The sequence below is a fragment of the Carcharodon carcharias genome, chromosome 6, assembly GCF_017639515.1.
Source record: "Carcharodon carcharias isolate sCarCar2 chromosome 6, sCarCar2.pri, whole genome shotgun sequence".
Taxonomy (NCBI): domain Eukaryota; kingdom Metazoa; phylum Chordata; class Chondrichthyes; order Lamniformes; family Lamnidae; genus Carcharodon; species Carcharodon carcharias.
In genome coordinates, this window is record NC_054472.1 from 144870591 (window position 1) to 146024023 (window position 1153433).

General features: G+C 43.9%; 11 protein-coding genes and 1 long non-coding RNA gene across 27 annotated transcripts in view; 6 read left to right on the plus strand and 6 right to left on the minus strand.

Moving 5' to 3' along the window:
- Positions 1 to 3901: 3901 nt before the first annotated feature.
- klhl18 (kelch-like family member 18) lies at positions 3902 to 26863 on the minus strand. The gene is made up of 10 exons (XM_041190090.1): positions 26720 to 26863; positions 25188 to 25318; positions 23813 to 23953; positions 22141 to 22339; positions 21117 to 21277; positions 18974 to 19110; positions 17386 to 17608; positions 15724 to 15828; positions 8726 to 8837; positions 3902 to 7817 (listed from the first exon to the last, which is right to left on the minus strand). The coding sequence occupies exons 1-10, from the start codon at positions 26834 to 26836 to the stop codon at positions 7431 to 7433; spliced, it is 1713 nt and encodes a 570-aa protein (XP_041046024.1). The 5' UTR covers positions 26837 to 26863; the 3' UTR covers positions 3902 to 7430.
- A 1825-nt stretch (positions 26864 to 28688) lies between these two features.
- Positions 28689 to 97665, plus strand: zgc:162816 (uncharacterized protein LOC571260 homolog). 5 transcript variants are annotated; one of them, XM_041189844.1, is made up of 8 exons: positions 28689 to 28754; positions 30192 to 30359; positions 57107 to 57387; positions 64630 to 64810; positions 80220 to 80341; positions 82868 to 83057; positions 84449 to 84554; positions 96984 to 97665. In XM_041189844.1, exons 2-8 carry the CDS (start codon positions 30211 to 30213, stop codon positions 97071 to 97073), a joined length of 1119 nt encoding a protein of 372 aa, XP_041045778.1. In that variant the 5' UTR covers positions 28689 to 28754; positions 30192 to 30210; the 3' UTR covers positions 97074 to 97665. The 5 variants fall into 5 exon arrangements, with proteins under 5 accessions (XP_041045778.1, XP_041045777.1, XP_041045775.1 ...); XM_041189843.1 differs by lacking the exon at positions 96984 to 97665 and adding an exon at positions 88256 to 90486; XM_041189841.1 differs by lacking the exon at positions 96984 to 97665 and having other exon boundaries at positions 84449 to 85190.
- Positions 29392 to 35545, minus strand: LOC121279044. The gene is made up of 3 exons (XR_005943317.1): positions 35427 to 35545; positions 29890 to 30009; positions 29392 to 29714 (listed from the first exon to the last, which is right to left on the minus strand). It is a non-coding gene; the product is annotated as an uncharacterized LOC121279044 (long non-coding RNA).
- A 34202-nt stretch (positions 97666 to 131867) lies between the features above and the next one.
- On the plus strand, positions 131868 to 168071 carry nradd (neurotrophin receptor associated death domain). The gene is made up of 7 exons (XM_041189840.1): positions 131868 to 132059; positions 132335 to 132527; positions 160824 to 160956; positions 161633 to 161989; positions 162755 to 162950; positions 163684 to 163826; positions 164453 to 168071. Exons 2-7 carry the CDS (start codon positions 132492 to 132494, stop codon positions 164758 to 164760), a joined length of 1173 nt encoding a protein of 390 aa, XP_041045774.1. The 5' UTR covers positions 131868 to 132059; positions 132335 to 132491; the 3' UTR covers positions 164761 to 168071.
- A 22141-nt stretch (positions 168072 to 190212) lies between these two features.
- On the minus strand, positions 190213 to 300138 carry setd2 (SET domain containing 2, histone lysine methyltransferase). 4 transcript variants are annotated; one of them, XM_041189726.1, is made up of 23 exons: positions 299513 to 300137; positions 270108 to 270227; positions 250330 to 250345; positions 244067 to 248739; positions 238920 to 239048; positions 237627 to 237755; positions 236265 to 236388; positions 233566 to 233643; positions 230241 to 230338; positions 227300 to 227435; positions 225512 to 225646; positions 224616 to 224744; positions 221165 to 221785; positions 217188 to 217242; positions 212763 to 213036; positions 210346 to 211024; positions 210030 to 210182; positions 207116 to 207255; positions 205823 to 205934; positions 205454 to 205522; positions 202006 to 202089; positions 192505 to 192606; positions 190213 to 191119 (listed from the first exon to the last, which is right to left on the minus strand). In XM_041189726.1, the coding sequence occupies exons 1-23, from the start codon at positions 299545 to 299547 to the stop codon at positions 190958 to 190960; spliced, it is 8253 nt and encodes a 2750-aa protein (XP_041045660.1). In that variant the 5' UTR covers positions 299548 to 300137; the 3' UTR covers positions 190213 to 190957. The 4 variants fall into 4 exon arrangements, with proteins under 4 accessions (XP_041045660.1, XP_041045661.1, XP_041045663.1 ...); XM_041189727.1 differs by having other exon boundaries at positions 212763 to 212949; positions 299513 to 300136; XM_041189729.1 differs by lacking the exon at positions 299513 to 300137 and adding an exon at positions 271477 to 271597.
- Positions 300139 to 300297: 159 nt separating this feature from the next.
- On the plus strand, positions 300298 to 387295 carry LOC121279425 (tubulin delta chain-like). Its single transcript, XM_041190667.1, has 10 exons — positions 300298 to 300363; positions 310186 to 310291; positions 335284 to 335345; positions 341259 to 341396; positions 352194 to 352335; positions 353126 to 353311; positions 371744 to 371839; positions 373824 to 373899; positions 376224 to 376359; positions 386789 to 387295. Exons 2-10 carry the CDS (start codon positions 310188 to 310190, stop codon positions 387022 to 387024), a joined length of 1176 nt encoding a protein of 391 aa, XP_041046601.1. The 5' UTR covers positions 300298 to 300363; positions 310186 to 310187; the 3' UTR covers positions 387025 to 387295.
- Positions 387296 to 388384: 1089 nt separating this feature from the next.
- On the minus strand, positions 388385 to 581205 carry kif9 (kinesin family member 9). 2 transcript variants are annotated; one of them, XM_041190665.1, is made up of 21 exons: positions 581111 to 581205; positions 565099 to 565200; positions 558361 to 558526; positions 548241 to 548347; positions 539886 to 540110; positions 508939 to 509022; positions 493964 to 494056; positions 491598 to 491745; positions 488611 to 488675; positions 483917 to 483994; positions 478546 to 478614; positions 470394 to 470498; positions 459662 to 459717; positions 454217 to 454307; positions 450292 to 450419; positions 444308 to 444496; positions 425976 to 426184; positions 421748 to 421927; positions 411294 to 411406; positions 409659 to 409763; positions 388385 to 388692 (listed from the first exon to the last, which is right to left on the minus strand). In XM_041190665.1, exons 2-21 carry the CDS (start codon positions 565192 to 565194, stop codon positions 388579 to 388581), a joined length of 2421 nt encoding a protein of 806 aa, XP_041046599.1. In that variant the 5' UTR covers positions 565195 to 565200; positions 581111 to 581205; the 3' UTR covers positions 388385 to 388578. The 2 variants fall into 2 exon arrangements, with proteins under 2 accessions (XP_041046599.1, XP_041046600.1); XM_041190666.1 differs by lacking the exons at positions 565099 to 565200; positions 581111 to 581205 and adding an exon at positions 564167 to 564240.
- Positions 581206 to 605465: 24260 nt separating this feature from the next.
- Positions 605466 to 877282, minus strand: nbeal2 (neurobeachin-like 2). 4 transcript variants are annotated; one of them, XM_041189748.1, is made up of 55 exons: positions 876896 to 877282; positions 787609 to 787700; positions 785677 to 785838; positions 766837 to 766918; positions 764567 to 764694; positions 762075 to 762157; positions 758427 to 758512; positions 756131 to 756437; positions 755472 to 755578; positions 753895 to 753981; positions 749459 to 749542; positions 744935 to 745033; positions 740834 to 741408; positions 737327 to 737459; positions 734885 to 735004; positions 733656 to 733965; positions 732148 to 732230; positions 731648 to 731740; positions 730651 to 730822; positions 729255 to 729388; positions 721854 to 722013; positions 720752 to 720854; positions 714477 to 714627; positions 711153 to 711311; positions 707264 to 707423; positions 706578 to 706666; positions 695133 to 695864; positions 689814 to 689992; positions 687015 to 687174; positions 685757 to 685894; positions 684195 to 684497; positions 682008 to 682157; positions 676764 to 676921; positions 675866 to 675990; positions 673364 to 673484; positions 669267 to 669424; positions 664299 to 664432; positions 661785 to 661892; positions 658888 to 658983; positions 658135 to 658259; positions 657168 to 657308; positions 654794 to 654924; positions 653377 to 653486; positions 651977 to 652094; positions 649294 to 649391; positions 647669 to 647782; positions 642437 to 642517; positions 640434 to 640543; positions 638688 to 638860; positions 635882 to 635976; positions 625486 to 625602; positions 616979 to 617140; positions 608737 to 608885; positions 607345 to 607480; positions 605466 to 606123 (listed from the first exon to the last, which is right to left on the minus strand). In XM_041189748.1, the coding sequence occupies exons 1-55, from the start codon at positions 876944 to 876946 to the stop codon at positions 606016 to 606018; spliced, it is 8340 nt and encodes a 2779-aa protein (XP_041045682.1). In that variant the 5' UTR covers positions 876947 to 877282; the 3' UTR covers positions 605466 to 606015. The 4 variants fall into 4 exon arrangements, with proteins under 4 accessions (XP_041045682.1, XP_041045681.1, XP_041045683.1 ...); XM_041189747.1 differs by having other exon boundaries at positions 787609 to 787703; XM_041189749.1 differs by lacking the exon at positions 876896 to 877282 and adding an exon at positions 822817 to 822946 and having other exon boundaries at positions 787609 to 787703.
- Positions 877283 to 892233: 14951 nt separating this feature from the next.
- Positions 892234 to 975513, plus strand: ccdc12 (coiled-coil domain containing 12). Its single transcript, XM_041190477.1, has 7 exons — positions 892234 to 892370; positions 944429 to 944511; positions 960661 to 960740; positions 963157 to 963218; positions 970486 to 970520; positions 970718 to 970794; positions 973974 to 975513. The coding sequence occupies exons 1-7, from the start codon at positions 892287 to 892289 to the stop codon at positions 974051 to 974053; spliced, it is 501 nt and encodes a 166-aa protein (XP_041046411.1). The 5' UTR covers positions 892234 to 892286; the 3' UTR covers positions 974054 to 975513.
- Positions 936497 to 937405, plus strand: LOC121279323 (protein dpy-30 homolog). Its single transcript, XM_041190478.1, has one exon. The coding sequence runs from the start codon at positions 937038 to 937040 to the stop codon at positions 937350 to 937352; it is 315 nt and encodes a 104-aa protein (XP_041046412.1). The 5' UTR covers positions 936497 to 937037; the 3' UTR covers positions 937353 to 937405.
- Positions 975514 to 979665: 4152 nt separating the features above from the next.
- tbrg4 (transforming growth factor beta regulator 4) lies at positions 979666 to 1008623 on the plus strand. 5 transcript variants are annotated; one of them, XM_041190612.1, is made up of 12 exons: positions 979680 to 979750; positions 983962 to 983990; positions 984958 to 985426; positions 988460 to 988783; positions 990538 to 990709; positions 991996 to 992153; positions 992699 to 992809; positions 995764 to 995908; positions 996871 to 997119; positions 999848 to 999959; positions 1006871 to 1006985; positions 1008303 to 1008623. In XM_041190612.1, exons 3-12 carry the CDS (start codon positions 984998 to 985000, stop codon positions 1008402 to 1008404), a joined length of 1917 nt encoding a protein of 638 aa, XP_041046546.1. In that variant the 5' UTR covers positions 979680 to 979750; positions 983962 to 983990; positions 984958 to 984997; the 3' UTR covers positions 1008405 to 1008623. The 5 variants fall into 5 exon arrangements, with proteins under 5 accessions (XP_041046545.1, XP_041046546.1, XP_041046544.1 ...); XM_041190613.1 differs by lacking the exon at positions 979680 to 979750 and adding an exon at positions 979790 to 979888; XM_041190611.1 differs by lacking the exon at positions 983962 to 983990 and having other exon boundaries at positions 979666 to 979750.
- Positions 1008624 to 1150085: 141462 nt separating this feature from the next.
- The window catches only part of LOC121279416 (actin, cytoplasmic type 5-like), a 6410-nt gene continuing 3062 nt past the window's right edge, over positions 1150086 to 1153433 (minus strand). Inside the window, exon 3 of the mRNA XM_041190644.1 lies at positions 1150086 to 1152448. Coding sequence (XP_041046578.1) covers positions 1151444 to 1152448 — 1005 coding nt within the window. The 3' untranslated portion in view covers positions 1150086 to 1151443. The remainder of the gene's footprint in view (positions 1152449 to 1153433) is intronic.

Below are 1153433 nucleotides of genomic sequence, written 5' to 3' on the forward strand. Positions count from 1 at the left end.
ACAGCTAACTAACTTCTTGCTGAAGTATAGAACAACCCCACACTCCACCACAGGGTATACACCTGTTGAACTTTCGATGAAAAGACTGTTAAGGATACTTTAGGTCTGGTCCTACCAGTTGATTGTAAAAATTGAACACAAACAGTTCAGTCAAAAACTTCAGCAAGGCACAAGAGAACAGCTTGATACAAAATGAGCATGTTGTCTTCTGAGCCACACTGCCTGCACCAACCAACCCCTTCCCTGACAAGTCACACAAGTGGGCTGTGGGAAATGTAGCAAAATGTAGCAGAAATGTGTGAAAACCAGAGATATTTGGTTGAAATCATTTGGTGAGAGATGTTCATGTAGATCACATTATCCCAGCAAGGGATGGACCAAAACAGGAACACTTGATCACGAGTTCATGCCAGAGTTTAAACCAGTTCAGACTTCAGTGTCTGAAGTATCAATTTCTGAGAAAGAAACAGGATCTTCTTTGAATATTCAACCAGAAACCAAACAGTCCAAAGCCCGACTCTTCACCAAATCCTGTAAGGAGCTCAGGAAGGCTTAATAAACCAGGTATGAAACTTGATTTGTAGATGCAGTTTTAAAAAAAGCCAATTTTATCTATTTTTCCTTAGTTCTGTTGAAGAGTCATACGGACTCGAAACGTTAACTGTATTCCTCTCCGCAGATGCTGTCAGGCCTGCTGAGTTTTTCCAGGTATTTTTATTTTTGTTTTAAAAAAAGCCAGTTGTAATTATGCCAAGTGTGCATATCCATAAGATTTGCTTATTTACATCTCACTGTTGAAGTTGTATAATCAGTGAAGCAGGAAATAGTTCAACATATAGACATACCAATGCTAGCATATTTGGTTGATATTGTGATGGCATACACATATACACAACATATTTGCAAGAAATGTTGACATAAGACTGGCCGAAATGGAAGTCACAGTAAAGTTTTAGTAACAGGATTTAATTAAGCTAATTTACTTACAAGCATTTACTTACATTTGTATTTTTAAACATTGAAGAAGCCTTTGACAAGCTTGGTACTTAAGAATGCCTTTGCTTGGAAAGAGTAAGATTTTTTGAGCCAGGTATTAATTTTTTTGCAGACTTCACAGCAGGAATTTCCAATAAGATATTGAAACGCATTAATTCATGTTTTCAGCATACTTATTGGAAGTAAAGATTACAAAACATTACATGTATAAGACACATTTTCAAAAAATAAAGAATCTGTTTTATACACAACTCAGCCTTTTGAATATGTGTCAAAGAAAAGCATATGGAAAGAGTATGGTTTGTTACCGAAAGTAAACAAAATACTTTTCTTTCAGAAGGGGGAAAAGCAGTATAATGCATTCATGTTATGTTAGTAAGATGTCAGAGCATGCAAAGTATGCAATGATGCAGGAAACGCAGGTGAATTGGCCATTCTTTTGAGTCTATTTGTGCCATCCAATATACGACAGTAACAAAGCAGCATGAATGATTGCCACCTTCTGGCTGGACAGTGTTGATGCAACCCCATGCGTGATTTGCAATGAAATGATTTGGTAGAGTAACTGGTAGCCAGCAAACTGAATTTGATATATGAGCTTTACCATGGGAGGTGATGCTTGAAAATGCAGTTTTTCCTCAAAACATTCTAGTTAAAGATTGTCTTCTGTAATGTCCTAATCATACAACCTTTGGTGCAGGCTTCAGATATAAAACTGAAAGCACATCTGATCCAGAGTGAGATCCACACCATGATATCATAGCCAAAGTCACTCAGGAAGAATTCTATGATGATGAAGATGAAGAATTTGATAGCCTTTAAAACATTATGAACGTGGTTCAAGTTAATCCTTGTAGAATTATTTAATTAAATAAAATGTGACACATTGATTTAATTTGAATTACAAATGTCGTGGTATTTTTCACTTTTCATAAAGGTGACTATCTCCTACAACAATGCCAGCAGTCCACATTTTATACTTGGTGTATAAGTCAACTGTTTTTGGAAGAATTTTTCAAAGTTTCAAATATCAACTTATACATCATTGTATATACCAAGTAAAATCAAAGTAATACAAATTTTGCTGCTCCCAGTTCAGAAACTAAGGTCCACAGCACAGATACCAGCTAAGTTGAAAAAAGTAAAAGACAAGCAAGATCAGAATAGTGATTATTTGACAAAAAGCCTAGATTTTAAAAGCCAATAAATTGTAGGACTTAGGTGAGGAGTTCCACAGGTTGATTGAATAGCTCCAAAGTACCCAAACACAAGGATTGTGGTTGACATTATATGTATAGATCCATTGGTGAGTTAAATGGACAAATGACAAACAGCAGTCAGTAAGGCAAGCTACTTGATTTTACCAGAGGATTTTTGAAACTTGGGTGACCAAGTTATAACCATTAGCAGCAATGAAAAACAGAGCAAATCTCTTTCAAAAGCATGTTCCAGAGCCTCTGTACCAATTTAATTAAAAGACTTAACAGGGACTTCAGCAAAGCTTTTGAGAAGATTGGTCAGAAAAGTAAGAGCCCAAGGCAAGATGGATCCCAAAATTGGCTCAGTGGCAGGGTAATCATGACTGGAAGGACTATGTATTGAGGGACTAACTAAAGATTGGGACATCTGCCACAAAGATACAAAGGGGAAAGGTCAACACCTATGGTTTTCTTGCAGTAATAGACTGAGGGTTGGAAATTGTGTAAAACATGAAATAAATATTGTGAGTATAAGCTATAATTGTAAGTGCACCTCAAAGTGCCACATACTGTGTTGAATGTAACTGATCTCCTTTGCAATTTATCTAAAGTCAACTTTGAATATTCAGTTAATGCATTTTTATAAAATTTATCAATTAAGTATATTTTTGGAAAAAATATCATGACTGGAGTCAATGAAGTCAATGGAGTCAATGACTGGAGTCATGTAGTCAATGAAGTTCCAAGGGCTCAGTGCTATGTTGCTTGCTTTTCGTGGCAATGAGACTGAAATATAGTAGGCACAATTAAGAAGATTGCAGACAATACAAAAAAAATAGTTGAGTGGTCGATGGCGAGGAAGAAAGCTGTCGAGCACATTTTTCACCGAAAGCATGGTGAGTGTTTGGAATTCACCGTCTGAAAGGGTGGTAAAGACTGGCCAGCAGAGACATGATGGACCAAATGGCCTCCTTCTGTACTATTGATTTTCTATGGTTCTATGAAAACTCAAGACACTGCATGTGCGTGATGAAGTACGTGTGCAGAGATTGATAGCACAGTTACAGCACTCACCTTAGTTCGGTATCCATGTTGTCTTCCTTCTCGAGACTGCTTGTAGTTCCAACTGCAGCCAATACTGAGTTCTGGTGCTGCTGGGACTACTCAGCTGCCAGCCAATCAGGTCGGCCAACAGCTCTCAGGGGCAGGACGTCCTTTCTCTGAGGGTCAGAAGTCTCAATTACCTCATTAAGGTCATTCCCAGCGTATTATCGCTGCGAGGCAGCCTTTTTAAAAGAAAAAGTTGGTAGGTTTGTGGCCAAATTTTCAAGTGGGGGGGCAAACATTAGACCCACCCCCATAAAATTCAGCCCATTGATGTCACAGTCATAGGTGAACCAGAGCAGGTCAAAGAGTTTGAGTTGGAGCTGACACATTCATAAAGCTGCTGCACATTCCAAGACAATATGAGGAACTTTGTTCTGCTATTTTTGATACCAAAGAACACAATGTATACACAACACATGACAAGTGCAAGAGGCAAGAGTAACATGCATATACCTCTGCAGTACTTATGTACATCCTGTTTTATTAAGTTGTACAAGGTAGAAGAACATGAAATTTTTAACTTAATGCCCGATTAACTGGTCTGACTTCAAAGTCTTCGTAACTTCCATGTATTGATAAATGAAATACAGGCTCAATGATTAGGTTCCGTAGGAATGTGCATAATTTATTACAATTTTACATTAAAACATTCAAGTGTTCCAAAATAACCTGGTAAATAAGGTACTGTTTACACTTTGGAGACAGATTGAGCATACAATATGTACCTTTGATATGCGAACAGGAGTTTGACCTATCAGTTACTGTAACAGATGGACTAATGGAAATCGATTTTCAAGATTCTCCCACATCCCAGATTGAAATTTTTATTAGCCACTTCCTGATGGTGATCAACTCAAGGGGTCAAATGAGCTACTCTCTTTTCTTTGTTTTATCCTTCCCAAGTTAGGACTCTAGATTTCACATTTGATATGGTGAGAAGGTTGGAAGTCCAGGGATCCAATTATCCTCCACTCCTCTTATTGGAATAAAGTCACTTCTGTAGAGAGAGTCAGGCCAAGAGCTTAAATCCAATAACAAAGGATCTGGCCAGCACAAATCATCTGGCAGGTCAATAACCATTGCCTATATGGCAACTTGCATTTATAAAGCATCTTTAATGCAGTATAATGTGCAAAGGTGAACAGTCTGAACTGCAGAACCCAAATTCATTATTCAAAACATTTGAAGAGTGGAACACTAATTAAAAAGGAGTTAGGTGCCAGTGATTCTCACCAACCTAGAACTGGGTAAGGGACCGAGTGGAAATTGCACTGGGCCAGTACCTCTTCTTTAATCATGATTATATTTAAGAGACACAAGTACTTGAGAAACTGGTCCACAGGCTTAAAGTTGAACAATACATACACAGATTCCCAGGTATGTGATAACCAAATGTTCCACTGATTAAACATGGGATAGCAACTGTGCCTGGGATTCTCAACTACAATTGGAGAATTGGAGACAGCAGCCTGGCTTTACATTAAAAAAACAATTTACACAGAATGTAAGCACCAATCAGTGGAATTGATATTTGATTTTTTGGCTCAGTAATAGGTGCTACCAGGGCTAATTGAGCTGAGAACAAAGGTTTTATTTTGACCATAACCAGTTATTCTACACAGCAAGGGGTTGGCAGAAGTCTTCCCATGTCTTATTTTTGGGACAACGGAACTGATTCAGGATTTTAGTAACTGGAAAAGTAAATGAGCAGAGCCTGTGACATCAATGCCATTTTTCAACAAAAAAAATGTTCATTTTTAATTGTTCTAATGGGAATTAGATGTATAATCAAAAAGGAAACATATCCAGGCCTCTAGGGAAAAAGCAGAGGAGTGGGACAATTAGATTGCTCCTTCATGAGTCTGCAGATCCACGATGGATAGTGTCCTCTGCTGCAAGAGTTTTGGATTCTTTGATATGCATTGTCTTGAAAGTGAAAAAACGTGATTTTGCTCAAGGATGCTGTGTTTGGCTGCGGTGTATTTTAACAGGACTTGGCCAACCTCAAGGCAGGAATCAGCAACCTGTAAACCATGAACTATGTAGTGTGGATTAATCATATTCCTAGCCCTCCCCAAGGAGCCATTCAGACCGGGCGTCTCCAGTTTTGTCAGCTATGCCAGCAATATGAGCCTGTTAGCCTCAGTACCACTAGAATAGGGACATGGCTAACCAATGATTCCTGCTGTAAAGTGCATATGCAGGGAAGCAGGGAAATGACAGGATGTGCCTCCATGTCAATTATTAGCTGAGATTTAATGATTTAACATGATTGATGGCTACTTGCTGGTAGTAGCAGAATACAGATCCCAAATGTAGAACTGTGCTGCACTAGAACCAGCGTCCAAAACAGAGGAGAAAAACACAGAGCAATTTCAATACAACAAATTCATCTCCACCTCTCAGTCGGTGATGTTGATATGTACGCCTTCTGGTTCATTGCTCTGGGTATCCATTATATTCTATATATAAACCAACTGAATCGCCTGATTAGATTCCAGTCTGCAACTCACTGCCAGGTATCTGTTATGTTATAACTAATCCATTTGATTAGATTCCAATCTTTAACTCACTCCAAGTTATCTGTTATTCCATACATATAAAACCATTCAAATCTCACTTTTAGATTCTAGCTTGCAATTCACTCCCAGGTATCCATTATTCTACTACTTATATAAAAAAAAAACCACAATAAGATTTCATCCTCCAACTCACTCCTGGGTATCCATTATTCTATATGTAAACCATACAAATTCCCTTGATTAAATATCTACCTGGTATTGACATATAGTTTATTAGCATATAGTCGGTACCAATACAATATTGAGAATAAAATGTCACTTTAGATCAAAAATTTAATGCTGTGCAATATGCTTTTCTGCTTCACTCCCCCGTCAATGACAAACCAATACCAACCCATATCTCACTCTTCAGCTCAATGCTCTCTTCAGTTACTTACAAAAACAGAATTTATAATTGTACACCCTGGTGTTTTCCCCACAGTGTAGCAGAATCTAGCAGGAAAATTTTACATTTCCACCAGTAGTAGCATAACCACTAGCTAGTTTCAACTTGTAATTTGCTCCCAGAGATCCATTATTCTCGAAAGACAAAGTACTGATAAGTAAAGACCCACATTAACTATCAGGTAGTTCTCCCATATTTTGATTGCTGTAAACATTAAAAATTTTAATAATCTGATTATGTTTATAAGTTACAAAGGATAAACAGCACAAGGACTAGGATAAGGGAAGAAAGGAGAACAAGGGGCAACGCCATTAAAACTAACAATTACTATCAGAATGAGTGCAGGTTTTAACTGGGCTGGGAACAGTAGCCGACTGCACCATCACAGTATATCAAGAATATACCATCCTAGAAATGTAAAACAATTAGAACTTTCCATATTCATACACTGGCCCATTTATCCCAGAATTAGGGTTTAACAAAGACAAAAAAGTTCTATTCAACACACTACTTGGACCAGTAACAGGATAAACGTACAAACAGTGACTAATTAGCCTTGCAGAAATGGTAACCAGGTCAGCAGTTAGGATCTCCAGGGAGTGCTCCACCTTCTCTGCCAGGTGAAGGGGACATTTGTTCTAGGAACACTCTCATTGCAGGCATCTAGTACCAGCAGTAAGCACTTGAAAGCAAAGTGCAGCATAGGTCAGTTGCAAAATGCTTTACAACAGCACCCTTAGTATCTCAGTTTTCTATTTCTCCACACTATAACCTAGATTCCAGTGGTAAAAGGACAGTGCCTAACTCACGGTAACACCCAGTCTGACAGTCTCTTTTATTAATACACTGCTCTGCATTTAAGTAATCACTGAAAAAAAATTATCCATACATTAACATTTGGACCTTTTTTTTAAAAGTGTAATTTATAAAGTATTCATCATTTTAATTAAATGGCTGCTTTTAAAAACATCCACGGACTCTGTAGATAGCTACCTAGTACTGGTAAGTTACCAATTTCTGTTGGAACGATGTAATAGTTACTGCATCGTCTTTGGCCACTGGACACCAACCAACAGACCACGGTTGCTCCCACAAATGTACCATTGTTTCAATACCGCTACCAAGCACTAGACTCCCGCGACTGGGAGAACAATGACTGTCTTACACACTGAGGAGCGGGATGCACCCTACGCCAACCCCACCTTCGTGACACACCATGGGGGCCATGAACGTCCAGCGGTTTGTATCAGCATCGTACATCTCCATCGAATTCAAGTTGTACTGTCCGTCATAGCCACCTATGGCATACAAACGACCGCAGCTTGACACGAGGGACACCCGGCTGCGACGAGTGTTCATGGGGACAAGTGGATACCACTGGTCTGAAGAAGAATTGTAAACTTCCACAATACTCAGAAAGCCTGAGCCATCATAACCGCCACAGACGTACATCTGGCTGCCTAGGGATGCAGCTCCATGGCGACAGCGTTTATTGAGCATACTCGGCACAGGATACCAGGTAGTGGTGTGATGATTATAACATTCAACCTGTTTATTTTAAAAAAGAGAGATCATTTTAAGAATAAAAATCTAGAGCAAGTAAAAGACTTCTGGCCCATCTTACCTCGTTCATCCAGATTAAACAAGAGCTCACCCAACCCATTACCCCAGTCAGTCATTCTTAAATGGTCCAGTTTTCTTGCCTCCATCACCCTGCACAGAAGGCCTTTGGTGTGGAGAACCTCACATGACATCTGGATAGGGTTTTTACATTTATTTCTAGGATGTGCAAGTTGATGGCAAGACCAGCAATTATTGACCAGCTCCAGTTGCCCTCAAGGTGGTGGTGATTGTGGGCCTTTTTCTTGAATGGTTAGGTAGGGAGTTCTAGGATTTCAACCCAGTGGCGATGAAGGAACAGTGATAGATGGTCAAATCAGCATTGTACGACTTGGAAGGGGAACTTAGAGGTGATGGCATTTCCATGCACCTGCCTGCCCTTATCCTTCGAGGTTGTGTAGGCGCAGGTTTAGGATTTGCTGCCCAAGAATTCTTGGTAACTTGCTGCAGTACATACTGCAGTACACAGTACATACTGCAGCTGCAGTGCCCCTGTGGTAAAGGGAATGGATAATTGGACATTAGCATATTGTTGCAGTTGCATTTATCCAGGTTGTTGAGGGTGAAGTCTGAGAATAATTTTACATTTCACCCTTGTAATCGAAGGATATCAGTCAGTTCATAACCTGATACTCTTTGTAACTGTTCCATCTGACAGCAAGAATGAGCACCATGAAAAGGAGGTGACAACATGATTGAAAATGCTGTATTTGCGGTTTAGCTGTTTGGTCTTTGCACTTATGAAATGCTATCAAGCGGATTATGAGCTGCTTTCTTCATACATAGCTCTGTTGCCTTTCTTCCCTGTTTGTTTCCTGATACATCCCAGAACGTACCGTATTAAATATCTGCAGTCCATCATGCCCTCCAGAAACATAGATTCTCCCTTCAAACACCGTGACTCCTGCAGCACTGCGACAGGCACTCATTGGAGTCACAGATACCCATCTATGGGGAACCAGAGCAGAGAAACAGGTTAGCAAAATAATTTCTCTGAACTTCCTTTTTTTTCGCTGTTGAACTTAAATTCAGTTACTTACAAGTACAAATCGTTTTGTCCTCTTCATCTCATCAAAACCTTCAGAATTTTGAAAACCTATCTCTTCGATCAAATTTTTGGTTAGGGCTCTTAATGTTTGTTTTGGAGTGTATTTTTTTAAAACAATTGAGGCATTCCTTGGGATATTTTATCCAAAGGGTTGATAAGAAAGTAAATTCTTGTTGACATCATCTCAATGAATCTCTACTGATGACAGCCACTCGAGGGATTTGAGAACAAAATCTAGGTTGATAATCTAGTGTAGCACTTCCTCAGTATTGCACTGTTGTTGCTGTTTTTCAGATGAGATATTGAACTGAAACCTTGTCTTCCCTTTCAGGTAGGTGCAAAAGATCCCACAGCACTATACAAAGAAGAGCAGAGGACTTCTCTTTGCTGTCTTGAACAACATTTAACCCTCAACATCACTAAAGCAGATTATCTGTTCATCGTCTCATTATTGTTTGTGGGATCTTGGTGCACACAAATTGGCTGTCTTGTTTCCCACACTCCGACAGTGTATACATTTTAAAATAATCCATTAGCTGTGAACTGCTTTGGGACATTCTGAGGTAATGAAAGGCACTAAAGTAAGTCCTCTCTGCACACTTTTAAGATAAGACAATGGAAAGCAAGTTGATGAGGTCTAACCAATAAATTGCAAGCGCGGGCTTTGTGTTTCCTCTTTGTTCCTGTAATCTATATTCCATTTATAAAATGCAGGGTCTCAGATTTATTAAAGTCCCCTCACTTTTAAAGATTTGTGTGTTTGAACCTCCAAATTTCTTGGTTTCTCTACTCCTAAAGTTTTACCATTTAGTGTTCATTTCCTCTTAAACCTAATCACCTTAAAATTCTCTACATCATTTCATTTGATATCTGTTCAATCTACTAACCTGTCTATTCCCTCGTAAAGCCACGGTTTTTGGAGAATGATAAAGGTTCCAACTCAGATCCTTATGGTGCCAGACAGAGGTTGCGGGAGGTTGGGGCGGGGGGTGAATTTTACTCTTAGGCTACAAGGGTGAAGTATAACAGCCTTTTCATAACCTGACATTCTTTGTAACTGCTCCACTTGACTGCATTTTAAAAAAAGGCTTCCATTTATATGGTGCTTCTCAAGAACTTAAGACTTCCCTAAGTGCTTTCCACTTAATGGAGTACTTTTGAAGGATAGTCATTCTTGTAACAGTATCAAAATTTATGGTACAGGAGGCCATTCAGCCCATGCACCAGACTATTAAAAAAAAGTGACTCAGCCTAAGCCCACTTTCCAGCTCTCGATCTGCACTCTTGTAAATTATAGTACTGCAAGTGGATATCCATGAAGATTTCTGCCTCTGCCACCCTAGAATTCTGAGAATCACAGCCACAGAATTGCCCCACAAATAGCCTAGGGGGCAATGTGTTGTCATAGTGGTATTGTTGCTGGACTGGTAATCCAGAGACCCAGGATAATGCTCTGGCGGTCCAGGTTTGAATCCCGTCATGGCAGATGGTGAATTTGAATTCAATAAGAATCTGGAATTAAAAGTCTAATGATGACCATAGTCAATTGATGTAAAAACCCATCTGATTCACTAATGACCTTTAGTGAAGGAAATCTCCTTACCTGGTCTGGCCTACATGCGACTCCAGACCCTTAAGTGCTCTCTGAAATGGCCTAGCAATCCACTCAGTTATATCAAATTGCTACAACTGAAAATGAAACCGGACAGAACACTAGAAACGACAATGGCAAACTCAGCCCTGTCAACCCTGCAAAGTCCTCCTTACTAACATCTGGGAGCTAGTGCCAAAATTGAGTGAACTGTCTCACAGACTAGTCAAGCCTGACATAGTCATCCTCACGAGTGATAATGTCCCAGGCACCACCATCACCATCCTTGGGTATGTCCTGTCCTACCAGCAGGACAGACCCAGCACAGGTGGCAGCACAGTGGAATACAGTCTGGAGGGAGTTGCCCTGGGACAACATTGACTCCAGACCCCATGAAGTCTTATGGGCAAGGAAACCTGCTGCTGATTACCACGTACCGCCCTCCTCCAGCTGATGAATCCTCCGCGTTGAACACCACTTGGAACAAGCACTGCGGGTGGCAAGGGCACAGAATGTACTCTGGGTGGGGTCTTCAATGTCTATCACCAAGAGTGGCTCGGTAGCACCACTACTGACCGAGCTGGCCAAGTCCTAAAGGACGTAGCTGCTAGAATGGGTCTGCGGGAAGTGGCAACAGAACCAACATGAGGGAAAAACACACCTGACCTCATCCTCACCAACCTGCCGACCGCAGATGCATCTGTCCATGACAGTAACGGTAGAAGTGACTACCGTACAGTCCTTGTGGGTACAAAGTCCTGTCTTCATATCGAGGATACTCTCCATTGTGTTGTGTGGCACTACCACCGTGCTAAATGGGATGGATTTCGAACAGATCTAGCAGCTCAAGCCTGGGCATCTGTGAGGCTCTGTGGGCCATCAGCAGCAGCACAATTGTACTCTAACACAATCCGTACGTAACCTCATGACCCGGCACATTCCCCATACTACCATTACTATCAAGCCAGGGGATCAACCCTGGTTCAATGAAGAGTGAGGAGGGCATGCCAGGAGCAGCCGCAGGCATACCTAAAAATGAGGTGTCAACCTGGTGAAGCTATAATGCAGGACTACTTGCGTACCAAACAGCGATCCCACAACCAACGGATCAGATCTAAGCTCTGCAGCCCTGCCACATACAGTCGTGAATGGTGGCAGAAAATTAAACGACTCACTGGAGGAGGTGTCTCCACAAATATCCCCATCCTCAATGATGGGGGAGGCCAGCACATCAGTGCAAAAGATAAGGCTGAAGCATTTGCTACAATCTTCAGCCAGAAGTGCCGAGCAGATGATCCATCTCAGCCTCCTCCAGAGATCACCAGCTTCACAGATGCCTGAATTCTGCCAATTTAATTCACCCCATGTGACATCAAGAAACAGCTGAAGGCACTGAATACTGCAAAGGCTATGGGCCCTAACAATATTCCAGCAATAGTGCTGCCCCTAGCCAAGCTGTTCTAGTACAGCTACAACACTGGCATCTACCCGGCTATGTGGAAAATTGCCCAGATGTGTCCTGTACAAAAAAAGCAGGACAAATCCAAACTGGCCCATTACCACCCCATCAATCCACTCTCCATCATCAGTAAAGTAATGGAAAGGGTCATCAACAGTGCTATCAAGTGGCACTTGCTTAGCAATATCCTGCTCACTGACGCCCAGTTGGGGTTCTGCCAGAGCCACTCAGCTCCTGACCTTATTACAGCCTTGGTTCAAACATAGATAAAAGAGCTGAACGCCCAAGGTGAGGTGAGAGTGACTGCCCTTAACATCAAGGCTGCATTTGATTGAGTGTGGCATCAAGGAGCCCTAGAAAGGCTGGAGTCAATGGGAATCAGGGGGAAAACACTCCACTGGTTGGAGTCATACCTAGCACAAAGGGAGATGGCTGTGGTTGTTGGAGGTCAGTCATCTCAGCTCCAGGACATCACTGCAGGAGTTCCTCAGGATAGTATCCTCAGCCCAACCATCTTCAGCTGCTTCATCAATGACCTTCCACCATAAGGTCCGAAGTGGGATGTTCGCTGCTGATTGCGCAATGTTCAGCACCATTCGCGGCTCCTCAGATACTGAAGGAATCCATGTCCAAATGCAGCAAGGCCTGAACCATATCCAAGCTTGGGCTGACAAGTGACAAGTAGCCTTTGCGCCACACAAGTGCCAGGCAATGACCATCTCCAACAAGAGAGAATCTAGCCATTGCCCCTTGACATTCAATGATATTACCATCACTGAATCCCCCACTATCAACACCCTGGGGGTTACCGTTGACCAGAAACTGAACTAAAAAAGCCATATAAATTCTGTGGGTACAACAGTAGATCAAAGGCTAGGAATAATGAGATGAGTAACTCACCTCCTGACTCCCCAAAGCCTGTCCACCATCTACAAGGCACAAGTCAGGAGTGTGATTGAATTCTCCTCGCTTGCCTGGATGAATACAGCTCCCACTAACTGTGGAAGCTTGAGCAGCAGTGTGTACCAGCTACAAGATGCACTGCAGGAATTCACCAAGGCTCCTTAGGCAGCAACTTCCAAACCCACAACCACTACCATCTGGAAGGATAAGGGCAGCAGATAGATGGGAACACCACACCTGGAAGATCCCCTCCAAGTCACTCACCATCCTGACTTGGAAATTTATGGCCTTTCCTTCACTGTCGCTGGGTCAAAATCCTGGAACTCCCTCCTTAACAGTACTGTGGGTGCACCTACACCACATGGACTGCAGCGGTTCAAGAAGGCAGCTCACCACAACCTTCTCAGGGGCAACTAGGGATGAGCAATAAATGCTGGCCCAGCCAGCGAAGCCCACATCCCGTGAATGAATGTTTAAAAAATGATGAAATAATAATGACCAGATAAACCAGTGATATTGGCTGAAAAATTAACATTGGCCAGGGCAAAGGATTTCAAAATAACGTCACCTGAGGGGGCAGATGGAACTTCAGGTTTAATGCTCATCTGAAAGACAGCAACATTGCAGCATTTGATTGATACTGCACTGAGCATATTAGCCAGATCTTGTGCTCAGGTCTCTGGAATTGTCTTGATACAACAAAGACTATGGGCCCTGACAACATTCTGGCAATAGCACTGAGAGCCTGTGTTTCACAACTAGCCACACATCTAGCCAAGCTATTCCAGTGCAACTACAACACTGGCATCTACCCAATGTGGAAAATTCCCCAGATATGTCCTGTCCACAAAAATCAGCACAAATCCAACCCAGCCAATTACTGCCCATCAGTCAACTCCCGATCATCAGCAAAGTGATGGAAGGTGTTGTCAATGGTGCTATCAAACGGCACTTATGCAGCAATAACCTGCTCACTGACGTGCAGTTTGGGTTCCTCCAGGGCTGCTCAGCTCCTGATCTCAATACAGCCTTGGTCCAAACATGGACAAAAGAGCTAAACTCAAAAAGCATGGTAAGAGTGACTGCTCTTAACATCAAGGCAGCATTTGACTGAGTGAGGCATCAAGGAGCCCTAGCATAACTGAATCAGAGGGAAAACTCCACCGGTTGGAGTCATACCTAGCACAAAGGAAGATGATTGTGGCTGTTGGATGTCAATCAGCTCAGTCCTAACACATTTCTGCAAGCATTGCTCAGGGTAGTGTCCTAAGCCTAACATCTTCAACTGCTTCATCAATGACCTTTCCTCCATCAGAAAGCCAGAAGTGGGGATGCTTGCTGACGACTACACAATGTTCAGCGCCATTTGCCACTCGTCAGACACTAAAGTAATTCATCTCCATGTGCAGGCTTGGGTTGATAAGTTACATCTGTGCCACACAAATGCTGGGCAATGAACATATCCGACAACAGAGAATCTTAACAATTTCCCCTTGACATTCAGTTACATCACCATTGCTGAATATCCCACTATCAACATCCTGGGGGTTACCATTGACCAGAAATTGAACTGGAGCAGACATGTAAATATTGTGGCTACAAGAGCAGGTCAGAGGCTGGGAATTCTGCAGTGAGTAACTCACTTCCTGACTCTCCCAAAGCTGTCAGGAGTTTGAAGAAATACTCTCCACTTGTCTGAATGAACGCAGTTCCAACAATGCTCAAGAAGCTCGACACCATCCAGGACAAAGCAAGGATCCTTAAACAGCACCTTCCAAACCCACAAACTCTATTATCTAGAAGGACAAGGGCAGCAGATGCATGGAAACACAACCACCACCAAGTTCCCCTCCAAGCCACACACCACCCTGACTTGGAACTATACTGCCGTTCCTTCACTGTTGCTAAATCAAAATCCTGGGACTCCCTTCCTAACAGTAATGTGGGTATACTCACACCACATGGACTGCAGTTGTTCAAGATGGTGGCTCAGGACCACCTTCTTAAAGGCAATTAGGGTTGGGCAACAAATACTGGCCTAGCCAGTGATGTCTACATGCTGTGGAAGAATGAAAAAAAATCTACTGACTTGGAGGCAAGCATGCTATCTGCTAAGCCACAGCTGACTGCACCAATAAAACAATGTTCTTTTCTTTGGCTAGTATCCCCTCCATGCTAGCACATTGTTTAATACCATGCATATTAATTATAACAAGGCACATATTTTTGAACCCTTTTTTAAATCCATGTACACAACCACCATGGCATTTACTTTTCCCAACGCCTCAAAGAACACCATTAAGTTTGTCAGGCACCACTTGCATTGTAAAAATCTATATTGTCTGTCCTTAATCAACTTGTTTCTTTCTCAGTGAGCATTAATTTATCTTTGTCTGAGTATAAATTCAATGCGTTCTAGAAGCTATGAATCAAAGGTTAATCAGTATATGTTACCTGGTTTAATCTCTTTCTCTATTCTTAAAATGCCTGTATTACAATGACAACCCTGAAGTCCTTTGATACATCTTCCACAAACAAGGATGTTTGAAAAAATGTTGTCACAGTCTCTGTTTCCTCTATGACTTCCCTCAGCATTCTGATGCAGCCTTTCCCACTATGTGCTCCAGCAACATTCTCAAAACTCCTTCCTTATCTATAGGTTAATTGCTCCACACCTTCACCTCCCAATTGCATCCCAATATCACATTCTTCCATGAAAAATGAGGCAATGTACTCATATATGTCAACCATTCCTTCATGAAAAGATTTCCTTTCTCATCTTTGATTGACCCACGGTTATAAATGTGAAAAAGGCATCGTTAAGGTTTCTTACTTGTCAGCTTCTGGAGTATAACATTCCACTGAATTGAGAGAGGAGATTCCATCGTACCCACCGCAAACATAGATGTGTCCATCCATGACAGCTGTCCCCATTGCACTGAAACAAGCAGAAGGGCAAGTTAAGATGCTAACTGTAGACCTTACTCCCTAAACAGCCAGAGTCCATTCACATGATAGAAAGAAACAGATCATTCAACCGTATGTCTGAACTAGAATGACCCATCCATCCAAGTAATTCACCCCAATTTGGCTATTTGTTAAATGGTTTTGAGGTCAGCACCTCCAGTGTTCTATCTGGGCGTCCACCCCATGTGTTGATCACTCTGTGCGAAGAATTTCTTGATGCCAATCCTAAATTTACACTTCACCACTTTGAATCTGTACCCTTGTCTCTTCACAGTTAATCTTGTAGGTTTACCTTTCCTTTACCATTTACTATCTTCTATCCCTTTAAGATCCCATCAGGTAACTTCTTTCCAAGCTTAATTCTCTCCAAACCTTCCACATTCTGTAGAAACCTGACATTTGTGATCAACCTGGTGATTCTTTGCTACATATAAGGCAACAAATTAAGGATCAGTTTAGACTATTAAAATAGAAGCTAGACTGGACATTTGACCCTTCCAGCTTGCTCTGTCACTCAGTAAGACCATGGCTGATCATCTACCTCGACTCCTTCTTCACGCATTACCTCCACATCCCTTAGTTTCCTTAGTACCCAAAAATATACCGACATCTGTCTTGAATATGCTCAACTACTGGGGTAGAGAATTCCAAAGATTCACAAGCCTTTGAGTGAAGAAATTTCTCCTCACCCATCCTAAATGGCCAAGCCCTTATTCCTATTCTATCTACCTCTGTCTTAAAAATATTCAAAGGCCCTGCCTCCACTGGTCTCCAGGGAAGAGAATTCCAAAGATTCATGACCTGAGAGAAAAAAATTCTCCTCATTTCCATCTTAAACAGTAGACCCCTTTTTATTAAACTGTGTTCCCTAATCTCTCCCACAAGGGGAAACACCTTTTCAGCATCCACCCTGACAAGTCCCCTCAGGATCTTGTGTTTCAATACGATCACCTCTCATTCTTCTAAACTCCAATGGATACAGACCCAAGCTGTCCAACTTTGCCTCCATCAACTCTAATAAAATAAGGTGACAACGTAGGCATTCCTCTGTCAAACCATCAAAAGAAAGCACCAAAATTGACTTTTTTGCTCCCCCAGCTTTTTTCCCTCTCCTGAAGGTACTGGATCTCTCATTGCGATCCGGTTCTATATGGAGTATTGTACCATGCATAATAGGCTATTTCTTATGCTTCAACCTCGACAGCGAATGCAGATTGGCAGACTGTGAAGTACATAAGCCCTATTCCAAGATGTACAGGTAACAGGCACACACTTTTCATTAGAGAACACTGGACTCAGCACAGAGCAAGAGTCAAACCTGAAACCTCTGCGTCTCTCTGGCACAGAGGCAGATACTTCAATAAATGAGCCATCAACATGCTTTTCTTCACAGGAACAGGATGAGGTCACTCAGCCAATTCAGTCATTCAATTAGGTCATGGCGGAGGGACAAGACAGAAAATGGATGGAGAGGGGAGGTGGCAAATGCAGTTTTCCAGAGCTGTTGGCCTTGCCCAGGTGTTCCTACCTGCGCTTACTGTTCATGCTGGCCACTTTAGTCCATTTGTCCATCTCCGGGTTGTAAACTTCTACCGTGCTCAACCTTGAATGTCCATCGAACCCGCCTATTGCATACAAGAGCCCGTTGACCATGGCCACACCCACACGGCTGCGGGAGGTCGTCATCTCCTGACACCGCTCCCATCGATTAGCAATGGGGTCAAATACCTCTGCCACGTTCAAAGAATCACCTGCAAAGTCAAACACAGTGGGAGGGGCAGTTAGAGAGGGGAACAACTAGCACTTGTAGTATGGCTCAGTAGCAACAGGAACCTCTGGCAATTGTTAGAGTGAACCAACGGCTAGCTATTCAGTTATAGCTCTACAGCATTCCTCTCTTCTGGTTAACTGATGACACACATGCATAAATGGGGTCGGGAGTCAGGGAAAGGGACATAGAGAAAGGGAGTTACTGGTTAGGCTTGCTTTCAGGTCAGCAACTTGCTTTTCCTGGATCAGGTAGCTGTGAGGGTGGAGTGGTGTTGTGTACCCCACTGTTCTCAGTGATAGTTTTCTGGAATGCGCAGCATCTCCCCTTAAGCAAAGTCTCACTGTAATGCCAACCAACTTCTGGTTAAGATGTCTAACTTTGTTTTACTTTCTAATTCACTCTTTCCCTTGTACCCCAGCTGACGCAGCCAAGTCCTTGGTAGGTTACTATACTACATGAGCAGCGTCTCTTCCACTATCTTGCTCATTCTTCATGAGTGAGTCTCGGCAGTGACCATCACATGGTATCACACGATAGGGCACATAATAGCCTCACCCTTCACACACTCAAGTGCCTCTTCTAACACTAACACAAACAGATGGAGGGGCACAGAGATACTGGTGCAGATACAGACTGACATTCACCACACCCCCAGGGCAGAGAGAAATTTGTTTCTATGACCGAGATCAGCTACAGCAGAAACTTGGATTCAACATGGACCTGCTGGTTACACCAGATAGTGCCTTTACCCTGCTGGATAGAACTGCTTAGGAGTGAGAGGCTAATATTTCCAGAACAAGGAAGGAAAACAAGAAACAACAGATTAACGCATGGACTGGGATCTAATAATTCCAACCTGAATAGCTGTTATTTGTTCCATGTCTCAGTGTTTCTATCCTCATATACCTCGCCCAGGTATAAATGCTATAAGTATATACACAGTAGGAGGTTACAAGGATGACTTCCTCTGTACACTGTCTGATACAGAGACTTGTTCAAGATTTGGATTGTCATCTGGGAGCATTTAATCAATCAGGTGTACTGCACAAGTTGTTGGGAAACTGAACTGAAGGTGAGGACAATTGGACTGGCCAAGTTCCTTTAAGGGGCGTTTGCTGAAAGTTGTATCTAGGACAATTCTTACTGAATTTCAGACAAGAACAGGTTATTTGCAGCAGGAGGCTCATCTCCGAATCATGATTTCTGAAAAATGTTTTTTGTCCCCAATTACTCTTCTCTATTTTCAGACCAGAAGCCCAACAATGTATGAAAATTTTGTCATGAAATGTCCCTTAAAGGAGCCAGACTAGTCCAGACCTTTTGAACATCCCAAGTCAACACAGACCAGCAGAATTGAGGCCTCCCACTGCATAGATCAAGCCAGCAATGGAGGTGCAGCACCTTGGCCGTGTCTTGAAAGATGGCAGGTGAGGGCGGCGCTCAGGCATTAGGTGGTAGTCCTTTGCCTCATCAACAAGGTCCCTGAAAAACAAAATGGCACAGTCCTGAAATCCATGCACAAACAACCCCCCTATTTCCAGAATCATCTTCCTGTCTGCAGACTCATGCCAGGGCCTCCTCTGAATGGCCGTATGAAGAACTATGTGTGCTGGCAGGCAAATGGGGGGCAGAATCATAGCCGAGGCTATCCTGGGCCTCACAAACATCCACACACAGCACTTTCCAGCAGGTATGACTAGATAGCTATACAGAACAAACACTCTGGCTGTTCCTCCTCTTCCTGGTCCAGGAATGCTGAAGCCAATTTTTGTAAAACTTCCATTACCCAAGGAGGATTACCAATTCAGCACCAACAAATAATCAAAGATGGGCTCTTCTTTCATTTGCACTGTCCAGCATCACAGCATCATATATTCTCCATTCATCATTTAAATTGAAAAATATCATGCAACAATGATAAACTTGCATTTGCACAGCACCTTTCACAACCTCAGGGGTCCCAAATCCCCACAGCCAATAAAGAATGCCGCCACAATGTGTGAACTGTGGTAGCCAACTTGCGCATAGCAAGTTTCCCCCATACAATGAAATAACGACCAGATAATCTGTTTCAGTGATGTTGATATTGGGTGGGACACCAGGGAAACTGTTCAAATAGCAGCATAGGATCTTTTACAAGGGTAGACTGGGCCTTGGTGTAACCTATCATCTGAGAGACCACAAATCTGACAGTGTAATACTCCATCAATATTGCATTGAGATATCAACCAAAGTTTTGGGTTAAAATCTCTGCCTTTCTTCTTGAAGCTGCATGTGCTGTCAATGGAGGATGGCTGCACTAAGGCCACTGAAAGTGAAGATGTGGTCAGGTACTTAGGCGAGGATCCCCTATTAACACAGCCAGCAAGGCGGTTGCACCCTTGGGGGTCTACCTACCTTTCTTCCATCATATTCTTTGGCCATGAAGGCTTTCACTTCACTAGAGTTTTCACACTTATTTCCTCCTCTGCTATCCTGCTGTAACTATTCACACTTCCTCTGGACCCACAGTTAAAAACAGGAAATTCTGAAATGCTCAGCAAGTCAAGCAGCATCTGTGGGGAGGAACTGAGTTAATGTTTCGGGTCAATGATGGCCCTTCATCAGATGGGATCTTCTAGGTGCACTTTTTGTTCTTACAGCATTTTACTAGCACCTCATTTTGATATGCATTATTAGTACTTCTGGTCATTTAATTGTTCGTCCTCCCACTCCTTTCTTGCCTGGTTCTGTATTTGTTTAAAAGCTGTTCACCTCTGACATCTTCCAGCTCTACTACAAGGTTATGGACCTGAAATGTTAACTCCCTTTCTCTCTCCTGGCCTGCTGATTTTTGCCAGCATTTTTTTTTTTTAAACTCTGAAGTAGAGCTTGAACTCAACTTTCTTACTTAATCTGTCTGATTACCTTAATCTTAATCCACTGAACTAGGGGTGACACCTGAAGGATCACCAATTGTGTCAGAAAGAGATTACATTTATATTCTCTCCATTCAGAATTAATCTTTCAGGTCTCTATCAGCAAGAGCAGCTCTGCAGAGTGATAAAGCTGTGTCTGAACCAGGAAAACTAGCTGCGCCTTTTAAATTGAGAAAGGGCAGATCCTGCGATACTGGTTGAAAAACAACAGCAAAGGAAACACTGAATCAGAAAGAAGTAGTTAATTACACCACTTTGGAATTTAAAAGCCTACAGGTTGGAGGAGAAACAAAATTCATATTATTGGGTCGGAAAGAATACAAAAACGGGAGTTAGGGAGTGAGAACAAAAGAGAGTGAAACGAGTCTTGATTTCAACAGGGGAAATGTAGGGAGCACAAAAAACATGTAGGGGCTTGCAAAAAAATGAGAGGGGAAACTTCAGAGATCATATCTAACCTATGATTAAGAGTGAGAGGGAGGCAAACGGTAAGCTGTCAGACAAGCTTCATCTTGTTTCCTGTTCAGGAGTGTTGTGGGGGAGATTATAATGTGGTCCCACCCATCTTACCTGCACTTGTGACAGCAGCGAACTAGATCATCCTGCTGGACCCTGTCTGTTAGGAATTGTGGTCGACAGAGAGGCAGACGCACTTTGGTTAGTAACCGAGGCAGGTAATCCTCACGATTCTCCCGATCGAAGCGTACCCAAGCAAGGACCGCCTCAAATACCTGGAGAAGGGAAGGATCAGTACATTATAAAATATGGAACTAGGATATATTATTCTAGATCAGCTTTCTGCTCCATAGATGCTGCTTCCCCTGTTCATCATCATATCAGTAACATAGCAACATTTGTGCTCTTCGCCTATTTGGATACCTCAGTGTAAACGTTTAAGTCTCAACTAACAGAGACCCACAAAACATTTCCTATGAAATTAGTATCTTTATTTGCAACAGTACTTGCTTAAATCCCCATCCCATTCCATCCTTCCCATGCCATCCCTCTCATTCCATACCTATCCTACTCCTTTTATCTCTTTCGTATCATTCCCTATGCCATCCCCTCTTCTTCCTATTCCATTTCCATTCCCCTTTCCATCACTCTCAGGGATTTTTGACCACATTTTGTTAACATAAAGGGCTTGGGATTGAGTTATCTTTAAGTATCTTTACTACCACATGGGCTGCAGCGGTTCAAGAAGGAAGCTCACCGCCACCTTCTGAAGGGCAACTAGGGATGGGCAATAAATGCTGGCCCAGCCAGTGAAGCCCACATCCTGTGAACGAATAAAAAAAAGTATTATGTTTTAAAACACAAAGTAACATTAATGCAAGTTTAAGAAGGACACAGAATAGTCACAGGCTACGATGCCGTTCATAGTCAAAAATGCAACCAACAGTAACTGAAAAGTCAGGGTTTTCAGGAAGAGATTATGCATAATCCAGTCCATATTTCTTATGCATAAAATAATGGACAACATTCCTCCTATACTCTTGTTATAAACAACCCTCGCTGTAATCTCATTGTAAATTTTGCCAGCCCCTTACGCTCACTGTAAACTCTTTATACCCTCATTGTAAACTCTTTATACCTGTTCCTCAGACTTCACATTGAGCTCATCCCGAGCAACAAGCTCGAATACCTCCTCAAAGGGTAATGCAAGGAACTCCTCAGACATGGATACTTCCACAAAGTGCTGGTGGATGAAACTGTTGGATGAGTCATAAAGGACAGTGCACATCATCGTTTCTGCAAACTGACGCACTCCCAGGCAGTTTTTAGGATGCAGCCTGAAAAGGCAGGGAGAGAGATTCGGAGAGGGTAATGGAAGACACTTGTTACTGCAGTCCTTATAAAAACTGTTACATCAAGTTAGTGTTGAAATGTACTTTGCCACCAAGCTGTTGATCAAAACTGCAGTTGGCTATTCAGCTCTTGGAGCCTGTTCTGTCATTCAACTAGATCACGGCTGATCTGCATTGCATTTAAAATTATTTGCTCCATATCCCTTGATAGCCTTCCTAACAAAGATCTCTCAACATCAGTGTTACAAATTTCAATTGAGTCAGTATCCACAGTCTTTTGGAGGAGAGTGTTCCAAATTTTTACTACCTGTTATTTAAAACATTTCTTTATGATTCCCTCCTGAACAGCCCAGCTCTAGCTTTAAGATTAGCCCTAGCAGAGGAAACACTTTCTATCTCCTTACTTCAATTCCACTGAGACCAATGATGGCACCTTACTACTCACCCAGTTGAGATCAGCTAATTGAGAACACACTCTGGAATCAAACCTGGAAACTTCTTGGTCTGTACAGTTCAACCACAGGATTCCCTCACTCTGATCACTATAATCACCTCATACGCAAGGCACTGTGCTGTATACAGACTAACTAGTGCAATCTTTCATCACAGATTAGTTCTCTAGCCACTGGTTTCCTCCCCTGAAGTTTTTAAAAATTCTTTTATAGCATGTGGGTGTTGCTGGTAAGGCTGGCATTTGTTGCCCATCCCTAATTGCCCATGAACTGAGTGGCTTGCCCATTTTAAGGAAAAGTTAAGAGTCAACTGCATTGATGTGGATCTGGAGTCACATGTAGGCCAGACCAGGTAAGAATGGCAGATTTCCTTCCCTGAAGAACATTCGTGAACCAGATGGGTTTTTATGCCAATCAATGATAGTTGTCATGATCACCATTACTGAGACTAGCTTTCTATTCCAGATTTATTATTTAAATTCAAATTCCACCAGCTGCTGTGGTGAGATTTGACCCTTGCCTGGATTACAAGTCTAATGACATGACCACTATGCCCCCATTTGCCCCTAGGTGTTGACAACTGCTGGGGTTCAGGTCCGGATGCCAAACACCCTCGCAATAACTTGCTTAATGGTCTGTTTGAGCTATCTACAAACAGAATCCAGTCTCTAACTATTCAAGCATCAGCAGGTCATTAAACATGTCAGGCATCAGAGCCAAGTCAAATCTTGCCCTCCATCAACATCCAAGTAGACGAATTTTTCAGCAGGAATCAGCAGAGCAATCAGAAAGCAGAACTCTGACTTGTCTTTTTTTCCCTCCCTGGACCAAGAGCTAAGAAATCAATTGCAGTTGTCAAACTGCATTTCATCCTGGGATCAGTCTGTCTCAAGGATGGACCCTTCCTGGTGTGTGAACACTGTAATAACACACTGAGGCCTGACAGATCTGGCGGCAAAACTTATGAGCGATGATTGCATTTTTCTTCTCCGATTCCAACACTCACCGCTCTCTCAGAAAGGTACAGCACACATCCTTTACATTCTGAAGCTGCAAGAAACTGGCACCAATCAGCAATGACTGCACATTCTGTTGGTCTATTGCCAGCCGGCCATTGTAGGCGAAGTTAATGAGCGCTTCCAGGGAACTGTGAGAAGACAGACAGATTCACTTTATAGAAATTATCACTTTAACATTTCTAATAAAGCTGCACAAAAACAACAAAAGACCCAAAGCTTTGTCTTAAACACTATCTTCAATCACCGCATATTATGGGGCTGTACTGCCTTCACTACATTCTTTTAATCTAGATTCACTATCCAGTCACTGGTTGTCTCCCCATTTCCCTGAAAGCACTGGCTCGTGCTAATCTTTGACTTCAGAGCTGTTAACCACTCTGCAGTAGCTTGCCCACTGGTCAGCTGCAACGTACAGTCCCCATTGTCTATCCCAAATGCATTGGTGCTAACGTGACTTTCCCACTATATATGGACAGTAAATCCATTTGATTGAACCAAGACACTGTAGCAGGGATTGACCTGATCTCACATTAAACATAGCAGCTGACTGAAGCTGGCTGAAGTCTCTGTCAATTTGCACACTGTTAATTATTAACAACTACAGCTTCAGCCAGCTGATAACTTAAATGTGAGATCAGGTCCACCTCTGATGCAATGTCTTGCTTTAAGGTGTCTCTCTCTGGGTTTTAACATCTGCCTACATACACTGCAAAGTGAGATATTGATGGGCTACAGGTATATAAAAACACAGCTGTTAAAAATTCAGTAGGTACAAAACTGCATAAAATAGCCAGAAGGCTCAACACATTTTAAGTGGCCCCTTCGTAATTGACATCAATAGCGACCATAAATGATCAGCACCATGTTCCCAAGACAGGTGGTTGCCTGTGATAAGTGAGGGTGGTGTAAGTAGTAAGGACTGTCTGTACCCTACTCTTCTCCTCAATGCTGATCACTGAGATGAGTCAATTGGGAAAAACAGAAAAAATGCCAGTGTTTTCCAAACAAAGCACGTCACACAAATTACTTTCCTGAGTTCAGTGACAAAGAGAAACACGAGAGCCATTCTGTGCCAGCCACATCCCATAAACAGTACGGAGATAAGTTCATTTGTTTTGGTACACGAGGAAGAACGTTGGAACAAGCCTCTGTGGTTTTCAGACAATACCACGGTATACATAAAATCCACCTAAACCAAATGGTTTAACATCTCACCCAAAGGATTGTATCTCTGACAATGCAACACTCCCTCAGCACCACGCTGAAGCAGGGCCGAGTGTAAAAATGGACAAAATAAATACGAAAAGCTCAATGTCTGAAATCACAGAGAGATGAAGTGAGTATGAAGCAAACTCCTCTAACCTGGGGTCCATTCCCTGCATAACAATCTCATCCTGCTTGCATTCGATCATGTCATTTGTGAACATGGCATGGAAGTATGGAATAGAAGCAGCCAGCACAATGCGATGTGCAGTGTACTTGTGGTCACCAACCTGTAAAAGACCAGAATATTTAAGAGCATGCAAAAAACCAAACATCAACCCAATTCAATAGCCCAATCATTAACAAAAATAAAAATACTTGGAAAAACTCAGCAGGTCTGGCAAAATCGCGGAGAGGAACACAGTTAATGTTTTGAGTCCGTATGACTTCTTCAACAGAACTAAGTAAAAATAGAAAAGAGGTGAGATATAAGCTGGGGTGGGGAGGGAGGAGACAGCCTTCCGGACTGGATATTGAGTTCAACAATTTTAGATCATAAAGTCTCTCCTCCATCCCCACCCCCTTTCCGATGCCCCCCCTTTTTTCCAATAATTTATATAGACTTTTCTTTTCCCACCTATTTCCATTATTTTTAAATGTATTTCCATCCATTGTTTTATCTTTAGCTTTTAGCCTATTTCGATTCCTTCACCCCACCCCACCCCCACTAGGGCTATCTGTACCTTGCTTGTCTTGCTTTCTACCCTTAATTAGCACATTCCTTAGATAATATCACCACCTTCAACACCTCTTTGTCCTTTTGTCTATGATATCTTTTGGCAATTTCCACCTATCACTAGCCCTCTATCCAGCTCTACCCTCCCCCCACCTTAAATCAGCTTATATTCACCTCTTTTCTATTTTTACTTAGTTCTGTTGAAGAGTCATACGGACTCCAAACGTTAACTGGGTTCCTCTCTGCAGATGCTGCCAGATCTGCTGAGTTTTTCCAAGTATTTTTATTTTTGTTTTGGATTTCCAGCATCCGCAGTTTTTTGCTTTTAGCCCAATCATTAAGTCCACTCGAATCCATTACAACATCAACCCTAATACCAACCATCAAATCGAACAGCCCAGAAATCAGGGGGCTGTGTCAAAGGGATGGACCGCGGGGAGGGAGAGAAAGGCAGGGCAAGCCAGAGTGAGTGGGGGGCAGTGGCTGGGGTGAGAGTGGGAAGTACACAAGCAGGGAGGGTGGAGAAGAACACAAGCTGGATGGGGATGGGGAGGGGGAGGGCGGAGGGAGAGAGAAAAACACAAACCAAAATTGGCAGCGGGAGACGGGAAACACACCAACCAGAATCAGGGGGGAAACAAAAGGTGGAATTGGTGGACGGGGGGGAGGTGGTGGTGGGAATGGAGGGGAGGGGAGAAAACCCTGAGCCGGAATCGAGGGGGGAGTACAAATGCTGGGATCTTGGAGGCTGTCGGGGAGAGACACAAGCCTGAATCGCTGATGGGGATGTCAAGGGAGCTGAACCACAAGCTGGAATCGGGGTGGGGCGGACCACAAGCCAGCATTGGGCAGGCAAGTGTTGGGGGGTGGGGGGGTGAGAATCGCTTTTCCTCCCGGCCCTCACAACTCCTCCACGCCAACTACCGGCGTCTCTCCCTCTGATCCCCTTCCTCACCCGCAGGGTCACATCACAGAGTTTCCCCTGCCGCCGGATCTCCTCCATCAGACCGTAGCCCCGAACCGGCAGGTCACTGACACTGAAAAGCATCAAATCCTCCTCCGGGTCCGCCATCTTAGCCAGGCAAATACCTCACTTCCGGCTCTGCGTCACGGCGCTTTGACCATCTGGTGATTTCACTTCCGTTCCCGACCTGCCTGACCACCTTCATTAGGGAGCGTCGATATTATGTTAAACTTTGTGAGAAACGCAAAGAGGAATCCTGGTTTAGGATTCAGATGGAATCCACTGGTAGACAATCTCCTGCTGCTGCCTTCACCCCATTATCTGACCACCCAGCTACCCTTCCTAATCCACTTGTCCACTCACATTATTCCTCTGCTCAAGTACTAAAACTGCCATGGTCATTCTGTCCATTGAAGCACCATACCCTGCCCCAATCTTTCAGTACTGCTCGAGCTTCCTGTTCTCCTCCAACAATCACAAGCTTGAAACAAAAACAAACATTGCTGGAAAAACTAAGCAAGTATGACAGCATCTGTGGAGAGAAAGAGTTAACGTTTTGAGTCCAGATGACTGAAGAAGAGTCATGCGGACTCGAAACGTTAACTCTTTCTCTCCACAGATGCTGTCATATCTGCTGAGTTTTTCCAGCAATTTTTGTTTTTGTTTCAGATTTCCAGCATCCACAGTATTTTGCTTTTATCACAAGCTTGACTTCCTGTTAGATAAGCCTGGAGCTTTCCTCTGTAGTCCTTCAAAGGACTCATTGGAGCACTTGGCACTGGCTCATTATGAGCAGTCCTTCGTGCCTCATTAGAACTGGTGAAAGGTCCTAGATCTGAAATGTTAACTCTGTTTCTCCACAGCTGCTGCCTGACCTGCTGAGTATTTCCAGCATTTTCTGTTTTTATTCGATGTTTGAATCGCTCCAATCAGTTTTTCTCCCCATCCACAGTACCAAATGGCTCCTACCAAAATCACAAATGTCATCCTTTGTGACTGTGACCAAGGTAAATTATTCCTCCTCATCTTTCTGGACCTATCTGCAGTCCTTAACACAATTGACCACACCTTCTTCCTCCAACGCCTCTCCGCTGTCATCCAACTGGGTAGGACTGCACTCACCTAGTTCCATTCACAGCATCGCTAAGAGTGCCTTTTTCCATCTCTATAACACCTTTTAACTTCGTCCTTGTCTCAGTTCATCTGTTGCAAAACATTTATTCTTGTATTTATTACCTCTAGACTTGACTATTCCAATTCGCTCCTAACTGTCTCTCACATTTTAGCTTCTGTAAACTTGAAGTCATCCAAAATTCTGCCTCCCATCTCCTTACTCGCCCCAAGTTCCATTGACTTCACCCTTGTGCTCACTGACCTACATGGGCCTTGGCATATGATTTTAAAATTCTAATTTTCCTTTTCAAATCCTTTCATAATTTCACACCTCACTATCTCTACAATCAGCCCCACAACCTACTGAGGCCTCTGTGTTCGTCTAATTCTGACCTCTTGAAAACCCCGATTTGAATTGCTCCACCATTGGTAGCCCACCTTCAGTTGCCTAGGCTCTAAGTTCTGGAATTCTCTCCCTAAACCTCTCCACCTCTCTTTCCTCCTTTAAGATGCTACTTAAACTCTTTGACCACGTTTTTGCCCATCTGCCCTAATATTGCCTTATGTAGCTCCTTGTCAAATTTTGCTTTACCATGCTCCTCTGATGCACCCTAGGGCATTTTATTCTGTTAAATATGCTTTATAAATATAAGTTGCTGATGATGGTCTCTTGGTACCACTTCAGTAACAGCAACAGAATTCTTCTGGTGTCCCAATACTTGTCCTAGAGGCAATACCACCAAAAACATTAACTGTTTATTTATTTGCTATTTGTGGGATCTTTCTGTAATCTCATTTCTTTAGATTCAGCTTTTTGAGGTTTTTTTCAATTTATGGACGATCCCTTGATTTGTTGAACCTTTGAACCTCTGAAGAAACGCACGGAATTGAGCAAACTCCAAGAAGTGAAAAAGTAATACATCTAGCCAATGAGTTTTAACAAAATGGAAACCTAGCCTAATCTTCTTTTTAACGGTAGTTTATGTATTTTGGATGAGTAAGACTTTATTTGACACCAATTTTCTCTTTGTCTCCTGATACTTTCTGGGATGTTATGCTGTGGGGACCAGATACCTCGGCCAAGTGCAAACTCTTCTTCGTTTTGAGTTGAGGAGCAGGCTCACTTGAGCTCCACCAGGAAAGTTATGGCCCTCTACCCTAGACTCCTCTCTTGACTCCCCTTTCCCTGAACACAAGACCCTCCAAAGAAACCCCCTCCCTTCTATGCCTCAGAAGTGGAAGTATTCACCTATAAGGATCCATTCTGTGCCCTCTTCACACTCATTCTGGGTGGGAACTAGACTGGCGAGAGCAGCAAGCAGCTTGGAGAGATGCACTTCCCTTGCTTTAGTACTCTAGCATCTACTAATTAACAATCTAGCTAACAATCCTGTATGCGTTATTAATGGTCTTTGCAACTTGTTCTGCCACTACAACCTTACTAAAATGCCCATCTATCTTTCATTTCTAGTGAGGGCTGCACACCCAGAACATTAACTTATCTTCTGTCTATGCAGATGGTGATTGAACACTTGTGTATTTCGACAATTCTTTGTTTTTATTTCAGATTTCTGACATTTATTCCTTTTCTATATTTCTCGTTCTCAGGGTGTAGGCATTGCCGGAGGCTGGCATTTATTACCCATCATTGAGTTGGACTTGTTAGGCCATTTCAAAGGGCAGTTAAGAGTTGGCCACATTGGTGTGGAGCTAGAGTCACCTAAGAGTGGATAATGTGCTGTATTCTTGTCTGCTTTCTTGTCATCTTAAAAGGCCAGTGGTTATGGTGGGTCATTACTAGGTAGGTGCTGATGTTTTCACCTTTGATTGTCTTGGAGTATCCAAAAATTGAAGATTAACCTCCAGAATAGCACTGTGAACAAGTGGGAAGAAAAATCAATGGGCCATTTCAGAATTTGTGTTTTTCTTTTCCATTTTCTTTTAACATTTTTGTTATAATAGTTATAAAAATATTGTAGATGGGGAGAAAGAGGTTGTCTGATTGAAATTCAAAAATTATAGAGTCAAATAATAAAAAGTCTATTTACTTTCTGATTAGCATGACAAGATGGCAATGTCGGGCAGCTCGTGTTCAGTGCAGAACAGTTGGAGGTCATGTGGTGGAACCATCTCCAATCAGAAGCGAAAATACTGTGGATGCTGGAAATCTGAAATAAAAACAGGAAATGTTGGAAATACTCAATGGGTCAGGCAGCATTTTGGGAAAAAAAAGCAGTTAACATTTCAGTGAATCATTAACTTTGTTTTTCTCCCTCACCCAATCAGACCTGGGAACACTAGGGCTGGGTGCTGCCTGTCACTGACCAGGATTGGGGCTTTTATCTTACAGGGTTTGGAGCTGAAAGAGCATGGTTTCTGTAGCGTCAGTTCAGCAACTTTTGACCCCTGCATTCACTGTCGATATCCAGAAAGTTGAAAATAATGCCAGACGAATGATTGAACGATGCCAGGCCCTAGGAGTTCAACTCCGACCACACATGAAAACTCACAAAACTCTGTAAGTACCTTTGGCTCTCTAAGATTTCTGTTCTAATTTTCCCCTCTGCTCCTAAAGGTACAAATGGTTGCTGGAATCAGTTCTAAAGGTGCACCACCCAAATGCCCAGGCTGTTCATGTGCATATCATTGCAGCAGTCAAATGTGTACACACTCAAATATGCATAGACATGCATACTCAGGCACACATATGCACACAAAAGCACACACATATAGGTGTAAACACATGTCTGTGTGTACAGATATACAAAGAAATACACATACAAGTAAGCACTTACGTAAACACATATGTACAGGTAGGCAGCACTACACATGTGGAAAATGGCTACCTCTTGAGTCACTCTGGCTTAGCGTAGTTGACCTGGAGCACAAGTTGGAAACATTTTGACAAGTAAAAGAGCAGGAAGAATATCTAGATAACTTACTCCAAAACACAGTCACATCACATAGGTAGATGCAGGCACAGGTAGAAGAGACTGCGAGTCAGCAGAGTAACGGGTACTTATTGGAGGCAAAGAAAGAGGAATCACAGAAACTGATCTACTGGTCCAACAGGTGCGAAGTACTTGTCACCCAAGTGTATAAGGATGAAAACTGGAATAGATAGCCAGAATATTAATCTAGGCACTGTGGAACAGGAGACAGTTCAAAGAGTGCAGCAAAATAGAATGATTGCAGTTAAAGGGCATTGAATAATTAGGAGGATGGACTGTATCCTCTGCAGAGAATCTAAGAGGGTATGTGGCTTACCTGCATGCTAGCAGAAGAAGGGATGCCTTAAAATGGTCTGAAAGTGTAGTGATTGAAGGTATAATGTGTAGTGATTGAAGGTATAACCTTTCCTACTGCCTTTAGGGGTCACATGATTGTTCTGACAAATGAGTCCTAAGCGTGGATAAAATTAGGGGCAGAACTTTCTAGTCATAGACCCGGTTCAGGCATGTAGCTTCTAAAAGAGCTCTGTAATAAAGTTAACTGTTTCAAGTAAGAAACCTGTCCGGTACATCAATTTCATTATATCTAGCGACGAGGATAAATAGCTCTGATGCTGTACTCGCCTTGTGAATGTGTGTACATGAATTCTTAAGAAAAGAAAGAAAAGTATGCTCACCAGTCATATCACTCTTCAGCAGAATCGACCCTTATGACTCGTTCAAGGAAGACTGGAGCCAGTACATAGAGTACCTAGATTTTTATTTCATGGCAAATGAAATAACCGCAGAGGAGAAGCAGCAAGCAATTCTTTTAAGTGTCTGTGGTAGCAAAACATATAACCCCATCCGTAGTCTGATGACCCCAAATGCGCCCAATTCTAAATCTTTTAACGAATTGGTAGACCTCATGAAGATGCATTTTCAGCTGAAGCCATTGGTAATTATGCAGAGATTTAAGTTCAACTCCAGAGTAAGGCCCCGGGAGAGTCCATCGCAACTTACATAGTGAAGTTGAAGCAGTGGACTGAGCGCTGCAAATTCAGCAATACACTCAATGACACGTTGCAGGGCTGGTTGGTTTGTGGTGTTCACGATGATGCCATTCAGCACCATTTACTTACAGAAGCTAACATTGATTTAAAGTGTGCCATGGAAATAGCACTAGCAATGGACAGTGCTGAGAGACACTCACAGGCTTTACAGAGTGTGCAACATGGCGCTGTTCTTCAGTTGGGGTGGGAACCTACTGCTGAGTGTGATGCGAAAGCCAGAGAGACAGCCGCAAAGCAGGAAACAGTCTCTACTGCTCGAAAAACGAAAAGGCATAGTGAAAGCATCTCAGCAGCAATTCAGAAATCAATCTGTTACAGATGTGGGGGTGACCATGTAAAAGCAACCTGTAGATTTAAGGAGGCAGAATGCCGTTACTGGTACGAAAAGGGCCACGCAATAAAACAATGCAGAATGAAATCGAGACAGCCAATCAGACAGCAGACCAAGATGATTGAAGTGCACAGTGTAACAGTACCAGAAGCTGCTGATACTGATTTCTATTCCTATACAATGTCAAAGCAGTAAAAACTGAACCAATGTTTCGAGCCCATATGACTCTTATTCAGAACTCTGAAGAAGAGTCATACAGACTTGAAACGTTAACTCCGTCTTTCTCGCCACAGATGCTGTTAGACCTGCTGAGTTTTTCCAGCATTTTTTGTTCTTGTTTCAGATTTCCAGCATCCGCAGTATTTTGCCTTTATTTTAAAACTGAACCAATAACCGTCACTCTTAAGGGAATGGGAAGCCTCTAGCCATAGAGGTAGACATGGGAGCCTTGGTCACAGTAGTAGGAGAACACACATTTAAATACCAAAATGAAGGTACCCAGCCACTGAATCTGGAGAAAACCACGGCGCAACTGAAGACCTACAATAGAGAGTCGATACAGGTAAAGGGCATCACCACAGTACCTGTATCCTATAGGCAACAGATAGCCCAGCTTCCAGTGATCATTATGACAGGTGAAGGATCTAGTTTTCTGTGTTGCGATTGGTTACAAAATATTAAGCACAACTGGTTAGAAATATTTGAAGTGAGAACAGGAGGAATTCCTGAGCTATTAAGGAAGTATGACAGTGTGTTTCGTGGTGAATTGGGAAAGATAAAAGGCTTACAAGCAAAAAATATATGTAGATTCGGAGGTGATAGCTCGGTTTTTTAAGGCCAGACCTGTGCCTTATGCCCTAAAGGAGAAGGTGGATGCAGAATTGTGCTACTTAGAGAAGCTAGGCATCATCCAGCCAGTCAAATTTTTGAAATGGGCAGCACCCATAGTCCCTGTGATGAAACCAGATCAAACTATTCGGATTTGTGGAGACTACAAATTAACTGTGAACAAGGCTGCTAAATTAGATAAATATCCTATGAGGATTGAAGATCTGTACACTAAGCTAGCTGGAGGAAAATCCTATACCAAACTGGACATGAGCCATGCGTACCAACAGCGAGAGCTGGATAGCATGTCTAGCGGGTATGTAACCTTCAACACGCACAAGGGCCTGTACCAATATACACACTTACCCTTTGCTGTAACATCTACATGTGCAACCTTCCAAAGGATCTTGGAAAGCCCATTCCAAGCACTCCCCCAAGTAGTAGTGTACCTGGATGATTTCCTGATTACAGGATCAATGGAAGCTGAACATTTGGCCTATCTAGAACAGGTTTTAAGAAAGTTTTCAGAAGCTAGAGTATGATTGGAGAAAGAGAAATGTACATTCCAAGTGCCAGAAGTCACTTACTTGAGTCACCAAGTGGATGCCAAAGGGTTGCATCCAATAGAGGAGAAAGTCAGGGCAATCAAAGAGGTGCCCTCTCCTGCCAGTGTCACTGATCTTGTCTTTTTTGGGCATGATAAGTTATTACAGTCGCTTCTTGCCAAAATGGCAACACCTTTACAAAAGTCAAGAAGCTATTACACTCATCATGTCTACTAGTACATTATGACCCATCAAAATAATTAATATTAACCTGTGACGCATCTCCTTACGGTGTGGGAGCTATGTTGTCACACAGGATGGAAGATGGTTCCAAAAGGCCAAAAGGCTATGTCTCCAGAACCCTCTCTGCAGTTAAGAAGGGTTATTCACAACTTGAAAAGGAAGGTTTATCAGTAATATTTGGAGTGAAGAAATTCCATTAATACATGGACGACATTTTGCCATTGTGTTGGACCATAAATCACGAATGTGTTATTTAGTGAGGATAAAGACATTCCGCCTATAGCTTCAGCAAGAATTTGATGTTGGGCTTTGATGTTATTGGCATATGAGTACACCTTTATGCAATGTCCTGCTGTGCATATTGCAAAGGCAGATGCATTCAGTCATCTTCCGTTACCAGATAGCATTGTACATGCTCCAGTGCCACAAGAAGTTGTGCTTTGTGTTGAATTTCTTGGATTCTTCACTGGTATGTGTGAAGCAAGTAAGGAATTGGACAAAGGGATCCAATTTTGTCAAAAGTCCGAGACCAGGTATTGCAACGGTGGTTGAATTCACCAGTGTCCAAAGAGACAGGACCATTCCATGCCCGTAAAACAGTTAAGTTGTCAAGGTGGAATCTTGTTGTGGGGATCAAAGGCATCATCCCTTTGCAAGGAAGAAAACCACTCTTGACAGAGCTTTGCAGCACGCATCCAGATATTTTGAAGATTAAGATGCATGTGCGAAGCTGTGTCTGGTGGCCAGGCATAGACAATTTCATTGAAAGCATGGTCAAGCACTGTCTCCAGTGTCAGCAACAACAGAAATTGCCTGTTTCAGCTCCACTGCATCCGACAGAGTGGCTAGTCAACCCTGGGTTAGACTACGTATAAATTATGTAGGTTCATTTTTAGGTACCATGATTTTATTGATCATCGATGTGCATTCTAAGTGGTTGGATGCATATGAAGTTAGATCACCGACACAGAGTGCAACTAATGAAAAGCTGCACTAATGTTTTAGTATACATGGCCAACTGGAAGTTGTTTTGGATAACAGTACTGTCTTCACTAGTACAGAATTTCAGAGATTCATGAGTTTAAATGGAATTAAACACGTTAAAACAGCACCATATCATCCCTCATCAAATGGGTTAGCTGAAAGAGCTGTGCAAACTTTCAAACCAGGAATGAAGAGATTATCCGAAGGTACTTTAGAAACTTGACTTTCATGTTTTCTTTTCAATTATCGTACGACTCCTCGTGCAACTACAGGTTCAACAGCATCTGAATTACCAGTGAAATGTCACCTTCATGCAAGGTTAAGTTTGGTGTTTCCGAACTTAGAGGGGAAGGTAGAGAAGAATCAGGGCGGTCAGAAACTGAATCATGATATTCATAGCAAAGAGCAAAGATTTACGTGGGAGATACAGTTTTCGTGCGCAATTTTAGAAATGGTTCTAGTTGGGTTCCTGGTATAATTCTTTCTAAAACTGGACCTTTGTCATTCAAAGTGGAAGTGGAAGACCGGATTGTTCAAAAAATGTGGATCATCTAAGGAGTAGAGAGACATTCCAACAGCCAGCTATTCAACCTGTAATTGATATCGAACTTTTAATCCCTGAAGTGATAGATTGACTTAGAATTGACATACCTGATGTCTCTGTTGAATTACCTAATCCTGAAATGCCACTGTCTAAGGATGTGCTTGATTGTGCAGTTCCTGTTCATGTTGATCCAGTAGGAGAATCTCAAGTGGTAGAGCTACGCTGCTCTAACAGAATTAGAAAAGCACTTCAGAGATTTAATCTTTAATCGCATGACCTGTGTGTGCGTATATATATATATATATGATATTTTTATTATATATATATATATTTATACACACAAAGTTTAAAATATTCTTTGTAAATAGGAAATGTAAAAAAAACTAAAGGGGGCAGAAATGTCATGATTGAAGGTTTTAACCATTCCTCCTACCTTTAGGGGGTCACATGATTATTCTGACGAATGAGCCCTAAGTGTGGGTAATCTTAGGGCAGAGCTTTCTAGTCGTGGCCCTGGTTCAAACATGTAGCTTCAGAGCTCTGTAATAAAGTTATTTCTTTCAAGTAAGAAACCTGTCTAGTACGTCAAGTTCATCAAAGAAAGGAAATTGAAAAGGGAGGTGAAAGAACCAGTTGTTAACATCCATGTTGATACCAATGACATGGGGAAGAATAGGGAGGTGTTCTTGCTGATGGAGTATCAGAAGCTAAGCAATAAATTAAAAAGCAGGACCTCGAGGGTGGGAATCTCAGGATTATTACCCAAGTAACATGTGTAACGAAAATATAATTTCTTCCAATATTACTGTGGGATGTGTGTGTGTGTCTGTGTGTATGTATCTAATTTAATTAGACTGAAGACAATCAGGCTACAAGGTTTAAATCATCAAAGAGCTAGGTGTAAAGCAGGCATTTTTGAAGTGCTAATGGACAAGCTAAGATGGGATAGAAGTAAATGCAACATGAATCGAAATTTGCATTAGGAGATAAATGAGGAGTGAATTTTTAGCTATTGAATGTCAAAGAGAATAGAATTAAGTTTTACAACTGGCAAAGAGCGTAAATAGATAAAGCAAAGTTATTGAGTTTATTTTTCCCGAAAGTGGTAGTTATAATGACAACATGAAAGATTTTTAGATTCTGGGAAAGGTAACTTTCAAAAGAAAGTTAAAAACAATGAGTTTAAAGATGAAAGAGGAAAATGTATTTAAGAAAAGATTGAAAGCTGTATGAGGTGTGTGTGGCCAAATGATCTTGAAGAGTGTGCAGTGCACGCACAGTCTTGTGAAAGAAGCAGCTTCTAGCCACCCCAGAGAAGTGTCTGGTTATTCCAGAAAGCCAGGTTTTGTTAACAGCCTTAGATTTCCACTGTCATGTGAGAGGGAGACAGAAGTTTGTGAAGTACCTCCCTTATAGCAACAGTGGGTGCCTTGCGGTAATATAGTTTTAATATGTTTTATAGATTAAGAATCTGTTGGGACTGTTGCCTGGAAGAGGGTGTTTATTTGTGAGACCAGCCAAGTAGAAATCTTTTGGGAAATGTTGTAAATCTAAATTTAACACTGTAACTGTAATCTTGCCTGTTTAAGTTTTATTTTGTTAATAAATGTTTTTTACTTAATATTTTAAATCTCCAAGAGTGGTAGTAGAATCTTTACTTCTGACTTAGACCATTAGGCCATTCGGCCCATCGAGTCTGCTCCGCCATTCAATCATGGCTGATAAGTTTCTCAACCCCATTCTCCCACCTTCTCCCCGTAACCTTTGATCCCCTTACCAATCAAGAACCTAAACATCTCGGTCTTAAATACACTCAATGACCTGGCCTCCACAGCCTTCCGAGGCAATGAATTCCATAGATTCTACACTCTCTGGCTAAAGAAGTTTCTCCTCATCTCTGTTCTAAAAGGTCTTCCCTTTACTCTGAGGCTGTGCTCTCAGGTCCTAGTCTCTCCTACTAATGGAAACATCTTCCCCACCTCCACTCTATCCAGGCCTTTCAGTATTCTGTAAGCTTCAATCTGATCTCCCCTCATCCTTCTAAACTCCATCGAGTGTAGACCCAGAGTCCTCAAACGTTCCTCATATATTAAGCCTTTCATTCCTGGGATCGTTCTCGTGAACCTCCTCTGGACCCTCTCCAGGGCCAGCATATCCTTCTTGAGATACGGGGCCCAAAATTGCTCACAATATTCTAAATGTGGTCTGACCAGAGCCTTATGAAGCCTCAGCAGCACATCCCTGCTTTTATATTCTAGTTCTTTCGAAATAAATGCCAACATTGCATTTGCCTTACTAACTACCAACTCAACCTGCAAGTTAACGTTAAGAGAATCCTGGACTAGGACTCCCAAGTCCCTTTGCACTCCAGATTTCTGAATTCTCTCCCCATTTAGAAAATAGTCTATGCCTCTACTCTTCCTAACAAAGTGCATGACCTCAAACTTGCCCACATTGTATTCCATCTGCCACTTCTCTGCCTATTCTCCTAACCTGTCCAAATCCTTCTGCAGCCTTGCCGCCTCCTCAATACTACCTGCCCTTCCACCTATCTTTGTATCATCTGTAAACTTAGCCAGGATGCCCTCCTTTCCTTCATCTGGATCATTAATGTATAAAGTGAAAAGTTGTGGTCCCCACACTGACCCCTGCGGAACTCCATGAGTCACCGGCCGCCATCCTGAGAAGGACCCCCTTAACCCCACTCTCTGCCTCCTGCCAGACAGTCAATCTTCTATCCATGCTAGTACCTTGCCTCTAACACCATGGGCTCTTATCTTACTGAGCAGCCTCCTGTGTGACACCTTGTCAAAGGCCTTCTGGAAATCCAAGTAGATAACATCCATTGGCTCTCCTTTGTCTAACCTACTCATTACCTCCTCAAAGAATTCTAACAGATCTGTCAGGCATGACCTCCCCTTGATGAAACCATGCTGACTTTGCCCTATTTTACCATGCACTTCCAAGTATTCTGAAATCTCATCCTTAATAACGGACTCAAAAATCTTACCAATGACCGAGGTCAGGCTAATCGGCCTGTAATTTCCCGTCTTTTGCCTCACTCCCTTCTTAAACAAGGGGGTTACATTAGCGATTTTTCAGTCCTCTGGGACCCTCCCTGACTGGAATGATTCCTGAAAGATCAGCACTAATGCCTCCACTATCTCTTCAGCTATCGCCTTCAGAATTCTGGAGTGTAATCCATCTGGTCCAGGTGATTTATCCACCTTCAGACCTTTCAGTTTTCCTAGCACCTTCTCCTTGGTAATGACTACCATACTCACCTCTGCCCACCGGCTCTCTTGAACTTCAGGGATGTTACTTGTCTCTTCCACCATGAAGACTGACGCAAAGTACCTATTCAGTTCATCCTCCATTTCTTTGTTCCCCACTACTACTTCTCCAGCGTCCTTTTCCAGTGGCCCAATGTCCACTTTTGCCTTCTCTTACCCTTTATATATCTAAAAAAACTTTTGCAATCTTCTTTTATATTACTGGCTAGTTTACCCTCATATTTAATCTTCTCCCTCCTTATTTCTTTTTTAGTTGTCCTCTGTTGGTCTTTGTAGGCTTCCCAATCCCCTGGTTTCCCACTGCTCTTCGCCACATTGTATGCTTTCTTTTAGGTTTTATGCTGTCCCTGACTTCCCTTGTCAGCCATGGTCGCCTCGTCCTCCCTTTAGTATGGTTCTTCTTCCTAGGGATGAATTTTTGCTGTGTCTCCCAAATTACTCCCAGAAACTCCTGCCATTGCTGTTCTAGTGTCTTTCCTGCTAGGCTCATCTCCCAGTCAATTCTGGCCAGCTCCTCCCTCATGCCTCTGTAGTTGCCTTTATTCAACTGTAATACCATTACATCTGATTCCAGCTTTTTCCTCTCAAATTGCAGGGTAAATTCTATCATATTATGGTCACTTCCTCCTACGGGTTCCTTCACCTTAAGCTCCCTTATCAAATCTGCCTCATTACACATCACTAAATCTAGAATTGCCTGTTCCCTAGTGGGCTCCCCCACAAGCTGCTCCAAAAAGCCATCTTGTAGACATTCCACGAATTCCTTTTCTTGGGATCCACTACCAACCTGTTTTTCCCAGTCTACCTGCATATTGAAATTCCCCCATGATCACTGTAACCTTGCCTTTCTTACATGCCTTTTCTATCTCCTGGTGTATCTTGTGCCCTACAACCTGACTACTGTTCAGAGGGCTGTACTTAACTCCCATTATAGTTTTTTTACCTTTGCGGTTCCTCAACTCTACCCACGCAGATTCTACATCATCTGACCCTACGTCGTTTCTTGCTATCGATTTAATTTCATTTCTTACTAACAAAGCAACCCCACCGCCTCTGCCAACCTGCCTATCTTTTCGGTAGGATGTATATCCTTGGATATTTAGCTCCCAGTCCTGATTCCCTTGCAGCCATGTCTCCGTGATGCCCACCACATCATACCTGCCAATTTCAACCTGCGCCACAAGCTCATTTACCTTATTTCGTATACTGCATGCATTCAGATACAACATCTTCAGTCCTGTATTTCCCGTCCCCTTTCTCATTATATCTGATGTGCTTGAAGTTAGATTCCTAGCCCTTTCCAAACACTCTGTCCTATTTTGTGTTCTAGAGGCTTTAATAGCCTCTCCTGGGCTCTCCTTTCTTTTCAGTTTTTTCATAAACTTCCATGAAGTTGAATCCACCCTGCACGCCCCCCCCCCCCCCCACCACACACACAATGCTAACCTGCTGCCTTGTTTCTTTGTTTCCCATTACTCATACTTCTTGGAGTTTTACCCTTTACCCTCCCCCCCCAACTCCTTTAGCCACGTGTTTACTTCCCTTATTCGTGCGTCCCTATGCCAATTTGCACGTGGGTCGGGTAGTAATCCGGAGATTATAACCCTTGAGGACCTGTTCTTTAATTTAGTTCCTAGTTCCAGATAATCCCCAAACAGGTCCTCTTTCCTAGTCTTACCTATGTTATTTGTCCCGATGTGGACCACAACAACTGGATCCTCCCCCTCCCTCTCCAATATCCTTTCAAGCCGGTCAGAGAAGTCCCGGGCAGGCAACAATACCATGCGGGACTCTTGATCTTGCTTACAAAGAATACTATCAATTCCCCTAATTATAGAATCCCCTACAACTACCAATTGTCTTTTTGCTCCCCCCTCTTGAATGGCCTCCTGTGCCACAGTGCCATGGTCAGCTGGCTCATCCTCCCTACAGCCCTGTTCCTCAACCAGAATATACTTCACAGTACTTCAGTGTATATACTTTCTTGTAATAAAAATACAATTTGCAAATTGTTGTGATAGCTTGGCCAAGTTTCCCTTTGGGATTTGGTCAGCCCGGCAATTTCCACCTGCCATGTCATAACAAAATTGGGGACTCTTTGTGGGATTTTTACAAAATTCCTTGATTGGCTTGGAGTTGGTGAATCTCAAGGCTATGAGTGTGAGAAGAACACTGAACTCAGGAGCTGGTGTTGAGGGACTTTAAAGTGGTTAGACTGCGAACCTGACTTTAGCAATTGCTAAGACTTTTCTGAGAGTGGAAGATATAACCCTGATGGGTTTACAAATTGTAACCAAGGCTCAGTTAACTGAATTGGTGAATAAATTGCAGTTAGGATTAACCTTAGGGGCGAGGAAAGCAGACGAATTTGAAGTAATAGCACAGCATTTGAGATTGGAAGGGCTACCTGAAACTAGTGAGTCACAGCTGGACGTAGTGAGACTTCAGTTGCAAATGAAGAAGCTTGAACTTGAACAAAAAATGGAACTGAACAGAATTGAATTAGAGGCAAAAGAAGCATTTCAAAGAGAAATTGAAATGCAAAAATGCAACCTCCAGAGGGAGACGTTAGCAATGGAGTAAAGAGAGAAAGAAAGAGAAAGGGAATACCACTTTAAAAGGAGACCACCTTAAAAAAGAGACCTCCGATACTGAGGAAGGTTCTGATGGTGAAACGACCACCTTCAACCCAAAACCCAGTGGGGAGATGTTTAATTTTGTGCAGGGTCTTCTGAAATTTGAGGAAAGCGATGTAGAGGCATTCTTTATTTCATTTGAGAAGTTAGCTAAGAAAATGAAATGGCCACAAGAAATCTGGACATTGCTTTTACAAATTAGGTTGGTAGGTAGAGCTTATGAGGTATATGCATCGCTGTCAGAAGAAGTAACTGTGGATTATGATGCAGTAAAAAAGGCTATTCTGAGTGTGTCTGAGTTGGTTCTCGAGTTGTGCAAGCAGAAATTTCAGAATGTAAGGAAACAACCTGGACAGACTTGCACTGAGTTTGAGAAAGTAAAACAAAGCGATTTTGACCAGTCGATACGGGTATTAAAGGTAGAGCCAACATATGCAGCTCTTATAGAAGTAGTTCTTTTGGGACAATTTAAAGATTCACTTCCTTCAATAGTTAGAACCCATGTGGAAGAACAGAGGGTTAAAACGGCTAGGCGAGCAGTAGAGATAGCTGATGATTATGAGCTAGTCCATTGATCAAAATCTTTTTTCCATCACCCTTTTAAATCAGAGAAGGATAGAAGTGGGAAGCTGAAAGAAAGGCAGGTAGTCAGGAAATAGAAGGGACAGCTGGGAATTCTCAGGAAGTTTCTCCTCAGACTAGAAAGGAAGGTGCTGATGGTAGAAGTGACACTCAAAGACTTAAATGTTTCCACTGTAATAAGATTTGGGCACATAAAGTCAACATGTTGGAGGTTATAGGGAAAACCTATTACAGTAATTGGAACTCAGAAAAGCTCTAGAAATGAGAGTAATGTAGGTTCGGAGATCCAGAGGCAAGAAAAACCAGTGGCTTGTGTACAGGTGGAGCAGGAAGAGTCAGTGGTAGCTAAAGAAGTGGGAATATGTTCACAGCTTACCCAAGGATGTTCTGAAGGGTAGGTTGCAAGAAAGTTTAAAGATTTTATATGTGAAGGGAATGCCTATTCGTGTGTACAGGATGGAGCAGACAATGATATCAAAATTTTAAGGGACATGGTCAGTCCTTAATGTTATGGGATAGTGTTATTTGTTGTCCAGAAGGGGTACTGCAGGAAAGAGTATTAATAAGTGGGATTCATAGAGATACTAAACATATTCTAGTGTGTAAGGTAAATTTTAAAAGTAGGTTGAAAACAGGCAAGCTAATTGTGGGGGTAGTGGAAAAATTACCCATTGCAGAGGTTCAGTTTATCCTAGGAAATGATATAGCTGGGTCACAGATGTTGGTGATGTCTGCTGTAGTCAACAGAGCTGTTGCAGATTCAGCATCCTGGATTATTTCCAGATTGTGTAGCAACGAGATCACAAATTCACAGGTTAGAACGGGAGGAAGAGGAATCTAAAAGGTAGTGGATGGATGTTGACATCCAATTAGCTGGATCTGTCTTTGAAAAGATTGTTCAGGAAGAGAAGTTGGGAGTGAGTGAGGCTGAAATGTTTAGCTCAGTGAAATTAGTAGGGTCACAGCAGAAAGATCCATGAATAAAGCTGTTATTACCAGATGGTTTATTCTGAAACAGAGGCAGAATGTATTCTAGAGTGTTATTACCTTAAAGATAATGGGCAGGATCTTTAGGACGGAGAGCAGGGGTTGGGGCCTGTTTGCCGACGCGTCAAATGATGCAGGATGACGTCGGGCGGAACTCCCAGTGTCACCCCGCGTAATTTCCATTTTCAGGTCGACGGGGACACAGCCGAATCAGCTGTGCACCCACCGACCTGTCAACAGTCTTTTGAGGCCATTTAAAAAGTACTTTACATAATTAATGAACCTGCCCGGCCAAGCTTAAGGTTGCCGGGCAGGCCGGGAGCCCTAGCGGGCTTAAGAAAAAGCCTGAAACCCCATCCACGGGCGGGATGAGGTTTCATGAGGGTTTTTAAATATTTAATAAAGGTTTCACTGAAAGTGATGGACATTTCCAGCTCATGTGATAGTGTCACATGAGGGGACATGTCAGGGAAATTTTGTTTTTGTCTCTTTAATGTTTTTAAATTTGGAGCCAATCTATCTGAGGCATCACTTGGCCTCAGGGAGATGAGTGCGCTCTTTTGCGCGCATGCACGAAAGAGAGCACTCTTGGCTGAGGGAATCCCCCCAACCCACGGAGCGCATAGCGCTTCCTGGTGGATGTCACGCTGGGTGGGCCTTAATTGGCCCACCCACATAAAATGGCGGTGCGTCCCCGATTGGGGTGCCGATCGGAGGCATACCTGCCTGCGCCCGCTCCTGCACTTCCCCTGCCCTGACGGGGGGGAAAATTCTTCCAATGTGTTAATAAGGAAATGGAGACCTTCTTGCATTCCAGCAGATGAAAACTGGGTGGTAATACATGAAATAGTAATACCATCTGGATTAAAAAAAATGAAATATTAAGAGTGGCTCATGAAATTCCAATAACTGGACATTTAGGAATTAGGAAAACTCAGGCTAAAATACAAAAACATATCTAGCAACTCAAGACTGGCATCCTTGAGGTGCTGTGGGCCATCAGCAGCAGCAGAATTGTATGAGAACACAATCTGTAACCTCAAGGCCTGGCATGTCCCCCACTCTACCATTACCATCAAGCCAGGGGATCAACCCTGGTTCAATGAAGAGTGCAGGAGGGCATGCCAGGAGCAGCACCAGATATACCTAAGAATGAGATGTCAACCTGACATAGGACTACTTGCGTGCTAAAAAGCATAAGCAGCAAATGATAGACAGAGCTAAGTGATCCCATAACCAACGGATCAGGTCTAAGCTCTGCAGTCCTGCCACATCCAGTCATGAATGGTGATGGACAATCAAACAACTCACTGGAGGAGGAGGAGGGTCCACAAATATCCTCATTTTCAATGATAGAGGAGCCCAGTACAGCAGTGCAAAAGAGAAGCCTGAAGCATCTACTACAATCTTCAGCCAGAAATGCCGAGTGGATGATCCAACTCGGCCTCCTACAGAGGCCCCCAGCGTCACAGAAGCCAATCTTCAGCCAATTCAATTCACTCTACGTGATGTCAAGAAATGGCTGAAGGCATTGGATACTGCAAAGGCTATGGGCCCTTATAATACTCCAGTAATAGTACTGAAGACTTATTCTCCAGAATGTGCCGCGCCCCTAGCCAAGCTATTCCAGTTCAGCTACAACACTGGCATCTACCCGGCTATGTGGAAAATTGCCCAGGTATATCTTGTACACAAAAAGCAGGACAAATGCAACTCGGCCAATTAGCACTCCATCAGTCTACTTTCGATCATCAGTGGAAGGGGTCATTAACAGTGCTATTAAGCGGCACTTGCTTAGCAATAACCTGCTCACTGATGCCCAGTTTGGGTTCTGTCAGGGTCACTCAGCTCCTGATCTCATTACAGCCTTGGTTGAAACATGGACAAAAAAGCTGAACTCCCGAGGTGAGGTGAGAGTTACTGCCCCTGACATCAAGGCAGCATTTGACTGAGTGTGGCATCAAGGAGCCCTAGCAAAACTGGAGTCAATGGGAATCAGGGGGAAAACTCTCTGCTGGTTGGAGTCATATCTAGCACAAAGGAAGATAGTTGTGGTTGTTGAAAGTCAGTCATCTCAGCTCCAGGCCATCACATTAGGAGTTCCTCAGGGTAGTGTCCTAGGCCCAATCACCTTCAGCTTCATCAATGATCTACCTTCCATCATAAGGTCAGAAGTGGGGATGTTCGCTGATGCTCGCACAATGTTCAGCACCATTCATGACTCCTCAGATACTGAAGCAGTCCATGTCCAAATGCAGCAAGACCTGGACAATATCCAGGCTTGGGCTGACAAGTGGCAAGTAACATTCGCTCCACACAAGTGTCAGGCAATGACCACCTCCAACAAGAGAGAATCCAACCATCGCCCCTTAATATTCAATGGCATTACCATCACTGAATCCTCCACTATCAACATCCTGGGGGTTACCATTGACCAGAAACTGAACTGGACTAACCATATAAATACTGTGGCTACAAGAGCAGGTCAGAGGCTAGGAATCGTGCGACGAGTGACTCACCTCCTGAGTCCCCAAAGCCTGTCCACCATCTGCAAGGCATAAGTCAGGAATGTGATGGAATACTCCCCACTTGCCTGGATGAGTGCAGCTTCTACAACACTGAAGAAGCTGAACACCATCTAGGACAAAGCAGTCCACTTGATGGGCACCACATCCACAATCATTCACTCTCTCCACCACCAAGCACAGTAGCAGCAGGATACACCATCTACAAGATGCACTGCAGGAATTCACCAAGGCCCCTTGGACAGCACCTTCCAAACACACGACCACTACCACCTAGAAAGACAAGGGAGGCAGACACATGGGAACACCAGCACTTGGAATTTCCCCTCCAAGTCACTCACCATCCTGATTTGGAAATATATCGTCGTTCCTTCATTGTCGCTGGGTCAAAATCCTGGAACTCCCTTCCTAACAGTGATGTGGGTGTACTTACACCACATGGACTGCAGCGGTTTAAGAAGGCAACTCACTAGCACCTTCTTTAGGGCAACTAGGGATGGGCAATAAATGCTGGCCCAGCCAGCAAAGCCCACAGCCCGTAAAAAAAATTCTATTGGCTTGGACTGCAGAAAGATGTTGTCAAATTTTGTCAAACATGTCAGGTGATAGGGAAACCTCAAGCAATAATTAAACCTGCACCTTTAATTTCGATTCCAGCATTTGAGGAACCATTTACCAGGGTCCTGATTGATTGTTTAGGCCTATCCCTAAGACCAAAAGTGAAATTCAGTACTTGCTGACAATCATGGATGTGTCCAATAGATTTCCAGAAGTGATACCTTTATGAAATATTACAGCAAAGATGGCTGTAGAGTGGTTGACCAAATTCTTTAAAAGGTTTGTGTTACCAAAGGAAATACAGTCCGATCAGTGTTGGAATTTTATGTCACAGCTGTTTAAGTAAATAATGAACAGCCTGGAATAAAGCAGTTTAAGTTCTCAGTCTTTCACAAGGTGCTTTAGAGAGATGGCATCACAGACTGTGATGAGGACGTATAGTCAAGACTACACACACGACTGAGATAGAGAGATTCCATTCTTGTTATTTGCTATTAGGGATGCCCCTAATGAACCAACAAGGTTTAGTCCTTTTAAATTAGTCTATGGGGAGGCAGTGACGTAGTAGTATTGACACTGGACGGTATTCCAGAGACTCAGGGCAATGCTCTGGGGACCTGGATTCGAATCTCACCTTGGCAGATGGTCAGATTTGACCATGATGACCATGAAACCATTGTTAATTGTTGTTCACTAATGTCCTTTAGGTCTGGCCAACATGTGACTCTAGACCCACAGCAATGTCATTGACTCTTAACTGCCCTCTGGGCAGTAAATGCTAACCAGTGATACTCACATCCCATGAACAAATAAAAAAAATGATCATTAAGTAAGGGGACCATTTAAGTTGGTTCAGGGAAAACTAGTGGGTCAAAGTTCGGAAACTACTCCTGGATTATGTGACAAAATTTAGAGAAAGATTGGACAGAGCATGTTAGGTAGCTAAGGAACATTTGAAGATATTATAGCAAGTGATGAAAACAAGTACAGATAAGGATGTCATGAAGCTATTAACGTATATAATATTTTGGAAAATATTTTTCTTTTAAAATAGAGGTTTAGTCTGCGGGAGTGTCTTAACTGGATTAAAGCCAGCTAGTCTGGGTGCTTTGATGGGTACTCGTTTTAATATGGAAGAAAAATAGCGTGCATTTGCATTTTTTGATTAGAGCATCAAGATTTGGGGTGAAAACTTGATGTCTATCTAGCAGATACCAAACAATATGTTTGTATAACTAATAAAATTGGTACTATGAAAGGGGTTTCATTGTTAAAAGGTGAAGGAAGTTCAAAGAGGCTGGTGAGACAATGAGAATTTGAATTCAATCGGTGGTGGTAGGTTTAGTTTTCAGGTGTGCAGAGCAGAGGCAATGTGAGATCAAAAGGCAAGCTGTAAGCCTCCAACTGGCTCCACAATGAAAAGAACCTCATTTTGAATTCGTAAGGTGAAAATGTTTTGCCTAGTGTTTGGTTGAGTCTATGGGTTGCTGTTGCCTTAATGGAGATTAGTTTGGGAATTTGTTAAAAGTTAACATAGTAGTAATTTGTAACCATATGTATGTATTTTAACCTGTGTAAATTAATAACATGTTTCAATTAGTTTAATTTAAAGCCTTGAGAACTGGTGGTCTGATTCCTGAATTTAGAGTCACATCTCAAACATAACACTTAAAATTATAGGTTATGACAGTTGTTTAAAGTTTCCCTCTGGGAATTATAAATAACTCCACTTTACCAACTGCATCAGTCATAACAAGGGTCAAGGCTCATAGATTTGTTGCTGGAGAAAAGGTCTTGTCGCCAGTGTCAGGCGAATCATTAAAGGCCAGGTTTAGTGGGCCTTACCAGATTGAAAAAAGACTGAGCGAAGTAAATTATTTAATAAATACCCCAGATAGAGAAAAGGACCAGAGGCTGTGTCATGTAAGTATGCTTAAAAAGTACTTTGACAGGAAAGATAACCAAAAGGAGTTATTAGTAGTGGTAGATAAGGAAAAGGAGATAGAAAGGAAGGAATCTGAAATTGACTTTCCTCTAATTAAATTGGACAATGAGGGAGTGCTTGAAAATTTAAATGTGATACTGAATTACCTGCCAGACCAGTGTCAAAGTGATTTGGAAATGCTATTGCAGTCACACAAAGCTATTTGTGGGAATAAGCTGGGAAAAACAAATTTGGCTAGACATGATGTAGATGTGGGGGATTCAGTTTCAATAAGGCAATATCCTTATAGATTAAAATTAGTTCAGGGAAAAAAGAAATTGAATTCATGCATCAGAATGACATCATAGAGTCTAGTTGCAGGATGTTGCTGAAATCGGATGGAACACAAAGACCGTGGGTGGAATTTTCTGGGCCCGCTGGCATAGGGCATGTTCAGCAGCATGGCGAGAATATGGCGAGAAGGCTAAAAATAAGTTTCATGACGTTATGAAACCAATTTACGATCGTCCTCTTAGCCCGTCGATGGCAGGCCGCGTTTCCCACCATTGGACTTCGGGAACTTCAATGTATTACAACTGCATGTGATTATAAGGCCAGACGGCTGGAATCATCCCTCCCAACGTCCGCCCACATGCTGACATGTTTCACAGCAGCATATATAAGGCTTGCACTTGGTGGGCTGCACTTCGAGGGGAACTTGGGGCTGAGTGCACAGTAACGTTGCGCAGCACTCACAAGGGTCACCTGTTGGACTTCAAGGTTTGAGGCAGTTTGGGATGGGGGGACAAGGGCTGACCTACAGTTGAGGCAAGTGGATAAAGCTGCCGCCAATCGGTCAGGTGGAGTGGGGTGGAAGTGGGTGGGGTTTCAGGCAGTCATGTAGCGCACTAAACTCTGGCCATCCAAGTGGTGGCCAGCAATCTCCGGGATGCATTAAGGGGCCTTCAGACTTAATCAAGAGAGGTTCTTAGAACACCCAAGCTAATCCATGCATCTCTCTCTGTGTCTCTTTCACCCTGCAGGAGGAGTACATCAGGAGCATGGAGCCTGGTGAACTAGCTGTATGCCTTGTGATGTACTGAGAGCAAAGACGATGGAGGATACAGTGACAGAGGTGCCTGGCAGTGCAGAAGGAGGAGCAGCACCCTCAGGAAGAAGGGGTGGCTGGGACTCCAGCACATGCTACCAAAGAGCCACAGCGAGTTGTCGCTTGTCGGTGCCTAGCGACACCCCGGGTCTATAGATGTTGTTTTTCATTCCTGCAGATGACTGAGAACCAGTGTAGCTGAAAACTGCGCATGTTTAGGGAACTGGTCGGTCACATCTACCAGTTACTGCAGGATTTGGTGCCATGGGGACAAGGAGGGCATCATCTGCCAGTGGCCGTGAAAGTGACCGTGGCGCTAAGTTTCTTCCACCAGTGACTGCTTTCAGGGCTCCACAGGTGACCTCTGTGGGATATAACAAGCCTCCACCCAAAAATGCATCCATGAAATCACAGATGCAATCTTTGCGAGGGCACACAACTTTACGCACTTTGACAGGATGCAATTAAAAGCGATCGGATGTGCCCAGAACACGGGTTTCCCACAGCTGCAGATGCGATCGACTGTACTCATGCGGCACTCAGATCTCCGTTGCAACAAACGGTCAACTATGTCAACCACAAGGGCTTCCATTTGCTGAATGTGCAGCTGGTGTGCAACCACCACAAATGCATCCAGTAGATCTGTGCACGATTTCCAGGGAGTGTCCACGACTCCTACATTCTCAGTTGGTCACAGATCCCTGATGTCTTCCAGGCTACAGGGATTGCTTCTCAGGGACAAAGGCCACCTGCAGAGAATGTGGCTGATGACACCCATGCAACGGCCTCAGACTACAGCAGAGAGAAGGTATAATGAATTAATGCTGCAACTCACAACTTGGTGGAGCAAACCATCGGGATGCTGAAAATGAGGTTCCAGTGCCTGGACTGGTCTGGTGGAGCCCTGCAATATAATCCAGAGAGGGTGCCACGCATCGTCGTCGCCTGCTGCACCATTTACAACCTGGCGTGGCAACGGAGAGAGGAGCTAGCTGAGGCGGAGATGGAGGAGCTGGACGTCTCTGCCAATGAGGAGGACATCCACGGGTATGAGGGTGAGGAGGTCCTCGGTGACGATGAGGCCCTCGCGCTGGCCAGATGAGGCAGGTATGCTCAGGAGGTCCTCACAGCTGCTAGATTTGTGGAGGACGATGACAACATGGAGTGAGAAGACACCATAGATCCTCACATTGCATCTATGAATGTTTGACTCCAATCAGACTTATGGCAGCGCACCTACCTTCTGTGATAATGCTTCTGTCATGGAGACACAGTGGAGGCCCTAATATTTGCTCAGTTGCAGGAGGATGATGATGACATGCAGTAAGGACACTCTATAGATCTCCCATTGCCTCTGAGAACGTCTGACTCCTGTCTGGTTGAGGGCAACTCGCTTGCGCTCCATTATCAGGGTCATATCATGTAGATGCAGCCATGAAACTTTAATAGCATCTGATCCTTTGTCTGCCTTCAGTAGCTGACCTCTTCAGGAGCACAGCATCACTGGTCACAGATGCTGAAGAGATGGGGGCCAGTCCCATCTTAAAGGTGCTGAGAGCACAGAGAGAATTTTGGAACTCTGTGACACCTGCCCACGACATTCTGGCAGCAATGACAAGCACCGCCGAGGTGCAGGCATCAGTAATGCGTCCAGGGTGTGTCTTTGGTCTGAAGGCTGTTCAAAGCACAGGGAAGAGGCCCTGTACTGCCGCCTGCCTTTATCTTGTGCAGAAAGGTTTCACATCTGAGTGACATGAACACTGCTCATCAGAACAAGGAGCCACAGGCAGGGAGACATAGTTGAGAGTTTATTTACAATAGTGAACAGTGTGTACAAGTGATTAACACCCGTGCCCAGGCTGTGCAACTTGGCCTAAATAGCCAAGTGGTTATGGTACTGGGCTTGCAACCCCAAGATCAAGAGTTCAAATCTCACAATGGCAAACTATGAAACAATGTAACTTCATCTGAAACAGATGGAAACAGGTTTACTCAAAAGAGTATCAAGAGTTCAAATCTCACAATGGCAAACTATGAAACAATGTAACTTCATCTGAAACAGATGGAAATGTGTTTGTACTCGAAAGAGTTACATATTCTTAACCTTCCTAACCCTGCCACTACATCCTGGTGCTCCCCTGACATCCACAGCGGAGGTGGAGGCAGCTTGCTGACTGCAACGCCCTGTCTGTGATGACCTATATGGGCGTCCTCTGGAGGGCCAAAAGCTTGGGGGTCCTAGCCTGCTTTCGGGGTCCTGTGTGGCAGTGGCACCCTCCTCGACCTGTGGAGCTAGAGCTGCTGGGGTCCCAGAAAAAGTGGATCCGGATGGGCTGAACACTCCCGGAGTCACCTGGATGGCACCGCGGTGTGCTCCTGCGGATCCTCCTCCCTATGGGTGCCCAAAGGCCCCTGGCTGACTCCTTGAGGAGAAGGGGGAGCTGGAGTGAGGTTGAGCTGCCCCACACCCCTCTTGCGCACAGACTATTGGAGGCCAACTATGGCGTCAGCGATGGAGTTCAGCCCACACAGCAGCGCAGGAGCAACGTCCTGGCAGGCACCATCCTACCAGTGTTGACCTTGGTGTGTTGGCATGCCAGTGCTGTCACCTCAGCCTGAAGGCGGACGGACTCCTCCATTGTGCCTTGCAACCTGAGGAGTGCAGCAGACATCCCTTTTTGATGTTCCCGAGCTTGCCTTTGTTTTTCCAGCAACTGAGACATGACCGAGTCCAGGGGCTCCTCATCTCACTTGGACTCAGCAACATTCTGGCTTCCAGCAGTCCTCCGAGTGCCAGGGAGCTGGGAAGTCCCTGCGCCCACCTGCTGTGGATCAGAAAGTGTGATGTGTTCACCAGATTGTCATCCCGAGGCTACTCTAAATCTAGGTGTGTGTCTCTGCGATGGTGGAGGGTGTGGGTGAGCGCTGTGATGGGACTTCAAAGAGGGTGTCTTCAGATTCCTCTTCAGAGGTTTCTTCTGGGCTTGATTGGAGGCCCTAGATTATGACCCTGTCGGCTGTTTCCCAGATGTGCCTGCAAAAGCCTGTGAAACAAGGCACATCACTCACAGCATGGTTGGCTGATGGATATTGGACTGCTGAATCCCCATTTGGTAGAGCACTGCCAACCTCACCATCAGCACAGGAACAGTCCAGGTCCTCGCCGGCCAGCTCGATGGCTCTGTTTTCAAAGTCCATGAGGACCTTGAATTCAGGCATTCCTCCACCAGTCTGTGACCTCTCTCTCTTATTGTTGTGCCAGCTTGTCCTGCATGAATAGAGATGGAGAGAATGTAAGCAGGACGCCTGGCAGGCCGGACAATAAGTATGCCCCGCATGTATGTGTGGCGAGTGGTCCCACGGACAGGATGAGGACAATGAAGTTGTGTGTGAGAGATTGAATGGTGATGTCCCTTGAACTGGCAGTGAATGAGGGCCTTATGGATATGTGATGGGTTTGTGATTGTGTGAGTTGAGAGTGATGAGAAGAGGGTCTTACCCTGGTGGAACGAAGGAGATCGTTCATCGTCTTGCAGCACTGGGTGGCTGTCCTCTTTTGCAGGGTGTTGGCATTGACCACTGCTGCTGCCGCCTCCTAAGCCGGATTGGTGATTCTGTTACCCATCCTGTGAACAGAGCGTGGGTACAGGACATCACAGCGGGCCTCCACAGCGTCCAAAAGGCACTTGAGGGACACGTCATTGAACCTAGTAATCTTTTTGCCTTTCAGGACTATGTCTTCCGTACAGCAGCCCTGGGCTGGAAGCACTGAGAGGTCTGCGCACGGCTGCACTTTAAATATGGATACAGCCATTTTTGCAGTCTCACCACTTTAAAATCCCTCACACCAACTCCTGAATTCATTGTGCTTCTCATACTCATAACCTTAAGATTCACCAACTCCAAACTAATCAAGGAATTTCAAATATCCTGCAAAGATCCCCAATTTATTATGACGTGGCAGGTGATGTCTGCCAGGCAGACCAAATCCATGAGGGAATCTTGGTTGCGCTATCACAATAGTTTTGCAATTTGTATTTATTACGAGATGCATGCATTGAATTCAGAAGTAATATGTCCACCAAGACCTTTAGAGATTTTTAAAAATTAAATTAAAATATTTATTAACAAAATAAAAGATTTTGAGCGCATACATAAGATTGCAATTACTACTATAATAATTCCTAAAATTCCTATTAACTTGACCTCCAGTTACACTCCCTTTAAGGTAGCAGTCCACAATAGATTTTAGATTTAAAACAAACTCAGCAAGTTAACACAGTACCCTGGACAATGGAATTCCAAATGGCTTTTCTTCAACTTCAGTTTCGATAGATAGCAGACTTATGCACAAATGCTGGAGGCTTCATTCAGGCTATTTCATACAGACCTGTCAGATCTTACATGGCCTTCTGACACATAACCTTTCATCCTCCCTTATATATGTTTTGCTCTTTTTAATATGTAAATTCTATTGTTGCATATGTCTTTAAAACTGTACCTTCCTCACAATATAAAATCTTTCATGTTGCCACTATTTCCAGTAACCTTTGGGAAAAAATAAACATATTCCTTAGCCTTGCTTATCTGGCTAGTTGTAAACAGACTAAAATCCCTTTGAAATCCAAATATCCCTTCGTTTATCTAAAATGCTAATTCCCTTCACACCTTACATGCTAAGCTAACATCCATGTTTATTTATTAAGATGTCAAGCACCTAGCTTTTTTCGATGATTTAAAGCTTGCAGTCTGCTTGACTACAAAATGTAATTAAATCACACACAGACCCAACTATACTTATCTCCATAAACCTATTTCACAATAAACCAGAAAAATATTATGAATAAAGGTTAGCTTCATGACACCTGGAAAAGGGTGTATATTTGTGAGACTAGCTAAGTAGAAATCTTTTGGGAAATGGTGTAAGACTAAATTTAATTGTGTAACTGCAATCTTGCCTGTTTAAGTTTTTTTTCTTTTTGTTAATAAATGTTTTACTTTAATATTTTAAATCTCCAAAAGTAGTAGTGAAATCTCTACTTTTGACTTCAGTACGTATACATTCTCGTAATAAAAATACAAATTGCAAATCGTTGTGATAGTTTGGCCCAGTTCCCCTTTGGGATTTGGTCAGCCTGGCAATTACCACCTGACATATAACAGATGCTAATTGCAATAATGGTGCAAAACTCCTTGTTACTTGAGGATGTCCAAGCTTTAAGTGACTTAATTGTCTTCTGTGGGTCCTCTCATAACTGAAGAGTCCAATGTGAGATTGGTGTGGGCGTTCACAGAACTGGCAGTTCATGTTACCATTGTTGGTGCTTGGGGGAATTTCTGTAGCTGCGCCACCTCTATCCTTCCTCTGGGCACAATGGATATTACAAGTTTGACGTAGATGGTCCTTGAAACATTCTGAACCAAGTTTCAGTGCTTGCCTCCACATGGACTGGTCAGCTGCTGTGTTTTCCCGAGAGGTGGTCTGCAATGCAGACATTTGTGTGGCTCTTCTTTAGGGTATCCCTGTATCATTTGTACTGACCACCTTGATATTGTTTGCCCTGAAACAATTCCCCACAGACGATTCATAGTCATCCATGCAGGAGACATGGCTGCCCATCTAATCTGAATTTTCTGGAGGGGGATCTCCGTGCTTTTAAGCCCAGCGTGATGAGGTTCCTCATTTGTGCTTTTGTCCTGCTATGGAATTCTCATGATGGACCCCAGGTGTCTTTGGTGGAAGAGTTCCAGAGCTTTGATGTGGCAGCTATAGCAGGCCCAGGATTCTGAGCCATACAGCAGGATGGTAAGGGCAATGGCCTAGATAGTAAGGGCAATTGCTAATTATCTTAGGGACAAACAGATCAAGAAAGTAAATACATGGTTAAAAGACTGGTCTGTGACATGTAGAAGCTGTTCCACTGGCATGGGCTGAATCTGAACCAGGCTAAAAGGGAAAGATTAAATAGGACTGTGAAAATTATTATAAACTAATAAAGGGAAGGGGAGTGTTCATGGAGAAGTAATAATAAACCACAGATAAGAATAAAGAGGACATATGATCATAGGGAATGATAATAAGACATATGTTAAACATAAAATGGGAGTGATTTAAAAGAAAGATATTCCATTTTCTTTATAGTACTGTAGAAAGCATCAGTAACCAAAAGTGTGATAGAAATACACTATCAGGACATATAAACAGGTGGAAACAGTTATCCCAATAAAAGTTCTGTACAGGAATGTACATAGCCTAAGAAATAAAACTATTGAGCTAGAAACACAATTTCAGCTCATCTAGTCACTGGAAAAGAGACCTGGCTACAAGCAGGGTATGATTGTGAACTAAATATTCCAAGCTTTCGAATCTTTCAAAAGGATAGGGAAACAGGGAAACTGGGAAAAGAGGTGGAATATTGACAGAAGGCACAATTACAGCCAAAGAAGGGATTTCTGTAAAGGGTCATTAGGCCATGCAGACACTGGGATTGAGTTAAAGAAGAAAGGATATAGGGTTCTGGCACAAATTATCTATCATCCTTCTGATAGTAGTAATTTATTCCATGGTTGAGGGATATATAACTATGGAGATTATGAAAGCATGTTGCAAAAACAATATGGTTCTAATGGCGGTTTTTCATTTCCACAACATCTGGGAGAAGCTGAACAGATCAAGTAGTACAGAAGAATGAATCTCTAATGAGCTGCTTTTAACTCAGCCCATCCATAAGACCATAAGACATAGGAGCAGAAGTTGGCCATTCGGCCCACTGAGTCTGTTCTGCCATTCAATTAGATCATGGCTGATCTGATAACCCTCAACTCCACTTTCCTGCCTTTTCCCCATAACCCTTGATTCACTGACTGATTAAAAATCTGGCTATCTCAGCCTTGAATATACTTAAAGACTCAGCCTCTACAACCCTCTGCAGTAAAGAATTCCACATATTCACTACCCTCTGAGAGAAGAAATTCCTCCTCATCTCTGTTTTAAATGGGCGCCCCCTCACTTTGAGATTATGCTCTGGTCCTAGACTCTCCCACAAGAGGAAATAACCTCCCAGCATCTTCTCTGTCAAGCCCCCTAAGAATGTTAAATGTTTCAATAAGGTCTCCTCTTATTCTTCTAAACTCCAATGAGTACAACTCCAATGAGGCCCAACCTACTCCACCTCTCCTCATAAGGAAATCCCTCCATACCCGGGAACAACCTAGTGAACCTTCTGGGCTGGTGGAATGGTGGAAATGGGCGGAGAGGAAATGATGGCCAGCAGAAACTGTTGCATAACCCCAGCGTTCCTGTTATTTTAAACTTTGGACCTCTGGTAGCAATGAGGCTGTCTGTCACAGGAATATGTTCTAATTAAAATGTGAACCTTGCATCCCTGATGCTGTCATTGGTTGCACATGTGATTTTTACTTAAAATCATTGGGACTGTATGGGGGGTGGGAGGGGTGCACAAAGCTGGCAGTAGAACCTGGGGAGGACAGAAGAGGCCAAGCTAAGAACTTAAATTGATCTTTTCTGCAGATTCCTCATGGGCCAGGAGAAGCTGGGATGCTTCAATTGGACCTTGAAAGTGTGCACCCCCTGCCCTAGTATCCTTGTTTACCCCTTTCCAGAAGCAACATTTCCCCCCTTTCTCCCTAGCATTAACTCCCTGCTGGTGATCATTCTTTTGGTCCCGACATCCTTGGGCTATCAGCCCAATTTCTGTTCCTGCCGTCAGACTAGATTTAAATGAGCCTTGTAGTTAAACGGGCTGCAGGCCTCAGGCTGAACTCACCGTGGGAACTTCTGTCCTGCCCTGCATCCACCCATACCCAATACACTCTGAGTTAAAATAGGTGATAAAATAGAGTCAGGATGGATTTAGAAAATGTAGGTCATGTCTGAAAAAACTAGTTGCATTTTTTTGAGGAGTTCACTAAAATGGACAGAGCAGTGTCTATGGATATTGTGTATATTGATTTCCAGAGGGCATTTGGTAAGGTTCTGCAGAAGAGATCATTAGCAAAAACAAAAGTGCATAGAATTGTAGGTAATCTTGTGATATAGGTTAGGAGTGATTGAGGAATGGAAGTTAGAGAGTAGGAATAAAGGGATTGCGGGATGTACCCATACTTTATTAGTCCCGATGGTGAGCTTGTGGTTTCTCTTTTCTTGATCTTAGGGAATGTGCGGATATTATGACAGGCGGCTCTCGGAGGTGTATCGTAGTCTCCACACTGGCCGAAGCTCATTTCTACGCTGACCGTGGTTTCGATGATATTCTGTATGCCTATCCTCTTCCCTTTGACAAAGTGGATGTCTGCGCTGAGCTGGTGGAATGCCTGGAGATGTTCCATGTGCTGATCGACAGTGAGGCGGCCCTGGCAGAGCTCACAAAAAGACAACTGAAAGATGGGAAGTCGTGGCTGGTGTGGCTGAAAGTGGACTGCAGCAATGGAAGAGGTAAACAAACTTGGAATATTACATGCACTGAGAAACAATTAAGTCAGAAAGGAAAGAAAGAAATTGGATTTGTGTAGCACCTTATAATCAAAGTGCTTCACAGCAGTAGTCACTGTTTTAATGTGGAAAGCACAGCAGCCAATTTGCACACAGCATGGTCCCACCATGAGATAGTATTCATGTAGCACATTTCTAATTCTGATCTCCTGAGCACTAATTTTAATTGCTTCACTATTGCTTTCAACTGCCAAGGCCTAAACTCTGGAATTTCCTCCCTGAGTTGCTCTGCCTCTCTACCTCTCTTTCCTCCGATAATAAGATGCTCCTTAAAACCTATCTCTTTGACCAAACTTTTGATCAGCTACCCTAAAAATCTCCTTATCTGGCTTAGTGCCATATTTTGCTTTATAATGCTCCTGTGAAGCAACTTGGGATGTTTTATTACAATAAAGGTGTTATATACATACATGTCATTGTTGTTGTTGAAAAGACAGACAGGACCTTGGTTTAACGTCTCATCTGAAGAACACCACTCCGCTAGTGCAGCACCCCCTCAGTACTGCACTGGAGTGCCAGCCTGGATTACATGTTCAAGGCTCTAGAGTGAATCCACAACTTGCTGATTTTTGAGCGTGCTGCCACCAAGGCACAGCTGACACCAGTAGAATGATAGGCAAGTTACCGAGCCTTATTGATGAAAAGATCCCAGGTTTGATCCCTGGTCTGCATTGAGTGAGTTGATCTGAACTGGAGTAATATTTGGGGTATTTCCAATGGAGAAGTGAAGACTATTACTAATGGAATTTTCTATAGTTTGTAAATCTGCAGCTCCTGTTCTGCAGAAGATGTCACATTGTTCAAAGAAGAAAAAATCAGCAGAAAATGGCTGATATCTTTTTTTGAAAGATAGAATTCCATTGGAGTTGAGTAATGTGGGATGGGATTCCAAAAGAATTGGGGTAAGAGGGATGGAATTCTATGGGAGGGACAGGTACTACACAGTAGGGTTTCATGTGAGGTTAAGCTTAGTAATCAGTTTTTGTGCAGCAAAATTCAATAGACAGTAGTAAGATAACTAAGGGCAGGATTTTGCCCTTAGCGGGGGTGCTCGGTGGGGGCGGGTGGGGGTGATCGGGAAGCTGACCATGCACGATCCATGCTGGGTGGGCCTTAATTGGCCTGCCAGCGTGAAATCGTGTTGTGGTGCCGATCGCTACCTGTGCGGGCGGGGGGAGGAGGGAGATCCAGGCCTAGTGCATAGTTCGCGCATGCACGAGAATGAGTGCTTCAGTCTCCCTGAGGCATGGAGCTGCCTCAAGGAGACTGAAGCCCTGTTTAAGAAAAATCATGAACAGAATAAACATTTATAAAACATGTCCCCTGCTGTGACTCTGTCACATGAGCTGGAACATGTTTTTAATTTAAAAAATTAAGTTTTTAATTAGTATTTATTTGCTTTAGAAAACCTCATCCTGCTCATGGATGAGGTTTCATAAAAAATGTAAAGGCCGCTTGGCCTTTTCGCCTGCCTGCCAACCATTAGGTTGGACAGGCAGCGTAAATTTGAATTTAATTCGATTGTTAATGGCCTTAATAGGCCTTTTAATTATTGGCGGGCGCGCAGCCGACTCTGGCGCGTGCCCGCCGAGCGAAATATCCCAAGATTGCACGGCCGACATTGCGCATCATTTTACGTTCAGGCCTGTCAGGCGCACACTTGTACACTGAGTGTAATAATCTGCCCAAAGTTAACCTGATTTCAGTGGTGCTAGTTGAGGGAGGATTATTGGTTAGGACACTGCTCTTTCAATTGTCTCATTAAGTTCTCCTTGTGCATCAGAGGGAATTGCAATTTCCATGTAAACATCTGTGCAAACCAAGTACTGCGGATAGGTGTGAAGACCAAGGGTCTTCTCCTAACTGAAACTCCCCCCTAAACCAGCAGCATCCTCCGTCACTGTCATTTTAATTTTATCCATTCATGGTATTGATGAGCCTCCCACTGCAGAAGTGGGAAGTTTATGAATAGAATGCAGATTGGGGTCCAATGATGCAATTAGAACCCAACGTGATGTTAAATGATTCTGGATGGGTTTCAGAGAGGTCAGTAATGTTACTGAGGGAGCCAGGCAGGATTCCGCAGTCGGGTGGATGAAAAGGGGCCATGTGACCTATAAATTAACAACATTGTCAGCTGCTCTTTATTTTCATTGTGGACTCTGATTCTTTGATGACTGTGGGGTTTTGGTTGTAACTAGACAACTTTTCAAAAAAAAGTAGGAGAAGTTGATTATGGGTGCTGCTTTAGCTGCACTCTTTCTGAATTAAGAAGAAGTTAGTATTGTTTTTATGGCACCTTGCTGTGTGAAATTTGCTGCTGCGTTTCCCACATTACAACTGTGACTGCACTTCCGAGGAGGACAACTAAAAAAGAAATAAGGAGGGAGAAGATTAAATATGAGGGTAAACTAGCCAGTAATATAAAAGAAGATTGGAAGAGTTTTTTTAGATATATAAAGGGTAAGAGAGAGGCAAAAGTGGACATTGGGCTGCTGGAAAATTACACTGGAGAAGTAGTAGTGGGGAACGAAGCAATGGCGGAGGAACTGAATAGGTACTTTGCGTCAGTCTTCACAGTGGAAGAGACGAGTGACATCCCCAAAGTTCAAGAGAGTTGGGGGGCAGAGGTGAGTATGGTGGCCATTACCAAGGAGAAGGTGCTAGGAAAACTGAAAGGTCTGAAGGTGGATAAATTACCTGGACCAGATGGATTACAGCTCAGAGTTCTGAAGGAGATAGCTGAAGAGATAGTGGAGGCGTTAGTGGCGATCTTTCAGGAATCGCTGGAGTCAGGGAGGGTCCCAGAGGACTGGAAAATTGCGAATGTAACCCCCCTGTTTAAGAAGGGATTGAGGCAAAAGACGGGAAATTACAGGCTGATTAACCTGACCTTGGTCATTGGTAAGATTTTAGCCTCCATTATTAAGGATGAGATTTCAGAATACTTGGAAGTGCATGGTAAAATCGGGCAAAGTCAGCATGGTTTCATCAAGGGGAGGTCATGCCTGACAAATCTGTTAGAATTCTTTGAGGAGGTAACGAGCAGGTTAGAAAAAGGAGAGCCAATGGATATAACCTACTTGGATTTCCAGAAGGCCTTTGACAAGGTGCCGCACAGGAGGCTGCTCAGTAAGATAAGAGCTCATGGTGTTAGAGGCAAGGTACTAGCATGGATAGAAGATTGGCTGTCTGGCAGGAGGCAGAGAGTGGGGATAAGGGGGTCCTTCTCAGGATGGTGGCCGGTGACCAGTGGAGTTCCGCAGGGGTCAGTGTTGGGACCACAACTTTTCACTTTATATATTAATGATCTAGATGAAGGAACAGAGGGCATCCTGGCTAAGTTTGCAGATGATACAAAAGTGGAGGGACAGGTAGTATTGAGGAGGCAGGGAGGCTGCAGAAGGATTTGGACAGGTTAGGAGAATGGGCAAAGAAGTGGCAGATGGAATACAACGTGGGGAAGTGTGAGGTCATGCACTTTGGTAGGAAGAATAGAGGCATATACTATTTTCTAAATGGGGAGAGAATTCAGAAATCTGGAGTGCAAAGGGACTTGGGATTCCTAGTCCAGGATTCTCTTAAGGTTAAGGTGCAGGTTGAGTCAGTAGTTAGTAAGGCAAATGCAATGTTGGCATTTATTTTGAGAGAACTAGAATATAAAAGCAGGGATGTGCTGCTGAGGCTTTATAAGGGTCTGGTCAGACCACATTAAGAATATTGTGGGCAATTTTGGGCCCCATATCTCAGGAAGGATGTGCTGGCCCTGGAGAGGGTCCAGAGGAGGTTCACGAGAATGATCCCAGGAATGAAAGGCTTAACATATGAGAAACATTTGAGGACCCTGGGACCAAACTCGATGGAGTTTAGAAGGATTAGGGGGGATCTGATTGAAACTTACAGAATACTGAAAGGCCTGGATAGAGTGGATGTGGGGAAGATGTTTCCATTAGTAGGAGAGACTAGGACCCGAGGGCACAGCCTCAGAGTAAAGGGAAGACCTTTTAGAACAGAGATGAGGAGAAACTTCTTTAGCCAGAGAGTGTAGAATCTATGGAATTCATTGCCACAGAAGGCTGTGGAGGCCAGGTCATTGAGTGTATTTAAGACCAAGATAGATAGGTTCTTGATTGATAAGGGGATCAAAGGTTACGAGGAGAAGGCGGGAGAAAGGGGTTGAGAAATTTATCAGCCATGATTGAATGGCGGAGCAGACTCAATGGGCCGAATGGCCTAATTTCTGCTCCTATGTCTTATGGTCTTATGGTCTTAATGTGCTGTAAAGCACTCTGAGGCCGTGAAAGGTGCTATATAAATGTGAACTCTTTCTTACCCGCAAATTGGCTGCTTTTGCCCATTTTAACAACAACCTTAAAGAGGTATTTCATTGGCTATGTAATGTGTTTGGGATGTCCTGAGGATGTGAAAGATGTTTTATGAACCTCATGATATAATACATATAAATTATAAAGTTCTTTTATCTCTTGGAGATACAGTTGTCTTTATCTGAGCCTCTGAGTTTTGGTGAGTGAAGCCACATACCCTACAGCTTAGTTGGAAACGGGATCTCTGTTAAAGTCTGGAAGGTGAATCTGGAGCCATGCCAATGGAGTCAACATTTAATCTCTGCTGTATGCTGAGTTAGCTGATTTCTAGTTGGGCCAACACCTAGGGAATCTACAACAAAAACAGAGAATGCTGGAAAAACTCAGCAGGTCTAACAGCATCTGTGGAGAGAAAAACAGTTAATGTTTCAAGTCCGTATGACTCTTCTTCAGAGCTAAAGAGAAGGGAACCTACAATTGGTACCAGCTTCCCTGGATTAGGAAGGGGGAAGATCAAGCACTCCAAATCACTATTCAGTGACCCAGTTTTTGTGTGTGTGTGTGTTCGTTTCCCTGTTTTTCCTTTCTAGTGTGCCTGTCTAGGTCAATTGGACACACCATATGGTGATAGCCCAGCACTATTTGCATTAAACATTGACTCAGTTAGTAGCACTCTCACTCAATGAACCAGAAGATTGTGCTTTCCTACAACAGTATCTACACTTCAAAAATACTTAATTGGCCGGAAGGTGCTTTGAGATCGGTGGTCATGAAAGGCGTGAGATAAATGCAAGTCTTTCTTTTTCAAGCCCCACCCCATATACCTTATGTTAGGCTGACACTTTAGTGCCAATACTGAGGAAGTGTGATATTCCTGAGGCATTAAACAAAAGGGGCCTTCCTCTGCATACAAAGAGCAAGGGATTCTCTCAGAGCCCTAGCTAATGTTTATCCCCCAACCAACAACACCAAAAGCACTGAGCAACTCTGTTTCTGGAATACACAAATTGGCTGTTGCGTTTGCCTATCTAACAACAGTTAGTACTTTGCATTTCAAAATGTGACTCATATATGTGAAGCATTTGGAAATTTCCTAAGACGATAAAGCTCTGTGTAAAAAGCCAATTTCTTTATTTTTTAACTCAAAATTCGGCTGCTGAACATATTTGTGGTGTTGGGGTGGTGTGCTGATGTGGGCTGATGACAGAAGTATGTGTGGATTTTGCTATCATCAAATTTTTGACCTGAAAATTTACCTTAAATTAGATCAGCTTCCAGTGCAATCCCATGATACAACCACTAGGTGCCACTGCAGCCTATGGAAGTGGCATATTCTCCGGCTTTATCAAACGGACACAAACAAAAATCTGGATTTCTGCCTCTTTGTGGAATGGAGTGTTCCCAGAAAACAGATGCGGATGAGAAAGACCAGTAGGCCTGTCCAGAAAGAAATTCTCTGTCCATCATTAAAGCATTCAGCTTTTTTCTTAAATGATACTGCCAGGTATTCACTCATTCCAGGTGTTGATCAGTATTTAGTAAAACAGCAATAATTCATAGTCATATGGCCCCTTTAACGTAGAGGGAAAGAAAATGTCCTGAGGCATTTCACAGAGATGAGGTAAAGAAAAGACACCAAGCAAGTTGGATTTAGAACAGTGATCAAGATACCAGTCAATGGGATGGTTTTAAGTTCTTAAAGGAGGAAAGGGAAGTTGAACAATATCCAAACAAGAAACAGAATTACCTGGAAAAACTCAGCATGTCTGGCAGCATCGGCGGAGAAGAAAAGAGTTGACGTTTCGAGGCCTCATGACCCTTCAGCAGAACTGAGGACTCGAAACGTCAACTCTTTTCTTCTCCACCGATGCTGCCAGACCTGCTGAGTTTTTCCAGGTAATTCTGTTTTTGTTTTGGATTTCCAGCATCCGCAGTTTTTTGTTTTTATTCAAACAAGAAAGACTTGCATTGACTTTCATGACCTCAGAACATCTCAAAGTGCTTTAAAGACAATTAAGTGCTTTTGAAGTGTAGTCTATTGTAATGCAGGAAACATGGCTGTCAATGTGAACTCAGGAATCCCACAAGCATTTTTCATTGATGTTGACTGAGGGATTAAATATTGGCTAGGCCAGCAAGGAGAACTCTCCTGTTCTTCTTCACAATAGTGCCATGGGATCTTTTACGTCCACCTACAGTGCTGTAACTTGCAAAGCTATGGACCCAGTGATGGAAAGTGGGATTAAAAACGAGCAGCTAGTTTCTTTTTTCTTTTTTTTTGGCCAGAGCAGACACGATGGGCTGAATGGCCTCTTGTTGTGCTGTAACTTCTCTATGGCAGGCAGGACTTTGGTTTGAAACTTCATTTGAAGTATGGCCCCCACGATATGCAGCAATCCCTTAGTACCATGCAAAACAATAATCTAGAATTTGTGCTCAAGCTTCTGGAATGGAGCTTGTGAGCCACATCCTTCTGACTCATAGGGAAATGTCCTGACGTCAGTCTTAAATTATCCTTTTGTGTCGCTTTGTGCTACTGACAAGGATTAGTTAGATGTAATGTGCCAGTCTATTTGTCAACTGGTTTACTATCTAATATATCTCTATAAGGTGACCTCTTTCCTTTGCAGACTGAAAATCCAGGGGGCCAGTTTTAACCTGGAGCAGGTTGTGGGTGGGATGGGATGGGGGGTGGCAGAGGAGTGCAGGGGACTGCCAAGGGGGACTGATCTGAGCTGGGCTATTGAAATAAAATTAATAAATGAGCCTGACAGAGGAAATCTCGAGTGGGTTCAGGTTACCATGTGTGTGTGAAGTGCAGCAGGTTCAGATTTTTAATGCACTTTCTTCCTGCCCACAGTCGGGGTGCGACCCGAGGACCCTGCGGCGCTGATACTGGCGAAATCCATAGCGGATTGCAAGGGTGTGGAGCTGGCAGGGGTGTATGCACATTGTGGGAATTCCTACCAGGCAACTGGAGTGAAGGAGATCCAGGCTGTGGCCCAGGAAACCACCACCGCCACACTGGGATTTATGGAGAAGTACAAGCATTTTGTTTTAAAAATAATTTAATACTTCTTTTCTTTTGGGGGTGTCAAAGGGAGGAAGGCAGCAGATAATGTAATCAGTTAATCCAAGGTATCAACTGTGGCTCAGTTGGTTGCAATCTTACCTCAAAGTCAGAACGTCCTGGTTCCATACCCACTCCAGAGATTTGAGGAGAAAATGCAGGCTGGCACTCCAGTGCTGAGGCAGTGATGCATTGTCAGATGAGCCATCTGTCAGATGCAAAGGCCTCTTCTCTGCAGATGTAAAAGATCCCATGTCACTATTCCACAAGAGTACAGGGGAGTTATCCCTGGCATGCTGGTGATGTTTATCCCTCAGCCAACAGCAATAAAATTTGGATTCTTTGGTTATTATCACATTATTATAGCTCAAATTGGCTGCTACATTTCCTTCATTACAACAGTGACTACACTTCAGTACTTCATTGGCTTTGGGACATCCTGATGTTGTGAAAGGCACTGTATCAATGTTAGACACAGAGTACAAGATTTTTGCATCTGTAAGCCACTTAAGAGCCGCAGTTGGAATCCATAATTCTGTTAATCTCACTATATCCCTGCAACAAATCATTCTTGGCATTCTAAATGTAGGGTTCTATTCACTGATGATGCAGCAGCCCTTTCCAAACCTCCAGGCTTAAGAAATTGAAACAGAACAAGCCAGCGAATTGGGAATATAAGTGAAAATAGGACTAGGTTCATGCATCATATTTCCAGGCCTCAGGGTCACGTTGTTGTTTGTAGTTTGGACAGTCCTGCATCAACAGCTTCTGTTTATTGTCTGTCTCTCCCCATCTCTCCTGTAAGCATTGAGTCATGGGCATTGGCAGGCTTCCAACACCTTGCTTAAGCAACTGCTATTTCATGTGCAAGTCTAGGCAACGTGTGCCAGCGGGCAATCAGAGTTCCAGACTGGCCCTCACCCAATGTTCACCAGCACAGAGAGAGTCAAGAACTTCAGGCATAGGGGAGCAGATGGAATTGAGGGCGGTGGGGGAGGGGAGGAGAAAGATAAAGATTTTCTCTGTAGGAACCTTTTAAATGCAACTCTAATATCTTCCCTCGTTGACCCCTGCCCCCAAAGATAGAGCTCCATTTCTGCACTATGGTGAGATTTTTTTAAACCGGCTTCAGGTAATAACACAGTCTTTGAACTCGACCCCATCAAACAGCAGGGAGGTGGGGGTGTTTGGTAGACTTGAGTGATGATGAAGGCCTGTGAATGTAAAAGAGGCCTGTAGCTGTTCTACGAGATAATGGCTACTTCCAAAATGTGAATTGTTAAGTGTTTAACAGCCTCTTGTGCCACTTCCTTCTCCCACCCCCCTTCCCCTAAGGGATGTTATGTCCAATCATTTTATAACTGCATGCAGATACTACAACCTTTAATTACTTTCTGCCTCTGATGTCTAACAAGGATCAGGTTACAGGCTTCAAGCAGGAGGAAAATCATTGACCCAACACTGCTATTATCTCCTTTTGTCTGACTTTATATCAATTCGCAGTTGGTAGGACAGGGAGAGCAGAGAGGAAAAAACACCTTTTATAAGGAGGTAGATCAGGAAAATTCCAGGGTTATACATCTGGTTCATTCTGAGTTACAAGATCACAAGATAATTAAAACGAGGGAGGCCATTTAACATTCATCTAGAGATACCTGACGAGTCAGGCATATTGTACCATTCAATCATCAAACAATTCCAGATATTGAATTGTTCAATTGTCAAACAATTCTGGGGTTCTACTACTTGATCTAGCTGTCCTTTGTTATGTTGATTACTCTGTGTAAAGGAGAATTTCTAGATATTCTCCTAAAATAGGCTTTTATTAATTTAAACCTGTGTTTGCTGACTGTACACTCATAATTTAATGTCCTGGATTTACCTTTTCTATTCCCTCAACCTTCTTGTATCCCTCAGTAAGATTACCTCATCGTAACCTCCTTTCCAGTCTATAAAGCCCAAGTTTCTACAATTATTCCTCATAATTCAAGTTCTAATGGGGATCAAACTTGTGTCTCTTCCCTACACTGTTTCCAGCAGTTGAATGCCTCCCTTGTGTCTCAATTATAAGACTGAACATGGTGCGTAAGCTGTGGTCACTTGTAGGAAACAAGGGAGTCAATATCCATGCAACAAAGTCCCACAAACAGAAATGTGATGACTGTTAATTTTATATCAATTGCGTTTAATTATATGCAGGTGGAGGGCATTAACTGGGGTTTCACTTGAACACATATAAAGAGATAAAAACAAAAAACTGCGGATGCTGGAAATCCAAAACAAAAACAGAATTACCTGGAAAAACTCAGCAGGTCTGGCAACATCGAAACGTCAACTCTTTTCTTCTCCGCCGATGCTGCCAGACCTGCTGAGTTTTTCCAGGTAATTCTGTTTTTGTTTTACATATAAAGAGATACTTACTGAAACTGTGACATGGTTGAGTTAGGAGATGTAAGCTTGTAATGTTTAACTCCATAAATAAATGTAAGACTGATTAGTAATTGATTCCAGTATTATTCTTCACCAACTGGCTTTACAGAGAATAACAATATCCACATAATCTGTTAGTGTTAGTTGGAAGATAAATACTGGATAGGCTGCTGGGAGACCACCCCCGTCTTTCTTCAAAATAGTGCAATATGATCTTTTACATCCACCTGAGAAGGCAGACAGGACCTTGATTTAACATCTCGTCCAGAAGACGGCACCACTGATAGTCTAGTGCAATACTAAGGCAGTGCTATGCTATCAGCCAAGTTTAGAGTTCAAGTCTCTGGAATGGGGCTTGAAACTACAACCTTATGCTCTAATTTGTAAGAGAGAAAGTGCTATCACATAATCAAGGCTAACATCTCAAAGAAAACAGATAAAGTAGAATGAAAATTCTGGTCTGGAGTAGCAGCCTAAAATGCACATGGATACATGGTGGGGCGGTGGGGTGCATATAAAATGCAACCCATAGCCACAGCCAAGTCTCCACAGATCATGTGGAAGTATAAAACACTGGTTTCACTGGTTTGACCTCAGTTGAAGTATTTCATCCAGTTCTGGGCACCACACTTTAAGAAGGATGTGAAGGCATTAGAGGGGATGCAAAATAGTGGGGGGGGGGGGGGGGGCATAGTGCTATTGTCACTGGACTGGTAATCCAGAGACCCAGGGTCATGTTCTGGGGTCCTGGGTTCAAATCCCCTCATGGCAGGTGGTGGAGTTTGAATTCAATAAAAATCTGGAATTAAAAGTCTAATGATGACCCTGAAACCATTGTCAACTGTCATAAAAACCCATCTGATTTACTAATGTCCATTAAAGAAGGAAATCTGCCATTCTTAGTCAATGTAGACTCCAGACCAATAAGCAATGTGGTTGATTCTGAAACACCACTCAATTCTCAAGGAAATGAGAGAAGGGCAATAAATGCTGGCCCGGCCAGCAATGCCCACATCTCATGAATAAAATTTAAAAAAAGACTTCTCCAGGGAGAAGAGAAGATTGTGAGGAAATTTGAAAGAAATGTTCAAAATTATGAGGGGTCTGGACAGAGTAGATAGGGAGAAACTGTTCATATTGGTGGAAAGATCGAGAACCGGGGACAGAGATTGGCAAAAGAAGACCTGAGGAAAAACATTTTTTATGTAGCAAGTGGTTAGCATCTGGAATGCACTGCCTGAGAGTGTGGAGGAGGCAGATTCAATCGTGACATTCAAAAGAGAATTGGATCATTATTTGAAGAGAAAGAATTTGCAGGTGAATTGCTCTTGAGAGAGTCAGAACAGACACAACAGGCTGAATGGCCTTCTTTTGTGTTGTAACCATTGTATAATTCTGATTCTCTGATTAGCAAAGATCATTAAAGATGAATCATATTTCATATCACACAATGCCATAGCCATTGTAACACAGAATCTAGAGTGACTTAAAAATATATTTTTACCTAAAAAAAATGAATCCAGCAAATATCTTATCCACCTTAGTTTAGCCTTTAATTATATTTTTAATATCCTTAATGTTTTTGTTGTTCTTAATCTGATTGTGAATTTAAGGCTTTTATCACCCTTTGTGTAAAGTAGTTTAACTTGTTTTTGCTCCTATACTTGTGAGCTCATAACTTTGCTGCCTATCCCTATAGTTAATTAATTACTTATTACTTTAAATCTGTCTCTCCCCTCATCCTTCTGTGTTTTCTTCACTTCTCCCTCCCTGATTCCTGGAGAGGGAACAGGGAACACATCCATTGGGTGTTCCTGGTGGAGCTAGTTGTAAAATTTGGCCCCAGCTGGAGTATTCTGAGCAGTACCCTTTAGAAACGAAGTGGAGGGTTTAGAGAGGGTATAGAAGAGAAATACTGGAATGGTTCAAGGATGAGTGGTTATTGGGTAAACTGGAAAAGCTGGAATTGTTATCCTTAGAGCAAAAAAGGCTAAGAGGAGAGAGGCATTTTAATTCATGAAGGATTTAGAGAGTAGGCAAATAGAAGATGTTTCCAATGGTTGAAGTGTTGATAATCAAAGGGCACAGGTCTATAGGGATTGGCAATAGAATCAGAGGTGAAATGAAGGAAAACCTTTTAATGCAGTGAGTGGTTAGGATTTGGAATACACTGCTTCCTAGGGTGCATACCTTCAAAAGGGAATTGGATAAATATCTGAAGAAGAACATATTGCTGGGGTAGGGGGGAAAATGCAGGGAAGTGTGACTAACTTCTTTAATCTTTGAAAGCCAATGTAGACTTAATGAGCCAAATGGCTTCCTTCAGTGCTGTAATATTCTAAAGGGGCAAAATTCAATGCCCCTGTAAACGGGCACGGTGTTCACGTTGCAGGATTAGCCCGCACCTTTCCTTCCAATTCAGGGAGCAAACCTCAAGCTGCTTGCTCATTTAAATGATAATAGCATGCAGTCTAGCACTAACAAAAACAGAATTACCTGGAAAAACTCAGCAGGTCTGGCAGCATCGGCGGAGAAGAAAAGAGTTGACATTTCGAGTTCTCATGACCCTTCAACAGAACTGAGTTCTGTTGAAGGGTCATGAGGACTCGAAACATCAACTCTTTTCTTCTCCGCAGATGCTGCCAGACCTGCTGAGTTTTTCCAGGTAATTCTGTTTTTGTTTTGGATTTCCAGCATCCGCAGTTTTTTGTTTTAATCTCTGCAGTCTAGCACTAAATGCCTTAGCAGCCGCTAAACTTTTGTCTGAAGCTAGCACCACTTAAAGCAAGCCTGCATTACTTAAAGCCAGCCTGCACCTCTTAAAGTGCATTCCAGCTGCAGCAGATGCTGGAACTGGCTGGGGAAGAGCCTCTGACCTGTGAGAAAAGTGGCTGAGGTGCAAAGAGGAATAGCATGCACTGGAAGCCTTGGTGCATGAGATGAATGGGGGATGTTTTGCCACCGCTGGGAAACTGATGCAGGGCCGATCCCACAATTAAGTGGGGCTGGCCGCCATGGTTCCTGCCACAGCAGATTACATTAAATCCAGCTCATGGTAACTGGAACCAGGTACTGGAGTCTTTCTGTGCTTTTAGATCTGTACCTGTGTGAGTCAACAATTTCAGGTCAGGGCTGGGAAACTGGATGGGAATGAGAAATTGTCTGGATCTGGCAGAAGAATTGACTGTGCTGTCCACATTCTGGAAATTTTTATCGAAACCGTTTGAAGGTGAAAACCAACTTGGGTGAATTGGCAGCCTGTTTTACAATCTACCTGTTACTGTGCTTTTGGTAGAGAAAACTGGGTGAGTGTAAATGGCTGCTGAGTCACTATTGCATCTTTTGTGTTGCTGCATGTCCAAGATGACATTCAAACCCAATCTGAGTACAGTTGGTCCCTGGGGGCTGGGAGTGAAAGAATTGCAGAGCAGTGGTGGAGGGGCAGGGGTGGGGGGTAGGGTAGGAAGGGAGAGAATCCTTTAAGCACCCATTAACGTATCAATGGCATCCCATGAGAATGTGCTGACTATATCACAATCCTGTGTGAGAAACCACAAATAAATTTAAACTCAAGAACCTTCCTCCCACCCCAATGTCATCATCCCTCTCCACCGGAAATGTGGCTGTAAACACTTGCCACCCAGGACTTGGGTGTTCCTGATACATAGTTCACTAGATTCAGCTCTAGTATGCTTTGTTTCCAAGAGTTGTATTGCATGGCTCCTTTTCCTTAGTTTGGCAGATCAGACAGATTCTTTTGTAATTTATTCTGAGTCGGCAGTGATTTGGTCATAGAAGTTGTCTGAATGGTCTGTTCATTGCAGTGGTTGGGGGGGCGGTTAGGAGCATTGGGACATCGGCACTATAGTGATGTCCCTTCTTCTCCCCCTTATCTGAAGTTGCGATCAGTGTTGCACATTACTCTGCGTCTCATCCAGTTGATGGGGCATCACAGCCAAGTCTGATTTTATGTTTCCCTACGTTTCCTTGATGCACTCATACACATTCACTTATACACTTACACACACGTGTTCACCTATACATCAGATGCACATGTTTTCTAGACACTCACACACACACAGACACACACCCCCAACCATAAATATAATTAACGATGGAGCATCCAAACCTCTGAGGTAGAGAATTCCAAGGATTCACAACCCTTTGAGTGAAGAAATTTCTCCTCATCTCAGTCCTAAATCATCATCCCTTATCCTGATACTGTGCCTATGTGTTTTAGACTCCCCGACCAGGGAAACAACCTCTCATTGTCTACCCTGGAATATTTATTTCCCAACTTGGTCATCATGTGACCATGTCCCTGTGATGGAAATTAGATCTAAAACATTTATCCCTACTTGTGCCATTAGTTCATCTACCTTATTGTGGATGTCTCATGCATTCAGATAAAGAGCTATTCCCTGCATGGTCCTTACTTGCTGATGCACAATTACTGTTAAGTTCTCTGTCCTTTCTGTCCCACTCTGCTTGTCTTTATCACTACATTGGTTTGTTGCCTCAACCCTTCTCTTTAGATTTCTAAATCTCCCTTCACCCAAACCTTCCCCATTCCCCCCCATTAGCTTAAAGCCCCATCCACAGCCCTAGTTATACAATTTACCAGGACACTAGTCCCAGCCAAGTGGAATCCATCTGAATGGAACAGCTCTCTATTTCCTGAGTACTGGTGCCAATTCCCCATGAATCAAAGCTCCTTCTTCCCACACCACTCATTGACCACATGTTTAATTATCTAAACTGCTTGACCCTGTGCCAATTGCATGTGGCTCAGATAGCAGTCCAAATTTGGACCCTATAACTCTTCAAACTCTCTCAGCAGAACATCATTCCTATTCTACCTATGTACCTATAAACATACAAATTAGGAGTAGGCCACTTGGCCCCTCGAGCATGCTCCACCATTCAATAAGATCATGGCTGATCTGATTGTAACTTCCCGCCTACCCCTGATAACCTTTCACCCCTTTGTTTATCAAGAATCTATCTACTTCTGCTTTATAAATATTCAAAGGCTTTGCTTCCATTGCCTTTTAAGGAAGGGAGTTCCAAAGACACATTACCCTCTGAGAGAAAAAAAATTCTCCCACAAGAGGAAACATTCTCTCTACATCCACCCTGTCAAGACCCCTCAGGATCTTATATGTTTCAATGAAGTTGCCTTTTACTCTTCTATACTTCAGTGTATACAAGCCTATCCTGTCCTAACTTTCCTCATAAGACAACCTGCCCATTCTTGGTATTAGTTTAGTAAACCTTCTCTGAACTGTTTCCAACACATGCACATCTTTCCTTCCCCTTGCAATAAACAATAATGTTCTATTAGCTTTCCTAATTACTTGCTGTACCTGCATATTAGCCTTTTGTGATTCATGCACTGGAATACCCAGATACTGGAATACCTAATCATCTCAGAGCTCTGCAATCTCTCACCATTTAGATAATACACTTTTTTATTCTGCTGCCAAAATGGACAATTTCACATTTTCCCACATTATATTCCATTTGCCAGATCTTTGCCTACTCACTTAACCTATTTATGTCCCCTTGTAGCTGCCTTGTGTCCTTTTCACAACTTACTTTCCTACCTATCTTTGTATCATCAGCAAATTTAGCAACCATACCTTCGATTTCTTCATCCAAGTCATTTATGTAAATTGTAAAAAGTTGAGGCTCCAGCACTGATCCCTGTGGCACAGCACTTGTCACATCCCGCCAACCAGAAAAAGACCCATTTATGGCTACCCTCTGTTTCTTGCTAGCTAGCCAATCTTCTACCCATACCAACATGTTACCCCCTATACCATGAGCTTTTATTTTCCCCAATAACCATTGATGTGGCACCTTATCAAATGCCTTCTGGAAATCTAAGTACAATACACCCACTGGTTCCCCTTTATCCACGCACATGTAACTCCTTCAAAGAACTCCAAGAAGTTAGTTTAACACGATTTCCCTTTCACAAAACCATGTTGACTCTGCCTGATTACCTTAAATTTTTTGATTTTTTTCTAAGTGCCCTGCCATAACATCTTTAATAATAGCTTCCAACTTTTTCCCTATGACAGATGTTAAGCTAACTGACCTGTAGTTTCCTGCTTTCTATCTCCCTCTCTTTTTGAATAGAGGAGTTACATTTTCAATTTTCCAATCCAATTGCACTTTCCCCGAATCCAGGGAATTTTGGAAAATTAAAACTGACACATCAACCATCTTACTACCCACTTCTTTTAAGACTCTAGGATGAAGTCCATCAGGATCCGGGGACTTATCAACCCGCAACTCCAAGAATTTGCTAAGCACCACTTCCCTGGTGATTGTAATTTTCCTGAGTTCCTCCCTCTCTTCTAATTTCTGATTTACACCTATTTCTGGGATGTTACTTGGAACCTCTATAATGAAGACCAATGCAAAATGCCTGTTCAGTTCATCTGCCATCTCTTTACTTTCCATTATTAATTCCCTTAACTCACTTTCTATAAAGTCAACACTCACTTTGATAACTCTTTTCTTATTTAGCTATATATAGAAACTCTTACTATCCGTCTTTATATTTCTAGCTAGCTTTGTCTCGTACACTAATTTTTCTCTCCTTATTAATCTTTTTGCCATTCTTTGCTGTTCTTCCTATTCTGTCCTATCTTCTGACTTGCCACCTGCCTTTGCACAATTATATGCTTTTTCTTTAAGCTTGATATTGGCTTTAACTTTTTTTGTTAACCACAGATGGTGGGTCCTCCCCTTGGAATTTTTATTTCTCGTTGGAATGTATCTATTCTGTGTGTTCTGAAATATTGCTTTAAACATCTGCCACAGCATCTCTATTCACTTACCCCTTAACCTCACTTGCCAGTTCACTTTGGCTAGCTCTGCTTTCATGACCTCATTATTGACCTTAATTAAGTTTAAAATACTAGTTTTGGACCCACTCTTCTCTCCCTCAAACTGAATGTAAAGTTCAATCATATTATGATCACTACTTAGTGGTGCCTTCACTATGAGGTTATCAATTAATCCTATCTCGTTGCACAACACCAGGTCTAGTATAGCCTTCTCTCTGTATGGCTGCACAACATGCTGTTCTAAGAAACTGTTCTGAAAACATTCTATGAACTTCTCATCTAGGCTACCTTTGCCCGTCTGATTTTTCAAGTCTATATGTAGATTAAAATTCCCCATGATTATTACCATACCTTTCTGACAAGCTCCCATTACCCCTTTCCTACCATGTAGTTACGATTAGGGGGCCTGTACGCCACTCCCACTAATGACTTCTTGCCTTTATCATTTCTCATCTCAACCCACACTGCTTCCAAATCCTGGTTTCTCTCTCTAATGCGCTAATACCATCATTAATTAACAGAACCACAACTCCACCTTTTCCTAGCTTCCTGTCCTTCCTAGAACAGAGGAGGTTAAGGGTTGACTGAATTGAGGTGTACAAAATTATGAGGGGCCTAAATAGGGTAGACAGGAAAGACTTGTTTCCTCTAGCTGAGGAGTCAATTACCAGGGGGCATAGGTTTAAGGTGATTGGTAGAAGGATTAGAGGGGACGTGAGGAGAAACTTTTTCACCCAGATGGCGGTGGGCACCTGGAATTCACTGCCTAAGTTGGTGGTTGAGGCTGAAACGCTCAACTCATTTAAAAGGTACCTGGATCTGCATCTGAAGTGTTGTAACCTGCAAGGCTACAGACCAGGTGCTGGAAATTGGGATTCAAATGAGTGGCTAGTTTCTTTTTTCCCTTTTTGGCTGGCGCAGACATGGTGGGCTGAATGGCCTCTTTCTGCATTGTAACTTTTCTATGGTTCTAAAAGTCATGTACCCATCAATACCCAGGTCCCAATCTATGTCATCCTGCTATGTCTCAGAAATGGCTATCTGATCGTACTTATTTATTTCTATTTGTGCTGTCAGTTCATATGTTTTGTTTCGAATGCTATGTGCATTCAGATGCAAAGCCTTTAGTTTTGTCCTTTTATTATTTTTGTAACCTCTAGCTTTAACTGTTGTTTTACTCTTAGATTTGTACTCTCTCCCTTCCTTTCATGTGCTTTCCCATGTTAATACCTGTCTCTCTTGCCTTGTCTCTATTCTTTGGTTTACCACATCTTCCCAGGTTTGATCCCTTGCTCCCACTATTTAGTTTAAAAACTTCTCTCATTCCTAGTTATGCAGCTCGCTAGAACACCAGCCTCAGCACGGTTCAGGTGTAGACCATCCCAATGGTACAGACCCCACTTTCCCCAATACTTGTGCCAGTGCTCCATGAACCAGAACCCAATACCCCCACACCAGATTTTGAGCCATGCATTTATATCTCTGATATCATTTACCCTATGCCAATTTAGACGTGGCTCAGATAATAATCCAGGGATTATTACCTTTGAATTCTGCTTCTTAATTTGGTGCCTAGCTTCTCATACTATGCAGAATGTCTTTCCTAGTTCTGCCTATCTTGTTGGTACCTATATGGACCACTACAACAGGACCCTCCCCCTCCCACTGCAGGTTCCTCTCCAGCCCTGAACCCTGACACCAGGCAGGCAATACAGCCGTCTTGACTCATGCTCTTTGCTGCAGAAAACAGTGCCAATCCCCCTCACTATACTGTCCCCTAATATCACTACATTCCTTGTTGCTTCTCCCACTTAATGGCTTTCTGTACCACGGTGCATGGCCGGTCAGCTCATCTATCCTGCAGCCCCCATACAAACAAGCTGAAAGAACCTCAAACCTGTTGGACAAAAGCAAAGGCTGAGGCTCCTGCACTCTTGCCCTTTGGGTCCCCTTACCTGTCTCACTTGCAGTCACACCTCCTGTCCCTGACCACTGAAAAAATCAGAAGGCCCTGTCTTAAAAGGTGTGACTGCCTCCTGGTACAAAGTGTCCAGATGGGAGAGCTGTCTCATGGACTAGTCAAGCAACAGTCTGACATGGTCATACTCATGGAATCATACCTTACAGACAATGTTCCAGACACCACCATCACCTTCCCTGGGTCTGTCCTGTTCCACCGGCAGGACAGACCCAGCAGAGGTGGTGGTACAGTGGTGCACAATTGGGAGTGAGTTGCCCTGGGAGTCCTCAACATTGACTCTGGACCTCATGAAGTCTCATGGCACCAGGTCAAACATGGGCAAGGAAATCTCCTGCTAATTATCACGTACTGTCACCCTCAGCTGATGAATCAGTACTCCTCCATGTTGAACACTGCTTGGAGGAAGCACTGAGAGTTGCAAGGATGAATGTACTCTTGACAGGGGACTTCAATGTCCATAGCACCACTACAGACCGAGCTGGCCGAGTGCTAAAGGACATAGCTGCCAGACTGGCTCTGTGGCAGGTGGTGAGGGGACCAACAAGAGGGAAAAACATACTTGACCTCATCCTCATCAGCCTGCCTGTCGCAGATGCATCTGTCCATGACAGTGTCGGCAGGAATGACCACTGCACAGTCCTTGTGGAGAGGAAGACCCATCTTCACATTGAGGACACCTTCCACCTTGTGTGGCACTACCACCATGCGAAATGGGATAGATTTTGAACAGATCTAGCAACTCAAGACTAGGCAATCATGAGGTGCTGTGGGCCATCAGCAACAGAAGCAACCACAATCTGTAACCTCATGGCCCAGCATATCCCCCATTCTACCATTACCATCAAGCTAGTGGATCAATCCTGGTTCATTGAAGAGTGCAGGAGGGCATGCCAGGAGCAGCAGCAGGCATACCTAAAAATGAGGTGTCAACCTGGTGAAGCTACAACACAGGATTACTTGCCTGCCGAACAGCATAAGCAGCAACCAATAGACAGAGCTAAGTGATTCCACAACCAATGGATCAGATCTAAGCTCTGCAGTCCTGTCACATCCAGTTGTGAATGGTGATGGACAATTAAACAACTCAATGTGGGGGGGGAGGATCCACAAGTATCCCCATCCTCAATGATGGAAGAGCCCAGCACATCAGTACAAAAGATAAGGCTGAAGCATTTGCTACAATCTTCAGCCAGAAGTGCTGAGTGGATGATACATCTTGGCTTCTCATGGCACCAGGCCAAGGTCCCCACCATCACAGATGCCAGTTTTCAGCCATTTTGATTTACTCCACGTGATATCAAGAAACAGCTGAAGGCACTGGATAGTGCAAAGACTATCGGCCCTGCCAATATTCCAGCACTGGCCGCGCCCTTAGCCAAGCTGTTCTAGTACAGCTGCGACACTGGCACCCGGCTATGTGGAAAATTGCCCAGGTATATCCTGTCCACAAAAAATAGGACAAATTCAACCCGCCCAATTACCGCCTCTTCAGTCTACTCTTGATTATCAGTAAAGTGATGGAAGGGGTAATCAACAGTGCTATCAAATGGCACTTGCTTAGCAATAACCTGCTCACTGGTGCTCAGTATGGGTTCCGCCAGGGCCACGCAGCTCCTGACCTCATTACAGCCTTGATTCAAACATGGACAAAAGAGCTGAACTCCCGAGGTGAGCTGAGAGTGACTGTCCTTGACATCAAGGCAGCATTTAACTGAGTGTGGCATTTGGGGGCAAAATTGGAGTCAGTGGGAATCAGTGGGAAAACTCTCCACTGGTTGGAGTCATACCTAGCACAAAGGAAGATGGCTGTGGTTGGTGGAGGTCAGTCATCTCAGCTCCAGGACATCATTGCAGGAGTTCCTCAGGGTAGTGTCCTCGGCCCAACTGTCTTCAGCTGTTTCATCAATGACCTTCCTTCCTTCTCAAGGTCAGAAGTGGAGATGTTCGCTGATAATTGTACAAAGTTCAGCACCATTCACGACTCCTTAGATACTGAAGCATCCATGTCCAAATGCAACAAGTCCTGAACAACATATAAAAACAAAAAACTGCGGATGGTGGAAATCCAAAACAAAAACAGAATTACCTGGAAAAACTCAGCAGGTCTGGCAGCATCGTCGAAATGTCAACTCTTTTCTTCTCCACCGACGCTACCAGTCCTGAACAATATCCAGGCTTGGACTGACAAGTGGCAAGTAACATTCGCACCACACAAGTATTAGACAATGACCATCTCAAACAAGAGAGAATCTAACCATCGCCCCTTGATGTTAAATGGCATTACTATCACTGAATCCCCCACTATCAACATCCTAGGGGTTATCATTGTCCAGAAACTGGACTGGACTAGCCATATAAATACTGTGGCTACAAGAGCAGGTCAGAAGCCAGGAATGGTACGATGAATAACTCACCTCCTGAGTCCCCAAAGCCTGTCCACCATTTACAAGGCATAAGTCAGGAATGTGATGGAATACTCCCCACTTGCCTGGATGAGTGTAGCTCCCACAACACTCAAGAAGCTTGGCACCATCCAGGACAAAGCAGTCTGCTTGATTGGCACTACATCAACAAACATTCACTCCCTCTATCACTGATGCACATTAGCAGCAATGGGTACCATCTACAAGATGCACTGCATGAATTCACCAAGGCTCCTTAAACAGCAGCTTCCAAACCCACGACCACCACCATGTAGAAGAACAAGGACAGCAGATAGATGGAAACGCCACCATCTGGAAGTTCCCCTCCAAGTCACTCACCATCCTGACTTGGAAATATATCACCGTTCCTGCACCATCTCTGGGTCAAAATCCTGGAACTCCCTTCCTAACAGTGATGTGGGTGTACCTACACCACATCGACTGCAGCGGTTCAAGAAGGCAGCTCAATACCACCTTCTCAAGGGCAATTAGGGATGGGCAATAAATGCTGGCCCAGCCAGCAAAGCTCACATCCCGTGAATAAATTTAAAAAAAGCAAAACCTGTTTGCCAGTGGCCTCCTGGAGGAAAGGTTTCCCTTTCTGGCACTTTGTGCTCAATCAAGGGGTTGGGCAGGGGGTGGGTGCTGAAAGCCAATCCTCTGCTCTTGCCTCTGAACCCCCTCCATCCCTCCATCTCCCACAACCCCCACACAGTGACCCTTATCCTGCCCTTACTCACCTGCTGCCTGGGGTCCATCCATGTTCCTGGGTCTCCGTTGGGTACAGTGCCGCCAGCAGCCACCACTCCCACTGGCAGCAATGACAAGTTGCTTTTCTCTGATTGGGTGGCAGCTCTTGTCAGGTGGGACTTCTGCTCAGTTGTGGGGAAAGTCTGATGGTGTCCAATTAAGAGCTTGAAGGGCACTTGATTCCATTGGGCCGCCCCCCGGAACTGACGGGGTTCCCCGCCAGTTCTCCGACTAGTGGGTGAAAACCCCTTTGGGTCCGACAAAATCCCAGCCACAGATACACAGTCACCTACAGACTCAAATACACACTCATGCACACAGCAATCCAATATACACTTGTACACAGGCACACTCAAACGCACGCACATATCCATCCAGTCGGAGTCCCTGGCGTAGAATCATGAGTCAGACCCTCGATTTTGTTTTTCTCGCCCCAACCCATGAATGCAAAAACCAATTGTAGCTGACTCCCATCAGAGATCAGCTAATAGCACAATCCAAGAATAGAAACTGATCTATATCTAAGCCTACCTGCCCTGGGAATGTTTGATGGGACAGTGTAGAGGCAGCTATGCTCTGCATCTGACTTGTGGAATGCTTGCTCTGGGAATATTCAATGGGACAGTGCAAATGAATTAACGATTGGAAAATGTTCCAAACTTCAGCAGTGATGATTCAGCTCTGTTAAGCCACAAAGGAAACATAATTTTAACATGGAGAATAGAACATTAGTGTTGGAAATCTGAAATAAAGAGAGAATTTTCTGGAAATGCACATCATATACATCAACATCTAAAACTGATGAAACATTTGAGGAGGATCTCCATCTGAAGCAATACCCTGTCTTTCTCTTCAAATTGCTGAGAAGCCTAGAGTGTGTTATTGGAAATTCCTGTGCACATATTGAAGTTGAATAATGTCAGTGTCTCTTTGCAGGTTAGAGAAAGCAGATGTGAGGTGTCCCCGCTGTAGCATTGGATCAACACCTACCTGTAGTCATCCCATACCAGACATGGCTCGACTCAATGAGCTCCATCCTGGAAACTATATCTTTTATGGTGAGAACAATTTGACTGTCTCTTTGTCAGAAACGCACCAAATCAGATCTGAATGGTAGTATCCCCAACCCTGGCCCTGTTCAGATAAGCTGAATCAGCACAGACTGGGGACCTGGCCTGGCCTCTATGGCTCAGTGTCACAAGGTAGCCAACAATTACCCAATCGGCTGTGGAGTGAGGTATGGACCCACAATCATGATGAGCGAACATTTAAGAGACTGCTTCCTCTGTAACTGGGTTATACCTGGATTTACAATTGTTAGTTCATAAAGCTAATTACAAAATAGGCCATTCAGCCCATCTAGATTCGACTGAAGTCCACCTTACCACAGTATCTAACTGCCTTCTCAATGACTACATAGTTATTTTTTTGTCTGGTACCTCACCCAATGTCACCCTTCTTGTTATAGCAGCAAATACAAAAGCCATTTTGAATGCAGCAAACAGCAAATGAATAGATAACTAGGGTAAAGTGATTAGTTTGTGTGGATGCTATTGGTTGAGGGAGAAAACTGCTGTCCTATCTCCACTTCCTTTTCCTCTTCAAAGTCCTCCCAAATCTGTACCTCATTTTCCTGCAACTCCATGTTTATACATCAACAATCTGGTTTCCAATCACAGCATCAAAACGGCCCTAATCAGAGTCACAAATAATATCCTCTGTGATTGTGAATGAGGTGCATTCTCCCTCCTCATTCTTCTTAACATGCCCACAGCCTTTGACACCATCATTTTCCAACGTCCAGCTGATTGCCTTGACCTGATCCCGATTTTATCAATGCAATCATAGCTAGGGAAACTCCTGCAATGGCTACCCATATTCCTACCCGAGATCATTACCTCTGGAGTCATCCAGATATCCATCCTTGACTCTCTCTCCTCTTCCTCATCAACATGCTGCCTCTCAGCCACACCACTGGAAGACATGACACCAGACTCCACATGTACGCTGACGACACCCAGTTCTATATCTACATCACTTCCCTCAACTCCTCTACTTCCTCTGTGCTGTCAGACTGTTTGTTCTGTGGGAGATGGTAGTGTCACTGAACTAGTAATCCAGAGGCCCAAGCTAATGCTTTGGGGACATGGGTTTAAATCCCACCATGGCAGCTAGTGGAATTTGAATTATATTAATAAATCTGGAATTGAAAAATAATCTCAGTGATGGTGGCCATGAAACCATTGTCTATTGTCATAAATACCTCAACTGGTTCACTCATGTCCTTTAGGGAAGGAAATCTTCCATCTTTAGCTGCTCTGGCCTATATGTGACTCCAAACCCTAAATAATCTTAACTGCCCTCTGAAATGGCGTGGCAAGCCACTCGGTTCAAGGGCAATTAGGGATGGACAACAAATGCAGGTCTTGTCCGTGACACCCACAATCCCATGAAAGAATTTTTTAAAATTAAATTTTGGGAAGACTAAAGCCATTGACTTCAGCCACCTCCATTCCCTAACCACTGATTCTATCCATCTCCCTGTCCACCATCTCAGACTAAATCACACCTCGATATCTGATTTGACATTGAGCTGAGCTTCCAATCCCATATCCTCTACATCACAAAGATTACCTACTTCCACTTCTGTGACCTTGCCAGTCTCTGCCCCTTCCTCAGCCCACTTGCTGCTGAAACCCTCATCTATCCTCCATCTCTCATAAACTTCAGCACATCCAATTTTCTGCTGCCTGTGTCCTAACCTGTGGCAAGACCCACTCAGCCATTACCCCTGTGGCTGCTGACTTACGTTGACACCCATTCCACACATGTTCTGCATTTTAAAATCAGATCTCTCCAGAGTCTTGCACCTCCCTATCTCTGTAAACTCTTTCAGCTTTACAAGAATTATTATTCCTCCAATTCTGACCTCCTGTATATTCCACCCCAGTTACCTCTTCCCCACCATTGGCATTTGTGCCTTTGCGTGTCTTAGCCCTAAGCTTAAGAATAAGAAACTCATTAAAATCCACCTCTTTCCCCACATTTCAATCACACTTCTTATTATTCCCTTCTTTGGCTTATTCTCACTTTTGTCCAACTATGTTTCTGTGAAGGGCCTTTATATGTTTTTCTAAATTAAAGGCTCTATACAAATGGGAATAGTTGAATGTTGGCCAGGACACTGGGAGAAATCCTCCTTGAAAAAGGATCTGGGGTTTCTCACTCCCAGCTGGTAAACAGGGCTATATCTCATCCAATGGATCACACCTCTGATAATGCAGCACTCCCTCAACACAGGAGTATAAGCTTGGATTATGTGCTCAAATCCTGGAATGACATTTGAAACCACTGGTTTTCTGATGAACAACTGAGCCAAGCTAACACTTTGGGTGGGGAGATAGTAGACTGGGTGGGTGGAACTGTCTTGCTGTGGGCAACATCTTATTCTAATTTGGCATAAAAGTTAATTATGTACAAAACCCAAATTACTCCCAACAGTCCTCCTAATTGTATGTTGGTATGACTCAGATATTTCTATGTCCAGATCTCTGAGTATTCATTTCTGAACAATTTTCACCCAGATGTTCAGCAGATGATGATTGGTTCCTGCCAGATGGACGACATTGCTGTACGAGTGCTAACGCGAGTCATAGGTCAGTACCCTCAACGGAACCAATTGTTGGTCGACTGCGGTTGGACGGCGTTAAGCCTGCACAGTCTGGGAATGCTGCCGACGGGCTACGCAATCATTGACGGTCATCCGGATCTGAAGTAAGAGAAGCATATTCATCAAACCGCAAACGAAGTCTTGGTGGGCATCACAACTAAGTCCACTCTTGGCCTTGTTTGAGTTTTTCCTATGAGTTTCCCAGGGTTGCTAAGGGCCAATTGTAGTTCTCTTCAGACCTTCAGTGGGAAGTCGATGGCGTAGTGGTATTGTTGCTGGACCAGAGATCCAGTGTAATGCTCTGGGGACCTGGGTTCAAATCCCTCCACGGCAGATCATGGAATTTGAATTCAATAAAATCTGGGATTGGAATTATAAGCTTAATGATGACTATAAAACCATTGTGGATTGTTGTAAAAACCCGTCTGGTTCACTACTGCCCTTAAGGAAGGAAATCTACATGTGACTCCAGGCCCCACAGCAATGTGGTTGACTCTTAAATGGCCTAGCAAGCCACTCAGTTGTATCAAACTGCTACAAGGTCACAGAAAAGGAATGAAACCGAACGGACCACCAGAAATGACAATGGCATTAGCAGCCCTGTCAACCCTGCAAATTCTTCTTCCCTAACATTGGGTGGCGGGGACTAGTGCCAAAATTGGGAGAGGTGTCTCACGGACTAGTCAAGCAATAGCCTGACATAGTCATCCTCACGGAAACAGGAGGGAGTTGCCCTGTGAATCCTCAATGTTGACTCAGGACCCCATGAAGTCTCGTGACGTCAGGTCAAACATGGGCAAGGAAACCTCTAGCTGATTACCATGTGCCACCCTCCCTCAGCTGATGGATCAGTGCTCCTCCATGTTGAACACCACTTGGGAGAAGCACTGAGGGTGGCAAGGGCACAGAATGTACTCTGGGTGGGGGACTTCAATGTCCATCACCAAGAGTGGCTCTGTAGCACTACGACTGACCAAGCTGGCTGACTCCTAAAGGACATAGCTGCTAGACTGGGTCTGCGGCAGGTGGTGAAGGAAAAACATACTTGTCCTCAACAACCTGCCTGCTGCAGATGCATCTGTCCATGACAGTATCAGTATGGGTGACCACCACACAGTCGTTGTGGAGACGAAGTCCTGCCTTCGCACTGAGGACACCATCCATCATGCTGTGTGGCACTACCACTGTGCTAAATGGGATAGATTTCGAACAGGCCTAGCAACTCAAAACTGGGCATTCAGGAGGTACTGTGGGTCATCAGCAGCAGCAGAATTTTACTCAAACACAATCTGTAACCTCATGGCCATGCATATCCCCCCACTCTACCATTACCATCAAGCCAGGGGATCAACCATGTTCAATGAAGAAGGCATGCCAGGAGCAGACAGTCTGTCCTCAAATGTTGAAAGTGTGCTGTCTAACCCACAGCACATTCTAGTTCCCTGCATTTGCGGGGACCTTTTCCATTGTTTTAAATCTGTTTTTCTCACCGCAGGTTAGTGGGAATGACTCAAGAGCACGGGAAAATTGAGCCAACCTCGGGGAAGCTGGATTTTGACAAGTTCCCACTTGGAAGCTTGATCTCACTTATTCCTTATCATGTAAGTGCCTTGGTTTGGCAGTGTGCTAACTCGTGTTACAGCAAGAAAGTGTTGCTCCCAACACAGGAAGGAGACTGCACCTTGGATTTGCTGATAGGATATAGTTGAAACAAGTGAGTTTGCAAACTGTACAGTACTTAGAAACCAGAGGGAAAGATTACAGCAGTCCAATACCTATCCAGTGATATTTGTTCCAGTTTTGATAGTTAATTTCACATTTTGAATAGAGTTCTGGTAGTTTATTGGGAAGTGTCTCACCCCCTGTGTGATACTGGTGCAGATAAGTCCAGATAGTCCCACAGTCAACCTCTGAGTTAGCCGATCATATCTGAGGTGGCCGTGTGGCTGGCTACAACAATCTGAGCGCAGGATGGGAAAATTAGCAATGCTTCCCACTCCTGTCTGTGTCTGACTGTGTGTGTATGTCTGGAGAGATATTGGTGTGTATGTGTCTGGGGAGGTGTGTGTGTGTCTGAGGGTAAGTTTGTTTGTCTGAGTGTGTGTGTCTGAGGGTAAGTGTGTGTGGCTGAGTGTATGTGTATGTCTGGGGAGGTGTGTGTATCTGAAAGTGTGCATTCATGTGTGCATCTGAGAGTGTATGCCTATGAGCATACCTGTATGTTTGTGTGTGTGTATGTCTGGTGAGGTGTGTGTGTGGAGGGGTGTGTCTGTGTCCAGGTGTGTATGGGGAGGTGAGTGTGGGGGGGGCGGGGTGGATGGGGAGATGTGTGTGTGGGGAGGTGCATGTGTGTGTGTGTGGCGTTGTGTGTGTGGGGTGGTGTCTGTGTGGGGAGGTGTGTGTGTGGGTGTGGGGAGGTGTGTGTGTGTGGGGAGATGTGTGTGTGTGTGTGTGTGTGTGCGCGTGGGGAGATGTGTGTGTGTGTGTGTGTGGGGGGGGTGGAGGTGTGTGTGTGTGGGGAGATGTGTGTGTGTGTGTGTGGGGAGATGTGTGTGTGTGTGGGGAGGTGTGTGTGTGTGTGTGTGGGGAGGTGTGTTTGGGGAGGTGTGTGTGTGTAGGAGGGGATGTGTGTGTGTGTGTGTGGGGAGGTTGTGTGTGTGTGTGTGTGTAGGGGGGGAGGTGTGTGTGTGTGTGTGTGGGGAGGTGTGTGTGTGTGTAGGGGGGGAGGGGTGTGTGTGTGTGTGTGTGTGTGTGGGGAGATTGTGTGTGTGTGGGGAGGTTGTGTGTGTGTGTGTGTGTGTGTGTGTGTGGGGAGGTGTGTGTGTGCACGCGTTTGTGTACCTGTGCATTTGTGAGTATGCATGTGTTGTGTATGAGAGTCCATAGGCAGAATTTTACACCTTACCGTCAGTGAGCTTGAAGGTGGGGGAGCTCGTAAAATGCAGCGTGTGGCCTGCCAGCTGTCAACCCAACCTGTCCCGCATTTTGGACCTATTTAGGCCCTTAAGTAGCCAAATAATGGCCAATTAAGTGCCTCATCCCACCCCCGCCATATTTCTACCTGCAGCAGGCAGGAGAAGGCCCATGTAAAGCAGGTGTCGGGTAAAAGAGGGGAACCCCCTTTGGGAATCTCCTGTGCCCAACAGAGACACCCCAAACCCAAGATCATACCGGTCCCTTTAACCCTCCCCCACCAGCCTCTCAAACAGCCTAACTCCCCTTGTCACTACCCTGGACTTACCTTCAGTCTGGCCTCCATTAATTCTTTTTTGGGGCCTGCCTGTAATACCAGCAGTGACCACCACTCAAACCTGGCACTGCTGGGACTACAGATCTGCCAGCCATCTGATTGGCTGGCAGCTTTCTGAGGCGGGACTGCTTTCCAGATGGGGGAGGAAGTCTCGCCCTTCGCCAACTAACACCCTGCCGAATGTTAAACGGCTGCAGGGCAGCTGGTGTTGAGGGGATGTTGTCCACCATCTCTTTGGGTGGCAGGGACGTAAACCCTGCCATCTGAAAAATCCTGCCCCATGTGTGCACATGTGTGTCTGAGAATATGTGTATGTATGTCAGCTTTGAGTCAGGACACTGCACACTGAATAAATGGGATTGATTAAGTCCTGTCTGGCACTGTGGGTGTGTCTTAGTGTCAGCCTGGGCCTGAACTTCCGCGGAGGACCTATCAGAGTCAGATGGCCACTCCGTTCCTATTTTCCTGCCTCAAAATCCAGGATTTCACTTTCTCGCCCAACCTTCTGACTCAGGCCAGGCGAGAACTGTGCAGGCAGCACGCTCCTGAGGCCTTCAGTCGAGGGCTGTACAGTCGGACATAAGGAGAACAGCAGCCGTAAATCAGTTAAGTTTAAAGGCCCAGCCACTTTCAAGCCAGGGAAAAGTAGGTTTTTAAGGTGAGTGGGTAGCATTTTGTGGAGGGGGTGGTCACCCGAGAGTCGGACATTGTTGGGGGAGTGGGAGTCGCGTGGTCAGTGGGGGCTGGTGGGGGTCGGGCGCTCAGTGGGGATGGTGGGGGTCGGGTGGTAAGTGGGGGTTGTCGGTCGGGAGGGGTGCAATCGAGGGTTGAGCAGCTTGGGGGGGTATGCAGTCGTTGGGGGTGTCGTTGGAGGGGTTGTAGTTGAGGGAAGTGTAGTTGAAAGGGAGGTGGGCCTTTGGGGGTTGGGGGGCTCCTGTTTGGGGGTCTCATGGGCGTGCAGTTGGGGTGTAGTCGGGGGTCTCGTAGGGGTGTAGTGGGAGGGTAGGGAGTAGTCAGGGGTCCTGTGGGGTTCAGGGGGTTTGGTGGGGGGGGTAATTGGGGGAGGCGTAGTGGGAAGATGGGGGGGTAGTTGGTTCTGTGGTGGGGGTAGGGTCAGGTGAGGTCAGTACAATAGTTACCCAGAAGTTAGAAGTGGTTTTAATTCTTTTAACCTTTCCTTGGTAATTATTGCTGTAAGACAGCCAGAACCATCCGAAGTTTGCAATTTAAGTTGCATTATCGGATAGTTCCCAGTGCAGGGCAATTGCCCATCGGAAGTTTGAACTTCCTGGGCAATTGTTGTGTAATCCTTACCTGGGAACCTCCAGGGTGATTCCCCAATGCGTCTTTGGGGTACTCCCCCCAGATATACTGACCCGGAGTTCAGAAGCTACAGGCCCTTGTGTACGTGTATAGTACATAGCAATTAAAAGTGAGCAATTCACTGCTGTCTGCTATTGTGCAGCCTGTGTATGTCTCATTGTTAGTACCTATACAGGTACAACCCTAAATTTCCTCTATTGAACGAAATGTGTCAACCTGAACAACTTGCCCCCCGCCCCACAAATAATGATGCTGATGTTTCCCCATTTCCCAAGTTTACATCCTCCAGTTCTGAAGGCTTTGGCTCATCCCAGAGATTTGGGCCCCAAGGGCACCAGCTTCCCACAATAGTTCACTCCAATAATCATTCGGGGTATTCCATAACCAATTTCCACACACGCTGGCACACATATGCCTGCATGTGCTCTGACACACAAACATATACACACAGACACTTGCACGCACACAAAATAATATAAAAGTAAAATACTGCAGATCTGAAATAAAAGTGCTGGAAAAATTCAGCAGATCTGGCAGCATTTGTGGAGAGAGAAACAAAGTGAAGGTTTCAAGTCCAATATGACAACTTTCTGTTTTTATTTCGCTCACACACATTACTCACCTTAATGTGCACAGACATACATAAAAACACGTGCATTCACGCACATTCCTCAGCTATATATGCACACACACTTGGCTATTTAGGGAAACACTCACCTTCCTCGCCAGGTACATGGACAAAGTTGGGAACTGCACCGAGGTCAAAGATGTCTTTGTGATTCGAACCAGCAAACGCCAGGTGAAGGTCACACTCAAGATGGATGATAAGGGAGACATCCACCACCCTCCTTCCAGCTTCGCTATCGGGGGAAGCCGTGGTTTCCTTGTCTGCGCTGGGCAGCCCAAACTTTGTCATTCATGCGGCTAATCTGGTCATGTGGTGGCCAACAGCAGCACCGTCCTCTGCAAGAATTGCAAGCAGGAAGGGCACCAGACAAAGGACTGCAAACAGACTAAGTGCTGCAACCTGTGTGGTGAGGCAGGCCACATCTACAAGACCTGCCCCAAACACTGCCTCACTTATTCACAGGGAGCCAAAGCCAACGAGGGGGAAGCAAACAAAATGGTCAGTGTCACTACTACCAAGGACACTTGCAACCCTCCACCCACCAAGGCCCCCAATGAGCACAAAGGGATAAGGGAGAAGACAGAGAGAGACAAGATGAAGGGAAACATTGAGGCAGCAGACAGCCAAACAATTGCACTGCCACCTGAACCTCCCACTCCTCAGCAGAACGAATCAATGGAGGAGGAACCAACAGAAAATCATCGGGTGAGTGGCAGCTGGAGAAGAGGACCAAAAAGAAGAAGGGGCTAAGAAGGGACCAAGCCACTTCCCAGATGAGTGACAAGGGCAGCTGCTCTTCAGACGAAGAAGGGCAAGGGCGGCACCAACAGATGAAGCGGCAAAGCTCTCAGGAGCTGAGGAGGAGACACCCGAGCTCCAGAGCATTGGAGACGATGAAGAGATCAGCACACCCCAACTTCCCCTCAACTTGAAGAGGCCAGCGCACCCCAGCTCTGGGAAGCCAGGAGCAGCAACGCCCCAGAGGGAGAATGGATCGGAGAGGCTTCTCCAACAGAGAACAATACAAACCTCGCTCCTTGCACGAGCCCCCCCAATGCCACCTGAGCAGAACATATCCAATGGGGCGGTACAGGATGGTTTCCTCAGTCCATCCAAAGTGAGACAATTTGTGAACACTATGGGTATGCAGCAGCAGACCAGAGGACTGGAACTCTCAAAGACAACAGGTTTGGTAAGCGACAAAATGCTTTAAAAAATGGGGATAAAGATTGTATCCATTAATGTGCATAGTGTTAAATTTACTATGCGATGTGTTGCAACCTTGCATTACCTTGCCAAGGTCAAAGCTGACCTGCTGTTTCTGCAGGAGTGTGAGATACCGCACCTCAGCTGCTACAGGCGATGGTCACAATTGGGCCATCGATCTGGTTGGGAGGAAACGACTCCTGTTCCTCCGGCCTGGGTATTCTGCTGCGGGGAGGCAACTTCACCATCTCTGAGGTTAAGGAGGTGGTGGGCGGGTGCCTCCTCGTAGCAGAAGTAATGTACAAGAATGCTCCACTCCGATTAATTAAAGTGTATGCCAAGGCTCAAAACAGTGAGCGGCTGGCAGTTCTTCAGCAGCTCCCACTGCTGCTGGTGACTTCCATTTCATTCTGGGCGGTGACTTCAACTGCATCGTCGATGTGGCTGGACAATCCGGCAGAGCCGACAGCAGGCTGGATGCCAAAACCAGATTCCTGATGGAAATAATAAAAGATGCCAAGCTGCACAACGTCTTCAGCAACCCTGATACACCTGGTCACGGCCAGATGGGTCCATCCGTTCCAGGATAGACTTCCTGTTTGTGTCCCGTGCGTTCACAGTCAGATCCATCGACGTCAAGCGGGTGTTCTTCTCTGACCACCGCCTCCTACTGGCTGACTGTCACTTAGAGGAAGACCAGAGGGTTGGCAGGGGCACATGGAAGATGAACACACAACTGCTGACCCCAGAGAACATTGACGAACTCGAGGGATTACAAATGTTGGAGAACCGTGAAACTCCTCTTTGAATCGCTGACACACTGGTGGGAAGCGATCAAGGAGAACATCAATAAGCTTGTCATCCTCAAAGGTGTCCAGACGCTAGAAAGGAACAGAGGGAAATGCCCCAACTTCAGAAAAACATGCAGAACCTGCTCCTCCTGCAGTCAATGGGGGTCAAGTTCAAGGAGGAACTCCAAGAGGTGAAGAGCCAGCAAGCCTCGCTCTTTGCCTTGGAAGACTCCAAGATAATCTTCTGGTCTAGAGTCCACTCCGTGGAGCAGGATGAGAGTTGCTCACGTTTCTTCTTCCAAAAGGTACACAGAGAGAGCTCTGTGATCAGCAGCCTGAAGGAAGAAGACGGCTCAGTAAAGTCATCGCAGTCCGACATTTTGAGGATCAGCAAATGCTTTTATGCCGGATTATATGACATGAAGCCCACAGAGAGCACGACTTCCCAGTCCTTCCTGTCCTCTATCACGGAGGTCTTAGACGACAGTACACGGGAGAGTCTGGACAAACCGCTAACTCCTGACGAACTGATTAAGGCCCTTGAGTCCTTTGGGAAGAGTAAAACTCCCAGAAGTGACGGCTTACCAGCTGAGTTGCATTCAGCTCTGTGGGACTGGATCGGCCCAGACCTGCTAGATGTGTACGAGAATATGCTGCTGGCCGGCAGCATGTCAGAATCCATGAGGAAAGGCATCATCACCCTCATCTACAAGCACAAGGGGGAAAGGCAGGAAATTAGAAATTGGTGACCCATCTCACTGTTGAATGTGGACTATAAGATTTTGTCCAAGGTCATCACCAATCGGGTCAGGTCTACTCTGGAGTTGGTGATCCACTCTGACCAGACCTGCACTGTACCTGGCAGGAAGACCTCTGACAGCCTTGCGCCACTCAGGGATACGATTGTCTATGTACGGGACAGGGGTATAGACACCTGCCTCATCAGCCTGGATCAGGAGAAGACCTTTGACAGAGTATTGCACACCTACATGGTGGTTGTGCTTTCCAAAATGGGGTTTGGAGAGGGAATCCGCAACTGGATCCAACTACTCTACACAAACATCTATAGTGCAGTTTCAATCAATGGGTCGGAATCAGAAAGCTTTCCAATTAAATCTGGAGTCAGGCAGGGCTGCCGTCTCTCCCCTGTCCTGTTTGTGTGTTCATAGAACCCTTTGCTGAGTCCATCAGGAAGGATCCGGGCATAAGAGGAATGACGATCCCAGGCAGTGGAGGCACCCAGGTCAAAGCCTCCCTGTACATGGACGATGTCACCGTCTTCTGCTCAGATCCACTGTTGGTGCGCAGACTGATCAACATTTGCGACCGGTTTGAACTGGCCTCAGGAGCCAAGGTAAGTCATGGCAAGAGGGAGGCCATGTTCTTGGTAACTGGGCTGACCGATCCTTTGTCCCCTTCATCGTCAGGTCAGACTGCCTGAAGGTGCTGGGGATATGATTCGGAGGGACCGGGGCATGCGTTAGAAACTGGAAGGAGCGAGTGGCTATGGTGAAAAGGAAACTGGGCATGTGGGAGCGACGCTCCCTCTCCATTGCGGGTAAGAACCTGGTCATCAGGTGTGAGGCACTCTCACTGTTGCTGTACGTGGCGCAGGTCTGGCCCATTCCACACTCCTGAGTGGTGGCGATCACCCGAGCTATCTTTCACTTTATCTGGAGGTCGAAAATGGATCGTGTTCACAAGGACACGATGTTCAAGCCTAGATTAAGGCGGAAAAAACATTCCCAACATCGCCCTCATCCTGATGTCCACCTTTTGTGTGTGGCTGCATCAAGCTGTGCGTACACCCAGGGTACCAAACACCAAGTGTCACTATGTGCTGAGGTTCTACCTGTCCCCGGTGTTGCGAAGGATGGGTCTGGCCACGCTGCCGCGGAATGCTCCAAGTTGTTGGATTGTGCCGTACCACCTGTCCCTCGTGGAAAATTTATGCAGAGAAACACCTTCGACCACAAGTCCATCAGGCAGTAGTCTGCACGTAACGTCCTAGAAACCCTGAGGGAAAAGGAGATGGTGGATCCTGTCAGATGGTTCCCCGAGCAGACTGTGAAAGTCATTTGGCAGAATACCTCATTGACAGAACTTTCCAACAAGCACTGAGATGTAGCTTAGGCGGTGATGAGAAAGGCCCTCCTCGTCATGTCCTTCCAACATGCCAGGAGTCTCACCCCCTCTGCACGTTGCCCTCATGGTGGGGACGAGACCGTTGTTCACCTCCTTGTGGAATGTGCATTTGCAAAGAAGGTCTGGAGAGAGATGCAATGGTTTCTGTCGAGGTTCATCCCGAGCAGGTCTGTGACACAGGACTCTGTGGTCTACAGGCTGTTCCCAGGAACACACACCAAGTCAAACATCAACTGCAGCTGGAGGGTCATCAACTTGATGAAAGACACTCTTTCTGCCCGAAACCTGCTGGTCTTCCAGTGCAAAGAGTTATCCCCGACCGAGTGTTGCAGACTGGCACATTCCAAGGTCCAGGACTACATGCTGAGGGATACACTAAAGCTTGAGGCAGCCGCTGCAATGACGCAACGGGGACAGGTCACTGTCTAAGACCTTGCTGCCCCAATGCACTAAGAGGCTGGGAATTGTATAGATCCCTCAGGCTGTATGACTCACAAGGAATGTATGCAGTGAATACTAAATGTATCATTGTATTGAAGCACCTCAAAGTGCAACATGATGTATGTAGATAACTTGAATACCATAAGACATAGGAGCAGAAATTAGGCCATTCAGCCCATCGAGTCTGCTCCTCCATTCAATCATGGCTAATAAGTTTCTCAACCCCATTCTCCCGTCTTCTCCCCGTAACCTTTGACCCCCTTACCAATCAAGAACCTATCTATCTCAGTCTTAAATACACTCAATGACCTGGCCTCCACAGCCTTCTGTGGTAATGAATTCCATAGATTCACCACTCTCTGGCTAAAGAAGTTTCTCCTCATCTCTGTTCTAAAAGGTCTTCCCTTTATTCTGAGGCTGTGCCCTCGGGTCCTAGTCTCCCCTACTAATGGAAACATCTTCCCCACATCCACTCTATCCAGGCCTTTCAGTATTCTGTAAGTTTCAATCAGATCCCCCCTCATCCTTCTAAACTCCATCGAGTATACACCCAGAGTCCTCAAACGTTCCTCATATGTTAAGCCTTTCATTCCTGGGATCATTCTCATGAACCTCCTCTGGACCCTCTCCAGGGCCAGCACATCCTATCTGAGGGGCCCAAAATTGCTCACAATATTCTAAATGTGGCCTGACCAGAGCCTTATAAAGCCTCAGCAGCACATCCCTGCTTTTATATTCTAGTTCTCTCGAAATAAATGCCAACATTGCATTTGCCTTCTTAACTACCGACTCAACCTGCAAGTTAACATTAAGAGAATCCTGGACTAGGACTCCCAAGTCCCTTTGCACTCCAGATTTATGAATTCTCTCCCCACTTAGAAAATAGTCTATGCCTCTATTCTTCCTACCAAAGTGCATGACCTCACACTTGCCCACGTTGTATTCCTCTGCCACTTCTTTGGCCATTCTCCTAACCTGTCCAAATCTTTCTGCAGCCTTGCCACCTCCTCAATACTACCTGTCCCTCCACCTATCTTTGTATCATCTGCAAACTTAGCCAGGATGCCCTCAGTTCCTTCATCTAAATCATTAATGTATAAAGTGAAAAATTATGGTCCCAACACTAACCCCTGCGGAACTCCACTAGTCACCAGCCACCATCCTGAGAAGGACCCCCTTATCCCCACTCTCTGCCTCCTGCCAGACAATCAATTTTCTATCCATGCTAGTACCTTGCCACTAATACCATGAGCTCTTATCTTCCTGAGCAGCCTCCTCTGTGGCCCCTTATCAAAGGCCTTCTGGAAGTCCAAATAGATAACATCCATTGGCGCTCTTTTGTCTAACCTACTCGTTAGGGTAGACAATACCATTGCACTATCTGACTGTCTGTAACGACCATATTGAAATGTCTGTAATATTCACTGACTGTATTGAAGCACTTCATGATCCATGTGGAAAAGCCAAATATGATTGCACTTTTTGCGATGGCCATTTAGAAATGTTTTGTAATGTTCTTTCAGATATTTTATGAATAAAGTATATTTTTCCAAAAAATTTTTTTAGAGAAACCCAGTGTGATGTTTTACTGGCTCCCCGTGGCAGGTTAGGAACTATAAGCAGGAGGGGCTGGTAAAATGCCGGGACCCGCATTGGGACAGCTCGGGCACTTTAGCCAATTAAAGTTTGAACTGAGGGCCGTCTTCCGGGGCAGTCTCACCACAACGCTGCTCTTTGCTAGACATTGACTGGTGCACTTGCTGTTTTAATTTCAGATTTCCACCATCGGAGCCAGGTGGGGGGAGGGGAGTGGGGGGGGGCACAGCAAGAGGGGGTCTGCCTGCTTGGCCCCCGCAGAAGAATTAAGTGTTTTCCTCCCCTGTGAAAGTGCCTTAAGGTCGAGGAGGCCTTTCATTATCCTTACTACCCACGGGAAGTTTGCTGCTGCAGTACCGCTGCCTGCCAGCCTGTGTGGCCTCAGGAGCTGCATATGGTCCTGATGTCAGGACTGAACCTTCTGAGAAAATTTTAGACACACACACGAGTTATCACATAATGGGACTTGGCTATGGTATGCTTCATGCTCAAATTGAATATTGACAGTCACGGCATAGGTTCAACACGAACCAACTTTCCTCTCTGGTACTAACTGATGTACAGATGTACTTATTGCCTTGTCATTTCTTCTTAATTAAAGACCCTGCCTTACACATGAGAGGGAGCAAATCACAGGTCTAGCTATTTATTTTAATCAGTCTTCTGACATCAGAAAACACAAAAAAAATTTTGAACTTATGATTGAACTGGACAGGACACTGCAAAACTGACTACTGTCAACCCACCAGTTAGTGTGAGACACCAGAGTTTTTATTTTGACTCATAACTGATGCAGTACTGAGTGAGCAATGGTCAGACCCCATATGGAATATTGCATTCAGGTTTTAGGCACTGCAGCTCAGTTATTGGCCTCAGCTGGGGCGCTGTGCAGATTCATCAGAATGATTACCGGGGCTAAAAGGGTTAAATTATGAGGACAGATTGTCTAACTTGGCTGTTTTCCTGAAGTTTAGAAGATTAAGGTGTGGTCTAATCAAGATGTTTAAAATGATTAAAAGAGTTGATAAGGTAAATGGAGAAATTGTTTTCTCCGGCAAGTGAATCCAGAAGAATGAGGCGCAATCTTAAAATGAGAGGCCATTCAAGAGTGAAATCAGGAAGCCTATTTTCACACCTAGCTAATATGAATCTGGAACTCTGCCCTCCAGAGTTGTGGATGCTGAGCCAAATTAAATTTTCAGGAATGAGATCGACTAAAATTTTATTAAGTAAGGGTATGAAGGGATCTGTTTGAAAGTCAGATAAATGAGATTGAGGTCAGCTATTATCTAAGCAGGCTCTAAAGGTTGAATTGAATTGGAATTCAGGAATCAAGAAACAACAGTTGAAGAGAATACCACACGTGATTGAGATAGATCAGGGTGTGATGATTACATTTAAAAGCCAGTGGACAAAAGCAGGAGGAAGACATCACTGGATTGAAAGGTGGAAATCTGAAATTAAAACAGGGAGTGCACCAGTCAATGTCTAGCAAAGAGCAGCGTTGTTTATCAGAACATTCCCCAACGGTTCCCAGCTGGTTCGAGTCCAATCAAAGGGTAAATGACTTGTTTTGTAGCTCTCCATTGCCCAAGTGGGGCAATAACCACCTCTTTGCCTCACCCGCCACCTCTCTGCCTCACCCTTCACCCCTCTGCCTCACCCCACCTCTCTGCCTCACCCCACCTCTCTGCCTCAACCCCTCTCTCAGCCTCAACCCCCCTCTCAGCCCCACACTCCACCTTTCAGCCCCACCTCCCCTCTCTGCCCCACACCTACCTCTCCCTCTCTGCCTCAGTCCCCCTTTCAACCTCACACTCCACCTCTGAGCCCCACCTCCCACCCCTCTGCACCACCCCACTCCCTACCTCTCTCTCTCTGCCCCACCCCCTACCTCTCTCTCTGTCTCTGCCTCACCCCCAGCTCTCAACCCTACACTCCACCTCTCTGCCTCACCCCAATCTCTCTCCTCCACACTCCACCTCTCTGCCTCACGCCCACCTAAATACCTCACCTCTGCCCCTCTTGCTGGCTGCCTGTCTGGATTAAGGGGCAGTTGGAAATTTGGTATTTGGATAGAACTTTTCTATATGAATGTTTGATATGTTCTGAGGAAATCGTGCAGTAGTCTCACATCTCTCTTTCCTACCCCCTCTCTACCCTCTCTCTCTTTCTTCCATATCTATTTCTCCCTCTCCCCTGCTCTGCCGCCTTTTTCCCCCTTCCTCTCTCCACTTCTCCATCCCTTACATCTCTGTCTTTAATGCTATCATTCTCTCCTGCTCCCTATCTATCCATCTCTCTATCCTTCTTTCCTCACTGTGTGTCTCTCTCTCCTCACCTTGCTTCTCTCTCCCACAATCCTCCTCTCCTTCTCTCCCACCTCCCTCTTTATCTTGTTCACTCTCTCTTTCTCCCTGTTTATTTTCCTCATTCTCCCTGTCTGTTTTTGTCTCCTCTCTTTCCACTCCCCCTTTACCTACTCTCCCTCTGTCTCTCCCTCTCTTCACTCATTTTCTTTCATATCTCTCCTATCTCTTCCATCTCCTCTTTCTCCTTTTCCTCTATCTCTTATACTCTGCCTGTTCCTTCACTCTTTCCCTCTATCTGTTTCTCTCCTCTCCCTCTCTCATTATCTCTCTCTCTGCAGGCCTGTGCCACTGCAGCAATGCATCCTGTCTACTATGTGCACTCAGAAGGGAGGATTGTAGCTGAATGGAGACCGACACGAGGCTGGTAGAACGAGTGGATCACATGAGGAAACTTTACTCTCTGTTTCTCTCCCCTCTTCTTCTGAAAGTGCAGTCAAATGCAGCCAGATTGTGATTCTTCAAAAAGTGCCCAGGGTGACGGTCAACAGTCCTATTGTACCATGGATGACATCACAGCCAATAACTGGGAACGTGCTGTGCAGGTTACTCACAAACCATCTATTAAGATACCCTGTGTATGTAGCTGCGGGGAAAAGAATTTAAAGGTACAGGTTGCACACAATGAAAAAAAAATTAGAAGGGCCACTGATCACAGCTGAATCTCATCCTGTTCTCTCCCAGCATGAGCCATTGGATTGACTCAGGACAGAATCAGGTTCGGCTGTGAGGCTGTCCTTGGTCAAGTTGTTTCTGACACTCACACACAGTGAATGATCTCTTGGGAAAGTTGCCTGTGGGTTAAACTGCTCTAACGAGAGGCAGGAGAATGCTGGAGCTGAGAGCCTAATGCAAATTTTCTTACAAACTGGACATCAATGAAATCCTAACCATTACAGAATCACAAAGTGCAGAAGAGGCCCTTCGGCCCATTGAGTCTGCACCGACACGTGAGAAACACCTGACCTACCTACCTAATCCCATTTACCAACACTTGGCCCATAGCCTTGAATGTTATGACATGCCAAGTGCTCATCCAGGTACTTTTTAAAGGATGTGAGGCAACCCGCCTCCACCACCCTCCCAGGCAGCGCATTCCAGACCATCACTACCGTCTGGGTAAAAGCGTTTTTCCTCACATCCCCCCTAAACCTCCTGCCCCTCACCTTGAACTTATGTCCCCTCATAACTGACCCTTCAACTAAAGGGAACAGCTGCTCCCTATCCAACCTGTCCATGCCCCTCATAATCTTGTACACCTCGATCAGGTCGTCCCTCAGTCTTCTCTGTTTCAATAAAAACAACCCAGGTCTATACAACGTCTCTTCACAACTTAAATGTTTCATCCCAGGCAACATCCTGGTGAATTTCCTCTGCACCCCCTCCAGTGCAATCACATCCTTCTTATAATGTGATGACCAGAACTACACACAGTACTCCAGTTGAGGCCTCACCAAGGTTCTATACAACTCCAACATGATCTCCCTACTTTTGTAATCTATGCCTCGATTGATAAAGGCATATACCTTTTTCACCACCCCACTAACATGCCCCTCCGCCTTCAGAGATCTATGGATACACACGCCAAGGTCCTTTTGTTCCTCAGAACTTCCTAGTGTCATGCCGTTCATTAAGTACTTCCTTGTTAAATTACTCCTTCCAAAGTGTATCACCTCACACTTTTCAGGGTTAAATTCCATCTGCCATTTATCTGCCCATTTGACCATCCCATCTATATCTTCCTGCAGCCCAAGACACTCAGCCTCACTGTTAACCATCATTGCCAAACAATGTTCCCTGTAAGCTGTGAGGCAGTCCCTCGGGATCGAGGATGACCTGCTTCCGTTCTGGTTCAATGGGCTTTGAGATGGCTAATAAGTCCAATGTATGATCTGCAGGCTCCGTCACATGTGGGGTAGGAAATCCTAAGACGATAAGACATAAGAGCAGAAATTAGGCCATTCGGCCCATCAGCTCCGCCTTTCAATCATGGCTGATAAGTTTCTCAACCCCATTCTCCCGCCTTCTCCCCGTAACCTTTGATCCCTTTACCAATCAAGAACCTATCTATCTCGGTCTTAAATACACTTGCTTGAAGGGTTGAGTAGATGAGTTGTCTGCTCCCTCTGATGCCTCAACTTCATATCTGCATGTTCCTGTCAAAGTTTTTTGAGATGTTTGGTGCCTTCCCGAAGGAGCCTTCTCTATTTTGGGTGGTTGCAAACTAGGGTCTCCCATGATTCGGTGGGTATGTTTGACCTCTTCAGGGATGCTTTGAGGACACCCCTAAAGCATTTCTGTTGTCCCCCTGGGAATCTCCTGCCATAACTGAGTTCTGAGTACAGCGGTTGCTTCGGAAGTCTGATGTCAGGCATACGAGCAACATGTCCCGTCCACCAGAGCTGGTTTTGAGTGATTAGCATCTCAAAGCTGGGCAAGTTGGCTTGGGAGAGAACACTGCTGTTAGACCACCTTTGTTGCCACCAGATTTACAGGATCTTACAAAGGCACTACTTTAGAAACTTCTCTAATGCTCCTTTGAGGCACCTGCTGCAGCTTGTCCATGTCTCTGAATCATATAGGATTGCGGGGATCACTGCTGCCTGGTAAACCATGGCCTTAGTCTCAGGTTTGAGATATTGATCCTCAAATACTCTTTTCCTCAGTTGGCCAAAGGCTGAGCAGGCATTTCAGAAACAATGATGAATTTTGTCATCTATGTCTGCCATTGTTGAGACAATGATGACAAGGTACAGAAAATGGTCCACGTTTTCTGGGATCTCACCAGGGAGAGCTGGTTTGCTGTGGGAGCTAGTTGGAAGAGAACCATAGTTTTCTGAGTGTTTAGTGAAAGGCTTATTTTCTCATATACTTCGGAGGAGGAGTGGTCACTGACCTAGAGCTCTATTTCTGAATGATCACACACAAATGTCATCTGCACACTGAAGCACTCGACCAAAGGCTGAAATGGCACATTGAAGGCGATGATGACTTTCATTGTCTTTGCCTGTCTTTGTTGAGAGGTGCTCTCAAAATACAGAAAATGGTCCACATTTTCCAGGATCTCACCATTGATCTTAATCGACAGGTGGGGGAGTGCTTTGCTGTGGAAGCTGGTTGGAAGAGGACCTTAGTTTTCTGGGCATTTAGTGAAAGTCTCATTCTCATATTGCACAACCACTTTGTCCATGCATAGCCTTGCAAAAATGTTTAAAGGTATGGCACATTCAAATGTATAGTTAAAACAGGTTAGAGGGGACATTGCTGCCAAGGTTGCATGCTGTATAGTCCTAAGCTGAATTAATGAAGTAATTCAGTGTTGGCCATCCTTTACTTTCTGGGTGATTTCCTTCTACAATTATAGAACTTTACAGCGCAGAATGAGGTCATTCAGCCCATTGCCTTAGTGTCAGCTCTAACTGAGCTTTCTGCTTACTCAAAGTCAACTGCCCTTTCCCTACACACTTTAAAAATTTTCTTCTTCAAATAAAATTTAAAAGCAATTATTCTTTTTCCACCTCTGTTTCTGATAGGTCAGTCTATCCCAACAACATTCTCTTAACCTTTCCTTTTGTTCTTTTGCTGATGATCGTAAATATCTTCTGCATCTTTGACCAGAGAAATGTTTCTTTTCCCAATTTACCTCATAAAACCCTCTCATAATTTTAAACACCTCCGTCAGATCTCCTAAAGGTATGGAATGATACAGCACATTTGGTCCATCGTATCTGTGCTGGCTCTTTACTAGAGCAATCCAATTAATCCCATTTTGCTATTCTCCCCTCACAGCTCTGTAAATTTTTGCTGCAAGTATTTAACCAATTCATTTTCATATGTTTCTATTCAATTGGCTACTACCACCTTTTCAGGCAGTATGTTCCGGATCACAACAACTCACTAGGTAAAATAATGGTTCCTCATGCCACTTATCTCTGTCCTCTGGTTAATAAACTTTTTGCCACTGGAAACAGTTTCTCTCTATTACTCCATCAGAACCATTCATGATCTTGAAAATCAAACCTCCTCTTAACTTTCTCTGCTGTAAGGAAAGCAACCCAACTTCTCCAGTATTTCCACATAATTGAAGTCCCTCGCCCCCTGTACCATCTAGTGAATCTTTTATGTACCCACGCTAAGGCCTTGGCATTATTCTTAAAGTGTGGTGCCCAGAATTGGCCACAATACTCCAGTTGTGACCAAACCTATGTTTTATAATGGTTTAGTATAACTGTCTTGCCTTTTGTATGTTAATGCTCTATTAATAAAACCAAGATTCCAATAAGCTTTTTAAAGCTTATTTATAAGCTTCCCAACTTATCCTGCCACCTTCAACGATTTGTGTACATGCATTTCCAGCTCTCTCTGTTCCTGCACCCCCTTAAAATTGCACCATTTAATTTATATTTCCTCCCCTCAGTCTTCCCACCAATAATTATCACTTCACACTTCTCTGCATTAACTTTATTCTGTCCATTTCATCCATCATTGCCCCCCAATGTCTGTTACTACTGCCTTCATAATTTACTACATTTCTGAGTTTCAGGTCACCTGTAAGCTTTGAAATTATGCCCTGTATACCCAAGGCAAGGTCATTAATATATAATAAAAAGAGAAGTGGTACCAATACCAACCCTTAGGAAGCACCACAGTATACTTTCTCCAGTCTGAAAAACAACAGTTCACCACTTTCTGTCTCTTAACTAATTTCGTACCCAAATTGTCACAGTCCCTGTAATCCATAGGCTTTAATTTTGCTAGCAAATCTAATATGTGGTACTTTGTCAAACACCTTTTGAAAGTTCATATACACATCAACTGCACAACCCTCATCAATTATCTACATCATCAAAGAACTCAATTCTCTTGACCACCCCCCATCCCGCCCCATGTTTTAAAGGAGTCCCAGTTTCTAACCACATGTTATATTTTGATTCTTTAATACTCCAAGTAGATGGGTACAGGTCTTGAGATTGTGAGCCCACTGGGAATGATGGATCCCCAGATTAATTTAATTAACTTAAGCTTCGATTGAAAGATATAATTAAAATCTCTAATCTAATCAGGAAACGACATGCGATGTGCGGACAGAGCCTCCAACATATTGGGTAACAGTGATTGTAACCCGTATGTTCCCGTAGGAAGCTTGGGAGGACCAGGTGACTTTGGACCTATGGTTCCCAAAGCTTTCTATCAGCGGTGGTTTCCCTCACTTCATGGCTGGGTCTGTTGTAGATTAATTGATAAAGATTGATTGCAGTTATTAGCCAACAAGTCCATTACCATGCGACTACCAGAATGGTAGAAGGTGAAATAGATAGACCATGATTTTTTTGTCATCTAACAGTTCCTTTGTTTCTATGCACTTTAATTCACATAGCTAAGACTGAAATTTGGATCAGTCTTAGCTATGATGGCCTGCACAGTTGGAGAGCTTAACCCAACACTCATGAACAATGGTCTCTTGGGTGAGGTACTGGAGGCTGGACCAATCCCAGGAACAGAACACTTTCAGGAAAGGATGAATGGGAAGCTGAGGGTATGCAATTGGATTGCATTGAAATGATTTGCGATGTTCAGCATATATCCGACACATAGCGATTGATTACTTCAGTCTGCTGCTGTCACCTGTGGCTTCAAGACATTAGTGAACAGGCATTGCTGCTGCGAGGAAGGTGGGGGGCGGGGACTGAATTCAGGGTAATCACTGTTGGCTGATTGATATGTCATTGATTGAATTTATGGGCACATGTTCATTAAATTCAAATAAAAAAGAATTACAAACTTGATTTTGCTTTGCTGGTTTTGGTTTGTTACTTGTTACAAGCTGCTGAAGTAAGAGATGTCACTATTAGATGGGAACCAATTTAATTTCTTTTCTTTCATTTCCAGATCAGGTATAATAACAATGTAGCAGTTGTATTACTGGACTAATCCAGAGTATAATGAATTTGAATGTCACCATGGGTGCAGTTAAAAGGGAGGCAATGGTGTAGTGGTATTGTCGCTGGACTAGTAATCCAGAGACCAAGGGTAATACTCCGGGGACCCGGGTCCAACTCCTGCCACAGCAGATGGTGGCATTTGAGTTCAATAAAATCTGGAGTTAAAAAGTCTAATGATGACCATGAAACCATTGTCGATTGTTTTAAAAACCCATCTGGTTCACTAATGTCCTTTAGGGAAGGAAATCTGCTGTCCTTTCCTGGTCTGGCCTACATGTGACTCCAGACCCACCCACAGGAATGTGAATGTGGTTGACTCTTAAATGCCCTCTGAACAAGGGCAATTCAGGATGGGCAATAAATGCTTGCCTAGCTAGTGACGCCCACCTCACATGAACAAATAAAAAAAAGTAAACAGTCACTGTCAGATGGTCCATATAGAAGGAAACATGATGTCCTTACCCCGCTTGGACTATATGCGACGCTGAACCCACATAGTTGACTTGTAACTGCCCTCTGAAATGGCCTATCAAGCTTCCCAGCTATATCACCACCTTCCCAATTCAATAGGAGATGGAAAATAAATGATGGCCAGGCCAGGGACACCCACGCCTAGAAAGAGATTTCAAATAAAAGCTGCCTCTGAAGCTTAAGATGCCTCTTTCATCCCAAACTCTTCCTTTCTCCCCACCCCTTGTCAAGTTCCAATTTGTTCAAGACTTGAATAGCGTTTCCTTATCTGGAGGATTTCTTTTGGTATCTATCACACTGCTAAATGGCACACAGGGAAAATCTCACCCCTGTCTTCAAAAGGACAGAGACAAGTTGTGGAGTGGGCAGATAGGTGGGAGATGAAGTTCAATGCAGAAAAGTGTAAGGTGATTCATTTTGGTAGGAGGAACATGGAGAAACAATGTGAAGCAAGGGATACAACTTTAAAGGGTGTGCAGGAACAGAGGCACCTGAGTACACATGTGCATAAGGCGGCAGGACAGATGGAGAGAGCAGATAATAAAACATACAGTATCCTGGGCTTTATTAATAGGGGCATAGAGTACAAGAGCAAGGACGTTATGCTGAACTTGTATAGGACACTAGTTAGCCTCAGCTGGAGTATTGTGTACAGTTCTGGGCACCACACTTGGGGAAGGATGTGAATGCATTGGAGAGAGTGCAGAAGAGGTTTTCAAAAATGGTTCCAAGGATGAGAAACTTCAATTATTAAGATAGATTGAAGAAGTTGGGACTGTTCTCCTTGGAGAAGAGAAGGCTAAGAGGCGATTTGATGGAGGTGTTCAAAATCATGAGGCGGCTGGACGGAGTAGATAGGGAGAAACTGTTCCCACTTATAAAAGAATCAAGAACAAGCAGGCACAGATTCAAGGTGATTTGCAAAAGAAACAAATGTGATATGAGAAAAAAAATTTCACACAGCGAGTGGTTCAGGTCTGGAATGCGGTGCCTGGAAATGTGTGGAGGCAGGTTCAGTTGAGGCATTCAAAAGGCCATTAGATGATTATTTAAATAGAAACAATATGCAGGGTTATGGGGAAAAGGCAGGAGAATGGCACTAAGTCATAATGCTCATTCGGTGAGCCGGCACAAACACAATGAGCCGAATGGCACTATAACAATTCTGTGATTCTGTATCTCTCACAGCTTTTTTAACTGTTTATTTTGTTGGTACTGTGATGACTGCTCCTCTGAATCTTTGTTCTCAAGCTTTGAATGCATCATTTCCCATTCTTGACCTTCTACTTCCTGTGTTGAAATAATCCCATATCTTTCATGTTTAGCTGTGGTTCAGTGGTAGCCTCTGAATCAGAAATTTGTGGTTTCCATCCCCACTCCAGGGATTTGAGTTTATAATCTCAACCAACACTCAAGGGAATGCTGGCTGTGGCTGGCGAAGGTCCACAAATCCTCCTACACTAACCCTGAAACCATGGCTATCAGCATGTCACAGCTGCTTCCACTGGCCATCCTGCAGTGAGGTTTCCTCTCCACAGCGGTGGCCTGGCAGCTAAAAAGCTATTGTTTATTTTGTTAAAGATCCTCCTTCTTCGTAGGGCACCTAATCTTCCCCCTCCAACAGTGGCAGTGCCCAACTCTGGCAGTGGGGCTGCTTTCCTTTCAATTAAAGCTGCTGGTCCTCTGATTGGGACTGCAGCCTCAGGAACCTGACTACTGTCAATTGGACGGCAGACCTGGAAACAACAATTTAATTGGCCACCTCTGGGAAGAGCTCACAGGTGAATGTCCTGATAAGAAGACCCGGAAATAGTCCCAAATCATGCTCATATCCCATGAGGAGAAGATTCTGCCCCTTGTTGGCAGAGCATCTATATTACAACAGTGATGACATTTCAATCCCCTTTGGCTTTAGGACAACCTGAGGTTATGAAAGGTGTATATAACATAGATCATAGCACGTAAGTCAACCCTGCATATAAGATGACCCATGTTTTTGGATGACAAAATGCATATACTCTGCTTATAAATCAATCCCTTCCCCCATTTTCAGCTAATAAATGAACTATACTTGGATTAGTAGATGGCCTCAATTTTTCTGCTCAGAAATAAATGTTTAGTGTTATACTCGCCCGATAAGTTGGCTCATGGGATCAACTAATTGATACAGAGTGTGTAGCTAAGAAGATAGGCACAGGAGTTTAAGACACACCCACACAGAGCAGACTGTGCATGGTGACCAATGAACAGAAATTACTTCACATTTCAAAATGGTGACCACTTACACCAACACTGACAGCTCACATTTTATATGCGACATAAAAGTTGATCCCTGTTTTTGGAAAGAGATTTCAAAGTTTCAAATGTCGACTCATACGCCTCATAAATGTAAGTTTTCCTTTTGGTACCTTACCAATTAGCTCCTTACACAGTCACAGTCTTTCTCCCCTTTCCTATTTCTACTTAGTTCTGTTGAAGGGTCATGAGGACTCGAAACGTCAACTCTTTTCTTCTCCGCCGATGCTGCCAGACCTGCTGAGTTTTTCCAGGTAATTCTGTTTTTGTTTACAGTCTTTCTCATCTTCTATCTCCCTCAATCTTCCCTCTCTTCTTGACAATCAATAAGTCAAAACGGTGTGAACTGATCTCAAATGCTTGATTTATCTCATCTTTTCGCCTGCTCTTAGGAACCCTGGTGTTGTTTGGCACTGTAGGCTTAGGTTTCTTAATTTCAAAAAATTCTTTTCACTTAACATACAGCTTAGGCTAATGTGAGACAGAAAATCTCCTTTTGAGAGAATAAAGGGGCAGCTTAAGTGTTGTGAGTCTAATCTCTTTTTTTATTGCTCTCTAGTATTGACCTCTTTACTGCTGTAAATCCACCCCCCACCCTCCCCGCTGCTCCTCCCAGCAGGAGGATTTGAGCCTGTAGTGCATACACACACACCTCTGAACATCAGTCGCCTGCTTTGATGTCCGGGCCTAGCTATTGTTAAGCAGGAAGCATCCATCTGTCACTTCAGAAGTCAGACACAACACCCCATCCCCCGACCACCCCCCTTCAGGGGGGTTGGGGTGAGACTTGAATAGTTTATGAGAGACCACAGTAAAAAGTTGTTTGCCCAATAATCAGGAGAAAAGAAGTGTGTGAGGAGATGGATTTGGGTGTCAAGGAAGTAGTAGCAACATCTTCAAAGCAGCTGTGAGATCACCTGGAGTTAAAGGAAAAAGTAGAGGAATGACAAGTACATCCCAAAACCAGCCAATTTAAAGATTTGAACTTTTCTCGCCAATGTTCCTGAGGGCTCGATAACAACCTGCACTAATACAGTGCCTTTAATGTAATAAAATGCTCCAAGATGCTTAATAAGGAAATTATAAAGCAAGATGTGACTTGAGCCACACCAAGTGATATTGAGACAAATGGCCAGAAGCTTGGTCAAAGAAATAGTTTTTAAGGAGTATTTTAAAGAAGGAAAGAGAGGCAAGGATATTTAGTTAAGATTGGGATTGCAGTAAGAGAGCAGGAAGGTCAAGGAGTACTGGGTTAGTTAATGTATTGCCCAGTCTGGTACTGAGCTGTTCTATCTTCACCATATTCTGATGAAGAGTCATACAGACTCAAAACGTTAACTCTTTCTTCCTTTCCACAGATGCTGTCAGACCTGCTGAGTTTTTCCAGCTATTTTTGTTTTTGTATTCTATCCTGGTTTGTGCTAAGTCAGCTCTCAGTCAGTAAGGAACCACAAGGCAAACACAAATAAGGTCATTCAGCCTATCTCATCCATTCAGAGAGAGTCTAGGGACTGTGATACATCCAATTGTTTCTTAAATCCAGGCTCACACCCCAGTGCAGTACTGAGGGAGATCAATACTCTCCTTTATTTGCTTTTGGGATATGGACATCACTGTTGATGTTGACAGACAATTTTGCAGGTCCCACACATAACAAATAGATGGTGGCCAGAAAATCTGTTCTAGCAACGCTGGTTGAGGGATAATTATTGGTCAGAACCCTGAGAGAACTCCCCTGCTCTTCTTTGAAATGGTGTTATGGAACCTTTTATGCTCATCTGATGGGGCCGTGATTTAACCAGTACTAGACAAAACGGGGACTGTACTGTTGGAACGGTCTACACCTGAACTATGCTAGAATGAGTGTTCTTGCGAACTGCATAACTAGGGAAGTAGAGCTTTAAGTTTAAACTAAACAAGGGGGGGTGAGGGATCAAGCTTGGGTAGCTGTGGCAAATCAAAGAGTAGATGCAAGGCAGGAGACCATAATAGTAATTTGGGAAATGAGGGATCATAGAATAGCAGGAGGGTGGCAAAGTGGTTAGCGCTGCTGCTTCACAGCTCCGGGACCCGGGTTCAATCCTGACTTCAGGGTCTGTCTGTGTGAAGCTTGCATGTTCTCCCCATGTTTTTGGTGGGTCCTCTGGTTTTCTCCCATAGTCCAAAAACATGCTGGTTAAATTGTCCCCTCGGTGTCTGTGTGTGTGCCCAGTGATGGACTGGCATCTTGTCCTGGGTGTACCCTGCCTAGCACCCATTTCCTGTTGGGATAGGCTCCAGCTTCCTGTGACCATGAATTGGATGAAGCAGTTCTGGAAAAGTGAGTGAGTAAGACTAGCAGAAAGGGGCAGAGAGATTAAACCTAAGGATGCACCAGTAGTCAAGACTAGATGCGACAAGGATAACAAAAAGACAAACTAAAGGCTCTGTATTTGAATGTGTGCAGCATTCATAACAAAGTAAATGAATTGAGAGCACACATTGAATAAATAAATATGATCTGACAGCCATTACAGAGACAAGGCTTCAGCATGACAAGGATTGGGTCCTGAATATTCAGGGGTATATGACATTCAAGAAGAAAAGGGAGCTAGGTAAGGGTGGAGGGTTAGCATCCTTGATCAAGGATGCATTTGTGCAATAGTTAGAAGTGACCTCAGTTCAGGAGATCAGTAGAATCGGTTTGGGTGGAGGTGAGGAATAGTAGGGGAAAGAGGAGTGGTCTATAGACCCCCTAACAGTAACCACAAAGTATACAAGAAGAAGTACTGAGTGCTTGTTATAAAGGGACGTCAATAATCATGAGTGACTTTAATTGTATAAACTGGAAAAGTCAGGTTGGCAGTAGTAGCCTGGATGAAGAGTTCACAGAATGCTTTCAAGATAGTTTCTTAGAGCAGCATGTTCTAGAACCAACCAGAGAGCAGGTTATATTAGACTTGGTATTGTGTAATGCAGCAGGATTAATTAATGGCCTCAGAGTGAAGGTAGCAGCGACCACAATACGATTGAATTATACATCCGATTTGAAAGGGAAAAGAGCGGGTTAAAGACTCATATTTTAAACTTAAACAAGGGCAACTATATGGACATGAAAGCTAAGCTAGCTGAAGTGAACTGGGATATGAGGCTAGGGGGTAGATCAATAGAGAAGCAATGGCAGACATTTAAGGGGATATTTCAGAATACTCAGGATCAGTATATTCCTACTATAAAGACAAATTCTGAAAGGAGGACCCAACATCCGTGGTTAACTCAAGAAGTTAGGAAAAGCATCAAACTTAAGGAAAAAGCACATAACCATGCAAAGATGAGAGGCAGGTCAGATGATAAAGGTCAGAATATAAAGAACAGCAGAGAATGACTAAAAGGTTAATCAGGAGTAAGAAATCAGAGTATGAGAGGAAGATAGCTGGAAATGTAAAATCGGCTAGCAAGAGTTTCTACGGATACTTAAAAAGGAAAAGAGTAAATAGAGTGAGCGTTAGTCCTCTAGTGAGTGAGAATGGGGAGTTAATAGCAGATAATAAGGAAATGGTGGAAGAAATGAACAAATATTTTGCTTCTGTCTTTACTATAGAGGATACAAAAAATAATCCAGTAATAGCTGTAAATCAGGAGGTGGAGGGGAGAAAGGAACTTACAATCACCTGGGAAGTAGTAATGAGCAAACTGATGGAGCTGCAGACTGACAAGTCTCCAGGTCCTGATGGATTTCAACCTAGGGTTTTAAAAGAGGTGACTAATGAGGTAGTAGATGCATTGGTGTTAATTTTCAAAAATTCCCTAGATCTGGAAAGATCAGACTGGAAAGTAGCAAATATAACCAATATAACCAATATTTAAATATAAATATGCAAAAAAGGAGGGAGGCAGAAAACGGGAAACTTGGCCAATTAGCTTGATATCTGTTGTCGGGAAGGTGTTAGAATCGATCATTAAGGCAGTTATAGCTGAGCACTTAGAAAAACTTGAGGTAATCGGAAAGAGGCAGCATGGTTTTGTGAAAGGGAAATCATGTTTAACCAATTTATTGGAGTTCTTGGAAGGAGTAACATGTGCTGCGGATGAAGGGGAGCCTGTAAACATACTGTAATTTGATTTCCAGAAGGCATTTGATAAGGTGCCATATCAAAAGTTATTGTGGAAAATAAAAGCTCATGGTGTAGCGGGTAACATATTAGCATGGAAAGAAGATTGGCTGCCTGGCAGAAAACAGAGAATATGCATAAATGGGTCTTTTTCTGATTGGCAGGATGTGACAAGTGGAGTCCTGCAGGGGTCTGTGCTGGGGCCTCAACTTTTTACAATTAATATCAATGACTTAAATGAGGGGAGTGAAGGCATGATAGCTAAATTTGCAGATGACATAAAGATAGGTAGGAAATAATGGCCTAGCCAGCGACACCCACATTCCATGAACAAATTAAAAAAAAGTATGTTGTGAAGAGGAAATGTGGTTACAAACAGATTTAGATAGGTTGAGTGAGTGGGCAAAAATATAGCATTTGGAATATAATGTGGGAAAATGTGAAGTTGTTCACTTTGGCAGGAAGACTAAAAAAGCAAAGTATTACTTAAATAGAAAATGGCTGCAGAATTCCAGCTGCAGAGGAATCTAAGTGTTCCAGTCCATTGGTCACAAAAAGTTGGTAAGCAGGTACAGCAAGTAATTAAGAAGGCTAATGGAATGCTATCCTTTATTACTAGAGGAATTGAATATGAAAGTAAGGATGTTATGCTTCAGTTATATTGTGCACTGGTGAGACCACACCTCGAATATTATGTGCAGTTTTGGTCTCCATATTTAAGGAAGGATGTACATGCATTAGAGGCAGTTCAGAGGAGATTTACTAGACTGTTACCTGGAATGAATCTTATGAGGAAAGATTATACAGACTGGACTTGTTTTCACTGGAGTTTAGAAGAGTGAGGGATGACTTGAATGTAGTATGCAAGATCCTGAATGGTATTGATAAGGTGGACATGGAAAAGATGTTTCATCTTGTGGGTGAGTCCAGAACAAGGGGGCACTGTTTTAAAATTAGGGGTTGCCTTTTTAGGGCAGAGATAAGGAGAATTTTTTTCTCTCAGAGGGTTGTGCAACTTTGGAACTCTCTGCCTCAGAAGGCATTGGAGTTGGGATAGATAGATTCCTGTTAGGCAAGGGAATCAAAGGTTATCAGGGATAGATGGGAATGTGGAATTCAAAATACAAACAGATCAGCCAAGATCTTAATGAATGGCAGAGCAGGCTTGAGGGACCAAATGGCCTACTTCTGCTCCTATTTCGTATGTTCTTAACATCTCTCCTGAAAGATGGCACCTCAGACAGAGCACTGCACTGAAGCATCTGCCTATTTATTGTACTGACGTCTCTGGAACTGGTCTTTAACACAGAAACTGCTGATTCAGAGACAACCAATGAGTTATAGCTAACACTCTAATACCTCATCTGTGTGAGGCTAGATAGTTAGTACTGGGAGGTCCTTTAACTATGGAGGGGCACTGTAGATATGCTAAGAGGGTCCCTGGTGGTGAGCCTTCTGATACAATTAAAAGGTTTACTGAGTCACTTAAGAAGACAACCACCTGAACTTTCATGTGACTCAGAAGAACTTGAATATCAAACTTGAAATGTTAACTCTGGCCAGGACTTTCCTGCCCCGCTGTGGCAGGGCTTGCCATGGGGGAATGTGGCAGCCCAGCCGAACGTCCAGTGACTTTTGGTGGGACTGAATGATCCTGGTGGCGGGTGGAGCCGAAAAATCCCACCCTCTCCTTTTCTCTCTCCACAGATGCTACAAGACCGGCTGAGTTTTGCCAGCACTTTCTGCTTTTATTTCAGTGTCTTAGCTAGGTCATGGGGACAACCAAAGCAATATGTTAAATTTTGTTCCCAGACATGAGAAGGGCCACACTCTGGCAGATACCTTTGAACAGTAACCCCCCCCATCATCCATCTTGTATGCCCCCACTTCTCTCGCTGGGGAGTCAATTGAAAGAAATGCATTGTTTTCTGTGCTTGTCAGATTATATGATAAACTGGGAATTGACTCCCAAGCAAGGGCGTAGAGTTAGGGTCATCAACCTTAGTTGGACATAATTCTGGAGGTTTCATCACATGGCCGCACAACGCCACACCCCTTACTCCTACAATTAGCCACCCAAAATGCCTAACAGATGCAACCCCTTCCAAGCCAAGTGGAAGGCGAAGAGACTCTTACCCAATTGAATGATTCCAGACCTTTGGTTGGAAAACCTTTTATTACATTACAATAGTTGAGCAGCCTTTTTCTACCACAACAAGTTGTATATTTATATAGCACCTCTAATGTCATAAAACATCCTGAGAGGTTTCAGAGAGGCTTTGTAAAACAAGATATGACAGCAAGCCACTTAAGATGATATTAGGGTAAATGTTCAAAATCATCATCAAAGAGGTCAATCTTAAGGAGCATCTTAATGGAGGAAAGGGTTAGAAAGTCAAACAAGTGTAGGAAGGAAATTCCAGAGCTTATGGTTGAGGCAACTGAAGGCATGGCCACCAATGTTATTGTAATTAAAATTAGGGATACTCAAGAGGCTGGAATTAGGAGACCACGGAGAACTTGGTTGGTTGTAAAGCCTGAGGAAATTACAGAGATAGAGTGGGGCTGGGCCATGGAGGGATTTGAAAACAAGGGGCGGTATTTAACAGAGGCGATAGGGTTCTCCCCCACCAGCTGGAGACCCAGCAAGATCCCTGTGTGGCATCTTTCAGGGAAGAACCATTGTTTTAAGTGCCACTCAGGACACTGGCAGCCCTTCTCCGTCATCAAGGACCTTGGGGCAGAAGTCCCACCTGCTAAGTGCAATCAGGGGTTGGCAGCTCTATTGAACAGCAACATACCAGATAAAGAGTGTTGCTGAAACAAAAACAAAAATACCTGGAAAAACTCAGCAGGTCTGATAGCATCTGCAGAGAGGAATACAGTTAACGTTTCGAGTCTGTATGATGCTTCACCAGAACTAAGGAAAAATAGAAAAGAGGTGAAATATAAGCTGGTTTAAGGAGGATGTTGGGGGAGGGGGGGTTGGTAGAGCTGGAGAGAGGGCCAGTTATAGGTGGAGATTGCCAAAAGATGTCATAGACAAAAGGACAAAGAGGTGTTGCAGGTGGTGATATTAGCTAAGAAATGTGCTAATGGTGACATTAAGGGTAGAAAGCAGGACGAGCAAGGTACAGATAGCCCTAGTAGGGGTGGGCGGGGGGAAGAGATTGAAATAGGCTAAAAGGTAGAGATAAAACAATTGATACATTTAAAAATAATGGAAATAATTTTAGAAGGAATTCCAAACGCAGACTAGGTGACCGCTTTGCGGAACACCTTTGGTCTGTCCACAAGCATGACCCAGACCTCCCTGTCACATGCCATTTCAACACACCACTCTGCTCTCATGCCCACATGTCCATCCTTGGCCTGCTGCAATGTTCCAGTGAAGCTCAACGCAAACTGGAGGAACAGCACCTCATCTTCTGACTAGGCACTTTACAGCTTTCCGGACTGAATATTGAGTTCAACTTTAGATCATGAACTCTCTCCTCTATCCCCACCTCCTTTCCGATCCCCCTTTTTCCAATAATATATATACATTTTCTTTCCCCACCTATTTCCATTATTTTTAAATGTATTTCCATCCATTGTTTTATCTCTACCTTTTAGCCTATTTCGGTCCCTTCCCCCCACCCCACCCCCACTAGGGCTTTCTGTACCTTGCTTGTCCTGCTTTCTACCCTTAATGTTACCATTAGCACATTTCTTAGCTAATATCACGACCGTCAACACCTCTTTGTCCTTTTATTATGATATCTTTTGGCAATATCCACCTATCACTGGCCCTCTATCCAGTTCTACCTGTCCCAGCACTCCTTAAACCAGCTTATATTTCACCTCTCTTCTATTTTTCCTTAGTTCTGGTGAAGAGTCATATGGAACTCAAAATGTTAACTGTGTTCCTCTCTGCAGATGCTGTCACCTGCTGAGTTTTTCCAGGTATTTTTGTTTTTGTTTTGGGTTTCCAGCATCCGCAGTTTTTTGCTTTTATATAAGAGTGTTGCTGAATTGTTTGCAGAAAGCTAAAAGGTTTCCATGGAGTCTGAACCAATATTACTCCCTCATTGGCAACCAACCAGCAAAATACAAATTAAGTGGTTATTTATCTTAATGTTGCTTATGGGATCTTGCTGTGTACAAACTGGCTGTCACATATGAATATACTCTACACTTTAAATTAAATTGCTATTGTTACAACATCCACCCGAGGCCTAGGATTGTCACTGGATGCCAGGCCACAGCTGAGTGATGGTGGTGGGTTGGGGGGGGTGCTTTGTGAGGGAATGGCAGCTGACATGAAGGGCAAGGGGGGTGGCTTTCAGCGGGCCCCCCCTTCCCGTTGCTGGTTTCCTCGATCAGGCAATGAATGCCGGCCTTAATCAGGGTGGAGTTGGGAAGGTGGCGAGATCCCCACTTGCCATCCTCCCACCACAAAACCTACAACCGGGTAGAGCATTAAATTCAGCCCAAGGATGAGAAATTTAAAATCGGGGCATTGTTTAACCAGGGTCTAGTGTAGGTCAACAAACAAAGGGGTGATAGGTGAATAGAACTTGGTGTAATTAAGACACAAGCAGCAGAAATTTGGATGGCCTCTAGTTTAAGGAAAGCTGACAGTGGGAGACCATCCAGGAGTGCATTGGAATAGTCAGATCTAGAGGTAACGAAGACAGGAATGAGAGTTTGTGCTGCAGATGAGCAAAGACAAGGGTGATGAGTGACAGGAAACAGAGCAGCGGTTGATGTGAGTTAGGATACAGGCAGCAGAGTTTTAGATGACCTCAAGTTTATGGGGGTTAGACCATGGGAGGCTGGCCAATAGTGTGTTAGAATACCACACATTACCTCAGAACTATACTTCAAAAAAAAAGTACTTTATTGGCTGTAAAGCCCTTAGGGGAAATCCAGATATTGGGAAAACCAGTATATAATTCCAGTCTCCTTTGTTTTCTTTTTAATCCCCCATTCCAATGCTTCTACAACTAATAAATAAAAGTGTTCAAAGAAAATTTTTAAAAACCAAGTAATTTTCCAATACACTGATGGGCCGGAATTCTACGGCCCTGTTGTGGTTGGAACATTGCAGTAAAATGCAGTGAGCCATTCTAAACTCCATTGACTTTGGTGGGATTGTAAAATCCCTCTGGCATAAAATTCTGCTCATGCTTTTTTTTCCCAAATTGCTTTCCGTGCAGATTAATCTCTATTCTTGGAATCTGCACGTCAATACAAGAGAATTGGTAAACTATATGAAGTTTGCCTACTTTATATTAAAATGGTCCTGTGTCCAGCAACATAATAACCGCTGTAAAATGACCTTTTAACAGGGCAGAGTTTAAAGGCCTGGAGCAGATGAAGAAGATGTATGTGTGAATATGCAAAGGGAGGAGGACCAGGGTAGGGTTACTGCTGAGTTTGATGAGTGAGCTGTATAGCCTATTGCCTTCTTTTTGAACATGTTTTTAAAAGGCTCAACAACAACAATATTTTACATCTATATAGCGCCTTTAACATAATAACATGTCCCAAGGCACTCTATGGGAGCATTATGAAAAAATGACACCAAGCCTCATAAGGAGATATTAGGTGAGATGACGAAAGGTTTGGTCAAAGTGGTAGATTTTAAGGACTTTCTTAAAGGAGGAAAGTGAGGTAGTGAGGAGTAGGGAGGGAAATCCAGAGTTTAAGTCCGAGGCAACTGAATGCATGGGCACTGATAGTGAAATGATTAAAATTGGGGATGCTCAAGAGGCCAAAATTAAAGAAGCACAGATATCTCAGAGGGTTGTGGATTTGGAGGAGATTACAGAGATAGGGTGAGGAGAGGCTTTGGAGGGATTTAACAACAAGGATGAAAATTATTAAATCTTGTCTTTGCTTGACTATGAGCCAATATAGGTCAGCGAGGACATGGAACTTAGTACAATTTAAGACACGGGCAGCAGAATTTTGCATGACTTCAAGTTGAAGGAAGGTTGACTGTCAGCGACCATCCAGGAGTGCATTGGAATAGTCAAGTCTAGAGGTAACGAAAGCATGAATTTTTTTTTATTCGTTCATGGGATGCGAGTGTCGCTGACTAGGCTATCATCATTGCCCATCCCTAACTTCCCTAGAGAAGGTGGTGGTGAGCTGCCTTCTTGAACCGCTGCAGTCCATGTGGTGTAGGTACACAGTGTTATTACGGAGGGAGTTCCACCTAATGACAGTGAAGGAATGGTGATGTATTTCCAAGTCAGGATATGAGTGGCTTGGAGGGGAACTTTCAGGTGGTGGTGAACCCATGTTTTGCTGCCCTTGTCCTTCTAGATGGTGGTGGTCATGGGTTTGTAAGGTGCTATCTAAGGAGGCTTGGTGGGTTCCTATAGTGCATCTTGTACATGGTACACACCGCTGCCACTGTGCATCGGTGGTGGAGGGAGAGAATGTTTGTGTATGGGATGCCAGTTAATCAGGCTGCTTTGTTCTGGATGATGTCTTGTTTTTTGTTTCAATGATGCACACAGGCCATTAATGTTGTAGCTGAGCTAACTTTATTGATAACACATTTTCCTAACATGAACACATATCTGCACTAACTGAATTATGTCAAGACAGATTCAAACATGTGCTATCTGACCTTCAACTCCCAGGTCAGGTGACTCCATGATCTAGTGCAGAGAACCATATAGTATCTAATGTAGTCCACTACCACAATCAACTATTATCATGACATTTCCCTTCTTTAAAAAAGCTTTCATACAACTCAAGTACACAAAGTATCTTATCTATTCTTTCTCACTCTGTTTTGACCAGTCTGTTTTGTCTTTTAGTTATCTCTGTATTTCTGTGTTTTTTTCACAATTGTGCCAATGGATGTTCTGAATGGTGACAGAGGCCACACTCGGTCACACTCTTGACATCAAGGCAGCATTTGACCGAGTGTGGCATCAAGGAGCCCTAGCAAAACTGGAGTCAATGGGAATCAGGGGGAAAACTCTGCTGGTTGGAGTCATACCTAGCATAAAGCAAGATGGTTGTGGTTGTTGGAGGTCAGTCATCTCAGCTCCAGGACATCACTGCAGGAGTTTCTCAGGGCAGTGTCCTCAGCCCAACCATCTTCAGCTGCTTCATCAATTACCTTCCTTCCATCATAAGGTCAGAAGTGGGGCTATTCCCTGATGGTTGCACAATGTTCAGCACCATTTGCGACTCCTCTGATACTGAAGCAGTCTATGTCCAAATATCCAGGCTTGGGTTGACAAGTAGCAAGTAACATTTGCACCACACAAGTGTCAGGCAATGACCATCTCCAACAAGAGAGAATCCAACCATCACCCCTTGATGTTAAATGGCATTACCATCACTGAATCCCCCACTATCAATCACCTGGGGGTTACCATTGTCCAGAAACTGAATTGGACTAGCCATATAAATACTGTGGCTACAAGAGCAGGTCAGAAGCTAGGAATGGTGTGACGAGTAACTCACATCCTGACTCCCCAGAGCCTGTCCAACATCGACAAGGCAAAGTCAGGAGTGTGATGTAATATCCCCCACTTGCCTGGATGAGTGCAGCTCCCACAACACTCAAGGAGCTTGACACCATCCAGGACAAAGCAACCTGCTTGGTTGGCACCACATTCGCAAACATTCACTCCCTCTACCATTAACACACAATAGCAGCAGAGTGTACCATCTACAAGATGCATTGCAGGAATTCACCAAGGCTCCTTTGACAGCACCTTCCAAACCTATGAACACTGCCATATAGAAGGACAAGGGCAGCAGATAGATGGGAACAGCACGACCTAGAAGTTCCCCTCCAAGTCACTCACCACCCTGACTTGGAAAGATATTGCCATTCCTTCACTTTCATTGGGTCAAAATCCTGGAAATCCCTTCCTAATAGCATTGTGGGTGTACCTACACCACATGGAATGCAGTGGCTCAAGAAGGCAGCTCATCCCCACCTTCTCAAGGGCAATTAGGGATGGGCAAAAATGCTGGCCTAGCCAGTGACACCCACATCCCATGAATGAATAAAAAAAAGGGGTGATTTTGAAGGATAAGGTGCCTTCTCCAGCTCTGGTTCACTATCACCCATTGGATAGTTTTCAGGACTCTCAGTCTTTGTCTGGTTATCTGTTGCTTCATTGGTGCATTCTGGTTTTTGATCTTCAGCTAAGTTTTCTGGTTCAGAGCAGGGTTGCGTTTCATTTGTTTTCTGTAAGAATTTCCATTTCTCCTGTACTGTTGTCTGTTTGGAGTCTGCACTATGTAAGACCTTGGTTCTCCTGTGATTCCTGTGACAAAAGAAGGATTCCAGATCCCTTCATGCTGAATCCTCACTGCCTCTCTCATGTTCAGGTCAGGCAGAGGTTGGATGCTTCTGCTGTCTCAGTTTGAGCAGGTCCTGCACGCTGTAGCTCACTGGTTGTGGTAATAACAGTTGGGGCGCAGTTGGAAGCTTAGTTCTTAGTCTTCGCCCCATCAGGAGCTGTGCTGGAGATGATCCAATGCCATCTAATAGAGTATTTCTGAAATCCAGCAGAGCCAGGTAGGGATCTCTTCTGTCCGCCTTCGCCTTCCTCAACAAGTGTTTTAAGGTTTGCACGGTACGTTCCACCATTCTGTTGGACTGTGGATATTTGGGACTTGATGTCCCGAGGCAAAACTCCCAGTCCTGTGCAAATTTGTGAAATTCAGTGCCTGAGAATTGTGGACCGTTATTCAGAGGAGTACTTCAGGTATGCCATGGCGAGCAAAAATTGATTTTAAATGATTTGTTACAGTGATGCACTTACTATCATTTTTCAACAGCACAGACTCAAAAAGCTTTGAGTAATAATTTATTCCTGTAGGCACTCGCTATTGTCAAATATGAACAAGTCCACTCCAATTTTCTGACAAGGCCTCTCTGGAACACTATGTAACTGAAGTGGTTCTTTTTGTTACAGATTTACTGTACTTTTGGCACATTGCACATGCATTCACCATTTCCCCGATTTCTGATCCGATTCCAGGCCAATACGTTACATCTTGAACTCTTCTCCTGCATGTTTCTATACCGCATGTATGCCCTGCAGCATTTCTTTCCTCAGTGTTGCAGGAATTATGATCGCTTCTCCCTTGAAAATTATTCCTTTTGCTACATGAAATTCCTCACAAAAGTTCCATACTCTTGTACAGCAGAAGGGGCTCTGCTCTGATGTGTGGGCCAGCCAGTTTGCACAATCTGCTGCAGCTTTCTCAGGGTGGCGTCATTCTTGGACGCTTCCCTGATCTCATCCAGTTTGGTTATAGTCGCAGCTATGTTCTTTGTCAGCATGTGAACCTGTGTTTCCGTTTCTTTATCCTCTTCCTCTGTGATGGGTAGGTATGCACGTGACAGAGTGCCTGTGATGCACATTTCCTTGCCCAGTTTGTATTTATCTCTGACCTGGTATTGATGCAGACGCATTAGTAATCTTTGGATTCGTAGCGTTGCACAGCTCAGGGGCTTTTTAAGTATGGCTTCCAAAGGCTTATGATCAGACTCTACCTCTACGTCTTTGCCGTAGACGAACTGGTAGAAACGTTGTAGGCCAAATACAATTGCTAGCATTTCTTTCTCTATTTGGGCATATTACTGCTATGTTGCAGTCATTGCCTTTGAAGTGTATGCCACTAGTGCCTCATTTTGCAAGAGGACAGCTCCCAGGCCAGTCTTTGATGCATCCACTGAGATCTTGACCAGCTGACTGACATCGTAATACTTTAACACTGGTGCCTGGGTTCTCTTTAGGCTGGTCAAAGCCTCCTGGTGACTTTGTTCCCAGTGCCATGCCACATCATTTTGTATAAATTCTCCGAGAGGTGCTGTCAGGTCTGACATGTTTGGAATGAATTTCCCAAGATAGGTCACTACTTCCAAAAACCTCTTCAAGTTTTTCTTACGTTCTGGGGGTGGCATATTCATGGCTGCTTCAATTTTACTCAAGTCCGGCTTCAGTCCCTCATTTGTTAGCACATATCCCAAGTACTGGATTTCATGAAGACCTATTTTGCACCTTTCCTTCTTCAACTTGAGGTTCCTTTCTCTAGCTTTGGGCAGCACCTGCCTCAGTCTGTCAGTCTGTGGTCATGTTCTTCTCGTGAGGCTCCCCAGACCAGCACATCGTTGACATAGGTTTCCATGCACTTTAACCCTTCAAACAGCTACTTCACTGTTCTGTAGAACACCTACAGAGCTGAACTAATGCCAAAAGGTAAGCTTAAAAACCTATATTGCCTGTATGGTGTGTTAAAGGTACAGAGATAGGAGCTGTGTTCATCCAGCTTGACCTGCCAGAAGCCCGAACTCACATCCAAGACTGAATAGTATTTAGCATCGGCTAGTTTACACGTGATCTCTTATACAGTGGGCAGCTGGTAATGCTCTCTTTGGACTGCCAGGTTTAGGTCTCTTGGATCCAGACAGACTTGTAGGACCTGATTTTTCTACAATTACAATTGGATTAACCCAATTTGTCGGTTCTTCAACCTTTTTGAAGATGTGAAGTTCCTCCATCCTGTCAAATCTGCTTTCAGTTGGTCTCTCAGCATTACTGATATTTTCCTGGGCAGGTGTATTTTGGGCGTCACAGTTTCGTTAACCTTGATGGTGTGTTCTCCTTTTAGGCAACCAATTCCCTGGAACATATCTTTATACTCGCACAGGTTGTCATCAGTGGTAACAATCATTATTCTCTTGATTAGCTTCAGATTTTCACAAGCCTTGATTCCAAGGATGGGTTTTGCATCACTTTTTACCACGATGAATGGAAGTGCTTGAGACTGTTTTTTGTTCACTTAAAGTGCATACTTGCCTTCTACAGCAATCTTTTCACCTGTATAAGTAGACAGCTTCACTTTTGCTTTAGTTAGCTGTATTTCTTTGCTTATCTTATGATACAGGCTAATGAGAATGATATTTGCTTGTGCACCTGTGTCAAGCTTGAAATTAACCATCATGTTGGCAATTTTTAAATCAACCTTCCATTCGTCTTCTTTGGAATTTGTTGTTACTGCACCAATGAAAAGTTCAGTTTCAGTGTCTGTGTCAATCGTGTGCACTTTCTTTGATTTACGCACCTTGGCAAAGTGATTTAGTTTATCACCATTCTTACACTTCTTTCCATAGGCTGGACAACTACGTTACCACGTAGTTCCGCATCGGCTATTAAAAATGTTTTAATAGCAGTTTTGTTCTTTTTACGTTCAGACTGTCTATTTGTGTTTTCCCAGGGCTGGTTCTGTTTAACTGCATCTAACTGCTTGACCGTGTATGGCATATCATCTTCTGTCATCTGTTTAATCTGGCATTTTGTTGTCTCTGCCGCTCTGCAGATATTTATTGCTTTCTCCAGCGTGAGATCAACTTCTCTCAAAAGCCATTCTCTCAGAGTGTCATTTGCAATCCTCAAAATTATTCAATCTCAGATGAGTGATTCTTCAAGCTCTCTAAATTCACATGATTTAGCTCATTTTGTCAGCTCAGTTATGTACTGACCAATGTTGTCACTGCCTTGCATGCATGTAAAAAATCGATATCTTTCATATGTGATGTTTTTATTAAGTCTGCAGCAGGCTTCGAATTTTTCCATTATTTTTTTCAGGTCATTTAGTTTCTCATCACTTTCAAATGTGAATGTGTTATAGACTTTGAGGGCTTCTTCCCCTACTACGTGAAGAAAGATGGAAGACTATACCTGAGGGGCTTTGTTATCGCTACCCATTGCTGTGAGGTACAGCTTGAATCGCTGCCGGAACCTTCTCCAGTTTTTGGTGAGGTTTCCCTCAAAACTGAGCTCTGTCGGTGGTTTCAGAATCTCCATTGTGAGTTTAGTTTACTTCTGACACCATGTCTTGTTTTTTGTTTCAATGATGCACACAAACCATTGACATTGTAGCTGAGCTAACTTTATTGATAACACATTTTCCTAACATGAACACATACCTGCACTAACTGAATTCTATCATGACAGATTACAACATGTGCTATCTGATCTGCAACCCCCAGGTCAGGTAACCCCATAATCTAGTACAGAGTACCATATAGTATCTAATACTGGAGACCATTACCACACTCAACTATTGCCATGACAGATGGTGTCAAGCTTCTTGAGTGTTGTTGGAACTGCACTCATCCAGGCAAGTGGAGAGTATTCCATCACACTCTTGACTTGTGCCTTGTAGATTGTGATAACCTGGTGGAGCAGTAGGTCTGGTGAAAAAAAGGCTAAACTTTATTTACGAGACATGTAGAGCTTGCATGCTGGACACGATCTCTCTGTCAGAAGCTCGGCCCAAGGGATTACCCATGCAATAAGCTTATTGGTCGAAGCCTCTGTAATCGCATCACGTGATGAGTGATTCCCGGGAGGGAGGGACAATACATCTAGTTACTACACTTCCTCCTCCTTTAAGTTTCTTACATTTACAGTATAAAAATGTCAGAAAAACCAGCAAACATTTGTACAGTCTCTGGGGATTACAAATCAAGTCTCTGAGGAGCTCGGAGGAGATGGTTAGAGCGGCAGAGCTCTACCGAAGGAGGTTCCTGAACAGGATTGACAGGATCTGGAGCTGCACTAGGAGATACATCAGTGGAGCTGGATAGTTCTGTATTTGGTAACTCATTAGATACGTCTGGAATATCAGCTCTAGGATGATCACACACCTTAGAAGTTGGTGATGAAACATCAATCACAGGTTGATCTTGCATTCGTTGGGATGTGTGTCTAACCCTAATATGATCTACGTGTTTCCATACAATTCTATCTTCAACTTGCACTTGAAAAGATAATGGACCAGTCTCTGAAATTATGGCTCCTGGAGTCTGGCAGGGTCCACTTCCAAAATTACGCACATACACAGGGTTGCCTACATGGAACGTATGAGCCTTGCTGTGTAGATCATGGTTCAATTTTTGATTATTCTGGCTCTGTATTACTTTCTCCTCTAGATTTGGAAACACCAAGTGTAAACGCACATGCAAACGGTGTTTCATCAGTAACTCTGATGGTGTCGAGCCGCAGTCGTATGTGCTGTTGTACGGTAACAGGAGAAATCTGGAAAGACGAGACTTCAGAGTACCTACGGATAAATTCTTCATAGCAACTTTAAAGGTCTGAACAGCTCTTTCAGCGAGATCTTTGGATGAAGGGTGCCAGGGAGTGGTCTTTATGTGTCAGATACCATTCAGTTCCGTGAATCTCTGAAATTCCATGCTGGCAATAGATTATCAGAAAAATTAATCTCAGGTAAACCATGTATGTTAAAGGAATGACGCAGCTTTTCATTAGCTGGAACTGAAGTTGGCGTTTTTATTTTGTAGACATCAATCCATTTTGAGTGTACATCTATGATTCATAGGAACATGGTGCCTAGAAACAGTCCCACATAGGCAATATGAGTTTAACCCAAGGTCAACCAAGCCATTCCCATGAGTGAAGAGGAGCTGAAACAGGTAGCTTCTTGTGTTGCTGGCAAAGGAAACAGTGTTTAACCTTGATATCACTGTCTATTCCTCGCCACCAGACATAGCTAACACCTTCATCTTCAATATACCTGGGTGTGCAGTATGGAGCTCTGCCAAGAATGACTCTCTACCCTATAATGGGAACAAGACTCTTGAACCGCACAGCAAAATTCCGTCTTGACAACTCAGTTCAGTGTTTCTGGAATAAAATGATCGTAAGTCATCTGACACAAGCGTTCTTGGCCATCCATGTAAAACAAAGAGCAGTAACTGAAGGTATAGCCTCTCCTGCTGTCTATCAGGGGTCACGTGATATTCTTGGAGGTGCCGACCAATAAGCCCTAAGCATGGGCAATCCAGGGGGTTGGGCTTCCTGAAGAGAGTCCTGATAAAGCAGGTAGCACCTGAAAGCTCTCTGTAATAAAGTTTATCTGTTTCTTGTTGAAATCTATCCCGTCCATCAATTCATTACATTTGATGACGAGGGTAAAATAGCTTGACGCTGCACTGCGCCTTATAAGACCATAAGACATAAGAGCAGAAATTAGGCCATTCGGCCCATCGAGTCTGCTCCGCCATTCAATCATGGCTGATAAGTTTCTCAACCCCATTTTCCCGCCTTCTCCCCGTAACCTTTGATCCCCTTACCAATCAAGAACCTAAACAACTCGGTCTTAAATACACTCAATGACCTGGCCTCCACAGCCTTCTGTGGCAATGAATTCCATAGATTCACCACTCTCTGGCTAAAGAAGTTTCTCCTCATATCTGTTTTAAAAGGTCTTCCCTTTACTCTGAGGCTGTGCCCTCGGGTCCTAGTCTCTCCTACTAATGGAAACATCTTCCCCAAGTCCACTCCATCCAGGCCTTTCAGTATTCTGTAAGTTTCAATCAGATCCCCCCTCATCCTTCTAAACTCCATCGCGTATAGACCCAGAGTCCTCAAATGTTCTTCATATGTTAAGACTTTCATTCCTGGGATTATTCTCGTGAACTTCCTCTGGACCCTCTCCAGGGCCAACACATCCTTCCTGAGATATGGGGCCCAAAATTGCACACAATATTCTAAATGTGGTCTGACCAGAGCCTTATAAAGCCTCAGCAGCACATACCTGCTTTTATATTCTAGTCCTCTCGAAATAAATGCCAACATTGCATTTGCCTTCCTAACTACCAACTCAACCTGCAAGTTAACATTAAGAGAATCCAAGTCCCTTTGCACTCCAGATTTATGAATTCTCTCCCCAATTAGAAAATAGTCTATGCCTCTATTCTTCCTACCAAAGTGCATGACCTCACACTTGCCCACATTGTATTCCATCTGCCACTTCTTTGCCCATTCTCCTAACCTGTCCAAATCCTTCTGCAGCCTCCCTGCCTCCTCAATACTACCTGTCCCTCCACCTATCTTTGTATCATCTGCAAACTTAGCCAAGATGCCCTCAGTTCCTTCATCTAGATCATTAATGTATAAAGTGAAAAGTTGTGGTCCCCACACTGACCCCTGCGGAACTCTACTAGCCACTGGCCGCCATTCTGAGAAGGACCCCCTTATCCCCACTCTCTGCCTCCTGCCAGACAGCCAATCTTCTATCCATGCTAGTACCTTGCCTCTAACACCATGAGATCTTACCTTACTGAGCAGCCTCCTTTGCGGCACCTTGTCAAAGGCCTTCTGGAAGTCCAAGTAGATGACATCCATTGGCTCTCTTTTGTCTAACCTACTCGTTACCTCCTCAGGGAGATCTGTGCGCGAAAGAGCGCACAGATCAACTACTATGATCAACTACTATTGGCGCTTTTTGCCTAACTTATCAACTATGTTGGTGCCATTATACTTGTTGTTAAAAAAGAATCACCATTGGTTGTGGAATTCACAATAGGGAGAAGCCTTTGTGAAAGAAACTGTTGCATTCGTCATGTTTATTGGTACACTGTGATCCATCAAAAGAATTGGTATTAACATATGGTGTAGGAGCCGTGTTGTCACATAAAATAGGAAATGGATCAGAAAGGCCAATTGGCTACATCTCGAGAACCCTCTCCACAGCTGAGAAGGGTTATTCCCAGCTAGAAAAGAAAGGCTTAATGATGGTATTCGGAGTGAAGAAATTCCACACGTAGCTACATGGACAACATTTCACCATTGTGTCGAACCATAAACCATTAATGGGTTTATTCAGTGAGGATAAGGCCATTCTGCCAATAGCATCAGCAAGAATAGAATGTTGGGCTTTGATATTATCTGCATATGAGTATACTTTTATGTGCTGTCCTGGCTTACATATTGCAAATGCAGACACACTCAGTTGTCCCCTGTTACCAGATAGCATTGTACATGCTCCTGTCCCACAAGAAGTTGTGCAAACGCTGAATTTCTTGGATTCTTCCTGTGTATGTGTGAAGCAAATTAGAAATTGGACAAACAGAGATCCAATATCATTGAAAGTCATAGGCCTTGTTTTGCAAGATGATCAAATTTGCCTGCATCAGAAGAGTTGAGACCATTCCATTCCAGAAAAACAGAGTTAAGCTGTCAAGATGGAATCTTGTTGTGGGAATCAAGAGTTGTCATCCCTTCACAAGGAAGAGAACCACTCTTGACAGAGCTTGACAGTGTGCATCCAGGCATATCAAATGTTTGTGCGAAGCTATCTCTGGTGGCCAGGCATTGACAGTGACATTGAGAGCATGGTCAAGCACTGTCTTCATTGTCGCAACAACAGAAGTTGCCTATTTCAACTTCCCTGCATCCGTGGGAGTGGCCTGGTCAACCCTGGGTTAGACAACATATTGATTATGTGGGACCATTCTTAGGTACCATGTTTTTGTTGATCACATATACAAAGTCAAATCACCAACATCGAGTGCAACTGTCGAGAAGCTGCGTCACTGTTTTAGTAATAAAATATTACTGTTTTAGCATACATGGCCTACCTGAAATTGTCATTTCTGATAACGGTGCAGTCTTTACCAGTACAGAGTTTCAGAGATTCATGAATCTGAATGGAATCAGACATATTAAAACAGCCCCTTACCATCCCTCATCAAATGGTTTAGCTGAGAGAGCTGTGCAAACTTTCAAGTCTGGTATGAACAGGTTATCAGAAGATACTCTAGAAACTCAACTTTCCTGCTCTCTTAATGATGACACAATGCCACTTTTGACTATGGGTTCAACACCGTCTGAATTATTGATGAAACACCACCTACGTACAAGGTTAAGTCTGGTGTTTCCAAATTTAGAGGAGAAGGTAGAGAGGAATCATAGCAAAGCTTGCATATTCAGTGTAGATGACACAACATTTGTGCGAAATTTTGGAAGTTGACCTTGCTGGGTTCCAGGAAACATTGTCTCAGAGACTGGTCCCTTATCCTTCCAAGTGCAAGTGGAAGGTAGAATTGTTTGTAAACACGTGAACCATATTTGTGATAGAGGACTTTTCGACAACCAACTATTCCTTCTGTGATTAACATCGAAGGATCAATTCCTGAGGTGACAGATCGACCTAAAATAGACATGTCCAATGTCTCTGTAGAGTTGCCAAACCCAGAGATGCCACTTTCTAATGATGTGTCTCGTGCTGCAGTTCCTATCATGTTGATCCTGTTGAGGAATCCCAAGTGGTAGAACTACACCGCCCTCGCTCCAGCAATGCACCTCTGAGACTTAATCTTTAATCGCCTGAAGTTGTGTATGTTGTTGAATGTTTAAATGCTCCCTGTAAATAGAAACTGTAAAAAACTAAAGTGGGAGGAAAGGGGTAGTAACTGAAGGTATAGCCTCTCCTGCCATCTATCGGGGTCATGTGGCATTCTTGGAGGCTCTGACCAATGACCCCTAAGCACTGTCAATCTGGGGGGTGAGGCTTCCTGACGAGAGCCCTGATCAAGCATGTAGCACCTGAAAGCTCTCTGTAATAAAGTTTATCTGTTTATTCATGAAACCTGTCCACTCCATCAAGCCATTACACAAAGTATTTGACTTTGGACAGCACTGGGTCTCAGTTTGTCCAATTCTTGATCTGTTTGGCACATACAGATGATGAATCCAAGAAATTTAACAATAACACTAATTCTTCTGGAACGGCGTATCGACAGGACTACCCGGTAACAGAAGGTAATTAAATGCATCTGCATTGGCTATGGGTGAGCCAGGGTGGTACATGAATGTGTACCCGTAAGCTGATAGCTTCAAAGCCCAATGTTGGATTCTCACTGAAGCGATACACGGAATGACTTTGTCTTTGCTGAACAAACCTGTCAGTGGCTTGCTAGTAAAATGTCATCCGTGTAGGTATTGGTGAAACTTTTTGTCACCAAATACAACCAAAAATCCTTTTTTTTCCAACTGAGAGTAGCCCTTTTCAGCTTAGGAAAGTGTTCTTGAAATGTAGCCAGTGAGTCTTTCTGATCCATCCTCTATTTGATGTGATAGAACAGCTCCCACACCATAAGGAGAAGCATTACACATCAACAGTAGAAAAAGGAGGGGGCCAAAGGGGGAATGGTGTGGGAGCGGAAAGAGAAGCTGTATCAAAGAACACTGGCTAGGAGTAAATGTGAATGAAACCAGGTAAGAGCAGTCCCACGCAGCTGGACAATAGTGGAGATGTGTTTGTGGAGGATGGTGTGGTCAGATTAATGGCTGCAGACAGGCCGAGAAGGAGAAAGAGGGAAAACTTACCTTTGTCACAGTCACATAGGATGTAATTTGTAACTTTGATAAAAGCTGTTTTGGTACTGTGACAGGAGTGGAAACCTAACTGGATGATTTAAACAGAGCCCCAGAAAAGATGGGAATGGATTTGGGCGGTGAAAACATGTTCAAGGACTTTGGAGAAAGAAGGGAGGTTGGAGATGGGGCAATAGTTTGCAAGGATGGTGTGGCGAAGGGAGGGGGTGCAAGGATCTATTTTAAGGAAAGGGGTGACAATTTAAAGGAGAGAGGGACAACCCCTCAAGAAAGAAAAAGGTTAACATTATCATCTAACTTGGGGATCAAAAGGAGGAGTAGTCAGTAGTTTAGTGGGAATAATGATGAAGGAGCAGAAAGGGGTCTTGTAGATAGGATAGACTTAGTGAGGGCATATGGGTAAATAGGAGAGAAACTAGAGAAAGAATCTCTCCTTGTATTTCCTGAATTGGAGCTCCGAAACTCAGGCTGTGAGACTGTGAGGGTGTGGGTGGAATCAGTCCTTGCACATCAAAGGCACCAAGAACCAAACCAGGCTTAAGCACAGGAAACCTAGCCCTCAGGGCCCCAGATAAAACCCACCCCTTTAAAGCAACACATCCCTCTGCTCAAGTTAAAATGTGACAACATTTGACCTGGAAGCAGTACAGGAAAGAAAATTTGTAGTTTCTTTAAAAGGTCTGTGGAACCTGTGATTGTTTTTAAAGTCCCACAATCATAAATGTATTAATCACCAGATAATCTGTTTTAGTGACACAAAAGCTAAATAATGCAGATGCTGGAAATCTGAAATAAAAACAGCAAGGGGAAGTGGTGGCATAGTGGTGTTGTCACTGGGCTGGTATTCCAGAGAGCCAGGGTAATGCTGTGGGTACCTGGATTTGAATTGAGGTACAGCAGATAGTGAAATTTGAATCCAATAAAAATCTGGAATTAAAAGTCTGATGATGACCATGAAACCATTGCCGATTGTCGTAAAAATCCATCTGGTTCACTAATCCCCTTTAGGGAAGGAAATCTGCCGTCCTTACCTGGTCTGGCCTACATGTGACTCCAGACCCACAGCTATGTGGTAAATGCCCTCTGAACAAGGACAATTAGGGATGGGCAATAAAGGCTGCCCAAGCCAATGATGCCCACATCTCATGAAAGGATAAAGAAAACTCAACAGGCCAGGTCTGTGACCTTAACAGAACTAAACCTTTCTAGTGAAAGGTCACATACCTAACTCACTAATTCTGTTTCTCCTTCCACAGATGCTGCCTGTCTGTTTTAGTAATGTTGATTGAGGGATAAATATTGACCAGAATCATGGGAGAACCCCCACCCCCAGCTTTTCTTTGAATACTACCACTGGGTCTTATACATCTACCTGAGAGAGCAGATAGGGAATGAAAACAGAACATGCGGGAAATACTCAACCTTCTGATTTGAAGGTTAAAGTGCTACCAGCAGAGCCAAGGCTGACAAGAACAAAGAAGCCATAGTTTAGGTCACACCTGAGTTAAATTTAAAAAGCATTGAGATCTGTTAGGTACTTACAGAGTTCTTCCAATATCCCAACTTATCAAAGCAGTGAATAGCTGAATGATATCATACAAAGTATGCCCAACATTCAATCTCCAGTCTGCGTTGAGTTGGGAGAGGAACGGGTGCTATAATTGTCTTCACTTCCCTTTGTGTTAGGGAGAGTCATCCAGGGACCCCACTCTGGATGGCTGTGTCTGTGTGTGTGTGTGTGTGCGTGTGTGTGTCTTGATGGTAAGGACAGGTTAGAGTCTTGGATTGTGTGCCCATCGCTGCTGAATAGCCTGCAGCTGTTCACTATCCCGCCTCACATGTGAAGATTGGCCTCTTGGGTTTTGTACGCATGGAGTTGTATCCCAGCAAGGGTCAATGCCTTCAGGGAATTGGGTGGTGGGTGCAAGAGTGATTAAAAACAGAAGACTGGTCACAATTCTTACTATTTCCCTGCCTTCTAGAGCTCAAATACTCTCAAAAGAAGTGACTGAAACTGGTGTTTTTTTTAGTACAAGTTCACCTGAGTTACAGTTCATGTCAACAAGCAGCAACCAAAAATTTTTTTAAATGATTGATAGTTCAAGAACAATCTGCAATTAAAAATACACAAAGTCTGATAAATTAGCATTTCGGGAATGCCCTACTCTAGTCAGCCCAATTATTAACTGTCCTTTCTCTAGCTAACCCAATAGGAAAGGGATAAGGCATACAGACCTGATTTGAGTTTTGGTCTGCTCTTTGTCATTTGAAAATGGGTTAGGAAGGAATTAACCAGCCTGAGGTCTCACTCCTGATCTCCATCCAGTAACATAGGAACAGGAATAGGCCATTCGGTCCTTTGAGTCTGTTCCACCATTCCATTAAATCATGCTGATTTGAATCCCAACTACATTCAGCTCCATATGCCTTGATGCCCTTAACAAAATCTCAGTCTTGAAAATGTACATTATTCCAACATCCAAAGCCTTTTAGCAGAGAGAGTTCAAGAATTTCATGATCCTTTGTGTGAAGAGCTGCTTCCTGATTTCACTCCTGAATGGGTTGGCTCTAAATCTAAGATTATCTCCTCTTGTCCTAGTTGCCCCAGCTGAGGAAGAGGTTTCCATGTTTCTACCCTATTGAGTCACTGCTGGAAAATGTACTGATGTTGATTGAGGACAAGATTGGAATTGACTGTGATGGATTCCAGTCTATTCCCATGCTCAAGCCTGAGGTGATGCAGGGCAACCTAACCCGACCTAACATCATTGTGGGAGCACCATTTTACTGCATAGATTCAGTGGCTCAAGGAGAAGTTCCACAGCATTATCATAAAGGCAACTAAGAGATGGGTAATTAATGCCATCCTTGCCACTGACAATCAATGCCTGAGAATACATTTTAATATACTCAGCACTCATTGTACTGTAGCGTGGAGAACTTTATCCCAGAAAATCAGTAACTCCTGGAAAGTCGAAAACACCTAGGGAGAAGTTGGGGTTGGGCGGGTTGGGTGGTGGGGGGGTGCGGGGTTGGTGGTGGTGGGCGTGGTGGGGGGAGGAGGGGGGTGTAGGGGAGAGAGAAAATTAGATAACCTGAATGCAGGAGGATTTAAAGTATTTCTAATTGTGAATAGGAGAACTCTCTATTTCTTGTACTTTGCTCGGTCAGTAGAACTCACCTCAGAGTCAGCAGATATAGATCTGAATCTAGAGATTTGTGTACGTAATCTGGGCTAACACTTCAATGCTCCACTGAGGGTGTGTTGCACTGTCAGGAGTACCATCTTTTGGATAAGACATTAAATTGACAACCCAACCATCCTCTTAGGTGGGTGTAAAAGATCCCAAGGCAGCATTTAAGGAAATGATTCTTTTGATGTGCCGGCCAAAATTCCTCCCTTCATTTACACCATTAATAAAGATTACCTTGTTCTCTTTTGTTGTTCATTGGAATTTGCCAATCGCAAATTGGTTGTTGTGTTTCTCTTCAGAAAACCAGCGTCTGCGATTTAAAAGTAATTTGTTGACTGAGAATATGAGCGGTGTTTATAAATGTATAAAAACAAAAAAACTGTGGATGCTGGAAATCCAAAACAAAAACAAAAACAGTATTACCTGGAAAAACTCAGCAGGTCTGGCAGCATCGGCGGAGAAGAAAAGAGTTGACGTTTCGAGTCCTCATGACCCTTCGACGGTCGAAGGGTCATGAGGACTCGAAACGTCAACTCTTTTCTTCTCCGCCGATGCTGCCAGACCTGCTGAGTTTTTCCAGGTAATTCTGTTTTTGTTTTGGATTTCCAGCATCCGCAGTTTTTTTGTTTTTATCTCTGTGCTCTGTCGGAGTTCTGTCGAAGGGTCATGAGGACTCGAAACGTCAACTCTTTCCTTTATAAATGTATGTTTGATCTTTCTTTTCATCCTCCTCCTAGTCTCCATGGCTTAAATGATGAAGCAAAACAGTTTGATACTTTAAAGCTTTAATAGTTAAACACCTGAAAATTGCAGGCTAATGCGGTATGGCTTTAAGAGTCTAAGTTCTGGTACAGATCTACTATCTCAAGGGGAGTTTTAATACAGCAGCTCTCAGCCAATCATCATGAAAGTTATGCTCCACCATCCCCTCCCTCTCACCCACCTCCCTCCCCCTCACCCACCTACCACACACTCTCCATCAGCACCACGTGGGGTACAGTTTTTACTCCCTCCCTCTCTGGGGCTTTATTTCATGAGAAAGTAATTGGAAAGTAGCGAAATGATTGAGTCATTGAGAGGTAGACTCTGAAAGAGAGTGAGATACCAGAGAGGAGAGAGAAACAGGAGACAACGGGGCAGAAAAAGAACAAGGGAAAAGAGAGAGGAAACAGCGTGAAAGTGAGTGCAATCGGTTCACTCAGACTGGGGTTTAATGTTGAGTGCTGCAGTTTTACGATTCAGGGTTTAGATAAAGTGGGTTCCCCCAGCCCCGGGGCTGCGCCTTGCGATCTCCGCTCAGCCCAGCTCATAGAGTAGCTCTCGGGACCGGGACAGACTTGGAGCTCGCTCCCGGGTCAAAGCGGGGTGGCATTTGGAGGTTCTGCCAGATTCATCTGTGATTTCTGTTCGTTTTTAATTGTATTTTGAGTTACGAATCCTGTCTCTGTCTTCAGGCTGGGATCGTTCTGATAGACGAATTTGCAAGACATAACTCGAATTAAACTGGGACTGGAGATTGTTCTCGACTCAACCGGGACTGGAAACTGAGCTAAAGCCAACACTGAAACCTTAACTATAATTCGCCCAGACTGGAAACTGACCAAGGGCAGAATGAGGTTCCTGTTTTGTCTGCTTTTCATCTCCCAGGTAAGTAAGACTGTGTTAGACGGGTCACAGTAAATTTTCATTTTAATATTTTACGTAAGAGTTTAATGTCTACATTTTAATCTGTTCCAAAATCCAGGATATCACGCGTGTCGAGATAAAGAATTAATAACTTGCATTTATTAGCGCCTGTCACAACCACCGGACCTCCAAACCCTTTAATAGTCACTGACGTACTTTTGAAGTGGACTCTCAATTCTAATGTAGTAAACGTGGCAGCCAATTTGTGCGCAGCAAGATCCCACAAACAGCACTGAGAAAATGGACCAGTTCATCTGCTTTTGGGTGTTGGTTGAGGGATGAATGTTGACCCAAGACACTAGGGAGACACTAGGCAGAAAACGAAGGGAAGTCTGTTTAGCGACACTGTGCTGTGAGAGGCTGAATGGAAGCTGAGGAAGGGCGTCTGACCTGCACCCGGTGCTCTGCACCTTACCAGAATATTTTATTGGAGAGTTTCTGTAGGCGTCTTGTGCTGTGATTGCGCCTGAGCTAGATGCCAGGTTCCATTCAAGTTTGCTGACTCGACCAAGGAGTTATAAAAATTTTCTTTAATTCACTGCAAGGATGAATTAATTTTGTTGAGAAGGGCAGTGATGGGCCTTGAACTGTTGGTAGCAAGTTTCATACAACTGAGTGGCGGCCATTACTGAGAGACCACCGAGGGCAGTCAAGAGTTAACTGTGCTGGTGGGGGACTGGAGTCACATATGGGCCAGAGGAGGTAGGGACAACAGCTTTCCTTTTATAAGAGACATTATAGAACCAACTGGGTATTTACAACAATCTGACAACTTTATAGTCACTTTTACTGATGCCAGCTGTTTATTTAAACTCAAATTCTCAACTGCCATGGCAAGTTTCAAATTTGTATTCTCTGAATTAGCACTAGTCCAGGCCTCTGGAGTGTGGGGGAGAATTGTCTTGCTCACGGTTTCTTGACTCCCTCCATTGGCAAGTACAAGCCTGTACGTATCATGTGAGGAGAGGATCTGGCTCATTTATGATGGCTTCTGTGGTCAAACAGCCTGTCAATACTTACTGTCTAGTCATGTATGGAAAGGTAGATGCCTTTATCTTGTGGAATTGTATCTCTGGAATGTGTAGACACCATTGGGGAGAAAATTTAATGGGAAGAGCAGGGATCTAGGACGAAAAATTCTCCTTGAGAGGCCATGACTCCCTTTGACTTGTGTAAAATGGGTTGATGATTTATTTTTCACTAATTATTTTCAGCGTGTATTTAATTTTTTTTTAAAATGTTTCCATAAGTGTTTGAGTTCTACAACGGATAATGTGAGATCCCTAAGCTGCTGTCAGAAATCCTTTCCTTGGCTTGTCACAATGGAACACCAATGAAGTTCAATCCCTGCTCCCAGACTTTTGTTATTATTTAACCACCTTTCCTGCTGACTGACCTCAGGGTATGGTTCCACAGGCACCCTTTTATACCTTGACAGGGTGGCCGTTTTTCATGTGGGAGTCTGTGCTATCAATTCAAGTTGGATCCCAGCCCTTACTCTACACCCACAGATTTGCATTTGACAGCAGGCGTTGCCGAACAGTGATTGGGAGCAGGAATCCTTAGCTGAGTGGTGCTGAGGCTGATGATGGCTCACCCTAATGCTGAGTTCTGCATCAGGATGTAGATTTGATTTGGAGACTTCTAGTCTTGTTTTTGGTTCAGTGAATAACATTTAGTGCTGAGTCAGAATGTTAAGACCATAAGACACAGGAGCAGAAATTAGGCCATTTGGCCCATCGAGTCTGGTCCACCATTCAATCAAGGCTGATAAGTTTCTCAATCCCATTCTCCCACCTTCTCCCCGTAACCTTTGATCCCCTTACCAATCAAGAACCTATCTACCTTGGTCTTAAATACACTCAATGACCTGGCCTCCACAGCCTTCTGTGGCAATGAATTCTATAGATTCGCCACTCTCTGGCTAAAGAAGTTTCTCCTCATCTCTGTTCTAAAAGGTCTTCCCTTTATTCTGAGGCTGTGTCCTCGGGTCCTAGTCTCTCCTACTAATGGAAACATCTTCCCTACATCCACTCTATCCAGGCCTTTCAGTATTCTGTAAGTGTCAATCAGATCCCCCCATATCCTTCAAAACTCCATCGCGTATAGACCCAGAGTCCTCAAATGTTCCTCATATGTTAAGCCTTTCATTCCTGGGATTGTTCTTGTGAACCTCCTCTGGAACCTCTTCAGGGCCAGCACATCCTTCCTGAGTTACGGGGCCCAAAATTGCTCACAATATTCTAAATGTGGTCTGACCAGAGCCTTATAAAGCCTCAGCAGCTCATCTCTGCTTTTATATTCTAGTCCTCTCGAAATAAATGCCAACATTGCATTTGCCTTCCTAACTACCGACTCAACCTGCAAGTTAACCTTAAGAGAATCCTGGACTAGGACTCCCAAGTCCCTTTGCACTCCAGATTTATGAATTCTCTCCCCACTTAGAAAATAGTCTATGTCTCTATTCTTCCGACCAAAGTGCTTGACCTCACACTTGCCCACGTTGTATTCCATCTGCCACTTCTTTGGCCATTCTCCTAACCTGTCCAAATCCTTCTGCAGCCTCCCCGCCCCCTCAATACTACCTGTCCCTCCACCTATCTTTGTATCATCTGCAAACTTAGCCAGGATGCCCTCAGTTCCTTCATTTAGATCATTAATGTATAAAGTGAAAAGTTGTGGTCCCCACACTGACCCTGTGGAACTCCACTAGTCACTGGCTGCCATCCTGAGAAGGACCCCATTATCCCCACTCTCTGCCTCCTGCCAGACAGCCAATCTTCTATCCATGCTAGTACCTTGCCTCTTAACACCATGAACTCTTATCTTACTGAGCAGCCTCCTGTGCAGCACCTTGTCAAAGGCCTTCTGGAAGTCCAAATAGATAACATCCATTGGCTCTCCTTTGTCTAACCTACTCGTTACCTCCTCAAAGAATTCTAACAGATTTGTCAGGCATGACCTCCCCTTGATGAAACCATGCTGACTTTGCCCTATTTTACCATGCACTTCCAAGTATTCTGAAATCTCATCCTTAAAAATGGACTCTAAAATCTTACCAATGACCGAGGTCAGGCTAATCAGCCTGTAATTTCTCATCTTTTGCCTCACTCCCTTCTTAAACAGGGGGGTTACATTAGCGATTTTCCAGTCCTCTGGGACCCTCCCTGACGCCAGTGATTCCTGAAAGATCAGCACTAATGCCTCCACTATCTCTTCAGCTATCTCCTTCAGAACTCTGGGCTGTAATCCATCTGGTCCAGGTGATTTAATCCACTTTGAGACCTTTCAGTTTTCCTAGCACCTTCTCCTTGGTAATGGCCACCATACTCACCTGTGCCCCCTGGCTCTCTTGAACTTTTGGGATGTTACTCATGTCTTCCACCGTGAAGATTGACGCAAAGTACCTATTCGGTTCCTCCGCCATTTCTTTTTTCCCCACTATTACTTCTCCAGCATCATTTTCCAGCGGCCCAACGTCCACTTTTGCCTCTCTCTTACCCTTTATATATCTAAAAAAAACTCTTGCAATCTTCTTTTATATTACTGGCTAGTTTACCCTCATATTTAATCTCCTCCCTCCTTATTTCTATTTTATTTGTCCTCTGTTGGCCTTTGTAGGCTTCTCAATCCCCTGGTTTCCCACTGCTCTTCTCCGCATTGTATGCTTTCTCTTTAGCTTTTATGCTGTCCCTGACTTCCCTTGTCAGCCATGGTTGCCTCGTCCTCCCTTTAGTATGCTTCTTCCTAGGGATGAATTTTTGCTGTGTCTCCCAAATTACTCCCAGAAACTCCTGCCATTGCTGTCTTTCCTGCTAGGCTCATCTCCCAGTCAATTCTGTTGTGGCTTCAAGTCCCACTCCAGAGACTTGAGCGTGTAACCTAGGCTGATACTTCAGTGCAATACTGAATCTTTCAGATGGGATGTTAAACCAAGGCCCAGTATGCCCTTTCCGGTGGACACAAATGACCCCATGGCACTCTTCAAAGAAGTGGGGGGTTCCCCCTGGTGTCTTGGTCAGCACTTATTCTTCAACCACCGCCAATAAAACAGATTATCTTGCCATTTGTCTTCTTTCTGTTTGTGGGAGCTTACTCTATACAAATTGCCTGCTGTTTCCTGCAGTACAAGAGTGACTACACTGCAAAGTATTCCATTTGCTACAAAGCATTTTGGGATGTCCTGAGGTTGTGAAAGATGCTATGTAAATGCATGTCTTAACTTTCCACTGGCCAGAGAAAAAGCAAGACATGCTTTGATTGCAGGGTTCTCAAGCAGAGTTTAATCAAGATGATGTTTGAGTGAAATGAATTGGTTCAAGTGATGGGGGTGAAATTTAGTTTTTTGCCAATAGCTTGAAAGAAACTCCTAGTGAATGTGGGAAGTTCGATTTACCTTCCAGTTGAAAACCAGTTTCATCTTCTGTCTCAGGTTCACTCTGAGTTATTGCATTTCCCAATTAGTTTCACTCCCTCAATCTTTCCTCATTTCCATCGCCTCCTGCAATTTCTCCCTTTCAAGAAAGTATCCAATTCCCTTAAGTTAGTGTTGAAGCTGCTCCTACCATAGTGCATTCCAGAGCATAGCAGTTCATTGCAGGAGCTTAGCATTTTGTTTGTGATGGTGAGATGAGATTTTTATGCAATCCTGCTCTTAATTTTGATTGTGGTTCCCCTTCTCTATATACCTGGGCCTGGACGACTTTCCAGTGAAGTCACTAGAAAGGGATCAGATGTGCAAGACTTCCCTGACCTTTTGCCTCCTCCTCTTTTCCCCCTCCATGCCTGAAGGCACTGAGGTCAGTGGCTGTGATCCAATTGCTTGTCTTGCTTAAGATCAGCTAACTGATACCAGACTGAGCGACCAACGCTCAGAGCTTCCTATTCAGTTTGGCTCAGCACAACATCAGATGGAGCCTTTGCCCATGGATGAATCTGGATTACAAAGCAGCTTTAATCTGCAATATGCCTGGTGTCATTTTTCATGCCTGAAGGCCAGGAGTGTTCTACCTCTTCACAGCTGTGCAGCTGAAACCCATGTAAACCAAGAATTTCAAGACCACCATTTTTCAGAGCCATGTCTGACGTTTTGATTAACAGAATGTATGCTGTGTTGACACTTAGTATTATTCTGTAATGTAGCAGAGCTCCAGTAAAAGGGTCATATTAGTTTCTGTATAAACACTTGCAGCTTCACCACCCCCCTCACCGACCCCCCTACCCCTACTAGATAATTCTTATTGTTCATCCTTGGGATTTCCAAGTTGCCCTTGAGATGGTGGTTGATTTTCCTGAACCGCTGGATTGTGGTGTTTTTATACAACAGAGTGACTTGCTAGGCCACTTCAGAGGGCAGTTAGATGTTAGCCAGATTAGTGTGAAGCTTCAGTCATGTATAGGCCAGACAAAGTAAGGACAGCAAATTTCTTTTTCTTGAAGAATATTCGTGAAACCAGTTGAAATTTTATGACCATCCAACAACTTCGTAAACATTTCTTTTTATTGATAACAGCTTTTTATTTTAAGATTTTTAAAAAACTGAATCCAAATTCTCAAACTGCCACAGGGGGATTTGAATTTAAAATCTCTCTGGATTATTAATTCAGGCTTCTTAATGTACCCCAGAATGCACCAGTTAGTGTGGCAGTGAGCTGTGCAGCTGCAGGTTTGATTGGCCGAAATCAGTTGAACTCAGCATCCCTGTGATGCCTATGGATGGGGGGTAGGGGGGGTGTGTGGAAACGTCAAGCTGAGCCACTTATGGAAACATAGGAACAGGAAGAGGCCATTTAGCCCTTAGGTTCACAAGGGCATCTTAACTGGTTTGTCTCAGTAATCCGTTCGTGAGGTCACAAGATAATTATGGATTAAGAAGGATATTTGACAGATTTTAACTCATTCACTTGGAGAGATTCTCCTGCAATTCCCCCATACCCCTGCCACCTCATTGTGGAGTCCAGTTATTTTTTTAAATGATTCAAGGGCTTTTGCCTCCACTAGTCTCTGGAAATTTATTCCACACATGGATTGCATTTTGTATGAAGAACCCCCTGACAGTCATAAAATTCCCTATTACTAGTTTGAACCTGTGTCCCCCTTCTACAGTTTAATTGAAAGTAATACTGTATTCTGGATATTTTTCTCATATCTCTAAAAAATCTCTCAATAAGATTGCCTCTTTCCCAGGCAAGCCTTTCCTCATAATTCAGGCCCCTAACTTTGGGGACCAGCCTTGTTCATAGCTATCCTCTACATTGCCTAGAGTGCTTAAAGTCTCCCTTGTTCCTTGGTGATCAGAGCTGACCCAGTTGGATCAGTAATATTTCTAAGTAATAGTCTATTGTCCTATGTCTGAGGATTAACTTGCCAAGCATTCAATGAATCATTTGGCACAAAAAGATGCCATTCACCCCCTTGTGCCTGTGCTGCCTCTTTGAAAGTGCTGTCCAATTAGTCTCATTTCCCACCACTTACGCATAGCTTTACAATCTTTTTTTTCTTTTTCAACATATACCCAATTCCCTTTTGAAACTTACCATTGAATCCACTTCCATCACCCTTTCAGACATTGATTTACAGATCATAACTGGCTGTGTAAAATAAATTTGCCTCATCCCACCTCTGATTCATTTGTTATCCTTCTGAGGCCAAGGAGGAGACAGCGAGGGAGCAATGGGTCATGGCACCTCATCTTCCGACTAGGCACTTTACAGCCTTCCGGACTGAATATCGAGTTCAATGACTATAGATCATGAACTCTCTCCTCCATCCCCACCCCCTTTCCGATCTCCCTTTTTTCCCAATAATTTAAATAGATTTTTCTTTTCCCGCCTATTTCCATTATTTTTAAATGTATTTCCATCCATTGTTTTATCTCTACCTTTTAGCCTATTTCGATTCCTTCACCCCACCCCACCCCCACTAGGGCTATCTGTACCTTGCTCGTCCTGCTTTCTACCCTTAATGTCACCTATTAGCACATATCTTAGCTAATATCGCCACCGTGAACACCTCTTTGTCCTTTTGTCTATGACATCTTTTGGCTATCTCCACCTGTCACTGGCCCTCTATCCAGCTCTACCTGTCCCAACCCCCTCTTAAACCAGCTTATATTTCACCTCTCTTCTTTTTTTCATTAGTTCTGTTGAAGAGTCACACGGACTCAAAACGTTAACTGTGTTCCTCTCCGCAGATGCTGTCAGACCTGCTGAGTTTTTCCAGGAACTTTTATTTTTGTTTTAGCAATGGGTCATGCTTCACTAACAGGCGCAACTTCATTTAGGGGGTGGGGAAGGAGGGTGGGTAAACCACAGAGTGAGAGGTCCCAGTGGATACAATTTAAATGGATTGTTAAAGACCACTTGTCGATGTTTCACAATTTATTTGCACAGCTATTTTTCCCTTTTCCACCTGAGGGCATGTTGACTTTTGGCAGGCTACAGTTATGCAGAAGCTGCATTCTCCCCAGTACCACCACTTCTGAGTGGCCATACTTGGGAGCCCAAAGAGTGCATGTGACTCTTTGACTGTAAAGGAAATTGCCCAACATCCATTTCCAATACACACATACATATCAAGCACTTCACAGTGGAATAGGCCACAGGGATAGTGAGCAGAACAGTCGGGGTCAGAAGGAATTCCCCATAGGTGAGAGGAAGTGTGCATTTGATGTTGTGCCAATTAATAGCTTAAAAGCTTAGGATGCCTTCCTGGTGGGTTAGAAGAAGCAGTATAGATAGAGATGGCCAAATGGTGTGCAGGCCATGATATTTCCTGAGATGGTGGGTGTCTGGACATATTATGTTAGGAAAGATTTTGGTCTAGTAGATGATGTAGTGTGTGCGCTGATTCCCATTTCACATTTTTTTTATGGTGACCAGAATTATATACAGCACTCCAGGTATGGTCTCACCAAAGTTATACTAAACTTGTATCGAGCAACTTTTACTTTACAATTCTATCCCTCCAGAAAAGTGCTTGGCTTGTATTTTTATGGCCTTACTAACTTGAGTTATTCCTTTAGTGATTTCCGTATTTGTACTTCCAAGTCCTTTTGCTGCTCTACTTCAATTATTTTACTTTCTAAGTAATATCCAACCTCCTTATTTTACTTGTCAAAATGTACTACCTCACACTTATTTATGTTGAAATTCATTTGCAATCACATAGCCATTCTGCAAGTTTAATATCATCTTGTAATTTGTTGCAGTCCTCCTCAGTATTGACTATTCTTCCCAATCTACAAATTTAGAAGTTGTGTTTTTGATTCAAGCCTGAATCATTAATATAAATTATGAACAACAGTGGTCCCAGTACTGATCCTTGTGGAACACCACTTCCCACCTTCTGCCATTCTGAATATAACTACCATTTGCCCCTACTTTCTGCTTGCTGCCCTTTAAGCCCTGACCTGGTGTTCTATGAACTTTATTCATTAGTCTAATTTGAGGCACTTTTTATTGAAGGCTTTTTGAAAATCTAGATTACCCTCATCTATTGTGTTACCTCTTCAAAAAAAATTCAATGAGGTTGATCAAGCAAGACTTTCCCTTTTGAAATCCATGCTGACTATTCTTGGAGTATTGTGTCCAATTTGTGTCTGGGCATCGCATCTTAGGAAAGATGTGAAGGTTTTAGAGAGGGTGTAGAAAAGATTTATGAGAATGATTCTAGGGATCAGGGATTTCATTTACGTGGATAGATTGGAGAAGCTGGGGTTGATTCCCTTCCTGGAGGAGACAAGGTTGAGGGGAGATTTGATAGAGATGTTCAAAATCATGAGTCCAGGAAGAGTAGACTGAGAAAAACTTTTCCCATATGAGGGAAGGAAATCTGCCATCCTTACCTGGGAAGGTCTGCATGTGAATCCAGATCCACAGCAATGTGGTTTACTCTTAACTGCCCTCTGGAAATGGTATAACAAGTCACTCAGTTGTCTCAAACTGATACTGAAAAGTCAAATAAGAAAACTGGCATCGACCTAGGTGCTGGAAGCAACAAAGACAGACCCTGCAAAATCTTTCTCATAACATGTGGGGTCTTGTGCCAAAAATGGGGGAGCTGTGCCAAAGCCTACTTGGTCACTGACTGTAATTATGATTCAATGTCCCTAACTCATCCATCATCATTCCTGGGTATGGCTTGCCCCACTGGCAAGACAGGCTCAGCAGAGGAGGTGGCACAATGGTATACATTAAGGAGGGAGTGGCCAATGTTGACTCTGGACCCCATGAAGTCTCATGGCATCAAGTCAAACATGGGCAAGAAATCACCTGCTGATTACCAATTACCACCCTTCCTCAGCTGATGTTCTCCCCTCCGCTTTGAACACCACTTGGAAGAAGCACTGAGGGTAGCAAGGGCACAGAGCGTACTCTGGATGAGGAACTTAAGTGTCCATCACCAAGATCAAGCTGGCCGAGTCTTGAAGGACCTATTTGCTAGACTGGGGTCTGTGGCAGGTGGTGAGAACACCAAGAAGAGGAAAAAAAACTGCTTGACTTCGTCTTCAACAAAACTACCCATTGCAGATGCATTTGTCCATGACTGTATTGGGCGGAGTGACCACTGTGCAGTCTCTGTGGAGACAAAGCCCATCTTCACATTGGAAACACCCTCCCATCATGTTGTGTGGCACTACCACTGTGCTGAAAGGCATGGTTTCAGAATGGACCTAGCAGCTCAAAACTGGGCATCCATGAGGTGCTGTGGGCACTAACAGCAGTAGAATTGTATTCGTCCACAATCTGTAACCTCATTATCTCTCACTCTACCATTGAGGAGTGTAGGAGAGCATACCAAGAGCAGCACCAGGCATATCTAAAAATGAGGTGCCAGTGAAGAAACAGCATGTGCAAGCCAAACAACAGAAACAGCAGGCTACAGAGTTAAGCGATCCCACAACCAACAGATAGGATTACAGAGCTATAATCTAATCACATTCAGTTGTGAATTATGGTGGATAAGCAAACATCTAACCGAATAGGTGGCTCCACAAATATCCCCATTCTCGATGGGGGAGCTCTGCATGTTGGTGCAAAAAAAAAGGAAGAAGAATTTGTAACCATCTTCAGCCAGAAATATCGAGTGGATGATCCACCTTGGCCGCCTCCTGAGGTCCCCAGCATCACACATGCCAGTCTTCAGCCATTTAGATTCACTCGCGATGATGTCAAGCAATGGTTGAAGACACTGGATACAGCTAAGGCTTATGGGTCCTGAAGACTTGTGCTTCAGAACTAGCTGAGCCCCTAGCCAAACTGTTCCAGTAGAGCTACAAAGCTGGCATCAGCCTGAAAATGTGAATAATTGCCCAAGTATGTCCTGTCCCCAAAAACCAGAGCTAATCCAATTTAGCCAATTACCACCCCAGCAATCTACTCTCAATCATCAAAGTGATGGAAGATGTCATTGGCAATGCTGTAAATGGCATTTACTTAGCAATAATTTGCTCAGTGATGCTGAGTTTGGGTTCCGCCAAGACGGCGCAACTCTAGACCTCCATTTCAGCCTTTGTCCAAACATGCAGAAAAGAGCTGAATTCAAGAGGTGAGGTGAGGGTGATTGTTTGACATCAAGTCAGCATTTGACTGTGGCATCAAGGAACCCTAGCAAAACTGTAATCAATGGGATCAGCTTAAGGACATCACTGTGGGAGTTCCTCAGTGTAATGTCCTAGACCCAATGATCTTCGGTTGCTTCATCAATGGCCTTTCCCTCATCATAAGGTCAGAGTGGGGATGTTTGATGTGTTCAATACCATTTTCTACTCATACCCCATGCAGATATGAACTGCTTCAGTAAGACTCTAACAATGTTCAGGCTTGGGATCAGTTGGCAAGCAACGTTCACGTCACAGAGTTGCCAGAATCTCCAACAAGAGAGATTCTAGCCAACTTCCATTGCCATTCAGTGGCATTACTGTATTATCAATGAATCCCACCCCACTATTAACCTCTTGGAAGGTGCGGGGGTGGAGGGTGGGGGGGGTAGTTGGTGGTGTGAGTGGCAGGGGGCGGTGTGGCATTGATCAGCAACTTAACTGTACCATATAAATACTCTGCAGAATTCCTCCTCTTGTAGCCAGTGAGCAACTCACTTCCTTACTCCGCAAAATCTATCAACCATTTACAAGGCACACATCTGGAGTGTGACTAAATACTCTCCACTTGCCTGCATGAATGCAGCTCCAACAACGCCCAAAAGCTCTACATCATCCAGGGCACCTGCCTGATTGTCACTGCTTCCACCACTGGTGCACAGTGGCAGCTGTATGTGCCATCAAAAAGTTGCACTGTAGAAACTTTCCATGGCTTGTTCAATAGCACCTTCCAAACCCACGACCTAGAAGGACATGGGCAGCAGTCACGTGGAAAAACACCACCTGCAGCTTCCCCTCTGAATTACAAAACCTCCTAACTTGGAAATTTCACTGTCACTGGATCAAAATCCTTGAACTCCCTCCCTAACAGCACTGTGGGTGTATCTACACCACATGGACTGCAGCGGTTCAAGAAGGTGACTTAGCTCCATCTTCTTGAGGGGGATTAGAAATAGGTAATAAATGCTGGTGATACCTGCATGTCATGAATGTATGTATAAAACAAATAAGGCTGAGAACCAGAAGACACCAATTTGAGGTAATTGCTGAAAAAACTAAGCAGCACGAGGTTAGAACCTGAAACGCACTGCTTGAAAGGATGCTGGAGACTGATTCAATGCTGGCTTTCGAAAGAGAATAGTATAAGCATATAAGCACGCACACAGGGATTATGGAGAAAGATTGGGTGAGTGGGACTAGCTGAATTGCTCTTGCAGAGCAGTAAGATGGACATGATAGACCAAGTGGCTGCCTGGAACCATTCTGTTATTCTGATTATTATATTTATATTATTATCCCTTAGTAGAGATTCCATTTTTTTTTTTCTACCACCAGTGTTAAGCTAATCTATAGTTCCCTGGAGGTGTTCTATCCCCCTTTTTAAATATTGGTATGTTAGCTATCTACCAGTCTTCTGAAAATATACCTTTTGCTAACAAATTATTAAAAATGTGTAATAATGGTTCTGCTACCTTTCCCTGAAATTTAAAAAAAAAATGATGTAATCCTTCTGGACTATGAATTTTATCCTCTTAAATTTAATTAGTTAATTTCTCACCTTTTTAATTTTAAATGCTGTTATCTCATTTATGATCTTATTACTTGATGCAATGTCCACCTGCAGTGTTTACTTAATTTAGTATTTACCATGGAATTATTTAATATTTGAGTATTGCTGAGAAAGGAGACATACTATTGAAGCTTTTTGTCTTTCACTCATCAGGGCAGCTGTGCAAGATAATCTAATAATAAAGGGAACAACAATTTATACTGCATGAGAAGAGAGTGCTGATAGGTTTGGACTTTGCCATGGAGAATGTAGCTGTTAACTGCTTTTGTTTCACATGCAGGCTGACTCTGGTTCATTCCCCATGGCAATGCTTTGACCAGAGAATGGCGATTTCCCCCAAGCTTTTGTTTAGTTGGAAAAGGCATAATGTGTAGGCATGCTCCTTTAGTCTGCAAAAGACAGGACCCTGTGTGTGAATGTGTGTGGCTTCTGGCATGCATAAGTGAGCCATACAGTTAGCCTGACTGATAATCTTAAATTGGTTCAGTATAATTCTTAGCAGAATCACATCTAACGTTGGACGCTTTTGAATTTTGCAAGCACGGGCTGGTCGGGTACGGTCAGTACATTGCCTGTCGCAAACAGCAAAGGAACATGCTGCTTGATACGATCTGCCAGTTGTTGGGACAAACAGGCTACATACTTGGCACTGAAATGCCAGTATTGTCCATTTTGCATTTCCAAGTTCCATTCTCATCCCCTTTTATCTCCATCCACGTGGATACTATTTCTGTCTAGCTGATGGTTTCTTTCTGCTGCCATTATCTATGTGGCTAATATGCCCAGCTACTCCGCCCCCGTTTTCCCCCTCTATCTTTCCTAAATATGTTTAATTTCAAGTCCTGATTGTTCTGTAGCTGTGACTCTGTAATCCCTACTGTGTCTGAATCTTTGTAGCATATTATTGCCTCCAGTTAACCCATTTTATTCTGAACACTGTGTGCATTGCTGTACACCTAATTTAAATTGGAAACACTTTTCACAGAAATGGTAGTAGAATTATAGAACCATCTCTTTGCCACAAGGTTGTGGAGCTGGGTGAATTGAAGGTCTCAAAACTGAGATTGATGAATTTTTTTTTAGGCAAGGGTACCAAGGGATATGGAGCAAAGACAGGAAGATGGAGGAGGGAGGTCCATTATATGGAATGGCAGAACAGGCTGGAGGACTAAACGGTCTAGTCTAGTTCCTGTGTTTCATGTTGTGCTTCCTTATGTTGATTTGTGTTCAGAATTTTTGGGCACGTGTATTGCAGATATGTAGATGTGCTGGCTTCTTGTGCCTGTTGACAAGTTTGTTCAGTCATGATTTTGATGGAAATGACTGCCCATGACCAAATTTTAAATTTAACTGTGGGAGATGGGTGAAAGATCATCCACCTCTCATTACCTGCGTCCCTATACTGTAAAAAGCCTTTTGCATCATTTATTTGTATTAGTTGTGCCACTAACCAGTGTGATCGCTTCACAATATTGGCCCTGTTCCCTGACAGTACAGAAAAGCATCCTCCCCGTGACCAGAATGTAGAAAGGTGCTATTATAATTTTTGTACAACAGCACGTGAAAAAATTAGAACACTGGTAACTGTGTTCTCCTGCAAGTTGATGCCACCAGTAGTGATTTGCATATAAACAGGCTAATGTGGCAGAACTGTGGTAGCAAGTCAGGAGGGAGTGGCCCTGAGTGTCCCAGGATCGATGTTTGGCTCACCTGCCAATTTTAAATGAGGCACAGGCTTCAAAATTGGCTGAGACAGCCAATTCTCTCCAATAAGAGAGAATCTAACCATCGCCCCTTGATGTTCAATGGCCTTACCATCACTGAATCCCCCACTATCAACATCCTGGGGGTTACCATTGACCAGAAACTGAACTGGACCAGCCATATAAATACTGTGGCTATAAGAGCAGGTCAGATGCTAGGGATCGTGTGACAAGTAACTCGCCTCCTGACTCCCCAAAGTCTGTCCACCATCTACAAGGCACAAGTCAGGAGTGTGGTGGAATACTCCCCACTTACCTGGATGAGTGCTGATCCTACAACACCGAAGAAACTGGACACCATCCAGGACAAAGCAGCCCGCTTGATTGGCACCACATCCACAAGCATTCATTCCCTCCACCACTGATGCACCGTAGCAGCAGTGTGTACCAGCTACAAGATACAATGCAGGAATTTACCAAGGCTCCTTCGACATCACCTTCCAAGCACATGACCACTACCATCTAGAAGGACAAGGGCAGCAGATAGATGGGAACAGCACAACTTGGAAGTTGCCCTCCAAGTCACTCACTATCCTGACATTTCTTTATTCATTCATGGGATGTGGGCTTCGCTGGCTGGGTCAGCATTTATCGCCCATATCCTTGTTGCCCTTGAGAAGGTGGCAGAGAGCTGCCTTCTTGAACCACTGCTGTCCGTGGCGCGGGTACACCCACAGTGCAGTTAGGAAGGGAGTTCTGGGATTTTGACCCAGCGACAGTGAAGAAACAGTGATATATTTCCAAGTCAAGATGGTGAGTGACTTGGAGGGGAACTTCTAGGTGGTGGTGTTCCCATCTATTTGCTGTCCTCGACCATGTCAATGGTCATGGGTTTGGAAGGTGCTGTCGAAGGAGCCTTGGTGAATTCCTACAGTGCATCTGGTAGATGGTAGATAATGCTGCTACTGTGTGTCAGTGGTGGAGGGAGTGAATGTTTGTGGATGTGGTGCCAATCAAGCGGACTACTTTGCCTTGGATGGTGTTAAGCTTCTTGAGTGTAATGGGAGCTGCACTCATCCAGGCAAGTGGTGAGTATTCCATCACACAGCTGACTTGTGCCTTGTAGATGGTGAACAGGCTTTGGGGAGTCAGGAGGTGAGTTACTCGTCGTATTATTCCTAGCCTCTGCCCTGCTCTTGTAGCCACAAAATTTGTATGGCTAGTCCAGTTCAGTTTCTGGTCAATGGTAACCCCCAGGATGTTGATAGTGGGAGATTCAGTGACGGTAATACCATTGAACATAAAGGATTGATGTTTGGATTCTCTCTTGTTGGAGACGGCCATTGCCTGATACTTGTGTGGTGCGAATGTTACTTGCCACTTGTCAGCCCAAGCCTGGATATTGTCCTGGTCTTGCTGCATTTGGACATAGACTGCTTCAGTATCTGAGGAGTAGCGAATGGTGCTGAACATTGTTTAATGACCAGTGAATATTCCCACTTCTGACCTTTTGTTGGAAGCAAGGTCATTAATGAAGCAGCTGAAGATGGTTGGGCTGAGGACACTACCCTGAGGAACTCCTGCAGTGATGTTCTGGAGCTGAGATGACTGACCTCCAACAACCACAACCATCTTCCTTTCTGCTAGGTATGACTCTAACCAGCAGAGAGTTTTCCCTCTGATTCCCATCGACTCCATTTTAGCTAGAGCTCCTTGATGTTACACTCTGTCAAATGCTGCCTTGATGTCAAGGGCAGTCACATTCACTTCACCTTGAGAGTTCAGCTGTTTTGTCCATGTTTGAACAAAGGCTGTAATGAGGTCAGGTGGAACCCAAACTGCGCATCAGTGAGCAGGTTATTGCTAAGCAAGTGCTGCTTGATAGCACTGCTGCTGACCCCTTACATCTCTTTTCTGATGATCGAGAGTAGACTGGAATGATAATTGGCTGGGTTGGATTTGTCCTGCTTTTTGTGTACAGGACATATCTGGGCAATTTTCCACATAGCCGGGTATTTGTCAGTGTTGTAGCTGTACTGGAGCAACTTGGCTAGGGGCGTGGCAAGTTCTGGAGCACCAATCTTCAGTACTATTGCCAGAATATTCTCAGGGCCCATAGCCATTGTAGTATCCAGTGCCTTCAGCAGTTTCTTGATATCACGGAGTGAATCAAACTGGCTGAAGTCTCTGGCATCTGTGATGCTGGGGACCTCCGGAGGAGGCCGAGTTGGATCACCCACTCAGAACTTCTGGCTGAAGATTGTAGCAAATGCTTCAGTCTTATCTTTGGAAATATATCGCAGTTCCTTCACTGTCACTGGATCAAAATCCTGGAACTTCCTCCCTAACAGCACTGTGAGTGTACCTACACCACATGGACTGTAGCGGTTAAGAAGGCAGCTCACCACCACCTTCTCAAGGGCAACTGGGATGGGTCATAAATGCTGGCCCAGCCAGCAAAGCCCACATCCAGTGAGTGAATGAAAAAAAGGAACTCGCCAATGCTCCTTAGCACCTTCCAAATCCATGACCGCTACCATCTAGAAGGACAAGGGCAGCCAGCACATGGGAACGCCACCACCTGGAACTTTTCCTCTAAGCCACTCACCATCCTGACTTGGAAATATATCGCTGTTCCTTCACTGTCGTTGGATCAAAATCCTGGAACTCCTTCCATAACAGCACTGTTGATGTACCTACAGCTCATGGGCTGCAACAGTTCAAGAAGGCAGCTCACTGCCATCTTCTCAAGGACAATTAGGGCTGGGCAACAAATGCTGGCCCAGCCAGCGGTGATCACATCCCATGAATGAACAAAAAAAGTTGGTCACCCAGCAGCCAATTAAACTGCCTCCCACGTAAAAGAGTGTGACCAGCAGTCTTACTATTTTATATGTTGTGACTCCTGCTTTTCTCAGTATCAAATGAATAATATTTTTTAACTTCAGTTAGTCAAGTGATATATTATTTTGATAAATTTGTTGTGTTATAAAGATGGGGAAGCCGTTGGCAAGACTCCAGTCCTGGCCTCAGGCTAACTTGTAGTAAGTGAATCAATTGCTTTACCTGCCCAGTGCAAAACATGTTTTTTTTTAAAACCACCAAGCTGAAGCTTCTCTAGAATGCTTTTAACTTTACAATCCAGTTCTAATTAAACAGAAAGTGAGAGACCATGCTTTAAAGAAGTGATTCTGCAGGAGCTGGCTGAGGAATGGTCTGGCTGGCAGTATTCAGGGCCTCAAACTGAGTTCTAATTTGTCCCTTTTTAAAAGAATTCAGTCCTGGTTAATGGTAGGGGGTGGGGGAGGGAGCGTTTAACAGCCTCTGTCAGACACAAAATAACCTCCAGCCTGTGCCACAGATGCACCATCTGCACAGACCTTGTCTGAACTCACTTCCTCCTTAATTGCCTCTTCTGTCGGCTCCTATTGTGTGGAATTAAAGAAAAGAATCTAAATTATTTACAGTGGAGCCTCACTTCTTTGCAGGCTATGATTTGTTGGCGACTGAGAGATTCTTTTTGTGCCTGGCTTTGAAGGCTGAGAACTTGTGCTAGTGTTTTCTTGCAAAATCTTCATGTGCTTCTGCGCTACATGTCCAGTGATACCAGTTGCTGTCTCATTGTTTCGTTGTGGAGCCAAAATATTCTGGTCTCCTGGAAGGGATACTGAGCCTGTGACGTAGAACAGTGTTGAGCGGGGAGGGACGTTTGTAAAGAAGGGCTTTGAGAAGTTTTTTTAAAAAAGCTGAAAGGTTCGAGGCAATCACAGGTAGCCACATTCAGAGGATGTGTGAGGTATGAATGCTGCTGCAGACCACGATGATCCCAGGTTCAAACTCCTTCCAACCCATTTCTCCCTGCTCAATCCCCAATTCCACCCATCACCAACTGCTTTGTACAATTAGCTGAAGTCAGCTGTGGTCTTGGTGTCCTTTGGTATTGGGGAAGATGAAAAGTCAACCAGAGTTTCTATTCCTAATGAGCCACCCTTTTCCTTTTTCACTTGTTCATGGGATGTGAGCATCATTGGCAAGTGTAGTATTTATTGCTCATCCTTAATTTCACTTGAGAAGGTGGTGCTAAGCTGCTGCCTTGAATTGCTGCACCCTATGTGGCGTTGGTACAAGCAGTGTGCTGTTAGGAAGGGAGTTCCAAGATTTTGACCCAGCAATGGTGATGTTCCAAGTCAGGATGGTGTGTGACTTGGAGGAGAGTTTGCATGCTGCTCTTCTCCTTCTAGGTGGTAGAAGTTGCAGGTTTGGAAGCCGCTGCTGAAGGAGACTTGCTGAGTTGCTGTTGTGCATGTTGTAGAGAGTGCATAGTGGCAGCAGTGGTGGAAGGAATGGATTTTGAGGGTGGTGATGGGGTACCAATCAAGTGAGCTGTTTTGTCCTGGGTGGTATTGAGCTTCCTGAGTGCTGTTGGAGCTGCACTCATCCAGGGTATTCCATCACACTCCTGACTTGTGCCTTGTAGATAGTGGACAGGCTTTGGGGAGTCAGAAGACGAGTTACCTTTCACAGGATTTCCAACCTCTGACCTGCACTTCCACAGTATTTATATGGCTGGTCCAGTTCATTTTCTGATCAATGGTAATCTGCAGATTGCTAATGGTGAAAGAATTCAGCAGTGGTAGTGCTGTTGAACATCAAGGGGAGATGGTTAGATTTACTTGTTGGAAATGGTCATTGCCTGGCCCAAATGTTACTTGCCACTTAATATTCCAAGCCTGATTGGTGTGGCATGGACTGCAGAGTCAGTATCTGAAGAGTTGTGTATGATACTGAACAATACAATCATCAGTGAATATCCCCACTTCTGACCTTATCGGGGGAAGATCATTGAAGTAGCTGAAGATGGTTGGGCTTGCATTACTCTGATAAACTCTAACAACTACAACCATCTTTCTTTGTGCTAGGTATGACTCCGGTCAATGGAGAATTTTCTCCTTGATTCTCAGTGACTACAATTTTGCTAGGGCTTCTTAATGCCATACTCGGTCAAATTTTGCCTTGATGTTGAGGGCAATCATTCTCATCCCACCTTTTGAATTTAGCTCTTTTTATCCATGTTTAGACCAAGGTTGTCATGAAGTCTGGAACCAAATATTCCTGGTGGAACCTAAACTGAGCATTAGTGAGCAGGTTATTGCTAGTAAGTGCCATTCGATTGTACTGTCAACGACACCTTCCATCACTGCTGATGATTGTGAATAGATGGGTGGTAACTGGATGAATTGGATTTGTTCAGTTTTTTATGGACAAGATATATCTGGTCAATTTTCCACATTGTCAGGTAGATGCCAATGTTGTATCTGAATTGGAACACCTTGCCTAGGGGCATGGCTAGTTCTGGAGCACAAGATTTCAATACTTGGAATGTTGTCCAGGTCCATGGCTTTTGCTGGATCCAGTGCTTTCAGGTATTCCTTGATATAATTTGGAGCAAATCAAATTAGCTGAAGACTGCTGGTGTCCCAGTTGCCAATCTCAGGAGTGAGAGAGAGAGAGTGGGGCAGTGGTCAGTCACCCCTTATTTGAAGAGGATCATCAGCTGTGATGCTTCCTGTAGTGGAATAATATGCCAGAATTTGTGTGTAGCCCCAAATATTGAACCATTATTAAAGGTAAAATCCATACAGTATGTCATACAGCATGTAAAAACTATGCTTCTACTCCTTTTGCCATGTGTGGTGTTTACAACATTTAAGGGAATAGTGGGCAGAAGGACCTTGGGGAAACCTTTTAGGACCAGAGATCTTGTGAGTTTCGAGTGGTACAGATCAGAGAGTTACTGGGCCCCCACAGCTGTTAAATTCCTTCCTATTGTGTGCACTGTGGACTTTTTTAAAAAAAAGTATACAAAGATATTTACACACACAGTCTAAAAGCTGTAAAGAGGCACTTAGGCTGTGAGCCAGTTGTCCAGCAGATTCAAATGAACTAGCTACATACTAAGATACTGACGTGTGGATTAAAGAATGAGTCTCTGATAGCCCCCTAACTGATGGAGGATTGGCGAAAGGTGATGCAGCCAGTACACAGTTCTCTCATACACTCAAATGATAGAATTTTACCATGAAGGCCATTTGGTCCATTGCCCCCTTTGCTGGCTCCCTGAGAAAGCTATCCCTTAATCCCTTGCCCCATTTTCTTTTCCAATTTTCCCACTTCCCTTTCAAAAGCTATTCTGGATTCTGTTGGGCATTCCATAACTTGACAATCCTATGTGTTTAAAAACAAATTTTCCTATTGTCCTATGGTGATGATCTTTAAATTTACGGCCTGTAGTTCCTGGCTCACTGGCTAGTGGGAATAGTTTCTCTTCGTTGATCGTTTACCCTTTGCTCTGATACAGCTTTCCCATTTAGTGGATATTTTCCCTCCTTATCCTCTCAAATTGTATCAGCTTACATTTATCTGTACAAATTTGGGTAGATAGATGTCAGATGTAAGTTAGCAACCTAATTATGGTTCCCAGAAGTCACTCTCAGTCCTCTTGACTCATTGGTAATGCTGTCTCTCCTTTCAGAAAGTTGTGGGTTTACGTTCCAATCCAGAGAATTAAACATGTAGTTCAGGTTGATGCTCCAGCACAGCTCTGAGGGAATACTACACTGATTGAGATGTTAAACTGAGATGTTTGCTCTCTTAGGTGACATAAAAGATCCTGTGACACTATTTTGAGGAAGAGCAGGGGAGTTCCCTTTGTGTTGACCAATATTTCCTTGTCAGCTGACACCACTAAAACAGATGATCTGGTCATTTATCACATTGCTGTTTCTGGGACATTGGCTGCTACATTTCCTAATTTACAACAGTGACTACATTTGTAAAGTATTTTGTGGATAGTGTAGCACTTTGGGATGTCATGAAAGATGTTTTTGTAAAGGCAAGTTTTTCTATCCCTTTTACAGTGAGTCATGCTCCCTTTGTCTCCAAATTTTGATGTGGTGGCTGCTAAACTTATAGTTCATTGAATAATAGAATGGTTACAGCAGAGAGTGAGGCCATTTGGGGCATTGTGTTCATGCCAGCTGTTTGCAAGAACAATTCTGCTAGTCCCATCCCAGCTCTGTCTGTGTAGCCCTGCAATTTTTTTTCTCTTCAGGTACTTAATCAATTCCCTTTTGAATCTCTCAAGCAGTGCATTGCATGTCCTAATCAGTTAGTGTTTTTAGAGCATTTCTTCATGTCACCTCTGGTTCTTTTGCCACTTAGCTTAAATCAGTGTTCTCGACCCTTCCTTCAGTTGGAACAGTTTCTCACTATCTACTCTGTCTGGATCCCTCCTCATTTTGAACACCTCTATAAGATCTTTTCTAAGGAGAACAACCCCCATGTTCTCCAAGCCATCCACGTAACTGAAGTCCCTCATCCCTAAAACCATTCTCATAAATCTTTACTGTATTCTCCCTAAAGCTTTCACATCCTTCTTAAGGTATGGTGCCCAGAATTGGACAGAATACTCTAGTTGATTGTTATGAGATAGCAGTTTGTAAAGCTGAGTTATTTAAAAATTCCAGAGGGAAACTTTAAACAACTGTCATAAACTGTAATTTTAAGTGCTATGTTTGAGATGCAACTCTAAATTCAGGAATGAGACCACCAGTTCTCGAGAGGTTTTATATTAAACTAAATGAAACATTTTATTAATTTACACAAGTTAAATATATACACATGACTACAAATTAGTACAATCATAACTTTTAACAAATTCCCAAACTAATTTCCATTAAGACAACAGCAACCCATAGACTTAAGCAGATACCAGGCAAAGCATTTTCACCTCATGAATTCAAAATGAGATTCCTTTCACTTTGGTTCCTGTGGAGACAGTTGTAGGCTTACAGCTACTTTGATCTTACAATGTCTCTGCTCTACACATGAAAACTGCTGAAATTATACCTCATACAGTAAATTCTTATTGTATCACTAGCCTCTTTGAGCTCCACCTCATCTAACAATAAAACCGCTTTCATATTATCAAGTTTATTTTACTAATAAAAATATTGCTTGGTCTCTGCTAGCTAGGTGCCAGATTTCACCCCACTTCTTGAATGCAGTATTCAAAAATGCAAACACACTCTACCTCTCTTACATCTCAAAACTAGTACACATCAAAGCACCTGGACTAGCTGACTTTAATCCAATTAAGACACACCCAGAGACTAAACTTCTATTTAAATAGAAATATTTTCCAATAATGTTTTATATATTTAATAGCTTCATGACATTGAGACTGAATGTTTTATAATTGTTCACCATAAATTCCTTGTTTTTGTACTCTGTCTCTATTTACAAAGCTCAGGATCCCATTTGCCTTATTAATTGCTTTCCCAACCTGCCCTGGCACCTTCCAACAATTTTTGCATGTATACTTGTCAGTCCCTCTGTTGCTGCACTCCCTGTAGACTTTAACCTTTTGTGTTCCTATACATTGCCTCTCATTGCTCTTCCTTCCAAAATGTATCACTTAACATTAAATTTCATCTGCCACTGTTTACCCGTTCTGCCAGCCAGTCCATGCCTATTTGAAGACTATCACTATCCTCCTCACAGTTCACAATACTTCTAAATTTTAACTGCAAATTAGTTTAGAGGGTGTACAACGGATTTCCTAGTGAAGATTTTAAAACAATGCAAATTATGGGTGTTATGATAGAAATGTTTAAAATTATGAAAGGTTGGGGCAGGGTGTATAGAAGCAGACTGGTTTCTAGTCATTGAGGGGTCAGAAAAAAGGGACAAAATATACAAAATTAAATTCAGGAGTGCTAGAGAAACTTCTTAGTGAATGCTGGTAGACTTGAAGAGGAATGGGAGGGGGGACATAAATGTAATTAGGGAAAAGTGGACTGGGATATGTTGATTAGCTCATTTCTATAAAAATAGGAAAGCAATGATCCTATCAACTGACCCTGGAGGGCACCAGTATTTACATCACTCCTGCCCAAAACACTCTACTTTCTGAACTTCTGTGCTGCGACATTCCCTTTAATACCTCGTGCATGAATTTTATCAATGAACTTCCTACATGGCACCTTACCAAATGCCTTTTTTGAAATTCCTCATACAACCACTGCGTTTCTTTCAACAATATGTTCCCTTATTTAATCTGCCATTAGCTGCTAATATTTCCTATTTTTATTCTTCCTGCATGAAGTATTTTATACTTGTTCATAGCTTTTTGAGTAGGGGAGTTGAGTAATTCAAATGGCAGTTACATTTTAGAGAAAGAAGAATCTTAGATTCCTACTGGTATGGCGAGCTAGATGGGCTGAATAGCTTGCCCCCTCAGTATTTACTATAGTGAAATTTCATTTGCTATTCTTTGCCCAGGAATGTTTTTTAATCTGACTCAGTTCTGTACGTTACTGGACCTCCCACTTTCTTCCCCTCCCCCACTCTGACAACCTCCGATGCAGCTGAATTTGGTACAATCTACAGACTGGATCAGTATGTGGTGCTCTTCTCAATCTAAGCAGCTCATTTAAATTGGAAACAGCCAGCCTTGGAATGAACAACGATTGAAGCTGTGAATCACAGGATCCTAGTTCATCAGCACTTTACTTTTTCCTTCAATCCCCCTCTCTTCCCTCCTTCACTTCCTTTTTCAACCCCTTCTCTGTTTTCTCTGTCCTCCCCGTACCCTCCTCTTCCACCTCCGTTATTTTCCTCCTCCATCCCTTTCCCTCTCTTCTACCTCTTTTTAGCCCTCCTCCTGCTCTCACTACACTTCCTATTCATTCATCAGCTGACTTTTTCAACCTCCTTTTCCTTCCTGCATTTTCCTTCTTATCTCCTCCCTCTTTTTTCTTTCTCTTTCTCTCTCTCTCTGCTCTCTTCCTTCCCTTCCTTTGTCCTCACCACCCATCCCCTCTTCCCTCCCTCCCTTTCCTGCTTTCACTCCCTTTCCATCAATTTTCCTCCCCCCTTTCTTTACCTACCGCCCCCTCCCACCCCATTACAGAAAAATAAAAGATCTTGCCATGTTGCTATTAATACAAGTTAATCAAGTAGGAAATGGTAGTGTTGCTGGAAGTCACACTCGAGAAATTGACGGATGTCCTGAGTACTGAGTCGCACAAACCAAGCCATTCAAACCAAAGTTTGCTGATCTTGGCTAAAACCAAATGGGCAATACACTTGGCCTCAGTGCCTCTGGGCTAGGGAAAGAAGAAAAAATGTAGGCGGTTCTAATCGTCGAACAGCTTGTCAACACATCATCTAGGCCAGGAATATCCCAAGTATTTTGTTTCTGATGCTCTGTTCAATGCTATAGAGCCTCAGGGGGCCAGGCGTGAAATTTAAATCATTGTGGCTATTAACTTGCATAATTCTTTAGTTACTGATGGTTCTGATTTAGAATTTATTCACCAATCAGCAACAAAACTAGGAACAGCTCTTGCCAAACCTCCAGTCACAGGAAGTCCAAACAGGATGAACCAGAGAGTCAGGAATATAAGTGCAGAATTGGGCTGTGTTGTCCGCACTTTTGGGGGAAGGATAGTCATAGGTTTGCCTGGACTTTGGAGGTTTCATCATGTGACCTTCTGTCTCCAACCTTCCCATCTGCACATTTGTGCCATTGATCACCTGATGCATCGCTCCTTGGACAGTCTTTTCCCAAGCCCATTGGGAAGCAAACGCTCTTAAAGACTGGATAATTCTTGACTGTTAGTCAAATAGCCTCTCTTTCCCATTTCTGATAGTTTTATAACCAATAAAAAAAATGCATTCAGAGAAATGAAGAAAAACACACTTTAATGGTGCTTTGTTTTGTCTCCTGTGTTACTGTCTGGAAGAGTAATTTTTAATTCCTGGAAATTTTGAAAGGTTCTAGGAGGATTTGAATCCAAGTTTTGTGGTTTTGACAGTACTGGAGAATGTCATCTCAGCAGAGGCCAAAACGATTACCTTCAAAAAGGAATGGATAAACACTTGGAACTATTAGGTGTGGATAAAGACTAAAATGATTAAACACTCCACAAGATGTGATTTTCCCAGTGCTGCTTGGGACAGAGGAAGTTTGAGGAAAACAACAACCAGATTGAGTATTGGAAATACAAGGATGAATAAATACTGTGGAGCCTTATTCCATTCCCTTTGGAACGAGGCAGTATTTAGATAAACTTTTCCCTCAAGATTAAACATGTGAGTGAAGTCTATGATGGAATATTACATATGATTACATTATATAGGATATATAGCACAGAAACACGCCATTCAGCTCAACCTCTCCATGCTGGTGTTTATGCTGTACTTCATGCTCCATTTTCCTCATCTAAATCTACCATTGTAACCATCTATTCTCTTCTCCCTCATATGCTGGTCTAGTCTTACCTGAAATACATTGTGTAGTTGATAGTGAAGAGGATAGCTGTTGTCTCCAGTATGATATCAATGGTTTGGTTGAGTGGGCAGAAAATGGAATTCAGTCTGGAAAAGTGAAAGGTAGTGCATTTGGGGAGTGCAAATAAAGCAAGGGAATAGTCCTTAAACAGGAGGATATTGAGAGGGGTTGAGGAAATGAGAGACCTTGGAGTGCATGTCCACAGGTCCCTGAAGGTGGCAGGACAGGTGGACAAGAAGGTAAAGAAAGCATATGGAATGCTTTCCTTTATTGGATGAGGTATTGAATACAAAAGCAGGGATGTAGTGATGGAACTGTATAAAATGTTGGTTAGACCACAGCTGGAATTTTGTGTACAGTTCTGGTCACCACATTGCAGGAAGGACATAATTGCTCTGGAGAGAGTATGGAGGAGATTTACAAGAATGCTGCCAGGTCTTGAAAATTGCAGCTATGAGAAAGATTGGATAGGCTAAGATTGTTTTCCTTAGAACAGAGGAGGCTAAGGGTTGACTGAATTGAGGTGTACAAAATTGAGGGGCCTAGATAGGGTAGACAGGAAAGAGCAGCTAGTTTCCTTTTCCTGGCTGGCACAGACATGATGGGTTGAATGGCCTCTTTTTCTGCGCTGTAACTTTTCTATGGTTCTATTGATACTATTTGCTTCAACCACTTGCTGCGGTAGTGTGGCGTTCCACATTTCTCACCATTCTGAGTGAAGATGTTTCTTCTGAATTCCCTATTGGGTTTCTTGGTGACTTTCTTATATTAATGGTTCCCAGTTATGCTGTTCCCCACAGCAGAAATAGTGTCTCAATATTCTCTAATGGCATCACTATATTTACAGGGAAGGTGATGGTGTAGTGGTATTGTCGGTAGACTAATAATCCAGAGATCCTGGGTAATGTTCTGGCGACCCAGGTTCGAATCCATTAGCTGATGGTGGATATATATATTTAAAAATCTGGAAATAAAAGCCTAATGATGACCATGAAACCACAGTTGTAAAAGCCCATCTGGTTCACTAATGTCCTTTAGGGAAGAAAATCTGCTGTCCTTAACTGGTCTGGCTGACATGTGACTCCAGACCCACAGCAATGTGATTCTGACTCTTAACTAATGCTGGCCTAGCTAGTGATGCCCACATTGAATGAATAAAAAAACCATCAAAACCTTTCATAATTTAAGACTTCACCCCTCAGCTGCCTTTTTTTCCAAGAAGAAATCCTTTCTTGATATTTATATCCATGCTTTTTCTAGCTTTGCTAACCTGTGGCACATTCTTTAGGTGTATTTGTACTCAGATTCCTTTGTTCCTCTACCCCACCTAGACTTGCAAATTTGCAATAATACGTGACCCCCCCTATTCTTTCTACCAAAAAGTACCATCTCACATTTATCTGTGCTGAACTTCATTTGCCAATTGTTTTCCCATTCTGCAAGTTTATTAATGTCCCCCTTTGCAGTTGTCCTCAGTATTGACTACTCCCCCCAGTTTGGTGTCATCTGCAAATTTAGAAATCATTTGTGATTCCAAAATCTGAATTGTTAATAGAAATTATGAACAGCAGTGGTCCCAACATTCTTCCTTATGGAAGACCACTTCTCACCTTCTGCCACTCTGAAGAACCACCCTTTACTCCCACTCTGCTTGCTGTCTTGAAGTCAGCAAGCAATCCATTCTGCCCCTTGACCCCTGACTCCGCATTATTTGACTTTATTCATTGGTCTATTATGGAACACCTTATATAGGTTTTCAAAAGGGCTTGGATAAATTACATCCAATGCACTACCACAGTGTATTCTGTTACCTTCTCAAAAAATTCAATGTTAGTCAAACAAGATTTTCACTTTTGAAATTCATGCTGACTATTTATTGTTATAGTTTTCTTTTCTAGATGTTCTTCTATTCTCTCCTTTTAGTAGGGATGCCATTATTTTTCCTACCACTCATGTTAAACTGACTGGTCTATAATTTCCTGGACATGTTCTGTTAGCTATTTGTCTGTACACCCGCACCACACCTTTTCCAATGAATTATCAAATATGAGCAGTAATGCCTTGGCTATCTCTTTCCTAGATTCTTAGAACACCATTCTAAGTGTTTCCCATTGTTGTTTTACATTGTCTCTGTGCTCTATTAACAAACAACAATGGAAGATTAAAACAAAAAAACTGCGGATGCTGGAAATCCAAAACAAAAACAGAATTACCTGGAAAAACTCAACAGGTCTGGCAGCATCGGCGGAGAAGAAAAGAGTTGACGTTTCGAGTCCTCATGACCCTTCGACAGAACTTGCCAGTTCTGTCGAAGGGTCATGAGGACTCGAAACGTCAACTCTTTTCTTCTCCGCCGATGCTGCCAGACCTGCTGAGTTTTTCCAGGTAATTCTGTTTTTGTTTTACAATGGAAGATTAATGGATTGTTGGAGTTCATGATGGGAGCATCTGTTGGATGAGTGAGAATAGGCCTGCTCTTGTTATGTTCTGTTCCTCTCTCCTATTCCGAATGCATGTTACATTCATTTCCCCCCTCATCCAACCCTCCTCCACTGAAGTTGTACTGGGCAATAGTGGGGAACTGGGGCACAGAGAATTTCTGGATGTTGATAAGTGCCCTGGTACATTCCTATGCCAATTTCCTCTGCAGCTGTCTCTCACTGGTGTATCTTCCCACTGTGGCCATTCTTTGTGTGGGCAGGATGTTTAACCATAGAGGGTGTTATGTCCTTATGCTTACATGGGCACTGCCACCCAGCAGTGCTGATCATGGGAATTGGAGCAGATTCTTCATTGCTTGAACCCAGGACTCACTTGGACTTAGTTATTTTGATGCCCTGAAGAGTGGGTGTGATAAAGTCCACTGCTGAATGCCTGTACTCACTGTTGAGGCTCACACATGAACAATGGCTCCTTGGGTGTGGATTTGTAACCTTGGTACTTATTGGCATCCTCTGCAGGAGGGACTGGAAGCTCCCCTTCCCCTTGCTGGACAGTCTTGCTTAATCTTTATTTTTTTGATCCTCAGGTACTGGCGGATGATTCCTGTCCCAGTGGACGGTTTACATTGCAGGATGAGTGCTGTGACCTCTGCCCTATAGGTCATGGGGTCGCTAAAGAGTGTAACACCACCAACACCCAATGTCATCCTTGTGAGGATGGTAAGTATCTGGGGCAGGTTTTTAACCTCTCAAGGTAACATAATCTCCTGTCTTAACCCCTTCCCTCTACAAAATTTTTCATCTCAAGCTCTGAACGTATCGTTCCTTGTGCTCATCTTCCTGCACCCCCATGTTGAAAGCATCTCTTGCTCTTCTGTTCTAAGTGTCAGCTATGGCTCAGTGGTAGCATAATCACTGCTGAGTCTGAAGATCCTTGGCTCGAGGCCCACTGTGGAGTCTTGCGGAAATAATCTAGATTGATGAAGCACTGAGGTAGCGCTGCACTGTCGGAGGTGGTGTTGGAGAGATCTGCCCCCTCAGGTGGTTGCAAATGATGCAGTGACACAAAGAAGAGCAGATGAGATCTCCCAGGCTGTTGGCCATTATTTATCCTTCTATTAACATCAGAGTATCTGGTCATTTATATCCTTAATCTTTGGGATCTTTCTGTGTGCAGATTAGCTGCCAGATTTCCCTACATTACAAATAGTGACTGCACATAAAAAGTATTTTACTGGCTGCAAAGTACTTTAGGAGTTCTGTGGTTGTGAAAGACATTATATAAATGCAGGTACTTTCTGTTTTCCAACCGAGAGAGTTGGTATGGGGTTGGGGATTAAATCTGAGATGTTCCTGAATTGTTCTAATTCCATTTTTTCATTCTGTTTTGTTGCAGGTGTGACCTTCTCATCCAGTGCCAGCATTTCCCGCTGCCAGCCATGCTCGAGCTGCCCTGACAAGATGGAGGTTGTCCACCCGTGTGAGACCAAGTTTGACACCCAGTGCCAATGTGTGGAAGGGTACTACTCGCAGCCTGGCAGCAGGAAATGTGTACTGTGCACCACCTGCCCACAGGGCTATGGGGCAATAGTGGAATGCCACAGGGACCAAGACACCGTGTGCCAGCGGTGCCCCAAGGGCTCCTTCTCTGAGAAGGCAAGCAGTTCGCAACCATGTGCAGTGTGTCGCATCTGCGGCGAGGATCATTTTGTGTTGCAGGAGTGCCAACCGACTTCGGACACGGTCTGTCTGAGTAAGGCCTGCTCTTTACATTCTGATTATGTTTCCTTTCTATTTTCAACCTGAAACTTCTGCTGAGCTAAACTCCCCCAGGGGAAACTCCGCTGTGAACTTTTTCAAAAGATAGAGAAACTCTGATATATGGCCATTGCCCACAGTGCAGGGCACCTGCTCAGATGAAAAGAGCAAGGGAGAATTTTGGAATTTTATAGCAGGTCATTTGACTTGTTGTGCCTGTGTCCTCCCTCTGATACAACAATAACTGTTTCCCAAAACAATTCTTAATGGTTTCAGTCTTGAAAGTTTGAATTAACTCCCAACATCCGCAGCATCCTGAACACCTTAATCAAATCGTTCAGCAATCTTCTATGCTCCAGGGATTATAAGCCAAATCTTCACAATTTGACCCTTGAAGCCCTTGTATCATTCCGTTGCTTTGGCATTTCTTTTGATCCAGGGAAAAGAGCCCTAGCTGGCCCAGTCTTTCCTGATCATAGTATCTTCCTAATTCACATAAACTGCAATTAATCTAGCCTAATCCCATTGCCTTTATGTAAGATAACCACATATATCTTTTATGTGGTTCCAGTTCCCACTTAAATGATAATCTCGGCCTTGGTAGCCACTTCATGAAGAAATCCATGTTCTTGTTTCTGTTCCAGCATGTTGTATGTTTTTTTTCTGCACTGCCATTTCCTAATCTCAGAATTGGTTGCGGTGACTTGTTTACACAATGGAATTAAAATGTGGTTTTCATTCCCTCCCACCTCCTGTTTAGGCAAAAACTCATCGCTGCTGAGAAGACCACAGGTTGAGCCAGTAAGAGATGACTACAAGTTTATAAGCCCCGTGGAACCTGGGTCTGGTACCGTCAACTTCACTGCCTACGATACGGGAAAGAACATCATTCCAGTTTACTGCTCCATCCTTGCGGCAGTCATCATGGGACTTGTAATCTATGTCACTGTGAAATGGTGAATTTTACATCCTAGTAACTTTTTTAAAAGACGGACAGTTCTTCATATTTCATTGTTTTGCTTCGTTTGCCTCAGAAAAGAAGCGAAAGTCACCACTGAATGTAAGGTCTAGCCACAGAAGGCCAGGTTTAATCCCTGGTCTGTCCCCAAATACTGCACTCAGTCAGTCAGGAGTCTGCAATTCCTCCAAACAAAATGGAGCAGGGGAGGAAAAAACAAGAAAGGAGAAAAGAGGTTGAGGGGCCTGACAATTGGCTTTGTCCACTGCCTGTGGCTCCCAACCCCTGTCCTGTCTCCTTTTGTCTTCTTAGTCTCATGCACTGCCCCTTTCATGAGCTACAAGGACTACCCCCTCCCCCTCCCTGGCTCCAGTTGTTGACTACACCCATGTTTTGACACCGTGCTGCAGTTTCCACACTTGCTCCCTCACCCTAATCTCTCTCCGGCGTGCTCACTCTCTCTCTTTCTCTTCTCTTCTCTCTCTCTCTTTCTCTCTCTCTTTCGCTCTCTCAGACATTCTTCTGTTCTCTCTTTTTAAGCCATCTGCTCTCTCATTACTTACTACTTTCTTGCACTCCCTTTGTCTCCCTTACACTTGCTCTCTCACTTTCTCACCCCCACTCTTGCATTTGCTTGCTCTGACCTTTTTCTTTTACTCTTGCTCTTTCCCAGTCTTGCTGTCTCTGATTAATCTCACTTTCTCACTCTTATTCTCTCTTTCTCCCTACAGCTGGAACACATGTAAGCAGAAGAAGCAGTTGGCGAAGGCACGAGCTAGTGAGCTTGACGCGGGACCCGAAGGCGAGAAGCTGCACAGCGACAGCGGAGTGTTTGTCGATACTCACAGTGTACATGAACCACAGCTTAGTAAAAGTATGAATGCTCTGGCAATGGACATTGACTGTTTCATGGAAACCCCTCATTATCTCAGCAGCCTATGGTAGTCTGAGAGTGCCTGCAGTCTGCAGAGGCATTACAGCTAAGCCTGATTTTGTTCCCAATGCATACTTAACAGCAAATATGGGGAGTTGGATGGATTCATTCCTGAGTGGACCTGCACTGGGAGCACTAGTGGGAGCCGAGAGAAGGGCTATTTCCCTGCTTTAATTACGGAGATGTCAAATTGAAGAATGAATGAATGAAAAAGGGAGTGAAATAGTGGGGTGAGTTTAGGATTGAAAGTAAAGGTGTGTAAGCAATGTTCCATGAACACTCTCTCACCTGGGTTGGGTTCTGCTATGGGGGAAGGCATCCCCCCTGACGTTTTCATGACCCCACAAGTTATCAGAAATCTCAGCAGCAGCCTGTAATTCACTCCCGGATACCTACTGTTTTCCCTGCAGACACCCAAACTTCTCAATTAGATTCCAGCCTGTAATTCAATCCAAGGTTCCTGTTCTTCTGTCTTGTCAATTCCTGACATCTGGTTAACACAATATTGCAGTTCCAGCATTGGCCACTAGCTGTCTAACATGATTTGTTTTCTTCCTCTCCCTCAGTTGTTCGTGCTGACCTGTCCCTTTACAGCAAACTCCCACTGCAGAAACGGGAAGAGATCGAGCAGCTGCTCGGCAGCCATGGTGGCAACCGATCTGATTGGCGCAGCCTGGCACACCACTTGGGCTACGATGAGGAGCGAGTGGCCACCATTGGCCGTGGAGAGGATCCAGCTCACACACTGCTGTCTGATTGGTCGATGAGGGATGGTGGCAGCTTGGATGTGCTTTGCAAGGCCTTGGGGAGAATGGAGAGGGATGATGTCGCAGAGCGTCTAAAATTGGAGCCAGCCGTGACCTCTCTGGTGTGACGCAAAGAACAGCTTCCACTGTAAGCCTTTAACACATTGAAGATTTTGACTTGCTTACAGGCAGAAGGGGTTCACCCAGACTCAAAAGTGTGGCCAAGTCTTTTAAACTCATTTAAAGGGAGAGCCTCTTGACTGTAGCTAGGACACATTGTGAGGCAATCAGTTTAACTGTGTGGGAATTGTGAATGGAAATTGTGAACCTATCAGTGGATGAAGTCTTGCCTCTGGCCCACATCTGACAATGCTTTGAGATGAGCAAGAGATTATTTTTTTCTTGATTTTTAAGTATCTCGTGTCGTGTGCAAGATTGCACAGGCAGAGCGACCTGCTCTGTTTCTCTGGTTTTTGTTTGCTCACTTCCTCTTCTTTGTAGGTGCTGACTCGTGCTGACTCTTTCCTCAGATTGGGTTAGACAGCATAGTGATAATGTTACTGCACTAATAATCCAGAGGCCTGGATTAATGATCCAGAGTTCAAATCCTACCATGGAATTTAAATACAATTAATAATACATTTGGAATAAAAATCTAGCATCAGTAATGGGTGACCATGAAACCTACAGAATTGTTGTAAAAGTCCCATCTGGTTCACTAATGTCCATTAGGGAAGGAAATTTGACATCTTTCCTGGCTGAGCCTCCAGCCCCACACCAATGTGCTTGATTCTTTGTTGACCTCTGACGCAATGCCAATCAGTTGTATTCAAGAAGGTGAATCACCACCACTTTGAGGTCAATTAGGAATGGGCAATAAATGTTAGTGACACTCACAACCTGTGAATGAACATTTAAATAAAAAAGTCCTTTGGTGCCTTCCCTTTACCTTGCTTAAGTGAGTATTCTGTACCTGGGATAGCAAACATTGGTGGACTCTTCAGTTTAGAGAGGCATCACAGTTGAGCCAGTTTTCTTGTTGGATGAACAAAGACTGTTGCAGACACTTTCCAGTGGGGAACAGGAGTGTCTCTTAGCAATAAGGAAAGGCTTTTTTTTTGTGTGGGAATTGGAGTAAGAAGCTTGAACTGCAGGAAGTCAGTCTGGTTTGGTTGTCCTCACCACCAAATTGGACTCAGACTTCTGGACCTCTGGATTGACTGTCCAGCCGGTCAGCTGTCCTAATCACACCCCTTGTGTACATGGGCACACCCTGCTGATTTAGCTAACTCATAAATCGGACTTGTATGGCTCAGGTGCTTTTGCACTCAAAATGACTGCCTGCTGCTGTGGTTCCTGCAAAATGGCTGTCAAGGTTAACCATAAAATGGCTGATTAAAGCTAGAAGTAATCATAATAGTAGGTGTGGCCACACCAACTGTCTGCATTTTTGTGGTTACTTTATGTATAGAATTTTTCTTATGGATTGCAACTCAATTTTCAGATTGAGTGCTCATTACCTTGATGACTCAGTTAGGTGCCCTTGCCAAGTGTGCTACTGTGGCAAACCAACCAGGAATCACAAGTCAGTGCTGATCCAAGTCAGAGGAGCTGGAAAGGTGCTATATTTGCCATCAGCTCACCTAAGTTTAAGGTAGGGAATAAATCAGCCAGTGTTCAGTTCCTCGATGCTATCTAGTACCCTCTGCTGGTTCTCCAGCAATTGGTGAGGGTCCTCCAGCTGATCTGCGGGCTGGTCCAAAATGTACGTCACTGATACGTAATGCCATGGCCTAGGCCATACTAGAGAATGGAACAGAACCCTCATCCTCACCATCCACGTGATGTCACACAAGCAGACTGGCTCCTGCATTCGCAGCTTGAATTGTCATACGCATGAACAACAACAATTATGTTTTATAAGCAAGATTTATGTTACTGTTGCATCATAACATGAGGTTGGATTTTCAACACTTGTGGGGCTGAAAACAAAGAAGAGGAACTGACGTGATTCTGAGGCTCTTCAGCTTGGAACCAGGCATTACCTCATCGTGTCTCATCAAACGCAACGCCATTCTTCCCATTATTTGAGTTTTTCTTTTGCAGTGACAAGTGAAAGCAGATGAGATAGAACTGGTAGGCGGTTTGCAGGTTTTTTGCCCACCTTTAAGTGGTCTGAGGCCAAAAATGTTTGAGAACCACTGGTTAGTTGGATATTGGGTGAGGATATTGACTGTGGCTCCTCCATTACAAAACCCTGCCAAGATTTAGATAGGCTCATATATGAAACTTGGTTGTTTGGGTGCGTTTTGAGGTGGGGGTGGGATGCTGCCTGTGTGGAACGTGCTCAGGCAAGGGTTAGCACCTTGAGGAGAGGAGGGAAGAACGTTATGGCAAAATAAAATCAAAGAAAAGCTCTGACTTGCATGTTACTCTGCTTCTGAAAACACAATTTATTGGGGCGTTGACATGTTTTTGACTGGAGTGGCAGGCTGTTGTAATGTGTTAGCATCTCTGCAAAGCCCAGAATGAAATCTCAGCCAGCAATAGGTGCGTGTTTCCTTGGTCTTATCTGAAACAAGTTTGCAAGTCTCTAAATCCAGTTCCTAGTGGACCAACAGCATAAACCTGGCCACAAATTGGAACTAATATGACTGTGGAACAGCAGACATAAAAGAATGAAATGGGAACACAGTCTTTTAAGGGGAAGTTCCATATGAATGTTCCCTGATTTCCCCAAAGACCATCGAACAAAATTCACTGAAGATGGCTGGTGCAAGGAGTAGAACTTAAAATCCATGGTTGATATTCACCCACAAGGGATTTTGGGATCACCATTGTAGGGGCTTCTGTCTGCCTGTGCTATAGGTAGCTAGAGAGTACTTTATTTAGTGGAATAGAGGGAGCTTTGCTCTAACCCATGTTTAATTCTGTACCTGCGGCCAAAAAGACTGTACAGTGCTAAGCATTGACTTGCCCACCTTGAGGGCACAAAATTTGGTCAATTCAACCAAACAAGGTCGGGGCAGAAAAATATCCAAAATGGCTGCCATGTTAATTAAAATGGTATCCTGTGTCCAGTATTGTGTGAAGTATTTACTAATTTCTTGTCTTGATGCCAAGATGTTGCGGCAAATCATTACCTTTGTATGTATCATTGTTTATAGTTTTTCAATAAATACAGTACAAAATCAGTACAATATCCCAGTGATTTTGAAAGAGAAGGAATTGTCAGCTTTTGATCTTTGGCTGATGCCTTTTTCCTGGAACTTTATCTTGTACATGAAGAAATGAAGGGTGGAGTTTTCTGCTCTGGAATTGCAGACAGTTTGACCTTCGTTTTGTCGTGTTGTTATTGTTTAATTGTGTCCAAAAAACAAAATTATATCTTTAAAATCACTTACAGTATGTTATGCCAAATAAACATTTAAAATATTATGCTCCACCCTCTCCAGTTTGCTTGTAGTGTTTATTTCTCTTATTCTAAGATTTTTAATAACCTGATGTCATTTATTTCCTTACAGTAGGAGGTGTAAACTTCCCCCTGCCCCTTCTCCAGTTTTCCCCGTCATCTCCTGATATTAGCCTGTATTGGGTGGGACTGCACAAGCACTAGCTGGCTGCCACACTAGTGTCCATTCTTAGTCATAGCAGGCTGTTTGGTTGTGGAGTGCACCGTTATCAAGTCTGTCCTGGTTGTTCCCTATAATATGTTTACTTTGCAGTTACTAGAAGATTTTTAAAGCTTGGTTCTTAGGATATTAGCCTCATTGACAAGACCAGCATTTATTGCCTAATCCTGGTTGAATGACTGATTAAGTGGCTTGATGAATCACTCCAAAGGGCAGTTAAGAATCAACCACATTAAGATTCCCCCTTTTCACCCTCCATGGTCCCCTATCCGTGACATTTTATGGGGCACAAGCTGTAGCTGGAGAAGTCTCCATCAACGAGGTAGATACTTGAAGTTTCTTCTGAAGGTGTGCAGTGAAATTATAAAGTTTTCAGAAGTTGAGGCCAAGATGGCTGAAGAGCAAATTGGAGTGGGTAGGTGGTGAGAAGGAATTTCAAACTTGGGAATTGGAATTATATTTACAAAAAAAAACATTGCAGAGCTGTGGGAGAGAAAAACAGGAGAGTAGGGCTATTTAGATAGCACCATACAGACTTGAGGGGCTGAATGGTCTTCTGTGCTGTATATTTAATAGGCATCAGTATCAGTTGGACCCAGGTGTCAAATGGACAGTTAAGAATCTGGAACATTGAGTTAAAGTGGTCAAGAGATGAGGGCAGGTAATTGGGAAAAACTCCTCATGGAGTGACTATACCTTTAAGAATGTGGGAGGGAGGTATGACCCTGGATCTATAAATGGCTTGCCCGAATTTAGCTCCACTCCTGCTGAGGTTTCGGGTACTAGTGCTGCTGTACTGCTTGTCCCCATCCATCATTAACTGTAAAAGAAAGATGGCTTTAATTGAGATCAAAGCGATTGAAGGAGAATGTGATACTCTGGTAAAGTAGAGCTTCAACAAGCTCAGATTTGCAGAGGTCAAATGTGAAAGGCTGTGCCCTTCCAAATGGCATTGACAGTTGCTGTGAATGGAACGTATTTACAGACGGCCTTGGAGGGACAGCAGGGCTTGAATGTTTGAATATTACATTCTCTTTTCCTTGACTTTCTGTTGTCTGTCTGATGGGTGCTGATTATCTTCCAAAGCTTCACGCGAATGGTGGTTTACATGTGAAGCTAAAGAGTGAACATCGGACTGGCATCAAAGAGGAAAAAGTGATCCTTCAGTTGTAGAGAGACTTGGACACCTCAGGAAGGATATGTTGGTCTAGGAGGAAGTGCAGCACGGATTCACCAAAATTGATATGGAGAAACCACTTCCTCTGGTGCGGCAATCCAGAGCAGTGCACAATCTTTAAATTAGAGAGAGAGGTCATTTAGCAGCGATCGCAGGAAACACATTTTTCATAGAAAGGTAGTCAAAATGTGGAACACCCTTCCTAATAGCACTAACAGCACTGTGGGTGTACGAACTGCATCAGTTAAAGCAAGCAGCTCACCACCACCTTTTCGAGGGCAATTCGGGATGGGCAATAAATTGACCTTTCTTGTGATACTCGCATACCATAAATGAATTTCAAAACAAAAAGCTGTGGATGTTAGAACAAATTAAATTTTCAAGACCACGACTGAAAAATTTATTTAGGATATGGAGCAAAGGCAGGTAAATCAGGATATGTTGCAGATTAGAAAAGATGTAATTAATGTTTGAAAGGCTGAAGGGTCTACTCCTGTACTTAAGAGTATTGCAGTCTGACTGATCCCTGTGCTTCACCACTGACATAGAAACAGTGTTTCCTAACTGTAGCATCCACATTAACTGCTTCAGTTAAACCCAGCACAGATTAAGATGGGTGGCATTGCTGGTCTGTGAGTCTCAGTGCAAACTCTGCATTTCCTAGCCAAGTCACTGGTGGGCATCAGCTGCTTCTACTTTGATGAGCCAAAATACTTGTGTCTCAATGGTTTGATTGTCAGATGCTTTGAGCATTGGCTTAACTGAGTTAACTAATACTGGGAATACAATAAATAGTCTCAGGGTCATGGGCCTAAGAAAAATCAGCCAGAGCAATAGGTCCCCTGAAAGTTCATTGGGTAACAGAGTCATGTGAGGCCTCTTCCTGGTTGATTAGCTTCTAGGTACTTTGTAGGTTCACACGTGCAGAATGCCCAAAGGTTCTTGGGACATGGGCAATGGCAAAGGCTGCATTTATTACTCCTCTAGTTGTTTAGAACACATTGAATCAACAACATAGCATGTGACTGGAGTTATGTGTAGGCCCAGGCTGGGTAACGATGGCAGGTTCTCTTCCGTGAAGCAAAATCAGTGACACAGTTAGATTGTCTTTTACAAAGATCCAAAAGTTTTCCATGGTTTTTCACAATTTGTCATAGTTATGATCTCATGTGACCAACATTATAACAATGTCAACTTGCATTTATATGGCTCCTTAAATGTAGAAAATGTGCCGAAGTGCTTCACAAGACCTTAATCGGACAAAGATAACTGCTGAACTAAATGGAAGAGCGATTAGGAGGAGCAACCAAAAGTTTAAACTGGGGAGGGTTTAGGAAGAGTCTGAAAGGAAAATGGATAATTGGGGAGGCCAAGTGAATTTCAGAACTCAAGTTTAAACAGTTGAACATAGCAGACAGTGAGTTGGAGTTACGGTTGGGGGTGGAGGAAAGCAGAATTCTGGGCTTGAGTATTATATGGCTGGAGATGGAGACTGGAATAGTGAAGGTCTCCAGGCCATAGAGGGATTTGAACACCACATGAGAAAGTTTAAATTGGCAGCATTGGTAAACCAGAAACCAAAGTATGTCAGTGAAAACAAAATTGATGAGTGAGCAGTACTTGGTGTTGGATGAGATATGGACAACCAAGGGTACATGAGAATCATTGAGCCTGTTTGACGTTTTCCGCAGCAGAGAAAGAAAGACTTGCATTTATATAGTGCCTTTGGTGACCTCAGGATGTCCCAAAGTGGCTTTACAATCAGTGAGGTATGTTGAAGGGAGGCTGAAGCAGGGTGAAGGTGGTGATTCATGGAGAAGCATGTAAGTGGTTTTTTTGATGGAGGGAACTTGGAGTTGGAAACTCAGTTCAAAATCAATAGAATGCCGAGGTTGTGAACTGTCTGCTTCAGCCTGAGGCAGTGACCAGAGAGGGGAATGAAGTTTGTAGCATGGGTATGGAATTTGTGGTAGGGGCTGAAGACAACGTCTCAACATTCCCAATGATTAAGCGGAGAAAATGTTGGCTCCAGGACTGGATATTAGATCAGCATTCTGACAGCACGGACGCAGTGGAAGGTGGTGGACAGGCAGAGTTGGCTACACTCGTGGAATCTGAACCCATGTTTTCAGATGATTTTGCCAAGGTTCAGGTGTGAATGAGGAAGACATGGGATCAAGGATAGATTGTTGGGAAATCCAGAGGCAAGAGAGTGGGAGCAGGAAGAAAAGCTAACAGAAGAAAGATGTTGTTAGAGAATGGTGCAGTTGACCAGGCTGCAGAATATTCCAGAAGGATGATGAGGGATAATGCACCACTGTTATAGGCACAAGGAGGCCTTTTGTGACTTTGAATAGGGCCATGTTAGGGCTGTAGCAGGGACAAAACACCTTATTGGAGCAGTTCAAACATGGTGAGAGAAGGAGCAGCACTGATTTGGGAGGCTACAAGGATTTAGAGAGAAAAGGAAAATTAGAAATGGGTGCAGTCATTTTCAAGGGTCAAAAGTGGGTGATGACAGTGGTTTTAAATGGTAAAGGGAATTATTGATGATTTTGGCTAGCATGTGAGCCAGGGAAAGAAGTTGGGCCTCATAGACAAGATGAAAGATGGGATCAGGATTAGGATGAGACTGTGGGGATGTCTGGAGGGCAAGTTGAGGGATGGGGGCAGGAAATGAACAGAAGTTCATTAAATATCTGTTTCGCACCTCATTATTTGTGGTGTTTGAACTCAGGACCTTGGGATTTCTAGTCCAGCATCAAAGCTGTGAAGTTTACCACACTTCACTCGAATTGAAGTTCCAGAAAACTGGTGGAATTAAATCTCAGCCTGGGTGAGAAGGGGAGATCTGTAAAACAAAAGACTGAGAGAGGTTACAGCATTGAAGGTGAGTCTGAGCTGGTTTTACTCTGACTTCCTGAGCTCATTCTCTGCAGATGTCTGGGAGGTGTTCAACTGGGTAACTGGATCCCATCGCTCCAGGTTAGTCAACATATGAAGTTAATCAAAAATCTTCTCGTGTCCCTTAACTCATGTTTGCATCCAGATGCTGAGGATGTGATTTATTTCAGCATTTTGTCCTCTCAAAGTAAGGTGCTCCCATTCTCGAGTGTGCACAATTCTTCAAATAAAGGGTTTTATCCAACCCAGTGTTGTTCTGTGTAACTGACAACAGGTTGGAACAGTATTTGTGCCAACACTCATTCTCAGAATAACTGTCGGCCTGGGCGGTCCCTGTGGTTTAATTACCATAAAACTATACATTTTTTTGTTCTAATTTCAAGATTTGTGACAAGGAAAAGATCACCCACTATTCGAATCAAATCCAGCTCAGGTATAGCATAGGCTACAGTTCCCTTTACAATGTCCCATCAAATGGATCAGATGCAGGGTAATTCTTTTCTACACTGTCCTGTCAAACATTCCCAGAGCATGTATAACTAATAAGATGCTAAGTAAACCTTTTGCAACAACAGCCTATTCAGGGATTCTGAGTATTGCTTAGATACATGTCAGGCTTCCTCATGTGACTGGCTCTAACTAACTGACACCTGAGCTATAATTAGCTGGACAGCGAGGAAGGGGTGGATATGGGTACAGGTCTTTTTTGGTTCTCTGCTGAAGGCAGGTCTGACCCACAGCACCACAATCTTCACCACAGGTAGGTCAAAGAAGCAGGTCCTGAATCCACCCGAGGCAGAATGGAGATCGAGCCCTGTTGGCACCAATCTGATCCACACCAGCCGACAGACAATCAGACCCCTGAAGAAACAAAAATAAGAATACCTGGAAAAACTCAGCAGGTCTGACAGCATCTGTGGAGAGGAATACAGTTAATGTTTCAAGTCCGTGTGATTCTTCAACAGAACTAAGGAAAAATAGAAGAGAGGTGAAATATAAACTGGTTTAAAGTGGGGGTGGGACACGTAGAGCTGGATAGAGAGCCAGTGATAGGTGGAAATTGCCAAAAGATGTCATAGACAAAAGGACAAAGAGGTGTTGATGGGGTGGTGATATTAGCTAAGAAATGTGCTAATGGGTGACATTAAGGGTAGAAAGCAGGACGAGCAAGGTACAGGTAGCCCTAGTGGGGGTGGGGGTGGGGTGGGGTGGGGGGAAGGGATCGAAATAGGCTAAAAGGTAGAGATAAAACAATGGATGGAAATACATTTAAAAATAATGGAAATCGGTGGGAAAAGAAAGATCTATATAAATTATTGGATAAAAGGGGGATCGGAAAGGGGGTGGGGATGGAGGAGAGAGTTCATGATCTAAAGTTGTTGAACTCAATATTCAGTCCGGAAGGCTGTAAAGTGCCTAGTCGGAAGATGAGGTGCTGTTCCTCCAGTTTGCGTTGAGCTTCACTGGAACATTGCAGCAGACCAAGGAAGGGCATGTGAGCATGAGAGCAGGGTGGTGTGTTGAAATGGTAAGCGACAGGGAGGTCTGGTTCATGCTTGCGGACAGACCGAAGGTGTTCTGCAAAGAGGTCGAGGTGTCTGATTTGCTGTGGCAACGTACACTTTTACATACATGTTGTAGCCTGGAACTCGGGATAGCGATGGTTAATGCTCATAGGAACAGGAGTTGGCTATTTGGCCTGGTGAGCCTGCTCTGCCATTCTATTAGATCATAGCTGATCATCTACCTCAATGCCACTTTCCTGCACTATCTCCATATCCCTTGATGTCATTAGTCACCAGAAATCTATTGATTTCTGTCTTGAACATGCTTAATGACTGAGCTTCCACAGCCCTCTGGGATAGAGAATTCCAAAGATTCGCCACCCTCTGAGTGAAGAAATTCCTTCTCATTTCAGTCTTAAATGGCCTACTCTTATTCTGAGACTACGTCACCTGGTTTTAGACTCACCAGACAGGGGAACACATCTTACCTACATCAACCCTGTAAGAATTGTGTAAGTTTTAATGAGGTCACTTCTCATTCTTTGAAACTCTAGGAAATACAGACCCAGTCTCCTCAATTTATCCTCAAGACAACCCCATCATCCCAGGGATTAATTTGGTGATCCTCTGTTGCACTGCCTCCGTGGCAAGTGATTCCTTCCTTGGATAAGGAGACCAAAACTATGCACAATGCTCTAGGTGAGGTCTCACCAAGGCTCTGTATAACTGCAGCAAGACATCATTACTCCTGTACTCAAATCCCCTCGTGATGAAGGCCAACATACCATTTGCCTTCCTAATTGCTTGCTACACCGGCATGCTAGCTTTTAGTGACTCATGAACAAGGACATCCAGGTCCCTGTGGAGCTGGAGAGGCAGCGGATCTGCGAGGAACCAGCCTGGAGCAGGTGGATATAAATTGGGGCTGAGGCTTGAGTCCTACATTTACCTGGAAGTTGGAGAGGCACACCAGTCAGATACTTGGAACCAGCCCATGCTCAGTTCAAATGAACAGTGAGAAAAAAAGTGACATTACAGCAAAGAAGCAATTTGGGTGGAAAAGAAACTGGCTGTTTGGTGAGTATCTAGTAAGTGGTTCAGGTCTATTCTATTCCTGAGGTTTAAAATGGTATAGGAACTGTGCTTTTGTTAAGATTTATTAAGTTAGGGCCAAGTAAAGTAGAATGAAGTTAATATAAATATACCAAAGTAAAATAACTTCACTTACATTAATTTTAAGATATGGCAGGGCAGCTCAGTTATGTGGAATGCATGTCTTATAGGGTGTGGGAAGTCGTGGACACTACCAGTGACAGATGACCACAAGTGTAGGAAGTGTCACCAGCTGCAGAAACTTAAGCTCCGAGTTTCAGAGCTCAAGAGGCTGGAGTCACTGTGGCATATCCATGAGACTGAGTGCCATGTGAATAGCATGTTCAGAGAGGTGGTCACACCTCAGGCCAGGAGCATGGAGGCAAAAAGGGAATTGCTGACCACCAAATAGTCCAAGAGAACCAGGCAGGTAGTGCAGGAGGCCTCTGAGGTCCCGCTCATTTTGGATGCTGGTGAGGGTGTTGGTTCCTTGGAGGAGTGCAGTCAGAGCCAAGTTCATGTGTACTGTACAAGAGGGGAAAAGAAGAGAAGAGCAGTAATGATAGAGGATTCATTAGATAAAGGAACAGACAGGTATCTCTGTGGTCCTAGACCTGACTCCAGGTTAGTATGATGCCTCCCTTGTGCCAGGGTCAAGGATGTCACGGAGCAGCTGCAGGACATTCTTCCGCGGGAGTATGAACAGCCAGAGATCAATGTCTGTGTCAGTACCAATAACTTAGGTAAGAAAGGGAATGAGGTCCTGAAAGCAGATTTCAGGGAGCTAGGAAGCAGAAGAAAAGCAGACCTGAAAAGCAGTAATCTCAGGATTACATCTGGTCCCACATGTTAGTGAGCAGAGAAATAGGAGAACTGAGAGATTGAACACGTGTCTGGAGAACTGGTGCAGGAGGAAGGACATCAGATTTATGAGGCATTGAGACCGGTTCTGGGGCAGATGGGGCCTGTACAAGATGGATGGGCTGCATCTTGGCAGGACTGGGACTAACATCCTCGCAGGGGGATTCACGAGAGCTGTTGGGGAGGGTTTAAACTAGGTTGGCAGGGGGATGGGAACCTGAGATGGAGCTCAGATTTGAGGTAAGCAAAACTGGTAAAGAGGAGTAGAAAAGTTGCAAACAGAAATAGAAGACAGATGAAGCATAAGCAAGCATCAAACAGTATCAGAAGAAGGAATAAAGCAGAGTTAAAGGCATGATTAGAATGCACGTAGCAGTCGCAAAAAGGTAATATCTACCCTCTCTGGGCTGGTTCATGATCCATTACCTCTCCAACTCCAAAGGAACTTGGGTGTTCTTGTTCATGAGTTACTAAAAGCAAGCATGCTGGTGCAGCAAAGGTTGATTTGAATGCACAAATTGAGGCAAATGGGTATGATTTGATTACCCTTACAGAGACATGGCTACAGGGTGAGCAAGGTTGGGAATTGATTATCCAAGGATATTTAGCAGGGACAGGCAAAGAGGATAAGGAGGTGGGGTAACACTCTTAACGAGAGACAAGATTAGTACAGTGGTAAGACAGGATCTTAGATCGAAGGATCAAGATGTAGAATCAGTTTGGATGGGGCTCAGAAACAGCAAGGGGAAGCAAGGAGTTGTTTATAGGTCACCAAACTGTAGTGGCAATGCTGGGCAAAGTATAAATCAGTAAATTAGAGATGCATATACTGTGGGCGATACAGTAATAATGGGCGACTTCAATTTACACATTGACTGCATTAACCAAATCAGCACTAATGCTGTGGAGGATGAATTCCTAGTGTGTGTGCAAGATGGGTTTCTGGATCAGTACTTTGAGAAGCCAACTATGGATTGGGCTATTTTGGATTTAGTGTTGGGTAATGAGAAAGGGCTCATTAATAACTTTGCTGTAAAGGAGCCTTTGGCAAATAGTGACCATAATATTATAGAATTTCACATTAAGTTTGAATATGATATAGTTCGGTCTGAAATTAGGATCGTAAATCTGAAGAAAGGAAATTATGAGGGGCAACGCCCAAAGAGAAAGGTAAATCGAACATAAGCAAAAGAAGTTAAAGATTGCATTAAATCAAAGGAAGTGTCTTATAAGGATGCCAGAAAAAGTGGTAAGCCTGAGGATTTGGAGAAATTTAGATCCCATAAGGGAGGACCAAGAAACTGATTAAGAAAGGGAACAGAGAATATGAATGCAAACTAGCGAGGAACATAAAGGTGGACTGTGAAAGCTTCTTTAGTATGTGAAAAGGAAAAGTTTAGCTAAGACAAATCTGGACCCATTACAGGTAGGGACAGGGGGATTTATAATTGAGAACAGGGAAATGTGGACAAACTAAACAGTTACTTTGCGTCTGTCTTCACGGAAGAAGATACAGAAAATATCATAGAAATACGTGGTGACCAAGGGACTTGTGAAACTGAAGAACTAAAAGAAATCAGTGTTAGTAAAGAGGTAGCACTTGAAAGCTTAACTGAATTGAAGGTGGATAAATCCCCTGGATCAGATAAGCTTCATCCCAGTGTGTTGAAAGAGGTGGCTAGAGAGATAGCAGATACATTGGTAGCTTTCTTTCAAAACACTAGATTCTGGAAAGGTTCCTGTTGACTGTAAAGTAGCAAATGTAGCCCTACTATCTAAGAGGGCAGGAAGAGGGAGAATGGAGAACTACAGACCTATTATTCTGACATCAGTAGTAGGGAAAATATTAGAATCCATTATAAAGAATGTGATAACCGGACATTTAGAAAAGAATGGTAAAATTGGGCAGTCAACATGGATTTTTACTTGGAAGGATCAGTGCTGGGGCCACAGATGTTCACAATCTATATGAAGCATTTGGATGTGGGGACCAAATGTAATGTTTCCAAATTTGCTAATGACACCAAATTGGTTGGGAAAGTAAGTTGTGAGGAGGATGCAAGGAGGCTTCAAGGGGATTTGGACAGGCTAAGTGAACAGGCTGGAACATGGCAGATGGAATATAATTTGAATAATTGTGAAGTTCTTCACTATGGCAGAAAAAAAACAGAAGGGCACAATATTTCTTAAATGCTGAGAGGTTGGGAAGTACATGTGAGGAGCTCCAATTTCTTTCCCCCACTGGCTGACTAGGAATATCTCCCACTTTTACCACCTGCCATGGGCATATGTTGGAAAGATTTACAAGTTGATACTCTACCTGTTTGGTCATGTTATGAACACAGCTGCAAGGTACTGGAATGGGACTTGAACCCGGAGCTTCTGGCTCTGAGGCCAGAAGGCTTGCTATGGGTACAGTTATGGAGGTGGAATTAATTGGCCTTTGTGATGGAGTCAATATGGGGTCTGACATAACTTCAGGAGAGAAAAGCAATTGGTGAGAGGGGATTGTAGATATAGAAGGGATTGAAAAGGATGGTTTTGGTCTCTTGGCGTTGTGTTGGAGAAAGTCCAAAGCTGGACATCAGGCAAGTTGAGAGTTGGGGACTGGGTGGTGGTGGTGGACAGGGTGAAGAGGTTGAGCTGGGAATTGTCGTGCATATAGAAATGACTCCCTTTCTGTGGATGGATAGTATATGGATGAAGGGGAACCAAAGAACTCCAAAGTTAATAGTGTTGGGGGGAGAAGGGAAGCCAGTGTTGGAAATACTCTGGAACATTTGAATAGGTACAAGTAGAACCAAGTGACGGCTGCCTCATGGAGCTGGATGACAGAGGGAGGTGCTGACAAACAATAGCATGGCCAAATTTGGCAAACATTGAGGAGAATAGAGCAGTTGAGCACAGTGGAAATAGGTGCACGGTGTCTCCTCTGGTGATCCCAGAGTCTGTGATAGCTATGCTCTCCTGCAGCAGCTTCTGCATCTCAGCACAGTGAAGAGAACAGGGGTCAATGAGAGCATCATTCTATCCCCATGAATCACACCCATTATAAGAATGGTATTAAAACCTGTAAATAGCTAAGGAAATTTCAAGTGTTAGTCACAATGTTCATTTACTCCTTTCAACCGAGATGGTATCTTGCCCATTGGACCTTGACCCTTACCTGAGGCCTCCCAATAAAATTGGAATAAAAATCCAATACTTCTCCAAGTCCAGCAACGGAGTGTCAACTGAGATTGTGTTCAAGTCTTTGGAGCGAAGCTTAAAACCGCAACCTTCTAACCCAGCTCCAAATACAGTGAACCCTAAAAGCTGTTTAATCATGTCACTCTTCAATGAGTTGAGCTGATGAGTGCTGAGGCCTAAAGAGCAATGAGGGCCATTACCTTGGAACACACTATCTAACACCATAGTGGGAGCTGCATCGTCACAAGGACAGCAGTTGTTCATTATCACCTCCTTGGGGAAAAAACTAGAGGTGGGCAATAAATGCCAGCCTTACCATTGATACCCACATCCTGAAAACAAATAGATATATTTCCAGCAAGGACTGTGATAAAGCAACATTCCGTGATTTTTTTCTCTGTCACAAGCTCAAGAGGGAGCTGGATATATTGAGGGTATATGAGATTGAGCAGTTAGTGATGTGATTTTCTGAACTGTAGGAACCAAGTAGGTGAATTTAAATGGTGACCCAAAACCTGATGCTCCTTTATGTGATGACAGGCTAGGATCTATGAAACTCATAATTCGGATTTTGCTCTTACCCTTATGACCCTGGACTATATATATCCACTGATCTTCTTAAGGTGTACATAGCACAGCTGCAGATTGTGTTAACATGAGCCAGAGGGGGAGTGTGCATTCAGTCAGGATGCACTACCTATTCCTGACTTCTTAGTGACATGGCTAAGCAGCCTTTAGGATTCTAACTGTATGAGAAGCTGAGACACAGGCTTGTGACTTCACTCCAGAGACTTGAGCACATCATCTCAATGGAGCTGACATTCTATTGCATACTGAGGGAGAGCTGCACTATCGTAGGTGCAGTCTTTCATATGAGAAGTTAAACCAAGGGGGCCTGTCTGCCCTCTGAGGTGGATGGAAAGCTACTTGAAGAGCAGTGGAGCTCTCCCCTAGTCAACGTTTATCCCTAAACTAATAACAATAAAACAGATTATCTGGTTATCACAATGATATTTGTGGGATCTTGCTGTGTATAAATTGGCTGCTCTCTTACATTATAACACTGACTACACGTCAAAAATACTTCATTGTCTGTAAAGTGCTTTGGGAGGTCGGGAATTCATGAGAGGTGCAATTTAAATGCAAGTTCTTTCTTTTCACAATATTCACCTGCGTTTGGGCCACATGCATGGACCACCAGAGCTCTCAATCAAATGTTGACAATCACACTGCGTCTTCAAGGTTTCAGAATCTCTGGTCTCGCTGTCCATTAAGCAGTGTCTTCCAAATGTTGACGGGGATGAGGGTAGCTGAGCATCTGGTTTGGGGAGGTGGGGTTAGGAAAAGGGAACCGCACAGTTAAATGGAGGCCGAAAGTTTGTTCTTTGGGTTTCAGTGATTTTTCCCTTTCAGAATAGAGTCTGCCTTCTGACAATGGTTAGTGATCTGGCACTTACTACTTATTTTGATGGCTCACCGTCAGTGTCAGTAATATTTGGGTTGTCAAATGACTTTACGCCATGTTCTGGCTCCTTCAATTTTTCCTGTAATATGTCATTACAGCACCATCAGCAGATGCAGTGTTTTTGGAATTCAGTTGGCAGTTGCCCTGTTTGATATATTGATAACCCAAATGAGCCCCAAAATAGATTCTAGCTGTAACTTGGATAATCCTTATGTTTCAAATATAAACCTTCTAATCACAGAACCTTATAGCACAGGAGGCCATTCACCCTAGTGTCCCTGTGCTGGCTCTTTGAAAGATCTGTCCAATTAGTCCCACTCCTTTGCTTTACCCCAAACAGCACTGCACATTTTACCCTTTCAAATATATATTTACTTCCCTTTTGAAATTTACTACAGAATCTGTTTCCACCACCCTTTCAGACAGTGCATACCAGATCATCATAACTCTCTGTTTAAAAACTAGTTTCACCTCCCCTCGGATCCTATGCCTAATTATCTTATATGTGTGTCCTCTGGTAACTGACCCACCTGCCAGTTAAAAGTTCTCTAGCTTTAATAAGCTGGTTAATGAATTGCTATCCCCAATAGGCAAGGAGAAGATTAAAAATAAAAGTAACCAGCCCTCTGAAAGTGACCATCTAGCTTGATATATGCAGAAGGACCACCTTATAGTGCGGGGGTAAGTTGTGGGGGTGAGGGTGGGCTGATACCTGTGGATTAGTACTCTCCTGGGAAAGAAAGGAGATAAGGAACAAACCAAAAGGAAGCTTTGGGTAAGGAATGTTGCTTCTTTTAAATGGAAACAGTGAGAGGCACAGGCCTCAACTTCTCCCTCCCTCCACCCCCACCCCCCACTTTGCTGGCAGGCCGGCCGGATTTAATCCTAGATTTTGGTTTCCAGCGTCTGCATACGATTAAACAGCAGATGTGGGGGCAGCTGTTCCATTCTTTTCAACTTTGATCATCACAGTCAAGAGGAGCAGGCAGCAGAATCCACGCCCAACATGTGCGGCTGTGGAGTCAAAGTCAGGATTGATCAATAACAAGTTGGAAACAAGAGACGGTCGGGTGAAAAAGGGGGCTAAACTGATAACCATGGTAACGGACCCAGTCCCAAAGCCCAGAAATGACGAAGCAAGTAGGAGAATAAGCAGTGGCAAGGTCTCTTTACCCACAATTATTTTCTTCCCCTGACTCAACCTTTCTGCTTTCCAAAACACTTTTTTGTGACATTTACTGTAAGGAATTCAACAGAAATCCAACCATAGACTGCTATCAACCACAACAGATTAATAGAAAAACCTTCTTTTGCTATTTGTCGTGCTATTGTTGAGAAGCTATGCCCAAGGAGCAGGGCAGAGCTGAAAAAAATAGGAGAGAAAACAAGGTAAACTTGGAGGTAAGGAGCTCGGCAAATTGCAGTTCCCAGCATTCTGATGATTGAGATATGATCTAATGGAGGAGTTTAAAATGATAAAAGGAATTCTTCAGGGTAGTGGGAAACTATCGCCTCTGGTGGGGGAATCCAGAGCAAGGGGACATCGTTTTAAAATTAGAGTTCGACCATTTGGCAGTGAAACCAGAAAAAAAAAGTCACGGAGAGGGTAGTGGAAATCAGGAACCCACTCCCTCTTAATGACTGTGGATGCTGGATCCATTGAAGCACTTGGGACTGGAACTTATAGTTTTGGCACTGAAGGCAGCTCAGGAGTGCCCCCTATAGGATTCAGATACACAAAACATAAAATGTCACTGTCAAACACAATCACAAGAAGAGGGCACAGACTCAAATTCAGCAGAGGGAAGGTAAGAGACAGTTCAGATTTAATTCCTTCACTCAGTGCCGGTGAATGAATGGAATTGATTTTGAATTTGTTAGTACAGCGAGTTTGATAAGTACTTCTAAAAATATTTAAGATGATTGTGTGATGTGTGGTAGAATAGTTTCCAGAGATTGGGCTTTACTGGTTATATATGTCCCAAAGTTGCTAGATATCCAGTAGATTCATTAAAACTATATCCCCTAAAAATGGCGCACCCACACATTTGTACATTCACCAAACACACCTTCAAATGGAGACTATTGGGAGATAGCCTTGACCAAGTGGAAACGCTCTCATCTCAGAGTCCAACATTGTTGGTTTGATTCCAATGCAGAGACCTGAGTACATAAACTGGACTAACACTCCAGTGCCATACAGCTTGTTGTCCTTTAGATGAGACCCAAACACTCCTGCCCCAAGTCCCTGGACTTACTTGCTCCGGGGATTCATGGGCCTTGATCATCGTCTTCTGCTGTAGTCCCAGCAGCTGCCACTGGTGTCTTCTTGGCGCTGCTGGGACTCACGGAGCTGCTGGCCAATCGGATTGGCTGGTAGTTCCAGAGGGCAGTGGTGTTGAGGTTACAATAAATCAGCCATGATCTTATTGAATGGCAGAGCAGGCATGAGGGGCTGAGTGGCCTACAACTGCTTCGAATTCCTATGTTCGTATAAGACATTAAACTGATGATGAACTGCCCTCAGGTGGGTGTAAAAGATCTTACGGCACAATTCAAAGAGCAAGGTAGTTCTCGGTCAATATTTAGCACTCAACCGACAGATTATCTGGTCTTCATCTCGTTGGTGTTTCACATTGACTGCCTCATTTCGAACACCTTGGCTGCACTTCAAAAGTAATTAATTGACGAAAGTACGTTGGGTCATCTTGAGGTTGTGAAAATGCAACAATTTTTTTCACCACTCAGTTGTACAACAGTGTAACTGAGCAACACGATAGGCTTCCTGTTCCCCCCTTCTGTTGGAAAATGGACATTGGGATTTGGCTTACAAGTCAAAAAGCCTCCTGACTGGACCTGATCCAGCCTTGCTTATGATGAATGTTTTTCTGAATAAATTACTGGAGAATAACCATCTCTCATGGAACCATACTTCAACAGGAGCAGGAACCGAGAAGCTTAGGCCTCCAAAAAATAGCATCTTGTCCCAAACCTAGAGCTGAATAATATTGGGGGGGGTGGGGGTGGGGGGGGGATGCGGTGTTGGATGGCAAGTAAACCCCCGCCCCTGGAAAGCAAGTCAGCATGGAGCCAACACGCTCCACACCAACCTGCCCTGCAGAGCGAAATAATGAGGGCCGAGTGGGACATCCGCCCCTCATTGTGTCCAGCAGCACCAGGAAGGCGTCACTGGCAGCTTCCGGGACTACAGGAGAAGATGACGATCAAGGCCATGGATCCCTGGAGCAGGTAAGTCTGGGGTGGGTTTAGGGAGGAAGGGAGGAGAGGGGAGTTACGACTTAAGGGACCTAAGAGGGAGGCTGCCCACGATAGGCAAAGGGCAGCCACCAAAGAGTGATGTCATGAACCCCCTGTCTTCCCACTCTATAAACATTTGATTTTTAAGAAATCTGTCTTCTCGCTTCTGTCGGCTGTCCATGCCAAACGTCTTATGGTGTGGGCAGCATGTTATCAGGGTCAATTGCCCTCCCACCACAGGAAACAAGTGCCAGGAATTTTTTGCTGAACTACCTTCTTCCACTACAACACAGAGACGGTGGGGGGGGGGGGGGGGGGGGGGGGTGCGAGGGTGAGAGTTTGCATCAGGGAGAATGTGTGCGGTGGAGTGGGGAGAGCGGGCAGTGTGAGGGGGAGAAAGCCGAGAGAAAGATAGCACAGATAGGGAGGGAAAGAAAAGAGATACAGAGAGAGAAAGAGCACACCAAAACAAGGCAGGCAGAGCAAGAGAGACTGATCCAAGAGATAAGAGGGCAGAGATGGAGATAGAGCAGAGAGAAAGGGCACTGAGGGGGAGTGCAGGAGACCACTGAGAAAGAGAGGGCACTAAAAGGGAGAATGAGAGAGGGCAGGAGATCTGGGGGAGAGCGAGTGGGAGAGAACAGCAGGAGACATGGAGTGCACCAAGTAAGCTGGAGCACAGAGGGAGAGAGAGCACGTACCGCGAGAGAGAAGGGACAGACTGAGTGCACGCAGTAACTGGGCGTGTGCACCGAGCGCAAAACAGGAGTGTGTCTGCCGACAGTAACCGAGTTTGAGCGCGCATAGTTACCCGGAGTGAATATGCCCAGTGTAAATGAGGAATTAGCGCACAGAGTGACTGGTAGCGAGCAGACCGAGAGCAGGCCAGGAGCGAGCGCGCCCAACATAAATCAGCAGTGAGTGCGCGAAGTGTAAACCAAGAGCGAGTGTACAGAGAATAAACCAGGAATGAGTGCGCAGAGTGAAATCGGGGGTGAGTCGCTGAGTGTAACCGGATGTGAGTGTGCAAAGTGTAAATCAGGAAGGAGTGTGCAGCGAGCAAACCAGAAATGTGCACAAAGGGAGTAAACCTGGAATGAGGAGGCAGAGAGCAACCAGGAGTGTACAGAGAGTAACAGGGAGAGGGTAAACTAGGAGCGAGTGCGGAGAGAGTAAACCGGGCGCGAGTACGCAGAGTGTATCAGAGAGAGGGTAAACTAGGACTGAGTGCACCAAGAGTAAACCGGGAGCGAGTGCGCAGAGAGATGAGGAGCGACTGTGCAGAGTGTAAACCAAGGAGGTGGCAAAGAGCAACCAGGAGTGAGTGTTCTGAGTGTGAACCAAGAGAGAGCGCACGCAGAATGTAAACTGGGAGTGAGTGTGCAGAGAATATACCAGGAGTGTGTGTGCTGGGTGTAAACCAGATGTGAGTGCGCCGAATAAGCAAGGAGCGTGTGCGCAGTGTGTGACTGGAGGTGAGTCGCAGAGTGTCCGGGAGTGACTGCATTGAGAGTAACCAGGAGTGAGTGCGGAAAGTGTAAACCAGCAGCGACTCTGCAGAGGGGAACCTGGAGCGAGTGCGCAGAGTAAACCAGGAGTGCACTGAGAGCAAACCAGCAGGGACTCTGCCAAGTAGACCAGGAGTGAGTGCGCCGAGAGTAGACCAGGAGTGAGTGCGCCGAGAGTAGACCAGGAGTGCGTGCGCCAAGAATAAACCAGGATTGAGTGCGCCGAGAGTAAACCAGGAGTGAGCGCGCCGGGAGTAAACCAGGAGTGAGCGCGCCGGGAGTAAACCAGGAGTGAGCGCACCGAGAGTAAACCAGGAGTGCGAGTGCCGAGAGTAAACCAGGAGTGAGTGCGCAGAGAGTAAACCAGGAGTGAGTGCACAGAGAGTAAACCAGGAGTTAGTGCGCAGAGAGTAAACCAGGAGTTAGTGCGCAGAGAGTAAACCAGGAGTTAGTGCGCAGAGAGTAAACCAGGAGTTAGTGCGCCGAGAGTAAACCAGGAGTTAGTGCGCCGAGAGTAAACCAGGAGCTAGTGCGCCGAGAGTAAACCAGGAGTTAGTGTATCAAGTGTAAACCAGGAGTGACTGTGCAGAGAGTAAACCAGTAATGAGTGTGCAGAGAGTAGACTGGGAGTGAGTGTATAGAGAAAGACCAGGAGCGAGTGTGCCAAGAGTGAACCAGGAGTGAGGGTACAACCAGGGATGAGTCGCAGCGTGTAACCAGGGGGGGTGAGTAACTGGGAGTGTGTGTGCAAAGTGTAAACCAGAAGTGAGAGTGCCAAAAGTAAACCAGGAGTGAATGCGCCAAGAGTGGGTGCGTAGAGTAACTGGAGTGAATGTTCTGAGTCTAATCCAAGAATGAGTGCACGCAGAAAGTAAATTGCGAGTGAGTGTGCAGAGAATATACCGAGAGTGTGTGTGCTGGGTATAAACCAGATGAGTGCACTAAATGTAAACCAGGAGTCAGTGCGCCGAGTAAAAGAGGAGCAACTGTGCCGAGTAAGCCAAGAGCGAATGCACCAAGAGTAAACTGGGAGCGAGTCCACAAGAGAGTAAACTGGGAACGACTGCACCAAGAGTAAACCGGGAGCGAGAGCGCAGAGCGTAAACCGAGAGCGAGTGTGCAGAATCCAAACCAGGAGTGACTGCAGAGTAGACTAGGAGTGAGTGCGCAGAGGGGAACTGGGAGTGAGTGTGCAGAGTGTAAACCAGGAGCGAGTGCACAGAGATTAGATTGGGAGTGACTGCGCAGAGTGGAACTGGAAGTGAATGCACTAAGTGTAAACCAGGAGTGACTGTGCAGAAAGTAAACCAAGAAGGAGGAGGCAGAGAACAACCAGGAGTGAGTGCACAGAGTAATAGGGAGAGTAAACCAGGAGCAAGACCGCAGAATGTTACTGGGGGTGACTGCACTGAGAGTAACTGGGAGTGTGTGCGCAAAGTGTAAACTAGGAGTAGAGTGCACCAAGAGTGGGTGCGCAGAGAGTAACTGGAGCGAGGGCGCCGAGCGTAGACCAGGAATGAGTGCACTGAGAGTAAACCAGGAGTGACTGTGCACCGAGAGTCAACCAAGAGTGAGTGCGCAGACTGTAACCAGGGGTGAGTCACAGAGTGTAACTGGGTGTGAGTGCGCAGAGTGTAAACCAGGAGTTAATGCGCCGAGTGTAAACCAGGAGCGATTGTGCTCAATGTAAACCAGGAGTGTGTGCAGAGAGTAAACCAGGAGCGAGTGTGCCGAGAGTGAGTGCACAGAGTATACCTGGAGTGAGTGTTCAGAGTGTAAACCAAGATTGATTGCACGCAGAACATTAACGATGAGCGAGCGCGCAGAGAATATACCAGCAGTGAGTGTGCAGAGAGTAACCGGGAGTGAGCGCGCAGAGAGTAACAGAGAGGGGGAAATCCAGGGTTGAGTACATAAAGAGTAAACCAGGAGTGAGTGTGCCGCGAGTGAACCAGGAGTGAGTATGCCAGGAGTGAGTGCACAGAGAATATACCAGGAGTGAGTGTGCTGGGTGTAAACCAGAAATGACTGTGCTAAATGTTAATGAGGAGTAGGTGCACTGAGTAAGCCAGGAGTGAGTGCACCAAGAGTAAACCAGGAGTAAGTGCACCAAGAGTAAACCAGGAGTCAGTACATCAAGTGTAAACCAGGAATGAGCGCGCAGAGTGTAACCTGGAGTAAGGAATACAGAGTGTAAGCCAGGAATGAGTGAACGTAGAACTTAAACTACGAGTGAATGCGTAGAGGGTAAATGCAGGACAAAGTGTAGAAAGAAGGGAGGAATCGCAAAACGACAACATAGTGATAGCCTAAAATGGGAGAAAAACTCAAGATGTGCAGCACAACTGAGTGAAGTGTGAGAACAAGGGAATGTGTGAAGAATAAATGAGAATGAGCGAGAATACACATCTGGAAATGAGAGAGAAAACACGAGAGTGAGAGAAAGTGTCAGAGTGAGAAGGCACAGAAAACAAGGGAAAGTGTGGAGAGATAAAACACAGGAGAAACCAAAGAGAAAAATGTGATTCCAGAGATATAATAACCTGTGGGAGGTGCACAAAGAAATTATAGCTGGGCAGAGAAAGAATATACGAAAGAGATAATACAGGATATATAGGTGAGAGAGAAAGAAAAGGTGAGAGCCTGCGCTGGGGGCAGGAACACACTTTGGGAGTGAGTGAATGCGCGCGCGCCGGGGGGGGGGGGGGGGGGGGGGGGGGGGGGGGGGGGAGCGGGGGAGAGAAGCCGGTGAGCAAGTGCACAACGAAAACAAAGGAGACAATGTGAACATATACAGAAGGAACACAGGGAAAACTGCACAGGGAGCAAATACAGGATACAATGAAGATAAAGAGAGCATTGCTAAAAAAAAATTTGTTGTTAAAGCTTTTCATCTTGCACTCATCAGAACAATTCACAAGAAAATACCAATGTCAGCAGAAACAACATACTGTATAAGAGAGTGCTGATTGGTTGGCAAGAAACCAGTCAGCACTCTCTTCTCTCACAGTATAAATATGTTATTTTTCCTGACATTGGTATGTTCTTGCGAATTGTCCTGATAATTGCAAGATGAAAAGCTTCGACAAAAATATCTTTTTTTCAGCAATACGCAAGTTCTGTACCACCAAATGACTATTTATAAATGAGAGTGTACAAAATGGAAAGGGCAGAAAAAATACAAGCGAGCATGCACAACAATTATAAAGTAGGCAGTATATACAGATAGAAAACATGCAGAGAGGGGTCCAGACAGGAAGGCTGCAGGTCCAAAATGTTTTCCTTTTACACTTGTGCAATGTAGGTGTTTAATGAAACTAGCAACCCCTTTGTACAGTTCATAGTGTGAGAATGTTCTTTAATATTACCTTTCAAGTTATAGCCTCTCAATGTACCTAAGCTGTACCCTTTGGCTAATAGAATGTTGTACTTTACTGCTTCTTCTGTAGTCAAACAGTTTCTCTCCCTGAACCTTGGCTTTGCAGTGGCTTAACCCCTCTCCTCCCGTGATCCACTGTCTATCACAGGAGCCTGACTTTACTCTAAAATGGTCAGGAAAAGGGGATGGGAGTTCTTTTTAAAAAGGAAGACTCCAGGCGGATTTCAAACAATGTATTTCTTTTTTTTTACTCTTAAAAATACACGACATTCATCCCTGCAAATATATCCAGCTCCTAGCACCAAGTGAAATCTCTGCAAGTTGTAAAATCACAAATGCACAAGCCACTTACCAGAGAGCACCCACTGAAACCCATTTCCCAGAGAGAGAGAGAGAGAGAGAGTGAGTGAGAAAGAGGAGAACGTTCTTGCCATCCTTCTCAGTCCTCAGCTTGTCATTGCAAGACTGGTTTTCCATAATAGTTCAATTATTTCAGAAATACATGGGGAACTGTGTGCTTTTAAAAAAAAATTCTCAGGCTATAGTACAGCATTGAATCACTCGTTAAACTGGAGTTTTCCTTCAAAGGTTTTGCTACCAGCCACTAAATATTTAATACATCATGTTCCTGCTACTGTCTCCTGCCCCCTCCCTCCTGTGTAATAAGCTTTAATTTAATAATTAAAAAATTCCACATTAATTGAACACCATTTTTAAATATCAGATTGGCTCATGTCACGAAACCCACGAGCCTTACAGATTTTAGGCTAAATTTGCAACTGTGGCCAGGGAGGGGGAGACATGGTGGAATGGGTGGTCACAGGCCAGCCACCCGCTAGAGACCCCTCTCTCACCACCCAACAACTTCTATTTATGGGCTGTAAAACGAGTGGCTGATCCAATGGTGGCCCCCAACGCCACAGCTGATAGCTTGGCCCAAAGTTTGCCAAGGGCGGGGTGCTGATTATTGGCTGCGGAAAGGGAGTGGAGGGGGTTTATTCAGAGTGGGGGTGGGGGGGAATGTGGGTTGTTGGGTGGGGGGGGGGTAGATTTTGTAAGCGACTTGCTAACTCTGCTTTGCCATCACTGACCACAGTGCCTGAAATATTGTTCGGGATCCGAAGCAAACCAGGAGAGTAAGCTGCACCTTCTTACAGAAAAGAAAAACCACCCCTCTAGTTCCCACAGCAACTTGTGAAAATAACATCAATTTTGATATTAAAAAACCTCTTCTCCCAACAAAGGGATCCAGTTACACAGGTGCCGCCCCCTGAGAGGCCAGATTAAGTTAGTGTTGACAGCCGATTGGAATACAGGGGGCATCACGGCAGAGCGCACTCCTACTCTCACACAATCTCACTCTCTGCTAGGAGGTGGGAAGGGGTTGAGGGAGGGGGGGGGGGTAGGGTTTGCACTGGCTAGTGATCAGGAGCCAAGAAGGCTGCCCCAATGCGTTTGCCATTTCCCAACCCTAGTCCAATGTACAGCCTTTAACCAACACGTTCTCCCAACCGCCCCGAACTGGCTGAGATCAACTAACTCGGAACAGATCGGGGTTGGGGTGGGGGGGGGGGGTGTGTGTGTGGGCTGGAGTGGCGGGGGTTGGGGGGGCGGGGGGAGAGTCTGAACTGAGAACCTTCCTGGCCTGTTTGGCCTGGTTACTCCCTTGTCTTTTCTGGGAGGGAGATGGGGACAGAAAGGTTGATCCTAATTAAAATTAATTTTGTTTAACCAGCTAAAGACCTTCCTTTGCTCAGTCAGTGAATAAACACCATCGCCGCTATCCAAACAACAAAAAAAACGGCAACTTTTAAGTCAGTACTAGTCACAGATCATTTTGCACAAGTTTTTTTTTAAAAAAACAGAAAAAAGTTTTAAAACTTTTTTTCCAAAACACACTCGTCACAATTTCTCATTTTGCTGACATTAAATTGAAAGCAAAAAAGTTTTTTTTTTAAACATTTTCTTTACATAAAAAAGTCCGTAAAAATTTAATACAGTAAAATGTTTCTTTTAAAGTACGACAGTTTTCTGTTGACTGTCGGTGATATACAGTCAGACTGAATTGATATCTAACCAATACTATAATATTTACACAGTAAAATAGGGAGAACGATGAAACCCTCCCTGACCCTGCAACCTCCCTCCCTCAAAAAATGTAATTGTCAAAGTGAACAGGGACTAGTCGTTAACTAGAAGTGGTTTCTTTGCCTTCTCAATATATTCACATATGCGTTAAAACAGTATAATACAGATAGCTATGAGGAGACTGAGAAGCTGGTTATAGATTCACATGGGCTTTTGCTCAAGGATGGGGCAGGGCTGGGGGAGGGGGAACAGAGAGGGGTTTATTATTCAATCCACATCTGGTTCTTCTTTAGGCTTGTAAATGGCGCCAAATTTCTGCATGTACTTCTTGATGTATTCCTTGGTTTTATGCTTCACGTTTTCATTGCACTCGAGGTCCTCGGGATTCTTGCATTGTTTCAGCTCCTTGTTCATGACACCGTGTGTCAACTGCAGAACAAAGAAGGAATGAACAAGGGCGGGCGGGAGGGAGGGAGGGAGGGGGAAGAGAGAGTGGGAGAGCGGGCGGGAGGGGGAAGAGAGAGCGGTTGGGAGGGGGAAGAGAGAGCGGGCGGGCGGGAGGGGGAAGAGCGGGCGGGCGGGGCAAGAGCGGGCGGGCGGGGCAAGAGCGGGCGGGCGGGGCAAGAGCGGGCGGGCGGGGCAAGAGCGGGCGGGCGGGGCAAGAGCGGGCGGGCGGGCGGGGCAAGAGCGAGCGGGCGGGCGGGGCAAGAGCGAGCGGGCGGGCGGGGCAAGAGCGAGCGGGCGGGCGGGGCAAGAGCGAGCGGGCGGGCGGGGCAAGAGCGAGCGGGCGGGCGGGGCAAGAGCGAGCGGGCGGGCGGGGCAAGAGCGAGCGGGCGGGCGGGGCAAGAGCGGGCGGGCGGGCGGGGCAAGAGCGGGCGGGCGGGCGGGGCAAGAGCGGGCGGGCGGGCGGGGCAAGAGCGGGCGGGCGGGCGGGGCAAGAGCGGGCGGGCGGGCGGGGCAAGAGCGGGCGGGCGGGCGGGGCAAGAGCGGGCGGGCGGGGCAAGAGCGGGCGGGCGGGGCAAGTGGGGGAAGGGCGGGCGGGTGGGGGAAGGGCGGGCGGGCGGGGCAAGAGCGAGCGGGCGGGGCAAGAGCGAGCGGGCGGGCGGGGCAAGAGCGAGCGGGCGGGCGGGGCAAGAGCGAGCGGGCGGGCGGGGCAAGAGCGAGCGGGCGGGCGGGGCAAGAGCGAGCGGGCGGGCGGGGCAAGAGCGAGCGGGCGGGCGGGGGAAGAGCGAGGAAAAGGCGGGCGGGGGAAGAGAGAGAAAAAGGCGGGCGGGGGAAGAGAGAGAAAAAGGCGGGCGGGGGAAGAGAGAGAGAAGTGAAGAGGGAGCAGGAAGGGGAGATGAAACAAAGTAGTTATTATCTGTCTGCGATATATCTTCCTTGCAGTTCCCCACTCTGACTGGGGATTAGAGTTTACCTTCATATCCATTAGTGCTGACTTCACTCTGGTGCTTCACTCAACTGGTAATTTAATCACACAGGGATCTGGACAGTGAGAGCCCAGTAGACTGGTGAACTATGGGGTCATCCCGGTTCAGCTTGACCTGACGTTCACAGTTACACTTTCAACCAAGGCAACTTCCCCCTACTCTAGCCTAAAGGTGAACAGGGGTAACTGTAAACTCTCTCTGAGGCTGAGGTCAGCCATCACTGCTCCGACTGCTGATCGAGCAGGGATCTCTCCCTCGTCTGCGTGCTTCAGTACCATACTATGGCACAGGGCAATCAGCAAGTCTTTCAGGCATTCGTTTTGCCATGGGGCCCCAGTAAAGAAATCCTACCACACAGCTAAAAGGTGTTTTCTGTGTCCTTACCTTCCGAGCCAGATGCTTAAAGTCTTCTGTTGCTATGATTCTTCCTAATTTACAGTCAGGTTTCCGGTAGGGATTCAGGCACAGAACAATGAACTGGGAGATCTGGAAAGAGGAGAGGAAGTGAGATTGTGGACAAAAAGTAGTATTGTCCCCCTCCCCCAGCTGACAAACTTCTACTGTATGTATTTCTCTTCCCCCTCAGTCATGACCATCACTGGGCTAATACTATAGAATGAGCAGCACCTAAATCAGTAAGAAAGTTACATTTATACAGAACGATCAGGTTTGTTCAGTTTTGGACACTGCACCTCAGGGAGGTGATTTGGTCTTATAGCAGCTACAGTGCAGATTTGTCACAATAATACCATGGTCTCAGGGATTAATTTAGGAGGACAGGTTCCATATTGTATTCCCTGGAGGAAGATTGAGGATGGGTCTAATTGAGGTGTTTAAAATTCTAAAAGGATTTGATAGGATAGATACAGAGAATATATTTCATCTGGTGGGGAAATTGAAGGCAGGCTGCTTTTCTTACTCCTTCATGGGATGTGAGCTTCACTGGCTCGGCCAATATTTATTGCCCATCTCCAGTTGCCCTCAAGAAGTTACTAAAACAAAAAATGCTGGAAAAACTCAGCAAGTCTGACAGCATCTGTGGAGAGAAAGGCAGAGTTAACGTTTCAAGTCCGTATGACTTCTTCAGAGCTAAAGCGAAGTAGAAATGTGGTGAAATATATACTGATTAAGGAGGGTGGAACTGGTGAAGCTGGATAGAAGGCCAGCGATAGGTGGAGGCAAAGGAGAGATTGCAAAAGATGTCATAAACAAAAGGTCAAAGGGTTGCTAATAGTGGTGGTGCTGGCTAAAGGAGGTGCTAATGGTGACATTAAGAGTGGAAAGCAGAGTGTGATAATGGCCAAACCACGGTAAGCACTCTGGAAAGTGACCGAAGGCTTTAGTGGGGGCAGGGTGGAGGGAGGAAATGCTGGTGGGAAGAAAAAAGATTGAAAAGGCTAAAAGCTGGGGATAAAACAATGAATAAAAATGGAAATACATTTTTAAAAAATGATGAAAATAAGTGGAAAAAATAAAAACTAAAAAATATAGCAAAAATGGGGATCTAAAAGGGGTGGGGATGGAGGAGAGAGTTCATGCCTGAAGCTATTGAACTCAATGTTAAGTCCGGAAGGCTGTAAAGTGCCTAATTGGAAGATGAGGTGCTGTTCCTCCAGTTTGAGTTGAGCTTCACTGGAACAATGCAGCAGGCCAAGGACGGACATGTGGGCACGAGAGCAGGGTGGAGTGTTGAAATGGCAAGCGACAGGGAGGTCTGGGTCATGCTTGCAGACAGACCAAAGGTGTTCCACAAAGCGGTCACCCAGTCTGCGTTTGGTCTCCCCAATGTAGAGGAAACCGCATTGGGAGCAGCGAATGCAGTAGACTAAATTGAGGGAAGTGCAAGTGAAATGCTGCTTCACTTGAAAGGAGTGTTTGAGCCCTTGGATGGTGAAGTGGGGGGAAATAAAGGGGCAGGTGTAACACCTGCGATTGCATGGGAATGTGCCGTGGGAGGGGGTTGAGGTGTTGGGGTGATGGAGAAGTGGACCAGGGTGTCCAGGAGGGAATGGTCCCTACGGAATGCCGACAGGGGGGATGAAGGGAAGATATGTTTGGTGGTGGCATCATGCTGGAGTTGGCGGAAATGGTGGAGGATGACCCTTTGAACGTGGAGGCTGGTGGGATGATAAGTGAGGACAAGGGGGACCCTATCATGGTTCTGGGAGGGAGAGGAAGGTGCGAGGGCAGAGGCGCAGGAGATGGGTCGGACACGGTTTAGTACCCTGTCAACCACGGTGGGTGGGAAACCTCGGTTAAGGAAGAAGGAAGACATGTCAGAAGCACTGCTTTGGAAACTGGCATCATCGGAACAGATGCACCGGAGGCAAAGGAACGGAGAGAATGGGATGGAATCTTTACAGGAAGCGGGGTGTGAGGAGCTGTAGGAGTCGGTGGGTTTGTAATGAATATTGGTGGACAGTCTATCACCAGAAATTGAGACAGAGGGGAAAAGGGAGGGAAGGGAAGTGTCGGAGATGGACCATTTGAAAGTGATGGAGGGGTGGAACTTGGAAGCAAAATTGAAAAATTTCTCCAGGTCCAGACGAAAGCATGAAGCGGCACCAAAACAGTCATCGATGTACCGAAAGAAGAGTTGTGGGAAGGGGTCTGAGTAGGATTGGAACAAGGAGTGTTCCACATATCCCTCAAGAAGTTGTTGGTGAATTGCTTTTTTGAACCACACGTTAGCTGTGAGGATTTTGACTGTTGATGCAGCGACAGTGAAGGACCGATAGTTCCAAGTCAGGAGGGTGTGTGGATTTTAGCAGGGGTTGGGGGGTTCTTGGAGGAGGTGGTGGTACTCACATACACCTGCTGCCTTTCTCCCTCTCAGTGGTAGAGGTTGTGGGTTTGGAAGGTGCTGTCGAAGGAGCCTTGGTGAGTTGCTGCAGTGCATCTTGTAGATGGTACACACTGCTGTCACTTTGCACTGGTGGTGAAGGGAGTGAATATTTAAGGTGGTGGATGGAATGCAGATTAAACAGGCTGCTTTGTCTTGGATGGTGTTGAGCTTCTTGAGTGTTGGATCAGCACTCATCAGGGCAAGTGGGACATATTCCATCACACTCCTGACTTGTGCCTTGTAGATGGTGGACAGGCTTTGGGGAGTCAGGAGGTGAGTTACTCACCGCATGATTCCCAGCCTCTGACCTGCTCTTGTAGCCACTGTATTTATATGGCTGATTCAGTTCAGTTTCTGGTCAATGGTAACTCCCAGGATGTTGATGGGCAATTCAGTGACAGTAATGCCACGGAATGTCATGAGGACATGGTTGGAAGCTCTTTTTGTTGGAGATGGTCACTGCCTGGAGTAAATGTTACTTGTTACTTATCAGTTGTCCAGGTCTTGCTGCATGTTGGCATGGACTGCATTATTATCTGAAAAATTGAGCATGGAACTGAACACTATAATCATCAGTTAACATCCCCAGTTCTGACACTGTGATAAAGGGAAGGTTCATTGATGAAGCAGCTAATGGTGATTGGTCTCAAACAACCACAAGCATTTTTCTTTGTGTTAAATTTCACTCCAACCAGTTTCCGTTGACTTCAATTTTGCTAGGGCTCCTTGATGTCAAGAGCAGTCCACTTTCACCTAAGTTCTTCAGTTCAGCTCTTTCGTCCATGTTTGGACCAATGCTGTAATGAGGTCAGGAACCGATTGGTTCTGGCAGAACCCAATGAAACACTGGTGAACACGCTGTCAATGGCCCATTCCTTCAACCTACTGATGATAGAGAAGACTGATGGGGTGGTAACTGGCCATGTGTCCTGCTTTTTGTAGACATAGCTGTGCAATTTTCCACATTGCTGGGTAGATGCCAGTGTTGTAGCTGTACTGGAACAGCTTGGCTAGAGGTATGGCTAGTTCTGGAACACAAGTCTTGAGCACTAAAGCTGGGATGTTGATGGGACTCGTAGCCTTTGCTGTATCCACTGCCTTTTGTTGTTTTTTTGATATCACATGGAGGGAATTGTGGGGATTTCAGGAAGAGGCCAAGATGAACCAGCCAATCGGCACTCATGGTTGGAGACGGTTGCAAATGTGGTTGTTTAATTGTCCACCACTATTCACTACTGGATGTGGCAGGGAATGCAGAGCTTTGATCTGATCCATTGGTTGTGGGATTACTTAAATCTTGTCTAGCACATGCTGCTTCAGCTGTTTAGCATGCAAGTAGAGCTGTGTTGTAGCTTCACCAGGTTGGTACCAATTTTTAGGTATGCCTGGTACTGCTCCTGGCATGCCCTCCTGCACTCCTTATTGAACCAATGTTAATCCCTTGACTTGATGGTAATAGTAGAATAGGGGATATGCTGGGCCATGAGGTTATAGATTGTGAATGTATACAATTCTGCTGCTGCTGATGGTCCCCAGTGTCTCATGGATTCCCAGTTTTGAGCTGCTAAATCTTTTCTGAATCAATTCTATTTAGTTTGTTGGTGGTGCCACATAACACACTGGAGGACATCCTCAAGTGAACACTACTACAATAACTGTGCGATGCTCATTCCTCTCTGACAATCTAGTAGTATCATGATCACCATGACAGATTAGTATTTTATTCCAAATTTACTTACCTAACTGAATTTAACTTCATCTAGTTGCCATGGTCGGATTCAAACTCAGTCCAGTAACTTAACCGCTATGTAATCATACCCAAAAATCTTTAAAAAAAAATTTATTCAGGGATGTGGGTGTCACTGGCTAGGCTAGCATTTATTGCCCATCCCTAATTGCCCTCGAGAAGGTGGTGGTGAGCTGCCTTCTTGAACCACTGCAGTTCTTGTGGAGTAGGTACACCCACAGTGCTGTTAAGGAGGGAGTTCCAGGGTTTTGACCCAGTGACTATAAAGGAACGGTGATATATTTCCAAGTCAGGGTTGGGTGTGTGACTTGGAGGGGAACTTGCTGGTGGTGGTGTTCTTAAGTGTCTGCTGCCCTTGTCCTTCTAGATAATAGTGATCATGGGTTTGGAAGGTGCTGTCTAAAGAGCCTTGGTTAGTTCCTGCAGTGCATCTTGTAGATGGTACACACTGCTGATACTGTGTGTTGGTGGTGGTGGGATCATGTTTATGGATTTGGTGCCAATCAAGCGAGCTGTTTTGTCCTGGATAGTGTCAAGCTTCGAGTGTTGTTGGAGCTGCAACTCATCCAGGCAATTGGAGAGTATTCCATCACATTCTTGACTTGTGTCTTGTAGATGGTGACAGGGGTGAAGTTATTTTTGTACCCAGAATAGTGGAAATCTGGAACACCTTCCCCAAAAGATTGTAGATGATGGATCACTGGAATTTTTCAAGACTGAGATTGAAAGATTTTTTATTAAGTACCAAAGGCAGGGAAATGGAGTTGAGCAACAGATTAGTCAAGATTCTAATTGAATGGTGCAAAAGGCTCAAAGGATTAAATGGCCTATCCCTCTTCTTATCTTCAGGATGTCCTACAGTGCTTTACAGTTAATGAAGTGCTTTTGAGGTGAAACTGAAATGAGCTTCTAACCACGTTATCTATATCATCACTAAGACCACCTATTACCACCTCAGTGACATATCTGGTTTCCGCCCCAGCTCAGCTCATTTGCTGCTGAAACACTCATCCAAGTTTCTGTTATCTTGAATATTGAAAAGAGACATGTTGCTGAAGCTTTTCATCTCACACTCATCAGGACAAATGCAAGAATGCCAAATTTCAAATGATCACAACGATTTATGCTATAGGAGAAAAGGGTGCTAATTGGTTGGCAAGTCAACTCTGATTGACCAAGGCATTGCCATAGAGAAAGCATTGGAGGACTATAGGCTCCCCAAGCTTTCAGGTAATTCAAGAAAGATTCAAGGCTGAACACATTCCTTTTGTTTGCAGGGAATGGGTCCCTGCATATGATTGTTTGATACTTCTTGCGAGCGTAATTGAGCCATGTTACGAGCTCAACTGATTACATTAAATTGGTTGTTAGTGTGGCTAATAGTGCACTCAGGATTGTTCAGCAAGTGCTGCACAATCGCGGAATCATATCTAACAGTAGACATTTAGGATTTTCGAGCATGGGTTGGTTGAGAACGGTTTGTACTCTATTACGAACAATTGAATGACTTTGAAGATATGGTCTTATGACTGTCATCTCTGGGCTTGACAATTCCAAAGCACTCTTGGCCAGCCTCCATAAATGCAACCTCTGCTGTCCACATCCTAAATTGTGCCAAATCCCATTTGCCCATCACTCCTGTGCTCACTGACCACATTGGCTCCTGGTTAAGCAATGCCATAATTTTATAAGTTCCACCCTTGTTTTCAAATTCCTTCGTGGTCTCACTCCTCCCCGCCCCTGTAATCTCCTTCACCCCTACAACCAAGATATTTGTGCTCTTCCAATTCTGGTCTCTTACGCATCCCTGATTTTAATCACTAGACCGTGGCCTTTAGCTGCCAAGGCCATAAGCTCAGGAATTTCCTCCTTAAACCTCTCCACCTCTCTACTGCTCTTGACTCCTATACATATCTCTCTCTATGTGGCTTAGTGTTATGGCGTGTTTTACTACATTAAAGGTGCTATGTAAACGCAATTGTAAAAATGTAGAAACGCAGAGACCAATATTACACAGCAAGATCCCACAAATAGCAATGCCATCAAGGGGCAGATATATGCTATTTTAGCAATATTGGGTGAGAGATAAATATTGGTCAAGACACTGGGAAGAACTCTCCTGTTCTTCCTCAAACAATATGTTGGGATCTTTTTTTACATCCACCCGAGACAGCAAACAGGAACTCGGTTAAATGTCTTGTCCAAAAGATGCCACCTCTGACTGTGCAACACTCCATCAGCTCTGCACTGGAGCATCAGTCTGGATTATGGACTCGAGTGTCTGGAGTGGGCAGCTTGAAGGGGAGAAGACATAATAAAGTTACAGAAAGGTTGAATTATTTAATGAACTGCAGCATTCCAGAACGTGATCACAAATTTAGGGATAATAATTACTGAAAGATAAAACAATATCCAAGCTCCCATGTCCTCTTGTTTGGTCTGCAGTTGTGCAAATCCATGTTGCCTCGCATGCCTGCCTTGGGTGACCTTGGTACAGGTTAATGCCATTCACTTTCTAAAAAACCTACTTACAAGACTACGAAGCCCGCTTGTTTCCTTTTATTTGATTTGGCCTGTGCTTAAAAGCCGCATTCACGCTCACATTAAATTGTGACAATGGGGCCCTCTCTAGGAACACAGGAACAGGAGTAGGCCATTCGGCCCCTCAAGCCTGCTCCGCCATTTAACTAGATCATGGCTGATCTTCTACCTCAAAGCCATCTTTCCGTACTATCCCTTGATGCCATTGGTATCTCGAAATTTATTGACCTCTGTTTTGAACATACTCGATGACTGAGTCTCCACAGGCTTTGGGGTAGAGAATTCCAAAGATTCAAAACCCTCTGACCCAAGAAATTCCTCCTAATCTCGATCCTAAATGGCCCACCTCTAATTCTGAGACCGTGTCCCCTGGTTCTAGAATCCCCCCCACAGCGGGGGGAAAACATCCTTCCTGCGACCTACCCTAACAAGCCCCGTGAGAATTTTGTATGCTTCAATGATATGGCCTCTCATTTTCCTAAACTCTGGAGAATACAGGCCCAGCCTCATCAACCTTTCCTCATAGGACAATCTTGCTATCCCAGGGATTAGTCTGGTGAGCCTTCATTGCACTCCCTGTAAACACTGGCCAGCTTCTATTTTTTTTTCTGACAAACATGGCATGTTTCCCCATTGCTTTTTAAAATATCTCCCCTTCAGCCTCCTCCTTTTCCACATCCACCTCCCCACAACTGAAGGAGTTGGTTCTTGATGGGGTGTCAGTTGCACCCCGCTGCCTCACAACTATCTATGAATAAGTTACATGCTGTGTGAGGGTGATTGATGAGCCCGACGCTGTTTCTAGTGGGTTAGAAAGTATTTATGCCCTCATCATATTAACTAACATTATCTAACTCAGCACAGGTCAGTGAGTGCTAGGAGACCATTTGGTCTTGGGATGCAAGCATTGCAGTCTTGCCAGATCCTGTCCTCGCCTAACCTGGGAACACCATGGGTTCCCTTGCAAGGCACACACCATCCTGACTCAAAACTATATCACATATTCAATGACTAAGCCTCCACTGATGCTGGGTCAAAATGCTGTCTTTCTAACAGCACTGTGCTGTGTGCCTACACCACTTGCAGTGCAGTGGTTCAAGAAGGCCGCTCACCACCTCCTTCCCAAAGACAATTAGGGATGGGCAATAAATGCTGGCCTAGACAGTGGCACCCACACCCCGTGAAAGAATTTTTAAAAAATCCAGTTGACGACATGCCAGCCTCCTGGTAAAGAAACAAGAGAATTTTTGGGGTAGTGTGATAAGGTACAGTCAGGCTGGGACCTGCTAAATCTAATCTAGCACTTTACCCACTAACCTAAACATGCACTCCCTCTGCCAGCAGCATGCTGTGGCGTAATGTGTACTATTAACAGATGCACTGCAGCAAGTCACCAAGGCTTCTTCAGGAACTGCTCCTCCACCTAGAAACAGGAGGACAGCAGGTGCATAGGAACATCATCACCGTCAAGTTACATGTCAACCTGACTCAGGCAGATATTACTGTTACTTCATTGTTGCTGGGTTAACATCTTGGAAATACCTAACAGCATTGTGGCAACATGCAGTCCACATGGACTGCAATGATTCAAGATGGCGGCTCACCAACACCTTCTCAGGGTTTCAAGGGGCACCCATGAGAGATAGGGAAACATCTTCAGGAAGAGGTTATGTGCATTCGAGATGAGGGTACATCTTTGGGAGGGGGGGTTCTGCCCATGAGAGATGGGAGCACATCCATAGGAGGAGGGTTTATTTATGAGAGATGGGAGTTCAGCCTTGGGAAAGGATCATGTCCATGGGAGATTGGGGTATGTTCTTAGGAGCAGGACACACTGATGTAAAATAGGGTTGCATTCAGATGGCATATTTGAGAGTTGGGCTTATGCTGCTGAGAGCAGTAGGAAAGCTCACTGAATTAATGACCTATTAGCAATTCAGACAATGAGTCACTTCTTAAAAGCCAGGGCTGAATTTTTCTTTTGATACTATGTTTTTCAGAGATCCACCTCCTCCCAGCCATCTCACTACCTCCTCAGTCCATTCTTCCTTTAGAAAGGCATCCAATTCCCGCAAAACTCACAAACGCTGGTGACTTTAATGTACTTCCCTGGAACTTCCTCCCTATGAGTGCTTTAGGTGTACCTACGCCACATGGACTGCAGAGGTTCAAGAAGGCAGCTCAGCACCACCTTCTCAAGGTCAATTAGGGATGGGCAATAAATGCTGGCCTAGCCAGTGATGCCCACATCCCGTGAATGAATAAAAAAATCTCAATTGCCCTCCAGTTCTCCCCAATCCTCCTGCCTGACTTCCCTTCTAATTGCTTACTTCCTTAGCTTTATATTTGCACTTTACAATAGAAACAAAAAAAATAGGAAAAATATAGACATACTTTTATAAAGTCCTTAAATGGCACTTCTAGGAGCAATTAATATCCAATTATTTTTAAAGCCTTATTTTTTTTTACACAATCAAGAAGCAATGAGATAAATGACCAATTTATCTAATTTTCTTGTTGGGGGGGGGGGCAGTGGTGGTGAATGGGGGTTTGGCAGTTGTTTTGCGCACGGAATATGCAACAGTTGATTTGTTCTTCGTGTTGATTGATGGAGGAATGTTGGCCAGGATACTGAGAGACCCATGGAATCATTGGGAAACTAAGGTGCGAGGCGATGTTGGTGAGGATAGATTTGGGGATGTGGTGGGTGGGAAATAGAGGAAGAGGGAGAAAAGCCAAGGTATAGACTTACCTCCTTCCTGAACATCTCTTTGCTCCTTTTGGCGAGCTCGGTTGAGGTGTCGGCCTCTGCAGTTTTAGGCTTTTTCTTGGCTGACTATTAGAAGAAAATGGAAGGATTTTGGTAATTTCATAAATAAAAATGTAGCAAGGTAATGAGTTACAGTTGGGTTCCCAGATCACGCCAGGTTAGGTGGTGGAAATCAGCACTCACCCAATTTTAACACCACAGCAGCATAAAACATGAAAAGGCTTTAATCCAACAAGTCACAGAATCACAGTGCAGAAGAGGCCCTTCGGCCCATCAAGTCTGCACCGACATGTGAGAAACACCTGACCTACCTAATCTCATTTACCAGCACTTGGCCCATAGCCTTGAATGTTACGACATGCCAAGTGCTCACCCAGGTACTTTTTAAAGGATGTGAGGCAACCTGCCTCCAACAGCCTCCTAGGAAGTGCATCCCAGACCGTCACCACCCTCTGGGTAAAAAAATCTTTCCTCACATCCCCCATAAACCTCCTGCCCCTCACCTTGAACTTATGTCCCCTTGTGACTGATCCTTCAACTAAGGGGAACAGCTGCTCCCTATCCACCCTGTCCATGCCCCTCATAATCTTCTACACCTTGATCAGATTGCCCCTCAGTCTTCTCTGCTCCAACGAAAACAACCCAAGTCTATCCAACCTCTCTTCATAACTTAAATGTTTCATCCCAGGAAACATCCTGGTGCATCTCTTCTGCACCCCCTCTAGTGCAATCACATCCTTCCTATAATGTGGCGACCAGAACTGCACACAGTACCAGCTGTGGCCTCACCAAGGTTCTATACAACTTCAACATGACCTCCCTACTTTTGTAATCTATGCCTCATCTATGTCCTTTGGATTGACCTGACGTCATTTATTCACCATATCCCTTCACCCAATATCTTCTCATCAATAAATCCAATTGTACCTTATCCACATTCATCCTTATCTTTCCCTGCTAACTTCTTTACCAACACTATTCTCCTTTGGTGAAAATAATTCTCTGGTCTACCCTCCCTGTTTTCTTACGTCCCCATTTTTAACTCTTGTCCACTGGGATTTGAATGTTTCACAACAGTGAACAATTTGCCTCAGTTGACATCACTAGTCCTCTTAAGTTTGTAGATTTTAATCATTTAAAAAAAAGTTGATATCTCTAACACAGCCTTAGGCGGCACTAAGCTACGTGGTTTTGGGGGGAGGTGGTGGGTGCTAGCAGCAGTGTCAATGGCATGCAGAGTGAGGGAGAACGCAAAATAGTACTGCAGAAGTGAGGGGCAGTCTTGATATCTTCACAAGGGACAGGGGTTGGGGTCAAAGGCGAAATCCAACCACCATCAATAATAAACCTGGTTCAAGCCACAAAATATCAGTTGGGAGGCCTCAAAAGCTGCTTGGAGTCTTAGTGGACTCAACATTCAACATCTCTAATTAATGCAGAATAACAAAGCCAAATAGGATTTTGTATTCCACAATGAAACAGCAGAGTACAAGTCAAAGGCGGTCCCAATCAAAGACAACAGGACCCTGGTGGAAAGATCCATGACACTAATTAAACCTGAAATGGTGAGTGACAAAAGGAAAGAGACACTACTTTTTCATTAAATATGGTAGTTATAGCTTTGTGCACCACGCCCACCTCCCGCCAAAGCAAACATTTGGTTAAATTAAATTAAGGATTCTGCTACACACAGCTCCAGCAAACAATCTTAAACATTTTGGATTTTTGGAGGGTGTACATATGTGGGAAATGGTATTTATATGAAGTAATGGCAAGCAGAATGTGTGCAAAATGATCAGCTACTGGATACAGGCTGTGAATTTGGTGAAGTATGCGACTGTAGCTGGATCTATGCCTGTATTTCACAGAATCAAAAATGGTTACAGCACAAGAGGAGGCTATTTGGTCCATTGTGTCTGTGCTGGCTCTCTGAAAGGGAAATTCACCTAGTGCCACTCCACCACCTTCTCCCTCCAGCCATGTATCTTCTTCTTTTAATAATAATCCAATTCCCTCTTGAATGCTTTGACTGAACCTGCCTCCACCACATTCCAGGTCCTAACCACTCACTGCATGAAAAAAGCTTTTCTTCATGTCGCCATTGCTTCTTTTGCCAATTAGCTTAAACTGTTCCCTCTTGTTCTTGAACGTTTCACAAATAGGAATAGTTTCTCCCTATCTACTCTGTCCAAACCCCTCATCATTTTGAATACCTTTATTAAATCTCCACTCAATCTTCTCTTCTTCAAGGAAAACAGCCTCAATTTCTCCAATCCATCCATCCATGTTCCTCATCCTTGGAACCATTCTCATGAGTCTTTTCTGCAATCTGTCTAATGCCTTTACATCCTTCCTAAAGTGCGACACCCAGGACTGGATGCAATACTCTAGCTGAGGCCTACCTAGTGTTCTATATAAGTTTAATATAATTTTTCCTTGCTTTTGTATTCTATAGTCATATTAATAAAGCCTAGGATGCCACATGCTTTATCAACAGCTCTCAATGATTTATACACATATACACCTAGGTCCCTCTGCTCCCATTTAAAATTGTACCTTTTTAAAGGGGGTACCTAGATAGCGTTTTTATGTAAGTGTCCCAAGGCACTTCACAGGATCATTATAAAGCAAAACATGATGCTAAGCCACATAAAGAGGTATTAGGGCAGATGGTCAAAAATTTGGTCAAAGAGAAAGGTTTTAAGAAGTGTCTTAAAAGGAGAAAAGCAAGGTAAAGAGGAGGAGAAATGTAGGGATGGAATTCCGGAGCTTGGGCCATAGCTAACTAAAGGCAATGATCACCAACGCTAGGCAAAAAGCCAGAATTAGGAGATATCTCAGAGGGCTGCAGGGTTACAGGAGATTACAGAAACAAGAAAGGGCAAGGCCATGGAGGATTTGAAAAAAAGGATGAGAATTTAAAAATCAAGACGTTGCTTAACCGGGAGTCGATATAGATTAGCATACAGGGGCATTAGGCGAATGAGACTTGATGCGAGTTGGAACACAGGCAGCAGAGTTTTTTGTGACCTCAAGTTTACCGAAGGTAGAATGTAGGAGACCATCCAGGAATGTGTTGGAAAAGTCAAGTCGAGAGGTAACAAAGCCACGAATGGGGGTTTCAGCAGCAGATGAGCTGAGGTGGGGCAGGGTCGGGCAATGTTATGGTGGTGCTAATAGGCAGTGTTAGTGATGGCGCAAATGGGTGTTCAGAAGCTCATCCTGGGGCGAAATATTACAAAGGTTGTGAACAATCTGGTTCAGACATGGACAGTTGCCAGGGAGAGGGTGAGAGTCAGTGGTGACAGAACAGAGGTTGGGGCAGGGACTGAAAGACAATGGCTTTGGTCATCCCAATATTGGAATCCCTTTCTCACCAACACACACACAGGCACACATGTATACGCAGAAGCTGTACAGGTGTACATACCTGGCTGTAAGAGTTAGGTGTCCCATCTCCACTTCCATCTTGTCCATGTAGCTCAGTAAGTACTGGGTCCTAAACGTAACAAGAAATAAATAATAAAATTCCCCCTCCCAACTCTCTTTAGCTGAAAGATATCACTCTCTTCAATCAGATAACATCAGTGAGGAAGCAAACCAGCACAAACAGATAATAATATGCCATCAAGTAAGAAACACAATGGTGTGACTGGGTCAGGAACACATCAAAGGCTGAAGGGTGCCCTGAGTAACAGGTGAGACCCTGAGTGAAAGATGCTAAAATCATTCATTTTTTACACAGAAATCTTCGCACAACCAGAAACTCCCATCGTGGTTCAGCAGAAGGAAAAGTCACCTTGGCTGGATTTTCATCGTACGTGGGAGTCCCCAGATCCATTTCAGCTTCGTGACCCACGCTCATGTCGTCACTGCCTCCATCCCACAATGGCGGGTCCCACTGGGTTTGCCTGAAGGAATAAACAACATGATCGAGTGAGGTGTGATCTTAGGGCGTTGAGGTAAATGGATATAGGACAGCAGGAGATTGTTGAGGACACTTGGGCTCACACCCCCGTTCGGAGCATTGGATGCAGCTCTGGTCAGACTGGCACTGGAGGGCGTGCAGGTATAGGGTAATTTAAACATATCCTTGGAGCCATAGCAGAGGCGACAGAGACTGGGAATATGAACTATGAGAAAAAGAGGCCGAGTGAATACTTTATTGATTCTAGGGGTGCAGCTGATGAAGTAAATAGCAATTACTGGTTTAACACAGCCAACATTTGTGTACGACAAGAACTCTCAAACAACAATGACTGGATCATCTGTTTGAGTGGTATTGGTTGAGGGATGAATATTGGCCAGGGCAGGGGAGAGATTTTCAAAATAGTGCAATGGGAACCTGAGAGGACAGACAGCCTCTGTTTAATGTCTCATCCAAAAAAAGGCATCTCTGGCAGTGTAGCACTCCTTCAATTATGTACTGGAGTATCAGTCTAGCCTCAGTGCTTGAGTCTCTGATGCGGCAAGAGTGCTACCACTGAGGAAAGCTAACACCAAGTGTCTCTGAGGAAAGCTAACACCAAGTGTCTCGGCCAAGCCCAATTGCTAGAATTTTCCCTCCATGCTGAGAAATGCTATAATTCTACGGCTGTACAAGCCCGCACATCTCAACCACATCCTGCATAGCCGAAGCGAATGACTGCAAGATTTATTTTATATTCTCTCACGGGATGTGGGCGTCGCTGGCTAGGCCAGCATTTATTGCCCATCCCTAATAGCCCTTGAGAAGGTGGTGGCAAGCCATCTTCTTGAACCGCTGCAGTCCATGTGATGTAGGTACACCCACGATGCTGTTAGAGAAGGTGTTCCAGGATTTTGACGCTGCCACAGTGAAGGTATCCCTGCAAGTAGTTTTGGGTGGTGCCAGGATGGGGGAAAGAGGAGAGTTTGGCATTTAGATTCAACTCGGATGCCCAGTTCTTTAGGTCACTGACTCAATGACCACAGAAGCAGGTCCTCCTGTCACCTCCTCTTGGCTGAACAGCTATAATTATAAACTGCCTTGCATCAAGGGTTATACCCCTTCTACTAGCCCATTGGGATTAAGTTTGTGATGGGAATGTGGTGAGTTCCCATGAAAACCCACCTGGTTATCACATGATAATAATAAATCTTTCCCTCCGGGTCCCGGGCAGTCTTCCAGTTGGAGGGGAGGATGATAGTCTTCGGCTTTGGAGGTGAAGGGGGTGGCAAATCAAGAAGGCTGTTGACGACAATCAGTTCTGGCTGGAGATTAAACATACAGTATTCATTAAAAAAGAAACACAGTCCAACGACAGCCTGTGTTGCACTGAAGCTGTAAATACCCAGAGAAACAAGGAAAGTTAAGGCAGAGTGTTTCCCACCCACATGGCCGAAACAATTTACTCAATAAGTGGCTGAATCAATATACACCAAGGAGTCCCCAGGTCCACGGTGTGAGCTGGGATAGTGGTGCCACAGTTGGGGAAAATTAGCAGGGTTTTCCACTTCTGATTCTGACCAGTGACTCCCCTGTGGAAAGCTCCTATGAGGAGCCTTCCAAAATTTGCTGTCAAGGACAGGCACTCAAAGAACAGCCACTTGGGTAAGTGTTGCAGAGTGTCCAATGTGTCAAATCATAGCCATGAGCCAAGTCTTCAGGAGATTTGGTGAGGGAGTGAAGAGGGAGGCAAAGAAAGACATTTGGCCTTTTGCTATGCATAAATCCCTGTAAATTACTTTAATACAGAACAACAAAACGGTTATTTATTCATTCTCAGGAAGCGGGCAGTCTTGGCATAGGTGGCATTTATTATCCATCTCTCGTTACCCCAAGGCGATGCCATTGGGCCTTCTTTTTGGAGCAGTTTGATGCAACTAAGTGACGAGATATTCCATTTGAGAGGGTGAATAAGAATCAACTTCCAAGCTGCTGTGGGACTGGAGTCACACACAGGCCAGACCAAGCAAGGAATCAAGTTTCCCTTGAGGATACTAGTGAATCAATTGTGAATTTTATGACAATCAGATATCTTCATGGTCACTCGTATCTTACTGATACGAGTCTTTTTTATTTCCAGATTTTTAAAAACCAAATTCAAATTCTCAAACTGCTGTGGTAGAATTTGAACTTTCATTCTCTGGATTAATGGTCCAGCTACACAACCCTAACATTACCATACTCTGAGATGTGCAGAATTACTACAGCTGCTGATCAAACAATCTTTGCGAGCCATTTAAGCCAATATAGTAACAAACAAAAAAGTCAGCATGCATACGTTGCAAACACAAGGGAACAATAGCTGACAGGTGGCCCTATTGCCTGCCTCGGGTGATAGATTGGCTAAGGTAAATGTCTGCCACCTGCCATGGGCACCGGACTGATGAGCAATACTGGTTACTGGAGTCTTTCTCCTGCGGTGCTAACAGCTGGTTTAAGGGCAAATGGTTGATTGTGTGTAGAAGTACTGGGATTTGAGTGTAACTTAAAACTAAACAAAGAAAATTGTGCCTGCATTTAATATCTCCCTCGTTATTTCTGATAAATGAAATAAACCAATGTCTGTAGTAGGCTACAGGTTAATAAATCAAATAACTGGTGGGTTCTTGGAGGAAGGGCTGTTGTCAGTGATGATGACGGGACCCACTACACCTTGGTTTTAAAATGAGAATCCCAGATTAGGTGTGAAATAGCCCTGATAAATCTAGCACCAAACCTGCAATATTTTATTGTGTATCTGTTTAACATGTTTAATTTTGTTTTTAAAAAGGAAGTGATGTTTTTCTCACCATTCAGGTACTGACAGCCCTGCTCTGCTTCTGCAGCTGGAAGTCATGCAATTGCTTCAAAGTCAAGCAGCTAGCTGTCCATAAACCTTCCACTGAATCGAGGTCTGTTATCACTGAGACATCGGGACTCCAGCAACTTTCAGCAAAGGGCCTGCTTTAATTTTATTTTTAGATATAGCTTATTTATATTTTGAGAAAACAGAGGCTGTGGACAAATTAAAACCACCAAGAAAAAGTTGGTATCTCCAAACCTCTCAAAAGATTCGGAATAAATTTTGGGACAAAGCAATTCAAACTATGGTAGCAATAATTTCCTACATTTCTTTGATTACATTTTGCGGTGTTCAGTTGTGATGAAGGGTCTCCAACTGAAACATTACTCTGTCTTTCACCATTCAGGTACTGATAGCCCTGCTCTGCTTCTGCAGCATTTGGGGGTTTTATTTCCAATTTCCAGGTTTCCCAGCTTTTCTTTCTGCTTAGTGGAAGATCCTGTGGATTGAAATTCGCCCTGATCCTCTCTAAAAACTTCAAAACAGATTGATGGTGCATTCATTGTGCGCTGTTAAAATGTGCCTATGCATATGTGTATGTTTGCACATGTGCTTGCGTGCACATGATATGTCTGTGTGTACATATGTATGTCAATGTGCATGGGGCTTCCTATGCATGTGTATACATAAGTGCCTCTGGGTGCCTGCATGTGTCTACACAGTTGCAATCTGTCTACATACACGTGGCAGCATACTTAACAGACACAACATCAAAAATGGCATCCAGTTTGCTGATGATGATGTTTTCAAACCTTCACACTTAGGATTCACAGGCTGTTTAAGAGTCTGACAGACCATGAGCTTTCTTGGCTGTAGCCAACTTAATACCAGCTGGTAGGGTGGTTAGTCCTACCGGACAGGAGGATTTTATGGGCTCCCACACTCACCGGATGAGTGTTAATTCAGAGGCAGAGTTACTGCCTCCTCTTGCTGCGACTTTTGGGAAGAGGGATTAAATCATTCGTTCTCTGATTGAGAGGCGAGAACATTACCACTCAGCCAAAGGCTCATTCAGACCATATCTCATCGCACTTTCAGACATCTTGATACTTATTAAGCTGTGCATAAGCATAAAGTTATGAGTTTTAGCTCAAGTCTTGGGTTATTAGTATGCAGGGGGTGGGGTAGTGATGGCAGGAAGGGGAGAAGCAGTGTGAAGAATAATGCCATGACAAGAAGGATTGGCACAGGAGGTACCTGCTGTACAGTCTGTGGTTGCCCAGGTTGCTGGTAGGACGGGGCCGATGATGTCACGAGCATTCCTGCTGTCGGCTGTGCGACAGCACCCTGCGGGTGAGCCAGGAAACACTGCTGCCCCTGTGCGCATTCAGGACTTGACTGAGTGTAACTCTGCAATGAGCAAAGACATAAAGATAGAGAGGGACAGAGAAGGAGACAGAGAGGGAGACACACACACATCGAGATAGAGACAATTGAAAGAAAGACTTGCATTTTTATACTTCCCCTCCCCAAATGCCACGAGATCGATTAATACAAAAGGAAAGAACTGTACCTGGACGATTTGCTGTGTAGCTTGTCCATAAGGAGAGGATATACTGTATACGGGCTGGCATGGCTGTCCCTGGTAATAAATCGGCGTCTGGGGTTGTCCACTGGCATACTGCTGGTGCACTGCCAGTGTCTGCTGGTTGGGATCCCACACCCCGTAGCTCTGCCCAGTCGTTTGAGTGCCCGACACCTGTATCACAGACACGTTAGGGTCCTGGGGGATAACAACGGGGCTCTGAGCTAGGTACTGCTGGCCCTGGACATCCACCTGGGGGGACAGGTGTTGGACTGCGGAGTGACCCGCAGGCATTGATTCCGCCAACAGCGACTGCGGGTGCTCGTAGCCCATCTGCGGCGGGCACAGGGGCTCCACGTTCGGTGTCGGGAGGAGCACTTTACCAGCGTTGGGGTTGACCGGGTCAACATAAGTCTGCAGAGGGTAGCCTGGTGGGTAACTGGCAAAGCTCTGGTGAGAGTTGCTGTAGGTTCCAGAGTCATAAGGCACCTGCGAGCTAACACAAATCGGTTGTATCTGTTGTTGCTGCTGCTGCTGCTGTACCAGGTACAGACTCTGTTTTTGCGCCTCCCTCTGTGCCACTTCTTGTTCAAACAGCTTCCTCCGTTCCTCGGTGGATAGTTTACTCCTGGTTTTCTTCTTCTTAGCTGGTGTTGCACCGTCATACCTTTTAACATGAAAAAAAGCAACATTACACAGTCAAGCAAAGTTTATAATTAACCATAAAACTAAAAACTTCACCATAGCAACAGCCGAAATCAGAGTTTCTTTCTAAACCAAACTTGCCTCATCACCTCATAAACTTTATGATGCATTTCATGTACAAATTAATTATTTCATTTTCAGGACGTGGTCAGCTATCCCACTAGGGCACTCCAAAGGGCATTAACTCCAGCACTACAAAGTAGTGATAACTCTGCATTCCTCCAACTCGGGCCTCTTGTGCATCGCCCACCTCCTTTGCTCCACTGTTGGTGGCCATGCCTCCAGCAACCTAGTTCCCGAGATCTGGAATTCCCTCCCTAAACCTCTCTGCCTCTCTCACTTAATTTAAGCCATTCTTTAAAACCTCAACTCTTTGATTCAGCTTTTGGTCATCCCACCTGAACAGTTCCTACTTTGGCATGGTGTCAATTTTAGTCTGATTATGCTCCCGTGAAGCACCTTTGGAAGTTTAACTTTGGTTTGGATGCAAGATGTTAGTGTATTATGTAACAGGAACCACATGCAAGTCCAGACCAGGTAGGGATGATTTCTTCCCTGAAGGACATCAGGAAATCAGTCGAGTTTTTACAAAAATCCAGCAATTTTATTGGTCACTTTACGTGCTTCTAACCCACAAATTACCCGATTTGTTGAATTCAGTTTCACAATCGTACATGTTGTCTACAGCATTCATGGTAGGATTTCCCCAACCCGTGACCCTCCACCATTTAAAAGGACACAGGCAGCAGGTATGTGGGGTCACCATCACCTCCAAGTTCCCCTACATGGCACATACCATTCTGACTCGGACCTTTCATTGCTGCTGGGTTAAAATCCTGGATCTCCCTAACTGCATTGTAGGGGGGCCATGAGCGCCAGCTACAGAGATACAAGAAAGTAGCTCACTACTGCCATCAAAATCAACTAGGAACGTGCAAGAAATGCCAGTGAAACCCACATGTTGAGTATTATTGCATAAAATGTTACTATGGTGGAACTTGATCTCAGGACTTCTGGGTTACCAGTCTAATGCCAGGACCAGCGCACTACAATAATCTGTAATGCATAGGCACCTTTCATGAACTCAGGTATCCAAATTGCTTTTCAGCTAATGAAGTACAGCTGTAACATAATTTACATGAAGCCCTAAAAACTTGAGCACTTATTCCAAACTGATGTCCCAGTGCAGTACAGAGGTGGTGATGCAATCTCAGAGATGTCATCTTTCAGATGAGACGTTAAACTGAGACCCCGCCTGCCCCTCAGGTAGGCATAAAAGATCCCAAGACATTATTTGGAGAAGAGCAGCGTAGGTCTCTTTGGTCTTCTGCCAATACATTTCCTTCAACCAATGCCACTAAAAAAGATTAACCGGTCATTAGCTCATTGCTGCTTGTGTTTCACATGTTGAAACAGTGATGAAACATGCAATAATACTTCTGGTTATAAAGTGCTTTGGGACATCCTGAGGTCATGAAAGTCACAATATAAACAAAAGGTTTTATGGTGTACGTTATCTGGTCCCTTTAGAATCCTAAAAACAGTAATCCTACAACATGTTCTGCTTGACGCATTCCATAACCAAATAGCAGGTGATAAGTCACTGCCTTGGGTGAAAGAGGGCTATACAGGAGGTCTTCGTAGCACCCACAACACATTCAGAGCAATGAGAGAGGGATAAAAACAGAAAAGAAGCTTGCCTTTCATCCGGAACTGATCTCTTCAGTCCTTCTCTCTCGTAGGCCGAAGGTGGTGGCGAGGTTGCTGGTTTGCGTTTTTTCCGATCCTTACTGAGCGTCTTGTCAGCGTCTTTCTCTTTTCCAATGTTCACTGGAGTCTTCGGAGTCTGAGAAATATCCTTCTGTGACGTCCCATCCCTGCCACGCTCTGGAACACAAAAAAAGGCACACGAGCAAACCTTCAGGATCCCTCCATGAGAAGAACTGTCAACTGGGATCAAAGCATCAAAGGCAACTGGAAAATTGACAGAAAATTAATGTTTGGCTCAATGTTGTTCCCATTTCCCTCTTAAAATAAAACATAACTTAAAATGAAACCCACTGGCTTCCCAGGCTAAGCAGGAAAGTGAATCAACTTTGAGGGTGCAGTCTCCCTTGTCAGCTCTAAGATCTCCATCCTAACAGCAATTTGACCCTCCTCCGCAACCAATGCTAACACACATATTCCACATTGCCAGCAACCCCTGCTAATAATAACAGAATTAAGTGCTAAATTGGCAATCCCTTTCCTTGACTGTGGGGCTGCCAAAGGAACCAGGATGGGTACAGATGTGATAATTAGCTTGATTCAACATGGTTGTCTTTTAACTGCTGTCTGAAGAAGCCCAGAAAGACACCCAGTTGTCCTACACAAAACTACGACCTTCTGAGGGCAAAGGGTGTGGGCAATAAATGAGTGGCCCAGAGCCTTGGAATTAATAAAAAAATTGAGTTTAAAGGAATTGGAACGTGTGAGGCTGAATTAAATTCCCGACACCTACGTTAAACTTCATACTTATCATACCTTTCTGAGATTTAATTTGTTTAAAAGGCAGATTACAGAAGGCATTAAAATGTTAGAAAATGAATAACTTTTTTCCCCAGGAGCCTTTTAGCTACATCTTCCAAATACCATTTCAATTGCAGTACCTGTACTACCTAGCTGCTGCATCTCCATTTGCCACAATGCCTCTGCAGCTATTTATTTGCTTAATCATTCCATCAACCTCCTCCCCACCCCCAACAAACCTCACCATCTCCCATCCCAATCATTCTTTCTGGAATGATCTCACCTCTCAAGTGCAAGGATTGCAAGCCTGAGTGTTCCTGGCTTGGCCATCTGGTGCCAGGTCAGTCTTGATCACCTCCACCAAAGCTGCATGGGGATCATGGATTTCTTAGTCACCAAGAAAGAGATCATCCACTTGGTTGGCTCTGCTGCACTGCCTTATCACCAAACCAACCTCCATACAAAACCCTTGCCGCACTTTAGCTTCTCTCCACCTGCCAGCTCCAAGCATGTCACTTGTATGGGGCCTACCTCCTGCTCCTCCAATTCCATTTAGCTCCCAACTTCCATTCTTCCCATTTAGCTCCCAGCTTCCATTCTATGCCAGCTGACATTGTAAATGGTTCCCTTTCAAAAATTCCATCTTAGCAGCCTCCTCAAAAACTCTCTCTCAAAGCCTCCGTCTGTGATCTCCAACCTTGCTTTCCACTCAAACATATTGGTGCCTTCCAAGTTTGAGTCCATCTCTCCCACAAACCTTTGTTTGGAATTCCTCCAATCAAGTGTCCACTCTTTCCACAGCTGCAAAGCTCCTGAAATCACCAATGCTCTGTCACTATGGTCATGATGGATTAACCCCATTGCTCTCCACAACTGGTCTGCAGCCTTTGTCTGACAAGGTTGACAACATCATCCTCCCCTCACGCCTTTCTTCCACTGTCCAGAACAGTGGGACTGACATTGCTTGGTTCCACTCTAAACTATCAGACTGTGGTCAAGCACCTCCAGCAATGGCTTCTCTTCTCAATTCGCATTTCACTGCTCGAGTTCCCAAAGAGGCTATCCTTGGCCTCCTCCCTTTCCTCATCTAAATTCTGCCCTCGATGATATCACCCACAGACATGGGGTCAGCTTCCACACGTGCACTGATGATATCTAGTTCTACGACATCACTGCCTCTCTCGACTTCTCCACTGCTTCTATGACATCATTTGTCTGACATCTGGTCCTGAATAGAGTCATAGAGATCTACAGCACAAAAAAAGGCCCTTTGGCCCATCGAGTCTGCGCCAGTCAAACAAATACCTAACTATTCTAATCCCATTTTCCAGTGCTAGGCCCATAGCCTTGTATGCCATGGCATCGCAAATGTATATCCAAATGCTGCTTGAATGTTATGAGGGTTTCTGCCTCTACTAACATTTCATCATTTGCTTCAGTTAAACATTAAGAAGAGTTTGGCCATTGTCAGCATACCGCTCCCTGGCCACTATCTCTGGCTGAACCAGACATTGCAACCTTGGCATCCTATATGACCCCAAGCTGAGCTTGACTCCACATACATCACAAAGACTGTCTACTTCTGCCATCTCAGTCCATCTCCTGCTGAAAGCCTCATGCATGTTTTTGTCACCAATGTTCTTCTCCTAATTTGCACCAAGTCCCACTTACCCATCACCCTACAGTGGTTCCCAGTTCCTCAACGCCTTCAGTCAGAAATTCTCAATTTATAGTTAAATCCCTCCATGGCCTCACCCCTCTCCACCTCTGTGACCTTGTCTAGCCCTAAAACACTCCTTCCAAACTCTTTGTTCCTTTGACCCTTGCCAATTGTGCATTTTCCCCTCTCTTCACCCCACCACTGGAGGCCGTGTCTCAATTGCATGCTCTGCAGATCCTTTCTTAGAGGCTCTTAAGTTTTTGGTCAATCTTTCTAGTCTTTCGGCTTTTAGTTCAGTTTCGGTGCTACATAAATGCAGGTTGAAGTTGTGGTGGGATGGACAGTCATACTGACAGTGCACCCCATCTCCACCTCACACAGGCACCTGGATACCATGCAATGCCCTCACCCATATGGCCATGTGGGCTTTAGACAGTGAATTAGTCAGGCACATGGGGGATTGACAGCCTGCATCCTCCTCGCCCATACTCTACAGTTTTGTCACTGGACAGCAAACAGAAGCGGGAACCCTGGACATTTTCGCCCCCCTCCCTAATCACAGAATGTGCTAAGCCTCCCTGAAATATATTAGCTCAGCACTGTCAGTTCCTGGTCTGTACGGTTTGGTAAAGTAATAAGGAGCGAGAGAGAAAAAGAGAGGAGATGAATAGTAGAGAGAGAGGAGCAGTTATGCTTCTATATGGAGAGGCAGACATCTGGAGGTTATAGATCGATAAATTTAGTTTATGTGTTGTTATGGAAATGACTTAGCCAGCACGGACTCGTTGGGCTGAATGTCCTCCTTCTGTGCTGTAATGACTCTATGACATTAAATAGGAGAGCATACAGTACAGGTTCATCAGGATGGAAAGTATAAGTTATGAGGAGACACAAGATGCTGGGATTATTTTCAATGGATCAGAGAATGACAGGGGCAGATTTAAGAAGATGTAATGGTTTCGATGGACTAAATAGAAAAATACTACTTCCGCAGGTTGGGGTATCAGCAACAGGGTGTCATCGATTTAAAAGTGTCACTGAAAGTGAGGAAAAAGGGAGGAGAGATTTCTTTGCAGAGTTGGTGCAGCACGGAATGCTTTGCTTCAAGAGTGGTTGAGGCTGTCAGATCCCAACCCTCCGATTGCACTCCCTACCTACCTGACTGTCCCCCAAACCCCCAACTGACCCCCACCTCACCCTCCACCCCCATCGACTACACTTCAAACCTCCAACCGCCCCACTAACTAACGACTGCACTCCCCATGCCCCAACTACGCCCCATCACCCAGACTGTGCTACCCACCCTCCGGGCTGTGCACCCCATCTACCTGACTGCCCCCCCAGCCCCTGAATACAACCCCCCCCCGACTTTGATTGGGCCCCACCCCTCCACTTGACTGCTAAATGGCTGCACCTTTAAATTTACTGCTTTATGCCATAAAGAACGTTCCCTCCGGTGTTGCAGCCCTGGGCAGAAGACCATGGGAACTGACTGTACTACACAGATCTCCCCCGGCCTGAGTCGGAAGATCGGGCGAGATAGGAGCAGCTTTATTTCCAGGTAAGTAACTAAGAGCTCAGTGGCAATCCGATTCAGTCGCCACTCCAACAGAAGTTACGGCCCACTGTAGGAGTTTTTGTAAGTAAATAAAAAAGGGCCACATGGAAAAGGCAGGGAGCGGGACTAGATGAATTGCTCTTGCGCTGAGCTGGCATGGACACAATGGGCTGAATAGCCTCCTTCTGTGCTATAACCATTTTATGGTTTTATATGATACGATAAGAATGGCTAAAGTAAACGTTGGTGTCGTAGAGGCAGTAACAGGAAAACGAGGAAATGACAGACATTGAACAAATATTTTAAGTATATATCCGCAGTCAAAGGCACAAATTACATACCAGAAATGGAAGGTAATCAAAGGGTAAATAAGAGTGAGGGGACCTCCCTCATACGCACCAATACTTTCCCGCTCTGTTTGGCTTCGATCTTTCTTGGGAATTCTGTACACCTCCTGATTAACAAAGATAACAATGTTAGAAACAGGAATTTATATCAGTCAAATCTAAAAGTGCTAGTTACTCTTGCAATTGATGATTGGTGTCTTGGGAAACGTAGAAGCCATTTTACACGGAGCAAGGTCCCACAGATGGCACTGAGGCAAAAAAAAAATCGCAATCTATGTTTGGGTGTAAGATTAATGTTGGCTAGCATACCAGGATAACTCCCCTAGTCTTCTTCAAATTAGTGCCATAGGACCTTTAACATCCACCTGCACAGGCAGACAAGGCCTTGGTTTAACACTTTCTCATTTGCAGAAAGGCACACACATAAGAAAATGAAGAACAGGGGCAAGACTAGGCCACTTGACCCCATGAGCCTGCTCTGCCACTCAATAAGATCATGGCTGACCTAATCATGGCCTCAACTCCACTTTCCTTCCTTGACTCCCTCGGAGATCAAAAATCTGTCTAACTCAGCCTTGAATATATTCAATGACCCAGCCTCCACTGCTCTCTGGGGAAGAGCTCCAAAGATTAACAACCCTCTGAAAGAAGAAATTCCTCCTCATCTCCGTCTTAAATGGGAGACCCTTCATTCTGAAACTGTGCCCCCTAGTTCTAGATTGCTGCAAGAGGGGGAACATTCTCTCAGTATCTACCCTGGCCAGTCCCCTCAGAACCTTCCAAGTTTCAATAAGATCATCTCTGAGTCTTCTGAACTCCAATGAGTTACAGGCTCAACCTGCTTAACATTTCCTCATAAAATAGCCTCTCCATCGCAGGAATTAAGTCTAGTAAACCTTCTCTGAACTGCTTCCAATGCAAATATATCACTCCTTAGGTAAGGAGGCCAAACGTATACGGAGTACTCCAGAGGTGGTCTCATCAACACTCCATACAGCTGTAGCAAGATTTCCCTGTTTTTATGCTCCATCCTCCTGTAGAAATGCAGCACTCCTTCAAGGCTGGAATGTTAATCTTTCCTACTTACTCCCAATTTGGCAAGATGATGGTGTAGTGGTAGTGTCACTGAACTAGTGATCCAGAGGCCCAGGCTAATGTTATGGAGAACATTGGTTCAAATCCCACCATGGCAGTTGGTGGAATTTAAATTTAATTAATAAATCTGGAATATAAAGCTAGTCTCAGTAATGGCAACCATGACAACTATCATCAATTGTTGTAAAGAGCCATCTGATTTGCTACTGTGCTTTAGGGAAGGAAATCTGCTGTCCTCACCTGGTTTGGCCTACATGTGACTCCAGACCCAGAGCAATGTGGTTGACTCTTAACTGCCCTCTGAAATGGCCTAACAAGCCACTTAGTTCAAGAGCAATCAGGGGTGCGCAACAAATGCTGGTCTTGCCAGTGACGCCCACATCCAATGAAAGAATGAAGTAGAAACATGGTCCATCTGCATCACCCTGCTAGCTAAGAATGGGAGACTACTTCATTGCACTTCAGCAGGGCCCTGAACACAAAACAATACTGTCCTCAATGCTGCTTAAGCTGGTAATCTGAGCACATCCCATCAAAGAATGAAGAAAAAAAATGGCCTAGGAAACATCATTAATCGACTTGCCTACCAATGGGAACATCACAACTGTGAGTGGCAATGTAGCACTCCCTCAACAATGCAGTGCAAGCCCAGACTGAGATCTAAAACCTTAGCAATGGGACTCAAACCCACAGCCTACTGTTTAAGGTTGACAGAAGGTCCAACAGGCTTACAGCTACATCATTGAACAGGAATGAGGTAGTGACATGGTCCAAACACCTTACTCACTACATTGAACATTCAGCACATCCCCACCTCTGATTCTCCCCTCAACTCCTACAGGAGTCCAGACAAGCTCTTAACTACATAACCCCAATTGGCCTCGGAGACACTGTTAACAGACTCTCCAACCATGGGGTGCATCACAATGGAGCCTGACCCTGGCTTCACATTTTCCTGTACAAAAACACTGGACAGCACAGGATCTGCTTGCTGTGCACAGCAGTTTGTTGTACTGCATGGTTCCTCTAATATTGCTGCATGGCGTGCATCCTAAAGGCAGTGTTTCCTGTGCATTGTCTGTTGTTCCCTGCTTTACATCACCTGATTTCACCCGTCTCTCTCATATGCTGCTGAAACCCTCATCCATGGCTCAGACTTGTCTATTCCAGTGCCCTCCTCTCATTTTACCTTCCATAAACATGAGGTCATCCAAAGCCCTGCTGCCTGCAGCAAGTTCCATTCCCTATCACCCGTGTGCCGGCTGACCTACATTGGCGCCCAGCAAAGTCTTGATTATAAAACTCTCATTCTTGTTTCCAAATCGCTTCCTGGCCTTGTCCCCTCCTTATCTCTAATCTCCAACTCCACAACTCTCCGAGGTATCTGCGCTCCTCTAATTCTGGCCTCTTCCACATTCCCAATCATAACTGCTCCATCACTGGTACCTTCAGTTGTCTAGCTCTGGAATTCCCTCTCTACTCAATTTCACCTCCCTCCTTTAAGTCACTACTTAAAACCAACCTGTTTGACCAAGCTTTTGGTCATATGACCTAATATCTATTTACGTGGTCATACTTTGTTTTATAATGCTCCTGTGAAGCACCTCGGGACATTTCATTACGTTAAAGGTGCTATACAAATACAAATTGTTGCTTTGCATGGCACATTCCCAACTGCGACACAGCCGTTCAGCTTAGAGGGAATGTTGCTTCGAATAATGATGGGGAGAAACGTGCCCTGACTGTTTTTTATGCTCTCATTTGTCCAGTTGAATCGAAGCTAATTCTCGCTTTCCAGTTGCCACCCTGATCTGAGAGGAGAGAACTCAGTCCAGACCATGGATCAAACCTGGTGTGGCTGACTCATTACTGGGCAGGGCCTTCACCCATTGAGCTCCGAGGGGTCTGACTCTTAAAATCTTCCATTATGTGAGAGTTTCCTATCCACCCACCTTACTTCCTGCTGTTAGCACTTTCCAACAACGTCTTTACATGGATGCTGAATAAAGGCTCCTATCAGCAGCAGCTTTTTTCTGGAGATCTGTATGTAAACAGGGCCAGGTCACGCTGCAGTTGCAAGCTGGGGCAAGTAGTGCTGTGGCCCCGCTACATCACATAACCCACTTGAGCCACATCATGGGAGATTTGCTAGTTATTCTTTAATGATATTGTGCTTTGAGTCAATAACTTTCATCACTGTGGACTTCTTTGTGGGGTAAAAAAGACCCTCTAAAGATCCTCTTGGGCACTAACCAAGAAGAACACTGGAACTGCTAGACTAGAAAAGACAATTGGTAAAATAATTCATCCAAAGTTACAGGATTTGCCAAGAATATGATGGTATTCTCCTCTGCCTGGATGAGTGCAGCTCCAACACCAATCAGGAAGCTCGACATCATCCAAGACAAAGAAACCTGCATGACTGGCACCCCAGCCACCTCCTTAAACATTCACTCCCTCCACCACCGGTTCACATCCCATGAAGATAAAAGAAAGTACCTGCCTTTTCTTTCACTGTTTACTGTTCAGCCAGTTTACTTTCTGCCACTTTGATGTTGAATCTATCTAGTTTGCCATCTACCATCCTGGTAATTGCACAATGCAACAATAACAGGGTTATTGCCTAATTACAGAGATCTATCTCCATACTTTAGTCTACAACAGAGCCAGATATGAGGTGAGGGAAATTCACGTGGTGCAGAACTTAAGGAATCTAATCCAAAATCACCTACTCCTCCCAAGCTTGCTATGTTTTACCATGTCACATCTCGAATCCCAGGGTGTTATTTACTGAAAGCAATTGACCTATTTTATACTTGTTTGAATTAATACTGACTGCTCCCACCTTCGGGGACCTGTTGACCACTCGTCCTCCGAAATATTGCTTCCAAAAATTAGCTTCAAATTTAACCTCCTTCACGTGCTAACGCTTACCTTCAGATCCTTCCAAACATCGAGCAGCTTCATCGCCAGCTCACTCACATCTTCGATTTTACCGGGCTGCTCCTGGCTCCGCTCGCTCTCTGCGTCAGAAACACCCTCTTCTTCGTCCTGTGACGGCGTTTCCACCAAGGCTGCCTCCTCCAGCTTCGTCCCATTGGCTGATTTCAAGGCGGAATCCGTCTCTTGGGCCTCCCCGTCGTCAGCCGGCACCTCGCCCGGCGGCTCCTCCTCGTCCAGCGGGAGACACGGCGACGGCTCAACAGTCGTGACAATCTCGTCCTTCACCTCTTTGACCTCGATCTCTCCGTCGGAGGCTTTACTCGTGTCTGAGAGGCCGCTGTCCATGCTGTTCTCACTCATGATCTTCAGCCTCTTCATCACCAGCTTTTTGGGGGGGTCGCTATCTGCCTCAGCGCTCTGCTTCAGTGCGGGATCCTGCGTGTTCAGTGGCGTTTGCGCACGGGAGGTATTTTCACTCGAATAACCGTCTGCCTCGCTGACCTGGGGAGCTGATGCCTTTGTCTGGGCCCAACGCTGAATGATGGGCAGCAGCTTGCTTTCTTCCAGCATGTTCTTCGTGGAGATTGGTAACAGCTCCAGGGTCTTCATGATCTGTGAAGACAAGTAAACAACAACTTTAGTTAGTGCTGCTCCCTCATTCCAACTTCGATCAAGTTGGATAGGGACTCGCCTGTGGGAAAAGGTAGAATTCCTCAGCAATCTTGGTCTTCCTTAGAAAAAGCCAAGCTTTGCTTCACCTACCCTACACATTTCAACTTAACGACAATAAATTGAAGGACCCCAAGTTAGTCTCCAGTTACAATTCATTATGTTTAACTCTCAATGTTTTGTACTTTTATCTTGGTTCCCTGTTACAGCAGCACCATATTGAGGTGGTCCAGTATTCTGGGCCCTGGGTGCCCCACTTTAGCTTTGCAGTAAAACCTCTCCTCCCACCACCAAGACTCTCAGAATTCCCAATCAAGGCCAACTTCTTGTGCAATCTTTCAACTTCGGATCCAGCACCGAGAAAGACAGCAGTTGACTTTACTTCACTTGTTAAGTCCCTCTCCATCCAACTAGGTAGCACACTTTTAGGAATGATGTCAAAGCCTTGAAGAAGTTACAGAGGAGGTTTACCAGGATGATACTAGGGACAAGGGACTTGAGTTTTGTGAAGGGATGGGAGAAGTTGGGGTTTTCCCTTTAGAGCAGAGAAGGTTAAGGGGTTGGTGGGGGGCATTCAATTGAAGTATTCAATGGCTTGAGTGGAGAATAAATGGTGCCATGGTCTGACTGGGCCGAACAGCCTGTTTCTGTGCTGTCTACAGTCTGTGATTATATCAAAACCCATCATAATTTTGAATAAGAGCAAATGGGGAGAAACAATTTTTTTCAGACAAATGAGTCAGTAACTAGAGGTCATAAATTTAAAATAATTGACAAAAGAATGAACGGAAATGAGAATTTTTCACACAGAGGGGTGCAAAGATCTGGAAGGATGATGGGGTTAGATTCCATAAGAACTTTCAAAAAGAATATTGGCAATGTGTTTGAAGGCGACGAATTTGCAAGGTTAAGGGTAAAGGGCAAGAGTGTGGGACTAAATTGAACAGCTCTTCCAATGTAAGGTCAAATGACCTCCTTCTTTCCTGTCATATTTGATGGTCCTTTTATGATTTTAACTGAGGCGGAGTTTGTCAAATGGGTGAACGCTTTCTCTACAATAAAAGCAGAAAATGCACAGCACTATCTGTCCGGATCCCTCTACTTTACAGCCATCTCCTGGGTTTTCAAAAACCTGCTCAGCACAGTCTTGCATACTCCTAAGGAACATAGAGCATGGAATAGCTGAAAGGTAAAGCTCCCTCTACACCGTTCCCAGGTCAGGTATGCCACTGGCGAGATGTAAATTAGGGCAAACTTTTCTGCACTATTCTATCAAATACTCCCAGGTGTTTGATGGGACAGCGCTGGTCGATTTTTACTTTGCATCCACTTTTGACCAAAATGTGCTGCATTGAGTCTTTATCTAAATGGTAACATTCCCACCTCTAAGTTAGAAGGTGCAGGGTATAATCCCTGCTCTAGACAGTCCAGACAAGAGGACTAGAGCATATTATTGGTAAACATTTCTAAGAAATGGTATAAATCAATATTTAGAGAAGTACGTATTAATCGAGGAGTCAGCAAGGATTTTTAAAGGAAGGTCGTGTCTAACTAACTTGACTGAATTTTTAAAAGTAAGGAGGGTCAATTAGGTTGGCATAGTTGACGCAGTCCACATGTATTTTAGCAAGGCTTTTGACAGAGTCCCACATGCAGCCTGATCAGCAAATTTAAAGCTCTTGGGATCTAAGGCAAATATGGCAAGTTGGATCCAAAATTGGCTCAGTGGTAGGAAGCAATGGGTCATGGTGAATGGTTATTTTTGTGACTGGAAGGCTGTTTCCAGTGGGGTTCCGCAGGGCTCAGTATTGGGTCCATTGCTCTTTGTGGTATATATTAATGATTTAGACTTAAGTGTAGGGGGTGTGATTAAGAAGCTTACACATAATATGAAAATTGGCCATATGGTTGATAGTGAGGGAGAAAGCTATAAACTACATGAAGATATCAATGGACTGGTCACGGAGGCACAAAAGTGGCAAATGGAATTCAATCTGGAGAAGAGTGAGGTAACACATACCTGGGGAGGACAAACAAAACAAGGGAATGTATAATAGATGAGATTCTATAAAGTGCAGAGGAACAGAGGGACCTTGGAGCACATTTCCACAAATCCCTGAAGGTAGATAAGGTGATCAAAAAGTCACTACAGAGCTATGGACCAAGATGGGAGGTGGGAATAAGCTGTGTTGTAAATCTACGTTTCCATGAAACTGCAGCTTTGGCTCCGAATTCTGGGAAGACATCGAGTGGGATATTTGAATTTGGTGATTGTTGGTGGCATCTCTTCATTGTATGGATTTTGGGAGCCCAGAAACCCCATTACTACCACAGCTCCCACAGCAGTAAAGGGCTAAGCACCTTATTGGCTGGTGTAAGATAATTACTGCAATGGAAGAAGCTTTCACCTTACATCCTGTTATATATTGTTCATCAGCCTGCAAATCGTTCCATTCTTGAGAGTGAGTTTGAAGATAGGAAAACAACTATCAATGCATGCCCAACACTGATAGTGAGTCCAGTTTTCCAGCATTGGCATTGTTTACCTTAGACAAACACAAAATCCACACAAAAAGACGTTTCTAAATTCTGTTCACTGTAAACTGTGGGGCCAACCAACTTCACTTTGTGCCATTTTAAGTGCCCATATTAATGTTAGAGCTCTCTCTGCTGGTGGAAGGCAAGCATTGCAGCTTCCCACTCTTAATCAGATACAACAGATTTCACTCCAACATTCTCTGTGGGAGTGTACGAATCCTTAGCTCAAACTTACTTCAGTTTGAAGCTTAATATTGTTGCTGGAGTTCCCCCGGCTATCACCAAGCTCAGTCATCCAGATCCACAGGAGGGACAGTCCATGATACTCCAGAAAGGACTTCAAGCAACTCTGCGAGTGTGTGTTCTGAAAAAATAAATGCGTATATTTAACATCTTGTATTAAAAGACCCTTTCAGTCTGCCAATCTCCTCTCCAGGGAGTTGACCTTTTCTTCCATTTTTGGGATGTGGGCATTACTGGCAAAGCCAGCATCTACTGGCCATCCCTAATTGTCTTTAAGAGGTGGTGATGAGCCACCTTCTTGAACTGCTGTAGTCCATGTGGTGAAGGCATTCTCACAATTTGTTAGTTAGGGAGTTCTGTGTGTTCTAGATCTGCTAGTAGTGGTTTGCTTTAACTGAGTTACTTACTGGGTAATCTCAGAGGGTAGCTAAAAGCTGACCACACTGGCATGGGGACTATAGTCACATATAGGTCAGACTGGGTAAGGATGGCAGGTTTCCTTCCCTAAAGGATATTGGTGAACCAGGAGAATTTTTAAGAACAATCCGACAACTTCATGGTCACCTTTACTGAAAACAGTAGCTTATTTCCAGAATCGGAATTAAATCCGCAAAACTGTCATGTGGGGTTTGAACCCACACTCTGAATTGCTAGCCGAGTAACATAACTGCTACACTACTGTTCCCCTGACTTCACTCTGCATTTGGAAAAGTAAATAACAGTAAGTAAGGTCTCAGTGATTAGAGTAAGAATTGTTTACCAACGAGTGAAAGCAGTACGAAGATACATTGCCATCATCCAGCACTCGGAGCTAGCAATTCTCTCTGGATTGACGTTTTACGCTGGTTATAATGGTTCACCACTATTACAAGGCCGTCTCTCAATTACCTGTATAATCTTAAGGCAGGTTAGTTTCTGCTCCATAGTCTCTATCCGGACCATCAGTCGAGTTAAACTGAGCACGTGGTTCGAGTCACAGAGTCCATCACCGTTCTCCAGGAAGGCCTCCAGTTCTTCATCCACCTGACAATTGAGAGGAAAGGGGAGCTGGATCACATGGCCTGACTAATACCACACCATGATAAGAGGGTAGTGCCGGAGCCCCTCTCCAGCCCGAACCTCCCAACCATTCATTCCAGTTAAAAGGAAGCATGTAAACCTGTGGCACTGCAGGAGATGAAAGGTTAAGGAGAAAGCATCAATTGCATGACTCCCCTGGGGTGGGTAAAAGTGTTAAGGAGCCACGTGCTGTGGCACTGAACTCCACAGGCCAAGGTTGGGCAAAACTGGACCCTGAGCAGCTAACTGATCCCAGCCAGAACAACATTTTGGTGCTACACTTATCAACAGTTTGTTCCTAGATTTATAAAACAGAATTCAAATTCTCAAACTGGAATGGTGGAAATTGAACATAAGGAATAAGAGCAGGAGTAGAGCACACAGCCCATCGAGCCTGCTCTGCCATTCAGTACGATGATGCTGATCTTGGGCTTCAGCTCCATTTTCCTGCCCTCTCCCCATATCCCTTAATTCCCCGAGAAGCAAACAATCTGTCTATCCCAGCCTTAAATATATTCAACAATGGAGCATTCACAACTCTCTGGGGTGGAGAATTCCAAAGATTCACAATCCTTTGAGTGAAATAACTTCTCTTCATCTCAGTTCTAAATGATCGACCCCTTATCCTGAGACTGTCCCCCATTGTGTTTTAGATTCCTCCACAAGCAAAAACAACCTTTCAGCATCCACCCTATCAAGCCCCCTCAGAATTCTGTAGGTTTAAATGAGATCATCTCTCATTCTTCTAAATTTCACAGAATATAAACCCAATTTACTCAGCTTCTCATCATAGGACAACCCTCTTATCTCAGGGAACAATTTAGTGAACCTTTGCTGTACTGCCCCCAATGCAAGTATATCCTTTCTTAAATGTGGAGACCAAATCTGCACAGTGTTCCAGAGGTGGTTACCCTAAAATCCTGTACAACTGTAGCAAGACTTCTTTATTCCTGTACTCCAATCCCCTTGCAATAAAGGCCAACATGCCATGTGCCTTCCTAATTGCTTGTTGCACCTGCTGCTAACTTTCTGTGTTCCTTGAACCAACATACACCCAAATCTCTTTGAACATCAACACTTACAAGTTTCTCACCTTCCAATCTAGTGGGAACGTTCCTGAATCTAAGGAATTTTGGAAAATCTTAGCCAGCACCATCCACTACCTCTGCAGCTATCTCTTTTAGAACCCTAGGGTGTAGGCCATCAGGTCTTGGGGATTTGTCGAATTTTAGTCTCTTAAGTTTCTCCAATACTTTTTCTCTGCTGATATTAATTCCCCCAATTTCCTCACTTGTTTTAGCCCCTAGGTTACTGTCAATTTCTGGTATGGATCTGCAATACCCTTCAGTAACGCAACAACTGTGATGCCTCGCCTCCACTAATGTTGAAGAGCCTACTCTTACACACGGCCCACGAATCATGGAAAAGAAATGACGCTCGTGTAAGGCACTAGAGGGTGTCTGGACTTGCAGAAGTGGAACCCCTGGGCTTCAATGCAATTCGGCAACTTCAGGGGAGGAAGGGCAGGAAACTGGGAAAGGTGATGGGGCAAGAGAAAAGGAAGCTGCAATTCATATGGGAGCAGTTATTCCACAGGTAGTTTAAAGCGATACTTACAGAGTCTTTCTTCCGGGACCGATCCTTGTCCTTTAGTTTAACTTTCCCTCCGGCAGCCCGGATGCTGACACGGTTTTCACCACCCAGGTACCCACGGCAATTTGCTGATCCACAGAAACATTTCTGAGCCTCCTTGCTGCAGTCAGGGATATAAAAATATCCAACAGTAACAAGCTTAGGGTCTAACCATAGACAGTCACTGGGATACAATGCAGCTAATTAATCTGTCTTACCTTCAGAAGTATGCCAAACACCAACAATGACAACTTATCTTTATATTACACCTTTAACATAGTAAAATGTCACAAAGTGCATCACAGGAGCATTACAAAACAAAACATGACACTGAGCTACGTGTGGTACTATAACAGATGACCAAGTCTGGGCAGAGAAATTTAGAGAGGGTATTCCAGAGTTTAGGGCCTTGGTAGCCGAAGGCACAGCTGTCAATGATGAAGCAATTAAAACTGGGGATGCACAAGAGGCCAGGATTAGAGGAGTGCCAATATCTTGGAGGGTTGTGAGGCTGGAGCAGATTACAGAGATAGGGAGGGGCGAGGTCACAGAGGGTTTGAAAACAAGGACGAGTATATTAAAATGGAGGCACTGCTTAGCTGTGAGCTAATATAGCTCAGTGAACACAACGGGGCTTGGTGGGAGTTAGGACACAGGCAGCCTATTTTGCGGTGACCTCAAATTTGTGGAAAGTGGGAGAGCAGCCAGGAGAGCATTGGAATAGTCAAGTTTAGAGGTAACAAAGGCATGGATGAGGGTTTTATAAGCTAAGGAAGGAGTGAAGTTGGGCATCATAACAGAGGTGGAAATGGGCAGTTATTTGACTGGAAGCTCATCTAGGGGTCAAACATGACCCCAAGGCTGCAAACAGTCTGGTCAGCCTTGGACAGGTAAAAAGAGTGGGGTGGAGTGGGTGACTAGTGAGTGGAGTTTGTGGCAGGGATCGAAGATAATGGCTTCAGTTTTCCCAATATTTAACTGAAAGAAATTTCTGCTCATCCAGTCCACCAAGTAGTCTGATAATTTAGTAACAGTGAAGGAGTGGAGAGAGGTGGTGATGAGGTAGAGCTGGGTGTCATCAAGACATTGGACCTGTTTTCAGATGGTGTTGCTGAGGGGAAGCATTGTGGATGAGAAGTAGGAGGGGACCAATGATAGATATTTGGGGGACACCGGGGGAACAGGATGAGAAACCATTGCAATGATTCTTTGATTACGTTTAGATAGATTGGGATGGAACCAGGTGAGTGCAGTCTCATGCAGCTTTTTTTTTGCTCATTCATGGGATGTGAGCTTTGCTGACTAGGCCAGCATTTATTGCCCATCCCTAATTGCCCTTGAGAAGGTGGTGGTGAGCTGCCTTCTTGAATCGCTGCAGTCCATGTGGTGTAGGTACACCCATACTGCTGTTAGGAAGGCAGTTCCAGGATTTTGACCCAGCGACAGTGAAGGAACGGCGATATATTTCCAAGTCAGGATAGAGAGTGACTTGGAAGGGATCTTCCAGGTGCTGCTGTTCCCAGGCATTGGAGGATGAATTTGTGGTCAACTGTGTTGAAGATTGCAGGCAGATCGAGAAGGATGAAGAGGGAAAGTTTATCTTTGTCACAGTCACACGGGATGTTATTTGTGGCTTTGCTAAGAGCTGTTTCAATTCTGTGGCAGGGTGAAAACCTGATTCAAGAGATTCAAACATAGAGCTCCAGGAAAGATGTGCATGGATTTGGGAAATGCAACATGTTCAAGAACATCAGAGGGGAAAGGGAGGTTGGAGATGGGGTGGTCTTTTGCAAGGATGGAAGGACAAAGGGTTTTTTTTTGATGACGGCGCATTTAAAGGGGAATGGGACAACAACTGAAGAGAGAGAACTGTTATCAACATCAGCTCACCTAGGGACCAGAAGGCTAAGTTGGGTAGTTAGTGTTTAGTGGGAATAGGGTTGAGGGAACAGAAGGTGTCTCATGGACATGAGGAGCTTGTAGAGGGCATGCAGGGAAATAGGAGAGAAACTAGAAAAAGATGTGAGTTCAGGTCTAGGGCCGGGATGGGAGTTGGTACTTTAAAGGAAGGGAGGGTGACAAAGGGATGGACAAAGGAAGGGAGGGAAGCAGCAGAGGCAGTTGATCAGATGGTCTCAATCTTAGTGACAAAGAAGTGCATGAGCTCCTGGCACGCATTGTTGAGGTGAGGACGGAGGACTCGGAGAGGGGTTTAAGGCAACTGACACAACCAGTAACCATAGGATAGTGTAGACCAGGGGTGTGTAACCCCACCCCGATAACAATTTGATAGAGGGACTTCCTAGGCCACTTCAAAGGCAGTTAAGTCAACCATGTTGGTGTGGGACTGGAGTCACATATGGGGAAGATCAGGTAAGGGCAACAGGCATCTTACCCTGAAGGGGTATTAGTGAGCCAATTGGGCTTTTATGACAGATTCGGCAACTTCACAGTCACTTAACTGCCATGGTGGGATTTGAACTCCCGAGCTCTGGATTACTAGCCCAGTAACATTACCGCTACACTCAAAGGCACAGTCCCTCAGTGTAGCCATATTTGTGATGTTACATTTACAGTACATTTAGAGCTCTTGGCAGCCCATGCTGCTCCAGGATTTGGACTCAGTGACAATGAAGGAACAGTGATATTTGTCCATGTCAGGATGGTGTGCAATTTAGGGGAGAGTTATGAGGTGATGCTGTTTGCCCTGAAACTGCTGCCCTTGTCCTTCTAGGTGATGGAGGTTGCGAATTTGGAAGGGGCTGCTGAAGAACCTTTGGCGAATTGCTGCAGTGCATCCTATGGATAGTACACATTGCAGCCATGGGTGCGCCAGTGATATAATATCGAGTGTGACAGACCACACAAGTGGAGTAAAAACGGAGGCATTTTAGCTGTGTAAACAGCCCTGCTGAACAGTTCTTACCCATATCTCTGAAACTGGTAATCAAAGGTCAACTCTGTCCCAGCTGGAACCGTCTTAGTTGTGAAAAATCCGACTCGTAGCTGCCCATTTACCGTCCACTAGAAAGAACACAGATGTCAGGAGATGTAACATCAGTAGACTCTATATTATAGATACAACAAAACACACATTTACAGGATAAGGCTGTCAATTTTACTCCCAGCTTTGAGCCAGAAGGATGTGATCCAGCCTCAATGGAGCTTTGAGCTCACAATCTTGACTAGCACTTCAGTGTAGTTCTGAGGGTATGCTGTCTTGTCAGAGGTGCCATCTTTTGGATAAGGCATTAAACCAAGGCCCGACCTACCTTCTCAGGTGGGCAGAAAAGATCCCATGCCACTACTCAAAACGGCAGGGGAGCTCCCCCACCCCACACACCACCACCACCCCCCCACCCCCCCCCAAAAGTTTCCAGGCCAATATTTATCCCTTAACCAACACCAGCAACGATGATCTGGTCATTGTAATTTTTGGGATCTTGATGTGTAGAAATTGGCTGCTGCTACTCCTTATGCTGAAACAGTGTCCACTTTTCAAAAGTAATTCATTGGCTGTAAAGTGCTTTGGGACATCACGAGGATCTGAAAAGTGTGATCTAAACACAAGATATTTTTAAAAGATGACTGACTCACTCACAATTCAACATTAGCAACGTGTTGGGATAACCTATGTTCTTTTCTGACTGATACTTATCTAGTTTTAGGGACAGCGAAGGGAAAACATATTATAGACATCCTGCACCACAACTTCGAACTCACATTTGCTTGACTCTCAAGGGCCCCGAGTTATAAGGAGCACACTGTACACCACAGTGAAGGCTCACGGCCTGCTATCTCTCTGATCCATTCTATGGTGACACTTGACAAAATCACTAGCTGACCACAGTGACACCATTTTAATCAAATGCACTGATTTTAGTAGAAAATGCCTCACACAATAGATTTAAAATGTACTTCACAGGTGTACGTCTACCTAACAAGCATCAACCAGCGCTCAGTAACCAAAGACATAAAACATTCAGCGCAGTTAGAAATACTTGCACATTAATGCTTATCACCAAACACACAAGGTGAACATGAATATGCCATGTAAATTGGAGTACTGAGCTTATCTTTAGTCAGCATCTTTAACATAACAAAATGTCCCAAGGTGCTTCGCGGAGGCATGATAAAGCAAAATTTGGCACCAGGCAACACATTAGGGCAGATGACCAAAAGCTTGGTCAAAGGTGTAGGTTTTAAGGAGCATCTTAAAGAACGAAGGTGAGGTAGAGAGGCAGAGAGATTTATGGAAGAAATTTTGGAGCTCAGGGCCTAGGCAGCTGAAGACACAGCCACCTATAGTGGAACTATTAAACATAGGCAGCTGCAAGAGGCTAGAATCAGAGGAGCACAAATATCTCGGAGCTGGACGGGACTACCAAGACAGGGAAGGGCGAGGCCATGCGGAATTTGAAAACAAAGGATGAGCATTTTGGAATGGAGGTGTTGCTTAACCGTGAGCCAACGAAGGTCAGTGAGCACAGGGGTGATAGGTGAGCAGAACTTAGAGCAAGTAAGGATGCAGGCGACACAGAGTTTGAGATGACCTCAAACTTGAGGAGCGTAGAGTGTGGGAGGCCAGCCTGAAGTGAGTTGGATTAGTCAAACCCAGATGTGAAGCCACGATCGAGAGTTCCAGCAGCAGATGAGCTGAAGCAGGGCAAAGCTGGGGCATGTTATGGAGGTGGAAAATGGTGGTCTCAGAAATGGCACGAATACGAGGTTGGAAGCTCAGCTCAGGATCAGACATGGACGCCAAGGTTGCAAACATTCTGGTTCAGCCACAAACAGTTGGCAGGGAGGTGGACAGAGTCGGTGACTAGGGAACAGGTATCGAAGGTGATATGCCCAATATTTAACTGGAGGAAACTTCTGCTCATCCAGTACCGATGTTGGATAAGCAGTCTGATAATTTAACAACAGTGGAAGAGTCGAGAGAAGTGATGGTGAGGTAGAGCTGGGTGATGTCAACATATGCGTGAAAAATGATGCTGGGCTTTTGGATGATTTTGCTGAGGGGCAGTTTGAAGAGGAGAAATAAGAGGGGACCAAGAATGGATCGTTGGGGGACACGAGAGGTAAACATGATTAGATAGTTAAGAACAGAACCAGTTCAGTGCAGTCCCACCCAGCTGGATGACAGAGAAGAGGGGTTGAAGGAGGATGGTGTAGCCAACTATGTCAACAGCTGCAGAGAGGTCAAGAAGGATGGTGGGGGGAGGTGGGGGGGGGGGGGGGGGGGGGTAGTTTCCCTTTCTCACAGTCACATCGGATGTAATTTGCAACTTTGATAAAGGCTGCTTTGATACTGTGACAGGGGAGAAAACCTGACTGGAGGGATTCAAACGTGGAGTTATGTGGCTAGGATGGGAACAGATTTGGGGGGTGACAACACCTTCAAGGGCTTGGGAGAGGAAAGGGAGGTTGGTGGTGGGACGATAGTTTGCAAGGACCAAGGGGTCGAGAGAGAGAGCGCGCGTGAGAGAGAGCGAGAGAGCGCGCGTGAGAGAGAGCGAGAGAGCGCGCGTGAGAGAGAGCGAGAGAGCGCGCGTGAGAGAGAGCGAGAGAGCGCGCGCGAGAGAGAGCGAGAGAGCGCGCGCGAGAGAGAGCGAGAGAGCGCGCGCGAGAGAGAGAGCGCGCGCGAGAGAGAGAGCGCGCGCGAGAGAGAGAGCGCGCGCGAGAGAGAGAGCGCGCGCGAGAGAGAGAGCGCGCGCGAGAGAGAGAGCGCGCGCGAGAGAGAGAGCGCGCGCGAGAGAGAGAGCGCGCGCGAGAGAGAGAGCGCGCGCGAGAGAGAGAGCGCGCGCGAGCGAGAGAGCGCGCGCGAGCGAGAGAGCGCGCGCGAGCGAGAGAGCGCGCGCGAGCGAGAGAGCGCGCGCGAGCGAGAGAGCGCGCGCGAGAGAGCGAGACAGCGCGCGCGAGAGAGCGAGACAGCGCGCGCGAGAGAGCGAGACAGCGCGCGAGAGAGAGCGAGACAGCGCGCGAGAGAGAGCGAGACAGCGCGCGAGAGAGAGCGAGACAGCGCGCGAGAGAGAGCGAGACAGCGCGCGAGAGAGAGCGAGACAGCGCGCGAGAGAGAGCGAGACAGCGCACAAGAGAGAGCGAGAGCGCACAAGAGAGAGCGAGAGCGCACAAGAGAGAGCGAGACAGCGCGAGAGAGAGAGAGCGAAGGAGTGAGGAGAGAGAGCGAGAGAGAGCGATAGAGTCGGCATAACCACATCGGACCCTTCGTGGTTCCGTCCTCTCACCTTCTGAGTTTCGCAATTGGGCTCACAGCTGTGGTTCATGAAGCGAGAACAGTTTCCTTTCAGAGTAGCATCAATGATCTAGTGAAAAGGAAAGGAAAGCAAAAAATATCATTTATTTTCATAAATTGAAACCACTAGTTGTCCTCAAAACCACAAGTAAAGTGGCCGCTCATTTTACACACTTGCAACTTAATTTCAGACTGTTTTAAGGCAAACCTCCAACTTAGGCCGGTGCAGTTGGTGCTGCCCCAAGGAGCTCTGCACTGTCAGAGCCCTTGTCTCTTGGACTGAGCACTGAGCTAAGATGCCTAGTGTTAAAGCTTTGCCAGTGTCCTGGTCAACGTTCCGCCCTCAGCAAGTATCACCGACAGGTGTGTCACTTTAGCTTGCCACAGGACTGCAGCTTTTCCAGAGAATACTTGCTCCACTTGATTCACTGTGTGAAGTGAACCTCTTTTTGCATCACCTCTCAATTTCCAGCATCTGAATGATAAAGGCAGCAGGTGTATGGGAGCACTATCACTGTTGAGTTCTCCACCAAGTCTCACACAGTCCTAATGACATGCTGTAGATCACGGGGTATAAGTTGACCAGGTGTATAAGACGACCCCAGTTTTCAACGCCAAAATACATACTTAGGCCTACACTCAGCGTATAAGCCAAGCCCCCATTTTTTAGATAATAAATGCATGTTTAGGGCTATTCTTGCATTAGGAGTTGGATTCAATTGTTCAGCTCAGAGATACATATTTAGGGTTATAAGTCAGCACATGGGATCAAGTAGGCGATATGGATCGCATTGCCAAGCAGGTGTGCGGAAGTTTAAGACAGACCCACACAGAGCAGATAGCGTATGGCGACTGACGAAAGGAATTGGGCCCTCCTGCACCAACACCAATGGTTCACTTTATATACTTGGTGTATAAGTCAAACTCTGTTTTTGGAAGGATTTTTTGAAGCCTCAGAAGTTCGACTTATACGTGCAATCTATGGTACATGATGGTTCCTTCATTGCCGCTGGGTCAAAATCCTGGAATTTCCTACTTAACAGCGTGGTGGGAATTACTTCACTGTACAGACTGCAACTTTGCAATCTGGCACCACAATCTTCTCAAGGACAACTAGGGATGGGCAATAAACTCTGAACTTTCCAGTGACTCTCACATTGCAAAAATGAATTGAGATGACTTGAGATGTTTCAATAGCACGAACAGGCAATATGTAAACAGCTGCACTTTTTCCTTCCATGTAAGGTGGCTGGGAGCAATGCACCAAAGTTTGATACTAAGTGGAATGGCTGGATGCTTAGGGCCCAAGTTAGCGCACAATCTTGATAGGTGGCTGTAATGAGGAGGCACTGAGTGAAGGGGTGAGATAAAATGACACACCTTTCTTTCCTTTATGCACTTCTTTCTTCAACATTACATGACAAAGCACTGGGGCCTCTCAGACAGCGAAGCCTAATGTCCAGTCATGATCTGATAGCTGATTTCAGTCAGGTCAACAGCTGGGACAGGGTGTGATGTTTAAAGGTGATGATGGTGCATTTATATAGCACCTTTCACAACCTCCCGACGTCCCAAAGAGCTTTGAGGCTAATCAGTACTTTTGAAGTGAAGTAACTGAAACAGTAATCAAGAGAACCAGGCTAATGCTCTAGAGACATGGCTCAAATCCCACCAGAGCAGCTGGTGGAATTTGAATTCAATTAATTAATCTGGAATTGTAAATCTGGAACAGTAATGGTGCTATTATTATTGACTGTCGTAAAAACCCATCTGGTTCATTAATGTCCTTTAGGGGCTGGAATATGCCATCCTTACCAGGTCTAGCTTACATGTGACTCCAGACCCAGAGCAATGTGGCTGACTCTTAACTTGTCCCTCTGAAACGGCCTAGCAATCCAGTCATACCAAATTGCTACAGATACCAGGTGGACTGCAGGAGCTCAAGGTGGCGGCTCACCAACACCCTCTCGAGGGCAATTAGGGATGGGCAACAAATACTGACCATGCCAGTGATGCCCACATCCCGTGAAAGAATAACAAGAGTGCAGCCAATTCATGCACAGTTAGATCCCACAAACAGCAGTAAGATAATTGGTCTGATAATCTGTTTTAGTGATGGTTGTTGGAGGATAAATAATGGCCAGGACGCCAGGAGGACTGCCCTAATCTTCTTCAAAATGGCATCATGGGATCTTTTACATCACCTTGAGGGGGCAGATGGGGCCATGGTTTAACATCTCATCCAAAAGATGGCACCTCTGGCAATGCAGCACTACCTCAGTTCTGCACTGATAGGTCAAGTCTAGCCTTCATTCAATGATCATTCTCTCTCCTATTATTTAGGAGATTGTGGGTTCAACTCCCACTCCAGAAACTAGGGTTCATAGTCCAAGCCGACACCTCAGTGGTCATTGAGTCAATAACTAGCGAGAAAAATTTAAGATCAGCACCAAAAGAATAGACAGAGGTTTGAGAATAACACTTATTTAAAACACTCAGGAATTTTTAGGACTTGGAATCAGAATCAGGTTCGGAAATGATAAATATTTGGAGAGATCAAATTGAAAAGGATGTGGTCATGGAGCAAGGAAATGACACAAAGGGGATAGACAGCTCCATATACATATTGGACCTAAAGGGGATAAGGGAAGGTGAAGGTGAATCACAAGGAACAAAGGCCTTTCTTCTCACCTCATCGTTCTTCAGTGCCATGAAGTAATAATGGATGTTCTTGTTGCGTGCATATTCCTTAACTCTTGCCTTGAATTCCTTGTGGTCCAGCACTTCCCCGCAGTACTCCAGCACAAAGCTATTCCTGTAAAGACAAAGCCCTCCTTGTTACAATACTATTTCGTATTCCACAGCCACCCTAAACCTAACCATCTCTATCAAAGGCAAGGGCTTTACTTTCTTAAATACCCAACAACTTTCACTTGACAGAGGAGGGACTGGGGAGAGGGCAAAAGCCAAGATCCTTTTCCCCCATTTTGGTCATTTCATGGTTGAAGACCGATAGTTTTTGGAGATCTTGGAGGTTGGAGGCTACAATTGAGATAGTTGGGCTGCGTCAAGGAAGACCTTGAATGGAAGAATGTCAATCACACAGCCATGGATACTGGAGGAGGGACAATGCAGTGACTAGATCTTGAACAGTTATATCAGGAAGAGGTAATCAACCAGAGAGAACAGACAGCGTACCTTCTCAAATTTCCAAGAACTCAACCTCTTAACCAAAAGCTCAAATAAGCACGTAGAGTTGCTGGGTACATGTTCAGGATGCACAATAGTTTACAATCACGAACAGGTAGTTACAATGAGCAGGCTGCAAGATCTCGAAGGCCATATACAGCTTACAAAAGCAGGCCTAAAGGAATCAGACCACTGACCGTTCATCCCGAGTTTTCATCCTGCTTTTCAGGAGAATGTACCTTGAGGGGTTAACGATGTGATGGAAAAACTACAATAATTAAAATTGGAAATCTAGTTGGCGAATGCAAGCAGGAAATCTACAAAAGCTTGATCTGCTTGTATAATGGATCTAGTGGTACTAGCGCATGCCCAGAATTAGATTATATACCAATGTTCAATCTGATGAATGATATATATTTGGGAGGGGGAGGTGGGGCTTGTGACTAACATAAAAAGACTATCACCCCCACTCAAGGGCTCAGTTGGTAATGGCAGCTTCTAACTATGCACTGGTTCAATTTCTGGTCTGTCCTGAACTAGCTGACCTCTACTTTATCGGCAATCTAAGTATCATGGCAGGCTTTAGTATTCTGAGGCTGGTGGAGGTGGGAGGCAGGGAAGGAGGAAATGCTATCTAGTCACCCATGCTGAAAACTGATACTGTTGGATGAGGGTAAAATTGGGCTCGTCACTGATGCCTCCATGGTCTACCAGGCCGTCAATTCTCATTGTCTAGGTTCACACATGAAAGGGGGGGGGGGTCAATTGCAGAAGATCTTGGGAATGGGGGAGGGGTGAGGTAAGAAACGGGGGGATACAATAGATATGCTTTACTAATGCAAAGATGAATTCAGTTTCACTCACACTGATAATTCTTTATCTGTTCGAAGACCCCAACCTTTCCTCTCAGTGAGGATGACTTCTACATCGGCATACTGCCGCCTCTGGAACCTCCGGTTTGTACAGTACTCTCCATGCAGGCACCTCGATGAGCTGAGAAAAGGCAACAACAAGCATTTAACGTTACCAGAAAACATTATGATGATCATCTCTCAAATATATTCAAACAGGGCCATCCAGGCCAGATCACAGGGTTCCCAAATTGGTGACTTCACATCTTTGTCAAGTCCCACATTAGAACACGCTGAACACTGATGTGATATATTGGCCTTGGATATAGCCTTTCAACAGAGCGTTGATACCATGCACTTCCTAACAAATGAAGTGGTTTTCCACTAAAACTATGCTGTGATTATCCAAATTTCTCTCCTCGTGATTTCACCAGTGTCACACTCAGATCTTTAAATCAACCCATGCTCCATTTATATCAAAATTTTCAACTCATCATCCAGTCCTATTCAATCTCGCGTTGGCAATTTATGAGCTTGATATTGTTGAAAAGAGAGACAGATGCCAAAGCTTTTTGCTTTGCACTCTTCAGAACAAATGCAAAAATGTCAAATTTCAAATGATCACAACAATTTATACTGCAGGAGAAAAGAATGCTGATTGGTTGGCAAGTCGACTCTGATTGGCCGAGGCGGTGCCATGGAGAAAGCAATGGGGACTCTAGGCTCCCTAAGCTTTCGGGATATTCAAAACCGGTGCAAGGCTGAACATATTCCTTTTGTTTGCAGAGAATGGGTCCCTGTGTACAAACGTATGTTGCTTCTAGCAAGTGCAAATGAGCCACTTTATGAGCTCAACTGATTATCTTAAATTGATTATTAGCGCACTCAGAATTGTTTGGTAAGTGCTGCCCAATCGTAGAATCACATCTAAAAGTAGACATTTTGTTTTGGGTTTTGCAAGCGTGGACTGGTTGAGTGTGGTCTGTACTCTGCCTATTATGAGCAACTGACGGAGCTGTTTCTCTTCTTATACTTATTGACACTGGTGGTGTCCTCCACTGAGTACCTCAAATTGTTAATGAGCACAAAAAGCCATGGTTGTAAAAGCTGAACCCTCTGGGCCATTCTAGTTTCATACCCTGCAGTTGGCAGCAGCCAACCATCAGCAAAAAACGTCTGTATTTCACTTCAAGGTTTAACTAATGTCCATCAAGAAGTGCAAGTGGAGGCCCTAGAGGGGGTGCAGATAACGAGTGTTCATCCTAATCCTTGCTTGGTGCTCACAAATCAACAGGAAGGCACTTACCATTCTATCATGAGTAACCTATTGAGGCAATCTTCACCACACGCCAGCTCTCCTCGCTCTCGGTCCTCCCTGGACAGCAAACATTCACACTGCATGCGCTTGATGTCACGGTGAGATTTACTTTTCTTCCTGCAAAATGTAAATTGGTCGAATTAAGATTTGGGGAAAGGGATAAATGCCTCGAACCTAACCAGGCTTCATAGCATTCCTATGGGGATGGAATCGCTGTCCCGAAAAATTAGCAGTGGGAGCAGCCTGAAGGAAGGAGAGATGTGATTTAAATATGACAGCACTGAGGAGCACAGAGCATTTCCAACATAGGAACAAGAGCAGGCCATTCAGCCCCTCAACCCTGTTCCACCATTCAATCATAGGATTGCTGACCTCAGTGCCATTGGTTCACCGTTGCTCCTTTAACATGCTGACCTATCAAAAATCTACACATCTCAATCTATCCAGCATCCACGGGTGAGAATTTCCAAATGTCTCCTACCCTTTGTATGAGAAAATACTTCCCGATGTCATTGCTAAACAGCTGGGCTCTAATTTTAAGATTATGGCCCTTGTTTTGGATTTCCCCATCAGGGAAAAGCTTTTCTCTGTAGCTACCTAATCAAATGCCTTTATCATTTGAAGTACCCCAATTTGATCACTTCTCAACCTTCTGAACGTAAGGAAATTCAAGTCGACCCACCCATATAATTTAACCCTTCATGGCCTGGTGAACCCACACTGTATCCCCACCAAGGTCAATATATCTTTACTGAAGTCTAGTGCCTGGGCACAACGAGACTTTAAAATACATATAAGAAGCGAAATGACAGAGATGCTGGAAATGTGAAAACAAAAGCAGAAAAAGCTAAAAGCACTCAGCCAGTCCGCAGAGTTACAAAATCAGTCAGTCAATGTTTTAGGTCATTGGAGCACAGGAACAGGAGGAAGGAGACCATTTAGCCCTTCGAGCCTGTTCTGCCAGTCAATGAGACCATGGCTGAATCACCGAAACACAGAATTTTAACAGTGCAGAAGGGGGCCATTTGGCCCATTGTGTCTGCACAGACTCTCCAAATGAGCATTATGACCCAGTGCCTTGCCCTGCCTTTTCCCCTGTACATTGTTTCTATTCAAATAATCATCCTATGCCCTCTTGAATGCCTCAATTGAACCTGCCTCCATCACACTTCCAGGCAGTGCATTCCAGACCTGAACCACTCGTTGTGAGAAAAAGTTTTTTCTCACGTCGTATTTGCTTCTTTTGCAAATCACTTTAAATCTGTGCCCTCTCGTTCTTGATCCCTTTACAAGTGGGAACAGCTTCTTCCTATCTACTCTGTCCAGCCTCCTCATGATTTTGAATATCCCCATCAAATCTCCTCTTAGCCTCCTTCTCTCCAAGGAGAACAATCCCAACCTCTCCAATCTATCTTCGTAACTGAAGTTTCTCATCCCTGGAACCATTCTTGTAAACCCCTTCTGCACTCTCTCCAATGTGTTCACATCCTTCCTATAATGTGGCGCCCAGAACTGTACACAATACTCTAGCTGAGGTCTAACAAGTGTCTTATATAAATTCAGCATAACCTCCTTGCTCTTATACTCTATGCCCCTATTAATAAAGCCCAGGATACTATATGCTTTATTAACTGCTCTCTCCATCTGTCTTGCCACCTTCAATGATCTATGCACATATACACCCAGGTCTTTCAGCTCTTGCACCCCCTTCAAAATTTCACCCTATATTTTATATTCTCTGTCCAGGTTCTTCCTACCAAAATGCATCACCTAACACTTCTCCATAGTGAACTTCATCTGCCACCTATCTGCCCACTCCACCAACTTGTCTATGTCCTTTTGAGGTTCTACACTGTCCTCCTCACGGTTTGTAACACTCCCAAGCTTCCGAGTCACCTGCAAACTTTGAAACTGTCCCCTGCACACCAAGATCTAAATCATTAATATATACATCAGGAAAGGCAAGGGTCCCAATACTGACCCCTGGGGAACTCCACAACAAACCTTCCTGCAGCCCGAAAAATATTCATTGACCATTACTCTCTGCTTCCTATTTTTCATCCAATTTTGTATCCACGTTGCTACTGGCCCTTTTGTCCCATGAGCAATAACTTTTCTCACAAGTCTGTTGTACGACAATGTATCAAAAGCCTTTTGAAAGTCCATGTGCACCACATCAACAGCATTACCCTCATCAGCCTTTTTTGTTATCTCTTCAAAAAACTCCAGCAAGTTAGTTAAACATGATTTCTTTCCCCTTTAGAAATCCATGCTGGCTCTTTCTTATCAACTCATATTTTTCCATGTGACTACTAATTCTATCCTGAAAATTTGTTTCTAAAATCCTGTCCACAAGTGAAGTTAAACTAACTGGTCTGTAATTGCTGGGCTTATCCTTACAACCTTTTTTGAACAAGGGTGTAAGGTTTGCAATTCTCCAGTCCTCTGGTACCTCCCCTGAGTCTAGGGAAGACTGAAAAATTATGGCCAGTGCCCCTGCAATTTCTACTCTCACTTCCTTCAATATCCTTGGATGCATCTCGCCTGGTCCCGATGCCTTGTCAACTTTAAGTACCAACAGTCTATTCAACGCTTCCTCTTTAGCAATCTAAGAGGCCTTTGCCCCATATCCCTTAGTCTGGCAAAAAGCTATTAATCTCAGATTTAAAATTATAAATCAGCCTAGCATCAAATGCCGTTTCCAGAAGAGAAATCTAAACTTCTACCACTCTTTGCAGGAAGAGCATTTCCCCAGCTAGAACTAGTTTCTCTTTGTTCTTACAAATACAAAGTTTATAAGATTGTTATATTTTGTTCACAGTGTCTTTAATTTAGAAAGAAATGTAGTGATGGAGGCTTGGGTAGCTTGGCTGTTAAAGGCTAAAGGGTGGCCCGGGTTGTTTTACTGGGAAGAGGGTGCAAGATATTCACACATGCAGACAATGACAAGAGCATCTATTTGACTGTGGCAGACTGTCAGTCTACAGATCTCACAGGGAGGTATTAAGAATGTCAGGTTTTATGAATGGTTATATTTTAAGCTATCCATTGAATTCCATGATAGAATGGAGTTGGCGGTGTAGAGGATAGCTAATAAGCATTTCTACCTGAGTACAAGGCCCACATAATTCATACTGCAATGGAGATGAGCTTTGAGAAAGGAAAAGTAAATAGAAAGCCATTGTTGTCAGGCTGCAGTTTTTGAGATATCCTTGAAGCTCACAGGGAAGTCAGTCTGCAAAAATCTGAGTGAGTGAATGAGTGAGAGAGAGAGATAGAGGCAGCCAATCCTGTGCCTGAAGCAGAGAAAATGCTGTCTTTATTATTCACATTGTGGAAGGTGGGAAGGAACTCATTCAGATTTAGGAGACCGTGTTCATGAGGATTGAAATGAGGCTGGAAGATTTGCCTAGCTTCAGCTATAGAAAGGAATCTCCAGGGAACCCCTCACTGTGAAAGTCAGCCCTGGGATCAGAAGTTACCCAGTTGGGAAAGTAAAAAGGAAGCACACCATCAAGAACAGAAAATATTTTGGACTGGTTCTGGGAGAATAAAGTGTCCACTTAAAAGGACAGCGTAAAGTACATCAGTGGCAGGGGTTTTTGGTCGTTTAAAAGTTAAATGGGAGAAACTTTTCTGTAGCCTAATGTTTAAGTTGCCTACAAAAATAGTGCTTAATTAATGTTTTTAGTTTGCCTGTTACAGTAAAAGTCTTAAAACTTGAAATCTTATATGATCCTTCTAGTCAGTCACTGATAATTCAAACATATTTTTAAAGATTATCTTTCTCTACTGGAATCATCATACTATCTACCTTATCAGTTCCCCTTAACATTTTGAAAACTTCTATCAAATCACCCTTTAACCTTCTAAATTTGAAGGCCTACAACCTTAGTTTGTTTAATCTCTCCTTGAAGCTTAATGTTTGGAATCCAGATGTCACTCTAATAAATCTATGCTGCACTCCTAAGGCCAATTAATCCTTCCTGGGGTGTGGTACACAGAATTGTTCATTGGGGTGGTCTAACCGGGCTTTGTATAGCTAACCTGTGACTTTTACCTCCTTCTAAAATATATCTCCTTCTAGATAATAAAGGCCAGGATTCCAGTAGCTGTTTTGATTATTTTCTGTACCCGTTCAAGACATTTTAATGATCAGTGTGACTGGACACGCACATGTCTTTTTTGGGCCTTCACTGCTTTTAGGTTTTCACCATTTTGGAAGTACTCTAACCTTTTTAGGTCCAAAGTTTACATTAACTTACATTCGCCTACATTGAAATCTATTTGCTACAGTTTTGTCCATTCACTTAGTCTATCATAATCTCCTTGTAATTTTATGCTTTCCTCTATACTGCTTACAGTGCCACCTATCTTTGTGTCATTTGCAAATTTGGACGAAGGTCAAAGGCTCTTCCTCAGTCCTGAGTAAATGCAGCTTTTTTTCATTTGCTTGTAAAGGGCAAAATGGACTGGTGGCGAAATTCAAATAACTATCTTGTGTTACCCTTCACTAAGAATCATAAAGCACAGAAGGCCATTCAGCTCATCATGTCTCTGCTGACTCTTTGAATGGGTTGTCCAATTAGCTCCACTCTTTTGCTCTTTACCTGTAATCCTATCTCTTCCTTACTAAGTATACATTGTTTCCTTTTGAACATTACGATTGAATCTGCTTCCATCACCCCTTCAGGCCATCATAACCCACTGCGTAAAAATAATTCTCATCTCCCCTCTGATTCTTCTGACAACAATCTTAAATGTGTCCTCTAATTACCCACCCTCCAATGGAAATAGTTTTCTTTTATCTACTTTGTCAAAGCCCTTCATAATGTTGAGGACCTCTATTAAATCTCCCATATTTTTCTGTTCAAAAGTGAACAAGCCAGTTTGTCTCTTCACCCAACTGAAGTCCTTCAGCTCTGGTATCACTCCGACAAATCTCCTCTGCGTTCTCTCAAATGTCTTGACATCCTTCCAAAAATGTAGTGTCCAGAATTGATCACAATTCTCTAACTGAAACCTAACCAATGATTTATAAAGGTTTAGCACAACCACCACTAAGAAAATGCTATTAATATTCCAATATAGTGCAATTAAATCATTTAATAACAAAAGCGCTTAAAAGTAATTACCTCTCTGTCAGATACAAGTTCTCTTCAATTAGCTCAAAGTAAGGGGGCATCAATCCCAGTTTTGATTGATCCTTCCAGCACTGAGTGTTTTTGAACTCCTCCATCTTGCACACAAGCGTGACCCATTCTTTGCAGGGCATCATGGGATGTGGATCTGGATCAGGCTCAGTGTTCACTTGCTCACAGTCCCGCGTGTCAGTGTCACTTTCCAAATCAGTGTCTACCTCCTCTTGTTGTGGCTTCTGGGACTCGGCCTGCTCTTCTTCTAACCTTTTCTCCGATCCTTTGGCCCTCGGCTCCTTATCTGCTGTGGAGTCGCTGGCCTTTAGAACCAGAGTGGTCCCCTTACTTGAATTGCTGGTTATCTCGTGAGCCTGTAGAGAGCTCACACCTTTGGCAACAGATCGAGGGTCACGGGTCACAACCTCCCAGCTATTATAGATTGCAAAGTCATCAGTCATTGAATCTGGCTGCACCTGCCCTTGAACATCTGAGCCAGATATGTCTTGACTCAACTGGTAGCTGCTGTACAACACTGATTTGGAGTGTAACCGGGGGTCCCAGTAATTGGCTCTACTAGCTTGCCAGCAACTATTCCTTTCACCTAAATCTGCTTCCTCCGTTCGGTAGCCATATCTTAGTCCGTAGCTACTGTCAGGCTGCTGACAACTGCTGCTTGGTTTCTCTGGCTGACAGAAGTCCCAATCAAGACTATCAACATACGCTGGGCTATGTAAAGATCCTTGATCTTGGGCCTGCTGCTGCAGCCAAGGGATGGCCTGCCCACTGTCTGGCTTTTCTCCTTGGCTTATCTCTAGCCCACCAGATGGTTGAGCAAGGCTCTCTCCAGCTGCAGGACTGTCCGAGTAGCTGCCAAGTGGATGCTGGTGCCTTTCTACCAATCTGTCTGCACTCTGTTGAGCTGACTCTATCGAGCCAGACTTTTCATCTGCTAGAGGGAGCCGGTTTTGGTCAGGTGAAAACCTATCAGGCTGACTGGTACTGTCTGCTTTGTCACTCGACAACTGCTGCTTGCTGCTTTTGCAGGTCTCACTAACAGGGGAAAACTGACTTGAAGAAGCCTGCGGCTGCTCCTCTGCTGCTTTGGGGGAGGATAACTGGCTGCCCTGAACTTCATCATCACCCTGGACCCGGCCACCGATAAACTCCTGGGGGCTACTTCCAAATTGGATGCTGTTTAGCTGGTGTTCCTGACTGGGTTTCTCTTCTGCTTCTCGTTTGCCTCCTTCGACACTCGATTGCTTCTTTTCCTGACGACTGTTTCTGGAAGAAGGTGAGGAAGATGAAGGAGAGGATGACAGACTCTTCTCCAATGTTAATGTAGAATTCTTCGGAACTATTACAACAGACTGTAGACGGTTCCTGGGGACTCCACTGTCATCGGAATCAGAGCTCGTTTCACTTTCCTCGCTCTCTTGCTCACTGCTACTCTTGACAACCTCTAAGCATTCTTCATTTTCAGAGATCACACTGTTGTATTCTGCCTTCATACAGCTACTGTCACAATCAGACTTGGTTTTGTAATTCTGTAAACTGTGCTCCGCTTCATTTGAGCTCAGCAGATTGGCAGTGCTCAAAGGCAGTAATCCCTCAGGGGCCACCTCCATAGCCAACTCTTCATCGGTCTCTTCCTCATCTTCAGAGATTTCCATTGACTGCTCCTGTTCCACTTTAACAGAACTATCTGGTCTGGCAGAGAAAGGGGTTTCTTCATTATCCGTTGACTGATTTTGGGTCTCCCGAATTTCAGAAGAAAGATGGCTGGCCAAATCTGTGTATAATCTAACATTCTCAAATGAGTCCCAATTCTGGTTGCCAGGAACTACATTCGGTTTACTTTTGCAATTGTGAAACAGTCTATCATGCTTCAATTCAGTACCATCTACTTCACTGATGTGTTGCTCCCTTCGACTATCCACATCCCTATTTTCTGTTGACTTTTCACCTATATGCTTTGCCTCTCTTGTGCAACTTTGAACTTCAACTGAAATGGCCCTTGCATCCAAATTCGAGTGGGGCAGGGACACAGCCTCTTCCAGTTTGGGATAGGCTAAAATTTGATTTGTCTCAGTGTAGTGCCAAGTGCTGCATTCCTCCAGTTTTGGGTGGGCCAAGGACTTCGCCTCATCTGAGCTAGGATGAGGAGAGGTTTTCAAATCCTTAGTTATGAAATTGGGTGAGGACAGCAATTCATTTGATAGAGAATGACATGAAACCGTCAAATCAGCTTCACAATGAGATGAAGATCCCTGTTCTTCCTCTGATTCCGAACAAGATGAAACCTTTGACAAAGATCCATCTAATTTAGAACCAGGCGAAGGCCCAGCTATTTCCACAGCGAACCTGGAGTGGCAGAAAGGCCTCGGCAAATCTGCTGTAGAATATGGTGAGGTGCTTACATAATTGTCCGACTGGCAATCAAATGAAGAACAAATCTCATCTGATCTAGAAACAGTTTGCATTGTTCCTGACTTGTGCAGTTCAGGAAGCTCTCTGAATTCATCTTCTGACTCAGAATATGGATTCCTTTTTAATTCCTTGTCAGATGTATAAGGACTCAAAGTTCTCACTTTACAGGACCTCGAACTAGATGCAGTTATCTTTGACTTCCGATCCAACTTACAGTTTTCCCAAGAGTCCAATTTAGGTTCTGGTTCAGAAGCCTCCATTTTAACTACTTCCATTTCATAGCAAGTAGTTGATTGAGAATGAGATTGGGTTACAATCAAGTTATTGTCCAACCTACTCTTAGTCCATGGGTCTAATTCTGGCTCTGCAAAGTCCGTGTTAACTACTTCCATTTCATAGACAGTAATTGGTTTAGAATGAGACGGGGTTACCATTGAATTCTTTTCTGACCTACGAGTCCACGAGTCCAACACTGGTTCAGAAGACTCCATCTTAACTGCCTCCATTTCACAGCAAGTAGTTGATTTAGAACGTAATGGTGAAATCCTCGAATTCATTTCTGGATTGTGACTGCTTCTGGAATCTGATTCTAGCTCTGAGCAGTCTCCCTGAATTGCTTCTATTCCACAAGTGGATAATTTGGAATGAGATGGAAGTGCCTTTAAATTACTGTCCAGCTTAAAACATTTTGAGTCCACTTCTGGCTCAGGGGAGTCTTTCTTTACAGCTACTTCATGGCAAGAGGTTACAGGTTTGGAATGAGATGAACTTGTCCTCGAAAGACCATCAGATTTGACATTTTTCCTGCAGTCCAATTCCAGGTCAGGCGAGTTTGTTTTAACTAACTCTGGTTTATGACAAGAAGTTGATGACTTTGAATGAAATGAAGATACCTTTGAATGACTGTCTGATTTGGACATTTTCCTGGAATCTGATTCTGGTTCAGGAGAATTAATTTTATAGCTTTCTGACTCATAACAGGAAGCTGACGTTTTGGATATTTTATCTGATTTAGAATAAGATTTAGTCCTTTTAGTCTCTCTTTCCGACTCAGAGCAGGATGAAGTTGCCCTCAGATCTCTATCTGATCGTGACTGGTATTTCCTCGAGTCTCTATAGGATTTAGAACACAATGAAGCCCTTCTCAAGTCATTTGATCTGGGATGATACCTTCTAGAATCTTCTTCAGAATCTGAACAAGAGGAAGGGTCTCTTAAATCGGACCCCAATTTAGAACGAGAAGATTTGCTCCTTTCTGAGTAAGGGGAGCTTCTGCAATATCCTCTGTCCTTATCACGGTAATAAGAGGTCCTTGAACGGTCTGATTTTGAGTAAGAAGAGGGTACCCTTGAGTCTCTGTCGGAGCGGGATCGAGAAGAACTGACTCTTTCCTCTCTTCCATACTTTGAGCGGGATGAAGTCCTCCTCAAATCTCGATCAGACTTGGAACGACCACTGCTCCTCTTATCTCTCTCAGACTTAGAATGAGAGGAAACCTTTTCAACCTCATCAATTTTGGAAGCAATTGGGTTTTTCTTAGCATCTCGATCAGATTCAATGCTTCTCGTTTCCTGTGACTTCCTTAGTAAATCCCCCTCAGATTCTGAGCCAGCTGATAGCGCTTGCACTGTTTCTTCTGCTTGAGTAAGCTTCCTAAGTTCATCATTTTCAGAAGATGAGGAGACATTCTTAAACTCTTCCAAGTTATCACCCTTCCCAATGTGGGATGCACTGAGGTTCTGATTTGATGGCTTCCGTTCAGCAGCCACCTTTGTCACAGTTTCAGTTCCTCCTATACAATCTTTCTTGATGGCTACATCCACAGGTTCCTCCACTGACGAACTGCATGGTTCCCTGTCCGGCAAACTCGCAGGTTTGGCTGCATCGTTGAGGTGCTTCTTCTTGAAATGCACCTTACTCCACTCTACCTTGGATTTGGGCGGTGAGGTAGTGGTCTCTGTAGCATCAGCTGAATCAGAGTCACTTTTACTGTCCTGACTCCCTTTCACCGAAATCGGAGGCAATGTCAGCGGTGGGACCTTGACTTCATCTGGTTCAGTCCCAATGGCACTTTGGAACCTATTTCGTAAGGTCTTTGTTACATTGAAGGTGAAAGACACTTTCTGTCGTCCTTGGTCCTCCAGGTTGACTTTCGCCTTGGTGCCCTTGGGTAGAAAGCGACTACAGCCTTTTGTCACTTGCCCTTTGAGAACACTCAGTACCGATGGATTCTCCACCTTGACCTGTAATGATATTACACACACTTTAGGTACGGCTCTGTAGGTTCTTGTTCATATTATAATTCAATCTTAAAGGAATGTCAATAAAAGTCACTAAGGCAAATGCAAGAACAGTGCACCCCAAAGCTCTCAATTCATGTTTACTTTGCTAGCCTCATTACTCTTGTGATAGAGAGGGTTCCTGCTCTGAATAGTTAACTGGTGACCATCCCTGTTAGAAAAATAGGTGTGGTGGGACAGGATTGTGTACAACAGTACTGCATCTCACAGTCACTCATTGTCATGAAGACTGGCCAATTAGTTGAGGAACTGGAAAGCATTGGTGGATCAGCAAGAGTGACCCTACAAGGATGAGCACGGGGCAGAGAGATAGCCAATCAGGGCAGCAAACGTGGCATATTTTCCCCTCTGTAATTTAGAGGATTGAGAAGAAGCCCACTGATGTTCTGTGCTGACGTCAATTAGCCCTGCCAGGGGCAGAACTTGGGAGCTTCTTCGTGTGTATGGCTTTCTGGAGTGAAGCTACCGAGGGGCATTTAAGCATTCTTTTTTAACCAACATAAAGTGAAAAGGTGATTCTAAACAAAAGAATGATTTAATCGTAACTAAACCAGCAACCTCACTCATACAGGCCACAGCAACGGTGATGTGGGAAATGGAAAAATGCAACATTGATGCAGGGGAAGGCACTCTTCAGAGTCAGAGGGTTATTGTTTCAAATCCTACTCCAGGAGTTGAGCACATAGTCCAAGCCAACACACCAGTGGAGTACTGAGCGAATGCTGCACAGTCAGAGGTGCCTCTTTCATTAAGGCATTAAGCCTACCTACCATCTGTTCCCTCACATAAATGTTAAAGATCCCATGGCACAATTTCAGAGAAGTTTTCTAGTTTCCTGGACAACATTCTTCCTTAAACACAACATAAAAAAAAAACTAGCAATTTGTACATGAATTGGTTGCTGCATTTCCCTACACATAAACAATTTTTTTTACCATTTCTGACAAATGACATAAAATAATCCATAAATTTAAGTTTCTTCACTGGACCAATTTCATTTTGGTTTGCAACCCTACTTGTTGGGATAGTGTAGAGGGAAGCTTTTACTGGGTATCTAACCCGTGCTGCATCTGCCCTGGGAGTGTTGCATGGGATTGTATGGACGGGGCATTATGTATCTACCCAGTGCTTTACCTGTCCTGGGAGTGTTTGACAGGGCAGCGTAGAAGGGCTTTACTCAGTATTGAACACATGCTGTACCTGCCCTGGTAGCATTTGATGGGACAGTGTAAAGGGAGCTTTACTTGGCATTGAACTTGTGCTGTACATGCCTGAGATCTCAAAGCTGATAACTGGCACATCTAATATGTGCTCAAAGTGAGGAACCTGCAAAAATTCCCACCCAAAAAAGGTTAAAACATTTCCCAGATATCTGTTAGCACAGTTTATATCCCACTGGAGCCAGGTTTCTGGATTAGGCTAAAGCTTAAAATTGACCAAATCTTTTCAATGAATAATCAAAGCAGGTCAATTCCTCTCTCTCCCCCACACAAGGATTAAATTACAGATAATTGAACATTATTTAAATCTTACTGCATTCTCGTCTTCTCTGTTACAGATGACCAAGCAAGCCATGAAAACAAAAGAGAAAAAGCACAAGGTTAGAAACTTGTTCTTATAAAAAACAAAAAGCAACAAAGGAACAATGACAGCTATGTCATAACCAAATACGGACTGTACTTTGCCCTTGTTCTCCCAAAGGTGCTTACACTCCCAAGTTGTCTCTCATGGGACAAGAATATCTTCTGGCAACTCTGAAGGTTCAATGATGTGGAACTGGAGCAAAAAATACAACTAATTCACTCAATGTGCTTTAAGGAAACCTGCCATCTTTAACTGGTTTGTCCTACATGGGGCTCCAGTCCTACACCAAAGTAGTTGACTCTTATCTGCTCCCTTAAGTGACGAAGTTGGCAATGGTTCAAGACAGTGGTCCAGCACCACCGCCTGAGGGAAACTAGAGATGGGAAATAATTGCTGGCCTTATCATACCCTGATTTAAAAAGAAAATCAGCTTGGACATTATCCAATTGCAAGACTGATGGTATGGTATATAACTGTGGAGGGTATCGCTAATCAACTTTTCTCCTCCACCATCCTCATGCATGCACTTTGCGCCCACGAATGACTAGGTAGCAATCAGGAATGGGAGTCTTGACTTCCCTCCTCACCCCTTCTTACTAACCAAAGTCACTGAGGTGATCACAGTACAAACTGTTAAATGTCAATCACTCAAGATTCTGTGTATAAACTGAGCACAATGATCAAAAAATGACTTAATTCTCTCAAGATTTTTGAAGTTCTTCACAATCTGGCTGTACTGCAGGACCTTAGTCCAAAACACCATTCTTTTATGTGGGAGGTGTGATTTCAGCTGGATGTTTGACATCACGATAGAGCTTGATCGTCTCCCCACTTGACATCTACTTGCCTCAAAGTCAGAAGTTTATGTCAAGTGACACTCCAGCGGTGCAAGATCATAATCCAGGCTGCCTGAGGTGTGGTTTTTCTGTAAAACGTTACACTGGCACCCTGTTTACCTCTCCTGGTTGAATGCTAAAGATTCCATGACACCATTTGAAGGAGATCATGGATGTTCTTATTTGTCCTTCAACCAACATCACAAAAAACAGATTAATTGGTCATATACCTCATTGCTGTTTGTGGCAAATTAGCTGCAATGTTAGACTACAGGAGTGATTATAGAGGCTGCAAACCCCTTTGCAACACCCTGAGAATGTGAATGGGGATGGTTAAACACAAGCTTTTACTATATAGGGACATGAAGTACGAGTAGGCTGTTCAGCCCCATAAACCTGTTCTCAAGCCATTTAATTAGGTTATGGCTGATTTGGACAAAAATTTCATATTCCTTACCAAACAAAAATCTATCAATTTTAGTCTTGAAAGCTGCAATGTGCCCAGCAACCACAACTTTTCAGGGGAAAGAGTTCACAATTTCTACTACCCTTTCTGTGTGAAAAAGTGCTTCCTGATTTCACTCCTCAATCATGCTTGAATAATAAGATTATGCTTTCTTGATCCCACCAGAGGAAATAACTTCTCTGCACCTACCTTATTAAATCCTTTCATGGTTTTACTTATCTTGATTACATCATACTTTATCCTTCTAAACTCAGGGAAATAATACAAGGCAGGCTTACAAAAGCTGCTCTCATAATAATCTTCATTATATCCCCGTCTAAGACAAATGAGGTTTGGTTCCCCAAGCTGAACAACCGCACACGAATGACTGGTGGGGTCTGATCAAAACCTCTCATCAGTCCTTCATACGCCACACCTTGCGAGTTTGTATTAGGAGGCTCAACTACAATTGAGCAGAACCTCGACTTTTACTCCCTTCTACTGCAGTCACCAAACAGCAAGGCAGCTGCACTGGACAACAATCAGAAGAGACAGTTCTTGGCTTGTTCCCCTGCCCATGGATATCAAGGCTAATTATAATATGGCCAGGGCATCCTCACCTGATTGGCTTACTCCTATTCCTATGCTCAGATCGTCACATGAAATAAAAGCAAAATACTGCAGATGCTGGAAATCTGAAATACAAACAGAAAATGCTAGAAAACTCAGCGGTTCTGGCAGCAACTGTGGAGAGAGAAACAGAGGTACGTTGAGTCAGTTAGCTCTGAAGATGATTCATACAAACTTGAAACTTTAGCTCTGTTTCTCACACCACAGCTACTGCCAGACCTGCTGAGTTTTTCCAGCATTTTCTGTCTTCATGTGGAATACTCATTTAGAAATTAAGATAAAACAGCTGTCAACTCAGTCAAAACAGGGTTTGCACTTCTCTTGCTTCTAAGCCGACAGTCCGAGAACAGTTTCCATTTTGCACAGCATTGCTTTGTGGTTTGTTTTGAGCTTACAATGCCTTCTAACTCCATCAAATGCATTTCACAACTCCTCACCAATTACTTTGCTAACAAGGGGGTGTACAATGTGACCATCCTTCCTTCTTCAGGGAACTGCGCGGTGCTTCTCCCCATCTTTCACCACAACAAACTGGCCAAGATCAACAGCTTATTGGAGGGTGGGGGAAGCTAAATTCAGATCAGGTGCACAACATCATTGGTGGCTCAGAGTGATATCCAATGACTGGAGCTTCTGGCAAAGTACATTCATATGTAACTCCCAATCTAATTACACATAATATGCAGGTATCAAACACCTCCCAAGGCCACCATGGCAACAGGCTTCTCGAGTGGGGTGAAGGCGGTGTAGCAGAAGTCTGGTAACAAACCATCTGTAAGGCATCAGACTGAGTCTGCCCTCTCAGATGGATGGAATAGATCCCATGACACAACTGGAAGAACAGCAAGGGAGCTCTCAACAGTGTCCTGGCTTGTATTTAATCCTCAACCAACATGACTTAGAACAGGTGATCTGGTCACGTTTCTCACTGCTGCTTTTAGAATCTTGCTGCGCACAAATTGTTAGTTGCATTTCATTACAACACTCTGAAAAGTCACATAACAAGGCAGCCATTTTGACCATTTTAATCATTGACCATCATTAAAATTTAGGACAGGACTTATTTTGTCTGTGTGGTGTGGTAAACATTGATGGGTATGTTTTGTCTGTATGGAACACACAAAACATACCTATCAATGTTTGCCATACCAGAACATAAAAGCAAAATACTGCGGGCACTGGAAATCCGAAATAAAAACAGAAAATGCTGGAAAATCTCAGCAGGTCTGGCAGCATCTGTGGAGAGAGAGACAGAGTTACCATTTCGAGTCTGTATGACTCTACTTCATTGACTGTGAAGCACTCTGAGTCATCCTAATGTTATGAAAGGCGCTAAATAAATGCAAATGTTTCTCTTTTTCACATAGAAGCAGTGAACTAAATGAGGGGGGAGGGGCACAGGTAGAGAGGGGAGGGAAGAAGAAGAAAAGAAAAATCACAGAATTTTCAATCAAGAACGCCACAATCTAGAAAAAAACTCCAAGAGACTTAAAAGCCATCTATTTGTTACTGCATTGTGAAACATTTAGGACTACAAAATATTTCGGAATTAAACCCCTTAGTGAAGTTGGAAATTCTTCCCTTTAACTGAAACAGATATAAAGGACTTGGATGTGTTTTGTTTAAGAAGTAAGAATTTTTGGAAAATTGGATTTTGTTTCTTTTTTTTTTTAAAAAATGCAATACTCTTTTATAAACCTCTTTCAATGATGAAATGTCCTCCTGGTCTATGAGGTACTGGAATTCAGGAGACCATTTGTTCAGCATGTATTGCGGCTTTGTTTTCTGATAAATTCCTCTCATTCAATTTAACGTGTGTTTATGTGACTTTGTCTTCCAATAAATTCGATTGATGAATTCCTCTCATAAGTTCCTCTGATAATTCTTGCAAGGTGTTACTTGGAGAAGCATCAGGAGCAAAAATGGCTCCCAAGATCCTCTGCCCTCATCACCCATAAAGTTGAGGTATCCAAAGTCACTAGAAACATTTAAATTATGGAACAGACAAAACATACCAATCAATGTTTACCATACCAAACAGACAAAATAAATCCTGTCCTAATTTTTAATGATAGTCAATGGTTAAAAAGATCAAAATGGCTGCCTTGTCACGTGATTTTTCAAAGTAAAATGCAAAGTTATTTTTTCAAATTTTAAGTTTTGATTTTCTATTATTCTTCCCCTTGTTATTTTTGAACCAGATAGCAATTATTTCGCACTGAGTAGCTTGGCACACCACTTCAGAGGGCTTCAGGGGTTAACCATACCACGTGGGATTGGAGTCACATAGGATCAGACCAGGATAAAGATGCCAGGCACTGTTCTCCGAAGGGCACTACACTAGTGAACCAGTTAGGGTTTTTGCGACAATCCAACATCTTTTATGGTTATGTTTCTGAAGCCAGTCAATTTTCCTACTTGCCATACTGGGATTTGAACTAACAAACTCTGGGTTGCTAACCTGATACTAAAACCATAGGATACTATACCCATCTGCACAGAGAAACATGCACAGAACTTCATAAAATGAACAGTGATTTGTTTTGGGCTTTTTATTACATTAAAGCAGAGTTACCTGTCTTCTTCATTATCACCAAGTTTATATTAAAATAATCAAGAGACTAAATGGAAGTTTGGTATTTTAAAGTCAACTGGTCTTTTTAAAAAATGGAAATGTTGAACTTTTTTATGCCATTATGTAAATTAAATGGAAAAATAATAAAACACCAGCTATTGATTATGAACTAACTTTTAAATGCTATTTTTGACACGTGAAATGTTTTCCTTTGCAACATGGAGTCCCTTCACGCCAGCATTCTGAAGTCTTAATTATAAAGCAGATTGTTAAATCACAGTGATAGATTCCTTTAAGCTCGGTTAAACACACCATTCATTTAGTAGCATACTGTTTAACTCAGGATGGAGGATTGGGGGGGGGGTGGTGGGAAGGAGGAGATCAGAATTAAGCAAACTGATAAGACAAATCCAACCCACCAGCCGATTTTAAATGAATAAACAATTTTAAGTTATATGCTTGAAATATATAAGGTTGTGGGTTCAAGCCCCACTTCAGATACTTGAGCACGTGACTCATGCTAACAACTCAGTGCAGTACTGAGGGAGTGCTACATGGGCAGAGGTGCCATCTTTTGGATGAAACATTAAAGCAAGGACCCATATGCCATCTCTTAGTGGCCTAGATAAGGCCCTCAGCTTTTCATCATACATATCAAATTAGGTGGATGGGAGAAGGTGGCTACAAAATGACAGACTGAAACTATGCATCATAACTCCTTCAATAGGCTTCAGGGTAACAACATCAACAGCTGCTTACAAGGTAATCATAAGAGTCATTGAGTAAGCAGAAGTCAGTAAAGGTTGGATTGCTGGACAACAATTAGAAAATAGGGAGGGCTTAAATTTATATGCACCTTCTCCAAAATAGTGCCATAGGATCTCTTATGATCAACTGAGACGAGATCTTGTTTCAATGTCACATTCAAAATGTGTCAGCTGTGGCTCATTTGGTAGCACTCTAGCCTCAAGTCAGATGGGGTTCAAGTCCCACTCAAGACTTTAAAAATGTAGACTGACACTCCAGGGTAGAACTGAGGGAGTGCTGCACTGTTGCAGGTTAAGACTTTGAAACTAAGGCTCTGTATGATCTCCTGAGTGAAAATAAAAGACTCCAAAGCACTATTTCGAAGAGCAGTGGAGTTATCCCTGGTCCCCTGGCCAATATTTATATCTTATGCAATATCATAGAAACAGACTGTCTGGTCAGTAACATAGATGTTTGTGTCAGCTTACTTTGCACAAATTGGCCACAGCGTTTCCTGCATTACAACAGTGACAACACTTCAGAATTAACTGATTGGCTATAAAGTGTTTTGGGATGTCTTCTTGTCCTGATAGGACTGTATAAATGCAAATCTTTCGATCTTTGGAAAACAACACCCATGACAATACTGCCTCAGTCCTGCACTGCAACACTTACATTATCTGCAATTGATGTTGGTGTCTAGCTATTTTGTACATTGCATGGCACTTCCAGATATAATTTAGCTATACTGACTGTTATTGAAAGCAAATGGAGACCCACTTCCTTTGTGGGTCTCTGCACTCGTATTCGGAACAATTTTTGTTGTGGATGCAGACAACCAGCAGAAGTTCTTTCTTTCTGTTCAAATGTCACTCCGGCCTCATCCCCTCTACCCATGTAATCTCTCCAGCCCTACCACCCTCCGGGAACTCAGCCTCTGACCTCTTGTGCAAACCTCAATTTCAATCATCGCACCATTGAAGGCCATGCCTTCAGCCACCTAGACCCTGGGTTTTGGAATTCTTCCCTTTAAGGTCCTTTTGGAAACCTACCTTTTTGCCCAAGCATCTGGTCACCTCTGCTAATATTTCTTCTATTGGTGTCAATTTTTGTCCAAGTACACTCCTGTGAAATGCCTACGGGTGTTTTCCTTTGGTAGAGGCACTATACAAATGCAAGCTGCTGCTGCCTGGCTCTCATTCTGCAGCATCAACAGGCCAAGTGTGAAAATCTGGGAAGTGGATATTTCAGAACCAATCCCAGGCGGGCGATACAACATATGCAAAGTACAAGTGTTGTTCTCGGTCTTGGGGTTGACTATTGAGTTTTTAAAATACTGACTGGCTTTACTGCCTCTACTAATATTTATACTTTTCTACCTAACTGGAGAATAAAAAGCAAGAAATGAGCTTCCAGAACTTGCTGTGCCCCTAGCCAAGCTGTTCTAGTAAAGCTACAACACTGGCATCTACCCGATAATGTGGAAAATTGCCCACTGTCCTGTCCTCAAAAAGCAAATCCAATCCAGCTAATTACTGTCCCATCAGACCACTCTCATCATCAGCAAAGTGATGGAAGGTGTCATCGACAGTGCTATCAAGCAACATTTACTCAGCAATAACCTGCTCACCGAAGTTCAGTATGGGTTCTGCCAGGGCCACTCAGCTCCTGACTTCATTCTTGGTCTGAACATGGACAATAGAGCTAAACTGAACAGTTGATATGAGAGAGACTGCCCTTGACATTAAGGCAGCATTTGACAGAGTGTGGCATCAAGGAGCCCTGGCAAAACTGAAGTCAATGGAAATCAAGGGGAAAACTTCACAGTTTGAAGTCCTACCTAGCACAAAGGAAGATGGTTGTGGTTTTTGGAGGCCAATCATCTCAGCCCGAGGATATTGCTGTAGGAGTTTCTCAGGATGGTAGCCTAGTCTAAACCATCTGCAGTTGCTTCATCAATGACCTTCTTTCCATCATAAGATCAGAAGTGGGGATGTTCGCTGATGATTGCAGTGTTCAGCACCATTTGCATTTGCAACTCCTCAGATACTGAAGCAGTCCGTGTCCATATGCAGCAAGACCTGGACAACATTCAGACATGGGCTGATAAGTGGCAAGTAACATTTACACCACTCAAGCGCCAGGCAATAAACATCCCCAACAAGAGAGAATCCACCCATCTCCCCATGACATTCAATGGCATTACCATCGCTGAATCCCTCACTACCAACATACTGGCAGTTACCATTGACCAGGAACTGAACTAGCCATATAAATGCTGTGGCTACAAGAAAAGGATCAGGGGCTGAAAATTTCGTGTCAGGCAACTCATCTCCTGATTCGCCAAAGCCTGTCCAATATCTATAAGGCACAGGTCAGGAGTGTGATGGAATACTCTCTACTTAGCTGGATGGGTACAGCTCCAATAACGCTCAAGAAGCTTGACACCATCCAGGACAAAGCAGCCCAGTTGATAGGCTTTCCACCTACCACTTAAAACAGTCATTCCCTTTACCACCCGTGTTATGTGACCAAAGTGTGTACCAGCTACAAGATGCACTTCAACAAGGCTTCTTTGGCAGCACCAGCCAAACTCGCAACCTCTACCACCTAGAAGGGCAGCAGGTGCAGGGGAATGCCACCACCTCAAAGTCACATACCATCCTAACGTCGAAATATATCGATGTTCCTTCATTACTGCTGGTTCAAAATCTTGGAACTCCCTATGTAACAGCACTGTGGGGTGTATCTACACCACAGTTTGCAGCACTTCAAGGGGGCAGTTCATCCCCACTTTCTCAAGAGCAGTTTGGATTCATCACAATAGAACAACCCTAAGGAAACAGAGAGAAAAAAAACTTATCTTTGAAAACTGAGATCAGGCCCTCAGAGGCCGAGAACTACAGTTCCCAGCAATCTCTCCGCATGATAAAAGCAAAAAACTGCGGATGCTGGAAATCCAAAACAAAAATAAAAATACCTGGAAAAACTCAGCAGGTCTGACAGCAACTGCAGAGAGGAACACAGTTAACGTTTCAAGTCCATATGACTCTTCAACAGAACTAAGTAAAAACAGAAAAGAGGTGAAATATAAGCTGGTTTAAGGGGGGGGGGGGGGGGGGGGGGGGGCGGTGGGGAGGGGCACGGAGGAACAGGTAGAGCTGGATAGAGGGCCAGTGATAGGTGGAGGACAGCCAAAAGATGTCATAGACAAAAGGACAAAGAGGTGTTGAAGGTGGTGATATTATCTAAGGAATGTGCTAATTAAGGGTAGAAAGCAGGACAAGCAAGGTACAGATAGCCCTAATGGGGGTGGGGGGAAGGGATCGAAATAGGCTAAAAGGTAGAGATAAAACAATGGATGGAAATACATTTAAAAATAATGGGAATAGGTGGGAAAAGAAAAATCTAAATTATTGGGGGATAAAAAAGGGGGTGGGGATGGAGGAGAGAGTTCATGATCTAAAATTGTTGAACTCAATATTCAGTCCGGAAGGCTGTAAAGTGCGCATGTGTTGGCTCTGGAGATCGTTCTTCGTACGATCTTGAGGTTTCTGCACATGTGCCGGCCGGCAAATGGCCGCACATGCGGAATGGCCATCCTGCGGCCTGTGGGGAGTCATGGACACTTCTCATGACCCAGGCAAGTCCATATGCAGGAAGTATCACCGGCTGCACAAGCTTGAGCTCCTTGTTTCAGAGTTTGAGCAGCAGTTGGAGTCACTGAGGTGCAGCCGTGAGGTACAGAACTACATGGATAGCACATTCAGAGAGGTGGCCACACCGCACTTTAGGGGCAATCAGGCAGATAGGGAATGGGTGACTGCCAGACAGTCCAAGAGAAACAGGCAGATAGTGCAGGAGTCCCCAGAGATCCCGCTCACTAACCGGTTTTCCATTCTGGATATTGGCGAAGGTGATGGATCCTTGGAGGAGTGCGACAACAGCCAAGTCCATGGCACCACGGGTGGCCAGCTGTGCAGAAGGGGAGGAAGAAGAGCGGAAGAGCAGGACTGATAGGGGATTCTTTAGTTAGGGGAACAGACAGGCATTTCTGCGACCGTCAACGTGACTCCAGGATGGTTTGTTGCCTCCCTGGTGCCAGGGTCAGGGATGTCACAGAATGGCTGTCGGACATTCTTGTGGGGGAGGGCGAACAGCCAGAGGTCGTGGTCTACATTGGTACTAATGACAGAGGTAGGAAGGGGGATGTGGTCCTGCAATCGGAATTTAGGGAGCTAGGTAGAAAATGAGCAAGCAGGACCTCCAGAGCAGTAATCTCCGGATTACTCCCAGTGCCACGTGCAAGTGAGTACAGAAATAGGAAGCTAAGACAGATGAATGCGTGGCTGGAAAGATGGTGCAGTAGGGAGGGCTTTAGATTCCTGGGACAGGCTCCGGGGGAAGATAGCGTCTGTACAAGCCGGACAGGTTGCATCTGATCAGAACCGGGACTGAGTTCCTTGCAGGTTGTTTTGCTGGTGCTGTTGGGGAGGGTTTAAACTAACTCAACAGGGGTGTGGGAACCAGGAGAGAACATCAGAAAGTAATACCAGGGTGCACGGAATGTTGGGAGAAGCAGATAGTACTAAAATAGAGGACAATGAATTATAGATGGAGTTGGAGTAAAGAAGCAAGTATTGAAGTCTAAATCAGGGTTACAATGCATGTATGTGAATGCATGGAGTATAGTTAATAAACTTGGGGAGTTACAGGCACAGATTGTCTTGTGGGATTATGATGTTGTGGCGATAACGGAGACCTGGTTTAAGGAAGGGGGGATCTGGTTGCTAAATATTCCTGGTTACTAAGTGTTCAGAAAAGATAGGAAAGAGAAAAAAGGAGGAGGGGTGGCATTTTTGGTTAGGGAGAGTATTGCAGTACTGAAGAAAGAGGATGCATCAGAGCATTCAAGGCCAGAATCTATTTGGCTAGAGCTAAGGAATAAGAAGGGTGAAATTACATCACTTGGTGTAATAGATCGACCACCAGCTAATGGGAAGGGTATAGAGGAACAAATCTGCAAGGGAATTACAGAGAGGTGTAAAAGTCGTGGAGTAGTTATAATGGAGACTTTAATTACCTATATATAGACTGGGATAGTGGTAGTGTAAGGGGCAATGAGGGACAAGCATTCCAAGATTGTGTTCAGGAGAATTTTCGACAACAGCATGTGCCCAGTCCAACAAGAAAGGAGGCACTGCTAGACCTGGTTTTTGGGTCAAGTAGATCAAGTGATAGTGGGGGAACATTTAGGGGACAGTGATCATTGTATCATAGGTTTTAGAATGATGTTGGAAAATGACATTGGTCAATCCAGAGTAAGGATAATCAACTGGCAGAGAGCGGACTTCAATGGGGCAAGGACGGAGCTGGGCTGGATAAATTGGAACCAATGGTTGGCGGGAAACACAGTAGCTGAACAATGGGCTACTTTCAAAGAGGTGGTGGTTTGGGTACAGTCAATATATGTTCCTTTGTAAGGGGAGGATAGGACAAAGAAATCCAGAGCTCCTGGGTGACAAAGGAGATAGAAATCAAGTTAAATTGAGAACCAAGCTGAATACAGAAAGTTCAGAAGGCAAGTGGAAAAGTAAATACGAGAGGCAAAGAGGGATTAAGAGAAAGGACTGCAGCTAACATAAAAGGAAATCCCAAAACATTCTATAAGCACATCAATAGTAAAAGGGTGGTAAAAGGAGGAGTAGGGCCGATTAGGGACCAAAATGGGGATTTATACATAAAGGCAAGAGGGATGACTGAGGTGTTAAATGAATACTTTGCATCTGTCTTTACCGACAATGTTGCTCAGGCCATGGTGACAGCAGAGGAAACTCCGTCACTAGATGGGTTTAAAATTGATAAAGAGGTATTGGATAAGCTGTCAGTACTTAAAGTTGATAAGGCACCTGGACCAGGTGAGGTGCATCCAAGAATATTGAAGGAAGTGAGAGTGGAAATTGCAGAGACATTGGCAATAATCTTTCAATGTTCCCTGGATTCAGGGGAGGTGCCGAAGGGCTGGAGAATTGTCCTTGTTCAAAAAGGATTGTAAAATCTGCCCTGCAATTACAAACCAGTTAGTTTAACTTCGATAGTGGGGAAACTTCTAATTATTCAGGATAGAATTAAGTGTCACATGGAGAAAGGTGGATTGATTTGGAAGAGTCAGCATGGATTTGTGTCTTGTAAAATCGTGTCTAACTGACTTACTGGAGTCTTTTTGAAGCGATAATAGGGATGGTTGATGAGGGAAAGGCTGTTGATGTGGTGTATATGAACTTCAAAAGGCGTTTGATATAGGGCCAAACACCAGACTTGTGAGGAAAGTTATAGGTCATGGAATAAAAGGGACAGTAAAAATGTGGATACAAAAGTGGCTGAGGGACAGGAAACAAGAGAGTAATGGTTAATGGGTATTTTTTGGGCTGGAGAAAGGTTTGTAGTGGAGTTCCCCAGGGGTCAGTATTGGGACTCTTGCTTTTCCTGATCTACATATCAATGACCTAGATGGTATGCAGCGGACAATGTTAAAGTTTGCAGACTGAAGAAAACTTGGGAGAATTGCAAACTGTGAGGAGAACAGCATAGAACTTCAAAAGGACATTGATACATTAGAGGAGTGGGTACTTAGGAGGCTGATGAAGTTCAATGTGGAGAAGTGTAAGGTGATGCACTTTGATACAAAGAACATGGAGAGACAGTATAAAATAAAGGATACTATTTGAAAGAGGTGCAGGAGCAGAGAGGCCTGGGTGTATATGCACACAAATCATTAAAGGTGGTAGGACAGGTAGAGAGAGCTGTTTCTAAAGCATACATTATTCTAGCCTTCATTAATAGGGGCATGTAGTATAAGAGCAGGAGGTTTTGGTGAATTTATACAAGATACTGGTTAGACCTCAGTCGGAGTGTTATGTACAGTTCTGGCACCATACTATAGGAAAGATGTGAACGCATTGGAGAAAGTGTAGAAGAGCTTTACGAGAATGGTTCCAGGATTGAGACATTTCAGTTATGAGGAAAATTGGAGAAGTTGGGACTGTTTTCCTTGGAGGGGAGAAGGCTAAGAGGGGACATGACAGATGTTTTCAAAATCATGAGGGATCTGGACAGAGTAGATAGGGAGAAACTGTTTCTGCTTGTAAACGGATTGAGAACCAGAGCGCACAGTTTTAAAGTCTTTTGCAAAAGAAGCAAACGAGAGGTGAGAAAAAACTTTTTCACACAGCAAGTAGTTAGAGCTGGAATGCACTGCCTGGAAGGGTGGTGCAGACAAGTTCGATTGAGGCATTCAAAAAGACATTGGATGGTTATTTAAAAAGAAACAATATGCAGGGCTACGGGGAAAAGGCAGGAGATTGACACTAAGTTAAAATGCTCAGAGAGCCGGTGCAGACGCGATGGGCCAAATGACCTCCTGCTGCACCATAACAATTCTGTGATGCATAGTTGGTGCATTTTCGTGGTTACAAGTTGGTAAATGGCCCTGTGCACATGTGCAGTTTATTTCTTTTATATTTTTAGATGGAAGCTGTTCCAGCTCGCTTGCGTAGAAAGAGAAAACAAGGAACAAAAGCAATCCAGTGGGAAATGAGGGTCAGGTGATCTAGAGGAGAATGCCATTTGGAAGAAAGTGCTAGAAGCTGGAAACAAGAGGGACTGGGAGGAGGCCCCAAAACAAAGAAGCCCCAAACCAGGGAGTGGAACAGAAAAAGGTCCCAGGAAGACAGTCAAGTTGAGGAACAAGGGCAGGAATCAGAAACAGATCCTGTTAAGTGTAGTGAAGAGTGAGGAGCAGAGAAAGAGACAGAGCTGCGGGGAGCAGACTTGGAACGAGATAGGCTTGTGAGAAGTCAGAAGACCTGAGGAGATAGCTGAAGGTCAGTGACTCCTTACTATGGGCCTTTGGAGCAGTGGTGCTTTGCTTAGCACAGCCGAATATGTGAGAGTGCGCATGTAGAAGTTGAAGCTTAAACACACGCAGAGATCCAGGAGGAAGGAACCTTGGAAAGAGAGGTTGAATCCCTGGAGGTGGATCCTTGTTGGAGATGTCAAGTGAAAGCATCGTTTGGGACAGAATTCCAGGGAGAACCTTCCGAACGTAGAGGTTGGCTGCCCTTGTGTGTGTGAGAGAGCAAGAGAACGAGAACGAGTATGAGAAATCCATAGAAACTTGGTTTTGGAGTGTGATATATCTGACCACAGTTCGCCTGTGAACATTAGAGTGTAAGGTCGTTTTTGTAACTTGTGTTATCCTTACAAATCTGCATATATATCCATAATGTATAGTTGGGGTGAAGGAGGAATATAGTATAGTTGTTTTTCTTGTTTAATATATGCTTTATTCTTTTGTTAAAAGTTCATCAGCAGACTCCTGTGACTCTGTTCAGTAACCACCCTCCACACTTCTAAATAAAAAATACAAGTTAGGATCGATCAAGCCAGGTTCCACCCTGGGATCTGACTTGTCCAGTAGTAACATCAAGCTGGGATCGCAACACTATAAATGTTGCCATTGCGAGTGACATCCACATCCCGTAAATGAATAAAAATAAAAAACAGGCAAAATACAAGAGTGTTGGAAAAGTCCAACTTAAGTTGTGGGAATCAAATAAACTGATAGAGGCTAACAAGAAAGAGTGAAAACAGGAGTAAAAGGTGAGAGAGAGGGGGAGGGGGAGACAGAGAGACACAGCAGGAGAGAGAGACCGACAGAAATGAAGAGTTATAAAGAGTAAGAAATCATAAAGAGTAAGAGTCATAAAGAGTAAGAAATCAAGAGTCATACATGCACAAGGCTAGAGGGCCAGACCAGCAGGCAGCAGCAGAATCAGAGACAGAGGGAGACTGCACTGCTCCAATCCTTGTACTTTGACCAAGGACACTAATGGCCCGATATCACATTACAAGTCAACTTATGCACAGTTGTGCATTGTACGGTGAGGTGGGTAGAACATCAACATGACTGACAGTAACCAGATTTAACCTTATCACAGTTCTGCAGACGCTCAATCACACTTTTAAGTCCATGTGAATTTTTGAAGTTTGACTGGGTGCTCCCATTGCTCTGAAAACAGAGTCGGAGAGCTCATGATAAGAGGCTTTTATTACTTTAACAATATAGGCTGCATGAATGCAAACAGTCCTGGTCTGTATATCACCTCACCCAAAGTGTTTTTACATTATTGTTATTTATAACCCCTACCCCTGACTTATTTAAATTCCAGCTTGTATAATCCACCAATCACAGAGAGGTTGCTGGATTAGACGGTAAACATATATTTTAATGGCGGCAGAATTGCACAAGGCATCCCTGAATTCCAAAATGTCCCCTTCCCTCCTCAGTTGAACATTCCATGTCCTGTAGTGCTGATCTGCTCTGTTACATTTACAGATCCACACATGTAGGGTTGCCCAAAAGTCACAAAAATCATTTTGTGCCATCAGTACCAGGACATCCATCATTGCATAATGTGAGACCATCACTGCCAGGATATCCATCATGTGACACCATCTGCGTGAGGACATCCTCCACAGTATGATGTGACATGCTCGATATAGTGTGACACCACCATCGTGAAAAGATTTCCATCATGTAGTGACACTGTCCCACGAGGCCAACTCTTCCATCATGTAGTGTGACACAATTACTATGAGTAAATCAATCATTATGTGGTGCCACTATCACCAGAACACCCTATGTCGTGCATTGTGACTCCCTTAGTGAGGACATTCTACATCATGTAGTGCGGTTACTCCTGCCATGCCAAATGAACATCCCAGCCAGATCAAGTGACTTTTCTACTTTGAAAACTGCCAGCCTATTTTATCTATTTTAATCTTTTGCAATATCATTACTGGCTCTTCCTTATACTGCTACATTGGCTGGAAACTCTTCTCTATGTGAAGACAAATGCAAAGTACACATTTTGTACCTCAGCCATTCCCTCTACCTCCACATGCCCTCGGTCTCCTTCCTGGACCCTAATCTGCCCCATTCTGCCTTTGACTACTGTTTTACTACTTATGTGTTTATAAAAAGGCTTTGAGTTCCCTTTTATTTTAGGCACTTAGCCATCCTCATCCTCTCTTTGCCTGTCATTTATTCCCTTTCTAGATCTTTGTACTTTCTATATTCAGCTTGATTCCTGTGGATGATGACCATATCATACAAAGTTAGTTTTTAAAAATTCACTGCTATGCATTGCTGGATAACAAGGGCCCAGTTTTTATCCCTTCACTAGCCAATGGAGATCTGGCACTACAATCTTCCCAACAGTAAAGTCAAAACATCAGCAAAGGTTTCTTTTCCTGTGGCATTGTCATCTTTGCAATGAGATGTTGAACTGAGGCCCTGTCTGCCCTCTCAGGCAGATGTAAAACATTCCCTGGCACTATTTTGAAGACAAGTCTTCCTCAATGGCCTGGCCAATGTGTATCGCTCACCCAACATCATGAAAACCCATTAACTGTTTACATATCTCACTGCTGTTTGTGGAACCTAGCTATGTTCAAATTGGTTGCCAGATTTGCAACATTACAACAGTGCGTGCAGTTTGAAAGGCACTATTTAACTGCAAGTATTTCTTCCTTCCAGATAACTGGCAGAAAAACTAAATGGGAAATAGGGGGATTTTTTTTTTTTTGTGGAGTGAGTAATGATCTGGAAAGCACTCCCTGAAAAGGTGGTGGCAACAGATTCAATTTGAACTTTCAAAATTGGATATGTACTTAAAAAATAAAACAAAATTGTTGAGCTTTAAGGAAGAGCAGAGGAGTGGGAGAAATTGGACAGTTCTGTTTCAAAGAGCCAGCGCAGACATTATGGGCTGTATGGCTCATCATCTTCTATTTTGTATGATTTTATTTCCTCACCTTCTATATTCTGCTGTAAGTATTTACACCTCCCCAGGACCCATCTTTAGTTCCTATATTGGTCCCATTATCAGTTAATTTTGTCTTGAACCATTATCATTTTCATCATTTTCTTTTTGTTCTTTGGCTGGCTCTAGACTTGCTCAAAAACTCTAACATCATCTGGCTTTGATGAAAGGTCATCGACCGAAAACATGAGCTCAGCATCTCTCTCACTGATGCTGCTCGACCTGCTGAGTATTTCTAGCATTTTGTGTTTTCACTGTCACTGGGCATACTGTCGGCCAATAGCGTGCGGTTACCCTACCACACTTCCCATGGGAACTCCTTCAGATGACTTGGTAAGGGCTCCTACCTGGTGTAGCACTAAGCCATAAACTTCACGAGGAGCTATAATTTGCCACAACATCACTGAGGGATGAAACCTTAACCAGCTTATATTTCACCCCTCTCCTATTTTTACTTAGTTCTGTTGAAGGGTCATGAGGACTCGAAACTTTGTTCTTCTCTGCTGATGCTTCCAGACCTGCTGAGTTTTTCTAGGTATTTCTGTTTTCGTTTTATCATTGAGGGATGGTTGACTGGTGATGGGCAGTGTGGGAAAGGGGTGGAGTCTGCTCCTAATTCCATTACCTCTGTGTCACGTTGAGGACAGAAGTAAGCTTGATGGTGATGCAGACGAATAGGTCAGCGAGCCTCACAGCTGAGGTCAATAAATGGCGATGACCAACTGAATGAGCTCTGCTGCCATCTGCAGACTCTTGGGCTAGGGCTCATGGGAGCAGGGAGAAAACTGTGGAAGTGCAGACCTTAAAAGTACTGGTGGGGTGGTGGGAAACTGACACACAGGATGCTCACAGAACTAGGTCATAGCACAACCGTGTCAACTAACCTTTCAGTAAATATCCAAAATTGCAAGGCAAATTAAATCCAAAAATGTAAGTTGATGTAAAAGCAAGTGGCCAAGTCAATTATTGTTTAAAAATAAACTAGATGTCAATCAGTTTGGGAGAAAGGGGAGACAGTGGAGTAGTGGTAATATCACTAGACTAGTAATTGAGAGACCCAAGCTAAAGCCCTGGGGCATGGATTTAAATTCCACTATGGCAGCTGGTGGAATTTAAATTCAATTGATAAAATCTGGAATATAAAGCTACTCTCAGTAATGGTGACCATAAAACCATCACTGATTGTTGTAAAAACCCATCTGGTTAACTAATGTCCTTTAGGGAAGAGAATCTGCCATCCTTACCTGCTGTGGCCTACACGTCAACTCTCAACTGATCTGGCCAAACAAGTCTCTCATTTCAAGGGCACTTAGGGATGGGCAACAAATGCTGGCCTTGTCAGTGATGTTTACTTCCCATGAAAGAATAATTTAAAAAAACTCACTCTGCCAAGCCACATAGTGGCCAAATCCACAACTACTGCAACAGCTGACAAAGAAAAATTGATTGGGAAATGTTGGCAAGGCAAGTTAAATGTTAAATGTTGACACATCCTGCCCTTATTTTTTATGTTTCCATTATAAATACTTATGTCCACATTTATAACAGTAATGGTCTATGAAAATACATCACACTGTAATTATATCCTCCCACCAGTGACAGACAGATGTTATTACATGGGTAGTTTCTACAAAAACTGTGGATATAAAAATTTATAAAGTGAAAAAGGTGACCAATAGTGGACAAAATTATTAATACGTTACTAGATAAAAATTGGCCTAATACCAATGTTATATCATAACAGATCAATATATAGTCTTTATCAAAGGACATCCAAAGGCCTAGTATTATTTGGCCCTCTTCATCAACCTCAACCAGCATTTGCCTAAGCTTCAATACTTGGAAGGTTTAGCTGCTACTGGCCAGGCTGATGCCAGTGTTCCCCAAGCCCAACTTGGAACCCTGACTTTGCAAGTAAAAATACAAGTCATTCATGCTGAATACGTTTAAGGCTGGGATAGACAGATTTTTGGCCTCTCAGGTAATTAAGGGATGTGGCGAGCAGCAGAAAAATTGAGTTAAATCACAAGATCAGCCATGATTAAATTAAATGGCGAAGCAAGCTCGGGAGGGAGGGGGTGAGGGGGAGGGAGAAAGCATCAACGAGAGAGCAAGAATGTGAGTGAGCACAGATTTGAAGTAATTAGCAAAAGAAGTAAAAGTGCATTGAGAAAAAACTTTTTCACACAGTGAGTGGTTAGGGACGGGAATGCAATGAGTGTATTGGAGGCAGGTTCAAATCGAGGCATTCAAGATGGCATTAGATGATTATTTGAAAAGAAGCAACATGCAGGGTTACAGGAAAAAAATGGCAAAGGGTGAAATGCTCAGAGAGCCAGTGCAGACACGAGGGGCCGAATAACCTCCTTCAGCACTAACAATTCTGTGATTTTGTGAGTGGGAGAAAGTGCAAGTGTGCACAGGAGAGTGAGGGGAGGCCAGGAGCGAGGGGGAAGGCGGGAGCGGAGGGGAGGCCAGGCGTGGGAGGGAGCAGCGGGGCGGGTGTAGAGAAGAGGCCAGGCGCAGGGGGGAGGCCATGCGTTGGAGGAAGGGAGGTCGGGAGTAAGGGATGTCAGGTGCGCTGGGGAAGTGGAAGCCGGGGGGAAGCGGGTGTTAGGGAGGAACTGAGAGAGAAAGGGCGAAGGGGAATGTGTACAAAAGTAAGAGTACAAGCAAAAAAGCAAGACAGGGTGCATTAAAATGAAAGAGTGCACAGAAAAACAAGAGACAGAGTGAATAAGAATGTGAGAGAGAGCAAATGAGAGGAAACAAGAAGGAAACCAAAAGAGAGAAGAAAAAGAGAGCACAACTCACAGAACTGTTACAGCACAAAACGTCAATTGCTCATTGTGTTTGCACTAGCTCTCCGAAGTAGCAATTCACCTAGTTCTATTCTACTCAGAAAGGCGCGAGTGAGCCAGCCAAAAGGTGAGAGAGAGCGCGCGTGCAAAAAAGTGAGAGAGAGAGAGAGAGAGTGAATAAGTAAGAGAGAGAAAATGTGAGAGAGAGAAAACAAGAGAGAAGGCAAGAAAGGAACTAAAAGAGAGAAGAGGAAAGAAAGACAGCACAACTCACAGAACTATTACAGTGTAAGAGGCCAATTGGCCCATTGTGCCAGCATTGGCTCTCTGAAGGAGCAATTCACCTAGTGCCATTCCACTCAGAAAAAGCAAGAGGGAGAGCGGAAAAAGTGAGAGGAAGTGTGTGAAAAAGGGAGAGAACATGTGAAAAAGGGAGAGAGAGCACGAGCAAGAAAGTGAGAGCGTGTGCAAAGAAGCAAGAGAGATAGAGTGAAAAAGTAAGAGAGTGAGAATGTGAGAAACAGAAAGCAAGAAAGAAAGCAAAAGGGAGAAGAAAAAGAGCAGAACTCGCAGAACTATTACCGCACAAGAGGCCAATTGGCCCATTGTGTCTGCACTGGCTCTCCGAAGGAGCAATTCACCTAGTGCCATTCCACTGCCTTCTCTCCGTATGCCTGCACGTTCTTCCTTATGAGATACAATAATAATCCAATTCACTCCTGAATGTCTCGAAATGAACCTGCCTCCACCACACTCAGGTAACGAGAGCATGGAGAGAGAAAAGAGAGAGAGAGTTGTCTATCTCACCCCACAGCAAGCACATCTCCTATGGACTGAATTTGGAGATGCGTCGATGGTCCAGGCGACATCTGCAGTTCCGTCCAACCTTCCCTCGTGGATGACAGAGGGTGAGGAGAGGCATGAGCCCTTGGAGGAGGGAAAGAAAGATAGGAAAAGTTGTTATTTTTTTAAAATTTAAAATCAGACAAATTGAATATTACAGTGGAACTGCTAATATACACCATCTTCATTATCCTCCCAGCTAAAGCCTTATGCAAGACATTATCTCATTGACACAACCCAAAAGTGCGTGGGCCATCGCCTCCTTTTCCAATATGTTAACCACATGGCTAAAGAAAGGGTTTGCCAACCATCTGGGGTTGTACTGGAGTCTCCAGGAATCTAAAAGATTAATCTCCTGGACACTGCTCGGTGGGGATTAAAAGCTAAAATGATGTTGTTTTAGAATATATATGATCATGAAGCACTGGAGCAGGAGTGGGCCATTCAGCCCATTGAAGCTGCTCCAATATTCAACATGAATATGTCTGATCAGATTGTGCCTTAATTGCACTTTCCTGCCTACCCCCATGACCCTTAACTCAGCCTTGAATGTATTCAATGGCCCAGCCTCCGCTGCTCTCTGAGGGAGAGAGTTGCAAGGACTAACGACATTCAGAGAAGAAATCTCTCTTCTTTGTCTTAAATGGGAGCCCCTTATTTTGAAAGTGTGTCCCCTAGTTCTAGATTCCCCATGAGAGGAAACATCCTCCCAGCCTCTACCCTGTCAAGTTGGCCTGGCAGTGATCCCCTCACTCTTTCCACCACTCCTTTTATCCTTGCTGAACTCTCACCTCTCCTGCTGCTCTCAGTGCTAATGGATTCTCCCAATGACAGGTGTTAGACCAACTGGCCTACAGTTTCCTGCTTTCTGTCGCCTCCTTTCTTGAATAGTGTTGTTACATTTGATGTTTTTCCAATCCGCTGGCACCTTTCCCTAATCTAGGTGATTTTGGAAGATTACAACCAATGCATTCTCTATCCCTGCAGCCACCCTCTTTAAGACTCTAGGATGCAGGTTACCAGGTCCTGGACCTGTACCTGAAAAACGAATGGGATCACTGGCTGATTTTTTTCTCTGGTGATCGCGATTATTTTAGGTTCCTCTCTCCCTTCTGCCCCCTGCTTTTCTACTATTCTTGGGATACTTTTCCTGTCTTCTACTGTGAAGCCAGATATTTGTTTAAAGTCTGCCATTTCCTTGTTTCCAATTATTAATTCCCCAGTCTCACCCTCTCAGACCACAGAAACACAAAAATCACAGAATTATTATACCACAGGAGGAGGCGGCCATTCGGCCGATCACCTCTGCGCTGACTCTCTGAATATCACTTACCATTCCCCCACCTTCTCCCTGGAAGTCCGCGCGTTCTTCCTTTGCAGATAACAACCCAGTTCCTCTCGAAAGCTTCAATTGAACCTGCCTCCACCACAATCTCAGGCAGTGCATTCCAGATCTTAACCGATGCTCACGGTCGTTACTCTTTTCTTTTTTATATACTTGTAGAAGCTTTTACTGCCGTTGTTATATTTCTTGCTACTTTTCTCTCAAACTCAAATTTCTCCCTCTTCGTTAGTTTTTAGTCATCCTTTGCTGCAGTTTCTAAAATTTCCCCAGTCTTCTGGCTTACAACTAATCTTTGCAGCTTTGAACATCTTTTCTTTAAATTTGATACCAGCCTCAACTTCTTTATTTCGCTACGATGGTGCATTCTTCTGAGTTTTCTTTCTCCATGGAATATATTTTTCTTGAGGGTTATGAAATATCTCCTTAAATATCTGCCACTGCTACTCTACTGTCTTATATTTTAACCTAATTTCCCAGTCTACTTCAACTAACTCTGTCATCATAAGCTTGTAATTGCCTTTAAAGTTTATGACACTAGTTTCAGATCTAAATTTCTCAAATTTTACTCTGTCACCCTGCCTCCAGCACCCGATGAGTCTTACTTCCACTGATATTAACATAGTTCCCTCACATTGTCAGGCTCCCAGCCAATATCCTCATTACCATACTCTGTACCATTATCCCGTCAAGGAAATCCGCAAAGAGATCCCTTCAGTTAAACAGGTTTGACCATTATGAACCTAACCCATACCACGTTCTGCTTCAGCTGCGACAAGAGTTTTCGTGTATAATCAAACCGGGAACCAATAAAATGGCTACACAAAGGCTGGGGCTCAAACTCATAGAAACAAAATTGAAAACTGATATCAAAAAATTCTTCTTCACACGAAGTTATCAACGCTTGTAATAAAACTCCCAGATAATTCCTGGAAGCACTCAAGAATCAATAGGACATTGCAGTGAAGTGACTGTAGGATCTCTCTGGATGGATGAATGGCTTCTCTTATTTGTAATTATCTTGAGTGTGCATCTTTGATACAACTTATTTTTAATTTAGATTTTACAATTTATCACAAGGTTCTAATCACTTTCCAGAAGCAAAGTGATTTTCATTTTTTTTAAAAAAGAGTATTTATTATCTACAACCTCAACAGATTTTAACAGGTAAGTCCTCGTTGAGTAAGTTAGCAAGTTCAACTGGAGGATGCTCAATGGTACATTGGGTATGCTTAAATATATCCTTTGATTGATTCCCATTACTGTTTTGGTGTGACAGGTGGATGAAAGCATCTCTTCAGTACATTGAATTGGCAAAGGTGAGAACACAGAAACTGTACCTTTCATCCACCTGTGAGGGCCTCGGAATAACATTTCACCTACAAAGCGACACCTTGGTCAATTGTTATCTAGACTACACAACAATGAGATACCAAAGGACTCCAGCATTTTCTCCTTCAGAACAGCAGGTGAACAGAGAGGCTTTGGACCGTCCCAAAGTGCTTTACAACAAATGATGTACTGGAAATGCGGCAGTCAATTGTACACAGTAAGAGCCCATAAACATCAATGAAATACGTGACAAAATCATGTGTTTTGGGTGCTGCTGGTTGAGGGGTAAATATTGGCAGGACCTCGCTTGCTCTTTTTCATATAGTACCATGGGATCTTTTATGTCCTCTTGAGAAGGCAGACAGGTTTAATGGTTCACCCTAAAGTTGGCACTCGAACAGTGCGACATTTGATCAGGACTGAGCTGAAGAGCCAGCCTGGATTCTGGCTCAAGGCTCTGGAGTGTGGCTTGAACACATGGGCCTTCCCAAGGGGAGAAAGTGCTACCACTGAGCCACGGCTGACTGCTTCTCATTCGAGCATCACAAAATTTGCTGTCACCATTCCAACACGTGAGTTCTCCTAGCCTGGAAACATTCCTCACTTAATACTACTAAAATTTTATGATCCATCCTTCCTTCTCATAGGCAAGGGCCTATATAAAACTTTACTCCACTCTAATAAGATTCCATGTGCAGCTCCTGATGGAAGGGAAGATTTCTTACCCACAAGTAACCACACTTCCACCTGAGCCAAACAAACAATTTTCTTCACAGCTGCCACATTTTCTCCACCCCCCCCACCCCCGACTTCCGACTGTGACTCCCTCCCTAAAGGCATTGTGACAAATGCTGAGTTGAGGTCGCACATATATGGGAATTCAGTGGACAGATGACTAGATTGATTTGGAAGAGGTGATTACTCATTCCTCAAAAGATCATCTGTTGCTGCTAGACAAAGAAGAGAAACAAAGATGTTCATTTATGTAGCACCTTTCTTGATTTCTGTAAGCATTTTGCAGCCAGTGAAGTACTTTAGAAGTATAAAAACAAAAAAACTGCGGATGCTGGAAATCCAAAACAAAAACAGAATTACCTGGAAAAACTCAGCAGGTCTGGCAGCATCGGCGGAGAAGAAAAGAGTTGACGTTTCGAGTCCTCATGACCCTTCGACAGAACTTGAGTTCGAGTCCAAGAAAGAGTTGAAATATAAGCTGGTTTAAGGTGTGTGTGTGGGGGGCGGAGAGATAGAGAGACAAAGAGGTGGAGGGGGGGGGGGGTGTGGTTGTAGGGACAAACAAGCAGTGATAGAAGCAGATTATCAAAAGATGTCAACGACAATAGTACAATAGAACACATAGGTGTTAAAATTAAAGTTGGTGATATTATCTAAACGAATGTGCTAATTAAGAATGGATGGTAGGGCACTCAAGGTATAGCTCTAGTGGGGGTTTTTTTTATAAATGGAAATAGGTGGGAAAAGGAAAATCTTTATAATTTATTGGAAAAAAAAAGGGAAGGGGGAAACAGAAAGGGGGTGGGGATGGGGGAGGGAGCTTACGACCTAAAGTTGTTGAATTCAATATTCAGTCCGGACTGACCGGACTGAATATTGAATTCAACAACTTTAGGTCGTAAGCTCCCTCCCCCATCCCCACCCCCTTTCTGTTTCCCCCTTCCCTTTTTTTTTCCAATAAATTATAAAGATTTTCCTTTTCCCACCTATTTCCATTTATAAAAAAAACCCCCACTAGAGCTATACCTTGAGTGCCCTACCATCCATTCTTAATTAGCACATTCGTTTAGATAATATCACCAACTTTAATTTTAACACCTATGTGTTCTATTGTACTATTGTCGTTGACATCTTTTGATGATCTGCTTCTATCACTGCTTGTTTGTCCCTACAACCACACCCCCCCCCCTCCACCTCTTTGTCTCTCTATCTCTCCGCCCCCCACACACACACCTTAAACCAGCTTATATTTCAACTCTTTCTTGGACTCGAACTCAAGTTCTGTCGAAGGGTCATGAGGACTCGAAACGTCAACTCTTTTCTTCTCCGCCGATGCTGCCAGACCTGCTGAGTTTTTCCAGGTAATTCTGTTTTTACTTTAGAAGTATAGTCTATGCTATCGTGTGGGAAACACAGCACGTAGCACATCCCACCATAGAAATGAGATAGATATTGAGATATTCTGTCTCTTCAAAGGATGTTGGTGGAGGGATAAATGTTGACTAGAACTTAGACGGAACTGCCCTGCTCACCTTCGAAATAGTGCCACTGGATCTCTTACACCCATCCAAGAGGGTGGATGGGGCTTACATTTGAGATCTCACTCAAAAGATGGCACTTCCTACAGTGTAACATTCTCTAAGAAATACATTGGTGCTCCAGCCACAAGTCTCTGGAATGGAACTTGAACTAACATTCTGACTCCCAAGGATGACAGCTAAACGAGAAACGGAAAAGCAAAGATACCAAAGTTCATCCAAAATAATGGATTGAGGTTCGTTAATGGTCACTTCTCTTTAAATCTGACACATCAGCTGTCAACAATAGGTATTTTAAAATGCTTTTTGCTTTTCTGTGCAATCATAATACTTGCATCGTGCCAGTCTTGACTCAGTCGCAGAACTCACACCTCTAAGTCGGAAGGTAGTGGATTCAAATCCCACTCCAGATATTTCATACAAACACAGAAATTTACAGCATAGGAGGCAGTCATTTCGCCCATTGTGCCTGTACTGGTTCTTAGAAAGAGCCCTCATGCTTAGTCCCACGAACCAGCTTTTTGTCATTAATCCTGTAAATTCCTCATCCTCAAATATCTGTCCAACTCTCTTTTCAAATCGTTTATGGAATCAGCTTCTACCACTTTCAGTAGATTATTCCAGATTCTGACAACTCAGTGAAAAAAAAATCTCAATTTCTCCCCTCTAGATCTTTTACCAATGATTTTGTATCTATGATCACTAGTTATTGACCTACTCCCCAGATAGAAGGGATAGAGAAAAATTATTCCATCAAAATCTCTCGTCATATTGAAAACCTTTATTAGGTCACCTCTTAATCTTCGCTGTTCCAATGGGAATAATTCGAACCTTTTCTACCTCAACCACTCCTCACAAGTAAAAGTCCCCCATCCCTGGTAACATATTGACAGATCTCTTCTCAATTCAATTCAAACTTTAATGTCCAACACGGATACAAAAATCCCATGCTGCCACAGTGCAGTGCCATTTTATACCCTTTCCAACGTCTATACATCTTTCAAGTGTAGCATCCAGAAATGGCCCCAATACTCCAGTTAAGGCCTAACCAGTGATTTATAAAGTTCTAGTATGATCACTTTGGTTTTATATTTTATTCCCCCATTTATAAACTCTAGTAAATGTTATGTTTTTTAACCACCTTATTAACTTACCCTACTGACTTTGAGGATATGTGAACTCTTAAGATCTTTTTGATTATTTACATGTTTAAAAAAAGTGGCATTAAAATATGCTGCCTTCCCATATTAGTCCTTCCAAAGTGAATCACTTCATTCTGCAATGAACTTTATCTCCCATGCTTCTGCCCATTGCACCATCCTATGTTATCCTGAAGCCTGTAATTATCCTAATCACGATCTACTACTTTTGTATCATCTGTAAACTTTATAATGCTGCTCTCTAGACCAGAGTCTACATTGTTTATAAACATTAAGAGTAATGGACCCACAAATACCCCTTAAAGAGCACCACTGCAAACCTCCTCAGTCTGAAAAGCATCCACTTGCCACCATCCTTTTTTCCTGTAACTGCGTCAATTTTGTATTCACTTTCCCCTTTATTCCATAGGCTTTCATCTTTGTAATAAGCATCCAGTGTGACACTTTGTTGAATGCCTTCAGAAAGCCCATATAAACCTCATCTACTACACCACTTTGATCAATCTTCTGTGTTACCTCAAATAATTCAATGAAGTTAGCCAGACATGATTTATCTTTAACAGGTAATTCTGGTTCAAATTTCAGTGCAATACTGAGGCACTGCTGCACTGTGGGAGCTGCTGTCTTTCAGGTGGGGTGCTAAACTGAGGCCCAGTTTGCCTGCTCTGTGCAAGTTAAAGATCCCATGGTACTATTCAAAGAAATACAGACAGAAAGAGCTTGCATTTATATAGTGCCTATGTGTGACTTCAGATTATCCCAAAGCACGGGAGTTCTGGAAATCAGGTCCCTTGCTAGCTGATGTCGAAATAGTTCAATTTCCCAAATTAATGCTCTCCACCCTTTGCATGTAATCCCCTTTGGCTGTGCAAACTACCACCATCATTTCCAACCTCTCTAAAGACCTTCAACATGTCGTCGCCTCCCAAACCCATGCCCATCTTTCTGACAACTCCTTGTCTGATCCTCTCCAATCAAGATTCCATTCCTGCCATAGCAGTGAAATGGTCCAAGTCCACATGACAAACAACAGCCTCTGTATCTGTGACTGAGGTGCACTATCCATTTTGTCTTGCAGCCTCTAACAGGGTCAACCAAATCACCTTCTTTTAACATCTGCTGTCTGTTGCCCAGCCCCATGGGACAGTCCTTATTTGGCACCATCTGTCCAGTCGTAGCCACTTATAATTGCTTCTCCATACCCCAGCACCATTACAAATAGAGTTCCTGAAGGAGTGATTCCTGGTCCCATGTCTTCCTCCTGGCTCAAATATCTGCAGGTAGGACATTAACTTCCACATGCACACTGATGGCCCCCACCTCTATGTCAACACTACCTCTCGACTTCTCCAATATCTCTCCATGTCAGACTGGTCTTGGGTTAGCCGCAATATCTGCTGTTTAAAATTAGGAAGACCAAAGTCACTATCTACAGCCCTGCCAAACAATCTCATCAATTCCACTCTCCACCTCCACCACTGAACCAAACTGTTCACAGCGTCTGCGTCCTATTCAACCCGAGCTAAGCACTGGGCCCCCTATCCTCTTCACCGTAAAGACCACCTACTCCCAACTCTGTCCCTCCCTCAGATCGGCTATTACTGAAAAACACATCCATGTCTTTATCACCCCCAGATTCAATTATTCCAATGCTCTCCTGGCCCGTTGGGTATGGGGAAAAATTGATCAAAGTTTTGAAGAATCTGGGCTGCATTTGTAAGGGTGTTTTAAAGGATGGGACAGAATGGATAGCGACACACGGATTCCAATGATCTGGAACGAGGAGACACAGGTATCAGATCAAAACTAAGAGATTTATGGCAGACAGCAAGAGAAATTTTTTTTAATGAAAACAAACACACTGGCTTATGACGCCGTGGAATGACTAAAGGAGTTAGAGATCGAAGCAGAGACCTTAAGGCTTACTGCTCAAGCGGAAATTAAACACTAACAGGGACTTGTTGGGCCAATCATGTTGCAAATTCGACAGGGTCATCTACTTTTTGCTGTTTGTGCAACCTTGCTGCATGCAAATTGGCTGGTACATTTGCCTAAAAACAACTGAGACCTGAAAGCAATTAACTGGTTGCAAGGCACTTTGGCACATCCAGAGGGTGCGCAAGGCTCTGTATAAATGCAAACTTCTTTTAACTCAGACAGTCTCTGTCTAGGCTTGGTCATGGCCAGTGGTACTTAGGCATCCAATGTTCTTTAGGACATTACTTCAACAAGAATGGTGTCCTTCATTGGCAGAGGTATAGAATATAAAAGTAAGGATATAATGTTGGAATTGTATAAAACACTGGTGAGGCCACAACTTTTGTTTGCAGTATTGTGTGCAGTTCTGGTCACCACATTACAGGAAGGACGTAATAGCTCTGGAGAGAGTGCACAGGAGGTTTACAAGAATGTTGCTAGGGTTAGAAAAGTATAGCTACGAGGAGAGATTGGATAGGTTGGGGTTATTTTCCTTAGAACAAAGAAGGCTGAGAGGTGACTTGATTGAGGTGTACAAAATTATGAGGGGAATAGATAGAGTGGACAGGATAAAATTGTTTCCCTTGGTGGAGAATTCTAGAACCAGGGAGCATAGATTCAAGATAAGTGGCAGAAGGTGTAAGGGGGACCTGAGGAAGAACTTTTTTACGCAGAGGGTAGTGGGTGTCTGGAATTCGCTGCCCAAGTTGGTGGTAGAGGCAGAAACTCTAAACTCTTTTAAAAAGTGCCTGCACCTGCACCTTAAGTGCTGTAAAACTGCAGGGCTATGGGCCGGGTGCAGGAAGGTGGGATTAGAAAAGGCACCTGGGTGTCCTCGGGCTGGCATGGACAAGATGGGCCAAATGGCCTCCTTCTGTGCTGTAACTTTTCTATGGTTCTATTTCTAAGAGCTGGTATCTCAGGAGAGGAAGAGATAAAATGAGATGGGTGAGAAAGGGCCCTGAATGAGTGTCAGCAGGAATGTATGATACTAATAGGAATCCAACTGGAGCTAGCCTTTGGTTCATTTCCACTCTTGTCAGAAGACAGGGCTTAAACCCCACTGCAGACAGTCCTGACAAGAGAAGACTGGAAGGCTGGCTCTGAAATCTGGGTTGACATTTAGTGGGAGACTCCTGTCCTGATGGTGGCCCCCTCATCAGATAGATTGTGCGACCCCAAAAACACTCCTGTAATGTATGATTAGCCAGCCTAATGGTTGGTAGAAAGGTGGAAGATGTGACGTTACGGTCTGTCAGGCAAGGCATCATCGTTTGCATTCTTCCAATAATTCACAAGATTCTCCAAGAGGAGAGAGTGTGACGATACAAAAATAAGAACTCTTCAATTTTCATTGAGAATTCCCTATGATTTTTTTTTCCCTGTTTGCTTGCACCGTTATCTGGGAATTTAATCTCCAATTCCTTGAGGCCTCGGGACAGCCCAGGCAATCCTACCTTCTGGGGGAAAGGGGACCAAAACAGGTTAAGAAAATAATTTGATAGCATCTCATCCAGTCAAACCTCACCCCACACAACTTCTTTACTTTGACAAGCCCCGCACACCTAAATGAACTCAAGGAAGTTGTAATTCTAAAGAGAGGAGGGATGGGGCAAGTAAGAGAGCAAATTAAAACAAGGGGGAAAAAAAATGACAAGCTGAAAATTGGAGGAGAAAAACATTGTGACTTGATTTTCTCAGAACTACCGCCGCCCCCCCCCTGCCCCGCCCCCCCCACCCAAACCACTGCCACACCACCCACAAGTGCAGATACACATTGTACTGCTGCATTTTGCCCACAAATATCTTGAAAAAAAAAGGCAACTCCACAAATAAACTGAATGAAAATGAGAGGGATTAGGCTATGAAAATTTCTTCTCCCTCCCTACCGTTTAAGAGTCGATTGCTCCAGCTGGCAGTCTGTTGCCTTAGTTACCAGGCGTACACGACCATGTAGCATGCACTCTCTCAAACCTTGTGAGCTGCACTGATTATGACTCATCTCAAAATCTTTCAGAGAGGTCTAAAAGGCACCAATTCGTAGAACGTGAACTATTGTCCTTTTAAAAACCGTTTTCCCCCTCTCTTTCTGTTCCCATTGTTAGGTTGACACTCCAGTTCATTACAAGAGTACCTATACTTCAAAAGTACTTCATTGGCTGTGAAGCACTTTGGGATATCCCAAAGTTGTGAAACACACAAAATAAATGCAAGCTTCAACTGGGGTCCTGCCTATTGTGGGTGATTCAGGTAGACACATTGACCACGTTGTAGTCATGTTTCTGGACCAGAGAACCTGGTGAGAAAACCTGGCACCAGCTGGTAAACACCCAACTGGTTCACTATATGGTCTGGCCTATATGTCACTCCAGTCCTAAATCAACATGATTAACTGTTTCCTGCCCTCTGCAATGGCCTAGAAGGCTACAGGGTTGTGTGACAGCAAAATCCCGATGAGGAGTCGAATCCCAAGGGATCTGTCCACAAATTCATGTTAAACAGAGCTTTGTGATAGCTGAGGAGCCCCCATTCCCACAAGAATGTGTCTCCATGTAACCTGATATGCCAACTCGGTGTATGTCAAAAACAATTCAAATGCCAAATGAAAGAAAGTGTAAAGTGGTAAATGTGTGAAAAAGTCATTATTCACTTTGTTCACACCTTACAACAGCTTGATCTTGTAAAAGGCCAGAGCTTTGCATTGAAAAATGTCAGGGAGTTAGCTCTGAATAAAATTGGTTATCTTTTTCTGCTTAGCATGCTGTCCTCAAATGTGTATGATAGAGTCCACCATGCCATCAATGCAGTCAAACATGCCTTCTGTGTTTTTGCGCTGCAGTGTGAAATCCCAGGGCACCTCTATGGCCTTTGCAGCATTAGCTAGGGAAACAGATGGGCGAGCATTCATCGGACTCTTCAGGATCATCGGCCTCCTCAGGCTTCTTGGGTGAAGAGTATACTGCATCTGTGATGGCATCATCTGTCAGGTCTGTCATGCATTGTATGGTATTGTCCGCCTCCGCGTAAGTTTCCATGGTTGTCTCTGCTGGAATTCCCGTGTCGGCCTCACGGAGGTGAGTGGAAAAAGTGCCTCATCATCAGGTTGGTAAGTCTCACCCTGCTCCTCCTTGTCCTCGACGTCCTGTGTTTGAACCCAGTGTGGTGGAAACAGTTGGCAATTGCGGCTTCCATCACCATCTTCCACACTTTCTTCATTATGAACATAGGCCTCCAGGACCTTTGGATTGTATGCCTGCTTTTTATTGATGGCCTCAAGGTCAGCTATTGTCGATATTGGGTTTTCAGGTTCCTAACCACCTCCTGATCTACTAGCTGGAGCTTGGCCAAGGTGTGGGAGGCGAGAATAATAGTTTCATGCGGCCAGCCATGTCAGGGTGTGCAGGACAATTGTCTGTAATGATGACAATCTTCCTTTTTTTCCGCTGATGTGTTTCATCCACTTTCCTGATCCACGCCTCAAAAATGCTGGAAGCCATCCAGGCGGTTTTGTTAGTCTCGTGCTGTCTGGTAGTCTCTTGACATTTGTGAAATAAAGAGGCTTTTCGGACTTTCCTATCGCAAGTGGCAGCTTTCCGGTGCCATCCATGTTGGCACAGGCCTTAGCACTAATGTGTTCCTTGCTCCACTTTCCATCATTACAAGTTTCACCTTTATACATCAAAGAGCGATCTGGCAAAAGATAGTAAAACAATCCAGTTTCATCTGTATTAAAAATGTCTTGTAGAGCACACTTGCTCAAGGTGTGGCCGAGGCCATTTTGGAGCCAATCATCTGTCAACGCTGTCATAACCACTGCAACCTCACTGCTTACAGCGAGGAAGACGATGCTGTGCCTTATACTGAATTGGTCCAGTCATCCGTCGCTGCAGGTGAACTTCATGTCACCCAGCTTCTTTACCAGGGCAACTCCCCTTTCCTGCAGGATTGGACTGGAGGTGGGAACAATCTCTGCTTGGGCTGCCTCGAACCACGTTAGCAGAGGTTCTTTAACATCACGATAGGTAGCAGTTTTTGTCTTCTTTCTTATTGGGAGAATGCTTGTTTGTCAAACTCTTTCAAGCTATTTGCTTCGTGTTTCATAATGGTGGACAAACTTGATGGTGGAACCTCCCACTTCTTCATGATGTCTGCTCTCCGCTTTGCACCACTGTTTTCCACTTGCTGCATTAACTGCACCTTCTCTCCAATAGACACCACTTTTAACTTTCTCACAGGTTTAGCCATATTTGCAGGTTTGCATGTCCTTTCACAGGACGATATTGATGTCAAGCGATGGCTTGCCTAGTACTCCATGATTTTGCACTTGTGGGGTCCAGCTCTGCTCGGATTGGTCGGCAGAGTCATGTGACGAGATTAGGCAAGTTTGGTGGAGTTACCAGTGGGGAATTTCAGCTCATCACGGGCATCATTCTATGGAATTTGCTATTCTGCCAGCGGGATTGGTTGACAACTTTGACATAACTGGAATTTTGTGTCATACAAGTTTGACTCATCGCAATTTGTGTAATTTGCTACAAAGAATAACAGCACCGAGGAAGCAACTTCATCACATGTTCTGAAGCAGTTTAAGGTGGTGGCAGATGATCACTTTCTCAAGTGTAATAATCACTCGCCTTGTGGATTTAAAAAAAACGAAAGATTTCTAGATTTTGTTCAAAGTGCAGGAGGGAGCTCATTCAGTGACCTGGACAACATTCCTCCCTTGACAAGCACCATCCAAAGTATGCATGCAAAGTCGAGAAAACAGACGGCTTCACTTCAATATAATTCATCCCATATACAACGCCGTTTGAGGGGAGCTCATAAGGTACAGTATAAATACAAGTCCTATTTCTGTCAGATCCCCAAGATAAACAGTAAATTGGTACTGCCTGCTGGTGCAATGCAGTACAGCGGTTCTGGCACTGGACTACCGACCACAGAATCCAGGGGTTGCAAGTTCAAATCCAACATGGCAAGTTATGAAATTGAATTCAATAAGGCTAGTAATTTGTGGGCTAGCAGACGAAAAATAATATCAGCATGAAAGCTGTTGGCTTGTTGTAAAAACTCAACTGGTTCACTAATGCACTGTCAAGGCGGGGGGGGGGGGGGGGGGGCGACGACGACACCTTCCTCCCGTACGTGGTCGGTCCTAGATATGACCCCAATTTGATTCTACCTGGTTCACAATTAACAGCCCCTGAAGGGGCCCTTACAAAACAAGAACTGCACTGTAGGGAGAGGTCCACCATTACTTCTCAAGGCCAATGAGGAATGGACTATTAAGTGTGGCCGCATCCCAAGTTCAAATAAAAAAAAATATACCTGCATTGAAGGGCTGATGCAGCATTTTCTAACTGAAGCTTCTTTACCCTGATCTCCTGTTGCCATTCTAGCAATTTCAATAACTGAGCCCTAAGCCCAAGAGAAACGTATTTAACTCACGAATTAGCTGCAACAACTGTGCACAAAGTAGAGACTGCACTTGAAAAGTAATCCATTAACAGGGATGTACTGAAAGGCACATGTTCCTTCTTCCTTCAAAAGTTTAATGTGAGCTAGAGGGAGCTTTTTTCATCCTCCCCTGGGAATCCTAGGTTCTGCCCTTCTGGGAACCCTTTCTTAAAAAATAAATCATCGCTGTGAAGTGGGCTTCATTGACAGGGCCCGCATTTTTTATTATCCATCCCTAATTGCCCTCAGGAGGTTGTGCTCGGTCACCTTCTGGAACTACTGGTGGCAGTTTGATGCAAATGATTGGCTTGCTAGGCTACTTCAGTTGGCAGTTAAGAGTCAACCATGTTGGTGTGGGACTGAAGTCACATGTAGGACAGGCTAAGTAAGTCCAGCAGGTTTTCTTCCCTCAGTGAACTGGCCGAGCTTTTACAACAATTGACAGCTTCATGCCCATGGCAGGTTCTCTGGATTATCAGTAAGCTAGCATGGCGCCCACACTACTGTACCCTTAGTGTAAGTAAGACAAAGAACATTTAAACTTCAAGCTTTGCTTGGAAGCACATTTGGCAAAGGTGGTTGCTGTCACAGTATATAGTATCTTTCAATTCTGAGGCATCAGAAGCAAAACCATGCACAGCAGTGAGGAGGGGGGTAGTTGAGGCAGGCTTAAGAAAGCTTTTGAAGATGGAGAGAGCATGAGCGAAGCAGGTAAGATGGAGGTAGCAAGCTTTGAGAAGAGATTCCAGAGTATTGCTGACTGGAGGCTCTGTTACCAACTGACATGAAAAAGGAAGACAATGACAACTAGCAGTTATACAGGCCTTTCAACGTCCCAAGGTGCTTCAGGGAAATAGGGTGAGGGCGGTTGAACAATATGGATAAAAAGAATAATGGAAAGACACCAAGCCAAAGGCTGTTCTGATCGGTCAGTTTTAAGCGGTGCATCTGTTGATGGGTGGTGCCTGGCGCACACCAAGGCTAGAACATGTGACACAAGTGCAACTGTCAGCAGTTGTTGGGGGGAGGCTGGGGGAGAGAAAGAGAGCCAAAAAAAAAACTGCAGAAGGTAGGGGGAGCCCAACAATATGGTTGCCCTGGCAGGAGACATTACTTCCATGATGGATGGGATGAGATTGATAGAAGGAATGGGAATGGCAAGAGAGAGGTGGATGAAATGATGGAATTGGTTAGGTGTGGCAATTATTTGATATAAATTTATTATTCAAAAGCTATTCCTTCTGCTAAAAACGAAGATTCACTAGATTTGAATGAAAAATTTTTAGAAACGCTGACAGGTGAATTAAAAGAAGTGTTCATTCTATTGACAAAGACGATGATAACAGTCTATACCCTCCAGAGTTTGACACAGTCTAGCAGTGGGCACAACTTAGGCTCAAGGAAGCAGCAGTTATAATGTTGCTATGAAACCTGAATCCTAAACAAGAACTTTGCCATGGAACAAAATTGGAAGCTGGTTGCCTTGATAATAGATGCCAAAATTAAAAGAGACAGATTTCGAGGAAATAGTCTGTTTATTCCTTGAATAATATTGAGCCCATCAGATGTAAACTGCCTTTTCAACTCAGGAGAAAACATTTCCAATAAGGCTTATGGCTTGTTTACAGGCATTTCTATGCCCATAAACAAGTCAAAGGCCAGACCCTTAACAAAATTTCTATGTTCCTGGAAAGCTTTATGCAGCTTTTTTCCCCAGAATGAGAAATTTTAATTTTATTAGTGACTATTAGTCCTGTACTTATAAATGCATTGGAAGCAGTTCAGAGGTTTACCAGACTAATACCTGTAATGGGTGGGTTGTCTTATGAAGAAAAGTTGGACAGACTAGGCTTGTATCCACTGGACTTTAGAAGACTAAGAGGCAACTTGACTGAAATATATAAGGTCCTGAGGGGTCTTGACAGGGTGAGGATGTTTCCTCTTGTGGAAGAATTTAGAACAAGGGGTCACTGTTGATGAGGTGAAATTTTTTCACTCAGAGGGTCATGAGTCTTTGGAACTCTCTTCCTGAAAAGGTAGTGGAAGTAAAGTCTTTGAATATTTTTAAGGCAGAGGTGGATAGATTCTTGGTAAGCAAGAGGGTGATAGGTTATCGGGGGTAGGTGGGATGCAGATTTCAGGTTACTATCAGGTTAGCCAGGATCTTATTAAATGGTGATGCAGGCTCGAGGGGCTGAATGGCCTCCTCTTGCTCCTTGTTCGTATGTTCATAAAGAAGTGCTATTGCAATAAAGATAATAATGTGTGCAAATTTTGTGGGTCTCTGCTAGTTACATAGCAATTACAACATGGAAATAGGCCATGCAGTTAAACCATATTTCTATATATTAGATAAAGACAAAATACTGTGGATGCTGGAAATCTGAAACAAAAACAGAAATGCTGGAAAAACACAGCAGGTCTAACAGCATCTATGGAGAGAAAGACAGAGTTAACATTTTGAGTCTGCATGACTCTTCCTCCGAGCTAAAAGAGCTATACATTAGGTTGGGGTTTTAAGAGCCTGTAAGCTTGCAGCAGGAACACCATTTAATGAATAATCCTTTGGTGATCCTGCTTCAGCAATGGACGCCAGTAGTGTCTTGGGGGGGGGGGATTCCCTGAATCATCACAAGGACGAGACGCACTGAGATATGGTACAAAGCCTGCTAAGTATGACTGTGTGGACATCAGGGCACAGCTACAAAGTCCCCAGATGGCAGTTACACTTTAGTGGCACTGTGTCCATGAAAGAAGGGGCTCTTACCCGGGGCTTCCATCATCCATGGAATTGTGCACAGGAACAGATGGAGGCTGGTATGTTTCACAAGCCATTTCCATCCCTTCACTCAGATTAAGGCTGATCTGCTCCTCACCTCCATTTCCCCTTCTTTGCTCCATATCATTAATATCCTTGCCAGCAAAAACCTATCCATCCCAATCTTGAAAATTCAAACCCTCCTTGGGGAAAGAGTTTTCTAAATGTCCATTAATCTTGTATAAAAATGTGTTTTCTGATTTAAACTTAAAACTAAGCTACTTAGAAGTTAAGATTAAGAACTGTGCACAGGAAGGAATGAGCAGTAAGCAGACTTCAAGTCAAAACACATCTTCTTTGCCTCACTGGATGTGGAGGCCTCCCGATACAGGATGTCTAGAATTGCAATTGCCGCAATTTCCTCATGACCAATTAGTAACATCCTGGGCACTGGCATTCACCTCCAAGCTCCTGAAATGCAGCATTTTCCAGGGATGAGGCAGGCAACAGGAGTGGAGAGCACTTTTCTTTCCAAGTCATAAGATCATAAGTTCTTAACAAACAGGCGTAGGTCATTTGAACCATAGAACCAGCTCCGCCATCAAGAAGCTCATGGTTGATCTGTTTGTGCCCTTAACTACACTTTCTTGCCTGCCCCTCAGCCTTGAATTTATTCAAGAATTCCAAGGCTTGCTGGGAAGAGAATTCCAAGACTAACAATCCTCCAAGAGAAGAAATTCCTCCTCATTTCCATCATAAATGGGAGCCCCTTATTTTTAAAGTGTCCCTTAGTTCTAGACTTGCCCACAAGGGGAAACATCCTCTCAGCATCCACCCTGTCAAGTCCCCTCAGAACCATTATGTTTTAATAAGATCACCTCTCATTCTTCTAAGCTCCATTGAGTATAGGCACAACCTGCTCAACCTTTCCTCACAAGGCAAACCCCTCATCCAACGAATGAACCTCATGAACCTTCTCTGAACTACTTCCAATGCAATTTTTCTCTCCTTAGCGAGTACCTTGCCAATGAGGTCAGTAGAGGCCTCAGAGTGCAAAATTGGAGAGATTGCCCATTAGGTGGCTGACACTTGATTCCCCTTTTCAGCATTGGTGTATTCTCTAACCCCAGGTATATATTTATTGTAAAAGAGTCACGCCCAGATACCCTTGGGACCCTCCATCAGCGATGGGAATGGAGTTAAGTTGTTCATTATCCACTGCCCAAAATGATGTTCCTTACACAGTTATCAACTTAAAAAAAAAATTCCAGCATGGAAAACAAATAATCCAGCTCAACCATTCATCCACATGAGCAATGTAATTTCCCACCCCCTCTCTTCCCAAATCTCTTCATCCATCTACTGGATCCAAGGTTGAGTGTTTATGTAGTTTCCACTGCAAACACAAAACCCTTAAAGTGAACTCCACGGCCTCACAACTCAGTGTAAAAAAAACCTTCTGTCACTGATTCCAAAAGTCTTGCATTTACTCTTGTATTTATGACCTCCTCACATTTAAACTCCTCAACTACTGGAAAGTGGCTGATTCTATCCACCGTGTCTCATCTTGTAAAAATGGTAAACATATTAACTTTGCCCCACAATATGCATTTTTCAAGTCATTTGTCATATTTACGTACATTCCACGCAGCATAAAAGAGAGGAAGATAGGGTGCTCTGGCAAAGAGAGGGAAGGTAGAGATGCAAGATTAGTTTTGGCATTGCTCTAGCAAAAAGCTAGATAAGCCGACTGGTCTCCTTTTGTGCTGTAAACTTATCTAGTTCACCACGACAAAATGTTGCCCTCATATGGATAGCTGTTGTCTTCAGAACGATATCAATGGTTTGGTTGAGTGGGCAGAAAAGTGACAGATGGAATTCAATTCAGAGAAGTGTGAGGTAATACATTTCAGGAGGGCAAACAAAGCTAGGGAATACACATTAAATGGGAGGATATTGGGAAGGGTACAGGAAGTGAAGGACCTTGGCGTGCATGCCCACAGGTCCCTGAAGGTGACTGGACAAATGGATAAGATGGAAAAGAACGTATATGGAATGTTTTCCTTTAATGGATGAAGTATAGAATACAAAAACGGGGATCGAATGCTGGAATTGTATAAAACACTGGTTTGGCCACAGCTGGAATTTTGCATACAGTTCTGGTCGCCACATTACAGGAAGGACATAATTGCTCTGGAGAGAGTGCAGAGGAGATTTACAAGAATGTTGGCAGGGCTTGAAAATTGCAGCTATGAGGAAAGACTGGATAAGCTGGGGTTGTTTTCCTAGGAACTGAGGGGGCTGAGAGGTGACCTGATTGAGGTGTACATCATTATGAGGGGCCTAGAATTGAATAGATAGGGATGCCCTGTTTCCCCTACAAGAGAGGTCAATTACAAGGGGGCACAGATTAAAAGTGATCGATAAAAGCGTTAGAGAGGGCATGAGGAAAGACTATTTCATCCAGGGGGTGGTGGGTGTCTGGAATTTGCTGCCTAGTTTGGTGGTAGAGGCAGAAACTCAACTCATTTAAAAGGTAACTGGATCTGCACCTAAAATGCTGTAACCTGCAAGGCTACGGACCAGGTGCTGGAAGGTGGGATTAAAACGGGCAGCTAGATTTTTTTACCTTTTCTTTCTCAGCTGGCACAGACACAATGGGCTGAATGGCCTCTTTCTGTGCTGTAACTTTTCTATGGTTCTATATTGGGAGATTGGGCATTAGAGAGGATTCACAAAAGAACAAAGACACCAGATGTAAAAAGAATGATTTCTGAAGATCAATTAAACCCTACAGTTCATTACTGGGTGGAACATTAGTGAGCTACATAACATATCACAGAACAGTTTGTGCAGAAGGTGGCCACTCGGCCCATCATGTCTGCACCAGCTCTTAGAATGAGCATTTCACCTAGTGCCATTCTCCTACCTTTGGCCCGTAACCCTGCAAATTGTTCCTTTTCAAATAATCACCTAGTTCCCTTTTGAATTCCTTGATTGAACCCGTCTCCAACACACTCTCTAGGCATTACTTTCTAGACCCTAACCACTCGCTGCGTGAGAAAGGTTTTTCTCACATCACTTTTATTTCTTTCGTTGATTACTTTAAATCTGTGCCCTCTCATTCTCAATCCTTTCACGAATGGGAACAGTTCTTCTCTATCTACTCTGACCAGACGCACAATTTTGAATATTAAATAAATAAAACAATATAAGCCCACAAGCTCCAAACTTAGTGATAAGACATTTCAAAAAGTTTCAGAAAAAAATTTACTTATTCAAAAGTTGATAAAATGTTTGAAATAATTTGGATAGAGGAGACGGGGGCAGATGGGACATTGAAAATACAGCCAGGATTGACAGTGCTAGGGGGATGACCTCCAAAGGGACTGATCCTGTAATGGATTTTATAACAATGTTAGTGGAGCTTCTGTGATGTTGCTCACTGGTAGCCTCCAGTACGGGCATGTTGTTTAACTAGCTGTTAATCTGGACTCAATCCACTTCTTCAACATCCCCCACCTCTCAACACCACCCGGCCCTATGCAGTTGTCCCCATTTAAGCCAGTAATTTTTTATGGGTTAGCCTCGACTTAGTAGTAGCACTCTCACTCCGGAATCAGAAGGCTGTATTTTCAAGCCTCACTCCAGAGACTTGAGCACAAAACCTAGATTTACACTTCAGTGCAGTACTGCTGGAGAACCACACTACTGAAGGTGCTGTCTTTCGGTTGAGCCATCAAACTGAGGCATGAGAAAAGGGGAACTGTTCTTAAATGATCTGGCTAATATTTATTTCCCATCCGACATCACGTCAACAGATTTGTAAAAGCTGCGATATAAATACAAGTCCTTTCTTTTTACCATACCAGGATCCTTATCCACAAAGCCTCTGAAGAGACCCAAGCCCAACCATTTATTTTTTACTTGCTCTTTAGATGTGAGCGTCACTGGTAAAGCCCAGCATTTATTGGTGGTGCGTCACCTTCTTGCAGTGAAGTCCCTGTGGTGTAGGTACACCCACAGTGCTGTTAGGAGGGGGTGGGAGTTCCAGGATTTTGACCCGACAACAGTGAAGGAACAGCGATCCAGTTCCAAGTCAGGATGGTGTGAGGCTTGGAAGTGAACTTGCAGGTGGTGGTGTCCCCGAGCGTCTGCTGCCCTTGTCCTTCTATATGGTAGAGACCACTGGCTTGGAAAGTGATGTTGGCGGAGGTTTGGTGAGTTCCTGCGGCGTATGTTGTAGATGGTACATGCTGCTACTGTGCGTTGGTGGTGGAGGGACTGAATGTTTAAGCTGGTGGATGTGGTGCCAATCAACAGGCTGCTTTGTCCTGGATGGTGTCGAGCTTCTTCAGTGTTGTTGGATCACATTCGTCCAGGCAAGCGATGAGTGTTCCATCACATTCCTGACTTGTGCCTTGTAGATGATGGACAGGCTTGCGGGGGTGGGGGGGGGGGGGTGTGTGTGTGTGTGTGTGTGTGTGTGTGTGTGTGTGTGTGTGTGTGTGTGTGTGTGTGTGTGTGTGTGTGTGTGTCAGGAGTTGAGTTGCTACTGGAAAATTCCCATTAGCTACAGTTCAATTTCTGGTCAGTGGTGACCTCACCCCTGCCCTTAATATCAAGCAAAGATGGCTAGCTTCTCTCTGATGGAGATGGCATTGCCTGGCACCAGTGTTACTTACCACTAATCAGACAAAGCCTGAATATGCTGTCTAGATCTTGTTACATGCAAGTATGGCCTGCTTCAGTATCCGAGAAGTTGCGAATGGTACTGAACACTGTGCAGTCAGTGACAATCCTCATTTTTGATTTTATGAAGGATGGAAGGTCATTAGTGAAATAGCTGAAGGTGGTTGGGGCTGCCATGAGGAGCTCCTGCAGCAGCGTCCTGCCACTCAGATGATTGGCGTCCACCAACCACAACTATCTTCCTTTGTGCTAGGTATGACTCCGATCAGTTCCCCCAACCACCACCCCCCCCTTTACTTGTTAAGTAAATGCCATTGTCAGTGACACCACTCAACACTTCGATGATGATTGAGAGTTGACTGATGGGGTGATAACTGTCCTGCTTTTTATTGGCAGAACGTACCTGGGCAATCTTCCACATTGCCCGGTAGATGTCAGTGACGTCACTGTACTGGAACAGCTTGGCTAAACGCACCGTTAGTTCTGGAGCACAAAAATTCAGCACTCTAGCCGGGATGCTATCAGGGGTCACAGTCTTTGCACTATCCAATGCCTTCAGCCATTTCTTGATATCATGGGGAGTGAATCAAACTGGCTGAAGACTGGCATCTGTGTTGCTGGGGACCTCAGGAGGAGGCTGAGATGGATCATCCACTCGGCACTTCTGGATAAACATGAATGCAAGTGTCTTTTGCATTGATGTGCTGGGCTCCCCCTCATTAAGAATGGGGATGGTTGTGAACATCCTCCTCCAGTTAGTGGTTTCATTTCCCACCACCATTCACATCTGGACATGCTGGGATTGCTTTGCTCTATATCTAGCACGCGGCTTCCACCGTTTAGTCCTGTTTTGCAGCTTTACCAAATTGGCATCCTGCTTTCAGGTGTGCCTGGTACTGCTCCTGAAAATCTGCTAGTTTCACGATCATTAATGAGACTAGCATTATTCCTGATTTATTAATTAATTAATTGAAGTTAAATTCCCCAGCTATGGTAGAATTTGAATTCATGTCGCTAGAGCATCAGTCCAGGCCTCTGGAATACTAGTCCAGATACTAGTCTTGTACATGACCACCATGCTCCTATATCCCTCAGAGCAATTGGAACAGGCACAAATGTTAAATATCAAAACACAACTGCAAACATTATGACTATTTACTTCATCCCTTTCCCCACAGGGAGGCTTAGTAATTCCCATGGGGAATAGAAGAGAAAACTTGTATTTATCCAGTGGCTTTTCACTCCCTTGAAACTTCCAATAAAGTAATTCATTTATGTGAGATGCACTGACTGCTATTATGCAGGAAAAGCAGCCACCATGAATGGCCTCTTAAGCTATTAGCAGGGGAACTCCTTGGCCTTCTAACAATAGTTATTTTGAAATTCATTCTCGTGCTGCGGGTGTCACTAGCAAAGCTAGCATGTATTGCTCATCCCGGCTTGCTCAGATTGGTTACAACTGAATGGCTTTTCGGGCCATTTCAGAGGACATTTAAGAGTCAACCAAGCTAGTGTGAGACTGGAATCACACATAGACCATATCGCTTAAGAAAAGCAGGCTTGCTTCAATAAAACACATTAGTGAACCAGAATTCAACAATTCGATAGCTCATTGGTCACTTCAGCTGGTACCATTTCTAAATGTTTAAAACGGAATTCAAATTCTGAAACTTCCGCCGTGGGATTTGAATACGCTCTCTAGATTATTAAACCAGTAACATAACCACTATGTCACTTACAATGACACAAGGGGTCGGTCTTTTAACAGCCACCACAATGTAGAGGCAGCACCTCAGTTTAACATCTTATCCAAAAAAAATGGTACCCATGACACTGCAACACTCCCTCAGTACTGCACTGAAATGTTAGCCTAGATTATGTGCCCCAGTTCTCAAGAGGGGCTTGAACCTACAACAATCGGTCTCAGAAGTGAAGCGGGCTACAAACTGAGGCAAACCTGAAACATTTAATATCAAGCATATAATTTAACATAAAGTTTGGGTGAATTTCATATTTAAACTAAAGTCATGGGCTTTTGACTCCTGCCACCATCAGCGTTGAACCATATCTTGAATTTGGAGGATTGAGGGATATTTGAATTAATGTACTCAAAATGATAAAGGGGTTTAAAAGATAGAAAGCAGAAAACCATTTCCTTTGGTGGGGGAGTCCAGTACGAGAAGGTACAATTTTAGAAGTAGAGCTAGGCTGTTCAGGGGTGAAATCAGGAAGCACTTCTTCATACATTGAAACACTCTCCCCCAAAAAGCTGCAGATGCTGGGCCAACTGAAATGTTTAAGACTGAGATTAATAGAATTTTATTGATTAAGGGTAAAAGGGATACGGGCCAAAGATGGGTAAATGGCGTTGAAGTAGAGGTCAGTCATGCTTTAAATAAAAGACAGAGGAAACCCGAGTTAATGAATAGTCTATTCCTGTAACTGGGTGAGAGCATTTTGAGTTAAAAGACAGTGGACTGTACTTGGTGATTACAGGTCTGTCACTAGTGGTTAAATGAATTAAAAAGGTAACAATTTGTTACTTGGGATATGACATTGACAAGCTTGGCATCTATTTCTTACCCATAGTTGCCTTAAGCAGATAGTGGTGTACCTTCTCAAATGAGGTTAAGCTACCTATCAGCCATGATGTGATAGAATGGCAGCACAAGCTTGTGGGGTTGAATGGCCTGTTCCTGTTGTATAAAGCATCACTGTGACTCCCGAGCCCCATTGTGACTATCAAGCCCAGAAAAACCAACTCTTTACACTTACATCTCCAACATCTGCCTTATTCCAACCAACAGACACCACCTACACCAACTGGTCACTGCAAGTGGCTAAATCTAAATGTCAGCTCCCACAATGGACCAGTGAGGAAAGCCACTATCTGAAATAGCAAGAGCCATTGGATCGAGTAGACTGTAGGTTCAGTTCTCAATCTCTGCTGAACTAATGATGGTGGCTGGAGGCTATGGAGTGGGGATGCTAAGTTCAGTTAGAAACAAAAACAAAAAATGCTGGAAAAACTCAGGCCTGACAGCATCTGTGTAGAGAAAGACAGAGTTAATTCTGTCTTTCTCTCTACAGATGCTGTCAGACCTGCTGAGCTTTTCCAGCATTTTTTGTTTCAGATTTCCAATATCCGCAGTATTTTGCCTTTATCTAAGTTCAGTTAGCTTTATTAGCCCAAGTGAGGAGGATAAACAAACCAGGGCGCTCATTCTCGATCATGATCTAGTGAATCTTTACTCAAAACAGGTTTGTGTGGTTGTCAGGATGAGAACCAGATTGAATGTGTCTGTGATGGCTCTTGCAGTGGAAATGCCTATCTAGGTGTCCAAGCTTCCAAACGAAGAATGGGCACATTGGTGTGGCACTGGAGCACTGTTGTTGCCAAAGAACAACAAGTAAAGGTGTCTTCAGGAGTGGGGAGTATTAATATATTGGATCCAAGGGCATTTTGCATAAATCACAAAAGGTTAATATGCAGGTACAGCAAGTAATCAGGAAAGCTAATGGAATGCTATTGTTTATTGTGAGGGGAGTTGAATAGAAAATTAGGAAGGTCATGCTTCGATCGTACAGGACACTGGTGAGGCCACATCTGGAGTAGTGTGCACAGTATTAGTCTCCTTATTTAAGGAAGGATGTAAATGCATTGGAAGCAGTTCAGAGAAGGTTTACCAGGCTAATACCTGGACTGGGAGGGTTGTCTTATGAGAAAAGGTTGGACAAACTAGGCTTGTATCTGCTGGAGTTTAGAAGAGTAAGAGGCGACATGATTGAAACACATAAGACCTTAAGCAGTCTTGACAGGGTGGTTCTGGAAAGAATGTTTCCTCTTGTGGGAGAATCCTGAACTAGGGGTCACTGTTTAAAAATAAGGGGTCACCCATTTAAGACAGAGATGAGGAGAAATTCTCTCAGCGGGTAGTCAGTCTTTGAAACTCTCTTCCTCAAAACGCAGTGTAAGCAGAGTCTTTGAATATTTTTAAGGCAGAGGTCAGTAGATTCTTGATAAGCAAGGGAGTGAAGGGTCATCAGGGGTAGGCAGGATTGTGGGGTTGAGGTTACAACCAGATTAGCCATGATCTTATTAAATGGCGGTGCAGGCTTGAGGGGCCAAGTGGCCTACTCCTGCTCCTAATTTGTACATTCGCACTGGAGCTGCTGATTACATAAAAATAAAACCACAAATGAAAGGCAAAGATGTAATTTACCCAAGAGAATGAAACTCAGCCCAATCTGAAAGTCAAGTGTGCATCAGGTAAGTAAAACTCCAATTCAAAATCAAGCTTCTTTTACTGAATTAGGAAAGTCGAAACTCATCCGATGTCGGATCCATATAGTCGGGTCAACCTCAAACAGGAAGCTAAACCCCATGAGTAATTAATTCTAGAAATGGAAGCTCAAATCGAACCCCTACAAAACAACAATCACTGCATTCCATCTCGGTAACATGAACAGTGAATGCACGCCAAAAGTGACCCTCTGCAGCAATTCTGTGCAACATGACCCCACTCAGACCTATTCTGGAGTGAAACTGCAAGCCCATGCTGCGAAACATCAGCATCAGTGCTTCAGACATCAGTGATGCCCTTGTGTACTCCCAGACCGAATACTGTTGCACCAGTATGGACCACAAGAAATCACACTCGACTTGTTGACGTCCAATTGAACACGGCAATGTGTACCGTTGGATAAATCGACCCTAACTGCCCATATTGTCGCACATTGCTCCATTCATTAACTGCGATGTTGCAACCATCCGGGAAGTCCAGCAAACTGAAGATGACAAGTGATTCCCCATTCATCAGAACCTCAGCAACATCCTTCAACACTTGCAGCTCCATCAGCCCTTTGGACCCATCCGTTTAATCTTCAACAATGCAACTTCAACTGGAAAGCCAAATGGAATGGTTTGTTACGAGAAGTCACAAACACCCTGTGAAAGACCCTGACACAGAAAATCCCTGGCTTCATAAGCACACAAGAAATAGAAGCAGGAGGAGATCACATGGAACCTCCCGCTCCATCACTCAATATCATGGCTGACCTGAACTTGGCCTCAATTCCACTTACCTGCCTGTTTCCCATAACTCCCCTATTGTTCAAAAATCTGTCTATCGTAGCTGTGAATAAATTTAATGACTTAGCTGCCACAGCTGTCTGGGGCAGAGGATTCCAAAGGTTCATAACCCTCCAAGTGAAGAAATTCCTCCTCATCTCCAATTTCGATGGAAGACCTTTTATCCTGAAACTGGGCCCCCTAGTTCTAGAGTCCCCAGTGAAGGGAAACATCCTCTCAGCAACTACCCTGGCATGTTCCTCATGCACAAAGTTGAACTGCATATGCACAAACCATGGCAGATAAGGACCTTTGCTGCACAAATAGAAAATGTAAAACCCTCCACCGTGCAGCCGTGGTTACCCAGAACAGACCATGGAACAAAGAACAACTCAATGCACAATTCACAAGTATGGCGTAATTATCTGGCTTAAACACCTGAATATAAAATTATAGTCATTGCTTTATATCTACATAGTTATAAGAAAGACAGACACAGGCAAGAGGGGAACCTGCATCCCATCCCCATGGGCTGCATTCAAATTCTGGTCTCAGGCATGAAAACGCACCACCTCAATGACTTCCCCTTTGCCTATTTTAAGGAATGGTGTCATCAATCAAAAGGCAGCACCACATGGGTTTTAATGTAATGTATACAAAGTCTAATTAACGAAAGAAACCTTTAATTTCAAACTATAGTATTGTTCTTTGGACTAATTACACACTTTTTACCTTGTGGGGCCATTCATTTTGGATGGTTTCATTACTCAGAGATTTTCAATCACCTCAAATGTCCTCGGGTATTGTTCAACGAGGAGCAGGGGGGAGTTCTCCTGGTGCCCTGGCCAATATTTATCCCTCAACCATGACAAGACATAGTGTGATCAATTATTTAATTGTTGTCTGTGGGGCCATGCTGTGCACAAATTGGCTGCCACATTTTCTACATTTAAACGGTGGGAACATTTCATTGGCTGTGAAATGCTTTGGGACATTCTGAGATGGTGAAAGTTGCTATGAAAATGCAAATCTTCCTTCCTCAAAATGCGTTGTTTCACCAAACCTTTACTCCCTCTAGGTTCGGCGTGCCTGTCCCTTTTATCAACGTCTCCACTGACATTGTTCAAGGTTCCTGTGGTACTCCACTCTAGCTCAACATACCCTTCCAAGTGGCAACCCTATTTCACACAGATCAATCTACAACAGCACTGCTGGGTGAAAGTAGATGTATCTTCAGCCGCTGCCATCTGTGTTTGTGGCGGGTTCAGGCAACTGACTGACTGATCAGTTAAGAGTCAAATATTGGTCAGATCAGGAAGATAGGATTCCTTCTCTAAAGGACATCAGGGGGGAATTGGATTTTCATAAAATCCAATAACTTCATGATCACTTTTAATAGTACCACTTTTTTATTTCCCAATTGTTAAAATTGAATGCAAATTTTCAAACTGTCATAATGCAATGTGAAGTCATGTGATGGACTCCAGGTTACTAATCCACTAATATAAGCACTACACCACCATATCCACTAATAATCCATATCATGCTACTCCTGATGGAAGCTGCATGTTTGAGGACAAGGTGAGCATTGGAGTTGGCTGGGATACTCTGTGATACTACCAATGCTCATACACTCAAACAGCAATGGTGTAGCTCTGCGCAGTCAGTGGTGTCATTATTCAGCTGAGGCATTAAACCAAGGCTCTGTTTGTCCCTTTCGGCGTATGTAAAAGACACAAAGCACTATCCAAAGAGCAGGGAAGGTCTCCCCAGTGTCCTCAGCAATATCTATCCCACAACCAGCATTATCAAAAAACAGATTATCTGATTATTTGTCTCATTGTTTTCCATGGGACCTGGCCATGCACACCTTGGCTGCCAAGTTAACCAACAATGACTGCGTCAAAAGTACTTAATTGGCTGTTAAGTGTCTTGGGATGTCCTGTGGTGGTGAAAGGCACTATATAATTGCAAGTTCTTTTCTTTGGTCAAAAACTCAGGAGCAGGTCAGGCTGATTTAATTTCTTACTCCATAACTCAGCCCCATTGTGCAAGAGAAAAAAATAAACAAAGGATAAGAATAGGAAAGTAAAATAAACAGTAAATGCTAGAAATCTTCATCAGGACACACAGTACCTGAAGTTGTAAATAAAAATAACAAATCATTGGTCTGGCTCTTCCCTCTCCAAACTCTTCATTTCTTGATGAAGGGTCCTCGCCCACCTTTATCTTCTCCAAGACCAATCTGTGTTTCCAGAACATTCTGCAGGCTTCTCATTTTAATATGCAGAGTTTGTCAAACCCCAGAATAGAAAATAAGGTGCATAAAGGACTTCCTACCACAGAGTGTAGGGGGGTTTTAATGACAGAAAGTCCTCTCTCCTCATTTAAATATTTTTTGTTTCATAAAAGAAAGTAAATTTTTTCCTGCTACATGCAGATTTACAGGGGTCAATTAGTGAAAGGGTTTTTTAAAAAAAACTCTGTACGTGCTTTACTATAAAATTTATCACAAATGTTCTCCCTCATGGCTATGTGAGTTTGTGATAACAGCTTGAAATGACTCAAGATGGCATCCAACTGTCTTCTTGGGTAAATGATGGCCACTATGTATGAGGGTTTTAGCCAGCTATGTTGCCCAGTCTGATGTTTACTGCCCTTCATTCTGACCCCATTGTGTCCAAAGCAATGAGATGGGGCCAACTGCTGAGTGTTTTGTACCAAACACTAACACTTTGCCAAGTAAGAAAGCATCCCCCCACCCCCACCGTTTATCTCCCTCTTCAACCAACCCCTCTCTGTTCACCCCACCCTCCATTCTCCCTACCTCTATACCACTGTCCAGTTAAAATCTAACCGAGACTACACTCAGGGCCCAGTACCCCCACCACACACTCCTGAGGTGTCGCAAGCTTCACCGCCCGCCCATTACATGTACGCGAGCGTCGTGGATTTCAGGCCTTGTGTATCTCTCTTCCCCAAAGCTATCCTGTGTGTATTTTTCATCCTCCCCCTTTCAAAGTTTACCCGCCATTTATTTTACCTTCGAACCAAACTAGGTTGGGAGATGGCCGGAGGCAAATAGGAGGGGGGAATTCAAACATGAGGGAGAGAGTGACCATCACAGGGGCCTGGGCTCCAGCCCTTCCCCTGGTGCACTGTTTCCCAAAACAGTCCAAACTCGTGTTTTTACACCCTCTCTCCCCAAATCACATTTCCTTTCCTAAATGTAGTTTCACTGGAAATCCGCCGTGTATCATTTAAATAAATCAATTAAGTGATAATAATAGATATTTTGATCACTTACTCGGTCGGGTGCTCTGGGTCATAAGCGTCCCCCATCTTCACCGAGCGGCGCTATTTTACTCAAAACATTCAGCATTAAAAAGGAAAAAATAATAATAAAGCAACGAGAAAGAAAAAAAATCCCCAACGATTCTCCCAGCCGGCGTGTAAATTTCCTCCTTTGTAAATTTCTCTTCCACCTTCGTTTGGAACGTTGAGACTTTTCCTCCCGAAGCGAGTAGCAACTCGACGTTCTGAAATTAGAATCCCGGCGCCCGCGACGTTCCAAAATCGAACCTTTTTGTATCAATTCTCTCCTCCGATCCGATACAAATGTTGCCCTTCAGCTTCATTCCATGCTCGCTGCTCCGCCGCCGGTCGCCTTGTGGCATCCACACACGAAGCCCTTCTCTCTAAAACATCCTTTCAATATATTATTGTACCGTGTATATATATATATATATATATAAAAACAACAGGCACACGATCTTTTTTAATCCCCGTTTTGCCTCTGCCAGAAAAATTATAACGTGAAAAAAATCTTTCCTCAGAAGGGATCGCAATTCTTTACATTCAAACCCATTTTCATTTTTTAATTTGTATTTTTTTTCTTTCTGGTTTCACTCTTGTTTTAAGCACACATTCTATATGTGTGTATTTTTTAGGCTCGAGAAAGAACACTAGGACGATGTACGTCGCTCCGTAACAAACGGAAATGAACCGAGAAGATTTTTTTTAAAGTGACTGGGACTTTCCTGTGCGATTGACAGTCGCCTGGGCCAATTGAAAGCTTCTGGCTTCCTGGTGAAACGGACACAACAAGCGACATTTTATTATCATTCATTCATGGAAGTTACTGCTGATAATCGTCAGGTTTGTATCTGGTTTTCAACGGTTAGGTAGGGGTTTGTTTTCTCGAAGAATCTCCTGTTCTGACTTTTTCCCTCTTCAAAGTTATAATTTTTAAAAGAGATCTGTAAAAGATGCGATTCAAAAACACTTGCCAATAACGTGGGAATCAAAAAGGAAACTTGGTTCGTTAATTTTGTTTATAGATAATTTGAAGGATTCCTGCAGCCTGTTTTTAAATTAACTTTAACACTGATATGAACATCGTTCATTTGGAGTCACACTCTTTGGGGTATCGAGAAATAGTTTCCTGAATCATTTTATTAAACTGCCAGGCACTTTCAGTTTTTTTTTCACTGATACGATCCCTTGGCAACGGACTGTGACCAATTGAATTACTGTAGAGTATAACACTGTGTAGAATGCCAACACGTGCATCACTAGCGTGTTCAGAGTTTTTGTAGACAGCAGAAAGTTAAACTGATTTCTGACACGCCCAGACAGATACTTGAATCCTAGAATTTTACAGTATAGAAGAGGCCATTCGACTCCTCATGCCTGTGCCAGCTCTTTGAAAGAACTATCCAATTAGTCCACCTTTCTGCTCTTTCCCCACCGTACTGCATTTGTTTTTCCTTTTTAAATGTATATCTAATTCCCTTTTGAAAACTGCTGTTGAATTTGCTTAGGCTATCATTTCACACGGTGCATTCCAGCTCATAACTCATTGTGGGAATTAAATTCTCCTCATTTGCCAGCTAGTTCTTTTGCCAGTTATCTTAAATCTGTATCCTCTGGTTATAGATCCACCCGTCTTCATACTTTCGTTCCTTGGTACCTTTTTACCAATCTGGGGAAGCGATACTTGGTTAATTGTAGCATTCAGAAAGTTGAACCTCAGGCAAGTTGCAGCCGGTGAAAATCTGAATAGTGGCTGCTGGGTGTCAGTGAGTCCCCCTTCATCACGTGGGTTATGGAGCCCAATAAAACCTTCCCACCGGATAGGATTAACCACCCTATGGTGGTATAAAAAATGGCTAATTCCATGGAAAGGTCATTCACGTTGCAAACAATTCACCAACACCAATATCTTTTTAATTCATTTTTTACAGGATATGAGCTTCGTTGGCTAGGCCAGCATTTATTGTTGGTGAGCTGCCTCCTTGAACCACTGCAGTCCCAATGGAGTAGGTCCACCCACAGTGCTGTTAGGGAGGGAGTTCCAGAATTTTGACCCAGCGACAGTGAAAGAACGGCAATATATTTCCAAGTTAGGATGGTGAATGGCTTGGAGGGGAACTTCCAGGTGGTGGAGTTCCCATGGGTTTGCTGCCCTTGTCCTTCTAATGGTAGTGGTCGTGGGTTTGGAAGGTGTTGCTGAAGGAGCCTTGGTGAGTTCCTGCAGTGCATTTTGTAGATGCTGCACACTGCTGCTATTGTGCGTCGGTGGCGCAGGGAGTGAATGTTTGTGGATGTGGTGCCAATCAAGCGGGCTGCTTTGTCCTGGACAGTATCAAGTTTCTTGAGTGTTGTGGGAGCTGCACTCATCCAGGCATGTGGGGAGTATTCCATCACACTCCTGTGCCTTGTAGATGGGGGACAGGCTTTGGGGAGTCAGGAGATGAGTTACTCACTGCAGAATTCCTAGCCTCTGACCTGTTCTTGTAGCCACAGTATTTATATGCCCTGTCCAGTTCAGTTTCTGGTCAATGGTAACCCCACAATGTTGATTGTATTCAGTAATGGTAATGCCATTGAATGTCATGGGGCAATGGTTAGATTCTGTCTTGTTAGAGATGGTCATTGCTCGGCACTTGTGTGGCAGGAATGTTACTTGCCATTTGTCACCCCAAGCCTAGATATTGTCCTGGTCTTGCTGCATTTGGACATGGACTGCTTTAGTATCCAAGGAGCCATGGATAGTGCTGAATATTGTGCAATCATCAGCGAACATCCCCACTTCTGTAAAGGCAAAATACTGCGGATGCTGGAAGAAGAATCATACGGACTTGAAACGTTATCTCTGTCTGTCTCTCTAGAGATGTTGTCAGACCTGCTGAGTTTTTCCAGCATTTTTTGTTTTCATCCCCACTTCTGACCTTATTATGGAAGGAAGATCATTGATGAAGCAGCTGAAGATGGTTGGGCCAAGAACAGTACCATGAGGAACTCCTGCAGTGATACCCTGGAACTGAGATGATTGACCTGCAACAACCACAACCACCTTCCATTGTGCTGGGTATGACTCCAACCAATGGAGAGTTTTCTCCATGATTCCCATTGACATCAGTTCTGCTAGAGCTCCTTGATGCCACACTCGGTCAAATGTGGCCTTGATATCAAAGGCAGTCACTCTCATCTCAACTCGGGAGTTCAGCTCTTTTGCCCATGTTTGAACCAAGGCAGTAATGAGATCAGAAGCTGAATGAACCTGACGGAACTAAAGCTGAGTGTCAGTGAGCAGTTTATTGCTAAGCAAGTGCCACTGTTCATGACCTCTTCCATCATTTTATTGATGATCAAGAGTCGACTGATGGGATGGTAGTCAGCTGGGTTGGATTTGTCCTGCTTTTTGTGTAGAGGACATACCTGGGCAATTTTCCACATAGCCGGGTATATGCCAGTGTTGTAGCTGCACTGGAACAGCTTGGCTAGGGGTGCGGCAAGTTCTGGAGCACAAGTCTTCAGCGCTATTGCCGGAATATTGTCAGGGGCCAAAACCTTTGTACCATCAAGTGCCTTCAGCAATTTCTTGATATCACGTGGAGTGAATTGAATTGGCTGAAGACAGACATCTGTGATGCTGGGGACCTCCGGAGGAGGCCGAGATGGATCATCCACTCGGCACTTCTGGCTGAAGATTGTAGCAAATGCTTCAGCCTTATCTTTTGCACTGATAGAGTCATAGAGGTCTACAGCACAGAAAACGGCCCTTCAGCCCATCAAGTCTGCATCAGTCAAACAAGTGCCTAACTATTCTAATCCCATTTTCCAGCACTAGGCCCATAGCCTTGTATACCATGGCATCGCAAGTGCACATCCAAATACTCCTTAAATGTTATGAGGATTTCTGCCTCTACCACTTTTTCAGGCAGTGAGTTCCAGATTCCCACCATACTCTGGGTGAAAAAATTCTTATCGCATCCTCTCTAAACCTCCTGCCCCTTACCTTAAATCTATGCCCCCGGTTATTGATCCCTCCACCGAGGGGAAAAGTTCCTACCTGTCTATCCATGCCCCTCATAATTTTATACACCTCAATCATGTACCCCCTCAATCTCCTCTATTCCAAGGAAAGTAACCCCAGTCTATCCAATCTCTCCTCATAACTAAAACTCTCCAGGCTAGGCAACATCCTGGTAAATCTCCTCTGCACTCTCTCTCATGCAATCACATCCTTTTTATAATGCGGATTCCAGAACTGCACGCAATACTCTAGCTGTGGCTTAACCAACTTTTTATCCCTGCTCTTATATTCTGTGCCTCGGCTAATAAAGGCAATTATCCCATGTGTCTTCTTAATCACCTTAACTACCTGTCCCGCTACCTGAAGGAACTGGTGGACATGCATGCCATGGTCCCCCTGATCCTCGGCACTTCCCAGGGTCCTACCATTCATCATGTATTCCCATGCCTTGTTTGTCCTGCCCAAGTGCATCACCTCACACTTATCCGAATTAAATTCCATTTGCCACTGATCAGCCCATCTGACCAGTCCGTCTATATCCTCCTGTAATCTAAGGCTATCCCCCTCACTATTTACCAGCCCACCAATTTTCGTGTCATCCGAGAACTTACTGATCAACCCTCCTACATTCTAGTCGAAATCGTTTATATATACCGCAAACAGCAAGGGACCCAACACCAATCCCTGTGGAACCCCACAGGACACAGGCATCCAGTCACAAAAACACCCCTCGACCATCACCCTCTGCTTCCTGCCACTCAGCCAATTCTGGATCCAATTTGCCCAATTGCCTTGGATCCCATGGGCTCTTACCTTCATTATCAATCTCCCATGCAGGACCTTATCAAAAGCCTTGCTGAAGTCAAAGTAGACTATGTCAAACGCATTGCCCTCACCTCTTTGAAAAATTCAATCAAATTGATCAGACATGACTTCCCCTTAACAAAACTATGCTGACTGTCCTTGGTTAATCCCTGCCTCTCCAAGTGTAGATTAATTCTGTCCCTCAGATTTGCTTCCAATAGTTTCCCCACCATTGAGGTTAGACTGACTGGCCTGTAGTTCCCTGGTTTATCCCTTCCTCCCTTCTTGAATAACGGTATCACATTGGCTGTCTTCCAGTCCTCTGGCACCTCACCTGTAGCCAGAGAGGCATTGAAAATTATTGCCAGCGCCCCTGCTATCTCTTCCCTTGCCTCACTCAACAATCAGGAATACATTTCATCCGGGCCTGGAGATTTATCTACTTTTAAGCCTGCCAGACATTTAAGAATCTCCTCTCTTTCTATGCTAATTTCTTTAATTATATCACAGTCCTTCTGTCTGATTTTCATACCCACGTCGATGTGCTGGGCTTCTCCATCATTGAGGATGGAGGATATTTGTGGAGCTGCCTCCTCCAGTGAGTTGTTTAATTGACCACCACTATTCATGACTGGATGTGTCAGGACTGCAGAGCTTAGATCTGATCCGTTGGTTGTGGGATCGCTTAGCTCTGTCTATCACTTGCTGCTTATGCTGTTTGGCACACAAGTAGTCTTGTGTCGCAACTTCTCTAGGTTGACGCCTCATTTTTAGGTATGCTTGGTACTGCTCCTGGCATGCCCTCTTGCACTTTTCATTGAACCAGGGTTGATCCCCTGGCTTGATGGTAATGGTAGAGTAGAGTCTATGTTGGGCCACGAGGTTACAGATTGTGTTCAAGTACAATTCTGCTGCTACTGACGGCCCATAGCACCTCATGGATGCCCAGTTTTGAGTTGATAGACCTGTTTAAAATCTATCCCATTTAGCACGGTGGTATTGCCACACAACACGATGGAGGGTATCCTCAATGTCAAGATGTGATTTTGTCACCACAAGGACTGTACGGTGGTCACTCCTACCAATACTATCATGGACAGATGCATCTGCGGAAGGCAGGTTGGTGAGGATGAGGTCAAGTATGTTTTTCCCTCTTGTTGGTTCCCTCACCACCTGCTGCAGAACCAGTCTAGCAGCTATGTCATTTAGAACTTGGCCAGCTTGGTCAGTAGTGGTGCTACCGAGCCACTCTTGGTGATGGACATTGAAGTCCCCCACCCAAAGTACATTCTGCACTCTTACCACCTTTAGTGCTTCCTTCAAGTAGTGTTCAACGTGGAGGAGCACTGATTCATCAGCTGAGGGGTGTGTGGGGCAGTACATGGTAACCAGCAGGAGGTTTCCTTGCCCATGTTTGACCTGATGCCATGAGACTTCATGGGGGCCAGAGACAATGTTAAGGACTCCCAGGGCAACTCCCTCCTAACCATATTCGACTGTGCCACCACCTCTGCTGGGTCTGTCCTGCCAATGGGACGGGACATACCCAGGAATGGTGATGGTGGTGTCTGGGACATAATCTGTAAGATATGATTCCATGATTACAACTATATCAAGCTGTTTCTTGCCGAGTCTGTGAGACAGCTCTCCCAATTTTGGCACAAGCCCCTAGTTGTTAGTAAGGAGGACTTTGCAGGTTCAACAGATCTGGGTTTGTCATTGTTTCTGGTGCCTAGGTTCATTCCTTTTTATTGGTTTTTTTAGCGGTTTGGCACAACTGAGTGGCTTGCTATGTAGGCCATTTCAAAGTGCATTTAAGAGTCAACTATGTTACTGTGGATCTGCAGTCACATGTTGACGGCTCATTTTCAAATTTGCCTGGTGCTGTTCCTGGCTTGCCCTCTTGCACTCTTCTTTGAACCATGGTTGATCCCTGGCTTGGTGGTAATTGTAGAGTAGGGGATATGCTGGGCCACAAGGTTACAAATTTTGGTTGAGTACATTTCTGCTGCTGCTGATGGCCCACAGTGTCTCCTTCCCTCAAGACCTTGTGTATGGAGGTAGGGCAACCTGTCCTATGTACATTAGTACTAACCTCCTGAGCTTTTTTAACTGTGTTTTCCAATGGGGCCAAAGTCCGCAAGCTGCTTTCACTGTTTGCTCCAAACTGCTCTGAGAGTGAGACCAGGTGAGAGATCATTAAGAGTCACCCATGTTGCGTGAGATTGGAGCCACATCTAGGCCCAGACATTTAGGCTCAAGGAAGATTTACGAGAATGTTGCTGGAATAGAGAAATTTAGCTATGAGGAAAGATTGGATAGGCTGGGGTTGTTTTCTTTGGGATTGAAGAAGCTGAGGGGAGATTTCATCAAGGCGTATAAAATTATGAGGGTCCTGGATAAAATTGATCTATTTCCCTTAGCGGGAAGGACAATAGCCAGAGGGCATAGATTGAAGTAATTGGCAGAAAGATCAGAGGGGTGTTGAGAATTTATCCGACCATAGGGTGATGGGTTTCTGAAGTTCACTGCCTGAAAGGGTGCTAGAGGAAAAAAACTCAACATTTTTAAAATATTTGGATATGCACTGGAAGTGCTGTGACCTACAGGGCTATGGATTAAGAGATGAAAAGTGGGATTAGGCTGGATAGCTCTTCTTCAGCTGGTGCTAACATGATGGGCTGAATGATCTCCTGTGTGGTAAATTTTCTATGTTTCTATATTTCTACCAGGTCAGAGTGGCAGGTTCCCTTCCCTGAAGGGCATTAGTGTACACCCTTGGGTTTTTGTGATATTTGCTCCCCACCCTAGTTTTAGTGGTAACACTCTGACCTCTGAGTAAGAAAGTCATGGCTTCAAGCCCTACTCCAGAGACTTAAGATAAACCAGGCTGACACTGCAGTGCAGTACTGAGAGAGTGCTGCATTGTTGGATGGTCCATCTTGCAGGTGAGACTGATGCTAGGTCTTCTATTTCAGATTTGAAGAAGAGCAAGATCCTGGACAACATTGACCACTTGACCAACATCACTAAAAACTGGTTAAATGTTTGTGTGTGTGTATATTGTGAGAATTGGCTGGGAGGTTAAGACATGAATGGATAAAGGCATTAGGTGTGCATTTGTAAAGAGATAGTTTGAGGCACAAGTGAATAGGTTGGATCTAACATATGCATATTTAGATGAATTGAGAGCTTGTTTGAATATAAAAGGGATGTCAGAGGTGACAAGAAACATTTTTGCATTTTACAGGAGTTCCATAGGTAAATAGAAAAGGGCAAATTACTTTTTATTGACCCAAAAACAGAAACAAAATAGAAACATGAAAGATTTTATATTTGGAAGGATTTGGATTTCAAAGAGGTGTGAGAAAAATGGAATAAAAACAGAAAATACTGGAAAAACTCAGCAGGTCTGACAGTGGAGAGTGAATCTGCGTTAATGTTTCGAGTCCCTGTGACTCATCTTCAGAGCTAAAGAGGAGTATAAATGAGATGGAATTTATACTGTGATAGAGGGGTGGAACAGGTAAAACAGAATATAAGGTTAGCGATAGTTTGGGGCTAAGGAGAGAATGACAATGATGCTATGGACACAAGACAAAGGGAGTGTTAATGGTAGGTGATGAAGACTAAAGAAGGTGCTGATAGTGGCATAAAGGTGAGAAAACAGACATGTTAATGACAAAACAAAGTTCAGCATTCATGAAAGAACAATGTGGAACAAGTGACAGATGGCCCTGTGGCTGGAGGGGGGCGGTGGTTGGGGAAAAAGGATGAAAAAGGGGATAAATAAATGAATAAAAATAAAGATAAATATAAAAATTATTAAATGAAAAATAAAATGTAAAAATAAATTTTTATAAAAGGGGTAAAGATGGAGTAGAGAGTTCACAATCTGAAGTTATTGAACTCAATGTTAAGTTTGGAAGGCTGTAAAGTGCCTAATTGGAAGATGAGGTGCTGTCTTCCAGTTTGTGTTGGGCTTCACTGGAACATTGCAGCAGGCCAAGGACAGACATGTGGGCATGAGAGCAAGAGGGTGTGTTGAAATGGCAAGCGACAGAGAGGTCTGGGTCATGCTTGTGGACAGACTGAAGGTGTTTCACAAAGCGGTCACCCAGTCTGCGTTTGGTCTCCCCAATGTAGAGGAGACTGCATTGGGAGCAGTGAATGCAGCAGACCAAATTGAAGGAGGTGCAAATGAAGCGCTGCTTTACCTGAAAGGAGTGTTTGGGCCCTCATATGGTGAGGAGGGAGGAGGTAAAGGGGCAGGTGTTGCACCTTTTGCGATTGCATGGGAAGGTGCCATGGGAAGGGGATGAAGTGTTGAGGGTGATGGAGGAGTGGTTTCACAGAGGGAATGGTCCCTACGGAATGCTGACAGGGCAGGGAGGTGGGTGAGGAGAAGTAGTGTTTGGTGGTGGGATCATGCTGGAATTGGCGGAAATGGCGGAGGATGATCCTTTGAATGCGGAGGCTGGTAGGGTGAAAAGTGAGGACAAGGGGGACCCTATCATGGTTCTGGGAGGGAGGGGAAGGGGTGAGGGCAGAGGTCAGACCCAGTTGAGGGCCTTGGCAACCACAGTTAAGGAAGAAGGAAGACATGTCAGAGTGCCATTTTGGAAAGTGGCACCATCAGAACAGATGTGATGGAGGCGAAGGAACTGAGAAAATGGGATGGAGTCCTTACAGGAAGCAGGGTGTGAGGAGTTGTAGTCGAGGTAGCTGTGGGAGTCGGTGGGTTTGTAATGAATATTGGTAGACAGTCTATCACCAGAAATGGAGACAGAGAGGTCAGGGAAGGGAAGTGTCAGAGATGAACCATGTGGAGGTGATATAGGGGTGGAAATTGGAAGCAAAATTGATTAATTTTTCCAGGTCTAGATGAGAGCATGAAGCGGCACTGATACAGTCATCGGTGCACCAAAAAAAGAGTTGTGGGAACAATGGAACTTGTTATGAAAGGGGGAAAAGGGTATTTTAAAGTTACTGGGGCTGTTGGCTGTGAGTGGAAGATCTCCTGGAAACAGTTCTAGGTTGGGGAAGATGCAGTTTGAATCTACCATCCACTCAAGCCAGAAAAGTTTTGGGCTGCAAAAAGTAGTCTTGTTCAAAACTCTTTGATTTCTACAGCAGAGTGGAAGAGAGTTTAAGAAGTTGTTTGGTATGCCTTTATTAAAACTACAGAAGTTTGCTTTGGATAACATTACAGATGTTTAATTATTAAAATCTAGTAAGGGAATGTTGCCTGAAAGGTGTTTACTGGGTGGCTGTAAAAGATCCCACGGCAGTATTTTAAAGAAGAGCAGTGGAGTTCTACCTGGGTTGGTGGCCAATATTTATTCCTCAATCAATATAATAAAAAACAGATTATCTGGTCATTAAAACAGTGCTGTTTGTAAAAGTTTGCTAAGTGTAAATTAGCTGCAGGGTTTACTACATGAAAACAGTGACTATACTTAAAAAGCACTTCATTGGCCATAAAGCGCTTTGAGATGCCCAGCGGTCACGAAAAGCACCATATAAATGCAATTCTTTCTTTTCTCACTCACTGTCTCTCATGTTTAATCTCAATTTTAACTTAACCTGCACACTGGAAATGGGGCGGGTGTGAGTTGGATGTCCATTTTAGACTTATCCCAATTTTGAAGTCAGTGATAGTAAAATCAGTCTGGTTGTAAAATGGGCATCTGTTTCTATCTCATTCCTTTCCCATCGGTGGTTTGTATTAAAATTGGGCTTTTGTCTCTGTTTTTCTCCTTCCCTTTTCCATATTTTTTCCCACGGATGCTTTTCATTAAAGGTTCTTACTAAAAGATATGAGAAATGACCAACATATTTTTCTTTTCCTCTAGGAATGTCCACCATTTGGCTACAGGTCAGGCAGTGTGGCAATCAAGTTGGACAGGAATGGTGGAAACTCATTGCCAATGAAAGGGCTCCAAATTCTGCTGTGGACAGGTCAGTGATCTCACCTAGAAAGTGACTGCTGCTGAGAGGCAGTGAATCTGGGGCAATTAGAGCTTTCAAGATTGAGATCAATAGATTTCTTTTGTTGGCTAAGGGCATCACGCACTCAAAGATGTGGCGAAAAGGTGGGTAAATGGAGTTGAGCAATGATTTATTTGGTTCTTTGAATGGTGGAACAGGATCAAGGGGCTGAATGGCCTACACTTGTCCGGAATGCTCCTGTGTATCAACGTTGCATTCGCTTTTCAGATTGGCCATTGGCACTACCAGGGTTTTGCCAATTGGCATTCTGATGAGTAAAAGTACCACCTGGTATAGCGCTAAACCACATAAGGATTTCAAGCTCGAACTTAGATCTGTACTGAGTTAGCTGATCTCACCAGAGCGGCAGCTGGGGTTGTACAGATGACTCTGACTTTGTGCACCTGTCTATCTCACCTACACCTATTATTTTCTATGTCTGCTTTGAATTTGGCCATATGCTAGAGTGGGAGGAAATTAGAAGGGATTCCACTCCTAATTGTTATCTGTTGACCTTTGCTATGTATTGGCTGGGTGCAGGGAGAACTGGACACTGCTATCGTGCCCCACATTATGAAGTAGCCTGTCGGCACTCATTGCTGCGCTTCACTGGTGAAGAATGGAAAATTTCATGCAATATTGTACCCAGCTAGGATCTGTGGCCTCAAGAAAGGAGACGACAAAAATTGGGAAAGATTTAGCCAGAAGAACCTATCTTAAAGGTGTAGAGAATCAATTGCATAATAAGCATCCAGCCACTTGGACCAAATGTGGAAGTTCCTTGTTTGCTTCCTTGGGAACGAATCCAATTGAAAATAGATTGGGAGTCCTTGTGGAAATAAAGTCTGGCACTGAGCCAACTATTTGATGATTAGAGTGTATTTTTCTTTTCAACAAACTGTTATTAGTTTTCTGTATTAATTCCATTATTATTCCTTCAAAAGGAAAAAAAAAATGCAATGTGAAATGATCCTCAGTTACCAGACTGGTGGGACTTGGGCTTCTATCGGAAGGATCTGGGAGTTGCAAGGAAGCACTTCCCAGCAGGAAGGAAGGGGAAATTTTTGGGAGCCCATTCCCCATCACTCAGGAACTTATTATCGGGCTGTGGGCACCTTCATAGCAGATGTAAAGGCATTACCTGGTGTGTCTTTAAAAGAAAGAACTTGCATTTGTATAGCATATTTCATGACCACAGCACCAAAGTACTTTAATCAATTAAATGCTTTTGAAGTGTATTCACTGTGTAATGCAGGAAATGTGATTGGCCAATTTGTGCACAGCAAGGTCCCACAAACAGCAATGAGAATCACGACCATTTAATCTGTTTTAGTGATATGAACATATGAATTAGGAGCAGGAATAGGCCACTTGCCCTTCGAACCTGCTCCACCATTCAATAAGATCATGACTGACCTGATTTTAACCTCAACTTCACATTCCTGCCTACCCCGATAACCTTTCATCCCCTTGCTTAACAAGAATCTATCTATCTGTGCGTTAAAAATATTCAAAGGCTCTGCTTCCACCGCTTTTTGCAGAAGAGCGTTCCAAAGACTCACAACCCACTGAGAGAAAAAAAGTCTCTTCATCTCTGAGGGTTAAATATTGGTCAGTACATGAAGGACTCCCCTGCTCAATTTCAATTAGTGCTAAGGGATCTTTTATGCCCACCTCACAGGGTAAATGTGGCCTTGGTTTAACATCTCACCTAGAAGACAAAATCTCTGAGAGTGCAGCACTCCCTCAGTACTGGACTGAACTATTGGCTTAGATTATGTGCTCAAGTCCCTGGAGTGGGGCTTAAATCCACCACCTTCTGACTCAGGTGAGGGTGACACCATTGAGCTACAGCTGACATCAAACTAGACCATAAATATAAACCAAATTTTAGAGACAGGAGTATGGAGAGAGAGGCCTGGGAGTTCACATACACAAGTGAAAGTGTTTACATGAAGATGGCAGGACAAGTTGACAAAACTGTTAAGCTTATGGAACCGTGGGCTTTATAAATAAAGACATAGAGTATAAAAGCAAAGAAGATATGCCAAGTTACTGGTTGGGCGTCAGTTGAACTGTTGTGTCCAATTCTGGTGCTACATTCCAGGAAGGATGTCAAGATCTTGGAAAGAGTGCAGAGCAGATTTACCAGAATAATTGCAGGGACAAGAGCTATGTGGGGAGATTGGAGATGCTGGGTTTGTTCTCCTCAGAACAGAGAAAGCTAATGGGAGATTTCATAGAGATGTTCAAAACTATGAGGGGTTTTGACACAGTATATAAGGGGAAACCATTTTCATTAGCCAGGAGGTCGATAACTAGAGGGCACTGGAAAGAAATTGCAGGGCAATGGAAAGAGTATGGGAGTGGAACCAATTGGATAGTTCTTTAAAAGAGCTTCCTGTGCTTTGTGCCTCTACAATTCTATGAGTGTGGTGCCAGAGTGACTCAAAACGATTCATTAAAGATTCCCCATGACATCACCCTCATGGGGAGAGATGATAGCATAGTGGTAATGTCATTAGACTAGTAATTCAAAGGCCCAGCTCTCTGGGGACACGGGTTCAAATCCCACCATGGCAGCCGATGGAATTTGAAAATTAATTGAAAACTAGTCTCAGTAACAGTGACCAGGAAACTATCATAAATTGTCATAAAAACCCATCTAGTTCACTAATCTCCTTTAGGGAAAGAAATCTGCCATCCTTGCCTAGTGAGACCTAAATGTGACTGCAGATGCACAGCAATGTGATTGACTTATAACTGGCCTCTGAAATGGCTTAGCTAGCCACTCAGTTCAGGGCAGTTAGGGATGGGCAACAAATGCTGGCCTTGCCAGTGATGCCCACGTCCCATGAAAAGGAGAAATAAAAAATTTGACACTATGGCCTGGTCAGGAAAGAAAAATCCACCATGGCCTCTCCCTTTCTTATCTCTGCTATCGGCTCCAGCTCTACAGTCCTCTGATAACTTTGCATTTCTTCAGTTCTAGCCTTTTTTGCATATTCCACTGCCTTCACTTCACCATTGGCAGCCATGCGTTCAGTTGTCTAAGGCCTAAGCTCTAAAATTCCCTCCCTAAACCTCTGCCTCTCCTCCTTCAAACATATCTCTGACTAAGCTTTTGGTCACCTGAATGATCTCTTCTTCTTTGGCCCAGTGTCAATTTTTGGTTGAATACGCTCCCATGAAGCCCGTTAGGACATTTTACTATGTTGTGATTGGCAGCCTTCCATTCTCATGATTTGATAATTCGCACCTTGGTTATCAACTCTGTGTTAAACCATGCCTGGTGTGGCTCAGGAGCTCCACTCTGACATGGCAGTCTCTGCTGCATTTGTTGCAGAGAAAGGCAGTGGGCTGTGAGAAGGTGCAGGCTTCACTGGCCTCTGTTTTCTCTAGGCCTGCTTCGCCAGCTGAGCTTCCTTATTACTTGTAACTGCTGTATCCTACATTGCATTAATGCTCTGGACTGTCCACTCCAGGGCACAAGCATGGGCAAAATTTATGGAGACCCTGGGCTGCCCAAATGCCTGGGTCCCTTCTCAACCTCCCTGGTTGAGTCCAAAGGAATGCAAAGCACTATGGCACCGGCTCGGTTGCTGGAGTTGCCAGCATTTAGACATTAGTCTGCCTTTTGGCTCTGCTCCAGCCTTTTTGTCAGGGTTTTCTCCCTTATCCTTCAATTCTCCTGAGGTATCCACAAGACAGTGGAGCTATTCACCATAGTGGGTGTTTGATTCATGAGCACCAGGATGTGTCCACATGCCAGTGGGCCTGCATGTCTGGGTGTGTGAGGGGTCAAGCCTCCTCTGTATTCCTCTGAAGCTTTAGCCTTGGCCGCGAAGGACCCAATTTCTGTGTGTCACCATAAAGAGATGCCGCTGAAGACTTGCTAATGGAGACGTTGTGTCTTCTTCTGAGGCAGTCCCTCAGGATAGAGGATGACTTGCTTCCATTCTGGTTCGATTGGTTCTGAGATGGCTGAAAAATCCAATGTGTGATCTGCAGACTCTGCAAGCGGGTTAGGTGGTCCTTGAAGGCTGGGTAAATGGATTGTTTGGAGGTTTGTGTTCTCCCTCCTTTGGCCCTGCTTGTCCCTGATATGTTTGGTGTTTCCCCGGATGACCCTTCTCCTCCATTTTGGTTGGTCACAAGGCAGGGACTCCCATAAGTTGGTAGAGATGTTTGACCTCTTCAGGGATGCTTTGAGGACATCCCTAAAGCTCTTCTGCTGTCTTCCTGGGAGTTCCTGCCGTGATCAAGTTCCGACGTTGCATACTCACAGGAAGAGACTTATGAATTTGGCTCTCCTTTACACATTGCCGCTAGCCAGCCGTGCAGACTGAAAATGAGAAGAAACCTATAACACGCAAGCGAGACCATGCTAACTTCCTTCTGGACACATCACGTCAACCTGTTGGATACACTATGGGCGGGATTTTCCAGTCTCGCCTTTCTGGTCCCACCCGTGCCAATTCCCGCCATGGGTGGGACTGGAAAATCTTGGCCTATGTAACTATTTTACTGTGTTAAATGTGCTACATAAATGCAAGTTATTGCTGTTGTTGTGGTGATTGCTACAGTTTTTAATGGCCTTGTACCTCTTAAGACTTTGTTGAATTTTGTTAAGCATATGACCAGTGTCAGCACATAAGTAAACCAGGACATCTCATAAAGGACCCATTATTAACAAGCCAATTGAAAGAGTTGAGGGATAAGATCAAAGGTCACTTGTCCACAAGGTGCTGGTTGAGAAATGGCCTATATTATCAGTGGTAGACCCTGGGGCTGATTTTAAAGCACCCACCTTGCAGAAACAGTGGGAAAGGCTTCAAAATCAAGCATCCTGCATTACTGTTCCCTTCTTGTTGGATTCCTCTGGTCACCAATTTAACAGCTCACTATGTTAGGTGGTCAAGACACCCTTTGGAAGTAGGCAGGAGACATTTCCCATCCCTCCTGCACAATGCTGCCTTCTCCATGACTTATCCGATTGGTAAACCAATAGCCCACACATTGTGTTCCACCCACAGGCAGCCAATTGCTGCCTTCCACCCATATCAGAAAGGCAGTTGACTGACAAAGTGCAGATAAGGCCTGGAGGTTAAAATACTGCAGAGCTTAAACTTTGACCAATATGCTTGCCCTCTCATCCAAAACTCACTGCGGGGTTAAAATTGACCCAAAGGTACCCAGACACAGGAACTCTTATGGAGTAGATGTTATGACCAATGCTGTTCTCAGAATAGATTTATCCAATCAGGGAAGGTTGGGCTAGTTTTATGTCTGAACTTGTCATTCAATTATAGACTTCAAGAGGACATCAACGGGCTGGTAGAATGGGTTGACGCATGGCAAATGAAATTTAAAGCAAATAAGTGTGAAGTGATTCATTTTGGTAGAAAAAACGAGGAGAGGCAATATAACATAAAGGGTTCAATTCTAAAGTGGGTGCAGAAACTATGGAACTTCAGGGTATATGTGCATAAATCATTGAAGTTGGCAGGGCATGTTGAGAAAGTGGTTAATAATGTGTACGGGATCCTGGACTTTCATAAATGCATAGAATACAAAAGCAAGGAAGCTATGATGAATTTTTATAAAGCACTGGTTCGGTCTCAACTGGAGTATTAGGAAGAATGTAAACGCATTAGAGAGGATCCAGAAAAGATTTATGAGAATGGTTCCAGGGTTGAGGGACTTCAGTTATGTCAGTAGGCTGAGAAGCTGGAGCTGTTCTCCTTAGAGAGAGAAGGTTGAGACGAGATTTGATAGAGATGTTCAAAATCATCTGGACAGAGTAGATAGGGAGAAACTGTTCCCATTGGCAGAAGGTTTAAGAATCAGAGGATGCCGTTATAAGGTGAATGGCAAAAAAACCAATGGTTCTTCCCCAAAGAGCATTGGAGGCTCGGTCATTGAATATATTCAAGGCTGAGTTGGTTAGATTTTTGATCAACAAGGGAGTCTAAGGTTATGGGGGCAGATAGGAAAGTGGAGCTGAGGTCACAATCCGATCATCCGATCACCCATGATCTTATTGAATTGCGGAGCAGGCTCGAGGGATCAAATGGCCTATTCCTGCTCCTAATTATTGTGTCGTGTGTTCTTGTGCAACATGAGGAAAAACACTTTAATGCTGCGAGTCGTTAGTCTCTGGAATGCATTGCCTGAGAGTTTGATGGAGGCAGATTCAATGGTGTCTTTCAAAGGGGAATTGAATACTTATCTGAATAGAAAAAGATTGCAACGTTACAGGAAGACGCCAGGGCAGTGGGACTAGCTGCGTTGCTCTTTCAGAGAGCTGGCACGGACATGTTGGGCTGAATGGCCTCCTCCTGTTCTGTACCCATTCTGTGTTCCATGATTTTCTGGACAGTGCCAAATGTAATAGCTTCAACCTGCCCCACACTATCTTCAGACCAGGTGACTTGATAAAGAGCTTTCACAGCCTGACCATAATCTGGAAAGTCTGGGATATAAGCTACCATATTAGTTATTGCTACCATATTGCTTATTATTCAATACATCAAGAATCTACCAGGCCTTTATTCATCACCATGCATATGACAAGCAGGCAGTTTGTTAGTAAGAGTCAGAAAGGCACAGTCAAGGGAGACCATCAAGAAGGCTAGAAACATGGTGGAGTATTTCTTTAATTCATTCTTGGGATGTGGGTATTGCCTGGCAAAGTTGGCATGTATTGCCCATCCCTACTTGCCCTGGTTTGATACAACTGAGTGGGTTGCTAGGCCACTTCAAAGGGCAGTTTAGAGTCAGACACATTGGTGTACAACTAGGGATGGAGACAGGATGAAAGATTTCCTTTTTCGATAGTGATGTATACCCCCCCTAACCCTTGACTCCTTTGTTAATCAGTTGAGTTTTTTTACACTCCAGCAGTTCCATGGACACTTTGACCAGCTTTACATTTCTGGGATTTTGTTTTGTCTGAATTTAAATTCTCAGACTTTATGATTTGAACTCATGCTGCTGCACTGCCAAACCTTCATGAACTAAGGGAAACCTTAATTATGTTGACCAATATTGCAATGCCTGCTATCAGAGGGGTATTTTGTCACCAAAGAACCTGACTGTCATGTTAGCAACAAACCTACCACATGAATATGTTAAGTTGTTCCCTCTCTCGTGAGGAAGTGACCCTGTGTAACTTAATGGCCCCAGAAGAATAGGAAAGCAAAGTATTTAGTTCCTTACCTGAGAGTTAAAACAAATTTTTTTTTTTTAAATCAGTTCCAGCTGTCTCCTAAACAAAAACAAAAATAAAAATACCTGGAAAACTCAGCAGCTCTGACCGCATCTGTGGAGAGGAACACAGTTAACGTTTCGACTCCGTATGACTCTTCAATAGTACTAAGGAAAAATAGAAGAGAGGTGAGTTTTTCCAGGTATTTTTATTTTTGTTTTTGTTTTGGATTTCCAGCATCCACAGTTTTTTGCTTTTATCTCAGCTATCCCCTACACAGATACAGCAAGGCAGGAAATTGCTTTCAGATTTTTGCTCAGAGATATCAAGCAATGGAAAAAAAAATTGTACAGGAGGCCAATACACACATTTCAAAACCAGTGCATTAATACACATACCCTGTACCAGACAGTGCGAGGAAACATTTAGATATGGAGGTAGAGCATATGTTGGTCCTGGGACCAATATGACTCTTCCAAAACCCGTGTCGTCATATTAGGCCCAAGGTTTTGTGTAAGCTAAATACTTGGCAGAGACTTGTGCTTTGTGCAGAGGACATCAGGAAGAGCTAGGCCACTGAGTATTGAATGATCTCAGTCCTAATGCAAAGATAAAGAGAATGTTTACTCTTGTGGAAAAGAGCACAACCAGATGTCATCAATATGACCAAGAAATTCAATAGGGAATTGGGAAGAAACTTCTTCACTGAAAGAGTAATGAGAATGTGGAACTTGCTAGCACAGGGAGTGGTTGAAGCGAATAGTATAGATGCGTTTAAGTGGAAGCTAGACAAGAATATGAGGTAGAAAGAAATCGATGCTTATGGTTATAGAATTAGATGAGAAAAGATGGGAGGAGGCTCAACTGGAGTATAGCTGGCATGGACTAGTTGGTTTGAACAGCCTGTTTCTGTGCCGCATATCCATGTAATCCTATGTCAAGATCTGGTCATGTTCTGCACTTGTTATGTAATCAGGGATGCAATTATGCTGTTTGGCATGTATGTCTCTGTTGTGGCTCAGCTGGTAACACTTGCCTCTGATTCGAAAGATTATAGGTTCAAGTCTCACTCCAGGGATTGAGTTTAAAAATTGAGGCTGGCATTTTATTGCAGTACTGAGGAAGTGTTGCATGGTCAGAGGTGGTTTCGTTCAGACGAGTTGTTAAACCAAGGCTCTGTTTACCCTCAAAGGTGAGTGTAAAAGATCCCACTGTTTAAAAGAAGAGCAGGGGAGTTATCCCCAGTGTCCTACCCAGTATTTATCACCCAGCCATCATCATTAAAACAAAATTACCTGGTCATTATCACATTGCTGTTTGTGGGAAATCGTGTGTAAATTGACTGCCAAACTACATTACAACACTTCAGAAGTACTTTCCTTTGCTGTAGATTGTGTTGGAGTGTCCTGCGTTGTGAAAGGTGCTATATAAGTGCAAATCATTCTGTCTTTCATTCCAAGGCTGATGGATTCCATTCTAATAAGAGTTACTGTGCATTGATGACATAGCCATTTTTTATTAACATGAGAGGAGCACTGCGCTACTGTTACTACATCTTAGCTAGTTTAGTTAATTAAGAGGTGGATGGGTAAGGCCAATGATTATAATATAGGTGTGTCTGAGGTATTATATCGTGGACACTGAGTAGGTAAAAGGGGAAAGCAAACCTATTGGAGCTGACACCATTGTTCATTGGGTCTGCCCAACGGCGAGAAACAAAAAAGCAAGAGAGACCCTCATCTTGGTGCCTATTGTTACAAGTTACATATGAACATATCAATTAAGAGCAGGAGTAGGTCACTCGGCCCCTCGAGCCTGCTCCGCCACTCAATAAGATCATGGCTGAACTGATTGTAACCTCAACTCCATATTCCTGCCTATCCCCGATAACCTTTCACCCCCTTGTTTATCAAGAATCTATTCAGCTCTGCCTTAAAAATATTCAAACACTCTGCATCCACCGCCTTTTGAGGAAGGAAGTTCCAAAGACTCACGGCCCTCTGAGAGAAAAAAATTCTCTCCATCTGTCTTCAATAGGCGACCCCTTATTTTTAAACAGTGAACCCCTACTCCTAGATCCTCCCACAAGAGGAAACATTCTTACAACATCCAACTTGTCAAGGCGCCTTAGGATCTTATACATTTTAATTAAGTCACCTCTTAATCTTCTAAACTCCAGTGGATATAAGCCAAACCTGTCCAATCTTTCCTCATAAGATAACCTGCCCATTCCAGGTATTGGTCTAGCAAACCTTCTCTGAATTACTTCCAATGCATTTACACCCTCCCTTAAATGAGGAGACCAATATTGTACACAGTAATCCAGATGTGGTCTCACTAGTGCTCTGTATAACTGAAGCATAACTTCCCTACTTTTATATTCAATTCCCCTCACAATAAATGATAACATTCTATTAGCTTTCCTAATTACTTGCTCTATCTGCGTACTAACCAATTTTAATTCATGCTCTAGGGCATCCAGATCTCTCTGCATCTCAGAGCTCTGCAATCTCTCACCATTTAGGTAATATGCTTCTTTTTTATTCTTCCTGCCAAAATGGACAATTTCACATTTTCCCATATTATACTCCATTTGCCAGATCTTTGCACACCCACTTAACCTATCTATATCTCTTTGTAGTCTCCTTATGTCTTCTTCACAACTTCTTTTCCCATGTATTTTTGTATTATCAGCAAATTTAGCAACCATACCTTCAGTCATTTATATCAATTGTAAAAAGTTGAGGCCCCAGCACCAATCCTTGTGGCACACCACTTGTTACATCTTACCAACCAGAAAATTACCCATTTATGACTACTCTCTGTTTTCTGTTAACTATAGCCAATCTTCTATCCATGCTAGTATGTTACCCCCTACACCATGAGCTTTTATTTTTCGCAATAACCTTTGATGTGGCACCTTATCAAATTCCTTCTGGAAATCTAAGTACAGTACATCCACCAGATCCCTAAATCCACAGCACATGTTACTTCTTCAAAGAGCTCCAATAAATTGTTTAAACATGATTTCCCTCTCTCAGAGCCATGTTAACTTTACCTGATTATCTGGAATTTGTTGAAGTGCTAGCTTCTAACATTTTCTCTATGACAGATGTTAAACTGACTGGCCTATAGTTTCCTGCTGTCTGTCTCCCTCCCTTTTTGAATAAAGGAGTTCCATTCATTATTTTCCAATCTAATGGAATCTTCCCTGCATCAAGGGAATTTTGGAAAATTAAAGCCAATAAATCAACTATCTCACTAGCCATTTCTTTCGACACTAGAATGAAGTCCATCTGGACCCGAGAACTTGTCACCCCGCAGCTCCAACAAATTGCTCACTTCCTTGGTGATTGTCATTTGCTTGAGTTCCTCCCTCCCTTCTGTTTCCTGATTTACAGCTATTCTGGGATGTTTTATGTATCCTCTTTTCCATAGGGTTCATACCCATTACAGCACCATGCTGCTTCATTAACTCAAAATAGTGGAATTCAATCAAGCATCTTGTTCAGTCAAGGTAGGGGATTCTTTTAAAGTTTAGAAAAATGTCTGTGTGTCCTGAGTACTCTTGAAATTTCACAGATTGAAAAGTGCCAGAGTACCAGTACTGAGCTAAATAAATAGGGAAGAACCGGGTATTTAAAAGAGAAAGAAGAAATTTGCATTTATATAGCACTACAGGATGTTCCAAAGGGCTACAAAGAGCTTTTGAAGCCTACTTGCTATGATGATGAGGGAAACACATCAGCTAATTTGCATAGAGCAAGCTCCTACACACTGAAGAACTAATGACCAGATGACCTGTTTTGCTGATGATGTTCGAAGGAGAAATGTTGGCCAGGACATTGGAAATATTACCCTGCTCTTCCTCAAATGGCGCCATATGGAATTCTTTTATGCCTATCTGGGAAGGAAGACAGTGGTTCAACATCTCATCAGAAAGTCAGTACAGCACTGGAGTGCCAGTGTCTGGAGCAGGACTTGAACCCACACCTTCTGACTCGGAGACATGAACGCTTTCTCTATGCCATAGCCAACAGTTATACACTATGAGCTGCTTCCCCATGTGATGGCTTATTCCATAATTGACAAAGAATGTTTGAACGTTATTGCTCCTGAAGGGCTCAATGTTGGGTCACTTATATTAATGATTTGGACTTAAATGTATGAGGCTTGATTGGGAAATTTGCACATGACACAAAAATCGGCTGAGTAGTTAATAGTGAAGAGGATAGCTATCAACTCCAGAATGATATCGATGGTTTGGTTGAGTGGGCGGAAAAGTGGCAAATGGAATTCAATTCAGAGAAGTGTGAGGTAATGCATTTGGGGAGGGCAAACAAAGCTTGGGAATACACATTAAATGGGAGGATATTGAGAGGGGTAGAGGAAGTGAGAGACCTTGGAGTGCGTGTCCACAGGTCCCTGGAGGTGGCATGTAGGTGGATAGGGTGGTAAAGAAAGCATATTGAATGCTTTCTTTTAATGGACGAGGTATTGAATGCAAAGCAGGGATATAATGATGGAACTATATAAAATGCTGGTTAGACCACAGCTGGAATTTTCTGTACAGCTCTGGTCACCAGATTACAGGAAGAGCATAATTGCTCTGGAGAGAGCACAGAGGAGATTTACAAGAAAGTTGGCAGGACTTGAAAATTATAGGTATAAGGAAAGATTGGATAGGCTAGAGTTGCTTTCTTTAGAACAGAGGAGGCTGAGCGGTGGCTTAATTGAGGTGTACAAGATTTTGAGGGGCCTAGATAGAGTAGACAGGGAAGACCTGTTTCCCTGAGCGGAGAGGTCAATTACCGGGGACACAGATTTAAGATGATTGGTAGAAGGATTAGAGGGGACATGAGGAAAAACTTCTCCACCCAGAGAGTGGTACATGTCTGGAATTCGCTGCCTGGTTTAGTGATGGAGGCAGAAACCCTCAACTCTTTTAAAAGGAAGCTGGATCAGCACCTGAAGTGCTGTAACCTGAAAGGCTACGGATTGGGTGCTGAAAGGTGGGATTGGAATAGGTGGCTAGTTTTTTATTTTTTCTTTTCCGGCTAGTGCAGATATGATTGGCTGAATGGCTTCTTTCTGCGTCATAATGTTTCTACGGTTCTATGGTTCTAAGCGCGCATCGTGATGAACCATCAGAGCCATGTCTTCTAAAATTGGAATGTCTACACCGTGCAATGCCAGAAATAAGCACAGGCAATGTTCACAAATGCTCCCTTCACAACACCCACATTCATGGAGTTTGATGGGGAAGGGTGTGTGAGCAGCTGTTCCCTTTAGTTGAAGGGTCAGTCACAAGGCGACATAAGTTCAAAGTGAGGGGCAGGAGGTTTAGGGGGGATGTGAGGGAAAACTTTTTTACCCAGAGGGTGGTGACAGTCTGGAATGCGCTGCCTGGGTGGGTGGTGGAGGTGGGTTGCCTCACATCCTTTAAAAAGTACCTGGATGAGCACTTGGCTCATCATAACATTCAAGGCTATGGGCCAAGTGCTGATAAATGGGATTAGGTAAGTAGGTCAGGTGTTTCTCACGTGTCGCTGCAGACTCGATGGGCCGAAGGGCCTCTTCTGCACTCTGTGATTCTCAAATGGTGATTGAGTCGATAGCGACAGGGGAATCAATTTCAGATCACCTTCAAAAGAACAAGGGGTGAGGCTAGGGTTTTTTCTTTTAAACACATGTAAGGCTGCTTAATAAGATAAGAGCCCATGGTGTTGGGGATAGTATATTAGCATGGATAGAGGATTGACTAACTAATAGAAGACAGACAGTTGGGATAAGGGGGGGCATTTTCAGGATAGCAACCTGCAACTAGTAGAGTGCCACAGGGATCAGTGCTGGGACCTCAATTATTTACAATATATACTAATGACTTAGATGAGGGAAGTGAATGTACTATTGCCAAATTTGGGGATGATACAAAAATAGGTGGGAAGGCAAGTGGTGAGGATGACACAATGAGTCTACTGAAGGATATAGACAAGTTAAATGAGTGGGCTAGAAGTAGCAGATGGAATATAATGTGGGAAAAATGTGTGGTTATGCACCTTGGCAGGAAGAATAGAGGAGTTGAATTTTATTTAAATGGAGAAAGGCTGCAGAAAGCTGTGGCACAGAGGGATTTGGGGGTTCTTGTGCATGAATCCCAAAAAGCTAACCTATAAGTTCAACAGGTAATAGGGAAGGCAAATAGAATGTGGGTCTTTATTTCAAAGGGAATAGAGTATAAAAGTAGGGAAGTCTTGCTAAAACTATACAAGACACTAGTTAGACCACACCTAGAATACTGTGAACAGTTTTATTACCTTTATCTAAGGAAAGATATACTGGCATTGGAGGCAGTCCAGAGAAGGTTCACTAGGTTGATTCCAGGTATGGAGGGATTTCCTTATGAGGAGATGTTGAGTAGGTTGGGCCTGTGCTCATTGGAGTTCAGAAGAATGAGAAGCGACCTTATTGAAACATTTAAGATTCTTAGGGGGCTTGACAAGGTAGATGCTGAGAGGTTGTTTCCCATTGTGGGAGAGTCTAGGACTAGAGGGCATAATCTCAAGAGTAAGTGGTCGCCCATTTAAGACAGAGATGAGGAGGAATTTCTTCTCTCAGTGGGTTGTCAATCTGAGGAATTCTTTACCGCAGAGGGCTGCAGAAGCTGGGTCATTAAGTATATTTAAAGTGGAGATAGACAGATTTTTAATCAGTAAGGAAATCAAGGGTTATGGGGACAAGGCAGGAAAGTGGAGTTGAGGATTATCACATCAGCCATGAGCTCATTCAATGGTGGAGCAGACTCAATGGGCTGAATGGCCTGTTTCTACTCTTACGTCTTATGGCCTTATGGTCCAGCAGATTGTCAGGATGTGAAATGCTCAACTACTAACAGTGTTGGAACAGGAATTCATAATCGCTTTTAAAGGGAAGTGGGCACATATTTCAAAAATAACAATGTAAAATGATATGGGGAAAGGATAGGGGGATTTGGAGAACAGCTGGCACAAGCTAGATGGGCTGAATGGTGTCCTGTTATAGTAAAATTGTACAATTCTAAATATAAAGCACCTCTGGTCTCTTTAGTTCTTGCAGGGAAACAGGCCATTCTGCCCAACTGCTCTGTGCTCATGCTTAAATTCCACTTAAGCCCCTCCAACCTGATAACCTCTTCCTATCCTGAGCCCCCCATTTCCACTGTTCCCTTCTTCAATTATTGAAACTATCCTTTGAATTTGACTAAATACCTTGGACTTTTAAAAGCCACCTGCAGTCGCAGCCCATTTTGTTACAGATGTTGCAAAGTTTGCTGTTTGAGTCTCCCTGGTAACATGCTAGAGAAGTGAGTTCAACACAATCTTCTAATCTATACAGACTTCATCATTGGCCCACTAATGATATGATAGCCTGGTTTTTTTTAGACTTTGAGGGCTGTCAGTTTTCAATTTCTAACGATCCTTGGCAACAGGTCAAGTGGTCTACAAAGAAATACATCTAAACAATTCTCCTGGTGCCGCTGAATTGTACAAACAGAAATCTTCACAGAAAGGCGGGTAGATGTTTAACTAGCTCACACAACTTGTATGGAAATAAAGAAGGAAGGGAGCTGAGTATTAATAGTTGTTTATAGAGTTCAGATTAGACTTCAGTTTCACAACCTTTTTGTGTTTTTTTTTTCTGGCTGAGGACATAAGTCACAAGATGAGGTGATAATGGCTGGTTTGGGGAGATCTTTGGGGAGATCTTCACCTCATTGGAGTACCAATTCTTTTCTTAAATGACTCCCAAGTTTTTTTCCTCTACTATTCTTCCTGGGCTTCCATTGGTCACTTTGTAAGGGTAATTTTAACAATGGGCTAATGTGTAAGATGGACAATATTAAATGATACCTACTATTATGCACCACATGTGATTGTCTCTTCCATTGAAGTTAAAGGGAGTTACAGTTGGATGAGTTGTATAATGCTGTGCCAATTCCATATCATCCATTGTACACAATCATCCCAAATTAAAACTACCTTCCCTGTGTGAATTTTCTAATACCAGTCCTACGTTTTTTCTGTTTACTAGTTTGAACGTATCCCTTAGTTCCACTTTCACAATGTAATTTGAAGTTTGACTTACCTTTACCATTCTCTTCACTATCTTATATACCTCAATAAGATCAGCTTTTAGATGCCTCCTTTCCACACTGAACATAGAAATTGCAGGACAAAGAATGCCCAAAGTTGATCTGGTTCTCCTTTTATCATCCTGTTAGTTGATAGAATCATAGAATCCTAGAACCATAGAATAGTACAGCACAGAATGCAATCATAATGGGGTTGTTGACTAATCATAGCAATCGATCTGTCTCAGCTAAGTCTACTGTTAAAATGATGAAGTTTATAAGGATGTTATGTTATGGGACTGTGTCTTTAATTTAAAATAAGACAGAGGGGCTCATGTGTCCTGTTTTGAAGTCTGCCTGACAGCAAGCTGAGGTGGTTTGATTGTCAGAGATTAAAGGGGGCCCAAATTGTTTCACTGGGAAGAAGGTGCAAGGTGTTTACACTTGGAGACAATGGCAGCAGCCTGTGTGCTAACAATGGATAGACTGTGGACGGAATCTTGTGCACTCCCCTATGGTGAGCTTGGTGGCAGGGGGGTCATTTAATCAAGCGACAGGGTGGTGAGTGGATACCCAGCCACCTTCCTGCATCCACCCTGATTAAGTCCATGGCAGGAAGGTACCGGTTTGCTTGTCATGCAAAGAGCCTCATCCTGCTACCACTGGCATTAACCTACTTAAGGGTCTCAACCTGCCGCCACTGGTATTAACCCAGCAGTGAGCTGGGGTTGGGGGGTGGTGGGCTCGCCATGCGGGGATCATTATAAGCAAACCTGTGCGGGGTTGCTTATGAGCTCCCAGTGTGGGTCCCTTGTTCAAAGGCATTTGTGTCTGATCAAAGGAAAGGGCAGTGGGTGGGGGGTGGTGGCACTGAGAGCCACCCTCCTGTCCTTGCTGCCGACCACAACCCCATCCTGTGAACCCACTCTTGCCATCACTCACCAGTGGTCTGGAATTCAGCGACAATGTTTTTTTGTTCATTCACGGGATATGGGCTTCGCTGGCTAGGCCAGCATTTATTGTCCGTCCCTAATTGCTCTTGAGAAGATGGTGATAAGCTGCCTTCTTGAACCACTGCAGTCCATGTAGTGTAGGTACACCCATGGTGCTGTTAGGGAGGGAGTCCCAGGATTTTGACCCAGCGACAGTGAAGGAACAGTGACGTATTTCCAAATCAGGATGGTGAGTAGCTTGGAGGGAGGTTCCATATGGTGGTTTTCTCATGTGTCTGCTGCCTTTGTCCTTATAGATGGTAGCAGTTGTGGGTTTGGAAGGTGCTGTCTAAGGAGCCTTGGTGAGTTCCTGCAGTGCATCTTATAGATGGTGCAAACTACTCTTGCTGTGTGTTGGTGATGAAGGAAGTGAATATTGAAGGTGGATGTGATGCCAATCAAGCAGGCTGCTTTGTCCTGGATGGTGTAAAGCTTCTTGAGTGTTGTTGGAGCTGCACTCATCCAGGCCAGTGGGGAGTATTCCATCACACTCCTGACTTGTGCCTTGTAAATGGGGGACAGACATTGGGAAGTCAGGAGATGAATTACTTGCTGCAGAATTCCTAGCTGCCGACCTGCTGTTGTAGCCACAGCATTTATATGGCTAGTCCAGTTCAGTTTCTGGTCAATGATAACCCCCACGATGTTGATAGAGTGGTATTCAGCAATGCTGTCAAGGGGTGATGGTTAGATTCTCTCGAGTTGGAGGTGGTCATTGCCTGGCACTTGTGTGGTGCGAATGTTACTTGCCACTTGTCCACCTAAGCCTGGATATTGTCCAGATCTTGCTGCAATTGGACATGGGCTGCTTCAGTATCTGAGGAGTCACAGATGGTGCTGAACATTGTGCAATCATCAGCAAACATCCCCACTTCTGACCTTATGATGGAAGGAAGATCATTGATCAAGCAGCTGAAGATGGTTGGGCCTAGGACACTACCCTGAGGAACTCCTGCAGTGATGTCTTGAAATTGAGATGATTGACTTCTAACAACCACAGCCATCTTGCTTTGTGCTAGGTATGACTCCAACCAGCAGAGAATTTCCCCCCCCCACCCCGATTCCCATTGACTCCAGTCTTTCCAGGACTCCTTGATACCACACTCTGTTAAATGCTGCCTTGATGTCAAGGGCAGTCACTCTCACCTCACCTCTCGAATTCAACTCTTTTGTCCATGTTTGAACCAAGGCTATAATGAGGTCAGAAGCTGAGTGACCCTGGCAGAACCCAAACTGAGTGTCAGTGAGCAGTTTATTGCTGAGCAAGTACCACTTGATAGCACAGTTGATGACCTCTTCCATTACTTTACTGATGACTGAGAATCGACTGATGAGGCGGTAATCGGCTGGGTTGGACTTGTCCTGATTTTTGTGCAGAGGACATAACTGGGCAATTTTCCACATAGCCGGGTAGATGCCAGTGTTGCAGCTGTACTGGAACAGCTTGGCTAGGGGCACAGCAAGTTCTGGAGTACAAGTCTTTAGTACTATTGCCGGAATGTTTTCAGGGCCCAAAGCTTTTGCAGTATCCAGTGCCTTCAGCCATTTCTTGATATCACGTGGAGTGAATTGAACTGGCTGAAGACTGATATCTGTGATGCTGGGGACCTCCAGAGGCGGCTGAGATGGATCAATCACTCAACACTTCTGGCTGATGTTTGTTGCAAATGCTTCAGCCTTATCTTTTGCATTGCTGTGCTGGGCTCTTCCATCATTGAAGATGGGGATATTTGTGGAGCTGCCTCCTCCAGTGAGTTGTTTAATTGTCCACCATCATTCATGACTGGATGTGGCAGGATTGCAGAGCTTAGATCTGATCCATTGGTTGTGGGATCGCTTAGCTCTGCCTATCACTTGCTGCTTATGCTGTTTGGCATGCAAGTAGCCCTGTGTTATAACTTCACCAGGTTGACACCTCATTTTTAGGTATGCTTGGTACTGCTTCTGGCATGCCCTCTTGCACTTTACATTGAATCAGGGTTGATCCCCTGGCTTCATGGTAATGGTAGAGTGAGAGATATGCCGTGCCATGAGGTTACAGATTGTGTACGAGTACAATTCTGCTGCTGCTGATGGCATACAGAATCTTGTGGATGCCAGTTTTGAGTTGCTAGATCTGTTCGAAATCTATCTCATGTTCTCGTGACAGAACACAATAGAGGGTATCCTCAATGTGAAGATGGGACTTTGTCTCCACCAGGACTGTGCAGTGGTCACTCCTACCGACACTGTCATGGACAGATGCATCTACAGCAGCTAGGTTGGTGAGGATGAGGTCAAGCATGTTTTTTCTTCTTGTTGGTTCCCTCACCAACTGCTGCACATCTAGTCTAGTCGCTGTGTCATTTAGGACTTAACTAGCTTGGTCAGTAGTGATGCTACTGAGCTACTCTTGGTGATGGATATTGAAGTCCCCCACCCAAAGTACATTCTGCACTCTTACCATCTTCAGTGCTTCCTCCAAGTGGTGTTCAAAATGGAGGAGTACTGATTTGTCAGCTGAGGGGGGGTGGGGGGGCATTACATGGTAACCAGCAGGTGGTTTCCGTGCCCATGTTTGATCTCGTGGGGTCCAGAGTCGATCTTAAGGACTCCCAGGGCAACTCTCTTCCGACTATAAACCACTGTGCTGCCACCTCTGCTGGGTCTGTCCTGCCAGTGAGGCAGCTCTCCCAATTTTAGTGTAAGCCCCCAGTTGTTAGTAAGGAGGACTTCGTGGGATCGATAGGGCTGGGTTTGTCGTTGTCGTTTCTGGTGTTGGATCACCTCATCCAGGCAAGCGATGAGTATTCCATCACACTCTTGATTTGTGCCTTGTAGATAGTGGACAGGTTTTGGGGAGTCAGGAGGTGAGTTACTCACCAAAAGATTCCTAGAGCACAATCATCTCAGATTTGCACTAAGTGGCGTAGCATTCCAAACCCGCCACATTACTTATGCATTCCTGGGAAACACGCAGTTTCCATGGTGGGCAGGTTCCGATTTGCCTGCCAAGCCATCACCTCGCCGCTTCATCATACCCGGCATCACATATAAAGTACAGCCACGCTCAGTGCTTCCAGGCCAGGACTGCAGCAAAGAAGACATAGCCCTGAAAGACAAGGAGACTGCAATGCTTGAGTGCCTTTTGGATGCCATAGAGGCCTGCTGTGATGTCCTCTACCCCATCTCTGCCCACAGGAGGGGGAGCTACATTACCACTCTGTCTTGGTAGGCGATGGCAGTGGTGACCTGTGCCAATGCTGCACAGAAGAGGTTGGCCATCCAATGTAGATAGAGAATGAATGATCTCATCTGTGCATCCAGGGTATGGCAACCATCTCATCACTCTAAACTCTCACACTCAAGCCCATCATACATTCACTGGCATCTCACTCACTGCCAGCTCTAGAGACATCACCACCCATTCTCACACACATACCCTCACATGTCCATCTGGTCTCATCTCCTTTGGAGACGGCCTCCTCCACCCTCACCATCTTGAGGCCACTTGCCACAGATCAACATGTGCCCTACATGCACGCTGTTTTACCCTCCTTCCCCAGTACAGCTCTCATCCTGCAGCCTCTTCCCTTGCCTGAGGCAACTTCTCCGCCTTCCCCAAGCAAGACCTTGCCCTGCAGCCATTGAAAAGCCTGCCACATATGGCTGATTTGGTAGGTAGAGACCTGCCCATAAGCCACCCTAAAAGTGATGTGGTGCTGTCTGTGAAGCCCAGCGCTGATGACTGCGAGTGCTGACCTAAGCAAGGTAGGCAAACAAACCTTGTAGTACTGTGCAATGTGTAGCCTGCCAGGTGGATGCCTTATACATGCTGTTGTGAAACACGTCGGTGTGTTTTCCAGTTCAACAGTGGGTGATGAGTCCGGCGGACTAGCCTTATAATGTTATGCTGATGTATTACAATGAAGTTCCCGATGTCTGATGGTGGGGAACGTGGCCTGCCATTGGCGGGCAGAGTGGATGATTGCAAACTGGTTTCACAACGTCGTGAAACGAAGTTTTGGCCTTTTCACCATATTGTCCACTTCCGATGTTGGTGGCACGGAAAATCCTGGGATGTTGGTGGCACGGAAAATCCTGGCTCTAGCCTGTGACCTGCTCTTGTAGCCACAGTACTTATTGGCCTTGCGTAGGTGTTGTACCTGCAGCAGCCACTGCCTCCCTGGTGGAACTGCTATTCAATGGAGCTACCAGCCTCTGATTGTCCATCAGCTCTCAGCCGACAGGATTCCGCCCCCCCTGGGTCCTTGATCCCAGGGAAAGGCACACTGCTGGCCTGTCAAGTGCTTGAGTGAAACAAAATACTGCACGCTTTCCCAAAAAGAGGCAACATGGGGCTTTTGCCGCCTATCCAGCTGGCGACCAAGACACTCATCGTCCCCACAAGATTCTGCCCTGTGAGTCTCAAAGTCCCAGAAAAGTGTTGAGTATGTTAGTTTGTAAACAGTTGCGCTTTAAACCGTTGATTTACTTCCAAGGTAAAAGAGAATTGGGGATTCAAGGATAACATCATCATTTCTACCTGGATACAAAGTCCATGTGATTCGCATTGCCATGGAGTTGAGCTTTTAGAGGAAGAGAGTTTTTAAGATATCCCTGAAAAGTCAAAGACAGTTAGCCTGCCAGATTCCAGAAAAGAGAGAGAGCAGCTCGAGGCCAAAGGTTTCTGTGGTTCGCCACGCAGGAATGCAGGTGAGAGCTCCTGTTTGGATTGGAAAGACCAAATTTGTGAGGAGTTAAAACGAGTTTGGAAGATTTGCCTATCTTTAGCTAAAGAGAAATGTCTCTAGGAAAACTCACACTGACAAACAGTTCTGGAGTTAAAATTTTCCAGGCTGAGAAAGGAAAAGATCCTTTCTCTGGGATCCCATGGGAGCTAAGAATCATTTTGGACTGATTTAGGGAGAATTGATTGTGTTGTTAATGGACAGTGTAACTATACCATATAGTGGCCCAGACCTTCCTGTCTCTGGACGGTCAGAGACTGGACATACTCTGGAGCATGTGCTATGGGACCCAACGCTAAGGACCCTACAGGGATTGCCCCCTGAATCATTCCACCTTCCCCCCCCCCCCCCCCCCACCCCATCCTCCAACTATTCTAATGACCCTCCAAGTACCCCCTGATACTGACTCCTCCCTTCGACCCTCCGATTCGCCCCCAAACTGACCTCACCATTCTATCCACCCTGCCACCAGAATAACATGTTGCCTTGCTGGTTCCAAGGTCAAGGATGCCCCTGAATGGCATTCTGGCGGTGGCAGGGTGGGGGTGTGTGTGCAGTGCAGGATAGGTAGGAGGAGGGTGAACAGTCAGAGATCATAGTCCAAATAGGCAGAAAGAGGAAGGAGGTCCTGCAGACAGATTTTAGGAAGCTAGGAAACAAATATAAAAAATAGGACTTCAAAGGTGGTAATCTCCAAATTACTCCCATAGCTTCTCTTGCGTTTGCTTACTGGGATCTTGCTGCTATCTCTGCTGCATCTCCTCCTGCCTGGGAAGTGAAGGGATCAGTAGTTAGAGCTCTGTGAGTGATAATGTAACCAAAGCATGAGAGTTATGACTCTAGTAGGTGCACTAAAATGAATGTCAAGAAGAGCTACTGAGGGTGTACCACCTTACCTATGCTTCCACCTACTACCCTGCCACCTTACCCACCTGCCACCCTATCCACCCTACCACCCTACCTACTTATCTCACTCAGACTTATTCACTAATACACTGAAAAGCGATTTAAATGTCCCAAAGCTTTACATTGTGTTAGTGAATGAAGACTTATCAAAAGACGACAGCTGGTGCTGTAAAAAGGGGCATGGCTTGGTTACCTCTGACGAAGCTGCACTATGAAGGAGGACTCTCAGAACAGACAAACTCCACATTTCTAAAGAGGCCCTGTTCAGAAACCCAAGCCAGAAATGCAGAGCTGCATCTTAGTTTAAAAAAATAGGAGCATAGTGGCAATCCAATGGTGACTGCCTCTTCATGGAAATTTGGCCCAGTATGTTTTCTCAATTGTCTTAAAGGTTCTGTTCTGTAGTTTAAAGTATTAGTTGTTCAATCAAGAGCGCTTTTAGTCTGTTTGTTACAGTAAAAGTCTTGAAAAGTAAAATCTTGTTATGTCATCTGTTCAGCTATTAACTGGAGTTCAAATTTCTGTTTAAAGATGATCATATATGGTATCTCAAAATATTAATTTGGAAAGAAATCTAACTCATTTGTATTTGAATGAAAGCCCAGGCCTCTCCAGTCAATCCTCATAACTCAGACCCTTGACATTCCGCAGTAGCTCTTCTTGGCATTCATTTTAGTGCACTTACTGGAGTCACAACTCTCATGCTTTGGTTACATTATCACTCGCAGAGCTCTAACTACTGATCCCTCCACTTCCCAGGCAGGAGGAGATGCAGCAGAAATAGCAGCAAAATCCCAGTTATCAAACACAAGAGAAGTTCTGGGAGTAATCTGGAGATTACCATTTTTGAGGTCCTATTTTTTATATTTGTTTCCCAGCTTCCTAAAATCTGTCTGCAGGACCTCCTCCCTCTTTCTACCTATTTGGACTATGATCTCTGACTGTTCACCCTCCGCCTACTCATCCTGCGCGCGCGCGCGCACACACACACACACACACACACACACACACACACACATGCCATTCATCCTTGACCCTGGAACCAGGGAGAGAACATACTATCCTAGAGTCACACCTGAGACTGTAGAAATGGCTGTTTGCATCTCTAACTATTGAGTCCCCTACCACTATTGCTTTCATGACCTTCCTGCAACAGTGCAGGACTCCGTCAGTACTACAGGGCATGTCAGCCTTGATGATTTGCGTCCCTGGAGTGGGACTTGAATCCATGACCTTCTTCACAGAATCAGAGAATTGCAGAATGATTACAGCATCAAAAGGAGGCCATTCGACCTGTCGTGTCTGCGCTACTTCTCCAAAGGAGTAATTTAACTAGAGCCACTCCGTAGCCTTTTCCCCATAATCCTACACATTTTTCCTTTTCAGATAATAATCCAATTCAACCTTAAATACTTTGATTGAACCTGCCTCCACCATATTCTCAGGCAGTGCATTCCAGATACTAACCAGTCGCTGCGTGAAAAAGTTTTTCCTCATGTCTAAAGGTTTTCCTCATGTCTCCGGTGCTTCTTTTGGCAATTACATTAAATCTGTGCCTTCTTGTCTTGACCCTTCCACGAATGGGAACAGTTTTTCCCAAACTACTCCTAATCCAGGGGGATTGTTGTCACTTTGTTGAAGCTAATCCACCAGTTTCTCCAGTGTGTACAATATGGCAAAATATTTGGGTGGATTTTGATTAGGTGAAATGAGATGGGTTCTCTTGTTGCAGATATCCATTCTATACACATGATGGGAAGTTGAGTGCCCTGTGTGTGGACAGTGAGCCCAAAGTAGTGAGGAGATTGCTCCAAGAAGTGAAGACTGGGTATGTAACAATTTCCTTAACTTAATATTTGAGTTTTCCATGAAAGTTCCTCTTGTGGATTAAGTATGATTGACAAATATTTTACCACATCCAACGGCTTTAGCATGGCTTAACATCAGAATGCCCCTATGGCAGACTCTGAATGTTCAAAGTTCGGTCGCAGCTGATGATGTTAGCCAATCTAGAAGAAACAAAAAATTTGCATTTATACAATGTATCCACTAAATGTCCCAGAGTGTGTCTACTGTCTAATTAAGGATGATGGGCGGGCTCCTGAGGCTGTAAGCCCAATCAGAGGGCCCACAACTGGGTGTGGACAGTAGGGCTGGTCACTGCTCAGGTAGCTGGGGGCCTCAAAATAGAAACGCCGTCCAAAATAGAAATGCGTGTGAATGAAACTCCAAAAATAAAGAAGCCTAAAGCTAGTAGGGCCATCGGAGTGGAGGGGAAAGCCCTCCAGAGGGTTTGTTTTGGCCACAGGTGCTGCCTTTCATCCACACAGCCCTGTCATTGGGACATGGAGTCTCCGGTCCCAATGACCCGGTTTCCTGCTGGGAGGCCACTTCCATGGAACTGCCAGACTCCCCATTCAGCGGGGTTCACTCCAACCCTGGCAAGATCCCGGTGAAGTTCTCATAGTTCCCCCTCCATTAGGCATTTAATTCTTATTGTTGGCTACCTGCCAGTGCCAGGCAGGTAGCCACTCCCGAAGTTCACCCGCCTCTGGCAAGGTTGCTGGGAGGTGGGAGCGATGCAGGATGCCTACCTGGCACCTTTATCTCCAATTTTGCTCCCAGTTCCACCTTCAAACCCGCCTCTGCGGGATGCTAGATTCTGCCCTATAGCTCTCATTGGAGGTGGCGAGGCTGCCTAACGCAAGTTCGCAGAAATCTTGAAAGGTTCTAATGACAGTCATATCACTAAGGTCATCACACTTTAACAAACTGCAAGCAATTGCTTGGACTGAAAAAGCCGCTGAGTTTAATGTATTAGAAGTAATTTCTATGATGATGCTAAATGATTGGCACCAGTTTCCTGATGTAGGTTGCTGAGATGTGGGTGGGGTAAGTGTTGGGTTCTGTACTGCTCTTTGAGATGGAACATTGTTGGATTAAAGCCAGCTGCACTGTAAACCCTGTTACACTAGTTGCAATTAGACTGACATAACCTTTGTATTTTGTTAAAGGTCATTCAGAGAGTCAAACGTTTTAATTGGCTTGAGAGGAAGAGGCAACAACTGGGCTTTTGGTGAGATTGTGAGGCACAATTTAGGCTTTTAAAGCAAATAAGATCTCAAACTTTATCTCTCAATTTTATCAGTAGTTTGTTACAATCTCTGTTGGGACTGATGACTTTTGAAAGGAGATAAATTTCCCAAATGACCAATGAAATAATTGTAGGACAATCACAGAATCACAGTGCAGAAGAGGCCCTTCGGCCCATCGAGTCTGCACTGACACGTGAGAAACAAGATTTTACATTTTAAGATGTTTACTGTAATAAACAAACTAAAATCAATTTAAACATTAATTAATAGGCAACTAATACTTTGAACTAAAGAAAGGTACTTCTCCATTAACTAACTAACTGCAATCAAGATATGTCCTACAACCTCTCTCATTGTGCACCACACTTCTGGCAGATCTGTAGCATTACTAGAGCCAGTCCAAAATTACTTCAGTACTCCAACAGGCTCACTTCTCCCTGCCATGCTAGGTCGAAACTTCTGGTGGCCTTCGAAAGTTGTTCCACTCAGCCTGAGTCTTCCACATCCAACTTTCACCAGCAAGGCCCACCTCAGTAACTCCTTGTTCCTTAAATCTCCAAGAAGTTCTGTCCCTTTCCATTTGAACATAAAACCAACTCTCATAAGTATCCTGCTTGTTTGTTAACAAAAAACAGTCTTTCTCTGCTCTTCACAGCATAGTTGCTTTGCTTTTCCACACAGCAGTAGTTGCTTTATCACTCTCCCTGTGTTTCACAAAGCAGCTGTCCCCTTTCTGTGATTTACTGTACACAGGTGTGAAAACTGTCTCTTGACTTCAACAGGTTTCTGTTTGTGTTTTACCCCCACAGCAACCAGACCACATTGGCATCTGTCCAAGCTGGGGTGCTTCCAGGATTTCGAATTGTACTTAATCATAGGAACATAGGAACAGAAGAAATAGTAGCTTAAGTGAAATGAGACATTTTAAAACATAACCGTCTTATAAATTCCAGAGTTCATAACGATGTTCCAATTGGTTCTTCTCCAAACTTTTCTCCTCTTGTTCCTCCTAATTTCTAAATACATTGTCGAGAATATTAATATATGAATTAGGAGCAGGAGTAGGCCATTCAGCCCCTTGAGCTTGTTCCGCCATTTGATAAGATCATGGCTGATCTGATTGTGACCTCTACTTTCCTGTCCACCATCTATACCCTTTGAATCCCTTGTCAGTCTAGAATCTAAATTCTCTTGTTCCTTCACTCTCTTCCTTTTGTCCTCCTTCCCACATCCTCACTGTATTGAAATCAAGAAGCAATTCATGTTCTCTCTGAGGATGTCAAAGGTCTTGAACTTAATCAGCCTTTTCTTTCTGTGACAATCTATAGCTCTTAAAGTAAACTTTTGAGTCAGCTAACTGCTGCTTACATAAAAATGCAAATTCTTGTAGTTGTATCATCTTTTCTCCTTTCAGGCGTTGGTGTCCTTTCCTGCAGACTGTGGTCTTTTATATCGGTTTCATGTTTTTTGATTTTCCCTGTGATTCAAAATGTTCCTGAAGGACGTACTTTACAAAATCATTAAAGACTTTCCTGGGAGGCTATAAAAAAAACATAGTTCAGAAAGCATCAAGAGTCAACCATAGAGAAAATGCCAGACTAGGTAGAGCTGATGGAGCTTTTAAACTCACAACAAGTCCTGTTCCCCATCATCCTTCTGTTTGCTGACCTACATTGGCTCTGAGTCAATGCTTTGATTTTAAAATTCTCATCCTTGTTTTTAAATCCCTCCGTGGCCTCGCCCTTCCCTATCTCTGTAACCTTCTCCAACCCACAATCCTTGGAGATATCTGCTCTCATCTAACTCTGGCCTTTTGAGTATCCCTGATTTTAATTGTTCCACCGTTGGTGGCTTCAGTTGCCTAGGCCCCAAGCTCTGGAATACCCTTCCTACACCGCTCTTTCTCCCGACCTTGCTCTTCTGCTTTAAAACACTCATTACTACCCCTTTGACCAAACTTTCGCTCACCTGATCTAATATCTCCTTATGTGGCTTGGTGTCAAACTTTGTTTTATAATGCTCCTGTGAAGTGCCTTGAGATGTTTAATTACATTAAAGGTGCTATGTAAGTATTATTTGTTGTTGTTGTCCCATTCCCTCTAGGTCATTAGTGAGCCATTTGGGTTCTAAATTGAATCCAACCACATCCATGGTCATTTTTTCTGGTCCCAGTTTACATGAGCTTTGAGATGTAAACTCAGTAGAAGGTTCCAATACAGAACGAACCATTCAGCTTGTTGTGTCCAAGAGCAAATTGGCTAATCCTGCTCCTCTGCCATATGCCCATATTTTTTCTCTTCTGGTATGTGTTCAACACCCTTAAGAAAGCCACGGTTGAACTGCCTCCACTACATTCTCAGGTAGTACATTCCAGCTCCTACACACTCACTGCATAAAAACGCCTTTTCTCGTGTCACCCTAGGTTCTTTTGACTTTCTTATATCGGTGTCCTCTGGTTCTTGACCTGTCTGCTAATGGGAATACTTTCTCTCTCTGTCTACTCTGTCCAGGCCCCTCATAACTTTGAAGATCTCAATCAAATCTCCTCTCCACCTTCTATGCTGCAAGGAGAACAACCCTAGCTTCTCCAATCTATCCACATTGCTGAAATCCCTCATCCCTGAAACCATTCTCATAAATCTTTTCTGCACCCCCACATCCTTCCTAAAGTGTCATGTCCAGAATTGGACTCATTTCTACAGTTGAGCCCGAATCAGCATTTTATAAAGGATCGTCATAATTTCCTTGATTTTGTACTGTCTGCCTCTATTTATAAAGCCCTGGATCCCATAAGGCTTTTTAACCACTTTCTCAACCTGCCCTGCCATCTTCCACGATTTGTGCACATATACCTCTAAGTCCCTCTACTCCTGAATGTTATTTTGAATTGCACCCTTATTTTATATTGCCTCTCATCGTTCTTCCTGCCAAAAATGTAGCACCTTGCACTTCCCTGCATTAAATTTCATCTGCCATTCCAGTAGCCTGTCTATGTCTTCTTGAAGTCTGTCAGTATTCTCTTGTTTTGTGCCTTGCACACCCAAATCTAAATCATTAATATATATCAAGAATATATGAAGATGAAAAAGATCTTGGAGTCATAGCAGACTCGACACTCAACATGTCCGACCACAGAGTAACAATCAACACAGACAAAAGGATGTTGGATTGCTTCACCAAAACAATAGGATATAAATCAGAGGACGCAATGATCAAACTGTACAGCGCCCTGGTCAGACCAACTGTATCCAATTCTGGTTGTTGAGAAACAAGGGAGATTTTCAAACTCTGGATGCAGTGCAGAGGTTCACAGTGTCAGGAATTCAGCTTAGGATGAAAGTCTAGAGAAACATGGGCTTTTCAGACAGGAATAGAGACACCTGAGTCACGTTGTTATAATGGTGGATAGGTATAAAGTAATATAAGTATAGATTCAGAATATTACTTCAGCCCACACCATGACATGGAAGGGAACCTACAACCACCAACTGGCCTGGGTCTACATGTGATTCCAGTCCCAAACAATGTGGATGGCCCTTAATCTTCTTAAGGCAACTAAGGATGGCTTTGTGAATGTGACCCACTGGAACAAATTAAAAGGAAGATAATGACACATGGGTTCAAAATTATGAAAGATGAATTTAGTGTTGATGTCTGGAATGTCTTCTTCAGGACTTGGAATTGTAGGGAGCGGAGGTGAAAAAGAAGCCCACGTATGGCTGTTGAATCAATTGGATGCTGCAATGGAGAGCTGGGTCGGAATAGTATAGAGTCTGGATGGATGAATGGGTTGGTGGCATACGAACACCAGGTGGACTGTAGTGGTTCAAGAAGGCGGCTCACCACCACCTTCTTTAGGGCAATTAGGAATGAGCCAAAAAAATACTGGCCTTGCCAACGATGCTCACATTCCAAGAAAGAATTTTTAAAAAACAGCTTTCCTCGTTCCAATTTATCTTGTACATACAAATTAAATCAGGCTGAGAAACACCTATGAATGACCTTTTCACCCCTCTTCACCAGTACAGATCCTGTTTTCAGCCCATGTGCACACTATAACAGGTATGTAGACACACTCTCGCACCCAATCTCTTGCACACTACGTATATGTGTACATGTACATGTACACACACATACACACATGTACATTCACACACACGTACACACACACATGGTTGTGAAGGCCATGTGGAAGGATGAGAGAAGCTGGAGATGTTTAAAGATTGATTTAATAGAGTTGTTCAAAATTCTGAAGGATGGGGCAGCAGATACATCGGAACATCACCATCTGGAAGTTCCCCTCCAAGTCACTCACCATCCTGACAGGGAAATATATCACCGTCCCTGCACTGTCAGTGGGTCAAAATCCTGGAACCCCCCGCAATGGCACTGTGGGCTTACCTATACCACAGGGACTGCAGTGATTCAAGAAGGGAGCTCACCACCACCTTCTCAAGGGCAGATAGGGATGGACAATAAACGCTGACCCAGTCAGCGACGCCCACATCCTGTAAATGTATTTAAAAAAAAGGAGAAACAGTTTTTATTAGCAGGTGTGTTGGTAACCAGAGGACACAGGTCTGGATTGTGCCCAGCAGTGAGAATCCCTGGCTGATTTTTACCCCCTTTCTCTTTAAATCAGGGTAACTACTGTCTGAGTTGAAATAAATTGCAGTAAGCCAGCTGAGCTGGGGATCAAATTTGTCACATTTAGGCCTTACACAATGGAAGATGCTATTACCTAGTAAGCCTTTAGGGGAGCTCAATTTTCCCATCCAAACTGTTAAACATTCAAGACCTAGTAGACGTTTTGTCCACTGAGTGGTGCAAGGTTAGACAGTGTAAGCCAGGTAGTGCTCAAGGTGGAGAGGTGGGGCAGCACTAGGATAAAGACAGGCTGAGCAGCAGATAAAAAAAATGGTTCAGTAGTTATGTAATCAATACTAATGAGCACCAGGCTACACTGTTCAGACATCTAACTGTGAGGATAATAACATTAAATATCAATAGGACACAGACAGGTTGGTGGAAAGGGTTGACAAGTGGCAGATGAAAGTTAATGCAGAGAAGTGTGAAGTGATTCATTTTGATCAGAAGAATGGGGAGAGGAAATATAAAATGTAAGGTGGCAGAACAGGTTGAGGGAGCAATTAATAAAGCATACAACATCCTGGGCCTTATACATAGCAGCATAGTGTACAAAAGTAAGCAAGTTATGATGAATATTTATAAAACACTTGTTCAGTCTTAACTGGAGAATGGCTTCCAGTCTGGACCCCACATTTTCGGAAGGATATGAAGACATTAGAGAGGATACAGAAAAGATTCACGAGAATAGTTCAGTTATGTAGTTAGATTGGAGAAGCTGGGGCTGTCCTCATTGGAGAAGAGAAGATGATAGAGACGTTCAAAATCACGAGGGGTCTGGGCAGAGTAGATAGGGAGAAACTGTTCCCATTGGTGGAAGGATTGAGAACCAATAGTCACAGATTTAAGGTAATTGGTGAAAGAAGCAATAGGAACATGAGGAGAAACCTTTTTTATACATCGAGTGGTTAAGATCTCGAATACACAGACTGGGAGTCTGGTGGAGGCAGGTTCATTTTTGGCTTTCAAAGGAGAATTGGATCAACAACTGAAGAGGAAAGATTTGCATGAATATGGGGAAAAGGCAGAGTTCTGGCACTGGGTGATTTTCTCTTGCAGAGAGCCAGTACAAAAATAGTGGGCTGAATGGCCTACTTCTGTGCTTTAACCATTCTATGATTCCACCTGATCGACAATTCAGGGCTTTCTACTCTTTTGATTATATTGATCACTCTAATAGGGTGACACTGTATATAAAGGATTCATATTGATTGAGTGAAGAATAACGAGCCACGATGTATTTATAGGGTATCATAGGCTGCGGACAGAGGACGAGGACAGTTTGCTTCACCGCACCATGGATAGCTTCCGGAAAGAAGTGGAGCAGCGGGACAGTTACAGTGCAGTCATACTATTACACAGCCTGAGTGGTGGCACAGGGTATGGTGAGCAAAATAAACAGGTCAAAGGTTAATCAAACAGCTGGCAGGCAGAAGTGGTTTCAGCTGGCCTCTGTTACAGTGAACTATGTGTCATTTTGTGAAAGCTTCACTTGAGACACATGGTTGTGGGTTCAACCTGCACTCCAGGACTTGAGCACATAATCTAGGCTATGCTATTGAGGGAATGCTGCACAGTTGGAGATGCCGTCTCTCAGTTGAGATGTTGAACCTAGGTCCACTGCCTACCTGTTTAGATGGATGTAAAACATTCCAAGGAAATTTTTTGAAGAGCAGCGGCATTATCCCAATGAAAATTTCAGTACCCCCTGATAACCTGGCAACTTTACCATTACTCTCCCAATTTCAGGCTTTTCAACATATGGGCATATAAAAATGTAAGCAGGAAAATAAATATAGGACCAACTAGCCCAGCCGATATGTAATAAGGAGCACAGCAAAATTTTCCATATGCCCTAGTTGCCATGTCGTCGGTACAAGGGAGACCAGACATTTGCTACTTAACCACCTCTTGTTCAAGCTGATCTCTGCCTCAGCTGGGTCCAGCTACCACTTGAAAATATACATTGAATTAGAATTCACCATGAAAGCTGGCAAGTTGCTCCACAGAATTCTCTGGGGAAAGAAGAACCACCCAACATCTAATCGATTCCTTGCTTTGTGTAATTAATACCCATGATGCCTGGCTTTCTCCAAATGTAACATAGAATTATATATAATTATATTAATTATTCACCCAACTTGCCTCTGCCAGTTCTTTGAAAGAGCAGCCCAGTTAGTCCCATGTCCTGCTCTTTCTCCATAACATTGCAATGTTTTTCTCCTTTAACTATTTTTACAATTCTCATTTAAAGTTACCATTGAACCCACCTCCACCACCCTTTCTGGCAGTGCATTCCAGAACATAATACATTTTCTCTTCATTTCGCCTCTATTTTTTGCCAGCTATTTTAAATCAGCGTCCCCTGGTTACCGACCCTCCTGCCACTGGAAACAGTTTCTCCTTATTTACGCTGTCAAATTATTTGATGACTTTGAATGCCTCTACCAATCTCCCATAATCTTCTCCTGCTCCAAAAAGAACAACTCCAGCTTCTCTAGACTCTCCATGTAACCAATCGAATTGGAATAAATTTGCTTGAATTAGTCCCGTTCCCTTCCCGTTACCTATAGCTCTGCATTTTTTAAGTAAAGCTGCATTAAGTAAATACAAAATTTCCATGTCCAAGTCACAATTGAATTTGCTTCCACCGCCCTGTCAGGCAGCGCATTCCAAGTCATAACAACTTGATGAGTTCTGGTGAAAGGGACACAAGGCAGACATTCCAGATTGCAAAGCCAAAAGAAACCCTTGTAATCATTTAACAAACACAGGGATGCTATGACTGGTGGGCTATAGGTCCTTCAGGGTGAAAGACCTCCTGGCGATATATGCCTTTTGAGAGCTCTGTTGTTGGAGAGGGCACCCTTTTGGCGAGAAATTTTGTTGAGATCCCATCTGCCTGTTCTGATGGACATTAAAATGCCACAAACAATATTTGAAGTAGGACAGGGAGATGGCCGCCTATCCAACACTTAGTCATGATTGAATCTGTTTCCATTCTCAGATAATGCACTCCAAATCACCGGCTGGAAATATTCAGCAGGTCTAGAGAAACAGAAATCAGCCATATATTAGATTTTCAAAGGTCTTTCGATAAGACACTGCACAGCAGACTCATTGCCAAGATCAGAGCATGTGGAATCAGGGAATCGGGATGAGTAGCAGAATGGATAGCTAGTTGGCTACAGAACTAAAAGCAGAAAGTAGGGCTTAAGGGTATTAACTCAGACTGGCTAAAGGTGGGGAGTGGGGTCCCACAGGAATCCATTCAGGGACTGCTATTATTGAGAATTTATATAAACAACTTGGGTTCGGAAATTGGAAGTATAATTTCAAAATTTGTGGATGACACCAAATTAGGAATACACTAGATATTAAGGCAGATTGTGACAAAGTACAAGATGATTTTAATAACTTGCAGAACGGGAGTACAATTTCAATATGCTTAAGTGTTATGTTTTGGTAGAAAATTTAGGAGGCCACATGCTGCTTGGATAAGAAGAGTTTAAATGGGATTGAGGAGCAAAGAGATCTAGGGCAGAGATAAACACATTACTAAAAGTAGCAAAATGCAGGTTAATAAGGACATTGACAAAAGAAAACTGAGCATTTGAGTTCATTTCTAGAGAAATTGAATTGAAAAGCAGACAAATAAAAGCAAAGCAGAAAAGTTAGACCAAGTCTAAAATTCTGCTAACACTTCTGGTCTCCACGTTACACTGAAGAAAGTACAAAAAATAGTCACAAGGAGGTTACCAGAACTAAGAGAATACATTTTTCAGGAAAAGTTGAACAGGCCGGGGCTATATCTAGAAAGGTGAAGAGCAAGAAGTAATTATGATAGGGTTTGAGAGGGTAGATGTGGAGAAGATACTTCCATTTATGGGGGAGACCATAAGTATAAAATAATCACTAATAAATCTTATGGAGAATTCAGGAGAAATTTATTTACAAAGAGATTGCTAGAATGTGGATCACGTAATAGTTGAGGCAAATATTATAGATGAATTGAAGGGGAAGCCAGATAAGCGCATGAAGGAGAAAGGAATAGACGGACAAGGAGGCTTTTGTGGAACATAAATGCTGGCACAGTGCAATTGTGCTGTAGACTTAATGTAATTCTGTGCGAGTTAGTTGATGTTTCAGGTCTAAGGTTCTTGCTCAGATCTGAGTATCTCCAGTTTCTTTCCCTTTGTTTTTAAAAGGACAAAATTGTGTCACTGTCTTGGTGGTGAAATTCAGGGTTGCCCTTTACCAAAAAGCATAGGGCACAGAAGGAGGACATTCAGTCCATCCTGCCTGTGCTGGCTCTTTTAAAGAGCTCTCTAGTTAGCCCCACTTCCTAACTCTTTCCCCATAGCACTCACATTTTTCTTTTTCAGGTTTTTACTCAATTCCCTTTTACCACGTTACCACCAACCTTTCAGGCAGTGCATTCCAGAAAGTTCTCCTCATCCCCACCCCTTGTTGTTTTGCTAGCTGTATCCTGATTATTGACCTACCTATCAGTGGAAACTGCTCCTCCTTCTTTACTGTGGCAAAACCCTTCATAATTTTGAACACCTCTATATCTCACCTTAACCGTCTCTGTTCTAAGGAAAACAATCCCAGCTTCTCTAGCCTCTCACATAACTGAAATTCCTCACCCTGGTATCATTCTATAAATCCCCTCTGTATCCTTTGATATCTTCCCTAAAATGTGACACCCAGAATTGAACACAGTACTCGGGCTGAGGCTTAACTGTGATTTATAGGGCAGAATTTCACCCATGTCGGGCCAGGTCGGTCAGGAAGTCAACTGCTGCCTGCAATCAGGGCTGGAAGGTGGTTTCACGCTGGCGGGCTAATTAAGCAACGTTAGCAACCATCCATTCAATCCCTTCATCCAAGTCATTGATATAAATTGTAAATATTTGAGGTCCCAGCACTGATCCCTGTGGCACTCACGTCTTGCCGACCCAAAAATGACCCACCTGTGCCTATTCTCTGTTTCCTGTTAGTTAACTAATCCTCTATCCATGCTAATATGTTACTCCCTACAGCATGAGGCCTTATTTTGCGTAGTAACCTTTTCATGCCAATCAAGGCCCATCCAGCATGAAACACGAGCTTCAGCGCTCGGCACTGGGTGGGTGGCGGGAGGGGGGGTGGAGTGTGGCAGACTGGTGGGGGCGGAGGCCGAGCACCAGAGCCATTTGCAAACCTCCCTGAGGCACAGAGCTGCCTCAGAGAGATGAACGGATTTAAAGAAAAATACAGATTTTATAAATGTTATAAAACGTGTCCCCTCATGTGACTCTGTCACATGAGCAGGGACATGTTATGAATGAAAAATTAAAGTTTTTATTTTATTTTTATTTGCTTTTGGAAACCTCATCCTGCCCATGGATGAGGTTTCCAAAAAAGCCTTTTCGCCAGTCTGGGAACCATAAGGTTGGATGGGCAGCGAAAAATTTCTTTCCGTTAACTTTTTAATGGCCTTACTGGGCCTTTTAATTGTCGGTGCCTGCTGACTGAAATATTGTGCGAGTGCCTGATGATGTTGTGTCGCGCGCCTGACGTTATCATGCATCATTTTACGCTCGGTTGGGTCAGGCGCGTGCCCGCTGAGCTAAAAATTTTACCCATAAAAGTTATACCATCGTGACCTTGCTTTTGTACTTCATGCATTTATTTATATAGCCCAGGAACCCTTAAGTCTTTTAAGAGCTTGCCACTTTCAAAGATTTGTGTGAAAAAACTCCCAGATCTCTCGCAACCTGCACCTCCTTTAAAATTGTACCATTTAGTTTATATTGCCTCTACTCAATCTTCCTCCTAAAATGCAACACTTTGTTCTTCTCGCTATTAAATGGTGGAGCAGGCCAAATGGTCTAGCCCTGCTCCTGTGTTCCTAATAAATGACCAACTAGTTCTCACTGCCTTGGCTCATGCATGAAGTATAGCTGATTGAGCAGGCACCAGAGCATGCTGTTTCCATTTGAGCAGTAGAGCAGCATCGCTACATGAGATCGCACATATGAACATAAGAATTAGGAGCAGGAGGAGGCCATTTGGGCCCTCGAGCATGCTCCGCCATTCAATAAGATCATGGCTGATCTGATTGTGACCTCAACTCCACATTTTGCCTTCCCGCGATTACCTTTGACTCCCTTGTTAGTCAAAAATCAATCTACCTCTGCCTTAAAAATATTCAATGACCCTGCCTCCACCGCTCTCTAGGGAAGAGAATTTCACAGACTAATGACCCTCTGAGAGAAAAAATTTCTTCTCATTGCCTTTTAAATGGGAAACCCCTTATTTTTAAACTGTGTCACCTAGTTCTAGTTTCTCCCACAAGCTGAATCATCCTTTCATCATCCACCCTGTCAAGCCCCCTTAGGATATTATATATTTCAATAGGTTCACCTCTCAGTATTCCAAACTCCAATGGATACAGACTCAGGCTGTTCAACCGTACCTCATAAGATAACCACCCATCCCCCCACCTCATGTATCAGTCAAGTGAACCTTCTCTGAACTGCTTCAAACACATTTATATCCTTTCTTAAATAAGGAGAGCGAAACTGTACACAGTACTCCAGATGTGTTCTCATCAATGTCCTGTACAACTCTAGCAAAACTTCTTTACTCTTATATTCCACTCCCCTTGCAATAAAAGACAATATCCCATTTGCTTCCTGAATCACTTGCTGTACCTGCATACTAATCCAGATCCCTCTGTACCTCAGAGTTCTGCAATCTCTCTCCATTTAAATAATATGCTGCTTTTCTATTCTTCCTGCCAAACTGGACAAGTTCATATTTTCCATCTGCCTTTTTTTTTTGCCCAGTCACTTAACCTATCTATATCCCTTTGCACACTCCCTATGTCCTCTTCACAACTTACTTTTCTACCTATCTTTGTGTCATCAGCAAATTCAGCAACCATCTATTCAATCCCTTCATCCAAGACATTGATATAAATTGTAAATAGCTGAGATCCCAGCACTGATCCCTGTGGCACTCCACAGATCACAACTTGCCAACCCAAAAATGACCCATCTGTGCCTATTCTCTGTTTTCTGTTTGTTAACTAATCCTCTATCCATGCTAATATGTTACTGCCTACAGCATGAAGTCTTATTTTGCATAATAACCTTTGATGTGGCACCTTGTCAAATGCCTTCTGGAAATCTAAGTACAAAAAATCCACAGGATCCCCTTTATCCACATTGCTTGTTACTTCCTCAAAGAACTCCAATAAGTTAATCAAACACAATTTTCCTTTCAGAAAACCATCCTTTCACAAAATCAAAACAAAAACAAAAATACCTGGAAAAACTCAGCAGGTCTGGCAGCATCTGCAGAGAAGAACACAGTTAACGTTTCGAGTCCGTATGACTCTTCAACAGACCTAAGTAAAAATAGAAGAGAGGTGAAATATAAACTGGTTTAAGGGGCGGTGGGACAAGTAGAGCTAGATAGAGGGCCAGTGATGGGTGGAGATAACCAAAAGATGTCATAGACAAAAGGACAAAGAGGTGTTGAAGGTGGTGATATTATCTAAGGAATGTGCTTTACTTTACAGCCTTCCGGACTGAATATTGAGTTCAACAATTTTAGATCATGAACTCTCTCCTCCATCCCCACCCCCTTTCCGACCGCCCCCCTTTTTTTCCAATAATTTATATAGATTTTTCTTTTCCCACCTATTTCCATTATTTTTAAATGTATTTCCATCCATTGTTTTATCTCTACCTTTTAGCCTTTTTCGATTCCTTCACCCCACCCCACCTCCACTAGGGCTATCTGTACCTTGCTTGTCCTGCTTTCTACCCTTAATTAGCACATTCCTTAGATAATATCACCACCTTCAACACCTCTTTGTTCTTTTGTCTATGACATCTTTTGGTTATTTCCACCCATCACTGGCCCTCTATCTAGCTCTACTTGTCCCACCGCCTCTTAAACCAGTTTATATTTCACCTCTCTTCTATTTTTACTTAGTTCTGTTGAAGAGTCGTGCTGACTCGAAACGTTAACTGTGTTCCTCTCCGTAGATGCTGCCAGACCTGCTGAGTTTTTCCAGGTATTTATATTTTTGTTTTGGATTTCCAGCATCCACAGTCTTTTGCTTTTATCTTTCACAAAACTATGCTGACTCTGCCTGATTGCATTGAGATATCTTAAGCGCCCTATTATAACCTATTTACTAATAGATTCCAGTATTTTTCCTCTGACAGATGTTTGGCTAACTCGCCTGTAGTTTCCTGCTTTTTGCCTCCCTCCTTCCTTGAATAGAGGAGTCACATTCTTTATTTTTCAATCTGTTGGGACCTTCCCAGAATCTAGGGAATTTTGGAAAATTAAAACCAATGCATCTACTATCTCAGCAGTCATTCCTTTTAAGACTCCAGGGTGAAGTCCATCAGGACCGGGGGACTTGTCAGCCTTTAGTTCTAATAATTTTCTCAGTACCCGTTCCCTGGTGATTGTAATGGTTTTAAGTTCCTCCCTCCCTTTCACCTCCTGATTCACAATTATTTCTGGGATGTTATTTGTTTCCTCAACAACTAAGACAGACACAAAATATTTGTTCAGTTAATTGGCCATTACCTTATTTTTCATTATTAAGTCCCCAGACACACTCTCTAGAGGATCAACACTCACTTTACTTACTCTTTTCCTTTTTAAATACCAGTAGAAACTCTTATTGCCTGTTTTTATATTTCTAGCTAGCTTTCTCTCATACTCTAATTTCTCCCTCTTCATTATTCTTTGTCAGTCTTTGCTGTTCTTTATACTCTGTCCAATCTTCTGACCTGTCACTCATCTTTGCGGAGTTAGATGCTTTTTCTTTCAATTTGACACTATCTTTAACTTCCTTAGTTAACCAGGGATGGAGCACCTTCCAGGGGAATGAGAAGAGGCGATTGTCATCTACCTGAGCTAGTGACACAATAATGTTTTACACCAGAATTTTGACATAAGTCTCTCCAGCAAACACAAAGTATAAAATTGCTCTGCCTCTCCAAGCTGCCTAGACCACACAAAGCTGTTCATGCTTAGTTACGGAGCAAAGTTTATAAAGTACTTGAGAAGGAAAGTGACCTCCCCCCTGCTGCTTTTACACAGATAATAAAACTAATGGGAGTGAGACACAATCCGTTATCTTGCTGTTCCTGTTCCTGGGAGGCTTTGCAACAGACACTGCAGACAAACAGGGGCTTTGCTCTTTGCAGTTTACCTCTTCACCCTTCCTCTGGATGGGACCCCATGCTGAGGTACAGTTCCACAAGTGCTGACAGCTCTCTGGGACTTTACCCACAGTGGTGATTCTCTTGTGAAAATCTGTGGACCCATGGGTGGAAATCTGGCAGTGTGATATCCCTTTCCTTTTGCCCAGGTAAAAAGAAATACAAGTTCACTTAATTACTGCAACTGCAAGCCTAATGTTGGCAGGCTACTCAACTAGAGATGCCATCACACTGGCTGTGATCTTGTCTATACATGTTACCTTTCCTTTTTCTAACTTTTCCTACAGGAGGGGTCCTATTGGCTGATCTTGTATCTCCCTCACCTTCCTTGGCACAGTTATCCTTACTGACATCAGGTAACTTTGGGATCGATCCTGAAACCTTCCTGTCGTGGCCCAACTACACGCTGGCCAGGATATTTATCAACCAGGCCACATGGGAAGCAATAAACAGCTCGGGATTCACTTGGACAGTGATTTTATTTTGTGTGGTTTGTTTACCCCAATAGTCATCCCCTCTCTGTCCACGACGAAATCCTTCTGCCAGAGACCAGTAACCTTCTCATCTTTCTGCCTCATTTCTTTCTCTCTATTCTCTACTTCCCTGTGAAATGCTAAAGGAACATTCAGTACATGTAAATTGCTGCAGTTGAAGTATGTCGGATACAGGAATGTATCATTCTGTTCAGATCAAGTTTGTGCTTATGGCAGATCTATCACATTGCAACTGGCTGCTCAGAAATCCTCAAGCATGTAAAACAGTTGTAAGTGAAATCACCCCCTCACCTCCTCGGTGGTGAGTGGTGTGTTATTCAAAAACATCAATCAGCAGTTAGAATGATAAAAGGCCCAATCCCCCCGCTCTTAGATTCTACATGACTGCCTGTCATGGATTCTACCCACCCCGTTAAACTCCTCCCATAGGCCCAGTACAAGCAAACCTGTCAAGGACACTATCCACCCACTTATTCTCCCTCAGACCCTCTGCAATCAACCCCCTCAGGGACTCTACCCACTTTAATTTCCTACCATGGACGCTGTACGTTACAGCCTAACATGGGATGACATATTGTCAGTAGCATTGCAACGGTGATATGGCCAGATCTGTTTTGAAAAATTACCAAAGCAGCAGCCTGTTTCAGGTGATGAGACATGGGAATTGAGCTCCTATGGCGTAAATTGGAGCCAGATTGTGATTTAAGTTTGGAGCTGTGCAGCACAAACTCTGATCAATTCCACAGGCGATGGACCTGAAGAGGCCGCCAAGTGCTGAATAGTTTTTCTGAGTTCCGGAAGAGTACAGAGCGACTGACACTCTGGGGCCACTGGCCTCCATGATTACGATACTTCTGACTGCCTATCCTGGTTGTGGCTTGGGAGGTCAGTCTTGAGGCTTCAAGCAGGTGAGTGGCACCTGCTCACCTGATACATTTCAAATGATAGAGGCCTTAACACCACAGGGGCCTTTCTGTGATCAAAAGCAAAGATAGAGTCCACTCGGATTGTGGAGGTAAACATGCCACAGGTGGCTGAAAAACGGAACACTTTCATCTTTGTTTTTTGTTAATGCAGCATGACTATGCAAATCCATTGAAGCTCATCAGTGAGGTGGAGATCATCTCACCAACTGTAGCAAAACATCCCTATTTTTATATTCCATTCCCCTTGCAATATATAAACAACAACATATCATTTGCCTTCCTAATCACTTGTTGCACCTACATACTAACTTTTCCTGATTTATGTGCCCCCACCCCGCCACCCTCCAGGATACCCAGATCCCTCTGTACCTCAGAGTTCTGCAATCTCTCTCTATTAAAATAATATGCTGCTTTTCTATTCTTCCTGCCAAAGTGGACAAGTTCACATTTTCTCACATTATACCCCATCTGCCAAATTTTTGCCAACTCACTTACCCTATCTATATCTCTTTGCAGACTCCTTGTGTCCTCTTCACAACTTACATTCTTACCTCTCTTTGTGTCATAGTGAAACCTCATTAACAGATTTTAATTACCAACTGACTCAAGGGCAGGTTATTCTACTATCTCCCACCCTACCACTGTTAAACCGTGGGTAAGCATTTTCACAGCAGGCTGGGGCTGGGGTTCTATTTTTAACAATTTAGCCGACTGACCATCCATCAGGTGGTGGGGACGGGAGTGCATTTAAAGTTCCCGCCAATGTTTCAATTCGTTTCATTGCACTTCACTTTATCCGGAGTAAAAGATCCTTCCGAATTAGATACACTTGTTTTTTTTTTCGCTTCCCGGCTCCAGAATAGGGTTACCCGCCCCTTGCTTCATGACTCCTCTGAGCAGCCATGAGCCATGACTCCTGCAAAAGCCGGGCTGACTCCATGAAAGGAACAGGGGTGTTTGTAATGCCCATCCCTGTGATAGAGCTGGCAATGGTGGGATTGCTGCATGTGGACTTGCCCTTATCTTGTGCTGGCAAAAATTGCTGGAAATGGGAATGGGGCAGGAAGCCTGGCATTGGGTCCCGCCTGCCAGTTTTTAAAGCCTTTCAGCTTCTGTTCAGACACGGACAGAGGCATGAAAATCCGGGCGTCTGTTTTATGTGCTTGTTGAGAGATGAATGTTGGCCAGCATACTGAGCAGAAGTCCTTCGCTCTCCTTTAAGATATTACGTCTCCTGAAAGGGCCGATAGGGCTCCAGTTTAACATGTCATTCAAAAGATGGTACCTCTGAGAGTGCAGCATTCCGTCAGTACTGGACTGGGAGTGTCAGACTAGAATGTGTACTGTAGTCTCTGGGTTAGGACTTGAGCCCTAGACTTTCTGACTCACAGAGGTGAGAGAGCTACCAATGAAACCAAAGAGAAGGTGAGAGGTGGTAACTCGTCCATCAGGAGATCTGTTCCTCTTGGGCCTTATAGCTTTCCAAAGCGATAATCTGGTGAATATTTTTATTTTTCTAGGATTGGGTGCACGATTATGTGAATCAATCCGAAAGGACTTTCCAATGGGCTACATTCTGTCTGTGACAGTCGCTCCACATCAAGCAGGGGAAAGCCCACTGCAACACTTCAACTCCCTGCTTTGCCTTTCCTGGTTTCAAAGGTAAGACCACATCCCGGCTGCTTTATATTTTAAACAACATTTTTTGTTGTCTGAATTTTGGGCTCATCAAACTGATTGGAACACTTTTCATTTCAGGCAGCTAGGTGGCAGCATTGAGCACTCCTGACGAGAAGCACCTCCTGTGGTCAGATGAATCACAGATTAGATACAAAGTGAGGCTTCCTCTGCTCTTGCCACAAGTATATCTCAGAACCAACTTCAGAGAGAGAAAGACTCTGAGTGAAATATCTGATATTTGTTCTGTTATACCTGCCAGTTTGGCTCAGTGTGTGGCACCCTCCTCTCTGATTCAAACAATTGTGGCTGACACTCCACTATGACACCAAAGGAGTGGTGTGCAGTCAGAAGTGTTACATTTCAGATGAGATGTTAAACTGAGGCCCCCATCAATGCTTTCAGGTGGATGTAAAAGATCCCATAACACTATTTGCAGAAGAGTAGCAGAGTTTCAGAGGTGTCAAAGCTGCTAACTGAGCCGAGGCTTACACCTAATCAGTAAATATGCCATATGATGAGCATGCATAGGCTGGAAAATGGGATTAGAATAGTTAGGTACTTGTTTGACCGGCCCAGACTCGATGGGCTGAAGGGCCTTTTTCTGTGCTGTAGACTTCTATGACTCTATGACAATAGACAGGGGTCACATTCCCTCTAGGATGAGTGACACATAAATCGTCGTAACCTCCTGTTCAGCAGAGGAGTCGAGGTTGAAATCCGGTTTGGCTGCACTATTTGGCATCATTGTCTTTTGTGTTTGATATCTTTGCAGGTACGCTGATGGGGTACTCCTGTTTCACAATGATGACATGTTGCGCAGCATGCATGCCTTGTTTGGAAAAAAGACTGAACACATCTCAGCTCTACAGGCGCAAATTTCTTTGTACGACATGAACACACATATTGCATCCTGTCTGGCGGGACTGATGTACCCAGTGAGCAGCCTCCGAACGCGAAGGTATGATTCACTTCACCTGACAAAGGTAGTGCCAAAGAATGATTGGCGTTTTTACGGATGGAAGAGAGGTAGTGGGAGAACTTTTCCCCTTTTTTCCTCGCCTTTCGATTGTCCGTAACAAGATATGTGTTATCAGGCAGTGTTTTAAATATAAAACAAAAACAGAATTACCTGGAAAAACTCAGCAGGTCTGGCAGCATCGGCGGAGAAGAAAAAATTTCTGTGTTTTAAATATATTGAGTGTTGTAATTTTGTGTTGAACACGAAGCAAGTTTTTGGGTAAGTTAAACATACACACACATGACACACACACACACATGACACACACACACACATGACACACACACGACACACACACACATGACACACACACACATGACACACACACTTGACACACACACACACACATGACACACACACACACACACACACACACACACACACAGTCTAGAGCTAAAACATGAGTTTAGGTTATTAGCAGAAATACACGAAGTAAATCACGTTAAAATATTTCAGTCCTTTAAGATGCACAGGTTGCGAGCCTATACGGATGATTGGAAGTTGGAAGCCTGAGTTTCCAGACAAAGTCGTAGCCAAGTTCCTATAGGAATGAATCTTTGCAGGTGAAGACAAGTTATCCTATCTCTCTCTCACTGCCTGGATTGACTGGCTGTTCAGGCAGGGTTCTATTCTTCTTGGTTGCTCTTGTGTCTGGTTTTGCCTTGTTTCTAGCTGGTTCTTGGAGTAATAAGATTTGTTATCAGATGTCAATTTCAATCGTGTGACCACATGATCAATACTTCTGTTGTCCACACAAACGATTCAAAGTTAGAAACCATTGCTACGCAATGGATACCAGGAAGGCACAGGTCAGGAATGTGATGGCATACTCTCCACTTGCCTGGATGAGTGCAGCTCCAACAACACTCGGAAACTTGACACCATCCAGGACAAAGCAACCCGCTTCATTGGCATCACATCCACAAACATTCATTCCCTCCACCATCGACACAAAGTAACAGCAGTGTGCACCATCTACAAGATTCATGGCAGGTACTCACCAAGGCTCCTTAGCACCTTCCAAGCCCATGCCCGCTATCATCTAGAAGGACAAGGGCAGCAGGTGCATAGGAACACCACCACCTGGAAGTTCTCCTCCAAGCCACACACCACCCTGACTTGGAAATATATCACCATTCCTTCACAGCTGTTGGGTCAAAATCCTGGAACTCCCTCCCTAACAACACTGGGTGTACCTACACCACATGGACTGCAGCGGTTCAAGAGGGCAGCTCACCACCACCTTCTCAAGGGCAACTAGGGATGGGCAATAAATGCTGGCTCAGCCAGCAAAGCCCACATCCCGTAAATGAATAAAAAAATTTGGAGGATGAATGGTGGCTGTGCTTACCTGCTTGTGATAAACTTGTTTCTCTGCAGCTTTCTTTAAGTGTTGAGCTTGGAGTCATTGAGTCTGGGAGTTATTGATTTTGAGTTCCGGTTCATATCCAGATAAGGGGGTTGTAAATTCCATAAGTGGTTTCATATTTTGAATGACTTTTCAAGAGAGGGTCTGGACTCTCAGTAATTTAAATTTTAAGAACTTTTCAGGCCTGAATTTAACTCTTTATGCAGAAATCTCAAAATGTCACCTGATCCTTAGGCCACCTTTGCAGCACGTTGTCCACTTGTTAAAAGTAAATTTCAAAAAGTCCACGTTGAGTAAGGTGTGTGTTTTGAAAGTTAGGAACATGATATCTTTACTGAGCATGTCAGTGTTGAGAGGCATAGGGAGGGAGAGAGAGAAAAAAACTGCTCCTCTGATGAATAGTGCTTCTGAACCTTAACCTTAGATCTTCCCAAACCTTTTGTGTTGCATCCTCTTTCAGAGATTCATATTTGCCGTCGCCCCAACCACAGCTTTGAGAAACAGCACACCCTGCTGGTTGCGAGCCTGTATACAAGAAGCCCAAATCATAGAATCAATCAGTCAACACAGAAGGAGACCTTTTTGTTATTCATTCACAGGATGTGGGCATGGCCAACATTTATTGCCCATCTCTAATCGTTCTTAACAGAGTGGCTTGCTAGGCTATATCAGATGGTGGTTAAGAGTTAACCACATTGCTGTGGGTCTGGAGTCACAAGTAGACCAAACCAGGAAAGGACAATAGATTTCCTTCCCTGCAGAACATTAGCTGGGTATTACAACAATTTAGAGGTTACATGGTCACCATTACTGAGACTTCTTTTTAATTCCAGATTTATCCGCTAACTGCCTTTAAATTCCCTAGCTGCTGTGGTGGGATTTAAACTCCTATCTCAAGATTATTAGTCCAGAGACATGAGTTCAAATCCCTAATGGCCCCTTTGCCTGTACAGGCTCTTTAAAAGAGTTATCCAATTCTTCCTCCTCCCCTGCACTTTCCCTATAGCATTGCAAATTTTCCCAAGTAGGATAGATAATATTTAATATTTTTGACTTCTCCAGGATCAACATCCTTAACACTACTCTTCAAATCATGCTCCTTTCATTCTTTTTTAAATTCATTCATGGGGTGTGGGCTTCGCTGGCTGGGCCAACATTTATTGCGCATACCTAGTTGCCCTGGAAAAGGTGATTGTGAGCTGCCTTCTTGAACCACTGCAGTCTATGTGGTGTAGGTACACCCACAGTGCTGTTAGGAAGGAAGTTCCAGGATTTTGACACAGGGACAGTTAAGGAACGGCGATATATTTCCAAGTCAGGATGGCGAGTGACTTGGAGGGGAATTTCCAGGTGGTGGGGTTCCCAGCTACCTGCTGCCATTGTCCTTCTAGATGGTAGTGGTCGTGGGTTTAGAAGATGCTGTATAAGGAGCCTTGGTGAATTCCTGCAGTGCATCTTGTAGATGGTACACACTGCTGCTACTGTGTGTCGATGGTGGACAGAGTAAATGTTTGTGGATTTGGTGCTAATGAAGCGGGCTGCTTTGCCCTGGACGGTGTCAAGCTCCTTGAATGTTGTGGGAGCTGCACTCATCCGAGCAAGTGGGGAGTATTCCATTCACACTCCTAACTTGTGTCTTGTAGATGGTGGACAGGCTTTGGGGTGTCAGGAGTGAGTTACTCCCTGCAGGATTTCTAGCCTGTGACCTGCTCTTGTAGCCACAGTATTTATATGGCTAGTCCAGTACAGTTTCTGGTCAATGGTAACCCCAAGGATGTTGTTAGTGGGGGATTCAGTGATGGTAGTGCCATTGAACATCAAGGGGTGATGGTTAGATTCTCTCTTGTTGGAGATGGTCATTGCCTGGCACTTGTGCGGTGCAGATGTTACTTGCCACTTGTCAGCCCAAGCCTGGATATTGTCCAGGTCTTGCTGGACAATATTTGAAGATGGACTGCTTCAGTATCTGAGGAGTTGTGAATGGTGCTAAACATTGTGTAATCATCAGCGAGCATCCCCACTTCTGACCTTACGATGGAAGGAAGGTCATTGCTGAAGCAGCTGAAGATGGTTGGGCTTAGGACACTATCCTGAGGAACTCCCGCAGTCGTGTCCTGGAGCTGAGATGACTGACCTCCAACAAAAACAACCACCTTCCTTTGTGCTATGTATGATTGACTCCAGCCAGTGGAGAGTTTTTCCCATGATTCCCATTGACTCCAATTTTGTGAGGGCAACTTGATGCCACATTCAGTCAAATGCTGCCTTGATGTCAAGGGTAGTCACTCTTGCCTCACCTGAGGAGTTCAGCTCTTTTGTCCATGTTTGAACCAAGGCTGTAATGAGGTCAGAAGCTGAGTGACCGTGGTGGAACCCAAACTGGGCATTAGTGAGCAGGTTATTGCCAAGCAAGTGCCGCTTGATAGCACTGATTCCTTTGCTGATTCCTTCCATTACTTTACTTTGAGAGTAGACTGATGGGGTGGTAGTTGGCTGGACTGGATTTGTCCTGCTTTTTGTGTACATGCCATACCTGGGCAATATTCCATATAGCAGGTAGATGCCAGTGTTGTAGCTGTATTGGAACAGTTTGGCTAGGGGCGCGGCAAGTTCTGGAGCACAGGTCTTCAGTACTATTCCCGGAATGTTGTCAGGGCCCATAGTCGTTGCAGTATGCAGTGCCTTCAGCTGTTTCTTGATATCAATTAGAGTGAATTGAATTGGCTGAAGACCGGCATCTGTGATGCTGGGGACCTCCAGAGGAGGCCATGATGGATCATTCATTTGGCACTTCTGGCTAAAGATTGCAGCAAATGCTTCAGCCTTATCTTTTGCACTGCTGTGCTGGGCTCCCCCATCATTGAGGATGGGGATATTTGTGGAGCCTCCTCCTCCAGTGAGTTGTTTAATTGCCCACCACCATTCACGACTGGATGTGCGGAGCTTAGATCTGATCCGTTGGTTGTGGGATCACTTAGCTCAGTCTATCACTTGCTGCTTATACTGTTTGACACGCAAGTAGTCCTGTGTTATAGTTTCACCAGGTTGGCACCTCATTTTTAGGTATGCCTGGTGCTGCTCCTGGCATGCCCTCCTGCACTCTTCATTGAACCAGGGTTGATCCCTTGGCTTGATGGTAATGGTAGAGTGGGGGATATGCCGGGCCATGAGGTTACAGATTGTGGTCAAGTACAGTTCTGCTGCTGCTGATGGTCCACAGCGCCTCATGGATGCCCAGTTTTGAGCTGCTAGATCTGTTTGAAATCTATCCCATTTAACATGGCGGTGGTGCCGCACAACATGAAGGAGGGTATCCTCAATGTGAAGACAGGACTTTGTCTCCACAAGGACTGTGCAATGGTCACTCCTACCCATACTGTCATGGACAGATGCATCTGTGGCAGGCAGGTTGGTGAGAATGAGGTCAAGTATATTTTTCCCTCTTGTTGGTTCCCTTACCACCTGCCGCAGACCCACTCTAGCAGATATGTCCTTTAGAACTTGTCCAGCTCGGTCTGTACTGGTGCTACCGAGCCACTCTTCATGATGGACATTGAAGTCCCCCACTCAGAGTACATTCTGCACTCTTGCCACGCTCCGCGCTTCCTCCAAGTGGTGTTCAACATGGAGGAGCATTGATTCATCTGCTGAGGGAGGGCGATACGTGGTAATCATCAGGAGGTTTCCTTGCCCATGTTTGACCTGATCACAGAATCACAGAATCACACAGTGCAGAAGAGGCTCTTCGGCCCATCAAGTCTGCACCGACACCTGAGAAACAGATGACCTACCTACCTAATTCCATTTACCAGCACTTGGCCCATAGCCTTGAACGTTATGACATGCCAAGTACTCATCCAGGTACTTTTTAAAGGATATGAAGCAACCCGCCTCCACCACCGTCCCAGGCAGCGCATTCCAGACCGTCACCACCCTCTGGGTAAAAACGTTTTTCCTCACATCCCCCCCAAACCTCCTGCCCCTCACATTGAACTTATGTCCCCTCATGACTGACCCTACAACTAGGGGAAACAGCTGCTCCCTATCCACCTTGTCTATGCCCTTCATAATCTTGTACACCTTAATCAGGTCGCCCCTCAGTCTTCTCTGCTCCAATGAAAACAACCCTAGTCAATCCATGCTCTCTTCATAACTTAAACGTTTCATCCCAGGCAACATCCTGGTGAATCTCCTCTGCACCCCCTCCAGTGCAATCACATCCTTCCTATAACGTGGCGACCAGAACTGCACACAGTACTCCAGCTGTGGCCTCACCAAGGTTCTATACAAGTCCAACATGACCTCCCTACTTTTGTAATCTAGGCCTTGAGTGATAAAGGCATGTGTCCCATATGACTTTTTCACCACCCCACTAACATGCCCCTCCGCCTTCAGAGAACGATGGACACACACATCAAGGGCCCTTTGTTCCTCAGAACTTCCTGGTGTCATGCCGTTCATTGAATACTTCCTTATCAAATTACTCCTTCAAAAGTGTATCACCTCACACTTTTCAGGGTTAAATTCCATCTGCTACTGATCTGCCCATTTGACCATCCCGTCCATATCTTCCTGTAGCCCAAGACACTCAACTTCACTGTTAACCACCCGGCCAATCTTTGTGTCATCTGCAAACTTACTAATCCTATGCGCCACATAGTCATCTATGTCCTTTATATAAATGACGAATAATAGGGGACCCAGCACATCTTCCTGTGGTACGCCACTGGACGTGGCATCCAGTCACTAAAGCATCCTTCTGTGTTACACTCTGTCTCCTACAACTGAGACAATTTTGAATGTACCTTATCAAATACCCTGTATCCCATGTGCATTTGCCTTCTTTATAAGTCTCCCATGTGGGATCTTGTCAAAGGCTTTGCTGAAATCCATATAAACTACATCAACTGCACTACCCTCATCTACACACCTGGTCACCGCCTCAAAAAATTCAATCAAATTTGCTAGGCATGACCTCCCTCAGAGAAAGCCATGCTGACTATTCCTGATCAAACCTTGCCTCTCCAAGTGGAGATAGATTCTCTCCTTCAGGATTTTCTCCAATAGTTTCCCTACCACTGATGTGAGACTTACTGGTCTGTAGTTCCCTGGCTTATCTGTACAACCCTTCTTAAATAGTGGAACCAGATTAGCTGTTCTCCAGACTCTGGAGATTTGTCCACTTTTAAGCCTGCCAATGCCTCCAATACCTTGTCACTCCCTATATCAGTTTGCTCAAGAACCTCGCAGTCTCTCTCCCTGAGTTCCATACCTTCATCCTCATTCTCTTGGGTGAAGATGGATGTGAAGTATTCATTCAACACTCTACTGATGTCCTCTGGCTCCACCCATAGATTGCCCCCTTGGTCCCTTATGGGCCCTACTCTTTCCCTGGTTATCCTCTTCCCATTGATATACTTAGAATGTCATGGGATTTTCCCTACTTTTACCAGCCAGAGCTATCTCATATCCCCTCTTTGCTCTCCTAACTGCTTTCTTAAGCTCCACCCTGCACTTTCTGTGCTCCACTCGTGCTGATTTGCTTCCCTTGTACCTGCTAAAAGCCTCTCTTTTCCTTCTTATCGTATCCTGAATATCTCTGGTCATCCATGGTTCTCTGGGCTTGTTATTCGTTCCTATCACCCTAGAGGGAACATGTTGAGCCTGTACCCTCCCCATTTCCTTTCTGAACTCCCCCCACTGCTCTTCTGTAGATTTCCCCACAAGTAGCTGTCCCAGTCTACTTGGCCAGATCCTGCCTTGTTTTACTAAAATCTGCTCTCCCCCAATCCAAAACATTTTGCCATAAGACTTCATGGGGTTCGGAGTCGATGTTGAGGAATCATAGGGCAACTCCCTCCCGACTGTATACCGCTGTGCCACCACCTCTGCTGGGTTTGTCCTGCCCGTGGGACAAGATATACCCAGGGATGGTGATGGTGATGTTTGAAACATTATCTGTAAGATATGATTCTGTGAGGATGACTATGTCAGGCTGTTGCTCGACTGGTCTGTGAGACAGCTCTCCCAATTTTGGCACTAGACCCCAGATGTTAGTAAGGAGGACTTTGCAGGGTCAACAGGGCTGAGTTTGCTGTTGCTGTTTCGGGTGCCTAGGTCGATGCCGGGTGGTATGCCTGGTTTCATTCCATTTTTGAGAGTTTGTAGTGGCTTGATGCAACCGAGAGGCTTACTAGGCCATTTCAGAGGGCCGTTAAAAGTCAACCACATTGCCGTGGGTCTGGAGTCACATGTAGGCCAGACCAGGTAAGGACAGCAGATTTCCTTCCCATTCACAAAACAAAATATGTCACACCAGTTACATAGCAAATTGGAGCCAGGAGCTGATGTGGAGTGAACACATTGGTCAATGACGCTTTGGTACCATATACCTGGAATCTCCCAGTTCTGAGTGACAAAATCCACATGCCTTCTTGCCCCCAGGTAATCTTCACTCAGCCCCCATCCCCGGTTTGGGAATTATTGCACTGAATGGTAATGAGTAAATCATACTTTTAATCTGGTACTCAGAGTTGGATGGCTGATGTATTTTGCCTGGTAGCAATGCCATTGGGTGGGGTTTTTGAGTAGGGGTGGGGGTGTGGGAGGGTCCCTGTTTTAATCCACTCAGCATTAGGAATAATCTCTTGAGAACTAAAATCACTGTAAATTGGCTTTTAGTTTACTAACTGTTCCCCTAGAAAGTTTTATGTGAGGATGATTGATAGAATTATACCAGTCCAGCTCTAGAGGTGTAGGCGCTTTCCCTATGGTTGGCCTTTGAATAAGGACTGCCTGCAGGAAATGTTGAATTTTGTCTTCCGGTTAATATTTTCAGAGCGGGCATAATATTAATGGAAGAATTAGCATCAGAAGGAATTTTATTCCCCACAGATCCATGGCCTAGTCTCCCAGGTGACGATGTGTTGACAAACATCTTTTGAAAATTGAGTTGTAGATTTTTTAATGACTCATTGGTTAAAGGATTGAACCTGGAATTGAGACACAGGCCAGAAAGTCCTCAGATTGGTCTCCAGCCTGTGCTGAGGTAGCTGGTTTCTTACTTGCTTGTCACAAATGGCTTCACTGCTTCTCGGCTAATGTCTGGTGATGTATGACAGAAATACATGTAAGAATGGAAGAAATAAGAGCAGGAGCAGGCCATCAAGTCTGTTACACTGCCTTCAATAACATAATGGCTGATCTTATGCATCAACTCCCCTTTCTTACCCTATCCCCTTTTCACATTATTTCTTCAGTGCCCAAAAAATCTATTTTTAAGAAGAGCAGTGGAATTATCCCCAGTGACCCGGCCAATATTTATCCTTCGATCAACATTACTTGAAAAGGAGATTATTTGGGTATTATTACATTACTGTTTGTAGGAGCTTGCTGTGTGCAAATTGGTACCACTTTTTCAGCTTTACAACAGTGACAACACTTCAAAAGCTCTTTGGGATGACTGATGATTGGGAAAATAGCACAAATATATAAATGCAAGTCCTTTTTAAAAAATACTTCTGTTGGTTTCTCGCAACAATCTTCAGCCAGATGTGCTAAGTGGATGACCCATCTCGGCCTCCTGCGGAGGTCCACAGCATCACAGACACCAGTCCTCAGCTAATTTGATTCACTCCATGTGATATCATGCTGAATGCACTGGGTAATGCAAAGGTTATGGGGCCTGACAATATTCCGGCAATGGTACTGAAGACTTGTGCTCCAGTATTTGCCGCGCCCCTAGCCAAGCCGTTCCAATACAGCTACAACACTGGCATCTACCTGGCAATGTGGAAAATTGCTCAGGTATGTCCTGTACACAAAAAGCAGGCCAAATCCAGCCCGGCCAGTTACCTCCCCATTAGTGCACTCTCCATCATCAGTAAAGTAATGGAAGGTGTCACCAACCGTGCTATCAAGTGGCACTTACTAAGCAATAACCTGCTCACTGACACTCAGTGTGGGTCCTGCCAGGGTCACTCAGATCTTGACCTCGTTACAGCCTTGGTTCAAACATGGACAAAAGAGCTGAACTCCAGAGGTGAAGTGAGAGTGACTGCCCTTGACATCAAGGCAGCATTTGACCAAGTGTGGCATCAAGGAGTCCGAACAATACTGGAGCCAATAGAAATCAGGGGGAAAATTCTCCACTGGATTGAGTCATACATAGCACAAAGGAAGGTGGTTGTGGTTGTTGGAGGTCAGTCATTTCAGTTCCAGGACATCACTGCAGGAATTCCTCAGGGTAGTGTCCTAGGCCCAACCATCTTCAGTTGCTTCCATCATAAGGTCAGAAGTAGGGATGTTTGCTGATGATTGCACAATGTTCAGCACCATTTGTGACTCCTTGTATACTGAAGCAATCCATGTCCAAATGCAGCAAAACCTGGACAATATCCAGGCTTGGGCTGACAAGTGGCAAGTAACATTCACGCCACACAAGTGCCAGGCAATGGCCATCTTCAACAAGAGAGAATTTAACTATCACCCTTTGACGTTCAATAGCATTACCATCGCTGATTCTCACATTATCAACATCCTGGGGGGGTTACCATTGACCAGAAACTTAACTGGACTAGCCATATAAATACTGAGGTTACAAGTGCAGGTCAGAGGCTAGGAATCCTGAGGCAAATATCTTACTTTCTGACTCCCCAAAGCCTGTCCGCTATCTACAAGGCACAAGTCAGGAGCGTGATGGAATATTCTTCACTTACCTGGATGAGTGCATCTCCAAGAGCACTCAAAAAGCTTGATACCATCCAGCACAAAGCAACCCACTTGATTTTCACCCCTTCCAGAAACATTAACCAATGAACAGCAGTGTGTACCAAGATGCACTGCTGGCAGCACCTTCCAAAACCACGACCACTATTACCTAGAAGGACAAGGCAGCAGACACGGTTCTCCTGCAAGTTTACTCCATACCCTAAAATATGGAAATATATATTTTTTTTATACTTGTTGTCTAAGCCAGCCTTTATTGCCCCTCCCTAACTGCCCTTGTTCAGAGGACGTTTTTAAGAGTCAGCCACATTGCTGTGGATCTGCAGTCACATGTAGGCCAGACCAGTTAAGGACAGCAAATTTCCTTCCCTAAAGGGCATTAGTAAATCAGGTGGGTTTTTAAACAATGGTTCCATTTATTGAATTCAAATTCCACCATCTGCCATGGTGGGATTTGAAGCCAGGTCCCCAGAGCATTACCCTGGGTAACTGGACTACCAGTCCAGTGACAATAGCACTATGCCACCACCTTCCCCGCATCTTTACTACAGTTCCTTCACTGTCGCTGTGTCAAATTTCTGGAACTCCCTCCCTAACAGCACTGTGGGTGTATCTACACCACAGGGACAGCAGCTGTTCAAGAAGGCAGCTCGCCACCACCTTCTCAGGGGCAGTTAGGGATGGGCAATAAATGCTGGCCCAGCCAGCAACGCCTACATACCACAAATGAACAAAAATATGTTTACCTACTGTGCTATCTAATCAAATTTCCCAATCTACCTCAACCAACATGCTCCTTAAACCTCCAGGATTGATTTTGTTTAAATTTACAAACATGGGACCACCAGCTGGCAGGAAAGCAGGCGGCTGGACCTGTAAAAGAGGGCGACATGCCATCACCAGCCTGCCCTCCCCTAACCCTGCTGTGATTTTACAAATGGCAGGGAAAGCATCAGGTGGGCCCAACAGAGGCCTTTAAATGGACCAATTAAAGGCCTCATCCCACCAACGCTCAGATTTAATGGGTAGCAGGAGAGGCCTGCGTTCAATGAGCACCTGGCAGTGTATAGGGTTTGAAACAAATAATGGGGAAGTAGGTTCAGGTAGACTAAATATATAAGTCTGAAGAGAAAAGTCAAGGCTATGGAGCAAAGTAGTGATTTGGGTAAAATCAATCAGATGGTGACAGTGTAATAACAGTAAAGGGTATTAGTGACTAAGGACATATTAGGGAACTATAGAAAAGGTTAAAATTAACACGCTATTCTGGAACACATGAAGTATCAGTAGCAAGATAGATAAATTAATAGCACAAATAGAGTTAAATAGGTTTCATCTTTCCCAGAGGGCTGTGGAGGCTGGGTGGTTGAACGTATTCGAGACAGATTTTTGATTTACAAGGGAGTCAAGGATTATAGGCAGGCAGGAGAGTGCACTTAAATCCACAAACAGATCATCCATAATCTTATTGAATGGCCTAATCCTGTTCCTAACTCATATGATCTTCAGGACCCCTATCTGGCTGAGAATACTATCCCCTACCACTAGGACATTCTTTTTTAGTGCCTCATTTTGATGGCCTCTTGTACCACAATGTTATGGTCAATTTGCCTATCTTCTCTGCAGTCTTCGTTCTCATCCACGGCAGTAGCAAATACCTTGTTTTTGGACAATGGTAAAGGCTGCAGCTTCTTCTCCACTGCACTTACGCACTCATCTGTTTGAGTCACAGTCACATCCATATGTACCCGATCACTGAACAGATCTAAACCTAATGGGTGTGACTGCCTCCTAGGTCAGGATGCCCAGGTAAATCTTCACCCTCTCTGATGCGTCACTAGGTCTGAACCTCAGACTCCAGCTCAACACATCTGAGCAAAAGTTCCTTGAGTTAGAGACACTTATTGCAGTTGTGGTTGTCTGGGATCATGTTACTTTCCACAAACTCCCATATGCTTCCAATGCAGCACACCTCCTGCACTGCCATCTCTATGTAACCTTTTTTATATATTTAATTCTTTAAAACTTAATGTAATGGGGAAGTGATGGTGTAGTGGTATTGTTGCTGGACTAGTAATCCAGAGACCCAGGGTAATGCTCTGGGAACCTGCGTTCGAATCCTGCCACGGCAGATGGTGGAATTTGAATTCAATAAAAAATCTGGAATTGAAGTCTAATGATGACCATGAAACCATTGTTGATTGCTGTAAAAACCCACCAGGTTCCCCTTTAGGGAAGGAAATCTGCTGTCTTCACCTGGTCTGGCCTACATATGACTCCAGAACACCAGCAATGTGGTTGACTCTTAAATGCCCTCTGATGCCCATATCCCATGAATGAATTATATTAAAAAATTAATGAACATTTCCTCTTTTTTTACAAATTAATTTAACGAATCTAAATTATTAATTTAATAAAATATTGGCTATAGGTTCCTAGTTTTAAATACTTACAGCCTCAAGTTTATACAAGAGTTACTGATGGCCCCTCCTCCCACCCCCCACCCGGTCACTGAATTCCCACACTCCTTATGATCTGTCATTATGCTCTCTACAAATTGGTTAAGGACAGTACCAGGCTTCACTTCCGTCTACACACCACACATGGCAAAACAGCCTGCAAACATTCATTGCCCATGTTCTCAGAGTGACTGTTGACCAATTGGGAAGTTTGCAAAAGTATCTGTGGGATTGAACTACAGCAAAAGCTTCAGGTCTTCAGGAGAGGAGGAGGAACTAGAGGACTCCAGTGAGCCAAACCTTCCTGAGTGGCATGAATCTAGTCAGGCATCAGGATCACATCAAATTTATAAAAAGGAAACAGACTATTTGGTCCAACTAGTTTTTTGTCCACACAGCCCTAGTCCTTATCCACGTGGCTGCCCCGTTCCCATATCTTTTTATTCCTGTTCCTTCAACAATCTATCTAATCTATTCTTCAGTGAAAACACTGTCTACTATCTGACTGTGGAGGATGTCCAAATCCTATCATCCTCCTTTTGTACAATTTCTCAGCAGGGGTTGCTAGATGGATTCTGGTGAAAAAGACATTTCAATTCATTTGACTACAACCTCTCACAATACCAGTTGGACATTGGGTCACTGGATAACCATCAGAAAATGGCTGAATTTTGCATTTCTCTTAATTTCTCATCTCAGGAAGAGAGCGGTAGGAGTTTAGGAGTTGGCCTCAGTAACCTTGATTGGGAACCAGGGAAAAAAATTGGACTGAAGGACCTCTTCCCTGAACCCACCTAGTCACCTCTGCTGGAAAGTGTGTACATGGACTTCAGATGATGACTGTGATAGACTTGGCCATGATGTCCATAATGTTAAAACAGCTTGACGATGTTCATAGTTTGGGCTTTCATAGAAATATAGAAGCAGGAGTAGGTCATTTGGCCCTTCGAGCCTGCTCCGCTATTCAATATGATCATGGCTGATCCTCTATCTCAATTCCATACTCCCGCTCTCTCCCCATACCTCTTGTTGCCTTTCGTTCTTAAATATATTCAGTGACTTGGCCTCCACAGCCCTCTGTGGTAGAGAATTCCACAGGTTCACCACCCTCTGAGTGAAGAAGCTTCTCCCTATCTCAATCCTAAATGGCTTACCCTGTATCCTGAGATTGTGACCCCTTGTTCTAGATCCCCAGCCAGAGGAAACATCATCCCTGCATCCAATCTGTTCAGCCCTGTCTGAATTTTATACATTTCAATGAGATCCCCTTTCATTCTCCTAAACTCCAGTGAATACAGGGCTAGTCGGCCCAATCTCTTCTCATACGACAATCCTGCCATCCCAGAAATTAGTCAGGTGGACCTTCGCTGCACTCCCTGTATGGCAAGTGTACCCTTTCTTAGGTAAGGAGACCCAAAACTGCACACAATACTCCAGGTGTGGTCTCATCAAGGTCCTGTACAGCTGCAGTAAGACATCCTTGCTCCTGCACGCAAGTCCTCTCACAATGAAGGCCAACATATTATTTGCCTTCTTAACTACTTGCTGCACCTGCATGCTTACTTTCAGTGATTGGTGTACAAGGACACCCTTTTTACATCAACATTTCTCAATCTATCACCATTTAAATAATACTCTGCAATCCTGTTTTTCCTACCAAAGTGAGTAACTTCATACTTATCCACATTATATTGCATCTGCCATATATTTGCCCACTCACTCAACTTGTCTAAATCGTCTTGAAGCCTTTTAACATCTTCCTCGCCACTCACATTCCCATCTAGTTTTGTGTCATCAGCAAACTTGGAAACATTATATTTGGTTCCCTCAACCAAATCATTGATATATATTGTGAATAGCTGAGCCCAAGCACTTATCCCTGCGATACCCCGCTAGTCACCGCCTGCCATTTCAAAAAAGACTTATTTATTTCCACTCTCTGTTTCCTGTCTGCTAACCAATTCTCAATCCATGCCAATATATTACCCCCAATCCCATGTGCTTTAATTTTGCACACTAACCTCTTATATGGGACTTTATCAAAAGCTTTCTGAAAATCTAAATACACCACGTCGACTGTCTATCTATTTTGCTAGTTACGTCCTCAAAAAACTCCTCTAGGTCTGTCAAACATGATTTCCCTTTCATAAATCCATGTCGACCTTGTCTAATCTCATTGATATTTTCTATGTTTTGTTATCAATCCTTTATAATGGACTTTAGCATGTTCTCAACCACTAATGTTAGGCTAACTGGTCTGTAATTCCGTCTTTTCTCTCCCTCCTTTTTTAAATAATGGGGTTACATTTGCCACCCTCTGATCTGCTGGGACCGTTCCAGAATCTACAAAATTTTGGAAGATGACAACTAATGCATCCACTATTTCCATGGCCACCTCCTTTAGTACCCTGGGATGCAGATTATCAGGCCCCGAGGATTTATCGGCTTTCAGTCCCATTAATTTTTCCAGCACCATTTTTTTAGCAATACTAATTTCCTGCAATTCCTCCTCCTCACTTGACCTTTGGTTCTCTAGTATTCCTGGGAAGTTATTTGTGTCTTCCTCCTCAGTGCAGACTCGATGGGCCGAAGGGCCTCTTCTGCACTGTGATTCTGTGATAAAGTAGCTGTTTAATTGCTCTGCCTTATCCTTGTTCTCTATTATAAATTCTCCTGTTTCAGACTGTAAAGGACCTACATTTGTCTTTACATACTTATAGAAGCTTTTACAGTCCACTTATGTTCCTTGCAAGTTTACTCTCATACTCTATTTTTCCCCTCTTAATCAATCTCTTGGTCCTCCTTTGCCGAATTCTAAACTGCTCCCAATCCTCAGGCTTGCTACTTTTTCTAGCAACTTTATATGACTCCTCTTTAGATCTAATACTACCTTTAATTTATTTTTTTAGGCATGGTTGGACTGCTTTTCCTGTTGTGTTTTTGCGCCAGAAAGGAATATATAACTGTTGCAATGGATACGTTCATGCCTTAAATATTAGCCATTGCCTATCCACCATCAATGAAGTTCCCCAATCTATCTTAGCTAACTCACGCCTCAGACCTTTGTAGTTTCCTTTGTTTAGATTTAGGACCCTAGTTTTGGATTCAACTACTTCACTTTCCATCCTAGTGAAGAATTCTGTCATGTTATGGTCGCTGTTCCCTGAAGGACCACGCACAACAAGATTATTAATTAACCCTTTCTCGTTGCACAAAATCAAATCTAGGATAGCCTGTTCCCTAGTTGGTTCCTTGATGTACTGGTCTAAAAAACCATCTCCTACACACTCCAGGAATTCATTCGCCACAGAATTAATTTGGTTTGCCCAGTCTAAATGTAGATTAAAGTTATCCATGATTACTGTAGCACCCTTGTTATATGCATCTCTAATTTCCTGGTTAGTTTCCCCCTGCCCCTTACCTTACCACTACTGTTTGGCCTATATACAACTCCCACTAATGTTTTCTGCTCCTTGTTGCTTCTTAGCTCTACCCAGACTGATTCTACATCTAGATTTTCTAAGCCATTATCCTCTCTCACTAATGCACTGATTTCATCCTTAACTAACAACGTAACGCCACCTGCTTTTCCTTTTTGCCTGACCTCCCGAAACATCGAATACCCTTGGATATTCAGTTCCCAGGCTTGGTCACCCTGCAGCCATATCTCCATAATTGCAGTCATACCGTACCTATTTACATCTATTTGCGCTGTTAATTCATCTACCTTATTGCAAATGCTCTATGCATTCAGATACAGTGCCTTTAGACTTGTCTTTTTACACATTTTTTTTTGTACAATGGCCCTATTAGCTCCTAGCTCCTTAATCCTCTGCCTTCCACTTTTGCTTTCTACTTTTCTGTCTTTCATTCTTATCTTTGTTTCCCTCTCTTGCGTCTCCCCACTCAGGTCCCCACCCCCTGTCAATCTATTTTAAACCCTCCCCCACAGTACTAGCAAATACCCCTGTGAGGATATTGGTCCTGGTCCTGCTGGGGTGCAACCTGTCCAGCTTGTACAGGTCCCATCTTCCCCAGAATCAATCCCAATGCCTCAGGAATCTAAATCTCTCCCCCCTACACCATCTTTTCAGTACATCTGGCCTATTCTCGTATTCGCGATCTCACTAGCACGTGGCACTGGGAATAATCCTGAAATTACTACCTTTGAGTTCCTGCCTATTAATTTATTTCCTAGCTCCTTATATTCAGCTTGCAGGACCTCATCCCTTTTTTATCTATGTCATTGGTACTGATATGGACCACAACCTCTGGCTGTTCACCCACCCCCTTCAGAATGTCCTGCAACCGCTCAGTGACATCTTTAACCCTGGCACCAGGGAGGCAACAAACCATCCTCGTGTCATCCTGGGCCGCAGAAACAGCTATCTGTTTCCCTTATGATAGAATCCCCTATCACTATTGTTCTTCCACTCTTTTTTTTCTCCCCCCTCCCCACACAGTTGAGCCACGTGCGGTGCCATGGACCTGACTCTTGCTGCATTTCCCTGAGAAACCATCTCCCCCAGCAGTATCCAAAACTGAAAATCTGTTAGCGAGCGAGATGGATCCAGGGGACTCCTGCATTACCTGCCTAGTGCCTTTACTCTATCTGGGGTTCACCCATTCCCTTTCTGCCTGTGCACTCTTTACCTACGATGTGATCACCTCACTGTACATGCTATCCAAGAAGATCTCAGCCCTGCAGATGCTCCACAGCGACTCCAGCCACTGCTTCACGTCAGAAACATGGATTTCAAGTAGGTGAAGCTGAAGACAATTCCTGTGCATGTGGTCACCATGGACATTGGAAATGTGCCTGACTTCTGACATCGCGCAGGAGGAGTATTCCACGTGATCGAACTGCCCGGCCAAGACTTACCCCTATATTACTCCCTTTACTTTTACTTCCTCTAGATTAGAGAATATTAAGGCCAGTAGAAATATTCACAAAGTCTTACTTAAGAATGCCTCTGCTCTTCCTTCTGAGGAAAGGTAGAAAATGAAAGGATTACCTCCTTCCCTCTTCAGTGAACTCTCGCACTCACCAAACTCCAACTGAAGCACTCAAATGCAGCCCAAAGCAGCACAGGGCCTGATAATCTACATCCCAGGGTACTAAAGGATGTGGCCATGGAAATAGTGGATGCTTTGGTTGTCATCTTCTAAAATTCTGTAGATCCTGGAACAGTCCCAGCAGATTGGAGGGTGGCAAATGTAACCCCACTATTTAAGAAAGGAGGGAGAGAGAAAACAGGGAATTACAGACCAGTAAGCCTAACATCAGTGGTAGAGAAGATGCTGGAGTCTATTATAAAGGATGTGATAACAGGACATTTAGAAAATATCAATGGGATTAGACAAAGTCAGCATGGATTTATGAAAGGGAAATCATGTTTGACAAACCTACAGTTTGTCAGTGCAGACATAAGCAGCATTGTAGATGGCTTGCTTTTATGCTGTCTGAATCTAGCTTCTGAAAACCTGTTTAAGCCAATTAACTAATTAACTAGCTGCAAGCAGAGCCTGGATGAGCCCTGTTTTAAAGCTGGACTAAAACTCACCTCCTCCCAATCCAAAGAGCAACTTTTGCTAATTGCTTAATCAAAGAAAGACTAGACTATAGATAGAAATGAAGCCTTAAATTTAATTAACCCTTAAAACTCCCTCACTCACCAAACTCCAACTGAAGCACTCAAATGCAGCCCAAAGCAGCACTTCAATTCCATTTGCAGAGGCATCACAGTGTGATCTTTGCATCATAAGTTGATTTATTTTATTGTCTAAATGTTCTGTTTGTGTGTTTTTTGTTTGAAGTGGTGTCAGCATTGGTCTGGAGCCCTGGGAGCTGTTGAGATCTGTCTGTCCAGTGCCTACAACCAAATTCCTATACACAAGCCAGATGAACAAGAGGTAGGAGGCAGACCTGACTGCAGTGAGTCTAATTGTGAAAGTGGTTAGCTGGAGGAAGCCCCAGTGAAAGTTTGAACTGGGCTGTGGGGAGTTTAGAATCGGTGTCAGACTAGGAACTGGTGTGAATTTTGAGCTCAGTATCAGCATCCAGTTCTTCCATGGAATGTCTAGTGTATTAGATACTGTCTAAAGCTCCCTCAACACTGTCCCATCAAATACTCCCAGGGCGGGTACAGCATGGTTAGATAAAGAATGAAGCTCGCTCGAGCAAACCACATGAGATTCTTGAGTCACATTCTAGGCAATAGTAGAAGAGCAAGGCAGCTGAGCACCCCCCTCCTCCCCCGACCTCACATTTGCCCTTTATAATGCTGTGAGGGGCAGGTGAACAAAAGTGCAGCCGTTAGGCTTTCTGGAGTCAACCCCAAAACCAACACTATTTCAGAGATGGAAATATTTCCACAGAATCAGTGGTCACTCCATTGAGCTATTGGTCATTTCTTGATTATGATCAGAAATATAAAAAATAGGAGCAGGTGTAGACCATCCGGCCCCTCAAGCCTGCTCTACCATTCAATAAGATCATGGCTGATCTTCTTGTGTTAAAAATATTCAATGACCCTGCCTCCACCACCTTCTGAGGCAGTTCCAAAGTCGCAAAACTCTCCTCATCTCTATCCTAAGATGGTGACCCCTAATTTCAAAACTGTGCCCCCTTGTTCTGGTCTCACCCACAAGAGGAAACATCCTTTCCATGTCCACCTTGTGAAGGCTGTTCAGGACCTTGTATACTTCAACCAAATCATCCCTCACTCTTCTAAATTCCAGTGGAAACATGCCCAGTCTGTCCAAGCTTTCCTCATAAGACAACCCACTCATTCCAGGTACCAATCTAGTAAACCTCCTCTGAACCGCTTCCTTTACATCCTTCCTTAAATAAGGAGACCAAAACTGCAAACCGTATTCGAGGTGCGGTCTCACCAATCCCCTGCATATTTGAAGCATAACATCCTTACTTTTATGTTCAATTCCTCTTGTAATAAAGGATAGCATTCCATTAGCCTTCTTAATTACTTCCGTGATGAAAGCAAAGCACTGCGTATGCTGGAAATCTGAAATAAAAACAAAAATTGCTGGAAAAACTCAGCAGGCCTGGCAACATCTGTGGAGAGAGAAACACAGTTAACGTTTCAAGTCTGTATGACTCTTCTTCTGAAGAAGATTCTGAGGGGTCTTGACAGGGTTGATGTGAAGAGGATGTTTCCTCTTGTGGGAAAATCTAGTACAAGAGGCCACCTACTTAAAAATAAAGGGGTGCCCATTTAGGACAGAAATGGGAGAATTTTTTCTAGGTGTTGAGTCTTTGGAACTCTTTGAAGAAGACTCATGTGGATTCAAAACGTTAACTCTGTTTCTCTCTCCACAGATGCTGCCAGACCTGCTGAGTTTTTCCAGCATTTTTGTTTTTATTGTAACTTTGCATGCCTGATCTGCATCATTGGAAGTGTGGACCTACATTTGTCAAGCAGTGTATATCCTAAATAGCAAGGCTATTAAATGGATTGTGCACATTCCATTTTATTACATCGTTGGCCCATTGTACGCTGAGTATGGAAACACAGAGCTCAAGAATTTCCAAGTCAAAAGCCCCCAAAGTGTCAACTTTGGCTCAATAGTAGCACTCTCATTGCTAAGTCAGCAGGTTATGGGTTCAAGCCTCACCCCAGAAAGTTGAATATATAATCTAGATTGAGGGAGTGTTGCATTTTCAGAGGTGTTGTCTTTCAAATGAGATATTAAATTAAGGCCCTACCAGCCATCTCAATCCCAAAGAGAACTTGGGATATTGAATAAGGTCAATTAACTAATTGGACTTTCCTCCTCCTCTGTTCTAATAGTTAATCCCCTTGGCACTTGGTTCATGATGGTCTGGATATCTTTGGACTGCTGCTCTGATCTAATGCAATATCTTTGCTGTCCTTAGGGGCAATGCATCCTGGGATAGTATGCTATCCTCCATTGTGCGCACTCTTCCACATCACTCATCCACCAGGAATATTGTATCCTTTGCAGATAAGCAAAATCAGTTGGGATGAAGAAATCATTCAGGTCAATTTACTCTCACCCTTCTGGGATTGCAACCCAGCTTCAAGGACCAGTTGAATTGACAAGACCTTCATTTTAACATATTTTTGTTGCATGTTTTTTGGATCAATCAGGAATGTCTTGTTCCTTGCTCCTAATTTTCATCCCATGTCTCCTGGAGGCAATGATTTAAAAAAAAATGTTCTCCAGATATGCCAAGGCTGCATTTAATGCCAATCTTCAGTTACCCTGAGAAGGTGGCAATGGACTGTCTCCTTCCAACTCTGCAGTCCTTTTGGTGATGGTGCACGACTGGAGATTCCAGGATATTGACTCAGTGATAATGGCAATATGTTATAAGGTATGGGTAAATTAGCTGTGTCTCAGTGGGAGGGAGCACTGTCACCTTGGAGTCAGAAGGTTGTGGGTTCAAAACCCACCCCAGTGATTCGAGCGTGGAATCCGAATGACCCAGCCTGCATTACTGAGGGACTGTTGTACTGTTGGCGATGCCACCTTTTGGATGAGACATTAAACCAAAGCCTTGCCAGTCTCCTCAGGCGGAAGTAATAGATCTCATGTCATTATTATTATGACCAGTCCTTGGGCGAGGGTCCCCAAAATTGTTATGCTTCTGGATGAGGAGGGATGAACTGGCTCCCCTTCTTTATTGAACCCCCTCAATTGGTTGCAGCAAGGTTAAATTAAAAAGCATCCCTCCCCTCGTGGATACCTTTCCCTGGTCCAAATGTATTTATGTTTTAAATGAGCCAATTTACCAGGCTCTCTTGAGTCAGAGAAAGAGTAAATTTATTAGTTACTAAAATGTGAGGAAAATATAATAAAAATGCAACAGACATACACACACATTAGAAATGAGAAGTGAGTCCAGAAACAAAAGTTAACAAAGATATACGAATCAGTCTTTGGCTTGTCTGTGAGGAGTAAATGGTGAAACGTTGCAGCCATTAAGTTGAGTGATTCCGGTAGAGCTGACTTTGGTAGTTGAGCAGTTGGTTTGGAGATTCTTGGTTCTGCAGGTTAGCTGAAAGGGGTTGTCCTGTTTCCTTTTCGACTGTGGCTTTGCTGATTTGTGACTTGCTTCCAGCAATCAGGGAGAGAAGACTGTTTTTACCTGTAAGCGCAAGGATGCCTAGTTGATGTTCTTCAGTTCTGACCTTCACATTGACACAGCACACACTAGAACAACAGACTAGCACACAGAAACCAGGGTTGCAGTTCACTTTTTAATCATTTTTCTTGTTTATTCCTGGAAAGGAAAGAACAAACATATCTTTCACTCTGAAATTGCTTTCTTTCAATTTAGATCACGTCCACAGTCTGGGATATAACTCGCAGGAGCTGGTTTCTGCTGAGATGGTAATCAGCCTCCATTATCTCTGAGACCACAGGAGATTACAGTTCAGTTTTTGCATTGCATCCCTTCCTTTGAAGTGTTTCTGTCTGAAGGAGGCCTTGACACCTTTTTTAGATGTGACCTTCCATTCTCTCTGGACTAGTTGGTCAAGTGTAATCCATGTAGGAATTTTCTAGCGAATGGTTACTTTACAATCCCAGTCAGCTTTTGCTTGTGGGTGCTTTTTTTTAAAAAAAACACATCTTACTTAAAAGTTCAATATGTCTTGAAGTGATTTGGAGCTATGATCCATGGTCATGACATTATTTTGAAAACTGAGGATAAGCAGTGGAGTTCTCCTGGTGTCCTGGCCAATACAAGCAAAATATTGCAGCTTGTGGTAGCATGCTTTGTGCAAATTGGCTGCTGTGTTAACTGCATTACAACAGTGACTACACGTATTTCTTAGGCTATAAAGTGCTTTGGGATGTGCAGAGTTTGTGAAAGGTGCTCTATAAATGCAAACATTTCCTTTTTACTTGCTTTATAATATCCTTCAATTAATGCAACCTGGTCTGGCCTACGTTTGACCCTTAATGCTTTCTGACATGGCCTAGCAAGTTAAAAGACTTGCTAAGGAAGCCCATAGCCGGGCCAACTTGGGTTGGGCAATAAATTTGCTAGTGTTGCCCAAATGCAGAGAACAAATAAAAGAAAGCACCCTGATGGGGCTGACTCGTGTTGGGATATGATTTATGAGTGATTCAAACCCAAGCAACAGCATGGATGCTCAGGGCCACTCCTATTCACTATGTAGAGGTGGTTAGAGAGACAGATTGAGGCATCCTGGTAGGGGTCTGCTGGGGGAGAGGAAACAGGGGGGATTGGTGAAGGAATGGCTGTTGGTTGTCGTTAAGAAACTCTTAATTCCTTTTATATCAGCATCAGAGCACGGCTGTCCTAGCTGTGGCTCGTGGGAATGGAGCGGACACATTTAATTGCTCGCCATTCATGATGAAAATGAAACAAGGATATGGATGTGTTTCGTGGAACCCTCATCCCTTGGACTATTGGACAGGTCAGTAATCCCAGCGTCAGAAAGGGACAATTCATCTCCATTTTCAGAGACCCAGGAGGTAATTATGGTACACAACGGAGTGCTGAGCCACACAGTGTTGATTCTCAGTTAATTTCAGCTGAGTCACAATAGGGCACAAGAATGGTTCTTGGTTCCCTCCGGGAAGGGGCGGTGGAAATACAAGTCAAGCTGCCTGCTCCTGGTTTAACATTGTAACTCGTGCTGCCAAGCGTAAGGATCAGATCCAGCTGCGATGTTCCCCTGTCCCAAAGGCTGAAAAGTCTACCAATATGAAGGCCCTTTATGATGAGTGCCTACTATAGGTTAGACCAATGGGCTAGTGCCCTAAGACTCATTTAGAGAGGACAGGAGGGAACTTGTATCATGGTCAGAATCTTGCAGACTCTGAAAGTTTTCAGGAGGCAAGACCATTTTTGGGTCCCAACCCTGTTCACAACACCTTCTGGGGTAATTTCACAGGAGGCGCCCAATTCAGAGGCCACCAGAGACCACATTACTGTGCAATGAAGAATTGCAAGCAGCTTGTGGAGGTGGTTGGTCGAATCAGCATGTGAGACTTTCAAGGCCGGCCAGTGAGAATGCTGCTGGTGTGATTGGGACACAAGAGAACCGGACAAAATGGAGGGGTGAAATGGCTAGAGGCAATGGCCACCACTTGCTTATTACCAGTTCTATTCCTTGGAAGGAAATTACAAATCTCTGCTTGTGGAGTACCTCGGGCTTGCTGATTTTCATCTTAAGGTGGTAGATTTAGTTTATTTGTCATGGTGCACTGCCCTCCCACTTTCTGTGCACTGTTAGCTGACCAACTGCAGACACAGCAGGGGTCCTGCATGACTCCAGTAGAACTAATTTATACTGGAACATTGCTGATAATTGATTGTTGATGAGTCTTAATCACACAGTATATAAAAAGGAAGAGAGTAGCTAAAGAAGTATTGGTCCCTTTGAAGCAGAGACTGGAGGAATTATTATGGGGAATGAGGAAATGGTAGAGAAGTTAAACAAATATTTTGTGCCTCTCTTCACAGCAGAAAACACAAGTTGCGTAGCAGTAATACAGGGTAACCTAGGTGCTAAAGGGAGAGGAGATTAAGTAAATTAATATCAGCAGAGAAAAAGTATCGGAGAAACTTAAGGAGCTAAAATTGAACAAATCCCTGGGACCTGGCAGCCTACACCCTAAGGTTCTAAAAGAGATAGCTGCAGAGGTAGTGGATATACTAGCTATGATTTTCCAAAATTCTCTAGATTCTGGAACGGTTCCTGCAGATTGGAAGTTGGTAAATGTGACACCACTATTCAAGAAAGGAGGGAGAGAGAAAGCCAGGAACTACAGGCCTGTTAGCCTGACATCGATCATTGGGGAAAGTGCTGGAATCTATTGTTAAGGAAGTCTTAACAATGTACTTAGATAATCATAGCATGATCAAAGTCAACATGGTTTATGAAAGGGAAATAGTGTTTGACAAATTTATTAGAATCTTTTGAGGATTTAACAAGAAGGGTAGTTAAAGGGGAACCAGTAGATAAAGTATAGTACACCTGGATTTCCATTAGGCATTTGATAAGGCACCAGACAAAAGGTTAATAGACAAGATAAGGGCTCACAGAGTTGGGGAGTAATGTATTACCATGGATAGAGGATTGATTAACGGACAGGAAGCAAAGAGTAGGCATAAGTGGGACATTCTTAAGTTGGCAAGGTGTGACTAGTGGAATGTCACAAGGATCATTGCTGGGCACTCAACTATTTATAATCTATACTAATGACATACAAAGAGACAGACAGTAATGTATCTAAGTTTGCTGATGGTACAAAGCTAGGTGGAAATGTACGATGTGAGAGATGCTGCAAAGAGACATCGACAGGTTAAGTGAGTGGGCAACAAGATGGTAGATGGAGTATAATGTGGGGAAGTGTGAGGTTATTCACTTTGATCGTAAGAATAGAAAAGCAGAATATCTTTTAAAATGTGTGAAACTTGTAAACATTGATGCTCAGAGAGACTTGGATGTGCTCACACTAGGAACTCAGAAAGTTAGCACGCAGGTACAACCAGTAATTAGGAAGGCAAATGGCATGTTGGCCTTTATATAAAGGGGAGTAGAGCACAGGAATAAAGAAGTCTTGCTACAATGTACAGGGCTTTGGTGAGGCCACACTTGGAGTACTGTGTGCAGTTTTGGTCTCCATATTTAAGGAAAGGTATACTTGTATTGGAGGCTGTACAACGAAGATTCACTGGATTGGTCCCTGGGATTAGAGGGTTGTCCTAGGAAGAGAGGCTGAGTAAATTGGACCTATATTCTCTGGAGTTTAGAAGACTGAAAGACCATCTCATTATAACATCCAAGATTCTGAAGAAGCTAGACAGGGTAGACACAGAAATTGTTTCCGCTGGTGGGGGAATCTAAAACATGGGGGAGCAGTCTCAGGTTAAAGGGATGATTGTGAAGGATGGAGATGAAGGGAAATTTCTTCACATAAAAGGTGATGAATCTTTGGAATTCTCTATCCCAGCGGGTTGTGGATGCTCCATCGTTGACTATATTTAAGGCTGGGATAGACAGATTTCTGGTCTCTCAGGAACCAAGGATATGGGAATTGGACAGGAAAGTGGAGTTGAAGCCCAAGATCAGTCATGATCTTATTGAATGGCAGAGCAGGCTTGATGGGCCAATGGTCTACTACTGCTCCTATCTCTTGTGTTCCTGTGTTAATTAATTTCCTGCTGCTGATGCACGGGCTGTCACCCTAACCAGGCGGCCCCTGGGAAATGGAACCAGTGGTGGAAACTTGGGAATATGGAGTTGGCATCAAGGGTGATGCTGCCCTCTGCTGCTGTTAGAGGTCATTGCATCTCCAGCTCTGTAGGAACATAGGAACAGAAGTTGGCCATTCATCCTCTTGAGCCTGTTCCATCATTTAGTAAGGTCATGGCTAATCTGCATCTTAAATCCATATTACTTAATACCCCTACCCAGTGAAAATTTATAGATCTCAGTTTTAAAAATTTCAATTGACCTGTTTGAACGCAGGTCCAAGATATAAGGATTTATTTTTAACCCAACTCTGGGAATCAAAGCAGATGAGTTGGGGCTTTAAAATGGCTTACTGCCCATTCCATTTGTAACTATATGTTTGGTGGTTGCAGCATTTGCCAGAAACAGGTCAAAGCCTACATCTAAGGTCAAAGTTTCTACATCTCAGGGTCCGATTATGACAATATAAGAGATCTTGTGGTGCAGTGGGCAGCATCCCTACCTCTGTGCCAGAAGCTCCGGGTTCAGGTCCCACGCCAGGAATCGTTGACCGTGGAAGGTGATATGGTTCAAAGGATTGATAATCAGCTGGGAATCCTTCCATCACCTCCCCACTATTCCCCAAGGGGGAAAAAAGTGTGTGAAGATACGCAAAAAAAAATTATGAGAATGGAACCTGGGATTGAGCGGGGGAAGCCATTACAGTTCTTAGAGGCTGGTCGACAAACAGAGGGGGGATGAAGTTTCTTTTAATGCAATGAGTTGCTATGATTTGGAATTTACTTCTGAAAGGATGTTAGATGCAGATTCATTAATAATTTTCAAAAATGAAGGGAAGAGGTACTTGAAAAGAATCATTTTACAGGCTATGGGGGAGGGAAATGGGCCTAATTGGATATCTCCTTCAAAGGGGACACATGGCCTCCTGTGTATTCTCTGGCAGCTGTTGGGAAGAATAAAGACACCCTTCAAGGGCTATTAGGGATGGGAAATAAATGCTGGCCCAGCCAGTGACACCCACATTCCCATGAACGTTTACAAAAAACAGTTCCACAGAGGCAGCTTTAGAGGCAGGGGGCGAGAGTAAATTTGGAAAGGTGTGCATCAGGTCAGCTCTCCAGCATTCTCACCTCCATGCACTTTGCTGGAGACGGGTTAAAACCAGAGGCAGCTGCCCGCCCAGCTGTGCTGTGCTAGGATAATTTAAATGTCAAACAGAAAGGTTGAATTGAATGCCATGAGCTCTTGTGAACAGCACACTGGCTCCTTGCTGGTGAAAGGAAGGACTTGACAGTGGGAGGTCAGAGACTTGTAACTTTTCAGGCTGCGGAACAGCTCAGTGGCAGCAATCATCGATTGTTGTAAAAACACATCTGGTTCACTAATGTCCTTTGGGGAAGGAAATTTGCCATCCTTACCTGGTCTGGCCTATATTGCAACTCTAGATCCACAGCAATGTGGTTGACTCTTAACTGTCCTCTGAAATGGCCAAGCAAGCTACTCAGTTCAAGGGCAATTTTAGATGGGCAACAAATGCTGGCCTTGCCAGTGATGTCCACATCCCATGAAAGAATAAATTTTTAAAGAATGGTGAGGCTGCTGTTTGCCCATGTGTCACCCTTGCTATAGAGTTTAGAAACAGTAAAGTTGGATGACTCTCATGGCCATACGCATTACACTTTTCAACCGTTCCACAGTCGCTAATGGCAGCTGCAGTGCCAACCTGCCACTCCATCAGTCTGGCCCTCAGCAGCACTCCTGCTGATCTCTCAGTGGGGCTGCTGGCCTCCATTAGAATCTGACGTTCCCGCTTTAATTCAATGGCAAATGCGGAGGCAGCCATTTACCCTGTCATGCACCTCTGACCTATGTGGGGTTGGGGCCCAAGGATTATCTCGACGCATGAAAAAGATTGCAGCAGAGTTTCGCTTTGTAGGTGCTGACACACTCGTGGGATGTTCCTTGCATTTTTGGTCTTTTAAAGCAGTTGACCGGCTGATTGACTTGTTCAAAATGGAACAAGGTGGGTTACAGTCCAGAAAGAAAGGAAACATTTATATAGTGCTTTTCATGACCACCAGAAGATCAAAGCATCGTGCAACGAATTAAATACGTTTGAAGTGTAGTCACTATAGTAATGTAGGAAATGTGGCAGCCAATGTTTTCACAGCAAACTCCCACAGACAGCAATGTGGCAATGGCCACATAATCTTTTATTTGTGATGTTGACTGAGGTATAAATATTTGCTAGGATACCAGGAATAACTCCCCTGCTCATGTTCAGAATAGGAGATCTTTCACATTCACCCAAGAAGACAGATGAGAACTCAATTTAAATTCTCGTCAAAAGGACCGTACCTCTGACAATGCAGCACTCCCTTAATGCTGCACCGAAGTGTCAACCTTGATTTTTGTGCTCAGGTCCTGGAGTGTGTTACAATCCCTGTGAGGGAACCGTAAACCAAAATAACCACATTTGCTGAATGACCCCCGAATAAAGAAAAATACTAACAAGATTCCACTTTTTGTAGCTTTTGCTTTAACAAGAATCAGAATCCATGTAAATCATGCACAAATTAAGAGGCAAATTACTGTTAGTACTAACTATAAATTACTCAAGTAGCAGATACAATAAAGACTATCTCACAAGATTACAAACATTCATATTGCTCCCTGCACAAATGTGGCACCATGTGTAATCTGATAATCTTTCCAACTCAGCCTCCTGAACATTTCAGATCTCACTTTTTTCACTCAATGGTCCTTGAGCCACCTGCAATCGTAGCTCCACTCCTTCCGTGGCCCCCAGAGACAATTGTCAATCAAACAGTAGACTCCTGCAAAACCACCTTACCAAGGTGCACAATAGCCTTGATGGCACAGATTTTCCAGAGACTCCTCTATTTGATTCCTTTCATAAACCTCATTAAATGGTCTGGTCAGCTCTGGCAAAACTGAAGCAAAGCTGTAGAATTGCCTAACTACCAATCTCTGCTCTCCCTCTTCACCTTTCTGTCCTGTTGAAATGTAGTATGTGCACAGAGCTCCTTATAAATGTGCCTTCTCTGCTCTCCCCTCTGCTGCAACACAACTTTGTTCTTTGTTCAGTAGCTTCTTTGTCTTCTCTATGTCTGACAGCCTTTTTATATCTTCCTTCCTGTTGGTACTGCTTCCAGGTCAAGGGTTTCTAGGATATGGACCAGTATTTCTTATTATCCAAGAAAATTACGATTGATTCCTTTACAATTGATGCAAACTCTTAAAAGTTTTTTCAAATATTCTTAAAAACAATTATAGATGCCACAGATCTTTGAAAGAAATTACAAATTTTCCTTACTGTACTGCACCTTGGTCAAAAGTCTTCTCAAGTCGAGTTTGACCAAAGAAATTTGGAACTCACGATTGACAGTGCTACCAACTGAGCCACATGAAGAGCACCTTGCACCTCCCAAATTAGCTACCCTGTGGTTGCTAATTGCACTGGAGGCCCACATAGGGTGGTCGGTTTTTCACTAAACATCCTGGTGTCCTGACAGTTTTCTCCAGATTGCTCAAATGTCCTGATTTTCATCATCCCTGCTGAGGCCCCTCCCCTTTAACCCCCTCATGTTCCATTTACTGTCAGCAAACCCCGCCCCCCCCCCCCCCCCCCCCCCCCAGAAAATCCTTCTCATGCTGCATTGCACTCTGGGAGTCGGAATTATGGAGGGAGAGAGATGAGAGAGTACTTCCTGGTATCATTCTCTTCACATTAAGCAAACTTTGCCTTCAAGTAAGACTGAGATGAGGGACTGTCCAGCTGGCTCTCAAGTGCTGAGTGTGTGGTTGCTGTTGCGGTTGGTGTTTAGGGGCTAGAGGCGCCATGAAGCTATCTCTCCCTCTGTCTCCCTCACTGCCCTTCAGCCGCTCCACCATGATGCACAGACCCTGGGCCTTCCCCAGCTATCCGGCCAGTCACTTCACTCTAGATCTATCAAAAACAAATCAAATATATCAAGGTTTTTAATTTTGAAAACCATCTGCAAATAATAATAAAAATTACTGCACCAAACAGGCTGGAATTTATTGGCAGTCTTATTTTTAAAAAAAATGAATGGAGCCATCTATATCAGATGAGATATGTCTTTTTTTTATCAGTTTTATTGGTATTTTTGGATAAAGGGAGCCTCTCTTTCTCTCTCAATGACATTGGGAGTGGGTGATGTATGCTTGCTGAGCCTGAGCTGTTGGTGCATACTTGCTGCGTGGGCCCAGTTTGATCAAACAGCGGGTTCAAAGCAGTTAGTGTGCAAGGGGGAGTGGAGAAGGTAAGAAGGAAGGGGTAAGTGGAGGGAAGAAGGTAAGGAGGGAGGGATAAGTGGAGGGGAAAGGTGGGTAAGAGGAGGGGGAGGGCCAACGGGGGAGGGCTGGCAGCCACTGATTTACAGGAGGCACTGTTATTAATTTATAGGAGTTACCAGGGTAATTTATAGGAAGTCTTAGGGGTAATTCACCTTCATGACCTCCTCTAAATTAATACCATGACATCCTGGGAGTCAGGAGGGAATCAGCCTCTGGGTGACGGCAGAAGATTGACAGGTATCTGAACAATGGCATGTTCAACTTGAAAAATTGCTTGCGGCTCTGGGTGTAATCAAATGGAAGGACAAAATGCTTGAGGTACATTTGCTAGTTTAAAATCCAGCTACTGGCCAAAAACGTCTACTGTTAGAACCCAGTGTGCAAATGAAAATAAACAAGGCTTTTAAATGGAAATTTGTCTTACTTTATTGTGCAATGCAGAGGATTCTGGCTGGGGTCTTGTGACAAAAGAAGCCTTGGTTCAGTTTATTTTTAAGAAAATGAGGCAGAAATGACATTGAAGCACAAGTTTGTGGCTTGTAACTGCTGTCTTCAATGACTGGGCTCTTAATAAGGTTGCCAACTCTGGCTGGACATATTCTGGGAGATATCATTGCATGACCACCTACCTTCAACAGCCCCTCCCCCATTCTCCTGCCATTGGTCACCCAACATGTCAATCATTACAGGGCCCTGCCTTCCCAAGGCTTTTCAATGTATCCCAGTTTTGATTTTTGAAAATCTGGTCACCCTTGGCTCACACCCAATAAGAACTGAAGGACTGCTCTGAACAGATTTCACAAAGAATAAAAGCAAAAAAAAAAACTTGAAAAAAAATTAATAATTGGATTAAAAAAGGGGTAAAGATAGAGGAGAGAGTTCATGGTCTGAAATTGTTGAACTCAATGTTAAGTCTGGAAGGCTGTAAAATGCCTAATTGGAAGGAGGTGCTGTTCATCCAGTTTGCTTTGGGCTTCATTGGAATATTGCAGCTGACCAAGGACGGACATGTGGACATGAGAGCAAGATGGTGTGTTGAAATGGCAAGTGACAGGAAGGTCTGGGTCATGCTTGTGGACTGTGAGAAGGTGTTTAGCAAAGCTGTCATCCAGTCTGCGTTTAGTCTCCCCAATGTAGAGGAGACCACATTGGGAGCAGCGGATGCAGTAGACTAAATTGAAGGAGGTGAAAGTGAAGCACTGCTTCACCTGAAAGGAGTGTCTGGGGCTTTGGACAATGAGGAGGGAGGAGGTAAAGGGGTAGGTGTTGCACCTTCTGCAATTGCATGGGAAGGTGCTGTGGGTTGGGGATGTGGAGTGGACCCGGGTGTCACGGAGGGAATGGTCCCTATGGACAGGGGGATGAGCGGAAGATGTGTTTGGTGGTGGCATCATGCTGGAGTTGGTGGAAATGCTGAAGGATGATTCTTTGAATACGAAGGCTGGTGGGGTGAAAAGTGAGGACATGGGGAACCCTATCATGGTTCTGGGAGGACGGGGTGAGGGCAGAGGTGCGGGAGATGGGTCAGACACGTTGAGGGCCCTGTCAACCACGGTGAAGGGAAACCTTCGGAAAAAGGAAAATTCAGGCCAGTGTGTTTTGCACTTGTTGCTCTTGCTTGCTAGGGAGTTTTGGCCTTAATTTTGAAGCTAGCAGAGAACACTGTTATAGATCTGCTTCTCTCAAGTACTCAAATATGGTGTGCCAAATGGGCCAAAAGTCACAGTCTGTTACTGTGTGTGCAAAAGAATGAGAATTTTCTTGAGAATGATAACAAACAATCCAGACTGGTGTGCAGATGTTCAAAGACTGCAACACCCCAAATAAACAGGAATTAGTGCATGCAGGACCTACAAACTCAGCGAAAGTCCAACCTCTAATCCTGATAATTTTAAGGAAACCTTTTAATAGCAGGCAGTGGGGGAGAAGTTGCAGAAAGGGAAACAGACCAGGAGAATCACATTAGTTTGCATAATGATTACCTTATTTGCAAGTGAATTAATGACTATTTCTACCTTGAATTCTATGTTTGTGATATGAATTGAATTATACTGTTATTTATTTAAATGCAGACTGTTATACCAATGATTTGGTCAAAAATACTTCTTTAACAAGTTTTAAGAATAAAGGTGATGTACACAAGAATTGCTCTGATGACTCCATTTTCTAAACCAGACCTCATACTGCCATTGCTGTCCCCTGCATGATCTTACTGGATGTGAGCCTTGCATAAAGACACTCAAAGTGACACCATCTGTTCAACATGTTGCTGTTTGTGGGAGTATGCTGTGTACAAATTAGCTTCCCCATTTCCTTCATTACCACAGTAACTACGCCCCGTAAGTACTTCAGTGACTGTAAAGTGCTGTGGAGCATCCTGTGGTTGTGAAAGATGCTAAATAAGTGCAAATTTCTTTCATGGCATGTGGTCATTACTGGCAAGGACAGCATTGATTGCCTATCCCTCGTTGCCCTTGAAAAGGTGATGTTAATCCGCCTGCTAAAACTGCTGCAGTCCATACAGTGATACATTTCCAAGTCAGGATGGTGTGTGACCTGAAGGGTAATTTGCAGGTGGTGGCGTTCCCATGCATCTGCTGCCCTTGTTCTTCCCAGTGGCAGAAGTTGCTGTCAAAGAAGCCTTATTGAGCTCTGCAGTGTAACTTACAGATATTACACACCAAAGCCACATGTGCCGGTGGTGTATGGTGTTGAGCTTCTTGTGTGCTGGAGTTGCATTCATCCAGGCAAATGCAGAGTATTCCATTATACTCTTGATTTGTTTCTTGTCGATGGTGCACATGCTTTGGGGAGTAATGAGGTGAGTTACTCTCTGCATGATTCCCAGCCTCTTGTAGCAGTATTTGTACTGCTGGTCCCATTAAGTTTCTGGTCAGAGGTAATCCCTTGGATGTTGATGGTGAGGTGTTTAATGCTGGTAATGTTTCAAAATAGGATGAAGGTCGGAGATTAGCCATTTGTGGCCGATAATGGGCCAGAATGAAATAATGGAGGTGTATGGATGAATATCCTGGGAAAGAGTCTATAGGGTACAGGGTCTGTGGAAGGAAATTAAATGGGTGGGTTGAGCTCGTGATAGGGAAGAATGTACAGAATCTTTGAGAAGAGTTTAAATGGGTAGGTTGAGTCTACTACAGGGGCAAATTGTATAGGATCTCTGGGAAGAGTGAGTCTTTCTTATTCAGTAAAATAGAGTACATTTGTAGAGTAAATAAGAAATTTCAGGATTATGTACTTTGGATTTCTGAAGTCTGTGATTTTTCTTCTCATCTCTTTTAAGATCCTTGGAATATTGTTGACCTGACTTCACCCAGCCGGTTGCTGACCATTTGTGCCAACCATAGCAGTGTGTTAGACTATATGCAGCGTGTCCTAGAGAAGGCTCGGACCATGTATGATGCCCATGCCTATCTCCACTGGTACTGGAAGCACGGCTGTGAAGAGGGAGACTTCTTGCAAGCCTTCGAGATTCTGGATTCTGTGGTGAAGGAATACAGTGCTGCAGGAGATCACTGACCATCAATATTACTGATTTACATGTGTCATTAATAAGTGTTGATGTATGGGACAGGAGCGGCAGGGACTAGGTGCTGGCCTTTCTCCTCTAGACTGAAGATTATTATCCAGCTCTGTCTCCTGGTTTGAAATATGGGAAGTCACAGTCTAATTATTGGTATGGGCAATGGGGAAATGTTCACACTTGTTCATTCTGATGTGGATGAGGCACAGTGTTGGGAGAAGTAGTTTTACTCTGTCTCCAGCTATGCTGTTCCTGTCCTGGGAGTGTTGTATGCTGAGTAAATTATAGTCTTTAGCACAACATTCAACTCAGCTCTATCTTTTTAATAAAAGTGCTAACTGCAGTTGCTCCATTGGTTCTGAGTGTCAGTGGCTACTGTCTTATGGGAAAATCAATAAGATTGCAGGGCTAGAATTTTCCCTCTGTTGGGGGGAAGCTTGAGAGGGGGCATGCGGAGGCACGCCTCCGATCGGCACCCCGATTGGGGTGCGTCACCATTTTAAGTGGGCGGGCCAATTAAGGCCCACTCAGCGTGATGTCCGCCAGGAAGCGCTATGCGCTCCCTGTGCTGGTGGGGGAGTGGGGAGGGGGGGGGGGTGGTATTCCCTGAGCCGAGCATGTATTCTTTCGCGCATGTGTATGAAAGAGCGCACTCATCTCCCTGAGGCTAAGTTCTGCCTCAGGGAGATTGGCTCTAAAATAAAAAATCTGAAAAATAGAAAAAAAAAATTTCCCTGACATGTCCCATCATGAGTTGGGACATGTCCAGAACTTTTAAATACAGTTTAATTACATTTTAAAAAACCTGCATGAAACCTCTTCCTGCCCATGGATGAGGTTTCATGCTTTTTCTAATGCCCCCAGGGTTCCTGGCCTGCCCACCAACCTTAAGGTTGGATGGGCAGGTCCATTAATTAATTTAACGACTTTGTCAATGGCCTCAATTGGCCATTAACAGGTCAGCAGGTGCACATCTGATTCTGCTGAGCCCCTGCCTACCTGAAAATTTAAATGGGGCAGGGAGATCCTGGCCCAGGTTTATTGTTTGGTCTGCTGCTGAGGTTATAAGAGTGCTCCAAGTGGTTGAGTGCCTGTGGACTGGGAAGTTGAAATAACAAGCAGTGGTCCTGTCCCTGACCATTGTCCATGGATCAGCTAACTCAAGTGAGGCTGTAGAACGAACCTTGGACTAATTGCTGAGCTTAGATAACTCAGTACAGGCTAAAGGTTGAATCCTGTCTGTGTGGCATAGTACTAGGCTAGCCAGTGCATTTATTCACTCAGCCACCAGGGGTATCACAACCTTATATTTGAGAACCATATCTGAGAACAGTTTTAAAATAAAACTAAACATACTTGCAGGTAGCGAAACACAACTTGAGATCTTGATTGATTTATTTAACTTTGTACATAACTTGTTTTTGGGGCTGCTGGCCTTAAATTTATTGCTAATGATTTTATTTAAAAAAAAAACTGTTATTAAACAGTATTTACTCTTTATGGAGAAGAGCTTTTTTGGATTTTCTTTCCCTTCATGGATAATTCAGTCGTTAGGTGACACTAAAGATAGAGGGTGGTTTGTTCTTGATGGTTTGGGTGATCATTCCTGGTTTTTTCCTTATGAGTACTGGTTGAGGCTGAGCCATGGCTTTGGTGTAATTTTGCTGGAAGGAAGAAAATCACACAATGAAATAACATGCCAACTAGCAAGAGACATAAATCTTAATTGTACAGAGCCTTGGTCCGACACCTTGTTGAGCATTGCATTGAATTTTAAGCACCAAATCTCAGGATCGATAGATAGGGCATGGAGCAGATACAGTATAAGTTCTCCAGAATTATACTGGGGCTTAATAGGTTAAAAAAAACTTGGCTTGTATTCAAACAGAAAATGCTGGAAATACTCAGCAGATCTGGTGGAGAGAGAAACAAAGTTAATGTTTCAGAGCGATGACCTTTCTGATGAAAGTGGTGTTCAGCCACTGGGATCCAATGTAAGTCATTGAGAATAGGGTTGATGGATGAGCAGGACTTGGTGCAAGTTAGGATTTGGCCAGCATTTATATGTCCAGTCCAGGATAGTGCATGTCGTGGATGAAAACTTTCAGGTATTGGTGTTCCCGTGTCATTCACAGTACTAGAGGATGTGGGCCTGGTAGTAGCAGCCAAACTCCCCAAGTATCTGTTCCAGCTTTCTGTTAAATCAGTCTAAGACTATCTCATTGTCTTACACATTTTCCCATTACCCTTTATATTCCTTTGCTTCAGTTATTTATTGAATTTTCCTTTAAAAGATACAATGGTCTTCCTGTGACAAAAGCATTCCCGCTACATATGGGTACAGTAGTGTAAACGTTATGTTACTAAACCACTAACCAGAGGCATACACTAATATTAAAGGCAAAATACTGCGGATGCTGGAAATCTGAAACAAAAACAAAAACAAAACATGCTGGAGAAACTCAGCAGGTCTGACAGCATCAGTGGAGAGAAAGATAGAGTTAACATTTCGAGTCTGTATGACTCTTCTTCAGAGCCCCTTCAGAGCTTTGAAGGAGCGTCATATGGACTCGAAACGTTAATAATCCAGTGTATTAGTGTACACTAGCAAACCAGAGGACATAAATTGTAATACCATTCTGGCAGCTTGAGAATTTGTATTCAATTAATAAAAGCAGCTGTAAATAAAAAGCTGATCTCAGTATAAAAGTAACCGTGAAGTTGTAAAACCAAACCGTTTCACTAATATCCTATAGGGAAGGAAAACGGAGTCCTCACCAGATCTCGCTGATATGTGACTCCAGTTCCATATCCATATCATAGATCCAACAGATCTATGTGATGCATCTAGTGTGCGGGTGAAGAAAATTAGCATGTTTTTCACTTCTGTGCACTAGTTTGCTTCTCATTTTTAGGCTGTACCGCTGGCTAGCAGCAATGCTAAAAAAGAGAGCCAAATGTGTAAGTCTCTCTCCGTCAGCACACAGCCTCTCTGTTGGCAAGTTCTCATCTGTGCCTCCTCATTATGACACAGAAACTGGGTCCCTCACAGCACTAGGCTAAAACTTCCGAGGAACTTGGAGGTGGTGTGTTCCGTGGACATGGTATGCAGGCCCACCAGCATGTGGACATACCCTGGCACTCATGAACTAAACTCCCAACTATGGATGAATAGATCCATGCCTTGTCGATACCTCGGGAGAGCTGAAGGCTAAGGGACTTAACCCTGACAAAAAGTCTGGAAGGGAGCCCAAAAGTGGACTGACGTCTATAACATGTCATCTTTCCAACTCCTGCAACCAAGCCACTACCAAACATAATGCTTTGCAATTCTTTGGAGTCAATCAGGTGGAGAGGGGAACCTGGTGTTTGGACAGCCCAGGGTCTCCATAAATTTTGCCCAGGCTTGTGCCTTGGAGAGGGCACTCTAGTTTTGCTGCCGAGCATTGACACTTCACATGAGACAGCAGTAAGAGTGATAAACCCGCTGGCTGTCTCCAACAGTAGGAGGGATGATCGTGTCCTACTAGTCAGCCACCACCCACCAAGTAAGGTGCTGACTTGCCTCAATCCATCTGCTTCAATGGGTGCTTGGAGCTTAGAATTATCTCAGAAATTGGCAAAGTCCGATATCGGACATGGTAAAGCGGTGTTTGACCAACTGATGGTAATGGTGACTTTTCCAATCGTATCGTGCAGCACTTTGTTTTAAAAATGCAGAAGCTCTGGTTTCATGTCGGATTGCTGGCAGGGCAGCCTCTGATTCACCTGCCCTGTACCCTCAGGCCTTCAGTAGTTTGGGTGCCATATTTAAAGGGCACTCCTGCACAGAGGTACAACTCTCCAAGGGATCGAAAGCTGCTGGAAAGTCACAGCTGCCAAAGGGAGGAAACATGCTGCTCCCAAATTTAGCATTAACTCCCTCGAGAATCTACTGGACACAATGGAGACCCGATGCTTTGTCCTCTACCCCCTCTCTGGGCGAACACCAGCAAGCAAGGTCACCAATCCAGTATGGGAGGTGGTGGCAGTGGTGATCAGCGCCAACACTCTGCAAAAGAGGACAGCCACTCAGTGCCAAAAAAGGATGGAGGATTTTCTCCGTTTTGCCAGGGTAAGTCAGTCTTCTCATTGCTCTCAACTCTCACTCTCAAACCCATCACACATCCACGGGGACCTCACTCACTGCCAGTTCAAGGGACATCAGCATTCACTCTCACACACCTTCATCTGCCCTGCGGATCATGTCCTCATCTGTCCATAGCACCACTCACCACCCACAAATGCCAGGCATCCTTCTCATCTGGGCTGACAAGCGTGCTTACACTCTCTCCATCTGTCTTCACGCAGGACAAGCTGGCACACAACAAAACAGAGAGGACGCAGACTGACAGGGGAATGCCTGACATCAAGTTCCTCACAGACTATGAAAATAGAGTCATCCAGCTGGTCAACCACAATCTGGATCATTCCTGTGCCGGCAATGAGGTCGGCAGTGCTCAACCAAGCGAGGATCCAGCAGGGCAACATCCATAAGACAACCATGCTATTAGTGAGTTCCTCTGTTCTGCAGTCCTCTGCCATGAACTAATTATCTCTCTTTGCTTTCACAGGCACATCTGGGAAACAGCTAAGGGAGTTCCCGAGTCAGGGATTTTAAAATGATTCAAGGGATGTGGGCTTCTCTGGCTAGGCCAGCAATTATTGCCCATCCCTAATTGCCCTTGAGATGGTGATGGTGAGCTGCCTTCTTGAACCGCTGCCACCACGAGCTTTCAGCAGAAACCATGCCACAGTGTCTGGAGACATCCAAGATCAGGGCATTGGCATCAGCTGGATCTGATCACCACCAGACATGACTCTCTAAACAACTTTCTCAACACATGCACTACCACAGCACTGCCTGTGATACAGATCACTCCCTAGTGTGCACCAGGTTTAGGACACAACCCTTGAAGTCTCTTCATTCAAAGCCTAAATGCAGTCCTTGTATCAATGTCAGCCATACTGCCTACTCACATAAAAACCAATAGTTCCTCACCTTGAATGAACAGGTGATCTCCGGCATTCCCACGCAGAGTTGCCACTGACAGAATGTACCTGCTTTCTTATTGCGCATAATCAGTATGTTGTATGAAAAGAGGTGTGTCTTTTACCCCTGGAGTGTGTATTCCAATTAAACAATTCAGCAGCAAGCTTTCATGAATTTAAAATAAAGAAGGTTATTTATTCTCCCATACTCACCCTAAACTAATGCAACATCTCATATAAGGTCTCACATACTCACAACAGTTGGATATAAAAAAAGATAGTGAACTTTAAAAGATTACAGTTAATTTGGTCTCTGATTTATGATTCCCAGTCTCCCACATGGCAGGCTTGTGGTTTCTTGAATGGATTCGCTGATTTAAAGTTGAAGTGAGGGTCTTGTTAAAGCTAAGGGTTCACAGCAGGTTGCGAGGTTTCTTGTAGTCAATAATCCATTAGATTATTTCAGATGAATTTTGAAACATGAACATGTTAAGTACTTTGACTATTTGATGACTTGCAGCTAGTTTCACTGTTTGGTTCTCAGACTGGCTGATTACTAATGGTTCTGATAGACTGCCGGGTCCCAGGGTAATAAGGGTGCAGTCTCTGAAACCAGCTTTGATCACATGACTGCTGGATTAACACTTCTGAGGCCCATGCAGTCTAGTTTGGATGGCGGAGGCCGCCATGATACAATGGGAAGTTGATAGTGGCCACTGAGTTTCAATCTTCCCTTTTGTCTAGTATGAAACATGAAAACAGGCAGTCTGGAAGCTCCATATCTTTGGGTGTTAGCCCATCCTTAAACAATGAGATGTGTGAATTCTACAAATGGCTCTGAGGTACTCTTACCTATGTTCATATTTAATTAGGTATTCGCAGGAGACTTGATACTGTCTGTGGTCCAATGTTAGACGTCACATGATTTGCAGCAGCCATCTTAATAGCTTGTTTCTGTCCAATTTTTAAAAGTATTAACTGAAAGTTCATAATATGTGATGTGTGCAGCTTTATCATGTGGAGTGTGTATCTTGCAGGATGTGGGAAGTTGTGCAAGCACAAAGTGCCCTTGATGACTACAGCTGCAGGAAGTGTCACCAGCTGCAGAAACTTGAGCTCTGAGTTACGGAATATGAGCAGTGGCTGGAGTCACTGTGGTGCATCTGCAAGGCTGAGGATTATGTGTTTAGCGGGGTGGTCACACCACAGCTAAGAAATACACAGGCAAAGAGGGAAAAGGTGACCACCAGAGCATCTAAGAGGAACAGGCAGGTAGTGCAGGAATCCCTTGAGGCTATCTCACTCTCTAACCGCTTTTCCATTTAAGATACTGGTGAGTGAGATGGTTCCTCAGAGGATGGTAGCAAGAGCCAAGTTTGTGGCTCAGCTGCACAGGAGGGGAGGTGGAAGAGTGGAAGTGCTATAGTAGTAGGGGATTCCATTGTTAAAGGAGCAGACAGGCGTTTCTGTGGCCATAGACGTGACTCCAGGATGGTACATTGCCTCCCTGGTGACAGGGTCAAGAATGTCACAGAGTGGCTGCAGGGCATTCTTTTGGGGGATGGTGAGCAGCCAGAGATCGTGGTCCACATTGGGACCAATGACGTAGGTAGGAAAAGGGACGAGGTCCGGAAGGCGGATTTTAAGGAGTTAGGAAGGGAATTAAAAATCAGGACCTCGAGCAGTAATCTTAGGATTACTCCCAGTGCCACATGCTAGTAAGCATAAGAATAGGAAGATTGAACAGTTCAACACGTGGATAGAGAAATGGCATAGGAGGGAGGGCCTCAGCTTTCTGAGGCACTGGGATCGGCTCTGGGGCAGGTGGGACCTGTACAAGAAGGATGGGTTACACCTTAACAGGACTGGGACTAATGTCCTGATGGGGAGGTTTGCTAATGCTGTTGGGGAGGGTTTAAACTAGACTGGTAGGGGGGATGGGAACCTGAGGGGATATTCAGAGTGCAGAGGAGAAAAACTGGCAGTGGAAAGTAGTGAAGTATCGACTGATAATGAGGGTATATCAGAGAGTAGTATCAAGGTACATAGAATACTTGGAGAATTTGATATAATTAGAGTAGGCAATAGTAAGTCATTAGATGGGGTCAGAATAAAGAGGAAAGTAAAAAAGCCTAAATCAGGGCTAATGTGCATGTATGTGAATGCATGGAGTGTGGTTAACAAGACTGGTGAACTACAGGCACAGGTTGAGAAATGGAATTATTATATTACTGTTATAACAGAGACCTTGATCAGAGAAGGGCAGGGCTGGGCGTTAAATATTCCTGGGTACAAGGTGTTTAGTAGAGACAGAAAAGGAAGAAAAGTGCATTGGGGAGAGGGGTGGGGGGGTTGGAGTGGCAATATTGATGAAAGATAGCATTACAGTTCTGGAGAGAGAGGATGTTCCAGAGGGGTCAAGGACAGAATCTCTCTAGTTAGAGGTAAGGAACGAAAACGGTGCAATAACATTGACTGATGTAATATATAGACCACCAATTAGTGGAAGGAATGTGGAAAAAAAAAATTTGCGAAGAAATTATGGAGAAGTACAAGAATTATAGAGTAATCATAATGGGGTACTTCAATTATCCAAATATAGACTGAGATAGGAATAGTGCAAAGGGACATGAGCGGCAAGAGTTCTTGGAATATGATCAAGATAATTTTCTGCAGCAGTATGTTTCCAGTCCAACGAGGACATGCACTTTTAAACCTGGTTCTGGGGAATGAGTTGGCCCAAGGGGATCAAATTTCAGTGTGACAGCCTCTAGGGGACAGTGACCATTCTATCATAAGGTTTAGGTTAATCATGGAAAGGGACAGGGAACAATCCAGAGCAGGGATAATTAATTGGGGGAAAGCCAACTTCAGTGGGATCAAAATGCATCTAAGTTGAGTGAGTTAGAATCAAATGTTGGCAGAAAAGACTGTGGCTGAACAATGGGCCACCTTCAAAGAAAAAGTATTGCAGGCAATGTCAAGATATATTCTCTTGAAGGGGAAAGATAGGACAAATAAATCCAGAGTGCCTTGGATGACGAGTGAGATAGAGGTAACGATGAAAAGGAAGAAGTGTGCATACAACAGATGTCAGGTAGAAAATACAATGGAGAATCAGGCTGGATATGGAAGGGCCAGAGGGGAAGTGAAGAAACTAATAAGAAAAGCAAGGAGGAAGCATGAAAAGAGGCTAGCAATGATATAAAAGGGAACCCTAAGGTCTTCTATAAGCATATAAAGAATAAAAGGGTAATTAAAGAAAGAGCAGGCTGATCAGGGACAAAAAAGGGGACTTGTACATGGAGGCAGGAGAAATAGTGGAGGTGTTGAATGCGTACTTCAAGACATCTGTCTTTACAAAGGAAGAAGATGCTACCAGGGCCGAAGTGAGAGAGGATGTAACTGGTACACTAGAAGAGCTTACAATTGAGAGGAAGGATGTGTTGGAAAGGCTATCTTTACTTAAAATATATAAGGTACCAGGACTGGTTGAGATGCATCCAAGGGAAGTGACACTGGAAATTGCAGGGACACTAGTGATAATCTTCCAGTCTTCCTTTGTCACAGGGGAGGTGCCAGAGGACTGAAGAATTGTGAATGTTACACCCTTGTTCAAAAAGGGATGCAAGGATAAAGCTAGAAACTACAGACCAATCAGTTTGACCTCAGTGGTAGGGAAACTTCTGGAAACTATAGTATGGGATAAATTCAATAGCCACTTGGACAAGTACAGAATAATTAAGGAAAGCCAGTATGGATTCATTAAGGGATAAAAATAATGTCCCAGACTCCACCATCACCATCCCTGGGTATGTCCTGTCCCACCAGCAGGACAGACCCAGCAGAGGTGGTGGCACATTGGTATACAGTAGGGAGGGAATTGCCCTGGGAGTCACCCTGGTAGTCCTCAACATTGACTCCGGACCCCATTAAGTCTCATGGCATCAGGTCAAACATGGGCAAGGAAACCTCCAGCTGATTACCATGTACTGCTGATGAATCAGTGCTCCTCCATGTTGAACACCACTTGGAGGAAGCACTGAGGGTGGCAAGGACACAGAATGTACTCTGGGTGGGGGACTTCAATGTCCATCACAAGAGTGGTTCGGAAGCACCACTACTGACCGCACTGGCCGAGTCCTAAATGACATAGCTGCTAGACTGGGTCTGAGGCAGGTGGTGAGGGAACCAACAAGAAGGAAAAACATACTTGACCTCATCCTTACCAACCTGCCTGCTGCAAATGCATCTCTCCACGACAGAATCAGTAGGAGTGACCACTGCACAAGGACAACGGCAGCAGATAGTGGGAACAGCACCACCTGGAAGTTCCCCTCCAAGCCACTCACCATTCTGACTTGGAAATATATCGCTGTTCCTTCACTGTCGCTGGGTCAAAGTCCTGGAACTCCCTTCCTAACAGCACTGTGGGTGTACCTACTCCACATGGACAGCAGGGGTTCAAGAAGGTAGCTGACCACCACCTTCTTAAGGGCAACTAGGGATGGGCAGTAAATGGGCCCAAGCCAGCGAACCCCCATCCCATGAATGAAAAAAAAACACATTTAACTAACTTGGTGTTTTTTGAGAAGGTAACAGAGAAGGTTGATAAGGGGAATGCTGTTGATGTGGTGTATATAGATTTTCAAAAGGCATTTGATACAGTGCCACACAACAGGCTTGTGAGCAAAATTCTAGGCCATGGAATAAAAGGGAAAGTAGGCACTTGGATACGAAATTGGCTGAGTGACAGGAAACAGAGAGTAGTGATAAATGGTTGTTTTTCAGATTGGATGAAGATTTGTAGTGGAGCTCCCCAGGGGTCAGTATTGGGACCCTTGCTCTTCCTGATATATATTAATGACCTAGACTGTGGTGTGCAGGGCATGATTTCAAAATTTGCAGGTGATACAAAAATTGGAAATGTTGTCAACTGTAATGGAGGTAGCCTTGAACTTCAAAAGGACATAGACACGTAGGTGGATTGGGCAGACAAGTGGCAGATGAAGTTCAATGCAGAGAAGTGTAAGGTGATTCATTTTGGAAGAAAAAGTATGGTGAGATAGTATAAAATAAAGGGAGAGCCCCTAAAGGGGGTGCAATAGAGAGACCTTGGTGTATACGTACATTGATCATTGAAGATGGCAGGGCATGTTGAGAGAACAGTTAAAGCATATAGTATCTTAGGCTTTATTAATAGGAGCATTTAGTACAAGAGTAAGGAGGTCATGTTGAAAATGTATAAGACACTAGTTGTGCCTCATCTGGAGTACTTTGTCCAGTTCTGGACACCATTCTTGAGAAATGATGTGAAGGCTTTGGAGAGAGTACAAAGGTGATTCACAAGAATGATTCCACCGATAAAGAACTGTAGTTATAAGGATAGATTGGAGAGGTTGGGACTCTTTTCCTTGGTGAAGAGAAGGCTGTAAGGAGACTTGATAGAGAAATTCAAGATCCTGAGGGGTATGGACAGGGTGAATAGTGAGAAACTGTTCCCACTCAAGAGAACATCAACAATTAGAAGGCACAGATTCAAAATAATTGGCAAAAGGAGTAAATGTGATATGAGGAAAACTTTTTCCACCCAGAGGGTGGTTGGAGTCTGGAACAAACTACCTGAAAGGGTGTTGGAGGCAGGTTCAATCAAGGTATTCAAAAGAGAATTGGATTACTACCTGAAGAGAGAGAGTGTGCAAGGTTACAGGGATAAGGCAGGGGAGTAGGACCACGTGGAATGCTCTTTCAGAGAGCCAGTGCAGACTCAACAGACCGAATGGCCTTCTTCTGCACGGGAAAAGTACTGTGATACTGTGTTTACTGGGCATGACAGAGTGTAGAAGCGAAATGGAAAATACTTCAAGACATCATCTACAGTACTGCTCTTTCAATATGTGGGAAGCAAGAGCAGAAAAATGCTGACTTGCTCAAGGCTCACATCACTGTGGTGGAACCTGTCATTGAAGCTAAGCGCTTCGCTCTCATTAATTACAAGAAGAATCTGAGGGAGAATACATTGAATGCAATTCTCCAATCCTCTGGGACCATCCTTGAGTCTAAGCAAAACTGAAAAGTTATGGCCAGTGCCTCCGCAATTCCTACTTTCACTTCCCTCAGTATCCTTGGGTGCATCTCATTCAGTCCTAATGTCTTATCAAAGTACAGCTAACCTCTCCAATACTTTCTCTTTTTTAATTTTAAACCCATCTATTGTCTGAATTGCCTCCTCTTTTACTATTGCCTGGGTAGCATCTTCTTCCTTGGTAAGACAGATGCAAAGTATTCATTTAATACCTCAGCTCTGCTCTCTGCCTCCTTTTATAAATCCCTTTTTTGGTTCCTAATTAGCCCTACTCCTCCTTTTACCACCTTTTTACTATTTGTATAAATAGAAGACTTTGGGATTCCCTTTTATGTTAGCTTCAAGTCTCTTTTCATTCTCCCTCTTTGCTTCTTCACCTCTCTGAATCATCTATATTCAGCTTCGTATTCAATTGTATTTTCTACCTGACACCTGTCATAAGTGCACTTTTTCTTCCTTATCTTAATTTTGATCTCCTTTGTCATCCAGGGAGCTCTGGATTTGTTTGCCCTCCCTTTCCCTTTTCAGGGAATGTACCTTCACTGTACCCAAATTACCTCCTCTTTGAAGGTACCCCATTGATCAGCTACTGTTTTTCCTGCCAACCTTTGACTCCAATTTATTTGACCCAGATCCGTTCTTACCCCATTGAAGTTGGCTTTGCCCTAGTTAATTTCTCTCACTCTGAACAGTTCTTTGTCCTTTTCCATAGTTAGCCTAAATATCAGGATACAATGATCATTGTCCCCTAAATATTTTCCCACTGATACTTGATCTACCTGGCCCACTTCATTTCCAAGAACTAGGTCCAGCTGTGTCTCCTTTCTCATTGGACTAGGAACATACTGATGAAGAAAATTTTCCTGAATACACAATAGGGACTCTTTCCTCTCTCTGCCCTTTAAACTACTAATATCCCAGTTTATATTGGGATAATTAAAGTACCCCATTATAAGTCTTGGGAAATGGTGGCACAATGGTAATATCACTGGGCTAGTCATCTGGAGGTTCAGGCTAATGCTCTGGGGATATGGTAGTTGGTGGAATTTGAATTCAATTAATAAACTTGGAATATAAAGCTAGCCTCAGTAATGGTGACTGTGACAAGTACCATTGATTGTCATAAAAACCCATCTGGTTCACTAATGTCCTTTAGGGAAAGGAATCTGCTATCCTTACCTGGTCTGGCCTACATGTGACTCCAGATGCACAGCAGTGTAGTTGACACTTTGCCTCTGAAATGACCTAGAAAGCTACTCAGATAAAGAGCAATTAGGGAGTGGCAACAAATGCTGCCTTGCCAGTGAATCCTAGCTCCATGGAAAAATAAAGAAAAAAAAAGGTGCTCTATAATTTTTGCACTTCTCTGTAATTTCCTTGCAAACTTGTTCCTCTACATACTTCCCAATAGTTGGTGGCCTGTAGACTACACTGAGCAATGTAATTGTTCTTGTTCATTCCTTAGCTCTAGCGAAATAGGTTCTGTCCTTGACCCCTCTGGGGCATCCTCTTTCTCCAGTACTACAATGCTCTCCTTAATCAATATTGCCACCTCTCCTTCTTTTCTTCCTTTCCCATCTTTCCTGAACACCTTGAATCCAGGAATATTTAACACCCAGTCCTGCCCTTCTTTGAGTCAGGTTTCTGTTATAGCCACAAAATCAAATTTCCACATGTCAGTCTGCGCCTGTAACTCACACATCTTAGTTACCACATTCCATATATTCATATACTTGTACAGTCACTCTGATTTAGATTCTATTACTTTCTCCTTTACTGTGACCCCCACCCATTAGCTTATTATTCCCTACTCTGATGCTATATATCTCTCCCTGTGCACCTTGGTCCTCCTCTTTGATTTTATCTCCTGGTTTCCAAACTCCTGCTGAGTAACTTTAAATCCTCCCAACAGCACTAAGTGTACTGCAAGGAACTGCATCCCAGCTCTGTTCAGGTGCAACCTGTCTGGTCCACATAGGTCCCATCTCCCCCAGAGCTACAGCCAATGTCCCAAGAATCTAAAGCTCTCACTCCTACACAGTCTTTCCAGCCATGCATTCATCTGTCATATCCTCCTATTTCTGTACTCAGTTGCTTATGGCACTGGGAGTAATCTAGAGATTACTGCTTTTGAGGTCCTGCATGCTATTTTCTACCTATCTCCCAAAATTCAGACTGCAGGACCATATCCCTCTTTCTACCTATGTCATTGATACCAATGTGGATTATGACTGTCGGCTGTTCACTCTCCTGCTCAGGGTGCTCTGCAGCCAATTTATGACATCTTTGACCCTGGCACCAAGGAGGCAAAACACCAACCTGGATTGACGTCTGCAGCCACAGAAATGCCTATCTACTCCCCTAACTATTGAATCTCCCATCACTATGGCTCTTCCAGTCTTCCTTGTATCCTCCTGTGCAATTGAGCCACCCGTGGTGCCATGGAGTTGGCTCTGGCTGCACTCCCCAGATGAACGATCACTCTCATCAGTATTCAAACTGGATACCTCTTGGAGAGTGGGATGCACTTGGGGGACTCTGGTACTACCTGGCTGTTCCTATTTGACTGTCTGGTGGTCACCCATTCCATCTCTCCCTGCATACTCGTAAGCTGCGGGGTGCCACATCTATAGATATGCTTTCCAATAGCTCTCAACCTCACAGATGCACCACAGAGATGCCAGCTAGTGCTCATGCTTGGAAACCTGGAGCTCAAGCTGCTGCAGCTGTTGATACTTGCTGCACATATCGTTATACAACACAGGAAGCCTCCTGGATTTCCCACATTGTACAACTCGTGGTTGGAGCAGCCCTGCCACTTCTCTATTTATTGACTGATAACCTTGTTACTGGAAACAAACCTTACCAATACCAATAAAGCTTTACCAATACTAATGTAACTACTATTAATAAACCTTACTGATACTGATAAACCCTACCAACACTTAGCACCTTAGTAGTGGTAATAAACCTTACTTAAGAATAAGACAAAAGACTCACCAGCTACTCTATTGTTACCTGTTACTAATATTTTCAACATTTTTAAAATTTCCAGTTGTTTAGACTCAGTCCCAAAGTAGCAATATTCACCAGCCAATCACCTTATGGCTGGGATTTTCCATGCCCACTGGCATTGGGCATGTTCGTTAGGGTGAGCGGACAATATGGTGTGATCGGTTTCATGATGGTGTGAAACCAGTTGGCAATTGTCTGCTCAGCCTACCAATGGTGGGCCACGTTTCTCGCCATCAGATGCCAGGAGCCTCATTGTAATACATCTGCCTATCATTATTAGGCCAGCCTGCCAGAACCATCTGCCCCGCTGGATCGTCCATCCATATTGCCAGGGAAGCACATCGATGTGTTTCACAGCAGCAGATACAAGGTGTGCACTTGGCGGCCTATACATTGAGGGGAACTCAGAGGTGAGTACACAGCAACGATGTGCAGTGCTCGCCAGGGTCGCCTGTTGGACTTCAAGCCTGAGGAATGTTGTGGTGGGGAGGGGCTGGCAAGGGCAGCCCTGCCGTTGAGGTGGCTTGTGGCAGGGGAGGCAAGGGCCGCCTTGCATCTGAGGTAACTTGTGGGATGGGGTGGGGGCTGGTGGGGGGGGGGAGTGGGGCCAAGGGCAGCCCTGTTGTTGAGGCAAATTGTGGGGGGCGGGCAAGGGCAGCCCTGCCGCTGAATGTAGCATGCAAGCATTCAGGGTGGGAGGTAGGGTGGGTCAGGAAAGTGGCCACACATTAGGCAAACCTGTAGAAAGTGACCATTCCTCTGCAGCTGAGACAGTTCAGGTGCAACCACGTCGATATGATTGGAGTTGTGCTTCTAACTTATCTGCCGACTCAAGCAATGCAGAGGCATCGAGGTGCCACCAAGTGCTCCAAGCCTTTCGGGGTGGGAGGTAGGGTGGGTCAGGAAAGTGGCCACACATTAGGCAAACCTGTCGAAAGTGACCATTCCTCTGCAGCTACCTCGACTACAGCTCCTCACACCCCGCTTCCTGTAAGGAATCCATCCCATTCTCTCAGTTCCTTCGCCTCCGTCGCATCTGTTCCGATGATGCTACCTTCAAAAACAGTTCCTCTGACATGTCCTCCTTCTTCCTTAATCGAGGTTTTCCACCCACAGTCGTTGACAGGGCCCTCAACCATGTCCGGCCCATCTCCCGCGCATCCGCCCTCACCCCTTCTCCTCCCTCCCAGAAACATGATAGGGTCCCCCTTGTCCTCACTTATCACCCCACCAGCCTCCGCATTCAAAGGATCATCCTCCGCCATTTCCACCAACTCCAGCATCATGCCACCACCAAACACATCTTCCCTTCACCCCCCCTATCGGCATTCTGTAGGGATCGCTCCCTCCGGAACACCCTGGTCCACTCCTCCATCACCCCCTACTCCTCAACCCCCTCCTATGGCACCACCCCATGCCCACGCAAAAGATGCAACACCTGCCCCTTCACTTCCTCTCTCCTCACCGTCCAAGGGCCCAAACACTCCTTTCAAGTGAAGCAGCATTTCACTTGCATTTCCCCCAACTTAGTCTACTGCATTCGTTGCTCCCAATGTGGTCTCCTCTACATTGGAGAGACCAAACATAAACTGAGCGACTGCTTTGCAGAACACCTGCGGTCTGTCCGCAAGAATGACCCAAACCTCCCTGTCACTTGCCATTTTAACACTCCACCCTGCTCTCTTGCCCACATGTCTGTCCTTGGCTTGCTGCATTGTTCCAGTGAAGCCCAACGCAAACTGGAGGAACAACACCTCATCTTCCGACTAGGCACTTTACAGCCTTCCGGACTGAATATTGAATTCAACAACTTTAGGTCTTGAGCTCCCTCCCCCATCCCCACCCCCTTTCTGTTTCCCCCTTCCTTTTTTTTCCAATAAATTATATAGATTTTTCTTTTCCCACCTATTTCCATTATTTTTAAATATTTTAAAATCTTTTATGCTCTCCCCACCCCCACTGGAGCTATACCTTGAGTGCCCTACCATCCATTCTTAATTAGCACATTCGTTTAGATAATATCACCAACTTTAACACCTATGTGTTCTTTTGTTCTATTGTTGTTGACATCTTTTGATGATCTGCTTCTATCACTGCTTGTTTGTCCCTACAACCACACCAACCCCCTCCACTTCACACTCTTCCCGCCCCCCCCCCCCCCCCACACACCTTAAACCAGCTTACATTTCAACTCTTTCTTGTACTCGAACTCAAGTTCTGTCGAAGGGTCATGAGGACTCGAAACGTCAACTCTTTTCTTCTCCGCCGATGCTGCCAGACCTGCTGAGTTTTTCCAGGTAATTCTGTTTTTGTTTTGGATTTCCAGCATCCGCAGTTTTTTTGTTTTTATCAGGATCATGGAGCCTGGTGAACTAGCTGTGTGTCTAATGGCCTATGGAGGAGAATGCAACTGAGGCTCTTGGCTGTGCAGAGGCAGGAGCAGCAACCTCAGGAAAAGGGGCAGCTGGGTTTCCCGCACATGCCACCAAAGAGCCACAGCAAACCGTCTTTGGTCGGCACCTAGCGACACCCAGGGACTATAGATGCCACCTTTCATTCCCGCTGCTGACAGAGAACCAGTGCTGTCAAAGACTGCGTATGTCTAGGGAACTGGTTGGCCACATCTGCCAGCTACTGCAGGATTTGGCACCACGGGAACATGGAAGGCATCCATTGCCAATGGCTGTGAAAGTGACTGCGGCACTCAATTTCTATGCAGAACATCGGGATGCTGAAGATGAGATCCTGGTGCCTGGACCGGTCTGGTGGAGCCCTGCAATACAGTCCACAGGGGATGTCACGCATCAGTGTCATCTGCTGCGCCCTTTACAACCAGGCATTCCAATGGGGAGGGGGGCTGACTGAGAGGAGCGGGAGGTGTCCTCTGATCATCAATGGGGATGAGAGTGAAGAGGTCCTCGAAGGCGACAATGACGGGGATGAGGCCCTCATACTGGCTAGACGAGGCAGGCATGCTCAGGAGGCCCTCATAGCTGCTAGATTTGTGGAGTATGATGACAACATGCAGTGAGGTGACTCCATAGATCCTCTCATTGCATCTGTGAATGTTTAATTCCGTTCTGGCTTGTGGCAGTGGGAATACTCGCTGCGAGAATGCTCCTGTCATAAAGACGCAGTGGAAGCCCTAATAGTCACTCGATTGCAGGAGGATGATGATGGCTTGCAGTGAGGACACTCCATATATCTTCATACAGCCTCTGAGAATGTCTGACTTCTGTCTGGCTGAGGGCAGCTAGATTGCGCTCTGAGATCAGGGTCATATCAAAGAGATGCAGTCTGAAACTTTAGAAGCATCTGATCCTTTGTCCATCTTCATCACCTGACCCCTTCAGGAGCACAGCATCACTGGTCACAAATGCTAAAGAGATGGGGGCCAGCTCCACCTTAAAGGTGCTGAGAGCACACAGAGAATGATGGAACACTGTGGCATCTCCCCACTACGTTCTGGCAGCAATGACAAGCACCACTGAGGTGCAGGCATCAGTAATGCATCCGGCGAGTATGAGGCTGCACCATCACTTTGGTCTGAAGGCTGCACAGAGCACAGCGAAGAGGCCCTGGACTGAGACACCTGCCTTTATCTTGTGCAAAAGGATTGACATCTGAGTGACAAGAACATTGCTTATCAGAACAAGGAGCCATAGGCAGGGGGTCATTCTTGGGAGTTTATTGACAATAGTGAACAGTACGTACAAGTTATTAACACCCATGCCCAGGCTGTGCAACTAATTCTTCTTAACTTGTCAAACCCTGCTGCTATATCTTGGTGCTCCTCGGACATCCACAGTGGAGGTGGAGGCAGCCTGCTGACTGCAACGCCTTGTCTGTGATGGCCTTGGCAGGCGTCCTCTGGAGGGCCGAGACTTGGAGGGCCCCAGCCTGCTTTTAAGGTACTGCTATGTGATAGTGGCACACTCCTCTGCCTGTGGAGCTGAAGCTGCTGAGGTCACAGGAAGAGGGGATTCGGATGAGCCGGACACTCCCAGAGTCACTTGGGTGGATGGCCCCAGGATGTGCACCTGCTGATCCTCCTCCCTATGGGTGCCTGAGTGCTTCTGGCCTACTCCTTGAGAGAAGGGTTAGCTGGAGAGAGATCGAGCTGCCCAGCATCCCTTTTGCATACACTCTGTTGGAGGCCAACTATGGCATCACCGATGGATCTGAGCCTGTGCAGCAGTGCAGGAGCGACGTACTAGACCAAGGTCTCCCTCACAGCCGCCATCCTACCAGTGTTGACCTCGGTGCATTGGCATGCCAATGCTATCAACTCAGCGTGAAGACGGACAGACTCCTCCATTCGGCCTTGCAATCTGAGGAGTGCAGCAGATATGCTGCCTTCCTGATGTTTCCGAGCATACATTTGCAGCTCCAGCAACTAAGGCATGACCGAGTCCAGAGGCTCGTCATCTGACTCGGACTCATCAAATTTCTGGCCTCCAGCAGTCCTCCGAGTGCGGGACAACTGGAAAGTCCTTGCTATCACCTGCTGCGGATCAGACAGTGTGATGTGCTCACCAGATTGTGATCCTGAGACTACTCTAAAGCTAGGTACCATCGAGGTGTGTGTCTCTGCACTTGTGAAGGGTGTGGGTGAGCACTGTGACAGGACTTCGAGGAAGATGGCTCCAGATTCCTCTTCAGAGGTTTCTTCAGCACTTGATTGGAGGTCCTGGGTCATGGACTCCATCATCTGCTTCCCAGATGTGCCTGTGGAAGCAAGGGGAGATAATTAATGCATGACATTAATGTAAAACAGGGCACATCATTCTCAGCATGGTTGTCTGATGTATGTTGCACTGCTGGACTCTCATTTGGTAGAGCACCGCCAACCTCACCATCAGTACAGGAATGATCCAGATCGTCGTCAGCCAGTTGGAGGGCTCTGTTTTCAAAGTCCGTGAGCACCTTGATTTCAGGCATTCCACCAACTGTCTGAGATCTCTCTCTCTAATTGTGTGCCAGCTTGTCCTGCATGAATACAGATGGAGAGAGTGTAAGCAGGACGCTTGCCAGGCCAGGCGATAAGTATGCCTGGCATGTGTGGGTCCCATAAGCTGTCCCATGGATGGGATGGGGACAATGACAGTGAGTGTGAGAGAGTGAATTGTGATATCCCTTAAACCGGCAGTGAGGGCCCTGTGGATGTGTGATGTGTTTGAGAGTGTGTGAGTTGAGGGTGATAAGAAGAGTGACTTACCCTGGTGGAATGAAGGAGAGCATCATCCTCTTTCGGCACTGGGTGGCTGTCCTCCTTTGAAGGGCATTGGCACTGACCACCACTGCCACCACCTTCCAAGCCTGGTTAGTGATGCTGCTGCTCATCCTGCGTCTAGAGCGGGGGTAGAGGACATCGCAGTGGGCCTCCACGGCGCCCAAAAGGCATTCTGGCGATGTGTTGCTAACACTGGGGGCTACAGTCTTCTTGCCTTTTGTGGACATCTTCTCTGTAGCAGTTGTGGGCTGCAAGCACTGAGAAGTGGTGTGCGCAGCTGGACTTTAGACATGGCACCCGGCGTGATGAAGCAGCGACATGATGGTGGGAAGGCAAATGAGAGCCCGCCCGCCATGGAAACTGTGTTTTTCCTGGGAATGCATAAATAATGTGGTGGGTTTGGGACGATACGGTGTGAAGACCTGCCATTGACGTCGTACCTGCCCACTACCACACTTAGTGCAAATCTGGGACTATTCCACCCTACGACTTTCCTGTGACATCATTGTTCACTGTTTTTCAAATCAAGGTGCTCCTCTCTCTGCCTCGCTCCTCGAAATTTCCTCAATCAGTAAAATTCCTGGCTCTCCTCTTGCAAGACTGTGAAACTTCCGGCTCTCCTCTCGCTGCTTCAAACTGTGAAACTCCCAGCTCTCCTCTCACTGTTTCAAACTGTGAAACTCCCATGTGTCCTCTCGCTGTCTAAGAGGCGGCCTATTTAAGCTGTTGGAGAAAACTGGCTGCCCGCCGAAGCTGCTCAAATTAATCTCTTCTTTTCATGACAACTTGACGGGTAAGGTCAGCTATAACAAGGTTACATATGAACAATTTGAGATCCGCAGTGGGGTCAAAGAAGGTTGCGTTCTGGCACTGACACTCTTAGGCATATTCTTCTTTTTGCTGCTGTAATGTGCTTTTAGGTCAACTACAGAGTGTCTATTTACATACAACTGATGGAAAGCTATTCAGTCTTGCTTGCCTAAATTCCAATAGAAAGGTGCACTGAGCACTCATCAGAAAGTTGTTTTACACCAACAGTGCTGTTCTAGCATTTCATACTGAGGAATACCTTCAGCGGCAAATGGACAGATTCTCTCACACCTGTAAAAAGTTTGGTGTGACTATCAGCATTAAGAAGACAAATGTTATGGTCCAGGATGTTGCCAAAGCATCATCTCTCAGCATTGACAATGTGGACCTGGAGATATTAACATACATACAAACATTTGAATTAGAAGCAGGAGCAGGCCACTCGGCCCTTCGAGCCTGCTCCACCATTCAATGAGATCACGGTTGATCTGATTGTGACCTGACCTCCACATTCCCACCTACCCCTGATAACCCTTGCTTATCCAGAACGCATTTATATCCTTTCTAAATAAGGAAACCAGTACTGTACACAATACTCCAGATGTGGTCTCACCAATGTCCTGTGTGACTGAAGCATAACTTTTGGATTCAGTTCCCCTCACAATAAGTGATAAAATTCTATTAGTTTTCATAATTACCTGTTGTACCTGCATAGCAAAAGCTGCAGATGTTATGTCCAAGCTAAGTAAGAGAGTGTGGAACAACAGCAACCTGACCGGGAACACTAAACTGAAAGTCTACCAAGCCTGCGTCCTCTACATTGGTAAGACCTGGACAACATATGCTAGGCAGGAGAAAGGGCTGAACAGTTTCTACTTTTGCTGCTTTAGGCCTATCCTCAGCATCTCTTGGCAAGATGTCTCCAACTCAGAGGTCATGGAGCATGTTAATTACATCAGTATATACTCATTGCTAAGCCAACGATTTCTGAGCTGGCTCAGCCACATTCATTGGGTGGATGATGGCCGTATACCTAACGACCTTCTATATGGTGAACTGGCCACTGAGTTACGACCTCCTAGGAGTCCCAACCTACACTACGAGGACATCTGCAAATGAGATATGACATTGACAACTGGGAGACAGTTGCTGAGGCTGACTGTTTGGAAGGGCAGTGGAAGGGTGAGCAAAAATGAAAAGCTCAGCTGGCCGAGAAGAGGGCCCAGAGGAAAGATAGGCCAGCGAATCATGCACCTTCTCAGCACACTGTCTTCCTCTGCAGCAAACGTGGCAGAGAATGGCATGCCAGAGTGGGATTCCTGAGCTATACAGACAATGATTAACACAGAGCTGACCAGCACAGCGCAAACCAAGGTCTTACACAATGGAAGGCTGCCACCCACCTCGATGTGATTGACTTTTAACTGCCCTCTGAAGTTGTATCACCACCTTAGAAATGGGTAATAAATGCCAGCCTTGCCAGCAACACCAAAACCTGAGCGTGAAATAAAAGAAAAAACTCACTTGACAACAACTTAAAATTCATGGCCTGATTTCTTGCCACTGATTCTCCAACTTCAGAAAATCACCCTGTCTCCAAAATTTTTAAAAGCTGTCTTAAATTTTCTCTTAGTATTTTCCTAAATGGCATGTTCTGGAAGCTGTGAATGTCTCACACTCCTGGGAAAACCTAAATGAGGAATGCAAAAACATCTGGACAGAACTTACATCACTCTGCACAGCCAATCTAAACAACTCTTGCAGAAGAGCTGGAGACCACATCTCAAAATTTGGTGACAATTTGTCAGATACAAAGAGTAAAGAATGTTTAGGTGGGGAAAAAATGAAAAGGCATAATGCTTTTGCTGCTGAGGTTCTATGTAGAGGCAGGTGGAACATGACCAATCTGCAAAGCCGTGTTGCTATTTTCATACGCTCATCCCTTGAATGTATGTCAGTTGGTAGGGTTGCCAACCCCCCAGGATTGGCCTGGAGTCTCCAGGGATTGAAGATCAATCTCTAGGACGCTGCTGCATGCAACCCTGGAGAAAAATCATTGGGACTTTAAAAAAGATTGCTTTTTTGTTATTTTATTTGTATATTTCTCTTTACCAGATACAAAAATACTGAACATGGCAAAAAAGGAAGGCTATCTGGGTGACATTCAAGCATCATCCAATTGGGTAATTTGTCTTTTCGTTTTCCATTTGGCATAGGAAGGCAGTAGGTCAAAAGTATGGATGTGTTGGCTGACTAGTGGCTGAAGTGTGGTGACGTCATGTGATGAAACCTCCAGGAATACGTTTAATCAGTGCTGACAACACTATTGGTCACCTGTACTCCAACCACATGTTTAAATAAAGAATTGTCTGTCCCTCATCCCACCAACATTTTTTTCTCTTACTGAGCATTAACCCAGAGATCTCATCCCATTGTCTGTCCAGCCCTTCACCTACCCTCTGTTTCAGCTTCATCCGTGCTTTATAAAATGCGACTGAACCAGGATTTTCCATCAGGATTTCATCCTGGATACGTTGGAACTTCTCTTTATCATCTTCTTCCTAGGTGGATGGAAGGCACAGAGAAATAAGACCAGGGCAGGTTGCCCTTCCCAGCAATGCTCTTTGCTCAGCACCTGAAGGTGCTAGGAATTGGCATCCTTTTCTCTGCATAGTGGCAGGTTTCTCACAAACCAAATGCCATTTTTTTTTACATTTCCTACTTGCTTTAACATTTTCCTTTGTTCTTCTCCCAACCTCAGATTTAGACTTATTAAACAGTGGTTTTTGATTTTACTGGTATACCTTAAGGTTTGCTCCTATCTGTATGGGTTTTCATTTACACCCTGCATTTAATTTAAATACTCCCCCATCATACTATCTCTCTGGCCTGCCAATGCATCCTACTTCCTCTTTTGTTTAGATGGCTCAAATCCGGTTTGTTTAAGCTCCTCCTACTTTAAAAGGCATTCCACTGTGTGAAGGTTCAACCTCCTGATGCCTTACATCAAAGTCTTAAGGACCAAATTACACTCCCTCTGTATCTTCACTAACATTTTATTTCAGAAATTACTACACAAAGTATATATTTTAAACTTCCTTCCTTATGTCCCATGGTCTACTTCTACTAATATTATTTCTTCCCACGTGGGAGACAGCAATTGGTTCTTCATTTGCTCTCTTTAGCATTCTGACAAGCCAGGTATCAAATGTTTGACCATGCATCAGGGAAGCAACATCCCATTCATTGTTCTGGGCCTGGTTTTCACAGAATTCTATCTGTAAACGCCTAATATTATTTTTTCTTCTTCCCTAACAGGTTGCTGGATTGCCCCCATGTATGTCCCATCCTTACCTCTAAGTCTCCAAGTCATCTCTCTCCAAAGGACAGAAACAGTTGAAGAGCACCACAGATGACTGCTCCTTTCCCACTACTTAACCAGGACTTCTGGCCCTCTTTCTAACAGACTTACCCTCTTCCTCTAGAACTCAAATAAACATCTCCCCCCAATAATGAGACTTGTGGCTTGTTGTTAACTAAGCTTGACTACTTCATCCTTGACTTTATTGACTAGCTTGTGGTTGTTGCAGGTGAAACACTCCAGTACTTGGACCCATCAGAAAAGCATATTACAACTTTTGCAATGCACAAAGTATTGCATCCTCATGCAACTTTCAAGGGTATGGAGAATGAGCAGGAGGGTGACGTATATTAAAGATTACAGGAAGACAGTACAACAGTAGGATTAGACTGCATAAGATATTAAAGGATATGGGAAGAGAGCAGGAGTGGGGTTAGATTAAGTGGAATAATAAAGGATACTGGGAGTGAACAAGAGTGATATTAGACTGGGTAAAATATTAAAGGGTATGGAGTGAACAGGAGAATGATATTAGAGTAGGTGGTGTATTGAAGGATATGGGAAGCAAGCAGCATATTGGATTTACATTAGGGCCTCATGAGGGGAAAAGCATTAGCATGATTTGATAGGCTGAATGGCTATGCTTCTCGCTGGGCCAAGCTAACACTATAGCAAGAGTAGGAGGAGGCAGGATATACATATATGGTGTAAGTAATCCTGAAATACTTACCAGAGATAGTATTCTGGAATTCGGTATCAATCCTGGTCGGATGCTATCTTTTTGTGATGCATTTCGACCATCATCAGAAATGAGAAAAGACTCATTGTACCAAATATTAAACTCTGTACCAGAAGAAAACATAATAATAAAATTCATCATTTAAATCCTACTGCCAATTTTCTCCCCTTTTCAACAATTTGTGAGAGTTGATTTGTTGGGCATCAGCCTGCCTTTGTGCTAACTTTAACATTCTTTATTTCTGAGCCGAGTCACTGAGCATCAACAGCGTTTTGAATCTGGGGACATCACAGATGAACCAACTCCCGCCCTCTACCTATGTCCAAAGTCAGAACTCCTTTCAGTGCAGGTCACTGGGGAATGATTAGACTTGAGAACCCTAGTTAATTTCTCCCCTCCCTAATCCAGGGCATTGACCAATTTTAGCATCTGGTTAAGATTTAAAAATGTATTTCTAAACTGCTTCCTCTTGGGAGCTGAGGCATTCACTGTTTCAGCCATCACCATTCTTATCTCTTCTTATCATAGAAGCTCTTGCTATTCATTTCCTGGTTGCCCTTGGTATCTCTAGTCAGCCTGGTCCCTCATTACAGGTGGAAATCAGTGAGGATATAAGAATAGAGTACTGAGGTTATGCCAAAGTTTATACTGCAGGGTCAGATCACACTTGGAGTGGTGTGTACATTTCTAGTCAGCATAATACACAAATGCAAAGAAGAATAAGGGCAGGTGGGGCAGGAGTAGTTATGGGAATGTAGTGGCTATGGTACTGGGCTAGGAACTCAGGGACTATGAACTCAAACCAGAGGAAATTGGCACCAGAAAAAATAATGATGAAAGCTGTTGGACTGTCACTCACCCTCCCAGGGTTATTACTGTCTTTCAGGGAAGGGAACATGACACCTCCACCTAGTTAGGCCTACACATGACTCCAGGTTCTTAATTAATGCCCTTGGAGCATCTAGGAATGGGCAATAATTATTGTTTTGCCCGTGTTATCCTGAGAACAAATTGAAAAAAAAAGTTTGAGGAGAGTGGGACTAGAGGCCAAGAGCATTGGTGATAAAATGAATGGGAGTCCAAAGCACAGGGAAAGTGAGATGAGCGGCTGATGATAAAAGGAGGGGGAAAGAGAGCAAAAACAAATCAAATGCCCTCACTAGGCAAGTTGTTTAAACTAGTAGCTGGGAAAATAAATTTAATACTTTTTAATATTTTATTAAATCAAGAATTTAAAACGAGATAAACAAATTAGTTAATAAAATTAAAACTATTTAAAGAATAAAAGCCTTATTGAATTAATATATTAAGCAAAGTTAGGAATGGCAGGATCCATGTGGTGCAACCGTAACACATCGGAATTGTGAAAACCAATGTGATACTGAGTAATCACATCTTCAGCAAGGGTCTATACTTGAAGTTAGGCTCAGATTTGTTGAATGGGGGTCTGAAATGCAAACATCATGATGCATCAAGGAACAAGGGAGTTATCAGGACACTTTGAGTCAGGAGACAACCATACCCTTTATGTTAGGGAATAGTTAGATTTGGTCAGTGGTTAGGAACTGGAAGATGTGACTGAGACAGGCAGGTATAGGGAACCAGGATGCAGTGAAGGTGGAACCTCAGCCTTTGACCTTGCCCAATATGTACAAGGTGTTTGCTATCTGTATGGATTAGAACAAAGACTGCATGAAACATGGAAGAATTGACTACAGCACATGGTACATGAGGCCACCAAATAAGGGAAGCGATAGTGGTAGGGGAATAAATATGTCCTTTAGAGCTGCAACTTGGAGTCCCGAAGACTGCCTAGTGCCAGGGTTAAGGATAAGTCCTCCCAGATGGAGATGAACTTGGACTGGGAGGGCACTGTTCCATTGGAACGGGTTCCACTTAAACTGGGCTGGGACCAGTGTCCTGATAAATCAAGTAACAAGGGTTGTAAACAGAGTTTTAAATGAAAAATAGGGAGGGGGAGAATTCAGGTGAAGGAAAATTTATAAATCTAAAGAGAAAAGTTAAACCAACAATGCAGTATAGCGATTTGGGTAAGGATCAAAGGGTGTGACAGAAAGGGACAGACAGTTTAGTGATAATGGTGCATGAATGGAAAAGGTAAATTAAGAGAAAATGATAAAAAGCTAAAGTAAGACGCGCTGTCTGAATGCATGAAGCAGTGGATGAATTACGCAGATAGAGGTAAAGAGATTTGATTTAATAGCTGTTACAAAGACTTTTCTTCCATGGAATGTCAGCATTGCTCATAAAACTAACATTTGTTGCTTATCCGTAATTGCCCTTGAGAAGGTGATAGTGAGCCACCTTCTTGAACTGTTGGCACATGTCTGGTCTAGGCACAACTATAGTACTGCATTAGATGCTAAGAAGGAAGTTTCAGGATTTTAACCCAGTGACGGTGAAGGAATGGCGATACAGTTCCAAGTAAGGATAGTGCTCTCTGGAGTGCCACCTCAATGGAGTACTGGAAGTGTGGTGAGTTGAGGAAATCTTAAACTTCTTTCTAAAAATCTAATATTATTTGTATTTAACATTTAACTGCAAGTACTGTTTAATTCTAAATCTCATCGGGGGCCTAAGCAGGGAGATAGAAGCTATCCACTGGGGGGCAGCTGTAGATAATTAATTAAGGAAACTAGCTTGAACTGATCCTTTCGTATCTGGGCTCAGTTAGTGCCTTTATTTTCAGAGCATATAAATTCAGACATTTCAGTGCGACCTCAACAGAGTGCTGGGAGTTTGGTGAGTTGAGAGATTCCAGTGAGGAGGGGTGGGAGGTGCTCCTTTGCTTTTTCTAACTTTTTCACCCTGCAGGATTGGTTCTTGCTCTACTACAGGGGAAGAAGCCAGCTGTTTGGTTAAGGTCTGTTCTTAGTGCTTAGTGTTAGTGTTTAATAGCCAACTTAGGACATTTGAGTTAAGGTAGATTTATACATAAAAATAACTAAAACTTAAAAATTAAAATAAAATAATTAAAATAAACATCTAAAACACATATCTGTGCAGTTAAGAAACATGTAACTTTTATTTGTCAGTGGTAGTAGCATTTAATAAGCAAAATAAGTTTAGCATACATAGGAATTACCCTAAGCTAATTAAGAAAGTAATTAAATTAAATTAATTAAATAATATAAGTAACAATGGCAGAACAAGTGTTATGTTGCAGCTGTGGAATGTGGAAGCTTCTGGGATTGAGGGATATGGGGATCGATTGGGACAGAGCAGATGCGGTCTATGATCAGCAATGATTTTACTGAATGACTGAGCAGGCTCAAGGGGCAGTAGGGTCAACTCTAGCTCCCATTTCTTATTTTCTCAGGATAAGTTTCTTTCTACAAAATGAAAGTCTTTCTTGCATCCAGAAACAGGGATAGGGTTGATGTGTTTGTGCTGCTGCCAACTGGAAGGTATAATTGTGTGAATTCAGTTTGGTTTGGGAGTATTGTACTAAGGATGACCGACCTTGTATAATGTTCAGCCATTGGAGCTCTTAGCCTTTTAATGTATTAATGTGACAGGGACTGGTCCCAACTCTGGTATATGGTGGAAGAATTCAGCAGTTTATCATCATTTCAGGAGTAAGACTTTGTAGAATCTCCTATCTAGTGCAGGTATTTTTGCCAGATGGGAGGCCTGTGCCAATATTTTGGGCTTTGACAGCTATAACCAGCTTAACTGTTATGCATTCACTTCCACAAGGAGAATGAGCTTGGCTACAAAGCTTTTGATATTATGTGCTTCAGAGATATGGAGGGAAGAAAATTCCTGGTTAATTTTGGTGGGTTGGCTGTCTAACGAAGAATCAATTTAGTACTTCCATGCGGTGCTTGCTCATGCATGGTACATTTTGGAAGCTTTAATGTCTTGGTTCGTGACTTGCAGCCTAGCAATAATATCCTCTCAATGTCTGCTGCGAGTAGGTTTCTTAGCTGCCCCCTCCAACCATCCGCCGACCAGCTCACTTTCAGCATGTTGTCTCATGTTTTGGGATTCCAGCTCACCTGTTTGTACTCATAGTTACTTTGAACTTGGAGCACCTTGTGGATTTTGATTGAAGAAGTAAGTCCTCTGTGGTCTCTGAGGACTGCAGTAGATATTTACCCACTGAAATATCGGGTGTCAGTCCTCGACTAATGGCAGAATTTTACATCCCGCAGGTGGGCTCGCACCTGACCCAATCGGGTGTAAAATTGCATGTGATGACATTGGGTGAGCATCCTGACGTCATTGTGCACTTGTGCAATATTTCACTTGGCGGGCACACATGTGTGCCGGAACAGCACTGGCCATTAATTAAGCGGCCACTTAAGGCCTTTAAGAGTCCGACTGACTAAGATTTTCCGTTGCCCATGTGATTTCCAACTCATTGCACGGGCAACATGGGCAAGCGGCCAGCCAACATTTTCAGAAACCTGATCCAAGGGCGGGATAAAAAGGGTCAGCAGCATTGCCAGTGTGAGTAGTGAGGATACTTTTAGAGATAGTTTGCTGTTGGTTGCTTATTGGTACTTGGAAGCCTCATCTCTGTTTGGGGTTTCATTCTTAGCACTTTCAGACTTCATTTCAGGACTCATTGCTGTCTGCAAGGTCCTTGGAGGATTCAGACCGTGTGGACCCTTCCAGGTATCAGACAACCTTCCCCTCCCTGGTAACGGGGATTGTGGTCTCTGCTGGAGGCAAAGAGGGGCCATGTGTACCAATGCAGCTTCCAGGGGAGGGACCTGTGGGAGGAGAGGCTCAGGCACAAGGGGCGCAGGGCCAGCAGGTAGTCCAAGGCGGAAGGGGCTGCAGAAGATGTCACAATCCTGCTGCCAGGGTTTACAGAGAGTGATGCAGCTACCTCAATATGTCTGAGGTACAATGCGAAAGGAGGCTCAACCTCTCAGGGGGGAGCGCGACCTCCACTTGCCAGAGGATTGGGCCTGAGATCAGCTCTGACTGTGTGGCTTGAAGGTCACAGTGGCTCTCAACTTCTATGCCTCCGGTTCTTTCCAGGGGTCAGTGGGGGATCTTTGTGGAGTCTCCCAATCAGCTGTCCACTGTTGCATCAAGCTGGTGGCAGAAGCTCTGTTCAGGCGGATACTCACCTTCATTCTTTACTGTACGGATGAGACCAGCCAGGCTGAGCAAGCCAGAGGCTTTGCAATGATTGTTGGACTCCCCCGTGTCCAGGGTGCCATCGACTGCACATGTGACCATCAAGGCACCAGCGGGTCAGCTGGGTACCTTTGTCGAGAGGAAGGGATTCCACTCCATGAACTTGAAATAATGTGTGACCACAGGATGCAGATTCTGCAAGTCTGTGCAAGGTACTCTGGCAACTCCCATGGCGCTTACTCTCTGAGTCACTCCCAGGTGCCAAGGATCTTCAGTGCTCCAGCCCGACTGGGTGGATGGCTGCTGGGTAACAAGGGCTATCCCTTGAAAAGGTGGCTCATGGCACCTCTCCGCCACCCAAGGGCAGAGGCAGAGAAGTGTTACAATACAAGTCATGCCTTCACAAGGGTGGTGGTAAAGAGGACCATAGGTCTTCTCAAGATGCGCTTCTGATGCCTGGACTGTTCAGGGGTAGCACTACAATACCCCCCAGAGTGGGTGTCACTGATTGTGGTTGGATGCTGTGCTCTCCACAATCTGACACTGGCAAGGAGAGAGGAAGAGGATCTAGATGCAGCTTCATAGGCCACAAATGATGAATCCAGTAGTGAGTCCAAAGGGGAGCACGGTAAGGAGAACGCTGAGGGCATGGAGCCAGACCTTGGTAACCTGCAGGGAGACAGGGACATCAGGAATGCCTTAATCCAATGCTCCTTCAGCTAGGCTACCAAAATCGGCTTCAAACGCATGCCAGGACTGCCTCCTCCATCCCGGATGTCTGAAAGGACCCTTTCATTCGAATACAAAGAACACTCAGTGCCTGTGCAATAAAGTTCAGAGCGACCTACGTTCAGCATTAGATGCTGACGTTCCCCGCAACAATGAAATACAAGCATACTCAGGCCATGACGACAAAAACACAATTTACGGCATTCTGACAGTTCAAAAATCTTAACAGAAACATTTCTGGTGTTCAACATCAGACCTGTATACATAAAGTAAACAAAAATGAACATAAAATCACCTGTGACCTGTCTCTCTTGTGCTCATGGAGCCTTTAACATTTGCAAGTGCTATGTCTAGTTGCGCCCCCTCACTGACTGGCATTGGAGACAGCCTGCTGAATCTGCCGTCCTGTTGGCCTTGATGACCTTGGCTGTTGTCTTCTGGCCAGTGGAGCCTGTGCTGGCCCCGCCTGGGAGGGAGTGGCCAGTGCCATGGCTGACATCTCCTCAGTTGCCGCAGCTTCATCAGATGCCACTGGCAGCCACTGCTGGAGGGGTCGAGGAGCTGTTGCCATCATCTAGAGCGCCCTGAGAGGAGCCCACAGAGACAAAAGGCAGCTCATGCGCCAACATGAGGTCACTCTGGAGCTCCCTGCACACCAGTGATGGACTGGCACCGAGCTTGGATACTGAGTGCCTCATCCATCTCCCACACTGACACTGACCGTCTGAGGTCAGTGCCTCTATGAGGGCTTGCAGGTCCCAGCTCAATCCCAGGAACCCCTCATTCTATCCCTGGAGCTGCCTCTCCACGAGAGTTGCCACTCTCTCCATGGAGGAGGCAGTATGCCCGGCCATGATAGTCAACGCAGTGCTCATGCTCCACATGGTCTCCTCCACAACAGAGACCATGGCATGCATACCCTGGCGGAGATCCACGAGATCCTCCTGCACATCTTGCTGGACATCCAGCATCCGCCTCCTAATGGATGTCTCCAGAGGCTCATCATCAGCCTTCAACTCAGCATCGTCCTGGTCCTCAGCAGTCCTCCGGCTGCCGGCACCCTGGGCACTCTCTGCCTCCACCTGTACCTCAAGTGATTGTGAATTGCCCTGCAACGTGCACTGAGATACTAGCTGCCGCTCTAATGCTGGTATCTATGCTGGTGTCTGCTTCAGAGAGTGAGTGTGACATAAAAGCAAATGACACCTGGTGGTCTTCTAGTGTCAGGGGTGGCCCTCCAGGGTCAAGAAAACGAACTCCGGCTGGCAAACCTAAAAGGGAGAACAAGGATATGTCATTAGTTAAAGTCATAACAATGTCACTGTGCATGCCAGTACCCTGGTGAGACAATGGAGATCTGCATCACGGTGCCATCATCTTCCAATGTTCAATGAGGACTCCAGGTTCAAGGCTCACATCAATGAAGAGAATATACTAGAATGGTTGCACAAGCTGAAATTCTCACCTCTGTGCACTCCACTCTTACCTTCGTCTGGCATCCCCGCATCTCCATGCCCGCTTGCACATGGGTCGTGCTGGCTCTTGAGCTCCAGGGTATCTCGCTCATGTCTTGAGAAGACTAGGAGGCTAGCGGGGTTTTCGCCAGTTCGTGACCTTTCTATTTTGTTGTGGGCCGTCTTCTTCTGAAACATCAAAAAGCATTGACTTCTCCACTTTTACCTGTGGTGCCATTGCAACCTGGCCAACTCCAGCTGAGGAGCACCTGGCAGAGCATATCCAAGTCATGGCCCTCGTGCTACAAGGGACTCAGTCCAAGCAACCAGGGCTCACCTTGTTGGCCAACTCCCAGTGTAATTAACAGTTGGCACTCAGACTCTAGCACCCCTGAGGTCCATGGGGGGATGGCCAGACCTTAACACATCTGCACAATGATCCACGCCAACATCATTCTTCCTAAGCGCAGCAGGTCATTGAAACGCTTCCGGCACTGGATCCAGAAGCATCGCACCACGTCACGGCTGCTCACCATTGCTGCCACTTCTTCCCATGCCTCCTTGGTGAGGTGTGGTGGCCTCCCCCTCCCAGCCCTGGGGACAAGGGTGTCCCTCCTGGCAGCCATCTCCAGCAAGGCACTCATCAGAAAAGTGGGGGGCCGTGTGCCACCCGACCTGCCCTCCTGCCGGCTTTGTCCAGCCGCACTCGGGTCCATAGTGAAGGTTCAGAGGACGTCCTCCGTGGCAGCCTTCCAGGGGTTGTCTGGGCTGCTTTTAAAGTGGCTACCGGGTCACCATTGGACTCAGCGGCCGACAGGCCCTCGCCCCTGCTCGGTCCTTCTTGGCCAGTGCAGAGCCGCCTTTCAAGCTGGGCGGGCCTTAATTGGGTGGCCAGCATGAAATTGCGGATGGGGTCCGATTGCAGGTGGTGGTCTGTTTCAAGGCTGCTCCCGGCCCGCCTGTTGCGCCAGCCCGGCAACCAGAAAATCCTGCCCTATGATTTTGTAGTCACAAGGAGGGATGGGCTTCGTCGCTGGAATTGAAATAGGGTGAGGGAAGAATCCCTTATGTTAATTGAAGATTAACGGATATGTCATCAGAGTTGATGGCTGCACTAGTGATGCATCGATGAAATCAATGATAGATGGTTTAGGGTTTTAGTCTTGTCTGGATTATAATTTATAGGAATTGGATTAAAAGGCTGAACTCCTTCCCTTTTGATGGAAGACAGGCCATGTATTAATTCAATGCATCTCACTATGACTAATGTTAGGTACAGAGGAGAGACACAAACAACTTTATTTTTCTCATCATCTGTCTGTAAGTAGAGGTGCTTTAATTTTTGAAATTGGCTGTGGTGTGTTTCCCCAAAACTTCTGTCTGTGAATTCAATTTTAAAGTGACTCGTAGCAAACTTTCTTCAGGGTTAAATCAGAAGTATTGTTTATTCATACATTCAAACCTGGGGGATGGTCATTGCAACTACATACACACGCAAGCACTCAAGAAGAAAATAGGAAAGGAAGGAGTTTTACAACTAGGAATAACTTAAAACAAAAAACCCTCCAGAGATATGGATATTAATTCAAATTAATGTCAGAGTTCAGAATGTCAGCATCCAGTGAGGGTTCCTTTGTGGATGAGTTAAAGTCTAACTGGGTTCAGCGAGCTAAAAGCAGGAGTTGCCAAGTTCCTTCAAAGTTTGTGATGGTACAGCAAGATGGGGTTGGCATCCAGTGACTTGGTCCACTCTACAGGCAATGGCAGGAATCTTCCAAAGAACCAAGCTTTGAGGAGGTTTAGACGTAATTCAGGCTTTGTTGTCAGCCTGGAGTCCGGCTTTGGTGTTGACAGGCTGGACGTTTACCAGCAGACTGCCCTAGGAGTCAAGGAATGTAACATTAACATTCCAAAGGCCAGAAGAGCTTAGGTCATGTGGTGTTCCCCATTGATGAGTCGGTTTCAAGTTCAATCAGTTTCTATGGGTGGGATTTTCTGCACCACCCGCTGCCGCAATCTTCCAGTCCTGCCGCAAGTCAATGGACTTCTGGCTGGGGCGCCGCCTCGCCCACGGTGAGTCCTGCCTACGGCGGGGCCAGAAAATCCAGGCCAATGTTTCTGGGCAAGATCCATGGTTCACTTCAGGTGATAGATGGTGGCTATTAGCACCTCCGCTGGTGATAATGAGTTTCAACGTCTCTATCTTTGTTGTAAGTCCAGCCTAGAGGGCAGGCCGACTGCTGTTCCCTTGATTTGCTGATTGTAATGGGTCCATACAATGATCGATGTGAGATTTCACAAGGATGAGGGTTGAGCTTCATCCTATAATTACTGTTGGAAATCATGTGACCTGTGGCAGACATGTTTCTGGTCCAGCAAAATCCATTTTTTAAATAAGCAGAAAGTAAGGTATGATTTAAACAGTTTACGATCTTTCATATTTTATGGATATGACACTAACATGAATACCTGTCTGGGTCATTGAGAAACCTGTCAAGGTATAGTGATAGGTCTCCATCCACAATCACTATGTTTTCCATATAAAAGTTAAGCATCGGAATATACTGTGTAAACTGTGAAGCACAAAGTGATGTTTTATTGGCATTAATGACAGCTTATGCAAGAGCTACACAATGGTTTGGATACTGGATTAAAGAGTTGAGAGAACAGAAAGCATTCGCAGAGGACCTAAGGTTGTAGTTGGGATTTTCTAGTCTAATTGGTTTTGCAAGAGTTACATTTATTTAGTTACTTACCATGTCTCTCAGAAATGTCTCAAAATATCTCACATCCAATGAGTTACTTTGTAGTCTTTTGTGTATAAAGCAAGATTCCACAATTAGCACCATGAAAAATAACCACTAATCTGTATATGGTTGAGGGAGAAATATTGGCCAGGACAACTTCCTACTCTTCTTTAAATAGTAGCACAACATCTTTGAAATCCATCTGAACCACTGAAATAAGCACAGAGTCTCATCTTAAGTATGGACATTTCAACAACACAGCATTTCACTTAGGTAAGCATTCACTGGTAATTTAAATCTCATTTTGGTTTATTCTGGATGATATTGATACTCCTGATCAATGTAACTACTGCTGTTGAATCCCAGCACATCTTTGGGCCATGTAGTCTTCCCTTACCTGTCAGCAGCCGCAGCCGGCACTGGTCCACCAATCTTTGGCAGTACTGAAGCTCCACCCGCAGGTCTCGCAAAGTATCAAAGTCATGCCGGTATTGATGTTTCAGATCCTTCAGCTGCATGATCAAGTTGAACTCATCTTCATCGATTACGGGGTCACCTTGTTCATTCACATACTCACCTGTTAAATGCGGAAAGAACCAACAATCAAACAAGTTTGGGTATTTTCAAGCTATGGTCCTTAGCACATAACTCTGTTCCACGAACTTACAAATTTGGAGCAGGAGTAGGCCACTCGGTCCCCTGAGCCTGCTCCATCATTCAATAAGATCATGGCTGATCTGAATGTAACCTCAACTCCACATTCCTTCCTTCCCTCGATAACCTTTCACCCTTGTTAATCACGAATCTATCCTTAAAAAATATTCAGACTCTGCTTCCACCGCGTTTTGAGGAAGAGAGGTCCAAAGACTCAGAGCCCTCTGACAGAAAAAATTTCTCCTCATGTCTGTCTTAAATAAGTGACTCTTTGGGCAGAATCTTTGGCTCGGCAAGTGGGGGAAGGCCCCCTCGCCGAGGCGTAAAATGACACAAGGTGATGTCGGGCATGCGACATCATTTAGATTTTCAGCCGATCAGAGGCCTTTTAAGGCCATTCAAAAAGCCACTTAAGCAATTACCTGAGCTGCCCGTCCAACCTTAACGTTGTCGGGCAGGCGAAGAGCCCAGGTGGCCTTCACATTTTTCATGGAACCTCATCCACGGGCAGGATGAGGTTTCATGAATGATTTTAAATTTTCACAAAAATTTTTTATTAAAATTAATGCACATGTCCCAGCTCATGTGACAGTTTCACATGAGGGGACATGTCATGAAAATTTTTTCACCACTTTATTAAACTATTTAACCTTAAACCTCTGTGTCTCAGGGAGGTTTCTCCGCTCTTTCATGCATATAAGTGAAAGAGCGCACCCCCAGCTCAGGCAAGCCCCCTCCACCCCACAGGGAGCATGTAGCGCTTCCGGGCGTGTGTCACACTGGGTAGGCCTTAATTGGCCTGCCAACGTAAAATGGTGGCACAGACCCAATCGGAGGCACCGATCAGGCCCGCGCCCACTCCTGCACCACCTACCTGACAGGTAGAAAATTCTGCCCCTTATTTTTAAACAGTGACCCCTAGTTCTAGAGTCTCCCACAAGAGGAAACATCCTCTCCACATCCACCCTGTCAAGACCCCTAGGATCATAAAGGTTGCGATCAGGTCGCCTCTTACTCTTCTAAACCCCAGTGGATACAAGCCTAACCTGTCCACTCTTTCCTCATAAGACAACTTGCCCATTCCTGGTAATAGTTTAGTAAACCTTCTCTGAACTGCTTACATCTTTCCTTAAATAAGGAGACCATACTGTACACAGTGCTCCAGATGTGGTCCCTGTACTCCAATATTGTACAGTGCCCTGTGCAACTGGAGCATGACCTCCCTACTTTTGTAATCAATACCCCTCACAATAAACGATACCATTCTATTAGCTTTCCTAATTACTTGTTGTACCTGCACACTAGCCTTTTGTGATTCATGCACTAAAACACCCAGATCCCTCTGAATTTCAGAGTTCTGCAATCTCTCATCATTTAGATAACAAGCTTATTTTTTATTCTTCCTTCCCAAATGGACAATTTCACATTTTCCCACATTATACTCCATTTGCAAGATCTTTGCCCACTCACTTAACCTATCTATGTCCCTTTGTAGCCTCCTTATGTCCTCTTCACAGTTTATTTTCCTACCTATCTTTGTGTTATCAACAAATTTTGCAACCATACCTCGGTCCCTTCATCCGTCATTTATATAAATTGTAAAAAGTTGAGGCCCCAGCACTGATCCCTGTGACACACTACTTGTCACATCCTGCCAACCAGTAAAGACCCATTTATGCCAACTTTCTGCTTTCTGTTAGCTAGCCAATCTTCTATCCATGCCAATATGTTACCCCCTACACCATGAGTTTTTAGTTTCCACAATAACTTTTGAGGTGGCATCTTATAAGCACAATAAACTATTTGAGGATAATAGATGACAATGAGCCAAGTGAAACTCTGCTAATGAATTACAAAGGATGTCTGAATTATATACAGCTTAAAATGTAGCTGATAATGAAATATGTTGGATATTGTATCTGACCTATAGTTGGCCTCTATTATTTGACGCATCATCCAAGCAACCATTCTTCGTGCATGAACCTATAAAGTGTGTGGTGTTAGCTGTTTGATCACGGAAAGCATCATACTCCAGTCCAATTCTGTCTTTGTCTGAAGGCATACACTTTCCAATGGGGATCATCAGATAACTATCAGAAACAGGAGCACTGGTTCATTTCCTCCACCTTTAACCTGCTTTGGTTGAAACAGCTAACTCGCTATAGACTAGGGAATTGAAAATCGTATCTTTCCTGTCTGTCTACCCACTAAGGGTGGGGAGCTGGGAGCATGATGTGAACAAAACCCTTTCTCCTTCCAGCAGTGAAATCATAAAGTTGTATGCTGGAGGAAGGCCTGAGGACCAAGGGCAAAAGGTCCATTTCTGGAAAAGTTCAAATGTCACATCATCCTATTTCTCTATGGATAGAATTTTTAGCTCAGCGTGTGGGTATGTGCCTGACTTGCTCGAACGTAAAATAGGACATTATGACATCGGGCAAGCATCCCGTCATCCCGCGCTCGTGTAATATTTTGGTCGGCGAGCACGTGCGAAAGTCGGAAGCACACCTGCCGACAAATAACAGCGTAATTAAGCCAATTAAAATTCCAACTGACTCTGGTTTTTCGTGGTTAAAAACAGTTTAAAATGGGCAAATCTGCCAGGTGGACTTTGCATTTTTGATGAAACCTCATCCAAGGGAGGGATGAGGTTTCCATTATTAATTTAAAAAAATGATTGGACAGAATTTTCATAATTTATATGTTCAGGTGACTGATTCTGTTGCATGGTCATATTTTTCTGCATATTAAACTTTTCATTCATTGCTTTTAAATTCTTCACCTTACTGAGGCAGCTCTCTGCCTTCAGGGAGCTTTCATTCCATGCTCCCCCGAGCCTGCGCTTATGTCAGCACCCGCCCGTCTCCTGCCCCCACCCTGGCAACGGTGAGCATTTCATTCATTGGCCAGTCAGTGTGAAATCACAGTCAGGGCCAATCGTGGTCGGTGGTCCATTCCCCGGCAACTCCTGGGCCCGCCAATCGTGTGCACCTGCCAAACTAAAAATCCTGCCTCATGTCTCAACTCAGACTTAGACCTTTGATGCTAAAATAGATGACATGACCTCAACTCCACAAATGTCCTCTTGAGTTGACTGCTAGGCAAAAGACAGTATAAACTATTAAATTTTTGTTGTGATAAATCACATTGGGTGGTGACGTAGAGTGGAGAGGAGAACCATCCAAATTTTCACTCTGTCCATAAGTGTGGCAGGGCGACATGATTATAATTAAGAATAACCCTCACGCCAATTTTATCCCCCATTTGTTTCCAGGCTGGAGTCAGTTGATTCAATTTGGGCATAAGCTAAAGATATTGGCTACACTGATACCCTAGCCAAGGATTCAAGGAAAATGAGGATCTGAGAGTTATTCCACTGCAGAGAGCAATGGCAACCCAGTCAGATCCTGACCTGATGTTTACACATATATTTATTTGATTTAGTAGTTAGATTATTGAGCTAGTAGTCTAGAGAATATAATTTCAAATCCCACCATGGCAGTTTGATTATTTGAATTCAGCATTAAGAAAAAGGGACAGTGAAGCAATTGGATTGTCATAGAAATCCAATCAGATTGTCATAGAAATCCCTCATGTTCTTTAGGGAACTAATCTGTCATCTTTATCCAGTATGGTTTGAGTGACTCCAGTCTCACACCAATGTTGTTGGCTCTTAGCTGCCCTCTGAACTGACCTAGCAAGCCATTCAGTTTCTACCTCCTCAGGGCAATAAAGGATGGGCAATCAATGCCAGCCTCTCTAGTGATGCCCACAACCAGAAAATGAAAATAAAATGCCATTTTCAGCAGGGGTAACAGGACAATAACGTGGAGTAAGAACAGTGTAATAATTGCAGTGCCACTACAGGTGCCTCAGCTAAGATCCACTAATTCAGCACAATATGAAGGATCAAGCCCACAACTGTTTGCAACATGTGACTAAGAAGCTGCACACTTTCCTTGTGGCATTACCTCGATCCTGTCGCTCTTGTTTCTTGACATTGAGTGCCCGGTTAGTGATGTCAATTTCCTCCTTGATATTGTTGATCGTCTCAGTCAGTTCTTTCAGGCTATTCCTCTTTTCAATGAGAATATGTTTATTCTTAATCAAGATCTGGTTAATTTCGCGACCTTTCTCATTTTTAAACACATCAAACATTAATGCTTTTGGTGGAGGAGTGCTGCGTCACAAAAATGGAAAGCAGAAATCAAAATTAAAATTAAAAAAATAATTAATCTTAATTGGACTAAACTGCTTTTGTTAAATATAATTTTTGTCTTTCATTTACTTCCTTTTGCTTCCCTCCTCTCCAGAAGGTGCTGCTCCTTGCTATGATACAGTTCCATAGACTATTTGACAGTGGAAAGCATCACAGTTGAACCCTATCCTATTGTCACCCTTTCCAGTAGGGATCACTGGATAACAATCAGTCCTCATTATGTAAACCTTAAAGATCTGGCGACATTCTGGTGAATCTGAACTGTCACCCCTTCAAGGCCAAATTTTGCTTTCTGAAGATTGGTGAATACATGGGGCAGAATTTAAAGCACCCCTGCAGTGAATTTGGAGGCCTCTTTCCTGCCTTGGCCGGATTAAGTCTAGGGCAGGAAGGTTTGTGGATAACCCTCCTGGTCGGGTGCTAATTGAGGCCCAGTAGTGGGCAATTAATACCCACTTAAAGGCTTCATCCTACCACTGCTGGCTTGCTTGCGGATTTCCGGGGTGGTGGTTGCGGGGGGGGTGGTGCCTTGTTTAAAAGTACTCGGTACCTAAACAAGGGACCTGGCATTGGAAAGCTGGGGACTACTGAAAGCCACTCACATTTCCCCTGCCTCCAATCCATTCCTCCCTTCTCCCCTGACCCCTACCCTCTGACTCCATCCCACCCCTCACTCACCTTTAGCCTTGGGTCGCTTGTTGATCTTAGGCCTCTGGTGGGTCCACTGCTCCTGGTGGTGCTGCCTGATATAGAGGATTGCTGGCCTCTAATTGGGATCCTTAATCTAGGGGAAGGCCCAATGGTGGCCACTTCAGGCCTTCCCAAACATTTGTGATGCGAGGTTCTCAGGCCCCTGTCACCGGGATTAAATTCCACCCGTGGGGCTGAAACTTCGGCCTGGCAAATGGGGGCGGGGCCCGCTTGCTTAGGCATAAAATGATGCGTGATGACATCGGGCGTGCATCCCAACGTCACAGCGCGTCATTCAGGCTTTCAGTTCGGCAGGTGTGCACCCAAAGTTGGCTGCGTGCCTGCCGAACTGTCAAAGACATATTAAAGCCATTTAACTTTCAATTAAAGTAATTAACGGAGCTGCCCTTCCAACCTTAAGGTTGGTGGGCAGGCGAAGAGCCCAGGCAGCCTTTGCATTTTCATGGAACCTCATTTGCAGGTGGGATGAGGTTTCATGAATGATTTTAAATTTTGGCAAAAATTTTTATTGAAATTAATGCACATGACCCAGCTCATGTGACAGTTTCACATGAGGGGACATGTTATAAAAATTTTCTTGCCACTTTATTAAACTTTTCGGACTTAAAACTAAATTCCCTGAGGCACTCCCCTCCCCCTCCCCATCCGCACAGGGAGTGCATAGCACTTCTGGGTGCACGTCACGCTAAGTGGGCCTTAATTGGCCCAGCCATGTAAAATGGCAGTGCAGACATGATTGGGGGAGCTGATCAGGTCCGCGCCCACCTGCACCCACTCCCACCCAGCCCACCTGACAGGGAGAAAGTTCTGCCCATGATGTTTGAATGTTTGTTTTTTTGTGAAAGTGTTCATAAAATCAAACACATAGGATGGAATTTTCTGTGCCTGTTGGGGTCGGGCGTGTTCGGCGGTGTGAGCAGACAATATAACGAGAAGGCCAAAAATCAGTTTCACGACATCGTGAAACAAGTTTGCAACCGTTGGCTCTGCCAATTAATGGTGGGGTGTGTTTCCCATAGTCGGGCATCGGGAACCTCTTGTAATACGTCTGCATATGTTTGTAAGCCCAGCTAGCTGGAATCATCCCCCACACTGGATCATCCGAGCATGTCAATGTGTTTTACACCTGGCAAGCTGCACTTCACTCGGGACTTCGAGGTTTGTTTGCCTATCTTGCTTTGGGCAGCACTCAGTTATCAGTGCCAAGCTTCGCAGACAGCACCATGTCACTTTCAGGGGGGTTCATGGGCAGGTCTCTACCTACCAGACTAGCCATAAGGCATGGGTGGCTTTTAAACGGCTGCAGGGCTAGGGATTGTTTGGAGAAGAGGGAGAAACGACCTCGGTCAAGGGAAGAGGCTTCAGGATGAGGACTGTATTGGTGAAGGGGGGTATCCCAGGGTGCGTGTGGGGACATAAGTTGATCTGTTCAAGTGACCTCAAGATGATGAGGCTGAGGTGGTAGTGCCCAGAGGAGATGAGGCCAGTTGGAGATGTGAAGGTATGCAAGAGAGAGTATGGTGATGTTCCTTGAGTAAGTGAGATGCCAGTGAATGTGTGATGGGCTTGAGTGTGAGAGTTTAGATTGATGAGATGGTTACCTTACCCTGGTGGCATGGATGAGATCTTTCACCCTCTATCTTCATTGGATGGCCAACCTCTTCTGTGCAGCATTGGCATTGATCACCACTGTCATCACCTACCAAGCCGGAGTGGTAATGTTGCCACTCCTCCTGCGGTCCGAGCAGTGTTAGAGGACATCATGGTGAGCCTCCACAGCGTCCAAAAGATGCTCAAGGGACGTGTCACCAAACCTGGGGGCTGCAGTTTTCTTGTCTTTTGGGGCCGTGTCTTCTTTGCAGAAGTCCTGGGCTGGAAGCACTGAGTGGTGTGCTTGCGGCTGCACTTTAAATGTGGCTCCCAGCATAATGAAGCTCTGAGGTGACGGAGTGGTAGGTGAATCGGATCCTGCCCACCATTGAAACGGCATGTTTCCCTGGAATGCATGATTAATGAGGCGGGATTGGGACGATATGGTGTGAAAAGCCGACATTGCAGCCGGCGAGTCATAAGTTCTTTTTCCCGCCTGCTACCACACTTGGTACAAATCTGGGATGATTCCACCAATAGGGGTCAGAGCAAATTTAATTCAACATCTAGAATTTTATTTAGAACTCTAAATCTGTAAAATAAATTGCAAACTAGTTAAGATCCCTAATTAATAGTCAGTAGCCGCTAACTCAATCAGTTTAAAGCGGTTGCCTGAATTAGGTGTCAATTACTGTAGCAGGAAACTGAATTAGCACTTGTAATTTGGGAATAAGTCATAAATTCTATATAGTATCCAGTATTTGCTATCGCACAGAGTACGAAGCACAAAGTGATCACAAAAGTGAGTGCTTTGTAAACAGAGTGATAAAGTCAGGAATTTAGTACAAGTGGGAATTTGGTGCAGAGAGGAAAGGAGTGCTGCTTTTTATTCTTTTTGTTTTACTTCTGGTAGTTGACGAGTGTTTTTCTTTTGTCTCTGTGCAAAGAAACAGTAATGTGCTATGACTTTACTAAATTAGTAATAAACTGATCAAATAAATAAGGTTAGATAGACATGACAGGATATTGATGCACATGTGGCATTGCAATTCTGGACAATCTGTAACTATATATGCTAGAGGAACTTTGGCACAGTTTTTGAACTGGTACCTAAGCTGTAGATAATGCGGTTGGGGGGAAGAGTTACCTCGACACTTTGTTCCAGGAGACAGTCACAGCTCAAGTAGAACTTTAGAGTTGACTAATGGTCAGGGACTAGAGGGTGTGACAACAAGTCAGGCAGGTATGGGGATCCAGGATTGAGGCGCCCTGGCCCCTGACTTTGACCAACAGGTATGAGGTACTTGTTAAAAACAAAAATACTACGGATGCTGGAAATCCAAAACAAAAACAGAATTACCTGGAAAAACTCAGCAGGTCTGGCAGCATCGGTGGAGAAGAAAAGAGTTGACGTTTCGAGTCCTCATGACCCTTCGACAGAACTTGAGTGAATCCAAGAAAGGGATGAAATATAAGCTGGTTTAAGGTGTGTGTGGTCGGCGGGGGGGGGAGGTTTGGGTGGGGGGAGAGAAGTGGAGGGGGTTGGTGTGGTTGTAGGGACAAACAAGCAGTGATAGAAGCAGATCATCAAAAGATGTCACAGACAACAGAACAAAAGAACACATAGGTGTTAAAGTTGGTGATATTATCTAAACGAATGTGCTAATTAATGTGCCCTACCATCCATTCTTAATTAGCACATTCGTTTAGATAATATCACCAACTTCAACACCTCTGTGTTCTTTTGTTCTTTTGTCTGTGACATCTTTTGATGATCTGCTTCTACCACTGCTTGTTTGTCCCTACAACCACACCAACCCCCTCCACTTCTCTCCCCCCACCCAAACCCCACCCCCCACACACACACCTTAAACCAGCTTATATTTCACCCCTTTCTTGGATTCACTCAAGTTCTGTCGAAGGGTCACGAGGACTCGAAACGTCAACTCTTTTCTTCTCTGCTGATGCTGCCAGACCTGCTGAGTTTTTCCAGGTAATTCTGTTTTTGTTATGAGGTACTTGTTACCCATGTGGATTAGAAGAAGGACTCCAGGGTGGATGTGTAAACAGATCATAGCACTAGGATGTAGAAAGCCATTCCAGGGAAGGGGGAGGAACCAACAACCTAGATAAAACTGAGAATGAGATTCTGCAGAGGGAGTTTGTGGAAATAGGTTTTAACTTGATAATTAATGATCTCTGGAATGTTACCTGAACCATGTGTAAAATGGCATAGGATCAAGTGGATTAGAGAATTAAACACATGGCTCAAAGAGTAGTGTGGAAAGAAGGGGTTTTGGTTCATGGGACATTAGCATTAGTACTTGGAAAGAGGGAATTGTTCCACTGAGATGAGCTCCACTTAAGTGTAATAATTAATCCTCATGTAGACTGGACAAATCAAATCAAAAGCTGGTCTGGAAGATGAGTTTGGGGAATCCTTTAGCAGCAGTTTCCTAGAAAAATACATTGCGGAACTAACTAGGGATAAAGCTATTTTAGATTAAGTATTGTAAAATGAGACAAGGTTAATTAGTAATCTCATAGTGAGGGGCATTGCCTCCGATGGGCCCAGGGTCCCGCAGAGGAGGATCTCCCCGCTCCACCCACTTGCACTTGCCGGTTATCAGCCTGCACAACAAAAGCTGCCAGGCTTCCTGCATGGCATGGCCACCTCCCCCACTGTGGATAAAATACCAGTGGATGCGGTATTCCCTTTAATACCCCTGTCCTCTGCAAAATTTCAGGCAGGTCAGGGCAGGCATATAGTTGGCAGGAAGGCCATCCACTGAATTTTATGTGCCCTTACACCTTCAAACCTGCCAGTGGGGGAGTGCAAAGTCCAGCCCCTTTAATTCAAATGAATTCCGTATCACATTCGACAATGACATACAATGAGTCCAAAACAGGAATCTTAAACTTGTACAAAGCAAATAACATAGTTATGAAGGGAGAGACAGTTGGATTGGGTAAATAGACTAAAATGTACGACAGTAAATAAATGGTGAGAAACATTTAAAGAAATGATTGAAAACTTTCAATGAAAATAGGTTGCATTAAAAAACAAAAACTCAACAATAAATTTGCACCCATGGTTTACTGGAGAAATTAAGAATAGTAGTACAGGTTTACAATGTTGTGAGGAATAGTAGTAAGCCTGAAGTTTGGAAGAGTATTAGAAACTAGCAAAGGGTAACAAAACAGTTAATAAAATAGGAAAATTAGAATGAGAGTAAATTGGCCAGGAATATATAAACAAATTGTTGGAGCTTTTACACATGTATAAAAAGGAGGACAGTAGCTAAAGTAAATGTAAGTCCTTTACAGGGCGAGACAGGAGAAAATATCATAGGGAATGATGTAATGGCAGACGTTGAACAAATATTTTGTGCTTGTCTGCAAAGTAAAAGACACAAATTAAATACCTGAAACAGAGAGTAACCAAGGGGCTAATATGAGTGAGGAACCCAAAGTATTTAATATTAGCAGAGAAAAAATATTAGAAAAATTTAAGAACTAAAAACTGACAAATCCCCAGGAACTGATGGCCTACATCTTGGGGTTCTAAAGGAGATAGTTGCAGAGGTGGTCAATGCACTTGTTACAATTTTCCAAAATTCCCTAGATTCTGGAGTGGTCTCAGTGGATTAGAAGTTAGCAAATGTAACACCCCCATTCAAGAAAGGATGGGGAGAGAAAACAGGCAACTACAGGCCAGTAAGCCAGACATCTGACATTGGGAATTTACTGGTATTATTGAGGAAGTTTTAACAATGTACTAAGAAAATCAGAGTATGGGTAAACAGAGTAAATGGGCAAAAGTTTCCCCGAGTTGCACTAAGTGCGGTGGCAGGCATGAAAAAAGCCATTTTTCCCGCTGGCTGCAAGGACAGATTTTTGCGATATATCATCTGCGTCCTGCCTCATTAATAATGCAGCCATAGGGAACACACTGTTTCGCTGGCAGGTGGCCTCTGGATTGCCTGCCACACTCTTACCTCACCTTTTCCTCACTCCAGGTGCCATATCTAAACTACAGACATGCACACAGTTCTCAATGCTTGCAGCCCAGGACTGCTCCAGTGAAGACGTGGCCCTGAAAACCAAGAAGAGTTCAGTGACCCATCACTGGAATGCCTTTTGGAGGCCCATCATGATATCCTCCGCCCCCGCTCTGGCTGCAGGAGGTCCAGCAATATCACTACTCTGGCTTGGGAGGTGGTGGCAATGGGGGTCAGTGCCCAGGCTGCGCAGAAGAGGTTGGCTACCCAGTGCAGAAAGAGAATGAATGATCTCATCCATGCTGCCAGGGTAAGGCAATCATCTCATCACTCTGAGCTCACGCACTCACAAGCCCATCACACATTCACACACCCTCACGTCTCCATCTGGTTTGGCCTCATCTCCTCTAGAGACTGCCTTCTCAGCCCTCATCATCAGACTAACATATGCCCCCCACACACACACCCTGGGATACCCCTACTCGGCAGTACAGTACTCACCCTGCAGCCGCTTCCCTTGCCTGAGGCCACTTCTCCCCCCTTCCCCAAACAAGCCCTAGCCCTGCAGCCATTGAAAAATCACCCCCGCCTTACCATTGGATAGAGATTTGTCTGTGAGCCTCCTAAAAGCGATGTGGCTCTGCCTGCAAAGTCTGGCGCTGATGACAGCGAGTGCTGTCCGAAGGAAGGTAGTCAAAAAATTCAATCAAATTTGTAAAACATGACCTTCCCTTAACAAATCCATGCTGTCTATCCCTGATTAATCCATGTCTCTCCAAGTACAGATATATTCTGTCCCTCAGAATTCTCTCCCCACCACCGAGGTTAGACTGACTGGCCTGTAATTTCCTGGTCAATCCCTTCCTCCCTTCTTTAACAATGGGATAATGTTAGCAGTTCTCCAGTCTTATGGCACCTCACCTGTGGCCAGAGAGGATTTGAAAATAACTGCCAAGGTCCCTGATATCTCTTCCCTTGCCTCCCTCAACAGCCTGGGATACATCTCATCCGGGCCTGTGAAGTTATCCACTTTTAAGGCCACTAAACCTGCTAGTACCTCCTCTCTCTTTATGTTAATTTCCTCTAATGTTTAACAGTCCTCCACCCTGATGTCTACACCTGTGTTGTCCTTTTCTATTATGAAGACTAATGCAAAGTATTCATTGAGGATTGCACCCACACCTTCTGGGTCCATACACAGGTTACCTCTATGGTACCTAATTGGCCCTACTCTTTCCCTAGTTAATCTCTTGCTTTTTATATATTTCAAAAAACCCTTTGGATTTTCCTTTATTCTACTCACCATTGCTTTCTCATGCACTCTTAGCTTTCCCAATTTCCTTTTTAAATTCCCCACTGCACTTCTTATACTCCTCCAAGGACTGCCATATTAAGCCCTCGCTATCCGCCATGAGCTTCTTTTTTTTTATATATCCTAACTTTTATGTCCCTTGACATCCAGGGTTCTCAGGACTTGGTCCCTCCCCCCCACTTTGTCTTTACAGGAACATATTTGCCCTGTACTCTCGCTATTTCTTCCTTGAATGGCCCCCATTGCTCTGACACAGTTTTATCTGCAAATAGCTGCTCCCAGTCTACTTGGGCCAAATCGTATCTCATCTTAGTAAAATTCGACTTTGCCCAATTTAGAACTTATATTCCCAGTCCAACCTTATCCTTTTCGTTAACTATCCTAAATCTGAGTTATGATTACTATCTCCAAAATGCTGCCCAACTGATATGCCTTCCACCTGCCCGGGCTCATTTCCAAATATTAGGGCCAGAACTGCCCCCTCCCTTGTTGGGCTTTCTACGCACTGGCCGAAAATGTTCTCCTGGGTGCAACTTAAGAATTTTGCTTCCTCCCTACCTTGCACATTAAAACTATCCCAGTTAATATTTGGGTAGTTAAACTCCCCTATAACTGTCTTATTATTCTTATACCTCTCTGAAATTTGACTACATATTTGATCCTCTATCTCTCCCTGACTGTTTGGGTGCCTATAGTACACACCCAACAGTGTGTTTGCCCTTTTTGTGTTTTTTACTTCTACCCATTTGGACTCATTCATTGATCCTCCCAGGATGTCATCCCTCCTCATTGCTATAATTGATTGCTTGATCAATATTGCGACCCCTCCCTCCTCTTCTAACCCTCTCTATCTCTTTTGAATACCCTACAACCAGGAATGTTGAGCTGCCAATCCTGGCCTTCTTATAGCCAAGTCTCAGTCATAGCTATGATATCACACTCCCAAGTGCCTATCTGTGCTTCACTTTGTCTGTATTATTCCACAAGCTCCTTGCATTAAAATGTATTCCAAGTAGCCGCGCTAAAATCTTTTCTTTCTTATCGAGCTTATGTTTCCTCTGCCTTCCTGACTCACCTGCTAGCGTTTTAACTTCTAATTCCATCTCAGCTTCTCTCCCCTCAGAACTACTTTTCAGGATCCCACCCCCCTGCCAATTTAGTTTAAATCCACCCCAACAGAATTAGCAAACCTGCCCGCAAGGATGTTGGTCCCGTTCCTGTTCAGGTGTAACGTCCAACTTGTACAGACCCCGCCTCCCCCAGTAATGATCCCAATGCCCGAGGAATCTAAAGCCTTCCCTCCTGCATCATCTCTCCAGCCACGCATTCATCTGCTCTATCCTTCTGTTTCTATACTCACTACTGCGTGGTACTGGGAGTAATCTGGAGATTACTACCTTTGAAGTCCTGCTTTCCAATTTCCTACCGAACTCCCTAAAGTCTGCTTGCAGGACCTCATTTCTCTTTCTTCCTATGTCATTGGTCCCAACGTGGACCACGACCTCTGGCTGTTCACCCTCCCCCATCAGAATGCCCTGCAGCCGTTCTGTGACATCCTTGACCCTGGCACTCGGAAGGCAACATATCATCCTGGAGTCACATCTATGGCCGCAGAAGCGCCTGTCTACTCCCCTCACTAATGAATTCCCTACCACTATTGCCCTTCCACACTTCTTCCTCCCCCACTGAGCAGCTGTACGACCCGCAATGCTATGGCCTTGGCTCTAGTTGGCCTGCACAGAGGAGCTGTCACTCTCACTGTTTTCCAAGGCCATAAAACAGTTTGCGAGTGAGGTGCACTCAGGGGATTCCCTCACAGCCTGCCTGGTCCTCTTCTTCTGTCTGGCGGTCACCCATTCCCTCTCTGCTTGCACTTTCTTAAGCTGCAGCGTGACCACATCCTGAAACGTGCTGTCCACCTCTCAGCCTCATGAATACACGCCCCAAGCTGCCGCTCAAGCTCCAAAACCCGGAGTTCGAGTTGCTCCAGTCGAAGGCACCTCCAGACTATCAGGAGCATCTAGTATTTCCCACATAGCGCAGGATGTGCAAATCATGGGACTGAGCTCCCCAGACATATCTTAACTAAATAGAATATGGACCTTTGCCTTATTTTACCCTTATTCCTACTTGAGTAAAGACAGGATGCTAGATCCTCTAGATAGACTAGATCTTCTTGGTGCTGCTGACTGCCTGAGCCAGGGTCCTCCTCTCACACTCTCCTCTCTTTGACAAATTTGCTCGAATCTTTTGAAACGGTAATCAGGAGTGTTGATGAGGGTAACACATTTCATGTGGTCTACATGGACTTTAGCAAGACTTTTGATAAGGTCCCTCATGGCAGACTGATCAAGAAAGTAAGAACCCATGGGATCCAAGGTAAAGTGGTATGTTGGATTCAAAATTGGCTGAGAGGCAGGGAGAAGAGGGTGATGGTGGAGGGATGTTTCTGTGACTGGAAATCTGTTTCCAGTGGAGTTCCGCAGGGCTCGGTGCTGGGGCCCTTGCTGTTTGCGGTGTACGTAAATGATTTGGACTTAGATGTAGGGGGTGTGATCAGAAGTTCGTGGATGACACCAAAATTGGTAGGGTGGTAAATGGTGAGGAGGATAGCCGTAAGTTGCAGGAGGATATCAATGGACTAGTCAGGTGGGCAGAGCAGTGGCAAATGGAATTCAACCCGGAATAGTGTGAGGTAATGGACTTGGGGAGGGCTAACAAGGCAAGGGATTACAGTATGAAGGGTAGGACCCTGGGAAGTGCTGAACATCAGAGGGACCTCGGTGTGCATATCCTTAGGTCCCTAAGGGTAGCAGGACAGGTAGATAAGGTGATTAAGAAGGCATATGCGATACTTTTCTTTATTAGCCGAGGCATTGAATATAAGAGCAGGGAGGCTATGCTGGAACTGTGTAAAACGCTGGTTAGGCCACAACTGGAGTACTGCATGCAGTTCTGGTCACCACATTATAGGAAGGATGTGATTGCACTGGAGAGGATGCAGAGCAGATTTACCAGGATGCTGCCTGGGCTGGAGGGTCTGAGCTATAAAGAAAGATTGGGTAGGTTGGGGTTGTTTTCCTTGGAGCAGTGAAGGGTAAGGGGTACCTGATAGAGGTGTATAAGATTATAAGGGGCATAGATAGGGTGGATAGGAAAGCACTTTTTCCATTAGTAGAGAGGTCAATAACCAGGGGGCATAGATTTAAGGTAAGAGGTAGAAAGCTAAGAGGGGAGTTGAGAAGAAGTTTTTTCACCAGGAGGGTGGTGGGAGTCTAGAACTCACTGCCTGAAAAGGTGGTTGAGTCAGAAACTCTCATAACATTTAAATAGTATTTAGATATTCACTTGCATTGCCATAGCCTCCAGGGCTATGGGCCATCACTGGAAAATGGGATTAGCGTTGTCAGATCTTTGTTGACCGCATGGACACGAGGAGCCAAATGGCCTCCTTCTTTGATGTAAATGTCTAGGAGTCTCTGAGCAAACAAACCTCGAAGTCCTGACGAAGTGCAGGTTGCCAGGTGCATGTCGCTTATGTACAGTCGTGAATTGCACACTGACGTGAGCTCATGATCAAGTGTGGGAGGATGATTCCAGCGAGCATGGTTCATAATGAGGTTCTAACGTATTCATATTAGCTTCCTAACATGCGACGGCAGGAAACACGGCCTGCTATTGACAGGTGGAGCAGGCGATCGCAAACTGGTTTTACAATGATGTGAAATAGGTTTATGCAATCTCCCAATATTTTCCATTTCCGCCTGCCATGACACCCACTGCCAATGACAGTGGAAAATCCCGGCTAACATGATTTTATGAAAGAGTAATGGTATTTGATTAATTTTCTTAGTATTATTTAAGGATAAAACTAGTAGGGTCGATAAAGGGGAACCAGTAAATGTAGCCTACTTGGGTTTCCAAAAGGCATTTGAAAAAGTATCGCACAAAAGGCGAATACACAAGATAGGGCTCATAGAGTTGGGGCTAATATACCAGCATAGATGGAAGATTAGTTAACATACAGGAAGCAGAGAATAAGGATAAACAATGCATTTTCAAGTTGGCAGGCTGCAACTAGTAGAGTCCCACAAGGATTAGTGTTGGAGCCTCAGCTATTTACAATCATATTAATGATTTGGATGAAGAGACAGAGAGTAATGTATCTAAGTTTGCTGATGTTTGAAAGGTAGGTGAGAATGTATGCTGTGAGGTGGGCACAAAGAGGCTGCAAAGAGATATAGACAGATTAAGTGAGAGGACAAGTTGTGGATGGAGTATAATGTGGCAAAGTGTGAGTCTCTTCACTTTGGTAGTAAAAATAAAAAAGCAGGTTTTTTTTTCAATGTGCGAAACTTATAATGTTGATATTCAGAGGAATTTGGCTGTACTCATTTAAGGCACATAAAGTTAAAATGCAGGAATGAGCAATTAGGAAGGCATACAGTATGCTGGCCTTTGTTGCAAAGGGATTGGGGTATAGGAATAAGGAAACCTTGCTACAATTGCATAGGCCTTGGTGACATCACATTTTTTTAAATTCTTTCACGGGATGTGGGCATCGCTGGCTAGGCCAGTATTTATTGCCCATTCCCTAATTGCTGTTGAGAAGGTGGTAATGAACTGCCTTCTTGAACCACTGCAGTCCATGTTGTGAAAGAGCACCCAAGGGCTGTTAGAAAGGGAGTTCCAGAACTTTGACACAGCGACCCTGAAGGAATGGCGATATAGTTCCAAGTCAGGATAGGGTGTGGCTTGGAGTGGAATTTGCAGGGGGTGACGTTCCCATGCAACAACTGCCCTTGTCCTCCTAGGTGGTATGGGTTGCGGATTTGGAAGCTGCTGTTGAAGGAGCCTTGGTAAGTGCTATGAGCACTTGATTACTGGAAATACTGTGTGCAGTTTTGGTCTCCATAGCTGAGGAAAGATATATTTCTCTTGAAGGCAGTATAGCGAAGGTTCACCAGATTGATTCCTGGGATGAGAGGCTGAGTATACTCTTAGGGGTTTAGGGGATCTCACTACAATATATAAGATTCTGAAGGTGTTTAACAGGATAAACACGAAAACATTATTTTCCCTTAGTGGGGATTTAATACTAGCGGTTGTGGAATTTTTTTGGAGTGGCAGGCAGTGACTAGTGGGGTACCGCAGGGATCAGTGCTTGGGACCCAGCTATTCACAATATAGATCAATGATTTGGTTGAGGGAACCAAATGTAATATTTCCAAGTTCGCTGACGACACAAAACTAGGTGGGAATGTGAGTGGTGAGGAGGATGTTAAGAGGCTTCAAGGCAATTTAGACAAGTTGGGTGAGTGGGCAAATACATGGCAGATGCAGTATAACGTGGATAAATGTGAGGTTATCCACTTTGGTAGGAAAAAGAGAATGGTATTGAAACGGTGATAGATTGGGAAATGTTGATGTACAAAGGGACCTGGGTGTCCTTGTACACCAATCACTGTACGAAGCATGCAGGTGCAGCAAGCAGTTAAGAAGGCAAATGGTATGTTGGCCTGCATTGCAAGAGAACTTGAGTACACGGGCCACGGTGTCTTACTGCAGCTGTACAGGGCCTTAGTGCGACCACACCTGGAGTATTGCGTGCAGTTTTGGTTTCCTTACCTAAGAAAGGATATACTTTCCATAGAGGGAGTGCAGCGAAGGCTCACCAGACTGATTCCTGGGATGGGAGGATTGTCATATGAGAAGAGAGAGGGCTGACTAGGCCTTTATTCACTGGAGTTTAGAAGAATGAGAGGGGATCTCATTGAACCGTCTAAAATTCAGACAGGGCTGGGCAGACTGGATGCAGGGATGATGTTTCCTCTCGTCTGTGGGGGTGGTGGGGTGGGGGGGGGGTGCGGTATCTAAAACATGGGGTCACAATCTCAGGATATGGGCTAGGCCATTTAGGACTGAGATGAGGAGAAACTTCTTCACTCAGAGGGTGGTGAACCTGTGGAATTCTTTACCACAAAAAGCTGTGAAGGCCAAGTCACTGAATATACTTAAGTTGGAAATAGATATCTTTCTAGACTCTCAAGGCGTCAAGGGGTATAGGGAGAAAGGAGTATGGCGTTGAGATAGAGGATCACCATGATCATACAGAATGGCAGAGCAGGCTTGAAGGGCCGAATGACCTACTCCTGCTTCTATTTTTTTATGTTTTTATGAATAAATATTGGCCAGGAAATCAAAGAAAACTCCTATGTACTTCTTTGACAGTACCATTTATGTGTGCCTCAGAGGGCAGACTGTACCCTGCTTTCATGTATCCCCTCAAAGCAATAATTAAGCTATAAATAATGAAAATAAACACAATGTCATGAGATAGGTCATGGAGTTGAAGTGGGGAAAGGATATGATCAGGTTATGGCAAAGCATTAATATAGGGAGAGAACATTTTTGCAAAAATCTTGAAGGCACAAACTGTTTCAACTGAGAAAACAAAAGATAAATTCTGCATATAAAAAATTAGTTACACTTAACAATCATTGATCAACTGTCTACATTCTTTTTTGGGAGACAGAAGAAGCATTCACTCCTGTTCCTTCTAGCTCCACACGAATTTAACTGCAGAGGTTTTGCGGCCATCTTCTTTGAACGACCTCCAGCGGTCCCCTTAATGACCGCTGGTTAGGTTGCTTCAGGTCTCAAACAATTAGGCAAAACTTTCATGGCACTAATTACACACATTTGTATCTAAATTTTGCAATAGGATACTACAACTGGAGTAGGGCTCTAATTTGCACAGCAAAGCAGCCTCACATGTGGGGCGGAATCGTCCCAGATTTGCACTAAGTGCGGTAGCGGGTGGGTAAAACTACGTTTTACCTGCCAGCTGCAATGGCGACTTTTCACGCTGTATCGTCCCAAACCCGCCATATTAATTATGCATTCCCGGGATACACACAATTTCCATGGTGGGTGGGCTCTGATTCGCCTGCCACGCCGTCTCCTCGCTGCTTCATCACGCCAGGCACCACATTTAAAGAACAGCCCACGCTCAGTACTTCCAGCCCAGGACTGCAGCAAAGAAGACATGGCCGTGAAAGACAAGAAGACTGCAATGCTCGAGCACCTTTTGGATGTTGTGGAGGCCCGCTGTGATGACCTCTACCCCTGCTCTAGTCACAGGAAGGGCAGCAACATTAGCACTCTGTCTTGGTAGGCGGGGAGATGCTGATCAATGCCAATGCTGCACAGAAGTTGGCCATCCAATGCAGATGGAGGATGAATGATCTCATCCATGTTGCCAGGGTATGGCAACTATCTCATCACTCTAAACTCATACACTCACGCCCATCACACATTCACTGGCATCTCACTCACTGCCAGCTCAAGGGACATCACCACCCACTCTTTCACACACACCCTCACATCTCCATCTGGCCTTATCTCTGGAGACAACTTCCTCAGCCCTCACCATCTTGAGGCCACTTGTACAGATCAACATGTGCCCTACATACACCCTGGGATACCCTCCTTCCCCAATACAGCTCTCTCCCTGCAGCCTCTTCTCTTACACAAAGCCACTTCTCCCCTTCCCCAAGCAAGCCCTAGCCCTGCAGCCGTTGAAAAGCCACTCACATATGGCTGATCTGGTAGTTAGAGACCTGCCCATGAGCCCACCTAAAAGTGATGTGGTGCTGTCTGTGAAGCCTGGTGCTGATGACTGTGAGTGCTGACCGCAGCAAGGTAGTCAAACTAACCTTGAAGTCCTGGGCGAAGTGCAGCCCACCAAGTGCATGCCTCATTTTTGCTGCTGTGAAACATATCAGCATGTTTTCCAACAGGGGTGGACATTCCAGCAGCGGGGGGATGAGTCCAGCGGCCTGGCCTTATAATGATATGCAGATAAATTACAATGATGTTCTTGATGTCCAATGGCAGGAAACGCGGCCCATCATCAAAGGGGTGAGTGGATGATAGCAAACTGGTTTCACGGCATCGTGAAACCGATTTTTGGCCTTCTCGCCATATTGTCTGCTCATGCCACCGAACACGCTGACGCTGGCGGGCACAGATAATCCCGGCCATGGTTCAAGTGAGTGGGTAGCTCATCAATTTACAAGTCCGCATGATTATGGCATCAATAAGGTGATTGAGGTTCCCTCAACCCTAACGATTTTTGACTCTTGGCTGTCTGTTTTTCAGTCACAAATAGCATAGTTGAATGTGAGTTGAATGTCTGCCCTCAACAGTTTCCTCAGATCATTATTGCTGTTACAATAGTTTTTCATTCTGGAATCACTGCCCAATGCAAAAAACACCATAACAGTCAGGGTTGAGAGTGGCCGAAGACAAAAAGGTCTGATAATTAGTGGCCGAAGACAACAAGGTCTGAAATATTTTTGTGACCAGGAATTATGTAATTAAAGCACTTTTCATGATCCCTGGTGAATTGCAAATTCTTCTAGACCACTTCAAATAGGTAGAATTATGAAACTTCAAGTGGTTAGAACCATTTGTTTTCCTTTTTTATCTTCTATTACTGCCAAGATCAAGGACCAATATTGTATCAAATCACCAGCAAGTATTTCAGTATTTCAACATTCAATGCAATTAATGCATGGAATACAGGATAAACATATGAACTAGGAGCTGGAGTGGGCCATTCGGCTCTTCAAGCCTGCTCCACCATTCAATAAGATCATGGCTGATCTGATTGTAACCTCCTTCCTACCCCTGATAACCTTTCACCCCCTTGTTAATCAAGAATCTATCTAGCTCTGTCTTAAAAATAATCAAAGACACTCCTTCCACTCCCTTTTGAGGAAGAGTTCCAAAGACTTTGAGAGAAAAAAGTTTCTCCTCATCGCTGTCCATACTAAATAAAGGCCATACTAACACCAGAACATGAACTTGCTGTATTATGTATGCAAAGTGAAGCAAAGGACTATGGCTTCACAACCTATTCTCCAATGTGACCCCATTTTAATTCACCACTACCTTCTCAAGGGGATTTACGGATGGACAATAAATGCTGGCCTTGACAATGATACCCACATCCTGTGAACGAATATATATGTAAAAAATTCTTGAAAATTAACGTGACCTCAGATGCCAACAAAAACCAAACAATAAAGTAGCTTGCAAACTTTCAGTATATATTATTAAAGTTCAACATATTATAGATTCAATGTATTATAGATCAACATATAATAGGTATAGTAGGTCATATAAATATGAAAATCAATGTTCTTAAAGTGCTTTGTAAAGATGTTATTATTTTATATACTCATGTACAGCCTGACCCGACTACCCACCCGACCCGACTACCCCATCCCTGACCTGACTACCCACTCATCCACCTACCAACCCATTCTACTCACCTACTGACTTACCCACCTGCCCATTTACCCATTCACTCACTGCTCCACTCACCCATTCACTCATTAATTCACTGATATTCAAGACTGGACCTTTAAACTTACTAGTGCTGTAAAAAGGGGATATGTCTTCTCTTTTCCCGATTCTACTCCACTGAATTGGAGATACCCAATGGATGGTAATTGATTGGTAAGGGAATCAAAGGTTACAGGGAGAAGGCAGGAGAATGGGGTTGAGAAATTTATCAGCCATGATTGAATGGCGGAGCAGACTCGATGGGCCGATTGGCCAAATTTCTGTTCCTATGTCTTATGGACGTTGCACTGCACATTTTTGTGAAAGCCAGGATCAGAAGATTCCGGAAGAAATGCGTAGCAGCGGGAGAGAATTTTTGAGGCAGTGGCAATCTGGCTATTGTTGTGTCTGCTCAGAAGATCTGGGACAGAGATTCGGGCTCCAATATCCCATCTGCCCTACACCAACCCCCCACCCTGTTTGCCAAACAACATGGCTCTGTCAAGCAGCCAGCAGCAGAATATGGCCTCCTGGTGGGATGAATGAGGCATGAGACTGATTGGTGGCAGTTGGGGTTCAGGTCCAGCTGCAAGCTGCGATGGGGTTCCCAACTCTGGAATTCACAGATTGCATCTTGGAAAGTCCAGACTTCAGGGATCACCTGAAAGCACATGAAATCAGTGTCGAGTACACCAACAATTACGGAGAGGTGGAGATTGGAAAATCATTTTCAAGGACGATATTCCAAACTTCAGAAGTTGGAAATCTGCCAAACGATGGAAAACTTTCATTCCTGAATACCACAGTGGACAGTGCAACACAATAGAAAAGGCTACCAAGCCCAATAAGCTTTTGGTCTTTTTAAAATAAATCTCTTGCCTAATTCACCATTTTTTGCTTCAATCATCTTTTGCTTTCCAAAAACACATTTTGAACCCCTTTCATATGTCCTCACCAGATCACCATTAACTACAATGTTCCCCATGCCAAGCCAATCAAATCACACAGTGTCAAACATCACTACAAGAGGAGAGTTATACTGCAAATGCTAGTGATCTCGGAGTCCTTGACTTCTGTTTTTCACACATAGGTCTGCCTTGAAACTCCTCTGCTTACCTGGGCTTGGTCTCTTCCAATTTGATAACCAAATCTGACTGCGCAGAATCAGCACTCAGTACCTCATGTTCTCTCTGTGCTGTATCTTTCTCAGGAACGAAAGGAGGAGGAGGAGGAGGAGGCGGCGGCAGAGGAGCCTCTTTCACCTGTGAAAGCAATTCGGTGTCCTTTCGTTCCTTCTTAATGTTGCTAGCGTAAACACAAAGTAAACATCAACAGAATTAGAAACAGGCATATATTCACTAAAGTCTACTCTCAATCATCGGCAAAATAATGGAAGGTGAGGTCAACAGCACCGTCAAGCAGTACTTACTCACCAATAACTGGCTCAGCGATGCTCAGCTGGGTTCTCCCAGGACAACAGCTCATAACCTCAATACAGCCTTGGTTCAAACATGGACAAAACAGCTGAATTCCAGAGGTGAAGAGAGAGTGACTACCCTTGATGTCAAGGCAGCATTTGACTAGGTATGGCAGCAAGAAGCCTTGATAAAACTTAAATCAATGAGAATGATGGTGGCTGGGGGAGGTGTTGGTTGGTTGGGGGTGGGGGGACCTACACTGCCTGGAGTCATACCTAGCATAAAAGAAGATAATAGTTGTTGGAGGCCAATATTCCTAGCCTTGGGACATCATCACAGGAGTTCTGCATGCAGTGTCCTAGGCCCAACCATCTTCAGGTGCTTCATCAATAACTTTTCCTCCATCATAAGGACCAAGTGTGGATTTTTGCTGATGCTTGCAGTGAGAAGCACCATTTGCAACTACAAAGATAATCAAGCTGCCCATACCTGAATGCAATAAGAACTAGACAATATCCAGGCTTGGGCTGATAAGTGACAAGAATATGCCATACAAGTGTCAGACAATGACCATCTCCAGCAAGAGAGTATCTAACCATCTCCCCTTGACATTCAAAGGTATTACCATCACTGAATATCTCACTATCAATGTCTTGGGGTCACTACTGACCAGAAGCTTAATTGGACCAGCCATATTCAGCCATATAAATACTATGACCACTACAGCAGTACTACTACAGGCTGGGAATGCTGCAGTGAGTATCTCACCTCCTGACTGCCCAAAGCCTGTCTACATCTACAAGGCACATGTCAGCAGTGTGACAGAATATTCTCTACTGGCCTGAACAAAGCAGCCTCACATAAATGGCATCCCATCACTACTTTAAGCATTCACTACCTGAACCAGAAGCACATTATGACAGCAGTGTGTGCCATCTACAGGGTGCAGCAACTTGCCAAGGCTCCTTCAACGGCAGCTTCCAAACCCACGACTCTACCACATTGAAGATCAAGGGAAACAAGTGCATGGGAACACCACCTTCTGAAAGTTCTCCTGTAAGTCACATACCCTCCTGACTTGGAAATAAACTGCCGTTCCTTCACAGTTGTTGGGTTAAAATCCTGGAACATCTCCCCCTGTAGATCACTGTAGATGTACCTACACCATTGACTGCAGCTGCAAAAGAAGCTAGCTTACCATTACCTTCTCAAGGGCAATTAAGGATGGGTAATAAATGCTGGCCTTGCCGGTGATGCCTAAGTCCCATGAATAAAAAAAAAAAATTGGATTTAATCTAGAAGGTTCAGATTTAAAGACAGTTATTCAGAATTTTGCCTCCTAGAAGATCTGAAATACAAAAATAACTACAGTAAAGTACTAACAGTGATCCGGGTTCTTCCTATTCCATTATTGACACTTACTGACCCACAAAATTCTGTCTGTCTCAGGAAGAGATACAGCCATTTACTGTCTGCATCACCATTGACACTAATTGAAAGTTGTGAAGTTGCAGTATTTGTGTTGCAGGTAGGGAATGAACTTGTCATGGAAAGTTATGTCTTGTCATTACAAGCATAAGTATGCTTTTAACAAAGTGATCATTGTTAATAATTGCCAATCAACTTCTCTGGCATTGACAATTAACTATTACAATTTTGGAGGAAGTAGGGAAAGATAAAGAGATAAACAGATTAGAAAGTGACAAATAGATTAGAAGGTTAAATGCATAGTTTAAAGAGGTATGGAGGCAAGGGTTTTGATGCACCAGTACTGGGGAAAGAGGGAGTTATTCTGCCCCACTTAAAGTGATTTGGAACCAGTGTTCTGGTGAATCGAATAATTGGGTGGTAGATTGGGTTTAAACTAATGAAGGGGGTATTGGAGGATTCAGGAAAGGATAAATTCAACAACAATAAAAGAAATGTCGAGGCTCTAAAGCAGAGTAGCAATTTTAAAATCAATACAGCGTGTCAGATAGGGATATAAAGGTGAACAAAGGTTATTGTTTTTATTCATTCATGGGATATAAGTGGTGCTCGCAAGGCCAGCATTTGTTTTACAACCTTAATTGCCCTTGAGAAGCTGCCTTATCTAATAGCTGCAGTCCATCTGGTGAAGGTATACCCAAAATACTGTGAGGAAGGGAGTTCCAGGATTTTTAACCAAGCAACAGTGAAGGAATGACCATATAGTTCCAAGTCAGGAAGGGGTGTGGCTTGTAGAGGGAAGTTGCAGTTGGTGTTCCCGTGCGTCTGCTGTCCTTGCTCTTCTAGGTGGCAGATGTCACGGGTTTAGAAGATGCTGTAAAAGGAACCTGGACAAGTTGCAGCAGAGCATCTTGTAGATGGTACACACTATTGTAAATGTGTTCAGGTGGGTGGTGGAGGGTGTGAATGTTCAAAGTGGTAGGTGGCATGCTAATCAAGTAAACTGCTTTGTGCTGGACAGTATCAAGCTTCTTGAGTTTGATGGGGCTGCAGGACATACTGGGGCAATTTTCCACTTTGTTGGGCAGGTGCCAATGTTGTGGTTGTATAGGGTCAGCATGGCTAGAGATGCCATCAGTTTTGGGGCACAAGTCTTCAGTAGTGCAGCTGTGAATTTGCATGAACCTATAACTTTTGTTGTATCCAGGGCATTCAGTAGATTTTTGTATTGACGTCTATAACCAGTAAACCCCAATGGCCTTAGCTATTCACAATCTATATCATTGATTTAGATGAGGGGACAAGTATAATGTATCCGAGTTTGCTGACAAAAGTTATGTTGAAAAATAAGCAGTGAGAAGGACACAACGAGACTGATAAACATTTAGACAGGTTAAATGAGCGGGCAAGAATATGGCAGATGGAACATAAGGTGGAAAAATGTGACATTATCCATTTTGGTAGGAAGAATGGAAAGGCAGAATGTTTTTGAAATATTGCGAGGGTAACAAATATTGGCAATCAGTGGGAACCGGCTATCTTTATTCACAAATCATAGGAAGTTAACATGCAAGTACAAAGAATTAGGAAAGACAAATTACATGGTAGCCTTTATTACAAAGGAATTGAAGTCTAGGGTAGGGATTTTTAATGGGTGAGTGCCGAGACCTTGAAGTGGGCAGGTGTGCAATTTTGCAGTACCAGTCTCCATGCCGGGTTCTCCACCACCTTCCCGAACCCGAGCCAATTTGAATGAGGGCGGCTCAGGGTTGAAACTGCTTGCCACTGCTTCCTGGAGGCAACCAATTCAGGCCAATTAAAGTTAATCCATCCTGTTACCATGCTGACTGAGATTTTCACGCAAGGGAACTGCCCCTTGTCTCAGAATGGCTGCTGGACCATAGCTGCAGCTGCTGGCCATCCTGTGGAGGCATCAGCTCCAGGCAGTTCTGGCCATTTTAAATTTTAAAAGACTGATCTGTTCTTCAGAGGATGCTTCCATAATGGGACACCATCTCTCTCTCCATTAAGAATCTGCAGCTCCCACTTCAGCCAGTGGGGCTGACAATGTGCTAGTGACGGAGGGCCTTCCAATAGCCCTCCAGCCTCAGGAGTTTTCCTGTTGTTCTTAATTGGGGGCATATAAGTGGTGCTGGCAAGGCCAGCATTTGTTTTACCATCTTAATTGCTCTTGAGAAGTTGGTGGCAAGCTGTCTTATCAAATTGCTGCTGTCCATCTGGTGAAGGTATACCCAGTCCACTCCCTGCCATACTTTGCTTGGCTCTTTAAAAATTCCTGTGGGTGTGTCTGGAACATGCCGTGTAGGGTCAGGAACCAGAGCTGAACCGGCAGCCTGGTTCCTGAGCCAGAATTTAAAATCCCGGCCTAAGTGTAAAGAAGTTTTACTGCAATTTCATAAGGTTTTAGTGAGCCTATACGTAGAGTATTGTTTACAGTTTTGGTCTCCTTAGGAAGTATATTTAGGGGAAGTGTAATAAAAGCTGACTAGATTAATTCATGTGAGGAAGCATTGTTCTGAGGAGAGGTTGAATAGGCTAGCTTAAATTCCCTATACAGTTTAGAGCAGGGGTGGGGAACCTTTTTTTTTAATCAAGGGCCACTCACACAGACAAAATCAGTCACAGACCGTAAAAAAACTTAAATTTATTTTTTTTAAGAGAGAAAACAGAAACGTTCAACTCATCCACTATTTTAATGCAATGGCTGAATTTGTTTTTCCTTAATGAGTAGCACAGCTTCTGTGTCTCAATCACAGTGCTCCTGAAATTCAGCTCAACTTTTTGCTTGCTTTCCTTTCCCATTCTCTCTCTCTCTCTATGTCTCTCTCTCTGTCTCTTTCCCACTTTGTCTGTGTGTGTGTGTCTCTCTCTCTCCTTTCCCACCGTCTCTCTTGCTCTCTCTATCCCTCTCCTTTCCCACTCTGTCTCACCTCCAAACCAGCCCAGGGTAGTGGCTCAACAATTCAAGGCTCTGGCCAGCTCCCAGTCCAAGGCTGCATCTGGGCCTGGGGCCTGGGCCTCTTCCTCAGTCTGCAGGGGCTGAGCCCCTGACCTGAGATACCAGTGGAGTGGTGGTGGGGTGGTGGGGTGGTGGGGTGGTGAGGGGGCGATGGAGCCGGGTGTCCTGCTCCCTTTCTTCCCCACCCTGGGTTACTCACACTTCACTCGATCGGCAGCCAGCAACTGCCCATCCCTGCCCTGCGCTCCTACTTCTGTATCTCGGGCCTCATTCTCTCCCCACAACCTGGACCTCTAGTGACTGCTGCTCAGGCTCAGGCATTAGAACATGGCAGTGGTTAGCCTAGAGAGCACGGGGGACAGAGCCAGATTTTGAAATCTCCCCGCGGGCTGGATAAAATGTGCAACAGGCTGGATCTGGCCCCCGAGCTGGGGTTTCCCCACCCCTGATTTAGAGGAATAAGAGGTAATATCATTGAAACAAAGTAAATGCTGGGAAGATATTTCTTCTGGCTGGAGAGTCTAGAACTAGGTGTCACAGTACCAGTTATTGCGATGTGGAATATGCTGCCTGAGAAGGTGGTGGAAGCAGATTCAATAATAACTCAAATGGAAATTGAATAAATATTTGAAGAGAAAAAAAATTATAGAGCTACAGGGAAAGAGCAGGGAGAGTGAGAGTGATTGCTGAATTGCCTGTAAAAAAAAATAGCTGGCACAGCTACAATGGGCTGAATTCTTCTGTGCTGCATCATTCTATGATTCTATCTAATTTAACATTGACACTCTATTTTACACACTCTTCTCAATCCTTCTCTGTTGTTTATTTCTTAATCCTTTTAATCTGATGGTATAAGGAGATCCCCATTGGTTTCCCTATTCACCCAAGTGCCCCGTTTCCCTTGCTGTGTTGCTACTACCTCACATTTTCAGAAACTTATTGGGAAAAATATTTTTGGCTGCAGGTAGCAGGGGCGGGTCTAATGAATTGTAGATACCATTAGATGCATTTCAACAACAAAATCTGGTCGGATAAAATTTGCAAGGCTATGCGGCAAAAATGAGGGAGTGGAACTAATTTGATAGCTCTTTCAAAGGGCATCATGCAAGCATGATGGGCTGAGCTGCCTTGTCCTGTACCAAATGATTCTATAATGATTGACACAAGAGGAAGACTGCAACAACACAAAAAGATTATGAGGAAATTTTGCCTAAGCAGATTTCTCATGAAGCAGAAAGACAAATGCAATAAAAAAAAAACTTAAAGCCTCTCACCCAGTTGACTCCTTGCCTTTTTTGGTTTTTATCTTCTTGGCTTTAGCTGATGTTGGAGCCTGTCCAATACCAAATCCCTCTCCAGTAACTTCTCCAACTTGCGTTTCTTCAGCCGTCTCGGTCACAACCTGCAAGCACCAAATGACAAGGTATTGAAAAAAACAATTGCTGATATCCACATAAGTAATAAAATACTGTAAAAGAAACCCTTAGCAGGTGTTGTGGCCAATGCAATCTTTTCTTGTAACCAATATCTGGGAATGAATTATAGGGATTTGAATTTTTTTTATATCTATAAAAGATAATGGATATCTAGACTTTCAGTTTCTCAAAGCTGAGTTCCAATTCCATTCCTTTGACAGGTTTTCACTGGTCTTTATGCTCAAGTGAGCTCACAATAATAAGCCCAGGATAACAAGCTTAAAATTCTTTCTGCTTCTTAAATAAAGTCCTTATAAAATAGAAATTATAATATACTTCCACAAGGCTCTTCTCTTGCCTTCCAAAGCATGGAGTACAATATTGGATCTCATTTTATACATAAACAGTTAAATAATTATAGAAAAATGAATGAAATAACATGCAACAGCAATATCATACAGAATTATACACAGTATTTACTGTGGAAATTATGTCTAATTCTTCAGAAAAATAATACATAAGAAAAATATTTGCATTTATCTAGCACCTCTCCTGACCTCAGGGCAATCCAAAGCACTTTCAAGCCAATTAAGTACTTCTGAAGCATAGTAACTGTCATAATGTAGGAAACATGGAGCCAATTAGTACACACGCGCCCGCCATTAATTAACAGGCCAATTAAGGCCCTTTAGTCATCAATTGATGGCGATTTTTAGGCGCCCGTGCGATCTTCGTGTCGGCGCATGGGCACAATGGGGTAAGATACTTTTCTATGAACCTCATCCACGGATGGGATAAGAGAGCCCAGTGGGGTCATCAATCTGCTTTGTACGGTATTTATTGGAGAAAGTATTTTAAACTTGCCTATGTGATCTGCAGTAGTTCAGAACGCATTCCAGCAACTATCAGTGTACTTTGAACCTTCAGGTCAGCACTCTGCAGTCAGGAATCTTTAGTGAGCCTGCAGCTTTTCCGAAGGTCTCCCCTTAGTCTGGATATGGGATCTGACATGTCCACTGGAGGCAGTTCCTCTGAGGAGGAAGGGAGGGCTAGAAGGAGGAAGAGGCCAGGAGTGCACATTCAGCTTCCTTCAGCCTTTGGGAGTACAGGCGCAGGCACAAGTGGCACAGGGCCAAGAGATAGTCCAAGGTGGAAGGGGCCGCTGAAGACACCACTATCCTGCTACCAGGGTATACAGGCGGCAAAGCAGCTACCTCAATATGTCTGAGGTGCAGTGCCGAAGGAGGCTTCGACTGTCAAGGGAGGCAGTCAACTACATCTGCCCTGAGATCTCCCCTAACTGTGTGGGCAGGCACCCCATGACAGTGGCTTTGAAGGTCACAGCTGCCCTCAACTTCTATCCCTCTGGCTCCTTCCAGGGCTTGGTGGGTGATCTATGCGGTGTCTCCCAATCAACTGTCCACACTTGTGTCAAGCAGGTCACAGACGCTCTGTGCTGGAAAGCGAGGTAGCAGTTGACGTCGATGCATTGTCTGCGGCTGCACATGATGAGTCCAGCACTGATTCTGAAGACGAACATGCACAGGAGAATGCTGAGGGGATAGACGCTGACCCGGGACTACACCAAGGAGGCAGGGACACCCGAGAGGCTTTAATCCAACGAACCTTCAGCTAGCACAACACAAATGGATCAGCAGGACCAGCCTTGCCTGGTGCATCCATAGTCGGCACCTAAATGCAAAATCTGCGAGGTCATCAGCAGGAACTAAGGACCTTGGACGTAAATTTGAATGTCCAAACAAACACTCATGACATTTTTCTTAAACACACATACAGAACAAACGAGCCACCCTCGGCCCCCCGCTAGCCTACCCTGCAGCCTGGCCTGCTTGTCTGTCCTTCCCTCCAGCCTGGCCTGCTCAGCTGATCCCCTGTGGTGCACCCTCGAATTGGCCATTGTCACCAGCCTACAGGCGGCTGCCAGGCCTTCATTTAAACAGGCTGCCAGGTTGCCATTGGACTTGGCAGTCTGGGCACGCCCACTGCTGCCCACACAATCCCGCTATCCACGATCGCGGGTGCCGATCGGGTCCACGCCAGCCCGTGCCTGCACCCATTTTCCCCCGCCCCCACAACAGAAACTTCTGCCCATGGGATTAGAGGTAATATACTTGCATGGATTAAGAATTGGTTAACAGGCAGAAAATAGAGAATAGGAATAAATAGATCATTCTCGCATTGGCAGGCTGTGACTAGTGGGGTACCGCAAGAATCAGAACTTGGGTCCCAGATGTTCACAATGTTTTGGATGTGGGGACCAAATGTAATGTTTCTATGTTCGTGGATGACACAAAGCTAGGTGAGAATGTGTGTTGTGAGCCAATTGCAAAACGGCTTCAAGGGGACTTGGACAGACTTAATGAGTGGGCAACAGCATGACAGATGGAAAATAATGTGGAAAAACGTGAGGTTATCCACTTTGGTAAGGGGAACAGATGTGCATATTATTTCTCAAATGGTAAGAGATTAGAAAGTTTAGACGTACAAAGGGATCTGGGTGTCAATAAATCACTGAAAGCTAACATGCAGACGCAGCAAGCAATTAGGAAGGCTAATGGTATGTTAGTCTTTATCATAAGAGGATTTGAATACAGGTGTAGCAAAGTGTTGCTTCAATTGTATTGAACATTGGTTAGACCTCACCTGGAGCACTGTCTGTAGCTTTGTTCCCCTCTTACCTTAGGAAGGATATTATTGCCATAGAGAGAATGCAACAAAGTTTCATCAGATTTGTTCCTGGGATGGTGGGACTGTCCTATGAGAGAGATTGGGCAAACTGGTTGACTCTTAACTACCCTCTGAAATGGCCCAGCAAGCCACTCAGTTCAAGGGCAATTAGGGATAGGCAACAAACGCTGGATTTGCTAGTGATGCCCACACCCCTTGAAAGAACAAAGACAACTGGGCCTGTATTTTCTAGGTTTTGAAGTATGAGAGGTGAGCTCACTGAAACCTATAAAATACTTAAAGGCATCGACAGGGTAGATGCAGGTAAAATGTTTCTCCTGGCTGGGGAGTCTAGAACAGGGGACACAATTTCAAAATAAGCAGGATGGCACTTAGGGCTGAGATGAGGAGAATTTTTTTTACTCAGAGGGTTGTGAATCTTTGGAATTCTCTACACCAGAGGACTGTGGAAGCTAAGTCATTGGGTATATTTAAAGCAGAGGTTGACAGATTTCTAAATATCAATAACATAAAGGCATATGGGGATAGTGTGGGAAAAAGGCATTGAAGTGGATAATCAGCCATGATTGGACTGAATAACGGAGTAGGCTCAATAGGTTGAATGGCCTACTCCGGCTCCTATGTTCCTATGTCTGTTGTTTGAGGGGTAGTTTTTGGTGAGAAGATAAAGTGAGGGTCCCATCTACTTGTTCTGGTAGAAATTAAGATCCCATGGCAATATTTGAAGAGGCCCAAAAGGAAAAATACAGTAAAAACTGGAAAATAGGAATACTGGTCTGAACTGGTCTTGCCTTCTGGGGGGTCAGGAAGACAGCTTTCTGGCCAAAATTCTGTTGTCAATCAATACCACTGGATTAACTGGTCATTCACCTACATAACAAGCTATAAGTCAAAGCAATTCATGTGTAATATTGTGACAGGCATTTTAAGATAATAAAAAAGTCAATCTTTTTTTAAAATTTTGGATGAAAAGCAGCCCTGTTCTCCTTCACCTGATATCCATGTATATGTACAAACATCTCCCTAATAAAAAGGTACTGAGGTAATGTGATAGCCCAGGTTTCCTCACACTCACCAGTTCAGGGGTATAGCTGGTTGCTTTATTCATTTTATCAATTAGAATGTACTTCTTCCGTAATGCAGTCTCTATTTCCTGCCCTTGTTGCCTTGGCGTGAAAGAAAATAAAAAGTAAGTCAAAAGTCTGGATTTTGACTATTAACATTTTTGCTGAGAACTGTGAAACGGAGGTAGAGACAAAGACAGCAGTAAGAGAAATAGAAGCTGAAACATCAACAGAGGCAGAAACAACAGCAGGGACAGAGGCAGCATAGAGGCAGAGATAGAAGCAGGGACGGGGACAGAAATAGAGAGAGGCAGCAGCAGGAGCAGAGATAGTAGCAGAGACAGAGACAGTAGCAGAGACAGAGACAGCAGTAGAGATGTGGTTGACAAATGTGAGTTAAATGTATTCTTGGAGGTTTCTTCACACGACTTGCCCCACATTCTTGCCATTAGTTGGCCAACATAGCCATCCTTGTCGTACATTGCCTTCCTATGCCTTCCCCCCCACCCCCCTACTCCAACACCCCCCATTTTTACTGTTTTTATATCTGGCAAGGAGAGAAATATTCAAAGATGATGACAAAAAAAAATCTTTTTTAATCCCTATGATATTTCTCCGGGTTGCACTACACTGTGTCCTGGGGATTGATCTTCAATTCCTGACAATTTCAGGCCAATCCTGGAGGGTTGGCAACCCTAAATAGAGACAGCCACAGCAGCAGATGCAGAGATAGGGGCAAAGGGAGTACCATAGTTGAAAGTGTTTGGTGGGGCAGTGAACAGGGAGTTTTACTTTATCTAATCCATGATATATCTGTTCTGGAAAGTTCTTCCAGAAGGCATTTGATAAGGTGTCACATCAAAGGTTATTGCAGAAAATATAAGCACATGGTGTAGGGGTTAACATATTAGCATGGATAGAAGATTGGCTGGCTGGCTGGCAGAAAACAGAGATTATGCATAAATGGGTCTTTTTCTGATTGGCGGGATGCGATGCATGGAGCCCCGCAAGGGTCTCTGCTGGGGCCTCAACTTTTTCCAATTCATATCAATGTCATAGATGAAAGGAGCAAAAACATGATAGTTAAATTTGCAGATGACATAAAGATAGCTAGGAAAGTATGTTTTGAAGAGGGCATAAGGAGGTTGCAGATGGATATAGGTAGGTTGAGTGAGTGGGCAAAAATCTGGCAGATGGAGTATGAAGTTGTTCACTTTGGCAGGAAGAATAAAAAAGCAGAGTATTACTTAAATGGGGAATGACTGCAGAATTCCAAGGCACAGAGGGCTCTAGGTGTTCTAGTGCATGACTCACAAAAAATTAGAATGCAGGTACAGCAAGTAAGTAAGAAGGCTAATGGAATGCTATCCTTTATTATGAGAGGAATTTTAACATAAAAGCAAGAACGTTATGCTTCAGTTCTACAGGGCATTGGTGAGACCACACCTTGAATACTGTGTGCAGTTTTGGTCTCCTTATTTAAGGAAGGATGAAAATGCGTTGGAGGCAGTTCAGAGAAGGTTTACTAGATTGATACCTGGAATGAGCAGGTTGTCTTATGATGAAAGGTTAGACAGACTGGGCTTGTTTCCACTGGAGTTTAGAAGAATGAGAGTGACCTGACTAAGTATATAAGATCCTGAATAGTATTGACATGGATGTGGAAAGGATGTTTCCTCTTGTGGGTGAACTAGGGAACTGTTTTAAAATTAGGGGCTGTCCTTTTAGGACAGAGATGAAAAGATATTTTTCTCTCAGAGGGTTGTGTGACTTTGGAACTCTCTGCCTCAGAAGGTGGTGGAGGCGGGGTCATTGAATATTTTTAAGGCGGAGGTAGATAGATTCTTGTTAAGCAAGGGAATCAAAGGTAATCAGGGGTAGATGGTAATGTGGAATTCGAAACAGATCAGCCGCGATCTTATTGAATGACAGACCAGCTCGAGGGGCCGAATGGTCTACTTCTGCTCCTATTCCATATGTTTGTAAGTCTTGATGGGATAGTGTAGGGGGAGCCTTAGTCTAGTTCTAGTTTATGCTATACCTGGCCCATGTTTATTTGGGTTGGTTAGGATGAAGAAGGAAAGAAACACTTGGATTTGTGATTTTTTTGAACTCAGGACGCCCCAAAGCACTTTACAACCAAAAACAGCATAGATTCACTATCACAATCACTATCAACATTTTGGGGGTTACCATTGACCAGAAACTGAATTGGACTAGCCATATAAATACTGTGGCTACAAGAGCAGGTCAGAGGCTGGGAATTCTGCAGAGAGTAACTAACCTCCTGACTCTCCAAAGCCTGTCCACCATCTACAAGGCACAAATCAGGAGTGTGATGGAATACTCTCCACTTGCCTGGATGACTGCAGCTCCAACAATATTCAAGAAACTCAACACGATCCAGGACAAAGCAGCCCACTTGGCTGACATCCCTTATGCTACTTTAAACATTCACTCTCTCCACTGCCGACACACAGTGGCAGCAGTGTGTACTATCTACAAGATGCACTACAAGATCACTACGGCTCCTTAGACAGCACCTTTCAAATCCATGACTTCTACCACTTGGGACAAGGGCAGCAGACTCATAGGAACACCACCTCTTCCAAGTTCCCCTCCAAGCCACACACCATCCTGACCTGGAACTATATTGTTGTTCCTTCACTGTTGCTGGGTCAAAATCCTTGAATTCCTTTCCTAACAGCACTGTGGGTGTACCTACACAACATGGACTGCAGCAGTTCGCCATCATCTTCTCAAGGGTAATTACGATGAGCAATAAGTGCTGACCTAGTGATGCCTATATCCCATGAAAGATTATTTTTTTTAGAAGTCTTAGAATCAGAATGATTACAGCCAAGAAGGAGACCATTCAACTGGTCGAGCAATTGCAAGTTCTCTGCAATAGCAATTTAACTGGTCCCACTTTTCCTGCAAATGTTTTCCTTTCATATGCTTCTCCAATTTCCTTTTGAAAGATGGGATTGAATCTGCTTCCACTACCATTTCAGGCAATGCATTCCAGATATAAACACACATGTTGCCTTTGGTTCTTTTGACAAACTATGTCCTCTGATTGTCGACCCTGATACTAATGGGAACAGTTTCTCTCTACATACTCTTTCTAGGCCTCTCATGATTTTGAACACCTCTATCAAATCTCCCAGCCTTCTCTTCTCTTCCCTAAGGAGAACAATCCCAGCTTCTCCAATCTACCCATGTAACATAAGTCTCTCATCCTTGGAATTATTCTTATAAACCTTTCCTGCGCTGTCTCTAAGACATTCACATCCTTCCTAAAGTGTTTGGACACAATACTCCAGATGAGGCTGAGCACATGTTTTATAAAGGTTCATCAACACTTCTGTGCTTTTGTACCCCATGTCTTTGTTTATAAAGATATTTATGTCTTTTAAACTACTTTCTCAACCTGCCCAGCCACCTTCAACAACGTAAGCACATATTCATCCATGTCTCTTTGTTCTTGCACCCCCTTTAGAATTGTACCCTTTAGTTTAGATTGCCTCTCTTTATTCTTTCTATCAATAATGTATCACTTAACACTTCTGTGTTAAATTTCATCTTCCATATGCCTGACCATTCCACCAGCCTATATTCTCTTGAGATCTATCACTGTCCTCACAGTTCATTATACTTCCAAGTTTTGTGTCATCTGCAAATTTCAAAATGATGCCCTAATCAACCTCCGTTACCTAATCAAAAAACTCATCAGGCTGGATTTTACAGAAAGCCGTGGTCCCCGCGCCACCACATGGCGAAAAAAGTCAGCGTGGGGGAGCCCACCTATGGGAAGAACAGCAGCCCCACTGTCATTTAACAGACTATTGGGACAGACAGACCCACCTCAGAGAGCTGCTGGTCAATCTTTGTAGTCTCAGCAGAAGCAAGCGGGAGAGGTGGCTACTGTCCCTGAAGTGGGGCTTTTAAGCTTTATATCAATTATGGGGTTAAAATGGTTCCCGGAGGCTAAGCTTATAAAGTATCACAAACACATCTCCTGAGGACATCTTGCTGGATAATTGGTGCTTAGCACCAACTTTGATCCAGAAAATCTGTTCTGGACAGACCTGTTCAGTGCTGACGTTATTTCCACAACTGAAAACACCATGATGAGCTGTCCCTGGCTCCAAAGTTGATCTTTATGTAAAAGATTTCTCTCCTTCCATGACGGTGGTGAATGGATGTTGTCTGGGGCCTTTTGATTGTGACAATTGCCTCCTTCATTTCTTAATTAGATGACATGATGGTAGTCATCATATGTCATTGTTGTGATGTTCTAAATTCCAGTCCTGCTCAATGGTATCTGTTCTGTTATAAATGGCACCGTGATTGCAACACAATTGGAATAGTATAAAAACTGCTTGAAACTCTGTATTGTTGGAGAAGTCTCCTGGTTTACCAGTGGAGATTGTCTCCCCGCCAGTGTTAAAATAAAGGCTGCTTGACCTTTGAACAAAAGACCCTGTGTTGAGTGTTGGTTTAAAATACTCCACAACAGACCCCATTGGAGATTGTCGCTGGGGCCAGGCACCAAGGTAAGTGGTAAGGGGGGATTTTGCTGGGGTCAGGCTGGCAGGCCCCAGCAAGGGGGTTGAGTAGGATGAAGGGCTGCGTTTGAGAGGCTAGGGGGGAGGATAAAGGGGCAGTGTGCCCTTGGGAGCAGGGGGAAGATGACTGTGATGGGCACAGGAGACCTGCAAAGAAGCTTCCCCCCTTGTCCGACATCGGGCTGCATAGCTAAAGCTGCCAAGCTACCTGCTTGGCCTGGACCTTTCTCTGCCGTGGGTAAAATAGTGATGGAGGCGAGATGAGGCCCTTAAGTGGTCATTAATTGGCCACTTAAGGGCCTCAATAAGCCCAAAGATGGGCGGGCTACCAGCACCTCCCCCAAGCTCAGTAAAATATAACTTGACTTTAACAAGAAGTGTTTTGAAACAATAAAATATTTTTAAAGCAGTCACTGATGTAGTGCAAACAAAGGAAATAGCTGAGCTGAAATTGCTTGATTGTACAGCACAGAGGGGACTTAACTCTTAACTTGTACTTTACCTGGCCTAGGACCCTTTGTTTGGGCAGTGTAGAGGAAGCTTTATATCTAACTATGTTCCAGCTGACTTAGGAGTGCTCGATGGGATAACATACAGAGAGCTTTACTCTGTCTCTATCTGTGATATACCTGACCTGAGTGTTTTGATGGGAGAGGACAAAGGGAGTACCCTAGCCTGGGATGGGCAAAGTAGAAGAAACTTCACTCTGTATCTTACCCATGTTGTATTTGCACTACAAATGTTTGATGGAGCAGTAAAGAGGGAATTTTATTCTGTCTCTATCCTGTGCTGTAGCTACCCTGGGAATGTTCGATATCCAAGAAGTCATTGCAACTTAATGAAAATATAATTGTTAGAACAAAAGGAGCATACATGAGTACTTACTGCAAAATTATCTTGAACTGTGCAAAGGACTCACGGAGTTGCCTGAGATTTGTAATCTTTTTAAAATAAAATTGGTCAAATGGTTAACTTCAAATTAATCATAATACACAAACACTGCAATATTTTTTAATGTTGCAACTTAATTGCCAGGCCCAAACTTTTGGTTACATTTTTTTATACAGAGGCAGCTTCCATCTCATAAGATGATGATTCATGCCGTGTTAGTCAACTCTGCGTTAAACGTCGTCTGGTGTGGCTGCGGAGCCCCACTCTGGCATGGCAGTCTCTGCTGCATTTGCTGCAGAGGAAGACAGTGGGCTGAGAAGGTAAAGAATCACAGAATTGTTACAGTGTAGAAGGAGGCCATCCAGCCCATCATGTCTGCACCGGCCCTCTGAGCATTTTAACTTAGTGCCAATCTCCTGCCCTTTCCCCGTAACCTTGCACATTGTTTCTATCTAAATAATCATCCAATGCCATCTTGAATGCCTCATTTGAACCTGCCTCCACCACAGTTCCAGACAAGGCATTCCAAACCCTAACTACTCGCTGTGTGAAAAAGTTTTTTCTCACCTCACATTTTTCTTTAGCAAAACACTTTAAAACTGTGCCCTCTGGTTCTCGATCTGTTTATGAGTGGAAACAGTTTCTCCCTATCTGCTCTGTCCAGACCCCTCATGATTTTGAAAGCTTCTATCAAGTCTCCTCTTAGCCTTCTGCTCTCCAAGGAAAACAGTCCCAACTTCTCTAATCTTTCCTCATAATTGAATTGTCTCATTCCTCGAACCATTCTCGGAAATCTCTTCTGCACTCTCTCCAATATGTTCACACCCTTCCTATAATGTGGCACCCAGAACTGTACATAATACTCCAGCTGAGATCTAACCAGTGTCTTATATAAGTTCATCATAACCTCCCTACTCTTGTACTATATGAACCTATCAATGAATTAATGAAGCCTGGAGTACTGTATGCTTTAGAAGCAGTTCTCTCTACCTGTCCTACCACCTTTAATGACTTATGTACACATACACCCAGGTCTCTCTGCTCCTGCACACCCTTTAGAATGATACCCTTTATTTGTCTCTCTATGTTCTTTATACCAAAGTGCATCACCTTACATTTCCCCACATTGAACTGCACCTGCCACCTATCTGCCCACTCCACCAATGTGTCAATGTCCTTTTGAAGTTCTAAACTGTCTTCTTCACAGTTTACAATTCTCCAAAGTTTTGTGTCATCCGCAAACTTTGAAATTGTTTACCGCACACCAAGATCTAGATCATTTATATACATCAGGAAAAGAAAGAGTCCCAATAACGACAGCTGGGGAGCTCCACTACAAACCTTCGTCCAGCCCAAAAAATACCTGTTAACCATTATTCCCTGTTTCCTATCTCTCAGCCAATTTTGTATCCACGTTGTTACTGTCCCCTTTATTCCTTGACTTATAACTTTCCTCACAAGTCTTGTGCGGCACAATTGCGAACGCCTTTTGGAAGTCCATTTACACATCAACGACCTTGCCCTCATCAACCATCTCTGTTACCTCTTCAAAAAACTCCAGCAAGTTACTTAGATACAATTTTCCCTTAACAAATCCATGCTGACTTCCGAATCAATCTACATTTTTCCATGTGTCTACTATTTCTTTTCCGAATAATTGTTTCTAGAAGTTTCCCCACCACCAAAGTTAAACTGACTGGTCTGTAATTGTAGGGCAGATCTTTACATGCTTTTTTGAACAAGGGCATAATGTTTGCAATTCTCCAGTCCTACGGCACCTTCACGAATCCATGGAGCATTGAAAGATTACTGTCAGTGCCTCTGCAATTTCCACTCTCACTTCATTCAATATTCCTGGATGCATCTCATCCAGTGCCGGTGCCTTATCAACATAAATACGAACAGCTTATCCAATACTTCCTCCTTATCAATTTTAAACCCTTCCAGTGACAGAGTTTCCTCCTCTGTCAATATGGCCTGGGCAGCATCTGCCTCGTAGGTAAAGACAGATGCAAAGTATTCATTTAACACCTCAGCCATGCCTCTTGCCTCTATGTATAAATCCCCTTTTTGGTCCCAAATAGGCCCTTCTCCTACTTTTACCACCCTTTTACTATTGATGTGCTTATGGAATACTTTGGGATTTTCTTTTCTGTTAGCTGCCAGTCTTTTATCAGAATTCCTCTTTGCTTCTCGTATTTGCTTTTTCACATCCCTTCTAAACCTTCTGTATTCAGCTTGGGTTCTCAATTGTATTTGCTACCTGACACCTGTCATAAGCACACTTTTTCTTCTTTACTTAATTTCTATCTCCTTTGTCATCCAGGGAGCTGTGGATTTGTTTGACCTAACCTGCCCTTTTGAGGGAACATACCTTGACTGTACTCAAACCATCTCCTCTTTGAAGGTAGCCCAGTGTTCAGCTACTGTTTTTCCTGCCAACCTTTGGTTCCAGTCTATCCGGCCTAGCTCTGTTCTTGCCCCATTGAAGTCTTCTCTGTGCCAGTTGATTACTTACTCTGAATTGACCAATGTCATTTTCCACCGTCATCCTAAACCTTATGATACAATGATCACTGTCCCCTAAATATTCCTCCACTGTCACTTGATCTACTTGGCCTGTCTCATTCCCAAGAACCAGTGCTTCCTTTCTTGTTAGACTGGACACATACCGCTGTAGGAAATTATCCTGAATGCAATCTAGGAATGTTTGTCCCTCATTGCCCCTTACAATACCACTATCCCAATCTATATTTGGGTAATTAAAATGCCCCATTATGACTACTCTATGATGTTTACACTTCTCTGTGATTTCCTTGCAGATTTGTTCCTTTATATCCTTCCCACTAGCTGGTGGTCTATATGTTACACTGAGCAATGTAATTGCAACCTTCTTATTCCTTAGCTCTAACCAAATCGATTCTGTCCTTGAATTCTCTGACATATCATTTTTTTTATTCATTCGCAGGGTATGGGCTTCATTGGCTGGGAGAGCATTTATTGCCCAACCCTAGTTGCCCTTGAGAAGGTGGTGGTGAACTGCCTTCTTGAACTGCTGCAGTCCATGTGGTGTAGGTACACTTATAGTGCTGTTAAGAAGGGAGTTCCAGGATTTTGATTCAGCGACAGTGAAGGAATGGTGATATATTTCCAAGTCAGGATGGTGAGTGGCTTAGAGGGGAACTTCCAGGTGATGGTGTTCCCATCTATCTGCTGCCCTTGTTTTTCTAGATGGTAGTGTTTGTGGGTTTGGAAGGTGCTGTTGAAGGAGCCTTGGTGAATTCCTGCAGTGTATCTTGTAGATAGTACCTACTGCTACTACTGTGCATTGGTGGTGGAAGGAGTGAATGTTTGTGGATATGGTGCCAATCAAGCAGGCTGTTTTGTCCTGGGTGGTGTCAAGCTCCTTGAGTGTTGTGGGAACTGCACTCATCCAGGAAAATGGAGAGGATTCCATCACACTCCTGACTTGTGCCTTGTAAATGATGGACAGGCTTTGGGGAGTCAGGAGGTGAGTTACTCATCACACGATTCATAGCTTCTGACCTGCTCTTGTACCCACAGTATTTATATGGTCATTCCAGTTCAGTTTCTGGTCAATGGTAACCCCCCAGGATATTGATAGTAGGTATTCAATGATGGTAACGCCATTGAATATCAAGGGGTGATGGTTAGATTCTCTCTTATTGGAGATGGTCATTGCCTGGCACTTGTATGACACGAATGTTACTTGCCACTTGTCAGCCCAAACCTGGATATTGTCCACATCTTGTTGCATTTGGACATGGACTGCTTCAGTATCTGAGGAGACACAAATGGTTCTGAACATTGTGCAATCATCAGTGAACATCCCCACTTCTGACCTTATGATGGAAGGAAGATGAAGCAGCTGAAGATGGTTGGGGCTAGGGAACTACCCTGAGGAACTCTTGCAGTGACGTGCTGGAGTTAAGGTGACTGACCTCCAGCAACCACAATCAGCTTCCTTTGTGCTAGGTATGACTGCAACCAGTGGAGAGTTTTCCCCCTGATTCCCACTGACTCCAGTTTTGCTGGGGCTCCTTTATGCCATCCTTGGTCAAATGCTGCCTTGATGTCAACAGCAGTCACTCTCATTTCACCTTGGGAGTTCAACTATTTTGTCTATGTTTGAACCAAAGCTGTAATGAGGTCAGGAGCTGAGTGACCCTGGCAGAACCCAAACTGGGCTTAACATCAGTGATTGTACAGATACAGGAACTAAAAGAACTGATAGAAGAGCATCTAGAAACAGAAATTACACAGTGACCCCGCTAACACAATCCATATCTCAAGATGGTGTTTAGATGTTTATGCTATAGAGGGTTCCCAGTAAATGCCCTGTTGCGAGTCTTGCCAGATCCCTTTGCTTTAGCTACTCAACTCCACAGGGTAGAGAGCAGCAGGACTCTCCTTTTAAAACATTTCAGCCAAGTGACAAGTTTGGTCCTAACTTCCTAGGCAACAAAAGACAAAGTTATGGTGACAAATTGAGGACTCCTTTCCAGCAGAAATATAAGGCATTGGACACCAGCATTTTAGACCCCACTGATGACAGCGCCTTTAACAAATATGGCGGCCACGTCTCCAGCTCAAAACACAATTCAAGAAACCAGCGCCTCAATACCCTGCTCACCTCTTAAGGAAACTTCATCTTGGGATTTTTACGGGATTCTTAAATTCATACTTTTATGGGGAAGAAGTGAATACTCATTGAGTGGAACTAATGACACTTTCACTTAAGAGTCACTGCCTAAAAAGATTCGTTCTGTAGAATCATGACAATAGCAGTTTTTCATTTAAGTGGAAATTTTGGGGTCCAAGACGGATCCACATTATATTGGGTTCCACACCATAGCAAACCTCATCATAGCAGGTTCCCAGAGTATAACAAAATCTCAAACTCATGCGTAACTAATCTGATGGAATTCTTTGAAAAGGTAACAAAACGAATAGTCAAGGCTAATGCAGTAAATGTTAAATACCTGGAATTTCAAAAGGCCTTTGATAAGATATCAAATGGTAGGCTCATTATAAAGGTTAGGACCTGTGGAGTACGAGGAATAATAACTGAACGGATATTGGCTGAAAACAAATAGAGAGCAGAGAGTGGGGTCACAGGTTGGTTGCTCAGATTGGGGAAAGGCAGAAAGCATGGTCCACATCTACAAGGATCTGCGCTGGGACCACTGATATTCATAATTTACATAAGCTATTTGGATTTAGGAATAGATAACATCCTAGGTTCCTATATCAAAACTTGCAGATGATGGCTAAAACTGAATAATAATGCAACATATCACAGAATTACAGATACAAGAAGAAATTACAACCTTGCAAACTGCAAGTGTGTAACAAATAAACTTCAATATTTATAAATATGAGGTGGTGCACTGGTAGGAGAAACAGAAACATCACCTATGCCTTAGAAAGTAAGTGAATAGTGTAGGAATCAGGTGAACAAATTGTTAAAAGCAGCACCGCAGGTTAGCAAAGCAAGTTAAAAATGCCAGCAAAGCATTAGGATTTATTTATAGGTGTATACAATTCAGAAATAGTGAAATTATATTAAACTTATATGGAACCCTGGTCAGGCCACACTTAGAACTCTTGGACTGAAATTTCGATGCGGTGATGAATTTCGGCTCCTAACCTCACACCTAGTTGCATCGCTCTCACAACATTATGTTCAAATATAAATGGCCTAATTGGCCAGGAAGAATGCTTAGCACTCAATTAGGGGTCCTGAGTGCCTCCAGGAGGCAGGAGCTGCCTGCCTGGCAGTAGCAGCAAAAGCAGACGGCAGCCATGTTGGGAGCTGCCGCTACTTTGCTGATTTAGAGCATGTAGGCCCCCGAGATGGATGTGAACAAAAGTGGCCATGGAGAAGAAGGACAGCAGCAATGCTTGCGCCATACTTGTTGGACCTAAAGGGCTGATTTAAAAGCTAAAACAAATCAATTTATCTGGGTCCCATAGCGAACCTGACAGCTGTACAGAAGATATGCTGCAAAAACATTTAAAAATTACAATGCTGAATGACACCCTCCTTAACAAGCTTAACTGGTTAATTGGTGGAGACTGTGTTTTCCGCTCCTCCTCGTTCCACCTAAGAAAATTCAAAACTGTCTCAGAGGCATTGGGATTCCAAAGTGACCTACAGGGCTTGAACTTTCAATTCCCACCCACACTGGGTACTGGCATTTTTAAAATTTGGCCCCTTATCTCTGTACTATAAAAAGGGCATAGAAATATTGGAGAAAGTACATAAAAGATTGAATACGATGCCACTAAAACTGAGAGATAATAGTTGTTAGGGAAGATTGAATAGGTTGGTGCTGCTTCCTTCAGAAAAGGGAAAACTTAGAAGATAACTGGACTGGATTTTCCTCTTAGGAGCACATTTTGCGAGCTGGACCATTTCACTGCTCTGCAACTGTGCCCTGGAATTTTGTCTTTTCCTGCAGGGTTTGAGTTCACAGTACGGTTTGCGAGCCGCGAACCAGTGTGGGAGGAGTATGGATGAGGAGGTGGGCTGGTTAGAAGGCCTAACTTGGTTCTTGGTGACAGCCACACGGCTCCTAGCATTGTTTAAAGGCTTCCTAAAGCTCACCCCTCAGTGCCCCTATGCCTCCTCCATGCACCTCCATGTATCTTCAATGGCCACTCCCCTGTATCCACCATCTACTATCCTCAGACTCCATGCAATATCAATGGAAAATATTTCACATTCCTTGAGAAAATAAATCTCTCGTCATCAAATGAAAAATTCTGTTGAACATGCTGTTATTGAGACTGAGAAAAAATGCATTCTGCCATGTGAAGAAAACTTTGTAATACCTGTTATCCTATTAACTTGCTTCAACAAAACAGAAACCACATCAAAGGCACAATCTGTTATTGCAACCTCTTAAAACTGTCATTCATTATCAGATGAAAAGGGAGGGAGATGGAAAGCAGGAAACTACAGGCTAGTTAGCTTAACATCTGTCAGAGGGAAAATGTTAGACGCTATTATTAAACATGTTATGGCAGGGCACTTGGAAAAATTCAGGGTAATCAGGCAGCATCAATATGAAACGTGAAAGGGAAATTATGTTTCATGAATTTGTTGGAGTTCTTTGAAGAAATAACATATGCTGTCAATAAAAGCTCATGGTATAGGTGGTAACATATTGGTATGGATAGAAGATTAGCTAGCTAACAGGAAACAGAGGGTAGGCATAAATGGGTCTTTTTTTGCTTGGCAAGATGTAATGAGTAGTGTGCCACAGGGATCAGTGCTGTGGTCTCAACTGTTTACAATTTATATAAATGACTTGGATGAAAGGATCGAAGGTCTTGCTAAATTTGCTGATGACGCAAAGAAAGGTAGGAAAGTAAGATGTGAAGAGGACACAAGGAGGCTTCAAAGGGATATAGATAGATTAAGTGAGTGGGAACAGACCTGGAAAAGGGAGTATAATGTGGGAAAGTGTGAAATTGTCCATTTTGGAAGGAAAAATAAAAAGGAAGCATATTATCTAATTGGTGAAGGATTGCAGAGCTCTGAGATATAGACGGACCAAGGGGTCCTTGTGCATGAATCGCAAAAAGCTAGTATGCAGGTACAGAAAGTAATTGGGAAAGCCAATATAATGTTATCATTTATTGCGAGGACAATTGAATACAAAAGGTTATACTTCAGTTATATAGGACCCTGGTGAGACCACATCTGGACTATTGTGTACAGTATTGTTCTTATTTAAGGAAGGATGTAAATGCATTGCAAGCTGTACAGAGAAGGATTACTAAGCTATTTACCTGGATTGGGTGGGTTGTCTTATGAGGAAAGGTTGGGCAGGTTAGGATTGGATTCACTGAAATTTAGAAGAGCAACTTTATTGAAATATATAAGAGCCTGAGGGGTCTTGACAAGGGAGAATCTTCTACTGGGGCCACTGTTTAAAAATAAGGGGTCACCAATTTAAGGTAGAGATGAGGGTTAGGGGTTAGGGTTAGGCATTAGGGTTAGGGTTAGGCTCACCTCCCCATGACATTCAATAACATTGCCATCATCGATTCCCTCACTATCAACATCAAATGGGTTACTGTTAACCAGAAATTGAACTGCACTAGCCATATAAGCAGTGTAGCTACAAGAGCAGTTCAGTGGCTGAGAACTCTGTAGAGACTAATCCACCTCCTGACTCCCCTTAGCCTGTCCACCATCAACAAGGCACAAGTCAGGATGGAATGATGGAATGTTGATGGAATGTTTGATGGAATGTTTTCACTTGCCTGGATGAATGCATCTCCAACACTATTCAAGAAGCTCGACACCACGCAGGTCATAGCAGCCGGCTTGATTGGCATCCCATCCATCAGCTTAAACATTCATTCCTTCCATCACTGATGGCCAGTGGCAGCAGTGTGTACTATCTACAAAATGCACTGCAGCAACTCACCAAGGCACCTTCGACGGCATATTCCAAACCCCCAACATCTACCATCAAGAAGGACAAGGGCAGCAGGTGGATGGGAACACCATTACCACTTGGAAGTCATACACCACCCTGGCTTGGAACTTTATCGCCATTCCTTCATTGTTGCTGTGTCAAAATCCTGGAACTCTCTTTCTAACAGCACTAGGTGTACCTACACCACATGGACAACAGCAGTTCAAGAAGGCGACTCATCAACACCTTTTCAAGTCCAATGTAGGATGGGCAATAAATGCTGGCCTAGCCATTGACGCTCACATCCTGTGAAATAATTTAAAAAGTCCAACAGGGAGGCAAGGAGAAATTTCTTTACTCAAACGTGTTAAAAATGTAAAACTCACTGACACAGGAAGTGGTTGAGGCAAATAGCTGAGATGCTTTCAAAAGGAAAGTAGATGAGTACATGAGAGTAAAGTGAATGAAACATTATGCCAAATTGCTGAGATGAGGAAGATGGAATGGGAGGAGCCTTGTGAATTATAAACGCCAGCACTGATTAGTTAAGCCGGATGTTCCTTTTTTAAGCTATACAATCACCTAGGCCAGAATTTTACCTCTCGTGGGTGGGCGTGCCCAACTCGAACAGGCCTGAAATAGTGCAAGATGACGTTGGGCGAGCAATCTTCAGGTCGGCGGGCGTGTGCAGGTGTCAGAGCCGTGCCTGCTAACAATTAAAGGGCCACTTAGGGCTATTAAAAAGGCGAGTCCTTAACACTTCTCCACACTGATCAATGCCAACTCAGCACTCCCCCTTGCTGAGCGCAGCAGATCGCTGAACCTTTTGCTGCACTGCACCCATGTGTGCTGCACAACGTCGTGGCCAATAACCTTGGCTGCCACCTCCTCCCAGGCATTTTTGGTCATGTGCGGTGGCCTCCTCCTGCTATCCTAGGATACAAGAGTGTCCCCACCTGATGCCAACCTCCTCCACGAGGACCATGAGGCACTTGTCCGAAAAATGGAGGGCCAAGTGCCCACCCGACTTGCCCTCTCGCCTGATGTCTCCAGCCGCTGGTGAGGCCATTGTTTGAATGAAATGGTTTCCTGGACAGACTCCAAAGATTCTCCCCTGGCAGCCTTCAGGAAGGTGCCTCTGTTAGTTTTAAAGCACTTGCTGGGTTGCTGTTGGACACAGCGCCGGATAGGCTCCTGCCCCCGCCCAGTCCTTCCTGACCATTGAGCAGATGCGTTTCACCTTAATTGGGATCGCAGCCAGGAGCGGATTCCGCGCACCTACTTGGTGCGCATGCCACCATGAAATTCCGACCTTAAAGTTAGTGGACGCGTACAAAAAGCAATGAAAAAAGCTAATGGAACGTAGACCTTTATCTCAAGGAGAGTGGAATACAAAGGGAAGAAAGTTATGCTACAATTTTACAAAATCTAGGTCAGACCCCAGCTGGAGTACTGTGCACCTCAGGAAGGATGCATTTGAGGGGGTGCAGCACAGATTCATCAGAATGGCATTGGGTCTTTAACATTTAAATTATGAGGACAGGTTGTATAAACTTAGTTTGTATTTCCTTGAGAATAGAAGATTGAGGGCAGATCTGATTGAGGTGTTAGGGTAGATAGAGAGAAACTATTTTCTTTGGTAGGGACCCAAGAGAGACAGAGACATGACCTTAAAATTAGAGCTGACCACACAAAGGGAAGTAGGAATGGAGATCTCTTCCCCAAAAAGGTGTGGATGCAGGTTGAAATCAACAGATTTCATTAGACAAAGATATTAAGGAATATGGAGCAAAGGTGACAAAATGGAGTTCAGGTACAGATCAACCAAGATCCAATTGAATAGCATAAGGGGCTGAACCAGTATACTCCCGTTCTTTCGATATATTTCCTGTACAGCATAGGTCTATCAGAGTGCACAATTGTTACAAACCATTTACCCATTCCTCAGTACAGCACAGGGGTGTTTATCTAAGATTCTGTGTTCACTTCCCTAGACTGGGCCTTGAATCCACAACCATTCAACTCAGAGGTAACAGTACTACCACTGAGCCACAGCTATACACACACTACAAATCTATAATACACCAGATAATAAACTCACTAAACCCAGTAGGAGCTGCACTAGGAGAGAGGGTGGGTTGAAAAATCTGCACTTGTGTAGTGGCCCTACCCGCAATCTGTGCTGTAATGGAGCATGGCTCTCCTATTAAACTGTGGGGTTGGTGTATTTCTCTGACTATACATTGTTTGAAACAGATAGAGTTACTCACATTAATTTCATCCAATGTCCCATCCAGATATCTGCAAACTTGAGCCTTGACCTCTTGAACTTGATTTTCAGTCAAAGCCTCGTAGCTGATGTGTCGACGGTTAGTCTATGGTAGGAAACAGGAATATATCAACAGGAAAAATAACAATTATTTACATAGTACCTTTAAATAAGGAAAACATATCAAGACACTTCACAGGAGCACTTTCAAACAAAGTGTGATGTCGAGCCACATAAGGATGTAATACAGAAGATGATCAAAAGCTTGGTTAATGACATAGGTTTTAAGGAGTGTCTTCAGGATGAATTAGAGATAGAGTGTGGCAGGGAGAGATTTAGGGGCAGAATTCCAGAGCACGGCTTGGTAGCTGAAATCGCAGCTGCCATATTGGCAGAGTGATTAGAATCAAAAAAGCTCAAAAAGCCAGTTTTAGAGGGGCACAGAAATCTCAGAGGTCAAGGTCCAGAAACAGACTGGTCAGAAGAAGCTTGACTCCAGGGAGCACAGCATTCAGAGAGTACAAGGCCATGAGCAGAGGGTGTGAAGCCTGGGAGTAGAGCAGTCAGAGAGGGCGAGGCCCAGGAGTGGAGTGGTTGGAATGGGTGAGGCCTGGAGCGGAGTAGTCAGGATGAGCAAGGCTGTGAGTGGAGCAGTCAGAGGGGAGGAGTCTGTGAGTGAAGCCAGGCTGCAGAATGGGCAGAGAAGGTGAGATTGTGAGCAGAACGGTCAGAGGGGCAAGGCTGCAAGTGAAGCATTGAGAGTAGGAAAGGCTATAAGCAGAGTGGTCAGAGAGTGGTTTGTCAGAGTGGACGAGGCTGTAAGTGGTCAGTCAGAGTGGATGAAGTTTAATCAGTCAGAGGGGACAAGGCTGTGAGCAGTCAGTCAGAGTGGATGAGGTTGTGAATGGTGAGGGGGGCAAGACTGTATGCAGTTGGATGGATGAGGTTTGAGCAGTCAGAGTAGACAAGGCTGTGAGCAGTCAGTCAAAATGGACGAGGCTTGAACGGTCAGAGTGGACAAGGCTGTGAGCAGTCAGTCAGAGTGGATTTGGCTGTGAATGGTCAGAGTGGACGAGGCTGTGAACAGTCAGAGTGGGCGAGGTTTAAGAGGTCAGAGTGGACAAGACTTGAGCGGCCAGAGTGGGCGAGGCTGTGAGCGGGCAGTCAGAGGGGGCGAGGCTGTGTGCAGTTGGTCACTCAGAGAGGGCAAGGCTGAGAGCGGTCAGTGAGAGTGGTTGAGGCTTGAAAAGTCAAAGTGGGCAAGTCTGTCAGCAGTTAGTCAGAGTGGGCGAAGCTGTGAACAGTCAGTCAGCGTGGGCAAGGTTTAAGCGGTCAGAGTGGACAAGGCTGTGAGCAGTCAGAGTGGGTGAGGCTGTGTGCAGTCAGTTGGAGTGGACAAGATTTGAGCAGTCAGAGTGGGCGAGGCTTTGAGCGGGCGGTCAGAGGGGGCGAGGCATGAGCAGTCAGAGTGGGAAAAGCTGTGAACAGTCAGAGTGGGCGAGGCTTGGGCAGTCAGTTGCAGTGGACAAGGCTTGAGCGGTCAGAGTGGGCGAGGCTGTGAATTGGTGGTCAGAGGGGGCGAGGCTGTGTGCAGTCAGTCGATTGGACAAAGCTTGAGTGGTCAGAGTGGGCGAGGCTCTGAGCGGTCAGAGTGAGCGAGGCTGTGAGCAGTCAGTCCAAGTGGGTGAGGCTGTGAGCAGTCAGTCTGAGTGGGCGAGGCTTGAGTGGTCATAGTATGTGAGGCTGTGAGTGGTCAGTCAGAGTGGACGAGGCAGTGAACAGTCAGACAGGGCAAGGCTGTGAGCAGTCAGAACAGGCAAGCTTCTGAGTGGGTGGTCTGAGCGGGCGAGGCTACGAGCAGGTGGTCAGAGCAGCAAGGCTGTGAGTGGTGAGTGGGCGAGGCTGTGGGCTGGCGGTCAGCGCGGGTGAGGCTGAGCATAGAGGTCAGAGTGGATGAGGCTGTGAGTGGACGGTCAGAGTGGGCAAGCATGTATGCATGCAGTCAAAGCAGGTGAGGTTGTGAGCAGGTGGTCAGAGCAGGCAAGGGTATGAGTGAGCTTTCAGAGCAGACGAGGCTATGAGCAGGCAGTCAGAGCGGGTGAGGCTGTGGACGGGTGGTCTGAGTGGGTGAGGATATGAGCAGACAGTCAGAGAAGGCGAGGCTGAGTGGTCAGAGTAGGTCAGGCTGTAAGCAGTTGGGGCGGACGAGGCTGTGAGCAGAGTGGGTGTGGCTGTGAGCAGAGCAGGTGAGGCTGTGAGCAGGCATATAGAGCTGGCAAGGTTGTGAGCAGAGCGGTGGAGGCTGTAAGTGAGTGAGGCTGTGTGCGGGTGTAGAGCGGGCGAGGCTGTGAGCAAAGTGATCAAGGCTGTGAGCAGATGAATTGCTTTTGAATCAAGACTTCAAAAAATGTAAGAAAAATCAAAGTGTGACTTCATTGGAAAGCAGTTAAGTGATTTGTTGTTGAAGATTTCTCTTCAAACTAGTTTAAACAAAGAGCTGGAAAATTAAAAATACTTCAGTCAGTATATATAAAACAGTAGGTTTTTATTCACTCAAGGGATGTGGCTTCGCTGGCTAGGCCAGCATTTATTGCCAACCCTAATTGCCCTTGAGAAGGTGATGGTGAGCTGCCTTCTTGAACCGCTGCACTTCCTTTGGTGTAGATACACCCAAGCTGCTGCTAGGGAGGGAGTTCCAGGATTTTGATCCAGCGACAGTGAAGGAATGGTGATATATTTCCAAGTCAGGTTGGTGAGTGGCTTAGAGGGGAACTTCCGGATGGTGGTGTTCCCATGTATCTTGTGCCATTGTCCTTTTAGATGGTAGTGGTTGTGGGTTTAGAAGGTGCTGTCAAAGGAGTCTAAGTAGGTGCATTAATAACAAGTGAAGAGATCAATAGAACGCATACCTCTGCCATGTTATGTTAACTCAACATTATTGCAATTATGCAGCTCTCTCTTGAGGCTTTTCCCTGCCTGACTGATGCTCAGTAACTACGAAGCTGAAAATAGAAACCTTTTCATTTACAGTTTCCATCTCACTGACGAAGGCTTCAGGTCAATCCACATCCAACAACCTGCTCTGAAAATTCTGCTCACATTTAGATGGCTGAGACAAATTGCATCTTAGCAGCTGAGACAATCCACAACATTCTAAAACAATCAACAACTTTCTAAATGAAAAAAAACACACCATGCTGGAAGAAAAAGTAAATTGTCCCTATCTCCCAATGTTAATAGATGGGTCCTTTAAAAAAAAATCCAGGATCTGGATTCGGATCTTCGCCAAAAACTAATCAGTTCTTCCTTGGACCAATCGCTATTTGTTTTGTTGAACCAAGTTTTGTTGAAGTCTGTCCATTAGTTTTTGAGACATATTGTTTACAGACTAACAACAGGGGCAAAGCTGTATAGTTATCCAGCAGTTAGACTAGGATTTTTCTGTCTAACATTTCCTGGGTAACTATTCAAGTAAGTAAGTCGGAACTGTCAAAGTATCCGACTCTAACTTGAAGTCTCCTGACTCTAACTCAAAGTAGGAGACCTTTGTGGAGGGTCCCTGGGAGCAGAGGAATTGCCCATCAGGAGTTCAAACTTCCTGGGCAATTCCCATGGAGCTCAGTGCATCGGGACTTTTGCAGGGTCCCGAAGCGTATATTGGGGGGAGTATGTCCGGTCTCTGACGTCCGGAGACCAGAAGATCTGGGCCATTACCTCCTCCCACTTTCAGTGATTTCAAAATCTGAAAACCTAACTAGGTAACTAAAATAAAATAGAGAGGGCAGGGCAGGCGATGTATTACGGCTGTTGCATGTGGAACTGGTGTTCACCAGTGCAATCCACTACATACACATCTGCTGTAAGTGTTGGAGCTTGAAGAACTTAGGCTCAGAGTTAATGAGTTGGAGTCTGAGCTTCGGGCACTGCAATGCATCATGGAGTGAGAAAGTTACCTGGGCAATTTGCTCCACGAGGCTGTCAAACCCTTTAGGTTAAAAATTTCTGATTTTTGCCTGTGGTCAGGGACAAGAGAGTTCGACAATGAACGAGGCAGGTATGGCGATCCAGAAGGTAGCAATGGAGGACCCTCAGCCCTTGTACTTGTCCAACAGTTATGAGGTTCTTGCAGCCTGTGTGGAAGAGAACAGGAACTGTAGGGAAGATGAGCAAACTGATTATGGTACAGGGGTCATTCAAGTTGGGGGAATGAAAATGAATGCAATAGTTTTTAAATAATTTTTTCAAGGATGTGAGCCCATACCCTTGAGAAGGTGGTGGTGAGCCATCTTCTTGAACCACCGCAGTCCATCTGGTATAGGCACACTCACGGTGCTATTAGGAAGGAAATTCCAGTTTTTAGCCCAGCAACAGCAAAGGAATGATGATATAGTTCCAAGTCAGGATGGTGTGTGGCTTGGAGGAGAGCTTGCAGGTGGTAGTGTTTCCAGGCATCTGCTGCCCTTGTCCTTCCAAGTGGTAAAGGTCATTGGTTTGGAAGATGCTGTTGAAGGAAGCTTGGCAAGTTGCCACAGTGCATCTTGTAGATGGTACACACTGCTGCCACTGTATGCCAGTGTTGGAGAGAATGAATGTTTTTTAAGGTTGTAGATGGGACGTTGATCAACCAGATGGACTGCGGTGGTTCAAGAAGATGGCTCACCACCACCTTCTCAAGGGCATTTAGGTATGGGCTCACATCCTTGAAAAAATTATTTAAAAACTACTGCATTCATTTTCACTCCCCCAACTTGAATGACCCCTATACCATGATCAGTTTGCTTTGTCTTGGATGGTATTGAGCTTCTTGAGTGTTGTTGGAGCTACACTCATCCAGGCAAGCGGAGAGTATTCCATCACACTCTCGACTTGTGCTTTGTATATAAATGGCAGACAGGCTTTGAGAAATCAGGAGGTGAGTTATTTCCTGCAGAATTCCCAGCTTTTGGACTGTTCTTGCTGTGACAGTATTTATATGGCTGGTCCAGTTAAGCTTCTGTTCAATGGTAGCCTCCAGGATGCTGATGGTGGGGTATTCAGTGATGCTAACACTGCAGAACATCAAGGACAAATGGTTAGATTCTCTCATGTTGGAGATGGTCGTTGCTTGGCACTTGTCGTGCCACTTATCAGCCCAAGCCTGAATGTTGTCCAAATTTCCTGTCTGTAGGTATGGAAGATCAGATTCTGTGAAATTGCAAATGGTACTGAACACTGCAATAAACAGTAAACCTCCCCACTTTCTGACCTTTATGATGGAAGGAAGTTCATTGATGAAGCAGCTAAAGATGTCTGACCTGGGATACTACCCTGATGAACTCTTGCAGTGATGTCCTGGAACTGAGATGATTGACCTCCAACAACCACAACTATCTTCTTTTATGCTAAGTATGATTCTAATAAGTGGTGGCTTTTTCCCTGATTCCCATTGACATCAATTTTGCTAGGGTTCCTTAATGCCAAATTCAGTCAAATGCTGTTTTAATGTCAAGGGCAGGCACTCTCACCTCACCTCTGGAATTCAGTTCCTTTGTCCATATTTGGACGAAGGCTGTAATGAGGTCAGAAGCTGAATGGCAGAGCCCAAACTGAGTATTGGTGAGCAGGTTATTGCTGAGCAACAGTAACTTGATAGAATTGTCAGTGACACCTTCCATCACTTTGCTGATGATGAGAGTAGGCTGATGGGTTGATTTTTGTCCTGATTGGATTTGTCCTGCTTTTTATGGACAGGACATCCTGAAAAACTTCCCACTTTGTTGAATAGTTGCCAGTGTTGTAGCTGTACTTGAATTGCTTGGTTAGGGGATGCGGCTAATTCTGGAGCCTTCAGTCCTACAGCTGGGTTGCTGTCATAGATTTTACTGTATTCTGTGCATTCAGACATTTCTTTATCACTTGTATTGAATTGAATTGGCTGAAGACTGGCATCTGCGCTGATGAGACTTCAGGAGGAGGCCAAGGTGGTTCATCCATTTGGCCCTTTGGTTAAAGATGGTTGAAAATGCCTCAGCCTTGTCTTTTGCAATGACATGCTGGGCTCCCCTCATCATTGAGGGTGGGGATGTTCATTCAGCAGTCTCCTCCTGTTATTTGTTTAATTGTCCACCATCAACCACAACTGGATGTAGAAGGAAGAGACTAAATCTGATCTGCTTGTAGAATCACTTAGCTTTTTCTGTTGCATGCTACTTCTCCTAATTGTCATGCAACTCTGTTCATTTGCAGGGGGTGTCTACTTACATTCCAGGACCGGCAGAAAGCTGTTCAGCATTGCCCACCTAAGAGCTAAGACAAAAGTGCGCCAAGTCCTCATCAGAGAGTTGCTCAATGCCAATGATGCTGCACTAGTAATCCATACTGAAGAACACCAAAGGACAAACTCTCTCATGCCTGTAAAGAGTTTAGTTTAACTATTACTAACAAGAAGATAAATGTCATGGTCCAGCTTTGGTGACCTTGTCCTGCCAGGAGATACTGAGGATGCATCTGAGACAGTGAAGGTGGAAACTGTTCAGTCATTACTACTGCCCAGCATATGTTATTCAGGGCCAGGATTTTCCTATGGCGGGTGGGCTGGGCAGGACCAGACAGGGGCGGGCGCGGAGCTGATCGCAGCCCGCAATCGGCTGCGCACTGCTATTTTACGCAGGCGGGCCAATTAAGGCCCGCCCAGTGTAATGTGCTCAGTGCTACCTGTGTGGATGGGGGAGGAGGGAGAATTGGGGCCTGCGGTCTTTCCACATGCATGCGAAAGAGCGCAGCAATCTCCCAGAGGCACGGAGCTGCCTCAGAGAGATTGAATGGTTATGAGAATTAATAAAGAATAGATTTAAAAATTTATTCAAACATGTCCCAACTCATGTGACACAGTCACATGGTGGAAAAATTTATGTATTTATTTTATATAAGCTTCAGAAAACCTCATCCCGCCCATTGAAGGGGTTTCCTGAAAAACGTGAAGGTCGCTTGGGTCATTGACATTTCAGTGGGCACGCGTCGGAACGAAATATCGAGTTGACGCGCGATGACGTTGGGACGCATGCTCAACGTCATCGCGTGCCATTTTACACGTCGGTGTGTCGGGCCCGTCCCCGCACATCAACCAGAAGATTCAGCCCCAGGTCTCACTACTGTAGAGTGCACTGAGGATGCAGGCTTGGTAGACTTGCAGGTTGTGGCGCTCCCATGCATCTGTTGCATAGGAGCACCACCATATCCAGAGAGAATTACAGGAAAATATCACTCTATATCCAAAGAAAATTACTAGGCTACATCATGCAAAATCCAGAGAGAATTTCAGGAATATATCACTTTTACAAGAAAGTGATTACAAGAAAGAATAACAGGAATATATCAGCATACATCCAGAAAGAATTACTGGGTGATATCACTCAAAATCTAGAGATAATTACAGGAATAAATCACCAGATATCTAGAAAGGATTACAGAAATCTATCACTGTATTCTGAGATTTAAAGGCACATATCCCTGACAATCTTGAGAAATTTATTGGAATATAGTAGCCGAATTAACTGGAGATTTACTAGAATATGGTCAGTGAATACCCTGAGATTTACTGGAAGTTCTAGATACAATTATTGGAATTATTCACTGGATAATCTGACAGATTTGCTGGAATATAATCAATATATTTTGAGGGAATTAGTTGAATATAATCACTAGATGTCTGAAGGATTTACTGAAACGTACAATTGAACACCCTAACAGCATAATTGGAATATATCACTCGATATCCAGAATTACTAAACTATAATCACTGGATATCCTGAGGGATTAACAGGAATACAGTCATTGTGTAATTTGACAGATTTATTGGAATATAATCGTGTGATATTCTGAAAGACTAACTGGTATATATCAGTGCATATCCTTCTGTAACACATAAATGTTTGAAAATAACATTGATGGGGAGGGACATCACACTGCTAAAAACGTCTGTGTCTTAGTGAGCTGCGACCAGCAGAATAAAATAAACTCACCATAAATACTTTACAGACAGACCTTTTCATTTTTTAATGACAAAAATGATTTTAAAAAACTCTCAAACAATCACACTGTAACTTTCTTTAGTATCACTTGTGCAATCAGAAGATAATGCAAACATTTGAAGCCGGAAATGTGAAACATCTCACCAGTATGTTGTGCATAGCCAGCTCATCCTGCAGTAGCTGGATCTCTTTCTGAAGACTCAGAACCAATTTCTAGAAAGAGAAGCATAATTTATGGATAGAATGCTGATATTCTTGCCACTGAAGTTTATCCCCATAACACATTACCTTGCATCATCAAATAGTTTGCCTCAATTAACAGCACGTGCACTTCCCATATGAAGGCCCCAATGTTTACAGGAAGGCCGGGAGACCATAGGAGGGCGATTTTGTGAGGTAAGGAGGGGGTGTGGGATGGGATGAAAGCTGGAAAACCTGGGAATATGGAGCTCCAGTCAAATTTAATGGGAGGGCCTCATTATGTACTTTCATTTTGTTTTTCACCTGATAGCTGGCCAACTTGACAGACTGCTAGGCAGGAAAACCAGTGCTAGAAGGCTGGTATTGGGAAAGATTACAGTGCAAGGGAGGGGACATGGGGATTGGGGGTAAGTGGGCTGGACGGGTGGTCAAGATGAAGGAAAGTATCATGGGGCAGAATGGGGGTGGGGTCACAAGATCACATGGTGGGGAGGATGTTGGTCAATCACAGCAGCAAGAAAGGCATCTTCAGCTTGATGGTGAGGTAGCAGGAAAGCATTCTTACTCCTCTTACTTTAAAAAAGCACTTCACTGTTTCAAGGCAGCAGCAGCGAGATCATTTTGCTGCCAGGTTTCCTGAACCCTAGGAAACCCGGCTGGAAACCTTTAAGTTTAAATCAAGCTCCCAGTTCCATTCTGGGAAACTGATTTATATATTACAACCATCCTGCCTCTCATAAGCAGGACACATGGATGTCATGCAACCTGCTCCCATATAAATGAAACATAGAAAATAGGAGCAGGAGTAAGCTATTCGGCCCCTCGAGCCTGCTCCGCCATTCATTATGATCATGGCTGATCATCCAACTCAATAGCATGCTCCCACTGGCATGGAGACATGCATGGGCGCAGCTGGTTGGGGTTACACTTTGTGACTTAAAATACCCCCACCAATCGAGGGAGAGGTTAATATCATCCCATAAGACCGTAAGACGCAGGGACAGAAGTAGGCCATTCAGCCCATCAAGTCTGCTCCGACATTCAATGAGATCATGGCTGATCTGATAATCCTCAACTCCATTTTCCTGCCTTTTCCTCATAACCCTTGATTCCCTTGCTGATTAAAAATCTGTTTATCTCAGCCTTGAATATACTTACCTTCTTCTGTGGTAAAGCATTCCACAGATTGACTACCCTCTGAGAGAAGAAATTCCTCCTCATCTCTGTTTTAAGTGGGTGACCCTTTATTCTGAGATTATGTCAACTGGCCCTAGACTCTCCCACAAGGGGAGACAACCTTTCAGCATCTATCCTATCAAGCCCCCTCTTTCATCTAAACTCCAATGGGTACAGGCCCAACCGACTCAACCTCTCCTCAGAAGAAAATCCCCCCATCCCCGGGATCAACCTAGTGAAACTTCTCTGGACTGCCTCCAATGACAGTATATCGTTCCTTTGATAAGGGGACCAAAACTGTTTACAGTAGTCCAGGTGTGGTCTAACTAGTGCCTTGTATAGTTTTAGCAAGACCTCCCTATTTTTAATCAGAAAATGCTGGAAAAACTCAGCAGGTCCAGCAGCATTTGTGGAGAGAAAAACAGAGTTAACGTTTCGAGTCTGTATGACCCTTCTTCAGAGCCATACGGATGTGAACCGTTAACTCTGTTTCTCCACAGATGCTGCCAAATCTGCTGAGATTTTTAAGCATTTTCTGTTTTTATTTCAGATTTCCAGCATCTGCAGTATTTTACTTTTATTGCCCTATTTTTATACTCCATTAAAGGCCAGCATTCTATTTGCCTTACCTATTATCTGCTGAACTTGTATGCTAGCTTTTTGGGATTCATGCATGAGGACCCCCAAATCCCTCTGTGCTGCAGCTTTCTTCAGTCTTTCTCCATTTAAGTAATATTCAGCTCCTCTATTCTTCCTGCCAAAGTGCATAACCTCACACTTTCCCACATTATATTCCATCTACTACATTTTTCCCAACTCACTTAACCTGTTTATATCCCTCTGTAGACTCTGTGTCATCCTCACTACTTGGCTTCCCACCTATTTTTGTGTCATCCATAAACTTGGCAATGGTGCATTCATTTCCTTCATCCAAGTCATTAATATATATTGTAAATAATTGTGGCCCCAGCACTGATCCCTGTGGCACTCAACTAGTTACAGGTCGCCATCCTTAAAATGCCACCCCCCCCGTATCCCAACTCTATGTCTTCTATTAGCCAGTCCTCTATCCATGCTAATGTACTACCCCCAACACCATGGGCTCTCATCGTATTAAGTAGCCTCCAAAGGACTGGATTTTTTGCTACTGCTTCAGGACATTTCTGACTTGGCAGACCCCTCTCGGTTTAAGGTAGGTCGGGAGAAGCAGATCGTAGGCGGCCATAAATGTGGGCGAGTGCCAAGGCAGGCTGGTTAGAAGGTTTGTCTTGGTTCTCTAAGACTTCATCCCAATTGTATAAGAAGCGGTTAGGCCTTCTAGTCCTCACCCTCATAAACTTTCACCAACCCCAGCACCCCCCCCACCTACTGCCTATGTCCCCTCCATGCCATTTCCATGGTCTCCACATCACCTCAATGCCTCCCATGCTCCCAGGGTCCTCCATGCCCACTCACCCAGTATGCACTATGTGAAGAACCCAAAAGCCATATAATAATAGCAAGTTGAAATAATGAGGGGAAAGAAACACCCGGCCAGGATTTTTTTGGATGGAGGGGTTTCTGCCATGTCACCTGAAGAGTTGATGGGGAAGCACATTCCTACCAATCACAGCTGTCCTGTTCTGAGGAGTGTTAATCGGCTAGAGATGGGACTTCCAGCCCTCTCTCAGGTGGAAGTCCCATCTCAGAGAGCTGCCAGCCAATTAGATTGGCCCTGTCAGTATCAGTGGCCATGACTGGGACTACAAGCAGGCCTCAGATTCGAAGTCCTGAAGTCCCCAGGTAAGTGTGGGGCTGTGTCACGGTGCGGAGGGGAGAGGGCATCCATAGAGAGCAGACCTTGGTGGGGTGCCTAATGCTGAGGGTAGCCCTTGAGTGAGGGACCCTTAAGGGAGATACCCCCCATCCCAACTTTCCCCACCCATGCCTCCCCGAAGTCCAAGCAGGGTGATCTGCTGGGCTTCCCACCTGAACTCCTCCCAACAGCTTCAAAGTTGAGGTCAGGTGGGAAGCAGCCCTTAGGTGGGTAATAATTGGCCACATAAGGGCCCTAATTGAGACAAGGGCTGGCAGGCCACCCTAGGCCTAACCCGCCCCACATAAAATTGCAGACAGGTCTGGGGTGGGCAGGAGGGTGGTGGGAAGCCCACTCAGGGGATTTTACGGCTCGCCCCCCCACCTGCAAATCTGATGACAAGGACCGTAAAATTTTGCCCATCTATTCATAAACATGCTTTAAAACAAGCTTCTGTTCCTACAACGCTACAAAAGTGCTAATTAGACATGGGCATTAGAGTTAAAAAACAAAATACTGGGAATGCTGGAAATCTGAAATCCAGACAAAAAAGTGCTGAAAATACCCAATAGGTCAGGCAGCATCTGTGGAGAGAAACAGAGTTAACATTTCTTGTTGATACCCTTACATCAGAACAGGTTCTGAACCGTCATCGACCTTAAATGTTAATTCTGTTCCTCTCCACTGTTCCTGCCTGACCTAAGTATTTCCAGTATGGTTTGTTTTTCTACATTCGGGCCATTATAGTATCAATAACAGAAGTTATATCTACTTCACACCTCGTAATCTTGTCCAAACAAATATATAGGGCAGAATTTTCTGCTCGTCGGGCGGGCACGTGACCGACCCGAATGAGGGTAAAATGATGCGCGATATTTCGGTCGGCAGTCGCACGCGGGAGTCAGCAGTGCGCCCACTGACCATTAACAGGCCTATTAAGGCCATTAAAAATCTAATTGAATTAAATTTTTCAAGTGGTCTTTGGATTTTTTGCGAAGCCTCCTCCACAGGCAGGATGAGGTTTCGATCCGTCATTTTAAAAAAATTTTAACTTTCAAACTCATTTCTAACATGTCCCTACTTATGTGACAGAGTCACAGAGGGGACATGTTTTTAACATTTTTAAACTCTTTCTTTCTTATTTTTCAAAATCATCATCTCCCTGAGGCAGCTCTGTGCCCCAGGGAGATCTTGCTGCATGCACCCACACGCATGTGCGAAGTTCCTCACTCGCCCACCTCCCCTCTACACCCCCCTGCAGCCACACAGCCAGCACTGAATGCTGCAGCGCGTGTTTCACACTGGGTGGGCCTTAACTGGCCCGCCAGTGTGAAATTGTGGTCAGGCCCCAATCGCGGGCAGCAGTTGGCTTCCCAACCGCTCCTGCTTGCCTCCACCGAGCCCGCCCAATGAGGGAAAAATCCTGGCCATAGACATTGACAAAAAAGAACACAGAGTGACTAACTAATTTTAACTTCTTAAAGATGTTAATCAAGCAAATTAAATCCTCCATTTCAGTTTGTCCTACAGCTGAGCTAGTGCATTTGTGAGTCTTGGAGCTCAGCCAAATATTCATAATGAGCCCAAATGGAGAACCAGATGCCATCTGTTTCTGCTAATACAGTTCTGGAGGGGTTCATTATGAATGCTTAGCCCAACTCCATGAAAATTGCCAGGGGTTAAGAGATGCCAACCCAAGCAATGGAGCTGGTTAGGTCGGGTAATGCAGGGTGTGTTCTTCCTACGTGGATCCCTATTCCACACTGGCAAAAATGACTCACAACAGCAATGGGAGTCTCCAAATTGGGAACGTCCATCATTTTTAAATGGCTTGTGAAAATTTGGGCCCAGGAGTCTCAGTTGATAGGGTAAGATGCCATCCTGCCCACTGAGGGATTACTGCATTGTCAGAGGTATTATCCTTCATAGGAGATAGAAAATCAAGATCCCGCCACACCCACTCTGGATTAGTGAAGACCTATTATACAGACCTATTAGCAGGATTGATAGAACAGCAGGGAGTTCTCCTTTCTCAAGCAGCGTCAGACATAAACATTAGCTGGTCATTCATCTAATTGCTAAACAAGGTCTGTGAAAGATGATTTGCCTATTTAACAATAGCTATCACACCTCAAGAATAAGCTATGTGATGTACTTGGAAACTTCTGAGAAATGCAAAAACATGCTAAAGAAGTACAAACCATTTTATTCTGTCAATCAAATCAGGACTCTATTACTAGAAAGCTACTTTGATAATCTGTTTTCAGAGTGAATGGGTGGTATGTGGGTGCTTATTTGAATGGGAAAAAGCTTCAAAATAAAATGAATAAGTTCTACACTCACCTTTCGGTCACTGTGCACATTAGGGGCTGGCTCAGCTGGTATGCATATCATCCTTGATGCAAATCGGAGTGTGGACAGCTGAAACAAGAGAAAAAATGTTGTAGAGGTAGAGGAGTTTATTTCCTTTCATTTCCTCCCTTCTTGAAGGTGCTGCCTCAGTTTCACAGCCCTCCCCTGGTAGTTTACTCAAGTCACCTTTATTAACTAGCAAGCTCAATGAGTAAGTATCAGTGGGCTGTTGGACCACAAGGACTCTACAGCCAAGTCTGATCCTACACTCATTAGCTTACTCTCATTCTAGGACTGAAACAGTGTTAGAAGCAGATCCCTTACTGATTTTCTTTCTCTGTCTTACCCAAGGGTACTGAGGCTGCTTTTTAACTGCCCCTACTCAACACAGACCAGAGGTCATACATGACACTTTATCAATCTGTACTTTTCAGTTCCACACTAGGCAGTGATTTTACCAAATGAGCTATGAGAGGAGTTCAATAGTATTGAAACAACATTTTTTCTGTATTACTTGTGCTCAATAGGAAACTTGTCAAATAGTGTATGATATGGGTGTCACTGGTAAGGCCAGCGTTTATTCTCTAGTTTCCCAGAGAAGGTGTTGATGGGCCTTCTTGAACTACTAGTGGAAATCTGCTACAATTGAGTGGTTTTCTAGGCTAACTCAGAGGGCAGTTGAGAATTGACTACTTTGGTGTGGGACTGAAGTCACAAATAGGCCAAACAAGGTGAGAACAGCAAGTTTTCTTCCCTACAGGACATTCATGAACCAACTGGATTGTTATGAGAAAATGACAGCTTTATGGCCAATTTTATTGGTACCAGTTTTTTTTATTTCCATTAAACAAAAAATCTTGAACTCAAATTCTCAAACTGACTTGATGGGATTTAATTCATCAATTTAATATCACAAATGCTTACTTCTTTTATTTTACCTGCTGCCCCCTCTCCCAAAGGTATTGAGATGCTTGCTGAGTTGCAATTCCATAGACATCAGTTGCCTATTAATATCTTATCCCCATGTGACTACTCCTAATGTATGACCTCAGACAGTGGATGTATGCAGGCTGTTTAAGGTCACTGCTCTCCCCTAACCAGAAATGTTTTCTGAGTGCACAACATTAACAATCACCACCAGTTACAGAGATTTAGTCCCTAGATTGTCAACTCTACTGGTTTTTTTAGAAATGTTAAAAAGACATGAGGCCAAAAACATACCAACATGGACAGAAACACACACAAAGTCAAATGCAAGCACATGAAAAGAAATACACATGTATATAGTTGTAGGCATACAAACAATATCAAACAAATCATCCATCACAAACAAAGTTAGTAAGGACCTCCAGAAATGCAGTTGGATAAAAGCATAAAGTTGCATGAGGCTTATTGACCAAGAAGGACCAAGATTTGATCCCATCTCTATTGGACAGCAATAACTGACTTTTGACTTCCAAAAGGTGTCTGATATAGTGCTGCACAACAGACTTGTGTGCAAAGTTATAGCTCATGGAATAAAAGGGACACCAGCAACAAGGACACAGAATTGGCTAAGTATATTGGGTGCCCTTGTTCATGTATCACTAAAACTTAGCATGCAGGTGCAGCAAACAATTAGGAAGGCAAATGGTATGTTGGTCTTCATCACAAGGGGATTTGAATATATGAATAAAGGTGCCTTGCTGCAATTGTATAGAACCTTGGTGAGACCACACCTGGAGTATTGTGTACAGTTTTGGTCTCCTTATCTTACTTGCCATAGAGGGAATACAACAGAGGTTCACCAGACTAATCCCTGGGATGTGGGATTGTCTTATGAGGAGAGATTGAGGAAACTGTGATCTCATTGAAACTTTAAAAATTCTTACAGGGTGTGACAGAGTAGATGTAGATAGGATGTGTCCACTGGCTGGTGAGTCCAGAAGCAGGGGAATAAGGACAGGCCACTGAAGACTGAGATGAGGAGGAATTTCTTCACTTAGAGGGTGGTGAATCTTTGGAATTCTTTACCACAGAGGGCTGTGAAAACTCAATCACTCAAGACAGAAATCGATAGATTGCTGGATACCAATGACATCAAGGGTATGAAGATAGCACAGGAAAATGGGATTGAGATATACGATCAGCCTTGATCTAATTGAGTGGTAGAGCAGGCTCGATGGGGCAAAAGGCCTACTCCTGCTCCTACGTTCCTACGTAAAGAGTATGATTAATGGATGTTTTTCATGCCGAAGGAAGGTTTGTAGTGAAGTTTCCCAGGGATCAGTGTTGAGACCCTTGCTTTCCCTGGTATATATTGATGACCAAGACCTTGGTGTACTGAGCACAATTTCGAAGTTTGCAGATGACACAAAGCTTGGAAACATTGTGAATTATGAGATGGATAGTGCAGAACTTCAGAAGGAAATAGACAAATAGTGGACAGGTGGCAGATGAAGTTCAATGCAGAGAAATGTGAAGAGATTCATTTGGTTGGAATAAAATGGACAGACAATACAAAGTAAAGGGTACAACTCTAAAGGGGGTGCAGGAGCAGAGGGACCTAGGTTTTTATGTGCATAAATCATTGATGTTGTCAGAACAGCTTAAGAGAATGTTAATGAAGAATACAGTATTCTGGGCTTTATTAATAGGAGCATAGAGTACAAGAGCAACAAGGTTATGTTGAACTTATAAAAGTCACTAGTTATAAAAATCACTGTTAGAGACATTGAAAGGCAAGCTCAACCAGCGAACTAAAGACTGATGTGCTGGAAAACCAGCTCATGTCAGCAACAAAGAACTGAAAAGAATTTGGAAGACATCGATCAAAATCAACCCATCGAATCCTGTACTCTGGAATTGGTGCCATTGAACTGTTCTCTCACACCCTTAAAACCCATGGCCACAATTTTTTGCTAGGTGTGCAGGCATGTGCCTGACATGCTCAAGCGTAAAATGACATGCAATGATGTTGGACGAGCATCTCGACATCAACACGCATTGGCATGATACTTAGGTCGGTGGCAGCGCGCGGGAGTCGGCAGCACGCCTGCCGACAATTCAGCAGCCTATTAAGGCCCTTAATCAACTAATTGATTGGAGTTTTTCACTGCCCGTCCAACTATTTGGTTGGTGGACGGGCGAAAAGGCCAAGCGGCCTTTGCATTTTTGGTGAAATCTCATCCACGGGATGGATGAGATTTTGACCAGTGATTCAAAAAAATAAAAACTTTTTACACTCATATTTAAAATGTCCTTGCTCATGTGACAGAGTCACATGAGGGGACAAGTTTTCATTATTTTAAAAACCTTCATTTTTATTGATAAAAATCTTCAGCTCCCTGAGGCAGCTCTGTGCCTCAGGGAGCTTTCACTGCGCTTACCCGCACACATGTGCCAACTTCAGCGCTTGCACTCCTCCTGCCCCCACCCTGGCAGTGCTGAGCGCTGCAGTGCGCTTTTCACGCCGGGTGGTTGTTAATTGGTCCAATCGCGGACGGCAGGCGGTTTCCTGGTCGATCCCGGGCCACTCACCATGTCTACCCGATGAAGGCAAAATTCTGCCTCATGTTTTTTTGTGTCTTACGTGCCTTGTATGTGTGTGTATAGGAATTTAAGAAGGGGTAAAGTTTAGGTTACAGAGTTAGAAATTAGCAGGTTATATTCCTTCCATGTGCCACTGGTTAAAGACAATTGGTTCAATAAACAGTTTCCTGGTGCTCATAATCTGTTAAATTAAATAATTAGGTGGGTTGATCAAGCTTTTTCACACTTGTTGTGGCTTGGTGAGCAGTGGGGCTTGATATTGCAGCGCACTGTCCCCCGTGAGTCGTGAGAGTACTCCTTTACAAGATTTTAATTAACTCGTACAAAGCACAGGCAGATAAGAATTCTATAAGACATCTAGACATCAATTAAACATTTGGGTTACTGAGCCTAAATGTTAATCATTAGTGCTAGACATCACACTCTCTTATCTCGAATAAGCAAACACTGAAACTAAAAATAGACATAAACTACTGGGAAGTTACAAAATTTAATGAGACAATAGGAAAGGCTACAATGAGAGAGAATGTCCTACACATAATTAATACAATAGATAATCAACCACCACACAAACCAATCAGAAACTGATCATGCACCACTTGAGCCATCAGAATCCAGAAACAGGAGAAGTCATGCACCTGGGCCGTAGTTCTGAAAGAGTTAAAGAGCACCAGCTTTGAGCTATCACACATGCTGAATTTGAAGGGTGAGCTGAAGACTGCTTTCCAGCTGGGAGTAGAAGATTACAACGCTTGACAGGCACAGAGGGAGAGGGAGAGAGAGAGAGAGAGAGAGAGAGAGAGAGAGGGAAAACCCTGTGTTGCCTTATGTGCTAGACTGAATCGGGAAGCAAGAACTGCGTCAAGCCAGTAAAGTCACTGCCTATCTTTGTTAAGTATCACTTTAGTTGCTTAATAAATGTTTCCTGAGTTACATGACTAGATTGTCTCCTATTGCCTGAATGGTCAAAGTCTCAAATGAACAAATTAATATTGAGTAAGTGGATTTGGAAGTTAAATACACCCAAAAATTTACACAAAGGTAGCTAAACATTGGCCTTGCTAACCCAGATTCTGCAAATAAATAAAAGAAACACTTATTTAAGCCCCTCAATACCTTCAGGGACAGATTCCATGTCTCTGTATGATCCTTACCGTTTCCTCGATTTGAGCAGCCTCTCCGTAAATATTTGCCACTAAGATGGTGTTGCAGGTCCCACCTAAAGAGAGTTGACAGCAAGGTGTCTGCTTTAAACACTGCACTTTAAAACTGAAAAGGGAATTTGTGAAGTTGATCAGCAGATTATGCCAAAATGTTTACACACTAAGGATAAAATTTGATCTGCAATCCTGCCTCTGCCAATTGTGACCTCACTCTCCGGTTGCATTTTTGAGGCAACTGGCAACTAACTAGTTGTCGTTCGCCTTCCTGTTCCGGTGAAGTATGTCTGTCCATCCCCAGGAACTGCCAGCCAGCTGGAGGGCCAACAGCTCAGCAAGTCACTGGAGGTGGTAGCCACATCTGGGACTACACCTGCAAGAGATGATGCTATGGAAGCAGGCTGCCCTCCCAATCAGGTAAATGGAGTCTGGGATCATTGGGGCCAGTCAGGCAGGAGGAGGAGGAGTTGCTGCGAGGGTGGCCAATGCTGCTGCGGGCCACAAAATCCCCAAGTAGGATGGCCCCAACTCCTGACCCACCCTACACCCCTCCACCACCTGCCATCAAGCTCACAGGGAGGCCACCAGGATTCACCAGGCAGTCCCCCATAAAGGCGGAGGGCCCACATGCCACTGGTGAAAAGCCAGTGGCAGTGGGAAGAGGCCATTAATTGGCCAGTTAACTTGCTCAATTGGCTTCTGCGTGGGGGGACTGTCCTCCACTTATCCTGCTGCTGGTAAAATGGTATGGAGGTGGTAAGGTGATGGGCACTCCCCCACCTTGCCTTCTCTCGTCATTTTAAGGGCCCCATCTCCTCCCAGCGCTTCCCCAGAGAGCTGGTAAAATCCAGCCCTATGTGTGTAAATTAATCATTAGGCAATCAGGAGTAAGAGAGGAAACTTACTTCACTTAAAGGATGATAGAAAACTCACCAGAAAAAACTATGGAAATGAATGGTATAATTGGGTTAGGTTTTGAAAAGAGAAGTGATAGAGGGGTACAGTAAGAAGATTACTTGTTCTGTTAAGAAGGAATGTCTGGTGTCTAATGGTCTTTTCCTATCTGTAATATTTTTAATTGTTTATTCACTGTGCTAGTAAATGTTATTTCTGTTACCTTATATTAACAGGAGAGAATTATTATCATGATATTAAAATCATGTGCACTTTAATGTAAATACATGTACCTTGTAATTATACATAGTGAGTAGGGAAATTCTTTCCCCACAAATGGAACAACATTAATTTGTTTGTGACATGTATTTCTGCTATCTAGTTCATATGCACTGGGAATGAATGAACATTGGGTAATGCAGTAAAGACAGCATGCTCCTAAGTGACAAACAACTTAGTGAGAAGTGGAAAAAACAAGATTCAAGGGGAATTTTTTTCACCTGGTTGTGGGAATCTGGAACTCACTGCCTGAAAGAGTGATAGAGGCAGAAATCCTCATTACATTTAAAATGCACCTTAAGTGCCATAACCTACAAGGTTAGGGACTAGGAGCTGGAAAGTGGAATTCGGCTGGTTTGCTAATTGTAGACCGCAGTGGACATGATGGCCTGAGTGAGGTCCTCCTTCTGTGCTGTAAATTTTTATGATTCTATAAAAATGCATCATGACTCAGTGAAGGGATAATTTTAGGGTACAAACTCACAATTATATAATATCTTCAGCATGTCCCAAGTGCTTAATAGTTATTGGGGACCAATAAGCTCCTCCATTTTAGGATTTTGACCACTCCTTTTTACCTTCTCACCTAGGAATTGGATTTCCCTTGTATGCTACGTATAATTAAATCTTAAGAATACTCCTTGTAAGTTTGTTTTCAAGTCACATAACATTCAGAGGAAACTTTCCTCCCAACACCACCAGGTCTCTTAACCTCACAAATAACTAACTGCTAAACTTATGTCATATTGTCTGCTTCAGTGGGCCTTGCCCACCAGAAAATTCAGCAGTGCTGCAGCTTGACACTTGTTGCTTGCATCCAAAGGAGTTAGGGCCCTCCATGAAGACTTACAGATAAAATATTTAAAATAGCCTAGGGTCTCATTTTTTGGCTTGGGCAGTAGAGAGGGAGAGATGATCACACCAGTTCCTCTCCCTGCATCAATGAGACAAGCAAGCTTCCCATCACTGCACCCTTCTTCTGTTCTTTCCTGGAGCCAGCGGTACTACAATGTAAGTGCAGGTACGGCAGGAAAGTATCTGCTGGTTTTCTTATTCCACACCTTCTAGTTGGGCGCAGAAAGCTGAGAGCCCAGTTGGAAGTGGCTGGGTGAGGAAGGAAAGTTTTTAGGGTCAGGGATCTGGCAGTATATCTCTATTACCTATTTTTCCTGCTCCAGAGCTAAATTCAGATCTAACACTTCTTTTTAATTCAAATTCAGAATGAGTAGGTGAAGGCAAGACCCACACATTGCCAAACTCTATTTGCCCCTGAGTAGGTAGTAGTGGGCCACCTTCTTCTTTGTAATGGTATGATACAACATAGTGGCTTACTAAGTCATTTCAGAGGGCAGTTAAGAGTCTGGAGTCAATCATAGACCAGATCGTGTGTGGACAGCAGGTTTCCTTCTCTAAAAGACTTTGGGAAATCAGTTGAGTTTTTAATGACACTCCAACCAGGGCCGGGAGTTTCCGGCCTTGTCGCGGCAGGACCTGCTGCGGGAGATTTTGGCAGCTCAGCCAAAAGTCCATTAACTTTCAGCAGGACCGGACAATCCTGGCGGTGGGTGGGGCTGGAAAATCCTGCCCCAGGTTTCCAAATTTATTTACAAAACTGAATTCAAATTTAAAACTGCATGATGGAATTATAACTTGCATTCACTGAATTATCGAACCCACCCTCTGGATACCAGTCTGGTAATTTAGCCACTATGTTAGTGTAAATCTTTCTGACTGTTTCATCCTCTTATTTCACTCCTTTATTCTCTAATGTTTCTTCTATGCACTGTCCTTTTAATCTACTCACTTACCTAAAGAGTCCTTCAATGCATGTGTGAGTTTGCTCTGCCTGAACGGAATATGTTCTCTCTTGGGATCAGCAAGAGCAATGATGGTCTGCTCAAGGAAGGAGAGTGTCTTATTGATGTACATAGCCTCACGCATCACCTGCCCTTCAGACTGAAAGAGCACAAAGGGCATTAGGGTGGATTAAAAAGATACTATGCAATTGCACACTCTTTTGTTTGTAGTTTGTCAGTGGTATATCGGCGTAAAGAAAATTAAGCATGTTACATTTTTCGCACGTAATTGTCTGCTTATACTCAGTGGTAGCTTTCTTGACTCTGAGTTAGAAGGTTGTGAGTTCAACAGTCAAGAACCAACAAGAGGAAATGTAACAGCATAGATAGAAAGCGGTTGACAGAATACAGAATTGGAGTTCATGGATGTTGATCAGATTGGAGAAGGGTTGGAAGTGGCGTACACCTGAGCTCAATGCTGGTTTTTGATTTTTTTGTACATTTAGATGATGTGGACCTGAATATGTTCAAATCCAATTTTTATAAATGCTCTATACTTAGGTGTCGAGAGCAACACTATGTTAGCAGATGTTACAAAATTTGACAAGGTAGTAGATAGCGATGAGGATAATTATAGGTTTCAAATGACTTAGACAGGGGGATAGACAAAAGCATGGCAGTTGGAGTTGAATGCAGAGAAGTGATGCATTTTGGGAGGTCTTAAAGGTGGCAGGGTGAGTTGACAAGATGTGTTAAAACATATGAGTTATTTGAGTTTAAAAATAGAGGAATAGAATATAAAAGCAAAGAGATGATGCTAGAATTTTATAATGGTGAGGCCTCAGCTGGAGTATTGTGGACATTTTTGGGAACCACACAGGAAGAAAGATGTAAAATCCTTAGAAAGGGTGCAGAAAGTTAGGACTGTTCTCCTTGGAATAACCTAATCGAGGTTTTCAAAATGATGAGAGGTTTTAATAGGTAGAGAAAAGTTATTTCCTCTGGCAAGTGGGTCAATAACTAGAGGCCATAGATTCAAAATTATTAGCAAAAAATCTACAGAGGAGATGAGAATATTTTTCACTTAGAGAGTTGTCAGGATCTGGAATGCCCTGTCTGAAAAGGTGATGGAATCTGATTCCATAAATAATTTTAATAGAGTATAGGTACTTGAGATGATCCATTGTCAAACAGCTCATGGTCAATTGACCATTATCTCACTCCAGCATCTGAAGAATTGCTTTATGATGGTAAGCATGTAACAGTAACAATAAGAACAACAATCACAATAGTTCGGCCCTTAATTAATGTGTTACCGTAACCAGAAGCTGGAGCTCTGCAGTATTAATCTTTAATTTTCTTCCACAACTTAGGGATATGATATAACTTGAACAGACTACTTCACCATTACAGAAATAAAAGCAAAGAATGGCGGATGCTGGAAATCCAAAACAAAAACAGAAACAGAAATACCTGGAAAAACTCAGCAGGTCTGGCAGCATCGGTGGAGAAGAGCACAGTTGACATTTTGAGTCCTCATGACTCTACAACAGAATTGTAAATGTCAACTGTGCTCTTCTCCGCTGATGCTGGCAGACCTGCTGAGTTTTTCCAGGTATTTCTGTTTCTGGTTTTGTCACCAATACAGAAGACTCTTTCTGGTACCTAGTCCTGCAGCATTGCTGATAGGAGTAAGAGCAGGATGTGGAACTATACGTGACTTCTTTTTCAAAGAGACAGCACAGGCACAATGGGCCAAATGGCCTCCTTCTATGCTATAAATTTCTATGACTTGAGGTTCCATCTGCCCCTCTGATGGAAGTCAAGTGTTCCTGGCACTATCTGAAGAGAAGGGGTGCTCCTAATGTTATTGCTGATATTTATTTACCTTTCAAACTACACCATCAAAAACAGATGAACTAATCATTTAACTTATTGCTGTTTGTGAGATCTTGTAGTGTGCAAATTGGATATTGTGTTTGCTTATAGTATATTGAAAAACCATTCATTTGCTGTAAAATTAAGCAAGTAATGTTATTCTAGACACTGTGTTCTCTTCAAGTCATGGTGTGGTTTCTTTATCAACCACATGAATTACTTGGTGAGCTGCTGTCTCATCTGAAGGATGACACCCAAGTCAATGAGACACTCCCTCAGTAATGCGCCAGACTGTTCTTCACACAGCAACCGAAAAGCCTCCGTGTAGGTGAAGTGCAAGTCTGTCCCTTTAAGAGAGTTAAAAGAATTTAAAGAGGCCACAAACTTAAATAAATCACCTGCACACTGCAAAAATATTAGAGGGAACGTTGGTCGCAAGTCCACAACAATCTAACTTGGGGAACTACCAAATGGAATGAAGCATTTTGATCATCACTCACTCCTGTCTTTCCCAAGCGCTCAGAACCTGCGAGATCCACCATGTTGAGCTTTGAAGCCAAATACTTGACTTCTGAAGGCTCCTTCCATCGCGTCTGGAAACAAAGGAGCAGAATTAAAGGATATCCACATAATAAGATTTTTCTTAAGAACAGAAACTACTGGAAATGGTCAGTAGGTTGTTCACTAACTGCCTACCTAACTGGTAAGCAAGGACATATTAAACTATTCATCGGCACATGGCTCAGATGCCAGTGACAATCACTAGATGATCCACACCCCAGAGTAGGACTGTCCAATATCTACTTATGTGATGGCATAAACATGGTATTCTGATGACCTGAACTGGATATTCATATCTTTTGACCATGTGTCTCCAATGTTCTCGAAGATGGATTGAGAAAACATCTGTTAAGAAGACACCGGGTACACATTGTTAAACTGCTTTATTTCACAGCATGTGAACATACAGAGCAACAGTTTTGATTGAGCTCTCTTAATTCAATCAGTACAACTTGTTCTTTTCCTCTCTTTTCCTTCTCAGGGGTCCATGTCTGAATCCCTCCAATCAGATTTCTTCCTATACCACAGTATTAAAACGGCTCTTACCAAAGTCACAAATGGAATCGTATGTGACTGTGACAAGGGTAAACAATCCCTCCTCGGCCTACCTGCAGCCTTTGACGTGGCTGCCTACATAATCTTCCTCCAATGTTTCTCCACAGTCTTTCAGCTGGGTGGGACTGCTCTCATTTCTTAACTATCTAATCAGAGCAAGATATCCACTTGCAATGGCTTCTCTTCCCGCTCTCCTGCCTTTATCTCTGGTGTCCCCCAAGAATCTATCCTTGGCCCTATTTCTCATCTGTATGTCCCTCAGCGACATAATTTGAAAGCACAGCATTAGTTTCATGACACCCCGCCCTATCTCAGCATTACATTGCTCGACTTTCTCCACTGTTGCTAAATTATCAGACTGCTTATGAAACATCCAGTAGTGGATGAGCAGAAAGTTCCTCCAATTAAATATAGGGAAGTCTGAAGCTTTTTGGTCACCACTCCAAATTCCATTCCCTAGCTACTGACTTCACGGGCTGAATCTCATGTACCTCGGCAGGATTTTGATCCAGTGTGGATCACCGACTTCCACCCCTGCCTTTGAAAGATATTGCATAATATGTGTAGCAGCCAATTAGTGGGGAACTGGCCAACAGCATTGAGAAATGACGGGTAGCACACCCAATTAGCCACAAAAGGCCAGGGACAGAAGGGGCAGACAGTGAACCAGAAGTAGGTCAAGGCCACTCATTTAAAGGAACCCTTGGCATGGGACAGTGGTAGCTGCACCAGAAAGCATTCTTTGGATGCTTAAGAATTTTATATTGAAGAATTTGAATTTGTGTAAACTACTGCAGTGGACAAGAGCTTGTTTATAAACGTGTTTGGCGATTCTGCTAGTTTGGAAGCATTCAAGACCTTTGCCAACGAGGAAATAACATTAGAATACAGCTGACTCATTTCCCTGATGAATTGTAAATGTTTAGGAAGATATTGAAAATCAGGCCTTTAACTCTCTTTGTCTCTTGACAGATGGCCGGGAGGATGGAGCCAGGAGATTGGGAGGCTGAAGGACCAAGGACAGCCCGAAGGTTTGATGATGATTCCTTATGAGTCCTCCTCCAGTATAAGTGATAGCGGGAGGTCCTTATGCCTGTTGAGAAGAGGACACCGCCCAGCCAGATAAAAGCAGTCTGGAGGGAGGTTGCTGTGGAGGTCAGCAGGAGGGAGAGATGGTGTTATAGTGGTAATGTCACTGGACAAGTAATCCAAAGGCCCAGGCTACACTTTGGGGAACATGGGTTCAAATCCCACCACAGCAGTTGGTAGAATTTAAATTCCTTTAATAAAATCTGGAACTGAAAGCTGGTCTCAGTAATGGTGACCATGACACTATTATCAATTCTTGCAAAGAGCCACCTGGTTCATTAATGCCCATTTAGAGAAGGAAATCTGCCATCCTTACCTGGTCTGGCCTACATGTGATTCCAGATCCACAGCAATGTGGTTGACTCTTAACTGCCTCTGAAATGACCTCGCAGTTAGGGAGGGGCAACAAATGCTGGCTTGCCAGCGAAGCCCAGCTCCCATGGAGGAATAAAGAAAAAGAAGTACTCTATAATTTTTGCACCTCGCTGTAATTTCCTTGCAAATTTGTTCCTCTACATCCTTCCCAATAGTTGGTGGCCTGTAGACTACACTAAGCAACTACTACTTCTTTAATTGCAGGAGAAGAGGGCACCGCCAAAGGGAGGAACAGGACCAGATGTGGTGTGCCAAACTTGGCCATCCTGACAACCATTGAGGAGGTAGTTCTGGTGTTGGCTGCCAATGAATGGAGCTGGGCCATAGGTTGGGGTGGTCAGATTCCAAAGGTGCATTTTTATAATTCCAGCAAGCAGTCCTGAAGGGACTGGGGAAGGGAGGGTGCTTGAAGCTGGGGAAGCTGGCAGGAAGGTAGCATTGATGGATTGTGACTTTGAAGGCTTACAGACACTGGGGAGGATGAACACAAGAACATAAGAAATAGGAACAGGAGTAAACCATTCAGCCCCTCAAGCCTGCTCCACCAGTCAATAAGATCATGGCTGATCTTCTTGTGTTTCGATTTCCACATTCTCATCTAACCCCGATAACCTTTGATTCACTTGCCTATCAGGATTCTATCTACTTCTGCCTTACAAATATTCAATGACCTCGCCTCCACCACCTTCTGAGGCAGAGTTCCAAAGTTGCACAACCCTCTGAGAGAAAAAAATTTTCATCTCTGCCCTAAAAGGGAAACCCCTAATTTTAAAACAGTGCCCCATAGTTCTGGATTCACCCTCAAGGGGAGACATCCTTTCGACATCTACCTTGTCAAGGCCGTTCAGGATCTTGTATACATCAATCAAATCACCCCTCACTCTTCTAAACTCCAGTGGAAACAAGTCCAGTCTGTCCAACCTTTCCTCATAAGACAACCACTCATTCCAGATATCAATCTAGTAAACCTCCTTTGAACCGCCTCCAATGCATTTACATCATTCCTTAAATAAGGAGACCAAAACTGCACACAGTATTCGAGGTGCGGTCTCATCAATGTCCTGTATAACTGAAGCATAACATCATTACTTTTATGTTCAATCCCTCTTGTAATAAAGGATAGCATTCCATTAGCCTTCTTAATTACTTGCTGTACCTGCATACTAATTTTTTGTGACTCATGTACTAGAAGAGCTAGATCCCTCTGCACTTTTAGAATTATGCATCCGTTCTCCATTTAAGTAATAATCCACTTTTTTTGTTCTTCCTGCCAAAGTGAACAACTTCACATTTTCCCACATTAAACTCCATTTGCCAGATCTTTGCCCACTCACTCAACCTATCTATATGCATCTGCAACCTCATGTCCTCTTCACAACATACTTTCCTACCTATCATTGTGTCATCTGCAAATTTAGCTACCATGTCTTCACTCCCCTCATCTAAGTCATTGATGTAAATCGTAAAAAGTTGAGGCCCCAGTACAGACCCCTGTGGGACTCCACTAGTAACATCCTGTCAATCTGAAAAAGACCCATTTATGCACACTCTCTGCTTTCTGTCAGCCAATCTTCTATCCATGCTATCATGTTACCCTGTACACCATGTGCTTTTATTTTCCATAATAATCTTTGATGTGGTACCATATCAAATGCCTTCTGGAAATCCAAGTACAGTATGTCTACAGGCTCCCTTTTATCCACTGCGCATGTTACTCCTTCAAAAAACTCCAATAAATTGGTTAAGCATGATCTTTCTTTCACAAAACCATGCTGACTCTGGAGCTCTTCTAAGTGCCCAGCTGTAACCTCCTTAATGATTGATTCTAATAACTTCCCACAACAGACATCAAGCTAACTGGCCTATAGTTTCCCGTTTTCTGCCTCCCTCCTTTCTTGAAGAGAGGGATTATATTTGCCACTTTCCAATCTGATGAAACCTTTCCAGAATCTAGCAAATTTTGGAAAGTTAACACCAATGCATTGACTACCTCATTGGTCACTTCTTTTAAGACCCTAGGATGTAGTCCATCGGGACCCGGAGACTTGCCAGCCCACAGCTCCATCAATTTGCTCAGTACCATTTCCCTAGTGATTTCAATTTCACCAAGTTCCTTTCTCCCGTTCACCTGCTAATTTGAGGCTATTAGTGGAATGTTTTTGTATCCTCCATAGTGAACACAGAAGCAAAATATTTGTTCATTTCTTTCACCATTTCCTTATTATCTACTATTAACTCTCCACTGTCACTCTAGAGGACCAACACTCACTTTACTTACTCTTTTCCTTTTTAAGTACCTGTAGAAATTCTTGCTATCCATTTTTACATTTATAGCTAGCTTCCTCTCATACTCTAATTTCTTTCTCCTGATTAACCTTTTAGTCATTCTCTGCCGTTTTTTTATATTCTGTCCAAAAATCTGTCCTGCCACTCATCTTTGCGGAGTTGTATATTTTTTCCTTAAATTCGATGCTCTCCTAACTTCTTTAGTTAACCATGGATTGTGGGTCCTCCCCTTAGAATTTTTCTTTATAGTAGGAATGTACTTATTCTCAATACTCTGAAATATCCCCTTAAATGTCTGCCACTGCTTCTCTTTTGATCTGTCCTCTAGCCTAGTTTCCCAGTTCACTTCAGCTAGCTCAGCTTTCATCCCCACATAGTTGCCCTTATTTAAGTTACTAGTATTAGACACACTCTTCCCCCTTTCAAACTGGATGTAAAATTCAATCATATTTTGGTCTCTGCTACCTAGTGGTGCCTCTACTCTGAGGTCATTAATTAACCCTGTCACATTACACAATATCAAGTCTAATATAACCTGCTCTCTGGTTGGTTCCAGAACATGCTGCTCTAAGAAAATATCTCAAAAGCATTCTAAGATCTCCTCATCCAGGCTACTACTGCCAATCTGATTTTTCCAGTTTATGTGTAGATTAAAATCACCATGATTATTGCCGTCCCTTTATCACAAGCATACAGTATTTTCCCTTGAATACGCTGTGGCTACTGTTAGGGAGCCTATAGACCACTCCCACTAATGACTTTTCCCCCCTACTATTCCTCATCTCCACCCAAACTGATTCTACATCCTGGCCTCCTGAACCGAAGTCAACTCGAACTATTGCACCAATGCCCTCTTTGATTAAAAACGCTTCCTCTCCGTCTTTACCTTGCATCCTTTCTTCTTGAATGTCATCTACCCCTCAATATTAAGGACCCACTCTTTGTCGTCCTGCAGACACGTCTCCGTAATTGCTCTCAGGTCATATTTATTTACTTCAATGTGGGCCATCAATTTGTTTACTTTGTTATGAATGCTATGTGCATTCAGACAGAGAGCCTTCAGTTTTGTCTTTTTGTTACCTTTGTAACATCTAGTCTTGACTGTTGATGTATTCTTAGGGTTTTTCTCTGTGTCCCTTCCTGCCATTCTCAGACCCTCATTTCTCATATTGCTACTTTGCTCTCCTGTCTTGACTCTAAACCTTGAATTGCTACCTCTACCAAAGTTTGATCCCTCATCCCTCTTGTTTAGTTTAAAGCCCTCTCTACTTCCCTAGTTATAAGATTTACGAGAAAATTCATCCCAGCATGGTTCAGGTTAAACTTTCCCAATGATACAGCCCCCACTTTCCCCAGTACTGATGCCAGTGCCCCACAAACTGGAACCCACTTCTCCCATGCCGGTCTTTGAGCCACGCATTCGTCTTGAATCTTATTTGCCCTATGCCAATTTGCACCTGGCTCAGGTAATAATCCAGAGATTATTACCTTGGAGGTTCTGCTTCTTAATTTGGTACCTAGCTCCTCATACTGACTTTGCAGAACCTCCTTCCTAGTTCTACCTATGTCATTGGTACCTACATGGACCACAACAATTGGATCCTCCCCCTCCCACTTCAAGTTCTTCTCCAGCCCTGAGCAGATGTCCTGAACCCTGGCACTGGGCAGGTAACATAGTCGTCTGGAATCTCGCTCTTTGCTGCAGAGAACAGTGTTAATCCTCCTTATTATACTATCCCCTTCTACCACTACATTGCTTTTTGCTCCCCCTGCTTGAATGGCTTCCTGTACCACAGCGCCATGGTCAGCCAGCTCTTCCACCTTTCAGACTTCGCTTTTATCCATACAGGTTGTGAGCGCCTCAAACCTGTTTGACAATTGCAAAGCCAGAGGCTCCTCCCCTGTCTGCTCAGTCCCATTACCTGCCTCACTGACAGTCACATCCTCCTGTCCCTCACAGCTGACCAAAACAGATGACCCTATTCTAAGAGGTGTGACTGTCTTCTGGAACAAAGTATCCAGGTATTTCTCCCCCTCCCTTATGTTGCGCAGTCTCTGCATTTTGGCTCCCGAATCAATAATCCTGATCTGGAGTTCCTGCAGACGTGTTGTCATGGATTGCCTTGGCATCCAAAAGCTCCCACATCTCACAGCTGCAACATATTACCTGTCCCGTCAATCTAACTTATGTTATTTAGTTAGTTTACTTCATTTACTTTCTTCCTATGTATGCTACAATTTACTGTGTTTATGCTAGTACCACTGACAAATAAAGGTTATATGCTTCTTAACTGCAAGGTATTTGTTTTAGATGTTTGTTTAAATTACTTTATTTTTATTGCTTTTTTATTTTTACTGTTCTATTTTAATTTTTAAATTTTTCAAATTTTGGTTTATTATGTTAAAGTTTTAGTTTGTTTTATTTATAGATCTACCTGAACTCGCCTGTCCCAAGCTGGTTTCTCACACATTATCCCTTAGACTGAGCACTTACCGGCCAATCAACTTACTAGCTTCCTATGACGTCACAGTTACTTTTTTTTCCTTTTTCTTAGACTGCTGCCTCACATCAGCTGAAACAGTGCGCTCCTCAGCTCCCGACTGTCTCCCGCAGCTCTGCTCCGAATCCCAGCAAGGTAGGCCGCTCTGCAATCCCCAGTCTGTATTTATAGGCGCTCCTCAGCTCCCGATTGTCTCCCGCAGGTCCACTCCAACTCCCAGTATGGCGCGCTTCGATGTTGAAGGGTCTAGGTTCAAACACTGATTCACATTTCCCAATGGTTCCAGTGTTTGCAAAGGAGGAAGCGTGTCCCAGAAAATTCAACTCAAAGGATGAAGGTGACCCTAGCACTCCTTTTTGTTTCCCCCACAAGTGCGCCATGATGCATCAGCTTCAGGCAAAACTTTAACCTCCAAGGATGAGGAGGATGCATCAGAAGGTGCAGCATCACATACTAGCTCTGCACCTAGCATAAGTGCAGATACATGCACCTTGGTGGGTACTCGTGACTCGGCTGGAATGGATAGATACATTAGTGAGAGCACATCATAGTCGTACAAACAGCTGTCAGAGAGTCAGATGGAGCAGGCCTCTATCCGTCGGAGGAATGTTCAAGCCCATCCAGATGCTGAGCACCAGATTGATGACAGGTCTCTGGAATTGTCTGTCAGAAGGCAGACAGTAGACATACAGTGCGAGGTATGTGGAGCTGTAACAGAGATACCAGAGGGGTTGCGTGTTCTGGCACGGGCATTGGAGGAGTCCATCCAGGTCATGAGCATTGCAATGACCTCCAATGAACTCATAGCCACCTCCATGGGCAGACTGGTTACTGTCACGGAGAGCCAATTCAGCAGATCATTGATGTGATACTGGGTATGAGTTCTGACCTGTTCTGGGCCCAGAGTCAGGTTGAGAGGGGGATGAGGAGGCTGGAGTCACATCCAGGTACATGTCCGCCTCAGGAAAGCAGGATAGGCCAAATGGACCATATGGCAGAAGATGAGCAGCTGCTGACGCCATCGGGAAGCACCTCTCAGGGCATTTCCACTTAGGAACATAGGACTTAGCAACGAGGAGTACCGTAGGTCATTCATCCTTCAACCCTATTCCACCATTCAATAAGATCATGGCTCAACTGGTTGTGGTCTCAACTCCACTTTCCTGTCCGTCCCCCATAACCCTTGACTCCCTTGTTTATCAAAAATCTGTCTCACGCTGCATTGAATAATTTCAATGATCCAGCCTCCAGTACTTTCTGGGAAGAGAATCCCACATTCCACAAAACTCAGAAAAAAATTCTCCTCATCTCAGTCTTAAAAGGGAGACCACTTATTTTTAAACTGTGTCCTCTAGTTCTAGTCTGTCTCACAAGTGGAAACATTTTCCCAGTATCTACCCTATTAAGTCCCCTCAGAATCTTGTATGTTTCAATAAAATCACCTCTCATTCTTCTAAACTCTAATGGGTATAGGCCCATAGGCCCAACCTGTTCAACCTTTCTTCACTGGATATGCACTTCATTCCAGGAATGAGTCGAATGAACCTTCTTTGTAATGCTTCTAAAGCAATTATATATTTTTTTCAAATAAGGAGACAAAGCTGTACACAATATTCCAGATGTGATTTCCAGACCTCTGCTATTGTCACAGATACCTTTGAGTGCCGGGCATTCTGCCTTTGTGCAGGAGTCTCCCAGCACGCTGCGGCTCCCAAGGTCTCAGGCGACCAGAGGACTGCCACCAAAGTCATCTCAGGCAAGGGGCATAACAGTCAGCAGGCTCTCTCCAGCTCAGTTGGCAGCAAAGGGGGAGAATCACACTGCAACATCCCAAAAAGAATCAAGACAACCCCACATTAGTCACACATGGGTACCTTTCTTATTTTTGAAATTTGATCATTGTTCTGACCATTGATTTTTCTTTCAAATTATTATCCGGTTGCATTTGTACATTATCTCTGTGTGATTGTTTGGATTTGGATTTCATCGATGCTTTTATGTGTGTTTGTGATGATGTGGGTCTCACTGCTTGACATTATTTGACTGACTCACATTGCACTATACGGCCCTGGTGTTCATGTCAGGGAGATACATGAAGAAGGTGCCAAAGACGAGGAAGGTGCTATTGAGATGGAGGCTCTTGGCTACTGGAATCAGAGTTTCCCTTGTTTCACGGACATCTAGACCCTCCCATGGAGCGGCTTGCACAGCTGCCTGGTGCAGCTCACCCTCCTCTTCATTGGAATCCTCATCAGAGGACTGAGCAGTCTCCATCAATTCCTCCTCTGTCAGAGTTTCCCCTCTCTGGAGGGTCAGGTTGTGCAACACACAGCAAATGACTACCATATGGAACACTCTAGCTGGTGCATAGTGGAGAATGCCACCTTATCTATCCAGGCATGGCCCTGGTTGATGCATGGCTACCTACACTCAAGCTCCGTCCGTGGACTTTTTACTGCAGTGATCGGCTATCTTTTTAATGGGTATTCTTTGTCACCATCCTGAACTTCCAGGCTGGTAAGCATCCCTGGTACCGGGTAATGTCTGAGGATGTATGCATCTTGGTTGCTTCCCGGATAACATGGACGCCCCTGCATAATTCTTTGATTGTGATCGCAAACTATCTGAACATTTATTGAGTGGTATCCTTTTTGGTTCATGATTTCCCCTGGTGCTTTTATGGCTACATGGGTGCAATCAATTACCCCTTTTACCCATGGAAAGCCAGCCATGGCTGTAAAGCCTATGGTCCTTTTCACATGACTTGTGTTCTTAGATGTAAAAGGTTCACACTGACGGGCATGCCTAAACATGACATCAATGAAGACCTTAATGAAATGATGTGCTGCAGGCTGGGTGAACCCGGTGAGGTGGTGCCATAGAATGGGAGGTGGTGGTGTAGTGGTGTTGTCACTGGACTGGTAATCCAGAGACCTAGAGTAATATTTTGGGGATCCACCACAGCAGATGGTGGATTTGAATCAATAACTATCTGGAATTAAAAGTCTAATGATGACCATAAAACCCATCTGGTTCACTAATGCCTTCAGGAAAGGAAATCTGCCGTCCTCACCTGGTCTGGCCTACATGTGACTCCGGACCCACAGTAAATTGGCTGACTCAGTTGTATTAAAACTGCTTAAAAGGAATGAAACCAGACGGACCACCCAGCATCGACGTAGGCACCGACAAACCTTGGCCTGTCGACCCTGCAAAGTCCCCATTACTAACATCTTGGAGTCTTGTGGCATGATTGCAGGAGCTGTCTCACAGACTAGTCAAGCAACAGCCTGACATAGTTAAACTCATGGAATTGTACCTAAAAGATTGTTTCCCAGACACCACCATCACCATCCTTGGAGATGTTCCGTCCTACCAGCAGACAGACCCAGCAGAGGTGGTGGCACAGTGGTATACAGTTGGAAGGGAGTTGCCCTAGGAATCCTCAACATTATCTCTGGACCCCACGAAGTCTCACGGCATCAGATCAAACATGGGCAAGGAAACCTCCTGCTGATGACCAGGTACCGCACCCCCCTCAGCTGATGAATCAGTATACTACATGTTGAACACCAGTTGGAGGAAGCACTGAGGGTGGCAAGGGGGCAGAATGTACTCTGGGTGGGGGACTTCAATGTTCATCACCAAGAGTGGTTTGGTAGCACTACCACAGACCAAGCTGGCTAAGCCCTTAAGAGCATAGCTGCTAGACTGGGACTACGGCAAGTGGTGAGGGAACCAACAAGAGGGAAAAACATACTTGACCTCATCCTCACCAACCTTCTTGCCACAGATGCATCTGTCCACGACAGTGTCAGTAAAAGTGACACCACCTCACAGTCCTTGAGGAGATGAAGACCCGTCTTCACATTGGGGATATCCTCCATCATGTTGTGTGGCACTACCACCGAGCTAAATGGGACAGATTTCAAGCAGATCTAGCAACTCAAGGCTGGGTACCCATGAGGCACTGTAGGCCATCAGCAAAGGCAGAATTGTACTCAAACTCATGGCCCGGCATATCCCCCATGCTACCATTTATAACAAGCCAGGGGATCAACCCTGGTTCAATGAAGAGAGCGGGTGGGCATGCCAGGAGCAGCACCAGGCATACCTAAAAATGAGGTGTCAACCTGGTGAAGCTACAACACAGGATTACTTGTGTGCCAAACAACATAAGCAGCAAGTGCTAGAGAGAGCTAAAGGATTCCACAATCAATGGATCAGATCGAAGCTCTGCAGTCGTGTCACATCCATTCGTGAATGGCGGTGGGCAATTAAACAATTCACTGGAGGAGGAGGCTCTACAAATATCCCCATCCTCAATGATGGAGGAGCACAGCACTAGAGTGCAAAAGATAAGGCTGAAGCATTCAAAACAGTCTTCAGCCAGAAGTGCTGAGTGATGATCCATGTCGGCCTCCTCTGGAGGTCCCCAGCATCACAGATGCTAGTCTTCAGTGAATTCGATTCACTCCACGTGATATCAAGAAATGACTGAAGACACTGGAATTTTGACTGGGGCAATGGCCCCTGTCAATATTCCAGCAATAGTACTGAAGACTTGTGCTCCAGAACTTGCCACACCCCTTGCCAAGCCGTTCCAGTACAGCTACAACACTCTCGTTTACCCAGCAATGTGGATAATTGCCCAGCTATGTCCTGTACACAAAACGTAGGACAAATCTAACCCGGCTGATTACTGCCCCATCAGTATACTCTTGCTCATCAGTAAAGTGATGAAAGGGGTCATCAACAGTGCTATCAAGCGACACTTGCTTAGCAATAACCTGCTCACTGACACTCAGTTTGGGTTCCGCCAGGGTCACTCAGCTTCTGACCTCATTAGAGCATTGGTTCAAAAATGGAAAACAGAGCTGAACTCCAGAGGTGAGGTGAGGTGAGAGTGACTGCCCTTGACATATCAAGGCAGCATTTGATCTAGTGTGGCATCAAGGAGCCCTAGCAAAACTGGTGTCAATGGGAATCGGGGGAAAACTCTCCGCTGGTTGGAGTCATACCTAGCACAAAGGAAGATGGTTGTGGTTGTTGGAGATCAATCATCTCAGTTCCAGGATATCACTGCAGGAGTTCCTCAGGATAGTGTCCTCGGCCCAACCATCTTCAGCTGCTTCATCAATGACCTTCCTTCCATTATAAGGTCAGACAGACGTGGGGATGTTCGCTGATGATTGCACAATGTCCAGCACCATTCACAACTCCTCAGATACTAAAGCAGTCCATGTCCAAATGCAGCAAAACCTGGACAATATCTAGGCTTGGGCTGACAAGTGGCAAGTAACATTCATGCCACACAAGTGCCAGGCAATGACCATCTCCAGCAAGCAAGAATCTAGCCATCACCCCTTGATGTTAAATGGCATTACCATTGCTGAATCTCACACTATCAACATCCTGGGGGTTACCATTGACCAGAACCTGAACTGGACTAGCCATATAAATGGTGTGGCTACAAGAGCAGGTCAGAGGCTGGCAATCCTGCAGCGAGTAACTCGCCTCCTGACTCCCCAAATCCTGTCCAACATCTACAAGGCACAAGTCAGGAGTCTGATGGAATATTCTCCACTTGCCTGGATGAGTGCAGCTCCAACAACACTCAAAAAGCTTGACACTGTCCAAGACAAAACAACCCGCTTGATTGGCGCCACAAACATTCACTCCCTCCACCGCCGACATACAGTGGCAGCAGTGCATACCATCAACCACGAACATCTAGAAGGACAAGGGCAGCAGATACATGGGAACACTACCACCTGGAAATTCCCCTCCAAGTCACTCACATCCTGAATTGGAAATATATCGCTGTTCATTCAGTGTCGCTGGGACTAAAGCCTGGAACTCCCCCCTAACAGCACTGTGGGTATACCAAAAGGGATTGCAGTGGTTCAAGAAGGCAGCTTACCACCACCTTCTCAAGGGCAGTTAGGGATGGGCAATAAATGCTGGCCTAGCTGGCCAGAACCCATAAAATGAATAAAATAAAAGTTCTCCACATGTGACCTAGAACGATCTTAAGTCAAAGGAGTTCAATGCCACTGTTACGTTTAAGAATGCAGGCATTGAGTAGCCACCCACACAATTCGAGGCCATCTCACTGGAAAGCACGTCACAAAGGGATGTGACAATCTCTCTTGATAGTCAAAGTTTTTGGAGGCACTGTCATTCCGACACCTAAATAAGATATTATGACCCTGTACACTCAGTTGGCAGGGTAGGACCTTCACCACCTGTTGTTGTATCCGTTCTGCAGTCCCTCGCTCTTCAACACATTGCTGACCTTCCTGTACCTCATGGAGCACACACCCCTGGCCAGCTGGGCTCTTCCTTCTCCTTCTCTTCCTCCTCACTGAAGGAAGTGCCTCCCACAGGATATACAATTCCCATATGGGACAGCATTGCACAGAACAAATGGTATAGTGCTCAATGATGACCAGAGAACTTTCTTTTTGGCCCCTTCCCTAAGGAAATGCCCTGATGCAGATGAAAATGTTATGAAAAGCAACATTTTCAACACCAGCCAAGTCTCAGCAGACTGTTCTGCTGAAGTCAGACATAGTCACACTTGCAGTCTTTATATCTGCCTTTTCTACAGTCCTTGGAAAAAAATGCAACTTCCACCAACAGCTTTTCTCATGCACCCACCATATTATGGTGTGGGCAATGTTTTATCCCAGTCAATTGGATTCTAAACAACTGAGCTGCTGTTAGTTAGGTATTACAAAATGGCATGTGCACTGCTGATATCAGCACGGACCCACCTGCCATATAATGGCGGACCCGATGTTCATGATCTGACGTTATCACGCCAAATTTAACGTCATATTTGACACCAAGATAAGCATCTAACCACATATTCATGCCATCACAAAGACCACTTATTTCCACATCCATAATATTGCCCAACTTCATCCCACCTTACTTCATCTGCTGCTGAAATCTTCTTTCATATATTTGTTACTTGAAAGTTGATTATTCCAATGCACTTATGGCTGGTCCCACATTCTACCCTCCTAAATGTGAGCTCATCCAAAACTCTGCTGCCCCTGTCCTGACTTGCACCAAGTCCCATTCACCTAATATCCCTGTGCTTGCTGACATACATTGGCTCCCAGTCAAGTAGTGTCTTGATTTTAAAAGTCTCATCCTTGTTTTCAAATCCTAGCACAGCCTATCTCCATAATCTCTTCCAGCCCTCCAAGATACCTGCACTCATCTAGTTCTGGTGTCTCGTGCATCCACAATTTTAATCGCTTCATCAGTTGTGGCCTTGCTTTTAGTTGCCTAGGTACTAAGCTCTGGAATTTCTTCCCTGCACCTCTCCACCCCTCTGCCTCACTTTCTTCCTTCAAGACAATCCTTAAAGCCCACCTCTTTGACTAATATCACCTTTGTGTAGTTCCATGTTATGTTTTATAATGTTCCTTACCTTGGGAATTGTTTTACGTTAAAGATGCTATATAAAATAAAAGTTGTCTTAGATATTGCATAATAGTATAAAAATGATGAATATTCCCTGTTTCCCCATATTGGTGGGTCATTATAGCTGGCTTAAACAAAGTAACTTCTGACTACAATACTGCTTGCCAAACTTATGAACCCGGCAAAATCTTTTCCTCTCAACTTTCCTTTTAAAACCTAACTAATTGTCTCAGTTTATCTTCCTGTGTTCACAACCTGGATTTAAACCAGACAACTCCTGCTGAACATCTTGCCTTAGACAATCACAATACAATGGCTGTGAGGTGTTTATCAATTCCTAACAGTTTTTTTCCATTATTTTATCCAGTATAGATATCCTAACTCATTTGCATTTCAACCACTATTAATAAAGATCTGTGAACACAGGTATTTCGCTTCTGTGAATACAGTTTGCTTTAAAACACAAAGTGTAGTTTTGCACAACGCCGATTTTTTTGCATTTATCCTGTTAGCTCAAGTTTCAAAATTAACAGAATTTAAATAAATGAGAAACGTGTAGAATCTGTTCAGGTAGCCTGTGAGATTGGTCCATTAGTAACAGGAATCTATTCCTGTTTGAAGGAATAGTTCAGCGGGCTACAAGCCTAAAAGATCAAAACTGAGCTTACCTCAACGTACACTGTGAAGATGCAGTGAGACCTGGAGGAGTTCTTATTCATTGTGTGGGATGCAATGATTCGGTTAGTTTCACCCTGTAACATGAAAGACTAACAGTCAAAGCAGTGTCAACAAGGCGCAAAGAGGTTATTAGAAGGCAACCATCACTGTCACAGGTGCCAGCCTTCAACCAATTCAATTCACTCCACGTGATATCAAGAAATAGCTGAGCACACTGGATCTAGCAAAGGCTACATCCCTGCTGTAGTGATGAAGACTTCTGCTGCAGAACTAGCTGCATTCCTAGCTAAGCTGTTCCAGTATAACTACAGCAGAAAAGGCAGAACAAATCTAATTTGGCCAATTAATGCCCAGTCTACTCTCAAGCAGTTCCATTCATAACTCCTTAGATAATGAAGCAGTCTGTGCCTACACGCAAAAAAAACTGGGACAACAATCAGGCTTGGGCTGATAAGTGGAAAGTGACATTTATGCCACACAAGTGATCATCTCCAACAAGAGAGAATCTAATTAACTCCACTTAACATTCAATGACATCCCCCAGGAACAACACGCTGGGGGTCACCATTGGCCAGAAACTTAACTGAACCAGTCATATAAATACCGTGGCTACAAAAGAAAGACAGAGGCTAAGAATTCTGTGGTGAGTAACTCAGCTCCTGACTCCTCAAAACCTGTCCACATCTACAAAGTACAAGTCAGGAGTGTGATGGAATGTTCTCCACTTGCTCAACACTATCCAGGGCGGCACCCCATTTACTGATATATTCATTCCCTCCACCACCAGCGCACAGTGGCAGCAGTATGTACAAAGAAGCACTACAGCAATTCACCAAGCCTTCTTCCACAGCACCTTCCACACCTATGACTTCTACCCAATATAATATAAAAACTACATTGTTATAAATACAGGGGTACAATAACTGTATAAATATAGGAATACAATCTATACATGGATGATCCTATTTAGTAGACACCCATTTTCAGTGATTTTGATCCTATAATGTAAAGACTTATGTTACAAATTATGTACAGTGGTACCCTGAATTCAATCATGTAACCAATAAATTGATCTCCCATTGTGCTGGCCATGGGCAATCAGGCTGAAGTGACCTTTTCTTGGAGTACAATAGGGATGCTGTTTGAATTGCCAATTCTGGTTGGACCATATTCTCACTGGTTTCATCATCTAACTGCCCACCCTAACTATCCTGAACCCACTACCGGAGTTACGAGACTTCAAATCCTGTGACTGTTGGTCAATGATGATTGCTCCGATATCAGAATTTTCTACGTGCAGATCTGTCACGTTGCTTATCAGTTCAAATGCACATGACAGGGGCACATATTCTTGATGCATTGCACCCGTTTCTTCTGAATGCAGCTCAAGCATAACGCAGGTAATGTGAGTTTTTCTCCTGGGCTGCTCTCAATAGTCCAGGGGATCAATCTTTAGTTCCAGGAGACTCCAGGACAATCTGAGTGGCTCAGTAACTATGGACATTATAGCTTTTGATGCTTGTACAGGTATAGAAATCTGGAGCTTGTGAAGCTACATATGGGACAGAATTTTGCCCTTGTTAGGCGGGTTTGGCGGGGGGGATGTAGGCAGGGGTGTTTGGGAAGCCAACCGCCGCCTGTGACCAGGGCTGGACCATGATTTCACGCTGGTGGACCAATTAAGGCCAGGCCAGCATGAAACGTGAGCGGCAGCGCTCAGCACTGCCCGTGTGGGCAGGGGAGGAGGGCAAGCACAAACTGCACATTTGAAAATCTCCCTGAGGCACAGAACAGTTTTTAAAAAATAAAGATTTTAAAAATGTTATAAAACATGTCCCCTCTTGTGACTCTCTGTCTTTTAATTGTCGGCGGGCGCACTGCCAATTCCCGAGCGCGCCCGCTGACCGAAATATTGTATGACTGTGCGTTGGCATCAGAACGTTCGCCCGACGTCAACACGAATCATTTTATGCTCGAGTGGTTCGGGCACATGCCCGCCCGCCAAGGTAAAAATTCTGCCCCTGGTGTTAGAAATGTGTAGCTGTAAGCATGGTTGTGTGTCACAAAACGGTGAGTTAGAAGGATTACACAACATTCATGATGAATTATGCATAATGCATGGAATAACCATTCGCAATGTTATGAAAATACTGCTATGTACTAGTTTATTTTCCTGCCAAATTCATTTTGGAGGTTCAAAATTAAAAGCAAGAGTGCTATTTTCTGATCTTGTTCTGCTGGAGGGAATCTTTGCCTTTTGACAGAGAATGCTGAAAGATCGTAGTCATTGGACTCCTGTTGTTGCAAATATATGCAGTGAGATTGCTCACCTAATAGTGCATTTTGTAAAATTATCCCCAGAATTTCAACTCTGGATTAAATGAGCCTGACTGGAGTACTCCATCCTACCACTAGATGGTGGTAGCCTCCTTTGTTCAGTCTTGACCTGTGGAAATTCTTTCAGCATCTCCCTCTACACTTGAGAATATAAGCAGAAGGACAAGGCCACTGTGTTATTTCCTTCCATCTGTTTCAGATATTGCTATGTTCCTCACCAGACTCCCAAGTTTTTGATATGATCCGGTTAGGGACTAATAACGTTCCATGACACTAGCGGAGACAATAAAACCTCAAGATTCCACAGGTTTTGGACAATGGGGATGATTATTGTGTATATCGTATGCGTGGGGTAGTTTTAAGAAATATAACAGATTTGATGTTATCTTCTTAATGCATTCCGATTCAGTGAAATTTCGGAAGAAAGGTACAAATCTTTTGTTAAAAATAAACTCTGAGCTGAACTAGTATCTCTAGGCTCTTTCTTGGACAAAAATGAAGTGACTTCCCCTTCAAATATAAACCCCTTATAATGCTTTGCATCTGTATCTATTCGCAAGTTGAAAACATTAGATGCAATTAGTTTCTTACATTCTTCAATTTCTAGTGCAGATTTCCCTGTGGAAATTCCTGTCACTGCACCAATGCTCCTGATTTAATACCCATTTCTTTTCCTGGTGTAACCTTTTCTGAAGACTCTTAAGCATTCCTATTACTGTCACTGGTTTACCATTCAGCTCTAACAATTGGTTTTGTGATGCACCATCTTATAGCAATAAAGGCATACTGGTTTTATTACATCACTTTTATCCTTTTCGCTATCATTTTTTTGACTGGAAAGCTTCTGCCTTCTCCGTAAAGCTAGACTCTTTTCTATTCCTCCAGCTTTCCTGTGGGTTTACAAATGGAGATCTGCTGCCCCCTCATAGCCTACATGATATACCCATCTGCAGAACCGCTGCTTCTCATAACTTAGAAATCCAATGGTCTTCTAGGTGTGAGCTAATAGCTATTGGGATGCTCTTTCAAAATTCTTCCATTATTATTAGCTCTCTCACATTCTCAAAATTTTGTTCTAACTTTAGTGATCAAAACCACCTATCAAACAATATTTCTTTCTCCCTAGCAAATTCTATAAGTGTTACATTCATTGTTTATGTCTGAAATTTCAACTGAAATGCTTCAGAGGCAAGCTTGTAAACATTAAGTATTGCAGTTTTAACTACCTCATAATTTGAGGGTTGTTCTTCCAAAAGGCTAGAATATAGATTCATAGCCTTCCCGACCAAGATGTTTTGCAAAATGTGAGCCCATGTGTAATTTGGCCACTTTAGCTTTGTAGCTACCTTTTCAAATGAGATAAAAATATCTCTTAGCTCTATTTTCGGTGAATTTAGGCACTATGTGAAGACTTTTTTATCTCAAAGCTTGGAATGGGACTTGATTTCTTACCTGAACTACTAGACTCTCACCCTGTAACCTAGGCCAAAAATCCTGTAATTCCATCCCTAACAACACCATGGGTGTGTCAATACCACATGGACTGTTGCAGTTCAAGAAGGCAGCTCACCACTGCCTTCTCAAGGGCAATTAGGGATGGGCATTAAATGCTGGACTCCCAAATCCCTCTGTGTTGCAGCTTTTTGCAGTCTTTCTCCATTTAAATAATATTCAGCTCCTCTATTCTTCCTGCCAAAGTGCATAACCTCACATTTTCCCACAATATATGCCATCTGTCAAGTTTTTCCCCACTCACTTAACCTGTCTATATCCCTCTGCAGACTTTTTATGTCGTCCTCACCACTTTCCTTCCCACTTATTTTTCTATTATCTGCAAACTTGGTGATAGTACATTCATTTCCCTCATCTAAGTCATTAATATATTTGTAAATAATTCTGGTCCAAGCACTGGTCCCCACTGCCCCCCCATAGTTACAGGTTGCTGAAAATGTTCCCCTTATTCCAACTTCCTGTCTTCTATTAGTTAGCCAATCCTCTATCCATGCTAATATATCACCACCGACACCATGGGCTCTTATCTTATTAAGTAGCCTTATGTATGCCTTTTGGAAATCCAAATTTATTACATTTACTGGTTACCCTTTATCTAGCCTGCTTGTTACCTCCTCAAAAAATTCCAATAATACTCAGGCATGATTTCCCCTTCATGAAGTCATGTTGACTCTGCTTGATTATATTATGTGTTTCTAAATGCTTTGCTATTACATCCTTTATAATAGACTAACATTTTCCCAAAGATGGCTGTTAAGCTAACTGGCCTATAGTTACCTATTTTTTGTTTCCCCCCTTTCTTGAATAAGGGTGTTACATTGGCAGTTTTCCAATCTTCTGGGACTTCTTCAGAATCTAAGGATTCTTGGAAGATTACTACCAGTGCATCCACTATCTGTGTAGCTTCAACCACTTGGATTCACTTCACTTGATATCAAGAAACAGCTGAAGGCACTGGATACTGCAAAGGCTACGGGCCCTGACAATATTCTGGCAATAATACTGAAGACTTGTGCTCCAGAACTTGCCGCACCCCTAGCCAAGCTGTTCCAGTACAGCTATAACACTGGCATCTACCTGGCTATATGGAAAATTGCCCAGCTATGTCCTGTACACAAAAAGCAGGACAAATCCAGCCCAGCCAGTTACCACTACATCAGTCTACTCTCGATAATCAGCAAAGTAATGGAAGGGGTCATCAACAGTGCTATCAAGCGGCACTTGCTTAGCAATAACCTGCTCACTGACGTTCAGTTTAGGTTTTGCCAGGGCCACTCAGTTCCTGACCTCATTACAGCCTTCATTCAAACATGGACAAAAGAGCTGAACTCCGCAGCTGAGGTGAGAGTGACTGCCCTTGACATCAAGACCACATTTGGCTGAGTGTGGCATCAAGGAGCCCTAGCAAAACTGGAATCAACGGGAATCAGGGGGAAAACTCTCTGCTGCTTGGAGTCATAACTAGCACAAAGTAAGAAGGTTGTGGTCGTTGGAGGTCAGTCATCTCCGCTCCAGGACATCACTGCAGGAGTTCCTCAGGATAGTGTCCTCAGCCCAACCATCTTCAGCTGCTTCATCAATGACCTTCCTTCTATCATAAGGTCAGAAGTGGGGATGTTCGCTGATGATTGCACAACATTCTACACCATTCACAACTCCTCAGATACTGAAGCAGTCCATGTCCAAATGCAGCATGACCTGGACAATATCCAGGCTTGGGCCGACAAGTGGCAAGCAACATTCATGCCACACAATTGTCAGGCAATGACCATCTCCAACTAGAGAGAATCCAACCATTGCCCCTTGATATTCAATGGCATTACCGTCACTGAATCCTCCACTATCAACATCCTGGAGGTTACCATTGACCAGAAACTGAACTGGACAACCATACAAATACTGTGGCTACAAGAGCAGGTCAGAGGCTAGGAATCGTGTGACGAGTAACTCACCTCCTGACTCCCCAAAGCCTGTCCACCACCTACAAGGTGCAAGTCAGGGGTGTGATAGAATACTCTCCACTTGCCTGGATGAATGCAGCTCCATAACACTCAAGAAGCTTGACAAAGTCCAGGACAAAGTAGCCCGCTTGATTGGCACCACATCTACAAACATTCACTCCCTCCATCACCGACACACAATAGCAGCTGTCTGTACCATCTACAGGATGCACTGCAAGAATTCACCAAGGCTTCTTCGACAGCACCTTCCAAACCCATGACCACTACCTCTAGAAGGACAATGGCAGTAGGTAGATGGGAAAACCACCACCTGGGAGTTCCCCTCCAAGTCACTCATCATGCTGCCTTGGAAATATATCACTGTTCCTTCACTGTCACTGAGTCAAAATCCTGGAACTCCCTTCTTAACTACATTGTGGTTGTACCTACACCACATGGACTGCAGTGGTTCATCACCACCTTCTCAAGGGCAACTAGGAATGGTCAATAAATGCATCCCAACTAGCAAAGCCCACTTCCAGTAAATTAATAAATAAAAACTGCTTCCTTTAATATCCTAGGATACAATTCATCAGGGCAAGGGGACTTATCGGCCTTTAGCCCCATTAATTTCCCTTGTACTTGTTCTGTAGTGATAGTTATTATACTTGTTTCCTCTCCCCTTTTTGCCCCCTGATTATTTCATATTTTTGGAATGCTATTAGTGTCTTCTTTCATGAAGATTGATGCAAAGTATTTATTCAACTGCTCTGCCATTTCCTGATTCCCCATTATTATTTCCCCAGCCTTGTTCTCTCGAGGGTCTATGTTCACTTTGGCCCTCTCTTCCTTCTTATATATTTAAAGAAACTCTTACTGTCCATGTTTATATTAATTGCTAGGTTACCCTCACCTCAAAATTTATTTTCTCCCTCTTTATATTTTTTAGTCGTCTTTTGTTGCTTTTTAAAACTTTCCCAATCCTCTGCCTTACCACTAATCTTTGCCACTTTGTATGTTTTTTCTTTCAATTTGATACTATCCTTAACTTCCTTGGTTAACCACAGTTGGTTTATCCCCTTCCTAGAATCCTTCTTCCTCAGTGGGACATACCTTTGTTGTGAGTCATGAACGATTTTCTTAAATGTCTGCCATTGTTCATTAACGGTCGTTTCTGCTAAACTCCTTTCCCAGTCGGCTGCAGCCAACTCTGCCCTCATTCCTTTGTCATCCTTATTTAAGTTTAGCACAGTTGTTTCTGACCCAAGTTTCTCACTCTCAAACTGAATGCTAAATTCTACCATGTTATGATCACTGTTTCCTAGGGAATCTTTTACTCTGAGGTCATTTATTAAAACTGCCTTGTTACACATTACCAGATCCAAAATAGCCTGATCCCTGGTTGGATCCACAACACATTGTTTTAGGAAACTATCTCAAATACACTCTATGAATTCTTGCTCGTGGCTCCCTCTGCCAATTTGATTTTCCCAATCTTCATGAAGATTAAAGTCACCCATGATTAATGTACTGCCTTTTTTACATGTCCTCATCATCTCTTGATTTATTCTCTGTCCTACTGTATAGCTACTGTTAGGGGGCTTATTGACTACTCCCACTAGTGTCTTCTTCCCCTTGTTATTTCTTACCTCCACCCATGTGGATTCTACATCTTCCGATCCAAGATCATTTCTTGCTATTGTACTTATTCCATCTCATACTAACAAAGCAATGCACCACAATTTCTTTCCTGCCAGTCCTTTCTAAAAGTCACATACCCCTGAATATTTAGATCCCAGCTTAGATCACTTGTAACCATGTTTCTCCTTAATAGCTATAAGATCATACCTATTAACCACTATTTGTGCTGTAAATTCATTTATTTTGTTCTGAATGCTATGTGCATTTAAATAAAGAGCCATTAATTTTGCCTTTTACCATTTTTTCCCCCTTTGAATCTATTTGCTGCCGCTTTTTTATGTTTGTACACTCTGTCCCTTCCTGTCACACTCTGAGTGTCATTACATAAATAGCTGCCCTGCAATGCTGCCATATCCTTTTGCTTTGTGAGCCTATGTATCCCCTCTCCAGAACTCTTCCCCACCCCTACTCTATTTAGCTTAAAGCCGTCTCTACAGTCCTAGTTATTTGATTCACCAGGACATTGGTCCCAGCATGGTTCAACTGAAGCCTGTCCCACCAGAACAGCTCCCTTCTACCCCAGTACTGGTGCCAGTGTTCCATGAGCTGAAACCCACTCCTTCACACCAATCTTTGAGCCACGCATTAAACTCCTTGACTTTATTTACCCTATACTAGTTTGCTCGGACTCAGGTAGTAATCCCAAAATTATTACCTTCGAGGTTCTGCTTTTTAATTTAGCTCCTAGCTGTTCAAATTCTTTCAGCAGTACCCCCTTTCTAGTCCTATCAATGTAATTGGCACCAACATGGATGGCGAAACTGGATCTCTGCCCTCCCACTCCAAGTTCCTCTCCAGCCCTGCGGAGATGTCCTTAACCCTGGCACCAGGCAGGTAACACAGCCTTCAGGACTCATGCTCATGGCTGCACAGAACAGTATTTATCCATCCAGTTATACTGTTCCCTACCACTAGTACGTTTGTATTTCCTCCCCCCACTTGAATGGCTCCCTGTACCATGGTGCCGTGGTCAGTTCACTCATCCTCCCTGCAGTCCCTACTTTTGTCCACACAGCTTGCAAGAACCTCGTAACTGTTGGACAGTTGCAGGGGCCGTAGCTGCTCGAACACTTCCCCCTGGGTCCCCATACCTGCTTCACCTGCAGTCACATCCTCCTGTCCCTGATCACTGACCAAATTTGGATTACCTAATCTGAGGGGTGTGACCGCCTCCTGGAGCAAAGTATCCAGGTAACTTTCCCCCTCCCTAATGTGGCACAACGTGTGCAGCTCAGCTCAGACTCCAACTACTCAACTCAGATCCAAAGTTCCTCGAGCTGCAAACACACTACAGATGTGTTCGCTCTGGATCACCTTGATGTCCAGCAGCTCCCACATGCTGCAGCAGCAACACATCACCCATCCTGCCATCACTATCATATTTAATTTAATTTATTAATTAATCATTCTAGTATCCCTGCTCTTTACACTTGAAGAATCCCCTTTACACTTTATTGTAATTATTTTTTGCACCAGTATCGATACTAAATTTAACAAGTTATTTTTAAGAAAAAGAGAAAAAAGGCTAGGGACCTAAACACAAACTAAAGACCTTACTTTTACTTTAAAGCCTAGAAATACTCACAAATCCTACTCACCAATCAGCTGCTCTCCGCAATCTTTTCCCTCTCACGCTCTTCCATGGCCTCCCGCCTCTCTCTCTGTGCTCTTTAATGGCCTCTTTCTCTCTCCGTGCTCTTTAATGGTCTCTCGTCTCTCTCTACCTAAGCTTTTCTTTCACCAATTCATGCTTTCTGAGTTCTTTTTCTCTTTGAAACTCTCTTTCCCTTTACTTATCTTTTTCCTCCCTTGCTATCCTCTCTCTGGAGTTCAGGTTCAAACGTTCAAACTTTATCTCTTTCTTTTTCCAGTTTGAGTTTTTTCATTTCTTTTTTTCCAGTTCAAGCTTTTTCATTTCTCTTTCTTTTTCCTCTTTTTCTCTCTCCATCTCAAACTACTTAACCTGCCCTGAATTCTAGCTAACTTACCTGTGTAAGGCTTTTCTTCTTCTAATTCAAACGCTGTGCTATTACCTCAAGGATATCAGCTTTCTTAGCTTTTAATTCTAAGCCTAACTCTTTTGCTAGCACAATTAACCTAGCCTTGATTAATAGTTGCAAATCACTCAGGGATAAATCATCCATCTCCAGAAAAGTAATAGCAATTGACAAAGCCATTCTGCTTTCCAATCGTTATAGTAAAATTCACCGTCAAAATCTTATCAACTTTAACTAGCAAGCACCAGCACTTGTATTTATCTATATTCGAAATCCCACAAAGAGTCCAGGATTTATGTTATGATCCTTGACCAGACCCCCAGGTTATTGGTACGATCCGGTTAGGGACCAATAACGTTTTGTTTAAAGTAGACATTTGAGTCAAGACACTGCTAAAATAATAAAGCTTCAAGGTTCCATGGGTCTTGAACAAATAAAAATAAATAAATAAACAAATAAATGTAAAGATAAAACAATTAAAAATATCTATCTTATACTCCAACGTTCAGGGTTAATATGAGGTTCATGTGAAATAACAGGCAAACTGTGGTCCAATACATCACACTGTACAATGAATAGCAACTGCAATCAAGACAGATTCCATGGATTTCTCAGCAACCCTCCCAGATGTCGGCAAACACTGTGAGTCAACAAATCTCTTGATTAAAAGCAAAATACTGCAGATGATGGAAATCTGAAATAAAAACAGAAAATGCTGGAAAAAACTCAGCAGGTCTGGCAGCATCTGTGGAGAGAGAAACAGAGTTAACATTTCAATTCCATTTGACTCTTCTTCAGAGCTGAAGAGAGGTAGAAATGTGATGGATTTTATTCTGTTGAAGAGTGGGTAGGGGCAATGGAGCAAAAAAAGGCCAGGGATAGGTGGGAACTCAGGAAAGATTTGACAAAGATGTCATGGACACAAGACAAAGGCTATTACTGGTAGTGTTAAAGACTAAAGAAGGTGCTAATAGTGGCATAAAGGCAAGTTAGCAAATTATGTTAACAGCAGAACAAGTGTCAGCGCTCTGTGAAAGCAGAACATAAGAACAAGTTACAGATGGGCCTGTGGGGGGAAGGGGTAGGGAATAAAATTAAAAAGATCAAAACAGAGGACAGAGTTCATGGTCTGAAGTTGTTGAACTCAGTGTTAAGTCCAGAAGGTTGTAAAGTGCCTAATTGGAAGATGAGGTGTTGATCTTCACTGGAACATTACAGCAGGCCAAGGATAGAAATGTGGGCCTGAGAGCAAGATGGTAAATAGAAATGGCAAGCGACAGGAAGCTCGGGGTCTCGCTTACAGGTGTTCCACAAAAGCAGTCACCCAGTCTGCGTTTAGTCTCTGCAATGTAGCATTGTGAGTAGTGGATATAGTAGACTAAATTGAATGAGGTGCAAGTAAATCGCTGTTTCATCCGAAAGGAGTGTTTGGAGCCTTGAATGGTGAGGAGGGAGGAGGTAAAGGGGCAGATGTTACACACTCTCCAGTTGCATGGGAAAATGCCACGGGAAGGGGTGAGGTATTGGGGGTGATGAAGGAGTTGCCCTGGGTGTCAAGGAGGGAATGGTCCCTATGGAACAGTGACAGGGGAGGTAACAGGAAGGTGCCTTTGATGGTGGCATCGTGCTGGAGTTGGCAGAAATGGTGGTGGATGATCCTTTGAATGCGGAGGCTGGTGGGTGAAAAGTGAGGACAAGGGGAACCCTATCATGGTTATGGGAGGGAGGGGAAAGGGTGAGGGCAGAGGTGAGGGAGAAGGGTCAGGTGTGGTTGAGGGTCCTGTCAACCAAAGTGGGGGGGAAACCTCAGCTCAGGAAAAGGAAGACATGTCAGAAGCACCATTTTGGAAGGTAGCATCATCATCGGAACAGATGTGACCGAGGCGAAGGAACTGGAAGAATGGGATGGAGTCCTTACAGGAAGCAGGTGTGAAGAGCTGTAGTTGAGATAGCAGTGGGAATCAGTGGGCTTGGGCTTGTAATGAATATTGGTAGACAGTCTATCACCAGAAATGGAGACAGAGAAGTCAAGGAAGGGAAGGGAAGTGTCAGGGTTGGACCATGTGAACGTGACAGAGGGGTGGAAATTGGAGGCAAAAATCGATAAATTCTTCCAGGTCCAGATGAGAACATGAAGTGGCTCTAATACAGTCATCAATGTACCGGAAAAAGAGTTGCAGGAGGGAGCCTGAATAGGAAAATTCCACATACCACACAAAAAGACAGGGATAGCTGAGGCCCATGTTGGTACACATAGCCACACTTTTTATTTGGAGGAAGTGAGACAAGTTAAAGGAGAAATTGTTTAGTGAGAGAGCTAATTAAGCCAGGCGGAGGAGAGTAGTGGTGGATGGGGATTGTTCAGGCTTCTATTCATAGCAGAGAGCCCTCAGACCATCCTGGTGGGGGATGGAGGTGTAGAGGGATTGGACGTTCATGGTGAAGAGGAGGGGGTTAGGATCAGAAAACTGGAGATTGTTAATATGATGTAAGGCATCAGAGGAATCAGGAATGTAGGTGAGAAGAGACAGGACAAGGAGAGAAAGAATGGACTCAATCTTGTTGAAACTCTTTTTCTCTCACGAGGGACTCCAAACTTTTCAGGCCAAAGATCAAGCCTCTGACTTCCTTCAAAGCTGCTCCAGCTCAGACTGCCTCAATGACTGCACACCTCCCAGGGTTGCGATCTCATTTCGTGAGATTCCATTCCTTTGTATTTCCGAGTCTGCACTCCAGTCTATCCTTACTGACGCAATTTCAGCCCTTCAGTAGTTGGCTAGCTTCATTGGGTTGGCACCGCTCCTGGATTTTACCAAGCTCCAATCTCCCTAGCTACACCAAGCTATAAATGGCTCCCAGGGCTTCTTCTGAACCCTAATTCTTTCCAGCATGGAGCCAGTGACCTTTTGCCACCTTCTCAGCTGCCCAGGACTTCTCCTGAGCCCTAACTGCACAAAGCCAGCTAACAGAAACACTTTTGCTCTCTGGAACATTCTAACAGCAGCACCTTTTCGGTATGGCCATTTTCCCCTGTTGCAGAACACCCACTCCCCCAGCAAACGCACAGATGAATTGAAACCCGAGAACTTTCTTAAGCCCCACACATCTCCATGATGACCTAGTCTTCCATGGCTGACTGAATGCTTTTAAGTTAATTGTAGCTTTAACTTCCAAAACAAAACAATTCTCTGGGCTGCATTTCTTTGCAAGCAATGTAGACGCCTTGGGCAGAATCGTCCCAAAGTGCGGTTGCGGGTGGGAGAAAAGTCGATTTACCTGCCAGCCACAATGGCGGGTTTTCACTCCATTTCGTCCCCTTCCTGCCTCATTATTTATTCACTCATGGGGAGCACGCCGTCTTGCTGGCCAGCAGCCACCAATTCCCCTGCCATGCCATCACCTTGCCTCTTCCTCATGCCGGGTGCCATATTAAAACTGCAGTTGCATGCTCACCTCCCAGGACTACTGCACAGAAGACATGGCCCCGAAAGGCAAGAAGACAGCCCCTGGATATCTTTTGGACACGATGGAGGTGGGCTGTGATGTCCTCTGCCCCTGCTCTGGTGCAAGAGGGGCAGGAACATCACCAATCCAGCTTGGGAGGTGGTGGCTGCAATGGTCAGTACCAATGCTGCCCACAAGAGGTCGGCCATCCAACGCAGAAAGAGGATGAACGATCTAATCTGTGCCGTGAGCGTAAGTTAACCATCTCATCACTCAATTCACACACTCTCAAGCCCATTACATGTTCACTGGCATCTCACTCACTGCCAGATCAAGGGACATCGCCACTTACTGTCTCACACACACCTTCACATCTCCATCTGGCCTTATCCCCTCTGGATCACCTCCTCATCCCATCCATGGCTGCACTCAGCACACACACATGCACACCTGGTATCCTTCTCATTTGGCTGGGCATGTGTCTTGTTCACACTCTCTCCATTTGTCTTTAAGCAGGACATGATCACGCACAATAAAAAGGGAGAGATCCCAGACTGGGGGTGGAGTGCCGGACATCAAGGTCCTCACTCCTTGTGAAGACTGCGTGTTTGAGCTAGCCGGCGAGGATGTGGACCATTCCTGTGGCGATGGCAAGGTTGGCACCAAGCATCCAAGCAAGGATCATGCAGCAGATCATCCCTCTGGCAACTCAACTGTTAGTCCACTGTTCTGTATACCATGGCGGCCACGCACTAATAAACTCCACTTTCTCTCATTGGCACATCTGCCATGTTGCCCTCGGGCAACCTTAGTTCCAACTCCAGTGCCGACAACACAGGATGAGGACACTGAGGACAGCACCCTCGAAGACCTGTCACAGTGCTTATCCACACCCTCCACCAGCACAGTGACACATCCTTCGCCAGCACTCAGAGGACTGCTGGAGGCAGGGGATCTGCTGAGTCCAAGTCAGATAGTGAGCCTCTGGGATCGGTCCTTGATCAGTTGTTGGACCTGCAGCGACAATCACAAGGAAGGAATGATAGCTGCATTCCTCAGATTGCAAGGTACGATGGAGGAGTCTGTCTGCCCTCAGTCCAAGGTGATCGCGCTGTCATGCCAACGCACCAAGCAACACACATTGGCAAGATGGCAGCTGCCATGAAACCTTAGTCCAGAACATCTGTTCTGCACTGCTGCACGGGCTGAACTCCATCTCTGACACCACAGTTGGCCTCCAACAGTGTCAGCGCAAGAGGGGTATGAGGCAGCTGGATCTCTCTCCAGCTTCCTCTTCTCCTCAAGGACTCAGCCAGGGCTGCTGGCAACCCATAGAGAGGAGGACTAGCAGCATGGCACCCCAGGGCCCTCCCTGGGAATGTCCAGCTGATCCAAATCCCCTCTTCCTGCCACCCCATCAGCTCCAGCTCCATAGGCCAAGGAGGGTGCACCTGCCCCACAGCAGGACACCCAAAGCAGGCTGGGGCCCTCCACGCCTCGGCCCTCCAGAAGATGCTCACCAAGGCCATCACAGACAGGGCGTAGCAGTCAGCAGGCTGCCTTCACTTCCACTGTGGATGTCGGGGAGCACCAAGACATTCCAGTAGAATTAGGAAGGTTAAGAAAATGCAGTTTCACTGTGTGGGCATGGGTGTTACTCACATGTACATAATGTTGACTATTGTAAATAAACTTCCAACAATGTCTTCCTGCCTATGGCTCCTTGTTATGATTAGCAGTGTTCATGTCAGTCTGAGGTGAAAGTTTGGTTCCTGCACAAGATAATGGCAGGTGTCTCAGTCCAGGGCCTCTATCCTGTGCAGTATGCTTCCCAGTACACTGATGATGCACCTTCACAGTCACTGGACACATCAGTCATGCCTGCAGAATGTCCTGGGCCGACAGCACAGAGTTCTGTTATTTTGTGTGTGTGCTCTCAGTGCCTTTGAGGTTTGGCCGGCCCCTCATCTCATCAGCATCTGTGTCCAGTGAGCGTGGTTGTGAAGGGTTCAGCTCATGAAGGATGCCATAGAATCAGGAGAAGTTAAAATTTCCTGCTGCATCTCCATGATATGACCCTGTTCACAGAGCGCAAGCGATCTGCCATCAGCCAGACAGAAGTCAGACATTCACATAAGCTATGTGAGGATCTACGGAGTGTCCCCACTGCATATTGTCATCATCCTCCTGGAACGTAGGGACCATGGCATCCGCTGTGTCTCCATGACAGGAGCCTTATCACGGAGAGCATGTGCACTGCTGTCAGCCAGAAAGGAGTCAAATGTTCACAGATGCAATGTGAGGATCTATGGAGCGTCCTCACTGCATATTGTCATCATCGTCCATGAATCTAGTGCCTATGAGGGTCTCCCGAGCATGTCTGCCTCGTCTGGACAACACAATGGTTTCATCGCCGTCATCTTCGCCTTCAAGGACCTCATCACTGTTAATGCCCTCCTCATCGGAGGAGACATGCAACTCCTCCATCTCCCCCTCAGGCAGACCCTCCCCATATTGCAGCATCAGGTTTTGTAGATGTAGCAGGCAATGACGATGTGTGATACCCTCTCTGGACTGTATTGCAGGGCTCCACCAGGCTGGTCCAGACAACGGAACCTCATTTTCAACATCCTAATGGTTTGCACCACCAAAGTGTGAGTTGCAGTGTGAACCTTATTGTACATTCTCTCTGCTGCACTCTGAGGCTGCCACACAGGTGTCATTAGCCATGTCCTCTGTGGGTTGCTCTTGTCCCTGAGGAGCCAACCCTGCAGCCTCTGTGGACCCTGGAAGACATCAGGGATCTGAGACCTACTGAGAATGTAGGAGTCGTGGAAACTCCTTGGGAATCGTGTGCAGACTTGCAGGATGGGTTTGCTGTGATCACAGACCAGCTGAAAATTCAGCAAGTGGAAGCCCTTGTTGTTCACATACTGCACTGCTTGTTGTCATGGAGATCTAAGCACCACGAGTGCAGTCGATGGCACCCTGCACCTGTGGAAAACCAGACATCTGCGTAAATCCCAGCGTTCTTTTCCTGGCTTTCCTGATCCCCATTGGAATGCAGAGTTGTGTGCCTTCGTGAACATGGCGTTTGTGACTTTCTGGATGCACTTGTACGTGCAGGTTTGCGAGATCCCGCAGAGGTCAGCTGTGGAGCCCTCGAAGGAGCCATTGGTGTAAAAATTGAACACTGCAGTCACCGGCAGTGGGTGCCCTCCAAGTCCCTGGAGCACCAAATCCTGCAGCAGGTGGCATATGTGACCGACCAGTTCCCTGGACATGTGCAGTCTTCGGTGACACTAGCTGTTGGTCATCTGCAGGAATGAGAGGCGCCATCTGTAGACCCTGGCTCTAGCTAGGTGCCGACCCGCAACAGCTCTTCAGTGGCATGTGGAGCCCCAGCTGCCCCTTCTTCTTGAGGGTGCTGCTTCTCCCTATGCCCAGTCAGGCACCTCTGTCACTCTCTTCTCCTTCAAGTCCACTCCTTGTAAGCCATGAGGCATACAGCTAGGTCACCAGACTCCATGCTTCTGGTGTACTCCTCCTGCAGGATGAAAGCGAGAGAGAGAGACGTGTGGGCTTAGCTCCTAGGGACTTATCATGGGTACATGTGCAATTCTGGTTCCATCTCAAGGCCCTTTAATGCGTGTGTCGGAGAGTGCTGGCCACCACTTGGATGGCCAGAGTTTAGTGTGCTGCATGGCTGCCCGAAACCCCACCCACCTCAGCCCCACTCCACCTAACTGATTGGTGGCAGCTTCGCCCACTGACTGCATGCTGTGCTCTCAGCTCAGGCTCAGACATTCTCCTAACTCGCACTGCAAGACTGCAAGTTAGCTGGAACCATGGGAAAGACCAAACCTGACTGAAAACATTGCAAGGGGCTGCTCCATGGCCAGCTTTCGCAAGGAAATTGTACAATTTACCCGGTCGTCCAACTGTTCTGTAGCCCTCTAAAATGCTCATTAATTTGTAATCTGTGTCTGAGGGGTGAAAAGTTCAGGAGCATTTGGTGGCACTTTCATGTCTCTGCATTGCTTGAGTGGACAGATAAGTTAGAGGCCCCAGTCCAAGCATGTCAATGTAGCTGTGCCTGAACTGTCTCAGCTGCAGAAGAATGCTCACTTTATACAAGATTTCCCATACACATGCCCACTTCCCTTCCATCCCACATGTGCTTGTGCACTGCCATCAGATCATGCTGCCTTGCCCCACCCCTTTGCCCCAATCACAGTGCAGCCATTGTCCCGGTACTGCACTGTCAGCCAGCCAGGAAAAAGCAACTTGCCTGTGCCCTCACCTGAATGCGAGGCACCTTGTTCTTGAAGTCGAGTGGGTTAACCCGCAAGCGCTCTGCAAAGTTAGCGTGTACTATCTCCGAGTTCCCCTTGAAGTTCAGCTCGCCAAATGCACACCTTTTAAATGCTGAATCATGTCATTCTGAAGTCATGCCGATGTGGGAGGCAAAGTCAACGTGGGGGGATGATTCTAGCAGGCATGCAAGTTGATATGCAAATGCACTGAAATTACGTGGGAAAGGCGGCCCGCCATTAATGGGCAGAGCCGGCGATGGCTAACTGGTTTCACCACAATGTGAAACCGATTTTTGGCCTTCCTGCCATATTGTCCCCCTCCAGCCTGCCAGAACACCTGCCACCAACTTGTCTCCAGCTAAGTAAGCCCACCGGTTTTATGATCCTACCTTTCTAACTGTTAATGCCTTAGGTCAACATGGCCCCAGCCTTTTAACTGCTTTAGTTCCATTTATCCCATTTTCTACAGTTAAACTTTAATCTTTCTAGAAGTAAAAATTACCTCTAAAATATTACTTAGAATCATGAGCTAGGTATTTATAACAATATTTTAATTTTGAATTCACCCATGGCTGGGCTACTCTAAGTGGCTGTGCAGGTGAAGTGGCTGCCAAAACTCTCACATCCTGCCTTCTGTCTCAATGCTGAATTGTAGAAACTTATAGCACAGAAGGAAGCCACTGTGCTCTTTGAAGAACTATCCAATTAGTCCCAGTCTCCCACTTTTCCTCTACAGCTCTGAAAAAATTTCCTTTTCAGATACATATCCTATTTGCTTTTAAAAACAGTCACTTGGTAGTAGAGAACTTGAATGTTGATGGAAATGCAAGTTGGTAAGTTGTCTCTGATTATTATAAGTCAGCACCCCCTTTTCTCTTGTACTATAAATTGTGGTGATTGTTTGAAATTTGCATTTGTCCTGATGAAAGCAAGATGAAAAGCTTTGGCAACATGTATCTCTTTTCATCAATATTCCCTTTTAAAAGTTACTTTGAATGTTCTTCCACAAACTTTCAGTCAGGGTATTCCAATTAGTTGCATTAAAAAAATTCTCCTGATTTCCCACTCCTCTTCATCTTTTGGCTTTATCTTAAACCTGTGTGTGTTGGATACCAACCCACCCACTAGCAGAACTAACTCCTCCCCATTAACTCTATCAAGATCCATCATAATTTGACCACCCTGTAGCACACAGAGACCAGACCTGAAAAGGGCAGTGGCGGCGGGAGATAAAAAGCGGCGGCAGACAGCCCCTTCAACCTGTTTCTACCTGTCAGAGCCGAAGTGGGACGTCACAGGAAAACAGGTCGGTGGTTGGTGGGTATCTCTTCCTTGTCTCTTTTGATTGGCCAAGTGGTTTAAATCAAGAGACGTTATTACAGCTGAAGAGTACAGTTAAGAAATTTACTTTTAAAATAGTTAACATTCAAATTAATTAATTAAATAGAATAGAGATAGCTGGGTCGGCGATGTATTGCAGCCATAGCATTTGGGAACTGATGGATGCCAGTGTGATCCACGGTGACCACATCTGCAGCAAGTGTTGGCTGCTCGAGAAGCTTCAGCTCAGAGTTGATGAGCTGGAGTCCGAGCTGCGGACACTGCGATACATCAGGGAAGGGGAAGAGTTACCTGGACACTGTTTCAGGAGGCAGTCACACCCCCCTCTTAGATTAATTATTTCAAATTTGGTCCATGGTCAGGAACAGGAGGGTGTGACTGCGAGTGAGGCAGGTATGGGGATCCAGAATTTAGCTCTGGAGGAGCCTTAGCTGGTGCCCTTGTCCAATACGTACGAGGTTCTTATTCCCAGTGTGGACAATGGCACCGACTGCAGGGAGGATGAGCGAGCTGACCACAGCACCATGGTACAGAGCGCTATTCAAGTGGGGGGAGAAAAGAGAAATGTAGTAGTAACAGGGGTTGGGTAGTTAGGGGAATAGCTACTGTTTTCTGCAGCAAAGACAGGGAGTCCCAAAGGCTGTGTTGCCTACCTGGTGCCAAGGTTAAGAACGTCTCTTCAGGGCTGGAGAGGAACTTGGAGTGGGAGGGGAAGGATCCAGTTGTCATGGTCCACATAAGTACCAACCATATAGGTAGGACTAGGAAAGAGGTTTTGCTGAGGGACTACGAGCAGCTTGGGGCTAAATTAAACAGCAGAACCACAAAGGTAATAATCTCCGGATTACTACCTGAGCCACGTGCAAATTGGGTAAATAAGATTAGAGAGGTAAATGCGTGGCTCAAAGATTGGTATGGAAGAAATGGGTTCCGATTCATGGGGCACTGGCACCAGTACTGGGGAAGGAGAGAGCTGTTCCGTTGGGATGGGCTTCATTTGAACCATGCTGGGACCAAAGCCCTGGCGAATCGTCTAACTAGGGTTGTAGATAGGGCTTTAAACTAATTAGTTGGGGGTGAGGGTTCAATTGAAGGGAAGTTTAAAAAATCAAAAAGAAACATGAGAGTAGAGGTGCAGGGTAGTGAAGAGGCAAACAATAATCAAAGTGTGACAGGAAGGGGCAGAAAATATAAGAAGAGCGCAGCAGAAATTAGATACAGACTGAGCAATAATGGTAAAAAGTCAAAGCTTAAGGCTTTTTATCTGAATGCACGCAGCATTTGTAACAAGGTAGATAATTTGACGGCACAAATAGAAATAAATGAATATGACTTGATAGCTATTACAGAGACATGATTGCAGGGTGACCAAGACTGGGAGCTCAATATTCAAGGGTATTTGACATTCTGGAAAAATAGGCAAAAAGGAAAAGGAGATGGGGTCACTTTGTTAATAGAGGAAGGTATTAGTGAGGTGGTGAGCAATGATACAGGTGCCATAGATCGCGATATGGAATCAGTGTGGATAGAAAAAAGGAATAGCAAGGGGAAGTCACAGATGGGAGTTGACTATAGGCCCCTGAAGAGTTGCCTCACTGTAGGACAAAGTATAAATCGGGAAATAATGCAGGCATGTAAGATGGGCGCTACAATAGTCAAAGGTGATTTTAATCAGCATATTGGACTGGATAAATTAGATTAGCAGGGGTAACATAGAAGATGAATTTGTAGAGTGCATCAGGGATTGTTTCTTAGAGCAATACGCTGCAGAACCTAGCAGGGAACAGGCTATTTTAGATGTAGTAATGTGTAATGAGGTACAATTAATAAGATATCTCATAGTTAAGGATCTTCTCGGGAGCAGTGATCACAACATGATAAAATTTCAAATTCACTTTGAGGGCGAGCAACTCAGGTCTCAAACTAGTGTCCTCAACTTAAATAAGGGCAATTACAGAGGTATGAAGAAAAGAGTTGTCTAAAGCGGGCTGAGAAAATAGAGTAAGGGGAAAATCAGTGGATGAGCAGTGACATTTAAGCAGATATTTCATAACGCTCTGCAAAAAATTTATCCCGGTCAAAAAGAAGAATTCGATGAGAAGGATGAACCACCCATGGTTAACAAAGGTGGTCAAGGAGAGTATCCAATCAAAAACTAAGGCATACAAAGCAGAGAAAACTAGTGATAGGCCAAAGGATTGGGAATTTTTTAGGAACCAGCAGCGGATGACTAAAAAGTTAATAGAGGGAGAAAATCGATTACGAAAGTAAATTGTCAAGAAATACAAAAACAAAAACAAATAGCAAGAGCTTTTACAGGTATATTAAAAGGAGTAGCTAAAGTGAGCATGGGACCCTTGGCGGATGCAATTGGAGAATTGATAATGGGGAACAGGGAAATGGCACATAATTTAAACCAATACTTTGCATTGATCTTCACTGTGGAGGACGCTATAAATATTCGAAAAGGTATCAGATAAGCAAAGAGCTATTGGAAGGAATGATCTTGTAAGAGTCTCTATCACGAGGGACAAGTATTTGATAAACTAATGGGACTAAAGGCAGACAATTCGCCAGGGCCTGATGGCCTGCATCCAAGAGTTTTAAAGGAAGTGGCTGCAGAGATAGTGGAGGCATTGGTCGAAATATTCCAGAATTCACTGGATTCCGGGAGGGTCCCAGCAGATTGGAAAACCGCTAATGTGACGCCCCTATTCAAGAAGGGAGGGAGACAAAAAGCAGAGAACTATAGGCCAGTCAGCCTAACATCTTCGTTGGGAAAATGCTAGAGTCCATTATTAAGGAAGAAATAGCGGGACATTTAGAAAAACTTAATGCAATCAAGCAGAGTCAACATGGTTTTGTGAAAGGGAAATCATATTTGACAAATTTGCTAGAGTTCTTTGAGGATATAACAAGCAGAGTTGATAAAGGGGAACCAATAGATGTAGTGTATTTGGATTTCCAGAAGGCATTCGATAAGGTGCCACATAAAAGATTGTTCTACAAGACAGGAGGTCATGGTATTGGGGGTAATGTATTGGCATGGATTGAGGATTGGTTAACACGCAGAAGATAGAGTCGTGATTAATGGGTCTTTTACAGGTTGGAAAGACGTAACTATCAGAGTGCCACAAGGATCAGTCCGAGGGCCTCAATTATTTACTATCCATATTAATGACTTGGACGATGGGGCAGAGTGTAATGTATGCAAATTTGCTGACGATACAAAAATAGATGGGAGTGTATGTTGTGGTGAGGACATAAGGAATCTGCAAGGTGATATAAACAGGTTGAGAGAGTGGGAAAAAACTTGGCAGCTGGAGTTTAATGTAGGAAAGTGTGAGGTCATGCACTTTGGTAGGAAAAATCAAAAAGCAGACTATTATTTAGATGGAGAGAGACTACAAAAAAGTGCAGCACAGAGAGATCTGTGTGTTCTTGTGTATGAAACACAAAAGGTTAGCATGCAGGTGCAGCAAGTAATTAAGAAGGCAAATGGAATTTTGGCCTTTAGTGCCAGGGGGTTGGAGTTTAAAAATAGGGAAGTCTTGTTTTAACTGTACAGGGTGTTGGTGAGGCCGCACCTGGAGTACTGTGTACAGTTTTGGTCCCTGTATGTAAGGAAGGATATACTGGCATTGGAGGCAGTTCAAAAGAGATTCGCTAGGCTGATTCCTGGGATGATGGGGTTGACTTATCAACTAAACAGGTCAGGCCTTTAATCATTAGAGTTTAGAAGAATGAAGGGTGATCTTATTGAAATGTACAAGATTTTGAGGGCACTTGACAGGGTAGATGTTGAGAAGATATTTCCACTAGTGGGGGAATCTTGAACTAGGGGACAGAGTTACAGAATAAGGGGGCACTCGTTTAAAACTGAGATGCGGAGGAATTTCTTCTCTCAGAGGGTAGTGAATGTCTGGAATTCTCTACCCAAGAGAGCTATGGAGGGGAGATCACAAAGCATTTAAAGAGGAAGTAAATAGATTTTTGAAATATTGGAGAGCTGAGGGTTATGAGCTGGCACAAAATTGGAGTTGAGGCCTGGGGCAGATCAGACATGATCTTATTGAATAACAGGGCAGGCTTGAGGGGCCAAATGACCTACTCCTGCTCCTACTTCTTATGTTTTGTGCTGATTCTTCCCTTAACCTTCTCTGCTCTGTTCCACTGAAACCTTTCCTTCAACATTTAGACCAGGAGCTGATGATGTTGAATAAAATGACATTAACCTTTTTGAAAAATTCACTTACAGTAGCACTTTGAAACACCCAATTACTTGGCCTGTAGCTTTTCATTCATTACAACAAACCACCTTTGTTCAAGTTTAGGGGATGCGGGCATGAACCAATAGGTTGCACAATTGTTTTAGTCATCAGTTACTCAATGTTATGTTTTCTGGTGCCCATAATTTTTAAAAAAATATATTTGTTCAGGGGATGTGGGCATCACTGGCTGGGCCAGCATTTATTCCCTATCCCTAATTGCCCTTGAGAAGGTGATGGTGAGCCTCCTTCCTGAACTGCTGCAGTCCATGTGGTGCAGGTGCACCCACAGTGCTGTACAGAAAGGGAGTTCCAGGATTTTGACGCAGCAACAGTGAAGGAACAGTGATATAGTTCCAAAGTTAGAAATAATCACTCTTCAGACTCAAAATGCTGGAACTATTGAATGTATTTCTTCCTGCTCTCCATGTGGCTGATAGACTGATACATTGTTACTCAGCATGTGATTCCAGTGCAGCAATAAATGTGGCACAATGGGACGCATATTCTCATTACAATTAGTTCCCACTTCTTTACAAATAGTATAATATAACACCGGCCTGGGTGAAACACATCAAGTGCTTTCAAGCCTCATTCTCTTCTGCCAGTGAGGGAATGTTATGCTATTATTATAAGTTCCTTTCAGTAAGTTGTTAAACCAAGGCCCCAACTGTTTGTTCCAATCTGTATTATTGGTCTCTTGACAATATTTCAAGAACAGCAGGGAGTTCTCCTGGTGTCCCAGTCAATACTCAGCCAATGCCACCATACACTGATTAACTATTCCAAAACACAAGCAAAACCCTGAGGACACTACAAATATGAAATAAGGACAGAAAATGCTGGAAATGCTCAGCAAGTCATGGCAGCATCTGTGAAACAGAGTTAATGGGTGTTTTCCATGCCAAGCTCAATGGCGGGCTTTCGTGCCATAATGTCTGCTCCCACCTCATTAACGATGCAAAAACTAGAAACACATCAGATTGCGGGCGGATGGCTTTTGATTTGCTCGTCCCACTGTGACCTCAGCAGTTCTTTCCATATTTCTCTCCGGGTACCATGTTTAAAGTGCAGCTACAATCAGCCTCCTCAATGTCTCCAGGCCAGGATAGGCCCCGGGAAGAAATGGCCCCAAAAGGCAAGAAGAGTGTGGCTCCCAAGTTCAGTGAGGCTTCGCTGGGCCACCTGCTGGACGCTGTTGAGGCCTGCTGGGATGTCCTCTACCCAGTGATGGCTGGAGGAGGTCCACCAATGCCACCACTCTGGCTTAGGAGGCGGTCAGCGCAAAGGCGGAGAAGAAAAGGTCTGCAATCCAGTTCAGGAAGAGGATAAATAATCTCATCCATTCCGGCAGGGTTGATCAATCATCCCATCACCCACAACTCTCACATCCACAAGCCCATCAGGACTTAGCAGGATGGCACTGCACAGGGATCTCACACACTGCCAGCTGAAGGCACATCACCACTCACTCTCTCTTACACATACCTTCACATCTCCATCTGGCCTCATGCCCTGTATACATTGCGTCCTCATCCTGTCCACAACATCCTTATCATCTGCCTTGTCATATGTCCTGCTCACAATCTCCCCATTTGTCTTCATGCAGGACAAGCTCACACAGACTAAGAGGGAGATGTCCCAGACTGGGGCTGGGGTGATGGCATAGCTGAATTTAAGGCCCTTACTCCATATGAAATATGAGGAGTGTGCCATTGCTACAGCCAAAGAGGACAGGGATCGTGCATGTGGTGAAAGTGAGATGGGTGGTGCCAACCCAAGTGAGGACCATGCACCGGCTCATCCCTCGGACAACCATACTGGAGTCCATTTGGCTATCTTCCAGTCGCTTGCCAGTCTTAAGTAATATAACCTCTACTTTCTTTCTTAGGCACCTCTGGAAAGCATCCGAGGGCATCATCCAGCTAGGCCCTCATCTCCAGCCCTGGAGACACTTTGGAGGTAGAAGAAGAGGACAGCACCGTTGAAGACCCATTATAGCCACACCCACACCCTCCACCATCACAGAAACACATACTCCGGTGGGACCTAGTTGTAGAGTAGCTTTGGGATCACAGTTTGCTAAGCATAGCACACAATCTGGTCCACAGCAGGCAGAGAAAGTGCCAGCCGAGGTAGCTGGCGCTCAGAGGAATGCTGGAGGTCAAGATTCTGCTGAGTCCAAGTCTGATGACAAGCAACCTGGCTCAGTCCTAACTCAGTTGGTGAGGCTTCACTGACAGTCATGGGAATATCAGGAAGTGTTGTCAGCTGCTTTGCACAAATTGTAACGAATGATAGAGAAGTCCATCCGCATTCAGTCTGAGGTTACAGCGCCAGCATGCCAATGCACCAACGTCAACACTGGTAGGATGGTGGCTGCCATGGAGGCTTTGGTCCAAGACATAGGTCTTGCACTGCGCCAGGAGCTGCACTTCATTGGTGTAGGCACTGGTGGCATCCATCAGTGGCTATGCAAGAGGGAGTGCGGGGCAATCTCACTCGTTCTCACTCCAGCTTAACCTTCACCTCAAGGAGTCAGCCAAGGGTTGCCCATAGGGAGGGGGACCAGCATCTAGGCACCCCAAGGCCATCCACCCCAATGGCTCTGGGAGTGTCCAGATGATCCCAATCCCCTCTTCCTGTGGCCCCATCACCTCCACAGGCCGAGGAGGATGCACCTGCCCACAACAGGAGACCCAAAGCAGGCCAAAGGTCACCCACCAAAATCATCACAGTGCACAGCATTGAGCAGGCTGCCCCCACCTCCGCTGTGGACGTTGGGGATGCACGAAGGCATGGCAGAACATTTAGGAAAATTAAGAAATATGAGGAGCATGATGGTGGCACAGGTGATAACCACATACTATATACTTTGCACTAATGTAAACAGATTACATCCTATTTCACAATTCCTGTGTCTGCTGCCTCTTTATGATCATCAGCGTTGTTGTCCATCAGTTGTGACACAATGGTCCCTACCATCACTTATTGCAGATTTTGAAACCAGGTGCCTCAGATCAAAGTTGTCAGCTTCCAGATCACCAGTGTGTGTGTGCACTCATATCATTTCCAACATCACTGATGCCTCACCCTTAATGTCAGGTCTGCTTGTGTGAGGAACCTCGTTCACATGATGTGCTGCTTGATGTATTGTTCATTCTTGCCTGTTTAAGATTGAGGCTAAGGTGTTCACTTGTCTAATCTGAATTATTGTAAGTTGAAGGTTTCATTTCATGTGGAGAAGGGTCATAGATCCTCAGACTCCATTTACTCACTATTACCTGGCAGGATTTCCTACCTGTGAGACCTTATTCAGAGATCCTGTGTGATCCTCTCTGCCTTGAGAGTATCCAACTCTCACAGGGCACAATGCTAACTCAGCAAGAAGTGTGAGCACCTTTCCATCTTTCGCATATGGTAACTTTTGACATTTTTGAGGGTACCAATGGGATGCAACCCAGAATGTAATGAATCTGAGAAGAGCTCTTTATTATCAAACAAGTGTTACCTTGTGTGGTTCATGATGCGTTTGCACTTTGCTGCTGGCAAGGGCCAGGGCTGGCCACGAGGACAGACTGACTGCATGAACTTCATGATCTTCAGGTGTTCTGAATCCATGGAAAGGTGAGGATGAATGCACACCCACTTCCTTAACTGAGAGGGATAGATGTCAATGTGATGGAGGAGAAGGCGGCACTATGGACTAGGCGATGTCTAAAAATGGATGGCCTCCAAGTCCCCGTGGTGCCAGTTCCTAGAGAATGTGGCAAATGTGAGTCACCAGATCCCTGCACATATGGAAGTGTTGGTGACACTGTCTCTTGCTTACCTGTAGATAAGACATGCAAGCTCTGTAGACCCTTGGTCTCGAGAGCTGCCTAGGCACAAATTTATGTTAGCCTCATCCTCTGCATCTGGAGGGGGCCCTGCTGTCCCTTGCTCGAGGGTTTAGCTCCTCCCTCTTGTGAGCCTGACGCCGCAATCGCAATCGTCTCCACCTTCTCTCATGCCTGTATGCGAGAATGCAGACAGCAACAAATCCAGCATCCATCTTCCTAAAGTTCTCTCTCTGCTGCATCAATGAGGAAAAAAATGAGTCAGCATGAGCCTCCAAAGCTCCAATTTCTGTATATGTCTAGTGTGTGACTGTGGGTTCAATGGCTTGGATCCAGTGATGTCACCTATTTAACATTGAAGTCCTGGCCAGCCCAGTCACCCAACTGGTCTTGACTTCGTTGTCGCTGTGGGCAACTGGCACGCTAAGAACAAGGGGTGAAAGCAAGAAGTTCTATTACTGCCATGGCTGGTAATTAATCTCACATGGATGCACTTCATTGCTTTACTCTCCTGATTCCCTGCATTATCATTGAAAGGATCCTAACATATCTAAGGTGTGCATCTATCCTCATTAGGCAAACACAGTTCAGTTGGGTGCCACTTTATTTGGCCCCCCCCCAATGCAGTGCACCAGTCCTCCAGAAAGCCCTCAGAGCCCTCACCAGTTGAGCTATTCCTCGGATTAATTTTGTGCTATGCCATCCCTTCAAGATGGTGGTCCTAAGGCCAGGCCCAGCTTAGAATCTCCCTTGTATATGCGCAGTAATCCCTGCCATCGTCCTGGGGTGCATTATATTCAGAATTCCCTCCATCCAAGGATTCACAAGCTTTCCCCTCCAAAGCTTTATGCCATTTCGATTTTGGAGAGTATCCCTGTGTAACCCACTGAATGCACTGAGGCAGATGTGCCTATTCCCCATTGGCTACCCCTTCTTGATCCCTATTGTATAGTGAGCTTCTGAGTCCATGACCCCTTCCCCCATGAAATGCTCAGATGGCCCTATATTTCTTTTAGCCATCCATAGCCTACCCTGACTGTGAGTATGCCAACCGTAGCCCATTATTGAGCCAGAAACCAGCAAGACTGAGAAGCCCATTACAACAACCACGCCCTGTGCACAACATGCTGGGCACGAATGACATTTTACTTACATACCCTCCTTCCCTTGCCTTGAACAGGGACAGACCTTGCAAGGTCACCAATGTAAAGTTAAGTGCCTCGCCACTCTGCCATCTTCCAATCCTGGCCCCAACTTGCTTATGACCCTCTTTAAGACACTCTTCCCCACTGGCCCTTGCAGCCCACACCCCCCTAGTCATGTACTGGAGTGCATCCTTTGCCATTTTCACCCCTTCCTCAGTAGAGTCATAGAACACTACAGCACAGAAAACAGGCCATTCGGCCCTTCTAGTCCTTGCCCTGCAGACCCTACCACAACCTCTGTCTATTTTTGTCTCCTTCCCACTGGAGGCCTTGCCCTGCAGCCCTTTCCATAGCATCCCCGCCTTACCGCTGGTCTGGTAGGTACAACCTTCTCTGTGATACCCCCTGAGAGCGATGTGGTGCTACCTGTGAAGCCTGGCACTGAGTAGAGGTGCTGCACGTAATGCACAACAAAAGGTAGGTAAACAAACCTCAAAGTCATGAGCAAAGTGGTCACCAGGTGCACATCGCTTATGCCACTGTGAAACATATCGGTCTAATCAGACGCCAAAGTGACCTCTTGATCCAGCATGGGGGCTGATACCGGCAAGCAGGCTGTTTAATGAGTATTTATAAGATTTAAATGTATTCAAATACCCCTCCCAACATTGCACGTCAAGAACCACGCTCTGCCATTGAAGCCCAGAGCGGTCGACAGGACCCTGTTTCCCTGCCAAAATAAAATGGATTTTTATGCTCTCACGGTATTTTCCGCTCCCATCCCTCTTGATACCAGCTGTGGGCAGGAATGGAAAATCCTGGCCAATGTTTCAGGTCAATTGCTTTCATAAAAACCCTTACATGGGCAGTAAATACTGACTTTGACATATACAGAGAATGTGTTATTCAAAATAAATCCACTCCTCCAACAAACCATTTTTTCTTAGAGTACACAGGTTAGGCTTCTCCAACCTTTTCGCATGGGGGGAGCCACATTTCAATTTTTCTCACACTCGGTGGCGGGGGTGCAGGGGTGTGTGATGAGCATATTTCAGAAAGATAAGATTTGGCACAATATTAAAAATAAGTGTTTTTTAAAAATCTGACGTATGAAAAGAAACAACTTGCTGAACAAAAAAAATCACAACAATAAATTGATAATTTAAAAAATGAGTAATTAATGAAGACCATTCGAGTGTGAAAGGATGAGAGTGTCTGTGTCCAGCTCACTCCCAGTCTCAGGGTGCTCACTCACTTACCCTCACCCACTGTGAGAGTGGGTGAGAGTGCCAGTTGGTGTGTGGGAGTAAAGGTGAATGACAACTCTGAGACTGAGAATGAGCCAGACATACACTCTCCCCTTCCTCTCCCCTCCCACTCTCGCCTTCTCTCACACCCACCCCTCACACACACACACACACACACACCCCTCAAACACATGAACGCAGTCACCCCTTACACACAAGCACACACACTCATTCCTCACGCACACATACACACCCCTCACACACACACGCACACACACCATACCCCTTGTGGACACACACACACCCCCTTCACACACATACACACACACCCTTCACACACACCCCTCAAACATACATACACTCGCCCCTCAAATATACACACCCCTCACACACACACCCACATATGCAGCCTTCACACACTCACTCCTATCACATACATGCACACATACACTCACCCCTCACACACATGAATACACACTCACCCTTCAAACACATGAACACACTCACGCACACACATACCCACCCCCCACTCACACACCCACCCCTCACACACACACTTCACACACACCCCTCGCACACACACTCACCCCCACACATACACTGTTCACACTCACCCCTCATACACACTCACCCCTCACACAGACACATCACACACATCCCTCGCACACACACTCACTCCTCAAACACACACACACACCCACACATACACTCTTCACACACTCACCCCTCACACACACGAATGCACACTTGCCCCTCAAACACACGAACGCACTCACCCCTTACACTCACACACACACATTCACTCCTCACGCACACACACTTACCCCTCTCAGAACACACACTCACCGTTCATGCACACACACATGCACTCTCACACCTCACACACACATATACACTCACCCCTCACACAAATACACGCCTCACACACACTGATCTCACACACACAGATATACGCACACCTCATGCACACATTCACCCCTCAGACACATGCACGCATAATCACCCCTCATACACATACACTCGCACAAACATACACACTCACCCACACATACTCAAACACACAGCCCCCTCACACATTCACCCCTCTGACTCACACACACACACAACCCCCTCACACACAGACGTACACACACACACAACCCCCTCACACACAGGCGTACACACACACACACACACACACACTCACAAACACACTCACCCCTCACAAACACAGACTTACAATTAACATTATAAGAATGGTCAGTCCTGTATTTGAATGGGTAATAACAGTAAACGTTAGGTCAGTCAGGTATCAGGATTGGATATTTACAGTAAAAATTATGTCATTAATCCATTTGAATGGGTGCTTGAGTTTTGCCAAGACAAATTGGATCATGCTGTAACAATCTTAGTTGAAATCCGTCTGTGTGGTTCAGGGACATTACCTGTGTGGTGAGCAGAGGCCCTGTGCATTCCAGAGACTCTGTCTCTATCTCCACATTGCCACAGTTGCCAGCCTATCAGCAGCAAACGGTGGAGAGAAACAGGCTGTGATTGGAGGAGAAGTCCCTTGCAGAAATCATCGACCTCACTGACACATCTTATTGGCATTTTCAACAATCACTCCTGGGACCACACAGAGCGGCTTCCCTGCAATCTGCAGGTCGGACAATCCTGGTTAAGCGTACAGCCCATTTAAATTTTATGCGCATCAGCGTGGGCACACTAACTTAAGGGGACCGACCTTTGAGCAGCCTGCTTGGGAACTTGGAACTTGGCGAGCAGTCCCATAGTTTACATGGAACATTATTCCCCCACCCAAATCCTTGATTCCACTCCCAGGTTTCCCCAACTCTCTTGAGCTTTCTCACCTCAAAAAGATAGTTGAGAGCATCTTCTTCGGTGCTGACTTGATGAATGGAAAGCCCTCGGATATGCACACCATGGCTGTCCTCCACTATTGTCATATGGCCATCAGAGCCCACACTTTCAGTCAGGCTGGACAGGAGATCAAAGAGGGTCTCATTGTAGATCTCCAGGTAGGAGACGTACACAGTGAGGGCAAGGTCCGCCTGTTCTTCCACTTCTTTAAAAATCTGTGGGCAAGGACATTGAACATTTTACCTTCTTGTTCTTTTCTAGTGTTTCTCCTTCCCTCTGTAACAATTTAGGGTCCTGCCATGGATATTCTCTCAGACACAACGGAGCTAGTCACTCAGAAAAGTGCTGAAACTAAAGTATCCCCTTGTGATCTGAGCCAGGCATGTACTTCTTCAATCTCTTCAAATATGCCCCAAGGTAACACTTGGGACAACTATGCCAGACATGAATGGTTAATGTGTTGCATTTCACAGTACTTAAACTTATAGCTATGACTGATTTCTTTCAATGTTTTGAGAGAGAGGGGGAAGTAAGAAAGAAAATGAACATTTATTTGGCACTGTTCTAATATAGGTAAACACGACAGCAAGGTTCATCAAAAAGCAACGAGTTACATGACTAGATCATCTGTTTTAGTGATTGAAGGATACACATTGGGCAGGACACCTGGAGAACACCATTGCTCTTCTTCAAATGGTCCCATTTTGCATTCGTCTAAGAGATCAGATGAAGACTCGGTTTAATTTCTCAATTGATTAATGTCCCTCCCTAACAGCACTGTGGGTGTACGTACACTACATGGACTGCAGCGGTTCAAGAAGTCAGCTCACCACCACCTTCTCAAGGGCAATTAGGGATGGGCAATAAATGCTGGACAAAAACAGAATTACCTGGAAAAATTCAGCAGGTCTGCCAGCATTGGCGGAGAAGAAAAGAGTTGACGTTTCGAGTCCTCAACAGAACTGAGTGAATTGAGTGAAATGCTGACTTAGTCAGCGATGCCCACACCCCATAAATGAATTGAAAGACCGTGCCTCCAATACTGCAGTACCCCTTCAATACTGCACTGAAGTGCTTGCCAAGGTTATGTCTTCAAGTCTCTAGGATAGCATTTGAGCCCATGACGTTTTAACACAGAGTCAAGAGTGCTTTTACAATGCCAAGGCTGACACATTGTTTAAAACTTGCCTTCCCATAATCGATAATAACCCATAGCCAATCTGTTGACAAGGAAACCACCTTTATTCCTCCCTTATTACTGAAGAAGCACCAGGGATCGAGGAATGCCTGTGGTTCCCTTTCCCCAGGTAGCTGTAAAACAGGACATATATATCGACACAGAGTATACAAATGGTCTCACTGCTGAGATGATAAACAGAGTGTCTGCTCCCCTACAGAGAAGAAAAACAAGTCTTTCTCAATCTCCACACCACCACTTCATAGGCTAATGGACATTTTGCCCATGACCACCCCACCTGCCCACCCAATGAGCAAGACACCAGACCCTCCATTCAACATCAATCCTTCATGTTTTAAGGAGTATATGAGCCCAATGAAACAAAGTTGTTGACTACTGTCTCCCCACACAGAGAAATCCATCCCTGTAGAAAGGAAGGTAAGCATTGTTTTAGTTGAGGGGAAATATGATTGGCACAGGCTTGGAGGGCCAAAGGGCCTGTTCCTGTGCTGTACTTTTCTTTATTCTTTGTTCTATTCCCCCCACCTCCAGCTCCTCATTCTTTGCCTGCTGTCATCTTCCCACTCCTTCATTCTCTTTTCCTCCACTTCCTCTCCTAAATTTAATCCCCTTCGTGTTCCCTGGCATCCTTAATGCTCTTGACTCTGAATCAGAAGGTTATGGATTATAGTTCCGCTCTGGACTTGAGCAAATAATTCTAGGCTGTCACATCACTGCAGTACTGAGGCAACGTTATAATGTTGGTTGTGTGTTCTTCCAGGTGAGCTGTTAGACAAAAGACCTGTCTGTTCAAATGAAGGTGATTCCATATCACTATTCAACAAATAGAAGGAAATTCTGCTACTGCCCTGGCCAATACTCATTCTTAAACTAATACCACCAAGAGATTAGTGGTCTTTAATCTCTTTTGTCCTTTCCAGGATCTTATAGTAATTGTAGCTTTAAGGAATGTAGTGACTGTAGCTTCAAGGCTTATTGTATTGTATAGTATCATGTGATAGTGTGAATGAATCAGCTCCAAGTGTGGGTAGCCTTACAGTGGGAGTTCTTCTTCTAGAGCTTGATGGAAGCATGTAACTGCTGCTGCAGCCTGTAAATAAAGTTTGATGTTTCTAATGAGAAAACCTGACTTGAAAATCAAACCCACAACAAACTGGCGATGAGGATAAATCGGGTACGGCACTGTCCCTCACCCAGCAACTGTGAGTATCTTGTTTAAACAGAAGAAAAGGAAGATATACTCACCATATATGCCACATTATGGCAGGATTGACTCTCTTCGAACCATCCACAGAGGATTGGTGTCAATATTTAGAAAGCCTCAGGTTCTATTTCAAGGCAAACAAAAAAATAACGAGGGAGGAAAAGAGGAGAGCAATTCTTCCAAGCATTTGCGGAAGTAAAACCTATAATTTAATCTGAAGTTTGATGACCCTGAATGCCCCGATTCGAAGATCTTTGGTGAACTGGTAGGCCTCATTAAGGGAAACTTTTAATCTAAACCCTCAGTCACCATGCAGAGGTTCAGGTTAAGTTCAAGTTTTAGAGCCCTGGGGGAGGCCATTGCTACATATGTGATGAAATTGAGACAACTGGCTGAACACTGTGATTTTAGGGAGACCATAAGAGATATGCTCAGTGATCGTTTGGTCTACAGGGTGCAAGATGATGCCATTCAATGATGACTATTAGCTGAAGTAAACCTCACTTTTAAAAAAGCATTGGAAATAGTACTCGCAATGGAAAGCACCAAACAGGATGTGCAGACCATACAAGGTGCACAAAATGGCGCCATTTTCCAGTTGGGGCAGGAACGGACAGCTGGGTGTGGCACGAAAAGTAGGGACTCTGCCGCAAAGTGGGAGGCAATCCCTGCTACCTGAAAATTTAAAACAATTACAGGAAACAACTCGGCGGCAAATTTGGAAATGAATTGTTGCCAATGTGGAAGCAATCATACTCCTGAAACTTGCAGTTTTAAAGAGGTGGAGTGCTATTTGTGACATGAAAGAGCGCACTAAATGAAGCATTGTAAAGCAAGATTGAGACAGACTCCCAGGCAACAAACTAAGTTAATTGAAGTACATAATGGGGAAGAACCAGAAACCACCAATTCTGATATTTATTCCCTACTTAATTTGGAAATTTAAAGCCAATCACTGTTACTCTGCAGGTAAATGGAAAACCTTTAATGATGGATATGGACACTGGTGCTTCAACCACTGTAGTGGGACAGCACACCTTCAAATATTTAAATAAGGGTACTCAACAATTGAATTTGGAGCAGACTTTAGCCAAATTGAAATCTTATACTGGCGAAGCTATTCAAGTGAAGGATATTACCACTGTACCTGTTTATTATAAGCACCAAACAGCACAACTCCCAGTGATGGCAGTGGATGGCAAGTACCAAGCCTTCTAGGTCTTGATTGGTTGAAAGAAATTAAACTAAACTGGTCTGAAATTTTCCAGCAACAAATAGGAGGACTGCCAGAGCTGCTAAATAAATGTGACAAGGTTTTTTGAGACAAACTAGGGTGAATCAAAGTCCTACAGGCTAAGATCTTCATTGATTTGGAAGCAACTCTTTATTTCTTTAAAGCAAGGCTGATGCTATATGCTCTGATGGAGAAGGATTGAACTATTTAGAGAGGCTGGGGGCCATACAGCTGGCTCAATTCTCAGAGTGAGCAGCATCTATTGTCCCCGTCTTAAAACAGGATCAGACCATCCGTATCTGTGGGGGCTATAAGCTAATAGTAAACAAAGCTGTCAAATTGGACAAGTACCCTATCCCCAAGAATGAGGATCTCTAAGCTAAATTAGCAGGAAGAACAACTTATACTAAACTAGATATAAGTCACATGTATCAACAGCTGGAACTGGATGATACCTCCAGAGAGCTGTGACCATTAACACCCACAAAGGGTTAGATCAATACACGTGTCTGGTGTTTCTTTGGCCTGCACGACTTTCCAGAGAACAATGGAGAGTTTGCTACAAGGACCACCTCAAGTCGTGGTCTACTTGGATGATGTCCTAATAACAGGGTTCATGGAAGCTGAACACTTGGCTAATTTGGAGGAAGTCTTGAAATGATTTTTGGAAGCAGGGGTGCACTTAAAAAAAGAAAAGTGTACCTTTCAGACAAGCTAAGTCATTTATTTGGGCCACTAGGTGGATGCCCAAGGGTTACACCTGGTAGAAGAAAAAGTTAAAGCTATTAAGGAGGCACCCTCGCTAAAAATGTCTCTGAACTTAAGTCATTCTTAGATATGGTTAATTGTTAGTATTATTATAATTCTACCCAACTTATCAATGGTCCTAGCCCCTCTACACTCATTATTAAAGTAAAACCAGCATTGGGTTTGGAAGTCACCGTACGAAGAAGCAATCACGAAAGTTAAACAACTCTTGCACTCGTCAAACTTGTTAGTACACTATGACTCGGCAAAGGAATTGGTACTAACTTGTGACACATCCACCTATGGCATGAGAGCTATACTATCGCGCAAGATGGATGACGCTTCAAAAAAGCCGATAGACTACATACCCGGGACCTTTTCCAAGGTTGAAAAAGGGTATTCGCAAATCGAGAAAGAAGGATTATTGATTATTTTTGGAGTTAAAAAATTCCATCAATTCGTACATGGCCAACATTTTACGATACTGTCTGACCACAAACCGCTCTTTGGTCTCTTCTGAGAAGAAAAGGCTATCCCCTCCCTTAGCTTCTGTATGAACTCGAAGATGGGCTCTAATTTTATCCACATATGAATACACTTTTGTGCTCAGACCAGGGAGGCGTATAGCCAATGTTGATGCCTTAAGTTGCCTTCCTTTGCAGGAAAGAAATGAACATGCCCCAGTTCCCCAAGAGATCGTATTAGTGATGAATTTCCTGGATTCCTCGCCAGTTTGCGCAAGGCAGATAAGGAACTGGGTGGATCGTGATCCAGCCCTGTCTAGAGTGAGACACCAGGTGTTGAAAGGATGGTCCCAGGAACCAGTCTCTGACAAATTGAAGCCATTCTTCACTCGTAAGAATGAATCGAGCAGTCAAGACGCTATCCTGTTATGGTGTGCGCAAGGATGGGAACCGCTCTTAGCAGAGTTACACAGTGCACATCTGGGAATCTCAAGAGTGAAGATGATTGTGCAAAGTTACATTTGGTTTCTGGGCATGGACAGTGATATCGAGAAGGTGGTTAAACACAGTATACAATGCCAACAACTACAGAAGTTACCTGTTGTGGCTCAACTACACCTGTGGGAATAGCCTGGTAGGCCCTAGATGCACATAGATTGCATTGGTCCTTTTCTAGGCATCATGTTCCTACTAATAATTGATGCACATGCCAAATGGCTAGACTTTTACAAAGTTAGGTCGCCAACGTCAGGTATGACTATAGAAAAGTTATGCCAAAGTTTTTCTATACATGGATTGCCAGAAGTATTCATTTCAGACAAAAGGTACTGCGTTTATTAGCACTGAATTTCAAAGATTTGTGAGCCTAAATGGTATCAAACACATAATGACGGCATCATCTGTCGTCTAATGGATTAGCTGAGAGAGCAGTACAGACTTTTAAAACTGGGATGAAAAAATTATCAGGTGGATCATTGGAGACTAAACTTTCACGTTTCCTGTTACGCTACAGAACAACCCCCCACACTACTACAGGTTCAACACCTTCAGAGTTACTTATGAAGCAACGCCTTCGAATGAGATTAAGCCTGATACTCTCCAATTTGGAGGGGTATGTGGAGAAAAGTCAAAAGAACCAAAAAGTGACTCGTGATTTGCATAGTCGTAAGCGAGAATTCACTGTCAGTGAAGCAGTGTACATACAAAACTTTGATGGTGGATCAAGTTGGTTACCTGATGTTTCTGTGAATGGACCCTTGTCGTACCACATAGAAGTGGAGGGCCGGATCACCCGCAAACAAGTGGATCATTTGAGAAGAAGGGAGATAACCCAACAAAATGATGTTCCATCTGTAATCATTGCAGAACCTGCAGTCCCTGTTGAAGTTGTTCACCCAAGGATAGGCATACCAGATGTCTCTGTCAGAGCAAATAACACTGAACTGCCTGTGCCTAAAGCGGTACCTGATGTTGTTCCGGTACCAGATAATGTGGGTCTTGTAAGAGATTCGAAAGTCATGCAGCTACGACGTTCCACCCAGGACAAGAAACTACCTGAGGGATTAAGTTTACAATTCCATACATATATATATATATATATATATACATACACTTATAATGTCATGAAGGCAGATGTTCTTGTAAATGCGAACTGTACAAAAAATTAAAAGGGGGAAGAATGTAGTAATTGTAGCTTTAAGGAATGTAGTGACTATAGCTTTAAGACTTATTGTGTTGTTTGTATCATGTGACACTGTGAACGAATCAGCTCTAAATGCGGGAACCTTAGAGTGGGAGTTCTTCTTCTAGTTGTGAAGCTTGATGGAAGCATGTAACTGCTGCTACAGCCTGTAAATAAAGTTCAGTGTTTTAAATGAGTAACCTGTCTGGAAAATCAAGTACATAACAGATCTTTACAAATTTGCTGCTGCATTGCCCACACACCAACAGTAACAACAATTCAAAAGTAATTAATTGGATGTTCTGTGGATATATAATATGTATGTAGGTACAATATGCAAATTTTTTCTTTACAAAGAATATCTTGTTTGCTGGTGGGCTGTTCCTTTCACCTCTAGCTTTTAACTTCTATCATTTCATTGCAAATTTTCATTTCTCTGTTTTAACTATACTCCTACTCCTATTCATCCTATAGCAATGGTGCCCAAACTGTAGCCCTGGGGTCACAAGCTGCCCCAGCACTCTGCCACTCCATCCCTTGATTGTTCAATAGGCCATATTAATGAGATTGAGGCTTAATTTTGGCCAGCCTCCGTCCACACATTGTGGCTGCATCACCTTCATGCACAAACTGGCACCATCTTGTGTATTCTCCAGTGATTAGTTGAAGCCAGCCTTAGGCTTTTAAAGCTTGTATATTGCTGGATGAACAGAAGATAAGGGAAGTAAGGATTTTCAGTGTTGAGAATCTGTGGAAGAAGGAGTTACAACAGGAAGTGGAGTGATGAGTGGTAGCTAAATTTGCCAATGACGCCAAGATAGGTAGAAAAATAAATTGTCAAGAGGGGTTAGATAATTAACAGATGGAGTATAATGTGGGAAAATGTGAGCTTATCCACTTTGACAGGAAGGATAGAAAAGTAGTATATTATTTAAATGGAGAGAGATTGCAGAACCCAGTGGTACACAGAGATCTGGGTGTCCTGGTACATGAATCATAAAAAGTTAGTATGCAAGTACATCAAGAGATTAGGACGGCAAATGGAATGTTGGCATCTATTGCAAGGGGAATGGAATATAAAATTAGGGAAATTTACTGCAACTTTACAGGGCTTTGGTGGGACCACATCTGGAACACTGTGTACGGTTTTGGTCTCTTATTAAAAAATAGATATAATTGCACTGGAAGCAGTACAGAGAAGGTTCACTTAATTCATTCCTGGGATGATTTATCTTATGAAAAAAGGTTGAACAGGTTGGACCTACGCCCAATGGAGTTTAGAAAAATAAGAGGTGATCTAATTGAAACATATAAGATCCTGAAGGGAAACTGACAGGATAGATTACAGGAGGATGTTTCCATTTGTGGGGGAGTCTAGAACTGGGGGACACGGTTTAAGAATAAGAAGTCTCCCTTTCAAGATGGAGATGAAGAGAATTTTTTTCTCTCAGAGGGTTGTTAATATGTGGAATTCACTTCCTCAGAAAGCAGGGAGATTGGGTCATTGAATTTATTCAAGGTAGAGTTAAACAGATTTTTGATAGACAAGAGAGTCAAGTGTCATTGGGAGCAGACAGGAAAGTGGACTTGAGGCCACAACTAGATCAGCCATGATCATATTGAATGACAGAGCAGGCTTAAGGGGCTGAATGGCCTACCTCTGCTCCTACATCCTATGTTCTTATGAGTTTTGATTAATTTATGACAATGTAGGAAGAAGGAACACTTGTAGGACAGTATATCTGAAAGCTCAGAGTGAACAGGAGAAGAAATCTCAAAGAGCCAGTGATTGTAGTTCGATAATTGCAAATCAGTACCTGTTGAATTGCCCTGGGAATGATACCACGGTAGTCATATTTCTCTGTAGCTCCAGTCATTGTGTAGGTTTTTCCTGCCCCTGTTTGTCCATAGCATATTATTGTACCTACAGAAAATGTGAAGAACAATCTGTCATTAATACATGGTATTTGCTTCCCTGTCCCCTGCTCCCCAGATTTTTTTTTTTTGACAAGATAGGGAGGCATTTTTTTGTGTGGTCATCGAGGGATGTGAATGTTGAGGAATTAAAGAGTATTCCATTCTGAGCAGAGTGTGGTGGAGGCAGCTTCAACTGTGGCTTTCCCAAAGGGAATTGGATAAGCGCCTGAAGAGAAAAAGACTACAGGAGGTGTTCTTGTAGAGAGCCAGTAAAGCCATGATGGGCTGAATGGCTTCTTTCTGTGCTGTAACCATTCTATGATTCTATGAGCACCAGGGCTTTGAGCACAAAACATTTTCAATACAAATAAAAATAAATTGAAAATGCTGGAAATGCACAACAAGCCTTATGCATCAATTGAAAATTTGTCAGGTTTGGAAAATAAGTCAGTTCTTAAATGGTAATGTTGCAGGCTCTTGACATAGAACCATAGAATAGTTACAGAAGGAGGCCATTTGGCCCATCTTGTCCATGCCAGCCCAAGGACACCCAGGTGCCCTTTCTAATCCCACCTTCCTGCACCCAGCCCATAGCCCTCGCAGCTTACAGCACTTAAGGTGCAGATCCAGGTACTTTTTAAAAGAGTTTAGAGTTTCTGCCTCTACCACCAGCTTGGGCAGTGAATTCCAGACACCCACTACCCTCTGCATAAAAAAGTTCTTACTCATGTACCCCCTACACCTTCTGCCACTTATCTTGAATCTATGTCCCCTGGTTCTAGAATTCTCCACCAAGGGAAACAATTTTATCCTATCCACTCTATCTATTCCCCTCATAATTTTGCACACCTCAATCAAGTCACCTCTCAGCCTTCTTTGTTCTAAGGAAAATAACCCCAAACTATCCAATCTCTCCTCATAGCTACACTTTTCTAACCCTGGCAAAATTCTTGTAAACCTCCTCTGCACTCTCTCCAGAGCTATTACGTCCTTCCTGTAATCTGGTGACCAGAACTGCACACAACACTCCATTTGTGGCCTCACCAGTGTTTTATACAATTCCAACATTATATCCTTACTTTTATATTCTATACCTCTGCCAATGAAGGAGAGCATTCCATGTGCCTTCTTTACAACCTTGTCTACTTGAACTGCTGCCTTCAGGGACCTGTGTACTTGTACGCCAAGATCTCTCACTTCATCTACCCCGCTTAGTATATTCCCATTTATTGTGTAATCCCTGTAACTGTTTGACCTCCCTAAATGTATGACCTCACACTTCTCTATGTTAAAATCCATCTGCCACTTTACCTCCCACTCTACTAACCCATCTATCGTTTTGGAGATTCTGGCTATCCTCTACAGTATCCACTACTCGACCAATCTTTGTGTCATCTGCAAATTTCCCAATCGTGCCCCCCACGTTCACGTCCAAGTCGTTAATATATAACACAAACAGCAAGGGTCCCAACACCCTATGGAACACCACTTGAGGCAACTTTCCATTCGCATGGGCATCCAGCGACCATTACCCTTTGTTTCCTGTTACAAAGCCAACCTTTTATCCAGTTTGCTACGTTACCCTGAATCCCATGGGTTTTTACTTTCCTGGCCAATCTGCCATGTGGGACCTTGTCAAATGCCTTGCTAAAATCCACGTACATAACATCCACTGCACTACCTTCATCAACCCTTCTTGTCACTTCCTCAAAAAATTCAATCAAATTTGTGAGGCTAGACCTTCCTTTAGCAAATCCATGCTCACCAACCCTGACTAGTCCATGCCTTTCCACATGACAGTTAATCCTATCTCTCGAGATTGATTCTACTAATTTTCTCACCACCGATGTAAGACTAACTGGCCTATAATTGTTCGGCATTTCCTTTGATCCCTTTATAAACAATGGGACTACGATTGTATTTCTCCAGTTCTCCGGTACCTCCCCTGTATCTAGTGAAGATTGGAAAATCATCCTCAGAGCATCTGCTATCTCCTCCCTGACTTCCTTCAGCAGCCTTGGAAACAATCCATCTGGCCCTGGTGACTTATCAGCTTTCAAGGATTTCAACCCTTCAAGTACTTCTCCACTTTTTATGACTATCCCGTCCAATATCTCGCAGTGTTCCTCCTGGGCTACTATATCTGCATCCTCCCTTTCCTTTGTAAACACGGAGACAAAATATTCATTCAAAACCCTTTCCACAGCCTCTGCACCTACACACAAGTTTCCATCTTCATCTCTGATAGGTCCTTCTTTTTTCTTAACTAACCTTTTAGCATTAATGTATTGGTGAGACATCTTTGGGTTATCTTTAACTTTACTTGCTAATCTTTTTTCATGGCCTCACTTTGATTTCCTTATTTACTTCATCCGTACACTTCCTATAATCGTCTAGGCTATCTGCAGTGCTTAGTTCTTTGTGCCTATCATACGCTTTCTTTTTCTGTTTGATCTTCCCCTGTATTCCTCTAGACAACCAGGGGGGTCTAGATTTGGCTGTACCACTCTTATTTTTGTAGGGGACATGTCTACTTTGTACAATTAGGATCTCGCTTTTTAGTGCTTCCCACTGGTTTTCTACTGTTTTATCCTCCTGCAGTGCTGTCCAGTCCATCTCAGCCAAGTCCCTTCTTATTTCTGCAAAATTTGCCTTCCCCCAGTTCGAGACTTTTACTCCTGCCTTATCTCTGTGCCTTTGCATGGTAATGCTAAATCTAACTGAATTGTGATCACTGTCCCTGATAATGGTTGCCAAATGTCACTTCACCCACTTGCCCTTCTTCGTTCCCCAAGACTAGGTCTAGAATTGCATCTCCTCTTGTTGGGTTTGTCACTAATTGGCTGAAAGAATTTTCCTGGACACACTGCATGAATTTTTCTCCTTATATTGTTTGAATCCCAGTTGATATTAGGATAGCTGAAGTCTCCTATTATTGCCCTCTTGTTCTTACAAGCAGAAATTTGCCTACATGTTTGTTTTTCTATCTCCCTTTCACTATTTCGGGGTCTGTAATATACTCCCAGTAGTGTGACTGCCTCTTTTTTATTTCTAAGCTCAATCCATAAAGCCTCGTTTGTTGACCCATTTAATATATCATCCCTTCTCAAAACTGGAATAGATTCTTTAACCATTAGTGCTAGCCCCCTCCTCCTTTTTTATCTCCTACTCTATCGTGTCTGAAGACTCTATAACCAGGGATATTAAGCTGCCAGTTTTGTCCCTCCTTTAGCCAGGTCTCCGTTATAGCAATGATACCCTGCTGCCATGTGTCTACCTGTGCCCTTAATTCATCTAACTCTGAAATTAAAAACAGAAAATGCTGGGAAGAGGCAAGCAGGCCATCAGCAGCTGAATAAGGAAAAAACACACACCCCTCACCCTGCAAGGGCACCAAAGACATTGGCTCGCCTTTCCCATTCTTAGGTTCTGGATTTTTGTGGTTTCCTGTATCTTTCTAGTACACTTTGAATTTACTTCAGAATTCCTATGTTTCCATTAGTTTTCATCATCTATTTTTATGCAGACCATCATGACTGTGCTGATAGAGTTATCCAATTAGTCCCACTCCCTTATTCTCTACCCATAGCCTATATTTTGCTCCCATTGAGTACTTATCAACTTCCTTTATAAAAGTTACTATTGAATCTGCTTCCACCATTAGCTCAGGCAGTGTATTCCAGTTTACAGCAGCTCATTGTGAAAAAAAAATCTTCATATTGCGTGTGATTCTTTTGCCAGTCCCTTAAATCTGTGTCCTCTGGTTACCAACACTTCTGCCACTGGAAACAATTTCTCCTTACTTACTCCATCAAAACCATTTGTGATTTTGAACAACTCTATCAAATTTTCTCTTACCTTTCTCTGCTCTAAGGAGGACAACCTAGTCTCTAGTTTTCTAGTGTCTCCACATAACTGGAGGCCCTCATCCCTGGCACCATTTTAGTAAATCTCCACTGTACCCTCTCTAAGGCTTGACATCCTTCATAAAGTGTGACGCCCAGAACCGAACACAATCCTCCAGCTGAGGCCTAACCAGTGTTTTATAAAAGTTTAGCATATATTCTTTCCTTTTGTACTGTATGCCTCTATTAATAAAGCCAAAGATCTCATATGCTTTCTTAAAAGCCTTCTCAACCTGTTTTGCTACATTTAAAGATTTGTGTACATATATCCCCAGGTCTCTCTATTTCTGTGCCCTCTTTAAAATTTACCTAATATTGCCTCTCCTCATTGCTTCCACCAAAATGACTTCTCTGTGTTAAATTGCACTTGTCATGTGGCTGCCCATTTCGCCAATTTGTCTATGTCTTCCTGAACTCTGCTATTATCCTTCTCATTGTTTACTACATTTCCAACTTTTGTGTCATCTGCCAACTTTAAAATTATATTCTTTATACCCAAATCTATGTCATTAATATATATTAAAACAACAAAGTCTTTATACTAATCTCCCTGGGAACACCACAGCATACTTCCCTCCAGTCTGAAAAATAACTGCTCACCACTACTCTCTGCTTTCTGTCCCTTAGCCAATTTTACATCCATGCTACTGTCAAAGGTCTTTCTAGGGCAAAGTGTGATATCTAGTGAAGGGAACTTATAACGCAATAAGGAGTGTAGAAGAGCATACCAGGAGCAGCACCAGGCATACCTAAAACTGATCTGCCAAACTGGCAAAGCTACAGTACACTGCTTACTAAATAGCAGAAGCTGTACGCTATAGACAGAACTAAGTGATCCCACAATCAACAGAACAGAACAAAACTTCACAGTCATGCCATAACCAGTGATGGTGGAGAATTAAGTGAAGAGTGGGCTCCATGAATATCCCCATCCCCATTGATGGGAGAGCTCAGCACGTGGGTACAAAAGACACAGCTGAAGCATTTGCAAGCATCTTCAGCCAGAAGTACCGAGTTGGCTCCAGCCAAGCTATTCCAGGACAGCTATAACACTGGTGTCTACGTGAACAAGTGGAAAATTGCCTAGGTATGTCCTGTCCACAAAAAGCAGAACAAATTCAATCCAGCCAATTACAGCCCCATCAGCCTACTCTCAATCATCAACAAAGTGATGCAAAGTGTCGTTGACAGTGCTAACAAGCAGCACCTACACACCAAATACCCACTCAGTGATGGTCAGTTTGGGTCCTGCCAGCACCACTCATCTCCAGACCTCATTACATCCTTCGTTCAAACATGGACAAAAGCCAAGAGGTGACGTGAGAGTGATTTCCTTTGACTTTAAGATAGCATTTGACCATGGATGGCAACATGGTACCTGTGTAAAGTTGAAGTCATCGGGAATTGGGTGGTGATGGGTGGGGGAAGGGAACTCTCCACTGATTGGAGTCATACCTAATATAAAGGAAGATGGTTGAGGTTGTTGGAGATCAATCATCTCAGCCTCAGGAAATCACTGCAGGAGTTCCTCAGTGCAGTGTCCTAGGCCCAACCATCTTCAGCTACTTCATCAATGACCTTCCCTCCATCATAAGGTCAGAAGTATGAATGTTTGCTAATGAAATACAATGTTTAGTTCTATTCACAGCTCCTCAGGTAAGGAAGCTGTCCATGCCCATGTGCAGCAAGACCTGGCAACACTCAGGCTTGAACTGATAAGGGCATGTAACATTCACACCACACAAGTGCCAAGTAATGATGATCTGCAGTGAGAAAGAGAGTCTAACCATCTTCCCTTAACTTTCAATGGGATTACCATTGCTAAATCCCCCATTATCAACCTGGTTGGGAGAGGAGGGAAAGTGGGAGATTGAAGCCACAGTTGGCCCGAAAAGCAAGTCAATACTCTGGCTAAAAGAGCAGATCAGAGGCTGGGAATTCTGCGTCAATTAACTCACCTTCTGATTCCCAAAAGCCTTTCCATCATGTTCAAGGCACAATCAGGAATATGGTGGAATACTCTCCATTTGCCTGGAAGAGTACAGCTCCAATAAACACGGCAATATCCAGGACAATGCAGCCAGCTTGGCTGGCACCTTAAACATTCACTCTCTCTACCACCAATGCAAAGTGGCAACAGTGTGTACCATTTATGGCAGGCACTGCAGTAATTTGACAAAGCTTCTTCAACAGATCACCCAAACCTGTATTATCTTAGAAGGACAAGGGCAGCAAACACCTGGAAATACCACTACTGACCCGCAAGTTGCCTCCCACGTCACACAACATCCTGGCTTAGAAATATATCACTGTTCCTTTATGTTAGGTGGGTAAAAATCTTGGAACTCCCTATCTTATTTTAAATTCATTGACAGGATGTGAGTTTCACTGGCTGGGATGCAGTTATTGCCCATCCCTAGTTGCCCTTGAGAAGATGGTGGTGAGCTGCCTTCTTGAACCGCTACAGTCTATGTGGTGTAGGTACACACACAGTTTTGTTAAGAAGGGAGTTCCAGGATTCTGACCCTGCGACAGTGCAATGGCAATATCTTTCCAACTCAGGAAGGTGAGTGTGTTGGAAGGGAACTTCTAGGTGGTGGTGTTCCCATCTAACAGCTGCCCTTTTCCTTCTAGATGGTAGGGGTTGTGGGTTTGGAAGGTGCTGCCTAAGGAGCCTTGGTGAATTCCTACAGTGCATCTTGTAGATGGTACAGATTGCTGCCACTGTGCGTCGGTGATGGAGGGAGCGAATGTTTGTGATTGTGGTGCCAATCAAGCGGTCTGCTTTGTCCTGGACGGTGTCAAGCTTCTTGAGTGTTGTGGGAGCTGCACTAATCCAGTGGGGAGTATTCCATCATACTCCTGACTTGTAGCTTGTAGACGGTGGACAGGCTTTGGGGAGTCAGCAGGTGACTTACTCGTCACAGGATTCCTAGTCCCTGACCTGATTTTGTAGCCACAGTGTTTATATGGCTCATCCAATTCAGTTTCTGGTCAATGGTAACCCCCCAGGATGTTGATAGTAGGGGATTTAGTGATGGTAATGCCATTAAGCATCAAGGGGCTATGGTTAGATTCTCTCTTGTTGGAGATGGTCATTGCCTCGCACTTGCCTGGCACGAATGTTACTTGCCATTTGTCAGCTCAAGCCTGGATATTGTCCACATCTTGCTGCATTTGCACATGGATTGCTTCAGTATCTGAGGAGTTGCGAATGGTGCAATCATCAGTGAACATTCCCACTTCTGACCTTATGATGGAAGGCTATTGCTGAAGATGGTTGGCCCGAGGACACTACCTGAGGAATTCCTGCAGTGATGTCCTGGAGCTGAGACGACTGACCTCCAACAACCACAACCTTCTTCCTTTGTGCTAGGTATGACTCCAACCAATGGTGAGTTTTCCCCGATTCTAGCTTTGCTAGGGCTCCTTAATGCCACACTCGGTCAAATGCTGCCTTAGTGTCAAGGGCAGTCACTCTCACCTCACCACGGGAGTTCAGCTCTTTTGTCCATTTTTGAACAAAGGCTGTAATGAGGTCAGGAGCTGAGTGGCTCTGGCGGAACCCAAACTGGGCAACAGTGAGCAGATTATTGCTAAGCAAGTGCCGCTTGATAGCACTGTTGATGACCCCTTTCATTACTTTACTGATGATCAATATGGGGCTGTAATTGGCCGGGTTAGCTTTGTCCTGTTTTTTGTACACAGGACATACCTGGGCAATTTTCCACATAGCCCGGTAGATGCCAGTGTTGTAGTTGTCTTGGAACAGCTTGGCTATGGTGCAGCAACTTCTGGACTACAAGTCATCAGTACAATTTAGGGCGGGGGGGGTGGGTGGGGGGAGGGTGCGGGTGGCATAGTGGTATTGTCACTGGACTAGAGTTCCAGAGACCCAGGGTTCTGGGGACCAGGATTCGAATTCCATCAGAGCGGATGGTGATATTTGAATTCAATAAAAAAATCTGTAATTAAAAGTCTGATGATGACCATGAAACCATGGCTGATTGTCGTAAAAACGCATCTGGTTTCACTTTAGGGAAAGAAATCTGCCGTCTTTACCTGGTCTGGCCTATATGTGACTCCAAACAGGTATGTCATTTAAGACTCGGCCAGCACAGCAATGTGGTGGACTTTTAAATGCTCTCTGAACTTGGGCAATTAAGGATGGGCAATAATTGCTGGTCAGCCAGTGCCCACACCCCATGAGTATATAAAAAAGAACTACTGCCGGAATATTGTCAGGGCCCATAGCCTTTGCACTATCCAGTGCCTTCAGCTATTTCTTGATGTCATGTTGAGTGAATCAAATTGGCTAAAGACTGGCATCTGTGATGATGGGGACCTCTGGAGGAGCCTGAGGTGAACCATCCACTCGGGACTTCAGGCTGAGGGCTTTTACAAACGCTTCAGCCTTATCTTTTGCACTGACGTGCTGGGCTGCCCCATCATTGAGGATGGGGATATTTGCGGAGCCTCCTCATGTGAGCTGTTTAATTGTACACCACAATTCACGACTGGATGAGACAGGACTACAGAGCTTAGATCTGATCCATTGGTTGTGGGATCGCTTAGCTCTGTATAGCACTTGCTGCTTATGCTGTTTGGCATGCACTTGGTTCTGTGTTATATGTTATTCACCAGGTTGACACCTCATTTTTAGGTATGCCTGTTGCTGCTCCTGGCATACCCTCTTTCACTCTTCATTGAACCAGGGTTGATCTCCTGGCTTGATGGTAATGGTAGAATGAGGGATATGCCAGGCCATGAGGTTACAGATTGTGTTCAAGTACAATTCTGCTGCTGATGGTCCATAGCACCTCATAGATGCCCAGTCTTGAGTTGCTAGATCTATTTGAAATCTATCCCATTTAGCACGGTGGTAGTGCCACACAGCACAATGGAGGGTAACCGCAATGTGATGGCAGGGCTTTGTTTCCACAATGACTGCACGGTGGTCACTCCTACCCATACTGTCATGGACAGATGCATCTACGGCAGGCAGTTTGGTGAGGATGAGGTCAAATATGTTTTTTCCTCTTGTTGGTTCCCTCACCAATTGCCGCAGACCCAGTCTAGCAGATATGTCATTTAGGACTCAGCCAGCTCGGTCAGTAGTAGTGCTACCGAGCCACTCTTGGTGATGGACATTGAAGTCCCCCACCCAGAGTACATTCTGCCCCATTGCTACCTTAAGTGCTTCCTCCAAGCGACGTTCAACATGGAGGAGCACTGATTCATCAGCCGAGTGAGGGCAGTATGTGATAATCAGCAGGAGGTTTCCTTGCCCATGTTTGACTTGAGGCCATGAGACATCATGAGGTCCGGAGTCGATGTTGAGGAGTCCCAGGGCAACTCCCTCCTGACTGCCAGCCCTGCTGGGTCTGTTCTGCCCGTGGGACAGAGCGTCACCAGGGATGGTGATGGTGGAATCAGGGACATTATCTGTAAGATATGATTTTGTGAGGATGACTATGTAGGCTGTTGCTTGACTAGTCTGTGAGACAGCTCTCCCAATTTTGGCACTAGCCCTCAGATGTTAGTAAGGAGGACTTTGCAGAGTCGTCAGGACTGAGTTTGCCGTAGTCGTTTCCAGTGCCTCGGTCGATGCTGGGTGGTTCATTAGGTTTCATTCCTTTTTTGTGACTTTGTAGTGGTTTGATAGAACTGAGTGGCTTGCTAGGTCACTTTAGAGAGCAGTTAAGAGTCAACCACATTGCTGTGGGTCTGGGGTCACATATAGGCTGACCACATAAGGACAACAGATTTCCTTCCCTCAAGGACATTAGGCTAACTGCAATGTGAGAGCACCTTCAACAAACAGATTGCAGTGTTCAAGGCAGCTCACCAGCACCTTCTCAAGGGTAATTAGGGATATGTAATAAATGCTGGCCTTGCCAGGGAATCCAACATCCTATGAACAAATTTTAAAAATCTGCATTGCTAACTGCAATTTTAAATCAACGTTCACACCTAAGAAACAGTTTACACTTTCAATGTCATCAGAAACAGGCTCAATCCCTTCTGGAAACAGGATCACAAATCTTATTCTCACTGAATGATCTGAACTGAGAGTCCTCAATTTGCTCCCAACCAGGGGGTTTGATCTACGTACTGCTGAAGCCATTTATTGTGCTAGAGACCACATTCTTTGCGACGGCATTGTACACAATATCCTGCGGAGCATTGTGGAGAATCCCATCTACTTTGAATGACCAGTCGCTGTGTTGATTATTGACCACATCCTTACGCTGGTCTGGTCTGGTGTGAATATGTATCATCTGCAATGAGATTAAAAGTGAAATGAAATCATTTGAATACATTTAAAAAATATATTCTTATATTAATAGTTCATATTAACAAGGAAACTGAAATATAAACAGAAATTTCTAAAAATATTCAGCAAGCCAGGCAGCACCAATGGAGAGAGTAACAGAGTTAACCTTTCATGTCGATGACCTTTCATCATAGAGTCATAGAGGTCTACAGTACAAAAGGCAGCCCCTCGGTCCATCGAATCTGCGCCAGTCAAACAAGTACCTAGCTATTCTAATCCCATTTTCCAGCACTAGGCCCATAGCCTTGTATGCCATGGCATCACAAGTGCATATCCAAATACTTTTTAAATGTTATGAGGGTATCTGCCTCTACCACCATTTCAGGCAATAAGTTCCACATTCCCACCATCCTCTGGGTGAAATGGGAAAAGTAGGAACATAATAGGTTTTAAGTAAGTGAAAGGAGGAGTGTGGGATAAAAGAACACAGGGAAGGTCTGTGGTAGGATTAAGAGATTAAATAACAAAAGGAGTTGGTGGTGCAAGGCCAAAAGGCACAGTAATGGGCCAATTAAAAAAAAACAAAAGATGTATCTAGAGGAGATATGAATGGTAGAATGATGAACAACAGCCATGCAAAACCAAAAACAAGGGAATAATGAGTTAAAACCAAAATCTGCAAAGAAAAAGGGACATAATGGGGGCAGGTACTGTCTGAAATTGTAGAACTCAATGTTGTCTGGACTGTAAAGTGCCTAATTGAAAGATGAGGTGCTGTTCCTTGAGCTTCCATTGAACTTCATTAAAACACTGTAGAAGGCCATGGGCAGAGAGGTTAGCATGAGAGAAAGGTGGAGAATTAAAATACAGGCGATTAGAAGTTCAGGGTCACACCCACAGGCTGAATGGAAATGTTCTGTAAAGTACTCAGCCAACCTGCGTTTGGTCTTCCCAATATAGTGCAGATCGCATTATGAGCAACAAATGTAAAGCACTTTTGGAACAAAGGGCAGAATTATCTGGTCCAATTGGCGGTGTCATGGCGGGTGTGAGCAGACAAAATGGTGAGAAGGCCAAAAATAGGTTGTACGCTGTCATGAAACCAGTTTGTGACTGCCCGCTCCACCCATCAGTGGTGGGCTGTGTTTCCCGTTGGAAACTTAATTTTAATTCAGTTGCACCTCATTACTGTACCCTCATGCCGGAATCAGCCATCACATCAAATTTATCTCTCACTTCAGCATTACTTCAGAGCGGCGTGCTTCATGACTACCTTTAAAAGACATGGGTCACGAGGACTCGAAACGTCAACTCTTTTCTTCTCCGCTGATGCTGCCAGACCTGCTGAGTTTTTCCAGGTAATTCTGCTTTTGTTTTAAAAGACATGCACCTGGCAAGCTCAGCTTCGAGGGGAACTCAGAGGTGAGTGCACACAACCACGTGCAACACTTGCAAGCATCACCCATAGGACATCAAGGAAGGGGCGCTGCGCATTCTTGGGGGCACAGGCAAGTCGCTTTTTCTTGGCTGGATTTCAGTGCAGTGCCGGGACAAGGGCTCAGTGCAGGTGAGACAGGGGTGGCAGGCAAGGCAGCACAGACTGAAGGAAGAACACAAGCACATGCCAAAGATGGGGGGGCAGTGAGGGAAGCAGCCACGCACTTGGAAAGGCTTGCTAAAAGTGAGCATTCTTCTGCAGCTGAGACTATTCAACAGCAGCTCCATTGACATGCTTAAGTTGGGCCCCTGAAGCTTTTCTGCTCACTCAAGCAACGCAAAAGTATGAGCGTGCAACTAAATGCTCCAGAACCTTTCACCCCTCAAGCACAGACTGTGAGTTAATGTGTGTTTTAGGGGGCAGCAGAACAATTGGCCAACTGAGCAAATTGTAGAATCCCCTTACGAAAGGTGACCATGGCACAGTCATTTGTGGAGCTGTTCAGAGCCTCTTGCAATGTCTTTATTAAGGAGTGGACCAGTATCCCTCATGGTTCAAGCTAACAAAGCAGCCTTGCACTGCAGGTTAGGGGAATGCCTGCTCCTGAGCTGAGGGCACAGCTCCAGTCCAGTGGCCAAAACTGCTGCCAATCGGCCAAGTGGAGTGGGGCAGAGGTGGGTGGGGTTTCGGACAGCCATGAAGTGCACTACACATTAGTCATCCAATGGTGGCCAGCAATCTCCGGCATGCGTAAAGGGGCCTTGAGACTTAACCGAGAGAGACTCTTAGGACACATATGTTAAGCCACACTTCTCTCCCTTTGATCCTGCAGGAGGAGAACATCAGGATCATGAAGCCTGGTGATTTGGCAGTATGCCTTATGGCTAACAGAGGGCAGAGAAGAAGAGTGCGGCGGAGGCGCCTAGGTCAGCAAGGAGAGGAGCACCTACCTTAAGAAGAAGAGGCAACAGGGTCTGTTGCGCATGCAGCTGAAGACCCACAGGGAACTGTCAATCGTAGGTCCCTCACTAAACCCAGTGTTATAGAAGGAGCCTGTCATGCTGCAGATGACTGAGAACCAGTGTTGCCAAAGACTGCTCCTGTCTTGAGAACTGGTTGGTCATATATGCTACCTGCTTCAGGATTTGACACCACGGGAATACGGAGGGCATCCACTGCCAGTGGCCATAAAAGTGACTGCGGCACTTAATTTTTATGCCAATGGCTCCTTCCAGGGTTCCACAGGTGACCTGTGTGGGATCTCGCAAGCCTCCATGCACAGGCGTATCCAGGAAGTCACAGACACCATTTTCACGAAGGCACAGAACTTTGTGCATTCACCCAGGATCAGGAAAGCCAGGAAGCAAGAGCGCTGGGTATTGTGCAGATTTCTGGTATTCCACAGGTGCGGGGAGACATCAACTGCACTCACGTGGCGCTTAGGTCTCTATGTCAACAAGCAGTCAACTACGTCAAATGCAAGTGCTTCCACTTGCTGAATGTTCAGCTGGTCTGCGACCACTGCAAATGCATCCTACAGGTCTGTGCATGATTCTCAGGGAGCATTCGTGACTCCTACATTCTTACCAGGTCTCAGATCCCTGATGTCTTCCAGGGTCCACAGAGGCTACAGGATTGGCTCCTTGGGGATAAGGGCTACCCACAGAGGACGTGGTCGATGAAGCCAATGTGGCGACCTCAGGCTGCCGCAGAGCAGTGGTATAGCAAAGCTTAGGCCGTGACCTGGACATTGCTGGAGCAAATGATAGGCATCTTGAAAATGAGCTTCTGGTGCCTCGACAGGTCCAGTGGAACACTACCAGAGGTGTCACGCATCATCCTGGCTTGCTGCACGCTACACAACCTGGCGCTGCAACGGTCGGGGGAGGACCTGGCTGAGGAGGAGATGGAAGAGCTGCATGTCTCCTCCAATGAGAAGGACGTCAAAGGGGATGACGGTGATGATGTCCTCGAAAGGAGGATGCCGACGATGAGACCATCGCACTGGCCAGATGAGGCAGGCATGCTTGGGAGGCCCTCATAGCTGCAAGATTCATGGAGGATGATGGCAAGATGCAGTGAGCACAGCCCTGGCATTCTCACCTTGCACCTGTGAACGTTTGACTCATGTGTGGCTGATGACAGAACACGTACCCTCAGTGCTCAGGGTCATATCATGGAGACGCAGTCGTGAAACTTTTAATGCACCTGATCCTTTGTCAGCCTTCAGCACCTGACCCCTTCAGGAGCACAGCATCACTGGTCACAGATGCTAATGAAGTGGAGGGGCCAGCCATGCCTCAAAAGTGCTGAGAGCACAGAGAGAATGACGGAACGCTGTGAAGCCTGCCCATGACATTCTGGCAGCAAGGACAAGTACCATCGAGGTGCAGACATCACCAATGTGTCTAGTGAGTTTGAAGCCAGACCATCACTTTGCTCTGAAGGTTACACACTGCAGGGGAAAGAGGCTCTGGACTGAGACACCTGCCTTTATCTTGTGCAGGAACAAAGGTTTCACATCTAAGTGACATGAACACTGCTCATCATAAAAAGGTGCCATAAGCAAGGAGACATTCTGCCTCCACCTCCGACATCCACAATGGAGGCAGCCTGCTGACTGACATGCCCTGTCTGTGATGATTTTGGCATGCGCCCTTTGGACCGCCGAGACCCGGAGGGCCCTAGTCTGCTTTGGGTGTCCTTACGTGGGGCCAGTTGCACCCTCTTCAGCCTGTATAGCTGGAGTTGCGGGGCTCACAGGAAGAGGGGATTTGGATCGGTCAGACCTTCCCGGAGTCAGCTGGGTGGATGGTCCCGGAGTATCGAGTTGCTGGTCCTCCTACCTATGGGTGCCCGACAGCCCCTGACTGACTCCTTAAGGAGAATGGGAAACTGGAGTTCAATTGAGCTGCTCCGCACCTCTGTCGCGCTGACACTGCTGGAGGCCAATTATGGCATCAGCGATGCGATTTAGCCTAAGCAGCAGTGCAGGACTGATGCCCTGAGCCAAGATCTCTATGGCGGTTGCCATCCTGCCAGTGTTGACGTCAGTGCGTCGGCATGTAAGCGCTATCAACTCGGACTGAGGACAGACAGACTCCTCATTCGTCCCTTGCAATCTGAGGAGTGCACCAGACATCCTTTCCTGATGTTCCCGGGATTGTCTTTGCAGCAGAGGCCAATGAACATTTGCATCTTCTGAGGCCTACAGAGGAGATGGCTGCCCGCATCATGAGGCTGGCTGCGAAGAGGCCTGTGGCATTCAGCATCACAGAGAATATTGAGGATGATAGTTATATGTTCTTGCCTGATGCCTCTTTTCAACTCCAAGCTTACCCTCATCCTTGTACCTAGCATGATAAGCAGACTGCTGATGGTGCGACAACATATCTCTTGCTTCCCATACCACCCCACTGCCTTCATGCAAACCATTCCCTTCTGAGTTCCTTTCAGACACTCAAGGAATGCTGCCTGCCCAACCATAGCAGCCCAAGGAGGAAGAGAGAGAGCGACAGGACAGCACTGGTGAAGAGGCTCCATAATTTGATCTGACACACAGTCACCAGCTCAGGTAATGACACTGCACATACTTTGGAGGTTAGTATAGAGTTGGGATCAGCAGGTGGTGATTTATGTGGGCGCCAGTGGGCTATAGTCAGGCCAGATGTAATGGATGATTAGTTCCAGAAACAGACCCAGACCCAGTACTTCCAGCGTGTTTTTCTTATTTTAGATCCAGCATCCGCAGTATTTTGCTTTTGAAAAGGATGCCAGTTCACTGGAGGGCAACGTTGCAGACAAGTTCTGCTGCAGAGGACACATGAGAACCTCAATAGGACGGCATACATGACAATATTGATGGGCATCCACACCGAGATTCTTGGTGTATTAGCTGGCTTTCCAGGCAGCCTCCTATCACATGAGAGCATGGACGAGTCTATCTCCAAGTGGGCAGAGGGGCTGGTGCGGAGACGGCCCTTCCGAAGGCTCCATTCCATTTCCCTGTCTTGCTACAAGCCCAGAAGCACTGAACACTGCTAGTCCCGTATCTGTTGACACACCACTGGCATTTCTGCACCCTCTGCCCCCTCAACGAGAGGATGTAGTAACACTCCCTAAAAAATCCAAGAACTCAGCACAACACATCTAAAAATACTTCAGACACTTCACAATAGAAAAAAAAATTCTTAAAAATCACCTTACCTGGATGTCTGCCCCTTTAAATAACACAGGTGCAGAGCCCATCTTGCAGCAGAAACTTGTTTGCAGATCGATAAAATGGCTTCACATCAGCAAATTGGGTTGTATGATATTAGGATAAGATCTATTGAGGGCCTTTTTGGCGCAAGCTGGGAACGCCTGAGTGCACCCTTCTCCTCACAGAATGCCACAAGGACTGATGCAGGAAGAGGCCTGCAGCACAAAACATCCCAGAAAAGTGATGATAGGCTTCTGGAGCCTACCACACAAGGAAATTTCACGCCCACAGCTCCCAAAGCTCACCATACACTATCAAGGGTATTTCTCACCTCATGATTGGGTCTCTGTAGACTAATTGATTGAGATTCATTGCACCTAATATTAAAAAATTGCATTATTGTTGTATCATGAGACTAGCAGGATGGTAGTAGGTGAACTACATGGACCCTTTGTCCTGCAATTCCCATGTTTCTGAAATCAAACTTCCATTTGTTATTAAAAGACAAACTGCATCCCTAAAGATTTAAGGACAACATATATCTGTTCTCAGAAACAGAGGATATGAATAAGCAATATAAAGAACAGTTCATCAGTAGCTTGAGATCTGTACTTTATTAATTCTCCAGCAGATGAACCCGGTTAGATCTCTAACCAAGTGTTCAGTGAGCAGGCAAGAGAGGCAGTGACCCACTAATAATGAAGTAACAACCTACTGATTTAATACAGGTTATTACATCTGCTAATGTCACAGTAGTTAATTCTCCTCACTGCAAATGTGTCTAGATTTTTCTTGGCAAATCATTTGACCAGGGGAGAGTGGGCTGTGGTATAGTGACCGAATGTTATTAGATACTACACAGTAGACCTCAACTCTTCAACACGATTTCTCAATTTAAATAAAATGCACAAATTGCTGTTCTGTAATTCTTTCTTACCTGATTGTCAGGTAAAAGCTCAATCATATCTGCTGCAAAATTAGCTGTTGTCCTGACTCTCACGAACACCTTCACACCACTGCTTTTGCTACCCATCTTCAACTGAAAGTGCAATAAAGAATAGTTATATGATGTCAGATGATCTTTTTTTAAAATGATGGGATATATCCAAATTTGCCGATGACACAAAGATAAGCAGCACTGTAAGCAGGGTAGATGGAAGCATAAAATTACAAACAGATTAAGTGAATGGGCAAGGCTAGAGCCAAATGTGAGATCATTCACTTTGGACCTAAAAGGATAAAACATGGGGAAAAGTAAAAGCTGTGGAGTTCCAAAGAGACTTGGGAATCCATGTACACATACCATATATAGGTGCAGAAAATAATCAAAAAGGCTAATGGAATGCTGGCCATTACATTAGAGGACGAGAGTTTCAGGGGTGGAAGACATGCTCCGGCTATATAAAGCCCTGGTTAGGTCACACCTGGAGTATGGTAAGCAATTCTGTGTGCCACAACTTTGGAAGGATATATTGTCCTTGCAAGGAGCATATGTTTACCAAAATGACACCTTGACTCTAAGACTTAAATTATGAGGAGAAATTATATAAATGAGGGTTATATTTCCTGGAATTAGAAGGATAAGGGGTGATTTGATCAAAGTTTTCAAAATATTAAGGGAAACAAATAGGGCAGATAAAGAAAAATTATTTTGGCGGGTTGGAAAGCCTAGGACAAGAGGACATGGTCTAAAATGGCTCATGAGTAGCGAACCTTGGTTCAGTAGTAGAACTTTCCTATCTGAGTCAGGAGGTTGCGGGTTCAAGCTCCATTCCAGAGATCTGAGCTAATAATTCCAGCATTTCAGTTCAGTACTGAGGGAGTGCTACACAGTCAGAGATGGTCCTTTTGGGTGAGACATTACATGCCTTCTCAGGTGGACATAAAGGATCTCATATCACCATTCAAAGATGAGTAGACGAGTTCTCTTAGGCCCTGCCTATATTTATCACACAAAAAAAAAAATCAGATGACCGTTGATGTTTGTGAGCCCTTGTCATGTGTAAATTAGTTGTTGAATTTCCTACATTACATCAGTGACTACACTTCATTGGCAAGTTCTTGGTCGCTATATAAATGCAAGTTCCTTCTCTGCTGTTTTACTATCACGTCTGCACATCTTACAGTGCATAATAATGCTGAAATTGTTCATGTGTGAACTCGGGCTGTAATGATAAGTCATTCAACCACAAAAGGCACACTGGCATCCGTTGTTGGCGACAGATCAGTATGTGTTAAAGAAGTCTCTGTAGTCTTCTGTAGGTTAACTGTAAGTCTTTATTAACTACCAGAACTATTTACACATGTACAGTAAAGGGTACAAGCTAAGAGCTTTCTCCATGCTTAGGTATGCACACATCTCTTCTCAACACCTTAAAACCCTTCCATTTTGTTAGGAAATATAAATAGTTTAAGTAAGTTATATTTGTAGTTTGTGGGGCGAGGAAGGAGTTTTAGTTTTAAAGTTGAAGTTTGATTTTTATTCCTGCATTTGTGTGTTAAGAAAAGTCAAGTTGAGTTTTAATTTCATTTTAAAAGGTGCTTGCATTTCTAATGAGAATTTTACGATTGTAAGCTAAATTAAGCAAACAAGAGTAGAAAAAAACAGTGCTGTTGCATAGCAACAGGGGTCCAGCGGTAGGTCTCTCCCACAGGCACACACACAGAAAAGAGAAACAGCAGTTCGTTTTGTAAACTGTTGCAGTTCAGCTGATTTTGAAGAGAGCTGCCAAACAGAGGACACCTAGAAGGGACAGATACCCAATCCCAAGCTAAAATTGGTTAAAAGTAGCTTCCAGAGAGAGGCTGGGGCAAAACAGACAGATAGCAAGTCCCGAGCTAAATAAAAGACCCAGAATCCAGGGGAGTGGAACAGAGAAAACTCTCAAGCAGATCTTCCAGGAAGGACAGGAACCTGGAAAAAGTCCTGTTAATTAAGTATTTTTTATTCACTCACTGGCTGGACCAGCATATATTGCCCATTCCTTTTTTGCCCTTGAGAAGGAGATGGTGAGCTGCCTTCTTGAACCGATCCAGACAATATGGTGGAGGTACACCCACAGTGCTGTTAGGAAAGGAGTTCCAAGATTTTGAAGGAATGGCAATATATTTCCAAGTCAGAATAGTGAGTGATTTGGAGGGGAACATCCAGGTGGTGGTGTTCCCATCTATCTGCTGTCATTGTCCTTCCAGGTGGTAGTAGTTCTGGATTTGGAAGATGCTGTCTAAGGAGCCTTGGTGAATTCCTGCAATGCATCTCGTAGACGGTACACACTACTGCTATTGTGTGTCAGTGGTGGAGGGAGTGAATGTTTGTAGATAAGGTGCCAGTCAAGCAGGCTGCTTTGCCCTGAACAGTGTCCAGCTTCTTGAGTGGGAGCTGCACTCATCCAGGCAAGTGGGGGGTATTCCATCACATTCCTGTCTTGTGCCTTGTAGGTGGTGGACAGGCTTTGGGGAGTCAGCAGGTAAGTTACTTGTTATACGATTCCTAGCCTCTGACGTGCTCTTGTAGCCAGAGTATTTATCTGCCTAGTCCAGTTCAGCTTCTGATCAATGGTAACCCTCAGGATGTTGATAGTGGAGGGATTCAGTGATGGTAATGCCATTGGACACAAGGAGCGATGGTTAGATTCTCTCTTGTTGGAGATGGTCATTGACTGATACCTATGTGACGCGAATGTTACTTGCCACTTGTCAGCCCAAACCTAGATATTGTCCAGGTCTTGCTGCATTTGGGCATGAACTGCTTCAGTATCTGAGGAGTCGTGAATGGTGCTGAACATTGTGCAATCATCAGCGAACTTCTGACCTTATGATGGAAGGAAGGTCATTGATAAAGCAGCTGAAGATGGTTGGGTCTAGGACATTACCCTGAGGAATTCCTGCAGTGATGTCCTGGAGCTGAGATGACTGATCTCCAACAACCACGACTGTTTTCCTTTGTGCTAGGTATGACTCCAAGCAACAGAGAGTTTACCCCCCTGATTCCCATTGACTCCAATTTTGCTAGGGCTCCTTGATGCCACACTCAAATGTGGCCTTGATGTCAAGGGTAGTCACTCACACTTCACCTCAGGAGTTGAGCTCTTTTGTCCATGTTTGAACCAAGGTTGTAATGAGGTCAGGAGCTGAATGGCCCTGGCGGAACCAAAACTGGGCATCAGTGAGCAGGTTATTGCTAAGCAAGTGTTTTTGATAGCACTATAATGACCCCTTCCATTACTTTACTTGTGATCGAGAGTAGACTGATGGGGCAGTAACTGGCCAGGATGGATTTGTCTTGCTTTGTGTACAGGACATACCTGGGCAATTTTCCACATAGCTTGGTAGATGCCAGTGCTGTAGCTGTACTGGAACAGCTTGGCTAGGGGTGTAGCATATTCTGGAGCACAAGTTTTCAGTATATTGCCAGAATATTGTCAGGGTCCATAGCCTTTGCACTATCCAACGCCTTCAGCCATTTCTTAATATCATATGGAGTGAGTTGAATTGGCTGAAGACTGGCATCTGTGATGATGGGGACCTCTGGAGGACGCCAACGTGGATCATCCACTCAGCATTTCTGGCTGAAGACTGTAGCAAATAATTCAGCCTTATCTTTTGCACTGATGTGCTGGGATCCCCCATCATTGAGGGTGGGGATATTTATGGAGCCTCCTCCTCCAATGAGTTGTTTAATTGTTCACCACCATTCACGACTGGATATGGCAGGTGTGAAGAGCTTAGATCTGATCCATTGTCCGTGAGATTGTTTATCTCTGTCTATCACTTGCTGTTTTTGCTGTTTGGCACGCAAGGAGTCTTGTGTTATAACTTCACCAGATTGACAGGTCATTTTTTTAGATATGCCTGTTGCTGCTCCTGGCAATTCCTCTTGCACTCTCCATTGAACCAGGGTTGATCAACTGGCTTGATAGTAATGACAGAGTGAGAGATCTACCGGGCCATAAGGTTACAGATTGCGTTTGAGTACAATTAAGCTGCTGCTGATGGTCCACAGTGCCTCATTGATGCCCAATCCTGAGTTGTTTTATCTGTTCGAAATCTATCCCATTTGGCACAGCGGTAGTGCCACACAACACGATAGAGGGCATCATCAATGTGAAGGTGGGTCTTTGTCTCCACAATGACTGTATAGTGGCCACTCCTACCAATACTGTCATGGAAAGATGAATCTGTAGCAGGTAGGTTGGTGAGGATGAGGTAAAGTATGTTTTTCCCTCTTGTTGGTTGCCTCACCACCTGCTGCAGACCGAGTCTAGTAACTACGTCCTTTAGGGCTTGGCCAGCTCGGTCAGTAGTGGTGCTACCAGGCTATTCTTGGTGATGGACATTGAAGTCCTCCACCTAGAGCACATTCTGCGTCCTTGCCACCCTCAGTGCCTCCTCCAAGTGGTGTTCGACATTGAGCAGCACTGATTCATCAGTTGAGGGAGGACAGTACGTGGTAATCCACAGGAGGTTTCCTTGCCCATGTTTGACCTGATGCCATGAGACTTCACAGGGTCCGAAGTCGATGTTGAGGACTCCCAGGGAAACTCCCTCCCAACTGTATACCACTGTGCCATTACCTCTGCTGGGTCTATCCTGCCAGTCGGACAGGACATAGCCAGGAATGTTGATGGTGGTGTCTGGGGCATTATCTATAAGATATGATTCGGTGAGGATGACCATGTCAGGCTGTTGCTTGACTTGTCTGTGAGACAGCTCTCCCATATTTGGCACTAGGCCCCCAGATGTAAGGAGGGCTTTGCATGGTCGACAGGGCCGAGATTGCCATTGTGGTTTCTGGTGCATATGTTGATGCCGGGTTCTCCATCTGGTTTCGTTCCTTTTTTGTGACTTTGTAGCGAACTGATACAACTAAGTGGCTTGCTAGGCCATTTCAGAGACAACCACATTGCTGTGGGTCTGGAGTCACATATAGGCCAGACCAGGTAAGATCGGCAGGTTTCCTTGTCTAAAGGACATTAGTGAACCAGATGGTTTTTTTTAAACAACAATCAACAATGGTTTCATGGTCATCATTAGTCTTTTCATTCCAGATTTTTATTGAACTTAAATTCCACCTTCTGACATGGCGGTATTCGAACTGGGTCCCCAGAGCATTCCCCTAGGTCTCTAGATTATTAGTCTAGGCAGAGATAAAGGCTCCAAACTTGAGATTTAAAGTGACAAAAGCTGCAGAAAGCCTTTTTAAAGCGAGAACAGCTTGCAAGAGGCAAGAAGGGTCAAAGAGATAACTGAAGGCCTGTAAGCTCTTTGCTATGGGCACATGAAGCAGTGATACTGTTGACAGCTGAGACAGTGAGAGAGTGTGTGTGGAAGACATTTGAATGGAAGTGGTGACCCAGGGAAGAGGAATGTCAGAAGGAGAGTTCAAAACCCTGGAAGTGAACACTTGTGGAAGGCATCGGAGCAAGCGATGGTTTAGGAGAAGATTCCAAGCTGAGGTCTTGGAGAGTAGAGATCGGAAACCATTGTGTGAAAGACGGAGTGCAGTGAGACCAGTTGGCTCACTGTATGACAAGCGTCTTGGGCGGGGGGAGTAGTTGAGGAGAAATATATAGCATCTGATTGAGGTGGCATCTGTCACTTGGTTTCAGAGTGTGGTGTGTCTGACCACAGGATGCCTATTGATACACAGACTGTGTACTTACTGTGGACATTAGAGTATAAGATAGCTTTTGTAACTTGTGTTATAAACTTGGCAGATGGAATATAATGTGGGAAAATGTGAGGTTGTGCACTTTGGCAGGAAGAATAGAGGAGCTGATTATTATTTAAATGGAGAAAAACCACAAAAAGCTACAGCGCAGAGGGATTTGGGAGTCCTTGTGCTTGCATCCCAAAAAACTAACATACAAGTTCAACAGGTAATAGTGAAGGCAAATGGAATGTTGGTCTTTATTTCAAAGGAAATGGAGTATAAAAATAGGGAAGTCTTGCTAAACTATTCAAGGCACTAGTTAGACCACACCTAGAATACTGTGAACAATTTTGGTGCCTTTAAAGAAAGATATACTGGCATTGGAGGCAGTCCAGAGAAGGTTCACTAGATTGATCCCGGATGTGCAGGGATCTTCTTATGAGGAGAGGTTGAGTAGGTTAGGCCTGTACTCATTGGAGTTTAGAAGAATGAGAGGGACCCTTATTGAAACATATAAGATGCTTAGGGGGCTTGACAGGGTGGATGCTGAGAGGTTGTTTCCCTTTGTGGGAGAGTCTAGGACCAGAGGGCATAATCTCAGAGTAAGGGGGTGCCCATTTAGGACAGAGATGAGGAGGAATTTCTTCCCTCAGAGGGTAGTCAATCTGTGGAATTCTTTACTGCAGAGGGCTGTAGAGGCTCAGTTGTTAAGTATATTCAAGGCTGAGATAGACAGATTTTTAATCAGTAAGGGAATCAAGGGTTATGGGGAGAAGGCAGGAAAATGGAGTTGAGGATTATCAGATCAACCATGATCTCATTAAATGGTGGAGCAGGCTCGATGGGCTGAATGGCCTACTTCTGTTCCTTTGTCTTATGGCCTTACAAATCTGTATATATCTGTAAAGGTATAGTTGTGGGTGAAGGGGTATTGTAATATAGTTCACCTTTTCTTGTTTAATGAATATTTTATGCTGTTGTTAAAAGTTCATTAGCTGACTCTGGTGACTCTGTTCAGTAGCCCCTCTACGTATCTAAACAGACAAATGAAAGTTAGGATCTATCAAGCTGGGTTCCACTCTGGGATCAGGCTTTTCCAGGTAACCTCAGCTGGGTTGTAACAACATCTCATTCACAGTTCTGGCAGAGAAGTGGTAGGCTCTTTCGTTGTTGGTTCTTCCTGTCGGTCTGGAGATTGAGCTGGCACCTGGGTATGCTTTCATTCTTTTCTTCCATTCCTGCACTTGGTCAGCTCAGCTGTTGCATTAATCGGTGGCTGCTGCTACTCTAACTTAAGTTTCTTGCCGGGTGGGTGAACATTGTGTTTGTCTCCTTGTCACTTCTTTTGTTTTTTCCGTGGTGTGTGGGTCATCCCAATGTACTCTGTGATGTTCCTGTGACAAGAATAAAGTTGAGTGACACACTCAACTCTGTCTTTCATCATTGTTCACGGACTGCTGCTGCTAGGTTCCAGCATCTCTTGTGGCTTTGGCATGCTGGCTGGGAGTTGTAGCATATGCACAATGGTTGCAGTGTTGACCTGCTGTACCATCATCAGGGCTGGAGGTAGAGGATCCTCAGACTGCTGATCACTCTCTGTCGCCTCTTCCACTGGAGGCGTCATGGTTACCTCCTGGGTGGGTGACTGATGATCTGACCATTGAGTGTTTTCCGAAGCTTGTAACGAGAATGAAAACCCTGCCCTGCAACTAATGTCTTTGTTTCAGAGTTATCTGCAGAACTCTTATATAAGTTTGATGACTTCACCTGCGTATTCAGTTCTTTTTGGAATGTTTCTTGCCTGCTCACTGACTGCTGTTTAGACTCTTTCAGTTTATTTGACAGATCTTCAATGTTTTTCTTAGAATTCTCCTGATCTGCTTTCAAAGTCTGGATTTGCTCTTCCATACTACACACCTTGTCCATAATATTGTTCAGGTTAGATTGGAGTTCAATAATTTTATCAGTTCTGACTATTAATTCTGCATTCAAACAACTGATCTAATTCTTCAGCAATTCCTCCTGTTCCTGGCATTTTTCATTATGTTTCTGATGCTTGAAGTCCCTCAAATTTTAACTGAAGCTCTATCTTTGTTGAATTTGTTTGTATAAGGTCCTTTTTCAAGTATTCTACTTCCTGTGAGTGACACTCCAGTGTTCTCAACTGTTCTCCTTTTTCCTCATCAAACTCCTCTTTCATATATGAAAATTGGCTCTTTCCACTGATCAGATTTTCTTTGGCAGAGTATAATTCCTCTGTGCTATCCTTCAAGCTCGCATTCTGTAACTGCATTATGCTAATTGTTTTTGAGACACCACACACTATTTTGTGAGAACTTCTACCTTTGCTTGCTATTCTATGTTCTTGATTTGTCCTTGGTTTCTGTCTCTTCGTTTATCTCTTTGGAAATGTCATGTTTTTCCAAGGTTCCTTCCAAATGTACAACCATTTTCTTTAGCACTGCAGTCTCTTGTACTCTTGGCTTCCTTGTGGAATATAGAACATTCCTGAGTCTTCTCTGCCAACTGGTTCATCAGTTCTTTTAGAGTGCATTAAACTAATCTTGTTCCACTTTGTAAGTTTCCAGGGGAACAAACTCTGACCTGCAAGTCCTTCAACAGGTTTTCCTTTTCATTGCGAAGCTCAATTACTTTGTCTTGAGTTTTTTTGTAATTTAACAGGGTCTCAAAGTTTCTTCTGCTATTCCATGCCATTCTGCTGCTCAAGGTAAGTCTTTATTCTGCCATTATGTACTGCTCTTGAATTTGATATTGAAGGACACTTAGCTGATCTTTGAACTGCTTAATTTCTTGTTCAGCTTTTGTCTTCTCATTCTCTAGTGCAGCTTTTTCTGAAGTAGCATTCAATGTCTTTTTTAACTCTTCATGTTCTTCAATGAGTCTTTTGAAGCTGCAACTTCTTTGAGTATCTTTTCTGCCTGCTGCTGTGCTGGCTGTACATCTGGTTGAGTTTTACCAAGTCCCACTTCGATTTGCCAACCATGGAATTGAGGGTCATTATTTCCTCCTGGTACCTTTGTGACATCTCAGAAAATTTGTTTGTTTTGCTCTTGAACAGCATGGTTCATTTTATTTATAGTGCATTTTCAAAAGTATATACCCAGCTTGAATCTTGCACATCAAATTTTCCAGTTCAGCTTTAATACAACTATTTTCTGATTTTATTTCTGCTTTTTCTTGTTCTGCCTCCAGCAGGGTTTTGTCCTTGTTGTTCACTGCCAGCTGCTGGTACAGTTCTGAAAACATACAAGGGTCTTCAAAAAGGTAAAGCTTTGGGACTTCTGAAAAGTTCCCTGCCTGATCTGGTAAGTTGGATTTTTGATCCATGGTCATTTAATATTTTTTGCAGTTACAGCTTTAAATGTTGTTGCCCTTTTAAGAATGGCTGTGTAGTAACCATTTTTATCTCTCTGCTCTTCTTCCTGTGATTGTCGGGTTTCAGTGGGCTGCCGTTCTGCTGACAGGCCATTTTATTTTTTATGTATTATCTATGGAGAACCTTCAAAATTAATAGTTTTGGTCAGTGATTTGATTCTCTGAGCTTTTGATTTGATTTGAAGGCGATATTTTGCTCTGCCTTCCGTTTTCTAAATTTTCTTTTTTCACTCAGGGGAACTCAGCCACCATGTTTTATGAAACCAGCTGACTCTTGTTACAGCTTTCAGGGTTTCAAGATAGTGTCGCTGTTCGTTCAGAGACAAAGGGATTTCCTGCTCTTGCTGGTTTTGGCAGGCTCCGCTCAATGGCAATGATGGTCCTCTTGAAAAAAAATGTTAACAATGGCTGCCTGGATCGGCTGCCTGCTGGCTTCTTTTACTCAGTGGTTTACTTTTTAAACTGTCATGTCGGTTGAATTGGAGCTTTTGCTTGTTGTTTACTCAGCTGACAGTTGAGGTGTTCCCGAACTATTTAATTAATTCTTTCTCTTTTTTCTTGGACAAGCTCGGAGGCCACATGTTCAGACTCCAACTCAAGGATAAGGCTCTATCAACATGGCTCTTTCAAATGGCACTTCTGACACTGAATTACTTTAAAGATTTCTCACAGCATGTTGCAGCCTGAAGTTTTACAAGAATTAGCTCATCCTTGCAGGTTCTATCGACTCTGTACTCTGAAGCTGGGCTTCCAAAGGAGATTCATTGGAGTCTTCTGCTGCAGTAAGGAATGTTAATACTCTGTCTTCAACTTCCTTTCTCTGGAGCATTTTCTGGCGATTTTTCCTCTGCACCTCTGCTTCCTTAAGAGTCTCTTTGTTCAATGCTTAGTTGAATTTTTTCTCAGTCTTCCAGCATTTAGGTTTGTCTCTGCATTTTAGCAAGGTTCTGGATTTTTATACCATTGCTGCCACTACATTGTGGGGTGTTGGTTACAGATCAGTATGTCTTAAAGAAGTCTCCATAGTCTTCCGTAGGTTAATTATTGGTCTTTACTAACTACTAGAACTATTTACACATATACAGAAAAGGGTACAAGCTAGGTGCTTTCTCCATGCTTAGGTCTGCACATGTCTCTGCTCAACACCACACTGACCCATGGGCCTGTGTCATGTGCCTTCTTACATCATTGTGTGGTGGGGGGGGGGGGGGGTACTGTACTCAGTTCCACATTAACCGTAGATTGGAGGGAGGCGATGGCGCAATGGTATTGTTGCTGGACTAGTAATCCAGAGACCCAGGATAATGATCTGGGGACCCGGATTTGAATCCTGCCACAGCAGATGGTGGAATTTGAAATTCTGAAATTAAAAATGCAATGATGACCATGAAACCATTGTCTATTGTTGTGAAAACCCATCTGGTTCACTAATGTCCTTTAGGGATGGAAATCTGTTGTCCTTACCAGGTCTGGCCTACATGTGACTCCAATGTGGTTGACTCTGAAATGGCCTAGTAAGCCACTCATTTGAAACAAACTGTTACAAAGACACAAGAAAGGAATGAAACTGGACGGGCCACCCGGCATCGACCTAGACACCAGATATGACAATGGCAAACGCAGACCTGTCGACCCTGCAAAGTCCTCCTCACTAACATCTGGGGGCTAGTGCCAAAATTGGGAGAGCTGTCTCACAGAATAGTCAAGCAATAGCCTGACATAGTCATCCTCACGAGATCAAGTCTTACAGATAATGTCCCAGACTCCACCATCCCTGGGCATGTCCTGTCCCACCAGCAGGACAGACCCAGCAGAGGTGGCGGCACAGTGGTTTACAGTCAGGAGGGAGTTGGCCTGGGAGTCCTCAACATTGACTCTGGACCCCATGAAGTCTCATGGTATCAGGTCAAACATGGACAAGGAAGCCTCCTGCTGAATACCACATACTGCCCCCCCTCAGCTGATGAATCAGTGCTCCTCCATGTTGAACATCATTTGGAGGAAGCACTGAGGGTGGCTAGGGCGCAGAATATTCTCTGGGCGGGGGACTTCAATGTCCATCACCAAGAGTGGCTCGGTAGCACCACAGCTGGCCGAGTCCTAAATGACACAGCTGCTAGACTAGGTCTGCGGCAGGTGGTGAGGGAACCAAGAGGGAAAAAACATACTTGACCTCATCCTCACTAACCTGCCTGCTGCAGATGCATCTGTCCATGACAGTATCAGTAGGAGTGACCACTGCACAGTCATTGTGGAGACGAAGACCCGCCTTCACATTGAGAATATCCTCCATCGTGTTGTGTGGCACTACTACCGTGCTAAATGGGATAGATTTCGAACAGATATAGCAACTCAAGGCTGGGCATCCATGAGGTGCTGTGGGCCATCAGCAGCAACAGAATTGTACTCGAACACAATCTGTAATCTCATGGCCCGGCATATCCCTCACCTTACCATTACCATCAAGCCAGGGGGTCAACCCTGGTTCAATGAAGATTGCAGGAGAGTATACCAGGAGCATACCTAAAAATGAGGTGTCAACCTGGTGAAGCTATAAAACAGGACTACTTGCATGCCAAGCAGCATAGGCAGCAAATGATAGACAGAGCTAAGCGATCCAACAACTAACGATGTAAGCTCTGCAGTCCTGCCATATCCAGTTGTGAATGGTGGTGGACAATTAAACAACTCACTGGAGGAGGTGGCTCCACAAATATCCCCATCCTCAATGATGGAGGAGCCCGGCACATCAGTGCAAAAGATAAGGCTGAAGCATTCGCAACAATCTTCAGCCAGAAGTGTCGAGTGGATGATTCATCTTGGCCTCCTCCGGAGGTCCCCATCATCACTGATGCCAGTCTTCAGCCAATTCAATTCACTCTGCATGATATCAAAGGAAGAATTTTCCCATTGGCGACTGAGGCCACCCGCACAGGGAGCGCACAGTGTTTCCGCGTGTGCATCACACTGGACGGGCCTTAATTGGCTCGCCCATGTAAAATGGCGGCGCACACTCAATCGAGGGCGCCAATCGGGTTCGCGCTCGTTGCTGCCCGGCCCCGCACAACCACCCCAACAGGGGGAAATTTCTGGCCCAAGAAACAGCTGAAGGTACTGGATATTGCAAAGGCTATGGGCCCTGACAACATTCCAACAATAGTAATGAAGACTTGTGCTCCAGAACTTGCCGCACCCCTAGCCAAGCTGTTCTAGTACCGCTACAACACGGCATCTACCCAGCTATGTGGAAAATTGTCCAGATATGTCCTGTACACAAGAAGCAGGACAAATCCAACCTGGCCAATTACCGCCCCTTCATCAGTAATGGAAGTTCATCAACAATGCTATCAAGCAGCACTTGCTTAGCAATAACCTGCTCACTGATGTCCAGGGCCACTCAGCTCCTGGCCTCATTATAGTTTGGTTCAATCATGGACAAAAGAGCTGAACTCCCGAGGTGAGGAGAGAGTGACTGCCCTTGACACTAAGACAGCATTTAACCAAGTGTGGCATCAAGGAGCCCTAGCAAAACTGGAGTCAATGGGAATCATGGAGAAAACTCTCCGCTGGTTGGAGTCATACCTAACACAAAAGGAAGATGGTTGTGGTTGTTGGAGGTCAGTCATCTCAGCTCCAGGACATCACTGCAGGAGTTCCTCAGGGTAGTGTCCTCAGCCCAACCATCTTCAGCTGCTTCATCAATGACCTTCCTTCCATCATAAGGTCAGATGTGGGGATTTTCACTGATGACTGCACAATGTTCAGCACCATTCGCAACTGCTCAGACACTGAAGCAGTCCATGTCCAAATGCAGCAGGATCTGGACAATATCCAGGCTTGGGTTGACAAATGGCAAGTAACATTTACTTGCAGTCCCAACCTCGAAGAACTTGGATGAGAAGTGAGGGGCAGTACAGTTCAAATGAACATTCCTGGGCTAGGGTAGGAAAATAAATAAGCCAGCATTCCCGTTCCTAATTGCTATGCAGCAACCCATACTGGATGGGGAGTGTGAATGGATGCTGTAATATAAGGGTCTGGCATTTTTTTTTATTCATCCACGGGATGTGGGCTTCTCTGGCTGGGCCAGCATTTATTAACCATCTCTAGTTGTCCTTGAGAAGGTGGTGGTGAGCTGCCTTCTTGAACCACTGCAGACCACCTGGTGTAGGCACACCCACAGTGCTGTTAGGAAGGGATGTCTGGAGTTTTTTGAAGTGGTAACAGAAAAGGTCGATGAGGGTAATGCTGTTGAGGTGGTATACATGGCGCTTTGAAAAGGCATCTGATACAGTGCCGCACAACCAACTTGTGAGAAAAGTTATTGCTCATGGAATAAAAGGGGCAGTAGGAACGTGGATACAAAATTGGCTGAAAAATAGGAAGCAAAGAGTAATGGTCAATTGATATTTTTCGGGCTGGAGGAAGATTTGTAGTTGAATTCCCCAGGGTTCAATATTGGGACCCTTGCTTTTCCTGATGTATATTAATGATCTAGATCTTGGTGTGCAGGGGACAATTTCAAAGTTTGTGGTTGATATGAAGCTTGGGAGTGTTGTGAATTGTGATGATGATGGTGTGGAACTTCAAGAGGACATAGACAAGTTGGTGGAGTGGGCAGACAGGTGGCAGATGAAGTTCAATGCAGGGAAGTGTGAGGTGATGCATTAGGAAGAACATGGGCAGACAATATAAAATAAGGGGTGAAATTTTGAAGGGAGTGCTGGAGCAGAAAGACTTGGGTGTATATGTGCATAGGTCATTGAAGGTAGCAGGGAGCAGTTAATAAAACATATAGTATCCTGGGCTTTATTAATAGGGGCATATAGTAAAAGAGCAGGGGGATTATGCTGAATTTACATAGGACACTCATTAGACCTCAGCTGGAATATTGTGTACATTATAGGAAGGATGTGAACACATTGTAGAGAGTGCAGAAGAGGTTTACGAGAATGATTCCAAGGATGAGAAACTTCAGTTACGAGGATCGATTGGAGAGGTTGGGACTGTTCTCCTTTGAGAAGAAGAAGGTTGAGAGAAGATTTGATAGAGATGTTCAAAATCATGAAGGGGCTGGACAGAGTAGATGGGGAGAAGCTGTTCCCACTTGTAAAAGGATCAAGAACGAGAGGGCACAGATTTAAAGTTATTTGCATAAGAATCAAATCTGATGTGAGAAAAAACTTTTTCACATGAGTGGTTCGGGTCTGGAAAGCACTGCCTTGAAGAGTGGTGGAGGGGGGTTCAATCGAGGCATTCAAGAGGACATTAGGTGATTAGACGACAATGTGCAATGGTAGGGGGAAAAGGCAGGGCAATGGCACTAGGTCATAATGCTCATTCGGAGAGCTGGCGCAGACATGATAGGCCAAATGGCTTCCTTCTGTGCTGTTAAGATTCTGTGATTTTGAGTCTACAGTGGGATATACACAGGTTAAGTGAGTGGGCAAAAACTTGGCAAATGGAACATAATGTGGGAAAATGTGAAGTTATGCACTTTGGCCGGAAGAATAGAGGAGCTGAATATTATTTAAATGGAGAAAGATTGCAGAAGGCTGCAGCATAGAGGGATTTGGGGGTCCTCATGCATGAATCCCAAAAAGCTAGCATACAAGTTCAGCAGGTAATAGGGAAGGCAAGTGGAATGTTGGCCTTTATTTCAAAGGGAATGGAGTATAAAAATAGGGAAGCTTGGCTGAAACTGGACAAGGCACTAGTTGGACCATACCTAGCATAATGTGAACAGTTTTGGTGCCCTTATCTAAGGAAAGAAAAACTGGCATTGGAGGCATGATCAGCCATGATCTCATTGAATGGTGGAGCATACTCAATGGGCTGAATGGCCTACTTCTGCTCCTACACTTTATGGTCTTAAAAGCAATCATGACTTGTCATTGGCATCAGATGGTGGCTTTATCCATCATAGAATTTTAAAGCTGTTAAATTTCAGAACTGCAGTCAGCAATTCTATCTATCATGATACTCTTTTAAACTAACTAAAATGGTAAAGTTATCTTTAGGTGCTAGCCTGCTCAGCTGTTGCACTGTTATGTCCATGTGAGATAGTGGCTTGGGGTCAAGCCCAATCCAGGGACCTGGCATAATTTTGACCGACACTTCAGGATATTGGAGGGAATGCTCCACTGTCATACAAGCCAACTTGCGGATGAGATGTTAAACTGAGGCAGCATCTACCTTCTCAAATACAAAAGGTCCTATGGCATTTGAAGAGCCAAGGAGGAGGTTGCTTGGTTGATGCTGTGGCCAATATTTGTCCCTCAAACAATATCACTAAAAACACACATTATCTGGTCATTTTTCTCATTGCTGTTTTTGCGACCTCGTAGGGCACAAATTTTGGCTATCACGTTTCCTACATAACAACAGTGGCTATGCTTCAAAAGTTAACTTCAACGGCTGTGATTTGTTTTGGTGTGAAAGGTACTATATACAGCAAATGCCAGCTCTTTCATTCTCAAAGTTATCCTCCATGAAAGATAACGATACCAGTGGGGGGCTCCGCAGACCCTCAGCTGGAGGTAGTGATGGTGGTGAGGGGGTGATCTTAATGTGGGTGACCCCAAACACACCAAGCAATAAGAGTCCTTATTTCTTGCCTGGTGTCTGCCTGCTCTCACTTTCCAGCAGGAACAACTTTATGGCATATATATATATATATATATATATATAGAGAGAGAGAGAGAGAGAGAGAGAGAAAGAGAGATCAAGCTGAATCCCTCTTTACCCTCTGCGTACTGAGGCCAATTGTAGCACAACAACAGAAGAGAAGAGGTAAGATTCAAGCAGCAGTGCCCACACCGCCCGGAGAGTGGGTGAGGAGGGAGGCCTGAAGTTCCCCCTCTGTAAACTAAACTGGAAATGAGTGAAATTGAAGACTTACTGATCCCTGGGGTTCTCTCTCTCTCCCCTTTCTTTCCTTCCTTCCTTCCGCCTGCTCTCTCTCTCTCTCTCTCTCTCCTTCAGGAAGCTCGAACTCCCTTCCCCCCGCCACGCTTCTTCTCCGATGCTGGGCCGCTATCACCATGGAAACGGTTCCCAAGGCGATAGCCCAGCCGGCCGATCTTCTCGGCTGGAGTGGGTGGGCCCACCGTCGCTGCATCGAGTGGCAACTCCGGCATCAGCAAGGATTTCCTCACGCGGGTTTATAGTTAAAGTGGATTTCACTGGCCTCGCTTTATTTCATAATTCTTTCTTTATTGATTATTTGGGAGCACACCAAAGCAGCTGTTGCCATGGCTGCGGTCGCTGTGGAAACGCGACGCGCACCTGCGAATGATCACGTGAGATGATTCGTCACCCCCCCCCCCCCGGCCCCCCGCCGCGTACGGTATCATGGATCTGACAGAGGCGGAGGGCGGCAATGGCAGATTAGTTGAGGGACAGGACCATGTAGCCATGGTTGATTCTTTGTAGGAGGGGGTCATCGCTAGGATTCTTGAGAGCTCACAATTTACATCAACCAGTTCCCGGTGAGCAACGTTCACCTAATCAGCCTTTAACTTGGAAGCCACACTTCCTCTGGGAAATGCCCATCCCCAACGAGAGAAAACCAGTACCATCAACATGGCTGAAACCATGACCATTGACCTCACAATCGTGCACAAGTACACTTTGAGAAGTCCTTCACAACCCAGAACCAGCACATTTTATGTTAGTGGCTGTCAATGAGCTGGTCAAAATACCACCCTGTGTCTACTCAAAACATGACCACTATGCTGAGTGCCAGCAGGAAGTGGGACTTTACACCCAAGACCTACAGATATATTTGTATGTGCTAACAGTGCTTCAACTACTGCACATTGTGCAGCATGAGGCCACATCTGTGTTAGAACAACTTCTTTAATAATCTTTATTATCCATCCACTACTGGAATCCAGTTTCAGGAGTTGCAACATGCAATGTTATCAAACACCTCAGCACCCTTTTAAACTACAGCCTCCACCATCTAGAATGCAAATGTTTCCAATGTAGCAGGGACATCGCACAAGCATGCTTTCCTGGAGAATACATGCATCTTGACATGTGGAAAATACACTTAAGTGAATGCTAAATACTCATGTGTGGCTGACTGCCTTGACCAGCAGTTGAGTTACACCTGACAAACTGGATCTGATCTTTGAGTCTGATCATTGGTATTCCCTTAAGGTCAATCATTGATGGACAAGAAATGCTGCAAGGAGCATCTCAGTCCACAACCCTTATCTGAAGATCTGTAGAAGGAATCAGCCTTCCCCTGCTGGACAAGCATGGGCACACCCTTGCTCCTGATGGTGTCAATGAGAGATGGACTCTAGCATGCAGCCTTCAGTATCACTGGTAAGAAAGGCTTTCATTCTGTCAATGTTCTCATTTAAGGTATTGGTGTATCAAAACAGACGGAAACATTTTTGGCTATATTGAAATGTATTTACAAAGTGCTTAATTGTGATACACATAAAGTAATATGAAATGTTACCATGGTGAACTCATTAGCAATCGAGGTGAGATAGCGTGTTGTGCTCGAGAACTCTTCCTCAAAGTGTTGCTTCGGAGGAGATGGAGGTAGTGTGATGTTTGTGTTTAATGTTTATGCTCTTTTGTGAAAGGACATTTTAGTTAAAAAGAATTGTTATATAAAAAAGCTTGCCAGTAGGGTGTGCTAAGTCCCGGATGTATTGCCATCTGATGTAGAATAAGGAATAAAGGAACCTTTAGACAGGAAGCTGGGATTCAGAAGCAGATAGCTGTGTGTGTATTCTTAATTATTAAGAAGTGACAAAACACTTCGAATGGCAGCGAGGATGGGGTCATCATTATTAGGGGCTTTAGAGGTGCTTGATCCAGCTACAGTGGATTTTTTAGTTTATGTCGAGCAAATGGAACAGTTTTTCATTATGAATGTGATTGAAGAGGAAAAGCGGGCCTCAGTGTTTCTTACAGATATCGGAATGAAAAATTTAACTTTACTGAGAAATCTCATTGGTCCTGACAAGCCAGCAGCTAAAAGTTTTAAAGAGCTTCTGGGCGCTTTGAAAAAGCTCTGCAATCCCAGACCAGCAATTATTGCCAAGAGATTCAAGTTTCACTGAAGAGAACAGCATGAGAGTGAGTCAGTTCTCCAGTTCCTGGCTGAGTTGAGAAAATTAGCATAACGTTGTGACTTTAAAGGTTATCTGGAAGAAGCGTTGCGTGATCACTTGGTTTGTGGACTAAGAAATGAAAGAATTCAACGTAGATTGTTAGCAGAACAAAAGTTGACACTGAAGAAAGTATTCGAGATTGCACAACGCATAGAAATGACAGGGAAAGAAGATGGAGATTTGAAAGTGCATTCAATCAATGCCAAGATTAAAATAGTAAAGTTAGGGTATACTCACTTGCAAACATCTTAGTGCTGCGATGGAATAGGGTATAATGCCCTATTCCTTTAAGTGGAAAACCACTGATTGTCAATGCTGTGGAAAAAAAGGAAACTTACAGCGAGCATGTGGATCAAAGGCTGATAAAGCAATATCGCCAAGAAAAGGGCGTCACGAGGAGCACACAGACAAGTCGTGTTTGACAATGAACAGGCAGCTTAAAAAGATGCATTACTTGGAAACAAAATACAAAAGGAATGCGAGTCCAGATGAGACAGAAAATGAAACTAACAGCGACAATGCAGAAGAGCAATTGTATTGCATTCAATCTGATCTGAAACTAGATGAAGGACTAAAAGTTGGCATTATCTTAAATGGTAAAATGGTTGAAATGGGGGTTGACACAGAAGCATCTGCTTCTATTGCTTCAGAGAAGACATGAGAGAAAATTTTCAAGAAATGCCCATTGGAGAAAATCCTCCTTCAGCTTAGCACCTACACTGGTGAGCCTGCGGAGTTATGGAGGCTAGATCACTGAAAGTATTTAAAGAGGAGGTAGATAGATTTTTGAAATACCGGGGTGTTGAGGGCTATGAGAATCTGGCAGGAAACAGGAGTTGAGGCCTGGGGCAGATCAGCCACGATCTTATTGAATGGCGAGGCAGGCTTGAGGGGCCGAATGGCCTACTCCTGCTCCTGCTCCTATTTCTTATGTTCTTATGGCCATTCAAGCTAAATATGGAGATCAAATAGCAAGGTTGCCACTTATGGGCAGAACTGACTAAAAGAAATTCAGCTGGACTGGAATAAAATAAATGAAGTGCATTGCATCCCCATGTTGCAGTCCTTGTTAGACAAGCATACTGATGTCTTCAAAGAAGGTCTTGGAGTTATTAAAGGCATTAAAGCCAAACTTACTGTGAAGGCTGAAGCTTCTCCAAACCACATTCAGTTCCTTACTCAATGCGACAGAAAATCGAGCAGGAACTAGAACGAATTGAAAGCTTTCAAACAATTAAGAAAGTTGATTGTGCAGAATGGGCAGCTCCAATAGTGCCAGTAGTGAAGGATGACAGATCTATCAGAATATGTGGTGGCTGTAAAATCACCATTAATCCTTTCCTGGAAGTGCATCAGTACCCGCTACTGAAAATTGAGGACCTGTTCTTTGCTGTGAATTATTCACAAAGCTTGACCTACCACAGACAATTTTGCAAATGCGGCTGAGTGGAGATTCCAGGACGTATACAACCATCAGAACACAGAGAGGTCTATATCAATACAAACGACTTCTATTTGGAATTGTGGCATCAGCAGCCTTATTCCAGCAGGCCATAGACAAAATACAGCAGGGCCTCCCTGGTATAATCTGCTTCCAAGACGTTATGCTCATCACCGAGAAAAACCTCCCAACGTAGACTGAATAAATATGGCATCTGCTGTAAGAAATCATTCTTGAAGCCCTCAGTGGAGTACCTGGGACATGTGATCGATGAAACTGGCCTCTCAACCTCACCCAGAAAGGTGGAGGCAGTGGTGAATGCACCACAACCCAAAAATGTTAAGGAGTTTCTTTTGTTTTTGGGACTTGTGAATTACTACAGCAAGTGCATTTCCAGTTTGGCTACCAAGGCAACACCACTGAATAATCTGCTGAAGAATAATGCGAAATGGGATTGGTCAAAAGCCTGTCAGGAAAGCTCCAAGGAACTAAAGCAAGAGCTCACTTCTGCTAAAGTCCTGGCACATTTCAATGAAAAGTTACCAATCAGCCTGGCTTGTGATGCATCTGGATATGGTGTTGGAGCTGTCATCTCCCACACATTTTCTGATGGCAGTGAAAGGCCTATTGCATACGCCTCACATACATTGTCCAAGGCAGAACAAAATTATGCCCAAATTGAGAAGGAAGCTCTTGGACTAAGCTATGGAGTCAAAAAGTTCCACCAATATTTGTATGGGCGTACATTCACATTAATTACAGACCACAAGCCTATGACCTGGTTGCTTAGCCCGACGTCCCAAACCCTGACACTTGCTGCAGCATACCTTCAGAGGTGGGCACTGATCTTATCTGCTTACCAATATGAAATTATATTTCACTCAACTGAGAATCATGGAAATGCAGACACACTTTCCAGACTTTCGTTACACCACAGCTCCGTACGCGAAGTGAAGTCACTGCTTTCAGTGTGAATCAGATAGACATGTTACCTGTTACAGTGGATCAAAGTTGACTTGAAACACAGAAGGATGCCGTGCTCTCCGAACTTTATCTGTACACACAGAAGGGTTTGGCTGGACCTCAAGAAGTCACTACTGACCTTCAACCTTACTACATGCGTAGATTTGAGCTGACTGTGCAAGATGGTTGTTTGTTATGAATGTCATGAAGCTATTAATGTATGTAGTATTATTAGAAAATATTTTTCTTTTAAAAAAAGAAGTTTAGTTTGTGGGTGTGTCTTAATTGGATTAAAGCCAGCTAGTCTGGGTGCTTTGATATGAACTAGTTTTGAGATGTAGACAGAGAGGTAGAGTGCATTTGCATTTTTTTGAATAGACCATTCAAGAAGTGGGGTGAAAATTGATGCCTATCTAGCAGATACCAAGCAATATGTTTATATTACTAATAAAATTTGTACTATGAAAGGGGTTTTATTGGTAGAGAGATTTAATTCAGAGGTTGGTGACAAAATGAGAATTTATATTCAATGGGGGTGGTAGGTATAACTTTAGCAGTTTTTGGATGTGCAGAACAGAGGCAATGTGAGGTCAAAAGGCAGCTATAAGCCTCCAACTGGCTCCACAGGAACCAAAGTGAAAAGAACCTCATTTTGAATTTGTAAGATGAAAATGCTTTGCCTGTTGCCTGGTGTTCGGTTAAGTCTGAGGGTTGCTATTGCCTTAATGGAGATTAGTTTGGGAATTTGTTAAAAGTAATGATAGTAGTCATTTAAAGCCATGTATATATATATTTTAACCTGCGTAAATTGAAAAAATGTTTCATTTAGTTTAATGTAAAGCCTCGAGAACTGGTGGTCTGATTCCTGAATTTAGAGTTACATCTCAAACATAACACTTAAAATTCTAGGTTATGACAGTTGTTTAAAGTTTCCCCCTGGGAATTTTAAATAACTCAGCTTTACCAACTGCTTCAGTCATAACATGGGGAATCAGAGTTGTTATTCCTCCAAAATTCCAAACACGAGTGTTAGAAGAGCTTCACCTCAGTCACATGGGAATTATCCAAATGAAAACATTAGCTCTTCTACATGTATGGTGGCCACACCTGGATAAAGAGATCGAAGGCATGGTCAGTGATTACCTTCCATGCCAAGAAATGAAGTCTTCTCTTGCACCTGCCCAATTACATCTGTGGGCTTGGCCTGACTACCCATGGCAGAGATTTCATGTGGACTTCTCAGACACACATTCCTGATTGTGGTGGATGCCTGCACAAAGCGGCCTAATGTTATTTCCATGAAGTCAACTTCAACAAAGACCATTGATGCTCTCCGGAGTGTGTTCATAATTTTTGGATTGCTGGAGCATTTTGTGTCTGACGATGGTACACAGTTCACATGTGAATTTCAACCATTCATGAAAAACAATGGGATCAATTAGATTCTCATCTCGCCTTACCACCCATCCTCAAATGGTGAAATGGAGTGCTTTCTCCAGACATTCAAAATGGCCGTATTGAAGGGGCGGACGTATGCAGATTGGAAGTTGAAGCTGAAGAACGTTTTGGTGATGTATCGTAACACTCCACATTCAACAACAGGCGTATCTCCTGCTAAGCTGATGTTTGGAAGATGACTGCATACCAGAATGGATTTGTTGTGTCCGGATTTTAAAGGAAAGATTGGTTCAAGGCAACTTGATCAGCAAAGGTCACATGGACACAAGTAAAACCAGCTTGTGAGTTTAATCTGGATCAGTCTGTTTGGGTCTGAAATTACTGTGGAACACCAAAGTGGTTCCTGAGAAGAATCTTCAAGCATCGAGGACCACTGACCTATGATGTTGAATCTTCCGCTGGAATCTGGAAGAGAGACACCGACCAGATTAAAGAAGCCAAATCCAAAGAACCAAATTTCCAGTCACAGTGAAAGATTTCTGGGAAACATCTGCTCCAGTTGGTGAAACCTGACTTGATTCAACTGACAAACCTGTAGCACCTGTAGCTGCAACTGTTGAACCTGAACAGAAACAAGTGGAACAGCAGAACCTTCCATTTCTAAGCAAACTGAGATAACTAAGCCAACACTCCTCTCTGGATCAAAGTGTATCTGCAAACCACCTGACCAATTTGTTCCTGGCTAAAGTGGTAGGCGATGTGATGTTTGTGTTTAACGTTTATGCTTTTTTGTAAAAGGACAGTTCAGTCAATAAGAAGTGTATGTAAAAAACCTGACAGTAGGGTGTGCTAAGTCCCAGATGTATTGCCCTCTGGTGTTGAATAAGGAATAAAGAAAGCTTCTGTTCTGTTCTTTACACAGGAAGCTGGGGTTCAGAGGCAGATAGGTGTGTGCATGCGTGCATCTGTGTTCTTAATTGTTAAGAAGTGAAAAAAACACCTCAGGTAGGCTGCCCAACTCTCGTGGCATATGGCACTGAGGAGCGTGACATGTGGTCAGCCTCGTCATGCAAGGGGCTCATTGGAGTCTGACATCAGAGTGCAGCCTCTGCATTTCTACAGGGACATCTGTTGTCAGTTGGACAAGTGGAGCAGAGGAGGATGCTGGTGGAGGGGCTGGGGAGTTAGAAGTAGATGAAGGTACTGAGATTCTCTAAGCACCTTCAACTTCCTCACGAATAGGTTGACCTTCATGAGGGTTAAGTGGGGCTCGCTGCTGGGGCGCACCAGTTGTCTATTCCAGCAACTGCTGTGCTACCAGTGGGAACTTCTTGCCTATTCGTGTTATGAAATACTGACAAATTTCTTAATTAACATTTATGAAAACTTTTAATCTACAGCAACGCAAGAGCAATTACATAGATCAGCACTTAGTAAATGGAAGCAGCAATGCAATCTGCACAAAACATAACTTTTTTTGTGATTTTTGGGCAGCAAAGTCACTGATGATATAAGCAAATGATAAACTATGAAGTTTATCATTTTCTATGCACATAATGCTTAGTGCATACAGCTTTTCTTGCAGTATTGTTGTGTGCATTTCAATCTTGATGTTTTTAAGCCATGAAAATGACCTTTCCCCAGAGCAGTTTGTTACCATTAGACGCAAAAAGAGCCGCAATATTGCTCCTACATTAGGGAAAGCCAACTGAATTTTATCTTGGATGATGGTACAGTTCCTCATAGCATAAAGTTACTTTATCTGAATAATTTTACTTGATATAAGCATGGAAGTGCTTTATTTCTCCTACGGCATTAACATCAACATTGTCAGGATAATTTTTCAGCAGAAGCTTAACACCTTCACACAGCCGTTTTTCCGACACATCTAAATCAACCAAAAACAAAAAAATGTTTGCAACTTTTTCATATACGATTACTCGTTTCTTCAAGTTGGTTTCAAATGCATTTATTATAGCAATAAACTTTTCTCTTGCAGAGGCAGTGGTGTAGTGGTACTGTCTAATCTAGAGACCCCGTGTAATCCCCTGAGGATCCATGTTCAAATCCCACTGTGGCAGATGGTGAAACTTGAACTCAATAAAAAAAATCTGGAATTAAAGTTGAATGATGACCCTGAAATGATTGTCGTAAAAACCCATCTGGTTCACTAATGTCCGTTTTTTAAAAAAATCATTCACGGGCTGTGGGCTTCGCTGGCTGGGCCAGCATTTAATGCACGTCCCTAGTTGCCCTTCTGAAGGTGGTGGTTAGCTGCTACCTCGAACCGCTGCAGTTCATGTGGTGTAGGTGCACCCACATTGCTTTTAGGAAGGGAGTTCCAGGATTTTGACCCAGCGACAGTGAAGGAACGGCGATATATTTCCAAATCAGGACAGTGAGTGACTTGGAGGGGAACTTCCAGTTGGGGTGTTCCCATCCATTTGCTGCCCTTGTCCTTCTAGATGGTCGTGGGCTTGGAAGGTGCTGTCTAAGGAACTTTGGTGAATTCCTGTAGTGCATCTTGTAGATGGTACACACTGCTGCAACTATGCATCGGTAGTGAATGTGGTGCCAGTTTTGCTTGGGCTCCTTGATGCACACTCAGTCAAATACAGCCTTGATGTCAAGGGCAGTCACTCTGACCTCACCTCGGGAGTTCAACTCTTTTGTCCATGTTTGAACTAAGGCTGTAATGAGGTCAGGAGCTGAGTGGCCCTATCGGAACCCAAACTGGGTGTCAATGAGCAGGTTATTGCTAAGCAAGTGCTGCTTGATAGCATTGTTGTTGACCCTTTCCATTACTTTATTGATGATCAAGAGTAGACTGATGGGGTGGTAATAGCCAGGTTGGATTTGTCCTGCTTTTTACGTACAGGACATACCTGGGCAATTTTCCATATAGCCGAGTAGATGCCAGTATTGTAGCTGTAATGGAACAGCTTGGCTAGGAGCGCGGCAAGTTCTAGAGCACAAGTCTTCAGTACTATTGCTGGAATATTGTCAGGGCCTTTGTACTATCCAATGCCTTCAGCTGTTTCTTGATATCACGCGGACTGAATTGAACTGGCTGAAGACTGGCATCTGTGATGCTGGGAGCTCCGAAGGAGGCCGAGATGGATCATATAGTCAACACTTATGGCTGAAGATTGTAGCAAATGCTTCAGCCTTATCTTTTGCACTGATGTGCTGGGCTCCTTCATCATTGAAGATGGGGATATTTGTGGAGCCGCCTTCTCCAGTGAGTTGTTTAATTGTCCACCACCATTCACGACTGGATGTGGCAGGAATACAGAGCTGATCCATTGGTTGTGGGATCATTTAGATCTGTCTATCACTTGATGCTTATACTGTTTGGCACGGAAGTAGACCTGTGATGTAGCTTCACCAGGTTGGCACCTCTTTTATGGCATGCCTCCTGCACTTTTCATTGAACCAAGTTTGATCCCCTGGCTTGATGGTGATGGTAGAGTGGGGGATATGCCAGACCATGAGGTTACAGATTGTGTTTGAGTATAATTCTGCTGCTGCTGATGGCGCACAGTGCCTCATGGAGCCCAGTTTTGAGCTGCTAGATCTGTTCGAAATCTATCCCATTTAGCATGGCAGTAGTGCCTCACAACACGATGAAGGGTATCCTCAATGTGAAGGCGGGACTTTATCTCCACAACAGCTGTGCAGTGGTCACTCCTACCGATACTGTCATGGACAGATGCATCTGCGACAGACAGGCTGGTGAGGATGAGGTCAAGTATGTTTTTCCCTCTTGTTGGTTCCCTCACCACTTTCCGCAGACCCAGTCTGGCAGCTATGTCATTTTGGACTCAGCCAGCTCGGTCAATAGTGGTGCTACTGAGCCACTCTTGGTGATGGATATTGAAATCCCCCCAGAGTACATTCTGTGCCCTTGCCACCCTCAGTGCTTCCTCCAAGTGGTGTTCAACATAGAGGAGCAATGATTCATCAGCTGAGGGAGAGCGGTACATGGTAACCGTTCCTTGCCCCACATTTGACCTGATGCCATGAGACTTCATGGGGTCCGGAGTTGATGTTGAGGACTCCCAGGGCACCTCACTTCTGACTGTATACCACAGTGTTGCCAACTCTGCTCGGTCTGTTCTGCCTGTGGGACAGGACATACCAAGGGATGGTGACGGTGGTGTCTGGGACATAAGATATGATTCTGTGAGGATGACGATGACTATGTCAGGCTGTTGCTTGACTAGTCTGTGAGACATCTCTGCCAATTTTGGCACTAACCTCCAGATGTTAGTAAGGAGGACTTTGCAGGGCCTAGAGGGCTGAGTTTGCCATTGTCGTTTCTGGTGCCTAGGGTAGATGCCACGTGGTCCATCCAGTTTCATCCCTTTTTTGTGACTTCATAGTGGTTCAATACAACTGAGTGGCTTGCATGGCCCTGAAAGGCAAAAACACTGCAGCCCCCAGGTTTAGTGATGTGTTCCTCGAGCGCCTTTTGGATGCCGTGGAGGCCTGCAGTGATGTTCTCTGCCCCCACTCAGGTCACAGGAGGTGTAACGGCATCACCAATCTAGCATAGGAGGCGGTGCCAATGCCCTGCAAAACAGGACAGCCACTCAGTGCCACTACAGGATGAATGGTCTCATCCATTCCATCAGGGTAAGTCAGTCTTCTCATCACTCTTAACTCACATACTCACAAATCCATCACATTTGCGGGGATTTCACACGTCAAGGGACAACACCACTAACTCTCTCATACACCCTTACATCTCCATCAGGCTCATATCCTCTTGAGCTCACATTCTCACGCCATCCATGGCTCCACTCATTACACAAACATTCCATGCAGTGCCATGCATCCTGCTCACTGTCTCTCCATCTGTTTCCATGCAGGAGAAGCTGGGTCACATCAGCAGGGAGAGGTCCCAGACCAGTGGTGGAGTGGCCCACATTTGGCCCCTCACTCACTTTGAGGAGCACCCACCTAATGATCCTGCACCACATCATCTCTCTCTCAAGGCAACTGTGAGTGCTCTCTCTCCTACTTTAGACTGTGCTGCCATGCACTAATTATCACTACTACGGTTCACAGGGAGCTCTGCCAAGCAACTGACACCCTCAGCCAGCCAGTCCCTCAGCTCCATCCTTGTCCTCACCTATCAGCCAACAGGACACCTCCTCCATTAAAGAGCTGGAAATAAGTAGCCTGGAAGACCCGTCACAGTGCTTACCCACACCCTGCACCAGCGCAGAGACATACACCTCGGTGGGACCTGGATCTGGAGCAGGCTCCGGTTCACAATCTGGTGGTCACTGCATGGACACGCATCCACAGCAGGAGGAGGCAGGTTCAGCCGAGCACCCCGGCACTCAGCGGACTGCTGGGGAAGAGGCATCTGCAAGGTCCGAATCAGATGACGAACCTCTGGATTTGGCCTTCCAACTCATCGTCGAGAGTCAGCAGAATCATAGATTCATAGAAGTGTTATGTTGTAGAAGGAGGCCATTCGACCCATTGTGTCCGCACCAGCACAAGGCAGGGGAGCATCATGCAGGGCTGTTAGAAGTGCGCAACACCTGCTGTCTGATGCAGTGGTGCCTCTTATGCGCATATTGAGGTCTCACGGGGAGGATGGCGGATGCCATGGAGACCCTGGTCTAGCAGAACACGGAGATGCATGCGGACCTGCACTCCATCGTGGGAGCAACGGGTGAGTTCCTACAACGTGAGAGGGAAACATCCTTCCAGGTGCTCCTTCCCCTCAAGGAGTCAGGCTGGGGCCCTTGGGCACCTGAAGGGAGGAGAAGCGGTCGCTGGACACCCCTGGGTCATCCACTTAGCAAACCCAGAGGCTGTCCACTCCTTCTGAGTCCTCTTTGCCTGTGTGCCCCTCAACCTCGTCCTCTGACACCACAGAGGGAGCAGCAAGTGATTCTGAAGGGAGAAGTATGTGTGTGGGCAAGGCCTTTCGGAGCCCTGTGCAAATACCCCCAATGCACGCAGATCCTTCCTGTATCACATTTATCACAATGTCCTGAGCATTTTCAATGCTGCCTGCTGGGGTTCGATTTCAGTTGTCCATCTGAGCTGACCTGCATCTCTGCCCACCCAATGATCACACTACCATGAAGCACCTGATCTTGCCCACCATGACTCTTGTTTCACTTTCGATTTGGATAGACTGGTGCTAATTCGGTTTTACTTTTGCTCCCCCGTCTTTTACCATCCTCAAGTCACCCATTTCCTTTCCCCCATCACCTTCCACCTCCTCTCCATGATCTACAAGCCACAACCTTTTCCTTTCAGAGATGTCATGGTGAACATGCACGTTCCCTTCCTTCTGGAAAATCCCACCCCCATCCACATTAAACTCCTTGACCTCCTCCTTCCCAACCCCAGGGTCCGTGTCCACTTCTGAGTCCCCACCAACCACCCTCGCTGTCCCTGCTACCACTACCGTCAAACTCTCACCCTCCCACCCTACCGCCTCACTCTGCCCTCGGATATTCTCACCGTCCCCTCAAACCACACCCACCCTCAGTTCACTCCCCAGGAGAGGCAGCCATGGACCCATCAGACCCTCCCTTGCACGTTCACCTGGACATCCCCCCCCTCTGGAACCCCTCCCACCTCCGGACACCAGCAACCCACCACCCCCCCCCCCCCCCACCAAAACCTGCCCCTGGAACCCTTTCCCTTAGTCCTCCCACCACCCCTGCCCTGGACTTCCCCTCTCCCGCTCAGTCTCTTCTCTTTCCTGACTCCCTCAAACACCCTTACTTCTTCCTCCAGCTTTACTCCTTCCACCTTCCCAACTCTTCCTCCACCTTTACTCCCTCCCTTCCCTCCCTTCTCTGCACTCCTTCCTCCCCCGAACACCCTCCCCTCACCGCACTCCTTCCTCCCCTCTCTGCACTACTTCACCTTTCCGAACTCTTTCCCTTCCATCCTTCCACTGAACACGCCCGACATCAGCAGGCACGGAAAATTCCGCCCATTGTTTTAGACAAGTATGATGGCTTCTCAGATCCACGGCTTCCATGCTTTATATGGCTTGCAAGAAATTGATCAAACTTAGCAATTAGTTCTACCAAACTATGAAAGTTCCCGTTATGTGGCAAGCCAAACCTTTCATTACCTCCCCTAAAAGCTAGTCCACCTTTCTGCTATGTGCACACAATTGCAATAACACATTCAAGTACATGCTTCCAATACTCTTGCTCCTTTTTTAATCTGTTCCTTCAGGTATGAATCCAAGGTTGACCCACTTTGCCTCATCAGTATGTAAGCAAAGCTTTTCTATGATCCTCAAAGTTCTCATGATTTTGAATTCCAACAGGGTTTTGCCAGTCATTAAACCATCACTAGCCAGTGCTGTCTCTAATGTTGAGAAGAGTTTGTAAACAAAACAGTAAACACAACCGGTTGTTGGAGAGTATAGTAGCCACTCTCAATTGTATTTTTCACCATGAGCTTTCGTTGAATGAACTAGACCCTTTGAACAATATCTAATTTGGTTTTTGAATGACTGCTTCGATTTCTCAAATGGGCCATTGACACTCTGAGAGACCTTTCTGTATCCAGAATGAAATACCACCCTCAGTCAAGACCCCCAGAGACCAAAATCATTGGACTTTGTGTTTCAGACTCTAACATTCTCAGGTGTAGTAGTCACAGTCACTTCGTATCATCTATCTTAGTAGAAGAGGTGGATGCTGGTGGTTGCTGTGGGCCCTTCTGACTCTCTTGAGTATGAGGTCTCTCCTTTTTTACAGTGAAGTACCCGTCAACTTTCAGTAATTGCTTTATCCACCTTTCAAGCTGCTGCTTTTTTCTCTTCTGACATCCACTTTCAATTTTTTTTCATTTTTAACAGGCCTCTCTAAACCTTAGACAAATTATTTGAACTTAATCCTTTACGTTTACAAGTAAATTAGAAGTAAAAAAATCCAAGTATATATTTCAATAAAAGATATATGCTTACCTGGTGTCAAGGAGAGAAGGGAAATCCCTGCACAAAATTTTCTGAAGACAATTGTATCACAGATTACAACTGCATCACGTATGTTTTTCACGTCATTAGTTTTTAGAATTTTTTTTAAAGGAAGACATTTTAAAATATTTTAAAAATTACATTTATTACTATCTTGAAAATGCCATATAAGGAACTTTTATTTAGCGAGCAAAGTATCTAAATGGATTATGTGATTGTTGGAGGTCAGGAGAAAGAGTGGCACTGCGGATATGAATTATAGTTATTTCTGCACAGATTTACAAACTCAATATGAAAAGTAAGTGTGTAGCCATATAATGTAAGTTTTAGAGAGTTTTTTCCTGTCTCCTTTATTTTTCAACTGATTATGTAAAACTTGATATTTAGCTTTTTTTTCATATTTAGAGGCCCCTCATAAGGTGAGGCCCTAAGCTGTAGCTTACTTAGTTTATGCATAACCCTGGCACTGCTGCCATGCACTCCTCCCCTCGCAGTGCATGAGTTTGTATTGCCTGAGGGAACTCTGCTAGATGTCCATATATTTGCTGTTGATTATCTAACTACTGTGCCTCAAAGGCGATTCCTGAGTCTCCATGTTCCTGCCCACTGGAGCATCATCGTGACTTGCCTCGCTCCTCCGAGGGGCACCATGCACAGATGTTTGTGATTTAGACACCTTCTGCAACCTGGTGTGGTGCCCTTCACCCCATGCCACTGACTCTACATATGCCTACTCTACATCCGTTCAATGTTTTAGTATCTGTGTTGACGGAGTATGGGCTGGTCAGATGTGATGCTGCATTCTCAGTCATCTTTTCCTCCTGCTAATGCCCGAAGGATGAGGTGGCCCTGGGGGTGGTGGGGCGCATGACTAAGCGGCTCTGGGACCTGTGTGAGACATAAAAGGAGGTAACGAGATTTAACCCTTCACTTTGTGAGAGCACGCTGTAATACACACCATTGCCTTCAACCATAATCAAGGTGCCCTTAACATGCAACCCAACCTTCGCACTCCCTCTCATGCCAACATCCTTTTGTTCAGTGAACAACACACCTTCACCATCATCACTGTGTTCCAAAATGCCTCTATCACTGCCTTAAACACCTTCTTTGGGCAATTCTCTATCCTCGACAACCAGCCAGTTGGGCACCCTGTCTACCTCCATCGCTGTCTCCTCCACATTCCTTATTGCCCGTAGCCTCGCACAACCACCCCCAGTCTGGGCCATCTCCCTGGCATTAGGGGCCTCTTGTCCTGCAACTTAAAAAGTAATGCAAGTGTAATATATAATGTCACCAGGGACAAATGTCTTGAATTTGTAACTGTATTAGAGTGGACATTCACATCTTTACTGCGTGCACCAACGGGAGTGGCTTGGACACATAAGCCTCCATGCTATAGGAGAGATATGTGTCGGGTCTCCCGCCATAGGTACAGCATTCCGATGTGAACCATCAATTGGCTCTGTGTGCTTATGGTAAACGACTCACCTTACCAGAGCACAGCAGGTCATGGAACCTCATCCTACATTGAATAAAGATCATCCATGGTCCCCTGCTGCACCCACAGTGAAGACTATCTCTTGCCATGCCCTCTTGGTTGCTATGGCTGGGTTCTGGCAGCCACTTGGATACAATATAGAGCTCTGTACCATGTCCACCAAGACCTGGAGGTTCTGGTTACTGAAGCAGCTGCAGCCCCTCCCACTCCCTCCCCATTTCTACTTCTGTGAGACATTCTGGCACGAGAAATGTAAAAAGAGGCACATAAGGCTTCCAGCTTCAATTGGTCTCAAGCACATATGTCATACCTATACACTTACTATGTTTAAAGTAATTGGCAAAAGAAGCAAAAGTGATATGAGAAAAAAAGATTTAATTCATGCAGCAAGTGGTTAGGATCTGGAAAGCACTGCCTGAGAGTGTGGTGGAGGAAGGTTCAATTGAAGCATTCAAAAGGGAATTAGACTGTTATCTGAAAAGGAAGAATATGCAGCGTTACGGGGAGAAGGGGGGAGAATGGCACTAATGGTATTGTTCACTTGGAGAGCTGGTGCAGACAGAACTGGGCCGAATGGCCTCCTTCAGCAATGTAATAATTCTGAGATATATTCTCTATCTCATCAACGCCTAATGTTGCGGGGCTGGGAGGTAGTGATGGAGGCAATGGTCTGGACAAATGCAGGGTAACCTGGCTTTGGGTTACCCTGATGCATGCTGTGCTCCCAACCACAAACTGCTCTGCTGGCCTGTTCCTTCTAAGTCACGCTGTGTGCCATGAAAGAGTGCAGCTGTGAAGGTCCTGGTCAAGGCTCAATTGCATATTCGCACCCTGGGAGATAGGTGGAGAGAGGGTAGTTGAAAGGGCAAAGTATTGTGGCAAGCGTGATGTGTATCAGTCATCCCGAGGCATTATAATAACCTGAGTCAATACAAGCAGCTGATGGTCCAAGATGCTGCCATCTCCATGGCTGTGTCTTGTGAAGCTTTTCCAGCCTTAACTTTGTAATGAAGGAGCACACTCTACAATGCGAATAGGCAGTAGCAATGACTATTTCCTCCTATGGAAAGCCCATGATAAGACCATCTGTTCCAGTGTCAGCAACCAGTTGGATAACTATTACAGTTTGTAGCTGACTGTTGATTGATATCTCCTCCGAGCAACAGCAGCACCTCCATTCAGTTCCTGCCTCAAAGCAGGAACTCTTTTCCGGCCCACCTTCTAAACCCACGTCACGTAACCCACGCTGGGCCTGCTTCTACCTCACCACTACTTCAGGGGTTGGTGGACTCGACTCCAGATAGCCCCCCCGGAGCAAAAACCCAAACCTTTGGGGAAGTTTCACCCGCCTCGGTTTTGTGGAGTCAGGAATTTTCCTGGCTCTGTGCTCCCGGCTCAGGATCAAAAATTTGGCCATGAATCAGAATGTGATGAGTCTTAAGTTCTGGTGCACAAACTTGGGCACATCATTTAGACTGACACTCCAGTGCAGTGCCAAAGAATGCTGCAGTATCAGAGATACAGATGTTAAACTTAGATCTCTCAGGACCTAAAACATCCCATGACACTTCATAAAAAAACATGGGTGTCCTGCCCAACATGTATCTTCAACCATCTTCATTAAATTATTTGGTCATTTATCTCATTACTGTTTGTGGAAACTAACTGCATAAATTGACTACTGTTTTTCCTACATTACAACAATACACTCGAGTACTTGGTTGATTGTAAAGCACTCGGTACAGTTTGAATTTATGAAAGGCACTACATTAATTAAGTTCTTCTTTCGATCTGGGCCACTTTGAACAACTGGCAAACTTGACCTCTATTGCTACCACTGTTCCTTTCTATTTCAGACCCAAAGCTAACAGCACTTCATCGCATCACCCCTCCTGCACAGGGAATTCCATAGAAGGAAGGTGAAGTAAATACAAGTATAGAACTACTAACACATCCATAGGTAGAACTAGGTTTGATTCTTGTCTCTAACTGACGAGCTTTTGATCATCCCACCTGATACCTCATTCCTTAGCTCAGCTTCATAAGCTTTCTCCTTACAGCTCTATTAGTTGTCATGAGATATTTTTCAATGTTAAATATGTTATGAAAGGTGGCACGGTTCTGTGGGTTCAGGCTGCTTCATTTTGCCCAATACAATGTGGGGCAGGGAATATCTATGCAAAAAGGTAAACTGAATTCAATCATAGATCAAAATTTTATCCTCTGAGGGATTTCACAGAACGAGTTAAGTTTTTAAAACAATCCAAAAGTTTTATGATCACTTTAGCTGGTACCAGGTTTTAGCTTCCAGATTTTCCTTTTAAAAGAACTGAATTCAAATTCTCAAATTGCCACTGTGCAATTTTAGTCGATGTTTTGAGCAATCAACGTCTCTGGATATCAGTCTAGTAGCATAACCACTGTATTACCATACTAGATATGCCTGACTGGGAGGTGCTTTCGACAGAAGGGCAGAGGTAGATTGTACTATGTCAGACCAGACTATGCTTGACAGAAAGCTGTAGCAGTTTTGTTCAGTATGTTCCCATGCTTTGAAAAAAAAGCCTCGAAGGAATTGAGGCAGAAGGAATCAGAAGAGTAACAAATGAGAATCAAGGAGGATTAGAAACCTAGTAATTGAGAAACTAGAGGGAGAAAATAAAAGTGAGATTTGACAACTGTAGAAATCTTCTCAAGAGGCTTGTGACCTAAAAACTCAGCAAGATAACACAATGTGTACAGAGACATTCAAAACATGGCATCTTTAAAATATATATATATTTTTCTATATATATATTATATATATATATATATAATATGTATATAAATCGTTTTTCATTTTCAGTGTTTTTCAAGTAAGAGTTCACATACACCACAAGCAGTAGGAGGACAAATGCAGATCAATAATAGGCCACTGATTTTTACATTTAAGGCATTTTTCCCTTTTTAATATAATCCACGTACATACACACACACCACACACACACACACACAAACATAAAGTAAAGAAGCATACATCTGTACATAGATGCATTGAGATTAAAAAACTCAATGTCTATGGGAATGTACTCATCAAAACATCTACTCTGCAATCAGGCAGTGAAATAAACATAAAGGCATGTGTTCTTTTCTTGAAAAGAGAAACTTCAAATCCAAGCAATTGACTTTTTCACTTTATCTCATTTCAAAGAATTGCTGACAGAAAGAATATCTATAGCTGTGTCCCTTGATGTTCACCACTGTGATGGTTAATATACATAGTGCAGAACACCAAAATTGAAAGCTCAACTATTCTCCATTGTCAAAACCTCTCCAAAAATAGTCTGCTACACAAATCACCATTCTACATAGAAGCAACTGTATTTTGTATGAATCACAGTGCTCAAATAGATGGCATCTTGAATCACATTTTTTGCCTTTTCCAACAATCATGTAATTTTCCTTTCTTGTCTCCAACAAGCCAAAACAAATCAATCCACATACATATTAAAGGTTTATACAAGAAAAACAGTATTCAGTCTGCTAGCAGTAAGCTTGACGTTATCTTAAAATAAGGGAACATCAATGACCACTAATGTCCTTCTGCACTGTAACAATTATGTGATATGCACATATTCTGGCAATATTGATTGGCTAATCAGGTGTGGGAAATCTGCTTAATGTTCCCCTGCCTAGCTCAGTTTTTACTGAGGCAGGGTCTTGGCTGGAGGAAGTAAATGAGCCCAAAAGTGCACCCAAATTGGGATTGTTGGGCCCAGTGGCTGCTCCCAACAAGCAGTCTGTATTCCTGATTGTAGGCTCAAAAATGCAGACTCATTGGGTGCAATTCCATTAAAACATTGCCAGGAGTATGGAGGAAAGGCCACAAATTAGGTTGGGACCAAGAGATGCCAGAGCCTGTGACATGTTTTCTTGGTGAAGACTGCATAAGGAAGTAGCAGCAAGGATTCGCAATGCTGGGTATTCTCTCAATCTTGCTCTGTGAAGCAGGGGCTGGGGATTGGCTACAAATGCCCAGAAAATGGTGATTCGGGGGGCCACTTTTGGTCTTCCAATCTTTGACACAGTCCCTAATCCAATCCCAACTATGTTTTTTTTTAACATGTTTTCAATTATTTTGACCTCTTTACAAAGGGGCAGTTGGGCTAAGTGAGTCGGCAGCTGAATCGTTCTGTGATGCTTCCTCTCAAAACCCAACTTTGCTTGGGATTTCTGGTCCCCTAGGGCGTGTGGCTGCACTAGAAACTCTTTGTGCTATAAACACTCAATTGGTGGTGCAGGAAGTGGTGGTGGCAGGGGGTGAGGGATGATACAAACTGAAGGGTAGGAAAATTAATAACCCCTGGGAAATTTGTTGGAATGAGCGGCTTGTGAACTTTTAGTTGTATCCTACGGATATTAGTACAATAATAACCTCATATTGCCTTGTGTGTTTATGATACTGGGGTCAAGATAATATTGTTGCCTCTGCTCCGTGAGTCCAACAGGCATGATAAATTTAGTTGGTGCAGAGGCTTGAGCCTGATCACTATGAGAGTTTTGGCCACTGCTAAATTGTAGCGGTCTTTTATTAAACAACCACCTGAAATGAACAGTGGCTTAGTTCCAAGACTGTAGGATTTGGAGTGAATGTTATTGGAAGATTCACTACTGTGGAAATAGTACATCTAAAAATCCAGATGGGATTCTAAATACAGTTTCTTTTAAATACAGTTTTAGGACCTTCTCCTCAAGGAAAAAGCTATTTAACCTTAAGTGTCAGCAGTCCTCCAATATCTCATCTGAGGATCAGGGAAGACAAGCTTAATTCATGTCCATCAATGTTCACACATGCATATTCCAACTAAAGTTACTGCACGTAGAGAAAGGAACCCTCCCAGATTTATCCCACCCTCCACTTCTACCCTTAACCCAAGATTGTTCAGGACAATTTTGGTGTCTCCACCACTGCTGAAACTGAGATATGCATACTCAGCCCAAATCAAGAAACTGTGGCCTTGCTGGTCTGTGTGACTCAAACTTATGTTGTACACAAGGCTTAAAAAGTGTGAGCCTCTCTAGAATTGCTTTTATACAAATTATTCAGTTCAGTCATAAGAACATATGAATTAGGAACAGTAGTAGACCACTGGGCCCCTCGCACCTGCTCCGCTATTCAATAAGATCATGGCTGATATGAACGTAACTTCAACCCCACATTCCTGCCTACCCCCGATAGCCTTTCACCCCTTGTTAATGAAGGATCTATCTAGTTCTGTCTCACCACCTTTTAAGGAAGAGAATTCCAAAGACTCTCAGCCCTCAGAGAAAAGATTTTTCCCTCATCTGAATCTTAAATGAGCAATCCCTTATTTTTAAACAGTGATCCCTACTTCTAGATTCTCCCACAAGAGGAAACATCCTCTCCACATCTACCCTGTCAAGACGCCTCAGGATCTTAAAGGTTTCAGTTAAGTTACCTCTTACTCTTCTAAATTCTAGTGGATACAAACCTAACCTGTGCAACCTTTCCTCACAAGACCACCCACCCATTCCTGGTATTAGTCTAGTAAACCTTCTCCGCACTGCTTCTAACACATTTACATCTTTAAATAAGGAGACCAGAACTGTACACAATACTCCAGATGTGGTCTCACCAATGCCCTGTACAAGTGAAGCATAACCTCCCTATTTTTCTAATCAATTCCCCTCACAATAAATAACATTCAATTAGCTTTCTTAATTACCTTAATTACCTGTACCTGTGTACTAAGCTTTTGTGATTCATGCACTAGGACACTCAGATCCCTCTGAATCTCAATCTTAATTTGCAATCTTAAGTCTTTATTGGTCAAACAGAGACTTTTCTGTTATCCAGTGCACATGTAGCCCCCATCATTAAATCATGAAACACTGTCTGCTCTTGCTGGGGCAAGGTCACATGTTGCATACACACAATTTTAAAATAACCTATTCGTGGGCTATGGGCGATGTTGACATTTATTACCAATTCCTAAATGCTAGAGGTGTTGGTAGGCTGTCTTCATGAACTGTTGCAGTCCATGTGGTATAAGTACACCCAAAATACAATTAGGTAGAAAGTTTCAGGATTTTGACCCAGTGGTGATGAAGGAACAGTGTCCAAGTCAGGATGTCCTTTTAGGTGGAAGATTGTGGGTTTGGGAGATCCTGCTGAAGAAGCCCTGGAACTGAATAGTGTGGTGACCTATAGCCATTTTCCCAGAAATCTAATTAGTAAATTAAAGTAGTTTCATTAAAATAATTTTCAAATATCCATTATACTTAAAATACAGTTAAGATTAATAACAGGGCCTAAAAATATTTTACAGATAAACAAATGTAACATTTTTGATGAATTTTAAAAAGAAGTTTTGTTTATAGGGAACTCATGAGAAAACCAGTGGGTTTCCCAACTGAGTATTCATCCCAGCCATACATAAATAATCAGGAATTGCAGTGGAGCACTCCATTATTAAGCTGATAAGATTTGTTGAACCATGAGGGAGACTGTCAAGGTTGGGGGTGGGGGCATGGAATGAAAATGTGCCATATGAGTAGCTCAACCCTGTGAGAAATGAAAAGATGACCTTGTCCAGATTGATAACTGAGGAATGATTCCCTACTTCTATTTCAGCAATATCCCAAGTTTAAAACCAAATCAATATCTAAAATATATAAAAATGTCCTATCACCAAATGAAGTAGTTATTATTCATTCTTTGATCTTCCTTTGCTTTTCCATTTCTTTCCTGAAGATGTGGATTCATGCCAGGACTCATGACTGTAATTTCACCCAAATGCCCATTTATTACATCTGAGCCCAGGCAATGTCAGGGCATTGTTTAACCTGATAGTTTGAGACCACCTCACCCTCAAGTGACTCTATAAAGGTCAGAAGAAGGGATCTTGCCTGACACCCCCCACTTCTCTTCCCTACTGCCTAACAGGACTAAGACAAAATGTTACACCCCAATTGCGGGTGCCTGACATTTAGTCTTGGGAAACTTTCATCAACCCCTAAAAACATTAAATCTGGATTCTGAAATCAGTCAAGTGGCTGTATCCAAATTTTCAGATCCACTGTTAGGTTCAAGGAGTCAACTTAATTCTTTAATATTGAGAAGTGAAAATGAAAGTCTAAGGTTCATACTGCAGGATACCTGTAATATTGAGAAGAGTGGAATGGAAGACAAGTAAATCAAAAAACAGTAATTGGATGATTGCAAGCTTTGGTTTCAAAAATATGTTTCAAGAGTATGGAAGAATGGCAAGTCAGGACTTCAGCAGTCTTGGAGGAAAGTAAATAGGGTTAAGAGTGGGAGTCAGTGTCCTGTGTCGAGATTAAAAATCTAAGGGAGAAGAATGTGCATTTACAGCTTAAAAGGATTTAAGGAAAGGAACTGTAATCTTTAAAATTGGGAATGATATAAGAAAAGTTACAGAGAGAAATTGGAGACCAGATAAAACAGAAGAATTGCCTCCCTGATGACAAGATTGGGGAAGGCACTGTTACAGTAACGTTGATCCAGCTTTGCAGAGTTTTCATGCTTTTTTATGTTTTTAAATAAATAGAAAAGTGGGTTGATTCTTGGTGGAATGAGCGAGTTCTACTTTGTGTTCATGTCAGTCTTATTGTACTCAATTTCTCCAGATGGCACTTGGGAAGTGCATCTGGTGGAACTCCGCTGCCGCCTAGCAAATTTGCCTGACCGCATCTGAAACAAGCGCAGGGATTAAAATAAGGTGTGCTGCAACCAACTCTGCATCCATTTTCCCTCTTGTTCTCTCCTTAAGGTGCTGACTATTGTTGAGCTGTGGGTCCATGGACATAGCAACTCTCCAGTATCTCGCCCATGTGACTGATGGGCATTGTTACTGGATATTGTGGCTTGTGAAAATTAACTGACGGAGGATAATGGCGATAGTTCTGCTCCTCCAGGCATGAATAGTACACAATGGTAGATTTTGGTGCACAGCAAGCAATTTCAAAATAAATGAGAGAATATCACAGCCCACGTCATGTGCTCCTTAGGAGTGGTGCTCCTAGCTGAAGGTGAGACACCAGATCTTATATTTACTAAAACAGTAAGTTCGCAAGAACAGCGTAATCATTGAACTGGCTCCTTTGCAGTAAAAGCTTTCAATCCAATGCTCGATTGTATAAATTGGAGAGGGGAGCTTGAATGACTTCCCGGTTTCAGAGACTTTGATTTAACAGAGTCACAGTCTAAAAAAGAACCAACAAATAGGGTAAATTTTAACTACAGAGGATTTTAGCTACAAGGTTAGGTTAGAGATGCTGGAGTTGTTTTTCTTGGAGCAAAGGAGATTCAGGGGAAATTTGATTGAAGTGTACAAGATTATGACAAGTTTGGATAAGGTAGACAAGGAAAAACTGTTCCCATTATACCAAGACTTTGGGACATAGATTTAAGGTTTTGGATGAAAGATGTTGGGAAGTTGTGAGAAAACCATTTTATGCAGTGAGTGGTACTCTGGAACTCACTGTCCACGAGGGTGCTGGAAGCAGTGATGATTTATGATTTCAAATGGAAAGTGGAAGGGCACTTGAAGTAAATAAACTTGAAAGGCTACAGGAATAGAGTGGGAGAATGAGACTGACTGGATTGCTGACAGACTTGATGGGCCAAAAGTCATCCTTCTGTACTGTAAATGACTATGATTAAATCTCCCATATTTGCAGATTTAAAGTAGGGAAATGGATGACATACACCAACTGTTACTAGATGACTGAGAAACCAGATGTTACTGTGACAGACTTATGCACGGTCTGTTACAGTGGGAAACTTATATATCAAATGTTAGCGGATAACAACAATTCTGTACAAGCATTTTAATCTTTACCAATGCATCTTGTTGTGTCTCTAACTGTCTCAATGCGTAACCGTGACAAAACAATAGAAATGAAGAAGACTCGGAGTATTGGTAAAAAATGTGTCCTGCCCCACAAAAAGCCCCCTCCGAAACTGAATTATTAACACCTTCACACCCTCATAATAACCATGTCATTTTACATATATCCAGAAGTTTGCATTGTGCAGAGAGAAGATTGTTGTCAAAGATCGACAATTGTCTATAAAAAAAATATTTTAAAAGTCCTTGCATTATTAAGGCATCGGATTCTTTTTCCACATTCCTTGTAAACATTCAATTTTTTAAATCCTTTGGATCCGAACAGGCGCTTTGGTTGGTGAATGCAGCACATCACATGTGGTTGAAGAAGTACAGCCTTATGCTTCTTCAGCCTGCCAGCTTAGCTGAGTTTTCATGTTTTTTTAAAGTTTTTAAATAAATAGAAACGTTTTTTTTAATGAAGATTGTAACAGTAGGTAGATTCTTGATGGAATGTGGCCTGTCATGGGCGAGTTCTACTTTGTGCTTGTGTCAGTCTTGTTGTACTCAGTTTCTCCAGACGACACTTGGGAAATACGCCTGGTGGAACTCCACAGCCGCCTAGCAAATTGACTTGACCGAATCTGAAAAGAAGTGCAGGGATTAAAATAAGGTCTGCTGCTACCAGCTCTCCATCCCCTTTCCATCCTGTTCTCTCCTGGAAGTGCTGTCTACTGTTGAGCTGTCATTTCATGGACATAACAACCCTCTAGTATCTTGCCCACATGACTGTTCTCGATGCATGACTGGACCCCTTTCCACCTTTTAATTAGCCATGATCATAGCTAATCTGCACCTTAAATCCTTTTATCTGTTTTTATTCCTTATCCCTTGATACGATTATCTAACAAAAAAATGTATTGATCGAAGTTCTGAAAATTTCAATTGACCCAGGATTCACAGCCTTTGGAGAGAGCAGCACCAGCATGTGAGAGGCATGGTTGGAGTGTTAAATGGAAGGGACCATAGATGAGATACAGACAGGTAAATATTTGAAGGAGAAAAAAATTGCAAGGATATAGGGAAAGTGTGGGAGAATGGGACCACCTGGATACTCTTCAAGAAAGCCAGTGCAGACTTGAGAGGCCAAATGAATACCTTCAGTGCTGTACTATTCTTTGGTTCTATGATTCCATCAGTCTGAGTTGGTTCCAAAGGTGTAAATGAACAATATTTTGACCAGTCTCTTGTAACTACCCAACACATGAAAAGGAAGAGGTTACATTTACATAGGGCCTTTCAGGTCCATGGGATATCCCAAAGTGTTTGTCAGTTAATGCATTACTTTTTAAAGTGCAACTAGTATTTTTCTGTGCCTAACACAGCAACCAATTTGTGCACAGGAAGGCCCCATGGACAGAAAATTAGGTAAATGGCCTCTTACTCTGGTTTGGTAGCGTTGGTGGCTTTTTAAACATCATCTGGAATAACTAATGCTCTTCAAAACTTTTGCAACATACAAATATCTCAACTGATAAAATGGTACCACTGCAGCTCTCCCTCAGTATTGCAGCTTTGAATTAGTCTAGATTATGCACTCATGTTTCTAGAGTGTGTCTTGGACCAATGATCTTAGATTGATTCAAGTTGAGGTGTTTCAATCTCTCCTTGAAGACCATCCCTAAAACCTATCACTTTGACCAAGCTTTTAATCACTCCCTGGTAAGTTCTTTGGCTCAATATTAATTTTTCAATGAAACACCATCAGATGTTTTCCTACGTAAAGGTGTTATATAAATGCAAATTGTTGTGTAATTACTGTTAACCAATCAAGCTTCTTGTGCATTCTTCACTTTAAGTTTTACCTCAGAGGGTTTTTCTGATGCCACCACAATCAGTTTTCCATCATTTAATCCTACTAGAATATGGCTGTTATCTTTGGTAATGGAGACACAATGAATGGGAACCTTCATGACCAGTTTCTGCATTGCACTCTTCAAGCTGAAAAAAAAGCAATAAATTAACATGACACATCATAACAAAGTCAACGTGTTTCTCTGACACTTGTGACAGAACTTAAGATCAGATTATACAATTCACCCTCTTGAGCCTGTTTCACCATTCATTCAATTAGATCATGATTGATCTGTACCTAACTCCATTTACGCGCCTTTGATCCATCCATATCCCTTGACACCTTTAGCCAACAACAGTCTATCAAATTCAATTTGAAAAGTTTCAGTTGAATCAGCATCTATAGCCTTTTGAGGGAAATAATTATAGATTTCCACTACTCTGCGTGGAAAAAGTGATTCTTGATTTCCTAAATGGCCTAACCATAGAGATTGTGCCCTGGGTTCAAAATCTCCCCACTAGAAGAAAAAGCTTCTCTGTATCAACCTTTTATTGTTTTTCGCATCTTGATTACATCACCCCTCAACCTTTTAAACAAGGGAGTATAAACCACATTCATGTAACTTCTCATATCGTAACCCTTTAAATCCTGGAGTTAACTGGTGAATCTGCGCTGCAGATGCTCCAAAGCCATTGCATCTTTCCTGCCCCGATTTTGGGTACAGTGAGACTGTAGCAGTGTGGTGGTTTTGCTGTCTGATTTACATATCCATCTTGTACCATTAGCACACCAAAAGTGGAGCCAGCGTCTGGCACCAGTTCATGAGATCAATGAAAAAGTCAGGGTTCCCTACCACAGAGTGTGTAATGCCAGTCCGTAAGTTGTGCAAAAAAATATTCAGGATACTTATCAGGTTGACAATGGAGCAAAATAACTGGATCAAATTTTTAAATAGTTAAGATATGGAGCAAAGCTCCCTGTATACTGTCCCATCAAACACTCTTGGAGCAGGTACAACACACATTTGATACAGAGTCATGTTCCCTCACCTCTACACTGCTGAATCAAACACTCAAGAGGGCAATTATAGCATGGGTTTGATAGAGCAAAACCCCCTCTACACCACCTCATCAGCATTCTCAGTTTAACTAGGTCAACACCCAGCTTTAGCACTGACTAGATATTGAATCATCTTCTTCTATTCATCTATGCAGCTCAGTACCACATCTCCTAGTGCCCTTACACACAAGAGCAATGGGATACCAATAAATGTATATTTTTTAAAAACACAAATTTATTTGCGTTGATAATATCTAAGACTTTCAATCTCCCCCAAAGTTCAGTGATGGTACATCTGTTCTGTGTGTCAAATATAATGAAGCAGAAGCCTGAATCACCCTACCTCTGAAGGTCCCGGATCTCCAGTGAGCATTGCTCAGTGCCCAGCACCACAAACTCTTCAACGATACACATTGCGGATACCCGCTCATCCAGAGTCACAGAGACCAAGTGCTTGCCGTTCACAGAATAGAGGTGCAAGAACATTTTATCCTAGATTAAAAGCAAAACATGATAGACTGAGTTGAGACTAAAGAAAGGAGATAGGGGATATTAAATGGCTTAAGAAGACAACTTAAGGATTACTTCAACTGACTTTTACACAAAATTCTGATGAAAGATTAATGACCCGGAATGTTAACTGTTTGTCTCCACAGATGCTGCCAGACTGCTGAGTAGTTCTGGCATTTTCTGTTTTAATTAAACAAATGCACACTGATTCAAATTGGTAAAAGGTCAATTTGTCATGAATCCTTCACACATGTGTCTGTTTTCACAGTAGACGATGAGAATAAAGTACCAGAGATACAAATAAAAATACACCATGGGGAGGAAGTAACTAAATCAATGTGTTTTTTAAAAATGGTAATGGAACAACAAATGAAATTAAAAATAGATAAATCTCCAGAATCCAAAGATTTCCACCCCAGGGTGTTTAAAAAAAAAATTCTTGATGTGTCATTTATAATCTTTCAAAGCTCCCTCAATTCAAGGACTGTCTTCTTGGATCAGAAGAGCACCAATATCTTTCCATTGGGTGGGAGGGATCAAATGTGGGAAGATGTGATACATTAAAGAGAGAAGACAAGGCAAAGAAGCAAGGCAGCAATAAGGGAAATGATAATCAGAGTTTGGCAGGAAGGGACAGAGCATACAAACTTAAGAGTGCACATAACGTGGCCAGAGATTGAGAAAGTAGTAAGAAGAGAGAACTAAAGGCACTGTATCTGAATGTATGTAGCATTCGCAACAAAACTGATAAATTGACAGCACAAATAGAAATAAATATGTATGATCTAATAGCCATTACAAAGACATGGTTGTATAATGACAAAAGCTGGAGCCTGAATATTCAAGGATGCATGACATTTTGGAAGGACAGGAAGCTAGTAAAAAGTGGAAGGGTAGTTCTGCTAATCAAGGATGACATTAGTAAAATAGAGAGAGATGACATTAGGTCTAAAGAGCAAGGTGTAGAATTAGATTGTGGTGGAGATAAGAAATAGTAAAGGTAGGAAGTCAATTGTGGAAATAGATTATAGGCCACCTAACAGTAACTACACTGTAGGTAGGGTATACAAGAAGAAATAATGGGGGCTTGTGAGAAAGGTATGGTGATAATCATGGATGATTTCAACCTACATATAGATTGGATGAACCAGATGAGCAAAGCTAGCCTGGAAGATGAGTTCATGGAGTATTTTCAGAACAGTTTCTAAGAGCAGCACATTCCAGAACCAACCAGACAGCAGGCTATTCTAGATCTTGTAATGTGCAATTCAGGATTAATGACCTCACATTAAAGGCACCCCTAGGTAGCCGTGATCATAACATGATCGAATTTTACATTCAGTTTGTGCGACAAAAGAGTGGATCTATGACTTGTGTTTTAAACTTAAATGACGGCAATTATGAGGGCCTACAGACAGAGCTGACCAAAGTGAACTGTGAAATTAGGTTAAGGGATAGGTCAGTTGAGATGCAGTGGCAGACATTTAAGGAGATATATCATTACACTCACCAGTCATTCCAGTGAGAATGAAAGACTCTAAGGGAAGAACACACCATCTGTGGCTAACTAAGTAAGTTAAAGATAGTATAAAGTTGAAAGAAGAAGTGTACAATTCCATGAAGTTTAGTGGCAGGTTAGAAGATTGGACGGAATATTAAAAAAACAAAGATTGACTAAAAAAAATGAGGGAGAAGTAAGAGTACGAGAGAAAGCTAGATAGAAATATTAAAACAGATAGTAAGAGTGTCTACAGATATTTAAAAATGAAAAAAGTAAAGTGAGCGTTGGTCCTCGGGAGATTGTGTTTGGGGAATTAATAATGGAAAATAAGGAAATGGCAGATGTTGCGTCTGTCTTCACTGTGAAGGATACAAATTAACATTCCAGAAATAATTGTGAATCAAGAGATGAAAGGTGGTGGGGTTGGGGGGGGGGGGTGGGGTGGAAAGAGAAAGAACGTAAAATAATTACAAAAACCAGGGAACGGGTCCTGAGAAAATTATTAGAATTAAAAGCTGACAAGTCCCTAGGTCTTGATGGACTTCATTCCAGGATCTTAAAAGAAGTGGCTGCCGAGATAGTTGACGCATTGGTTTTAATTTTCCAAAATTCCCTAGGTTCTGGAAAGGTCCCATCAGATTGGAAAATAGCGAATGTAACTCCTTTATTTAAGAAAGGAGGGAGACAGAAAGCAGGCCAGTTAGCTTAACATCTGTCATCAGGAAAATACTGAAATCTATTACTAAGGAGGTTATATCAGGGCACTTAGAAAATCTCAATGCAATGAGGCAGAGTCAACATGGTTTTGTGAAAGGGAAATCGTGTTTGACTAATTTGTTAGAGTTTTTTGAGGAAGTAACAAGCAAAGTGGATAATAGTTAACCAATGAATGTTGTGTACTTTTATTTCCAGAAGGCAGTTGACAAGGTGCCACATCAAAGGTTACTACACTAAATAAGAGCTCATGGCATAGGGGGTAACATATTAGCATGGATAGAGGATTAGTTGGGCAAAAGGAAACAAGAGTAGGCAGAAGTGGGTAATTTTCATGTGGGCAATTTTCATGTGGGCAAGATGTGCAGTGCCATAGGGATCAGTGCTGGGCCTCAACTATTACAATCTATTTTAATACTTGGATGACAGGACTGAATGTATGGTTACTAAATTTGCTGATGACACAAAGATGACACAAGGAACCTAATTTGTGAAGAGAATATGAAGAGTCTGCAAGTTAAGATTTTAGAGTCCATTATTAAGGATGAGATTTCAGAATACTTGGAAGTGCATGGTAAAATAGGGCAAAGTCAGCACAGTTTCATCAAGGGGAAGTCATGCCTGACAAATCTGTTAGAATTCTTTGAGGAGGTAATGAATAAGTTAGACAAAGGAGAGCCAATGGATGTTATCTACTTGGACTTCCAGAAGGCCTTTGATAAGGTGCCGCACAGGAGGCTGCTCAGTAAGATAAGAGCCCATGCTATTAGAGCCAAGGTACTAGCATGGATAGAAGATTGGCTGTCTGGCAGGAGGCAGAGAGTGGGGATAAGGGGTTCCTTCTCAGGATTGCGGCCGGTGACTGGTGGAGTTCCACAGGGGTCAATGTTGGGGCCATAACTTTTCACTTTATACATTAATGATCTAGATGAAGGAACTGAGGGCATCCTGGCTAAGTTTGCAGATGATACAAAGATAGGTGGAGGGACAGGTAGCATTGAGGGGGCGGGGAGGCTGCAGAAGGATTTGGACAGGTTAGAAGAATGGGCAAAGAAGTGGCAGATGGAATATATAAGGGGCAAGTGTGAGGTCATGCACTTTGGTAGGAAGAATAGAGACATGGACTATTTTCTAAATGGGGAGAGAATTCAGAAATCTGGAGTGCAAAGGGACTTCAGACTCCTATTAAGGTTAACTTGCAGGTTGAGTCGGTAGTTAGGAAGGCAAATGCAATGTTGGCATTTATTTCGAGAGGACTAGAATATAAAAGCAGGGATGTGCTGCTGAGGCTTTATAAGGCTCTGCTCAGACCACATTTAGAATAATGTGATCAATTTTGGGCCCCCGTATCTCAGGAAGGATGTTCTGGCCCTGGAGAGGGTCCAGAGGAGGTTACGAGAACGATCCCAGGAATGAAAGGCTTAACATATGAGGAACGTTTGAGGACTCTGGGTCTATACTCGATGGAGTTTAGAAGGATGAGGGGGGATCTGATTGAAACTTACAGAATACTGAAAGGCCTGGATAGAGTGGACGTGGGGAAGATGTTTCCATTAGTAGGAGAGACTAGGACCTGAGGGCACAGCCTCAGAGTAAAGGGAAGACCTTTTAGAACAGAGATGAGGAGAAATTTCTTTAGCCAGAGAGTGGTGAATCTATGGAATTCATTGCCACATAAGGCTGTGGAGGCCAGGTCATTGAATGTATTTAAGACCGAGGTAGATAGGTTCTTGATTGGTAAGGGGACCAAAGGTTACGGGAAGAAGGCGGGAGAATGGGGTTGAGAAACTTATCAACAATGATTGAATGGTGGAGCAGACTCGATGGGCCGAATGGCCTAATTTCTGCTCCTATATCTTATGGTCTAAGGGGATATCGATAGGTTAAGTGAGTGGCAAAAATTTGACAAATTTGAGTGTAATGTGGAAAAATGTGAACTTGTCCTCTTTAGCAGGAAGGATAGAAAAACAGCATGTCATTTAAACGGAGGGAGATTGCAGAACTTCAAGGTACTGAGTTGATCTGGGTATACTGATACACGAATCACAAAAGTTAATATACAGGTACAGCTAGCGATTAGGAAGGCAAATGGAATATTGTCATTTATTGCATGGGGAATAAGTAGGGCTAAAAACAAAATACTGGGGAAGCTGGAAATCTGTAATAAAATCAGAAAATGCTGAAAAAAACACAACAGGTCTGGCAGCATCTGTAGAGAGAGAAAGAGAGTTAATGTTTCGAGTCTGCATGACTTTTCTTCAGAGCTCTGAAAAAGAGTCATACGGACTTGAAATGGTAACTCTGTTTCTCTCTCCAGAGATACTGCCAGACCTGATGAGTTTTTCCAGCATTTTCTGTGTTTATTATAAATTTAGGGATGTTTTGCTACAGTTTACAAGGCATTGGTGAGTCCACATCTGGAGTGTGTACAGTTTTGGTCTCCTTATTTAAGAAAGGGCATAATCGCAATAGAAGCAGTTCAAAGATGGTTCACTTGACTGATTCCTGGCATGGGGATCTTACAAGGAAAGGTTGGACAGGTTGGGCCTGTAGCCAGTGGAGTTTAGAAGAATGTGAGGCAATCTTACAGAAACATATGTAACAGGGCTAAGACCTCATACTCTTTATTTTTATTTTATATATATATCTCCTCATAGCCAATTTATAAAATTTTAAAACTGGGTAATGACCTTTTAAAATAGCTGAAGCTATGTCTGGCTGTGACCTTCCAACAATAAGAGCTATTTTCCAGGATCACAGAGATTTGCGCCTCATTATCTTTGAAGAGATGCTAACAATCCCTGTGGACTGCAGAGACCAAATTCAAAGAATTATACAAAGGCTATCTACATTTCGTAAGTCAGGTCTGGCCAACCAGAGCCGAGTCCTCTGCTAGGAGGTCCGCAACCTCCCTTTAAGACTTAATGGTTAGAACATTAACAATCTCATGAACCCAGACAAAGGGATACACACCTTCTGTCAAAGCCAAATTGGAGAGGTGGGAGTCATGTGTCATGAACCCCCCCTAGTTTTGGAACCTGTATTATTGTCTTGTGGAGCTGCAACATTCAGTCTGCCATCTTTTCATCTACCCAGCAGTAGCAGAAAAAAAGGGGGCTCTGTCCAAGTTTGAATGCCTGGCCCCCATCTACACTGTTCCTATTGGAACTTCTGTACCATCACCTACAAGACTACTTCCTCTCTACGTGCCTATCTCATCATGGAAGCAATATCTATTGGAAAGGTGAAATATCCAGCGTCAGTTTTCAACTTGCAGACCTATGTGAAGGAATATACACTTGGACTTTGATTCTAGCCTCACGTGAAACAATATTTTTTGCTCTGTGGTCTTTGCCCTGTAAATCTTTCTTTCTCTATCCCTCTTTTATCGTATGAATGCACATGGGGCTATGTAGTGAACCAACTCCTGCGATTTGAGTGTGTGTGAATAAACCAACCCTCAGAGTTTACCCTATCTCGGGTTTGCTGTGGAGTTAATAGAAATTGGATCACACCACAACTGAGGAGTTGGGAAATACACCACTGCTTATAAAGGTTCAGCAAATCAAAGTCTTTCTGTTTATTGATGGGTGGTGAAGGGAAATCAAGGCTATTTAAATTTACTCCGCCTTCTCTCTGTAACACATACGATCCTGAGAGGACTTGACAGGATGGATGCTGAAAGGATATTTCCCCTTGAGGGAAAGACTAGAACTAGGGGACACAGTTTAAAAATAAGGGATCTCCCATTTAAGACTGAGATGAGGAGAATTTTTTTCTCAGAGGGTCATGAAACTTACTTCCCTAGAGCAGTGGAGGCAGGGTTATTGAATATTTCTAAGGCAGAGCTAGAAAAACTCATGACTACCAAGTGAATCAAAGGATATAGGGCATAGGTAGGAAAGTAGAACTGAGGCTATGATCAGATCAACCATGTTCTTATCGAATGGCACAACTGGCTCGTGGGGCTGAATGGCCCTCTCCTGCTCCTACTTCCTATATTCATACATTTGTATTATTTAAAGAAGAGCAGAAAAGATAAACCAGGAAACGATAGGTCTATTCACTTAACATCATTTGTGGGGAACCTACTATAATCTGTTATTAGGGGCGAAGTACCAGAGCATTTGGACAAATATGAATTGATCAGGGAAAACCAGCATTGATTTGTTCAGGTAAGTCACATTCAGCGAATCATTTGAATTTCTTGAGGAGGTAACAATTCTGTTCGATAAAGAAGTATTTATGGATGTTATATGGACTTCCAGATGGCATTCATTAAGGTTCCAATAACAAAACTGAAAGGACATGGAATTGAAGGCAACCTCTTGGCTTAGACAGGAAATTATTTAAGAGGAGACAAGGATTGAGGATAATGGGATGTACTCAAATTGACAGGATGTGACAAATGGTGGCCCCCAGGAATCTGTACTGGTGCTTCAGTGCTGAGGGAGTGGTGTCTTTTGGATGAGATAGTAACTGCAGCCCCATCTGTCTGTTCAGACAGGTGTATGGAATCCCATGGCACTATCTGTCAAACAGCAAGAGAATTGTGTCCTGGCCAACCTTCTTATTCCTCAATCAAAAACAGCACCAAAGTAAATTAACTGGTCATTTACATCATTGCTGTTTGTAGGATTTTTCAGTGTACAAATTGGATGGCATGTTTGGGTAATTACATACTGGGATAGATTTTGAATTTCGGATAAAAACAGAAAATGCCAAAAAAACTCAGCAGGTCTGGCAGCATCTGTGGGGGAGAGAAACAGAGTTAACGTTTCAAGTTCATATGACTTCTTCAGAGAATTCTGGATGCTTGCCTGACACAGAGCATTGCTTCACAGGCAAAGTGGCCCATGTGATTTTGATTTTTTGGCTCCAGCCTCATTTACATTCCCCAGCTGCTTTGCAGTGCACCAAATTGAAAAGAGTTAAAGAAGCTGTCCCCATTATTAAGATGAATAAAATAAAGCTGAGAAAACCATGATGCAGAGGGGCATTGAAAGCTAAAAATGAGAATTGGCCAGCAGATGAGCATTTTCTCGTATCTTGTCAAGCTCCTGGTTTCATTCATCCATCCTAGCTATTACTTCAGTATTGTAGTCCAAGCTTATGTTACACCCTGACCATTAACACAAGTACTAATGTCATTGTCACTCATATGATTCTTTGTTACTTTCTTCAAGAAACAAGAAAAGGTTCATAGAAAATTTAATGGCAGGCTTTTCGGCCCACTATGTCTGTGCCAGCCAAAAATGAGCTATCCGGCCTAATCCCACTTTTCAAATCTGGTCTGTAGCATTGCAGGTTACAGCACTTCAAGTGCATATGCCCCCAAGTACTTTTTAAATGTGATGAGAGATTCTGCCTTTGCCACTCTTTCAGGCAGTGTGTTCTGGATCCACCTGTGTGAAAAAAATCTCCCCTTAACTGTCCTCTAATCGTTCTCCTACCTACCCTTGATACTCTTTTGAGTAAACCTGTTTCCATCTGTTTCAGATGAAGTTACATTGTTTCATAGTTTGCCATTGTGAGATTTGAACTCTTGATACTCTTTTGAGTACAAACCTGTTTCCATCTGTTTCAGATGAAGTTACATGTTTCATAGTTTGCCATTGTGAGATTTGAACTCTTGATCTTGGGGTTACAAACCCAGTACCATAACCACTTGGCTATTCAGGCCAAGCAAACTGATCTCAAAGACAATTTGTTGTAACTCTTTCGAGTACAAACCCGTTTCCATCTGTTTCAGATGAAGTTACATTGTTTCATAGTTTGCCATTGTGAGATTTGAACTCTTAATCTTGGGGTTACAAACCCAGTACCATAACCACTTGGCTATTTAGGCCAAGCTACCTACCCTTGATGGTGCCCTGCTTTCTATATTGCTGTGAATAACGATCTGGCCCTCACATCCAATAACAAGGTCATCAATGGTCATTGGCAGTGTGCTTTCACAGGGGAGTTTCAGGGTCCTCATGAACTGACCCCGTCGAACTGTGTGCACAATGACTGTGCCATCCTGTAAAAGAAGAAAAGTATGAGAATTTGAATTCAGTTTTTAAAAAATATGGAAATTAAAACTTGGTTTACTAATTTCCTAGAGGGAATGAATTCTATCATGTTTACCCATTCTGGCCTGAGTGACTCTAGACCCACTACAAATGGTAGAGTCTTAACTGTCCACTAAGGTGGCCTAACGGTCACTCCACTTATCACTTTGCTATCAAACTGCTTTAAGAAGGCAGCCCTCCAGCACCTACCCAGGGCAACTGGGGACAGACAATAAAGGTCTGCCTTGCCAGCAACACCAACACCAGCACCCAAGAACGAACAAACAAATAAAGAAGGAAAGTTCAGTGCCGCAATTGTTGCCACAACTAAGGTCAGCTCATGCAGCCCAAACGGGAATTGAATCTAAAACCTTCTATTCTCTAGTGACAATATCATGTGTTAGCTGTGACTTAGTTGGTAGTACTCTTACTTCTCAAGTCAGAAGGTTATGGGTTCAAATTCCACTCCAGGGCTCGAGTACAAAAATCTAGGTTGACACTCCAGTGTGGTAGTGAGGGTGTGTTGCACTACTGGAGGTGTCATCTTTTGGGTGAGATATTAAACTAGGACTAATCCCCTCAAATGGGTGTAAATGACTCCATGACACTATTTTAAAGAGGAGGATGTAAGTTTTCCTAGTATCCTGGTCAATATTTATCCCTCAAATCACCGTTAAAAAGACATATTATCTGGTCATTATTACATTGATGTTTGTGGGAGCTTTCTGTGCAAATTGGCTGCCTACATTACAACAGTGATGTAACCTTGAGAGGCACTGAGCCAATAACTGTTATGGGAATCGACAGGCAACATAGTTCAGTTGTGAGACCATTTTAATGAGATAAAATAAGAACAAGTTTATTAAGTTACATGTAAACTAAGCAATAAACTCAGACAGTGATTTACAGTCTAACACAGGCTGTATACTTCCCCTATTAGTTCTGGATGAAAGACCACACAACTTATCTTGCAGCTTTTGGTCTTCGGTCTTGAGCAACTCTCTTTCTTCCTCTCTCCTCTCCTAATCATAACCCTATATTAGGTTCTGGTTTTTCTCCCCATATGACTTTGGTCAGCCAGGTTACTTTTATCCTGGTTCTTATCCAACCAATCCCTACCACTATGCCCAATCATAGATCCCCATGGTCATCGTGACCTGGGGATGCTTTTCTTAACCAACCAGATATATTTCATGTGAACATACTAGCCTTACATAATATTTTCTTGTATTCACCATTGTTTTACTTTCCATTCTATCTTAAGGCCGTTATATCTGCGATGGCCATTTTGAGAGACTTCAGGTTGAAAAGGACGCGGAAAGCGGCGGGGACTTCAGTTTGAAAAGGGCATGGAGAGTGGGGGAGACTTCAGTTTTAAAAGGACATGGGGAGATGTGGGGACTTCAGTTTAACTTTGGGAGAGATGGGTTAAAACAGCGAGACTTCAAGAGAGAGAGGTTAAAACAGTGAGACTTCAGGATAGAGTGGTTAAACAGCGAGACTCAAGTAGGACTAAGGGTAAAATAAAAGCAAGGGTACCATATTCTGTTTAGTTAAGATATGTCTAGGGAGCTCAGTCCCATGATTTGCACATCCTGAACTATATGGAAAATCCTAGAAGTTCTTGGTGGTCTGGATGACCATGTGTGCAAGAGGTGCCGCTGACTGGAGCAACTCAAGCTTCGAGTTTTGCAGCCTGAGTGGCAGCTGGGAGCACTATGGTGCATTCACGAGGCTGAGAGGTTCATGGATAGCACATTTCAGGATATGGTCACCCCACAGCTTAAAGAAGTGCAAGCAGAGAGTTGCACGGTCTGGGTGACCGCCAGACAAAAGAAGGGGACCAGGCAGGTGGTGAGGGAATCCCCCAAATACATCTCTCTTGCAAACTGTTTATTTGGCCTTTGAAAACAGCGAGAATGATGGTTCCTCTGTGGAGGCCAACCTGAGCTGAGGCCATGGCACTGTTGGTGGTCCAGCTGCTCAGGGGGGAGGAAGAAGTATGGAAGGGCAATAGTGGTAGGGGACTTGTTAGCGAGGGGAGTAGACAGGTGCTTCCGCAGCTGTAGACGTAACTCTAGGATGGTATGTTGCCTCCTGGGTGCCAGGATCAAGGATGTCACAGAATAGCTGCAGGATATTCTGAAGTGGGAGGGTGAACAACCAGAGGTCGAGGTACATGTTGGGACCAATGACATAGGAAGAAAGAGAAATGAGGCCCTGCAAGCAGACTTTAGGGAGTTAGGCAGGAAACTAAAAAACTGGACTTCAAAGGCAGTAATCTCCGGATTACTTTTGGTGCCACGCAGTAGTGAGTATAGGAACAGAAGGATAAAGCAGATGAATGCGTGACTGGAGAGATGGTGCAATAGGGAGGGTATTAGATTCCTGGGACATTGGGACCATTTCGGGTGGAGGTGGAACCTGTAAAAGTTGGATGGGTTACATCTGAACATGAACGGGACCAACATCCTCGTGGGGTGGTTGCTAATGCTGTTGGGGTGGATTTAAACTAAAGTGGCAGGGGGATGGGATCCTGAAAAGTAGTTCTGAGGGGAGAAAAGCTGAGATGGAATTGTTAACGCTAGCGAGTGAGTCAGGAGGGCAGAGGAAACATAGGCTAGATAAGAAAGAAGTGAGCTTAGCAGGGCTAAATGGAATATATTTTAATGCAAGGAGCCTGAGGAATAAGACAGACGAGCTGAGGGCAAAGATAGGCACGTGGGAGTATGATATCATACCTATGACTGAGACTGGGCTAAAAGGGCAGGATTGGCAGCTCAACATTCCTGGTTATAAGGTATTCAGACAAGATAGAGAGGGGGATAGAGGTGGGGGCGTCGCAATATTGTCAATAAATCAATTATAGCAGTGAGGAGGGATGATATCTTGGAAGGACCATCTAATAAGGCCATATCGGTAGAAGAGAAAAGCACATAAGGGGCAAACATGCAGTTGAGTGTGTGCTATAGGCCCCCAAACAGTTAGGGAGAGACAAGAGGATCAAATACATAATCAAATTTCAGAGAAGTGTAAGAATTATGTGGCTGTAATAGTAGGGGATTTTAACTACCCAAATATTAATGGGGACAGTTTTAGTGTGCAAGGTAGGGAGGGAGCAAAATTCTTAAGTTGCATCCAGGAGAACTTTTTTAGCCAGTACATAGCCCAGCAAGCAAGGGGGCAGTTCTGGACCAAATATTTGGAAATGAGCTGGGGCAGGTGAAAGGCGTTATCAGTAGGGCAGCACAAAAACAGAATTACCTGGAAAAACTCAGTAGGTCTGGCAGCATTGGCGGAGAAGAAAAGAGTTGACGTTTCGAGTCCTCATGACCCTTCAACAGAACTGATTTTTCTTTACAAGGAGAGGGGTGAAATATAAGCTGGTTTAAGGTGGTGGCAGGGGGAGCATCTGCTCCTATCACTGCTCGCTTGTCCCTACAACCACCCCCCCCCTCCACTTCTCCTCCTCCACCCCCCTCCCCCCCCCCCCCCCACCTTAAACCAGCATATATTTCACCCCTCTCCTTGTAAAGAAAAATCAGTTCTGTTGAAGGGTCATGAGGACTCGAAACGTCAACTCTTTTCTTCTCCGCCGATGCTGCCAGACCTGCTGAGTTTTTCCAGGTAATTCTGTTTTTGTTTTGTTTTAGATTTCCAGCATCCACAGTTTTTTGTTTTCATCTCAGTAGGGCAGCATTTTGTAGATAGTAACTATAACTCAGTTAGATTTAGAATAGTTTTAGAAAAGGAGGTTGGGCCAAGAATAAAAAGTTCTAAACTGGGGAATGGCTAATTATACTAAGATGAGATACAATTTGGCTGAAGTGGACTGGGAGCAGCGACTTGCAGATGAAACTGTGTCAGAGCAGTGGGAGGCATTCAAGGAGGTAATAGCAAGAGTACAGGACAAATATGTTCCCGTAAAGACAAAGGGGGAGACCAAGTCCACAGAAACCTGGAGGTCAAGGGACATAAAGATTAGGATTAAAAAAAGCTTATGGCAGATACCAAGGGCTCAATATGGCAGAGTCCCTAGATGAGTATAAAGTGCAGAGGGGAACTTAAGAAGGAAATCAGGAAACCTAAGTGAATGCATGAGAAAGCATTAGTGGGTAGAATAAAGGAAAACCCAAAGGGTTTTTTTAAATATATAAAGAGCAAGAGAATAACTAGGGAAAGAGTAGGGCCAATTAGGGACCAGATGTAATCTGTGTGTGGACACAGAAGACGTGGATACAGTCCTTAATGAATACTTTGTGTCAGTCTTCACAATGGAAAAGGATGACGCAGTTATAGACATCAGAGTGGAGGACTGTGAAATATTAGAGGAAATTAACATAGAGAGAGAGGAGGTACCAGCAGGTTTAGCGGCCTTAAAAGTGAATAAATCCGAAGGCCCAGATGAGATACATCCCAGGCTGTTGAGGAAGGCGAGGGAAGAGATATCAGGGGCCCTGGCAGTAATTTTCAAATCCTCACTGGCCATAGGTGAGGTGCCAGAGGACTGGAGGACTGCTAACATTGTCCCACTATTAAAAAAGGGAGCAAGGGATACACCAGGAAATTACAGGCCAGTCAGTCTAACCTTGGTGGTGGGGAAGTTACTAGAAAGAATTCTGAGAGACAAAATATATCTGCACTTGGAGAGACATGGATTAATCAGGGATAGTCAGCATGGATTTGTTAAGGGAAAGTCACGTTTGACAAATTTGATCGAATTTTTTGAGGAGGTAACCAGGAGTGTTGATGAGGGTAATGCATTTCGTGTGGTCTACATGGACTTTAGCAAAGTTTTTGACAAGGTCCCTCATAGCAGACTGGTCAAGAAAGAGCCCATGGTATCCAAGGTAAAGTGGCACATTGGATCCAAAGTTGGCTGAGAGGCAGGAAGCAGAGGATGATGGTAGAGGGATGTTTCTGTGACTGGAAATCTGTTTCCAGTGGGATTCCATAGGGCTCGGTGCTGGGACTCTTGATGTTTGTGGTGTAAATAAATGATCTGGACTAAAATGTAGGGGGTATGATCAAGAAGTTCACAGATGACACAAAAATTAGTAGCGTGGTAAATAGTGAGGAGGATAGCCATAAATTGCAGAAGGATATTAATGGACTGGTCAGGTGGGTAGAGCAATGGCAAATGGAATTAAACCGCAAAAGTGTGAAGTAATGCACTTGGGGAGGGTGAACAAGGCAAGGGATTACACCATGAATGGTAGGACACTGGAAAGTACTGAAGATCAGGGGGACCTTGGTGTGCATATCCACAGACCCCTGAGGGTAGCAGGGCAGGTAGATAAATTGGTTAAGAAGGCATATGGGATACTTGTCTTTATTAGCCGAGGTATTGAATACAGGAGCAGGGAGGTTATGTTGGAACTGTATTAAACGCTGATTAGGCCAAAAGTAGAGTACTATGTGCAGTTCTGGTCACCACATTTAAGAAATGATGTGATTACACTGGAGATGTTGCAGAGGAGATTTACCAGGATGCTGCCTGGGCTGGAGGGTCTGAACTATGAGGAAAGATTGGATAGCCTGAGGTTGTTTTCCTTGGAGCAGCTTGAGAAGGGACCTGATAGAGATGCATAAGGTTATGAGGGGCATAGATAGGGTGGTTAGGAGGGCACTTTTTCCTTTAGTAGAGGGGTCAATAACCAGGGGACATAGATTTAAGGATAAGAGGGGAGTTGAGGATAAATCCTTTTACCCAGAGGGTGAAGGGAGTCTGGAACTCACTGCTTGAAAGGGTGGTTGAGTCAGAAACTCTCATAACATTTAAGAAGTATTTAGATATTCACTTGTGTTGCCATAACCTCCAGGGCTATAGGCCAAGTGCTAGAAAATGGGATTAGTGGTCAGAAACAAAAACAGAAAATGCTGGAAAAACTCAGCAGGTCTTGCTAGACCTGTTGAATTTTTCCAGCATTTTCTGTTTTTGTTTCAGATTTCTAGCATCCGCAGTATCTTGCTTTTATCTTAGTGTAGTCAGATCTTTGTTGACCAGTGCAGACACGATGGGCCAAATGGTCTCCTTATGTGTCTGAGTTTTCACATTCCTGCTTTTAACCTACACAAGTAACCTTCAAGGTCTCAGCCTTTAGCTGCTGCAAGTGATTTTAAAACTTGATGTATTATCCCCATGCTCCCAGTACCCAGGCATCAATTTATAATATGCTCTATTTATACATTTGCTACCTCACTATACTACAAAAGGGGGCCTAAGAGAACCCAGTTCTATTAAACTCTCAGTGGCCATGTTTCAAAAAGTACCATTGGCAATAAAGTGCTTTGGGATGTCCTGAAGCCATGAAAGATGATATATAAATAGGTGTCTTTCTTTACTCCGATGAGGGTTAGTACTACAGTGATCCGTGCATTTACATTCTCTGAATATGCTGTTTCTGATCTATTTGTTAAAGCCTCTGAGGAATGGAGAGTTCTTTAGAATGAGACTATTTCCTTACCCCTTCTCCTCCACAAAAGTAGTACCAATCCATTAAATATTTGACAGCAGAGGCTTGCTTGAAACTGGCTACTCACGGTCACGGCCATTGAAAAATCAGATTTGATCTCTCAGGTCTTTCAGTCCAACTCAGGTCTGATTGGGACTAAGATTTCACAGAATGACTGTCAGAAGGTAATCTGACCATGGAGAAAGAGAGCCTGATTCTGTATTCTGTCCAGATCCGATGGTTTATGTACACACAAACAGACACATGTACGTGAGCACCGTGTAGCATGCAGCAAACATTCATGCACATGTGTACCAGCAAAGGTCACGAGAAAGCTTTGAGCAGCATGAATCCTAGCTTCCCTCCCTAGGTCAGCGTTATCCAACAGAAATCAGCAATTAGCCATAGGTGCGATTAAGGCAACACTGTCTTAGCCACATGCACTATTTTTAACAAAAAGCATCTTAAACACACCCACACAGTAGACATACGTTAAATTCAAGTGTATATTTTCTTAATAAACATCTGGCAAGTGGCCAAGGAAGTAAAGCACCCACAACAATCAAAAAGCATGCACGCACACTTTTTGTCTTGCTATTTTACCAACAGATACACAAAAAGGTTGAAGTCCTTTTGCATATACTGTGCAAATATGAGAATTAATATCACACACCTAACAACAGGGTCTGGCACTCACTTTTTAATTACTAATCAGAAATGCAATTTAGCCACATCTGGATTCCCAGTTAGTCACGTATGTGGTTAGTGACTAATCTATTGTACAATATTACCTTAGACCACAGGTTCTGAGGTCATTTGTAGGGCTGCATTTGCAGCTCCAGCCTCAATAACTCACATTTACATGGTATATTTAATGTAGAAAACATACCTAGGCACATCACAGGAGTGCAATCAGTCAAAATTTACACTGAGCCAAGGAGGAGATATTAAAAAATTTGGTACAAGAGTAAATATGTCTTGTTGCAATTGTATAGAGCCTTGGTGAGACCTCACCTGGAATATTGTGTATAGTTTGGTCCCATTATCTAAGAAGACGTATACTTGCCATAGAGGGACTGCAACAATGGTTCACCAGAATAATCCTTAGGATGGCAGGATTGTCTTATGAGGAGAGATTGAGGAGGCTGGATCTGTATTCCCTGCAGTTTCGAAGAATGAGGGGATGACCTCATTGAAACTTACAAAATTGTTACAGGGCTTGACAGGGTAGATGTAGATGAGATGTTTCCCTGGCTGGTGAGTCTAAAACCAGGGGATACAGTCTCAGAATAAGGGGCAGGCCATTTAAAACTTAGATGAAGAGGATCTTCTTCGCTCAGGGAGTGGTGAATCTTTGGAATTCTCTATCCCAGAGTGGAGGCTCAATCATTGAGCAAGTTCAAGACAGAAATCGAAAGATTTCTGGAGACTAATGACATCAAGGGATATGGAGTTAATGCAGCAAAGTGCTGAAGTTGATGATCAGCTGTGATATAACTGAATGGTGGAGCAGGCTCGATGGGTTGAATGGCTTACTCCTGTTCCTATGGTCAAAGAGTTAAGGAGAATCTTAAAGCTTAAAGGAGGAGAGAGAGGTGGAGAAGAAATTTATGACCTTAGGGTCTAGATGGATAAAGGCACAGCCACCAATGATGGGATGAAGAAAGTGGGGCATGTGCAAGAGGCCGGAGTTGGAGGAATGAAGAGTTCTCTGAGGGTTGCAGGGTGAAAGGAAGTTAGGAATAGAGAGTTGGTAGAAGACTGATCCCACTCAGCTTTAACATCCAAAGTACTAAATGAGAGTAACCCAATTGACTATCCTCCCCTGCTCCCAATCAGCCATATTGCATAAGACTTACCTTTGACCCTGATACCGCCATGTCAAGCTCAGTGCTGATGGCCACACAAGTGACTGCATTGTCGTGTCCGTAGAGAACCTGCACTGGCTTCTGAGACAGACCACAAGCAAAACCACCCTGAAAATACAGCCACAAAGATTAATAAACTGGAGCATTTTATTAACAAACAACAGCTCCTTTCTTAAACCGTTTCCACAAAATGGATTCTGTGTTAGCCAAGGCTCAGCAGTAGTAGTCTCACTTTGATTCAGAATGTTATGGGTTCAAGTCACACTTCTAACATTTGAGGACGAAATCCAAGCTGACACTCCAGTCCATATGACTGAGCTCTGAACCATCAGACAGTCCATATGACTGAGCTCTGAACCATCAGACGTGCTGCAGTCTTCCAGGTGAGACATTAAACAGATGCTCTGTTGCCCATCTCAGGTTGATTTAAAAGATCCTATGGCACTATTAGTGGAAGGGCTGGGGAGTTCTCCTGTGCCTTGGCCAACATCCCTCGACCAGCTTCAATGAAATGTACCGTTAGGAATATCTGTTTGTCAGACCTTATTGTAAGCAAGTTGTCTACCATGTTTCTCTGTAACATTGGCTACACTACAAGCGTACTTCATTGGTCCCAAGGTTTTGAAAATTACTACATATATTCAATATAAATATTAACTACATATATTTAAAATAAATATTTAAAAAGTAACTATACAACATACATTGAGTGTGACAGTTTATGAAAACTGAACATGCTTTATCCCTTGATAAACCACAGCGCCAATGCCCTCAGGAAAAGGACATTGCTCAATGGTTCAAAAACCTCAGCCTGGCAGCTCCAGATTTTCCATCCAACAATAACAGAGGCCTCAGAATTGCAATTTACTGCTTGCTGGTGTATGTGCAAATTAGCTGTTAGGAACTGGAGTAGTCCATTCAGCCCTTGAACTTATTCTGCCATTCAATGAGATCACGGCTGATTTGTAACTCTTTCGAGTACAAACACGTTTCCATCTGTTCCTATTCAGATGAAGTTACGTTGTTTCATAGTTTGCCATTGTGAGATTTGAACTCTTGATCTTGGGGTTACAAGCCCATAACCATAACCACTTGGCTATTTAGGCCAAGCCCAAACAGCGAAATTCAGTGTAACTCTTTCGAGTACAAACACGTTTCCATCTATTCCTATTCAGATGAAGTTACATAGTTTCATAGTTTGCCATTGTGAGATTTGAACTCTTGATCTTGGGGTTACAAGCCCAGTACCATAACCACTTGGCTATTTAGGCCAAGCCCCACGGCTGATTTGTATCCCAACTCTATCCATGTAGCTTGGCTCCTTATCTTTTACTACTCTCACCTACCAAAAATCCATTGATCTCAGATTTAAAATTATTAATTGAGATAACATCCACTGTTTTTTATGGGAGAGAGTTCCATCAGATTTTATGTGAAGTAGTTTCCTAATTTCTCTCCAGGATGACCTGGCTCTGATTTTAATGCCCCTTGTCCAATGCTCCTCCAACAACTTAAAAAGGTTCTTTCCATTTAACCTTTAAATTTCTTTCAAAATCCTAAAAACATTAAAATACCCCTTAACCTTCATTATAACTCAGAATATAAAATGAATTTATGTAATCTCTCCTGATAATCTATCCCTTAGATCTGGGGATCAGTGTCAAAAATTGAGACACCTGTCCCACAGCAATAACCAAACAAAGTCATACCCAAGAATCATACCTTTCAGGCTACTCAAGCCCCAGACTCTTCCATCACTAACTTTGAGTGCAGTGTTATGCAGTCAGGAGGCAGTGGTCCTGGGAGTGCTCAATGTTGATGCCAGAAGTCACAGCATGGAGCCATGGCATCAGGTCAAACACGGGTAAGGAAACTTTGTGCTGATTATCACCTACCACCCTCCCGGAGCTGACGAATCAGTACTCCTTTATGTCGAAAAGCACTTGGAAGAAGCACTGAAGGGTAGCAAGGGCACAGAATGTATTCTTGGTGTGGGACTTCAATGTCCATCACCAAGAGTGGTTCAGTAGCACCCCTGCTGACTGAACTGGCCGAAACCTCAAAGATATAGCCAACAGACTGGGATTGTTGCAGAGAAGCAAGTGGGGAAAAATTTACTTAACCTTGTCCTCATTAACCTAGCTGTCACAAATTAAGCTGTTCACAAAGACATTGGTAGAAGTGATCACCACACAGTCCTGGACTGTGGAAACAAAGTCCCATCTTCTCACTAAGGACATCCTCCATCATGTTGTGTGGCATTACCATCGTGCTAAATAGGATGGATTTGGAACAGAGATAGAATCTGAAAAATTGGGCATCTATGAGGTTCTGAAAACCATCAGTTGCAGAACAATCATGTCCCAACATATCCCTCATACTACCATTACCATCAAGCCAGAGGTCCAACCTTGGTTCAACAAGGTGCAGAAGAGCATGCCAAGAGCAGCACCATTAACACCTAAAAATGAGGTGTCAAACTGGTGATGCTACAATACAGGACTTAATACATGATAAACAGTGGAACAAGCATGCGTTAGACAGGTGCTTTAGACCAGGAGTGGCCAAACCGCAGCTCTTTTCAGTTGAAGTGAGCTTTACAGATAAGGTAATTAGGAACATATGAACAAGGGTAGGCTATTCAGCCCATCAAGACTACTCCATCTTTCAAGTAGATCTTGGCTGATCATCTACCTCACTGTTACTTTCCCACACTATTTCCAAATCTCTTGATGCCATTAGTCACCACCCCGAGTGAAGAAATTTCTCCTCATCTCAGTCCAAAATGGCCTACCACTGGTTAAGGCAGGAAAATCTAGATAATTCTGAAGAATCAAGTGGGTCCCTGACTGGGCGTGTGGAGTCACTATATCCACTGGCACAACTCTAACCTGACAGGTCCAACATGATTTCTGTGATTTGGCAGCGCAGAGGTCATGCCCCCAGTATCTGCTCCTCCCTCATGCAGCTGCAGAGTGCCTTCCTGTGCTGGATTGACTGCCTGGTGCCACCTCAGCTGTGTGTGGTGGTGGGGTGGGGGGAGCGGGGGGTGCTGGGATGATTGGGGAGACCAAGGATAGGGTTGTGGTGGGGGAGGTGGTAAGGCCGAGAATCAGGGCTTGAGGTTTGGCCCTAACTGCTGCTTCTCAGTACCCGAGGTCTCCCACATCTCAATAAGGTGGAGAAATCCAGGTAGGTGGGAGGGTGGAGTAGGAGGAGGGCATGACTGAATGTGGCTGAATAGGGAGGGAGGACAGGAGAGAGTGAGTGGAGGCTGAGGGGGAAGGGAGGGCATGTGAGTGAATGGTTGGGAGGGAGGGCATGAGTGAATGCGTCTCGATGGGAGGGATGAAATGAGTGATTGTGTGGGGGCTGAGTGGGGACGGGAGCAAATAAGTTTTTATATATTCGTTCATGGGATGTGGGTGTCACTGGCTAGGCCAGCTTTATTGCCCATCCTTTGTTGCCCTTATAGTGGTGGTGAACTGCCTTCTTGAACTGCTGGTGTAGGTACGCCCACAGTGTTTGGGAGGGAGTTCCAGGATTTTGACCTAGCAACATATTTCCCCGGTGATATATTTCCAAGTCAGGTTTGTGTGCGGCTTAGAGAGGAACTTGTAGGTGGTGGTATTCCCATGTATCAGCTGTCCTTGTTCTTCTAGATGGTAGCTGTCGTGGGTTTGGAAGGTGCTGTCTGAGAAGTCTTGGCGAGTTCCTGCAGTGCATTTTGTAGATGATACACACTGCTGCCAATGTACATCGGTGGTGGAGGGAGTGAATGTTTGAGACTAGGATGCCAATCAAGCAGGCTATTTTGTCCTGGATGTTGTCGAGCATCTTGACTGTTGTGGGAGCTGCACTCAGCCAGGCAAATGAAGAATATTCCATCACATTCTTGGCTTGTGCCTTGTAGATGGTGGACAGAATTTGGGGAGTCAGGAGGTGAGTTACCCACCACAGGATTCCTAACCTCCCACCTGCTTTTGTAGCCACAGTATTTATATGGCTAGTCCAGTTCAATTTCTGGTCAATGGGAACACACAGGATGTTGATAGTGGGGGATTCAGTAATGGTAATGGCATTGAACATCAAGGGGCAACAATTAGATTCTCTCTTGTTGGAGATGGTCATTGCCTGGCACTTGTGTGGCATGAATGTTACTTGCCACATGTCAGCCCTAGCGTGGATATTGTCCAAGCCTTGCTGCATTTGGACATGGGCTGCTTCAGTATCTGAGGAGTCTTGAATGATGAACATCATGCGAACATCCCCATTTCTAATCTAATGATGGAATCAATGTCATTGATGAAGCAGCTGAAGATGGTTGGGCCTAGGACACTACCCTGAAAACTCCTGCAGTGATGTCCTGGAACTGAGATGATTGACCTCCAACAACCACAACCATTTTCCTTTGTGCTAGGTATGACTCCAACCCGTGGAGAGTTTTTCTCCTGATTCTCATTGACTCCAGTTTTGCTGGGGCTCCTTGATGCAACACTCGGTCAAATGTTACCTTGATATCAAGGGCAGTCACCCTCACTTCAACTCTTTAGTCCATGTTTGAACCAAGACTGTAATGAGGTCATGAGCTGGGTGTCCCTCGCGGAACCCAAACTGAGCATCCGTGAGCAGGTTATTGCTAAGGGAGTGCCACTTGGTAGCATTGTTGATGACGCTTTCCATTACTTTACTGATGATCAATAGTAGACCGATCGGCTGGTAATTGGCCGGATTGGATTTGGATTTTTGTGTATAGGACATACCTGGGCAATTTTCCACATTGCCAGGTGGATGCCAGTGTTGTAGCCGTACTGGAACAGCTTGTCTAGGGGCGCGGCAAATTCTGAAGCACAAGTCTTCAGTACTAATGCTGGAATATTGTCAGGGTCCATAGCTTTTGCAGTATCCAGTGCCTTAAGCTGTTTCTTAATATCAGTGAATCGAATTGGCTGAAGATTGGCCTCTGTGATGCTGGGGGCCTCAGGAGGCAGCTGAGATGGATCATCCTTTCGGCGCTTCTGGCTGAAGTTTGTTGCGAATGCTTCAGCCTGATCTTTTGCACTGCTGTGCTGGGCTCCTCCATCATTGAGGATGGGGATATTGGTGCAGCTCCTTCCGCCAGTGATTTGTTTAATTGTCCACCACCATTTTAAACAGGAAGTGGCAGGACTGCTGAGTTTAAATCTGATCTGTTGGTTGTGGGATCGCTTAGCTCTATCACTTGCTGCTTATGCTGTTTGGCACGCAAGTAGTCCTGTGTTGTGGCTTCACCAGGCTGACACCTTATTTTTAGATATGCTTGGTGCTGCTCCTGGCATGCCATCCTGCACTCTTCATTGAACCAGGGTTAATCCCCTGATTTGATGGTAACAGTAGAGTGGGAGATATGCCAGGCTATGCGGTTACAGATTGTGGTTACATACAATTTTGCTGCTGCTGATAGCCTCATCACCTCACAGATGCCCAGTCTTCAATTGCTAGAACTATTTGAAATCTATCCCATGTAACATGGTGGTAGTGCTACACAACACGATAGAGGGTATCCTCAATGTGAAGACAGGACTTTGTCTCCACAAAGACTGTGCAGTGGTCACTCTGACCAATATTATAATGGACATGTATCTGCAACAGGCAGACTGGGGAGGATGAGGTCAAGTATGTTTTTCACTCTTGTTGGTTCCATGGAGGGAGGCGGTGGTATAGTGGTGTTGTCATTGGACTAGTAATCCAGAGACCTAGGATAATGCTTTTGGGACCTGTGTTCGAATCTCACCTTCACAGGTGGTGGAATTTGAATTCAATAAAAATCTGGGATTAAAAGTCAAATGACGATGATGAAACCATTGTCAATTGTTGTATAGACCATCTAGTTCACTAATGTGCTTTAGGGAAGGAAATCTGCCATCCTTACCTGGTCTAACCTAGCTAACTCCAGATCCACAGCTATATGGTTGACTCTGAAATGACCTTTCAAACCGCTAAAAACAAAGTAAGGAAGAAATAGAACCGGACAGACCACCTGGCATCAACCTAGGCACCAGAAACGACAACAGCAAACTCAGCCCTCCTGAATAACATCTGGGTGCTTGTGCCAAAATTGAGAGAGCTGTCTCATAGACCAGTTAAGCAACAGCCTGACATAGTCATAGTCATGATGACATACCTTACAGATAAAGTCTCTGACACCACCACCACCGTCCCTATGTCCTGTCCTACCAACAGGACAAACTCAGCAGAGGTAGCGGAACTGTGGTATACAGTTGGGAGGGAGTTGCCCTGAGAATCCTGAACATTGACTCATGGCATCCAGTCAAACATAGGCAAGAAAACTTCCTGCTGATCACCATATACTGCACCCCTCAACACCTCCCACCACTGCCACCTCACACTCAGCTGATAAATCAGTACTCCTCTGTGTTGAACACCACTTGGAAGAAGCACTGAGGGTGGAAAGGTGCAGTATGTACTCTGGGTAGGGGATCAAGAGTGGCTCGGTAGCACCACTACCGACCGGGCTGGCCAAGTCCTAAAGGACAGTACTAGACAAGGTCTGCAGCAGGTGGTGAGGGAACCAACAAAAGGGAAAAGTATACTTGCCCTCATCCTCACTAACCTGCCTGCCACAAATGCATCTATCCATGACAGTATCAGTAAGGTGTGACCACCACACAGTCCTTGTGGAGACAGAGTCCTGTATTCACATTGAGGACAGCCTCCATCATGATGTGTGTCACTACCACAATGCTAAATGGGATAGATTTTGAACAGATCTAGCAACTCAAGACTGGGCATTAATGGGGTGCTGTGGGCCATCAGCAGCAGCAGAATTGTACTCGAACACAATCTGTAACCTCATGGCCTGGCATAGTCCCCACTCTATCATTACCACTAAGCCAGGGGATCAACCCTGGTTCAATAAAGAGTACAGGAGGGCAGGCCAGGAGCAGCACCAGTCATACCTAAAAATGAGGTATCAACCTGGTGAAGCTACAACACAGGACTACTTGTGTGCCAAACAGCATAAGCAGCAGGTGATGGACAGGGCTAAACGATTCCACATCCAACCGATCAGGTCTAGCTCTGCAGTCCTGCAACATCCAGTCCTGAATGGTGGTGGATAATTAAACTACTCACTGGAGGAGACTCCACAAATATCCCATCCTCAATGATGGGGGAGTTCAACACATCAGTACAAAAGGTAAGGCTGAAGCATTCGCAACAATATTCTGCAGAATTGTCGAGTGGATGATCCATCTTGGCCTCCTTCAGAGATCCCCAGCATCACAGATGCCAGTCTTCAGCCAATTTGATTCACTCCACCTGATATCAAGAAACAGCTAAAGGCACTGGATACTGCAAAGGCTATGGGTCCTGACAATATTCCAGCAATAGTGCTGAAGACCTGTGCTCCAAATGTTGCCATGCCCCTAGATAAACTGTTTTAGTACAGCTACAACACCGGCATCTATCCGGTAATGTGGAAAATTGCCAGGTATGTCCTGTATACAAAAAGCAGGACAAATCCAACCCAGCCAATTACTTCCCCATCAGTCTACTCTCCATCATCATTAGCAATAACCTGTTCACTGACACTCAGTTTGGGTTCTGCAAGGGTCACTCAGTTCCTGACCTTATAGCCTTGGTTCAAATATGGACAAAAGAGCTGAACTCTCGAGGTGAGGTGAGAGTGACTGCCCTTGACATCCAGGTGGTATTTGACCGAGTGTGGCATCAAGGGGCCCAAGCAAAACTGGAGTCAATGGGAATCAGGGGGAAAACTCTTCGCTGGCTGGAGTTATACCTAACAGAAAAATGGTTGTGGTTGTTGGAGGTCAGGCATCTCAGTTCCGAGGCATCACTGAAGACGTTCCTCAAGGTATTGTCCTTGGCCCAAGCATCTTCAGCTGCTTCATCAATGACCCTCCTTCCATCATAAGGTAAGACATGGGGATGTTTGCTGATGGTGGCACAATGTTTAGCACCATTCGTGACTCCTCAGGTACTGAAGCAGTTCATGTCCAAATACAGCAAGATGTGGACAATAGCCAGGTTTGGGCTGACATGTGGCAAATAACATTATCGCCATACAAGTGACCATCTCCAACAAGACAGAATCTAACATTGAGCCTTGACATTCAATGGCATCACCATCTCTGAAACCCCACTGTCAACATCCTGGGACTTACCATTGACCAGAAACTGAAATGGGCTAGCCATATAAATACTGTGGCTACAAGTGTAGGTGAGAGGCGAGGAATCTGGTGGCAAGTAACTTCCCTCCTGTTTCTTGGAACTCTGTCCACCATCTACAAGACACAAATGATGGAATACTCCCCACTTGCCTGGATGAGTGCAGCTCCAACAACACTCAAGAAGCTTGACACCATCCAGGACAAAGCAGCCCTCTTGACTGGCACCACAGCCACAAACATTCACTCCCTCCATCATCGTCAAACAGTGGCAGCAGTGTGTACCATCTACAAGTTGCACTGCAGGAACTCACCAAGACTTCTCAGACAGCACCTTCCAAATCCACGACCGCTACTATGTAGAAGAACAAGAGCAGCAGACACATAGGAACACCACCACATGGAAGTTCCCCTGCAAGCCATTCACCATCCTGACTTGAAAGTATCTTGCCATTCCTTCACTGTCGCTGGGTCAAAATCCTGGAACTCCCACCCTAATAGCACTGTGGGTGTACCTACACCACATGGACTGCAGCAGTTCAAGAAGGCAGCTCACCACCTTCTTTCACAGGCAATTAGGGATGGACAATAAATGCTGGCCTTGCCTGCAAGGCCCACATCCCATGACGGAAAAAAAAAGACCCACTGAAGCAGCTATGTCCTTTAGGACTCGGCCAGCTCGGTCTGTAGTGGTGCTAGCTAGCCATTTTTGGCGATGGACATAGAAGTCCCCCACCCAGAGTACATCTGCGCCCTTGTCAACCTCAGGGCTTCTGCCAAGTGGTGTTCAAAATGGAGGAGTACTGATTTGTCAGCTGAGCGGTGTGTGTGTGAAGTGTGAAGCTGATGTCAGCTGAGGCGGGGGGGTGATAAAAATGTGTTTGTAAAGGTTGTCCGTGTCCTGCAGCCCCTGAATGTCTGGAGTTTAGAAGGTTTGGCCACCTCCACTTTAGCAATGAATGAAAAGAAAAAAGGACTGAATTTGTTGCACTTAAAGGTATTTTTGTTTTCTCTAAAAGGTTTTAAGTTGGAGAAGGTCCTGGAACCTCCACAGTGTGCCTCTCTCTGTGATATGCCGACAATGAGGCAGAGATGAAATGAGATACTGAGCTAAAATCAATGACCCAGCTGGTTCAACACACTCTCACAACATCATTATTCTCACCTATGGTGCATCTTAGGGAGACCATCTGTTTCAGATGAAGTTACATTATTTCATAGTTTGCCATTGTGAGATTTGAACTCTTGATACTCTTTTGAGTAAACCTGTTTCCATCTGTTTCAGATGAAGTTACATTGTTTCATAGTTTGTCATTGTGAGATTTGAACTCTTGATCTTGGGGTTACAAACCCAGTACCATAACCACTTGGCTATTTAAGCCAAGCCAAACACGTTTCCATCTGTTTTAGATGAAGTTACATTGTTTCATAGTTTGCCATTGTGAGATTTGAACTCTTGATCTTGGGGTTACAAACCCAGTACCATAACCACTTGGCTATTTAGGCCAAGCTTTAGGGAGACCATGGTGTAGTGGCAGCTGGTGGAATTTAAATTGAATTAATTAAGTCTGGAATTGAAGGCTAGTCTCAGTAATGTTGACCATGAAACTATCATCAATTGTTGTAAAAACCCGTCTGGTTCACTAATGTCCTTTAGGGAAGGAAATCTGCCATCCTTATCTTATCTGACCTTGTGACTCCAGACCCACGGCAATGTGGTTGACACCTAACTGCCCTCTGAAATGGACAAGCAAGCCACTCAGTTCAAGGGTAATTAGCAATGGGCAACAAATGCTGGCCTGGCCTTGCACCTACATCCCACTTTTTAAAAATTTGTTCATGAGATGTGGGCATCGCTGGCTCAGCCAGCATTTATTGCCCATTTATTGTCGATGTTCAGAGGGCATTTAAGAGTCAACCACATTGCTCTGGGTCTGGAGTCACACGTAGGCCCGGCCAGGTAAGGATGGCAGATTTCCTCCCTAAAGGACATTAGTGAACCTGATTGGTTTTTACGACAATTGGTAATGGTCATCATCAGACTTTCATTGAATGCCATGATGGGATTCAAACCCGGGTCCTCAGAGCATTACCCTGGTTCCACTGGAATACTAGTCTAGTGACAATATCACTATGCCACCGCCACTGCCTCTCCATGAAAGAATAAATAAAAGAAAAATCCCTCGGGGGCATTTTACCTGCTGGATGACCTGCCATACTATGCAGGTAGTGTCCCTTGATCCTGAGATCAGATAGATGCCACAATGGTCCAGTGCAAGGCATGTTACAATATCTGGGGGAAATAAAAGCTATAATGAAATCCCTTCTAAAGGAGAACAGCTAAAGAACATATAGAAAACAAAATATAATAATGAATAGTCAGCATGGATTTCAAATAGGTAACTCTTGCTTGACCAACTTTATTGAATACCTTGTCTACTCTCTTTGTTACCTGCTCAATGGTAATGCAGTAATGTAATTTATCTGGATTTGCAAAAGGCCTTCGTTAAGATGCCCCACAATAGACTAATGAATAAGGTCAGAGAAGGTGGACTCAGGGGACAAGCGCAGAATAGATTGCTAGCTAGCATCAAGGCAGAAAGCAGAGAGTGGGAGAAAAGGGTGGTTATTCAGAGTGGGAGAAGGTGGGAAGTGGTATTTCATAAGCATCAGTGCTTGGACCACTGCTGTTCACAATTTATATTACTGATTTGGACTCTGGAATCAAAAATACTATTTCTAAAATTGCAGATTACATCAAAGTGTGGGTGAGGCAATGTGTGTTGGGGGGGGTGGGGGAGCAAGGTGGGGTTGGCGGGTGGAAGGTAATCAATACCGAGGAGGACTGCAACAAATGACAGGGAGATGTTAATAAACTTTAAGAATGGGCAAATAATTGGCAAATGAAATTGATTACAGATAAATGTAAGGTACTACAGTTAGGTAGGATGAATAGGAGAGTCACTTATTACTTGAAAATTGAGAATTTAGGGGTAGAGGAACAGAGAAAGGGATCTTGAAGTACATATACACAGATCATTAAAAGTTGTACCAAAGGTTAGCAAGGCCAAATAAAAAGCAAATCAGGCACTAGGCTTTATCTTTAGAGAGATAGAATTGAAAAGTAGGGAAGTTATGCTAAACCTGTATTGAACCTTGGTTGGACCACACTTGTAAATACTGTGTGCAGTTCTACTCACCATATTATAAAAAGGACTTTTTTTAAATTATTCGTTCGTGGGATGTGAGCATTGCTGGTTAGGTCAGCATTTACTGCCCATCCCTAATTGTCCTTGAGAAGGTTGTGGTGAGCTGCCATCTTGAACTGCTGCAGTCCATGTATTGTAGGTACACCCATAGTGCAGTTAGGGAGGGAGTTCCAGAATTTTGATCCAGCGAAGTGAAGGAACAGCAATATATTTCCAAATCAGGATTGTGTGTGGCTTGGAGGGGAGGATATAGAGCCACTAAAGAGGATGCAGAGAAGATTTACAAGGGTGATGCCAGAAATGCATTGCAATATACGTTAGGAAAGAATGAACATGTTGGGTCTCTTTTCACTTGAAGAAAGAAGGCTGAGGGGAAACTAGACAAGCATATGAGGAAGACAGAAATAATGGGTTAGGATGATAGATTTAGATGAGAAAAAATGGAAGGAGGCTCAAGAAGAACATAAATGTTAGCATGGGCTGGTTGGATCGAACGGCCAGTTTCAGTGCCGTATATCCTATACAATCCCACATAATCCTATGATTAAATAAAAAGCACATATTGCAAATTCAGCATAGTATTTACTGGTCATCAGTGCAGGAAAATTTCAGATGCACACATCAGTGTCAAATAGTTTGAGGTCAAATTCATCATAGCTTAGATGCAGAATTAATTCCCTATACACTTTGTCAAGTTGTTGTAGGTTTTGTAGAACATATATTAGATTCAGGTAAAGCTCCCTAGACATAGTGCATGTACCCCCAACAAAAATACCTCAGTTCCTCCCTTCTTTCTCATTTTGTTGGCTGTACAATCTGGTTTCAATTCAGTCCCAGCTAATTGACCAAAGGTCTAATTTCTTTGATGCCTGGAAGAATCCATGGTGCTATGATGTTAATGGAGATAACCCCCCACCATCAACATCCTGGAGGTTACCATTGACCAGAAACTGAACTGGATCAACCATATTAATACTGTGGCTAGGAATTCAGCGGTGAGCAACTCACCTTCTGACTTCGAAGGTCCATTAACAAGGCACAAGTTAAGGGTATGATGGAATGCTCTCCATTTGCCTGAATGAGCGCTTCAGCACTCAAGAAGGTTGCCACCATCGAGGACAAAGCAGCCCGCTTGATGCCCCCCCACCCCCATCCACCACCTTAAACATTCACTCCCTCCAAAACCAGTGCACAGTGGCAGCAGTGTGTATTATGGACAAGGTGCACTATAGCAACTCACTAAGGCTTCTTTGACAGCACTTTCCAAACATGCAATCTCTACCACCTAGAAGAACAAGGGCAACAGGTGCATGGGAACACCATGACCTGCAAGTTCCCTTTCAAATCACGTCATCCTGACTTGGAAATGTACTTCCGTTCCTTTATTGTCACTAAGTCAAAATCTTGGAACTCCCTCCCTAACTGCACTATGGATGCACCTACACACAGGACTGCAGCTGCTGAAGAGGGTAGCTCACCACCACCTTCTCAAGGGCAATTAGGAATGGGTGCTAAATGCTAGCCTTGCCAGTAATGCTCACATCACATAAAGGAATTAAAAATAAGATAGAATCTGCTGGGCCAAAATGTCATCAAGACAGAGTAGTGGAACTTCACTCTATATCTTTTCTATATCTGCTCTCAGAATGTTTGATGGACAGTACAGATGGTGCTATGCCCTTCACATAATCTATGTTGGGAAAATCTGGTTCTGGATGCCCATTTCTATTTTCTGTTGGTCTTGATGAACACAGTAAAAGTGTCATCGTGGTGATGAAGATTGGCTGTTACTGACCTATGTGCCTTATGATGTGTCCCGTCACTTTGCCCTTGCTCAATGATGTAACCCGGAGACTATTGTCCCAGTGACCACCACTGAAGAGAAGTTTTCCATCAGGGGAAACGGCCAGGATCTTTGGCGATAAATAGACACCAGGAGCAAAAGGGCCTGACAGGAAGCGCTGAGTCCTGTTGAAATAATAATAGAAAGGATAAAACTTTTAAAACTCAGTTCACAGGTTGATGGTGAACTAATTCATGAAACTTTTACACGCTGAACTCATGAAGACTGGAGACTGCTCTAGAGACATTATCGTAAACGTTAAAGGAGACAATAACTCCTGGACTCAGCGTGTGAGTGTTAAAGAAGGCAGCAACTCTCGGGGTCAGTATGTGAATGTTAAAAAAGAAAGTAACTCTCGGGGTCAATGTGTTAAGGAAGACAGTAAGTCTCGGGGTCAGTGTGTGAGTGTTAAAGAAGACAGTAACACTAGGGGTCAATGTATTCAAGATTACATAACTCGGGGTCAGTGTGTTAAAGAAGATTAACTCTAGGGGTCAGTGTGAGTGTTAAAGGTGTGAAGATGGATGTTATTAATTTAATATTTTGGGATCATGGTGGCATTCTGTAAAGTATGTGTATGTGCATGTGCACGCGCACTTGTGTGTGCTTGTGCCCATTTGTTAAACTGGGGAAATACAGCTTGTCTGTGGGAACTGAGTGATGAGAGGTAAAGGAGCCAGATGCATGCATTTGTAATGAAAGGCCATGGTGAAGTTGAAGGTAAAATAGGTTGGATTTTAAAATTTGCATTAGGTGATAGGAAGGGACTTGACTTTTCAGCTGTTAAATTTCAAAGGGGAGTTTAGAAGTGACAAGGAACTTTTACAACTTACAAAGGTTTCATAAGAAATCAAGGGAAGGTTATTAAATTTTATTTGACCCGAAAGTGGAGGCAATAGGAAAACATGAAAGATTTTTATATTTTAGAAAAGTTGAGCTCAAAGAGGTGCTTAGGACAATGGAATCTAAAATAATGGGGAAAAGGATATTTAAGGAAAGATGCTAAGCTGAGTTGGTGTTGGCCAGAGAAGTCTTTGGTTTCAGAAAGCAGTCTGTTTCTGAACCTTTCTTTTGAGATTTCTGCAGCAGAGTGGAAGAGAGTTGAGAAGTCGTGTGGTATACCTTTACTAAAGTGACAGCAGTTATTTGCCTTGGGTAATATTACTGGATTTTTATGGTTAAAAACCTATAGGGGAGCTTTTGCCAAGTTGCTTACTTGTGTCTTCTGAATAAATGGGTTTTTTGGGGGATTTTTGTAAAACTCTTTTAACTGTGTAACTTTAATCTTGTGCGCTTAAGTTTTTTCTTCTTGTTAATTAATCTTTTAGTTTTAGAATCCTAAAAGTGTTACTGGGATTCTATGCTTTTGGAATCAGTAGTTCTTTCCCTCATTTTCAAAATACAAAAAAAAAGTTACAATCAGTAAGATAAGTTTTCCACTGGGATTTAGCTTGCTCAGCATATAACATCAGCTGTGGTTGTAACAAAGGGGACGTAACTCTAGGGGTTGGTGTGTTAGAGAAGACAGCAACTCTAGGGGTCAATGTGTGAGTGTTAAAGGAGACAGAGACTCTAGGGTTAGTGAGAATATTAAAGGAGATGATGACTTTAAAGGAGCATTGAAGGAATTATCAACTTAGAGTTGTGGTGGAATTATATGAATTATGAAACTGAAACCATCTCACAAATTGCACTTACTTTACATTGGAGGCGATTGGATCCCGGGTGAAGGTGAAGCATTTGGAATTTTTTTTGTCGTATGGCAGCCAGCCATGTGTTCCTATCAAACCATTCATACTCACTGTGACCTGAAAGAAACAAAGAGTGTTTACTAACAGCAATGGTATGGCATTCCCACCAAGTGAAACAAGTGGGCAGAGGATCCAGGATTAGTATTTAATGACCGTCAGGCTGTTAATTGGCTCAGGGCAGGATTTCCATTCCCACCTAGGAGGAAATCCTATCTCTGAGGGAGTGGTGGCCAGTCCCCAACAAAAAGGATCCAGGGATTCAAGGTACATCTGGGGTTTTGTCTGCCAGCCTGATCCTGGTGAGGGTGGTGGTGAGGCCAGGTTTGGCAGGGTGGAGGTGCAGTCTCCATAAGGTGCCTAACCAGGAGAGAACCCCATAGCACACAAACAAGGCCACCAGGTCCGCCACAAAGCATTGACGCTCCCACCGCTGGTAAAATACCAGGGGTAATTGTCCCTTACTTGAGGAAAGATGTAGTTGCTTTGGAGGCAGTTCAGAGAAGGTTCACTAGATTAATTCTAGAGATGCGGGGCTTGTCATATGAGGGAAGATTGAGCAGTTTAGGCCTATACTTGCTGAAGTTTAGAAGGATGAGAGAAGATCTAATTGAAGTATATAAGATGCTAAAGGGGATAGACAAAGTAGACGTGGAGCGGATGTTTCCCCTTGTGGGGCATTCTAGAACAAGAGGCCATAGTTTTAGGCTAAGAGGTGGTAGATTTAAATCAGGGATGAGGAGGAATTACTTTTCTCAAAGGGTCGTGAATCTGTGGGATTCACTACCTCAGAGTGCAATGGACGCCAGGACGCTGAATAAATTTAAGGAGGAGATAGACAGATTTTTAAATAGTAACGGGTTGAAAGTTTACGGGGAGAGGGCGGGAAATTGGATTTGAGGCCAAAATTAGATCAGCCATGATCGTACTGAATGGCAGGGCAGGCTTGAGGGGCTGAATTGTCTACTCCTGCTCCTAGTTCTTACGTTCAATTGGCCCCAGGGCAGGTGGGCTACCCGATGCCCCCACCATCAGTGGTAGAGTACCAGCAGAGATGGGCATACTGCCACCAACATGGCACCCAATTTTAGCACATTCCCCCCCCCAACCCCCCACACTGGCTGTCTTCCTTGGGGATGGGGGAGGGGGGGGTGCATCATAGAATTCCATGCTTTATTTCAGATTTCCAGCATTTGCTGTATTTTGCTTCAAAATGCTATATTGACTGTAAAGTGCTTTGGATGTCTGGAAGTCATGAAAGGCACAATAATAAATGCAAGCTCTTCCTTCCTTGTTGGAAGCCACAACATTTCAAGGCCAGATGTGAAGTGTTTCCACGCCTGTGTGAACCGATTGGCATAGACTTTGAGCATTCCTGAATCTAGTGGTCACATTGGTTTCTCCAGGGTATCGTGGTGGTATTGTCACTAGACTGGTAATCCAGAAACCCAGGGGTAATACTCTGGGAACCCGGGTTCAAATCCCACCACGATCCCAATTTGAATCCAATAAAAATCTAGAATTAAAAGTCTAATGATGACCATGAAACCACTGCCAATTGTCATTGAAACCCATCTGGTTCACTAATTAGGGAAGAAAATCTGTCATTCTTACCTGATCTGGCCTATATGTGACTCTGGACCCACAGCAAATGTGGTTGGCTCTTAAATGCCCTCTGAACAAGGCAATTGGGGATGGGCAATAAATGCTGTCTGAGCCAGTGACACCCACATCCCATGAACGAATAAAAAAGAAAGTTTCCTTCATTCTGTCTATTCAGACAACCACAGAATGCAAGTATTTTTGGACACCATATTTATCTTTTTAGTCCTCCTGTTACTTCCTTACTGTTATTATAGGTGCTAGTCACGTCGTCATTTGTGATCAGGTTCACTTTTATTTAAAGAAGAGAGAAACTGATGATTTTGATGTTTTACAACACTGTCTACTCACCAGAACATATGGAGTAATATAAGAGTCCGCTTGTTTTTTGGGCACCAAGGCCTGCACAAGTGGAATATCATCGCTGATGCCCTGAAAGAAGACAGATGAAGTTATGTCGGCTTTCCTACATTCTGCTATTAATATTATTGTTTTTGGAAGCACAAGAATTACAGAGGGTCCCATTTCGTACTTGGAGACTATCACATGAATTGCACTGAGCATCTCTATTCTTTCCTCATACTGAACACCTTTTAAGGCTGATCAGCAATCTATCTAAACTTTTGCTGATAATGCTCCAAATGCTTAGTCCACATACCTTAGTTGTAGTAGCTGAGTACCTACATCTTCATCTCCCAAATGCCCGACAATAAAATTATGAAAATCGTTTCCTTCAAATTCTTCAAAAGTCCTGTCCACTAATGTCTTTCAACTCATAGGAAAACAATTAGGTCATTCAATCCCTTGAGTCCATTCTGCCATTTAATAGGTCAAGACTGGTCTGTATCCCAACACAATTTCTCTGCCTTTTGCTCCATATCCTTTGATACCATCAGCCAACAGATATATACCAATCTCAGTCTTGATAGTTTCACTTGTCCAGCATTCATATCCGTCTGGGAGGAGAGTTCCTGATCTTCATTATCCTCAGTATTAAAAAGTGCTTCCTGAATCCAGTACAACTGTCCAGACACCATCATTTCCCTTTGATGACTTCACCTTCAGTCCTAACCTATTTGGCTCTATCACTTGTGATCTCAAATTGAACTCCCACATCTGCTCTACTAATCAAAATGTTTTTTTCCTCCGGGACACCCTGGTCCACTCCTCCATCACCCCCTACTCCTCAATCCCCACCTATGGCACCTCCCCACGCCCACGCAAAAGATGCAACACCTGCCCCTTCACTTCCTCTCTCCTCACCATCCAAGGGCCCAAACACTCCATTCACTTGCATTTCCCCCAACTTAGTCTACTGCATTCGTATCTCCCAATGCGGTCTCCTCTACATTGGAGAGACCAAACGTAAACTGGGTGACCGCTTTGCAGAACACCTGCAGTCTGTCCGCAAGAATGACCCAAACCTTCCTGTCGCTTGCCATTTTAACACTCCACCCTGCTCTCTTGCCCACCTGTCTGTCCTTGGCTTGCTGCATGGTTCCAGTGAAGCCCAATGCAAACTGGAGGAACAGCACCTCATCTTCCGACTAGGCACTTTACAGCCTTCCGGACTGAATAATGAATTCAACGACTTTAGATCTTGAACTCCCTCCTCCATCCCCACCCCCTTTCTGTTTCTTCCCCCTTCCTTTTGTTTTCTTCCAATAATTTATATAGATTTTTCTTTTCCCACCTATTACTATTATTTTTAAATCTTTTATGCCCTGCTAGTCTTTCCACCCCACCCCCACTAGAGCTGTACCTTGAGTGCCCTACCATCCATTCTTAATTAGCACATTCATTTAGATAATATCACCACCATCAACGCCTGTGTTCTTTTGTTCTTTTGTCTGTGACATATTTTGATTATCTGCTCCTATCATTGCTTGCTTGTCCCTACAACCACACCACACCCCACTTCTCTCCCCAGCCCCCACCTTAAACCATCTTATATTTCACCCCTTTCCTCAGATTCACTCAGTTCTGTTGAAGGGTCATGAGGACTCAAAACGTCAACTCTTTTCTTCTCCGCTGATGCTGCCAGACCTGCTGAGTTTTTCTAGGTAATTCTGTTTTTGTTTTGTTTTTTTTAGAAGTTTGTTTCCTTTTTGGTGCCAAACACTTTTCTTCTGAATATCTCTCAGCTCTCTGTGAAGTCCAAGAGTATCCAAAACGAGTGTGCTGATGGAATACTACAATGTGCCATCTTTTGGAAGAGACATTAAACCACACAAGGCTCAGTCTGCCCTTTCAGGCAGACTTTAATGATCCTAGGATACTATTTTGAAAAAGAGGAGGAGAGTTCTGTCAGTGACCTGGACAATATGGGGGAGGTGATGGCATAGTGGTATTGTCACTAGACTAGTATTCCAGAAGACCTAGGGTAATGCTCTGGAGACCCAGGAGATGGTGAAATTTGAATTCAATAACAAAATCTCAGAATTAAAAGTCTGATGATGACCACAAAACCATTGTCGATTGTCGTAAAACCCATCTGGTTCACTAGGAGATCTGCTGCCCTTACCTGGTCTGGTGACTCCAGATTGACTCTTAATTAGGGATGGCAATAAATGCTGACCTAGCCAGTGATGCCCACATTAAAAAAAAATTATCCCTCAACCAATGCTTACCAAATACAGATTATCTGGCCATTTGCTGTTTGTGGGGTGGGGTCTTGCTCTAGGCAAATTGATTGTTGCATTTCACTACAACAGTGGTTACATTCCAAAGGCACATGAATCATTCTGGATTGTTCGGAGATTCTGAAAGGTGTAATAAATGCAAGTGTTTCCTTTCACGTCATTGAGGAAAAGCTGCATCTGGCCGCTAGGTGGAGCACTGTGTGCGCACGCACAAATGCAATATGTTGCATGATTTAAGGGAAATGTGACTCCATTGATAGTTAAAAAGCAAAAAGTAGGAGCAAATGGACAGTTTCCTGGGATGCACTGCTGAATGGCTTTTAACAGCTTCTACCTTCTCTAAAAAAATTATCTGGAATTATCTTGAATATTAAGGAAACGGTGTCAAAATTTGCTAATAACACCAAAATTGAGGTACAGTAAATTGCACCAATTATAGATAGGCTAGCATGATAGACCAATTGATGGCAGATGTAATTTAATGTAAAAATGTGAAATAACACAAATTGGAAGCAAGTAGGCAAAGGAAGTACACCTTGAATGATCATATTTGAAGTAGAATACAGTAGTAAAGAAACTGAGGAACTTGGCATGTTGGTCATCAAAGGTGGCAATGCAAGTAGATAAGATCTAAAAAGGCAAGAAACTCCTTGGAATGGGACATTAGTAGGTTTGATGTTCGTGTTGTCCAACCAATTAACAGCAGCAATCAACAAACCAATAGAATGTAAAAATATGTAGGTAATGTTGAACTTGCACAAGACAGTAGTTAGGTCATAGGTGAGATAAATGTAGAGTTTTTTTGGCACATTGAATATACTGTTCTTCAGCTTAGCTTATTCCAGCCCGCTTTTCTTCCCTCCACTCCTAAAGTCACTGATTCTTTCTGGGTTAGAGCAATTAGAGGCAGTTAAGAGTTAGTCTCATTGGTATAGGCCAAATCGTGCAAGAAAGACAAAATTCCAGTAGCTTATCCAGCTCTTTCTTGAACTGTGACTGTTAGTGGTGTCAGACTATTCGATTACAGTGGAAATTATAGTTCCTATCCAATGACTCCTCTGAAAGGGATCCTGCTAGTTTCAATAATGGTCACCCTGAAACTATCATCGATTGTTGTAAAAACCCTTCTGATTCATTTATTCCCTTTAGGGAAGGAAGTCTGCCATTTTTGCCTGGTCTGTCCTATATGTGACTTCAGACCCACAGCAATGTGGCTGACTCTTAACTGCCTTTGAAATGGCCTAGCAAGCCACTCAGTTCAAAGGCAATTAGGGATGGGCATCAAACACTGGCCTTGCAGTGACACCGACATCCCATGGCTGAAAAAAAAATGACATTGAATAAGGCAAGTTCAATCTTGGCTATGATGCTTTTTCCTACTTTCATCTTGACCAAATACCCCCAATGAACCGCCCTATCTAGGTTCACACTTGAATGATGACCACTTGAGTCAGTTGCCAGCATCCATTGAGCTGTTCCACACTTGTCAGCAGCTATTTTTCGGAGGGGGGGTGCTGGCAGTGGGGGACTCAAAAATCTTACAAAAAAAGCTTATTAAAAAACCCAAAAAGCCTTGGAGAGCATGCAGAATAAATTTCCCAGAATGATCGCAGGAATGAAGGACAGATTTAATGGAAGTTTTTAAAATTCTGCAGGGTCTTGATAGCTTAAATAAGAAGAAATTGCTCACTAAGAGTTATTAGAACGTGGAACTTGCTACCGCAGAAAGTAGAGGCGAATAGCATGGATGCATTATTTAATTTTTCCTATATTTATTCATTCATATGAGAATTTAGAATAAATAGATGATGCATAAGGAAGTTCAATTGGTCTTTCTAGTAGAGGAAATGACCTTTTGTTCCTACCTTTTTGGGCATCACTAACAAGCATTTATTAAATATCACCAAGGGGAAACAAGGCAAATAAATGAATAAGAAAGGAATAGAAGGATAAGTCTAATAGGTTAATTGAGGTACGGTGGGAGGAGGCTTGTGTGGGTGATAAACACTAGCATAGACCACATGTCTACTGCATTCGCTGCTCCCAGTGCGGTTTCCTCTACATTGGAGAGACCAAACACCTTCGGTCTGTCCGCAAGCATGACCCAGACCTCCCTGTCGCTTGCCATTTCAACACTCCACCCTGCTCTCATGCCCACATGTCCGTCCTTGGCCTGTTGCAATGTTCCAGTGAAGCTCAACGCAAACTGGAGGAACAGCACCTCATCTTCCGACTAGGCACTTTACAGCTTTCCGGACTGAATATTGAGTTCAACAATTTTAGATCATGAACTCTCTCCTCCATCCCCACCCCCTTTCCGATCCCCCTTTTTCCCAATAATTTATATAGATTTTTCTTTTCCCACCTATTTCCATTATTTTTAAATGTATTTCTATCCCTTGTTTTATCTCTACCTTTTAGCCTATTTCGATCCCTTCCCCCCTCCCCACTAGGGCTATCTGTACCTTGCTCGTCCTGCTTTCTACCCTTAATGTCACCTATTAGCACATTTCTTAGCTAATATCACCACCGTCAACACCTCTTTGTCCTTTTGTCTATGACATCTTTTGGCAATCTCCACCTATCACTGGCCCTCTATCCAGCTCTACTTATCTCACTCCCCCTTAAACCAGCTTATATTTCACCTCTCTTCTATTTTTTCTTAGTTCTGTTGAAGAGTCATATGGACTTGAAATGTTAACTGTGCTCCTCTCTGCAGATGCTGTCAGACCTGCTGAGTTTTTCCAGGTATTTTTATTTTTGTTTTTGTTTTGGATTTCCAGCATCCGCAGTTTTTTTGCTTTTACCGGCATAGACCAGTTGGATTGAATGGTCTGTTTCTATGCTGTAAAGTCTATGTAAGAAGGAGATGGGGGAAGGGGTGCCTCATCCTTAAATACCTTTACCTCTGCACAGGTAGGTCAACTAGATAACCATTTACCTCAACATAGAAGGGTTTGAGTTGGCCCAGGTGCTCAAAGACGTTTGGTGCATAGTCAAATCGTCCTAAGCGTCGGGCAGCGTTCTCTGCAGTAAGACGTGGAGGATGTGGCTCCTGGAAGGAAAGGAGAATTAAATAATATCAAGAATTAGTAATTTTTTTGTTGTTAAGGATGAAAATCCTCCTTCCCAACATCCCAACTTTCTCTACCCCTCCTGGGATGAGAGGGCTATGCTGTGAGGAGAGACTGAGTAAAATGTGCCTTTATTCTCTTGAATTTAGAAGAATGTGAAATGATCTCATTGAATCGTATGAAATTAATAGAAGGATTGATAGGGAAGATGCTGAGAGGCTGTTTTCCTTGGCTAGAACCTAGAACTGGGGATCATAGTTCCAGGATAAGTAAGTGGCCAGTCAGGACTGAGTCGAAGAGAAATTTTTCCACTCAAGTTGTTCTGAATCTTTGGAATTCTCTACTCCAGAGGGTTGTGGATGCTTAGTCATTAGGGAGATTCAGGACTGAAATTGATTTTTGAATACTAAGGGTTTCAAGGAATATGGGGAGAAGTCAAGAAAGTAGAGTTGACTTGGAAATTCAGCCATCATTTATTGAATGGTGGAGCCAGGCTCAAGGATTCATATGACCTATTCCCACTTCGATTTCTTATGTTCTCTTCTGAAGATGCTGATTAGTACTGAGGTATGTGGTACCTTTCCAAACTGACCATTCTTCATGTATTGGACTTCACAGCTGAGTTCGTTTTCACCTCATAGACACATACAGGCCCACACACCAACAAACACAAATACGTACACAGACACACATGCTTTGCAGTAAGAATCACAGGATTGTGATGTTAGAATGGGAATGAAACTGAACTGCATAATATGATAACATGGGGACCAAAAGCCCAAAGGGGCAATTGATTCAATGAAATTGACATTTAAAATGAAACTCAACTAACGCAGCAGGGATGAACATTAGAGATACTGGGCGGAATGTTGTTGTGGCGTTGGGGTCTTGCCTGCTTGCTGGAGAACCAGCGAGAGTCCCACACTGCCTCTTTTCGGGAAGGTTAGGAAACACAAGCCAATCAGGCAGTGGAGATGCCGCCACCCTGGAATCAAAACCCTGTGGAGCGCAAGTCCCACAAGCTGAGAGATTGGCCGGCAGCTCTTGGGCTCAGCAGGGCCACTGAGAAGGCTACTGCAGGAAAAGCACCTACTTGAGTCCCAAGATCATGGACCCAGGCCACAGGTAGGTAACGCAGGGGAAGGTGGAGTGGGGTGGAGAGGGTCATGGGAAGAGGGGTGTAGGGGGGGTCAACAGTAAGGGCAAGGTGTGGCTCACAACAGGTCACCCCCTTCCACCAGAGGTGACAGTCTGGCCGCATGGTTTTAGCTGTTATGCATGCCACATGGTGGCAGGCCTGCCCACCACTGGATGAGGCCCTTAAGTGGTCATTAATTGGCCTTCCCTCCTCCAAGCAGTGAGAGCAGAAGATTCTGTCCATTAACAATGAGTCAGGAAATAAAGACAGCAAATTGGAAAAGAAGAAAATGCAAGGGAGAAAATAATATTAAATGAATAGTGTTTATAAGAGAGGCCAACAACTTAGCTTTACCTTCAGGAGTTGGCATGGAGTTTGTCCAAAGTTACTGATGATCCCTTCCAAAGCCTTCCTTTCTGTCTCATCAGCAATTGCATCTAGATCCACCGCACCTATACAGCAAGGACTGAATTAATACTGGAGACACTGTTCAGCGATACAGCTCCAATTCTACACTACCACAAGGGCCAACATGAGTCTGATCAAGAAATGTAGGTGAAAGATTCATGTCTAAAAGTCAGAAGGTCACCAAGGCTGTTGAACTGGGAAATCAAGAGTTAATGTTGGAGACTCTGGGCTGGATTTTACGTTCATTAATTGGGTGGAAACCACCCCCCACATGAATGTCAAATAGGACGTGATGATGTTGTGTCGGTAATACGACGTCCAACGTTACCACACCAGTCACCGAAATTATGCAAAGTGAGCAACTGCAGAAATCAGCAGTCCACCTGCCATTTTGAAAGCATGAATTAACAAACTATTAAGCTTGTTGACAACCCAATCATCTGCAATTTTTAATTGCCTGTTGCATTTCTTGGGTGTCGGACGTGAAAAAGTTTGCAAGTGATTTACGGCAGCTATAATGAGGAGGCACAAGGGCGGAAGAAATGCCTGGCACTGAGACCATGGTTGAATGGTTGATTCTGCTAGGAAAGTGGTAGTGTCTGTATATTTTTTTTGATATTGTTTATCTTTTTGTACCTTCAATAAAAAATAAACACTGATTATGAGAGCAGGGGGCCTTCACAATTCTAGCCATGATCGACTTCCTGTTCGTGTTATTATCCCTCTTCCACATGACATCCCAGCCTGCAGGACCAATTGGGTGCGGAGCACCCTTTTGCTCCTCTAATTGGCCTACTTCCTGCTGGATGGCCACTAGTTGTCCTTGTGATGCTTGATTGGATGCACGGAGACGATGGGAACGAGTGGACCCCTCAGTTTCTGTTCCACCTCACTCACCCCACCAAGAAATGTAAAATTCAGCCCTTTGTGATGTGTCTTCGAGGACCAGTACTGCAATGGCTAATGCTCCATTATTCGATGCGTAAACTTAGGCATCACTTCATTTTTTTCTATAATTACTTTCAGCCTTACAAATCCCTCCACCACCCTCTTCCCCACCTCCACCATCAACATCTTCGTTCTTTTGACTGTGGTTTCTTGTGGGAGTCACTCATTTTGTCTCACAATCAGCAGATGCACTTTCAGCTAACTAGTTTGGCATTTGCTCATTATACCCATCCAACTCATTCTCCTGCTTTAAGACTTTCCTCAAAAACCCATCTCCTTAGTCACCACTCCTTCTAGCATCCCAAAAAAAAAGATGCGCTTATCATAGAGCCTTTAAATCCCCAAGGCATCTCAGCTTTAAACAATAGAGTTACCTTCAAATTGTAGTCACAGTTGTAATGTAGGGACAGCCAATCTGCACACAGAAAATCCCCATAAACAAAGATATGACCCAACCTGTTTTAGTGATGTTGCATAAGAGATTTTGTAATCGTGCCTTTTACATCCACCTGAACACGGTCCTTAGTTTAACATCTGATTGAAATCAGCATTTTTGACAGTATAGCATATGTATAGGCTATGATTTTTTGATTTCCTTCATTAAAAAATTTCCTTTTGGACTATTTGATTTCTTGAGGGCAGTTGCTTCAACAAAAAAAATTCCACTAATTTCACCTGGTTTTGAATAGTAAATAAATATTACTCCATGTTTCTCAAATACCCACACTTTTTTCACCTTACCAACTGTTTGGAAAATCCTAAAGGCCAGCAAGCAGTCTCACCTACTGGGAGAACACATTGGAAAATTGCTTAGGCGCTGTGTGCAATTTTCTGTTCAATAATTTTAATAGACCAAAAAATGGGATGATTGCAAAAATAGGAAACTTTGTTTATATTGGAAAGACTGAAACTGGGATTGTTCTCCTGAGAGAAAAGATGATTAAGGGGAAATTTAATAGAGGAGTTTAAAACATAGAAATTTTGATAAAGTAAATAATGAGAAATTGTTTCCATTTACATGAGGGCTAGTAATCAGAGGACATAGATTGAAGATAATTAGAACCAAAAAGTAGAGAATGTACTTTATCCTTTATACTTATTTAGTGATTGTTATAAACTAGATTCACTACCTGAAAGCAAGGCAGGAGCAGATTCAATAATAATTTTCAAAAGAGCACTGGATATTTGGCTGAAAACGAAATATTACAAGGATATGGGGAAAGAACAGGGGAGTTGGACAAATTGGATAGCTGTTTCAAACAGCCAGTATGGTCACAATGAGCCAAAGGCCCTTCTCAGTGTTGTATGAATTTATGACTCTATTTGATACTCACTGGTGAGACTGCCTCTAAGGAGTGGATATTAATATTGCACATGGGCTAAAGTATAATACGTCACTTTTTTGCACACCCATACACACAGTAAACACACTGATGACATATACAAGATTATTTTCAACTGGATTAGCTCAATTGTTTTCAACATCCATCAAAACTTTGACTATTACTTACCTCTAATTAATCCCAAAGTATGACAGGTTCAAAGTAAACCCTAAAAGATTACAGCAAATTGCTTTCCAACCATAAAAATGGAAAACATAGAACTGTTTGTACTAAGTATCTTCAAGCCCCTTTTTATGACTTAATGCTCAGACAGCATGACATTTGGACAGTTACCGTACCCTCGTATGTGCAGTAATAGAAGACATTCAATGCTTCAACAGCTGCAGAGCCTCTCTGCTTGTAGCCAAAGATCAGGTCGATCCAATTGTGGAGGTTCGTGGAGACATATTCTGACTCCTGCATGACAGGAACAATAAGAAGTTGACATTAACTAATTAAAGATAAGTGAGGAAGGTACAGTGCAGAGCGGATATGAGAACCAGACTGGACTGGGTCAACTGGGCTACCATTAGTCCTGGAAGACAATAAGAGAACCAACAGAATGGGCAATCACAGCAGGCAAGGATAAAATCTAATGCAGTGGTTCAGGTGGTTTATATATAGAACAACAGATAATACTACAGGACATAGGAATATAAGAAATAGGAGCAGGAGTAGGTCTTACAACTCCTCAAACCAGCTCCACGATTCAATAAGATCATGGTTGATCGCTGATCTCAATTCCACTGTCCTACTGATCCCCATATCCCATGATTCCCTTAAGAGTCTGTAAATCTACTGATCTCAGTCTTGAATATACTCAACCTGAGCATTTACAGCTCTCTAGAGTGCAGAATTCCAAAGATCTGCAATTCTGGGTAAAAAAATTTCTCCTCATCTCAAGTCTTAAATGGTTGACCCTTTACTCTGAGACCGCGACCCCTAATTCAAAACTCTTCAGTCAGGGGAAGCAGCCTCTCAGCATCTACCCTCATAGAATTGTGCATATTTGAATGAGATCATCTCTCATGACAGCATAGTATAGGCTCATTCTACTTAATTTGGGCCATTCAACTCAATGGGTGTGAATTACAGGCTAGAATCTAATCGAGTGGTTCAGTTGGTTTATACATAGAACTATGGACATTTGGGGAGTGAGTTACAGGCTGAATTTAATCAAGGAACTTGATGACTTAATGCATAGAACAATGAACATTGAAAATTATTCTCAAAGGATGAAATAATTCAAACAAGGGTTACTGGCTTTCAATCTATACACACCGTACGTTTACCCACTCTGTCAGCAGGGATCACAGCAGAAACCTCCATTTGGAGGTGAAACAACTGCTGGCAGCTGGGAGGCACTGAGGAGTTCTCAGCAAGGCTGCAGATCAAAACACAAGAGGTTACAGCTCACTTGTCTAATTTCACAGTGGGTCTGGTGAAGAGCACAAAGGAGATGGCTAGACTGTGAAGGTGAGTTGGGAATTGGACAATAGAGACCCATTAAAAAAATGGAAACACTCTTATCTTAAAACAGACAATGCAGTGAGTGATCAGGATTTAACTGAATCCTGAACTTGCAAAATAGAATCTCACTGCTCACACAGGATCTTGGAAAGAGTTTGCAGGAAGAAAACCCAGCAGATGGCGACAAATTATTATAAGCAAAGAGAATTTTTCCCTCCCTCTCAGTTACCAGTGCTTTTCTGTGCTTGTAAATGAAATCTTCAGGGGATTTTGCCCACTTTGGAAGGACAACATCAGCTACGTTTTCACTCGTCATCTGCAGGCAACCGAGATCAAACCCTAGAGAGTAAGGCAGAGTGGGAGAGACCGAGACAGAGAAAAAGAAGTAAGAGGGAGAATTGGGAGGTTAGGCAAGGGGGAATCAGAAAGAGAGAATACAGAGGCAGGAGAAAGGACAGACACATGACAGTGAGAGAGAGACAGGGATGAGAGAGATGAGGAGAGGAAAGGGAGCAACAGAAAAAAAGAGGGAAACAGAAACAGAGAGAAACAGAGACAAAGAAAGAGAAGGACAGAGACAGAGAGACAAGGGTGGGAGAGAGAGAGAAACAAAACAAAAATTATTTTTTTGTCAGTGATTTCATCCTTGTTACTTCACTGCCTTTATTAACCCACAGATGGTACCACACTGCAAAATTATACAGGATGGCTGTCCTCTTCCCCCATACTCACAAGCAGCCTAGTAGGGACGTAGAGAGCTTTCCAATACTGTGCTAAAATGGCTAATGTTTATGTGACCATAGATCGTTAGCATTATTGGGTTATTTGACTGTAGAGTCGTCACAGTCAACTTCAATTCTGACATGTTCATAGGTGCACTTTCCAATGGGCTGATATGATAGAAATCAGGAGCAGGAATCCTGACAGATTTTTTCACTCGGCTGGGCAAGGGATGCTGAAGCCAAATGTAATGTTGACCTTTCTCAGATTAACTAACTCAGGCTTTTTAATTCTTGGGGTTCAATGCCACTGCCCAGTGTATTTAACTCAGTCAGCCATAGGCCCACTCACTCTCGACTTTGTGATGTCAGCCATGGCAGAGTGATAGCATTCTGGTCTCTGAGTCAGAAGGTTGTGCTTCAAGTCTCACTCCAGATACTTGAGCACATAATCCAGATTGATACTTCAGTACAATATTGAGGGACTGCTGCACTGTTGGGGGTGCCTTCTTTTGGATGAGATGTTAAACCAAGGCCCAGATTACCCTCTCAGGTGGATGTAAAAGATCCCAAGGTACCTGTCAAAGAAGAGCAACGGTTTTCTCTCATTGTCCTGGCCAACATTTATCCCTCAAACTACACCACTAAAACAGAACATCTGGACATGCATCTCATTGCTGTTTGAGAGACCTTGCTGTGTGCAAATTGGCTGCCGTGTTTTACTATGTTACAACAGTGACTATATTTTAAAAATACTTGATTGGGCATATTGCACTTTAGGCATCCTGAGGTTAGGGAAGTGCTATAAAGATACAATTTTTAAAATTATATTTCTTGTCTAATATTTTAGTTACTGTAATGGTATGTGTAGAAAAACAAGCTAACGTTTAACTCTGATGATTCACCTCAAGCTAAAGATCTGCTTACCATTCTGGTTCTCTAGAAATTCCGGGAAGTAGAAGAATTCTGGGGTCAGCTCCTTCACGTCTACGGGATTGTCTATCCGGACTTGCCAGGCTGCAGGGATTGAGTGAAACTGACGGTCTGCGCAGTCGAACCTGCAGGACAGAAACATTTTAACAGCACAGGAACAGACATGGTGAGGGCAAGCAGTTGGAACAAAACCCACTATGCTCACCTTCAAAAGTAAAATCACGTTTAACTGAATTTTCTTCTCCTTAGAGATTGAGAACAGCTTTGAGCACTCCAAGGCTGATTCCCCATTTGGCAATTTCCAGTAAAGGTTGAGACCGCAAGATACGTTATGTTGGGAAATAAGGACCCGCAACATGGTTAGTATGCACTGAAGGTTAGAGTGTCCAGGTCCCTGATTTGCCAAGTCTTGCAACCAAGAAAGCCAATCTTTGCCAGTAAGATCTCACGTGATCTTCATCATGATTACATCAAAGGTAGGTGAAATGCTGTTACATTTAAAATTTATTGTTCACAATTTGCACTCACCAAAGTGAATTATGATAATATTGTGAATGGAATACTTTCCATTTTGGGTCTCTTGCTCTGCTTAGAGTAAAGCTTCCTCTAAACTGTCCTGTCAAAGACTTCCATTGGCTAAATTATTTTTATTATATTTCCTGTCTAATATTTTAGTTACTGTACTGGTATTTAAAGAAAAACAAGCCAATGTTTAAGAAACAAGATACCAAACTATATAATCAAACAATTCCTGGACAAATATAGCACAAGTTAGCTGTCCCATCACACACTCCCAGGTACAGCATGGGTTGCTAACCAAACTAAAGATAATGATTTTGGAGAAACCAAACGTAAACTGGGCGACTGCTTTGCAGAACACCTGCGGTCTGTCTGCAAGAATGACCCAAATCTCCCTGTCGCTTGCCATTTTAACACTCCACCCTGCTCTCTTGCCCACATGTCTGTCCTTGGCTTGGTGCATTGTTCCAATGAAGCCCAACGGAAACTGGAGGAACAGCACCTCATCTTCCGACTAGGCACCTTACAGCCTTCCAGACTGAATATTGAATTCAACAATTTTAGATCTTGAACTCCCTCCTCCATCCCCACCCCCTTTCTGTTTCTTCCCCCTTCCTTTTGTTTTTTCCAATAATTTATATAGATTTTTCTTTTCCCACCTATTTCCATTATTTTTAAATCTTTTATGCCCTGCTAGCCTTTCCACCCCACCCCCACTAGAGCTGTACCTTGAGTGCCCTGCCATCCATTCTTAATTAGCACATTCGTGTAGATAATATCACCACCATCAACGCCTGTGTTCTTTTGTCTGTGACATCTTTTGATTATCTGCTCCTATCACTGCTTGCTTGTCCCTACAACCACACCAGCCTCCTCACTTCTCTCCCCCCCCCCGCAACCTTAAACCAGTTTATATTTCATCCCTCTCCTCAGATTCATTCAGTTCTGTTGAAGGGTCATGAGGACTCGAAACGTCAACTCTTTTCTTCTCCGCCGATGCTGCCCGACATGCTGAGTTTTTCCAGGTAATTCTGTTTTTGTTTGGCTAAAGATAATTAACAGTTGCATGATCGAGCCCTGTGACCTTAATTCCCAATCTATATGGATCAGCTTAAAATCACTGTGCCTTGCTGGTTAATGTGATGTATATGAAAGAAGCTGAGTTTGCAATGGAGATGAAAACATAGAATGCTTTCCTGATCTAAGGATCACAAAAGGTCAGGCATTAATTTAGAACCAATTAAAGGATAGCTTTGCTCTGCTGAACTCATTCCCACTGGGAATTTGTTTTTGGTTGCTTAAACTCATCTCACAGCAGAGCTTTTTAGACATCACGCATGAGATTTTCATAGAAACGGGGGCAGCTCATTTAGCCTCTCAAGCCTTCTCAGCAATTCAGTTAGATCATGGCTGATCTGTACGCAACTTCACTTTGCCACTTTTGCTCTATATCCTTTGACTTCCTTACATAACAGTAATTTACCTATCTCAGTCTTGGGAGCTCCAATAGACTCAGTATCCACAGCCTTTTGGGAGAGAGTTTCCAGATTTCCACTACACTTGTGTGGAAAAAGTGCTTTTTTATTTCACTCTGAAATGGCCTGGCTCTAATTTTAAGATGTGTCCTTTTCTTCTGGATTCTCCCACCAGAGAAATTAGTTTCCCTATATCTACCCCATCAAATCAATTTAACATGTTAAATGCATCGATCTGATCATCCCATCAGTCAGACTGCATGCGAATCCAGTTTCCAGATTCTACTGCGACATGTAGTTCTACTTAATGCAATACTGTATAATCTACAGTCATGGTAGAGGGATCCTCCATCTTGCTGAGACTCAATGCTCACCTGCCACTCTGTAGTTGGATGTGCAGGGTAGTGAAAGGTTCTGTCCGAATCATGTAGTGCATGACTCCAGCTGCATTAGAGTAGTGTGTACCATAATGGAATTTATCAATAGCTCCTGTGGGATCTTCAAAACTCTCGTACCTGGGTGATGAAACAGGAGGAGTTAAATCTCACCTAAATACTGTTCAGCACAACTCAGTTCACATTAACATAGGCATGGTCGAGAAACACAGAATTCCCAAGACCAATAATTATTCACCACTATCCAGAATTACCAGGGAGAACATTGCTTCCAATTCACTCAGAAGAACAGGAGTAGGTCATTACAACCCCCCATACCCCCAATCCTGTTCTGCCATTCGGTTTGGCTGATTTGTATCTCAACTCCATTTACGCCCAATCCCTTGATAACGCTATCTGAAAAACTTATCAATCACAGGCTTGAAAGCTCTAAATAACTCAACATCCACCACCTTTTAGGGAATAGAATTCTAGATTTTTCCATTGCCTTACAAAGCACTCCCTAATTTTACTCCTGAATGGCCTAGCCCTAAATTTTTCTGGATTCCCTGATCAGAGGAAATAATTCCTTTGTATCTAGCCTTTTGAACCTGTTTGTCATTTTAAAGACCTTGACTAGATCATCCCTCAATGGAAGGTGGACATCAAACTCATTGTGCCAATTATCTGAGGCATTTCTTTTGAGTTATGTAGCGTGTCATGCCCAAGCCTGGTTCTGTCCTCACCTGATGTTCACAAGCATGAACGTTTCTGCAGGGATCACTGTAAGGTAATCAGGAGTTAACACTTTGACTGGATTTCCAATACCCGCCACCCTTGGTGATTCAGCAACATAATGGCTTGGGGCCTACACTGTTAGGGAGAACCTGTACAATCATTTAACAGGCAAAAAAATGAACAGTCCCAAGCAAAAAGAAAAGTCTGGAAAATTTCCCCATTGACTCACTTCTCCTTCACATCCTTTGCATGCTTATCATTCACCACGCCTATGGGTCGAGAGAGGTCGCGGAAGACATTTGGGTTGTTCAGATCCAGTTCCTCGGATGTGTAATCACAGATGATCCACGGGAACTGAGTTAAATAAAATAAAATTCAGCAATGAAAACAAATCTTTCATCTCCTGCCTCCAGATTTTGATTTTATATGTAAAACAATGGCCACATTAATTCTACACTAAAATTCTAACTGTATGAGAGATGTATTTTGTGCAATCTTTGAGCCCAGGCTTTTGATGGTAACAATTCTAGTACTAAACTGTCCACAATTTGACATGGAATGGAAGTCTCATTAAGAGGGGCCAGAGAATTAGGACAATGTAGAGGGAGTTTTACTCTGTATTTAACCTGTGGTGTAACTGCCCTAGAAATGTTTTATGGGACAGGATAAATAAAGCTTTACTCTTGTGCTGTACTTGCTCTGGGTTGTTTGATAAGGAATTGTAGGGGGAGGGTTACTTTGCATCTAACCCATATTGTACCTGCCCTGCAAGTGTCAGATTTTGATATTGGCAAATTTTCCATCCTGTCTTTGCGTGGAGATTTACAGTTCCAGAGCCTGACTGATACTGACATTGCCAGTGATGCCTACGTTCCATGAATGACTAAAAAAGAAAAATTAGCTGGGATGTGAGAACCAGTGAAACAAGGAGAAGGTCATAGATGCTCCCCCCTTCCATCAGGAATTAGAAGGATTAGCTTACCACTGGGTACTGAGACAAATCATTGTAGGTTCTCCCTGCAATGGTGTTGAGTTTCATTAAATATTCAAAATTGGAGATCTTTCTCTGAACCCATTCCTGAAAGAGAATAGTGCCATTAACCATGCAGTCAGTAGAAATGTTACAGGGTCGAGCCTCTTCAAAGAAAGTGGCATAATATACAAAAGTTAGGAAGTAATACTAAACCTTTATAAATCTTTGGTTAGATTTGAGCTGAAGTATTGGTCTGGATTCCGAGGGAAGAATAATGTTGTGCATTGATAGCCAGTTATTTAGGAATAAATTGGACAGCATTTACTGCAATCCGTACATGCGCAATTAAACACGAAAATCAGGAAGTTGTTGTCGTGGTTACCCTGCTCCTCCACGAGCTTTGCTACATTGATGCCTTATTGACAGACTCAGTATTCATATGCATGCAGCTGTGAGAAGTTGGGGCTTTTAGTTAGTTAGGGCTTGTCCATTCAATTGTATATTAATTTTTAACAGCATGTTAAGTCTTAATCACTTAAAAATTCTCCCTCATCTCGCTCTTAACCCATCTTTCTTCCCTGCATTTCATTCTGTTTACTGCTCATGATATTATATTAAATATTCCAACTTCCATTTCCTGGTTTAGTAAGCAGAATTCTTCAATCTGATTGGTTGAACATTCGTGCCATTCCCTTGCCCTGTTCTCAAAGATCCCTTGTAGAGGGCACTGTGCTATTATGGCTCGCCAATTACCACATATTGCAATATAAAAGCCCACAGAAAGTCTGTGAGCAAGTCTAAGAGCAATGATCAATGAGTGCTGTTTGCTTACTGCTGAATGCAAAATCCAAGCCATTGTGTCCAATTCTTTACACCATACTGAAGTAGTCCATGTCCAAATGCAGTAAGACCTGTACAATATCCAGGTTTGGGCTGAAAAGTCACAAGTAATATTCGTGCCACACAAGTGCTAGGCAATGACCATCTCCAACAGAGAAAATCTAACCATCACCCCTTGACATTCAATGTCATTACCATTGCTGAATCCCCCACTATCAACATCCTGAGGGTTACCATTGACCAGAAACTGAACTGGACTAGCCATATAAATAATGTGGCTACAAGAGCAGGTCAGAGGCTTGCAATCCTACAGCAAGTAACTAAGTGCCTAACTGCCCAAAGCATGTCCACCATCTACAAGGCACATGTCAGGAGAGTGATGGAATATCCTCCACTTCCCTGGATGAGTGCAGCTCCAACAACACTCAAGAAGTTTGACACCACCCAGGACAAAGCAGGCCACTTGACTGGCATCCCACCCACAAACATTCACTCCCTCCACCACAGACACACAGGGCAGAATTTTACAAGTCAGTAAGTGGGGGCGGGGTCCGCTCACCGACGTGTAAAATGATGTGTGGTGACATTGGGGGGGAACTCCCGACGTCACCGTGCCCAATTAAAATTTTCAGGAAGGCGGGAGCGCGGCAAAATCAGCTGCACGTCCACCAATCTGTCAATGGCCAATTGAGGCCATTGACGGTCAATTAAACAATTAAAGGACCTGCTCATCCAACCTTAAGGTTGGCGAGCAGGCCAGGAGCCCCGGCGGGAACTAGAAAAAACATGAAACCTCAGAGTGGGATGAGGTTTCATGTAGGCTTTAAAAATTTTTTAATAAAGATTGTGTAAAAATTATGGACATGTCCCAACTCATGTGACGTTGTCACATGAGGGAGCATGATAGGGAAATTTTACTTTTCTATTTTTAGGTTTTGTACATTTTGAGCCAATCTCCCTGAGGCTGCACTTAGCCTCAGGGAGATGAGTGTGCTCTCGATTTTGAGATTCCCCACCACCAGCCCCCCGCCCTTCGCCTATACAGGGAGCGCATAGCGCTTCTGTGCGGATGTCATGCTGGGCGGGCCTTAATTGGCCCGCCCACATAAAATGGCACTGCACCTCCAATCAGGGGCACCAATCAGAAGGCGCCCGCCCATCAACATCCCCCCCAACGGGGGGAAAATTCAGCCCACAGTGGCAGCAGTGTGTACCATCTACAAGATGCACTGCAGGAACTCACCAAGGCTCCTTAGAAAGCACCTTCCAAACCAATGACTGCTATTATCTAGAAGAACAAGGATAGCAGATACATGGGAACACCACCTGGAAATTCCCATCCTAGCCACTCACCATCCTGACTTGGAAATATATTCCTGTTCCTTCACTGTTGCTGGGTCAAAATCCTGGAACTCCCTAATAGCACTGTGGGCGTAGCTATACCACATGGACTGCAGTGGTTCAAGAAAGCAGCTCATCACCACCTTCTCAAGGGAAATTAGGGATGGGCAATAAATGCTGGCCTAGCTAGCTATGTCCACATCTCATGAATGAATAAAAAAAGCAAAGATGTCAAGGTGCAGAGGGGATTTATCAGAATGATTCTAAAGCTGAGGTACTTCAGTTATGGGGGAGATAGAAGAATCTAGAATTGTTCCTCTTACATAGGAGAGGTAAAGGGAAGATACAACACAGCTGTTTACATTTATCAAGAGTTTTATTAGAATAAATAAGGAGAAACTGTTTTGACTGGCAGAAGACTCTTAGAGGACACAGATTTAAGCTGTTTTGGCGAAAGTACCAGAGGGATGAATAGGGGATTTTTACTTTTATGCTTTGAATTGTTTTGATATGGAACAGATTACCTGAAACAATGGTTAAAGACAGATTCATTAGGAACTTTCAAAAGGAAATTGGATATATACTTGAAAAGGAAGCATTTTCAGCACAATGGGGAAGAGCAGGGGAGAGAGATTAATTGGATGTTGAAAGAGTTGGCACAACCATGATGGGCTGGATGTGTCAATCATTGATATTCCAATTTGCACAGTGAGGCAGCACCTTACCTGAGTTAATCCGGATGCTTTCAGCAGTTCCTGGGGAGAGCGGCTGTTGAAGTCAAAGAGATTGGTGGGCCGTGCCCACAAGATACGCGAGTACACTTTATTTCGCACCTGTCAGCAGAAGCAAAAGAAACAAAATCAGATGGATAAGTTGTAAGCGTATCTTTATTGTATCTGTAGAAAATCCCATTTTAGTGAAGGTTTATCAGCCAGCTTATCAAAATTTAATCAAAATATCCCAACCTTCAGTTACAGAAACCCTTGTTGGACATCTGATTTCAATACTCATATTTACATGGTGTATGCATATATATTTGCTGGGAAAATGGTAAGATGAAAAAGAAAGAGTCCAAATATGTTTTAGTTGCAAGTGCTTTACTTCCTTGGTTACTGAATGGTGAGTAAATATGCATGTGAAGTACTGGGCAGAATTTTCCCGTCGGCGATTTGGGGGCGGGGCCTGCTCGCTGACGGGAAAATGATGCAGGATGACGTTGGGAGAAACCACCGATGTCATCCCAATCCAGTTAAATATTGAGGAAGGCGGGCAGACAGCGAAATCAGCTGTCTGCCCTCCGACCTGTCAATGGCCAATTAAGGCTATTGACAGGATAATTAAGATAATTAAAGACCCTGCCTGTCCAACCTTAAGGTTGGCGGGCAGGCTAGGAGCTCCAGCAGGCTTCTGATAATACATGAAACCTCATCCACTGGCAGGTTGAGGTTTCATGTCCATTTTTAAAAACTTCAATAAAGTTTATGTGCTTCATATTAACATGTCCCATCTCATGTGACATTGTCACGAGGGGGACATGTTAATAATTTTTCTATTTTTCAAGTTTTTTGCACTGTCAGTAATCCCCCTGAGACAGCATTTAGTCTCAGGGAGATGTGCGCTCTTTCGCACGTATGCATGAAAGAGCGCATTTTGACAGACGGGGAATCCCTCCAACCCCCGCACAGGAAGCGCTATGTACTTCCTGTCGGGCAGGCCGCTGGGCAGGCCTTAAAGGGCCCGCCCACTCAAAATGGCGGCAGGCGCCGTTTCAGCAGTGGAGTTCGGCTGCCCGTCCGCCACCAAGCCGGTGGGGCCCACCCGTCCATCAAGGGAAAAATTTTGGCCACTGTTACAATCCTTGGCCAGACACCGGAGCGTAGTGGGTCTGGAGTCACATGTAGACCAGACCAGGCAAGGATGGCAGATTTTCTTCTTTAAAGGACATTAGTGAGCCAGATGGGTTTTTACAACAATTATCATTATTACCATTACTGAGACTAGCTTTACATTCCAGATTTATTAATTGAATTTAAATTCCACCAGCTGTCGCAGTAGCATTTGAACCCATGTCCCCAGAGCATTAGCTTAGGCACCTGGATTACTGATCCATTGACACTACTGGTCCACTACACCACCACTGGCAAGATATTTTCTACTAAAATTAATGCACTTTGCTAAAATAATATCTCTGTAACACTACATTATAACAGTGACTACACTTTGAAATGTACTTCATTGGCTGTAAACTGCTTTAGGACATCCTGAAGTCATAAAAGATGCTTTATAAAAGCAAGTTTTTTCTTAATTCAGTGCTAAACTGGAAATAATCTCATGCAGTGTTCACATGGATGGCTGACATGAGAAACCAATATTGGACTGGTGCAGTGGGAGATGTTTCTCAACACTTCTGCACTCACATACTGCACTTCCCTTAATTTATTTCTCTCCAACACATTGCTCAGTATCACATGCATTATTGGGTATAGGCTGATACGTGGACAACATATGACAACTTCCTGCTGACGTTTATTATTCAAAAACCTAGGAAAAGATCACACATAACAAAGGGAGAGATGCTTCTTTGGAGGAGGAGCACTGAATGGTCATCCTCTTGGTCAGCTTTGCCCAATGGTCGCTCACTTCTTCAGCACAAGGTTGTAGGTTCACTGGGGCAGTAGTGCAGTCAGGGGTGATGTCTCTGGGATGAAATATTGAACCTCTCTGGTGGATGCACAAGATTCCATTGCAATATTTATTCCTTAACATACGTTACTAAAACAGATGATCTAGTCATTTATCTCTTTACTGTTTGTGGGACCTTGCTGTGCACAGTTTGGTTGCTGCCTTACATTATAGCAGTAGCTTCAGATGATTTGTATTGACTATGCAGAGCTTTGTGATATCTTTACAATGAGGACAGGTGCCATATGAATGCAGATTCTTGTGACTTCAGTCCCACATCTACTACCTTCTGAAGTGGCCCAGCAAGCCATTCGGTCCATTAAGATGCTTTTCATACTGGTTCAAGGTGGCAACCTATCAACATCTTATCAAACAAGCAATTATAGACACGGCAGGACAAATGGCCTCCTCTGTGCTCTAACTATTCCATGATTCTATGATAAGAGATGGGCAATAAATGCCAGCACACATCCTGAAAATGAAATTTTAATAAATTTTAAACCCAAATCCTATTTTTAATAAAGAATCTATTTTTAAAAAAACACATGTTACTAAACCTTCTTTTTGAAGTTGACAAAGTAGTTTGATCGGTCAATGAAGAAGAACTCCAAAGCAGATCTCCTCAAGTTATAGCGTCTGAGATGTACCTCTCGGAGATGAGACAGGGGACGTTTGAAATCATACCCAATTCCTGAAAAGAAGACCACAATTCTATTTATTGCTGAAAAGTCTATTTATCTTTTTCCCATTTTCTCCCTTATCCAGAAGGCCTTGACTCAGTTGGAGCACAACTCCAAAGGTTAACCTCTGGTATCCTGCTCAATTGGCCATTCTTCATTTTTAATTAACTTGAGGGTCAAGTGTCGGTGCACTATTCCGCTACAGGGGCATTACAACTGATCCCAACCCATCATCGTTTGATATCCGCACATACACATTTTTCTGGCTGGTATTCAGGAGCAAGAATCCCAGCTGAAGTCTCTCCCATGCCTCCAAATATGCTCAACCCTGTCCTTTAAGACAGTCCTTAAAATTTACCTCTTTGACCAAGCTTTTGGTCGTCTGCCTTAATATTTCCTTACATGGCTCGGTATCAAATTTTGTTTGGTAACATTCCTGTGAAATGCCTTTGAATGTTCTACTACTTTGAAGATACTATGTAAATACAAGTTGTGATAATATCCATTGTGGCTCACTGGTAGTACTCTTCATATATGTGTTGGGCAGTTGTGGGTTAAATGTGTTCCCAAGATTTGAGCACATAATCCAGGTTGAAGCAGTTCAGAGAAGGTTCACCCGCCTTATTCCTGGGATGAAGAGCTCATCTTATGAGGAAAGATTGGAAAGGTTGGGCCTGAATCCACTGGAGTTTAGAACAATGAGAGGTGATCTTACTGAGACGTTTAAGATCTTGAGGGGACTAGAGGGGAGTGCTCAGGAGACTTGATAGGGTGGATGCTGAGACAATGTTTCCCCTTATGAGTGAGACTGGAACTAGGGGGCACAATTTAAAAATAAGAGGTTTCCCATTTGTCAGGTGGCTAAGACCTCGCTCTTTATTTTTATAAAGTATATATATATATATATATATATATATATATCATGGCTTATTTATAAAATTTTACAAACTGGACAAAGACTTTAAAAAGACTGAAGCCATGGCTGGCTATGACTCAAGCAAAAGGAACTTTCTGACATTCAGAGGAACTGCCACCTCATTACCTCTGAAGAGACAATAATGATTCGGTAAGCTACAGAAGACCAACTTCCAAGAGAATGATACAAAGACCATTTACATTTCTTAAGCCAGGCCTGGCCAAAGGAGACCACCAGTCTGATAAGACAAAGGACCCTAAAACCTCTTGAAATTCTTAATGGTTGAAACATTAATATCAAGAATCCAGAAGAAGGAATATACATCCTTTGTCAAAGACAAAGTGGAAAGGTGGGAGTCACATGACTCCAACAAGCTGGTGGAACCTGTAAAGTTGCCTTGTGGAGCTGCAAAGCCGAGTCTGCCATCTTAAATCAACCAAGCCGCAGTTTAGAAAAAAGGGCTCTGTCCAGGTTTGAATGCCTGGCCCCATTTACGCTGTTTCCACTGGAACTTCTGTACCATCGCCTACAAGACTAATTTGCCTCTGCATGCCCATCTCATCATCGAAGTCAGCTCTACTGGAAGAGTGGATTATCCAACACCAGTTTCAGCCTTCCGACCTCTGTGATGGAATATACCATTGGACTTTTGATTCTGGACTCTGGATTCACATGAAACAATAATTCTTATTCTCTCTGTGGTCTTTGCCCTGTATCTCTTTCTTTTCTTTATCCCTCTTTTACTGTATGAATGCAAAAAGTGGGGTCGACGTTGCAATTCCTCTTCCTGCATCTTGAATGTGTGTAAAATATACTAACCTTATAAGTTTATCCTATCTTGAATTTGCTGTGAAGTTATTAATAGAAATTGGATCACACCAAAACTGAGGGGTTGGGAAAATACACCACCGCTTATAAAGGAGGAAATCAAAAACCAAAACACTTTTCTGTTTATGGACAGGTGGTGAGAGGAGAAAGCAGAGCTGTTTAAATTAAACCCCTCCTGTCCATAACACATTTAAGATGGAGATGAGAACTTTTTTCCTCTTAGACGGTCGTTAGTCTGCGGAACTCTCTTCACCAGAGAGCAATGGAGGCAGGTCCACTGAATATTTTTAAGGCTCAATTAGGTAGATTCTTGACTGACAAAGGAGTCAAGGGATATATGGGGGTAGACAGGAAAGTAGGATTGAGGCCACAATCAAATCAGCCATGAACTTATCAACTGGCGAGCAGGCTCAAGGAGCTGAATGGCCTATTCCTGCTCCTAATTCATATGTATATTGGTATGATACTCCAGTGCCATATGAAAGGAGGTTTGCACTATCAGAGGTTTGGAATGAGAAGTTAAACACAAACTCAGTACGCCCTCTCAGGTGGACATAATAAGTCCAGGGGCACCATTTTGTAGAACAAGAGTCATTCTCCCTGGTATCCTCCTACCTTCTGTAAACTTCAGAACATTCAAAAAATCTGTTGCCTGTGTTCTTAATCAACAGTCCTCTGTGGTCTCTGCGCTCGTCCAATTCTGACCTCTTACGCAGTCCTAATTTCCATTATCCACCATTGCTTTGAGCTGCCTAGACTTTAAATCTGGAATTCCCTCCATGAACTTTTCTGAGTCTTTCCCTCTCTCCTTCTTTAGTACTCTCTTTGGCTAAGCATTTGGTCACTTGTGCTATTATTTCTTTATGTGACTCAGTATTTGATTAATGTTCTGATGAAGCACCATGAGACATTTTACTGTATTAAAGGGTGCTGTTTAAATGCAAGTTGTGGGAGTTGTTGGTGACTTGGCCAATTTTATTGCTGAACCAAAACTTCACATTATGGTTTGCGGGAACTTGCTGTGCATTGGCTATCACATTTCCTCCAATATAACAGTGTTTCACTGGCAGTGAAGTGCTTTGGGACATTCAGAGGTCACGGCAGACATTATATAAATACAAGTCCTTCCTTTCTTTTAATAGGCCCAAGTTGAATGCAGGGTCCGAGAGTGTGCAATTTTAAAATCTCTGCCGTTGTCTCTCAAGCCATATTGAAAGAATAAGTCTTCTGAATTTGGGGTTAAACTTAATAGTTTCTCCGAAAGATGAATTCCAAATTGGGGTTAAATCCAGTAAAACCTGGATATGCCATCATCCCTGCACCCCAATACTGGTACTTCTGACTACTTTTATTTTGCAGAGAACTTCATCAACAGTATTGAATCTGGCTCTCTAGATTTAGAGATTTAGAAATTGTGCCTTTCGATTGAAAAATCCTAAATGCAACTCTATTCTTAAGGATGGAGCAAGTGAATAAACACTACACCCAATAACAAAAGAAAGACTTGCATTTATGTAGCAGAATTTCTCAAAGCTGTTTATAGTCAATAATGTATATATTTTCTTGAAGTGTGGTCACTATTGCAGAAAATGCGGTAGCCAGTTTGCATACAGCAAGCTCCCACAAGCAGCAATGTGATAATGACCAGATAATCTGTTTTGTGGTATTGAGGGATAACTATTGACCAGGACATTAGGGATAACTCCCCTGCTCTTCAAAATTTTGCCATGGGATCTTTTTTACGTTCACCTGAGACAACAGATATGGCCTCAGTTTAACATCTGAAACATGGCATCTCCAACAGTGCAGCACTCCCTCAGTACTGCATGGAGTGTCACCAACCTTGATTTTTGTGCTCAAGGCTTGGAGTTAGATTTGAACCCAGAACCTACTGACTCAGAGGTGAGAGTGCTACCAACTGACGCATAGATGACACATAGTGGGGAAATACCTGGAATCTATTATCAGAAATACAGTGACTGAATGCTTAGACAAGTATGAGCTGAATAAAGGAAATTGTCACAATTTCTGAAAGGTAGGTCATGTCCGATTTATCCAGTTGCATTTTCTGAGGAGGCCACTAACATCGTGGACAGGGGAATGTCTATCCACGTTATCATTATCCACAAGGCATTTTACAAGGCTCCACAAAAGAGATTATTAGCTAAAATGAGAGGTAAATTTGCGACGTGTTGGTAATTGGTTGGGAAATAGGATACAAAGAATAGAGATAACCAGAATGTACTGATTAGTGGGATGTGACAAGCAGTCTTCCTTGGGATCTGTACTGAGTCCTCAACCATATATATCAATGAGTTAGTTGAAAGAAGAGAGAATTGTTTATCCAAGTTTGCAGGTGATACTAAATTGGGAGCCACAGTACATTTTGTGGACCTGAGCAAAAAGTTACAAAGAGAGCAAAACTGTGACAGAATGAGTTCAATGTTGGAAGGGTGAAGTGTGTAGATTTATGAAAGACAAATGGGATCATTTACTTGATAGTGAAAAATTAGAAATACTGAAGGAGGAAAGGGATCCGGGTGTTCAAATCACTAAAATCTCAGGCACAGGTTCAAAAAGTTATCAAAAAAGCTAATGGTATGTTGGCCTTTTTGCAAGCTGGAGTGGAATACAAAGGAGACAAATAATGCTTCAGTTATGCAAAGTGTTGGTCAGACCCCATCTGCAGTACTACATTCAGTTTTGAGTAAATTGAAGCACCTTAGGATGGACTTACAAGCCTTAGAGGGGGTACATAGGTTTATGAGAATTATGGCAGAGTTTGAATAGTTAAATTATGAGGACAGGTTGCACATGCTTGGCTTGTATTGCTTTGAGCTTAGAAGATTGGGTGGTTAACTCACTGACCTGTTTAAAATTATATTGAGACTTGATGGATTGAGGTCCAGATCAATCTAGATTTAACTGAATGGTGGAACAGGCTTGAAAGGTCATATCATACTGCCTCCTTACTGAAGCTTGGTTCAGGTGCAGCATTACCCCTGCACTGCACTGAATTGTCAGCCTGGATTATGGAGTGGGAGTGACTTTTAGGACTTATTGAAAGAGCAAAAAAAGCAAAGGAGGTTCAAAAACCTCACCCTCCTCTGTCTCTTCTTTTTCAATGCTGCCATCATAAAAATAGATGTGCTGTGTGGTGATCTCCAAGCGTCCAGGGATCACTGCGACAATTGTGATCAGCTCACATTCCTCAGAAATCACCAACTTCTCTTTTTGACTGGGCTCCTCAGGTTCAACCCTGCAAACAGAAAGATTGCTCATTGAACGAGACCTAGTAAATGAATACATTTTGTCTGTAAAGGATCCATTTTATACTGAAGTCTAAAGTTAAATGCCTGCATAACATCAAATAGGTCATATGCAGCCTGACGTCCAGGTTGGGTTGTATCAATTGCATTTAGATCTGGACTCTTCTGGTGAAGGATGTCAAAAAGAAAGCCTTGCGTGACAGATGTTTAGAGAGTCTGGAACTTCTTCAAGACATGAGAGACTTGGTATAAAGTGCATTGAGATCATGTGAAGTAATATAGATAAAAAAAAAATTAAAACTGAAATTGTAATGTTAATTTAGAAGTTGAAGCAGAAAAAGCTAGAAAGTCAAGATCAACCATGGTAATGGCTCATCATCTGGAGTTTGTGTGCCAGGGTGGTTGGTTTTTTTAAAATTCATTCCCAAGACGTAGGTGTTGCTGCGAAAGGTCATATTTATTGCCCAAAGTAGTTGCCCTGACTAAATGGTGGTATGAAGCAATTTGATAAAACTGAGTGGCTTACATCAAGAATGAGCAAGGTAAGTAGGAAGCAGTTTATGAACTACCAGGATTGAACCTGTGCCGCTGGAGTTATTTGGCAACACAGTCTAACCATGCAGCCAACTGAGCTAATCAACTCCCACTTCCCCAAAGAACATTAATGCACCAGTTGAGTTAAACTGCAATCTGACAGATTCGTGGTCATGCTTACTGGTACCAACTTTTTAATTCCAGATATTTAAAACTGTATTCAAATTCTCAAACTGTTAGTATGCTTGTCCTATAACCCTTAGTAGAAGTGGAAGGTGTTTAATCCTGATTTCTAGTACATGGACAAGAATGGCAGCCTTAGTCTACTATTATCTTATATGATTTAGTACAGATTTTAAGTGTAAAACAAGAAAAGATCATTCGAGATGTTCTGTCCATTGATTGTGCCCTATCTTTCCAGACACAAGCTGTTAAGACTAGAGGGTAAAACTGAAGTTCTGTCCACCTGTTTAAGTGTAAAATGAAGTTAGAATGGGACGACAGTTAGTATTCTTGAAAACAAAAACAGAATTACCTGGAAAAACTCAGCAGGTCTGGCAGGATCAGCGGAGAAGAAAAGAGTTGATGTTTCGAGTCCTCATGACCCTTCAACAGAACTAGGTGAATCCAAGGAAGGGGTGAAATATAAGCTGGTTTAAGGTGTGTGTGTGTGTGTGTGTGTGTGTGTGTGTGTGTGGGTGAGGGGTGGGGCTGCAGGGGGCTGGTGGTTGGGTGTGGGGAGAGAAGTGGAGGGGGGTGGTGTGGTTGTAGGGACAAGCAAGCAGTGATAGAAGCAGATCATCAAAAGATGTCACAGACAACAGAACAAAAGAACACATAGGTGTTGAAGTTGGTGATATTATCTAACCGAATGTGCTAATTAAGAATGGATGGTAGGGCACTCAAGATATAGCTCCAGTGGGGGTGGGGGAAGCATAAAAGATTTAAAAATATTTAAAAATAATGGAAATAGGTGGGAAAAGAAAGATCTATATAATTTATTGGAAAAAAACAAAAGGAAGGGGGAAGATACAGAAAGGGGGTGGGGATGGAGGAGGGAGTTCAAGACCTAAAGTTGTTGAATTCAATATTCAATCCGGAAGGCTGTAAAGTGCCAACTTTCAATCACCAACTTCAACACCTATGTGTTCTTTTGTCCTGTTGTCTGTGACATCTTTTGATGATCTGCTTCTATCACTGCTTGCTTGTCCCTACAACCACACCACCCCCCTCCACCTCTCTCCCCCCACCGAACACCCCCCCCCCCGCCCCCCACACACACACACACCTTAAACCAGCTTATATTTCACCCCTTCCTTGGATTCACCTAGTTCTGTTGAAGGGTCATGAGGACTCGAAATATCAACTCTTTTCTTCTCCGCCGATGCTGCCAGACCTGCTGAGATTTTCCAGGTAATTCTGTTTTTGTTTTGGATTTCCAGCATCCGCAGTTTTTTTTGTTTTTATCTCAGTATTCTTGAAAAGTTGGATCAAATGTCCTGAATGATCTCCTTCATTCCAAACCTATCCTTATCATCTTGTGACCCAATTGAATACTTTTAATCGCGAGGGAAAATTTTGCAAAATTTGTCCTTGACCTCACCGCCACTCCTCATTTCTAACCAACTTATTATGTGTCCTTTGCTCAAAGGCTTTGGTTATGTGAGAAATTTTACTGATTGGGGAATCAAACCAGGAACATCCAGTGGAACGTTTTCATTAGTTAGAATATAAATCAAGCAATGCTTCAAAACATTGATCCAACTGCACACTGTACATAGAATAGTTCTGGCAAAGGAGGAGACCATGTGGCCCATCATATCCATGCCAGCTCTCTGCACAAGCAACTCAGCTAGTCCCGTTCCCCTGCCCTTTCCCCATAGCCCTGCAAGTCTTTTCTCTTCTGATAACTATCCAAATACATTTACCAAAATGCCATCCATAAATCCAAAGCTATGATTGAATCTGCCTTCATCACACTCTGAGGCCATGAATTCCAGATCCTGACCACAGTGTAAAAAAACTTTTCCTTATGTTGACTTTGAAGACCAGAGGACACTTATTTAAGGTGAATGGCAAAAGAATCACACTTCCACTAATGGGAACAGTTTCTCCTGATAGACTCCGTCCAGATCATGATTTTTAGCACTTCAAACAAATTTCCTCTCAATCTTCCATTTTTTAACAGAAACTCTACCCAGCTTCTTCAATCTACCTAACTGAAGTCCCTCAACCTTGGAACCATTCTCATATCTTTTCTGCGCCCTCTTTAATGCTTTCATATCCTTCCTGAAATGTGGTACCCAGAACTGGAAACAGTACTCCAGTTGAGGCAGAACCAATGTTTTATAAAGGTTCATCATAACTTTCTGGCTTTTGTACCCTATTTATAAAGCCCAGGATCCTGTAAGTCTTATTAACCACTTTCTCAAACTGCCCGACCACCTTCAATGATTTGCATACATATCCTGCAGGTCCCTCTGCTCCTGCACCCACTTTAGGTTTGTACCCTTTATATTATGTTGCCTCTCCCCATTCTTCCTTCAAAAATGCACAACTTCACACCTCTCTGCATTATATTTCATCTGCCATTTGCTTGCCCATTCCACTAGCCTCTCTCTGTCCTCTTGAAGTCTATCGTTATCCTCCTCATAGTTCACGATACTTCCAAATTTTGTATCATGTTCAAACTTTGAAATTATTTCCTATACACCCAAGTATAAGTCATTAATATAAATCAAGAAAAACAAAAACTACATCATACATATTTGTCCCACTCTAGAATTCTGAACACAGAATCCAGGTTGACATTCAGAGCAGTGCTGAGGCAGTACTGTGCTGTTGTTGGTGCCATCTTTCAGATAAGGCATCAAACCAAGGCCTCATCTGCTCTGTCATGTGGGCATAAAAGGTCCCAGGGAAAAAGACTGGGGGGAGTTTGTCCTTCAATCAATATCACTTAAAAAAAAAACTACCTGACCATTATTTCATTGCTATTTTCGGTTGCACGTTATTCAATTCATCTGGTCTTTTCTTAATACCCTCAGATATTGTTCCTAATTAGATATTCAGCCTGTTCTTTTTTTCAATTTATTATCTCCTTCTCTGCCAGAAACATAGGTTTTCCTAATCTCAAGTCATGCTTTAGCTGGTTACTTTTATAGTCATGTCTTCCATTTCCACGCTCACGGTCCAAACTAAGTAATGAAAATTCAAAAACCACTCAGGTAATCTCCTAAATATTTCAAGCTTTTGTAGAGAATCCTATGGTATAACCTGTAAATACCGTGGCATACTGTGGTTAGGTACCAACGTAGGGCAGACACTAGATTAGAGTCTGACACTGTGACCAAAACCTCTTTAAGCACTGAATGTTTCATTGACCAAACACTTACTGGTTATTAAGGAAAACAAGGTCTTCGTCTTCAAGTTGATCATCTTCCAGCTCGTTCACTTTTGCCTTCTTTGCCACTGCAAGTGGTAGAGAGTCAGGTGGACTTCTTGCATGATCGGTACCTGTAGAGAACCAAAAAAAGTGTCAGTTTTGGTTCAATTCTGATGCTGAGTGCTTGTCATGTGTATCTGTTAAAATACAATTTATTTTTATGAATTCTTGGAAGTGGGCATTTCTGCCATAGCTGGTATTCATTGCTTATCCCCAAGCAGGTAGTAGGCCTTCTTATTGAACTGCTGCACTGCATATGGTGAAGTGGTTGCATGGGTGAACACATTTTGCTGCTTTATAATGTGAAAAAATATTTACTTTCACTGAATCATGAGTAATGTTGTCTTTCAGCTTCATTTATAGGTTTTAAGTCCTCCCACCTGCCTCCACTAGCAATTCAGCTGCATGCAGCTGGACCACGAGTGATTCTGGAGGAAAAGAGCACTCTCTCATACACGCAGAAATGTCCTCCATCACACTCATCTCACTGTCCTGAGCATTTTCAATGCTGCCTGCTGAGGTTCACTTTCACTTGTCCATCTGAGCCGACCTGCATCTCCTCCCACCCACAGATCACACTCCCATACAGCACCTGTGCCCGTCCAAGGTGAGGCCCCGCTCACTTTTGGTTTCGACAGCCATGGTAGTCGCCAAGTTTCTGATCAGCTCCCCCGTTCTTTCCCCTCCCGCTTCACAGTTGACCCCCTCACCGGGCATCACTTTCCACCGCCCCACCATCACCTATCAACCGGAATTCTTTTCTTTCCAGGATGTTCAGGAGAAAAGCATGTCCCCTATCTTCCTGAGAATCCGACCTCCATCCACATTGACCTCCCCGACCTCCTTCTTCTCTCCCCCCGGTGTCCGTGTCTGCCTCAAAATCCCCAACCGCCCTCGCTGACCCTTCTACTGCTACCGTCGCACCCTCACCCTCCCACCCTTCTGGTCCCCTCTGCCCCCTCTCATACTCACTGTTCCCTCTTGCCACACCCACACTCAGTTTGCTCCCCAAGAGCAAGTCATTGACTCTGCAGAACCCTCCCTTGCATGTTCATCTGGGTATCACCCCCACCCTCTTACTCCCTCCTCCCCCTTGGACACCTTTCCCCCTCCAAACTCCTTCCTCTGAACTCATTACTCCCTTTGAACTTCTTCCCTTACACTTTCCGCCCACCTCTCCACTTGCCGCATTCTCCCCGATTACACCCTCCATGCCCCATACTCCCTTCTCCCGCCACTTCCAACCTCATTCCTTCAACACCTTTGTTTCCCCCCACCTCAACCTCACCCCCACGGACACCTCCATTCCCCACGGCCAACCTCTCCCCTCTCCGACACCCCGACATCTTCATTCCCAGGCCCCCACCCAACCTCCGTGCCAACCCCCAGCCCTGGTACACCTTCCTCTCCCAGTCAAACCTAGGCCTTTCTCTCCCACCCCGTCCAGTACACCTTTCTCTCCCCCCTCCTCACCAATCATCCGCAGCAGCCCATGGCCAAGACCATGATGCTCTGAAGCAGACCCGAGACATCAACAGAGACCGCCCACCTATCCCGAGCTGCTTCACCACAGAGGTTATGTCCGTGGGAATCTAACCAGCACGCGATGCGTTTGTTCCTTTAGGGTCCAGTAACTAAGGCTCCGGAATCTACTGCTCCTTGGATGTCCATGATGTGAGCAAGGCTCTAACCACCTACTGCATGTCACACTTGTCCAGATGTGTTCTGGGCCAGCATGTTTTCCCACCATGTAATGGTAAATCTGGCATGGGGGGACAATTCCAGTCGGGCCTTATTTTGCATCCCATTAGAGTGATGCAAAGCAGGTTCATGCCAGCCTCCAGCGGGACTGGCGTTCCGCCATGGCGTGCACCATTGGATGATCCTGCTGTGCTTTCACACATAAAACCGATTTTTTGCCTTCTTGCCGTATTGTCCAGCTCTCCTGCTCTCCATGGCACCCAACGCCAAGGGTGCCGTAAAATTTGCAAGGAATCACGAGAGGGGAGATGTGAGATGGAGGGGGTGGTCACGGAACAGAGTGCAAGAGTGAAAGACTGTCTGGGGTCAAAAGTTACAAGACTTTGGAAGAGTGAATGTCTGTTCAGATACTAGATAGAAACTGCGCCAGGACCTTCGACCCCATGAGGTAATGGCAGGGTGGGCAAATCCCTCCCCACCCCACCACAAGATTTGCCGAGCTCCTTGCTGATGCACAATTAATGTGCTGAAAAGTGAAAGATCATGCACGTCCAGCCGACCTGCCACATAGCGGGAATCACACCGACCTTTCAGCTGCCATTATACTTAGTCTACAGAATGGAAAATTCCGCCCAACATTTCTAAAAGCGATTTGGAAATACTCAGGTTTTGAAAAGTGGTATATAAATGCAAGTTTCTTGTTTCCTTTCTTTACTGTTGTCCTAAAAATAAAATAATAAATTTTGTTTACCAAGGTTATCCCGCAAGGCGCTGGCTTCTGCATGCTTGTCGAAGCTGTAGTTTGGAACCAGCTTGAGCCTCATCCTTGAGTATGTCTCCACACTTGCTAGTTTCCATTTAATTTCAATTGGATTGCTATACAGTAATGAAAAAATCATGTTACATGTATGGCAGGAGTCATTTGTGTACTTATAGTCCTAAAATAAATTGTCAGAAGATCAGGAATGACATAAGTCAGATGTGCTGACCTCAATGCTATCAAATTCTCTGAGCTGGGCTCTCATTGATTGATACACCTTGTCATACTGAAATCTTGCATTTTTAGGACAAAGGAGCTACTCACTCATGAGGACTAAGTCAGAAGATTGCAAATTGAAATTTGAACCCAGAGACTTGAGCACATGACCCAGGCTGATGTTCCAGCGCAGCACTGACAGGATGAGAAGTCAAAAAGTCTGCCCTCTCACCTGGACACAAAATCCCGTGCCGTTATTCAAAAAGGAACAAGGAATTCTCCTAGGGTTCTGGCCAAGGTTTATCCCTTAACCAACACAAAAACCATTTGGTTATGCATTTCATTAATCTGCATTCATGGGAACGTCGGCATCGCTGGCTAGGTCAGCAAACACAGAAGGACTTTAATTCTGTTAATCAGAGCTGGAAAAGGCCAGTTCCAACACACTAAACCATCTAATTGGTAGCCTATTGGTTATGGTACTGGACTAGTAATCATGAGGTCTGGACGAATAGAATGAGAGTTTGAGAATTGGGATTCAGTTTTTAAAAATTGGGAAATAAAAATCAAATATCAGTAAATTAAGCTGTTGGATTGTTGGAAAAACTCAACTTGTTCAATAGTGTCCAAGTTCCTCAAGTTAATGTCATTTAAAAAAAAACCTGCCACCTACCGTTCTGCCCAAGCCCCACGTTGGCAGGTAAAGAGGCGCCTTAATGACTGCCACTGCCGAAGTACAGCACTGTGGTGACTGGTAATCTGTTTGAGAATGTTGTTGTATCGAGCATTCTCGTACCGTACACGCTTCAAGTATGGCTCCAGCATTAACTCCTAGAAGGAAAGGGAAAGGGAAACAACAGATTGGAGAGAGAAGGTATTAATCTTCTTCGATAATTTAAAAGGTTATTTTTAGTTGCAGGAACAGACCATTAAGACTAATAAGCCCTTTCCTTCCTCATAGATTTCATGCATACCTGGCTGGCTTCTCACCACATTCTTTTTTCATTCATTCATTGGACGTAGGCATCGCTGGCTAGGCCAGCATTTATTGCCAATCCCTAATTGCTCTGTAGATGAATGGTAGTGAGCTGCCTTCTTGAATGGCTGCAGCCCATGTGGTGTAGGTACGCCCACGGTGCTGTTAGGAAGGGAGTTCCAGGATTTTGACCCAGCAACAGTGAAGGAATGGTGATATATTTCCAAGTCAGGATGGTGAGTGGCTTGGAGAGGAACTTCCAGGTGGTGGTGTTCCCATGTGTCTGTTGCCCTTTTCCTTCTAGGTGATAGCAATCGTAGGTTTGGAAGGGGCTGTCTAAAGAGCCTTGGTGAGTTCCTGCAGTGTATCTTGTAGGTGATACACACTGCTGCTACTGTGTGTTGGTGGTGGAGGGGGTGAATATATGTGGATGTGGTGCCAATCAAATGGGTTGCTTTGTCCTGGATAGTATCAAGCTTCTTGAGTATTGTTGGAGCTGCACTCATCCAGGCAAATGGAGAGTATTCCATCACAATCCTGACCTGTGCCTTGTAGATGGTGGACAGGCTTTGGGGGGGTCAGGAGGTGGGTTACTCGTCACAGGGTTCCTAGCCTCCAACCTGCTCTTGTAGGCATCGCATTTATATGGCTAGTCCAGTTCAGTTTCTGGTCAATGGTAACCTCGAGGATGTTGATAGTGGGGAATTCAGTGATGGTGATGCCATTGAATGTCAAGGGGTGATGGTTAGATACTTTCTTGTTGGAGATAGCCATCGCTTGGCACTTATGTGGTGCAAATGTTACTTGCTACTTTTCAGCCCAAGCCTGTATATTGTCCAGGTCTTGCTGCATTTGAACATGGACTGCTTCAGTATCAGAGGAGTCGCGAATGGTGCTGAATTGTGCAGTCATCAGTGAACAACCCCACTTCTGACTTTATGATAAAAGGAAGGTCATTGATGAAGCAGCTGAAGAAGGTTGGGCCTAGGACACTACCCTGAGGAACTCCTGCAGCCACAACCATTCTCTTTTTGCTAGGTATGACTCCAGCCAGTGGAAGGTTTTCCCCCTGATTCCCATTGATTCATTTTGCTAAGGCTCCTTGATGCCACACTCAGTCAAATGCTGCCTTGGTGTCAAGGGCAGTCATTCCCTCTTCACCTCTAGCGTTCAACTCTTTAGTCCATGTTTGAACCAAGGCTGTAATGAGGTCAGGAGCTGAGTGGCCCTCATGGAACCCAAACTGAGATCCGTGAGCAGGTTATTGCTAAGGAAGTGCCACTTGATAGCACTGCTGATGACCCCTTACATCACTTTACTGATGATCAAGAGTGGACTGATGGGGTGGTAATTGGCTGGGTTGGATTTGTCCTGCTTTTTATGTACAGGATATACCTGGGCAATTTTCCACATTGCCAGGTAGATGCGAGTGTTGAAGCTGTACTGGAACAGCTTGGTTAGGGGCGCGGCAAAGTCTGGAGCACAATTCTTCAGTACTATTGCCAGAATATTGTCACAGACCGTGTAGCCTTTGCAGTATCCATTGCCTTCAGCTGTTTATTGATATCACGTGGAGTGAATCAAATTGGTTGAAGACTGGCATCTGTGATGCTGGGGACCTCCAGAGGAGGCCGCGATGGATCATCACTTGGCACTTCTAGCTGAAGAGTGTGGCAAATGCTTCAGTCTTATCTTTTGCACTGACGTGCTGGGCTCCCCCATCATTGAGGATAGGGATATTTGTGGAGTCTCCTCTTCCAGAGATTGTGGAATCACTTGCTGCTTGGCATGCAACTAGTCCTGTGTTGTAGCTTCATCAGGTTGACCCTTCATTTTTAGGTATGCCTGGTGCTGCTCCTGGCATGCCTTCCTCCACTCTTCATTGAACCAGGATTGATCCTCTGGCTTGGTGGTAATGGTAGAGTGGGGTATATGCCAGGCCATGCGATTACAGATTGTGATTGAGCACAATTCAGTTGCTGCTGATGGCCCACAGTGCCTCTTGGCTGTCCAGTCTTGAGTTGTTAGATCTGTTCGAAATCTATGCCATTTAGCACAGTAGTAATGCCACACAACGCGATGGAGGGTTTCCTCAAAGTGAAGAACAGGACTTCATTTTCACAAGGACTGTGTGGCGGCCGCTCCTACCGATACTGGCATGGACAGGTGCATCTGTGGCAGGCTGGTTGGTGAGGATGAGGTCAAATATGTATTTCCCTCTTGTTGGTTCCCTCACCACCTGCCACAGACACAATCTAACAGCTATGTCCATCTGGACTCAGCCAGCTCAGTCTGTAGTGGTGCTACCGAGCCATTCTTGGTGATGGACATTAAAATTCCCCACCCAGGATACCTTCTGCGCCTTGCAACCTGAGTGATTCCTCTAAGTGGTGTTCAACATGGAGGAGCAATGATTCATCAGCTGAGGGGGGACGGTGTGTGGTAATCAGCAGGAGGTTTCCATTTGACCTAATGCCATGAGCCTTCATGAGGTTCGCAGTCAATGTTGAGGATTCCCAGGGCAACTCCCTCCCAACTATATTCTACTGCGCCACCACCATGTATACTGCCAGTTGGACAAGACATATCCAGGGAAGATGACGGTAGTGTCTGGTACATGATCTGTAAGGTATGATTCTGTGAGGATGACTATGTCAAGCTGTTGCTTTACTAATCTGTGAGACAGCTCTCACAATTTTGGCACAAGCCCCCAGATGTTAGTAAGAAGTTCATGTTGACGTTTCCTGGATTGATACCAGGTAGTCCGTCTGGTTTCATTTCTTAGTGACTTTTTTTAAACTGTTTGATACAACCTGCTAGGCCAGGCATGTAAGAGTCAACCACATTACTGTGGGACTGGAGTCACATGTAAGCCAGACCAGGTAAGGACGTCAGATTTCCTTCCCTAAAGGACATTAGTGAACCAGGTGGGATTTTGTCGACAATGGTTTTATGGTCATCATTAGACTTTTAATTCCTAATTTTTATTGAGTTCAAATTCCACCATCTGCCATGGTGGGATTTGAACCCAGGTTGCCAGGGTATTACCCTGGGTCTCCGGATTACCAGTCCAGTGAAAATACCACTATGCCACCACCTCCACTGCAGGTGGGTTGGTGGGGGGGGGGGGGGGGGGGGGGGGGGGGGGAATTAAAGCCTAAAAAGTGATGTTGAATTGGAAATCTGACATGATCCAACCCACTTCTGGGCTTAATTGGGGCAGGTTTGCAGGCAATTAGAAAACCTCCTTGGAGCTGGACCTGTCGAGTAAGTAAACACAACAAGGAAATAGCCAATTAATTGTGAATTTAATCTAGCATTCTAACTTTAACAGCCACCACACAGGTTTCTCAAACTGTGTGGAACTTACCAGGGTGAACAAGGCGAGAGCACAGTTGGGAGTCATTGAACAATGAAACCTACAAGCTGGAAAGCCTTTAAAGAGCGAAATTGCATATCTGCTGGCTTTGAGAAAGGCTTGCGCTCATTGCACTTGTTCTGAGAACCTGATTTCACTGCTTTAAAGGGGATTTCCAACTTTTTGAAAGTTATTTCGCCTACCTTGGATTTTACTCGCACTGATCTGCGGTTTCCAACCGTCAGCCTTCGCTGCAGTGTGGAAGCAACGTATGCAGCCAAAGTATGGTCTGTGTTGTGGAACAACAGATGCAGATAGACCAGCACCAGGAGCCACACCAACAGCTGCAGCACCAGAAGCAGTAACAGCAACAACAGCATCAAAACACCAACAGCAGCTATCTTCTCCTGAGCCAAATGCTGCTCCATGGGAGAGAGCATGGACACAAGGTTCCAGGTCAAAGGAGGCAAAACCCCCAGCACGGGGTCGACAGATTGAGGATCAGCTTCCAGGACATGATGGGGTAACAATGCCTCAGGAGGCTCAGACTTTCATAAAAGGTCACTACTGACACCTGCACCCTCCAGAAACAAGACATTCTTCCAAAAGCAACTCAGCTAGTCCCACTCGCCTGTCCTTCCCCTAAGTCCTGGTAATTGTTTAGCTTCAGGTGCTTATTCAGTTCCCTTTTGAAAGGTACAATTGAATATTGCTGTCCCTTCAATATGATTGGATCAAAATCTTGATATTCCCTAACGAGCGCCACCACTCCACAAGGACTGCTGCAGTTCAAGGAGAAGGTCTTCTACCATCTACTTAGGGCAACTAGGTTGAGCAATAAATGCATCCTTTCAAGAGTTGCCCTTATCCCAAGAACAATACTAAAAGTCAAACAAAACATTTTTCAAAGGAAAAGCCAAAGGCTCAGTTTGGCTGCAAGAACTCCTGTTGGTCTGAAGCGTGAACTGTTTAATTGATTGGAGTCATTCGATGTAATCACAAACATATCAGAAGATGAATTATTAAGTGAAAAATAAACATCCATCCAGTTCTCCTCGACTAACATGGTAGCTGCATGGTACAATGATAATTGAACTGTTGACATTTCAGAACTGTCAATCACTACTAATTCATCTATGATAGGCCCAGACTTGACCAAGGAAAAACCCAGTGGCAGAGACTTTTGGGAGCCATAGAACCAAAGTCACCTGTTCCTCCAAAATATGATACACTTACCACATATCAATATATATGGTAACATATATGTTTCAAATTACATATATATTTCCTAAAATATCATTTTCTGAAATAAGTCTATCTAATTTGCATTTGAAAGAATCAATAGTTTCATATAGGAGATGGTTGGCATAGAGTTCATGCTAGGTTAGAGTGATATAGGGTCCATGGGAGGAGATTAAATGGCTGGGGTGAAGTCCAAGATAACATAGAGTGTACAGGATCGGTGAGAGGAGATTAAATATGTAGGTAGAGCCCAGAATAGTGTCAATTGTACAGGGACTGTGGAAGGAGGATGCTTAATGGGTCAGATGGCCTTCTCAATGCTTGCCACATTCATCAGCTACCTGGAACTTGGAACGGCTCTCTCCACGCTCATGCTCCCGACGTAGCGAGCTGCTCATCAGAGAGTCATAGCAGGAATTCCAGAAGTTGGACATCTGATTGTGGCTTCTGGCAAATGTGTCCAACTCGTATTGAGTCATGACGTTCAGAACCTGCAAAAACGCACAATGATACATCCACTGAAAGCAAATACACCAAAGAAAACATGTTAACAAGAATAAAAGACAAAGGTCATGGGAAAGTAAGGTAAAGTAGGCTTGAAAAGTTACAATAATATTAGATAGGATCTGTTGGGATAAGATAGGATAAAATAGAATAAGATTTGAAAGAATAGGTTGAAATACAATAAGCCGAGAAGGCAACACTAGTAAAGGGAGATCAAGTAGGCAAGGTGATATGAGTCCTTTGTTTGGGTGAGATGGAGAGCCGAGCAGAGAAAGATAGACTAGGAGATACAATAAGATGAAGTCAGAGGAGTTAACAAAGGATCCAATTGAGGATGGAGATCCCAAGGCAGAAATGAAGACCAAGAAGGAGAGAAGGGTAACTATGAGGATAAGTTAGGAAACATAAGGGCAGAGAGGAGGACTAATTGGTAGAAGCGGTCCCAAGACAGATTGGAGGATTAAGTGGATGAAGATTCCAGGGTAGAAAGTATCATTGAGCAGGTGCAAGGAAACCAGGCTGAACAAACAGACTGAACTGGGGAGAAGACAGTGGGAGAGACAAGGACCAGGGAGGAGATACCTGAACAGGCATGAGGAATGAACAGAAGAGCAAGAGAAGGGGGTGGTGATTGGACTGATATTTTTTAAAATAAGAAATCATGGATAGAAGATTGGCTAGCTAACAGGAAACAGAGAATAGGCATAAACGAACTTTTTTCTGGTTGGCAAGATGTAACGAGTGGTGTGCCACAGGGATCGGTGCTGGGACCTCAACTCTTTACAAGTTATTTAAATGTCCTGGATCAAGGGACCGAACGTATGGTTGCTAAATTTGCTGATGACACAAAGATAGGTAGGAAAGTAAACTGTGAAGAGGTCACAAAGAGGCTTCAAAAACATATAGATAGGCTAAGTGAGTGGGCAAAGATCCGGCAAATTGAATATAATGTGGGAAAGTGTGAAATTGTCCATTTTGGCAGGAAAAATAAAAAATAAACATACTATCTGAACAGTGAGAGATTGCAGAGCTCTGAGACGCAGAGGAATCCAGGTGTCCTAATGCACGAATTGCAAAAGGTTAGTAAGCAGGTACAGCAAGTAATTAGGAAAGCTAACAGAATGTTATCATTTATTGCATGAGGAAGTGAATGCAAAAGTAGGGAGGCTATGCTTCAGTTATACAGGGCATTGGTGAGATCACATCAGGAGTACTGTGTACAATATTGGTCTTCTTATTTAAGGAAGGATGTAAATGTATTGGAAGCAGTTCAGAGAAGGTTTACTAGACTAAAACCTAGAATGGGTGGGTTGTCTTATGAGGAAAGGTTGGGCAGGTTAGGCCTGTACCCATTGGAGTTTAGAAAAATAAGAGATGACTTGATTGAAACGTATAAAATCCTGAGGGGTCTTGACAGGGTGGATGGATGTGGAGAGGATGTTTCCTCTTGTGGGAGAATCTAGAGCTAGGGGGTCACTGTTTAAAAATAAGGCACACCCATTTAAGACAGAGGTAAGGAGAAACTTTCTCAAAGTTATGAGTCTTTGGAACTCTTCCTCAAAAGGTGGTGGAAGCAGAGTCTTTGAATATTTTTAAGGCAGAGGTAGGTAGATTCTTGATAAGCAAGAGGGTTAAGGGTTATCAGGGGCAGGTGGGAATGTGGAGTTGAGGTTACAATCAGATCAGTCATGATCAAATTGAAAGGCGAAGCAGGATCGAAGGGCTGAGTGGCCTAGTCCTGCTCCTAATAAGGATAAAAGACAAGATAAATCACAAAGAATTGTTCAGTTAACCCCAAGATCAGGTTTGAAAAGCCCAAAGGCTGTAGAATAAAAAAAATGACTGATGGACATGAGACTGTCACACATCTTTGAGATGGGAAAATTTTAGATTCTATACTAAGGTAAATGAGACTGGGTTAGTAGTTCCAGTTTTATGACAACTGTCCCAGAAATGTCAGGCACATAAAATCATACAGCTTATGTAGACATATCAAACTATGCTTAGGCGCATAAAATACTCACATTTCTTTCCATGAATAATCTCCATTCAGTGGTGACGCAGAAATGCTGGAAATCCTCGAAAAAGGTTGGGCTGCCATTGGTGGGTGGCAGAGATGGCAGCCGGTACTGCAGCTGAAGCAACTGGTAACACTGGTCCATGAGAGTGCGGACAATGGGCAATAGGTAAGAGAAGATCTCGGTCTTACCCTTGATAGATCTGGTAAGGGGAACATCCAGTTTTCCCAGCAGGAAGCAGGCCTCCTCCTTCCATATCGGCATGGTCTTAAGGAGGCTATGAAGCTTAACACAGGCCATTGCACACACCTGAAGAGCGATGAAGAACAGAAAATTGAATACAGAGGCATCATCTTAAGCAGACAAAACATTTTTCTGTAAATGTAACGACTTAGTAGGTATTAAGTAGAGGTGGGGAGCTGAGGCTATATTTAAAACTTATCCTCTATCAGCAAGACAGCACTGTAAGGACAAAATGCCTTTTGTAACTAACTGTTAGTTCAGGGTACACTCAAGCTCTGTCTGTTAAATGGAGATAGATGTCTTCCTATCAAAAAGTGCATAGGAGAATCATCCTTATATGTGTTGGTGTGTACCATTATTCATTATTTGAGATCAGACAAAGTAATAGGGGCAACAATTGAAATTTAATGCAGTGAAGTTTAAATTCACAGCACAAAAACAGGCCATTCACCCCAACTGGTCTATGCTGATATTTATACGCCACAAGCTTCCTCCCACCCTAACTTATCTAACCCTATCACATCCTTCTGTTTCTTTCTCCCTCATGTACTTTCTACTTTCCTCTTACATGTATCTATTTTATTTGCTTCAACTACTCCACATGGTGGTAAGTTCAACATTTTAACCACTTTCTGGGTAAAGACATTTCTCCTAAATTTCTTATTGGGTTTAATAATAGCTATCTTTTTAACAGCCTTACCAACTGTCTATGTGAACCCTCAAGTCTCCCTGCTCCTACATAAACAAGAAATTGGAAGGATGGATTCATCACATTGATGCCTCAGAGGAACAAAGACCCAAGTATCACTGGCGAAATGAGACTGCCAATCTTAGTACACTGACTGAAAGGTTCGAGGTTGTAAGGCCTGCTGGAATCACTAATAAAGCTGCAAACTTATCAGCAATAGCTCAATTAACTAGACTTTACTATGTTCAACTTGCTTCCATCCTCTGCCCTCTGTAAACTTCAGCTCATCAAAAACATTGATATCTGTGTCCTAGCAAATAACAGCACCTGCTCACATTTTGTCTCTGTTCTTACTGACCTTAACTGACTCCTCGTCCCCCAAATGTCTCCGTTTAAAATTCTCAATCTTGTGAGCATCTCAACTAAGACAGACATGTCATCGTGGAAGACGACGAGTTAATAGTTTGGTAGGGTCCTAACCAAGGAGCAATTTTTCCTAGTGCCAGAAGCTGTGGTTGGAAAGTTTAAAAGAGTCAAGGAGGTGAGGTAGACAAGAAGTGATGAGAGGTGGTCTTGTCTGGAACTGAAAGCTCAGAGTTGCTCTTGTGCTGTTTTTCACAGATAAAAGTTCACAAACCTGCGTGTCTTCCTGTACAATATAGCCCAGGATAATCCTGAGGCCAATCTGAGCCATTTCCTTCAGGTCTGATGTCCCATTGTCTGAATGGTGCCAAACGGCTAGCTTGTCCAATAAATTAATAACACCTTCAAGAATCTGAAAACAGGAAGGTCAGTAAATAAATAATTGATTAATTATATATATTTTATGTATATATATATTATATATTTTATATATATATTATATATATTTTATATATATAATATATATATATATTTTATATATTTTATATATACACACAACCACACATACATACACACATTACTATTCCCTTACTGTAATATGCACAGGGGCACTCACTTTATAACAAGAGTCAGAGGATAGCAATGAGGAAAAGGTATCAAGGCCCACCCTATTCAGTACTGAGCTTAATTTTTTTATATTCATTCCCAGGACATGGGTTTCACTGGTAAAGCTTGAATTTATTGCACATCCTTAGTTTCTCTCAAAGACCTTCTTGTTGGGCCTTCTTCTTGAGCTATTACAGTCTATGTGGTGAGGGTGCTCCACATTAGGTACAGAGTTCCAGGATATTGACACATGATGATAATTACTGCATTCCAACTGATATTCCATCTAGCGAAGCTGCGTTGACACATCACAGCCAAGTTATGGAACCTGAGACATTCTGGCCTGTATGGCTCAGTAACTCCACCACACAAAGTACTTACCCAGCAGTGCACTCCTCTTTCAGTTCAACACTCTCATTGTGAGGAAGTCTTGTGATGCAGTGGGTAGATTCTCTGTCTCTGAGCTGGAAGTCCCGGGTTCAAGTGCCACTCCAGGACTTGATGGTCAAGGAAGGTGCGTTCATAATGCGGCCAAACAGGCCCAGTATCAACTTATAAATCTGCCAATGGCAGATGGTAAGAGCTGGAGAAGTTCCTGGTCAGCCATGTAATGGGAAGAAAATTGGAGCCTCTGCCATCACTATTAATACCTCCAGACTACAACATGCATTTAAAAATGTATGTCGTCACAGGAACTTGGACTCTTCAGGGGTCAGTTGGCTCAGGTGGGTGGATAGCTGGTATGGATCAGGTTGGTGCCAACAATACGGGTTTGATCCCCATTCTGACTGGGGTGAATTTGGGGCCTGCTTCCTTGCCCGACCAGTGGTGAAGACCGTGGTTGCTGTGGGTTGGACCTGCCTTCAGGAAGAGAACTGAAGAAGAAGAAAAGTCTCATTTGACTGATATTCCTGCCCACCCCTTACCTTTTCACTCCATAGCACTTGATTGCTCTGCCCTTCTGAAAAGAGAAAGTCCTGAAGCAGTCGGAGCAGTTTCAGGATGTTTTGGATGTGACTTGTTAGTGCAGTGTTCGTGGCATCCTTAATGTCAGAGAATGCAGACTCCAGCATCATCTCCAACAGGCTGTAATTTAAACAAAAAAAGCATTTAACCCAAAACAAAATCTAACCAACAGCCTTCTGATTTGATGACTGACTTCAGCAACCATCTTCTCCATTATCTTGCCACTTCCTATCTTTCAGGTTCCACTTTATTTCTTTGTATTTTGGAACTGCTTTAAACACAAACAACCCAATTTTAATTCTGTGTAAGTGAATGGGTTTTGACGAATTAAAACTGAGCTCAAAGAGTTGGCCTTGACTCAGTGGGTTGCACACTTACATTGTCATGGTTCAAAAACCTGACTCCAGAGACTTGAACACAGAATCTAGGATGACATTCCAACAGAGGGAGTCCTTTACTGTCAAAGCTGCCAATGAGGTGTTACACTGAGGCTCTGTCTGTCCTTTCAGCTAGACATAAAATATCCCATATTGCTATTCCAAGAGTTCTCCCATTATTCATCCCTCAAGCAACATTACTAATAGATTATCAGGCCATTATCTCATTATTGTTTATGGGATCTTGTTGTTTGCAAATTGGCTGCCATATTGCAATAGTGACTGGAAAGTGCTTTGGGGCATCCTTAGGTCCTGAAAGACACTATATAAATGAAACTTTCTTCTTTTTTAGTTTCTCACATCCACTGATACCCTGACTGAGATGGCTTTCACATATTGTTCAGCATGTCCCATCCTATTTTTAGGGAGAAAATAAACTTCATTCTCAGAGTATTAACTGATTAGCTGCTTCACTTTACTGACATAAAGTAATTTCAACTTGTGACCATTCTCTGTTGTTTTTGTTACAATGGCCAGTCTTATAAGGGTCTCACACTTGCCTTTCAATATCAACCCTATTATATCAGATCTAAAACAATTTATTTTGCTCATTGAGGTAAGTGTTACCAATGTAATGCTCTCCATTTCAGGAAACCACTGTCCCCAACATGCCAGGAAAAGTATTGAACATTTAGGTAGAGTATAGCTCCCTCTGTACTGTCATATCAAACACTCCCAGTGCAGTTATAATAGGGGCTAAATATAGAGCAAGCTTGCTGTACAGTATCAACAATCTCAAGGCAAGTGCAACATTGGCTTTGATGTAGAGTCAGTCAGTGAGATGGGAGCAACAGCTGTGGTTGTAGGTGGGAGACACTAAGAACCTGTACTTGGGAGAAAGAATGGCCCTGGCAGAATTACCTACTCATATTCATATGGCCTTTAGGCTGGCACCCTCTGTTTAACATATGAGATGGTACCTCTAATAGTGCTCCATCTTCTCAGCATTGCACAGAAGTGTTAGCTTAATGATGAGCTCAAACTCCTGAAATGAAATTTGTACCCACAACCTACTGGCCCAGAGACAAATGTACCAGGAACTGAGCCAAGCTAGCACATAACCTGATAATAAGTTTGTTTCAATAATGTAAATATCGGAATTATTTCATTGATAATTATAGAGAAATCAGTGGTGTGAATACCAAATGGAAATATCATCTTGCACTATTGAAAAGTAGAAATGTAAAGGACTGGAAAGATTCTTGATGCCCATTAAGCTGATTCCAAAGTTCATACACTAGTCTACACCCTGCATTTTCACTTGGGCAATATCCAAAGTGGAAAATTGGCAAAAGTGTGATTTGAATTTGTTCAATCAATTTCTGCCACAAGATCAGGAGCAACATGATAGAAAATGTAGGACTAAATCTCATGCCCCTCAATCATTCTGCTTCAAAATATTTATCCAATTCCTTCTCTCATTTGCAATATCATTTGGATCCTCATTGTAGAAGTAACTGGAGGTAAATACTGACTTTTTGGTGGCTGACTGATGGAGTGTACTAGCCAGCTGCCTGTTTCGATAACGAAGACACCCCTGTCATTTCTGTACCTCTTTCAGGGTGCCAAAAGACTTATTAATACAGCTCATTAGATTGCAGCCTGAAAATTGGGCAAAGTTGCCACATGCAGGGTAAGCTGCATGGGGCAGGAGGGCAAATGCAGAGTTTGGGTGGGCGGGGGGGGGGGTCCTAGAGCAGCTGCAACCCGGATTATATTGGTGGGCCCAGGAGGAACACTGCTTCTCCTGAACTTTATCTTTTGCAGCTCTCTTCTATTCTAAGTCCCATCAAACTGAGTAGGGAACACACTGTGCAGAGTTCAACCACTTCTTATCTAAAATGGCAATCAGAATACCTATTTTCATATGAAACAGGTGGGTGGTTTGGACACATGGCAGCAGGCCCCTTTCAAAATGGAGCCAATCGCATTGTCAGTGTTAACACTACTGACCCCATTTTGGGGCTGTTAACACTCTGTTTACGCCAAGCAAGGGCACTCAAAACCAGCCCCACTAAATCTAAACAGTTTCCTTCTGCGGCCTCTTGCTATAGTGTTTGTGATTAATGTTCATTTTGGCTTAAGCATTTAGAATCTGCAACACTTGAACATTCTTTTTTCATGGAAATATTCCCAGTTTACTCAAGTCAAACATTCACAAAGCAATCACAGATCAGAAGAATTTCACTTCCAATATGAAGAGCACATTTTTTGAAACAATGTTTTTTTGGGTCAGTGGTTGGGTTTTTGGGAAGAGAAAAGGAGGAAACAGAGGAGAAGAATCCACATGGTTTACAGCAAGTTTAAAGATGTGACACCGACCTTCTTTTAATTTCATCAGGTGGACGAACCAGCTCGCAGGCTGTCCCAAGTTTGGTCAAGACAGAAAAGATCTGCCCTCGCTCTTTCCATGCTGCATCCTCAGAGCCCTCTACCCCTCGCCATGTTACAGAGAAGATAATGTTCGTCAGCAAGTTGCAAAGTTCCTCTTCCGGTGTTTGCTGGGAAAGTAAAAAGAAACAGGACCGAGATCATTTCTTCATCAGGAAGCCTTCAAGATATATTAATTGTATATTAATTGAATGTTTAAGGTGGAGGTGGGCCTTAACTGGGGACTCAGCTGTCCTCACATATATTCTATATATATATATATCTATATATATAAATAGGTATAAGTGGTGGGCTAGGTGGAGGTGCACAATATTTAACGTGTGTCTCTGTAAATAAAAGCCTGTAAATATATAGATACTTGGTTCTAGCTCTATCCTTCAGCCCAGGGCTATCTGAGTTGTGACAAGATATGAACTACTACTATAGCAATACCAACTTGCATATATAAAAAATGTCTTTGATGTGCAGAAGTGCCAATGAGCTTCACGAAAGTGCTATCAAAAAATGGACATTAAGCAAAAGAAGCAGATATTAGCAGAACAAAACCTTGGTCAAAGAGATGAGATTTCAGACTGTGAGCCCAGAGATAAAGGAAGAACTGGGGGTGGGTAGGCAGTGGTGTTGGCGATTGTCAAGCTATCCAGCTAGGGAGGGGTGAAGACATGAGGCCAATTAAACACAGGAATGAAGCTTTGGGGACTGAGCCAACAAAGGTCAAAGGCAGAGTTGATCAATAGGTGGCACTTGCTGGAGGACAAGATTACAGGAAAAAGAGTTTTGGATGATCTGAAGTTTTTAAATGATGGTGGAAGTATGGTTGGCCAAAATAGTTTTGAAATTGCCAATTCTTGAAGTGATAAAGACATGGATGAATGTTTCAGCAACATAAGAGTTGAGACAGGGGAGGTAGCGGACAATAATACAGAAGTGGAAGCCTTTTCAATGAAGATGAGATGGGCTTAAGCTCCCTTCTTACCTAAAGAAGCTACTTTAACCATAACACTCTCTCCAGACTCAGATCTTGCATTACCTGCAAATATAACTTTAAGTGCTATGTCCAGTTTTGATTGCCAGACACACACAAAACATTCAAGTCCTCTAGGTGGACAGAGAAGAGACATAAGAATGGCAGCTTTGTGGTTTGCATATGATATGTGGGGTATTGTAGCTAAAGACATATTTATGAGGTCATTGACAGGATCTGCTCTGGAATTTAATGTTGACTAGATGGGCTGCAGCCAACCTATACTTTCCTGTGTTGCTGCCTGATTTATTTGACTGATGGATTGAGTTACGTTGTAAAGTGAACATACATGGATATTGGGTGAGGACAAGATTGGCCTCCACTTACATTTTCTCATACATATCCCACAAGCTTCTAGAAGATTTTGTACTCAGATCATTTTCAGAAACACAAGGATGATTAATGCTGTATGGGGCTACTCTTCCTTGAGGGGCCTCATGATCTACTCCTGTTTCTACGTCCATAAGGGATCTCTGTGCTGGAGAATTAAATACTTTTTTGCATTTTTGACGCCTGTTGTCAGCATCCCAGGCAGACTATAGAATAGCACAAACTCAGAGTACAACTTGCTATCTTGACTCCATTCTCTCTCCCCTTGTCTAGTCTCTTTCCACCTACATGCGCGACTCCTCTGACGCTCTACATCATATCAACAATTGCCAGTTGCCTGGCCCCAAACGCCTCCTCTTCACCATGGACGTCCAATCCCTCTACACCTCCACCCCCCACTGGGATGGTCTGAGGGCTCTCTGCTTCTTCTTCAAACAGAGACCCGAACAATCCCCATCCACCACTTCTCTCCTCCGTCTGGCTGAACTTGTTCTCTCACTGAACAATTTCTCCTTAAACTCATCACACTTCCTCCAAATAAAAGGTATGGCTATGGGTACCCATTTGGGCCCCAGTTATGCCTGCCTCTTTGTGGGGTATGTGGAACATTCCTTGCTTCAGTCCTACTCAGGCCCCCTCCCACAACTCTTTCTCCGGTACATCAATAACTGCTTCGGTACCGCTTCATGCTCTCATCTGGACCTGGAAAAACTTATTAATTTTGCTTCCAATTTCCACCCTCCATTATTTTCACATGGTCCATCACTAACACTTCCCTTCCCTTCCTTGAACTTTCTGTCTCAATTTCTGATGATAGATTGTCCATTAATATTCATTACAAGCCTACCGACTCCCACAACTACCTCGACTACAGCTCCTCACACCCTGCTTCCTGTAAGGATTCCATCCCATTCTCTCAGTTCCTTCTCCTCTGTCGCATCTGTTCTGATGATGCCACTTTCCAAAACAGTTCCTCTCACATGTCTTCCTTCTTCCTTAACCGAGGTTTTCCACCCACGGTGGTTGACAGAGCCCTCAACCGTGTCCAGCCCATCTCCCGCGCATCCGCCCTCACTCCTTCCTCTCCCTCCCAGAACCATAATAGGGTTCCCCCTCTCCTCACTTATCACCCCACCAGCCTCCGCATTCAAAGGATCATCCTCCGCCATTTCCGCCAATTCCAGCATGATGCCACCACCAAACACATGTTCCCTTCATCCCCTCAGGCGGCATTCCGCAGGGATCGTTCATCCCGGACACCCTGGTCCACTCCTCCATCATCCCCTACACCTCAACCCCCTCCCATGGCACCTTCCCATGCAACTGCAGGTGTTACACCTGCCCCTTTACTTCCCCCTCCTCACCATCCAAGGGCCCAAACACTCCTTTCAAGTGAAGCAGCACTTTACTTGCACTTCTCTCAATTTAGTCTACTGCATTCGCTGCTCCCAATGCAGTCTCCTCTACACTGGAGAGACCAAACGCAGACAGGGTGACAGCTTTGTGGAACACCTTCAGCCTGTCCGCAAGCATGACCCAGATCTCCCTATCGCTTGCCATTTCAACACACCACCCTGCTCTCAAGCCAAATTGTCCATCCTTGGCCAGCTGCGATGTTCCAGTGAAGCTCAACGCAAACTGGAGGAACAGCACCTTATCTTCCGACTAGGCATTCTACAGCCTTCCGGACTTAACATTGAGTTCAACAACTTCAGATCATGAACTCTCTCCTCTATCCCCACCCCCTTTCCGATCCCCCTTTTTCCAATAATTTATATTTTTCAAATATATTTTTCTTTTCCCACCTATTTTTAAATTTATTTTGATTTATCGTTTTATCTCCACCTTTTAGCCCATTTTGATCCCTTCCCCCACCCCACCCCCACTAGGGCCATTTGTTTGTCCTGCTTTCTACCCTTAATGTCACCGTTAGCACATTCCTTAGATAATATCACCACCATCAACACCCTTTTGTCCTTTTGTCTATGACACCTTTGGCAATCTCTTCTTTGCCTCCACCTATCACTGGCCTTCTATCCAGCTCTACCTGTCCCACCCCCCTCAACCATATTTCTATATTTCTTTGGTTCTGATGAAAAGTCATTTGGACTCGAAATGTTAACTGTGTTCCTCTCCGCAGATGCTGTCAGGCCTGCTGAGTTTTTCCACCTATTTTTGTTTTTGTTTCAGATTTCCAGCATCCGCAGTATTTTGCTTTTATATCAGAGTATAACTCCATGTGCACTATCTTACGCATATAAAATTCAGGAATAAGCTTGCATGTAGAAAGCAGATGATCACCTAATGTAAACAATTTTGACAGACTGTTACTTTGTATCTAATCTGTAACTGATGGGAGATGGACCTTTACTCTAATACTCTTGGTAAAAATTGCAGTATTCTGTAAAAGTGGGAAGAATATCCCCAGTACAACATTAATCATCCTTGTGTTTCTGAAAATGGTCTGAATACGAAATCTTCTAGAAGTTTGTGGGAAATGTATGAGAAAATGTAAGCAGAGGCCAATCTTGTCCTCACCCAATATCCATGTATGTGCACTTTACAACGTAACTCAATCCATCAGTCAAATAAATCAGGCAGCAACACAGGAGTGTATAGGTTGGCTGCAGCCCATCTAGTCAACATTAAATTCCAGAGCAGATCCTACCAATGACCTCATAAATATGTCTTTAGCTACAATACCTTACATATCACATGCAAACCACAAAGCTGCTATTCTTATGTCTCTTCTCCGTCCACCTAGTGGACTTATGTTTTCTGTGTGTCTGACAATCAAAACCGGACATAGCACTTAAAGTTATGCTTGCAGGTAATGCAAGATCTGAGAGACTGGAGAGAGTGTTATGGTTAAAGTAGCTTCTTTAGTTAAGAAGGGAGCTTAAGCCCATCTCATCATCGTTGAAAAGCTTCCACCTCTATTATTGTCCACTACTTCCCCTGTCTCAATCCTACTGTTGCTGAAAACCTCATTCCAGAGCACCATTCAATTAATTCTTGGCTGACTTATACCTCAACTCTATTGACCTGTCTTTGCTCCACATCCCTTAATACCCAAAAAAAATCCGTCTTGAAAGTTTCAATTGTCCTCTGGAGTAGTGTGCAGTTTTGATCCCCTTGCCTTAGGAAGGATATTATTGCCATAGAGGGAGTAGTACAATGAAGGTTCACCAGGCTCGTTCCTGGGATGGCAGGACTGTCCTATGAGGTGAGATTGGAGAAATTGGGCCTGTATCCTCTAGAGTTTCAAAGAATCAGAGGTGATCTCATTGGAACCTACAAAATACTTAAAGGGATAGACAGGGTAAATGCAGGTAAGATGTTTCGCCTGGTTGTGGAGTCTAGAACCAGGGTACATAATTTCAAAACAAGGGGGAAGCCACTTAAGACCAGGATAAGGAAAATTTTTTTCACTCAGGGTTGTGAATCTTTGGAATTTTCTACCCCAAAGGGCTGTGGAAGCTCAGTCATTTAGTATGTTTAAAGCAAAAATTGACAGATTTCTAAATACCTATGACGTAAAGGGATATGGGGATAGTGCGGGTAGAAGTGGATGGTCAGCCACAATCCTACTGAATGGCAGAGCAGGCTTGAATGGCTGAACGGTCTACTCCTGCTCCTATGTTCCCTCAGTATCCATAGTCTTTCGGGACAGAGATTTCTACTACCATTTGAGTGAAAAGAGTGCTTCCTAATTTCCCTCAAAGATAAGATGGCCTAGCTGTCCTCAATTTTCTGTAACACTTTCAGCGCCAGTATCATTTTGGTTAGTATGCAACGTACTCCTCTCGGGCCAGTATATCCTTCCTGAGTGCAATGCCCAGAACTGAATGCATTGTGCAGAGAAACTGTCACAAAACCAAGGAACGCTTCAATACCTGTGGATTGCTGGTGTTGGAAGCATCGTCACTGGGGAGATTTTCCTGGTAGCTACTGTCATCCAGGACGTTGGAGAGACTGGAGCTTTTCCATGTCCGAATCCCTGGGAAGGGTTTGAAATTCTCCAAAGGTGATGGCGTTTCTGATGTGCTGACTGGAGTCAGGTTACCACTCTCCATGGTGGTAAAGGAACTAGTACTCCCCATTTCTGTTCCCAAGTCAAAGGAAGGGAGTGTGAAAGGTGACAAAGGCTGGTAAAAAGCATCTTCAGAAATGTCGGAGAGGATAGCTTCACTCGAGCCTGGGATGTCTATTGTATTGGTGGAGGAGTGACTTGTGCGGTCCAAGGAATCAAATGACTTGAAGTTAAAGGAATCATAGGACTTCATCTTGCTGGAGGGGAAGCTAGGAGACATGGAGAGGTCAGACTGCCCTTCTGAAATGTCTTCATTGAGATTTTTATTGAAGGGGAGAAAGACCTCAGAGTCCTGGAAGTCTGATTGGCTATTCATGCGATTGATCAGCTCTTTGCCTTGCTCTTGGATGAAGTCTTGGCTCTGATCTGAGTTCTTAAGTAAGTCTATAGAATAGCTATTGAACGAGCTTGATAGACTGGCCTCTCGAGATTCGTATGATTCTTTCACATAGAGTTTGGTCAAGTTGTCCTGCCATCCAGCCTGTTTTGCTAACTGGCGAACAATGTCTTGCTGAGAGTAAATCAGATGGAACAGCTAGAAGAAAATTGATAGTTTAGAACCAAAATAAGTAGATAGAAAATAATGGTGGAAGAATAGGCTACTGAACCCAACAAACCCCTCTATATAGAGTTTGTGTAACAAGTTAACTTGAACTTCTATCTTCACATTTCCCATCATTGTTGCTGACCCCTTATTTCAAGGAACACTTATCCTTCCTCTACCTTCCCTAAGAGAAAAATTAAATAGTGCTATTATTGTCTCTATAACCCTCAAACTGGATTCTCAACATATATCAATGTAGTTCTTTTTCTGCAAGTTATCAATTAACCTCATTCCCTTCTATGGAAATCTGGAAAGATCCACTGTTCAGATCAGCTTTGATGGTGTTGGTGGCAGGGAAACTGTTGCCCTGTAATCCCCAATCTTGGTTGAGGGCTTTGAACATTACAAAGCTATCTTTGAGTCCTATGATCATTTGAGTATGGCAGTGTGGTGGTGTGGTATTGAAAAAGCAACCCAGAAGCTGTCAACTCATCCGACCCATCAACACTGTGTTCACTGACTCATGTTGGTTCCTGGTCACCAACATCTCGGTTTAAAGAATCTCATCCTTATGTTCAAACCCATCCATGGCTTCACCCCATCCTATCTATGTAACTTCCTCCAGCACTGCAACATTACTAGAATCATATAGCAGAGAAGGAAGCCATTTGATCCATTGTGTTTGTGCCTGATCTTTGACAGAGCTATTCAAATAGTCCCATTTCTCGGTTGTTCAGCATACGTTTCTTTTCAAGTATTTATCAAATCCCTCTTTGAAGGTTATTGAATAATTGAATCTGCTTCACCACTCTTTCCGACAGTACATTCCAGATCATTATAACTCACTGCATAAAAAAAACATTTTTTCCTCATGTTGTTTTGCCAATTACCTTAAATCTGTGTCCTCTAGTTACTGACCATTTTCCACCACTGGAAAAAGTCCCTCATTTATTATATGAAAACTCTTTCAAATTTTGAACATCTCGATCAAATCTCTTGGGTGAAATTTTCCCAAATTTGCTCAAAGTGGGCGGGTGAAACGGCGTGCTGCCTGCCGACAGGGATGGCGGGTTTTCACGCCATATCGTTCTGTGTCCGCCTCATTGTTTATGCACTCCCAGGAAACATGCTGTTTCCATGGTGGGTGGGCTCCTCATTCGCCCACCATTGCATGGCACCAGGCGCTATGTTTAAAGGCCAGCTGCAAGCATAGCGCTCATTGCTTCCAACTCACCATTGCCCAGGAGACATGGCCCTCAAAGTCAAGAAGACTGCAGCTCCCCCGCTTTAATGACGGGTCCCTCGAGCAACTGCTGGATGCCATGAAGGCCCGCTGGGATGTCCTGTACCCCTGCTCTGGCTGCAGGATGGGCAGCAACATGACCAATTCAGCTTGGGAGGCTGTGGCAGTGGTGGTCAGTGCCAATGCAGTTAAGAGGACAGCCATCCAGTGCCACAAGAGAATGAATGATTTCCTCCGTTCCGCCAGGGTAAGTCACTCTTTTCATCACTCTCAGCATACACACTCTCAAACTCAGCACACATCCACGGGGCCCTCACTCACTTCAAGGGACATCACCATTCACTCTCTCACACTTACTGTCATTGTCCTCATCCCGTCCATGGGACCAGTCACCACCCACACAGGCCAGGCACATTTTTCATCTGGCCTGGCAGGCACTCTGTTTACACTTTCTCCGCCCATGCAGGACAAGCTAGCACACAAGAGAGAGAGTTCGCAGACTGGTTGCGGAATGCCTGAAATCAAGGTCCTCTCAGTCTTCGAAAACACAGCCATCCAGCTGCCCAGCAAGGATCTAGTCCAGATCTCTGTTGACGGTGAGGTCGGCAGTGCTCTACCAAGTGAGGATCCAGCAGTGCAACATCCATCAGACAACCATGCCGTGAGTGATGTGTCCTCTTTCATAGGCCACTGCCATGCACTAATTATCTCTCCTTGCTTTCGCAGGCACATCTGCCAAATAGCCGGCAGAGTCAATGATCCAGGGTCTCCAATCAAGCCCTGAGGAAACCTCTGAAGACAAATCTCAAGGCACCCTCCTTGACGTCCCGTCACAGTGCTCACCCACACCCTCCACCAGCACAGAGACACACACCTCGGTGGGACCTAGCTTTAGAGTAGCCTCAGGATCACAATCTGGTGAGCACATCGCACTGTCAGATCCATTGCAGCCGATAGCAGGGACTTCCCAGGTGTCCAGCACTCAAAGGACTGCTAGAGGCCAGAAATTTGCTGAGTTCGAGTCAGATGATGAGCCTCTGGACTCAGTCATGTCATAGTTGCTGGAGCTGCAAAGGCAAGCTCAGGAACATCAGGAAGGGATGTCCGCTGCACTCCTCAGATTGCAAGGCATGATGGGGGAGTCTGTCTGCCATCAGTCTGAGGTGGTAGCGCAGACATGTCAACGCACCAAGGTCATCACTGGTAGGATGGTGGCTGCCTTGGTGACCTTGGTCCAGGACGTCGTTCCTGCATTGCTGTACAGGCTCAACTCCATCGCTGATGCCATAGTTGGCCTCCAACAGTGTGTTCACGAAAGGGGTGCCAGGCAGCTCAGTCTCACTCCAGCTACCCCTGCTCCTCAAGGATTCAGCCTGGGGCCCCTGGGCACCCCTAGGGAGGAGGGTCCGCAGGTGCACACTCTGGGCCTATCCATCCAGGTGGCTCCAAGAGCCATCCGGCCCATCCGGTTCCCCTCTTCCTGTGGCCTTAGGAGCTCAAGCTCCACAGGCCAAGGAGGGTGCCACTGCCACACGGCAGGACCCCGAAAGCAGGCCGGGCCCTCCAAGTCTTGGCCTTCTAGAGGAAGACCACCAAAGTCATCACAGGCAGGGCACTGCAGTCAGCAGGCTGCCTCCTCCTCTGCTATGGGTGTCTGAGGAGCACCAAGATTTAATGGCAGGTTTAGGACAGTTAAGGAGAATTAGTTGCACAGCCTGCGCATGGGTGTTAATCACTTGTACATACTGTTCTATTGTCAATAAACTCCCAAGAATGTCTCCCTGCCTTTAGCTCCTTGTTCTGATGAGCAGTGTTCTTGTCACTCAGATGTAAAATCTTTCTGCACAAGATAAAGGCAGGTGTCTCAGTCCAGGGTCTCTTCCCTGTGCTCTGTACAGCCTTCCGATCAAAGTGATGGTCCAGCCTCACACCCCTTGGAGACATTACCGATGCCTGCACTTCAGTGGCACTTGTCATTGCTGCCAGAATGTAGTAGGCAGGCACCACAGAGTTCTCTCATTCTCTCGGTGTGCTCTCAGCACCTTTAAGGAGGGGCTGGCTCCCATCTCTTCTGCAACTGTGACCACTGATGATGTGCTCCAGCTTCTGAAGGGCTCAGGTGCTAAAAGCGGATAAAGCATCAAATGCTTCTAAAGTTTCATGGCTGCGTCTCTATGATATGACTCTGATCTCAGAGCGCAAGTGAGCTGCCCTCGGCCAGACAGGAGTCAGACATTCTCAGAGGCTGTATGAAGAGTTATAGAGTGTCCTTAATGTATGTTGTCATCATCCTCCTGTAATCGAGCGACTAATAGGCCCTCCATCGCCTCTCCATGACAGGAGCGTTCTCATAGAGGGTGTTCACACTGCCATAAGCTAGACTGGAGTCAAACGTTCACAAGTGCGATGTGAGGAACTATGGGGTCACCCCAGTGATCATCATGTTGTTTTCATCCTCCACAAATCTAGCAGCTATGAGGGCCTCCTGAGTGTGCCTGCCTCGTCTAGCTAGTTCTAAGTCCTCTTCCCCGTCATCGTTGCCTCTGAGGACCTCTTCAACCTCATCCCCATTGGCGTCCTCCTCATCGAAGGAGACGTGCAGCTCCTCCATCTCCTCCTCAGCCAGCTCATCTCCCCGTTGGGAGCGCCAGGTTGTAAAGGGCGCAGCAAACGACGACAATGCGTGACACGATGCAATGGTTGAATTTTTCGAGGAGGTGAGTAGTTGTGTAGATGAGGGTAGTGCAGTTGACGTAGTCTACATAGACTTCAGTAAGGCTTCTGACAAGGTCCCACATGGAAGAAAAGTCAAGAAGGTAAGAGCCCATGGGATCCAGGGCAATTTGGCAAATTGGATCCAAAATTGGCTTTGTCACAGGAGGCAGAGGGTGATGGCTGAAGGTCATTTTTGCGATTGGAAGCCGGCAGGGATCGGTGCTGGGACCCTTCCTGTTTGTAGTGTTAATGATTTATGATTTAATGATTTAAACATGAATATTGGAGCTATGATCAGGAAGTTCGCAGATGACACAAAAATTGGTGGTGTTGTAAATAATGAGGAGGAAAGCCTTAGATTACAGGACAATTATAGACGGGCTGGTAAGATGGGCAGAGCAATGGCAAATGGAACTTAATCCGGAGATGTGTGAGGTGATGCATTTTGGGAGGGCTAACATGGCAAGGGAATAGACAATGAATGGTAGGACCCTAGGAAGTATAGAGGATCAGAGGGACCTTGGTGTACACGTCCATAGATCTCTGAAGGCAGCAGCACAGGTAGATCAGGTGGTTGAGAAGGCATATGGGATACTTGCCTATATTAGCCGAGGCATAGGATATAAGAACAGGGAAATTAAGTTGGAGCTGTATAAAACGCTAGTTAGGCCACAGCTGGAGTACTGTGTGCCTCCTGATCACCAAACTATAGGAAGGATGTGATGGTACTGGAGAGGGTGCAGGGAAAATTCACCAAGATGTTGCTTGGGCTGGAGCATTTCAGCTATGAAGAGAGACTGGATAGGCTAGGGTTGTTTTCCTTACAGCAGAGAAGGCTGAGGGGAGAACTGATAGAGGTATACAAAATTATGAGTGGCATAGATACGGTAGATAGGAAGAAACATTTCCCCTTAGCAGAAGTGTCAATAACCAGGGGGTCTAAATTTAAGGTAAGGGGCAGGAGGTTTGGAAGGGATTTGAGGAAAACATTTTTCACCTAGAGGGTGGTTGGAATCTGGAACACACTGCCTGAGGCAGGAACCCTCACAACATTTAAGAAGTATTTAGACGAGCAGTTGAAACATCACAGCATACAGGGCTATGGGCCAAGTGCTGGAAAATGGGATTACAATAGATAGGTGCTTGATGGCACGGACACGATGGGCCAAAGGCCTGTTTCTGTGCTGTATAACTCTATGACACCCTCTGAGGACTGTATTTCAGGGCTCCACCAGACTGGGTCCAGGCTTCACCTTCAGCATCCCAATGTTCTGCTCCACCAAGGTGCAAGCTGCAGCATGGGCCTCATTAAACCGTCACTCTGCTACTGTCTGAGGCCGCCACACAAGTGTCATCAGCCACGGCCTCTGCTAGTAGCCTTTGTCCCCAAGGAGCCACCCATGCAGCTTCTGTGGATCCTGGAAGACTTCAGGGACCTGTAACCAACAGAGGATGTAGGCTTCGTGCACATCTGCTGGAAACCATGTGCACACCAGCAGGATGCATTTCTGATAGCCGCACACCAGCTGCATATTCAGCGAATGGAAGCCTTTGCGGTAGATGTATTCCACCGTGTGTTGCGACGGAGATCTGAGCGCCACATGAGTGTAGTCAATTACACTCTGCAGCTGTGGGAAACCCGAGATCTGGGTGAATCCAATCACTTTTGCATCCTGGCTGTCTTGGTCCCAGGCAAAATACATAAGGTTGTGTGCCTTCGCAAAGTGGCATCCCTGACCTCATAGATACACTTGTGGGTGGAGGCTTGAGAGATCCCACAAAGGTAACCTTGCAGACAACAGTAAGGTTGGAGGAGTTAAAGATAGTGAAGAGGATTGTCAAAGGATACAACGGAATATAGATAGGTTGAAGACTCGGGTTGAGAAATGGCAGATGGAGTTTAATCCGGACAAATGCGAGGTAATGCATTTTGGAAGGTCTAATATAGGCAGGAATTATACAGTAAATGGCAGAACCCTTAAGTGCATTGACAGGCAGAGGGTTCTGAGTGTACAGGTCCACAGGTCACTGAAAGTGGCAACACAGGTAGATAAGGTAGTCAGGAGAGCATATGGCATGCTTGTCTTCGTAGTCAGGGGTATTGAGTATAAAAGCTGGGAAGTCATGCTGCAGCTGCATAGAACCTTGGTTAGGCCACACTTGGAATATTGTGTGTAATTCTGGTCGCCACATTACCAGAAGGATATGAAGGCGTTGGAGAGGATGCAGAGGAGGTTTACCGGGATGCTGCCTGGTCTGGAGGTTATTAGCTATGAGGAGAGGTTGGAGAAACTCGGATTGTTCTCACTAGAGCAACGGAGATTGAGGGGCGACTTGATAGAAGTTTACAAAATTATGAGTGGCATGGACAGAGTAGAGGGTCAGAAGTTTTTTCCCAGAGTGAAAGAGTCAATTACTAAGGGACATAGATTTAAGGCGAGAGGAGAAAACTTTAGAGAAGATCTGTGGGGCAAGTTTTTTTACGCAGAGGGTAGTGAGTGTCTGGAATTCGCTGCCAAAGGAGGTGGTGAAAGCAGGTAGGATAATGGTGTTTAAGAGGCAGCTGGGCAAATACATGAATACGATGGGAATAGAGGGATACCGACCCCGGAAGTGCAAAATATTTTAGTTTGACAGGCAATTTGATCGGCGCAGGCTTGGAGGGCCGAAGGGCCTGTTCCTGTGCTGTACTTTTCTTTGTTCTGAAAGGAGCCACTGGCATAGAAATTGAGTGCAGCGGCCACTTTCACAGCCACTGGCAATGGATGCCCTCTATGTCCCTGTGGCGCCAAATGTTGCAGTCCTCGGCAACACTGGTTCTTGGTCATCTGCAGGAATGAAAGACAGGGTCAATAGACCCTGGGTGTCGCTAGGGGCCGACCAGCAACAGCTCCCTGTGGCTTTTGGGTGGCATGTGTGGGAGCCCCACCCATCCCTTCACCCTGAGGTTGCTGCTCCTGCCTCTGCTTAGCCAGGAACCTCAGTTGCTCTCTCCTCTGTCTTCTTCATGCTCTGAAGGCCATCATGCCATACAGCTAGTTCACCAGGCTCCATGTTCCTGATGTACTCTTCCAGTTGCATTAAAGAGAGACACAAGTGGTTAGCATGGGTGTACTAAGAACCAGTCCTGGTTAAGTATGACGATCCCTTAACGCTTCCCAGAGAGTGCTGGCCACCACTTGGATGGCCAGAGATTAGTGTGCTGTCTGGCTGCCCTGTTAGCTTGAACCATGGGGGAAACTGGTCCAAACCGGGATGCTGACATTGAAAGGGGCTGTGAGCACCTCCAGCAGTGACTGCTACATGGCCAGCTTTAATGAGGAGGTTGTACAACGCGTGCAGTCCAACTGCTTTGCAGTCCAATAAAGTGCTCATGAATTTGCAGTCTGTGCGGGGGTGGGGAGGGATCTCTGGAGAACTTGGTGGCACTTTGATGCCTCTGCGATGTTTGAGTGGGCAGATAAGCTCGGAGCCCGACCCTAATCATATCAATGTGGCTGTACTTGAACTGTCTCAGTTGCAGAGGAATGGTCACTTTCTACAGGTTTCCCCTTCCCTCGCCCACCCTACCCCCTCCACCCTGCTTGTACGCTATATTCAACAGCAAAGCGCACTTGACCCCCCTCAAGTTTCCTCAACAGCAAGGCTGCACTTGCCCCCGCTCCCCCTCACAAGTCACCTCAGAGGCAGGGCTGTACTTGCCCCCCGCTCCCCCTCATCCTCAAAAGTCACCTCTGAGGCAGAGCGGCACTTAACCCCAAACCCCCCGGCACCCCTGAAGCCTGCAAAGCAACAGGTGACCCTGGCGAGCTCTGCAGAACGTTGCTGTGCACTCACCTCCAGCTCACCCAAAGTGCAGGCCGCCAAGTGCACGTCACCTCTGTATTGTTGTGAAACACATTGGTATGGATGGATGATCCAGCAGGTTGTGAGCGCCTGGTGGGATGGCCTGATAATGATATGCTGATGTATTACAATGAGGTTCCCAATGACTGATGGTGGGTAACATGGAAAATCGTGGCCTGCCTTTCCGCTGTTGTGAAACGCCATATTGTCCGCTCACGCCACCTATCATGCCCACCACCAGCGGGCACCAAAAATTCCGCCCCTTCTTAAAAGTCTCTGCTCTAAAGAGAACAGCCCCAGTTGTTCCAGTCTCTTCATTGCCTTTTACCACTGGCACCATTCTAGTTAACGGTTAATCTCCTCTACACCCTTTCTAAGACCTTGACATCCTTCCTAAAGTATGGTGCCCAAAATTAGCCACAATACTTCAGCTGAGCCCGAACCAACGTTTATTAATATAAAAACAAAAAACTGCGGATGCTAGAAATCCAAAACAAAAACAGAAATACCTGGAAAAACTCAGCAGGTCTGGCAGCATCGGCGAAGAAGAGCAAAGTTGACATTTCAAGTCCTCATGACCCTTCAACAGAACAAAGTAGAAATAGGAAAGGGGTGAAATATAAGCTGGTTGTGGGGGGGTGGGGTGGAGGGTGAGGTTGTTGGGACAAGCAAGCAGTAATAGGAGGAGATAACCAAAAGATGTCACAGACAAAAGAAGTTCTTTTGTCTGTGACATCTTTTGGTTATCTCCTCCTATCACTGTTTGCTTGTCCCAACAACATCCCCCCCCACCCCCCCCACTAACCAGCTTATATTTCACCCCTTTCCTATTTCTACTTAGTTCTGTTGAAGGATCATGAGGCCTCGAAACATCAACTTTGCTCTTCTCCGCCGATGCTGCCAGACCTGCTGAGTTTTTCCAGGTATTTCTGTTTTTGTCAACGTTTATTAATGATTGAAAGTAACTTTCTGGTTTTGTACTCTATGCCTCCATTTAGAAACGCAAAGTTCCTGCACACAACTTCAAAGACTTGTGTACATACATTTATAGATGTCTCTGTTCCTGCACCATTGCTTCTTCTCATTCTTCCTACCTCACCTATCCGCACTAAATTTCATCTGCCATGTTTCTGCCTATTCCACCCATCTATGTCACCTTCTATATTCTCCTCTCTGTCTACTACATTTGCAAGTTTTATTTTATCTGCAAATTTTGAAATCATGCCCTTTACATCCATGTCCAGGTCATTGGTATATATAAAAAACTAACTCCAACTCCTAAGGAATACCACTGAGCACTTCCTTCCAACCAGAAAAATTATTGTTCATCAGTATTCCCTATTTCCAATTCCTTAGCCATTTTCATATCCATGCAGCTTTCATAGGATTCACTTTTGCTAACAAAGCTATGATGTGCACTTGATCAAATTTCAACCATACAACCGTCTTCCACCTTCACTAAGTAACTCATTCAAATAAATCAAACGTGCTTTGCCTTTAAGAAATCCATACTGGCTTTCATTTATTTATATAGCCACACCTGCTTTTTATCTTTTCTAATTGCATTGTAGCCAGGAATGTTAATTTTCCTTACTCCCTTTGTTTGAGCCAGGGCTCCATTATTGCCAATATATCATAATCAAGCTAATTGTGCCTGCAGGTCTCCAAACTTAATTTGCCATGTTCCAGGTATTTACACAAGTGCGCTCAGACTATCTCACTTTCTTCCAGTTGATCCTTCTGATTTCTGCACTATTTTTTATTCTAACACTTTTGGTTTCTCCCAGTTCTCTATTTAGCTGATAAAAAATGACTATGAAAGTTCCCAAATTGTGTTCAACACCCAATGTGCTCATCAATATCCTTCAGATTCTGTCCAGTCTTTATGGTTGGCTCTTAATGTCTATTATAGAAGCCAAGCAAGCCATTTAAGATAACTAGGGATAGTCAATAAAAGTAAACCTTGCCAGCATCACTCACATCCTGAGAACAAACCCATTAAAAATACTGGAAAAACTCAGCAGGTCTAACAGCATCTGTGGAGAGAGAAACAGAGTTAATGTTTCGAGTCCGTATGACCCTTCTTCCCTGAAAAAGATGACCCTTCTTTGAAGAAGGGTCATATGGACTTGAAACGTTAACTCTGTTTCTCTCTCCACAGATGCTACTAGTTTTTCCAGCATTTTCTGTTTTTGTTTCAGATTTCCAGCATCTGCGGTATTTTGCTTTTACCATTAAAAATATTGCCTTGTTATTCCAACCTTGTCTAATTCTTTCATTAAAGATGAATTATATTCTGAGTAGAGATAAAATATTACTTATTTTTAATGCTTTGGTCTTAAAAGGCAGCACTTATCTATAATTCCAAGGCTATAATTCCATGGGTGCTGCCGGCTACTGGAGACAGACCCTAAGCTTTATCCCTGGTCTCTGCTGGGTTAATGAACAGTGTCTTTAAGAGATGATGCCCGTTGGGCCAATGCTAGGAGTGTTAAATCTGGCAATTCTGGGTTCAGAAAATGAGAGATACCAGAGTCCCTGCTTCTGATTATTGTCCTATGACTCCTTCTGGGAAGGCACATGAGGGTATGTTGGTGCCTGTCCAAAAAACACCAGATTTATTGATTTCAATTTTACAATTTTCCATGGTGGGATTTGAACTGTCAACCTCAGGATTGCTAATCCAGTACTGTAACCATGACTACATGTGATTCACAAGTCAAATATGAATATACTGTGTTGCTGGGTAGAACAACCCACATATATATATATAAAACACTGCTGGTATAATGCTCCTGTCTATGTAACATTCCGCATATATCAGTCATATGTATACCCAATTATAAAGCCTAACATTGTGTATAGTAATCATGGACGTTGCGATCTGATGTTTCACTTGCCTTTCGACAGACGTCCAGTCGCACAGTTAAGTCTGCTTTGTGAGACAGATAAACTACAGCAATCAGGTCCTTGTAATTTGGAACGGGATCTTAAAAGAGAAGAGAAGCCAACATTAAAAAAAAGAGGAAAAAATTGATCATCTTTACCAATGAAAATCATCTTTCAGATGAGATGTTAAACCCTTCCTGGTGATGTAAAAGGCCCCACAGCACTAATCGGACAGTAGCAAGAGAGTTCTCCCCATTGTCATGGCTAACAATTATCCCTCACCAACAGCACTAAAAACAGACCATCTCATTATCATTATCTCATTGCTGCTTGTGGGCTCTTGGTATGCACAAATTGGCTGCTAAATTTCCTATATTACAACAGTGACTGCACTTTAGTATTTCACTGGCTAAAAACGGTCCTATCAAATCCTTTTAACATTTTAAACACATTGATCAAATCATCCCTCAATCTCCTATACTGAAGGGGATACAAACCAAGTTTATGCAAACTGTCCTCGTAACTTGCTAAGCATTGGTGAATCTGGGAAACAGCTAGACTTGGAGGTCCTGCAAAAAAATTAGTAGTTTCCAACCATGCTAGATAATTACAAAAGGAAATGGTCTTTTATTTAGGGTGAGAACAGTGATATGATTATGTCAATCAGTGGGAATTTGAGGTGACATCAGGTACTTACCCGAGCATAGCACCTGTTCTGACAGGCACCGAATAAGTGACATTGAGGCAGGAAAATCATTCAGGAAGGAGGTCAGACCCTGGTAACCAATGTCCTTCAGCTTCAGTCGCAGCTTGCACCTCTCGTGAACTTTCTCATACTTCAACATCTTATACATTAGCTGGTCAGAAAATAAAAAAAAAGACAAATCTTTTCAATCCAGCGGGATTATAAAACAAACTGCAATCTCTATTGCTTGTTTTGTGCTACTGTCCAAGATGTCTTTATGCCCCCAATACTTCTAAATCAGCACAGACATACTGTTTCAAGTGTGATAGTTATATGATTATTCTGATTTACGACTATATCTTTTGGGGCAGAATTTTGCCCTTGCTGGGTGAGCGGGGGCGGTTGGGATGCTGCCCAGGGCTGGAGCACGATTTCACGCTGGCGGGCCAATTAAGGCCCGCCCAGCAAAAAACACGTGCTGCAGCACTCAGTGTTGCCTGTGTGGGTGAGGTGGGGGGAGGAGGGCGGGCAGGGTGAGCGAGGAACTTTGCGCATGCGTGCTGGAGAAGTTCCCTGAGGCACAGAGGAGATGAAGAGTTCTGAAAAACAATATAATGAATTTTTAAATGTTAAAAACATGTCCCCTAATATAACTCTGTCACATGAGCAGGGACATGTTATGAATGAAATGTAAAATTTTTTATTCTATTTTAAATTGCTGTTGGAAACCTCATCCTGTCCATGGATGAGGTTTCCTAAAATGTGCAAAGGCCGTTTGGCCTTTTCGCCTACCCACTGACTGAACTATCACATGACTGCGCGATGACGTCGGGACGCTCACCTGACATCATCGCGTGTCATTTCACACTTGAGCAGCTTGGGCACATGCCTACCCACCAAGATGAAAATTCTGCCCTTGGTTTTTAAGATTATCATGGTTTGGAACGGTATCTTTAAATGTAGGTTAATTGAATGGCGTCTACCTGACAGTAAACCTTGGTGGTTTAGTTCTTAGATTGAGAGTCACATGGTGTTATTGTAAGGGAGGCACCAGATATTAACACCAGGAACAATGACAGTTGTTTCTCGAACCACAGTGAGAAGACCCTAAGTCTCCTAAGACTCAAAAAGGTGTTATTGGCATCAAGCTGTAAATAACTTTTAAAATTTAGTTGTCCACAGGATGTGGGTGTCACTGGCTTGGCCAGCATTTATTGTCCATACATAATTGCCCTTGGGAAGGTGATGGTGAGCTGCCTTCCTGAACTGCTGCAGTCCATGTGGTGTAGGTATACTCACAGTGCTGTCAGGAAGGGACTTCCAAGAATTTTACCAAGCAACAGTTAACGCAGAGCTGCGGTACAGTTCCAAGTCAGGATGGTGTGTGGCTTGGTGGGGAGCTTACAGGCGGTGGTGTTCCTATGCATCTGTTGCCCTTGTCCTTCTGGGTGGTAGAGGTCATAGGTTTGGAAGGTGCTATCGAAGGAACCTTGGTAAATTACTGTAGTGGATGGTAAACACCATTACCACTGTGCATCGGCGGTGGAGGGAGTGAACTTTTAAGGTGGTGGATGGGTGCCAATCAAGCATGCTACTTTGTCCTGAACGAGCTTCGAGTTGGAGCTGCATAGGTCCAGGCAAGAGGAGAGTATTCCATTGCACTCCTGACTTGTGCCTTGGAGATGGTTGACAGGGTTAGGACATCAGGAGGTGAGTTACTCGCCACATAATTTCCAGCCTCTGACCTGCTCTTCTAGCCTCAGTATTTGTATGGCTGGTCCAGTTCAGTTTCTGGTCAATGGTAACCCCCAGGATGTTGAAGTGGAGGATTCAGTGATGGTAATGCCATTGAATGTCAAGATGTTAGATTCTCTCTTGTTGGAGATGGTCATTGCCTGACACTTATTTGGCCCGAATGTTACTTGCTTCTTATCAGCCCAAGCCTGAATGTTGTCTAGGTATTGCTGCATAAGGACATGAACTGCTGGAACTTGTCCCTTTATTTCTATTGTGAGAAACAGTGGTGATTAGTGATAGCTGATTGCTGTTTCTACTGGGGTACAGGAATTGTGTGCTTCCTGTTGCCATGGAGAGGAGGGTTGACCATTTTGAGATCAGATTACAGGCTTCCCCTATAACCACAGAGGTATCATAGACAGAAGGGCAATTGCAGTTTTTTGGTTTTGGGTGATCTCCTGTCTAATGGGAGCGGGAGAGCAAGAAAATTGATGTTGGCCAAGCCTGCACCTTAAGCAGAGAAAATTCCAACTCTATCGTTCACCACTAGGAATGAAGGTGGGCGCTTGTGCTCAGTTTGAAAGCCTAGTTTGCGACGGGTTAAAACCCGGCTGGAGGGTTCGCCTAGCTGATGCTAGAGGGAGAATCCTCAGGGAAAACTCACACGGTGGGATAGTATTGGGAAAAGGAAACATATGTAAAACACTTGGGAGCTGTGAAACATTTTGGATTGGTTCCAAGAGAAATGAATGTCTACTTAAGAGACTGAGTAACATAACAAATTTGGGGTCTCGGTTGTCGGTAAAGGTAAAACGGGGCAAATTACTTTCGGTGTTTAAAGTTTAAGTTACCTACAAAAAGGAAATAATGTTTTGTCTTTAGTTATTTATACAGTAAAAGTTATTTTAAAATGTGAAATCTTGACGTGTCATCCTTTCAGCTGATAACTGGAAGTTTGAATTTCTTTTTAAATCATTATCGGTCTCTATGAAGATTGTAACAGTTATTTAGATCATGGCTGATCTGTATTTCAATGTGGTGTTACTTCATCATAAGAGCGGCTGAAACAGATTGATAAGGTGAGCGGACAGTAACGTCGGTGAGCTGACAAAATAATGGCCATGGACTGAGAGCAGTTCAGAGGAAGGTCCTGTTTATTATATTATGTATTGGTTCTTGGGATGCAACGGTGGCAGTATTTATTACCATCTCTAATTGCCCCAACAACATAAAAGCTTAATCTGATATAGCAGATCATCCACCCACTGTAGGACCCAGCCAGTTTGGAGTCAACTGAAACCACTGGAATGTAATATCAGGCAGGTTTTTATAACAGGCAGGTGATGTCCTCTGGCCATATGACGAAAGTGAAAAATAGTCCCTAAGAGGTCAACCAGGTAGTGTGGGATAGGAGTCCAGTGTGGTGCCAATCCTAGCTAATGGTAGCTGATTTTCAGCTCTGAATAGGTCAGTGAATCATTTGGGCAAACATTTATGTCCATTGTGTTTTCCTGGTGTCAGCCCACAAATCACCAAATTTATTCAGTTCAATTTCACAGTTTGACATAATGGGGTTTAAACTTATGCCTCTAAGCTGCAAGCCCAGCATTCATCTAAAATGGGGAAAAGGGAATAAAGAGTTATGGGAATAAAATAGGTATTAGGATTAGCACTACTTGCATGGAGGGTAAACAACACACTTCTAAAGAAAATACAGCAGATGACGGAAATCTAAAATATAAACAGAAAATGTTGGAAATACTCAGGTCAGGCAGCATTTGTGGAGGGGGAAACAACGTCAATGTTTCAGGTGAAGGACCTTTCTCAGAACAGGCTGCATTGATGGGCTGAATGGGTCGTTTCAGTGTTTTAATTTGTTTATAGTTTTGTAACCATCAGGCTACAGGATGCTATTTTGACATGTGGTAAGTGCAGAGTGCTTAGAAGGGACATATGATTCCCGAACCACTGGGGATTTCCTTACATCCAGTCTGGGTCTGTTGTAGACTAATAGAGATTGATTGCTATGATTAGTCAACAACTCCATTATCATATGACTATTATATGGTATTAAATGACACCCAGCATAATATAAAAAAAAACTCAACAGACCTTAGTCTTTTCTCTTTCTTGTAATTTCTACATTTGCTCAGGAGCAACTCACCCTAAAGATCTTCTCACGCACTTCATCGGAATACTTCTTCTGTAGGATCAATGAGTAGAAGACCTCCACATTGCCAGGGTCAAACAGCAAGGTATAGAGCTGGTCTCGTGAAGGACCTCCCTTCAACAAACTGAGCAAGACGTCCAGAATACCACAAAGCTGAGGAAAACAGAGACCTTTTATTCTGTGAGGCTGGGGACACAGTAAACAAAAACAGCCACCATTGGGTCACATCACAAACTCAACCTGAAACATTTGCCATCCCAAGGAAAGCACTTGTGACTGTCAGCCTCAGCTAAGTAGCTGCAGGTTTTGGGTTGAAACCCCACTCCAGGACTTAAACACTTAAGCTAGCTGCATTACTGAGGGAATGCTGCATTGTTGGAGATGTGATGTTAAAATGAAGATCCCATGGGTGATTTTGATGTGCCGCATACAGATGGAGCAATCGTGAAATTTTAATGTTTGAGACTCTACATTTAAATTTTATAGGCAAGCTGCCTGCATGTTTCCAGCATTGATAAATAGTTTGCCTAACAAAAGGCGGAAATTCTGCTTGGCCATCGAACTTTAAAGAGGATGCCAGAACATTCATTGGGGTGGTGGATGTCAGGGAGTGATGGAATAGAATTCAGAACATGAGTAGGTGGGTATTAAGTTTTTTTAGCATCACAGGCAAAACTGGGATACTCATCCTGGACCCAAAAAAGTAACCTTCCAAATGCTTTGTAGCACTTGATTTTCATTAGCCTCCAATTGCTACCCTTTAATAAAGGCTAGCTTTTCTACATTCCGTTGCGGCAGGGCTTGTGCATGCCTGTTTCACCATCCAAATTGCATTAAGGTCCTAATGAACATTACAGTATTGAGGCCCCTGCCTATTTCCAGCATGAATTTTGGTCACCTAATCCAAGGGAGCAGGTGGGAAAAAGGTAGTCAACTTCTCCTTGCAACTTTGATCTCAGTAACAAATTTAAACATTCATTTGTGGGATGTGGGCATCGCTGGCAGGACCAGCATTCATTGCCCATCCCTAATAGCCCTGAACTGAGTAGCTTGCTAAGCCATTTCAGAGAGCAATTAAGAGTCAATCACATTGCTTTGGGTCTGGAGTCACATGTAAGCCAGACCAGGCAAGTATGACAGATTTCTTTCCCAAAAAGACGTTGGGAATCAGATGGGTCTTTGCAACAATCAATGATAGTTTCATGGTCACCTTTACCAAGGCTAGTTTTCAATTCCAGATTTATTAATTTAATTTAAATTCCACCAGCTGCCGCGGTGGGATTTGAACCAATGCCCCCTGGGGTATTAGCCTGGATTACTTAGCCCAGCAACATTACCACTATGCTACCATCTCCCCTCTAAACTGCATTCCATTGCAATAAGAATGAAAGGACCCCACATTACCATTTGGCAAAGAGCAATGAGTTCTTTTGACTTTGCTCAAACAACACCATAAGGTCAGATTATTCTGTCACTGAATCATTCATTTTCAAATTGTGGGATCATTCTATGAGTAAAATAGCTGCAGTGTTTACCAACACCTACTGCACTTCAAAAATAGAAGCAAATTCATAGTTTATGAACACATTGTGTTATATAAATGCAAGAAATTGGATTCATTACTCTCGTAACAAGAACGGCATTGGACTTTAGAAAAGGGAATAGTTCCTTTATCTTGCATTATTGAAAAGGGAAAGTGAAGGGTCTTGGCCCATATTGCAGGGCCCCACCAACACTGGAAATATTAGGATGGAAGATAAGATAAATTCAGTCATAGCTAGTGATACCAAACTCAGATTTTAGAGACTTGTAGGATGGCAAAGTTCTGCTATCCATATACTGACAGCACCATGGCTAGCACATATATCTCCCAACTGTTTGCTGTGTTGGCTCCTGGTCCACCAAGTCATCAAATTAAAAATTCTCAACAAAAAAAACAAAAATAAAAATACCTGGAAAAACTCAGCAGGTCTGACAGCATCTGCAGAGAGGAACACAGTTAACATTTCGAGTCCGTATGACTCTCCAACAGAACTAAGGAAAAATAGAAGAGAGGTGAAATATAAGCTGGTTTAAGCAGGGGTGGGACAAGTAGAGCTGGATAGAGGGGCAGTGATAGGTGGAGATTGCCAAAAGATGTCATAGACAAAAGGGCAAAGAGGTGTTGACGGTGGTGATATTAGCCAAGAAATGTGCTAATAGGTGACATTAAGAGTAGAAAGCAGGACGAGCAAGGTACAGATAGCCCCAGTGGGGGTGGGGTGGGGGGGAAGGGATCGAAATAGGCTAAAAGGTAGCGATAAAACAATGGATGGAAATACATTTAAAAATAATGGAAATAGGTGGGAAAAGAAAAATCTATATAAATTATTGGAAAAAAGGGGGATTGCAAAGGAGGTGGGGATGGAGGAGAGAATTCATGATCTAAAGTTGTTGAACTCAATATTCAGTCTGGAAGGCTGTAAAGTGTCTAGTTAGAAGATGAGGTGCTGTTCCTCCAGTTTGCGTTGAGCTTCACTGGAACATTGCAGCAGGCCAAGGACGGACATGTGGGCATGAGAGCAGGGTGGAGTGTTGAAATGGTAAGTGACAGGGAGGTTGGGATCATGCTTGCGGATAGACCGAAGGTGTTCCACAAAGCATGAATTAAAAATTCTCATCTTACTTGTTCAAATCCCTCCCTCTCTGTCAGCTCTTCCAGCCTTACAGCCCTCCAAGGACTTTGTGTTCCTCAACTCTGGTCTCTTACACATCCTTTGTATTATAACTGGCAGTCGTGCTTTCAACCATCTAACCATTAGCTCAGGAATTCCATCTCTAAATCTTCACTTCTCCACTTTTAAGACTTCTTAAAAACTACCTGCTTGATCAAGCATTTGTCGCTTGTCCTAATACCTCTCTTTGCATTGATATCAATTTCCATCTCCTAGTTTCCTGTAAAGCACCTTGAGATGTTTTTCTACATTTCAAGGTGCTATATAAGTGCAAGTTGTTGCTGTTGAGAGACAAAACTTTGAGGTCTTGGCAAAACTAAAAAAAATGGAATGGAAGATGGTGTAATAAAAGTTGGATGGATTTTGGAAATGGCATGAACTGAAATGGGACATTTCTTAATCATAAAAGCTACCCTCCCCATGCATCATGTTAGGGCACTACAAATTCATCTTGGTTGAACTTGTACATAAAAACAAACATCAAAAAGACAAATTTCAAATGGATGGGGGAAGGGACAATGAGGTTATTCATCAATCTGGTTCCAATACCATGGATCAGTTGATCTATCAGGGGGCCCACATGCTTATGTTGTACCAAGTTTACCTGATCATCATCATTCGCTGTTGCCATGTAAGAGATGATGCTGTGCAACTCCTCAGCTGAAACTGCTTTGGTGATAAAATCTTTCACCAGGTTGAAGAGTGACAGTTGAACAGTTTTAACATCAGCTGTGACCTGGTTATCCTTTTGTGGGCTGAGAAGAAAGGAAAACATAATGAAAGTGATTATGAAGCTGCTCCGTCCCTCATGCATAGCAAGTCCAACACAAAACTTGGTTTCTTGGTTTTCATTCAATGTCCTGAACAGGCAGCAACTAAAGCCTTTCACAGAATAGTTAGTGTGGAAGGAGGCCATTTGCTCCATTGTGTCTGTGCTGACTCTCTAAAGGAACAATTCACCTAGTGCCATTCCCCCATCTTTACCCCGTGGCCCTTTTTAGATAATAACCCAATTCCCTTTTGAATGCCTTGAGTGAACCTGCACCACACTCTCAGGCAGTGCATTCCAGGTTTGAACCATCTAATCATCCACTGTGTGAAGAAGTTTTTCCTCATGTTGCCATTGCTTCTTTTGCCAATTACCTTAAATCTGTGCCCTCTGGTTCTCAATCCTTCCACTAATGGGAACAGTTTCTCCCATCTACTCTGTCCAGGCCCATAATGATTTTGAATACCTCTATCAAATCTCCTCTCAACCTTCTCTTCTCCAAGGAAAACAGTCCCACCTTTTCCAATCTATCTATGTAACTGAAGTTCCTCATCCTTCGATTCATCGTGTGAATCGTTTCTGCACTCTCTCTAATGTCTTTATATCCTTCCCGAAGTGCAGCACCCAGAACGGGATTCAGTACTCCAGTTGAGGCTGAAATTATGTTTTATGCAAAGTTAACATAACTTCCTTGCCTTTGTACTCTTATGCCCCTATTAATAAAATCTAGGATGCTTTATGCTTTATTAATCACGCTGTCCTGCCACTTTTAGTGATTTAGACACATTTACACCCAGCTCCCTCTGCTTCTATACCCGCTTTGGAAATTGTGCCCTTTATTTTAATTTGTCTCTACTAAAGTTAATCACTTCACACTTCTCCACATTAAATTTCATCTGCCATTTGTCAACTCATTTCATCAACCTATGTCCTTTTGAAATTCACACTGTCCTCCTCACAATTCAGAATATTTCTGATTTTTATATCATCTGCAAATATTGTAATTGTGCCCTGTACACCAAGGTCTAGGTCATTAATATATATCAGGAAGAGCAGGATCCTAACATTGATCTCTGAGAAACTCCACTATAAGCCTTTCTTTAGGCCAAAAAGATCCATTAACCACTACTCTCTGTTTCCTGTCACTCAGCAATTTCATATTCATGTTGTTACTGACCCTTTTATTCAATGAGCTGTAACTTGGTTCATAAGTCTATTGTGCGGCACTTTATCAAATGCCTTTTGGAAGTCTACGTACACCACACAAATAGCATTACCCTCATCAACCTTCTCTGTCATCTCATTAAAAGACTTCAGTGAGTTAGTTAAACGTGATTTGATCTTAACAAACGAGCTACATTTGCCCAAGTGACTATTACTTTTATCCTGAATTATGGTTTCTAGAATTATCTTCCGTGCCATCGAAGTTAAATTGACCAGTTGTAGTTGCTGGGCTTATCTTTACACCCTTTTTGACCAAGGGTGCTTCCATGCCCAAATCCCCTTTTTGGTCCCAAGTTAGCCCCACTCCTCCTTTCACCATTTATATGCCCATAGAAGACTTTTGGACTCTTTTTTATGTTAGCTGCCAGTCTCTTTTCATAGTCTCTCTTTACTTCTCATATCTGCATTTTCAATTCCCTCAAACTGCTATATTCAGTCTGGTTCTTGGTTATATTATTCAGCTGACATTTGTCATAAGCACATTTTTTCTTCTTCATCTTTCTCTCTCCTTTGTCATTGAAGGAGCTCTGGATTTGTTTGCCTGCCTTTCCGCTTCATGGGAAATACATACTGACTGTCCCTGAACTATCGCTTCTTTAAATGCAGCCCATTGTTCAGCTATAGTTTTACCAGCATTCCTTTGATTCCAATTTATTCAGCCCAGCTCCATTCTTACCCATTGAAGTTGGCTTTTGCCCAGTTAATTATTCTTACTCTCGACTGTTCTTTGTCCTTTTCCACTATTTGCCTAAACCTTATGATAAAATGATCACTGTCCCCTAAATGTTCCCCTACTGACACTTGATCCACTTGGCCCATCTCATTTCCAAGAACTAGGTCCAGCAGTGCCTCCCTTCTTGTTGCACTAAAAGAAAACTGCTGTAGAAAATTTTCTTGAACACACTCTAGAAACTCTTGCCCACTCTGCCCTTAGCACTGCTACTATCGCAGTCCATATTCAGGTAATATGGACTCAAAACTCTCTGCAGATGCTGTCAGGTCTGCTGAGTTTTTCCAGGTATTTTTCTTTTTGTTCTAGATTTCCAGCATCCACAGTATTTTGCTTTTTTCTTCAGGTAATTAAAGTTCCCCATTATAACTATTCTAAAATCCTGTAATTTCCTTGTATATTTGTTCCCCTACATATTTCCCATTAGTCAGTGACCTATAGGCAACATTGAGCAATGTAATTGCACCATTTTTGTTCTGTAGCTCTAGCTAAATTCTGTTCTTGACCCCTCTGGGATATTCTCTCTCTCCAACAAGGCAATGTTCTCCTTAATCAATACATAATCCCTTCCCCTTTCCATTCTTTCCAATATTTCCCTAACACTTTGTATCTAGGAATATTTAATTAATACCTGCCCTTCTTTGAACCAGGTCTTGGTTATCGCTACATCATCATATTTCCACATGGCTACCTGTCCCTGCAACTCATCAATCTTATTTACCACAATCCACGCACTCACATACATGCACAGTAACCCTAATTTAGATTTTATTACTTACTCCTAACTCTGAACCCACCTAATAATTCACTATTTCCCATTCCTGTGCTATTTATCTCTCCCGGTTCTGTGCATCTTGCTATTATTCTCTAATATTACCTCCTGGTTCCCACACACCTACCAAGTTAGTTTACACCCTCCCAAATAACACTAGCAAATCACCTTGCAAGGAAATTGGTCCTGGCTCTGTTTACGTGCAACCCATCTGGCCTGTACAGGCCCCATCACGCCCAGGAGAAGTTCCCATGTCCCAAGAATCTAAAGCCCTCCTTCCTGCATCATCTTAGCCACCCATTCATCTGTTTTACCCTTCTATTTTTATACTCATTTGCACAGGGAGTAATCCAGAGATTGCTACTTTTGAAGTCTTGCTTGCTAATTTCTTATTTAGCTCTCTAAATTCTGAATGCAGGACTACATCCCTCTTTTTACCTATGTGGTTGGCACTAATGTGGACCACGACTGCTGGTTGTTCACTGTGCCCTGCTCAAAGCGCTCAGCAGCTGTTCAGTGACACCCTTGACCTTGGCAGCAGTGAGGCAACAGACCATACTGGATTCATTCTGCACCTGCAGAAATGCCTGTCTTTTCCCCTGTCAAATCTCCGATTGCTATTGCTCTTCCAGTCTTCTTTGTGCTCCCTCTATACAACTGAATCAAATGCGGTGTCATGGACTTTAGCTCTGGCTGCATTCCCCAGGTTCATCTGTATTCAGAACTGAATACTGGTTGGAGAGTGAGATACTCGCAGGGGACTCCTGCCTGTTTGTTCTTGACTGCCTGGTCACACTTTCCCTCACTCTCTGCATACTCCTAAGCTATGGGCAACCACATCTGTAAACATGCTATCCACAAGCTCTCAGCTTCACAAACATGCTGCAGTGATGCTAGCTGCTGCTTTAGCTCCAAAATCTGGAGCTTGAGCTACTGCAACTGACGGCACTTGTTGCGCATACAATATGGTTATCAAGGACACAGGAAGCGTCCTGGAGTTCCCACAGTGTAGCAAATGCACTGTGAGAGGTCAGAGCTGCCCTGCCATTCCTCTATTTATTGGACAACAAATCTTGCTGCTAAACCTTGCTACTTAAAAAAAGAGAAAGACCCATCAGCTACTCACCTCCCTTCTGTTGACACCATTTAAATATAGGAAAACAGTGTTTTCCTGAAATTTTTTGTGAAAAATTAAAATATTTCACTTCTCAGCCACTTAGGCTAACTGCCTAACTTTGGAGAAGGGGAAATACAACAGCAATATTCACCAGCCAATCAAGTTACAGGATTTCTGTGTTGTCACAGTTTGATTTCTTCTTATACATTTCAAACTCCTGTGTGCCAAGGTCCGCTCTAGCTCCCGAGTCTCTGCTAAGTCATTTAGAGACAGAAACCTACTACCCTTACCTGGTTTGACCTCTTTGTTACACTAATCCTGCACCAACATGGTTGACTCTTTGCTGCCCCCTGAAGTACCCTGGCAAATCACTTAGTTGTACCAAACCACCAGCAGTGGTACAAGAAGGCGGGCCATTACTGGAGATAGTTGATAAATGTCAGCCTTGTCAACAATGGCCAAATCCAGAGAATTGTTTTAAACACTGTTTAGTACTCACCCATATCCTGCTGAGCAAACAGCAACTCTGTAGTTATTCAGCAAGTCACCATTACTGTACTAAATAAACAGTAATTCTGCACAAAAACAAAATTTGCTGGAAAAAGTCAGCAGGTCTGACAGTATCTGTGGAGAGGAAAACAGAGTTAACGTTTCGAGGCCATATGACCCTTCATCAGAACTAAAGAGGAATAGAAGTGCGGTGAAATAAAAGCTATTTGAGGGGGTGGGACAGGTGGAGCTGGATAGAGGGCCAGTGATAGGTGGAGGCAAAGGAGAAATTGCCAAAGATGTCATAAATAAAAGGACAAAGGGGTGTTGATGGTGGTGATATTAGCTAAAAGATGTGCTTATGATGACATTAAGGGTAGAAAGCAGGATGAGCAAGTGACAGATGGCCCTAATGGAGGTGGGGTGGGGGGAAGGGATCGAAATAGGCTAAAAGGCAGAGAAAAACAATGGATGGAAATAAATTTTAAAAATAGTAATTGAAATAGGTGGAAAAGAAAAATATATGTATAAAAAATATATATAATAATTATTAGAAAAAAGGGAATCAAAAAGGGGGTGGGGATGGAGGAAAGAGTTCATGATCTGAAGTTGTTGAACTCAATGTTAAGTCCGGAAGCTGCAAAATGCCTAATCGGAAGATGAGGTGCTGTTCCTCCAGCTTGCGTTGAGCTTCACTGGAACATTGTAGCAGGACAAGGACGGACATGTGGGCATGAGAGCAGGGTGGTGTGTTGAAATGGCAAGTGACAGGGAGGTCTGGGTCATGCTTGCGGACAGACCGAAGGTGTTCCGCAAAGCGGTCACCCAGTCTGCTTTTGGTCTCTCCAATGTAGAGGAGAACGCATTGGGAGCAGCAAATGCAGTATACTAAATTGAGGGAAGTGCAAGTGAAGTGCTGTTTCACTTGAAAGGAGTGTTTGGGCCCTTGGACGGTGAGGAGGGGGGAAGTAAAGGGGCAAATGTTGCACCTTCTGCAGTTGCATGGGAAGGTGCCGTGGGAGGAGGTTGAGGTGTTGGGGGTAATGGAGGAGTGGATCAGGGTGTCCCAGAGGGAACGGTCCCTTCGGAATGCCAACGGGGGGGGTGAAGGGAAGATGTGTTTGGTGGTGGGATGTATATATTTTTTTCTTTTTCCACCTATTTCTATTAGTATTTTTAACATTTATTTCTATCCATTATTTTATCTCCACCTTTTAGCTTATTTCGATCCCTTCCCCCCACCCCACCTCCACTAGGGCCATCAGTCACATGCTCATCCTGCTTTCTACATTTAATGTCACCATTAGCACATCCTTTAGCAAATATCACTACTGTCAACACCCCTTTGACCTTTTGTTTATGACACCTTTGGCAATCTCTCCTTTGCCTCCACCTATCACTGGCCCTCTATCCAGCTCCACCTGTCCCCCCTCCCCTTAAACAGCTTATATTTCACCACATTTTTATTCCTCTTTAGTTCTGATGGAGTGTCACGGGGGCTCGAAACGTTAACTCTGTTTTCCTCTCCACAGATGCTGTCAGGCCTGCTGAGATTTTCCAGCAGTTTTTGATTTTGTTTCAGATTTCCAGCATCCATAGTATTTTGCTTTTATCTTAGTAACTCTGCATAGTTGCAGAGAGTAACCCCCCGCCCTATGAATAACCAGCAATTCAATTAACAGTAAATAATCTGTACTCTGTTGAAAAACTGGTAACTGAACAGCAGATATTCACTGACTACAAACCAAATGATTGCCACAGCAAACCTTCCCACTCACCCGTAATGTGTCCGGATGGAATCCAGTATGTACTGCACACCGTACCGCTTTCTGATACGCTGCTTGTGATCTTTGATAATCGTGGATAAGTACTGTATGTGCCCTGTGAGTGTAAAGAGAATCAGGTTGTGAACTTTCTTCCTACACAGTTTGCTTGTCTCCCATTAATCTCAAATTACCAGCAGTGAGTTTTTTGATGTGCGGGCAAATTTTACAGATTATCACTTTCTCAACAAGGAGATGACAGCCGTATCCCAAGAATGTTTTTTTTTAAGAAGAAAGAGTAAGCAGCAATTTGTGGTCATCAGGGTGAGGGATGAGAGTGCTGGAGAATGGAAGATTTCCCATTTCAGGCACATTATCAGCACAGCCAGATGCAGAGTAAGGCTCCCTCAAATCTTCCCCAACATGTTTCAAACCCAGCGTTACTGGACTAATAATCCAGTGACCTGCATGAAACATCCTAAAAGAGTTCAAATTCCCCCATGGCAATTTGAGAATTTAAATTGTGGAAATAAAAGCTTCCAGTAAAAGTGACTAGAAAGCTGCTGGTTTGTTGTCATCTGGTTCACTGATGTTCTTTAGGGAAGGAAACCTGCTGCCCTGATCTGGTATATGTTACTCTAGTCTCACAAAAGCATGGTTGACTCTTAACTGCCCTCTAAAGTGCCGATGGAACCACTCAGTTGCATCAAACTTTTGATAGGCAATAAATGTTGGCCTTCCTGTCCCATCACATTCCATCCAATCCCATTACAAAACTCTGAACTTGATTTTAACTTTTCTGAAAAAATTCAGAAAAGTTATAGATTTTCTAGTTTAAATTTACTCTTCATCTTTATTTTTTTTTTTAACAAACTCAGAGAGCTGGAAAGATTTAGTTTGGGTAAAGCCAGTTCCAGCAATCCAGTACATGGCCCCACAGAGGTCAGCAAGCCACAAACAGAGACTAAATTTAAAAGATGTTCTATTGGCTGGACTATTTTCAGTTTGAACTTGACCTGATCCTCCCACTTCTTCATTCCCCAATCCTTCGCCCTCAAGCACAGACTTGGGTTTCACAGTCCAGCAAAAGTTTTCCAAATGAAATGTAAAGCATTACCCAATCGAACGGCGAAGTCACTGTGGCTCCAGATGCGGAAGTCAAAGAGCAGGTATTGATACATATAGTGGAGTAGGAGGTTATTGCCTTCACTAGCTGCCTGCTCCATCAGGAACTGACAGGCCATGAGTACATTCATATCCACTCTGTGGCTCGGAACCTAAGTCAGACAAAGACTTGTATTAATATAGCTTCTTTCATGATGACTGGACATCTCAAAGCTCTTTTCAATTAAGTACATTGGAGTGTATTGATTGTCGTAATGGCTACCAATGTGTGCAGCAAGATCCCACAAATAAATGACCTGATAATCAATTTTAGTGATGTTGATTGAGGAGTAAATTTTGGACAGAATTAACCTAGTCTTCTTCAAATAGCACTGTGGCTCTTTTAATGTCCACCCGAGAGGGAAGACGGAGCCCCAGTTTAATATTTCATATGGAAGATAGCATATTTGACAGTCTAGCACTCCCTCAGTTCTGCACTGCCTGCCCGCTTAGATTTTGTGTTCAAGTCTCCAGACTGGTTCTTGAACCCATGACCTCCCGATTCAACCCACTAATTTTATTAATAATATAAAAACACTGCTTGACATCTCCCAGCTAGGTGCAAGATTTTACTCCCATGCTTGAATGCTTTATTCAACAAATGCAAACGTACATTTTACTTTTTATTCTTCTTATGTTTATCTAATTAACAACTCAAAACTACTATACATCAAAGCACCCAGACTAGCTGGCTTTAATCCAATTAAGACACACAGATACACACATGGACACAGACCCCACTACAATTCCAATTTAAAAATAATTTCCAATAACATTATAGGCATTAATATCTCTTCATGATAAGAGTCAGACTAATTGGATAGCTCTATCAAAGAGCCAGCACAGGCATGCTGGGCTTTCAGTGTTGTATGACTTTTTAATCTCCTCCTTTCTGCGCTACCTTGTATCATAAAGTCTGTGCTGGTTCTTAAATAGAGCAATCTAAAATGAATCCCACTGCCATGCTATTCCCCAACATCCCCCACCCCATCCCCCCTGCCCTTCCACAGCCTTCTGTCCTCTTCCTCTATAAATACTCATCTTATTTTCCCTTAAAAGATGTGATGGTCTCTGCATCATCCACTCCCAAAGACATCAGTCCTCGCTCTTTTAGTGAGAATTATAAATTGATGACCCATCATTACCATATTCCCAGCCACAGGAAATAGACCTTCCCAAAATTCATTTACTATAATTTTAAAAATTTATATTAAATCTCTTCTTAGCCAGTCCTGCTCCCAGGAAAATTACAGTAACTGGTGCCTTTAACACAAAAAAACGTCCCAAAGTGCTTCATAAATGTGTAATCAAACAAAAATGATGTCTAGCCAGAGGAGATATTAAGAAGCGTCAAAAGCATCGTCAAAGAGGTGGGTCTGAAGGAAGGTCTTGAAGGAGAGGCAATGGGTTTTAGGGAAGGAACTTGTAGGACTGAAGGAAGTTGGAGATTACTAGGAGGTAATGAGAAGACCAAGGTGAGGACGAAAATTTTGAATGTGACATTTAGAGACTGGAAGTCATTGTAGCTCAGTGAACACTGGTTTGATGGATGAATGAAACATGTTGCAAGTTAGAATAAGGATAGTAGAGTTTTGGATGAACTTAGGGGGCCAGTAGGAGAGCGTTGGAGTAATCAAGTTTAGAGGTAACAAAGGAATGGATATTAACTTAAGCAGCAAATAAGGTAAAGTAAGTTCCATAATGGAGTTTCGGGAAAGATAGGCACAGATTTGGGTGACAATAACATGTTTAACGATCTTGGCAAGGAACTGGAGGTTGGGGCAGGTGGTATTTTGAAAGGTTAGAAGGATCAAGGATGAGTGACGCCAAATATTTTGGAAGGGATGTAGCTATTCACTGAGCAATGGGCACCATTTACAATGTTTGATATTTTGAGGTTTGATAGTTTAGATGGTTTAGTTTAGCAGATATGTGCTTGAAGTGTCACAGGCAGGATGAGCTTGGTGAGGGAATGCAGTGTAATGGAGAGAGATGTGGGTTCAGGGCTAGATTGGAGGAAGCCTCATGAGAGGCTTGGCTTGGTGGGAAAGAGTTGTTGGGGGTGGTGGGGGGAAGGGGACAGCAGCAGGAGCAGCTGAACAGGCAGTCTCAATCTTTGTGATAAAGAAGTCCATGAGTTCTTCATACTTATGGTTGGGAGTGAGGGTGAAAGAGGAAGAGACAAGGGGTTTGAGGAAATGGTTAATAGTGGAAAAAAGAAGCCAGGGATATTTTTTGCTCTCTAGATGATGCTGGAGTAGTCCACAGTTTAGGCATAACACATGTTTCTTCTTACATCTATACCATAGAATCATAGAAAGTTTACAGCACAAAAAGAGGCCTCTAGAAAAATGCTGGCCGAAAAATGAGCCACACAGCCTAATCCCACTTTCCAGCATTTGATCCATAGCCCTGCAGATTACAACACTTCAGGTACACATCCAGGCACCTTTTAAATTAGGGTTTCTGCTTCTACCCCCTTTCAGGTAATGAATTCCAGACCCCCACAACCCTCTGGGTGGAAAAATGTTTCTTCATCTCCCCTCTAAACTTTCTACCAATCACTGTAAATCCACGGCTCCTAATCACTGACCTCCAACTAAGGTAAATAGGCCCTTCGCATCGACTCTATCCAGGCCCCTCACAATTTTGCACATCTCAATCAATTCTCCCCTTAACCTCCTCTGTTCTAAGGAGAACAACCCCAGCCTATCCAATCTTTCCTCATAGCTGCAATTTTCCATTCCTGGCAACATCGTCGTATATCACTTCCGTATTCTGTTTAATGCAATTACATCATTTCTATAATGAGGTGACCAGAACTGCACACAGTACTGAAGTTGTGGCCTAACTAATGTTTTATATAGTTCCAGCACAACTCCCCTGCTATTATAATCTATTCCTATTAATAAATGAAAGGATTCTATATGCCTTCTTAATCACCTTATTAACCTATCCTCCTACCTTCAGGGGTCTGTGGATATTTACTCCATGGTCTCTCACTTGCTCTACACCTTTCAGTCTTTTCCCGTTTATTGTGTAATCCTTTGCCTTGTTTGACCTCCCCAAATGCATCACCTCACACTTCTCTGCATTGAATTCTATTTGCCACTTTTCTGCCCACCATACCTAAATTTTATAATTCCTAACATCATCTTGGTGAATCAAAGTTCTACCCTCTCTCTGGCTTCATTGTCCTTTCTATAATAGATTACAAGCCTAAGCTTTAAATAAACCCTGTTTTTATCACTTTCTTTTTATAGGTTGTGCTTCTAAAACAATTTAAGTATAGTTACGCCAACTCTAACTGAGTCAGAATTGTCACCAATCAACTTTCTGCAAATATAGTAATTTCTTTTTGCCAAAATTGACATGTTGAAAGAAAATGTTTACTCCACGATAATGATATCTGAGAAAACAAGTTTAAGTTTAATGAAAACAGAATTACCTGGAAAAACTCAGCAGGTCTGGCAGCATCGGCGGAGAAGAAAAGAGTTGACTCTTTTCTTCTCCGCCGATGCTGCCAGACCTGCTGAGTTTTTCCAGGTAATTCTGTTTTTGTTTTGGATTTCCAGCATCCGCAGTTTTTTTGTTTTTATTTAAGTTTAATGAAACTTGTTAAGTTTAATGAAACCTCATTAAGTTTAATGGAACCTCATTAACTGCAAATCACACCCTTTGTAGCCTTTTGAAGTTCATCACCAATTTCCTTTTCCCTGATGCTGCACTCACAGAGACATCCACTTTCGCTATAGTGGGAACATTAACTTTTTATATATATATATATATATATATATATATATACCAAGTGCAGCATTATAAGATAGGTGGCAATTTAAACAAACTTGAACTGTGTGGCTGAAGCTATTCCAATCCCAAACAAACAGTGCAGTGCCTATTTTCAAAAGAAAAACTTGTTAATGTATTAATTTTTACCACTGGACTGCTATCTTCCCATAGTAATGTCACTAGACTAGTAATCCAGAGGCCCAGGCTAATGCTCTAGGGACACAGGTTTAAATCCCATCACAGCATCTGGTGGAATTTAAATTAAATTAATAAATCTGGAATTGAAAGTAAGTCTTAGTAATGGTAACCATAAAACTATCACCGAATGTTGTAAAAACCCATCTGCTTCACTAATGCTTTAGAGGAAGGAAATCTGCCATCCTTACTTGGTCAAGCCTACATGTGACTCCAGTGTGGTTGACTCTTACCTGCCCTCTGAAATGGCCTAGCAACATTCAGTTCAAGGACAATTAGTGTTGGGCAATGAATGCTGGCCTTGCCAGTGATACCCATACCCCACAAAAGAATTTTTAAAATTGTTACTGAGATCAAAGTTGCAAGGAGAAATTTACTGCATTTTCTCCATCTGCTACCTTAGATTAGGTGGCCAAAGTTCATGCTGGAAATAGGCAGGGGCTTCAATACTGCAATGCTCATTAGGACCTCAAAAAATTTGGATGGTGAAATACACCATCCAAGCCTTGCCAGAAGGTGTAAAATAAATTTACAAAGATCATACCAGAAATACAAGGTTCTATCAATCAGGAATAAATGAAATGCTGGTTTTTGTTTCTCTTAAAAGGCTGAGGGGATGACCAAATAGAGGTGTTTAAATGAATAGTTTTGAGTAGACATGGCTTTCGCAAACTGTGGGTTGCGACATCCAATGGGGTTACAGAGACAGTATTTGGGGTCATGAGCTCCCGATCCTCTGAGGCAACAAAGGTGACTTTGGAGAGGATGCTCTGGCAGGACAGCCCTGGACTCACTGGCTGCTTGCCACCAAACAGCAAGTGGCAGATGGTGAGCTCAAAGCGCTCTTTAACCTCAGAAAACACGTCAGTAGTGAGTGCCAAGTAGGCCCGGGAGGTTTGTGCACTGATTTGGTGCAGGTAGAGGCAGGAAAGTGTAACTCAGTGACTGACTGAGTGCAGGGAAAACCAAGAGGTTATGTGGCTAATCCAGGAAAATGAGTGCCAGCTTCAAAATGTATTGGTTCCTCCTTCGGTTGTGTTGGCTCCTCACACCAGGCTGATGACTCTGCTTCGCAGGCACTAGCAACTAGACCAAAGCAAGGAGTGATGATGAGGTTGTGGTGGAAGAGGGGCTTGTTTGCTGTGTGTGGAGATGGGAGGGGAAAGTCAGGTTGATTACTGTATATATGGGGTGGGAGGGAGAATAAGAGGGGCTGGTTACTCTACATGCGGGCAAGAGGAGAGAGGACTAATTGCTGTGTGTGTGGGGGAAAGGGAGAGGGGCTAATTAGTCAGTGTGGGGCGAGGAGAGGGGCTGATTACAATGTGTGTGTTGGAGGAGAGTGGCTGATCTGGGAGGGGAGAGGGCTGATTATTGTGTGGGGGGCGGGGAGGTGAGGGGCTTTACTGTGACCTCTGTCACTAGGGAATATGGAGATCTTAGTTCAAACCTTCAAAAGTACAGAAAATATTAACATTTTTACTAAGTATTTTAAAAAGAGATTTTCATACTTATATGATGTAATTTTATATGTTGATCTATAATACGTGAATTTTAATAATTATATACTGAATATTACTATGCTGCTTTGTTGCTGTTTGGTTTTTGCTGACATCTGGGGTCATGTTAATTTTCATGTGTTAAAATGAGGTCACATTGGAAAATAGTTTAGGAAGCACTGGAGTAGACACAGACATTGGGCTGAATTTACCCCACCCCGTTGGGGAGGAAGTTGATGGGCGAACACGTATGGGCGTGCTTCCAATCGGCACACCTGATTGGGACGCGGCGCCATTTTACGTGGGCGGGCCAATTAAGGCTCACCCAGCGTGGTGTTCGCACAGAAGTGCTATGTGCTCCCTGTGGGGGCGGGGGGGAATCCCAAAATCGAGAATGCGCACGAGACTAAGTACAGCCTTAGGGAGATCGGCTGCAAGTGTAAAAAGGACAAAAATAGAAAAATAAAATTTCCATTACATGTCCACTCATGTGACAATGTCACATAAGTTGGGACATGTCCATAATTTTTACAAAATCTTTATTAACATTTTTTAAAGCCTACATGAAACCTCATACCGCCCATGGATGAGGTTTCATGTTTTTTAAAATTCCCGCTGGGGCTCCTGTCCTGCCCACCAACTTTAAGGTTGGATGGGCAGGTCCTTTAATTACTTAATTGATCCTGTCAACGGCCTCAATTAGCCATTGACAGGTTGGCAGGCGCACAGCTGATTTTGCTGTGCCCCCACTTTCCTGAAAATTTAATTTGGGTGCAGTGACATCGTGAGTTCCCCCCAACGTCACCGTGCATCATTTTACGCGTCGGCAAGTGAGCCCTGCCCCCCTTGCCGACTCATAAAATTCTGCCCAGTATTTCTACTTTTGGGGAAGAGAAAAACTAGAGGCCATCATGTAAGATAGTCACCAAGAAACCAAATAGGGAATTCAGAAGAAACTTGTTTACTCAGAGAAAGTGGAACTTGCTGCCACAGGAAGTGGTTGAGCTGAATAGTATCGATATATTTAAAGGAGGCTAGATAACGATTTGAAGAAGAACGGAATAGAGACTAAGGATGGGAGGAGGCTCAAATGGACTGTTTACATCAAATGCCTGGTTTCTGTGCTCTATATTTTATGTACTTCTATGTAATATTCCCAAAACTAAAGCTAAACCATGTAGTAGGGAAATTAGGAAGCAGCCTTTCATACAAAGAAATCTGGAATTCTCTGTTTCAAAAGCTGAGGATGCTGGGTTAATTGAAATTTTCAAGATGAAATGAATAGATTTATTTTGGGCAAGGATTTTAAGAGGTATGGAGCAAATACAGGTAAATAGGGTTCAACCTACCTACTTTGACCAAGCTTTTGGTCACCTGACCTAATATTCCCTTATGTGGCTCGCTATCATGCTTTGTTTTATAATGCTCCTGTGAAGCATCTTGGCACATTTCATCACATTTGAGGTGCAACAGGATATTGTTATTTATAATCTAATGATCTGGCTCAAGGGACTGAATGCCCTTCTCCTGCTCCTATATTTCACCTCAGAAGAACACCTTATATTATCAGTGTAATTATAATATTGCATCTGAATTAGGGAGCAGTTACATGCTAAAGTCCTGTGACTGAGGAACGTGGAATTTTGACCACCAAACTTTACACACAAAAGGATCAAAACAAGACGCATCTTCAGGTCACCGTGGGTTGAATTTAAAACATTGAATTGAAAAACTAACTCACTGCAACATCCAGTCCCCATTTTTAAACTGTCAACATAATCTTGCGACAATCTAGAGCCCTTGCTGCAGTACTCCTAGATGCAGTTCTTGGAGGTGTGGAGCACAGAGTCTCTCCAACAATGAGGCCTTACCTTTTGTAGCAGGGCACCTATGACAGCAGGGCCATTGCACTGGATGAAATTCTCCTGATTTATGGTATGGTTTCGGGTTAAGTTCTTAACCAGTAGCAAGAATGCAGCTACGCTATTCCTCTCCAATTTGCTCTCTATAAAAAGATCACAAGACAGTTAGGATGAAGAAGATTCATTTGATCTCATCTTTAAGATATGCCAACTGTCATTTTCCCATCATAATCTTTCCGAGTTCACAGTTAATTGCACAAAGCTCTATTCACTAGGAGACTATATTTGTGAATTTGAATGCAGGGACCCATAGGTCTGGTAGGATTTTCTGGCTATTTATGGATGCAAAATCCTTTGGAAGGAGTTGGCCCTTGTGCCTGACAGGTGCTCGCTATGGGTGAAACTCTGTGCCAGAAAACTCAAGAGACACAATGGGAGATTGAACCACAACATTTTGAATGGACCTGGGACAATCTGACACTCATTTAGATATATATACTATATATATCAGGCATTCCCTGCTCAACAATGGCAACTTGCATTTATATAGCACTTTTAACATAACAACAAATCTCAAGGCAATCAGATAAAAAAATTGACAGCAGGTCAAAAGGGGTGATAAGGTAGGTTTCACCATATAGGAGGGGAGAGGGAGAAATTGTCAGCCAAGTACTGAGAAGGCTGTAGGCATGGCCAACAAAAGTGGGATGAAGGAAGTGGGGGACTCAGAAGAGGGTAGAGTTGGAAGAATGCAGACTTCTTGGATGTTTGAATAAGTTAGAGATATGGAGGGACAAGGTCATACTTTTTTTACAATTTTACACTCCTTTGCTTTCCAATGTTTTTGCTTCCTCCCTTCCTCTCTGAGGATGCAGACTAATGCGGGAATATGATCGTGGAGCTAGTCCAGCTAGGATATGATCACGTGCCACTTCTCATGTCCAGGCTTAGAGGGTGCTATTTTGCTGTCCTCACCTGATATCCAAATACATGCACTTCCCAGTAGGCAGGGGCGTACGAGCAAGAGGCTGGGGGTGAGGGGTCTTCATGGAGGGATGACATTTTCTGCTTCCGGGGATTGTGGTGCGGCGGGGGGGGGTGTGCCTCCCAGCACAGGGCTGCCAATCAGGAGGGACTCACCCACTCTGAACCAGCACCAGCAGTCAGACCTACAGGGTGTGGGCAACCCTTCACTGAGTTGGGAAATGGCCCTTCAGTAGCCATTAAGGGTCTCAATAGGTCTACGGGCAGGCCAGCCAACCAACATCTAACCCGTTGCTGGAGGCTGCAAGCGACAGGTACAGCGCCACTCCACCATTCCCAACAACCCACCCAATTTTACATTCCCTATCTGCCAGCCTGTGCCCGGGGGGGGGGGAGCATAAAATTCTAGCCAAAGGTTTACCTGAAGATTTTCCGAGTGGCAGGAGCATCCCTTGGATGTTCTGTGAAGACGTCAGTTCTGGTCCTACCAGGTCAGTCGTCTCTTGATTCTCCTCTGAATCGTCACTTTTGGATGCCACTTGTTCCAGCAGTGGTAGAAGGATGCCCATCCCCCCCATACAGTTGATCACATCCTGAAAGACAAATAATAGTTTATAACTATAGGAATAAAATGCCTCCAATGTCACCCAGAGTCAGTTGATGAGTAAAGTTTGTGATGTGCAAAATGACAATGGGCCTGACAGACTTCAGCAAATCACTCCCCAGAACCAACTACTAGTCAAATCCTGCAGCTGCATTGTTACAAGTAACTGCTTACATACTATCCCAGCACTAATTGTCTATAACAGGACTAACTGTACCACCTAATACGTTAAAGGAATGATTTACCCACATCAACCGTGTGTGTAAAAGAGCTGTACACTCAATACTGACTTACAGGTGCTGTGATGCCATCTCAAATTTCCTCTCCCTTGGGTAAACAACTCCTTTATTTACTTTGGCGGTCTGACTAGAATCATGGGCCAGGGTTTTGTTGAGGTAGCAGCGATCCCGTTGAATTGCCAGAAATTTGGGGGGTTATCCCGCTTAGGCCATTTCTGGGAGCCCCGACAGTATTTTACATCCATCAAGCAACTAAAGATCTTCCATCAGGGCTCCTATTTTTTAAGAAACACAATCCTGCCTCTAAAAGCTTCAGGCCAATCAGAGGGCCCTCAATAAAAGGTAAATAAGGGCCGATAATCAATCAGGTAACTCCTGGCGGGGGAATATGTTTCTGCAGGAGTGGCGATTGCTGTGGGGGCCACAGGGTGCCAGATTAGGAGGCCCCCTCACCCTACGCTAGGGTTCACCAGGCAGTCTCCCCATGTGGTGGAGGGACACCTGCTCCTGTGGTTCCAATAAATCCCAGCCATGGAATGGACATTCTGTGTTTATTGGTTTTTTCTGCTACTCACCTTAATATCCCAGTTGACTGTATTGTGCCCGGTTAACCTTCCATCATACAAGTGGTTTGTGGATAGGTCCAAGCAAATTTGATTTCTGCAGGCCTAAAAAATAAGAGGAATTAAACCATAAAAATAGATCCATGTTCTTAGAGCTAACATGAGTGTCTTAAAGGCACAGTTCAGATGGTCAATACACTAACAGGAAGTATGCCATTAACCGCCTCCGGAAAACATCTACGTCGATTCTGCAATCCACGCACACCCCTCCCCCCAAATGCCCCACTAATCAGTTTCCCTATCATGGGGCTATCCTGTCCCCTCCTTGCTGCACCTCTACAGGTGATTGGAACTTGTGGCACCTTCGCCAAGTGATATTCTTCAAGCACGAGCCTTTTCCTGATTTGTGTGATTCAGTGGTATGCTTGGTTTCTTAGTTGAGCCATCGAGGAACTTAAACCTTCCTGAATTTGTTTCAACCTTAATTTTAAAAACTTCCTGAATATACTCACCTTGGGACTGTAATGAAGGAGCAGCTTGCTGCTCAGATCTGACAGCTCACTGTCAGGCTTAAATGGCAACAGGTTGTTTGGACCTAAAGAACAGAACACAATCAAAAACAAAGTGAGTCACCACACTGCTCTTTGATTTTGTGTTTTCTATCAATTTATGAGTTTGAATCATTAAGGCAGCAATCTCAATTCCAGCAAAGGACCTTTTACTTTGGGTCAGGTTACTGTTTATCCCCATGTTCCAGAGTGACAATGAAAGAAAAACATAGAAAGAGAGAAAAACAAAGTACGAAAAGAGGGACAGAGATGAGAGAGATAAAGAACAGTGTAAGGGAGATGAGGAGGAAGACAGTGCAAGAAGGAAGACAAGTGCAACAACACAGCACAGGAGGAAGACAATGTAAGAAATATGTTGGGGCAGAGTCAGTGACAGGGAGCTAGAGAGGTGAGATGGGGAAAGTGAGTGAGTTAAACAAAGTGAAAAGAACGAGAGGCAGAAAGATACAAATACAGAAAAGGTGCCAGAACAAGAATGAGAGGGAGATAGAGTGAAAAAGACAGGGCAAACAAAAAAGAATCCAAGCAGGAAAGAACAAACCTACATTTATCAGCAGTGTTCACTTCCTCAAATATCTCAAATTGCTTTAGGAGTGTAGTCACTATTGCTTCATTGGAAAATGTGACAGCAATTTGGGAACAACCAAGTCCCACAAACTGCACTGAGATAAACAAACAGTTTTTGGTGGCACTGGCTGAGTGAACAATGTTGACCAGGACATTGGGAGAAACTCTCCTCTTCTTCAAATGGTGTCATACAATCTTTACTATCCACCTGAGAGGGCAGACAGACAAACAGGCAGATCTATCAGTGCAGTATTGCCTCGGTAAAGCGTTGAAGGGTCAGCCCAGGCTATATGCTCAGTCTCTGGAGTGGGGCTTGAACTTGCAACATTTGGATAGAGGAGTGAGTTTTACCAGTGAGCCAAGGCTGATATTCAGAAGAGGCAAAGAGAGACAGATGAACAGACTGCAACATCAGGAGAGCTTGTAACAGACTGAAGGATATAGTGTGTTGAAAGAGGTGGCAGGAAAGGGCGTAGACATGAAGAGACGCGTGCATTGTACATTTACCGGAACTGATAACTGAGACACCAGAATAATGCAGTACCAGACAGAATTGAAACATTTGCTTTTACCCAGTACCTACAGTACATGTAGTAACTGACGCTGAGACACACAACGCCTAAACAGTACCTGGTGGAATTGAATTGTTCATTTTCCTTGGTATGCACTATATGTGTACAGGAGCTAACACTGAGACACACACAAGCCGCACTGAATCAAATGGGAGGGAAATACACCCTTTCACCTGCTGTGCATTGTATATGTACAGGTGCTGGCACTGACAAACACTCAGGCCATATGCACCACATAGGAATGAACAAACTTCTGTGCACTACCTCTCATGCTGTGGCTGATTGATAAAACACAGTATAAAAAAAACTCACCTGCATTAAAAAATGCTTTGACATGCACTGGCTGCAGGGCCTCATGGAACACAAATACGGATCCCATCTGTCCTTCCAGGGAGGTTGGTGTGCCCCACTCTGTATCCTGAGTGCCAGCCATGATCGTATTCACAATGGCTTGAGACGAGGTGGAGCCTCTCATAGGAGATGCAAAGCTGGCTGGAAAGGACTGAGAACGGTTGAGAGGGGTGTGCGAGGTGAAGGAGAGTTCAGGAGACTGGGTGGGAGAGGTAATAACTGTTGTGGTTGTCCTGTGACCAGCTGATCCAATGCAGCAGTATGTGAAAGGCTGGAGAGGAGAAGGGATAAAATTTTTAAAAATGAATCTGTTTAACACATTAATATATTAAAGATAAAAGGAAATAAACAGAAAATTCTGGAAATACTCAGTGGTCTCAGTATTGGGAGGAAAGAAGACAGGTTGATATTCAGTCAAAGTCTATACATCAGGTTATTTTCTTTAATGCACACTGAGAAAAGGTGGCGAAGACTTAAAGCCCAGGCAGAGTGCAAGATGCCATCAAGATTGAAACAATCTTGTGAGAACACTGGAACAGGAGTGGGCATTCAGTTCCTCAAGCGGCATCTGCATCTCAACCTATTTACATACCATTTTCTCCATAACCCCGATAGCCTTGCCCTATAAAAATCTATCTCGGTGTTGAAAATTTTAATTGACCCAGTATTCACTGCCTCTTGGTTGGGGAGGTGGGCTGGAGGGGAATAATCCAGATTTCCAGCAAGGAAGGTGTGTGTATGCATATTGAGTATGCAGTTGGAGTATGAGACTGAGGTGTGCAAATCATAGAACTGCAGTACAGGGCTCGGTGAACCAGGCAGGAGGAAGTTGGTGACACCAAGCTTGCATTTTAAATACCTGAATATTGTAGAGGAAGTGAAGATAGTGGAAAGTGAGGCCACTCCAGTGTTATGGCTGGATAGTGCCTGCATTGGCTCAGCAGTAGCACACTTGCGTCTGAGTCAGAGATTTGTGAGTTCAAGTCCCAATTCATATGATTTAAGCATATAGTCTCATAATGAGGGGGGTTTGCATTGTCAAAGGTGCCATCTTTCACATAACATGTTAACCTGAAGCCTAGATCAATGGGGTGAGTGCCATCATCTGTGCCACACAGAATTTAGTTGTGTTTTTTGTTTTGGGGAATAAAAGAAAATTCTTACAGGATTAAGTTGCGGTCAGACCTCACCTCATTTAGTGAAGGAAACCGTAGCTGCGCCGTCTTCCTCAGAGAACCGTCTGCGTAGATATTTACCACATTCTGCCCGAAAGGTCGGCGTCCTGCGATGTGAATAATGTCAATGCAGTGCTGCAAGCAAGAGGTGGGAAGACAGTGAAATAATGTTGGTGAGTGGAGTAACCCTTCCACTAGAATAAAGCAAATGATCCCATCTGTGTTCTCTCTCTCTCTCTCTCTCTATCCTTAATTTCACCTGGGATGGGGTGAGGTGGGGGGAGGGGGGGGGGATGGTGTGTGTGTGTGTGTGTGTGTGTGTGTGTGTGGAGTAGGAGGGTAGAGAGACAGAGGCAAGGGTCCCGGGGCAGGTGGTGGGGAGTGCGGGTGAGACTGCGGGACCTAGGATGGGGAAGGATTCAGTGCAGTGGCCATGTGGGAGGGTGAAGAGGCTCATGCTGTTGAGTGTGCGCGTGCGAGAGAGAGAGCGCACGCGTGCGAGAGAGCGCGTGCAAGAGAGCACGCATGTGCGCACGCACACAAAAGAGAGTACGCAAGAGAGAGCGCGCGAGAGAGGGAGAGAGAGTGTGAGAGAGAGAGAGTACACGAGAGTGCACGAGAGAGAGTGCGCAAGAGAGAGCGCACGAGAGAGAGAGAGAGTAAGTGCGTGAGAGAGTGTGCGAAAGAGTGCCAAAAAGAGTATGCGGGAGAAAGAGAGAGAGTGAGAGTGTGTGTGTGTATATATATGAGTGTGTATCCGTGCAAGAGAATGTGTGTGCATGTGCGAGTGAGTGCGTGTATATGCGAGCGTGAGAGTGCGTGTGAGATTGAGAGAGAGAGAGAGAAAAAGAGTGCAGGTGTGAGAGTCTGAGGGTCAGAGTGTGTCTGTCTGCTTCACTCTCAGTCTCAGGATTCTCATTCACCCTCACCCCCCACACACTTTTACATACCCACTGTGAGAGTGGCTGAGCGTGAGTGTGAGTGAGTGAGCACCCAGAGTCTGGGAGTGAGTCAGACACACACACTCTGACCCTCTCACACTCTAATGATTATCTTTATTAATTACTCTTAATTTAATTATCAATTTATTGCTTTGACATTGCTTTATTTTTTCTCAGCAGGTGGGGGTTTTTTCTTCATATCTCAACTTTTTTGAAATTCACGTTCAGAACCTTATCATGTGCAGGTTAAAAAGGCTTCAAAGATGGAGGACAAAATGAAGTAAGAATCAAGGGAAAGCACTGTAATGGAGATGGAAGTAAATGATTTTGTGGAGGAGCGAACATGCCACTTGCTTCATCCATTTACAGTCAGCAGACATGCTGATCTGAAAGATGTTCCCTGCAGGGGCACGGAAGGATCCTGTCACACAGAAACTTAACATAGACATAATCTTCTCAGTTGCAGGAAGAGCTGTGCCCGTCCTTCATGGTTCTGCATGTCAGCTTAGCTGCTTCACTACTGCTACAGGAAGGAGTGATCAAGGAGGCAGGTTTCCTTAGACTTGCCCAGAGCTCTTTAAAGTGGGTTTGTTGGGATCAGTGTTTTCACAAAAAAGTTGCCTGTAATTGTTAGTAATATAGCCTTACATTACCTAACAAGAATGTTGGCAGAAAAAGCAGAACAGAAAGACATGTGCTTCCCCGGGGGCCTATAAATAAATAATCTGAGCCTCTGCTATTCAGGGCTTCCCCTTGCTGTCACCATACTATCACACCCGTCCCCCCCACCCCATCCCACACACTGTGATTATCCAGAATTTCTCTCTCTTCCAGCTGAGTAGCCTCTGGGCTGTCTGTAACTGATCCGGATTTGGAATCCAGTGAGTTACATTTTTCAGGCTGGCATTTTTGCTGGTTCTCTGCAATGAAGCCCAGGCCTCCCTGCCCGAAAGCTAAAACCTGCCCCATTGTTTGTCAGCCACACAGATGTCAAAGGTCCCAGATTCAGGCCAAGGGCCTGCTCGATGATTACTCCAGGAGCAGTGCAGCTGCTATAATTGGTCTCTGTACTTCTGTGATGGGGAGGGAATTTTGCGCAATGTTCCTGCTCCTGATCTTAATTCAGCCCCATCAATCACCCAGATGTACACATGTGTGGATGCTGGATGGGGACAAGTTGAGTACAGCTCCCGTGTTCTTATAATCAAAAAGCTGTGAACAATTATGGTCCAGAATTGGGGTTCAAATGAATAATGTCTTGTAGGAACATTAAACACATGTAAACTTTCCATCTTTACCTGATCTGGTCTACATGTGACTCCAATCCTACACCAATGTGATTGACTTTTAACTACTCTCTTAAGTGGCCTAATAAGATACTCACTCAGCTGCATCAAAACTGCTACTCGCTTTTCAAGATAAAGGCCCATCTTCCCAAGGAAACCAGGGGGTGATAAGATAACCACCTTCAATGAGATGATCTCAGCATAGACAGAGATCACAAAGAGCAACATACCCAGAGTGAGTCACTAAAGGAGAATTCTGGAAGAGCCACAGTCATATATTCTTTCTTTGTGCAAACCGCAACAACCAGCATCCCATCCGATGTGAAGAAGGCCTCAAACCCAGTCCCACTTGCTGTAAAGAAACTGCAGAAAAAGGAGATAAAGAGAAAAGTAAAACGGATTTATTAATGTCCTTTTCACTGCTTCTATATATTCCTACTTCTTAGTAAATTTCTGCACTGAGGTGTTGCTTTGGGCTGCATTAGAGTGCTTTCAAGTTCTGTTGAAGGGTCATGAGGACTCGAAACGTCAACTCTTTTCTTCTCCGTCAATGCTGCCAGACCTGCTGAGTTTTTCCAGGTAATTCTGTTTTTGTTTTTGTTTTGGATTTCCAGCATCCGCAGTTTTTTTGTTTTTATATATATATATATATATTAGAGTGCTTTCAGTGGGGTTTGGTGAGAGAGGGGCTTTTAAGGGTTAATTTCTATCTAAAGTCTAATCTTTCTTTAATTTAGCAACTAAATAAAAGTTGCTGTTTGGGTTTGGAGAAGGTGAGTTTTAGTCCAACTTTAAAACAGGGGTTATACAGACCCTGCTTGCAGCTACAGCTAGTTAATTAGTTAATTGGCTTAAACAGGTTTTCAGAAGCTAGATTCAGACAGAGCAAGCCATCCGCAGTACTGCTTTGGGCTGCATTTGAGTGCTTAAGTTGGAGTTTGGTGAGAGAGGGAGTTCAGTGAAGAGGGAAGGAGGGATCCTTTCATTTTCTACCTTTTCTCAGTAAGAAGAGTGGTGGCTTTGATGAGTGTTTCTTCTGTCCTTAATACTCTCTAAACTAGAGGAAGTAAAAATAAAGGGAGTAAAGGGTAAGTCATGGCAGGGCAGCTCAGCAAAATGAAATGCTCCTCTTGTGCAATGTGGGAAGTCAGGGACACTTCCAGTGTCCAGGGTAACCATGTGGGCAGGAAGCGTCTCCAGCTGCAGTTACTTGAAATCCGTGTTTCGAAGATGGATCTGTGGTTGGAGCCACTGAGAAGCATCCGCAAAGATGAGATCTTCGTGGATAGATTTTGGAACAGTCCTGGAAGACTGGAGGGTGGCAATTGTAACCCCACTATTTAAAAAGGAGGGAGAGGGAAAACAGCAAATTACAGACCAGTTAGCTGAACATCAGTAGTAGGGAAAATGCTAGAGTCTATTATAAAGGATGTAACAGCAGGACACTTAGAAAATATCAACAGGATTAGACAAAGTCAACATGGATTTATGAAAGGGAAATAATGCTTCACAAAACTACTGGAGTTTTTTGAGGACATAACTAGCAGAATAAATAAGGGAGATCCAGTGGATGTGGTGTATTTGGAGTTTCAGAAAGCTTTTGACAAAGTACTACATAAGAGGTTAGTGTGTAAAATTAAAGCACATGAGATTGTGGGTAACACATTGGCCTGGATTGAAAATTGGTTAGCAGACAGAAAACAGAGTGCGGAGTCATCCCAGTGTAACAGCAGGCTGGAAAAAGGGCACTTTACCTGCTGGCCACAATGGCGGCTTTTCACGCTGTATCGTCCCAATCCTGTCTCATAAATCATGCATTCCCAGGAAACATACCGTTTCGATGGTGGGTGGGGTCTTATTTGCCCACCATGCCATCCTCGCCACTTCATCACACCGGGTGCCATATTTAAAGTGCAGCCTCACACACACCTCTCATTGCTTCGGGCCCAGGACTGCTACAAAGAAGAAATGCAACCCCCACCCCCCCCACACCAAACCACCGCCCCGCTCTGGCTGCAATATTACCACTCTGGCTGGTTAGGCGATGGCAGTGGTGATCAGTGCCAATGCTGCGCAGAAGAGGTTAGCCATCCAATGCAGATAGAGGAGGAATGATCTCATCTGTGCCACCAGGGTATGGCAACCATCTCATCACTCTAAACTCTCATACTCAAGCCCATCACACATTCACTTACATCTCACTCACTGCCAGCTCAAGGGACATCACAACTCTCTCTCTCTCACATACCCTCACATCTCCATCTGGCCTCATCTCCTCTGGAGACTGCCTCCTCAGCCCTCACCATCTTGAGGTCACGCACAGATCAACTTGTACTCCCACACACATCCTAGGATACCCCTCTTCCCCAGTACAGCCTTTGCCCTGCAGCCTCTTCCCTAGCCTGAGGCCACTTCTCCCACTTCCCCAAGCAAGACCTAGCCCTACAGCTATGAAAAGCCACCCCAGCCTTACGGTTGATCTGGTAGGTAGAGACCTGCCTGTGAGGCTCCCCTAAAAGTGATGTGGTGCTGTCTGTGAAGCCTGGCACTGATGACTGTGAATGCTGTCCGAAGCAAGGTAGGCAAACAATCCTCAAAGTCTCAAGCGAAGTGCAGCTCACCAGGTGCACGTCGCATATATACAGTTTGTAGCTGGTGGAGTGCCACATGGATGAGTGCTAGGGCTTCAACTATTTATAATCTAAATTAATGACACGGATGAAGGGACTGAGTGTATTGTATTCAAATTTGCTGATGATACAAAGATAGGTAGGAATACAAGTTGTAAGCAGGATACAAGGAGTCTGCAAAAGGGATATAAAAAGGTTAAATGAGTGGAAGAAAAATTGGTAGATGGAGTATAATGTGGGAAAATGCAAGGTTGTCCACTTTGGCAGCAAGGTTAGGAAGGCAGAATATTATTTAAATAGAGAGAGGCTGCAAAATACTGCAGTACAGAGGGATCTGGGTGCACTTGTACATGTATCACAAATTGTTAGCATGCAGCTACAGCTAGTATTTAGGAAGCCAAATGGAATTTTGGCATTTATTGCAAGGTGGAGTTAAGAAATAGGAAAGTCTTGCTACATCTGTACAAGGCACTGGTGAGACTGCACTGATAGTAGTGTGTACACAGTTTTGGTCCTTTGTTGAAGGAGGGATATACTTGCATTGGAAGCAGTTCAGAGAAGGTTCACTAGGCTGATTCCTGGGATGAAGACATTGTCTTCTGAGGAAAGGTTGAGCCTATACTCATTGGAGTTTAGAAGAATAGGAGGCAACCTTATTGAAGCGTATAAGATTTTAAACTTCCTTGTCTATACAAATTGTCAATTTTTAAAAATTAATTCATGGGATGTCACTGGCTAGGCCGGCATTTATTGCACATTGTCCTTGTTCAAAGGGCATTTAAGAGTCAACCACCTTGCTGGAGTCACAAGTCTCCTTAAAGGAGATAGGATTTTCCAACAATCGGCAATGGTTTCATGGTCATCATCAGATCAAATTTTTATTGAATTCAAATTTCATCATCTGCCATGGAACCCGGGTCCCCAGAGCATTACCCTGGGTCTCTGGAATACTAGTCAATATCACTATGCCAGCCTCTTACCTGTATAGTGGGGGATGCTTGACCATTCCTAATTGTACAGACAGATGTTACTTAATTATTACTTCGATGGATGAATAATACCCTTCAGTTTTATGTGCACAGGTGCCTTGTATTTCACAATTCCTACCTGTACAGTTGTTTTCGTTTCGGTCTCTTGCTGAATAAGCAATTATCTTCCCGCTCCTCATTCAAACAGAGCCACGTGTGGAAAGCAAAACCATTACCCGGCCACTTCTGAATGATAGGAACCATTATTCCAGCCATACTGGGAGTCAGATCAAAATACTGCAGCACGCTTTCAGACCCATCCTTCCTCGCCATAGCTGATAAGGCCCGAATGACACGGGCGGAGTATGGATGTGCTTTGTCATCATCGGTCCGAAGTAGTTTTATTAGCTGACAAAGTTCTCCAGGTTGTATGGAGAGGCTACCCAGTACCTCTAGCAAGTCAATAAGGTTCTCGCCACACTTCCTGTCAAGCTGGGAATAGCAGCCCAATGATGCCAGTGTGGAGCTGAGCATCCCGGCCTTCACGCAGGTCATGCAAGTCCGCAGGGTAGCGCCACACACTTTCTTCAGCCAGTCGGAGACAAAGATCTGTAGATTGCGAGATTCTAGGTCGGGAATCCACTGCACCAGGATCAACAATGGCTGCTCATTATTGATTGTGATGAGGGAGGTCATGTTCTCATCTTCAATAGCCTGCAGATGTAAGGGAATCATTATGAGATGCATTGATTGGAGTCTGTCATCATTATTTGTACTGCACTGTGAGACTCTCCGAGGTAATTTGATGGTCTTTTTCAGGAATGAAGCCATAATGCTGCACTGCTAATTTAATTTTGTGCCCGACTCATTCACGACTAGCGGAGAGGATGAACACTGGGCCCAGTGTGGTTAGAAAACCACTCAGTTGTAATATTTGTGCTACTAGAACGTCCATTACTATCACCTCTTCAGGCCAATGATGGAGAAACAACAAATCACAAACTGGCCAGCTATACCCTTTTCCTGAAATCAAAATGGAAGTTGATCAGGAGTAGGAACCTCATAGTCTTCCTCCCTCTCTCAATGCAGGGCATTAACACCAAATGTGGCACAACTGAGATCTGGTCTATATGGTGCAGTGTCTTAACCACCTAGGAGCCATGAACTTGGGTGGGTAGAATAAAGGAAAACCAAAAGGGGTTTTTAAAATATATAAAAAGCAAGAGAATAACTAGGGAAACAGTAGGGCCAATTAGGGACCATAGAGGTAATCTGTGTGAGGACCAGGAAGATGTGGGTACAGTCCTCAGTGAATACTTTGTGTCGGTGTTCACAATGGAAAAGGACAACGCAAGTAAAGACATCAGCATTGAGGATTGTGAAATCTTAGAGGAAATTAACAAAGAAAGAGAGGAGGTACTAGACGTTTTAAGAGGCTTTAAAAGTGGATAAATCCACAGGCCTGGATGAGATGCATCCGAGACTGTTCAGTGGGGCAAGGGAAGAAATATCAGGGGCCCTGGCAGTAATTTTCAAATCCTCACTGGCCAAAGGTGAGGTGCTAGAGGACCGGCGGACTGCTAACATTGTCCCATTGTTAAAAAAGGGAAGAAGGGATAGACCAGGAAATTACAGGCCAGTCAGTCTAACCTCGGTGGTGGGGAAGTTACTAGAAATAATTCTGAGGGACAGAATATATCTGCAGTTGGAGAGACATGGATTAATCAGGGATAATCAGCATGGATTTGTGAAGGGAAGGTTGTGTTTGGCAAATTTGATCGAATGTGGTCTACATGAATTTTAACAAGGCTTTTGATAAGGTCCCTCATGGCAGACTGGTCAAGAAAGTAAGGGCCCATGGGATCCAAAGCAAAGTGGCACATTGGATCCAAAATTGGCTGAGAGGCAGGAAACAGAGGGTGACGTTTCTGTGACTGCATGTCTGTTTCCAGCGGGGTTCTGCAGGGCTCGGTGCTGGGGCCCTTGCTGTTTCTGGTGTACATAAATGACTTGGACTTAAATGTAGGGGATATGATCAACAAGTTTGCGGATGACACCAAAATTGGTAGGGTGGTAAATAGTGAGGAGGATAGCCATAAATTGCAGGAGGATATCAGTGGGCTGGTCAGGTGGGCAGAGCAGTAGCAAATGGAATTCAACCAGGAAAGCGTGAGGTAATCCACTCAGGTGGGCTAACAAGGCAAGGGATTACACTATGAAGGGTAGGACCCTGGAAAGTACTGAAAATCAGAGGGACCTTCATGTGCATATCCAGAGATCCCTGAAGAATGCAGGGCAGGTAAATAAATTGGTTAAGAAGGCATATGGGATACTTGTATTCTATGCCTTGGCTAATAAAGGCAAGAGCAGGGAGATTATGCTGGAACTGTATAAAATGCTGGTTAGGCCACAGCTGGAGTACTGTGTGCAGTTCTGGTCACCACATTATGAGAATGATGTGATTGCACTGGAGAGGGTGCAGAGGAGATTTACCAGGATGCTGCCTGGGCTGGAGGGTCTGAGCTCTGAGGCAAGATTGGAGAGGCTGGGGTTGTTTTCCTTGAAGCAGTGAAGGTTCAGAGGGGACCTGATAGAGGTGTACAGGATTATGAGGGGCACAGATAGGGTGGATAGGAAGGCACTTTTTCCATTAATTTTTTTTATTCATTCATGGGATGTGGGCTTTGCTGGCTGGGCCAGCATTTATTGCCCATCCCTAGTTGCCCTCGAGAAGGTGGTGGTAAGCTTCCTTCTTGAACTGCTGCAGCCTATGTGGTGTATGTACACCCACAGTGCTGTTAGGAAGGGAGTTCCAGGATTTTGACCCAGCGACAGTGAAGGAACGGCGATATATTTCCAAGTCAGGATGGTGAGTTACTTAGAGGGGAATGTCCAGTGGTGGTGTTCCCATCTATCTGCTGCCCATGTCCTTATAGATGTTAGTGGTCATGGGTTTGGAAGGTGCTGTCTAAGGAGCCTTGGTGATTTCATGCAGTGCATCTTATAGATGGTACACATTGCTGTTACTGTGCGTCAGTGGTGGAGGGAGTGAATGTTTGTGGATGTGGTACCAATCAAGCAGGCTGCTTTGTCCTGGATGGTGTCCAGCTTCTTCAGTGTTGTGGGAGCTGCACTCATCCAGGCAAGTGGGAGTATTCCAACACACTCCTGACTTGTGCCTTGTAGCTGGTGGACAGGCTTGGGGAGTCAGGAGTTACTCGTTGCACGATTCCTAGCCTTTGACCTGCTCTTGTAGCCACAGTATTTATGTGGTTAGTCCAGTTCAGTTTCTGGTCAATGGTAATCCCAAGGATGTTGATAGTGGGGGATTCAGTGATGGTAATGCCATTGAACATCAAGGGGTGATGGTTGGATTCCCTCGTGTTGGAGATGGTCATTACCTGACACTTGTGTGGTGCAAATGTTACTTGCCACTTGTCAGCCCAAGCCTGGATATTGTTCAGGTCTTGCTGCATTTGGACATGGGCTGCTTCAGTATTTCAGGAGTTGAGAATGGTGCTGAACATTGTGTAATCATCAGCAAACATCCCCACTTCTGCCCTTATGATGGATGAAAGGCCATTGATGAAGCAGCTGAAGAATGTTGGGCCAAAGACAGTACCCTGAGGAACTCCTGCAGTGATGTCCTGGAGGTGAGATGACTGACCTCCAACAACCACAGCCATCTTCGTTTTTGCTAGTTATGACTGCAATCAGTGAAGAGTTTTCCTCCTGATTCCCATTGACTCCAGTTTTGCTAAGGCTCCTTGATGCCACACTCGGTCAAATGTTGCCTTGATGTCAAGGGCAGTCACTTTCACCTAGGGAGTTGAGCTCTTTTATCCATGTTTGAACCAAAGCTGTAATGAGGTCAGGTTAGTGGCCCTGGTGGAACCCAAACTGGGCATCAGTGAGCAGGTTATTGCTAAAGTTATTGCTAGTAGAGGGATCAATAACCAGGGGACATAGCTTTCTACCTAGGTGGGGAGTTGGGGAGAAATTTTTTCACCCAGAGGGTGGTGGGAGTCTGGAACTCACTGCCTGAAAGGGTGGTTGTGTCAGAAACTCTTGTAGCATTTAAGAAGTATTTAGATATTCACTTGTGTTGCCATAGCCTCCAGGGCGATGGGCCAAGTTGTGGAAAATGGGATTAGTGTAGTCAGCTTTTTGTTGACCGGTGTGGACATGATGGGCCGAATGGCCTCCTTCTATTCTGTACACGTCTATGTGTCTAACTTACCATGTTCATGAGTTCCTGCAGGAGACGCTTTGTTGGCTCTCCCTGGCTTTTCAGCACTTCATACAGATGTGAGTAACCAATCCGCTCCTTGAACACCTCCTGTGGGCAGAAAGTTTGATGCAGCCGATGAATGAATTTATTATAATTTGAGTAGTTGCAAACATTGCAAAGGGCAAATCACTCTCTAGAAATGGGAGCATGACCTTTTTTTCCTAACTACCAACAAAATTTTGTATGATTAAAATGAATTACAACTCTGCAATTCTACCAACAGGTTATTAAATAAAAGATTATATAGTGCCTTCATGTTCTCAGATAGTCCCAAAATGCTGATGTACTTTTAAAATGTACTTGCTACATAGGAAAACATGGCAGCCAAACTCTGCACAAGAAGTTCCCACAAACAACAATGAGATAACCAATATATAATCTGTTTTAGTGGTAATAGTTGAGGGATAAATATTGGTCAGGACACCAGCGAGAACACCCTAGATCTTCTTTGAATTAGTGCTGTGGGATCTTTTGCCTCTATCTGAGAGGACAAATGGGACATCAGTTAAACATCTCATGAAAAAGTTCAACAATAGCCTCTTAAGCATTCCCCATTTCCTTTGCTCCATCACTGAAAGCCATGCCTTCAGTCATCTAAGCCCTAAGCTCTGGATTTCACTCCCTAAACCTCTTCACCTTTCTTCATTCCTTTAAGACATTCTTGTCACCTCCAAAGGTGGAGAAATTCCTTGATACTGCACTAAAGCATCAGCCTATATTACATGCTCAAGTCTCTGCAAAGGAAAAAAGGCATTGGATAGTGAGATTGGTAAATAATAGCAAATGACAGCCCCTAATATTGTTTTGAGAGAAGTAGAAACTAGTTCAAATCAGGGATCAATCAAGATTGAGAGCCATTTTTACATGTATCTTCCAAAGTAACATGGCAAAAAGCTCCCTCAGAAAGATAAGTGAAACTGCCCTGACTCATTATCTAAAGAAATGCTCAAGTTATTCATGGTACTCAATAGATTCTTATTTAGTAGATTGTTCATTTGGAACTGTAAAAGTAGTATAACACTCAGCGGTCTTGATTTTGATTTTGTCCTTTGAAGTTTGCATCTGAAGAATGCATTTTGGGGGTTAAGTACAGATAATTATAGCTCAATCACTGTAGCGGTGGGAATGGGGTGAATTGAGGGATGAAGAGCCTCACACAAGAAGCACAATGAGACAACATATATTTAATCATGATATAAAATATAGCCCATTAATTTATAAGCCCTAATTTAACCCTAGAATGTACCTTGTTGGAATGGGGCCAAAAATATGGCAGGATATAAGTCAAGTTGACTCGGGTTCACTCCTCTTCTCACCAGGAGAGTTAGTTTAAAATCATGGTAATATACACTAATTCAGCCTGGAGACAATCCATAAATGATTCAAATTGCCACAGGTATGTCCATAATAAATACATAAGTTATACAACAACAATTTGCATTTATATAGTGCCTTTAACATAGTAAACATCCCAATGTGCTTCACAGGAGTGTATTATAATTGACAGCAAGATAAAGGAGGAAATATTAGAACAATCAAAAGCTTGGTCAAAGAAGACTTTTCTTAAAAGCCTCTTAAAGGAGGGGAAAAGGGCGGAGAGGTTTGGGGAGGGGATTCCAGAGCTCAGAACCTGGATGGCTGAAGTCACAACTTCCAATGGTGGAGCAAAGGAAATGGCGGATGCTTAAGAGGCCAAAGTTAGAGACACACAGAGTTCTCAGACAGCTGTGGAGTTGGATTACCTGTCTCATATCTGTGTTATGTTCTCCCTCACCAACAACGTCAAGAAAACTGTAGTTATCGGACAGGGTGTTATGTCTCCATCTATGATCAGACACAACAACTCACCACTGGAAGCAGTCAGCAAATTCTGCTACCTTGGATCCGCAGTGACAGACAACCTGTCTCTTGACGAAGAGCTCAGTACACGCATTGGAAAGGCAGCCACCAACTTTGGACAATGAACAAAACGGGCATGGAGAAACAACAAACTGACCCGCAGCGCTATGATGCTTATCTAAGGTCTCAGCATATTGCTGTATGGCAGCAAAATCTGGACAACCTACACCTACAAAGAAGAAAAGGCTCAACAACTTCCATGTCCAGTGTCTGTGACACATCCTTGGCATCACATGGAAAGACAAAGTCACCAATGAAGCAGCGCTTTCTAGGGAAAACATGTTGAGCATGCTACTGCTAATCAAGCAAAGAATGCTTCACTGGCTTGGGCATGTGCACAGGATGGAAGATGACCAAATCCCAAAGGATATGCTTTACAGGGAGGTAGCCTGTAGCAAGAGACCAGTACGGCATCCAAAGCTTCAATTCAAGAATTGTCAAAAGAGACATGAAAGTCCTCAACATCAATCACAAGTAGGAATCTCTAGCTGACAACCAACGCAAATGGCAAAACCAGTTGTAGACAGGAGTTCGCCATCACAACAACATGTGCATCAGAAGCTCCAAAGCAGACACCAGTTCTGCAAACAAGGTATTAGCAGAGGTTATCCCGAATCACCGTCAAGGGACAACTTCATTCTTCAGCACTTGCAACAGGCTTTGACTTTCTAGATATGGCTTGTTCAGCCATTGAAAAGAGTGCAACAGATAATCTCATCTGGCCTCACCAAAGTTCTGAGGCTGCATTCCCATCATCTGTCATAGATGGAATGATGCCAATTACGATGGTGAGGCTGGGGGAAGAAAAAAGATCCAGAGGAGCAAGGATATAAAGAGTGGATTTTGTGGTCTTAAAGATGAGGGATTTTGGTACTGAAGAATGAGTCTTCGCTTTCTTGAAAACAGAAGAATGAAAGGGGATTCGCAGAAGTGTTTGAAATCATGGCATTTTTGGATAAATTAGATTCATGTAAACTTTTATGCTATGAGCATAATTTGAGCACAAAAGATTTACAAATTAAGGATAACACAAAGCAGGAAATGCAGGAGGATTCTTTTTTTTTACACAGAGGTGGTTAAGCATGTGAAACAAATGACTGGCATGGGTGGTGAAAAAAACCTTACTGGGGGTTTGAAAGGAGGAAATAGACAGGTTCTTGTCAACAAACAGGATTCAGGGTTATTAGCAATGAACTGTAGGCATACCGTGGATAGTTATGGGAAATGAATTGGCAGTCCTCTGTTATTATGAAATCCTATTACAGTGAAGTGCATGCTTTAGCTTGTACGTGAAAGCAGCTATTACTAATTGGGGAAAGATTAGGGAATTATTCTTAAGTATATAAGAACTAGTGTACATCAGTGCTGTGGCGGGGGGAGTCTGTGGCTCAGCTTGTGAATTGATCGGCTGTTAAAGAAAAGACTGGCTCCAGTTTTCGTCCTTTACCCCAAGTATGAAAAGTGAGTTTAACATTCACCTCCAAAGCACTTTCCAAGTACAGCACAGTTAAATGCTGAGTAAAAGTTCCTCTATCCTGACCCAACGCTCAACTTCAAATAAACGCACATGCCCCCCCGCCCCCCCACAACCCCCACACACTGTAATGCACCAGAATAGTATTATGTATCTTTGCCACACCAACCATCCTTTGGCCTCTCTAACAGTACCCACCAGGAACTGAAAAAAAAATAAAAACAAAAAAACTGCGGATGCTGGAAATCCAAAACAAAAACAGAATTACCTGGAAAAACTCAGCAGGTCTGGCAGCATCGGCGGAGAAGAAAAGAGTTGACGTTTCGAGTCCTCATGACCCTTCGACAGAACTCAATGGGTCATGAGGACTCGAAACGTCAACTCTTTTCTGCGCCGCCGATGCTGCCAGACCTGCTGAGTTTTTCCAGGTAATTCTGTTTTTGACCAGGAACTGGTTTGAGATTGCAAAGAATGCTTATCATGCTTGTTGGCAAAGCTTAGAACAACATCAGCCTGCAAGCATGACCCCGAGCTTCTGGTGGGCTGCCACTTTAATGCTCCATCTTACTTTCGTGCCAATATCTCGCAGTGAACCAATGCGAGCTTGAGGAACAGCACCTCGTTTTTTGATTAGGCAATTTACAGCTTTCTAGAATCAAAGTTGAGTTTAAAAATGTCAGACCATAATCTATCTTCATTTTGTTTGATTTCTTGGCATGTTTCAGTCTCAACTCTTGTTTTTCTGGTTTTTGCTTTTGGGTGCAGCTGTTCATTATTCTACAATTCACGCCTCCTCTAGATACATCTTTTGTTTCTTTACTAGTACTATTATTACTGCCTTTGGCTCTGCCCCACCAACTCATTTAATCTCTCCTATCTTCCACCCAATCACGGACCTTCCCTTTTAGTCTAACCCTTTGACGTACTTAAAACCTACTACACATCTAACTTTTCCCAGTTCTGATGAAAAGTCATTGACCTGAAATGTTATCTCTGTTTCTTTCTCCACAGATGCTACAAGACCTGCTGAGCATTTCCAGAATTTTCTGTTTTTATCTGAGAACAGCAATCCCTGACACCGGCACTTCTGACAGACATACCTTGGCAGAAGGCGAGTTCTTCATTATTGCTGTTAGCACTCTGATAGCATGCACTGTAATGGAGTCTGACTCTTTCTCGAATACCTGCAAAGGAGCCAGAGAATGGCAATGCGCCACTTTAATAAAACACAATGACCCTACAAGTAGGAACATTACGATATTGCACTGCAACAATCCACGATAGGAACTTGGCTGGCTATGATGTGCACATTTTCTTGATGACCAAATAGTAATAAAGATGAGGACCTGATCTGATTTTACTCCAGGAGGATTGCACTTGCATTGTTCTATGACAAAGATACCAATTTGATTGACTCGTAACTGCCCTCTGAAGTGACCTAATAAACCATTCAACTGTATCAAACTGTAACAAGGAACTGCAGCAGTTCAAGGAGATGCTCCACCACCACTATTTTTTAATTTTTCTTTCACAGGATGTGGGAATTGCTGGCTAGGCCAGCATTTGGTGCCCATCCCTAATTGCCATTGAGACGGTGGTAATAAGCTGCCTTCTTGAACTGCTGCTATCCATGTAGTCTAGGTGAGCCCAGAGTGCTGTCGGGAAGCGAGCTCCAGGATTCTGACCCAGTGAGAGTGAAGGATTGGTGATATAATTTCAAGTCAGGACTATGTGTGGCTTCAAGGGGAACTTACAGATGGTGGTGTTCCCATGCGTCTGCTGTCCTTATCCTTCTAAGTGGAAGAGGTCATGGGTTTGAATGGTTCTGTCGAAGGAGCCTTGGTATGTTGCTGCAGTGGATCTTCTAGATGGCTCGTACTGTTGCCACTGTGCATCAGCGGTGAAAGAGGTGAATGTTTAAAGGTGGTGGATGGGGTGCCAATTAAGCAGCTCGCTTTGTTCTGGATGAGCTCCTTGAGTGTTTTTGGAGCTACACTAATCCAGACAAGTGAAGTGTATTCCCTCACACTTGTAACTTGTGCCTTGTAGATTGTGGGCAGTCTTTGGGAAGTCAGGAAGTGAGTTACTCACCACAGAAATCCCAGCCGCTGATCTGCTCTTGTAGCTACAGCATTTATATGGCTAGTCCAGTTCAGTTTCTAGTCAATGGTAGCCCTCAGAATATTGATAGTGGGGGATTGGGGGATTCAGTGATAGTAATACCATTGAATGTCACAGGGAGATGATTAGATTCATTATTGTTGGAGATGGTCATTGCCTAGCACTTGTATGGTGAAAATAGTACTTGCCACTTATCAGACCAAGCATGAATGTTGTCCAGGTTTTGTTACATATCTTCAGTATCTGAGGGGTCACAAATAGTACTGAACATTGTGCAATCATCAGTTGAACATTTCTACTTCTGACCTTAAATTGATGGGAAGTATGATCAAGGCCAACTAAATATCAGCAATAAATACCAACCCTGCCAGCAACACACATCTGGAGAATGAATAATAATTTAACAAAACAAGACCTGGCCGCTTATTTAACCATGATGAGTAGGAAATAAATTTGGCAACACTGCCACCTGTGCTTTTTCTAGTATGGGGTGATATATTGGCTATCAGGAGGGGATGCCTGTCTATTTTTCTTCCCTTCCTTAGCTCAGGAAGTGGCAGATTGAAGAAGCCCCACTGCCAATTTCGTTGAGAACAACCAATTCAGCACCTCAGACCTCTCTGGCTCACGAGGCTAAATAACACAATAAGCAGTGCAGATCATGTATTTGTGATGTTTAGCTGAAATAAAACTTGCCAGTTCCCAGGCACTGTAATATATACACTCTAACATGTTTTTTTTCTGGAAAAACAGGTCTAGATCAGAGTTATATTACCAGGCAATGTTATGTACAAATAGACATTCTGCAGCTACAGCAGTTCAAGGAGGAAGCCCACCACCACTTTCTCAGGGAAACTAGGGAAGGCCACCAACAAACGTGGCCTTGCTAGTGATCTACCATATCCAAAGGATTAATATAAAAATAGGCTGGGAGAAAGAAGCGTACAAAGATTCTGTACAACTCTACTCTATGTGCATGTGTAGATTTGCTTGGAATAGAATGAGAAATGTTGTGGCACACAGTAAAAAGGATTAGAGTGTGGGCATCACTGGCAAGGCTGGCATTTATCAAACAGCTTTCTCAAATCTGCAATTTTCTCCCAGACAAGATTGAGGAATGCACTTAAATTTTATTCAGTTTAATCAATACCTCTATCAGTCAAGAATTTCCTTATCTTTTTCCTTTGGTCATAGCCAGCAATGCCCAACTGGATCATTGCAGACACATGTTGCCGTGACGCTACATCATACGATATGTTCACCACAGACATAAGAATTAGGAAAATGTTTTAGTGGGATTTAAAACATGAACATCACACCACAACTTAAATGCTCAAATCACGTTGTTCCCCTAGCTGCACGAGAAATCATCTTCCACCTCTGGGCTGCAAAGATCATGCAATATGCAGACTTATACTGACCTCATAACACTTCCCCTCTCTCAACAAGCCACTACTTTCCAATGAAGCCCAATAGTTGGGCAAGCCCCTACTAGCACTCTCAAAAGAACATAGGAACAGGAGTAGAAATTCAGGTCCTTTAGTCTATTTTGCCATTCAATCTGATTGTAGCTGATCTGTACCTCAACCGTACCTACCTTTGCTCCATTACCCATAATACCCTTACCGAGTTAAAAATCTCAATTAACCCAGTATACCCGAATGCCTAGCTCCAATTTTAAGATTGTGTCCTGTTGGATTTTGGATTCCCCCACCAGAGGAAATGATTTCTCTCTATCTACCCAATTTTTAATCCCTTTATCATTTTAAACACTTCAGTTAGTTCACTCCTCAAACTTTTATGATCAAGGGAATACAAGCCAATGAACCTGAACCTGAAATTTAACCCTTTCAGCTCTGGTGTCATTCTAGTGAAACTATGTTGCGCCCTCTCCTTCCTGAGGTGTGGTTTCCAAATCTGAACACACTATCCCAGATGGGGTCTAACGCCAAGGTACTATGCAACAGAAGTATCTCCTTTTCACTTCTGTATTCCAGCCCCCTTGAAATTCCATTCATTTTTTAAAATTACATTTTGTATCAGTTTGCTGGTATTAGTGCTATGCACCTAGACACTCAAATGCCTTTGTTTTCCATATTTCCTATATTCCCACTATTAACAAAATATTCCAATTTGTTTTTCTTCATTCAAAGTGGATGACCTTGGACTTCTCCACAGTGAACTCCATTTGACAGTTTTGCCCATTCACTTAATCCATGTCCCGGCATATTTCTGCTCCTAGATTTTTATTAAATTCAATTTCCACCATCTGCCATGGTGGGATTTGAACCCAAGAGCATTACCCTGGGTATTTGGATTACTAGTCCAGCAACAGTACCAGTATGCCATCACCTCCCCTACATTTCTGCCTATCTACACAGACCTTCCCAATGAGTTAATGACCTCAAAGAATTCAATTAAATTGGCCAAACATGACCTACCCTTCACAAATCAATGCTGATTCTTTTTGATTAGCGCAAGCAGGCTGAGTGTAATAGTGTGTTGTTACAACACAGTACAGTATCATTAGAGTTTTATATATTTCAAGTCAATATGTGAAGTCTGTACATCAAGTATTTGCACCTTCTTGTTGTGGGGTGATGTCATTAACTTCACAATCATGAATTTCAATAAAGCGAGTAGAATAATGCTGATGATTTAGCAGACTTATCAAACACAGGACAAGAGACAGGATCAGCACCTCCAGCAACCAGGTGGTGTCAGCATGCTGCAATGCTCCTTACATATTTAACAGATGAAGCATTTGCTTTCAGATTTGTTTTGCTTTTTTAAAAAAAAACTTCTTCTTTTCCAGTAATCAGGTTATAGAGGCTTCTTGCCTCCTTTTAGGGAGGGGTGAAGAGTGAAGGAGAAAAGGAAAAATAGTCGTTGGGATCAGATTATAAAGGGGGATAGGGAGAAAAAGAGTGACGGGGAAAGGGGGAGGCAGCAAAGGGAGAGAGGTGGTAAAAGGAAAGTGGGTAGAAAATCAATGAGAAAAGGTAAAGAGGATCAGAGGACAAAAAAAAAGGAATGGAGAGGAGCAAACAGAAAGGAGAGAATGAATGAAAGGAAGAGGGAAAGTATAACAGAAACAAAAAAGAGAAATGAAAAAAAGCATGAGTGCAAGAAACCAAAATAGTAAAGGGAAGAAAAAGATGATAGATAGAAATAAAACAAAACGTTTAGGAGAGAGCAGGAAAACACAGGGAGCATAAGAGAAATAGAGAGTAAGGACAGAGACACGAATAGGGAAAGAATGCAAAGGACAAAGGCAAAACTAAAAGAGAAAGAGAATGAGAGAGACAGAGACAAATGGGAGGGGAGGAGAGTAAATCTCTCAGTTGTTGGTGACACCATGCTGACATCAAGCCTGGCCATTTTTTCTCAAGAGTGTTGGCATCTCCAGTAATACCTTGCTGAGATTGATTTCAGTCAGTAACTGAGTGGCAAGGTCACTCCCAACCTTGCTGTCATCCTTAGACCTACTGCTTACATAGAGCTGTCAAAGAGAGGGTGAAGGGTGGGTGGGTGAATGAGGGAGGAGTTGGAAAAGCGACAAAGAAGAGGAAAAAAAACATGACATCAGAAACTAGACAAAGCTTGCAAAACACAACAGTGCAAACATCAGTTATCTTTAATGTTAACTCTCAGGCTAAAAAGAGCTGGGGAGGGAATGTGGAGGGATGAGGTGTTTTGGTTCTAATCACCCATCCATTTTACCCGGAAACATATTGACCTTGAGCCCTTGCAGGCGTTCCTTTAATATCCTGCTATAACTTAGGTGGGAGATAGATGTAAGGTCCCAGAAAAATGTGACAGGTGATCCCCATTTGCGGAAGTTTGATAATGCCCACAAAGTTGGGTCTGTATCCAAATTGTAAAGTTCTTTTCTAAGACAGCAGAGGTAGAAAATTCAGACCACTGTGGAAGCTGATCAGAAGATGTCAACTACCATGCTACTGGCCAAGAGGACTGTGGGTCCAGCTGGCACTGCCATTTTTCAGGTTGGATCTGCTCATAAATTGGTTCCAAGTTGAAAGCTTGTCCCATCTCACTGATGTTTTCAAAGGAGCCGCTGAAGGATGTTCTGGGGTCCCATGCTCTGTGTAGCTAACAAAGCTGAAGATTATAACACTATTTTTTGTAGATATCTTATCTTCCATCACAATAACCCTCAGCCTAGACCTACTTTCTTCAAAAGATGTACAAAGTCATACACACTTGCACATTCTAATTCACTCATTCATATATTCGCATCCATGCACATGCTTGTACGCATTCAGACTCAATCACATACTCAAGTGCACCTACTTATAAACACACATTGACACATTCACTATTTACATACACTCAGACTCACCAAGATGCTCACACACAGGCAGGCTTGTTGCTTTTGAAAATTCACATGGGTTCTGTAAAAGGCAAGTGATCGCTTCTGCAAAATTATCTCTCAGATGGTGATGATGAAAATCTAACCCCATGTGTCTGGGTGTCCAGAGAATAGTGTGTTTGAACTTGATGACTCCGCTCATTGCATGGTCAACTAGCTAATATACTTAATATCAAAGCTGATACACAAAGAATAGTCACTTTGATTGGGTATTGAATGGTGGCCAGTACCTGACCGAAGAACCAAGAGGATTGGAATCATAGAATCTTACAGCACAAAAGGCCATTGTTTGGTGCATCATGTCTATGCTGGCTCTCTGAAAGAGCTATCTCATTACTCCTACTCCCCTGTTCTTTCCCCATAGCCTTCCCACAAGATGGGAGAAAATTGGGGAAACAAATGATATGAAATCTTCACCCCAGGCTTCAAGCCACTTTGAGTCTTGAATTTGAGTTTCATAATTCAAGTAGTTCAGGTATTCCTTTTTCATTTACACAACTTTCAGGAGCCTAACTTCACTTTTAAGCATGCAGAGAAATGAAAGCATAGCAAGGCGGCAGCAAGCAATAAGGTGGAACTGTATGGTAAACTGCCCATACCTTGCTGTTCTGGATGAGTCGGATGACGTGCTCAAAGCAGTTGTTATTAAGAAACACTGCCTGAAGCACAGGTCGATCCTTACAGTTCAACATTTCGGAGATAGCACCTGCAACATAAAAAATGAAAACTAGCATCACAGCAGCAGAGTCAGATAAAAGGAGCAACATGAGTAATCCACAGTGACTCGGTTGGTACCACTCTTCCTCAGAATCACAATGTAGGAATTGCTGGACGAAGAAAAAAGCAAGGCCTGTTTAGTTTGCCTTACACCATCCTGGTAATCGCATGATACAATGATAAGGAGTTGTTGGCTATTCATAGGAATCAATCTCTATCAATTAGCACACAACAGACCCGAATATGACATGACGAAAACCCAAGTGATGGAATGATTTGAGAACAATAGATCTAAAGGCACCTTCTAGATCTAGACATGCTCCACTTTCTATGTCATGTCTCAAATTACTCGTGTTATATCCCAAATTATTATTTTCTGAGAGATATCTATCTAATTTACATTTAATCTATATGCTTCTACAGTCTACCTATGCAGCCTTTTCTATATATAAATTGACCACTCACCCACTGAAATAGTCCTGCTGAGAATTAATTTGGAATTTACCCCCGATCATGGAGGTGCAAAAATAACTTCACTTACTAAGCATGTTGATGCGCAGGGTGATGAAGCCGTCCTCTAGTCGGCTTTTTGTCCCCCCTTCCAAGACTGCCACTGGCCTGTCAGCATTCAACAACTTAAAGTAGCTGTCCAATATTGTTTTGATCGTCACTCTCCTCTGGTCAAGGCTACTGGCATGGAGAATGTGGATCATTCCAATCAGGCACTTCAAGGCAACTTGCAACAGCCTGGTGTCCTTTTGCTCCTGAGTTCCTGTGTCACATGAGGTCCTGAGAACCAGCATAAGCACCTCAATGGATGTCGGGGTGATGGCAAGTAGTGCATTTTGCTGCATGGAGAAGAACAGAGAGAGGCTAAAATCTGGCCCTCCAGGACTGAAGAGTCATGTGTCGAACGGATCTAAATCAATAGAATGAAATATCACGCAGTTTATATTAAAGGCAGGGTGATCTGTTCTGCCAGATTACCACCCCGGTAGGGAAGTCCCTTATATAGTGATTGAATGCCTGCTGAGAACAAGATTGGGTTTGAATATGTTGACCTTACTTCCTGTGAGGTCAAATAGCTGACAAGTACTCTGTATTTGGGCTGACATATTAGGAGGGTTTTCTTTTAACTACATTGCTATGGGAGAAAAGGGAATAGAGAGATTCAGGAGCAGGGTGTGAAGAGACAATTAAAATGGGATAAGGCTCACATGGAGTATAAACACCACCATAGACCAGTTGGATCGAATGGGTTGTAGCTTCTATGTAATGGATTAGCCAGATATCATTTGCTATATTAGTGGAGGAAACTATGATTTCATTTCATAGTTAAATTTCCATTGGGGAAATTTGCATTTCAGCTTGATAATAAGTGTCTAAGAGATGATCTTATAGATATATCTAAAATAGTTAAGGGAAAGGAAAATAGTACTTCAGATACAAGAAGTTCAGAAAGCAATTTTAAGACACAGGTCACTAAAGGTGATCAACACAGACTCCTAGATAGAAAACTGGAGGCAGAAACCCCAAATTATTAAAGAAACATTTTGATACTCTAGCAGGGATGTGTAAGATTTCCCTCAATAGGTGACTGAAGATAGGCCAAATGGCCTTCCTCATCATAACTATCTTGTGAAGTATCTTTATAAGTTTTAATGTACAAGAATTGCACTGTAAGATGCTGTTAACAACACAGAAACAGGCCATTTGTTCCATTCAACTCGTGTTGGTGTTTATCTTCCACACAAGCAGTAGTGAGGGCTTAAAGGGTTAAATTATGAAAACAGGTTGTATAAACTTAGTTTGTATTCCCTTAAGGAGTGATTTATTCAAGGTCTTTAAAATGACAAAGAGATTAACAACTGTCTATTTCCACTGGTGGAGGAATCAAAAACATGATGACATCATCCTAAAATTACAGCTAGGTCATCTGGGTGTGAAATCAGGAGCAATTTTTTTAACAAAAGGTGGTGAGAATCTGCAATTTTCTCCCCAAAAAGGCAATGAATGCTGGATGGATCAATTGAAATTTTTGGGCCTGCAATTGTTAGATTTTTATTAAGGGATATGGACCAAAGATAAATAAATGGAGTTAAGTACAGCTCTGCCGTACCCTAACTGAATGGCAGACAGGCTCATAGCTGAATAACCTATTCCTGTTCCTATGTTCCAAGTCCAAATCCCATTTGCTCAATTTATTCCCATACTCCTTTGTACCTGTGTAATGTATTCTTAAGCGAAGACAAGGTCTCTGCTTCGGTCACATATGTCAAATGCGCCCCTTAACTGTCAGGGCTCATTATCCTCATTTGAGCCCCAATGATGGTTACCTCCTCCCATCAATCTCATCTTTTTCTAAACTTGGTTGGGGAGGCTGTCACAGATTGAAGAGACCATTTCAGAATTTAACATTGCAATGTGGGTTTGGGAATACAGCTCATGCAGAGATTAAAAAATCAACATCAACTGGGCAGAACATTACAATTTCTATGTAGTTCAATGAAGATACTGGTAGGGGGAAAGGATGTGTAGGATGGTGTACTTGGAGGTTTTAATGTTCGTAGCAGTAATAATGAAATAGAGGGAAACAAAGAAGGTTACAACAGAAAAAAACTGGCCAACATTCCTTTCTCAATCAATATCAGCAGGACCTTGCTGTGTATCAAGTGGCTTCAAAACAATTGATTGACTGTGAAGCACTTTGGGGCACTCTGAAAATCAAAAAATGGTGTAAACACAAGTTCACTCTTTCTTGGCAAAGAGAGGGAGCCAGATATCTGATAAACAGCATAAAGGAGAAGGGGTCGCTATGGGGTCAGTACTTGCTTTACCTTACTCCCACTGATAATGGCTCCATAGAGATATATCAGTCGCAGGTGGATTGTCTTTGGCAAGCTCTGGCTGTCTTTGAAACTTTCTGTGAGGATTGTGAACAAAAATGATAAATAGTGGGTTAGAATACTTCCAATGGGTAAATTGACCTTGTATGAGGAAGTCCATAGAATCAAGCTCTCTTAACGTACACCTATGGGAGAAATCATCTGTTATACACCTGTCACGGTTATGAACAAGCCATGGCTACACGTGTGTTGGAAACAGGATAGCATACAGTGTGTCGCACAAAGGATAACATTGTGTGATGCACACAGTGGGCAGGATTTTTGGGTCGTCAGGTGGGTGTAGCGGACGGGCCTGGGAGCGGCCAGGAACCAGTCCACCACCCACGGTCGGCCTCCAACGCCGATTTCACTCTAGCTGGCCAATTAATGGCCAGCTAGCTTGAAATGCATGCTGATAGGCTCAGCGCTGCCATGGTGAGGGCAGGAGGAGGATGAGCGCTGAGCCTTTCAGGACACATCTCACACTGGCTGGCCATTAATTGGCCAGCCAGTGTGAAATTGCAGTTGGGGGCTGAGCGCAGACAGTTTCCCGGCTGCTCCCAGGCCCACCCGATGACCCGAACATCCTACCCACTGTGTGCATCACACAATGTTATCCTGTGTGTGGCACACTGTACGAAGGGGAGCGTGCAATGAAAGCTCCCTGAAGGCAGAGAGCTGCCTCAGGGAGCTGAAGAATTTTAAAGACAAAAATAAAGATTTGGAAATTCTGAAAAAAATGTCCCAACATAGGACTCACTCACATGAACACATACATGATAAAAATTATGTCAAAACTTTTCAACATTTTTTTTTAAATCAATGGCGGAAGCCTCATACCGCCTGTGGATGAGGTTTCCTCAAAAATACAAAGGCCGCCTGGCCAATCCACCCATCTGGCAAATGTAAGGTTGGACAGGCAGCGAAAATCTCCCTTAATTAATACTTTAATGGCCTTAATAGGCCTCTTAATTTTTGGCGGACGTGATGTCAATTCGCTCACGTGCCCATTGACTGAAATATCGATGAAGTCAGGACGCTCACCCAACGAGCCCAGCAGTGCCCTCTAGCAAGCCAACATGACCAACATCAAGGCGCTGTTCCCTCAAACCCAGCTCTGCTGGGAAGGGCATGTGTTAGGAAATAGAGATAGTTTCAGTAAGTTATATTTGTAGTTGTAAGCGTTAGGAATGAGTTTTAGCTTTAATGTTTAAGTTTGATTTATATTTCTGTATTTGTGTGTTAAGAAAGTCAAATTGAGTTTTAGTTTCACTTTAAAAGGTGATTGCATTTCTGATGAGTTTTAATGACTGTAAGATAAGTTAAGCAAACAAGAGTAGAGAAAAACTGTGCTGTTGCTTAGCAACAGGTTCCAGAGAGGCAGGTCCCTCCCACAGACACACATAGAAAAGCTAGAAACAGCAGTTGTGATTTGCAAGCTGTTGGAGTTCAGTTGGTTTGAAGACAGCTGTCAAGCAGAAGCAACCTAGAAGGGGCATATAGCCAAACCAAAGCTAAAGTTGGTTGAAAGTAGCTGCCAGAGGGAGATTGGAGCAAAAGGGAAGGGACAGATAGCCAGTCCCAAGCCAAAGAAAAGACCCCAGAATCCAGGTGAGTGAAACAGGAGAAAGTCCCAAGCAGACCTCCTAGTCAAAGGAAGAACAGAAATCTGGAAAAGGCCCTGTTAAGTGAAGTTAAGAGGAAGGGACAGAGAGAAAGGCTGCAAGGTTCAGATTTAAAGAGACAAAAGCTACAGAAAGCAGGGTTAAAGCAAGACCAGCTTGCAAGAGGCAAGAAAGTCCAAAGAGACGGTTGAAGGTATGTAACTCTTTGCAATGGGTATGTGAAGCAGTGGTGTACTGTTGAAGGCTGGGTCGGTGAGAGAGAGTGCATGGAAGACAGCTTGAATGCATGTTTGACCCAGGGAAGAGGAACAACAGAAGGAGAGTTCAAAACCCTGGAGGTGGACCCTTGCGGAAGGCATCTTAAGAGAAAACATCAGTTTGGGAGAAATTTCCAAAGAGAGTTCTTGGAGAGTGGAGATTGGAAACCCTTGTGTGAAAGAGGGAGTTCAGTAAGACTGGTTGGCTCATGGTGGGACAAGCGTCTCGGGGGAGTTGATGAGAGAGCCATAGGTTGAGGTGGCATTTGTCACTTGGTTTCAGAGTGTGGCATGTCTGACCACAGGTCACGTTTCTTATGGTGTGCTTACTGTGAACATTAGAGTGCAAGATAGCTTTTGTAACTTGTGTTATCCTTACAAATTTGTATATACCTGTAAAGGTATAGTTGTGGGTGAAGGAGTATTGTAATATATTTTCTTGTTAAATAAATGTTTTATTCTTTTGTTATAAGTTCATCAGCTGACTTCTGTGACTCTCTTCAGTAGCTACTTTCCACATGTCTAAACAAATAATTAAAAGTTAGGATCTATCAAGCTGGGTTCGACTCTGGGATTAGGCTTGTCCGGGGGTAACCTCAGCTGAGATCATAAAACATGTCATTCATGTGCCTGACACCAGACCCCTGAAGCAACTGCTCTACTTGGAGAGGAGACTCCCAGGAGAACAAAGGAAACACTTTAGGAATGTCCTCAAAACATCCCTCAAGAGTTCAAACATACCTGCCTACTCATGGGAGTCCCTAGCTTGGTGACTGACCAAAATGGAGAAGATTCATTCAGGAAGGCACCTAATACCTCGTAAGACTTCGTTGGGAGCATGTAGAGGTGAAGTCAAACCATCAGAGAAAGCACACAAACCTCCCAACAACTCATCTACCCAACCCTCCAAGCACCACCTGCCCGGCATGTGGCAGAGATTGCAGATTAAGCATTGGTTTTAAAAGCCATCTCTGAATCCATTGAAATGGAGTGGAAGCAAATCTGAGGGACTGTCTAAGAAGAGTCGGTACACCTACAGTGATGTTAGGAATGTTTTTGGCTTAGTGACAGTGAAGGAACAGTGACTTAGCTCCTAGTCAGGATACTGTGTGGCTTGTAGGGAAACTTGCAGAAGATGATGTTCCCATGCATCTGCTGCCCTTGTCTGCAGGGTGGTAGAGATTGCAAGTTTGGAAGGTGTTGTCGAAGGGGGTTTGACAAATTGCTGCAGTGGATCTTGTAGATGGCATACACTGCTGTCACTGTGTGTCAGTAGTGAAGGGAGCTTTAAGGTGCTGTTGGAGTGCCAGTTAAGTGGGCAGCATTGTCCTGGATGGTGTCAAGCTTGTTCAGTGGCGTTGGAACTGCACTCATCCAGGCAGATGGAGCAATATTCCGTCATAATCCTGACTTGTGCCTTGTGGACTGGCTTTGGGGAATCAGGAGGTGAGTTACTCGCTGCAGAATTCCTAGCCTCTGACCTATTCTTGTAGCCACAGTATTTATATGGCTGGTCCAGTTAAGTTTCTGGTCATTGGTAACCGTCAGGATGTTGATAATGGGGGATTCAGCGATGGTAATGCCATTGAATGTCTTGGGGAAATGGTTAGATTCTCTCTTGTTGAAGCTGGTCATTGCCTGGCACTTGTGTGACATGAATGTTATACATAACACAATCCCAGCCCTCTGCTACTGTCAGAGTTTCCAATTTTTCTTACCATGGAAGAATGTGTTGAATTCCTGAGGTAAAATAGCTGGTGCAAATTTATATTTACTCCTTTCCATGGAACTGATAATCTCTCTGAAACCAAACAGATTAGCAGAGTTAGGCTTTTGGGTGGTTCCATGCTAACAGCTGAACTTTGGAAGCAGATCAATAATCTAATTCTCAGACCTGCTCACAAATCCCACCCACAGATTGAAGTCTTGCCTCGTCACCAACAATCAAAAGCAAGCAGTGGCAAAATTTAAAGAAGCCTGTTCTGCTAAAAGTGCTGCTATTAGCCCTGACAACACTGACTCCATATCAAATCCTAAGGATGGATCATTTACATTAAAGGGGTTAGGTACCCATGTCACCTGTGGTACTCCCTGGTCACCAGCTCGTGAAGGAGTGTGGTAGGAAACCAGTTGCCTCTCCTGGGTGACAAGCATGCTGTTGAAACCCAAATATACAATTTGTTTAGAATTAAACTTCCATTCTCTTATAGCAACTTTCCAATTGGCATTCAATTGATCAGTGATCATTGTCCTCAGAAAACAATATAAAAGGTCTTACTACAATAAGAAAATCTGATCTGGCAGTTTCTGGTGTGGGGTGAGGAGAGAAGTCATCATTTCACAAGTTTTGTCTCTGAATAACATCAGTAGAGCAGTGGAACATGAGTTAATCTGGACCTGAACTCCATCTACCTGACTATCCTGCACATCTCTTGATACCCTTATCTAACAAAATCAATCAAACTTAGTCCTGAAAATTTCAACTGATGCAGCATCTTCAGCTTTTTGGAGGAGAGAAAGCGGGAGAGAAACTAATTCACATAGCATTGCTTCTAGCAGTTATAGTTTCACATGTAATTTCTTTGTAATTGAGTGGTAAACTCGAGGATTCCTTTGGTGACATGCAAAGTTTTCAGTCATCACTACACCAGTGGGGTATAACTTAGTTGAGCAAGCAGGCAATTCCACCTTCCTTCTTCCAGCAGTCAGGACTGGCACCAGATTTCACAAGAATGCTGAAAAGATCAAGTCTTATTTATTCATTCATAGGATGTCAGTATCATTAGCAAAGTCAGTATTTATTGTGTGACCCTTTTCTGGTGAAGAATTTCCTGATATCAGACCAAAAGTAATGCTGTGATCAATCTTTTCCAATTTACTGTCTTAAACCTCCATCTGAGCATTTCAGTGTCAGCCTTTCTCGAGCATGAGAGTGCAGGTACTTTTTGGATAATACATTAAACCAAGGCCTCAACTGCCCTCTCAGGTGGGGATGGGCAACAAATTTGTTGGCCTAGCCAGTGACGCCCATGTCTTGTGAAAGAATTTTTTTTAAAAGGGTGAACGTACAAGATCCCATGCAAGAAGAGCAGAGTTTTCCTGCTGTCCTGGTCGAAATTTATTCTTCCACCATAAGAAAACATAAAAGGGAATTCAAACCTCTTTTATAAGTAATAAAAGGATAATCAAAGGGTGAGGCCAATTAGAGACCAAAAGGAATTTCTTATGGAGGCAGAGATGCAAAATCAAAACTTTGTGCCTGTCTTCAGTAAGGAGGAGCATACTGCCAATGTCACAGTTAAGGTGGAGGCAGTAAAAAATTGGATAGGACATAAATAGATAAGAGGAGGTAATTAAAAAGTTGACAGTGGTCAAAGCAGAAAATCCACCCATTCTAGATGGGAAGAAGGAGGTAAGTGTGGAAATTGCAGATGATCTAGCTACAATCTTCCAATCTTTGTTATATTTGGGACAGTACCAGGTGACTGGAGGATTGCAAATATTACACCCCTGATAAAAAAAGAGGAACAAATCCAGAAATTACAGGCCTAGCAGTCTAATGTTGATGATGGGATTATTCCAAGAGAAAAATCATTGGCACTTGGAAAAATATGAATAAATGAAAGCCAGCACAGATTTACTTGGTAAGGTAAATCAGTGGAGTGGTTATGTTATATGCAATGGCAATCCAGGAATTTGGACTAATAATCCAGAGAACGGAGTTCAAATCCCACCATGGGACTTTGAGAATTAGAATCCACTTAAAAACGTCTTGAAATTAAAACTCAGGTATCAGTAAACTTAATGACTTTGAATAAATCTGTAATTCTAATCCCACACCAAATTGTTGGTTCTCAATTTGAGGAAATAAAGGGTGGCGAACTAATGCCGACCTTGATGCCCAGATTTCAAGTATGACAAAGAAGCATCACCCAGTATAGGTGAAGAAAGTTTTCCAAGAATAGTGGGTGAAATGGAAGATAAGGATCTTCAAGTGAATTCATTGGGACACAGAGCTGAGTGAGGGCAAGGGTATGCAAGAATAAGTGCATGGCGGGAGACTTGGCCTTCAGTGTTCTGAATTAGCTCTGGAGGTGGGAAGATCAGTGAGGAGTATTTGAGAGAAGCTGGTCCTCAAGCTCATGTACTCAACAATAAGTGGAGGACGTCTGTTAAATAATAGAGTTGTACACCGGTCATGTATACTCACCCCCCCAAGTGTCGCCTCCAGATTTGATATGGATCAAAGAGGCATTCACACAGGTGCAGTGCATACATCATTAACTGCTCGACCTTTGAGCTCTCTGGTAAAACCTTCTCCTGTGTTTCCTTCTTTAACTAGAAAGGAACACAAAATAAAATTTAATAACTGTGCTGACAGAAGCAAACAATTACAGCACAATATACCTATATTTAAATATTACTTCAGAACTAATTTTTTCATAGTGCTGCTCCAAAGGAACATCCAAATACCCATCAGTGGGTAAAACATAGAGTAAGTCTCCCTCAAACTGGCCCCATCGAACACTCATATGGCACATCATGGGCTAGATATACAGATAAAGCTCTATTACTTCATCCCAATAATATGTATTAAATTATAATTACAGGACAGAAGCAGGCTATTCAGCCCAACAGATCCTGGTGTGTAAGCTCCAATGAGCCTTCTCCCACCCTTGTTTGTCTAACCCCATCAACATATCTTTCTACTCCTTTATCCCTCATGTGTTTAGCTAGCTTCCCTGAAATACATCTACACTATTCGCATCAGATACTCCTTGTGGTAATGAATTCCACATTCCAACCACTCTCTTGGTAAAGAAGTTTCACCTGAATTCCCTTTTAGGTTTATTAATGACTATCTTATATTTATATTTATGGTCTCTAGCTCTGGTCTTGCCTTAAGTGGAAACATCATATCTAGATGTACTGTATCAAACCCTTTCATAATCTTAAAGATCTCCATCAGGTCACTTGAGAAAAAAGAGCCTGTTCAATCTTTCCTGATAAATACAACCTCAGTTATGGTATTACTCCAGTAAATCTTATTTGCACCTTTTCCAGTACCTCTATATCACAATAATATGGAGACCAGAATTGTTCACAATCCTCCAAATATGCTCCAACCAAGATTGTACACAAGTTTAAAAAAACTTCTCTGCATTCAATTCTATTCCTAGTTGGCTAGATGGCTAGCATGTGGTTCAGAAGAATGTGAACAGCACAGATTCGATTTCCATTCTGGCAGAGGCAGACTTGGGACGTGCCTCCTTGCCCTGCCCCTGGGAATGGAAGGCAATGACAAACCAGCATTGACAATAACTGTCAAGAAAAACAGCTTAGGATCAGCAGACATAGAGTCAAGGACCTGCCTTTGGGCAGAGCACACATAAATGAATAGTTAATCTTCCTATGAAAATGCAATATCTTGCACATATCTATTTATTGAAGCTTATTCTCCAATTGCAAGTCCATTATGCAAGTTTATTAATGTCTTCCTGTATTTTGTTGCAGTCCTCCTCTTTATTGTGAACATATGTGGCTTCTAGCATGTGTAAGTGAGCCACGTTGCGAGCCTGACGGATGATCTTAAATTGGTTTTCGGTGTAATTCTTAGCACAATCAGGATTGGTTAGCAAATATTGTTCAATTACGGAATCACATCTAATGTTGGATGCTCTGTTTTGAGTGTTGCAAACACAAACTGGTTGGGCACGGTCAGTTCTTTGCCTGTTGCGAACAGCCAAAGGTATGTGCTAGTTGATATGATCTGCCAGTCATTCACACACAGGGCCCTGTCCTTTGCAGACAGAGAGAGCTTGTCCGTGCATTGCGCCTTTTTCAACTAAACAAAAGCTTGGTGAACAGCCATTCCCTGGTTCATTCTTCATGTCAATACCAGTCGACCTGCCTGGTTTGAATTTGAGCAATAGCCTGGCAATCAACTGTTCTCTGCTGCAATCTCCATGGCATAGCCTCTACCAATCAAAGTCCACTTGCCAACAAATCAGCACTCTCTTCTCATGCAGTATAAACTGTTGTTCCCTTTACTGTTGGTAATCTTGTGATCTGATCTGATGAGTGCAAGACAGCATGCCTTTTTACTTCAGCAATACTCAAGTTTTGTACTACCAAAAAACTATTTAACTTTTAACTCATAACTCTGTTTGTTTTTGTAGCCAACTTGCCATTTTGTTATTTGTCCCCTGACTCTACGTGTTCCGACCTTAGTCATGAGTACAATGTTATACTTTTTCGAAGGCCTTCAGGAAATACAAATATATTTTGTCTACTGCATTACCCTTTTCTACCCTGTCACATCTTTAAAATAGTCAGTAAGGTTGGTAAAGCATTTTTGAAATCCTTTTTTTGGTTCTGGGAGAAATTTCATACAATGTTCTCCAGGAAGAAGAGGAAGTAAAATACGTCAGGAGATTTATATTGCCCAACTTAAGGCACAGTGAATGAAAGACGACTCACCTCAGAAGTGCACACAGCCAGTAGGTTAACAACCTCTGGGATGAAGGTCGGAGTGACTTTTGCTTCAATATTTTCCAAATTTCTGTGCAAAGAGAAAATTGGTCTGATTACCACATATTCTGGGGACAGGCTCACAGAGATATGAATGAATTACAGACTGGAATGTAATCAAGGATTTATAACTGGATTAATGGATGCCTGGAAGTGAGTCATAAGCTAAGATCTAATGTTGGAGTGAAACCACATGTTGGACACTAAAATAAAAGCAGCTCTGAAGAAGAGTCATACAGACTCAAAACGTTAACTCTGTTTCTCTCTCCACAGATGCTGCTAGACCTGCTGAGTGTTTCCAGCATTTTCTGTTTTTATTCCACCTTTTGGACAGCCTATAGTAAGTACGCTGGGGCAGAGTTTCCAATCTTGCATAAATCAAGGAGATTGAGTTTTCTCTAAAATTAATTTGCATAATCACAAACATCAAACCTTCCATGAACCAGCACAATTGGGCAGTATAATTCTGATGTATTTAAGTGGTAACCTGGTGCAATTCCATGGACACAATTAAAAATGGGTTTAGTAAAAATAAGCAATTTTAAAAAGTGTCCAGTTCTCCACCTGCCAGTGATCAGATTTAAAATCACTGAAATGAATTTTAACAAACTATACTGAACCGCTTAATAGTTTCCTTGTTATACTCCAGTCAGATTCTGGATAAATATTTTCTGATGGGGAAAACAAACACGGCTCCTAGTGCTATGCATCTAAGATAATGAGCCTTCCAGGTATCAGTGCCAAAGGAGAATCTCACAATTATAACCAGTTTTGTGGACGGAACCTAAGTCTGGCGATTTTAATGCCTTCAATCAGCATAAAAGACTACAGAAAATGAGTGAGAGTGGTTTTGGGTGCAATTCACTTACATTTAAAATCCCCTGATCTTCTGCACTGGTTTGGCTGGTTCCACCCAGTTTGCACTCATAACTGGAGAAAATTCAACCTCTATGTATCTAATGCCCTGGGAGCGTTTAATGAAATAGCTAAGAGGGAGTTTTACTGAGGGTCTAAACTATACAGTATCTGACCTGGAAATGCTTGATGGGACAGGGAGCTTTACTCTGTATCTAACCTGTATCCAAGAAAAAGGAAAAACTGAAAGTGCTGGAAGGGAAGAGGAAACAGGAAAGCGGAAGAAGAGGACAATCTGTGGTGAGTGCCAAGAGAGGGGTGAGTGTCTCTCTGTGTGTTGGAAAACTAGAAGCATCAAAGCCAGATCAATTTCGGCAAATCGTCCGGTCATGAAACTAGACAGGCAGAGCATTAAAAAAAAACTGTTAAATTGGAGAACTGAGCACTGAAATGAAAGAGCTGAAGATAAAAACTGCGTGGATCAGAGAAAAACAAAAGACTGGAAAAGAGAAAAAGGCAGTTTTTCAGTTACAAAAAAAAGAGCCCTTCTTTTGACACATGGTTCTGAAGAGTTTTGACAAACTTCTGTCATCTGCAAATTTCCATTTTCCTGTGCCCCACCCCCATCCAGGATTGAGGCAGTGATGTGACCATGAGCGCTGTTTTTCTGTTCCTTCATGCTAGGGTAGGGGCTGGGAGGGATTACGATGAGATGGCTAATTAGCTGAGCTATGATGGGCAGGTTCCTTTTGTTGTAATTCAATCTTTGTACACTTAAAAGGCAAGTCAGCAGCCTGACTTTGAGAATGTGGTTTTTGTGGAGACATCTTGTACCTTCAAGTGCAACAAAGATTTTGCATGTTTGCATTTATTGCCCAAGTGCAGGATGTAACTGACATCAGATTGCACAATTCGCAATATAGACACACGTTATTTAAAGAGACTCCATTTCCTCACCAGAGACAAGTGCCACAGAAGTTTTAGGCTATGCCTATTTCGAACAAGAGTGAGCCTAACCAGCTCTTCTCAACATTGAATAGTGTTATCATCTCCAAAAAGCACACCATCAGCATCAATTCTCTACCATCTATAAGGCACATGTCAGGGGTGTGATGGAATTCGCCCTTGCCTGAATGGGTGCAGCTGCAATAACACTCAAGAACCGTGACATCATCCAGGATAAAGCAGTCCACTTGATCAGCAGCCATCCATCACCTTAAACACCACTCATTCCACCCATCAACAGGATGCATTACAGCAACCCAGCAAGGCTTCTTTTACAGCATGTTCCAAAACTGTGACCACTGCCATCAGGATTGACAAGAGTAGCAGGCACTTGGAATGACTACCACCTTCCAATGACCAGGTCCCTTTCCAATTCACACACTATTGTGACCTGGAATTATATTGTCATTCCTTTACCATGCCTAAGCCAAAATCCTGGAACTCCCAACTTAACATTACTGTTGGAATATCTTGATCAAAGGGTGACCAGGAGTGTGAATAAAATTATTTAGAATATAAAATCCCAACAATTTGGGGAGGTGGTGGCATAGTGGTGTTGTCACTGGACTAGTTTTCCAGAGATCCAGAGTAACGCTAGAGGGTTCAAATCCTACCATGGCAGATGGTGGAATTTGGGTTCAATAACAATCTGGAATTAAAAGTATAACGATGACCATGACCACTGTTGTAAAAGCCCATCTGCTTCACTAATGTCCTTTAGGGAAGGAAATCTGCCATCCTTACCTGGTCTGGCCTACATGTGCCTTCAGATCCACAGCAATGTGGTTGACTCGTAACTGCCCTCCGAATTGGCCTAGCAAGCCACAGTTGTATCAACCTGCTGAAATGTCAATAATAACATAGAAAATAGGAGCAGGAGTAGGCCATTCGGCATTTCAAGCCTGCTCCGTCATTCATCATGATCATGGCTGATCATCCAACTCAATAGCCTGCTCCTGCTTTCTCCCCATATCCTTTGATCCTTTTCATCCCAACAGCTATATCTAACTCCTTCTTGAAAACATAAAATGTTTTGGCCTCAACTACTTTCTGTGGAAGCAAATTCCACAAGCTCACTACTCTCTGGGTGAAGAAATTTCTCCTCATCTCAGTCCTAAATGGTCTACCCCGTATCCTCAGGCTGTGACCCCTGGTCCTGGACTTCCCCACCATCGAAAACATCCTTCCTGCATCTACCCTGTCTAACCCTATTTGAATTTTATAGGTTTCTATGAGATCCCCCCTCATTCTTCTGAACTCCAGTGAATATAATCCCAAACGACTCAATCTCTCATCATATGTCAGTCCTGCCATCCCAGGAATCAGTCGGGTAAACCTTCGCTGCATTCCCTCTATAACAAGAACATCTTTCCTCAGATAAGGAAACCAAACTACACACAATATTCCAGGAGTGGTCTCACCAAGGCCCTGTATAATTGCAGCAAGACATCCCTGCTCCTGTACTCGAATCCTCTCACTATGAAGGCCAACATACCATCTGCCTTCTTTATGCCTGCTGCACTTGCATGCTTACTTTCAGTGACTGGTGTATGAGAACACCCAGGTCTCGTTACACATTCCCCTCTCTCAATTTACAGCCATTCAGATAATAATCTGCCTTCCTGTTTTTGTTACCAAAGTGGATAACCTCATATTTATCCACATTGTACTGCATCTGCCATGCATTTGCCCACTCACTCAGCTTGTCCAAATCACACTGAAGCATCTCTGCGTCCTCCTCAGCTCACCCTCCCACCCAGCTTTGTGTCACCTGCAAATCTGGAGATATTACATTTAGTTCCTTCACCTGAATCATTAATATATATTGTGAATAGCTGGGGTCCCAGCACCAATCCCTGCGCTACCCCACTAGTCACTGTCTGTCATTCGGAAAAAGACACATTTATTCCTACTCTTTTTTTCCTGTCCGCCAATCAGTTTTCTATCCATCTCAGTACACTACCCCCAATCCCATGCACCTTAATTTTACATGCTGATCTCTTATGTGGGGCTTTGTTGACAGCCTTCTGAAAGTCCAAATAAACCACATCCACTGGCTCCCCCTCATCAACTCTACTAATTACATCCTCGAAAAATTCCAATAGATTTGTCAAGCATAATTTCCCTTTCGTAAATCCATGCTGACTCTGTCCAATTCTGCCACTGTTTTCCAAGTGCTCAGCTATTAAATCTTTTATAACGTGCTCTAGAATTTACCCCACTACTGACATCAGGCTGACTGGTCTATAATTCCCTGTTATCTCTCTACCTCCCTTTTTAAATAGTGGGTCTACATTAGCTACCCTCCAATCTGTAGGAACTGTTCCAGAGTCTATAGAATCTCGGAAGATGACCACCAATGCATCCACTATTTCCAGGCCACTTCATTAAATACTCTGGGATGTGGATTATCAGGCCCTGGGGATTTATCGACCTTCAATCCCATCAATTTCCCCAACACCATTTCCCTACTGATACTGATTTCTTTCAGTTCCTCCCTCTCACTACACCCTGTGTTCCCCAACATTTCTGGTATGTTATTTGTGTCCTCCTTTGTGAAGACAGAACCAAAGTATGTATTTAGTTGGTCAGCCATTTCTTTGTTCCCCATTATAAATTCTGCTATTCCTAACTGTAAGGGACCTACATTTGTTTTCACCAATCTTTTTCTCTTCACACACCTACAGAAACTTTTACAGTTGGTTTTTATGTTCCCTGCAAGCTTACTCTCATACTCTATTTTCCCCTTATTAAACAATCCATTGGTCCTCCTTTGCTGAATACCAAACTGCTCCCAATCCTCACATCTGTTGTTTTTTCTGGCCAATTTGTATGCCTCTTCCTTGGATCTAATACTATCTCTAATTTCCCTTGTAAGCCATGGTTTGGCCACTTTCCTGTTTTACTTTTGTGCCAGACAGGAATAAACAATGGTTGCAGTTCACCCATGCACTCTTTGAATGTTTGCCATTGCCTATCCACCATCATTCCTTTAAATAATGTTTCTCAATCCATCATAGCCAACTCGCACTTCATACCATCATAGTTTCCTTTATTAAGATTCGGGACCCGAGTCTCAAAGTCAACTACGTCACTCTCCATCTTGATGAAGAATTCTATCATATTATGGTTGCATATTCCCAAGGGGCCTTGCACAACTAGATTGCCAATTACTCCTTTCTCATTACACAATACCCAGTCTAGGATGGCCTATTCTCAATGTATTGGCCCAGAAAACCATTCCGCATGCACTCCAGGAATTCCTCCTCTACGGTATTGTTATGAATTTGATTTGCCCAATCAATATGCAGATTAAAGTCACCTATAATTATAGATGTTCCTTTATTGCACGCATCTCTAATTTCCTGTTTAATGCCATTCCCAATATCATCACTACAGTTTGGGGGTCTATATGCAACCCCCACTAACGTTTTTTGCCCCTTAGTGTTTCTCAGCTCTATCCATTCAGATTCCACATCATCGGAGCTAATATCTTTCCTCACTATTGCGTTAATTTCCTCTTTAACTAGCAATGCAGCTCCACCGCCTTTTCCTTTTTGTCTGTCCTTCCTAAATACTGAATACCCCTGGATGTTCAGTTCCTATCCCTGGTCACCCTGCAGCCATATCTCTGTAATCTCGACTATATCATACCTGTTTACATCTATTTGCACTGTTAATTCATCCACTTTATTGCGAATGCTCCTAGTGTTAAGGCACAAAGCCTTAAGGTTTGTCTTTTTAACATTACTTGTCCCTTTCCCACTATTTTTCACTAAGGCCCTGTTTGATTCTTGTCCTTGATTTCTCTGCCTATCACTTTTCTTATTCCCCTTTCTGTCTTTTGTTCTTGACCTTAATTCTCCCTCCTCTGACTCCTTGCATAGGTTCCCATCCCCCTGCCATTTTAGTTTAAACCCTCCCCAACCACTCTAGCAAATATTCCCCCTAGGACATCAGACCCAGTCCTGCCCAGGTGTAACCTGACCAGTTTGTACTGGCTCCACCTCCCACCGCCCAGAACCGGTCCCAATGTCCCAGGAATCTTCACACCATTTCTTCGGCCACGTGTTCTTCCAATATTTCCTGCTATTTCTACTCTGACTAGCACGTGGCACTGGTAGTAATCCTGAGACCACTACCTTTGAGGTCCTACTTTTCAACTTACTTCCTAACTCCCTATATTCTGCTAAGGAATGAAATCAGACGTACTACCCTAGGCACCAGAAACAACAACAGTGAACTCAGCCCTGTCAACCCAGCAAAGTCTTCCTTGCTAATGTCTGGGGGCTTGTGCCAAAATTGGGAGAGCTGTCTCACAGAGTAGTCAAGCAACTGCCTAACATAGTCATACTGATTAAATCATACATTACAGATCATATCCCAGACACCACCATCACCATCCCTGGGTATGTCCTGACCCACTGGCGGACAGACCCACCAGAGATGGCGGCATAGTGGTATACAGTTGGGAGGGAGTTGTCCTGGGAGTCCTCAACATCGACTCCAGAGCACATGAAGTCTCATGCGCAAGGAAATCTCCTGTTGATTATCACATACCGCCCTCCCCTCTGCTGATAAATCAGTACTCCTCCATGTTGAACACCACTTGGAGGAAGCACTGAGGGCGGTAAGGCACAGAATATTCTCTGGATGGGGGACTTTAACGTCTATCGCCAAGAGTGGTTCGGTAGCACTGCTACTGACTGAGCTGGCCGAGTCCTAAAGGAGATAGCTGCTCCACTCGGTCTGCAGCAGGTGATGAGGGAACCAATAAGGAAAGACATACTTGATCTCGTTGTGTTGTGTGACAGTACCACCATACTAAAAGGTGAACAAATGTTGAACAGATCTAGCAACTCAAGACTGGGCAACCATGAAGCACTGTGGGCCATCAGCAGCAACAGAATTGTACTCAACCACAATCTGTAATCTCATTGCTTAGCAATAACCTACTCAGTGATGCTCAGTTTGGGTTCCGCTATGGTCACTCGGCTCCTGAGCACATTAGAGCATTGGTTCAAAGATGCACAAAAGAGCTGAACTCCAGAGGGGAGGTGAGAGTGACTGCTGTTGACATCAAGGCAGCATTTGACCGAGTGTGGCATCAAGGGGATCTAATAAAACTGCAGTCAATGGGAATCAGGGGAAAACTCTCCACTGGTTGAAGTCTTGTCTAGCGCAAAGAAAGATGGTTGTGGTTGCTGGAGGTCAATGATCTAAGTTCCAGGACATCACTGCAAGAATTCCTCAGGGTTGCAGGGTAGTGTCCTAGGCCCAACCATTTTCAAATACTTCACCAATGACCTTCCTTCCATCACAAGGTCAGAAGTGGAGATGTTCACTGATGATGGCAAAATGTTCAGCACCATTCATGTCTCCTCAGATACTGAAGCAGCAGACCTGGACAATATCCAGGCTTGGACTAACAAGTGGCAAGTAACATTTGCACTGCACAAGTGCCAGACAATGACCATCTCCAGTAAGTGAGAATCCAACCATCACCCTAAGGCATTCAATGGCATTATCACTGCTGAAACCCCCATTCTCAACATCCTGGGGGACTACCATTGACCAGAAACTGAACTGGACTAGCCATATAAATACTGTAGCTACAAAAGCAGGTCAGAGGCTAGGAATCCTGTGGCGAGTAACTCAATGCCTGACTCTCCAAAGCCTGTCCACCATCTACAAGGCACAAGTCAGGTGTATGATGGAATGTTCTCCACTTGCCTGGATAAGTGCAGCTCCAACAACACTCAAGAAGCTTGACACCATCCAGGACAAAGCAGCCTGCTTGAATGGTACTCCATCCACACACATTCACTTCCTCTACCACCGACGCACAGTGGCAGCAGAGTGTACCATCTACAAAATACACTGCAGGAACTCACCAAACCTCTTTCTACAGTACCTTACATACCCACAATCACTACCATCTAGAAAGGCAAGGGCAGCAGAAACATGGGAACACCACCACCTGGGAGTTCCCCTCCAAGCCACTGGCCATCCTGACCTGGAAATATATCGCCGTTCCTTCACTGTCGATGCGACAAAAGCCTGAAACTCTCTCCCTAACAACACATGGACTGCAATAGTTCAAGAAGACAGCTCACCACCACCTTCTCAAGGGCAACTAGGGAAGGGCAATAGACATGCACATCCCATGAATCAATAAAAAAAAGTGCTCAGTCCCAACGTAATACATATTTTTTCACAATGCTATACAATTGAGTCTAACGTAGCAGAAATAAAAGCCAATGAAATGAAAATGCTAACACATCAAAATGAATAAAGTAAAAGAACAATTTCATCATGTTCATATCTTAATGTGCACTATCCCATCTCACTTTCTGCCTTCTTCTGGTGAAGGTGATGACCTCTCACTGGCATATAGCCACACACGTGCCAACATTTTTCCAGAATATCACCTGTCATCTTGAAAATTGAGTTTCGGCATGTTCTTTAGAACATAAGAACATTAGAAATAGAAACAGGAGTAGACCATTTGGCCCCTCAAGCTTGCTCCGCCATTCAATAAGATCAAGGCTGACCTTCTTGTGTTTCGATTTCCATGTTCCCATCTAACCCCAATAACCTTTGATTCCCTTGCCTACCAAGAATCTATCTACCTTTGCCTTAAAAAATATTCAATGACCCTGCCTCTAACTTCAGACAGAGAATTCCAAAGTCGCACAACCCTCAGAAAAAAATTCTCCTCATCTCTATTCTAAAAGGGCAACCCCTAATTTTAAAACAGTGCTCCCTAGTTCTGGACTCACTCACAAGAGGAAACATCCTTTCAACGTCCACCTTGTCAAGGCCGTTCAGGATCTTGTATACTTCAATCAAATCACCCCTCACTCTTCTAAATTCCAGTGGAAACAAGTGCAGTCTGTCCAACCTTTCCTCATAAGACAACCCACTAAATCCAGGTATCAATCTAGTAAACCTTCTTTGAACCACCTCCAATGCATTTACATCCTTCCTTAAATAAGAAGGCCAAAACAGCACACAGTATTCAAGGTGCGGTCTCACTAATGCCCTGTATGACTGAAGCATAACATCCTTATTTTTATGTTCAATCCCTCTCATAATAAAGAATAGCATTCCATTAGCCTTCATAATTACTTGTTCTACCTGCAGACTGTCATGATGCTATTAGTGTATATATTATTGGCACATATTTTTCTTTTAAAATAGAGATTTAGTCTGTGTCTCTGTCCTAATTGGATTAAAACCAGCTAGTCTGGATAATTTGATGTGTACTAGTTTTGAGATGTAAGCGAGGTGGAGTGTATTTGCATTTTTTGAATAGAACATTCAAGAAGTGGGGTGAAATCTGGCACCTAGCTAGCAGAGACCAAGCAATGTGTTAATATTACTAATAATATTGGTACTATGAAAAGGGTTTTATTGTTAGAAGAGGTGGAGTTCAAAGAGGCTGGTGATACAAGGAGAACTTACACTCAATGAGATGCGCTGGGTATAACCGATAGCAGTTTTCGTGTGTGCAGGGGCAGAGGCAATGTAAGGTCAAAGTAGCTGTAAGCCCACAACTGTCGCCACAGGAACCAAAGTGAGAGGAATCTCATTTTGAATTCGTAAGGTGAAAATGCTTTGCCTGGTGTTTGGTTAAGTCTATGGGTGCTATGGCCTTAATGGAGCTTAGTTTGGGAATTTGTTAGAAGTTATGATAATAGTAATTTGTAGCCATGTATATGTGTTTAATCTGTTGTAACTTAACAAGATGTTTCATTTAGTTTAATATAAAACCTCTTGAGAGCTGGTGGTCTGAATTTAGAGTTGCATCTCAAAAATACCACTTAAAATATGGGTTATGACAGTTGTTTAAAGTTTCCCTCTGGAATTTTTAATTAACTCCGCTTTACCAACTGCAGGGTCAGAACAACACCAACTTTTTGTGACTCGTACTAGAACACCTAGATGCCTCTGCAGCTCAGAATTATGCAGCCATGAAGGCATCCTCTATATTCTAGTTTGGAGATGGACAAGCAGGCCAGAGATTGTAGGTTGAAACCCACCAAGGCAGGTTGTAAACTTGAATCCAATAAACCTGGTAATTTATGGATTGGCACAAGAAAGGTGCCAAATAGTTATGAAAACCCAACGGGGTCACTAATATCCTTCAGGAAAGGGAACCTGGCGCCCTGACCTGGTCTGAGCCTACACAGAAATAGCACCAAAGGCCTCTGAAGTAACCTAGTAAAACATTTCTACCAAGAACAAGCCTCATCATCACCTCTCCAGGGCAACTTGTGATAGGCAATAAATGCCAGCTTTACCAGTGCCATCCATATTTCAAGAACAAATTTTGAGACTCATAACCTTATGCTGCTTTTCCCTTCAATAATTCATTTTTCATTTTTAAGTTGACTTAAGTCAGCGAAAGGCCAAGGATCTACAGTGTGGGCTGAAAAAGGTAAAAAGTAAAAGGAGAGAGAAAGAAAGCAGAAAGAAAAAAACTAGCTGTTAATGCAGAAACAATGTCGAAAATTCAAGATCCGATTGGATTGGCAGGTGAAGCAAAAGGAGATTATAGGGTCCAGGAACAGAGGGCAGGTAAATATAGTTAGCAAAGTTTGGAAGGTAAATGCAGACAGACTGATTAACCTGAATGGCCTGTTTCCGTGTTATAACTTCTATGTGTTTCCACTTCTTAACTCACAGAATGAAGAATAATTTTTGGTGAGGATTCAGAGGGGTTGCGAGAGGCCGGAGGCATTGTGCTCTAACAAGAGCCTTCAGCAGAGAGGGAAGAGAAAGAACTGAAAAAGGAAGAAAAAAAAGTTTAAAAATATAGGCCCTAACTCACTGGAAGCTGGCTGAAGATGGGTGAAAGCTTTCTGCTTTTAACCACACGGAGCATCTTTCAAAATGCCTCCCTGCAGCATCCACAGAGCAAATGCAACGATATCTCATCCAGCCTGTCCTTCTTAGCTTACTTTTTTTTGCTGTTATTCAGCTGAAGTTTTTTTTTAACTACAAAACTCCATTGATGGTACACGCTGTGAACTCTGCCACTTCCTTCAACCACTGAAGCGTTGCCTGTCCATGTCTTAAAAATACCATAAAACTTCTTATCCATGGCTGGGATTTTCTGTGTCCACCGGCATCAGGAGTGTTTGGTGGCCTGGGCAGACAACATGGCACAACTGGTTTCACGATGGCACGAAACCAATTCACGATCATTCACTCAGCCCACCAATGGTGGGCCATGTTCTCCGCCATTGGACGTTGGCAAAGTCATTGCAATGCTTCAACACATCATTATTAGGCCTGCCCGTTGGAATCATTGGATAGTCATTGTTGATGCTCACGTCAACGATGGTCGAGGAGGTGGGAGAGAAAGGGCTAGGATTGGCTGAAAGGAAGAGGTGTCGGGGGGAGTGAGGCTGGGATGGGGGGAACGAAGGTGTCAGGATAGGGTGAAGTTGGGAATGGGAGGAGGAGGGGGCAACGGGGAGAAGCAACTGGACAGGTAGGTGTAAGGGGGAAGGTTGGTGCAAGGGAAGGAGAGGGGAGGGTGTCCAGTGGGAGGGAGAAATAAGAGTGGAGGAATGAGTCAGGGAGGGGGTAGGAGTAAGGCTGGAGGAAGAAGTGAGGCTGGAGGAAGAGGTAGAGCCAGAGGAAGGAGTCTGGAGGGGGGAGCGACTAAGGGTGGCGGAAGAGGTAAGGGTGGAGGAAGGAGTCAGGAAGGGGGAGGGTCTAAGCGGAGGGGTGGAATTGAGTCCGTGGGAGTGGGAAGATTGGGGTGGGGGGGGGGAGAGAGAGAGAGAGAGAGAGTGGGGGATAGGGTGCGGGGGGGGTGGGGGTGCAGAGTTGGGGAGAGGGATCTGGGGCAGGGAAGGAGTGAGGGCACGGGAATGTGAAGGTGAACGTGCACAGGAGGGGTCAGATAGGTCGATGTCTGCCTCCTGGGGAGCAAACTGAGGGTGGGAGTGGTGTGGAGGAAGGGTGAGAATGACCTAGGGCAGAGTGAGGTGGGAGGGTCAGGTTTCAACAGTAGCAATAGAAGGGATGGCGAGGATGGTTGGTGGGGACCCACAGGCAGAAACGGACACTGGGGGTGGGAAGGAGGAGGTGAATGCGGATGCAGGTGGGATTTTCAGAAGGGAACAGGGGAGAGGTGGAATGTGATGGGGTGGGGTCAACTGTGATGGGGGAAAGGAAATGGGTGACTGGGAGTGGGGGGGTGGGGGGTGGGTAAAACGACTGGGGAGCGAAACTAAACCGAATTAGCACCATGCTGTCCAAATCAAAAGTGAAATGAGAGTCATGGTGGGAGATCATATGCTGCATGGGAATATGATCAGTGGTGGGTGGAGATGCAGGTCAGCTCAGATGGACAACTAAAAGTGAACCCCAGCAGGCAGCATTCAAAATGCTCAGAACATTGAGATGAATGTGAAACGTGATGCACTTCACAAGGCTCCGAAAGGCCCAGCCACACAAAAACTTTTCCCTCCAGAATTACTCGTGGGCCAGCTGCTCCCTCTGCAGTGATGGGTCTTCCGGGCTGTTTATTTCCACCTCTTCACTGGAGGAGGAGTCCTCTCAGCTGCAGATGAAGACATGGATGGAGCTGAGGGGCTGGCTGGCTAAGGGTGTTGGTCCCTTAGCAGAGCTCCCTGTGAACCAAGTGGAGATAAGTGGTGCATGGCAGCAGGAGAGAGGGCAATCACAGTTGCATTGAGGGAGGGATAATGTGGTGCAGGATCCTCAGGTGGGTGTTTGCTGCCAACCTAACCATCACCACAGGCAGGGTCCACTTCTCAACAGTCAGCACGATAGCATGCTTCTCAAAGTGATTGAGGGGCTTAATGTGGGCCACTCCACTCCACTCCACTCCACTCCACTCCACTCACCCGCCCCTGTCTGGGACCTCTCCCTGCTGATGTGAGCAGGCTTCTCCTGCATGAAAACAGACAGAAAGTGTGAGAGCAGGACACATGGCACTGTGTGGAATGTTTGTGTAGTGAACGGTGCCAAGGACAGGAAAGAGGATGTGAGATCGAGAGGATATGAGCCTGATGGAGATATGAGGGCGTGTGTGAGAGTTAGTGGTGTTGTCCCTTGAAGTGTGGGATCCATGTGGATGTGTGATGGGTTGTGAGTGAGAGTTGAGAGTGATGAGAAGTGAGAATTACCCTGACGGAACAGGTGAGACCATTCATCCTGTAGTGGCACAAGGTGGCTGTCCACTTTTGCAGGGCATTGGCGCTGAGCACCACCTCCCAAGCCCAGTTGGTAATGCCGTTGCCCATCCTGGGGCCAGAGTGGAGGTAGAGGACATTGTGATGAGCCTCCACAGCATCCAAAAGGCATTCCAGTGACACGTTGCTAAACCTGGGGGCTGCATCTTCTTGCCTTTCGTGGACATCTTCCCTGCAGGAGTCGTGGCCTGGAAGCACTGAGATGTACACATGCAGCTGGACTTTAAATATGGCGCCGGGCGTGTTGAAGCAGCGAGGTAATGGCAGGCAGACGAAGACAGCCCACCCGCCATGGAAACGGTGTATTTCCTGGGAATGCCTAAACAACATGGCGGGTTTGGGACGATATGGCGTGAAAATCCACCATCACGGCCTGCAGGTAAAATGTCGTTTTACCCACTTGTTACCACACTTAGTGCAAATCTGGGATGTTTCCACCCCATGCCTTTATCACACCAGTCACATCCAAACTCTACCCCATGCATCCTATCCTGCACAGAGTCCCATTTCCCTACTGTTTCTGTCCTGGTCTTCACCAGTTCTCCATCCATTGAAATTATTCTCCCCATTTCTAAATCTCTCATCCCCTTGCAGCCGTCTCCAGCTCAATGCCCCAGTATACTCTTCTGACTCAGACCTCCAGTGTGCATCTCCTCCTTTCCCAATTCTACCACTGAGGTAATTGGGGAGGAGGAGAGGTGGCAGGGTTGGTGGGGGGGCAGGACTTGCAGCTGCTTAAGCCCCACACTATGGAATTCTATCTTTCTCCCTTCAAGAGTCTTTCAAAACCTTTCTGACCATTACTTTAGTCATCGTTGTTTGTTGTCCTTCTTAATGAGACATGGCTGCAGGAGGACATGGATTGGGACCTGAATATCAAAGGGTGCAGGACATTTAGGAATGACAGGAAGCGAGGAAAAGGTGGAGGGCTGGCTCTGTTATTGATTTTATTAGCACAATAGGGAGGGATAACCTAAGTTCAGGAAACCAGGATGTGGAAATGGTTTGGGTTTGATAAGAAATGGTGGAGGCAAGAAGTCACTTGTGGGAGTGGTGTACAGGCCCCTTAACAGTAACCACATGGTAGGATGGAGCATAAAGGAACAAATAATGGGAGCTTGTCAGAAAGGCACGACATTAATCACGAGAGATTTTATCTACATATGGACAGGAAATGTTAGATGGGCAAAGGTAGCTAGATGAGGAGTTCATAGTATGTTTCCACAATAGTTTCTTAGAACAGGATATTCTGGAGCCAACCAAGGAGCAGGCTCTACTAGACCTGGTATTGTGCTGGAATTAACTAATGGCCTCATAGTGCAGGCACCCCTGGGTATCAGCGACCATAATATGACTGAATTTTACATTCAGTCTGTGGGAGAGAGCAGTGGGTCCGAGATTATGTTTTTAAACTTAAATAAGGGCAACTATGAAGGTATGAAAGCAGAGCTGGCTAAAGTGAATTGGCAGATTAGGTTAAGAGATAGGTCAATAGAGATGCAGTGGCGAACATTTAAGGGGATATTTCAGAATGCACAGGATAGATACATTTCAACAAGTAAAACAAAGTCCAAGCCAAAGGGCATGCCATCTGTGGTTAACTAGAAAGGTTAAAGATAAAATCAAACTTAAAGAAAAAAGTGTATAATTGTGCAATGGAGGGCCAGAATACTGGGCAGAATATAAGGAACAGCAAAGGATGACTAAAAGATTAATAAGGAGGGAAAAATTAGAGTATGAGAGAAAGCTAGCCAGAAATAAAAACAGATAGTAAGAGTTTCTATAAATATTTAAAAAAGAAAAGGATTAACAAAGCAAGCGCTGATTTTACAGAAAGTGAATCTGGAGAATTGATAATGGAAAGCAAGGAGATAACAGATGAATTGAACAGGTATTTTGCATCAGAGTTCACTATAGAGGATACAAGTAGCATCCCAGTAGCAGCTATAAATCAGGAAATGAAAGGAAGGGAGGAACTCAGGAAAATTACGATCACCAGAAAAGCACTACTAAGTAAATTGATAGAGCTGCGGGCTGACAAGTGCCCGGATCCTGATGGACTTCATCTCAGGGTCTTAAAAGAAATGTCTAGTGAGATAGTTGATGCATTGATTTTAATTTTCCAAAACTCCCTAGATTCGGGGAAGGTTTCATTAGATTGGAAGGTAGCAAATATAACTTCATTATTCAAAAAGGGAGGGAGACAGAAAGCGAGAAACTACAGGCCAATTAGCTTAACATCTATCATAGCGAAAATGTTAGAAGCTATTATTAAAGAAGCCAAAGCTATCTATCCTGTGTATTCTGAAATATCCCCTTAAATGTTTGCCACTGCATCTCTATTGACCTATCTCTTAACCTAATCTGCCAATTCACTTTAGCCAGCTCTGCTTTCATACCTTCATAGTTGCCCTTATTTAAGTTTAAAAACATAATCTCGGACCCACTGCTCTCTCCCACAGACTGAATGTAAAATTCAGTCATATTATGGTAGCTGATACCCAGGGGTGCCTGCACTATGAGGCCATTAATTAATTCCAGCACAATACCAGGTCTAGTAGAGCCTGCTCTCTGGTTGGCTCCAGAATATCCTGTTCTAAGGGCACTTGGATAAGTTCAAGGTCATCAGGCAGAGTCAACATGGTTTTGTGAAAGTGAAATCATGTTTCACCAACTTATTGGAGCTCTTTGAGGAAATAACATGTGCTGTGGGTAAAGTGGATGTATTGTACTTAGATTTCCAGGAGGCATTTGATTAAGTGCCACATCAAAGGTTATTGCGGAAAATAAAAGCTCATGGTATAGCGGTTAACACATTGGCATGGATAGAAGATTGGCTGGCTAACAGGAAGTAGACAGTAGGCATAAATGGGTCTCTTTCAGGTTGGCAAGATGTAACGTGTGGTGTGCCACAGGGATCAGTGCTGAGACTTCAACTTTTTACAATTTATAAAAATGACTTGGATGAAGGGATGGTTTCCAAATTTGCTGATGACACAAAGATAGATAGGGAAGTAAGTTATGAGGAGGACCTAAGGAGGCTACAAAAAATATAGACAGGTTAAGTGAGTGGGCAAAGATCCGGCAAATGGAGCTCTGAGATGCTGAGGGATCTGGGTGTCTTTGTGCGTGAATCGCAAAAGGCTAGAATGCAGGTACAGCAAGTAATTAGAAAAGCTAATAGAATGTTATCATTTATTGCAAGGACAATTTAATACAAAAGTAGGGAGGTTATGCTTCAGTTATAAAGAGCACTAGTGAGACCACATCTGGAGTATTGTGTACAGTACTGGTCACCCTATTTGAGGAAGGATGTTAATGAGTTGGAAGCAGTTCAGAGAAGGTTTACTAGACTAATACCTAGAAAGGGCGGGTTGTGTTATGAGGAAAGTTTGGACATGCTAGGCTTGTACCCGCTGGAGTTTAGAAGAGTAAGAGGCGATTTGATCGAAACATGCCTGAGGCATCTTGACAGGGTGGATATGGATAGGATGTTTCCTCTTGTGGGAGAATCTAGAACTAAGGCTCATTGTTTAAAAATAAGGGGTCGCCCATTTAAAACAGAGACGAGGTGAAATATTTTCTCTCAGACCATCTTAAGTCTTTGGAACGCTCTTCCTGAAAAGGCGGTAGAAGCGGAGTCTTTGAATATTTTTAAGGTGGAAGAGATTCTTGGTAAGCAAATGGGTGATAGGTTATCAGAGGTAGGTGGGACGTAGATTTGACGTTGCTATCACATCAGCCATGATCTTATTAAATGGTGGAGCAGGCTTGAGGGGTCAAATGGCCTACTCCTGCATCTTGGTCGTATGTTCCTATTAATGGGAGTAACTTTAGCCGAACCTGCCCAGCCGCAAACTGCCAGGATCAGATTAGACATCTATTTTTACTTTACATTGACTTCCACGCTTAACTCCATAGAACAATCCTCAGGTAATGAAGCAGCCCATGCCAGTCTGCAGTAGGACCTGGACAACACCTAGTCCAGGGTTGACAAGTGGTAGCTAACACTCATGCCACCTAAGTGTCAGGTCATGATCTTCTCTTGTAAGCAAAAGCACAAACACCTCTCACTGAGCTTTAAGGTACCAGCATCACTAAGTGGTCCACTATTAATATTTTGGTTCTGGTCACCATTGATCAGAAGCTGAACTAAGCCAGTCAATGGCTACAACAGCAGTGCAGAAGCTGGGTACTATGTGATGAATGGCTCAACTCCTGACCGTTCAAAGCCTCTCCGTTATCTACGTGGCTTAAAGCAGGCGCATGCCCACAACTCTCAAGAAACTCAACACCATCCAAGCAGAGCAGTTTGCTCCATCAATGCCCCTACCACTGAACTCCATATGCACCCCTTCCACATTGGCACAGTGTGGTTGCAATATGTACAATCTACAGGATGCACTGCAGTAACTCACCAAGCTTACTGTGAGAGCACCTCTATTCACTGGCATCTAGTACCAAGAAGCAAGAAAACAGTAAGGTCATGGAACAACAGACACCCAGATTCAGGATGCACTGCAGGAGCTTACCTAACGTTACTTCAATAACACCCCTTTCCCCTATAACATCTACTTTCTAAAATGACAAGAGCTGCAAGAGCAAGGAAGCACCATCACTTCCAAATTCTTTTCCAAGTCACATATCATTCTAACTTGGACATATATTGACATATTTCACTGAAATTCTCTACATTACGCCATTATGGGAGAAGCACCATTACTGCAAAGATCTCGGTGGTTTTAAGGAGAACACCCACTACCACCTTATCAGGGCAACCAGGGATGGGCAATAAATACCAATCTTGCCTGCAACACCCATATCCCAAATAAACAAAGGTAGAGATACCACAATTAACTTCAGTGCTCTTTGATGAAACTAAGCTCTGGTTTGCTATCCAGTGAATTTGATTAACTGGACTTTGGGTAAGGAAAGGATCGACCTTTGCTCCTTTGCCTCCCTACACTCACAGGTTTAACATAGGAAAAATGGCCATTTCAACAAGTTATTGGAGGGCTGCCAACGACCATGATTTCTTCCACCAACACCCTAAGAAAAAGAATGGGGAAAACACGGAAAAACCTGATTCTGATCACATTTAGCACGGACTAAGTTTTTAGGTAAAGATCCTTCTGCATTGCCCAGCACCATGACTTAACCTCAACTTCAGGAAGTTAATGCCTACCAAACTAAGGTGCTGATTCTCTTTCCCACATTAACCATTGTGTGATTGCTGCGAGATCAGGAACTTAGTATATCATTGCCTAGTCAACATTCATTGCCTAGCAACACCGTCAAAAAACAATTAAACTAGTCATTTATCTCATCATTATTTGTGTGAATTAGCTGTGCCCACAGACAGCCTGTTTAAATTACAGGACATTATTTACTTTTAGGGAGGACTCCCTCTAATTAATTCCCTCATGTTCTGGCCTCCACAGGCTTTTCATTAGACCAAGACCACGGAAGCAGACAGCAAGCTGTTTCCTCAACTTCCCTGAACTCTGCTACCATGACAGTTACAGCAGATGCAGTGTAACTTGCCCTTGAAACCCAAGAAAAGTTTCATCTTAGCCACAGGTAGCCCTGCCAATATTTTCTCCAACTCCCAATCCTTTGGCTAAGAAACTTATTAAACATAAAATCTGAAAATGTAACAGTAAAGAAAGGAAATAATGAGAATAGTTTGCACCTGCAGATAATAATGAGAAACTTTATCAGGAGGAGCGCTTGTCCAAGGCCTGCCTCGGCCTCCTCGGTGGATAATCTCTGTACACATTGACTCAGTTGCTGGCTCAGAACTTGAAGCACATTGCCTGGCAACAGTGGAATCTCTGCAGCCATCTCTTCAGGTCTGGAACAAGAAAGCACAGCGGACTGAAACCATGGCAACAAAACGTTAATCAGATCAGGCCTTGACCCAGCAAGAATCAAAAACATTTATGTCCCTGCACCTTCAATTCTGTGGATCAAAATTTAATAACTTATTTACTTTATCATTTAAAAAATTGTTCAGAGAATTTTTGAAAATTCCATGGTTTCTCAATTAATTTTTACTTTACAACACAACAGCACACTAATGCTGTAGTCTCAATCTCAACTATACCACTTTGTGACGATGGCAAGAGCAGGTCAGACATTTCCTCAAAATATGCAAATGTCTGGCCACAGGGCCTGCCAAGCCATCTCAGGTCCCTCAAGTGACCTCAGGCCCAGTTCTAACTAGCCTTTATTGAAACTAAAAAATGTCAGTTGTTACTCTGTTAGAAGCACTCTTGCCTCTGAGCCAGAAGGTTGTGGGTTCAAGTCTCACTCCAAAGACTTGAACACAAAAATATAACCTGACACACTGTTGATGATGCTGTCTTTTGGATGAGACATTAAACCGAGGCCCTGTCTGCACTCTCGTGGCACTATTTTTAAAAGACCAGGGGAGTTATCTGTGTTTTCCTGGCCAACATTTATCCCTTATTCAACAGCACTAAAAACAAATTATCAGGTCGGTATCGCATTACTGTTTGTGTGAACTTGCTGTGTGCAAATTGGTTGATGCCTTTCCTACATTAAAACAGTGGCTATACTTCTAAAGTGCTTCATTGGCTATAAAGCTCTTTGGATATCCTGAGGTCATAAAAGGCACTATATAAATGCTAAACCTTATTTTTTAAATGGGGAATGGCATGATCAGGGGCTGGGCCGGGGGTGGGAGGAATTCCAAAATCACCATGAAAATCATAGTCAAATCTCAAGCACAACTACCTGGGAGGAGAGGAGGTGGAGTGGGTGTGAAGAGTTACTGAACTAAGTCTTAGGAGTTTTAATTTATACAGTGGCAAGCCTGGTTACTGCTACACCATTACATTATGACACACAGCAACCTTAAGTGGGCTCATAACCACCATCCCGAGATAATCAGGGAAACTCAATAGATTGCTCACCTCTTTGTCAGAGAGCTAGGGCACACCCTCTTCTTTGTGATAATTCTTCCTCTCTCTCTCTTCTATCCCACTCCTCCTCTATTTTATCAATACGACTGCAGTCAATCCCCTTTTGAGTGTTTCTCTCTTGTGCCTTCAGAGCTGTGTGCTTGGCTCAGTGGCAGTATCAGAAGGTTATGGGTTCAAGCACCAATTCAGAGACTTGAGTACATAGTCTAGGTTTACACTTCGCTTCCATTTACCCACTTTTGATATCTTTGCATAACAAAATTGAACTCTCTCAGTCTTGAAAGCTGTAATTGACCTAGCATCTACAGCTTGTTGAAGGTCCATGATTTCCGCTACCATTGGTCCACAAGAAGTGCTTCTCAATTTCACTCCTGAGTAGCCGAGCTCGAAGACTCTGCCCATTTGTTCTGTAATTTCCCACCAGCAGAAATAGCTCCTTTGTATCTATCCTTTTGTATCCATATATCATCTACACACCCTGATTATATCACCCTTCAAACTTCCAAACTCAAGTGAATACAAGTCATGACTTAATGCTCATCTCTTAATGTGTTGGCCCATTATTATCATTGCACGGCATTGAGGAATAGATAATCATAAACCTAATAAAAAGGGGTGCGAGAGGTTTCTGAACAGTAGGCTAGATGGGCCAAAGCTATTTTACTTGTTGAACTCACCTTCGCTGCAGTGGTTCATAAGAGCTGACGTCAATAATTCGTTCGAAGGAGGTGACAAAAGCTTCAAGCCATTGCTGCAGGTAGTGAGGATCCTTCTGAAAAGAAAGTACAAGAATTAAGTTAATTCCACCATCTCCTCAAGAGTTGAATTCCTGCTCAAGCTTGCTTGTAGATCTCACACATAGGACAGGCTGGGTAACAATGTCAAGTTTCCTTCCCAAAAGGACAGTGGGTTTTTACGACAATCTGACATCTTCATAGTGACTTTCATTGGTGCCAGGTTTTAATTTTCAGATTTTTTCTAAACTTAATACAAATTCTCAAACTGCCATGGTGTGATTATGATCTCACATTCTTTAGATTATTAGTGCAAGCCTCTGAATTACTAGTCCAGTAACACAACTGCTATAGTACTGTTCCCCTTATATCATGGGTTGGCCTTGCTGCTCTCCTCTTCATTGTGATCGAATAGTGCTATCTTAATTCTGTGAGGACTCCAGTGCAGTCTGACCAGGGCCCGACCACTGAACCAGACCTCAACACATCTGGCAATATAACCCAGCATTCTGTTTGGGTTGTTTATTGTGTCACCTCAGGCTGGCTGATTAACAGGTTTAGTTTTGCATTAATCTTGGGTGGGGTCCAATTCACTCCCATTTAGCACCTGCCTACCCGATCTGATTTCTTGTTGCTGACACATGTAGCATGTTACTGCTCAGATATTGCTAAATTCTTTACTTTTAGCTTGTAAAAATGGGTGAGGTCTTATCATCATGCCATATGTATTCGTTAAAATGCTTCTAAATGCTTGGCATGTTTCCTTGGACCTGGTCAAGAAATTTATGTTTGTGTATTCTGATAGATACCAACTTTTTAAGATGTAGGAATTACTCGATGAACTAAATCCAGCCTAAAAGACTAAAATCAATCTAATTTTCCTTCCACCATCCTGGTAGTTGCATGATACAATGATCGTGGAGTTGTTGACTAATCATAGTAATCATAAAAACATAAGAAATAGGCACAGGAGAAGACCATACAGTATGTTGAGCCTGGTCTGCTATTCAGTACGATCAATGGTGATCTTTGACAACTCCACTTTCCCAGCCATTATCCATATCACTCAATTCCCCGCCAGACCAAAAACCTAACTACTTCAGCCTTAAATATATTCAATGATGAAGCATCCACTGGAGTAATTAATTTCTATCAATTAGTCTACAATTAGATACATACATGAGGTATGTAAATCTCCAATGGTTGAGAACAATGGAAACGTTAATGTAAAGGGGGTTCTGAATGGAGTGGGGTGATTGCAAAGCCTGGAAGGAAAGTCAAGAGGTCAGTTTCTCTAATTTGTACTTGATGGGGCCAATGTAGATACAAAATTTGGAGGTGCCAGGAGCTGTCTAAGATGGATTCACAAAGAGCGGCATCCAGATTCAATTATGCTTCCCTTGAATTATTGCTGGGTGCAGCCAGGAGTAGAAGGGATATACCTTTCCCACAATGTAACATGGCTTGAAGTGGCTGAGGAGGTGTGCAGCAGAACCACTGTGCCCTGGTCTTGGATCTAATGGAGAAAGTGGTTTAATGACGTAACTAGGTCAGCAAAATTAGTATATTTATTGATTCACATGTGATGCAAATCCTCCTACCTTCATGCTGTCTTACCAAGTGTACTCCATCACGTCACTCCTCGCACTCAGTTAACTTTCAGCAGCACCCAGCCTTCACTTTCTCTGCATTTCCTCCCCTCCCCATGTATCCATTAACAGCTGCCACTCACTCAATCTTTATGCAATGTGATGAATATGTCTGTTGGTCACCCTCACCCAATGTACTGCACCCAGAGTGAATAAGTGACCATCACTCTATCGCAATCTGATTTTTTTTGCCCTTCGTGGGAGAAGAGATCTCAAAACACAAGGCGGAGGACTAAAGATTGCCCTGCCACACATTGTGCAGCTAACAGATGCCGAGGAAGGTGCCACCCACAGATGCTGAGGAAGGTGCCATGGAAATAGGTGACACATCTGTGTCCCTCTCAGTTGGAGATGGACAGTGATTTTGCAGATGGCTGCTGGCAGAGTTAAATATATCTCTGACACACATGCTGACTTTATTGCATCCATGACTGATATATGAGAAGACTAAGTAAGGTGATCTTCAAGAGTGCTACTTTGCCACAACTAATTCATATCCTTAGTCTTCCAAGGCCGTCATGCATAGAACAAGAATCAACATTCCATTTGCCTTATTTATTTCCTGCTGAACTTGTATGCTAGCTTTTTGGGATTCATGCACGAGGACTCTCAAATCCCTCTGTGCTGCAGCTTTCTTCAGTCTTTCTCCATTTAAGTAATATTCAGCTCCTCTATTCTTCCCGCCAAAGTGCATCATCTCACATTTTCCCACATTATATTCCATCTGCCACATTTTTGCCAACTCGCTTAACCTGTCTGTATCCCTCTGTAGACTCTTTGGCTGGGATTTTGTGGCCCCGTCGCAGGTAGGACCCATCGCAGGCGAGGCGGTGCCCCCAGCCAGGAGACCACTGACTTGCAGGGGATCAGAAGATCTCAGTGGCAGGCGGGTGTGGAAAATCCCACCCTTTGTGTTATCCTCACCGTTTGCCTTCCTACCTATTTTTGTGTCATTCGCAAACTTGGCAATAGCACATTCATTTTCCCTCATCCAAGTCATTTATATTGTAAATAATTATGGCCCCAACGCTGACCCCTGTAGCACTCCAATAGTTACAGATTGCCATGCTGAAAATACCCCCTTATCCCAACTCTTTGTCTTCTATTAGTTAGCCAGTCATCTATGCATGTTAATGTACTACTCCCAGCACCATGGGCTCTTATCTTATTCAGTAGTTTTATGTGTGGTACCTTATCCAACATCTTTTAGAAATCCAAATATGTTACATCTACTGGTTCCCCTTTATCTATCCTGCTTGTTACCTCCTCAAACAATTCTAATAAATTTGTCAGGCATTATTTTCCCTTTATGAAGCCATGCTGACTCTGCTTGATGATATTATGCATTTCTAAATGCTCTGCTATTACATCCTTTATAATAGACTCCAACATTTTCCCAATGACAGATGTTAAGCTAACTGCCAGTCAGCACACCACTATGATTCTGGCCATCCTCCTGACAAGTATCAAAGGCACCTCTAGACTTATCTAGGTACCTGAAGCACAATATCATGGCTTGCTTGATGACACACGTTATGTGGCTCTCACTGGAGCGCCCCGTACCTCATTAATGGGGCTCCTCACGGATGTAATGAGTCAAGTTTGGTGAGGGCGCGGAGGGAGCACCCCTTGTCCTTGTCTCCTACCAACCCTTAAACCTGGTTCCTAGGATGAAAACGTCTGGAATGCTGAACAGTCAACAGTATGAAAGTATCATGACAGCTCCCAAGAAATCTGGTGCACAGCTATATAAACGCCATCTTGTGATGGCACAAACAGCTGCCCAATGAAAGAAGATGACCACCAGATGCCTTACAATTAATTAAGTAGTTTTGAAGTGTTGTCACGGTTGTAAAGTAAAAAATACAGCAACAAATTTGCACACAACAACCTCCCATAAACAGCAGTGTGATGGTCAGATGACCTGTTTTGTGATGTTTATGAAAGATATATATTGGCAAGAACATCGGGGATAACTATCAGATCTTTTACATCTGCCTGAGACGGTATATAGGGCCTCTGTTTAACGTCTCCTCCAAAAGACCGCACTCGCTCAGTACTGTACTCGCATCAGCCTTGACTTTTATGCTGAAGAATGCAGAAGCCAAAAAATTCTGAGTCAGGAGCAAAAGTGTTACCAACTGAGCCATAGCTGAAACAATTTGCTCTCAAATAACTTGCACTGTTTTTTTTTCAGCTCTTTCATGGGATGTGGGCATCGCTGGCAAGGCCAGCATTTGTTGCCCTTCCCTAATTGTCCCCAATCCCTTGAACTGAGTGGCTTGCTTGGCCATTTCAGGGAGTAGTTAAGAGTCAACCACATTACTATGGATCTGGAGTCACATGTAGGCCAGATTATGTAAGGATAGCAGATTTCCTTCCCTAAAGGATATTAGTGAACCAGATGAGTTTTTACTACAATCGATGATAGTTTCATGGTCACCATTACTGAAACTAGCTTTCTATTCCAGATTTATTAATTAAATTTAAATTCCACTAGCTACTTTGGTGAGATTTGAACCAGTGTCCCCAAAACATTTGCCTAGGCCACTGGATTACTAACCCAGCGACATTTCCACTACGCCACTGCCTCCCCACTATACCGTCATCTCTACCCATGCACAACTTTCTAATCTTAATTATGTTCCAATTATCCAGCAGCACAAATCTCAATTTTAAATCATGTTTGCTTGTTGTGTAAATCTGGCATTAGTGCAAAAAAGCATGATGTGCATCTCACAAGGTGCCCAGTGTTATATACTGTAATGAAAGCCAGACTTATCTTGGAGTCAAGAACAGAGGTCGGGAAACTCCAAGTCCCGACAGACCTCAGTATTTCCGTCCATTGACAGAGTCAGAGCGGGATGCACATGCGCAGTTCGGCATTTTGAGTTCTTTGAGCCAAGGACCGGCCCAGCACACCAGTGCATAAAAGAAAATGGCATGAAAACCTGGATCATGTGACTGGGAGCAGAGTGCTGTTGAAGAGAAGTGTACCAGGTAAGTGGCAGGGAGAGGTGTCAAAAGAAAAGTCCCAGACAGGATACAGGGACAGGAAGAAGTCCCAGTTAGGTTAAAAAGAGAACAACAGAGAAAGAGGTTCCAAGCAGGAAATGGGCTGCAGGGAGCAGACCTTAAGCAAAGAGGGCTCAGGAAAAGCCTTGGTGATCAAAGAGGGCTTGGGAGAAGCCCTGAAGATTCAAGAAGGCAGCAGAAGATTGGTGACTTAGAAGCTGTGGGCCGCTGGGGTGAAGGTACCCTTTTGGAGCAGTAGTGTTCTGCTTGGCACGGCCAAAGACCTGAAGTTGTGCTTGTGAGTTGGTGCCTGAGTGAAAATTTGGAAATCCAGGGGAATGGGATCTTGGGAGCCAAGATTGGAACCCTGTGAGATGGGCCGTCGTTGATATTGTCCGAGTTGGAGCGTCTTTTGGAGAGAATTTCAAGGTGGACTGGAAGGAGCCAGAGGAAGAGAAGCTGCTACCTCAATTTACCATCAAACAGGATTCCCAGATCTCTTTCATTTTCATTGGGTGTTATTTTCTCCCATTTGGGTAATAGCACTCATCCAGAATTTTTTGTTCACAAGTGAAGTAATTTGCATTCCTCTGCATTGAATATCATCTTCCACCCATCTGCCCAATTATCAAATATAATCAAGTTCCCTTGTAGTGATCCTGCTCAGCTTTGGAGTCTACCACCTTAATTTGCTTTGTATGATCTTCAAATTTAGTGATACCTTGCTCCGAACCATCTATAAAGATATTGAACAAAAGTAGTCCGAAAACAGATCCCTGTCGAATCTCACTGGTAAAATTCTTCCAGGCTAATCCCAATACCACTATCCTGTGGACTCTAGCAGTCAACCAAATACATATCTATTGTAAAATATTTCCACTGATTCTGCTTTCATTGGAAGTTGGCTGACTTTGTGATGGACAAGAAATCGTCAGAAGCTTAGCTTGGGGTCAACTTGGATGCAGACATTGCAATGAGTCTGGTATGTAAGACAGGGCTCTAACAGGACTTTACAGGCATTTAATAGGGCAGAGAAAGTAAACCAAAAACAATACTTTCAGATACACAAGGGCAGCAGAGCACAAGCTTAGGTTGTGAGGGACAGTTTCATCACAGACACCAGGAAGTTGAAGATTAATCACAGAAACTAATCAGGAAATGTGAAATTATTATAAATTATATTATAATTGTGTACTGGGGCTCATTTAGAGGGAACTTAATTTAGAGTCAAACAGCATAAACTATCCTAACCTCAAGAGCCTCTGGAGTGGGGCTTGATCCCACAACCTTCTGACTCAAGGGGAAAGTGCTATCACTGTATCACTGCTCACACTTAACAGAGAAGAACATGGTGCAAGATTTTAAGTAGCAGTGAGAATGGATAATGCAGACACAAAGAGACTTCTAACTCACATGGTCATCACACTTTTGATGGTGAAAGGACAAGTTGGTAAGGCTATTAAAACAGCTATTAGGATCCTTGAGTTTATAAATAGAGCCAATAAAATAAAAAGGCATAGAAGTTATACTAAACTTTTATAAATCACTGATTAGGCCCTAGCCAGAGTATTATGTCCAATACCTTACGGGCACCATACTTCAGGAAGGATATCAAGGCCTTGAATAGAATACAAAGGAGATTTTCCAGAATGATACCTGGGATTGGCAACTTCAGTTATATGGAGAGACTGTGGAAACTGGGATTTTTCTCCTTAGGACAGAGAACATAAAGGGAAGGGTTAATAGAGATGCTCAAAATTTTAAAGGCGTCAAAGACACATAAGCAGCTGTAAGAATTTTTTTATTCCAACTGAAGTAGATAAGGGTAAAATTAAACGGCCAGGTCTGCATGTGTGGAACAGACTTGTAAAAAAAAAAGAAAACAATGGCATTTTTCAATAACCACAGATTTCCCAAAGCTCTTTACAGCCAATGTGGTACTTCTGAAATGTAGTCACAGTTGTAATGCAGGAAACACAGCAATCAATTTGTGCACAGTAAGACAGGACCTCAGTTTAACATCTGATCTGAATGGTGGATAAGGCAATTAGCTGACTATTGATTAATTAATTTTTTTTTAAAAGAGTCCGATGGTCGAAATGACATTCTGATATTGTTGCCATCATTTCTACTGAGACAGTAATCGGACAAGCAGTCAGTGCTTGATTTATTATGGTTCAAAACAGTCACAGAATCAGCCTTTTCTCAGTTTACAATCTGTACCTAGATCCAATCTGGATCTAAGTAATTGCCTAACTGTAGGCTACTCAAAATAATTGGATCAGTACAACATTTGTAAAAAGTTACCTTTGAAATTACCAACCTTGGATCAATGGTTTCTCTTTCACTTGTGTAAGGAAGGTGGGGGTTCATGTCCCACTCCTGAAATTGGAGCCCATAATCCAGGCCCACAAAGGTGCAGTACTGAAGGAGCACTTTTGGAAGTGCCATCTTTTAGAGGAGCATTTAAACTAAGGCCCTATCTGCTCTGGTAAACTATGCACTGGTGAAAGCTGACGGGGGAGGTTATCGAGTCTAACCTCTGCCTTCCTGAAAATTAGATCCCTGGGCTTTTGTGGGTGACACTTATCCCTATTGGGAGAGTGCATGCATCCTTAATAGGCCAAACAGAAACTCTACAGGGTACCTTTTAACTTTTTAGATGACAGAATAATTGAGTACATTGGCTGCCCGTCCATCCTGCTGGCTGAGTGCATGGGCAGCTCACCCTTTCCTGCTTGTGATGTCCTGGTGTAATGGTCTGATGCTGTGCTGGTCAATGGGTTGTTCCTGGACAGGGATGCTTTTGAGCTTTGGCATTTTTGGGGATGTCAAGTTTTTCTTGCTTTTTAAGTTTGATTTCTAGGCACAAGCTCAAGCTTAAGACATATTTCTTGAATTTTGCAGCACATTTGTGTCTGTGCTGGTTCTGTACAAGAGTGCTCCACTTCATTCCATTGTCATCCCCTATCTCCATTAGGTCCATTGAAAGTTCTGGAAAAGTTCTCTACTTCATCCTATCCTCATACCCTATCCTTATTAGGCCCATTGAAAGCTCTGTTGAAGAGCTCTTCACATAGTTCCATTCTCTTGCCTATTTAGTGCCTTGTACAACCCTCCCTTCATTACAAAGCGAACGACATCTGTCCTGGCTCAGCCACATTCATCAGATGGAGGTTAGCTGTAAAACTAAAGACCTCCTATACAGAAAAGAGCCACAGGGTCAGGATCTGCTGGGTGTCTATAAGGACACCTGCAAGCGAGATATGAAGAACGGCAGACAATGACACAGACAACTGGGATTCAGTCGCCGACGGCTGTGACCTCTGAAATCTGACTGTGTGGAGAGGCATTGGAAGAGACAAGGCAAAGAGGGAAACTCTGCTGGCTGACAATACAGCCCAGAGAAAACAGACACCAGCAAATCCTGCACCTTCTCACCCACTGTTTTCCTCTGCAGCAAATATGGTAGAGACAGCTGCCAAGTTATGACATTGGTCCACTGGAAATAGCTGTGGATTTTCAGCCCATGTCATTCTATTCTTGGTTGATATCAGGCCCACATAGAACATGACATGGGCAGTGGACCAGACGCTTTATATTTTTTAATTCTTTCATGGGATGTCAGCATCGCTGACAATTAAAAGGACTGCGCCTGTTCTCCATCCCTAATTGCCGCTGAACTGAGTGGTTTGCCAGGCCCTTTCAGAGGGCAGTTAAGATTAAACCTCATTACATTGTTGTAGGTCTGCAGTCACATTCAGGCCAGATCAGATAAGGGTAAGGACAGCAGGTTTCCTTCCCTAAAGGGCATTAGTGAACATGATGGATTTTTGCAACAATCGATGATAGTTTCCTGGTCACCATTACGAGACCAGAGATTTATTGACTGAATTTAAATTCCACCAGCTGCCATGGTGGGATGTGAACCCATGTCCCCAGGGCATCACCTGGGCCTCTGGATTACTAGCCCAGTCACATTATCACTAAATCACCTGATGTGTGGAGAAAGTCTGTAAAGTTCAGTGATATCAAAGTACATAATGGGCCTGTGCAGACTGGCTAAGAACTAAAACTCAATTTGACTGACAATTAGATAGCACTACCGAAAAGCTGGCACAGTTAACATAGCCGAAACAGCCTTATTCCATGATTTTGGCAAAAATCAAATGGTAGATCCAATGCAGATTCTGATGCTGGAGACTTACCATGAAGGCCACTTTGTCACTTGCTAGATATTTCTCTCTCTCATTCTCCCTCTCTTTATCTTTCTGTCTATTTTGCTTTCCCTGGTCCCCTTGCACTCTTTTCCTTCCTTTTTGTCAATTAGTCAAAGTCTCCTGCCCATTACCCTTGGTCTCAAACACTCACATGCCACTCATATGCATCTCTCGCCATCCATTCTGTCTCTGTACGAGGGAGGCAGTGGCATAGTGGTAATGTCACTTAATTCAGAGGCCCAGGCTAAGGTTCCGGGAAATGGATTCAAATCCCACCATCACAGCTGGAATTTAACAATTCAACTAATAAATCTGGAATAGTCTCAGTGACCATGACAACTATCATAGATTGTTGTAAAACTCATCTGTTTCTCTAGTGCCTTTTAGAAAAGGAAATCTCACCCAGTCTGGCCTACGTGTAACTCCAGATCTACAGCAATGTGGTTGATTCTTAACTGCCTTGTGCAAGCCACTCAGTTCAAGGGTAATTAGGGATGGGCAACAAATGCTGGCTTTGCCAGCGACGCCCAACCTTCATGAAAGAATAAAGGAAAAGAACATGGATATGCTTTGTTCAGAGCACAATGCTGAGTAATTGTCAATTACGGATGACTGATCTCATCACCTTGAGCACAGGGTGGAACTCAAACATTGCCTGGCAATGCAAATCACAGTTAAATATCCAGCCAGCAGTGTTAGAAAGAGAAAGGAGGAGGTAAAAAAGTGACAAAACTGATAGATGATTTGGTGTGGTACTGTTGTATTTATGGCACTGGCCTGTCCAAATTGAGAAACTGAATTTAATAATCTGCAAATTGTTGAAAGGCACCAGGAAATAAATGACCAAACCTAACTTGCTCACTATGATCCTTCAGGAGAGGGAACCTGTCACCCCTATCTGGTCTGACCTATATGTGGTTCCAGTCCCACAGGATGTGGTCAATATCCCCAGGGCAGTTAAGAATAGATAATAAATGCAGCTTTGCTGTTGCATCCAGATACAACAAACAATAAAAATAAAAGGAAAAGATTAATTTCATCCTATTAGGTCACATGTACTGGACATCATTGTGAAGCCCCACATACTGTACAGCACTGAAAAATTAGATCTTGACACCTTGTAAATCACCCTCACCCTGATACCAAATATGGTCCTGGATTTTGCTCAGTGACCAACAATAAACCCTCTCCACCAATGCAAATTGACCGAGAACGCAGCATAGAGGGAGCTAATGGATGGGGTCCAGAAACACAGGTCTGCGTGAACCTGAACTCATCCAAAACCATGCAAGATCTCTGCATTCCTCCAATCCTGGCCTCTTAAACATCTTCATCTCCTTCACTCTTGAAAAGAGTGGAAGAGAGAAGAATCCAGAGACAGACAGCAGCACCTAAAAGCGTAGGAGAGAGGAGGCCCCAGGGACAAAAGTAGCGCCTAAAAGAGCAGGAGGGGAGTAGGACCCAGAGACAGATAGCAGCACCTAAAAAAGGAGAGAGGAGGACCCAGAGACAGAGTGCAGCACCTAAAAGAGAAGAGAGGACCTGGAGACAGATAGCAGCATCTAAAAAAGGATAGAGGAGGACCCAGAGACAGACTGCAGCACCTAAAAGAGAAGAGGAGAGGACCTGGAGGCAGATAGCAGCATCTAAAAGAGGAGGAGGCAGCCTGCAGCAGCTAAAAAAGCCGTGGACCGAACACATTGAGAAAAATCAAAGTGCAACATCACAGAAAAACAGGTTGTCGCTTGGTTGGCGAGTATTTTTCTCATTTACCTTTCAAAACTCAGGTAATTTTAGTAATTGTAAGGTTTTATTAGTAGTAGTAAAGCTTCTAAGATTGGCTGGTGGGTGTTTCCTGTTTATCTTAACGAGGTAATCAGGCTAGGTAGAACATTTATTGAAATAATAATAGAAGCAAAGGCAAAAATAGAGACATTAACTTTAACCAGTAAATAATTAATTAAACCCTATAAAGATGGCAGGGCAGGTGATGTGTGGCAGCTACAGAATGTGGATGTTCACCTTTCTTTTTATCCTTTCATGGGATGTTGGCGTTACTGGCTAGGTCAGCAATTATTGCCAAACCCTAATTGCCCTCGAGAAGATCGTGGTGAGCCGCCTTTCTGAATTGCTGTAGTCCATGTGATGCAGGTACACCCACAGTACTGCTAGGAAGGGAGTTCCAGAATTTTGACCCAGCGACACTAAAGGAATGGCAATATAATTCCAAGCCAGGATAGTGTGTGGTTTGGAGGGGAACTTGCAGGTGGAGGCATTCCCATGCATCTACTGCCCTTGTCCTTCTAGGTGATAGAGGTCACGGGTTTAGGAGGTCCTGTCAAAGGAGCCTTAGTGAGTTGCTGCAGTGCATCTTATTTATGATACACATTGCTGCCACTGTGCATTGGTGGTGGGGGGAATAGATGTTGAAGGTGGTGGATGGGATGCCAATCAAGCAGGCTGCTTTGTATGGATAGTGTTGAGCTTCTAGAGTGTTGCTGGAGTTGCAATCATCCAAGTGGAGAGTATTCCGTCACCCTTCTGACTTGTGCCTTGTAGATGGTAGGCAGGCTTTGAGGAGTCAGCAGGTGAGTTACTCTCTGCAGAATTGTCAGCCTCTGGCCTGCTCTTGTAGCCACAGCATTTATATAGTTGGTCCAGTTCGGTTTCAGATCAATGCTATCCCCAGGATGTTGATACTAGGGGGCTCAGCGATGGTAATGCCATTGAATGTCAAGAGATTCTCTCTTGTTGGAGATGGTCATTGCCTGGCACTTGTGTGGCACAAAACTTACTTGTCAATTATCAACCCAAGCCCCAATACCATCCAGGTCTTGCTGCAAATGGACATAAACTGCATCAGTATCGGAGGAGTTGCAAATGTGCTGAGCATTGTGAAATTATCCGTGAACATCTACACTTCTGACCTTATGATCCAGGGAAGGTCACTGATGAGATAGCTGAAGATGGTTGGGTCTCGGACACGACCCTGAGGAACTCCTGCAGCGATGTCCTGGAGCTCAGATGATTGACCTCCAACAACCACAACCATCTTCCTTTGTGCTAGGTATGACTCTTGCCAGTGGAGAGAGTTTTCTCCCTGATTCGCATTGACTTCAGTTTTGCTAGGGCTCTTTGGTGCCACATTTGGTCAAATGCTGTCTTGGTGTCAAGGGCAGTCACTCTCACTGGAGTTCAGCTCTTTTGTCCATATTTGGACCAAAGCTGTAAGGAGGTCAGAAGTTGAGTGGCCTGTCGGAACTAAACTGAGCACCAGTGAGCAAGTTAATGCTGAGTAAATGCCATTTGATAGCACTGTCGACAACACTTTCCATCAGTTTGCTGATGATCAAGAGTAGACTGATGGGGCGATAATTGGCTGGGTTGGATTTGTCCTGTTTTTTGTGAACAGGATATACCTGGACAATTTTCCACGTTGCTGGGTAGATGCCAGTGTTGTGGCTGTACTCAGCGCTTAGCTAGGGAAACAGCTACTTCTGGAATACAAGTCTCCAGTACTGTTTCCGGAATGTCGTCAGGGCCGTAGCCTTTGCAGTATCCAGTACCTTCAACCATTTCTTGATGTCATGTGGAGTGAATGAAGTTTGCTGAAGACAGGCTTCTGTGATGCTGGGACCTCAGGAGGAGGCCGAAATGGATCATCCACTAGGCACATCTGGATGAAGATGGCTGCTAATGCTTCAGCCTTGTCTTTTGCACTGATGTGTTGAACTCCCCCATCATTGAGGATGGGGATATTTGTGGAACCTCCTCCTCCTCCAGTGAGTTATTTAATTGTCTACCACCATTCACAACTGGATGTGGCAGGACTGCAGATCTAATCCAATGGTTGTGGGATTGCTTAGCTCTGTCTATCCCATGCTGCTTCTGCTGCTTGGCATGCAAGTAGTCCCGTGCTATAGCTTCACCAGATGGACACCTCATTTTTAAGGTATGCCTGGTGCTGCTCCTGGCAATATTCCTCATTGAATCAGGATTGATCCCCTAGCTTGATAGTAATGGTAGAGTTGGGGATATGCCAGGCCATGAGGTTACAGGTTGTGGTTGTTTCCAATCTGCTGCTGCTGATGATCCTCCACTTAAGGAGGCCATTCAGTCCTTACCAGCTTTCTGCAACAGCAACTCAGCTAGACCCACTCCCCTGCCTTTTTCCTGTACTCCTCCCTCAAACTATGCCCCAGATTGAGATTAGATAATTGAGCATAGACTGGGGATTAAATGCTGGGACCTTCTTTGTTGGTATGACTCAATACTGCACTGGAAGACTCATTTTCAATTTCACCTTTTGAATAATAATGGGGCAAAGTGATTGCTCACCCACTGTCAACTGACTTTCATCCACTGATTCTTAAATCATTAGCAGCTCCCTACGCCAAATCTCTATAAATCCCTCCACAGCCCTCTCTGACTCTCCAACCATCCTCCCTCCTCATTTAAGAATGCACCACTTTTACCAGTATTTGGTCCTCCCAATTAACATCTCCCACTTTGGTGCAGTGCCTGTTTCTCTTGCATCTCTTTCAAGTGCTTGGAATGTTTTTTTTTCATTGAGTAATAGGACCAGGTGTAAGCTGTTCAGCCCCTGAAGCTTCCATTATTCAATTAGAAACCAATGTTGGTCTGATCTTCACTCCCATTAATATGCCTTTTTTGCCACATTCCTTGATAGACTTACTCAACAAATACCTATCTCGGCTTTGAAAATTTCAACTGATCCAACATCCACAGCCTTTTGTTGCAAAATTCATTTTCTGACTTCATTCCAAGATTAGAGATGCTATATGAAAGCAAATAGCTGGTGTTCAGGAACTTGGGGCAGCCACTGATGTTGGAGAAGAGGACAAGGAATAAGTTCGAGGGATGGAAACGGCCTGCAGCAACATGTAGCTTAGTAAGGCCAAGTGAAGAAAGAAAATAACTTGCATTTCTATAGCACACTCTCAGGACACCCCAAAACGCTTCACAGTTACTTCAATCAATGTATCTACTTTGGCCACACCATTGTCCAAACTGAGTGGCTTATGAGACTACTTCAAAGGGCAGATCAGACTGGGTAAGGACAACTAGTTATAAAAACAAAATGCGAATGCTGGAAATCTGAAATAAGAACAGAAAATGCTGAAAAAACTCAGCAGGTCTGGCAGTACCTTTTGAGAGAAGCAGAGTTAACGTTTCAAGTCCAGAGGATTCTTCCATTAAGAACAACTGGTTTCCTTCCCTTAAGGATATTAATGAATCAGTTGCATTTTTCTAACAATCTGACAAGTTTCATGGTTAGTTTTACTGACACCAGCTTTTTATTTCGAGCTTTTAAAAAAATGAATTCAAATTCTCAAATAGCCACAGTGGGATTTGAATTCAAGTTCTGTGGATTATTAGCCCAGACCTCTTGATTACTACAAAATCAAAATACTGCAAATGCTGGAAATCTATAATATAAACAGAAGATGCTGGAAATACTCAGCAGGTTAGGCAGCATCTGTGAAGACAGAAACAAAAGTTTCAAGTCAATGCCCTTACAATTAGACTACAAGGCCAGTAACACAACCACTACACTACCCAACTCTATTAATGGTTGACACATTGCAAGCCACTCACTCATGATGACACTAGTTCAAGGAGGTTTTTTTGTGTGGTCTTGCAGCATTGCCCACATCCTGAGATCAGAAAATTTCTCATCTCATCATCATTACTTCAGTATTTCAGAAAGCATAAAAATCTTTTCAATAACAATACTCTTATAAACCTGCATGAAAATGAGCATGGACTTTGATCTGATAGGCAACTCAAAAAAATCTCAATACTGGACAGCTTTCTTAAGAAGCACTGTCTTTTTAAATAGTAAATACGACCAAGGGGGCAATCAGGACCTCCCATAACACTTCCCAATACTCAAACACTATTTGAAGTGTTGCAGTTTTGGAAATATGGCAGTCAATTAGTGCAGAGCAAGGTCCTCAAACAGAAATGTTATAATATTATTTGCTTTGTAATGATGGTTGAGGGATAAATTTTAGCCACAATATCTGGGATAACTCGTTTCCACTACTGCCACAGGAACTTTCACATCTAATGATGGTGCAGATGTGTCCTCAGTTTAATGATTCACCTGAAAGATGGAACCAGCGACAATTCAGCACTTCCTCAGTGCTGCACTGGAGGGTCAGACAAGATTATTTAATTAAGTTAAAAGCAAAATACTGCGGATGCTGGAAATCGGAAACAAAAACAAAAATTGCTGTTAAAACTCAGCAGGTCTGACAGCATCTGTGGAGTGAAAGACAGAGTTAACGTTTCGAGTCCGTATGACTCTTCATCAAAACATTAACTCTGTCTTTCTCTCCACAGATGCTGTCAGACCTGCTGAGTTTTTCCAGAAATTTTTGTTTTAATTTAATTAAGTCTTTGAAATGGACCTTGAACCCATAACTTTCTAATTACAGTGCTACAAGTCAGACATGCAAAACTATGGGTTGGATTTTCGCTCGCAAGGTGCATAGCTCGAGGCAGAATATTTCCTGCCTTGGCAGAACTGCTTCAATATAAAGGGTCTTGTCAAACCCAAGGTTTACTCAGAGTCAGGGGTGGAATTGAGTTGAGCCCACCTATCCTAAAAGCAGATCAGAGGTAGCCACTGGGGCAGGCAAGTGTCGAGTTGGGGAGGTCAGAAGACCTGCCTAAGCTCTCTAGGACTTTGTTCCAGTTCCTTTAAATGCTGCTTTAAAACCCTCTAGCCCTCACCACACTCACTCCCTCACCCACCAGCCAATCCCATGCCCTCCACTCCAACCCATTCTCCCCCACCCACCATGCCCTCTCATACCCGCATGCCACCTCCATATCCAATATGGGCAAACCTCAACAGCCATATGGAGATTTAAAAAAACCAACAGAGCTCATACATACTTGATAAAAAAAACCTCTTATTCAGGAAACTCATTCAAAGATTTTAAATCCTCTCAAGTGGTCAATCTATTATAAAAACAAACATCTATTCAATAACCACAAACACAGCTATTTCTTTAATAGCCTCTTAAACTGTCAATCAGGAAGTGAACTCAGCCCCTCTGCTGAAATGTGCTTTTGGAGCTTTTGAAACTTAGCCAAGCATTCATAATGACAACTTGGGGAAATATCAACAATGTACTCTATTGAAACTTCAGGAACAGATGATAATGGCTTTTCCTAAGCTACACCAGATGGCTGTCAATCAAAGCAGTCCAGTAACCAGTGCTTTCTTAAACTGATAGCTGCAACCTGCTTTTTTCCATGTTTAAAGGGCTGAAGATTTAAATAACCTCAAACCAAGGCACTTAACAGATGTTATCTGCCCTTCAAGAGCATTTATGCATATTCCACAGATTCGTGACTCCCACGCTTTGGGTTAAGACCCTTGGAAAAGCGATAATGGGGTTTATTTGAATTCAGCAATATTTTCAAATTGTCCTAAGTTCAGGTTTCCCGCCTGTGCGATTCACATCCTACCCGCTGTCCCTTGTTGGTAAAAATGTGATCTGTCAAAAAAATGAGGGCGAGACTTCTGCATCTGGGTCCGCCCGACTATCTGCCCTATATCTCAATATTAAGATTGTATTAATTTTACATACGTCCCATGTTCAAAGTCTTCCGTGGCCTTACCCTCCCTTGTTTTTGTAACTTCCTTCAGCCCTGCAGTCCCTCAAAAACTCTGTGTTCCTCCAGCTCTGGCCATGTGCATCCCCTATCTCCCTCATCCCACCATCGTGCCTCAACCATCTATGCCCCAAGCTCTGGAATTCTCTCCCTAAACCTCTGCTCCTTCTGAACCCTCGTGAAAAACTACTTCTGTGACCAGGGTTATTGTCATGCTTCCTAATATCGCCTTTTTTTTTGAGTGTCCATTTCTGAATGATTATCCTTCTCTGAAACACCTTGGAATGGTTTCCTTTGTTAACGGGTGGGATTTTCCAGTCCCATCAGCAGCGGCCATCATCACGGAAGGGACAGGAAATTGAGGAAAATTTTCCCATCCTGCCCACAACAATGCCTACCACTGGCGGGACTGGAAAATCCCAGCCTATGTTTGTATATAAATGCAATTCGTTGCTGTCCCTTTTGTTTTCCAATTTTGAAGGTTTTTTGAAAGAAGTGAATGTGTATGGATAAAGGTCCACAGGGTAATTCCCTGGTAATTTTGAAAAGATTTCATTCTGGGGATGTCTCAGGGAAATAACCAATGGCCATGTTATCCACAATCCTCTGGCACCCAACCAATGAAAATTGCCACTCTGAGTGACTGTCTTGTGCCAAACTTTCCTACACCGCTAAAACTTGCAGTTCTTTCACTCTGCCTGTATTCAAAAGTCTCCTTAAACACCTATTATTGTGGCCATGTTTTCCATCCCTCTTCCAATTTAAACTTCTTTCTTGTCATGCTCAAAAGTCACAGAAGCAAAACTGCAAATTTTTAAATTCAACGGTGCAAACTAATGAATTATGTGTACCTTACGTTTTCTGTTCAAGACAAATGATACAGCTTTAGTTACTACAGCATATGTGCCCTGCACTCTCAGCATGACTGCTTGTTTTCATATCATAGGCAAAACCTTTAAGTCTTGTTTTTCACAGGAAAATCATCTGAATCATGACGCCTGATACCAAAACAACCAGTGAAAATTGTAGAATTCCATACAACAAAACAACATTTTAACTTATTCGATCATAAAGCAATGGCATTTGTTTGTCGGTCAATATCCAAGACTATCAAGAGTTGGTGGTGGCTACTTGAAATGCCAGATGTCTTGCAGTTGTGATGGCCTTTATTTTGGAGGTTTTAGTCAGCTTTTGTGAGGTTTTCAGCTTTGCACAGCATGTATGGCAATCTCCAAGTTTTAGAGGTGCCAAATTTAAATCACCATTTTCTGATCTAGTCTCATGTTCTCTCCTACTCTTCGAACCTTGGTGGTATCCTGCACTCTGGGCTTGGACCTAGGTTTCTCAATTTAAGAAGTGAGGTGCGTGCATTTACTTACTGCCTCAGCAGGTTGAAATGCCTCAAAGATGTTCACAAAAATGAACTATTTCTTTTCAAATGCAGCGATGGTTGATATGTAGGCAAAATAGCAGCCACTTTGTTAAATCAGCATCCCAGCACAGGGGTAAGATTAATGACCAGTTAATCTGTGATCTGTTCATTTTAGTTGAGGGAGAAACGGTAGCCAGAATAGGAGAATTAAAAGCTTTTCCTGAATAATATCAGTTCTCATCTTATCCAAAAGAACAGATTTTTGATTTAAAGTTATTTTTATAAAAAGGGTGAACTGCAACAGTCAGCTCAGATTTGACTATTTCTTATCAATCTCTAACACAAATTGGACAGTGACAAAGTCCGAAGTTGACAAGTTTTACATACTGAGATTTAGCAACGCACATTTCCCTGTACTCTACCTGCCTCACTTCCTCATCCTGCAATGCAGTGTCCATTTTTGGCCAATGTAGTGGTTTGCCTTCCATCTATACAATTTTAGCCTCACCTTTGGGTCTTTTTATGGCTACAAATGTCCAAAGGTATAAACTTGACCACTAGCCATTTAAAACAAAAGCACTTTGATACAAGGTCGTGGAGGAAGTTTTGTGGCACAGTGAGTAGCCTTCCTGCTATCCAGAAGCTCTGGATTGGAGTCCCACTCCAGGGCTTGATGGTAAAGGAAGGTGCGTTCATAACAAGAGATTGAATATCAACCCGCAAATTCTTCCAACATACACCAATGGCAGGTGGGAGAGATTCATGGTCAGCCATGTGATGGAAAGAAAGTTGGAGCCTCTGACATCACTATTCATAGCTTCAGATTACAATAGGCATGTAAAAGTGCATGTTTCCCAGCAATTTGGTCTCCCTGAATGAACAGTAACAGATCCCTACCAAGTGATAGCAAAAGCAGCTAGTATGAACCCATTTGTATGCAAATTAGACATTTCTTTCAGAAAATAATGTTTTGGGATACAGATTATGACTAATTTGAGGTGCGGCATAATGTAAGTGCTGGGGACAAAAGGCTCCCAGAGTTTCCCACCACTGGAGTCTTCCTAGTCTGGATAGTAGAATAATTGATAAAAGGCAGATTGCCATAATTAGTCAACGTTTTCATTATTGCCGTTATTTGTCAACATTTCCATTACTGTTGTGTCATCAGACCACCAGGATGGCAAATAGCCAAATAGATTTTGATTTTTTTTCTCAACTAGTAAATCCTATACTCTTTGTCTTATAGGAATATATTTTTCCTTTGCTTGCCACAAAGTTATCAGGTTGTTGATCCAGGCACTGGATCTCCTTCCATCAGAACATTCTGCTCATCTCCAAAAGTGTTTAAATCTTTAACATCCAATTCAACATGCAGACAGGAAAAAATGGGACTTGTAACACTGCAGATCATGACCTCAGAGCCAACTGCAGAGCTTGGATCTATAACCTTCTAAGCCAGGGTTCCACCAACGGAGTCAAAATGAGGCAAATCTGAGATGATAACAACAAAGTTTCTAACAAAGCAAGAGTTTTAATTTCAGCGGGACTAGGCATTGTGGGGACAGTCATTGTGGAATATATGAGATACTAACATGTAGCTGCTTGGAACAGTCATAACGCTATATACAGATGAAATATCAATTTTATGACTTGAAAGTGACAGAAATCAAGTCAGCAACTTAATTTGATTCATCCAACTTTTCTTGTCAATCAGTCTTTAAGCTAAATGATTAACAAAAGCAAAAATTTGGATACAGTCAAATCTCCAAATCTGCCAATTTTTTTTTTAAATTGGGCCTGTACCAGAGTTATTGCCAATGCCTCTGTACACCAAAGGTTGGAATGTACAGGTGACACACACTGTAAAGCCTCATATCTGAAGGATGGACATTTGGGTGAGGAAAGCTGGTAACCATGGCACCACTGAAAAAGATCAGTGGTTCTGCACTTCCCAAGAGCAAGCCTTGCCCATCTGTGGAAATCTTCACAACAGTATTCTGGCCCCATCTCTGCCCCAGAGTAAGGTTGCCTCCTGAAATAGAGCAAACACTGGATTAACCCTCATGTCTTCAGAATAGAGGTGAAAAAAACTACATCCACATTTCCTTCTTGCTTTCCTCTTCCTTTTCCCCTCTTAGTCTTCTCCTCTCCCCTATTGCTTTCTTTTCCTCTCCCTTCTCCTTCCCTCTCTCTTTCCCTTTCTTCTCCCCCTTTTAGACCAAGCCGTCTTCAAACCCTAACAGGTTACACTGCTGGTGATGCATCAAACTGAGACACAAATACATGTCAGCTTCCCCTTTGAAAGCCACAACACCAGAGGAAAGGAAAGTAAGTAACATTGGAAGGTTGGCACATTGTTTATTAAGAAAAGCCATGTTCTGCAATATCAGCTTTCCTGTTTCCAATCAACCACAGTAGCCACAGATGAGAGGGGAAGCAAACTTACCCCCACCTCCATTCCCAATAGCAGAAGACAAGATACTTATGTGTTACTAGAAAAAGAGATAATAGGCCTTCTAGAACATCCTTGGAAAGAATGAACCAGTATTTCATAACCTCAGGGCATCCCAAAGCCTTTGTAGCCAATGTAGGTCACTCGTGTAATGGATAAAATGCAGCAGCCAATTTACATGAAAAATAACCAGACACTCTAGTCACATTAGCTATGGGATAAATATTGGCCAGGACTCCAGCCATAGTATATTTATCCCCACTTGAGAGGGCAGACCTAAGTTAACATCTCATCTGAAAGACAGCACCTTCAACAGTGAGATATTCTGGAGTATCAGCTTGGATTCTGTGCTCAAGTGGGGCTTGAGCACATAACCTTCTGAGTCAGAGCTGAGAGCACGACCCCTGAGCCATAGTTAGCACACAAGGAAGGAAAGGAAAAGAGAAAGGCTTTTGTGTCTCTTGGAATCATGAATGTACAGTGCAGGAATAGAGGCAAACCAGAAATAGGCCACAAGCCCCTCAAACCTACTTTGGCACTGAATTAGATTGTGGCTGATCTTGTACCTCAACTCCATTCACCCACCTTCGTTCCATATTCCTTGATGCCCCTAACCAACAAAAATAAAAGCCAAGGTTATGCAACTTGTCCTCAATTTGTCCCTTTAAACCTAGTGTTTAAACAAAAGAAATTTATTCCTCACATTATGATCCCACAAACGACAATGGGATGGCATCACGCTCTAAGCAAGGAACGCCATGAGAATGCAAAGTTGCTGTTGAAATAACAAATGGAGGAAAGTTATGCAAACAGGTTAAAGGTTTGCTTCCAATCATTGGGTAGCTTTTTTCCACAAACAGAAAGGTATGGAATTTCCTGAGAGCAGCTTTTGCCCCACTGTACTCCTGACAAAGTCTGCCTAGTGGAGCTGGGTTTGGCTACTGGAGAAATTCACAGCTAAAGTATGTGAAATACACAGCAGAGAAAGACAGGTTAATGCTCATGTGTGACCTTTATTAGAGCTTGATTTCCTTTTGATAATGATGACTCCAACATAACCCTGTTACTCCCTCCAAAACCACATCAAAATATATAGCTACACACTCTGTCACTATCACTCACCTTTCTGTTTGCTCCTCCTCCTCCTCACTGTTATTCTCTTTAAGGGGATGGGGGAGATGCACTCACACACTAATCGTAATATGCTGCATCTCAGGTCAATTTGTAGAAGGATTTGAATATTACAGAACATGAGAATTACAGCCCACCTAATCGGACCAATGTTCAGATATGCTGTACTCTGCACTACCTCCCAAAATCCTTCAGTCCCCATCTCTACCAAATACCTATCCAATTCCCATTTGAATTTAACAACACTATCTGCCTCCACAGTCTCCCTGGGTAGGCAAGGTAGCCATTCAGCTCCTCAAGTCTGCTCCATCATTTTATTTGATCATTGGCTGATCAGTACCTCAACTCCACGTGAATCATATCCCTTGATACCCATTTGATAAATTTAACACCCACTGTGGTAAACGCTTCACCACCCACACTCCCCCCCTCACCCCCAACCCTCCACAGTTGTTGTCCATCATAGATTTTGTAATATTGTCAAACACATCATAGGCTGCAGTTTAATCAAAGTACTAGGATCTGAAATATCCAAGGTCTCCAACAGTTCTTTTCTCCTGTGTAAACATGCTCCTGATAAACCAGGTGTCCAAGGTCGTTCCTTTTGCTGTACCTCTCTAGTATCACTGCCATATACTAAACAAAACTGTACATCTCAAGAAACATGGAGATTTACGAAATCAGTTCTGCAATACTCCTGATGCTGTTGCAACATCTTTTGCATCTTTCACCACTTTGAGTCATTATTTGTAGCGACAGCCTTTTATTGTATTGTAACTCTGATCAAAGTCTCTGGCTGTTGACTTTTGCTCATATTCATCAGTCACACCAAGTCTACAGCACAGAAAGATGCCATTTGGGCCAAATGGTCTAAGCTGGTCAAAAACAGAATTACCTGGAAAAACTCAGCAGGTCTGGCAGCATCGGCGGAGAAGAAAAGAGTTGACGTTTCAAGTCCTCATGACCCTTCAACAGAACTGAGTGAATATTAGGAGAGGGGTGAAATATAAGCTGGTTTAAGGTGGGGGGGGGGAGAGAAGTTGAGGGGATGGTTGTAGGGACAAGCAAGCAGTGATAGGAGCAGATAATCAAAAGATGTCACAGACAAAAAACAAAGAGGTGTTGAAGGTGGTGATATTATCTAAACAAATGTGATAATTAAGAATGGATGGCAGGAGACTCAAGGTACAGCTCTAGTGGGGGTGGGGTGGAAAGACTAACAGGGCATAAAAGATATAGATTTAAAAATAATGGAAATAGGTGGGAAAAGAAAAATCTATATAAATTATTGGGAAAAAAAAGAAAGGGGGAAGAAACGGAAAGGGGGTGGGGATGGAGGAGGGAGTTCAAGATCTGAAGTTGTTGAATTCAATATTCAGTCCGGAAGGTTGTAAAGTGCCTAGTCGGAAGATGAGGTGCTGTTCCTCCAATTTGCGTTGGGCTTCACTGGAACAATGCAGCAAGCCAAGGACAAACATGTGGGCAAGAGAGCAGGGTGGAGTGTTAAAATGGCAAGCGACAGGTCTAAACTGGTGTTTTATTCTTCATGCGAGTTCCCTCCCACCTCTCTTAAACAAGCCCAACCAGCAGAACTTATTTCTTTCTCCCGCATGCGTTTATCTGGTCTACCCTATCAATTCCTATCAGAATTTTAAAGGCCTCTGTTAGGTCACTCCCTCAACCCATTCGACCTTTCTTGGCATGTATATCCTCTAAATTCTGGTATTATCCTTGTAAATCCTTTTTGCAAGTTTTCCAATGCCTCAGGGATCACTCAGGGCTTATTTTTTGTGCATTGGTTTAAGGTGCTGCCAATTCTTCTGGTGGTCACAGAACCCTAGTTGGTAGGACGTGCAGGAGAGAGGAAAAGGAGGTAAGGATCAGGGAACTAACCAAAGTGACTGCTCAGTGACATTCAGGGCCTAGGCCTGGGATCTTCCAGACTGCATTGTACAAGGCTTTGGAAGCAAGATGGGTAGAGCGAAATTGGCAAAGTCTTACACGAGGAGATGTTGGGGGGATTAGTTAGCTCAGTTGGATAGATGGCTAGAGTGTGGTGCAGAACAGCACCAAACAGTGCAGATTCTATCTCTATACTGGCTGTGGTAGTTCACGAAGGTCTGCCTCCTTGCCTTACCTCATGCTTGATGCGGAGTGGTTCCCCACAAGCTAAGTAACCAATTGTGTTTCTCTAATACGGATAAAATTGTCTACAGTCCTTCTTGGGCTACAACTAATTTCCTACCTACATGAGCAGACAAACAAGGGTTGCACAGAGAGGGGAGGAGGATTGATTCATCAGCATGAAAGGGCAAAAGAAACAGGGAAAGAGAAAATAAGGGATGGAAGGAGGAAAGAAAGAATGGGAGAAGGCTGGAGGAAATCGTTCAGCATGAAATAAGCACAGAGAAAGGAGGGAAGAACACAGAGTCAGAACCAAGCAGAATGTGATTTTAACTCCTGTGCAGAAATTGATGTGTCTGGGCCGGGGTGGAGAAATTATAAGCATTTTGAACAACACAACAAACAATAAAAAGATACCATACAGATGGGGAACATTGAACAGGGCCAGCTGTTATGATTCAACCCCCCTCTACTTGTCTTCTCACCATATCACTTTGTGCCTTCTCTCTCTCTGAATCTCATTTTTAAGTGTTCAGAGAGAAAGGAGTGAGGGACTTCCCAATATTCCACACACCCAGGCTGTCAGGGATCAGACCAAACGAGGAGGTTGTCTGTTGCATAGATCAGGCCAATTAGCTATCCTGGTGCTCAGCCTCAGCACCACAGATGCCCCAAATTCCCCCACCAACTCAGAGTGCTTTAACTTTTTTTATTAATGGAGTTCCTGGTTTCAGATTTGACTCAGAAAAGCCCCATCGGATAGAACCTTTTGAATTCTGTGCTTATTTTGGTAACACCGATAAAGCACCAAAAACTCCAGGAGGACAAACATACCAAAACGTTTTCACCATTTGCGTTCCGAGTTAAATTAAATTTAAAACATTAAGTTATGCCGTCTCGAGTATATGTGAATCCGGTCTCAAACAAACATGTTTGACTATTGACTGCCCTCTGATGTGGCCCAGCAAACTGCTACAGGGAATATCACACAAACTGCAGTCGTTCATGGAGAAGACCCACAACCACCTTGGAAGCTCAGCTGCAGTTCAGTTGGTAACACTTTCCTGAGTCAGATTGTTGAAGTTCCACTCCAGAAACAAAACAATGCTGACACTCCAGTTTAGCACCAAGACGATGCTGCATTATCAGAAATGCCATCTTTCAGCTGTAATGTTAAACCTATCTGCCCTCTCAGGTGGACATAAAAGATCCTATGGTACAATTAGGACGGCAAGGGAGATCTCCCCAGTATCCAGGCTAAAGTTTATCCCTCCACCAACATCATCAATAGAGATTATCTGATCACTTTCACACTACTGTTTGTGAGGCCTTGCTGTGCACAAATTGGCTGCTGTGTTTCCTACATTACTCAGTGACTACACTTCAACATTAATTATTGAATCCTTATGACAATTCAATAGCTTCATGTCCACTTCTACTGATACCACCTTGTAATTCCAGACTTTTACAACTGAGTTCAAATTCTCAAATTGCCATGGTGACAGCTTGATTTCACATTATTTGAATTAACAAGCCAGCAACATATCTTTTCACGGGATGTGGGCATCGCTAGCAAGGCCAGCATTTATTGCCCATCCCTAATTGCCCTTAAGAAGATGGTGGTGAGTCACTTTCTTGAACTATTGCAGTCCCTGTGGTGTAGGTACAGACACACAGTGCTGTTAGGAAGGGAGTTCCAAGATCTTGACCCAGCGACAGTGAAGGGACAGTGATATATTTCCAAGTCAAGGTGGTGTGTGGCTTGGAGGGGAACTTGCAGGTGGCAGTGCTCCCATGCAGCTGCTGCCCTTGAACTTCTAGGTGGCAGAGTTCGCAGGCTTGGAAGGTGCTGTCGAAGGAGCCTTAGTGAGTTGCTGCAATGCACCTTGTAGATGGTACACACTGCTGCCACTGTAAGTCGATGGCAGAGGGAGTGAATGTTGAAGGTGGTGGATGGAGTGCCAATTAATCTACTACACTACTATAATCCCACAATGACTAATAATTTCAATGTAAGAATATCCACAATGCACGGAGTGTGAGAGAAAGCAACATTATTCATGTGGACATATAAAAATGATGGGCAAGAGAAGACCAGCTTGTCCATCAAGCTTGCTTCACAGTCATGACGGCTGAAGTATCCTGATTAATATAAACAAATCTACCTGTAAGTGTCTAAAGAGCATTGACAATAAAGGGAGATAAACCTGTCTGCAGCCCTGAATGTGTACACTTCCAGTAAGCAAATAATTACACAAAATTACATTAGATAGAATATATGGCACAGACAGGCCGTTCAGCCCAACCAATCCATGCCAGTGTTTATGCTCCACTCAAGCCTCCTCCCATCTTTTGTCATCCAAATCTATCATCATAACTGTTCTGAGATAAGTCCTTCTGCCTTGGACTCTAGGCATGGGATTCAGTTCTTAGACAGACTGCAGGCATACTCTGGTATCTGCATAACACGTGTTTATTAGTACAATATCTAAACAGGTTGCAGAGTAGGCACATTGCTCCTCGGCATGATTCCAACCTCTCTCTCTCTCTTAAGTCTAACACATGACTGACTGATGTCAGTTGTACATCAGCATCTATGTCATACATTAGCATATCTATCTGTTAACCCTTTGTACAACAATAACTATTTATTCCCCACCCCTACATAAGTTTCTCCTTAAATGCATCTATATTATTCGCTTTAACAACTCTCTGTTGATACGTTTAAATGCAAATCAGACAGGTCTCCTTCAGAAAATAGTATCTTAGGGATACACTATGTGAGTAATTTAAGACATGATGTGATAAGTTAGTGTGCTTGGGAGAAAAAGATGATTCTAGACCTGGACTCTGGCAGCTCTAATGAAATGTTAACTTGGTTTCTGACTCCATGGATGCCACCTGACCTGCTGACTATTTCCAGCATCTGCAATATTTTGCTTTTGTCCCACAGAGAGCAATTTGATAATGACTAGTTAATCCAATTTAGTGATATTGGTTCAGAGATAAATACTGGCCGGGACAACTCCCCTGCTCTTCTTCAAAATAGTACCATGGCATCTTTTACATTCACTTCAGGGACTCCTAGCGTCAATTAGCATTTGATCAAGAGGAGAGGAGAAAATGGAGGCATGGAGTAGAGTTTGATTTTTGTAGAATTATAAATAAATGGTAGTTTATTCAGAGAATGCTGATTTCAGTAGCTTGCAGTAAATTGAAGGTCTAGTACACCATGGCAAGGGAAGCCTCACAGGAAACTGACCTGGTGGCAAATAAAAACCATTCACTAGATCCTCACAAATCAATACTGTATACCCAGAATTAAAAATAGATTTGCTTTGTTTACTCCATTCACATATTAAGGCTCATATTATATATAAAACATATAAAATACATTTTTATTATAATTCACTAGTGTTTAAAACAGAACACTATTACAGACACAAGCTTTCTATATATTAGAGATTCCAGCAGCTGGAGCACAAGTTTTGCAGGCCATTTTGAAATTGTCTCATGTCAAATGCAAATAGTGGGCTAAATTTTAGTTCCAAGGTCTCAATCCTGATGCTGGTGTTAGGAAATAGAGATAGTTTAAGTAAGTTATATTGGTATTTGTGGGTGTTAGGAATGAGTTTTGGCTTTAATGTTCAAGTTTGATTTGTATTTCTGTATGTGTGTTAAGAAAAGTCAAGTTGAGTTTTAGTTTCACTTTAAAAAGGTGCTTGCATTTCTAATGAGGATTTTAGAACTGTAAGCTAAGTTAAGCAAACAAGAGTAGAGAAAAAGTGCCTAGCAACAGGGGTCCAGAGAGGCAGGTCCCTCCTATAGACACACATGCACACAAAAAAAGCTAGAAACAACAATTTGTTTTGGAAGCTGTTAGAGACAGCTTTGAAGACAGCTGTTTGCAGAAGCAACCTAGAAGGGGCAGATAGCCAGTCCCAAGCTAAGGAAAAGGCCCAAAAATCCAGGGGAGTGAAACAGGAGAAAGTCCCAAGAAGGCTTTCCAGACAAAGGAAGAACAGGAACCTGGAAAAGGCCCTGTTAAGTGAAGTTAAGAGTGAGCGAGCAGAAAGAAAGGCTCCAAGCCTCAGATTTAAAGAGACAAAAGCGGCATAAAGCAGATTTAAAATGAGAACAGCTTGCAAGAGGCAAGGAAGTCTAAAGAAACAAATGAAGGTCTGTAACTCTTTGCTATGGGCATGTGAAGCAGCGGTGTACTATTGATGGCTGCGCTGGTGACAGAGAGTGCGTGGAAGACAGCTTGAATGCATGTGGTGACCCGGGGAGAGGAACATCGGAGAATTCAAAACCCTGGACGTGAACCCTTGCAGAAGACATTGGTGAGAAAGTGTCGGTTTGGGAAAAGATTCCAAAGTGAGTTCTTCAAAACAGGAGATTGGAAACCCTCAAATGAAAGACAGAGTGCAGTGAGACCAATTGGCTCATGGTGTGACAAGCATCTGGGGGTGGGGAGGGGAGATCCATAGCATCTGGTTGAGGTGGCATCTATCATGTGGTTTCAGAGTGTGGTGTGTCTGATCACAGGGTGCCAATTGATTTACATGGACTGTGTATTTACTGTGAACATTAAAATATAAGAAAGCTTTGTAACTTGTATTATCCTTACAAATCTGTACACATCTGTAAAGGTATGGTTGTGGGTGAAAGAATATTGTAATAAAGTTAGTTCTTTCCTGTTTAATGTTTTATTCTTTTGTTAAAAGTGAGATCACCTGACTCCTGTGACTCTGTTCAGTAGCTACTCTCCAAATACCTAAACAAACAAATAAAAGTTAGGATCTATCAAGCTGGGTTCCAACCTGGGATCAGGCTTGTCCAGTGGTAACCTCAACTGGGGATTATAACAGCTGGGCTGAAATCTGGTGAGGAACCTGGAAGTGGCTGTGGCAGGATCCTGGAGGAGATGCGAGTAGGCAGCTGATTAAGAGGTCCCCTCTGGAAGCCTCATGCAATTAAGGACTGTGGGCAGGGTCCACTGGAGGGCCAATGGGAGCACTCAAGGCTCTGAGCAACTGGGAGACTCACCGGGAGATGTGGCACTACTGCTATAGATAAGGGGTTGGGGGGCTGCCTCAAGGTGAAAATGCCCTCTGAAGATGAATAAATGTTACAAAATATATTATGGCCATATATATTATATGCGGGGGGGGCGGGGGGGGGGGGGGGGGGGTGGCGGTGGCCCTCACAGCTCACCAGATCTATGCTGGGCTGTTTTGCAGGATGAGCTTCTAGCTGCCCCCTAGCCTGTCACTGTGATGCCACCATCATTCCATCTATGGGCTCCAGCCACATTGGGAGACTTGTATGAAAAGTCCCCTCAAATTGGCACTTCTATTGGCAACACTTCACTAGTGGGTGGGTAGCTAGATGGGCCAGAGGCAGGAGCATGTCAGCAGACCGGCACATCAACCATTAACGAGATATTGCTGACAGGCCCACTTCCAAACCCATGTTTGCATGAAAATTCAGGTCAAGAGAATTATAAAATCAAATTATAAGGTCAGAAATAAAAAATGATTCAGAGTTCCTCTGATGGTTGCCCGGTGGAAATGCACCACACAGAGCAGAAAGGCTTCACTCTCTGGTCTGTGTTCAATTAATTATTTGCATTGGCACAGAGGTTGGTTGTGGCATATTGCTCTCAGTATCAATGGGTTGAAAGGTGACATAAATAAAATAAATCAGAGAGTGTTCCTGCTCCTCATTGTTACTCAAGGTACTCCTACTGGAAAGCACATGTAGGTGTGTGTGGTTGTGCAGTGGAAACGTTAAGGCACTATTTATTATGAGGCCTGAAGTCATAGTCTGGAAAACATGTGAGAAAGTCAGGATCAGTCTGGTGATACTTCACCATTATCCAGTTACTGGAGCCTCACATGACCATTTTTGGTACAGCACCAGAAGGTTAGGGTTTCCAAACTATGAATAGCAAAATATCCTTGTGAAGATGTACAGGGTGTTGAATTGCTCCATAAAAATAAAAAGAATTGTATTTTTGGCCCACTTCAAAGTAGCAAGGGGGTACCAGTATACAGGGCTTCATAAATCATTTTATGTGATGCCATGGTTCCAGGATCAAGGGCTCAAATGGAAACTCTCAAACTGTGGTCATTGTCCCTTTGTACTTTGCCAGTGTCCTTCAGTGTTAGCTCGGTCCAGCAGTAGCATTCTTGCCTGAGTGAGAAGATTGTTGATTCACTCCCCCCTCCAGAGGCTTGAGCACATGCACAACAATGAGGGAGTCAGACATCAAACCGACTTCCTGTCTGCCTTACAGGTTTTTTTTTATTCATTAATGGGATGTGTGCGTTGCTGGCTGGGCCAACATTTATTGCCCATCCTTAGTTGCCCTTGAGAAGGTGGTGGTGAGCTGCCACCTTGAACTGCTGCAGTCCATGTGGTGTAGGTATACCCACAGTGCTGTTAGGAAGGAGTTCCAGGATTTTGACCTGGTGACAATGAAGGAACGGCGATATATTTCCAAGTCAGGATGGTGAGTGACTTGGAGGGTAACTTCCAGGTGGTGGTGTTCCCATCTATCTGCAGCCCTTGTCCTTCTAGATGGTAGTGGTCCTGGGTTTGGAAAATGCTGCCTAAGGAGCCTTGGTGAACTCCTGCAGTGCATCCTATAGATGGTACACACTGCTGCTACTCTGCTTCGGTGGTGGAGGGAGTGAATGGGGTGCCAATCAAGAGGGCTGCTTTGTCCTGGGTAATGTAGAGCTTCTTGAGTCTTGTGGGAGCTCCACTCATCCAGGAAAGTGGAGAGTTTCTATTACACTGCTGAATTCTGCCTTGTAGATGGCGGACCGGCTTTGGGAAACCAGGAGGTGGGTTACTCGTCACAGGATTCCTAGTCTCTGACCTGCTCTTGTAGCCACAGTATTTATGTGGCTAGTCCAGTTCCGTTTCTGGTCAATGGTAAGCCCCAGGATGTTGATAGTGGGGGATTCAGCGCTGTTAATGCCATTGAACATCAAGGGGTGATGGTTAGATTCTCTCTTGTTGAAGATGGTCATTCCCAGGCACTTGTGTGGCACGCATGTGACTTGCCACTTGGCAGACCAAGCCTGAATATTGAACAGGTCTTGCTGCATTTGGGCATGGACTGCTTATGTATGTGAGAAATCATGAATGGTGCTGAACATTGTCCAATCATCAGCACGCATCCCCACTTCTGACCTTATGATGGATGGAAGGCCATTGATGAAGCAGCTGAAGAATGTTGGGCTGAAGACACTACCCTGAGGAACTCCTGCAGTGATGTACTGGCGGTGAGATGACTGATCTCTAACAACCACAACCATCTTCCTTTGTGCTAGGTATGACTCCAACCAGTGGAGAGTCTTCCCCCTGATTCCCAATGACTCCAGTTTTGCTAGGATGCCTTGATGCCACACTTGGTCAAATGTGGCCTTGATGTCAAGGGCGGTCACTCTCACCTCACCTCGGGAATTCAGCTCTTTTGTCCATGTTTGAACCAAGGCTGTAATGAGGTCAGGAGCTGAATGACCCTGGCGGAACCCAAACTGTGCGTCAGTGAGCAGGTTATTGCTAAGCAAGTGCCGCTTGATAGAACTGTTGATGACCCTTTCCATTACTTTACTGATGATGGAGAGTAGGCTGATGGGGCAGTAATTGGCCGGGTTGGATTTTTCTTGCTTTTTGTGTATAGGACATACTTGGGCAATTTTCCACATAGCTGGGTAGATGCCAGTGTTATCGCTGTATTGGAACAGCTTGGCTAGGGGCATGGCAAGTTCTGGAGCACAAGTCTTCAGCACTATTGCCGGAATATTGTCAGGGCCCATAGCCTTTGCACTATCAAGTGCCTTCAGCCGTTTCTTGATATCACGTGGAGCGAATTAAATTAAATTGGCTGAAGACTGGCATCTCTGATACTGGGGACCTCCGGAGGAGGCCGAGATGGATGATTCACATGGCACTTCTGGCTGAAGATTGTTGCAAATGCTTCAAGCCTTATCTTTTGCACTGATGTGCTGGGGTCCTCCATCATTGAGGATGGGGATATCTGTAGAGCCTCCTCCTCCAGTGGGTTGTTTAATTGTCCACCAGCATTCACGACTGGATGTGGCAGGACTGCAGAGCTTCGATCTGATCCGTTGGTTGTGAGATCACTTAGCTGTGTCTATCACTTGCTGCTTATGCTGTTTGGCACACAAGTAGTTTGTTGTAGCTTCACCAGGTTGATACCTCATTTTTAGGTATGCCTAGTGCTGCTCCTGGCATGCCCTCCTGCATTCTTCATTAAACCAGGGTTGATCCCCTGACTTGATGGCAATGGTAGAGTGGGGGATATGCCGGGCCATGAGGTTACAGATTGTGTTCGAGTACAATTCTGCTGATGCTGCTGGCCCACAGCGCCTCATGGATGCCCAGTTTCAAGTTGCTAGATCTGTTCGAAATCTATCCCATTTAGCACGGTGGTAATGCCACACAACACAATGGAGGATATCCTCAGTGTGAAGGCGGGACTTCATCTCCACAAGGACTGTGCAGTGGTGACTCCTGCCGATACGGCCGTGCATCTGCAGCAGGCAAGTTGATGAGGATGAGGCCAAATATGTTATTCCCTCTTGTTGGTTCCCTAATCACTTGCCGTATACCCTGTCTAGCAGCTATGTCCTTTAGCAGCACGGTTAGTAATGGGCATTGAAGTCCCCCACCCAGAGGACATTCTGCACCCTTGCCACTTTCAGTGCTTCCTCCAAGTGGTGTTCAACATGGAGGAGTACTGATTCATCAGCTGAGGGAGAGTAGTACATGGTAATCAGCAGGAGGTTTCGTTGCATATGTTTGGCTCAGTAGCACCATGTTTGACTTCATGGGGTCTAGAGTCGATGTTGAGGACTCCCAGGGCAACTCTCTCCCAACTGTATATCACTGAGCCACCATCCCTGCTGGGTCTGTACTGCCGGTGGGCCAGAACATACCCAGGGATGGTGATGGTGGTGTCTGGAACATTATCTGTAAGATATGATGCCGTGAGGATGACTATGTCAGGCTGTTGCTTGACTAGTCTGAGACAGCTCTCCTAATTTTGGCACTAACCCCCCCCCCAGTATTAATAAGGAGGACTTTGCAGGGTTGACAGCGCTGTTTGCGCCATTGTTGTTTCCCAGGTCGATGCCGGGTGGTCCATCAAGTTTCATTCCTTTTCTGAGACTTTGTAGCGGTTTGATACAACTGAGTGGCTTGCTAGGCCATTTCAGAGGGCATTTAAGAGTCAATCACATTGCTGTGGGTCTGGAGTCACATGTAGGCCAGGCCAGGTAAAGGCCACAGACTTCCCTCCCTAAAGGACATTAGTGACTAGTGACAAACGACAATCGACAATGGTTTCATGGTCATCATTAGACTTTTAATTCCAACCCGGGTTCCCAGGGAATTCCCCTAGTTACTAGTCCAGCAACATTCCCACTCCGCCATCACCTCCCATGAATGTAAAAGAATCCATGGCGCTATCTGCAGAGGAACAGGGGAGTTCTCCTGGTGTCCTGGTCAATATTTATACCTCAACCAGCATCACTAAATAGATAATTTGTACATTATTACACTGCGCTTTGTGGGACTTGCTGTGTGAAAGTTACCTACTGCATTTTCTACATTATGAAAATAGCTATACTTCAAAAGTATTCCATTGGCTGCAAGGCATTTTGAGACAGTGATGTCATGAAAAATGCTACAAAAATGGAGGCCTTTCTTGCTCACTAGACGGCAACAGGAAACAGCACCGTGCTGTACTTTGGAAAAGTAAGTTGGAATGCAGATACCACCACAGAAACAAAGTTCATTTCTTTCATCCATCTAAGCACTTACTTAGTTAGCTTATTTAGTAGCACTCCTGACTCTGGAAGGTTGCATGCTTGCATTCCATAGAAGGGCCTAAACACTTCAGTGCAATATCCAGAGGATGCTGTGTAGCACGTGACTATAGTGGGAGAGGGGGGTCGGGTAAGGGAATTGGTCAGCCCCTGTGGACCCCTCCATGCAGGGAGCAGTGCTTTTGGCAGGCTGAAGCCAGAGCCACGAAATGAGGGATTGAGCAGCAGCAAGCAGCAGGAGCTGAAGTCCATGGACTTGTGAGTTGTACTGTGTCAGAGCCAAGGCCAAGAATAGGGCAACTTGAAGCCTCTGACGGTGGCTAGAAAACATGAAGTGGAAGTAGAGCGGGTATACAGCTGCTGGAGTCCTAGTCAGGCTGCCTGGACAGCACCCCCGAGTCCGAGAAGCCACGAGATGACATGCTTTTCTTCGCATCTGAGAGATAAGGTAATCTGGTTCACGTGGTCATGGGAAATTAACAATAGGAGCTCCACCAACTGAACTCCACCACCCAGCTGATGAGTGATCAGGAATTAAGCTCTCAACAGTATCCTGTTGGATCTGGAGTGTCAGTCGCGAATGTCCATTGTAAAAAGTTTATCAGAGTTAAGCTTTTCTGTTACTGTTTATAAAGATCTGATGCCAATGGAATAAAGGATCCCTGTTTTATGACCTTTGTGCAATCCATCTGCTTGAATTGCACATTTGTTTGAGATATCAAATGGATGCCCTATCTGCTGTTTGGGTTGTCGGTAAAAATCCTGTGTTTTCAGACAATGCCTTAGAGGTACAGTGGTGTAATGGTTAAGTCACTGGGCTAGTCATCTACTGTCTCGAACAAAAAAATCCAAAGAAGGTAAATTCAAATTCCACCATGGCAGTTCATGAATTTGAATTCAGTTTTAAAAATCTACAAATGAAAAGTAGCCCGGTAAAAAGTGAGCATGGAGCTACTGAATCATTGTAAAAACCAACTGGTTCACTAATTTCTTTTTGGAAGTTTTTACTTGGTCTGATCTATGTGTTGACTCTTAACTGACCTGTGAATTGGCAAACCACAACCTCAATTCGGAAGGCAGCCCACTTTCTCAAAGGAACTAGGGATGGGCAATAAATACCAGCCTTGCCAGCAATGCCTACATCCAGAAAATGAATTTTTAAAAATTATTGACTCGTGGCCAATATTTCCCCATAATCTATATAAAAAAAAAGTTAACTGGTCATTCACCTCTTCATCTAGAACAATTGCTGTGCTTCCCTACATATAACTCATCTGGTGAAACACTTTGAGACATGAGTGATAAGGTCTTAGATAAATGCAAATATTATCACAGAATTATTAACCTGTGCCGCCTACAATCAGAAGATCAATGATTACCAACCTATTAGTGTAAAAACAGGTTATGATAAGTAGCTTTTATTTCAGGTTTCCAGAATCTGCATATTCTGTTTCTCAATAAGACAAGTAGTTATCACTCTTGAGGCTGGCAATATACAGTTTGGAAATAAAAGTTCTTCAGCTTTTAACAAGTACTGTGTTTTAATGGCCTGGACATTATGAGGGGCTAGCAGTGAAATTACTTGCCTCAGGTCTACTTAAAAGCCAGCTCGAATACTTCCTGAAAGGCTCCACAATAAAAACAAATTAATTTACTACTTCATTACCTCAGATGCCAGCGGAGGAGACTGGGAAGTGGGCAGGTCCATTATCGGCCCGTCTACAGTGGCTCCTCCAAGGAGTTCAAGCGAAGAGCACTGTTTGACAATGCTGTTGAGTGATGGATGATTGAGCTGTGAGCTTTCGACAGACTCCCTGCAAAGCGGGACTCCATGATATACTAAACTCTGAACAAATCGACAGACAGGCCAGGAAGTGGCGAGTCACAGAGACGACCTAACGACACGCTTCCTCTCTCACTCTCTGCTAAACCCTATCTCATTGAATCAACAAGCTCTTTACATGAAGGGTGTGGCAAACCTTTCTGTGCCCTTTCTTCTATTCTCTTCTTTCTTTCATTCTCTTGCAATGTTTTCTTTATTAAAGCTAAGTTTTTTCCCTTCCCTTCCTGAAGCTCTATTTACATTCTTTACATGTGAGTTGGAAAAGAACAATCAGCACAGTATTCTACCACAAGGAACATCGCAACCAGTCCAATCCTGCCCTTTCTAGCCCTGGGGCATTGAGGCAAGTTCTAACATCTTAAACACCACCCTGGTTGAGGTTTGCTAATTCTGCTTGATCATCAACATTTCCATGATCCATCCCACTGCAGCACAGCTGCACTGTGGATGAAATTGGCAAGCTTCATAAGATGCATTATAGAACTGCATCACAAGGTCACCTCATAATACCCTTTGAGCACTAAGGATAGTCAATAAATGCAGCTTTGCCTGCGTCGTCTACATGCACATTTTATAAAAGGCAATTTCATATTACATCAAATAACAGTCATAGACAACTTGCCAAGTTTACTCTGACAGCAATTCCAAACCCCATGACTCCCACCACCGAGAAGGACAAGAACCATGCAATGGGAACGCCACAATTCAAAGTTCTCCTACAAGTCATACATCATCCTGACTTTGGCATATATTTCTGTTCTTTCATAGTCACTGAGTGAAAGTCCTGAAACTCCCTACCTAAGAGCATTGTGAGAACATCTTCAATGTATAGACTGCAGGAGTTCAAGAAGGCTCCCCATCAAGGGCAACTAGGGATGGGAAATAAATGCTGACCATACCAGCACTTATGGTTTTAAATTGTTATGGGCTTGCATGTTTTACTGCTTTTAAAGAGGGTTAACCAGTTCCCCTATGCACTGTGTTGGGAACGGAAGCTTATCGGTATGATCCTCAGGCCCATGCTGGGCATTTTAAAAAAGTCTTTGACTGGATGCTACTTTGGTTATGCATGCTATCCATCATTGGAACCAACCTTTCCTCCAAGCTGCGACCACTTAGCCAGTGCAGCTGTGCAAAACCATTTAAAGGGGCCACATACTTAAACAAATCATCCACACACAATAAGAAAAAGAGGAAACATTTGTGTGCCTGCCCGTTCAATAGTGAATGCTTGATCCATCCTGATCTTCGGGCTTGAGAACTGCTGATCCACAGAGAAGGTTGGTGTTCAGCACAAGCTATTCTGTGCAGAGAAGAATAATTTCACGCTGCTGATAATTGGTTATTACATGGACATGAACCTGGGTAACTATTTTTTGGGTAACTATGTTGAGAGATGGTCTTCTGGAAGAGGGATCTGTTAAAATGTATAACTTTTAAGTTGCAGGTGGTGGTAGTTTTTAATAAGCATAGTAAACTGTAGTTACATAGGATTTATTCTAAGCTAATTAAGAAAGTAATTAAATTAACTAAATAACATGAGTAACAATGGCAGGGTAGGTGTTATTTGGGGGCTTTGGAGGCCAAGGCGATGCAGGGCAAACACGTCTGCAGAAAATGTAAACAGTTAGAGGAATTCTGGATCAGGGTATTGATCTGGAGGCCGAACTGCAGACATTGCGCAACATAAGGGGGGGTAGAAATACCTGGACACTTTGTTCCAGAAGATGGTCACACCTCTGAGTGCAGGGTCATCTGTTTTGGTCAGCTGTGAGGAACAGGAGGATGTGACCGAGAGTGATGGGATTAGGTAGGTAGGTCAGGTGTTTCTCACATGTCGGTGCAGACTCGTTAAGCCGAAGGAGGGTGGGAAGCTCGACTGTCTAGGGCGGAGGTGGGGGGCGGGGAGCTTGGCTGTCAAGGAGGAGAGGAGTGTGGAGAGCTTGGCCGTCGGGCAAGGAGGATGGTGGGGAGCTCGGCTGTCGAGGGGGGAGGTGGAGGGCAGGAAGCTCAGCTGTCAAGGAGGGGAGAAGGATAAGGAGCCTGACCGTTGAGCAGCGAGGAGGGTGGGGAGCTTGGCCGTCGAGCAGGGACAAGGGCGGGGGGCTTGGCCGTCGAGCAGGGACGAGGGTGGGGGGGGGTTTGGCCGTCGAGCAGGGACGAGGGTGGGGGGGGGCTTGGCCGTCGAGCAGGGAGGAGGGCGGGGGGCTTGGCCGTCGAGCATGGGGATGGCTAGTGCTTCAGTTCTGGAATCCCCCTGGGTGACCAATCCTATCAGGGTATTCATGTTTATATGCAGGAGTATAAGGGATGTAGATTACCTTTAATAGGCATACGTAGTATAAATTGTCCTGGATCACTGAGAAGGGAAAACCATGCTACAAATATTTCAGAGGTTTCTACTTACAAAAATATTTTTAGTTATGACAGAAAATTTGCATTTGAGACAACAGATCAGGGATACAATAACCTTGACAATATCCTCATTGTAAATCAAATCATATATTGTTTTGGTGACGGTGCCCTGTGGCAACAAAATCATGAAATGGTTCCCCCACATCCAGGGGCAATCATTTTTTAAGCTGCTCAAGTCAGGCTGTCTTTCTCGATTTAAGTCAGTCCAGTTGGCTCCAACTGGTACAGCTTCCAGCTCAAAGAATTGTTGAAGCAGCTACATGTCAATTGGTTCCACTTAATGGAGGGGGAGGGGAGATTAAGGGGCTTAGAAACAGGAGAAGCACTAGTGCCCATGATTTCTCACCCTGATCACCACCATCTTCTCAAGAGCAATTAGGGTTGGGCAGTAAATACTGGCCCACCATTTGTGCTCGCAGCCCCTGAATTAAAAACTTAATTGAGTGCTTTATTGAAGTAACGGAGAGGCTTGCTGTGAGCAGTGCAGTTAACGATGCATATGCAGACTTTCAAAAGGTATTTGATTAAGTAGGACATAATAGACTTGTTGGCAAAATTAAACCTCGAGATAAAAGGGCCAGTGGCAACATGGCTACGTAAATTGGCCAAGGGAATGGAAAGAAGACAGTAGTGTTGAATGGTTGCTTTTCAGACAAGAGATGTCTACATGGGTCAGTATGAGAACCAGTGTTCTTTCTGGGTAGTGGCCAATCTGCCCTAGTGCCTGCACCAGCTCTTTGAAAAAGCTTTCCATTAGTTTCGCTTCCTTGCTTTCTCGATAACTCTGCAAACCTTCCCTTTTTAAGTATAGATCCAATTCCCTTTTGAAAGTTACTATTGAATCTACACCCTTTCAGACAGTGCTTTCTAGATCATAACAACTTGCTGCATAAAAATTTCTCCACATCTCACTAACTCTGGTTCGCTTGCCAAATATCTTTAAATTTATATCAAAGAGCCTAAGATCATATGGCGAAAGGAAATACCTATGGAGGAAAGAAGTCATACGGATTGGAGAAAAGAACAGCTAGAACATGAGACTGTCTGGGAAGTCTCAATTTCAACACAGCGATGATGCAGAGTGGATGAAGCGAGTGGGTAGGAAGCTTACTGCAACTTGAAAGAAACAAATGAGGTTCAGTTATAATATAAGAATAATACAAGAAAGAAACATGGGGTTTGGACTGAAAACAAGTACGAAAACAACCTTTTCCGTGTTGTGATAAGATCTCTACAAGATTGTTATCAGTGCCAACAACGTATCAGCAAACTGAGGGCACAATCATTCACAACTCTGCATTTTGCACTTTTGGTCTTTAATACATGGAAATTTCACAACCCCTGTCAGAGATAACATTAATACGACAGGTCACAAACAAAAATTAACGTGACACATAAGGATAGTCATCGTCTCAGGGGACAGTTTCTGAGCCAGTGCACAAATTACATTCACGGCACAGGCCATGCCTTTACTGCCCATTTGCTATCTGATATTGTGATATTTCTTCTGCGAAGACTGTCAGCTTTGAAGTGCATAGATGAGAGATGCACACAGTGCACAACCTGGGGCTAAGATTTCCCAGGTTTCTGGTTGAATGCCATATTCCATAAGTCTTTGCTTCACACACCAAAACATTGCCTCGGAACCCTACTCTCCTTTTTCTTGGCATTGGCTGTGGAATACTGCTTTGTTAAGCCACGTCACTCTCACAAGAACTATAATTATAACTACTATAACAACCACGACCACCAATACATCAACTAGAACCACCACTACAACTACCAGAACTGCTATTAAAACTGCTACAACATCCACCACCATCAAGATTACTATAACTACTATGACAATAACTAGAACGATAACCACAACTAGATATCATGTTTGACAAACCTACTGGAGCTTCGTGAGGACATAACTAGTAGAATAGATAAGGGAGAACCAGTGGGTGTGGTATTTAGATTTTCAGAAAGCTGTTGATAAAGTCTCACATAAAAGCTAAGTGTGTAAAATTAAAGCACATAGGATTGGGGGTAATATATTGGTATGGATTGAGAATTGATTGAGACAGTAAACAGAGAGTAGGAATAAATGCGTCTTTTTCGTAGTGGCAGGTAATGACTAATGGGGTACCGCAGGGATCAGTGCTTGGGCCCCAGCTATTCACAATATATATCAATGATTTGGATGGGGGAACCAAATGTAATATTTCCATTGTGTGTAATATTTCCAAGTTTGCTGACGACACAAAACATGGTGGGAATGTGAGCAATGAGCTGGACGCTAGGAGGCTTCAAGGTGATTTAGACAGGTAGAGTGAGTGGGCAAATATATGGCAGATGCAGTATAACGTAGATAAGTGTGAAATTATCCACTTCGGTAGGAAAACAAAATGGCAGAGTATCATTTAAATGGTGATAGATTGGGAAATATTGACGTACAAAGGGACCTGGGTGTCCTTGCACACCAATCACTGAAAACAAGCATGTAGGTGTGGCAAGCAGTTAAGGCGGCAAATGGTATGTCAGCCTTCATTGCGACAGGACCCAAGTACAGAAGCAAGGATGTCTTACTGCAGCTATACAGGGCCTTGGAGTATTGTGTGCAATTTTGGTCTCCTTACCCAAGAAAATAAATACTTGCCATAGAGGCAGTGGAGCGAAGGTTCACCAGACTGATTCCTGGGATGGCAGGACTGTCATATGAGGAGAGATTGGGCCAGCTAGACCTGTATTCACTGGAGTTTAGAGGAATAAGAGTGGATCTCATTGAAACAAGTAAAATTCTAACAGGGATGGACAGGCTGGATGCAGGCAGGGGGCGGTCTAGAACAAGGGGTCACAATCTCAGGATAAAGGGTAGACCATTTAGGGCTGAGATGAGGAGAAACTTCTTCACTCAGAGGGTGGCGAACCTGTGGAATTCTCTACCACAGAAGGCTTTGGAGGCCAAGTCACTGAATATATTTAAGAAGGGAATAGATAGATTTCTGGGCTCAAAAGGCATTAAGGAGTATGGGGAGAGTGCCGGAGTATGGCGTTGAGATAGAGGATCAGCCATGAGCATATTGAATGGTGGAGCAGGCTTGATGGGCTGAATGACCTACTCTTGCTCCTATTTTCTAAGTTTCTATGTACAACTAGCACAACCGCTACAACCACTATTAATACAACTGTTACCATTTTTATTACAACTATATTAACAACTTATTTATACAGTACCCTTAATGACAAAAGGAAAGCTTGCAGTTACATACTGTTATTCACAACCTCAAAACATCTCAAAGCATTTGACAGTCTCTGAAGTACTCTTGAAGCATAGTCATTGTTGTAATGGAAGGCAATGCTGCAGCCAATTTGGGCATTGGAAGGTAGGAAGGAACAGAAATGACATAAAATGACCAGGTCATTTACTTTTGGTGATGTTTGCTGAGGGATAAATATTGACCAGAAGACTAGAAGAATGCTCTACTCTTCTAATCATGCTATGTGATCTTTTAAATACAGCTGAGAAGGAGATGGGCCTTGGTTTAATTTCTCATCCAAATTTCATTTCAAGATGTATGTTTTTATATGTTTAATATAAAAAGGTACTATTATGTTTATCATTTTAACATATTATGTTTTTATATATTTAAGATAAAAAAATATCCCCAGGTCCATCACAGATGATGATTAGGAATGAATATTGAACAAGAAGGGATTAGGAAATGGGATGAAAAGCTTGGCCAACAAGATGAATTTGAGAAAGAATTTTAAGAAAGTGTTCCAGTGGATTGATGTCTCTAAAAGGCTAGAGTCAATCGAATGGAGCATTCAGGAGGGGTTAGAGGATTGGCAAGCTGGTAATATAGGGCAAAGCAAAGCTTTTTTTTTCATTCACGGGATGTAGGCATCGCTGGCTAGGCCAGCATTTCTTGCCCATCCCTAGTTGCCCTTGAGAAGGTATTGGTGAGCTGCTTTCTTGAACTGCTGCAGTCCATGTGGTGTACACCCATTGTGCTGATAGGGAGGGAGTTCCAGGATTTTGACCTAGTGACAGTGAAGGAACAGCGATATATTTCCAAGCCAGGATGGTAAATGAGTTGGAGCGGGGCTTCCAGGAAGTGGTGCTCCCATGTATCTGATGCCCCTGTCCTTCCAGATGGTAGTGATTGTGGGTTTGGAAGATGCTGTCTAAGGAGCCTTGGTGAATTCCTGCAGTGCATCTTGTAGATGGTACACATTGCTGCTACTGTGCATCAGTGATGGAGGAAGTGAATGTTTGTGAATGTGGTGCCAATCAAGCAGGTTGCTTTGTCCTGGACAGTGTCAAGCTTCTTGAGTGTTGTGGGAGCTGCAATCATCCAGGAAAGTGGGGAGTATTCCATCAGACTCCTAACTTGTGCCTTGTAGATGGTGAACAGGCTTTGGGGAGTCAGGAGGCAAGTTACCTGTTGCATGATTCAGAGTCTCTGACTGTGGAAGAATTTATAGCCAAGGACGCAAATTTTAAATATGTTGAGAAACAAGGAGCCAATTCAATAGCAGCAGCACACAGGCAATAGGGAAACAGTACTTATATTTGACTGAGATATGGACATGTCCAGCTGTGCCTGTTATGGCCATGACATGGATCGTTTCCAATTTGATGATATCATCACACTATCTTTCTAATAAGATCTCTAGAATACACTTAGGGTTGGCATTATGTCAATTAGCTCCTTCAAAAGTAGTCGATATAAATATTTGATTATGAATTTGATTCACGGTTATAGGGAGAGGTACAAAAGAAGAGTAAATAATCCACAAGGCAAGATGCATAATGAGCTAGGGTTGTAGACAGAAATAGAAGAATGGATGAATACTCTGTTGGTTTGCTTAATTATCTTTCCCTCAGGAGATTAAATGTTTGATATTTGGACAATGACAATTTAGCACTGACCTTGGCATCGGATTCAAACGCAACAAAGCCACACCCAGCCAATCATCTCTGCAAAGTCCTCCTCACTTGGACCTGGGGATTTATGCCAAATTTGGGAGAGTGGGCAAACAACAGCATGACGTAGATACTTCTCCATAATTATGATCATTAGATACAATCCCAGATTCCTCCGTGGGTAGCTGCTCTGTGATGAGCAGCAGTCATTAGAGGTGGTGGCACAGTGGTGCACAGTTAGGGACCCTGGCAGTCCTCAACATTGATACTGGGCCCCATGAACTATCACGGAATCAGGTCAAATATGGGCAAGGAAACCTCCTGCTGATTACCACCTACTGCCCTCCCTTGGTTGGTGTGTCAATATTCTTCTATTTTTAACACCACTTGGAAGAAGCCATTGAGGGTAGCAAGGCAAAGAATGTACTCTGGGTTGAGACTTCAATGACCATCACCAAGAGTAACTTGGTAGCACCATTACTGAGTTTGCCGAATACTGAAGGTCATAACTACCAGACTAGGTTTTCAGCAGGTGCTGAGAGATCCAACATGAGGGAAAAACCTACTTGACTTTGTCTGCACAAATCTACCTGTTGTAGATCCTACTGTCCATGACTGTACAGGTAGGAATGACGACCACATGTGCATAAGTACAATACAAACCATACACACAGAAGGTCCTTATTCAATTCTTGATCTGTGTTGAGTTAACAAAGTAACCACTGACCTGAGGATCCTTGTGCTAGGGAGTGCGGAACAACATTCATCATGCATCTGATTGCTTGCTGTGCATAGTGGTGTTAGAAAGCATGCATCAGAATCGCCGGTTCTATGTTGAACTAGGTGGGAAACGCAGCAGGTGGCAAATTCAGAAGAATGGTCTTCCTCAGGGAAGCATGCTTGCACTGCTGCTGTACAATATCTACACGAATGACCAAGATGGTGTCACACGCCGTTTTATATATGCTGATGACTTATGTGTCACTGCCCAAAGTACTGATTTTAACACCGTGGAGAAAACACTTTCTGAGGCCTTGGAGGGACTAACATCCTACTATGAAGAAAAACACCTTCGCGCAAACCCATCAAAGATGCAAGTTTGTGCATTCCACCTCAGAAACTGTGAAGCCAAATGCCACCTTAAAGTAATCTGGTGTGGAGCAACACTGATGCATTGCAAGCACCCTATCTATTTAGGAATCACCCTTGACAGATGCCTCAACTTCAAGAACAACATCAAAAAGACAAAGGCAAAAGATGGCGCACAAAACAACATCCTGAATAAGCTCACTAACACAAAATGGGGAAGCAAACTTGAAAACATTGCGAACCAGTGCACTTGCTCTTTGCTATTCCACTGCTGAATATGCCTGCCCTGCATGGGAAAGACCTACTCATGCTAAGAAGATGGATACTGTTCTGAATGCAAGCTGCTGACTTATCACAGGTTGCTTAAAACCAACAAACACCAGCAGCCTATATATCCTGCCGGGTATCACTCCCCCGATATAAGAACAGTAGCCAGCAAGAAAGAGCGACTCCATCAAACATCAGATGAGAGGCACCCCCTACATGGCCATACACCTACACCCAGTCGCCTAAAGTCAAGGAAGAGCTTCATGAACAGTGTTGTTCCATTACAATCAACCCCATCTGAAGCCCGCATCACCAGCTCGCCAGTCTCAAATAACCCCCAGCGATGGAAATTCTACCAGATGAAAGCCTTCCTCCAGGAGCTAGTTGCAACTGGGCAACCTGAAAGTGCTTTAACAGACTTAGGACTGGTGTAGGTCGTTCAAAGGTGTCACTAAGCAAATGGGGATATACAACCTGCCTGACAACTTGTGAATGTGGAACTGAGCCACAGACTATGCAACATCTCCTGCAATGTCCATCGCTAGAGGAACCCTGCACTGTTGCAGATCTTGCCAAATTCAACAACAAGGCACAAAAATGTGCCCAGTTCTGGCTGGGCCATGTCTAGACTGTCCGTAGACACGATAAGAAGATCTGATTGCTATTCAGTGGTCCCGGCTGTGGGTTCTACATACATTTACATTAGACGAGATCAGGATTAATGGTTGCAACACCCTCTGTTTCCAAAGAGTTTGGCAATAGTTAAGCCAGCCCTAACAGTATACATTAAGGTGACGTACCAATTGGATATATGAAAATGTATCCCAGCGTGAAGCAGTGCTCAGGACAGATGGTGAGAAAATGAACATACTAAGCCCAACGTGAAATGTTAGGAAGTGGAGCCTGAGTGGAGGTTGCAGTGCAACTAGAAACTGCAGGTGGTACAGGTGAGAACCAACAACTTGCATTCCTTTAATGTGGGAAAACTACCTAAAGCACTTCACTGGTGTGCAATCAGACAAAATATTATCTCCAAGTCAAAAGAGGAGATATTATAAGAGGAGACTAAAAAATTTGGTCCAAGAGGCTTTAAGGAAGGTCTTAAAGGAGAAAAGAGAGGTGGAAGGACAGAGCGGTTTAGGAAGGTAATTACAGAGCTTAAGCCAACCGCTGAAGGCATGGTGATGAATAATGGGGTGAAAGGAGTGGGTGTGCATTGGAGACCAGAGTAGGAAGAACCCAGAGTTCTTGGAAGGCTGTAGGGCTTGAGATGACAGAGAGTGAGGTATTTAAACATGAATATAAGAATTTTAATTTTGTGGTATTGGTGGGCTTGAAGCAAAGCTGTAGGTCATGCTTGACACACAGGTGGGACTTGGCACAGGTTAGGATAGAGGCAATGGAGTTTTGGAGAAGCTCAAGTTTATCAAAGGTAAAGGATGGCTCAGTTCTTCACCCCTCCCCCCTTTCTCTTTCACTACGGATGTGGCTAGTAGCATCAAAATGATAAGACCATTTGCAACAAGAAGCGGCAATTATTTAGTCACTCTAGCTCCAAAAGAAAAACACACTGTAACCCTCTTAGAGTCAAAATGGAGCTCAAAAATCATCTGCAGTGCACTTGGTACTTTATGCAAGAATACAAAAAGAAAGCACCCTACAATTCAAATGCACCTGAAGTAAGTTAGTGTGTGTGTGTTTGGGTGGGTGGGTTTGTGGGGGGGGGGGCAGTGATAGGGGTTTAGTGTGGGAAGAGGAGTTAAGAGTGGGAGGAGGTTTGTGTACCTCATGAGTGATGGAATACAGAAGGTTAGGAATTTATGCTTCAACTGTACAGTGCCTTTTATGGCCCTATCTGGAGTAGAGTTCAATTTTGGGAACTGCACGTAAGGAAGGATATATTGGCCTTAAAGAGATGCATTGCAGATTCACCAGAACGAGAAAAGAAGCCTAAGGTGACATAATAGAGGTCTTTAAAATTATGAGAGCTTTTGATAGAGTGGATGCGGAGAGCATATTTCCTCTAATAGAGAAGAGTATAACTAGAAGCCATCAATATAAGATAGGCATCAAGAAATCCAATCGGGAATTCAGGAGAAACTTCATTACCCAAAAAGGGTGTTGAGAATGTGGAAATTGCTACCAGAGAGAGTAAGAATGCAGAGGTAGAAAGAATGCAGAGTTATAATGATAGATTTAGATGAGGAAAGATGGGAAGAGGCTCAAGTGCAGTATAAACACTGGCATGGACTGGTTGGGCCAAATGGCCTGTTTGAGCATCATTTATCCAAATAATCCTGCGTAATGTTACCAGAGTTTACAGTTAAATAATGAGAGGTTGCTTAAACTTGATGAGTAATCCCTCGAGTTTAAATGTTTAGGGATGATCTAATTGAGGTATTAAAAATGATAAAGGTTGCATAGATACAGAAAAAGCTACTTCCTTTGATGGGAGCAAAGGTAGGCTATTCAAGAACAACTGCTGACCTACACTGGCTCCAGGTTAAGCAATAGGCTTCAAAGGAGATTATTATCTCTCTATGGTCTCACCACTCCATATCTCTAATCTCCTTCAGCCCTGCAGTCCCATTCCACCCAATTACACCCAACTCCAGGATTTTTAGGTTCCATCAATTCTGGCCTCTTGAACATCCCCAGTTTTAATTGCTCCACCATTGGTGGCCGTGCCTTTAGCTGCAAAGGTCCAAAGCTCTGGAATTCCCTCCCTAAACCTCTCTGCCTCTTTACCTCTTTCCTCTTGAAAGACTTAAAACTTTTGCTTTGACCAAGCTTTTGGACATCTGGCATAATAGCTCCAAATATGGCTCAGTGCCACGTTTTGTTTGAAAATGCTCCTGTGAAGTGCTTGGAATGTTTTATTATATTAAAGATTCTATATAAATGTAAAATTATTGTTGTAGTAATTGCTGGAATGGAGGAAACGGCAGCCAATTTATGCATAGCATTGTCCCACAAAAAACAACAAAATAAATGATCAGACGATTGTTGAAGGATAAACTTTGGTCAGGACACGAGGAGAACTCCCCCTACTGTTCTTGTATGTCTTAGAATCTTTTCAATTGGAGAGTTAGATGGGGCACTGATTTAATGTTTCATTTTTAAAAAAGGCTAGAAATGAATTTATCTTGATTTTTGGGTGCAGGGGCTGCGATTCACAATGTGCCAAATCCATTCAGACCAAGGTGAGCAATAAGCAAACTTCATGCAGCCACCTTATCTATATGATTGTAGAAGTAGCTGGTGCACCTCCAATGTTGATTTCTGTCCCTTAATGCTGTTGGTGACCTCTGTACACAGCACTGTTTACCAATCAAATGATACAAACAATTGCTCTTCCTTAAAGGCAGGCTCTCTCTTAAAGGGGAACTAGACAAAAAAGTTGCTGCAATGAAAATCCTTTGAAACTGAACATCAGGACGGACAGAGGGATCTATAGTGATGGATGCAGCACTGGAAGCGTTAACGGTATTGGTAGGTATGAGGAGAGATGAGGGGCCAGGAGATTCTGAGATCCACCTTTTGAAGGGAGTGGGAGCAGGTGAACAGAAAAGTCAACAACCACAAGAGGTTTAATGACCTCATGTGGATGGTCAAGGTCATTAAACGCATATTCATATGACATCTAATACCCATCACACCACCAACCTTTTACACTGCTCCATGTGTCACACCCCCATGACACTCTCAGCAGCACTTCCTAGCACCTCCACCGCTCAGATACCCTTACACACCTAATGCTGCCAGCCTTATACCCACTTCTTACTGCATCCACATACATCCAGTATTCAGCTATGGCAGGCACATCACCCAAGCACAGTGTTACACAATCATTGACATTTTGTCTTCTCTCTTGCAGAACAAGGTGGCACACAATAGAATGGGACAGAGCAGAAATGGAAAAGGACAATGATGCTCAACTCCTGAGCCCTATAGAGGCGATGGTGCTCTGCATCATCAAGCCAATTGTGACAGGGTCTGTAGCATCCAATGTTGCAATGAACATCGAGAATGATGGCATCTTCCTGTCTTATATCACTTCTCACCCTCATCCTGCTCTGGCTTGATCGGGAGGCTGCAGATGATGTGACTATGGACCCTCTAGCTTCCCACCTCAATCCCCTTCCCTCACACCAACCTTCCACTTTTGAGTTCCTACTTTCAGACACCAAAAGATATCACCTGCCCAGCCACAGGAGGAGGAAAGGCAGCAACAGTATGGAACTGATGAAGAGGCCCCATCATTTGATCTGACACTTGCGCCACCAGCTCAGACACAGGCACTGCATTTACATTGGAAGTTTGCACAGAGTCCAGATCACACATGGTGAGTTATTTGGGCACAAAATAGCTGAAACTAGGTCAGGGTGAAAGAATGATTCATTTACCAATTCACTGGAAGACCAGGTGGCAAACAAGTACTGCTGCTGAGGACTCAGATGAGGACTTCAATGGGACAGCATTGCTGATTGGCATGCACACCAAGATGCCAGATGCCTTAGCTGAGCTGCCAAACAGCCTCCTGTCACTGTCAAGGAGTGTTGGCAGAGTACAACTTCAACTGCTGGAACAATTCTATGATTCTATGATATTAAACTTGTCAGAGGGCATGACGTGAAGCTTCTTTTTATTCTTTCATGGGACGAGGGCTTTGCCACAAGGCCAGCAATTATTGTCTATCCCTAATTGCCCTTGAGAAAATGGTGGTGAGCTGGCTTCGAGAACTGCAGTCCATGTAGTGCAGGTACATCTACATTGCTGTTAGGAAGCAAGTTCCAGAATTTTGATCCAGCAACAGTGTTGTTGGAACCACTCATCCAAGCAAGTGGAAAATATGCCATAACACTCCGGACTTGTGCCTCGTAGATTGATGACACACTTTGGGGAGACAGGAGGTGAATTCTCACTGCAGAACTTCTGTCCTGCTCTTGTAGCTGCAGTATTTATATGGCTGGTCAAGTGCAGTTTAACTCCCAGAATGTTGATAGGTCTGGTGTTAGCCTAGGTTATGTGCTCAAGTCTCTAGAGCGGGGTTGAATCTTCTGGTTCAGAGGACAGAGTGCTACTATAGCAATAAGACTGACTGGTGGGATACGATGGGCGTATAGCCTGTTGGCACTCATCATGTAGGGGGCATAGGTGGAGAGATTGACCTCCTGGAAGAGGTCCAAGAGGGGCTCCAGCACCCAACGGAACAACTCCTCAGTATGAGCCAGTATCTTGGAAAGAAAAAAAGGATAGAAAGAAGAAAAACATCAGAACAGGAAATAAAGATGGAGCTGTACTGTGCATGAGGATCAGAGGCTTTCTGCAAAGAGCTGAATGCCTCATGCATTCAGCTAGTCTTTCAACTTTGATTGACACCTCTCTTCCCCTGCCCCAAAGCCACATATTGCCGGTTGCAACACTTTCATTTCTGCTTGCAAAAAAATTGTACAAAAAGGAGTTTCATAACTTCCTGGCCTATTATACTTACACAACCTGAGGCCCAGCTGACATCATACAGAAGGTAATAAAGGGAATATACACCACAGATTCGGCACAGTGTCCCTGGGGTGTCAAAAAGGGCAGCTGATTTGGTTCAAGACTACCATTGGGTCAGCCTATTCATTGAGGATTCCATTTGAAATAAAGTAATCTCCCCTCTCCTTGAAGCATAAACTCTTGTCCTGGCACCATATGAATCATCTGGTAACATGTGATTATTTTTCACAGAGTGTCACCAAAGGTATCACAGACAAACCCAAAGCTTTCCTCACTTAACACCCAACTCTTAAGCAGGGGTCATCAGATAGTGGGAACCAAGAGTGAGTTTACCCCTTTCTAACCCAATGGCACTATTGTCAATCACAACAGCCAACAGCCAGTCACCTGATATCAGCTAACCTGGCATGGATACAGACTAGATCTCCTGATCTCAGTGGCACAGTAACACATGAAGAAATTACTCCTGATCCTCTTAATGGATGTCAGAACCAATAACTTGAATATATATGTATTTCACAGGAGTTTTATGAAACAGAATTTAACTGATATAACAACGGCACATTGTTAAATTATGGCCCTTATCCAAGACAACTTAGTTTTTATTTGAACTGAGAGGCAGGAGTACTATGAGATTTAATATAAAATCTTGTCACATTGCAAAGCAGGATTGCCAAAACAAAATTGAGGCACATTGGATTAATCCAGTCAACCGCCCCAAAGGAATTGTGCTGACATTCTCTACAATGACAAAACCACATTTCAAAATGTTCTAACTTTGTTGGGGAATAACTTGTGCTCTGGGAAGGCTCGAACTGTGCTGGGTGATGGTGAATAACCAACCAAGACCCCATTCACTACTCTGAATGGCAGTGTCTAACCTGTTGTAGGGTGTTAGATACCATTCAGTAGATCTTAATGAAGTCTTCATAGTCTTATGTAGGTTAACCGTCTGTATTTATTAACTACAAAAAATATGTACCTACATACAGTAAAGGGTTCAAACCAGGAGCTGTCTCCATGCTTGCTTGTGCACATGACTCTGTCCAACACTAGACTGACTCCTAGGTGTGGGTCATGTGTTCTCTTATATCAGTGTGTAGGTAGTACTGTACTCAGTCCCATAACCTTATACTACACCTCCCCTCTCAAGTCTTTATCCAATGTATTTCAAGTTATTCCAGTTTACCCCATGGATTTACATCATTACTACTACCACATCTCCCCCCCTCCAAGTCCCTAAGTTCATAGGTTCAGGCTGTCTGAAGGCCTTATAACCTTTCCATATCTCATTCACACAACTGTCAGAGGAGTGTTATGCTCTGTCATTGCAGGTAAACTCTGTTGATTTGGAGGTTGTTCTGGCCTCTGCGTATTTTTTTATCCTCTTTTCCATTCCTTGGTATTGAACCGCTCTTTGTTGATTTGGCAGCTGTGGTGACAGGTGGTTATCGTTCCATCCCGTTTCTTGCAGGGTGGACAAATGTTGTGGTCATCTCCATATTGTTTTTTCTTCTTTCTTCATGTGAGTTGATGTGATGTCTCCGGCGATGGAAGATGTCCTTCCCTGTTATGAGGATGTGGTTTTTCAGTAAGCTCACATTTGTGTTTGGTTACATGGTGTGCTGTCACCAATGGATGGCTGATAATTGCTACCAGCATTGTCTGTGGCACTGTCATGCTGGCTGGGAGTTGCAGAATTTGCTCTGTGGTCACAATGTTGACCTTATCAGCAGTCGTCGGAGCTGGAAGTTGAGGCCTTTCTGGTTGTTGGTTGCTCTCTATCCTCCACTGGAGACATCTTGATAAACATCTGAGCGATTGGCTGGTCTGACCAATGAGGGCTTTCTGCAGAAAACACTGGAAAAACTCAGCAGGTCTAACAGCATCTGTGGAGAGAAAAACAGAGATAATGTTTCGAGTCCGAATGACTCTTCTTCAGAAGAAGCTTTGTCTGATCGGACCGGTTCCTGCGTCCAATTTAAAATTTGTGGGATGGCCTTTAACTGAAATGTCTGTATTCCATTACGAAAATCCTGGATCTTTGACCTCACCCAGGAAGCATGGCTGTGTGTCTTCTCGGTGTGCATGTCTCAACCTCCTGAATCATTTTTGGGTCTTGCACAGTTTGCCAAAGTGTCCAATACTGTTACATTGAAAGATTTGGGCTGAAATTGCAGGACATTGATCTCACCTGTGGGCTCGCTTTGCTCCACAGCACTGGCATGGTAACTCTACTGGTCGATTATGGCATTGCTTCCCTTGCCCTGGAGTAGCCCTGTTTCTGTGCTGTTTACTGGACTGTGGGATTTCCTTTGCACTATGGTTTACTTTCTCCTCTTAAAATGGACCTGTGCTGCACATGGAACTCAGACTGCCTAACAATCCGGATAGCTTTCTCGACAGTTGGATCTTCCTTCCCTTACAGCATGTCTGCAAGTGCACCATTCGCTTCTCCTACAACTATTCTATCTCTGATAAGTTCAGATTTTAGGTCTCCATATTCACAGCCTTCAGCCATCCTGTACAAGTCATTAATGAATGAGTTGACAGGTTCCCCTAGCTGCTGGATGCACGTATTAAATTTAGAGCATTCAAGGATTTTGTTGCTTCTTAGGTTAAAATAAACGTTGAATAATTTTAGTATTTCTTCAAATTTAGCAGATGATTCATTGATTCCTTGTCTAGCAATAATGCCGTCTGCTATCAGGCCTACCACTTAAAGCAGTGTGTTAACTTGTTGAGTTTCTGTCATTTTATCTAGACCTGAAACGATCATGGAATCTTTTTCTCTAAAGTTCCTAATTATGTAATTAATCAGGCTGTTGGAAAAGTCTAAATTGGGATCTGGAAGAGTGGGCTTCTGATCCAAGGTTAAAAATGTTTAAAATGTAGCTTCTGTTTTAAGTTGCTGAAATCCAAGATAGTGCCGCCGTTCGTTTGAAGACAGAGTTTACTTGCACTTGCCAGTTTTAGCGGTCTCCTGCTGCAATGACTTTGCACTCAGCCTTGAAAAATTTTAAGTAATGGCTACTTGGATTGACTAGCTGCAGACATCTCCATTTCAGCATTATGCTTTAGGGCCATGAAAGTGTCAATTCCTGGCTTTTGCTGGTCTTTAAAGCTGATTCTTTAGTCACAATTCTTCCAGATTAATTCTTTTTCCCTTTTTGGAGTGAGCTCAGATGCCAAATGTTTCTGGCGCCAACTCGGGAATCTGTTTTTTCCGATGGAGTTTTTAAACGGCAATTTCTGACCACTGGCCTTTTTTTTTAAAATTAGCTCATGCCTGCTAGGTTGGCTGACTCTGCACTCTGGGAATTGAAGCTGGACTTCCAAGAGATCCTGTGGAGCCTTCTGCTGCAGTGAGGAATTTTAAAATTTCTGCCTTCAGCGTCCAAACATTTCTCAAAAGCTTTTCTCTGGTGATTTTCCTCTGCACATCTGCTTCTCGAGCATTTCTTAAGGTCAGAATGCTTCTTTGAATTTTTCTTTAGTCTTGAAGGAGCTTAATTTTTCTCTGCAATTTTTGAGAAGTTTTGTTTTTTACCCCCCAATCAATGCCACCATGTTGTATGGTGCTGGATACCATTCTGTAGCTCTTAATGAAGTCTTCATAGTCTTAGGTAGATTAACTGTATGTATTTATTAACTACAAGAAATATGTACATATTTACAGTTAAGGGTTCCAGCTAAGAGCTGTCTCCATGCTTGCTTGTGCGCACGACTTTGTCCAACACTAGGCTGACCCCTAGGTGTGGGTCATGTGTCCTCTTACGTTAACGTATGGGTGGTATTGTACTCAGTCCCATGTTAACCCTATATGTGCCAAACCCCTGCACTACTTAACCAACTGAGGCTATGCTCCCAATACTGGGTGATTGCCAATATAAGGTGATAGCAATTACACATTAAATATTTGATGTTTGAAGAGTCCAATTAACAAAAAGGCCTTCCAAATGCACAACAGTGTATACGAGGAAGACAATATAGACTTGTTCAAGTCTTTCAGGAGCACAGCTATTCTCCATTAGGATTACAACACTGTGTAATGTGGTTTCACATTACTTCATAGAAAGAGAGGGAGAGAGAGAGAGAGAGTCAGCGTAATTCCTTTTTTGTTTATCCAGTCATCCACCAGGATGCACAAGTTGTTTTGGCAATCGTTGCCTGAAATGTGACAAGATTTGATGTTCAGTCCAATAGCATTTCTCCTGTGCCTTAGTTTGACAATCCACCACTCCTTATGCAATCACACCTGCTATTTATTGGTTTGCGTTGCCCTGCATTTCTCATTATGAACTGCTGTTTACCTTACCCATTGCTAATCTTCCCTCATAGCCATTTGAGTTGTGTACCCGCCTCTCATCTGAGTGCTTATTCAGAATACCTTGGTCAAGGTTATTAGCAAACATTTTCAGCAGCTGACAAGTTGAAAGAATGTTCTCCAGAGAAAGGAGGCCACAGTTGCTCAATTAGAACTATTTCCATTGGTAACTAGCCTCAGATTCCTATTATCTCTCCAATCAGTAACTTAATTTACAGCTTGGATCCTGTGAACCATCAACAAATCGCTGATGCTTCTCATATGTCAAATGATCATCATCAGCTTGATTCACATCAGATGTTAAGAATAGAAAAAGCCATTCAGACCCAACACTCATCCTTTTTGATTGGATTCAAGTTGACCTACCATGCTGTCAGTTTGGATCAAGTTTATTTCACCTGGGACCCTTGGCCATGTTTCACCTGCACCCCTCTCCTCCATCTTACCTAGTGCTTCCTTCTCTCCCCATTTACACTGTCATCCCCATGATTTGCAAATCCATGAAATGCCTATTGGAAAAACCTCCTTCAGTATAATCAATGTAATAAATTTACTATGGCTCTTTGGTTCTGAAATATCTGATATATTAGTTCAGCCAATGCATTTAGCCGACCAACCTGCACTGGTAAAACAGGAAAATGTCTTGGAGGTCAGAAGAAATGTCTTTCACAAATCATCAATGGCCTTCCATCTATCATAAGGTCAGAAGTGAAGATGTTCACTGATTGCACAATGTTCAGCACCATTTGCGACTTCTCAGACACTGAAGCAGTCCATGTCCAAATGCAGCAAGACCTGGACAATATCCATGCTTGGGCTGACAAGTGGCAAGTAACATTCACGCCACACAAGTGCCAGGCAATGACCATCTCCAATATGAGAGAATCTAACCATCACCCCATGACATTCAATTGCATTATCATCACTAAATCTCCCACTATAAACATCCTGGAGGGTTACTATTGATGAGAAACTGAACTAGACCAGCCATATAAATACTGTGGCTACAAGAGCAGGAATCCAGCAGCAAGTAACTCACCTCCCGATTCCCCAAAGCCTGTCTACCATCGACAAGGCACAAGTCAGGAGTGTGATGGAATACTCCCCACTTGCCTGAATGAGTGCAGTTCCAACAACACTCAAGGAGCTTGATACCATCCAAGACCAAGCAGCCCACTTAATTGGCACCCCATCCACAAAATGTTCATTCCCTCCATCACCAACGCACAATGGCAGCAGTTGCACCATAACAAGATGCACGGTGGGGACTCACCAAGGCTCCTTAGACAGCACCTTCCAAACCCATGACTGCTACCATCTAGAAGAACAAAAGCACATGGGAACACCACCACCTGGAAATTTCCCTCCAAGTCACTCACCATCCTGACTTGGAAATATATCATCGTCCTTCACAGTTGTTGGGTCAAAATAATGGAACTCCCTCCCTAACAACACTGTGGGTGTACCTACACCAAATGGACTGCAGTGCTTCAAGAAGGCAGCTCACCACCACCTTCTCAAGGGCAATTAGGGATGGGCAGTAAATGCTGGCCTATCCAGCAATGCCCACATCCCATGAATGAATAAAATAAAGGTAAGTATGAAAGAAGGGCCATTTGGCCTATCTAGTTATCCTTCTTTATGATTTCCCATCACAGCACTTAACTTTCTATTGAATGTCTCCTGAGTATTGTCTCCACTCAGCTATCCCCAGCAGATTCCAGGTGACCTGTGAAGAAGTGTTTTCTGATATCAAAAAGAAAACAAAAGAAAGAACTTAATTTATATAGTGTCCTGAACCATCTTAGGATATTCCAAAACACCCCGGCAGCCAATTAAGTGCTTGTGAAGTGTAATCACTGTTGCAATTTAGGAAACATGGCAGCCAATTTACACACGGCAGACTGGACCTCGGTTTAACATTTCATTCAAAGGATAGCATCCCCAATAGTGCTGCACTCCCTCGTACTGTACTGGTGTGTCAGCCTAGATTATCTGCTCAAGTGTCCAAGTTGGATTTGAACCCATAATCTTCTGAATAAGAGGCGAGAGTGTTACCAATTAAGCCACAACTGTCACCTAAGTAAGAAATAAAAGATGGTCCGGATCATGGAGGTGATCCAATCAGGCAGCTTGGATGAAGGCACAAATTCCAAGGCACAAGCTTTAGACATTTACAGAAAGAGAGAGACCATGTCACAACCAGAACAATTTGAACATCTCTAAACCATCATTTAGTTCTCTTGCTCTGACCTTGCTCTTCAAGCTCGTTGGCTCTGTTGCTACCAACAAATGATGCCACCAGCCCTCCTCTCACAACAGAAAGAAAACTGCATCCTGTTTAACCAGAACTTCTATTGTCCTGTTTACATAACATACAGAGCAGACACAAGTCACTCACAAAGATGTAAATGAATTGAGACAGATCAGAAGAAGTCGCAAAAGAAAATTAACCCACTCATCCATGGCATAATCAGTGAAAATCTGTGGAAGCCAGGCTAGTTTGAAAGATCAATTATCTAAAATTATGGAGGTGATTTTTTTTGTGGAGAGTGAAAATTGACCTATAATCCAATGTCACCAAATTTTGGTTTACTGTACATGGCACAGCAATATGTTCTACTTACAATTTATAATGCAAATACTGAGCTTAATATTCTTGGCAAAAACAGAATTACCTGGAAAAACTCAGCAGGTCTGGCAGCATCGGCAGAGAAGAAAAGAGTTGACGTTTCAAGTCCTCATGACCCTTCAACAGAACTAGGTGAATCCAAGGAGAGGGGTGAAATATAAGCTGGTTTAAGATGGGGCGGGGAGGGGTTTGGGTGGGGGGAGAGAAGTGGAGGGGGGGTGTGGGTGTAGGGACAAGCAAGCAGTGATAGGAGCAGATAATCAAAAGATGTCACAGACAAATTGGATTCACCTAGTTCTGTTAAAGGGTCATGAGGACTTGAAACGTCAATTCTTTTCTTCTCCGCCGATGCTGCCAGACCTGCTGAGTTTTTCCAGGTTATTCTGTTTTTGTTTTGGATTTCCAGCATCTGCAGTTTTTTGTTTTTATTAATATTCCTGGGCTGTGAGATTGTTTTAGATGACAGCAGGAAATTGATATCAGCAGAGGAGTGCAGTTACTTTGCCCCTTCAAGCCTGTTCCACCCATAGGCCCTGTACAATCATGGACTCTACCCCCAGCTATTTAATCTCTTTCCACTGGCCCTGTACACTCTACCCTATTATGGACCCTGCCCATCCATTTAATTTTCTATCACAAACCCTGTACAATTTATTCCTTCAGAGATCCTATCCATCCATTTAGTATCCTCCTAAAAACCCTGTACAACCTCGTCCATTATTGACACATTTTATCTCCTCACACAGGCTCTGCAATATTTTCCCTCATTTGGATTCCATCCATTTAATCTCCTCCAACAGACAACTGACCATTGTTGAACCAAAAACACAGCCACAAACCCACAGATGAGTTGCGATATAACATTGGCTTAGACACAGTTTGTAACCCATTGTTCCTCAATTAACACATATTATCTAATACAGTATTTACTTATGAAACTAACGAAGCTAAAAGTTGATAAGTAGTTAGAATTTGTATTTATGCAGTTCCTTATCACATTTCTCAGAAAAGTCCCAAAGCATTCTACATTCAACGTATATTCACTGAAGGACAGTCACTGCTTTTGTGTAAACAAATGCAAGAATGCTTTAAGAATGCTCCCAAAGCATCCCTGAAGTGATTTATCATCTCCGCCGACTGATGGGAGTCCCTGGCTTGTGGCTAACCAAAATGGTTTATTTGGGAAGGCACCAAACTCGGGGTGACTTCATCAGGAGCAGGCAGAGGTGTCAGACAGCTCACACAAACTTCCAAATAGCTCATCTACCTGACCCTTCAGGGACCACCTGCCCCACATGCGGCAGCATCTGCAGATCACAATTTAACAGCCATCTCCGAACCCAGAAAACTGCAGCGGAAGCAAGTCATTCTCCAGCCTGACATACTGCATCCTAAGTAGTAGTAGTATACAAATGTAGTGTCCACTAGCATAAAAGGTCCGACAAACAATGACTAATAATGATCTCTTTTTCTGTTTTCATTGATCTTGGTCGCGGGATTAAGGTTTATCTGAAATCCCAGTTTTTTTTTACAATCATATAATGGTAACAGCACAGAAGGAAGTTCCCTGGGGATTTTTTTCCTTCTAACTGAAAGGTACCAAATAAGTCAAACTGGTGCAGATTAGGTAAATCTTATTGAAGGGTTTCTACCCCAAATATTAACCTTTCCTTTCCCTCTTCAGCAGTGCTGGTTCAGTGGTATTTGAACATTTCTCAAAGGAGATCCTCCAGCCATTGAAATCACTATTTAGTTTTTATTTTAAAATCTAAATTTAGAAAACAAAAACAATCTGTTTTCCACTTATAGCATGCGATAATAACCATTTCAGAACAGCACTCATATTTCACCAGGCATTTTGCCTGAAGATTAAATATTTCTTTTCTTTTCATTTCTTGAAAGTGCTGACTGTTCCTGGAGTACAGTTTCATAAACACCAGTTGCCCTCCAGCATCTAAGTTTTCTTAGGGCCTTGTGCAGTCAGTGAGTGACCAGTCAACAATGGTTGGGCATTTGTAGGATTTATGGCAGAGGATGACATTTGGCCCACCGTGCCTGTGTCACTGCTAATTCTTCACCTGCAGCTGTCTACTCCAACCCCAATACTGTTCCCTTTCTCTATAATTCCTTTATATTCTTCCTTTTCCATACTCATCCAACTCCATTTCAAGTGATGCTACAGTCTGTGTCAGGAAGATATAATAATGTTACTGGAATTTATTGTAAAATAGTGGTATTTGTGTCTATATATGTCTGTGTATGAGACTTAATTGGATTAAAGACAGCTGGTCTGAAGGCTTTGATATATTACAAGATGAGATAGGTTTGAAATGTTAAGTAGGTAAACATGGGGGAAGTTTGGAGTAAGGTGTAAAAGCACATTTGCATTTTTAAATAAACCAGGCTAGATTGTTTTCATGAGGGGTGAATTGTGTCACCTAGTCAGGAGAAGTTAAGAAACAGTCTGTTTATTTTTCCCCAAAGGTTACTGGTAAAATTGGTACTATAATAAATTTTTATGATCAGGGAGGTAAAGCCCAAAGACAGAGTGAAACAATGGGAATTTGCATTCAAAGGGGAAAATATGTATAAAGGAAAGAAAGCTGTGTGTAAAGGCAAGTATTTTAAGATCTAACAAATGTCAAAAGCCTTCAGTATCTACACCTGGTTTGTTTAGGATATCATGTTTCTTTGCCTGGGTCTTTTAAAATCTGTGTCTCACTATCACCTAAACGAAAGTGTAATTGGGAGTTAATTAGATTAATTAGGGGATTTAAGTTACCATAGTAGTAATTTGTAGGTCTATGTATTCTATTAATAAAGGTTTAATTTAGTTTTGATAAGAAACCTATAAGACTTGGTGGTCTTATTACTACTGAATTCAAGGCACGCATCTTGAAATTTATACAAATTGCAAAACAAGCTGTGACAGTTGTTTCAAGTTTCCCATCAGCATTTACCATCGGCTGTGCCATAACACTCTGCTTCCATAGCCACTGGTAGTCAAGCATTCCTTATGCTAATGATCCTCCAGGAGAAACAAAACATTTTTTATAAATTCCCCTCCTCAGTATTCCAGTGATAATCCTCAATGTGTCCCCTCAATATCAATTCACTTTCTAATGGAAACTGTTTCCCTATTTACACTCAAAATCTTACATAAATTTTGGAAAAGTTCTGTCAGGCATCACAGCAAACCATGGTCTTGTCCTACCAAATAATCACAGTCAAACATATTCCTGTAGGCATCATCAGGTATCAATCAGGAGCTGATTTCCCCTCTCCCAACATGCACCTCCCCCCAACAATTGCCTAACCTAGAGGCACTGAGGCCAATTGCAGTGCTGTCCTCAGCCTATCAACTGAGCTTTGAGGTGTGAACCTGGGTGCATTTCCTGCTGGTCACAAATTTGTGTCAAATTTCCCATTGTAAATTGCTACGGTAACATTTTCCCCATTCAACTTTGCTGCCCACTGTCATTGTAATTATAGGATCTGGGCACTAGGTGGCTCTATGGAGCAAGTTCCGAAAGTCTGTTGCCCAATTCTGTTTCATCTTGTGTACCCTTATATTTGAAACAAAATTTACATTCATCAACTAGAAAACTTAAAAGAATAAAAGTCGTAACATTTACAATTCAGTCAGACAGGCAGAGACAATAATGGAACCCCTGCAGTCACAGGAATAGAAGTGTTATTAGATTTCAAAGGAAATGAATGGAACCTAAATTTATATTAAAAAATCAATTTAAGGTTGAAAGTTGATGCAGATTGTAAGTGAAGGAGATCACAGTCCATTTTGTGTGACGCTAGTCATGTCTTTCTGGTTATCATTTGCTAACTTCCATTAGCTTGCAGTGTGCATTAGCTTCAAAGTCCTCAAGATAGATTTTGACTGTGCAACAATACAAGTTGGCAGTCCACTTTACATCTCTGCCAATTTTATTTCTACTAGCACTGATCTTACATTATTGCAGGCAAAAATCCTCTTGCCAGTCACAGCTTTGCAACACTTCTGAGGAGTCATTGGCTTCTGATCCACCATAACTGGATTACTGCTGATATCCTTCTCCCTCTCTCCACCAATGAATCCATGTTCTGTGGTGTTTTCTCCCTAAAAGGATTTAGATGTCCACTGTGGCTCAGTGTTAATTTCACTCTAAGGTGAGAGTGAAAAGACTGTAGGTTCAAATCCCACAACAGAGACTTGAACACAAGAATCCAGGCTGAAAGCTCAGTTCAATACCATGGGCAGGATACTTACCTGGCAGGGGAAAGACCTTTATTGCGTTTCTGCCAGGGAAAGAGCAATGGCTATAACCAGTCAAACCCCTTACCATGGGGTACCTAACACCATCCAAGTCATGGTGTTGGGCAGCGAGCAAGGAACAGGAATGGATAGGACGTTCTTCACCAAGAGGATCCTATTCAAGCTGTGTGGTTTCGAGGCTGGGGAGATCTACTGCCTACAGGATTTCCCCAGCGCTGGTTTCTTTGATGTGACCTTCAAGCACGTGGCAGCTTGTGTCAAACTCCTGAAGGTGTTTGAGGAAAAGAAAGACCTGCCAGAAATGAAGATCCTGACGGCGGAGCCACTCTTTGTTCTACCGTTGCATCGTGAACAGGTTGCGACTGTGCATCTGTACAACCCCTACCTCCCTGTCGCTGACGTGCTCACCTTCCTTACCAGGTACTTCGATAAGGTTGGGAGCTGCACTGAAGTTAAAAATAATTTGGGGATCTGGACATGTAAACGCCAGGTTAAGGTAACGCTCAAGACCGACGGTAAGGGAGCCGTTTTCCACCCCCCTTCCAGATTCGCTATCGGGGGAAGCCGTGGGTACCTGGTCTACGCTGGGCAACCCAAACTTTGTCGCTCATGCGGCAAGTCTGGTCATGTGGCGGCCAACTGCAGCGCCGTCCTCTGCAAGAACTGCAAAAAGGAAGGGCACCAGACAAAAGATTGTAAACAGGCTCAGTGCTGCAACCTGTGTGGCGAGGCAAGTCACCTCTACAAGACCTGCCCCAAACGTTGCCATATTTATGCACAGGCAGCTAAAGCCAACGAGGGGGAAGCAGAAGAAATGCCTCGTGTCACTCCAACCACCGAGGCCCCCAGGCAGAACAACGGGACAAAGGAGGGCACAGAGAGAGACAAGGTGGAGGAAAAGATTGGAGCAACAGAGCCAATCAACAGCACTGCCCCCTGATCCTCCCACTCCTCAGGAGAGCGAATCAACGGAGGAGAGGAGGCAGCAGTGGGAAAGCAGCAGGGGGAGTGGCAGCTGGTGAAGAGAGCAAAAAGGAAGAAGGGGCTAAAAAGAAACCAAGCCACTTCCCAGACAAGAGTCAAGAGGCGTCTCCTATCCGACACGGATAACAAGAGCAGCAGCTCTTCAGACGAACAAGTGCCAGGGCGGCGCCAACAGAAGAAGAGGCAAAACGCTAGGGAGTTGGAGGACGAGACACCCAAACTCCAGAACATTGGAGACAATGAGGAGACCAGCGCACCCCAACTTGGCCCACAACCCGAAGAGGCCAGTGCACCACAACCCTAGGAATCTGGAAACAGTGAGGCACTCAGCACACCCCAGCTCCGGGAAGCCGGGAGCAGCAACGCCCCAGAGGGGGAGAGGATTGGAGAAGCTTCTCCAACAGAGGACATTTCAAACCCCGCTCTCTGCACGGACCCCCAGATGCTACCCGAGCAGAACATCTCCAATGGGGAGGTTCAGGACGCTTTCCTCAGCCCATCCCAAGTGAAGCAATTTGAGCACACCACGGGCATGAAGGAACTCTCAGAGACAACAGGTTTGGTAAGCGACTAAATGCTTTAAAATGGGTGTAAAGATTGTATCCATAAATGTGCGTAGCATTAAATCTACTACGCGATGTGTTGCGACCTTGGACTACCTTGCCAAGGTCAAAGCTGACCTGTTGTTTCTGTAGGAGTGTGCGATACCGCACTTCAGCTCCTACAGGCAATGGTCACGATGGTGGTCCCTTGGGCCATCAATCTGGTCGGGAGGAAACGACTCTCGTTCCTCCGGCCTGGGTATTCTGCTGCGGGGAGGCAGCTTCACCGTCTCCCAGGTTAAGGAGGTGGTGGGCGGGCGCCTCCTCGTAGCAGACGTAATGTACAAGAATGCTCCACTCCGTTTAATTAACGTCTGCGCCCCGTCACAAGGGGCTGAGCGGCTGGAGGTTCTTCAGCAGCTCCCACTGCTGTTGGCAACCTCCAGACCGGTCATTCTGGGCGGTGACTTCAACTGGATTACCGGTGCGGCTGGACGATCCGGCAGGGCCGACAGCAGATTGGACGCTATGTCCAGATCCCTGATGGAAACAGTAAAGGATGCCAAGCTGCACGACGTCTTCAGCAACCCTGCAGATGGAGCGCAGCGTAGATACATCTGGTCGCAGCCTGACGGGTCCATCTGTTCCAGGATAGATTTCCTGTTTGTGTCCCGTGCATTCGCAGTCAGATCCACCAACGTCAAGCCGGTGTTCTTCTCTGACCACTGCCTCCTACTGGCTGACTGTCACTTAGAGAAGGACCAGAGGGTTGGCAGGGGGGCATGGAAGCTAAACGTGCAACTGCTGACCCCAGAAAACATTGAGGAGCTCAAGAGGGATTACAAAGGTTGGAGAACCATGAAACCCCACTTTGAGTCACTGACACTCTGGTGGGAAGCGATCAAGGGAAACATCAAGAGGTTTTTTGTCCTCAAAGGCACCCAGAAAGCTAGAAAGGAACAGAGGGAAATGTCCCGACTCCAGGAAAACATGCAGAATCTGCTCTGGCTGCAGTCAATGGGGGTCGATATCAAGGAGGAACTCCAAGAGGTGAAGAGCCAGCAAGCCTCGCTCTTTGCCTCAGAGGCCTCCAAGATCATTTTCCGTTCCAGAGTCCGCTCTGTGGAGCAGGATGAGATGTGCTCATGTTTCTTCTTCCAAAAGGTACACACAGAGAGCTCTGTGATCAGCAGCCTGAAGGAAGAAGACGGCTCAGTAAAGTCATTGCAATCTGACATTTTGAGGATTAGCAAATCCTTCTATGCCGGATTATATGACGTGAAGCCCACAGACAGCACGGCCTCCTAGTCCTTCCTGTCCTCTATCACGGAGGTCTTAGATGACAGTACACAGGAGAGTCTGGACAAAGCGCTAACTCCTGATGAACTGACTGAGGCCCTTGAGTACTTCGAGAAGAGTAAAACTCCCGGAAGCGACGGCTTGCCGGCGGAGTTGTATTTGGCTCTGTGGGACTGGATCGGCCCAGACCTGCTAGAAGTGTACGAGAGTATGCTCCTGGCCAGCAGTATGTCAGAATCCATGAGGAAAGGCATTATCACCCACATCTACAAACACAAGGGGGAAAGGGAGGAAATTAGAAATTGGCGACCCACTTCACTGTTGAATGTGGACTATAAAATTCTGTCCAAGGTCATTGCCAATCGGGTCAAATCCGCTCTGGAATTGGTGATCCACCCTGACCAGACCTGCACTGTGCCGGGCAGGAAGATCTCTGACAGCCTCGTGCTGCTCAGGGATACGATTGCCTATGTACAGGACAGGGATGTGGATACCTGCCTCATCAGCCTGGATCAGGAGAAGGCCTTTGACAGAATATCGCATACCTATATGGTGGATGTGCTCTCCAAAATGGGGTTTGGGGAGGGAATTCGCAATTGGATCCAATTGCTCTACACTAACATCAGTAGTGCAGTCTCAATCAATGGGTGGGAATCAGATAGCTTTCCTATTAAATCTGGAGTCAGGCAGGGCTGCCCTCTCTCGCCTGTTCTTTTCGTGTGTTGCATAGAACCCTTTGCTGAGTCCATCAGGAAGGATCCGGGCATAAGAGGAGTGACAATCCCAGGTAGTGGAGGCACTCAGATCAAAGTCTCCCTGTACATGGACGATGTCGCCGTCTTCTGCTCGGATCCGCTGTCGGTGCACAGACTTATCCACATCTGCGACCGTTTCGAACTGGCCTCGGGAGCCAAGGTAAATCGTGCGAAGAGCGAGGCCATGTTCTTTGGGAAATGGGCTGACAGATCCTTTGTCCCCTTCACTGTCAGGGCTGATGGCCTGAAGGTGCTGGGGATATGGTTCGGAGGGACCAGGGCACGCGTTAGAAACCGGAAGGAGCGAGTGTCTATGGTGAAAAGGAAACTGGGCTTGTGGGAGCGACGCTCCCTCTCCACTGCGGGTAAGAACCTGATCATCAGGTGTGAGGCACTCTCACTGTTGCTGTACGTGGCGCAGGTCTGGCCCATTCCACACTCCTGTGTGGTGGCGATCACCCGAGCCATCTTCCGCTTTATCTGGAGGTCGAAAATGGATCGTGTCCGCAGGGACACGATGTACAAGCCTCTAGATAAAGGGGGAAAAAACGTGCCCAACATCGCCCTCATACTGATGGCCACCTTTGTGTGTGGCTGCATCAAGCGGTGCGTAGACCCGCAGTACGCAAACACCAAGTGTCACTACATGCTGAGGTTCTACCTGTCCCCGGTGTTGCGAAGGATGGGTCTGGCCACGCTGCAGTGGAACGCTCCAAGTAGTTGGACTGTGCCGTACCACCTGTCCCTCGTGGGAAAATTTATGCAGAGAAGCACCTTCGACCACAAGTCCATCAGGCAGTGATCGGCATGTAACGCCTTAAAGGCCCTGAGGGAAAAGGAGAGGGTGGATCCTGTGGGATGGTTCCCTGAGCAGACTGACAAAGTCATTTGGCAGAATGCCTCATCACCAGAACTTTCCAACAAACACCAAGACGTAGCTTGGCTGGTGGTAAGAAAGGCCCTCCCTGTAAGATCCTTCCTACACGCCAGGAGTCTCACCCCCTCTGCACGTTGCCCTCAAGGTGGCTGTGGTGGGGAAGAGACCGTTGTTCACCTCCTTGTAGATTGTGCCTTTGCAAAGAAGGTCTGGAGAGAGATGCAGTGGTTGCTGTCGAGGTTCATCCCGAGCAGTTCTGTGACAGAGGACTCTGTGCTCTACGGGCTGTTCCCAGGGACACACACCGAGACAAACATCAACTGCAGCTGGAGGATCATCAACTCGGTAAAAGACGCTCTTTGGTCTGCCCGAAACTTGTTGGTTTTCCAGCGCAAAGAGTTGTCCCCGACCGAGTGTTGCAGACTGGCACTTTCCAAGGTCCAGGATTACGTGCTGAAGGACATAGTTAAGATTGGGGCAGCCGCCGCAAAGGTGCAATGGGGAAGGGTTGCTGCCTAAGACCTTTCTGCCACAGTGCACTGGGGCGCTGGGAACTGTAAAGAGCCCCTCAGGCTGTACAGATTAAAATGTATGTCTGCCAATGATTGAAATATTCATTGTTTTTTCTGATACACCTTGTGTTTCATGTTGTAAAAGTTGAACCTGTTTGTATTTTTGTAATGGTGATTTGAAATGGTTCGAAATGTTTTTGAAGATTTATGAATAAAGTATGTTTTTGCAAAAAAAAAACCATGGGCAGGATTTTGATACTTACCTGGCAGGGGGGAGACCTTGATCGTGTTTCTGCCAGGGAAAGGTCATTGAGCAATGGCTATAACCAGTCGAACTCCTTACTATGGGGTACCTAACACCATCCGAGTCATGGTGATGGGCAACGAGCAAGGAACAGGAATGGATAGGACCTTCTTCACCAAGAGGATCCTATTCAAGCTGTGTGGTTTCAAGGCTGCGGAGATCTACTGCCTACAGGACTTCCCCAGTGCTGGATTTTTTGATGTGACGTTCAAGCAAGTGGCAGCTTGCCTCAAGCTCCTGAAGGTGTTTGAGGAGAAGAAAGACCTGCCAGAAATAAAGATCCTGATGGCGGAGCCGCTTTTTGCTCTGCCGTTGCAACAAGACCGGGTTGCGACGGTGCATCTTTACAACCCCTTCGTCCCTGTCGCTGACGTGCTCACCTTCCTTACCAGGTACTTCGATAAGGTTGGGAGCTGCATCGCGGTTAGAGACGATTTGGGGATCTGGACATGTAAACGCCAGGTTAAGGTCACGCTCCCTTCTAGATTCGCTATCGGGGGAAGCCGTGGCTATCTTGTCTATGCTGGGCAACCCAAACTTTGTCGCTCATGCGGCAAGGTGGGTCATGTGGCGGCCAACTGCAGCACCGTCCTCTGCAAGAACTGCAAACAGGAAGGGCACCAGACAAAAGACTGTAAACAGGCTAAGTGCTGCAACCTGTGTGGTGAGGCAAGTCACCTCTACAAGACCTGCCCCAAACGTTGCCGTATTTATGCACAGGCAGCCAGAAGAAATGCCTTGTGTCACTCCAACAACCAAAGCCCCCAGGGAGAACAACGGGACAAAGGAGGACACAGAGAGAGACAAGGTGGAGGAAAAGATTGGGGCAACAGAAAGCCAATCAACAACACTGCCCCCTGAACCTCCCACTCCTCAGGAGAGCGAATCAATGGAGGAGGAGGAGACAGCAGTGGGAAAGCAGCAGGGGGAGTGGCAGCTGGTGAAGAGAGCAAAAAGGAAGAAGGGGCTAAGAAGAAAGCAAGCCACTTCCCAGACAAGAGGCAAGAGACGTCTCTCATCCGACGCGGATAACAAGAGCAGCAGCTCTTCGGATGAAGAAGGGCCAGGGCGGCACCGACAGAAGAAGCGGCAAAACGCTAGGGAGTTGGAGGACGAGACTCCCAAGCTCCAGAACATTGGAGACAATGAGGAGACCAGCGCACCCCAACTTTGCCCACAACCCAAAGAGGCCAGTGTACCACACCCCCAGGAATCTGGGAGCAGTGAGGCGTTCAGCACACCCCAGCTCTGGGAAGCCAGGAGCAGCAACGCCCCAGAGGGGGAGAGGATTGGAGAAGCTTCTCCAACAGAGGACATTTCAAACCCCGCTCTCTGCATGGATCCCTGGATGCCACCCAAGCAGAACATCGCCAAGGGGGAGGTTCAGGACGCTTTCCTCAGCCCATCCAAAGTGAGGCAATTTGAGCACACTACGGGCATGAAGGAGCAGACCAAAGGTCTGGAACTCTCAGAGACAACGGGTTTGGTAAGAGACTAAATGCTTTAAAATGGGTTTAAAGATTGCATCCATAAATGTGCGTAGCATTAAATCTACTACGCGATGTATTGCGACCTTGGACTACCTTGCCAAGGTCAAAGCTGACCTGTTGTTTCTGCAGGAGTGTGAGATACCGCACCTCAGCTCCTACAGGCAATGGTCACGATGGTGGTCCCTTGGGCCATCGATCTGGTCGGGAGGAAATGACTCTCGTTCCTCCGACCTGGGGATTCTGCTGCGGGGAGGCAGCTTCACCGTCTCCCAGGTTAAGGAGGTGGTGGGCAGGCGCCTCCTCGTAGCAAACATAACGTACAAGAATGCTCCACTCCGGTTAATTAACGTGTACGCCCCGTCACAAGGGGCTGAGTGGCTGGAGGTTTGTCAGCAGCTCCCACTGTTACTGGCGACCTCCAGGCCGGTCATTCTGGGCAGTGACTTCAACTGCATCATCGATGCGGCTGGACGATCCGGCAGGGCTGAAAGCAGATTGGACGCTACGTCCAGATCCCTGATGGAAACAGTAAAAGGATGCCAAGCTGCACGACGTCTTCAGCAACCCTGCAGCGTAGATACACCTGGTCGCAGCCTGACGGCTTCATCCGTTCCAGGATAGATTTCCTGTTTGTGTCCCGTGCATTCGCAGTCAGATCCACTGATGCCAAGCCGGTGTTTTTCTCTGACCACTGCCTCCTACTGGCTGACTGCCACTTAGAGGAAGACCAGAGGATGGGCAGGGGGGCATGGAAACTAAACATGCAACTGCTAACCCCAGAAAACATTGAGGAGCTCAAGAGGGATTACAAAGGTTGGAGAACCATGAAAACCCACTTTGAGTCACTGACACTCTGGTGGGAAGCGATCAAGGGAAACATCAAGAGGTTTTTCATCCTCAAAGGCACCCAGAAAGCTAGAAAGGAACAGAGGGAAATGTCCCGACTCCAGAAAAACATGCAGAATCTGCTCCGGCTGCAGTCAATGGGGGTCGATGTCAAGGAGGAACTCCAAGAGGTGAAGAGCCAGCAAGCCTCGCTCTTTGCCTCAGAGGCCTCCAAGATCATCTTCTGTTCCAGAGCCCGCTCCGTGGAGCAGGACGAGATGTGCTCACGTTTCTTCTTCCAAAAGGTACACAGAGAGATCTCTGTGATCAGCAGCCTGAAGGAAGAAGACGGCTCAGTAAAGTCATTGCAATCTGACATTTGGAGGATCAGCAAATGCTTTTATGCCGGATTGTATGACATGAAGCCCGCAGACAGCACGGCCTCCCAGTCCTTCCTGTCCTCTATCAAGGAGGCCTTAGATGACATTACATGGGAGAGTCTGGACAAACCGCTAACTCCTGACGAACTGACTGAGGCCCTTGAGTCCTTCGAGAAGAGTAAAACTCCCGGAAGTGACGGTTTGCGGGCGGGGTTGTATTCGGCTCCGTGGGACTGGATCAGCCCGGACCTGCTAGAAGTGTCCGAGAGTATGCTCCTGGCCGGCAGTATGTCAGAATCCATGAGGAAAGGCATTATCACCCACGTCTACAAGCACAAGGGGGAAAGGGAGGAAATTAGAAATTGGCGACCCATTTCACTGTTGAATGTGGTCTATAAAATTCTGTCCAAGGTCATCGCCAATCGGGTCAAATCCGCTCTGGAATTGGTGATCCACCCTGACCAGACCTGCACTGTGCCGGGCAGGAAGATCTCTGACAGCCTCGCGCTGCTCAGGGATACGATTGCCTACGTACAGGACAGAGGTGTGGATATCTGCCTCATCAGCCTGGATCAGGAGAAGGCCTTTGACAGAATATCGCACACCTATATGGTGGATGTGCTCTCCAAAATGGGATTTGGGGAGGGAATTCGTAATTGGATTCAACTGCTCTACACTAACATCAGTAGCGCAGTCTCAAATCAATGGGTGGGAGTCAGATAGCTTTCCGATTAAATCTGGAGTCAGGCAGGGCTCTCCTCTCTCGCCTGTTCTTTTCGTGTGTTGCATAGAACTCTTTGCTGAGTCCATCAGGAAGGATCCCGGCATAAGAGGAGTTACGATCCCAGGTAGTGGAGGCAGTCAGGTCAAAGCCTCCCTGTACATGGACCATGTCGCCGTCTTCTGCTCGGATCCCCTGTCGGTGCGCAGACTGATCCACATCTGCAACCAGTTTGAACTGGCCTCGGGAGCCAAGGTAAATCGTGGGAAGAGTGAAGCTATGTTCTTTGGGAACTGGGCTGACCGATCCTTTGTCCCCTTCACTGTCAGAGCTGACGGCCTGAAGGTGCTGGGGATATGGTTCGGAGGGACCAGGGCACGCGTTAGAAACCGGAAGGAGCGAGTGTCTATGGTGAAAAGGAAACTGGGCATGTGGGAGTGACGCTCCCTCTCCATTGCGGGTAAGAACCTGGTCATCAGGTGTGAGGCACTCTTGCTGTTGCTGTACGTGGCGCAGGTCTGGCCCATTCCACACTCATGTGTGGTGGCGATCACCTGAGCCATCTTCCGCTTTATCTGGAGGTCTAAATTGGATCGTGTCCGCAGGGACACGATGTACAAGCCTCTAGATAAAGGGGGAAAAAACGTGCCCAACATCGCCCTCATACTGATGGCCACCTTTGTGTGTGGCTGCATCAAGCGGTGCGTAGACCCTCAGTATGCAAACACCAAGTGTCACTACATGCTGAGGTTCTACCGGTACCCAATGTTGAGAAGGATGGGTCTGGTCACGCTGCCGCAGAACGCTCCAAGTAGTTGGACCGTGCCGTACCACCTGTCCCTCGTGGGAAAATTTATGCAGAGAAACACCTTCGACCACAAGTCCATCAGGCAGTGATCGGCATGTAACGCCTTAAAGGCCCTGAGGGAAAAGGAGAGGGTGGATCCTGTGGGATGGTTCCCTGAGCAGACTGACAAAGTCATTTGGCAGAATGCCTCATCACCAGAACTTTCCAACAAACACCAAGACGTAGCTTGGCTGGTGGTAAGAAAGGCCCTCCCTGTAAGATCCTTCCTACACGCCAGGAGTCTCACCCCCTCGGCACGTTGCCCTCGAGGTGGCTGTGGTGGGGAAGAGACCGTTGTTCACCTCCTTGTAGATTGTGCCTTTGCAAAGAAGGTCTGGAGAGAGATGCAGTGGTTTCTGCCGAGGTTCGTCCCCAGCAGTTCTGCGACACAAGACTCTGTGCTCTATGGGCTGTTCCCAGGGACACACACCGAGACAAACATCAACTGCAGCTGGAGGATCATCAACTCGGTAAAAGAAGCTCTTTGGTCTGCCGGTAACTTGTTGGTCTTCCAGCGCAGAGTTGTCCCCGAGCGAGTGTTGCAGACTGGCACATTCCAAGGTTCAGGACTACGTGCTGAAGGACACACTAAAGCATGGGGCAGCCGCCGCAAAGGCACAATGGGGAAGGGTCGCTGTCTAAGACCTTTCTGCCATAGGGCACCGAGGGGCTGGGAACTGTAAAGAGCCCCTCGGGATGTACAGCTCAAAGTTAATGTCTGCCAATGATTGTAATATTCATTGTTTGTACTGATGCACCTTGTACTTCATGTTGTAAAAGTTGAACTTGATTGTATTTTTGTGATGGTGATTTTGAAATGGTTTGAAATGTTGTTGAAGATTTATGAATAAAGTATATTTTTGCACAAAAAAACCATGGGCAGGATTTTCCCCTCGTCGGGCGGGCCTGGGAGCCGCCGCAATACTGACTGCCGCCCGCAATCGGGCCCCGGCTGCAATTTCACACTGGGCTGGCCTTAATCCGCACTGGCTGGGAAGGGCTGAGTGGGGGCGGGGGCCTGTTGGTGACCCGGCAGCCGGTTGAAAAGTGGCCCAAGCAGCCCCAGAAAGTCTGTCAGGGAAGGACTTCTGTCTGTCGTCCTAACAATGTACTCGAGTGCGGCTGCAAAAGTCAGGCGGGAGGACAGGTTGGTGGGCACTTGGCCCCCCGCTTTTCTGAGGAGTGCCTCACTGTCCTCTGGAGAAGGTGGTTGTCAGGAGGGACACCAATGTCCCCAGGGCTGGGAGGAGGAGGCCACCTCACCTCACCACAAGGTAATGGGAGGAGGTGGCAGCCCAGGTGAGTAGTCATGACATGCTGCGGTGCACCTGAGTGTAGTGCCGGAAGCGCTTCAATGACCTGCTGCACTCAGGAAGGGTGAGTACCATGTTGGCCTGGGTCAGAGTGCAGAAATGTTCAGGTCTGGCGACAACCCCCCTCCACCCCGTGGACGTAAGTGGTGCTAGAGTCTGAATGCCAACTGTCAATCACACGCCGAAGCTGGCCAAGGGAGTGAGACCTGGCTGCTTGGACTGAGTGCCTTGCGGCTCGAGGGCCAAGACTCGGATGTGCCCTGCCAAGTGCTCCTCAGCTGGGGTTGGCCTGGCTGTAACTGCATTGCAGGTAGAGAGTGGACTAATCAATGCTCCTCTGTCCTTTCAGGTGAAGACAAGCCATAATCAAATCAAGAGGGAACATACAGGCGGAGGCCAGCCCAACCTGCTGCTGCTCTCCCAGTTCGAGTAGGATGCCCTCAAGCTTGAGAGCCAGCACGTTCCCCATGCAAACCAGCGTGGAGAGGTGGGTGTGCCAGACAAAGGTAAGGGCGCAGTGTACAGATGTGAGACATTCGGATTGTGGAACCATTCTATTGTAGTCTCTTCACTGATGCGAACCTCAAACCTGGAGTCCCCATTAATCACTGAAAGCCGATGGCACCATGATGCTGATCTCCACTGTCCCACCAGGGTGCCCGGCATGCGCAGTGACACTGTGGTGACTTTAAATAATGACATGTCCTTCTTCTCCCTTTTAGATTCGCCAGCAAGTGTCCAACCTGCAAACCCCTGACACAGAAGGACCTCGAGCGTCATTTTCACCTGCATCACACCTGCTCTCTGAAGCAGCCACCAGCACAAATACCAGCACCTCAGTGGGCATTATGACGGTGGCTAGAATCTCCGTGCACATTGGTGAGGGCACTTCACACTCACTTGAGGTGCAGACGGAAGTAGAGAGTGCCCAGCGCAAGGGCAGTTGAACGACTGCTGGGGACCAGGAATGATGCTCAGTCGAAGCCTGATGATGAGCCTCTGGAGTCATCCATTAGCCGGTAGACGTTGGATGTCCAGCGAGATGCGTGGGAGGATCTGGCGGAGATCCATGAGTGTCTGCATGCCATGGTCTCCGTGATGGAAGAGTCCATGCAGACCCTGAGCAAGCACATGGGCAAGCACACTGCCTCCTCCATTGAGAGTGGCGACTCTCTCTCCAGAGACAGAATAAGGGTTCCTGGGTTGCACTCAGACCTGTAAGCCCTCAAACAAGTGGTCAATGTCAGTGAGGAAGATGGATGAGGCACCCAGTATCCCAGCGAGGTGCCCATCCATCAATGGCATGCAGGGAGGTCCAGAGCGACCTCAGGATAGCACACAAGCTGCCCATCAACTCTGCAGGCTCCTCTCAGGATGACGGCAGCAGCTCCTCCGCCAGTGATCATGGCATCTGATAAGGCTGTGGCAATTGGGGAGATGCCAGCTGTGGCACTGGCCGCTCCCTCCCAGGTGGGGCCAGCACAGGCCCTATTGGCCAGAGGATGACCACCAAGGTCATCAAGGCCAACAAGACAGCACATGCTGTCTCCAATGCTGGTGCCAATGAAGCGAGAGCACCTAGACATAGCACTCACAAACATAAGTTAAAGGCACCATTAGCGCAAGAGGGACAGGTGATTTTATGTTCATTTCCATTTACTTTATCTATACTGGTCTGGGATTGAAGAGCAGAAACGTTGATGTAAATAGTTTTGAAGTGTCACAAGGAGATAAATTTTGTTTTTGTTGTCATGGCCTGTGTATGCTTCACCTTTTTAATTTATTGGTTCAGAGTACGCCAGTATGTAATGCAAGACATAAGTGGCTCTGAACTTTATTGCACAGGCACTGAGTGTTCTTTGTGTTCAAATGAAAGGGTCCTTTCAGTCATCCGTGATGGAGAAGGTAGCCCTGGCATGCGTTTGAAGCTGATCTTGGGTAGCCCAGCTGAAGGAGCGTTGTATCAAAGCATCCCTGGTGTCCCTGCCACCCTGGAGGTTACCAAGGTCTGGCTCCATGCACTCAGCATTCTCCTAGCCGTGTTCATCTTCGGACTCGCTACTGGACTCAGAAACTGAACTGGACTAGCCATATAAATACTGTGGCTACAAGAGCAGGTCAGAGGCTAGGAATAGTGCAATGAGTAACTCATCTCCTGCCTCCCCAAAGGCTGTCCACTATCTACAAGGCGCAAGTCAGTAGTGTGATGAAATACTCCCCACTTGCCCAGATGAGTGGAGCACCCACAATACTGAAAAAGCTGGACACCATTCAGGACAAAGCAGCCCGCTTGATTGGCACCACATCCACAAACATTCACTCCCCCCACCACTGACACACAGTAACAGCAGATGTGTACCATCTACAAGATGCACTGCAGGAATTTACTAAGGCTCCTTCGACAGCACCTTCCAAACCCACAACCACTACCATCTAGAAGGACAAGGGCAGCAGATAGATTGGGAACACCACCACCCAGAAGTTCCCCTCCAAGCCACTCATCATCCTAACTTGGAAATATATCGCCATTCCTTCACTGTTGCTGGGTCAAAATCCTGGAACTCCCTTCCTAACAGCACTGTGGGTGTACCTATACCAGATGGCAGATATTCAAGAAGGCAGCTCACCACCACCTTCTCAAGGGCAACTGGGGATGGATAATAAATGCTAGCCCAGTCAGCAAAGCCTACATCCCATGAATGAATTAAAAAAATCATCTCTGACCTGTACAGCTGCGTCAAGATCCCCTTCCTCCAGTGGGTTCCCCCTTGCTAGTGACAGATTGTGGAGAATGCAGCAGGCAATCACGAGCAGGAACACCTGCCCTGGAGGGTATCGTAGTGCTCCCTCTGAACCGTCCAAGCATCAGGTGTGCATCTTGAAGACCTATGGTCCTCCCCACCACTGCCCTTGTGGAGGCATGACTCGTATTGTAATGCTTCTCTGCCTCGGTTCTTGGGTGTCAGAGAAGCGTCATGAGCCACCTCTTCAACGGAGAGCCCTTGTCACCCAGGAGCCAACTACAGTTAGGCTGGAGCACTGAAGAGCCTCAGCACCTGGGAATGCCTTAGAATTAGGTGTCATGGGAGCTGCCAGAGTACCCTGCATAGGCTTGCAGAATCTGCATCTTGTGGTCACACACTATCTGCACACTCATGGAGTGGAATCCCTTCCTGTAAACTAAGGCACTCGGCTGACCCGCAGGCATCTTGATGGCCACATGTACACAGTCGATGGCACCCTGAACACAGGGGAATCCAGCAATCGCTGCAAGGCCTCTGGCTCACTCAGCCTGGCTGGCCTCATCCGTATGGTCAAGAATAAAGGTTAGTACCCGCCTGAACATGTCACCAGTTTGACGCAACTGTGGACAGCTAAGTGGGAGACTCCACAAAGATCTCCCACTGAGCCCTGGAAAGAGCCTCCACCACCGACGCACAGTAGCAGCAATGTATACCATCTACAAGATGCACTGCAGGAATTCACCAAGGCTCCTTCGACAGCACTTTTCAAACCCACAACCACTACCATCTAGAAGGTCAAGGGCAGCAGATAGATGGGAACACCACCACCTGGAAGTTCCCCTCCAAGTCATTCAGCATCCTGACTTGGAAATATATCTCCGTTCCTTCACTGTCGCTGTGTCAAAATCTCAGAATTCCCTCCCTTACAGCAAACTGTGGGTGTACATACACCACATGGATTGCAGCGGTTCAAGAAGGAAGCTCACCACCACCTTCTCAAGGACAACTAGGGATGGGCAATAAATGCTGGCCCAGCCAGTGAAGCCCATATCCCATGAACAGGTAAAAAAAAATGTTGAGGGCCACTGAGACCTTCTGAGCCACTGGCTTGGGGTGTCTAACCACACAGTCGGGGCTGATCTTAGGTCCAATGATCTGGCAAATGGAGGCCACGGTCTCCCTTGAGAGCTGGAGCCTCCTTCAGCATTGCCCTTGGACATATTGAGGTAGCTGCGCCGCTGCTTGTAAACCCTGGCATCAGGATAGTGGCATCTTCTGCGGCCACTTCCACCTTAGACTTCCTGCTGGCACTGCACCTCTCCTCCCACAGGTCCCTCCCCTGGAAGCTGCATGGGGACACATGACCTCCTCTCCCTTTTGCCCCTCTCTTCCTCCTCAGAGGAGGTGCCTCTAGTGGAGACCACAATGCCCATTACCAGGGTAAGGGAAGGCTGTCTGATACCTGGAAGGGTCCACATGGTCTGAATCCTCCGAGGGCCTTGCAGACAGCAATGAGTCCTGAAATGAAGCCTGGAAATGCAAAGAATGAAACTCCGAACAGAGAACAAGCTGCCAAATACCACTAAACAACCAGCTGCAAATGATCTCCAAAACTGCTCACTACTCACACTGGCAATGCTGCTGACCCTTTTTATGCCGCCCTCAAATGAGGTTTGTGAAAATGTCAGCTGGCTACCTGCCCATTTTGCCTGTGCAACGAGCAGAAAACTGCACATCCAAGGTAAAATCTCAGTGAATAGGACTATTAAGGGCCTTAAGTGGCCTGTTAATTAATGGCGGCGCTGCTCTGGCACCCGGCCCCTGAACGAAATATTGCACGCCATCTTACTTCTGATCAGGTTGGGCACATGCCCGCCTGCAGGACAAAAAGTTCTGCCCCAAGTGCAAATTCGGCACTGTGGGAGGTGCAGTCTTTCAGGTGACATACTAAATTGAGACCCTGACTGCTCTCTTAGGTGGACATAAAGGGTCCCACAGGACTGTGTGAAGAGTATTGGAATTCTTCCAGGGTCATTTATCCTTCAACCAACATCAATAAAACAGCTCATCCAGTCATGAAGTGGGACCTGGCAGATTGACTATATTTTTCTGCATCATAACGGTGGCGAACCTTAAGAACACAATGGCTGTGAAGCTGCTTGCAATGCGGTGAGAATATGAAAGGCGCTATTTGAATACAAGTTCTTTGTATTTCTCTTCAGAACAATCTCCTCTAAACAAACATGGACAAAAGAGCTAAACCCCAGAAGTGAGGTGAGACTGTTTGCCCTTGACATCAAGGCAGCATTTGACTGGAGTGCAGCATCAAAGAGCCCTAACACAAATGAAGTCAATGGGAATCAGCAGGGGAATCTCTCCACTGGTTGGAGTCATACCTAGGACAAAGGAAGATGGTTGTGGTTGTTGGAGGTTATCATCTTTGTCCTGGGACAACACTGCAGGAATTCCTCAGGGTAGTGTTCTAGACACAACCATCTTCAGCTGCTTCATCAATGACCTTCCTTCCATCATAAGGTCAAAAATGGGGATGTTCACGGATGAATGTACAATGTTCAGCACCATACCCATCTCCTGAGATACAGAAGCTGTTTGTGTCAATATGCAGCAAGACCTGGGCAATATTCAGGCTTGGGCTGATAAGTGGCAAGTAACATGCGTCTCACACAAGTGCCAGGCAATAACCATCTCCAACAAGAGAGAATCTAACCATCTCCCCATGACATTCAATGGCATTACCATCTCTGAACCCCTCAATATCAACATCCTGGCGGTTACTATTGACCAGAAACTAAACAGGACCAGCCATATAAATACTATGATTACAAGAGCAGGTCAGAAACTGGCAATTCGGCAGAGAGTAACTCACCTCCTGACTCCCCAAAGCCTGTCCACCATCTACAAGACGCAAGTCAGGAGTGTGATGGAATACTCTCCACTTGCCTGGACGAGTGTAATTCCAACAACAGTCAAGAAGCTTGACACCATTCGGAACAAAGTAGCCCGCTTGATTGGTACCACATTCACTTCCTTCACCACGGATGCACAGTGGCAACAGTGCACAAATCTACAAAATGCACTGCAGCAATTCACCAAAGCTCCTTCCAAACCCACAGACAAAGGCAAGCAGATGCACGAGAATACCACCGCCTGGAAGTTCCCCTCCAAGCCGCTCACCATCCTGACTTAGAACAATATTGCTGTTCCTTCGCTGTTGCTGGGTCAAAATCCTGCATCTCCCTTCCTAACAGCGCTGTGGGTGTTCCTACAACACATGGACTGCAGCAGTTCAAGAAGGCAGCTTACCATCACTCATCTATATTGGGCAATTAGGGATTGGCAATAAATGTTAGCCTAGCCAGCGATGGCCACATCCCATGAACGAATAAAGAAAAAAAATCTCTACCTGACCTTATTTTAAACCCTCCTCCAATCTATTTCTGCTTTTATTTCCAATTTTATTTTATTTTTTGTTGAAACATTGAGAACTGATGCTACCAGAACTGGCATGTACATGTCACTGGTCACAACACTGAGCACCGACATCAGCAGATACACATGATTTGTTTTTGAACGCAATCGTATTTCCATGACAAGTTTCCATGTATTTCTTTTACCCCTCCCTGGCCACCAGTTTTCTCTGCTCTGATCAAGAGGGCACTGGTTCTTGCTAAGGTGCAGATCTCTGAACATTGGCCAATCTAGTACCTGTACCAAGTAGCTATTTTTTGTGGGTGGATCTGGATAACAAGTGGGGAAGGTTATCCAACTGCAGATTAGCAACATATCTCAGGCCATCCCTGTCTTTCACCAGGGACCTTTCACCAGCGATTGCTTGATAATGATTAGGAATGACTATGGTATGGGTTCAAATTCCATCAAGGCAGGTTGGGAAACTGAATTCAAAAATACCTGCTAGTTTGTGGGTTCATACCAGAGAAACCTGAAAGCTGATGGATTACCTTAAAATTTAAACTGGTTCACTCAACTGAAGAACTTCACAGAAGGGAACTATCTACACAATTTGATCGACATGTGATTCAGTTTCAATATATGCGGTTGACTTTTAATGGCCTTTGAAGTGACTACCTACTCAGGGCAAAGAGAGATCAGCAAAAAAAAATGACAATACAGCCAGAAAACAATTTTCAAAACTCTGACATGGTTTCCCTTTTCTAACTCTGGGTTTTTGAGTGAATCTTAACCCCCATAACCTCCTATTCCATCCCTAGCCTAGCTGAGATCAGTTGACTCCACAGAGCTCAAACCCATTATGTATTGCTTAAAGATGCTCCTTTAATGAACTTACCTCAGAATCAGGGAGCTCACCAATCTGTATCTCAGTGCTGCCTGAAAGGGCCTCTCTGATGGAGAGGTTGGACATATAGCCTCCGCAATTGCTCACCATGGGGGGCTGACAGGAAGTACAAACACAGACTGGACTACCTTACTCAATTTTTATGCTCCCTGATGTGATGCAACTCAGCCTCTCCCACCAGCTCCTAGCAACATGGGTCTGATCCAAACAGAACAGGACAGGATAATCAAATTTTTACTCTCCAGTGAGAGTGCACTAGTGCTCCCAAGATGCCACTATTTTTAAGTTCTAGATTCTCCAGTGGCATTTGTTGCCATTTCTTTGGTTATGACACAAGTTTAATTTAGCTAATCACTGGTAGCTCAGTGCGTACGTGTACTTCCCAGTTAGATACCTACCAAGAAGGTCCTACGTTGCACTTCCTATGTTCAGTTAGCTGATATTAACTGGGGTGGTAGTTAAAGGACTACAATTGGCCTCAGTGCCTTTGGGGTGGAGGAGAAAATTCAGTTGCTGGCCCAATGAACATCAGGTGAGGACGAAGCTGTGAAGAGTTGAAGAGCCTGGTGATATTCAGGGTCACATATGAAAAAATGGGCAAGGAACAAAGTCGGAGGGTAGCTGGAACTCGTGGAGATGTTTTCAGCAAAATCAGTGCTTTAGGTAAGAACATAGAAAAGTTAGAGAGGACGAGTCAAGTTTGAAGTCCCAAAGGCAATTAATTGAGCACCTTTCTGCATTTGAACCATAGATGATTAAACTCAACAAATAGTACGAATAAACCTACTTTTCCTGAACTATAACCCAGACTCCCAAAGTTAAGAACCCAAAGGCTGTATTAGTGGCTTGGTTTGATAGTTGGATCAGTCATGTTCTTCAAATGCCAACCAGTAAACATCCAAAGGAAGTGCTTTCGCATGAACTGAAGTAAGCAAACATCCCCACAGTGCAAAGCAACACATACATTGTCCTCACTGACAGCTGGTAGGGCAACACACAAGGCAGCCCACATTGATTCTGCTCTCTTTAAATTTAAAAGGGAACACACACATGACTTGAGCAGGACCTAAGAAAACTATAAAGTGCTACAATGTCGAAGGTGTCAGCTTTCAGGTTTGGCATGAAACAAAGCCCTGTCTGTACTCTTAGGTGCACATAAATGTTCAAATGGCAATTTTCAACGATGATCAGGAGAGATCTCCTGCTATTCTGTCCTATATTTACCCATCTGTCCCTCAACCAACACAATTAGATTATCTGGTCACCATTTCATTGCTGTTGGCAGTACCTTTTGTGTGCACAAATTCCCAGCCATATCTCCTACATTACAACAGTGGCAATGTTTCAAAAAACTCTTTTATGGAACTTGGGCATCGCTGGCTAGACCAGCATTTTTACTGACCATCCCTAACTGCCCTCAAGGACGTGACAGTGAGCCGCCTTCTTAAATTCCTGCGGTCCATGTGGTGTAGGTACACCCACAGTGCTGTTAAGAAGGGAGTTCCAGGAGTTTGACCCAGCAGCAATAAAGGAACGGCAATATATTTCCAAGACAGGATGATGAGTGGCTTGGAGGGGATCTTGCAGGTTGTGGTGCTCCCATGCATCTGTTGCCCTTGTCCTTCTAGGTGGTAGAGGTCACGGGCTTGGAAGGTGCTGTTGAAGCAGCCTTGTTGAGTTCCTGCAGTACATCTTGGAGATGGTACCCACTCCTACCATCAGTGGTGGAGGGAGTGGATGTTAAAGGTGATGGAGAGTATTCCATTGCACACCTGCCCTGTGCCTTGTCGATGGTGGATAGGCTTAGGGGAGTCAGGAGGTGAGTTGTTCTCCACAGAATTCCCAGCCTCTGACCTGCTGTTGTAGCCATAGTATTTATATGTCTGGTCCAGTCCAGTTTCTGGTTAATGGTAATCCCCAGGATGTTGACTGTGGGGGATTCTGCGACGGTACTGCCATTGAATTTCAAGGAGAGAGGGTTGGATTCCCTCTTTTTGGAGGTGGAAATTGGTTGTGTGATGAATCCAAAGGAAAAGATCATAGAAAGGTTATGGCACAGGAAAAGGCCATTCAACCCATCGTGTCTGCACCGGCCGAAAAAGAAGAAAAAGAAAAAAGAAACTATTCCCACCTTCCAACACGTGTCCCGTAGTCTTACAAGTTACAGCACTACAAGTACAGCTCCAGGTCGCTTTTTTAAAGAGTCGCAGTTTCTGCCTCCACCACCAAACCAGGCAGTGAATTCCAGACATGCACCAGCCTCGTGTACCCTCTAACCCTCCTACCAATCACCTTAAATCTGTGCCCCTTGGTAATTGACACCTCTGCTAGGTGAAGCAGGTCTTTCCTGTCTATTCTATCTAGGCCTCTCATAATTTTGTACACCTCAAATAAGTCACCCCTCAGCCTCCTCTGTTCTAAGGAAAACATAAAAGCATAGAAAATAGGAGACGGAGTAGGTCATTCGGCCCTTTGAGCCTGCTCCGTCATTCATTATGATCATGGCTGATCATCCAACTCAATAGCCTGCTCCCGCTTTCTCCCCATATCCTTTGATCCTTTTTGCCCCAAAAGCTATATCTAACTACTTCTTGAAAACATAAAATGTGTTGGCCTTAACTACTTTCTGTGGTAGCGAATTCCACATGCTCACCACTCTCTGGGTGAAGAAATGTCTCCTAATCTCAGTCCTAAATTGTCTTCCCCATATCCTCAGACTGTGACCCCTGGTTCTGAAGTCCCCCACCATCGGGAACATCCCTCCTGCATCTACCCTGTCTAGTGCTCTTAGAATTTTATGGGTTTCTATGAGATCCCCCCTCATTCTTCTGAACTCCAGTGAATATAATCCTAACCGACTCAATCTCTCCTCATATGTCAGTCCCGCTGTCCCAGGAATCAGTCGAGTAAACCTTCGCTGCACTCCCTCTATAGCAAGAACATCCTTCCTCAGATAAGGAGACCTAAACTGCACACAATATTCCAGGTGTGGTCTCACCAAGACCTTGTATAATTGCAGCAAGTTATCCCTGCTCCTGTACTCAAATCCTCTAGCTATGAAGGCCAACATACCATTTGCCTTCTTTACTGCCTGCTGTACCTACATGCTACTGTTGTATGATGACATCCAGATCTCGTTGTACATTCCCCTCTCTCAATTTATAGCCATTCAGATAATAATCTGCCTTCCTGTTTAAAACAACCCTAGCCTATCCAATCTCTCCACATAGCTACAATTTTTAAGCCCTGACAGCATTCTTGTAAATCTCCTCTGTACTCTCTCCAGAGTAATTATGTCCTTCCTGTAATGTGGTGACCAGAACTGTACACAAAATTCCAGCTGTGGCCTAACCAGCATTTTATACAGTTGCAGCATTACATCACTGCTCTTGCATTCAATACCTTATCCAATAAAGGAAAGCATTCCATATGCTTTCTTCACCATCTTATCCACCTGTCCGGCCACCTTCAGGATCCTGTGGATGTGCACTCCAAGATCTCTCATTACCTCAACCCCTCTCAATATCCTCCCATATATTGTGTATTCCCTTGCTTTGTTTGCCCTCCCCAGATGCATTACCTCACACTTCTCTGAATTGAATTCTATCTGCCACTTCCCCGCCCACTCAACCAAACCATTGATATCTTTCTGGAGACAACTGCTATCCTCTAAACTATCAACTACACAGCCAATTTTCAAGTCATCTGCAAACCTCCCAGTCATGCCTCCCACATTTAAGTCCAAATCTTTAAGATATACAACAAACAGCAAGGGACCCAACACTGTGGAACGCCACTGGAAACTGCTTTGCATTCGCAAAAACATCCATCGATCATTACCCTCTGTTTTCTGTCGCTGAGCCAATTTTCATTCCAACTTGCTACATTTCCCTGCAACCCATGGGATCTCACTTTTCTGACCAGTCCACTATGCCGGACCTTGTCAAATGCCTTACTAAAATCCATGTAAACAATATCAGCTGCACTATCCCCATTAAACTTTCTTGTTCCTTCTTCAAAAAATTAGATTAAATTAGTAAGGCAGGACTTTCCCCTAACAAAACCACACTGGCTATGCCTGATTAATCCGTTCCTTTCTAAACGACAGTTTATCCTGTCTCTCAAAATTGATTCCAATAATTTGCCCATCACCGAAGTCAGACTGACTGACGCATAACTTTCTGGCCTAGCCCTCGCACCCTTTTTAAATCATGGTACAACATTTATAGACCTCCAATCCTCTAGTATCTTGCCTGTATCATATGAGGATTGGGTAATGATTGTCAGAGCATCTGTAATTTCCTCTCTGGCTTTCTTTAACAGCTGGGGGTACAATCCATCCAACCCTGGTGATTTATCCACCTCCAAGGATGACAGTCCCTCCAGTACATCCTCTCTCATTATGCTTATTGTATCTAAAATTTCACACCTCTTTAACTAGACTGTCTGCATCATCCCTCTCCTTTGTGAAGACAAAGACAAAGTATCCATTTAGATCCCTGCGTCCACATATAAGTTACCTTGTACATCAATGACCAAGATGTACAGACCCTTTGCTTAGCTATCGTCTTGCTCATGTGGCAAAAAAGGGAAGACTTACCTTTTAAAACAGATATCTGGCCTCAGAATTTGGGAACAACAGTTCCCTTTGGGCCCCGACGGTCTCTGTGCATGCGCTTACCGTAGAATGGTCGCACATGGGCAAATCGTTCTTTTTTTTAACGATCTTGGGTTTCTGTACATGTGCCAGCCAGAGAACGCCTGCATGTACACAGTTGGTGCATTTCCTTAGTTACAGGCATACATGTGCAGTTCATTTTTTTTCATATTTTTAGATGGAAACTGTTCCTGTGCACCTGCATTAAAGGGAAACAGAACCCAAAAGTCAAAAATGTGAAAAAAAAGGGTCAGGTGACCCAGAAGAAAGCACTACTTTGCAGAAGGTGCCAGTAGAGGCAGGGCTGGAGCTGCAGGGAGCAGGTCCCAAAGAAAAAAAACATTTCCAAAAGCCAGGGAGTGGGACAGAAAGAGAGCCTGGGTAGACAGTTAAGTCAAGGAACAAGGACAGAAATCAGAAACAGGCCCTGTTCAGTGGAATTGAAAGTAAGGAGCAAAGGGAAAGGCTCCAAATTAAAGAGCTAGATCTGCAGGGAACAGACTTGGAACAAAGTGGGCTTGTGAGAAGCCAGGAGGTCTGAGGAGTCAGCCAAAGGTCTGTGACTCCTTACTATGGGCTTTAGGAGCAGTGGCGTCCTGCTTGGCACAGCCAAATACTGAGAGTATGTATGGAGGGTGAAGCCTGAATACACGTTGCGATCCAAGGAAAAGGAACATCGGAAGGAGAATTCAAAACCTTGGAGGCGGATCCTTGTAGAAGACATCCAAGTGGAAGCATCGTTTGGGATAGGATTCCAAGGCAAGTTCTTCAAACATGGAGATGGAAGCCCTCGTGAGAAAGGCAGGGTTCCAGTGAGACTGGTTGGCTCACGAAGCAGAGAGAAAGACTCCAAATTAAACAGACTGAGCTGCAGGGAGAAGACTTGGAAGCATCTGGAGGGTTGATGAGAAATCCATAGAAGTTTGGTCTTGGAGTGTCTGACCACAGTTCGCCTATTGGTTTACATGGGCCTTATGCATTAGAGTGTAAGATAGATTTTGTAACTTGTGTTATCTTTACAAATTTGTATATATCTGTAAAGGTATAGTTGGGGTGAAGGACTAGTGAAACATAGTTCATCTTTTTTGTTTAATAAATGTTTTATTCTTCTGTTAAAAATTTATCGGCGAACTCCTATGACTCTGTTCAGTAGCCATGTTTCTAAACAAAAAAATAAAAGTTAGGATCTGTCAAGCCAGGTTGCACCCTGGAATCTGACTTGTCCAGTAGTAACATCAGCTGGGATCATAAGAGTTGTAAAGTACTTTAGGGCTTACTGAGGCTGTGAAAGGTGCTATTTAAAGACATGTCATTTTTCTTACTACAACACTATTTAGTTTCCACTTTCCATACAAGCTACAGGAGAACCCGTGTTTGCTTCAAGTCACAGGAGTTTGCTAAGCACAATACTTGTAAGCACATGCTCATTTGGCCTCTCCACAGAGCTGCTGTGATGTACTCACTGTTTACCATTTACTTAGTCTTCACAGCAGCTGAATGCGAAATCTGGAAAGCTTCAATTTAACCATTTCACCAACACATTCCCTTCACATATGCCCTGGCCACAAGGATTCTCATGTATAGAAAGTGGGAACTAAATAGTGTTGCAGTGAGAAAAATGACATCTTTAAATAGCACCTTTCACAGCCACAGAACTGTAAAATTGGGCTTACACCTGCTTGGTTCCTCCTCCACTACAGTCCCCACTCTTACTGAATTCACCAGTGTAATCTTGTTATTACTGGGGGTGAAATGGGGATGGGGAGAAAAACCAAGTGGAATTTATTCTGCACTACCTGATGTGACATCATTGGTTTTGGTCTGTTACTCATGGCAGCGGTTCTGGTAGAGGCCTGAAGTGGGAGCAGAGTGGAGGAAAGGTTGTGCAGGAATGTAATAATTGAGTAGTTGAGTTACTAGAGGGTAGGGAGGCGTGGGGTCAGGCAGTGGGAGCAAGAGAAAATGCAAAAGTACAGTACAAGGTGGGAGGTAGTGCTGCCAAATATCTAGAATCACAGATCCTGATGCTACCCAAACCTCAGAAACGTATTCATTACTTGAATAGATTGCCATTTCATCTTCCCTAATTAAGCATCCCATGGCATGCCAAGACAACTCAGTGTTAATGGATGTCAAATGAGTGGCAGTGCTCTGCTGAGAATTCTGCCCCTAGCAAGAACTGGATTGAACGTCTCAAAACATATTTTGTGTAGGGGCCTCACAGCCACAGACAGAAGGGACCTTCCATCTCTCATTCTGCATTTGAACTCAGACCCTAAAGGTGAAAAAAATTGTACATTTCACTAGAGGTTAACCGCTAAAGAACCGATCGCAGCTTTTGTGCTGTCAATCCTGAATTCCTTTTCACAGAATCTTAATGACACAGAAGGGAGGCCATTTGGCCCATCATGTCTGCACCAGCTCTCCAAATGAGCATTATGACCTAGTGCCATTGTCCCACCTTTTCCTCATACCCTTGCACATTAGATTTTTATTTGAATAGAAACAATGTCCTCTTGAATGCCTCGATTGAACCTGCCTGCACCACACTTCCAGGCAGTGCATTCCAGACCCGAACCACTCTGTGTGAAAAAGTTTTTTCTCATGTCACACTTGCTTCTTTTGCAAATCATGTTAAATCTGTGCCCTCTCATTATTGATCCTTTTACAAATGGGAACAGCTTCTCTCCATCTACTCTGTACAGCCCCCTCATGATTTTGAATATCTCTATCAAATCTCCTCTCAGCTTTCTCCTCTCCAAGGAGAACAGTCCCAGCCTCTCCAATCTATCCTCATAGCTGAAGTGTCTCATCCCTGGAACCATTCTTGTAAACCTCTTCTGTACTCTCTCCAATGTGTTCACATCCTTCCTATAATATGGTGCCCAGAACTGTACACAATGTTCCAGCTGAGGTCTAATGAGTATCTTTTATAAATTCAGCATAGCCTCCTCTATGCCCCCATTAGTAAAGTCCAGGATACTATATGCTTTATTAACTGCTCTCTTCACCTATTCTGCCACTTTCAATGATCAATCCACATATACACCCAAGTTTTTCTGCTCTTTCACCCCCTTCAAAATGTCACCCCTCATTTTATATTGTCTGTCTATGTTCTTGCTACCAAAATGCATTGCCTCACACTTCTCCGCATTGAACTTCATCTGCCACCTATCTGCCCACTCCACCTATGTCCTCTTGAAGTTCTACACCGTCCTCCTCACAGTTCACAACACTCCCAAGCTTCATGTCATCCACAAACTTTGAAACTGTCCCCTGCACATAAAGATCTAGATCATATATGTATATAAATAACAGGAAAAGCAAGGGTCCCAATACTGATCCCTGGGGAACTCCACTACAAACCTTCCTCCAGCCCAAAAAAATCCATCGACCATTACTCTCTGCTTCCTATTTTTCAGCTAATTTGGTATCCACGTTGCTACTGTTCCTTTGATTCCATGGACAATAACACAAGTCAGTTGCATGGCACTGTCAAATGCCTTCTCGAAATCCATGTACACCACATCAACAGCATTACCCTTATTGACCTTTTCTGTTACCTCTTCAAAAAACTCCAGCAAGTTAATTAACATGATTTCCCCTTTAGAAATCCATGCTGGCTCTTCCTTATCAACCCATGTTTTTCCAAGTGACTACTAATTCTATCCCGAATAATTGTTCCTAGAATCTTGCCTACCACTGAAGTCAAACTAACTCGTCTGTAATTGCTGGGCTTATCCTAATAACCTTTATTGAACAAGGGTGTAATGTTTGCAATTCTCCAGTCTTCTGGCACTTCCCCTGAGTCTAGGGAAAATTGAAAGATTATGACCAGCGCCCCTGCAATTTCTCTTAAAAAAGAATATGGTTAATCATGTACTCTGTGTAGAATTAATTCCTTGAAGTTATAAAACTGCTGTAAAATCTGTCCGTTCATCCAAATACTTTCTCCAAATCTGATCACTGAACTGAATCATGGAATGAGTCACTTGTCAAAGTCTCTTGAGTCAGGGAAGGAGAACAACATCTGCCAGGATTCCCACACCTGATTATTGCAAGCGCAGACACATTTGGGCTGGCTGCAATGCCTCTCACTGGCTGCCAATAACCACTGTTTAGTCAGTCAGTGCAGAATGATCACTTGAATTAGGCACCAAAGGTCACCTCATAGAAACAAAGAAAATAGAAGCAGAAGTAGGTCATTCAGCCCTTCGAGCCTGCTCCACCATTCAATATGATCATGGCTGACCCTCTATCTCAACACCATACTCCCACTCTCCCTCAATACCCCTTGATGCCTTTAGCAGTGTAGAAATCTATTTCCTTCTTACATATATTAAGAGACTTGGCCTCCACAGCCCTCTGTGGTCGAGAATGCCATAGGTTCACCACCTTCTGAGTGAAGAAGTTTCTCCTTATCTCAATCCTAAATGGCCTACCCCGTATCATGAGATTGTGACCCTTTGTTCTAGAGCCCCCAGCCAGAAAAAAACATCATCCCTGCATCCCTGTCCAGCCCTGACAGAATTTTATATGTTTCAATGAGATCCCCTCTCATTCTTCTAAACTCCAGTGACAACAGGCCTCAGTGCAAATGTGATGCCTGAAGGAGAGAAGCAGGAGGTGGCAGAGTGGGGAAGGACTTTGAGGTCATGCTCAGACCTGCACTATGTCACAGTCTTACCCAAATCGGGCAATGAGGAGCTGTTTGCAAGATACAAAATCAGTAAAAAACAGAAAGTCGGCAGTATTCCCTAGAATTTTTAAAGTCTGATGTGTAATGTCTGTGAAGGAATTGGAATTGAGGGTTGAATTCCACACAAATGCACAGAGCCTGAGTTCAAGGAACGGCTCCAACTGAGGACTCAACACGTACTCCACGGGTTCAATACGTCTGCGTACCCCAATTCCTGATGCAGAAGCTGATCCGATCCAATCCAACATCAGACAAAACCCTATCTTGGGGATTGTAATTTCCAACACAATGCACACTATACATATGTACATATAAACAGTACTGCACCCAAACCAATATCTATAAATAACCGACTCACAAAATAAAAGCACCTTCGGGAAACGGTGACACAAATGAAAAACAACAGTTCATTTTCTCCAAGTACAACAGATGCAATTTGGAAACTTTGAGCAGCAGTTAGATTTTAAAAAGATCTTGATGTGATTGCAATGCAACCAATTCTAAATCTGAGCGTGAACAATCCCAGATATCACGCATTGCAAAAGGATTAGAATCGACAATATATAGGACTGTTGCAGCGCACTGAATCTCGCCCTGATACCAGAAGTACTGAGATGTTTTTTTTGCATACTGACTAAACACACCACCGCCAAGGATGAACCAGTTTAGCACTTCAGTTGCGAAACGGTCGCCTCTCTCCATCTGAATGAACATCACTCCAACTTTATTTTATTTTTTAAAAAGTTGCTTAAAAGTAACAATTAAACTGGCCATGAATAAAATGCAAGCCCCATTGTGCCTAAGAGACATATATATTGGCCCGAGTGCTAGATTGCTATTAAAACGTGATAATTGAATGCTACCTCCCAACACAGTGAGGCTTGGCTTACACATAAACATATCACAAATCTGCATAAGCAAAGATAGTGACCTCCAACTGTTCTGTAATAACAATTCTCCCAGAGCAATCGCGTTTACATTTTTTAAAAATTAAATAAAAGTAGAATTAAAAGATGAGTGTCAAAGACAACACAAAAGTAACCGAGTTGCTTTAGTCACAGTGCACTGACCATCGGTTTATTTTAATATTTGCTTTGCCTTGCAAGCGAAGCTAAGCATTGAAGCAGGATCGAGTTGGGGTGGCTGGCAGCGTGCTGGGACTCGCGGCCCTAGCCCCGCGTTTACAGGTGTGGAACTCACCTTGGTGAAGTACAACATCCAGAGCTCGTACAGCCGCTCCTTCGAAGCCATTCTTCGACCGGCAAAAGCTGCGAGTTTCTTTTCTGATTAATTTATTATTTCCTCTTTCTCTTCTCACACACTCATTTTTTTCTTGCAACTCTTCATCCCTGCTTTCCACTTCTCCCCCGATGTTGCAAAAATAAATAAAATGTAGAATTATTCCCTTGTTGCAAAAAAAATGTTGCACAGAATTTAGCATCAGTGAGGATTCTCTTTCCTCATTTTTTTTCCTACAAACAGGGGGTTCTTCACTTTGTATTTTAAAATAAAACCTTTCATTAAGTTGGAAGTTGCTCCGAGTGCATTTTCTTCCCTCTCTGTTTTCACACAATGAACGCTTCCGTCATCTCGGTTCCGGGATTTCTTTTTTTCTCATTTATGTTGTTGCTTCTGTTGTGGTTTTTTTTGGCTGAATGTGTTTGCGCTTCTCTGCGCGTGTACGCGGATGGAGGGCCGGCCCTCTGCCGGGAACGCGCCTTCAGTCACAGATCCTCAATAATGGGAGTGGGTATGGGAGGGGTGGGGGGGGTGGTTGGTTGGCAGAGAGAGAGGAAGGTTTAAAGGTCCACATGCGCGCGCCAAAACGGGGTGGGAGGGGGGTGCGCGCGCGCCTCCGCTTGCAACTCGCCAGGAAGCAGCAAGGTGTGCGCGCGCGCCTCCGCTTGCAACTCGCCAGGAAGCAGCAAGGTGTGCGCGCGCTTCTGGCAGCTGAACAAGGGCGCCAGGTGGGAGGGAGCGCGCTGTCGCCAGTCTATAATATTCAAATATAAAAACAAAAAAACTGCGGATGCTGGAAATCCAAAACAAAAACAGAATTACCTGGAAAAACTCAGCAGGTCTGGCAGCATCGGCGGAGAAGAAAAGAGTTGACGTTTCGAGTCCTCATGACCCTTCGACAGAACTTGAGTTCGAGTCCAAGAAGGAGTTGAAATATAAACTGGTTTAAGGTGTGTGTGTGGGGGGCGGAGAGATAGAGAGACAGAGAGGTGGAGGGGGTGGGGGGTGGTGTGGTTGTAGGGACAAACAAGCAGTGATAGAAACAGATCATCAAAAGATGTCAACGACAATAGTACAATAGAACACATAGGTGTTAAAGTTAAAAGTTGGTGATATTATCTAAACGAATGTGCTAATTAAGAATGGATGGTAGGGCACTCAAGGTATAGCTCTAGTGGGGTTTTTTTTTATAATGGAAATAGGTGGGAAAAGGAAAATCTTTATAATTTATTGGAAAAAAAAGGGAAGGGGGAAACAGAAAGGGGGTGGGGATGGGGGAGGGAGCTCACGACCTAAAGTTGTTGAATTCAATATTCAGTCCGGAAGGCTGTAAAGTCCCTAGTCGGAAGATGAGGTGTTGTTCCTCCAGTTTGCGTTGGGCTTCACTGGAACAATGCAGCAAGCCAAGGACAGACATGTGGGCAAGAGAGCAGGGTGGAGTGTTAAAATGGCAAGCGACAGGGAGGTTTGGGTCATTCTTGCGGACAGACCGCAGGTGTTCTGCAAAGCGGTCGCCCAGTTTACGTTTGGTCTCTCCAATGTAGAGGAGACCACATTGGGAGCAACGAATGCAGTAGACTAAGTTGGGGGAAATGCAAGTGAAATGCTGCTTCACTTGAAAGGAGTGTTTGGGTCCTTGGACGGTGAGGAGAGAGGAAGTGAAGGGGCAGGTGTTGCATCTTTTGCGTGGGCATGGGGTGGTGCCATAGGAGGGGGTTGAGGAGTAGGGGGTGATGGAGGAGTGGACCAGGGTGTCCCGGAGGGAGCGATCCCTACGGAATGCCAATAAGGGGGGTGAAGGGAAGATGTGTTTGGTGGTGGCATCATGCTGGAGTTGGCGGAAATGGCGGAGGATGATCCTTTGAATGCGGAGGCTGGTGGGGTGATAAGTGAGGACAAGGGGGACCCTATCATGTTTCTGGGAGGGAGGAGAAGGTGTGAGGGCGGATGCGCGGGAGATGGGCCGGACATGGTTGAGGGCCCTGTCAACGACCGTGGGTGGAAAACCTCGGTTAAGGAAGAAGGAGGACATGTCAGAGGAACTGTTTTTAAATGTAGCATCATCGGAACAGATGCGACGGAGGCGAAGGAACTGAGAGAATGGGATGGAAGAATGACCCAAACCTCCCTGTCGCTTGCCATTTTAACACTCCACCCTGCTCTCTTGCCCACATGTCTGTCCTTGGCTTGCTGCATTGTTCCAGTGAAGCCCAACGCAAACTGGAGGAACAACACCTCATCTTCCGACTAGGGACTTTACAGCCTTCCGGACTGAATATTGAATTCAACAACTTTAGGTCGTGAGCTCCCTCCCCCATCCCCACCCCCTTTCTGTTTCCCCCTTCCCTTTTTTTTCCAATAAATTATAAAGATTTTCCTTTTCCCACCTATTTCCATTATAAAAAAAAACCCCACTAGAACTATACCTTGAGTGCCCTACCATCCATTCTTAATTAGCACATTCGTTTAGATAATATCACCAACTTTAACTTTAACACCTATGTGTTCTATTGTACTTTTGTCGTTGACATCTTTTGATGATCTGCTTCTATCACTGCTTGTTTGTCCCTACAACCACACCCCCCCCTCCACCTCTCTGTCTCTCTATCTCTCCGCCCCCCACACACACACCTTAAACCAGTTTATATTTCAACTCCTTCTTGGACTCGAACTCAAGTTCTGTCGAAGGGTCATGAGGACTCGAAACGTCAACTCTTTTCTTCTCCGCCGATGCTGCCAGACCTGCTGAGTTTTTCCAGGTAATTCTGTTTTTGTTTATAATATTCAAATACCGCACGAGATTGCTTCAATTTAATTTTATTTTAGTTACGTACGGCAGTCACTGCGCCTCAGTCATTCCTTTTATGTTCAGCATTTTGAGATGTCTGATGAGCTACTTCATAAATGTATCACTTAATATCAATCAAGATTATTGACCTAATTTTTATGGTTTTTTTACCCAGGTAAAAGCTCCCCAGTAAATCTGATTATTCTCCGAAGAAAAAATTACAGGGGTTCAGGCCAAAGATCTAAGGGGTCTTTCAGAGAGTTGGCAGAAGCAAAATGGGCTGTGGAAACATCAGTAGGCCATTCAGTCCCTCCATCCTCAACTTCATGTCCATTTTCTTACCTAATAAAATTCTATCTATCTCAGTCTTGAGAACTTCAAGGCATCCATAGTGTTCTGATTAGTGTACAACATTTATACTATCTTTTACATACAAACGTTCTTCCTGATTTCATTTTTAAATGGTAGAGTTATCATTTTAAGGTTATGTCCCCTTGTTCTTGATTGCCCCAGCAGAGGAAATATATTTTCTGTATCATTTAGGTCAGGATATTGAGTGATATGGTGCTAAAGGAACTGGCAGGAGAATGGAACTAAAGAGAGACTTCTTTCAATAGCCAGCACAGGCACAATGGGCCAAATCATGAAAGTATAGTGAAATGCAATCAAAAGGCTAGTTCTTTCAAAGAGTAAATGTAGACAGAACAGGGAGCTGCAACTAAGTGGTTAACTCTTTCAGAGAATTGGTTCAGGAATTAAATGACTTAAAAAAAAAACAAAAAAACTGCGGATGCTGGAAATCCAAAACAAAAACAGAATTACCTGGAAAAACTCAGCAGGTCTGGCAGCATCGGCGGAGAAGAAAAGAGTTGACGTTTCGAGTCCTCATGACCCTTCGACAGAACTGGCTTAAATGACTTAAATTCATTTCCCTGTGTAGTTGCACTTTTAACTCACTAAACCACAGAAGTAGCCTTGTACAAATCTAACAATTACTAAGTGCTAGGTGGTACCATTCTCACTTCCACGAAGTCACAAACCTGTGGGTTGTAGTCAGATGTTTCATTTCAGTACTGAGGGGGTACAGCTGTCAGGGTAATGTCCTTTAGATGAGATTTTCAACTGAGAGCCCATCTGTCTATTCTGGTGGTTCAGACGGTGATTAGAGGATCCTTAGCACCCAGGTGCAACATTTGTTTTGCAAAGGCCCCCTGCAAAGATTTGGTTTGAAGCCTCTAATCAATGAAATTGAGAATGTTAAAATATCCCTGGATCCACTTGGAGCCTCTGACATGTTGCTGGCACTACACTATTTGAAGAGCAGCAGGAAGCTTTCTTAGGTTACCAGCCAATATTCATCCCACAACTAATGTCACCAAAAGCAGATAAAGCGTTTTTGGAATTTGGATTTCTTCCACTGTATTCTTTATTTATTATTAACCATCAAAGACATAGTCTGGGTTGTTTGTTTTCAAGAGGATTGTTTTATAGTCCTTTCATTTGCAACTCGTTCTGCCCTGCAAAAGCAACCTGTATTTTCAATTGAACTGAAATCAAAAGAACTAGCCCTGTCATGCAGATAAACCTGGTAGGTAGCATCTGATCTCTTAAGGACAAATAAGGCCTGTCACTATAGCCAAGTGTATTGCCAGCAGAATAACCCCTGACAGGTTAGCCATTACATTTTTCAAAGGCCTAGTAAACAACATTTTTTTTTAAATACCCATTGTGTGTAGAAATGGAGAACTTGAGACTTGGCCTATTGAAGCTTACAAAAAACCATAGTAATTGCTAGAGGAGAAAAGACCACAGTCAATCTAGTTCACCTACCATCTTAATATTCACACAATTCAACAGGAATGGAGTTGTTGGCTAATGATGGCAATCAATCTCTATCATTTGGTTTAAAACAGGCCCAGTAATGATATGACTGGTAGGTAGCTTTGGGAACCAGAGGTCCTGTCTCTCTATCTCTCCGCCCCCCCACACACACACCTTAAACCAGCTTATATTTCAGCTCTTTCCTGGACTCGAACTCAAGTTCTGTCGAAGGGTCATGAGGACTCGAACGTCAACTCTTTTCTTCTCCGCCGATGCTGCCAGACCTGCTGAGTTTTTCCAGGTAATTCTGTTTTTGTTTTGGTCCAACATTATTGTTCTTTCCAAGCATGCTAAACTTACCACATATCATGCCTCAAATTATTCGGATTCACAAGAAATTCTACCATGACACAATCAGCTTCATAGGACAATGCTTTTCTTCATTGACTAAACTTTGGTGAACTCCAGTTGTACTTTAAAATGTAATGCAGACAATTCTGCTTTTCTTCCAATAAAAGCACAAGGTAAATCTTAGAATACAGCTGGCTTGGATATGCTGCTTATCAATCTACAAATGTACAAGACTTGTCAACAACAACAACTTATATATTATATAGCACTCTTAACATAATAAATCATCCCAAGCTACTTCAAACAAGCCTAATAAATCAATACATGACACTGAGCCACATAAGGAGATATCCTCCTTCTTAAAGGAGGAAAACAGGTAGAAAGGTAAAGAGATATGGGGAGGATATTCCAGAGTTTAGGACCTATGTAATTGAAGGCATAGAGTGATTAAAATTGGGGACGTTCAAAAGGCCAGAATTAGAGGAGCACAGATATCTCAAAGGGTTGTCAGATGGAGGAGATGACAGGGGTGAGATGGGGTGGGGTGGGGTGAGATGGGGTGGGGTGGGGTGGGCTGGGGTGGGGAGGGGAAGGTTGGGGATGGGAGGGGAGGGGGGAGGCTATGGAGGAATATGAAAACAAGGAATGAGAATTTTAAAATTGAGATGTAGCATAACTGGGAGCCAATGTTGGTCAGTGAGCACAGGAGTGATGGATGGAAGGGACTTGGTTTGAGCTAAGTCATGGGCAGCAGAGTTTGGGATGACCTCAAGTTTACGGAGGATAGAATGTAGAAGACCAGCTTGGAGTGCATTGGAATAATCAAATCCAGAGGTAATGAAAGCATAAACAAGGATTTTGTCAGCCAGCAGACGAGCTGAAATGGGGTGAAATTGGGAAATGTTACAGAGGTAGAAATAAATGGTTTTAGTGACGGCGCAAATTCTCTTGCACCACAGTGGTGGTGTCTCTACTGCTAGGCCAGAAGCTTTGGGTTCAAAGTCCTGCCAGGACTTACTGGCCTTGGAAAGAGCATTCATGACATGGTTCAACAGGCTGATAATATGTCTGGAAACCCTTCCACCACTTCCCCACTATTCTTTAAAGGGAAAAAAAGTGTGTGAAAATATGCTAAAAAACATGGCAGGAATATGAGGCCAGGAGTTCATTTCAGGGTCAAATGTGATACCAAATTTGCAAACAGGTTGGTTTAAAATGAGGATTGGAGAGGGGGAGGAGTCCATAGCTAGGAAATTTCATTTGGAGAAGGGACTGAAAACAATTTCAATTTTCCCAATATTTAATCGGAGGAAATTGCTACTCATCTAGTACTGAATGTTGGATAACTAGTCTGATAATTTAGTAATAGTGGAGAAGTCAAAAGAAGTGAAGAGGTAGAGCTGGCTGTCCTCAGTGCACACGTAAAAACTAACACCATGGTTTCAAATGATGTCACTCAGGAGCGGCATGAAGATAAGAAATAGCAGAGGACCAAGGATTGATCCTTGGTGGACACTAGAGGTAATGGTGCAGGAGTAGGAAGAGAAGCCATTGCAAGTGATTCTCTGGCAACGATTACATAGACAAGAATCAACCAAGTGAGAGCAGTTCCACCAAACGGGTCATCAGTGGAAAGGCTTTTGAGGAAGAAGGCATGGTCAACTATGTTCATGGCTGCAAAGAGGACGAGGCAGAAAAGTTTACCTTTGTCACAGTCATATAGGGTGTCATTTATGAGTAGCTGTTATGATACTATGGCGGAGTGGAAACCTGATCGGAGGGATTCAAACAGGGAATTCTGGAAAGGATGGGAATGGATTTAGGAGGTGACAGCATGTTCAAGGAATTTGGAGGGGAAAGGGGGGTTGAAGATCAGAGAATAGTTTGCAAGGATGGTGGTGTCAAAGAATAAAAGCAGAAAATGCTGGATAAGTAGGTTTGTGGAGAGAAACAGAGTTAATTTTTCAGGTCTATGACACACCCTCTTTTGTATTGATGGGGTCAATAATTTTTTTTTGAGAAGACAGATGGTGCCGAGAGATTTAAAGGAAAGAGGGACAACACATGGAGAGAGAGAACCATGAACGTGGGGACCAGTTGTGGAAGTTGGGCGGTTAGCAGTTCAGTGAAACTAGGGTTATAGAAGTGAGAGGAGGGTCTCATGGACAAGCTGAGTGCAGAGAGGGTATGAGGGAAGATAGAAGAGAAACTAAAGAAATATGAGAGTTCAGGCACTAATGGCATTGCACTTGGCAATTCAAGACCAAGTGTTGCATTCAGATGAAACAAGGTTAGATGTCAAAGAAATGAGTGGACTAGAAACTCGCAATAATTCAGTCTCAATATTAAAGTGATACATTTTGTCCTTATTTTGATTTGATATTTCAAGTTTATATTATTAATAGTTTAAAAAGCAAATCTGGCAGTAATTTAAGAGGCAGAGATGTTAAATGGCTGGAGCAAATTTTCTCAGGGCAACTTAGGGTGATCAGCAAATGTAGCCATGTCAGCATTGCCCACAACCTGAAAAAATATGAAAGAAAAGTGTGTAGCTTCTAATCCTCCCCAGTGTTATATTTGTATCTATTAAATTGTATTTAGTATGCACAAGTTCAATTTTGTGAGTCTACGAAAGACAGGGGTGCACATGCTTGCACACGGTGGACTGTTGAGCACTGACTTCACTGAATTTTTTCAAACCCATCCCATCATTTTCCCTGAGCAGGAGAAACATGCATGGGGAGTCTGGCCAGTAGTCCCATTGACCGAAAGGTAGGATATCTGACCATCCTGCAACACTTTAAGGTGTAACTGCTGCCCTGTAAAAGGCAGGGTAATATTGAGTGGGTCAAAAAACAATTCCTTCTGTAAGAATTGAGGATGAAGAAAAAAGTGCAGAAAACTTACCCATTTGGAGACAAAGGCATGGTGATCTTGCTGCAGGAGGTTCAGCAAATGAAGGTGGCTCTTTCTGGAATCCAAACCCGCCCCTGTGAATCTGAGGCGTAAGCTGCAAAGATGAAAGTAACCCATTTCACAAATGGACCTGTTGCACCCTATGTGCAAATGAGAAAGAACTGCTTCCAAAAAGTAAATTGCACTGTACCATGAATGCTAGTACTGGTCGTGAGCATCCCACTCAACATACAAGTTTCACTTTAAAATCTACATGTGTGAACACTGTAAATTTGCTATGGATCTCTTTGGCAATAAATCACTGTCTAGAAGGAGGGAACAGTTATCCGCAATACTTTGCATTTTACATCCCTGGAAGCACTGCAATGCTCAAGTTAGACTTGTTTAATGCATGATGAAATTTATTGGAAGTGTTGAATGATGGATGTACTTTGACCCACTAAATATTATTACCCTCTTCTTTATGGGTGGTAGTTGTACCTTAAAAAGATGCAGGAAAGTCAAGTATCATACCCTCCAGTCAGTGGGGCTGCTGGCTAGACTCCTGACATGTGTTTCTCCCACACAGGGAGGATAATGTGGTAGGCTTCAAATTCAATGAAGCCAGTGCACCATAATCTCCCATACTGATTTTAGTAGACCTGCAAAATTGAAGTTTGTATATGTTCAGTACTATATATCTTGGAATTTTTGACAGGCAGGATCATCTCGAGTTGAAAATGTCTTTATTACTTTTTGAAAGGTTTATCTGTCCCCCTGCATCAGATAAAATAGACAGTTATGGAGATGACAAGGGTAATGAGTCTGGGAAGCTAAATTCTTTTTTTTCGCAAGTACCGCAGATTGTACCATTAATGTGCTGGTCAGGTCAAGAAAATGACTCAAGGTTTGTATGGATTTTAGAAGATAATATTCTTGTTTGCATCTGCGTCTGTAATGGTTTAAATGTGGAAACAGAGATTTGTTGAAACATCTGGAAAAATCTAACAGAATCCAGGGAATCCAGAATTTTAATGACAGAGAAGGAGGCCATTCGGCCCATTGTGTCTGCACTGACTCTCCAAATGAGCATTATGACCTAGTGCCATTGCTCTGTCTTTTTCCCGTACCCCTGCACATTGTTTCTATTCAAATAATCATCTAATGCCCTCTTGAATGCCTCGATTGAACCTGCCTCCACCACATTTCCAGACCCGAACCACTCATTGTGTGAAAAAGTTTTTTCTCACACCATATTTGCTTCTTTTGCAAATTACTTTAAATCTGTGCCCTCTCATTCTTGATCTTTTTAGAAGCGGGAACAGCTTCTCCCTATCTACTTTGTCCAGCCTCTCATGATTTTGAACATCTCTATCAAATCTCCTCTCAGCCTTCTCTCCAAGGAGAACTGTCCCAACCTCTCCAATCTATTCTCATAGCTGAAGTTTCTCATTCCTGGAACCATTCTTGTAAACCTCTTCTGCACTCTCCAATGCGTTCACATGCTTCCTATAATGTGACACCCAGGACTGTACACAATACTCCAGCTGAGGTCTAACGAGTGTCTTATATAAATTCAGCATAACCTCCCTGCTCTTATACTCTATGCCCCTATTAATAAAGTCTATATGCTTTAATAACTGCTCTCTCCACCTGTCCTGCCACTGTCAATGATCTATGCACACATACACCCAGGTCTTTCTGTTCCTGCACCCTCTTCAAAATCTCACCCCTTATTTTATATTGTCTGTCCATGTTCTTGCTACAAAATGTATCACCTCACACTTCTCCGCATTGAACTTCATCTGCCACCTATCTGCCCACTCCACCAACTTTTCTATGTACTCTTGAAATTCCACACATCCTCCTCACAATTCACAGCACTCCCAAGCTTCTTACCATCCGCAAACTTTGAAACTGTCCCCTGCACACCAAGATCTAGATCATTAATATATCAGGAAAAGCAAGGGTCCCTATCCCGACTGCTGGGGAACTCCACTATAAACCTTCCTCCAGCCTGAAAAATATCCATCGACCGTGACTCTCTGCTTCCTATTTTTCAGCAAATTTTGCATCCATGTTGCCACTGTCCCTCTGATTCGATGGGCAATAACATTTCTCACAAAGATAAAAACAAAAAAACTGCGGATGCTGGAAATCCAAAACAAAAACAGAATTACCTGGAAAAACTCAGCAGGTCTGGCAGCATCGGCGGAGAAGAAAAGAGTTGACGTTTCGAGTCCTCATGACCCTTCGACAGAACTTGCGTTCGAGTCCAAGAAAGAGTTGAAATATAAGCTGGTTTAAGGTGTGTGTGTGGGGGGCGGAGAGATAGAGAGACAAAGAGGTCGGGGGGGGGGGGGTGTGGTTGTAGGGACAAACAAGCAGTGATAGAAGCAGATCATCAAAAGATGTCAACGACAATAGTACAATAGATCACATAGGTGTTAAAATTAAAGTTGGTGATATTATCTAAACGAATGTGCTAATTAAGAATGGATGGTAGGGCACTCAAGGTATAGCTCTAGTGGGGTTTTTTTTCCAGTGAAGCCCAACGCAAACTGGAGGAACAACACCTCATCTTCCGACTAGGGACTTTACAGCCTTCCGGACTGAATATTGAATTCAACAACTTTAGGTCGTAAGCTCCCTCCCCCATCCCCACCCCCTTTCTGTTTCCCCCTTCCCTTTTTTTTCCAATAAATTATAAAGATTTTCCTTTTCCCTCCTATTTCCATTATATAAAAAAAAAACCCCACTAGAGCTATACCTTGAGTGCCCTACCATCCATTCTTAATTAGCACATTCGTTTAGATAATATCACCAACTTTAATTTTAACACCTATGTGATCTATTGTACTATTGTCGTTGACATCTTTTGATGATCTGCTTCTAAAACTGCTTGTTTGTCCCTACAACCACACCCCCCCCCCCCACCTCTTTGTCTCTCTATCTCTCCGCCCCCCACACACACACCTTAAACCAGCTTATATTTCAACTCTTTCTTGGACTCGAACGCAAGTTCTGTCGAAGGGTCATGAGGACTCGAAACGTCAACTCTTTTCTTCTCCGCCGATGCTGCCAGACCTGCTGAGTTTTTCCAGGTAATTCTGTTTTTGTTTAACATTTCTCACAAGTCTGTTGTGTGGCACTGTGTTAAGTGCCTTTTCAAAGCCCATGTACGCCACATCAACAGCATTACCCTTATTGACCTTTTCTGTTACCTCTTCAAAAAAACTCCAGCAAGTTAGTTGAACATGATTTCCCCTTTAGAAATCCTTGCTGGCTCTTCCTTATCAACCCATATTTTTCCATGTGACTAGTAATTCTGTCCTGAATAATTGTTTCTAGAATCTTGCCTACCACTGAAGTCAAACTGATGGGTCTGTAATTGCTGGGCTTATCCTTATAACCTTTTTTGAACAAGGTTATAATGTTTGCAATTCTCTAGTCCTCTGGCACCACCCATGAGTCTAAGGAAGGCTGAAAGATTATGGCCATTGCCCCTGCAATTTCTACTTTCACTTCTTTCAATATTCTTGAATGCATCTGGTCCCGGTGCCTTGTCAATTTTAAGTACTGACAATGTATTCAACACTTCCTCCTTATCAATTTTGAACCTTACTAGTGACAAAGTTTCCTCGTCTATCACCATGGCCTGTGTAGCATCTACCTCCTAATTCTTCTTTATGGAAGAAAACACAAACTAAATATAATAAATATATGGATCACATTCTACATGACATTTAAACTATGCACATGGGCACACACACAGACAAGAATACAAAAATTATGAGCAGGAGTAAGCCATTTGAACCCTCGAGCCTGTTCCACCTTTTGATAAGATTATGGCTGATCTGATTGAGGCCTCAATTCCACTTTACTGAATGCCCCCCACCCCGTCCCGCAGACACCACCCCCTGCACACATACCCACCGCACACATACCCCCCATCCCGCCCCAGCCATAACCCTTGACTCCCTTGTCGATCAAAAATCTTTCTAACTCATGCTTGAATGTATTCAATGATCCAGCCTCCACTGCTCCCTGGGGAAGATAATTCCACAGATTAACGGCCCTCTGGGATAAAATAAATTCTTCTAATCTCTGCCTTAAGTAGGATATCCCTAATTTTTAAAGTGTGTCACCTGGTTCTCAACTCCCTCACAAAATATCCTCTTAACACCCAACCTGTTGAGTTTCCTTGAGATCTTATATGTTTCAGTAAGATCACCTCTCATTCTTCTGAACTCCAAGGGTATAGGCCAAACCTGCTCAACCTTTCCTCATAACATAATCCCTTCATCCCAGGAATCAGTTGAATGAACCTTCTCTGATCTGCTTCAAATGCAATTATAGTAAGAAGATCAGAACTGTATACCATACTCCAGATGTGGTCTCAATAAAGCCATGTACAGCTGTAGTAACACTTCCTTACTTTTATACTCAATTCCCCTTACAATAAACACGAAATTCCACTTGCCTTCCTAATCACATGCTTTACCTGTATACTAACTTCTTGTGATTCATGTACCGGGAGACCAATCCCTCTGTACTTTTTTTTTGCAAAAGTATACTTTATTCAAAAAACATCTTCAACAACATTCCAAACCATTTCAAAGTCACCATTACAAAAGTACAATCAGGTTCGACTTTTCCAACATGTATCACAAGGTGCATCAGTACAAACAATGAATATTACAATCATTTTCAGACATTCATTTTGAGCTGTACATCCTGAAGGGCTCTACACAGTTCCCAGTCCCTCGGTGCACTGTGGCAGAAAGGTCTTAGGCAGTGACCCTTCCCCATTGCGCCTTTGCGGCAGCTGCCCCAAGTTTTAGTGCGTCCCTCAGCACTTAGTCTTGGACCTTGGACTGTGCCAGTCTGCAACACTCGGTCTGGGATAACTCTTTGCGCTGGAAAACCAACAAGTTTCGGGCAGACCAAAGAGCGTCTTTCACGGAGTCAATGATCCTCCAGCTGCAGTTGATGTTTGTCTCGGTGTGTGTCCCTGGGAACAGCCCGTAGAGCACAGAGTCCTGTGTCACAGAACTGCTTGGGATGAACCTCGACAGAAACCACTGCATCTCTCTCCAGACTTTCTTTGCAAAGACACAATCTACAAGGTGGTGAACAACGGTCTCTTCCCAACCACAGCCACCTCGAGGGCAACGTGCCAAGGGGGTGAGACTCCTGGCATGTGGGAAGGATCTGACAGGGAGGGCCTTTCTCACCACCAGCCAAGCTACGTCTTGGTGCTTGTGGAAAGTTCTGGCGATGAGGCATTCTGCTAAATGACTTCGACAGTCTGCTCGGGGAACCATCGCACAGGATCCACCCTCTCCTTTTCCCTCAGGGCCTCTAAGACGTTACGTGCCGACCACTGCCTTATGGACTTGTGTCAAAGGTGTTTCTCTGCATAAATTTTTCCACGAGGGGCAGGTGGTAAGGCACAGTCGGACTACTTGGAGCATTCCATGGCAGCGTGGTCAGACCCATCCTTCGCAACACTGGGGACAGGTAGAACCTCAGCACGTAGTGATACTTGGTGTTTGCGTACTGAGAGTCTACGCACCGTTTGATGCACAAAAGTGGCCATCAGTATGAGGGTGGTGTTGGGCACGTTTTTTCCCCCTTTATCTAGAGGCTTGTACATCGCATCCCTGCAGACACGATCCATTTTCAACCTCGAGATAAAGCGGAACATGGCTCGGGTGATCACTATCGTGCAGGTGTCTGTAATGGGCCAGACCTGCGCCACGTACAGCAACAGCGAGAGTGCCTCACACCTGATGACCAGGTTCTTACCCACAATGGAGACGGAGCGTCGCTCCCACATGCCCAGTTTCCTTTTCACCATAGACACTCGCTCCTTCCAGTTTCTAACGCATGCCCTGGTCCCTCCGAACCATATCCCCAGCACCTTCAGGCCGTCAGCCCTGACAGTGAAGGAGGACAAAGGATCGGTCAGCCCAATTCCGAAGAACATAACCTCGCTCTTCCCACGATTTACCTTGGCTCCAGAGGCCAGTTCGAACTGGTCGCAGATGTGGATCAGTCTGCGCACCGACAGCGGATCCGAGCAGAAGACGGTGACATCATCCATGTACAGGGAGGCTTTGATCTGAGTGCCTCCACTGCCTGGGATTGTCACTCCTCTTATGCCCGGATCCTTCCTGATGGACTCAGCAAAGAGCTCTATGCAACACACGAAAAGAACAGGTGAGAGAGGACAACCCTGCCTGACCAATCCCTCTGTACTGTAGAATTCTGCAATCTCCATTTAAATACTATACTCTTTTTCTATTCTTCCTGCCAAGTAGATAAGTTCACATTTTCCCACATTACACTCCATCTACCAAATGTTTGCTCACTCACTTAATCTTCCTATGTCCCTTTGTAAATTCTTTACCTCCTCTTGACAACTTGCTTTCCTACCTATCTTTGTGTCATCAGGAAATTTAGCAACCATACACAGTCCCTTTATTCAAATCATTGATATGAATTATAAATAGTTGAGGCCACAGCACTGATCCCTGTGGCACTCCACTAGTTATTGCATGGGAACCCAAAAATGACCCATTTACCCCTACTCTCAGCTTCCTGTTAGCTAGTCAATCCTCTATCTATTCTAATATGTCATCACCTACACCATGAGCTCTTATTTTGTATCGTGACCTTTTATGTGGCATCTTATCAAATGTCTTTTGGAAAACCAAATACACCACTCTACAGGTTCCCCTTTATCCATGTTGCTTGTTACTTCTTCAAAGAACTCTAATTAATTATTTAAACATGATTTCCTTTTCACAAAACCCTGATGACTCTCTCTGATTGTATTTTCCACATGTTATGCTCCTTAATAATGGATTCTAGCATTTTCCCAAGACAGACAGGCTAACTGGTTTATAGTTTCCTGCTTTCGTTCTCTGTCCTTTCATGAATAGAGGTGTTACATTTGCTATTTTCAGTCTGCTGGCAACTTTCCAGAACCTAGGGATCTCGATCTACACATATGTATGTATGTTTTTATATGTTATAGATGTACATTTCTATTGAGCAGGAAGTGATTTCAATGAACAAGTGAGGAATTTAATATGTAATTGTGGAATCTGGTATTGGACTTGGGATAATGTGTTTGGTACTAACTTATAAAAATATTTTGTGTTTAATAGAGTAGAATACTCAACCTATAAGGGAAATACAGACATCTGAATGATTAGATTTTAAACTGAATACTCTTGTTGGATAACCCAGTGTATAAGAGTGAACCATTTTAAAGATATATTAGGTTTTCCTGCTATCTTGTGTCTGAAGCCTCTTTGTTGTTAACTTACTTTTAATGGTTTAGTGTTTGAAAGGCTGACATACGATTTCGGTTGCTGTTGGGTGAACCGATGTATTCGGCGTTCCCTCCTGGCCGATCGCCTGTAAGCGGCTGGCTATGTCTGCCGCGAGGGGTGCTGGGAATTGTAGGCACTTGTCGGCCGGAACATGGCGGATGGAGCCGGGAAACTGCAGGAGGAGGCGCTCAGGAGGAAGGAGCGGCTGAGAGTGTTGAGGGAGCGGCAGTTACAGGTAAGAGAGCCCAGGGCACGAGGGCTGGGGAACTCAGTACGCAAAATTCACCCGATCTCCTCTTCCTCCCTAACCCATCAGGCCCTATCTCTAGGCCTCTGTTTAGAATTTGACAAAAACAGACCACAGCAGGGAATAATATAACATTCCAATATTATATATGTGTACGTATATATATCCTGCATTTCTTTAAGAAATAACTGCTACCCCATAAAGGAGCTGATAGTATTCTGTCGAAGGGTCATGAGGACTCGAAACGTCAACTCTTTTTTTCTCCGCCGATGCTGCCAGACCTGCTGAGTTTTTCCAGGTAATTCTGTTTTTGTTTTAGCTGATAGTATTGATTGGGTCAAAGTGCATCCACTATTCAACACTTCCACTAAGTTTCAGCATGCATTAAAGACCCCTGATTTGTGCATTGTTGTTCTCTGAGGGATGTAAAATGCAAAGTATTTCGGATCACTGTTTCCTCCTTCTAGATAATCGTTTATTGCCAAAGGGTTCCGAGGTAAATTTACAAGGTAAACTCAAAAAAAGGATAAAACCCTTAGTCCAGAAGGATTACATCCAAAATAATCTACGGGAGAGACAGCAAAGACATTAACCTCAGATTTAATAGAAAAAGACAAAGTGCTTGAGGCCTGGCAGATAGCTAATGTAATTCCTATCTTTAAGAATGGAGGCAGAACTTGTCCAGGGAATTATAAACAGTTCCTCTGACATGTCCTCCTTCTTCCTTCTCAACCTCTGGTGATAGACTGTCCACCAATATCCATTACAAACCCACCGACTCCCACAGCTATCTCGACTGCAGCTCCTCACACCCCGCTTCCTGTAAGGACTCCATCCCATTCTCTCAGTTCCTTCGCCTCCGTCGCATCTGTTCCGATGATGCTATATTCAAAAACAGTTCCTCTGACATGTCCTCCTTCTTCCTTAACCGAGGTTTTCCACCCACGGTCGTTGACAGGGCCCTCAACCATGTCCGGCCCATCTCCCGCGCATCCGCCCTCACGCCTTCTGCTCCCTCCCAGAAACATGATAGGGTCCCCCTTGTCCTCACTTATCACCCCACCAGCCTCCGCATTCAAAGGATCATCCTCCGCCATTTCCGCCAACTCCAGCATGATGCCACCACCAAACACATCTTCCCTTCACCCCCCTTATTGGCATTCCGTAGGGATCGCTCCCTCCGGGACACCCTGGTCCACTCCTCCATCACCCCCTACTCCTCAACCCCCTCCTATGGCACCACCCCATGCCCACGCAAAAGATGCAACACCTGCCCCTTCACTTCCTCTCTCCTCACCGTCCAAGGACCCAAACACTCCTTTCAAGTGAAGCAGCATTTCACTTGCATTTCCCCCAACTTAGTCTACTGCATTCGTTGCTCCCAATGTGGTCTCCTCTACATTGGAGAGACCAAACGTAAACTGGGCGACCGCTTTGCAGAACACCTGCGGTCTGTCCGCAAGAATGACCCAAACCTCCCTGTCGCTTGCCATTTTAACACTCCACCCTGCTCTCTTGCCCACATGTCTGTCCTTGGCTTGCTGAATTGTTCCAGTGAAGCCCAACGCAAACTGGAGGAACAACACCTCATCTTCCGACTAGGGACTTTACAGCCTTCCGGACTGAATATTGAATTCAACAACTTTAGGTCGTGAGCTCCCTCCCCCATCCCCACCCCCTTTCTGTTTCCCCCTTCCCTTTTTTTTCCAATAAATTATAAAGATTTTCCTTTTCCCACCTATTTCCATTATAAAAAAAACCCCACTAGAGCTATACCTTGAGTGCCCTACCATCCATTCTTAATTAGCACATTCGTTTAGATAATATCACCAACTTTTAACTTTAACACCTATGTGTTCTATTGTACTATTGTCGTTGACATCTTTTGATGATCTGCTTCTATCACTGCTTGTTTGTCCTTACAACCACACCACCCCCCCCACCTCCACCTCTCTGTCTCTCTATCTCTCCGCCCCCCACACACACACCTTAAACCAGCTTATATTTCAACTCTTTCTTGGACTCGAACTCAAGTTCTGTCGAAGGGTCATGAGGACTCGAAACGTCAACTCTTTTCTTCTCCGCCGATGCTGCCAGACCTGCTGAGTTTTTCCAGGTAATTCTGTTTTTGTTTTGGATTTCCAGCATCTGCAGTTTTTTTGTTTTTATGAATTATAAAGTAGTCAGTTTAACATCAGCGACAGGAAAGATAATTGAATCCTTCCCAAAGGAAAGAATAGAATAACATCTAGAAATGAACAAATATAATAATAAATAGGATGGATTTCAAAAGGGAAAGTCTTGCTTGAAGAGCCTTATTGAATTTTTTGATGAGCTAACAGAGAGAGTAGACAATGGTAATGTAGTAGATGTAATTTATCAGGATTTTCAAAGAGTCTTCAATAAGGTGCACCCTGATAGACCAATGAATAAGGTCTGTGAATGTGGAGTCGGGGGACAAGTGGCAGAATGGATTGCTAGCTGTCTTCAAGACAGAACAGAGTAAAGGGTTGTTATTCAAAATGGCAGAAGGTGGGAATGGTGTTCCATAATGATCAATGTTAGATCTACTGCTGTTCACAATTTACATTAATGTTTTGGACTTTGGAAACAAAGACACAATGTCCAAATTTGTGGATGACACCAAATGCGGGGGGTGGTGGGCATGTAGGGGATAGTCAATACTTAAGGAGATTTACAACAAATTACAGCACATTAAATAAACTTTCAAAATGCACAAAAATTGGCAGATGAAATTCATTACAAAGGTAGTACAGTTTGGTAGGAAGAATAGGAAAGTCACTTTTACTTGGAAGGTGCGAGAAAAAAGGGATTTCAGAGTACAAATACATTAATCACTAAAAGCTCTGCCATAGGTTTTGTTTCTAGAAGGATAGAATTGAAAAGTAGGGAAGATATGCTAAACCTGCATCGCTCACAGGTACTGTATTGTATTCAATTCTGGTTGCCATATTATAAAAAGAATTTAGAGGCACTGGAGAGGGTGTAGAGAAGATTTGTAAGGATGATAGCAGAAATGCATGGGTTTTGGAAAAGGATTGACAGGCTGGTTCTTTTCTTTTTAAGAAGGCTGTGGGGTGACCTATTAGAGGGCTTTAAAATTATGAAAGATTTTGACAGAATGGATGCAGCGAGAACATTTCCTCTTGTGGGGAGGAGCATAACTAGAGGCCATCAATATGAGATAGTCACCAAGAAATCCAATAAGGAATTCAGAAGAAACTTCTTTATCCAAAGACTGGTGAGAATATGGAAATTGCTGCTACAGGGAGTGGTAAAAATGAACAGTATAGATGTATTTAAGGGGAAGCTAGACAAGCATTTGAGGAACAAGGGAATAAATATTTACAATGTAGATTTAGATGAGAAAAGATGGGAGGAAGCTTGAGTGGAGCATAAACGCTGGCATGGACTGGTTGAGCTGAATGGCCTTTTCCTGTAATCCAACGTACAGTGGGTTCTCTACTCCCTCATAGGCCACTAGTTCTGAAATATCAAAGCTAGTGGTCTAGTGAGGGAGTTTGAGAGAAGGGGGAGTAGTGGCCAGAGGGGCTTGGAGTTCACAGCAGAGGCGGACTAAATATCTTAGGCAGCAAAGTGGGTGGGGCAGTGGAGGGTGATGCAAGGAGGAAGATTTGATCAATGGGAGGCAAATCTCATAGGGGAGAATCATCTATGGCAGAGGATGCATGCTCGGTTAGGTGGGAGGGAAGTTTAATCAATGAGAGAGAGAGGTTCGATCATTTTCAGGGAATTTGATGTATGCTATCATTGGAGGGGTCGGGTGATTTTTAAAAAAAATTCCTTCATGGGATGCAAAGAACTGCTGACAGGGTACTGTTTATAGCCCATTTCTAAGCACCTGTGAGACGATGGTGGTGAGCCACCTTCTTGAACCGCTGCAGTCCATGTGTAGGTACGCCCACCATGCTGTTAGAGAGTGAGTTCCAGATTTTTGATCCAGCCATGGTGAAGGTACTGCGATATATTTCCAGGTCAGGGTGGTGTGTGACTAGAAGGTGAACTTGAACGTTGTGGTGTTACCATGCATCTGAAACCCTTGTTCTAGGTGGTAGAGGTCACACAGGTTTGGATGGTACTGTCAAAGGAGCTTTGGTGAGTTGCTGCAGTGCATCTTGTAGACGTTATGTGCTGCTACCAATGTGCACTGGAGATGGCAGAAGTGAATATTCAAGATGGTGAATGGGGTGCCGATCAACTGGGCTGCTTTGTCCTTTATGATTTTTAAAAATCTTTCACGTGATATGAGTGTTGCTGGCTTGGCCAGCATTTTTATTGCCCATCCTTAATTGCCCTTGAGGTGTCAAGCTTCTTCAGTGTTGTTGGAGCTGCACTCATCCAGGCAACTGGAGAGTATTCCATCATACTCCTGACTTGTGCCTTGTCAATGACAGACAGGCTTTGTGGAGTCAGGAGGTGAGTTGATTGTGGTGGGGATTTGGGTGGCGCATGATCATTGGGGGCTTTTGGGGTGGGGGTGGTGGAGGGTTGTGCCTATTGGGAAGGCAATTCAGAGGAGGAAGTTTTGGATGTTGGGGTGGTGATTCAGAACCTGTGTACAATTACTGGAAGGGTGATTAGGGGAGGAAGATTCAATTAAGGTCTCTTATTTGATCCCTGTTACATTGCTTAACCTTGCCTTTATCAGCGCTCGGTGTGAAAATGCCTCCATTTTAAAATTCTCATCTTGTTTTTACATCTCTCTGTGGCCTCCCCCTCTTAACCTCTGTAATCTCCTCAAGCCCCATAGCCCTCAGATTTATTACATTCTTCCAATTCTGGACAATTTTACCTTGTCTGCTGGCGGCAGGGTATTCAGCTGCCTAAACCCAGTGACATTCCCTCCCTAGCTTTCTCTTCTCCTTTAAGACTCTCCTTAAAACCTACTTCTCAGCTGGCCTAATATCTCCTTATGTGGCTTGCTGAAAAGCTCCTTTGGATGTTTTACCACATTAAAGGGCACTTTTTAATGTAATTTGTTGTTGTATAATGGGATGGGGATTCAGATCGGGGAGGAAATGTTCTACTCATGGAAGGGGGGTTCAGGGAAAAGGAAGGGGGCATGGAGCAGTGGAGGCAGATTTATGGTCTGGGTTTGCGAATTTTTGTTATGACTGACATCCCATAGCTAAAATAGGTTACAGCAGGTGTCAGTAATATAAATATTAATTTTAAAAAAATTTGGGTTATGGCTATTGCTGATGAGGAGGGTGTTTATTGTTCATCTTTACTTAATCTGAGAAAGTAGTGATGCAAGTGAGGATAGTTGAGTCAATCATATTCCTGGGTAACTAGAGTCACATATCTAACAGGCAGGGCAAGAATGCTAGATTTTCTTCAAAGGGCAGTGGCAGTGGTAAGCTAACTGAGATTAACTGGAGCCTGAGTTTAAAAAAAGGTTACTGCCTTAAAACGGCCAGAGATTTAAAGTGGTAAATACAAGAAGGAAAAAGTGGTTATGGACAGCGAATCAGAATTTGCTGTCGGGGTTTGAAATAAGCTGGCGCGAGGACTGAGCAAGAGTTCCAGCTAGAGTTGGGGATTTTTAAAAAAACAGTTGCGAGGATGGATCGAGGGAGAGTCGGGGCTTTGAAAAAAAAGGGCATGAGGACAGAGCAAGAATTCCAGCGAGAGTTTGGGGATTTAAAAAAAAAACAGGTGCAAGGGCAGAGCGAGAGTTAATTAACATTTTATTGTGTTTACTTAAAATCCTCAGGTTGGTGTCCTAGGCCCAACCTTCTTCAGCTGCTTCATCAATGATCTTCCCTCCATCATATGGCCAGAAATGGAGATGTTTGCTGATGCACAATGTTCAATACCATTCATGACTCTCAGTATCGAGTATCTTTACGGTGCAGAAGGAGACCATTTGGCCCATCGAGTCTGCACTGGCTCTCTGAAAGAGAATTCCACCTGGTCCCGCTCCCCTGCCTTATCCCCGTAACATTGCACATTCTCTCTTTTCAGGTAGCAAACCAATTCCCGTTTCATTACCTCGATCGAGCTTGCCTTCACCACACTTTCAGAAAGATTGTTCCAGACTCCAACCACCCTCTGGGTGAAAAAACTTTTCCTCACATCATTCTTACTCCTTTTGTCAATTATTTTGAATCTGTGCCTTCTAGTTCTTGATCTCTCGAGTGGGAATAGCTTCTCACGATTTACCCTGTCCATATCCCACAGAATCATGAATACCTCTATCAAGTCTCCTCTCAGCCTTCTTTTCTCCAAGGAAGAGTCCCAACCCCACCCCCCCATCTATTCTCATAGCTACAATTCTTTATCCCGGAATCATTCTTGTGAATCTCCTCTGTACTGTCTCTAATGCCTTCACATCCTTCCTCAAATATGGCACCCAGAACTGGATGCAGTAATCCAGATGAGGCCTAACTAGTGTCTTATACAAGTTCAACAAGACTACCTTACTCTTGTACTCAAAGCCTAAGATACTATATGCTTTATTTACTGCTCTATATATCTGACTCAAGGTGCTATTATTTCACCTGACAGGTGGATAAGGGATTTCATCCTTTTAAGTGTATCAGGATCCTGCCAGGCGTGCATGGGGTTTCACTCTCAGATACTGGAGCAGTCCATGTCCATGACAATACCCAGGCTTGGGCTGACAAGTGGCAAGTAACATTCACGCCACACAAGTACCTGACAATGACCATCTCCAACAAGAGAGAATCTAGCCATCGCCCCTTGACATTCAATGGTATTACCATCACTGAATTCCCCACTATCAACATCCTGGAGGTAACCATTGACCAGAAACTGAACTGGACTAGCCATATAAATACTGTGGTTACAAGAAAAGGCCAGAGGCCAGGAATCCTGAGGCAAGTAACTCACTTCCCGACTCCTCAAAGCCTGTCCACCATCTTCAGGGCACAAGTCAGGAATGTGATGGAATACTGTCCACTTGCTTAGTTGTGTGCAACTCCAACAACACTCTAGAAGCTGGACTGCATCCAACGACGAAGTAGCCCGCTTGATTGGCACCACATTCACAAACATTCACTCCCTCCACCACGGACGCACAGCGGCGGTAGTATGTACCATCTACAAGATGCACTGCAGGAACTCACCAAAGCTCCTTAGACAACACCTTCCTAACCCATGATCAGTACCATCTAAAAGGACAAGGGCAGCAGACATATGGGAACACCATCACCTGGAAGTTCCCCTCCCAGCCACTCACCATCCTGACTTGGAAATATTTTGCCATTCCTTCATGTCACTGGGTGAAAATGCTGGAACTCACTCCTTAACAGCATTGTGGGTGTACCTACAGCACATGGACTGCAGCGGTTCAAGAAGGCAGCTCACCATCACCTTCTCAAGGTCAACTAAGGATGGGTGATAAATGCTGGTCCAGCCTGCAAAGCCCACATCCTGTGAATGAATTTTAAAAAATGGAAGCTTGGCTTAAAGAGAGCAAAAATGGCAGTTTAACGTCCCTGGATATAGGGCTTTCAGGCAGGATGGAGGGGGCTAAAAAAGGTGGGGGTGTAGCATTATTGGTTAAAGAATCAATTACAGCTGCATCAGCCTGGATCGTAAACTCCAACCTCATGTGTGGATGTGTGCATCCAGCACCATCTGACTTAAACTACCAAAAAGAGCCAAGCTGACAACGTGTTAATTCAGTTAGTCGCTTCTCCCTGGAGCTTGGGTGAAAAGGAAGCAGTTACTGTGCTGCTGCTGCTGTTTGTGATAAAGTAGAGTTCGGACTGTGGTTGAAAGAGGAAGTTGCTGCTGCAGCTTTGTTGCAGTAGATTCAGATCATGTAAACACAACAATATTTTCATCTGACATCGAAGAGCTTGTGGAATTATCAAGAAATATTTGACCCAAGGGAATTAATTTGGAATTTTTGATTTCTTATAAATTGCCTCTTGTAAAAAAAAATCTTTAAAAATAAAATATCGCTGAAAAGTTACAGAGCGTACTAAAACATCTGTTGGGATAGGTTACTGCCCTTGGTGAGTAGACAAAGCAAGGAAGCTGGAGATGTATACACAGTGATTTGTATTGGCAGAGGACATGGGAGACAATGACCACAGCTCTTGTGCTTTGATTAACATTCTTGCATGTGAATTTTTTTTTTATCCTCAGCAAATGTTAATCCTGGGGAGTGAAGTACATAGTCAGATGTAGATTAAAGCTCCTTGTGCTCTGCTTCGACAACCTGCCTTGGCTCCAGTTTCAGAAGGATACCTGTTACTGCAACATTCTAATGTTTCCCACAGGAGTGATTCTGTAGCTCCTGTTTAGTGTTGAATTAGGAACAGTTTTTAGCTGCGAGGAAGTGTCCTCTGGATGCAATGTTAGTGACCTAGTAATTGTTTCAGCAAGGCACTTTAATCAACTACATAGTATTGAACTGGGGTCACTTGTTTGCAATTATGGGTAAGGTGGCAGCTTCTCTTCCCTGAAGGACATGAGTCAGCTGGTTGGGTTTTCATGGATATTCCTGTCTTTCATGGTAATTATTTTGGCAGTAGCCCACAAATTATTTGATTTATTAAACTCAGTTGCTTGTTTTGCAGCAGTGGATTTGAACTTGCAAGCTGTGGACTGTTAGTCCGGTATGATTACTGTACCCAACATGTTTTACCGTGTTAAAGGTGCTATATACGAACATACAACTGAACATACGAATTAGGAGCAAGAGCAGGCCAATCGGCCCCCCAAGCCTGCTCTACTTTTCAATAAGATCATGGCTGATCTGATTGTGGCATCAACTCCACATTCCACTTACCCCTGATAACCTTAGATTCTTCACTAGCAAGTCTGCCTCTGCCTTAAAAATATTCAATGATCCTGCCTCCCTCGTTCTCTGGGCAAGAGGCTTCCAAAGGCTCACAATCCTCTGAGAGAAAACATTTCTCCTCGTTTCCAGCTTAAGTGGGTGAGCCCTTATTACCCTAGTTCACATGCGAAATTGTGTAACAGACCTTTACAGCCTGCATAAACACCTGTGACTTCTGACTCATCAGTTGGGGCTAAATCTGACAATTTAGAAACAGAAGCATTGAAGTTTGGTGATGACTTATGGCAGGACTGGATAGCGAGGTTTTCAATGAGTTGGAGTTTATGCAGGATGCAAAGTGGATGCCTGTTTGGGGGGAGCGGGGCAGGGGGAAAATGTTATCAGACTAAGCTATGTTTTTGGGTTTATAGGAAAAGGAGGGGACCATTTAGTGTCTCAAGTCTGTTATTCATGAAATCATGTCTGATCTGCGACCTAGCTCCATATACCCATCTTTGTCCCATATCCCCTGATTCCTTTGGCTAACAAAAATAAATCTGTTTTAAAATTAACAATTGATCTGTTTGCAGAAGTCACTGCTAAACCTCAACCACCCTTTGCATGAAGAAGTGTTTACTACTTTCACTCTTTAAAGGTCTGTCTCTAATTTGTTTCATTATGCTCCAGTCCTAGATTCTGGAAATAGTCTCTCCAAATCTACTTTATTTATTCCCCTTGATATCTTGGATTCTTTGATCAAATTCCACCCTCCGGTAAACCTTTTAAGTTCCGAGGAATCCAACAGGAGATTGTATATTCTCTCCTTGTAACTTAAGCCTTGGAATCCAAATATCATTCGCACTCTCTCCAAGCTCTATTTATCCTTCCAAGATGTGGGACCCAGAACTGCTCACAGTACTCCAGGTGTGGTTGATCAGGGCCTTGTATAACTGAGGCATGACTTCCACTCGCTCATATTCTCGGTCTTTAGAGAGAAAGGCCAGCATTTCATTAGCCTTATTGATGATTTTCTGTACCTGTTCATGAGATTTTAAAGATCTGTGTGCCCTTGGACACTGAACCACAGAATCACAAGTTGCAAAAAAATGTTCTGTTTTCAGGGAGAGTGGATTTTAGTAAAATAAGGCAGGATCTGGCCAAGGTAGACTGGGAACAGCTACTTGTGGGGAAATCTACAGAAGAGCAGTGGGGGGGCGTTTCAAAAAGGAAATGGGGAGGGTACAGGCTCAAAATGTTCCCTCTATGGTGATAGGAAGGAGTAACAAGCCCAGAGAACCATGGATGACCAGAGATATTCAGGATACGATGAGAAGGAAAAGAGAGGCTTTAGCAGGTACAGGGGAAGCAAATCAGTGGAGGCGTTAGTGGAGTACAGAAAGTGCAGGGTGGAGCTTAAGAAAGCAATTAGGAGAGCAAAGAGGGGATATGAGAAAGCTCTGGCTGGTGAAAGTAGGGAAAATCCCAAGGTATTCTATAAGTATATCAGTGGGAAGAGGATAACCAGGGAAAGAGTAGGCCCCATAAGGGACCAAGGGGGCAATCTATGGGTCGAGCCAGAGGACATCGCTAGAGTGTTGAAAGAATACTTCACATCCGTTTTCACCTAAGAGAATGAGGATGAAGGTATGGAACTCGGGGAGAGACTGCGAGGTTCTTGAGCAAATTGATATAGGGAGTGACAAGGTATTGGAGGTGTTGGCAGGCTTAAAAGTGGACAAATCTCCAGGTCCGGATGATTTGTGTCCCAGACTGCTGAGGGAGGCAAGGGAGGAGATCGCAGGGGCTCTGACCCAAATTTTTAATTCCTCTCTCTGCCAGAGGACTGGAGAACAACTAATGTGGTTCCGCTATTTAAGAAGGGTTGTAGAGATAAGCCAGGGAATTACAGGCCAGTGAGTCTCAAGTCAGTGGTAGGGAAACTATTGGAGAAAATTCTGAAGGAGAGAATCTATCTCCACTTGGAGAGGCAAGGTTTGATCAGGGATAGTGAGCATGGCTTTGTCAGAGGGAGGTCATGCCTAACAAATTTGATTTAATTTTTTGAGGTGGCGACCAGATATGTAAATGAGGGTAGTGCAGTTGATGTAGTTTATATGGATTTCAGCAAAGCCTTTGACAAGGTCCCAAATGGGAGACTTATAAAGAAGGCAAATGCACATGTAATACAAGGTAATTTGATAAGGTGGATTCAAAATTGACTTAGTTGTAGGAGACTGCGGGTGATGACAGAAGGATGCTTTAGTGACTGGATGCCAGTATCCAGTGGCATACCACAGGGATCTGTGCTGGGTCCCTTATTATTTGTCATTTATATAAATGACATAGATGACTATGTGGGGGTAGAATTAGTAAGCTGGCAGATGACACAAAGATTGGCCAGGTACTTAACAGTGAGGTTGAGTGTCTTGGGCTACAGGAAGATATAGACGAGATGGTCAAATGGGCAGATAAGTGGCAGATGGAATTTGACCCTGAAAAGTGTGAGGTGCTACACTTTTGGAAAGAGTAATTTGACAAGGAAGTATTCAATGAACTGCATGACACTAGGAAGTTTTGAGGAACAAAGGGATCTTGGCGTCCGTGTCCATAGATCTCTAAAGGCGGAGGGGCATGTTAGTGGGGTGGTGAAAAAGGCATACGGGACACTTGCCTTCATCAATCGAGGCATAGATTACAAAAGTAGGGAGTTGTATAGAACCTTGGTGCGGCCACAGCTGGAGTACTGTGTGCGGTTCTGTTCGCCACATTATAGGAAGAATGTGATTGTACAGGGGCTGCATAGGAGGTTCGCCAGGATGTTGCCTGGGATGAAACATTTAAGTTATGAAGAGAGGTTGGATAGACTTGGGTTGTTTTCATTGGAGCAGAGAAGACTGAGGGGCGACCTGATCAAGGTGTACAAGGTTATGAGGGACATGGACAGGGTGGATAGGGAGCAGCTGTTCCCTTAGTTGAAGCGTCAGTCACGAGGGGACATAAGTTCAAGGTGAGGGGCAGGAGGTTTAGGGGGATGTGAGGAAAAACATTTTTACCCAGAGGGTGGTGATGGTCTGGAATATGCTGCCTGGGAAGGTAGTGGAGGCGGGTTGCCTTACATCCTTTAAAAAGTACCTGGATGAGCTCTTGGCACATCATAACATTCAAGGCTATGGGCCAAGTGCTGTTAAAAATGGGATTAGGTAGGTAGGTCAGGCGTTTCTCATGTGTCAGTGCAGACTCGATTGGCTGAAGGGCCTCTTCTATTCTGTGATTCTTTGTAATTTTACACTTCCATCTGCACTGCTTACAGTGCAGCTTATCTTTGTATCATTGGCAAATTTGGATATGTGGCTTTCCATCCCATCCTCTAAGTTGTTTATATATTAAATAGTTGACGCTCCAACACATTCTTCTGGGTCACCCCTAGTCACATCCTGCCAATTAGAGTATCTGCCCATTATCCTTTGCCTTTACTACCTCCTGCTCAGCCAAATTTCTAACCAGGTCAATAATTTGTCTTCAATTCCAAGAGCTTCAACTTTAGTTAATAGTCTCTTGTGAGGGACTTGATCAAATGCCTTCTGGAAATCCATATAAAAACATCCATAGACATTTCCATGTCCACTACTTTAGTCACCTCTTCAAAAAATTCAGCTTTGTCATGCATGACCTACCTTTTACAAATCCATGCTGGTTCTCTCTGATGAGCTGAAGATTTTCAAGATGTTCAGCCACCTTGCTTTTAAATATAGACTCTAGTAATTTCCCAAAAACAGATGTTCAGCTAACTAGCCTATAATTCCCTGGACAAAAACAGAATTACCTGGAAAAACTCAGCAGGTCTGGCAGCATCGGCGGAGAAGAAAAGAGTTGACGTTTCGAGTCCTCATGACCCTTCGACAGAACTTGAGTTCGAGTCCAGGAAAGAGCTGAAATATAAGCTGGTTTAAGGTGTGTGTGTGGGGGGCGGAGAGATAGAGAGACAGAGAGGTGGAGGGGGTTGGTGTGGTTGTAGCGACAAACAAGCAGTGATAGAAGCAGAATATCAAAAGATGTCAACAACAATAGTACAATAGAACACATAGGTGTTAAAGATAAAGTTGGTGATATTATCTAAACGAATGTGCTAATTAAGAATGGATGGTAGGGCACTCAAGGTATAGCTCTAGTGGGTTTTTTTTTTTTATTTTATATAATGGAAATAGGTGGGAAAAGGAAAATCTTTATAATTTATTGGGAAAAAAAAAGAGAAGGGGGAAACAGAAAGGGGGTGGGGATGGGGGAGGGGACTCACGACCTAAAGTTGTTGAATTCAATATTCAGTCCGGAAGGCTGTAAAGTCCCTAGTCGGAAGATGAGGTGTTGTTCCTCCAGTTTGCGTTGGGCTTCACTGGAACAATGCAGCAAGCCAAGGACAGACATGTGGGCAAGAGAGCAGGGTGGAGTGTTAAAATGGCAAGCGACAGGGAGGTTTGGGTCATTCTTGCGGACAGACCGCAGGTGTTCTGCAAAGCGGTCGCCCAGTTTACGTTTGGTCTCTCCAATGTAGAGGAGACCACATTGGGAGCAACGAATGCAGTAGACTAAGTTGGGGGAAATGCAAGTGAAATGCTGCTTCACTTGAAAGGAGTGTTTGGGTCCTTGGACGGTGAGGAGAGAGGAAGTGAAGGGGCAGGTGTTGCATCTTTTGCGTGGGCAAGGGGTTGTGCCATAGGAGGGGGTTGAGGAGTAGGGGGTGATGGAGGAGTGGACCAGGGTGTCCCGGAGGGAGCGATCCCTACGGAATGCCGATAAGGGGGGTGAAGGGAAGATGTGTTTGGTAGTGGCATCATGCTGGAGTTGGCGGAAATGGCGGAGGATGATCCTTTGAATGCGGAGGCTGGTGGGGTGATAAGTGAGGACAAGGGGGACCCTATCATGTTTCTGGGAGGGAGGAGAAGGAGTGAGGGCGGATGCGCGGGAGATGGGCCGGACACGGTTGAGGGCCCTGTCAACGACCGTGGGTGGAAAACCTCGGTTAAGGAAGAAGGAGGACATGTCAGAGGAACTGTTTTTGAGTATTCAAAACAAAAACAGAATTACCTGGAAAAACTCAGCAGGTCTGGCAGCATCGGCGGAGAAGAAAAGAGTTGACGTTTCGAGTCCTCATGACCAGTTCTGTCGAAGGGTCATGAGGACTCGAAACGTCAACTCTTTTCTTCTCCGCCGATGCTGCCAGACCTGCTGAGTTTTTCCAGGTAATTCTGTTTTTGTTTTGGATTTCCAGCATCCGCAGTTTTTTTGTTTTTATCTCTATGTTTTTGAGTATTCCCTGGTTTCCCTTTGTCACCTTTTTTACATAGCATAGTGACATGTACTGTTTTCCAGTTTAAAGGAATGGTTACTCAATGGAGAGAATGCTGGAAGATTATAGTTAGGACATCTGTAATGTTCTCACCTTTTAAAACCCTGCTATAGAAGCCCTTTGGTCCTAGGGATTTGTTGCTCTTTAGTGCCTTTAGTTTCTCTATTACTATTTTTCTTAGGTTTCAGCTGACAAAATAATCATCCCCGTTCGATTTTGTACAGGTTAGACTCCTCATCAAAGTGATTCATAAATGCAAAAACATTGGCAAAACCTTGGAGGAGAAGAGGTGGGGAGGCAGGAGTATTCAATGGCGAGGTTATAGAGCATGGCATCTAGGTGACTGAAAGTACAGGCACCAGTCATGGTGGGGGGGGGGGGCGGTGTCGAAGCTGCAAGGGTTGCAAAAGAGGTTGGAGTCAAGAACAGAGAGTTTGAGGGCTGGGTTATAAGTAATTAAAGTGATGGTGAGGGTGCTAAGCTAAAATGGGAGTTCTAATGCAGCTGCAAGCTTAGCAAGTTTAGGATTGAAAATGTGTATTCTTCCTAAATTAATTCACTGAAACTAGCTTTCACTAGTATCAACATGGTTGATGCACGAAGTTGCAAGTAGTATTGTTTGCACATCTGAACATGTAGTCAACATTTGAAGCAGCCTTTCCCTTCTCTGTCAGATTTATAGTGTAACTTGATGCATTTTCAATTTAAGCACCTGGAGTTTTGATACAAACAAGTCTTTTCCAAGCAACCATCATATTTTTCAGTGGTATGTTCCCAGTATTCTTTCTTGTGAAGCTTGTTTTCTCCCTTCTCCTCTAAGTGGGTGTCTGTGTTGTTTCAGTACATAGGAACAGGAGTAGTTCATTTAGCTCCTCGAGCCTATTCTGTCGTTCAATTAGATTGTGGCTGATCTGTATTAAGGGGCAGAGGAAATAGGCGCAGGAGTGGGCCATTCAGTCCCTTGAGCCTGCTCCGCCATTCAATTAGATCATAGCTGATCTTCTACCTTTGACATTTTCCCGTAATATCCGCATATCACTTGATGTCTTTAATATCTAGAAATCTTATCAATCTCTGTCTTGAATATACTCAATGACTGAGCCTCCACAGCCTTCTGGGATAGAGAACTCTAAAGATTGACCACACTAAGTGAAGGAATACTTGCTCATCTCCTTCTGAATATTTTAACTATATTTTAACTTCATATACCTGTTTTGGCTTTGGATCCATTAATACTGCTAGCTAACAAAAAAAAAATTACTTTCAGTTTTGACATTTTCAATTGACCTCGCCTCGGCAACTTTTTAGGTTAATAGAGTTTCAGATTTCCACTACTTGCATGAAGAAGTTCTTTCTGATGTCATCTCTGAGTAGCCTACCTCTAATTTTATGGCTATGCTCCCTTGTTCTTTATCCTTCTCTAGAGGAAGTAGTTTCTATCTAACCTGTTAAGTTCTTTAATCATTTTAAACACTTCAATTAGATAATCAGTTAATCACCAGTGCTTAAGGGAGTACAAGCCTATTCTATGTAGTATGTCCTCAGAATTTAACCCTTACAATGCAGGTAATTTTTGAAACTATATGTCTGAAGACACATCCATCTAACAGTTATTAAAATACTTCTATACATAGTTCTTTTCCATTGGATGTCAGTTGGTGTAGATTTTTGTCTTTTTCTGCATGTGCAAGGCATAGCATTGATTATAATTACTGGTTCAGAGAAATTTCAGTGTGTAACTTTTGATGCTGGATGCATTGAACTGTTTTTATGTGCACTTAATGGACCAGAATGAGAGGGTTGTCCTTCCACCGGCAGCTTGCAAGACCTGCAAAAAAATGGACTTCCGGTGCAGCAGAAACTGGAAGATGGTGGTGTCATGGTAATGTCACTGGATCAGTAATCCAAAGTCCCAGGCTAATGTTTTGGGGACATGGGTTCAAATCTAACCCCAGCAGCTGGTGGAATTTGAATTTAATTAATAAATCTGGAATAGAAAGCTAGTCTCAGTAATGGTGACTATGACAACTGTCTTGATTATTGTAAAAACCCATCTGGCTCACTAATGTCCTTTAGGGAAGGAAATCTGCTGTGCTTGTGTGGTCTCGCCTAGATGTGATTTCAGACCCAGAGCATTGTGGCTGACCTACATTTTGAAATGGCCTCACATGCCACATGTTTCAAGGTCAATTAGGGACGGGTAACAAATATTGGCTTTGCCAACACTGTCCACATCCCTTGAAAAATAAAGGAGCATTGAATTTTGGAGCTTCAGATACGCTTCTGAATGCAGCAGCAGACTGCATTGTTGTTGCATGTGTTTTTATTATGTGAATGTGCTTAGTTGGTAGTGTGCTTGTCTCCAGTTTAGATGGTTGTCGATTGGAGCCTGGATTGAGCATGTGATTCAGGCTGACACCAGATGGGTAATGCTGGAGAGCTGCATCATGGAGGTGCTGCCTTCAGATGAGATCCAGAAGCACTGTCCAAGTGAATGCTAAAGATATTTTGAGACTATTTGCGAATTCTCCTGGTTTCTTGGCCAACATTCATCCATCAAGTAACACTATATTAATGGGTTATTCATCTCATTACACTTGATGCTAAGTGCACATTGGCTGCTTTGTTTACCTACATGAGAAGTGTTGCTGCACTTAGAAGTGATTTATATGAAACCTGTCAAGATGTTTCAACAGCTGTCAGGCAAAATATAAATATTCCCTTTTTTTTGTAGAAAGCTAGCCACTCTCTAGTTTAAAACAAAACCCAAAATATGCCTTGACCCGTGTTTCCCATCAGAGGTTTGTCAATGTTGCAAAGTCACAGTGACATGCAAGAAACTGCTGCTATATAGGGTACGGAGAGGAAACGTGTGGTTCAGTACAAAGTCAAAACATTTTGAGTGAATAGCTGTTTAGCATGCAGCAAAAAAATGATGATGGATCTTATCTTGAAATGATGACGACACCCTGCTCCACCACCACCTTCCTGAATCCCACCATTATCTCTAAACTGTCAGACTGCTTGTTCGACACCCAGTAATGAGTGAACAGAAATTTCCCCCAACTAAATATTAGGAAGACTGAAGCTATTGTATGTAGATCCATCACAAACTCTCTTCCCTAGCCACCGATTCCATCCTGGCAACTGAGGCTGTACCAGTCTGTCTGAAATGTCAGTGTCCTATTTGACCTTGAGATGAGCTCCTGACCACACATTTGCGCCGTCACTAAGACTGCCTCTGTAACATCTCTCTGCTTTGTCCCTGCCTCAGCTCACCTGCTACTGAAACTTTCATCCATACCTTTGTTACCTCTAGGATGGACTATCCCAACATGCGCTCCTAACCGGTCTCTGACTTCCAACCCTCCATAAACCTGACGTCATCCAAAACTCTGTTGTCTTTGTCCTAAATTACACCAAGTCCTATTCACCCATCATTCCTGTGCTTCCTGACTCATGTTGACACGTGGTGATAAGTTGTTGGAAGTTGTGCTAAAACTGTACGAGACCACATTTTGACTACTGGCCTGGGTTTGGTCACCACGATGCAAGGACAGCTCTGGGGGCCAGTGTACAAAAGAATCATGAGGCTAACCCGTAGTGTCAGAGGAGAGACAAAAGAAACTGGGGCTTTTTTGCCTTCTTGGGTAAAGAAGCTGGATATGGAAAATTAGTTCAAAGTGATTGTGAGTGTAGTGCAAGGGAAATGGGTTCAAACTAGCAAAAGGCAAATTTCAGTCTGATCAAAACACAGAGTGAACTCCTGGATTTAGCAGTGGAAATAACTAACCTGAAACTATTTAAGTCACTGTTAAATGTTGTGAAACAAGGTAGGGATAAAAGCTTTATCAGGATGAATGTGCTAAAGTGGGCTGAATGATCTTCATCTATGTTTATCCTTGAGCGAATGTTTGATGAGGACAGGATGGTGCGTGGTTGTAATTCAGTGCGATGACTGAGTCAGATCTTATGTGAATGGCCACTGGAGCAAGGGACTAAAGGGCTGCCTTCCTTACTATTCAACAAGAAGTTAATGACAAGGCAAGGAGCAGAGAAAATTTGTACAGAGGTATTCGACTTTGAAACTGACTTTTGATTAACATTTGTTTAATGATAAGAGGATTGTCTGGAGGCTAATGGGCACATTAGTGGCTGCTAATTTATTAGGATCAATAAAATGTCTTCTGAACTATTGTGCATTATATGAATAGCCCTCGGTGCGGTCAGATTTGAACACTAATGAAGATTAGAAAAGAAAAAACATACTTGGATTTACCAGTATCTCTCAACCCTGTTGTCTCTTGTTGCCTGTTTTACATGTATTGTACAGTCTGTTATGGAAGGAGGAATTGGAGGGCTGAACATTTTAGAATACGGAGAAGCTGCAGTCGTTCTCCTGGAACAAAAGAGGCACAGGGGCGACTTGGTTAAAAGTGTATTTAATTGTCAGGTTTAGTTACTGGTTGGTATAAGGACAAGGGAATTCAAATTTAAGCTTTGGGCAAGAGATACAGGGAAATGTGAGGAAATATTTTTACACTGGAGGGTCTCGCTGGCTGCAAGAGTGTGAAAGTGGAAACGATCACTGATTTCAAAAGAAAATGACAGGGAAATATAGGGATGCAGGGGTAAATCAGGAATGGCACTGACTGACTGCTGTACAGAGACCCGCTTGTACTTGATGAGCTGAATTGCCATTATGATTCTATACATTGTTTGGAGCGCTGAGAAAGTTTTAATGTATTACTTTTGAAATGCATGGTTGACAAATGCAGAAGTCATTCTGGGTCACTAATAGTCTACAACCAGCAATAAGATGAATAACTGATTTTTAAAAGAATTCATTCACGGGACGTGGGCTTCGCTGGCTGGGCCAGCATTTATTGCCCATCCCTAGTTGCTCTTGAGAAGGTGGTGGTGAGCTGCCTTCTTGAACCGCTGCAGTCCATCTGGTGTGGGTACACCCACAGTGCCGTTGGAAAGGGAGTTCCAGGACTTTGACCCGTGACAGTGAAGGAATGCCAATATATTTCTAAGTCAGGATGGTGAGTGACTTGAAGGGGAACCGCCTGGTGGTGATGTTCCCATCTATCTGCCCTTATCCTTCCAGATGGTGGTGGTCGTGGCTTTGGAAGATGCTGCCTGAGGAGCTTTGGCGAATTCCTGCATTGCATCTTGTAGATAGTACACACTGCTGCTACTGTGCGCCAGTGGTGGAGGGAGTGAATGTTTGTGGATGTGGTGCCAATCAAGCGGGCTGCTTTGTCCTGGATGGTGTCCAGCTTCAGTGTTGTGAGAGCTGCACTCATCCAGGCAAGTGGGGAGTATTCCATCACATTCCTGACTTGTACCTTGTAGATGGTGAACAGGCTTTGGGGAATCAGGAGGTGAGTTACTCGTTGCACGATTCCTAGCCTCTGACCTGCTGTTGTAGCCACAGTATTTATGTGGCTAGTCCAGTTCAGTTTCTGGTCAATGGTAACCCCCAGGATATTGATAGTGGAGGATTCAGTGATGGTTATGCCATTGAACATCAAGGGGTGATGGTTGGATTCTTTCTTGTTGAAGATGGCCATTGCCTGTCACTTGTGTGGTGTGAATGTTACTTGCCACTTGTCAGCCCAAGCCTGGATATTGTCCAGGCCTTGCTGCATTTGGACATGGACTGCTTCAGTATCTGAGGAGTCGTGAATGGTGCTGAACATTGTGCATTCATCAGCGAACATCCCACTTCTGACCTTATGATGGAAGGAAGGTCATTGATGAAGCAGCTGAAGATGGCAGGGACACTACCCTGAGGAACCCCTGCAGTGATGTCCTGGAGCTGAGATGACTGACCTCCAACAACCACAGCCATCTTCCTTTGCGCTAGGCATGACTCCAACTAGCGGAGACTTTTCTCCCTGATTCCCATTGACTCCAGTTTTGCTAGGGCTACTTAATGCCACACTCTGTCAAATGCTGCCTTAATGTCAAGGGCAGTCACTCTCACCTCACCTTGGGAGTTCAGCTCTTTTGTCCATGTTTGAACCAAGGCTGTAATGAGGTCAGGAGGCAACTGGCCCTGGTGGAACCCAAACTGGATATCAGTGAGTGATGTGTGTTTTGTGGAGCATGCAGGAACAAGTGTAAATCATTCAGCTCCTAGAGCCTGTTCTGCCAAAGTTGGATCATGACTAATCTTGACATCAATTTAATTTACCTGCCTTTGGTCCATATCCCATGATACCTTACGTAATAAAAATATATCAGCTTCAGTCTTAAAATTTCAGTTGACCCAGCATCAACAGCCTTTTGGAGGAGATATTTCCAGATTTCCATTACCCTTTGTGCTGGAAAGTGACCTAAATGGCCAAGCTAATTTTAAGATTATGCGCTTGTTCTGGATTTCCTGCACCAGAAATAATAATTTTTCTTGATCAGTCCCATTGATTGGAGGGGTTTATATCAGAATCCTTGGAGATTAGTAATGTGGGATCTCTAGCATCCACTTGTCAACAAACACAGTTTTAACACTTCATCCATATCACCAATGTTGCTCAGTACTACACTGGAAAGAACAGCATAGGTTATGTGCTTGTATTCTATAGAGGGGCAAGGATTCACAGCTTTTAACTCAAGGGTGAAAGAGTTACTGACTCGCTGAGGAAAATAATTCAAAACCCATTAAAAGGAACAGTAAGGCATTTTGTAAGCATATTGGTAAAAAGAGAGTTGTTCAAGTAAGGCCTGTCGATTTGTTAATGGTGAAAAAAATGATGGAGTAAGTAAATGGCTTTGGTCAAGAGAATGATGTTGCAAGAGCAAGCAAATCCTGAAAGAGGTTGAGATTGAAGTGAGTGAATATTATAAATAATAAATAAATAGCCTGAGTGAATATTATGATTGATCAAAGGAAACTTTTAGATACATTACAAAAACAGAATTACCTGGAAAAACTCAGCAGGTCTGGCAGCATCGGCGAAGAAGAAAAGAGTTGACGTTTCGAGTCCTCGTGACCCTTCAACAGAACTAGGTGAATCCAAGGAGAGGGGTGAAGTATAAGCTGGTTTAAGGTGTGTGTGTGTGTGTGTGTGTGTGTGTGTGTGTGTGTGTGTGTGTGTGTGTGTGTGGGGGGGGGGGGGGGGGGTGTAGGGTGTGTGTGTGTGTGTGTGGTTGTACGGACAAGCAAGCAGTGATAGGAGCAGATAATCAAAAGATGTCACAGACAAAAGAACAAAAGAACACAGAGGTGTTGAAGTTGGTGATACTATCTAAACGAATGTGCTAATTTAGAATGGATGGTAGGGCACTCAATGTATAGCTCTAGTGGGGGTGGGGGGGCATAAAAGATTTAAAAATAATGGAAATAGGTGGGAAAAGAAAAATCTATAAAAATTATTGGAAAAAACAAAAGGAAGGGGGAAGAAACAGAAAGGGGGTGGGGATGGAGGAGGGAGTTCAAGACCTAAAGTTGTTGAATTCAATATTCAGTCCGGAAGGCTGTAAAGTGCCTAGTCGGAAGATGAGGTTCTGTTTCTCCAGTTTGCGTTGGGCTTCACTGGAACAATGCAGCAAGCCAAGGACAGACATGCGGGCAAGAGAGCAGGGTGGAGTGTTAAAATGGCAAGCGACAGGAAGGTTTGGGTCATTCTTGCGGACAGACCGCAGGTGTTCTGCAAAGCGGTCGCCCCCTCCCCCCAACACCACCACCACCACCACCTTAAACCAGCTTATATTTCACCCCTCTCCTTGGATTCACCTAGTTCTGTTGAAGGGTCATGAGGACTCGAAACGTCAACTCTTTTCTTCTCCGCCGATGCTGCCAGACCTGCTGAGTTTTTCCAGGTAATTCTGTTTTTGTCTTGGATTTCCAGCATCCGCAGTTTTTTGTTTTTATTTTAGATATATTAGTTCGGCCAAAGGACGACCATGTGCGAGATGGGATACATCCTAGGATACTGAGGGAGGAAACAGCAGAGGTCCTGTCAATTATATTTCAGGCCTTTCCCATGAATGGATGTGTTCTGGAAAACTGCTGAGTGGTCAGTGTAATATCCATTTATAGAAAGGAAGACATAGATAATTCATGTAATTGCAGGCCAGTTAGTTTACCATTTGTGGTCATGGAAATTTTTAAGAGCCTCTAAATATGAAATAACTGTGTTTAGAAAAACAGTAGTTAGAACTGAATAGTCATCACAGATTTCAAAAGGGATGATTTTGTTTGAGAAACCTTATTGAATTATTCAAGGAGGTGGTAGTCATGATAGTTGGGAGAATGCAATGGATATTGTGTGCATGAACATTTAGAAAGCCTTTAATAAGGTGCCACATGAGAGGCAATTAGTGAGCACCAAGAGGAATGGAATTAGGAGGAGGATAGTAAATTGGATTGCAGTTGGTTAGAAAGAAGAAAACAGGAGGGGTTAATGACAATTTTTCAGTGTGGTTGGAAGCATTTAATAGTGTTCACAGGATTCAGTTCTGTTCACTGATCTGTTTATAGGCCTAGACGGAGTGATGTCAACGTTTGTAGGTGGTGCTGAATTCTTTAGAAGATCAAAAGAAACTGAATTCTATGTCACTAACTGTGAGGTGATGCACTTTAGTTACAAAAAAGCAGTAATTACAATCAGAATGGAAGTTGGCTTGATACTCTGGAAGAGCAAAGGAAATTGGGGGTACAAGTTCATAAGATATTAAAGACAGCACTTCAGGCCACAAAAAAGCTAGTTATTTCTGAAGTTTATCATGAGTTATAGAATATAAAACCCAAAAAGTAACCATGAGCCGATTGAAAACAATATGTTAACTGAGCTTATTTTAGAGTGTTGTGGAATATTTATGATGAAAATAGAGATATGAGGAAAGATTTGAAAGATTGTGTCTTTTTACAATATAACAATACATATTAGAGGGTGTTTATGGAAAGTGCATAAAATTTTGAATGACTGGTGCAGTTTTGATAGAAGCAGAATGTTTTCATTATTTGAGGAGTCAAGAACTAGAGGCCATAGATGCAAGATCAAATCCAAGAGATTTAATAGAGAGAGCAGGAGATATCTCTCACACAACAGTTGTTTATGTGGAATTCATTCCCAGGTTACATGGTTGAGGCAGCCTTTGTCAACATTCACGATTGGATCGACAAAGGGAAAAGGGCATGGAGGGATTTGAGAGTTGAGTGGGCAAATGTGATTAGAATTGGGGTGCATGCAGAAGTGGACAGGATGGATCAAATGACCAATTTGCTTGCTGTAACCCTACATATTTCTATGTAAGTAGCTCACTGTATGGAGGGTGACAGTCTAGTTCAAAATACTGAAAACTAATAGGCAGCAAAGGGTTTGCATTCTGTCAGCTGCTCTCTTGTGGATTTATTGTTTATGAAGAGAACTGCAGAACTTCACTCTGGGTGCCTGTCAGCAGCTTATTTAATGTTTGTGTATTTTTAGCAGGATACTGGCAGGAATGCTCCTCTCTGGATTTCCTAAAAAGCTGAAATTGTTTATTCCCCACTATCCCTGGTTCTGACTTTCAACAAATTACATTGTTTTCCTGACTGTATACTTGATCACTGTCAGCTTTACATGGTAATAAAATGGAACTGCCTTACTGTTTATTAAAATTGAGTTATTTTTATTGGAAAGGTTTAGTCTTTGGAGTCATGTCAGATTGCACTGACCTATCTGAAACCAGGAGACGGTGCAGCAAAACATGCTCTTGCACTTCTCTCCTGCCCACTCCTTGTCTTTTCTTTCCCCATTTTCTTCCAGTTCATGGGTGTTGAGGCTATTTATGTAGCACTTTTGCATATATACTTTAGCTGAAATTCTCCACAGATCAGGGATTGAAAAGAGAGAAAAACGATTAAGTAAAACAATGTGCTAGCTCAAGGGGCTGAATGGCTACTCTTCCTATTTTGCTAAACCTGATGAGTGCCAGGTTAGTAGTTGGATTCAGAATTCCCATACGTGGATTGGACACTAAATGCTCTGCCTACAGATACTCCAGTTCAATGCTCAAACTGTGCTGAATAAGCAGACTAGGAGTTGGAATGTAACAATTGGACCAAGCTGGAAAATTCCTTTCCTGTCTGGTGCCCCCAGCCCTTGGGAAAGTTCATGCTTCTTGATTAAAGGCAGAAAATGCTAGTATATTTTTTTCATTCATGGGATGTGGGCTTCGCTGGCCGATCCCTAGTTGCCCTTGAGAAGGTGGTGGTGAGCTGCCTCCTTGAACTGCCGCAGTCCATGTGGTGTAGGTACATCCACATTAAGCGATTCTGGTAGCATCTGTGGAGAGAGAAATAGCATCAGCATTTCAGGTCTGTGACTTTTCATAATCTGAAACTATTTTTCTCACCATGGATGCTGCCAGATCAGCTGAGTATTTCCAGCATTTTCTGTTGTTATTTCCGATTTCCAGCACCCACAGTATTTTGCATTTATTATGAAGGTCCGGATGTGGACAGGGTTTCCCGTGATTCCACTCAGGGTAAAATAACTCAACATACTGTCTGGCCTCTTACTACTTGAGATAAAAGAAGTTATTGTGCTCCCAATGCTATTTAACAATCATAAAATTTGTACAGGTTGGAAACAGGTCATTCAACCCATCACATATTTGAAAGAGCTATTCACTTAATTCTATTCCCTGCTCTTGCAAATGTTTTTCTTTTTTAAATTTTCATACATTTCCCTTTTGAAGACCATTATAGATTCTTCTGATGCTGCTCCCGGTCAAGCATTCCATCCTGACAACCCTGTCTTTTTTTTGGTGATTGTATCACGTTTATACTCTGTAGTTACTATTTCTGTTGGTCAGTTTCCATTACGTATCCTAATCTTGAAGATCCCCATCAACTCCTTATGTTCTAGTGAAAAAAGCTGAGTTTCTCTGGCCTCTCCCCCACTATCAACATCCTGGGTTGCAACAGCATTTTATTGCAGATTTATTAATTAAGTTTAAATTCTGGCGGCTGCCGAGGTGGGATTTGAACTCTGTCTGAAGCATCCGTCCAGGCCTCTAGATTACTTCTTAACCATTAGTCAACATAATAAACTGGACTAGCCATATAAATACTGTGGCGACAAGAGCAGGTTAGAGGCTAGGAATCCTGCAGTGAGTAACTCTCACCTCCTGACTCCCCAAAGCCTGTCCACTATCTACAAGGCACAAGTCAGGAGCATGATGGAATACTCTCCATTTTCTTGGATGAATGCAGCTCCAACAACACTCAAGAAGCTTGACACCATCAAGGACAAAGCAAGCACGCCTGATTGGCACCCTTTCCATAAACATTCACTCCCTCTGCCACCGACGAGCAGTGGCAGCAGTGTGTACAAGATGCACTGCAGAAACTCACCAAGGCTTCTTCAACAGCACCTTCCAAACCCATGACCGCTACCATCTAGAAGGACAAGGGCAATGGATACATGGGAACACCACCGCTGGAAGTTCCCCTCCAAGCCATTCACCATCCGACTTGGAAATATATCCCCTTTCCTTCACTTTCACTGGGTCAAAATCCTTGAACTCCCTCCCTAACAGCACTGTGGGTGTACCTACACCACAGGGACTGTGCTAGTTCAAGAAGGCAGCTCACCACCACATTCTCAAGGGCAATTAGGAACGGGCAATAAATGTTGGCATAGCCAGCGAAGCCCACTTCCTGTTTCAATAATTTTTTAAAAAATGAATTAAAAAAAACTAAAGCACTTGCATCATATCAGATAATCTCTTCTGCATCCTCTTAATAACCTCAAGATCCTTCCTAAAGTTAGCACCCTCAGGTGAAGATGGCAGAAAGCTAGAATATGAAAATCCATCGCAGCAGGCTGTTTAATTTTTAAAAATTCATTCTTGGGTTGTGAGCATCACTGGCAAAGGCCAGCATTTATTACCCATCCCTAATTGTCTTTGAGCAAATGATGGTGAAACATCTACAAATGGCTTACTAGGCCATTTCACAGAGCAGTTAAGAGTTAACCACATTTCAGTAGGTCTGCGGCCACATGTCAGTCAGACCGGGTAAGAATGGCAAATTTTCTCTCCTTTAAGGAAATTGGTGAACCAGGTATGTTTTGACAACAATCTGGTAGTTTCATGATCAATCTTAGTGCAACAGCATTTTATTCCAGATTTATTAATTAAGTTTAAATTCTGGCGGCTGCCGAGGTGGGATTTGAACTCTGTCTGAAGCATCCATCCAGGCCTCTAGATTACTTCTTAACCATTAGTCAACATAATAAATGGCCTGGGGCATTTTCTGGATTTTGGACTAATTATTCAATACTTAGCTCTGTTTTTGAAAGTTTAGATGTTTGGCAGCTCTTTCAGAAATGTGGTAAATCTTTAAACTGTTGATTGGCTGCTAAGACGCTTTTAACTGCCTTCAGAATGTTGCAACTGATTTCAATGTTTATGGGAACAGTTCAACTTGTTGGGAGTGGAAGTAGATTAGTCATGACTGAGGCTGAAAATGTCAAAGTGATGTCAGTACAAGTCATTAGAGGTTGCAGTTGGAATCTTTTGTAGAGCTCCTCTTAATGTTCCCTGATGACTAATTTGGTAAAATCAGTATATAGCTGAGTTCCTGAAGGTTCTAAGTTTTGATCTCTGATTTGTGCTGTTATAGTTTATGTCAGCTGAGGGTCTTTTACTGCAGTCAGCACCTGCAGCAGATCTCCACCTCAATCTAATGCCCTGGTCCCAGGATATAGACTAAGAAGTGGAAGTACCTTTGAGCAGGTGTTAACAGCCTCCAGACAATGTGGGATTGGAGAAGGGTGAAAACAGAAGTTGCAAACTGCGTGTGTGTGTTTCTAGAATAAATGTCTTGAATTGCCTGAAGGCATTAAGAGATAACCATGTGTGTGATTAGAGCCAGTGCATGCACAACACTTCCCTCAACCAACATGTAAAATCAATTCACTGGTCATTTATTGAATTTCTGTTTGAGGGGGCTTGCTTTATGTTGGTTTGGGTTTCTCTTAATTGCAGTAATTACACTTCAGAAAGTACTCCACTGGCTGTGAGCAAGAGTCAGTGGCCTCTGGAGTGGATGGAGTTGGGATGCCCTGAGCCACTATTATAGACATTGGGATAAATGCAATTTCTTGGGGGTGCAAATTGTTAATTTCATCGCACTCCCCACAACCCCATATCCCCTCCCATGAATGGACATGCTCTTAGTGGGATGGGTTTCCACAGGATCCAGGAGTCCTCTGGCATCTTGCCTATGTGCTATTCTTCCTGTGTGCTATTTTATTTTGGCATTAATTTTTCATAAGTCAGAATAAGGTTCAGATCATGTGAACCAGAACAATGAAGGGAAAAACATGATACCATCAACGGCAATTTCCAGATGGTGAGACAGCTGCGATTACATCCACTGTTGGCAAATATTGACTTGGGAAATGGAACCTAACAAAAAGAAACAAAATTCTCCCTAACTCTGCCAGATTCGTAGATCAATTTTGTTCATTTTAAAATCAATTTTAAAATTTTAAAATCAATGTGCTCCAGGAAGAATGTAACATGTAACTGGATGTGCACTTTGCCATTTCAGGTTGACCAAGTCAAAGTCAAGCATGTGACCTGGAGTTCAAAACTAGTTTTGATGGTGAAACTTTCGGACTATAAGCTGAATTGAGACATGATTATCTGCTTTTGCAGCTCACCAATTTACTCCCTGTTTCTATATACATACACAAAACACACCCCTTTCCCCCCACCCACTCCCCCAGCGCATGCCTCTCTTTATTGGACATACACATTGGAAAAACAGTCTTCCCAGCACTTCATAAACTCACTCTCTCGTTGTCTCTTTCTGCCGCCACCATCCCCTTCTCTCTACCTATTTTATCTCTCCTCTTTGGCTTTCCAGCTTTCTTTGCACTATTTTTATTGGCTCTCTATCAGCACACAGGCAAGTTCAATGATGAGAGGTGGCAGCTTTCCTTGTTGCTTGTTCATGCTTCATCTCTTCCATTTCCTTTGCCTTCTCTTACTGTAGTTTCTCCCTGTCCTTTTGGTGCCTGTTTTCTCCATTGTACTCCTGTCTCCATTCTTTCTCTTGCCTCCCCCCCCACCTCTCCCCCCTCAGCATACAGGGTGCCACAGTTGATCTACAGGAGCTAAGTGTGTATGCATTTTGAATAAGGACTAAGATTGTACTTTTTCAAGAGTAAACACTGCTATACATGACCAAATATTTAGTTACTAATTATAATATTCTTATTTTAGAGCCTGTGTTTATTTTTAAATAGTATTTACCATCCCCCCCCCCCCCCACCAACCGTCATTTCCCCCTCCCCTTTTCTCCTTAGACCTTTCTGTGCCCTTATATGGGGTATTATTGCATAGCTACCAACTGCATGTCGCTACCTCACTAAGGCTGTTTCATGATTTTACATCTGCATCCTCCTCCAAACATAGGTTCCATACCATGCCTTGCCCCACTCTCAATTTTTTCATTCTTTCAGCTGCATAAAAATGGACACAAACAGTTCAAATTACACTCAGCTAGGGAATGCTGAATAATATATAATACAACAATTGCTAGCACCTCATGGGCACCAGACAGTTTTGAAAATGCACTTAAAGAACAGAAGACAAGTTCAATGATGAGATGTGGCGGCTCTCCTTGTTGCTTGCTCATGCTTCAGCTCTTTCATTTCCTTTGCCTTCTCTTACTGTAGCTTGTCCTCGTCTTTTTGGTGCCTGTTTTCTCCATTGTACTCCTGTCTCCGTTCTTTCTTTGGCTCACTCGCCTCTTGTTCCCCCGCCTCTCCTTCCTTCCCCTGCCTCTCCCTCCCCGGAGTCACCTGTTTGGTGTGTCTTAACAGACCATTTAACTGTGTAGAGCATTACAACGAAACCAATCATATTTACACACATTCATGTTCTCTCTCCCCTTTCTCTCACACACACACACCACACAGGAGTGGGAACCCTTGATGATTTTATTTTCCAAACAGAGGTTTTGAGGACAGTTGTAGCACGACTCATTTCAACCGAAATCACCAACCTCAATGTGTGTAAGGAATGCAACCTGAGTGCATGAGGCTCGTATGGCTCAATAACATCGAAGATGTTATATTTACTCATACAATGTTGGTGAACCCCAATCCTCTTTCAGTCACTTGTATAGTAAATGACTGTGAGTAAATGACTTTGGAGAAACACTAATAAACTAAAGTTGCTTAAATGTCAGATTAGGGAAGATTGAATCTTGCTGGATGCTGTCATCTATGCTTTAGCAGCTGGTTCATAGCAGCAGTAGGAATGCACTATTAATATAAACTTTTTATGACATTTAAACACCTCAAAGTTACTTGTTATGAATTTTTTAAAATACAATAACCCTTATTATCAGGAAATGTAGTATCCATTCTGCCACAGCAACATCCCACAATGAGGCCAACAAACAGTTGATCTGTTTATTTTTTAGGAATAAATGTTGGCTAGGACCTTGGGCCAACTTCAAACTGCTCTTCAAATAGTGCATGTGTTTTTTAAATCTACCCAAAGAAATGGACTGGGCCTCAGCTTTATGCCTTATCTAAAGGACATTCTATTCCAAGGTGAGGCAATGACACCTGTTTGGTTGCAAAGTGAGAAAAATGGTTTTGGGAAGGAAGGAGAGGGAAGGCCTACCCTGACCAAAGAGCAAAAATTTAAATACTGTTTGCAAATCTTCATAATCCCATATTTCATCCTGGTACACAACCGATTCCTTTCTATAAACAATTGGTAGGTAGCGGGGGTTAACACATTCTTAAATCTCCTCGCACACTTCCCTGAAGGCTTATTTTAGTAAATTCACTTTATGATGAGGTTCTGATGGTCAACAAGAGAAAGTCAAACTGCTTCTCTTGATATTCAATGGAGAATATGATGGCATTACATCATCAAATCTCCCACCATCAGCATCCTTGGAGATCACCATTGACCAGAAACTTAACTGAACGAGGTAAATAAAGACTGCCCAGAAGAATGGCTAAGAAGCTGGGTATTCTGCAAGAGTGACTCACCTCCTGACTCTCCAAAGCCTGTCCACCATCTACAAGGTATAAGTGAGGAGTGTGATGGAATAGTCTGCACTTGCCTGGATGAGTGCAGCTCCAACAGCACTTAAGAAACTTGACACCATCCAGGATAAAGCAGCCATCTGATTGGCAACTATCCATCACCTTAAACATTCACTCCCTCCACCATCAGCGCACAGTGGCAGCAGTGTATACCATCGACAAATGCACTGCAGCAACTTGCTAACACTTCTTCAACAGCACCCCCTAAACCTGTGACCTCTTACCACCTGGTACAATTAGGGCAGCAAGATGCAAGGGAGCACCAGCACCTGCAACAACTTCTCCTAAGTCACATATCACCCTGACTTGGAACTATATCATTGTTTTTTCCCTGGTCACTTTGTCAAAATCCTGGAACATTCTACACAATAGCACTTGGGAGTATCTTCACAGACTGCAGCTGTTCAAGAAGGTGACTCAGCACGATGTTCTCATGGGCAACAAATGCTGGCATTATCAGTGATGCCAAGGTTTTTTAGAAGGCTATGGATAGCACTTTGACCGCTCTGCTTCATAAGTTGATATTAGATGGCTTGGAGTCTCCCAGGCTGGGGGCAGAAATAAATTTCTTCCCACTTCTGATCGTTTTTAAACAACACAGCCGTAATGTACATATGAATGCCAAATGTGGGATGGGACGTCCTCCATGGTTAAATTGCCTGCCTAAGTTCACACATGAAGATTATGCTTGGTAAAATATGCAAAGCCTGTTCCAAGTACTACAAGAACCAACTACATCAGAAGTTGGGAAATTCCCTTTACTGCATCTGGAGAAAATCCTTCATACGTTGGCATTCCCAGTCCACTGCAAAACATTCAAAATAGAGTTGTGAATACATGATATTGAGAGGCTCAGGCTCCATTCTCTACCATTACCTTATCAGTCCCTGCAGAAAAAATAGTTGCATTCTCTTTTTAAGAAGGATCAACAGCATTCCCTTGGGCAAAAACAAAAATAGCTGGAAAAACTCAGCAGGTTTGACAGCATCTGCGGAGGGACCTGCTGAGTTTTTCCACCTATTTTTGTTTTTGTTTCAGATTTCCAGCATCCGCAGTATTTTGCTTTTATCTTAGCATTCCCTTGGGCTAGTTTAATTACAGTAAGGGAAAAGCCCATATTAACAAACTGTGGCATGGGAGCAGGTCAGCAATGGAGTGCTTGCAATTGATGTTGTGCTCAAGTGTATGTTCCCAGTTCTGAAACTCCATTAAAACATTGGCAAAGTTGAACATTTTTTAAGGGGGAGCAGGGGTTGACATGGTGTACATTCTCTAGTTATATTTGTGTTATTTAACCTTCCCTTTGCTCTTTAGCGGGGCTAACTGAATGCTGCTGTTTCCATTCGCAAGCAGTAACAACCCTCTCTAATCAACTGTTCACTCTTCATAAGAGAATCTGGACAATGAATGTTTAACTGTGGTGGGCATGGCAGTTAAGCCCAATCCTACCCACTATTGGTGTGTAAAAATGTATGTTTGCCAGCAGGTCTTGCTAAGTAATAGGAGCAGGAGAGCCCTTTCCGACTGTACACTTCCTTCTCAGAGCACTGAACCAAATATAGTTTCCCTTAGTATCACAAGGCCTGAGGTCAGTCACCAGCACCAGACCACATATCGACCTTTGGGTGTGTTAGCTGTGAATAGCTCAGTACTGAGCTGTAATATTTTCCCCACAGAGTTCTGTGTAGATGGTGTACAATGCTGCCATTGTGCACTCGTGGTGGAGGGAGTGAATGTTTAAGGTGCTGGATAGGATGCTGATCAATCAGGTTGCTTTGTCCTGATTGGCGTTGAGGTTTTTAAATGTTGTTGGAACTGCACTCATCCAGGCAAGTGGAGAGTATGCCATCACACTCGACTTGTACTTGTAAATGGTGGGCAGGCTTTGGGGAGTTGAGTCACGGCACAATTCCTAGCTCCTGATCTGCTCTTGTGGACACAGTATTTTGTATGGCTTGTCCAGTTAAATTTCTGGTCAGTTGTAACTCCCAGAATATCGGGGGGGATTCAGCGTTGGTAGTTTCATTGACTGACAAGGGGAGATGGTTAGATTTTCTTTTGCGGTCAAATGGCCCCCTCCTCCTGTTTCTTATGTTCTTATGTTGAGTTGCAAATGGTACTGAACACTGCAATCATTTGCGAACATCCCCACTAAGCAACCTAATGATGAAGCAGAAGAAGATGGTTGGGACTAGAGCCCTACCCTGAGGAATTCCTGCGGCAATGTCCTGGAGTTGAAGTGATTGACCTACAACAAGCACAACTAACTTCCTTTCTGCTATGTATGACTCCAGTCAGTGGAGAGTTTTCCTCCTGATACCTGGAAGAGGCAATGGCATCCAAAGACCCAGAGTAATGCTCTGAGGACCCGGGTTTGAATCTCATCACAGCAGATGTGGAATTTGAATTCAATAAAAACCTAGAATTAAAAGATGACCATGAAACCCATCTGGTTCACTAATGTCCTTTAGGGAAGGAAATCCGCTGTCCTTACCTGGGCTGGCCTACATGTGACTCCAGATTCACAGCAATGTGGTTGACTCTTAAATGCCCTCTGCAGTGGCCTAGCCTAGTTGTATCAAAAAAGAAATGAAACCAGACGGACAACCCAGCATGGACCTAGACACCGGAAATGGCAACGACAAACTCAGCCCTGCAAAGTCCTTCTTACTAACATCTGAAGGCTAGTGCCAAAATTGGGAGGGCTGTCTACAGACGAGTCAAGCAACAGCCTAACATAGTCATCCTCACAGAATCACATCTTATGCAGATAATGTCCCAGACACCGCCATCACCATCCCTGGGTATGCCCTGTCGCATTGGCAGGACAGACCCAGCAGAGGTGGCACACAGTGATATACAGTTGGGAGGGAGTTGCCCTGGGAGTCCTCAACATCAACTCCAGACCCCATAAAACTCATGGCATCAGGTCAAACAGGGGCAAGGAAACCTCCTACTGATTACCATGTACCGCCCTCCCTCAACTAATGAATCAATGCTCCTCCACATTGAGCATTTGGAAGAAACACTGAGGGTGGCGAGGGTGCAGAACATACTCTAGGTTAGGGACTTCAATGTCCATCACCAAGAGCGGCTTGGTAGCACCACTACTGACCGAGCTGGCTGGGTCCTAAAGGACGTAGATGCTAGACTGGGCCTGCGGCAGGTGGTGAGGGAAATTGACCTCATCCTCACCAGCCTGCCTGCCGCAGATGTATCTCTCCATGACCATATTGATAGGAGTGACCATCGCACAGGCTTTGTGGAGACAAATTCCCAGCTTCATATTAAGGATACTCTCCATCGTGTTGTGTGGCACTACCACTGTGCTAAATGGGATAGATTTTGAACAGATCTAGCAAATCAAGACTGGGCAGCAGCAGCAGCATTGTACTCAAACACAATCTGTAACCTCATTGTGGCATATCCACCATTACCATCAAGCCAGGGGATCAACCCTGGTTCAATGAAGAGTGCAGGAGGCCATGCCAGGAGCAGCACTAAGCATACCTAAAAATGTGATGTAAACCTGGTGAAGCTACAACACAGAGCTACTTGCATGCCAAACAGCATAAGCACAAGTGATAGAGCTAAGCAATCCCACAGCCTCTGGATCCATTCTAAAATTTGCAGTCCTGTCACATCCAGTTGTGAATGGTGGTGGACAATTAAACAACTCACTGGACTTAGAGGAGACTCCATAAATATCCCCATCCTCAATGATGGGGGAGCCAATCATTGCAAAAGATAAGGCTGAGGCATTTGCTACAATCTTCAGCCAGAAGTGCCGAGAGGATGATCCATCTCGGCCTCTTCTGGAAGCCATAGAACCATAGAAAAGTTACAGCACAGAAGGAGGCCATTTGGTCCATCTTGTCCATGCCAGCCTGAGGACACCTGGGTGCCCTTTCTAATCCCACCTTCCTGCATCTGGCCCATAGCCCTGCAGCTTACAGCGCTTAAGGTGCAGATCCAGGTACTTATTAAGAGTTTAGAGTTTCTGCCTCTACCACCAACTTGGGCAACGAATTCCAGACACCCACTACCCTCTGCGTAAAAAAGTTCTTCCTCATGTCCCCCTACACCTTCTGCCACTTATCTTGAATCTATTTTCCCTGGTTCTAGAATTCTCTACCAAGGGAAATAATTTTATCCTGTCCACTCTATCTATCCCCTCATAATTTTGTACACCTCAATCAAGTCAACTCTCAGCCTTCTTTGTTCTAAGGAAACCAACTCATAGCTACACTTTTCTAACCCTGGCAACATTCTTGTAAACCTCCTCTGCACTCTCTCCAGAGCTATTACATCCTTCCTGTAATTTGGTGACCAGAACTGCACATAATACTCCAGTTGTGGCCTCACCAGTGTTTTATACAATTCCAACATTATATCCTTACTTTTATATTCAATACCTCTGCCAATGAAGGAGAGCATTCCATATGCCTTCTTTTAGCCCCCAGCATCACAGATGCCAGTCTTCAGCCAATTCGATTCATTCCATGTGATACGAAGAAATGGCTGAAGGCACTGGATAGTGCAAAGGCTATGGGCCCTGACAGCATTCCGGCAATAGTACTGAAGAGTTGTGCGCCCCTAGCCAAACTGTTCCAGTACAGCTACAAACTGGCATCTACCTGGCTATGTGGAAAATTGCTCAGGTATGACCTGTACACACAATGCAGGACAAATCCAACCTGGCCAATTACCACCCCATCATCCTGCTCTCGATTATCGGTAAAGTAATGAAAGGAGCTATGAACAGTGCTAACATGCAACACTTGCTTAGCAATAACCTGCTCACTGATGCCCAGTTTGGGTTCTGCCAGGGCTATTCAGCTCCTGACCTCATTACAGTCTTGGTTCAAACATGGACAAAAGAGCTGAACTCCCAAGGTGAGGCGAGTGTGACTGTCCTTGACATCAAGGCAGCATTTGACCGAGTGTGGCATCAAGGAGCCTTAGCAAAACTGGAGTCAGTGGGAATCAGGGAGAAAACTCTCCGCTGGTTAGAGTCATACCTAGCACAAAGGAAGATGGTTGTGGTTGTTGGAGGTCAGTCATCTCAGCTCCAGGACATCACTGCAGGAGCTCCTCAGGGTAGTGTCCTCGGCCCAACCATCTTCAGCTGCTTCATCAAGACCCTCCTTCCATCATAAGGTCAGAAGTGGGGATGTTCGCTGATGATTACACAATGTTCAGCACCATCTCCAACATGAGAGAATCTAACCATTGCCCACTGATGTTCAATGGCATCACTGAATCCACCACTATCAACATTCTGGGGGTTACCATTGATGAGAAACTGAACTGGACTAGCCAAATAAATACTGTAGCTACAAGAGCAGGTCACAGGCTAGGAATCCCACGATGAGTAACTCACCACCTGACTTTCCAAAGTCTGTCCACCATCTACAAGGCACAAGTCATGGGTGTGATGGAATACTGCAACTTGCCTGGCTGAGTGCAGCTCCCATAACACTCAAGCAGCCTGCTTGATTGGCACCACATCCACAAACATTCACTCCCTCCACCACCAATGAACAGTAGCAGCAGTGTGCACCATCTACAAAATGCACGGCAGGAATTCACCAAGGCTTCTTAGACAGCACCTTTCAAACCCTCGATCACTACCATCTAGAAGGACAAGGGTAACAGATAGATGCAAACACTACCACCTCCAAGTCACTCACCATCCTGACATGGAAATATATCACTGTTCCTTCAATGTTGCTGGGTCAAAGTCCTGGAACTCCCTCCCTAACAGCACTGAGCGTACTTTCACTACATGGACTGCAGGGTTTCAAAAAGGCAGCTCACCACCACCTTCTTGACGGCTGCTATGGATGGGCAATAAAGGCTAGCCCAGCCAGTGAAGCCCACATCCCATGAATTAATAAAAAAAGACATTGACTATAATGAGGCCTAGAGCTGTATGGCCCTAATGGAATCCAAACTGAGCGTAGGTGAACAGGTTATTGCTTGAGCACTTTCAATCACTTTTTTTTAATTCAATCATGGGATGTGGCCTTTGCTGGCTGGGCCAGCATTTATTGCCCATCCCTAGTTGCCCGTGAGAAGGTGTTGGTGAGCTACCTTCTTGAACTGCTGCAGCTTATGTGGTGTAGATACACCCACAGTGCTGTTAAGAAGGGAGTTCCAGGATTTTGACCCAGCAACAGTGAATGAACGGCGATATATTTCCAAGTCAGGATGATGAGTTACTTGGAGGGGAACTTCCAGGTGGTGGCGTTCCCATCTATCTGCTGCCATTGTCCTTCTAGGTGGTAGTGGTCGTGGGTTTGGAAGGTGCTATCTAAGGAATCTTGGCGAATTCATGCAATGCATCTTGTAGCTGGTACACGGTACTGCTTCTGTTCGTCGGTAGTGGAGGGAGTGAATGTGGATGATGGTTGAGTGTGATGATTGCTGATGATTGAGAGTAGACTGATGGTGCTGTAATTGGTTAGTTTGGATATGTTCTTTTTATGGACAGGATATGCTATTGCAATTTTCCACATTGTTGGATAGATGAATGTGTTGTAGCTATACTTGAACAGCTTAGCTAGGGCTTCAGCTAGCTCTGGTGCAGAAGTCTTCAGTACTATTGCTGAAATATTGCCAGGGCCTAAAGACTTTGCTGTATCCAGTGCCTTCAGCCATTTCTTGATAGCACGTGGAGTGAATTGAATTGGCTGCAGGCAGGTATTCGTGATGCTCGGAGCTCAGGAGGAGGCTGAGATGGACCATTCACTCAGCATTCTGACTGAAGATGGCTGTAAATGTTCCTGCCTTTTCTTTTACACTCAGTTACCCTGCTCCTCCATTGTTGAGGTTGGGGATATTTGTGGAGCTGCCACCCTGGTTACTTGTTTAATTATCCACAACCATTCATTGCCAGATGTGGCTGGACTGCAGAGCTTTGATCTGATCTGTTGGTAGTGGGATCCTTTGCTTTGTCTATCACATGCTGTTTCCATGAATGTAATTCTGTGTTGAAACTTCAGGTTGCCATCTCATTCTTAGGTATGCCTTGCGCTGCCCTCAGCTGGCTCTCCTGCATTCATTGAATCAATGTTGATCGCCTGGCTTGATGGTAATGGTAGAGTGAGGAATATGCTAGGCTATGAGGTTAAAGATTGTAGGTGAATGCAATGCTGCTGCTGATAGTCCACAGCGCCCCATGGATATCCAATTTTGAACGGCTAGCTTTGTTCTGAAACTATCCCATTCAGCACGGTGGTAGTGCCACACAACATGATGGAGGGAATCCTCAGTCTGAAGATAGGACTTCATCTCCACATAGTCATTGTGATGGTCACTCTCACCAATACTGCCATGGACAGCTGGTGAGAGAACCAATGTGGCAGATATCTCCTTTAGGACTTTGCCAGCTCGGTCAGTGGTGGCGCTACTGAGCCACACTTCATGATAGATATTGAAGTCCCCCACCCAGAGAACATTCTGTGCCCTTGCTGTTCTCAATAGTTCTTCAAAGTGGTGTTCAACATGGAGGAGTACTGATTCATCAGCTGAGGGAGGGCAGTAAAGATAATCAGCAGGAGGTTTCCTTCCCCAGGTTTAAACTGATGCCATGAGATTTTGTGGGGTCCAGAGTCAATGTTAAGGATTCTCAGGGCCCACTCTAGTCCTGGTAGGACAGGATGATGATGGAGCAGTCTGGGATATTGGCTGTAAATACTATTTGGTAAGCATGACTACATTGGGATGTTGCTTGACTGGCTTGTGAGACAGCTCTCCCAATTTTGGCAAAGTTCCCAGATGGTTGTGAGGAGGGCTTTGCAGGGTTGACAGGACCGGGTGTGCCTATTTCATTTCCGGTGCTGAGGTCAGTGCTTGGTGGTCTATCTGGTTTTATTCTTGTATTACACTGCCAGTGATCAGGCCCTTTTAATACAGTTTTATTTTGTTCTAAAAACAGTTCTTTTAAGAGATTTCCTGTAATGTTCTGCAGGTTGAACTATTCCAATGTTAACCCCGTACAAGTTATACTTCACATGTTGCCAGGAATGTAGCTGTTTCCTATCATTGTCTTCGATCTAAGTTGTTTACTTTAACTGGTCCCTCCCGAAGACATTTTCCAGATTACTTGATTAAAAAAAAACATTCATTTTTAACTGATGTCTCACAGGGTTTGTATGTCAGCTTGTCTCATAATGTTGCTGGTAAAAGTTGCACTCCAGCACTTGAGTGCATCCTCTAGGATGATGAAGTCAATGCAGTATTGAAAATTGAGACATTAAACCATCTCCTTGTACCAGTGTTTTTTACATTAAAGGTCCTAAGGCATTATTTAAGAAATGCAAGAAAGAATTTGCAGTTATAGGGAGTGCAACTAATGGATGACCTAAACCATCTTATAGCCACTGAAGTACCTTTTAAAGTGTAATCACTGTTGTAATGTTAGAAAATAGAGCTGAAGACCAGAGAGTTTGTTTGGACCTTGGCCAATACTCATCCACTTAACTGACAGCCAAAAAACAAAAATCAGTTCACTAATCATGTGCTTCATTACTGTTTTGGGGGCCTTGATATATGCAAAATGGCTGCCAAAATACTTCACTTCAGGTTAATTCATTTTAGGTTAAGTACAGTGAGAGGTATCTGAGATGGAAGACCCAACAGCACTAAAAGTATTCTTTTGTTCCTAAACTATGACAGTTAAAGGTGTTGTATAAGTACAAATTATTGTTAAATTCCCTGTCATAACTCTGTAATCTACTACATTGTAGTACCTACCCTGGCTGAAATCAGTGAACTGAGCAGCAATTGAAACAGTGGCTTACTTTGCACAAAGTTGCTTAGTACCAGATCTCAGTGCATTTACCCAAAGGCTTATTTCATATTTTATGAAAAATTTTGATAGTAGAAGGCTTCATTTTTGGGTTTTGGTAGTCGCTAAATCAGCATTTGTCTACAAGATTGGGGCAGATGCTAGGTACTCTAGGTGATGAACGGTACACCCCCTGACCCCTCAAAGTCTCCACCATGCATAGGGCTTTAGTTAGAGATGTCATGCAAGGGTGTACCTGAAGCAGCACATCATTCAGGACAGAGCAGTGGTTGCCCATTGGTCCTAACATCCACCTGTTTCACTTTTGATACAGTGTGACTGCAGTACGTACAACATACAGGATCAACTCGCAGCAACTCAGCGAGGTTACTTCAACAGCACCACTGTCCTGTGAGCTCTATTACCAGGAAAGATGATCAAGGTTGTGAGCTACTACAGTCTTTGGCCTGATCAAATAGCCATGGTGTTGATATGGTTGCTCCAGTGAAGCTCTCATCAGTGGTGAAATGGTGCCCCCCACCCCAAGAAGATGATTGGCAGAGGGAAGCAGCGATGGTCCTTGCTGATGTTGAATGGAAAATTAGCGGACCTTTTGTTATTGGAGATGGTATTTGTGGGGCTGAAATTTTACATGCCACTTGCCAGCTTAAATGTTCTGTAGGTTAGCACTGGTTGCTTCATTACTGGAGGGGGTGTGAATGGAGCTGAACAGTCCAAACATTAGTGAGCAGCCTCTTGACAGTGAGGGAGGGAGGTCATTGATCAAGCAGTTCAAAAGGTTGGACTGAAGATGCTTCCTTGCATTGATGTTCTGGAGCTTTGAAGACTGGCCTCTGACAACCGCAACCATCTTTCTTTGTGTTGGGTATGACACAGTCCTCTGGGGGATTTTCCTTTTGCTCTCCATTGACCTTTCGTTCAAGCTCCTAGGTACTAAACTCAGTCAAATATAGCTTACTATCGAGGCAGCTACTCTGACCTCTCCTCTGGCAGTTGGCCCTTGCGCCTATGTCTGGGTCAAAGTTGTGATGACTCCTGCAGCCACATGTTTTTTATGAAACCCAAACTGAAGGTCAGTGAGTAGGTGTCACTTCATGGCAGCCCCTTCTGTTAGTTGCCTGTTTGTTCACTACCATTCATGATTGGATGCGATAGGACTGCAAAGCTTTGCTATCATCTGTTAATTATGGAGTATGTAGATCTGTCTAAAGTCAGCTACTTTTGATGTTTAGCATGCAGGTATATAGTAGCCTCACCGTGCCATATCTCATTCTAAGATATGCCTGATGAGGCTTCTGGCCTTTCTGCAAAAGACATTTTTTTTATTTCACACAAAGTTGATTTAATTGACTTGTATCAACAATAGTAGCCTCTATTACAGGGCTGGAGTTCATTAACATCAGCAAAAACAGACCCCAATGAACATGGTTCAGTCCAGGATGTGATTAACCACAGTGATTGGATTTTGCTGTTACTTGTCAACTCACTGGTGTCTCAGCAGCATATGAACCCGGGTTGGCCTCCTAGCTTGATGGTGATCAAGTTGCAGATTATCATAGTATGCACATCAGCTGCTGCTGATGGCCCATAGCATTTCATAGATCTACCACCTTAAACATTCACTCCTTCCACTGGCCCATAATGTGCACTATATACAGGATGCATTAGAGCAACTCACCAAGGCTCCTTCGACAGCATCTTCCAAACCCATGACCTCTACCACCTAGAAGGACAAAGGCAGGGGGACACATGGGAACACCACCACTTGCAAGTTCTCCTCCAAGCCACTCACCATCCTGACTTGAAACTATATTGTCATTCCTTCGCTGTCACTGGGTCAAAATTACAGCACTATGAGTGTACCTACACCACATGGACTGCAGTGGTTCAAGAAGGTGGCTCACCACCAAATTCTCAAGGGTAATTAGGGAGAGGCAGCAAATGTTGGCCTCACCAGTGATGTTCACATCTCTGAAAATATATTTCTAAAAATGCCCAGTTTCAGTTGCAAATCTGCCCTTAGTCATTTCCACTGAGTGTGATGATGGTGACATAACAAAATAGAGGATGCCTCCATAGTGGAGGGGAGACAATGTCTTCACAAGGACTGAGCAGTGATCACTTATAGCTGTACTATTGTGGGCAGATATGTCACAATTAGGGTGGAGACGAGGTCAGGGTAGTTCCTGTACCACCTGACACAAGTTCAGTCTGGCAGCTACATCCACAAAAAGCAGGACAAACCCAACCCGGCCAGTGAACACCACATTACTTGACTCTTGATCATAGAAAAGCAATGGAAGGGATCATCGACTGTGCTATCAAGCGGCACTTGCTCAGCAATAACCTGCTCACTAACTCTCAGTTTGAGTTCTGCCAGAGTCATTCAGCTTCTGACCTCATTGCAACCTTGGTCCAAACATGAACAAAAGAGCTGAATTGCAGAGGTGAGGTGAAAGTGACTGCCCTTGATTTCGAGGTAGCATTTCATTGAGGCATAAATATGCTTCAGCAAAACTTAAGTCAGTTTGGTAATCTGGCAAATCTCTCCACTGGTTGGAGTCAAATCTAGCACAAAGGAGGAATGTTGCAGTCGTTGAAGGTCAACTATCTTAGTCCCAAGGCACTGCTGCAGGAGTTCCTCAAAGTAGTGTCCTAGACTGAACCATCTTCAGCTGCCTCATCAATGACCTTCCCTCCATCATAACTGGGGATGTTTGCTGATGATTGCACAATGTTCATCATTTGTGACTCCTCAGATACTGAAGCGGTCTATATCCATGTGCAGCAAGATCTGCATGTCATTAGGGTTTGGGCTGATAATTGACAAGTAACATTCTGGCCACACAAGTGCTAGGCAATGACTATCTCCAACAAGAGAGAATCTAACCATCTCCCCTTGACATTCAATGGTATTACCTTCACTGAATCCCCCACTATCAATATTCTGAGAGTTACCATTGACCAGAAACTCAACTGGACTAGCCATATCAATACGCAGGTCAGAGGCTTGGAATCCTGCGGCGAGTAGCTCACTACCTGACTCCTCGAAGCCTGTCCACGATCTACAAGGCACAAGTCAGGAGTGTAATGGAATATTTTTTAGTTGGTTGGATGAGTGCAGCTCTAACAATACTCAAGAAGCTTGACACCATCCAGGACAAACTAGTCTGCTTGATTGGCACTCCATTCACCACCTTATACATTCATTCCCTCCACCACCGGTGCACAGTGGCAGCAGTGTGCGCAGCAACTTATCAAGGCTCCTTTGATAGTACCTTCCAAACCCACGATCTCCACCATCTAGAAGGACAAGGGCAGCAGATGCATGGGAACACCAATACCTGCAAGTTCCCCTCCAAGCCACGTACTATTCTGACTTGGAACTGGATAAAGATCCTGGAATTCCCTTTCTAATAGCATCGTGGATGCACCTCCACCACATGGACTGCAGCAGTTCAATAAGGCAGCTCACCACCACCACCTTTTCGAGGGCAATTAGGGGTGGACAAATTCTGGCCTAGCCAGTGACACCCATATCCGTGAATGAATTAATTAAAAAAAAAAGAATTCTTCTGGTCTCTGTTAGCTTGGTCATTGACGGAGCCACTCCTGGAGATTGAAATTGAAGTCCCTCACCCAGAATGAATTATGTGCTTTTACTTAAGCGATGTTCACCATGGAGCAGTACTGATTCATCAGTTGAAGGTGGGGGAGGAGCCAGCAGGGATGTACAATGTTGATCAGCAAGCCATCTCCTTGACCTTGTTTCTCTGATATTACCTTCAGACCCCATGAATTCTAACAACATTGAGAACTGCAATGGCCTTCCTTGCTTGACTGTATGTTAAGAGTCAACCACATCATGTGGAACTGGAATCATATATATGTCAGACTGCTTTTTTTGAAAGAGAGTGATGGGATCTTAAGATATTTGGGAAGCTTTCATAATTTTTCTGGTGCCAACTCCTAAATTACTGTATATATTGGGTTCAGTTTCTCAACTTGCCATAGTGGGATTTGAACAATGGTTTGATAGCCCAGTACTCTAACCACTAGGTTACTGTATCCTTTGTCCATGTGTGTTGATTGTATTGTGAACATTCCTTTTCCACCTCCAGTTAACTTCCTACTTTAATGAATACTAATTTCCTTCAACTCCCCTTAAAAAAAAGTCAATGCTTTGAGCCCTCAGTTCCCTTTTTTCAACATCTTTCAATTGCGCTCCTTTTTGAAAATTCCAGTTGACCATGAAGGAATCTTCCCTAGGAGCCCATTCCGCATCTAAAATCCTGTGGGGGGAAAGCTTTTTCATCACTAGCCTTACTGGAGGGCTGTGTTTCAGTATTTTGCAATACTCAACTATTTGAGGTGTTGCAATTCATTGCTTCCCAACACCAGTGACAGACTTTTAACACTTCACTCTAGTACATCTCACAAACATGCCTGGAGACACAGCTCAGGTTTGAAGGGAAAGTATAATTGTCTTGTTTAACTTTTTCCACAATTTTTATATACAGGCTGAAAATTTAACATAGCCACTGTTAGTAGCTAACTGAGAGACTATGTCTGTGTGTTACATGTTCACCTTCAGGCCTCCGTTTGCCTCCCTAAAAGTGTCTGGTAGCTATGCAAAGTAATGGCTGTGTCACAACAGTTCTTGAACCTGACATGGAAAGAGGGAAGTAAACACCTGAGGTTGCAAGAGTTTGACTCTTTCTTAAAACACCTTTCAAAATAGTTAATGTGGGTGGGGAAATAATCTTTCAATACATTTAAATAGTGGGGAGACAGGTTAGGACATGCTTATGTACTTGGAAGGTTTGAACTGCTTTTGAATGCCAGTAGGTGAGTCAGTGAGGTGAAGACAGAGTTCAATTTTGAATAAGAATCAGTGAGGCAGTGCCTGTACCTGAGACTATGCATTGCCATCTGAATGTTTACGTGATACATGTAAGGAAAGGAGACAGAATATTCAGTGGGTCAAGCCATGGCCCATGTACATCTCTGCGTTATTACCATTGACTCTACACTCCCTTTTCAAATTCTGGGAAAGGTTTCTGCTGAGTTGCTTCCTGCCCTTCCCTCAAAACCAAAACCCTCCAGCACAACCATTATTTTGCTAGTTATTTGCATATCTTTTGAACCAAGAAAATGTATTGTTGAACGTATCCAATATCATTCAACCACTTCACTCCCCAGCCTTTAGTTTAATGTGTGGTGCCTGTTCCATACTACTTGAGGCTGAGGACACCTGTGACTGGGGAGCAAGAGATCGGGTGGGAGATATGCAATGTGTACTGGAAAGAGGGGTGCAGGAGGCCAAGTACTGGAGAGTGAGGGACTGGTGACCTGTGAGAGAAGAATGGCATTTTCTGAAAAGAAGGGAGTGGAAGCTTTGAGGGAGATTGGAAGGGGAAGAAAAGAGCTATGTGTACCAGGGAACAGGAGCCTGGAAAGACAAGTGGCTTTCATTAAACAGAGGGGTGCGGAAAACCAGACACAGGAGATAGTGAAGCAAGGGCAATATTTAGAGAGTCCTGATATGTAGCAGAGCAGGACAGGGCCAGGAACAGGTGCATACAGTTTGAGATTGAACTACAACACAACAAACATGGCGGAAAAGCATGGTGATACATTTGCAGAACCAAGCCTGGAAGGACAGATGTCGATATCAGAAAATGCAGAATATGGTCTCTCTGAGAACGTACAGCAGATAGTTGAGAATGAAAAACTGAATGCGGAGAAAACATCTAAACAGGAAATGGATCTGCAGCCCCTCCCAACTCGGGCGTATCTGGATCAAATGGTGGTACCCATTCTTTTGCAAGGCCTTTCAGTTCTGGCAAAAGAAAGACTTCCCAATCCTATTGAATTCTTGGCAGTTTACCTCCTGAAGAACAAGTCACAGTTTGAAGAAAGAAATTAGCTTGCACAGAACTACGCAGAACTGAAGACTTCACCAGTCCCACACAATTGAGAAGGAAGAGATCTTAGAATATCACAGTTTGTAAAAACAATTAAAAGGAAAAAAGAGCAAATGCAGAAAACCAGAATATGCATGAAGTGGCCCATTATAAAAAGTATGGTAACTGCACAGATCTTCAGCATTTTCTGTTATTTATGTGAACATTATGACTTTAAATAAGCCAGTTGTGTTTTTACATTGGTTCAAAAAAAAATCCACAATTGTGTAAAGTAACCTCCTTTCAGTGCCGTAAATAAAATTTTCAACCTTTTGCATGAGTCTTAGAGTATTTATAATTTGTGAATCCCTACTTTGCAACTGTCTTTACTAATGCACAGTTCTGGTTTTAACTATGCATTCCTGGTCATTCAATTTTTTACCCCAATTTGGTTCCTCCTCTTATACAGGAGCTGACTTTTCCAGGAGTACAGGACAATCAATATCTGGTACTCTATAGCATCTCAAGTCATCATATGTATGAACTTGAACAACACCAACAACTTATAGTGTCTTTAATGTAATGAAATGAAATGTCCCAAGGCACTTCACAGGAGCATTATAAAACAAATCATGATACTGACCCACATTGAGATATTTGGTCAGGTACCCAAAAGCTTGATCAAAGAAGTGTTTTTAAGCAGTGTCTGCAAGGGCAAGTGTGGTAGAGAGGTGTATCACAGAATTGTTATGGTGCAGGAGGCCATTTGGCCCATTGTGTTTGCACCAGCTCTCTGAATGAGCACTTCACCAAGTGCCATTTGCCTGCCTTCTCCCTGTAACCTTGCAGATTGTTTCTTTTCAAATAATCATCTAATTCCCTCTTGAAAGCCTCAATTGAGCCTGCCTGCGCCACGCTCTTTTTTCTCACATCGCTTTTGCTTCTTTTACCAATTACCTTAAATCTATGTCCTCTGGTTCTCAATCCTTCTGCAAATAGGAACAGTTTCCCCCTGACTACTCTGTCCAGGCCCCTCATGATCTTGAATACTGCTATCAAATCTCTTCTCTGTCTCTTTTCCCCAAGGAAAAGAGTGTAGGATGGGAATTCCAAAGCTTGGGCATAGGCAGTTGAAGATATATCCACCAATGGTGAAGCAGTTGTGATTGGAAATGCACAAGAGGCCAGAACTAGAGTGCAGAATTGCGCGGTTAGAAGAGATTACAAAAATGGAGAGGAGCAAGGCCATGGAGGGATTTGAAAACAAGGATGAGAATTTTAAAGTCAAGGTGTTGCTTCATCAGGAGGCAGTGTAGGTCAGTGAGCATAGAGGTAATAGGGGAATGGAACTTGCTGAAAGTTAAGATATGGGCATCTGAGATGTGGATGACCTCAAGTTTACGGAGTGTTGGATGAGGGAAACTAGCCAAGAGTGCAATGGAATATCCAAGTCTATAGATAACAAAGGCATGAATGAAGATTACAGCAGCAGATGAGCTGAGACAGGAGCTAAATTGGGTAATGTTATGGAGGTGGGAATATGTGGTATTTGAGATGGCATGAATATGAGGTTGGAAGCTTACCTTGGGATCAAATGTGACACCAAGGTTGCGAATAAACTGGCTCAAACTAAGATTGTTGCCAGGGCGACGGATGGAGTCGGTAGCTAAGGAATGGAGTTTGGAACAGGAACAGAAAACAATGGTTTCAGGTTTCCTAATTTATAATTTATAATTCTGCTCAATAGTACTGATAATTTAGCAACAGTGGAGGAGTAGAGAGAAGTAATGGTGAGGTAGAGCTGGGTATTGTCAGTGTACATGTGAAAACTAAATGCTATGCCTTTGGGTGATGTCATCAAGTAGCAGTACGTAGATGAGAAATAAGAGGGGACTAAGGATTGATTCTTGAGGGACACCAGAGGTAATGGTGTGGGAACAGAAAGTGAAGCCAATGCAAGTGATTCTCTGATCAAGATGAGGGAGATAAGAATGGAACCAGGTTACAGCAGTCCCATCCAGTTGGACCACTATAGAGAGACATTGGAGGAAGATGGCGTGGTCAACCATGTCAAATGCTGCAGATAGGTCAAAAGGACAAGGAGGGAATGTATACCTTTGTTACAGTCACATAGGATATAATTTGTGACCTTGATAAGAAAAATGATGTTGCTATGGCAGGGTGGATACCCAATTGGAGGAACTCAAGCACTGATTTCCAGGAAAAATGGGAATGAATTTGGGAGGTGACAACATGGCAAAAAACTTGGAGAAGAAAGGGATGTTCGTGATGGTGTAGTATTTATAAGGGTGAGGAGGTCAATGATTTTTTTTTAAGAGAGGGATAATGACAGCAGATTTAAAGGAGAGAGGGATCAGAGGGAGAAAACCGTTTACCATATTGGCTAACATGGGGGTCAAGAGGAGAAGTTGGGTGGTCAGCTGTTTAGTGGGAATAGGATTGAGGGGATAGGACAGTGGGCCTCATGGTCAAATGAGCCCAAAGAGGGCATGAGGGGAAATAGAAGATAAATTAGAGAAAGATGTAAGTTCAGGGCTAGGGCAAGGAGGAGCATTAAAGGAAGTGTGGCCAGGCGAGCTGGTGGAAGGGAGGGAAGTAGCAGAGGCAGCTGATTAGTTTGTCTTAATATAAGTGACAAGAAGTGACACTTGTTGGATATAAGGGTGCGGGGGGATAGTGGAGGGGACAAGCTGGCTTGTAGTTGAGAGAAGAAACCGGGACTCTTTGCATCCCAGGATGATCCTGGAATAATGTGCAGTTTTAACAAAGGAGAGTAGGACCCAAAAGTGCTTTAAGTGGACTAGCCAGATCTGGCGGTGGATGGCTAAACCAGTTGTGTGCCATGTCCTTTCCAGTCTGCATCTCTTGCACTTAAGTGAGTGGAAATGAGGACTGTTCTGGGGGAACGACTAGGGTGAAAGAGAGAGTACTGGTTTTATTGAAACTATGTTATGATCCCCAGTTGAGGTTACCGTTGTGCAAGCCTGATCCCAGGGAAGAACCCAGCTTGATTGATTTTATTTGTTTATTTAGGTATGTGGAGAGGGGCTACTGAGCAGTGTCACCAGAGTCAGCTAAAGAACTTTTAACAAAAGCATAAAACATTTATTAAACAAGAAAAAATGATCTGTATTACAATACTCCTTCACCAATAACTGTACCTTTACAGATGTATACAGATTTTTAAGGATAGCACAAATTACAAAAGTTATCTTATACACTAATGTTCAATGTATGCACATAGTCCATGTAAACCAATTGGCAGTCTGTGGTCAGACACACCACACTCTGAAATCAAATGACAGATTTCACCTCAACCAGATGCTATAGATCTCTCATCAACTCCCTCCAGACACTTGTCACACTGTTAGCCAACAAGTCTCACTGAACTCTGCCTTTCACAGGAGCATTTCCAATCTCTACCCTTCAAGAACTCACTTTGGAATCTTCTCCCAAATCGATGCTTTCTCTCAGACACCTTCCACAAGGGTTCACCTCCAGGGTTTCAAACTCTCCTTCCGATGTTCCTCTCCTCTGGGTCACCATATGTGTTCGAGCTTTCTTCCACGCACTCTCTCTCATTGACTCAAATGTCAACAGTACATCACTGTTTCACATGCCCATAGCAAATAGCTGCAGACCTTCAGTTGCCTCTTTGGATCCTCTGACTTCTCACAAACCTTTATATCGCTTTGACTCTGCTTCCTGCAGCTTGAAGCTTTAAATTTGAAGTTTGGCGCCGCTCACCAGCTTCCTTTCCCTCTTTTGACTAGGTCTGCTCGGGACTGTCTCCTGTTCCACTCTCTTGGATTCTTGGGGACTTTCTTCCTTAGCTTGGGGCTCGTCATCTGTTCCCTTCGCTCAAGTCTCTCCCTGGCAGCTACTTTTAACCAACTTTAGCTTGGGACTGGCTATTTACCTCTTCTAGCCTGCTTTGCTTGGCAGCTGTCTTCAAAACTGAACTCAAAAACTGCTGTTTTAGCTTCTTCTGTGTGTCTGTTGGAGGGACCTACCTCTCTGGACCCCTGTTGCTAGGCAACAGCCCAGTTTTTGTACTCTTGTGTTTACTTAACTTCTCTTACAGTCGTAAACTCTCATTGGATATGTAGGCACCTTTTAAAGTGAAATTAAAACTCAACTTGACTTTTTCTTATCACAGTTACAGAAATACAAATCAAACCAAAATAACCTAGTTAAACTATCTCTGTTTCCTAACAACTAGGACATCAGATATGGAGGTGAGGGTACGGTTGAGTAAATCGATAACAATGAGTATCGACAGGCTATTCAGCCATGTAGGAAATAATAACTTCAAAGCTGATCCCGTACACATGTACTGTCCAGCAGAGATCCCTGGACAAGGAGGAAGGCACTTGAATCCTGTTTGTATTAACATGATACTGAAGTCCTTTTGAGGTCCTTTGTGGGAACATTGCCAGTTTTCCTGCCTGCGATAAGGTGACTTAGTGGAGTACAGGGACTCAATTTGGGATCTCCATGGGTCTGTATGGTTCTGTACTAATGAATTGCTGAGTGTTCCTACTTTTTTTTTGTTTAACTTGCCTTTTTTAAAAGGTATTAAAGGAATTGCTGATTTAAAAAAACTGCCTCAGATTGTGAACCATGGGGTATTAACAGTTGAGATCTCTACTGGCTGCCTAGCTTAAAGAAAGATGATAAAGTGTTGTTATGAAACAACAACTCCTTGTATTTAAATGAATAATGTATTCACTTTATGATGTTTCTTGCATTAAGTGAACTGTGCCCTTAAAAATTAAGTTGAAAAAATAATTTAAAGCCTGGGGGTTATTGGTAAGGCTGCATTTATTGACCATCATTATTACCTTTGAGAAGGTGGTGGTGAACTGCCTTCTAAAACCACGGCACGCCAGATAGTGAATGTACTCCCAAAATTCTTGTTGAGTCTGGAGTTGCAGAATTATGACCCAGTGCCTTTAAAAGAATGGTTATATATGTCCAAGTTAGGAAGGTGGGACTTACAGGGATACTTGGTTTCCCTAGCAGCTATTTTTCTTGGCCTTCTAAATAAGTGATTTTCAAACGGGGGTCCATAGCAACTTCCCGTGCGGTCTGTTGTAGCTGGAGGTGGCTTGATACAAAGAGTGCAGTGTGCACGTGCATCACAGAGTGGGAGGGTAACACACATCAAGAAGCGCTGAGCAGCATGAAAGTCAGTAGGTAGACCCACAGCTGCCAAGGCTGGTGATGGGTATAGGTGAGTTCAGCGTTGTTCGAGGGGGGAGACTTTTTTCTAGATCTCAGATTGAGAATGAGAGCACACATATTTAAAGTAATTAGTAAAAGAGACAAAAGTGATATAAGGAAAAACTTTTATGCAGTGAATGGTTATGGGTTTGGAATGCATTGCCTGATAGTGTGGTGAAGGCAAGTTTAATTGAAGCATTCAAAATGGAATTAGACTGTTATCTGAAAAGGAAGAACGTGGGGTTACAGGGAGAAGGCAGGGGAATGGCACAAGGTGAGTTGCACATTTAGAGAGCTGGTGCAGACACAGTGGGCCAAATAGCCTCCTTCTGCACCGTAACAATTCTGTAAGTACTTCGTACTATTGGAAATACTTCAGCTGAAGCTGTGGACAGTGTTGAGCCCAGCAGCAAGAAACAGTTAAAGAAAAGGAAGTAAGAGAGTCTCTAGAATTCGGATTTATGGAACTCGTGATCAATAGCCACAATGTGTTGTATACTTACAGATTTTATCTAACAAAGCAATGAAACCTACATAACTAATGTGACACCTCACAACAATGCACCTGAGAATAAAGATAAAGTGAAAGACTTCTTTGAACAAAAATAATTCATTCATCAGAAAGTCCAAATGCCAAATATAACATTGGTTCCAGAAAAGGCCCTGAGAGCATCTTTCTGTACAATATTTCAGATTGCTAAAAGTGAAAAAGCCTATACTGACTTCGCATATCAGATAAATGTCAACACAGACTGGTTCGGCCAAATAACTCGTTTGACTGTTGTAACTTCTGCATCTTTCTTTCAATTTTGAATGACAGAGATCTAGGAGTGAATTAAAAGCTGGAATCTAATCAATGGGTTTAGGTGGTTTTTATTTGAAATAATAGGCATTGACGAGTGAGTTACAAGCTAAATCAAATCAGGGAGCATGAGTAGTTTCTTTATATCAAAATGGATACATGTAAGTGAGTAACAGACTGCAGTCTACTATTGGTTGCGCTGATTTGCAGGCCTACGTTTTCTGTTCAGCAAAGGAGTATTGAACTTGAAACAAAGGAGGCTTGAACTCATAACAATCAGACTCACATCTTAGAATGCTCTCAACTAAGCTGTGTCTGCCCAATCAGTCTAGATGGAGGAAGGATTGAAAAAATTAGATGATGTAAGTGGGGATGTAATGATCAGTTGATGCCAAGTTTGGGTTTTGAAAGCTTTTGGTTTTGGGTTTGCAGGAGGGCTGAGGGGAAGATGAGGAACTCTGCAGTTCTGAGGTCTTGCAGAGAAAGGTGATTGGCAAAAGATGCAACAGTGACGTGAACTATTTTTACGCAGCAGTGGTTAGGATCCAGAATATGCTGCCTGAGACCGTGGTCGAGGCCTTCAAAAGAGAATTGGATAATTATCTGAAGGGAGAACATTTGTGGGGGAAAGTGGGACTAAGTGAGTTGCACTTGCAGAGAGTCATGTGTACATGAATGGCGCCGAATGGCGGCCTCCTATTCTGTAACCATTCTAGGATTTTATGGTATGATGACTTTGTTTCAGTGTACTGAGGATGCAAGAAGGAGGAAGCCCATGTAAAATGGTGTACTTGGAGTTTGAGAAACATGAGAGTAAAGTTCAAAAGCATTTGAAGATTCAAACACTTATCTGGTTGAGGTCGTATAATTTAGCAGAAACCACAAATTAACCCTGATACCAAACAATGCATTTTTCACCTAAATTAAATGTAAAATCTATTCGAAGAACTGAATGTACAGTAATCTGGTAGAACATTACAGTATATGTGAGATTAGTAGTGAAATGCAGACATTATGAACCAATTTTCTTTTTACATTTTTGGCCTGCAGAACCGAAACCAAGATGAAGGGGAGCCAGAGAATAAACAGCTTAGAGAGGATGAGGATAAGGATGATGAGGAGGTAAAACACAGGTGAGCAGATTGTTACTGACTATCTCAATGTAATTTCTCCGCTAATTTTCCTTTCCTTTTTCACACTGACTGATATGGTTCTGCAGTTCCAAATATGTAAATTGGTTTTGTGTGACCATTAGTCACGTGTCTGGAGAATCTTCAGACCATGAAGAGTTGAAGTTTTGTGTGTGCTTCATTCTTCACCGCTTATCACTACTTGTTGTTGTGCTTCATGTGTAACGGGTTTGACTCAAACTATTTTCAAGAACTCTTTTGCTACATGTTTATTGGTGTTTGTTTTATTTTCTTTCCCAGCGGGCTGCCAGAAAGCCTTTGTAGATTTTCTGAAAAGATTTTGAGGAATGTGATAAGTCAATAACCTCAACAAAACCTTTCTTTTCTCAGGTGGAGTCCAGCTGCCCACCATTCCCCAGCCCCTTCTTGCTCCAGAAATGTATCCAATTGTCTCCTGAACCCATTTAGATCATTGGCTTCAATTTCCTTCCCGGGCAATTTATCTCACAACTTAATGAAGAATTTCCTGGGCTTTGCTTCTTTCTTCTGACTTAATTAACTAATCCTCTCATTTAATCCCTTCAAAGTTTGCCAAACTTCATTCTGGGTGATGTTTTCATTTCACACCTCCATTGCCTTTCAATGAGAGAATGCTACTGTTCAGTGCCACTTTAACTTGTGTATCTGTTTTTTCTCCTTTGCAACCTATGAAGTTTCTTGGTGTTTTAACCTTAAATCAGAAAGCTGTGTTTAAGTGGTGACTGTTCCACAGCTTTGAAATGATGAAAAAGAACAAGAACGTGAGAAATAGGAGCAGGCGTAGATCATATGACCCTTCAAGCCTGTACCACTTTTAATTAGAACATGGTTGAACTTCTACCTCAACTTCACTTTTCCATTTGATGAAGTGCATCCTGGTTTTAAAGAGTTAAGTGCCTAGGGAGTTATCTCTCACTCTTTTAGTATCAGTTTGGTTTTACCACAGAACATTTCCACTAATCCTTGCCCCACAATTTTGCGACGGTCTATTCAAAGAATTGAATGTACTGTAATCTGGCAGGATGTCACAGCCCCCTTTTGTGTGTAGCTAAGAGCAATAAAAAAAAAGAGGACTTGCATTTACATGGTGCTATTCATGACCTCAGGATGTCCCAAAGTGCTTTACAACCAATGTAATTTTACACACAAGTTCTCACAAATAACAATGAGATACAAGCCCACATTAGTGGGCTTGGAATTCACCAAGGCTCCTTAGACAGCACCTTCCAAACCCACGACCACTACCACCTAAAAGGACAAAGGCAGCGGATACATGGGAACACCACCGCCTGCAAGTTCCCCTCCAAGTCACTCACCATCTTGACTTGGAAATATATCGCCGTTCATTCACTGTTGCTGGGTCAAAATCCTGGAACTCTCTTCCTAACAGTACTGTGGGTGTATCTACACCACATGGACTGCAGCAGTTCAAGAAGGCAGCTCACCACCACCTTCTCAAGGGCAATTAGGGATGGGCAGTAAATGCTGACCCAGCCCAAGAAGCCCACATCCCGTGAATGAATTAAAAAAAAAATTAGTGATGTTAGCTGAGGGATAAATGTTGGCAAGTACACTGGGAAAACCTCCTTGCTATTCTTTGAGATAGTGCAGTGGGATATTTATGTCTATTTGGGAGGGCAAATTGGATCTTGCTTTTAAATGCAAGGTGCTGTTTCACTTAACTGCATTGAGTTAACTAACCTTAGCCAGATCAGCATAATTAATTCCAGTGCCACCCAGTCAGGCAGAGGGATATTGCCCATGGTTCCTGTTCCAAGTCATATGCTGTCTGTATGTCTACATGTTGATGTCTGGCAGGTATCTATCTATCAGGCTTGGCACTGATGCCCTCCCTAACTGCCAAAGCTCAAGATTCAGTCAACCATTGTCTGTGATATTGGAGAACTGCTTTAGACTAAGGAGCCAAAGAAAAACAACAGCCTTGTGGTCTCGGGGAGAGATGGGGAGATAATGGAAATTGATGCTCGCAACAATTTTAAAACAATACCCTGGTTTACTGCTGCAATTTTCCCCTCTCTTTTCTGAATGCACAGACCCTTAGTGCCAAGTGCCAAAATGGTTCAAGAAGTCAGTTCCCACCATCTTCTTGAGGGTAATTATAGATGTGTAATAAATGCAACGCCCACATTCCCATGAATGATAAAAAGTTGTCTTAGGACAGGATAGCGATTGAGCCCATGATCTTCCCTTTCTGCCTGGCTCAGCTACTTGCCAAGTTAAATCACAGCCGTTTGGATAAATCAAAGAGTTGCCTCCAAGTAGAACTTTAGATTGTGGGTCTCTACTGAGTCCTGGAATCAAAATGTTGTTTGAAGTTAGTTAACTATAGTTAAAACTGTAAGTATGGTTCAACACAATTCTTTAGCCCCATTGAAAAATACATTAAAAGCATTTTTTTAAAATCACAACCTAACTCTATGCAATTTTTGAAATAGTCTAGAATTTGAGGAAAAGTACATCAGGAAGTGGAAGCCAAATTTATAGAAAATCTGAAATAAAAGCAGAATATAATAGCAAATACGTAATAGCTCTGTGGAAACAAGACTTTTATAGCACCTTCCTGCACCCCTCTGAATCTTCTTGAGACCTGTTGCATTTGCAATGAATTTTCAATTACTTTAGAAGCACAGGGACGGTTGAATAAATGTGACAAGCATTTTGGGGATGACAAGATTTTTGTCATCAATGAGCTGACTGTGTTTAGATGCTATTCAATGGAGGATTATCAGCCATAACACCGGCAATACTCCCTGCTCTTCGAAAAGCGTCATGGGATCCTAATGCCACCCTGAACAGGCAGGCAGAACCTCAGCCTAATGTCACATCAGAAGAGCCAGCACCGCTGTGCTGGACTGTCAGGTTAGATTATGTGCCCAAGGACTGGGGTGGAATTGCTAAAGGTCTCTAAAGACGAGTGTGCACTCAAATTCATCAAAAAGAGAGTTGACACATCCGTGCAAAGTGGAAGAGAAAAGAACTCAGTAATATGCTGGCAGTAATGATAAAGGCAGCTGCGAAGGAAGATTGATCTGTACAAAGTTACTACCTTTAAAGTTATTGTCTTTAGAGACCTTAAGCAATTCCATTACACACCTTTCATAGGGAGAAAAACCACAGACCTCACAGATCAGATCTCTGATAAACTTGGTCTACCTGGTTAGACGCCCTCTTCTACAGCACTGCCTTGGGCCAGTCTCATTCTTGGTGAGGGGGGTGATGTTTTCTTCTCTTCTGCCCATAGTTGGTAGGAATCTTTGGCAGTATCCCTAATCCTATTGTGTCATTTATTTTGCCAAATTAGTTATTTCCCCAAGATTATAGTGCTAGAAATTTTATAATATTAACCTGTCCCTTCAGGTGCCGGGGTGTGTTTCGGGTACCTTCAGCTGGTTGTACAATTCAGTTAATCGGTTAGAGACATTGATGTGATATCTGCTGCCCTCAAGTGACAAATATTCTGTAGCATACACATGGAACCTATGCACTGTGACGTTGTACTGCTTTCCATAATAGGAATGCTTCAGTGGCCTCAGTGTCTTGTGATAGGGAAGGGAGAGAACAACAAGGTATTCATTTCCGATCACTATCGAATGACCACAGCTAGAAAGTGTGTGTGTAAGGCGGATGTTGGGTGAGGAAAGTATCAGACTCCGTTGTATTGCCCTATTCCATTCGATATTCTGGTGACTTGCAGGTTGGGATGGTGCCAGATGCTTGTGCCATTTTGACTTTGCTTCAGTGAGTGACCTGACGTTTCAAAGTAGAAGAGAGGACGATAATAGATTAATGCTGTTGCTGTGCGATGTTCTTGTTCAGTACAGGGTTACAGTATGCAAATCTCCACTATATATACAGTGGATGCGGGCTTTCCCTGTGTGTACACACTGGTTGTGGGCTTTCCCTGAGTGCACTCTCTGGGTGCGGGCTTCACCTGTGTGTACATGCAGGGTGTGGGCTTTCCCTGTGTGTACATGCAGGCTGTCCCTGTGTGTACATGCAGAGTGTGGGCTGTCCCTGTGTGTACGCGCAGGGTGCGGGCTTTGCCTGTGTGTACGTGTGGGGTGCGGGCTTTGCCTGTGTGTGTACGCGCGGGGTGCGGGCTTTGCCTGTGTGTGTACGCGTGGGGTGCGGGCTTTGCCTGTGTGTGTACGCGCGGGGTGCGGGCTTTGCCTGTGTGTGTACGCGCGGGGTGCGGGCTTTGCCTGTGTGTGTACGCGCGGGCTGCGGGCTTTGCCTGTGTGCCTGCGCGGGCTGCGCGCTTTAACTGAATGTGAACCTTGTTAATCGCTTCTCTGAGCCACCTTATCAGGGAGCAAAAGGGGAGAAAGCAGCAAAATTAAAGTCAGTTTTAATGCAGCACAGTCACTGTTGCAAGGAGCATTAATTTTAGCTTGCACTTCAGGAGAAGGCATCTACATCTATTATTCTGGTTCAGAGAACAGAAATGGGAGGTTTTGCAGATAGGCCAGGAACTCTAAATCAGGGAGCTGTTGGTGTGTTCTTCCAACTCATTTTGTTGCAGGATTTTAGCTGGGAAAATGGCATTTGAGTTGTACTTGCATTCAAGGTTTGGACAGCAAAGAACTAAATGAAGACTGAGTCTTTCAATCCTTTGTCCCAGCCATGTATCTTAACCCCCAAGCTAGCCGCAGCACTCTCCTTCACCGTTGTGATTCTAACTTAGCTGAGCTGCAGCTCCTCTGATGTCTGACTTTGTGTGTCAGACTCATTGTGGCCCTAAGTTAAACACCTGACTAAATATGAAAAGACTGTGACAAACAGCCGGGCATGATGAAAGCTGATCAAGATGATGGCATGCCGGCAGGCGGGAAGCACAGAGTCTTCAGTAAATTGTTAGGCACTGTGACTGCACTACTGCAGAGTCACCTTTTGATAGTTGACTGCTGATATCGGATTCTTTTAGCTATCTGATTACACTGATGTGGGGGACCTGACTGCATTGATTGAGAGTCCCTGTTAGCTGTCTTACTGCACAGTTGCAGCATCCTCTTAGATCTGCCATTCTGATGAAAGGGCAGCAATTTGAAACAAAATGAGCTCGTTCGCTGTCCTTCTCTCTCTCTCTCTTTCTCCCTCTCTCTTTCCCTCTCTCTGCCTCTCTCTCTCTCTCCGCCTCTTGTTCTGTCTCACTGCTTTGTGCTCTCTCTCTCTCTCACTGCCTTGCTCGCCCGCCTACAGGCTGCCGCTCCTCCCACTCTCTCCCCCACTCTCTCTCTCCCCCACTCTCTCTCTCCCCCACTCTCTCTCACTCCCCCACTCTCTCTCACTCCCCCACTCTCTCTCACTCCCCCACTCTCTCTCACTCCCCCACTCTCTCTCACTCCCCCACTCTCTCTCACTCCCCCACTCTCTCCCACTCCCCCACTCTCTCCCACTCCCCCACTCTCTCCCACTCCCCCTCTCTCTCCCACTCCCTCTCTCTCCCACTATCTCTCTCTCCCACTATCTCTCTCTCCCACTATCTCTCTCTCCCACTATCTCTCTCTCTCCCAATCTCTCCCACTCTTTCTCTGCGCTGCCTATCGCCCTGCGCCCCAGCCACCCTCTCTTGGCCTGCTCCCCCTCAACCTCCCCCTCCACAGACACAATTTTTCTAGCATTTTCTGTTATTATTTCAGCTTTCCAACACTTGCAGTACTTTGTTTTCCTCCCTTGCATCAGGCTGATGGTGGGTGGCCTTGCACTCTCTCTCTTTGTACTGGTTCCTAGATGAGGATACTTCACTCATAGACCTTTGTGTATACAGGCCGCATTGATTGGTTATACACATCAGCCCGAACTGCCAATAAAATCAGCCTGATGTTGGGCAGCCTTTTGGCAGCATGTAAAACTCCTGTTTATCAATGACCTTTGGTGCTTTGATAATGTTTTAAAGGTCATGCCTTCCCTATTTATCTATGGAGCAAGGTGGGGAGCTAGAGCAGATATTTGAAGGTTGTCCTAGAATAACTCTCTTTGGATTAGATACCTAAGCTACAGAGAGGTGTTAACAATAGTGGGTGAAAGGACTGAGTGGTGAACCTATTGAGGCATCCATGACTTAAAAAGGCCACAGAACACATTTGATCTAATCATAACTCTACTTCAGAGAGTAAATGAGAATTGCACATTGAGTTGTCATGATCTGGAATGCATTGATTGAAAAGGCGGTGGAAGCAGTTTCAATTGTAACTTTCAAAAAGGAATTGGATGTCTAGAAACGTGGAAAGAGGAGGAGATCATTCGGCTCACTTTGTTTATGCTGGCTGATAAAGAGCTATCCAGCCTAATCTGACCTTGCAGCTCTTGGTTTGTAACTTTTAGGCTTTGGTTGTTCAAGTACATATCTCAAGTTGTTTTAATTAAATGAGAGTTTCTGCTTCTTCCAGCCACCCTGTCATGTGGTCATGACTTCCATCAACTACTTTAAATCTATGATTATGGATGTTTCTGATAACAGAAATAGGCTTTTCTATCCACTATATCTTGACACCTCATAATTTTATGTATCTGAATTAAATCTCTCCTCAGTCTGCTTTGCTCCAAAGAAAACAATCCCAGCCTCTCTAATCTTTCCTCATTGCCAAAATTCTCCATTCTTGGCACCATCCTCATAAACCTCTTCTATGCCCTCTCTAGTCCAATCTTATCCTTCCTGTAATGCTGTGACCAGAAATGTAAACACTTCTTTAGCTGTTGTCTAACTTGGATTTTATATAGTTCTAGCAAAACCTCCCTGCTCTTTTACTGTAGGCCTTGGCCCAAGAAAAAAGAACATACTGTGTCCTGTATGTTTATCGATCACCTTATCTACCTAAACAAAAACAGAATTACCTGGAAAAACTCAGCAGGTCTGGCAGCATCGGCGGAGAAGAAAGGAGTTGACGTTTCGAGTCCTCATGACCCTGTTTTTCCAGGTAATTCTGTTTTTGTTTTGGATTTCCAGCATCCGCAGTTTTTTTGTTTTTACCTTATCTACCTATCCTGTTACCTTCAGGGATCTGTATACATACACTTAAAAGTCCTTCTATTCCTTTACACTTCTCAGCATCCTGCTATTTGTTGTGTATTCTCGTGCCATGCTTGCTGTTCCTAAATGCATTGCCTCACATTTCTCCAGATTGAATTCCATTGATATATTTCTGCTGTCTGCAGTTTTCTTTCTCATTATCAAACCACATGACCCCTACGTGTACCGGGTAAGTCTAAATTAAATAAGACTTGTTCTAGGACAGCCTTCACATGCCATGAACTGCAAGGAACCCGTTACTGAATTCTGTGGCACCCCATTGGAAGCAGCCTACCAGGCACAAAAACATTCCTCAACAATAATCCTTTGCTTCCTGCCACTGAGCCAATTTTGGATCCAACTTGGCACTTTCCTTGGATTTCATGAGTTTTTAATTTGCTATCAGTTTGCCATGTGGGACTTTGTCAAGAGCCTTGCTAAAATCCTATATGGGGACACTACATCAAATGCACTACCCTCATCAGCCCTCCTTGATATGTCCTCAAACTATTCAGTTAAGTTGGTCAGACACAACCTTCCCTTAACAAATCCCTGATTAATCCTTGACAGTCTAAATGACAGTTTTTCATGTCCTTCTGTTCCTCATTAATTGTTGCATTGCAATAATTTGCCCAACACCATTGCATCATCATTGCATGAATTTGCCCAACACAAGTTTAGGCTGACTGGCTTGTAATTGCTCAGGCTAATCCTTCCTCCCTTCTTAAACAACAGAACAACATTCATAATCCTCCAGTTTTTTGTCAACACCCTGTCGCCAGAGAGGATTGGAAAATGACGGTCAGAACCTCCACTGTTTTTTCTGTTGCTCCCTTAGCAGTCTGGGATACATTTCATCTGGACCTGCTGAGATACCCACTTTCAAGGATACGAAATAATGTTTTCTCCCTCACAATGTTCATCCTATCCAATATCCCACTCTACTCATCTTTAACTACGATGTCTCTTTTACCCTGTCTTGTGAAACCAAGTGCAAAGTATTGATCAAGCACCATGTCCATGTATTGAGCCTCCACATGCAATTTACCTTTTTGGTCTCTATTTTACCCTACCCCTATCTTAGATTTTCTCCTGCCCTTAATGCATTTATAAAATATCTTTGAGTTTTCCTTGATTTTACTGGCCAGTATTTTTTCATGCACTCTTTTGCTTTCCTAATTTCCTTTTTAATTTCAAACCTGCATTTCCTATAATCCTCTAGGCTTTCTACAGTGTTAAATTATTGGCACCTGACATAAGCTTTCTCTTTTTTTGCCTTTTCCTATTCTGTATACTTCTTGACATCTAGGGCTGTCTAGATTTGAGTCCCATCCTCATCCTTTGCAGGAACATATCTGAACCCACTTTAAATTATCCTTGAGTGCCTCCTACTGCTCTAACACTGAATTACCTTCAAGTAGCTGTTTCTACTTCACATGCCAATTCACATCTCAACTTAGTAAAATTGGTTTTTACTCTTGGTCTATCTTTATCCTTTTCCATAACTACTCTAAACCTATGATCGCTACCACTAAAATGCTTTCTCACTGATTTACCTTCCATCTACTCTGATTCATTCCCTAAAATTAAGTCCTGAACTGCTGCTGCTTTTGTTGGGCTTGCTAAGTGCTTGCTAAAAAAAGTTTTCCTGAATACATTTTAAGAATTCTATGCCCTCTGTACATTTACAATGAATTTATCCAAGTTACTATCAGTGTAGTTGAAATCCCCTACTGTTACTGTCCATGTGCTTCTGAACTTTTCAACAACTTTAAGCAACTTCCTCATAACTCACATTCCCACCAAGTTTTGTGTTATCAGCAAACTTGGAAATATTACGTTTCCAAATCATTGATATAGAGTGCGAATAGTTGGGATCCAAGCACTGATCTTTGCGGTACCCCATTACTCTCAGCCTGCCAACCTGAGAATGATCCTTTTGTCCCTACTCGCTGTTAAAGATATCATATCAGGATAACGTATCATAGCAATATAACCTAAAGTGTACAATTCTAAAGAGGTTGCAGGAGCAGAGGGACCCAGGGGTGTATGTGCACAAATCTTTGGAAGTGGCAGAGCAGGTTGAGAAAGTGATTAATAAAACAAATGGGATCCTGGGCTTTATATGTAAGGGCAGAGAGTACAAAAGCAAGCTAATTATGATAAACCTGTATAAAACACTGATTCAACATTAGCTGAAGAATTATGTCAAGTTCTGGGCACAGCACTTTAGGGAGGATATGAAGGCATTAGAAGGGGTGCAGAAAAGATTCACAAGAATGGTTCCAGTGCTGAGGGACTTCCATTATATAGATAGATTGGAGAAGCTGGGACTGTTCTTCTTGGAGAAGAGGAGATTTAATAGAGGTATTCAAAATCACAAGGGGTCTGGACAGAGTAGATAGGGAGAAACTAGTGGTGGAAGGATCAAGAACCAGAGGGCACAGATTTAAAGTCATTATTGGCAAAAAGAAGCAATGGCAGCCTGAGGAAAATGTTTTTTTACACTGTGAGTGGTTAAGATCTGGAATGTACTGCCTGAGAGTGTGGTGGATACAAATTCAATTGTGACTTTCAAAAGAGGTTTGGACAATTATCTGAAGAGAAAACACTTGCAAGGCTATGGGGAAAAAGCAGGGGAAGTGGTACTAGGTGAGATGCTCTCACAGAGACCTGGCATGGATACGATGAGCCTACTGGCCTCCTTCCGTATTATAACCATTCTACGCTCTATGATCATACTTCCAAGTGTTTACCTCAGCCCTCAATTCAACTGCTTCATTCACTAAACTTCTTGCAATGAAATATATGCCACTAATCACTTGTTCTATCTTCTTTCTTTTGATTTCATGACCTTCAGAGAGTGAGTTGGTGCTGGTGAAGTGAGGGGTTGAAATTGTGCACATGCCGTTGAGCATAGGTGTGGTGAGAGCAGTGGCTTGAGGAATGCTGAATATGTTTGAGACATTTGTAATCATGGCTGGAATTTCGGTTGGAATCCCTCCAGAATAAATCGGAGCTGGAGATAGTTGCTGAGGAAAAGTCCTTTCCTAAGATAGAACTTATGAACATATGAATTAGGAGCAGGAGTAGGCCACTTGGCCCTTTGACCCTGCTCTGTCATTCAATAAGATCATGGATGATGCGATTTCAACCTCAACTCCACATTCCCACCTACCCGCGATAATCTTTCACCCCTTTGCTTATCAAGAATCTATCGACCTCTGCCTTTAAAATATTCAAGGACTCTGTTTCCACTGCCTTTTGAAGAGAATTCCAAAGACTCACGACTCTCTGGGAAAAAATATTTCTGCTCATCTCTGTCCTAAATGGGCGACCTCTTATTTTTAAACAGTGGCCCCAATACTAGATTCTCCTACAAGAGGAAACATCCTGTCCACATCGACCCTCTCAAGACCCCTCAGGATCTTGTATGTTTCAATCAAGTCACCTCTTACTCTTCTAAACTCCAGCATATACAAGCGTAGCCTGCCCAACCTTCCTCATAAGACAACCTGCCCAATCCAGGTATTAATTTAGTAAATCTTCTCTAAATTCTTCCAACATATTTACATCTTTCCTTAAATAAGGAGACCAATATTGTACACAGTACCCCAGATGTGGGGAATTCTTTACCCAGAGGGCTATAAAGGCTGGGACGTTAAGTATATGTAAGGCTGAGATAGACATTTTTAATCAGTAAGGGAATCAAGGGTTATGGGGGGAAAAGGCAGGAAAGTAGAGTTAAGGATTATCAGATCAACCATGATCTCATTGAATGACGGAGCAGACTTAATGGGCCAAATAGCCTACTTCTGCTCCTACGTCTTATGGCCTCCTCCAGATGTGGTTTCATTAATGCCCCGTATAACTGAAGCATGACTGCCCTACTTTTGTGTTCAATTCCCCTCACAACAAATGACGACATTCTATTAGCTTTCCTGATTACTTGCTGTACGTGCATACTAGCCTTTTGCGATTTTTGCACTAGGACACCTAGATCCCTTTGCATCTCAGAGTTCTCCAATCTGTCTCCATTTAGAGAATATGCTTGTTTATTTTTCCTGCCAAAATAGACAATTTCACACTTTCCCACATTATACTCCATTTGCCAGGTTTTTGCCCACTCACTTAACCTATCTATATCCCTTTCTAGCTTCCTTGTGACCCCTTCACATCTTACTATTCTACCTATCTTTGTGTCTTCAGCAAATTTAGCAACCATACCTTCGGTCCCATCGTCCAAGTCATTTATATAAATTGTTAAAAGTTGGGGCCCCAGCACCGCTCCCTGTGGCACACCACTTGTTATATATTGCCAACCAGAAAAAGACCCATTTATGCCACCCTCTGTAAGCTAGCCAAGCTTCTATGTCAATATGTTACCCCCCACACCATGAGCTTTTATTTTTGGCAATAATGTGGCACCTTATCAAATGCCTTCTGGAAATCTAAATACAGTACATACAGCCATTCCCTTTTATCCAGAGCATATGTTACTTCTTCAAAGAACTCCAATGAATTGGTTAAACATGATTTCCCTTTCACAAAACCATGTTGATTCTGGCTGATTACCCTGAATTTTTTCAAGTGCCCTGCTATAGTGTCTTTCAATAGCTTTTAACATTTTCCCTAGGACACATGTTAAGCTAACTGGCCTGTAGTTTTCTGTGTTCTGTCTCCCTCTCAAAATTTTGAATAAAGGAGTTACATTCGCTGATTTCCACTCTCATAGAACCTTAGCCGAATCTAGAAAAGTTCTGGAAAATTCAAACCAACGCATCAACTATCACATTAGCTACTTTTAAGACCCCAGGATGAAGTCCTTCAGGACCAGGGGACTTGTCACCTTGCAACTCCAACAATTTGCTCAGTGCCCCTTCCTTGGTGATTGTAATTTTGCTGAGTTCCTCCCTCTCTTCCATTTCCTGATTTACAGCTATTTCTGGGAAGTTTCTTGTATCCTCTATTGTGAAGACCGATGCAAAATCCCTGTTCAATTCACCTGTCATCTCCTTATTTTCCATTATTAATTCCCCAGACACACTTTCTATAGGACCAACGCTCACTTTGTTAACTCTCCTTTTTAAAATATTTATAGAAACTCTTACTATCTGTTTTTATATTTCTGGCTAGCTTTCTCTCATACTCTAATTTTTCCCTCCTTATTAGTCTTTTAGTCATTCTTTGCTGTTCCTTATATTCTGTCCAATCTTCTGGATTTATATTTCTAGTTAGCTTTCTTTCATACTCTAATTTTTTCTTCCTTATCCCCTTGGATTTTTCTTCCTCATTGGGAAATATCTATTCTGAAAAATCCCCTTAAATGTCCACCACGGCTTCTCTATTGACCTATCTATTAACCTCATTTGCCAGTTCACTTTAGCTAGCTCTGCTTTCATGCCCTCATAATTGCCCTTATATAAGTTTAAAATACTATCTTAGACCCACTCTTTTTTCCCTCAAACTGAATATAAAATTCAATCATATTATGATCACTGTTAACTAAGGGCGCCTTCACTATGAGGTCATTAATTAATCCTATCTCATTGTACAATACCAGGTCTAGCATAGCCTGCTCTTTGGTTGGTGCCAGAATGTGCTGTTCTAAGAAACTAGCCCAAAAACATTCTATGAATTTCCCGCCTAGGCTACCATTGGTCACCTGATTTTTCCAGCCTATATGTAAATTAAAATCCTTATGATTATTGGTGTACCTTTCTGACAGGTGCCCATTATTTCTTCCTTTATACTCCATCCTACTGTTAGGTTATTGTTAGTTACTGTTAGGGGGCCTATACACCATTCCCACAAGTGACTTCTTGCCTTTGATTTTTTCACTTCTACCCACACCGCTTCTACATCCTGATTTCCTGAACTTAGGTCATCCCTCTCTATTGTGCTAAAACCATCATTAATTAACAGAGTCAACCTTCCACCTTTCCTGAGCTTCCTGTCCTTCCTAAATATCATGTACCCTTCAATATTCAGGTCCCAATCTATCATCTTGCAGCCATATCTCTGTAATGGCTATCACCTCATACTTATTTATTTCTAATTACGCTATCAGTTCACCCATTTATTTTGAATGCCACGTGCATTCAGGTATAGAGTTTTTAGTTTTTTCTTTTTTTATTACTTTTGTAACCACTAGCCTTATCTGCTGATTTACTCTTGGATTTGTACTTCCTGTACTTTGTTCCTTCATGTCGTGGTCTGTTTATCATTTCTCACATTAACACCTTTCTCTCTTGCCTTGTCTCTACGTTTTTATTTACCACATCTTCCCAAATTTGAACCCTTGGCCCCATTATTTAGCTTAAAACCCTCTCTACTTCCCTAGTTATACAGCTTGTGAGAACACTGGCCCCAGCACAGTTCAGGTGTAGACCATCCCAACGTTAGAGCCTCCACTTTTCACCAGTACTGGTGCCAGTGCCCCATGACCCAGAATCTACTTCTCCCACACCAGTCTTTGAACCATTCATTCATCTCTCTATTTTTATGTACCCTATGCCAATTTGCATGTGGCTTAGTTAATAATCCAGAGATTATTACTTTTAAGGTTCTGCTATTTAATTTAGTGCCTAACTTCTCATACCCTCTATGCTGTACCGCTTTCCTAGTTCTATCGATGTTATTGGTACCAACATGGACCACAACAACTGGATCCTCCTCCTCCTGCTATAGGTTCCTCTCCAGCCCTGAGCAGATGTCCCGAACTCTAACACCGAACAGGCAACACAGCTGCCTGGTCTCTCGCTCTTTGCTGCAGAGAACTGTGTCAATCCCTGTAATGTTTGTAAGTTTTTTTTTATTCATTCATGGGATGTGGTCTTCGCTGACTGGGCCAGCATTTATCGCCCATCCCTAGTTACACTTGAGAAGGTGGTGGTGAGCTGCCTTCTGGAACTGCTGCAGTCCATGTGGTGTAGGTACTTCTACAGTGCTGTTAGGAAGGGAGTTCCAGGGTTTTGACCCAGCGACAGTGAAGGAACGGCGTTCTGTTTCCAAGTCAGGATGGTGAGTGACTTGGAAGAGAACCATTATTAGAAAAATGGCATAGTACGCATCCTAGTATTTCGAAAATGAAGGTGCTTGCATGAAGTTATAACTGGTGGCCAGGTATAGACAGTGACATAGAAAAAATGGTGAAAGGTCCCCAGTGCCAGCGACAGCAGAAGTTGCCTATTTCAGCTCAGCTGCAGCCGTGGGAGTGGATTGGTCCACCCTGGGTTAGACTACATATAGACTATGTAGGACCATTTCTAGGTACCATGTTTCTTGTGATTATTGACGCAAATTCCAAATGGGTGGATGTGTTTTAATTGAGATCACCCACTTCGTCTGCAACCATTGAAAAACTGCACCAGAGTTTGTGTTCTTGGTTTACCTAAAGTTATTGTGTCTAACAATGGTATTGGTTTCATTAGCACTGAATTCCAATGATTCGTGAACCTAAATAGGATTAAACATGTCAGAACAGCACCATACCATCTCTTGTCTAACGGCTTGGCAGAAAGTACCTTTAATACAGGAATGAAGAAACTTATTAGAAGGAGCATTAGAAACACGAATTTCAAGGTTCCTGTTCAGCTATCACACAACTCACATGACCACTGGCTTAACACCTTCAAAATTGTTATTGAAGTGTCGACGTCGTACGGGATTGAGTCAAGTATTCCCTAATTTAGAGGGGAAGGCGGAGAGAAACCAGGGGAGTCAGAAATTAAATCATGACGTTCACAGTAAAGGCTGAGAGTTTATTGTGGGAGAGACGGTTTTTGTCCCGAGATGGGCCCCAGAACAATCGTCTCTGAAACAAGGCTGTTAACTTATCAGGTAGAAGTGAAAAACAGTATTGTTAGGAAACACGTGGATCATCTCAGAAGTTGAGAAACCCTTCAACAACCAGTTAATCCACCTGAAATTGAAGTTGAAATTTCGACACCTGAGTTACCAGATCGACAAAGAATAGACATACCTGATATCTCTGCTGAAGTAAATAATTCTAACTGCCAGTGTTTAAGAATGTCTCCGAAGCTGCAGTTCCTGTACAAGTAGATCCAATGGAAGAACCTCCAGGTGTAGAGTTGCGTTCCTCTACCCGAATTCGAAAACCTCCTCAAAGACTAAATTTATAATGGCATGAACTGTATATAATTGTATATAATAAGGGTTAATATGTTTTGTAAATTAGAGGATAAAACAAAAGTAAGGGGAGGAATGTAATGATTGTGAGTTGAACCATTTCTTACTGTTATGGGAATCATGTGACTATAGACCAATCAGCCCTAAGTGCAGGGAGTCTTAGGGGTGGAGCTTTTTAGCCTTGGTCTAGGAACAAGCATGCCGCCCTCTCTGAAGTCTGTTAGTAAGGCTCACTGTTTCTGACAAGAAACCCATCCTTCAGTCTCCAAGTTTATTACAATCCCCTTCACTATACTGTCCCCTGCTACCACTACATTACTTTTTGCTCCCCCAACTTTAATGGCTTCCTGTACCATGGTGCATTGATATTGCACAAATCACACCCTTAGAATGCCCCAAACTGCATCACAGCCAATGAATTACATTTTGAAGTTTCGTAGCACATTGTTGAAAATGTAGCAGCCAGTTTGCACACTTTAAGGTCCAACAAATGGCGATTAGATAAATGACCAGGCAGTCTGTTTAGTGACATTTTTGAAGGATAAATATTGGCTAATACACTTAGAGAACTCCCATGCTCTTTCTTAAACAGTACTATGGGATACTTTATATCATCCTGAGTGAGCAGGCAAGTCCTCAGTTTAACATTTTATCTGAAAATCCTCAATTTATTGTCTTATCTGACAGTACAGCACTCTGTGTTGCACTGAAGTATCAGCTTGAATTAGGTGCTCCAGTATCTCATGTGAAATTTAAGCCCACAACCTTCTGACTCAGGAGAGATTGCTATCACTGAGCCAAGGCTGCTCCCTTGATCCAGTCAGATAGCTGAAACCAAAAATTTGTGAATGATAATTTCTATTTTTTTAAAGTCTACAATGTTGTAAAATCTTCTTTTCATTTTGAAATATTTTTTTGTATTTCTCTTCCAGAGAATTAAAACTCCGTAACTATGCCCCAGAAGATAAAGAACTGAAAGAACGACAAGTGCCCAAAGCCAAGCCAGCCTCAGGTTAGTAACGTGTGTGAAGCAACCCATGTACTAACCCCTGAAATCCTCTTTAGTAAAAGTATAGAAAGATTAAGGGTACAGAAGGATGCCATTTGACCCATTGTATTAGTGCCAGCCGGAAGAGATACCCGGCTTAATCAGCCTTCCAGCTCTTGGTCAGTAGCCCTACAGAATATGGTACTTCAAGTGTATATCCAAATGCTTTTTTAATACAGTGGGTGTTTCGGCCTCGACCTACCTTTCAGGCAGTGTGTTCCAGACCCCTACCATCCTTTTGCTTAAAGAATTGCTCCTCAACTCCCCTTTAATCTTTCTACCAAATGCTTTAAATCTATATCTCTTCCTCAGCTTTCTCACTAGTATGTCAAATTAAAGTACTTTTGGGCTGGGGCTGACCCTTAGCAGTGGCCCATTTCAGGATCACGTAATGAGAGGCTTAATTAAAGACAGCCATTGCCTACTGAGTTTCAGAGAAATCTAATAGTTTGATAACAGTGTGGGGGAACAATTAGTTTTGCAAAGGAAAACCTCTTTGCATACATCGTCCTTTTTAATTGGTACGAATGATACAGAATGATAGAGAAACAAAGGCAAATTTATAAATAAAAATGTCACTGGTGAAATAATTTTATGGAACAACAGTGAAACATGATTAGATACCAAAATAAGGGAGTTATACTCATTAGCTCAATGGAAAAATATCTTGTTAAATAAGGAAAACTAAAGTTATGCTGAAGGATAAGTCAACTAAATTCCCCATATTCAGAGTTGTATTTTAACATTTATAGCATACCAAAGGAATACTTTACAGTCAGCTGAGCATGAGAACCCATACCACAGGACTTCCCAAACTAAGATATAAAGACAATCTGAAAGACAATCTCAGAGCTTGCAAGCTGGATCCCAATACATTGGTCTGTCCAAAGTTGGTTTTCCCAAATGCAGAAGTCCCTGTCATCAAGTGATTTTGACATTTGAGAAGAATGGAGTCAAGTGCCTTCAGGACAAGTGAATGCTGCACAAAGCCAATGCCTCCATCATCCCTCCAACACTGATTTCATATATGGTATTTGCAATCAGTTTTTGAAATCGAGACTTGGTCTAATGTCACATGAGGTAACATCGAAGTAGACCGTCGAGTGTTTTTTTGCCGAACACTTATCCATCGAAGCGATGGGAGAATCCATCATAGAAGTACATAATGCATAATTGTGTCAAGTAAAGTTGAGGGAGTGAAGAAAGTGGAACTGGGGATTTTTAAATGCTTAACATACTGAGCTCAATTATAATCATTTGAATTCCCCAACCAACCATTATCAGGTGTGGTTGTATTTCCGTTCAAGTGTGTTTAAATACAATACATGTAAAATAAATCAATGACATCTGACTTCAATGTTGAATAACGTTGTTGATTTAAGGAGCAAATTATAAATAAGATTCCTCCATCTAACAGGCAGTGCCTCATGTAACTTGCCAGGAAATGTCAACTTGGTAGTCTGCCACTGGTCCCATGGTTTGGTGTATTTGTATTAGCCAATGTGTTTAGCAGGTCCAAGTTGGAAGGCATGGATCTAATACCACTGAGTCAGGGTGTCTCCTACTGTTGGGTTTAAGGATGTTCTGCAATGGACCTTTCAAATATGTGCCTCAGTATGAACTGGAATGGTGAAGGGATGAAATAGGGGAAAGGAGCTAGGGAAAATGTGCCCCAGTATGTGGAGTGATGGACACCAAGTGTGCTGCAAGAATAGCTCTTGGGATCTCGTAACTTCCACCATCGCCACAGCATCTGGAGAAGACCCACAACCAGTTTCTCAAGGGCAACTAGGCATCTGCATTAAATGTCAGCCTTGCCAGTGATGCCTGCATTCCAAAAGAAAAATATTAGAAAAATGCCTGACTTCTCCAATGGAAGAGTGGTTTAGCATGGCTATTTGCCACTTTCCTTTTTGCTAAGGAATGGCATTTGACGGGATTGGAAAATCTGGCTTTACCTGTCTTCATGTGCACTGATTAAATGCACTGATTGCTGTGGTACTGAGTTATGCAGCACAGGAATGTCCAATGTCTGATGTGTGAAGAGTTAGTTGTCTATGTTCCTGAGCTAGGAGGAGGGGAAAATCAATTAGGATTGCTCATGATCACTAGCTCATAAGGCCTGATGGAAAGTCCATTGTCGGGCTCAACTGTGACAGTCCTCCATGGTGCAGTTGTCTTCTGCTACTACCACATGATAATCAGTTACATAGATAAGACGCTGCAAACTCTGACAATGAGTCAACTCCTTGCAGGAATCTTGCAGGAAGATGAAGAGGTAGCTACTCTGTGACTTTCCCAGTGTTATTTGTTGCTGAGCAAATGAGCTGACTTCAGTTGCTTATCTGTTTACTGGTGCTCACTCTGTTTGTACCAACAGTGGAGGATAAGGTGAAGGATCAACTTGAAGCAGGGAAACCTGAACCAATCATTGAAGAAGTGGTATGTGTTTTGTTTTGTTCTGTATTGCCACTTTTTATTGAAATTGTAATCCGATGTTGAATGGTTCAGCTTGGAATGATTTACATTAGGGAAAACGAGACTTGGTGCTCTGAGTGAGCAAATGAGTCATTTGTAAAAAGAGAGCCCCAGATGTGATCCCAAAACTCTGCTGATCTCAGTTAGAACAGTAGTCAAAGAGCTTTAATTAGTTTTGATGCTCCCGGGTTTAGAAGGAGATAAGTCGCATTCTGCAGCAATGTTGGATATGCATTGACCCTTGCTATGTGCATCCGTGTGGCCAGCAGGTGAGAATACAATTGTACTTGGCTGTGGTGCCCTGCATGGTTCAACAGCGTGCCAACACTGACTTTATAGGCCTACAGATGAAGAATGGTTGACTTAGCAGAGAAGGACCAATGTGTGGAACTGTACTGGGCCATGAGTCAATGCTTTCAACTAGAGGGAGGCAGGTATAAATTAATAGCTAACACCTTAGGTCTCGTGAGAAGGCTGGTCGCAGACAATAAATGTCTGTTCTTAACAATATTAATTGGCAACCCATCCATCCCATGCGGTTGCAGTGTGTCCTGTCTGCAGAAGGCACTGCAGCGAGTCACCAAGGCTTCAGCAACACCTCCCAAACACGTAATCTCCACCACCTAGAAGAACAAGGGCAGCAGTTGCATGAAGCCCAGCACCTTCAAGCTTTCTTCCAAGTTGGGCACTGTTATATTTCACATTTATGTCATCCTTGCTTGATTACAATTCTGGAACTACATAACAACTTGTGGGAGCATCTTTACCTCACAGATTGCAGCAGTTCAACATGAAGGTCTATCAATGTCTTTTCAGGCCAGCATTTGTTCCTCATCCCTAATTCCCCTGAGAAGGTGGTGGTGCGCTACTTCTTAAACCACAAGGACTGCAGTGGTTCAGTTACACCCATAGTGCTGTTAGGCAGGAGCTCCAGATTTTTGATGCAGTGACAGTGAACGGAAGGTAATATCGTTCCGAGACAGGATGGTGTGTGTCTTGGAGGGGAACTTGCAGGAGATTCCCATGCACCTGCTGCCTTTGTCCTTCCAGGTAGTGGTCGTGAGTTTGGAAGGTGTCGATAGTGAAAACCTAGCGAGTTGCTGCAGTGCATTTTGTAGATGGTGCACACTGCTGCCATTGTGCACCGATGGTGGATGGAGTTAACCAGTCTGTGTTGTTGGAGCTGCACTCACCCAGGAAAGTGGAGAGCATTCCATCACACCCTTGACTTGTGCCTTATAAACGATGGACAGACTTTTGGGAGTCAGGTGGTGAGTTACTCGCAGCAGCTTTTCCAGCTTCTGACCTGTTCATGTCACTGTATTTATGTGCTGGTCCTGTTAAGTTTCTGGCCAATGATAATCCCCAGAAGGTTGATGGTATGGAATTCAGCGATGGTAATACCGTAGAATGTCAAGGGGAATGGTTAGATTCTCCTTTGTTGGAGATGGTCATTGCCTGGCACTTGTGTGGTGCAAATGTTACTTGCCGGTTATCAGCCCAAGCCTGAATGTTATCTAGGCCTTGGTGCATGTGGACACGGACTGCTTCAGTGTCTGAAGAGTTGTGAATGGTACTGAACATTGTGCAATCATCAGCGAACATCCCCATTTCTGACATTATATTGGAGGGAAGGTTGTTGATTAAAGAAGCTGAAGATGGTTGAGCCTAGGACATTACCATGAGGAACTCTCGCAGCGGTGTCCCAGGAAGGAGATGATTGGCCTCCAACCATATGCTGTTTCAGTATCTGAGGACTCATGAATGGTACTAAACACTCTGCAATCATCAGTGAACTCCCTCAGTCCTGACCTTCTGTCGGAGGGAAGCTCATTAATGAAGCAGATAAAGATGCTTGGGCCTAGTACACCAGTCTTAGGAACTCTTGCAGTGATATCATAGGGCTGAAATGATTGGCCTCCAACAACCACAGTCATCTTCCTTTGTGTTAGGTATGACTCCAACCAGTGGAGAGATTTCCCCCAAATTCCTATTGATTTCAATTTTGCTAGCGTTTCGTGATGCCACATTCGGTCAAATGTAGCCTTATGTTAAAAGCACTTACTCTCACCTCATCTCTTGAATTCAGCTCTTGTATCCATGTTTGGAGCAAGGCTGTAATGATAGAACCCAAACTGATCATTGGTGAGTAGGTAATTGCTGAGTATGTGTCGCTTGATGGCACTGTCAATGACACTTTCCATCATTTTTTCCAATTATTGGGTAGATGCTGGTGTTGTAGCTATACTAGAACAGCTTAGCTTGGTTCACAGCTAGTTCTAGACGCAAATTTTCAGTACTATAGCAGGAATATTATCAAGGCCCATAGCTTTTGCTGTAATGCCTTTAGCTGTTCCTTCTTGGCGAGTGAATTAAATTGTTTGAAGACTGGCATCTGTGATGCAGGGAACTTCAGGAGGAGACCGGGGTGGATCACCTCTTGGAAGGTGGTTGCATATGCTTCAGTCTTGTCTTTTACACTGGCATGCTGTGCTCCCCCATCATTGAGGATGGCGATGTTTGTGGGGCCTTCTATTTCTCTTGGTTAATTGTGCACCTCCATTCACGCATGGATGTGGCATGATTGCAAAATTTTGATATGATCCATTAATTGTGGGAATGCTTTACTCTGTGCATCGCATGTTGCTTCTGCTGTTCAGCACGCCTGTAGTCCTGTGTTTTAGTTTCACCAGATTTACACCTCATTTTTAGATATGCCTCATGCTTCTGCTGGAATGCTCCCCTGCACTTCTCATTGAAACAAGGTTGACCATCTGGCTTGATGGTGATGGGTAGAGTGAAGGATATGCTGGCCTTTGATATTACAGATTGTGGTTGATTGCAGTTCTACTGCTGCCCGCAGCACCTCATGGATGCCCCAGGAGATTGTTGCAGGAGTTCCTCAGGGTAGTCTCCTAGGCCCAACCATCATCAGCTTCTTTATCAATTCAGATCTATTCTGAATCTTAAAACAAAAACAAAAATTGCTGGAAAAACTCAGCAGGTCTGACAGCACCTGTGGAGAGAAAGACAGAGTTAACATTTCAAGTCCGTATGACTCTTCTTCAGAACTGTTCTGAGCTATTCTGAATCTATCCCATTTAACATGGTGGTAGTGCCACGCAACAGGATGGAGGGTAAGCTTAATGTGAAGTTGAGACTTTGTCTCCACAAGGATTATGCAGTGTTCACCCCTACCAATACTGTCATGGACAGATGCATTTGTGACAGGTAGATTGGTGAGCCTGAGTTCAAGTAGTTTTTCCCCTTTTGTTGGTTCTCTCATCACAGACCCAGTCAACTCCCGTAGATTTATCAAACACAATTTCCCACTCACAAAACCTTCCATAAAACCATGTTGATTCTACCTAATATTGTTTTTTTTTAAAGTGCCCTTTATCATGACCCTAATAATAGATTCCAGCATTTTCTGTACTTGTGATGTCAGGCTAACTGATAAGTAGTTCCCTGTTTTCTCTCTCTCTCCTTTCTTGAACAGTGGGGTTACATTTGTTACCTTCAATCCACGGAATCTGTTGTGGAATCTAGGAAATTTTAGAACATCAAAACCAATGTATTCACCATTTTTGCAGCCACCTTTTTTAGAATCATGAGGTCCAGGAATTTTGTTCGCTTTTAGTTCTATTAATTTCTCTTGTACTTTTACTTTATAAATATTAATTACTTAAGATTTTCACTCTTATTAGACCTTTTGGTTTCCCCACAATTTCCAATTTCTTCTTTGTGCCTTCTACTGTGAAGACAGACAAAAAATTGTTTAACGTTTCTACCATTTCCTTATTCCCTGTTGTGCTTTTTCCTGTCCTTGTCTCTTAAGGGACACACATTTACTTTCACTTATCTTTCCTTTCTACATACTTATAAAATCTGTCATCTGTTTTTGCATGTTTTGCTAGTTTACTCATTCTATTTTATCCCTCTTTATTAGTTTCTTGGTGATCGCTTGCTGGTTTTAAAGCCCTCCCATTCTTTAGATTGACTACACTGTTTGGCAACTTCTTAAGCCCCTTCTTTTAATCTAATATTATCTTTAACTTTTCTACCTATGGCTGTACCACTTTTACAGTTGAACTTTTACATATGGACATCCAAAATAGAGCAGGATTAGGCCATTCAGCCCCTCGAGCTTGCTCTGTCATTTAATAAGATCATCACTGATCTGATTGTGGCCTCAACTCTACTTTTATGTCTATTCCCTTTACCCTTTGACTCCCTTTTCAATCAAGAACCTATTTAACTCAGCCTTAAAAATATTCAATGGCCCAGCCTCCACTGCTCTATGGGGAAAGAAGTTCCACAGACTAACAACCTTCTGAGAGAAAGAAATTCTCTTCATCTGTCTTAATAGGAGGTCTCTTATTTTTAAACTGAGTCCCCTAGTTTTAGTCTTCCCCGTAAGAGGAACCGTCCTCTTTTTGTAATGGAGGTTTTATTTCTCAAGGGAATATATGAGACCAATGAAATATTTCCATTGCTTATCTACCATTTTAGCTTTTAATCTAATGTCCCAATCTACTTGAGTTGGTCATACTTCCATAATTGGCTTTGTTTAATTTAAGAACCAAGTTTCAAACTCAGCATGAGAAATTTGATCATATTATGATCACAGTTCACAAGCGTGGAATTCTTGTGTCATTACACAATACTAAATCTAAATAGCCTGTTCCCTAGTTGGTTCTTCAACATATTGTTGGCACTCTGGAATACTATGGAACTGTCTGCTGCAGAGCATCTCGGGGAAATACCTTAGAAATGTTGAGAATTGTATTTATTGTCTAGTATCCCAGTTACCACCCTTATAATTTCCAGGGCATTTTCATGGGTAGATCATCTGTAATCTCAGCTGTGACCCCTAAATACAAAGCTTCCTGTAATGTGTGTCAATTTGGAACCACTTTAACCGTTTCTGCCCCGCCTATCAAAACTGCTCCCCAACCTCCTCTCAAGGAGGAGAAACTCCATAAGGTGATACCTAACCAGCATGGGTCGCCTTTGAATGCAACAACAGCGAGAATTTTGACTGAGGTGCCCAGCTTTTGGGTGATACTGGTGTTAGGCTGTCAACTACGTGGTAAATGTCCCATTTGTGACTTCCAGTCATGGCAATGAAGGCTGCAGTCTGCTATTTTTGTTCTGCACACTTCGACCAAGATCAGGAGTGGGAGGTCAATTATCGTCCCATCAGCCTACTCTTGATCATCAGCAATGTGATGGAAAGTGTCATTGATAGTGCTGTCAAGCAGCACTTACTCAGCAATAACGTGCTCACCGATACTCAGTTTGGATTCCACCAGTGCCACTCAGCTCCTTGGTCCAAATATGAACAAAAGAGCTGAACTAGTGAGGTGAGAGTGACTGCCCTTGACATCAGGGCAAAATTTGACTGAGTGTGGCATCAAGGAACTCTGGCAAAACTGGAGTCAATGGGAATTAGGGGGAAAGCTCTCCACAGCTTGGAGTCTTACCTAGCACAAAGGAAGATGACTGTGATTGTTGGAGGTCAATCATCTCAGTCCCAGGATATCGATGAAGGGGTTCCTCAGGCTGGTGTGCTAGGCCTGACCATCTTCAGCTGTTTCATCAATGACCTTCCCCTCATCATAACGTCAGAAGTGACGATGTGCAATCATCAGTTAGCAATGTTCACCTTTCATAACTCCTCAGATACTGAAGCAGTCTGTGTCTACATGTAACAAGTCCTGGGCACCATTCAGGCTTGAACTGATAAGTGGCAAGTAACATTCGTATTACACAAATGCCAGGCAATGACCATCTCCAACAAGAGATAATTCAACCATTGCCTCCATGACATTCAAGGGCATTATCATTGCTGAGTCACCCATTATCAACATCCTGGGGGTTACCATTGATGAGAAACTGAACTGGACTAGCCCTATAAATACTGTGACTACAAGAACAGGTTAGAGGCTGTGAATTCTGTGATGAGTAACTCACCTCCTGACTCTCCAAAGCCTGTCCACCGTTTATAAGGCACAAGTCTGGAATGCATGGAATATTCTCCACTTGCCTGGATGAGTGCAGCTCCAACAACACTCAAGAAGTTTGACACCATCCAAGACAAAGCAGCCCAATTAATTGGCACCCTATCCATTACAATAAAAATTTACTCCCTTCACCACAGATGCATAATGGCAGCTGTGTGTACAATCTAAAAGATTCACTGCAGCAATGCACCAGGGCTCCTTAGACAGCACCTTCCAAACCCGCGATCTAGAAGAACAAAGGCAGGAGATGCATGGGAACACTATCACCTGCATGTTCCCCTCCAAGCCACATACCATCCTGACTTGGAACCACAATGCCATTCCTTCACTGTCACTAGGTCAAAATCCTGGAACTCCCTTCCTAACAGCACAGTGGGTGTTCCTATAATACATGGACTACAGTGGTTCAAGAAGGCAGCACACCATCACTGCCACCTCAAGGACAATTAAGGGTGGCCTAGCCAGCAACGCCCACATCCCATGAACGAATAAAAAAATGGTGAAGAATCTCCAATGTGACTCTGAGGTAAATAATAAAGTTTCCTATAATGTGCCATGATCTGAGACTGCCAGTTCTTGTGCCAAACAAGAACAAAGAAAAGTACAGTACAGGAACAGGCCCTTCGGCCCTCCAAGCCTGCGCCAATCATATTGCCTGTCAACTAAAACATTTTGCACTTCTGGGGTCCGTATCCCTCTATTCCCATCCTATTTATGTATTTGTCAAGCTGCCTCTTAAACACCACTATCGTACCTGCTTCCACCACCTCCTCCGGCAGCGAATTCCAGACATTCACTACCCTCTGCGTAAAAAAAACTTGCCCTGCACATCTCCTCTATAGTTTTCTCCTCTCACCTTAAATCTATGTCCCCTAGTAATTGACTCTTCCAACCTGGGAAAAAGCTTCTGACTGTCTACTCTGTCCATGCCACTCATAATTTTGTAAACTTCTATCAAGTCGCCCCTCAATCTCTGTCGCTCTAGTGAGAATGCTCAAGTTTGTTTCTTGTCAGATGCTAATAGCCAGTAGAGATCTCATAGATCTGGACTGGGATTGAACCCATGTCCTAAAGATGAAAGGACAATGATGGCCTGTCCTGTTACTCTCCTGATTTTCAATATGATTTTGAAGAGCTACAGTAGTTGAACTTCCATTCTTAAACTGTTAATAAAATATTATTAATGCTTTAACTTTGTTTTGTAGGACTTGATGAATCTTGCACCCAGGAAGCCTGACTGGTACGTGACTGAGTTTTGTATCTCTTTTCGAAAGAAACTCATCTAAGTTAATATGCCTGTTCTACTTACTCCATGTGACATTTTTCAATTTGTCACACTGGCCATCTTGTGGCCTTTCTGCGATTGCCAAGTTAGTGCTGGATTAGAAGGCATTTCTGAAGGGCGCTGTGGTGGTAAAGACTAGTTTTCCTTTGCAGGGATCTGAAAAGAGATGTAGCCAAGAAACTGGAAAAGTTGGAGAAGAGGACACAGAGAGCCATAGCAGAACTAATCCGTGAGTAATTAATGAATTATCTGGCTCCATCACATTCAAAGGCAGCTGATAGATGAAAGAAAGTTGAAAAAACTGAGTGAAGCAATTTGTTCATTGTGGTTAAGGGTTTAAAGCCCAGGGATGCAAATTTAAAAAGAACAGACTAGGAGTAAGAAGGACAATCAGCAGGTTTTTTTTCACCCAAAGGGAAATCAAGTTATTGAATCAGGTTACTGGGGAATTGGGGAATGACATTGAAAAAATTAGTGATGGGGGGAGTGGGTGATGTTGGGGGAATAGAGGAAGGTATGAGAAATGACTAGGTATGGTTGATCTCTGAAAAAGAAAGAACTAGCATTTATATAGTCGTTTTCAAGCCTTCAGGATGTCCAAAAACGCTTCACTGTTGTGTTCTAGGGAAGCATATCAGCCAATTTGCTAACAACAATCTCCCACAATCAGCAATAAGATAGGTAGTATATTTTTAGTGATAATCGAAGGATAAATATTGGCCATGACACTGGCAGAACACCTCCGCTCTTCCGAGACTGCTGTGGCAGTTTTTACTTTCATCTGAAAGGGCAGCTGAGCGCCTTGGTTGCATGTTTCATTTGAAAGACAGTAACTCTGGCAATGCAGTACTCCCTCAGTACTACAAACTTTGCCTAAGCCATCGTCACTGGAAATTTATTCATACAAACATACGAACAAGGAGCAGTAGTAGGCCATTCAGGCCCTTGAGCCAGCTCTGTCTTTTAATAAGATTATGGCTGATTTGATTATAACCTGAAATCTGCATCCCACCTACCGCTGATAACCTACCACCCCCTTGCTTACCGAAAATCTATCCACCTCTGCCTTAAAAATATTCAAAGACTGCTTCCACCACCTTTTCAGGAAGAGAGTTCCAAAGACTCACGACCTTCTGAATGAAAAAATTTCATCTCATCTCTGTTTTAAATGGGCGACCCTTTATTTTTAAGCAGCGACCCCAAGTTCTAGACTCTTCCACAAGAGGAAGCATCCTCTCCGTATCCACCCTGTCAAGACCCCTCAGGATCGTATATGTTTCATTTAAGTCACCTCTTACTCCTCTAAACTCCAATGGATACAAGCCTAGTTTGTCCAACCTTTCCTCATAAGACAACCCACCCATTCCAGGTATTAGTCTGGTAAACCTTCTCTGAATTGCTTCCAACGCATTTATATCCTAACATAAATAAGGTGACCAATACTGTACACAGTACTCCAAATGTGATCTCTCTAATGATCAACAGAAGCATAACCTCCTTTTGTATTCAATTCCCCTCGCAATAAATGATGCTCTATTAGCTTTCCAAATTACTTGTTGTACTTGCATACTAGCCTTTTGTGATTCATGCACGAAGGCACCCAGATCCCTCTACACCTTGGAGCTCTAAATCACCATTTAGATAATATTTATTCTTCCTGCCAAAATGGACAATTTCACATTTTCCCACATTATACTCCATCTGCCAGATTCTTGCCCGCTTACTTTCTACCTATCTTTGTGGCATCAACAAATTTGACAACCATCCCTTCGATCCCTTCAAATAAATTGCAAACAGCTGAGGTCCCAGCACTGATCCCTGTGGCATGCCACTCACTACATTTTGCTGACCTGAAAAGGACCCATTTATGCCTCTCTGCTTCCTGTTAGCCAGCCAAACTTCTATCAATGCCAATATTTTACCCCCTGTACCATGAGTTTTTATTTTCTGCAATAACCTTTGATGTGGCACTTTATCAAATGCCTTCTGGAAATCGAAGTACAGTACATCCGCTGGTTTCCCTTTATCCATTGCACTTCAAAGAACTCCAATAAGTTCATTAAACACAATTTCCCTTTCACAAAACCATGTTGACTCTGTCTGATGACCTTGAGCTTATCCAAGTGCCCTGGTATAACTTCTTTAATAATAGCTTCTAATATTTTCCCTGTGCCGGATGTTAAGCTAACTGGCCTGTAGTTTTCAGCTTTCTGTCTACCTCCATTTTTGAATAATGGAGTTACATTTGCTATCTTCCGATCTAATGAGACCTTCCCCGAATCTAAGGAGTTTTGTAAAATTAAAACCAATGCATCAACTATCTCACTAGACACTTCTTTTAAGACCTTAGGATGAAGTCCATCAGGATCCTGACTTTTGTCAGCCTGCAGCTCCAACAATTTACTCAGTACCACTTCACTGGTAACAGTAATTTTTCTGAGTTCCATCCCCACTTCCATCTCCTGGTTCATAGCTGTTTTTCAGATGTTACTTGTATCCTTTATAGTAAAAACTGATGCAAAATACCTGTTCAATTCATCTGTCATCCTCTTGTTTTCCATTATCAATTCTCCAGACTCACTTTCTATAGTATCAATGCTCACTTTGTTAACTCTTTTGTTTTTTAAATATGAAAACTCTTACTATCTGTTTTTATATTTCTGGCTAGCTTTCTCTCATACTCTAATTTTTCCCTCCTCATTAGTCTTTTAGTCATTCTTTGCTGTTCCTTATATTCTGTCCAATCTTCTGGCCTTCCACCTTTATATGCTTTTATATGCTTTTTCTTTGTTTGGTGCAATTTTTGACCTTAACAGTTAACCACGGATGGTGCGTCTGTTCCTTGGACTTTTTCTTACTCATTCAAATGTACCTATTCTGTGCATTCTGAAATATCCCCTTAAGTATTAGCCACTGCATCTCTGTTGACCTATCCCTTCACCTAATTTTCCAATTTACTTTAGTCTGCTCAGCTTTCATGCCCTCACAATTGCCCTTATTCCTCCCTCAAATTCTCCTCTTTCTGACGCTTACTCTCCCTCTTTTTCTCTCCAAAATGTCTCACTTTCTCACTCTCTCCACACACACTCCCCTGCCTACTCTAACTCTTTTCTTACTCTCATACGCCTTCATTTTCGCTCATTCACACCTTTGATCTCCTTCCCTCCCTTGCTCTCACTCAGTCGTTCTCGTTTACATATACACTCAATTAGTCACACATGCATAGGCTTTTAATTATATTACACCTGACTTTGTGTGATCAGAAAAGCAGTGAGCACAGAAATCCTAGGTACAACCGCCATCAAGTAGTAGATTTTAGATTGGTGGAGGCAAGGGAAGGAAACCTGTTCTTAAATTTTAAAATAATATTCTTGGGGGAACATTAATCATTTGTTTTCAATCCCACAGGGGAGAAACTAAAAGGCAATGAAGATGATCTGGCATCTGTAGTTGGAACTGTGAAGCCAGAAGATTATGACTCTGAGTGATTCAGATTCTCACATGGACAATGAGGTGGAGGAGGGCTAGACATAAACCAGTCGACTTCTGGAAATGTGAACACTGCCATAGTATCTGGAAACTTCTGTTCACCTTCGCCGTGGAAGGAAGTCCACTGAGTGGTCACAGCAAAGAGAAAGGCCATTCAGCCCTTCTTCCAAGAAGATCCATAGTGATTGTCCAGCTGTTTAATCATTGATTCCAAAGTCTCTACCACCTTGCCTGGAAGTCGATTCCATATGTTGATATGTGAAGAGCTTCCTGATATCAGTCCTAAATTTTCTTTCCCATTGTTACAGTTTACCTTGATCTCACAGGATTTATTTTTTCTACCATTTACTATTTTCTAGATCTTTACTAGATCTCTCATGGTTACTTCCTTTCCAGGTCAAAGATCCAGAGTTTATTCTTGTAACTCAGCCTCTCTGAGTTTCTATGCACTGACTCCAGGGTGTGAATGACTCCTTTGTCTTGTGCTGACCAGAGCTGGACATAGTAGTCAGTGCAGTCTGTCTATTGTTCTGTGTAGTTATGCACAAACAGCTGTTTACTTTGGAATGTTGAGTCTTTCTTTTACATTTTGTCCTGATTTCTCAAGTGGTGAATTGCTTGATGTTGGTTTTAAGGTGAGAACTTTACTAAGCTTAGCATTGAGTCTTTCGGACACCTGCAACATGATTGACTTCCCCCTAAGAGATCACTAATGTCCCCTTATTATCACGGACTCTGCCTTCAGCTCACTTGGTCCTGCAAGAAATCTAATCAAATTGGTGTGAATTGAAAGAATTGGGGAAATGGGGGTTGTGAGGTTGTACAAGGACCAGAGCTTGCATCAGGATCTGAGAAGTGAAGCCTTCACCATTAAAACCCATTCCAATCACAGAGTGGAATTCATGCCAGTGGCTGCAGATGTATAATCTGAGCTAACTAATAAACTTCTGTAACATTTAAAAATAATGTAAACCTGCAAAAGATTGGATCTGAAACAAAAAACGTGGTCATATGCTGGGCAGTACCTGAAAGAGGAAAGGCAGGTGAATATTTCAGATAAAGACCCTCCATCAGAAATGCTGGACAGTCTATACCTGAACCACAGGCAGACCTGCTATGTGTTCCTGCAATTATTTTTAACACTGAGAGTTTCTTGAGTTTCAACCCAGCATGTTGTGTCTGTGTGCTGTATCTTTTTCTGGATATCTGTGAAGATTGTAAATCTTTATCATGTGTGGGTATCTGTATTCCTCTGTGTGGGGGTGTGAGTGTCCATCTGCTCCTCTCTGTATGAGAGGTGCATCCACATCTCTGTTTGTCCATGTATACTGTTGACAAGTCAGAGTTTTGCTCAGCAGATCTGCCCCTTTGTTTACTTATACTTTCTGCTCTGTGATCTTTAGACATTTTTATATGAAATGTTGTATCAATTTATAATAAAAACAAAGTATAATCCAAACCTCCTGGGTTGCAGTGAAATAAATCAGGTTGACGTTTGGAGTAAATGATTGGTCAAATAATCTAACCAGGACTATTAAGGCTTTAACATTTACGCCATGCCTGGTTTGCCAGGCCCACATCACCAGCCCTGACAACCTGACCCATTGGGTCACCCGTGTTCCACCAGACCTGACAACTCAAGCATAGAAGCCAAGCATGGTCCACCAGCCCTAAAAAGCTGACCTGTAGAGGCCGTTAGCAATCTACCAACGCTGGGATAGCTATGTTCTATTTGAATGATGTTAATACCTTTGAGATAAAAATTGAATCTAATGGAGGATGAAGAAATGGCAGTGATACTAAATGAGAAGATTGCTTCATTTATTTTAATAGAATTATATAAAACATACAGCACAGAAATGGGCCATGTGTTTATACTCCACACAAGTCTTGTCCCATTCCATCTACCTCATCTCAGTATATCTTTCTTTTCCCTTTTCTCTCATGTAATCATCAAGTTGCTTTTTTAAAGCATCTAAGCCATTTGCTTAAACACTTCCTGTGGTAGCGAATTTCTCATCCTAATCACACTAAGAATATCATCATATTTTCCTGTGGATTTATTAGTAACTATGTTCTATTTATGGCCCCTAGTTTTTGATTCTCCCACAAGTGAAAATATTCTGCCACATCTACTTTGTCCAACCTGTTCATAATTTTAACAGCATCCATCAAGTCTTTATTTTTCTAAAGCAAAATACCCCAACATGTTCTTTAAAGTGGAATTTGGTAGTGAGAATCAAAAGGATACAAAAAGAGGAGCTGTGGCTATTTAGATAAGGGAGTAATACTCTAAAAGCTGGAGCTCAAAGTCGCTTTGGCACTGCACCCTGATGATTCCATCCTAGGATGCTGAGGTGGATGTCAGAGATAAATAGCAGAGGCTTTGACCACAGTCTTTAAAACATTGTTGGTTATGGGAGTTGTTTCAGAAGATTCCAGGTTTACCAATTTAATATTCCTGTTCAAAAATGAAGTAATAAAGTAGGTACCTCTTGGCCAGTCAGCCAAAGATTAATAATGGATAGGCTTCTGGAAGTCGTACTGTGGGATAAAATTCACTCAGAAGGGCATGGATTCATTTAGGATTACCAACATGAATTTGTGAAAACCAAGTAATATCCATCAAAAGTAATAATCCATGGTTACTTTGGGATAAAGATAAGTGCGGAAATAGTAGGTGCCTTGAAAAAGGAAACATAATGAGGATTTTCAAAAGGCTTTTCATAAAGTGCCAGGTAGAAGTCAGGAGTACCTGGATGTGTGTAACTATAAACTCTGCTCAATCCCATCCAGGACAAAACAGTCTATTTGATAGTCCATCCACCACCATAAACATTCACTCCCTCTACCACTGCTGTACAATGCCTGCAGTGTATATTATCTTCAGGATACATTGCAGCATCTCACCGAAGCTTCTTCAACAGCTACGCCCAAATCTGCAGCCTCTACCACCAAGAGCAGCAGGAACATGGGAACACTTATCACCTCTGCGTTCCTTACCAAGTCGCCACCATCTTGACTTGTTCCTTCATTGGTGCTGGGTCAAAATACTGGAGCTCCCTAGTTGACTACACAAGGAATATCTTCACTGCATGGACTGCAGCAGTTGAAGACTTCCCCATTACTTTCCCAAGAGCAGCTAGGGATGAGCAATAAATGCTGGCTATGCTAGTGATGTGCATATCCCAAGACAAATTTTAAAAAAGACTTTCTGATAAAATGAAGTCATACTGCAGGATAAAATTCACTCAGAAGGGCATGGATTCATTTAGGATTGCCAATGTGAATTTGTGAAAACCAAGTAATATCTATCAAAAGTAATAATCCATGGTTACTTTGGGATATGGATAAGTGCAGAAATAGTAGGTGCCTTGAAAAAGGAAACATAATGAGGATTTTCAAAAGGCTTTTTATAAAGTGCCAGGTAGAAGTCGGGAGTTTGCTGATTGTGGGCGCTTGCTATAAAATAGCTGCTCATTTCCCTAAATTACAATAGTGACTACTCTCCTAAAAGTACTTAATTGGCTGTCAAGTACTTCATGGCTTCCTAATGTTGCATAAGAAATATAAAAGCAAGCTCCTTCTATAGATGTTACCATTTACAGTATCTACCTTTTCACACAGTTTTGCTTCCAAAATAAATTGCCTTTTATCCAATATTCTGTCTCAATTTTCTACAAACTCCGCTACCTTTTTGTATATGAGCAGAGTACAATTTAAAATTCAGAGTCCAGTAGTATAGTGGTTAAATAACTGGACTAGTAATCCAGAGGCAAAATACTGCAGATGCTAAAAATCTGAAATACAAAATAAAAATAGAGAATGCTGGATATGTGGAGCAGGTCAGGCTGTATTTATGGAAAGAGAAAAACAGAGCTAATGTTCAGATTGATGACCATTCTTCAGAACTCTGACCCAATTGGCCCATAATTATCTATTTATCCATTTCTGGAACAGCACAAGGAGATGTAGTAGTTTGAGGTAATTCCAATGTGGGCTTCATTCGTTGATAGTGGGGTGTCCAGTGTCGAAGGAATGGAGAGTTTTGGAGGGTCACTTGGGCAATTAATTAAGGAAAGCCAGTAAATCGTGTTTAACCATCTGGCTTGAGTTTTTGATGAGGTAACAGAGGATTGATGCGAACTTCCAAAAGGCATTTGGTAAAGTGCTGCACCACAGATCTGTGACCAAATCTGTGGTGCAGCACTGTGCCCTGTTGACTCCATTCTAGGATGCTGAGGGAAGTCAGAGATAAATAGCAGAGGCTTTGACCACAGTCTTTCAAACGTTGTTGGTTATGAAAGTTGTCTCAGAAGATTCCAGAAGAATAAAAGGGACAGCAGCAACATGGATATAAAAGTGGCTGAGTGACAGGAAATGGAGTAATGGTTAACAGTTGTTTTTCAGACTAGTTTAGGACCCCTGCTATTCCTGATGTATATTAATGACCTAGATCTTGGTGCACAGGGCACAATTTGCAGATGATACAAAACTTGGAAGCATTGTGAACTGAGGTGGATAGTGTAGAACTTCAAAAGTACATAGGTTGGTGTAATGGGCAGACAAATGCAGATGAAATTTAATGTAGAGAAGTATAAAGTGATTATTTTTGGTAGGAAAAATGTAAAGTGAATATAAAATTATAAAGGGCATGCAGGAGCAGAGGGTGCTGGGTGTCTATGTGCATAAATCATTGAAAGTGACAGGATAGATGAGAGAGCAGTTAATAAAGCATACAACATCCTGAGCTTTATCAATAGGGTCATAGAGTACAAAAGCAAGGAATTTATGTTAAAACTGTATAAAACACTGGAGTGTTGCATCAAACTCTGGGCATCACAGTGTAGGAGAGACGTGAAGGCAATAGACTGTAGAAAAAAATAACGAGAATGGTTCCAGGGATGAGGAATTTGAGTTACTTGGCTTGATTGGAGAATTTGGGACTGTTTTTCTTGAAGAAGATTGGGGAGATTTGATAGAGGTATTCAAGATCATTAGGGATCTGGACAGATGGGGAGAAACTGTTCCCATTGATGGAAGGATCAAGAATGAGAAGACAGATTTAAGGTAATTAGCAAGAGAAGCAATGACATGAAGAAAAACTTATATGCAATGAGTGGTTAGAATCTGCATGGGATGCATTGTCTTAAGAGTGTGGTGGAAGCAGGTTCAATCAAGGTATTCAAGAGGAAATTGTATTATTATCTTAAAAGGTAGAATGGGCAAAAGGAGGGGGAAGTGGCACCTGGCACTAGGTGAATTTTCTCTTTCAGTGAGCCAATACTGAGACCCAATGGCAGCTTTCCGTGCTGTAACTATGGATTCTGAGTTGAACCTTAAAATGACCAAGGAGATAGCAAAAACATGCGGTAAAGGGAAAAAAATATTGTAAAGGGAGGTTTATTTGGATTCAAGCTATTCTGTTTGCATCAATATAACCTGAAATATCCGAAATGTACAGCGTCACTACCCTTGAACCCTACGTGCCTAGTAAAAGGTACACAACTAGGTTACCGCCCCAGCAACACTGCTGCGGCCCTCGTAATCGGCTTCGCAGGGCTGCGCTTGCTGCCCACGTGACCATGATGTTTACGTCACATAATTCGGATGAGTCGATTGGTTGATCTGACCCGGTAACCCAGGCGACGACCTCTACACGTGATCACGTATGTCGGCGGCCATTCCTGAATTGGGTGAGTTGAGTCGCGCGCTTTCAACCTTTAGGATTTAAATGGCGAGAGGAGGAGGTGGAGACGATGAGGAATCGGCACGGCTGTTGGGTTTGGGCATATGGCATTTCAGCTCAACTGGCGTCCGGCACGGCTCAAAGGGTGAGCCTATCCCCGTCTCCCGGGCCCGGCGACATCGCTGGAATCAGGTCAAGTCAATCCCCACAACTTCTTACTCTCACCCTCTACACTCACAGCCAGTTTCCTTACCCCAAAAACTGCCCCAACCCCCAGCGGAGGCTGAGGGGTGATTTAATTGAAGTGTACAAAATTATAAGGGGTTTAGATAGAGTGGATGGGAAGGCAATGTTCTCCATCGTTGAGGAATCCATAACCATAGGACATAGGATAAGAGGCATGAGGTTTAGAGTGGATTTGGGGGGAATCTCTCCCCCCCTCCAACCCCCCCCCCCCCCCCCCCCCCCGAGGGACAGTGGGGATTTGGAAGTCACTGCCTGAAAGGGTGGGAGAGGTAGAAGCTCTCATAACATTTAAAATATACTTGCATATTGCACTTAATGTGCGTAGCCTACAAGGCTATGGGCCTGGAGCTGGAAAGTGGGATTATTGTTGGCTGGTGTGGGCACAATGGGCTGAATGGTCCATGCTGTAAATGACTATCATTCAACTGCACGCACCCACTCACTTCCCCACCCATTCCCCACCACCCCAGTCCTCGCTCATCCAACCACTCCTCACTACTCTCAGTAGACAATTACTTTATCAGTCCAGGGCTCAGGCTATAAATGCAAATTTATTATTAAATGAAAAATAAAAAGTACTCAATACAAATAGTATATTTACAATAATTGCAAACATCACTGATCCCTGAAAATTCAGATCAATAAACAATACTTGTCCTTTGCAAGGCTAAAAATAAAACAAAGTTGAAAAATGGTCACTTCTTACACGACTACAGGTTATCATGGAGTCACTGAATTGCCCAATTAATCTGCTGTATTGAGGTTGACTCCCGAGTGGCCTAAAAACTACCACAGATAGGAATCATAGGAGTAGGCCATTCAGCCCATTGAGCCTGCTTCGCCATTCGATACGATCATGTCTGAATGCCTTTTTCCCTGCATTATCTCCAGATCCTTTTATGTCTTTGGTATTTAAAAATCTGTCAATCCCTGCTTTAAACATACTCAATGACTGAACTTCCACAGCCCTCTGGCGTAGAGAATTTCAAAGATTTGCAACCCTCTGAGTCAAAAAAAATCTTCCCCTTCATTTTGAAATTCTAGACTCTACAACCAGGGGAAACATCTTATCTGCATCTACCCTGTAACTCCCTTTAAGCATTTTGTAGATTTCAATGAGATCACCTATCATTTTTCAAAACTCTAGAGAATACAGGCCCAGTTTCCCCAAATTCTCCTCAAAGGACAGTCTCACCATCCCAGGAACAAGTCTGGTGAACCTTTGTTGCACTCCCACTATGGTAATAATATCCCTCCTAAGGTAAGGGGACCAAAACTGCACGCACTACTCCAGCTGTGATCTAACCAAGGTTCTATACAATTGAAAAAAGATATATCCCACCCTGTCTTTTAAGATGTTCTCAACCAAAGCTCAACAATCCTATTTAAGAGCATCAAGGAAAAGGCGCCATTCAGCCCCTCAAGCCAACTTTACATTAAATCATGGCTGATCACCTCAGTTCCATTTATCTACCTTTGCCCCATATATCTTAATACTCTTGGCTAACAGAAATCTATCAATTATAGTCTTGAAAACGCTAAATTCCAGCAGTCTCTCTATTTCTCTATTTATAAAGCCAGAGATCCCATAAACTTTTTGAACAGCCTTCTCAACTTCTGCCATCTTCAAAGATTTATTACCTACACCCCCATGTCTCTCTGTTCCTGTACCCACTTTAGAATTGTACCATTTAATTTATGTTCCCCCTCCTAATACTTTGCCCATGGAACCGAGGAGTAAGTGTCATGGTCACTTGAGCCTGCAGTGCCATTGAGTAAGATCATGGCTGAACTTCTACATCAATTCAACTTTCACACCTTATGTACAGATTCCTTGATTCCCTTACTACCTAAAAATCTTATCAATCTCACCTTTGAGTATATTCATTGACTGAGTAACGACAGCCCATCGGGGTTGAGAATTCCAAAGGTCACAACTCTCTGAAGAAATTTCTCCTCATCTCAGTATTAAAGGGCCAACCCCTTATCCTGAGACAGTACTGCCTAGTTCTGGAATCGCCAGCTATAAAAACAGCTTCTAAGCATCTACCCTTTCGTGCCCTCTAAGAATTTTTAAAAGTTTCAATGACACATATCTTATTTTTCTAAACTCCACAGAATATAGGCCTTTTGTACTCGATTTCCCTATGGTCAGCTCTCTCATCTCAAGAATCAATCTAGTGAACCATTCTTGCACTCCTGTAGGATAAGTATATCCTCCTTTAGGCAAGGAGACTATACACAGTACGCCAGTTATTGTCTCACCAAATCCCTGTACAATTCCTTTCTCTTGTACTCCAATCCCATGTGATAAAGGCCAACGTATAATTTTCAGACAAGAGCAAAATAGTGCAGATGTTGTAAATCTGGAATAGGAACGGAAAATGCACAAAATACTCAGTTTGACAGCATATATGGAGAGAGAAACAAGAGTTAATGTTTCTGTTTGATGATCTTTTATCAGAACTTTCATTGATTTGAAACTTTAGCCCTCTTTCTCCACAGATGCTGCCAAACCTACTGAGTATTTCCAGTGTTTTCTGTTTTAATATGTTTTTCCTTCCAGGGTAAAGGAATTAGGATACCAAGAGTATCAGGGAAAAAGGATTGGGATACCTCTTGGGGAGGGGGTTCGAGGTATCAACAGCTTCTAGGGAAGAGGGATGGGGATGTCAACATGGAAAAAGGGATGGGGATGTCAACAGGGGGAAGAATGCCAGCATCAGCAGGCTAAGGTGGGGGAAACTGGATATGGAATGATGAAACCAGTCATCTTCGATCAACCACCTGCCAGAACAGCATGCGGTGGTTTCTTTACTGATTGCTGAGTTATTGCCTCTCTGTTGAAGTTCACGCATGTTCTTGTGTTGAATAATGGTGGTTACGCTGTTGAACTAGTAATCCAGAGGCCTGGATTAAAAAAATCCATAGAATTAAATTTCAAATTTTAATGTTGTGGTTTGAGAATTGATTTTTAAAAAAATAACTGGAGATTAAAAATTGGTATCAGTAAAAGTGACCATGGAGCTGTCCGATTGCTATAAAAACCCAACTGAGTCACTGTTGTCCTTTAGCGATGGTAATCTGTCATCCTTGCTTGTTCTGGCATGTACACTACTGCAACCCCACACCAATATGGATGATTCTTAACTGCTTTAAAAAGTAGCATATGAAGCCACTTAGTTGAAATTATGGGATGGGCATTAAATTGCCAGTGAAGTTTACATCCTGAGAATGAAAAAAGTTAACATCAGCTCTGTAAAGCTGTATGCTCTTGTGCTTCAGCCTGAGTTTGGGTTGAAGTGATCTTTAAGATTTACATTTACTATTGTATTGTTTTATTCATTCTTTGGATGTGTGTGTGGCTGGCTAGGCCAGTATTTGTTGCCCATCCCTAATTGCCTTTGAGTGGGTGGTGTTGAGCCACCACCTTGAACCAACGCAGTCCATGTGGTATAGGTAAACCCACAGTGCTATTTGGAAGGGAGTTCCAGGATTTTGGCCCAGTGACAGTGAAGGAATGGCAATATAGTTCCAAGTCAGGATGATGTGTAGCTTAGAGAGGAACTTGCAGGCGATGGTGTTCCCATGCATCTGCTGTCCTTGTCCTTTTAGGTGGAAGAGGTTCTGGGTTTGGAAGGTGCCGTCGAAGGAGTCTTGATGTGATGCTGCAGTGCATCATGTAGATGGTACACACTGCTGCCACTGTGTGTCAGTGGTGAAGGGAGTGAATCTTTAACATTGTGGTTTGAGAATTGGAATTCAGTTTTTCCATATTGGTGTGGGGCTGCAGTAGTGTACATGCCAGTTTTTAAAAAAAAAATGGAGATTAAAAATTGGTATCAGTAAAAGTGACCATGACCATGGTGGATGGGGTGCCAAGTAACTGGGCTGTTTTGTTTTGGATGGTGTCAAGCTTATGCGTATTGTTGGAGCTGCATTCATTCAGACACTCCTGACTTTGCCTTGCAGATGGTGGACAAACTTTGGGGAGTCAAGATGTAAGTAACTTGCCTCATAATTTCCAGCCTCTGACCTCCTTTTGTAGCCACTGTATTTAAATGGCTGGTCTAGTTCAGTTTCTGGTCAATGGTAACTCCCAGGATGTTGATAGTGGGGGTTTCAGCGAAAGTAATACCATTAAATTTCATGGGGAGATGGTTAGATTCTTTCTCATTGGAGGTGGTCATTGCCTGGCATTTGTGTGGCATGAATGTTACTTGTCACCTAACGGCACAAGACTGAATGTTGCCCAGGCTTTTTTGCATGTGAGCACTGACTGCTTCAGCACCTGAAGAGTTGTGAATGGTACTGAACATTGTGCAATTATGCACCGAACATCCCCGCTTCTGAGCTTACGATGGAGGGAGTGTTATTGATGAAGCAACGGAAGATAGTTAGGCATGGGACACTCTGAGGAACTTGTGCAGCAATGTCTTGCGATATTTAAACCCTCACTTTAGTATTTGAGCACATAATCTAGCTTGATACTCCAGTACCTTGGGAGTGCTGCATTACTCAAAGTTGAATGCATGGGCTTTTCTGATGTCATGACCAACATTGTTGCCTTGGGAAATAAATGAAACAAATAAACTGGTCATTTTTTCCGCTCTGTGTAGGATCTTGCAGACTAATGATGTCTGATTTTTGCATGAAACTTTGATCCATTTGGAGGATTGCAACAATTTAGGAATCACCTCAGGAAAGATGCATTGATCTTAGAACTGGTGCAGTGCAGATTCACCAAAATGATATCAGGCTTAAAGGGATATGGAGCAAAGGTGGTTAAATGAAGTTGAGATACAGATCAGACAATATGTGATTGAATGGTGGAACATACTTAAGTGGAATGGCAAAATCCAGTTCCTATGTTAAGCACTAAGAGACATTTTAGCATAGTTGAGAGTCATTACTGTAACCTCAAGTACTCATTTAACATCAAGATCACAATTTTTGTTTTTGCTTTAGGTGTTGTGAGATGTAAAGATAAAGGGGTTTCTATCACTCCATGGCAACAAAGATGGCGGCTCGGCTGATACACAGATGCACAAGGCACCTGGGTGCTTCATTCCTCACCATGCCAACCCCTGCCACTGTGCTAACTACCTGCAGATGGAGTATAGCAGAACCGTATCAATCACCAGCGCCACTGGCTGGTGTCCACACTTCCGTTCGCCATCACGCACCTGACTTGATACCCACTGCCGAGCATTCATATGCCTGTCAGCCGGAACGCATAAAGGTTGACGAACTAATTGAATCAGCCTTGAGCACAGAGGAACTCCTGCAGATTTCCTCAGATCACAAAATCACTGGGAACCAAGCGGCTGCACTGCTCATCCGCATGTGCCGCCAAGTGGTGGAGCAGAAGCTGGAGACTCAGGATGTCCTGGGAGACAGACGCTTCCAGCAGTTGTTGAATACTGTCAACAGCCAGGTTAGTGGCTTTCCTTTGTGTGAAATTTACCCTCATTCAAGTGTTCAGAGTCTTAGTACAATGTTGCGTTTTCAGGTCTGGTAGTGGGAAAAGTGGCCTTGAAGCTGCCAGATTGTTGTAAAATTCCAATTGCTTATTGTGTCCATTTCAGATAGAAATCTCATGTTCATACCCAATTTGTCCTTTCTGTGTATCCAGTCCCATACCAAAGTGGTTGACTCTTAATTGTCCTCTGAAATGGCCTAGCAAACTCTTCTGTTGTAGTGGGGTACCATAGAACCACAGAAAAGTTACAGCATAGAAGCAGGCCATTTAGCCCATCTTGTCCATGCCAGCCTGAGGACACCCAGTTGCACTTTCTAACCCCACCTTCCTGCACCCGGTCCATAGCCCTGCAGCTTACAGCACTTTAGGTGCAAATCCAGGTACTTTTTAAAAGAGTTTAAAGTTTCTGCCTCTACCACCAACTTAGGGAGCGAATTCCAGATACCCACTACCCTCTGCATAAAAAAGTTCTTCCTCATGACCCCCCTACACCTCTGCCACTTATCTTGAATCTATGTCCCCTGGTTCTAGAATTCTCCATCAAGGGAAACAGTTTTATCCTGTCCACTCTATCTATTCCCCTCAATTCCAAGAATGAATTTTTTAAAAGTGTGTGGAAGTCGCTCTCTTGCATACACACACACACGCAGAGACACTTCCTCTCACTCCCACGTTCTCACTCCTTCCCCCTCACACACACACTTGCTCACTCCGTCTCACGCTTTCACTCACATGCTTTCATTCACACGCTTTCACATACACTTACACACCCACTTGCTTGCTTACTTACTTTGTCACAGACTCATCTTCTTGTGCACACTTTCTCTTATGCTCAGTCTCACAACCCTCTCACGCTGTTTCCCTCGTGAACTCCACTTGCTCATATACATATGCACACTCCCTTCAGTTCCTGCATTCTCTGCCACAAGATGGGAAGGAGTTAATTAGAAAATTGCTCACTAACTGTCAGGGATTCTTTCTGCTTGTCGTTGCTGTGAGAAACTTATGTAAGGCAGTACCCCTGCCCTATGTGGCCCCCCTTTGGGGTTAGGACCCTGGAAATTTCCCTGACTTCTCAATCTGAGTGACACCACCAAATTGCCCCAACTCCCAAAGCATGCAGCTGGCAGCTTACTCTTCACCGTACTAATGTCCATCATTTTCACGTGGTCCATCTCTGCCACTTCTCTTCCCTTCCTTGACCTCTCTGTCTCAATCTCTTGTGATAGACTGTCCACCAATATCCATTACAGGCCTACCAACTCCCACAGCTACCCCGACTACAGCTCCTCACACCCCGCTTCCTGTAAGGACTCCATCCCATTCTCTCAGTTCCTTCGCCTCCGTTGCATCTGTTCCGATGATGCTACCGTCAAAAACAGTTCCTCTGACATGTCCTCCTTCTTCCTTAACCGAGGTTTTTCACCCACGGTCGTTGACAGGGCCCTCAACCGTGTCCGGCCCATCTCCCACGCATCCGCCCTCACGCCTTCTCCTCCCTCCCAGAAACATGATAGGGTCCCCCTTGACCTCACTTATCACCCCACCAGCCTCCGCATTCAAAGGATCATCCTCCACCATTTCCGCCAACTCCAGCATGATGCCACCACCAAACACATCTTCCCTTCACCCCCCCTGTCGGCATTCCGTAGGGATCGTTCCCTCCGGGACACCCTGGTCCACTCCTCCATCACCCCCTACTCCTCAACCCCCTCCTATGGCACCACCCCATGCCCACGCAAAAGATGTAACACCTGCCCCTTCACTTCCTCTCTCCTCACCGTCCAAGGGCCCAAACACTCCTTTCAAGTGAAGCAGCATTTCACTTGCATTTCCCCCAACTTAGTCTACTGCATTCGTTGCTCCCAATGTGGTCTCCTCTACATTGGAGAGACCAAACGTAAACTGGGCGACCGCTTTGCAGAACACCTGCGGTCTGTCCGCAAGAATGACCCAAACCTCCCTGTCGCTTGCCATGTTAATACTTCACCCTGCTCTCTTGCCCACATGTCTGTCCTTGGCTTGCTGCATTGTTCCAGTGAAGCCCAACGCAAACTGGAGGAACAACACCTCCTCTTCCGACTAGGCACTTTACAGCCTTCCGGACTGAATATTGAATTCAACATCTTTAAGTCTTGAACTCCCTCCTCCATCCCCACCCCCTTTGTGTTTCTTCCCCCTTCCTTTTGTTTTTTCCAATAAATTATATAGATTTTTCTTTTCCCACCTATTTCCATTATTTTAAAATCTTTTATGCTCCCCCCACCCCCACTAGAGCTATACCTTGAGTGCCCTACCATCCATTCTTAATTAGCACATTCGTTTAGATAATATCACCAACTTCAACACTTATGTGTTCTTTTGTTCTGTTGTCTGTGACATCTTTTGATGATCTGCTATCACTGCTTGCTTGTCCCTACAACCACACCAAACCTTCCCCCCCAACACACACACACACACACACACACACACATTAAACCAGCTTATATGTCACCCCTTCCTTGGATTCACCTAGTTCTATTTAAGGGTCATGAGGACTCGAAATGTCAACTCTTTTCTTCTCCACCGATGCTGCCAGACCTGCTGAGTTTTTCCAGGTAATTCTGTTTTTGTTTTGGATTTCCAGCATCTGCAGTTTTTTGTATTATCTCTGTGTTTAATTGTACTAATAACCTCGTTGTGTCATTATATTCCCTTGTTAAGTGCTATGTTTAAAAAAAAAACTGTACAGCAATGTCACAAAGTGTTCATAAGGATACTAGAGGTGAAAGAAAAGCAACTGCGTGCTGTGGTCATTGAGACTATGCAGTTCTCTCTGGGCTGAAATTAAGTACTGCAATCATCAAGCATTTCAACGGTACATTTGCACTGCCACCCAGTGGGGAAATGAATTAATACAGCAAATTCCCAAGGAGAAGCTCTTGTTGATTCTTGCCTTCACACTCAGCTAGTTGTGTGACCTCTGGTTTTATAATTTTCTCTTTTCAGATTTCTTCAGTGTGGAATGGGAATTTGGTAAGCTTGCTGCGGAGCCTTATTGTGATCAGACTGGATGCCAATAACCGTGTCCTACGATCTGTTGAAAATGAGATTCACTGGCGGTTGAGGCGCCTGAGTTTGAAAAACCTCGCTTCACTGGCAGACTACTACCCCAGCTATGCACAGACTGATGGACAAAAAGTGCTGCTTAGTGACGTAATAAAAAACGTGGAGCTGCGGTGGACAGAGATCGCAGATGCCAAGACTGTGGCCACGTTGATGATGAAGCTTGGACACTTATCAGGTGCATTGATGGACAGACTGGAGGATAAGGTATAGATTACCTGCAAAGTGTGTTTTATCATCATCGCATAAATGTTACATCTCAGTAATAGTGTGCTATGTTACAGCATGGACCATAAGCATTAAATATAGGCATGCTATTGTATGATAGTGTTGCAACCAGCAACAGACAGTGTGTTGTATATTGCGACGTTGCATGCATTTAAAGGGAAGCTTGATAAACATATGAGGAAGAAAGGACTAGAAAAATACATTGCTATGGTGAGATCAAGTAAATGGAGTGGGAGAAGACTCTTGTGTAGTATAAACACCAGCATAGTCCATTTGGGCCAAATGAGCTATTTCTGTGGTGTAAATGCAACGTAAACACTGTGTGTTATATATTGGTGTGTTACACTCTATAACATGGGGTCTGTTATGAAGTGGAGAGGTGCACTCAGTAACACATGGTGTATTATGCATGGCGTGTTAAAATGTGTTTACACTCAGAAGTGAAGAGTGGACATTTAGGTGGTGTACTGGAGGGCAGCTAGCATCTACGTATGCACCTTTGTATGTGTCAATGCATGGCATTATTCTAAATCGATCTTGGATGTGTGTGCCAGTCATGGCTCAGTTAGCACTCTCGCCTCTGAGTCTCAAGGTTTCTGGTTCAAGTTCCACTCCATTGATTGAGCACAAAAATCAAGGTTGATTCTCCAGTGCAGAACTGAGAGAATATTGCACTGTTGGAGGTGAATCTTTCAGATGAGTCATTAAACCAAGGCTTCATCTGCCTGCTTGGGTGAATGTAAAAGATCCCATGACATATTTCATAGAAGAGCAGGGTCCTGGCCAATGTTTATCCCTGAATCAGTGTCATAACAACATTATCTGGTCATTGTCTCTTCACTATTTGTGGGAGTTTGCTGTGTGCAGCATGGCTGCTGACTTTCCTATTTTACAACAGTGACTACACTTCAGAAATATTTCATTGGCTGCAAAGCACTTTGCACTGTCTACTAGTCGTGAAAGCTCTGTAAACAAAAGTCTTTCTTTTATGGACTAACCCAGCATGGGAGTTCTCTGTCAGGCAAGGGTGGGTGAAAACTGATGTCAGAGATGGAAATGCATTGTATTGCATGGAATTTGAAAAAGCTGGATAAGAGGCAATAGCACATAAAAAGTTTGAAAAATATTATGCATCACTCTACCTCTCATACCCTCCAGCTGTTTCTCTGCCAAATACCTATCCAATTCACTTTTGAATTAGCAGACTGCTTACACATTCACTACCATCTGTGCATAGCCACCTGTTCATGACACAGCTGTCATCTTTGGCTCAGTGGCAGCAAGCCCCACTCCAGAGTCATGACCATATAATCCAGGATTAACACCTCATTGCAATACTGAGGAAGCATTGCATTGCTTGGAGGTACCGTCTTTTAGATGTGGGCCTCATTTGTCCTTCAGGTAGAAGTTAAAGATTCCATAGCACCATAGGAAGAAGAGCAGGGGCATTCTCCTGGTGGCCTGGCCAACATTTATCTGTCAACTAACATTACTAAACAGAAGATCTGCTTATTATCCTATTGCTTTTTCTGGGATTTTGCTGTGTGCAAATTTGTTGCCATATTTACCACATTACAACAGTGACAACATTTCAGAGAGTACTTCATTTTCTGTAAAGCTCTTTGTGATATCCTGAGATTGTGAAATGTGCTATATAAATACAAGTTCTTTTCTCTCCTGTGTCTGTGCGAAGTTTGCTTCTTGACTGTACATTTGTTAACTTTATGTTTCAGGGCTTGGAACTGGCTGAGATTTTCACTCCTGACGACACAAAAAAGGTGGCACTGGCTTTGGCGATGCAGAATCGGCGTTCCATTCCCTTGCTCCGTGCCCTCTCATATCATTTCATGCAGAAGCACGGTGAATTGAAGACTGGAGTACTGATTGACATGGCATTTGCTTATGGTTCGTGAATGTCTAAAGTCTCTGACCAGTGAGAGCATTGTGACAGTGCACTGCATGCACCAAGACTAATGTAACAGAAGCATTTCTTGTGAGGGCACCTACAAACAGAGTTTAACAGAAATAAACCACTGTAAATGCAGGAATTCTGAAATAAAATCAAAACCCTAGAGAGCCCCAATAGTTCCATTAGCATATGGAGGCAAACCAGTTGTTCTGTGTTTCATAGAAAACTACAATCAGATTATACTATCTTTCTTTGCTGAGGGATCTGTTGGTGTATTTCCAGCACTTTGTTTCAAATACTGCATAATTAACACCCAGGGAGTGAGTTACAGGTTGAAAATTAATCTAACGATTTGTATATTTATATATGGAACAATAGAGAAAGGATGAAGATCCTGCATTATATGGTGCCTTTCAATACTCAAGTCATCCCAAAGCCTGAAGAAGTATAGAACGTGCAAGGGTGAAATTAAAAAGGAAACTGGAGAAGCCAAGTGTGGGCATGAAAAAGCATTAGCAAATAAAATCAATGAAAACCCAAAGATGTTTTATAAATACATAAAGAGCAAGAAAATAACTAAGAAAAGAGTAGGGTCAGAGACCAAAAAGGCAATTTGCTGAGATACAAGATCTGGGCATGGTTCTTGATGATTACTTTTGCCTCTGTTTTCACAAGGTGTGCACAGCTTTGACTGGATTTTCTTTTAACCAGCTTAACTTGGTTGTGAGCAGGAACAGTCCCTCTCTAACCATCCTGTCTATTCTCTTAGCTATTTTAAATGCCTTGTCAGATCACCTCCCTTAACTTCATCCAGAGCAGGTACTTTTAAAGCTTTAGATTTATTCAGGCTGCCCACTGTCCTGCTTACCCCTTCACTATTACCTTTTCTTAAATATGGCTATTTTCTCTGCATCTTTCTTGCTATTTTTTATGATTATCTTGCCAAGGCTCCACTCGCAGCCCAGTAAAGATGTAGAAGTCATGAGCGAGCTGCTGCAGTGTCACTGCTAATGGTGTTGGGGAGCTATATAGTTTGACTCTGCACATTTGCTCACCCACCCTTGTGTGACCAAGTGCCTTGTCCTTGATTGACAGCTCCCATATTGATGCAGTGAGATTGGGAATTGACCTTACAGAGAATCCTGAAGCTGAGGTGTGGAATACATCATCATATTGAAACATAAAAAAAATGTTTTATCTGCTTTTTCACCAAAAATTCCTTCACTAAATAAGAAACAGGACCTATAGAAAATTTCTCATTTGCCTTCTGATGTTCCTACAGGGAAACTGAATTTCCAACAGACGCAGGTTTTCCAACGGTTAGCAGCTGAGCTTCTTCCAAGGATACCAGAGCTGAGTCCCATTGATATCATGCGATGCACAAAGTCATTTGCTTACCTGAAGTGGCTCAATCTGCCTCTGTTTGAGGCTCTGGCACAGGTGAGGCAGCAAAGAGCAACATTGCTATTGGAACATTCTCTTTAAGGCCAAATTCCACCCCCCTTATCTGTGTTACCTTAGCTGTCCATGTCTATGATAGTTATTGGGGTATTACAGTGCACAGAGTCTGTAGTAGGGAAGCAACAATAACCTGTACTTATCCACAGATTTTGAAGTAGTGAGAATTCCCAAGTTGCTGCTCATAAAAAGAGAGAAATGTAAGATGAGATGATTGGAGGAGAAAGTTTAATAATTAGTCTTTTGAGGAGGCCAGGCTGACCAGGAATCTCTTGTGCTGTTACTGCCTACCATTGGTACATGTTGGAAGGATTTGCAAGTTGATACTCAACCTTGCTTGGCTATGTTATGAAGACACCTTCCTTAGCCGTTTAGCGCTGGAGTGGGACTTGAATCCAGAGCTTCTGGCCCAGAGGCAGAGGTGCTACCACTATGCCGCAAGACCTCTATAGTAGAGATTCTACGTGTTTAACTGTTTTCAAGGAGGCAAATGAGGGTATATTAACATCTTTTATTTTCTCATACAGTATACACTTGAGCATTGTGACAAGATGACTGAGATGCAGCTCTGTAACATTATTATGGCTTTCGCTCGTCTCAATTATCAGCCAACCATAGGAGAGGCCTTCTATGCTAAGGTATGAATAGAAATATAGAAACATAGGAAATAGGAGCAGGAGTATGCCATTTGGCCCGTCGAGCCTGCTCTGCCATTCAGTATGATCATGGCTAATCCTCTTATCTCAGTGCCATACTCCCACTATCTTCCCATATCCCTTGAGGCCTTTAGAGTCTATAAATCTATTCCCTTCTTAAATATATTCAGTGCCTTGGCCTCCACAGCCTTCTGTGGTAGAGAATTCCACAGGTTCACCACCCTCTGAGTGAAGAGGTTTCTCCTCATCTCAGTCTTAAATGGCCTACCCCGTATCCTGAGATTGTGACCCCTTGTTCTAGACCCCTCCTTCCCCAGCCAGAGGAAGCATCATCCCTGCGTCCAGTCCGTCCAGCCATGTCAATATTTTATATGTTTCAATGAGATCTGCTCTTATTCTTCTAAACTCCAGTGAAAACAGGCCTGGGTCGGCCCAATCTCTCCTCATTCGACAATCCTGCCATCCCAGGAATCAGTCTACTGAGCCTTCGCTGCACTCCCTGTATGGCAAGTATATCCTTTCTTAGGTAAGGAGACCAAAGCTGTGCACAATGTGGTCTCACCAAGGGCCCTGTACAGCTGCAGTAAGACATCCTTGCTCCTGTACTCAAGCCATCTTGCAATGAAGGCCAACATACCACTTGCCTTCCTAACTGCTTGTTCCCCTCATGCTTGCTTCCAGTGATTGGTGTACATGGACACCCAGGTCCCTTTGTACATCAACATTTCCCAATCTATCACCATTTAAATAATACTCTGCTATTCTATTTTTCCTACCTAAGTGGATAACTTCACACTTATCCATGTTATACTGTATCTGCCATGTATTTGCCCACTCACTCAACTTGTCTAAATTGCCTTGAAACCTTTTAACATCCTCCTCACCACTCACATTCTTACCAAGTTTTGTGTCATCAGCAAACTTGGAAATATTACATTTGGTTCCCTCATCCAAATCATTGATATATATTGTGGAAAGCTGGGGTCCAAGCACTGATCCCTGCAGTATCCCACTAGTTACCGCCTGCCACTCCGAAAAAGACCCATTTATTCCTACTCTCTGTTTCCTGTCTGCTAACCAATTTTCAATCCATGCAAGTATATTTCCCCCAATCCCATTTGCTTTAATTTTGCACACTGATCTCTTATGTGGGACTTTATCAAAAGCTTTCTGAAAATCCAAATACACTACACCCACTGGTTCTCCCTTATCCATTCTGCTAATTATGTCCTCAAAGAACTCCAGTCAGTTTGTCAAACATGATTTTCCCTTTCATAAATGCATGTTGACTTTGTCTAATCCCGTTGATATTTTTTAAATGTCCTGTTATCACATCCTTTACAATAGACTCTAGCATTTTCCCTACTACTGATGTTAGGCTAACTGGTCTGTAATTCCCTGTTTTTTCCTGCATCCTTTTTTAAATATTGAGGTTACATTTGCCACCCTTCAATCTGTCAGGACTGTTCCAAAATGATGGTAATTGGTAGAGAAGTATGGGAAATACTCTATTTGTACCAGCAGTGATTTTGTGGTAGCATTCTCACCTGAGTCAGAAGGTTGATATATTAAAAAGAGTAGAATAGGGTGGGATGTAAGACTGGTATTGCACACCACTGGCAGGTTCGTTTAAAGTTGCCCCTATGATGTCCGCTGGGCTTGTTGCAATTGTTCTCCAAGGTATCAAGAGCTGGGTATTCAATCCTTCAAGCTTGTTCCACATTCAGTTGGATTATAACTGATCCAGACCTTGGTTCTATTTGTTTGCCTTAGCTCCATATCCTTTGATACCCTCATCTAATAAAAATGTATCGATCTGTCTTGAATGCTCCACATCATTTTCACTTAGAGAATTCTGGATTTTTGCTACCTTTTGTGTGAAAACCTGCTTCCTGATTTTGCTCCAAATAGATTAAATTTTAAGATTATGTCTCCTTATTTTTAATTTCCTCACTAGAGAAATTATTTTCTCTAGGTCCTATTAAATTCTTTTATCATTTTAAACATCTCAACCAGATCTCACCTCAAACATACATACAAAATAGGAGCAGAAGTAGGCCATTCGGCCCCTCGAGCCTGCTCTGCCATTCAATAAGATCATGGCTGATCTATTTGCGTTTTGAATTCCACATTCCCACCTCCGTTAACTTTTGATTCCCTTGCCTAACAAGAATCTATTCGCCTCTGCTTTAAAAATATTCAATGACCCCGCCTCCACCACCTTTGGAGGCAGGGAGTTCCAAAGTCATTCTCTGAGAGAAAAAAATTCTCCTCATCTCTGCCCTAAAAGGGCATAATTTAAATTTATAATTTATGTTGTCACAATTTAAACCTCTATGTTCTGGTGTCATTCTGATGAACCTGTGCTGCACCTCCTCAAAGCTAATTGTCATTTCTGAGGTGTGGTGCCCAGAATGCTGTACTCCAGATAACGTTTAGCCAAGGCTGTGTATAATGCAGCATAACTTCCACCCCTTTGCGTTTGGCCTTCTTGAGACAAATGTCAATATCCCGATGCCTTTTCGATTACTTTTTATACCTGTTCACCAGCTTTGCATACTTTGACTCCTAAATCTCATCTCTCCAGCTCCTAATTTCTCACCATTTAGAAAATACTCCAATTGATCTTTCTTTGGTCCAGGGTAAATCTTGACCTCACACTTGACCCTGGAGATGGAATTGGCTCTTTGTTGCATATATCATCATGGTATCTGCAGTCTGGACTCGCCCATGATGAACAGCCACTTGGATACGGTATCAGAGGGCAGCTGACACCTGGGTGAGGGTAGCGCAAGAGGTGGAGGGGAAGGAAGTAATTCATCCAAAATGCAAGACTTTGGACCCTCTAGCCTTACATCAGATGCAGTTGGGATGGCCAATGGGTATTTGCCAGCAAATGTATCCTTTTTATCTAAAAATCCATTTTTATTCTGCAGGTTCATGAAAAACTAAGCAATGCCCTGGTGGAGATGAATCCGTTCCTGCTGATTGATCTAGTCTGGTCTCTCTGTATATTGCAGCAAGTTAACCCTTTTTACCTCAGTCATGTACTTGATCTCCATTTCTTCCAAAGAATTGCAGGTATGCCTTTTATTTTGACTAAATTTGTTTAAAACTGTTATGGTTTTGTGTGATAATGGTTGGCTACCAGAATATATGAGTTCACATCCCACCATAGTAAATTGTGAAATTGACCAAGTCTTATAATTTGTCGGCTGGCACCCATCAATGAAACTGCCAGATCACCATAAAAGCCTAACTGATTCACTGATGTCCATCAGGGAATGGAACTTGCTACCTTTACCTGGTTTGGGTTTGTATGTGCTTCCAGTCCCACATCAATATCACCAAAACTGATTAACTGGTCACTGCGTTTTGTGCACATAGACGCAACCTCTGTTTACAAAACAGCAATGACTACACTTCAAAAGTAATTTATTGGCTGTGACAGATGAATATATGTGCTTTTGCTTTACACAATTAAATTCGGCTAGCAAGCCGTTTGCTTATACAGTCACTTACCACCTTCCTAAGGTAAATGGTTAAATGCAGCCTCGCCAGTTTTGTCCACATTCTGGGAACAAATAGAAGTATTTTCTCCTGCTGCCTTGACAACCCAAGCTAAAAATAACATGAGCTCATAATTCAGACCCAGTGCAGCATTAAGACAGTGCTGCATTATCATAGATACCCTCACTTGAGTCGTTAAACCAAGGCCCCATCTGGTAAAACATAAATATTTAAAGAGCAGGGAGTTTTCTCAGTGTCTGGGCCAACATTCCTCCCTCAACCAACAGCACCAAAAACGTGAAACCATTGTCATCTGTGGCATGTTGCTGGTTGAAAACCAGTTGCCGTGTTTGCCTACCAAATATGAGTGATTGCACTCCAAAGGTAATTTGTTGTCTGGATCACCTTGTGACTGGTTCTGGATGTGTATCAGCTCCATCCTGGGATCAGATCTCAAAGTACAGGAATGGTTTCCTGGTGGGATTGGTGTAGCAGCCACCGCTAATGTCTTTCTTTGTTTCTGCTGTTATCAGAAAGGACCCAGTCACAGAAAGGCAAAAACTACAAGCTGAAGTTGGTCCATATCAACACTACAGCCCAACTCGAGTGCTCCGACTATAGCGGTCCCTATTTACCAACTCACTGCCTGGAGTCCTGGACCTCAGTAACTAAGAAGAAGCCAAGTTTGTTGGGTAGTGGTGTGCATGAGGCATTGCAAACTGCTCTTGGAGACCAGGCCAAGTGTCACTGCAGTGTCGAGACTTTGTATGGCTGGCTGATTGGTAAGTCAGTAAAATTGTAGAATGTTACCTTTCTCCCCCACCAGTTCTTTGCTGGAACATTTTTTGGGCTACACTTCCATTGATGCCACTTGACCTCCTGTACCTGACTCAAATGGCATTCCTTCACTTATGTGCCTGGACCGTTAAATGTGGGCAAGTTGTTTGATTTAGCTGGGCACTGCAATCAAGCCTGACCCTGCCCTCAAGAAACAGCATCCACAAGCTCAGCAGGAATCACTGGTTAGCGTGCAGAGATACAGTGTCTGGCTGACTTTCCTTTTTCAAACTCCACTCATGTGCAGCATAAAATTTGAATGCACTACTGAGGGGAATTTATGTTGCTGGAGGTGCTGTTCTTTTGGAAAGTCAATGAAACAGCACTATTGTTGATCCTGCTTGCTAGTTGAGGAGGAATTTATCTAGTTTACCAAAAATAGATTAACTGGTCATTGCTGCTTGAATTGCAGAATGCAAATCTTCAAGTAGCTTTTTGCAGAGGGATTGTTCATGATTGAATAATTCTGAAACTAAAGGTGATTAATGCGTTCAATCCAACTTTTAGAAATCAGAGTTTTGTCTGGGTTCTGACCACATCAATATCAAGGTTTACAGCACAGGAGGAGGACTTTTAAGCCACTAAGTATTGGCCAGCTCACTGCTAGAGCGGTTCAAATCTAATCCCATATTAATTTGCACATACAATCTAGGCTGGCACCCCAGTGCAGTAACAAAGTGGTTTTGCGTTAAGTGTGGTGCCTTCCTTTGACTGAGATATGACGTAACAAGTGGGACTTAAACTAAAGATCAGCATTGAAAGGATGAAGTGAGAGGTCAGGAGAAGTTTGGCACAGGTTACTAGTATATAGGATGTGTAACTTCTTTTCTCCTCTTCTTTCAGCATTCTGAAGGGCCTATTCCCTCAGCAACACTATGGTCCATTCCTCAGTTACCCATAATACCCCCTCACTTCCCTGCGGCACCTTTCCGTGCAAGCGCATGGAATACAATACCTGCCCTTTCACCTCTTCCCTTCTTACTATCTAAGGCCTCAAACACTCCTTCCAAGTAAAACAACAATTTACTTATACTTCTTTCAATTAAGTATGCTGTAATCACTTTTCACAATGTGATCTCCTCTACATTGGGGAGACCAAATGTAGACCAGTTGACCGCTTTGTGAAATACCTCTGTTCAGTCCACAAGCATGACCCTGAGCTTCCAATCGCTCGTCATTTTAATTCTTCATTTTGGTCCCACTCTAACCTTTCTGTTGATGGCCTGCTGCAGTGTTGCAATCAAGCTTAACGCAAGCTAGAGGAACAGCACCTCATCTTTTGTCTCGGCACTGTATAGCCTTCTGGACTCAGTACTGGGTTCAACAACGTTCATAACTTCTTCCTCCGTCTTGTCCTATGTTTTTTTGCTGGCTTGTTTCTTTATACCTTCATTTTGCCTTCAGACGGCAACTATATAAACATTCACGCCTCATCTGGGCATGACTTTGTCCCTTTACTATATCCATTATCACTGTCTGGTTTTTACACCATGAAACCTTTTGTTCATTAATTTGTCCTGCCCTCTACCCTATCACAGAGCTTTCTCTTTTGTTCTTCTTGCCCTTTCCCCACTCCTACTGACTTAAAAACTCCTACATTTCTATTTTGTCAGTTCTGATGAAAGGTCATCGACCTAAGCATTAATTCCTTTTCTCTCCATGGATGCTGCCTGACCTGCTGAGCAATTCCAGCATTTTTAAAAAATTTCAGATTTGCAGCATACACAGTTGTGTTGCTAGCGTCTGGAATACCTGATGTGAAACATGGTGAAAGTACGATCCATTACAGGATTTAGGAGAAGTTTTTTTTGGGACGTTGGTATGTTGGGGCTAGGAGGGAATTAAAAGTGTATGGGGAATGGGATTGAGTAGAGAGTTTTTTCTAAGGCTAATGGCTGAAATATCACCATCTATGGTGTTGAAGTTGATTCTGTGACATTAGAAATCTTATGACACTATTCAAAAAGTGCGGACTTCCCCCAGTTAACTGACCAACAGTATCACTCAATCAGCATTAAAATAGCTGCTCATTCATTGCTGTTTGTGGAATGTTGCTGATGTAGAAAGGCTGCTGTGTTTGGTTACAGAACTATAGCCATTTCAACATGATAGAGGGTCACTGTTTAAAAATAAGGGGTCGCTCATTTAAGACAGATGAGAATTTTTTTCTCCTGGAGGGTAGTGAGTCTTTGGAACTCTCTTCCTCAAAAGACAGTGGAAGCAGAGTCCTTGAATATTTTTAAGGCAGAGCTGGATAGATTTGTGATTAACAAGGGAGTGAAAGGTTATAAGGGTAGGCAGGAATGTGGAGTAGAAGTTACATTCGGATAGAGGGCCTACTCCTGCTTCTAATTCGTATGTTTGTTTGTAAGATGCTATTTAAATATTTTTCTCTCAAATACCCTGACTGAACATAGCTAACGCAGGTAATCATTGATCTGCTTTGCTGAGTATCAGAAGTATTTGTTTGATTTAATACTTGTTTTCTTTCTTCTCAATAGCCTATCTTATCTGACATAGCAGACTTATCTGAGACAGGGAACTCCTGACTTTGGGCGTGGGTTGTGATGTGCTTGTATCCAATTGTTTGTGTCCCGTATCCCACAGATCTACAGCACTGCAATTAGAACACTACTGCTTGTGGGTGGTTAATGTTTCATTCTTTGTGTGCAGATGGAGAAGTTGTGATTGATTCTGAGAATAAGCATCTTGCCGTGCAAGAGTACACTGCTTCGCACATACCTCAGCCAGAGGGGACAAAGCCCCTGCCCTTTGGAGCCAAGAGGTAAGGAGCGAATGTATATTGGATAGTAAGCATCGACAATGGAAATGATCCACTCTAATTGAGTGGAATTTAATAAGACTTTCCTAAATCTAAACAAAAGAACTGTGTGTGTTCCTAGTTAGCACGGCAACTCAACAAGACTGATATTAATATAGTAGTTTGCAGAGACTCAGCCCTTCAGTAAACTGTCACTTAGTCAGCAATATTCCTGCAAGATGTGCAAGAAAATAAGGCTTTTCTGTACTCGGTACCATCAGGGATAAAGCAGTTTGCTTGATTGACACGTAATCCAGTGGCCTAAATTCCTACCCTTCCTTTTCATAGGCAAGTTAAGACATTCAGTATTCAGGCAGAGGGATGGAGGAGGGAGGTATCACTACAATAAGCTTCTCCTCACCCGGCAACCACATAAAGCCACACAATTTTCCAACAGGAGTGAGAGTATATGGACCTGTCACAGGAAAATTTGTTTTATGCCTGTTTTAAAACCGTTTTTTATAAGATTTTCCTCTATGTAGAATCTCACAGGATGTGATTGTTTAGATCATGTACTGAATTGGGTATGTGAATCCTATCTGTTCTCATTATAGTTCTGAGCATTGGAGTACTGATGTCGCAAAAACACGCTATCCTGGAACATGTTAACTAAACATGCTTGTCATTGATTTGTTAGGGTGGACTGTTATGGTTATTGCATGTAACATCAGGATCTCAAACTCTTGATTCAGGTACAGTCTCCAAGGGTTAGATGCAGATCACAGTTTGACTCTTTGCTGGGAAGTGTGTTTGTAGGGCTACAAAACAAAAACAGAATTACCTGGAAAAACTCAGCAGGTCTGGCAGCATCGGCGGAGAAGAAAAGAGTTGACGTTTCGAGTCCTCATGACCCTTCGACAGAACTTGAGTTCGAGTCCAGGAAAGAGCTGAAATATAAGCTGGTTTAAGGTGTGTGTGTGGGGGGCGGAGAGATAGAGAGACAGAGAGGTGGAGGGGGTTGGTGTGGTTGTAGCGACAAACAAGCAGTGATAGAAGCAGATCATCAAAAGATGTCAACAACAATAGTACAATAGAACACATAGGTGTTAAAGTTAAAGTTGGTGATATTATCTAAACGAATGTGCTAATTAAGAATGGATGGTAGGGCACTCAAGGTATAGCTCTAGTGGGTTTTTTTTATATAATGGAAATAGGTGGGAAAAGGAAAATCTTTATAATTTATTGGGGAAAAAAAGAAGGGGGAAACAGAAAGGGGGTGGGGATGGGGGAGGGGACTCACGACCTAAAGTTGTTGAATTCAATATTCAGTCCGGAAGGCTGTAAAGTCCCTAGTCGGAAGATGAGGTGTTGTTCCTCCAGTTTGCGTTGGGCTTCACTGGAACAATGCAGCAAGCCAAGGACAGACATGTGGGCAAGAGAGCAGGGTGGAGTGTTAAAATGGCAAGCGACAGGGAGGTTTGGGTCATTCTTGCGGACAGACCGCAGGTGTTCTGCAAAGCGGTCGCCCAGTTTACGTTTGGTCTCTCCAATGTAGAGGAGACCACATTGGGAGCAACGAATGCAGTAGACTAAGTTGGGGGAAATGCAAGTGAAATGCTGCTTCACTTGAAAGGAGTGTTTGGCTCCTTGGACGGTGAGGAGAGAGGAAGTGAAGGGGCAGGTGTTGCATCTTTTGCGTGGGCAAGGGGTTGTGCCATAGGAGGGGGTTGAGGAGTAGGGGGTGATGGAGGAGTGGACCAGGGTGTCCCGGAGGGAGCGATCCCTACGGAATGCCGATAAGGGGGGTGAAGGGAAGATGTGTTTGGTAGTGGCATCATGCTGGAGTTGGCGGAAATGGCGGAGGATGATCCTTTGAATGCGGAGGCTGGTGGGGTGATAAGTGAGGACAAGGGGGACCCTATCATGTTTCTGGGAGGGAGGAGAAGGAGTGAGGGCGGATGCGCGGGAGATGGGCCGGACACGGTTGAGGGCCCTGTCAACGACCGTGGGTGGAAAATCTCGGTTAAGGAAGAAGGAGGACATGTCAGAGGAACTGTTTTTGAATGTAGCATCATCGGAACAGATGCGACGGAGGCGAAGGAACTGAGCGAATGGGATGGAGTCCTTACAGGAAGTGGGGTGTGAGGAGCTGTAGTCGAGATAGCTGTGGGTGTCGGTGGGTTTGTAATGGATATTGGTGGACAGTCTATCACCAGAGATTGAGACAGAGAGGTCAAGGAAGGGAAGGGAAGTGTCAGAGATGGACCACGTGAAAATGATGGAGGGGTGGAGATTGGAAGCAAAATTAATAAATTTTTCCAAGTCCTGACGAGAGCATGAAGCAGCACCAAAGTAATCATCGATGTACCGGAGAAAGAGTTGTGGAAGGGGGCCGGAGTAGGACTGCAACAAGGAATGTTCCACATACCCCATAAAGAGACAGGCATAGCTGGGGCCCATGCGGGTACCCATAGCCACACCTTTTATTTGGAGGAAGTGAGAGGAGTTGAAGGAGAAATTGTTCAGCGTGAGAACAAGTTCAGCCAGACGGAGGAGAGTAGTGGTGGATGGGGATTGTTCGGGCCTCTGTTCGAGGAAGAAGCTAAGGGCCCTCAGACCATCCTGGTGGGGGATGGAGGTGTAGAGGGATTGGACGTCCATGGTGAAGAGGAAGCAGTAGGGGCCAGGGAACTGGAAATTGTTGATGTGACGTAAGGTGTCAGAGGAATCACGGATGTAGGTGGGAAGGGACTGGACAAGGGGAGAGAGAAGGGAGTCAAGATAACGAGAAATGAGTTCTGTGGGGCAGGAGCAAGCTGAGACGATCGGTCTACCGGGGCAGTTCTGTTTGTGGATTTTGGGTAGGAGATAGAAGCGGGCCGTCCGAGGTTGGGCAACTATCAGGTTGGAAGCTGTGGGAGGGAGATCCCCAGAGGAGATGAGGTCAGTGACAGTCCTGGAAACAGTGGCTTGATGTTCAGTGGTGGGGTCATGGTCCAGGGAGAGGTAGGAGGAAGTGTCTGCGAGTTGACGCTCAGCCTCCGCGTGGTAGAGGTCAGTGCGCCAGACAACAACAGCACCACCCTTGTCAGCAGGTTTGATGACAATGTCAGGGTTGGACCTGAGAGAATGGAGTGCAGTAAGTTCAGAGAGAGACAGGTTAGAATGGGTGAGAGGAGCAGAGAAATTGAGACGACTAATGTCGCGCCGACAGTTCTCAATGAAAAGATCGAGAGAAGGTAAGAATCCAGAGGGAGGGGTCCAGGTGGAGGGAGAATATTGAAGATGGGTAAAAGGATCCGTTGAACTGGGAGAGGACTCCTGCCCAAAGAAGTGAGCCCGGAGACGAAGACGGCGGAAGAAGAGTTCAGTATCATGCCGAGCCCGAAATTCATTGAGGTGAGGGCGTAAGGGTATGAAACTAAGTCCTTTGCTGAGCACTGAACGTTCAGCATCGGAGAGGGGAAGGTCAGGGGGTATAGTGAATACACGGCTGGGGCTGGGATTGGAAGATGGGGTGGGGACGGAGGGACAGGCAGGGGTGGAGGGTCCTAGATGGGTGTTGGTGTCGATGAGTTGTTGGAGCTTGCGTTCCTTAGCACTTGAGAGAAACAGAAAAAGTTTCTTGTTGAGGCGTCGGATGAGCCGAAGAATAAAATGAAACTGGGGGCACGCGCAGCTTTGAAAAAGGGTACGGCGGTGCTGCTGGAGGGAGAGGTCGAGTGTGTTCATATGGCGGCGCATGGCACTGAGATCCTTTTACCCATCTTCAATATTCTCCCTCCACCTGGACCCCTCCCTCTGGATTCTTACCTTCTCTCGATCTTTTCATTGAGAACTGTCGGCGCGACATTAGTCGTCTCAATTTCTCTGCTCCTCTCACCCATTCTAACCTGTCTCTCTCTGAACTTACTGCACTCCATTCTCTCAGGTCCAACCCTGACATTGTCATCAAACCTGCTGACAAGGGTGGTGCTGTTGTTGTCTGGCGCACTGACCTCTACCACGCGGAGGCTGAGCGTCAACTCGCAGACACTTCCTCCTACCTCTCCCTGGACCATGACCCCACCACTGAACATCAAGCCACTGTTTCCAGGACTGTCACTGACCTCATCTCCTCTGGGGATCTCCCTCCCACAGCTTCCAACCTGATAGTTGCCCAACCTCGGACGGCCCGCTTCTATCTCCTACCCAAAATCCACAAACAGAACTGCCCCGGTAGACCGATCGTCTCAGCTTGCTCCTGCCCCACAGAACTCATTTCTCGTTATCTTGACTCCCTTCTCTCTCCCCTTGTCCAGTCCCTTCCCACCTACATCCGTGATTCCTCTGACACCTTACGTCACATCAACAATTTCCAGTTCCCTGGCCCCTAATGCTTCCTCTTCACCATGGACGTCCAATCCCTCTACACCTCCATCCCCCACCAGGATGGTCTGAGGGCCCTTAGCTTCTTCCTCGAACAGAGGCCCGAACAATCCCCATCCACCACTACTCTCCTCCGTCTGGCTGAACTTGTTCTCACGCTGAACAATTTCTCCTTCAACTCCTCTCACTTCCTCCAAATAAAAGGTGTGGCTATGGGTACCCGCATGGGCCCCAGCTATGCCTGTCTCTTTATGGGGTATGTGGAACATTCCTTGTTGCAGTCCTACTCCGGCCCCCTTCCACAACTCTTTCTCCGGTACATCGATGATTACTTTGGTGCTGCTTCATGCTCTCGTCAGGACTTGGAAAAATTTATTAATTTTGCTTCCAATCTCCACCCCTCCATCATTTTCACGTGGTCCATCTCTGACACTTCCCTTCCCTTCCTTGACCTCTCTGTCTCAATCTCTGGTGATAGACTGTCCACCAATATCCATTACAAACCCACCGACACCCACAGCTATCTCGACTACAGCTCCTCACACCCCACTTCCTGTAAGGACTCCATCCCATTCTCTCAGTTCCTTCGCCTCCGTCGCATCTGTTCCGATGATGCTACATTCAAAAACAGTTCCTCTGACATGTCCTCCTTCTTCCTTAACCGATGTTTTCCACCCACGGTCGTTGACAGGGCCCTCAACCGTGTCCGGCCCATCTCCCGCGCATCCGCCCTCACTCCTTCTCCTCCCTCCCAGAAACATGATAGGGTCCCCCTTGTCCTCACTTATCACCCCACCAGCCTCCGCATTCAAAGGATCATCCTCCGCCATTTCCGCCAACTCCAGCATGATGCCACTACCAAACACATCTTCCCTTCACCCCCCTTATCGGCATTCCGTAGGGATCGCTCCCTCCGGGACACCCTGGTCCACTCCTCCATCACCCCCTACTCCTCAACCCCCTCCTATGGCACAACCCCTTGCCCACGCAAAAGATGCAACACCTGCCCCTTCACTTCCTCTCTCCTCACCGTCCAAGGAGCCAAACACTCCTTTCAAGTGAAGCAGCATTTCACTTGCATTTCCCCCAACTTAGTCTACTGCATTCGTTGCTCCCAATGTGGTCTCCTCTACATTGGAGAGACCAAACGTAAACTGGGCGACCGCTTTGCAGAACACCTGCGGTCTGTCCGCAAGAATGACCCAAACCTCCCTGTCGCTTGCCATTTTAACACTCCACCCTGCTCTCTTGCCCACATGTCTGTCCTTGGCTTGCTGCATTGTTCCAGTGAAGCCCAACGCAAACTGGAGGAACAACACCTCCTCTTCCGACTTGGGACTTTACAGCCTTCTGGACTGAATATTGAATTCAACAACTTTAGGTCGTGAGTCCCCTCCCCCATCCCCACCCCCTTTCTGTTTCCCCCTTTTTTTTCCCAATAAATTATAAAGATTTTCCTTTTCCCACCTATTTCCATTATATAAAAAAAAACCCACTAGAGCTATACCTTGAGTGCCCTACCATCCATTCTTAATTAGCACATTCGTTTAGATAATATCACCAACTTTAACTTTAACACCTATGTGTTCTATTGTACTATTGTTGTTGACATCTTTTGATGATCTGCTTCTATCACTGCTTGTTTGTCGCTACAACCACACCAACCCCCTCCACCTCTCTGTCTCTCTATCTCTCCGCCCCCCACACACACACCTTAAACCAGCTTATATTTCAGCTCTTTCCTGGACTCGAACTCAAGTTCTGTCGAAGGGTCATGAGGACTCGAAACGTCAACTCTTTTCTTCTCCGCCGATGCTGCCAGACCTGCTGAGTTTTTCCAGGTAATTCTGTTTTTGTTTTGGATTTCCAGCATCCGCAGTTTTTTTGTTTTTATATCTGTTTGTAGGGCTGTTGGGTGAGGTCAGGTTTGAGCTAATATATGATGTTCTTCATGTCAACACTTAGAAATGTATTGTGTTAGCAAGGCCAGCCCAGCTAGAATTTTCTAAAGATTAGTAATAAGTGACAAATTTAATGGTCTTTTTTTTTGAAGAAGTGACTGATCAGAAAAAGTGAATGCAATAGATGCAGTTTATATGGATTTTGAGGAAGTGTCTGATAAGGAGTCTTGCTCAGGAAAATGGTATAAAAGGAAATGAAGCAATGTGAATAAAATGTTGATTGACAAATGGGAAACAAAATGCTTGGGTTACAGGGCACTGCTTTGGTTGGAAGTGGTGCACCTCAACAGGTCCTTGCTGAGTCCACTATTTTTTCTCGATATTGGTAGATGTTTTGGATTTGAACATGGGAACCCAACATTGAAATTTACTGCTGATACAAAAGTAGCAGGCTTATGCCATCAATGAGGAGGGTTGTAAAAGACCTCAGTAGCATATAAAGAGGTAAACATATAAATTAATGTGCAATAGTTCAAGGGATATCTTAAGAGAATGCATAATTTCACATTCTCTGCTGTTCTTTTGGCAGTTTCCTTTGTACTGTGGCTTTTTTCCCTTCTAAGTTTCAATGTAATTCTCAATTTGAATGTTCTTTCAACTTCACAGGTTGGCATTTATGGCTTGGGAATTTCCAAACTACAACTCACGGAGCCGGGACCTACTGGGGCGCTTCGCTATGGCTCGCCGGCATTTACAGGCCGCTGGATTCTTGATTGTGGATGTAAGCCTCTAAATATTTTTGTGAAGTGGCAGGGAACAATCTTTCTCTAAGTCCAGAAGTATGTTGGGACAGTCCACTGCCATATGTAGCGTATGTAGAGTGGTCCAAAACTGCATTTATGCCAATTAATTTATTATTAATTATACTTTAAAGTCCTCTTAGACTATTAATTACAGCTCAGGTTTTGCAAGGACAACATACAGAATCGTACTAGAAACACACAATGGGTTGGTCAGTATGCTTGGAGAGTGCCATGCAGATCAATATTTTGGGATCATCCCTTCACCAACACTGGAAAAGTCAACTGCATTTAAAAAGGATCAAAACAAAACTCGAGGAGCAGTTGCTGTATTTCTACGCAACACTCTATAGAACTTCTGGCCTTGAAACTGCCTTTAATAACTTCAAACTTTAACTATGACTTCTCCTTTTTTTAATAATGTGGAATGGTGTGGTGGTGTTGGTGATTTGGATTGCAGAACCAACCCCCCCCCCCACCGTAACACAATCCTGGCAGGTGAGTCTGGGTCCTTATTGTTGGCCTGTTTTTCTTCTCTTTGCTGAATCTAGTTTTGCCAGCATCAATTTCAGATCTCACTTACCCCTCACTGCCTCTGCTATTCATACTTCTGTGTTTCCTCTCATGTTTTTAATTTCTTTCATAAACTTGTTCACTTCATCTTGTGGAAATAGCACTTGAGCACTTAACTATTTAAGTCCTTTTGCCCACACTCCTCACTCTTATGTATGCTTTATTTCTTCACTCCTATCCCTTTGTTCTGATCCTATTTAAATGTTGTTCATGTTCTTAGTCCTGATGATGAATTACAGTTGAGTTGTTAACTTGTCTGTTGTTTCCACAGATTCTGACTGATCTGTGTTCCAGAAATCTGTTTCTCTTTCAGCTTTTTTGGTATTTGCCCTCCCTTGGCTGTGTTTTTTTTTTCTCATCCTTTCTTTTCGATTCCAGTATGCAACAAACTTCGGGTATCAGTTATTCTATATGTAAATCATCTAAAAGATCCCTTAATTTCAGACTGTAACTTATCATGGGGTGTCAATTATTGGGTACATAAAAAATCCAAACCTCACTATTAGATTTTGGCCTTTAACTCATCCCAGGCATCCATTATTCCACGTATAAACTGTTTGAACACTCAATTAGATTCCAGCCTGTAACTCATCCCTCAATTAGATTCCAGCATAAGCGATGTATCTATAGAGAGTTTTTTTTTATTTGAAAAGCTTTACTGTTGTGAAAATAACCACCTTCATTTACTGTTCCTCCCCACTTCCCTGGGATCTTTCTCTCTGCAGGTTCCATACTATGATTGGCTAGAGTTGAAGTCTGAGTGGCAGAAGGTTGCGTACTTAAAGGACAAGATGAGCAAAGCCATCGCTGAGGAAATGGCACAATGAAGTGCAGAGACCTGTTTTACTCCGCCACAATACTATTCTTCGAGAGATGGGCTGAGAAGCCAGAATGTTCCCTCTGAAATCTGAGAGACAATAAAATGTCAGTGGAGTCAGTGCTTAGAGAGATTTCTACTGTACAGAACATATTTTAAATTAAAAATAACCTGTTAATTCCACAGCTAATGTAAGGGAGATGCAGGCATTTTCTTTGCCAACTTTCAATATCGTACACAGTCCTGTTTCGTTATTTGGAGCCCTCCTTCTGCTTGCCACCGACCTTTTGTATTTGCAGGGAGGTGAGACTACTTTTATGCAGGTCTCAGACAAAAATAGTGAGCATAGACCTTCATTAGCAGTCTTCCGTCTTGTTAGACATTGGTTTGTGCCATGTGATCAACTCTCTGTTAATTGGCTCAGCAGCCCCACTCTTCATTCGTACAGCTATGAGTATCCGTGCCTGTCATGTGGGAGATGGGGGTTCAATTCCCCTACCCAGTGCGGAGACCACTTTGAAGATTTTGAAAGACCAACTCACTGGAGTTTGAGCATAGTTTGTTTATTGATTCCAAGGTAGAGTTTTGTTTTTGAATATGGTGCAGTAACATTTTTCTATGTTTCAACTTAAAGACCAAAAATTCTAAGCTACAATCCTCCCCTCCCCTCCCCTCCCCTCCCCTCCCCAACCCCTTCCCCTCCTCTCCCCAACCCCTTCCCCTCCTCTCCCCAACCCCTTCCCCTCCCCTCCCCAACCCCTTCCCCTCCCCTCCCCAACCCCTTGCCCTCCCCTCCCCTCCCCTCCCCCTTCCCCTCCCCTCCCCTCCCCTTCCCCTCCCCTCCCCCTTCCCCTCCCCTCCCCTCCCCCTTCCCCTCCCCCTTCCCCTCCCCCTTCCCCTTCCCCTCCCCCTCCCCCTCCCCTCCCCCTTCCTTCCCTCCCCTCCCCCTTCCCTTCCCCTCCCCTCCCCTCCCCCTCCCCTTCCCCTTCCCCTCCCCGCCCCTCCCCAACCCCTTCCCCTCCCCAACCCCTTCCCCCTCCCCCTCCCCTCCCCAACCCCTTCCCCCTTCCCCTCCCCTCCCTCTTGCCCCTCCCCTCCCTCTTGCCCCTCCCCTCCCTCTTGCCCCTCCCCTCCCTCTTGCCCCTCCCCTCCCCAGCCTCTTGCCCCTCCCCTCCCCAGCCTCTTGCCCTTCCCCTCCCCAGCCTCTTGCCCCTCCCCTCCCCAGCCTCTTGCCCCTCCCCTCCCCAGCCTCTTGCCCCTCCCCTCCCCAGCCTCTTGCCCCTCCCCTCCCCAGCCTCTTGCCCCTCCCCTCCCCAGCCTCTTGCCCCTCCCCTCCCCAGCCTCTTGCCCCTCCCCTCCCCAGCCTCTTGCCCCTCCCCTCCCTCTTGCCCCTCCCCTCCCTCTTGCCCCTCCCCTCCCTCTTGCCCCTCCCCTCCCCAGCCTCTTGCCCCTCCCCTCCCCAGCCTCTTGCCCTTCCCCTCCCCAGCCTCTTGCCCCTCCCCTCCCCAGCCTCTTGCCCCTCCCCTCCCCAGCCTCTTGCCCCTCCCCTCCCCAGCCTCTTGCCCCTCCCCTCCCCAGCCTCTTGCCCCTCCCCTCCCCAGCCTCTTGCCCCTCCCCTCCCCAGCCTCTTGCCCCTCCCCTCCCCAGCCTCTTGCCCCTCCCCTCCCCAACCTCTTGCCCCTCCCCTCCCCAACCTCTTGCCCCTCCCCTCCCCAACCTCTTGCCCCTCCCCTCCCCAACCTCTTGCCCCTCCCCTCCCCAACCTCTTGCCCCTCCCCTCCCCAACCTCTTGCCCCTCCCCTCCCCAACCTCTTGCCCCTCCCCTCCCCAACCTCTTGCTCCTCCCCTCCCCAACCTCTTGCCCCTCATCTCCCCTCCCCAACTTCTTGCCCCTCCCCTCCCCAACCTCTTGCCCCTCCCCTCCCCAACCTCTTGCCCCTCCCCTCCCCAACCTCTTGCCCCTCCCCTCCCCAACCTCTTGCCCCTCCCCTCCCCAACCTCTTGCCCCTCATCTCCCCATCCCAACCTCTTGCCCCTCATCTCCCCATCCCAACCTCTTGCCCCTCCCCTCCCCAACCTCTTGCCCCTCCCCTCCCCAACCTCTTGCCCCTCCCCTCCCCAACCTCTTGCCCCTCCCCTCCCCAACCTCTTGCCCCTCCCCTCCCCAACCTCTTGCCCCTCCCCTCCCCAACCTCTTGCCCCTCTTTCCTTTCCACTTTGCGCACAAGGTTCAGTGCAGCCTGTGTTTGGGAGGGAAAAATTTGTCAATACTCTCTGGTTGGCATTGGGCATGCCTAAGCATCAGGTGAGTCCAGAATCAGGCTCTATGGCATTTGCTGTCTGCCCCTGATTAAATGGCTTTGTGGCACATGAACAATGACCTGGGCTGTATGGCCTGTGGATTGCTACCCAGGAAGAATTATCCTGTTCAGGAGGAGTTAAAATGTATGTATATTACTCTAGATATGTTCTTGGTACCCCATCAGGACCACTCCCACCTCTCTGCCCACTTGTAAGGCAAATGAATGGTAAATCCATAACATCGGAATTGACCAAAAAGTTAAAGGTCCATCTTTTACCTCTTCTACACTTCCATTGCAGGGAATTAATTGGGAGGTTTAATGCTGATTACCTTTGAACCCATTTAGATAAGATGTGTTTCAGATGTCTGGACTGATCTGGAAGGATAGGGAGAAACTATTCCCATTGGCAGAAGGGTTGAGCACCATAGGTTACTGATTTATGGTGAAAGGCAAAAGAACCAAAGGAAATATGAGGAAAAACTTCTTTATGCAGCAAGTGATTCAGATCTGGAGTGCACTGCCTGAGAGTATGGTGGAGGCAAAAACCATTGTGACTTTCAAAAGGATATTGGATCATTAACTGAAGATGAAACATTTTGCAGAGCTATGGGGAAAAGTTGGGGAATTGGACTAGCTGAGTTGTTTTCAGAGATCTGGCATACACAGCAGGTTGAATTGCCACCTTCTGCGCTGTAACCATTCAATGATTCTGTAACACAAAGTTGTCTTGCAAACAACCAAGCCTCCCTTTCACAGTCCCCTGTTGCTCAGTGTCAACTCACATCTCCCATTTATCATAACACAACTGAAAAGTCTACTTGCCAGACGGCAAGATTGTGCAAGACAGGAAAGTGGTACTAAACAATAATAATCAAATATAAAACAGAAACTTAACGTTCTGATAATGTGTAACTCAAACATTTGCGGAGCCTTATGCTAATACATTCTTTACTCTTACATTCCCTAAAACTTTTTATTTGTTCATGGGATGTGAGCATTGCTGACAAGATCAGCATTTATTGTCCACCCCTAATTTTCCTTGAGAAGTTGGTGCTGAGCCACCTTCTTGAACTACAACAGTTTCATGTGGGATAGGTATGCCCACAGTGTGGTTAGTGAGGAAGTGCCAAGATTTTGACCCAGCTATGATGAAGGAAGGGAAACATAGTTCCAAGTTAAGATGGTGAGACCTGGAGGGGAACTTGCAAGTGGTGGTGCTCCCATGCCTCTGCTGCCCTTGTTCATTTAGGTAATAGAGTTCGTGGGTTCGGAAATGCTGTTGATGGAGCTTTGACGAGTTGCTGCAGTAAATCTTGTAGATGGTACACACTGCTACCATTGTGCACTGGTGGTGAAAGGAGTGAACGTTTAAGGTGGTGAATGGGATCAGATTAAGTGGGCTGCTTTGTCCTGGATGGTATTGAGCTTCTCGAGTGTTGTTGGAGCTGTACTCATCCAGATAAGTAGTCAGTGTTTCATCACTCCTGAGTTGTGCTTTGCAGATGGTGGAAAGGATCTGGGGAGCCAGGAGGTGAATTACTCACTGGAGAATTCTCAGTCTCTGACCTCTTGTAACTCTTTCGAGTACAAACATGTTTCCATCTGTTCCTACTCAGATGAAATTACATTGTTTAATAATTTGCCATGGTGAGATTTGAACTCTTGATCTTGGGGTTACAAGCCCAGTACCATAACCATTTGGCTATCATACCAGAACTACAGTATATCCATGAATAGTATAGTTAGGTTTCTGGTTAATGATAATGGCCCCTCCCCCCCACCTTCAATCAGGATATTGTTGAGGGGGAATTCAAGGCTGGTAATGCAAATTAAATGTCAAGGGGAGATGGTCACATTCTCTTCTGCTGGAGATGGTCGTTGTGTGGTGCTGATGTTGCTTGTGACCTATCAGCCCAAGACTGAATATTGTCCAGATTTTGCTGCATGTGGGCACAGACTGCTTCCATATGAGAAATTTCGAAAGATACTGAACACTGCAATCATCAGCAAGCATCCTCATTTCTGACCTTATAATGGAGGAAAGGTAATTGATTATTGAAGCAGCTGAAGATGGTTGAGCCTGCAACAAGGAACTCCTGCAACAATGTCCTGGGGCTGAGATGATTGGCCTTCAACAACCTCAACCATCTTCTGTTGAGCTAAATATGACTCAGTGGTGAGTTTTTCCTGATTCCCATTGACTTTAATTTTGCTAGGACTCCTTGATAATCTTTTAAAATGAAAACAATTAAACTAAATCAACAAAATTGGGATAAATCAGGCACAGCCCCTGATTCAGGTCAGCTGTAAAACCAAGGACAAAAGGACTCCTTGATGCCATATTCGATGAAATGCTGCCTTAATAGCAAGAGCAATTACTCTCACCTCAACTCTGGGGGTGAGCATGATGTGATCTAATCCCTGTAGCTTGAGCAGTGGTAGCAGCACGTTGTTCAGATCCCTGCTCTGGCTGCTGAGATACTTTTGACTGATGTCCTCTGGGTTTTGGAGACTCAATTCCCATGAAAGATTGTGCCTGTTCAGGGGCAGACTCAGCCAACAGGAAGATGAGGCAGCATGTGGAGCATTGTCTGAGAGGGTTGGGGATGCAAGATGCAATGGCTGAGAAGTGGCTACATCTTGAGCCAAGTGCCAATTTCCATATCCACTTTCACCATCATTGCACTCATTGCCTGTTCACACTTCTGTCCTAGCAATGTGCTACAGAACATTTTTGCTGTAGGTCAGTGGAACAATGAATGGCTAAAGCTAAGATGATACTTATCCTATTTAAGGGACGTAGTGTGCCATGCATTAGTAAAGGACCACATGCACTTTTATGATTGCCACATTTGGCCACATACTCCCATGAACAAAGATGTCATTGCAAATGCCTGTGACAGCATGCAGGTCATGCTTGAGACAGACTCCAATCTCTGAAATCATGCAATATGTGGCTATAATGCCTGCACGTTCTCTGCTGCTCCTCAAGAAGTATCCTGTTTATTAATGGTTCCTGAGGCGCTGTATCTACATCCATCTGAACAGAGCTTGGAGAATGCTACATCTTCCAATGAGGACTCTCCACTGCTATCCTTGACACCGTCATCTGTTCTTGCTTATTTGTGAAGTGCAAGTCACCATGTCAAAATCCAAATATCTTAATTCTCCCACAAATGTGCATGTATCTTGGACAATACATGGTACATAGTGATGGTGCTAGTACAGAATATTATTTAAATGCAGAATGGGGGATCTATGTGTCCTTGTACATGAGTCACAATAAGCATGCAGGCACAGCAAATAATTAGGAAGGCAAACAGAATATTGGCCTTTATTGCAAGGAGAATGGGATATAAAAGTTGGGAAGTCTTGCTACAACTGTACAAGGTATTAGCAAGATTTCACCAAGAGTACTGTATACAGTTTTGGTCTCCTTAAGGAAATATATACTTGCATTGGAAGCAGTTCAAAGAAGATTTACTAAGCTGTTTCCTGGGATGAAGGGGTTATCTCATGAGGAAAGGTTGGAGAGGTTGGGCTTATACTTATTGGAGTTTAGAAGAATGAGAGGTAGGCTTTTTGAAACATAAGATTCTGAAGGGGATTGACAGGGTAGATGCTGAGAGGATGTTTCCCCTCGTGGGCGACTCTAGAACCCAGGGACACAGTTTAAAAATAATGGTTTTTCCCCATTCAAGACAGAGATGAGGAGGAATTTCTTCTCTCAGGGTTGTTAATGTTGGAGCTATTCCCCAGAGGGCAATGAAGGCTGGGTCATTGAATATATTCAAGGCTGAGTTGGACAGATTTTTGATCTACAGGGGAGTCGAGGGTTAGGGGTTTGGCAAGAAAGTGGAGATAAGGCCGCAATCGGATCAGTCATGATATTGAATGGCAGACCAGACTCGGGCCAAATGGCTTCCTCCTGCCCCTATTTCGTATGATCTTATAACTATATAAGTCTCAGAGGGAGTGAGCTTCTCTGAGGAGTCATCATCCTGAGCAACCTGCTGGATACACGGAGGGTCTGTGGGAAATAAAAAAAGCCATGAATAAGTATTGTGAAGGCAAGACTGCTTGAACTTATCGTTATGATTGTATCGCAGTGGCTAGTGACATCAGTTTGACATTACTGAGTGTTGTATGCCATGTGGCTGATTGATATTTAATTCTCTCATCAGGTAGCTGGCAGAATCCCATATCCAATGGTGAGGCTCAGCTTATCCCCATGGCTGTCTCCTCTGCGAATGTCAATGAAGCAATGGCGAGGGGACACATCCTGTACCTGATATTCTCTATTCTGCAAGGAGGGAGGAGAGACCTATGAATGAGAGAAAAGGCATGTATTCATCTGATAGATGGAGTGCATTTATTGAGGGTAACTAAGGGATAAGCATGGTATTGCATAAAAATGAGTCAGTAGTAGAGGGGACAGCTGAGGATGTGAGGAAGTGGATAGAGAGGGATGTATACACCTACAAGGTAAGTTGCCATGAGGAGCAATGTTCTGGGATAGGCTTAAGTAAGCAGAGTTGGGGGGATTTTGAGTCAGTGACACTGAAGTTCGAAGTCTGAATGCTGCCGTGGAGGGCAACTTGCAGGTGGTGGTGCCAATCAAGTGGATTGTTTTGTCCTGATGGTGTCGAGTTTCTTTAGTGTTGTTGGAACTGCGTTCACCCAGGCAAGTGGAGACTATTCCATCACACTCCTGACGTGTCTTGTAGATGGGTGGACATGCTTTGTGGAGCCAGGAGATGAATTACTCACCAAATAGTTCCCAGACTCTGACCAGCTCTTGATGCTACAGTATTTAAATGGCTAGTCCAGTTCAGTTTCTTGGCATACACCAGGGTTGATCCTCCGGCTTGATGGTAATGATAGAGTGGGATATGTTGGGCATGAGGTAACAGATTGTGGTTGTATATAATTCTGCTGTTGCTGATGGCCCACAGTGCCTCATGGATGCCCAGTTTTGAGATGCTAGATCTGTTCAAAATCTATCCCAATTAGCATGGTGGTAATGCCACACAACACAATGGTGGGTATCCTCAATGTGAAGTTAGATCTTTGTTTCCACAAGGTGGTCACTCCTACCAATACTGTCATGGATGGATGCATCTGCAACAGGTAGACTGGTGAGGACAAAGTCAAGTAGGTTTTTCCCTCTTGTTTGTTCTCTCACCACCTGCCATTGACGCAGTCTTGCAGCTATGTCTTTTAGGACTCAGCCAACTTGGTCGGTGGTGGTGCTACCGAGCTACTCTTGGTATTGGATGTTGAAATCCCCCATCCAGAGTACATTCTGCGCCCTTTCCATCTGCAGTGTTACTTCCAAGTGATGTTCAACATGGAGGAGACTGATTCATCAGCGGGGGAGGCAGCAGGGGTGGTGTTAGGTGGAACCAGCAGGAGGTTTCCCTGTCTATGTTTCACCTGATACCATGAGACTTCATGAGGTCCGGAGTTAATGTTGAGGACTCCCTGGGGCAACTTTCCCCCTGCCCCTTTGTGGTGAATGTCTAGTTCATGATTCATGTTAATATTTTACAGATAATTTTTAGTTCTTTGCCAGAACACCTGAAGAAATAGCAGTTCAAAAGGTGACCCATGTTTATTTAATAAAGCCAGAATAGAGGGGATAGGTCTATGAAACAGCAGGTGGGTCTACTTAGCTAAAGAGCTAGAGGTATGATGTCCACGATGCTTGCAAGAGCAGTCCAGAGAGATGTTTTTGTTTTGGGAGTTAGAGCTAAATTAGTTTAAAGCGTTCAGTGAACCTGAAAGTTGTGAAACCTATTTACTTCAGATCAAAGACTAAACTATAAATGAGGGATAATTAATCTAAAGGTCCATTTGAGGACAGCCCAGAGCAGGCTACATTATTAAGGAGATGGCTGGAGCATAGAAAGGATCTCTGGTTTCAATTTATCAAGTGTTTGCTGAGAATGTTAGTTGCAGTTTGGATCTGATGCAGTTTGCAGCTCACTGAAAGAAGAAAGCCAAGGTAAATGACAGTTAGATAGACCTGTGCTGTAAGCAGAATAATAAAAAAACTAACGTCATAATTCACCATATGGAATGTGGGTGAGGCTTTAATCTCAGTTCGAATTTTGTGAGGGAACAGAAATTGGAAGATTGCCTAGCTTGAAACTAGTGGAAGAATCTACAGTGGTCCTCACAGAGTCTTGTGTAAAATTAATTATCTGGGAAGATATGAATTGTAACCAAAATAAGGGACGGAGGCCCACAGTCAAGGGATGGTAAATTCAAGTTTCATCTCTGACAGTAGCTGGAGCTGAGGAGAATTCTCCAGAGGACCGTGACATACTTACGGGTGGTCCCTATAGAAATAAGATGCATCTTATAAGAGAATTCTGGGAGGAAGTAAACCTGAGTGCATGACATATGTGATTATGAACCATATTGTTAAGTTCACAATGCTTGTTTTGTTTAATTATTTTATATATATAGCAAAGTTTATTTTGTTTCAAAAGGTCAAATATTGTGGTGTAGTTCTGTTGGTTAAAACAAAGTATTCAGATTTCTCTTTAAATGTTAAAGGTTCCTAACTGGATTGTTACACCTTTGAAAAATTTCAGGCGTTGGGACCATTTTCAGGACCCACCCCCAGACAGGTCAGAATTGTGCTGACAGGAGGATTCTTCCGAGAGGTGGCTAATTAACAGGCTGTCTCTGTGTTTGCCTTCCAATTAAGGACAGCTGGTGGGTCCCTGAGTTGGGAGGCCCAACAGCAGGTCCTGCAGTAATGGATGGATGGCACTTTTAAAAAAATTCATTCATGAGATGTGGGCGTTTAAATGTGGCCAGCATTTATTGCCATCCCTAGTTCAGAGGGCATTTAAGAGTCAGCCACATTGCTGTGGGCCTGGAGTCACATGTAGGCCAGACCAGGAAAGGACAACAGATTTCCTTCCCTAAAGGGCACTAGATGGGTTTTGTGCAACAATCGTTTCATGGTTATCATCAGACTTTTTAATTCCAGATTTTTATCAAATTCAAATTTCATGATCTGCCATGTGGGATTTGAACCTGGGTCCCCAGAGCATTACCCTGGATCACCAGTCCAGTGACAATACCATTATGCCACTGCCTCCCCACCTGGGTGTTGCTGAGGCAGGTAAGGATGTGAAGGTGGCTCAAGATGGAAGCTTGCATAAGATTTAAATATAAGTAAGGCCCTCAGTTCCTAGGAGCATCAATGTGAGAATGGGCATAGCACACACCTTGGAAAAATTCCCGTCTGCACAATTTTGACCCATGTGTGGTTGGGACCCAGAAATGGTACTGATGCCTGAAATTTTCCAAAAGGCAGAAGATTCCACCCTGGATATGGCAGGATTACAGAGCTCTGATTTGATATGTTGGTTATGAAATTGCTTAGTTCAGTCCACAAAATCCTGCTTCTGCTCCTTAGCATGCATGTAGTTCTGTGTTGCCGTTTCACCAGATCGGCATCTTATTTTTAGATAGGACTGATGCTGGTCCTGTTGTCCTCTTCTACACTTTGTATTGATTTGCCAAAACCATTTTTCTTTGTGCTAGATTGCCCCCTGATCCCCATTTTAATTTTGCTCGGGCTCCTTACCTCCACACTTGGTCAAGTATTGCCTTTATGTCAAGGGAAGTGACTCTCACCTCACCTTTTGAAGTCAACTTTTTTGTTCATCTTTGGAGCAAGGCTGGGATAATTGTTAGGAGAAGGCATTATTTGAAGTGTTAACTATGAAAATACCTGGCAGCCTTTTATGAGTACTCGCAGACATTTTAAGTCACCATCATCTGTATTAGCAGACACGTTCATGGAGCCTCCTCCTCCCATTAGTTGTTTAACAGGTAAGCACCATTCATGTTTAGAGACAAAATCTACTCAGCCACACAGCTTTGGAGGCAGGGGTGCAAATAAATTTAGAACGTTGCGCGTAAGGTCATCTCTGTGATGCATTTTTGCCTCTGTTCGTTTTTGCCGAGGCATGTGCGAAGCAGCTATGCCTACCTGCCTAGCAGCGTCAGGTAGACAATTAGGTCCATTGGGGACCTACTTGGGGCCAAGTTGCAGGCAGTGCCAAAATTCCCTTGGCATCAGACCAGCCCTCCGCTGAGTTGTGAGGCTGTCAGCAGCTTGGAGGTAGCTTCCTGGTGGCAGGTGGGAGGACCATCTGGCCCCATTATCACACCACATGAATGCAAAGGCCACAACTCCAGGACATTGCTGCAATAGTGTCCCAGGGCAGTGTTAAAGCTCAGCTGTTTCATCAATGGCAGAAGCGGGGATGTTCCCTGATGATTGCACAGTTCAGTTGCATTTGCAACTCTTCAGTTAAGCAGTCTGCCCACATGCAGCAAGAACTGAAAACCATTCAGACGTTGACTTTCTCTTGTAACCCCTATAGGTGTCCAATAGGATGCAGTAACGCAGCACTTATTTGTTGTAGGTGAAGCCCTCAGAGAATATTCAGAAGAAATGTTGTTCCAGTGTTGAAGTTGTGACAAAATGGTGCAGGAAGCCTCCGATGTGTTTCAGAAGTCCCACTTCACAGCTTCAGCAGCAATGAACATGAAAGAAAGTACCCCTTTAAAACTGCTTGAAATTAACATCATTGCCATGTTTACTCCCAGTTAGTTGTTGTTAGGAGAAGGCATTATTTCATTATTTGAAGCATTAACTATGAAAATACCCGGCAGCCTCTTATGAGTACTCGCAGACATTTTAAGTCACCATCAGCTGTTCAACAAGCTTCCAAGTGTTCTTGCTATTGCTAGCTTCAATTCCTTTACGAAGGCGGGGTCTTGCACTAAACATGGACAAAACTGACATTGCAACTTAGGACCCCATGTTGGTCATCTTGATAGCTCTTTCATCCCTCAATTATTTGCCAAAAATCAACCCCCTTACTCTTCTATGATCCCCTTGCAATAAAGGTCGTTAGCCTTCCTAATTGCTTACTGCACCTGCATGTTAAATTTCTGTGACTCGTACAAGGACATCCAAATGCCTCTGCATACCAACATTTCTTACAAAGCTTCTTATAAGAAATATTCTGCTCTATATTCTTCCTACCAATATTTTCACATTTTCCCATGTTATACTTTATCTGCCACATTTTTGTGCACTCACTTAACCTGCTTACATGCCTTTACAGCCTCTTTTGAGTCCTTCTCATAGCTTACTTTCCCATCTAACTTTGTATCATCAGTAAACAGGGATGCTTGATCCCCTCATCTAAGTCATTGATATAATTTGTAAATAGCTGAAACCCACGCATGGATTCATGTGGCAACCTACTAGTTGCAAATTAACAACCTGCAAACGACCCCATTTTTATTCTCTATTTTCTGTCTGTTATTCATTCCAATCTAATATATTACTAATATATTAAGGGATACAGACTTAATCAAGTGTAAGTGCAGAGCTTTCACAGACTAGAAGCTTCATCACACTTCAGGAGAAAAGGCAGATGAAGGCAAAAGTACAAATGGTGGATAGAAAGGGTGCGAGAGATCCAATAACTTGCAAGCGCCAACACCATGCATGATTTCTTCAGTGCTGTCAAGATGATCTATGGCCCAAGCGTTTGAGGACCCATGCTGCTGAGAACCAAGCATGGAGGGGAGCTCATCAAGGACAGGGAGGCTGTCAGTATTCATGGGAGAAAACATTTTGAAGAACTCCACAATTAAAACTCAGTCTTCAACTTGAACGTCCTGAACTACATTCCTCAATATCCTGTCTAGCTTAGCGCTAAACCGGTCCTGAGTGAAGTTGAAAAAGCCATTTAACTGCTGAAAAGCAACCTGGAGCCTCTGCAGCAGATGGAATCCCAGCTGAAGTTCTGAAACACGGCAGAAATACATTCCTGGCACAACTGCACAACCACATATCTCATCTGGGAAAAAGAATACATACCAGGGGATCTCAGCGACTCTGTGATCATGACTATGTTCAAGAAGGGAGACAAGTCTGATTGCAATAACAACAGGGAAATCCCCCTGCTGTCTGTCACAGGGAAGACCATTGCAATGATCCTCCTCAATCACCTCTCTCAGTGGCCATAGATCTTCTTCTAGAATTGTAGTATGGGTTTTGCCCATTCACTACACAGCAAATTCAAGAAAATGCAAGGAACAGCACCAACTGCTGTACATGGCCTTTCCCGACCTAACGAAAGCCTTTTTGTGGCTTTGACTGTCAACTGTGAAGGATTATGGAGCTTGAATTTCTGGTGGGCAATTCCCCTTTTCCTCAGGACCCTCCGTGAAACTCTCCAATTCTGAGTTAGAGTCGGAGATGATAGGCTGTTCCGTGGGACCTACCTGAATAGTTACCCAGAAAATGTTAGAAGAAACATCCTAGTCTAACTCCTGGGTAGCTACCGACTTACCCCTTGACCCACCCCCGACCTAACCTGATCCGACTACCCTACCCAACTGTGCCCCCCCACCGCCCCCACCACCTCCGACCTGACCTGACCCAACTACCCCACCACCATCCAACAATTCCCCCAACCTGACCTGACTAGCCCCGGAACTGACTACCTGACCCAACCCAACCCACCTACCACCTCATCCGCCTGCCATCTCAACTACCTGCCACTCTAGCCACTGAACACCCAACCCACCTACCTGTTTACCCACCTGCCATCCTAATCACCTGCCACCTTATCCATCTACTACCTCACCCACCTGCCACCCTACCCACTTACCTCATCCACCCTACCCAGTTACCCACTTACTTCACCCACCCTACCTCCCTACCCATTCACTCATTCATCCACTCTGCAGCTAGTGTCTTCCCCCGATGCTACAGCGCTGTGGTGCAGTTTTCTAAGGTCGCTGCACTTTGCATTTTTGGAGAAACCTGGCTCAAAAGACCCAGCAAGAAATGTGGAGCAGCGTCAAGGCACAGAAATATTTCAGTGGATTGGTAATCCGATGATGATTGTTGCTCCATGGAACATCCGGGCCAATGTGTCTGCCTCTAAGGGACCCATGTTTACTTTGCTAATTTATTTCTGTTTATGTATTTGTAAAAGCTCTTACAATCTGTTTTTACATTTCTTACAAATTTACTCATATTCTACACTTTTTTCATTTTTTTCAAACAATTAAGCCTCATAAATAGTGAAGAGACTTTGAAGGGCTCAAGATGTGAGTAAAGCATTGCAGAGAACCAGGCTTTGCCATCCTCTTGTCATCATTGTAGTAATATAACTAGTTCATTTAAACTTCAAGTCAGTGGTGACCTTCAAGATACTGAAGTTAGGGGACACGATAGTGCTGTCATTGAAGCTTGGGTAAAATAGCTTTTTCACTGAGATTGTTAGTGCTTGTGAAGATTTATTCGCCATCAAGGAAATTGTGAATGGAGCTGAACACTTTGAAGTAGACAGTGAATAGCACCTCTCCTGACCTTGTGACAGGGATTAAGAAAAAATACTTGAATTTATACAGGAGGTTTCATGACTTCAGGACATCTCCAAGCTTTATAGCCAATGAAATAATTTTGAAGTGTAGTCACTGTTATATTGCAGCGAACATGGCTGCCAATTTACATGCAGTAATCTCCCACAGAAGGCATTGAGGTAAATGATCAAATAGTCTGTTTTTAGTGAAATAAAAACAGAAAATACTAGAAATGCCCAGTAGGTCAGGCAGTATCTGCCAGAGAGAAACATAATTAATGGGCTAGATTCCAGTCCCCCCGAGCATGTTTTTGGCGGGGGGAGCATGTAAAATATGGTGGCTAGCCCAGCACCTTCTTGCCCACCCCTGAGCTGATGGTCCATAATACGGTGGGGGTTGGTAGGGGGAAGGGGTGGGGAGGGCACCAAAATCAGCAGTCCACCTGCCATATGTAAATAAATAATTTAGGTTCATTTGAGCTTGTTTACAAGCCAATTGACTCCAATATTACGCTGCCCACTCCATAACATGATTGATGTGGGCAGGCAGGCCAGAGTGGGCAGCCCATTCTTTCAAAAAGATTTTTAAAGGTGGGAAGAATGGGGGTGTACTATCTTCAGGAGGGGATGGGGAATAACTTTGTGCACCCGGGGCCACTTCCCCTTCCTTCCTCCCTGCCTGAACTGCAAACCCAAACCCCTCAACCCCCCTTGCCCCTCTCCCTAAGGTGCCAGATCCCTCTTCGCCCAATGCCCTTGGCTTACCTGAGTCCAGAATCCAATGGTACCTTCATCCTGGGCCTGCTTGCAGTTCTGGCAGCAGCCACTACTGAGCTCTGGCGCTGCTGGGACTGCAAGAGCTTCTGGCCAGTCAGATTGGCTGGTAGCTCCCAGGGGAGAGACTACCCCCAGTGAGGGGTGGAAGTTCCACACTTTCCTTGTTGTTGCCATCTGCAGCCATGTTATTGTTGTGGGGCGGACTTTTTTTTAGTCAGTTGGTTTTCGGCTGACTTTTTAGTTGTGTTATGCCCCTCCCAACCTCCGTAAAATCCAGCCCATGTTTCAGGTCTATGATCTTTCATCTGAGTAGTTTGTAGAGATGTTGGTTGAAGCATTTATATTGTCCCAGTACCTCAGAGGAAACTTCACTGTTCTTCCAGTTGGGGGTCATGGTTTCTTACATCCACCTGGCAGGACAAAAAAGGCCTCAGTTTAACGTCTGTTCCAAAGGTCATTGATAAAGTGGCTTAAGATCTAACCTGGTCAACCTCCTCCCAGGAATGATGAGTGTCAATAGGATATGCAACTGCAATCAATAATGGATGTTGTCAAGCAACACCCACTCACCAATAATCTATTCACCAATGCTCAGTTCGAATTCTGCGAGAACCACTTGACTGCAGAGCTCATCATAACCTTGATACAAATAGAAGCTGAACCCCAGAGGACAGGTGGAAATTGCTGCCCTCACTATCAATCACAGCATTGGATTTAGTATGGCATCAAGGAGACCTAGCAAAATTGAATTGAGTTGGAAGGGAAAAGGCTCCGTACCCAGCATAGTTGGAGCAGTACAGAGGGAGATTTTTCGGTATCTAACCTGTGCTTTACCTGCCATGGAAATTTATTGTCATAGAAGCCGATTACAACAACAAATTACTTATGGGCATATTGAACCTTTTAAGGAAGATGTGTGAGTTTCTAAAGTAATACAAGCAAGGACATTGAGCAAAAATTGGCTGATATTTTAAAGTGATTGCTTTCTGGAAAATTCCTATGTGGATTATGCTGACAGACCTGCCCTGAGAGAACATGGAATGTCGCACCTGAAAAGGTGTCACAGTCTCCTTCAAGCAGAGACACTTAAAAGGGAGATAGGAAAGATGCAAAAGACTGAACTTCAATCTCCTGTGGTTGCAGAGACAAAAGACTGATTACCACATCTCAGCAGGCATCAAAAATCCATCTCCTGTTGATTCATAACCACAGGATGTGTAAGGGTCAGAGGTCAAAGAAAACAGAATCTGGGCACAAGACATGGGCAAAAATTTTAGCTGGGGGGGTGGGCACGCGCCCAAACCGCTCGAGTGTGAAATGACACACGTTGACGTCGGATGAGTGCCACAATTCAACACTCAGCCACGCGATAATCCGCTGACAAAAGGCCTGGTAAGGCCATAAAAGATTTAAATAAGTTAAAATTTTTGCTGCCGGTCCAACCTTATGGTTGGCAGACAGGCGGAAGCACCAAGCGGCCTTTGCATTTTTTTGGAAACCTCATCCACGGGCAGGATGAGGTTTCCAAAAGCAAATACAAATAAAATAAAAGCTTTAGTTTTTCATTAATAACATATCCCTGCTCATGTGACAGAGTCACATGAGGGGACATGTTTTATTACATTTTTCAATTTTTTAAAAAAAGACTCTCCATCTCCCTGAAGTGGCTCTGTGCTTCAGGGAGATTCTGAAGCGTGCACTCGCACTCATGCGCAAAGTTTGTATTCGTCCCACTCGCCCTCCGTGACCCCAACCACACCGAACAGGCAGCGCTGGATGCTGACGCTCGTGTTTCATGCTGGGCGGGTCTTAATTGGCCTGCCAGCGTGAAATTCCCTTCTGGCCTTGATCTTCGAGCCTGCACGACATGGGCTAAATTCTATACACGGTTTTCTTCCCTTACAGGAATACACAGGGAAAAATGAGTTAAAAAGCTAGCTGCAGAGCAGTGTTAGTATGCTGGTGTACTGTGAGAGTGACAGCAAGACAGTGAGAGAAGAAGCAATTGCAGGCAATTTGTCTCTCTCTCTGTTAATGGAGGTACGGGCACTTAAAGCAGAAGCCACAATCAAAAAGGAATTAAGACAGCCAAAGACTTCTAACTTTTCACTTCTGTATGTGTGTTGCATTTTTATTATTTTCTTGGATTTTTAGTAACTAATAAACTTACTATTTCTTTGACTCAAGAAAGTATGGTTAAATTGGCTCCTTCTAAACATTTGGACTGGGTAAAGATCTCCATGAGGGGGTAAGGGATCCCTTTTAAATTAACCTTGAGACCAATTGAGGGGGTTGAATAAAGAAGGGGAGCCAGCTCATTCCTCCTCACCCAGGAGCATAACAAAACTAGGGTCTTGTTCAGGAAGTTAACAAATTGGGGGACCTTGCCTAGGGACCAGTTGTAACAATACTATGGCACAGTTTAGAGGGAACTTTACTCTTTCTCTGGTCCATGCTGTGCTTGACATTGTGAAAAAAATTAAAAATGTTCCATTCCTCACCAATTGATTGATTAGCATAGAAATTCTAAGAATATATAAAATTAAACAAAAGGAATTCTAAATTAAATTAATATATTTGACATTCTCACTGTTTTGAAATGAATTGCACATGGCTCATTCATTTGTAGGCCTTTAAAAACTGGAACTGCACCCCTTTATCTGCCATCTTCAGCTGTCTTCACCTTTTCACAGTTACAGGGTTACTATGTCTTATCTCCTACTGTTTTCCTGCACTTGCATCTTCATCTTGGTTTCTCAGTTTAACAAGGATGCACATTTTGACATGGGGGGACTTTCTTCCTGAGGCCTTAAAGATGTCATCTCCAAGCCAGCCAACAACGTGTTGTTTTCATTTACATCAGAAACATTCCCAATATATCATTTTCAAGGGCATCATGAAGCATGGGCAGGGCAGAGGAAATGATGCCTGACTTGGCCAAACTTAGAGGCAAGCTAATGAGGCGGTTGCCCAAAAAACAACAGTTATTGTGCCTTTGGGAATCAGAACTAAAGGAAAGAAAAAGTCAAAGATCCTATAACAACATCAAAAAATGGTTTTGAAGCAATGATAGCCAAATATTTTGTTGAACTGTCTTAGGATTGAGGACTGTTTGCATTGGATTGGAGGTAGCACCTAAAGGGAGAGTAGTGTGAGGCATGTAGATGTGGAAAGTCCCAGGTTTGATTTCCGTTTCATGCTAACCTCAGTCAGCCCACTGAAATGGAAACTCTGGAGACCTCAGCAGCACCTCTCATAGATCCAAGGAGTTATGGAGTCATTTATGGCACAAAAGGCAGCCTTTGGCCCATGAAGTCCATACAGGCTCTCTGTAGAGCAAACCATCTTCCTCACGTCTCCCCTGCATCTGTTGCCCGAAAACTTAAATCTATGTCCTCTACCCCATATACCATCAACTAGACATAAGACATAGGAGCAGAAATTAGGCCCTTTGGCCCATCGAGTATGCTCCGCCATTCAATCATGCCTGATAAGTTTCTCAACCCCATTCTCCCGCCTTCTCCCCATAACCTTTGATCCCCTTACCAATCAAGAACCTATCTATCTCGGTCTTAAATACACTCAATGACCTGGCCTCCACAGCTGTCTGTGGCAATGAATTCCATTGATTCACCACTCTGTGGCTAAAGAAGTTTCTCCTCATCTCTGTTCTAGAAGGTCTTCCCTTTACTCTGAGGCTGTGCCCTTGGGTCCTAGTTTCTCCTACTAATGGAAACATCTTCCCCACGTCCACTCTATCCAGGCCTTTCGGTATTCTGTAAGTTTCAATCAGATCCCCCCTCATCCTTCTAAACTCCATCGAGTGTAGACCCAGAGTCCTCAAATGTTCCTCATATGTTAAGCCTTTCATTCCTGGGATCATTCTCGTGAAGCTCCTCTGGACCCTCTCCAGGGCCAGCACATCCTTCCTGAGATACAGGGCCCAGAATTGCTCACAATATTCTAAATGTGGTCTGACCAGAGCCTTATAAAGCCTCAGCAGCACATCCCTGCTTTTATATTCTAGTCCTCTCTAAATAAATGCCAACATTGCATTTGCCTTCCTAACTACCGACTCAACCTGCAAGTTAACCTTAAGAGAATCCTGAATTAGGACTCCCAAGACCCTTTGCACTCCAGATTTCTGAATTCTCTCCCCGTTTAGAAAATAGTCTATGCCTCTATTCTTCCTACCAAAGTGCATGACCTCATACTTCCCCTCGTTGTATTCCATCTGCCACTTTGCCCTGTCCAAATCCTTCTGCAGCCTCCCCGCCTCCTCAATACTACATGTCCCTCACCTATCTTTGTATCATCTGCAAAGTTAGCCAGGATGCCCTCAGTTCCTTCATCTAGACCATTAATGTATAAAGTGAAAAGTTGTGGTTCCAACACTGACCCCTGCGGAACTCCACTAGTCATCGGCCGCCATCCTGAGAAGGACCCCCTTATCCCCACTCTCTGCCTCCTGCCAGACAGCCAATCTTCTATCCATGCTAGTACCTTGCCTCTAACACCATGGGCTCTTATCTTACTGAGCGGCCTCCTGTGCAGCACCTTGTCAAAGGCCTTCTGGAAGTCCAAGTAGATAACATCCATTGGCTCTCCTTTGTCTAACTTACCTGTTACCTCCTCAAAGAATTCTAACAGATTTGTCAGGCATGACCTCCCCTTGATGAAACCATGCTGACTTTGCCCTATTTTACCATGCGCTTCCAAGTATTCTGAAATCTCATCCTTAATAATGGACTCTAAAATCTTACCAATGACCGAGGTCAGGCTAATCGGCCTGTAATTTCCCGTCTTTTGCCTCACTCCCTTCTTAAACAGGGGGGTTACATTAGCGATTTTCCAGTCCTCTGGGACCCTTCCTAACTCCAGTGATTCCTGAAAGATCACCACTAACGCCTGCACTATCTCTTCAGCTATCTCCTTCAGAACTCTGGGGTGTAATCCATCTGGTCCAGGTGATTTATCCACCTTCAGACCTTTCAGTTTTTCTAGCACCTTCTCCTTGGTAATGGCCACCATACTCACCTCTGTCCCCCGGCTCTCTTGAACTTTGGGGATGTCACTCGTGTCTTCCACTGTGAAGACTGATGCAAAGTACCTATTCAGTTCCTCCGCCATTTCTTTGTTCCCCACTACTACTTCTCCAGCGTCATTTTCCAGCAGCCCAACGTCCACTTTTGTCTCTCTCTTACCCTTTATATATCTAAAAAAAATTCTTGCAATCTTCTTCTATATTACTGGCTAGTTTACCCTCATATTTAATCTTCTCCCTCCTTATTTCTTTTTTGATCCATGTCTGATCTGATTGTGGCCCAACTCCACTTTCCTGTCTGTCCCCTATAACCCTTAACTCCCTTCTCGATCAAAAATCTGACTCACTCAGCCTCCACTGCTCTCTGAGGAAAAGAACTCTACAGACTAATGACCCTCAGAACAAATTTCTCCTCATCTCCATCTTAAATGGGGGACCCTTATTTTTAAACAGTGTCCCTTAATTGTAGACTCCCCCACATGGGGAATCATCCTCTCAGCATTCATCCTGTCACCCTTTCCTCAGGATTGTCTGTGATTCAATAAGATCATCTCTCATTCTTCTAAACTCCAATGGATACAGATTCAACCTGCTCAATCTTTCCTCATAAGCTAACCCATTCATCTCAGGAATCAGCTGAGTGAACCTTCTCTGAACTGCTTCTAATGCAATTATATGAAGGTTGCTTATTCAATGCTGGATTCCTGGTACAGATCCATATCTATTATTTACCAATGAATTTAATTTTTTCCTTTCACTCTGCATGTGTCAACAGTACAAAAGCAAACACTTCAATTGTACAAACCCTATTCATCTGCACTTTTAAACTTTTAGCCTTTACCAAATAAACTCCAATCACTTCAATCTGTGCTGGCAAGGGTTTAATATCAGGTGGTTTGATTGCTATTTAACTTTGACCACCTTATTTAAATCATCTTCAGTCTTGGACATACAATCACTCAAATCCATGGTCATAACATAAGTGTTCCTCTTCCTTTGGCAAAGCACTAGGATAGGAAGCTGAAATGGACAGGAAAATATAACTGAAAATGCTATAATGCTGAAATAAACACAAGACTTGCTATAAATTACACAGGTGGCAAACAAAAAGACAGACATGCATTCACAGCCAATGAAGTACTTTTGTAGTGTAGTCACTGTCAGAATTTAGGAAACTCAGCAGCTAAGTTGCGTATGGTAAACTAATACAAAGTTTTTCCCTGCCTAAACATGTTATAATCTTGTACACCTCTGTCAAATCTCCCCTCAATCTCTTTTGCTCTATGGAGAATAACCCCAGCTTTTCCAATGTTATGATCTGGTTAGGGACCAGTAATTTTTAAAGTAAAGTAAATGAAATTTGAAATCTCAGGTATTTACTAAGAGAATAAACCGCAAGATTCCAAAGTTTTAAACAAACAAACAAATAAGTTTTATTATACAAGAGCCAACAAAGCAAAACAATCAATACTATCTATCCTATACGCTAACATCCAGAGTTAGCATGAATTAACAGGCCAACAGTGGTCAAACACAAACCACAAACTGTATGCTAAATGGCAGACGCAATCAAGACAGATCCCATGAATTTTCTCAACAACCCACTCGATATCAGTGATCACTGTGAGCCACAAAATCCTTCAACCTTTGTCTTCTTCATGAGGGATTTCAGATCCTCTCCTTCTATGCTAAGAATTCTGTGACAGGTAACTCACCTCCTATCTCCCCAAATCCTGCCCACCATCTACAAGGCACACGTCAGAAGTGTGTTGGAATATTCTCACTTGGCTGGATGAGTGCAGTCCCACAACACTCAACAAGCTTGACACCTTCCAGGAAAAAAATAGCCCACTTGATTGGTACCTTTGGATCATCAGCACGAAGGTGTCATTGATACTGCTTTCAAGCATCACTTATTCAGCAATAACCTGCTTATTGACGCTCAGTTTGGGTTCTGCCAGGGCCATTCAGCTCCTGACTTCATTACAGATTTGATTCAAGCATGGACAAAAGAGTTGAAATCAAGAGGTGAGGTGAGAGTAGGAGACATCAAGTCAGTATTTGACTGAATGTGGCATCAAGGAGCCCTAGCAAAACTGATGTCAGTGGGAATTGGGGAAAACTCTCCACTTCTAGGAGTCATACCTAGCACAAAGGAAGATGGTTGTGGTTGTTGGAGATCAATAAGGTCAGTTCCAGGACACCACTGTTGGAGTTCCTCGGGGTAGTGTTCTTGGCCTAACCATCTTCAGCTGCCACATCAGTGACCTCCCCTCTATCAGAATGTCAGAAGTGTGTATGTTCGCTGATGATTGCATAATGTTCAGCACCATTTGTGACTCCTCAGATACTGAAGCAAAACATATCCATATGCAGCAAGACCTGGACAATGTTCAGGCTTGGGCTGATAAGTGGCAAGTAACATTCATGCCACACAAGTGCTATGCAATGAGCATCTCTAACAAGAGAGAATCTAACCATCTCCCTTTGACATTTAATGGCATTGCCATCACTGAATCCCCACTATCACCATCCTGAGGATTACCATTGACCAGAAACTGAACTGGACCAGCCAAATAAACACAGTGGCTACAAGAGCAGGTCAGAGGCTGGTTATTATGCTGCAAATAACTCACTTCCTGGCTCCCCAAAACATGTCCACCATTTATAAGGCACGATACAGGAGTGTGAAGAATTATTCTCCATTGGCCTGATGAATGCAGCTCCAACAACACTCACGAAACTTGACACCATCCAGGACAAACCATTCACTTGATGGCACCCCATCTGCCACCTTAAGCATCCTCACCACGGACATACAGTGGCAGCAGTGTGTACAATCTACAAGATGCACTGCAGTAATTCACCAAAGCTCCTTCAACAGCTCCTTCCAAACCTGCAACCTCTACCACCTAGAAGGACAAGGGCAGGAGATGCATGGGAACATCACCACCTGCAAGTTCACCTCCAAGCCATACGCTATCCTGACTTGGAACTATATTGCTATTGCTTCACTTTCATTGGGTCAATATCCTGGAAGTCCCTTCCTAACAACACTGTGGGTGTATCTACAACACATGGACTACAGTAGTTCAGAAGATGGCTCACTACCATCTTCTCAAGGGCAATTAGGGATGGGCAATAAATGCTGGCCTAGCCAGCAAAGCCCATGTCCCATGATCGAATAAACAAAACCTCATCCGTCATTTAAATATTCACTCCCTCCATCACCATTGCACAGTGGCAGCTGTGTATACCATCTGCAAGATGCACTGCAGCAACTTGCCAAGGATTTCTCGACAGCACCTTCCAAACCCATTATTTCTTCTACCTAGAAGGACAAGAGCAGCAAATGCATGGGAACATTAGCACCCGCAATTTCCCCTCCAAGTCACACACCATCCTAACTTGGAATTATATCACCATCCCTTCACTGTTGCTGGGTCAAAATCCTGGAACTTCCTTTCTAACAGCACTTCCTTCCTACACCCACAGTGCTGTATCTACACCAGATGGAATTCAGTGTTTGAAGAAGGCAGCTCACCACCACATACTCAGGGGCAATTAGGGATGAGCATAAAATGCTGGCCTTGTCTGCGGCTGTCATATCCCAGGAACGAATAATAAAAATGGAGCCACTAACCAACAGAATCCATCATGGCTGTGTTTTGCTGAATCAGTGAGAAAGAACTTACATTTATATTGAGCTTTTCACAGAGTGAGCTTATCTCAATGCTTCACAGCCTATGATGTAATTTTGAAGTGAAGTCACTATTATAACATAGGAACACACCACTTCATGCACAGTAAGATCTCACAAACACCCATGAGATAAATGACCAGAGAATCAGTTTAAATGGCAATGGTTGAGGGGTAGATTTTGGCCAGAAAGCTGGAGAAAACTTTCCTGCTTTGAGTGAATGCAAATATTTTTTGGCAATGCTCCTGTAAAGCACCATGGGATGTCTTACGATGTTTAAAGCACTATCTAAATGTTATTGTTGTTGATAATGTTTTATAATGTGTTTGAATGGAACAGAAATAATCCACTGCCTCCTGTTCACACATGAAAAGTACAGCCCCTCGAACCTAAAGTCTTGCTCTTTGTGTACTGTCGACATGTCGTACACTCACCGTTCTAGAAATATGACTTTCTGATTTTAAAAATGTGTTAAGAATGTACAGGCCCTGAAAAGGCAGATGAATTTAAATGTGCGACTGGCATTAATGCAGCTTTTGCCTCTTCCTGGCTGGCAGACTTGCAGTATATTTCTAGCATTTAAAAACAATTCCGATTTTCGACGTTTGCAGCTCCCTTCCCTATTAAATCATCAACTCCAGTTATTATCCAAACAGAGATTTATTATATATGTTTTCACTTTAAAATGAGAACCCCCCCCTTCACCAAACTACCCAATTTCTCCTCCCCCACCTTCCCAGCTGTCTCATTAATGGTCTTTGTGCCTTGGTGATTATTGCTGGCGATACCCCTGCTGATATATTAAAAAGACACTACTTGAATCTAAATGAATATTTAATGAAGGATGAAGCATTAACATCCAACAAAGACTGCAATGGGCTTGTAGAAATCAGAACAAAATATGGTTTGTCTCCAAATGGAAGGAAGAAAGGGACTGGGTGATGCAATAGGACACAGGTGCTGGAAAAGTGGCTTAATATCCTGCAGTATTGATTAGAGACGGGAGCCCTCTCTATTTCTCTGCCTTTCTCTCAATCTCCCTCGCTCTGCAGTGCCTGGTACACACCCAGATTTTCTCCCTGAATCCTGCTGACATCATCTAGCATGACACAGCTAAGTACAGTAGAGTGCACTGTCAGAAGGGATGCTGGTACAGCGCACTCTCAGTTGCAAGCACGCACATAAATACACACGCAGCAAGCACCCAGCACACGTTTGCTTTCTCACTCCCCACAACCCCTCCTCCCCCCAAGTCGGCAGCACTGGTGAAGATCAGGTGTAGGGATACCAAACAACACACGCTGGCTGCTTTGCCTAAATGAATCCACAGCATTAATCCTGAGATCCAGCTCGACAATGCCTGGGGATGCAGCAAAGGATGCAGCGAGTCTACATCAGGAGTTTCAGCCTCAGCAAAGAAGCCCAGGTGAGTCCGGGGCTGGGGAAAGGATTTAATCTGTATTAATTTATATTTTATCTTTTTCATAGGATTGCCGTTTAACAGTTTCAATGCTGCACACCCCCATCTTGATATAGAAATTCAAATATTTTTTGAAGTGGGGGCTATGTGTAACGGACATTTCATTTTGGGGAGGGGCAAATTAGAAGAATGTCATGATTCTCTGAAACCCGCTTTCAGTCCTGAATGCACCATTTAAAGCACCATTAGCAGATATATCACTGCAGAAAGCAGGGCCATACCATGTTCAGACTTAAATATCTATTTTTATAATTAAAATTAAATCCCTGCTTGCGTCCATGATTATACGTAGTACTGTGGGTGCTGATTTAAAGATTAAGGTTGGTAGGTGGTGTCAGGTTACATAATATAGCTGATAAGCTTACAAAAGAATGCTTTATTTAAACCACACCATTGTACTGAAACCTATTGGAAGCTAAGGCCGATTACTGTCTTCGGATCTTAAATAAAATGAAATGTTTTTGCTACAGCTGACAGGAGTCGGATATCGACGATAAAAGAGTGAGGTTGATCACAAATTATTTCAAACACACAGGGCTGTTATTGAAATAAGTCAAATTAAATTTTAAATGACCGAATCCCTTCTCAACTGAGAAAGATTTGGCAGATGTCTTTTAGTGCGTCGTTTCAGCTGTGGCTTAATTCTTGCCTCTGGGCCAGAAGACTGTGAATTCCAGCTCCACTCCCGAGATTTGAGCACAACACTTAGGCCAATAAATTTGTGCAGTACTTAGGAAGTGCTACACTGTCGGAGGTGCATCCTTTGGATGAAACATGGAACGGAGCCTCCATCTGGCCTCTCAGGTGAACATAAATTACTCTGTAGCACTTTTCAGAGGAGAGCAGGGAAGTTCTTTTGATGTCCTGACCAACATTTTTTTCTCATCCGCCACCACCAAAACGGATAATCTGGTCTTTTATTTTCATGCTGTCTATTGAATCTTGCTGTGCACAAATTGGCTGACACCTTTCCTACATTACAACAGTGGCTGTGTATTCAGAAAGGTCTTCATTGGCCATAAACCAGCTTGCGATGCCTTGATGTCATGAAAGATGGTTATGCAAATACAAGTTATGTCTTTAGTGGTAAGGAAAGCAAAGTGTGCTGTAGAGTTTAGCTAAAAAACAACTGAATGAAATGTCAGATTTGCTCATTTGGATGGAAACTTTGCCTTTGGCTCAGAGGATGTGAGTTTGAAGGTCACACTGGATATAATGTAAGTTGACATTCCAGCACAGTCGAGGGAGTGCTACACTGTCAGAGGTGCCAACTTTCAAATAAAACACTAAGGCACCTCACTGCCAACCTGCTCCGGTGGATGTAAAAGATCCTGTAACACTATTAGAACATTCATCATTTACCAACATTACCAAAAATGCCCCAAACAGTTTAATTGCCCTTTTATTAGAACAACAAAAACATTTCCCTAGCTGTTCTCATAAATTATAGAAATTTATGGCCCAGAAAGAGGCCAGTCAGCCCATTAGGTCCATGCCGGTTAAAAAAGAGCTATGCGGTCTAATCCCATTTTCCAGTTCTTATTCCGTGGCCCTGTAGGTTACGACACTTCAAGTGCTTATCCAAGTGCTTTTTAAATACGAACATACGAAATAGGAGCAGAAGTAGGTCATTCAGCCCCTCGAGCCTGCTCCACCATTTAATAAGATCATGGCTCATCTGTTTGTATTTCGAGTTTCCCATTCCCATCTACCCCGGTAACCTTTGATTCTCTTGCCTAACAAGAATCTATCTACTTCTGCCTTAAAAAAATTCAGCGACCCCCCCCCCAACCTCCACCACCTTCTGAGGCAGAGAGTTCCAAAGCCACACAACCTTCAAAGAAAAAAAAATTCCTCATCTTGGTCCTATATAATTGACTCCTAATATTTTAAACAGTGCTCCCTAGTCCTGGACTTGCCCACAAGTGGACACATCCTTTCCACGTCCACCTCGTCAAGACCATTCAGGATCTTATATGCTTCACTCCTCTGAACTGCACTGGAAACAAGCCCAGCCTGTCCAATGTATTCTGAATGTGACGAGGGTTTCTGCCCCTACCACCCTATCAGGCAGTGAGTTCCAGACCTCCACCAACCTCTGGGTGAAAAAAAACTTTCTTTTTAATTCCCCTTTTGGTTTTTCTAACTTGAAGTGTCTGTTTAAACTCCACCTTTGTGCATTGTTTTTCCCACAATGTTTATACCTTTATCTTACCTGCATGGCTGCTTAAACCCTAGTCACCTCAGGCTTGGCTTCTCCAATCCTCTCCTCATTATTCTACTGAGCTGAATGCTATGTAACCTACAAATTTATTCTGAACTCAAACAAAGTATTTTTATTCTGTAACATATCCCTTCCTGCTTGAGAGACTGAGGCTACCCCTGTAAAACATCATGGGATGCCTCATTCTCTCAGATGTCAAATTATTTGAAGCGTAAAAGATTAAGGCCCTGGCATAGGTTCTGCATCATCGGTTTCATCTCCCAATTGATATTCTGGATAAATACTGCTTGATCACCACCATCACAACTTAGCCCTGACCTGCCAGTGACCATGGACCCCATCTTCCTGGCCCAGCTGCACAGAAGTGCATGTTTCATGGATTGCTTAACTCTCTAACCTCCAAACTTAATTACAAGATATTTTATCTGTCTGAAGCTGAAAAATGTTCTAATATCGTCATTTTGGTAAGAAATACTGTGTATTTTTATAATGCTTTACTACACTATCCATTTATCCAATGCTTTACTTTTGAAGGCTACACTGTTATGTAGCCAATTAGAAGTAGACGATCTGCAAACAGCAGGATTCACAAAGGGAAAATTGGATTAATGATTAGTTGGCCTGTCTACGGTGATATAGTTTTTAGGGAGGAATATTGACCAACACCTCAGGAGGAGTCCCTCCTGTTCGTCAACAATGTGGTATAACTTTGGAGTCAGGGTAGAAGCTGACAATCTAAAGCATACTTGCAGGCTGCAGTATAACTCTGGTTTGTCCGGGCCTGGTTGCACAGAAAGCCTTCTCTGGAAGGTGTTGCATCATGCCATTATGGTATCACAATGCCACAAGTTAGCTGCCTCCATACGCACATCAAAAAGACCAGGGTCCATCTAGTTTGCTACTTGGTAGGTGCATGATGCAGCAATAATTGAGTTACTGATTAATCATAGCAATCAATCTCTATCAACTAGTCTCCAAAAGATCCAGACATGATGTTGGGGAAAACCCCTGTGGTGGAGTTTTGAGACATCTGATCTTGCCTTACCACCTGCCATGCCCCAAATTACTCATATACCATTTAATTTGCATTGTAATGAATCTATATTATTTGCTTTCACTGTTTCCGGAGGGAGACTGTTCCATAGATTCACCATCCACTCACTGATACATTGGCTTCGATATTTAGAAGGAAGGTGTTTTGGGCAGGGTTGGGTGGGGTGGCAGAGGGAGCTGAAAACTTCCAGAGAACCTAACAAGGTTGGGATGAGGCAGTCCTGTCAAATTTAATGGTCTGATCTCTAACAGTTTTTATCTCCATTCCAACCCTCGGCTGAATGGATCATCTGGCTGGCAGCCAGGAAGGACTATCAGTGGCTGGAGCCATGGACTGTCCTTGGCAGTGGGGAGGTCAGAGGAGTCCAGTAATCGGAAGGACAGAGAAGGCCACGATTCTTTTTTACTTGCTCATGGGTTTTGAGTGCCTCTGGCAAGGCTAGCATTTGTTGCCCATCCCTAATTTCCCTTGGAAAAGTGGTGGGAAGCCACTTCCTTGAGTCGTTGTAGTCCATGTGATATGGGGACACCATATTGCTGTTAGGGAGGGAGTTCCAGTGACAGTGATGGAATGGCAATATAGTTCCAAGTCAGGGTAGTGTGTGGCTTAGAGGAGAACTTGTGGGTGGTGATGTTCCCGTGCATATGTTGCCCATGTCTTTGTAGGTTGTGAAGGTCATGGGTTTGGAAAGTGCTGTTGAAGGAGTCATGGCAAGTTGGTGCAATGCATCTTGCATATGGTACACACTGCTGCTACTGTGCATCAGTGGTGGTGGAGTGAATGTTTAAGGTGGTGAATGGGGTGCCAGTTGATTGGGCTACTTTGTTCTGGATTATGTCAGGCTTCTTGAGTGTTGTTGGAGCTGCACTCATGCAGGCAAGTGGAGAGTATTCCTTCACGTTCCTGACTTATGCCTTGAAGAAAGTCGGCAGGCTTTGGGGAGTTGAGGGGTGAGTTTACTCGCTGCAGAATTCCCAGCCTCTGAGCTGCCCTTGTAGGCACAATATTTTTATGGCTGGTATAGTTAAGTTTCTGGTCAATGGTAAGTCCCCAGGATTTTGATGTTAGGGGGTTCAGCAATGATAATGCTGCTGAATATCAAGGGGCAATGGTTAGACTCTCTGTTGTTGGAGATGGTCATCGTCTGACACGTGTGGCGTGAACATTACTTGCCACTTATCAGCCCAAGCCTGAATATTGTCCAGGTCTTGCTACATATGGACTGGACTGCTTCTGTATTTGAGGGCTTGTAGATTGTACCGAATACTGTGCAATCATTAGTGAACATGCCCATACTTCTTATAATGGAGGGAATGTCATTGATGAAGCTGATGAAGATGTTGGGCCTAGGATACTACCCTGAGGAATTCCGATAGCGATGTCCTGGGGCTGAGATGATTGGCCTCCCAACAACCACAACTATCTTTCTTTGTACTAGGTATGACTCCAACTAGTGGAGAGCTTTTCCCTTGATACCCATTTACTTCAATTTTGCTTGTCAACTGCTGCCTTGATGTCAAGGGAAGTCCTTCTGACCTTGTGTCATATTTAAGAAAGCATATACTTGCATTGGTGGCGGTACGGAGAAGGTTTGCTAGAATGGTTCCTGGAATAATAATGTTGTCTTATGGTGAGAAGCTTAGTAAATTGGGCCTGTACACTCTGGAATTTAGTAGAATGAGAGGTGATTTCATTGAAATGTACAAGATTCTGAAGGGGCTTGACAGGGTAGAAATTGAGAGGTTGTTCTGCTGACTGAGGAATCTAGAACATGGGGGCACAGTCTTAGAATAAGGGCCAATCATTTAAGATTGAGATCAGGAGAAATTTCTTCACTCAGAAGCTTGTGAATCTTTGGAATTCTCTACTGTGGAGGTTTGTGGATGCTCCATTGTTGAGTACATTTAAGACTTGGCTAGATAGATTTTTGTTCTCAAGGAATCAAGGGATATGGGGATTGGGCAAGAAAGTGCAGTTGAGACAGAAGATCAGTCAGCTTGGTCAATAGTGGTGCTACTGAGCCACTCTTGGTGATGTTGAGGTCCCAAACTCATGGCACATTCTGTGTTGATGAGTTGTGAATGGCAGGATTGCAGCCATCTGAATGCAAAGCAAAGGGAAAGAAGATGTAAACTGAACCACAAAAAAGAACGAAACAAACTGGAGCCAGAGGTTATGACGTAAAATGATTGAACTCAATGTTGAGTCCAGGAGACGTAAAATGCCGATTTGAAAGGTGAGGTGTTGCTCCTGGAGCTTGCGTTGAGTTTCATTGGAATACTGTAGAACGCCAAGGACAGAGAGGATAGAATGGGAGGAAGGTAGAGAATTGAAATGACAAGCAATAGGAAGCTCAAGGTCATGCTTGTGGACTGAATGGAGATGTTCCACAAAGCAGTTGCCCAGTCTGCGTCTGGTCTCCCCAGTGTTGAGGTGACCACTTCGTGAGCAGGGAATATAGTATACTAAATTGAAAGAAGTACAAATAAATTGCTGTTTCACCTGAAATGAGTGTTTGATACCTTGGATAGTGAGAAGGGAGAAGGTAAAAAGGTAAGTGTTGGCTTTCCTACACATGCATGGAAAGAAGACAGGGCATTGGTAGTGACTGAGGAGTGAACCACGGTGTTGTGGAGGGAACACAATACCTTTAGAATGCCGAAAGAGGAGGCCAGGGAAGATGTGTTTGGTTGTGGTATAACGCAGGAAGTGTTGGAAATGGCGGAGGATAATCAGCTGAATATGGAGGCCAGTGAGGTGGAAGGTGAGAGTAAGGGGAGCCCTATCATGGTTCTGGGAAGGATGGGAAGGCAGAAGTCCATAAAATATAGTGGACCCTGTCAACCACAGTGGGGGTATTCCTCAGTTGAGGAAAAAGGAAGACATGTTGGGAGGGTTATTACGGAAGATTGCCTCTTCTGAACAGCTGTGACAGAGACTGAGAAACTGGAAAAATATAATAGAATCCTTATGGGAAGTGAGGTGTGGGGAAGTGTAGTGGGAACCTGTGGGCTTGTGGTCAATATCAGTTGATAGCCCATCCCTAGAAACAAAGACAAAGAAATCAATGAATGGATGGGAAGAGTCAGAGATGGACCATGTATGGTGAGAGAAGGGTGGAATTGGAAACAAAATCAATGAATTTTTCCAGTTCAGAACAAGAGCAGGAAATGGCACAGTTAAGTCATCAATGTACTGGAAAAAAAACATTGGGGAGGGACTTGGACTGGAACAAGGAGTGTTCCACATTTCTCACAAAGGACATCCGAGTACCCATAGCAACACCTTTCATTTGGAGGAAGTGAGTGGAATTGAAGAATTTGTTCAATCTGAGAACAAGTTCAGCCAGGCAAAGGTGGGTGTTGGTAGTTAGGGACCTGTTGGCCTCCATTCAAGGAAGAAATGGAGAGCCCTCCAACTGTCCTGCTAGTGGAGGGAGGTATAGAGTGATTGGCCCATAGTAGAAAGGAGATAGTTAGGGACAGCAAACTTGAAACTGTTGAAGTGAGAGAGGGCATCAGAAGAGTCAACAGATGTTTGTAGGAAGAGAGTGGACAAGGGGAGAAAGAATAGAGTTGAGACAGGGTGAAATAAGTTCAGTGGTGCAGGAATAGATTGAAACAATGCAGTCCTGTTTATGGATTTTGGGAAGGAGGTAGAAGCAGGCTATTCAGACTGGGGGACTATGAGGTGGGGCGCCATGGAGGGAAGACCTCCAGAGAAGGTGAGGTCAGTGATAGTCCTGGATGGAATGGCTTGATGTTCGGTGTTTGGGTCATGGTCCCAGGGAGGTAGGAGGAAGTGCAAAGAGCTGGCATTCGGCCTCTCCTGGAAGAGGTCAGTTCACCAGACAACAACAGCTCGCTTTGTCAGCTGGCTTGATTCTGATGTTCTCCCCTTGTCGGCTAGTTTGATTCCGATGTTAGGGTTGGACCTGAGAGAATGGAGTGCAGAAAGTTCAGAGGGAGGCAGGTTAGAACGAATGAGAGGAGCAGAGAAATTGATATGGCGGATGTCATGCTGATAGTTCTCAATGAAAAGATCGAGGGAGGGTAGGAGGCCAGAGGGAGGAGTCCAGCTGGAGGGAGAATATTGGAGATGGAGATGTGAAGGGAGGACTCCTGGCCAAAGAAGTGGGTGTAGAGGCAGAATTTATAGAAGAGGAGCTCAGTGTCATGATGAGCTTGAAATTAATTGAGGTGGGGGTGAAAGGGGATGAAGCTGAGGTCTTTAAGGACACATTGTTCAGAGTCAGAAGGGGGAAGGTCAGAGGGTACCTTCAAGGGTAAAGTTTAAAGAAGAAATGGAGTCAGAGGGAAGTTGTGAAGGGGAAGAAGGATCCAGAGGGGTTTTGGTATCCATGAAGCTTGTGATCCTTCACTCCTGAAAGGAACATAAAAAGATATTTATTAAAGCACTGGTTGAGGTGTAGGATGAAATGAAACTGTGGATTAGGACAACTTTGAAATAGTGAGCAGCTGGAGAGTGAGGTGGAGAATTTGCATGTAATGACGTAAGGTGTTGAGTGTGGATCTTAGGATGCAGTGAGCACAATGGTTCAAAGAATTCTAAATATCTCAGAGGTATTTGTAATCGCAGGTGGATCCAAAACAGAAAGGGTGGAATTTCAGTTGGAATTCACATGAAATAATTTTGGAGCTGGAAACAATTGCTAAGTAAAGAGATAAGAAGAGAAATTGAGAGAAATCATTTCAGGAGACACACTGGCTACATTAGGGCAGGTGAGAACAGAACTACATGAGGGAGGAAATGAAACATGCAGGAGAGGCAGCTGAGGAGGATCATGTGAACAATGGCGGGCAGAAAAAGTCCTAGTTAATTTAGCCTGTCCTGCAAGAAAGCAATGTCTTGTGAATAACAATATATACACTCTCCACCCTGTACCAAAAGCCTTATCTTCTCCTGGGAGAAGCAAAAAACGCAGGATAGGTATTGAATGAAGCAAGAGCCACTATGCTCAATGTCATTGTTGACCCTGGCCAGGGAAGCCTCAGTTACTGTGGGTGGGGCTGAAGGCAGACTGGATTCAACTAGACAATTGTGGAAGAGGTGAGTAGGATCTGGTTGGCCATTAATACATTCGGGGCCTCAGTGAGGAGAAGTGGAAAACAAAGAATAGCCACTTCAATGTATAGGAGGCCAAGCGTGCTGCATTGACAGTCAGTACATTCAGTAGTAGAGGTATGGAAGCCTAGTGGCTATGGTGCTGGACCGTTGTAGTAATTGTAAGTTAAACCTTTCATACTGTTATGGGGATCATATGACTGTACAGAAGAATCAGCCCTAAGCGTGGGTAATCTTAGGGGAGTTTTCTAGCCTTGGTTTGAGAACAAGCATGTAGTTTCATCAGGAGCCCTGAAAATAAAGTTTACTGTTCTTTACAAGAAACCTGCCCTGCAATCCAAGTTTATTATAATGGGTGACGAGGATAAATAGCTCCAGCGTTGCATCTCACCTCTTGACTGTGAGTATTTAGATTTTTAAGGGAAGAAAAAAAAGTATATTCACCAGCAATGCCTCTTCGGTAGAATTGACCCGTGCGACTCATCCATCGAGGGCTGGAGTCAGTACATAGCAGGTTTCTACTTGGAGGCGAACAAAATAATGGTGGAGGAGAAATGGAAGGCAATTCTCCTAAGTGTCTGCGGGAGTAAAACATATAATCTAATCCGTATTTTGATGGCTCTGAAAGCGCCAAATTCTAGATCCTTCACTGTGCTAGTAAAACTCGTGAAGGCACATTTTCAACCTAAATCATTGAGGATCATGCAAACGTTCAAGTTCAACTCTAGAGTAAGGGCCCCTGGTGAGACAATTGCAACATATATGATGAAGTTAAAATAATTAACGGAGTTTTGTGACTTCAGTGATACTCTAAACAACATGTTGGGAGTTCGTTTGATTTGCGGTGTACACGACGACGCCATTCAGTGTCGTTTGCTTGCAGGAGTTGATATAAGACCTGAAGTGCACCATGAAGATAGTGTTAGCAATGGAGAGTGCTAAGAGGGACTTGTAGGCTTTGCAGAGTGTGCAAAATGGCACCATCCTGCAATTGGGGTGGGAACTTGCTGCCGGGTGCAGCGCGAAGACCGGGGAGGCTGCCACAAAGTGGGACACGGTCCCTACGGCTAGAAAAACAAAAAGAAATACTGGAAGCAGCTCACCAGCAATTCAGAATTTAAAGTGTTACCGATGCTGGGTGTGGGGGAGGTGGTAGGGGTAATCATGTACCTGAAACCTGCAGATTTAAAGAGGCAGAATGCCACTACTGTCACACAAAAGGGCATGTTGTAAAACAATGTGAGAGTGAGATCAAGACAGCCATTCAGACAGCAGGCAAAGTTGAATGAAGTGCACAATAGGAATGAACCAGAAGCTGCTGATACTGATATCTATTCCTTATACACTCTTAAGGCTAGGAAAACAACCAATCACTATTACACTTCAAGTAAATGCAAAGCCTGTGGTCATGGAGGTTGACATAGGAGCATCGACCACAGTAGCAGGAGAACACATCTTTAAATACCCCAGAGAAGCCTGTGAGTTTGAAGCGAACCATAGCTCAGCTAAAAACATATACTGGAAAGGCAATACAGGTGAAAGGCATCTGCTTCTGTACCTGTATCCTACAGGCAACAGGCTGCCCAGCTGCCAGTAATTTTTGTAACAGGTGAAGGACCTAGACTTCTGGGTCATGATTGGTTGAAAGAAATTAAACTCAACTGGTCAGAAATATTTCTAGTCAGAACAGGAGGAATTCCTGAGTTTTTAAAAAAGTATGACAGAGTATTGCAAGATCATTTGGGGAAAATAAAAGGTCTACAAGCTAAAATATATGTGGACTCTAAAGCCACACCCTGTTTTTTTTTAAGGCAAAACCTGTGCCTTACGCCCTAAAGAAAAGGGTGGATGCGGAACTGTGCCATTTAGTGAAGTTAGGAATAATCCAGCCAGTCCAATTTTCAGAATGGGCAGCACCCATAGTCCCGATGATGAAATCAGATCAAGCCATTCACATCTGTAGATATTAGAAATGAACTGTGAACAAGGCTGCTAAATTAGACAAATACCCAATCTCAAGGATTGAAGATCTGCACACCAGATTTGCAGGAGGAAGTTCCTACACTGGACATGAGCCATGCATACCAACAATTAGAGCAGAACAATACATCAAAAAGGTATGTCACCATTTGAAAAAAGAAAAGTGCACTTTCCAAGCAACTGAAATCATGTATTTGGGCCATTGAGTGGATGCCCAAGGGTTGCATCCATTAGAGGAGAAAGTCAGTCAAAGAAGCGCCCTCTCCTACCAACATCCCGGAGCTCAAGTCCTTTTTGGGCACGTTAAATGATTACGATCATTTCTTGCCTAATCTATCTACAGTGCTAGCCCCTTTACACTTAATATTGAAGCAGAACCACAGATGGTCTTGGAAGGCACAGCAAGAGGAAGCCTTCATAAAAGTCAAGAAGCTTTTACACTAGTCATGCTTGCTAGTACACTATGACCCGTCTAAGGAATTAATAGTCACTTGTGATGCAGCTCCCTACAGAGTGGGAGCAGTATTGTCACACAAGATGGAGGATGGATTTGAAAGGCCAATAGGCTATCTATTCAAAACCCTCTCTGCAGCCAAGAAGGGTGGCACTCAAATTGAAAAAGAAAGCTTATCCATCACATTTGGAGTGAAGAAGTTCCATCAATATTTGCAGGGTCGACACTTGACCGTAGCGGCAGATCACAAGCCACTGTTGAAGTGAAGATAAGGCAATCCCACCAATAGCCTCTACTAGAATTCAAAGATGGGCTTTAATTTTGACGGCGTATGAATACATTTTCTATGCACCATCCAGGTGTGCATATAGCAAATGTAGTTGCCCTCGGTCATCTTCCTTTGCCAGATAACATTACTCATGCTCCAGTACATCAAGAGATAGCACTCGCATTGAATTTCCTGGGCTTCTCACCAGTCTGCACGAAACAGATAAAGAATTGGACAAACCGGGATCTAATTTTATCAAGAGTCCATAAACAGGTATTGCAAGAATGGTCAAATGCACAAGTCTCTGAAGAATTAAAACAATTCTATGCCTGTATATCTGAACTGAGTTGTCAAGATGGTATCTTGTTATGGAGAGCAAGAGTCTTCATCCCTTTGCAAGGAAGAGAACATTGTTGACACAGCTTCATAGTGGTAATGAAGATGCTCACACAATGTTAAATCTGGTGGCCAGGTATAGACAGTGATATAGAAAAAATGATTAAACACTGTCTCCAGTGTCAGCAACAGCTGAAGGTGCCGTTTCAGCTCCTCTGCATCTGTGGAAGTGGCCTAGTTGACCCTGGGGTGGACTACATATAGACTATTATGTAGGTCCATTTTTAGGTACTATGTTTATAGTGATCATTGACGCACAGTCGAAGTGGATGGATGTGTATGTAGTGAGATCACCTACATCGTGTGCAACTATGGGAAAGCTGCGCCAATGTTTTAGCGTACACAGCCTACCAAAAGTTATTGTGTTGGATAACGGTACTGCTTTCACTAGTATTGAATTCCAAAGATTCGTGAAGCTAAATGGGATTAAACATGTCAAAACAGCACTATATCATCCTTCATCCAATGGTTTGGCAGAAGGAACAGTACAAACCTTTAAAATAGGTGTCAGAGGGAACATTAGAGACACAAATTTCAATATTTCTTTTCAACTATCACACGACTAACACAACCACAGGTTCAACACCACTGGAATTGCTAATGAAGCGTCGACTTCGTACAAGATTGAGTCTCATATTACCTAACTTAGAGGGGAAGGTGGAGAAAAACCAGAGTAGTCAAAGTAAATCATGATGTTCACAGTAAAGATTAAGAATTTATTGTGAAGGAGACAGTTTTTGAGCGAAAGTTTGCAACTGGACCGAAATGGGTTCCTGGTACAATCGTCTCTGAAAAGGACTGTTAGCATATTAGGTAGAATTGGAAAACAGGATTGTTAGGAAACGTGTGGATCATCTCAGAAGTCGAGACATGGTCCAACAACCAGTTAATCCACCTGAAATCGAAGTCAAACCTTTGATCCCTGAGGTGCCAAATCGACAAAGAATAGACATACCCAACTTCTCTGTTGAAGTAAGTAATTCTGAACTGCCATTGTCTAAGGATGTCCCTAATGCTGCAGGTCCTAGTCAAGTTGATCCAATGGAAGAATCTCAAGTTGTAGAGATGTGTCACTCTAACCGAATTAGAAAACCACCTCAAAGCCCAAATCTATAATTGCATGAATTATATATGTTTGTATATGATATAGGTTAAGATTTTTTTTAAATGAGAGATAAAACAAAATTAAAGGGGGAGGAATGTAGTAATTGTAAGTTAGACCCTTCATACTGTTATGGGGATCATGTGACTGTACAGATGAATTGCCCTAAGCACGGTTAATCTTAGAGGTCGAGTTTTCCAGCTTTGGTCTGGAAACAAGCATCAGGAGCTATGTAGATAAAGTTTACTGTTTTTTTTTTTTACAAGAAACCTGCCCTGCATTCCAAGTTTTTTACAATCATAGAAATTATGAGCTCAAATCCTGTGATGGCAAGTGTGAAAATAAATTCAATAAATCTGACAATTTGTGGCCTCGCAAAAATCTGCCAGATTGTTCTTAAACTCAATGCCCTAATCCTGCATATCACATGAAATAATTTCTCTTCTCACCACCACTGGACTACTCTAGGATCACATGCTTGGCACTCTGTTTTTCCACCTTGTTGACCCATGGCAATGTTAACCTTAGCATTGGGTAAATTTGATCATAGCATCCAGCTCCGCCACCCTCCAATCCATGATCACCTCCATTCTTTCAGGTATCAAATCATGGGTGAACTAACAGTTTCTACAATTAAACAAGAGCAGACTAAAACAATCTTATTTGCCTTCCATTAATTCAGTACTTTATCATTGACACTGCCATTTTTGTATCTTTAGGTCCCTCTGTTCCTCCATTCTGATCAGTCCCCTGATCTCCTTACACAAACTTCAATTGGTCCAAAATTCCCATCCCTACAAACTTTTTGTCTCCCTTGCCTTCATGTGATCTCTATTGGCTCCCTGTCTCAGTGTAATTAAAGTACATGGGGAGTGAACTGGAGAGTGGGATAAAAACCCTGACTTATGAGCTGAATGCTCTGTTTATCTGCTGGAATATTCAACAATGCAATTGAATTGCCTGGATAGGTAGGATGAGGAATCGTGGCTGATTTTTCTTTTGCCATCCACTGCCTAGGAGATGCTGAGGCCATGTGTCATATTCCAACCACTGCCTTGGCTGATATCAGCTAACTCAGGAAACAGCGAACAGACCAGGAATCAAACCCAGGGCCTACCGATGGAGCAATGCTTAGTGTCCTAATGGGTAATGTGTTTACTTATGCCATCTGGGTGAGCTTCAGATTATCTAACATTATCTCCTCCATTACTTATTCTATAGCTGTTAGTCTTCTTTGATATGGCAGGTCCAGGGTTCTAGCTGCTCCTGGAGGTGCATTGCATATCTCTGAAAAATGTGTGGATCCTTGAGGTTTCTATGGTCTAAGCTTAGTAGCACCAACCCTGCAGATAAGGGTTTAATTCAGTCAGCCTGACTTTTGAGAACAGCACCTGAAAACTCTGAGACATCAGAAGGATGTATTACATTTTGGAATTTTTGCCTATTTGGCCTTGGAGGGATTTTAGTTTTTTGCCTTTGTGTTATTGATATAGGTCAGGTTCAGCTTACAGAGTATTAACTCCCAAAAGATACACAATCCATTTAGACTGTTGAGTAGGATGATCAGATAGGAACTCAAATAGAACAACAATCAAACTGCTTACTTAGGATAGCTTTGAGGCAATGTCCTGGTTGCTTAACATCAGAAGGAATGAAAGAAACAGTCAGCGCACATTTGCTTTGAGGTTTATTTATAAATAAACTGTTGAGCAGTTGACTATGAAATCACCATTTAAAAAATGTCTTACAATAATCCAATGGAGAATGCATGGAATATTTGATAATGATGTGGAGGAGGGGAAGTGCAATGAATTTAATAGGCCAGATGGACTTAGCAATTCTCTACCAAGAAAGATATTGGAGGGTTAAATTTTGAAATCACAATTGAATGCAGTGATGGGGGGAAGAATGGCTCCTTCTGGATGGATGAGCTCAGGTGCGCTGAATGGCCTTCTGTCTGGGAAATTTCTATCAGGAGCAAAGAGAGTTCCAGGAAATTAAGAATACAGACTGAGCTATGCAATCTGTTTCTGGTCACAGGCTTGATACTTTATGGTGGGAATAGCCTCAACTGAACTCATCACCAAGCCTGCTTAATCAGGCCTTTCTCTGCGTACAGCTGAGGAAGAGGATGTGAATAAAATGTTTCTTACGCTTTCAACTCCTAACTCACTGGTGGGTACATTGCAAGGGTTTTTGTTGGTCAGTCCTCTCCTCCATCTCTCATCTGCTTAAACCATTGACTCCTTGCTGGGCCACAGTGTCACAGCATTGGTTTCCCTCCAGTACCTCACCCATGTGACCATTATTCATGTGCAAACACATACAGTGAGTGCTGGCAGTCTGTTTAACATTGATTGAGGATCACTGCTAATCTGCGCAAGTGTTTGTACACATATATGTATGCACAGAAACACATGCTCCCCTCAAATTATTGGAATAGGAATGCTGGCTGATTTATCATTTTCTTTCTGAGGCCAATTGCTGAGGTCTACTGCTGCCCCGCTCAAGATTGGCGAACTCAACATTGGCCTGGCATTAAACTGGGATCTTCTTAGTGGCTCAGCAGTGCTGCCCCTCTAACCAACTCCCTTCAAGGCAGACTGTCGACTGCTGCTTTGGATGCTATTGCCCTTCAGAAGTCATCCCATTAGAGCACAGGATAGGACTAGAGCAATGAAACACACCTACCTATAAACAATTTCAGAACTCAACAATACACACCTGCATCTGACTTACAATATCTGATGTTCCACCTACCAGGACCGCCCAAAAAAATTGCTCTTCGTTTTTTTGGGACTTCTATTGTGTAACTTCTTTAAGATCAAGACTACTTTCCAGGTCAGGATTTCATCAGTCTTCCTCCTTTCCCCTTCCTTGTGACCAAAACTGCATCTTCAAGTATGTCTGTGTATCCAAGTATCTCCAGAAATAAAAAGAGATGTCAAAGGAAGTTTTGTGCACTGAGCTGCTGGTCCCCATGGGAGCACATTCCTGGAATGCTCTCTACCATTTGGTCCCAGAGAGCATTTTGAGAGGAAGATTGATTTTGATGTCTCTCTTCTGTGCTGCCTCCAAGTGTCCCAGGTGAAATTAGTTGGCATAGTCTCACTGTGATCTCAATGCTCACCATCCCTAATTTGGAACTAAGTATCAGTATGTCACAGTGAGTATGATTGGAGACTGCTCACTGAAATAGAGAGACACATTTCTGAATCTCTGTTATGTCTGATTATGCTTCTTGGAATGTTTTCCAACAATAAGTGCCACATAAATACAGTTTGTTCCATTTTTTTGATTGGGGTAGTGGCGACTTGATGGGAAAATATAGATGGAGCTGTAGCCAACTGGTGCTGCACCTATTCCAGGAGCTTTTGATGGACAATGTATACAGAGCATTAATCTATATCCAACCTTTGCAGTGCCTGACTTAGGAGGGTTTTACTTAGCCATGTAGAGGGAGCTTTTGTCTGCCCCTAACCTGTGCTGATCTGGCAGTTTTTGAAGCTGACATTAATTGCTTGTGAAAGTGCTTCATTCCCATGCTCTGTATTATTTCTCCATTCCTCACTATCTCTCTCTGCATCCCTCTCTCTCTCTCTGCTTTACTGTCCATCCCTCAACATTTCTGTCTGTCTCTCATTATCCTTCTCCATCCCTTCCTTTGATAAGCATAAGAATTTGTCATCACCAAAACCAATACAAATGAGAGCATTTGGCCCAACCAGCCTACGTTGGCATTTACCCTCCACATGCACAAATAGTTTTAATCAGCATCACTAAAACCAATTATCTGGTCATGACCATGTTTATGTTTGTGGGAGCTTCTTGTGCACAAATCAGCCAGCATTTCCTACACTTCAAAAAACACTTTATTAGCTGTAAAGCATTTTTGGATGTTCTGATGTCAAGGGACACATTATATAAATACAAGTTTTCTTTCTTTCTTTTCCTTCTGTGCTATAAGATTCTATGAAAAAAAATTGCCTCCCAATGACAGAAGTGGTCTTTTGCCTCAAGGTGTTTTCTGTGTCTTCAGTAATCACGGACAGGAATAGCATGGAGGCCGAGCCAGTAATTGGGTTAAAAGCTTTTCATGTCTGAATGTAGCAAGGAAGCTTAATACTCTTCGCTCAATCAATAAAAGGGTTTCTGTTTCAACTCTGAGGCTTCTGCAGATGCAAATCTTTGATTACACACTGGAGAAAAGCAAAGTGATTTGCCCTCCAGTGTGTGTCTGTCAGCTTCTGTACACATACAGTATGCAGTTAGTAAAAGGACCAATTTGCTCCTATTTGGTAATGTATGGTTTATGTACATGTGCAGAACACATTGAGTATAAGGGAATGATTCACTCCATTCTGGTACCGTATGGCCCTTGTGTGTCTCAATTTCAAATCCTGCACATACACCATACACAAGAGGTAGAAGGAATTCACTCCTGCCTGGTACTGTATGACTCATATGCAACTAAGTTTGAGCTTCCATATAAATATACTGCACACCAGATAAAAAAAGAACTAGTTGAAAATCAAGAGCGAAAATATTGTAAATGCTTATTTTACATCTTGTTGTACTGAACTGTGCCCTGACTGGTAGTATCCTAGGCCAGTAATGCAGCCTAATCACTGCACCAATTCCAATTCAGTGGGGCTTCCACTGGTCTTACTTTCATTCCAGGCTTTCATCTGTTCCCATGGAAATGCAGGCAAATGACAACGTCTTAAGCCATTATAGCTTGATCAGGGAGCTCTTGTTGTTATAGTGAATGTTCCAGAATGTTCTTTGGGCAAAAGCACAGAGAACTAATTAAATCCCTGAGATGCGGCCAAATGCTTTTTAATGAGCTGGGGACACAAACAAATGCTGAAACATACACTTGAGCTGTTGATGCGCTTGTGGGCAGTTTTAAAACTGGTTCTTCGATTGGGTTGTTAGGCAGATTACTGCGTCATATCGCCAGTGTCAGATCACCTCTCATCCTTTGTTTTACAATGAGAAAGAATTGCTGGTTTTGTCGATTGCTGCTGTCTCCTCTATAGACTAAGTGCTGAAGCAGACAGACTGGTACCTGCCGCTGGTTAGTATCGTCAGGGAATAGTTAAACTTGTGAATCTCTTCACTTTGCTTCTTACTGTATTCCTAACTCACTTTGTTCTATTTTCACCCAAGGATGGTGACCCTCAGCGAGGGCCCAAGCCCTCCAAACTTCGATGGTGTTGTTTGCTGTGGGTTTGGGCTCTTCACCTTGGGTCTGGCACCTTCACCTTTGGATGGGTCCCTAACAGTCTGTTGAAGTTTTTCATTCCCTCCAGGACACCCTGGTCCACTCCTCCATCACCACCTACTCCTCAACCCCCACCTATGGCACCTCCCCATGCCCACACAAAAGATGTAACACCTGCCCCTTCACTTGCTCTCTCCTCACCGTCCAAGGGCCCAAACACTCCTTTCAAGTGAAGCAGCATTTCACTTGCATTTCCCCCAACTTAGTCTACTGCATTCGTTGCTCCCAATGCGGTCTCCTCTACATTGGAGAGACCAAACGTAAACTGGGCGACCACTTTGCAGAACACCTGCGGTCTGTCTGCAAGAAAGACCCAAACCTCCCTGTCGCTTGCCATTTTAACACTCCACCCTGCTCTCTTGCCCACATGTCTGTCCTTGGCTTGCTGCATTGTTCCAGTGAAGCCCAACGCAAACTGGAGGAACAGCACCTCATCATCGACTAGGCACTTTACAGCCTTCCAGACTGAATATTGAATTCAACAACTTTAGATCTTGAGCTCCCTCCTCCATCCCCACCCCCTTTCTGTTTCTTCCCCCTTCCTTTTGTTTTTTCCAATAAATTATATAGATTTTTCTTTTCCCACCTATTTCCATTATTTTTAAATCTTTTATGCCCCCCCACCCACACTAGAGCTATACCTTGAGTGCCGTACCATCCATTCTTAATTAGCACATTCGTTTAGATAATATCACCAACTTCAACACCTGTGTTCTCTTGTTCTTTTGTCTGTGACATCTTTTGACTATCTGCTCCTATCACTGCTTGCTTGTCCCTACAACCACCCCCCCCCTCCACCTCTCTCCCCCCACCCAAACCCCAACCCCCCCCCTCCGCCACCACCTTAAACCAGCTTATATTTCACCCCTCTCCTTGGATTCACCTAGTTCTGTTGAAGGGTCATGAGGACTAGAAACATCAACTCTTTTCTTCTCCGCCGATGCTGCCAGACCTGCTGAGTTTTTCCAGGTAATTCTGTTTTTGTTTTGGATTTCCAGCATCCACAGTTTTTTGTTCTTATTTCATTCTTGGGTGGCGTCTCTCATCGTGGCACTAAAAACTTCATATAGTTTTATGAATTTAAAAAAGACTGGATTTTTAGGGGGTTCAAAGGCATGGAAATCTGAAAAAAGATTGGATGGGAAAGGGGTGGAGTGGGGCCGTGATGATTGGTGGATTCCAAAAAGGAATTACTTTCCCAAACAGAGTACCAGCTATGCTGTTTGCTCCAACTGCCTGCACCACTTCTGCAGCTGTGTCCATGCCCAGGTAGCCCTGGAAAAGGAGCATGAGGTGCCGCAGGTACATGTGAGACTTTTGTGACTGGGGTGGCACTGGAGGGAACAGTGAAACATAGTAACATAGAAATATTTATTGCCTAGGGGGAGGCCATTCATCCTATCACATCCATGCTGGAAATAGTGGATGCAGAAAATAATATGACCTGCTAAGCTTGCAATATAAAATAATGGCTACAATTCTAAAAAAAAAAAAGGTGCAGGAGCAGAGGGATCAGGAGGAGTATGTACACAAATCACTGAAAATGTCAAGGAGGGTTGAGAAAATGTTTAATAAGTCATATGGGATCCTGGACTTTATAAATTGAGGCATAGAATGCAAAAGTAAGGGAGTATGGCGAACTTTTACATAGCACTGCTTCGGCCTCAACTGTATTTTTGTATCCAGTTTTGGGCACCTCACTTTAGGAAGGATATGACAAGATTAGAGAGGGTGCAGAAAAGATGTATGAGATTGGTTCCAGGGTTGTGGGACTTCAGTTAACTGGATAGATTGGGGAAGCTGGGAGAAGAGAAGATTGAGAGGATAGAAGTGTTCAAAATCATGAGGTTTCTGGATAGAGCAGATAGGGAGAAACTTCCCATTGGTGGAAGGGAGGACACCAATTTAAGGTGACTGGCAAAAGAATGAAAGGTGACATGAGGAGAAATGTTTTTATGCAGTGTATGGTCAGGATGTGAAATGTGCTGCCTGAGAGCGGTGAGGCAGATTCAATCATGGCTTTCAAAAGAAAATTGGATAAATAACTGAAGAAAAAAGATTTTCAGGGTTGCAGAAGGTGGGGGAGTGGGATTTGCTGGGCTCTTGCAGAGAACTGGCACTGACTTGAGGAGCTAAGTGGTCTCATTCTATGATTTGTTCTATGGGCGGAATTTAATCCAGGCGACAAGGTTCTTGCTTGCTGGCTGGAGAGCCAACAAGAAACCCATGTTGCCTCCCTTGCGAAAAGCCCACTGTATTTAACTGCTTATCAGGCATTTAAGTGGCTGCCATCAGGTCTTTCCCGGGATCAAGGACACCTGGGGGGCAGAAATTCTGCCTCCGAGAGCTGCCGACCACGACATATGTTTGACTCCTTGTTCTCTGTGACAGCTGAAGTGAGCAAACTACTTAGAGTTAAAGGCAACATCTATGCCGAATAAAGCCCCCCCAATTATAGCAAGGGATAGGCAATAGAAATAACTTTGCTAATGTAGCTCACATCCTGAGAGCAAAGGGAAAAATTAGCTGGGAAAAAATGTTTTTTGAAAAAAAAACAGAAGGCCTTATTATTGTGAAAGGAAACAGGCTGTCCCTGGTTTATCATTATCCATTTGTTTTTTTTTTCCCAACAAATTGTTATTTTGTGGTTTATTCAATAGTTGGAGACGTTTTCAGATTTCTAAATGGCTCTTTGTCAGCTGATGAATACATTGCTGCATTGTTTAAATTGGTGCTCAGACTATTGCAGGAGCCGACAAAAGGGGTGATACCATCTGCTTATACACTGCAACCTGTCTATTATGGCTGTGCCATCTGGAACTCCTCCCCACCCTTCCCGTACAGCAGCCAAGCCACTGCAGTGGCCCTTGATAAAACCAGACTGCTAAACAAAATTGGCAGGGCTGCATTATTGAGAGCGTGAATAGATAGCATTCCTCAGCTCCCCATCCCCCAACCCCTGCGATAAATTGACCATCTGTCCTTGCCGGAGGAGGAGGAGGGGGAAGGGTAGTGAGTGTGCATCAGTCATAAAATATGATAAGGGGAAAGTAGAGGGTGGGATTTTGTACCAAAGTGTATGGTAACTGACAGGGAATGCCAACGATACTTCAATGGAGTTTCACTGCTTGTTTCCCATAATGTAGACCGTGACAACTTATTTCATCATATCCAGAACAGTGGAACCAAAGGACATGGGCCTGCACTTGAAGATGGGTAAATTCATAACTAATCTGCAGAAAAGATACTTCAGTGAGTGTGTGGTTAGTCTATGGAACAGGTTCCCTAGAGAGAAATGGAACACGATTGATTCAATCAAATGCAAATTAGATGTACTTTTCTCATAAAGTAATATTTTGGGATATAGTATATGAGTAATTTGAAACATGATTTGGTAAGTTGGGAAGAACGGGTAACTTGGGACCTATGGTTTTGAGATTTCTCCATGGCTGCCCGGGTCTGTTGTAGATTAATTGCTATGATTAGCCAATAGCTCCATTGTGATTATATCATCTGACTACCAGCATGGCAGAAGCAGAACTAGCTGGACCTTGGAACTTTTTTATTCCGGATTTTCTATGTTCCTTGTGTTGACAGAATCTTTATTTATAATAGTAATCTGTTTGATAAAATATCATCATAACTCAGGTGTAAGTCACACTTATTTTGAAGCAAAGATTAAGAAATTACAGTGCAGAAGGTGGCCCTTGACCCATCTTGCCTGTGGCAGTGTGAGCTCATCAACTCCAATCCCATTAGCTGGCCCTTTCTCCAGATCCTGCTTATGTTTTTTCTTCACAAATACCTATCCTATTCCCTTTCAAATAATGTTACAGTCTCTGCCTCAGTAATTCCTTGTGGCAAGCCATCCCACATTCCAACAACCCTCTGTCCAATAAACGTTCTTCTAACCTCTCCTTCTTTCTCTCCAGGAACAGAACGTGTTGGAGCCACATTATTGACTGGCTCTTAATTCAACTTCTGAGAGAAATATTTAGTTATGAGTAATAGTTGAGTTTTGAAAGAACTGCATCTACTTAATAGTGGAGCAGTGTAGTGATGTGGGTAAAGAAAAGCAGAGTGGGATAGGAAGTGACAGAGCATTTAACATAAATTGTGCATCAGGGAATAAACTCATTGCAGGGAATAGAAATTAGAGAATGAAATTAAAGATTCTTTATCCAAATGCAAGAAGCATCTACAATCGATGAACTAGTGGCACAAATAGAGGTAAATGGTTTAGATTTAATTGCCATAACAGACATGGGGTGGAAATTTCCATTTGAGACTAAGGGTGGAATTGTCCCAGATTTGCACTAAGTGCGGTAGCGAGCAGGTAAAATGGCCACATTCTTCTCACGCCGTATTGTCCCAAACCCGCCGCATTAATTATGCATTCCTGGGAGACATGCTGTTTCCATGACAGATGGGCCCTCATTTATCCGTCATGCCATCACCTCGCCACTTCAGCACATTGGGCTCTATATTTAAAGTCCAGCCGTGTGCACAACTCTCAGTGCTTCCAACCCAGCACTGCTGCAAAGAAGACATGGCCCTGAAAAGCAAGAAGACTGCAGCCCCCAGGTTCAATGAAACGTCCCTCAAGCACCTTTTAGACACTGTAGAGGCACACTGTGATGTTCTGTACCCTCACTCTGGCCGTAGGATGGGCAGCACCCTCACTAATCTGGCTTGGGAGGAGGTAGCAGCGGTGGTCAGCGCCTACACCCTGCAAAAGAGGACAACCACCGAGTGCCGCAAAAGGATGAATGATCTCATCTGTTCCGCCAGGGTAAGTCACTCTTCTCATCACTCTCAACTCACGTACTCTCAAACCCATCACACATCCACAGGAAACTCACTGCCAGTTCAAGGGACATCACCATTAACTCTCTCACACACATCTTCATTGTCCTCAGCCCATCCATGAGATCACTCAACACCCACACATGCCAGGCATACTTATCATCTGGCCTGACAGGCATCCTGCTTACACTCTCTCCATCTCTATTCATGCAAGACAAGCTGGCACACAAGAGGGAGAGATCACAGACTAATGGAGGAATGCCTGAAATTAAGGTCCTCACGGACTTTGAAAACAGAGCCATCCAGCTGGCTGGCGAGGATCTAAACGGTTCCCGTGCTGACGGTGATGTCGGCGGTGCTCAACCAAATGAGGATCCAGCAGTGCACCATCCATCGGAGAACTGTGCTGGTAGTGATGTGTCCTGTTTCACAGGTCACTGCCACGCACAAATTACCTCCCCTTGCTTTTGCAAGCACATCTCGGAAACTGCAGATGGAGCCCATCATCCAAGGCCTCCAATCAAACCCTGAAGAAACCACTGAAGGGGAATCTAAAGGCACCCTCCCTGAAGTCCTGTCACATAGCTCACCTATACCCTTCACCAGCGCAGAGACACACACTTCAGTGGGACTCAGCTTTAGAGTAGCCCTGGGATCACAATCTGGTGAGTGCATCGCACCCTGATCTGCAGCAGGTGGTGGCAGGAAGTTCCCAGCCGTCCAGCACTCAGAGGGCTGCTGGAGGCCATAAATTTGCTGAGTCCAAGTCAGATGACGAGCCTCTGGACTCAGTCATATCACAGTTGCTGGAGCTGCAAAGGCAAGCTCGGGAACAACTGAAAGGGATGTCCGCTGCACTCCTCAGGTTGCAAGGCACAATGGAGGAGTCTGTCCATCTTCAGGCTGAGGTGATATTGCTTACATGCTAACACACCGAGGTCAACAGGAAGGCGGTTACCATGGTGACCTTGGTCCAGGACGTCACTCCTGTGCTGCTGCGCAGGCTCAACTCCATTGCTGACGCCATAGTTGGCCTCCAACAATCTGTGTGCAAGAGGGGTGTGGGGCAGCTCAAACTCACTCCAGCTTCCCCTTCTCCTCAAGGAGTCAGCCAGCGGCCCTTGGGCACCCATAGGGAGGAGGATCAGCAGGTGCCCCCCCCCGGGGCTATCCACCCAGGTGATTCCGTGATTGTCCAGCCCATCTGAATCCTCTCTTCCTTTGACCTCAGCAGCTCCAGCTCCACAGGCTGAGGAGGGTGCGGCTGCCACATAGCGGGACCCCGAAAGCAGGACAGGGCCCTCCAGATCTCGGCCCTCCAGAGGACGCCTGCTAAGGTCATCACAGAGGGTGTGGCAGTCAGCAGGCTGCCGATGTTGGGGGAGCACCAAGACATAGCAGGGTTAGGAAGGCTAAGAAGATATAACTGTTTCAGAGTCAATAAAGCACCCCAGCCCCTGCGGTGCCCACTGGGCACGGAAGGCACTAAGAAGCTGTAACTCTTTTCGAGTTAAAACAATCAAACCAAATTAACAAAATTGGGATAAATCAGGCACAGCCCCTAATTCAGGTCAGCTGTAAAACTAAGAACAAAGTTTAAAAGAAACTTACAAACTTTAAATTAAAATGTGATTAAAGGGGTCAACAAAACACCCCAGTCCCCGCGGTGCCCACCGGGCACGGAACTAAGAAGCTGTAACTCTTTTGAGTACAAACCCGTTTCCATCTGTTTCAGATGAAGTTGCATTGTTTCATAATTTTGCCATTGTGAGATTTGAACTCTTGATCTTGGGGTTACAAACCCAGTACCATAACCACTTGGCTTGCACAGCCTGGGCATGGGTGTTAATCACTTGTAAATAAACTCCCAACAATGTCTCCCTTCCTATGGCTCCTTGTTCAGCTGAACAGTGCTCATGTCATTCAGATGTGAAACCTTCCTGCACAGTATAAAGGCAGGTGTCTCAGTCCAGGGCCTCTTCTCTGTGCTCTGTGCAGCCTTCAGACCAAAGTGATGGTCTGGCCTCTCAGAACCTGGACACATTACTGATGTCTGCACCTCGATGGTGCTTCTCATTGTTGCCAGGCATCACAGAGTTCCATCACTCTCAGCACCTTTAAGGTGGGGCTGGCCCCCATCTCTTCAGCATCTGTGACCAGTGATGCTGTGCTCCTGAAGGGGTCAGGTGCTGAAGGCTGACAAAAGATCAGATGCTTTTAAAGTTTCATGGTCTCTATATGACCATGATCACAGAGCGCAAGTGAGCAGCCCTCGGCCAGACAGGAGTTAGACATTCTCAGAGGCTATGTGAAGATCTATGGAGTGCGCTCACTATTAGGGATTCCACTTCGTCTCCATGACAGTAGCATCATCACAGAGTGTATTCGTGCTGCCATAGGCCACACTGGAGTCAAATGGTTATAGATACAATGTGAGGATCTATGGTGTCTCCTCACTGCATGTTGTCACAATCCAGCAGCTATGAGGGCCTCCCGAGCGCACCTGCCTTGTCTGGCCAGTGTGATGGCCTCATCCCCATCATTATCACCTTTGAGGGCCTCTCACCTTCATCCCCGTTGGTGTCCTCCTCATCGGAGAAGACCTCCAGCTCCTCCATCTACTCCTCAGCCAGCTCCTCGCTAAATTTCAGCACCAGGTTGTAAAAGGCACAACAGACATGTGTGACATCCTCTGTGGACTATATTGCAGGGCTCCACCAGACTGGTCCAGGCACCGGAACCTCATTTTCGGCATCCTGATGGTCTTCTCCACCAAGTTGCGAGTTGCAGCATGAGGTTTGTTATATCTTCTGTCTGCTGCAATCTGAGGCGGCCGCACGGGTGCCATCAGCCACGTCCTCTGTGGGTAGCCCCTGTCCCCGAGGAGCCACCCCTGCAGCCTCTGTGCACCCTGGAAGACGTCAGGGATCTGTCACTGACTGAGAATGTAGGGGTCATGGAAACTCCCTGGAAACCATGCGCAGACCTGCAGGATGCATTTGTGGTAGTCACACACCAGCTGCACATTCAGCGAATGAAATAACTTGAGGTTGACATAGTTGACCATGTGTTACAATGGAGATCTGAGTGCCACGTGAGTGCAATTGATGGTAACCTGCACCTGTGGGAAAGCTGAGGGCAAATCCAATCTCTCTTGCATCCTGGCTGCCCTGAGCCTGGGCAAAATGCACAAGTTTGCGTGCTTTTGCAAAGATGGCATCTGTGACCTCATGGTTGCATTTATGGGTGGAGGCTTGTGATACCCCACATCGGTCCCCTGTGGATCCCTGGAACAATCCCCAGGAAAAAAAATTGTGTGTGATGGTGACCTTCAGGGCCACTGGCAGGGGATGTCCTTCCAGTCCATGGGGCATTAGATTCTCCCGCAGAATGTGGCAGATATGATCCACCACATCTCTTGACAAGCGCAGTTGTGCACGGCATTTTCTTTCGCTCATCTCCAGATAGGAAAGTTTTCTTTGGTAGACCCTTGGTCATTTGTGTCGCCTCCGTGGGATGGCTCTAACCTCCTAATCCTCTGGTTCTTGCTGGGGCTCCCTGGACCATGGACCTCCAGGCTGGGCCACTGCTCAAAGCTGCACTAGGCAGCACTGGGCCCTCCTCCTCCTCCTCCTCCTCCTCAATCTGGCCACTGCCATCAAGAAGGCAGCATTGAGTGCAATCTCCATTATCCAATCCTCCTCCCTGTGGACCGATAGTTGCAACAGATTAATGAATACTGGGCAAATATAACAGACCTCCCACTCATAAACAGCCACTGTCATGCCCTAGAGCTGTGTCTGTGCTACTAGATTTTCGCTATACAGCCTTGTAGCTGAGGTGCACACTCTCAGACCTAGGTGACCAAGATGCCAACCCTGATCCTTGACAGAGGTTGGAAGAAGTTTGGATGCATTCACGAAATGTGCCACCTTACCAAAGGCACTCTGCAATCTCTGATCCTGCAACCTCAACTTGCACTTCAGCAATGGCTGGATGCCCTTTGGCCTGTTAGCCATGCCAATTGGAGAAAGCACATTAGAGAAATTCAATGATGATCTGGCAGATATGCAGTAGCTGTGCTTCATTAACGGTTGCCTGCATACCTCTCTGTTAATGCTCAAATGGAGCAACTGTATTGTGAAGCCAATGACTCCTTCAGTCTCTTGTTAAAGCGCACCTTCTCAAGGAAACCTTCCTCTTTTTTTCTCAGCTCTGACTCTATTTCAATGTTGTGACTCTAAGCAGTTTGAGAATGCCTCCTGAAAGGGCCCCTCATTCCAGCTGTGGGCTGCTCCCATGCTGCCTCAGACCCCTCCGGTGCCGATTCTTTTCCAGTTTTAAACTGCACAATTACTTTGGGGTTACAAGATGGTGGAGCTGCATTTTTATTTTGATACCAGCTTTGACCCTCCCCCTGTCAGTGTTCAGGTCTCTCCAGTTTTTCTGGAAACTCATGATGTGCAGGCAGAGTTCCCTCCGGTTACTTTCCAGCCTCCCCAGTAACCATGAATCCCATTGGCATTGTTGTGGACATTCCAGCCCTCACCCCTGAACCCATCATTGTTGATGTCCCCACGTGGACCTCACCCCTCCCCATCTTGAGGCTGTGTGCAAGGTCAGATACAGAGGAGAACTCTCTCTTTCTCCAGCCCACATCACCCCCCACCCTTCAGGGGAGCTTCAAGTACCCCCACCCCTTAGTATGTTTTCCCCATTTACAGGCTGCAGATGCTCCACTAACTATGACCATCCTACCTGCAGCCATGTACTGAGCCAGACAAGCTCATCGCTACCAACTGTAAGATGGAAAAGGTAAACCAAGCAGTGCCTTATCTGAATTGAGCACACAGCTTTGCCCATCCCTGAAGTGGGACTACAATGTACATGCCAAGACCTAGGACTGCCTCTAATGTTTCACCCCAATCTCTTGGCTCCAATCCAGGGATTATGACTGTCTTTCAATGCGCTCTCCCTGCCATAATGACTGACCACAATACAGTCTCCCTTTTCTACCCAGCCCCCCTCCCCCCACCCCTCTCCATGAGTCTCTGTGGAACCCATCCCTCATGTGCCACACTAATACAACTCCCACCATACCCCATCCTATTCCAGAGTCTGCATACATCCTGTCCCATTCATACATTTCAATTCCTATCCACTCCCTCTAGGTCTGCATTCTAGTCTTCCATGTCAGGCTCCATCTTTCCCCACCCCCGGTCTCCCCTCTGCCTGCCATTGAAAGTGCCTGAAAGTGCCACCAAATGCTCCAGAGCTTTTCACCCCTCAGGTACAGACTGCAAACTAATGAACGTTTTAGTACACTGCAAAACAATTAGACATCTGGGCATGTTATACAATCCCCTTGCTAAAACTGGCCGAGGAGCAGCCACTGGTGGAGGTGCTCACATCCCTTGTATTGTAATCATGCAGGTTTGGACCAGTGTCTCCTTGGTTCAAGCTAACAGCGCAGTTTGCAGTGCGGGTTAGGAGAATGCGTGCACCTGAGCTGAGAGCACAGCGTGCAGTCCAGTGGGCAAACCTGCTGGCAATCAGTCAGGTGGAGTGGGGCAGAGGTGGGTGGAGTTTTGGGCAGCCATGCAGCACACTCATCTCTGGTAATCCAAGAGATGGCAGCACTCTCTGCGACACGTTAAGGGGCCTTCACACTTAACCAAGAGAGTTTCTTAGAACACCCATGCTAACCCATGGGTCTTTCTCTTTCATCACAGCATGGTTATCTGATGGATGTTGCATTGCTGGATCCTCACTTGGTTGAGCACCACCGACCTGACCATCAGCACAGGAATGGTCCAGCTCATCACTGGCCAGCTGGCTGACTCTATTTTCAAATCCTGTGAGGACCTTGATTTGAGGCATTCCTCCGCCAGTTTGTGACCCCTCCCTTTTGTTGTGTGCCAGCTTGTCCTGCATGAATAGAGATGGAGAGAGTGTTAGCTGAACGCTTGCCAGGCCAGGTAATAAGTATGCCTGGCATGTGTGGGTGGCGAGTGGTCCCATGGATGGGATGAAGATAATGAAGGTGTGTGTGAGAGAGTGAATGGTAATGTCCCTTGAAGTGGCAGTGAGTGAGGGCCCTGTGGATGTGTGATAGGTTTGTGAGTTGAGAGTGATGAGAAGAGTGACTTACCCTGACAGAACAAATGAGATCATTCATCCTCTTTCGGCACTGGGTGGCTGTCCTCTTTTGCAGGGCTTTGGGTCTGACCACGGCTGCCACTGCCTCCCAAGCCGGATTGGTGATATTGCTGCCCCTCCTGCTGCCAGAGCTGGGGTAGAGGACATCACAGAGGGCTTGCATGGAGCCCAAAAGGTGTTCCGGGGATGCGTCACTGAATCAGGGGGCTGCAGTCATCTTGCCTTTCGGGGTCATGTCTTCTGTGCAGCATTCCTGGGCTGGAAGCACTGAGATGTGTGCATGCAGCTGCACTTTAAATTTAGCGCCTGGCATGAAGAAATGGCAAGGTGATGGCGTGGCGGGGGAATCAGACGCCGTTGGCCAGTGAAACAGCACATTTCTGGGAATGTACGATTAATGAGATGGGATTGGGAAAATATGGTGAAAAGCGGCCAGAGGGTAAATCATTATTTTTCCAGCCCACCACTGCACTTGTTAGCATGCCGGTACAGGAAGCAATTAGGAAGGTCATTATTGCAAAGGGATTGGACCAGAGGGATAAAGAAATCTTGGTACAATTGTACAGGGTTTCGGTGAAACCACATCTGCAGTTTTGGTTTCCATATTTAAGAAAGGATAAACTTGCATTGGCGGCAGTACAGCAAAGGTTCACTAAACTGGGCCCTGTGATGAAGGGGTTGGCCTATGATGAGTAGATGAGTAAATTGGGCTTATAGTCTCTGGAGTTTAGAAGAATGAGAGGTGATCTCATTTAAGCATGCAAGATCTTGAGGGGGCTTGATAGGGTGGACGCTGATTGTTTCTGCGGGTTGGGGAACCTAAAACCCTGGGGCACAGCCTCCGGATAAGGGCTGATCGTTTAGGACTGGAATGGAGAGAGAATTTTTCACTCAAAGGATTGTGAATTTTTGGAATTCTCTTCCCCGGAGGGCTGTGAATAATCCACCATTGAAGGAGCTTATAAGCTTTTCATTTCCAAGGCTGGGATGCACTTTGAGCTCTGCATGAGCTGCCAGTACCTCTTCATCCTCCCGACCCCCTTTAACCCCATTGCTTAGCCTAGCCCTGACTCAATCTGTAACTTTCCCCTCATCTCCCCCTAGCTCTAACCAGACGCTGAGCCTCCCCTCCTGCTCTTCTGATTCCCAACCAATCCAGCTTCCGATCAATAGGTTTCCTATCCTTGCCCCAAATTGTTAATGCTCAAATTATTAATGCTCCTTTTGTGTGGGGTTGCTCTATCCTCTTTCACTAATGCATCATTAGGCCCCAGCTCAGGAGTCCATCCTGGCCCTTCTATCCTATTGTCAGAATTCTAGAAGTTTGCAGGACAGAAGGAGGCCATTAGGCTCCATCATGGTAATGTTGACTCTTGGTTAGAGCAATTCAAACTTAATCCCAATGCCTTGCTCTCAGCATAGCCCAGCAGCTTCCTTTATTTCAAATATTTATCTGATTTTTTTTCCTTAAAAGATGTCATGGTCTCAACCACTACCTTTTTCTAACACACTAGTAATGAAAGGGTAGTTAAGGAATGCTGGGACAAATTAGGAACCAAAAAGATTATTCTTGTGGAGATAGAGGACGTGGTTGAGGTCCTAAATGAGTTCTGTGCATCTGTCTGCACCTGCATCTCAAGAAGAGGATGTAGAAGTAAAAGATTAGGCGGTCGCAATATTGGATAGGATAAAAATAGATAAAGATGAGGCACTTTAAAAAGTTAGGAGTCCTCAAAGTAGAAAAGTCACTTAGTCTGGATGCAAGTTACTAGGGATGTTAGGATGGGGATTATGGAGGATGGATCTTCCAATCCTTCCTGGATAAGGGGATGGTGCTGGAGGACTGGGAGATTACCAGAAAAGGAAGATGGACAAATCCAGCAACTACAAGTCAGTCTAACGTCAGTCATGGGGAAACTTTCAGAGATAAAGGGCAGAATTTTACGGTCCCATCATGACCGTAAAATATGGTGAGCTGTTCAAAAGTCCATTGACTTCGGGACCTTAAAATCTTGCCAGTGTAAAATTCTGCCCTATAATCTGAGGCAAAATTGAGTGACATTTTGAAAACTATGGGCTAATAAATGAAAGTCAGCATAGTTTTAATAAAGGAAAATCATGTTTGGAGGGGATGGATGAAGATACTGTTATGATCCCAGTTGAGACTGATAAGTTTTTAAAAGAAAGGAATTTCCACAATGCCAATGGAAAGAAAACTGCTGGACACTTTCATTTCTTAAAACTTTTACTTTAATAAACCAACTAAAATCAAATAGTTTAAACATTAATTAACAGGTGAAGGACATTTCAAATAATATAGTAAATTTTACTTTAGATAATCGATACAACAAAGGTCACAGAATTGTTACAGAGTGAAGGAGGCCTTTTGGCCCATTGTATCTATACCGATTCTCCAAATAAGCAATTCACCAACTATCCCCCACCATATCCCCTTAACCCTGCACATTCTTTCTTTTCAGATAACAGTCTAATTCCCTTTTGAATGCCTCCACTGAACCTACCTCCACCACATTGGGCTTGGCCTAAATAGCCAAGTGGTTATGGTACTGGGTTTGTAACCCCAAGATCAAGAGTTCAAATCTCACAATGGCAAACTATGAAACAATGTAACTTCATCTGAAACAGATGGAAACGGGTTTGTACTCGAAAGAGTTACCTCCACCACATTCTCAGGCAGTGCATTCCAGACCCTAGCCACACGCTGCATGAAAAAGTTTTTCCTTGTGTTGCTTTTGCTTCTTTTGCCAATTACTTTAAATCTGTGTCCTCTTGTCCTCGATCCTTCCATGAGTATGAACAATTTCACCCTATCTGCTCTGTCTAGACCCCTCATGATTTTGAACACCTCTATCAAATCTCTTCTCAGCCATGTCTTCTCCAAGGAGAACAGTCCTAACCTCTCCAATCTAGCTTCATAATGGAAGTTCCTCATCCCTGGAACCATTCTCGTGAATCTTTTCTGCACTCTCTCCAATGCCTTCATAACTTTCCTAAAGTGCGGCACCCAGAACTGGACACAATACTCTAGCTGAGGCTGAACTAGTGTCTTATACAAGTTCAACGTAACCTCCTTGCTCTTGTACTCTCTTCTCTGTCCCTATTAATAAAGCCTAGGATACAGTATGCTTTATTAACTGCTCTCTCAACCTGTCCTGCCACCTTTAATGATTTATGCACATATAAACTCAGTACACTTAGGTCCCATTGCTCCTGCGCTCCCTTTAGAATTGTACCCTTTATTTTATATTGTCTCTCCACATTCTTCCTGCCAAAATGAATCACTTCACGTTTCTCTGGTCCGAACTTCATCTGCTACCTGTCCACCTATTCCACCAACTTGTTTATGTACTTTTGAAATTCTACACTATCCTTTTCATAGTTTACAATGCTTCCAAGTTTGGTATCATCCACAATTTTTGAAATTGTTCCCTGTACATCAAGATCTTTGTCATTAATATATACCAGGAAGAGCAAGAGTCCCAACGCTGACCCCTGTGGGACCCCACTATAAACCTTCCTCCAGCCCAAAAACATCCATTAGCCACTGACATCTGTTTCCTGTCACTCAGCCAATTTCGTATCCATGTTCCATATTTATTCCATGAGCTACAACTTTGCTCACAAGGCTGTGTGGCACTGTATCAAATGTCTTTTGAAAGTCCATATCAACAGCATTGCCCTCATCAACCCCCTCTGTTACCTCTTCAAAAATCTCTAGCACGTTGGTTAAATATGATTTTTCCTTAACTAATCCTTGCTGGCTTTCCTGAGTTAACCTACAATTGTCCACATGACTATTAATTTTGTCCTGAATTATTGTTTCTAGTGCCTGCATCTTCCGGTCAGCGAGTGGGGGGCGGGGCCTGCTTGCCGATGCGTAAAATGACGCGGGGTGATGTTGGGCGGGCGTGCCGATGTCACCTCGCGTCATTTACATTCTCAGGGTCGGCGGACATGCAGCCAACTCGGCTGTGCACCTGTCAACGGCTATTAAGGCCATTAAAAAAGCAATTGAAATCATTAATGGACCTGCCTGTCTAGCCTTGAGGTTGGCGGGCAGGCCGAGAGCCCTGCCGGGCTTCAGAAAAAGCATGAAACCTCATTCATGGGCAGGATGAGGTTTCATGAGGGATTTAAAAATTTCAGAATATTTTAACATAAAAGTTATGGACATGTCCCAACTTATGTGACAGTGGGACATGGCAGCAAAATGTTTTTCTCATCTTTATTTAATGTTTCAAACCTGAGCCGATCCCCCGAGGCAGCACTTTGCCTCGGGGAGATCTGGCGGATGTCACGCTAGGTGGGCCTTAATTGTCCCACCCACGTAAAATGGCAGTGCACCCCCAAATGGGGGGACCGATCGGGTCCTGCCTGCCCGCGCCCCCTCCTGCACATCCCCCCTGACGGGAGGAAAATGCTGCCCTAGGAGTTTCCCTGCTAGAAAAATTGTTGGGCTTATCTTTACACCCTCTTTTGAACAAAGGTGTAATGTTTGCAATTCTTGAGCCCTCTGACACCATCCCTGTGTTTAAGGATGACTGGAAAATTATGGCCAGTGTCACTGCAATTTCCATTCTCACTTCCCTCAGTATCCTCTATAGTGAAGACAGAAGCAAAATATTTGTTCATTTCATCCACCATTTCCTTATTATCTACTATTAACTTCTCATTCTCACTCTCTAGAGGACCAACACTCACTTAACTTACTTTTTTCCTGTTTAAATGCCTGTAGAAACTCTTGCTATTTATTTTTTTTATTTCTAGTTAACTTCCTCTCGTACTTGAATTTCTTTGTCCTAATTAATCTTTTAGTCATTCTCTGCCGTTCTTTATATTCTGACCAGTCATCTGACCTACCTCTCACCTTTGTGCAGTTATATATTTTTTTCCTTAAGTTTGATGCTTTCCCTAACTTGTTTAATTAACCATGGATGATGGGTCTTCCCCTTAGTAGGAATATACTTATACTGAGTATTCTGAAATATCCCCTTAAATGCCTGCCTCTGCTTCTCACATACGCCTCAATCTTCAGGACCCAAACCAGTTCTCCGTAATGGCTATCAGATCATAATTATTTACTTCAATGTGCGCTATCAATTTGTTTGCTTTGTTATGAATGCCATACGCATTCAGATTCAAAGCCTTTAGTTTAGCCTTTTTGTTATCTTTTTAACATCTAGGCTGGAACTTTCCATCCTCGTTGGAGTCAGGCATCATGGCGGGTGGTGGGGGGGACAATATGGCGAGAAGGCCAAAAATTGGTTTCACGCTGGCGCGAAAGCACAGCAGGATCATCCGATGGTGTTCGCCATGGCGGAACGCAAATCCCATTGGAGGCCAGCATGAACCCGCTTTGCATCCCGCTAATGGGATGCGAAGTAAGGCCCGACTGGAAACGCCCCCCACATGCCAGATTTACCGTTACACTGGTGGGAAAACACGTCGGCCCAGAACAGTCTGGACAAGTGTGACATGCAGAAGTTGGGACTTACTGTCAGGGACTTGCTCAGATCGTGAATATCCAAGGAGCAGAAGATGCTGGAGTCCTACAGCTACCGGACTCTGGAGGAACACTTTCACCATATGCTGGGCAGATTCTCATGGACATGGCTCTGCCGTAAAGCAGCTCCCGGAAGGTGGGAGGCCTCCGTTGATGTCTCAGGTCTGCTTCGGAACATCATGGTCTTGGTCATGGGCTGCTATGGATGATTGATGGGGTTGTGGGGGAAGGTCCAGCTGTGAGTGGGAGAGGGAGGTGTACTGGGGGTGTGGGGTGATCTTTGGCGGGGGGGGGAATGAAGGAGTCAGAGGGGCGAGGTTTGATGAGGGTGAAGATGGAGTACTGGGGGGAGGGGTGCGGGAGGAGGGTGTAACAGGGAAGAATGCAGCAAGTGGGGAGGAAGGTGTAAGAACAGGAATTCAGGGAGAGGAAGGAGTTTGGTGGGGAGGAAGGACATGAGTGACTGGGGGAGGGGAAAGGATGGGGAGCTTCTGAGAAACTTGACTGTGACCATCTTTTTCAAATCGAAAATAAGCAGAGTGTTGGACAGGCACAGGTGCTGCAAGAGAGTATGATCAGTGGATGGCCGGAGTTCCAGGTCAGCTCAGATGGACAACTGAAAGAGAACCCAGCAGGCAGCACTGAAAATGCTCAAGACAGTGAGATGAGTGTGATGGAGGAAGGCTCCGTGTGCCTAGGAGAGTGCTCGCACAAGGCTCTGAAAGTCCCTGCCATACACGCACACACCTCTCCCTCCTGAGTCACTCGTGGTCCAGCTGCGTGATGCTGAACTGTTAGTTAGTGGTGGGGGTGGGTAGTGTTGGTGGGAAGTGGGGTATGCAGCAGGGCTGGAGATAGCCTATGCATTGGTGGCCCTGTTGTCTCTGATGACTTCAGCATGTAACCTCTGGAGCGCTGAGGTCTTGAGGGCTCCGGCTTGCTTTGGCTGTCCTCCTGTGGGCCAGCTGCTCCCCCTGTGCTGACAGACGACGAGGTTCAAAGGGGTCACAGGCAAAAGGGACTTGGAGGGAGAGGACAGCCTTGGATTCCTGAGTGGATGACCCACCTGAGTGGGTGTACAGTTGCTGTTCCTTCTCCCTTTGTGTGCCCGAGGGCCTTGGCTTGACTCCTTGAGGGGAAGGAGCACCTGCAGGGACTTTGAGGTGCCCTGTTTTCCTCTTGTCTTGTCACTGCAGGAACTCACCCATGGCAACTGTGATGGAGTGCAGGTCTGTGCGCATCTTCACGTTCTGCTGGACCTGGGTCTTCATGGTATTTGCCATCCTTCCCATGGAGACCTCCATAATGCACAGCAGGTGGATGCACTCCTCCGACTCATGTGCCACTCTGTTGAGGGTTTCCAACAGCTCTGTGTGATGTTCCCATGCTTTCTACTGACTCTCCATAATGAGTTTGAAGGCTGAATCCAGAGGCTCGTCATCTGACTTGGACCTCACAGATCCCTCTTCCCCAGCAGTCCCCTGAGTGCTGGGGAGCTCAGTTGAACCTGCCTGCTCCTGCTGTGGCCACATTCCATGTGGTGGCCATCAGATTGTGAACTGAAGCCTGCTCTAGATTTAGGTCCCACTGAGGTGTGTATCTCTGCACTGGTGGAGGATGTGGGTAAGCGTTGTGATGGTTTTTCCAGGCTGTTTATTTCCAATTATTCAATGAAGGATGTGTCCTGTTGACTGGAGCTGAGGACCTGGATAGAGCTGAGGGACTGGTTAGCTGAGGGTTTCGGTCACTTGGCAGAGCTCCCTGTGAACCAAAGTAGAGATGATTAGTGCATGGCAGCAAAGTCAAAAACAGGAGAGAGAGCACTCACACTTATGTTGAGAGAGGGATGATGTGGTGCAGGATGCTCACATGGGTGTTCACGGCCAACCTCACTGTCGCCGCAGGCATGGTTCATGTCCTCACCAGTCAGTGCACTGGCACACTCCTCAAAGTGAGTGAGGGACCTAATGTGGGCCACTCTACCCCCGGTCTGGGACCTCTCCCTGCTGTTGTGAGCCAACTTCTGCTGCATGAAAACAGATGGAGAGAGTGTGAGCAGGATGCATGGCACTGTGTGGAATGTTTGTGTGGTGAGCGGAGCCATGGATAGGATGAACATGTGAGCTCCAGGGAATGTGAACCTGATGGAGATGAGGGCTAGTGGTGTTGTCCCTTGAGGTGTGCGATTCCTATGGATGTGTGATGGGTTTGTGAGTGTGTGAGTTGAGAGTGATGAGGTGGTTGACTTATCCTGGCGGAATGGATGAGAGCATTTATCCTCTTCCTGCACTGGGTGGCTGACATTCTCTGTGCTCTGGTGGTGCTGACTGCTGCTGCCACTCCCTCCCACACTGGCTTGGTGACTCTGGTGGACCTCCTTCAGCCAGAGCTGGGGTAGAGGACATTGCGGCGGCCTTCCACTGTGTACAGCAGACTCCCCAGAGAGGCATCAGTAAATTTGGGGGCTACAATCTTTGCTTTCGGGGCTATCTGTCACCTGGAGAAGTCCTGGTCTGAAGACATGAAGTAGGCTGTGCTCTGGTGTGCTTTAAATCTGACGCCCGGAGTGAGGAAGCGCTGAGGACATGGCATGGCGGGCAAATCCGAGTCCGCCCGCCAGCGATCTGGTGTGTTCCCTGTGAATGCATAATTAATGAGGCAGGACTTGCTGGCGTTGGGATGATATGGGACAAAAGCTGCCATTTTTCCCGCCCGCTACTGCACTTTGTGCAAACGTGGTACGATTTCACTCCTAGTCTTGATTCTTTGTGCATTCTTAGCCTTTTTCTCTCTGTCCCTTCCTGCCATTCTCTGACCCTCATTTCCCATGTTACTATTCTTTGATATACCACTTCTTTCCACATTTGATCCCTTGCCCCTACTATTTGGTTTAAAACCCTCTCTACTTCCTTAGTTATGCAGTTCGCAAGAACACTGGCCCCAGCATGCTGCAGGTGTAGACTTGCCCAACTGTACAGCCCCCACTTTCCCCAGTACTAGTACTAGTGCCTCACAAACTGGAACCCACTTGTCCCACACCAACCTTTGAGCCATGTATTCATCTGTCTAATTTTATGTACCCTATGTCAATTTGCACACGGCTCAGGTAATAATCCAGAGATTATAACCTTTGAGGTTCTGCTTAATGCTTAACTCCTTTTACCCCCAATGCAGAGCCTCTTTCCTGGTTCTACCTATGTTGTTGGTACTTACATGGACCATAACAGCTGGATCCACTACAAGTTCCTCTCCAGCCCTGAGCTGATGTCCTGAACCCTGGCATTGGGCAGGCAACACAGCTGTCTGGACTCTCGCTCTTTGCTGTAGAGAACAATGTCAATCCCCCTCACCATACTGTCCCCTAAAACCACTACATTCCTTTTTGCTCACCCCACTTGAATGGTTTCCTCTACCACGGTGCCATGGTCAGTTTGCTCATCCACCTTGCAGCCTCCACTCTCATCCAAACCTATAGGACAATTGCAGAGGCTCACGCTCCTGCCCTCTGGGTCTTTTTACCTGCCTCACTCGCAGTCACACCCTCCTGTCCCTGACCACTGACCAAATCAGAAGACCCTATCCTAAGCAACCGCCTCCAGGTATCTTTCCCCCTCCCTGATGGGTCGCAGAGTCTGCAGCTCAGCCTGCAGCTCAATGGCTGAGTCGCAGTTCCTCAAGCAGCAAACACTTACTGCAGACATGTTTGCCCTGGATCATAATGGTATCCAGGAGCCCCTGCATGTTGCAGCCTTGACACATCACCTATCCTGCTGTCCTTAATGTGTTTTAAATGCTTAATTATATTATTTACATATTTATGTGGCTTTTTAATATAATTTATTAACTTTACCACCAATTTGCGTACTATTTTGAATTTTAGGGATAGAATAGAACTTACCCAATTGCCAGATGCTTACCAAACAGCCAGCTCCTTTCCCTGTAGTAGAGTAAGAACCAATTCCTACAAAAGCAAGGAAGTTATGCTAACCTAAACCTTTATAAATCACTGGTTAGGCCCCAGCTGGAGTATTCAATTTTGGGCAATACGTTTTAGAAAGGATTTAGAAAGGCCTTTGAGATGGTGCAGAGAAGATTTCCTGGGGATGAGGGACTTTGATTATGTGAAGCAACTGGAGAAGGAGGATTGTTTTCCTTTTGGTAGAGTATAAGAGGAGAATTAATTGTGGTGTTCAAAATCATGAATGGTTTTGATAGAATAAATAAGTGACAGAAAGATTGGTACCAGAGAACATAGAGTTAAGGTGATAGGCAAAAGATCCAGGGGCAACATGAAAAAACACTTTCTTACACAGTGAGCTGTTGTGATCTGGAGTGTATTGCCTGAAAGAATGGTGGAAACAGATTCAATAGTAACATGCAAAAGAGAATTGGATAAATACTTGAAGGGGGAAAAAAATAGAGACTGTGGGGAAAGAGCAAGGGTGTAGGATTAATTGAATAGCTCTTCCAAAGATCTGGCATTGTTCCAAGTGGTGGATGAAAAGGCTTCTGCTCTCAAGCTTTTATACACAAAGGATGGCATCAGGGATCACATGACTATGGCAAGTCACCATGCACAAAGGTACTTTTCCAAACACCCACTTTTCATTAAAACAAAAATCAACCTGCATACACTATCATCTGCATTTGCAAGTCAGGCACATCCATGGTCTACAATGAAAATTGTCTCACATGCAGAAAACTGTTCGGTCATTCTAGTCTGACCCACTGTCCTTACACATGCATTGCACACTCAATCTTTAAAGCATTCATGTCTTCTAATGATATGTGTGTGGGTTATTCATCTGGTGTCCTCTTGCTCCTGGGATGATGTTGGCTCTCCGGGGAATGTTGCTGTCATGGCAAGTGTTGCTGCTGTGGTAATTGTTGCTTCTGATATTTGTTGGGGACCGGTTGACCTCTGGAACTGATAACCATTCGATTCTTTGTGTGGTTGGTGAAATCACATCATCACTGGAGCAGCTTCTCCAGTTGTACATATTTGTCTGCAGTTACAATGATATATTTGGTCGTTCATTTTCACTGTGAATGATTGAGGTGCCAACTTCTCTACAGAGGTCCCAGTTTGCCAAGTGGGCTGACTTTTGTTGAGAGTGTTGATTGTTTGCACTCTGTCTCTCCAATTCTCAGTTCTGTCAAAGATTTGGCAGCTTTTTCAAAGTGAAATTTGGCCTTCTATAAAGTTGTTTCACTTTGATTTTGTCACTCACTCCTGTTACTACTTCTGGCTTCAGTAGTGTTTAGCTATTGGAAGAGTCGTTTAGGTGTGGCATGGCATTAGTCGCTTAATTGGGCTACTTTCCACACCCTCAGCAGGTGCTTTACTCTACTCTAGGATTGCCGTGTTCACACCTATGCTGGATCTACTCGATTTTTGATGATCAGTTTGATAATTTTCACTGTGATCTCAGCCTTTCCATTTGACTGGGATTAGTGTGGAGACTAAAGATCAGTAGGAAATTTAAAAACAAATTGAAAAACTAATTAAATAAAATAGAGATGCAGGGCCAGGTGATCTTGAAGCTGCATGATGTGGGAGCTGGTGGATCACATTGTGGTTCCTAGTGACCACATTTGTAGCAAATGTTGGTTGCTCGAGGAACTCCGGCACAGAGTTGATGAGCTGGAGTCTGAGCTTCGGACACTGTGACACATCGGGGAGGAGGAGACAGTCACATCCCTTAGATTAACTACCTTAAATTCAGCCAGTGGTCAGGGACAGCAGGGTGTGGCAATGAATGAGGCAGATAGAGGGATCCAGGAAGTAGTACTGCAGGAGCCTCAGCCCTTGCCCTTATCCAACAAGTTTGAGATTCTTGCTCCCTGTGTGGACGAGAGCGGGGACTGTAGGGAGGATGAGTAAACTGACCATAGCATCATGATACAGGGAGCCATTCAAGTGGAAGGAGAAAAGAGAAATGTAGTTGTAATCGGGGATTGTATAGTTAGGGGAATAGGTACTGTTCTCTGTAGCCAGGATCGAGAGTCCCGAAGGCTATGTTGCTTACCTGGTGCCAGGATTAAGGATATCTCATCTGGGCTGCAGAGGAACTTAGAGTGGGAGGAGAAAGATCCAGTTGTCATGGTCCACGTAGGTACCAACGATATAGGTAGAACGAGGAAAGAGGTTCTGCTGAGGAAATACAAGCAGCTAGGGGCTAAATTAAAAAGCAGAACCAAAAAGGTAATAACCTTCAGATTACTACCTGAGCCATGAGCTAATTGGCACAGGGTCAACAAGATTAAAGAGGTAAATGCGTGGCTCAAAGATTGGTGTGGGAGAAATGGGTTCGAATTCAAGGGACATTGGCACCAGTACTGGGGAAAGAGGGAGCTATTCCTTTTGGACGGGTTCCACTTGAATCATGCTGGGACCGGTGTCCTAGCGAATCGCATAACTAGGGTTGTAGATAGGGCTTTAAACTATATAGTGGGGGGAGGGTTCAGTTGCATGTAAATATAAAAAATCAAAGTTTAAGGAGAGGGTAAGAGTGCAGGTTAGTGACGAGGCTGATTGTTATAAAAAAGTGAAAGGAAGGGACAGGGTGTGTGAAAGTCATATTGTGCCAAAGAATCATATAAGAGTTGGGAAAATTGACAAGGCTTTGTATCTGAATGTGCGTAGCACCAGGGAATAAAACTAGTGAGTTAACAGCGCAAATAGAGATAAATAGGTATGATTTGGTGGCAATTACTGAGAGTGGGTACAGGGAGAACAGGTTTGGGAGTTGAATATCCAAGGGTACTCAGTGTTTATGAAGGATAGGCAGGAAGGAAAAGGTGGTGTAGCTTTATCAGTAAAGAAAGAGATCAGTGCTATAGTGAGGAATGATATAGGCACTGGAGAGCAAGATGTAGACTCAGCCTGGGTAGAAATAAGAAATAGCAAGGGAAAGAAGTCCCTGGCGGGAGTAATCTATAGGTCCTCAAACAGTAGTTCAGCAGTAGGGCACAGTACAAAACAAGGAAATACTGGGAGCACATAAGAAAGGCAAGGCAATAATCATGGGTGGTTTTAATATGCATATAGACTGGACCAATCAAATTGGCAAGGATAGTCTTGAGGGAGAGTTCATAGAGTGTATTAGAGATTGTTTCTTGGAGCAATATGTTGTGGAACCAACCAGCGAGCGGGCTATTCTGGATTTGGTTTTATATAATGAGATGGGATTAATTAATGATCTCATAGTAAAGGATCCTCTAGGGAAGAGTGATCATAGTATGCTAGAATTTCAAGTTCAGTTTGAGAGCGAGAAACTTGAGTCCCACTTTAGTGTTCTGGTGTTAAACATATGCATGAGGGCAGATTTGGCCCTAGTGGACTGGGCAGGAAGACTACAAGGTAGGACAGTTGATGAACAGTGACAGGTATTTAAGGAGATATTCAATTCCTCCCAAGTAAAATATATTCCAAAGAGGAAGAAAGATGGTAAGATGGGGGCAAAAGCAGCCATGGCTAAGCAAGGAAATTAAAGATAACATAAAGGCAAAAACTAAGGCATACCAAATTGCAAAGGTCAATGGCAGGCTGGAAGATTGGGAAACTTTTAAAGATCAACAAAAGGTTACTAAAAAAAAATTAAAAAAGCAAAGGTAAATTATGAAAGAAAACTAGTGCAAATTGTATAAACTGATAGCAAAAGCTTATGCAAGTATATAAAAGGAAAGAGAGTAGCTAAAGTGAATGTTGGTCCCTTAGAGGATGAGACTGGGGAGCTAATAATGGGGAACGCAGAAATGGCGGAGAAGCTTAATCAATATTTTGCCTCAGTTTTCACGGTGGAGGACGCTAGTACCACCCCAATAGTAACAGGTAGTGCAGAAGGTATAGAGAAGGGGGAACTTAGAACAATCACCATCACTAGAGAAAATGTACTGAGCAAACTATTGGGATTAAAGGGTGACAAGTCCCCAGAACCTGATGGCCTACATCCCAGAGTCTTAAAGGAAGTGACAGTGGAGATAATGGATGCATTGGCTATAATATTCCAAAATTCTCTGGATTCTGGAAAGGTTCCAGCGGATTGGAAAAATGCTAATATAATGCCCCTATTCAACAAGCGTGGGGGGGAAGGCAGAAAGTAGGAAACTATAGACCAGTTAGTTTAACATTTGTCATTGGGAAATTGTTGGAATCAATTATTAAGGAAATAGTAATGGGGCATTTGGAAAGTCAAAATGCAACCATCAGAGTCAGCATGGTTTTATGAAGAGCAAATCGTGTTTGACTAATTTGTTAGAGTTCTTTGAAGATGTGACAAGGAAAGTGGATAATGGGGATCCTGTAAATGTAGTATATCTGGACTTCCAGAAGATCTTTGATAAGGTGCCGTGCTAAAGGTGAATACACAAGATAAGATCACATGGAGTTAGGGATAATATATTAGCTTGGATAGAGGATTGGCTAACCAACAGAAAGCAGCAAGTCGGGATAAATGGGTTTTTTTCGGGATGGCAAGCTGTAACTAGTGGGGTGCCACAGGGCCCGGTCCTTAGGCCCCAACTGTTTACAATCTATATTAATGACTTGGATTCAGGGATAGAAGGTACTAGAGCTAAATTTTCAGATGACACCAAAATAGGTGGGAAAATAAGTTGCAATGAAGAAATAAGAAATTTACAGATAGATTAGGTGAATGGGCCAAAATTTGACAGATGGAGTTTAACATGGATAATTGTGAAGTTACCCATTTTGGTTGGAAGAATTAAAACGTGACTTATTATTTAAATGGAAAGAAACTTCAGAATGCTTCAGTGCAGGGATCTGGGTGTCCTCGTGCATGAATCGCTGATAGCTAGCACGCAGGTACAACAGTTAATAAGGAAGGCAAATGGAATTTTGGCATTTATTGCTAAAGGAATAGAGTAGAAAAAGAGGGAAGTGTTATTGCAACTGTACAAAGCATTGGTGAGACCGCACCTGGAGTACTGTGCACAGTTTTGGTTCCCTTACTTGAGGAAGGATGGAGGCGGTTCAGAGGAAGTTCACTAGATTGATTCCAGAGATGCGGAGCTTTTCTTATGAGGAGAGATTGAGCAGTTTAGGCCTATACTTGCTAGAGTTTAGAAGGATGAGAGGAGATCTAATTGAAGTATATAAGATGCTAAAGGGGATAGACAAAGTAGACGTGGATTGGATGTTTCCCCTTGTGCAGCATTCTAGAATGACAGGCCATAGTTTTAGGCTAAGGGGTGGTAGATTTAAATCAGAGTTGAGGAGGCATTACTTTTCTCAAAGGGTTGTGAATCTGTGGAATTCACTACCTCAGAGTGCAGTGGATGCTGGGATACAATAAATTTAAGGAGGAGATAACCAGATTTTTAATTAGTAACGGGTTGAAAGGTTATGGGGAGAGGGCAGGAAATTGGAGTTGAGGCTGAAATGAGATCAGCCATGATCATATTGAATGGCGGTGCAGGCTCGAGGGGCTGAATTGCCTACTCCTGCTCCTAGTTCTTATGTTCTTATGAGATGATGTGTAGTTCTGAATTTCCCAATCATTTATGAAGCAGATAGAAGAGGTTTGAGAAAGATGCTTTGAAGTGGCTTGTGGTCAGACTCTATCATCACTTTGTCTCTTCCAAACTGATCAAGATGCTTGCAAACAAAGATAATAGCCAGGCCCTCTTTCTCAATCTGTATGTGGTGTCATTAATGCTCTGGATGCATCCACAAAGTGATTGTCTTTGCTGCATGAGAGTTGCTCCAAGTTCTGTCTTGCTGGCATCACACTGCAGGGCAACTTCATCATTAACATTGTAGTACCTCAGCATTGGTGTATCGTCACTAGTTGCTTGATGTGAGTGAAAGCCGCTTCTTGTTCTGTGTCGCAATGGCATTGAACATCCTTTGCAGTGAGCTTGCATAGAAGTTCACACTCCGATGACAAATTGGGCAAGCAATTTGCCAGGCAGTTCACAAATCCAAACATTTGTTGCACCACTTCCGTTGATTGCCGCACCTCTGCTACCTTATCAGGACCAGGGCAAACTCTTTTTGCTGTCAGTACATGGCCTATGTTCTTGACCTCAGTCATCATCAGTTGCAGTTTCTTCTTATTCAGCTTCAGGTTCATCTGGTGAGTTTGTTATAGCAGTCTCCCTAGATTCTGATCGTAATCTGTGATGACATCTTCCATCGTATCTCCACACCCAAAGACTAGCAGATCATCTACGATCGCTTCCACTCCTGAAAGATCATTGACTATCTCATGCTGTTTGTGTTGATATTTTTCCAGAGCAATGGAAATGCCAAACGACATGCACAAGCATCTACACCTTCCAAATGGCATCCAGAATGTAGTTAGAAACTACAGCTTTCATTCAATTTCACTTGCCAGTCTGTTATCATAATTGTGGCTCTTAACTTAGGTTGTCCTTGGTTACAACTGAAAGAGACTGCTGGAGGTGAGGCTGTTGGTAAGTTTTACTTTTTATTAACATCCTTCTATAGGATAAGGCTTAGCACTAGGCTCCATACAGAACCATCCCTCAGTAGACTCTGTTGTTGTATGATCTTACATCACTGGTGACTCTTCCCAAGTCTCCAATGCTGTTCAATATGTTATTTAATTATCCTACATCTCTCTCTGATGTCTCTGCCTTCACCTCTGGTCCACAGAGATAACCATAGTGGTGGTTTAACTAATCTCTCAGACTTTGTTCTCAGCTCTCTCGGAGGACGTATAGGATTCGAGTTCTCCATGCTCTCTCTCAAACTTGGTAGTATGTGAATCAGAGAATGCGAGCTAGCTGTTCAGGTTGTTTCCCTGATCTCCTGGTTAACTGGTCCATTCCATTGAAGGCCTTCTTGTAGATATGAGTGCACTTCTGTTTCTTCTCATTATTTCATTTTCAGTCTCTACATGTGGATGTGGTGTTTTTTTCCAAAACCTGGCTCTCAAGATTTTGGTCACAAATTCATATGGACTCCCCTGTCTGGGGTTCTGGTCAGTTATGGACTCTCCTGCGTTGATTATAGTTACTGGTTTGATTTGTGTGATACTCATCCTCCTTCTCCCTTCCTCTCTCTATATTTGCTGCCTTGAGGCATGATGGCATAAGCAAGTGTGGAAGAGCAGAAAGTTGAGTCCGCAGTTGCCTTCCCATTTGAAGTCTTCACAGAGTCAGACCATTCTGGAGTAGTGTGAAACAGTAGTTCAACAGTGCCAGTTTGATATTGTCATTTTTCTTCAACAAAGCTTTTATCATCCTTACTCCTCTTTTGGCCTCTCCATTAGCTTGTGGGTATCTGGGTGAGCCAGTTGTGTGGACAAACACATAGGCTTCTGTGAACTGCTTAAAACATTCATTGGTAAACTGTGGGCCATTGTCTGAAATGACTAGATCTGGAATGCCATGCATTGCAAAAATTTATTTCAGTAACATAATGACAGCTTCTGAGGTGGGATCATGCAGACCTCAATCCATACCCACACCTTCAAAAAAATTTACGTCATCTTATTCAGGCTTGTCAACAGGAATGCTTGTTTTCCTTGGACATATTTGGTTGTAGCATTGAATCTCATCAATCTCAAAGAAGATCTCTGCACTCTTGGTGGCACCTTTGCTAATTCTTTAGCATTAATGATGTAACCAATGGTTTGTGATCTGTCTTAATGGTAAACTTTAGGCCTAAGATATAGTGGGCAAACTTCTCAGTATGTAGCTGCCAATGCTTCTTTTTCAATTACAGTGTATCTTTGTTCCACTTCTGTCAATGATCGGGATGTGTAGTGTGCTGTTCTGTGTTTACCATCTCTGTGAGTCTGAAAGAGTGCTGCTCCCAGTACTGCTCTCATCGCATTTGTGGCAACTATTGTAGGCAGTTCTAGATCATCGTAAGCCAATATGTCTGGTGAAATGAGGATCTCTTATTATCTCTTTGAGAGAAACTTGTTGATTTTTTCCCCAACACCATGGTTGGTCTTGCCTGAGCAATTCTCGCAGTGCTTCATTGACATGTGCCAGAGTAGGTAAGAACTTTCCTACTTGATTGACTAAACCACGGTGACACTGTGAGATGGTGGAAACACTTTGATTGCCGTGGTTTTTTTGAGGATCAGCCCTGATGCCTGATGTGTGAACGATGTGTTCCAGAAATTTAATGGTTGGTTCTGAGAACTCAGGTTTACACTCGCTTTGAAGAAGGGTGATGCGGACTCAAAATGTTAACTCTGTTACTCTTACTGCAGATGTTGTCAGACCTGCTGAGTTTTTCCAGCATTTAATGTTTTTACCTCACGTTTGTTATTATGGGTTAGTTCTGATTCTTGCGCTGTTGGTGCCATGTGGGAGTTGGTTAGCTCAGTTGGCTGTTAGGCTGGTTTGTGATGCAGAGTGATGCCAACAGTGTGGGTTCAATTCCTGTACTGGCTGAGGTCATCCATGAAGGCCCCACCTACTCAACCTCACCCCACGCCTGAGGTATGGTGACCCTTAGGGTAAATTCACCACCAGTCGTTTCTCTCTAATGAGAGAGCAGTCTATGGCTATCTACTTTATAGATGAGTTGTAGATCTGTGCAAGCTTTTCAGCTTAATGGTGAACACTCTTGATTTTGGATCACCAAAAGATTCTGTGATTTCTCTTCCTTTGTACTGAAGCATAGCCCTGGCCTTCAGTTGAATGCCTCCTGGGCCGTGGATTTGAATGGTTGATGTCTGGAGGATGTCCTACTTCATCCACCTGTATCTGAAGGAACTGAAACTCTTGCTCTAGTGTCTAATTTGAAGTTTGTTTTATGCCCTTGGACCATGGTTTTTCTTCATTCTAGCTTTTCTTCAAGTTCTGTTGTCATTTTTCAGACGCTGTCATTTCCTCGCAGTCATTTTGCTTGCTGCTTTTTCAGCCACTGGGCTTTTTTTCCCTCTGTTTTTGGTCTTTCTGAGACTTTTACTTGGTGCTTTTTCTGTTGTCTTTATCATTGCCACCATCTGGTTATCACTGTTGTGGGTCTTAGCTTAGGTTGTGTTTGTTAGGATCAAGAGAGACTGTTGGAGGCAAGGCTGTCAGTAAACTTTATCTTTTATTAAACATTCTTCTAACTATGTACAGCACAAGGCTTAGCATGACACAGGATCATCCCTTAGTAGGCTGTATTGTCATATGATCTTACATCTTTTATGTGGACCGTCTATTTGTATATTTAATATTAACCTTTTACACTAAGCCAGCATTCACCCTTCCCATCTAGGATGGTAAAGATCTTTGCCTTGGTAAATTGCAGCAAAATTTCTTCAATGGTGGAACGGGGTAGTGAGATTTCTTCAAAGCTTTATTGAGGTCTTTTGGATCTGTGCACACACTCAGCTTTCTTCACTGCTACTATGCTGTTAATCCGGTCTGTAGAAGTTGTCATTTTCTTGATTACTCCCAACTTTTCAACTTGCTCTACCTTGTCTTTCAGGCTATACTTGAGGGCAGCTCAGACTTTCCTGGGAAGATGTTGAGTTAGTCTCATACTCTCACCTACTCAAGATGATATTCACCAGAAAGACATCCAAGACCTGTGAAAACATCTTTGTAATTTTTAAAGATTTGTTCAAGAGTCAATGGCTTTGTGCCGTGCAAAACATTACACACCTCTTCTGGTATATGGAGGGTTACCAGTCTAACTTTTGACTTGTTTCAGCTGAGATGAATGGGTTTTGCTTAGTGTCTACTATTTGGAGCTGCAAATCATCTTTCTTCCCATTGCATTGGGCCCTCAGCTTAGTTTGTTCTCTTGGGGTGAGCACTGTTCCATCATATAGCCTCATCTTTACCTTTGACAGCTTGAACAGGTCTGTGAAGCTCATGATGTTGCACATAGCACCAGTGTCTATCTGACACTTTATATTAAATTGATGATCTCCTTTTTGTAGTCATCGTTCCAATAGTCACAAGTATTTTTTTCCTTGGGACTTGAGGGTGCCAACCTGTTCTAGGGTGTAGAACGATTCATCAGGATCATTGTCCGACATCTTTCCAGCTATCATCTTTATAGGCTTGCTTTTCTTCTTTCCAGCAAAACACTTGTGTGCAAATTGATTCAGCTTCTTGCAATTAGAACACTGCTTTCCCCACGCTGGACATGCTTCCTTTTGTGTGATGTCCTCTGCAATATTTACATCGAGTACTCGGGCCTTGATATTCCTGCTGGGCCTTTTGTAGATAGTTCTTTTTCTCCATTGTCTTGTGCTTGGAATGCCTCTCAGCTTAGTGCAAAGCTTCGCAAGTTCTCCCATCAATACTATTCAGCTGATGGTTGACCACTTCAGAGCTATTGTACATGTCAGTAGCTTTCTTGGGAGTAAGTTTCTTTTCTCTCAGCAGGCGGTAGGATCCTAAGACAATCCCGTCTCTGATCAAATCATCCTTCAGTTACTCAGACTCACAAGATTCAGCTAGATGTCTCAGTGCAGTCATATACTGAACCATATTCTCTCCCTGAGGTCTGATGTTGAACATGTAGTGTTTAGAAGTAACATTAATAGAGGACTCAAAGTAGGTCTTCAAGGCCTCTAAAATTTCACAAGACTGGCTTTTCTGCTCCTCAATGAGATCCAGGGTGCAATACAACTTGTAGCACACTTCCCTCAGCACTGATAACAGAGTTGTTACTCTTATTTGTAGAGGTTCCTTGTTCAACTCTGTGGCAAGTTCATAGTTCTATTATTGAGACTGGAAGAATTTCCAATTTATTTTCAAATCTCCCTTCATCTTGGTAGAATCTGGTACTGGAATATTCAAAGCCATACTGACTCACACAGCAGTCAATGTCCTGTACAAAGTTGCAGACTGTAGTTTAAATTATTCTCTGCTGTTTCTTAGTGACTGGCTCTCTTCCAGCTATCAAAATCTACTCAATTTCACCGTGTTCCAAGTGGTGGATGATATGGCTCCTGCTCTCTAGTCTTTATGTACAAAGGATGACAGAGGACACATGACTATGGCAAGCCACAGTGCACAAAGGAACTTCTCCAAACACACGTGGTGGGCTGAATGGTCTCCTGTGCTGTGTATTCTATGATTCTACATTCTACGATTCTTTAGGAAAACATTCCAAGCTCCAGCAAACAAACCTCTTTGTAAAGACATTTCTTCTTACCCCTCTCCTCTCTCTTTTAGGGACCATTTTAAATTGATGGCCTCTTGTCACAGACTCCAGGATCAGAAGCAATTATCTTTTCCTATTCATCCTATCTACAGGATAAGAAGAAAATTCAAAAACCTCATGGATCGGAAAAATTTGTTTCTTCCAATTATAGGCTGATGGATGTGGGGCAGGCTGGCAGAGAGGAGAGTTGATTTGGGTCAGCTGACACATTTAAAAAGAGCTGGGTTGATATTTCTGGGTATGGTAGTGAGGTAGTTATGTCACAGGATTAGTAATTTAATAAAGGCCTGACTAAATATGGTGAATATGTGTTCAATCACATTTGAGAATTTGAATTTAACTTTCAAAAGCATTGGAAATAAAAAGTAAAGTAATTTCTCTTCATCTCCCCTCTGGTTATTTTCTCCAATCATCTTAAAATTATTTCCTTTGTTCTCATTGGAGCAGAGAAAATTAAGAGATATAATAGAAATGTTCAAAATTATGAAGGGTTTTGATAGACTAGGTAGAAGAAACTGTTTCCAGTGCAGGAGGATTGGTAAAAGAACCAGAGGCAACGTGGGCAAATGTTTTCTTAGCAGTTAGTTGTGATTTGGAATGCATTGTCTGTAAGGATGGAGGAAGCAGATTCAATAGTAACTTTCCAAAAGGAATTGGATAAATATTTGAAGGGAGGAGAAAAGTGTTTTGATGAATAGATAGGGAGAGACTGTTTCCAGTGGCAGAAGAGCTGACAGCCAAAGGTCTCAAATTTAAGATAGTCGGCAAAAGAGCCGGGGGTGGAGGGGTGGGTGAGGAGTGGGGTTAGGGTTGGGGGGGGCGGGGGCGGGGTTTGGTGGGGGGGTGGGGGTGGTGGAATGAAGAAAATTTTTTCAACGTAGCTATGATTTGAACTGTACTGATTGAAAGGGTGGTGGAAGCAATAGTAACTTTCAAAGGGAAATTGGAGCTATACTTGAAAAACAGAAAAGTGTACGGCTAGGATGGAACTAATTTGATAGCTGTTTCAAAGAGCTGGCACAGGCACAATGGGATGGATGGCCTCCCTCTCCCGCATGATTCAACACCATTAAACTCCTTTTTAATAGGAAATTAGCTGATCCTCCATGGCATTGCTCACTGGTTATCTGCTTAGTTACTAATATGGCTTGCCCCTTTAAGACCATTGCCGAACTATTCCCTTGTGTGAATTCATATAATTATTCACATCCTGCAGAAATTTAGAGGCTAATTACTGTTGCTGTTGGAAGTTTTTCTGCATTGGCTACTTCCCTCCTTTGGAGGAAGGCAGATTATCGGAAGGTCAGATGAAACAGCAGGAAATGATTTTATCTTTTTTTAAAAAAGGTGTTCAATCATTCAACAGTGAATTAGACTGTTACCTGAAAAGGAAGAATGTGCAGGATAACGGGGAGAAGGTGGGGAATTGCACTTGGTGAATTGCTCATTTGGAGTGCTGTTGCAAACACTATGGGCCGAATTACTTCTTTCTGTGCTGTAACAATTCTGTGGTCATGACTTGTTGATGCTCCATACAAAGTGTAAAAGTTGAGTCTCATGCACAGCCTGAAGGCATTGTGGAAACAGATTCATCAGCAACTTTCAAAAGGGAATTAGAAATAAACTGGGGCGGGATTTTATGGTCCTGCCAAAGGCAATAGACTTATGAACGGCTCACTGCATTTTACAGCCCCTCTCCCACCACAATGGGGCAGTAAAATTCCACCTGAGAAAGGAATAAGGCACAGCTATGAGGAAGGAGAAGGGGGATGGGGCTAATTGGATCGCTCTTTCAAAGAGCTGGCACAGGCAAAATGGGCTTATTGGACTCCTGTAATGTATGATTCTATGAAATGAACAAAAATCTAATGAAAATACTAATTCTTAACTATTTTACTCTCCACCCTTTTTCCCTATTTCCATTTTATTCTGTTTTGCTTCTGTTCTGTTTGCAATCCATCTGCTTATTCCTTTTGTTTCCTCTTGTTAATTCTGCAGACATTTCCCCTGATGTTTCCTGTGGCTCTTCTCACAGCATGCTCACCCCTAAAGACCCAGCTTCACCCCAGGCCACCCCAACAGCTGACTCCTCATACCTGAAGCAACTTCATGATGGCTCGACTTGGTTTACGGGAATCGAGCAGAGCGAGCTCCCGATTGCTGGTCCGGCATTGGATCATGGCAGGGATGTTTCCGAAAACCTTAAAGAGAAGGATACAGCTGATGAGGGAACCCGACCTCAGCCTGAAGGAGCGAGTTGTGATGCAGACGCAGATAACTCATACCCTGAGTCATCTTCAGGACCATCTTGCATCAAGGAAAGCCTTTCAGAAAATGAAAACCAAGTAGCCCAACACAAACTGGACGTGGATCGAGAAAGGGCAGACATGTTAGTACTAAGCACTGTTGATGGTGCACAACTCATCAGTGCAGACATTGGCTCAGGTATATCCAAAATGGAAGTTCTAGAAAAAAACAGACATTTACTGGATGGTCCACCAGCCACTGCCAACCCTGTTGTAGATGCAACACAAGATAGTTCAGAAGCCAGTGCAGGCCTGTCGAGTTCAGAGGCCAGTGCAGGCCTGTCGTTGGAAGAGTCTGAGGTGAGCAGCTTTTCAGAGACGGACACAATATCCAGGGAGGAGCCAGATGGGGACATGCAACTGATAGATAGCAAAGTAGACAAAGAGGCAGAAATGACCTGTTTGGAGAGGGAGGGAGATCAGGATCTGTCCGATTCAGAAACAGACACATCAGTTCAGTTGCCCTTCATTGAGAAGGACAGTCCCTGTGTCGAAATAGACCTCGATTCACTCAAAGCAGGCAATGAAAAACCAATCCCTCTTACAGAAACATTTTGCTCTGCTGACCTTCCTCCCAATGTCATGAGCAGCAGTATTAAGGCTTCACTAAAATTAGAACTTCAGACCATTTCAGCCACAGAGACCGGGCAACCTGTAGTTATCGATTCTCTCTATTTACTGACTGATAAATCAAGGGCTGAAAATGCAAAGACTGAACCTTCACAAACTCAGGATCAAGTTACAACCATTGGACACACTGATATTCCTCTGTGTTATTCAGAACCCACCAAAGAATTGCTTATGTATCCCAGTGCTGTGGATCACGTGTGTGGTCCAGATCCCGATCTTTTCTTCACAGCACCATCGAGTCCAGTAAAGCCAGCATGTGGTGCCCAAAAATATTTTTCTTATTCAAAAACCAGCTTACACGAAGAGCCTGTTGAAGCCCTGGAGAGTGAGGGCAGTGAGGGCATCTATTCTCCACCAACCTCTCCCTCAGGATCTTATAGAACTGCAGAAGGAGGCAGCTGGACATCATCAGGCACACCGAATACTTCTCCATCTTGCTCCCCAAACTTACTGGCAGAGGTTGAAACAATGGAAGTGTCTGCCTGTTATGTAGAATCATTATCTGCGTTCGCAGAGGAACTCAATGAAGAGCATTCTGAGCAAGTGCTGCCTCTTGCTGATGCTCCTTATGGCATAATTGATGAGGAAACTTGGACCTCTATGGAAGAGTCAACTGAAAGGTGCCTTACAGAAACACAGGATAACATTGCTCCTTTAGTATTTGATAATGAAAAACTTGAAACCAGTGAAGAGGATGATGATGCAGATGGACAGGAATATATAAATCATAAAGTTCAGGACATTTCCAGTGTAGGATCAAGATTAGTTGAGGGAAATGATATGAATCAACAATCACACACAACAGACTGTGACATTAATCAAGAGTTATGGAGTTCACAAATTATGCCGCAAAATGCTACAACCGAAGATAAGTGTTGTACAATCACTTTAGTTGGAAGATACAAAGAAGCACTCACCATCCATCCAATATCTATTCCTCAAGAGGATGACGATTCAGAGTCAAAATATGGTGAATCTAATCATGGTGAATCAAATTATGAAAATGCTGAAGCAGGCCTGAGAGACAGAGTTTTAACACTCAGCAATGAAGATGATCCAATACAGTTAGCTATGCCAATAGCAAGCACAGAGGTTGATGAAAGTACTGGGCAGCATGAGGCTGAACCTGTACAATATTCAATTGAGGAAGAAAGCACAATGCCAATGGGATCACATGACAATATTACTTGTTACGAAACAAAATATAGGAGCCTGACTTCAGAATTTGAATATCTATTAAAGGGAGATGTAAGTACTAATCATGGGTCAAATAACACAGGCGATAGCACAATTTATGCATTAGATAACAATTTGCTTACTGCTGAAACAATCAAGGACCAATATGCTTATAGCAAACATTGTGACGCTTACACTAATTATGCTCCTCTTGCTTCTTCTGAGGAACTTGTTGAAGATTATGGTGATGCTTTCAATGAAGAAAGGAGCATGGAAATAAAGACAGAGAAGGAACCTGATATGACACTTGAAGCTTCAGTCTCCTCTCAACTTGATCTCCAGTTGGAAGAAGCATGTGAGGAGATTTCCAATGCTCTTGTTAGTTCTTATTATGATGGTTCCTTTGTAGTTGAAGGTGAGCTTGAAAGATTTGTGCCGCTGGCTTCTGAAGTTTGCATTCCAAGTGGTCAGCCATCCAGTGAGATATACAGTTCTGTACAAGTTGGCTGTTCATCTGATGTGACAGACATAGCAAGCTGTTCTGAAATGGGGACCTCTATGTTGCTCCAATCCCCTGATAACGTTGTTGGCACGGGTCTTGGCAATGAAAGAATGGTGCCTGCAGCACTACTCTCCTTTAGAGGTAGCATTATTTTTGAGGCAGAGTCTATTGAAGTTACTTCATTGTCTGCGGTGGCCCCAACTGCAACAGAACAGGAAAATGTTGAAGAAGATGTTGTTGATGATGGCAGTGATGCTAATGACGGTGATCATATTGGTGATGGTAACTGTGATGTTGCAGATGAAGATGAAGACAGTTCTGTGTCATTCCTTTATTCACTGTCTGAGACCTCTATCACTGCAGGAATTGATGAATCCTTTGCATTTCAAGATACAACTTCAGAATCTTCTGCTTCTGCATCTCTTGAGGGAGAGGATGAAAGAATTGCTACGGATCACTATGTTCTGTTCTCGGGAGTTACTGAAGTACAGATTGAAGGACCAAAGGGTGAATCCATAGATTCAGGGAGTGACAGTGAGATGGAAATGTCTTCATCAGTCTCCTCATCAGACTCTGGAGCACTTGAGGCCTACTGTGCTACAAGTATGTCATGTAACATAGCATCTTTGCAGACAGTGAAATCCAACTCTGTTGATGATGAAGAGCTGCCTAGTGCTGAACTGGAAACACAAAAGAATTGGAGAAAAGAATCTGAGGGCACAATGATTGACAAAGGTGAAGTCACACAGCAGCAAGTTTCAGCATGCATTACAGCTTCTCAGACAGGTACTTTACAAACTGATACATTGTCGGATGATAAATGCCTTTCACAGCCCTCCCCAATTGTCCCAGATGAGCCTCAGCAAACTTCATTGGTTGGGTCTACAAAAAACAGCCCAAAGTGTCCTTCAGAGATGGTGCTGGAGATGGAAGAGAATGACACATGTTCCATTGATTCAGACAGTGAAGATCTGTCATCAGGATTGTCAGCCTTTGAAGAAATGACTCATGAACTGGCACCATGTGAAAGGCAGTCACCTGAGCTGGAATCTCTCCCCACCTTTGGTCAGGTACAGGCAGATAGCTGCGGTGAAACAATGGCAACATCTCAGATTACAAAGGAAATCACAGCAACAGAATCAAATTCAAATCTGACTTCCCAGTTTGAAGATGTCCATCCCACAAAGGACCTCAATAGAAATGAGTTTGACTTTGAATTGGCTGCTAATTTACCTGAAGGCATGAATAAATTTGATGATTACCACAGTCAAATTGCCAGTGCATGGTCTAAAGAAGGCGAGACCAAAGGGCCCAATTCTGAAATGCCGTTGAATTTGCCTGTTGAACTGGCCAGTGATGCTGATGTGCCGAATACCAGCTCAAGTGAATCAAATTCTGAAAGCAACAACTCCATCTTTCCCACACAGCAATCATGTGATGTTGGTCAATATGCCATTGGGAAAGCTATAGATTCCACCAACATCAGTAACAATATCAGTGAAGATTTGGTGTCAGTCTGTGTGAAAACTGACAATCAGTGTACTTGTGTTGACCTAACACTTGACACTGAAAAATCTCCCTGCATCAGTCCTTTCCAATCGGATTCAGCCAATGTAAACACTGCTGGGTCATCCTCAGTCTGTGGATCACAAATTATAGATATTCATGGAGATGGTCTCAGACCACTGTCTCCTTGTTCTGAATTAGTTCCCTCTGAAGACAACATTATCCAGGAGCAGTGTGCCTCTTCTTACACACAAAAAACTAGAGAGTTCCTGGAAACACTGCCTGAAAGTAGACCAGCTGTGGGATGTAAAAATGTCATTGCTTTGGGTTTTCGGGACATGCCATTGCCTGATCATGGAACCAGCATTGAGAGCTTGGATGAAAACATTGAGTCAAATGAGGAAGAACTTCTCTCCTTGTCTGGAACAGACCAGTCCAAAACAAGTACTGGGCTCAATAACCTTTCAGATTTAACAAGCCCTGAAGAGGTAGTTGGAGCCACAAAAATAAACTCTGAAGAAAATAATTTGGAGGAACAACATAGCGAGCCTCTCAACATTGAGCAGGAGATGATGAACATAGTTCCAGTGGATACTTCAATGAAGGAAGACCTGGCATGTGAAGAGCTGGAAGTTTTTACAAGTAACCCAATACCTGTATCATTGAAGAGTTCTTCATCGGAAACAGAAGATTATGACATGAGCAGTGAATCTGACTTGTCTGAACACATGCCCTCAGTTAAAGATCCTGAGTCGATAAATGCCGCTGAAATTTATAATCCTACTGGTGAAACCAGTCCTTCTCTACAAGTGAGTGCTCAACAGGACATGGCCGCATTGGAAGATACAATAAGTGGCAGGACTTCGGGTTCATCTCAGCATCTGGTCAGCAGGACTGAATCTAGTTACTCAGAACCATTGCTGGATAAACCAAATCAAAAATCTGAAAGTCAGCAGGTTGAAGATAGAGCAAGAGACAGCAGAGTTTATCCCATTGTCAGCCAAGAACATATTGATGTTGAACCAGAAGTTGGCATTGATCAATCTGATTTGGCAGGTTCTGAGTTAAGTTCAAACTCTTTACCAAGAAATGATGGAGTGCAGTGTTCCATCTCCTCATCACAAGAATGTTTTGATCCTATGAAGTTAGCAGATGCTCAGATTGGACATGCTGTTAGCCAATTAAAGGTCCTGGGCTTCATTTCGGAAGCTGGCACTTATTCTTTGACACACTCAGAAACTCAACCAGATAAGGGTGATAATCAGAATGAACTTCCAGGTACACTAACTGAAGGTACTGAAGCTGAAGGTACTCATTCTTTGACAGACTCAGAAACTCGACCAGAAGAGAGTAATAATCAGAATGAACTTCCAGGTACACTAACTGAAGATACTGATTCTGAAGGTACTCATTCTTTGAAACACTCAGAAACTCGACCGGAAGAGGGTGATAATCAGAATGAACTTCCGGGTACACTAACTGAAGATACTGATTCTGAAGGTACTCATTCTTTGACAGACTCAGAAACTCAACCAGAAGATGGTAATAATCAGAATGAACTTCCAGGTACACTAATTGAAGATACTGATTCTGAAGGTACTCATTCTTTGACACACTCAGAAACTCGACTGGAAGAGAGTGATAATCAGAATGAACTTCCAGGTACACTAACTGAAGGTACTGAAGCTGAAGGTACTCATTCTTTGACAGACTCAGAAACTCGACCAGAAGAGAGTGATAATCAGAATGAACTTCCAGGTACACTAATTGAAGGTACTCATTCTTTGACACAATCAGAAACTCGACCAGAAGAGGGTGATAATCAGAATGAACTTCCAGTTACACTAACTGAAGGTATTGATTCTGAAGGTACTCATTCTTTGACAGACTCAGAAACTCGACTGGAAAAGGGTGATAATCAGAATGAACTTCCAGGTACACTAACTGAAGATACTCATTCTTTGACACACTCAGAAACTCGACCGGAAGAGAGTGATAATCAGAATGAACTTCCAGGTACACTAACTGAAGGTACTGAAGCTGAAGGTACTCATTCTTTGACACACTCAGAAACTCGACCAGAAGAGAGTGATAATCAGAATGAACTTCCAGGTACACTAACTGAAGGTACTGAAGCTGAAGGTACTCATTCTTTGACACACTCAGAAACCCGACCGGAAGAGGGTGATAATCAGAATGAACTTCCAGGTACACTAATTGAAGGTACTCATTCTTTGACACACTCAGAAACTCGACCAGAAGAGGGTGATAATCAGAATGAACTTCCAGTTACACTAACTGAAGGTACTGATTCTGAAGGTACTCATTCTTTGACAGACTCAGAAACTCGACCGGAAGAGAGTGATAATCAGAATGAACTTCCAGGTACACTAACTGAAGGTACTCATTCTTTGACACACTCAGAAACTCAACCAGAAGAGAGTGATAATCAGAATGAACTTCCAGGTACACTAACTGAAGGTACTGATTCTGAAGGTACTCGTTCTTTGACAGACTCAGAAACTCGACCGGAAGAGGGTGATAATCAGAATGAACTTCCAGGTACACTAACTGAAGATACTGATTCTGAAGGTACTCATTCTTTGACACACTCAGAAACTCGACCGGAAGAGGGTGATAATCAGAATGAACTTCCAGGTACACTAACTGAAGGTACTGATTCTGAGGGTACTCATTCTTTGACACACTCAGAAACTCGACCGGAAGAGGGTGATAATCAGAATGAACTTCCAGGTACACTAACTGAAGGTACTGATTCTGAAGGTACTCATTCCTTGACACACTCAGAAACTCGACTGGAAGAGGGTGATAATCAGAATGAACTTCCAGGTACACTAACTGAAGGTACTGATTCTGAAGGTACTCATTCTTTGACAGACTCAGAAACTCGACCGGAAGAGAGTGATAATCAGAATGAACTTCCAGGTTCACTAACTGAAGGTACTGATTGGAAAGCGGAATCTTCTGATATGCTGCAAGACAATGATGCTGGTAAGTTAAAGGATTTAGATTCAATACAGAAAGGGTGTAATGATCAAGCAGAGCCCTTAGATGGCTTACCAGAGAATGACACCAACCAATTGGGCCTTTTAAAATTATCACCAGAGAATATTGTTGATAATTTCTTAAACCAGATGCCAAAAGATGGTAGTTATCAATTGAAGCCCTCTAGCAGTAAATCAGAAGATTGTTCCGTTAACTCAAGAGCCATAGACACAATATTCAGAGATGACAGTAGCAAATTGGAAGTCTCAAATGCATTATTAGAAGATCATACTTTTAAAACAGAGATCCTAGATATGGTGGTTGAAGATTTTGGTGGAGAGTTGGAACTTACAAATATTCAATCAGGGGATGACGCTGGTAAATTAGGAAATGCAGACAAAGTGACAGGAAATGATAATAGTCAAGTAAATGTTCCTTCCATATTACCAGAAAATGATGTTTCTAAATCTACTGTCATAGACTTGGCAGCAGTATATGTGGGCGACCAAGTAGAAGTCTCCAATGTTATATCAGAAGATAATTCCTTTCAATCAAATACCATAAATATAATGGCAGAAAATGCTTCAGAGGGTGGTGATGCAGACAAATTAGCCATTTCAGGTATCACCACAGGATGTGCAGCTCTTACGTTAGTGGCCGTGGACAAGCTGCAAGAGGATTATGATGATCAGTTGAAACTCTCCCACAGCCAACCAGGAGATAATGTTGACCTATTAGGGATTGCTAAATCAATGCTAGAAGATGGCAGTCAAGGTGAAATATCTGGTACTTTACAAGATGGACATGCTTATAAGTCAGAAGCCACCGACATAACAATAGGGGATGTCAGTGAACAGGGAGGGCTGTTGAACATTGACAAGTTAGAAGTTCTCAACACATTAATGGATGATGGTGCAGTTGAAGTCATTTTACCTGAAGATAATGATTGCAAAGCAGCAATTGTAGACATGGCTGTAGATTTTGATGGACAAGTGGAACTCTACCATATCCTGCCTGGAGATAATGCTGACAAGTTTGAAGATATGGATGCTCTACCAGTAGAGGAAGTTAGTCAAGGGAAGGTCAGTAACATCCTACCAGAAGATGACACTAGCAAATTTGAAGATATGGGTACTCTGCCAATAGTGGAGGATAGTCAGTTGAAGAACTATGACATTCCAGCAGGAGATGATGTTTGCAAATCAGAGGTTAATGGTACAGTGATATGTCAAGACAAACTCTTAGATGATTCACAGATCAGTGATGCTGCTGAAAGCTCAGACACGCTTCTAAAAAAATCTACTTGCATGTCAGAGATTTTGGGAGATCATAGTTCCCAGATGGAGAAGTTTGGGAGTCTGTTGCAACACGACCCTAGTGAAGCTACAGATGTGGATGAAGCCAAGTTCTCAACTATATTACCCATAGATGAGGTTTGTAAATCAGAGATCACGGGTACAGTACCAGGAGATGGCAGGGGTCAAACAGAAGTTTCTGATGTTCTGTCGAGTGAAACTCCTTATAATTTGGGGATCATAGACATTACATCAGAAGAAGATAATGACAGCCTTGTTAATAATGATGAAGATGAAGAAGGCAAGCTCACAGATGCATCACAAAATAGTGATACGGGTATATTAAGTATGTCCATACCACAGGATTTTACTGATGAAGTCGATTTTTCTAACAGCTCATCTGAAGGTAATGCATATAAACCTGAGATGGTTGATTCAATGTTAAGGGGTAGTGCATCAGACAAAGCTATAAATGACTCGCAAGTTACTGATAGTGGGAAATTAAATATCATTGATTCGACACTGGGAAACAATATGAACACAACAGTGAATTTAGATGAATGTTCAAGAGACGATGATGATCAGATAAATTCCTTCAGCCTTCCACCAGGAGGTATTGCTAGGACACTGATAGTTGCAGAAATAGCATCAACAGATGATGGTGGAAAAATAGAACTCCCTGATATGCAGTTGAGAGATGATGCTTCTCAATTGAAGATCATAAATCTAGCTTCAGAAGTGGAAGGCAGGCAAGCCAAGATTTTAAATATTCCACGAGCCAGTAATGCTGATCAACTAAATCTTCTTGACTCTGTAGCAAGTATTGACTCCTGTCATACTGAACTCTCTGGAATATCACCAGGGCACAGCATTGGACCAGTGGAGGATTTAAACTTCGAACAAAGAAATGCCAATAATCAAACTGAACTCCCAAACCCAGTTCCAACAGTGAGTGATCATCAACAGGAAATTTGTGAAACTGCAGCAAAATCTTTTTATTGTAATCTGGAGATCTCAGTTTCAGCAAGAGAACTGAACTCTTCTACTTCAGTATTGTCAGAATCTGCACAAGAATTAACCAGTGAGTGTCTGAAGACTTCTAGAAGCTCAACTGACAATGTTGCAGAGTTACTTGAGCAAGAAACTACTGACGATCACACAGCAACCACTGATGACACTCAACAAAATGTGACTTTTGTAACACCGGATGAGTCAGACTTTGAAAAGGGAAACCCAGGTGATAGAAGGAGCCATGTTTTAGTTGAGGAACCAAATTCAGAAGTAGAGGAGATTTCTGAGATAATGCCACTGTCTGAAGTTTCAGAAATTGCATCAGAAGCTGGCTTTGTCATTTCCACTGATGAATCTAATAACTCAACATCAGAAGGTGCTGAGATCTGTGGCCACCTAGCCCTTTCATCCGAGCCAGTTTGGTTAACTTCACCCATCCCTTCTGTATGTCAAATAGCACAGCATACCATTCAGGACCGTAAGGCTGATGAGGTTACTTTAAAATGCAAGGTGGTACAGGGGGAGATGCCAATGAAGGCTCCTGCAGAATTAGAAGAAGGAAAGGTTGGCAAAGGTTCACCTGATCATAGGTTGGATTCATGTCAACGCCATGAGTCTGAAGGATTGAATTGGCCATGTACCCAAGTCATCCCTGGTTTAGAAATAGACTCGTATTGCAATCCAGATATAAACCAAACTGTACCTGATGCTCTTCTGGTTACACAGAATAGTGAACAATTATATTCGAACAATAAAGACAATAGTGCATCATTGGAGACCCCGCCACCTGATCAAAAGCCTCTTTGCTTAGTGGGTAGTGATGGAGAAGAAAAGGTTGACACTTATCACCACGCTTTGCTTGATGTGAGTGGTAACAACACTCAGGATAAAAGATTGGGTAATTCGCATCATTCTGAGCATCTCTCCACCATTGGTCATTCACTGGCAGAGACACCAGCATTTGACACATTGCCTGATGTATTCCACAGTCCTCCAGATAGATCTCCTGCATGTCCTCATGCTACATTGAGTAATATTCCTTCTGCATTTTCAATGACAGAATTTGGTTTTGCTCCTGCACCCATCTGTTCCGTTTTAGACCTTCCCTCCCTAGATCAAGCTCCTGCCACAACCTGTCCTGAACTGGCTAACAACTGCTTTTCTGCTGTGTCATCCTCCCCATCATGTAAACTGACTTTAGGACCTCAGGACCAAGAAACATTCTCAACGCATGCTGCTATAGTTGGAAGTCCACTAGCAGGAGATAAAAGTCCTGATGAATTTAAGCTGTCTGAAGCAGTGGACTTGGATGAAAAACCAACAGGTAATGAGTTTCCATTCTGTAAAAACTTGAGAATGAAAATCAATTTATTTGGATTTTTATTGATTAAATATCAAACACTGGCAATGTGGGATTTTTCCCTCCCCATCCCCAACATCATGTTTTTTTTTTAATCTCAACGTATCGGTTTGTTCACTTGACTCTTGCCTTTGGATAAGAAGGTCATGGGTTCACGTGCTACTTTAGTGCATAATCTAGGCTGACACGTCAATGCAGTGCTGAGGGAGTATTGCACTGTTGGAGGTGCCATCCTTAGAATGAAACATTAAACCAAGGTGCATCTGCCCCCTCAGGTGGACATAAATGATCCTATGGTGTAAATCGAAAAAGAACAGGGATGTTTTCCTGTGTCTTGGTCAATATTCATTACTCAACCAACACATTACAGATGATCTATTTTACTTTTCTCACTGCTTTTTTTTGGAGTTTGCTGTGTGCAAATTGGTTGCCTTGGTTCCCTAAGTGTATAAAATACTGTAATAAAGGGAGAGACACTGGTAAAGCCACAGATACAAGAACAGGAGTCAGAAATACAGCCCTCAAGCCTGTTCTCTCATTCACTTAGACCATGACTGACCTGTATCTTAACACCATTTACATTACAATAATGATTTCACTTCAGAAGTATTTCATTGGCTGTAGGGAGCTTCTGGATGTTCTGCAGTTGTGAAAAGTGCTTTTTATTGCCGAATTTTTATGATGTCATGGAAAGAGCATTGCACAAAATGACTGCTCGCTCTCTCCAGCCATCAGTTCATGTATATAACATACGGCAATAAGGGGTGAGTAACGGCACGGATGTAGAGTAGACCGTTCAATCCCTCTCAGCCATTCAGTTAGATTGTGACTCATCAGTATCACAACTCCATTTACCCACGCTAGCTCCATATCCCTTGATACTCTTAACCAACAAAAATCTATTAATCTTAGCCTTGAAAATTGACCCAGCGTATATGGCCTTATGGAGGACAGAATTCCAGGTTTCTCTATCCTTTATGTAGACGTTTTTCCTGGCCCTTGTTTGATCTACCCGCAATGTTGATTCTTCAAGTGGGCGACATAGTTTCTCTGTGTACTTCTTAATATTCGTTCTTAGTTTGTGGGCTTTGCTGGCTAGGCGAGCATTTATTGCCCATCATGAATTGCCCTTGAGAAGGCGGTGGTGAGCTGCCTTCTTAAACTGCTGAAGTCCATGTGGTGTAGGTATGCCCACAGTGCTGTTAGGGAGGGTGTTCCAGGAGTTTGACCCAGTGACAGTGAAGGAACAGCAATATAATTACACGCCAGGATGGTATGTGATTTGGCCGGGATTTTCTGGTTCCATCATGGCGGGACCCACTGGGGATGTGGCAGCCCAGCTCAAAGTCCATTGACTTCCAGCAGGTCTGGACAATCCCAGCAGTGGTTGGGGCTGGAAAATCCCACCCTTGGATGCGGACTTGTAAGAGTGGTGCTCCTACCTGTTTTCTCCCTCGTCCTTCTAGATGATAAAAGTCATGGGTTTGAAAAGTGGTATTGAAGGAGACTTGGCATGTTACTACAGTGCATCTTGTAGATGGTACACACAGCTGCCACTGTGCACCATTGGTGGAGGAGTGAATGTTTAAAATGGTGGTGGTGCCAATCAAGTGGGGTGCTTTGTATTGAATGGTGTTGAGCATCTTGAGTTTTGTTGGAGTTGGACTCCTCATGGGAAGTAGAGAGTATTCCGTCAGAGTCCTGATATGTGCCTTGTGGATGTGGACAGGCTGAGAGAAGTTAGGAGATGAGTTATTTACTGCAGAAATCCCAGCCTCTGACCTGCCCTTGTAGCCACAGTATTTGTATGGCTAGTCCAGTTATAAGTTTCTGGTCAATGGTAACCCTGAGGCTGTTGATGTTGAGGATTCAGCTTTGGTAAAACCATTGAATGTCAAGGAGGTGTGGGTAGACTCTTGATGGAGATAGTCATTGCTTGGCACTTTTGTGGCACCAATATTACTTGCCACTTAACAGCCCAACCTGAACGTTGTCCAGGATACCACTTGGAGGAAGCACTGAGGGTGGCATGGGCGCAGAATGTACTCTGGGTGGGAGACATCAATGTCCATCACCAAGAGTGGCTTGGTAGCACCACCGCTGACTGAGGTGGCCGAGTCCTAAATGACATAGCTGCTAGACTAGGTCTGCGGCAGGTGGTGAGGGAACCAACAAGAGGGAAAAACATGCTTGACCTCATCCTCACCAACCTGCCTGCCGCAGATGCATCTGTCCATGAAAGTATCGGTAGGAGTGACCACCGCACAGTTGCTGTGGAGATGAAGTCTCGGCTTCACATTAAGGATACCCTGCATCGTGTTGTGTAACACAACCACTGTGCTAAATGGGATAGATTTCGAATAGATCTAGCAACTCAAGATTGGGCATCCATGAGGCGCTGTGGGCCATCAGCAGCAGCAGAATTGTACTCGAACACAATCTGTAACCTCATGGCCCAGCAAATCCCTGACTCTACCATTATCATCAAGCCAGGGAATCAACCCTGGTTCAATGAAGAGTGCAGGAGGGCATGCCAAGAGCAGCACCAGGCATACCTAAAAATGAGGTGTCAACCCGGTGAAGCAATAAGACAGGACTACTTGCGTGCCAAATGGCATAAACAGCAAGCGATATACAGAGCTAAGCTCTTTAGTCCAGCCACGTCCAGTTGTTAACGGTAGTGGACAATGAAACAACTCACTGGAGGAGGAGGAGGCTCCATAAATATCCCCATCCTCAATGATGGAGGAGCCCAGCACATCAGTGCAAAAGATAAGGATGAAGCATTTGCTACAATCTTCAGTCAGAAGTGCCGAGTGGATGATCGATCTCGGCCTCCTCCGGATACTGTCCCTAGCATCACAGATGCCAGTGTTCAGCCAATTTGATTCCCCCCCACTTGCTATCAGGAAATGGCTGAAGGCACTGGATAGTGCAAAGGCTATGGGCCCTGACAATATTTCGACAATAGTACTGAAGACCTGTGCTCCAGAACTTGCCCCTAGCCAAGCTGTTCCAGTACAGCTACAACACTGGCATCTACCCGACTATGTGGAAAATTGCCCAGGTATATCCTGTACACAAAAAGCAGGACAAATCCAACCCGGCCAATTACCGCCCCATAGTCTACTCTCGATCATCAGTAAGGTAATGGAAGGGGCCATCAACATTGTAATCAAGCGGCACTTGCTTAGCAATAACCTGCTCACTGATGCCCAGTTTAGGATCCTCCAGGGTCACTCAGCTCCTGACCTCATTACAGCCTTGGTTCAAACATGGACAAAAGAGCTGAAGTCCTGAGGTGAGGTGAGAGTGTCTGCCACATTTGACCGAGTGTGGCATCAGAGAGCCCAAGCAAAACTGGAGTCAATGGGAATCAGGGGGAAAACTCTCCACTGGTTGAAGTCATACCTACAACAAAGGAAGATGGTTGTGGTTGCTGGAGGTCAGTCATCTCAGCTCCAGGACATCACTGCATGAGTTCCTCAGGGTAGTGTCCTTGGCCCAACCATCTTCAGCTGCTTAATCAATGACCTTCCTTCCATCGTAAAGTCAGAAGTGGGGATGTTCGCTGATGATTGCACAATGTATAGCACTATTTGCAACTCCTCAGATACTGAAGCAGTCCATGTCCAGGCTTGGGCTGACAAGCGGCAAGCAACATTTGCACCACACAAGTGTCAGGCAATGACCATCTCCAACAAGGGAGAATCCAACCATCAGCCCTTAATGTTCAATGCCATTTCCATCACTGAACCCCCCCCACTATCAACGTCCTGGAGGTTACCATTGATCAGAAACTGAACTGGACTAGGCATATAAATATTATGGCTACAAGAGCAGGTCAGAGGCTAGGAATAGTGTGACGTGTAACTCATCTCCTGACCCCCCCCCCCCCCCCCCCCCCCCCCCCCCCCCCCCCCAAAGCCTGTCCACCATCTACAAGGCACAAGTCAGGAGTGTGATGGAATACTCCCACTTGCCTGGATCAGTGCAGCTCCCACAATACTCAAGAAGCTTGACAAAGCAGCCTGCTTGATTGACACCACATCCACAAACATTCACTCCCTCCACCACCAATGCACAGTAGCAGCAGTGTGTACGATCTACCAGATGCACTGCAGGGAATCACCAAGGCTCCTTCGACAGCAGCTTCCAAACCCACGACCACTACCATCTAGAAGGACAAGGTCAGCAGACGCCTGGACCACCATCAAGTTCCCCTCCAAGTCACTCACTATCCTAACTTGGAAATATATCGCCATTCCTTCATTGCCTCTGTGTCAAAATCCTGCAACCCCCTTCCTAACAGCACAGTGGGTGTACCTAGACCACATGGACTGCAGCAGCTCAAGAAGGCAGCTCACCACCACCTTCTCAAGGGCAGCTAGGGATGGTCAATAAATGCTGGCCCAGCCAGTGAAGCCCACATCTCGTGAAGGAACAAAGAGAAAAAAACTACCTGGAACACAAATTGCATCATCAGCCACCATCAATGATTGTTCTGCTCTAGTGTCTCTCAAAATTTTAGTTTGTTTACTTATTTTTTTGGAGGAGTAAGAACTTATAAAAGCCTGACTTCTTTCACCAGTAAAGAGGAATTCTCTGGATTATCCTGAACCATATCACCCTTTCCTATAGGTTCACCTGTAGCACTGCTACAGTTCTAACTTCCATTTTATTTTCTGATACTAACTTTCCTGAGGAGTCCTTAGGCATTCCTACTGCTGCAATAGGTCTGTTGTTTAGTCTGCATCCATCTGCCCGAACATGTCACACCTTGTTACCACGGAAACACTTAGGTCTTCGAATGTCACTGCCGCCCCCGGCACCTTCCTTTCTGGCCTGAGGAGGAATTTTCTGGGGATTCCCAGCTGTCCCTTCTCTTCCCTGGCTACTTGCCTTCCTTTCAGCTTCCCACCTTCTATCCTTCTTGGGTTCATGGGGGCAACAGAAAAAGGATTTAGATTTATGGACCAGATCAGAATCATCAGCCATCTCCGCCACCCTTTGAGCTGTTTTAACCCTCTGGTCTTCAACATGGGTTCTAACTACTGGAGGAAGTGAACCTCTAAATTCTTCCAAGAGAACGATTTCCCTAAGAGTTTCATACGTTGTCTCTACTTTTAATGCCCATATCCAACAGTCAAGATTACTTTGCTTTACCCTCTCAAACTTAATTGAGTATGCGCAGGCTATTTCCTTGCATTCTGAAATTTCTGCCTGTATGCCCCAGGGATGAATTCATACGCACTCAGAATAGCCTTTTTTATTGCATCATAATACACAGATATTTCTCCTGACAGCGATGCATAAATCTCATGAGCTCTACCCACCAACCTATTCTGTAAGAGCAATGTCCAGAACGCTTTTGGCCACTTCATTTGCTTAGGTACCAAACGAAATTAAGAACGCCTCTACATTCCTTTTCTCAAACTTTGGAAGGGCTTGTACAAGTTTGAACATCTCTTCACTGGTTTTGGGTTGGAGGTGGTTGTTTCACCATCAGAACCTCCCTCAGCATTCGAGGCCTCTTTTTTTAAAGTCCAGCCTTTTAAGCTGGTATTCCCTTTCCTGTTCCTTCTCTCTTTCCTCCGTTGCTAACTTGTCCCTCTGGAGGTTGAGTTTTCACATTTCCATTTCTGTTTGAAATGTTCTCTCTTTTTCCTTTTCTTTTTCCTCTAGCCTCTTCAATTCCAATTCTTGTTCTTTTTCTTTCACAATTTCATAATTCAAGTTTCTTCAGTTCCTTTTCATGTTCAAGTTGTTTCATTCGCAACTGGATCTTAGCTAACTCAATTAACTCACCCCTGGAGAACGTAGTCTCTCTGGCATCCCTTCAAATTTCAAATGCTGCACAATTATCTCAACTATGCTTTCATCTCTCCTCTGTGTAATTCTAACTTCAGCCTATTTGCCAATTCCGCTAGCTTACATTTGGTTAATTTCTGTGAACCAGTCAGGGTTACATCCTTCATCTGTTTTAAAAAAAAGTCTTTGCAACCTCCAAAGCCATTTTGAATTCCAACCCATATAATATACCTCGTAGCAACTCCAATTCCTATGTCCAGTACCTCTGTACCTCTACGTACTTATTAAAAGGATTCTCAGATCCCACCAATGTTTGAGGAGTTCCAATCCCACAAGAGATCCCACCTTATAATGATAATCTAGGATGAGGCCCCACTTTGTTATGATCCCAGCTGAGGTTTTTACTGGACAAGCCGGATCTCAGGGTAGAATCCAGCTTGATAGATCCTAATTTTGATTTTTTTGTTAGATATGTGGGGAATGGCTACTGAACAGAGTCACAGGAGTCAGCTGATGAACTTCTAACAAAAGAATAAAACATTTATTAAACAAGAAAAGATGAACTATATTAAAATACTGTTTCACCCACAACTATACCTTTACAGATGTGTACAGATTTGTAAGGATAACACAAATTGCTAAAGCTATCTTATACTTTAACATTCATAGTAAGTACACAGTCCATGTAAACCAATAGGCAACCTGGTCAGACACACCACCCTCTGAAACTAAGTGATAGGTGCCACCCCAAACAGATGCTATGGATCCCTCCTCAACTTCCTCCAGACGCTTCTCACACTGTAAGCCCACTGATCTCATTGAACTCCATCCTTCACACAAGGGTTTCCAATCTCCACTCTCGAAGAACTCGCTTTGGAATCTTCTCCCAAACTGACACTTTCTCTCAGACACCTTGCATAAGGGTCCACCTCCAGGGTTTCGAACCCTCCTTCTGATGTTCCTTTCCCCTGGTTTGCCACGTGCATTAAAGCTTTATTCCACGCACTCTCTCTCACTGACTCAGCCGGGCCAATTGAACACCACGGCTTCACGTACCCATAGTAGAGTTACAGACCTTCAGGGATCTCCTTGGACCTTCTGGTTTCTTGCAAGCCATTTTTGCTTTAAGTCTGCTTCCTGCAGCTTTCTTCTCTTTAAGCTTGGAGCCTTCCTCTCTGCTCCTTACTTTTACTTCCACAGAACAGGACCTTTTCCAGATTCCTTTTCCTGTCCTTTGACTAGGCTATCCTCTTGGGATCTTTTCTGTTCCACTTCCCTGGTTTTGGGGACTTCCATGTTAAGTTTCTGGAACCTGCTCCTGCAGTTCCTTACCCTGTGTCCTGCTTCTCCTGGCAGCTGGCTTCAGCTTTGGTTTGGGACTTACTATCTGTCCCACCTCTCTGGAACCCTGGCTTCCAATTGAACTGAAACTGCTTTTATAGTTTTCTCTGTCTCTCTGGGTCCCCCTCTCTGGCCCTCTGTTGCTAGGCAACAGCACAGTTTCTTTTTAACCATGTGTTTGTTTTAACTTCCCTCCAAGTGTTGTAAAATCTAATTAGAATGCAGGCACACAAACAAAACCTTAGGCCTGCTGTCTCCACTCACAAATTAAACTAGATCCCAGGTTTCATCCTTTTAACCCACAAAATACAGATTAAACTTAGACTTAAATATATACCTTATTCCTAACACACCAAATACACATATAACTTACTTAAACAATCTCTACTATCTAACACTGTAATGAGTTCTGAAGCGGAACTTAAACAATGCATCTGTGAGCAGCTTATTGTTGTCTAAAGTGTTGCTTGGTAGTACTGTTGATTACACCGCCCATCACTTTAAATAATATTCTGCTTTTATATTCTTGCTGCCAAAGTGGACAACTACATGTTTTCCCACATTTTGGCCGTGTTTTTCCGGCCCCGTCACAGGCAGGACCCGCCGCGGGCAATGCAGTGACCGAGCCAGAAGCCCATTGACTTGCGGCGGGACCGGAAGATCGTGGCGGCGGGTAGGTGTGGAAAATCCCACCATATACTCCATTTGCCACATTTTTGCCCACTCACTTCGCCTATCTATATCCTTTTGCAGACTCTTCATATCCTCCTCACAACTTGCTCTCCTACCTATCTTTATATAATCAGCAAATTTGGCTACAATGTAGTAGGTCCATTTAACCAAGTCCTCTATATAGATCAGAAACAGTTGAGGGCCCAGCACTGATCCTTGTGGCACTCCACTAGCTGTAGTTTGCCAACCTGAAAGTGATCCATTTATCTGGACTCTTTTGTGTTAGTTAACCGATCCTCTGCCCATGTTAAAATATATCAACTCGAACACCATGAGCTCTTACCTTATGCAGTAACCTTTAATGTGGCACCTTATCGCATGCCTTTTTGGAAATCCAAATACACTACATCTACTGGCTCCCCTTTATCCACCCTGCTCCTCAAAGAACTCTAATAAATTTGTCAAATACGATTTCCTTTTCAAAAACTGTGTTGGCTCTGCCTGATAGCACTATGATTTCCTAAATGTCCTACTGCTACCTTCCTAATAATGGAATCTAGCAAATTGTCTCCTTAATACCCCCTCATTCATTTATGTGGATAACACAAATAGTACCCTGGCTGAGTTGAAAGTGATCAAATCTAGATTGTGGCTCTATTTTGTCCCTTTAATCCAGGCTGACAATTCTGGAATAGTAATGAGGGAGTGCTGACCTGTTGGTGGCATCCTTTTGATGAGACCTTTTATAACGAGGGAGAAATGAATAGGTTTGGAAGTGGCAATTGGTTAATGAAATTATTTGATGAAATACTAGTCGGTACAAATGGAACGCACAGCCTGCGATTCAATTGTGGCTTTCAAAAGGAAATTGGATAAGGACCTGAAGAGAAAAAAAAATGATGGGCTTTGGGGAAAGGGCAGGGGAGTGCGACTAGCTAAATTGCTCATACAGAGAGCCGGCAAGGGCCCATCTGGTCGAATGGCCTCCTGTGTTGTAATCATTCTGTGATTCTTTGGTATGATCACCTCTGGAACATTCCAGGTTCATTGCACTGAACTTTCAGATGAGAAGGCCCCAGGTTCAATCCCTTTTGTCTTGTATGATCATCCCTTTTGTCATTTAATCTCTTCTGCCTCTTTCCCTGCCTTTTTTACTGGTTTAAAAACCTGTTCCATCTCTTTCTGATGAGGGGTCACTAACCTAAAATGTTAATTTTGTTTCACCCCCTCCCCCCCACAGCTGCTGCCTGACCTGCTGAGTATTTTCAGCATTTTCTGTTCTTATTTCAGATTTCCAGTATTTTGCTTTTACATTTATATAGCACCTTTCAGGACATCTCAACGTGCTTTACAGTCAAGTAAGTATTTTTGAAATCTGGTGATTGTTGTATCATAGCAAAACATGGCAGACAATTTGCCTACAGCAACATCCCTCAAACAGCACTGGATAAATGATAAGTTAGTCTGTTTTAGTGACTTTGTTTGAGAGATAAATATTGACCAGGTCATTGGGGAGAAATCACCTGCTCCTCTTCACAGTAGTGTCATGGAAACTTTTCATTCACCTGAGGGAGCAGATGACACCTCTGATCGTGTAGTGTTCCCTCAGTACTGTACTGGAGTGTCAGCCTAGATCATGTGCTCCATTCTCTGGAGTGGGACTTGAATCTTTTGACTCCAAGGCAAGGGTAGCCTGAACTTTAAATCAACGTTCTCACTAACTTGCATTGATCTCAAGTTGCTGAGGCAGATCTGGATGTTCAGTGTTAGGGCTTATCCATAGGTCTAAGAATAGCCTTTTCCAAATATTCAGGCCCACCAAATTCAAACAGGAGAACCCAATGATGAAGAAATATAAGCATAGTTAGACCCTGAACGTTTGTGAGCTGGATTCCTTGAACTTGGAAGACACAAATGGCTCACAGACTTGTCTTTTAAAACCAAAGTTTGGAATCATTTCAAAACCAATTTTTCCTTCCTTTATCAACTTGGTGGTGCCTTGGCCTATAGCCTGTTTCATTCCACCTTGGTTTCTCAACATTAAAAAGTAAATTAGTCCAACTTGTAGTGAAAAATATTCTGTCTAGCAAAATCTTCAAAAGACCTATTTTTGTAGCCTTGCAGATATCTGCACAGTTGGAGCAGTGCCGTAGGACTGAACATCCACACTCTGTCCGAGCTGAAGCCAGATCCTTGGACATTGAGACCAGCCGCCGGATACACCACGCTTTTAGTCCGTCAGATTCAAGTTCCTCCAGCGAGAATGAGCTGCCGTTCCCGATCCCGCTTAGAGATGCCAGGAGCAGGATCTCTCCCCAAGATGACTCCATAAAAACAGAATCTAATGAATCCCAGATCCCGAGGCAAAGGATACATGAAACCACCTCTGTCAACAAAGGTAATTATTATTCCTTCCTTCAGGGAAGGGGTTCTTTTGTCCTGGCCTATTTGTGACTCCAGTCCCACGCCAATGTGGTTGAGTCTTGTCTGCCCTCTGAAGTACCTAGCAAACCCTTTCTTCTCAATCACCACCTCCTTAATGTAAGTAGAAACGGGCATATGTCTTGACCTTGTTAGCAATGCCCACATCCCAAGAATATTTTTTCTAAATCTATCTATAATGCAAATAAGGAGGTTCCTTCTGAAATACAGGATTTGAGGACAAAGGCCTAGGCTTTATAGGGAGAATCTCTGCTGGGGCCTGCCTCAGAGTGGTCCCTCACACGACTCAGAGTGATTTAACTGCAAGTAATGGAGAGTTGGGCCAAATTAGTGGCAGAGTTTTATTTGGACAGGCCTCTGGACCTACTGGGAGAAAGCTGCTGTGCATGCCTGTTTTTAAAAATCTTTTTGCAATCCCTATATAAAATAACCTGTTTATTGCTGGTGGGGGCTGTGCTCTGGGAGAATTTGCAGATGCTTCTCTTGATATCTTGTAGGCTCTCCTCTTTCACCATGACCTTTGAACTCTGGATGCCAGGCCTGACAGTGGAGGCTGTGGTATTCCTCACCTAATTATCATAAACCATGGACAGGTATAGTCAGCCTTGATGGAGCCTGCTATCGGAAATGGGTAGGGTTAGGAGCAGGTGTGTGCTGCTTTCCAGCCCAGACCAATTGAAAAACTGGTGAGGTGTGGAAGGCCTATGTCAGTGCTAGCTGGGACCTGTCCAATACTGTGAATCTGGTTTATAGTTCACTGTTGCTCTTGGCACTCAAACCCAAGAGTCGGTATTCAGGAAGCTTGTTGAAAAGTGAACGGCGTGTTCATGTAAGGGAGCTGGGGTAAAATTAGATTTGGCATTTAACTTACACCACTGTGAAGCGTCAATCAGTGGAGATGGTATATTGCTAGGTCAGCTGAGGAGGCCAGTTACTAGTTGGTCGATTGTGTTGGAAATACACAGGTGTTGGCAATTTTTGATTAAGGACTAAGAGCACATACAGAGTCAGGCCCCATTTTAATTTGATTTTTGTAAGTTTCCTTTGTGATTTTGCCTTTTTTGTTTGCAGTATCCCTTTAAGGGGCTGCCCCTTTAATTTGTCCTTGATTTGTTAGTTTGTTTTCTTTTCTGTTAATTTGTTATATACAAAAGAGAATAAAGAGGGTCAAGCCCCGGGGTGCATTATTTTAATTTGATTAGTTATGTTTCCTTTTAAAGTTTAATTTTTGTTACAGTGCCACACCAGGGGCTGTCACCCCCTTTAATTTTATTTTATTGATTTACAGTTTTCTTTAAAAGAGTATATAGAGAGAGTCAGCCTCCCTCAGGGACCTGGGCCTCACAATTTGAGCCATCTTGTGGAAGTTGTCCTCGTGCCTTTTCATTTGGCGCAGGAGAGCTTCTTGTATGGGCTGCTGCTGCACACCCTTCACGTCCTCACCCTAAGCAACCATCCGGACATGACATGGTGTTCCGGTCTGCCGTCCAACGGTGGGGGAGGGCCCCAGTGGAGTGTTCTGTACCTGGGAGTTTCCCCCTGCTTTTCCATTGGGAATCTGGTATGGAGGGCATTGCACGCAGCAGTTCCATGCATTAGGAGGTTAAGATGGCTCACGGACTACCAGGCCGCCTGTGTTTGCTGCGGCCTTGGGGAGTCCGTGTTCCATGTTTAAGTAGAGTGGCTGAGGTTGCAGCCCCTTTTTTGGCTATTTGAAGCAGCTGCTCTTCAAATTTTGGCTGTGCTTGTCCCCGATTCCTGATTTTAGGTCACCCTGTACAGAGGGGGGCAGGGAGCGAGGAGGACCTCGTTGTAAGCCTGCTCCTGGGCCTGACAAGGTGGTCATTTACAAGCCCAGGCAGTGGGTAGTCAAGGGGGTCATCTGGTTTGACTGTCTGCCCCACTTATGCAGCTATGTTCGTGGCTGGGTGGCCCTGGAGAGGGAGCATGTGGTGTCCACCGGTATACTTGAGGTCTGGAGTGCCTTATTTGCTCTGGGAATGATATTTTAATTTGATTTTGTAAGTTTCCTTTGAAGTTTTGTTATAGTTAAAGTGCCCCACCAGGGTCTGTCACTCCCTTTCATTAGTTCATTTTTTTTTTTGTTTAATGGTTATTTTGAAAGGCCCCAGGAACACCATTTGAATTTGATTAATTACGTTTCCTTTTAAAGTTTAACTTTTAACTTTTGTTACAGTGCTGGACCAGGGGCTATCAACCCATTTTATTAGTTTATTTTTTTATTTACAGTTTTCTTTAAAAGGGCATATAGAGAGAGCCAGCTTTCCTCGGCCCCACAAATTGAGCCGTTTCACGGAAGCCCCCCCACCACCCCCCCCCCCCCCCCCCCCCCCCCCCCCCCCCCCCCCGCCATGGCTTTTAAACCTGCGTGGAGGGGTTTCCTGTATGGGCTGCTGCTACATACCCTTCACATCCTTGCCTTCGCCTACTGTCCGGACATGCTGTGGTGTTCCATCGTGCCATCCGACTGTGGTGGGGGGTCCCCAGCGGAGGGCGCTCCATGTGGGTGTCCTCCCTCTTTTCCATTGTAGATCTGGTTTGGAAGGTGCTGCATGCATCAGATCTGCACAACCATAGGTTACGATGGTTCATGGACTCCTGGGCCGCCTGTATTTTCTGTGGCCTTGAGGAGTCCATGTTCCATGTGTCCGTAGATTGTGGGGTTTACACTCCCATTTTAATTATCTGAGGGAGTAGATCCTTATATTTTGGCTGCACTTCAGCCCTATGCTCCTGATTTTTGGCCACCCAGTGTGGACGGGGGGGCAGGTAGGTAAGAGAACCTCCTTGTAAGCCTGCTCCTGAGCCTGGCCAAGCTGGCCCTTAACAGGCCCAGGCAATGGGCGGTCAAGAGCTTCGACCCGTCTATACATCTTCTGCGGCTGTGATCCCAGCTGTGTGTCCTTGTAGAAGGAAAACATGGTGTCCACTGGCACATTTGAGGCCTTCCACGACTGGTGGGCACTGTGGGGGCTGGTGTGCTTCAGCCCCTAAAAACGTGTTTTGATTTAGTTTGGAAAGGTTCCTTTAAATTTTTCCCTTCGTTACATTGCCCCTTTAAGGAACCTTCAATTTGTTTCAATTAGTTAATTTGATTAATTGTTCTTAGTTCGTGGGCACTGAAGAGTATAAGGAGAGTCAGGCTCCCTCAGGAACCCTGACCCCACAATTTGAGTCAGCTTGTGGAAATTCCCCCTGCGCCTTGTTGATCTGCTCGGAGGGGTTTCTTGTATGGGCTACTGCAGCACACCCTTCACTTACTCGCCCTTGTCAATCATCTGGACACGCTGTGACATTCCGTCCCGCCACTCAGGTGGTAGGGCTCCCCCCACCAGTGGTGGGCTCTCTGCATGAGAGTCCTCCCTTTTACCATCGAAGGTTTGGCGTGGAGGTGTTGTATGCAGTTGCCCCTTACAATTGTAGGTTAAGATGGTTTGCAGACTCCCATTATCTGCAGCCTCGAGTAGTCCATGTTCATGTGTATATAGATTGTGTGAGGTTGCAAACCCTTTTTTGATTAGCTCCTGCCTTGAGGAGTCTGTGTTCCATGTTTATGTAGGATGTGTGAAGTTGCAGCCCCTGTTTCAAGGACCTTCTCGTTAGCCTGCCCCTGAGTCTGGCCAAGGTGGCCATTAACAGAACAGGGCAGTGGGTGGTTAAGGGGGTCTTTTGAACTGACTCCCTGCCCCTATTCTGCGGTTGTGTCCATGCTTGGGTGTCTTTGGAAAGGGAACACATGGTATCCACTGGTACGCTAGGGGCCTTTCGTGGCTGATGGGCAGCGAAGGGGCTGGAGTGCATCATTAGCCCTGGTAACGTTACTTTAATTTAATTTGATGAGTTTCTGTTAAAGTTTTTGATTTTGATTATAGTGCCCCTTTAAGGGGATGCTAATTAGTTTATCAGTCAATTTTATTTTAGTTTGCTCTAAAGAGTATAAAGAGAGTCAGCTAACATTGGGTTAGTAGGAGGCAGAGATATGCAATGCTGCATCCTGTAACTTACCCTGTTAATGAGGAAAAGATCTGCATCCTGTTTTGTATTTCACCATCTGGCTTGGATCCAGTTAACAATGTTATGCTAACATCTGGATCAGATTTCACCTGCAGCACTGCTTCTAGTCATCACCAAGACACAGGCTGATGCCTGGTTTCAAAGGTTTGAGTGATGAGGAAAGGCTGGAGAGATTTGGGCTATTTAGCCTTGAAAGGAGATGACTGACCTTAAATGCCACTGATAAGTTAGTACAGTGCAGTTCAAGGATACTAGAAGAAGGGCGCACAGGCTAAAACCATTCAGAGCAGCTGTCAGGACAAGCTTCACACTGAGTGATCCAACACTCAGTAGGATGAGCTAAGATGGGCCAGATGGCATTCCTCACCAGGATTTATTTTGTGACCTGCTAAAGAAACATAGTGGCTGAATTTACAGGTGGTGGGATGCTGGGTATTTCCGCTGGCAACTATCACATCATTTTCCAAACTCCCTTTCCCCCAGAAGGAATGTGTTGTCACCTTCCAAACCTGTACAGATCTTTCCCAAAACACAATATTTGAATCGCTCCGAAGTGATTTCTGCCTTGCCACAGTATTGAAACAGCTCCACCAAAGTCACAATTAACATCCGATGTGTCTGTGACAAAGGTAAGCTATCTGTTCCTCATCCTTCTTGACCTGTTTGCAGCCTTTGACACGGATTGACCACCATCCTCCTCCAACTCCTTTCCACCATCACCAGTTGGGTAGAACTGCATTCGCCTGGTTCCATTCTTACCTATCTAACTGTGCCCTGAGAATCAGCTACAATAACTTCTCTTCCCACTGCTGCCCCATTACCTCTGGTGCTCCCCCAACGAGCTATCCTTGGCCCCCTCTTGTTTCTTATCTAAATGCTGCCCCTTGCCAACCTCATCTGGTTATGGTTTTCAACCAGCCTGACGCACCACCACTATCTCTCTCAACTCCTTCAGACTGCTCGTCTGACATCCATTATTAGATGAGAAAAAATTTCCTCCAATTAAATATTAGGAAGAGCAAAGCCATTGTCTCCAATCCCCACAAACCTTATTTTTCCCTAGTCACCAACTGCATCCCTGTTCCTAGCAATTCTGAGGCTGAATCAGACTGTTCATAACCTTGGTTTCATGTTGCTGTGCTTCTCCTACTCTTGGTTGAAAGGCCTTTTTTCAAATGGATTTCAACTAATCGACCCCAATCTAAATTCTAACACTATCTAATACTCATAATATGAAGGTGCTGCATATATAGGGTGCTTTAATAATGCTTTTAAGAAAGCAATTATTTACTTAGAGTAGCAATTTGAAGACAATTACGCTAATGTAGAAAGTAACTAAACCAGAGAAAAGCTAAGTGTGACTCTACGAACATTCTAGCGCATACCAACTGAACTACTTTAATATGATTAAAGAGTGCCTCTTAGTGGCATAACCTACTCATTCAGTTCACAGGTCACAACCACTACAAACAGCTGTTGGCCAAATCTGTGTTAACAGCAGTCACTCTATACTTAGATGTTCAACAGGCTTAAAGTAGGTTATTCTTTTAATTTGGAAAATACCTTCCTATAAACGGATGAATTTCCTCCAATTCTGTTGCAGAGTACTTTATTGAACATGGCATCCTCAGAAATATTTTACAGACGCACACCCAGCCCATGTAGTTTTTCAGTGTTATTTAATCATGCGAGTCATTTACATTATTGCAACATAATGGAAGATTTAAGTAAGTCAAGCTGATAGCTCTTCTACGATTACAAGACTCAAACAAAAGATTAATATAAACAGAAAATGCTGGAAATCCTCAGTAGGCCAGGCAGCATCATAATGGTACTTTTCCACCTCATGAGTCCAAATTGAATGCAGCCTAGCCTCACACCTCCACTCCTTTAAAGTAAATGTGGGACTGACTTCTGAATACCACCATAGCACTTATCATCGTGAAGAAGGCTGAGCAGTCAAAAGCTTTGGCTGTGGACATTTTGCCAGCTACTCATGTGGGACAAACACTAACGACCATTAATTTATACAAAGTGGGTTGCTTGTCTTTTTTGTCTTTCTATTTATAACTCCACTTTGTGTTTATCTCTTTCCCCACCTCCCCCTAGAGAGATCAATTAAAGTCTCTACAGATCCTCAGAGGGTATGTGGACCCCCTGTTTAAGAAACACTACCATATTTGACCCCAACATGAGCCTCTGACCACATAGCCTTGTCTGTTTCCACCTCCGTAACATCACCTGGCTCTGCCTCATCTGCTGGTGAAACCCTTTGTTATCTCTAGACTTGACAATTTCCAACACATTGGCTGGAACCCGTATTTCACCTTCCATAAACTTGACATCCAAAACTCTGCTACCTGTGTGCTAAAAAAAAATCCTGTTCACCCATCACCCCTGTGCATCTTGACCTACTTTGGGTCCTGGTTATGTAACGTCTCACTTTTAAAATACCCCTTGTTTTCAAATCCCTCCAAGGGTATTGGGAGATATGGAGCAAAGACAGGTAAATAGAAATTACGCATAGCTCTATTTGAATGACATAATTGGCTGAAGGGGTTGAATGGTTCTACTCCTGTTCCTGTTTTCCTTTCTCTCTCCAGAAATGCCTGGTTCAAGAGCTAGTTAGATGCACCCTGTCTGGATAATGCAGCTGGGCTGTAAGAAGGAACCAATCAAACATGTGAAAAAGTAATATGTTAAAGAGCATAGAGAAAGAGCTGAGAAGTGGGATTCGAGTACATAAAGAGCTTTATGATGCCACTGGGGAAGACCTTGATGATATCATAGCAGGAGGAGTGCTAAACAAAATGGCCAGTCCCTGCCTTCCTCCAACCAGTGGCTCTTGGCTACAGAACACGACATCAGGGATTGAATGAGGCATCGATAAATGCCCAAATATTTCAATTTCTGGGGCAAGTCAATGTTGTGCTTCCCATTTAATATTGCCTTTTTTCTCAAGTATATTTTTGATGTGCCACTCTCACTAATACTGCTGCTTTGTGTTACCAGGGTCTTGTAATGAATCAGACAGCGATGACTCAGTACCTGAACTTGAGGAGCCTGAGGTCCCAGTTCCAATAGCTGGACAGGAACAGGTTTGTGAAAGCCTTTTCTGAATGGCCGTAGCCGGCTACAGCTGTAGTGTAAGGGTCCTACACCATAACGTGATTGGAATGCTGATTCAAGGCCTGGGTAATTCCACTCATGAAAAGCTTTAGCCCTCAGCCATGAGAACTGCTGCATAGAAGCTCCTGGGAGTAGCCATTTTATGTAACTTCCTTTGAGGATTTCCAAATTGTCTGTTCCTATCCTATGTTGTGCAATAAAATAACAATCCACTGCTGTGACATTTTGAATGGAAAATACTGACTAATATAATCAGATACAATCATTTGAACTTTGGGATGTGGATTTGAATGCAATCCAATTTGATCCCCTCACTCTGTTGGTTATAAAGGTCTTAAGTTATGGATGTCCTTATGGATAGTTCCCAGTGGAGGTGGGCTTACAGTGCATAATGTCTAGAACTCACCTCATATTTCATTAAAATGACAATCTTACTTAAGGATCGTTAAGACACATTTTCTACAGGTCATTATGGAAGTTAGGAATTGAAGTACATGGAGAACGTAAAGAAATTTCTGCCATTTATGGTATCTTGAATTTTCTGCCCTCTGAAAAAAATTATTTTATTTGAACTAATGTTCTGGTTTTATTTGGCAGTTGTTAAACATCAATTGAGGGCTTGTTACAGACTTTTTAATGTCAGGGATAGCTATTTTCCATTGAGTGCTACTCATATTCCATTGGTTTACATTGCTCCAAACCTGACACAAAGTTCTGTATATTTCCGGGATAAGCTAACATGCTGGATGTTGTAAGGTGTTGGGCATCATTCCGTAGTAGGTTTTATTAAGGTATTCGTAATCTTAGGTAGCTCAACAGTGAATATTTATCAACTACTAGAAACTATGTACATAGGTACAGGTCCAAGTTGGGAGCCGTCTCCGTGCTTGCTTCTACACACAGCTCTGTCCAACGCTACACTAATCCCTAGGTACAAGTCATGTGTTCTCTTACATCACTGTGTGGGATGTACTGTTCTCAGTCCTATTTTAACCTTTTTTGTGCCAGATCCTTATAATACATCTCTCCCCAAGTCTTTATTCAACGTATTTACAAGTTATCGCAGTTTACCCCGTGTATTTACATCACTACTACTACTACTCCATCTCCCCCACCCCTTTCAAGGCTTTGAGTTCATAGTTTCAGGTGGTCTGGAGGCTTTATAACCCTTCCATATCTTGTTCTCACTACTGTCGGAGGAGTGGTAGCAACAGTTGCTGCAGTAAATTTTGTTGAATTGGATGTTGTTCTGACATCTGGGTGTGTTTTCATCCTCTCTTTCCATTCTTTGGCATTGAATCGTTCTTAATGATTCCCCAATTGTAGTGATAGATGGTGTTTGGTTTAACCAACTCTTTATGGTGTAGATGAACTCTTGGCCTCATTCTATAGTGTTTTTTCTTTTCTCCTCTTCCTTCGTGCGGCTCACCATGATGCACGCTGGAATGGAAGATGGCTCTTCCTGTTAGGATGTGACTTGGTAGTAAGCTTACCTTTCCTTTGGGCTGTGTGGTGTGCTGTCACGATCTCATGAATCCTTTTGGGATCTTCTGTGCGTTTTGATGTTTTGGCTGATTTTGCAAATTTTGCAGATGATTTGTTGATTCCTTGCCTAGCTATTATATCGCCAGTTATAGGGCCCCTGCTAGATTCTGCTCACTCTGCACACTCTTGAGTTTTGAAGCTGGACTTCCACAGGATTCTGCTGCAGTGAGTAATTAATTTCTGCCTTCAGCTTCTAAGCCTTTCTTTGGAGCTTTTCTCTGGTGATTTCCTTCTGCGCCTTCGCTTCTTGAGCTTTTCCTCAGGTCACAATGTGTCTTTGATTCTTTTTCGTTCGGTTTTTGAGTATTTTAATTTTCTTCTGCAGTCTCAGCAAAGTTTTGAGTTGTTCCTTTTGCTGTCACCATGTTGTAAGGTATTGGGTGTAGTTCAGTAGGTCTTATTAAGATATTCGTAGTCTTAGGTAGTTCAAGAGTAAATATTTATTAACTACTAGAAACTATATTCATAGGCACAGTAAATGTCCAAGCTAGGAGCTGACTCCATGCTTGGCTTTGTCCAACACCACACTGACCCCTAGTTGCAGGTCATGTGTTCTCTTACAGTACTGTGTGGAGGGTATTGTACTCAATCCCATTCTTTGTGCCAAATGCTGCATTGGAAAGTCTTCATATAATCATGTAGCACAGAAGGAGGCCATTTCTGTGGCATCTCTTTGAAAAAGCCATCCAATTAGTCCCATTTTTCCCCAGTAGTCCTGCAATTTTTTTCTTTTCTAGTATATATTCAGTTCCCTTTTGAATTGAACGCTGCTATTGAATCTGCCTTGAGCTGCATTTATTGAAACTGCAAGTCTAAGGGGAGCACTTCCAACATACGTGCATATGCTATCAGTGATATCATAGTCAGACTTCCTAGGTAGCTGCCTGCACTAAAAATAGCTTCTGTCTTCACAAGGTCCTCACAGCCCAGCATACAGAAGCTGAGAGGACTGAGAGAGCACCAACTGACAGCCTCCTGCCCGCTGCCTTTTTGCTGCTTCCTGCTTGCTGCCTTGCTCACCTCTCCCATCCCACTTGCCTCTCCGAGTCCTTACCCGCTCGCCAGTTCAGCCCCCTTGTTGACTCCCATTCGCCGTCCCGCTCGCCTCTCCTACTCCGTTCCCCTCTCCCACCCTTCTCACTTCTCCTGCCCTGCTCACTGGCCCCTTGCTACTTCTAAGTGGGCGAACTGTGGTGATGTCACCATAATCGATGCCATCACCTTGCTCTTGCCCGATCGGTTTTGGAATGTATACCGGCAATGAAGGAGTGGGCTCATTTTTGATGATGTCATCTACGATCTGATCAGTGGTGGCAGGAGTTATGGTGTTATTCAAACTCCCTTAACCTTCTCCATTTTAAGGAGAAAGCTGAAAGACCTCAACCATTGTACCATAGAATTATTCAGCACATGAGAAGCCTATTCAGCCCATTGTATCTGTACTGGCTCTTTGGAAGAGCTATCCAAATAGCTTCACTATTCTTTTCCCACGGACCTGCAAATTTCCTTTTGAAAGTAATTATTGAATCTGCTTTCACCATCCTTTCTGGCAGCACACTCCAGATCATAACACGCTGTGTAAACAAAAAAGTTAATTCTTTATGTTGCCTCTGGTTGTTTTTCCAGTTACTTTAAGTCAGTGTTCTCTGGTTACTGATCCTGTGACAACTGGAACCAGTTTCTCATTATTTAATTATCAAAACCCTTCATAATTTTAAATGCCTCCTATTAAATCTCCTCTTAACTTTCTCTGCTGTAAGGAGAACAATCCCATTTTCTTCACATAACTGAAGTCCCTTATCCCTGGTACTAGTCTAACAAATGACATCCTTCCTTAGATGTGGCCAGAACTGGCCACAGTACTCCAGCTGGGGCTTAACCAGTGATTTATAACAGTTTAGCATAACTTCCTTGCTTTTGTATTCCATGCCTATGAAACCAAGGGATTTGTGTGACTTGCTAACAGCCTTCTCAACTTGTCCTACTATCATCAAAGGCTGCATTTGTGAGCCCCCAGTTGCTCTGTTTCTGCACTCCCTTTAAAGTTGTACCATTTGGTTAATATTGTTATGGCTGCAATATGTGACAACCTGTAACACTGCAGGAAACAGAGGGAAGAGTGCAGCTTCTCATGTTAGCTGCTCTACTACCGCTACTGGGGTGTGTACACAGTCTAAGCAGCAACCAACTGTCTCTGATTGGAGGATCAATGTTGCAAAGGCTGAGGCTGTCTAGGTATGTAGTCAATGACCTGTGGGCTCAGGCTTATCAACCCATGTCACCTCCAGATTGGTGATTTTCAGTTAGCACAAACCTTCCTGTGACAGTCAAAGCAATATACTCAAATACTGTGGTGGCAACTTACGACCGAATCTCACAATGATCTGTCCTGCTACTTCTCCGGCACCTTCTCCACCTCACCTTGTTCCACATGTCTTGCTTCTCCTTTAAAATCTTCATTCTCTATTGTTCACTCAGGCTCCATGCCAAGTTTACCTTTAATGCCCTCCTCTCCAATGAAAGACATACCCCCTCCCACCCTGGATGTTTTTGCTCTCTAAAGTTCAAGGGATGTGGGCTTGATTGAGAGTATATGGTGCAAAACCGATTCAGCCATTCATTGCTAGATCCTCCCAAGCCCTCAACCATATTGTTGGCTCCAGAATTGATGCCCATCTTTCTTGTAACTCCATGCTTGAACGTCTCCAATCAGACTTCCACTCTTCCGCAGCACAGAAAAGACCCTAATCAAAGCCATCAATGACATCCTCTGTGACTGCGCATAAAACTATGGTGCTTTATCCATCCTCATCCTACTAGACCCCTCTGCAGCCTTTGACATAGTTGACCGCACCATCCTCCTTTCACCTCTTTCTTCTAATGTCCAGCTGGAAGGGAGTTCTCTCATCTGTTCCCACTCTTCCCTATCTGTTATAGCAAAATAATCTTCTGCAATAGCTTCATTTCCTACTGCCAAACTGTTGCTTCCGGAATCACCCAAGGATCTATCCTTCTCCCCTCCTATTTCTCATTGACATGCTCCCCCGGGAGACATCATCCAAAGAGACTAGGTGGAATTTAATGGTCGTGGACTGGGCCCGTCCACTGGCTAGAAAACTGGTGGAAACCCTATCCCGGCCGTTTATGGGAGACCCAATGGGATTAAGTCTTAATTGTGCACTTACCTTGCTGCCGTCAGGCTTCCAGATTGCTCTGAGGGAGTTTCCCTCAGAAAATCCTGTTGTGTCTGTCCTGCCTCTGAGAGCTGCTGGCCAAGCAGAGGCTGGCAGGTCTTCAATACTGGCAGTGCCCCCAGCAGCAGAGGCCACTGCCAGTACTGCAGAGGGCCCAGCAGAGGATCGACGATGGAGCTCCAGGAATAAGGTAAGTGGAGTGGTTATGCTTGGGCAAGACATGGAGGCCATGGCGAGGAGGTGGAAGGGGGCCAGTATTAGGGCAGTTGGGGTATTCATCCGCGGGCAGCCCATTCCCCCGGTGAGTCTCTTCGTTAAGCATGGTCTGCCCAAATTGAAGGGACCCTGTGCTCACCGCCCCGCCCTACACCAGGCTAAATACCAGTGGTGGCAGGATGAGGCCCTATTGTGGCCACTTCAGGACCTCAGTTGGTCTCAGGGTGGGAAAGCTGTCCCTGGGCTTTCTAGCCATAGACTAAATCAGAGGGAGGTGGGAAGGTGGTGGGATCCCCATCTCTCATCTTCCCGCCCAATGACATGGTGACCGCCACCCCCACCTTTGAACTGCCTTGGGAGTGGGGAAACATTAAATTCTGCCCATTTTTTCAAATTCCAATATGTACATAGGAACAGAAGTAGGTCATTTAGCTTCTCCAGTCATTCAATGAGATCTTGGTTGAGCTGTGACCTAACTCTTTTGGCCCCTGCCCTTCAATACTTTTGGATAACAAAAATCTTATCAATCTCAAATTTAAAATTTACAATTGAGCTAGCACCAGCTGCTGTTTGCAAAAGAGATTTTCAAACTTCTACCACCCTTTTTGTGTAGAAATATTTCTTAATTTCACTCCTGAAAGTTCCTGCTCTAATTTTTAGACTATGCTCCCTAGTCCGAAACTTCCCAACCAGTGGAAATAGTTTTGTTGCCTTATCCGTTGCCTTTAATTTCTTGAAAACTTTGATCAGATTGCCCTTTAACCTTCTAAATTTCAAGGAATACGACTCTAGTTTGTATAATCTCTCCTTGTAATTTAAACCTTGGAGACCAGGTATCATTCTGGTAAATCTATGCTGCACTCCCTCTAAGGCTAATATATCCTTTTTAATGAATGGTACCCAGGACTGCTTGCAGTTACCCCAGGTATTGTCTTTGTATAGCTAAGCATGATTTCTGCACCCTTATATTCTAGTCCTTTAGATCGAAAGACTAGCATTCCATTAGCCTTTTTATTTTATTATTTTCAGTGCTCGTTCATGAGATTTTAATGATCTATTCACCTGGACCCTCGGGTTTCTTTGGGCCTCCAGTTTCTAGTTTTTCCCCATTTAGAAAGTATTCTGTTCTAACTTTTTATGTTCAAAGTGGATGACCTCACATTTACCTACGTAGAAATCCATTTGCTGCAGTTTTGCCTATTCATCTAATCTATCAATATCTTTTGTAATTTTATGCTTCCATCTATACTGCTTACAGTGCTACCTATCTTTGTGTCATCAGCAAGTTTGGATATGTGGCTTTCTATCCCATTATCGAAGTCATCATTTAATGCAGTAAATAGTTGAGACCCCAACACAGATCCTTGTGGGACACGACCAGTGACATCTTGTCATTTTGAGTAACTGCCCTACTCTCTGTCTCCTTCTGCTCTGCCAGTTTCCTAACCAGGTCAATATTTTACTTGCAGTTTCAAGGGCTTCAACTTTAGCTAATAGTCTCTTACAAAGACCTAATCAAATGCTTCTGGAAGTCCATATAAATAACATCATAGACATTCTCCTGTCCATTGCTTTAGTCATCTCTTCAAAAGATTTAATCAATTTTGTTAGGCGTGAGCCCTTTACAATTCCATGATTATCTGAAAATTTTCAGGTTAGTCACCTTATCCTTAATTATAGACTTGAGTAATTTATAGACTATAGCTGTAAGATTTTCTCTTTTATAAATGCCCAATGGTAAAGAGGTCTTGTGGCAGTAGGTAGTGTCCCTGTATCTCAGCCAGAATCTCTGGGTTCAAGCCCCTCTCTAGGACTTGATGGCCAAGGAAGATGTGTTCGTAACATGGCCAAACAGACTGAATATCAATCTGCAAATCCTTCCAATATACATCAATGGCAGGCGGTAACAGCAGAGATTCCTGGTCACCCATGTACTGGAATGAAATTGGAGCATTTACCATAGCTATCCATAGCTCTGGACTACAACATACTTATAAAAGTGTGTGTTCTCACTGCAACTTGGACTCCCTGAGAGGCCGATTGGCTCAGTTGGCTGGATGGCATGGTGTGGATCAGATTGGTGCCAACAGCACAGGATTCAATTTCTGTGCTGGTTGGGGTGGATTAAAGAGCTATCTCCCTGCCCGACCCATGGTGGAGATTGCAGTGCTGTGGATCAGACCTGCCTCAGGCAGAGAGCTCAAGAAGAAGAATAAACACCCAGTGCTGAACATGGGGCACTGTGGTCCCCACCCCTTAGCTAACAAGTTGGGGCTGGGAAGCTGACCGAGGGGAAGAATGGCTGCCCTGCAGTGGCATTCCTGCCCCTCAGAAATAGGAGGTCTTCTAGCCTCAGGGACAGCTGCTGGACAATGAGAGGGAGTGGTACTGCACTCGGGCAATGAGCAGGTGAGCTGCAATGGATTGGAATTGCCAGGGTTTGAGAGGCTATGGGGGGAGTGCAATCTGGTGGGTTACACCTTGGGAGGCCGCACAGGGGGCTAGTTAAGGAGAGACCCACCCCACCCCCTGGCCATCACCAGCTTGACCAGGAAAACTTGTCGAGCTGGCCACTTGGCTTGGGCCTCAGCTGCCACCAGTTAAATGCTGGTGGCAGTGGGATGAGGCCCTTAAGTGGACATTAACTGTCCATTTAAGGGCCTCAAATGGCCCACTGGCAGGTGGGCCACCTGATGCCACCCCACCACTGGTATAATTGAAGTGGGGGCAGGGCCGAAGGGCTTGTTGGCTGACAGGCCACCTGCTGGATTTATCGTGCCCATCTCCCACCTGCAAACCCACCGGTGGGGGAATGTTAAATCCAGCCCTCAGTTAAATTTATGTTTATTTTATCTGCAAATTACTAAAGAACAAATTGATGGCTCATTAAAAAGGATTTTATATCTAATGGGGTTAATTTATTTGTACCCACAATTACAGATTGAAAACAACTTGAAATGAAAGCAGAAAAATTAAAATGTTTACAAAAAATTATTACAATTTGAGAGAAAAAGAGGAGAAAATAATTTTAAAAAACAACAGAACCACTCTACCTCCAGCAAATGAATGCTTCAACAATGTTACTCTATCCCTGCAAGCAAATGCTTCAGCAATATCTAGGCTCAGAATGCTCAAATATGTTATTAGCCAGTTATAATCATTGAAGATGGCCAGCTCCCATTGATAGCAGACTCTACTTCAGACGCTCGGTCGGGTTTCTGATAGTCGATCGATTTCTCCTTTTCTCGACTGCAGTGCTCATTTCTTATGACTCAGCAAAGGTCTCCTATGTGTTCAATCTTTTATACCCTCTTCAGGGGATAGGATTAGTTTACTATATTGACAGGCCAGACTGCCCTATGAAGCTTTTAAAAGCATAATACCCGATTATATTATGGGCCTTTTGTTTAAACCATGATTCTGACCAACTGTCTTTTGATTTCTCCAGTAACTTTCTCTTATGGGAAGCTCTGTGCAGTCAGTCTACCAGAAAAATATATTTTTATTTTGCTAAGTTGTGGTGTCTTTCCAAGGCCTAGTGCTCATAAATTCAGAACACTCGTGTTTCTTGTTTGCTTGCACTTTCTCTATTGGTTTTTCTGATAGCATTTGTTTTAACTGCTCAGCTCAGCCACCTATTAGGTTTATTTTAAAAAGACTGAAATTTGCACAAGAGATTTTATTTTCATTCCAGTTTAGTTTTTTGCAGCGTATGACAGGTAAACTTTTTGCCATGATTTTGTTCAAAAAAATTTTTCTTGGCCTACAAGTAATTATCTCGCCAATAGATATTGGGCTTGTTGGTTTATAACTCCCTGCTTTCCCTCTGTCACCTTACTTAAATAGCAGAGTCCGTTACTTCTCGCAAAAACTCGACTGCCTCTATGTTGTCAGGCTGCTTGTCTGACATCCTATTGGCTGAATTTCCTCCAATTCAATATTGGGATGACCGAAGCCATTGCATCTGATCTTTGTCACAAACTTGGCTCCATTGCTGCCCAATCCACTTTCCTCCTTGCTGTCTCAGACTGAACTAGACTGTTTGTAACCTTGGTGTTGTATTTAATTCTGCGCTGGACTTCTGACCGAAATATCCATTCCGTCACAAGGGCTGCCTACTTCCACCTATATAATATCACTATCTGTGCTACTTCCTTGGTTCATCTGCTGCTGAATTTCCCATTCTAGAGTTATTCTGTTGAAGAGTCATACGGACTCGAAACATTAACTGTGTTCTTCTCCGCAGATGCTGTCAGACCTGCTGAGTTTTTCCAGGTATTTTTGTTTTTGTTTTGGATTTCCAGCATCCGCAGTTTTTTTGCTTTTCTCTATTTCAATGTTCTTTTCCACCCTCCTTACACTTGAGCTCATCCAACTCTGCTACTCATCCTGACCTGCATTAAGATCCACTCACCCATCACTCCTGTGCACGCTGACCTATTATTATCTCCTAGTCCACCAGTGCCTCAATTTTTAAAAAAATTCTCATACTTGTGTTCAAAGCCCTCCCTATCTCTGCAATCTCTTCCAGTCCTACAACCCCACCAAGAATCCTGAATTTCTTCAACTCTATCTCTTTGGCATCCCTCAATCATGTTGCCCCACCATTGATGTCTGTGCCCTTCAGCCTTCTGGAGCTCTGCAATTCCCTCTCCACATTTCTCTCTTCCTTTAAGGCCATCCTCAAAACCTACCTCTTTGACCAAGCTTTTGGTAACCTGTTCTAATGTTTCCTTCTTTGTCTTGATGTCAAGTTTTCACTCCTATGAAGCACCAGGGGACATTTTACCACAATAAAGATAATAGATAAATACAAGATGTTGTTGACTCTGAGCTCCGAATATCTATTGATCAAGGTAGGAGTTTTACTCTGTATCTAACTCAGTACCATACCTAACCTTGGAGTGTTTGTTAGGACAGCTTTACTCTGTATCTCACTCTTGTACCTGAACAAAGTGCTTGGTGGAAAGTGCAGAGGGAGCTTTACTTTGTATCTAATGCTTGCAGTACTTGTCCTAGGGATTTTGATAGAACAGTATAGAGGCAGCTATGCTGAGCCATGCTGAGCCTTAACAGAAAGTGTTTGATACTGACATTTGTTTTCCATCATGTGGCAATATTTTTTCTCATCAATGAGATCAACAGTTCGCACTGGTGTCTTTGCATGTTAAATACAAGCTTTTCTCTTTTTAAAAAAATCACTTACAGTCACAGTTGGCCCAAGCAGTCGGGATTGGTGATGAGCTTGTCAGCAAAGCGAAGCAGAGCCGGAGCGAAAAGAAGGCACGAAAGGTGAGTCAAAACATACACCTGCGAGCACGTGGATACACACACACAGAAATACACAGATATTCACTCACAAGACACATGGGGCTGAATTTTCCCCCCGTCAGGGAGGGGGAGGTTGGGTGGGCACGAACCCGATTGGCGCCCTTGATTGGGGCCGTGCCGCCATTTTATTAAGGCCCGCCCAGTGTGGGCGGGGGGATCCCCTGAGTCGTTCCCTGTGCTCTTTCATGCATGCACATGAAAGAGCACAGAGATCTCCCCGAGGCAGTGAGGTGCCTCAGGGAGATCAGTTTGACGTGTAAATTTAAATAAAGGGAAATAAAAACTTTTAAAACATGTCCCCTCATGTGACACTGTCACATGAGCTGGGACATGTGAAAGAATTATTTTTAAAATTTTTATTGACTTTTAAAACACTTCATGAAACCTCATCCTGCCCATGGATGAGGTTTCATAAAAAATGCAAAGGCTGCGTGGGCTCTTTGCCTGCCCACCAACCTTAAGGTTGGATGGGTAGCTCAGCTAATTGAATTAATTACTATTTAACTGGCCTTAACAGGCCTTTGACAGCTCGGCAGGCATGCAGCCGACTTGGCTACGTGTCTGCCAAACTGAAAATCTAAATGACGCGCGGTGACATTGGGACACCCGCCCAACATCACTATGCATCGCTCGCCGACTGGAGAATTCTGCCCATGAGCACCACACACAGTCAAAAATACAGACACAACTATGTAGTAACATAATATGGATATGGCAGTGTAGTAGTTATATTTAAGCACATAAGAAATAGGAGCAGGAGTAGGCCATTCAGCCCCTCAAGCCTGCCCCGCCATTCACTAAGATCATGGTTGGTTCGCCAAAGGCCTCAGCTTCTCTTTCGTGCTAGCTCCTCATAGTTATCAACTCACTGATATTTTAAGAATTTATCTACCTCCTCTTTTAAATACTTTCAGTGATCTAGCCTCCACAATTCTGAGGTGGAGAATTCCAGACATTCACTACCCTCTAAGAGAAGAAATTCCTTCGCACCTCAGTTTTAAATGAGTGTCCCCTTATTCTGTAACTCTGTCCCCTACTTCGAGATTCCCCCACTAGTGGAAACATCTTCTCAAGATTTACCTGTCAAGCCCCTTCAGAGTCTTGTACTTTTCAATAAAATCACCTCCCCATTCTTCTAAAATCTAATGAATAAAGGCCTAATCTATTTAGCTGTTCTTGCTAAGTCAACCCCTTCATCCCAGGAATCAGCCTAGTGAATCTCTTTTGAATAGCTTCCAATGCCAGTTCTTAAATACGAGGACCAAAACTGTACACAGTACTCCAGGTGCGGCCTCACCAACACCCTGTACGGTTAAAACAAGACTTCCCTATTTTTAAACTCCAGAGCAATACAGGCCAAAATTCCATTTGCCTTCTTAATTACTTGCTGCATCTACATGCTAACCTTTTGTGTTTCATGCACAAGAAAACCCAGAAACCTCTGTGCTACACTTTTTGGGAGTCTCTCTCCACTTAAATAATCTGCCTTTTGATTCTTCCTACCAAAGTGCATGACCTCACATTTATATTACTGGACTAACAATCCAGTACATAAAACTCCAGTCCTTGATCAAGGTGATTAATTCTTAATGGCCCTTTGAAGGGGTCTAGAAAGCTACTCAGTCTTATCAAACCATGACCAGCAGTTAAACAAGAACACACCTTCACCTTCACACCACCGCACACCATACATTGAGATACGCAGAGACGAACTAAATTCCCATCCATGCAGGGTGATGCAGAATGATTCAATGGGAGAGTCGAGTTTTGTATTGTCCTCCATGTTCAGTGACTGCTGAACGCACCCACGCTTTCTCACACCTAATAACCTCAGCTTCTGAGGAAAGCAGGGCATCCAGCCAATGACAAAGTCTGTTGCCAGTAATTTTCCGCATGGCTTTTTAAAATGTGTTGTAACCAATATTCTCACTCCCCTTACACTTTGTTCTCTCACTCTGATCCTCCCCCCACCACACACCCCTCCAAAACTGGTCTGATTCTTCCCCTCTCACTCCATCACTTGATGTCACTCTATTTTTCTCAAACTGTCTCTGTCATTCTCCTGCTCACTCCTTTTTTATATGTCTGTCTTTATATTTGTCTATTCTCTCCCTTCTGGTCTTTCCTTTTCTGTCCCACCCCCTTTCTCACCTTTTCTGCGCTCCTCTATTCTTCTTTCCTCTACGCCCCTTATCTCTCTTGCTATATCTTTCCCTCCACCACCTCCTCCTTTCATTCCAACTTTTTTTCTCTCTTCCCCCCTCCCTCTCACACCTTCTAACTCAACCCAACACTCTCTCCTTCCCTTCTCTCTAACTCCCTCTATCACTTACTATCTCCCCGTCTCGCTCTTACTCTCTGTTTCTCTCTCCCTCACTCTGTCTCTTTCTCTCCCTCTCTCTCTTTCCCTGTCTTTATCTCTGTCTCCCTCTTCCCCCAATTCTGTTCCAGGCTATGTCCAAGTTGGGGCTGCGCCAGGTACATGGTGTGACAAGGATAACAATCAGAAAGTCTAAAAACATCCTATTCGTTATAACGAAGCCGGACGTATTCAAGAGTCCAGTGTCTGACATCTACATCGTCTTTGGAGAAGCAAAGGTGAGGGTTAGTAACTATTGATGTAAACAGGTATGATATAGTCAGGATTACGGAGACATGGCTGCAGGGTGACCTGGGACGGGAATTGAACATCCAGGGGTATTCAGTATTTAGGAAGGACAGACAAAAAGGAAAAGGCAGTGGAGTTGCATTGCTGGTTGTAGAGGAAATTAACGCAATAGTGAGGAAAGATATTAGCTCCAACAATGTGGAATCTGTATGGGTAGAGCTGAGAAACAATAAGGGGCAAAAAATGTTAGTGGGTGTTGTATATAGACCCTCAAACCGTAGTGGTGATGTTGGGAATGGCATTAAACAGGAAATTAGAGACACATGCAATAAAGGAACATCTGTAATTATGGGTGACTTTAATCTGCATATACATTGGGCAAATCAAATTAGTAACAATACCATAGAGGAGGAATTCCTGGAATGTATACGGGATGGTTTTCTGGACCAATACATTGAGGAACCAACTAGTGAACAAGCCACCCTAGACTGGGTATTGTGTAAAGAGAAAGGAATAATTGGCAACCTAATTGTGCGCGGCCCCTTGGAGACGAGCGACCATAATACGTTAAAATTCTTCATCAAGGTGGAGAGTGATGTAGTTGATTCTGAGACTAGGGTCCTGAATCTTAATAAAGGAAACTACAATGGTATGAAGCACAAGTTGGCTATGATGGATTGGGAAACATTACTTAAAGGGATGACGGTGGATAGGCAATGGCAAACATTCAAAGAACACATGGGTAAACTGCAACAATTGTTTACTCCTGTCTGGTACAAAAGTAAAACCGGAAAGGTGACCAAACCATGGCTTACAAGGGAAATTAGAGATAGTATTAGATCCAAGGAAGAGGCATATAAATTGGCCAGAAAAAACAACAGACGTGAAGATTGAGAGCAGTTTAGAATTCAGCAAAGGAGGACCAAGGGATTGATTAAGAAGGGAAAATTAGAGTACAAGAGTAAGCTTGCAGGGAATATAAAAACTGACTGTAAAAGTTTCTGTAAGTATGCGAAGAGAAAAAGATTGGTGAAGACAAATGTAGGTCCGTTACAGTCAGAAACCGGAATTTATAATGGGGAACAAAGAAATGGCTGACCAACTAAATACATACTTTGGTTCTGTCTTCACAAAGGAGGATGCAAATAACATACCAGAAATGTTGGGGAACACAGTGTTTAGTGAGAAATCAGTATTAATAGGGAAATGGTGTTGGGGAAACTGATGGGATTGAAGGCTGATAAATTCCCAGGGCCTGATAATCTACATCCCAGAGTATTTAAGGAAGTGGTCCTAGAAATAGCCTTACATCGGTGGGGAGCAAATTAGTAGAATCAATCCTGAGAGATAGGATTAACTGTCATGAGGAAAAGCATGGACTAGTCAGGGATGGTCAGCATGGATTTGTTAAAGGAAGGTCTTGTCTCACAAATTTGATTGAATTCTTTGAGGAAGTGACAAGAAGGGTTGATGAAGGTAGTGAAGTGGATGTTGTGTACATGGATTTTAGCAAGGCATTTGACAAAGTCCCACATGGCAGATTGGTCAGGAAAGTATAAACCCATGGGATTCAGGGTAATGTGGCAAACTGGATAAAGGGTTGGCTCTGTAACAGGAAACAAAGGATAATGGTCGATGGATGCCCTTGCGAATGGAAAGTTGTCTCAAGTGGTGTTCCACAGGGCTCGATGTTGGGACCCTTGCTGTTTGTGTTATATATTAACGATTTGGATGTGAACATGGGGGGCACGGTTGGGAAATTTGCAGATGACACAAAGATTGGCTGAGTAGTGGAGAGTGTAGAGGATAGCCATAATCTCCAAAACAATATAGATGGGTTGGTGGAGTGGGTGGTAAAGTGGCAGATGGATTTTAACATAGAGAAGTGTGAGGTCATGCATTTAGGGAGGTCAAACAGTTACAGGGATTACAAAGTAAATGGGAATATACTAAGAGGGGTAGATGAAGTGAGAGATCTTGGCATACAAGTACACAGGTCCCTGAAGGCATCAGTTCAAGTAGACAAGGTTGTAAGGAAGGTAAATGGAATGCTCTCCTTCATTGGCAGAGGTATAGAATATAAAAGTATGGATATAATGTTGGAATTGTATAAAACACTGGTGAGGCCACAACCGGAGTATTGTGTGCAGTTCTGGTCACCACATTACAGGAAGGACGTAATAGCTCTGGAGAGAGTGCAGAGGAGGTTTACATGAATTTTGCCAGGGTTAGAAAAGTGTAGCTGTAAGGAGAGATTGGATAGGTTGGGTTTATTTTCCTTAGAACAAAGAAGGCTGAGAGGTGACTTGATTGAGGTGTACAAAATTATGAGGGGAATAGATAGAGTGGACAGGATAAAATTGTTTCCCTTGGTGGAGAATTCTAGAACCAGGGGAAACAGATTCAAGATAAGTGGCAGAAGGTGTAGGGGGGACATGAGTAAGAACTTTTTTATGCAGAGGGTAGTGCGTGTCTGGAATTCGCTGCCCAAGTTGGTGGTAGAGGATCTTAAGCTCTTTTAAAAAGTACCTGGATCTGCACCTTAAGTGCTGTAAGCTGCAGGGCTATGGGCTGGGTGCAGGAAGGTGGGATTAGAAAGGGCACCCGGGTGTCCTCGGTTTGGCATGGACAAGATGGGCCAAATGGCCCCTTCTGTGCTGTAACTTTTCTATGGTTCTATGGATGAATTGTGGTCATCTTCTGAGATTCTATAGACTCTGGAACAGTTCCTACAGATTGGAGGTTAGCTAATGTAACCCCACTATTTAAAAAGGAAGGTAGAGAGAAAACAGGGAATTATAGACCAGTTAGCCTGACGTCGGTAGTGGGGTAAATTCTAGAGCACATTATAAAAGATTTAATAGCTGAGCACATGGAAAACAGTGGCAGAATCGTACAGAGTCAGCGTGGATTTACAAAAGGGAAATCATGCTTGACAAATCTACTGGAATTTTTTGAGGATGTCACTAGTAGAGCTGATGAAGGGGAGCCAGTGGATGTGGTTTATTTGGACTTTCAGAAGGCTTTTAACAAAGCCCCAAATAAGAGATTAGCATGTAAAATTAAAGCACATGGGATTGGGAGTAGTGTATTGAGATGGATAGAAAACTGGTTGGCAGACAGGAAACAAAGAGTAGGAATAAACTGGTCTTCTTCCGAATGACAGGCAGTGACTAGTGGGGTACTGCAGGGTTTGGTGTTGGGACCCCAGATATTCACAATATATAATAGTGATTTAGGTGAAGGAACTAAACGTAATAGCTCCAAATTTGCAGATGACACAAAGCTGGGTGGGAGGGTGAGCTGTGAGGAGGATGCAGAGATGCTTCAGTGTGATTTGGACAAGCTGAGTGAGTGGGCAAATGCATGGCAGATGCAGGATAATGTGGATAAATGTGAGGTTATCCACTTTGGTAGCAAAAACAGGAAGGCAGATTATTATCTGAATGGCTATAAATTGAGAGAGGGGAATGTGCAACGAGACCTGGGTGTTCTTGTACACCAGTTGCTGAAAGTAAGCATGTAGGTGCAGCAGGTGGTAAAGAAGGCACATGGTATGTTGGCCTTCATAGCGAGAGGATTCAAGTACAGGAGCAGGGATGACTTGCTGCAATTATACCGGGCCTTGGTGAGACCACACCTGGAATATTGTGTGCAGTTTTGGTCTCCTTATCTGAGGAAGGATGTCCTTGCTATTGAGGGAGTGCAATGAAGGTTTACCAAACTGATTCATGGGATGGCGGAACTGATATATGAGGTGAGATTCAGTCGGTTAGAATTATATTTGCTGGAGTTCAGAAGAATGAAGGGGGGATCTCATAGAAACCTATAAAATTCTAAAAGGACTAGACAGGGTAGATGCAGGAAGGATGTTCCCAATGGTGGGGGAGTCCAGAACCGGCGTCACAGTCTGAGGATATGAGGGGTAGACCATTTAGGACTGAGATGAGGAGAAATTTCTTCACCCAGAGAGTGGTGAGCCTGTGGAATGTGCTATCACAGAAAGTAGTTGAGGCCAAAACGTTGTATGTTTTAAGGAGTTAGATATAGCTCTTGGGGCAAAAGGGATCAAAGGATATGGGGAGAAAGCGGGAGCACGCTATTGAGTTGGATGATCAGCCATGACCATAATGAATGGCTGAGCAGACTCGAAGGGTTAAATGGCCTATTTCTGATGCTATTTTCTGTGTTTCTATGTTTCTATGATAAGCATTAAAAGACAGGGTCTTATTGGGTATCGCTGAATATTGGCTTTTTAAAGATTAAATAAAACATGAGGAATGGATTTATTGAAGGGGCTGTTCAAATTTGGGACTTGTTGCAGCAGTGTAGAAGGAGCTTTACTCTGTATCTAACTCATGCTATACCTGACCTGGGAGTGTTTGATGAGACAGTGTAGGGAGCAGACCATAAGTATAAGGTAGACCATTCAGCCTCAAGTCTGTTCTGATCAATTAGATCATGGCTGATCTGTACCTTAACTCCCTTTGTCCGCTTTGTTCTATATCTCTTGATGACTCCTAACAAAACTCTCTTGACTTCAGTCTTGAAAACTTCAATTGACCCAATATCCAAAGTCCTTTGGGGGAACAACTTCCAGACTTCCAATTGTTGTTTGAAAAATGTTTCCTGATCTAACGTTAATTTTAAGATTTTGCACCCTCAAGTTCTGGATATGCCCACTAGGTGAAATAGCTGCTCTGTATCTAATAGTTGCTTGGTATTACAGAGCTTGAATATTGCCGAAAAGAGAGACATGTTGCCATTGCTTTTTGTCTTGCACTTACCAGGACAAATGCAAGAATGCCAAATTTCAAACAATTTATACTACAAGAGTAAAGGATGCTGAATGGTTGGCAAGACAACTCTGATTGGCCAAGCACAAATGATCTACATTATGAGCTCAACTGATTATCTTAGATTATTGTTAGTGTGGGTATTAGAGCACACAGAATTGTTCAGCAATGCTCTTAATGTAACTCATTTATGCTTGCTAGAAGTGACATCCATTCATACAGCAGGGACCTGTTCTCTGCAAACAAAAGAAATATGTTGAAGCCTTGCAGCTTTTTTGAATTACCTGGGAGCTTGGGGAGCCTGTAGTTTTCAATGGCTTTCACCATGGCAACACCTCAGCCCATCAGAGTCATCTTGCCAGCCAATGAGCAACCTTTCATTCTGTAGTATAAATTGTGGCTGTTTGAAATTTGGCGTTCTACTGTTTATCCTGATGAGTGCAAGATAAAAAGCTTTGGCAACTTGTCTCTCTTTTCATCAATATTCTCCATATCTTTTCGATCAAATTCTTTTAATGGTTTAAATGTTTCATCAGATTATCCATCAACCTTCTATATACAGGGAATACAAGCCAAGTTTATGCAGCCTGCCCCCATAGTTTAACGCTTTTGGCTCTAGTTTAATTCTGGTGAATCTGCACTGAATTCCCTCCAGTTGTTCCTGAGGAACGGTGTCCAAAACTGAATGCAGTACTTCAGAAGAGTCTGACCAATGGCCCATTCAACTGAAGCATAACCTATCGTCTTCACCTGAGGCTAAGCTATTGAAAATGGACCAGTGATCGGCTAGGCGAGGGATGGGCATCTGTCGCAGAATTATAAAGGAAAAACTGACTGAGGCCTGCCATAGGGAATCATGGGCAAGGAGAGGGTGTGGCAGTGGGAGTATGTGGGTATGGAGGAGGTGCAAAACCTTCTCTGCCAGTTTCATCCTTGGAGACTGCTAGCACAGAAATCCTTTCCATATTATACTGTCCCACACACAAGACATGGTTGTTTGGTTGAGGTGCTGGGAAGGTAGTTGCAGGCCATGGACCACATCCCCCTTCTGAGGGTCAGCGAAAGGATTGTGCAAGATCAGGGTCTCAATCATAGGTGCCAGATGCAGCTCAGTTGGTAGCAGCCTCACTTCTAAGACAGATTCAAACCCCACTCTAGAGACTTGAGTCCACAATTTAGGCTGACACTACAATGCAGTACTGAGGGAATGCTGCACCATCAGAGGTGTTGTCTTTCTGTTAAGAGTTGTCTGTCATCTCAGGAAGAAGTAAGGGATTCCTCGGCACTACTGGAAGAAAACAGTTGGTGAGATATCCTAGTGTCCTGACTAACACCTATCTCTCAACGAACGTCACCAGAAACACATCTTCAATTCATTTATTTTATTGTTGTTTGTGGGATCTTGCTGTGTTCACATTGGTTCCTGTGTTTCCTACATTACAACAGTGACTACATTTCAAAAGCAGTTCACTGGCTGTAAAGGGCTTTGAGTTTTAATAAGTGCTATAAATGCACGTCTTTCTCTTTGTTCTTTTATTCCAGATTGAGGATCTGTCCCAGCAGGCTCACAAGGCAGCGGCTGAGAAGTTCAAAGTTCCCATTGAGCACGCCACACTGGTCCCTGAAACAACTCCAACCCTCACGATTAAGGAGGAGAGTGAAGAAGAGGAGGTAAAGTGCCTTTGCAGCATTTCAGGAGCAAGCCCTCTGTAAATGGGGAAGTGGAGATTGGGGACTCCTTTCAGTGCTCCCAGATATTGTGTTTGCTTTTGTACTGTTCTGATCTTCCCTACGTGCCTTCCTTATTATGAATACTAATACTATAAAAGGGGGATGGAATGGCTTTAGTGATAGTTTTGAGAGGTGGTACAACTCACCATCCAGTTGGGATCTGGGACAAACATGGCATATTAGAATCAGGCAGAAAACAAACAGATGGTCAATTCGGTGGGTTTTATGCTTTATTTTCCGAAATATTCTGAAAGCACACTAATGCAAACAGAAAAGAAAGTAAGCACAAAACTCAAAGAAATGGCAACACAAACTAATGCAGCACCACTGAGATGGGCTTTGGGTATCAAAAAATTGAAGGTGAAAGGGAAGGTTAATTTTGACAGACGTGCCAATAGCTAATCTCAAGATTAGCAAGAGATCTATAACATGTTTCTTGGCAAGGTGGTTATTGGGCTTGTATTTTTGTAATGATATAGACAGAAACTGTAATCCTGTGTCTGTGTCAAGAATGAGTTTGAAATACAGCATCAAACACTTGCAAGTTTATTATGAATTAAATGAACAAACATACTGTCAGTCAACACTGACATATACAAAAGATAATTCATTGCAGAAGAAGGCACATCATAGCCAGTTGAGTGTAACCTTTTCTCTTCCCTCTTTTCTCCTGATCTCACATTACAATGGTCTCACTTTTTAGGCTCAGCTCAAAGGCCATTACATCACCTCCCCCATGACCTTCATTCTAGGTTTTATATTGGGTATTAGTAGCTCAACATACCAATGGTTTAAAAAATCTCAGCACAATGTCAGGACATAACGTAAACAACCTTATTTATTTGTATTACGAATAAACTTATTGATGTATCCATAAGATTAGAATTACCCATGGTTATTTTATATGACGACAGATACAGCCTTACAGATTTCCTGACATTCTACAAATACAGTATTCCCTGTCAGCAACATTTGCAGGATCTTAATTTTATTTGTTAAATTATAAAATGAAATCTAATAAAAATGATTTGTTTTGTATAGAATGAATTCCTTTACTATCCCCAGATCTTTATCTCTAACTTTGTTACCATGGTGACTGGTTAGATTCCAAGGGACATAACAATGAGGAAGTTTGGAGTAAGATTAAAAGTTTGGGTCGGTAGTTGTTGGGGGGAGGGGGCGTGGTGTGGGGAAGGAGTTATTCTTTTTACCCAAGGGAGCAACATAGGTATGGGATAGGTTACCTCAAAAAAGACATCAAAATGGACTAAATAAATATGGTCAAGACAAGAAGCTTTTTTTTTTGCAGGATTCAAGAAGATGGTAAGTAGAAGATTAATTAAAAAGCAATGGTTGGGCCTAAGAGCCTTTATATCTTTACCATTCCTATAAATTTTTGTTTCTTCCTATGACACAATTACATAAGAAAAACTCTTAACCTTATTTGTATAGATTAGGCTTCAAGAAGGCCAACCACAATCTGATAAGGATGACTAGGGATTATCTTGCAGCAGTGTCCACATCCAGTAAATTAACTTTTAAAAAAAGGCTGCTGGTCACATTCCTTTATACTGTGTTCAACAGTTTTCCACTGTTTCCTCGATATCATTGACTATCATTGAGCAGAATCTTATGGAGGTGACAGGGCTCTCAGCCACCGACTAGAGAGCCAGCGAGACCCCCCACGATATCTCTTCTTGAGAAGGCCCACTGCATCTTGTACCCAATCACTTAACAGGCAAGTGGTGCCCCCCCCTCCCCCCCCAGCATCAAGGATCCCAGGGGTGGAAGTTATGCCCGCCAAGAGCTGCTGAGCAATTGGAGGCTGGCAGCTCCCTAGTACCCAGCAGCACCACCAGGGTGACAATGGCTGCTGCTGGTACTACATTGAACCCAACCCCCCCAACTTGTGTTCTCTGCATGGCATTAATTACCTGCTTAAGTGCCTCAATTGCCTGTGGGAAAGGAAGGCCATCCAAGGGCTTGCCACCAGGGACTTAATTGGGATGGAGGTGGGAACATTGCAGGGACCACCTGCCCCGCCATCCTCCCACCAACAAGCTCATTAGGGCAGGCCCCATTAGGGCAGGCACAAGATTTCACCCATCTACTCTAGGGCTGGTAGATAGAGAGAGAAAGAAAAAGAGAGAAGAGAGGGCCTCTACTTGGATGGCAAGCCTTTAATATGTTCACTGGCAAAAAAGCAAATTGAGCTCACAGGCCCATTGGGAGAGAACCATTAGTGCTTAATGGAATAGTGTCCTTGTTAGGGAGAACATAAGAACACAAGAAAAAGGAACAGGAGTAAGTCTTCAGCCCTTTGAGCCTGTTCTGCCATTCAATATGATCACAGCTGATCCTGCACCTGAACTCTACCTTCATGCACTATTCCCACATCTGTTAGTTCCCTTAGTATCCAAAAATACATTAGTCATCATCTGGAAGTTCAAAGACTCTTTGAGTGAAGAAATTTCTCATCTGAGTCCTAAATGGTTGACCTCCTGTTCTGAGACTGTGATTCCCAGTTCCAGACTCCCAGCCAGGAGAAACATACTTTCCAACATCTACCCTATTGAGCCTCTTAACAATTTTATATGTTTCAATGAGATTTTATTCTTCCAAATTCTAGAGAATGTAGTGCTAAGCCTTGACAAGCGTCAAGTAACAGTCACGCCACACAAGTATCAGCCAATGACCATCACCAACAAGAGAAAATCTAACCATCATCCCATGACATTCAATGGCATTACCATCACTGAATCCCCCACTAGCAACATCCTGGGTGTTAGCTTGACCAGAAACTGAACTGGGCTAGCCATATAAATACTGTGGCTACAAGAGCAGGTCAGAGGCTAGGAATCCTGTGATGAGTAACTCACCTCCTGACTCCCCAAAGCTTGTCCACCATCTACAAGGCAAAAGTCAGGAGTGTGATGGAATACTCCCCACTTGCCTGGATGAGTGCAGCTACCACAACATTCGAGAAGCTTGAGACCATCCAGGACAAAGCAGCCTGCTTGATTGGCATTGCATCCCCATTCGCTCCCTCCACCACTGATGCACAGTAGCAGCAGCGTATACCATTTACAAGATGCACTGCAGGAACTCACCAAGGCTCCTTAGACAGCACCTTCCAAACCCTTGACCACTACCATCTAGGAGGACAAGGGCAGCAGACAAATGGGAACTTCACCACCTGGAAGTTCCCCTCAAAGTCACTTACCATCCTGGCTTGGAAATATATCACTGTTCCTTCACTTTTTTTATTGGGTCAAAATCCTGGAACTCCCTTCCTAACAGCACTGTGGGTGTGCTTACATCACATGGACTGCAGCAGTCCAAGGAGGCAGCTCACCACCACCTTCTCATGGGCAACTTGGGATGGGCATTAACTGTTGGCCCAGCCAATGAATCCCACATCCCGTGAAAGAATATAAAAAAAACTATACTCGATCTCCCCTCATAGGACAATCCGTCATCCCAGGAATCTTCATTGCACTCCCTCCTTAGGCTAAGAAGTTTTCAAGCATTCTGTTTGCTCTATTTCAGCTGGATGAAACAGGACTCGAAGCGAGAGACATAGAGCTGGTCATGGCCCAAGCAAATGTCTCGAGAGGAAAAGCTGTGCGAGCACTCAGGCACAACAAGAACGATATTGTCAACGCTATAATGGTGAGATGCTTTCCCCATTTTTGTTTTATATTTGCCTCTGTCTTCGGAAAGAAAATGACTTAGCAAATTTACTGTGATGTTTGTTTGGAGAAGTTGGATTGGATGGTACAGGCACTTTGTACACTGGCCTGATTCTCCATCCCTGGACCCTGGACTAAGTTTGGCTCAGCCTGATGAGTTGAAAGCCTCCTTACTGTGACCGTGCTTAAAGTTGAGTGAGATGAGTCTGGAGCCAACTCATTCTGTGTCCTGAACAAGCAAAAAATACTGCTGATTTTGGAAATCTGAAATAAAAACAGAAAATTCCGGAAAATCTCAATAGCAGAAAAAAAATGACCTTGAAAGCTATTGGTTTATTGTTAGAAATTCAACTGATTTACTTAATGTTCCCCAGGGAAGGGAGCTGCTATACAACCCAGACTAGGCCAACATGTATCTCCAGTACCTGTTTGACTCTTAATGCCCTCTCAGGCCCTTCAGTTGTACGACCAAATAGTTTTCCATGTTTGACGATAGATGAAGCTATGTTGATGTGGTTCAAATCCTGAGAGTATCATTCCACAAGTAGGTGGGCTAGAACTGTAGCTGGAGGGTGATTTTAGCCATCAGCTGGAATGCCACTTGCCTGTGGCAAAATCAGGCCATGCTGCTTTAAACCACTGGCATCATTAACCTGCTGCCAGCTGACTCCCATCTGAACCAGATGGGTAGTGCGCAAGAAGCATCTGTGGAAATGCAGGTGGCTAAGGGCTTCTTGCTGGCTCTCCAGTAAGTGTAGGGACAGTGAGTCCATGGGGTAGGGCTAATGATGTGTGATTGGGTAGAGGAGGGAACGCAGGCGTGAGTCTGGGAGCAGGAGGAGGCCTAAACTTCCCTTCGGGGCCCAGAGGAGCCTTCCTCCTACTGGCCCGATAGAATGTAAGAAAATTTACCTTAAACGACATACTCTGCTTTCGATCCTCCTCGGACAGACACTTAATTGGCAGGAGAGCTCTAGCGGCTTCCTCGTGGTCAGAGTTAAAACCCATTTGCATATTTAATGAAGGATCCTGCTGGATGCCTTTGCCACCTGCAGGTTAATATTGAACCCAGAGGGATCCAGGCCAGACTTAACCAGGTAAAACACTCAAATTGATTTTTAACTGCCTCTCTGCTCAGTTATTGCTAGGTGGTTAGGGTCAAAATCAATCCCCTGGAGTCACATGGATTAAAAAAAAAACAAAAAAAAAAAAACAAAAAAAACAACAAAAAAACTGCGGATGCTGGAAATCCAAAACAAAAACAGAATTACCTGGAAAAACTCAGCAGGTCTGGCAGCATCGGCGGAGAAGAAAAGAGTTGACGTTTCGAGTCCTCATGACCCTTCGACAGAACTGTTCTGTCGAAGGGTCATGAGGACTCGAAACGTCAACTCTTTTCTTCTCCGCCGATGCTGCCAGACCTGCTGAGTTTTTCCAGGTAATTCTGTTTTTGTTTCACATGGATTAAATATCAGCCAAGGGCCACCAGTGAAAGTGAGTTTGACCTGAGGCTTCATCATGAGAACAACAATTTACATATTCTCTTTCTTTTATTCCCTCTAGGAATTAACAATGTAAACTGCAAAAAGAAGATCTATTTCTATATATAATCGCTGGATATTATCAACATTATAAACTATAACCAACCTGTAAATCATACAAGTTTGCACCTGTTATACCACTAATAAACTCAGCCTACAGAAACCAAACCAGAGCTTGCTTGTATTTGTTTGGAAGAACAAGGGGAAAGTGAGGGGGAGAGATGATGGTTGACTCAGAGACTTGAACAGATCGTCCAGGTTGAGACTTCAGTACAATACTGACAGAGGTGTTGTGTTTCAGATGAAATGTTAAACCGTCTGCCCTCTCAGGTGATCTAGAGATCCCATGGCACAATTAAAAGAAGAGCAGGAGAATTCTACTCGGTCCAATATTTATCCCTCTACCAACATTACTAAAGCAGATCACTTGGTCATGATCTCATTGCTCTTTTTAGGTCCTAGACTTGACCAATTTGGACCCTGTATTTCTAATGTTGTAACAGTTACTACACTTCAAAAATACTTCTTTGTCTGTAAAGCACTTTGAGATGTCCTGAGATTGTGAAAGATGATATGTAAATGCAAGTTGGTTCTTTCTTTCCTTCATTGTCTTTCCAAAATGAGATGTGAGCTGTTGGGGACAGAATTAGACTCAGTTATGATGTCCTTCATGGCTGAATAAACGTGCAAAACCTGCTGCCTCAGCTGCCCCCAGTGATTCAATGAGATCATCCAGCCAGTTGTTAAGCCTAGGGTACAGGTAGGTCTTAGATTTCAACCCTACTTTGTGTTAGTTTGGACTGACTTGGGCTAAGCTCTGAGGCCCCCTCCCTCCCACCATGGCGGAATAGCCTACAGATGTTCACTTATCAGGGTTCATTCATGAACAAGGGCACTTGGGTGAGGTGGGAGCATTTCCCTTTGAGAAATAATGCCTCCTGGCGAGTTTGGCCAGTAATTATGGTATAGAGGACTGCAATTCCCAGGTAAGCAATATATTGGTGATGTTGCCATGCTGATTCTTTTGTACCTTATCCTTGTGCCAACCCTCCCACCTGATGTTCACCTATTGACCTGTCACACCTTGAGAGGTGCAGTGTTAAATATTTCCCAGCATGGAATTCTGAGTCTCTTTCAATAGCTGGACATGCTTATTCTTTAACAGGGATTCTAAATTTATTTTGTTCAAGTGATTTGAAAATAAGCTGTAGAACTGTTTTTATTTAAAAAAAAAGGATTTGCATTTATATAGAGCATCAACAAAAGTGTTTCGCAGCCAATGACTTACTTTTGAAATGTAGCCACTTGTAATGTAAGAAACATAGTAGCCAATTTGTACACAGCAAACTCCCACAAGCAGCAATGCGACTATGACCAGTTTGTTTTTTGTGATATTGATTGAGGGATAAATATTGGCCAGGATACCAGGCATCTAGGTGTTCTAGTGCATGAGTCACAAAAAGTTAATATGCAGGCACAGCAGGTAATCAAGGAGGCTAATGGAATGCTTTCCTTTATTACGAGAGGAATTGAACATACAAGTAAGGATGTTATGTTTCAGTTAAACAGGGCGTCGCTGAGACCACATCTCAAATACTGTGTACAGTTTTGATGATCTTATTTAAGGAAGGATGTAAATGCAATGGAGGCAGTTCAGAGGAGGTTTACTAGATTGCTACCTGGAATGAGCGGGCTGACTTAGGTTGGACAGGCTCGGTTTGTTTCCACTGGAGCTTAGAAAAGTGAGGGGTGATTTGACTGAAGTATCCTGAACAGCCTTGACAAGGTGGACGTCGAAAGGATGTTTCTTCTTGTGGGTGAGTCCAGAACTAGGGAGCACTGTTTTAAAATTAGGGATCACCCTCTTAGCATCAAGATGAGAATCATTTTTCTCTGTGGGTTGAGAGTTTGGAACTCTGCCTCAGAAGGCAGTGGAAGCAGGATCATTGAATATTTTTAAGGCAGAGGTGGATAGATTCGTGTTAGGCAAAGGAATCCAAGGTTATCAGAGGTAAATGGGAATGTGGAATTTGAAACACAAAAAGCTCAGCCATGATCTTATTGAATGGCAGAGCAAGCTCAAGGGGCCAAATGACGTACTTTTGCTCCTATTTTGTATGTTCATATGTTCATATAACTCCCCTGCTCACCTCCAAAAAAGTGTCATGAGATCTTTTACATCCACCCAAACAGGCAGACGATGATTTTGTTCAACATCTCCTCCAGAAGATGGCACCGCTAAGAATGTAGCACTCCCTCAGTATTGCTCTGGATAACCTTGATTTTTATGCTCAAAAACAGATGGGGACTTTAACCCAGAACCTTATGATCCAGAGGCAAGACCGCTACCAGTTGAGCCACAACTGATACTAAATCAAATAAAATTTTATTTTGAAACTATTATGTGTTTAGTTTTTACTTCAAAGATCGAGAGAGAAAGCCTTACACATAAACAATGAGGATGCTCGCAATTCCTATATTTTTTATTAATATTGAGAATTTGAAAGTAATGAATAATTATTTTAAAATGTTGCTGTACAGAGGTCAAAGCATCATTCCTCATTGTGTAACAGTACTTGCGAGTTTCTTTGATTTCCAGAATAATTTGAAAACATTTTGGAAGATGCAATTTGATAGAATTTTCACATCAAACCCAATATTGTTTTTGAGTTTGGGCAGGGGATTATGGGGAAGATATGTGAGTGAATTCAGCAACTATACTTTTTGTTTGTACAGAAAACTTGAGAACAATTGATTTGCCAGCTCTATCTAGAATATTCTGTGACCCAACTTCAAAAGTTGTATAGCTACAGGCAAAGCATTGAGAAAATACATCAGATTTCTTGAACCATAAAATAGCTTTTAGTTAAGTGTTTCAGAGGGCATTTTTTTTTCTCCATCTCACAAGAAGTGTGTTTGAACCTGTGGTTGTACTTTGATGCAACCAGCTTTCTTTACTTGTTCAGGATAGTGAGAAAATTAAACATTTATTTAAACAGCTGCAGTGTGCAAGAAAATATTATGCTTCCCAAGAAATGAGAAAAAACACTTTGCTACACTTACGGAAACCTCTTACATCTTTCTAAATTCTTAGGAAATTAGGAACAGAAGTATAGACCATTCAGCCCCTCTAGCCAATCAGATCATGGTTGATTTGTACCTCAACTGTACTGAAATAGGCTCTTGAAGTTGAATTGCCTCCCCTTGTTCCTCTGTTTCTACCCAATAGGGGGCACCATGCAGCATTTTATTACAGCTTTTAATAGGCATGGACAGTCATTCATTATTTTATCAACCCATTTCAGACATAATGTTTAGATTCATTAGAGTTTGGAATCTTTTTTTGTTGTGGACAATTTTTTTTAACAAAGATACAGGTCACTTTTTGCCTAAATTGACTGATGACATACCAGATGCCAATGAAAATTGTGATAGTGTCACCATGGGATTTTGCAGTTCAGCCCTCGATTTACTTTTTTTGAGCAACCAATTAAACTAAACAAAGAAAATGAGGGAAGCCCTCAATTTAATTGGTAGCAGTTGATGCATCATTTAGAGGCTGGTTCAAGCTATCTGACCTCCTCCTGAACCTACTCCTCCCCCACCCCAACCCTTTTTAAAAATTAGTTCATAGGATGTGGACTTTGCTGGCTGGGCCAGCATTTATTGCCCATCTCTAGTTGCCCTTGAGAAGGTGGTGGTGAGCTTCCTTCTTGAACTGCTGCAGTCCATGTGGTGTAGGTACACCCACAGTGCTGTTAATAAGGGAGTTCCAGGATTTTGACCCAGCGAAAGTGATGGAACTGTGATATATTTCCAAGTAAGGATGGTGAGTGACTTGGAGGGAAACTTCCAGCTGGTGGTATTCCCAACTATCTGCTGCCCTTGTCCTTTAGGTGGTAGTGGTCATGGGTTTGGAAGATGCTGTTAAAAGAGCCTTGGGAATTCCTGCAGTGCATCTTGTTGACAGTACACACTGCTGCTACTGTACGTCAGTGGTGGAGGGAGTGGATGTGGTGCCAATCAAGCAGGCTGCTTTGTCCTGGATGGTGTCAAACTTCTTGAGTATTGTGGGAGCTGCACTGATCCAGGCAAGTGGGAGTATTCCATCACACTCCTGACTTGTGCCTTGTAGATGGTGGACAGGCTTTGGGGGAGGTCAGGAGATGAGTTATCTGTCGCACTATTCCTAGCCTCTGACCTGCTCTTGTAGCCATAGAATTTATATGCCCAGTTCAGTTTCTGGTCAATGGTAACCTCCAGGATGTTGATAGTGAGCAGGGGGGTGGGGGGGTGGGGTTCAGTGATGGTAATGGCATTGAACATTAAGGGCTGATGGTTGGATTCTCCCTTGTTGGAGATGGCCATTGCCTGACACTTGTGTGGCGCAAATGTTACTTGCCGCTTGTCAGCCCAAGCCTGGACATAGTCCAGGTCTTGCTGCATTTGGACATGGACTGCTTCAGTATCTGAGGAGTCGTGAATGGTGCTGAACATTGTGTGCAATCATCAGTGAACATCCCCACTTCTGACCTTATGATGAAAGGAAGGTCGTTGCTGAAGCAGCTGAAGATGGTTGGGCTAAGGAGAATCATCATGTTAGGTACGGTATATAATAGTAGATTGGAGTCAACTGCAGACTACCATTAATTCAACTCAGAGAGTACTGGATGTCAGTAACAAAACTCAAACAGGATTTGAAGTCATGGAGTCAATAGAATTTGAAGGGATGTGGAATAGACTACTGGCAAAGCACTTATGGTAGAGATAGTTGCTCAGGGGGGCAATGGGCTGCCACAGTTGGTCTCCGGTTAAAGGGTCATTTCAACACCGAGGCATCATTTAGTGGTTCTTGCTGGAAAAGGCTATGTGGGCATTATGAATGAAGAAAAGGACTTGGTTTCATTGTCATGTTCCTTCTCAAGCAGCCTGAAATTTTTCTAACATGCTTTTACTACTTGACTGAGACACGAGGGACTTCTAGCCCAGTGTAACTCCGCACCTCAAGGTGTAATGAGGGAAGAAAACTGCATTGGAGTAAGTGGGGAAAAAGAAGAGAGCAGTTTAGGTTTAGGATAAATACAAGCAGAGGTGACCTAATGTTTGATGGTATCCATTGAGGACAAAGCAGCCCATTCAGGACCATCAACATTCACTCCCCCCGCCTCACAGATGCACAGTGGCAGAAGTGTGTACCATCTATAAGGTGCACTGCTCCAAGGCTCCTTTGACAGCACCTTCCAAACCTGTGACCTCTACCAACCAGGAGGAAAGGGCAACAGATGCATGGGGAGTTCCCCTCCAAGCTGCACACCATCCTGACTTGGAAATATATCGCCATTCCTTTACTGTCACTGGGTCAAAATCGTGGAACTCTCTCCCTAACAGCATTGTGGGTGCACCTACACCACAGGGACTGCAGCGGTTCAAGAAGGGAGCTCATCACCACCTTTTCAAGGGCAATTAGGGTTGGGCCTAGCCAGCGATGCCCACATCCTGTGAAAGAAATTTTAAAAATGAAATTTAAAAAAAACTGAGCAAACCTTTTTTCCATCTGGGAATGACTTTGGAAATGTCAAAGGGACCTTTTTATTTAAATTGGATCTGGCAAGGTTACATTTATTGTCAATTGAGAAGGTGGTGATATGCCTTCTAACTCTGATCCAAAGCAATTATTTACACACATCTTTCATATGGAGTAACAATAAATGCTGATGTACAAGTCAGTCATCCATTCTCTGGTGATATGAGTGAATTATTCTAACAGAGAAGAATTCTAGCTTCACAGATGCTCCATGATTGGATAGCTATGGGAATGAACTCACATACAGATGAGGTAGGGGTTAACAGAGTTCCTTGCATATCGGACATTAGTGAACCTGTTGGGATTTTATAAAAATCCACCAACGTCAGTGATAATTTTGCTTCCCCAGATAATTCACTTTACAACCTGTCACAGTGAGAATTAAAGCCCCAACTGTCTGGGCTGCCTGTCAGGTAACATAAATACTACACTAGCCTACTGTCATGAACGGGGTGGGGGGTATTAATTTAAATAACCCTGATTTCTTCTCTCACCATTGGTCCGTAAACAGAAAAGTACTTCTGATTTTATGTGATAGTGTTGTCAGAATGGATTTTTTTTAACATGTTGGGGAATATTGTGTTATTCTGTAAAGAAGAAGACATACCAATCTCAGCAGCAAAAGGTCCAGTAACACTTTTGGGATTTTAAAAGTTAAACATAAAAATTTTATTAACAAGAATAAAAGAAAACTTGAGCACACAAGATTACAGTTACACAATTAATGTTAGTCTTACAAAACATCTGGGCATCTGTATGCATGTGAATGTGTGAGTTAATTAAGCTGGGCAAGAGATTGATAGGAGTCAGGTTTTCTGGAGGGGTTCAAAATGTGAAAAGAATAGAGGTATTAATTTTGAGGCACAAGTAAATAGTTTAGATCTAACATTTGCATTATTAGATAAGTTGAAAGTTTGTTTGAATATCAATGGGGAGTCAGAGGTACTAAGAAACATGTTTGCATCTTGCAGGAGTTCCATAGGTAGTGGGGATACTATTGACCTGAAAGCAAAGACAAGATAGAGACTTAAAAGATTTTATATTTAGATTTGAGTTTCAAAGAGGTGTGAGAACAATGGAACCGGAGATAAGAGGTACTTTATACTTACTGAGGAGAGGTGGCTGGAGCTGTTTGAACTGTTGAGCAACAACTGGAGCTCTGGAACAAAAACAGAATTACCTGGAAAAACTCAGCAGGTCTGGCAGCATCGGCGGAGAAGAAAAGAGTTGACGTTTCGAGGACTGTCACTGACCTCATCTCCTTCCTGGACCATGACCCCACCACTGAACATCAAGCCACTGTTTCCAGGACTGTCACTGACCTCATCTCCCCCGGGACACTCAACTGGAGCTCTGGGCTGGGAGAGGATGCAGGTTGAAACAACCATCTAGTCAAGCCAGAAAAGTCTTGGGCCGCAACAGCAATTTTACCCTGAAGTGGATTCCACTGCAGAGTGGAAGAGGGTAGTGGTATGCCTTTATTGAAGCTACAGCAGTTTGCCTTCTGTAACATTACTGGATTTCATAGCAGACATCTATAAGGGAGTGCTGCCTGAAAGGTGTTTACTTGTGGGCTTGACCAAGTAGAGAGTTTTTGGGGAATGTTTTGTAAGACTAATGTTAATTGTGTAACTGTAATCTTGTGTGCTTAAGCTTTCTTTTATTCTTGTTAATAAAACTTTTACTTTTAACTTTTAAAATCCCAAAAATGTTACTGGACCTTTTACTTCTGAGATCTCCTTGCTTTCAGAATGCAAAAAAAAAAGGTATGGCCTGTAAGCCAAGTTTCCCTTGCAGATTTGGTTTGTACAGCAATTGACACTGGCTGTGGTGATAACAGCATATTTTCCAAATCCCTCAGTTTTCTTATGATCCAATTCTCTATTAATAACCCATGGCAAACTCAAGATAGGATGAACTGAAAGGGTTAATTTATTTGCGCACACTCAAATCTGTGAGGAGGGTCACAACGTGGCCTCTTTTTCATTCATACAATTAAGGTGGGATAGAGAACAGAAAGAGATACAGGGCAAAGACCACAGACAAAATAAGAATCATTGTTTCACATGAGTCCAGAGTTCAGAATCAAAGTCCGGTGGTGTATTCTTTCACAGAGTCAGAAGGCTGAAGACAGACACTGACACTCCACTTTTCCAGTAGAGATGACTTTCACAATGGGATAAGCACTTAGAAATGATTTAGTCTTGTAGACGCTGGTACAGGAGTTGAGAAGTTTCAGTAGAAAGAGTGTAGTTGGGGGCCAGGCCTGAACAGAACTCCGGTTCTGTTGCTGCCTGCTAGATGGGAAAGTGGCAATCTGCCTTTTGCAGCTCCACAAGGCAGGATAACTGGTTCTAGCAGCCAGGGGGTGGGGGGGCACAGAGGAGGGGTGGGGGGTGCGGAGGGGGTGGAGGTTGGTGTCATGTGACAGGACTCCCACTTCTCCACATTAGTTTGGACAAAGGATGTATATTCCCTGTCTGGATCATTGAAATGGTTAACATTTCAACCATTACTAAGATCAACAGAGGTTTCCAGGCCCTTTTGCCCTTGCAGACTGATTGCCTCCATTGGCCAGAGCCTAGCCTCAGAAATGTAAAGGGCCTTTGTACAATTTCTTGGGATTTGATCTCTCCAGTCACAGGGGGGCATTTGCGCCTCTTTAGAGGTTGCTGCTGTTCTGAAGGCCAGAAATTCTTTTTGTAAAGTCTTTGTCCAGTTTTAAAGATTTTATGGATTAGTCATGCGGATATTTATATATTTTATAAAAACGTAGAGTGAGATCTTAGCTCCGGGACACTACCCTAACTGGCGAAGGACAAACAAAATGTGTTGTCAAGATATGTCAAGCTTTACTTGATGTAGGCCTCAAGAAACCTTGGACATCCCTTCCACAGAGTATGGCAAGATAGTGCCTAATTATCCTCAAAACCCACCTGATTCACTGATCTCCTTTTGGGAATGGAACCTGTCACTTTCACCAGGTCTGGCCTACACATGGCACTCAGTCACAAGAGATGGGCAATAAATGTCAGTGTCACCCAAATCCCAAGAACAAATTTAAAAAGTAGTAGACTTCAAGGCCAAATAGATTATGCATGGGAACAAAAAAAAATCCTAATTAATAAGTTACTTGGCATCCACCTTTGCCTTGGGAGAAGGTGTGCAGTCAATCAAGTAATCTATTGGGTTTCTATTGTCAGCAGGAGAGAAGAAATTACAAAATAGAAACACATTAGTTTTGTTTGATTTTCAAAGGACCTCGGAATGACTTTGTACTGCAGTAAAATGCAAGGACAAAATGAAAGCAGAAATCATCAAACAAATTACTTGTACTGCAATGCTGAAAATAGCCTCTGTGGGTTGAATTACCAAGGAACAGATGGTGAGCAGACTATTGATCCGTACCTGGAGCCTTGTCATCAGAAAGTGCTGACTGATTCCCAATGTGATTTAATTTACACTGAAGAGACAGCTTGCCAGAACCAAGGTCCTGCCAGGCCCGATTACTCAGCATAAGATGAGTAGCCTGCTCACATCTTCTGCCCTTGTATTCACTCATCACAACAAAGGAAATGTGCAATGAAATGGGAAACAGGCTCCAACATTTCCCACATTGTGCCTCTGCCAGTTAAAACAGGATCAGCAGAAGCTATATTTCAGCATTGTCTGCCTTCTGACTTTTGAGTGTTTGTTGGATAAAGTTGGGGGGGCGGGGTGCACTTAGGCTGAAAACATAGGCTAGTGCCCACTCTTGGGGGAACTTGCTCTACTCTCTCATCGCCCCTCCTCAGCACTTTTTTTTTCATTCTTTCTTGGGATGTGAGCATCCCAGCATTTTTATTGTTCATCCCTAATTGCTCTTTAGAAGGTGGCGGTGAGCCACCTTCTTGAACTGCTATATTTGTGTGGTACACTGTGCTGTTAGGTAGGTAGTACCAGGATTTTGGCCCAGTGACGATGAAGGAACAGTGATACATTTCCAAGTCAGGATGGTGTGTGACTTGGGGAACTTGCAGGAACTTGTGTCTGTTGCCCTTGTTAGCTGGCTGAGGTTGTGGACTTGGAAGGTGCCCTTGAAGAAGACTTAATTTGCTCTATGCACCTTGTAGGTTGTGCACACTGCAGATAGGGTGCACCACTGGTGCAAGAAGTGAAGAATGTGGGTGGTTGTAAAAGCAGACTGCTTTGTTTTGAATGATGGCGAGCTTCTTTAGTGTTGTTCAAGCTGCACTCATCCAGGTAAGTGGAGAGTATTCCATCCCACTCCTGTCTTGTGCCTGTAGATGATGGAAAGGAGGCAGGAGGTGAATTAGTCATTTCAGAATACCCATATTTAATGTGCACTTGTAGCCACAGTATTTGTGCAGCTAAACCACCCCCATTCCCTCACCACTCTTCAGAATGCTAATATTGAGGGGTTCAGCAATGTAATGCCATTGAGTTTCAAAGGGAGGTGGTTAGATTCTCTCTTGTTGGAGATGGTCATTGGATGGCATGTGAGTGGTGTGATTACTTCAATCTGCATCCCCACCCTCACAACCTGAACATGGAAGTTATTCAATGGAATTTATGGTTAACTCAGGTGGCCTGCCACTACAACAAGAGAACAATACAGGGTAGATTTTCACATATGTACCCAAAATCAATGCCCCATGTGGAAACACAAATCAGAACATACAGTACTTGCAATTTTAGCATTCATGGTTTGGTTGTGTGAATGATTCAGCAGCATCAGCTTGTGGGTAGCAATGCTTCAGCAGTTAGTCAGATGAATTATTCAAGGGTTGGTGTTAGTTAATTCTCCTTCTCCCAGATAATAGATGACCTATGGAAGAAGGTGCCAGCTAAGAAGGCATATGGGATATTTGCCTTTATTAGTTGAGGCATAGAATATAAGAGCAGGGAGGTTATGCTGGAACTGTATAAAACGCTGGTTAGGCCACAGCTAGAGTATTGTGTGCAGCTCTGGAATCTGCATTATAGGAAGGATGTGATTGCACTAGAGAGAGTGCAGAGGAGATTTACCAGGATGTTGCCTGGGCTGGAAGAGTTTTAGTTATGAGGAAAGATTGGCTAGACTGGGGTTATTGGCCCTGGAGCAAAGGAGATTGAGGGGGGACATGATTGAAGTGTATAAAATTATGAGGGGCATAGATAGGAAGGAACTTTTCCCCTTGGTGGAGGGATCAATAACCAGGGGGCATGAATTTAAGGAAAGGGGCAGGAGGTTTAGAGGGAATGTGAGGAAGAATTTTTTCATCCAGAGGGTGTTGAGACCCTGGAACTCACTGCCTGAAAGGGTGGTAGAGGCAGAAACCCTCATAACATTTAAGTATTTGGATGCGCACTTTCGATGCCACAGCATACAAGGCCTAGTGCTGGAAAATGGGATTAGAATAGTTAGTTACTTGTTTGACTGGCACAGACTCAAATGGGCCAAAGGGCCTTTTACTGTGTAGACCTCTGACCTATACAGATTGACACACTTCACATCTTAAAATGAGAGCTTGACTAGTTCTTCTCTGGGGTGTAAAACTACTATAAATAGTAGATAACATAAGCATGGTCAGTGTGGTCTATTAAACTGGTTTTTAAAATCATGTGCACGCATACATGGAGCACAAGTGAAAAAATTAACCCTTTCTACCAATTTGGACTCTAAACTAGAGAATGAGCAACATACAGGACAGAAAATACACAGCCTTCAAACTATTCTGAAGGAATTGTCCTCATCTACATGCTTTAGTCATATTTTTTTCAATTATTCAGCTCCCTCTTGAATTTTGATACCATCTCTACCACTGCCATCTACTTTGATGATCTGGTCTACACAATCACCTTTCTAGATCAATTCTCATATGAAGTTTAGTTTCTTGGTCTCCCTTCCCCAAACACTATACACAAATTCCATACACAGCAAGTCCAATCTGGAAGACTTCCAATGGTTTTGCTTTGTCAGTTGCTGTGGAAATAAACAAAGTGAAGGAGAATTGTGGCAAATGCAGTTGCAAGCTTCAATATGGAAAATGACTTCATTTGATACCAACTTTGACTCAGTGGTAAACTCCTACATCTGAATTAAAAGGGCATGGATTCAAGATACAACCTAGAAAGGTGACCACATAATCTAGGTTAGAATCCAGAACTAGGGAAGCACAATTTCAAAATAAGAGCTCTGTTTAATACACAGATTGGGGATTTTCCCCACCCCCACCCCTTGAGGGTTGTTAGTGTTATAAATTCTCTTCTCCAGAGAGCACCAGAGGCAGTGTCATTGACCATATTCAAGGCACAGTTAGATTTTTGATCAATAGGGGAGTCAAGGGTTATGGTCTTTGGAGGGGTGGGGGGGAAAGGAAGGAGGGTAGTACAGGCAGGAAAAGTGGAATTAAGGCAACAATCAGATTAGTCCTGATCTTATTGATTAAGACAGCAGACTTGAGGGGCTGAATGGCATGTTCCTATGGCAATGAAGGAAAGAGGTGCCATTTCCAACTCCCCCCAGATGTGAGTGATATTAAAAAAAAATTCTATAATATTATTGGATGAAGATAAGGAGAGTTAGCTAAGGGTTGTAAGTAACATTTATTTCACCAGATGATCTGGTCATTTGTCAGTTATTTGTTTGAATTTGTAAAATACTTTGGCTGTTACATTTCTCCACTGAATGCCTTGAAGTACATTTTATTGGGCATGACAGGCACCCTGACTTTGAAAGATTTCAGTTAAGTAAAAAGAAACCACTTGACAATTGAACTTTGTAAAGTCAGATAAGTCATGGATTGGGGGAAAACAAAAAAAAAAAAAATTCTACCACAAGCCTTCTCAGCCTAAGTGAACATCTGTCAGCAAACTCAATCATGTATGGTGGAGAGGGGAAAAAACTGGTCACAATTCACATGTCATAATAGACAATGAGAGATAACAGGAGCACTTCCCTTTGGCAGTGACATGGGATTCTCAATTACTGGATATAAGAACATTCATTTCCTGTCACAACTAAGTACAGTGCTGAGAAAAGGCAGAAATCAGAAGCATAAATCATTCATTTGATGTTTATTTACTTTATATACAGTTCTATACTCCACAAACATATACAGATTGCAGTTGGACAAAATCAGCTACAGGCACACCCACTCCAAGCTATTGAGACATCATTTGCCCATTAGGGAAGGATCAAAAGGGAATTGTCTTTTATCCTAGTACAGCATTACTTGCACAAAATCAGATGGAGCACTGCATTCATTAGACCACAAACAGCAATAGCCAGTTGATGTAAAGCAGGATTCAGTTTCTGGCATGAAGTCTTGCCAAAGTTTCAGGATATGTAGATAGGAAACCAAAATGAACTTATTCGGCCAATTCAAGTGAATTCTTACATTTAAATATGGAGAAAAAAAAAGGAAAAGAAGTGCAGCAGCTGTTACACCCAGTGGTGGAAATATTCACTTGCATCACTGCAATTAAGGGCTTGGAATGCATGGCCATGTTGGATCCAGCTCAGTGGGACTCAAAGCATTACAGCATGGATGGTGCTCAGGTTGTTCTTAAAAGCTAGTTTGTTCTGGACTGGGCCTTTCCTCACTATTAGAGTAGCAATACTGCCACCACATCCAAAAAATAGTGGTTTGTATTCCACATGGCCTTGAAGCTTCAAAGCATCTGTTCAAGCTTCAAAGCTCAGAATGGGAAGAATCAGCTCCCACCTTGTTCTTGGCTTTTCATTCACCGTTTTAGGATCTTCTGATCAATTGCCTTGGTGCAACTGATCAGACAGCTGTGCATCACAACAGATTAAGCAATTGCAAGATCCCTAGAATAGTTAACTAGTAAATCCACAGGGCAAATAGACATCAGGCACAAGGCCCTCATGTCATTTCAGTAATTTTGAACCACTTTATAGTGGAGTTTATAAAAAAACAGTATAAATGGACTAGGTGTATTGAACTCATCTGAGAAAGACATTGTATTCTTCCTCAGGTGAGGCTCAATAAGCACTCCTCAGGAGAAGTGAGAGGATGGTGTGGGAGTTAAGAAAAAAATACCTACTGCAGTTGGCAAATCTTGCAATTAGGATGAATGAAGTAATGGCAAAAAAGCTTCATCCATGGGGTTAAAACATATACTGGAGGAGTTTTAGTTTGTGACAACCTGTGCAAGAATTCCTGATTGACATTTAAAATTATTAAATGTTGGTGGTGGGGAGGGTATAGACAAAAGAAGCAGAGTTTGGAAAAAAGATTTCTGCCAAGACACAGGATGCTCCCATATCTTGGAATATCTGGTCACCTTTTAACAGCATAACCAAGAAAAAAAATGGCAAGTTAAAAAGTGTATTAAGGCAATATTCTACTTAAGACAGTGGCCTGGACACTTGCACATTCCAGAAGAATCCTAGATCAGAAGCACTTGCGATGAACTATGGAGGGCCCTGACTCATCATATTCCTGCTTGGTGATCCACATTTGCTGAAAGGTGGAGAGAGAAGCCAAGATGGAGCCACCAATCCACACTGAATACTTCCTTTCAGGTGGAGCAATGATCTTAATCTTCATTGTACTTGGAGCCAAGGCTGTGATTTCCTTCTGCATTCGATCAGCAATGCCTGGGTACATGGTGGATCCACCAGATAAGACGGTATTAGCATACAGATCCTTCCTGATGTCAATGTCACATTTCATGATGCTGTTGAAGGTGGTCTCATGGATCCCAGTGGTTTCCATTCCTAGGAAAGAAGGTTGGAGGAGTGCCTCTGGACATCGGAAACGCTCATTGCCAATGGTGATGACTTGACCATCTGGTAGCTCATAGCTTTTCTCTAGGGTTGAAGAGGTGGCAGCCATGGCCATCTCAGTCTCAAAGTCAAGAGCCACATAGCATAGTTTCTCTTTGAGGTCACGTACAATCTCCCTCTCAGCTGTGGTAGTGAACGAGTACCCACGTTCAGTCAGAATCTTTATCAAGTAGTCAGTCAGGTCCCTGCCAGCTAGGTCTAGCCGCAGAATGGCATGGGGCAAGGCATACCCCTCATAAATGGGCACAGTGTGAGTAACACCATCACCAGAGTCCATTACAATGCCTGTAGTGCGGCCAGAGGCATACAAGGACAATACAGCTTGAATAGAGACATACATGGCTGGTGTGTTGAAAGTCTCGAACATAATCTGGGTCATCTTCTCCCGGTTGGCTTTGGGGTTCAGAGGTGCTTCTGTGAGGAGAACAGGGTGCTCCTCTGGGGCAACTCGCAGCTCATTGTAGAAGGTGTGATGCCAGATCTTTTCCATGTCATCCCAGTTGGTCACAATCCCATGTTCAATTGGGTACTTCAGTGTCAGAATCCCTCTCTTACTCTGGGCTTCGTCACCAACGTAACTGTCTTTTTGACCCATTCCCACCATCACACCCTGTAATTAGGAAAAAAAGGTCAATAAGCAAAGCCTCAAGGTCATGTCAACCATGGTTCAATTTTAGAACATGAGTCACAAGGTTCTAGGTTCAAGTCCCACTTGGGGCTTGGGCCAAAAAAACCACAATACTGACACACTGATGGTGGTGTTTGTGGCACTGTTGGAGATAAGGTATTTTGATGAAACATAAAACCAATGCCCATCTGCCTGCTTGGGCAAGTGTAAAAGATGACATGACAGTATTGCAAAGACAACCAAGGGAATTATCCCTGGTGTTCTGGTCAATATTTATCCCACAATCAAATTGATTCTGGTCATTATCACACTGTTTTGAGAGAGTTTGCTGTGCACAAATTGAAATGTAGGAAACAGTCAATGTACTTCATTGGCTGTAAAAGGACTTGAGATATGGTATGAAAAGCACTAGATAAATTCAAGTCTCTTTCTAAAGGTTTTATGGAATTGGGACATAATGCTGAAGACGCAGCAACAAGACACCAATGTGAAAGAATGACCAATGCTTTTAAGGATAAATATGTTGGTAAGGATCAACTGCACTGTAGGTATCCTTGCACCAAATGGCCTGCAGTGGCTCAAGGCAGCAGTTCACCACCTTCAAGGCAAATTAGAAATGAGTAACAAATGCTGGCCTAGTGACATCGATGAAAAAAGAAAAACAAATGTCAGGAAAATGCTCCTCTTAGTGTACTTTGGGATCTTAAATACACCCAAAGCTACAGATGAGGACTTAGTTTGCCTAAAAGAACCACACCTTTGTTGGAGCAGCACTCCATTTAAATGATTAGATTATGTGCTCAAATCTTAGTGGGGGCTTGAATTTAACTACTCATTTCACACAAGCAATTTTTACCAATCAAGGCAACACCCTATCACCCAATCCCAAAGCTAGTTTTGAATGTTCCAACATAGAATTTCTCCATTCCACTGCAGAAGCCCCAATCACAGGAATGGGATTAAAAAT

Excerpts from the sequence above, each read along its gene's own strand:
- klhl18 (XM_041190090.1), bottom strand. The coding sequence starts at position 26,836 with ATGGCGGACCCGGAGGAGGATTTGATGCTTTTCAGTGTCAGTGACCTG. Across the intron at positions 23,954-25,187 it reads ATGCAGGGAATGGACCCCAG|TTCCCTGGAAGCGCTCATTA; the intron begins GTTAGAGGAGTT and ends GTCTTCTCACAG. Across the intron at positions 8,838-15,723 it reads TATACTCCAGAAGCTGACAA|ATGGGTATCTGTGACTCCAA; the intron begins GTAAGAAACCTT and ends GGTTCCCCATAG.
- zgc:162816 (XM_041189841.1), top strand. The coding sequence starts at position 30,211 with ATGGTTTCTGTAGCGTCAGTTCAGCAACTTTTGACCCCTGCATTCACT. Across the intron at positions 57,388-64,629 it reads GGACTGCAGCAATGGAAGAG|TCGGGGTGCGACCCGAGGAC; the intron begins GTAAACAAACTT and ends TCCTGCCCACAG. Across the intron at positions 83,058-84,448 it reads GACGGTCATCCGGATCTGAA|GTTAGTGGGAATGACTCAAG; the intron begins GTAAGAGAAGCA and ends TTCTCACCGCAG.
- nradd (XM_041189840.1), top strand. The coding sequence starts at position 132,492 with ATGAGGTTCCTGTTTTGTCTGCTTTTCATCTCCCAG. Across the intron at positions 162,951-163,683 it reads ATCTATGTCACTGTGAAATG|CTGGAACACATGTAAGCAGA; the intron begins GTGAATTTTACA and ends TTCTCCCTACAG. Across the intron at positions 163,827-164,452 it reads TGAACCACAGCTTAGTAAAA|TTGTTCGTGCTGACCTGTCC; the intron begins GTATGAATGCTC and ends CCTCTCCCTCAG.
- setd2 (XM_041189726.1), bottom strand. The coding sequence starts at position 299,547 with ATGGGGGACGCTTATGACCCAGAGCACCCGACCGA. Across the intron at positions 202,090-205,453 it reads CACCTAACTCTTACAGCCAG|TCAGCCAAGAAAAAGCCTAA; the intron begins GTATGTACACCT and ends TTCTTCTAATAG. Across the intron at positions 191,120-192,504 it reads TTAAGCATCTGGCTCGGAAG|TTGACACACGGTGTCATGAA; the intron begins GTAAGGACACAG and ends TTTGTTCTGCAG.
- LOC121279425 (XM_041190667.1), top strand. The coding sequence starts at position 310,188 with ATGTCCACCATTTGGCTACAGGTCAGGCAGTGTGGCAATCAAGTTGGA. Across the intron at positions 353,312-371,743 it reads AGCAGCCTCCGAACGCGAAG|TGGTGTCAGCATTGGTCTGG; the intron begins GTATGATTCACT and ends TTTTGTTTGAAG. Across the intron at positions 373,900-376,223 it reads ACTCATCCACCAGGAATATT|CATCAGAGCACGGCTGTCCT; the intron begins GTATCCTTTGCA and ends CTTTTATATCAG.
- kif9 (XM_041190665.1), bottom strand. The coding sequence starts at position 565,194 with ATGGGTAGCAAAAGCAGTGGTGTGAAGGTGTTCGTGAGAGTCAGGACA. Across the intron at positions 454,308-459,661 it reads CAGTTCAAGATAATTTTGCA|GCAACAAGGGCAGGAAATAG; the intron begins GTAAGTACTCAT and ends TTTCACGCCAAG. Across the intron at positions 409,764-411,293 it reads ATTCCAGAATACTATCTCTG|GAAGAAGATGATAAAGAGAA; the intron begins GTAAGTATTTCA and ends CCATCCACCTAG.
- nbeal2 (XM_041189747.1), bottom strand. The coding sequence starts at position 876,946 with ATGGCTTCGAAGGAGCGGCTGTACGAGCTCTGGATGTTGTACTTCACC. Across the intron at positions 652,095-653,376 it reads ACAAGCACAGAAAAGCACTG|GAGTCAGAATATGTCTCCAC; the intron begins GTAACTGAGAGG and ends CCTGTCATGCAG. Across the intron at positions 649,392-651,976 it reads CTATTACTGCACATACGAGG|GTGCGGTGGATCTAGATGCA; the intron begins GTACGGTAACTG and ends CTTGCTGTATAG.
- ccdc12 (XM_041190477.1), top strand. The coding sequence starts at position 892,287 with ATGGCGGATGGAGCCGGGAAACTGCAGGAGGAGGCGCTCAGGAGGAAG. Across the intron at positions 892,371-944,428 it reads TGAGGGAGCGGCAGTTACAG|AACCGAAACCAAGATGAAGG; the intron begins GTAAGAGAGCCC and ends TTTGGCCTGCAG. Across the intron at positions 970,521-970,717 it reads GCACCCAGGAAGCCTGACTG|GGATCTGAAAAGAGATGTAG; the intron begins GTACGTGACTGA and ends TTTCCTTTGCAG.
- LOC121279323 (XM_041190478.1), top strand. The coding sequence starts at position 937,038 with ATGGCGGAAAAGCATGGTGATACATTTGCAGAACCAAGCCTGGAAGGA.
- tbrg4 (XM_041190611.1), top strand. The coding sequence starts at position 984,998 with ATGGCAACAAAGATGGCGGCTCGGCTGATACACAGATGCACAAGGCAC. Across the intron at positions 992,154-992,698 it reads TGTTTGAGGCTCTGGCACAG|TATACACTTGAGCATTGTGA; the intron begins GTGAGGCAGCAA and ends TTTCTCATACAG. Across the intron at positions 995,909-996,870 it reads TTTCTTCCAAAGAATTGCAG|AAAGGACCCAGTCACAGAAA; the intron begins GTATGCCTTTTA and ends TGCTGTTATCAG.